At 39.3% G+C, this 1,153,433-nt stretch overlaps 6 protein-coding genes and 4 long non-coding RNA genes across 23 annotated transcripts; 8 read left to right on the top strand and 2 right to left on the bottom strand.

Moving 5' to 3' along the window:
- The first annotated feature begins 71,037 nt into the window (after positions 1-71,037).
- Positions 71,038-75,473, top strand: LOC136287705 (uncharacterized). Of its 2 annotated transcripts, none has more exons than XR_010720272.1 (3): positions 71,038-71,109; positions 74,156-74,262; positions 75,390-75,473. It is a non-coding gene; the product is annotated as an uncharacterized lncRNA (long non-coding RNA). The 2 variants fall into 2 exon arrangements; XR_010720273.1 differs by lacking the exon at positions 75,390-75,473 and adding an exon at positions 74,353-74,731.
- Positions 75,474-103,917: 28,444 nt separating this feature from the next.
- Positions 103,918-210,323, top strand: STXBP5 (syntaxin binding protein 5). Of its 7 annotated transcripts, none has more exons than XM_066178887.1 (28): positions 103,918-104,723; positions 106,530-106,627; positions 132,278-132,359; positions 133,147-133,247; positions 144,826-144,960; positions 146,090-146,153; positions 148,544-148,627; positions 157,524-157,647; positions 158,710-158,788; positions 164,816-164,970; positions 165,984-166,056; positions 168,104-168,251; positions 168,483-168,550; positions 169,589-169,629; positions 170,520-170,740; positions 171,287-171,465; positions 173,163-173,288; positions 173,764-173,915; positions 181,190-181,252; positions 184,591-184,650; positions 184,747-184,794; positions 191,716-191,766; positions 195,883-196,122; positions 197,522-197,891; positions 200,354-200,519; positions 201,292-201,403; positions 203,655-203,875; positions 204,554-210,323. In XM_066178887.1, exons 1-28 carry the CDS (start codon positions 104,571-104,573, stop codon positions 204,593-204,595), a joined length of 3,456 nt encoding a protein of 1,151 aa, XP_066034984.1. In that variant the 5' UTR covers positions 103,918-104,570; the 3' UTR covers positions 204,596-210,323. The 7 variants fall into 7 exon arrangements, with proteins under 7 accessions (XP_066034984.1, XP_066034982.1, XP_066034985.1 ...); XM_066178885.1 differs by having other exon boundaries at positions 181,187-181,252; XM_066178888.1 differs by lacking the exon at positions 191,716-191,766 and having other exon boundaries at positions 181,187-181,252.
- A 30,356-nt stretch (positions 210,324-240,679) lies between these two features.
- Positions 240,680-772,966, top strand: LOC136286846 (SAM and SH3 domain-containing protein 1-like). Of its 5 annotated transcripts, none has more exons than XM_066178880.1 (20): positions 240,680-242,308; positions 674,856-674,984; positions 711,131-711,181; positions 711,299-711,348; positions 722,593-722,633; positions 723,991-724,068; positions 725,345-725,457; positions 727,049-727,150; positions 741,239-741,371; positions 745,403-745,749; positions 749,829-749,900; positions 752,280-752,423; positions 754,574-754,709; positions 755,521-755,690; positions 756,793-757,002; positions 757,710-757,860; positions 760,349-760,462; positions 766,050-767,188; positions 767,758-767,889; positions 768,712-772,966. In XM_066178880.1, the coding sequence occupies exons 1-20, from the start codon at positions 241,853-241,855 to the stop codon at positions 768,970-768,972; spliced, it is 4,029 nt and encodes a 1,342-aa protein (XP_066034977.1). In that variant the 5' UTR covers positions 240,680-241,852; the 3' UTR covers positions 768,973-772,966. The 5 variants fall into 5 exon arrangements, with proteins under 5 accessions (XP_066034977.1, XP_066034976.1, XP_066034980.1 ...); XM_066178879.1 differs by having other exon boundaries at positions 723,982-724,068; XM_066178883.1 differs by lacking the exon at positions 240,680-242,308 and adding an exon at positions 582,811-582,861 and having other exon boundaries at positions 723,982-724,068.
- LOC136286845 (uncharacterized) lies at positions 252,187-310,097 on the top strand. Its single transcript, XR_010720006.1, has 4 exons — positions 252,187-252,224; positions 307,330-307,392; positions 307,851-308,028; positions 308,141-310,097. It is a non-coding gene; the product is annotated as an uncharacterized lncRNA (long non-coding RNA).
- Positions 431,524-503,701, top strand: LOC136286847 (uncharacterized). The gene is made up of 3 exons (XR_010720007.1): positions 431,524-431,664; positions 500,425-500,561; positions 503,410-503,701. It is a non-coding gene; the product is annotated as an uncharacterized lncRNA (long non-coding RNA).
- Positions 772,967-812,253: 39,287 nt separating the features above from the next.
- Positions 812,254-963,475, top strand: UST (uronyl 2-sulfotransferase). Its single transcript, XM_066178877.1, has 8 exons — positions 812,254-812,855; positions 866,553-866,596; positions 883,103-883,258; positions 890,268-890,347; positions 906,314-906,467; positions 930,342-930,439; positions 932,593-932,750; positions 959,871-963,475. Exons 1-8 carry the CDS (start codon positions 812,606-812,608, stop codon positions 960,152-960,154), a joined length of 1,224 nt encoding a protein of 407 aa, XP_066034974.1. The 5' UTR covers positions 812,254-812,605; the 3' UTR covers positions 960,155-963,475.
- A 27,866-nt stretch (positions 963,476-991,341) lies between these two features.
- LOC136286844 (uncharacterized) lies at positions 991,342-1,006,632 on the top strand. Its single transcript, XR_010720005.1, has 3 exons — positions 991,342-991,533; positions 991,710-991,774; positions 1,005,192-1,006,632. It is a non-coding gene; the product is annotated as an uncharacterized lncRNA (long non-coding RNA).
- A 23,437-nt stretch (positions 1,006,633-1,030,069) lies between these two features.
- On the top strand, positions 1,030,070-1,091,266 carry TAB2 (TGF-beta activated kinase 1 (MAP3K7) binding protein 2). 3 transcript variants are annotated; one of them, XM_066178874.1, is made up of 7 exons: positions 1,030,070-1,030,456; positions 1,072,550-1,072,739; positions 1,077,999-1,079,511; positions 1,086,198-1,086,358; positions 1,086,974-1,087,067; positions 1,088,390-1,088,470; positions 1,090,641-1,091,266. In XM_066178874.1, exons 2-7 carry the CDS (start codon positions 1,072,638-1,072,640, stop codon positions 1,090,784-1,090,786), a joined length of 2,097 nt encoding a protein of 698 aa, XP_066034971.1. In that variant the 5' UTR covers positions 1,030,070-1,030,456; positions 1,072,550-1,072,637; the 3' UTR covers positions 1,090,787-1,091,266. The 3 variants fall into 3 exon arrangements, with proteins under 3 accessions (XP_066034971.1, XP_066034972.1, XP_066034973.1); XM_066178875.1 differs by lacking the exon at positions 1,030,070-1,030,456 and adding an exon at positions 1,036,290-1,036,326; XM_066178876.1 differs by lacking the exon at positions 1,030,070-1,030,456 and adding an exon at positions 1,075,854-1,076,143 and having other exon boundaries at positions 1,072,653-1,072,739.
- Positions 1,091,267-1,105,814: 14,548 nt separating this feature from the next.
- On the bottom strand, positions 1,105,815-1,121,055 carry ZC3H12D (zinc finger CCCH-type containing 12D). Its single transcript, XM_066178873.1, has 6 exons — positions 1,120,882-1,121,055; positions 1,116,610-1,117,049; positions 1,112,113-1,112,252; positions 1,110,908-1,111,142; positions 1,110,149-1,110,255; positions 1,105,815-1,109,444 (listed from the first exon to the last, which is right to left on the bottom strand). The coding sequence occupies exons 2-6, from the start codon at positions 1,116,990-1,116,992 to the stop codon at positions 1,108,435-1,108,437; spliced, it is 1,875 nt and encodes a 624-aa protein (XP_066034970.1). The 5' UTR covers positions 1,116,993-1,117,049; positions 1,120,882-1,121,055; the 3' UTR covers positions 1,105,815-1,108,434.
- Positions 1,121,056-1,127,654: 6,599 nt separating this feature from the next.
- Positions 1,127,655-1,145,599, bottom strand: PPIL4 (peptidylprolyl isomerase like 4). The gene is made up of 13 exons (XM_066178872.1): positions 1,145,517-1,145,599; positions 1,144,957-1,145,024; positions 1,144,807-1,144,871; positions 1,142,937-1,143,054; positions 1,141,671-1,141,813; positions 1,141,248-1,141,344; positions 1,139,676-1,139,792; positions 1,138,644-1,138,768; positions 1,136,299-1,136,365; positions 1,135,363-1,135,474; positions 1,133,842-1,133,938; positions 1,133,067-1,133,205; positions 1,127,655-1,127,932 (listed from the first exon to the last, which is right to left on the bottom strand). Exons 1-13 carry the CDS (start codon positions 1,145,584-1,145,586, stop codon positions 1,127,711-1,127,713), a joined length of 1,440 nt encoding a protein of 479 aa, XP_066034969.1. The 5' UTR covers positions 1,145,587-1,145,599; the 3' UTR covers positions 1,127,655-1,127,710.
- Between the last annotated feature and the right edge of the window lie 7,834 nt (positions 1,145,600-1,153,433).

Below are 1,153,433 nucleotides of genomic sequence, written 5' to 3'. Positions count from 1 at the left end.
GTTTTTTTCCTGTTTATGTTTAAATTGTTTTGTTTACTGAAGGGGCTGATTTTTCCAAAACTATGGTTTCCCTGACCTGTCTTAATGTTCAGCATGGTTCTGTGGTTTTATAGTCTCTTCACATTAACTTTACAGTAAAGGTAATATGATAGAATGACATTGTGCCAGAATCTCTCAACATTATTTTATTCAAAAAATATGTTCAAAAGCGCAAAACAAACTATATTGCTCTCAAAAGAATGGGGACATTCAATCATTTCAAGACTCATTCAATTGATATGGAGGTAAGTTATTTTGTTTTAGAAGTATATTTTGAAAAGATCTAGTTCCCACTTAAAGCAATTTTTATATCCTTTCTCAGTCCTCAGTTTCACCACTGACAATGCTTTTTCCTGGCATCAAATCTTTTGCTAAGAGAGATTTACAGTTCCTTCCCAGAACAGAGTAGATATTTGGCCCTCTTATCTAAGTCTTTATTTACATACTGACTACTTCTGATTTGGGAGTCTTTAGGCTCTTCGAGAGGAAATCTTATTATTTTTTTCCATTTATATCTCAGTTTTATTTTTGTCTCAGGTTTTATTCATCTTTATCCAGGGTTGTTTTGCCAGGAAGAAAATGTTGACTTTAAATTTCCGTTTGTTGCAGGAATGCACTTTAAAAATCCCCTTAACAACAAATGTCAGTTGCTTGGAAATTATAAGTCCCAACTGCTGTTTAATTTGCAAAATAAGTGAAACCTCCAAAGGTACATTAAAAGGTTCTTATTTTTCAGCAAAGCTAACAGATTTTGAAATATGATGAAATGCGGTCAATTCTATTTGAATCTGTTCCATTTCAGCATTTCTACTTAACGTAACCAAACTGACAGAAAAATTATTTATTTGACACTTGTGATGATGGATATAATGTTTTTCCCCACTGAAAAACTGCATCTACAAAAAGGTCTCCTTTCTATTTGAGAATAGAAGATGCAGAATAGGGTGTAAAGACTGCCCTGATATTGGTCAGACTGTCTCTGGAATGGGAAGACATTGCCTGAAGTGTATTCTTCAGGTCTGAAAGTAGGGAGAGAAAACAAATAAACAGAATAATCCAAGGTGCATACTCAGGTATGTGTAAAGCAGTACCTCTGGCAGAAAATTAATGGATTCCCTGCACACAAGGTTAGGAAGAGGCTTTGTGGGGCTGTCTTGCTATCGTGATGGGAGTTTTAGATATGGACCCACAGCCTTTGACAGCTCTTGGTGCTCTTCTGTGCTGCAGGGAAGAGGGAGGGAATGGATTTGCTCAGAGCAGATTGCTCATGGTATTGGAACAAGCAGCTGGAGTGAGGTCTTGCCTACAGGTGGAATTATATTATTTGTATATATTGACATATGTTGGAAGTGGATAAACCACTTTTACTTGGGCTAGTGTCACTTGTTCAAGTGCCTATAGTGCTATCATTTAGGAGTAAGCCAGTAATTCGTACTATTTCTGAGCTACCTCAAAAAGTGTGGGTTTTCTGTGACTTAGCTAGAATATTTGTATTCAAGTGCTGTGTAAAAGGGCCTTTCATCATAAACGAATAAATGCCAGACTAAATCAGGTAAGAATTACAGAAACCTCAGTGCTCATAGTAGCCTCATATGCTCGTAAACTGAGTTATGTTAATTGGATGGAGTTTCCTAAGAGGAGAGAACACGAGAACTGGAAAGAATCTCAGCTGAGCTTGTATTGAGTCAGTGCCCAAGTGGCTTGAATAGGCACCAAGATAACAGTGTCAGAAACAAGGGAAAGAATTCTAGCATCCACTAAGGAGATAAGAAAGAATTGTAGCATCTTCACACAGAATCTAAACTGGTTATTTGTTTTATTGGGATGGCTTTTGTCTCAGTTTGTATCTGGAGACCAGATGTACTTTTTTCCTTCAGCTGTTTAGTGTTGAGTTGGCAGTGTGTGGTGTTATTCCTGAAGTTACTTGATTAGCTTGGACTGAACCCATTTTGCTGCCCTTTCTTCTATTTATGGAAGTACCTATGTTATTGTTTCATTGCAAAGTAGCCAACAGAAATATTAATACCATAAAGACTTCTGTCTTCATCACAGTCGGGATTTCAGTTGGGTCAAATCTGTCACCAAAACCAAAACACACCTTCACTCACCCCCAGGTTCTCACTGGCCTTGAAGGAGTCACGCATTCCATGAATGGGATTTCTAAGGGGTTGTGGAGGGTGCCAGGAATACTAGACAGCTCCTTTGAATCATTAGATCCTGTAATGCTCAACTCTAATGAGAGGAAATGCACTTCAGAGTGCTGAGACTGGTGATCTCTTGTCTTTTTACTATATACCAGTGACTTACTGTTCACAGCTGTCTCCTGAAGGGGGTGGGAGATGTGCATTCAGCCCTTCCCAGGCCACACAAGCTTTGGACACACAGCACGCGTGTTACGTAGCACTGTCTCAGTTTAAACTTTTTCCCCTTTATAAGTTACAGACAAGGGCAAGACAGAAATACACTCATTTGGATAGAGGAGTAGGCTCCATCCATCTATATAGGTTACTCTTGAGTTCTATACATGCTACCTCAAGTGCAAGGGGCAGTAGGAAATTGAAAACATTGTTAAATGAATAGATATTCATCCTAGGAACATGGTTACCTAGTACTTCATGTCTATAAATACTGGAATATTCCTGAAATTTGCCAGCTTTTCTAGCATTTACACAGATAACACCAATGAGAAAAAAAATTGGTCTTTTTTCATGTACCCATAGCTGTATCTCCCCTGGGGAGATTGGCTCCCCTGCGGAGGCTGCAGATTATGAAGTAACGTGGAAAAGAGGAGGATTTCAAGAGGAGCATTACATGTGGGAAAGGGCTTCTGCCCTTAAACCAGTTGAAGAGAAAGACCAAAGTGTTTAAGCAACAGGGCTTGCCAGGATACTGAGGCAGGAAGCTAAGAGAAAAATCTGTGGGATGGAAATCTGAGTACAGATTTGTGGCATGAAGGAGTATTAACTTTCTCCTTTCCACATCCATTTCCCTTCTCTTCCCTCCACTCACACTTTTCTTTGGTGGAGAACTCCTGTCTTCTCCTTTGATCTCAGACTAGCCTGTCTGTGTGCAAACTGGCCTGGCAAGGATCCCTGGAACATCTTAGAATTTAGAGTTGTGCTTGAATTTAGAATGAGTTTAGAATTGTGCTCTGTGAGGTTTTGTATGGTGCTATTTGGTAGGACAGTGGTAACAACAATATAGACCATCACTTCCCCATTCCTAGGAACAGTCTCAATGATTATGTAATTAACAAGGACAAGAGAGCACTGATATTTGCTTTCTAAAATCCTTTGCTGGGTGTTCCTGGGGAGCTGCAGTGAAATGACAGAAGCTCTACTGATATTTAGCAACCGAAAATCTGATTGTCAATTGCCAAGAGGAAACTGAAGTGAAATAATTACAAGAGTTTCCTCTCCTTTTAAAATCTCTTCATCTGTTACATGCCTGGTTTTGTAGAGATGGTATTCAAGTTCATGATGCCTTATCCTTGACAAGCTGTTGGTTGTGGTAAACTGTATTTATTCTGAAATCCAGATAAGCTGCTCTTCTAGATCTGTAGTTCAGATGTATCTGAATTAATCTGCAAGTGAGGTGCCATGCATCTTAATACAACAGTAGAAAAAAGACTACAGGTCAGACTCAGGGATTGGTTTACTATCCTAGCTACTATAGTGGCCACAAATGGAGGCATGTGGGAGAGTGAAAACAGTAGGAACACGGGTAACCCTGAATATTCTTCCTGGTACAACTATTATTGTCTTTAGGAATGTTGTAAAATAAACTTTTATCCTTTTGTTTGCTTGCAACCTGGCTCAAATGGCTTTCTTTAATGCTTCATTTATTTTATTGACAAAGAAGGCAAACTAGTGATGTCTTTTTAACCCATTCATGAACATCATGATATTGTACACCTCTACCTTAACCTGCTTTTTTCATCTCTTTGTGGCTGAGCTGTCCAATCCTCATGTTCATGATCTTTGCTGCTTTCCACCTCTGAATCTGTTCCAGACTCCCACAAGAGATGCAGAGATTTCATTCATGATCTCGTAAAACTCATGAACCAAATGAGCCATGGCATCATGTAGGTAATTTCTTTTTCTCTGTTTATCACCCAATAGTGCCTACACTTTAAGTTTTTAAGCCCTTCAAATAATTGAGCTGGTGTGTTCATGGAGCTTCCTATTACATTTATATAGATAGACCCTATGTTCCTATTTCTGTCATAGTCTCAAGTTACCACTTGTGTGTGGTAATGGTCAGCAAAATGGTAAGGACCACCATTTATATGTGAAGCTGGAATTGTGCTTTGTTTTCCATGCATCCTTTATTATCACCAACACTGAATTTCCTTGACTCCTTTAATGTCCACTCAGCTCTTTGGACCTGCAGTTTTTCTGTTGGCCCTCATTCTTAATAACTTAACATTAACAAAGTAAGAAAACTTTCTCATTCCATTTCTCACCCTCTCTCAGGTACTTCACCAGGGTGGGAATTAGCACAAATTCAGGTAGAATGATTAGTCAGCAAGAAATGACCATTAACTTCCAGCTTCTATTTCTACTTTCAATTGATTATCTGCCTGTTAGCACATCCCTCCTTTATGCTTTACTTGCTTGTTTTTACCACGTCAGTCAGATATCATTTTGGAAATCAAAGTAGTTATTTTCAGCTTTATGAGGCTTATCTACAGTTTCTTGCCCCCTTCCAAATATAGTTTTGCAAGGCATAATTTTTCTTCAAAGCCCTATTGACTCCTGAAGTTGATCTTTCAGATGCCTATTATTTCTGTGTTGGTTTGTTTTTTTGGTTTTGTGGGGGGGGGGGGGTTTGGTTGGTTTTTTTTGTTGTTGTTTTTTTGTTTTTTGGGGGTTTTTTTGTTTTGTTTTCTTTAAGTTTGCTATTTGTTTGCCCACTACAGGTCAAGAAGCCTGAAGTTCCCTTGAAACTGTTTGTTAAAAAATAACATCACATTTTTTGTGGTCCTCTGATACTGGTGCAATGAGAGGCTGCACACTATCCTTGGTAATTCAGTTATTTCATCCTTGAGTTCCTTTAAAGCTCCTGGGTGAATACCATCTGGACTTGGCAATTTGTTAAGTTCATTTTGTGAATTTGTTTCATAACTTATTCTACAGTTCCATTTCAGACAGCTCCTCTGAGTCACTCATTAAAAAAAAAAAAAAAAAAAAAAAAAAAACCGAACTCCCTCAAAAGACCCCCACTTTTTTTTTTTTTTTTTTTGTTCTAGGAACATGGGAATCTTCCCAGCTTCTCCTAGAGTAAAAAGCGGTGCAAGAAATGACATCTTCTGTTCATACATTTCTGCTCTTACATTATTATCAATTGACTTTGCAATCAATCTATGTCTCTATGGATGTATTATTTTATCAATTGTGCTTTGAAACATTTATGTGTGCCTCACTGTGTGTTTAGGTTCTAGTCTATAGGAGTTTATGATCTTTTTTATTCTTTTCATTTGGATACACATCTCTGCTTTCTAAGGGCTGCCTCTGTTGAAGTATTAGGTAGCAATATTGAACTCTTTTTGCTCCCTTTCCCGAGGATTTTTAAGTAGATTATATTTATTGCCCCCATGTTTTCAATATTGTGGCTTTACACAGCTTTGAGTGTGTGGATGTAATTCTTGTCTTTACCAAGGTTTTCTTTAATTTTGCGAAGAGTTCTGGCTTTCTGCAAAATCATTTTTCTGCTGTGAGGAAGAAAAGTTTTTTCATTTATTCAGCTCCGAGTGATTGGGTCAGGGATTCATTGTTCACTTACCTGGAAGGTTATTCTAGATATAAGCTACAGCTATGCCCCCACTTAGACCCTTCATGTGGTCATGGAACAATGTAAAAAAAACCCCAACATATATACATACCCATATATGCATGCACATGTACTCTATGTATATATGAAATATACATACACAATAATGAAAGGGAAATTGTGTTGTGTTCTGAATCCCTAGCAGCATATGGGATGAACTGGCTAATTCTGGATCATTTTTATGACTTCACATAGTAGAGTTCCCAATGTGCTTGTTCCATAGCCTTTTACATTTTTTTTCTGTAAATCTCTCTCACTGGGTTGCAATGACTGTAGTGAACAGTTCAGATAGCTCATAGTTGCTAAGCACCAAGCAGGCCTTTAGTAGAAGGGAAAAGATAAGTATGAAAATTTAAAAATATACAAGAAATTGTATTGATCCCTAACTGCATTATTTACTTTGAAATTATTTGATTTTCTTATTCTAAAACAGGCAATAAGGAAGAGTAGAGGTCTAACCTGTGTTTTATTTCTTTTGGTTGCATATGGCATATCTTGGAGCATATCTTTACAGGGATCTTAACATAAAGCTAAGGTGACTCAGAAAGGCTTTCTTCTTATAAATTAACAATTTTTATCAGTTACTAAGAAACATAAGCAGTATTATCTGCTGCTAGCAGCTCTCTGCATGTGGGCATCCTGAAATATGGACATAATTTGAACCATGAGGGTTCTGTGCAATTACATTTTTAAGGCTGATTAAAACACTAGCAGAGTTGCACATTAGTTTTAAATGTTATTAATAAAAGCAATTTAAACTCTCTCACTGTATGTCTGCCTTCCTGATGCTATGAGTCCAATTGATTTGTGGACACATCCTTGTGTACTATACATTTATCCTTGTCTTCCTGGGAAAGATGAGTAAAATGCCTAGTAATGAGATGGATAAAGGAACACATGCTGCTGCCTTCCTGGTGATGACAGGTTTTACATCTAATGCTTTGATCCTACTGGCCCACTGCAGTGAACTTTAGGCCTGTCTGTGCACCAGAAGTGGTCAGAATGCATCACAAAACAAATCGAAGAAGGTTCACTTAACAAAACCCACTTTTTTTCCTTTTTTTTGTAAATTCAGATTCTGTTGAAAGGCTTAATCTGAGGAAGGTCAAAAGACAATCTGGTTGTGATAAGGTTGAGGCATTTTAGCTCAATTTTATCCAGCAATCTTGTCTCTTACACTCAGTGTTGAAAGTTCTCTTTTAGCGTTTGATCCAGCTTTTAAGGCCGTGTTGTGCCGTGACCAGAATAGTAGGCAGGGTGTCATGCAGAGGACACCCGCTGCGGGCACCCCTCTGAAAGCAGTGCCAAACCAAAGCAAATATGCCTGAGCCCCTCCAGCTACTGCTGTCATCCAAGAAGAAGGAATATGATTGTTCCCTGTAAATACGTCTTGACACAATATGACCAGCATTTCCATGTGCATACACAGTATTATATAATACAGTCTGTAGACATTCCTAGGAAACTTTGGAATCATTGTCATATTTTCTTTTCCTTGATCAGATTTTGATTTACAAGGACTTTCTGATCTCTTTCAGTAGTGGTAGAATCATAACTTAACGTTTCTTTTGGGTTCTAATTTTAACACCAGCATAAGTGCTATTGCTAGTAATAGTTTAGTTTTCAGTGAAGGTTGTTTAATTTTGTGTTGCATGCCTTAATGGCTTGCAGCTGTTGATAGACCAGTGAGAAACTGCAATACCATTTTCAGCTTCTCGAGTAAGACTTTTAGTGAGGTTAAAATTGCCTGCTCATTTATATGCATTACATATGGTGAAATAGGATTTATTTTGCCTGAACCTTTTTCTCTGAAACAAGTCTAGGCAAGTTGGTTCGGACATATGTAGCTGATGCAGAGAGGAAAGTTTTTTCAACTCGTGAGCCCTCCCATGCATGGAGGCTGCCTCCTTTGCATGTGACAGATTGTCCTGTGGGGCAGGCTTTGTTTTTTCATTGGCCAAATATCTAGCTCATAAATGGCTTTATGATGAGTGCATAAAATGAGAAGTGTAGTTGAAGGATTAGGACTTCAGCAATCCTCTGATAGGATTAATCTATGCAGGTAGGGCAAAAGACCTCTACTTCTTTCATTTGCTGTCCAAGTGATACTATTTGCTCAGGTGTGGGGCAATGCTATACCATTTTTTTAACTTTGATTTGTGCAAAACCAGTGTAACCCACTGCTCTCAATGTATAATCCACAACAGATTTCCTTATAAGCTGCATTTTGTTGTCAGCCTTATCAACTGGCAAACAATTGTAATTTGCTGAATGTAAGATATCTACCAATGTTGACATGCCTGGTTTCTTTAAACACATCTGAGCTTTCCTGATGCATGACGGTACCATTTTTCTCTTTCTAAAATGCTAAACTGCTTCTGAAACAAGATTCCTCTCTCTAAATGAATGGTATTTCTGAGGCAATAACTTACAGTTCGAGTGTTTTACTTGGATTACTAAGAAAAACTTTTCACCCTTACAAAGCAAAGGACTGAAAGTGTTCAGAGACAAATGGAAAATAAGGGAACTCTCCTAACCTTGTATAAGCTGAAGCAATCTCTCAAAATGTGGGAGCTGCTTTTTGGGAAAAGAGTTCAAAGACACCCTTTTGGAGGCACTCTGGAGATAAAAACTAAAGGCACTTTAGGGAGTCACAGTCCCACCTTGTTTGCCATATAAACTTCCCATACAAACACATTCTGGTATTGAATGACATTGCAATGTTAGCACTTGATAGTTTGCTTTAACAATGATGTTTTTGTCTCCTCTCCCTATAATTCTGAAGTTATTTAATGGTTAAATCATTGGTTTATGACTGTTGTTGAATTGCAGGAAATAAGCTTTGAGCTTGAAAGGGAAGGAGACAGAATATATTTAACTTTTTTTGTCACTTACACCTGTTTATGCAGAAATGTGAAAATATTTTCAGCCTCTTCCCAGCAGGGATTTCAGTACTCAAAGTGAATCCTGCTTCCCTCTTGATTTGGCACTAATATGTCCTTTAGGAAGGCTGTGAACATCTGAAAGATGAAGGAAGTATTCTCCAGTGCCTGCCAGCTTTGGAGTTTATTGCTAGCTGGGGCTTGAAGAGGTAACAGAAGAAAGGAATCATTAGCAGAAAATGCTTGCTACTTTGGGTTTGTTGTTTGTTTCCCCCTCCTTCATTTTAATCATCCCAGCTATGGAACAAATGATCATTTCCAAGTAGTTCTGTTGAGTTAGGGCTGATATGTCTGAGTGTGCTGGTTAGAAACACCACCACCAAAACCCAGGACACACTGTCCATAGTCTGCTTTTGTACACAGCCATCTCAGAAATCAGGGAAATTAAATGGCGAGAAACCTCAAAAGCAGAAATCTCAGTGTAAAATGGTGTGAGTTAAATTACTGTGCAGCAGATGATATAATTTTGTACACTGTCTGCAAGGCATGTCTAGCTAGCAGGATGATTTTTTTTTTTAACCAAATCACTTTTAATTACAAAGAAAATATTGCTGACAAATTATTACTATTGAGTTTCTGCAAGAGGCATTTTCAGTTGCAAGTGGTAATTATAAAACATAATTATAAGTTATGTTAATGTAAGTTACATGTAAATTAAATTGTATTTCAGCTGCAACTCAAGTCGCTCTTTCAAGATTATTACTTAGTTTGAAGAATGAGGCAAACCTGAAAAGAGAATAGACTTTATGAACCCATAAAAAATTTTTGAATTATATTTCAAAATTTCAATTTTAACGAAATAATTAATGTCACAGGTGCAACAACACAGTTGAGAAGACAGAAGAGGTTTTTTAGTAAAGATAATTTAATTTTCCATAAACTGCTTAATTTATTAGATAGGAACAAAATCTGGCCCATTTAGTAACTTTTCACAAGTTACTTGAAGGGTCTTGCTTGAAAAGGGTGAGGAAGGTTTACTGATCTGAGTCCAGATACAGTATACAGCTAATTAACTTCACAGAACACCCAGTCATAAAAATAACTTTTGCATCAGCATCTAAACCCCCATTATATTTAATATACACACTGGAAATATGCAATCTGAGAGAAATTAAGAGTCAGGAAAGCAATACACTTTGAGTTTTGGGCTCCTTGATCACTCTAATGAAACAAGAAACAGCCAGTTTTCTGGAGTAAGTCTAACGGGAACATTTCCAGTTTAAGGGTAGAACAAACATATCCCCATCAGCCAGGTACTTTTTTTATTTTTCCCCCAGATGTCTTTTAAAGTAGTAACTGAAACAGGTTCCTTCCTCCTTCTGCCTGCCGTTACCTACTGAAGCAGCCTGGCACACAAGAGTGTTTCCCATGTTTGCCTCCATGAGCGGATTGCTTGACACAGACTTAATATATTATACTGCTGCACTGAAACCAGGACTGATCACTCCAGTGATGCATTGTTGCCACTGTGATGTATGGCAGTGCAGCAGTACCTCTAGTACTTCCTGGCCTGTAAAAGCACCTCCAAAGCCATTTGTTCCAAGGAAATGTAGTGAAGTTGTACAAAGAAACTGATTGCTACAGGGTTCTTCGCTTACTAGGAAAATTTTTTCCATGGAAAACCTAAAATCATAAACCCATTAAGGTTGGAAAAGACCTCTAAGATCACCTGGTCTAGTTCTAAACTCCGCATTGCCAAGTCCATCACTAAACCATGTCCACATCCTCACACCATTTGAACACTCCCAGGGATGGTGAATCTGCTGCTTCCCTGGGCAGCCCACTGCTTGTCTGCTGCTTCTGTGAAGAAGTTTTTTATAATGTTCAATCTAGACCTTGTCTGGTGCAACTTGAGGCCCCTTCTTCTTGTCCTATTGCTTGTTACCTGGCAGAAGAGACCAAACTCCGTCACACTACAACCTCCTTTCAGGGAATTGTACATTCCAACTCATAACTCATAGCACTTGTCTTCATCCTTTAGCCAGCATAGAGTCCCTATTAAATAACAGCTGTCTGTGGTCCTGGAAGACCCTGGCACAGCTGCTCTCTTGACAAAGGCAAGAGGACCTGAAAGCCATAAAATAACTCTGTACAGAGAGAGAGACATAGGTGTTCTGTCTGTTACCGGCTAGAGTTGTGACCTGGTGGAATGCCTACTATTGATTTCAAACAACAGGTTCTATGCTGCCTACTGTGAGAGCCTTCTCTTTGATTTTTCTTTTTTGTGACCAAAAACTTTCAGAAGTGGTCACAGCCAAGTTCTGGTACCCAGTTTAGAGGGTGTGAGGAGCCCAAGCCAAAAGAACTGGTTTTAAGAAATTCACAGGGAAAAAAAAGATGATGAAGTAAGTTTTTTCAGTAATGTTTTGAAGTTGGCTCATTTACGCTAATCATAATTACACAATGCATACTACCTTTCTCACTTTTAGGGAAGAGGACAACATTTTTTTTGTCATATTGGACTCTGATTTTTCCTAGTTTAACTTCCTTTATTGGTGCAATATAGATATAGCATATATAACTATGGTACTGTGTCAGGGTACTGGATGTCCTTGAGTTTCTCTTCTGTAGTGAGAAGTAGTGCAAGCACCCTGTTATGTTACTGGGTGTACTTATTAAATTATGTGACGTTTAATGTATTTTTTTAATCTTTTCAGGTACTTATTCCAATTTTTTTCAATTTTCTTAAAAATTGAAATAGATAACCATGTGTTCTCCATATGAAAAAAAAAAAGTGAAATGTGGAGATGAATTAGAACATTTTAATGTGGAATGCTACAAAGCTGTATTTGTAGTTTAAGTTTTTTCCTGGGTGGCTCAGTACATGCAGAACCAGACTTCATTCAGCTGGCAAAGCCTTGCTTTTGATCAATTAAAGAGAGGCAATGCTTAGCTTTTCTCAAATTTGAGCCTTCTAGATCCTGTGTTCTCACACTAAAATAATTTTTCCTAATTGGAAGCAATCTGGGAGTTTGCTGGGATTAGCACTAGAACTGTGAGTCCCCAGGCTGAGTTTTGGAGCTAAGGCTCAGCACAGCTTCAGTATTTGTGTTAGCCAGTGCAGGGAAGACTGGAGAGTCTGTGCAAGTTGTCTGTCGGGGTTGGATTTCTGTTCCCCCTTCACTTACTCATTATTTTTTTGTAACTCTTACTCTATGCAAAATGCCATACATAAATTTATTTGTCCAAAGGCTAGCTGAAGTTGAGAGTTGACTTTGTCTTGCCTACTTAGTCAAGAGGTAGACAGCTGGTGAAATCCTGACCCAGATGAAGATAATAGTTGTTCTGCTGTTGACATCCAGAGACAACATTTTCTTTCACCAGGCTTTAGCACAGGAAGGGACATCTGTGTAAGGGACAGAGTACAGATGAATGTGTTGAGATGTCCTATCTACTGGTAATAAGCAATATAATCAGCCCAAGAGCCAATACTACCAACTGTCCTTTCTATCTAGAGAGAAAGGGGGTTTAGGGGAATTGGGGTTTCTTTTTTTTAGGAGTTTTTTAGGTTTATATAACAAATTTAATTCTTCACTACTTTTGCTTCAGTTGGTACATACAGGCTCATCGATCCTCATTTTTCAGTGTCTCCACTTTATTTTTCTCATTAAGCCAATTACAGACAAAATTAATGAATGTATGGCTTTGGTAGTCTTACATGCTGTATTAAAGGGAAGCAGTGATGAATGATCCACAGCTTGTTTGCAGGGACATATAAACATACAGTGTTCCTGTTTCTCTTTATTTGCCAGAAATTTTCAGGGTTGGTCCTTCAGTCTCAAAAACAAAAGCAACTGGAAGAGCTTCAAGTTCTGTCTAGTCCACTGTGCAATTGAAACAGATGTTCAATTGCCCTCCACAGAAAGGTTTTTGTGAGATAGACTGATCTTTAATGCCCCCATCTCTCAGAGGGAATGCACTGACATCAGGCTGATGGAGAGGGTGTCTGCAGCAGTGCGTTGCTGCACAAGCACGTCTGGCTTCCTTCTTCGGAAGTTCAAAAACAAAGGCAGGCCTCTTGAACTGAGGACTCTAGAGCAATATTTCGTTCTTTCTGTACTGCGTGATGCATCTACTTGGTTTCCTTTTGTCCAGTCAAATAACAGTTGAGGAAAATAGGAAGTTCCTAAAAGCTAATGTTACAACTGAAAAGAATTAAATCCGTTGGGGTTTTTTTTTTTTTGAGAGAGAGAGACTTGTTTAAAGAAAAACAAATCCTTTTTCAGTCAGGAAGTATGTGAAGTGCATCCTCTGTTCCTCTTCATGTTACGGAGAACATATTGAGGTATAAAATCTTTCGTAAGCATTTTCAGAAAATCTCTATTTCTCTTCCTCTGAAGTATCCATTCTCCTCCCACTTTTCTTTATAGACAGAAGAAAAATATTCTTAAAGAAGATGGTTAAACATAATAATGCAATATCTGTGTTGTTTTGGAAATATGTGCTATGTAACTGATAGAGGTGAAACTAAATGAACAGCAGTATGTTGCTATCACAGTTGTCACTCCTACAAGCTAAATTTCTCTGCTCTTCATGAAGTTCTTACCTGTGTGCAGAAACAATTTTCTTTCTAAGAAAGAAAGAATGCACCAAGACCACTTAAGAAATCTGTCATACACTCAAATAATTCTTAGTATGTAATAAAGTTACAGCTCTATGTAGATGTATTGCAAGTATTCTAAGGACTACATAAATGCCCGTACACAAGTTTGACTTCCTTCAGCGGAGAGAAACTTTTGCAGTACTCCTAGATGCTCCTAAGAGACATCCCAGGCTGCTACACTTCCTGGTGGGGTGAGATTCTCAGCAGAATTTCAACTGTGCTTGGCTAAATCCTTTTGCCATCTCTCCTGCCATTTACTACTACTAAGGTATGCTGGTTGTAAACTCTCCACGTAAGAGCTGGATAGCTCTGTCAGTAATGGAAGCCTAAATGGCTGGTGTAGCATCAGAGCAGCAGTATATCCAGGGTATAGAGATTTTCATGATATTTTCTGATTCTGCATAGTGCACTGCCTTGAGAGAGCTGGGTGCTAACATGCTGTAGGCCTACACTTTTTTTATAAAATCTTTTTTTAGGTTTTATGGGGATATTTTTGTTACAGTTCTCACTGTAGTGATACACCCAGAAAAGAACACTCTACAAATATGCAAGGCCTTTCTACCCTTCTACACTGATTTTCGTCTTGTATCTTATGGTTTCTGTTTAAATTTGGAAAAGAAAAAAAAAAGTAAAGGCAGGACAGAAGAATTGCAATTCAACAATTGAAAGAGTTACTATTCATTTTTCATGTAATATATTCAGGTCCTATCAAAGGACTTATCGATGAATTGGCAACCAAAATTTGAATATAGGACTCTGCATCTATTCAAGAAGAGTAAAAGAAGGGGGTGGAATCCTTTTTTTAAAAATAACTGGTTTATGTTTGAACTAACCCAAAAATAGGTTGGATATTACTACTGTGATACAACAGCAATATCAATGCTGAGGACTCCTGCAAGAAAAGTCCTTTTAGTAGCTGTGCATTGTATATAGCCTTCCTTGTGCCTTAGAACTTCCATAAAGCATAGATTACTTCCAGTTAAACTGAGGAGTTGTCTAGCCCTCCCACCCCCTCCAAGAGTGTGGAGGAGAAAAAATTACTGTTTTCACACTCCATTTAGAAAAGAAGTTTGAACTAATGTATGTTAATGCTAAAGAACCTGGCTACTATGCATTGCAAATTTGATTCCTATGGACAACTACACAAAGGAATATTCTAAAATGAGACCAATATACAATTCTTAACAAATACTGAGGTGGATAAGATGAGGCAGGCAACTGAGAGCACTGCAAGTTGCTAATGATACCCTTCAAATAAGTTATTTACATGCCAACCCTGTAGTTACAATCTCACTCATACAGTATAGGTCTCTGAGGGGAAAGAACAGAAGTAAATTGTGTTTTGCATCACTTGGCATCTCAGTATAATCAAAGCCCCAGATCCAGGTGAGTATGCTATTGAATTGTAAAGTATTCTTATCCTTTCCTAAAAACATCCATTCACATGTATCAACGTTGCAGTCCTTGTTCTGCTGCTTGAGCTCTGCTGCTAAGCTACAGGGAAAATCAAAAGCTCAGTTCAAACCAGACGTGATCATAAATGGCAGTGATACCATGATTTTTGTGAAACTTTCAACAATGGGATTAGAAGAAAAGTCTGAATTTGATAAGTGCTGCTGAGAGGAAAACTACTTGAGCTCCAAATGAGAGGCAGAGATCAGAATTCTCAGTCATGATGCATGTAGACTGGAAAGTAGATGTCGATCTGTGATTTTCAGATGTTTCTGAGAAGCCTGGCTTCCTAAAATTAGTGCTTACTCATGTTGACTGTGGTGTTTTGTTCTGCATGTGTGGTGATGATAATTTATATGTCTGTATATGAAATCAGTACAACTTTTTTAAATTCTAGGTGTAGAGGAGCTCTTTCAGTATCTGTGAGAGACTGGAGAAAATTATTATTATCTCAAAACAACTGAAGTGCATGTGAGGGAGAGTGGGCCAGAGCAAGTTCTGTGAAGGTGCACTGCTCCCTCCCCACCCCACTGGAGCCTCTAGTCCAGCCCAGAATGGCTGTCAGTCACTGGCACAGGGACAGCAGTGTCCCACAGCCCACTCTGGGACCTCAGTCTAGCTTCAGAGTGGCCAGATGACTGGGAGCCCCACCTGGGGGGGGGGGGGGGGGGGGGGGTTTGGCCACAGGTGGCCAGAGCAGATAAAATCCATTGCCCTGAGACATGTGGTCAGACGTGCCTTTCGTCTTTGGATTTTGTGGCAGCTGACAGGAAGCTGGATCTAAGGCAATAGCTGTATCTTTCTTCACTCTCTCTCTTTTTTTCTCTCTTTGTGTCTTTTTCTTCTCCTAATTTTCTCCCCTTGAAATCTGGGTAATTTAAATTTGGGTGGGTTAGAGTTCGCCAAGTCAATGCTTTGTTAAATGCTATATTTTGATTGAATGTTTGCTTTAAATTTTGCCAAGTTCCTGATCTTCTATTTTGCCAGCAAAGTTTGGGGTTTGACCTCTGGGGAACTTTTGTCAATTTTCCTTTGCATCACCTCAGGGAAAAGTAGTACCTTAGGACTCTTTTAAATAAATTCACCAAGTGAGGACTAGGGCTTTACAGTATGATTGTTTTTTGCTGGTTTTTTTCAGTGTGCTCCCTGAGATTCAAGCACTGATTTAACTTGCCTTTAATTATGGTTTTTAGCATCTTTCTGGTTAGAAGTCTCTGAGCTGGCCCATTTCAGTTTTTATTCTGCATTATCCTTTACAACTGGTAATCTGTACAACCTCTACAGCCTTGCACAACCATGTGCCAGGCCATGAAGCTGAAACTGTTGGTTCCAGGACCCAACCTTGACATTAGTTGCTCAGTTTAATGACAACTTAGTAAAGTGTGCATGACAAATGTATCTATTCAGCAAGTTTACCTTGAAGAAGGCTAGAGGCAGAAATTCTATTTTATCCCTTATTTTTGTTGGTGCTCAAGTCTTATGTTTTACCCTTAAAGCATTTTTTTCACTGAATTTTTCTCCTGATGACTACGTGTAATGACCAGCAACTCTCTCATAGTTGCAGGACTATTGATAACTTGCAATATTTTTTTCACTATTTTTATAAACCTCAAGTCTTCCAGATGTCATTTTTCCCCAAGCTTGCAAGTTATGATATGTACCATGTAAGTGAATAACCAAGAAGCAGAAGGAGTACCACAACTTGGGCATGTGACCTTAGAGATGGACTGTCTTTTCTTTCTTTATTTAAATTGCCCCATTGCATTCAAAACAGTAATACAGTCGTGCTCAAATCAGCAATGGTTCAGAGCCTAGATATACATAATCTATCACAGGACCACTGCTAAATAACTTAATTCCTGTAAGACTTCAACTTTTTACAATTTTTTACTATTCCCCATGCTGGTTCTCTCTCCCTGGGAAGCCTCAGCAGCTGTAACTGGGCTCCAGAAGAGTCTCTGCTTCTGGCACTAGGCACTGCCACCTAGCTCAAAGAGGAGAAACTTCCTCACTGGAAGCTGAAGTCTTGTCAATTGCCCCAACTTTTCCAGTCCTTCAAAGAATGCTTTATGTTCTTGGTATTTTACTGTAAGTCAGGTTCTCATCCTATTTTTAATAGCTAGAAATACTGGAGTTTTTTCCACCCTACAGGGCACCTAGGGAAACTTGCCCTTCCTGCCCTGTAGCCCAACAGAGAGTAGCCATGGTTGAAGCTCTGAAATGTTTTCTGACCCACAGTGCATTCCCAGGAATACCTGGGATAATTACACCTGACCAGGACATATCCTGCAGCCTTTGATTTAGACTCAATCTCTCTCTGTTGCTGAGTATGTTCAAAAGTCATGTCCTTCCCTTTGAAATACAAAAGGTCATTACCAACACTAGTTCTCAATACCAAACCCTGTAGGCTCTCCAGAGTTCAGTATTAGTTTGGACTTTTAGATAGAGCAGGTAAACTTGAACTTTGCTTTCACAAGTATATGAAACAGGGATTACTCTGCTGCTGCTCTAGGATGAGAATGGGGAGGCAGGGACTTAAAGAGGAGCGGGGCTGGGATGGAAGGTGGCTGTGAGATGTCCTGGGAAATCGAGTCCTACTTCTTCATCCAAGGCTGAATGAGGAAAGGATGTGGGAAGGGGAGTTTACTGTTGCTACAGAGTGCAGCAACAGCCTGTTGCAAAAGCCCTGTACCTGTCCTTGGCAATGGAGGGTATGTCAACCCTTCTAACCATTGCAATGACAATGCAGGCAGTGAATGGTAGGCTGCTTTGCCACTCCAGCAGTCTTTTGTCTGGAGAGCTGTCCTGATCTGATACCCAGAGATGTGATGTCCCACTGTGGACAGAGCTACTGTGCACCAGATGAAGCAGAGCTCAGCTCCAGTCATGCCTGAACAGCCTGGGATCTGCTTAGATCTGCTAAAGTTGCAAACTTTGAATATGCATCTCAGAAAAGTGTGTCTAGCAGATAAACAGATTTGTAATTAAACAACTGTGGTACCTCCAGCTGTCTCTTTCATTTTATTTTTAAGAGTGCTTCTTACAAACCAGATTGATCTTTTTGTTGATTGATCAGTTCACCAGATTCTGTCCCTTAGCAGATGTGTTTTGAAACATAAAGTAATTCATGGGATATTTGTCATAGTGTGTCCCTGGGGTAGACAGAATGGAAGAACTTTTGCTCCTCCTCTGTGGTGGAAATCTTTCCAATGAACGGTGTATTTGCCTGTTTGCCAAAGCTTCTCTCTTCTTGTCTTCTCCCAGACTTGGAGTAGAGCCATGCTCAGGGCCAGATGTCTGAGTCTGCAGGTCTACTTTCAATTTCAACATCAGTCAGTACTCGCCTTCATTAATAATTTAGGTTTTTTCTTCAGTTAGGAAAACAAGAGCTTTTCCTCACTAATCTTTAAAAGATATTTTAGTCAATTTTATCCATTTTTTCATCTTTTTCTAGTGGCAATACTGTCTCTGGTTGGATTCTGAAGGTTTTTTACTCTATACCTTTCACTTTGAGGACCCTTTTAATTATGTATTATGCAATGTGATCATCCCTCTTGAGCATCTGCTTTTTTTCCCCCACATCCTCTCTTGAGACAAAAATGTGTTTAGGAAGCTTCTTATTTCTGAAGGATGGATCCTCTTCTGCTCTGAAATAAAGGAAAATGTTCTCTTACATTTCAGGGGTGTATTTTAGATTTACTTGGATTATTACTTGAATTACTATGTGATTGTGCTCTAGAAGACCAAGGCTGAGATGTACCTTCTATATGCCTTGGAAACAAGTTTGGTTTTTTGTGGGTTTTGTGTTGTGGGGTTTTTTGGTTGATTTTTGTTGTTGTTGTTGGTTGGTTGGTTGGTTTTTTGTTTTTTTGTAAGTTCATTTCAGAATAAATGTGTTGCCCAGTTTCAGACTGGCCCTTCATAAAGTTTAATGTGACAGCTTTATAAGGCACAATGACAGAATTTCTGCTGTGACATCCCCAATCCTTAATAATTTATGAAGACTTGTCCTGCAGTTTGACTTTCTTTGACATTCTGTGATTTTATTTAAGCTAAATTTAAGCTGGACAAATGAAAAAAACCTCAGGAGCCCAAGAAGAATTAGTTCCAAGGTAAGCATACTGTCCAGATGCATAAAATGTTTGGATATAATTTCATTGAAGGCTCACATTGAGCTGACCAAACACAGAATGACATACTGGCACTTCTTTCTCACTGACATCTTGTTCCCGAGAATCTGATTCCTTTCATTTTAAATGATCTCTGACATGGTCACTGTGAACTCTAAAAGCTGAATGTCACTGGTATAGTAGTGGCACTGGGGTATTATGTCCACTGGCATTTTTGGGAACCTGAGAGGATGGCTTTGCAAAGGATGAGTGCTCCATTCACCACAGCGCCCTGTCACAGTGTTATAAATGCCAGCCTCCTAATGTTCTTCTTCTCTGAGTGTGTGGAAAAGGCCTGATAGGGAAAATTCTGCCCTTCTGAAAAGATGGCTGACTGTGGCAGCATTACAGAAATGCTTTTCCTGATCATCACAGTGAGAAGCGACTATTCCACACTTGGAAATAATCAGATCTTTCTCCTCTCCCATCATTTCTAGTTGATATCTGTGCCTTATAGCAGAAGATTTAGCTGTTCATCCTGAAACAAACAAGCTTTCTCTGTGGAATGACATTCACTTGTGTAATTTCTATTACTCCAGACTGCAAGGTCATCCATTTCTGCCAATACAAGTGTCTAACCCTATCACATCTCTGAAATGCTTCCCAACTCCATAGTTTTGCTAACTTCACCAGCATGCTCCAAGCACTAACAAGAACATTATGTAAGATGAGACCAAAAGACCAACTGCTAACAAGCTGCACACCCTTTTTTCTCCCAGCTTCATACCCTTTTCCAAGCCACACTCTTTAGCTCATTTCCTGCAGTTTATGATTCTCACAGGTATTCCCTATCTTCTCCAGTTTAATAGTTACCTATGTGGTAGTAATTGAAATATTTTCTGATGTTAGATCAACCATATCATTCCCTGTGTGAATACTAATTATCTCAGCAGAGAAGAAAATCAGTCTAATCTGATCTAACACTGGAAAATTCACGTTGTGTCCTGTCCTGTTTGCTATTGCCTAATTTCTTCCATATTTGTAACAATTCTTTCCTTTAAAATTCACTTCAGTTTCCGTGAAAGCACAATAAAATTGCTGCCAACAGATTTTATGGTACCTATACTAGATTAAAGGAACTGTGTTCTCTGTTCTCCAGTCAGATAACACTGCTGACTCTCTCATTTACTTTCCCATGTAAATGTGGCGTACTGCCCATTGCTTTCTCCAAAACTCTGGGATGTGAATTGTCCTGTGCCTTCATCTCAAGCACATCACTTTTTCAAGTATTTTACTTGTACCTGGCTGGAGGGTATTTCATGTGTGTACACAAAGTGTCCCATTCTTGCTTTTTTTTAAGGCAAATTTGAAGTAGTTCTCAGTATTTTGGGACCATAGTTGAAATGCCTTCACCCTGAATGTCCTTCTGTGGCAGGGTGGATGGGCTCTGTAAGGGCTCAGGAAAGCAACTCCCCCCTCTAGGCACTGGGTCAGCTGAAGGGAGGACTCCCAGTTGGTGGTTTTCAGTAGCATGTCCTGGGGAAGAATCCCAGAGGAAAGTGAATTCAGTGAAAGCCCTTACAGGTGGAGGAGGTTCTCTTTTTCAGCTCCAAGGTGAGTGAAGGCACTGAACCCGAAATCTGGCATCAACTGCTGCTCTAACCAATTTTAAAGGCATATCTGTGGCAAACATTGGTAGGCTGCAAAAGCCAATGTGCTGACCTATCCCAGCCTTAAAAATAGAAAGGTGATAAAAAAGAAAAAAGTCAATTTGTTTTAAAGAAGAAAACATTTGATGATTGTTCTGAGTTGTAGTATAGGACGTGCACAAAGTATTCTATCACCATCTTCATGGACTGTTGAATCCAGGTGGGGCAGTGTTTTCCCAGACCCCCTCCCTCTGGGCCATTATCTTCTGTTAATGGCCCATCAAATGCCTTGCCCATGGCTCATAGATAACTCCCTCCAGGAGCTGTCTCTGTTTAATGGGCCATCAAGGACCCCCTGCATGACCCATCATCCCATTGTGAGATGCTCCGCCCAGGGGAGGAACCAAGCATTCTCACCTGGATATAATCTAGGGTTTGGGGCAGTAAAGGGGGCCCTGACCCACTGGATTCCCAGAGGACCTGAGCTACCAGACCTTTCTACAGGATCACTGCTTCAGGAAGACCACCTCATCTGGACTGCTTCCATCACCCTGCTCAGGTTGTATTCTGACTCTGTCAGTGGTCTTTTGTATTATTGCATCTATTTTATTTTACTTTCATTCCTTTCTTCCTATTAAATTGTATCTCTGACTTGGAGCCTCTCATTTGTTTTGCTTTCAAACTCCTACAACGATGGATAGTGTCTGTTTGGGGATGTGCCACTCCATCTTTGTGCCAGTCTAAATGACAGAGAGTAGGTGCATCTGGGCCTGTAGAAATAAGTCTGCAGTTCATTTTCTTTTCACAATTGCAAAAACAAAAGCTGAAATCTGTTCCAGACTATAACCAGCAGGGACTGCATCTTTTCCGGTGCTCTGAAGTCCCACTAGTACAGGTCTGCAGTGTTTCTGAGTGAAAAAGCCTTATATGAATATGGCAGGGTACCTTGAGAAGCTGTAAAACCTTCAGATTGAATAATCTGATACATAAATTGGGCTTTAAGGCTACCTGTGATCTATTTTAAATTATCAATGTAAATTTCTTGCTACAAATAGAAGTCAGGGAATTTTTTTACCAGTGTCTTGGGGTAGAAGGATGTGGGGAGAAAACAATCTCTCTGGCATCCTCCTGAGTGGGCAAGACTGGGTTCCTTTCTAACCAAAAAAAGCATCAGCAGTGTGAATTCTTTTTTGTGATCTTGCAAGCACAACCAGGCGACCTCTAGGCTCCTCCTGCAAACCTCTCCTTTGCAGAAGCAAAAAGCTTCGGTGTCATAGTAGCATGATATACAAGACAATAAGCACAGATTGCTCTGTTCTGCTGTGTCCCTTGCCTGAGGGGATCATGTTGCAATTGTTTAAGAGCCTAATTGCTGTACTAAAATGTAATTCAGAGTGGGCAGTGAAGACTGACTTTATTACAAAAAGTGAATTAAAAACAGAATGGAAAAAATACCCAAACAGTAGCACACAGTCCAGAAGTGGGCCAAAGTGGTGAAGGGGGTAGCACCTTACTTCTCAAATACTGTGAGACTGGTTTGTAAGACTACAGTTCTGAATAAAATCTGGTTCCCCATGGAGAGCTTGGATTTTACTTAATAAGAGTTTCCCCTTCCATTTAATTTTTATTTTAACCTGGATCTAGAACATGAGAGGAAAAGGAAAGCATGTACGTTCTTCCATGGGCAGACATCTGAATAGCAACAGTTCAATGTTTTCAGTGCATACAAAGATTCTCAGTCATCATCTTCAAAATAACTTATTCCAATTCCTCCCAAAGCAGTATGGCTACCTTTGGGCCTGCAGAACACAAAATGACTTATTTTAGTGTTGAGTTAAAAAAACAAGATTTAGAATAGATGCCAAATAAAAAATTGCTGGCAAAGTGACCTTTTTGTCAGCAGTTATGAGAGCTTATGCTGCTTGACTGAGCAGACTGGACAGTTATAACGCTCTCACTGGAGAACACTGGAATGAAAAATTTAATGGAAGAGGCAGAAGATTGCATTCCTACATGGAATATGTGCACAAGAACAAATATGAAAAGGAGTGATCAGTGGTATAATATTTCTAAGGGCTTTCTGAATTTGGGGGAAAAATATTCAGTAGACTTGAAATTTCTAGGCCAAACTGAACTCTGATGTGATAGAGAAACATTCTTTTGCTTCTCTTCTGCAAGTGTTTAATACATTACTGCTTAACAAGCTAAGAAACCTCATCTAAACATTGACTCATGAGATCTTGTCTTTGTGACTGTGAAAGTAAAATAATCCACAGGAAGTAATACTTTAGGTGTAAATACAAGATTTGTGTCGCAACAATTATGCACAGATAAGTACACAGCAGGAGGGGGGAACAGGATGCATACTGACAGTCCAGCTTGTCCAGAGGGAAGTTTTCCTTGATCAGACAGAGCTACTTCACTGTTAGTTTCAAATCATAATATTGCAGTATTCAAAATCTCAAACATCTTGACTTTCCTCTGTTTGATATATTTAGTTAATATTACTTCTCCTAATGTTCTTGTGGCTCATACTTTTTGAGGCCTTTTTTTAACTTGTCATCAGTGTTTGTGCTGAATAGCAGTCAAGTAAGGCAGAAACATTTTGTTGGAGATACATGGGAAATGTGGGTTTTTTCCATTATGTGGTGAAAGGGGCACTTGGCTCATTCTGGTCCGTAGCACCTCAAAAGGCAACCTGCCAATATTAGGTCTCTTTCATGTGCTACAACAAACAGCAGCTCAGTAGAAATATTGTTATCTCAGCTTTCAAGAAGCCCTGAGGTTTTAGTCTAAACTGTGTTTTTAGAGTCCAGTATGAAAACTCAAAAACTTGCATCAAAACTCAGCTATTATCAGCAATCCTTCTCAGTCATAAACTGCAGTTCTTCCCAGAAACATATTGCAGCAGACTTGGTGAAGCTTCACTGAAATTTAGTCCAGTCTTTTCATCAAGCTGTGGCTCCTGGTGAATCATAGCTGAACTGTGGAGCTATGCTGGGACTGCGAGGCACAGACAAGACAGCTTTGGAGATGCAGTGTTTTATCTGTTACTGAACATGTGCTGCAATTGACTCAAAAATTAACTGGGAAATGTTATTTCCAAACACACTAAAGGAAGATATGTCCGCAGTTACTGTGAATAAGATCAGGAGAGATTTCTGATAGGATTTGTCCCAAGCAGCCCCCATTTGGAGGCAGATGTGAAGGGGAATTTTCAAGCCCTGAGCAAGTACAGATGGCAAAGCAGTGTCACTCATGGCAAACTGCTGCTTTGTTGGCTGAGCCCCTGTTTGAGGATTAGTTGGGAAAGGATGTACATGCAGGTGCTTCTTATATCTGCCTTATAAAGGCAGATTTTCACAGCTGTGGACACATATCTGGCTTGACATTCACTGGGAAATTATGGCTGGATTTGTTTTCTTGACTTACAGTAACCCAGCTCACGTGTGCAAGGTGGGTGAGTGTACACAGGGGCAATGTAACACTGCCTGTATAAATATAGGGGATTTGTTTTCTGAGTATACAAATACAGGATGCTGATGAGTGCTTGTAGGGGAAGGTACTATTTGTTATTCACTTTTGAACATACTAGTTATTAGACTTTATATTTAGAAAAAGGTAAGTCATCTTTCTCTACAGTCTGTGAGTTGTTTGGTGTCATTAGGATGTCTATAGCCCTGGCATTAAAATGACATCTCTTTTATCTCCAGCTGTTTGATTCTGCAAAAAAATGCATTTGCCCTAATGTGGTGCTGTTTCTAAAAGCTGGGACTGCATTATAAAACATATTCATAAATATTAAGTTTCATAAAAGAAAGTATTCCCCTTGAAACTATCAGGATTTCAAGAGTTTAGCAACTCTCTTTTTCATTCAGAGCAAAACAGAAGTGTAGCTTTGTTGTTAAAGCCAGATAATAATTGACCTATATTTCACACACCTTCATTTCCAAAAGTTGACAAAGGTAATGTCCTCTTGAAGATGATAGCAGCTTGTACTGGAATTAGGCTTAAACTTTTTGGGGTGGTCCTCTTTCCAGAGGTTTTGAAGATCAACTAACACTGATAAAAATGCACTTTGAAAGAGTTAATGTGATGAGCTGCAGTTTTAAACAGGAGGAACAAATTCTGTTATTTATTACTGACAGATTGTGAGATGCTGTCCTAATTAATGTCCACAAGTAAACAAACAAACAAAAACCTTTACTTTTCCTTTGCCAAGATATGATCTACCTAAAATAACAGGAAAGCTGTAAGATTTCTGAATCTTTGTTGTTAGTAAGAGCAGAGAGAGAAAATCAGAAGTGCACACTGAACCAAATATGGTGAAATCTTAAAAAAAAAACAGTTTAGCAGTAGTCCAGAAATTAATCTACCTTACTTCTATGGCCAGTAGGGCTCATATTTTAACCTGACCTATAGATCTTGGGTACCTATCCTAATACTTGCAATCTTATCTCAAATATAAATAGGCTTGAGCTCAAGTTTTAATTTTTACCTTGTTCTTTTGTCTCTCTGATTCAATCTAACTTAGATTTTTCAGAATAGTAATAGTCTCCATCCTTTACGAATATCCTATTTTCTTGAAAATGCCATTGGTTTCAGATGGTATGATTCTGAGGCTGGTGATCTGCATATATAGTTAAAACATAATAGAGTAAGGAAAATCATCTGCATCCAAAAAAAAAAAAAAAAAAAAAAAAAAAAAAAAAAAAAAAGTCCATGCTCTCCTGATGGTGTGTCTAGCTGCAGAATTGAACTCAGCATATGTGAGGATGGGCTCTCCTAAGGCCAGTGTTCCCTGACAGCCTGGAGAAGAAAAACCAACTGCAGGATCATGTCCAGTGAACAACAACCTGTGTTGTTAATTGCTGTTTCAGCTAGTTGGGTGTAAAAGTCTTGTTTACAGAATGAGTCAGACCTCCAGTGATTTGCTGGTGGGTTCCCTCTCTCAAGGTGGCAGAGTCTGTCCATGGGGTCTGGCCTGATTATATGTGTAAATAAGGTATGGCAGTGAAATCTCTAATCACATAAATTGAACCAGAAATTCTACATCCTTAAAAGCAGTTACAGGTGGGAACTAGAGAAATCCCAAAAATAAGGAATCATAGAAACAACGTGCTTGATCAAATCACATTCTACATTTTGGGTTTTTCTATCTGATGTCACTGCACTGTCATGAATTAGAGCTTGTGCTGTGAGAGGAGAAATACCTTAGGGTCTGTTGTTAGAGAAAATTTTGCATTTCCATTTAATATATCTGTCTTCTAATGAAGGCTTTATGAAATGTAAGTCTTGATTTGAAAACTTTTCCCCTCCAATTTCATTAAAACTCTGCCATTCATTAAAATCAAATTTGTTTGCATTGAGGTTTTTGAGCCAGTTTTAGTTACTAAGTAAAAATTAGACATGTTGAAGTAGCAAACTTTTTTTTTTTATTATTTCAGCCTTTTAATTAGTCTAGGTTTGTTTTCTAAAGCTTTCTTCCCCTTCCTCACCACTACCCACATGGACTGCTGTATTCATATATTACTGCTAGTCACCTAAGGGAGAATAACATTGCATAGAACAAGTAATGAAAGGAAATCCATCTTGATGATGGGAAGGGAACGCATGAACATGAAGGGAACAACCAGTTTTCCATGAAGAAAAGGTAATGCTGAAATGAGCAATCTGCAGGTTGTCAGACACCTCTGGCCTCTTCCAGGTGTGTGGAGTCCTAAATTCCTCACACTCAAGAGAAATCTCTTCTAAATGGACATGTCATTTTCTGTAGCCTTTTTTTTAACAAAATCTACTTTCTGTTTTGAGGTTGGTTTGGGACATTTTTGTTTGTTTCTTTGCTCATTTGTTTCTGGTTTTTTTATAAAATTTAATTGAAATGCTCCCAATCTGGAAGAGAACATAAGATGCATGAAAGTGCAGGAGAAGGCTGCAGACAGATGTTCTTAAGGTGCCATACTTTATTACAAGATTTGTTGTTTTGATGTGTTAAATTAAAAACAAAATTCTCCTCCCCCTACTACCTATTCCAGTCTAAGAATAAAACAAAGATCCACTAATTAAGGCACCAAATAAGGAAGAACAAGAATAAAAAGGATAGTCAAGGAGAGAAATTTGATTAAATTGTCAGTCATGGCTGAATGTTAAAATAAAACGTGGGTAAAACCTGCTGGCAAGTTGAGTCTCAGATGCAAATACGCTGGGAGTTTGCTTTGCCAGCCTGTTTTCTCTCATTTGGCACTTCCTGCTTAAAAATGGAGCAATTCCTATTCATCAAAGAGAATAGCAATATTCTTGCTTAGGAGTACACATTCATTTTGATACCATGATAAGTTGTGAATGCTCCCAATCATAATTTATTCTTTTTCTTTAAAAATGCATGTTACAACACTTGGTTTGTTACAGGGAAAAGGCTTTCAGGTTATTTTTCATTTCAAACAAAAGAGAAAATATTTTATATTCAGAATTGACTGTAACTGTCTGTTCTCTAGCAAACTTTCTGAGGATATCTGCAGACATTCAGTGTGTTGACATAATAGAAAAAAAAAAGGGAAACTGGGAATTTAAATTAGATCCAATTCAGAGATGCATATGTGTATATTGAACAGTTGACAAATACTCTTATTTTGGTGTGAACAGGTGAATGGCCAGTTACTGGTTACTGAAAGCATGATTGAGATGGATCCAGAATTACTTAAAAGATCATTAAGCTGTGGCCCAGAGGACCCTTTAGGCGCAGATGTAGATCTGTGCTGCATTCAGAGCTCAAAGGGTGACAGATATCTGAGCACTGGGAGCACTGTGTCCTCTGCTCCCTAGTAAGGGCTTCTCCTGCCTCACCTCAGCACTTCATCATTTAGACGAGGTGAAGGAAAGTGACTGTTCCTCCAAATCCAGTGCCATATTCCAGGTGTTATCAAGACAAATCCATGAAAGCATTGCAACTGATAGCAGATCACAATGTCTGCTGAAAAGACTGGACTTCCTGACAAGGATTTTCTTACCCTTGGAAAAAGCATATTCCATAGGAAAAACATAAGCACTTTTTCAGAAAAATCTCTAGTGTTTTTCATTTCTCTTTCTCAGTCCAGCAAGAGCCCAGCTCTGACTCACATTCAGTTCTTTTTAAATGCTTGAAAGAATCTTGATGCCTGAAAGTCTTGAATTCCTGAATCTTGAATGCTTGAAACTCTTTGATCTCTTAGAAGGACACACTTCCCAGATAGCAACAACATTAGAAAAAAACCTGGGGAAACAGGTTTTCATCAAGCCATTATGGGTAACTGTATTTTCACCAGGTCATTCATAACAGGAGATTGTTTCTGAAGCAGCCCATCTGCCACATCTCTGAGCTTCTACCTCTGCACTCTGCATCTGACACAAATATAAACGAGAGAATGTTTCTTAAGAGTACTTTGGCTGAAATAATCCTCTCCAATCTGATACTGAGTCGTGCTTTTCATAAGATTAACTCATAGGAAATGAGCTTTACTTCTTCCCCTAGCTGAGTGGGAAAATTCCACTCAGTTTTGAGTTGGCTTAAGTCTACAAGTACTCATAGCAAAAAAAAAAAAAAAAAAAAAAAAAAAAAAAAAAAGGCACAGCTTACTCTGTTGCTGATGCCTAGAAATTTGTGTCTGTCTCAGCAAGTGCAGGGGGCCTCCTATTCCTTCAGTGTCCTGGTGGTTTGGTGGTAACTGCAATGCTGCTCTGTGCAAGATGGGAGTAAAAGACACTAGTTTCTCTGACACTGAATTGTAAGGCACAGCAGGAAAAAGTTTGTAGAGGTAATAGTAAATATTTCTCTTCTGGTCCCTAAACTCTTATGAGGCCCTTTATAGCACATCCAAGATCAGAGGCCAGCAGCAACATGGTCCCTACCGAACCTCTTGAGTCAGCAGGACGTGATGCTCCTCTGGCAAATTATGTCAATAGCATTTGACTGTCCAGAGAAGGATGCCATGCCATGCCATGGCAGCCCTGTAAGTGGCCCTGCTGAGCCAGAGGATGAGCAGATCCCTTTCCTGCAGTGTAGTCAGGGCCGCCCTGTTTGGGCTGTGCCCATGGGGCGGTGCAGCCAAGCATATACCGTGGCTAGGGGTCAGATGCAACAACACCTCCTCAAGAGCTGCTTTCTAAAGTTAATTTGTGTGTCTGAAGGGAAGAGTTGCTGTGCTGTTAGCTACTCTGGCACCTGCCAGACAGGAGTGGTGTCATGAGCTCTGGCTTATATAATATCCTGCCAGTGTGGGTCTCCTGCTGCTCCCTGACTGGAACTTGCAGAAGGATTGGCCTATGACAAATATCCAGCAAAGGCTTACCAATATTTGTCTCACAATATTAGCAAGGGGAATGGCTTTCTGCTGTCTCACGCTCATAGGTCATGCCCTATCTCCAGAAAACTGCCAAAAGGAGAAATTGTGAAGATGTTGAGGAAAGAGGAGAGAATTAATGAGATGTGAATCAGTGATAAATCTCTGGAGAGGTACAAGCTTCCTCTAAGTCATCTTCTCTAGGTACTCGTCTGTTCTGTCTTATTTTTGGCATGATCCAGCTTCAAAAGTTTCCAATGGCTTTTAAAATTCTTTTGCAGCAATTGTTTGTAATATTTCTGGACTACTGGCTCCCTGCCCTCTGTGCTGCTGAGTTGACGGCAGAAAAAATTGCTTCTCCAGGCAGTGACCGACAGCCCCCTGCCCTGGGAGCGGTGGTGCCTCAGAGCTGGTTTATGTCACTTGGCAGGGAATGTCATGCCTTCCAGGTCCTGCTGCTCCTCCACATGTACAGGCAGCATAGCTGAAGAGGAAACCTTCTTCATGTCTCAGAGCACAGGCAGCACAGGATGCCATATTAACAAGCCTTGGTGTCAGCATTGTCAAAATGCCTATGAAAAAAATAAAGTTTAAATAGGCTGCTGATGCCACTGTTACCAATGGATGTGGAGGTTTGGGTATGTCCATCCTTTTGTCCAGGCCTCTGGCAGCAGACAGTAGCTTTATTGAGGTGGCCAGAACCCCAAAGCCCACTCTTGTTTGCAAGTTCTTTAATTATGGCTGATTTGGTCTGTTATAGAATGAATTCTTATTTCATAGACAGAAAACTAACAGATATAAAACTTAAACTAATACTATGCAGGAATAAGGATAAAAACAGAAACTACTACTACAGTGCGGGATTAAAGGTACCTACTAATGTTACAGCTAGCAAAGAGATGATGTTACTTAGGATTCAATGTATATTTTCTTCCAATTGTTGGTGAGGCACACATCCAGATCCTTTCCCTCAATCCCCAGGGAAGTAACCAGGGATTTGCCTCCAAGCTCCAGGGGGAAGTCTCAAACACTTTAAGGGGGTGTGTGTGTGTGTGTGTGTGTCTGCCTCTGTGATAAGTCATGTGTCTTTTGTAGTTATAAAACAGTGTCTCTTAGTCAAGAATATTTCTTTTATCGCTTCCCACAACTGCTCTCAAGACTAAGCTGTTGATTCTTGGTTGAGGCCTGAGCCCTTTTAGCACCAGACATGACCCCTTGCTGGGCCTTTCAGCCTGGGTTATCTCTTTATGCACCAACTATCTGTGGTAGAGAGGAGGGGGGACAGTCCTGCCACACCCACAAAGAAAATGTCAAAAATCTATTTGTATAACCCTGTTAAAAAAGAACATGACGTGTCTTCTCCCCTTTGATTTGACACCTCTTACAGCACAAGCTTTGTCTCTGTAGCTGGGGTGGTGTCTCTGTGTTTGGGGGACTGTAGAGCTGTAATATTCCAGATACTCGGGGCCAGTGTCTCTGGTGAAACTGCAGCACATTCACAGGGACAGCAAGAGAGAAAGGAATGGCAGCGTGGAAAAGCCAGCTGGCTGCTTGCTTATGTTGTTGTCAGCCACCTGCAATCACACAAAAGCTTTACTAGGGTTTAACGTAAGAAATTATAATACACAGCCATAAATCTGTGTAGGGCAGGGTCAGAAAATCAATCTGGAGAAAGAGTAATTCACCTTCTTGAAGTTTTTCATTTCTCCAGCTGGTAGCTCTCCTGCTAAAATCATAGTACACCTGCAATGTCAGAGCTGTGTCCTCAGCACTGAACCTTGCAGCAGGGTGCTGTTATTGGGAGTGGTCCAGTGAAGATTGGATATGGGCACAACCAAGATCTGTACTTCTGTTCCTGCATGCTGTGTGCAGCCACAGCATTCAGACTGTGCTGTGGACAGCATGGCAGTATGGACAGACAGGTCTTGTGCTGAAGAGCTTAAAATTGTTATAGATGCGGGAAGTGGAAAGAGGAGAGGAAAAAAATGGGCTTTGTATCAGAAGTTTGCTAAAATGAAAGAGTGGTCTGATACAGAACTGTAGGAGTGAGATCTTAATGCAAACAAGTTTCAAATATTCAAAATGTATTTAGAGGTTTTCTGGATGCCTGACTTCTTGAGTAGGGGTGAGTGTTTGCAGTGGGGAAAACCAAGATTCCTTAATGTGACAAGTCATGAATGCAGAAATGTTGGCATGCCAGATAATTGGTTTATTTCACAAATTTTCACTTATGTAGAAAGATGTGGATTAAAATACACCATATTCTTCAAAACATATAAGCAATTTTAAAATGGTTCTCACTGGTTTTAGCAAGGGATTGTGGGCTTTTAACTAGAGATAACAAGAAATCAGTTTATGAATATCAGGGAGGAAAATATTTTAGACTTGACAAACAACAACGACAAAACGCCTTAAACTTAAACCCACAGGACCTGAACTTTAAATTCAGATCAGACCCGAAGCAGCAAATCCAGCATGTGACGTATGATATAAGCCGAGCCAGCAGCCTGCTGAGCTGATGCCTGCCTGGAGGGGAGGCCAGTGGTGTTCATGTCACGTACAATACAGGCCAAGTAGACCACAGGCTTCAAAATGGATAGAATCCACTAACCTGGAGCAAATCAGACCACAGTGCTTTGCACCAGTTTGAACTGTCAAAGTCTTACTAGAATCTTCCCATAGAGTCAGAAGCAGGTTAGCTCCCAACCACAAAATCAGAGCCTGCTCTGCATGTGGCTTGCATGGTAAAAAGGCTGGTGACTGCTCAGCTGAGGGAGAAGCACTAGAGCAGGAAGATACTTCAATAAAATAGTTTTAAAAGAAAAATCTTCAAGTGCTAAAGTTTAAAAAATATATGAAAGCAAAAGAAGTTTGTACACAAGTGCAACCCATTTAAAGCTCAATATAGCTCCATGACTGTTTTTAGAACAGAGCTTTCTCTTCTGCACCTGCAGAGGAACTAGTTTGCTGCCACTGCATCAGAGATGCAGCTGGGAAGAAGAAATCACCCTTACTGGTGAGGGTGGGTGCCAGCTTGCATAGAAGCAAAGCCTATGTCTTACAGCCCATTTACATGCCATCTTCTGGATTTGGTTGTTTTCCAGAAGAGGAGTTCAGCCTTATGCTGGTAGCCACAGCTACAGGGCAGCCTCTATAACCTGCATACCTACGGATCCCCTGCAGCAAGCATGGTCTGCAGGGCTCAGTGTGTGTGTGTGCAGGGGAACAGAGACTTTTCCCCAAGTAAAGCACAAGGTTAGTTAGATCAAACTGTGACACAGTTATACATGTATAATGTGAACTGCTCCAGAGGGTTTAGCACCCCAAGCTGCCCTGAATGCTGTGTCACAGCTAATGTTTACTTTACTTGTGCCTCCTACAGGGATCTTCTTTTTCAGAATTTCTGTGCCCAGTGCAAATAGTTTTTGAAAGTTTGGATCTTTGTAACAGATGCAACTGAGCCCAGAGTAGCTCCCTACAACAACCTGAAAGGAGCTTCTAGTGAGGTGGGAGTCAGTCTCCTGCCAGGTGACAAGGGAGAGGACCAGATGAAATGGCCTCAAGTTGCCCCATGGGAGGTTTAGATTTGATATTAAAAAAGATTTCTTCACTTAAAGAATGGTCAGGGAGGTGGTGCAATCACTGTCCCTGGAAGCGTTCAAAAGGTCTGTGCATGTAGCACTTGTGGATGTGGCTCAGTCGTGCACTTGGCAGTGCTGGGTAACCAGTTGGACTTGATCTTAGGAGTCTTATCCCAGCTTAATAATTCTGTCATTCTATATAATGGCATAGCATATGCTCAGCCTCAAATAAAAACACTAGAAACAGGTTCCTGGGAAAAATCCTGTCTTAAGCCTACCCTTAGTCTTGTATCCATTTTTCTCTAAAATCTGTAACTCTAGTACGGCTTCATTGTTAAAGCCAAAAATAATGAATTCACCTTTAGATTAAAGAGAAAACAGAATTCACTGAACGCAGAAAAACAAAAGTAGTTTACAGAAGACCGAGCTAAGCTTTAAAAGTCAGTATTTACCACTTCAGGTAATTACAGAAATTTGCAGTTCAATTTAGATGGAGACATTAGGGCACAACTGCAGTGTCTCTTGAGGGAATGTTTTTAAGGTAACAGCTTCTTTTTTTCCCCTTCTTCACTAAGAGAAACCATACACAAGACAGGAAGAAATTTTTTTGGTATTTTTTTACTAGGTGTTTGATGCTTTAAAAGGCCATGGTAGGGTATTGCTTATTAGATGTACCAATAGCAGCAAATTTTTTAAATTAGCTTACATTCTCTTCATGCTTTTATAATATCTGCTCAAGTGCTTTTGATGTTTTGCAGTATTTCAGGGAGTGCAAAACCTGAGAAGGTTAAAATTGACATACTTACTGGCTTGTGCTTTCTTTCTGCTGCAGAAGGGATGATTTAAGACTCAAAAGATGGTGAAAGGCTTTCATTTGGAAAATATTTGTATAGAAAATAAGTCACAGAAGAGACACTGAACAGACAGGATTAAAGGACATGCAGGATTGCTCAAAAAATGCTATTTAAAAGATAGTGATAACAGACTAATTAAAAGAGCAGCAAAGCCTTAAAGGATTATGTAATCTAAAACTAAAAAATAATTATTGATTATAAAAAGAGGAGAAAGAAAAACACATTACTTTTTGTATAGGAAGAGGACAGTCTTTCAAGTAGTAACCAAATAAAATTGACATTTTGATTTCTCTATTTGCCATATGGTAATGCTTGATGGCTTCCTAATACATGCCACCCACCAAAAAAAAAAACGAACCCAAAAAGCATTCCCAGCTTCCTGGTCTGGGTAACCATTGCTTCTGGTTACTCTTCCTCAAAACAGTAAGGACCACATCTAGTCCAGGCCATCAATTGTCTTCCATATCCAATTTTCACTCCTTTCCCACCTGCTATATCTCATGGTGTGTGCACAAATGCCATCTCTAATTCTCACTTAAATGCATTTACTTTAAGTACTGAGAAAATAATATTCGACCAAAACAGAGAGGAAGATGAACCTTCAGTATTTGTTTTTAATTTGTTGTGGAGTCGGAGCAGTACTGTGCTGGCTGATACGTGAGTTCATGAGATTTTTAATGAATTGATAATGGTGATCTTTCGCAAAAGGAGAGCTAGTGCTCTCCTTAAGGTTAAACCAAATCAACGTTGTCTTCTTAACTGTTATCTATTCAAAAGAGAAAATTACAGATTATGGGGCATTTCACTCTCTTTCCCAGGTTTTCTACCCTCATGTCCCTGAATGACCTTAGTTCTTGCAGTGCCTTCCCATTCAAAGCGGAATTATTTCCTTGCTTCTGGCCTGTGTTTTCCAAGATCCCTGCTATTTCTTCAGTTCAATTTCTATTGGGTATCCAGCTTTAAAATCAATCTGTGTTAGAAATACAGAATCCTTACTTGATATTTGCTTTCCTTGAGATATTCACCTATGAAAAATTCTAGCGATAACTTTAGATTTTTAATATTTCTACTCTTTTTGTCTGGGTGAAAACATTGCAGAGAAAAATTGCCACTTGAGATGTAAATTCATGAACATTTATCTTGTAAGTTGGAAGAGCTCAAAGAAATTGAGAAAACATGTCTTTTTTCAAAAAGAAAGAAAAATAGCTTTTTTACTAAAAAAAATCCTCTGTGAAAAATATAAAATTTATTTTTTTTTTAACAGAAACCAGATAAATTTAAATCCTTCTCTAAATTCCAATTTAAAAGCAGACTTAATCATATAATTTCTCGCAAAGTTGATTCTTTGCATGGCTGAATAGCTGGCAGTGTAACTGAGCTTGTTCCTCCGATGCTTCACACCTCAGGGAGTTATTTACAAAAAAGCAGACTCTTGTTTTCTCCTTGCACTAAGTAGCTATAAATGACAGCTTTTCAACAGCAGCAAAAATGCTAGTCTTCCTCACTAGTTTGATTTCAGACAACCTGGATGCTTGGAAGAAGTCAGTGGCTATATGTGCATTTATGTGAAGTGAGAGTACATTCCCCATCTCTGTAGCCAAACAACATCTGAACTTATGACACAAGACTCACATTGTCTCCACTCCCAACCAGCTACTTTCTTCATAACACCTTTGGGCTGGCATGTGGCCGCTAGCAGAAGATGAGTACAACACTCTTGATGGCAACCATGTACTCTCAGAGTTTCTTTTAGGCCAAGTTCATGATTTCTTAGAAACCGAAGTCTTCACAGTACTGGTCTGGGGACTAAAAATAAAGAAAAATCTCTAATAGCCAAAAAATCTCAATAAATGTGGACACAGGTTTATTGGAAGGGTGGTGAAAAGCCTGCTAGCTAACATTCCATGGTTCACGTTATCATGCTGCAAAGGCAAGGGAAAGTAGAAGATTCCCATCTTAATCTGAAGTTATGGTGTTGTATCACAGTGGTGCTGCCGACAGCTGATCTCAGAGCTGTCTCACTGGCTTGTGCAGTGGGGGCAGAAAACTTGGCGCACCAGAGGGAAGATATTGTGACTCCCCTGCATGAGGGCTGTTTGCGTTCCTTTCTGATTCATAGAGCAAGTTACCTAGATGTAATTAAGAGATAAAGTTACTTTATAATGGCCAGGAAAACCAGGCCCCTAACCTAGAGCTATTCCCTGGATGTAGTTACATAAACAACATAAGGCTTGGTTTTCAGCCATTCAGGCCAGGCCAAGACTTTCCAACATGTGCTCCTGTTGGTCTGCCACTGCTGAGCTCAGCACCAGGCTTCAGCTTTGCAGAATTCAAGAGGAAGTTTAGGTCTGACATTTTGGTTTGGATGCACTGTGAAAAGGAAGTCTGATTTTGAATGTTAAGAGTGGTCCAGCCAGCTATGGAAGCACTGACTGTTCAGCTCATAATACTTGTCATTTCCATATGCTCTGAGTTTTAGCCAACTACTGGAAAAAAAAAAAATAGGCTCTTGCTATGTGCCATACAAATACAGGTTTGCCTGCAGATTGGATGCTGATTAAATCTAAACCATTTACCTGGGTTCTTACACCTATAGTCTTGTGGCAGAAATTAGAGAATGAAGGAAAAAATCCCACCATGTTTCTCCAGGCTTGACTCCTTTCCCTTTATTTTCCATTCAGCAGGGCTTCATGATAGAACTAATGAGGTGAGATCACTCTGCTAGATAAATTAATTTAGATTCTCACCAGAAAGCTGGCAGTCAGAACCAAGGAAGAGAAAGGACTGCAGGAGGAGTGAGAAGGCCACCATCTGCACAGAGAGGTGCAGATTGCCAACTGGAACCAGGGCTAAAGGGTGGAGAAGAGGAGAGGATGACCAGTGTTCCGTGTGCTTGGCTTTTGTTGTTTTCCTAGGTACAGAGGAGGCATGCCCAGCAATTGGAAATTGCTGAAGCTGCTAGGAGAGAAGAAAGATGGAGAACCTCAGGCTGCAATCGGGAATCTGGAGTACAATTGTCTGGAGTACAGTTTTTGGTGTCTAAACACGCATGATGCAATGAATTACATCAGTCCTATCTTTCTCTCTGTGTTTCTTTTAGAGAGTTGGAGGGTTTAATGTTGAGAAAATATTGAAGAAAGAGTTACTTCCTCATGCTTAACCTTCATCAATTTGTTATCTGTAACTTTCATTAATTTGTTATCTGTCACTTTTATCAAAGCAATATTTTCCTAGTCTGAAGAATTCAAGATGGTGATGATTGTAAGAAACATCAGAATCTTTTGTCTGTATAACCCCATTCAGTCACTAGGAATCTGATATCAGCTGGAGACTGCTACTGTCGCATCTTCAGTTTAGACACAGGCTGTTGCAGACAAGATGCAGACTGTGTTCTCCCACAGAGTATTTACTTTCAGCTTCTTTTGTTGTTCCTTTTTATGCAAAAAAAAAAGTATTTTTGAATGTAAATACAAGATTAGGGCTTGTATATGGAAAATGTGATTAGTGAGTGTGCGCCTACTAGCATGTATATTATTTTCATTAATCAGTGGTGACAGTCATTTTGTTTTCATGGTTTTTGGCAATCCATTTGCTCTGTTCTGAGAGACTTGGTATCTAAGGAGTTTGCTGGAAAACCGAATTCTGTGAGAAGACGCTGGAAAAACACATTCTTTCAACCAGCTAAATGCTGTCACCGACAGTTACTCTCACATTATAAGCAAGCCATGTGTGAAAGCTCAACACAAGCCCACCCTACCCTCTTGCTTTGTCTGGTACAGAGGTAAATTGCACGTACTTATTCCTTAGCTCCCTAAGCATTTTTATGTCCTTTAATAGCTTTTAAAAAAAATAAAATAAAATTTTAAAAAAGCAGTGAGACCAGGTGCTATTATCTAACCTATTGCCATTTCCAAGCTAAGCCTCATTTCTTGCTAGGGAGACATCCCTGACTGGATGGCTGTGTCATTTGGCTCTTGGCCTAAATAAGCATACATATGACTGATGTGTCCGTGGCTGTTTTCTTCTTGATGTAAACCAGGTGTTTGACAGTATTGCTTTAGTGTCTCCTCTTGATAATGTTAAACACCAAAAAATGGGATATGTCCCTTCCAGATATAGCCACCCAGAAGTTATTCCAGGTCGTTCACCTAGGCTCTTACCATAAGACATTCAGGCACTGCTTAAGAGTAATTTGGTCAGCCTTCTTCTCTTCCCATCAGCTAAGGAGATATACGTATGGCAAGATCAGATATATAACTTTAATGTGGCTAACCATAAATTAGGTGATTCTTCTTTAGAATGAACAGCTTAGTTCATTATTAAAGTAGTAGTTTCTGTAGCTGGCATGTAGTCTTTCATTCAGTTTCCTGCTCAGCTGGGACAATTGAAAAGTCATTTTCTTGATTAAAATCTGCAAAGGGACTTACCTTTGGTTTTCCATTACCATTTGAACACAAAGTCTTGAATTTGGTGCTTAAACTGCAAAAACCTTACATCACATCTCTTCCAAGGGGAAGCTGGCACTCTGGTGGGGTCTTTTCTATAGCTTCAACATTGAGCTGTAAATAGGAAACGTGTCAAGACAAAAGTTTGGATCTTAAATCTTTGCCATGTTCTGAATCACATAGAGCTTCATTCGATATAGCCCCCCAGGAGCTACTGGGATCACTTAGCCAGGGGATCTGGAGTACCAAATCACTTCCCAGAGCTGGAAGCCTTAAAGACTCAGGAGGCATAATCCTTTTTCATTTAAAACATCCGTCCCTGAGAGAGTCCTATCAGTATGAACTAATCTCTGCCAGGCAGGTATTATTCATTCATTATTTAATGCCAAATAATGGAATATATTAACAGGTTTTAGGGGGCTGAATTCAAGTTATTGCTTTAAGATTTTGAAATTTTAAATGTCTTTTTGCTGCCCAGTGAATTCACATCTGTATGCTGCAGGGCCAAGTTTGAAAGTCAGGATTGAGAATATTATGTTAGCTGAGGTCCAGTGGTTGGGAGGTTTTGTGTATCCCAAGGCTAGACACAGCAACTCCAGTCTGAATATCTGAATTAACTCGTAATTAGGCCACTCCTTGCTACTGGATGGAGTAAATATGTATGTGTTCATATGATGAGAAAGGGATACTCAGTCTCATTCTCCCCTTTCTTCCCTTTCTTTTTCTGTAACTTTGAAAGACTGCAGTTTCCAAAACCTTTTTTGTTGTTGTTGTTGTTTGGTTTTGGGTGGTTTTGTTTGTTTGTTTTGTTTGTTTGTTTGTTTTTGTTGGGGTCAAATCCACTTATGTATATGTTTTCTGCAGAATGTGCTGAGGATGGCTGCTAGGTCTGGTTCACAATGGCCAAGAAGCATTTAAATTGAGGACTTTGCAATTTGGGGATTTAAATAAATTTGCTGAGCCTGTAAGATAAAGAACCTTCTTCTGGAGTTAAAAAGCAGCAGAACTCCAGGGAATTTATCTGTGAAAATTAAACTTTTTTTTTTTAAATTTCTCAAAGATCTAAGAAAGAAATTCAAGGACCACCATCAGGACTCTAGGAGTCTAGAAGTGACTAGTCACTTCTCATGGACTTGCTCCTTTAGCTCTCTAACACCATCTAAGTATTAGGAGAATAAATTCTTAAAGTGGTGAGGTTTAGGTTCTGCAGCAGTGAGAGCCCCATAAGCACTCAAGAAATTAAAAAAAAAAAAAATCTCAAGCCCTCACTTTACCCACTCTCAGAACTGTTTTATCATATTAGGTATATAAATTATTACCTCTATATTCAGTTTTGAATCACTGTTCTGCTATAAGGGTAGGATTTTGTCTCTAAATCCAAAGTGGTTTTTGGCATCACACACATATTGGGGTATTCTTGCACTTTGGAAGAGGAACAATAAAAGTGGCATGAAACAGTGTAAAAAAAGAATAAGTAACCAATTTCTTATTATTTGTCCCTTAAACTTACATTTTGTTCAGATTCATTCTTCATTCTACTTGTAATATACTTACAAAGATAAAGACAGAGGAATGCTACTATATTGCGTTTCATAGCATCCTGAGAGGACTGGGCAATCTATTCTCTTTTCTTGCTGTATATATATTTACCTCGTACTATTCCACCATGTAACAGGAACTGTTATTTCATTAAGTTCATTTGTTTCAGTCTCTCTCCCTTTTTGTTTTTTTGACTTTGTACCAGATGTCAGCGGTTTCTGCCAGAGCCAAACTCAGTTTTCTCAACAGTCTTGCTTTAAATCTTCCTTGTCCACAAATGTATATATTCTCATAGTTCAGAGACTGAATCTGTGACATTTCAGGTATTCTTCAACCTTTTAAAATCACACAAGTGTCTTTTAAACAGCTTTATCTGGAAAGTATACAGTATAGTCATATACATAAAAGTGTACAAAACTCACTGCATCAGCAGAGTGGTCCACAGTCCCAGTCTTAATACCTGGTTGACTTATTGAGGGTCAAAACTCCACCCAGTAAAACATTCCTTTTGCATCTGCAGTTTTCTCTGTGGTATCTGCTAGGCTCAGATAGGCTGGCTGGTTGTTCTCCTTATACAAGGAGTCATTATTACCTGAGTGCTTACACCCCCCTCCAGTCCAACACGGCCCCGGTGCCCAGAGTCTGCTCAGCCTTCCACAACTGCCTTGGTCTTGTTGAATATGGCCAGCCTTGCCTAATTTCTCTGTTCTTGCCAAAGCTACCACTACAAAAACAACCTTCTCAAGCTTCTTGTCTTCCAGAGACAGCCCAGTTATTAAGTGGTATTTTTCTACAACAGAACCTATGTTTATCTAACTTTTAATTTAAAAAGCCCTGTTGCTGTGAAGTAATTCGAATGAGCATTTCTCATGAGCTATAAAACAGTAGGGTTTCTTAATGAGTTCATGGCAAGTGCCCTGGGCACATTGATAATAACTGCATCTCACTGAATAGCTGCCCTTAGCCTCTGCCTTGTTCATTCCTTCTGTCCTAAATGATTTTCCCTCATGTTCCCAGCCAAGATACAAAGAGAAGAATTCCTAACCCACTAGTATGTTCAGATGCAAGTACCACAGTACCTACTGTGATTCTGTCCTTCCTCCTTGTAGGCAGGACCAAATTCACCTTTGGTGTAATTTTATCATGGTCAATGGAGTTCCATAAGAAATGATTTTCAGGTAATTCCCAGTGGACAGCTCAGCAGGAGTTGCATCACACTGATGCTGATTCCCAAAGCTGTCCCTGTAACTTTTTAGGAGAAAAGCTGGAAAGACTTTTGATTTTTCAGTATGATGTTCCCAGAAAGTATTTCCCCTCTGAGTAGAAAATAAAATAACTTTAAAATGTACAAAAAGTGACATAAACTGTATGCAATCTCTTTTTATTGGGCTGCCAGTACTGTTGAGAAGCTGTAAAAGACTTGGGGATGTGATTGAGTTGATAATGTTATTGAGCTTCTCTGACAAGGGTATACCCATCAATAACTTCTGTTATTATATTTTTATGTCCTCCAAAAATAGCTGCTTGTTTGCCTTATGTCTTTTTTTTTTTTTTTTCCCCTCAGAAACAGTTTGTGGAACAGCTCCCTGTAAGGAATAATTAATTTTAGTTTATACATTAGAGAACTCCTTGAAGTTTCCCTGAATAGGTTTAGAAGGCACCATAAGTTGTTCTCTCTCCATTTCCTTTTCTCATAGTCTATTGCATTGTGTATGGAAAAGGAGAAAACTCCCATGCTGGTGTGGAACTGAGACCCATTAAAGAAATCTGGGGTTGACCCATGAGCCAGGAATTAGCACAACTAGGCACTGCTGTGCAGGAACAGCCGACTCCCACTTGGTGATTTCAGGGCTTTTACCAGAGCCAGTGGAGGAGATTTAGAACCCCTTTGGCTCATTCTGGCAAAGAGAAAGAGATCATCATTAAACTCATAAATTATATAAGAACAAACAGGTAGGCATACAGAAAACAAAATACAGCTTTGTCTCATTTCAAACAGCAACACCAGCTCCCATCAGGAATGTTCTCTGGAGATTAATATCTGCTAGCATTTAATGAGCCAAAGCACAGTGTGGGCCATTAACCCCTCCCAGCTGCTTATCAGTTTCCTGGGAAATGTCCTCCACCTCACTCATAATTGTTCACTTATACCCACATTGCTGGGTTCTGCAACCTTGCTGTGACATCACATTTCTAACAGCTGTGTCTGGCAACCACTAACTAAAAGGCTGCATCCCAGTTTGAAGCCAGTGGAGAGTTAAGGACATGGGGGCTGGTTGATGAGCAGCTGTGGTCAGTCCTGCGTGCCCTGGCCTTCCATCAGAGTGGAGCGTACTGACAGATTCAAGTGGAGGGGAAAGAAAGTAACGATCATGTTGGCCTCTTGGATTAGCTGGGGACAGTGGTCAAATCCATGGAAATCAGGAGCCTCATCCAAGCATCTGCCCCGCAGAACATGACAGCTTGGGTCAGTGGTTCCCATGCAGAGGTGCTCAGGAACCTGACTAGCTGCATTGCATAGGCAAATCTGATTTCTCATTTTGTTTTTTAATGCCTCATCTCTCAAACTTCCTATGAATAGGATGTAGAAACTACAGAGTGAATCTGCTAGCAAAAGAGTTGCATTGTGAAACCTTTTGCATAAGGTTAAATCACTAGGTCACTGTAATGTCAGAATACTATGTATCTATGTAATGACTATATAGCAGCTCATTTAAATATTTAAATGCACAGTAAATCAAAGTGATAAAAATTGAGATGAACTGTTTTCATGGCAGAGGATTGAAACGAAAAGCCTCATTTTTCAAATGGGAGAAGTCCAAATGAATCAACTCTGTCATTTTTTCCTTGAAATGTGTCAATTTTAATAGAACTGTCTCTTTAGTGGAAACATTATTCTGTCAGAAATTTTCCAACCAGTCATATAGCCAGCAGCAACTGGTAAAAATGGCAGCACTGGCTTTGAAGGCTGTCTCAGTAGCCCAGGGCAGTCTGGCCAGTGAGCCAGCCAGGAACCTCCTTCGCCTGTTAGGAGCTGCTGCTGCTGATTCCATGTGAGGGTGTGGGCAGGTCCTCCTGCCAGCCATAGTGGTGGGTCCTGCTCCCGCTGCGTGGCTGCTTGCAGAGTCCTCAATTTCCCTCCTTTGCCACCTTGCAGCTAAGAAATTCATCATTTCTTGCAGTGTCTCATACCAAAATGCAAATACTCCTCTTTCAGTCAGAATGGCAAACCATGACATCTCAAGGATTCACATCCCACGCAACTGCTCAAATCTAAAAGGACAGCTAGATAGGCACATTCCCATCTCTTGGAATTTTTTTTTTCATTTTATGTGAAGGTGACTTTGCAATGTTCTCTTAATTCAGTATGTTAAGTGAAATGAGTCAACATTAAACAAATTAATATTTAAATGCCTAGGGGAAAATTGCTAAAGTTTTGAGGAGTCACAAGCACATGGGACACTAAAAATTAAGAGTTTGCAAAGCAGATGGCTCTTTGTTGGCTTTTAAGAGACACTCTTAAAAACAAAAATCCTAATAATGCTATGACATTTAAACGAAATTTCATCCACTGAGAGCTACATATGCAAGCACCACAAATAATATCAAATTAAAATCTCAAAGTGTCACTTGTTTTCATGGATAACTTTTGATGTCCATGGGGACTCCTAAAATATCTGGAACTATCTAGTTCAGGGAACCAGTCTGGAAAGTTTTATCCTGGTTACTGATGGTGAATCAAGGCAGAGTACTGTATCTTTTAAACCAATTAAATTCTCATTAAGTAAGCATTTGTGTTAGCTAGGTTTAGTCAGAACAACTGTTCTGCAAGATGTCTGTTGTACAGGATCTACTTTTTAAAATTATAAACCAGATAAAGTTTCTTTTCCTCAATGTAGATTTGAGGTTGTATGTTCAGCTGGAGTTGTGACTTGCAAGCTCTAGAAACAACATAGTATGTGTGTGAAATTAAAAATAAATTGATTTATTTAAAAGCATCATGTTTAGAGCAACATCTGTAGAGTGAATTCCAGACAGTCTCAAAATAGATTTTGATCTTCTGTTCTCATCCATTGCAAAGTGAGAGGCTGTTGCTACAGCAGAATGCAAATCAAAAGGCAGACTATTCTCTGTACCAACTCTTATAAACTTCAAAGTCCATGTGTACTCCTAATCCTGTGCTCAGCTCATAAAAAACGACCCTTAAGAATTCAGGAAGTTAGTTAAAAGTTATGAAGAGCAGGGGTGCTGAGTGCCCTGCACTGTTAGCAGGCACATAGTTATCACCCTCCTGGAGCAGTGTCAGGGCTGTGCTGAGGGCTCTCCCTTCCAGGTCTTTGTGATGATGACAAAGCAGTCAGTGCCTGAACAGATCCTGCCAGGAGAGGGGCAACTGGGTTGCGTTCAGGCAGCTTTTTTTTACGCATATCCTAGGCCAAAGAGCTCTGCCTTCCCATTAGAAAATGCTGTTTCTGGTAGATTTTTCTACTTCTTCTGTCCAGGTTTTGCCCTGGACTGACCTTGGAGTTTTCTCTGCCTGCTTTTGTCGCTGAGGCCAAGCTGAACTTACTGCCTAGATGGATGGAGTGGAGCTCAGAGCAAGCCTCACCGCTGAGGCCTTACCCGGTAGATCTCCATGTTCTGCATTTTGCTCATTATTACTGTTAGCGTTTATTTATTGTAGTTACCTCAAAGAGGGTTTATATGAACTGCAGATGCACCTTCAACAGAAGTAGCTAGGAAATGTCCATTGCCCTTTGAATGTCAGGTGCTTTGTAATCTGCTCTCCAGAAAAAAAAATAAAGTCAGAGCTACAATGGCTCCATCAGCAGTGATTCCAGGAAAGCTTTCTTCCTCATACCTGTCCTTCAAAATTTATTCCTGTGAAAGATGACAAGAAGCTTCTGCCATCCTTGGACTTGTAATGCATAAATTGTGCACTCCTGCTATACTTTGCAAACTCCAGCAGCAAGGTTCCCAGACCACAATCCAAAACAATTCCCCGTAAATGCTCATGAGGGTCACGTAGATAAGTCTTTACTTTCTGTGCATTAAATTTACCCTGAAGGGCAATTTCCAAGACTTTAAAATATCAATGAAATGGGGAAGGAGGAATATTAAGACTCCCATCTAATGTTAGTGCCTTCTGGCCAGTTTCGCTACTTCCATTTTATTCCTTGCCACTGATCTTTAAATAGAATTTATAGTTGTCGGTTTTACACTCACCTTTTCAGAGGGTCACAGATGTATCCATGCAGAATGAGTACTCTCATGCAGCCAGAGGAGATAAATGCTCTGGGAAAAAGAGCTCCAGGTTAAAAAAAAAAAGGAGCATAAAATCTCCTGGAAAAAATCAAGCTTCTCTTATCTGCTGTAGAAAACACCCCAAAGGGATTAAGTTTTCAACTTTGCATACATTATGGGGGCAGCTTTGTGGTCAGTACTGCCACATCCAATGTCATCCTTAGTAAGAACACAACCTCACAGAAAGAATCCAAAGTTCGTGGAGGAGAAGTTACACTTGCAACTGAGCTGGCAGAATACAATCTGCCATTTACTTACAAAGATCACATCTTTTCATGCCATGAGAAATAACATGCAGTCCCAGGAGTGCCATACATAAAGTGAGGCAACAGAACACATGCACTGTCCCGGTATGATATTGACAAAACTGAAGAAACAGTAATTATTCTTCACCCTGTTATTGTGACTCCTTTAAGTGCCGCTTCACTGGTCGTGTCATATCAAAGAAGCATGTTGTCCCATTGGATTGGATTTATATGTCAGATGGAGTGAGGTACCATTGTTGATGCAGCACTTCAGTGAACTCTCCTTTCTCAGGTCAGAGGTCTGTTTTCTATTGTGAGGTGCCCTGAGTGCAATACTGGTCCAGTAGGGTCATGTCTGAAATTCAGCTGTGTTGGGCTGACCCTGGCTGCATACCAGGTGCTGCCAAAGCCATTATATTGCTCTCCCTCCTCGGCTGAATAGAGGAAAGAAAAAATAGAACAAAACGTTTGTGAGTCTAGGTAAGGACAAGAGAGATTGCTCACCAGTTACCATCGCAGGCAAACAGACTTGACTTGGGGAAAAAAATAATTTATTACCAATTAAATTAGAGTAGGATAATGAGAAATAAAATCAAATCTTAAAAACATCCTTCTGCCACCCCTTCCTTCTTCCCAAACTCAAATTCACTCCCAATTCTCTCTACCTCCTCCCTCCAGTGCAACACAAGGGAATGAGGAATGGGGTTTATGGTCACTTCATCACGCATTGTTTCTGCCACTCTTTTCTCCTCATGGAAAGAACTCCTTACTCTCCTCTCCACTCCAGTATGAAGTCAGTCCCATGGGATACAGAGATATTTTCATGAGCTTTTCCAACATGGTCTTTACCATAGGCAGTTCTTTGTGAACTTCTCCAGAGTGCGTCCTCTGCAGGGTCCTGTCAGAAAACCTGCTCCAGTGTGGGCTCCTCTCTCCATGGTGCCACAGGTCCTGCCAGGACCCTGCTCCAATACAGGCTTCCCAAGGAGCCACAGCCTCCTTTGGGAATCCACCTGCTCTGACATGGGGTCCTCCAAGGACTTCAGGTGCATATCTGTTTCACTGTAGACCTCCATGGGCTGCAGGGTGACAGTCTGCATGACCATGGTCTGGACCACAGGCTGTAGGGGAATCTCAGCTTCAGTGTCTCGAGCACCTTCTGCACCCCTCCTTCTGCACTGACTTGGGTGCCTGCAGAGCTGCTCCTCTCACAGACCCTCACTCCTCTTTTCTCCAGCTGTACTTGCTCTTCGCAGTAACTTCTTTCTCCTTAAATACATTATCCCAGCAGTGCTGCTACCATGGGCTCAGCCTTGGCCAGTGGCAGGTCTGTCCTGGAACCAGCTGGCATTGATTTCTCTGGACACAGAGGAAGCTTCTGGCAGCTCCTCTCAGAAGTCACTCCTTTAAGCCCCCCATTACCAAAACATTTCCACACAAACCAAATAAACCAGCCTGTCACCATCTCACCTGATGAGCCAGGGAAACTTTGCTGACAGGAAGCAGTGCCCTGAATGCGCTTTCTGTGAAGAGATTATGTACTGCCTACAATGCCTTCTGCACAGAAAAACTTACACAGGCTGAGGGATTTCAAAATTTTCAGAAGTTCAGCCTTCAAAATGAAAGACAACACAGTAAATACCCAAGGAAACTAGCACTAAAAAATTATCTTAACAGAACAGTAGCTCTTATGTGGTCTCGGTTTTGTCATTGCTGTCTTTCTGAGAAATAGAGTTTAGTGTGACAATAGCCATGTTACTTACTTATTACCACAACATATTTTAGTGTCAATGGCCAGAAAGTTTAAAAATTTACCATCTCCTTTTGAAGAGTTATGTAAAAGTATCTAGGTAAACTGGTATTGATTTTAAGAAGTAAAATCTAGGTTTTAGTCTTTCCTCCCGTAGCTCCTGCATATTCTTTGGTCAGTCTTGGGACTAGAATTAGAAATGTCAGTACAATCATTAAAAGGTGTTAGGCAGTCGGGTCCTGTTTCAACCAGAGCTGAGCACTGAAGTATGGGGAGACCCTTTGAAAATCACAATTTTACTGCAAGTGAGCCTAAAACATTCTAGGGGATGAAGAAAATAGGGGATACACTTTAAAAGATGCCCACTGCACTTTAGCTAGGATTACTGAAGTGAAGAACACAGTCCCCTCAAAGGAAAAGTACATGAAACCATGCAAACATTTGTCCTTATGAAATTTCAGCTCTTTCCCTTTGTTTTTTTTTAATAGCTCAGGAACTTGTAGATTCAAACCAGCCACATGTTGTAGTACGTTAAGTGGGGGAATTGGAACTTCTCGGAATTTTTTCACTTTTCACAGTCAGCAGAGTGTTGCAAAGTGAAAGGTTGACGTATGGGTCACTTCTGCTGACACACTTACTAGATGCCAAGCAGTTCCCAAATTTTTTCAAGGACATAGAAACTGTTGACTTACAGTAAGAGAGCTGCACACAACTTAGCTCCTCTGCAGAAATGTTTACCTGTTTGAAAGGGGTCTTTTTCACTAACTAGAGAATATACTGAAGAAAAAATGCTTTGTATGTCTTTTAGAATAATTTATTAGCTAATTGTAAGACATTTTTATAATTCTTTTTCATAACATGATGGTTGGATGAAAACTGAAGTGCATAGAAAATTCACAAACATAATTCCAAATGAATAAACTTCCTATAAAACCAATAAGATGCTTCTCAGACTTCTGAAATTTCTCCTGAAAAATATTATACTTCTTTCAGTACCTGTTCAGATGGCAGTGTTAGTGTGGCATTTGAAGACTTTTATGGCAGCGGTCTCCATGTAAGGTTTGCTGTTTCTCTTTGCTTTGTGTTTGCACTGATCGCGTGTATAGCAGAGAGTTTGTTTATGGTCCTAAAAGCAATTGCTACTATTTATATGTAATTCTTCCTGAATGAGTCTTCTCCACTGTCTTATTTTTTTCTGCATAAAAAGCTCTATTTTAGAATTCTCATTTGTAAAACCAATGCAATAATGGGAAAGCTATCTGAGATATACCGTGATTCACAGATAAGAGTTACACTTCTACTGATGGTTGTTATTACTGCAGAGGACACAAATAACTTTCAGCTTGAGCTTAGGCTTTTTGGACTGGCAGAACACAGTTAAGCAGAAGTCTCTGAGAGGAGAAGATAAAACCTTCACCAATATCTGTAAAAAATTAACTTTCCTGAAAATAAAAAACTTAAGGTATGCAAAGAATTCTGAGTGGAATTCTTGTCTCTGAGAAACTAAATTATCAGTGATGGGCTAATCTTTTTCTGCTGCTTATTCCTTACATGCACCTCAGTCTGTAACACCACAGTCATTTGCTGTGGTGGTGATGGTGCCATGGAGAGCAATGACGGCAGTTGATAAATTAGGCATGGAAGAGGCTAACTGAAGCACTATTCTTGTTTACATCACTTTGACTCTCTTGCAGCCCTGAAACTGGGCAAATAACTAGTTAGTGTAATATTCTCTGCTTACCTTGGCTACCTTAAATTACTCCATATTTCATCATGTCTTAACGTTGTCTTGAATCTCCAAATCTCCTTGTGGATGTCTTGTCACCACAGGAACAAAACAGGTCTCCAAATCTTTGCATGACAAGAGTATTTTTTCTTTTGCAGAAACCACTCCATCTTCTTTGCCAGTTTCCTCTTTACAAGAGTACTCTCCTTGATCCTAAACCTACACCAGAGATGAGCTTTTCCCCTAATTTCTTCTATAACCTTTCAAAAATTTGCTACCCTGCTCTCTACCTTCACAGATAAATTTCTTATTCCTGTGCTATGACCAGAAGGCGACTGCAACAATCCTTTTCCTGGCTTGTCAGTACTGTCTTGAGGAAGGCAAAGAGCTTGCATTCGCCAGCAGAATGAACTATCCGTCTAAAAAGAAATTTTTGCAGCACTCCTTGTCACTTCAGCTATAATCCACTAAAAACCCTTTCTAAAAGAGAAATTTTTGTTGTGGAACACCTGCCTAGACTATCCTATTGTTTTCTGTTGTTGACCACTTCCTCACCTTTGCCAGTAATATCAGAATTATTGTGCTCTCCTCTCATGTAGAGGGAACCTCCAAAAATTCTTCTCCTTCAAAACAATCTCTTATCTTAAGATAAAAAACACCTACTTGTTAAAATTTAGGTAGCAGACAAGCTGGGGTGGCTTCATTTCAGGCTTAGTAGTATTGAGTCATCCTTATCTCCCCGTTCCCCTTCCTCATTCAGCACATTTTCAATTATCAATACAACACTTAGGTTTTAAATTTCTCTATGAGGTAGGTAGCTAGGTACTCTGCCTTGTAGGATCAGGCCCACAGCTGCCTCAATGCAATAACAGAAATCACATGTTACTACCTAAGTTGTGGGAACAGAGACTTGCACTTACTTATAGGCTTGTCAGTCTAATTAGCACTTTCAACAGCCACCATAATTTACTTTAAAATAGCTGATCCAGAACAAATTTCTGTTTTACATTAAAACATCTAGCAAACACAGACACGAGGGCTCAGCCCTATTTGAGACAGTCATAGGAAAGCTATTGATAAAGCAATGTTTCATGGTGTTCAGCATTACATAGTGTGAGGAATCTAGGGGTTTGGGAGATGCATAGATATTCTTGAGATGGCAGCTCTGCAGTAAGGAGTTTTACTAGTTAGAAAGGTAAAGAGAGAAGCAAATTCACAAACTTTGAATGAGAGATGGTTGCTGCTCAAAAAAACCTCCTTCCTAAATGAAAAGGCAGTCTTTTCCCCATAGCCTAATGCAGCCTGTAAGAGCAGATGGAAAATCATCAGTCCCTCCCCAACAGGGTGCCCTGAGCTGGCCCAGTTCTTTCTGGGGTTGACTAACTGGCCATGAAGTTTCATGTCAGCAGCATTGCTTGCCCCTGAGTACACAGACAAACCAAGGCTAAGGTCCCTCATTCTCATTTCCCGGTTGTTTAAGAAGCAACAGGTCCATATGAGAAGTTGCATTTAGTGTCTGAGATGCTGCACTTGGTGATGTGGGCACTGATTGTCCTGGCTGCCACTGCTGAGGAATGCTGGTGCATGTCTTTGAACAGAGGCAGATTGGTCCAAGACACTCAATGAACTGACTGCTTTTCACATCCCCATAAAGTATTGGTAGCTTTAGAAATATATTTTAAAAATAAGCTTTTTATGACAATGTGTGAACACAGAACCAGGTGAAAGCTTGCATTCCAAAAGACATTTTGAAGGGAGAAAGTATATGCATAGCTATATAAGAAATGTTTTCCATTAAAAGAGCCCCATAGAGTAAAGAGGTGATACCATGAGAAACGAGGTCCATAATGTGAGCTTATAAACTCAATATACTACCAGCATTTGTACATTATTGTACGTATTGGGTTTTTGAATAGTGTGAAAAAACACCTCATTTATGTTCTTCTGATCCAGTCTTATAATCTCACACACACCTCTTGCAAGTCATAGAGAACACAACCAATTCTCTCTCCACAGGCTAATGTGTGTTGTCCTCATCTTGTCACCTGATATCTAATGTACTCCCTGAAAATTTTCTGATCCAGCTTGACCCTCATCTCACACTTTTTCAACCAACTTTACAGCCACTTTGCCAGCAATCTTTAGTTCAGACACAGTCTGGGTTCTTGCTCCCCTGCCACACATTCATCTTTGCATGCATCACTTCAGATTTTCCATTCCTCCGCTTCAGTGGAATTCAGTTATGTTTAATTGAGTTACCCCTGACATCCTGCAGTGACAGAGAAGAGACCTGGCCAACCACCTTTGTTTTGTCAGCTCTAATTCTCAGTTACAGCTTTGTAACAACTATTATGTCCAATTCACTGCCTATTTCAGGCCAGGGCTGGACAAAGCTCAGTTTGAATGGCAACTAGTACGCAAATGGCTTATTAGACCAGTCCCTGGAGTCTCTGGCAGAGCACCAGCCCCCATCAAGCTGGAAGTTGTTCAAGCACCCAAAAGACTCTGCACTGAAGGATATCCAGTTAAAATAGACAAGAGGGATGGCTTCAGGGAAAGTGGTAGCATAATGAGGATATGGAACTGAGGAAATGCTGATCTACCAGACTAATATAGAAGAAAAAGGAACATCTACCATAAAGTTTTGACTCTGTGCCTCTTCTCATAACAGTACTCCTCTTTCCATCTACAAGGTCATTTTAAAAAGTTAAGTCTTCTGCATTCTTTTTTTATTTTTTTCCCAGTTTGACAGGGTTAGAGATGGCCAGTTCATTACCCAGTGCAAGGCTCACGGCCCCTGCTGAAGTCAGCAAGGGCACGCTGGTACACACACACCTCCATCATGTTGAGCCTGATGGCTTATATTTCCAGGAAATGCAGGGCTGTACAAAGAGGAAGGATTTCTGAAGATTTTATAGACATTTAAGATAGCATTTGATGAGTTCCTGTTTTCTGAGAACATTGTTAGTGCTGTCAGAAAAATAGCTTGGGACGAACAAAAGCAATCTTTTGCATCTTAAAGATTTCAGGACAAATTTATGAAACTGACATAGGAAACATGGATTTGTATACACGTTTACTGTGAGAAATTAAAATGGCTGATAAAATTTTTTGAAGACTATTCATTCTTTAACACATAACTCAGTACATCAGAAAACTTTCAGCATATGTGGATTTTTAAAGATTAGGTAAAGTTCTTGCTTTAGCTAGCTTTTAATACAAGCAAGTATAAAGGTAGTTGGTATTTTATTGCATTGCCATTATTCACTATATGTTATTGCTTTGCTATCTTTGTTTTATTGGTACTTTTTAGTAAAACCTTTGAGTATGTTATGCTTTTTGAAAGGGAAGAATTAGCTGCCTACTATTCTACAATAAACAGATGTAAAACATAGGCAGCAATAAAAACACATTGGTCTTTTAGTAAGCAGCTGGATGTGATACCAGGAGCAGAGGTTCAAGCTAAATAAATCTGAGTTTTTAAATGAGAGATGAAAACTAATCCTTCAAAAAGTAAGACCTAAATTTGATAAAATAAATGTCTAAGCATATGTCTTTGCAATCGTACCAAGCATTGTAAAGCAAAGGGACTGTATCAAAATTTCTTAAGCCTTTATTTCCCTGGCATGCTCTGAAAGCATAGCAAGAAACAAAGCTGATGGAAAACATTGCTGAAAATGTCAAATTCCAATTTTCTTACATTCGTGGTATTTTGTTCTAGGGAATGCTGTGATCTCTTTCACTCCTCTGCTACCGCTGTTTATGAATATATTTAATGTTATTCCTCTGAACAGTCTCATCAAATTCTCTGAAACTGATCAGAAATTTTTGAGTTAAGGATTTGCAGTGTACTTTACTCTTCCAGTTCTAAATTACAGCTAAACATTTTCTACACTTTATCTTAAGTAGTTTTCTTCCAATCCCTTGCGATATTTTGAAATTTGCATGTATAGAAAAAATGAATAATTTACCGATTTAAGGTTATATTTTCTAAAGCATTTTGGAGCCTTTATTTTATTTAGAATAAAGAATGAAATTAATTTAGAATAAATATTTTATCTAGAATAATCAAAACTGAAAATTATCTTTCTCATCTAAATTTACCTCTGTGGACTTCTAGACCTCAATATTCCTTGACAACTTTTAGTTAAAAGACAACATTTTCTGCTGCTTCACTTATGAAATATTCTCAAAAACAAAACCTGATTGGTGAAAAATGAGATTGAGGTGCTGATATACTTAGTAAATCATTGCTTCTGAAAACATATGCTATTTACTGTGTTTTACACCTTTCTGTATACAAAAATTGTGTCATGCTGGTAAATACTGCCCAAGAAGTCTCCCTGTCCAGACCCCTGATTGTTTTGGTTTGGTGGTTTGGTTTTAAATTAGGGGAAGGTGGGGGGGGGGGAGGGGGGGGGAGGTTATGTCTTCCATTAATGCTTAAGAGGAAACACTACATATTTAATGCAAAAAATGATTTTATGCAGAACACTGTATATTAAGTATTTTGATTTGTTATTTGACCTTTGAACAGAGGGACCTTCCAAGATTTACAAACCCCCTCTATTCAAAATTGATCATGAAACTGAGCCTCGCTTTGTTTTTCTTCCTTAAAAAAAATAAGTAAAACAGGGAGAATCACAAAATCTATCATCTCATTAGAGTTCTCTAATTTCACCAGAATGAAAATGGCACCATTTCCAAGTGACATCTGCTTTTTTTTTAATCAAAATCTTTCCTGATCTTTTTCCTGCATCTGCACAGTCACCAGAATTTGTGATCCATTGACCCATACATTTGCACAAACTGAAAAATTCAAGGTACGCTTTTGTGTACCAGAGTCAAAATGAATATAACTTGATAACTTTAATAACCCAGTGCATGAACTGCAATATATATGATAGTATAGATGTGCTCTAGATAGTTTTAATCCCTAATAATTGTGTGATTATGTACTTTAGCTTTGATACTATTAATAATATTAAAAATATGTAATACACATATTTATATTTCCATATGTAATAATAACACTACCAGAATGCAGTTAAGGTAGATGCTGATATGACATATTCCTAGTTTGGGCAGAGGTACACATCAATGCTTATTCATAGGAGGGCAGCTATTTAACATAAAACTCTAACAATGAAAAAATACTTGATGGGAAAGTAATTAATGAGGCAGCCCTGGTGTGAAGATCTGTCTAATGTCAGCTATAAGGCATCAAAGCAGTTAAATCTGTGCATAGCTAATAATCCCTGAAACACTACTTCCTAGGAATCATCCTTGAAGAATAGATTATCCATTCTTTGCCTTCAGCTTGCATTACACTGACATAACTTGCATTATAGAAAATAAAACAAGCCCTAGCAAGAAACAGAGACCCATTTTAATCTAATAGATCATGATATAAAATTGCCACTTCTTATTAAACTTTTTAGTATGACTAAAACCCTGTTCCCATGTTCTAGACCTTTGAAGAATGTGTCATCTTCATCTGCCTCGTCTCAAAATTTTCACACATATTCGAACTAAAAAAAAAATTAAAACTGCATTGAATTTCTAAGTAAATGCATTTCTCATCCTCTTTAAAGTGGGGCCTCTATTTCAAATGTCAGCTCCTGCAACTTCCTTCTCTATTTCTTTGTGAAATGCAGTCCCAGCCTTGCTTCCATCCAGCCTGCACTGACCACTGAGGTCGTGGTGACCCTGTGCTTGCCATCCCTGGGCTTCCATTCCCCATCTAATCGAGCCACACTGGTTGATTTCCTTGTGTAAGACTGTTTATACCCATCCTGGTCATATGCACTTATTCTCATTTCTTACGAAAATACCAGTCTGCATTTCTCTTGTTAACCTTCAAACACAGAGGCTTTGTTTTTCTGGAACACCTCATACTCTAAAAGAAAAGTCCATGATTAGTCACAAGGCTATCTCATTATTTTTTTCCCCTCTCTTCCCTATAATTTTCCTTTGCTCTGATGCCTATAGACATTGGACAAGTATGCTTAGAGCATATTTTGATCAATAAATATTATTTCTTGAGTCTTTATTAGCCTTCTCACACAGCCTAAGCTTTTACAGAGGGAAAAAACTCTCTACTGTGGTCTCTACTGTGCCAAGCACAATGGGTCTTTGTCCATGAATTATGCATCTAAATGATATAATATTCTGAATGGCAACTTCTATTCCCTATTAGGAGGTCACTACCCATGAAACAGATATATAAACAGGATTCTAGAAGCTTGAATTAGGAAGAAATGTGTTCTAGGTAATTTTCATATTAAAACCTCAAGGAAGCAGCATAAGTGACTTTTGTACTGGGATTTCCTAGTGTATGTCTCTATTTTATATGCCCAAGGAAACCATTCACATCTGACTTCAGTTTGTCTTGTTCTGTAAAAACTGCTGGCCGCTTCAGGCTAAGATTAGAAAAACTATGTAGAATAAAATTATGTAAAAAATAATATAGAAAATTTGTTTAATCCTATCAGTTGACCACTGTCTTACATGCTGAAGCATGAATGTTCAAAAATACTAATTTTCTCACACAAAAAAATTATTCTGTGCATGACTATAATTCTGGAGATTTTAGAGGCAGGGATAAGTAAAACAAAACAAAAAAAACCCAGAAACATCTTTTTTATACATTTCTTATTTTCTCACATTTCCTCTCACTAGGAAAAAGAAAAGAACAGAAATAGTCAATTAGTCAATGACTTTGGAACAGAGATTAGGAAATAAGAAGGACATTAATTGCCATCAAAGAAGCAGGTGCAATGGCAAGAAACAGTAGTATTAACCTGGAAAAGCCCAGTAAGTTAAAATGTATTTATTACATGAATAGTTGTTGCTAGTTTCTGCAGCAAAGGAGAAAAGTACCCGAGGCAATGATGCCTTAGTTACTCTTGAAAAATGAAGATTTTACCTTTTTTTTTCTGTAAGTGAATGGAGTGCTAGAGGGAGGAGCATGATGGAAAAGCCTTAGAGTGCATAGCAATAAAAAGAAATGGCTCTACAAATGAACTCTGTGGCACTAGGAGGCAAATACAGTGATTACCAAGTCTAAGGGATGACAAATACAAAATGTCAGCATATGTGCAGACATTCTTGAAAGAAAAGGTCATGAAAAATGACAAAGAAAGGACACGTGTTTGCTGTGAAAAGATATATTCTAAGCCAAAGCTAAAAACCTTTATTTAAAGACACTTCCACAAGAGTATGTTATCCATAATATCTAGAGTATATGTCCTAATCCACTCACTCTGGTATCAGTTAATATAAGCTATGGAGATATAAATTATTAAGTGTAAACTTACATCCTTTTAAAAAACACTCAAGCATGAAGAAACACCTTTGTATAGAATAAAGGTTTTCTTTGAATGAAAATAAATAATTTAAAAGAAAGAAATCTGTAAGTCCACTTTCCTTAATACCTTCAGAAGTGCTGAGAGCTCTTGAACTTTTTCATGCCAATAACCTTCCTCTCTTTGATTTTTTTTTTGGTTTTCCAAACATTAAGTTTCTTCTCTTATTTAGGTAACACATGTGTAACCCAGCCACATATGATGTCATTGGAAGCGTTACACCGCTAAGACCAGCTAAGGGACTTCCTGAGCTAAAGATCTTATCTTTGACTATCATAAAATCTGACAACTCTCTGTGAAGAAGTGGTAATGAAATTCCTTCATACTGCAATAAATTCATATTGCCAGTGTTATTTGTTTTTCAGGTACTTGTAATAGCAGCAAATTTTGCTTTTGATGTTCCTGGCACTGCAAGGTGGCATTCAGATACCCATCATCTGAAGGCTCTGGGTTACCTCTCTTACTTACCACACCAAGCTTTGGTACTGAACTCACTTCAGCAAAATGCCGTGTCCTTGCTCAGGGAAACATGAGACCCCAGATGTGCTGTTTCTTCCATTTTCTGTAACAGCAACAATCAAAAAAAAAAAGTCTTAGAGCTCTCATTTAAAGAAACACTACCCAAACAGAGATTGTCCAAACTCCAAGATCATTGTTGATAGCAAGAAGATAAATTACCTTATCTTGAAGGTATACACTTTTCTTATTATTATGTTGTATCAGGGTCATTCCTGAACCCTGCTAGGAATAGGTCCCTGGATCTTCTGAGGGTACCTTGCAAATACAGAGGGAAAGAATGCACCAGCGATGACTGGGACCACCAGAATGCCAGAAACTTGTTCTAACTCATGCACATGGATGTACATCTAGACATTCTCATTACTTGGTGGCAAAAATTTCACCCTTTGAATCACTGAGCGACTGTCATCACCTTCCACCAGCACTAGGAGGTGTTGAACACCTGACTAAAGGACACCATGTGAGCAAGGAAGAAATTATTGTGTAATCAAGGGGTTCCTTAAAAATAAAGTGTCCTAGTCAAATAGTTCCTGACTAAATATTTAAAGAGACTAAATATTTAAAGACAAAGAGAAAAATGAATACAATTTGTTGTTCTACTTTGCTGTCTTAGGAGAGAACTTAATAATCAAATATACAAATGCTGTTCCATGAAGAAAAAAATGCATGATTATACTGGACAAATTTGATTTGATAATTTAATGTTAATGTTGTAGCTTATTGACAGTTTAGTTAATGCCTCTTGCATCTTCTCTGCAAGTGTTTGACAACATTGCCTTATGACTTCCCTGAGCTGTCAAACACGCTGAATCTAGATCTTCACATGAGTACGCATGAATGGTTCAGTAGCTTCTGTGCACAGGGAAGCCAGAATGATGAAACACAGAAACAGAGTTAGAGGCATAGATAACAAAACTCAATTACTCCGCATAGTTTTCACTCTGTTGACTCTGGTAATTTTAATTGTTTTCAATCACAAACAAGACAAAGGTCAACATGAACGTGAATCATACTGTGTCATGTGGTTCTTGCAGACTTACAAACAGGTTTGTCAGCATTTCTGGCAAACAGCAGCTGCAGGATGATGCCAAATGTTTTATGTCTAAAGCTCATTAGTTTTTTCTTTGCTTTACAAAAATAGAAATCTGTGCCTGCTTGGAAACAGGAAGCTCGAAACTTAAACTGTACATCACACTCAGCTATCCTCTCTTGAAGTGTCTCCTCAGCTAAGGCCACTAGCATACTTATACTGATCCATTTAAATTACAAAATGAGGAAGTAGCTTAGTTACAAAGAAAATGGATCTTTTCCTCATAGCAAGAATCAGTCCGCCTGGTTGTTTAGTTGAAAATAAAATGTAGCAATAACGAAGGAGGGAAGACACACAGATGTATATAGCTTAGGAACCAAGATTTCTTGTGCTTTCTATACCATTGCCCTCACTTTCATAGCACTCTGCCACTTCTAACTATAATGAAGATTTTATTTTCATAAATCCAATTTTCAAGAAATAATCAAAAGAGTGAATGAAATAGATTGAAAAAAGAGAGATCATACACACTGTCTAAAATTCAATTCCTGTTAGTAACTGCTTAGAGGGATAATCTACCTGTTTCTTTAATTTTCTTTGTTTGCTGATTATGGAAATAATTGTTTTAGTTCTTGACACATACACGGGCTTGTCACACCTTACAATTTATAACCGCTTGACGTTTTTCCCTTTGGCATTGTTTGTACACAGTGTAGTCAGGATGACTAAAAGCTAATGTATGCTCTTCTAAAAGTTTTATTTGTGTTGCAAATATGTCTTAGACCTGATTTGCTCAAAATCTATATGCACAAATAGATCAATGACATAGGATCCTAAATGATGAAATACCAGAAACTCTGCCAAGAGGCCAAGGGAGTGTTCACTTTCTGGCTTGCTCAGGATTGAAGCAGGATGGTCTGGAAGCAGGGCAATGCAATAATTCAATGGGCATTGCCTAGCAGGAATGGACACAGGCAAGCTGGCCATTGTACGTCCTTCTAAGCCCATGAAAAAAATTGCAAACAAAAAGTTTGGACAACTCTAAGCCAGTGATGACCCACTTCTGACTAGCAGACAGGAAAGAGAATTCTTTCTTGTAGCCACACAGACTTTCAAAGGAAAGGAAGGGGGAAAGATTGGAAAAAGGGGGGAAGATTGCCCCTTTCCTCCTGCCACTGCCGAAACATCAAGAATAATGACAATGTACATCAGGGCTTAGGTTTTGCCAAGATATCTTCTCTTCAGTACTGTAATGAAAATCACAGCAAATCACAGAACGCAGAAAATAACATGCAAAATTTAAAGAATAACAATTACTGTGCCAATCTTCGTGGATACCAGGAGGAAATATCAGGAGGTATTAATTGGTCTCTGCAGACTTTAGCAATGTTTCATTTGACACCATCTCAGTGCTGTGTCTCTGAGAAGTCCCCTCAGGGTGTGGGTAGGAAGTGAATGCAACATATACTGTTATATTTTCAGTGTGTGATATGCGAGCAGTGTTCACCTCTGCCTCAGACCCTCATAAGCTTTTATGCAATTACTCTCTAGTGGTGCTGTGAGGACATGTAATGCTGCTGCTCTTATTTATTAGTGCAGAAAGTGATGTATTGGAAGGCTAAGATCTACATAATAAGATACTTAATTCCAATTAGCTCTATTTAAAACAAACCAAATCAGCAGGATACAGGTATCTTCTTAGAATCAAAGATGTGATCAAAACAGTTTATCTACGGGTACAAAAAGGACTAATGGGATCAGGAGAACTGAACCCTATTGCATGCCCTATTTACAGATCTAGTCTGGTTGGTTATTTCCTGTATCTCAGTATTTAATCTCCTTGTAGGGAAATCTGTGTTTGGTGTCACAAGTGGAGATGAAGTTACTTACTGACTGTAAAATCAGTACACCACCTAGCCTGAGAGAATTTATACAAAGCTATTATTAACCTAGGTATGTAACTACATCTTCTTTATTCTTTTCTGGCATGTGTGTCCTAGCATGTTCTTGTGTTACTTTACCTCTATACATCTCAAAACCTATGAACTGGAATGAAACTAACTTTATGTTTGAATGAATCTTTAGTGCAGAAGTATAGTTCAGTAACACAGAGAAACTTTTTTTTTCTCTTTGGCATATGTAAAGCCTGCTGTTAATCTGCTTGTCCTTGTGATACAAGGAACTCCATGAAGGTTTATTTGTCATTGACTGCTGTGAAAAAATGTTCATACAGATGAATGGGAACATTTCACAGAAAATTGTAGTAGATTATGGCTACTACAGTTTTGTTTCACCCTCTGAGTTACCTTTAATGTAGTTGATATTCTTACTTTTGCTTTCAGTGTTGCTCATGAGACTGTTCAGAGATAATTACTTTATTAGTGCTATAATTGCTTTTCATTTGGACTGCTCATGACTTTATCCAAATTCCTCAAAATCCACCAGTAGCATGCAATGAACCTTTACCGGCTAGAATTTGGAATGACAATTTCCCTTTTGTTCATGGTGTGTTGTCCTGGGCATAGCTGAATTGCTTTCTTCTGCCTTGGCTGACATCTTAATGCATACTTTATTGTAAGAGCAATTGGCTACCAGGACAACATCAGCCTTCAGTGTAATGAGAGGCTATTTTTGTATTGGAGAGCAACACCGTTTTCTTTCCTCAACCATAAATTCTCAGATTAATTCAGTCTGCATCATGCAGCTCCAGATTACTCTGTAGTTCAGCCCCAAGGCTTTTGCCAGATCATTGAAAAGATAGAAGCCATCTGTAAAATCTGTATCTCTGTGCAAATTTCCTTAAGACTGGAGCCATTCAGATCTGATGCTTTGATTTGCATGACACACTTCTGAGTATTGACATTTGGCTGTGTCAAAAAACACAAGTTAAACCAGCCCAGATCTTTCCTCTCCACCTGTTTGTGCAAAGCTGCCAAGCAGAAAAATTAAATGCCTATATTGTTAAATAAGAAAGCCTGTAAAAACTCCTGGGCTGTTGAATTCTGCAGTTAGTTTTTATTTAATTGGTTCTATAAAAAAGGTTACTAGAATCTCTTATCAAAGCTGGGTCTCTGTTCAAGGATATTGAGCAAACACCACCAAATCTGACTTCTCTTTTGCAATACAGACTCACAGAACAGCAGAGGCTGGAAAACACAGCTGGAGCTCATCTAGTCCTGTCACTGCAGCTCTGTGGTGGGGTCATGTCTAATGCACATAAGGGTCTCCTGTACAGCCCTAACCGTGGTATCACTGGGACCAAAAGCTTGGAGACAGGGATTGGGTACCATCACTGCACAGTCCTTGCAGACTGTGAACCAAGAAGAAGACAGAAGTTCACAGATGAGCTGTGTACTATCGCTGCACAGTTCAGAGCCCACTGTGTTCTGCTATGTCTGAAACTCTGGGGCAGGCTGTGACTCTACTGCTTGTCCAATTTGAGGCCATTACATCTATTTTACAGCACAAAAGAGCAGCACACAGGAGCATAATGGGATAGCAGCTGGAAATATAATGAAGGAGAAGGAGGGTAGGAGGATAGCAACCCTGGCTTTCAATAGAGGAAACCAATTACAGTCAGCAGATGAGGGAACATCTCTGTAGATCTCTGGCAGCCTGGGGTGACACTGACCTCCCCCTCCCCTGTCCGATCACATCAGGGAAAACAAATCTAACTGTTGATGGTTAAGTAGGCAAAAGAAGTGATCAAACATCTCCCAGTATGTGCCAAACAGTAGGCACAGCTGTATGTGTATTGCTAGACTGCTTCCTCTGCAGAGAAAATCAAATGGCGCTCGTTCCCTTCTGACTGGGCTGATGTTTTGCACCTCGCTTTCAACTTTTTGATCTTCAATCTGTTGACTGTATTTCCCTCCAAAATAATGAGACAACCTGCTGAGGAGCCACAAAACACATGGGAGCTGGGGGAGAGAACAACACAGCCTCAGGCTCGCTGTAATGGCAGTTTAATGGGACCTCGAGGGACATGTACTTAAAGTGGTAGGGGGACCCCTTAGAGTGTAAATTCTTATTTCCCTTGGAGAAACTGCACTATATAACATTAAGAGAATTACAGGGACTTACTGCTATGCTTCCTCAGTCATTATTTCACAGATGTTCGTGCACCAAGCATCAAATCATGCTGCAAATCATGGGCTTAGAGACAAAGAAGCAGAATCTGGCAGTTTGTCATTTGAAAAACCCTTTTCTGAAATGCAGAAATCAAATCCTTGCTACTGTTTTCTAAGAGGGGGTCCTTTTTTTTTTCAGTTGGCCTGGGTCTTTTTTTTTTTTTTTAATACTGCTTCTGTTAAATCATCCCCAGTCAAACACCTTTTCTCTCCCCTTAGAGGTTAAGCTACATAGAGCCTATAACACATTACAGTTTGTCTCAGAAATGTTGAACTCAGTGTCTCAGTTCTCAAGATTAGGTGGCACAAGGCCAGTGTAAATTCATTCCTGCAGTGAATTCCTCTTTGGCTTAAAAAGTAACAAATCCTGCTGAAAAAATACCACAAGTAGCGGTGTAACATTTGGAAGCAGGAGAGCCTGTGAAGAGGCAGCACTGCCCTCTGTATGACATTCATATACCACAGTGGAAATATGTTATGAGCTGAAACTAATTTTCTTTGAGGGATTAGAGAGAAAAAGAAATGGGCGGAGAAGCTGGAAGGAATTAGATTATGTTTTTGTGATAAGAAGAGAATCTTGAAAATAATGGTTCTCTCAGCGACTGAAAGGGGAATACACAGGGACAAAGGTGCAGAGAAAGCTCTTGGAAGGGAACACATCTCAGGAATCACTGGGAGCATTTTTCATGACAGCCTAAGGGGGATGAAAACATTTCCTAGACCTGAAATAAAAAACTTAGCCCAGAAAAGAAACCAGCTGTTTCTGGTGTTCCCCCATCCTACTCCTCACTGGCATTGGTAGCCTGAAAAGCTGTCTAGTCCTGCCCTTTTCTATCAGACATGCAAATGCTGGGGCAAAGCAGAATTTGGGTCTTACTTTCCCACTACAAGAACTTGACAGATATTTTGTTCTCTTTCTATCCACTTTCTAGATATAATTTCAGAGCTATTTATCTATTCGGGATTAGCTCTCTGTCTTCTGTCTATAAATCAACATTGATCTCCACCTTCTTATTCTTTTAATAAAAGAACTGCAACTATGAAAGTAAAACTGCTTGTTTACTGAGCAGTATATTCAGAGTTTTACCAAAGACTGCAGCTGCATGGCAAATGAAGCTGGGAGGCCGTGGAAGGAAGAGTTGGAAGCAAACTGGGGGACACTGCCTTCTTTATTCCTTTATTACATTTTATATGTCTCATTTTCTATAAAAGACAGCATTGAAGATAATCTTAGAGAAAAGGAGAGAAAGAGTCAGAAAAAGACTAATACCATCCCTCACTACCTGAATGGTCAGAGTAAACACTGAGGAATACATTTATTTGCCCAGGCCAGCTTAGCTACAGGCTGCTTCCAGCAGTCCTTTTCCTTCTGGATGCACAGCTTTGAGGCTGTCTACAAGGAGCGCCTGGAGAAAAAGTTGCTTATGTCAGGTTAGAAGAGGAGGGAAGTAAGAGAAGAGGAGGGAGGGAAGCAAACCTAGGCTCATCTGCACCCTGCAGCTGCCTCAGTCTCTGCTTTTAACTCACTGGTTCCAGATTTTCTGCCCCTTAAAAGACTTTTGTTCATTTTGGTTGTCACCCATCCAGCAGTTGCCTTTATAGTCCTAGCTACCATCCTGCATCCCATGTGACCCAACTGCCACCATATCTTGCAAACCAGCAAACTCCTCCCGGCTGGCTCCTACCTTCCTACTGTAACCCTAAATCCCAAACACCACAGGTGTACCCTAGCCCCCACCCCAGAGACTACTGACAGCCCCAGCTAATGCCCCATCCTTGGCCTGGTGACAAGTGAGTGCTGAATATGGGTGAAAAATCCAAGTTGCATTACACAGTCTAAATGGATGTTGGAATACCAGAGAAAGGCTAAGTCTCAGCTTAATGAATTCCATTTTAAGGAGACCTGTGCTTGTGAAACATGAACTCTGAGTGGATCTCACCAGCCAAACATCTTTCGCTGGGCTGTACACCAGACAGCCTGGCCAGCCAGCTTCAAAATCTCACTTTGAGGCAAAAAGTGGATTTCCTGCCGGGAATCAGTAATAAATGGTGATCTATTAAGTTAGTTTGGCCCAGGCTGAGATGTGGAGGGGCAGTGCATGGAGAAATAGGTTTTTTCTTCTGGCAGAGGAGGAGGGAAACTCTGAGGGCAGAAAAGGGACTTTAGGCTTAGTCCCAGTGTCTTGGGGCATCCCAGGAGAGTCCTGAGGGGTTGTTTGCTAATTTGCAAAATAAGACTCAAGGCAATTTACAGAAACTGAGTTCATGTCACAATCTGAGGTGTAGTAAAGCACAGTGGGCATAGGTCAGCAGGACATAGCACTCCTGGGTATGGATAATAGCCTGCGTTTTAGTACTGTCTCACAAAACTTATACAACCAGAAATGAAAAATAAAAGCCACAATTAAGGAAGGATGCAGTGACTCTGAAGAGGACTCAGGGCACTGATGAATTGGACATGTGGGGTCAGCATTCTGATGTGGTCACCATAGTTCTGGGAGGAGTTAAAGGGCAATATTAAGCAGCACAGCTGACATTATGCTTCCACTGTATTCCTCATTTGCACAGGCACAGCTAGAATGCTTAGTCCAAATTTGGTCTCACAGATCAAACACTACACAGATAAATTGGAGAGACCAGAGCAATGAGCAACGTGCAGAAGCAGCTCCTGGAGACAAAGAGTGAAAGAACTCAATGTATTTAGCTTACAGAGATAAACAGTGACATGTTTATCAACAGTCTGTAAGTACAAGAATAAAGAACAGAAATGTGGTAATAACGTCTCTGAAGTCTAGCAGACAAATGAATAACAATGTCCTGAGTGGGTGATGAACCCGGATAAGTTCACAAACCTTCAGAAACAAAGTTGAAATTTTAGTACAAAAGATAATTAACCGTTAAACAAAGTTTTGTATTTTGCAATGGATCCTCTATCATTGGAAAAAGTTTAGTCATTGTCAGACAGTTTTCTAATAATGGCTTCAGCGCAAGCAGGAATTAATTCAGCCCCAGCTTCTGCTACAGATGAGGTCATGAAGGGACGTTGATCAATTTTAACACCAGGATTAATGAACATATATTCGTCCCATAGTCTCTGAGGTATGCAGTTTTAACATCTGGGCTTAAAAGACCAAGATTCTCACCAATTCTACCCTAAAACTCCCCGACAATTCAGGGAGATGTTCTCTAGAGGAGCTTGAGCCATATTATCAGGTGATTTTAGGAAGGATAAAACATTACTCAGAAAACCAAATTTTCCTCAAAACCTCCGGAGGAGAAAAGATGGTGAGAGCTATTTAAGGCTCTTCTGCTGCCACATGTCACACGTTGTGACGCACTCTGTCAGTGTGGTTACACAACACTGCCACCTCCTCAGACACAGCCGCCTTTCCATGGAGGGCCTGTGCCCCCCCTGCCACTCCCTGGCCCCCACCATGCCAAAAGCAAAGGAATAAAACTCTGCAGATATCTGTCAAACCCATCAATTGTGAAGCAATGATGCATTCCTCTCTTCCTACAGACTTCTTGCTTCTCTTTGGCACATAAAACCCTTGCTGTGATCAAAACACAATTGCTATTTTATTTATATTAATTATTTACTGACATTCAATTTGGAGTTCTATAGAAGTACTAGAGGATGCTGGCATTGCATATGAGAGAATCCATCCAGCAGTTGTTCCACCTCTTGGCACCAGAGCATGAAGCTATAGAGGGAAGGCAGATAAGCTGCACCTCCAGTTTTGCATATAGCCTTTCTGCAGCCTCACACTCGTGAGCAGCCCAGGTGAATCACTGAATCTGTTCATGCAGTAGCAGAGCTAGAGAGCCCTGAAATGCTGTTTTGCAGCAGTATTTTGGTCAACATGAAAAACCATAAAAAATTAAATAATGACTGTGATAGCTAGCAGAAACAAGATAGAAAAACACATAAGTAGTTTAACAGGAGTATTTTGGCTGGTTTTGGACTGAATGAAGAGCACTAAGCTTAAAACATATCCTGTTATGGTTATGACTTCTTTTTAAAAAGGTTTCCAGGCTTTAGAGATAAGCATGTGTTTACATAATAAGCTATTTTCATGAATATGAATAGATAGATAGATAGATATGCAACAAATAAGGCTACATAAGGCTACCAAGAATGTCAAGTGATGGTTGCTCAATGCTTTCCAGAATAGGACTGTGCCTTGAAGCATTTGCTGTGTCACTTTTTTTTTCCTTTAAGCTATAATATTATAATGTGGGTGTCTGATTTTGAATGAATTTCTAGTGGGAGGGAAAAACAAAGATCAACTATTTATGACCTTGAGACTAAAGGAAAATGTTGTGTTCTACCATTTTTAAAGTACATGTTCAAACCTTTACTTAAGCAACTCAGACAACCCTGTGGTTCTCTGATGAGGGAGCCAACTCAGGAGGAAAGGAGCTGTCCCTTGGGTAAACTTTGCCTAAAGAGAAATTAAAAGTCTTTCAAAATGTGCGTGTTCAACGCACAATGAGGATTCCAGCTAAACACCCCCACCATTCTGTCACACTGAGAATAAACCGTTTGGGGACTCACAGGCAAAGGGATGGGCCTGTATTTGCTCCTTGTCTGTCATGCACGGCTCTGGCCTGAGCCATGGGAATACAGGACTCATGGGAATATGAGGAACTGAAAGCAGCTGTCTCTGCTTTCATGTCCAGCCACTATGAACAATATGACCTGACCCATGTGCATACAAAGAGAGATCAAATGATCATTAAGTCTAAGTTTATAGGTGACTGGATCAAAGGCGTCTCAAATTTAGGATGACTTTAACTTTGAGGACTAAGTCAAAATTTCGTAAGTGACATTAGTGGTAATGCTGAGTTTGCAAATTTACCATTTTCTGGAGGAAGAAAAAAAAACTGAATTTGGACAGTATCTTTGTAACAAAAGAGTCAGACTCTTTAAAATACTTTTTTTTTTTACTTAAATTTTTAATCTTCTCTCTGCACAAATCAAAGGGAGAGGAATACACAACAATTATTTTGATAATTCAAGCCCATGAATGTCTTCCAAGGCAAGCTGTGTTTTCTTTCTAAAACAACTTCACATAAAAACATCTCTTCCTTCTCCTTTACAAAATACAAGTACAGCAAGCTTTTCCAGAAACAAAGATCAAATGTGGTACTCAGATCTGTGCCCTCTGGGATTAGTCATGTTTTCAGAAGCTGCTAAGAGCTTTCCATCCTTCTAAGCTGGCAGAATCCCAAAGTACACAGGAACCTGCAGCAAGTTTCCAGTTTAAAACTGCCCAAGGCTGCTTCTGTTAGGATGTCTGAGAGGAGTACACTGATACTTTGCTTCAAACACAATTCTGTTATCTCTTAACTTTGCAGAATGACAGAATGGTTGAGACTGAAATGGATTTCCAGAGGTCATTTGGTCCAACCCTCCCCCTGCTCAAGCAGTGTCCCCTAGAGCCAACTGCCCAGGATCATGTCCAGATGGCTTTTTGGTGTCTTTGGCAATGGTGACTTCACAACCTCATAACTGACTGTGGCAACACTCAGGCACCTTTACAGTGAAAATGTGTTTCCTGAGGGAACCTCTTGTATTTCAGTTCATCTCCTCTGTTCCTAGTACCGTCACTGCTGAAAAGCACCTGACTCGTCTTTGCATCCATCCTTCAGGTATTTATGTCCTCTGGAAAGAAATTTTCAATCCATCTCTTCTTTGAGCTAAACAGTCCCAGATCTCTCAGCTTTTTCTCATATGTGAGATGGTTGAGTCTCTTCACCATCTACATGGCTGTACATTAGACTTTCTCCAGTGTGTCCATGTCTGTCTTGTACTGAAGAGCCCCGAACTGGAAAGAGTGCTCCAGATGTGGCCCCACCAGTGCTGAGTAGATGGGACATTTATCACTCCCAGTTGCTGGCCATTATTTCCCTAATTGAGGATACTCTTAGACTTCTGTCCTACAAGAGTGCATTGCTTGCTCAGGGTCAACCTGGTGCTCACCAGAACTCCTAGATCATTTTCTTCTAAGTTGCTTTCCAGCTGGTTGTCATCCAGCATGGGGTGGTTCCTCCCCAGGTGCAGGACTTTGCATTTTTCCCTGTTGAATTTAATGAGGTTTCTGTTGTCTCACTTCTCCAGCCTGTCAAGGTTCCTCTGGATAGTGGGACTACCTGCTGGCATATCAGCCACTATGCCCAGTTTTTTGTCACTGACAAACTTTCTGAGGGCAAGCTGTCCCATCATCTAGGTCACTGATGAAGATGCTAAACATGACTGAACTTACTATTGACCCCTAGGATACATCAATAGGTACTGCCCCCAGCTAGAATTTGCACTCCCCTCTAAGCCTGGTCATTCAGTCAGTTTTCAGGTCACTGCTGTTCATCCAGCCCACACATCAGCAGCTTGTCTACAATGATCTCATAGGAAATAGGGTTAAATGCCTTATTGACATCCAGGTATACAATATCCACTACTTTTTCCTCATCCACCAGGCCAGCCACTTCTTCATAGAAGTGTATCAATTTGGTCAAGCACTTACCCTTGGTGAAGCCATGCTGAGTTACTGCTGCTGATTTTTCTGTCCTTAATATGCCCAGAAATGCTTTCCAAAATTAGCTGCTCCATTCTTTGCCAAGGGACTGAGGTGAGGCTGACTGGCCTGTAGTTCCTTGGTTTCTCCTTCTCTCCCTTTTTGAAGACAGGGATGACATTTTCTTTCTTCCAGTCTTCAGAAACTTCTCCTGGTCACCATAACTGGTTATTGATTATTGCCTTGCAATAAACTCCGGCAGCTGCCTCAATGTTCATGAGTGCATCCTATCAAGGCCCATGGATTTATGCATATACAGCTTGCTAACACATTCACAGAACTGATCCATTTCCACCAAGGGTACCACTTTCTTCCACCAGCCTTTCTCCCTGCTCTGTGGGACCTGGGATGCCTGAAGGCCAGTCTTGCTAGTAATAACTAAAGCAAAGAAAGCATTCAGTATTTCATCCTTGTCCTACACCCTGCATAATCAGGTCCCCCGTCTCATTGAGTAATGGGCTCACATTTTCTCTAGTCTTCCTTTTGTCACCTGCTCATAGAAACCCTTCTTATTGCCCTTCATATCCCTGGCCAGTTTTAATTCCATTTAACTTGCCTAACTTCATCATAAATAACCTTACAGAATGGTGGAAACACTGGCTTTTTGACATTCTGGTATGATTCTCAGTAGCACCATGGCCTGACAACAGACTTTGTGAAAGTAGTTCTAAATATGAGTGTCCCATTCTCAGGCAGCATGAAATGTGAGTTTTTAATAGAAAAGGTCATGTTCATCAATATTTCACAGCATTATTTGAAAACATTCTACATGGAAATGAAATCTCTAGCATTTCAAAGAATTTCAGACAATGGGTACCTCTCACTTTTAGCAACACATCCTATTTAATTTTGGAAAAAACAATCTGTCCAATAATCTTTACATGGTGAAGTGGAGGTGATGAATGGCCATACAAGCCAACTCAGCAAGTGGGGCTTTTGCCATTGTTTGTTTTGGTTTGGGGTGTTTTCTTGGGTTTTTTGGGTTTTTTTCAAGAGAAGGCAAAATCAAGCTACAAGGATATGCTGCAAGCATTGTGCTTACCATTTTGGCCATGGTTAACACACAGAGGGTAAGGAGGTCCAGGCGAATCGTGTTTGCTGACTCACAAATTAATTACATTGAGGTTTGTTTTGGTATTGATGATATTTGCAAAACCAGTCCAATAGTTTCATATTTATGGCTGGCTAAAAACACCCTTTACATAAAGTAAGTTTGGTTTTGGAGAACCAAGTCATTTGCCACTTAAAAATTCTACAGCTTTGTCTACTAGAGGCTTTACATCAGCCTGCAGACTAAAGTATTCATAGACACATGTGTTTGACATAGGAGATATGTTCTGGCATACTTTGAAAATTATTCAGTTCAGTAAACAGGTTCATCTCAGCTGAAAAAGAGTCAAATCAAACAAGATTTCCAAAATCTTTTCCTCTGTGCTTCTGTCCAGCTCTAGTACTGCTTGCATTCCCAGAACAATTTCTTTCTTTGCTCTTCTCTAAAATAGTGATTTTATTGATTTAGGGATTTGTTCAGCCAACCCTGTACATGTTATTAGAGGGAGGAAGCAGGCTGGGATCTCTGGGACTCTGGAACCAATAAAAAGAAAGGTTTGGTTGATAAAGGGAAAGAAATTAAGTGGGAGATTCTTGGAGAGCACGTATCAGTGACATACCCCTAGTAACACAGCTTTTACAGTCCATTTGCTTAAGCTTTAAGTCCTCAAGTCACTTGAAGGAATTCGACTAGGAAAGGAAAGAGGTGGGGTGTGCCTATCTGTGATTATATTAGCCTTAAAGTGTATACCTCCCTGATTTGGTCCTCTTTTCAAGGTTTTTGCTTGATGCTAGTCTATGGAAGTTCACTTCCTGCAGTAAAGCCAGCTGCACTCAGGACAGAAAAATTACTGTGGGGGTAAATTAGAACCCAAGAAGAAGATACTGTAGATTGCCCTTAAGAATGTAACAGCTGGGAATGCTGAAGGTCCTGATAGCCATACTATGGCATAAGCTAAAATAAATGAAGTGTCCCACCAGTTAAGAAGCAATTAAGAAGAAATGCTTAAATTGCCTGTGGTTAGAAGCACAAGCCAGCAAGGGGAACTCCTCTATTTTTAAAAAGTTCCTAAATGTTTGGTGCAGTCCTTCTGCCAATTAAAGCAGATAGAAGCATGCACTTCAATCCTGGAAGAGTAAGGTGTGAGTTGTCCCTTTAGTTTAGCACCACTGGGGTCTAGGCGGGGTCATAGCCACCCTTTCATGTCACGGCCAGAAATGAAGGGAAAGGACTCGTAACTGTGTTTTCACTGAGGGTCAGGGAAGACTGGCATCTTGCACCATATCTTCACAATGACAAAGTAAGAGAAGAGAGAAAGCAAAAGAGGGCAAGCAGAAGGGTCAAGAGGTATGCTAAATGCAGCAACACATCCTGGCTGAACATCTCAACAGGGGAAAAGGCAGCCTTCAAACCCTCTCTTAGACTTGGAAAGGCAGAAAATTACTGCAAATAGCCAAAGTGTAACTTGTCCAAAAATCACAGTCCCTTTTTGGGAATATGACATATCCACAGTGTCAGGCACTGCAAACCGTAAGAATGCTTTGTGGATCTCTGCAGATATTACACAAATGTACAAAACCCCATATTAATCAACCTGGCAGTACAGGCACACACACAAAAAATAAGGAAACTTCATCAAGAAAAACTCACCAGATTTAAAAATAAAAGTGGACACACAAACTCAGTGGGAAGGTCTCATTATGTTCACATGAGATTTGCACTACATAAAACTTCCTAAGACTATATAACTTCAGAAAAAGACAAGAGGTAAATTCCCTTTTGCCAAGTGTTGACCTTTATTTATTACTTTCTTTAATAGTTTAAATTTGCCTTGAGTTTTCAACTGCATTGAGAGTACAGTTAAACTGCTTGAGTGTAGCCATTTTTATTAGCTGGTGATCTCATACACCTGAGTAAGCAAGAGGGCAGAAAGCCCTGTTCTAGAAGGCATCCCACGTGGTCACAGCCTCTGCTGCAAATTGCCCCATGAAGGAGCTTCTCTCTCTATTAACTCTAAGGAAGGCTGAGAAAGACAGGCTGGCTGTTCAGGTGAGTGGTTTCTAATATTGTGGATACAGAGAAGAATGCAAATGCTAAGAGGATATGGGAGAAGAATAGAGTTTTCCTCTGAAGGAAGATTGAATGAGGGAGTTTCTTTTGTTTTTTCTTTCCCACAAACTGAAAAGCAAAATAGGAAATCTTGCTAAGAGTGGTGATACAACAAAGTATAATCTTGACTTTAACTAAAGGACTGTCTACTTTAAAGGAGTGCTTGAATAATTTAGAACATATTTCAGGGTTTTCTGAGTCATGGCCTGTGTTAATCATGAACTATGAAACCATCAGAGGGTTATATTTGGAAGTGAGATCTTGATAGAGTTTAGCTCTTCCTGACCTTATTTCTTCTACAGCACTGCTTAATGCATCTGTTTAATAGTGTGAGATGTATTACACCTGCATAAGTACCTACAGTGGAATATGATTATCAAACTCTCCAGATTCAAGTTTTCCCTCTCAGCATGCAAATCACTCCTGCTTTTCAACAAACATATCTAAAGTTACAACTATTAAGATTTCGCTCTTAAGTAATAAGGAAAAGGGCTTTATCAGGATACTCAGAAATTGTATTTGTTCTGTGGTGTTAATTCTCCAACTTGTTTGGGCGCTGGGTTTTTCCCCAGAAAAAATTATTTACCTAAAACCTGAAGCACAGCTGGGTAGGGTTCTTCCTTCAAGATACAGTGATTGACCCTCAGAGAATTTATGTAAATCTTTGGAATTAAATTTTAAAATCCTACTCTGGAGAATCCATGTTCTCATAGAACACACAATCACACTAAAAAAAAACAAATTTAAACCTCACGAAATCACTTCTAAAATAACATAAATCAATCCACAATAAATGGGACAAGTTTATTTCTTTCTAAAGGCCAAATCTTATGGCTTTTGAAAATGGCTAAAACTTACAAGTTTTCAGAGTATATCAGTTTACCCTAGCCAGCCAACTGTTTTCAAAATCTGAATGTCCTGAGCCATACACTTAATTTTAATGTATTTTGAGAAAGTAATTAATTACCATGGTTCAAGCCCCAGCCTAGAAAATTGCTGGAAAACCCGCAAAAATGAGTTGCCGATTGTTGGGCTAGGTTGGTTAACATTAAATTAATGTAATATTTCATGGCACATTAAGTAAAGCATGCATAAAACCAATGGAGCAGGTTTTGTTTTATATAGGAGCAAGGGAAATCTGTCCTTGAATTAATGCCATTCAGGAAGTACAGATATCATCACCGTTCATCTGCAGTCAATTAATCACTTTCAAAAGTCATAAGCCTTCTATATGGTTTGAGTCTTCTCCTCAGCTTCATTCTTCTCATTAGTTTTGTTCTTCTCTTTATTATCCCTAGATTTTTTATTTCTAGAACAATCCTCTTGTGGTTCCTTTCACCTTTCATTGATCTATAAATTTATATTCCTAGAGAACTATATTTTCTTCTTCCTTTTCGTGGTGTTATTACATTGTGTATGTACAAATGGAGGTGAGATTTTTATTCTGCCAAAGAATAACTACTATTCCTAGACACAACTAATTAATCAATTGATCTATTGGTTATGATTATTGGTATCATATTTAATCAAATACAAGCTGGTTACTTGCAAGTCCCAGTTTTACTCCTTTCATTATTAGCTTGCCAGTCCAATCTAATACTTTATGGGGAAAACTGATTTATTTCTGATTGGCCACATTTCTGCTGTGACAACCTGGAACATGTGAACAGAGCAAGTGTGCTCCTAGAGGAAGGAAACTCTATAAAGTTCTCTGTAGTCTGCTTTAAGAAACCAAGTATTTATTTAATCAGCATCTTTATCACTCTTCCCAGAGGAAAATTATCCGAATTGCCTTTTGAGAACCTTTTTGACAGGTATCAAAGGTCATCTCTACTGAAGCCATAACTTCACCTGGGGCTTGCAAGATTGTAAAATCATTAGGGACCCTTCCTCAGTGTAATACTCCTTCTGTGTTCTGTGGCTTCTGACTTCGTGAAGAAATTAGTCAATTAAAAGATGTTATGGTTGATAAGTTGTGTTCACTAAAATCTCCGTCATTAGGTCCCATCATTTTAGGGGAATTTTTTTTGTCTGACTTTACTCTGCTCAAAAGTGAATGTTATATAAAATTTGATAAAATTCCACTTGGTCTTTCTAGAGTGAGCTCAGAGTATGAAAAATTATTTTCATTCATTAAATTTTTTACATGCTTCTTTCCCAGGCAATCAAAAAAAACAACCTCAAAGAAACACAAAATCCCCCCATCAAAAACAAGTTTGTCCTTACAAATGACTGTTTTAACTTGTTTAGAAAATGCCAAACTTTAAAATAAGGTATGTCTCTTCTATTAAAAAAAAAAAAAAAGAAATAGTTGAGAGACAGTAAATATGTAATAGCATAATGAAAATGCATACCAATGATGAGGATCCATGCCAAGAGATCTTGAACTCTGATCAATGACACAGCTGTTCTTCTGTGTGTGGTGTGTGTTACATACATCCAAGAGTGAATCCTTGCCACATTTGAATGGAAAGCATAATTAATCATAATTTGTTAGCTCATTGTGAAGCCTCTCTTCAGCAGTGTCAGATCCATTTTACAAGAACAAGCCAGCCACAGTAATGTAGTAAGCAAAATTACTTGGATTTAGGTGTTCTCTCATCAGAAAGGTTTTTATGTGAAGCTGATGATGCCTTGGAAAAATCTTGGAGAGTGTAAGTAGTGTCCTGTTATATATAGCTTCTAAATAATATTCCAGACCTTGTGGTTAGATATCACCAGATCACACAAGTAGGAGTAACCATGTCCAAATTATCTGACCTCAGATTTTGATGGGACTTGAAGGTTTAGGTTAAACCTTGTTTTAATTGTAGTTTCAACTGGCTGTATGTGGAGACAGATGAATGAGAAGGATGGAGAAATGGCTGGCTCATCATGCCTGATCTCAGTTCCAGACATTGTATATTCAAAACAGGGAATGCCATTTGTGCCAGCTGGTACATGAATTCAGAATAATAATGAATTTTTTTTTATGTTTGTTTTCAAGGGGAAGATCAATATCTGTTGTTTCTACTTAAAACCAGACAATCCTCATAAAGCCTAGAGAGGCTTGTGGAACTCCCTGATCTCCTTTGTTTTTGGGCTCTGCATTTGGTAAGTGATAAACCCCTCCCTCCTGATCTTGCCCAGTAACTTGCAGGTCACTTTGGCATGCAGGTCCCTCGGTTACCTCCATGCTTGTAGCTATCCAGCAGTAATGCACCCAGCCTTCACTCACAGTGAGAATCCCACAGAGATGTAGACATAAAGCATCAGGAGCACACAGAAGGACATACTTTTAATGAAGGACTGAGACCTACTAGTGTGTCAATATCTATGAGGGCTTGGAGTTTGGGTTTTGTTGTTGTTTGTTTTAGTTGTGTGAGGAAGTTTGTGGTTTCCTTTCCTTTACGTCACTGCGGTAAACATGGAATGCATTATGTTGTAATGGTACAGGTTTCCCTGGAGCATCTCCCATTTCCAGGATGAACCAATTAAAGATAAGCTGAATATATTGCAGTAATCTGTTCCTGTTTGTATACTATTTTGGCTAATGTCAGAGAGTAATAAAGCCTGAAATAAAAAGGAGCAAATTAAAAATTCATAAAGCAGCTGTGTATTTCTAAAGTAGAGGGTGGGATTTTGGAATTTCAATGAATGCTTGCATCCAGTTGTGATTTGGGACCTGATTTCATTTCATAACTGTAAATCTAATAATGTTAGTGGCCCTCCAGCCATAGTTCTTTAAATGATGTTCACATTCTGTATGTGATTGGGAATATTAATCTTCAAGGCATTTATATAAAATGTGAGGAAGTTAAATGAACAATACTCACAATTTTCTGATATAAGGGCTTTTTATGATTATACAGAACTGCCATCTGAAACACCAAGCTCAAAAAAACACAGCTGTTTATTGTATCTGTGTGCTGTGAAATTGGTGAATCTATAGCCTTTTGATTTTCTTAAGAATGCATGGTGAGGAATGGCATGTACATCTCAAAGCTAAAATGGTTACAATAGATGTGAAAGAGTAATTTTCAAAGCTGGTGAAATTATGAACATTAGGAAACTGGAATAAGTAGCTCAAAATATTGAAATGAGAATGTAGTACTTTACAGATCGGCCTGAGATGACCTAACACACAAGTGGAGCCATTCTGTTTTATCCTCTCACATGTAACATTTAGATTATGACCAAAAATTATGACCTTGATTTTTTTTCTGTGTTTCCTCTTGCAGTTGTAGATGAGAGTTGGAAGGTGTTCTTGTGCGAGAGCTACAGTTCTGAACTCTAAGTAGCTGTATCTAAAAATATTGTTGAAGAAGTAAAGGTCTTTCAGACAAATTATTAATAGTCTATTTTGGTTAAAATGAAGAGAGAAATCTCACATCTGTCACATAAAAATTCCTTTACTGAGGTAAGAGGTACCATGATTCCGAGAAGCAAAATAACTCCATTATTATTAGACAGTCATATTTAGAAGTAAATAAGATATAAATAGCAGTGACAGAACATAACATGCTTGTGTCTGCAAAGAACACAATTATGTTGCAACAAGTGAATATATTATTATGGAAAGAAATATCAGGAAAGTAATATAAGAAAAGAGTGTATCTGTAAAAAAACAGAATTTTTCCAAAGTTCAATCATAAGACTTCTTTCGCTCCAGTATATTTCCAATAAAACATTATTAATCAATGGAAATCTTCACAAATTTAAACCAAAACAAATGGTAAAACATACTCAAAATTAAGTGAAAAACTATATAAAATATATGCTAACAACATCCTGTAATTAGACCCATTCCAGCTGCAGGACCCTTTTTTGTTGTTTTTTCCCCACAAAATGCAGGAAAAGGAGTTACTTTCCATAGTTTTACAGAGGGAAGAAGCTAGCGGGGGAAAAAGTAATGTAATGTGTAGTGAATGTAATGAACCAAAATTTTAAAGTTTTTCAGGGTGAGGCCTCTGAGCAGCCTGATCTAGCTGATTATGTCCCTGATCAATGGACTAGAAGTCCTGTAAAGGTTCCTTCCAACCCAGACTATTCCATGACTGAACACTGTTACACTGACATTCATGGGAATCCTATTTTTTCCTGTTAATCAGTCTCTGAATATTTCTCAAATAGTTGCAAGTTTTAAAGTTAACTTCAGAGAGCTATTGCTGAGTTTAATGTTCTTTTATTGCAAATAACAACACTTATCTTCTGCCAAACTCTCCATAGCAATCTGTTGGCATTTTGTTATATTCTTCTCCATGCAAAACCTTGTTCATTTATTTTATCTGAGTGCAGCCTAACTTCAATACACATCATGCTGCAGAAAGTTAACTCCTCCAAAAATTATTTCTCTTAAATATTCTTTTTCTGTGTTCTTCCATCTGCTTCCCATATTTATGTCCTATATGCATCTAAGCCATTTTGCTTTCTGCTAGCAATGTCTAAACCCTGGTTATACAAACTTGTGACTTCAAATTACAGCAACTGAAGTCAGCACTGCTCAAAACATTGTTTTCACATCGTTAACACACCTTTACTTTGGAGGTGACTCATTAAAATTTCAGGTAGCCAAAAAATTCTGTTACCCATTTCATGTAGCTTGATCCAAATATTCATAGCTTTTTCTCTATTTTCTTGATCAACTCTACCTTCTTTTAAATAAAATTTATTTACTTACGTTGAGCTACGTGTTATATCAGGTTTTTCCCTGTGTACTTTGTTGCAAGGTGAACATCAAAAAATATCATAGAAATAAGTATGATACAATCTACACCTGATTTTAAAAACACATCCTTGGTCATAATTTGTAGTTACCTGAGTCTGGAGTAATTTTACCAGCCTACTCTGGTGGCTTTTATGCCTTGGTTGCAAGAGGGAGCTATGTGCGCAACACACCTTGGATCTGCTCCCCTATCACCATGTTCCTAAACAGTATCCAGCGTTACTGAGCAATTCGACTCTGTACACCTTTGGCAAACAGTAAGAATTGATTGTAGGTAACAATATTACTTCCTCTACTCCAGTAAAAAAAACTAAAACCAAAATCAAATCACCTTATTTTTCTCTTTCTTTCTTTCTTTCTTTCTTTCTTTCTTTCTTTCTTTCTTTCTTTCGTTCAGAATTATTGCACTTGGATTTGCTTTATTTCAATGAACATTTTCAGCAAAGGGCAAATAATTTTTGTTGAGAGTTAATTTTCATTTTGCACAGGGTTTTTTGGTCAGCTCTATCTAAAAAGGCACAGGAATTCTCCACCAGCCCCTGGCTCTTAGGCATATTAACCATGAAGCATCACAGCATGCCATGTTAGTGAAGAAAAAATTGCTTTGACCAAGTGCAGGGTTCTCTAACAGTCTGTAACTCAAGCAAATTGAAGCTGTTTTTCACTCAATTTCAGCTTCTAACATCTCTCCATTACTGTTGTACAGACGTTCAAAACAACAACACTTTTTAGTTGGTGTTTTTTTTTTTTTTTTAAATGAGAAATGTCTATTTTCTCATGCTCACACTCTAAAGTAAATTTCTGATCAAACATGTTAAAAATTCTATTTGGGTAGAATCCAAGCAAGTAATACTATAAGCAAAAGTTGATTTTTTGTTTTCCTGAGTTTGAGAATAATTGAATAAAAAGGAAAATCATTTTGTTCCCTCAATCAAAGATTTAGCTGGCAGTATGATCAAATAACAGGCTAACTTGATAAAGTGAGATTAGCTGAGGTATGTGCTCACTAAAAAAAAAAAAAGGTAGAATTAAATGTAAGGTATTCTAAAAATATAATTGTAACCCAGTGTTAAAAGCTGCTAAATCTCTTTTCAGGGAGTGTTTCCCATCCTGCAGATATCTGCACAGACCATTCCAATAGTTGCAGTACTTATCTGCAAACACTGTGAAATTCATAAAAGCACAAAAATTCTCCTTTAGTTCTTGTGAAAAGTTTAACAGGCCAAAATCGATTTAATGAGTACTGAGAAGTATTTTATTTTCAAACACATATTTGTGTTTGAAATTCACTTTTGGGGGTTAAAGAGGAGGTGAAAGTTGAGAGGTGATAGCTGAAGAACATACTGACAATAGTGGCGCTAATTAAGAACTTTTGTGCTGGTCTTTCCCTTGGCAAATTTGTAGATCACTTGAAACAAGTCTACATCAAAGACAACGATTTTAAAAAGGATTCAAATTAAAAGAATTCAACATGAACTTCCATCCAGAGCGCATACATGCACTTCTCAACATGTGGGTTGTACATACATACACGGATGCCCTTAGCAGACCCACACTTATACTAAAGTGTTATGAACTTCATGACAAAGTAAAATCGGTGTTCAAGATTTTAAGGAAACATACTCCAATATTAAAAACAAAAAGAAAACCACACTAAATATCCCAGGCCCAAGCCCCCCCCCCCCCCTCCCCTGTCTTAGTAGATAAGGCTTTCCTGCTTTCAGATGATAATAAAGGATTCTGAACATTTCTAGTCCCACTTGTACTACACTGCCAGGTAGCAGATACTGTGTTGTGTCTGAGTAGTGACTAATGGCATATTTCTGCTCCGAATTCAGACTAGGTTAGGGTTGGTATATTTGTGAGCTTGCTGAATTTAGCTTTTTGTGGCATCAGAATGTGTGACTGGCTTTACCAGCCTTACTTTGAGTACTTCCCCACTGACTGTGCAGATTCATGTGTAGAAGAAGTTTGTTTGAATCAGCTAAGGCTGAGTAAGTATGGCATGCATGCAGAGAAAACTCTTGAAAGCAAGAAAATGTCAGGTTACGGAACTCCTCTTAAAGGCACCTCAGTGCCCACACAACACATTTCTACTGACATGAGTAGACTTCACACCTCCCCACAGAACTTCCTTCTGCCTCCCAAATATAAGGGATCCCATCCAGCTCATTAATTTCACACTATAGAACCCCCACACTGTAAGCCTGGCTCAACACTAAGTATTTCATAAAGGTAGTAAGGTCAAATGATGTGAATGTGTGAGATTTTGAAATAAAGAGGAGATGGGGGTGTTCAAATTTTATTTATGCTTCAAATTCGTAGTTCAGAGCTGTCCAACTGACAACAATTTTTAATTTTTTTTAATAGAATAACATGCAGGATCTATTTCTAATTCTATATTTCAGACTATCAGCTTGGAGTAAATGTTCTGCATTCATGCACCAGGTGATATAGCAGAACTGTTGGTCCAAAGTTTAAATGAGCATAAGTAGTAACTGAGGAATTATTAATCTAAGAATATGAATTGAAACAGGATGGATAAACACAATGGGCGATTTTTAAAAAGGGTAAAGATACTACTTGGTTTCTGCTGAGTTACTTTTGATATTATCCGCTACCTAATGAGAAAAAAATTAATGTCATTTGATAAGGGAGCTAATTTCTGTCTTTCATACACTATTCTGTACTATTACTACTATTTCTTATTGATTCTACCTGATATCTGAATATGAAGCAATACGTTATAAAACCACCTGGTTACATATATTCTGCCTAGAGTAGGTAGCTCACATTAATTTTGAATGAAAATGAGAAATAAAGTAAGCAGTAATGAAACTTTAATCAGAGTCACCTGAATATTTCTGTTGTTTTGTAGGCAGACTGGTTCCTTAGACTCATATTAGCACAGCTATTTAGGATCTTCTGCATACAGAGAGCCACCAAGGATAACTACAGATTTACAAATTCACTCAGAAAGACACTTTTGCAAACCACCCTCACTTCAGTAGCTTTGAAATTCTAGTTACTTCTTTTTTTCTGAATTGTGGAAACATTCTTAGTTTATAAAGGCAGAAGTGTCAAAGCTGAAGTCCTAGTTAGGACTGTCTTTTAAAGGATTTTTTTTTAATTATATTTCTAGTTGCTGGCTTGCTTTACCACTAACAGTTTGGGGAGTAGTTTCTATATTATGTATCTAATTTCAACATCAACTGCTATTTGTTAAAGTTCAGGTATTCTGGGCCAATCCCTACCAAGCCAGGTGTATCTGGTAACACAGAACAGCTGTGAAAGCATCATCCAGAAGGTGTCTATAGCAGTTCCATGTGACTTCAGTAATCCTTAGTAGTAGGAAAGTTTTGAATTCCTGATAAAATGAGAGTTTTTATTTTTCCTTCAGTGATTGGAAATCACGGTAGCATGCAAATGCTACTCAAAATCGAGTTTTCTTACCAGACTTAGCATAAGTTTTATAAGTCTATGGAAGCAATAACTAAGAAAATAAATGTTGATGTCTGGTATTCCAAGGAAGTCCTATGCAACATCCATGCTGCTATTGACATAGTTTTTTAAGGTTTGACAAATAGGTTGAGTCAAGCCTGTTTGTTCACCACAGGTACAACTGGCACAATTATAAGGAGTGCCTGTTTAAACAAGTACACCGCACCCTCCATATCAAGGGTAAAGCCCAGCTCCATTGGGGTTAATCCTACTAATGTTTCAATGATAATGCTCTTTGTTCCAAAGTGCTTAGACCATCTGTTTTGCTCTAAACAATGTATTGGTGTCACGGTAGCTGACATATGTACTCGACTATGCCATCATCATATAGGCACCCATTGACATCACCCATTAACATCAATTCAAACTTTTCTTTGTGTCATATTTCATTGTCAGTTGTCTCACCTCTGGAATTCCCACCTAGACAAAAGCTGCTCCTGTAGCTGCTAAGACTTCTGTTAAAATAAGTGTACCAAAAATGGACAGACAATCATTCTAAACATAAAATTAATTTTTAGAAAGCCACAGCTGATTTTTGGTATTACCAATACAGTCTTAGAGTGCTTAAATCTTAATACTCTACTGTTGGTGTTTACTGATGGTTCTTGCACACTGTCTGTGATCTTTTTAGTCTCAAATGCTAAAGGAGGTGAAAATAGCTATTTGGAGAATGCCAGACAGATACAAAGCTATCAGGGAAGTTGTACCTTTTAGCATTTGTGTATCTGGTGTATTGTGCTTACCCTGTTTGCACACAAATATGAGCATCCATACAAATGCTTTGTTCCCTTATCTGCAATCTAGCAGCGACTTTCTTTCCCCCATTCTGGAAATCTATAGTTTTACCATGATTCTCATAGTGTCTGGTCTTTCTCTGAAATTTAGTCACCTCGTATTACCAAATAATATGTGCAACTCTTCTCATGTTAACAAAGATACACCTCATCCTTGCGTTTGAAAAAAAGCCAAACCAACCTAACCAACCAACCACTTCTCTAAGAATGTCAAAAGCATACTTCAAGGTTAAAACATGGACTGTGAATACAAGGAACCAAATTTATTCTCATCCATTTACAAGGATGTAGGGAAAGCTGATGTGTAAGAGCTCTGTTTATCAGAATACTAAAGCACGTGCTTAGCATTAGGCACAAGCGACACATATGCTTGAGTGCTTCAATTTAGGCCCATGATTTTTGATTTGATCAATCAACATTGGTGTATTCATTTTGTGAATGGAGGCTTACTCTAAAACACAAAGAAAAGTAGTGAACCAAATAATTCCTACAGCATCCCACTTTGCTACTCACTTGAAAGGGAGCTAGTTTGGGGGGTTAGTATCTGTGTTTGAAAAAAAATCTGGAGTAACTAACACACTGAACAGCTGTTCTGACAACAGAGAAGCCACTTAAGCAATTTATATTTGCAGTGTTGTTTACGTGTGGGAATAATACTCCAGAGCACAGAATGTGAGCTAAGGAAAGCAAACATACACCCAATTTGTAAACTTTTAATATGCTTGTTTTACCATAAAAATAGACTTGTAATTAGTTCCCAGGAGTTCTGTTACAATAAGATGAAGTCTAATTTCATACAAGATGAACAGAAGATTGTTGCTTCAGCTGAGACTTAGGCAAGCATGCCAAGACCAATAAAATGAATGGGAGTCTTCCTACGTGTTTGAATGGCTTTACATCAGAATAAATAGCATGAAATTGAGAGTGACTGACAAGCCTGACACAGATATAGAGCTGTATCACCAGACCAGAGGATTTTTTTGTCCTGTCCTCAGTATGTGAGGTTGCTGTGTTCATATAAGCCTACATTTTTTACCAGCTAAACAAGACAGGATGATTAAATGTTCTGAGAGAGAGAGAAGCAAAGAAAGAAGTCCTAACATCTAAGAAAGTTCTAGATCAAGAAAAGCATTATGGTGTAAAATGTCCTTTGATTTCAGTCTTACTGGATCTAGACTAAAGATCCAGTTTTGTAAGAATTTATTCATGACAATGAATTACAGTCATCCCCACATGACTGCTAATATAAACAAAATACCAAAAAAAAGCAGGCTTGCAAAATTAGTTCCAGATCACAACACAATGTGGTGAGGCTCTGCACACATAAATTACATTTAAATGTTTTAAACAATTTTAGCAACTCAAAATTGAGTGAAAACCAGAAACTTCAGTCTTCATGAGCATATTTGATAAAAGAAAATAAAATGTCTATGTGGAAGAACTTGCAGCTTTTTCTGCCATAGGCATTAAAGACAGTTTTGGGGTTTTTTTCTTTTTTAATTTAGATGATCAGCACAGATGTTTCAGAGCTAAATTGTCCCTTTTTTGTTAGCAGTATAGGCATGGTCTCATTACATCCTTTTCCCCCTCATCAACAGCTTTAGAGATTCAGATGCAATTTTGAGTAATTTGAAGAAAAGCATGAAGTTTTTTTTATTTTGCAGTATTCATAATGAGCTCCTAGAAGGTGCCGCATGCCCAAGGCGTCTTCAGCAAATTCCCTTGGGATAATGTTCCAATGTGTCCCTGTATTTATAGATAACATATTCAAAATATATGAGATATATATTTCAAAATATACCTGATTCTTATTTCTGCAATGTCTGATACAAAATCTGATGACTTTTTCTACTCCCAAAAAATATCGCATAGATTTTCACTGTAAATTAGTTACTTTCAGTTTCTCTGTGCAAAGTAATTAAATTATCAGTTCTGTAATGAGTCCCTCTCTTCCTACTGCTTTCCTTAAAATGAATTATTTTGGTGTATATTACTATTAATCTGTCTTTTGAATTTATGGCATGGATGTAAGCTCTCGAACTAACAAGTCCTGTTTGTTAACTTTACCTGCTCTCCTACAGAGGGGACCTAGAGAGACAAGAATTTCCCAAACATGACCAGAACATTTTATAGCAAGGTCTCTATGTAGTTGGTGGTGTTTAATTTCAGAATGGATGGGTTCTTTCTTCCTTGTTATTTGGTTGGTGAGAAGAGAATATCTTGTACTAGTTTAATCAAGAAAGATTATTATATAACATCTGTCAGATTGACTTGTACCATATGGGCCCTGGGCCATCTTCTGTAAGAGAACTTACAGAGACATCTCAAAATGTCTGTGAAAATAGAACATATTTTTAGAATTGTAGAATACCTCCTACACTGCCAAATGAACCTGTCAAAAGCGCATCTTGATTTCTTCAGCTCCTACAACTCATGCTTGTTTGCAGTAATGATATTTATTGACCAAAAGTGGGTGGTAGGGGTTTTTTGGATCTGCTTTTGCAGATGTGAAATTAACAGTATGAAAGGATTTTTAGGAATTTTTGTTGGGGTTTTTTTTGAGAGGTGGGGAGGAGGCTTTCTAAAAGTTCTGAAGTGATCTCTATTTTAATTTTTACATGTGAGGAGGAAAGCTAAAAGAGGCCAAATAATGAGAAGAAAAGAGGAAAACAAAAAGTAACAAAATTAATGAAAAGCATTTACATCATCCAGTGTTGTTGTCAGGATCCAAATACAAAGATTATACATACTTGACCCTATTCCTGGTCCAAAGCTAGATTTTCGGAAACAGTAAGAAGTAAAATTTTAAAATAGTAATGCTCAGATCAGGGGTGGCAAAATGCCATCTTGGCATGGAACTACTAGAGCTGGTTTGAGAAGAGTGAGGGAAATAGGCAGTAGGAGTGCAATTCACTGAGCATCTAATGGCTCAGTATGTGGATTTTGGACTCTATGTTTTGTTTACCTGGATACTGGTCTTTGAAGGATAGTGCACTCCTAGCCTACTTACTATGGTAGGCTTAGAATCTCCTATTGCTGAACAGGCAGGTGTTCTATCTATTTCTTAAGAAGAAAGTAATCAAGCAGTTGGCTCTAAAATAATGGCTGCTAGGATATGGAAAATAATGAAGAAGCCCAAGCATAACTAAGAACAAACATAAATGAGGTTATAAAGAAAAGGAAAGTGAAGGTCCAGAAACTATTCTGGAAGTGGGCGTTGTTGTAGGACTAACAGTGATGTGGGTCTTTCATTAAGTGATGTGTTGATGGAAAATCATTTTGTCTGTATGTATGCACTCATACCTTTCTGTTGAGAGCATCAGTGTGACCTGGGAAGCATCATTCACATCTTGTAAAGGAATCACCCAGTCAGTGATCAAAAAAAAATGTGTCTTGTACTACTCCTGTAGTCTATCTGGCTATTACCAGATATCTATCAATTTTGGAAACCTACATTCATCCAGGAGTAGATTTTTGAAGGCAATAAAGGCAGGATCATGGATGCTTACCAGCACCATGCATGTACTGGTGTAAGAACCCACTGCTCAGCCATTAGTTACCCTCCCAGATACCTGGAGTGGAGCTGCAGTGCACAAGGAAAGGCGTGCACGAGCGTCTGAGCTCTGCCAAATGAGCTGGTATGACAATATGGTGTAGCACATGTGCCAGCACGCTGGTTTAGCCTCAGGAAGCAGCCTGCCAGTGAAAGGAAAACAATCTGCATGAACTAATAAGCTTTAAATCTCAGCAAGTCAAATAAGTTTGGGAGGACGCTTTGCTGATATGACTACAGTGTGGACCATGCTCCTTTTTGCACTATGGCATATTTTTCTCCATCCATTGGCATCTACTTCCACTTAACATCCCAGCTGCTCAGAGCTTGATTTCACAAGGCACAGCTCTGAAGGTGCTAAAGGATTTTAAATTAGTAGAGAGAGAGTTTTCAGGCCATACCTGGTACCTGTGGTAAGTCACATACCCTTGTATTTTGGCCCAAAATCTCATTCTGAGGCCTTATACTGGGCACAAACACAACAGCTCTCCAGTGCCATGTAGAGTAGGAGTACGGAAAAGGCCATTAACAAGCAAATGTACCAACACTTGCTCCAAGAATGCATGTCTTGAGAGATGGATGCTGATGGGTGGGGGGAGGGAGGGAACCTTTATAAGTGCAACTGGGAGTTGTTCAGGATTATGATGTTTGCTGCCTCTTTGCTTACTGTTCCTCCCCTTGTAGCTGCCCAGGTAATCCAACTTGTATAAGCAAAGTCAGCTTCAGGGACTAGAAATACTTGCATTGTGTTTCATCAGTTCTTACCCAAGAACCGGTAAGTGACAGTTGAGCAACTTTTTGAATTGTCCTAATGCGACAGACCATCTTTGTTTGAGAGCTATGCCCTCAAACACTGGCCTTAAATTACTGGCACTTAGCACAGAAATGCAGAGAGGGAGAAACATTCTCAATTCAGGCAGCACTTTCCCTTGAGAGGCTGCAATAAAAAGCTGAAGGGTGGTCCCTGCAACTTCCAGGAAAGGTCCTTCCCCACCTGTGGGAGTGCTTACTGCCATCCTCGACAGCAAACATTGAGGAGCCATGTGATTAAGTGCTTGCCATCTGGAAGCAAATTCAGACAAGAATTTATGCAGCTGAGGCTACCAGAACACTCTGGGCAGAAGCAGCAGCAGCAGGCCATTGACTCAGAGAAAAGAATGGAGAGTTCGTTTAGGATGCTACTGCATCAAAGCTGTAATTGCCTGAAAGCAAAGGTTCATTTAGCCTGTGCTAAATACATGTTTGGCTGCAAACAACACTGGCATGACCTCTAAATTACTGAGTGAGCCGATAATATTTTAAGATGCTTTTAGAAGTGGTCCTGGTGCAGCTGCCAGAGGGTAGGAGGGCAGCATGGCTCCCATCAAAACATGGCTGAGAGGCATAGTTACGACAGCACATCTCTGTGAGATACCACATGTAAGGCAAGAAGGATTCAACTGCTGGTCACAGGCTACTAAGGGCTCAGAGATACCACCCAAACTTACCCCAGCACAACAATTTACACTGCTATTACTGTTCCCACATTTGATCTTCATGCATGTACTGTTTGATTAAAATTCTCTTCAACATTTTTCTTTGGTGCTAAGGGACTTTACCTTTGTCACTGCTCTGTCTTTGATTAATAACCTACTTTCTGGGAGAAAATGAGATTTATGAGTTCTGCATGTGTCCTGGCTTTCAGGAAATTTACATAATGTAGATTTTTAGATTTGAGATCAATAGGGAAGCGCAGATCGATTAATATGTAATACATGTAATGCAGCCATGGCTCCTGACTTGGCAAATTGGGCAAGTAATCCATCCTGTGCACAGCATGGAGCATGCTGCTTGCTAAAATCTATCAAAAATCAGGCACCTTAGGTGGACAGGTGTTGTGCCACCCAAAAAAGTAGTCCTTCATAAAATCACCTAAAAATCTGATCCCTGCTTCCTGTCACATAAAGAACATGTCTGGTAGTGCAGGCAGTCATTTCTAAGGTGTGTTTTTTAAAAGCACTTTAGATATCCAGAGCTGGCATAACTGGTTGCATGTTGGCAAGAGCTTTACATGCCCAAGCTTCCACTGTAGATGGTCTTGGCCATTACCCAGTGCAACAGGAGATTACAGATCCTGCTGATGGGAAATGTGCTGTCAGTATGGAGCATTTCAGAGGGCCTAATGTCAATTGTGCCTTGATCTCCAGGGAAACAAAAGAGATTGGTAGGACACCTACAGTGCTCAGATGTGGATAAGAAGCAGTATCACAATGCTAACATGCGACATGTGCTCAGCATAACATATGCTGCTGCTTAGCAGAGATTTGTAGCTTGGATACAATGCCATGCTAATATGGCCATGTGATTGCCAGAGAACTTGGAGTACAGGCAAAAGTCATTTGAGTACATCTATACCGACCACATAGTCACATAGGGAAGAATGCATCTAAAGCTACTTTGTAAATTTTCGTTGCAGATTTTTGGAATTTTGGTGCATCTTCATTATTTCATTAAAGACAAAGACAAATCTGCTTTGAACATAGCAGGAAGAAAGTATTGCTGGCTACATCAACTCTGAAAACCTGATAGCAGCTTTTGAAGGCTGTTGTTGCCTTTGAGGTAGCATTCCAAAAGGCAGGTTATTGATTGATAGGCAATTACAAGGTTTTGATTTATTTTCACAAGGAAGATTTGAATACAAATATAAATATTGCTAAAGCAGATTGCATAAATGGCAGACTGCTTATGTAACTCTGGATATGTGTCATAGGCAAGCATTTATAGAAATTCAGCAAGTTTCCTTCATTAAGTACAGATTAATTCTCGCTGATCTGTACCTTCAGCTGCTTTAGATCCAACTGAAAATGAGTCTGCAAAAATGCATATTTTCTCATGTCAGTTTGAAAGCTTCTGAACCATTGATCAAACAAATTTGGAAGATCTTAAAACACGCAGCAAAGGGAAAACAATCACGTGTATTTCTTGAGCATAAATTGGCAGGAGGGAAAGGTCATTCTATTGACAGGCTGCAAAGAAAGGGCACTTCTTTTTCTGGCAGCTGCAAACAAAAGTCATCGTTCCATCAGAAGTGTAATATTTGTGAGCTCAAAAATGCATTACAACAGTGGGAAAAAGTCAAGAAATGGCTCAGCCTGTCCAGGACACGGAAGATATACTCAGTCCCTATTGTCCCCAGTTTTCCTATTTCAACATCTCCCATGAGAATGGTGAGGCAACTGCTAAGTAAAATTAGGAGAGGAAAAACACCAAACTGAGCAGCCAAATACCTTTAATCTGTTAGCTACCAGTGCATAACTTCCTTGGTAACCAGCCACTTAGGATAAGAATAGGAGGCTAGTAACAAAATGTGGGTATTCTGAAATAATGGTATTTACAAACAAGATAAAGCTTTGAGAAATGGAGCTCCTAGCACATATTGTTTTAGACTAAAGCCCTGATGAACACCAACACTCCATTCATTAGTATTGTGACTCTCTTCCTTACAGAATTCTGTGCAAAAAAAAAAAAATGACCTCTTAAAATTTGCTCAAGACAAACAACTTATTAGTTTTATAGTGATAATGGGTTTGGTGCTTAAAATGTGTCTATCAAAGGCACACAATGCTGAATGATGTCTTAGGGAATTTTATTAGGCTTGGCAGTGTCCTGTGGTAAGATTATGTCTATATTTACTGAGATCATCTTGGCTTTTATGTTGCATAAGTTAAAAAATATTTGCTATGCAGTAGCATTAAAAATAGTTATTGTGAAAGATTGGCTTTTGCTATTTCAGAGGTAAGTATAAGGATATTTCCATTCTTTCTCCTAACTGAAACAGACATTGAAATTTATTGTTTTTCAACAGCCTAATATTAACACTTACTTGCTAGGTTCAGATTTTGGTATCTCTATTCTATTGTGTATCGTGGGGCAGCACTTCAGCTGTGTTCTCTGCTCTTAGTCAGCTACATCACATCAACTTTTGTACAATATACATTATACTTCTTTGCTTTGTCACAGCTCCAATGAGACAATGAGAAAATGAGCCAGGTTTTACATTGTCAATAATCAAAACACTTATTCCATTTTCCTTATGTACTGTGTGATTTAAACAGTGTAATTAGAGGCAAACCAACTATTTTTGTGATGCTTATGGTGCCAAGGGGGTGGTCCATTATCATGATATGTGAGTCAGTAAAACACCAGTCTTGGTTTTCACATCTCCAAAGTACTATTGGCTTTTGTGTCAATTAGAAAATCTTTTCTATCTATAAATCTGGCAAATTTTAGTTTTAAAAAAAAAAGCACAGATGGTCAATAGACATGGAATTTTAATTTTCAGAACAGAATCAACAAAGTTGAACACAAGCCTTGCAAATGCAATATTAAAAAAAAAAAAAGGCATGTATTACATGAATATCGAGAGGCACCAGTTTTGTAAAGTTCACACTATCTTTTTAAAAAGTGCATATTGCTGATATTTTATGTAAGGAAAGGAAGTTTTCTTTGGCAAGAAAAAAAAAAGAGGTTCTTTTTTGTATTATTCTCAGCTGCAGATAAGTGAAGTACAATTTCCAGTGCAGAGATTGCAACAACTACCACACCAGTCTCTTGTATATTTAGGAAAGTAAAACACAAATTTGGGAGGCTGTTCACCCCTCAAAATTTACTCATTTCCTTATCAGCTGCAAGATCAAACTGAGGAAACTCTAAAGACTAATGAGAAAGTTGTCCGTAAATTTGGTACTACCCAAAGGACTTCTAAGATTCTTTCACTGGGCAGGATATTAAAGACTCAGTCCAAGTTAAAGTTAATACATCATTTGTCACACACAGTTTCTATTAAAAATTTCAGACCTACATCATTATGCATCATCTCACCATCATTAAGTATGTTCTTCATGGCTGACTAAAGTCAGTAAAGACACACTAATAATCAGAGAGATATTACTGCTGAGAATTGTTAATGCCTCCTTTCATACTGACCATGCTCAAGCGTGCAATAGTTATATCTTCCTCTCAGCTCTCTTTGGGTAACAACAGGTTCACAAATCATTGTCCTGCCTAGTACCTGTTCCCTTCAAAGGGGTGTCTCAAATGGTGCTAGAAGGCTAAGTATAGACATCTATTAAGGCTTCATTTTATTTTATCTTAATCAGAGTGTACAGACTAACAGAATATTAGGCTTGATGGAAGGTCTTCTCACAGTAAGCATTAGAAGTAATAGTCCTGATTTTTTGGGTCTTCACACCATTGACTTTAATGCATGTCTGGCTTATACAGGTGTATTTCAGGGATATCGCTTTGATAGGGGATTCCAGATGGTTAGAGAATTGATTTGTTCTTTGAACTCTCCCCAGAAGAACTGCCTATGCCCTTTTTGATCCATCTCATTTGACGTTACACAAAAAAACTCAAGGGAATTCATGCTTTCATAGTGAGTTTAAGCTCTTTGGTGCTTTTTCTTTAAACACAAATTCTCACTTTTTTATTCCTTTGCCAGATGTGAGAGCAAGGGACAGTTCAGTACAAAAGAGAAGTTTGTGGTAGAAAGGAATTTGGGGGAGTAAATTTTTTTTTTGGCCCTGTCCTTTGACAGCACATTAGCTTTTACCTAAACACTGAGTTTTACTTGCAGGGTAAGGGAGGAGATGTTTTTAAGATGTTCATTCTGAGTGTGACTCAAGCCCTGGGCAACCCAGAAAAACTCCAAGGCAATTGATCAGTGACAGCTGCAGACTTCAGTCAACACATCTATCAAAAATCAAGTTTTCTCTCTCTGATTAGGGATTTTATAGTTTGTGCCACTCTAGTATCTGAAAAATGGTGGAGTAACTCCTGCTTTACATCTGTGTTGAATCTCTCTTATGTGAGTTATCCTACCATTGGGAAGTGCAGCCCTTCAAGGCCTGAATCTCATACCTCCAGGGCACTTTTCCTTCTTATTTTGATTACTAATCCCCACAATAAAAACATTCACCCAAAACAAATGTATATAAAAAACATTATATATATATATATAATACAAAGTATTTTCTCCCTTTGACACAAGTAGTTCAAGGGTAAATTTCTTTGCAACGTTTTGGTGTGAAAAAAGCATTGTGACAATATGAAAACTTGTAAGTGAAATAACCACTACAGTGCTCACTCTCAAACCTCAACACAGCAGAAAAACTCACATATGCTGTTAAAATTATGGATCTGAGTGGTCGTGCTAAGCCTATAATACAGTAACGGATATTTAAAGAACTATATGTACGTTCAGTTAAAAGTGCACATCCTTTATAACTCCCTTCAGTACTGCAACATTGCAAATATTTCACAGAAGCAGACATTTCTTTGTACACACTGAAAATTTCCTTAAGATATCCAGGCATAAGTGCTGCTTGAATTTCAAGTGCCTTCTAGGATTCTTGCCCAAATATTCGTAAATTTTTAAAGGTCAGATACAGTGTTTGCGCAATACATATAATTTTAACATGGTTTCTCAAACACATATAAACAATACAGGGAATTTTTCTAATTTATATTACTTACAAAGGGACAAATTGTCCATTCATATTGTTTAGAGGATGGGAAATGCTTGTTCCAGAACATGAAGGGAAAGATCATAAATCAGGGAATTGCTAACAATAAAGAAATCTAGATACTTACAAATACTGTAAACAGAAAGAAACTCAGCCAAAAGTAAAAACAGCTATGACAAAATAAATAAATGTTGCCTTACTTGGGAGTAGAACAGCAGTTTACCAATGGAATTTAATCAGTGGTCCATGTAATCTTGTCTCTGGCAGTGGGCAACGTTGAGGACAGGCAGTTAGGAAAAAACTCCAAAATGAAGAAATGCAACTCATGCCTCAGTAGAAGCAATTCCTTCCCTACTCCAGCAAAATTCTGATTAATTTGGTCATGAGTGTCAATATGCAATATTTTTCAAAGTTGTCGGCTAATTATCAGTGGATGTGCTTATTAATCATCCAAATATCTTCCAAAATCTTTCACAGCTCTTCGCTGATCAATTTTTTCTTTCCATTAAATTTCACCACTTCATTTGGTATAGTATTAGAGATATAGCCTGTTGTCAATTCTTAATTTGTTAGCTCTTTATTCAGTATTTTCCTTTTTTTTGTTGTTTCATTTTTACACCAAGTACAGACACATCCCCTTCTCATAACCCCTCGTAACTTTCTATTTTTCACTATTATTCATATATAACTAATGCCTCCCTGATTTGTCATTCCTCAGTGATGTAGACCTACTCTCCAATATCTTACAATTCTCATAAACAAGTCAGACTCTCCCTACCCATTTTCATTTCACAATAGTGTTTAGAATGACAAAGTTCACTCTTCCAACATGCATTAGTATTTTCTATAAATTTAGAAATATAGTCCACTGATCTGCAGTTACCAAACCTAGCTTCTCCCTAAGCTTTCTACAGGCACGATGATGGTAATATAAAACATGAAAATAAATATTTATATTTTTATTTGAAAGGTTCCTACTGTATATATTAATTTAAAAGCATTTGATTTTGCTATTCATATGGCTCTTTTCAGTGCTGTGAAGTCTTCTGACTAGATCTCTTCCCTTGATACCATAAACTCTCTTTTCAAGATCGTTAATAACTATATATAAATGCACATATTAATCATATGTTGAAATATTTTGTTAACATTATTATTGAGTTGCCACTTATATCTGAGGGGTTTTTCTACTTCCATTTTTTGTCTTTTGCACAAGTCTACTCAATTACTTTTTTTTTACATGATAGCTGATCGGATGGACATCCTTAGAGACTAAATAAAACAAACCAAGTTTTCCTTTATCTTTGACAATCTGCATTTCACTAAATTATTCCAGACAGTAAATCTAGGGAGGGTTATTCACTTTATTTGTAGAGGGGTTTTTCTCTGTAAAAGATGAATTCTTCTTTATATCTAAAGATAGCCTCTTTTTGAGGCTGCTCTCAGCATAATGTCAAGAAAGCAAATATTCTTAGAGTAACCTCAGACATGTAAAACAGTTCTTATGTGTACCAAGACACTTCAGAAAGAAAGAGTGCTCATCTTTTCTTTCAAAACAATCTCCTGTGATGCTTAAGTTTTCTGTGTATAAGGCATATCAATTCAGATCCATTATTTTAATTTCTGTAAGGTTTTTGTGGGTTTTTTGGTTTTGAGGTGGGGTTTTTTGTTGGGTTTTTTTGGTGGTGTTTTTTGTTAGTTTTGGGGATTTATTTCATTTTTTTTTTTTTGCTACAGTGTAGGCTCTGTGGTGGGAAGGAAAAGAAATTCATACACTGTGAGAAAAGTGATAATTATACGTAATACAAGACACAACTCTCACCATTTTTCCCTCCTTTTAATGCCTAGCTTAGGTCACATGAAAGGAATAAGACATCTAAACTAGAGCAATAAAACAAAGAGTTGAGGGGTATAAGTGTTGAATAAAAGAAGACTAAGTGGAAAATGCGTTAAAATACAGGGCAGAGGAGGGTTTCAGAGTTCTTTGCATAGTTCTCACCCATGGAATACTGTGCTGCTGAGGTCAGCTGAAGTACTCACAATTCCACATTCAAACAGGAAGGAGCTGAAAGAAGAGACCTCCACCAAATGATCTTCAGTTTTGGGATGTGTTTCTCAGTTAATCCACTGGAGCTGGAAGTCACTGACATCCAGATCACACTGGTTTTTACACACTTGTATACTTTGTATTATCCAAGAGAAATATCCATCTTGTTCTGACTGAAAAGAGTAGGGTATCTAAATCCTGTTTAAAGTTGTATGTTTATTACACAGACACTACACAATGCTCATAGCTACTTTAGAAACTAAATATTAGGTAGTGGTAGACTAGGATCATTTCAAAACATATGAAAAGTAAAGCAGAATCTTGCTTTCACCTATTTTTGCTCTTATTTTAATTTGCTTAATTTTGATATTTTTCAGCACAAAAATACATGAGCATAATTGGTTTCTATTAATTTTTAGAATGTTTTACTTCTACTGGACATAAATTTCACTACTTGAACTGTCCTATGGGTTTTGGGTAGCAAGAGTTCTATGGGGAAAATCTGTTTAAACAACATTGCTATTTATGTATTTACTTACTCTATGTACATTCAAAGAAGAAAAATTTCTCTCTGCTTTCACCTTAATGAAAGCTTTTCCTTTATTGTTTACACAAAGTCCTGTTTCTTCACTAAATGAAATTTAGTTTTCATGAAATATGTATTGTCACAAATATTATCATTTTCTGCTGAAGTGTAAGGCATATTCCTTTGATCATACCTTCTCTTGTACAAAAATACAGCAGCAGATATGTGTAACTGACTCACCACCTCAAACAAAACTATTGATGCCTTAGGAAGGCTGACCTGAAACAGAGACTGGACAGAACTAGAGAATAAAGTAGGCATTTATTGAAAGGCCCCTAAGATATACCTTGGGTAGCACAAGAGCCTGACCAGGGCTACACCCAAGATGGACTTAGAATGGTCACAAAATGGTTGGCTGGTCATGAGGTCTTACATTTTTATAAGTTTTGGTCCATTTGCATATTGGGGTTCAGTTGTCCAATTACAGCTTCAGGTTGTGACGTCTCATCTTGCTTGTTCCTCCCTCCAGTACACAGTTCTTTATGCTTTTGGGCCTGAAAGTTGTCCTTGGTCTTCAGCAGGAAAAGGATTTGTTTTGTCTTCCTGCTCTGTGAAGGGAGCTCACTAGCACTTAATATGAGCCTCAGACCTACACCCCTAGGCAGCACCAAATCTGAAAAACATGAAAGCTAAAACTTAAGGCATCACTACTAAAGGGAAGAATTATATTGCTCACATAATTCTCTGTAGAGACTGAGAGAAAGCAAGCTGCATGTGACATATGAGAATTACAGTGCTGAATGCAGAACTCGATAGCAGTAATAAGAACCTGCGCAGAGCATAATAGGGAAATGAACTTCTTATTTCACTTGATCGTTTACTTAGCTCAAAGATACTGTGCTTTCAAAAGTGTGATGAACAAAGCATTATTCCTCAGCATTATGTGAACAGTTTCATATACAGGGAAGTTTAAGGCAATGTTTTTTAATGCTTGTATGTTCCATTTCAGCAGAGCTGAAATTACTTCATGATAAAACCCTAATATGCTTTTTTTTCTTTTTTCTGGGACGACACCTTTTCAATACATCTGTCAACACCTGAAAGCTCCAAAGTCACAGGCATTAAGAATCCATCTGTTAGATATATACTTCACCAAAGTTATGCTTAAACAGGAATAATTTTTTGAAAATACTATTCAGTTGCCTAAGTTCTTGATTCTAAAAAACTGCATTTACTGTGGGATCAGCAAGACAGACAAAAGTATTACAAAGCCCTTACTGAAAGATAGAGCAGCCTCATGAATCTTCCAATCATGTGGTGGCTTCTGGTATGTGGTGGCTCTAGGGGATTCCTGAAATTCAGTGTGTCTGGGAGTGTCTCCAAACCTGAATGGCATATCCAAGAGGAAGGCACAAGACATGAATATATCAGCTGATATATGGAGAATATATCAGCAAAATATGGATATAGAGCAAGAAAATAACTCGCTGACATTTGATATAATGGTTATTTATGGGATACATCTTTATCTTCAAAAAAATTTGCTTTTGCTGGACTTCTAGACAAGAATATTCATGACATAGAAAAGCATTTCCATGGGACATATGACTGCTCTTCAGATATGAATTGCTACTCCAGATGTTGACATAAAAATGCCAGAGCCCTGGGGGCACTCCCAGGCCTGACTGTCCCTGCCAGCCCCCAGGGCTCCTCATGACACAGCACCTGGTGCTGACACCCCATGTCAGCACCTGGAGTCATCAAATCCTGCCTAGTATAAAGTAGCACTGTAATAAGCAGCACTGGTATTATACTTGACTGAAAACTATAAAATATGTATTATAAATCCACATGAAACAATATTCATTTTTCAGAAATGCTGCAGCAAGGCCATTCTGCAGCTCGCCATGACCCTGCCCAGCTATGGGCCCATGTCCCAGCCCAGCCTTACACATCCCCATGGAGGTTCCCCATGCTGCCCAGGTCTGGGGCTGCCCCGGGGCCTGATGGCTGCCTGCTCCTGGCTGGTGGGTGTCCCACACCCTGGTTTCCAGGCTGTGCCAATGGGCCCCCATAAGCAGTCACCGATGACCCACAGAGCCACCAGCCCTCACACAGTACCCTGACTATGTATTAAACCATCTTTACAAAGAAACCTTCATGGCCCAGATTTAGTGCAGTTCAGTATTTATTATCACAGAAAAACATTGCAAGGGAATTCAAAGACCATGTAGTTCCAACCACCCATGTGTCATGGATGGACACCTTCCCCTAGACCAGGTTGCTGAAAGCCCTGACCATCTTGGCCTTGAATACTTACAGGGGTGGGGAATGGAGAGATATTAGTTAGGCTGGACTGTTTTTCAAAAGCTTAGCTGCCATTTCTGCCTTAAAACCTTCAGAATATAAGTAAGGGCCACTCAGGCTCCAAAAGGAGCTGTGTGCTGAGGAGAAGGACTGAGGGAGTGGGGCTGGCCGTGGAGAGGGAAAACAGATCTCCACTCCCTAGCTGGGAGGCAGAGCTGTGGGTAACCTCAGGCTGCGCCAGCAGCCTCTGTGATTCCTCCAGACACACCTCAACATTGTTCCAGGGAAGTTACTTGCTCTCCATGTAAGGGGAGAGATGCAAATCTAATGCAAATTAAATGGCTCCTACTGCAGATTGTAATTTAGGCACAGCTGCACGCAGCAGTACAGGTTGTACCACAGACTTGCACAACTAAACCAGCACCGCTCACCTTGTGTGTGTATCTCAATTTCCAGTTGCTAAAATTAAGGCAATCTCTTCTTTCCCATTAACCTGTCTGTCTTGCCTAAGGTGGGGAGGCCTGTGCCAAGTTTTTCTAGCACTGTTACTCAGGAAAGATCTTCTCAAACTGAGCTTTTGCATGGTAATGGACTATAAAATACAAGTCTAATTTATCAATGTTGGCTATTCCTCATGGACACTGGAACCAGTCTAACTGGAGTGCTACAGCAGAAGGGATGCTGACACAGGGAGATTTGAAGGAGCAAATATTAATGACTTCTTACACACCTTGCCTGAAATAAAGCTGAAAACCATGGTAATACATCAAGTTGCTGAACCCAATCTCAGCAATAGGTCTGAATTTTGGTCACAACAATGCCATGCACTATAGCACTTTCTGAGCTGATCTAGTTAAAGCTTACAATTTCTTTCAATTCAATCACCTACTTCATGTCAAAGTCCAATTGCCTCAATTAGGTCTTCAAAAAGTCTTAGACTAAGTCACCAGCTGGATCTATAACCAACTTAAGAAGCTCACTAACTTGTAGTGTCTTGGGACAGACCCCCAAAAAATTTTAAGAATGGGAGAAATGAGAATTGTCAGGATCACTCACTTTAATAAATTGGAATCCATCCTGCATACTCTAGGCTTTTCCTACCCATTTGACTTGTTACCTGTTAACTTTCTCTGAAACAATTATTTACCTTGTTAATTTCAGATGATTATGTTGTTCTTAAATTGGAGCACACCAGCATTTCCTTTGAAATGTCTTAGGTGTCCTTGCATTTCACCTCCTGTCTCACCAGTTGGGACGGGGGAAGATTCAGAAAGAGGCATGTGAAGTTTTAAGAGTATGCTAGAAAGCATGTTAGAATGTTCATACTTTTATGGTAAATGTTTTAACTGTCTTGATATAAGAATTCTTTTCACAGGATGGAGCTAATAATACAATTTAAATATATATCTGGTCTTATTATACTGAAGAAGGGTCTACATTCACAGAAAAATGGTAACATGGATAAAAATAACTGTCTTAAAAAACCGAAAGCGCAAAATTAAATGAAGCATTGATGCATTTTGGATCTTCTAGCTTCAACATCTTTAAAGGGATTGTCCACTTGCTTGGTGCTTAGCCTTGCGGTTTCTGTAATTCACCACTTTTAATTTAAAGCAAGAAGAAAAAATACCAGTGAAATAGCAGCCACTTTAACACAGGCCTAATGTTTCTGTCGTCTGAGTACTTGTCTAAATTGTTAAACTATGGTACAACAGACCTGCCAACTAATGCATTATAATTAGAATGACAGTAAAAAAAGAGTAATTTTTTTTTTGTGGTGGACAATAACTTTAAATGATTTGCTAATGAAAGATCCTTTCTGAAATGCTATACCTCACACAAATACTGCATATAAAGAGATCACTATATTTGAAAGACATTGCATCACTATAATTCTGTTTTCAGAACGGATAAATTAGTTTTGTCCATCATATTTTAGCTTTAATTTATTTAGTACAAAATGAATCTTCCTCACTTGGCAGACACTCATACTTCATCTTAATTTGCCTATTTTATAAAGCTTTTGTTGATTTCACGTCTAATACTTTGCTGTCTTTTAATGGAGATAGATTATATTTCATATTTACTTCACATAGGACATAAAGTAGCACTGTAATAAGTATTATACTTGACTGAAAACTATAAATGTGTATGATAAATCCATTTGAAACAATATTCATTATTCAGTAAAGCATTGGCTCGTATTTTTCCAGATGGATAATAGCCTTCAGTTATTAAAAACCTGTTCTGACTAGCATGGTATGTCTGAGGTTTTAATACTGACTTAGGCCTGCTATTAATGTAAAACTGAGAAAATAGAAACGAAGCACATGAATTGTGAAATTTTAATTTAATTTTGTAATAAAGCAAAAAACCCGAGGTTAAAGAATCTCCATCTTGGGAGGCATGCAAAAATTAGACATGACTGTAAGCAACATGCTCTGACTTTGAAGTTGGATCCAATTTATGACTTGAGTAGACCAGTGGACCAGATGATCACCAAAGATCCCTTCTCACCTCAGTTGTTCTGTGCTAACATGACTCTGCATTAATATGTCTCAAATATCCAACAGAATAGATGCAATAGGATGAAAGGCAAGTAATGATGCAAGTTGTGTACTGGTAATGAGCACGTCATTCTGTTAGTGGAGTAAATTTGTGAGTGGAGTAAACCGTGTCTTCTCATGATGCAGCTTAATATTATACGTACTGTTAAGAAGGTTCCCAGATCAAATTGAAGGAAACATCAGGTTAATTACATGTTGAAGCGATTGCATAAATCATATTAAATTAGGAATTCCTCAGTATCAACATTTGTAGTTTTGCATAGATCATGTTAAAATTGAAATTCCTTGCCATCATTATTTGTAATTTTGCTTTGGCATCTAAAGAACTACAACACATTAAGCAAACTTAAATGTTGAGTATATGTATTACCTGCTCCTCCTGTAAATCTTGACCATCCATAACCAGTACCTGAGTAATGATTTTCCTAAAAACATAGAGACTGAAACCCCTTCAGTTTGAGATTAGTATTATGAAATCAACTCATACACAAAAAAGTATCCATAAAAACTATAATTAGTAAGGAATGGAATAAATTGACAAAGGATCAGATCCAAAGTATGACAGATGTGAATTATACAAGCCTAAGTACAACACTGCACTTCAATAAGTAATACACATATTTTCATTAGATGCAATGATTTTTCATGCAGTTTAATAGCTGACACTGCCTTTGTCTGGTCCAGCATGACAGTGGTGAGACAAAGGTGTGAAGAAGCACGTGAGATACTGAGCAGAACGCTGCACAACCTCTTTCTCATGTTTCCATCCTGCAGTGTTGCTGTCATTCTTCTCTTTTGCCTTGTGTACTCTCCCTTGTTCGTGCATTGCAGCTGTTCACCTCTTGTCACTGGTAGTGGCCAGCAGTCAGAGACCCACAGTGCTCAACTGGCAACAACTCCTTGAACCCTTCCAAGACATCCATGCCTTTCTTCTGCCATGCCATAGCTCTGCACAACAGCTACATGAGTACTTGTATATTATTTGCTATGCAGGTTGTTAGATCAGTGCTCCAGAGCCCTGCCACTCCATATTTCAACAACCAATGTATGCTCCTGTCATTCTATTTGCTGACCCCAGATGAATGTGCAGGAATGTTGGTGCAGACTCTGCAGCAGCAGGATGTGCCCCCTTTGTCATGTATGTCCATAGAACTTGATGGCATCCATATATGAGTGCTAGTCATGCTATTCCGTTGGTCTTTTATTACAGGTGCCCCACAGTCTGTGCCTGCCAATGACCACACAGGCAGAAACTCATCATATCAGTGTAGGCATGGTCAATCAGGATGTTTCTGAAATGGGTGAATTTACAAACAGTAGACAGTTCACCTCCAGCCCTGGTTATGGACAGCACTAGCATAGCTTTTTTTTCCTGAAGGTGACCAGCTAGTTGACACATGCTCTCAGTTCCTGTCTTGTTTATGGCTTATTCAAACCAAGCTGCAGAAAAATCAAAAAACTCACCTGCAGCTGGAAGTCCTCCTTAGGACAATCCTTAGTGCAGATTATTGTGGGAAAAAAAATCACAGATGTTTGTTTGGCAACAGCTCTAAGTCTAGAAAGCTTGAGCACTTTCCCAGCAGGCAGGAAAGATTCCAAAACTCACTTGGAGCTGTGGTTACACTGCCCTGTCCAATACATTTGAGTAAAACAACCTGAATAAGATTAGTCCAGAAATGTTTCCAAGTTTCTTTCTATTTATGGTGAGGAAATGTTTGGCTAGGGCTCCGTTGATCTTGACTGCAGTGACTAAGCACCATTAAGAAGTTCTCAGGAAAGCTAAGTATGCTTCTTAGACTTCAAAGTCTGGATTGACTGACTTTCAAAAACTTAAGTGCTGTTAAGAGGTCAAGCAGGGATCTTGAGGTCACTTCTGATGATCCATTTCTCATATATGCAGAGTATTGCAATAATTACCATGGTGTGCAAATCCCCCGGAGCCTTCTCTGGACACAACCAGTTACACTTTTGGGACTCATGAACAAACTAATGACAAACACCATGTGTGGACCTTTCACTTCATTACCTACCCACTGCTTTTGATTATTCCAACAAATCTTAAAATACACTATGACTGGGTGGGCTTTTACTCATTCTGGCTTGTGTGAGACTACAGTAATTCCTTTCTTCTTCAAAGTAACCCTGGTTATACATCACCCCACCAAAAAAAACAAACCAAAAACAATGCCCCACCCCCTACCCCAAACCAACCAAGGAGGCTCATAAGCACAGTGATAACTGCATCCTACAGTCATCTGTGAAGTTATTGGGAATAGGTTGAGGCAAAAGACCCAACAAGTCTGACCTACACTAACCAATGGTCTGTGAGATTGCACTGATATGTAGAACACTCCATGCCCCATTATCTCAGATACCTATTAGGAACAGTGGCTGTTTATGTGCTATCTGTAGAATATCAATCAATAAATGAGCAAGTGATCCCCTCTCTCATTTTCCAGCACCCTTAGAGAACAAGATCAGTAAGAAATGACAGGCAAAGAAAACCTAAGCCACGTGGATTCATTTGATGGTGGGGATTTCCACAGCACTGCTGGGGCCTAAGAAACTTGTGAATATTTAACACTGGCTCTGTCCCCACTGGACTCTGTCATAGTTGAGTACAACACTGTTGCACACCAGTTGGGTCTGACTGCTTCTTGTCCAGCTGTGCAAGACACTGGACCTTGGAGTGGGGTATAAAACTGTCAAGAGATTTCTGACATTGGAGGCCGGAAGGTCTGAGTGGGAAACATGAAGGAGGTTAAGCAGAATGGTCTTGTTTGTAAAACAGGATGTGGTTATTGTGAAACTGCTGGAGGGCCCAAAGAAGCTCTCAAATACAACAGCTAAATCTTTATCTTCTGAGAGATAAAGAGGATATTCATTGAATATTAAAAGGCCTATTATTGTTCCACCTGATGTTCCAGTGAACCCCATGAATTTTTTCACTAATTTGCTGGGGAAAAAAATATTTAAAACATTTTTACAGGAAAAACTGAAGACCCAGAGAACACTGATTCCTTGAATGGCATCAACCTGAAAGAGTCAGGGAGAAGAACTAGTGTTGGTCCAACCTAGTGTATATTGCATCACTGGCCTAAACGTTTGCAGGTATTGATACCATGTTACAATAATCAGTGGGGGCCTCCTCTTAGGTGTTAATGTAAGCTGAAAATCAAATCCAATCTTTTCTCTAAAAATGCACAGTCCAAATAAAGAATGCATTCATAGGCCCAAGTACATAGAAAGTAAGAAAGAGACTCCAGTATGCAAAAAGTGAGCTTTTAATGTCCTTTAATTTGTCACGCAGTTTTGAGGGGGCCTGTTGCTGTGATTAATATTCCTACTAAAAAAATCAGGTTAGTTGTGCTATCAAAGTTGTATCTAGGAGTGTTTGCATAGCCTGGCCTAAAACATACTTAACAGGAGGACTCAAAGAGACTGTAACTTACTTTCTTAAAGTTACATATGTACTTGTCTTTACTATAATAGTTTATATTTACCATTCCAGCATGGCCAAGTTCTACAAGTTTTCTTCCCAGTTGAGTGTGTTATAATAAGCATGTGTGAGTAGATGGGAAAATAGACATTACTTCTGTAACTTATACACAGCTAAAATATGTTACAGATAATTAAAGATGTGCTGAAACGACACATATTTCTCTCTTAAAATTAAGTTGCTTTTTACATCAGATATTTACCGAACCTTATTTCTGTCTACTTCTTTCTTTTTCCTACTACTTTTGTCATCTTTGGAAGCATTCTTTCACATTTTAACAAGACAATTTCAGGAAATGTTCAACACTCCTAGTAACACAAAGGAACAGCTCTGTAAGTTCACTTTGCAAGAATATGTGAACTATCTCAGTTTCTTTCAAATGCTTATACATCATATACCCGATGGCAATACAGTGGAAATTAACAAGAACTTACAAGCCTAAGAAGACTTTGAGGGATTTTTTACTTCTGAGGTCATGAAGATGGCTGCATCGTAGCTATTCCGCTGCATTCCGATTATACGCATCCCTCAGTACACTATGATACTGGACACTGTGCTAACACAGCATGCCTGGCTAGCAGGCTGGAAACACCACCTGGAAGGACCACTTTCCAGTGTGCAGAGCCTTCTACTGCAAAAGCAATCACGCTGAGGCTAGGAAATGTGAGCCAACGTCTTGATTCACATCTCTACAAGTTTTCCCTCCAAAAGGGATGATTGACTGGTTAATTTTAGAAAAGAAGTTCAATAATGAGTCACAAATAATTATGACCTTCATGAATAAAGAAACATAACTGAGACGAATAATTATCCACTGCCTGACCACTGACTAGATAATCCCAAACTGCAAGCTAGCAGTAAAAGAAATTAAAAGCAAGTACATAATACTGTACAACAGGGGCTATCAGAAACGTCTAACTCTGTGCCGCCTGTTTAAATTGGTTTTGCAGCCATAAGAAGGAATGGAAGCACCTTCATAACCCCGGCGCTCGCCTTGCGACGCCGGGGCAGGCCGTGATTCCGCCGGGCGGGTTGGACAGCTCGGCCTCTGTCCAGACGCACGGCGAGCACTCCCGGGCCGGGGCCGCAGCGCCGGCACGGCGCTCGGGGTGAGTGATACTGGGGGATCGCACCCCTCCGCACCGCTCCTCCGGGCTCGCCCGCAGCCCTGCCGCCGCCCAGCACGGCCCCGCCGCGGGACCCGCCGGCGCTGCTCCGGCCGCGGCCCGCACCGGCCCCGCCGCCCGGGACGAGTCGCAGCCGCGGGGGATCTCCCGCGGAAAACCACGCGCGGAGCCCGGCTCCGCCGCGGCCGTCGAGCGCCTCCAGCGCCGCGCCGGCGGCAGGGACGGCGCTGCCCGCGGCGGCCTCAGGCCGCCGCCACCACCTGTTACCTGCCGCCGCCTCCGCCCTGCCGGAGCGCAGCACTCGAGCCCGACCGCCCCGCCGCACCCCGCCCGCGCCCCGCACGCCGCCCCGGCCCCCGCACGGCGCGGCGGGGCGGGGGGGAGCGGCTCCGCCACATCCGGGTGCCGCCGCTCTCAGCGCGCATGAGCGGCCGCCCCGCCGCTGCTGGGCCGGGCGCCGCCGTATCGCCGCCGCCGCTCCTCCTCCCCGGGGCGCTGCGCTCCGCGCTGTCAGGCAAGGGGGAGCGACCGAGAGGCGGGGGAGGCTCCCTCCGCGGCAGGAGGAGGAGGAGGAGGAGGAGGAGGAGGGTTGTGGGGGCGGGCGGCGGCAGGCGCTGGCAGCAGCCGGGAGAAGCCCCGCTGGTGACTGGCTGTCGGCACACGCAGCTCTGAGGAGGAGGCGCAGGGTGCTGAGCCGAGCCGCGGGGCGGGCGGCTGCCGCTGCCGCGGGGGGAGAGGCTGCGGCGGCGGGAGGGGACCGGCACACGCACACACACGCGCGCACGCACGCGGACGGGTGACAGCGGCGGCTGCCACGATGTGAGGGGGCTGTGCGGGGGCGCGGAGGCTCCGCGGGGAGGAGAGGCGAGGCAGCCCGCACAGCCCCGGCGGCGGGAGGGGCGGCCGGGGCGGGGCCGGCTGGGCTCGGGGCGAGCCGCGTTCCCCGGCGGGCAGGGCGCGGGGCGGCCGCGGGCGGCGAGCGTGGGACCGGCGGTGGCTGCGCTCGGTGGGCTGACCGGCTCCTGTTTGCTTGGCTCCAGTCTCCGTCTCCGAGCCCGCGGGCCCCGATGAGAAGCGCCCCTGCGCTGCCGGACTGACGCCTCGCCGCCCTCCCCGCGGACGAGGAGGAGCGCGGCGCCCCCGACCGCGGGCCGCCCCTGCACCGCCCTCCCCGGCGGGGGCTCGTCTGCCGCCTGCGGGGCAGGCGGCGCGGCGGTGACAGCGCGGCGGCGGCGAGGCCGGGGGAGCGGGAGCGCCGCCGCCGAGGACCATGAGGAAATTTAACATCAGGAAGGTGCTGGACGGCCTGACGGCGGTCTCTGCCGTCGCCTCGGCGTCGTCCGCCGCGCAGCAGCAGCAGGCGGGGAACCGCGAGACCGAAATCCAGGAGACGCTCCAGTCCGAGCACTTCCAGCTCTGCAAGGTGAATGAATGCTGCAGCCCCCAGCCGGCGGGCGGCCGGGGAAGGGGGCGCGCCGCCGCGATGGGCGCTGCGGGCTTTGCTCCTCCGTACCGACCTCGCCGAGCCTGCCCGCCGCTCCTGTGTACTTATTTGGATTGATTATTTCAGGGGAGAAGACGGGAAGAAAGCGGTGGGTGTAGCTGTACGGTCTTGCTGAATGTCTTTAGTCATCGTTCTTTGAGAGTTTCGGGGTTTGTCGTCGTCTAGGCTCTTTCATGCGACTAATACTGGCAGTGTTCACTAAGGCTTCGTAGAAAGAGTTGGGTGGATGGGGGAAGGAGTGATACTTAGCCGTAGTGCCGATCTGATTATCGCGGCGTTTGAGTAGAAGCCTCTGCTAATGGGCCCGGAGGACAGGGAATCTGTCCCGCTGCATTATTTGGAAATCATCTGTCCTGTTCCTTTATGCCTGAAAAAGGCTTTCGATGTTTGTGGTGGTTTCACTGCAGTGTGTTGCTAAGTTGGCGATGCTGCTATTGCACATCCTATCTGGAGACGAAGTTCCCGTTTATTTATTTGCTTGTGTGTGATAGGATAACTGCAGTTTGTGTCTGCATGCTTCAGAAAATGATGCAGCGAATTAACCACCAGCTGTATCCAGAGGAATAAAAGCTGACTGGAATATCAATACTCTTTTTATCTTTGCAGTGCACCCATGGCCTAGCTTGACATGGATGAGCTTGTTTGTGGACTCTCCTTGTTTTTTTCTGGCATTGCAGGCATTTCTGCTGTTTTCAGGAGTTGGTCACGAAGGATGTGAGAAGAGCAGAGCTGTTGTCAGTTAGATTTTATTCAGTTGTGAAATGCAGAGAGTTGTGGGGTATGCCTGCAACTTCAGTGAAGTACAAGGAGTATATCAGAAGTTTTCTGTGCGTTTATGAGGTCCTGAAATACCTCTGCTTTAAACTAAAGGCATAGAAATAGAAAAGCTGGCATTTGTATGGCTTAGGATGCTTGCGTTTAGAGTGGAAGTAAGAATAAGTGACACTTGTATTATGTTCTCAGTTCTGATTAATTGCAGCCCTAGAAGTTTAATGGAGTCATTGCTTGGTCAATTACCAAATTAGTCTTGGATAACCAAAAAAGCTAAATGTGCCAATAGCGCCATATTAAGAAAGAATCCCATGGTTGAGGGGGTTTGCATTTGTTCAGTGAGGTATTTTCTGGTTTTGTAAATTGTGGGGCTGCCTGTTCTCTTTGAGGGAAATAGAGGGTGAGAGATTGGTTCTGTCAAGCTCAAGTTGCTATTTTTTTTTTCTTTGCTGAGCTGAGGGAGGTTGCACTGTCATGTTGGGTCTGTTGGATTGAAATTGAAGTGATTCTCAGAAAAGCAAGTCTAGTAGTTTGTAATAGTTCTGGTGACATGTCTGGCTTTGTTGCCAAACTTGCTAGAAACATTTCAGATTTTAATAGTTTAGTGTCTTTGTTAGAGCTGAAAATAAGATTACTCAGGGAATGAGGTAGATGAAAAAATGAAGTGCTGAGTTTATACAGTCTTTATACAGAAGAAATGTAAGATTCAAATTAAGTTTCAGAAAGTCTGACTGTCACTTGAGGCTCGAAGATGAATGAGTAATTATGACTAAAAAAATCTTTTGTAACTGGTTCGTGTAAGGCAGGTGATTTTCTCAGTCTGTGATTAAACTTTGCAGTTCCTTTTTAAATTGTGAGTAACATTGAATCCTGTTCTCTAACATACAGTCTTGATTCTGTTTATTTTTGGTATCCTGCTTGACCCATTGTTACTGCGCTGCTCGGACTTGTTAGACTGTACGCCATGGTTTCCCCTATCAACCCTCCGCCTTGGCATTTGATCCGGTTCAGAAAATACTGGCCATTGGGACTCAGACTGGAGCACTAAGGCTGTATCCTTTTGTTTTCTGAAGTGGATTTAGTGCACCTCACACAAGTGATGTCTTGATTCAGCTGCTGCCACCATTCAGAAGTCTGGTGGGAACCAGGTATGCAGGAGGGGAGAAAAACAGCAAGCTGTCTTTGCTGTTGGTGGGTGGCTTGGCTGTTCTGGTTGTTCTTTGTGTCAGTTCAGGTGGTGTCAGTGATGTGAGGCATGGCTGTTCAGTCTCCATTATCACAAGTAAATAGATAAATTTTGTAGAGGGTTACTAGTATGCTGACAATTTACAGCAGCTGACTGCAAATCTAAAGAGAGACAGGGCCTGTGCTCTGTCTTGTTGTTCTGCTCTATCCTTAGGCTTGAAACATTCTGTGGTGCTTGGTGAGGTGATGTGTGTTTGTTTGGTTTTTTGTAGAGTTTTTGGTTGGGCTTTTTTTTGGGTGGGGGGCTTGTTTTTGTTGGGCTTGTTCTTAAGATAAACTTTGTAATGCTCTAGTGACCTACTACTACTTCTATGTTGCCATATGAGGCTTTCAAGTAGGGACTGTATAAAGGTACAGGAATTGTCTTTTGCTAAAAGCTTGCAAGTGACTGAGAGAAGCGGAATGAATTTGTGAAGTAAAGCACTAGTAACCCTGCTTCTTTTTGTTCACTAAAGAGTGAACTACCCATATGTTTATAACCATATGGTACCACAGCCATATGCTACTATCCAAGCCATGTAACAACATATGTGTTTAAACTCTTATTTTTAAAATAAGGTGTCCTGTAGATTCTTTAATCCACACTGCTGTTGCCAGAACCTGTACTTGTCAGCATAAGAGAATGAGTTGAATTCTTTGTTGTCCTGACATTGACTGAATTCTAAACATTATGGGGAAGGCTTAGGCCATCTTGCTGGAGAAATTGACTTAATCCTCTTTAAAATGTAGGTAAATCTGACAATTTCCTTTGGTGTTTATATTAGTCTCCAAGTAGACCTTTTTTGTTTCTTTCTGGTATATCACTGCCTTGTCTATAAGGTTAATTGCCGTAAGAGGGTTGACTTTTAAAAGTTGAAAAACTAGATGTCTATTATGAACTCTCCAGATTTCTTAACTCAGAGCACGAGGAACAACGGTGGTAATGCAATGTTCTTAATGTTTGAAACTACACTTAATTCCATAAATTTTCTTTTTGAAGAGGTTACAGAGTTGACTTTAATGAAGAGTGAGCTGTGTGTGGGTGGTGTTAATTACTCTCATGTTGGTAGCATAGATGAGAAAGCAAAAAGAGACACAGAAGTAAGAACTGAGTTTGGAGGAAAAGAAGACATCAAAATTACCTGTTTAGAGCTTACTACCTGTAATTTCGGGCAATGGAATGTTGCAGTTTGGATAGAGATGACTCAACAAAAGCTGTTTCTGAGCACTCATCCATGGCAACACACACCTGTGAATTCGTGGACTGTGCATTGCTTTCTAAATAATTGCGAGAGGGATTGCAAGATTGTTTGGAAAGAAAGCATTACTGTGAGAAGATGTCAGGAAATGTGTTTTCTAAAGGAAGGGAAGAAGTTTGATGCAGAGGCTGAAATGTTAGTGCTCCTCTAACTTGATGAAGATGAGTATGCTTCTCAGTACTTCGATACGGCTGTTGGTTCTTGGAAGAGCTGGTTAAAAGTTCTCAGCTGGTAGGGTAGCCCTGTAACCAGACAACACTGCAGAATTTGCCTCTCCTGTGATTGCCTCCTCTTTGTGATGGAGGAATGCAGGCAAATGGAATGGACTCAAACATATTCCCAATGTAAAAGCACCCTTTTGGTTTCTGCTGGTTTGAGAAGACTGGGTAAGAGTGAGGCTTGCAAGAAGTGCTTATTTCATTCTATTGCTCAAAGACAGAGCCAACCCTCAGGATGCTTTGCCCGCTGAGGTTTTTATGAATAATAAATTATGTGCAGGGATTCATTAAAGTGGGAGCCACTTGCTCTTTAAAGCTGGAAAAAGTGTTTTTAATTGAAGTGAGGTATGGACTAGAAAGACTAAGTGTCAGTAAAGTGTTATTCATTGAAAAATCATAAAAGTGCAATGGAAGTCCATCCTCTTTTTTTACTGTGTTCATGTTGTGAGAGTATAGAAGTAAAGGAATGATAACGTTTCTTTCATTGCCTACCAGCAAATGGGAGCTGGGTATTAGTGTTTTCCTTGTGTCTTCAAGTATAGGTACATCTTTTTATGCCTTCCACTACAAGTAAATAATCTGAGGAATGGGGAAACAAGTTTGGGGTATTTTTGGAAAGGGTATTAAAGTTGCAGTATTCTTAAATCAAGGAGTGAGAACCTGTTTGAGATTTTATTAATTTGTGAGGAAAATAATGTTACAGTCCTGATTTGGCTTTGGACTGTTGATCAGCTAACCTCTTTAGAGAGGTTCTCTGTATTTGGTCAATCTTCAAATTGGATATTTTAAATTCTGAACTAGTATTGATCAGAACAGGTTAATGTGAGGAGTTTTCTAAATCACACTCTTATCTTGCTCTTCTTTATGAGGACTCTGGAACCGCTACTGGAAGCACAGAGAGACTTCTTACACTAAACATTTGCAGTATGGTTAAAATTATTTGTAAAAATAGAACCGAAGCTTTTTCTGAAGAACCAAGGCCTTTGGTTACAAATATACTGCCAGTTCAATGACTTTGTCTTTCTTTATCATAATGGATAAATATACTAAACATCAACACTATATTGAATTCTCTAAATCCACAAAGTAAATGTAAAAATGGAAGTACCTAAATTGTAGGTGTCATGTTGCACTAATGGGATTAGAAGTAGAATTACTAGTCCATTAATATTTTTTGCTTCTAGGCTTGATTGGTGTAGGTGGTAACATAGTGTGCTAGAGGGGAAACTTAGCCATTCTGTGCCCACAAGCAGCAGTTGGTTCTAGATCCTGCAGGTTTAAGAGGGGAGAGAAGTCCGTAAAAATACTAGGAAGAGACGCTTTTAGTGTAAAACTTTAACCTTATGACTCACAAAAGTTAGTTTGGGATTATTAACTGGTTTAACTTGAGCAGTATACCCCTTGTATTCATTTTAAATAGCTTGATCAGTTACTAAGAAACATTTCTAACTCTTATTTAGCTAGGAGTTTTAAAACCAAGCTTTTTGGAGGCAGACAGATTCTTAATAAGAGAAGTATTTCCCCACCCCCAAAAGAACATTTTTTGCAATTAATAACAAAAGTTCTGTTCTCAGCTTGGTTACTTACAGTGTATAAGGGAAAATTACAAAGTAGGTAGCTTAGTGGAGTAGAAACCTTGAGCAGCCTGTGGCCCTCTTCCTGACACTAGGATCTGTTAAAACAGTCAAGCTGTTGGATTCTGTTTTCTCTGTTGCAAGGCAAATTGAGGGGTGAGGTAGACACAAGGGCAGAAGCTCTGTGCTGACTGACATGAAATCTCAAATGATTTCTCTCAAGTAGTGGCACTCACCTGGACGTGCTGGTCCAGCTGTTCCTCTGAGTTTGTGGTGCTGGTTGGAGGATACTTGTTCCAGCTGTTTGAGATGTGTGAGTCTTGGCTGGTGGCCTGCTTCTTGCCTGTAATTCTGCCTCAGGCTCCCTCTCCTCTGTGCTGGATTTTTGCAGATGTGGTTCCCACAGGGAGCAATTGTGCTCACTTTTGATTTCAAACTGCTATTGTCAGTGTAAGCTGCTGGTGGCCTCTTTTGTCACTGCAGGTCAGTATCTTTGGTGTTCTCCATACTTGAAGGGATTTAGCTGCTGTTACCAGGGTGGCTTTCACCTCTTGATCTACTGTTGCAATATGTGAGGTATCAAGTAGTTAAAAATTCATCTTTGCTTTGCTTCTTTTCAGTGCATACCTGAACCATTACAGCAGGATATATAGTCCTCGGTCTTAAGAAGGTTTTGTGCATAATTGGCTGTGCTTTGTTTTCCCAGCAGATATCAAAACCGTCTAATGAGTTAGAGTTCAGTTGATCTACTCAAGGTTTTACTTGGTGTAATCGGTTAGACTTTACCCCGTGACGTCCTGACAGTATCATAAGTAATAGCCCTGCTTCTGTGGTCTTCATTGCTTTTGCTTTTCCACTGAGAAAGCCCTCTGGAAGCCTACATGATCTGGACAGGCAGGTGTATAAATTCTGAAGAGGCTAGAGAAAGATTTAATGAACTTTTCCAGGATATTTTTTTGCCTTTAGGTTGATTTTTCCTCAGAAGTTTTAAATCAAGGGCCCTGTACAATTAATAATAATAGTCAGCTGAGCTTTTTTGTTTACTTTTATAAGGTAGAATAAACTTTGAAGCTAAAGCAGAAATATTGAAGGAATTGTCCTGGTCCCTGCTGTTTAACTGCGCCATCTTAAACAAGTTTCTTCATTTTTCTGCACTTTAATTTCTCTACAGCAAAACTAGGACAATATATCAAATTAGATGTTTTGTGATAGTCTCCCAACATGAATACAGTATCTGCTTGTGCTTCATGCCTTAAAAATACACATTTGCAACATGAAGTTCAGCCTCTTTCTTGGTAGAGAGAGTTCTAGAAAGGAAAACCATTGTCACTAGATAGAATTGAGAATGGAGGGAATACCAGTAGAATAAGTGTTGTATCTTCCCCACAAACCACATTGTGCCTCTGACTCTTCATTCCCAAGCAGAATAGGTTATTTAATTAAAGTTGGCTTTTTTTTTTTTCCTCTTGCAAACCAAGTTCACAGGAAGGAGAAAAATTGGATTGTTCATCATTCCATCATTAAAAATCTGAAGATTCCAGTCGTACTGAATGTCAGTATCTGTTGATTTCCCTACAGTCTTTTCAGCACAAAAGATGACTTATGCAAGCAAATGGCTGAAATTTTTATGTGTTTGGGGTCTATAAAGCTTGTTTTCTGTGATTTCCATTTTCCAGCCTTTTTGAGAAGTCATTTTTTTAAAAATCAAAATAGCTCAAAAGCCTGGGTATATGGTTTCATGCAGTCAGTTTCTGATGAAGTGCTTGTTGCAGCATCTGTATAGCTTTGCTGTAGATGTATACTACAGAATTCAAGCAATTTGGTAAATTCTCTGAAGTTCTAACAAAATATCATTTCCAAGTGGTGATGTGATTATATCCATTAAAATTACTTCTCCTTTGGATCATTCAGACTTTGCAAGGCAGTCTGACTGCTTTTGTTCCTTACGGAAATATCAGCTTGACGTATTTGTGCGTTGAGGTTTTTTTGCTTTTTGGGTATAGTTTTATTGAAGTAGTTCTGTGCTTGCCTTTTCTTCTCTGTAGTACCTCTACACTGGCAGTAGGATAGTGGCTGGAGTTGTTTAGAGTATTGAAAGACTTTAGTTTTTTAAACAGAGCATCCAACTGAAGTTGACACGTCTCCAAGTGGGATGCTGGACCAGATGAATCTGGGTGATCCTTTCTGACCTAAATTACTCTGTAATTCTGTTGATTGTGTGAATACACCGAATTTGAACTGAACTACTCTTTTGTGGATCGTCAGGGTCTTTTGGTATTTGTACACTGAAGAAAATGGTCTCAACCCTTGTCAGTAGTGTTCTGGACTTCGAACAAATATGCCTGTTTTGGGAAGAGTACTTTGGTAAAGCTATTAAAAATATTGCAGTAGTGTCATGTCAGAGAGATACTGTGATTACTTATTATTAAGAAAATATTTATTGTCTACCTTGCCACTCAGTTCACACAGAGTAGTTTAAACAAGAGAACTACTTTGCTTAAAGCATATGTTTATCTTGTCACATTTCCGTTTCTTTTAACACTACTGTGTTTCTTGTCATATCATCCAGCACTTTATTCACGTGGCTGTTGTTATCTTAGTGAAAAATTCCCATCCTCTAAATGAAGAAAATCAGCTACTTTTGGATATTCTGAAATGAAATAGGGCCAAAAGGGCATGCTGAGGCATGCATCTCCTAAAAGTGCATGGAATCAAAACAACTGAGTCCTACACAGAGAAAGCTTTGACTGAATTTTTTTATAATAAATAGGATGGTGTTCTTTTTAAATCTGTGGTTTTACTTGCTGGGGAACTTAGTGTGCTGGAGTAAAGTTAGTTTTCTTCACAGTAGCCGGTTTGATGCTGTGTTTTGGATTTCTGCTGGAAACAGTCGTGATAATGCAGGGATGTTTTCCTTATTGCTGAGCAGGGTTTATACAGAGCCAAGGCCTTTTCTGCCTCTCACTCCACCCTACCAGTGAGCAGCCTGGGTGTGCACAAGTAGTGGGAGGGAACACAGCCCAGGACAGCTGACCCAAGGGATATTCTATACCATATAGTGTCATACTCAGCATATAAAGCTGGAAGAAAAAGGAGGAAAAGGAGGATGTTTGAAGTGGTGGTGTTAGTTTTCCCAAGACACTGTTACACATGATGGAGCCCAGCTTTCCTGGAGGGGGCTCCTACCCACCTACGGGAAACAGTGAATGAATTCCTTGTTTTGCCTTGCTTTTGTTTTTCTCTCTTCTCCAATTCTCTCTCTTTTCCAATTTTTCTTCTCCGTCTCACCAGAGGGAGTGAGCAAGTGTTTGTGTGGAGCCTAGTTGCCAGCTGGGGTTAAACAGCAACAATCCTTTATGACACCCAATGTGCAGCGCCAAGGATTTGAGATAATGAGAGGTTTGACTGGAATGTGCTAGATTGAATTTATAGCTGTAATTGCTGATTAGCTATTAATTGGCAGGTGCTTGTCAGGAGCCTTGCTTGCCTGACTGTACATTAGAGTCCAGCGCTCATTAGTGGCTGGTTTTTGCTCTGGCTGCTGCTGTGCTGCTTTATCACCTCCCTGTGCTGTGCCTGGGAACATTGTGATAACAGCAGCGGCGATGTGCTGGGGCTGGCAGGTGGCCAGGGACTCGCTGGGTGTCTGTGCTGCTGGCCTGGGCTGGCTGGCACTGCAGTGTGAGCTTCAGTCAAAGGCACCTGACCCGTGGATGGATCCATGTGGGAGCAGCTGTGGCTCTGGCTATGTCGGGGCAGCAGCAGGAATACCTCTGAAGGGATGGAGGCCCAGGGTGAGTCTGTGCTGCGGCAGGCAGATACTGACACATCACTGGCTGTGGATAAGTCCGTGCTGGAGCACCTGAAAGTGTGTGGCTACAGATAATCCTACAAGAGAGCAGGTATTCCCCTGGAAGGACTGCAGCCCTGAGTAAAGCCGCATTAGAGCAGGTTGATCTCTGAAGGGTCTGTGGGTAAGGCCATGATATAGCAACTGTGGCTGTGGGGAAGCAGCAGGTCTTTCATGGGGAGTGTTATTGCATATACTTTAACCCTACTAATGCAACTTCTAGTAGTAATTGCTTTTGTTCAAAAAAACTGAAGGATAACTGTATCGAAACTCATGCTATAATCTAAAAAAATGGATGAATGAAAACTACCCTCTAGGTATTTTACTGACAGAGCAGAAACTTAATGGATATAGCCTTGCAGCTTCAGATTTGCTGGGTCATAGTGAACCTGGGGAAGGAAATATTTGGAAAGCATGCAAAGTTTTTAAGCCTGCAGGTTACTGTAGCGCTAGCATCGTTTGTTTCCTTGTACCACTTTGCTATTTGTGAAATGTTGGAAAAACCCTTTTTCTGACCCAGACGGGGCTCCTGAGAGGTGTTTAAAAGACTTTTATTCCATTTTCAGTCTCATGAGAAGGGTGAGATGGTATAGGTGTTACAATTCCTGCCATCACAATTAGAAGCCCAACTATTTCTTTGTTACAATACCTTATAAATGTTTTTCAGCCTATTAGCTTTTGCCACACAATGCTGCTAATACTTTTAACACTAATCAACTATTTTTTTACTCCAAGTGGTCTTGCTACAATGCATCTTTCACAGTTCTAATTCTCCAAAATATCTAGTCTGTTTGCAAGGCCATTGTTTGAAACTTGTTTCCAGTTCAGTTTCTCTCTCAACAATGTCTTCCCTAATCCATGGCCTTTCTAAGTCAGCACAGTTTATCTCAGAGTTCGCAAACAGATGTTCAGGACTGTGTGAGCTTTCAGCTGGGCTTTGAGAATCCTTTATAAATCCATTTCTCACATTGAAACACTGGGGTGGTATATGGATTGTGTGACTTGATGAGTTTAGGCTAAACTGTAATAGCAAATTGGATGGCTGGAGCCCAACTTAGGCTTTCAGACTTGTGGTACACTGCTCAATTCACTAAGATCTTAATTTGACATTTTACTAGATTTGTTCTTCCTTGATCACTGTGGAATGGCTTTTAGAACTGAAGTAGCATTATTGCTGTAGGAGATGACATGAGCAGTTTTAGTAAATTCACATCTGGAAGAGTAGAAGCAGTTTTAAGATTTGAGATGTGATAAAGAAATCATGAAGACACAAATCAAGGTTGCAAACCCTTCCTAACAAAACTTTGTTGGACAGAAATTTTGTAACTGCATTAGACTTCTAAGTGTCAGGTCCCTTTGTTGTACAAAGGTTTCAAAAGGCAAAGGTAAGTGTTCTTGCACAATAACTTGAGGGCGACTAGAAGTTGGCTTATCTATGTAGAAACCTCAGTGGAAAACAGAATAAAACTTTCAAATTAATGCATTCAGTATCAAGATAGACAGAACAGCAGGACGTGGATTTTGGGAAAGTTCACTTTGCCCTTGCTCTCAGCTATCTGGTAATAGTTTTACATTTTGAAAATATTAGAGCTCCTAATAGTTCTGAGAGAGTTAATTCTATGGTAGGTCTTTAATCTCTTGGGTCTTCCCTCTTCCTCTTGCTGCTCTTAATGTGCCTATTTTAAAGTGTACCATCAAACTGATCATAGTTTTTATGAAAAATTGTTGTTCTTGATCTTGCAAAGTTCATCTCATTCAGTAGGCAAGACTCTGCTTTCACAGAGATCTAATTGTTAGACATGTAGTAATTTGTTTGCCAGCCTGAGGAATAGGTTTGTGTTACTTTTGAGGCAAAACCTCATTGCTTACCCACTGCCTCTATGCTGTCTGCCAGCAGCTTTTGGAGGTGCCTTATTTTGCTGACCCATAAGTTTCTGTTGTGGTATTGTAAGTGGTACTTGAATGCCAGTCAAGTGTAGCCTGGTAGTATTCATGATAGTGACCCCATTCATGTCAACACTTCTGTCACAGGCACTTGGTAATTCTGCAGCTTATGTGTTTATCAAAGGAAGTGCTAAGTTACTACCATTGTTGACTCTCAGTGCAAATGCAGGTGAAGGTCTAATGGCATAATTTAAATCTCTGTCAGTGATATTTGTATCACTGAATTTAGACACATGAAAATAATGAAGGTCTTGGAAACAGCTGAAACAGAAATATTTCTGAAGAGAGGACTGGTAGATTAGTATAATGCCGTATTTAGTAAATTTCCAAAATATGTAGCAGTTCAGTGAGCCTCTGGGGACTCATACTGAATCCTGATGCCTTGTGACTTTTACAATGCTTTAATGAAATTACTTTTTCTGTGGCTGTTGTTTAGTTCTGGCACATTAATGTTCAGTTTAAGATTGATGCAGGTGAGAACCATTTTGTAGTCCACTTAAAAATCTCTCCTTTTAAGAAATTCTAAAACTGGCTTTGTGTTGAGATCTGCGCAACTGGATGACGTCCTTGGTCTGTGTACTACTTACTTCAACTTAATCACTTTTGGCAATGATTCAGTGTATTTTGAATCCCTAAGCTTTGCTTAAACGAGAAATCTAGTTATTGATAGTGCTTGTATTGAGGCAACTATATCAATTCCTGATATAAGATGGATTTTAATACTGTATTAGTAAAAATAGTTTTTGAATATCAGGAGTAGGTCCTGCATAGTCTTCCATCCATAGTCTTAGTATTCTTAATACTAAGATTAAGTAGTTCTAATCTTACTGATTTTTACTTGAAAGATTTGAGATTTTTTTAAATCTTTCTATTACTTAGAGGTTTCTCTTTGCTTTGAATTTTATTTCGAGTGCCAAGAATAGTGAAAGTAGGTGAAACTAAAAGTGTGTGTCTGCAAGTATAGCAAACAAAGTGCTTTTAAGGAATACTAGGTTCACGGAATGGGTAAAGTTGGATGTGACCACTCAAGGTCATCTAGTGCATCCCCCGTGCTCAAACAGACCCTGCTAGAGAACATGACTCAGGATTGTGTCCAGATGGTTTTGTCAAAACATAAAACCAGAAGTTTTTGTAATAATAATGGTGCAGATCTTGTAATACTTGAAGAAGGGCAGCCCGAAGTGTTGCAGTTTGCCAAACAGTTGTTTTATTGCTGTCGTACAGAGAGAGGTTTACAGCTTGATAGAAATAATTCAAGGCTACTTGATTTGCCAATTTTGCTAAATGTCTGGGATTTTGTTTCATAAACACCTTTAAAAAGGTAGTAACAAAACCTGATTTATGTTTAGGAAAACTGCAGCTTAATTTTTTTCTAGAATTGACGTAATATAATAGCATTGGCCACTGCTTCCATGTTCACAGTAAGTCTTTATCCCATCCCACTCAAACCACACAGTGCTCTTACAGGCAGTGCTGGTGGAGAGTGGTGGTTAGGTTCTCCACCAAGAAGGCTGTAGATCAAACTCACCCTTTTCTGAGGTATTTCTCATGGATTCTCCAAGAATTAATTGTCATTTCCTGCTTTATTTTCTCACGTGAGCTCCACAGGAGTTTAACTTTGGAACTTTGTAAGCCAGGGAACTAAAGAGAAGGAGCGGATCCAAAGGAGCTAACGTGTTTGTACTTCTGCTTAATGAGCTATTTTTTTTTTTTTAATATATTTTGTGTGATTCATATTATTTAAGCAGGGGTTTGTATTCTATTCTATAGCCTCTTGAAGCTGCTGTTTGGCTTGTACTCTGTATGTGTACAAGTAACCATATTAGATTTTTGGTTCACCTAATAAAGATAAATGTAACACTTCAAAAGTAGCCAATTAAAAAGGTAATCCAGTTTGTGTCCGATGTTTTTGATAACAGTTTCTACTATAGGCCCTCCCTCTTTCCTAACTAGTAACAATGATTCCTAGTCAGTAGCAGGAGATGGACAAAATGTATTTGCATTTTCCAACTTGCTAGTTAGCGGGAAAGATGGAATACTAGGGGGTTTTGTGATCACTTAATTGTGATCACTCAATTGATAGTATTAGCATGCCTTAGCATATGGTCTATCCAGTCATACTACCTTGTTAAACAGAGCAGATGTTCGTCTTCACAGTTGAAAAACATTCTTAACTGGACTTTGTAATGTTGATGTTAGAGGTGCAGTTACTAGGCTTTAGTGATGCTTATTAATATGGAGAATGGGCTGCAAAACAATAACTTGCCTGGGGTTCCCTTTTATATGTGTTTCAAATCTGTGTAAACTGATGCAGTAAGGTTACCTCCACAGCCACCCCTAAATGTCAGATGAAAAGCAAAGTCACGCACACAAATAACCAACCAACCAAAACAAAACAAAACCTCACAAAAACAAAACAAAAAGAAAACCTGGCATGCTGAATATCCCCTCATTCTTTAAAATAATACGGTGGGAAATTTAGCCTTTTAGAAAGAAATCCTGATGAGTTACTAATGGGGAAGGGGAGAGATCAGGTAGCCGATGTGTCGAAAGCAATGTTAGTAATTGCTTGTTAGTAATGTCCCCGTGCTTCCATAAGGGCTGTGGTCAAAGGAAATAGAGTTCAAGTAGCAGCCGCTGACAAAGAATACTACCATTTCCTTAAAGTTTTGTACTTCTCTATCTTTAGTTTAAAAAACCTCAACAAAGGTATAGGTCCAAGTTTTTTTCCCATTACCCCCAGTATATGTGACTGCTTAGGATGTGACTGTTATACCTGTTTTCTTACAGACCTGGTCCATGGAAGTATTGTGAATATAGTCCTAATTATGTTAATAGGCAAAGGATTAGTAAAAAAAAGGACATAATTTAATTTATACATATTTTAGAGGAGAGGCAGCAGGAGTTAACTTCTACAATGCTGTTTCTTTCCTGAGTAGCAAAGGACAAAAACTCCTTTTGAACTCTGGCAGTTTAAAGTATTTTTTTCCATATGAATACTCTGTCAATAATTTCCAGATCAAATAAATGGTGTTCTGGATTATTCTTCCTGTTGGCATTTCCCAGTGAGAGCAGTAGCACATCGGATAATGCTGATAGTGAAGTTTGGTTTCAAAATTTTTAGAAACTGCAGTTTGGTATCATAGCATATATCTAGAAGCATGTCTTCATTTCAGCTCAGTACTACATATTGTTATTTTTTGGACATAACTTATAATTTTCTTAACTTTTCTGGTTTGTTAGTAAGGAAACGTCTTTGCTACTAAAGCTAAAAATTGAGATGCCTGAACAGTTGATGAAAATGTATTGATGATGTGGTAAAAAGTAATATGCCAAGACTGTTGAAGTGGTATGGTGGTGAGTTTATCAAGGACGCTGTTGTGCTGACGGGGGTGTGATGATCAGGCTGTGATCTGAGAATGTTCTCTGCCTTCAGTTTTTAGTCTGCAGAGGAAGTTACTGTTGCAATGAGAACACAGTGCTGGGCAAGTGCAGAAAACAATGCCCTTGAGTAAGTTTTAAAGGAGAAATACTATGTGTCATTCCTCAGCCCTCACAGTCTGCTACCAGAGTAATTGTAACCAATTTGACAAAGAAGATACTGCTAATGCTTGCTGTTGTCACATGCAGAGTAACAGACTGGCATTTCTAGGAATATAATCTCACTTGCTGTAGAAAAACCATACAAAGAGACTGTTCTTGCAAAATATTTCTGAAATTATATTTCTTGTCACGCCTAAATTATCCAGACTTTGATTGCAATGCAGGTAAAATATTTAAAAGCACAGTTTGAAATATGTCAGCATGTTTCACTTGTCTGACACATATCAGCTGAGTTTGAAAGCTTTTCCCACATAGTTCGTTCTACAAAAATACCCCCCTAAAAGTTTCAGAATAATAGAGGATTCTCTACCTGTCTTTATTTGCTATAGTATGGACAATAACTGGAAATTATAAAACTGTAGTTAATTTGGGGGAAGTTCACTTATGATGACATTAAACTCAGTTGTGCATACTTGTTTTTAGTGTTGTTTTAGTGTTTTAATGGAATATATGAAGATGATCAGTGTAAGTGCATTCTGTATGAATGATGCTGAACTACTATAAATGTATCATTTTCAGCTCCTAACAAGAACTTTTAAGCATATTTAGTAGTCTAAAGTATCTTAGTAGTTCATTACTGCTCACAGCTATTATTTGGTATATTAGATCTCTGGTTGCCTTTCTTCTTCTTCTTCTCCTTTTCTTTTTCTTTTTCTTTTTTTTTCTTTTTTTTTAACGGCTAGTAATAAATGCCATTCAATGTACTAATTTTCTTTATGCTTGACTGGAACACACGTATCAGTCTATCACAGTGGTTTTTTAGTAAAATAGGTTTCATCCTGGATTTTTGCAACAGGCCGCTAATTAACGTTCTTTCTTCATTTCTATTCAAGGAGATTATATTGTTTCTTTTGTAGTTGCTGTTTTGTCTTATTAGAAATTGTTGGGTAATGGAAATTTCTACTTTTTCTTTGTAATCTTATCTTTAAACTTTTCAGCGTCTCTATGTGACTGGTTTCTTTTTCTCAGAAAATAATTCTTAAAAAATACTTATCTTAGTTTTTCAGGTGTGCTTTATAGTATAGTGCTTTTTTTTAGTAGAATTAATTGTAGCCCTTGTTCATGAATAGTTTCCAGGAATGTAACTATCATATGCCTCTAATGATCTGGGGTGAATGATTTAACTCTTTCCTCTTTCCTCTCTTCAAGAGGATAAAGTTTGTGCATGGATGTGTTTTGCGAAGAGGGGTAAGGCTTGATTGTGTTGAAATATTTTTGTCCTGACTCGGGGGTCTTGTACCTAACAATGAATTTGAAGATTACTAGTTCTCTGCAGACTCACCAAGTTTAGAAAGCTGAGCAGACTGAGTGTGTGAGGGAAAAATGAGTAGTAATCAGACTTCAGGTTGCAGTGCTTAATGTGTCAATTGGGAATTTTTATAGTCCTTTGTTGCGAAAGAAGTAGGGATGCTTTGCAAGCGAAACACTTTCAGATTTGTAATGCTTCAAAGAACTAAAGTGAATATCCATGCAGTTAGCCAGAAAAGGTTCCTTAGCTTTTTCTCTTAATACATACTTGACTTGAATTTTGTTCTAGTGGAGTTCTTTACCATCAGGAAGTCTAATGCTCTTCTTGATTTTTTTAATTTTTTTTTTTAATTTACACAGAGTTATTGGCCACTGTAAATATACAATGGGATTAATTGTTACTGTTTCATTGTTATTCTGCTATGCTGACATTTGAAAGAAGAAATAAACTTTAAACAGTACCTTGTAAAGGTAGTATTTATTGTCTTCAAACTTTTCTAGTGAAATCTTGGAAACAGTAGTGTTCCCCCATGGTTTTTTTTTTCCCCTGGTAAATGTTTGATGAGCACCACAGGTGACTTCTCTTGTCACATATCAGCTCAGATGTTTACTGTTCCAGCTTATATTTGACCCTCATGTGCTTTTTATTCCTCACCACGCAGAGCATACACAAAACTTCCACAGTTTACAGCTTCTAGGGAGTTGTACTTGGCTGTCAATTATGTCTGTTTTCCTCTTGGATTTTTGATGGAAGGTGTAATAGAAGTGAACTTCCAAAATGAATTGATTTCATTTTCTCTGTTGCTGAGTAGAAAAAGCTATCTGACCCTCAAAACATTAAACCAAGTATTTAACCAAAAAACATTAAACACTGAACTACACTGCATAAAAGCAGGTTCTGACTCAAAGCAGTTCTGAATTGATGGGGTACAATGCCACATTTATTTTAATGATCTGGATTTGGTGCTTAGAAACTATCTTGAGGTGGGATGAAGAGTCTAGTTCCAGAAAATGCTTTTCTTTTGTCTGAGCCCTTGGATATTTTCATGTTATGGCATTTCTGGAGTGCCCTTTTTCACAGCTGGAAACTTCTATAGAGAAGGTAGAAAACGCTGTCTATTTGACATCTGTAACTTCAGGGTTTAGCATTAAAACCTTAGTAAAGCTCTGGACTGTGGTGATAGTCTGCCTCAAACAGCAAGTGACTTTTTTTTTCTTTTTCTGTCTCTCTCTGTTTTTTCCTTTATGGAGTAGTACTGTGACTAGTGGTGATGATTGAGGTTACTTTTTTGGAATATGCATAATTGGTAGGTTTTCTCATTTAACTAAACAGCAACCATTTCACTTTCTTGTAAGTGGTGCTTGTGCAAATGTGTTGCTGAAGATTCCAGTGGGAACCAAATTGCTTAAAAAAGAGTTCAAACTTCCTTAGTTTTGTACTTCACCTACAGTCATGTTGTAGGTAATAATTCTGAGGAATCTGGCTGTGTTTTTCTTCAAGCATATCTTCGTGCAGACTTCTTCTTTACATTGCCTTCTCTTTACCATGGTAAAAAAAGTGAGAGGAACAGTGGAAATGTGAATGCATTCTCTTGGCATTTGGGGAGCAGGGTGGTAGTGAAGGTGATGGAAGTGCCATGTGGAGAGGAAAACCTCTAGTTTTTCTGCAGCTTTTCCTTTAGTATGTGGGAAGTATACATAAATGCTCAAGTTTCTTTACAACCCCAAACCCCTGAACGTTTCATTGCTCCAATTAAATCAGAGATCTAACAATAAACCTTCAGTGCTTGTATTTTTTTCTTGACTGTCTTATTGATGCTAAAATACTGGTAGATATTTCTGTTAAGTTGCAGGATTGTGGAAGAATCTTGGAAGTTCTGAGCAGCATAAATAGCCCCTCTGTGTCTTTGAGGTGCTTGAAACAACAATTTGCTATATATGGCACTTCCTCAAGTTCCCTTGGAACTGAAATGGTTTCAGTTATGTGAAGTGAGTTGTAATATATATATATATATATGTTATTTTGGATACTTTTATCTAGAGGAAAGGCAGACATTTTCACTGTGAAACTTGCTGCCATATGACTCAGTCTTGTAGTGCTATTACATGTGCGTTGTAACTCTTGAAATGCTTCCTGTGACTACACAGAGCCTGTATTTTAGGACTTTGAGGTTTTGCTTTGGATGGGATATGGGCCTAATCTGTGTTTTTCCCCCTCTTTCCAGCTTCCTTTCTCCCCTCTTTTCAGCTTCATATTTTCATTAGATTTATGGCAAAGCGTTGTCTGAAGACTTCTTCCCCTTCTATCAAAGTTGATTGAAATAGCTCTTCAGACCCAGATTATTTGTTTGCTCTGCTAGTAAACCAAACATTCTTGTAATAGCAGGGTAGATAAGCACTGCCAGAAGTATCAGACATCACTTGGAATCTGACAGGCACTGGAAGTAAAGCGAATAAGAGATGGGGAGATTCTCTAAAGTATCAGAAAAAAAAAACTCACTGGGGCTACAGTTGCAAGGTAATACCTTCCCTCCATCTCATAGTTAAAGTGCCTACTAGGAAAAACTGCAGGAAACAAGTATAGGAGAAGTACCTTGGACTGTGCTTTTTCTGTTGATCTGTTTTCCATCTTGTGTGGTCTTAAAGTGGACCTTGGATATTTGGAAATCTCACAGCACTGTTGGAATTATCCCCTTCCAAGTGGTAAGAAAAACCCTTGGGTTTCTGAAACTCACAGCTTGTGCAAAACAGTAGCTTCTTTTTATACTCCTGTGGGGACTCCTGAGGACTGTCCAGTGGTGTGTTTCTTGACGCTAAGGAGGGAACCCATCTGAAGTCCTCAAGTACACTGAGAAAGAGGCAAACTACAGGATCTAATTCGGCATCTGCAACAAATTTTGAGAGTTAAGATGGAATGGGTAGAGGTTTTTTTTTAAGGCTATGCTTTACAACTTAATAATATTGAAGACACATGTTTTAATGCCAATTTTTAATCTGGCAATTTAGGTTTTTGTTAGTGACCGCTTATCTTTTTGACACTTAAAAAAAATTAGGCTGACTAACGCAAAACATTTGCAATTGATGTTGAGCTAGTGCATTAACTTAAAAGTAAATTACCATCATGCATTTGAAGAGATGTGAATTAAGGTTGCATAACAACTTCTAGGGACAATGTCAACCTTTTAATAGTGTGTGTCAAGTTGCATTTCTGGTAAATACAAACCATGAAAATATTACTTTATGCAACACTGGTATGCAGCTATTTTTGTGGTGTAAAGTGAAACTCTGTGTAATAGCAGAAATACCTCAACAAAATAGCTAAGTATATTTCCACAAAGCAGTAATTTCTTTTAATGTTTTGGCATGTATTTTTCCATGTTCCATGAAGAGTATGAAAAAATGCTAGACACTCTACTGGGCGAGTATTGGTTTTGCATATGTAAAATAAGAGTTCTAGCTCCATGGTACCCCTTGTTTATGCAAGGACATAGTTTCCTCTCTTGATTTTTGTGGAATAGTGCCATCTACTGAATTGTTGGATTTGTACCTTGTTTTTCATTTGTGGTGGTAATTTTGAGCAAACCTATAAAATGGTCACTACTGTTTTGATAGTAGTGGAATAGTAAGTTTCTGAAACCTTTGGTGATATGTAAAACTAAAAATTATGCTGATGTGGAACCTGAGGAGGTGGCTTAAGGTAAGATAAAGTGGAAAACACTGCCTTAGTGTTACAAAATACTTAAAATAGCACTTAAAGGATATCTGTGATTGCTCACACTAGAGGCTAATTTTAACAATTTTTTAGTATCGTTTGAATGAGAATATTTAAGAAGCCTCTACTTCTGTTTTGAGCAGACAAGGGGAACTTTGTCCCAAGACCTATTTGTTCCATTTTGCTTGAATTACTCGGGTTTAGAGACTGCTAGCTGAAATACTTAAAAAGCAGTAGCAGCTTTTTGTGATGCTGTGCCTGTGAACATCTTGTGGGGTTTTTGGATGATCTTTCAGCTTGTGACTGCTATGATTCTGGGGACAGATTGTCATATCAATGTGGTATAGACAGAAGAGGTAAACTTGTACCTGCCACCTGGATTTGGGATCTAAGTTTATCCATTTTGCCTATGCCATGTAAGTGCTGGTACTTCTAATGCTTGACCACTTAGTCCTTCTACAAATGACTTTGCTGGTAACTGCTTCAAAAAGCTGTGTAAGCAGAAACGTGATATACGTGCATCACTACATTGGTAAAACTTACAGTGATTAAACTTCAGAAGGGTGTTTGAAGAGGAGGTTATTTCCGTCATTAGTATGATGCAAAATGGTGTGGGAAGTAGAAGGATAGATTAAACCTTATCCACAAGTTGCATGTTAAATGGCTGTGTCCAAAGGAAGGAGCTGATACCAGTACTGATAGAAAAACTACAGCAAAGTCTGGGGAAGAAATTCTTAGACATGACCAACTTTTATTTTAATTTGAGATCTTCTTTAAGACTTCTTCCTATGCCTAGGTCACCTGCTTTTTCTGCTGCCTTTTATCAAAGGAAGTGAGTAAAAGTGGCTGCATGAAGAGTGGTAACAGTACCTGTGAGGTTATCCTAAACAGTGGTCTAAATAGGTCTTATTCTAAATAACCCCGTAATGGTGTAAAGGGTTAGTGAGGTACAAGTAAAATTGGCTCAGGCGACTACACTCACTGCTAAGAAGTTTGTGGGGAGGAGATTGGAGAACAGGCTTGTTGTGAGCAAAGTTGAGATGGAATGACTGGTGATTACAGTTGGTCTTTTGTCACTTCTATCTGGTGGTTGGTGACTTGGAAATAACTGAAGAGAATTTTCTTGTCAAAGAGTTAAGGAAACTATTTCAGATTATGCTCTGTGAATGAAGACAGATTTCTAGACATAGCAGAATGCTTTACAGTCAGAAATAGGTGTTGGCAGACAATAATTGGTTGGGCAAGGATTAGCTATGTTCTTGGAAAATGTTAAATTGTCATTTTATTAGATAATATCCCAGGTTATTTATGCTTTTGTAAGCTAAATTAAATAAGTATATGAATTCACTTAGCATCTAGTTCTAGAACATTACACTTGTTAATGCTGCTCTTGGCAATGTTTGTACAAAATCTCTGGACTCTGGAAAGAGACATCATTCTTATTCGAAGTATACATCAGTTCTAGGAGCATAGAATGCCTCTGCCTTTATTCTTGGCCAAGAAGCTATGCATGTAAAGAGGAAATGCCTGATTAATTATTTTGATATAGTATGTAATAGCATGTTGAAATTTGACTTGGAAACTAAAGTGGATTTAATGGGTAACAGGTGAGCAGGACTTAGAAGCATGCAACAGAATGCAAAGGTTTTACTTCTGAGTTTTGATGAAGTTCTTCAAAAATATGTAATTATTTCCTGGATTTACTCTTATGTATGTAGTCTTTGGAAAAACTTTACTGAATAAGCAGTTACCACCCATTTTGGTGCATCTTGTGTAGTTGTAAAAACCAGTATTTGTAAGAGTTTCCTATCCTTGTGTTCTACTGTTCTCCTTCTCTTCCATCCCACCCAGAAAAAGTACTGGATTAGTCACCTTCTTTGTATTGTCAGTGCTGAAATAGAGGTCTTTGCTTTCTGAACAGGTTGTACTCCTTTAGTCTAAGTGAGTAAAATCAAGGAAAGCCTGTAGCCTTTTTAGTTTTTTTCTTGTTTGGTCTAAATTGATGTTTTTACCTCTTCATTTAATAGCATGCTTTGCCATCTGTGAATTGTGCATATAGAAACTTATCATTAAAACCAATCTTGTGTCTTGTCTAATTTTAAATCATGGTTTTTTGGATTTTTTTTTTATCCTGTTTGCATTTGTACTGCTCGATTACATCTTGTTCCGATGAACGATTGCCTCTCATTGGCAGCTCTGAGAAAATTCTACCAAATACAGCCTTTACAGAAAATTTGCTGGCACTTTTTATAGCTGATTGGGAAATGCTGTATTTGTGTATATTTATGTAAGCAACTTTGAAGTTTAAGAAGTGCTTTGACCTCTGTCTGTTGTTAAAAAGTGGATTGTACTTAAGTTACTGCTCCCTAGCTGTTCCCTATCAATTTACATGCAAACTAGTTCAGGCACTGTTTAATTTTAAAATACAAAACTCATGCAGGTTGAGGCAAAAAAAGGCTGGGTTTGTGCTTTAAAACTGCTACACCTACCTTTATACAAAAAACAGTTAACAAACTTTTGCTGAGATCTATAGATTTTGGTATTTTTCAAAACAGAACTCTATTCTACTCTTATCAGTCTGAGATTTTCTTTACAAGTTAACATGGAATCGTTTGGCTTCTAGTGTTTAAAGGAGCTGAGCATTGTTCTATAAACAAAGTGAATACTTAAGGAAGCTGATCTCTACTTATGTAGGAATGAACATTTTTGGTAGCCGATTTGGGAGCCGAGAAACTCAGCTTCCAGTAAGTTGTTTAGTCACTGCTTCACTGGAAGTTGTCAAGCTGCAATAGCAAACAGCAGTAACAGTTCACTATACCCTGCTAAACTACTATGACATTTGTAATAGGATCTAACATTGATTTTTGTATACCTCAGGGTAACCAGCCCCCCGATCTGAAAAGCAGGGCCAGGAAGCAGAATAGACCTCCTGTAATCCAGGAGGAAATAGTTAGTGACCTGCTGAGCTGTTTCATCACTCATAAGGCTATGGGTCTGGATGGGATTCATCCAAGTGTACTGAGAGAGCTGGTGGAAGAGCTCACAAAGCTGCTCTCCATCATTTGTCATCAGTCCTGGCTACCCAGGAAGGGTGACTGGAGGTTGGCCAATATGGTATCCATCCACAAGGTGGACTGGAAGAAGGATCTGGAGAACTACAGGCCTGTTAACCTGACCTTGCTGTCCAGGAAGGCTATGGAACAGGTTATCTTGAGCATGATCACGTGGCTCTTACAGGAGAGCCAAGGGGTCAGGCCCAGCTAGCATGGGTTTAGGAGACTGGGTGACTTACCTCATGCGTGAGGGGCAAGGCTATGGATGGTTTCTGCCTGGACTTTATTTGACACTCTTTCCCATAGCATTCTTCTGGAGAAACAGGCTGCCTGTGGGTTGGACAGGTGTACTCTTTGTTGGGTTAAAAACTGCCTGGATGGCCAGACTAGAGGCTGGTGGTGAATGGTGTGGTATCGAGTTGGTGTTCAGCCACAAGTGCTCAGGGCTCAGTGCTGTGGCCAGTTCTGTTTAATATCTTTATTCATGATCAGGGTGGGGGGGATTGAGTGCAGCCTCACTCAGTAAGTTTGCAGATGACACTAAGTTGGATGGGAATGTTGATCTGGCGGAGGGTGGGAAGGCTCTGCAGAGGGACCAGGACAGGCTGAATTGGTGTACTGAGGCCAGTGCTATAAGGTTCAACAAGGCTAAGTGCCAGGGCCTACTCTTTAATCACAACAGCCCCATGTGATGCTGAAGGCTTGGGGAAAAGTGTCTGGAAAAGGACCTGAAGGTGCTTTTTGACAGCCGACTGAACATCAGCCAGCTGTGGCCAGGAAGGCCAGTGGCATCCTGGCCTGTATCAGGAACAGTGTGGCCAGCAGGACCAGGGAAAGAATTGTCGCCCTGTACCCAGCACTGATGAGGGCACACCTTGACTGCTGTGTCCAGTTCTGGGCCCCTCACGACAAGGGCACTGAGGTGCTGCTGGAGCATGTCCAGAGAATGGCAGTGGAGCTGGTGAAGGGTCTGGAGTACAAGTCCTACAGGGGGCAGCTGAGGTAGCTGGGAGTGTTTAGACTGGAGAAAAGGAGGCTCAGGGGAGACCCTACCACTCTACCACTGCCTGGAAGGAGGCTGTAGCCAGATGGGGGTTGGCCTCTTCTCCCAAACAACTGATGACAGGACAAGAGAACATAACCTCAGGCTGTGCCAGGGGAGGTTTAGTTTGGATATCAGGAAGAATTCTGTCATGGAGAAGGTTGTTAAACATTGGATTGGACTGCCCAGGGAGGTGGTGGAGTCACCATCCCTGGAAGTGTTCAGGAAAAGACTGGACATGGCACTTAGTGCCGTACTCTAGTTGATAAGGTGGTGATTGGTCAAAGGTTGGACTTGATTAACTTAGAGGTGTTTTTAAATCTAAATGATTCTATGATTTTTTGATGACTGCCTTATGCTTAGAGTTGAATTGATAGCTACAGATTTTGGACTGTCTTGTATGTCAGATGGGTCAACCACAGGTGAAGAATGCTCCAGTAGTCCCTAGGTGTACTTAGAGTAACTAAAGAATTAAAAAAAAAAAAGACTGGTCTTCACTGACTTTCATAAACATTCTGGAATTAATTTTCTCTTTCAAATGTGATTTCTAAGGGCAGATGTGCACTGAGTTACTACTATGTAGCTAAGCTATAAATATAAAAGTATTTTGAGGAGACAGCTTGCATATTGCTAAATGACATGCTTGAAGTGTAAGCTTAGGTCTGAAGCTTGTTTGAAAAAATATCTTTTGGAAATGTTGCTTTTTCTCATAAATTAAAGTGAATTTAGTTCTGTGTGATATTAAATTAAGGTCATACTGTGATTTCCCTGTGTATTACCTGCACTTCTAGCAGTTTTGAAAATGAGCACTAATGCCAGGACATGAACATGTTATCTTTTTCTTCTCTCAGGCACAGCTGTTGTATCTTGTTTTCTCAAAAATATTCAATGAAGACAATGAAATACTAGTGTTTTCCTGGGTTAATTTCCAAATGGCAGTGGGGAACATGGAAGCAATATCCAAAGGTACAGCTTAGAAGCTATTAATTTATCCAGTTTGTTAATATTTGGAATCGTGGATGAAGCAGGAATAGTAGAATGAAGTAGTAGAACTGCTTGGAATTGGAGGAGGAGGGATGGGTCTTTGATTAGAAAACTGCTCCGAGCAGAGTATTTCCTCTAGAGCTACCCTAGGTCTTTGGCAGAGAGTTTTTCCTGTCTACAAAATTAAAATGCTTTGCTCATCTTGTCATTATTCATTATAATTTTTGCCTGTTTTGGGAACGACAATGTAGTAGATGATCACTGCTTAGTACAGTGAGCTCTCTTGCCTAAAGCACACATACAGAAGTGCAGTGGATTTGGGCGTACTGCATTCCCTGGACTGCTGCCTGTTTTGTGTGGTTGAGAAAATCTTCACATGTACTAAACAGGCATGTATTATCCTTCTACAGTCAGCCTTTGTGACGTGCTTTTTCAATTCAGCTTACCCCACAAAACTGGGAAGCTTTACATTGCTTTAGAAAAGAAGATTAATGCTGGTTAGGAGGATGATATTAATTTGAGTTGAGAAGAATAATTTTAGCTACTAGGTGAAAAAGTGAAGATGACATAGTCCTTGAGTAAAGGAACTAAGTAAGACTAGCTGCAAGGACTTTTTTTTTTTTTTTAATGACAACAAGCAGTATAGAAGAGGCCAAACTATTTTCACATCTAGGTGTGATGTTTCCACTAATTTGTCGAAGAGAGATTTGCTCTGAATATTTAAAACTTGTGTAATCCAACTCCCAGTGCTGCATATTTACTGATTTCTGGAAAAAATGGTTCAGGTGTCCTGGAAAATATGGAAAAATTTTTTGTTTAAGGAAGCATTGAAATATTCTTAATAATGAAATTTTTACTGACTAGTTATAAGAGTGCTTCCAGAAATATTAACATCAGAAGTGCTTGCAGAAAGCATCTGAGGAATAGAATTTGAAGAAGTAACTTAAGCAGTCTATGGACTTAGGTTTTTCTGGGTCATATTCCTCTTATTTTGAAGCAAGGTATCTGTAGAGTCTCAGTTCCAAATAAACTCTGGGTTTACAAACAAGTTTTGCATTTAATTATGTTAGAAAATGTTCTGGGGAGGGGCTGGAAAATCTTTTATTAGAAAACTACCTGTGTCAGTGCAGATAAACAAGCTTTAAAATTCAATTTCTATAAGCATTTGAATTTCACATTCGAAAATTGTTTTTGTCTACTTCTACAAATAATTATTAATTCAAGCGAATGCAGATGCATGAGCAAGGCCAAAGGCAATCAGCTCTGAAACTAATGTTATTCCTTGTGGGCTTTTTCAATCTGGCCATTTGTGTAGTCAATCCATAGTTAATGTAAAAGCAACAACTTTACATTAAAAATATTCTGAGTTTGTGTAGGAAGGTATCGTTTATGGGGACAACAGCCCCTCTGCTCTTTTTTTTTTTTTTTTTTTTTAAGCTATAAACTGTGAGTGGAATACAGATGACTTCTTTGTAAAAAAAACTTACCGATAAGAATGGAAAACAAAACCAAAAAAACAGGTGAGGCCTGCTGACTCTTTAAGTCCTTCCATAGCAGAACAAAATTAAATTACTGATTTGGTTTGGGGTAGAAAGCTGGTATTAAGTTTGGTGGATTATTCAGCATCTGTCTAGTGTATATCTCACCACTTAGCTGGATGTTACGCAGATTCATTAGTCTAGAAGAATGTGATTCAAGTTTCAAAGCTAAAATATAGAAGTGTGTTGAAGCAGACTTTTCCCTGCTGTTGTTCTACTTACATTTTATTTTACCAGCTTAGGGGCTGAGCAGGAGATGTGTTTGAGTTTTGATTTGCATGCAGCCTAATAGTCTTTTCAGCCTTTCAACTGTCTGTACTGTGAATGCACATGTTTTTTAAGACTGCACGTATTATCTGCTTTGGTTTTGTTCAGCAATTTCTCAGTAAATGGAAAGCTTGCAGAATGGGTGAGAATTGTACTGTTTTATTAATTTTTAGCATATACTGTGGGAAAAAAATTGTACATATAGTCTCTCTTTTGCAAACAGCTTTGGAATAATTTCTTCCGAAAGCTAAAGTGCTTCTTTAAAACAAGAAGTGTTCAACCCTGACAGATTATAGTCCAGAAACCGTGGGCATGCAATGATGATGAAATACTGACCAGTTTGCTTAATTCCTCTCTTATTTCTGCTCAATCTCCTAGATGTTGGAGAACTTAATTTTGTATCAGAAGCAGGTGCATAACCCCATTTAAAATACAGAATGTTTGCAACTAAAAAATGATTAAAGTATGGAGAAGTGAAAAAATCTGTTTTGCTGCTGCTTCTATCAATATTCATTATAGAAGGATAAGGACTGATTTATGTGTGAGAGTGAAAATGGGCAAGCTTTTGCTATCTCATAGCTGGTGTGAATCCAGGAAGTCTTGATACAGAGATCCTGCAAATTTACACTATACATAATTTCCCATAGACTCCTCCATATTTTGACTGCTGATCTTCTCATCTCTCTTACAGCAGATTTTTTTTTTAAGATGCCTTGCATTATTCAGCTCTTTTCATCTTTAAGTAATGTTTAAATGGAGAGAAAGATTCTTTGGTATTTGAAAAATGTAAAAATTTGTTTATGATTCTTATTTAGATTAGCTTCAATTCTAATGCTAATATTTAACATTGTTAAAATAACTGCTTCATTATTCTTCGAGTTCTCAGTGCTGAAGAATCCCTTAAATTTCTGTAAGTTAAGCAGCTATACATAATTTTTATTTTTTCTTTTTTATTTTTATATTTTATATTTATAGGCCTTTTAATTATTTGTGTTACTTTGTGGCATTTATAAATTACTGTTTTGGTAACTACTCAGCTCTGTGTGGTTAGATATGGTGAGTGCACTAGCTAGAAGCAGGATGTTAGCCTGTGTGAATGTGCTATTAATGAAAGTGAAAATGTTGGTTATGCTGTGTGTTTTGTTTGTTACATGCAACAATTATTCCTTAATAGTACCAATTCCAGCTTTGGTCGGCCAGGAGTTGAATGCTACTGTCAACATGACAGTGGAGCTGCAGTAATCCAACTTCAGTTCCTGATTAATGAGGTTAGTAAAATGATTTATGTGTAATTCAGCGAAGATATGGAGCACATTTTCTTTAATTTTTCATTAAGCAAGCATTAAAATTAGCTGATATAAATGATGTAGCACAAATAGCAAACTGTAATAACAATTATAAATAAATTAACTATTTTAGTTTTGGAAAATGCTTGACTATCTCCTGAAAATATCTTTGTCTCTAGAGCACTCTTTTGCTATAAGCAAGAACTAGGAATGCCTTTTCATGTCCTTGAACATTGCAAGTTCTCTCTGGAAGTGGTGAAGTACTTTTTCAATAGTACTACCAGTTTCAGTAGGTAGTTAATTTTGTTTTGATTGAGTTACTGTCTTATACATGAACTGAATAATGTTGCCTCAGTTTCAGATGTGTTTCTAGGGATGTAGCAGCTGAGATCTGACAGCAGCGCTGTTCTTGAGCTAGGGACAGGTTTTTAGAGGGACCTCCCTAGCTTTGTCAGCACACAGATAGCAATTCATTGCTTGATTTCTCTGCAGAGATGGGCATGAGGAAACTGATGAGCACACACTGGAAAAAGCTCTTTCCCTATCACCTCTCAGTACAGCACTGAACCAAATATGAGTGAACTGAACAACATGTGATCACATCAGTTAACTCATTCCTAGTACTTAGAGCTTATCTGTGCTATGGTGCTGAGGGACATGCTTGTATTTTTTTTTATCCTGGTAATAAATATGTAATATATCCACTGTGGTGCTACAATGTTCCTAGGGTTATGAAAACAGGTTGACTAAAACATTCTTGTTCTCCTAGGGAGCTCTTGTGAGTGCCTTGGCTGATGACACCTTACACCTGTGGAACTTGCGCCAGAAGAGACCGGCTATCCTTCATTCACTCAAATTTAACCGGGAACGGTAGGGATTGGTTATTATTGCAGTGCCCCTTAGCATCACACTGTGTGCCATTTTAAGATCAGGTCTTACTGATGCAGTCCAAGTCATGACTTGGTGCTTAAGTGAAATTGGGCTTACGCTGGGTTTGACTTTCAATCTGTTAGGCCACAAAGTAGTTATGAGTAAGACACGCTAGTGGCCCAAACTGAGATGCCTTTTCTATCACTTTGTGTTGCAATGCTGAACATCAGTTTTCTTATCTTTAAAATGTGGGAGAATTTGAACGTATGTCTTCAGTGGAATTTTGGAACAAGAGAAAGCATGTGCACCAACAAGACAACCAGTAAAACTGGTTCAATTTTTTACCTGGAATTTTTTCTCCCGTGATGGCAAAGCAGAATTCTGCAGTGTTGGAGCTCTTGTTTGTGTAAGAGTAGCTGGAAACCACTTATATTTTGAGTAAAAAAATTTATATTCAAGTAATTGAATTGTAAGCAAGCTAGGGAGACTGTTAAGATTTGAATTTCTAAAAGTCAGTTGAATAAATTTCTGGAAAATGTGTCCTTTGTTTTAAAAGCAAGTATTCTTTCCCTTTTAGGAGGTATTCTTTTTCCAGTATATGTAAGGTCTCAGTTGGAATGCTGTGTTTGCTTTTGTCCAGTATGCATTAGAGATGGACTGCTTGGGAAGCTCAGAGGATACTAGAAAAAACACAGAAAAATCTGTGACTTGTATTTCTTTTGAATAGGGCAGGAGGTAATAAATTTTAAGTAACAGGTAGCAATAGAAAAAGTTAAATATTTATGTAGTACCTTCTAACATAGTGTCATGTCACATATGTTTTAAGTGCTAAACAAACTGTTGGGTGGGTGAAATGGTAACCTTGTAGTTTTAAAAAGCAGCTTATGAACAAAATCATCAGGAACAACATAAATGCAGATTACTGGGGCTTCTTTGTATAGAGAACTAAGTGATTCTAAGTCACTTATTTCTGTGATCACTGTGCATAAAATCTGACCAGGGCCCGTAGAAATAGGACAAGGGCTAATGACTTTAAAGCGAAGGAGGATAGATTCAGATTGAATATTGAAAGAAATTCTTCACTGGAGGGTGGTGAGACACTGTAACTGCTTGCCCAGAGAAGTAGTGGGTGCCTCATTCCTGTCCCAAACTGTTCTAGAACAGGTTGGATGGGGCTTTGATCAACTATCTGCTGAAAGATATCCTTGCCCACAGCAGTTGAGTTGGACTAGGTGATCTTTAATGACCCTTTCAGGCCCAGACAATTATGTGATTCTGAACTGTTATACAGAAAACAGAAAGTTTTGTTAATTGAGGCAAATTCTCTGCCCCAAAGGAGTGGCAGTGTTCCTTTTTGCAGCATGAAAGTCAAATGGAGAGAAATGCAGTTTTATAACCACTAGTTTAATGAGGATTGTCTAAATGTAAGAGATAAAATAGTGTGTCCAAACTGAATTTTCTACTCCTCCCTTCCTTTTTTTAGTGCCTGTTCTCTTACTTGTAGTGTCTTCTTAAGTGTCAGTGTAAAATTAGGGTTTGTATCCTGAAGCCACACTTAATATATGGGCTTCTAACTAATGCTTTAAAACAGGTATCTGAGGAGGTGATTCTGATTGTGTGAAAACCTGCTGTAGGCTGGCTTAGAGTTTTAGATGTGTGGGTATCTTTGGTTAAGCCAAGTGAAAGTTTTAACTATCCTTTTTCTGTAAATGTAATTATGTCAGTAGCAAAACCTATCACAGGGAGTTGAGTGAGAGTAGGAAGTCTCGGTCACTGATATTGCTTTAGTGGCTAATTTAGTTACTAATCCTGTCTTGCTAAGGTCGGTAATGAGAGCACCATAATTACCATAAGTGGTGTAAATATTGCTTTACACAAAGGCTTATTCTTCTAGCAATTTTAATTTTAAAATATCTGTTACAATAACGTATAAAAGTAGCCAGAACACTTAAGATTCCCAGATCTGTACTGCTTAGGTTGTGCTGGATGACTGTTACCTGTTTTCAAATATTCTGTTTTCTTCTGACTAGCTTATAAAATACAACTTTATAAAATAACATGTAATTTCATTATCAGGTAAATATTTTGATTTGAACTGCAAAAAATTCACTGGTGAATGATTCTAAATAGAGGCCTTTATAACACTCAGTTCTTTGTAATTCATTATACCTCAGTTTCAATATGCTGTAGGAATCTGTAGTAAATGGGCTTTTCTTAGGTCAGTTTTATTCTGTATATTAACAACTAAGTTTTTCGAGGAGAATGTTCATTATGTAAATTAGTTATACACAGTCTGTTCTTTCAGGCCTTTCTGGAAATGTGTCAGAGGGCTTTGGAGGTCTTTGCTAGTTTTAATCCCACCCTATAGTCCATGTCCACTTCCTGCCACTCATTTCTGCACTTGCATTGTGCTGTGTTCTGTTCTTTCTAAAGGAAATGTGCTTGTCTGTCTCCACTTGACCCCCCTTCTCCAGCCAAAACTTGGTCTTTCTCATGGTGTGTTAATACCAATAGTCCTTGGATTTACCAGCAGTTCCTGTCTCTTAATAATAACAGTCCTTGGCTGGCTCCACGGCCATCCAGTTATCTGTGTTTGAGACATATACATTAGGCCCTTATCTTCTGGGAATCAAGAGCTCAAAGGGATCTCACTGTGGACTGCTGTTTATAGGGTTGTTAGGCAGTGGGCTTTAATACACATTAGCCCCTTATAATCACAAGCTCAAAGGGTCTCACTTTGAACCACTGTTTATGGGGTAACAAGAGGCTTTAGTTGTAGTAATTTTCCATCCTGGCCAATCTGAGTTGGTAACTTTAATCTTTTACTGCTCAAAACCAAAAATATTATTCCACTTGGGTTGCTACTCAGACAAGAAAAATAAATTTCCAAGGCTGTTTGTTAAAAGCAGATGTTCATTAAACACCTGTTAGTTCCTGGGAACAGACAGTGTTTCTGATAAGCTCTAGGGGAGTTTAATCCAGGTGCAGTTCATCAAGGCTGAGGTGTAATGAACATTTCTCAGATCAGAGAAATCAATGTCCTGCGTGACAGAGGCCTGCAGCACCACAACCCATACCACAGCTAAAGTCAGCTCCTCTCTGCCGCTACGTTCTCCAGGCATAAGCATGAAGTTGTTATAAACGTAATTAATAAAAATTTTAACGTACTTCATTTTGTGGGATTAAAATCTGTTCATAAGGGTAACTAACTTTTCAAACAGGACTAATTTAAAGTATTTTTTTGTATTGCAACACAGCCTTTTAACTGTCTTCTGTAATGTTACTTTGTCAGTTTGTGAAGGGAGATTAAATATCTTGGAAGTCTTTATATGACTGAAGCAATGATTGTAGTGGCATCAGTATTTGTTCTAGGACTCTGTTGAGGTGAAGATTTATAATTATTTAACTGATTTGGCTTACTTGGAAGTGTGTTGAAATTGCAGAAAAGCAATCTTTGTCTCCTATTCAAGAGGAATTGAAGTTCAGCCTGTCACAGGCAAATTTTTATTCAGATTTTGTTTCTAGATAACGATTTCATATGTAAGGTTTAGATTTGAACTAAATAGTTGTCTTTAGTGTAGAAAGCTAACTGTAGCTGTTTGCTATCCAGATGAAAGGGTTTGCTTAGTCTTGAAAACTTTTCTTTAACTGTGTTTAAAAAGAACCCAAAAACTAAAAAAAGCAAGTGATAAGACTATGACTTCATAATTAATTCTGTAGTCTTCTGGCACAGCCTTTTAACAGCTCTGCCTAGTTCCCTACTTGTAGTTGTGTGGAAGAACTGCTGCCCAATGTCTAACAACACAATTTCTCGATTTCATATATGTTTGTCCTGTTAGTAATTTAATTTGTCTGCCTCACTTTCAGGTGTTTTAAACATCATAAGATGTTAAAAACTAGCTAGCTAGTTAAAAAGAGCTAGCTTGTTTATAAATGCTTGTGTTGTGTGTTTTAAATATTTTGTAAAATCACCTGAAAATTTGAGTTTTGAATCTGTAAATTATTTCAGAATGCAGTCTCTGGTATATGACAGGAAAGTGATGTGAATTCTTGCTTTTCTACTCATGACTTTTAAGAACAGGGACTGGTGAGAAATAGTTGATTCTTTTCAATACAATTCTATGCCATTACAGGCTTTGCTCTGATATATGGAAAATGTATTTGGGTAACTTACATCATCTTAGATTTGAGCAAAACATTTCTTTAAAAGCAGTGCCCAAGAGTCCTGAGAGATGCCGCTTTCTGTTGAATCAAAATTAAATTAGTTAAGAATCTATAAATAAAAAATTGACCATTAATGGATTCATAGCTCCTGACCTCATTTTGCAACAGTGATAGTTAGTAATTTGAAGCAAGTCTTCTGAAGCAGGGATTGGTGAGGTTTTAGATGTATAATAAATCAGTTAGCTGAAATTACTGACAGATGTCAAAAGATCAGTGCAAAACAAGCTAGTCCAAGTTTTCTAGCCTTTTGTTTGCTGCATTTGCGGGGGTTTTGCAGCTGCTCTATGTTCTAGTTACCAAACAAGAGTTAGGAGATAGTATTTAGACACTTTTAACTTGCATGACAAGTCACACAAGCAACTGTCCCTCATCACTATGCACTTTTGTCCTAGCCCCTACACACCGCTTCCCACAGTCAAGGAACAGTAGCCAAGCATGACAATGGTTTACTATCTCTTTTCAGAATGCATAATTCAGTGTGTGAACTTAGGATTTCAGGTTTAGTACTTCTCTACGATGTCTTCCGTGGCTCATTATCTAGTTTTTGTCATCTACATATCAATGTATAAGTATCTTAAACACAAGATTGTTGTGTGTTAACAAGTAATGCAAGATTCATGTCCAATTTGCTTTAACTCAGTTATAAATGTTACACTAGACTAGCTCTGAAATAAGTGTAGTTAAACCATCTTAGAGTAAACGCTGAAGCATGTTGTGAGACAGACGCATGCATACATGTGTACATACCTAATCCAGCTTTAGTTTCCTGCCATGCAGAAGCTGTTAAACTTGATGCTGATCTAAGGTGTGAAAAGTCAAAGATGCCCCCCTAACCAGCCAGGGATTTTCACAGATCCTGTTTGAGAGGGCGGAGTGACAGACTAACTTGATTAAAAAAAAGAAGTAGCATGGGATGACAAATTTGAGGCTCCTTTGCCAGCCAAAGCAAACCAGCTTTTTGTACAAATATGAAAAATTTGTTTCATTATCCAAGACTTACATCCTTCCTGAGCTGACATTCCCTGTTCTAATGCCAAAAGAAAGTTTGTCTTTATGGTAAGTCACAAAGCAAGAATGGTATAAAAATAGAACTGAGTGTTTTGTGCGAGTGCTCTGCATATCGATCCCTGAATGCCTTGATAGCAGTTTAATTTTTAATATGTCAACTTCTGTGCTGTGGGATTTAAATAGTTTTCCTCAACATGAAACTGCATAATTCAGAGTTACAAAATTATGCTTAAAATATCTTTGGCTTTCTATCCTGCTGTAAACAGCAGCTTTAGCATTGTGTTTGGAACACTGTCTACAGAGAGCGGAAAATCCCACTTGTATTTGCTTAGTAACAATAAGATTTTAAACTTCTATTGGCACATATGTTACCTTGTTAGATACTGTAACTGTGTACTCAGCCTGCACCTTAGCAGACTTGAGAGTTTTCTTCCACCTTGAATTTATAAACTGACCAATTCTGCCACTTTGTGGATAGCAGAAGGACATACAGGTTGTCTTGCTTGTGAGAGCAGGTGATGATAGACATTGTTTATAGGGTTTTGGTTCATGCATAACTAAGTTTTTGGTTTGAGGTTTGTTTTCTTTTTTTTTCCACACTTTTTAAAGTGACTTTCTTCAGAGTGAGAGGAAATGATCACTGGGTCTGCTTGCCTTGATGGTGTCATGTAAAGCCTTTTACCTAGTGAGCTTAAAATTTTAACTCGGTGATAATTGACTAGGGCATGTAATTAGGAGTTTGATCTTGTTTCAAGAAACTAGCAGAAGAAAATGTTTTGACTGCCTGGATTTGTCATATATATGAATGTTTCTTCCGCAAGGATCTAATTGTTTCGAAAAATGCTTCCTTGAGGCCATGCATGCATGCAGAGTTCCACATGTCAGTGTATTTGATGGAACTGCAGTTGCATCACCTGCCTTCTGCTGCCTTTAGCACTGAGGCAGAACCAAAATGCCGAGTCCTGCCACTCAGAAATTTCAAATTTCGGAGAAACGATTTTTAAATTGCCTCAGTTGCCCTGTTAGCCATACTTTTCACACTGAATTTCACAGGGAGATGGGGCATATAATGGCCAACTGCCACGTTCTTGGGCAGAATTTGACCTCTAGTCTTTTAGTTCTGCTTAAATGACAGGCTTCTCCATCAGTGATAGGAATAATTTTCCTGTCTTGTGTGGTAGGGCTACATCTTTGACGTGGCCATTTTTTTTCTGTAATTTGAGTTTGTGACTCCCCACATGCCTTTTGATGCAACTGGTTTGAAAACTTCGAGAATTTTTCAGTATTGAAAGAATTCACACAAAACACTCAAAAAAATCTGAAACTTTCTTACCACTGATGAAATACCCTGCACTATATATTTGTCAACTCCTCTTGGTGTATCTGTCATGCCAATGTGTTTTTGTGTTCCCCCAAGAGACTTGAGTATCTTGCTCTAACACATGCTTACTCCATCTTGACACCACTGGTGTCTACCACAACTCAGACACTGAACACAGGTGCTTCTCAGCTGCCTGAAGGGGCAGCTGTTCAAGTCAGTGTATTTGGGAAGGCACCATTTGGAGTGCTCTTGAGGGATATAAATGGAACTGAAGTACCTGGTTAGGTCCTATGGTATACCGCATTTACCCACAAGTTCTTTTGATGGGACGTTTTTGGAATGCACTGAAGAGGATTTCTTCCTCTGCATGTGCGCTCTGGTCTTCGAGGCCTTTTTTGTACAGGTAGGTGTTCTAAGCTTATTGAAGTTACCAGATGTGGAAAAAGATCCCTTTGCAGCAGTCAGGCAGTATCAGAGCTACTTCTTGCTTCTATCAGTATGTAATTTTGACGCTGGCTTTTGACTGTTTAACCCCATGGAGGACTTAGACAAGAATCCATGGATGTGGAGTCTACACTAACATTGCAATTGAACTCCTCAGCTTCTGAATTTTAAGTGGTGCTGTCTCGTATGTGAAATGCTGAGGATACAGGTGTGCAGAGTACAGCTTTGGTAGCTTAATCTTTTGCTTTTATTTTGCCTATACAATAATGATTTGAGCAGCTGTGTGCTTACAGTTACTGCAGACCTATAATGATAGCCTGAGGCACTAGAAGTATTTTAGTGATTTAACAAAACCTGTTATCAGTGTTTGTCATATTTCAAAGTATTTGTCAGTGTGCTTTGTTAAAGCAGTGAAAAATTCTGAAGAATGTATAATGCTTCATAATGCAGTAGACGAGGAAAAGGTAAAGATTAATTGAGAAGGATTTCTGCTGTCATAATAATACAGTCAAGTTAACAGCCTGCCATTTTTCCTTAATATTTCCGCTTAAAAAAACCTAGTTATTTGAATAATGTGTTAATTTAATAAGTTGTGTTCTTTAATATTTCTGTAATTAAATTCCTATAGGGAGTATTATCACTTGCTGTGTTAATTGTTTTGATATATGTTGTGAAACATATTTTTTTTTTTAGTAGCTTGGACAGATTATCAGAAAATATACATATTCTGCAGTTAAAAAAGGGAATCCTTTCAGCAGGTTTACAAGAAACTTACTGGAGAATCTGTCATTTCTAAGACTCTCCCATAAGCAATATCCTAAATTATTTTAATTAGTGTAAGAACAGTAAATATTTTATCATTGTTTTTCCTTGTGGGTGTGTCACTTGCTTTTCTGTATATAATTTTGTTTACTCAAACTATTGGTTCAACTCTTACAAATTCATTTTGCAAGAAAGAAAAATCTTGGATTAGTATTTTTTTTTTGAGGGATGGGAGGGACTTTGCAAATGTGTGTGTGTGGTGAAGAGGAAGATTTTGTACTTACAGTAAATTACAGCTACAGGAGAATTTAAAACTATCCTGCCTGCTTTGGGGTTGTATAACAGTGGTGTATTTTAGTGGTGATGTTAGTTTATATGAAAATCTTGCTGTAGATTTCACATTGAAGAAATAAATCTCCTTAAAGCATTTTTTTTTTCTATAAAGGGATCTCTCTCTTTGTGAAGATATGGGAAAGTGAAATATTTGAAATGACATGCTGTGCCCAGTACTGGTTTATGCTAAAACTTTGGTCTGTTTCACGAAATGTACTACGCTTACTGAGGGAGCTGAAATTGCCTTGGAGACAACATGAGGAATCTGTTGTGCCATGAAAGAAATGCCTGCAAAAGCCTGCTTTCTGTGGCTGCTGGCTCAGACAATTCCAGGCTGTCTCTTTAGATGTAGAAAACTGGATGTTTTTAAATCGTAGATGCTTCTGTTTTAGTATTTTTAGGCAGAATGGCTTGCTACAGGAGAGAAGTATGGTAGTCTGCTTTTGACTGCTACAGTGTTTTCGGGCAGTTGGGGTTTGTGTGCAAGAAAGACTAGTACAAAATTTTTTTCATCTGTAATCTTTTTGGTGTCTTCTCAACAATTGATTATATTTTCCGCTTTTATGTATATATCCATTTGTGGATAGGGAGAGAGGGAGAAGATTGCTCAAGTTGTAGAAATGGCTAGAGGATTATATGTCCAATTCTGCTTCTGTTGATCTTAAAATGTAGTATGGATGAAATTTATTTTACCTTGTGGCAAAAAGATAGGTTTCTAAAAAAAAAAATTTTTTTTCAGAAAAGTAAAGATGCTGTCTCTGGCCAAGCATCAAATAAGCAAGTATTGCTTCATTACCAAGAAGATTTTAACCTTTCGTTTTCATCTTCCAAAAAGAATTTGGATCCCTTCAATCATCAGTCCAGTTCTCAGCAGAACAATCAAGGCTGCTGGCCATTCAGGTGGTCCTAGCTTCACTGATTTTTTAGTTTTTAAGAGGGCCGTGGCATTTCCAAAGCTGTTAAAAATATACGTAGTTTAAGGTGAAGCCTTAAACAGTGAGAAGTGCAGTGCATGAACTTTGGTGTTGAAAATACTATTGTGTAAATTTTTAAAATAAATGCAATTATCTGAAATGAGTCATTCAATCAAAATGTAGTTGAGTTTCTAAAAGTTGGGAGACATAGTTTTTCTATTAAGAAAATCAAATAGTAAGTATATTTTTTATTTGCAAATGAAGTAACATTTACTACATTCAGGGAGAAATTTTGGTTCTTATAGCAGGATCAGCATGGCTTTCTTTTTTTTTTAGTCTTTCTGTGAAATAAAAGATCTAGAAATATTTTTAGTATATAGAAAAATCACAAAAGTCTGATTGTAGAAGAATGATAAAATACTTTGAGGACTAAGGTTAAGAACTCTGTTATGTGCCTATTCCTTACAATTTTGAAGTCTTTTCAATCTCCTGCCTTTGAGAGTTTGTAAATATTTTGTGACGCTTATTTGTTCTTTTGATTTACTATTGGCATGGAATCACTTCATTGTTTGCTAACTCTTGACAAAATTAATCTCAGTTGCACAAAGGAGACAGTAAATTGAATATGTCTGCATATTCAAAAAGAGTATCAAGAATATTGAGGAGCTTCTTTAAATGTTACCCTTGGGCTATAACAGTCAAAGCTGAAGGCCCAACTTTTATTTTTGCTCACTTTAAATGATGTGAAATAGACTGGCTTTCATAACGAAAGTGTTGGACAATTGTAATTAACAGTATTAACTTGCTAATCAAGACAAGCCTACAACCCTGCTACTGATTGTTTTTTCTGGCTGCCAGGCAGTGATTTTGGATCCAACTGATATGGTTGCCAGCTGCTTCTGGCATGTGGAGTGCTGGCACAAAAAGGCACTGTGGTATTGCAGAGTGCTGAAGGTTTATGTTTATGCTCTATCTTTATATACAGTAACTGCCTGCCTAAGAAAAATGGGTACCAATGTATGTGCTTTAGCTTCCATTAAAATGCTTTTTTTTTTTAAAGGATTTTGGGGAAACACAAGGTTTCCACCTGTGGTGGTTGCAGATTAGTGTGCTTCCTCAAATGTATTACAACCTCTGCACGTTGAATGGGAAAGGCATTTTAAGTCATGTATGTAGTATTTTTTTTCCTGTCAAACATCAATGAAAACGTTAGTGCAGCCTTTTGGCATAAATATTCAAGGACAAGAAATTGAGTTGGAAAGCAGATAGATTAGGTATTTGCTGGAGCAAAGTCCATTTCCTAATTAGGAAGAAATAACTGAAAAAAACCCAAAATGGTACACTTCTGAGTCCAGGTAGTATCACTGCAGAAGTTTTAACTTTTGAAACCTGCAGTTCAAATTAACGTCTCTTCAGCCATAGCAAATGCTCTCTTTGCTGCTGTTAGCCTTTCCTTTTGGCTCAAGTTGGTGTGCATATGCAGCATCTAATGCAAGGGATCTAAAGCTGTTCTTTGCATAAATACTTAACAGGCTTGTGAAGTGGTGCATGGATTTGGCAATAAGCAACCCAGTTGGGAGAAAACAAGAAGAAAAAAAATTGTAAAGCGAAGGATTAAAGCCGACAGAACAAATTCTTGTTGAATAATTGTTTTACCTTATCACGAAAGTATTTCTGAAAGCCCAAGTTTGATAGCTAAGTAATCTGGCAATTTCTTTCAATGTCAGACCCTGTCAGGTTAAAGTGGTTTAGAGTTTCCAGAAAGTTTCTAGACTCCAGCATTCTGTCAGTTTGTACAGACATTATTCCCTTATCTTGAAGAAGTAGTCAACAATAATCAGGACCCAAGGGGGCCGAAATAATCAGGTTTTCAAATGCTAGCATTTGTGCTGGAGCTACAGTCAAAGAGGAGTCCTCTGCTGGTACATACAGTTGTTAGCTCTTGAGTCTTGTGCAGGTACTCCCTTCTAGCAGAAGAAAAAAACTAAAAGGCAGAAAATGAAAACATGATTGAAGTAAAGTTACAGCCTGAAATTTAAACTACTTTTAAAGTTACTTTTATAATTATTTAGGATTATTCTAAGGTTTGCTCTTTAGGCGTTAATTTGGATTACATGTAAACTTACTTTGCTTGAGTAACTACTTTTGTCTGTCTCCTTACTTGAAATCAGCCTTATCTGCATATGACAACTTCTAAAATCCTTTGTTCTTTAAAACTTGAAAGTAGATAGATTTCAAAGGGAGATTTATAGACTATAGGAGTATTGTATTTGAAGTTTGACGTGACAGCAATCAAATACATTCAATATGGTAATTTTTAATGGTGACTGTAATTTTTTTTAATGATTTATGAGCTTTAGAATACCTTGCTTCCTATTTTTCTGTTCAGCCTAAGGTTCTACTTTGTTCATCTCTTACTTTGGTCAAGTACTGGCATTTCTTCTTTACCCCTAATTTGTCTTATATATTCCTGTTTGCCTCTTGCCTTATTTCTACCTTTTGGTAGCATAGATCTTGCAGTGTAGGATAGCAAGAAGAAGTTTAAATCCTTTTTGATGGCTTTCTCTTTCAGGATAACATTTTGTCACCTGCCTTTCCAAAGCAAATGGCTCTATGTGGGCACTGAAAGAGGAAACATTCACATTGTCAATGTGGAGTCATTTACTCTCTCAGGCTATGTCATCATGTGGAATAAAGCCATTGAACTGTGAGTTTAACCAAGTTTTGTCTGTGGAGGGGAGGGAACAGCAGTGTCCCAGATGTTGTTGGAATCCCATCTGTTGTTGTCCCATCAGCTCTAGGAATATCATTGTTATCTAGATAGGCCTCCATATTCATCTTATTGCATTACAAACACAATCAAAGTACATAGTCATGTGAATATTTTTATTTTCAGGAATGTGAAGTGCTATTGTAAATATATGCTTCTGCCTTTTAGATGTATTTTATCATATTCCTGGGATAGACATGGAAATAGACAAAATAGTATAGAAATAGATGTAAAAGTCACTATGTGTGGGGATAAAATAGAAGAAAAAATAATATACATTAAAATATGGTGTGACTGGTACTTGGGCAGACATGTCACTTCTACAGTTGGGGATTAAAGACCAATGTGTAAATATAATGCATTTTTTAAGAGGGCTGATGTATTCTGAGTTGGCAGTGACTTTCTGAAATGCAAATTTAGATAAGTCTATTCCAAGAGCAAAATACATTTTATAGCTATTGTCACTGCTTCTCCTTTTTTAATGTTAAAATTGTATGTACAAATATAGTAGTTTGTGGGGGAACAATGTAATTGTGTGCTGCTCTTCCTGTGCTGGTGTTTTGTTCCCAGTATGTCTTCTTTCAAAAAGAAAGATACGAAGTCCATCACTTGCAAAAGGGTGTTGAAGCAAACACAGCTCTTTATTGGTCCATCTTCTTCAATAGCAGGAAGTCCACATAAAGTGTTAATTCTGTGTTATTGTAACAGTGGCCATCTTGGGCAGTTTGTGGATAATGGCAAATCTTGTATTCCAGTGTAAATGTAAACACTTTATCCTACAGTGTCAATTCTGTAACAACAGATGTTAAGATGTTTAAAGCTAATGTTAATTTTTTTTGTTGTTGATAGGCAGTAAATTAGTCTTTCCTTAAGACAGAAATTAAGTGTCTGCAAACAGACACAGTTTTTATGGGCTTGAAGATAAAAGTAAAAGTAACTCCATTTTGAAATGTCACAACTTGCTTACATGGAGTCTGTGTCTGCAGAATCTCTATTACTTCCAATTATTTTGAGATACCATTTAGGGCAGGGGACAATGTTTTAAATTTAAATATTTCTTTTTTAGGTCATCCAAATCTCACCCAGGACCTGTTGTCCACATTAGTGACAATCCAATGGATGAAGGAAAGGTAGGATATTTTAAAGACTCTTCAATAGGTTATTTTCAAAGCAAGACTTTTTAAAGTATAGATACCACTGCTATTTAAGGAAGGATTAAGTATATGAAGACAACAAAGGTTTTAGGCCCTAAAAGTAATACAAAGCAAGGCACAGACACGACTGTAGGACACATTACTGGAATAAATCATCTTGTAATCAGAAACATTTGAAAACGTAGATGAAAATGATTAGCTGCAAAATTTTTGGAAATAAATGCAAATAATGTTACTTGTGGTGATAAAAATTAAGATCTTGTTACAAAAAAACCCACCAGTCATAACTAGAGTGCTGAAAGGGTGATGGAAATTAATTCCACTTTATCATGCTCTTGGGTATTATTTCACAACTTCAAAATGCTTATTTATATCGCATACCTATTCTATTTATATAGAATACCATCTACTTTGTCTTCAGATTAAGTAATCTGAGACAGGGTTTTGTGGAATTTGACATCTAACTCCTACTCCCATATTAGGCCATTTATTGTAATCACTAATGAAACTGGCCTACAGAACAAGGTATTTCAGAAAAATAAACAAAAATATATGAGAAAGATCTATGTATTAGACTTGTATTTTCATTCTTATGAGATAGTATTAACATAATCATCTGTTCATCTTGTCAAGAAATTTTACAGTACATATTCTTGAAACCCTTGCAAGACAGAAGTCCTTGTCCTGTGACATACCATTTTGCTTACTAGTGTTCTACATATGCAGGAGAAATATTTTTTTGTCTACTTTGTGTTTTTTATGTCAGTAGTAGATTAAATTGGAGAGAGGGAATGATCCTATTGTCTTAGCAGTGGTTTGAGAGTTTTAGCTAGTTATCAGCCTGTGTCCTGAACATCTGAGGTTTCAGTCCAGCAGAGAATTTAATGAGTAGAAGCTTTTTCATTAATATGAGCACTCACTGCAGTAAGTGCAGAACTAATGGGTTTCTCTGTAGAATTAGGTTTGAATCACATTCCAGGCTTATGGACACTGCCATATGAATGCAATGAAGCTGTTGTAATTTCAAGAAATACAAGTGTTCAATTTATTTTGATGTATTCCACCCCACATCTAATTATTGTCAATTAAAGTTTAAAAATTACTGGTTTTATTCATCAGGCTACCAATCAGTGTTTTGAAATCTGACCTTACGCTTTTCTTATTTCTCGTAAGAAAAACATTACTGAAAAACCCTGTGTAGTTGGAAAAATCCCCCATGTGCACACTTTTAAAATTTGTTCATGCTTTTAGCTTTCTAATCACAGTGGTTTTTCTAATGATTCAAGCTAAAATAGAAAAATTATAATATATGGCATATGATAGACCAGATAATTAAAGATAATAGTGTACATAATGTTAATGGGAAAAATTGAATATTCACTTTTCCTGGATCAAACGTGTCTAATATTTATGGTATCTAGTGCTGTAGAGCACCGAAAGAGATGAAATACTTTATTTGTAAGCTTGCAGGAGATCTCTTATTTTTGTACTGGAGACAACAGCACACCTTGAAAATCTTAGCATGCTGAAAAGACTGTTCAGGCAAAACCTCTAGGTATGGCACTAGATTGTTACTACTGCCTTATGTTGGCCATGGTTTGGTTTTTTTTTTTTTTCCATTAAGAGAAGTAGCACTTAAGACAGGAGAGCAAAACACTTAGATACTCAACAATGTGTTAGAGGAGCTATTAAGAGCAATTGTAGTCTTCACTCCCTGCAGTAAAGGTTTAAACTTGCTCCTTGCAAAAAGATTATTTGGGAAATTATTTAGTTTAGTTTCTATTTGGGAAATTATTTAGTTTAGTTTCTGTAGCTTTCCTCCTGTGAACAAATAATGTTTCTGGTGTTCTTTCAGCCAGTTATCTCAGTTGTGATTAACATCAGGAGAAAGCTCATAGTACGTAGTTTCTTTACAGACAATGAACTCTTACTGAGAACTTCAGAGGAAATATTGTATTCTTCCAGCAAATTTAAGCAGAACAAATTCCAGTGAAGAAAATGCACAATAAAGTCCTCATTTTCAAAACCCCTTATTTTCACTCAGGGTGGAGTACACATAACAAGGTTTTAATATAGATCTTTCTGCAACTCAAAGTGATTTCCAAGGAATCTTCAGAAGGATGCTTTCATTTTTTTCTAGTTTTGCATGGATGTCCATTGTATTTTCTGAAACTTGAGGACAATAAGTACAAAGTAGACCTTTCTAACATTGAGGCATTCACCTCTTTAGTTTTTGTTTTTATAACTGCTTGCAGTTACTATATGTAGTATTATGCTGCATATCTTTTGGGACAAGAACTTCAGGCATTGCAAATAATATAATTTTGCTTTTTCTTATAAAGAATTAATGTATCTTCTTAATGCAGCTTCTGATTGGCTTTGAATCTGGGACAGTGGTATTATGGGACCTGAAGTCAAAGAAGGCAGATTACAGATATACACATGATGAGGTAACATTTTTCATCTGCGTTACTTACTCTGAGGATATAATTCACTACTTGAATAGTGACTTTCATTATTTGTTAATCTCCTGCTTCTCTCACTAGTGGATCAATAAGTAGGTCTCTGAAATTGCAAGTACTGGAAATTTTCTCTAGAACAGCAGTAGGGCTTGGATAATAAAGTTCATACCAAATAACTTCACTGAGTTTAAATTTGTATAGTAATGAATGGTGGCATAGATTTCTTCACTAAGCTTTTAGATCTTTTTTCTGTTAATCATGTGACTTTCACCTGTGTTAAGGGCTTAAGTTGAAACAAGATGGTTTGGCAATTTCTGTGATTTGGAATCTCTCACATATTCTGGGAACTGTGAGAGGAAAGAGCAGAGGAAGAAACCACTAAATAGTCTCACTACAACATTTCTCTGACCATTTTTTCTCTGTAGAATGAGATCAGTTCTCTTTGAAATAAGAGTGGGGGAGGTTTAAAAAAATGACCTTAGGTAGCATTCATTTCTTTAAAATTTGATTCTTGAGAGAATAGACTTTTTGAAAGACTGAGATTAAGAAAAATGAGTCAGCATAATAGGAAAGGTGATGCATTTTGTTTAAAATAATATAGAATTGGTCTTGATTACATTTTGTTGATTGTAAAATGGCTTTGTCATCGTTCAGTACCAGCTCTAGGGTTTTGGAGGGGGAGAGGGGAGTGAGGTTATTGGGTTTTCTTGGCGATAGTCCTGGCTCAGTACTTGTACTTCCATGTATTTTTCTAATCAAGAGTTTTCTTGGAGAGGGGAGCTCTGAAGTAGTCTAAGCCTTGGATGATCAGAAATGTCCATATAAGCCCCAGAGTGTGTTATGCAAAGAACAAATTTTCTCCCTGCCATTTTCATTGCATGAACCTAATTAATTCCCTTTATCTTTTTTTTTTTCACGAATTTGTTCCTGTCTTCATCATCTTTTTCTTCCTAGATCTCTTCCTTGTTATGTTCTTCTCTAAATTTTAACCATTCTATTTTGTCTTTGTTTTATAAAACAGAAATATAGCAACATATATGAAGATGTGGGCACACTGGATTTATCATGTGGAATAATTGTCTTTGGACTTGTTTTCTTTTTATCTTGATATTGGATTAGCCTTTTGATGCTGCAAGCAAAAAGCAGATGCTTCCTTGAAACAACCCATTGTAAAAGCCAAGACTCATTCTTCAGGTGTTACTTGTCAGATCAATGTCCTGACATTTAGGCATCATTTTTCATTGACATAGTTGGACAGTAAAAGTTAAAATCTTTCTGCAGTTTTTTCCTGAAATCCTGATTTCTGCTTTGAATGTAGTTTGGTACTGTCAGCAGACTTTGCCGTCTTAGTATTGTTGTTCTAATTTTCCATGTTGATTATGAATAAACTGAGCAGTATAGATGCCTGAGGGTCTCTACCATTTAGCTTCATCCGTGAACTAATCAATTAGAGCCAGCCCGTTTTTTTAGTTTTAGCTTCCTTTGAGATTGTTGTTGAAGGACTTTGAAAATTTTGTTGGCAGCTTAAGTGGTGTTTCCTTGGACCTCATGCCTGTTACCATTCTTGGATGTTTGTTTGACTATAATTACCTCTCACAAAAAGCATGTTGACTACTTGTATCAGGTGTATTATACTCATTATTATCTCATAATTTATACTCATATTGTTATCTCAGTATATACCCACATATTATCCATGCGTCAGTTAACTCTGCTCTTGATTAAAATTTTGTTGCAGTTTCTAGAAATTTACCTAAGGTAGACACCATGCTGCTCATTCTGATTTTTTTATTTTTTTGATTTTGTATTCCATTTGTTTAAAAATTGACTAAATACCAGTCTCAATACTTTCTGAACCAATTCTTACTTGAGAGGCCACAGAGATCAGTGGATAGTTCAGATGTTACATCTTTGATTTTCTTTAGGATTTAGAAGTGAGTGCATCCAGGTGTTCAGTCTGGGTTCTTTGGTTGCAAAAGGGGTAATGAAATACCTCAGGTCAGACCCTTGGTATAGAAATGTGCTTATCATAACTTGGGAATAGTTAGGAAAGGAAAAGAAAAAAGATGACGGTTTGGTAATGTAGTGGTGTCCTTGCTCAAGAGAGTGTGCACACAAAAGACTCAGGGTGGAACAGTGGAGCAGTGCCTTGTCTCAGGAGATCTCCTCTGTTTCTGGTTAGTGTGACGCAGAGCAAAGAAAGTTCTTTGTCATTTTGTTTCCTGCTAACAAACTGTGTGAATTTGGACATTTCTATGCAGAGAATCTTTCTAGCTAGTTTCTTGTTGATTTCCTGGTTTTGTGCCATTGTTACAGAACTTCTTTCACGCACTGACTGTAAGGGCTGTATTCTATCATGAGCATGTGTGCCAACCTACCCTTAAGGGACAGGGAGCATCTAATGTCACAACATGCTTCACCTCTTCTCTCACAGAGGATAATGCATGTGACATTCTGCCCTGTAGCAGGAGCAGGAATTTAAGCCTCAGGATTTATACCCTTGGTTCTCTGCTTGTTCTTGACGAGAACTCTTCTGCGTGTGGAGTTGACAACCAGTAGGAAGAGAGCTACTTAGTCCAATCTTGTCACACTTGCCATCTTAGTGGGTGGCTAGGCTTCCTCAGGCATCATGAGCAGGGTGGCCAGGACATGGATACCATAAAGAACATTTGCTAGAAACTTTGCCATTGGAATGGTTTCCTCCTCTCTCATCACTTTGTAGTTGATGCTATTTTTAAAGCATGTAACTTGAAGTACTGTGCAGTCTTTCACCATCATTTGATGCAACTTCCTTAACTCAAAACTTTGGATGTGTGCAGAGATCCAAATGTCATTTTTTCTTCCTTAGCAGAGGAAAATCATAATGAGGGTCAAAATCCCTGTGTGTCCAGAGGATTGTGGAGATATCTGTTATTTCCTGAGGGAAGACGTTGAATCCAATTATATGGGTTTGCAGCTTCCTGCTTGGCTTCGTTTCAAATGGCCTGACCTTTGGAGGCTTTCTTGAAGCAAATTCCCATGTTGTGGTAGGGCAGTCTCATTTGCTGCCTGAAAGCCAGGTTAATGGAACACTGTGCAGTGCACACTTTCTTCCTGTCTGAACACGTGTGCCTTCCCAGCACCCTGGGCTTATAGCTGCAGCACAAGGACACTAGGACAGTCACCCCAAGGACAGGAGCAGGTGGTTAACATTAACCATGGTTGGGGGATGCAGCTCTAGATAATGATTTGGGTTAGTGCTGATTGCAGGCATATTCTCCCCTCCAGAACATTCTACGTACAGGAGACATAGTTCTGGAATAGGCTGTAAAATGCTGCAGAATTGCAAAACAATTTAGCTATAATTTGTACTTGATCTTTCTGTATTATGAATAAAATCCTGAACTTAAAGTAGTGTGTATTTTTTATAATAACAGTAATATTTTGAATATTTAGAAATATTTACAATAACGCACAAATATAACATTCTTTTTCAGAGAATTTGGAGAAAATTATTTGTGCATAGTGGAACTGCAGCTGTGAATTAACTTGTATTTAGAAAATTTCTTTGAAACCCTTTACTCAAATCATCCCTTTTGTCTTGGGCAGACTCAATGAAAAAGTAAGACTAAATTCCTTTTGCAGCATCCTGAAGCCTTTTATATGCAGACATTGGGGATTTAAGGAAAGTAAGCTGTGCATTTGTTATGTAAAATACAGTTTATATTGCAGTCATTTCCCAACCTGTATGTTCATGAAAGAAATAAAACAAATTTCTCAACTATTGGCTTTTTCCTAAAAAAACCTCCCCAATCCCTCAACTGTAACTTCTGAAAACTAAAGCTTGTTTTATAATCAATTCCTTTCTGAAAGTAATATTTTGTTTGTTCTGATGTCAAGTAAGCTTTGACAGCATTAACTATAATGCATTATAGATTACTATTTTTAGACTCAGTGTTCTGGTACGTGGCTGAGTGTAAGAGATTATTTTAGAGCATTAAAAACATGTCAAAGTAGCTTGTGGAATTAAGAGGACAGGGGAAAGAGAAACAACCCTGGTATGTGACTTGCCAGAAACCAAAGTGTGTCAATGTATTTCATGTCATTGAAGCAATCTTCATGATGTATTGTGATTTAAGTCTCAGTAGCTACATTTTTTTGTTTTCTTCCTTTTGCAGGATTTTTTTCATTCCTTAGATTGTTGACAAGTGAGTTAGCATAGGTACTCCCAAGTTTTAAAATAATTTCTTTGTATATTATGGTGAACCTGTAGAAAAGGAGTCAGTATCATCATCCATTCATGTTTAAGCAAAAATGCTGCTCATATCCATGGAAATTAAAGAACTGTCATAATAAGGCTGTGAAATCTGGATAAGATGTGGTAAATAACCAGTCTGGTTTACAAAATAATTAATCATGGACTTTGCCAAGTCCTACACAGTGTATTTCAAGTTAAATTAATGTCAAAAAAGAGTAAAGGATCATTGAGAAATCCAAAGAATTATGAAAGGACTTATCAATGTCTCTGGTGCATTCCATATTTCCAGTATTTTAAATTTGGTGTTAGAAAACTGGATTCAAAAAATTCTCTTGAAAACAGGGTAAACTGCTTAAATTAATAACTTTTGTGTTTACGTCATTGAAATCCTCCATGCACTGTTCTGATTTTTGCTGGGATAGGTTTAATTTTCTTTCTAGTAACTGTGTGTTTTGATTCACTGTGAATAACTTTGATAATACACTGATGTTTTAGTTGTGCTGAGTAGTTTTTCTTGCAATTATTGAACTGTTCTTACCTCAACCCATGGGTTATACCATTTTTTCCTGGTTCTCCCCTGGATTCTGGTGGTGAGTGAGCAGCCTTGTGGTGCCTGGCTGCTGGTTAAACCATGACAGATTAGAAGAGTGGTCACAAACTGTTCCAAAATCATCTGCATGTAATCAGCTGTAGGGCTAAAATAAGCCTGTAGGAATTTAAAAAATGGGATTATTTATATCACTGTTTAATGAATTTAAACACCTAACTTCCCTGGTGGAAAAATAACATAAAAACTTGAGTCTTTATTGATGAACTTAAATTGCAAGGTTGCATTTAAATTATTCAATGTTGTACCTCTTAAAAGTACCAAGATCTAATAGCTGTTTCTAGGGATATTTACAAGCTATTGCTGAAGTAAAAATAAATTTCATAAAATGTTTTAAAATATGCAGTAGTCTCTTGAAAAGCTAGTGATCTACATAAGATATTTCTGTTGGAGTCTTGCATATAAATGCTTTTAATTTTGTTCCTCAGACTTTTTTGGTTTATTTGTGATTGCATTTTACAGTCCTATGTAAGTCTCCCTCAGTTAACTGCTGCAGGTGCTGCAGAAGTTTCCTTCTTAAAATCAAGTGTACTCACCTTCTTTGCAGGCAGCATAGCAGTAATTCTTCCACATGGGATAATCTTTCTGGAACAGATGGTGAATTGATTTTGTGTTTGTGTACAGCCTGTCTCCACATAAAATTCAGGGATAGTTTCTACAATTTTTAATAAACTTTAGTCATATGTAGGACAGCAAGGTCAATTGTGTTGTTATTCAAGAAAGTAAGATTTAATTCCTCACTCCCCCAGAAAATACTGTCTCAGAAGTTTTGAAATAAACTTGCCTAGACTCCAGAACAGGGACCTTAAATTTGAATTGAAGTGAAGGGGATAGTAGGAATACTTCTAATTAGATACCTTCAGTGGTAATTAATTAAGTATAAAGACTTATCTAGACAAAGATGGTCACTTTTTTTATTAGAGTTCTTCCTGTGCAAGTTCCTGAAAAGATTTCCTGTATTTGGTTCATGTCTGTAAATGGAAGAACTCAAAATGGTAGTGAGATCAGGACCCAGTTTAGCTGTGCAGACAACTTCACTTATGGATACAAATGCCTTGTGCCTTAAATATAACAACAATCCTCTGTGATGCTTGGGTATGATCTTGTTATAAGGGGTTACTTTCTGGTCCCATATGACCAAAAAAGATTTGAGACATAGTTAAATCTGTGCTAGCTGATGTAAGCATACTGCTGCATTATGGTACCAAAAAGAAAATAGGAAGTTTTAATCATGATGAGAATTAAGATTAAAACTGAGAGTTTTATTCTGCATCAGTAAGCGTTGTGTAAAATATTAGAATAAAAATCTATTACTCCTAGTGGCTTTTTAGTGTCTTAGAAGATTTGTGTAGTTTTGCAGACTCAGTGGATTCTGCTTCATTTTTCTATTTTATGTATTCCTTCACCTTCCAGCACTAATATTAACCCTGGAAAAAAAGTAAAAACTTTTTTGCTCTTGTGTATTGAGATGATTTTTTCAGGTATCAATTTTGTTTTGCTGATTGAGACTGTTGCTAGTCAAGTAGTGCTATCAGCTGCCTCGTACTACTTAAGGTCATTGTAGGTTTTTCATTATAACTATCTTGTCACTAGGCCAGCTTGTTGTGTACCTCGAGATAGTGCTGCAGCTACTTACAGAGTGGGGTTTATTTTTTCGGCTTAAAAGAATTTGTGAAGTGTGTGATAGCAAAGGATATTGCTCTATACAAGTTTATCATACCCAGCCCACAGAGTTGGATTATTTTAAAAAACATAAAGCATAGATTTCAGTTACATTTTAAAAAATATTTAGCTGCATTACTAAATTTAACTAGTGACTCTAAAGAGACTAAAACTAGGCAGTTAACAGCCATAAAGGCAAAAGGCTCATTGTACTCTTTCAGAGGTTTTTCTTTTCATCCCTCCATGTTCCTTGCAGAAAGTGAGAGCAGCCATCCTTCTCCCTTGTGCTCAGATCTTTTTATCTTATTAAGCATTAATGCTGTTTGAGCAGTAACAGGTGGAAGCAGGTTGAAGGCCTTTCCCTTCTGACATTCTTTTTCAAGAAAAGGAAGAAGTGATCATTTCTCAGATTTATTCATCCTTCCTTTTATGAAACTTGCTTTCTTACTGGTTCTTAAGACCTATTTCTGCATAAATGTGGATCAAACTGTTCCATTTACACTGTGGGCTGCCTACTGTTGTCAGGGTTAGACTTCATGTGGGAGATTATGTAAAATGTACTGATTATATTGTATTGCTAAGCATGCTGTAGACATTTATTTTCTCAGTGACAAGACCTTTTTTAAAAGCGACCTTCTCTTTACTGGGTCTTTTGATCCCATGGTTTGTTTGATATAATGTTGGTAAATAAAAATAAATTTTCAATATTTATGCAAGATTTCTTTTATAATACTAGTTCTTGCTAAATAAAAAAATTATTTGACAGGCAGAATGATCGAGACTATTTCACTTTGACACTGGGAGACATCATGTGAGGCATGTAGGTTTCTGAGCTACATGTGTAGATGTGATATTGGTACACAGAATCTGTCTAACAAAATCTATAGTGATTCCACAAAACATAGGGAACAATATTAAATTTCACTAAGAAATGCTAACCTTAATCTGTAGTTTACGTATATCCAGATGTTATATTAATTTATATTGGGGAAATTTTTATTGGAGGCTCTAGACTCATGTAGCATAGCCATTTTCCCCTGTCATTTAAGCTCTGGATTCTCCCATTCAGTTTGCTGGAAACTGTCTTGTCTCTCTGTATAACTTCATGAAATATGAAGACCTGATCTGTGTATAATCAGTTTGAGCAAAGCTCGCTTGGATCTGTCTTGAGATGGGCTCTTCAGCCAGTAATTACTGCTTAAGCTGTCATTGCTGGTTACAATTCTCTGCTGCACACACCCAAGTTTCCTCACAGAGGAAATCCCAAGGTCCCTGTGGAGCTGGAGTGAGTGAAAACCCTTCTTACAGACAGAATCACTACTGAGGGTATTGTAAACCCCATTAATTTTCACTTATTCAGCACCTGCTTTTCTAGTTTACCTAGAGTAATGTCTTAGTCATAAAATCTACCTTTTCAGTAATACCAAAGTTCCATATTTCTGGGGTTTATGGTTCCTTTTGCACCTTCTGGGTAGTAGAGAAATACTTTAAGGTTTCATTGATTACTGATATTTTCATGCTAATTAAAATTCCCTTGAACATCACCTAATGGTTTCATAATGTCTCCATGTATTAACAAAGATGCTGGAAGCAGAAATGGCACCAGTCTTTTCTTGCTAGTTAATATTTTCGCCTTATTTATATTCTCTGCATCATTGTTTACTTTCCTCTTGCCTGAAGGCAGCAACTAGATTTTATTTATTTAGCTGTTTTCTGTAGATTTTATGTGGCATGGTGTAATCATTCCATTCCTAATTTTAGGAATCTAGAGATGACTTTGTATTTATGGAAAGATTTATGAGTAGATTCCTGTGCTTTCCTCCAACTCAAAGCTGCCATTCCAATATTTGAACATCCAGGCTAATACTTTGCTTTCATCATCATAATTTCAAAAAAGTCTTGTTACTTCCATTCTTGTCTTATGGGAGTTTTGTGCCAATGCTTGCCTCTTGTGTACATCCACATAAACATCTCAAAATGATATGTAGTACTTGAACTTAATAATCTCATCCCATGTTTTTCCAACACTGAAGATTTTTGGTTAGCAAAGCTTAAATAAGTGCTTGTAGTTATTCTCTTTATGCTACCCTTCATGGAAGGCTATTTCATTACTACACTGAGGAGGGTAAGTTCCCCCGTTACCCCCCTAAACAGGTTACTACAAGGAAGACAGTATTTTTGGTCGGTAAAGTGTGTCTGAAAGTAGTAGTTATGTACGGAAAACTTGCCATGGGTAAAGTAGGACATAATAGGATAGGGATTATTTAATTAGTAATTTCTCTAATTGGCTTTTTCTGTTTAATGTCACTGAGGAAGTTGTAAGAATAAAATGATAAACAAGATACACTACTTATGTTGCTCTGCTTTTACTTGCGTAGGCTATCCACTCTGTGGCTTGGCATCATGAAGGAAAACAATTCATTTGTAGTCACTCAGACGGTACCTTGACCATATGGAATGTAAAATCTCCTACTAAACCATTCCAGACAATCACTCCACACGGTAAGATGAAAATGGATACCTGCTGCACTTGACAGCTCTTAAAATATAGAGAACTTGTTTTCAGTTGAAGCATGTTTTGCAAAAAACAAGGATTAAAAGTGCACTTTTAATGCAGTAAAAATCTTTCTCAGTTTCTCATATCAGTTTCTCATAGATTTCACTTGAAAAAGAAAAATCTTTATGAAATAAGAATCCAAATCAGTGCAGCTTTCTCTAAATCTCTGAACTTTAGGCTTGTCTTTCACGCAGTGGCACTGATCTCCAGAGGTAACTAATGCATATTTTGCAGGGCTTTCTTTTTGCTTGACATTGCGATCCCATATATTGTTAAAAATACATATAAGCAAGTACCTGTTTGATGTGTAAATGTATAGATTACCACATACATTTATGGAAAGGTTTGTAACAGACTAAGAATAGCATCTGGTAAGATGTTCCGACTTCTGAGAGGTCTTGCATTAATGTTAATCTAGGAAATTAAAACTACATGTTGTTGTTGTTCTGTGAAGTATACTGCTGCTCTTCAAGCAAGTTCTGCACAAGTGCCAGGCTTACGTGGTGTGCATGTCTCCGTATCATGTCTTAGCAACTTACTTTAGATGTTTAAGTGTGGATGTATCAGTGAGGATAACTGCACAGTTGAGAGAGAGTGGGCTTTTCATGCTGAGTTGAAGTCTTAGCCCTGAAGGATAATACTCAGGATAAACCTCACTTTACTTTTAAGCTGACCAATTTTAATTGCAAAAGGGTAGACACAATGTAAATTTTAGATCTCCTAGTGCTACTTAAAACAGTGCTTTAGGGAAGGATTATACATTTGAAAACAAATATTCTACAGCAGTCAGGTTTAGAGGGTTTTTTTCCCTAAACATTCTAAGTTGGTGTGTTGAGAGCTTTAACAAGTTTTTCATTATATTACTCCAAGGCATACACTATAACTGTCAAAGTTGTTGAATATATGTTTGTGTGATTTTTATACTTCTCAAGCTGCGCTGTGAATTTCATTACTTGCCATAATGTTGTGGAACTGTAAGATTAACACAGGAAAATCATTTACTTTAGGAAAGCAGCTGAAGGATGGAAAGAAGCCAGAACCCTGCAAACCTATCCTTAAGGTGGAATATAAAACAACTAGAGCTGGGTAAGACTTGTTTTGTATGCAAAATGAATATATCCAACAGTGCAACACTCTGGGAATGGACTGTTCCCAGTTGTTGGGGGGCATATTCTGATGATATAGCTTTGTTTTAGCTTTGATAAATCAGATGAATAAACTACAAAAACTTGCATGAAGGAATTACTGTGTACAAACCAACGATGCTGCTAATGCATAATCTACACTCTCCTTTCATGCTACTAAAATTTGTATGCGTTTTTGCTCAATTTTTTTGAGAGTTCTAGAGGAAAAAAAGGCTGATAAAGCACAGTAGACACCAAAACACAGACATGATAAATTGAACTTTGACAAACAGTATCCCGAATTGAATATTCTAAATTTTGAATACATGTTCCTCCCCCCTTAAATGTTATTAACAGAAGATTTTCAAATAGAGTGCAGTAATTTATGCAGTGAAATGTGCCTAATTATGCACATTGAGAATGTAACAAAGCAGTAATTGCAAAAAGAGGCTCAGATGGAATTACAGTATCTAGAGTAGTGTGGTTTTTTTACCAGGACTGCAGTTAGGACGGATGGATTTCATGAACTGTGTGGAATTTCTTTTATTTGTGGTTCTAAAATGTTTGAGTAAAAAGTGCAATATAAAGATAAAGTATTCATGGGAATCTATTCGGCTATTTCTAAAAGCCTATTTTTTGTTTGTTTGATTGCTTTCTTTTATATTGGGGGGGTGTGTGTACCATTTTTATTTGCTTATCAGGCATTCAAATCTGTAGAAGATGGTTACTTAAATGGTAAAATACAATATGTGTTGATGTACTCATAATCTCTCTGGCTTTAGGTGTTTTTAATTTTTGCTGAAAATTAGGTAAATAGAAACTTAAATCTGTGGCTAGCTCACAGTTTTTTAAAAATATGTCATCATCTGGAAAGCCATATTTTACTTGCAAAAGTCTACATCTGTCTGCGTAATCCTTTCTCAACTGAAATGTCAAAAGCTGATCTAAAGAGAGATAATCAAAAAATCTCAGCTTCAGCAAGTTACAATTTCTGCAATCAAAAGCCTTCTTTTATGAATAGTCATTCTGAAGGAGAAGATTAGTTTAGAGCTTGTTCTGTGACATTATAGTACTACAATGTGAAAACTACTTGACTTTTCACATCGTTTAAAGAGGAGTTTATTCTAGTATAATTTCGAAGAATCCTTGGGGGTTTGGGGAGGCTACTTTTTCCTAGTGTTTGGCTTTTGTTTTTTTCTGTTGCACCTCTCACTTTCTGGTGTTTATTCAAATTGAATGTTTTGATACATTTCAATTTACTTTTCTCTCTGTTTTCTGTCTTCAGTGTACTGTTAAATCTACAATTACTGATAACTCTTCCTGAAATTTAATTAAGAGAGGGGGGAAAAAAAACCTGCAACAAGCAAAACCCCACCAGTCTCCACTGTGGTAGAGAAACAGTGCACTGGAAATCTCCATTCAGTTACTGCTATGAGTACTTAAGTTTGCACTTCAATTTTCAGTTTCACTTGAAATATTACAAGAATTTTAAGGGAAGACAGGACTACCTTTCTGTCTACAGAAATACCTAAATTTTTGCTAGATTTTCTATTTACCATTTGGAATAGTTTAAGTGTGAGCAAGATAAGATTTTAACTTTTATCTAAAGTGCTGTCATTTCTTATTCATGGTTTAATTTCTGTAGCAGATGGGAGAATCATTTCTGGACAACAGGACAGAATTTTTCAGGCTACTGAAAAAATGTAAGAGACATACCAAGTGAACTATTTTCTAAAGCAGTTCACTGTAACTGGGCTTCAAAAACAAATTAAAAAAAAACACAGAAGAAAACAAAACAGCGCAAAAAAAAAGCTTACATTTATGAGATACTATTTAATACTTACTTATTTTTCGAATCTTTATTATGAAAAAATGTTCACTCTTTCCATGCTCTATTTTGAACATCTTTCTACCACCCCTTTTTTCTTTCTCCCTTATCTATCCAGAGTGCTCAAAGATCTAGGCTTGTTTCAGTATCTCCTCCAGTGGAAAACATTTCATTGATATGATCTTAACTGGTTTTTACTGCTTCTAATTCTAATAAGCTTTTTTTGGAGAAAAGGGGTTCAGAGCCATGCAAAAGGAAGGACCATAACTGATGGCAACCTATATTAAGTGCTACAGACTCTATTCTTTTTACTGTTGCAGCTCTTATTAATTCCTTTTCATTTAATTTTTTTCTGCGTTTTGTTTTCCATATTGTCCTGGGTTGAAGTTTCAAACCACTACACATATTGTAAAACTGGAGTCAGGACAAAAGGAGGATATGAGGTTTTTTCCTGGGTTTTATGGGCCACCTATTTATTTGCTAACTTCGTGGGGGTTTCTGTTGCTTTTTGTTTGGTTTGGTTTGGTTTTTAAGTCTACTGCAAATAGTGCAAAAAGTGTAGTGTTGAAGTGAAGAGCCAAAGTAATTTACCCTACAACAAGAGTATGTCTGTAGCTTTATTTCTGGGAGAAAGGTTACTATTGATGAATAAGGGATGAAAAAGGTACATTTTTTGTATATTCCTTGTGCATAGTGGCATAATTTTGCAATCTCAGAGCATAATGTCACTGTACTGCAGCCACTCTTCGTCTAAAATACTCCACCCTTTTGTGAAGCACTTGAATTTCAAAGGTAGCTTACCTTTTGAGCTTTCCAAAATGGTTCTCATATTGCTTTTTCTGTGTAGTTTTTCTGTCTAAAGTGAATATAGAGACACACTCAAGCTTCCCAGTGCCACTCCCTCCCCTTCCAGATTCAGTCCTTCCCAATGTGACTTTCCACCTGTGCAGGTTCAGTACCCTACCGAATCTGCTCTGGTTGATATTAGCATTATGGTAGAATTGCCTGTGTCCAGTTGAAATTAGAGCTCAAAAGTCTCCATGTAAAACATAATTCAGAAGGGTTTTGTTTTGGTAGCTGATGCAGCTGCCACTGACTGACTGAGCAGTGCCTCTTAGCAAGATGGTTGTGTGTAATTGGGACCTAGAGGTTACATTAGTGATGATATCTCCCACTAAGTAAAAGTTGTTAATCTGTTCATTTAGTTTGATTAGTGCTATTTTCTTGTGTGAGCTTATTGGTTTAAAACCACACTTCCCAAAAGCGTGGTTCACTAGTGTATCTTCACTACTACTTCAGGACTTCAAGTATTAGGGCAAACTAACTCTTGAAAGTTTTTCTCCATCTTCATACTGCGATTAACTTTTCCACAGATTTTCTCATGGTTTGAAAAGTAAGCCAGATGGTACCAATGACCTGATTTCTCTATATACCATTCTCTCAAACATCTGGATTGTCAGAAGCTGGCTCACGTTTCGCAGTTTACTTCTAAAATTGAACAGAAACATCCTCCTGGGTTGTGAGCCACTCAATTCTCAATTGTATTATGTTTTCATATGTTGCAAGACCTAATCCTGTGTTTTCTGACATTTTTTTTCTATGACCTGTTGCCCCCTTTTATAGTGAATTTCTATAGTATTCTCCAAGTGCTTTTACATATTCCACTGATGAGGAAATTCATGTAAGGGGAATACTTGCAAACCTGCTGAAGCTGAACTGTTTCAAAGAATCTCTGTATGAGTAGCTGCTAAAAGTGCTAAAAAGCAATTTTCTAAGATCTGAACTCTGTTGTTTTTTTTTTTTTTAATGTCTTCTATTGTTTCAGGTAGGTAAAATTTAAATCCCAAAGTTGAATCAGTCTCGTCTATTATATAAAGTACAAATCTTCTAAATTTTTATTTTAAATTATGTATTTCTAATTGATGTGCACTAACCTTTTAATAAGTATCCACAGCTGAAGGGCAATACTATATTTAGAAAATGTACTGTCTATGTTCATGGTAAATCTATGGTTTCATGAAAATATGAAAAATTCATACACAAAATTGTAGTGGTCTTCCTTGCAGACTCAAGTCAGATTTAATCTTCGATTCATTTGTGGAAAATCTGTGTGACAGATCACTGTGCTCTATTCTTAGCTCTTCCATTCCTTCCTTCTAAAGGATAGAGTCTCTGACAAGCCTGCCCAAAGCAGCTTTGATTACCTTGAGAAATAAAATCGGGAGAAGCCGACATACAATTGTCGCTGTGATGTACGAAAATTAAAAATTGAAATTTGTTACTTTGTTACTGTCAGTTGATCTCAGTGAATCTACAAATCAGATAATTACTACAAACTGTCCTGACAGCATTATTGTTTAAAGAAACTTGATGGTTTCTATGGACAAAAACATACTGCAGTAAATCATTGCAAGACAATGAGACCTCACCAGTATTTTTCTCTTCACTGATGTCCTGAAAAATACCAGACTAAATTCAAGTGTGTAACTTTCTTGAAATTTCTTTATGGATGTAACTGTAAAAGATTGTGTGAAGTTTCAATACAAAGAACTGAGATTAAATGAAGACTCAGAGAAAACTTAATCCTTTTCTAGAAGTACACTCTGGGCTACTGTTGGAGGCAGGATATTGAACTTGATGGACTCATTGTCTGATTTATGGCTGCTCCTTTGAGGTCTCTTCCTCAGCTGGTGGTACTCTTTGATCCTATCAAATCTTCGGTCATAGGTCTTTCTGGAAGATCAAGCAGATTATGAAATAACTGTAGAAGCTGGAAATTTATCTCAGTCTGATTTGCCTTCAGTGCTACAAACGCAAAGTACATTTCAGCCAAGTCTTAAACTCAAGAACTCATTACGCATGTGCACAAACCAAACCCTTAATACACAATTTTCAAGAATTCAGATATATCTAGTCTCACCTTGTGTTTCAAATGCCAACTAGGGAAAGCCATTGAGACAGTATGGGAAAGATGGTATTATAGGAAAGAATTTTAAAAAAAAAGGTTTCTTCAGCCACTCTTTTTACTATATATCAGGATAGGGGTTTTTTCCTGTAGAAATTTTCTCCAGATACTGATATACTAGCTATTTGCAAGGAAGATGCAGATGAAGGGTAGGATTTCTACTGAAAGTGAGCAAAAGTAGATCAGAGGCAACTGATAGATATGCAAAGTGCCTATTTTTCCTTCAGATATATAATGTGAAATTTCAGGCAATAGTCAATAATGAGTAACTTATTTTTTTTGAGCTGCATACTTACAAACAGTCATTCTACTCTTTAAAAAGGATTATGTCCTATTTCAAACATGACCAGTTTGTTACTATTGTTTGTTACTGTTCAAACATGAGCAATGAGTTACTATTGACAATGAGGAAATAAGAAAATACCTGGTAAAATGGACATATTTATTTCATCTTGTTTTTCCAAAAAATGAAATAGTAAACGGTACGTTATTGTGCATGTTGGAAATAGATGGATGTATTTAAAAGTATGTTTCTGCAAAGGCTTTTTAAAAAAGTTTCAGGGGAAGCTTCTAATCTCTTCTCAAGACTAGAAATATCTCTGCTTTGCTCTATTCAGCTATTTGATTTTGCAGTGGGAATAGTGTATGACAAAGTAGTTTCTTGAATTTTTTGCATGGAGGTAGGGGGAAAAATGGGTAAAGCATCTAGAGTACATCATCTGTGATGTTACTTAAAAGGTGTTACGTCTTTAAAGCTTATCAAGTAATTGGTTGCATCTCCAAGACAGTCATATTCCTGTGCAGCAAATGGGACTGTTTCTTCCTGGTTCTGCTGAGGTGTTTTATGTTATGGAAAAACGGGACTGTTGGCAAATCTGAATTTGCAGTCCAGTAGAAAGGAAAAAACTACAAAGTAGTACAAAGCTTTTTAAAAAGATCTCATCTTGCCAAGAAGTTAAAAAGATTGGTTAAATCAACAAAATGCTTGGACGAGATGTCTGACTTAAACAAGAGTTAGAATAAGATTTTAAATACATACTCAAGCTGTAAATTTCATGAGAGCTGATTTGCATTGTTTTTACTCTATCTTTGCTTAATGATATTTCATTGAACTTTATCATAAGGTTGCAAAACCTGCCCAGTTGCTTTTATCATATTATCCTGACTAGATCCTAAATGCTTTTGCTTTATTCCAGGGAGCCTTTCATCATTCTCTCAGGAGGCTTGTCATATGACACTGTAGGAAGAAGACCCTGTTTGACAGTCATGCATGGGAAAAGTACTGCTGTGCTAGAAATGGATTATTCTATTGTTGACTTCCTAACCCTGTGTGAAACACCATATCCTAATGGTAGGCTCTTCAAAGATTTTTCTCTGTACCTTGACTTATCACTGGGGTTTTATCCCATCAGAATATTCTTTACTATTGTCTTCCTGGTTTATCTCTGGGGATCAGACTGCAGCAGCAACATCTGTTATCCCTATTGTCTGAAGTTTGGTTTACTTGCCAAAACATCATAATAGAATAGTTTATTATGAAGCCAATTTTGTGTATAGAAAAAAGCCAATTACTCATAGCATGTTTTTTTCTCTTTAATCCCAAAAGCATGTGGAGACAAAAAGCATTACAACTTTAAGCTGTAGTTACTGGAGCAAATGTGTTCATCTCTGGATATTTGGGCCCATAAGGCCTTTCCAGTCAGTGCTAAACCATGCAGAGCATTTTTGTATTATTTTAAAATTTTAGTGGCTTTATTCATTCCAATACTTACACGGATTTCATTACTAACCTGTACTCTCTCTTCTGCAGCAGGGGATTTCTTATCATAGCTTAGGTAGTTATCTCAGATGAATAGTATTTTATTGCGGGTGATTCCAATGGTTTTAGCTGTCAGCTTCCATCAGGGTATATAAAACTGCTTAGTTTGGAATTTGAGATCTGGCTGAAAGAGGGCAATTAAAACTTCGGAAACCTTTTCAAGTTTCTTATTTTGCTGTAAAGTCAGCTGTCTTTTGAGCCATTTTGTAAGCAGTTAAAACTTAAACCCCACTGAATATGAGGAAAAGCAGTTTAGGAGAGGGACGATATTTCTCAGAATTTTGCTCATACAACCTGTTTATACAAGTTACTCTGCAGGTTCCTTTTTCTGTTATTTGAGCTGTTGAGAATATTGAATAAAAGAACATGATTTTTCCAAACTAACTTGGAGTATTCAGGAGTCTGTGTATATAAAATATCTTCAAAAACTATAGTAATCTAAGTAGCTTTCTAATCTCAGCAGCCAGAATTCCTGATTCCATTCTTGAGGCTATACATGCATGGGCTCCATTTACCAATAGGTAACATTTTGTTGTTGTTTTCAGACTTTCAGGAACCATATGCTGTAGTTGTTCTCCTAGAAAAGGACTTAGTACTGATTGACCTTGCACAAAATGGGTAAGAACCTTCTGTAGTCTTTTTAATCATTGGCTGCAGTGATCAGCCTACTGTTCTACTTCATAGCTTTTTAGTCTAACCTAATACTTCAGTACATAAAATTTTGGATATTAAATATAAAATTTCTTCAAATGAACTGAACTTGATATATCAACTTCTTTCAAGTTAATGTATAGTAGATGAGTAGAGTATCATTTCCAGGCTTGTTTGACTGACCAAAATTATTCATAGATCACTTCTGCTTTTTAAGTATCACAGTTTATTTTGAAGTTTTGGGGCACTTGCAGTTTTGAGGAAGGCAGCAGGGAGAAGAACTGATCAGATAACCCAAGTAAATTTGGTTGTTGTCATCACTTAAATATTTGCTGATCTTACTGCCAAGTAAATTGCTACCCATATTGCTTAAAGTAACTCCATACTGGTGCAATAATATCATATATATAAACTTTGAATGATAACAGCCACTCTCCAGTTTACATCCCTGGTAAGAAATTGCTAAAAAGGAGTATTCTATTGCAGTATTCACAAATAATACCTGCCTAAAACATTAGGAGTCTCTTGTTGCTTTGTCCATGGAATAGTCCATACACTGTTATTAGTGGTGATTAAAATTCTAGACATTACAAATTTTTTTAATGAAGAGTATTAAAATTTGTATAGGCAGTAACAACTAACTGTTAAGGGATCAGGAGCAGAAGAACTAGGTAAGACCTTGGTACTGTTCCTGATTAAAAATCTTCAATGATCAATGAATAAAAATCCTTGTGAAAACATGCTTCTAGGACAAAACAAAAACCTGTAAAGATTTGTCCTCAAAGTCAGTGGTGACACCTTAGATAGTGAAGACTCTATGGAATTTGAAAGAAGATCAAGTTTTGTCCTAATATCTCTGCAGCTATTGAGCAATTTCATTTAGGTTTTCCAAATGTTGCATGGCCATTTGCTGTATCCAGAACTTGTTTCTGATATTCCAATCGCATTAAGTGTCAATATTCATATTTAGTATGAAGTGCCTGAAATTTGAAGTTATGTTAAAGCTTATTCTATTTCATACAAAAAATCTTCAGCAGTTTGTGTTTTTACAATGGCCTTTGTTATGACTGACTTGTGAATTATTAGTTGTTTGACACCTGAAAACGAAATAAAATTAATACCAGAACAATCTACAAGCTTCCTTTTACCTTCTGTTCTCACAGGGATTTGTCATACTTTGTTAAAGTTAAGACTTTTCTGCATGTATTTTTTAAAATATTTTTGTAGCTTTCCATATAGCCCTGTATAAAGTTCCTGATGTGCAGAATATTTTCATCTATTGTTGCTGATTTTTCCTTTAGATGGGTTGAGAAGCAGTGTCTCTTCACCTCTCAAAAAAAAGGAGATAAAAAGGGGACACCAACATGTAGCATGCATTTCTCTGGAGATAAATTATGTTCTTTGAACACATATACATTTACCTCTGATAGCATTATTGACCTTTTTCCTCATTATGCCTCTGTCACTTTTCAGACAGAGGTAGTGGTAGGGAGCATGTGTGTGTATGTTCTTCTAATTTGTAACTTGAGTGTTGCTATCTGTAATTTTCAGTAAGTGATCTTGGAGTTGCAAGTAGATTAAGCAAAATTTTGTCCATTTTGCATGGACAACTTTCTGTTTTATTGCAGTGTGCTAATACAAAGTGACTGTCTTTATCCCTGGAAGAATAGACTGAAGAGTTAGAAATAGATTCATAGCTCCACGTTAACTACAACTTGGCAGCTTTATTTTTTCCACAAGCCATTAAATTAGTAACCTTTTGAAAATATAAAACAACAGGGAATAGTAGTCTTCTAGAACAACTCTAGAAACTGTACAAACTCTAGATTCCATCGAAAGTACTAGATGAGCAGTAAAGTTGCGTGGTGTATTTGTTCATAGTCTAGTTTGATATGCATTTATTTTTCTCTGTACAAAAAGAATGCCAGTTTAGTCCTTACTATTTTACTTGTGTTCTGCACTTTGAAAAAAAGTTTGCCCTAGATTAACAGTTATCCTCTTTCTTCCTTTAAAGGTATCCTATATTTGAGAATCCCTATCCTTTGACTATACACGAGTCTCCGGTTACCTGTTGTGAATATTTTGCGGACTGTCCTGTGGATCTCATACCTGCACTCTATTCAGTTGGTGCTCGACAGAAACGTCAGGGTTACAGTAAGAAGGTACAGCATCTATTACACATGTTTGTATTTTAAAATACTGAGAATCAGAAGCTCTAAATAACAGGAGTGGCCATTCTTGGACCAAAGCTTCACGTGACTCAACCTGCCTTTGACAGTGGCTAATAGCAGGGGAGGATATATGTGCTAATATCTGGGGAGGATCTGCAGTAATTTGCCTTAACTTTGCACTGTATAATATTTTCTTCCTCAGTGTATTTGTTAATCTTCCAGGAATGGCCTATCAGTGGAGGCAACTGGGGTTTGATCACTCAGAGCTATCCAGAGATAATTATTACAGGGTAAGTGATCACCATAGTCTACTAATAACTCTTTAAGTAGAAGTGAGAATTTTTTGGGTTTTTTTTAGAATGTTGTTTTCTATGAGTGGTTTGAGTGAATCATGGAATTGTGATCACCAGACATGTCCTTGGCATAATCTCCTTGGTGTGTTACTGAGAAGGTAAAGCAGAATGTGGAAGGGAGAAGGAAAGTAGAAACAAAATGATAGCAGGTGTTTCACAGGCTTTATTATTATTATTATTATGTGGTATTGTGATTACATGTGCTTATTATCTAAGTATCTTTGATCAAAATTACCTTTTATTCTTTGATTTTTGCAAAATAGTTGAATGTTGTTTTAAAGCATGGTAGGTCCATTAGGAAGTTATAGAATTCAATTCTCAAAGGGAAGCCAATTTTTTATCTCAAAAGAGACAAGCAAATACTTAAATCTGATCATTTTGAGACTGATCTTTCTAATACTACTGTAAGGAACATAAGTAAAATTTTATTTATTGCTGTGTAGTGTATCACTGAAAGTGAGAGCACGACTAAAGTGTTTTTAGAACAGCCCATTAGCCCTAATCAGGATTACTGTCACCTTGTACTACACATTGCAGACACTTCGAGACAGTCCTGGAAAAATGTAGTCATCTGATTCTCAAACTCAAGGCTAAATAAACAAGTTAAGTGACTCATTAACAGTGGGATACTGTATATTTAGGCATCTTCTTTACAAGTGTTGCTCCTAATATTGGGCATCTTTTAAGGAACAGTGCATGGTAAGGTGTGCCTCAGCATTTGAAATGGTAAATTAATACAGTGTAGTGGGAACATCAAGGAGTTACCCTCTAAATATTTTTCTAGTCTCTTCTGTCCGAAGTAATTGGAGCACATGTTGGTAGAATATCGGCTTTTAATAAATTGTGAAAATAAAGTGTCACTGAGAAGACTAATTAAAGTAGAATGTTAACTGTATATTTTCCCATCAGTAACATAGGTCTAGCACTTCAACTGATCATTTCATCATCTCATTATTTTTTTTTTTTATTTCATAGGCATGCTGATGGATCAATCAAGTTTTGGGATGCATCAGCAAGTAAGTGTTTTCAGTAGAGATCTTTCCTGCGCAGTTCTAGATTTTTTATCTTCAGTTAATGGGTCAGTTACATCTGATATTCTACACAGCTCACAGTGAAAAATGCAGCAAGAATTCAGAGTAGAAATGATGGCACAAAGTTAGATGTTTGAATTGGTCTAGTTGGAACTAACCTTACTCTTGATACTTAAAAGCTGTTTAAAGCAATCTTGGAATCGCCACCAGTTGTCTTTGAAAACTTGTGGAAAACTGGTGAGATTCCAAAAGGCTAAGGCGTGTGTAGTTGTGGGAGGGAACAGATGCAATGTATATGTTTAAAAACTGGGAGGAGGACTATTTGGAATGTTATAGATCTTTAATTTCAGTTTGGAGTGGGAGTGGAACCTGGGAGAGAGGAGGAGGGAAGACAAACCTGATTGATTGTGTGCTTAAAAATTCTATTCAGCATAGATCTGTTGAGAGGAGATTCTGTTAAAGATACTTAGTTTCTTTCTAAAACAGATAAATAAATCTATTAAGGGAGAAATTGCAAGTGTCCTCTGTATTAATTTAAAAAATTTTGAGTCTTTCTAATAGGAAAGACTTAAAGTTCATCAGTCTTACAAATGAAAATGTGATTCAAGTAAAACCATTGAAATATGGAAGAGGAGAAAGGATGCTTTAATTCAGGTTTTCCTAATGTTGTGGTTAGTATTTATAGCAGTGATTCCGGCCTTTGACTAGGAAATATGCATGTGAAGTTTGAAATCAGCATAAAGACAGTTGAAAGAAAACGTAACAGAGAATTAAAATTACAGCTGAGAAGGGTACAATTCAAGAATTAGCTATATCAGTATATTAGCTATATGTTTAGATCAAATCTATTTTTTTCTCTTTTGCTTTGTTCCTAGTAACGCTGCAAGTACTCTATAAACTGAAAACAGCCAAAGTATTTGAAAAATCACGGAATAAAGATGACAGGCCAAACACAGATATAGTAGATGAAGATCCATATGCCATTCAGATCATCTCATGGTGTCCAGAAAGTAGAATGCTGTGCATAGCTGGAGTTTCTGCACATGTCATTATTTACAGATTCAGCAAGCAGGAAGTGACAACAGAAGTCATTCCGGTAAAGAGTTATGACCATTTTTTAATTTCGTTTTAGCTATAATAAGTCTGTCCTAGCAATTTACTATTTTTTGTCTTGAATTATATTGGTGAAATGGACAAAGAATAATTGACTCAAAACAAGATAGGCGAGTTTTTTGAGAGAAAGTAATTAATTATGAAATTCAACGAAGGTAAATATTGCCCACCGAGATACTGGTTTTCAGTGACTTCCTGAGAATGTATGTCAGCAGAATTATAATTAAGTGGGTCCAGTATTTATTTCTGTCAATATTAAGAAGCAAACTTTTAAAACTGGAAAGTATGTCAGCCATTCAAATTCTAGCAATCTCCAGGTATTCAGTTTTTAATGGTATGATTCTGTATTTCTGAAAACCACGTGTCTTTAAATTACACTGTTAATCAAACTGTTCCCTTTTAAAAGAGGGAAAAGTCCTGGATGTCACTTATATCGCAACTATCTTCAGCTGAACTTCATTAATTCATATTCAGTGTTTTGAAAGGAACACTGAACTGATTTTTTTTTTTTTTTTGCTTTAATTAACAGATGCTGGAAGTACGTCTCCTGTATGAAATAAATGATCTTGAAACTCCAGATGGTGAGCAGGTGCCACCTGTACCAACTCCAGGCGCAGGTTCCAATCCTCAATCCATTGCTCCCCAGTCTCATCCATCTACTAGTAGCAGTTCATCCGATGGACTTCGTGATAATGTGCCATGTTTAAAGTAAGTACATTCTGTTATACTTTCAGTGAGTATGAAATGTTACAAGAATACATGATTAGAGTATATGTACTTCGATATCGTTATTGATGCATCATTGCTGGTGAAAATGTTTTATTTTGTAGAGCAAAGTTTTCCACATATCTGAAAGTTGAGCTCTGCTTTAAGAAAATAATATTGCGATCTTTATTTTTTAAACTTCTTAAGCTGATTTAAAAAGAAATCCTTGCCTTTTGATTTACCTGATTTTAGGAAAATTTGGCATAAAAGTTAGTATAGCTATAGATGATAGTGCTTTAGAGTGAACAGTTTTTAATAGGCCAAGTATGTCTGAATATGTTTCATCTGTTAGTTTTGCTGAACCTGAAGTTTTAGAAGCAAATCAAAAATGAAAATTCTTACAGATAGCTTGCTGTGTGCTGACTCTTTAGGCTTATAAATATACTTATTTTTGAAAATCCTCTGAAAGGAACAACTTTGCATTTTGGAAACAGAATTAATTAAATCTTCCCTTTGTCATGGATCTTCACTTTGCATGATGCCTAATAGTACTCTCATTGTAGGTCTTTGACAAGTTTTTTGATCTGTTTAAGTTAGCAGTTTTTTCTTCAAGCTTCTTCATGTGAGCTTTTACCCATTTAGAGAAATTTGAGTTTAAAAAGTCTGTCTTTTTTTACTCTCCTTCAAGAGTGCATTATGTGACTTCTGAGCCATCACTTTTTCTAACAGAATGTAAGAAATATGTAATATGTATCTAGAGATACAAAGTTAAGTATATACTTTGTTTTCTGGAGTTTAAGATCCCGACTTGGATTATAATTTTTTGAGTGTGTCCGTCCAGAAAGCAATTAATTCTGATAGGGTTGCTTTGTTTGGGTAATAGTTTTCAAATGGTATTGATTGTACTGAGTTGGAGAGGTGTACTTCTGAAGGAAACTCATCTGAATAGAAATATTGGAAAATTCTAAACTTATGTAAAATATTGTCAAACTAAAATATCCATTAGTGAGAATAAATGGGTAAAATGAGTGGAATTCAGGAAACAGGAACTTGTTCTACATAACTTTCTTCGTGTTAAAAATGCAAGACCTAGTCCTTTCTGTGTAAATTTATTTGTCAGCATACAAATAAAATCTTTACAGGAGTTTCAATTCCCCCAGTCCCAGATTCATTGCATACAATTGGTCTACCATTACAATAATTTACTTGTTTTCATTTTGGTTTTACCTTATCATCAGCTTTTAATTGCATTTATATTAATACATTGTGCTTCTGTTTCCCTTTTCATTGTGTTTATTCCACATACACCTCTCATCCCCTTACATTCTCTAAATCAGAGTTCTTTTGGAAACTGAAAAAAATAAGTAGCACCTACTTTTTTAGACACTGACTGAACACCTGTATTTATTCAAGGAAATACAGCACAATAGCACTGTTATTCCTTGTTCTGAGGTTGGAAAAAATGAAACAATGATTTATGATCATTGTTCAATTAATTTTCAATTAGGTAGTGAATCAAAAGAAGTAAATTCCCAGTTTCAATGTAGCTTTATCTTCTGGTTGCTTTTATTTGCATTTGATCATAGTTTTTACAATTTTCCAACATTTTAAAGTCCGGCACGGTGTAGAATTTAATGAACTCTGATCCCACAAGGAAAAACTAAAGGCAATGGAGATGCCATGTTTTGTTTACTTCGCAGAGTTAAAAATTCTCCTCTCAAGCAGTCTCCAGGCTACCAAATTGAGCTCGTTATCCAGCTGGTGTGGGTGAGTGGAGAGCCTCCTCAGCAGATAACCAGCTTAGCCGTCAACTCAGCGTATGGCCTGTAAGTGTGTGCTACACAGTTCTTTCATTATTCTATCAAAGTGGTTTAAAACTATCCATTAAAATTGAATCTCTGTGTGTTGTTCGCATGAGCTGCACAGCAACATAGAGGTAATCAGTTTCTTGTGCCTCTGAGAGAATTCCTTTGGGTCATGGCAGATACTGATGATGCTGACTGCAGAAGCAAATCAGCATCATTCTTCCTCACCTGGCACTGTACAGACAAGAGTGTCACTTAAGGCTCTGTGTCAGAGAGGTTGGCAAGTACATCGACAGTGGTCTGTTCTGCTCTGCACCATGTTTTTACAAGAGAACAATTAATCGATACTGCACTCTAATTTAGTAATTTATAAATGTAATTTAGGATAATACCTAAAAATTAGGAAGTATTAAATGCCAAACTGCAAAAAATTTTTGTATGAAATGTTACTAGCATTTAATTAGCCTTGTCTTTCCTTTCACTTCTCTTTTTCCAGAGTAGTTTTTGGAAACTGTAATGGTATTGCCATGGTTGATTACCTCCAGAAGACAGTGCTCTTGAATCTAGGCACTATTGAACTGTATGGCTCCAATGATCCCTATCGCAGGGAGCCACGATCTCCCCGAAAAACTCGGCAACCATCCGGAGGTGAGTAACTCAAAACCTATTTTAAGCTCAGAAGAAAGGCACAGTTGGTCCTCTAGTCTTAGTGTATATTTTTTGAATACAAACACTCAGCACTGTGGTTTTCTTTCTTCTTGATCTGTTGCTAATGTCACTATTGCAGTTTTGTTAATTCATCTTTCCCAAAGAATTGTTGCTTAGTGGAATCTACAGATTCTTCATACCGTTACTTATTTTTCAGTGTAATGTATATTTTAAGAAAAAAGATACATTTCCAATGGATTTATGCAGTTGACAAAAATTTACATGGCATGCAGTAGTATTCGGATACTGCTAATAAAGCTAGTACCCATATTACGTGTTTGTATAAATCCATTAATGTTTGCAGATAGCCTGAGTGTTTGCTGGGATCTTTTGGCTTCCTGTTTTAAAATTTGGCTAGAAAGGTCCCTGATGAGTTAAATCATGTTATGTTGTTAATATTGTTATGTTATGCTTGAGAGGAAACCTTTGATTTAAATGAACAAAATTAACTTCTACATACAAACTGGTAAAATAAATCTCTTCGAAAAAGAAAAAAAGGACTTTGATTTAAAAATATGCTGGAGAGTGTTCTTTTTCAGCTAAAAAAGAGTGACTTTTACAATCAAAAGGCAAAGCTTTTTGTAACCAAAAGGAAAATTTAGTGTTTTAAAATTTTCTTCTCTCTGATGTGTCACGGATACTCCTAAGTTATTTCAGAAAACAGCACAAGACATAATAATAAACTGTTCAAAAAACCCTTCCTCATGACTGGGTGTTAATTTCTTTAAGAGATCTAGAGTAAAGTCCTTGTAAGTTCTTCAGGTAGTATTTTATTCAATGGATGTTCTAGGAGGTATTTTAGTAAATGGATGGTTTGAAAAAGATCCAGTTAACACCAGTCAGCTTATTTCAACTGAGGAAACGGATCTAAAAATCATGCATATAGAGCAGAGCATACACAGTTGGTGTCCTGTTAGATAAAATATTTTCTTGTATGAAATAAACTGTGAGAGAAAGAAATAGCTTTACTGTTTGACTGTGTTAATTTGTCCTGGGAGTAAAGGACTTAAATTCTGCCTTATGCTTATAGATTATAAACTGCCTTTTGGAGCTTTGAACATCACTTGCCTTTGTTTTCTTAACTGTTGTTATTTTAATCCAATGAATTCAATTCACATAACTCTGTGTTTCAACTGTGTCTCTAAGATGTTCATGATGAAAGTCCTTTTTGCTCATGAATATAGCTTTTATATGAAGTCATACTTTTTTTCATCTTAACTTCTGATACTACCAATCTGCATGGCAATAGCATTTTAATAACCTGGTTGTACAAGTTACTTGGCTGGCTTTTCTGTCTCAAATGTACTGTTAGTGTCTCCGTCTTTCCTTTTCTCATTGCTTCACGAAGGTATGCTGACTGTGGCTTCTTGCATGTGCGGCCTTTCTAACTTATATTCAGAGTCTGTGAAAAAGCTTCGCACCTCTTATATAAGTAAGTCATCTCATGGCATTCAAATATTTTTTTGAACATCTGAACTTGATTTTTTTTTGTTTCGTTCACTCTCTATAATTATTTTTCTTAGTCATTCTTAAGTAATTGTTTTACTTATAAGAAACTGATTTCAATCCATCCTGCATCCATTGTATTTCTCATCTGTGGTGTCTTTAAATGAAATTTAAAGGAAAAAAGCAACCATAATAGTCTCTGTATTTTGTGTTTTTAAATAAATAAATCTCCAAGTCAAAAGGAAATCTGATCTCAGAATTTGCTGGTGTTTATAGAGCTAAGATCTTACTCACAAATTTAGTGTTATTTTACTAGAAACTTTCCTTGCTTGCTTCCCTTTCTGGCAGAAAAAGCTTCAGAACTCCAGAATTAGAGTATTAGTAGCAATGATAAAAATAAACATTGTGATTACAGAGAGATTCCTCTTCTGAAAGTGAAAAGTTACTTCTACAAAAATGTTATTTATAGGAATTAAGAGTGGAGGTGTTTGTGTACTGCACAGCCCTGTTCAGTTTCCAAGCAGTTTTGTAGTTCAGGTATCTGTGTGAGGAAGGTAACCCATCAGAACCATGAATTACCTGAGAGAGTGTGACTTATGACATCATTCACTGCATCCAAGAATCTGGAGAATGTAAAGCTTATTTTTTAAAAGCATAACATTGTTCCTTTTCTTAGGATGGCACTTTTCTCTAGCCCTCAGGCAGAGGTAGGCAATCTCAGCCCTTTTTTTAATGAAGTAGAGTAGATTAAGCTACTGTAAAAATGGAGTTAAAAAAATACCAAACAAAACTGCAAAACAAACTTGGAATTGTAGTCCAAGTCTTAGTTCTGCCATTTCTTTTCCCCAAACAAAAAAAAAGAAATACATCTCAGAGAATAGTCTCAATTGCCTAATAGTGCTTTCTCTATAGTCCTTCCTCTTCTGCCATGGCAGAAAGGGAGCTAGTCATAGAAGAAATGCCTCCACCTTAAGATGATACAGAACAGAAAACCAGGATCTGGCACCGATTGATTATTGTTTGGAAAAAAAGAAAAAGATGGGTAGAAATCCCATCACTAGTAAATATTGTAAAGCTGAATTCACTCAAACTGTTTTATTTAGGAATAAGTTTAAACAAGTTTTGTGCTCAAGAGTTAATTTCTTAACCATGTAATTCTCTTTCTGTTTACCATCCTGACAGTATCTTGGTTAACTGGAGCTACGTTCATTTTAAAAACTGAAAATAATTTTTTTAGTTATCATTTAACATTTCTCGTTATTTGTAGTTCTTTCAGTGTATGTTTGCCCAGACTTCAATAACTGCTTCGATAATTTTCCACAAATAATGAGTCTTTTACTTTTAAGCACTACCATTTGATTTATTTATAGGATTGGAACTATATGAGATAGTCAGAACACTTTTGGATTTTGCATTCTCCCTTTCTTGGACACTTACTGTCTGCATGTAGTGTTTTCAAAAATGCAAGGAGCTTGTGCTTCCTTGGTTTTGCTTTGAAAGATGTGCCTTCATTGAATCTACTTGGAAAACATTTCTATTCTAATACTTCGAAATTATTTTTTTCTACAAATAAGATATTTTCAATGGCTATATAACTAATAAACTTCAGGGAGTACTAGTACTTATTATCTAAATCTTCCTAGAAAAAGTGCTTTTCTGTCTAATGTAGTTGGTTTAGAAAATTCCTATTCTTTGAGACAACAACAGTGTATTTAAGGAAAAAAAAATCATACTAGCTTACACATGCATTCAGGCAGCATGCAACTGAGGAGCGTATTGCTATTGTACATTCCATCACTTCCAAAACAGGCAGGAAGGATTGGTCCTTCCTCATTGAAAACCCTGATATTCTGTATGTTTCAGCATAAAATGTCAATTCAATAGATAGATCTTTAGTATCTGCCAGCATGCTTAGGATTTAGCAAATGGTACATCCTTAGTGTAACAACTGAAAATTTACAAAGGCATCTCTTAAAAAATTTCATAGAGTAAGTTACGTATCTTCTAAAATATGAATGGAAATGCGAGATTTTTTTCCCTTCTCTTGTGTTGCAAGAATATGATGTATTTCTCTGTCATCTTATTTTTTCTACTCAGAAAAGAAATTCAGATTCCCGTCTTAAAGCAGCATCTATTTAGAGACAAGGCTCTCTACACTAGCTAGACTGTAAACTGTCATTTCAGGCTAGCTCTACAGATACAAGCTCCCAGTTGGGATCGTGTTTTGGAATTTATCAGTGATTCGTACCAGGTATACTACTCACATGTTTTGGGTGGCAATTTATAGTTTGTGAAGCATGCAGTATATGTGTTTTGTTAAGGCCTGCCAGACAGTGTCATCAAGTGCTTGTCAAGGTTAAAAACAAAATCAACTTTTGCCTTCAGAGTCTAATAGTGAGGGGGGAGGGTGTAGAAAATCAACTTTGGCCATGTGCCCAAGGACAAGTCATGTGTAAGTAAAAGCTTTAGAGTGTGATGAAAGCTATACATGATGGAGGCTTACACTGTTAGGCGACCTTTGCTTGATATACTCTTTGCTAAATAAGACAGGAGTCATTAAATCAGTACTGATAAAAAAATCAGACTGGTCATAATTTCATGATGAAACACCAAAATTTTATAGGTGTTATTTTTTCCTGCTTAGTTCCATAAGTTCACAGAGAGCATGAATCATAACTCTTTTTTTACAAATTACTGTTGGTGAGGGTTACAAGATTTTATGTGACTTTTTGATTAGTGCAGTATAGTGCAACTCTTTAAAAGTTAGTATTTCTTAGTTCTACCAGAGGCAGTTTAGGTTTCTGACAAAACTGAAGCAGTTCTTACATGCGTGTGACTTTTTAAAATTTTTGTCTTGCATCAAAAAGCTTTTTGACAGTTATTCATGAATGATTCAAAAAGTAAGATGGAAGAAAATAGATGCCCAGAACTCTTCCGGAGTTGCTTGGTCATGTTCTTTTCCCCATCCCCCTTCAGGAACTATTTAAATTTTTAACTTATATGTCATGAGACCAACATCAGCTGTGACTGACATCATCCAAGGCTGAAACTGTATCAGAAAGTTTGATTGTTGGGCTTGGGTTGTTTTTTTTTTTGGACCCTGTTTTTCAGGTTGTTTTTAACTCTAACTTTTACATCATATCAAGTTAGTTTTAACTGTAATTTTTAATTGCACTGTTTTCCAGCCAAGTTGTAGGTTCTTTTGAGATATATCTGCTTAAACCTTGTGCAAAAAACTGACAAAAGTCTCATGAAATTTTACACATCAGTTAATTTCAGCTGTAATTCTAAGGAGTTTTTAATGCAGCATGGTAGTGATGTCTTTAATGACATAATCTGATTTTTGGTAATTTGGAGAGTTTTTAAATTTCCTGCTTCTGAAGTTTGCAGAGATAAAATAGAAGCTTATTAGAAGGTCACTTGCACATATATTGGTGTTATAGAAGGTTATAGTTTTTGAAGTTCTGAAACAAACTCTTGGATCAATTTCCTTTTGTAATTCATAGCAATTTGCGTGGATGCTATAAACCTGAAACCAGAGAATTTTTCCAGGAAAGCTGTCTTGCTGCCAGCGCTTCTGTCAGGTTACCTGAGGTTTTAAGATGAATAGCAACAGAGATTATCTTGCAAGTTTCTTCAGCTTGGTCATGGGCAGACCCTCCTAGTTCACAGACTTAGCTTATTCTTGTTATACTCTGCTTCGTTTAATTACTAATGCAATCGTAGCTAAAATTACTTTTCATCTATTCTTGTTCCTTTTCTCTCCTAAGTGATAGCAATAATGGCTATGAACAGATATCCAAGGTTTACATGCCATAATGATTACCATAATGCACACTTCCTATTAATTGTGTATTAATCATATCATAGCCTTGAGAGTTCCTACAAAAAATTCAAGTGTGCAGGTGTCTTCATTCTTGGCTAAAGACTATTGCTGTCAATTAATGAATTTTCATAGGAGAACTAGTACAAGAAGTTAAACTCTTCCTTTGAAGGTAAAGAATTAATCTTTATGGAAAAGAGGAAATTGCATTCCTGAACTGCATGTATGAATTTGTTTGGTTTGGTCCTGAAGGGGCAACTAATTCTAAGAGCATAGTGTGGGTTTATCCTCCCAGCACAGCTATCATTTAAAACTTGTATTGCTTGTTGTGAAAGCGACTTCAGGATTTTTCAAAAATCCTTTTACACAATCCTGTCTAGTTCAGAACATTTAGTCTCCCATGCTCTCCCAAGCCTGTTTATAATTCTGGTGTAAAGTTATGATTATCCCGTAGTGTAGATTTATTTACTGACAGCTGACTAAATAAATTGGCCTTTTCCTTCTGCTGTGTAGTGGAAAGATATAGCTTCCACCTGGAATTTCATTTGACATTTTAGAATTTAAATTTGTTCCAGGACTGTTAAAGGTAGGGTTTACAAAGCCTTAGGGTCATTTGACAATTCTAGTCTTTGAGTTTTGGGGTTTAAGCTATACATGCTCTTAGTAATCTTAAAAAAGACTATTTTGGATAGATGGAACATGTAGCATACTTTCAAAGTGTTCCATATTGATATGGTATTTCAGGAGAACTTTTTCCTTTTAATCAATTAACTTCTGGTTTAGTGTTTGGAAATTTTAAAGCTTTGATGGAGTAGAGGTGTGGTATTTTTGTTTGTTAACAGATATGTACAGATGCACTTATCAATGTGTAGTGTATAGTTGCATAGACAGACTTTCTATGTGATACCTTTCTTGCCTTTGCCATTACCACTGCAACTCAAACTTTTTGAATATTGGAAATATTTGTGTGCATGCAAAAGCCTTTAATTTTAACAAATATTTCTTAGCTATTACTGTTCAGTATTACATGCTTGTTTGCCTTAGTATCACATAATGAAATTTCTGTAGGAAAGCTTCATGATACAAACCTGAAGATGCATTCCTAACCTTGAAATATCAACAAAATGCACTTCTCTTAATTATGGGCAGTCTTAACAGCGATTTCTTGTCAAAAAGGAAAATAAAAAAAATTCTTGTATGCTTTCAATTTGTGCAATGGAATAGTATTTATGGCCGTTTTGAGAGAGCTTCCATCTTTTACATCTGATTGTGTATGACTAGGTTCATTCACTGGAATGAAAAGAGTTGGCTTTCAGATGGTAACATACTGCAGTTATTCAAATTGATGAGATCTGATGATTTAAGAAATGTAGTGAAATTCCTTCATTCAAGAGAGAGCACCTATCTGAACACCCTAAGACCGGAATTCTCTAAGTGACGCCAAAAGGAGTTTTCCTGGAAAATTAACTTGGCAATACAAATTGGCAAATATGAGGCATATCACTGTAACAGTGGAAAAGTAGTTTGAAAAAAGGCACTGTAGTTTTACACATGTGTTTGTAATCTTCAAGACCCTCTTTTACGTGATTTTCTTTTGCAATTACATTTTTAATATAACTCTGATTTTTTTCAAAACAAATTATGTTTATGCTTAATATATATGTGTAGCATGTGAATGATTAACTGTTCTGATAAGTCTGCCTATCTGAAAATATAGTGGTTTTCACTGACATTTATTAAGAGAGTGTATTTTGCAAAGAAAACTTTAGTAGGAAGAAGTGACTCTACAGTTACTGTGGGTAGTGTCAAAAAAAGTAATATGTAACAGACATTCTATCGTGACTGGCTTGTTTGTCTCTAATAAGAAATGAAGTTCCTGACTGCAGTGGAAGTAAAAATAAAATGGGAACTGTATTTGTAATACACTGGTTTTGTGTTTCAGCAGGTCTTTGTGATATAAATGAAGGTACAGTGGTGCCAGAAGACCGCTGCAAGTCACCCACGTCAGGTAATCATAACTTTCCCTGATCTTCAGCTTCTTATTTTCCCAGAAGATGGCATGCATTATGTTAACACCTTCTAGTTAAGTAATCATATAAAACTTATTGTCCTCTCACACACTGTTGGAGCTGTCATAAATTTTGCCATGTTGCACAACTGCGTTTTTAAAACAAGACTGACTTAAGAGATGCAAGAGGAATATGTTATAAAGATGAATTGAAGAGAGATATAAGCGGAAATATTTATGCCTCAAGGAACATACTGCACAATGGAAATTTGAGGCATTGACCAGAGATGCACAAATTCCTGTAATCATTCATGTGATTGTTTTGTACTCCTCAAAAGTGGTAGACATTATTTCTGAGCAAGCTTACTTCTGCTTCCTTGTAAGTGGCAAATTGCTACTTTTCAGTGGAATCAGAGGTCTTCAGCAACCAGCATCCTAAAAAAGTAGCAGTTCCATACTTAATACTCCTCCTACTGCACCCTCTTTTTTTTTTATTTTTTCAGTTGCCACTGCTGTACGTGAATATTTTAAATGAAACCTTCAAGATTTATTATTTTAGTATTGGCTGGTTGAGGCTATAACCTTGTAAATACTTAATAATGCATGTCAATGTATAGTATTAGAGTGAATGGTTTTGTAGTAGCTAAGAATTGTCACTTATCTTTACTTACTGCTCTGAGAACTTTTAAAGATGTCATTTTGTTTCATTCAGAACTACTCAAGGTTAAAGGACAGATTTAAATTAAGCACGTAAAGTAGTATGTTGTGTAAAATGCTGATCAAAATGGGAGTCTAAAGATAGATTCCTTTGCCATTGTAGCCTGTGTCTTTTAAAGCCAAATTGAAAGCGTAAGAAACCAAAACATTGTGGCTCTAGTAGAAATTTTAACGTAAATTTTAATTTCTGATTTGACAGTTGTCTTTTGATGTTCATTTTAAACTGTGCAGAACACTTCCCTAGATCAATCAGTGTCATTTTCATTTTTGCTAGCTCTCTTAGAGTAAATTTGATTTATTTTTAATTAAAGCAAAACCTGGCTGTGAATTTTAATTAAAGGCTTACCTGAAGATGTGATTTCATGACAAATCTGTGTTGCTAAGTATTGGCATGCTGAAGTCATCAACTTCAGTATGGTTTATAACAAAAGCATTTTTATTGTGTTGAGAATAAAGTGCATGTTTCCTATTTCATTTTTTACAAATTGAGACCAGTGCCTGTAAACAATTTGCCATGCATTGCTGCAATTGCAGTAAATCCTTTCTCTGTGAAGGTTGAGCATAGTTATCAATTCACTATGGTATTTGAATTTGACCCACTTAAAAAGTCTGGGCTAAATCTAGGTTCTGGTGCACTGCTATAAGATGTCTGCAATGAACCGCTGAGGAATCATAACCTTCAGTGTGTATCCTTTTTTCCCCCCGCTCCAGAATCCCCTAAATGTCAGCCCAAACCACTCCTAACTTGTACCACTTAAAACACTGTGAAGTTTAAATAATAAGAGGGTTTCTTTCATAATTAGGTGTTGAAGCAGAGTAAAACTCAATTCATCACTTCCACAACAGTGCAGTGAAGGCAACTCCAAAGATGAAAATAAAGTTTTCCCTCAACTCCTAAATTTAATAGTTAGGCTTGCCTTACCTTCCTCCTGCTTGTGTGAGTTTTGTGTGAACTAAAGTTGAGTGTGAGCTGAAGAAGGTTAAAAAATAATGTCTGAAGTACCAAAAGTAGTGAATGGACAAAAGATAGGGGGTGAATGTAACTGTTCCATTCTCCTGCAAAATAGAAACTTCTAGTAGTGAGGCTGGACTGTGCCCTGCTTCCCTCAATTCTGTCCTCTGCTCTCAGTGAATGAGATGAAGCTTATGGTAGACTTTTCAACTTTTCCTTTGAAAAAAATCTTGTATGCACCACCGTGGTATGGAAATAATTTGTTGATATTTGTGAAGAGAGAAGAACTGCAATTCCTTGGGTTTGGTTTGAGTTTTATATCTTTTTTGGGCAAAAGCACAAGGCTGAAAACAAGCTTCAAAGGGACATTTAGCTTGCGGAGGTAAGAAAGGACCTCTTTGAGAAATTCGCTGCAGAGTATTGCAAGCTTGAGAAGAAGGATGGCGGGTAAATTTAAGGAAACTTTTCGCAGTCTAGAGGCTTTCTAGTTAAGAGGAAAATACACAAACACAAAATGTTTGCGTGTTCCTAGCTCTAAGGTTAGAGGATAGGATTGGCAATTGAATGCCTTATTGGCTTTCGTTGTTACAATGTGATCAGTAGAAGAGACCAGTCACTGCTTGGACTGAAGTCTGCAATTGCTAAAGTCCACCTTTCTGTGTCCAAATAAGAGAAGAGGAAGGTAACCTCCATTAGACTTCCTCCAGTGTGTGGTTATATAGATGAGAGGACTGTGAAAGGGACTACCTGCCTATGCAAGTTGGGAGACTATCCTACAGTTTCAGTAACAGAGAACTATAGAAATACTGTGAAAATGCAGGGGGAATAATCTTATCTCCTGCTATTTCTATAGATGTCAAGTAGTAATAGGCTTAGACTCTGGGAGTGCTTATCTAGCCTAAAACATTGTACAGCATTTAAACTGTCAAGTTTTTGCCTTCAGAAGTGCCAAACTGCTTGTGTTCTATTCTGATTTTACCCTTCCACAATATAAAATCCAATTAGTTTTAGTTTCCTGGCAATGTTTTAATTTCATGAAAGTGGTAAGCCTGAAGTTGTAGTCTGTTGCCATGATCAGTTTTTCAGGGTTGGGATACAGAAAAATCCAGGTGGCAGTATTGGATAAGAGTTGTCTGCATAGTATGTGAAGAACTGTGGTCCAACAGTGATTTACTGCATTGGGGGGAAAAAAAAACAAACAGATTTATAGAACTTGTGTTTATTGTTACAACTGTGTTTTGTGAATCATAACTTAGGCTAATCTCTGTCTGAAGCAATGATTAGTAGAGCCATTTAGTTATTCAGTGTAAACATTTGTTCAGTGAGGGAATTATTTCTAGCAATAAACTCACTGCAATGTGCAGCATTGTACCTTGCATTATAATTTCTGTGGCTAATTCCAGTATGGCAGAATTCTGTCATACCAAAGTAGTTTGTACTTTATAATATCTAGTACAGCTACAGAGAATACCAATAGCAGTATTTGATATTTTCTCTGTATCTTTGTTAAACTCAGAGCTTGTATATAATTTTGTACAATATATGTATACATATATTGTGTATATATGTATATTTTATATGTATTAATATATATTGATTTTTGTGTTAAAGATATATCCCCTTCATTCATGTCAAATGTATATCCATTTCATTCTGTCTCCACTTGTAGGTTCTGGTTCACCAAACAATTCTGATGATGAACAAAAAATGAATAATTTTATAGAAAAGGGTACAGTATTTTTGTTTTCTTTAGTTTTATTTTTTTCTTTAGTTCACCTTTTGATACACTTAGATTGATTTTTTTTTATTAAATTATTATTTACAGTGAAGACCAAAAGCAGAAAGTTTTCCAAGATGGTAACCAATGACATAGGTAGGAACTAGAAAAATTCTACTCTTTCTAATTCAGTGCCTTACTCTATGCCGCACTAACCCAGCAGCAAATAAAAGGCAAAATAACAGTCAAATTTCAATGCATTATGTAATTAATTTTTTCATTCTTTATGCTAATTGGTAATTCTATGGGCTGCTTCTGTACTAAATACGCTGGGCACAATAATTTAAAAAAATCAAGGATGTTGGTGTTTTAAATTCTCTGATTTTACAATTGCACTTCTTGGTTTTTCTGATGGGTGAAATTTCTACTGCATAGTAAGAGTTCAGTCTATGCAAGTCACAACATGATTCCACTACTTTTGTGAAGGTGGGCTGCTTTTGGGAACATATGGCTGATACCATTTCTTTTTTAGATATTGTGTTCTAAGCCATATGGTCAGATTTTTATATGGCTGTGGTCAGCAAAGAGGTACTGTCATGGTTTCATTTATTCATTTGGAAGAAGACTGGCTTGTATATATAAGTATACTCCACTGCTGTTCCAGAACTCTCTCCTTTGCTGCATCCAACAGTGACATAATACCCTACCAGCTCCAGACTTCTGTGTTAATTTGGCAACAGAATTGCCTTGGGATATGTTGTATGCAGGTAGATGGAACCCTTTAATGGCTGGAATGGAAATAACTCTGCTTCTGACAACTGGCTCATTAAATAAATGAAAGCGAGGGGCTGTATGATTTAGCTTTGGGAAAGGGACTCGTCTTCCTTCGCTGGGATATGGTTACTTTCATTGCAGAAACACTTTGCTAATGTTCATTTTGTTTTCAATTAGCAAATTAGTATATCATTGTAGGATAATTTCAGTTTTAGCTCTTCAGTCAGTTTAGGTTGATATTATACAGTAAAACTAGTTGCTAAGCTACTTTTTCACAGGTCCTTTCACAGCCTAGGAAGGAAGAAATTTCTTTTCCTGAGGTTTCCCTTTGGTTTTTCTATTTGGCCATTTAAGTTTTATCTTAAAATATGAATCCTTTTCATCATAATTCAGTATTTGAGATGAAGAATCATTCAAAATTCAGGGAGACAAACAGGAGTATGACAAAGTAGTCCTTGAACTTTAAGGTACAGAATGAGAAAGTACCGTACAAAGGGCACGTTTTTGTTCCGTATTAAGACCTTCTTGCAATGACATCAGAAATGGCAGAGTAAATGAGTTTTGGGGCAGCAAAAGTCTGAATATAAGTCAAGAAAGCAAAAAGAAAGCAAAAAAAAAGTCAAGAAAGCACATAATTACATTGTGTGAATTCATCTGTACTTAAAAAGAAATTGTTGTCTTTTACATGAGCATTAATATGTTCCCCTAAAGGAAATTCAGGGTAACTAGAAAGTAATGTTCAGGTTGAGAAAAACAACACCTAATCTTGTGCATTTTATATCAATGTCTATTGAGGTAATGTTTCCCTTTTGTCTCTTTTGAACATAAGACACACTGTCTTTTGCAAAACACATGGAAAATTTGACTGACTGTGACCTCCTTTTTTTTTTTTCCACGTCTTTTCAAAGAGTTATGTTAGAGCATTAATTAAGTATGCTAATGAACATTCTATAGAGCCATTCACATCTGTTTCAGCTGGAAGCCTTTCAACTGAAAGTGTTAGGAATGTTTTTCACAGCTAAAAAAAGCAAAACATTTATTTATAAGCAATGCATTCTTCAGGGTGTAAGTTATACTGTGATTTGTGTAATTTGCACAGTTTATTGGAAGCTTAAAGATAATTATTTATTTTGCATTTTCCTAGTTTTGAGTGGTTTGCTGTGCACTGAATGTGGTTGTTTTGCTACCATGTTTTCTATAGCTTATCTGGCATGCTTATTCTAGCTCTTTACATTCTAAGCTCTTTCACGTAAATAAAACACCTTTTCTGTGTTAACAATTGCATGGTTTTGCTTTTCATTGTTTTAAACTGAATTGGCAACCAAATGTGCATGGACAATGAGTTTTGTAAAATATCACTGTCATTACCATCACCTTGTTGTATGAAACAAATTGCCATCAACTGTGTTCTCAGGGATGAATTTGATGTATTTGATGTATATGGCATGGTCATAGCTCTCTGCACTGGCACACAGATCAATCAGTTCAACTTCTTTCCTTTCTTTGTCAATGTGTGAAATAGAACCTGCTAAATGTGCAAAACAGAATTAAAATCATTTACATTGGTAACTTCAGTTGCTGTTATTGTCACTCCTGTGTTTGTCACATGGGAACAGGGAGCAAGGGAATACTGCTAGCAAAATGTGAAGTAATTTCTTTTCAGTGGTAGGGCTGCAAGGTGGTTGCATCACACACGCAGTTATGAACATGAAGCCATTGTCAATTTATACCCTTATTTCAACTGATGTAGAGCATCATTATTTCTACAGATTTCTGTATTTAGTGACAGTAACAAACAAGATTTCTGTGATTGGTGAGAGGATCAAAAAACCTTGTAAAACTGAAACAACAGCCCAAGTAAAACAATCTGCAAATGCTTCATGCACCAACATTTCTATCAGTTGGTCTGGTTTGTTGTTTTCTTCTAAATACTCAACTGTGAGTGCTAAGGAATGGATAGTAGATCAGTTAAAGACCTCTTGTGAATGTGTTGCTTTTGGGTCATGTTTCCCTTTTATTTGCATCAAAGATGAACCTTGAAAAAAATTATAGTTAATTGTTGAAGATATTGAGATACTTGATGTAATTAAGCGCTTCTAGAAATTTTAGAAAGTACTGTAGCCTGTATTGAGTCTGGCCCATTCTCTTACAAATGTCACCTATTTGAAGGTATAAACAATATGCTGTGAAGTAATATGCAGAAGTATGCTACAGAAAGAAGAATTGGTAGGAAGCACTTATTTTCTAAGGCTGTGTCATTTTTATAGAAAGACATTGGGATCCAGCTTCAATGTAAGCAAAATCTTCTGTTGCTTTACTCATAATTAGTTAAGTATTTGGTGTGAAGAGATACAAGTGATTAAATATTATGGATACAAATTGTGTTGGAAGTTAAGATGTAACAACCATTTCTGGAAAAACCTTTAGTATCGGTGCCTGCAAAATATGGTAAATTTTAAAACCTTTATAACTGTTCTAGTAGGCTACATGTCAAACACTTCTCAGGAAGATTGGTCATATTTGTTTCCTGTACTTTATAAATTTAAAAATAATTGCTAACAGTATTAGTAGACAGATTTAAGATGAGTAGATTTAGTTCCAAACTTTTATAATCCCTGCTGTCAGTACTGACAAAGGTTTCTCACATTTCTTACATTCTAAGTGTACACCTAAATTTTTGAAACATTGCTATACTAATTGATCGTTAATATTTTCATCGAATTAAATTTTAAGATGTTCATAATAAGTACTTATTTGCCCTAATGTCAAAGATCGTTTCTTTCAATGTGTTTTTAATACTTTGATCTTATTTTGGATGTATCCAAGTACATGTTTTCCTACAGTTTCTTCTAAAATGGTTTTATTATTCTCATATGAATTTTAAAGATTTCAACATTTGTTGATTGGTAATGTAAATATTTCACTTTGTCAAATATAGAATAATTTGGGAACTTTGGTATCTCTAACAAATTCTAAACTGCTTAGTAATTTGTCATGTGATGTTATATGAAGTAGGCTTTATAAGTTGTTCTCATGGATATAAAAGCTCCAAGACACATGTCTACTTTATCATCTTTAGAATTTTATTTTAAAACAAAAGGAATGGAGGAGAAATCACTGCGTAGCTCTCAAACTTATGTGGTATACATTTTAAATTATCAGCTCAGCATAACCCACTGCAAATAAAATGTAACTGTTACTTCAAAGCCACAGCTTCCTATTGAGAAGCCTCCTCAGGCGTCAGGTTTTTTGTCATTGAATTGAAGGTTGTTCCTGCTATATTGGCACCTAACATGTTGTGGAAAGGCAGTCTTTCATATTTTAACACCTACCTTCCCAAACCTGACCTGTGAGAAGTCTCCAAGAATCCTTGGGTTTGGATAATTCTCTAATGTGATACCTAATTATATATATGTTGACACAACATGTGTGTGCACCTGTGTATTACTCTAGGTTCTCTAATTCAGAGAAATATTAAATGTGGGTCTAAACCCGGGCACAGCAGTCACTGTTGTCTTGAGCAGCAGTGTGCCAGGAGCAGCACAACAGCTCCCTGATCTGTGTCCTTGTCTCACACCAGTCTGGGCTGTAAATGCTGCAGCAACCACCACCCCCAAGAGAGATATTGAACTCTGATATGATAGCTACTATTTGAAATCAGCCACGTGCAGCAGGAGCAGTCGGCATCACCTCTGCCCTGTAGTACAGCTGGAGTGAAAAGTCTAACACTGAAAACTCTCTCTGTAGATCTCCATCCTGTATCTTCCATTGTTCTGATTTATATCTTTTCCTTTGTACAAGGTATCTAGCATGTTGCTGGTTTTCATCTGAGGCATAAAACCCCTGAATTTATCAAATATTGTAAAACATAAGCCAGTGTGAATACAAGCAGGGTTTGTTTTGGGTTTTTTTTTATTATTGAGTAATGTTAGGTAAAAAGGGCTTAGCTGTGAAATATTTCTATTTTCTTGCTGCATGTTAAGACAGTTTTTTCTTTAAACACAAGATGGCACTATTGCTGTTGGAATAGGTTCTTATTTCTCATTTACATTTGAATTATTGAGGTTTCTGACACATTAACATATGTTTTGAAATGTTGGGGGTTTTTTTGCATAGCACAGTAATTCACAATTTCCAGTAATGATATCCTTTTTAACAATTCATGTATCCTCTTGTCCTATTAATGAGGTATAGTTCAGTGTGTGTTGAAAATTGTCTGACAAATTTGTTTTATCTTACCAGCCTAGTTCACACAGCTGGCCTTTTACTAAGGAACAAAAAACTAAAACTGGATCAGCTCTCAGAATCCAACACATTTGCCTATACTTACTATTATCTAAAACCTTGTATCTTCTTTTTTTTTTTTTTGTGATTTTTTGTTGTTGTTGTTTATTTGGTTTGGGTTTTTTGTTGTTGTTGTTTGTTTGTGGGGGTTTTTTGTTTGTTTTTGTCAGTTTTCTCCCAGTTGTTAAGATTGCGCTAAATGTTTCTATTTGAAAAGCCAAGAGTGACTGGTAATGGTCTTCAGTTAGTTAAATAGGTTAAGGTATTTACACATGGTGACAGCTGTTGTAAGGCAAAAATAGCTTCAGTTGTTTTCTGTGTACATACTTGAGGTTTTGTTCAGTATCTCAGCTCTTAACTATTTAAATGTCTAACAGAGAAAATAAGTGTTATGAGGAATGCCCATTTTGTAATTCACTATTCCAGATAGATTTCATGATCTCTCTGGAAGCTGATTTGAGTTCAAGCTGACAGCAAAAAGATGGGCTCCTTGTCACTAGTGTTGTTGTGTATCCTGATTTTCTGTTTGTATCTCTGAGCTCTGATCTGAAATAGGAGTTGATCTTGTTTGGAGGCAACCCTTGGCAGAAACCTCATTTAGATGATTTTTGGCCTCACTGTTGAGTCAGGTATTTGCCAATGCTAATGCAAGGATTAGGGTAGAAAACAAGTAGTCAGGCTGCCCTTTTCTGTTTCAGCCTGCACTAAAATAGGTGATTAGCATTTCTCCCTGAGAGTAAGTAATTTCAATTTCATTCAAACATACTTTTAACATTGACACATAAAGGAAATTAGAAGATTATTTCTGGAGTCTTGTTCTCAAATTTTTATGATGTATGACAGGGATAAAACCGTTCAACTATTCAGATAACTAGCATTTGCAATATTGATGAGCATAATTGATGATACAGTGAAGTATTTAACTTTTGGAAGGAATGGAAGTAACTTTAAGTCACATACTGTTCTTCAGGGTATGTAGAAATTGGAATGATTTCTGTTAAAGTGATAATTAGGATGAGATAACTCCAACTTCAGCAGAGAAAAGCAACAGGATTCAGGCTGCTTTGAGTGGTATCCATTTCAAGGTTCTCCTAGAATTATGAGGCTATGCTCAGTATCTACTTTAGGAAAAGAAGTATTTCCCATGCATGATCATAAAGAATTTATGATACATCAAAACTGAAGCATGCGGCTGGGAAATAAATTTAAAGTGTAGTCCTGGTCTAGCAGATAAACTATATCAAAATAATTCCTTCTCCAGTAATTATTGAAAGAAAGATGGAAGGGGTATGTATGCCTACTACTTTACTTGTGGTGGTTTTTTTAGCATCATTTGTTTGTGTTGCATTGCAGTTTAAATGGACTGCAATATTTCCATTCCTATATAAAGAATTTATAAGTCAGGGATGAGTTGAAGTGCTGTTTTTCACTTGAGCAGTATTATCAGAATCTTTCTGGTTTTTTGAATGTGTTGCAAGTATTTCTACACTGCTGATTATGATCCTTCCCTGTAATGTCTCCATTCTTCTCAGGTTTTGGATATTATCTCAGGTGATTAGCTTTATACACGTGTCCATTAATTTTAGCGTTCAAGTTTGGGGTTTTTTTTCTATTTTAAATGTCTCAGGTTTAAACAGAAAGTAGAGTATAAGAATGGGGGAGGAAATCTTAACTTTTGGTAAGAATCAGTGCACATCCTTGCAATTCTGACCTCTCACCTGGGGAGTTAAAACTTTAGGTTGGGCCAAAGACAAGTTCATCCGCATTAAGTCCTGCCTGAAGCCTGAAGAGAAATCAAGCTCAGCAAAAGTCATAAGATGCTTTATTTAGGGATTTTGCCTTTGATGATTTAGTTTGCACCCCTCACTTGATGAAGTGACGCTCTGCTTTAGTGGAAATCCTTTGAAGTACCTCAATGAATGTAATAAACAATTATATTAAATATTATGAAAGAAGCAAATTAGGACCAGCAAAATTATGTTTATTCTTTTTAAAAAAAGGATATACTTCACTTTTCAGCAAAGATGTCCAGGAAGCTAAGTTTGCCAACTGAGTTAAAGCCTGATTTAGGTAAGTTTATATAGTTGATTTTATTTTTACTAAATCTGAATGTGAGTATGTTAAAGAGGCCTAAATTATGTAAGCTATCATGACTTTATTTGCATTTATCTGAAGTGTAGAAATAAAATTTTAATTCCACTCTTTTTGGGGACTCTCAGGCACAAAATGTCATTGCTGTCATCGTAAGGTAAGCCTGCAATTCCTGTATATGGCTTATCACACTTTCATCATAATTTTTAGGCATCTGTCACTCACTTTATCAGTAGTGCTGTGATAGCAAAAGCATCAATAAGCAGACAGCATTAGGAAAACTGCTGCTTGTTTAGGACCATCTGATATACTTTAAATTGAAAAATGAAATATCTTAACAGGATATGTTGAGGTGCTCTCAACAAGTAGTTGGGCATAGTTTTATAAATGTTAATTGTCTTGTGACCACTCTCTCTAAAGTAAAGTATTATACAGCTGTTTGGATGGATGACCAGTCTGAGAATTTATTTTTCTTGAAAATGCACAGTAACTTTTTAAATAAGGATCAGTTCAGTGGTGAGGCCTATAGTACTAAAGGTCATTGTGTTGCCTAACCAAAACAGCATACAAAAGAGTAGGTTGGGGATTTTTAAATACTTCGACTGCCAGCTGTTAGATCAGATCCAACTCCTCTGACTTGTTCTCTAAAGATGATGATGGAGGACAACTGTAGACTTACAGTAATAAATGCAGCTGCCTTCTGCCTGCTACAGCTTGCTCCTCTTTCTGCAGCAGAATTGCCATCACCAGCCCAGCAGAAGACAGCCAGAATCAGACTGGCAGCTGTAGCACTGTGTGTTTGCCAGGTGCTGCTGCTGCTGTCAACAAGGGGAAAAGTCCGGGGCACTGGGATATTCTGAAACTTGAGCTGGACCACCCTGATTTACAATTACAGCTTGCCCCTCTTAGAGAAATGTGAAGTTGGAAGTAATCCGCTGAGAATCTTTATCCAAGAATTGGCAAGGATCCTTTAGCAGAGATACAGATGTTTTGACAATTTAACCTCTGATGTATTCATGAGCCTCCAATAAATATGTTTTTAGAAATATACCAGACAAAGTTTCAATGTTGTATAGTCTAATTGAACAGATTTCCTGTTATTTAACCAAGCTTCCTTGCTTCCATATTAACTTATTCTTGTCCTTTCCATGATAAAGAGGGATAACAAGTACTCTCTATCTTCGTTAGTCATTTTTTTTCTGTTGAAATCTGTTATCGTATCTCTAATTTCATTTTTACAGGTGTTTTTTCTTTACAGAATTCAGTTCCTTCTTTAGGTTATGGTACCTAAACCTAGGGTGGCTTCTGTTAGTCTCCTCTGGAAATGGAATTTTTCCTCATCTTTTAAACTCAGTGTCCTGAAGTAGACCGATTTGACTATGGCCATGTTGGCCCAGAAGAGCAGAAGAATGTAACAACTTTTTTCAATACGTTTCTGTCGTTCCACACTATGTTTACTAATGGTTTAGGGATAATTCTGGTATAGGGTGAATTTCATACTTGGCAAGCTGGAGGACATTTACTCTTAAAAATTAACCAATTGTAATTCTGCTCTTTTCCTCCCAGTTCTTTGATGGCGATAAGTACTTGGAAGTGTTACTTTTTCCTAATGAAAACAGGTGAAAAGTGAATGCTGAATTTTTTTCAGCACTTTCCAATATTGAAAGAGTTAGTGTTTTCTACGTCACTTAATATTTGCTGTTCCTTCTACTGAAATAATGGAAGGGGGTTTTTGTTGCATCATTTCTGATAAACTCATAAAATAGTTTGTACCTTCTGAATTGTGAATTCAAGCCTTTGACTGGTTTTGACTTTGCATGTATGTGAATATCTGTGCTTAGAGACCTCATTTTGTTCTGTGTAAAATTCTAGGTTTTCAGGTCTGTAAATCACTTTCTTAAGCAAATCCATTTAATTTTGCTTCTGTCTTTTCTCATAGTGATATAGCTTTTGCATAGTGTTCTTCAGTGTTGGCTTGCTTGTAATTTTGTCACTTATGTGGCCATATCTACTGGCTGTAGGAGACAACTGAAATGCCTTTCTCCTAAATTCATTAGCCTTATCATTTTCTCTCATTTCTTTCCATGGCTTCTTGAAACCTACTCTTCCATGATCTTGTTCTTTCACATTAGTTTTCTATCTTTAGATCTTTAACTGGCTCCTTTTCCTTTCTGAACAGATAAAATCTAAGCTCTGTGTTTCTGTATTTATCCTCCGCTTTCTAAAACAGAAGTTATCTTGATCATACCCTTGTCTGCATCATACCATTGCTTTTCAATGTTCTAATTCAGTGATTAAGATGCTACTGCAACTAAGTGCTATTCCTTGCATTACTTCCTCGAAAGAGCCTCATCTCTCCATCCTTCTGATGGTGTGTACTGATTCATCATTCTGCTGTTCCTTCCTCTTCATCTGAATCTAATCCATTTACAAACTTCTTCCTTGACTTTAGGATAAATAGGATGCACTAAAGGAGTTAAGTTTTAACCCTCTGTTCTCTCTTCTGAATGGATTGTCCACTCTCCAAAATGCCCATATTGTCTGACAAGTTAGTTTTTATTGGTTTTCTCCTGTCCATTCTAATGCTTCTGGAATTTGTACATACACTCTTCAAATCAACTAGCTAGAACTCAAAAATGCACATGTGAAGCTATGCTTATTGCAGTTACAGTATGATTGCGTATATTCAGACTGATTAATCCATGTTAAAGTTGGAAAAAAACATTAAATTATTAAATACTCAAGCCTGAACAAAACAAGCATCATAAGAGGTGGTGGTCATTAGAAGACTTATAAAAACAAATTATTATTTTCATTGTTTTACACTGGATTTATTGTTTTTAATATGAAAACAGTATGTCAACATCTGAGTGATTAAGTTAGTTTCTATAATCCATGTTTTATATTTGACAGCTAAAATTCAACAAGACAATGTTTTTTTCTATCCTTGTTGGAATGAGGCAATTATCTCCTGAGAAGATTCACTGTTTATGTTAAGTAGATGTGTGTATTTAGTCAGTTGAAATCTAGTATGTATGCTTTCCAAATGCATGTTAGATATTCTTTGTAGAAATTTTTTCAATAATTCAATGAAACTAACATAGTAATAGTTCCAAATAGTATATGGTTGAATGTTGTTCTTTAGCTCTTAATCCTGCATTAAAATGTCGATTGCGTCTATACCCTACTCAAAAGATTTTTGAGTTACTTTTTAAAAAGTAAAATATAAATTGCATCAAACTTTCGCTGGTGAGGGCTGTCTTGTGCTAAAAATTTGCAATTATGAAATTAGAAAGTATAGCATTAATTTGTGAATACACGGATAAATTCAGTGTCTGCTGATGTATTAGGTATTGCCACACCTACAGACAGCCTACAGCAGAAGTGGAGCAGCACACTGACTTTTGCTAACATTAGAATTCACTTGTTGCCAAACAGTGAGCCAGACATCCAGAAAAGCCTTAGTGCTATTACTGACACTGTGCTACAGCATTCCAAATGGAAATCTTCAGCTTTGCATAGCAGTACCAGGTGGCATTTGATCGCATTTGTTTTTCTCTTACTAAAAGTTTGGGGGTGTATAGATAACCTGTTACATCTCCTGCACACAGTTTCCTAAAGTGGAACAATATTGTAGTCATTACAGGTTCCATGCTATCATGCTGTGCAGATGTTACTGCTTTTCCTAACATAAAATATTTGTATATTCCTAAGATTAGTTAACTGTGTTCCATGGGAACCAATATTTTTTCATCTGATCAATTAACTAATTGGCAGAGAGGTTTGTAATTGAACTTCTTTAAAAGAGTACCACTTGATGACTATTATTCTCTGGCTCTAGAAGACAGAAATATGCCTTAAAATTGTTCATGTTAATTACCTAATGGCAACCTCTGCAACAAAGACTGGGTGCTTTGCTCAAGAAACAGCTGGAAACTGGGGAATAAGAAAATATGATTAAGGAAGGATGGGGGTACAAAAATCAGTAGCGTTATAGTTAGAATAGAGTTGATGTTAAAGAAAAAAAAAAACAATTAAATTCTCTTGATCCCTGCAATTTGTCATTCTTTTTAATTAATGCTGATTTATTTTCAGATGTCAAAGACAACTCTTTCAGTCGCTCCCGGAGTTCTAGTGTAACTAGCATTGATAAAGAGTCACGCGAGGCAATTTCAGCTCTTCATTTTTGTGAGACTTTCACAAGAAAGGCTGATACATCACCTTCCCCATGCCTGTGGGTTGGGACCACACTGGGTACAGTGCTTGTCATTGTACTGAACTTACCCCCAGGAGGAGAGCAAAGACTTCTTCAGCCAGTAATTGTTTCTCCTAGTGGTATGTACAAAGCAGACAGGCTAAAGTATGCTTTGATAAAGTACTGTTGTCGTTCTTCATGTTTTTTTAAGAAACTGTTTGGGGTTTTCTTTTCAATAATTGATTAATTAAAATATATATTCCATTGATTTAGCTCCTAAATAGCAATCTAGACTGGTTACTTTGTTACCAGAGTTTCTCAAATTGGAAAAGTGAAAAGTACAATTTCACAAAATATAAAAACATAACTTTAGTGTTTAGTTGCTGAGAAAACGTTTGCAGTTGTTAAACAGAGATAGCAGAAGAGATGAATAGGATCAAATGCTCAGTTTATTTTTTTTTTTAGTCATGCGGTAAGAATTAATCAGTTTTCCTCCAGCAAGAAAAGGGGGTGCAAACTAAGGCTGTAAATTGAACAACTAGCTTGAAATATTAGTGATAAATATATTCCTTTGGATTGCTGTGAAAGGTCTTGTATCTAATTTTTCTGATGCACAGCAACGGATTTTGTTGTAATTATGTATTAATGGTTTATTGGATATGCTGTTAGTCATAGATTTAGCTTTCCTGCTACCACTGTCTCATGCAGAATGTGCTGCTGTAATCCATTTTGCTACATTGAAAGTATCAAACATACAAATTGCAATGCTGTTTGGTTATAGGAACGATTAAGAGTGGACATCTAGACCATATATGGGATTTGTGCCCATTGAGTGAGTTATTGGCAGCAGTGGTCAGATTTGGTAACATTTGGTCATGAAGGCAATGCTGCAGGCTAGGCAGTGTGTCTCCTCTTTGGATCTGCGGCATAATCCTTAAAAGATATTGCTTTATATTTTGTACTTAGCAAATGTTCATGCTGTTTACTTATGTGTGAATAAATTAAAGTAAAATAAAATTTATTCGCTTAAGATCTCGCCTACAGAGACAGTGATTTGAACAGTAAGGAGGAAAAACTTTTTCATTTCAATCCAGAGAAGTGGATTCAAGTGTGAACTACAAGGGAGAAATAAGAAAACCGCACATGCTTTCTGAACCAATTGAAGGAAAAGGTGGTACTCACCTTTGACTAATAATATTTATTGTTAACATTAAACATACTGTGTCCTCAGTAGGAGAGAATGAAATGAGTTGGATTTGTGATACTGAACTTAAATACAAATAAATTTCCCTTGAAATTAATGAGAGGGTATGTGCCCACTTTATCCTTGAAAACTTGTTTAACATTTTCCTGATTGCATTTGTGCTTCATTGGTTTTTGGATAAATGCCCAAGGTTTGTGTACATCTGTTTTTCTAGGGAGGCATACTGAAGTTCTTGCTTTCTTTTTGTTCTCCTAGCTTCTTAAAGGAATATTTTGTAGCTTGAAAAGCAATTTAGGAGAACTGTTTTAGAAATGTGCTCAACTATTCTTTCCTAGGAACCATCCTGAGGCTAAAAGGGGCGATCTTGAGAATGGCTTTTTTGGACACAACAGGATCTTTGGTCCCACCAGCACATGAACCCTGGAAAGAACACAATGTTTCTGAAGATAAAGATGAAAAAGAAAAAGCGAAAAAGCGACGACCTGTCTCAGTGTCCCCTTCTTCCTCTCAGGAAATCAGTGAAAACCAATATGCAGTGATATGTTCAGAAAAGCAAGCAAAAGTTATCTCATTACCATCCCAGAACTGTATTTATAAGCAAAATATAACAGAGACTTCTTTTGTTCTTCGTGGAGACATAGTGTCATTGAGTAACAGTATCTGCCTTGCATGTTTCTGTGCCAATGGACATATTATGACTTTTAGGTAAGACCTGTTTGATAATAACTTTAATATAAAAATAGTCCTCTACTACACAGACAGGTTCCTTTTCCACAGGATGATGAATTTTTAAAAAATTCCATTCACTCAAGGTTGATGATTCTCTAACACTTGAGCCTGAATAATTTTGATTGCACATATTCCTATTAGTTTTGTCCTTAACACATGAAAAGTTTACCGCTTTAGCTCAAGCTACACTGACTCAACACATAGTTTCAAACAGGTGATACAGGTCCATGACTTAAAGTTTGTCTAAAAGTTGAATTTACTCCCTGATGGAGAAAACTGCCTTGACCTTTAGCTTGCATCTGACTAGAACTCTGCCTATTTTTGTGCAGCTATTTGCGTTACACTCATGTCTCAGTATTTTATTGTGTAGTTTGCTTGTGTCATAAAGGCCTTAGGCTATGAAAGCAAGGTTAACTGCTAGCAGCTGTACAGTAATAAGTCATCTAAAGTAAGGAGTTTAGGTTATGAGTTTAAACATGTGTAGTAGTAGTGTTTAAATATACTTACAGGTCACCTATGTAATTTTCTTGTCCTATTCTTAAATGTTTCTAAGTGCTATTTTATTCGAAACCAGAAGTGTATATATACTTACACCCTTGCACCTGCAGTTTAGTTGTGGCCTCATGACAAGATGAGGATGGAACATGACCCTATAACATTATGCCAGTAAAGTTCCTAAAAGACTATTTTTAAGGTTGCCAAAAGAAGCTTTCAGCTTGGAAAATTCTGTAAAGAATATTTCTTTAGGAAGTTGTTAGGAGTAAACTAAAACTGATGGAATCAAAACTTGCTTTTCAATTGTAGTATGTAAATCTCTAACTCCATTGGTGTATATCCCATGTTTTATGTATTCTAAACATCTCTACAAAATGCTGCTCACCTTGCAGGGCAAAGAGTATTGTTTTTCCTAATTAAAACTAAACTTAGTAATGCTCAGATACCATATATTGAAACAAATCCTGTCTTCTTCAGGATTCACATTGTTTTCTAACAAACTCTGCATATATGCTAAATTATAAATGCTGAATTGTTACCTTGTGTGGGGAAGTTGGACTCCAATGCTGAGCTCCATTTTGTAAGCATGAATTCCTGCTGGGGACTGGACCTTAGAAAGCAGTTTGTGTAAAGTTGTCAGATACCATGCCCAAGATGCCCCATGCTTAACTACTGGTATAAATTCAGATAGGACTTAGTACAAACAAATCTGTAACAGAAACAATGAAAATGCTCTCATGGATGTCATGCTTGTCCTATCTGTTCTAATGTTTTTTGTGTTTTGAAGCTGTAAGAATGTTTTATGCCCCCATTGATCTGAAACAAAACACTTCCCTGTTACTGACTCTCTTAGGAATATTCTTACTTTAGATACATGTGTGGCAGAGGTGTCATATCTAGGTGATATGCTTGCAAGAGAATATTGCTTTTTATTTCTTACTTTTAAAACTTGCCTCTGAAGGCAATCTCAGCATCATGCAAAAAGAAAAAAAAAAAAAGCAACTGTTGATAGATGCTGTTGTGGTTACTACATCTTTCTTTGGTTTTAACTTCAGTTAAAAACCTTTGCTGCTTTTTTAGTGTCTAGAATTAATAACCTTATGTGGATGGTGTCTGCAGCAGAAGCTGTTTATTGTATATTGGGATATTGGCAGCTAACAACTTTTGTAAATTTTTTAGAATACCTTCACAGGGGATGTTTGAGACAGTGGTTTATTTTGGGTTCTGCTTGTCAAGAAATTAGGTGTTTTGTCCCTTCTTACTTGTATTATCACATTGAGGGAGAGGATTGTTTGGTAGGGGAATATTGTTCTAGCCCAAGTGTGCTGTCTGTTCTTCAATAGATTGATACAGTAAGTTCTGCAGTTAGATGTACAGAATCAGAAAATACAAGGTAAGCAAACTTTGCTCTAGGAGGACTTTCTCTTCAATATCTAGTCAGAGAAAAAAGGGGGACTTGATTCATAAGATTGTTTGAGGCTACTGTATTCTGCATTCCTTTGACAGCACACTCATATTTCTAAATTTTCTCGAGGAGAGATCTTTTAGACTTATATTTGTAGTTGAGGAGAAATTATTAACCTGAAAGAAGAAACAGGATGTTTAATTGTAAACTCTTGGTAGATACTTATCAAAATACCTTGTTAATTAAGTAATATCTAATTCATTAAATAATGAATTTGTGATTTACATGCTCAGACTGTCATTTAAAAAATGCTTTTAAATGCATCTGTGATGCAGATGTTTAAATTTCACTTTTGAGGTGCTACCTTGAAAAAGCTGATGCTTTGAGATTCTGTAAGTTGTTAAATGATACCTGTTTATGTGATACTCATGCAGACAGGGAAGAGAAAAAATTATGTATTGCAGTTTTAAAAATGAGCCATTTGATCAATAAGACATTTCTGCTATATTTAATGGGCTTTTCAATTCTCTTCCTTAAGTTTGCCAAGTTTAAGGCCATTGTTGGATGTATATTACCTGCCACTCACCAATATGCGAATAGCCAGAACTTTCTGCTTTACCAATAATGGACAAGCACTCTATCTTGTCTCACCAACTGAAATACAGAGGCTCACCTACAGCCAAGAAACATGTGAAAATCTTCAGGTAATGAACTCTTTTTAAAAAATCGCTTTTTTCTTAGATAGATTCTGAGCTGAATTTAGAATTTAGGCTTTTATGCTTTGATTTTTTTTTTCCCCCCTTTTGTTTTTCTTCACTGTAGAGTCAGATTCTGGATGAATCACATCTACCCTAAGTTTTTGTTTCATCCATGCTATTGTAGTTGAATCAGTTTCTTGCTTAGTTTCATTTTAATCAACAGGAAATTTCCTTCTTTAAAATTTTAACAGTTAAAATTCCCTTGATCAATTGACGCTGGGGAGGTGTGTGCTGGCACAAGTGGGGAATGCTAACTCAGGATATTTGAAGGAAGCTGTTATGTTTCAGGGGTATTAACAGCTTGAAAAATTCTCAGTCATGCTTCAGCTTGGTAGTTGTATAGAATAATGAAATAGCAGAGTTGCTGGCTTTACTTTCATACTGCTACGTGGATATAAGTATTTGTAGATACAGTTTCCATAGGACAAAGTCAGGAGTCTTGCCCAAGTTTTTGAGGGACAAATAAGCTTCACTTGAATGCATTTCTTTGCTTCTGAATTCCATGAGCTCTAAGCTTGCAGCCATCAGAAGCAGATGGTTTGGACAAAATTTCTTTATGTTCTTATTTTTCTATTTCCTACATCACCTTGCAAAGACTGATGCCCAGTAAAGCACATTTATTTTGAAATTCAAATCCATTAAATAAATCCTGAAAGTGAAAGAATATTCCATTCTTTTTAATAATTTATGCCTTGTTGTCTCTTTTTCATTTGCAAAGGAAATGCTGGGTGAGCTCTTCACTCCTGTAGAAACACCAGAAGCACCAAACAGGGGGTTCTTTAAAGGCCTGTTCGGCGGTGGGGCACAGTCACTTGACAGAGAAGAACTCTGTAAGTTATCATTAATTGTTATTTTTCTGGTATTTTTCTTCCCAAGGAGGCCAGTGATCCTTGATAAGTATATTACCTGTGTTGATAGAACATTACCTTTTTGAAGAGGAAAGTAAAATAGGGAGAGACAAATACTTTTTTCACAGATTTTGTGTTGTAAGCCTTACCAATAAGGTCAGAAAAGCTTAGTATTATTTTTTTCCACAGGTTTTTTAGTTCATTTATTCAGCAGAAGATGAGTTGTCCCATTTCTTCTTTTATAATCCTTTTTTATTCATCTTTATGAAGCCTGTAGTACTGACCATGATTCTATTTATGCTGTTAAACTGAAAGGGACTGCTTTTGCAGAATTCTGTTCTAGACAGTGAGAAAATAAAAACTCTACTTCAGTTATTTGGCAGATATTCTTTGTTTTACTTGTGCACAGATGCCCTAGGAATGACAGCAAGGACAGAACTGTATGATATTTCAATTCAGTCCTCTGTTTATAAGACAGTAAAATTCAGATTTGGCAAAAATTTCATCGCTTTATAATTTTCTTGGTGTTTTGGTTTTTTGTTTGGTTGGTTGGTTTTTTTGTTGGGTTTTTTTTTTTTTTTTTGATGACACCTTTTTTGTTACTGTGGTGGCATTTAGAACTTTATTTAAGGAAAATAACATCTATATATTTATTTAGATATTTGCTAAATGCAACACCATATTATGCAAGAGAATATTATGTTAAAGAACCTTTTTCTTATTAATATGAAATGTATCTATCAAAGTGGGCTAGGTGTCCTGCTAGTCCTTTAATTTATGGTGGTTCTTTTGATTTCTACGGAATAAAAATTAGACTTCATTACTTGTGCCTGTACATTTTGAGCAAACATCAGATACTTGGAGGTCACTTTCTGTGTTAAAGGTTTCTTTTGGGGGTGTTTTTATGTATATATATGTATATATAATACTATGGAAGGTTGGTCAAGTATTCCAGTAGAGAAATTTAGGTTCACAAATTATACTTTAGTATGACTGAGACAGAGGAAAAATACCTTGTAACTTTAGAAGCTATCTCTTTATATCATATCAGGTTTCCGCCATTAAGTTTTGGCTTGGATCTTTAGAAGGAAAATAGTAGTGAATGGAAGAAAAAAATACTAATGAATTGTAGCCTGACAGAGAGTTCAGTGACAATTCAAAAGACATTAGAGAATATGTAGCCATATTAAAGTAATCATATTAAACTAGCCATATTTACCATGAGGGTCACGGCAGAATCTGTAATAAGTGAAATGATTTCTCTTTCTTATTTTGGGAATTCAAAGAAAGGTGTTTATGGTACTAATTTAAATGTGAATCATTCTTAATAGAAGCATAAAATCAAATCAGGGAGTCTTGAAATGCTCCATCAAAACGTATTTAACTAGTTTGTATTACTTTTCCTAGAGGTAAGAAAAAAGAAAATATTCAAACCACATTTCATTGTTTAAAACAAATACTCAGATTTCCATAGTCTGTACAATTCTGCCTGAGATTGGCACGTCAAGTGTCTAGATTCAACTGGGTGGATGTCCCATTGTGAGCAAAGTCAATGTAGTCAGTGTCACCACTGGAGTCTGGAGCTGTTTAGCTGACCATTTGTGCTGATTTGTTCTTGCAGCCATACTGTCTTTTTGTATTACTTTTTTTTTTTTTGGGGGGGGGGGGTTGGGTTTTTTTGGTTTGTTTTTTTTTTCAGCAAGGTTTTTACAACATTGACAGCATAGACACCTAATCTTTAGGTGTCTGCATGTAAAATTGAACTTCCATCAAAAGAAACTTCTGCTGGTGGAATCATGCTGGCTGGCTTACACACCAGCAAAACACTTCCAGAACTAACCACAACTTTTATTTTCAAGACTCTGCTTTGTCTGTTGAACTCAAAGCACATTCCACATGAAATAAGCTGTATTGTGCTGGTGAAATGTTTTTTTTTTTTTACAATTCTGTTGATGAACATCAGAATTTTAATTTCACACTTGAGCTGTGAAGAGCTTACACTTTCATAACCTGCCTGGAAACTTGAAAATATGTTTGAATGTCTCAGTTCTTAATGTAGTAACATCTAGTAACATAGAGTAGTGAGTGTTGCTCATAGTCATACCTACAATTAGCTGTTTGGTCTCCATGCAAAGAAATTACACCTCTATATAAACTAGTTTCAGTGATATCCGTGTCATAAGGATAGAAAAACTTACTATTCTGTGTTTTCTGCTTTTGTAAATGCCTCCAGTTGGAGAATCGGCATCTGGGAAGGCATCAAGGAGTCTTGCCCAGCATATTCCAGGACCTGGGGGTATCGAAGGTGTCAAAGGAGCAGCATCTGGTGTAGTTGGTGAACTGGCACGAGCCCGGTTGGCATTGGATGAAAGAGGACAGAAACTGGGAGAACTGGAAGAAAAAACTGCAGCAATGCTTTACAGTGCTGATTCTTTCTCAAAACATGCTCATGAGGTGAGTGTGTTAAATTGAACACTAAACTGATTGTCAAATGAATGCAGATTGTGCAAGTGACTGAGTTCTGCAAAGGCATGTTAGAGATATCTAAAGGGCATGCAGTATCATTGATAAAGGATACTTCCCTTTCATCCATCACTTGTTACTCCTAACAATTAAGTACTAATTGTAAACAGCTTCGTCTCATGGCACGTTGCTCTAGAGCATGCAGCTGCCAGTGGCATGAAAGCTTCTAAATGTGCAACTCAATCCCTATTGCTGAATTACTTACTGTCACTGAACTAGTAAGAAGAGTAATGCTTTATGTCAGATTCGTGCTGTCCTTAAGAAAGATCCTGCTGTACGCAAACCCTCTGAAGTGCGAGTTTGGTTTTTTTTCCTCAGTAACTACCATAGACTGGCTGTTCTCCGACTTCTTTACACACCCTATACTCCTGTGCAACCTCCCCATTCTCCCAAAAATGTCTTTTTCTGAGGCCAGATCACCAGCAATGATGCTACCATTAGAAAATTCATCATGCTAAGCAGTCAGTGTTCAGCGATGCATTTGCAACTTTGAGAAGCCTTGCTAAAATCCTTCTTTCTCATGCTGCTTTGTAAGCATATTATTTGTTTGTGTCATTGCACATTTTGGTACTTTATAGAAATAGTAATTAGAATTTTTTTTTTTTCTAGATGATGTTGAAGTACAAAGACAAGAAGTGGTACCAATTCTGATGACTCCCATCAATCACATCTGTTTCATTTTGTCCTGATGAAAAAAATCTTGTTTTTTCATTAATTTTGGGAGGACCACTGAAATTTAAAGGAGTATTCACCATCGGATACTGTTGTTTCCTAGCACAAATGACACACTGTTTTACCTCAGTCCTGGCTTTAACTGAGGAGCTATGTATCTAAGAAACACACACACACACAAAAAAGAAACTTGAGTGTTTCTTAGCTGTTAGTTAGCATAAAGTTGGAACAGAGAAGGTAACTGGAACGTGTGGAATAGAGAGTAAAGGGAAACCGTGGTGAGATGGGCAGGGGCAATGCAGGGTCAATCCTGTGTTAATATTTCATATGCCAAAAGTTTTTGTGCTATTGTAATTGCTGCCAGTGTTATACCCTCCTGTAAGGAGAGGCAATAAATCAGGGGTCCAAGAGCTGGAATCAAGTTGTTTGTCTTGCTGGACAGTAGCTGGCTTACAATTACCCTCTCTAGGACTCCCTGTATTTACCATTATTGTTGAAGAAGAGTTGAAGTTTGCTGTCACTTCTTTCATTTGAAAAGCTGGAAGCTTGGAAGATTTCTTATTGAAAATTGTATACATAGTTGACCTGTGCATAGTCTTTTCTTGGACCCCTGATCTAGTATTCTTGTATTCACATCATATTCTGTGACGTGCAAAAAAAAAAAAAAAAAAGAATACGTAATTTTTGCATTAAAAAGTCAAGTGAATAATATGATTGGAATGTGTCATGCTGGGAGTTTTCATTTGTGTTATGGCTGTGCAATGTGAAATGTGGTAACATCTTCCTTGTGGTAAGAATTCTTCAACTTCTGTTCAGTTAAATATTATTTTTGCCAAAAATAGTTATTGGTTCAGGTTGTGTAACATTTAGAATTGGCTGTGGGTTCCATTCATGCTGTGAGTTTTTATAGATGTTTAACAGAATGTATCTTTACAGCCATTAATTCAAATAGCTGAGATAGTTTTGCTCAAGACTTAAGTTCTAGATGCCCCTTTAGTCCTCTACTATGAAATCAGATAACCTTGGACTCAGGTTTTTCAAGTTTTACACACCATGGAGGTGCTGATGCATGAATAATGGCAAGCAAGCATCTAATACTTAATAATTGTCAGTATGTTGTTTAGCAAATCTTTAGGTTCTGCCAGTAGTGCTATTTTACAAGTACCTGTCTCAGCCCCACCCAGCGCTAAAGGCAGTTGTCCTAAAGTTTGGACTTAGTCTCTAAAGCAGTGTTTTCATTGTAAGCAGTGGTAAAGTGTGCACAAAAACTTTAGGAATTGCTGAAATAATGTTCAGTTTGGGTGAGGTAAATAATACAGCTGAGCTAACTTGTTAATGGCTACTGCACTAAAGCTATATCAGTGTGAATGACCAGGGCTCTTTTTAAAAGAGAGGATTCCTTAAAATAAATGCTTGCATTTCAGAAATTCCTTTAGATCTTTTTCCTCTAAGTAGGAATAGTTACTGACTGCTTTTGTTTTATAAAAGGGAGTACTTAGAAGCCGATAGGTCTACATTATCTGGAATTAATCACTTGGGTTTTTCTTCTCCAAGCATTGCATTTTGTGTTCTTTTTTCACAAACATTCTGAATGTTCCCTAAGCAAAACCTTGGTTATATTTGTATTGTGAAGTGATGTTGCAGGTACACAGAAAAGGCAACCTTACAAAACACCTCAAGGATGCAAAATATTGAAGTTACTTATGGTTCTTAAATCACTTTTCAAATGAGAGGCAAATATATTTGGGCTTTGAAGCACAAACTGATAAATTTTCTCACTTGGTGTATAGCAGCATTTAATTTCAAAAGACAATTGAATTGTGTTGCCTTTACAAGGGCATGCCCTACTATGCCCACTGCTCAAAGAACTTAAAAAATGAGAATGTGACAATTCAAATAAGCAGTATTATGATTTCTTGATGTCTCTGTCCCATAACTACTGAGGCAATGTTTACTTGAGTTACTTAACTCAGTCTGCCATGCAATATTTGCCTCTGCATGTTAATTTATTTTTAGTGTCTAATTAATGCATATTCAACACCATTTTGTGAGACATCCAGGTAGAAGAACATGAGATAAACTACTACCCATAACACATCCAAAAAACCCACCCTAGCTGACACTTGTCCCCTTGTCTCACATTTCTAATTTGAGATGATTCATTATTTATTTGACCTGGTGAAGATAAAGTGCATTTCAGAGCAACAGAATCCTGGGAAATTAATCTGGTCAGGCTCTGGGGGAGAGGATTGCAAAAGTATTCTTCAACAAATTATGGTATCATTCAATTGAAGATGACCTTGGCTTGAGAGGAAAGCATACTTAACTTTCTCATCAAGACACATTTGACAACCACCAGCAAGCAAAATAATAAGAGGCAATGAGAGACCATCTGCCAGTGCCAGAAGAGTGGTGGCTTATTTGGTGTTACAGAATCTATCGTAGTTGAATCTCTTCTGTTGCTTATGTACAGGGCACGCTTCTAGTTAGGAAGACTAATGACGTGATTGCTCACGAGATAAAAACACAAATTGGTCAATAAAAAGGGGCTATGTACAATTTCAGTCTAAAGTGTTACTTTTTCCTTCCCAGTGGAAGGAAGGCGATCACACACATCATTGCATCTTATTGTGCTATTGGTGGTGCACCTTTTGTACAGCAAAGTGTATTGAAATCCTTGCAGGGAAGCACCTCTGGATTTTTCACTAGCATTTCAGTTGTGTGAAATTTTTTAGAGTGTCTGGAAAACTATAAAATACAATTGAGCTATTACTTTTTTTTTAATGAAAGTAAGAAACTACCTGCTGCTACCTATCTGTTTATATGTAGTGTGTCTCATTAGGAACTGTAAACTGAAGAAGCTTTTCTTCACCTTAGTCCTGCCAAATCGTAACTTTTGAATCCTGATACGTGTAAATATGTGTGTATTTCAAATCACTCTGAAAGTGTTACACCACAGGCATCTCCAGTGACTTGTTCTTCAGCAAACAGTCAGTTATAAAGTATAGTAATATATAGCTGTGTTCCTTGTCTGTCTTTATGCAAAGTTTTTGTGCCTGAGGTGGTACTTGCATGGCAGGTGATATTGGAAAGCTACATCCAAAGGAGGATTTTTGGAAGCAAGTTCATTTTCTTTTTTTTTTTTTTCCTTTTAGTTTTCCTTTAATTTTCCTTTCTATGTTTTGTTTTTGGGATTTTTTTTGTTTGGTTTTTTTTTTGATGGTATTTTGGTTTGGGGTTTTTGGGAGGGGTGGGAATTTTTGTTTGGTTTTTTTTGTTACCTTGTTTTTTTTTTTCCTTAATTAATGGCACTGATCTTACCTGAACTTTTAAACTTGAATTTTTCCTGCACTTTAATTCAATCATGGTATTTTATTCCTTAATTTTGTTTCTGCATTTGTGCAGTTCAGGTTCATTATTTGTATATAAACACACATGTTCAATAAAGACTTTAGAACAGATTACTTTCAGGCACCTTTGCTAATTATGTGATTTATTTAGAATGTGTGTTTTCTTAGCAAAATATGTATATACAATAGAGAATCTGATGAAAGGCACGTATTCTGTGTCAGCATTCAGTTTATAAATTACTGCAACACTTTCACACTTGTTACTAGATAATACAAAAGAAATCTGTTATATTTATACATACTGCTTAAGAATATACTTTTAGTTTTAAATAATTTTTATATGTACACTTCTACGTTTAATTTTAAAAAGACTTATGTTCAAGTTTTAAGTCAAAGTACTTAAAGTATGTATATTATCCATAGAAGTTGTTTTAAGCTTATGAATACATTCATATCTCATATCGAGATGATACAATTACTAAGCAATGAAAACAAATAGCCCATTTTGCTTTGCAGAAAATAATCAGTTATTTTTACCTCCCATTATGAAAATTCTTGAACAATTCTCCAAGTATGGAGCAAGAAGGTAGGGAACTAGCCTTATATTAAAGTTTTCTCAATAGCTGCAGTCCATGGCTGATTGGTTTTCTATGGTTTGGGGTTTTTTTTCTGGTGCACACGAGAGACTTTTTTCAGCTCAATTTCTTGGACTTTTAAAATTCTCCAAAACTGAAGTGAGATTTGTCCAATAAACATTTTCTCTGAGTAATCTGTGTATTTTGATTATACATCAGCTCTTTACATGTAAATCAAGGTTGGTTTTTATGTGGGTTTGTTTTGTTGGGGGTTTTTTGTATCTGAAACGTGTTGGAAAACTTAAGTCTGTGGCTGAAGTGCCCTCTACTTTCTGCTTGTGGTTTAACATGTCTGGGTGGGCACTGACTGCAGACAGTGTCTGGTGTGGGAGGGAAGGACCGCAGTGCCTTGCCTCCCTCTCCAGGTAGAAGGACAACTTGTCACTTGAACCTTCCCTCGTGCCAGCCAATTTCCTGGATTTGAGTCTTTTCGGGTGGATGTTGATAACTCTGCTACTACCACAAAATCTTCAAATACTCTGTAGACAGAAATTAAAGATGCTTGAGGGGTGGAAGTGAACAGAATCGGGAAAAAGGGGTGTAGTGTAGGTGAATCACTTAAAACAATTTTACTTCCGTTTTCATCGTAAAGCTAACCTGGGCCAATTTCTTCTTCTTAAACCCATTGTAAAGATGAGCTATATACCTACCTTATTACTGTTTCAAGTCCGATGAGTGTACTGTTTCTGGGTTCTTTTACACCTTATAAAGTTTAGACTTAAAGATGTAGGCATTAATATTTAAAAAGCGGGGGAAAAAATAGGAAAAAGAGAAATGAGGCAGAAACACCAAACAATCAAATGAAAGATGTCAATCAGTATTTCTTTTCGTAGTTCCATGTGCTCCTAGAAACGTTTAAGCTAACCTACAGCTGTAGGTTACTTTGACACTTGTATTTCTTTCTGTTAGTACCTAAGTTCCGTATTACCAGGCAAATAACTAGAAGTTAAACTGTTTCGATTGAAAACATGTAAGGAGTTGTATGTGGATTACCACTACCATTCAGTCATAGGTGATGGAAAGGGAGAGGGGTGGGAACATGTTTTAAATATTCCCTTTTAAAACAGAATTGTAAATAAGCAGTACTGTGTTATTTTAGACCTGAGCTCTGCTATCTGTAGTGGTTAGAACTAGGAAAACATGCTGCTTTCTAGTTATGCTGCTGTTTCATTGTACCAGCACCATGGGGGAAAAAAAATACATCCGTAAATTTTTCTAACATTGCCCACTCCTGGGTAAGCATGCTTGATGTGTAGCAGTTCTCGTTTCTGTATATGTTAATGTGTACATGTGTGTTTTCTTTTTCCCTTATGTTCATTGCAACTTATTCTTCAGTTAAGTCTTGCTGAGCCCCACTAGCTCTTCTGAGGATGATTACTGGAATATGCATTTTTAGGTAGGGTTGCAAATCCATCTGTCTACAAATATAGTTTCATATGAACTGCAAACTGTACTGTTACAAACTCAACTATGTTAGATTGCATAGAGTTATTTTACTTACATGTACTTGGACTGAACTATGTCATCATAATGAAGTTAAAAAATTAAGTATGGAATATTTTTGTAAATAAAAATACCTGTGCAGCTGGTATTTTAAATTTAAAATGTATTATACATTAATGTTTCAGAAAAAAATGTTCATATATGTGTATATGAATGTGTCATTATGCTGAAGGGCTCTTGATTGGGCAAAATAAACTATTCAAATCTCTCCTGAAATGAGTGTAGCTTACTCCTTTTCTTCCTGACCAGTTATTTTTCTGCTAGCTAGAGCAGCAGGAAGGTGTGAGTTGTGCTTTATAACAAGCAGAGCAGCCAGGCTGACTGGGAGTAGCCCTGAAGGACCCCGAGAGGTGTGAAATGGTTCATCTGCAGTGATATCCCCAAACATGCCTAAAAACATTCTGAAATGTAAATACTAATGGTGACAATGTGAAGTCCTGTTATCTTTTTAAGCTACCAGAAAAGTTAAGGTCGTTCATTTAACAGACTCAGTAAAGCACAGCCTTTTCTGTAGCTGCATTTTGTCAGTGTCTATTAAATGAAGAATCCAGTGTGTAAGGGGAGAGGAGATGAAACTGCTGGTTTTTTTCTTTGCCATGTTTACAATACAGCAGATGTATGATTTTCGTGAATTGAAGCTCAGCTTTGCCACAGACCAGTTTCTAGCTTGCAGTCTTATTAAATTTACTGTCTTTTGCTGTTGGGGAGAGAGGGGAATACAAACAACCTGGCTTTGTAAACATCCTCTCAGTGGTGGGGAAATAATGGATCCAAAGAGAGACTTGGGCAGTAAATCTGAGAAGTGAAATTGCTGTACCTTGGAGAAATTTTTGAAATCTCTTGATGTCAAATAGCAAAATATTTCACTGTTGGTTGTTTTAGTATGTGAGAATACAGTTTCATCTCTGGGAAAAGTCTGCTAGTTCCAGGCTTGTTTTGTTTTTTCTTTAATATCTGATTGTTACACATAATGAACTGGAAGCTCTGCAGTGCATGGAGTTATAAAAAGGATAATGCATTGGAATCAAAAAATTGTTTTATCTTCAGTTTAATTGGATTCAAGATATTTGGAGCAGTCACACTGCCTCCAGCTATTCACTAGGTCTGCTAGTCTCCAATAAAAGTAAAAAAGCAACGTAGTAGCAGTAGCTTCCTCCCTTTGGGTACTGTAGGACTGCACAGATCAATGGACTGACAAGAGGGGAGTGCCAAAGTGAGGTTGCAAAGTGAAGCATTTTCATTTAGTGAAACTCAGGATTTGATGAGACCTATATTAAAAATGTGGTTCCTTTGCACATCACGTGTTTCAACAGTTTTGGTGCCCATGTACTGTAAATTAAACGCATTTAAGACCTACAGACATATGATTATACGCTCATCAGCACTTTTCTTACCCAGATTTTTTATTGGGAATTTTCATCCAGGCAGGGTCACTGAACCAGCCCCTCCTTGTTGCCCACTGGCCTGTTGGTGTTCAGTGGTATCCCCCTTCTTGCCTGCTCCTTCCTCCTGCCTTGTGCAGCTAGACTGCTCCCTTGGCCTCGGGTCAGCCAAGCAAGAGGCAATGTCTGCTTCCTCCCTGAGGAGAAAAGGAGGCATCCCAGCCGGGCCTGAGGAAATGGGATGTTTTCCCCCCCAGTCCTGCACTGAGGTAAACCCACAAGAGCAGGATGGCAGCAAGCAGCAGTTTTTCACCTCCTAGTTTGCTGACTGATTCTTCACAATGTGTAATTAACGCTTCCTCAGTGAGGGCTTGGGGGCTTGCAAATGCAACTCATTATTGTAGCAGAGCTCTGCTCACTTGCTGTAGCAGTTTTCTGTATTTTCCAGCCACAAGAGACAATCCGGGCTAAGGGTTGTGCCCAGGCTGCTCAGAGGGAGGAAGCTCTACCCATCTCCACTGCCCCCACTGAGAGCTGGGGTACACTCCTTTAGCCTCAAACACTCCTTTAGAGCTGTTTGATTCCAATACTACTCAGAAGGGCTGATGGAGGACTGTAGCAAAGCCACAGTCAAGATCAAAACGGAAATGTTGATGTGTTTTGGAGCAGGTAACTGCTTTTTTGTATCTTGCTGCAGTCTCAGTGTGAGCAGGACTTGATAGAGAGTTGAGTGTTTGAAGGGGTTTGTAATCAAAATGTCAGACTGTGCTTATGTTTTGATAAGTTTACGAACTCCTCTGCCTAATTAAGCAGACATAATGAGAAATTTTATATAATTCTGATTTCTGTGGTGCAAGACGCTCCTGGAAAGAATAATGTGGAATGCAGTCTCCCATGACAGAGTGAACAGAAAACAATTTCAAGCCGTTATCCCCCAATTCTCTTGTGCACCTGCAACTCTCTCAGCACCACTTGAGTTAAGTACTTTTTACCTGAGTGTTAGTGTCACCTACTGACTGTGGTGATTTTCTTCCAGGATCTTCAAGGACGCAGCACAGTGGTCCAAGGTCTCATGAGACTTCTTAGAGTTTCTGTCTTCAGACTGAGTATTCACATATCTGTCATTCAAGATGTATGGCAGAACTTCATATTAATTTGTAGAAGGAAGAACTGCTGTGTTTTTTAAATATAAGAGTTAGAAAAAGGACTGATCAAGGTCATTGCATCATGTTTTCTTTTTAATATGCTTGAATCCAAAGTGAATTCTAGCTATGAACTTAGAGGCCCTTTGCCTCCCATTTTGTCTTTAGCAGAGCAGTTACTGGTTGGGTTTTAGAGTTCCCAACCACTTCACAGGTTTTTTTCAAGACATTCTGGAAATTAATTCCTTATTCTACTCTTTCAGTTAAACCCCTTTGGAAAACTTTTTTTGCACATTTCTAAATATTATTTGTAGTCAGAACACTATCCATGGAAGTTGTGTTGACTTCTAGAGCTTTCTCTCATTTTTAAAAGGATAGTAGTTGGTTTGGCTCTGTCTGACTGTTTGCAATTGCTTCTTGCTCTTTTTTGGGATTCTTCTGTAAGCAGCTTCTTTCTCTCCAGTAGTCTAGTCATGCTGCATGAACTAGTTTTGGCAAGGAGCCTGTGGGTTGTAGTCACCAATGCAAGCTTCCTTCAGGTAAAGAAAACTGAAGAATACCTAAATATGGCTGGGGCTATGAGGCTGACACCAGTATCACAACTACTGGAAAGTATTTAGCAGATCATGCCCTAAGGGACAATAGAAAATCTCTTTGTGTGCTTTCTGCAGGGAACAGGGCAACTCTTGGGATTTGCATCATGTTGGACCTGGGGAGCATTGCATCTGAGGCCTTTCATTACTTCAGCATATTTCAGTAGTGGGAGTGGGGATGGCTGAAGTGGATGCAGAGTTTAGCAGGGTTTTATGTCAGATCATCAAGATGTCTTTCAAAGTATGAAGTGACAGGGATTGGCCATGTACCACATCCTGGAGAGCAAATTTCAAGCCTGAAAACCCCACTCCTTTTGATTTAACCTGGGGAAAAGGCAAAGGCTATGTGAATAATGGTAACTTGCTGTATTCCCCCACTGGACTGATGGGAAGCAATTTCCTAATTTTTTCCTGCAGGTGTTAAAGGAATTTCTTTATATTTGCACTATATACAATAAGGTTGTCATTTGCTCTCAGTCAGTGTGAGTTGCATGTCTTGCTTTATCATTGAGCTGCTATTGTTGGTCTATTACCTGATCGTTACTGGCAATGTAAAACATGGGAAAAATGGAGATCTGAGCCTGTGGTCCCGTAGGCTACAGCCTGGTAAAAGAATTTGCAGCATAGCTCAGAGAGGCAAGGAGGCAGAAACAAGAAAGTCTTGAGCTGGTTAGCACAGCACCGATGCTCTTCTTGACATGTTTTTGCAGCTATTGTTCTGAAGTCTTTTAAGAATGCATTTTAAATGAGAAAATGTGACGGTTTGTGCATTTACAGGGAGCTGCTTCCTAATATAAACAGCATGGAAAAAGAGAAGTTGGACTGTTTGAAAAATCCAACCAGTAGTGGTAGCGTTTGGCATAATTCACTGATCATGAGACACCTGGCATCCCACTGAAGGAGCAATGATGGCTCTGAGGGGACAGGGTTCTGAGAAGGCAATGGACATGGAGACAAGCCTGCTTGCATTTGCTGCTCTCAAGAAGAGGGAAGGCAGCAGAGGGAGAAGCCTGACAGCTGGCTCTGAAATGACCTCTGTGGCTGTGTTGTGTAGGATGGTGTTTGTCAGAACTGGAGGAAAGTTTCTCAGTGAGTGCTGGCATGAAGCTTTGTCCTGGGGATGTGTACAAAAGGATTTGCTTTAGAAGAGTGGCACAAAAAAGGGCCTACGGGCAGCAGGCAGCCCCTTTGTGAGCAGCTGGAAACAATGCCTGAGGAGACACCTGCTTGACCAGAGGACCCGTGTTACCCAGGTATCACTTCACATATGGACACTGTCAGACATGGGCCATGTGTTTCCAGTCACACCTGGAGCCAACCAGTGGCTTGTGACAGCCCAGGAGTGACTGGCCTCAAATCTGTCTGGCAGCCAGGGTGAGGACAGCACTGACTCCAAGGCTCTTCTGTTGGTGGAAAGAAACTTAGAGCCAGAGGCTGGCGCTGCAGCCTTGGCCCCTGACTACAGACCAGAATCTCTGTCCCCCTCAAAGTGGTGCCAGTGGGGTTCTTGTCCTTTGCAGATGGTGGGAGGTGACTCAGGTACCTCTTCTGTGGTCCTACTGGCTTCTCTGACTCTAACACTGGGGTTCTGACCCCCGAGATTTTCCAAGGGGACTGTGAACTGAATGTGAAGGGACAGCCTTTGAGTTTTACAGTTCTTTTACTTTAAGAAAAGACCCCTACCCTCCACTGCTCGAGGGCAAATTAACTGACAATGTTTCTTAATGTAAGAAGAACAGCAGCTTACTTCAGTGAACTGAGATGTGGCCACATCTGTCCAAAGAGCACTGCAGATGCAAACACACTCTGGTGCAAAGAAATTGGTGTGCAGAGCGCCTGTTCTTTTGGCCTCACAGTTGCTGTTCTGCAGGTCTGCTGTGCCTTGGGACACTTGCTCCCTGCAGGCAATGCACGTGACACAGGAGCAGATTTTTTCCTTAATTCATTCTCAGAGTTTCCAGTGAAGTGTCACATTTTGGCTGAAGACTCATGGGACAGGGCTTACGTGGGTATGCCAGGTCTCTGTGAGTGGGATCTGCAACACCCTCACAGGCTCGGCAGTGGCTGTGCCCTGTAATAATACACCCCGTTGTTCTCAGATGGCTGTTCATGGGAGGAGTACTGGTAATACTGCAAGTTAATAAGCAAAGAGCCATCCCCTTCTCATCATTACCACCCATCCTGCTCTGGAGTGAAATAAAAGCCCTTCCTGCTCCATAGTTTTAATTAAAAGCTGTGCTGGTGCATTTTAGGGCATCAAGAATGACTGAAATTGCAAACTCCTGTTTTCCTACGTGGGATGATTTACTGCATAGGAAATGGGAAGTTGTATGTCTTCCCGACAGCATTATCCTTTGCTCCTCTGCACACGGGAGTAATGCAGTAACTAGTATATGCTGTAGTAAAACTTCCCATTAAAAGTTCCTGTATAACTATATTATGGGTCTCTAGAAACTTCTGCTTTGATCAAGTCACCTAAAAGATTCACACACTCAGCAGCTTTTTATATTAATTCCTCCTACCACTGTGTAAGGTACAGGAAAACCTTGCTCAAAAAATGTGCTCCACTTTTTTTTTTTTTTTTTTTTTTTTTTTTTTTTTTTTTTTTAAATTTCATGTTCCTCAGCACAGCAGTTCACAGGAGAGGGTTTTCCTTGCTTTCTGTGCCAGGGAAACAAATTCTGCTGGGCCATAGGAGTGGAGGTACCTTGTGGAAGAGGAAGGTTTCTCCAAGCCTTTGTCTTAGCAGCCACCCTTTTACCATCAAGTGGATGAAGAAGATGCTGTTATACCACGAGGAGGAGAAATGAGAGGCAGCAGGATGGGATGTGTAGAATTTGGGGTTTTGCAGGGCTGTTAGCCCTGCTTTGTGCCCCTTCCCAGGTAAGGTGACCCCTGGGGCTGGGCAGGATGCACATATGGGAACAAGGGACTGGGATAAAAAAGAAGGGAGGATTTGGAGGGACCTGGGCTCAGGAACAGCATTTCCAGTGCAGGAGGGGCTGGGCATGGTCCCAGCCAGACCTGCTGGAGGCCAGGCAGGGCACAGCTGCATTTTGGACAAGTGAGGGATAGGAAGAAGAAAAGCCTTTGGATTGCCACCACAGGAGTGTTGTGGGCAGCTGGTGAGTTCAGAGGTGGAGGGCATGAGCCAAGGATGGCAGGAAGAAAAAGGTCTGTGTAGAGAGTCGATGCTCCAACTGCTTGCTGGGTCTAGTGTCATGTTTAGCAAATAGTGGGCATCTCTGGATACCTGTGAGATGTCATCTGGCTTCTCTGACTCTTCCACCTCATGCTATTACCCTTCAATTTAAATTTGTTCTCTAACAAGCAGAGTACAACAGAGGGGCCTGCTATGCACACAGCCTTTCACCTCTCTTAAGCCCTGAGAAAATCTCCCAGGGACAGAAAGAGCAGCACCAGTCTGTGGGTCACCCAAAATCTGACCAAATCAAACACTTGGGTATGCTGCACCCTGTATAATCCTACTCCTAATTTGTGTTTGCCAGGAAAATCTTGTTTCTTGGAGGATGCTTTATGCACACTTGTGATTACTGTCTGCCTGGAGGGGGGCAAGAGGCAGAGCAAGAGGAAAAATTTACTCCAAAATACATAATGAAAGCAACAGTGTGGATTTTTTACATAGGTCTGATGGCAATGAAGTGAACCTTGAGTCATTTAACAATCATTATGGGGGATCAATAATAAGTACTTCAAAAATTTTGGGACTCAGTTCCTGTGCAAGACAAAGCTGTATCAGAAAGCAACCTTAGCCATATTACAAGAACACTGATACAGCCATCCCAGTCTTTTCTGGAACTGAACAAATCAGCTTTTGTCAAAAGCACAATGGGGTACTAGGCTGCTGGTCTGGATTCAGAGACATCAGCCCTGTGGTTTCTCAGGAGTTTTTTTTTAATAAAAACAAAATGCCTTTACTTAGCTTAGGCTGCTATTATAAAATGTCATTGTGTGTAGATTACAGATTTTGCTTTAGTCTAACAGTCAATCTTTTCCATATGAGTGCACGCTTTTGGCTGGGAAAACTATTATCTGAATATAATGGCTTTCTTTTCAAGCCAAAAACTAAGTATGGAAGGCACAGCCAACTGAAATGAGAAACACTGCATTATTTCAGTTTTTGTAAAACTGCTCTTATTTCTGACAGTGGTTTTGCTGAAGACAGTGGTTTTGCAGAAGAGATGCAATCTTTTTAAAATAGACCACAAATAATGGCTAAAAGCTGAATTGGAAGCAGAATAAATAGAGACAATTAATTCAACTGAAAAAGGCTAATTTTCATTCTGATTACCCTTGCTAGCACACAATCATTGCTTAATGCCATTACATGACTCTAGGATAAGGAACAAATCATAGAATTCAATTGATAAAATAAATGGTACAATGCATGTGGTAATCACTTCAATCTGTCAGTAATTATTCTCCACTGTTCTACACAAAAATATTCCCTTCCAGTTTGAACACAGTTTCAAAAGTCTCATTAAGAACTTTAAAACATATATGTGGGTGATGTTCCATCCTCTGTGTGTGTGTGTGTGTCTTTCTGCCTTCACCTTGTAAACGCATATTTGGAAACTCTTCTTGGTTTGCAAGTATGTTCATGTGTCTCCTCTCTATTCTGAAATATTTTGCTGAGGCTATTCCTCAAACTTCAAACAAATCTTGCTGCTTCCCCTCATCCAGCTAATTTCCCAAGCTAAACCACAGTTAATTAATTTTTTGTCATCCTACTGTTCTGGACACGTTTCATTCCTACCACCAGCTGCCAAATGAAGTTCCCTGTAAGTGGCAGCTGTCACGCAGAATTGAGTCTGGAGGAAAGTCCATGCTGTGCTCTGCTGGGTGGACCCAGGGGTACATGCAGCATGAAACCAACATGCTGCGTCGGTTTCACACTGCAATGCTGATGTGCCCTGGACATTGCAAGAATGTCCTTTAAACAAAAGTCCTCAATTGTATTAGTAAGGTCTTCATTTTCTCTTTTAAGGCATCACTGTCTAAAGGCTTTATTTCACTGCTCTTCCCCACACTGACTCATTTCTGCCAGACCAAACACTCTCCAGGCTTCAGCATTTCTGCCATGGGGTGTGGGTGTGATGGTACAAGTGGGACTGCTCTTCCCATTTTAACAGAAATGATGACCAGAGAGAGAATCAGAACTTGGAGGGGATTGCTTCTAGTGTGATGTGAAATTTAAGAGAAATTGTAAATTGAAGTTGGAGTTCAAAAATAATTTGCTCAGCATAGGCAGCTAGACAGTATATGCACATAACATTTTTTTTTCTGAGAAACTGGCATAAAGACTCATTTTGAAACCATCAGTACACTGGGATCAAACAGAATTGAGAAACCAATTCAAGATATCATATAAACAACTGTACCTTTAAAAAGTAAAAGTAAGTAGTAATTTCTAACTGGTGCAGCAGTGTGCTCCTAAAAATATTCTGTTAGATGGCTGAAAACTTCTTCAAGCCTGCCTTTCGGCTTATCTCTCATCTTTATAGACTCTGGAAAGGCATGTTAGTCTCTAGGCGATGAATATGATTTGTTTACTCAAAGAGCTCTCTGAAATCAGAAAGCAGCATTACTGTATGTTATTAAAAGATAAAAAATGTATTACTGTCAGGTGAAGGGTCAGTGTCAAATCCTTGTTATATCAGGCAAATTCAGATTTAAAGCCGAAGCAGTCTTGAGGATGCTCAATTGAAAGTGTCATATTCAGCAAAAATATCTCATGATACCACATTGTTTCCTATGTCTGGGTCCATCTAGTGTTGTCAGGAGAGAAATATCACCCTAACATGCAGCTGCCTGTCAATTTACCTCCCTGGATACTTGCAATAAATTACAAACTGTACAACAACAACAAAAACTGTTAGAGAAAGGCCATCCTTACAGTGCATGAGGCCAGGCAGGGGGAGAAGAGAGCTGAAAGGCCTTGCTGGAGTCTTTGTCTCTTTCTGGCTGCAAGAGGTGGTTCTGTACTGAAAGGAGACTTTAAAAATGGCATTGGTATGTGCTATATCTCAAGGGTAAGAGGCAATAAAAGTAATTTCTGTCAAACAACTAATGGACTGGATATTGTAAGAAGCAATTCAGTTGGAAATCAGAAGTCATTTTTACATAACTGCATTCCAGAAGAAATATCCTCTAAGTTTTTACTGCAGGACTTGATTGAGTCCTGTGTATGTGTCTTTTCATTCTATTTTACATGGAACCTTCTTCAAAAGGGTTGCTATAATGCATTTTGTGGAAACCATGATTATAATCTGCATAATTATTCTTGCCCTGGGAAATTTTAGAAAATAGATACGAAGTCTGCTTGAAGTAGTGATAGTCACAGGGATGTAATGAAGGTGAAGTAGCACAACTGTAACTCTTTATTCAGAGACTAAACCATAATGGTCTTTTGAACTGGGGAGGGGGCAGCTGGCAGAGCAGTGTTAAAATCATAAGGCAACTTGTCCTTTCAGCTAAGTTGTTGGAATCTATCACTTTGCAATGAGGTTCTCTGAGGCAATTTAGGTAACTTTGTTTGATATACATCTCAAAAGAGTAATGGTAACAATAAACTGCAGAGAAAACAATGAAACTCTGAGAAAACAATGAGAAACCCTGTTTCTGATAATTATTCTTTCAATACTGCAGCGACCCCATTAACCAGCCACAAGCATTAGCAAAATCCAGTACTTCAGCTAAGAATAAGGGTAAGAATAACAATGTTTAAATGGGTTCGTTCTAAATCTAATAGCCAGTTGAAAATCCTATAAATTTTTTTATCAAGAGTATAGATTCACCTAAATAGACAAGGTTCTTACTTATTTTTCCACTACAGAAAAAGATGAGATCCTTAAATCCAATGCCCTTTCCACAAAGGACTTGAATTCTATTACAAATCTTAGCTACTGGAAACTGCCTTTGTATTGACATTTTTCTGCCAGCAGAGGATCAACTATTTAAAGTGCCTAATTTATTATTGCTCACATGCAAACAATTTCTCTCATGCAGAATGAAGAAGTGCAAATAATTACTTATGCATTCCTGAAGAAAGACACCCAGGAATTTTTCCCCCCACGTAGCGAGGTCATTGACCCATCATGTATTTCTCTGGCAGTTGTTCCAAATAAAAAAATTGATGTCTTTCACCACCTTGGATATGATATTGTGTAATATCAGCAGCTTATGACAAACCCTGTTCTCAAAAGATTTTGCTGAAACAGGAGTTCTGCTGCCTTTCCATACGGGCAGCACTCATTGACATATTTCTGCCATGAGCAGCTACTGTGGGTGTTAACAAATCACATTTTTTCCCCTGGGACAAAAATGGAGTTTGTATCATGTTTCATTCTTGCTTCAGTCTACTCAGATATTTTATTTGGGTTGCAGATCCCATTTACTAACACAGTAACAGATCATGTTCTCACAAAGCTGCTTGTGCTTTTATTTCAGTGTCCCTATGCAACCCCAGCCTCTTTTCCATGTTTTGTGCATTATGGTGGAGCTCCTTGGTCAGCAGAAGACATACAGGGTGTAGATTCATTAAGGTCAGCTATGAAGTAGCAACTTGTTAGTTTCAGTTCATTTAGAACATTAAAAAAAGTTTTAGATGTTTCCCTTCAAGTGCAGATGTGACAGAGTGTGATTATATCAAATGCTTCAATTTCTAGAGCAACAACTTGTAAGGACAATGAGAGCAGTGTGCCAGTCGATCCAAGTGTGGTCTTTGTAACATTTGGGCATATGGAAATCATTCTGGAGTTTGCCTGCTAGCACTCCTCTGTATACCAGTAAAAGAACTAGTCAATGCTAAAGAAAACCCAGAGCAGCGCAAACTTAGTATCTGGCTCCATCTTATGCTGGAATCTGGAGTTATAAAGCAGTTAGAAGCAGATCCTCAAAGATATTTAGCTCCTTGAAATAAGTGGAAATCAGGCCATGCTTACCTGTAAAGCTTTGCTTCTTAGGGAATTTACAGAAGCACTTAAGCACCAAATTTTTCCTGAGAAAGCTGTGAACTTGAAGGGGGGGGGGGTGTTGAGCATTGTTTTCGGGTACCTATCCATGTGCTTGGTTATCTACATATCACCAAGATTCCTGCCTGTGGAGGTGTGACCTCATTGAATCACAACAGGTAAATGGTATCACAGCTGATAACTACTTGAACAATTTCTCTGATGCACCAACAAGCAGCAGCAGCCCTCTTGTGCTAGACATGTCCTGTTTTGATTGCTTGGGATCATTCATAATCCCATGGCATTTTTCATGAAAGACCTCAGCCTGCAATTTAATTGCAAGCCTAAGTTGCAGCACCAACACAGCTGCTATTTGAAATGGTAGATGAAGACGGTTTGGTGAGGCTGAAGGGAGAAGGGTAGGCATGGAGGAGGGGAGCAGGGCAGGAGGGCTGGACACCACTCAGGTGCTGATGGCAGGACCACAGCCAGCTCAGCCACACTCCTCCCCAGCCAGTCAAGGACAACACAGCCCATGTCACACCTGTCTGGATTTCCTCCCCGTTGTGGTAAATTACTGTCATTATAAGCAAAGAAAAAAAAATTTAAACTGCAATGAATTAAGCAAAAGCAAACCCAGAACTTTTCTTCAGAAACAAATCCCAACACTGATGCTTTGTAACCTCCAATTGTTTCGTTTCTCTGGATTTGAGTCATTACATTAAGTCTTCATGTCAAGCAAAGCATTTGTTTGTGACCCTGGGAAAATCACTGTACAGGCACTTTATGTTTTAATTAATTCTTTCCCTGCATTTCAGAGCAAGATCTCTGTGGTGTGGTGCTATAAATGCTGTACTCTGCTGGAGCTTACACCCGTGGTAGGACCAACCCTGAAAAATACAGTTTCCCCCAGGGTAAGTAAAATTTGTCAACCCATAGTGATACATGGGATGTCATACAGCTGCTTCGCACTTCATATTCATAAGCCAAGAGCTGAATGTGTTGGTTGTATGAGGAGAGGTTTACAGAAAGCTGTATTTTAGGTGTTAAATTATGCTAGTCCTTTATCTGTTATACTTATAAGATTTGCACATTTTATGCTAACCTGAAGCATGGCAAACAGGTCAGAATAGATTGGATTCCTAGCCTGAAAAGTGAAAATGTAAGCCACTTAGAACAAAATAGCTTTGCTTTATGTGAGCTTTATAGGAGCAATTCTGGTTGCAAGGCAGACCTTTTCTCCTTGCCCCTGTTCCCACACACCAGATTTTCAGCCAGTGTGCATTCCCATCACTGCTGGCCAGCCCACCCCAATGTCATGGGTTGTCCTCTGAGGACTGCTGGGGACTGCAGACCCCAGCCAGGGCAGTCTGTCCCCATCACACCTGTCCTACTGCTCCTTTTGCCCTACAGCACCTCACACCTCTCAGCCATGCACTCATCTCTTCACACTAGGAGAAGCCTAGAAGGTCCAGATAGGATCCCATCAACTCTGCTTTGCTGAATATCCCCAGTTTGCCAGCATCTGTATCCTTGCCAGGCTTTGCCCTCTCCTCTTGGGCAATCTGCTCCCTCTCTACTCTCCTACCCTGTCACTCTGTTATAGTTTCTGCCAATCTGTCTTTCTTCAGATCCTGATAAATTCAAGTTTTGTCTCCAGTTCCATAGTCTGGCATTGACTTCCCAGCCCCAGCTAATCCTCCTGAATCAATAACTTTCCGCCTGAAAATAAACAGTCCTTGATAAGTATTTGCTGAATCGAATAGACAGGGTTTAGAAATTATTTGATTTTTACTGATTCCCTCAGTGTTCCCTAACTTTAAAGACCATGAAGAGGGGTTAAGGCTCACTCTGAAGATCAGGAACCCTCCTTTTACCAGAACCTGCTGTCAGGTATAAAGTGCTCTGTCCTTTCCTCCGCCCCACAGCTTTGCGACAGTGATGGGTGCAGACTGACCCCCATGGGAAAATCTGCTTTTTGTCTGCTTTAATAATTGCTCCATACAGCTATGTCACTTCAGTCACCAAGCTGTAAAATTGCTTTTGTTATTCATGTTGTAAAAGCACTTTGAGTGCAGCCTCAGCAGGGCTTTCTGTGCTAGACGGCTGTTTGTTTTTTCCTCCCTTTTTGCCTTTGTCTTGCAATTTACTGATTGAGGTCCTTACACAGGTGACTAAAATCCCAGCCCCTCCCAGAACGACACAGAGCGTGGAAAAGTTCCATTTATCTCTTTCTCCAGACAAGAGGCGAAAAAATTGGCCTGTGCATTTATTTCTGAATATGGCAAATGTTTTTGTCATTTCAGTGTCATTTTGTAGTGAGCTACAAACCTCCAACTCCTGGACCAGCTGAGAGGAAATGAAACATGCATGCTCCCTCAGTGCCACTGCACAGAGCTGAGCACCCACTCTTCTGATCCAGCTACAGATCCCAATTCCAGAATCCACTGGACTCTACAGACACAAATTACAACTTGTTCACAAAATAAGGTGAATCAAACCTTTCCTTTGATTCGTAGTAACATACGGAATTGCTAAAGACAGAAGAGCTGGGGTCATACTGCCTTGATAACTTGTGCTGCCTAGCACATGTCCTTTGGTCAGCAATGCTTTTCGTGTTGCAAACAAGTTACATTCATATATCAAGGTTTCAATTTGAAACGGCGTTTATCATACAGCAGTCTGAATTCAACAGGAAAATTGCAGCTGCCTTTCCATCTGTCAGTTGGATCACATAAGCGTCATCCTCCTTTCTACCAAACGCTCCCATGAGACTCTTTCAAAGCCTGAAGAGTATCTTAGGAATTTTGATGGACAAGTAAAGCACTAATGTCAGTTCTTTCCTTATTACATATTTACCAAATATCACAGAGTCATATCTTATTAGGATTAAGCATTTTAGTGTTTTTATCACAAATTATGAGGTTTTTCAGAAAAAAAGCAGAAATTATTTAACTTTATACTATTGAATTTCATTTTCCTGAGCGCAGGATAGCCGTAGAAATTACTTTTTTTTTTCATTCATTGTTTAAAAGTCCTTTGGCAGTTCAGGCTTCTCCATTGTCTTCCACCAGGGATGAAACATACCTGAAGGCTAGGCTTAGAGGCTAGGATTTTTTTAAAAACACAGTGATGTGGGGTTTTTTTGGTGTTTAGAATATCAAAATGTGTGACTGCAGGGGTCACACTGGTTTGTACTGCATGGGTAGCATCTATTACTAGTTTTGGGGTTTGTTGTTTTTTCATACAACACATAGAGCCTGTCAGATTTCTCTAAGTCTATATACTTAACCTTCCAATAGGGATTCAGATTTTTCTTTGGTCTGTGTCATGCATGAAATGGTCTTAGGAATGTAAAACAGGCTCTGGCTGTCCTCTGAGTATTGTCTTTTCTTTTAGACTTTAGGGCTGTGGTCAGTAAATTACCTGATTATTACCTGCTCTTTCAAAAGTCCAGCTAAGCTTAGTGCAGGGAATTTTAGTCCTTGGATCAAAGGAAAGACCTGAGCTAGAAGAAAATCAGTGTGGGGCTGTCAGGGTGAATAGGAAAACTACTGCTGGAGACAATAGCACAAAGTCAGGCCATAGCTGCCTTTAACGTAGATGATTTGATATGTAAAATCTTCACTTGGCTGAGAAAGGCAAGTAGAGAGGGAAAAAATGCACTGGAAACTATAGTCAATTATGGGTATAATGACAATTTGTTTTGATATTTTTTCTGCATTTTTGTTTCACCACTAAACTCTCCTGAAGTCATGTCACCCATGCCTTACAATTTTTCAGGACTCGAAGGTGGCTTGTTCTTGTGAATGTCCTTGGTGCAAAAGTTTCTCTCACAAATCTCAGTGCTTTCTCTCTTGTAAGCATTTAATGGGCTTTTTTATGCTTTTTGAAGTTGGGTGACCTTGTGCGACTCACAGTCTTCAAAGAAATGTGACCTGATGAACAGTGGCCCTGAAAAGGCCACACTTTAGGACTGTGACTTCATTTTGGAGATCTGGTATTGCTGCAAGGGGTTAAGCAGAAACAGCAATGCTGAAGTCTCCCTCCCCTTGCCTTCCTCCTCATAAAGAAACAGCTGGGACTTCAGAAACACCCAACATCAGATATTAATTCACATTTGAGGAGTTTCATTTCAAATAATTCCATGAGCAGTGTTCCTGGAACACTTTCTACCTTTCTGAGCTCCATCCATTTAATTTCTTCATTCTCAGCACTAATCCGTGTGAATAGCAGACGACATGCAGACCTTGCACTAGTCTTGTTGCTCCAGTTGTTTCTACTTAATCAGTCACAAAAACTAGCCTTGGGATAAAGTTTTCCACATTTCTCACCTTCTAAGCTTTTTGTCATTTTACTCTTACTAGCTCTCTGTCCTTTTATCTTCAGCATTAACAAAGTTTCTACAGAGAAAGAAATTGAAACCAAAACAAAGCAGAAAAACAAAGGACTGCACTAACCTACCTCGGGAAACAAAGAACAGTTGATGGACAAGGACAAGCCACCATTGGTATGATACAGTGGTACGATTTTCCTCTGCTCCAAAAGAAATACTTGGGATGTTGATCTCCAGAGACTTTGTTTGCCCTGGCTCTGGAGGAAAAGAAAACCTCTAAATTCTATGAAAATACACCTGGAAAATCAATAATTATTCCTTACTCTATTTTTTTTTTTTCTGTGCAATTACTTCTGGTTGCCAACATACATTGCAGTAGAAATCTTCTGACAGGTTGTAGCTGCTGGGGTGGGATTTCACAACAGGCAATGGCTCTGTTAAGTTGTAGTCAGTGTTATGAAAGCCACTTTTCCATGGCTTTTGGTACTCTGGCCCTGCTTCCTCTTGTTGCCTTTCAAAATACAGACCTGCATGTAAATCTGTGTTGAGTTTGATTATTTTTGTTGGTTTTGGTGGGGTTTTTTGTTGTTGTTGTTGTTGTTGTTGTTTGTTTTGGGTTTTTTGTTGGGTTTTTGTTGATTCCTTTGGGTTTGTTTTGTTTTGTTTGTTTTTTTGGTCGTTGTTGTTGATGGGGTTTTTTGTTGTTTTGGTTTTGGTTTTTTTGTAATCAACTGCACAGATTGGAGATTATGTCACCACTGCTGATATTCTAACCCTCTGAACTGGAATCTTTGAAGGAGCTTGGGTGCACAAACTCTTAAGGCTGAACTTCCACCTTACCTTTGGAACCTTAATGTTTCAATCCACTGCTAGGGCTCACTTAAACAGAGCCCCTACCTGCAAGTTCCACTCCCTTGTTGGCAGTAGGCTCCTGTCATCAAGTCACAGTACTTAAAGTACTTAAAGACTTTACAGAGAACAGCAGGTTTTGTTAGTAGATATAACAAATATTCCTTTAAAAAAAGAAAATAAGATCTATCTCAGCTTTGTCACTATCTATGGAATAAGAGCTCTCAGTTCCCTCTTCCTTGTCACCATGCAAGCTTCCCAGTCATGGGGAATAAATGCCTTATAAAGACTGCAGTAAATTCGAGTAAAATATATTGTATATAACCAGGGGTAGATCCCTCAAAATAATTGAAATTACAGGAATTTGTACTTTTGAAGAAGCGATTGTTTCTTGTTCTATTATTTAGCTATGGATAAGCAGCACCAATATGCTCTGTGACATTCTCAAAACTGCAGAGTGAAGGTATCTTTCTTTTAGTTCAGTATTTTCTTCCTCTTAGCCACTCACACAAGAGCCTGCTCCTCATTGCACTCAATATGAACTTCCAAGCCTGCTTCCCAAATCTTCTCTGACCAAGCTAACTCTGGTTTAGCATGTTGTGGGGAGTGGGGGGTGGCTGACTGCTATCACAGCTTTTTAAATGCAAATACGCAATTGACCTTCAGTTTGTCCTCCTTCAGATGCCTCCAAGCATTGCATGAATTTCCCCCAATATTTAGACTGCTAATACCACCACTTTCTCCAAATCTCTAATTAGTATTTGCTTCTGTGTTGGTGCCTGCTGGAATTAATTGATATTTGTTAGATGCTGAAGGGCAGGAACATATGGTGCCACCTTGTGTGCTGTGCTGATCTATATGAAATCCTGCTGCTGTGACTGCTGAGTCAGTTCTTTCCTTTTCTCAGCAATAGCAGTAGCTTCAGGACTGACAAGTAGAGAAGGTGAAAGCATTTAACCCATCGTCTGAGCAACGTGGCTGCAGCTGCATTGGAAAATAGTAATAGAAACATACTGGTAGTGAGAAACACTCAGTGTAAAGTATCTGGTTTTCAGGCTATACCCAAGTCAGGAAGGCTGCTTTGAACTAGGTTGATTCTGGTCCCCTGGGATGAGCTCCAATATGCTGATGAAGTACATTTTTTTTTTTTTTTTAAGTTTATTTAGTTTATTTAATATTGTTTATTTCTGACCAGAAGGAAAACAGCTCCTGTACTCCAAGGTTGTGCTGTGATGCCCACCAATTTTTTTTTGTTTGCTAATCTCTACCAAGTTTATCAAAGTTTATCCAGGCTATGAGTTACCAGGGCTAACTGGGAGAGCCCAGGAAGCATGTCCCAGCGCTGCACAGGAGCCCAGCTCGGGAATACATTATCCTGGTTTCTATGTTTTGAAGATATGGAAGAGGGTGCAGTGGCTTTATGTAGAAGGTAAGCATTGTCTGCCACTGTATATGGGCAGTGAGGTGTGAGGAGAAAAGCAACAGAGCTCAGAGCCAGGAGGGACTTCCAGAACCACTGAGCCATTTTTACTCCTGCCCCATGACAGCTAAACAAAGTCTGAGCTGCTCAAGCTTCTGTTCTTCATGTCTGACAGGGGCCAGGTGCCACTTCTGCATTGCACTGACCCATGGCACAGCAGTCTGCCACAGAGCACAGGGCACACATCCCTCCTCAGGAAGCTTTGCCCTTGCAGGGATGTATGCCCTACTGCATCCCCCAGGCAGGGATGCTGTACATCATTAAGCAAGTGTTGTTTCTCAGAAAGCAAGGGCTGGATTATAAATCTACTGACATGCTGCTGCAGGATTAAGGGATCTGGTTTTGTATTGCAATTGCTGTGGGTGTTTGTTTTCTTTCCATTTGTTTGCTTTTGTTTTGGTGGGGTTTTTTTTAGTTTGGTTTTTTTTCTATATAATCCTATTCAGGAACGAGTGTTAGTAGTATATGTACAGTGTATTACTGGCTTCCAGATTCCTTTGTTCTCTTGCTTTCCTTCAGAATACATAAACTGAATATACACTGAAAAGCCCTAAAAGAAAACCGGAGAAAACCAAGTGTTCCACCAAACCTAAAACTAAAACTAACTCCCCTTTGCAAAACAAGGTGGTTTCTGGGAATGAGAGGTGCTGAAGAACCAAGTGGGCCATAGTTTTTGGCATTGATTTGGTACAGCTTGCTCCCAGCTCTTCAGCACGGTACCAGGGAATTAGTGCAGAGCTGGGGAGGGGCAATCTAGCTTTGTTATTCCTAAACCATTCAGCTTAATCCCCTCTTAGAGAGAACACATGCATTGAATAAAAGTTTACTGGTTTAAAGCTGACCAATCTATTGAAGGCTTTTAAAATTTTTTTTATTTATGGACTTAACTACATACTAATCTAAAGTTGCATCCACATTTTTCTCAGCTGAGGAAAACCACAAATTAGCTACATTTACAGACAGAAGAAGGTGCTGTTAAGGCAAACTTTCAATTTCCTGCTGCGAGGCTGTGAATCATAGCTCACAAAGAAATACACACAGCGTTTTTATTCTATTGTAAAAATACTGGGGTGAATTTGTTGCCTGGAAAAAATGAAATGCAGTGAGATAGTGCAAAATGCCTTAATTTGTTGCTTGCTGACATAATGTGTTTTGGATAGCTTTCCATTATATTACCCTAAACAGCTGGACTTTGGAGTTGATTGGATTTTTTCAAATTTTCATAATTAATATGGAGGTTTTTTCCGAGGGAATGGTATTTCTAGCACAGCAAAGGGTGATTTTGTTTTCCATATTTCACTCTCATTTATGTTGACATCTCTCTCACTGACTTTTTATTTCAGCACCTTTTGCTTTTCATGGGTCTTTAGTTCCATTAAACATCCAGCGCTAATTAGACTCTGTTGTCTAGACTGTACCAAACACTTCACTCAAAATCAAAGAGCATTTAATTAGTTAGTCTACAGGTTACACCCTATCTTGCAACATTAACACAAATGAACAGTTGAAATGCTTGTTACAACCTAGGGAAAAAAAAAAAAAAAGGAAAAAAAAAGAAGAAAAAAAAAAGAAGCTTTTTTAATGACAATCAAGATTTTAATTTCGTTATTGATGAAGGCAGGCATGACATGTCCCTGCTACTCAGATGACTGCCGGGCTGTTTGTGGTGGAGGGAAGGCAGTAATGCTTATTTCTATCTTTTTCCAGGAACAGCTACACAGACAGAGTCCCTTGTGTGTGCTGAGCACCCACGGGGTTGACCCAAAAGTGGGGTGAAGCCACACGGCAGCCTTGCCTTAGCACAGCCTGCCATGGCCATGGGCAGGATCCATCTGAGTTTCACTCTTTCACAGTTACTTGGGATCTCTGGGTATTTATTCTGGCATTCACATGGGGAGCAATGAAGTCAGAAGCAATGGCTAATATAGTCACATCTTACTGTTTGCAATGACTACAATAGTAGAACGCTAACCATATCCTGGGCTGCTTCAAGAGGTTGAGGGAGGTGGTTTTGTCTCTCTGCTGTGCTTTGCTGAGATGCCATCTGCCCTGCTGGCAGTGCAAAGTTTAATAAAATTTACTAAAACTCCAAATCACCAAAGCAAGTGATTTTGTAAAAAGCTTATCTTTCTGTCTTTAAAGAAAAAAGGAAAGAAAAGGAACTCCTCCACACTCTAAGCTGCCCCTGCAAAAAACCAGCTGTCATGAAAAATCATATGAATTACACCAAATATCAGACACAGTTCATGATTTCTGAATATTCTGGTTTGAAAACACAATGGTTTCTACAGAGGCAAAGAATAGCAAGCACTTCAGTGAAGGAGTTAAATCTCAAGTAATTACTCTTCAACAACTCAAAACTATGCATGATTGTTTGTGGTCTCTGCAGTGGTCTGAGTGTTACATTGAAAAAATGGAGACGGCTAAACAGAGCCAAAAGCTTTATCAGAAAGTGATTTAAATCTGCATGATCTCTGGAATACTTGGAGAAAAATATCTGCTGAAGTGAGTGAACAATTCTTCTCAAAGAAGTACAGGCTAGGAACCAGCAATGTTTTCCAGTGATGCTTTACCCTTCCTTCCATCTCTCCTCAATAACAATCATCTAGCAGCATTCAAAAAGGAAAATACTTCAGGTTCAGGGTCTGTCTCTATTTTGCAAGACATTGAAGTGTCTGTTGAAGTCAAACTCACCAAATGAGCTTCTTCTTGCAGATGGATCTACGTAAGTCATCTTTTCAAAGAAAACTTGTGCTGAAATGTGCAGAACTGCTCAAGATGTACTTGAGATAATATGCTGACGGCATTGGTTAGGCAGTGCAATCTACAAGAGCTAGTTCTGCAACTAAAAAGTAAAATAAAATTAAGCAAACTGCCGGGTTACCCCTTTAAAAATTTGAAATATTTTTGATAGAGAAAATAACAGAAGCAAAACAGAAATGGATTTATAATGCTTAACTCACTTTAGTGATCTTCAGAATGCTACACTTCAGTCACTTGCTTTGGTTCACTAGCATTGCTATTAACAGAGGCAGATACATTTGTGGTGTTCCTGTTGTAAAGTATAAAAATTATATTGGCATTACAAGTTTCTAAATATTATTATAATTTTTACAGTGCACTGCTGTCAAGACCTCTCTCTTTCTTGTTTATTCTAGCAGCAAAAATCTGATGAAATAAGGAAGCTTTAACATTCTTTCTCATGAAATTACAATCTTCGAAATTAAGTTGAACTGTAGACTTACAAAAAAATAGTACATATTCCCGCTCAATGTTTCTTTTGTTTGTTTGCTTGTTTTTGCTGTAATAAGATCTTGCTACAGCAGATTTTTAATACAATTACATTAAATGCAAATATGGAGGGACCACATATACTGCTGCTATCTCTGCATGACATTTTCCAGTGGATGTGCAATGCCATGAGTATGAGGTGTCTGCCACTCCTTGAGGGGAAGGTAAGTAAATAAAGCAAAATGTCCATCTGTATATTTATTTTAGTATATAAACCAGCACATGTGAGAAGCAGTTATGATACGTTAATGGAGTAATATGTCTTTAAACTGCTATAAGAATTAGCACTTTAGAGGCCACGTCTTTGACTGACGACTGCAGCAACGTTTTAGGGGTGTTACATCTCAGGAGAATTGGGGAGACTGCTGGAACACAGGTCCGATTAGAAAATACTAAAGAGGAGCATCAAATGTTTGAATGTTTGCAGTGTAAGAAGGCACATTTTTCTATTTGTATTCAGGCAGGGGCAAAATGAAGATAATATGGTGTTCTGTCCTTACTTTTTGGAGCTCTGAAAGCCTCCAACATCATTGGCCATAAATACTGTTCCTTGCTGTACACCTCACTTAGGAGTAAGCCAGTATTCAGATTTAGTTTATTCTGGAAGTTCCATGAAGTCCTCCAGCATAGCAAAGGTTTATCTACATGTTTTGTACAAAGTGCCCTCAAAATTTTACTTAAGTTTTTAAATAAATTAATCATGTATTAAAATTTATATTCATAAGTGTTAAGGTTGAATTACTAGGCAGAACTCAGAGACACATATATACCACTTCTACAGTTTTCTTTGATCTCATGGATAGGATCTTCCAGTTTCTATTCCTTATCTAATTCACAAAAGTCTTTAGCATATCTCGCTCTTACTTCAAAAATGTTCCACTTCTGATGATCCCTCCTACAATTACAGTAGACAGGTGACGAGTAGCTCAGCATAGCAGTGACTAAGGGAGAAAATATCCATGAAATAGGGACTTTAGAGTTTAAAAGCTCTGATTGAAAACATCCAAAGAGGACCATCTTTTTCTAAATGTAAAAGAGCTCATTTGTGTGAAATGGGATTTTGTTAAAAGCTTGTAACACAAAACCCATGAACCCTTTACTGAAGATAGGGTATTTGGCCTGGGCTGGAGCTGATGAAGCTTCCTTTGGTTTGACTTTTGCAGCTGTAAGAGAGGTGAGATTTTATTGTAAAAAGACAGGGAATATCCACAGCCATATCTTACATGCCTGCTAATGGAAAGACTACAGATTGCCTCATAAACCAATTGACTGGCATCACTAGAAAGAGTTGACTTTTTATATTTTCTGGAAAAAGGACACATTATTCATTACAGCTCATCTCCTCAGGATACTTCTGACTCTTCAGCTGACCAGCCTGAACCAATGATAGTTTTTTAAGGCTAAGACTGCTCAGAGACAAAGATGCATTAATCTTCAGCCTGATCTTCAGCTGGGTTTGAATGAAAGAGGAATTGCCCTAATATTTGATTAAACCAAAATAAGCTAATTCATCATTATGCTAGCTTTAGATAAAACCTTGACTCTTAATTCCAAATCAGAGTCTGGAACTTTGAGGACATGATTTGACCTGTCTCAAATCATTAGAAGGATTGCAGAGGTTTGTTAGATGGAAAGGTGGGTGTGCTTTATGACATACTTTGGACTCCTGTTCTCTCAAACATCTGAATGGAGGTTTTGGTTAACATCAGCAGTGGCTGTCTTCCAGGCTGTGTGACTACTGTTCTTACCACAAGAGTTACGGCAAAGATAACTAACTGGATCCCCAAAATTCTACTCTGGTGATAGGTTGTGACACAGCTGGAGAATTTACCTGCACAGAATCTGGGAGCACAGAAATGTCCCTGGTCCACCAAGCTGAGATCCAGCCTTCTTGGATACCTAAAACCAGAGCTATAGACTTAAAACTGTGTCTTCTGAATGTCACAACCTGAAATGTCACAACAAGGGTCAGGATGCTGACAATTGCCAAGGTGTTGTCAATGAGGCTATTTCTGGGCTAGGTTTGAGCCCTGTCTAGATCAGAGCTGGTGTCACAGCTTGGATCATCTCACGTGTGCAGCCCCTTTCCACTTCTACAACACTCCTACAGTGTATACTCAGCTGAAGTGGGTGAGATGTGAAAGTCTACAGATGCCTGGAAGGAAAGAAAACATTCTCCATCCGCCTACCAACACTTCCAGGGTTAAAAAGCATCAGTGATTTGCACATATGGTATTTTTTAAATTTGAAAGTTATTTGCTTTATAAGTCTATATTCTCTGGTCGTGTCCCATCAGAAGTGCAGAGGTTAACTCTCAGATCTGTCTCTCTGCAGCCAGGTTTCTACTACTCAGCAGTCTTCCCAGATGCACTTCAAATATAAACTGATAATTAAAACTAGATGATAGTTCACTCTAATGAATGTGTTTGCACATTAATGGAAAGATCATGCATGCTATTGAGAAATGAAGACTCAGTAATACAAAGACAAAAAAAAAACTTCTATTGAGCTACTGGCTGTAGAAAAAAGAATTAAAATCTAAGATGTCAAAAATATAAAATGGATGTTTTCTCTGGAGATAAAACCCATCATCTCAATTTTGTATCTACAGAAAAACTCCAGGTTCTTTTAGCTGTCATGACTCAGAGGAACAGAAAACCCAAGTTACTTCTTCCTTTTTCTTACTCACATTTCTAATTACACTGCTATATTAACTTTAGCAGAAATATGTGTGATGTAAATGAACTCATATGCCTGTGAGGACCCTTGTTTAGTAATTCCCTGACCTTATTATATTCTTCTAGCCCTGTATTTATCCATCTAAGCAGTTAAAACCCCACAGATGCACCAGCTGTGTCTGCTTGCGTCAGGAAGATCCTGGGTATCAGCTGCAGGAAGACAGGAATCAACACTGACTTAATGAAGAGCTGGTGCTGTGTGGTGCTGTGGCAGTCAGTGGAGGCAAGGAGGGTGTGATGATGGGTTGGGCTCCTGTGATGTGTGATTGACTCCTGACATATCAAGGAATGTTGGAATTAGTCCCAGATAGAAAAAAAAAAGACTATACAAAAGGAGCTGAGATGCAGCGCTGTCTTTTGGGACACCTAGTTGAATGACTGACAAAAATCTATTATGGAGAGAGGGGTGAGCGTGACTAAAAGGTCTCACAGCATTTATTTTGACAGGATGATTAATTTCTCATTACTCATCCACAATGGGGATGTCTGGGGGGAATTAGGGAAATATTTGGTTCTTTCAAACATTGATTATTTGGAGAAAAGGTTTTTCATAAATCCAAACACTTTATGCTGTCTTTGTTTGAAATAGCACAGTGGAAGCTTTCTAATTTTTTGGTGGAAGTTCTTCACAGTCTCAGCAGTACCAGGGCTCTTTATTTCAAAGTCAGAAGACAAATCCTCAGCCCTTTCAGATGGTCTAACATACATGGCCCATGTCCTCATGCCAGCTCTTCCTCCAGGTCCTGCTGATGTGATGGATTCAGTTCCGTGAGAGGACAAATCCTGGCTGCTAACCTGCAGTACTGCTTCACTCCAGTAATTTTTACCTGATAGCCATCTGGGTAATAATCTTACCTTCTTCCTGTGAGGAAGCACTTTATGTTCAATGACCCTCAAGAAATAGAACAAGTATTTGCTTCTTTGCTCTTGTTGATTTCTACCTTGCACATCTCCTGCTTTAAGACCTTGTGTTTGAAGTGCCACTCAGGAAGTTCTGTGTTTTTATAACATCTACAGTAGCTGAGCTCAAGACAGAAAGGCAAAGCTAGGATGATGCTTTCACCCTTCACAAAAACCACACCTAGGAATGGCCATGCTGAATTAGATGTGAAGCCCCTCTAGCTCAATATTTTGTCTAGGTAGCAGGTGCCTGAGTAAAAAATGAGTACATGAACGGGGAAAATATTACAAGGAAATATTCCCACTTAACTATTTTTATTGGAGGTGTAGGGGGAAAGAATTAAATCTGGACACAGCAAGAAAAGGAGAAAATAACTGAAAGTGAGAAGTGTGAACAAAAAGGCTATTCAGAAGGGATGTTGTAAAGGAAATGGGGTGGAATTGTGGAAATAGGAGATGGTGAAATGACACAGTCCGTGAGGCAGAGAGAACTGCAGAAAATTTCTTGGGATATAGACATGGAGGAAGGATGGAAGAATGGAGCAGTCGAAGAAAGAGCCCATGGAATAAGGGAACCTGAACACATGTCAGCAGGCAACAGCAACAGCCAGTCACTAGTATCAGCTATGTACAGAACAGAAAGAAGTTTAAGAACATAGTTGTAATGCATATTTACTTGAGAGAGTCTGGATTTTGAGTAATTTTGAAAATCTCATTATTTTCTATCTATATTCCCCTAAATAAGTTATAAATCTGGGCCTTTGCATATATATTGCTGAAGAGAGCCAGAGTGAAAACAAACATGGGAGAAACCAGGACCTGTTTGCCATAGGGCAGCTTTGTTGAAGCTCTGTAGGATGAAGGGGTGACACCGCCCTGGAAGCACACAGAAGGCTCAGCTGGTCTGAACTGAATGGCAGGGGGTTTTTCCTGGTATTCACCAGGGCCAGGATACTACTTTGAGGTCTTAGGACACCAGAGAACCGTTTTAGAAGGGAGAGGATAATTTCTGGAGGGTCGAAGGGCTTTCCCCTTCCCTGGCATATGCTTTCTCTTCCACAGGAATTACAGCTGGTAACCACAGATAGTGGCACAAGTATTAGGGCAAGTTGCACAGGCTAGTTGGAAATGATGGATTAATTTATGCCCATTTTATTAAGTCCTTTTCTTCCCTTTGGTTTCCTGGAAACCTGGTGCTTGATGTTTGTGGATTTTCACAACATATTTGTTTAAGGCACATGACTATACTGACTGTTAGTTCAATTTTGTTAGGCATTAGCTAATGCTTTAAATTAAATTTCTCACTGGAAAAAGAAAATCCAACTTGAAAGCCTCATCAAAAGTGTTGTTTCTTTTTCTTGATGAAGAAGAGTAAGTGGAACTTCATAGAAAAAAGGAAACAGAAATAAGTCACCAAGAGAGCAAAGATTTAAGCTTTTTCTTCATTATGATTTCCAGACAGTATCACATAGCACTAGATTTCAAATTGTAAAGGTGTAAATATTTATTCATTTTTCATCCACCGTGCTGATATTCAGCTGGTATTTGTAGGGATTTCCACAACTTATGGAGTAGTAAGAATGCAACTATTAGTAATAATTTAGGGTTTCTTCTTATATTTATCTACAGTAAACAGCTCACTTAAAGAGCATCCAGTGTGAAGCAAAACTTTTTGAGTTTGGGTAAAATTCAACCATGCACACACCATTTCAGTGCTACCTTCTGGCTCAAAGCTAGTAGCAATGAGAGTTGGTCTGTGGTTATGTTTGTAAAGACAAACCCACTCAGAATAGGGAACTGTTGCTTTAGGAAAATCAGTGTCTGTCAGCAGCTATAAAATAGTCACAAAATTTTTGCTTTGGTTTAGGATAACCTTGTTTTCTTTCAGGATAGTCTTTGCTTCAAAAGGCCAAGAAGGTAAAACTTGTGCGAGCCCATTTACCTTCTCAGTGACTGTGACATCAAAAATAAAGTGTTCAAAGTTGACTCATTAATGGAGAATTTGCTAGGCTATTGAAGAAGTTGAGCTCTTATCCTTTTTCTTTCTGTTACTAAGGAAAAAAAGGATAATTTTTAGACTGAATTCTTGTTACAGAACTTGTTCTGCGGAAAACAGTAGCTTTGATTTGGATATTTATTCCCATTTCTATTCAGTTTCTTTATCTATCTCATTAAAAGGAGAACTGAAATTTATGCCTCTAAATTTTTATGGGAAAGGAGAATCACAGTAAATAAAGTAGCTGTTTTGTTTCAAAATGCACTCTCAAATCCAAATTAATTTTGCGTTTGCAACAAAGAAAAATGGATACTTCATCAGCTAGATCCTTTCACATTCCCTGTTGTATAGTCTCAGTGAGCATTAAGTTATTACAAACATAGTGAGTAAATTTAGACTGGGGTCATGCTTTAGTGTATTTTAAAGTTCTTTTATAATTAAAACATCACTTTGTTTATATAAAATTCTAGGTGATAAATCTGTTTTGTAAACAGTTCTATTTTTACATTTAAATTTCATACAAATTCCTGATTGCAATGTTTTCATTAGTCTCCTTTTTTTGTTGTTTTTTTTTTTTTTCTGTGATAAGACTTTTACTTACATACCTCACAAACATCAGGATTTCAAGTTTTTGTCTGCTGACAAAATATGAGAAGAGGCTAGGAGAACTTGGTTTGTTTATCTTACAGATGAAAAGGCAAAGGGAACCACACCACAATCTTTCATTGCCTGTGGGGAAAGCCATGAAGAAGACAGAGCCAAACCATTCTTAGAAGTGCTCAGCAAAAGGACAGGAGACAAAGGTCATAATTGCTTTGACCAGACAAGAGGAAAAAATTCTTCATGGTGAGAGTAGGTCAGTGCTGGAAGAGACCACCCAGAAAGACTGGGGAACCTCCATCCCTTTGGATTTTCAGAAGTCAATGGGGAAAACCTGTCTGCAACCTGATCGGCGTTTGCAATTAGGTCTTCACTGAGTGGGGTATGGGACTGGGTGACTCCCAGGGGTCCTCTCCAATCTAAATTTTCCTAATCTTCTATGAAAGAGTACTTTAAATAATGGTCATCTGATTTTTTTAATGAGGAAAAGTCAGTCTCCAGAACACTTAACAGATAGTACTTCCCATTACAGTTAATACAGCTTTGGGAATTAATATGATGCATACTAGTTTTCAAAGTTCTAAGTTTATTTCTCTGCAGAGCTTACATGGAAAAATCTTTCTTTAGATGCTGAGTTATGTTGCGATATGTTTTTTAGGATTAACAGTTGGGACAACACATTAGATATAATCAAACCTTCCCTCAGTCATTGTTCTTTCCCTCTGGACTCTTTGCCAATGTATACCACATACAGTCAAATAATCAACATTTTACACACAAGTATAAATAGCTCTATTTACCTGAACTAATAGCCTGGTTCTGCAAATATTTGCCATTGTGTATGAGCAATTCTAGTGAATTACTCACCATGTGCCCTCGTGGAAACCCCAGAAAAAATATTTGAGAGTCTGGTTGTGTTCCTTTTAAAAAAGCACAGAAATATTAGCTTCCACTCATTCATTGCACGTTATTCTTTGCAACATAACCATGGGCTACTCATTCTATGTGTAAATCTGAGTGCTCTGTTCTACCTGAACACCTTCACAAATATCTTGATGGAATTGTATTCATTTCAGAGTCTTCCTCACATTCATCCACTATGTGAGTATTCCGTTCTGATTGTTTGTGTTTTAGTCTAGTTTTTTTACAACCATCAAAAATGTGAAAGCATGATTCAAAACACTGAACAGTACTCAGGTATCCAGAGCAAATGCCCATGCTCCTTCCTTAATGTGCCAAAAATCAGATAAGTCTTGAAGGTAGAAAAAAATAAACAAATCTAAATGTTCCTGAATAATATCACTGCACTTAATAAAAAGCACATAAATGAGTTTTTCAAACTGAGTTTGTTGTTACCAATCAAAACTTGCCTCCGTTTTCTGCTCTGACACTTTTTGACTTTCTTCCTTCTTTACTCTTGAATTACCTTCCCAACATATTGACTACCCTCCCCCCTGTTCAGTGTTGTCTGGGAACCCCCTGAGTATGTATTCCACCTTGGCACTGGGAGCATCAGTGAAGTTGATGAACAGTGCTGGCACTAGTATCAACCCTGAGGAACATTCCTTCTAACTACCCACCCAAATCTCATATAAGTCTTCACAAAGACTTGCCCAGATTTCTCTGAGGGCTTGAGGTGAGGCAGACCAGTCTTTTGTTGCCTGGACTTCTGATTGTCTTTTTATTTTTATTGTTGTTTATTCTTGTATTTCAAAGTCACCTAAAACTTTACTGTATTTTCTGACAGGTGACTTAATTTTGTGAAACCAAAATCAGTGCCAAACAACCAGAGAGTTTCACAATGTTGTAACCTTGCCAGCCTCCACAGTCCCATGGGAGCGCACCATTTCTCCTCCTGCTGTCCCATCAGAAGGGTCTTACCCTTTCACCAAGCACATCCAAATCATAAAATTTCCAGTATCTTAAAAGCTTTTCAAGACCCTTCCAAGATGCACACATAGAAATTATATAATTCATTAGGTATTGTCAATAAGACCGATGAATAGGGTCTGCATCAGTCAGTTTTTCCTGCCTCTCATAACATCAGTTCCAGCTCCAGATCACAGAACCTCCTTGCTAATTTTGCCGGTGCTGTCAGTCTTTCACCAGGTCTGTGAAGAGAAGATAATTGCTGCTTCAATCTGTCTCTGGGCTGAGAAGAGGGTTTGACATATTATGTGGTCTGGAAGGAAAATAAGATTCAGGGGGGGAAAAAATGGAAGGAGACTTTAAAAGGAGTAAAATGCTCTTCCTCCTTTTCTCCCTCTCCCTCTTTAGCAGACGAACCTGCGATCCGTAGGCTTTCTACCCAGAGGCTGCATTTTAACCGCTGGTAAGTAGCTAACCTTTCCAAAACACCTTGCAGCGCAATGCTTTCTGTGAGAACGCCGCTGCGCTGCGCAATCCTGTGGCGAACTATATGAAGCCTGAGGACAAATGCGCGCCTAACTCTGCTCAAAAAACTCCTCCAGGAAACCGCTTAAGGATAAATCCGTCCCCGCCAAATTACAAACGGGAGCGTGTCCCTCCTCCGGAACCCCTGTGCTGCGGGCGGCTGGTGGGTGCCCCACACCGCTTTGTCCCCAGCTCCCCCAGCCCGCATCAGGAGGGATGTTCGCAGGAAAACATGTTTCAAGCAGTTTAAAATTATAATGGCGGGGGGTCCCCCTCAGCCCGTGGGGGTCGGCCAGGGGAGCCGGGGCCGGGCCGGGCCGGCGGCGCTTCCCGCGGCGGCCCGGCGGGGGCGCTGCGAGCCCGGCGTTCGTGGGCAGCGCCCGCGCCTCAGCAGCCCCGGGCGGCCCCGGCGGCTCGGGGGGAGCGGGACCGCCGCCTCCCGCCGACCCGCGCCGCTTCCCGGGGCACCGCCGCTTCCCGGGGCAGCGCTGGTCCGCGCCCCTCCGACCCCCAAAAAGTCCCCCTTCCACCGCGAAGGGCTCGCTACCCCCGCGGGGCAGCCGGCGCCGCCGTCGGTCCGGCTGTCCTAAGGGCGCCGGGGGGCAGCTCCCCGGGCCGTGCCCCCTCGGCGTTCCCTTGCCGCAGGGAAAACGGGGCCGGGCAAGCCCGGCGGAGAGCCCGCGGAGCGGTGGCAGCCCCGAGCCGCTGCCCGGCCAGGCTGCCTTGCCCCCCGGGCCGCCTGCACGCCGCCTCCCCGCGCCCCCGGCGGGCCGGGCTGGGCAGGCGAGCGGCCGGCGGCAGAGACCGTGGGCTGCGGGCAGGGAAAGTTGGAAAGGCCTGGGGGAGAGCCGAGGCAGGGGCCTGGGAGCAGGGTGGCGGGCGCGGAGGAGGAGCGGGGAGAAGCCGCACCGGGAGGAGCCGGAGGAGATCTGCGGGCGGCGCATCAGGCACCTCCGGGGTAGAGGAGAGGGAGGACCCGGGCGGGGAGCACCGCTCCGGGTACCGGTGGCTGGGAAGCGAGAGCTGCGGCGGCATCCGGGAAAGGCGGGGGCAGCGCCGGTGACCTGCCGCAGATCGGCTCCTCTACCGCCGCCGGAGGATGCACGAAGCGCCGGCAGCCCGCACGGCCCCGCCGCCGCCGCCTCCTCCCCAGGGCGGCTGCGGACAGCGGCGGGAGCGCCGGCGGAGATAGGGGAACGCGGGGAAAGTTGTGCGGGCCGGGCGTAGGGCTGCGTGCCCCGCTGGGGCAGGAGGGCACCGCCGGCTTCAGCGCCGAGAAAGTGGGGTTAGGAAACAGTTTCTGGTCTCACTCCCAGCGAAGCGCATTTAACCAGCATTGCGGTGATAAAGGGAAACTGGGAAAGTAACTCGGAAAAGTGAGTGGGATTTTTTTTTTTTTTTTTTCTTTTCTTCCCTCTGTTTTGCTCCTAATCCGAAAAGAGCCGTTTAAAAGGAAAGCAAAATCCGCCGTTTGCGCCCGCTGCTGGGAGAGGCACGGGAGAGGAGGGCACTGCACACCGGCACCCCTGCCCACGCTGAGCGAGGGATCCTGCGCTCGGCTCTCCCCCGACACCATCGGGTACCAAAGCAGCTACTTATAGTAAAGAGATTCATCATACGACAGAGCGCAGGAAGGTGAGAGAGAAGCAGAAACAGAAACTAACGCTGAAAGGAAGAAAGAAAAAAAAAAAAAAAAAAAAAAAGGACAGCGACTGCGAATTACTTCCAGAGAAAGTGGGTGGATGTTATGCAGCAGCGACCTGGGATTGTAGGGGATGCACCCTTATATTTTGCTTCTCTCTAGTCCGAGCCTCCCTTCCCCGGTGGCAGAAAGCGTCTGTACTTGGTACAAGAGGAGGAATAAGCAGGAGGGGTTCGCTCAGCAGTGCTTGCGGTGCCCTACTGATCTGCTTTAAGGAATTTTTTTTTTTCCCTGGTGGATGTTTTCTTGACCTTGATTTTGAGACGTCTTACTTGCATTGCAGTTTTTGTGGCTTTATTCCCTTTGGCGAAAAGTGGAAAGGGGGAGGCTGGCTTGGGTGCTGAAAGTTGCAGTCATTATTTTGGAGCCAGCATGTGCACCAACATAGTCTACGAGTGGCTGAAGACCCTGCAGCTTCCCCAGTACGCGGAGTCCTTCGTCGACAATGGCTACGACGACCTGGAGGTCTGCAAGCAGATCGGCGACCCGGACCTGGATGCCATCGGCGTGGCCGTGCCCCACCACCGGCGCCGAATCCACGAAGCCGTGCGGCGGCTGAAGGAGGCGGACGAGAGGGCGGCGGGGCTCTACTTCACCCTGGAGCCGCCGCCGCCGCCCCCCGCCCCCGCCGGGCGCTGTCCCCGCCGGGCGGGGGGGCTGGAGGAGCCCCGGCGGGGGGCGGCCCCCAGGGCCCGGCCCGGCGGGCGGCGGGGGGCGGCCGGGGGCGGGGGGATGGTCGCGTACCCCAGGCTGAAGCTGAAGATCATGATCCGGGACAAGCTCATCCGCGACGGCATCAACCTGAGTAAACCGCCCTACTCCAACAAGGTAAGAGGGGCCCCGCCGGCCGCCACCCTAGGAGGAGCCTTGGCTGTCGGGTGTGGAGGAGCAGAGGGGTGCCTGGGCTGGAGTTGCGGGGTCCAGCAGGGCCTGGTCCCGCCTCCGCCAGGTACTGGTGATGAATTTCTCCAGTTGTGCCACTGGCATTTTGGAGGGTGATATGGTAGGGACTGAGCGCCAGCAAGGTGTGAAGAGTGGTGGGACCAACAAAGGTGAGATCCACCAGCACTTTTTGGCATTGATGGTATAGCATGGGGCTGTGTTTTGATTTTTCCTCCCTTTTTTTCCATTAACCAGTTCTTTTAGTCCCGTTTAGTTTGAGGTGGGGAAGTGGAAATTGACAGGATGGTCTTAATGGTTTGGGCGGTTTTTTTGCTTGTCTTTTCTGTGAAACTTTTCCATTGTGTTGAAGAGGGATGTCTTCTCACATCTTTTGATAATGGTCCTGTTTTAGTGTCAGTTTCTGTTGGTGAAAGGACTCCTGAAGCAAGTGGTCATCTGGCTGGAGAAAGAACTCCAGCAGCTGAATCCAACTGTTGGCTGGATTTATTTGCTGGAAGATGGTAGTGACTGGTGAATGTCAAAACTATTCATCAGCTGCTTCAGCACAGTCAGTCAATCTCCAGGATGCACAGTCTGCTGAGAGACCAGAAAAGGCTACATCTCAGAGGAGTCTGTTCCAGTCTGATGAAACCTCAATGTTTATCTAATTCTCATCTTTTGAAAAGGTTACAATGTAAGATTCATCAGCTTTGGAAGTTTGAAATTGTTTTGTCAGGAAGTTTTGGTAGGTTTCCTGCTGAAAATGTAATATACAGAGTAAGTAAAACCATAGAATAAAATGAATAATAGAGTGGAGAAGAAAATGGTTTGTGAAAGAAATTAAGGTATTATAATGCATGGGGATTTCAGAGTTCAGAGTGAAGTGCTTCAGAGTAGTTTGATGACCCAAGTTGCCTATATTTTCTTCAATGATTTGAAGTCTCATTTTTCAGAAAGACTGAGCAGTTGATGTTGACCTTCAAGTTGTGGGTACTTTTTCTCTCTGAAATGCGTATGAATGTATGGAAGCAAGGTGATGGGGAGGGCTGCAAGTCTGGGTTTACAGAAATGTGAGGAATTAAAATTGAGAATGTATCATCTGCTGTCAGGGACATGGTGTGAGGATAATGGGTAAAATTCGACTTGGATAACACTGGACAGATGCAGATAATAAAACTGCAAATTTCAGTATTCCAGTCTTTTTAATGTCTCAGTGACAGAGGCCCATAGTCACTTCTCAAGTACAGCACAGTTGTCTGGTTTGGGATATTTATTTGTTCCCTTTTCCTGAACTTCTGGCTGATGACATGGTCAGAGACATTATGTCAAATTTAGCATTCAGGAACATATAGTCTAAGTATAGCATCTTCCAAAAGTTACTGTATCATTTTGGGGAGGTGTTTCCCCCCCACCATTTGGAGTAACACTACATTAGACTGAAATTACCATTACATGTCTGATATAAAAGAAATTCCATGGAATTCTGGCTTGTCAGTGTAGCTTCACGACATTATCACCTCCACAGCTGTTTCATTTCTTCCTTTTGACTTCGTGTGTGTTCTTAGTAACCAATTCAGCCTTTCTGAGTGGATCATCTGCCTTCTCTTTGTGGTATTTTAAAGTTGTGCAGAAGTGGTACTTTGGGACATGGTTTAGTGGTGGACTTGGCAGTGCTGGATAATGGATGGACTCAGTGGTCTTAAAGGTCTTTTCCAACTTGAATGATTCTATGATACTCTTCCATGGGAATGGTAAAATTTATAGGATGCCAGCATATGACATCAAGGCAATTCAATTCCTTGGCATTGATTTATTCTTTAGCTCACTTTATTTTAATTTGATGGGTCTGATAATAATGTGGATTGACTGTCAGGACAAGCTTGCCTTACACAGAAAGCATCACTCAGCTTTAATTGTTTTAAATCTAAATATAATACTTTGAAATACAAAGAGAAACAAAGTTTACTTTCCTAGTTTTATTTCAGACTCTGGTGTCAATGTATTTATTTTGGATAATAAATGCATATAACATCATTTTTTACAATAACAGAAAAAACTTTCTCTCTTCTCAGCATGAATCACTTCACATTGTAGCATGTTGTAAGAAACCATAATGCTGGCAAGATTTGAGTACGTGTTGCTCAACATGGATTATTCTGAATGCCACCCACCATAGCAATCTGAAATGGCTTAAACTGAATAGCAAAAGATCACGTCACTGTACATTATTCATTGGATGTTGTTTAGAGCAAGAAAGATGAAATACTGTATTTTTGCATCTGGGAAAGAGCCATATTATAGAAGTGTCTCTGAAAAAAAAAAGCAAACAAACCAACAAAACCTAAAAAAACTAACAAAGCCAAACTTTAGAAAATTGTGGGTATAATTTAAGCATTAGTTTTAATATAGAATATGTAGCATACAGGTTTCTGCATGTCAAAAGAAACTGAATATATTTTCTGCAGCGCACAGGATTAAAGAATCAACTTAAAGTTTATGTCATTTTTTTGTATACATTTACCACTCATCCTTGTCATGTGGACATTCTGGAATGTGGAACTAGACCACTAACCTACTGGATATCTCTTTGTATTTCTGGTTATGCTGAGCTGCATACTCGTCTTCCACTTCCATGGCTTACTTGGAGAATTCCATCTTTTCTTCTTAATATCTATGCATAGAAATTAGTATCTGTGAAAGGAGGAGCCTGCTGGTGTGTGTATGTGTCTACCTGTATATATGTATATGCATTTCACTTGTTTCCTGAAGAGTACTGCTTGGATTCAATTATGAAGTTCTCAAGCAAGATTTGGTGTTTTATTTTAAAACATCCCTGAGAACTGGAAGGGTATCTCCTCTGGCTTCTTCAGAGTCTTTTGCTAGCTGAGGTGTAAACATGTCAAAAGATCAAAAATTAATATTGGATGTAGCTGTGGAGATGTTAAAAGCATTCTTTTGCTGTCTTTCCTTTTTGCTGTAGTTTCAGATGAAAGGTGGAACAACAGAGTGGGCAGAATAGAAATTTATTGCTATGGTAAATTTTAGTTTAACTTAGTTTGATTACAGTCAGCAGAAATGGGTAACAGCTACTTAGCAGAGCTTAATATAAATCCTTTAAAAGACATGCAGACTTGGAATTGAAGCCATGCATGTGGACGACTTCAGACACATAGAATTATCATAAGCCATCTGATTATTTCCATGGAGAATCTGAATGAGCCTCACCTCCTTATATTGCATCCTATGTGTATTTCAGGTAAACCAAGGAAGGTAACTATAACTGAGGAGAACTCTACAGGAGTCAGAATTTGTTCCATGTTGGAAATGCTCCACACTACTCAAAGACTTGACAAAGTTTTAGTTTGTTTACCAAGCTTGCTATTGCTGACTGGTGGCCTTAGGAGTCTCACATGTGGGTGAAACTTCTTGTGGAGGTAATGGGATTTAATGCCCTTCAAACTAGAGGTCAAGTAAAACATCTTGAAACAGTTAGCTGCTCAAAAAAATTATTTTTGATGGTTATAATTCTGTCGTTAGGAAGTGAATTATGCCCAGTGTAGAAAGACTTATAACAGTCTTTTGCCCTGTATAAGTTTTGGGGAATTAATTGATGGCAGAAGGAAACCAAAATGAGCAGACCCCCTGCATTACAGTGAAGATGAATGAAGGAAAACACAGCACTGACCTGAACCAACTGGATCTGGGAAGTATAGCCATTAGCTCCACACAAAACCACTTCTTTCTTTGGTGGGCTTATTCCTAAATGGATAATGTCTGTGCTGAATTGGAGCAGGAGTAGAGTCACTAAATGTCACTGTGGAAGACAGAGCAGAGGAGCATTCAATTTTGCCAATATAAAGAAAAGTAGGATACCTTGTTGTGGAACACGCCAAGAGAAATTTAGTACTCTATTTATCTTGAATATAGATTAAGTGACATTTAATAGCTTACTGGAATTTCATTATTATTTCTAATTGAAATAAATGGCCTAACCTGTTTCTTGAAGAACTTTATTCAATTTTTCATCTGCAGAGAATTGCAAGTACATTAAAAACGTACATACATTAAATCTTCCACAGCAATTAAGGAGATTTGCTTAGCCTCAGTGAAGTTATAGTCATGAAGATTTCAATATTTATTAGAGAGAATAAAACTGTAGTGTGACACATGTACATGTACGTGACCTCACTGTCACTCACTGTCCTCTTCCTGATTATCAGCATGCTTGGAAAACAAACAGTAAAAATTCAAATGCATGAGATCATAATCTCAAGAGTTCAAGCAGATGTAGAAAAGTAAAATGTTAGATCCAAGTGAGTATCTGCTTAAACACCCAAACACATTCTTTTTAAGTTATGTGCTGATAATATAGCACAGATTTGTGGTTCTGATTCAGTCTTTGTTTAATCCTTGCCACTACAAAATGAGGAATATTTCACATAAGTGTTAGGAGGTAAAGATGCCAGCAATATTGCCTTGAAATACACCAGTTCAAGCTGAGGCTGGATAATGTAATCAGCACTTTAGATATCTACAGAAGAGAATTCAGCAAATTAAAAATACTGTGCTTTGAAGAAATGGCAGCACTCACCTATACTGGAATTAAACATGAACCTTTTTCTAAAGACCTGGCTGCTTTAGAATAACTGCATCAACTCTGATTAGCAGAGCGTTCTCAAATATGCCTTGGGGAAAGCTGCCTATTGACAGAAGTACTAGTGCATTAAGTAGTAACAATATTTTCATGGCAATAAATTAGCAAAGCTACAGGCAATGTTCAGGAAGTAAAAAGGTATTTTATATAAGATACCACTGAATTTGCCTTTGACTTCACAACTCTGTTTTCTTTTAAAGAAAACATAGCACCTCATATATTTGGCAGCTGTTTCAAAGTCCCAGTTTATTAAACTCACAAGAAACAAACTGAAAAAGTTCTTCTTCCAATCAGCCCATTAAAAAAAATGTTGCAGAATATGAACAATACAGTACTATATTGTATTTGCATTTGAATTGTTCCTGAATATTTTAAAGTGTATTCAATCTCCTCTGGAAATGTTGATTGCAAATCTTCATGGGTTTCATTATTTTTCAATTTAGAGGGAAGGGAAGATTTCATTAGGGTACATTACAGGTGGAGTCCTGAGAGAGGATAGTATCAGCTCCATGGCTTTCTTTCCCCCTTTCCATGGTTGTGTTAAGGGTAATTTCTGATCTCTGATTGTGGTGTGGGCTGGCAGAGAAGCTGTGAGGGACTGAGCAGCTGCCCTGCAAGGGGAATCCTTCCTGCATCCTCCACAAGGCTCTGAGTTTTAAGGAAAAGCTAAACTTAAAGATTCCTGGCAAAAGAGAAATGCCTAGTCTCTGGTAGTTCCTTGAGGGCTTTTTGCTTCCCCCAAAGGACTTGATTTAGTCAGAGCTCTGTAGTGCAAAGCTGAACTGATTTTTCCTACCTAATGTGGGGTTTTGTTTTAATACTGCTCCTCAACAGGGACACCACCAGCAGTGTGACAAAAGCCTGTCTACCAGTTTCACTCCTCCACGTTGATAACCTGTCTTGTTTTAAGTGAGTTTCGTGATCATAAGGCTTTCTGAAAAGTAAATGCATTTTAAGGAAAATATTTGTGTTGATAACCCCACCCCCAGAGCTTCTGTCTCTTCCATATGTAGGATGATGAAGCCCATACAAACAAATATGCATGTGGAATACAAAAAAACAAGACAATTTCTCACCAAATAAGTAATCTTGTGAGCCATGCTTCTGGTTTTGCTTATGACCAATATGAATATCTCACATATTCTGTAATATATAGGGCAGCTGTGTCCCTGATTTCTGACATGAAATTGAAGATTTTTTTAAAATTCATGACAGATTTTAGACAGATGAGGCACTGGGACCCACTGCTGCAGTGTCTTTGTCTATTGCCTTAGGATTAAGAGTAAACTTCCTCGCGTGTAAGTAAGAGAAACGTGATTGAGGAATAACTAATGGCCTGGCTGCATGACAATTACTTATACTTGTTAATTCTCCATGTTAGTTACACCCTGTGTGCATATGTAATTCTGGAGTGTCCCTATCCACTAACGTGTATAGATCCATACATAACCTGAAACACAACAGCCATTACAGACTTTTTAAAAAGTGCAGGAGAGAGGTTTGAATTGACAGGAATACTATTATTGTAGATTAGGAATAAATTTATTTTTTCACTTACGGGAACTCGCTTAGTGATTTGAGACTCTTCTACAGCAGAAGAGGATGGAATGTGTTAATACTACAATGCGGGTTCAACGTTTGAATTTCTTGCTTTGTCAGTTTGAATGAGCCCCTCTGCTTGGTGTTTGACAAAGCTATCTGTTCAATCTCTTTGTCTAGGTTAATATGACATCTCATATTGATGTCCTTATCTTGACAAATGTGGTTGCTTGTGCACCCTGCAGGAATCGTCTTTTATTAAAAGAGCACGGCATGGCTATGTTTAGCACTGCCACGTTATTTTGGGAATGGCTGTGCAGCAGGAAGGGGAGAATCGGGTGAACCTTTCATGACACTGTCAGTCTGCGAGCCAAGCCGGCCCAAAGCTGTCTCCAGTGACTCATCCAGCCTCTTCAGTTTGTTACTTGCAGATAGTAAAAAAACTTTTCTTATGATTTTGCAAAACAAAAAAGAAGTGGTGTGTCACGTGAAACACAAGTGGAAGGGCCTTCAAATAGTATCTCATCTTCATTCTCACAAACTCAGCAGGATGGGAATGACGGTGATTCATGCCTCTCGCGGGAGCCCTGTTCTTCCAGTTGGTCTCATTCCCAGTGAAGTCAGTGGGGATTTTGCCAGGGATTTCATTTGATGCTGCTTTTTGAGTGAGGTGGTCCAATTTAAATCAGCTAAAAAGCATTCCCTTGCAGGCTGTAATTGTGGTGGTGGACGAGAACAGGATTACATGAGTTTAGAATGGTAGCATGAACAACACTAACATGAAAAAAAAAAAGAAATCAGAACTTTTCAGAGCTTTAAGTATCACCATTAACAGGTCAAACAGTAGTGAGGCAAATTTTTGAACAAAAATCTTACAGGTCTGTGCTAGAATAAATGTTTGGTAAATATTCTCTGAAATCTTCACTAACGTGTATTGGTTGGATATATCATAGTTTTTTACAGTGTTCTCTCAGTAACTTAAAATCATGGAGAAACAGCAATAATAAATGGCAAATAAACCCTATAGGCAGGTACAAATGTATGTCTACGACACATTTAGGGTTTTTCCCAGAATAATTGCATTGGTTTTGAGAAAACACACCTTGATGCAGGCATGTGGTGTTATCCCTGCATATGATGTCAATATTTTGGGGAAATTAAGTCTGGTTCTGATGTCTGTGCCTCAGAAAATGCACAGTAAACTAGGCCTGGTTAAGAAAAGAGCTAAAAGGCTAGGAAAAAACCCTTGCCTCTTAGGGGCTAAGGAAAGCTTGTAGTGTTTTTTTGTTTGGTTTTTTGTTTGGGTTTTTTTGGGGTTGGTTTTTTTTGTTTGTTTTTGTTTTTGTTTTGTTTTGTTTTGTTTTTTGGGGTTTTTTTCCCCCAGAGTTAGTTAAGTGGCCACTTGGCCATGCTTTCACATGCACAGAAGGAAATATTTTTATTAGGAGAAAAAGGCATTGAGAACTTCACTGGCTGAGATCTGGAACTAAGCTATTCATGCTGTGAAGAAGGCCAACAGCCAGTATAAACCAAAAACTTAGTAAGTTAATATTCCATAGAGGAAAAACCAAAACAACGTCCAGACAAAACTAGGAGTGTGTGCCATTTTGGCATCCATGCCCTTAGTTTGTGGATAGAGAAATTTGTTGGTAGTGGTACCTCTGCACTAGCAAGCTCCTGTCCTTTTGGCCTCCACATATTCCAGCCCTGCTCTCCCAGAGCCTTCTGTGTACCCCAGAGCTACCCAATCCCTGACTTCTCCTAAATCATCTCCCCAAAGTCTGCCTCAAGACACACTGTCTTCTTCCCTAAAAGCAATCTCTTTCCCACCCATGAATAGACATCTTTTGCCTTTGATCTCCATAACATTTTTTTTCTTCTAATCTACATTCTGTATGAGTTTCATTCCATCTCCCTCTCCTGCTGTCCAGTGTCTTAGGCTGCTATTTGGATCCCTCTCCTCCCTTATGTTCTAGTGAGAAGAGAAATTTTCTCTCCTGCTCAGGAGGGTGGGGCAATCACTTCCCTGTGCCCATTGAACTCAGTGTCCCCAGCTGCCTTCCCACTGACTTACACAGGTGGCTGAACCCAGATTGTTCTCATAAAACGAAAGCCCTATACTTTGATGTTAAAAATTTCAATCTCAAAACTGCTACAAGTAGCATTCATCCAAAGTCCCTCCAGCCCCAGTTTTGTGGGAGAAAGAAGGGATTCATCTAGGAAAAGGAGGATGTATAATCGCCTTTGAACTGCTGCATGGGACTGATTTGAACTGATTTTTGAAGCAGGACTCAATGTATTCCTTAAAAAATAAGTTGTAACCTCAATGCAAAATGTCTACAATGCAAAAATTCTGAAAGGCTTTTCTTCTTGCCTAATTTTCTAGTTCTAATAATATGATCATAATAATTGCTTCTAATTGCAATCTCTGAATTCTTCTCCAGTTGATTTTTGTTTGGCAAAATGTTTTTCTTGAGATTTTATTTAAACCTTTTCTATTTATAACTGCTTGTATTGTACTGCATTAAGAATTTTTATATAAATGTATCTCTGACCTCTTGTTTGCCTCATAGTTAAGGTTTCCCCCTAAATATCTAGCTATTAGTTTAACAGAGGTTTTTCTGCAGTTAGGGAATGAAGAGTACCAGAATAAAGAATCATCAAGACTATCATAGGTCTTCTTGTGCTACTTCCTAAGCTAAAAATTTCAACTTAAATATAAGGGCAAGCGGCCATTTCAGTCTCTTGGGTCTATATCCTTTCTCACATCATACCAAATGTCAGAAGGGGATCTCATTTTAAAACATTAACCTGTAGAAACTAATAGTAGAAATTGAATTTTCTAACCTAGAAGATTGGTTCCTTTTAAAGTATTAACACTTAAAAGAGGAGAAAACAGAAAATAAAGAACTAAAACAAGAGTAATTTTGATTTAACCTGCTGTTTTCATGTGAAGAAAACTTACTGGACTTTCCTGTGATAACTTCTGAGTAAGATTTTGTCAAGAGGGCATTTTAGAGAGAGCATTTTCACATGCACTTAGTATTTGCACAGTGTTAAAAATAATGCTCTGCAGTTTGTGGAGTAGGATGGAGCAAGAGGAAGTTTGACAAGAATACCACTAGCTGGTTTCTGTCCAGCTCTAAAAATTGCAGAGTAGGGACATACTTCATAGAGCAAATGATTAGAACTAATAAAATGTGTATGTGTCATTGCCAGTAATGTCAAAACCAAACAAACCCCCCAGTCACTCATTTTATATCTCTTCAAGAAGTAACGTTTGTATCCTACCAAAAGTTGAGGTAAAATTCTTCAATATTTTTCAGGCTTGTGGTCTAAAAGCTCCTCGTTTGAGGCAATGTTGAAAAATTCTCTTTTTCAACTGAAAATATTCAGTAGTGTTTTGGGTCCTGATGCAGTAGTTCCCCAGGAAATTTTTTTTTTTTTCCTCTCTGATAGAAGGTCGTGCATGTGCTGCCAAGTGAAAGGAAGGGAGGTTATTTGCTATCAGGCAGCAATTGAAATCAGCTGAGCCAGGCTTGCTCCTGAGTGCTGCCAGGCTGGTAGCATCAGTGCTCATTTACCTCTATAAATATGAGTAGCACTGTATAACTTTGAGCCATGTGGGGGTATTTTTCTGAGCTTTGCCTGCAATGACTCTTGTTGTAGGTAAGTTTTATGTATGTCATTGCAAAGTAAGGTTACCATAGAAAGGGTGGTCTGAATCTCTTGTGGGTTGGCTTATATTGATGCTACAGCAAGTATGTGCTAGTTTGGGTGTTGTGCTTCTTATGAAACATTGCATCACTTATGAAACTGGGTGGCTTTCCTATGAGCCTTCAGTAATGGATATTAATTCACCACTATAAGAAGTTGTCAATGATTGAGGTATTTCCCTAAAGAATTATTTCATCATAGAGCTGGAAACACACTTAAAAGAGAATTTATAGTCTTAACTCATGTATATTAAGAAGAACTGCTTATGCAACCACTGGATTTGTTCGGTCAATTCCTATGGTGTCTATCAGGAAATAAGATATTGCAGTATATCCTTCCTCAATATGTGTGTGATGGGTTTGGAAGAAGCATGGTTTTGTCTAGGTTTTTATAGAACTTGTTTTATAGACCTCTCAGAGGCTGAAATTGATGTAATAGTTAATATTATTGATCTCATTTTGGAAAATAAGGCAGAAATTCCTTTGTGCTGAGCATATTTCTTCCTACAGGGACAAGGAAATGAGTATCATCTTCTCAATAATAAATAGCAGCTTTGTACTTACAATGAATATGAATTAAATTCAAGGTGAAGGTAGTGAAGGAATTTCAAGAGCTTATTTTTATTTTCTTCTCCTTGTATCTCTTGTCATGTTTACCAAGGAAAAATGTCTTTCTCTAATTTGAGTTTGCCATACAACTAGACAAAAACAACATGATACTTTTACTTAGCACATTCGAACTTTAAAGTCTTCCTTTTTTGTTGCTTTTCCTGATAGTTTGTATATTATGACTATATGCTTCATGTACTTGATAGTTTTCAGTTTGCAGCTCTCTAATGGAAAATTTTCAAGAAACGTTATTGCCAGCTAAATGCTAGCATTGGTTTGCCTTCAAATCAATCATGGTACCTAAATTCTGCTCTAGACTTCTAGAGTTTGGCATCCTAAAAATGACTTGAAGAATGACTTGGATGCTATCATTAGCACCTTGCTACTTTATACAGCCCCTCCTAGAACTTATTTTCTCTTTAGTAGTTGTGGGTTTTTTTCTGATGCCTTTTTTAAAAAATTATTTCCTTCTTCTCCTTTTGATCTGTCTTACTTTATTTTAGTATGTGTTTGTCTTGCTAAGTGTTCCATTTACCAAAAAAAAAAATCTCTAGACTCTTTCAGATAATTATCTGATTAGTAATTATCTATTAGTGGTTATGTTTATCTCGTGGAAAATAATAAGCTAACGGAGAAACATTTATGGCTTTAATATTACATGGGTTTAGGGGCATGTTTGAATACTTAAAAGCATTACAAAACCCCCTAAAACTAAAACCTCAACAGGCTAAAGATTTGAATTTTTGACCTGCTATACTTTCTTGTGGTCTGCTCATTAGCTGCTTATAGGTGAGACCTGCAGAGTATGTAATTGTATGTTGCTGGGTAAATAGCTCTTAGATAGAAGAGGAAATTTTGGCAATTTAAGTGTTATTAGTTATTTTTTCTATGGTAGGGTTTTTAAACAAAAAGCATATTTACAGTAGATTCTGTGAGGTTTGCAGGCTGTGACCATTGCTCCAAACATGTGGGTTGGTGGAAATTTTGTTGTTGATTTTGTTGGGAATGGACTGAGGGTTTTGCCAAGGAACTACAACTGTGTTTTCAAAGTACTAAATAAAAAATGTAACCATTATGGTTTCTGGTTGAAATCTTGCCTAGATTTAAATGGTTTTAAAAACATATTTTTATTAGCTGCTACTTTCATGAGCTGGTAAAGTCCTTTTTCCCTGGAATGAGCTGCTGAGATTGTGGGTGCCCCTCCCCCCCCCTTAATGGCTTAATGGTGTCAGCCAAATGCTGTTAAATAAATCTGCACCTCTATTCTCTCGCTCTCTTCTTTTTTTCCCCCTAGTTTGCTTCCTTCTCTTCATTTTTCCCTCTCACTGAACATCCTGCCCCACCCCCCCCATGCCCACCCACACCTTTTCTTTTTCCACTTTGGAGGCTTCTAAGTCATAGCCTGTCAAACAGTATGGTGAAGTTCTGGATGGTTTTCCATTTTTCAGTTAGAAGTTAGGGAAGAGAAAATTTAGAAATGTAGTCAGTAAAAATGAGGGGTTTTTGGGGTTTGTTTTTGGGGGTTTTTTTTGGTACATGGAAAATATTGAGAAGTCGAGAAGTGGAATAAATTGATAATTGTGTTTTAATTATCTTCTGGTGCTGTATATCTCTTTCAAAAGATTTTTAACCGATTTAAGAAGAGTAATACCATATTTTAATTATTGGTGCCTTAATAGACGTAAGCTGCCTGGGAGGAGCAAAACTTGGAAAGGAGGTATGAGTAAAGAAATGGCAAGAAAGCCAGACTGAGGGGAAAAATGGTTTTTGCACTGTGCATTCGTGTCATGCTGTTTTGGAGCTGTATGGCCCAAGCAGCAGATTGCTCTGACTTTGGTGAAGGGGTGGGATTTGTTTGGACATGGGTAATGGGGTTGCTTTTGTGTCTGGTCAATCTTAAAAGTGGAAATTTTGCAGACATTGTAGCTACTTTCCTGTTCTTTTTTAATTTAAAGTCATGTGTTCAGAGGAGTTGTTGGCTGTCTGCCCATGTGCTCCCTTTCTTTTTCTCCAGAATCTATGGTTTCTGCTCCCTTTTCTGATAAATGCACACATTTTTTAGCCCTGTTAGCCCATTGCTTGTGCTCATGTAGACCATCAGCTTGAGGGGGAAAAAAAGGCCTGAAAGAGTATGTGAATAACACCCTAAGGATGTTTTTTTTCTATATCTCCAAAACTATGTATAAAGAATACTTAAACACTGACTTTCCAAATACTGTCAGTGTCTTTTAAATACAAGGAAAAATTGGAAAAGAAAAGCATTTTTTTTTCAGAGGTTCATGTTTAAATCACATCTCTGGATGTTGTTTAGACAGCTTGCAGCTGAAGAATGTTTCTTGCAGTTTTATATAAGCTTCTCTTCCCCCCTGTACAAATAAGTGGTAGTGCTGCACAGAAATGTGTATTTTCTAAATACCAGAAAAAAAGAGTGAAAATGGTTCAGCCATTTTCCATGTGTTCCCTTTCAATGTGTCTAAGATTTGACCAAGTGGATGTTGCCTGAGTTGTGAAAATAATTCTGTTTACATGACATCAGTTCCTCATAGAGAGTTAAATGTCCTTCTGCTGTTCAGCTAATTGGTAGCACTAACCCTTGATAGTTTTTGTGACTGAAATACTTGTCCAATACCTTTGAGTAGAGGTGACATAGTGGTAAGTATTTTTTTTCTTCAGTTGTAAGCTGGATTTTGAAACTGGTGATTGACAAGGAGTTGTATAACTTTACAAAGGTCACATTACTTAATCTTGGTGATCAATTATTTGATCTTAATCTTGGTTATCAATTATTTGACAACACTAAACTGTCTTTGATCTTAAGAGTTTTTTTTTCCTAAATCTTCCATGCGACAGTTTTAGCTTGTTGCTTCTTGCCACGATCACGGAGAATCAAGGTTTTTTTGTCCTCTGGTGATAAGCTTTAGCTGCCCAAGGATGTTACTAGGTTCTACCTAAAGGTGTCTGCTTAATTAATAAAGATGGTTCATTAATCCTCCTTTGAGGTTATACTTGCTAGGCCAATTCTCATTCTTTGAAGCTGGTCTCCTCTCTTGTTGGACTGAAGGACTCTGGCCATTGAATCCTACTGGGGCCTTGCTGGTGTTGGGCATAACTCTTTACAGTTGGTAATTTGGTTTGTTTGCCTCCATATGGCTGTTATCCTTTTGTAATGTTGTGATACATGCAGACTCATACCTTGGATCCATAAGTGGCCTTGAGACCACGAGTAGCAGAGCCAGCCATTTATTTTACATTATTGGTGTATGCAATGCTTTGTGGTTAGTTGTGCTTTCTTGCTGTTGTCTCTGATGAATAACATTGCTGTATTTACCAGGCTCTCCCTCCAGTGTAAGACCATTTGGAAGTCTAAGTCTGTTGTTCTGTACACTAATGCTCCCTCCAGTTGAATGTGGCCTACTGATGTAAAAAAATCATTCTGATTCTCTACCCAAATCACTACTAAAACCAGTGATTATTGCTGTAATGAGGACAGTCCCTTGCAAAACTTGTCTTGATCCCTCTTTCAGCTTTTGTTTGTAAAAACACTTTTTTCCTCATATTTTGTACTCATTTCTAATTTTGATTTATACTGTGCTTCTCTAGTTTACTAATCCAAAAGTCACGTGAAACGACATCAAAAGATGTAATGAAGTCAAGATTTTTTGGCATCCATTTTATTTCCTTTTTTTTTTGTACCAACTTGTTATCTAGTATTCAAAGAAATTAGTTTGATTTGACATGATCAATTCTAGACAAGTCTAGGTTGACTGTTAAATATCTTGTCACTTTTTGATTAATGAAACAGAAACATTTTTATGTGGGAGGATCAATAAATATTCCCTGTACAGCATAAAAATCTTGTTCCAACGATACACATTTGTTTCAACCTTGTGTTATTTCCTTTACCCAAAAAGTCACTGCTCTTGGTCACTTACAACACCAGTTTTAGATGAGGGTAGCATGTATTCTTGCTGAGCAGCAGCCCATCTCTTTGCATGCAGTCTTGATTTCCCCCCCATGCTGTGATCACAAAGTCAGCCTTGCAGGTGAGCACTTCTACACTGCTGTGGACTCCTACATGGATGACTGTGTCTGTCAGACAGAGACACCTGTGTCCTCTGCTTTCCAGCTCCTGCTGGTTTTCTGGTGGACCTGAAGCCAACTTTGTTCTCCACTCTAAACGCTTTGTGCCTGAGCAGGATTCACATGTAGGTGCTACAGGAATGTGTGTGTGTAAAAGCAGAGTCTGCAAAGGATGTATTCACAGTGTCATGAAATATTGCACAGTAATTTAACCAGGGGAAGGGATGTGCTGCTGAAAGGAATCATGTTCATGGAAAAGCTCTGGACAGTTCAAATGCACAGGCAGGAGAAAAGAAAGCCAAAAATGTCACTCTTGGGTTTCCTCAAGCCTTAGCAATGGAAGGGATAAATGAGAAAAAGCCCCATGTTTGCGTCTCTGTAGTGCTGTGTATCTTACTCCCTACTCGTATAATCAGCAGATCTTCTAGTTAATGCAGTGGGAGTCCATGCAGTGTGTTTGAATGTTGCCTGCATTATCATCCTAATGGACTGAATATGTTTTGATTCACAAATGCTGATCTTAATGAGAAGGGGGCAAGCTGAAGCATACTGGAGATTTTTTAATGCTTAATTGCTGAACCACACATTCAGTCACTTCACAAACTTATGTGAAGTTTGGTGTTTTCGACAGTTTATTTTTAAATAGCAAAAAACATTCTTAAATAATACTGATGTTACCCACTTTCACCACACAATTCCTGAAAACAAACAGTTCAATATACCACTTTTAGCGGAAACATTTTGCAGTTGCTCCTAGCCTGGAGCTTTGGGGAAATTGGGAAATCACTTAGAGGAAGTTATAAATCTGTGTAAAGGGGCTTTTAGATTAAAGAATACTTTTTCAACCATGACTGTGGCTCAGAATAGAATGCATAATCTGATCATGTGGAAATTACTATGTTGAAGTTGGGAAATGTAGGGTTGGGCAGGAGGGAAGGGAAAGAAAGGGTGAGGAGAGGAAAGGATAAGAAAGGGCAAAGTGTAGTTTTTACCTTGTTCTCTTCAAATGCTATCCCTGGAGGTTCTTCAGGAAGGATCTGCAAATTGTCTCTTACTTATTTTTTTTGCAGAGTCATTAATTTAGGAAAACCCTCACCAGAATAAAAAACAAGTTTTATTGCACACTAAAATAAAATTCAGTGACCAGTTGAAGCAAATGATGACATCAATAAGGAGGTGTGGAGGAATCTTTCTGACTTAGCAACTGGTTTATTCCTATCAGTCTTCCTAAGAGAAACACTGCAAGATCCCCAGAAGAGTTTTTCAGTTTTTTCTTTTAAATAGAAGCTAACTTTCCATCTACATTTATCGTGGATTTGGATTTCATATTTTAAAAAATATTAATAACGGTGACCTTTTAAAGTTTCAGTAGGTTATTGTGTAAAAGGAGCAACCCCAACACAGTGCAGAGTCTCCAACATGGGTGTATCTCCTTGCATGAAGAGATTAATTGCAGCAACAGTCCCTTTTTGAGGGATAGCCCAGGCTCACAGCATAAGAGCAGGTGTGTCTCTTCGATGCCTTTGTTCTGATATCTGAAACAAGGAAAGCTCTTCCTGTCTCTCCTTGTTCAAATAGCCCACATCCACAAATATTCTGATATCACTTTCCTGCTGAACCCATCTAAGTTTGAATGTGGGTTTGTTTCAGAATTTTTATAGATTGGAATTTTATGAAAAGTCTAGCTAGCATACACTTTCATAATGCTAGAAACATTAAAGTCTTTTCCTATTATGGGATATTTAATTTTCCTGATTTCCTTTCCACTGCTTCTAAAAGAAGCATACATTTCTAGAAGCCAGTTTTCTTTTTATTGCTGAGGAATTGCAGTAGATTCCTCAAGTAATGTGTAGGCATTTTCTTTTTTGTTTCCTGGGTTTGGTTTGGTTTTGATTTCTCTTTTTAAAATGATATACAATGTTTTACTATTTTGTGGAATATTCTTGGACAGTGCTGTAGGTGGTAAGTTATCCCAGGTGTAACAAGTTGTGTCTTGAAGTTTTTAGTTACTGGTCCAAACAGCGTATACCACTGCTGACCTTTTCAGTTTTTGCTTATTGTGCTTAGAACTGTTTTTGGGGGTTTTTTAATTGGCAAGTTTGGTAGCCCCATGTATTACATAAACAAGCAGGAGTGCCAAATTTCATCCTTGACATTTTAAATTTTTTGTTTGCATATCTCAAAGCAACTACTACTATCCCTGCCCCTACTGCTTTCTTAGATAAAGTAAATGTTTGTAAAGTCAATTTTGCTGGGCTGCAATTCTTGGCAACAAAATAATTTTGAACACTGGTAAGGAAATTTATGGATTTCAATTACAGTTTGTAGTATATCATAATTCTAGTTTTATACCCTGTGCAGTTCAGTGTTTTGGATTTTTAATGGGTATAGAGCAGTAATCATAAAAGTGATTCAAAATGCACCCAGTAATTACAGAGATTTGCTGTTGCTTTTGCATTAAAATGATGGTGATTTACAATCAACAAAATTGCAGTCTGTGGTTTCACTTCAGATACTCATGCTATTACACTGCTTATTAGTTATGGTCAGTGATTTAGAGCTTAAGAGGTACACATTAGAAAGCTGTAAAATTAGTTATTCTTTAATAGATGATAACAGTAAATTTTAAAAATACTTCATATTAGTTATAATCTTGTATATTAAAGAATACACATGTAGCCCTTTGTATCTCCTTTTGTTGCTGGAAATTAACTACTGCTAAAATGACTTAGATGGACTGCAATAGCCAGAGTTGCATACGTATACACATGGGTTTTTCCCTCTGTTTCTTTTATGGTCTAAGAATTAAAGGTTAGCTGCCAGCCTCCTTTCTGTTTGGCATTTAATATAAGTCCTTTCCTTCACCTCTTCCCACCATACCCCAAATGCATATCTAGGTATTTATGAGTTGTTGGAAAGGTAGGTAATATACTGTAGTTCTGAGCACTTAAAATCATACAGAAAGAAGGAAGATCTATTTTACTTGAAAATCATTTTAGAATGTCTTTTGAATAGAGTAATTATATAGAGGAGCTTTGCTCACATTTCCTCTTTCTGTCCATTTTCTCAAATTTCTGTATATATATATATTTTATTGTTTTGTTTTGTTTTGTTCCTTCATGAATCAAAACTTCAGGAGAACAGACAACTACCTTTAAGCAGTATTATTTTAATGGACCCTACAAGAAAATGGAGAGAGACTATTTACAAGAGCATGTAGTGACAAGATGATGGGGAATGGCTTTGAACTGAAAGGGGGGTAGGTTAGGATGAGATATTAGGAATAAATTCTTTGCTGTGAGGGTGGTGAGGCACTGCAACACATTGCCCAGAGAGGTGGATCTCTAATCCTGGAAGTGTTCCAGGCATGTTAGATGGGAATCTCTGAGAAACCTGGTTTAGGAGAAACCTGGTTTAGAAAGGCGTCCTTGTCAGCAGGATTGGAATGAGCTGATCTTCAAGATCTTTTCCAACCTAGATCATTCAATGATCCTATGATTCTGAGTTGGGCTTTGAGAACTCTGAGTTTAAGCTGTTTTAATAATAACATGTTTCTTGAGAACATTCTTGATCATTAGCATAGAGAGCACTTTTTCCATTCTTATTAAACTTGGTTTTTAACTAAGATAAGATAGTGATTGGGTAAATTAGCAGTCAAGTCATGATGTAAAGTGTACTCCTATAGTTACTGATTATATACCTGTTAGTTAGGACTAATGAATGAAAAACTCAAAACTAGAGAGATTTCTGAACATTTGAGTGATGATGGTTTGTTTCTACATGACCTCATGCAGGGCCTTTATTTTTGACCAATAGTGTTACAAGAATAAATGTAGTATTATATTTTAGCTCGTGTTTTATGTGGAATTCCTACCTAAGGTTTCAGTCACTGTGTTGCATTAACAGTTGTATTCATACCACTGATGTAAAATATTCTTAAGAATGGTCTTTAAAAATTTTCTGTATTAAGATTCTTCATCATAAAATGAGTGTTGAAATACAAAAGAGATCACCTTAGTACTGGCTGCTTTGGAGTTTGCACACTCTGGCAGATTCTCTCCTGCCTGGCACCTTGTATAGTCGTTATGATAGTGCAAGACAGGGTGCACTGGAAATTGAAAATAGCAAGATTTTATCTTTATTCCTTCCATAAGGACTTAAATACTTGTAAAATCTAGGAGGAGAAACACCAACCAAAATTGCACCTGAAAAGAATTTTTTTGCCATTGTCTGTTTCTGTCTAGAGATTGTTGGATTTTTTTGGATTAAAATAAGGCATCTGAGGTGTTCCATTTATATTCTGCCATTTTGAGTGAACTTTTGATTTCTAATGAGACTTGGCCGAGGCTCCCTGCAGAATCTCTCTGATCTGTAAAGCCTCATCTGTTCATTTCTCCTTCTCAGCTCCTTCACTGGAGGATCTGAGAATCCCTATCTGGTATCTTTCCTCAGTTTCTGCAGCTGATCTCTGATATATTTGTGAAGCCCAGATGGGTGTCTAGGGTGTAGCCAAAACTCCAGTGTTTGAAGCCCAGAAATTGTCAGGGTGAGGAGGAGTTTGCCTAGGAGCCATTTATCCTATAACCTCATACTCATAGCTGCTCAGTGAGATTGCATTCTTGCATGACTAGAGATGCCTTTTGCCGAATTAGATTTTAACTACTGTACTTTCACTGCATTAGCTGAAGTAGTCTGTATTAGAATAAAGCCCTCATTTTATAAGCAGTTTAAACTGGTTATATTTAAACAAACAAACAAAACCCCAAACCCAACCTTTTTATTAGGCAGTTAATTTTAAGTTTCTGTTACCTTCATCTTTTCTAAGCACAGATGCACACGCATACACAATTCTTCTTTGTATCCTTTAAGAAGGGTTAGCTTTGATTTGGATAAATCCTGTGACATGAGCAAGTCCATGGTCATGTGAAGATGGGTGGCACATGGAGATGGAGTAGAGACAGAGATGAGGACATAATTGATGGGGGAATTCACAAATGGATTTACAATCTTTACAGTCAGCATTTGACTCTGCCTCATTATCCTGTGTGACCCTCTGTCCTCTGCATTGTAGATTCATGTTTTGTGAGCAGGATTATTTTAGCCAAGTATTAACTGGGAGGGGTAGTGAGTGATGGATGAGTAACCAACGACCCTGACAGAGTCCTTTGCTCAAACAAGCTTTTCTGCTATTTGTCAAGGGAGTTCAAGCTTGCCTGTTTCATAATAGCTCGGTATTTGTGGAAATAAAACTGTTGGGCGGTTTATTTTATGTTGATTTGTAAAGTCGATTGTGTTGGATGGGTTAATACTTGCTGCTAGTAATTAGCAGTTCCTCTGTTTAGATTCTCTTTTCCATGTAATACAGGAAGGACAGGAAAACTAAGACCTTAAGTTTCCAATAAGTCTGTAAAGCACGAACATCTGCTGGAGTCATGAACTGTGTATTGACTGTGTTTGGTAACAGGGCAAAGGCAGCTGATCCTGGTCATCCTTCTCCTAATTATTTTGTCAAATGTCACTACAGTTCCATGTAGGGAAAAGAGGCATTTCCTTAATGAAAAAGAAATAAGATAAACAGCAAGCAAAGATAGGATAGACTGCTAGTATGTACACTGCAGCTCTTAGTTTTATTTAATCATTCTTGTCAATTGTCACATTAAATTCTTTCTTGCAAAAAATATCAGTACTTTTTAATTTTTTTTTCCAAAATATAGGGTCTCTTGTTCTAATTTTAAAGGCTGTTGGCCTTTTACTCTGCTAGTTACCCAAAGTGAATGTCGGTCAGGGTTTCAATTCAGCTGTTTCTTTTGACACGTACATTCTCTAGCCTTATGCTTATCCACCAGGTATTGATATTATTTTTTAATAGGGTCTTAGTGTTTTTATGCAACAAGGTGAGAAGGAGGTATACTTTGCAAGTGTATAGTGTCTATTTTACATTTTGGTAAGGCAGATTTCAGATGAATCTATCACTTGAAGCTCAGCCTAGCAATAGAAATTACATTTGAGGCCTTTGGACCTTCATGGGGCAGTAATAATCTGTAGCTAATCTTTGTGTTAGCAAAATCAAAGACATGTTAATCCATATTTAACCCTGAAATACTTTAATATATTCAGTCCCTTTTTGGAGTAGAATATTATATTTAAAGTGTATTATATCCTGCTAATTCTATTTTGATGGTTTAGCTTGTAAAGCTTGAATAAGGTATTTGTGGTCTAAAAAGGCAAAAAATAGACCCATGACTTTTTTTACAGACCTGACCTCTGCCTGCACAAAGGCAAAGTGAGATTGTTTCAGGTTAAAGCTAACTAGATGATAGCCTGAACTGTGCTAATGCTGCTTTGGTGTTGACTGTGAAATTCTGCTGGGAATTTTCTGGACAGCAAGGCACATATGTTAGGTAGATGTACAAGTTACACTTCCACTGTCCTGGAGCTGAGCTTAGTCTTTTTGATTTGTTAAGTAATGTTGAGTCCCCTGAGCATTTCTCTCTGTGGGAGTATGACAGCAATAGTTTCCTGTGCAAAATAACCTGCTACAGCTGTTTGCTAACACTTACTATAAACGTGTCTGTTTGCCTTAAGTCATGCTGAATTATGTTAGCCTTTTAAAATGAAATATTCTGAAACCAGCTGTATTTGCATACATTAGCTGAAGCTATCTAATTAGCTTAATTAATTAACATAATTAGCTAAGTCTTCATTGTTCTGTAGAGTTAGACTGCTGGGTAAGCCTTTGAGCTCAAAAATAGTATTCAGAGTACCTGGACTAAACTGGGGTAGACAGGGATGACCTGACTTCTTCCAAGATTAACCTTGGAAGTAGTAAAAGATTATATGGAAGTTACTGAAGGTACAGGTGGGTTCAATCTGTATGTATAAAGGAGATCTTTGAGTTTGCTAGGATATAGAGCTGTCTCGGATGAATACTTAAATGAACTTTACATGAACAGTTCTCCTTGTGGAAAATACAAAACACGAGTTTGAGCCGTGTTGCAGTGACTGCATGTGAGATTGCAGTGTAAATTGTTAGGATAGTTTACTACAACTTATCAACAAAAGGTCCAGTCACTTCTGTCTTCTTTTTATATTATTAATTCCATATAGATTACATGGGAAACTTTTAGGTGCCTGCAAATGGCGCTCAGGACACTGAAGTTTGGCAGCAGTGAAAGCTGCCACATTCATCGCTGTTTTGGATGTCTGGGCAGTGATATTTGGCTGATGGAAGAGCAGCATCTCCTCTCTGATGTCTGAGAGCAGCATACCTGTGGTGTTGGAGTGCTTGCACCTGCAGCCTGAGGCTGTCCCAGGCTTCCCGGCCCTTTCACAGCACATCCCTGTGCAATGCAGTTAGACCGTGTGCTGCTGTCACCACATGCAAGTGTGTGCTGATCTTCTCAGGCTGTCCAAGGGACTGGTGCTTTCTTCTAGACCAGATTGCTTCTGTGGAGGTGTAGATGTATTCTGTCTGTGTGCCTGTATGCCAACAGTGTATAGGGCTGGGATTTTTGCTTGACTGCCCACAAAATTTGAGGGGCAGGCTTTGCCGCCAATGTCACAGAGAACTTTAGCGGGGTCGGTGCAGAGTTGAATTTTGTATGTTTTGTCTTGTGTGGTTTTTTTTGTACTAACGGTAGTAGCAGATGAACAATAGAGAGTAAAACAAATGTAGGTTTATATTGTAGGTACTGTAAATTTTAAGGCATGGTGAGTGGTAAATCATAGTGTCACAAAGTAGATGTATGGAGTCTGGGAAAACTGAGCAATTTCATTATTTGCTTTTGGAATAATTATCTTGTATGTAATAACAGAACTGCACTACACCAATACCTTCTTCTGTTTCTTACTGAATCAGAATTTTCTTTTCTTTGTCCTCAAATGACTTGTAATAGACTTTTATATTGATTCTTTGTAATGATGTGATGAAATGAGAGAGATGATAGCTCCTACCATTTTTTATCTTCTTACTAGTTTCCTTCTCTATGCATTGCAGATTATCTGTTTGAACATTTTTGAGGCTTTCTTGTATGTTTCACAACATGCAGTACCAAAGCATGCAATGCCCTACACCAGCAACCAAAATAGTGAGGCTTATATGGTGAAGATGTGAAAGGGAGATAATGCATGGTTGTATGCTTTTGATTACTTGGAAGTTCTAAAATGCTATTAAATTAGGGAAATTGAGCAATAAAGAGAACGCATGAAATGGCAGCAGCTGGCATGGACTTACATAATTCCAAGTGTGATCTTGAGATCATAGTAATTGTCTCCATTATTAATACCTTGTGTATTGATTCCTACAGCAATAGTGCTATCACTTGTCTTGTGAAGCAGCATGTAGCAGACACTTTGTTTCAGTGATTGGCCTAAATATAACTGCAAAAGGTGCACATTTGGGACTCAGTTGGATCCAAACACTTGTGACTGATCAGACCTAGGACTAAGCTAGGTTCAGTACTGAATGTATTCATTTTAAATTGTGCCTATTTTAAATAAATGGGAATATTGTTTTACTGTGTGAGCATTTCCTTCACCAGCACCACGTGTTTCAGCAAACATTGCAGATAAATGATGAGTGTATAGTAGGTGCCATATGGATGGAGAAGTAGTCTTGAAAGCCAGATTAATTTATTACAGTCAGCTTGTGTCTGGAACAGGTGAGGTAAATCATTAGTTGCCAAGGACATCTCATGAGTGTGAATAGAAGCAATACATTAACTGAGAAAAGGCAGGCCAGAACTTTATTATTCTCTTGTTCCAAGTATAAATGAGAAGAGTGGTACAAACAGAATACTCCACCTTACAAGGCCTAGAGAAGTTGGTTTTTGGTTTTATGTTGGGGCAAATGTCTATTGCTGCGAGTGGCTACATTTTTTTTTTTTGCTAGTTGTTGCTGAAAGGTAAATGAGCTCTTTTGAGTTTTCACCTTCTGTTCTTTTCACAGGTTTTCGCTTCTGACTATAATTCCAGAACTTCAGAATCCTCTGGTTTCCCTTTCCAAATTTTAAAACAGTTGTTTACTTGGATAGTAAAACTGGTTCCATTTTTAATGACAATCTTTTAGGAAAGAAGTATTTTTATTAAGTATGTGAGATTTGATTTCTTATTAATGTTTTGGTTTTTCACAAAAAACAGCAACAATTTTTAAACAAGAGTTTAAATGGTCAATCTAGAATAGAGTACTTTTATTTGAAGTACAGACTTGTTTAAATAAAAATGTGTTGCATTTTAGGGTTTGTTTTTTCTTTACCCTCTAGGGAAATGATGATACTCTTTTTTTGAAAATTTAAGTAATAGTTTGACTTTGGGGGGAAAAAAAAAACAAAAGTAAGCTTTGATGTAAGACTTGCAAGATGGGGAATGTGGGAGATGGAAGTAAGGGATATGATGGGGGGGAGGCCATGCAGGAGAATCATTGTAAGTTTATTCTTTGTCTTTGGGAAATTAGGAAGGAAATGGAGCAAAGTAGAGACAGCATGTAGAAGGCTGTGATGGAAGTATAGTCAGTATAGCCATCCTATGCCCAAGTACAAAACCTTGTGTGTGTGAGTATACCGGCTTTTTGAGAGACTTGGTTTCATATTATGGGGAATAAATAAAGCAGTGGCCTGTCATATAAACTGATAGTTATTGTTGTTGAATGTTTGAATAGTAGCTAAATGCTGTTGGATGCGAAAGTGACTTGCTTTAGATAACTGAGGTCTTCTAAAGCCCATCTACATTTTCCATGTTTGTTTATACCCTTAAGGTTTGCATATCAGTATTCCAAAATAAATTTGGGTCTTGGCATTGCATGACAGGTTGTCTGTCTGCTGGCAACCTATGCATGTGGGGCTGTCCCTCTGCTGAAAACCTAACCCCCCTTATGATCAGGATTTGTTGCAACTGGTTGCTTCCAGAGCTTTTTTTTTTTTTATTCTGTGATGAATAACAGAAGCTTTTTTCCCCGTTGTCTTTCCTCCTTCCTGAACTCAAAACTAGGAATCTACTGCAGCAGGGTGCACAATGCATCACACAAAGTTTGCATAGAACTGTTCTTGTTACATTCTTACAACTTGTCAAGCAAACCTTTGACTGCTGCATAGGAACTGAAATGTTGAGATCACATATTGTACTTATAGAAGCATTGGAGGTTATAGTGCTAACTGTGCTTTTCTCTGTACTCTGTCTGACTCCTGTACATGATGCGTCGAAAATCCCTATTTCCTGTACAATCACGTATAGGAGTCAGGGTACAAAAGCAAAGTATGTTGCTCTTGCTTATCTTGATCATTTCAGGAATGAGAATCTTCCATTTCATAATACCAGTTTTGATACCTCATTGCAGATGATTTTTGTTGTTGACATGCTCGGAAGGATTGCGGCCCAGCCTAGGAATGGTGCCTTGCTCAAGGTTTCCGTTTGTCCAGACTAGATGGCAATCTTTTCTTCTTCAGGAGGCTGTTTGACTGGAGGTCTCAGGCCCTCATATTTCCAGCCCTTGTCCTTTCTGTGTAGGTTGGTGTGCTTGGGAGGGGAGCTGTGTTCTGGGCCCCTTTGACCTTCAAAGAAAGCTGTGTGGAGATATGACAGCAGAGGGGTTGCATCAATTGTCTAAGAGCCCTGATATTGGAATAACTGTGTTTATCAAATTAGTTGTTGTCATAGAAGAGGGAGATTTTTTCCTAACATAATTTTTGTCATTTTCTGTCTCTTTTGCCTCTTCTCTAGTAGTTTAATAAGGCACCCAGATGACTGAGTTATTTATTAACTTGCATCTTTCTCCTGCTTTGCATACTAATCCAGTTCTCTGCCACCACTGTGTCCAGTAGGCAGTTGTGATTGGCTCTGAGGGTTTTTTCTAAAATTCTTAGATCTCCTCTGAACTGCTCAGCTGGTGCTTTCCTGCTGCAATGGAAGGCAGGAAATGTAATCCCTGATTGGTGTCAAGGAGCTGCAGTGTCCTGCTGAGGGCTCTGTCATTAGTCTCCCTCTGCTTCTTGAAATCCAAGGATTCCTTTCCTGGAGGTAAAATACCAGTGATTGGAATGTATGTACAGCAGTGTAAAGGGGTAACATATGAAACGAGTCATCCTCTGATGACAAATTCAAGAAATATGATCTGTCACAGATGGCAGAAAGGCTGTAACAGAGATAAATAGATGCAGTTTAATTCTATACTAAAAACACCAAAAACCTCACAATAGCAGACTTGGTTGAACTCCTCATTGCCATGTAAGTGAAAAAGCAAAGCATTTGAAAGTAAAAATTCTTTCATGAGTGTTAAAAACTGATATTAGGAAGGTTTACTGAAGTGGACATGGATTTGTTTGTTTGTTTTTTGAAATTATCATTCACCTTTAAGTTAAAAGACGCTGAGGTGTTCCATCTTTTAACAATGGTTGGACAGTGGTTGAAGTCCTGGAGCTGGAGTCAGGAAAACAGACCCACAGTTGCCACTGAACAGAATGCTTCATACATATTTGTTAGTGTAATGTGAGTTTATATGCATTTTTAATCAGCTTTTCACCACTTCATTTCCACGACTTCTCAGAGTTAATCACTGCACAGAATTTATGCTATAATCTGCACAACACTATTCTGTACATCAGGTGTTGGTTTGCAAATAGAAGCAATGGGTCTTGAAGGATAAGAAATGTTGGGGGATGGTAGAAGGAACAAGTGGATGTTAAAGTGGACCAAGTTGTTAATGAAATAATTGCAGGGGGTGAAATGCTTGATGTTTTGACCTTGAAGTAAGTGATCAATATAAAGAATCAAGTGTTATTTAAAAATACCCAACAAAAAAAAATCCCAAAACTCCAGGATTAGTCAATGTATGATTATTGTAGGGAAATGTTTTATTGCAGTCGATATTAGATAGTTATCCTTTATAATTTGGATATTCCAGGTTCAGCCAACAGTGAGCGATTTGGGAGACTGCTGGTAAAAAACTGATCTACAAGCTAATGGAAATCATCTCAATTTATTGTTTAATACCTCTGTATCATCTAGGCTGCCACGTAGCCTACAGGATCCATGACCTGACATGCCAAGCTAAATAGTTTCTAGTTTGGTACTGAGTGTTGTGATACTTGCTAGTGAGAGTTATCTTTATGCTGGATTATCTTGTGGTGCTTTGTTGAGGAGCTCTTGGACTTGCCGTCTGAGTGGATGAGATGAAGTATGAAACAGAAAAATATGTGAAAGGTAGAGCTGAACTGGGACTGGGTTTTCCAGTTTGGCTGCCTGTCTTCAAAGCTCTGCTGAGAAAGGGAAACAGGAACCTTTGTCCTAGCCACTCCTGTCCTTGGTGCAGCAGCGTTGTAGGCTTGTTGGGGGAATCTTCTTTTTTGGCAGATTGCAAATGTGTAAAGCTTGATGACTTCATACATTGGGGGTTATAGTCTGCACTTGGTCGTCTGGTGCTGCCATTGTAGCAAGTGACGTGATTTTGTATTTTGCTTGGAGTATCTTGCTGAAGCAAGAGATGAATTTTTCTGTTTTCCTCTTTTGGGTAGGAAGGAGTAGAGGTGACAGCTGGATGAGCTGGCAGCCTCCCAGTTCCTGTCAACTCTCAGTGACAAAGGAAATGTAAAGTTTGGAGTGTTATATAAATTATTTTCAGTGATAGAGTAACCTGAGCATAAATAAAAGGGTATAATTGACAAAAATGCTTTTGTTATATTAGGAAAGGCTTGCTAATATATATATATTATATATATATATGTATAATATGGTAGTTCTGCAACTCATAAAACAGACTACTTTCCTCTGTGCTACTGTTGGCTTTTGTTTCTGTTTGTTATTTTAAGTAATATTATTGCTCAGGGTCAATTATTCAAGTTAGTGTTTAGTATTCCAGCAATTTGGTTTTAAGAGGAGCTGAGAAAGGGCCGGTTCATAGTTAATAAGTATTTTTGTTTTTCTAGCCGGTGCAATTGTATTTCTGTAGAGGAACAATATGTACAAATCTAACTTAATATGTACTTAAACTGAAGTATGAGAGATTTTTTAAAGAAAGCTATAGATGATTTTTGGAATAAATTAATCACTATCCATCAAAATGCTTTTCTTACTAATAGGGAACAATTATTTTAGTAGGGTTTTGGATTTTTTACTCTGTATTATCTCAGCAGTGATACTCTCAAGGCTGTGGGAATACTTTTTAATATTGCATGTGATAATGTTTTTTGTTCCTTAAATCTTAGATTCTGTACTCTCTTGACCCAGATGCCTGCTTAGTGAACTAAAAAATAAAAGTACTTGATTATGTAGAGATCTTCATCAGTACATTTCAAGTGTTTTACAATGGAAATAAGTACCATTTTACAGGTGATGAAACTTATGGATAATAGCAAATTAAGTCACCTGAATGTGCTCATTAGATTAGATGAAGATCTGGAAATAAACCTCAATGTTCCTGTGCTGCTCTTCTGTTTCCTTTTCAGTAAAAAAAATACTTACTTGTCCAGACAGGGTGTTGGGTTTTTTTTGTTTGTTTGCTTTTTTCTGATTTTTTTTCCCCAGAAAGAATAGATGGCAGTTACTGATACTAGCTATAGGTATCATACATGTGTACAGATAGTGCTATATATAGAGCATGCCTATACATGGCTCCTTGCAAACACCAATTATTGTAACTGTCTGCAAGGTTATATTTTATTATACAATGTAAGTATCGTTAATATTCCTAATTACCTACAATGCTAATATCATTTTTAAATTCAATCAGGCAAAGCTGTCTTTATTCCAATGACAGCATCAATCTCTATGGTTTAAAAGAATGAGGGGAAAAAAGGGAGACTTAGTTTATTGCATGAAATGAGTTTTCTTTCTTCCATGAAGTTTTGTTGGTTTGGGGTTTTTTTATGATTGGTTATTTTTTGTTTCCAACATAAATCAAAGGAAGAAATTCCAAAGTGGGATTAAAACATTTTCTATCTTTATCATAAATGCCCCATACACATATATTGGGTTTATTATGGCTGTAACAGAATATTTCCATGCTTTATACTTTGCTGATCCCTAACTGTATTACATCTGCTTTTTCTGTGGATGGGATTGTCCTTCTGAAACTCATGGTTTATTGCAGTTTGATGTAAATACAGGTCTCTAGTGGTTTGATATAAACACACCTTTTATTCTCAAGTCTTGCTCTTATCTGTTTTCCATACAGTAATCCTTGAGTTAATTCTTCTGTGTGAGACTGACCCTCCTGTGTGTTCACAACCTTGCTTTTTTCTTATTAAATCCCTAATGAAATTGTTGATGTTGAGCTGTCTTTTTCTTTTTTTCCCTAATTTTTGGGAGGGGGTGGAGGGGAGCTTATTGGTGGGGTCTTTTTGTTTATTTGGTTTTCTTGAGTGCTCAAATTCTGTGGTGATGCTGGGGAGAAGCTTCTCAATGCCAAGTGGGCTAAAGGCATCAGCTATCCATCGTTCTGCATTAAAGCTAAGTAATACATTGAATGGAATAATCCAAACCAGGCCTACCTGTTTCTGACCTTGGAAGTGCCAGATGCAACTTAGAAACCTTACAACTTGACAGAGTGGATTTGCTATTCACCAAATCTTGTGATGTGAAAACTACGATGCACTCAAAACTTGTAGGTTGGGACTGTAAAATGGATAAAGAAACTGTTCCTGACACAGCAAGTTGAGAACTTCTAAAACTGGAGAAATTCTGTTCACGTGCCTGCTCTAAAATCCCTTTCCCACTGCTGCTGCTACGGAAAGGATAGGTAACTGAGTGATCTAAACCACTGAAACATTTTTCCTCTGTAACAAATGATCTGTTTGCTTTGTGCAAAAATCCTCTCACTGTCCTGATGACTTTTATTCCTGCTCACACTTATGGAGTACTGTTCATCTAGTTCTCCAAATCCAAGCATAAGCCTCTGCCTTGTTGAGTTTAAGAACTCAGGCCTCTCTTGTTCATATTTTCTGCCTTTATGTTTTCTATCCTCTGCTATTGAAAACTGAGTCAGCTGAGTTTTGTTCCATAGTTCCCAAAATTTTTTTTTTAGTAACTGCTGAAAATAATCTACTTTATAACATTATCTTCAAGAGTGAACATCAGCAAACAATATGTTTTTGATATTACACTTGTTTTAAAAAAGTCAAAAAATATAGTATGTGCTGCATACAACCAGTATTTGTTGAAAGGTTTTACTTGTCATTTGAAATTTGTCTCTCAATATCAATTTCATATAATATACTGGTGTTTTGCATGTACTTTAAAGTTTATTCTCTGTCAAAGAATTCCTCTTCCAAAGGTTGTGCAGTGTGGTTTTGGTTTTTTTTTTTGTTTTTTTTTTTTTTTTTTTTTTTTTTTGTATGGAACAACACAATGTCTTTTAAAAATTTGTATTTAAAACACTGATATATTCTTTCCACTGTATTTCTTATTTTTCTTAGTTCAGTATTTTAATCTGGTTTTCTTTTCTAAAAATTCTTTAAGCAGTAGTTTGAGAAGATGCATGAGTGAAATTCTGTCTAGCATTTTGTGGTTGCACTAAACAATTTGGTTGGACACAAAATCAATTAATAACAGACTCATGGTTAACATGCTGGCACCATCAGGCAATTATTTGAAGTGTGACTACTTTTTTTAGCATAATGAAAATAATATCGGATAAAAATATGCTTTTAATGTATCAGAGTAGGCTTTGAAGTAAAATGATGTGGTCTATAGGCAAAACTTATGTTCCTTATGAAAAGGGGAAAGTTAAAAGTCTAGAATAGGAGTACTTCAGAATATGTTGATTGCTTCTAATAGTAAAATCGGAGAAGGTGTTCCTGGGTTTTGGAACATAAAAAGAGATTGTCTAAACATCTTCATGCCACCTAATTTCATCTGTAATTCTGTACTCTTTGTGGAAGCCTAGAATGCTTTGGCTTGAAAGGAACCTTAGAGATCCTCCAGTTCCAACCCCTCTCACATGGGCAGGGCCACCTTCCACTAGACCAGGTTCCTCAGTGCTGTGTATAATCTGGCATTGAGCATTTCAGGGATGGGGCATCCACAACTTCTCTGGACAACCTGTTCCAGAGCCTCACCAGCCTCACAGAAAAGAATTTATTCCTAACATCTGTTCTAAACCTACTCTGTTTGAAACCATTGCCCCTTGTCTCATCACTACATACCCTTGGAAAAGGTCCCTCTTCAGCTCTTTTGTAGGCCCCCTTTAGGAACTGAAGGGCTGCAGAAAGGTCTCCCTGGAACTTTCTTTTCTCTGGCTGAACAACCCCAACTTCGTTTTTCCTCACAGGAGATGTGCTTAAGCCCTTTATTTCATCTTTGAGGTCCTCCTCTAGGCCTGTTTTTCTTTATCAAATTAGAAACTCATGCTGACTCCTTTGGCATAGCAGGTTGAAGCATAGAGTTACATGCTGTGTAAACTTCTTAGTAAGATTTTTGTTGGTCAAAATTGAAATTGAAGCTTACAGGGACTACTGAGGGCCCTCTCCCCAGCCCCCTCCTCCTGGTTCTGGCCCTGACTCCACCTTCTCACCTCCCCCAGAAAGGTGGGGGGAGATGTGCCTGCTGTGACATGTGCTTCTGAAGGGCTGCCTCCCAGCCTTGGCAGATGGGCAGTGAATCGTAAATTCTGTGTGTGTTCGGTTTTGCAGGGCCTGTCGTTCCAGTGAAGGCAGTTAGAACTGTCAACACCTAACAGTGCTTGAGGATAATGAATGTAATGTAAACCTGAGAAACCCATGAACAGCGCTGACTTCCCACACACAGATGAAATCCACTTGGTTTCTTGTATTTCAAGGAAGCCTCTTAATCCTATTCAGGGATTCAAAATAACGCAGTGCTTTGGAAAAATAATTCTGCTTGTTCAAAGACTCATGTTAACAAAAGAAGTTAAAAATATTTAAGCATCCTATGTTCAACTCGTTTGGGAAATCACACTAGGATGTTGACAGCTGATTATTAATTACAGTGCCATGGACAAATAGGCCATGATTATGCAGCACATAATATTATATACCTTACATAAATATTTTGCAGTGCTTACTCAGTATTTTTCTGATGCATTTCAGTAAAATATGGTATGGCAGAGGGCTTTTTTGGTATTCTTCACCAACTTAGTTGCTTTTAGTTGAGTGCAACATAGAAGCAAATATCATTGTCAATAAGTGATATTTGTGATACTTGTTCATTCTTCTAGAAGAAAAGGCCTTGTATTTGAGTAATTTTTCTTCTTTGGGGGAGGAAGGTGGAAGAAATGATCCCTTGGAAAGGCTCTTCCAGAAGGACTAAATGCAGGAAACCAAATTGTGGAAGAGGCCTGGCTTTCAAAATCCTTTGAAATGAAAAAGGATATGGAGTATTGTTACATAAAGTCATCACTAAGGAAAGTAATCATCAAGGAAGTGATCATGAAATGTGTGAAGTAATTGCTGAGATTCATGTGTATTGAAGAGGTTTTTTCTTTTGGTTTGTGTGGCTTTAACTAGAAAAGAATGTTGTTTGAAGACACAAATGCCATTATCTATTAACCATTGTTTTTATTTGACTATTTCAATTTAAGTGGCTCAAACTTTTTGGTTATGTTACCCTATGTGATTGGAGAGACTTAAAGTGAGAATGTGTTGCTCTTATTGCACAAATCACATGGATGCTCTAGAAGTGTTCAGTAACTATTTATTACAAAAACCGGGCCATAAACTTATCCACACGCATACATTACATTTATAAACCTACAAGATTCTGACAAGAATCAATTTTACTGTAATAAATGGCTTATCTGTGTTATCTTCAAAAATCTTCCTTTGCTTCAGTGTGGTGTTTGTGTTGTCCATCCTCAAGCAGTAGAGTACTATATATTATTAGTTAAGACAATAGAACCAGTTTGACAGTGGAATGCAAAGTGAAGTTCAGCAGCAGCATGTGTGAGTGTACTTGCTGAGCTTGCAATGCTCTTGGTAAGTCATGTTGTGGGAACATCTGAAAAAGAACAAATTAAGCTATGGAGAATTTACACTGGCTATGAGGGCAATAACCCATTTTATGTACTTCCTTGAAGCTGTGATTCAGAAAGGACTTTTGACTTCCTGAAATAGAAGGATTGTCCAAATTAAATCTACATGGGGAAAAAATAACTTAACTTCCTTCTCCCAGATTATTTTGAGGCAGAGAAGGTGATAGTTGCTTTGCCCTGGGGAGTTACACACTGTGGTAGTTCATCACTGCTTCTATTTTCTCTTGAATACTGTTTCTACAGAAAGAAAAGACACCTTGTACAAACTCCAAGCATTTAACTCAAATTCAACAAGTGACAACTTTGTATGATGAAATTGTACATAGGAGTTCTTGCTTATTTTTTAATTAATACCAAAATATATGCTTACATTTGGAGATTGTGTTGAATGATCCCAAGAAAAGCTGCAGAACCTCCATGTAAAATTAAAAAAGCTTGCCTTCATTTCAGCTATCATTGTCTATAAAATGCTTTTTTTTTTTGCAATTTATTAAATTTACTCTTTTGTAATGTAGAAGGAACAGTTGGTTAGGACAAGACAAATTTGTAAGCAACTAACAGTGAAATACAGCACTGTGGGAATGACTACAGCTAGTGGAGGATATAGATAAAGCTGCAGTGCACTAATAAAACAGATACACTGAGCAATTAACTGGCTTTGTAGAATGAGGGTCTATAAACTCTAATGATGTGAACTTACTTTTAGTCAAGTGAGCTGTTCCACTAGAAGAAGGAGTATCATTTACTCACGTCTAAAGTTCAAATGCTTCAAATGTTAGTCCCATGGAAGGTGTTTTTTGGAATGGGACTTAATATAAAATGGCTATTACTGTAGTTTTTGCATATTCCACAACACAGACAATGCTTACTTGGAGAAAAAGGAAGTTTTTCTGAGATTTTGGGGATTTCTTTCTTTTCTTTTTGTGCATTGAGTTGGGTTTTTTTTGTCTGTTTCTGGTTTTCTTTTCCTTTTTTATACTGGTGAGTATTTCTTGGTTTAATGTGTTGCATGTGTTTTACTGATATTTCTTTTTTTTAATTCAAGACTTCAGCATCTTCCCTTTTGTTGTGGAGTGTAATTAGTTAATTTTTTTCCCCTGTGGTCTTGGGCCAAAAAGTGCAAGCCTTCATGATCAGCTTGTTATGGAATAGAGACTGTTTTACATGGATGTTTAATAAATGTATGTGTTTAATTCTAATCCTTGTTTCTGTAATACTCAAGATGAAACACTACAGGGCTGCAGTGAATAGCTCACTGCAGAGTCAGTCTGGAAGGAATTTCTCCCAGTGGAAAGGGTTGTTGGGAGTCATGAAGAAATAAGTTAAACAGTTGAAGAAAAAGGGGAAGTTGGACTTTTTAGTTAGTTTCTCAAGTAATCTCCCTATAATTTCTCAGGAGGAAAAGTATCAAAAGGCAAATAAGATGAAGTGAGTAAAAAGTTTATTTTTGTAACTTAAAGCTTGGAGAAGATTTCAAGATTTCACAAATATTATTACTTTAGATCAGAAATAAATGGGTTAAGCTCTGCATTTAAATCTGCTTTCTACTTTCCAGCTAGTTCTGCCAAAAAGTCATTCCACTGGAACATTAGGAAGGAAATAAACTTTTAAACATAATTTAAGACCGGAAAAATCTTTTATGGTTGTATTTTGTATCATGACTTTTATAAAAATGACAACATTTATTATTTCAAAAGTGAAACAGTGTTTCAAATATGTACAGGATAAAATAAGGAACAGTGTCTGGGACTGGATGTCACACAGGTCACTGATTTCTGTATTCATTTTAATGGCTCAAAGTGTTTAACATTCTCTAGGAACTACTGCTAATGGCTTAATTTAGTGAAATCCTCTAAGCATAAGGAAATCTGCCCAGTCCCTGAAAAATCATTCTGGGGCTTGCTTAGCAATGCAAGTGCTTATATAAGAGTGTGTGAGGTCCTCGATTTTTATTTAAATAATGTCCTAAAAATATTTTCCTGTTCATTTGGGTTTTTTGAGGGACATTTATCTCTGAAGGATTTTGTTTATTGTTTCCAGACAGCTTAAACATTACTTTCCCCTTTTTCGTTTTACTTAAAGCTGTTGTGATAGTAGGACAATACTTGGTGCCATTATCTACATTGAATAACACGTTATCTGTGAGGTATTTTGAAATTCTTATTGGAGCGCTACTGAAAGTAAAATGTGCTTGTGACAAAGCATGAGCAAAGCAGGTGTAGGCTGGTGGCAGTGGTCTGCAGCCATGTGCCATCAAGGATGTGGGAAGCCTTGTATTTATTAGTAAAAAGGTACAGTTTATCAGATGTTAAAGTTACTGCTTAAAAGATTGACTGGAAAAGGTAAGCCAGAGGTATATAGTTGAGGCCTGTTGTTCTAGAAATCAGAAACAGATAATTGTGACCTTCAAGTCCATTGTGAACTGAAAGAATACTTTAACATCTGCTCTTTTTTGACTGATTGCATGTTCAGTGAGGGGATCATCTGGGACATATGAAGAGGGTAAAAAACCAATCCCCAGTCTTCCAACTGAACCAATTTCCCATGAATTCTACTGAGCCTTATCATAAAGAAACTATTCTTCTAATTGACAGTAAACCAAAGTATTTTCAACCAAAATGGTAACTTTCAAGAAAGGGCGAATAAAACTGTCCCATTTGGGCTATAGCTGCAGTCAGTCTCAATAACGCTTGAATGTTGCGGACATCCTTAATTCTTGTAATTAGGAACGAGATTAGACAGATATCTTGCTTTGTAAGCACCTGCCTTGATAGTGGTTTATGCATTCTAATTTATTCAACATGGTGCAGTTTTACCTCCTTTGACAGGATCCTATATAGTTCCAATTTTTTTTAAAAAGCCATTGTGAAATGATACATTTCCAGGCTTTTATTTCCGTAACTCAACACTATATTCTAGCAAAACATATAGGGATCTGTGGTTCCTTCACTCTGTGTTTCCTGAAGATTCAGTAGGTCAAAAACTAGAAAATACCAAAATCTAAGACAAAAAACCTCAGAGTTAAACAAAATAAAGTTGAAATATCTTAAGTAATCAGAAGAATCTGTGCTTCTGGGAAAATGGATGGTAAATCTACTTTTTCAGCCTTCCAAATGAAAGGGGTAGAGATTGAGGGAAGAGCTTGCAGAGTTGCATCTGAAAGTTCCAGAAACAAGAATTATGGAAGGCAATAAGCAAAATAACCAAGTATTCTCCATGGGGAATGTGTTAAATAAGGGAAGAAAATAGCTCTACATTCAATAAACTTTAATGTGCTGAAGAACATATGAACTTATTTTCCTATCTGGTCAAAATGCTTGCTGTTGAAGTAGGTAATTTAAGTAACTTAGGAATAATTTATCTCATTCAAATACCTGTTTCACATGCCACATTCTTTCCCGTTACTACAAAGTTTACAAAACAGATGAGATGAAAAAATCCAGCTGTAGAAACAAGTTGCAGTTTTCCCTGACAAATTGTAGAGAGCGTGTGTTACTTACTGAAATGAGACTTTAATCAAAAAGATCTCAAGCTTAGCACAGGAAGTTTTGCCTGTGTTTATCTAGTTAGTGTTCTTGAAATGCATGTGGTAAGGATATGATGGGTTTTTAAGTTTGAAACCTTAAGTATACATCTTCACACCCTTCTGCTCCCCTCCTGGAAATCCTTTTACTATATTAGATGCTCTTTTTTTAAATAACCTCAATTAATCTTGCTTGGTTTGTATTAATGATATAGTATGTCCTCTACTGCCTAGATGAAATTCAGTTTTTTCAGTTAAATTTATGAATTCAATTTCTAAAACTAATAACATCTATAAATGTCACTTTCTAATCACTTGATCGTATTAGTTGAACAGAATTTGTTTTATGAATTGTAAGCCTAGAATAAAAACAGATTTTAAAATGTTTAAGTCTCCTGGAACTAGTAGTTATCGTAATTGTTAAGTGATTTATGAGTCATGTTACTACATAGAATTTTTTAATATTTTAAAGAAGAATATTGTTTTTCATAATGCATTGGTTTGCACAATCTTATGTCGCTGGAGTAATTCAAGATCTAGCCTCATACAACTCAAAAAGCAGTTAAATACCACGCTGTTATATGTCTAATATGTATTCTGCTGGCTCTAAGATGGTTAATTATGAACAAGAGGCCTTGAAAAAAATTGTAAATATGAATATCAATCATTTTTCAGGCATGCTTGGGGGCAATGTGCATTTCTGTAATTAAAGGTGCATGTTTAGCCAGCACAAACATTAAGGAAATAAGTATTAATGTCCTAATACGCACTTTGTGAAGTTGAGCTCATTTTGTTTCTGACCTGGACTACACACATGAAGTTGTTATATTAAAATCAAATAACTGCATTATTTTCAGTGGTTTTAATGAAAAAAAAAAAGTGGGTTTAATGAAAAAAAAACCTATCTAAACCAAACAAACTTCCATGATGGTGAAAACATTTTGGTATTGCAGTGTAATGTTTTCTGCAAATGTTAGGTAAAAGATGACAGTCATTAAACAATCTCAGGAGTGTTGAGGATCTGGGTCTTGGTTTACTGGAAAAGAAAATGCTACTTTTGTTCAGATGTTAATTTGCTAAAACACAAGTTCAAACACTGAATACTGGCTGTTCTTGAAAGTCTTTCAGTCCCTGTTCCTTACTGCACCCCCACCCCTCCAATTCTTGCATCTTTTTACCCAAGTTTTTGTATGAAATAGAATGGTATTGGTCGGTCTTCATTTGCTAAGGTCTGTTTTTGATTTACCCAGGGCAGATTATCCAGTTTTGAGATTAACTCAGCCGCAGAGCAGACAGACTTGTGGGCAGTAGGCTGGGGGGCTCTGCCACCCCAGGCTGCCCTGGGGACAGCTCTGCACGGGAATTGCAGATACTGCTTTGCTTTGCCATTTTTACCATCCTCTGTTTTGTAATCTCCCTTATGAAGTAGCTTGATAGAAAAACTGAGTAATCTACAAGTGTAGAAAAAAATAAAATGGAAAAAGAAGTTCATGATGCTGAACTTAAAAAGCAAGTTGTAAGCAAAAAAAGTTCTGTAATGTTTTTCCTTCCTGAAGATATTTGTGCTTTCACTTTGAAAGGAAATTTCTGTGTGTTGGAGGTTTAGCCATCCTAACATCCAATGTTTATTATGAAAGACAGCAGCTTGGTTCAACCAATTGTGTAGTAGAATTGACATAATTAGATCTTTTCTCAGGCTCCTGGTGTATATTAAGGACAGTTAAATTGTATTATCTTGTGTTACAGTAGACTGTACCTGTGTCTCATTGATCAGTTTATATGATACTGTATGCTTTTCTCTTCCATCATTTTACCTTACCTTTTAACTCCTCTACTTATTATTATGTCATTATTTGTATCTTTTCTCTCATTTTATTCAGAAGTCATTTCTAATTGCTATGTGATTTTATTGAGGTTCATGAGGTTCATACCAAGTTGTCTGCTTGAGTGGGTACAACCATTTTCCTCAGTGTTTCTGCTGAGCTATAATATTCCAAATATGTTGAAAATCACTCTTGTGGGTGTCTCAACACTGTAACCCCCTGAATAAACTCATTGCAGTTCTTTGTTTTCTTGAAGTTTAAAAATAAGAGCAAATTTAATAGGAAATCATGTACACAATTGTGTGGTTGAATTTAATTCCATCTCAAAAAGCAGAATATGAACATGACAACTGTGGTTGCCTACAATGTCATTCTGAATGATATTAAATGCAGTGGCTGAATGTTCTGTACTTAAACTGATAAAAATAAGAGTCTTTTCTACTTCAAACTTCTCCCTTGTGTGCACATACGAAATATGTCAAGTGAAGAAAATCTAGTTGTACAATGACTTGGACTCTGCAAACCCTGTATTTCACTGCTTTTTGAACTGCACACTTCGCTAAAAATCAAGGCAACAACTTTGATAAAAAGGGCCTTTTATACAATAAAAGGGAAAGGAAATGCAATGTCACATCAGTCTGCAGCACTAAACAAATGTAACACACGTAGGTGCATTTACATCAAAATGATATGTTTAAAACAGAAGTTTAATTTAAAATTCTTTTGGGTTGCATACAAATAGTCCAGAACCGAGAGACCCTTGAGATCTGTGCAGGAACATTAAGTAAATGATTGCAAAAAAAAAATCAAATGCATCAAACTAATAGAACTATTAAATAGATGTTATTTTAAGAGAGAAACTGTGCATTTGACAGCCCTTTACTGTAAAAAGCATTCTGAAATACAGCTATTTACACAACAGTCTGTGTTCTCTTATTTCTCACAGTATTTCAAAATGCTCATCTTCAATCTACCACTTGTCAAAATGAATTAGTTGGCATCTGCCTTTGTTAAAGACTTCAGAAATCTTGCTAAGTTGATTTAAGGATTTATTTACAGTAATTACTAGAGAGGCTTGCAGTATAATTAAGATTTTGTGTATTATCATGGAATATCCTGAGTTGGATGGGGCCCACAAGGCTCATCAAGTCTAACTCCTGGCCCTCCATGCCACCATCCCCAAACAACACCCTGTGCCTGAGAGCCTTGTACAAATGCTTCTTGAACTCTGTCAGGCTGATGCTGTGACCACTTCCCTGAGGAGCCTGTTCCAGTGCCCAACCATCCTTGGGGTGAAAACCCTATTTGTAATATGTGATATTATGATGCTTTGCACAACTATTGTGTAATAGTTCTGAATTTTTCTTTAAGAAGAAAAAAATCCCCAGATTGTTTGAGTAAAGTTAGTAGAGTGTTGATTGAGGAAATGAAAGGCTGTTTTAAATGATTTTGTGTGATAATCGCATGATATTCTTAGGATTAACATATGTATTTATTTAATAAGGGTAGATACAGTAGAAGCAAGGGTATGGCTCATCAGATTTTATTCTTAAAAATTTTTCTAGAAGAACTTGAAAAATACCAAAATTTATTCTCCCTTTTTCTCTTCTCAGTTACATGCTATAGTAGGAAATACTCTTTTATATGAGAAAGCTAGCACTTGCGAGTGAATCTGATTGGGAATTTGGGGGGGGGGGGGGGGGGGGGGAGGGAAGCATGTATATACACTTTCAAGGACACAATAGTGTATAGTTATATGCTTATGACTAATTTTCTTACGCTGACTGTAACTTGCTCTTCCTGAGGCTGTCTCAAAATATCCAGTTTTCAAAATCAGGAGAAAGGGTGCCAGGAGAAGAGTGTCTTAAATTTTAAAATTATAGAAGCACTTTGGGCTGTTTTTGAACGGCTGAGTTTTTCCAGCGGACAATCTTTCTTTTCTTGCTAGTTACATTTTTTTATATAAACACAATGCTGATCAGCACTGAGTCTACCTTGCACCACTTGCTTTGAATTGTATGTTTCTCACAATAATGTTATGGCAGAATTTGAAATGCTGTCTAGAGAAGTAGCATAAGCTAAAAGAGGTAGTACAAAGATACAGACTTTCTGGATCTGTGTGTACTCACATCCAAGGAGCAGCAAGTATGGGTTGGGCTGCAGGCTGTGCTCTGGGAAGCCTGGCAGGACATCTATACCAGAGTTGTTCTGTTCAGTGCCTAGAAATCCTTATTGCTTTGAATGGCAACTCCTCAGATAGCTAGAGTATTTGGAATGTGTCTCCTGGTGTGATGGTCCTAAAAGAAGCTGTGTTCAGGTGATTCAAGTGCAGTGTATGTGGAGTTTAAACGGATTGTTCTTACTTAGGTAGTTGTTTGTCAGATCTAGAAAGGTAAGAGTGTAATTTGGAGAAGGAGAGCATGTGTAGCTGCAGGTGACACTATTTTCTTCAGTGCTAAACTTCATTTGAACAATTTTTTTTTAAGAGTAGTTTCTAATATTTCCATGTTTAAAACAATTTTTTGTTTTACTGAGAAGCTGTTTCTTCATTTAACCTCCTTATGCTGTGTTACAGTGTTTGCCTTTTCCTTTACATGCACAGGTAAAGCAAGGGATTTTCAGCAATATGACAAAGTCTTTCAAACTTTGGGTTACAAATTCAATTTTTTCCTCTGTAGAATTTGTAGATAGGGTAATAGTTATTTTAGGACTGCAAACACAATATCTTTGCTAAGTACTAAATTATTCTTACAAAAGATCTTTTAAAAGATCTAGAACAATGGGCCTTCAGTTGTGAAAATTTGCTTATCACTCTTAGATTAAAATAATAGATATGATTTCTCAACAGTGAGTTACTTCTAAAATATTGTGAAGAGAAATCACTTCTGAAGTGATTTGTGAGTGTGTAATAAGCATACTTATTGGTTTGACTTTGTTTTTAGGGATGAAGCAGAGCACAGAAGGCTAAGGACCTTGGCTGAAAAAGCCTTGAGTTCTTGTCCTCATATGCCAAAGGAATAAGGACATGTGAGGGAAGAAAGCTGCATTATGATGAAAGAAGTAGTGTTCAGTTACCCTCGATTATGTTTATTTTGGCCATGTTGCAAATGTGGATTCATGATGAGATATGGTTTTTTCCACTTTCTGTTGTGTAGTGTATATGTACACGTTTTCTTTGGAACTCGTAGAGAAAAGTAAATGTCATAGGATACACTGGGAATACTAGTGTTTAAGTGTACTCTCCTCTCCCTATAAAGCTTGTTACTATGTTACTCAAGATGAGAACAAGTTGTTAAGAGTTTTACAAATGATGTGTGCTTTTATTAGGTTTTCAATGTAAAAAATGCAAGTACTTTTTTTGTGGGTTGTGGTTTTTTTGAATGTTTTCTTATGGATATTATACAGAATAGAAAATTAAGCAGATGTTTCAACAGATGTCACAGGGGGCCTCTGGAGGGAGTGGATGTTTCATCCACCAGAGGAAGGAAAACTACTGAAAGAGGGGAAATCTAGAATTATGTGGCCTGAGGTCCATTGAGCTCAGTCACTCATAGATTTTTGAGGTTGCAGCTGTTAAGAGCGGAAGGTTTTTATTTATTATTCTAGTGTCAGGGCACAGATTCAGAAACCTTCATCAGAAACAGAATTTCTTCTTATTTAGCCGCTACGAAATGATCTGTAAGGATTTCAGAGGCCCATTGTAAGCTCCTGTGTAAAGTGCTCCATTTTCAAGTGGAGTGTCAGAAAGATTCCTCTGCCCTGAGAGGAGAAACCTTACTTGGGCCGCTGCAGAGATGTGCTTCTTGGAGAAGCTGCCAGCAGGAAAGCAGGAAGACTAATCTGGAAATGTTTTCTGGACTGGAGAAAACTGATGAAGTGGAGGAAGGATAAATACAAAAAATTGAAACCAACTTTACATGAAGTAGAATGGGATACGAACTGAAGGCTCCTGCTGCACACTTAAGTGGTACCAGTTGCTATGGTTAGGCAGCTCTGCGTTGAGACTAATTTAATTTCACAGCAAGGAGGAATCGAAGCAACCTCCACATCCTGTCTAGCAGTGCTAGATGCTTGAGCCAGCTCAGTTTAGAGAGGGCACATGCTTTGGTTGTTTATACAGAAATCTTAACACTGGTGGAGGAACACTTTCACAGCCATTGTTGGCAGTGCTTAACACAGTGGCACATGGCTTTGATTTCAGTCATCCTTCCTGGTTTGGAACTACTTTGCCACGTCATCGTAAATTGGCTCAGATGGATAAAGAGTATCCTCAGCTTACCAGTATTTGAGAATTGAAATTTGCATCTTGTGTTCTACCTGGGATTGAATGTTTATCTACTCCTTTAATCTGTGAGTTACTGCTCCTAAGGATAAATTATATAATGGGAAACCATAGTACTGAAATAGAATGGTTTCCTGTAAATCCATTCTTTTCCCTGCTGCATGCTCTAATATGAAGTACAATCATCCTACTTTAGGGCAAAATAACTGCCAGGGCAAGAGGAGGAAAGAGATTAAAATTGTTAGAGGATTTAAGAATTCCTGATAAAATAGTTTTTGCCTCATGCTTTTCAAAAACGCGAGAAGCACAAAATACAGGGGAGAGAAAAAAATGGAGAGGAAAAAAACCACCCAGAAACATGGAGCTATAAGAATGTATGAGGTGTTTGGCTTCTTTTGGTTTAGGTGTGTTTGCATGTGGAATTTGAGAAGCAACCTTGGGTAGTAGAGAGCTGCATGAACAGCACTGCATGCAAGAGTGTAGGAAACACTAAAGACCATTAATGAGAGAAGTGGAGCAGAACCTGGGACCAACCTGGGCTACCATTCCCAAAACAGTGTGATATCCAACAGAGAGATGGCATCAAATGGAAAACAACAGTTTGCTGAGAAAACACTCGAAGGTGGCAACACACACTAATCTGTTATGGTATGAATAATCTGTGTCACAGCATTGGAGTAATAACAAATTTTGGTGCAAGTATTGTGAAAGATCTACAAGTATGATCTGGTACCTGAATGAAATGTTCTGCCAAATTCATAGTTGTGAAAGTGTTGATGTCTGGAATTATACTCAGATATCTTCTATTACTTTTTTGGTCATTTAGTAGCACCTAAAAAAAAGCTTTTCTGATTCAAGGGGTTTGGAGATGTTTGTTGCTATTTTCCACATGTACCATAAATTCTATTACTTGTACTTTCTGCAGCAAGCAAGTTGATTTGCAGATATAGAGACTGAAACCTACAGAAGAAGTACACGGCTCCAGTGGCTTTAATAGTGTCTACAGCTGAATAGAAATAAATAGAGTAATTAAGTTTAAAGGCAATAGTTTCATCAGAAGTTCTTTAATTGCAATACCTTTTCTCTTCAAATAGGTTTCCTTTTTTCACTTCCACTTATTTATCAAGAGTCATGTAACTTGAGACGATTAAAAACAGAATCAAGAATTAAATGTTGTATATTTGAGACTCTCACTTGAATATCTGCTTAATTCCTGAAAGTCAGCCTCTTGTGGTAGCAGATTTTTTTTTGGTGCTTTTGGAGTTTTTAGGTTGCTTGGGGTTTTTTAAAATAGTTCACAGTGAAAATATACAAAGGTAGTCTCTTACATGGTGGAGAGTTATCCAAAACAAATTGTATCTATATTACGCTAATGTATATATTTTTTTGTGATTTGATTTATAAGGTTCAGTATAAGGTACTCCATTCTACACTGTAGAGCCATGAAAAAAGCTGCTCTTAGGCATAAGTGCCAATACTCCTTGAAAATGAGAAATTAAAGCATTAAAGAATAATAATTTTTCCTTTTTTATCATAGTTTTTAACATTTTCATGCATTTGTGATATGAATGTAAAGCAGGTTGTGAAAGTGTAGTTATACTTGATGTGCACATTAAATAATCCCTGTGTGCTGTGGAAGTGTAAATATACTTGTTATGGTGCAGTTTTACTTATTTTCCATTGAAGTACTTTGACAGAAAATCGCATGGAAAGAAGTGGGACTTTTGAGATAAGAGTCTGTTGCAGAGCCGTGGCATTCTTTCCAAAACTGTATTTAGCAAAAAATCGTGAGGTAGATGTTAAATATCTAGGATGCAGTGTGCATAAAGAAGTGAAAAGAGGTAAATGTGTATTACTTTTTAGCAGGGCCAGACTTGTTGCCCAGACCACAGTCAGGGAATTCATGCCATGAAGAGGATGAGGTGAATGAGGGAGAAAGGATGCTGTCCTTATGACTTTTTGATGATGTTTCAGTTCCATTCTCTCTGCTCTCTTTGGGGGCCAGGGACTGTTTCATTCCCGTGAGTACAAACATGTTCCTTTAATAAAAAGAAGAAAAGAAAAGTAAAGTATCACATTGCAGGTGTGTCTGATAGATGGCTCTTAATGGTTGTGAAAAACGATATTGTGAAATCCTTACAAGTTAATTTCAGAAAATTTCAGTTGCATTTTCAGGAATAGTGCTGGTCCAGCGGTGGGGATAATTCAACCCAGTTCTTGGCAGTGGAGGGCATTTGCTGCCGAGGCCTGTGTGAAACTCTGCATTCATCACCTTCATTCTGCAGTAAATCTCTCTTGTGTTGGATGTGGTGAGGAGCTGCTGTGATTTTTTGATTGCATGAGGAACACAGATTTGAGACTTTGATGCTTAGTTCACATTGTCCTCTTGATGGTGATTCTTCATTACTCCAGCTCTTTCCTAATTAGTTTTAGGGCACTGCCATCCACAGATCTTACTGAGTGTGGTAGTCCATTATTAGCTCTTCCAGGCCACCACAGCTGTGTTGTGTATCATTAGTTAACTTTTGACTGTTGTTTTTTCTTTTGTGCTTTTTAAGCTTTTCACCCAGCTACAAATAACATGTTATTAAAAAATGGAAGCTCATTGGGTTGTTACAGAACCATATGCCTTGAGGAAAAAAAAAAACTGTTAATACTTTTGACAGTGTTGTGGAAGTTGGCAACATACTCATATTCCCTGTGTTCTTGACAGAAAGGCAGGCTGACTTTGACATTTATATTTTGATACTCTAAATTATTTGGCTGATGTGCATACTAAAAACAAAACAAGAAAAAACCCACACAACAACCAACCTCCCCCCAAAACTCTATTGTTTCCACTGCTAGTATCTAAACAAAGAATTGAGAATCATGTTTAAATATACTGGTGTCGTGAGACTTCTGTTATGGTCAAGCACAGGTGTAAAATCCCATTGTCCCAGATTTCTCTCTCCCCATTTTAGTCTTCAGTTTTGTGTTTCCACCTTGAGTTTGTGTCTTAATTTTTAAATTTTATATGACCATTGTTTTCTCCTGTGGCAATTCCCTTTCCTTTCTTTGTATCATCTACCAAAAAAATTAGTCTCTTGAAACAAATACATGGTTGTTGGATTGGTGAATTGGTTTTTATTGCACTTTGCTGCTCTCAGTACAGCATAAAGATGCAAACAATTTAAGGAGAGGTTGTTTTAATAATAATTAGTTCAGCTGCAAGAGGTATTCCAATAGCTGAAACTGTAGCAGTAACAATGTTTTCTGTACATGTTTATGGTCATTACAAAATCTTTTGAAATAGTAGCAAGGGCCTCTGGCATTACCTTTAATCTACTGACTGACAGATCACCTGGCATCTGCTGGTGGTGACCAGTTACTAAAGGCTGAATGCAGTTATGTTTCAAGTTAGAGCTATAAGTTGTCTTCTCTCCTGATAACTCAGTTGAAGGGGGTGAAAAAAGACTCTTATTTGCCTTAATCTATACAACCCTAAATAATTACATTGTTAGAGTAATTGAAATTTTAAAATGTCAAATGCCAAAAAAAAAGACAAAGGGAAAGCTAAAGGACCTTAGAGGTGCTACTTAAGACATCAAGAACAGTCCTGTGCTCTTTACTTAATTTTGGTAGTTTGGTTCAATACATTTTTCTTTAAGCTATTTTTCTGTTCAATAAATCTCTTACATGCTCAGAAAGCAGTCTACTTTTCGTTGATGTTTGCATTTTATTTGTATGATTTGGTAACTCTTCTGTTAGGGAACTTTTTGTGTTTCTCAGGTAAACAGAATCATTGACTATATGTGATACATTCTTAAATAAGCATCGGGAGGAAAGGGTGTCCAGTGCAGAAGAAAAAGTAATATGAAAAAGTCACTTTATAAGTTATGGACAAAGGTTATTTCTAGAAATGTAATGCCAATGATTTATTTTTTAACTAGTTGATCCCACTTGGTTCATCTTCCTTCAGACACTTCAGTTATTAATGTAATGCAAATAATAAATCATTCAGGTTCTCTTTACACTTGTCAGACACATTTCTATGCTGTCTGTTTTGGCAGCAGCAGTGATGAAATACACTTATTGACTGCAGTCACCACAATCTAAATAGATATCTGTCTTTCCCTGACACCACATAATAGGAATTTGTGGATCTTATCCCTGAAATAAATCTGCTTGAAAAATTTTTCTACTATAGACTTTAATGCTCTTTTTTTTTTCTTTTTCTAGAATGGTTTTCACTTTTGGTATACTTAGAGAATGCAGGAAGGTGGTTTCCCACACACAACATTACTCTGAACATATTTTGCTATATTTTCTACTTGTTTGTTGAAATTCACATTTGTTCTTTTTCTGTCAGTTAAAAAAAATCATTTGCTCTTTTTATGAATGTGGTATAAAAGGAGCCTGAAGTAATATGTTTTTTCCCTTCATCCCAGTGCATGATCTGTCTCTTTTTTTTTTTTTTTTTGATTATTTATCTTCTTTCCAGGTTATTCAGAGGACTTTTTCATTTAGTTGTAGTTGTATTTTGAACCGTGAAAGTTTCTAAATGAAGTAGACAATTTTAATAGAGAAGTTCTCAGTATTGTGGGTCTCTATTCTGCTACCTGTCTCTTTATTATGAAATAATAATTGCATAAAACAAATAATTCTGTTAGGAAAATGTATTGATTGGTAGAACAGTGGATGGATGTCTGTTTTAGACTGTGGAGTTATTTACTTTTTTTCCCTCCCCCTTCTCTATTTTTAACCCTGATTGTGTCGTTGTAGAGACAAACTTTGCAGATACAGTTCAACAAAGGACAAAAAATGGTCTAATGTGTTCTTGCATGTAATTAGTATGTGCTCTGGGGAGATGTGGTGGTGGAGAGCAGGGGGTTGCCTGAAGGAGGCTGTGACTCTGGCAAGTCTGCACTAGAGCAGGCTCCTGGCAGGACCTACCAACGTGTGGAGAGAGGAGCCCAGACTTGAGCCAGTTTGCTGTCAGGATCTGTGACTCTGTGGGGTCCCACACTGGAGTTTTCTGTTCCTGAAGGACTGCACCCCATGGAAAGCACCCACACAGGAGTGGTCTGTGAAGAGCTGCAGCCTGTGGGAAGGACTCACATGGGAGAAGTTCATGCAGGACTGTTTTCTATGGGAATGACTTCACACTGAAGCAGGGAAAGTGTGAGGAATTCTCCATGTAAGGAGGAAGGAGTGAGAGAGTGTGATGAATGGACCACAACTGCAATTCACTGTCTCACTTCACTGCTCATGGGAAGGAGGTGGAGGAATCAAGAATAAAGTTAACCCTGGAAAGAAGAGAGAGGTGGGAGGGAAGGATTTTAAGATTGGGTTTTATTTCTCATTGTCCTTCTCTGATTTGATTGGTAATAAACTAAAGTAATTTCCCCAAGTCAAGTCTGTTTTGCCCATGGCAGTAACTGATGAGTGACCTCTCCCTGTCCTTACCTTGAGCCATGAGCAGCTTTGGGTTCCTGGTGTCCAGACATGGTCAACCATGTCTTTCTACCATTTCTTTACCCAAGCAGTCTCTGAAGGTTTCTTTAAGTCCTTTTCCCATGCTCTACTCAGTTCTTACTCTGCAGGTTGCATTTTGGATGAGTTGTAGTGTATTTTGGAAGCACTGGCTTAAGGCATACACAAGTGTGTGGGTACTTGGTAGGATGGAAGTTAATGGCTAAACTTACTTGATCAATATTCTGTTTAAAAAATTGATTTCACATACAACTGCAGAATTTGTAGGTGTTTGTGAGAAGAAATAATGATTTTGATTTTAATTTTAATATCCAAGCATTACACTGCAGGTGAAATAAGCACTGGCCATAGCTAACAATGATGAGATTTCTATATTTTTAAGTTGCAGTTTCTCTTGAGCTATAGGTTTCTTTCCTGATGTCAGGTAGTTTATTATAATAATCTGACAGACATTCATGAAAAGATTTATTTTACTCAGAGGAAGCTGTGCATGAAGTGAAGCTGTAGAATTTTAAAACCACCCTTGGTATCTTTTCCCCATTAAGATTCTACAAGGGACTCTGTGAATTTTTGTTTAGCTAAGTAGCTTTTATAATTTGATGTGGTGTGGTTACTTTCAGTCTTTGACTTAACCAAGACGCTTTATTTTCCAAAATCAACAGCATGCAAGGACCTAAAAAGCTAAAGAATTCATGAATGCAGGAAGAGAATTTTTATGTCTGCAGAAGCAAGTACATGGAACGGGAAAAACAAGTCAAGTTGTGGCTTCCTTTGCAATTTTAACTGCTCTTCCCTATCTCCTCTCCTTTCATGTGTAACTTTTTCATAGTTAATGATTTTCCAACTGGTTGTAAACTTCTTTATCATTTGGGATGTTTTATGTGCAAAATGTTTTTTTCCTCTCTATATCCTTGCTATATTTTTTATGCTAATTAAATAAAATTCCATGCAAAATGACCCATTTATCTGTGGGGTTTTGAGGTGAATGACAGTGAAGCACCTTTGTGCTTCACGAAATTAATTAATTTATTTTAACCATACTCCTTGATGTACTATCTGCATTATACATTTGGCAACTGAGACACAAAGGAGGAAAACCAGCATGAGAATTTTTAGCATATTTAACATCAAGCAGACATACTGTCAAATTCAACTCTGTTGACAGGAACATTCTGCAGAGAGGTCTTTAGCTCATTATTAAACAGAACTCTAAGCTGGCTGTCATACATTGTAGATGATTATGGCTCATATGAAATACTTCATATAATTTCAGCATTTCTTTTCTAGAAAGGGTTATGTCTATCTTGATGAGATAAGACAAATAAGATTATTCACAAACCCTGCAGCCCTGTCATGGTTTTGCATAGGCTCCTCTTTGCTGTTGTGTGTCACTTGCATACCTTGATAATTTTAAATTAAGTAATATTCATAGGCTGCCTCAGTTTTTACATAGCCCCACACAGGCTTAATGTTTATAATTGGTTTTCTCAGATTCCCATGTCAGGACCATACTTCAGAATCAAGAGATAGGTAAATTATTGTTAGCAGCATTTATCTTCAGTGGTGTATATATATGCTATATACCAGAAAAATCACGGCTTCTAGATTTGCTCTGGATGTTCCTATGGCACACACAATCTTGTTAGTCTGTCAGTACTTAGTTAACGTGTTCTGGAAATGTGAAGTTAATCATGCAGATGGGCATTTAGGAACTCATCTCTATTGGGTAGATTATGATTTTCTTTAGGACTAATTAGTAGGGTTATTAATCCAAACAATTAAATTCTCTTCTAACACTACAGCTGTCTAATTATCAGATCTATTAATTAATCAGTAGGCTCTCCAGATGTCTACTGAGATACTGTCCCTTGAGCAGCAATATTAACTGTTGATATTTTGCAAACCAAGAACTAGAATCTTTAATTTTTTGGTTGTATATGAAGCCAAGAGCCTTATTTATTAAAGTTGCATCTTTTCCTCTGAGTAAAAAGCAATTTTTATTGTTTATTTTTCACCTGACATAATGTGACTAGATAACGTGTCATTAAAATCTAAGGGAATGGTATTCAAACGCTTCCTTTCCAACGACCCAGAAAAAACTCCTGCAGAAATGAACATTACCATACAAACATGCATGTACCCCAATCGCTTTCAGTTTCAAAAACTTACCTCATGCCAGTAAGTCATGATCTTACCACAGTGTTCTTATCTGTGGCATGCTGCCTTGCACTGCAGCTTGAAACTGTGCTGTCAATTGGGTTAAGTCTGGCGAAGTCATCCTGTCTGATTCAATCTGACGGATACCATTTCTCAGACAGGAGTGAGAAGTGTTTTTAACAACACACACTATGGGCACAGGTTTGAGTGACTTAAAAAAAAAGTTTCCCTATATACTGCAATATGTAGGATGTACTGTGTGTGCTGTGCTGGTCTGCTTGGTTTGTAACCTTTGGAAATATGGGTTTTCAAAGATAAGTGTTAAAAATTATTTGGCATCTTTCATGACTGAAGCAATTATCAGTTTATTCAGTAATGAAATCGTAGTCATCTAAAAGTACTGAAACTGATGTTTATGCTTCCCTCTCTGTTCCATAGAAGCCAAGGTGTAAGTGACCTCGTCAGTTCTAATTATCATACAACGGGCTGGGATGTAATTGCTGAGTTGCCATGGCTGCATTTTTGCTAGCACATTGTCTTCCTCAACGACAAGGATCTATTTTATTTCTCTTCTCCATCCTTCCTCTTAGAATTTCCTCCCTTTTAATTTATCAGGTACAAAAGAAAGTAAGGAGGAAGAATTTAAGCCTCAAGGAAATTGTGTTCATTTTAATTAAATCCTCGATTTCAAACCAACCCCCCCACTATTCCTGTGTTGCTGTGCACAACACTCCAAAAACTTGCCAGCCCACAGCTGCCAGTGTTGCTGTATTACTGGAACATATGCAGAGTTGGCTGCTTTTCCCAGTGCCATGCATCCAGGCTGAGGAAGTTGCTATACTGTGAAAGGACAGTGTCAGAGGAGCCGAGGGCATATGTTCTCAGTTGGCGTTTGTCCGTTCTGACATTTTGCTGGGGGCTTGGGCTATTTGGGAAGGTAGTTTTACTGAGGTGACAGGCTGGGTTTTGCCAGTTGGCATCAAACTTACACAAACTACTGGCAACAAGAAACAAGTGCTTTGAATTAAACATTATAGGAGTTCAGACCTGAGCAAAACTGATTTTATGTAGGCAAAACCTTGTTCAGGATCCTTCAGCTTCTGCCCATTTTATTTAGTGTTAACACAGATATTTTAGGGAGCTTTGAGATTACATTGGCTTTGTTTCCAACTGAGTTCTGGGGACTGAAGACTGAGCCAGGGTGCAATTCTGTTTCTAGCTATAGACTGAGCTAAAGATAACTGTTAAGTGTTCATTGTCTGCACTGTGTTGTGCAGAAACCTACAGTTGCACTATATCAATAGCTGTCTGCATGTGACTAACCAAGCAAACAAGACTATCTGGCAAATAGAAAGAATGCTGAACAACCAAGGAAATAAATCCTGAATCTATTAAAGGAACAAAATAGAAAACCTAACTCTATAAAACTCTTTTGAATTAGGAAGACCCTCAGCCTTCTCCAAGGGTGAAAGCTTTATGTAGTTCATCTTGAAGAGTTCTCAGTGTCCTGTTTCTGTATATTTTGTGGCGGGATTTAAAAGATAAATCCGACCAAGTGTTAATTGAAAAGCTTTTAGTGGCAGCTGAACAAGTAGTATTTTGGTGTTCAGTAGTTTTTTTTTCTTCTAACTTACATAATATTTTGCTATTCCTATAACTGGAAAGAAGTATTTTAAAAACATCAATGAATAACTTCTTCCCCTTCCCCCCCCTTCCTAGAAAAAAAAAAACCAAACAAACCTTAACTATGTAAGCATTTACTAGAAAAGAGTAGCCAACAACATTATCATTTGATTTAGGAGTGGAGAGCTTTGTGCAGTTGCATCTTAAATATTTTTCTTTGAATAAGGAATCTTTGGAATCTGGCTAATCAGAAATGGGAAAACCATTTTTTTTTTCTCACACATCCCCACTCCCTACCTTCATTTCCGTTTCTCCCTCTTAATTGTCTGCCTTACCTTCCAATCTCAATTAATTATCTAGTTTTAAATAGTATTATATTAGCCCTTGTATATACTGTAGATTTAAGGTAACAGTGCTAAGATTTGTTTGAGTAGTAAAGTGAAATGAGCGAAACTTGCTGTTCACCTACTTTTTTTTTCCTTGACTTTCCACTATGTCATAAAGTTTTTCACTCTGTGTTTCACAAGCTATTGATAATCTGGCAAGTGTTTGATCCTTAGAGAGCTAGCTAATAATATGTGTCCTCTTCATTTTCAGTTTTAAAACTGCATTAAAAGGAAGACAAAACCATGTTGCTAATACCCATCTTGTAAGCAACTTATATAATAATTGAAAAGATGTTATAAGACTTGTGAAAAGTTATCAGTTGCTATGAAAAGAAAAATGCATGTAAGACCATGTTAAGACATAGTCTGTTGCATAAAAGCATTTGAGAAACCCTCCTATTCAATCTAGACCTCAGTGTGTCTGTGGATTCAAATCCATGGACCAGTGCAGGGTAAAACTTGCATCTTGAAGTTTTCAGAGACAGAATTAAGATCTGCTGATCTACAAGATTGTTTGTATGATGTGATTGCATTTTGGGCTTTTGAAATTGTTTTCTGGCAGTGGAAGCAAAGGTCTATTTTTTAGTCTTGTCTCTACTAATATCTCAATTTTAACCATTTTTGTGTTCTAACTAAAGCTACATTTATCATATTTACTTCCATCTCTTTTATCTTGTTTTAAAAAAAGAACAACATAACTATCACTGCTCTGTTATTCTGCACCTTACACTGCTCTAATAAGACTACTTCAATGAGATTTGGAACTTTTTCCCTATCATTTTTAACTGTTTTGTATATTGTAGATTTCCACATTAAGTACTGAAGAAATACTGTTTTGTTACCACAACTTAATGAGAAACTTCCTTTTAGGATGGATGGAGTAGATAAGTCATTGCATTGAGCTCCTTTTTTCACTAGGGTTGAGAGCTCCCTGAAAGACATAGGTTAAAACCCTCTTTTAAAGGAGATTATTTCAAGAAATACTAGTCTTTATCTCCTTAAGAAAATCTTGTATGTGCTTGAATTTTTCACTTCCTTTCTTTGTTTCATTCCTTTGACATTTGTTGTTTGTAGTGTTTGGATACGCTTTTACTCCATCAGGATGTCTCCAGTATAGTAGATTCTAGCTGTATAAATAACAGGCTGGGCAACAGGGATATGCCAGCCAAATTTCCAAGCAGGCATAAATAAATAAATTCCAAAATGAGTCTCACAGAAGTGGATGTGTCTCTTTGGTCCCATTTCTTCAAAGAGTAGGACAGCATGGAGGCTACGCTATGTTTGGCAAAGACAGGTTTTAAAAGACAATTCAGTTTGAACCTTCTGGTTTTTGATGTATGTGCTAAGGATCTTTGAAATATGAATCAGTTTTTGTTCTTCCAGCTTACCAAAACACAGCTGCTAGAATGTCAGGTCTGTGCTGAATGAAAGTGGAAGGGACCCCTTATTCTCCTATTCAAGCAGACTCTCTTGGTATACAGTGCATGATACTTCAGCACTTTAAATAAACATGCTGTGTCAGGCATACTTGATCAAAGGTAGCCTTCTTCTTCTGATTAGGGCAGGTAAGCTTAGTGTCTGCTTTTTCAGAAGTGCTGAGCATCTACAAAGCTCTGAGTCCCTTGGATTTGCAAAGACTCAGCATCTTTGGAAGTCACACCACTAGCAATGACAAAATTGAAGTATCCAATTAGGTGATCTCATTGTAAGTCCAGTTAAATTATAGATGTTAGTGTACTTACAGACTCAGGTAATCACGTGAATGCATATTTCCATTGAAATCAATAAATGTTAAATTACTCAGTGCTTTTAAAAATCCAATTAGGCACTGAGACAGCTGAATAACTGCAGAAATCTGATGGATGGGGACATGAATTTATATGTATGGCATCCATTATGCTAGGAGACTGTGAAGGAAAGCTGAGAAATTAAATGCCCAGTCAACGGGGCATTCAGTGACTAACTTTCATAGGCTGCTTTAAAGCCTAGGATCACTGCCTCTGCTTTCAGAAGTTTATGGTCGATATGTGGGAAGAGCATAACTTGGCATACAGCAACCCTGAAGCCCAGCAGTATGTTTATATATTCAATACTCTATTGCCCTTGGCAGAGAAATCTAAGCATTGACCCACTGCCATATTTTGTAACAATTTTTTGCTAAATTCTCTTCTCAGGTATGTTCATGCAATGCTATTAAGTTTGGTAGATGGAACCTACTAAACATAAAAAGGAGAAATATTTGGGAAATCAGGAACTCTTTAGAGGGTTGGGGTTTGTTTTTTTTTTTTTCATTATCAGCATATTTAACTCAATTTTCTTTTTCTCCTGATCTTTGTAAAGCATCAAAACATAACATATTCTATTTCTTGTTCATAAGAGTTATAGTCTCTTTGGAGGGAAGGGGTAATTATGGATGGTAATCAGAAAGCCTGATTGGGGGATGTCCAGTTTCAGTGAGGAGATGCTTAGCCAACATGAGTCTGATGAGACAATGCAAAGATATGCACTTTCATTTGTCTGGCAGATTTTCAAAAGCTTGTTTCAAGGTCATGCCTAGAAGCCTTCAGTGAATATGGATGTATTAACATAGTTACTCTTTTAATTGTTTAAAAAAAACCCCTCAAAACATTAAGGCTACCACATGACTATCAGCTCCCCACAAACTTTTCCAAAACCCAGACACAGATAAGAGCAAGAAGTTTTTCATCACATGATTTTAGAAAAGTGTTGTCTTAGTTTCTCTTTATTGAAGTGCGTGGCATGTAGAAAGGGATCCAGGAATCTATTTGAGATTTCCTTCAGTTGTGTAGTAGTTGTCTTTCTTTGCCATGACTACTCAGGGAAACTTTTTAAAAGTGTATTTTTAAGATCTTAAAATGTTAAGAGATTTTTATTATTAAAATTTTGTAATGTGGTTATTTAATACACTTAGAAAAACAGTAAAAGGTGTGAGATGCATTGGTTAAATGTTTGAATACAGAAACTGCTAAAATGAAGAATTGAGATACAATTTTGTGTGGTCTGAATATATTTATTGTCTCCTTTTGCACTAATAGCAAAGATATAAATTTATACCTGAAAATCATCTGAAAAACTGGTAAATTAGCAAATCTGCAGCTAAATTAGTGTTTGTTGTTGCAAGGCTATTTCTTTTACTTGGGGCAAGGAGAAAAGTGAGGAGGGATAGATCTGAGGGCATTGTAGTGTCTTGATGGGAAGGGGTGTGAGGTTTTTGGGAAATTTTGGGAATTGGCATTTAGCAGAGCTTTCAGCCTTCATGTTGTTTTATTTTTGAAGATAAGGGTCTGGGCAAAGAAAAATTGTATGTGCTTAGTGATGATAACATTTAATAATGCTGCACAGCGATCCCGGAGAATGGATTGTTCTTTATGATTCTTCCCTGTTGTGTGTTTTTTTTCTCCATATGGCAGGTATTTAGAGGTATGGAGGTTTTCCATTGCTTGACTTGAGACAATTTTGTACCTCACTGGAATGACTTATGGCACTCAAGGTATAATATTTTTGATGAGGCTGATCACTGCATTTATACGTGTGTGTTTTTTAAACTTTGTTATAATTGAATTTTTATTTTTTATATCTTTAAATTTTTGGACTAAACTATTGCACAATTTCAGGAAATAAGATGAAGAAAAAGAGGTTTTTTTCATTCCAGCAGATAGTAATAATAATAAGCTTTGTCTATTAACATCAATAATTAGAGTACTGCCTTGAAATATGGGATCAGGTAGCCTTTTTCCCAGGGAAATCTCTTCTGGAATTCATTTGCCAAATTACAGGCTTTTAAAGTCTGCATGGGCTGAATAGAGACAAAAGCGAGATTTTGGAAAAAGTTAATCTTCTCTGTAGTTAATGGGAGACAAGTTTTTCCTGGACTCATTCAAAGGATCAAAGTTAGGTTCTGCTGAGTTGCCCTCTTCCTTCATTATTTCTGGGGGAAGTCAAGGGAAAGAAAACTAACTTGACAGAAGTTAGTACTGGTGAATTCTGATCTCAGGGTTTCCTGAATTCTCTGAATTTGTGTGTGAGCATTTTTCTGCATGTTTTAGTTCTGCTAGTGCTGACCAGTCTGTGCACATCTCACCCCCTGCACCGAGATGCTTAACATGCTTTAGCCTGGAGCTAAGTCATTAAAGCTGGATTCATTTTGCTGCAATTGCTGCTCCTGGCTGAAGAACTAGCAGTGAAACTGAAATCATAGCCCCTGTTTTGCTGTGCTCTTGGTGAACCCTGTGCTGGCCCTGAGGCAATGCTGTGTAAGAACCTGTCACACAGGAGTGTGCAAAGAGGGAAAAGCAGGGTTGAAGTATTTTGGTGGCAGCAGAACAGCGGTGGGAGGAAAAAGAAATAATAATCCTAAGAGTTCATATATTTTTGTGATACTGGGGAGGACAGGGATTGGATGAAAAAAATCAAAGCCCAGCAAACTTAAAAAGAACCCACTAACCCAAAGCAAAAAAACCCCTACTTGGTATTTCAACATATCACTGAAAGCCCTGCTATTATGTGTTCTCTTTTACTTTTTCCTATGTTGTTGCCCACTGCGTTTTATTTTCAGATTTCCATAATAAACCCATTTATACTGAAATGTATTGAGAGAATGGTGCTTTTGTGTGTTGAATGTGCTTTGACATAATTTATCTAGAACTTGACAGGGATTCCATCCTTGATGATTAAAAAGGCATTAATGAGATGGGTACTTGTCAAGACTGGATTACGGCCATCTTCGTATTAGTGAAGGGCAATGGAAAGAATATCAAAAAAAAAAAAAGGGAAGCATACATTTTTTCAATGAATTATTGATTGTTCTTGATAGAGGAAATAGGAAATTGAAGTGTCCAGGAAGCAAAATATAAACACTCCTTGATATTTCAATCAGGCATATTATGACTTTGTTAATATAAGATAAAAAGCTGGATATGATACAAAGTCATTTCTTTTTAATGAAGCATAATTCAGTCTAGAAGGAAAAAAAGTATGTATGTGGGTTTTATATTTATTAATCCATAATGCCCTATGGCTTATGTAACATGCAAATAGATTTCTTCAACATGTACATGAGAATTCTTAATTGCCATCAGATAAACTGATGATAATTCAGCTAGATACCAAATACTTGGTTGACAGTACACCCATAAAAATTCTCAGAGCTTAAATATTTAAGCATACACTAATGCTGATTTAATTTCTTAGCTATTTTTATTTGACAAATTGAAATAGGTGGCATCCTGGGGAACCAGTCTAAAATCTGATCTGTAAAGGCTTATTATCTTTACATAATCCTTCATAGACACTGCTTTGCTGTGACAGTCTCTTCACAGATTTTTTATCTTGTAATGTCAAAACAATTAATGGAAAAATAATAATTTAAGGGTGCTTCATCTTACTTGTCTTCAGTTTGCTAATGAGCTCCTGTCTCTATCTCTGGAAGTTTTTAATATGTACATGTGAGGAAAGATGGACTGCAGTGTTGCTGCTGCTTTAGTAAGTGTCTTGGTTTGGGAAGAGAGGTATCTGCCAGGTAAAATTACAATCAGAGGCTCTTTGGCAAAGATTTGGGAAATAGGAATAGCAGTTCTTTACTAGTATGTAATACAAAGCAAACAAACACCCCACCCCCCCACCCCCCCCCCCCCCCCCCCCAAACAACTACAGCATTAATGACAAACGAAAACAGTACCAAGAACCTTGAGGGCTTTGTTTCACAAAACCCAGGGCAGTTTGGTTTCGGTGTCCCTGCAGGATTCTCAGAGCACCAAGCTGAAACAGTGGAAAGTCCCGGGCTGGTAGCTGGGATGGCGGGGTGTCCCGGCAGCGCAGGGGGTGCAGGGTCACGCTGTAGCAAGAGGAGCAGCGCCGAAGAAGCCGAAGGCGAGGCAGGGCCTGGACCAGGTCCCGCGGGCGACAGAGAAAACTCAGGATTCAGGCCGAACCGGTGATAGTAGATTTCCCAGGACTGGATCCCTTTGGCCACAGTGAAACTCCTCCAGCCAGCAACAGCCATTCTCTCCTCAAGCTCTGTCTTTTACCTGCGTTATCTCCCCCTTCCACCTTTGTCCACCTCTTTGTTTCGGTTAAGTACTCTTAAGTATCCAACACTTGGTCTCCTTGGTAACTTGTGGGGAAAAAATTCTTTAGAGAAAGAAGGAACAAACCTAACCCCCAACAGTAATGGTTCAAGAAAATTGTAATGATGAACAGTTATTTCTACACAGACACACAAACATATCTAATCTCAGAAGTATGCAACGTGAGATGCAGTAACATTTTCTGCTCACCATAATTGCTAGGTCTTCAAGCAGGAGATAAACAACAATGTATTAGGGTTTGGCATTTACAGAATTTTGCCTAAATATGTATGTGGAGATACTTTTAGGGAATGTTGATCTCTAAAATTGGAGAAAAAAATTTCTTTTTTTTCTTTTGCTGTCCATATCATACAGTTGGAGAAAAATGCAGCCAATCTGTTTTAATCCCATTTAATTCTGTAATACATATTTTACTTTTTCTTGTTCGCATAAAATCAGCAGTCTCTATCTATTTTCTTGTTCATTACTGTATCCAGTGTGTTTTCCTGTTTGAAGCCTCATAAAAAAAGTATGATAACTTTAATTCTGAGACATGATGAATGAATGTTTTTTGGGTTTTAACACTTGATGTGAGAATTTTAAAAAGCCTTTATTTTTACATTTCTTTTTCATTATTATGATAAACTACAGCAAAGTAAGTAGTTAGGAAGATCCAGCTCTGACATTAATATTGTCTGGTCTTGTGGAATGACAAGCAGTCCTCCATTCTGAGTTAGCCACATACTTTAGTTGGCAGATTGTTTTTTGGGTTGCAGCGCGGGGATTACAGAATTACATTGTCCACTAGGTTAGTAAACCATTCTTGTCTGGCTGCAAGACAAGTATGTTGCAAGGGGAACCTACACTTTAGCTCTTCTTTTTAATCTTTTTGTTTCTTCAAGGCAATAACTTGAAAAGCTGCCTCCCATCTCCTCTGTTTTTTCTAGCTTAGTAGTTTTTTGCATAGCAGGTAATTTCTCCTAGAAATGTCTAAGCATAGATGTCTTCTAAGATATTTATGGGTGTTATGTGCCAAAATACCCTAATTAGGTTACTAGAAAGTGTGATTGTCATGTGTGCAAACATTATCAAGCACATGATCGCATCTTGAGACTTCAGTTTCACCCATTTGGCAATAATATGGGATAATCTGCTTCCATTTAAGTAGTGCAAAGGGAAGTAACTTGTTTCCTTTTCGCTGGCCAAGCAGTAACATTTGGAGTGAGTGTGTGGGGTGGTGGGGGGAGGGGTGAGTAAAGACCACTTCACCAGGAGGCGAATTTGGTCCGCTGGCTTTTTCAGCTAAATTAATGCTCAAACTAAAGGGAAGCAACCTGCTCAAACTACAAAGTAACTGTTGGCAGAACAGCAAACAGTTTCCTTTCTGGCTCGATGGTGCCTTGTGCCAGGATGTGAACAGCTACCTTTTAGACATAATGTGTAAAGTAAAATCCATTCAATTTGCCATGCCCATTAGCTTTTCCACTGCGAAATGGTAATTTACGCAGACTTCCTTTTTTTTCTTTTTTTCAGGTTGTTTCTGTTAGTATAAGGCTTCTGAGTTTAGAGAGAAAACTCAGAAACTCTTAGGTTTTTTTAGAGTTTAGAGAACCCCTTTTTCTGGTTTTGGATGATTGTGTGCTTTATCTTTACATGAAGGATTTTTAAAATAATGGGGGTATTTGGGGATTAAAATTCTTCTCTTACTGAAATCAGTCAGCAAAAATCAAGAGCTTGGCTGGGAAGAGTATCAGGCCAATAATGGAAAGGAAAAAGCTGGTTCCACTTGTGCACAAGCCCACAGCATTTTCTCATACAGCAATTGCTGAGAGGTTGTGTGTGGTCAGCACCACACTGGTAGCCTTAGGCTGACTGGAACTGCTTCAAACAGACCTAAATATCACCAGATACAGAGGAATCTGATGCGTGTTCCCATTGTTCCTGCTCGTAAGAAGCAATCCATATATAGTCAGGCATGAAAAGTTTAGGTTGTAATGATAGTTTTAGTAGGTCTGCCACAAACTTAAAATTCAAAATAATGGTATGTTATACTCAATTGCACCTCTGAGCGATTTAGTCCTAGCTGAGAGTTAAGCTAATATAACAAGTTTTAAGGCCTCATGTCAGCTTTTTGAAGCTTAATAATCACAAAACATTAGACTCACAAGAACTGTTCTTAATACAAGTCCAAGCATACGGTGAAAATTGTTTCCTATAAAAAATCTCTTGAAATATATTAACTGTGATAATTCCACTATTATAAGCAGTTAGATACTACTTGGTTGAAGAATATTGTGGGCAAATAAGTAACTATTGAGTGATGAGAATCGTGAGAGAAAATAGGTTTTTTTTCCCATCTGGTAGGTTTAAAAGAAAAATTATGCTAAATGAGAGGTTTATGTCAACATTTATTGATGATATTTTTATGCCTCCATAACACCTTAAATTTGAAAATATCGGTGCCTCAGGAAGCTAACTCATTTCTCTGTAGGTGCTGAAATTTCCATAAATGTGTAGTATGAAATCTGATAGATTTGTTTCTACTGAATTGAGATGTAACTGGGACTGTATTAACTTGTTTTAATCCCTCTGCTAAATTGAGTTCTGCATGTTTTCTCACTATTACATTTCACTATGCGTTGTACATATTTTAAATATGTAACTCTGCAATTGACTGGGAATAGTTGTGAAGAGGTTGTTATGTTCTCTCTTGCATAAGTAATACATCTCTAGAAAAAAGAATTAGGTCGTTGTCACACACATTTAAGTGATTTACCTTCAAGAGACAAACTGGAACTGAGGAAAGAGCAGTTTTCTGTGTCATGAGGTTCTCCTAACTTTTCATCTTCAGGCTATGTGTTATGGGTACTGTCCTTCCTCTGGAGGACAATAGATCTTTTTGGTCAGTGTTCTGCTTTTTCTCCTGGTAAATGAAGCACCAGTCAGCTCTGGGGTGTTGCTGTGGCTGTACACTAAATCAGTAATACAAGAGGTAAGAAGTTCAGAAGTCCAGACTGTTATATGTTACTACTGAACTACTTCCTCTGCTACACCTAACTAAAAAAATCTGAAAGTCAACTGTACATCCAAAACTGGATGAGAACAAGTTTCTATGAGAAATAATAAAAGTTTCTATGAGAACAATCCTTACATTTTTGAAGGATCTCAGTGGTGCGAAATTATTTAATAAAATGTGTTACTGATGCAGGATGTTGACTGGTTGGAGTGGCACTTGTCCATGAGTCCCTCTGTTAAGGTATGATTTGCTTGTTCTGTGTGTGTGGTTGTCCCCCCTCTCTGCAGGAAGCACTGCATCAGCACAGCTGTGGAAAGCCACATGAACAGATCTTGATGTTCCTCGTCCTCATGCTCTGCTCTGGCTTGAGTGTGAAATGCCAGTATAGAGTATTATCTATAAGTCTTCTTTTCTTTTGGCTGCAAGAGACCCTGTTAATGCTGGTTCTTTGTTACTCAAGACCAGCTTTATGATGCTTCCAAGTTTTAAAGAAGACTTCACATGGCCTCAAGTTACATTCCCACTGATGAGACTGTGCCTCACTAGTGAGCTGGAAATATGCTCTCTGTAAGCTGCAATGCAAAACATGAGTGGGTAAACTTTGCCAGACCTGTTCTAGTTTTTTGCATGGTCAGTTTTTTATTTCAGTCCCTAAATCTTGGTGAAGGAATTTTGTAGCCATGAGTTTCCCAAGTGCTGTGGCTGTGAAAAGGTTGGGAGCATTGCCCCACAGTATAAAACAATGTATAGGAGAATTTGTTTCTAACAGCTAAAATCACTTCATGGTTATGCTGGTTAAGACAGAACAACGTCATTAAATTCAGTATCTATATTCTAGACTGGCAGATAGAGCTCTTTGAATATTTTGTTCCATGTTTCATATAATGTCCCTGACAAAAGAGAAATGCCTATGTATGAAGAAAACGCCAGTGACCCAGACTGTAGTAGTGGATTGCATAAGAATCTCAGCATGCTTTAAAAATAAATATATGAAGTAATGCTATATGTAGCAACTGTTATATGGTTTAATCATAGCTTAATACGACTGAGTTCAGTCTGAGTCCAAGAGATAGTTATCCTATTAAAATCCAGTGTGATTACAGAGCTGTTTTCAGGAAAGACAAGAAAAAAGGCTTGTCAGCTTTTGGCAGTGCTGAGGTGTTGGACTTTGATCAGAAACTCTGATTCCTGTGGCTTCTATTACACAGGAAAGGAACTTGTCTTGGCACATCTTCTAACGGATTGTGAAAGATCTGTTGCTCTTGCCCATTGGAAGAACTTTCTTGAGTATCAGACATCTTGGTTTGATTAAATCATTCCAGAGAAGTCATGAATTAGAACCTGCGCATTCACAAGAATGGCTTTAATAATGAGTTTCCAGGCACCATATTTATGAAACATGGGAGAATAGCACTTCTCTGCCTAGCAGACATCTGGAAGGAAAAGATTATTGAAGGCTATAAGATGTCCATAACTGGAGATTAAAACAGGGGAAAGGAATGGAAGGTTGAAAGTAAATACTGGTATGAGAACTAGAAGCTACTGTGTATGATTTATTTTAATAAGTATTTATTATTTTTATTCATTTTTATTTATTTATTTATTATTTTTATTTATTATTTATTTATTCAATACAAATGGTTCAGATTTTACGCATTTTCTTAGACTTTACTTTTTCTATTTCCACTTGATAGTTGTTCCTCTCTTAAAATTAGTTTAGTGCTGAAAATGGTCAGGTTTTTCTGGGTTTACCCTTCAAGAGCCACTGGAAGACTTGAAATAGAAATATATAAAACCCCAACCAGTGTCAGTAAAAAGAAAGTAAATAGCGAGAAGATACTGACTGAATACACCTTACTTCTATTTTTTCTAATAAAGCTGAGCAACTACAGACACTTCCCAGGGCTCCATAGATAAAGACTGGACCTTAATGGAAATGTAGGTGTCAATTTTTAGAAGCCTATAGGCAGGCATGGGTTTTCTAGAAATGTTGCTGCTCCCACAGCACTGCCTCAACTTCACCTATCTTACCCATGTGGGATGGGAAAGGCTGCATGTGATCCCCACTTACAGAACGAGCAGCCAGCTCATTTCTGTGGCTGGAGGTAAACCTGGTCACCTACTGCAGTTTTCAGAAATGTGGGGCTCCTATGGCTGATCTCACCTGAGGCCTCAATATGTCTGAAAGTTGATTCTTGATGGCCTTCCCAATGTTTCCTATTAGGGCAGAGTGTTAATTTAGGGTGTAATAGTTGTATCTGTTAAGCTCCACATCCTGACTCTGTCATCCAAAGTGATGGAGACCAGGAAACAGATTTTCAGGTGCTGTAAGTTCATGCTTGTAACCTTAATGTTCAGCTTATCTCTTTCTTTAAATATAGCTATTGTGCTGGCTGACGGACAGTGTGGACTGACCTTGTATCTGTAACTATGTTCCCAAGGCCTGAGATGCCCTAAGGTTTTCCCAGCCAAGTGTGGCAAACTAGACTTCCTAATGGGGAAGCCTTTCTAAAGCTAGCCTTTCTCACAGGTTGCAGGAGGGGCACTGGAGGACTCTATGTTTTTATTTGTATTCTTGCTGCAAAATGGGCAAGTGCTAACTGAGTTTAAATTAGACCCTGGGCTCAAAGCCGTGCTGCCATCTGTGCTAGCTAGTTAGGATTCAGGATACTCAGACTCAAGTTAACCTTCTGTCTCTGTGGAGGTAGGGATGTTTCAGCCAAGATTCAATAAAAATTTTAAACTATTGATAGTGCAAAAAAGACAAGGCTTTTATTTTTAATTTTTCATTAATTTTCTGTACTGAAATTTTTTCTTTGATCTGTAATTGTAGATAAAACTCAAAGAGATTGCAGTGTTTTAAAAAAGCTTGAGGTAACTATTAGTTTCCATACAAAATAGTAATAAAAATAAAATAACCTCAGGACCTGTCAAGAATCAGTAACTTTTGGGAGTTTTTTTTACCCTTCCAAAGGGATATTTTTTTCAGTTCAACTCTGGGCTTGGTTTTTCACTTTGGATGATACAGCTCTTGTTTTAACTCAATAGCTAAACCTGTCCTAATGCTGTAATAGTTATTTAGGACAAAAATGTTATATGCAATTTTTTAAAATGCTCTCTGATTTGGGGTAAAAAGAAAAAAAAGGAGGGTAAATTTAAAACATAAGAATTTGGTGTTTTGTGGGTTCTTTTTTTGTTTTTGGGTTTTTTTTGGTTTTGTGGGTTTTTTTGTTTGTTTGTTTGTTTTCCCCAAAATGAGTCCTTTTTATGTTTTGTATACTGTAATTTCATGTTTAAACTTAAACCAAAATCTGGCATACTTAATGAAGTACAGCATACAGATCAGCAGTTTCCAAATTTCTATTGTGTGTGAATCCAGTTCAAGCAGCACAATATTTTTTCCAGTTTTTCTTTTGGTCTGTGAACCCTGATTTTTTTAAGAGTCACTGCCTTTGCAGAATGATGGCTACGGGAAACCTCAGTGATGAGGAATGAGCCCTTTGTGGGAATACCAGTTCCCGGTGCTGCCTTGGCTGGTGTCCTGGCTCTGACAGTGTATTTGACAGCATCAGATAACTGAAGTTGTAAAAATGGCACAGTAGGCATATAATTTCTTCTTCCAACTGTTTTCACTCTGATTACAGATATTTAAAGACAGGTTTAAACCCATAAAACATGAGATTTTAATAACCTTTCAAGATGTTATGTTGGTTTCACAAAATCTGAGTATCTTTGACAGCTGTGCAAGTTATGGCTGTCAAAACTTTAGGTATATCCCTCTTCTTACTTTGATTTTTTTTAATTAATTCAGTTTTCCTCCCTGCGTTCATCTGCCTTCGGTTTCATTGTACAACTCCTTATGTTGCACGATAAGTCACTCTCATTCTAACTTCTCTATGTAATTGCTAATCTTAATGTTCTAGCTGTTATTTTTTTTTTCTTTTGTTTGTAAAAAGCAAAAAGAATCAAAATTGTAGTCTCTTCAATTTATTACTTCCAACTTTTTCCTATTTTCCTTATTCAGAATGTACAGATCAGGTTGCCTGATGGACTACAACGCACCATGGCACATTTCCCTGGATATAAGGTCTCTCCCTTTTTCCATTCACAATACTCCCAGTGGCACATTTCTCTCCTTGCCTCTGCATTGTCCCCACAAATTCCATGACGTCCTCTTAATGTATCTCAAACATTTGACCTTCTCTGGGTGGATGAAAATGCGCTCAGGCTGGATGAGTAAAGGAGGTGGCTGGGACCTGCTGGACCAGCTGGCTTTTGCCTACTGCCTGTCAAGTGTTTGTGGCAATGCACTCTTCCATGGTGTCCTTGTTTCCATAGCACAGATGTGATACAGGGGTGATGGGTTTAAACTGAGCCTGGGCTGGGCAGCTCAGTATGTCAGTGTATTGTTGATGTATTTCCTGTCTGAATATGCAGCCTCATTTTAGAAGGGAGCTGTTGGAGGAAAAATGAGTAGTAATGGAAAGGACTATCAGATGGTAAACAACTTGTGGACATTTCACATGGCAATGCCTTTTTTTCCAGTGGCTCTGGGAATGCCGTGTGTCTCAAGCTGGCTTTGCAGTCACAAGCAGCTGGGGCCGTGCTGCACAGTGGGGTCTGAGATGTGATGGGCTCTGCCATAGGGCCTGCAAAGGCTGCAGGTCTCCTGGTCTGACTGGACCTCTCCTGCCAAGCTGAACAATCCTCCTCCTCTCTGAAGGTGAGAGGCAGAGACAGACAAGGGAGCTGGGGCAGACTGGTGACCCGGGAGGGAGCGTCTGGCTCTTTTTCCCCAGAGAGGAGTCACTGCTGTGCCTCTTACTCTTCTTCAGCATCACCATCAGCCATCTCACTCCTCAGAGAGCTGGAATGGGGAACCAGGTAGCAGGGACACAGGACTGTTTTCCTGCCTCCAGGAATTTGCTGCTGTAGTCACTCATCAGCTTCAGCTGCACGCTTTTAAAGGATCCTGGATTGGGAAGAGTCTGAACTGAGACTGGCTCACACTGTGGCAGCAGGTGAGCTGCCAAAGGCCAGCATATTGGAAAATTTGATTTGAAGAGGTATGAAATTTTGTTGTATCTTGATTCAGGATGTCAGTACTGGGTTTTTTACACTTTTAGATCCATATAGATGTATAGGTGTAGGTATACACACACACACATGTATATGCACATATACACACATATATACATACCTATGCATATGTAAAATATTAACAAATCCAAGGGGAAAAGTTGCTGGGACTATCAGTTCACAGAAAAAGCAAACTGAGGGACTCTACCCTGGATTGGGATAGATGTCATTTTCCAGAGTTGTTAATTGTGTCATTCTGGGTGTGGCCTTTCTTTAGTAAACAGAAGAAAACCAAGAGAGATACTTTTTGAGCTTGCTAGCAACTAGGGTCTTTAACATATGTCCGCTGAGGGGATGTAAAGTTATTTTACATGGTATTTAAAAATCCTTTCTGTTCAGCATTGGTGTGTGCACTTTGTCCCATAATTTTTGATGAAAGCTGTGTTATACTCTATCTACGTTTGCAATGGACCCCAGGAATCATTGGATGGATTTTTTTGGCTGGATTGCAATGTATATTTCAGTAAGTGTTTTTTATAGTAAGATTGTGATAAAAGATCTGCTCTCATAGAATGTGCATGGCTTTTAAAAAACTTAGCTCAGATTAATTTTTTTATTCCCAGCAATTCCAATAGCAACTTATTACTGGGGTTTTTTCATTAAGTTGTTGGAAACAACTGTACTGCCGCAAATGATAAATACACTATATTATTCTGAAGATTCTGCACTGTAAAGCATGAACATAATTTTCTTACTTATAAGATACTTTCCATGCTGTGCACAGATCTCTTATTATGTGTCTTCTGTTGTGGTTGTCCTTATTTTCATTTAAATTTATTGCAGTGCTTTGTCTGAAGAAAATATTTTGATTGGTTAGTAAACATGCCACAGGGGGTAGGTAATTTACATGAATTCTGTTGAAATTGCTGTTCAGCAATTTTAACTACCTGTTTTGCCCTAGCTGTAGTTAAAGGAGGGGAAAGATCTCACCAAAACATGACCTAGGAGGAAAAAAACAACAAATAAAATGGCTCAGCATAAAAAAACAACTGCCAGTTCCAGAAATATCAAGCAGGTGGCTTGTTTCTAATAAGGGAATAACTTCTTGGGAAAATAGTAGGAGCATGACTTGTTCGTCTCTGTGAACACCCCAGCAATTTGTTTTTATTGCAGTGAATTCCTGTAGCCTTCAATGCTGCTCCTGTTCTCCTATAAAACTAGATGGGACTGAAGTTCTTTATTAGTAGCTTGAGACAACTAAAGTTAATTTCTCAACTACTCCAATTAGCACTAAAGTATGCTTGTAAAATAACAACTTCATTGACAGAATGAAGGAAATGAAAACCAGTGTCAGAGATTAATCAAGTATGAGAATTGCTGTTTTCTCCAGGACATGAGTTTTCTTTAAAAGCTGTTGTTTGTACTTGATCAAATTATAGTAAATCTGTAAGTTAATTAATTAATAACTGAGACTTTGTGAATTCTGTAAAAGCATCTAATATATTAGTCATCTAAGAAAGATTTAAGCTGTGAATAGCCTCTCAATTGTGCTACAGTACTTTTGGAAGTTGTGCATTTCTGGACCTCCTTTTCCCAGTCTTCGAGGATTGTGTCAGGCTACAAGTGAAAGCACTTCTGTTTGGGGAAGCACTGAAGCATACATAACTATGAACGCTTTAAATATGTAAAAGATTCTGTTCTGGGACATGGTGTGACAGAAGATGCCCTTTGTCCTTGGACATCGCAGAGCATCCTTCACTCTATAGACACTTGCAGAGTGTATAGTGACAAGCTGCTTTCTGGTGCCTCAATCCTTCTGTTTCCATTTTCATTTTTCGGTGATATACTGAGACCCAAGCCCTAGTGGGCCCAAAACTAGGTAGAAAAAGAAATTTAGAAGCCTAAACATGTTCTCGAGGTCTGTCTAACAACACATATCAAGTCAATTAGTACTCAGATTTTCACGAATAATATTTTCTGAGAGCAGAGAGATCTGATTCTAGGCATTAAAGTGTCTGCCGTATCCACATGATTATTTCTATCAACTTGCTGCACTGAGGAATTACAGTGGGAATGAGAGATGGGGGGGAAAACCACCCCTAAACATGAGGAAGGAGAAGCCTTCCCATCTCTGTCTTAAGGGCCTCAGCAAGGATGTGAAAGATTGAAGATGATTTCTCTCTTGCATCTGGAGATATGTTAACCCAGACTCAGGAAAGGGTCCTGCCTTGCAGGTGACACTCAGCTGAAACTGCTTTTGTGCATACAAAAAACCATGAGACTTACCTAAAAACATTAAGCAGCAGTTTAGATTTATAAAGTTTTTGAATCTAACTTTGATTACATGCAAGGCAGCTTTAATTGGGGGTATTGTTTCTTCTGCTCCCCTGACAGGGAAAGGTGGGTTGACGATGCACCAGTAGGCTCTCCTGTTGGCATTTTTGGTTCCTGTTGGCTATCTTTGACGTTGGGCATCTTGCCGGTCTCTGAAGCTGAGGCACCTCGTTTTCCTGTGGTTTTGGAGTACAATGTACAGGTACACATGTCTGTAAGGACACTGCCTCAAAATTTGGCAGTGATATCTAGGCAGCAGGTAGTTCAGCTGTGCAAGGGACTGATAAATACCAGGTAATATATATATTGAGTTGTATTCTATGTTGAAGGGAAAATAATCCATAAAATTTCTTTGTAAATAAGTATTTTCAGCCTATCTAAGCACTCGAACTTCATGGTTAATATTATCTTAGGCCTTTCCTCATCTGAAAACTGCAGAAAGTTTGTACCAGAAAGTTGTACTTGCTTAACACGTCCACATATAACATGGTAGTTGAAAAGGCAAAGGTTTTGCTTTTTCCAGATAGTCTTCTCTAAAACATAAAAACACTCTTAAGTCCCATACATCTAAAGAATTATTAGTAAATCTTGAAAACAGCTGTAACACATCTGAAGATTAAATGTGCTTGATCCAGGGACAAAATTATTAATTCAGTGCCGAGACACAGATCTACAGCATCCCCTTTTGTATTTCTTGATTCCTGTGGATGATTTAGAGTGTGAGATTGACTCACTACCCAAAACATACAACAGAAGCTCATTAGCTTTTCACTCATTTTTCAAATACTTTTTGTTCCAATAAAAGCAATGAATTAAAAATCAAAGCATAAGTTGCTGTAATGTTACTTCTCATAGTTATATGCAGACAATTTCTGCTTTTTCTTTTATTCTGTATTTAAGGTCTTCTGATTCAGTGACAATTCATTTATGTAAATATAGTTTAAAAAATGTACTCACAGTTCATTCCAACTTCTAAAATGGTTGACTTTGGAATGCTATCTCTTCACTGCAGTTCTGTATAGAAATACTTCATGTCATACACACAAAGAACAGCCCAAGCAGCAAGCTACACCAGAATTTTCCTGGCTTCAACCTTAATAGGAAGTGGTTGGGAATTTCCTGGTTTGAAATGGTTTTGATGGAGTTTTGAAATTATTGTGACATTCTAATTTAACACTATTTAAATGAAATCATTCTCTTTAGTGTTTATTTCAACAGTTATAATAATTAACAGAAAAAAAAAAAAAGTAGCCATCTAAATAAAACATTTTGGTTGATTTTGGGTTACTTTTGGCTTTAGGCCGTGTTTGGATTTTTGACATTTTATTCATAATTAGAAAAAAAAATGAAAATTCTTGTGGCAAAAACCCTCTCTTTTTGTCTCAGTCTGGTGTTAATATTGTGTTAAGTAAGCTTTTCATATTGAGAGTTCTGTAGGGAGGAAAAAATACAGTAAGACTATATTTATTAGACATCAGCATTAATTATTATGAATGACATGAAAACCTTCTAACTGTCAGTTGACAAAGTCAGTGTCATAAATATGTGGATATATTTGTATATGCTCAAGCCTTAAATATTTTTAATGCAACAGCTACTATTCCACTTGGGCATTTTCTCATAATTTAAAAATCTCCCTGTTTTCCCTTTTGTTCCTTTTGTGTCTCCTTATTCATGGAAATGGATTTTGGTATTTGAGACTTTGTAGCTATACTTCTGTTCCTGAAGTTAGTAAAAGCTCAGTTGCTGATGAATATACAGCATAATAACAATCATGATAATTTATTACTGTGTCCAAAGCCTAATCCGATGCAGTTGTCAATGTCAGATGCCTGTGAGGCTGCTCTTCTTCCCTTCTTACCAAGTTAGGAGAAAATGGAGGGTTGGCAAAATACGGCAGGAACATTTGCATTTAAAATTATTTTCAATGTTTGTAAATGTTTATATAATTCAGTCTTTTACTGTTGGGTGATTTCTGTGAAGATATATCAGTGTTAAAGCAAAGAATTCTCTGTCCCAGAAACTCCACTATTTTGAAATTTTGCATAGATTTTATTACTATAGGTCAGTGTAGGTATCAGAGTGGTAGAAAGCCTATCAACCACCTTTTTAGCTATTTACTAATATATTTGGAAGCATCTATTTTTTGCAAACATCCTATTCCAATGAGTAACTAATTTGCTGACTTCTGGGTAGTCAAACTATAATTATGGAAGCACTTTTTTAAAATTATTTTTTGGCTGCACATGGGGTGTTTCAAAGTCCAGGTTAGATGCAGGCAACACCAAACCTCATAAAAATGGCAGCTTAGGAAAAGTGTGATGTAGTTATCACAAAGAACTAATGCCACTGACTATTTTACGGGCACAAAACTAGTTATAGGCTACGGCTGTGGATACGGATGGAGAGAGAAGAATGCTAAGACTGTAAAAAAGAAATTAATTTTTGTCAAGCAAGCTTAAGATGTTTAAGGCAGCCTCCCAGGTCACTGGTGCATGGGCTATTTGCCTACCTGAGAAGCACAAATTCACCTAGCAGGGAAGTGCTGAAAATACTACTGTGTTGTTAACTGTAGTAATTTAAAATATCTTACACAAAGTGGTCATTTGAAAGGCACGGTATTTCAAGGTGGTTTACAATCAGAGTAATTTTAGCTGGGGGGACCTCTGGAGAACTAAGTCCAGCCCTCCACTGCAGCTAGGAGGAAGTACAGCAGGTTGCCCAGAGCCTCATCCAACCCAGTTTTAAGTCTCTTCAAAGATAAGCATTCAAAAACTGGACCAGCCCTTTGTTTCAGTGCTTGACTATTTCATTTTGCAAAGTTATTTCCTAATACCTCATTGGAATTTCCTGCATTACAGCCTGTGTTTTTGTCACTCATCCTGTCCCTCTGTGCTTCTGAGAAAACTCCGCACGTTGACACCCCCACCCCCCATTTAGCTACCTTATTTTGCTGTATTGTCATATTTATGCTGTGCGTACTGGAAACGAAGAACCAGCAACCTTGTTTCCAAGATGAGCTGCACATTCCAACTCTTATAATTTTTTAGGAAACCAAAAGGAAAATTAAGAATAAAAATCCAACATCTAAATTTAAGAGTTTTGCTGAAGTGTCATTAAATACCAGGAGCAACAGAGGAATAATAGTCTATCTGTTTTTTCATGTTTTAAAAAATGCATATCTTAAAGTATTTAAAATATAGCCCACACCCAGGCAGGGTCAAAATGTTATTACTGACAGTAAATTAGTGAATGCTTTTCCTCTTTTTTCATGATTTCCAGTCTGTGTTGATACTAGTGAATTAAATTTAATAATGATGTGTCTTTGTTCAAACATAGCTTTTAGATGCTCCTTGATACATGTCATGGCAGAAAGAACTGCTCTGTCTTGATCATGGTCTTAGGAGGTTCTTTGCTTGCCCCACTTCACTGCTGAGTAGCTGCTGATGTATAGGAGACCTTCTGTGCCAGTTACATACAGTGTGGGGTGGCAAGTTCATGGCTGGACAAGAATATGTACAGCTGATCACAGTAAAAATTGATTATTCTCAATCCAATGAAATACAGATGAAACACTGGTGCTGGTGCTGTGCTTCGGTAAGCCAAGGACAAAATGCCTGACGTGCTTATGTGTATATAATTTTTATTCTGTTGCCTAGGGTGTGTTTCAGGTCACCTAAATCTAGCTGTCTGGGCAGACATCAGTGTTGAGCAACTCCCCACTGTGATTTTTTTCCTGTCTTCAGAGAAGCTCATACCTTGTCCCTTTTTATTTTAATTTTATTCAAGTTTGCTAAAGCCAACTAGACAAACCATGCCCCCAAGCATTGTCTATCCCTTATGTGATATCCCAACTTCATTTTCATAATAGCATAGATCCTTTCATACTTTCTGCTTCTCTTTTGTAGATTTCAAAGTACAAGTGAAGACCAGTAGCAATATACCAGTATCTGCATGGGGAACTGAAGCGTCATAATCTGAGAATGGAAGCAGATAACAAGAAAGGCATAATTAGAATTTGTGTTTTATCTTGCCCAATGTACAGCCCCAACCTCCTGGGCAAACTGGAACTTGAGTACTCTTTGGATTCTCTTTTTTTCTTGCAGAAATGGTAGAACTTGAAATTCAGTTATTATGTGATAATTTCTAGTTTCATTTAAAATTTTAATTGCACTCCCAGCTTAAAGATATATATTCAAAACTCCAAATGTGTGAAGAAACTAAAGGCTTTGCAAATATTCTCTAAAAAAAGTGCCTGTTTTTTAAGCAATCTTGTGAGCTTTGAAGAGGTCTTTAGTCATGGATCTCCCCTCCTCAAATGCCTAAGATTTCATTGTTTTGCCCCCAACCTCTACTTTCTCTTATGTGTGTGTATTCAGCCAGTACAGTATGCTCTGTTTGTGCAGGGATGGTAAATAGTGCAGCAAAGCAGGTCTTTGCATAGAGGGCTGTGGTAGTGTTCCAGTCTGTCTCATGCAGAGATGATTCCGTTTTGAAAAGCTGGGTGGTCTTGGAGGGAAAAGAAACAATAGCCTGATATAAGTAGCTATATTTTAAGAGACCACCTCCTTGCCTTTATAGGAGTTGGGGGGCAGGGAGAAGAAGGAAAAGTGGCATAATTTGATCCATGATCAAAAGCCAAGCAAGTCTGTAAAGGGCCCCTTTTCAAAATCTGTCACTCCCCCCCCCCTCCCCCCCATTTGAAAACAAAATGAGAATCCTGTTGGAATTCTTCATTGGATTTTGGGGGTTTTCATGGGTTTTTTTTGCATAACAATGTTACGGAAATACACTGGAGGGAGTATCTCCTGGATCAGTGGCAACTTACAGTAATGCTCTGCATCTGTTGATGTGGAGTATTTGACAATACAGAGCAGCGCTGATGCTTATGCTTGAACTGAAGTCAATGAGACCTTTTGTGGGTTTAGAGCTAATTGCAATAATTCTACATAGCAGGGCATTATACTGTAGAAAATATCTCTTAATTCTATGGTTTGGTCCAATTAGAAAGAATTTAGCAGTAAGGCTGATTAGGATTAAAGATTCACGTGGATCAAAATTTTCTCTGGATGATTGTTTTAGACTAAAATTAATATAACTTTGCCAAGGATTTTCAGTTACCCACGAGGAGGTAGATGCTGTCTTTTTGCCTAATGTATTACATGGTAATGTTTTGTGTAACGTTAAGTAATGCTGGCTTCCTAAACTTAACAAATATAAGTACAATATATATGAAAAATGCATCATTCTGGCAGTCTGGAATGTTGTTAAAGTGTATAGAAGTGACTTCAGAGAGGTACTGAACTCACACACACTCTGTGTGTGTTCTTCTGGAAAAAAAAAAATCTAGTGAAGAATACATAACTGCTTCAATGTGTGTGGGACAATAAAATATATGTACTCTTGTTACCACCTAAGCAGATGTATATGCTTCATTGCAGGAAAGTGAACTTATTGCTCATAATGCAGCAAAAATCACCATTAAATGATATTTAAGAGAGGTTTAAAGATTCAATTTAAGCCTCTAAACAATTAATAAGTGCTGTTTCTCAGTGGTTTCAAAATAAAAGGGAACTTGTTTTGTTTTCTGTTGAAGAACAAATCATTTCATACATAACAAGCTGCTTCAGGACTTCTCCTTTCTAAATCTTTAAAGGCTGATTTGGTCTTTACAGAAGAAAATTCAGTTGTGACTCCCACTTGTGCTGCACTGCTGCCAACATACCTAGGGTATGATTAAGATGGTACTGCATGTTGCTGAGCAGTTTGAAGCAAACAGAGGATTTTCAGTACTATTCATTATTTTGCATATGCATGTATGCAAATATTATATGGGTAAAAAGTCAAGATTTCTATCTGAAGCTGTTAGTAAGCATTTCTTTATTAGCTGTTCATTTTTTTTCCCTAAAAATTATGGCTCTATTGCCATGTATATTTGGAGTCATCTTAGGTACTGTTATTTATTTCCCTTCAGTAAAGGTTGGCTGCCTGCCTTCATTTCTTTATGTCTTTGCCAGTGATAAATTTCTGGACATGTAGAGCTATACTGTTGTAGCTCAAACACTGTTTTATCAGAGACTTGAAGGGAGTACATCTACTGGTATTTTCACTGAGCTGTTGCCTTTTTAAATCGTCAATGTAGTGTATACTTTGCCACATTACATTTATGAAATCAATTTAAAAATACATTTTTCCCTACCTTTTTTTTTTAAATTTGGTAGTCCCTAGCAAATATTGGAAACCATAACTATTACTGTTTATTCCTCACTTTTGTATTTATTTCTTGCATTTTTCTTACACAAGATTTGCTTGCTCTTTTTGTGTAAGATCTTTAGATTCGTTGCTTTGCTTGGAATACAATAACCAAATTTTATGGTATCATCTTAAGCAAAGAGATGCACTACAGCCCTTGTTATACACAGTGCATGGCTCAGATTTGTTTTCTAAGACAGTGCAAGCAACCTTGAGAGAAGGAGAATGGTTTCACGGGGATAGAGAAGTCCTTTTACAGCTGACTGTCACTTACATGAGTTGCTGGCAGGAAAACAAGAATAGAAACTGGATCTTCCTCCACCTAAGGAATTGGATAATGGAGCACATATTTCAGATGAGTTTGTGCTCTGCTTCACTCAATGCATTAGGGGATGTATATTTCAACAACACAAACACAGTAGGCTTTATACTTTCCTGGAGCACAAGGAACAGAATTCAAGCTGTGTCAGTGTCCCTCAGCCTGTTTCTGAGGCTTTGAAACTGCATCCTATTTGCTTGTGTCCTGAATTGGCTGCAAACTTAGAAAAAAATGCCATTTTAGCCACTTAACTAGGTCCAGAGCAGTTTATTTGCGGGGCTGCACTACACAAGGCTGTATTTTAATCCTAAGTGGTAAAGCTTGTGTGATTGAAAACACGTGACAGAGCATTGTTTGCTACACCACCAGGCTCCTAGCGTTTACAGTGCTTGTCCTGAGTAAGCATGTCAGTAAGGTTATTGCCACTGGCCTTCCTTTTGAAGACTTTTGAAGGCGCAGTTTAGGTCAGCAAGGCATTGTCAGGACAGTCTCTGGAACATCAGCTCAGCACACAGTGCAACACATCATCAACTTCTGTTTGGCCAATCTGTTGCCAAGGATAGCACGATTGATTCCTGTGCTCTTTGGATACGTAGGAGCCCTGTGTGAATGGTCTGTTTGCTCCTATTATGTTATGAAAGATATTTTTCTCTTTAAAGCTGTTAAATATTCATCCATGTTTTAGAATCAGTAATTGTTTTGAACTTAATCTTTTGCTTTTATACTGTACCTAATCCATCTGTTTTTTTCCTTATTTGTTAGTTTAAAACTTTTTTTTTGTCAGTCTTGCAAAGATTGGTAGACTTCCATAATAGTCTTTATGCCTAAACATTCTTAATCTAAAATCAATTTTCAACAGTAAGGATATAAAAGCCTAATTTTAAAAGATAGAGTAGATGTTTCTATGGATGGTGTGAGTTTAAACTGTGGGTAGCAGTGGCTGGCACAGGTGCTGCATCTCAGCCAGGAGAAAAGTGTTTGTCATATATAGCACTGCTGAGGGAGGGCAATCCATGGATGTAGTACTACACACCCTGCTACAGACTTATGAACACATATTAAGTAATGGTAGCGCTTGAAAAAGACTTTCAGAGAAATTTCAAATGGGCATTTAGTTTTATACAATATTTTGGTCAGGTGGCATGCAATTTTACTGAAACCAAATTGAAACAGGGAGTATGATCCACATGTGAATGGATTTTATTTCCATATGCTGCACAAGAGAATGTGTTAGCAGTGGAGGGGGCACTGGGAGATCATGTGCTCTTCACTGAGGTAAGAAGAAACAAACAAGCCCACAACGAGTCTGATTGCTGCTCATAATAAGAACACCCTTCAAAAAATCTTTAAGTAATTCCAAAATAAGTAAAAAGAAATCATCTCTTATCTGTCAGCACAACTTGTGATTCAGGCCTACATAGTTATCTTTTGTTTTTGCAACTGTTTTTGTACCTTCTCTATGCATTCCCATGAACTTTGGGGAATCATTGACTTTTGAGGCAACATGTGTTTAGTGAGACTGTGCAGGAAAAAAAAAAACAACCCTGCAGAGCCATTAATGTGGACTTTTGTTATGTGGCTCATCTTTTAATGAGGATAAAGTAGGTGGTAAGTTTCAGATTTAAAATAATTTTACTTTTGAGGTACTTAATTGGGGAGAAAAAAAGCAGCTTTATAATCCTTTAATCCTTATATTGGTGACAGAGTATTTTTATGCTTAGGTGTTTGCTATGGGGTTGTTTTTGTTTTGCTTGAGGGATTTTTGGTTTTTTTTGTTGTTGTTTTGAGGGTTTTGTTTGGGTGGGTTTTTTTATATGCAATTTTACAAGAATGACAGATTACCCTTAGAAATCGTGGGAACAAATCAAGCACGGAAATTTTGTCCCAAAGGATGACCTTCCTAAGAAAATACCTGACACGGAGATTTATGATAAAAAATTACTTATTCACAGCTATGACACTGTCCCTCCTATCCTAAAGTGTGTGTTCTCAGTGAAGCAAAGAAGATGGGATTTTGCTTGGTTGTGGCAATACATTGCTGCTGTTTCTACTAATCCTTCATAAAGCTTGTTAGAGCACTTATTCTGTGACTCTCCTGAAGCATTAACTTTGTTTTAAGTTTATGGTGTGCCTCCTGCCTACCTGCACAATTCCAGTTGGAATGGATACAGCAATCTGTGCTTTTAACCGAAAGGCTATCTTCATATTGTCAAGTAATTGGAAAACCTTTCCATGCTGGGGTAGACTTTGGCTTTGGTAAAAATTAAATTGACACTGTGCCAACTTCATTCATGCTGTAACATCGTTGACTCCAATGGCATTACAGCAGGCTGGAGTTTACTCTATTGTTATTATGTTGCTTGGTTTTTCCAGGCACAGATACAGGAAGGAACAGGGTGGACATAGAATAGCTGATATCGTCTTTGTCTTTCCCACGATTCATTTTCCTTGTAAATTAGTTTCACTGAAGGAAATGATATAACTTAGTAGATACTTGGCCCAGTTCTTCATACAAGCAAAACACATTATGGAAAAAAAAATTCTTTGTCCATTATAGTTTGACAGCATTGTGTTCATGAGACATGTCTGACATCTGAGAACATAATGGGGTTATTCCATCTGAAGCAAGAAACAAACAAAACATTTCAAATGGGATGGCAGTGACTAAGTAACTTTTCACAATATGGGGGTTTGTGTGTGTGTTCTTTTGGATGTTTTATAACATTGTGGCAATCTTTATAGAGTCCATTGAAAATGAAGAGCTTACACAATAGTTTTATTTGGAGAATTGTCAATGAAAGTAGGACACAAAGTAGAAAAACAGGCAAATTTAGTCTATGCAATGAATTTGTCTAACCTGATGATTGTTACCATCATGTCTAATGGAAAGAAATTAAAGAAAAATAAAAGCAGCATGGTCTTGAATTCTACCCTGTAGGCAAACAGACAAGTGTGAATTTTGAGTCTGAAAATTACATTCTGGGGAGTCTCTCTTCATATTTTGCTCATTTTTCCTAATTGTTGCTGCAGCAGCAGCTCTTGGAGGTGGCAGAAAAAAAATGACGGCAAACTTAGTTCCATCCTGACTCTTGTGTAGGCATTGATCCTTCTTTTTCCTCTGCAGAGGAAGCTTCCTTGCCTTACCTTCTTTTGAGTTTCTGCATAGTATGTACTCTTCATCACCTATTGGACTGTGCTGCTCTTTGAGTCTGTGCATTTGCTCCTTCTTTACTACACAGATACTTGTCTTTGCTTGTTATTTGTGATCCTTTACCATTTGTTAGCATCCTGCTTTTGCTCTCGGTAGCTCTAGTGTGAATCTGCTCTTGGGGACAACATCCTTTCCTTGCATCAGACTGGACCAGTGATAGTCTGGCATGCAGCTTTTCATACTTGACTAGAGTTCAGCATGAAGTTCTACAGAACTACTTCACTGCTCCGCATCATGTCCCTTCTTTAAACTGTCCATCATGAGGCCAATGTACAACAAACTTTATAGAAGGCAGTTGGGCTGACCTGCATTGCTCTCGCTTTTTATTTTACTGGTTTTACAAAGCCATCGCCCCTTCTTCCCTATGGATAATATTTTGCTAAAAGGAAGAAGAATCCTTTTGTTCCTCATTCTGTTTTCTACAACAGTTTGATCTTGTTCCATGGCTAAGGCAGAAAGTGAGTAATCTTACTCAGATTTTTAGTTGGTTGTATTATGTAAGGACTCAATGAAAGGATAAGGGGAGAAACACTTTAAAATCATGCTAAATTAAAAAAGTAGCTGAGGTATAAGAAGCAATCCTTTTAAAAACCATGCCACGTGGCACTGTTCCTATCAATAGGATTGATTTTGGGACTGTTTTCCTTAATTCTTCTTTCAGTTTCAGTGTCAATGCTCTGTATTATTCATCTCTAGTCATTGTGAGAGAAAATTCTTCTGTGGTTTAGAGTTGGCATGCAAATCATAAATTAAAATAGACTGGTAGCTAAGCAGCTCTTTGAAAGCAGCATTACTTTGAAATAAAATCTGTTCTTCCTGCAAACCATTTAAAATGCAAAGACAGGTTTGTGTGCAGGAGAGTCCAGTCATGATGTATATATATATAAGTACAGATAAGCATTAGCGAGGTTTTCTTTGGGGTGGGAGAGGTCAGGTAAAAGCAGCAGTGGGAGAAATTTTGATTATAGATTTGATTTATGTCCACTCTCCCACTTTGCTGAGCTGTTTGACAGGAAACTGGTGGAACTCCCTTTAAGACTGTATTTTGGGGAGGGACATGCTGTCTGCTTCTGAGCTTGCACAAACCCCTTCTCTAAAACTCTTTGCTATTTCTCCACTCATGTCTCCATAAGAAATGTGCATTCTTGCTGAGTGCTGTTGTACTCTGAAGTAAGTGCATGTATTATTTTTTGTGAGATGTATAACTCTGGGATTTTTAAATTTTTTTTTCCCTCAGTGTTGTCTCTATATGAGTATACATAATTACAGTGGTATATTCTTCTGTTAGAGAGTTTCAATACCTGCTCTGTTTGAACCTAACATTGCAATTGTGTAAGATTTTATAGGTTCAGTAATTAATTTTTCTCTAAGTTCACTGGCAAATTTCACAACCCAGTGAAATGGCACAAGTGTTTAGGAACTATTTTAACAATACTGACAAATACCAAAAGCCAAATCCTGTTGTGTTTTATACCAGTGTAACACAGAAGTTAAAGATTTTTCTGGTCTAGCATGGATTTACACTAATGTTGTACATGGATTTGGTTCTTTGAATTTTATAAAATTATGCTGCTATTAAATTAAGCAGTATAATAAAATAGACCACAAACCAAAAAAATATCTTGGTACCGTATTTTTAATTTTTTTTCTTGTAAGTGCAAATAACAATGGGGCTATTTTATGAAAAAGTAAAAATAATTTGAAAAGAAATAGTGTATTTTCTCTTTTTTTTAATTCAAAATGTCTTTTCATAAAGCTTCATTGTGCTGACAGTGCTTTAAATGCGAAGGAAAAAAGGCCTAACAAAATACAGAACTCATCCTCTAGATCATTCATGAATTACTGCCTATGAAAATTAGGAATTGTAGCATTTATTTGGGGTGGTGATAGAACTTAATAGTCCATATGGCATTGGGCTATACTGGAGCTTAATTGTTAGAGGGATGGTCCTTTGCTCTTTTGTGTTGAGAAACAGGGCATTTGTTTAGGAGCAGAGGAGAACCCAGTGTAGCCTCAGCTATGCCTTCCTCTACAAGTGGGCAGCTGAGAGGGCTGCTGAGTTTGCTCTTAGACTGTGACAGGTGAAAAACGCTATTTAATGAGTTTCCTTCCCAGACAATTAGCAGAGGGAGGGAGCTCTCCCATCTGTGCCCGACACAAGCAGGGATTGCTGGTTGCCACATTTCCTTTGTGAGAATGATGGGTAATTCATTGAATGGGGTAATGACAACGACATTGCTGGCTTATAGTCAGACTCCCAAACTGTTCTGATCTGTTTAATCTTGGGGGTTTTTATTAAATACTTCCCACCAGTGTAATAGGGCAATGTGAAAGCGGGGTTCCCACTAGGGCAGTGCTGTATGAGGACAGTGGAGGTCTTGCAGTAAAATGAACATAAATACCACCAACAGCTCCCAGGCTGTACTTAACATTCTCATCTGCACATGGAACATATCAATAAAATGTTCGTGTTTTGATTTCTTACTCTCTGCATGAACTACTAAATGTTGCCTTATTTTTGACTAGTACTGGCGCTCTTGAAGCACATTAGATCAGTAGAATATGCATAAATTCTTCTGAAGTCTTTATTAATTTCTTCCAACCCTTTTCAGGGTATCCTGATAATGAAAATTTCAGTCTGACACGAGAAAACAAAAAAAAATCTGAAGATTGCCATTCATATGAATGTAATGTGCCCTTCTCTCTGCAAATTCTCTTCTTAATTTAAACAGTTTTCTAATTGTGTGTTTTATTCATCCTAGACTCTATTAATCTGTCTAACGCACAGACTTTAATTTCTTCACACATCAGTTCTGCTGAAGTAATCAAAATTAGAACACATAAACATATCACATCCTACTGCTGATACTTTGTTCTTCCTTGCAGTGATACATAAAATTTTCACAGAGGAAAGGACAAGAGGGCTAGTTATGCTTTTCTGTACAGGAAATCAAAATTTTTTTGCAGGCTTTCCTAGAAAGTAAGCTACAAGTATATAGTATTTGGCTAAGAATTTTATATTGAATGGCATTCAATTACCTGGTAGCAGTGCCGTTCTTGTTATGTATTCTCTTAGCATTTATTTTTCACTTGCCAAAAAAAAAATTGTCTTGAAGTCTACTTGAGCAATTTTATTTCATATGTTTTATTGCCCATTTATAAAACAGAATAAATACAGTTTTTAGTAGAGGGAGCTGCTTTGGTTTTCTTTTCCTTTTCTTTTATTTTAGACCTTCAATTCTGTGAAATATAGCTGCCTTGGGGATTCCTTTGAAAAACCTGATAATGAATGTAAGATGTGAGTGACTGGTGTGTGATTGTGTTGATGTTTTTCCTTCTCTTGAGCCCAGTTTGAAATTCAGCTCTGCACAGCAGGGATTGTCCTCAGCCACATATGACTATTTTGAGGATTGTGTGCTTGAGTAGCTGTGCAGGCTTTGGGCAACTGGCAGCAGTTTGTCAAGGCTGTCTTTAGGCTGGTAAACCTTGGGGATTTTAATCCCTGTCCTCTCTGTCAATCAAGTCTGCTTTACTTTTTAATGTGCCATTATATATTTTTCAACAAATGGTGTTCATTCTGCGGTAGGTGCAAGAAAATTAAAAGGCCAGGTGTATACTGTAAGGGATTTACCTATTTTCCCCTGGCTGTGTCACTGAAATTTATTTGCTTTATGATAGAATTGTTCATATTTAAATTATCAAGCTTTCTTGCCTGTTTTCTCATTGTTTTATTTTGATTGAGTACTTTGATGCTGTGAATTCTGTCTCCATTTAATTCATTATAATCATGTGAAATGAAACCCTGAATGGCATCCAAATGAATATTATTTAATTTTCTTTGGCATTCACACAAACAGTGGCTTTGCCAGCTGAGCGGTAAGTAGAGACAAGCTTTTCACTTCTGTGTGACCCAGTCAGATTTTAGACCTGCTCTCTTTTGCATTTCCAAAGTTTTGAATATGATATTCTGAATATTATTATTAGAAAATTTCCTTTCTTTTATTCTCAAAAGTTAAAAATAAATAATAAATTGTGTGAACTGTGGTGGGGTTTTTTGTTTGTTTGGTTGGTTTTTGTTGTTTGTTTTTTTTTTTTTTCTGGTTCTGTGCAAGTTGAAAAGTGAGTTTCCACACTTAATAGCTAGATATTCTGCAAAGATTATGAGGAATACTGATTTCCAGAAAGAATGATTTTAGGTTTATTTGTGACATATTAAAAATATTGTAACACATGGAAAAAAAGGAAAAATGTATTTGTATGGCTTTATGTACGTAGCCATGCTACTGAACTGCAAAACCTCACACTGTAATGCCAACAGGACCCCAAGTGAATTAGTTATGATTTTAGGCTTCTCTTTGTTCCTTGTTTCGTCTTGGACAAGTCAGTCAATGCGGTTCACAGTCTTTATAGGTATCTCATACTAAAACACTGGAATTTTTATTTCAAAAGTAAGTCATAGAAAAACAACTTAGGAATAAATTGCACTCAAAATATAAGTGATTTCAGGAGGAGACTGAGATATTGCGTTTTATTGCCTCATGTAGTAGGGGAATCAGTGCGGCTTTCAAAGGCTCTTTTGATTGTTGAAATCATGCGATTCTTTTCGTGCTTGAGAGGAGCAGGCAGCCAAGGACTCAGAGGTTGCTCACACTGAGCCAATGGAGCTGCACTGCTAACTGTGGTGTGCTTGAAGCAAACCAACAAAACTCAACCTCTTGGGCTTCTCCCTGCAGAAATAGGCACAGAGTCTAAAACTTTTAGGGATTGTTACACTTATTGTACAAAGATGAGTTTGGGGATCATTTTAGGTTTTGGCTTGTTTTGGGGGGTTTTTGGTTGGGTTTTTTTTGGTTGTTTTTGTTGTTGTTGTTGTTGGTTTTTTGTGGGTTATTTTGGTTTTTGTTTTTTTTTGGGGGGGTTGGTCGGTTGGCTTGGGGTTTGGGGGGGGGGTTTGTGTTTTGTTTGGAGTTTGGTTTTGTTTCGGGTTTTTTTGTGATCCAGTTTTTGCTGGGTGTTTGTTTTGGGAGTGGGTATTTGTGTAGCTTTGGGGTTTTTTAATGAAATGTAGGATCATCAATCTTACAGCAAATTATATGACGAGCAGCAACTTTCATGGTATGATGATAGGGCTAATGCTAGGTTGCCTGACTTCTGCCTTCTTGTTGAATCCAAGAATGGGCAAGTCCCTAAAGCAATTGCTTAAAAGACAGATAAGGTAAAATCCCTTCATAACAGACTCCACATGGGACAAAATCCAGAGACTTTGTTCAGAACATGGAGGTCATCCTTTAACGATGATTACCGGGGGTTTTTTGGTCACCACAGTACATGTGCTTCTGTAAGAGAATGTCTTGCCTCCCACTCTGATTTTCTAATTAGGGTTTGAATATGTAAGAGCTGCAGGCTATATTACGTCTGTTTGAGTGGCAATGACATCAGGCCAGAGGAGGAATCAAATGGGAGTCCAAAGAATTAACAAAAGAAGTGGCAGTCAGTTCTGATAGATGATCAGGAAAAATCTCATGAGATGTTGTAGACAAGTCTGGCATCCCATTTCACTATGATACTAAGAAGGTATGTTAAATAAAGCATACAGTGCTTGCCCTTCTTGTGTTCTGTGAGTCTGCTCTGATACTTAAATTTTAGAACCCTTGGTTCTGTTTCCTGGCTGAGGGACATGTTTACACATGTCTGTATTTCCTGTAAGGCTTTTCCTTAAGCCTTTTTTTCTTTGTAATTATCATGCTGTTTTTACCATGTTACCTACTCAGTCACCAAAACGCTATGTGTTCTGCAAAACTTTGACCCAGTATTCATCAGGCTGTCAGACTCCCACGGCACAATTACAGGATGCATGAGGGAGGCTTAAAAATTATTTGGTCCCCTAGTTTTTAACAGTTTTACATATGATTAACTACTAACTGTCTCAAAATGCTGCTGTAAGCACCATCTTTATATTCTACCAGAGACATGCTCTCAGGAGAACAATGAGACATTTATGGGGTTTGGATGGGAGGGAGATTAGAAAGTGTAAAATTATTTCTTACTCATAAACTCCCAGTAAATTATCTTTTCATTTTGTAATAAGATACTTAGTTTCAATAAAGATCTACATCAGTGGATTGCCAGAAAGTAGCACTGTATTTCCAGTCCTTACTGAAAAACAGCAGTGAAACAATCAGGTGTTTTTGTAAATTGTCTCTCAAATCCTTGGATCTTTATTTGTGGGAATTCTACTGCTGAGCCCTTTCATCTATATTCCCCTCTCATTATCCCATGTTCATTAATTTAGAACCTCAGGTTACTGAATTTCAAAGTCTGCTGTTGTTTTCATTTAAATTGCAGAATATTAAACAGTAGTGTTATGTTATATTCAGATGGCAGTGCTGTTTTTCTCCTGAGAATTGAAGATGTACAACCCAAAACCTTCCTCTGCCATGAGAGGTGGTTCCATAGAAAGACAGGGTTCTAACCCTGACTGCCTGCTGTAAAGCATCACTCCAGTGAGGCTTTACATAGAAGACACAGTCACAGTCGGTGACCATGTCACTTTCTGTAATGTTCTTGGAGGTGACCCTTCTCTACACCCAGCCTACATGGTGTTTTTCATGCTTTTCTAAAGAGCTCCCTAGTATGGAGTAATTTTGTGTGGAAAAAATGATGAAAGAATGATAGATGTTATGAAGTATCAGAGACCTCTCTCACTGTTCTTTTGTAAAGCTACATGGATGGAATATGGCATAAGAATGTTAGAACAACTCAAGTTTTTCCTGCAAATTAAGTTATTTCCTTTTAAACAGTTTTTTTTTCTGGAGCAGGCTAGCTCACTTTGAGCTGGATTCTCCAAGTTGCAGCACCACATTTGCTCAAAAATTGCCTTGTGAGTTGGAGATTCTTCAGACTTAACCCTGGGAATGGAGGTATAATGACCTTTACAAATGACATCCAAGACACAAGGTAAAGAGTCTGAAGGATATGTCCTTGGGCATGAAGGTGATACAAATCCCCATGTTTATGCCTTGCTTATATTATGATTCTTAGTCTTTCTTACGCTCACCTTTGGCAAAGCAGCCTGCAACACATGGTAATAATTGCTTAGATTTCTTCAATGTCTATAAGGCACCATTTTGCGTGGAAAAATATACGGTTGGATAATGTCTAATTGATGAACTGAGGTACAGGTGGTATTTCCAGTAATGAGCATCCATCTTTCATTATAATTTTGTTTATTCCTCTATTAAAAAAAATAAAAGTCATTTACGGATATTATCACTGATCAATTTTGGGTTTTGTTGAACAATCTGTTCTTCTGCCTTCTAATTCTGCACTCAAGCAAAGTGTTAGTAAATTTTTTCTAGATGATGAGTCTTGGGCTTCAGGTATTTTCTTCCTCTCTGTTGTTTCAGGTTGCTGGTGTTTTCACTCAACATCCAGGATTCCATAGCCTAAACTAATGGACCTGTGTGTGATTCTTCCAACAGCTCACATCAGCTCAGTGCTGAACAGCTGGGGATTCTTTCACCAGTGACTCTGTTCAGCACTTGAGGAGCATGAAGTTTCTGGCTGATCTGTAGATGTCTGCTTAAATTGGGGATGTTTTAGATGGGAAGAATAAATTTGAAAATCCTCATATTTTTTTAAGGGAAGTTCAACCAACTAATTTTTTTTCTTGTATTTATGAATTTCAAAGTATACAGCCAGGCTTCAAATAGCTGATTAGCTTGCTTGATAAGAAGAACTTGCATAAAATTACAGTCATGTGTCTACACTTTTAGTCTAATAGAAAATGTGAGATGCAATATGTGGGTGGCATGCTCAAAGCAACAGCTTCAGCAATAGCTGAGCCCTGTTGCATTTGCCAGCCTTAGAAAGAAAAATAATACAATAATCAAGGTGCAAGGTGCTGTGGACTTGCATGAGCACTGTTGCTGTGTGGGTGAAAACAAAACTGCCCTATCTACTGTCCTTCTTCTGACAACCCAAGCAGCTCATTCTGCACTCTTTTTGCCTCAGTTTAAACTAAAAAGAACTTGAAAAAAAAACCCCAAAACAAACCAAAATGCAAACCAAAATAAATAAATAGATAAAAGCCCAACCTGACAAAACAAGCCTGAAACCTACAAGTGCTATGTTTAAGTACAAAGAACTAGAAACTATTTTGCTATGCTATCTTTCCATTCTTACATGCACAGTAATCCCCTGTGGAATTGAGTGGGGATTTTTTTTCATTTTTAAATAAAGGACCATACCAATTATAAGGTCTTCTACTCAGTTGTTTTCATCTGTAACACAATACATATTTATAAAGTAGTAATACATATTTATAGCTTGCTTATGATACAGAAAGTGTTCAACAGTATGTAAAGAAAATAGTTAGGGGGCTCTAGTATGTATTTTCAGAGCTTACAAAAATGTAGCTATCTGTAACCTTCTTCTGAAGAGATACAGCCTTAGCAGATTTCACTGTTAAATTAAAAAACAAATTAAAAAAAAAAAAAAAAAAACAAAAACAAAAACAAAAAGCAAAGCCACACAAACCCAGCAATTAGAGCTTTCCTGTATAGATGAAGCTTCGTTTTTGAAACATGGAAGGAATTCAATATCTCCAAAAGTAGGGTTTTCCCCCCCCTTATTCCACAAAGCACAAGAAATGGAGGAGGAATTAAGTGACGTATGTAATCTGTAGCCTTCCCTCTCACAAAATTATGTACTATGCATTTAACTTGGGAGGAAACCTGCAGACCAAGCAAACACTGCTGTGGTGCTTTTGAGGGATGAAACTGGGGGAAGGAGCTGATGTGAGTTATGAAGCATCCTTTAAACACTTTAATACATCTTGGAGACACAAACATGACTTTTGCTTCTTCATTGTCCGAGACTGAGTGTGGTCTGCTGTATTTTTTGGTTCACCCAGCAGAGCATATAGCTGTTAATGTTTGTGGTCCCAGTTAAGCCAAATCACTTTTCATACATGTTTTTTAGCTGCTTTTTAAAAATTCGGATATTTTAGAGAACAAAATATTCAAGTCTTTAGGAAGTTATTACTGGAGGAGTTGTGCTTGCTTTTTAAAACCAGATAGCAATGGGAAGGAGTAATTTCCTAGACTTGAAATGTTCTGCCTCCCTAGTACGGTATTACTGATCACAGTAACTTTTGTTTCACAAGGGGGGAAAAAAAAATGGGGTTATCTGATTCCAGTTGCTTCATCCTTGTACTGTTATCACCTCTGCCTTAAGGCTCACAGGGGCCAACAGGGTGTCTCCCACATACCCAGGAATCAAAGATTTTAATGTCTGTAGCTCTTAGTTGCTCAAAATACACAACTTCTGGCAAGTGAATCTGAGTTCACATAATGTTTTGAGAACAGATTTTTCTCTTGCACAGGAAGGAATATACTGTCTACCTAACATGAGGGGACTGAGCATTTTGTTTGTGCAGAAGCTTACACTGAGTGAATGGAGGAAGTGAAAAAGGTGAAAGCTTATTTCTTCACCTCTGCTCATCTTTAAATTATTAGTCTGGGACATTTCCCAGCTTCGTGTTGGAACAAGTCTAGGTCATACAGTAATTCCTTCTAATTGTGTTGTCCCTTTTTTATTTATTTTTCCCTGCACCCATACATGCTCAGGTCAGTTACCCTGCAGTTCAGGCACAGTCTTTGTGACTTACAAACCTCAATGCTGATGGGAATTTCCAGCTGCATTATTCCTGCAGTACAAAATAGATATATTTCTATTCTGAAACTCTGTATATTGGCCGAATCTTCAATATTTTACCTTTTATGTTTTATTTTGTGATTTTTCTATCTTCTTTTTACTATTGCTTTAAAGATAAATGCTTATATTAGTTTCCTGGAGGCTTCGCTACAGTACTGCAAAAACGTTTGAAGTGCAAAGAGAAATGTTTTCAAAGAGATCTGAAATTTACAGGAGCTCAGATCCTTTTGGTACAATAATTTATATTCAGCTTTATTAGAGTCAAAACTAGTGGATTTGTGAACCCAGCTTTGAACAATCTTAGCAGACTTTGGAGGCTGTTAAGTCTCTTACATTCTTTCAGTAAAAGTCCTATTTGGAGATCACTTTGCTTTGTAAATTTGGAAGAATAACTGAAGAAACTGTGGCAATTTTGCTTTTGTGATGCATTGTCCTTCACAATGAGCAAGGACCTTTGTGCCAAGGGGGAGAAGAAAGGAGCTTTCTAAAAAAATTCTGAAGAACCACAGCCACTGTACTTTGTTCAGAGGACATAAGGGGAGTTAATATTTCTTCCCAAAATTTAAATCCAGTCTTACATGGCTGATCATTGTAGACAACAGTAAGAAACTGCACAACAAGCTAAAATTATATCATTTCATAACCTTGACTGTAGAAGTACCAATTTGATTCATTTGAAAATAGAATTTCCTGCTTCAGGGCTTGGCACAAAGTCTGGGAACATAATGCCTGGTATTAAAACCATGGCTACTGAACTGCCATGGTAAACTAAGCTGTGATTCTTAGCACTGTTTCAGTTAGCAGCATCCAGACAGGCAGAGAGCTGAGGGCTGTCTTGAAGTGAGTAGGTAAACCTGCCAGTAAGCAAGGAAATTCATGCAAGGCTGAGGCATTAAGGAGAACCATAGGTGGCAGATACATTTTTTCCCTTCACTCTAAGGGGATGACAATGTAGTAGTGTTTCAAATGGTTCTGTATGCAAATTTGGTAGGTGTTTAAGTTGTCTCTTTGTGTACAGGCTGTATTAAGGTACTTTTGTTCTTTTTATCTTTGCTTTCCTAACTGAATCTGTTACATGTACCAAGAATAAAGAGTTTTACAGTACTAGAAAATGTACAATAAGTTCACGGAGCCTGTACGCTCCAGGTAACCAGGTGATGCACGTACAATCCCCCCCAGTTTACAGTCACTGATATTGCTGCGCATATTTTTTCTTAGTGTGTTCTATCGATTTTTTGGGTGCGGAGCTTGTGAGCTAATTATCAGCGCTGTACACATCCACGTGTGAATTCAGCTACTTTTGCTGTTCATGGAAGTGATGCTTGGGGAGTATGATTCACACTCTAATCCTCTGACAGTTGCCTAGAGTTGGTCAGGTGAATCACAGCCCAGAAATGCCCTTCTCTCATGGTGAGTCTAGGCAGCTAGCCAAGATGTGTATGTCTGCAGAGGTCTGAAGCTGGGTCCTTAAAGTAAAATGTCATTGCTTTCATTTCCTGAACAGTGCAAGCCATGGTATTCTAATGCTGTTAGGCTATTTAGAAAATTCTGCAGAAAACGTTTACTTTTAGAGTCTGAAATTTAGGAAAATAATTTAAAATTAATGTTGAATAGACAAGAAGGCATATTTATTTAAAGTGATGGTTTTATAATATTGGTTTTTCTTTTGCTTGTTTGTTTTTCATGGGAAAGGTAGGACCTGTACCTTACACACAACATGCAAAATTATTTTTGTGTGTAATACAGAATATGTTGTAGGGACATGGAAACATTTGTTCAGTGACTGTAAAGGCAGATGCTCCCTCTAGTGCCTAAGACTATTTTCTTGTAATGGCAATAGCTTTGTTGGGCTTTCTGCCATGTTTTATTATGCAGTTGCTTAAGTCCCTCAGGTATCAATCTTAAAATGGGTAATCTGAAATGAGGATAAACCCTTTAGTATTGCATGCCTCCTGCATCTTTCCCCTTGTGTGTAGCAGAAGCAGTCAGATAATACAAGTGGATAAAGAAAGTTAATCTAAACATATTCTTTTAATTAACGATTTTTATAGCCTATCAAGTAAGTAAACTGTTACTTAAAATTAATATCACCTGGGAAAACTTTGGTGCTTGTAAGCATTTCTGAACCAAGTGAGGGTTGATTGGACCACGAGGGATTCAAAAAGTACCTGGACACTAATCACAAATTCAGGTCATTATTCTCAATATTTTTGTTTGGTGGTGTTTTTAATGCGGCTGTTGGAGATATCAGACTGAAGTTTAAAGTGTTGTAAACCAGTCTATGACATCGCTGTGTAAAAGGAAGAAATGCCTTAAGTGTTGAGACATCCAAACGCGTTGTTTAGTAGGAGAGTACAACTATGAGCATGTATGATGGCATCTGGGATGAGGAGAGGGAAGAATGGAGTATATTTGTGTGCCACGTGGTGTACCCAAGGATGCATACACTCCTTGCTTCTTAGGCTGTGGCTGCCTTCATCCTGACATCCTTCAGTCCTTTCTGAGGGCAGCCTTTCAACACTCTGCGGGTTCTAAAGTTTTTAAATGTTATCTTTAAAAAGATGCATTCTACAGTTGTGTGTCTATCTGTAAATAGTTCTTAAAAATCAGTTCTGTTGGAAACATATGCGTAGAGTAATATGTAGGATACAGTATGTGTGGGGAAAATGTTTATGAATGAAAGTATATTCCTAACAACATTTGATACCGAACTGTAAAATCCAAGGTTATGAGTAGTTCTGCAGTAATGCATTGCCTACACTATTATCAAGATCTTGTAGGTATGACATCAGAGGATTTGAAGAGAATAGGTAGGGGTTTTTTGAAAAATATTTTACAAGTGTGATGATGAATTAATGTAGTGCTTTGTATTTATCCTAACTAAAAGCTGCCTGAAATGGTGAGCTTTTAGTTTGAAGGCTTTTCTATTATTTTTGTAGGTAGTCTGTGTACCCCTTCTCTCTTCCTTTCCTTCTTTCAGTCTTTCTCTCCATAAGGAAAGAAAATGGAAAATTTATTGTAAAGGCACTGTGGACATCAGCATTCAAACCCAAGAAAAGTGTATACGAGTAAATTGTGTTCTACTTTAGTGCACTGGGAATATCAGTAATATTTTTCATACTGTATCTTGCATTTATACAGCTGAATGGAAGAGTGACACAGTACAATTTGAAACAGTAGCCAGCAGCAACCTCTTTTCATTCTTGGATCCTTGAGTATTTTTTGTCTTTCCAGGGAGAGGGAGTGAGAATGTGTTTTAGCAATTTTTTTTTTTGGTTATGCCACCTATACACAGTGTAAGAACAAGTAACTGACAGTAATTAACAATGCTTGATTACTTTTTTAAGTAGTCTGCTACTAGAGCTGAGTTTAAATAAATTATATAATTCAGCAATTTGTTTCAATTGTCACGGCCGACTATTAAAAGTCATTTTCTCAGTGTTGCCACTGGCAAAGCTTTTTGTCCACTGTAAAGATTTTTTTTCCCCTTATTGGTGGCATTTTATCAGCAGTAGTGGGCATGGCAGTTAAACGGCAAAATCATGTTGTTTAAGACTTAGACTTCACTCTGAATAACCCCTCCATTAAAAGGATCCATTTTAAATTATTTAAGTTGCTACAAGGTTATGTTTACATCCCGTTTGATGCCTCTGTATGCCATTAACCACTTGGCAGTCTAAATGCTGTGTACTTACTCTTTTGTTTCCAGCTGTGCATTGAATATTTTGTGTGGTAAAATGTTCCACCTACCTGCTTCTAAATTACTAGGTAGGCTAAACCCTCAGCCAATTGTCCTTAGTTTATTGTGATCTTTTGGGTGGTCCATGACCTTCTCAAAAGGAGCACATCTTTCTTAGGAGGGGAAGTCAGACCCTAACTTTTTATTGTGTGCTATTTCATTATTTTTGCTGAGGCTCTCTCAAGAGAAATGCAGTTTCTTGGCAATTGCAGTATAATGTTAGCAGAGACAAATACGGTTCAACAGTCATATTTAGGAATTTTAAAGATCAGGTAACATGTCAACATCCTGAAATAGAGTGGAAATACATGGAAATGATCATTCATGAGGACGCCATTTGCCTGCAAATATCACATTCCTTTTCTTAGAGGAAACTGGGAGGAATTTATCCATCCATTTGCCTTCCTGCTTTTTTCGAGCTGTGCTGAGTCAGCTGGATGTGACCTATTCTTACTGTTCCCTCCTAGCTCCTTCTGCCCAATAAGACTCTATCAATTAGCTGATAACCTGTTGGAATAGCAAATCATTACTCCCTCTCCTGCTGGCTCTGCTTAAGGAGGAAAAAAGGAGGAAAAGATTTTGGTTATGAAATGCTGAATTACCTGCTTTTCTAATCTCATGATCAGCCTTTGTGTATTCAAACCAAAGATGTGGGTACTATTAAAGAAATATTTAATGAAGTAGACATTGTAATATATCCTTAATGATGTTTTATAAGGATTGCTGTTGTAGAATCAAAATGCTCAGCCTTGTGATCTTAGTTTCTGCTCTGCTGAATGTGATTAGCTTTTTGGTTGTTAGTTAAATTGTGATGATTGTTTGGAAATGACTAAGAGCAGAAGTGCACAGCATGACGCTGCACTAATGTAGTTATTCTTGATATTTCTGTCTAAACACCAACTTCTATGTGATTCAAACTTTAACAAGATTTTTACGTTTATGGTATTGGTTTTATTAGCAAAATGTAAAGTTTGTCCTAAAACTCTGGAATAATGCACTGGTCTGGGGTTTTATACTATATAGTAGTTTATTAGGTGAGGATAGAATAATTTAATGTAGCTAAATACATATTTTAAAAAATACTCTTTCAGTAATTTTTCCTTGGAGCTATTATATTTTCACTTCCCCAGTAACAGGGATGTCTGAGCAGTGGGGCACTGACCTGACCTGTACTTGTCATGAATTCAGGTCCCATCATAGCTATTCTGATTTATATCCCTGCCGAAGTTCAATCAAGACCTTGACCATTTCTATGTCATATAGTGATTTTTTTTCATGCAGTTTTTCTTTTAAGTCTTTGTTCAAAAATGGTGGCCGTTGTCTTTCTTTAGATTGTAGAATTCTAAATGTTTTCTGCCAGTCCTGTTATTCAAAATTAGACTTCCCCTGAGTACATGAAAGCTGATTTTTCTATGATGGAACATGAGGGCACTATTTAGGTTGATTTTATTTCATTCTATTTATCACCTATTTGACATAGTTTGCCTTCTTATGGGTATAAATTCATACCTTGAATATTATATCATTATATTTTGCCTGGATTTTCCCAGCAGAAAATACTGTGTTTGACATGAGCTTTAAGATTCTAAAGCTACAGGCTGTATCAGACCTGTATTTTCTGCAAAACAAGACAGACATAATAATGAAACAAAACCTCATAACCCCTTTAGTGTTATCCTACATTCCTAACTTAAAATTATAACATAAAGCCATTGCTATTTCTCTCAGTTTTCTTTTGAAACAGTTTATCATATCAATAATCTCATTTACACCATTCATCTGACATGTGCTACCAGGGGTTATCTTCTAAGTGTAAATCAAGGTTTTGGAAATAGTCCAGAATATATCCTAGTGTGGTTTATGTCATTGTATAGACATGTTGGCCAAGCTTGCGTCAGTATAAATACAGTGAATTGAAAGTTTGAGCCACTGTTGTGTTCATCTATTTCCAGTAGCTATTTTTCCTTTCCACGCTTTTTATGATAGTTGACCTGCTTATCTTGTGTTCTTTTCTCTGATTTGTATGCTCTTTCTCATTTTCCATCAAACTGTTACAGTGCTGTATGCATTTCCTGACAGCCAATTAATTGGCTGTCTCCTCACTCAGCCAAGAATAGAGGTAGCAGTTCTACATGAACCCCTCATGTCCATTGATGTGCACAGCAGACATCCTAAGAATGGGGACACATTTCCCTGGTCTTGTGGCTGCATGCTGTTCACATCAATTTCCCATTAAAAGGTAATTTAAAGGTATAGCCCCAGGCAGACTCGGGAGAGAGCTATAAAAAGAGTTTAATTAACAGTTCAGAATAATATAATCTAAGGTTGAATAGTCTGTAACCAGTTCATTTTTTTGTTCACACTTGTCATTTCCTTTACCTGCAGATTAGAAGAGATTTCCTTGTTTGGTAAAGAATGCAATGAAATAAGTCTTCGAAGAAGCTTTATTGTACGTGTCTTGGAGCTAGATCACTGCATTATCATAAGCTTTAAACCTGCCACTGCATATCTTCCCTCTGCATTAGCTCACCTCTTCTGGTCAACACATATTAAGGAAAGAGATGCAAGTCACCTCACAGTTGAGCCCCCATGCTTTTTGAAAGGTTTACCTCCATTTATGAACACATTTACCCCAACTTATTCTAAAATAATCTAAAGAAGTAGTTATTTTATGTGGTAAAATGGTAGAAAGTTTGCTACAGTAGATATAGGAGGCTTTGTATTCAAAAACAAGTACCATTGTCTCTTTCCTTCCCTTGTTGCTTGTGTTTTTGGTAAAACTTTCTTTGCAGGGACTTTGTTTCTTGCCTTTTTTTTTTTTTAATTGTTTGCTTTGTTTTGGTGTTTGGGGTTTTCTTTTGGGTTTTTTGTTTTTGTTTTTTGTTTTCTTTTTTTTTTTTTTTAATTTCCCCTCCACCACACATCCTCCTGTGTTTTTGCTTTGTGCAGGTTTCTGCACAAATCCAGCCTGACTGAATATAGCAGGATATGTTACTTGCATGACTCCTAAAAGCCTTCAAATCAGAATGATTTTCTGTCACTCTGGCCTGACCTTTTCCTGGAAAAGTTTATTACCTGAAAGAAGGAGGTAAAAAAAAAGACATATTAAGGAGATCTGAAGTACTCTCTTCCTTGAGGGCTAAAGATATACAGTACTTGTTGTCATTTAACCATCCACCCTCCTAATTCATTCTAAAATGCCAGCTACAAGTGCAACAATTTGTGGACATGACATATCTTGCATGCTTGGTACATAAGAACTAGAAGCCTGGCAATTTTATTCTCCTGGAGAAAGCTGTCTAGCTTTCTTAGATCTGTTTCCTTTTCTCTACAAGTGGAAAATATGTAGATTTTTAAAAAACTTTTGGTTTTTCACCTGGATCACCTCTGCAGAAGAGAGTGGAAGCAGTGACTGAACTTTTTCCTTGTCCTAGTATGCTAAATCATTCATTAATGAAATATGGCTATGCTGGGACACATTCTGCACAAGTCATGTAGGCCTGATGTTTCAAGTATCGAATTTGTTTTGATTGCAGAGAAAATGAGAGGAGGCATAGCTTGATCTTCGTTCTTTTGTGTGCCAAGTTTTTAAGTATGTTGTGACAGTTTGGAGGAAAAAAAAGAAGCAAAACAGGAATCTTTTTGTATGATTGACAGAAAGACCCCCTTTAAGAAGTGCTTGAAGTGACTACCTCAGTGAAAATTGTTGTGGAGCTAAATCAGCTTTTTCAGTCTCTAATTAACACTGCCACAACATCCACATAGTTAATTACTGTTCTGCTTCTCCCTCCAGTTGCTGTGTCAGGCACAAAAGTTAATGTGCACCTTCATGGTATACATCAAATCTGTTAATTTTCCTCACATTCTAACAATAGGAAGATGTAGAGGTGATCAAAATAAATTTTAACCATAGCCATTCTGAAAGCTTAGTAAGGTTATATGTGTCTGTTTCAAACATTTAGTGGGTTTATAATTCTAACTGTGTAATGGTGGAGGAGGCTTCTGTCTTGTAGAGCTGAAACTAAAAACAACTTTTTCATACAAGACTGAAAAATTCCCATGTGCTGACAACAGGGATTTTCCAAAGTGAGCAAAGCCCTAGCAGGCTTGATCTTCAGTGCCAGGAAACTCTGACTTCAGGGGTCTCCAGCTCATGACTTACAGGGAGTGGGTGAAGGAAATTAAAGTAATTTAAAATAGAGCTCTGTTTCTCTGCTGTGGCAAGGCATGCTGTCTCATGCAAGTAGTCACTGTGGAATTTGGTTTTTGGGGTCTTTTTCTCTTTTGTTTTTCAGTCTACCCCCACTCCCTCCAGTCTCAGTGCAAATTTGCTGATCTGTGTCAATCCTATACAACAGACCCTATGTATTCAAAGACACAGTGTTTCCATACGGAGATGGGAGCACTGCAGTAAGAATGGAATTTAGTGTCCCCACATGCATAGTCCTTTACTGCAGGACCGAGCACTGCTGTGGAAGAGGTCTAGGCTCAACTTGTACCTGTGCTGAAGCACACTGGAGGTGATGTGAGCAGGACTGGGCACATCAACAGCTGCAGGTTTTGTGTAGCTTTTAGATTGCTCACAGGTAGTTGCTGACTACACATAGCATGTAAGCTGCTCACAAAGCAGGTCTGGCTAGCCTATGCAGTCATCTGGAAACAAATAGCTGCTTATCTGTAGTAAATATCTGCTCTGAGAGGAAAGAGGACAAAGCAGGCCAAGTTCCTCCTGTGTTGCAGACTTCATAGGTGTAGATGAAAAGGAAAAGATGGGAAGCCTCTTGCTGGGTTGTGCAGCAGAAATCACTGTGTAGCTATAACTCATACAGGCCTGAAACTACCAATTTTCAAGGATGACAGTAAGATACATCTCTGTCAAATTGTCACTGTCTTACTATAGGGTTTCCATCTTGTATTACTGCAGAAACAAATCTAACCTTGCCCAGGACTGTACTGGAGATGTATTACCTGCTGAGAGGAACATTTGACAACTTGTCCCCGAGAGCCATTACAAGGTGATCCTGAATTTGGGCTGTCTTGAAGTTGGCCCAGTTGGCAGGGACGGTGAATTTTCTGAGAAAGCATCACTGAATAACTAATATCTTCTGACACTTCTCAGCCTTTCTACGTGGCAGAGAGAGACAGTGCATTTAAGAGCTTTTTAACCATCCCCATGCAAAGATGACTGGAGAACAAGAAAACAAGACATTCTGCCTGCCCTAGAATACTGGGAATTTTCAGATTCTGGAAACTGAGATTAGACAAAAGTAGGCAATCCAAGTACCTTTATTATTATGGTTTGAATTAGAAATTCCAAACCCTGTAGAGTACAGAGGGGACTGAATTCCCTTTTTTAGCCAGAATTTGTGAAACTAGGAACAAGGGGGACCTGCAGTAAGAGAGTAAGGACTGAGGAAAAGTGAGTTCAAAGCAGCACCAAGATATCCAGAGAAGGTGGCCCCAGTCCTACGGAGAATTGAATCTGTTAAGAGCTAGTGAGAGAGTCTCCAGGTACACAAACTGTTCGGTGGTGGAATGGGCCAAACCACTTTACTGAACATCTTTTGATGGATATACTTCACTGCCACAACTGCAATCAGGAGAAAATCAGCACATTGCAGGCTTCAAAATCTATTTTAATGTGTTTTCATTTGGCCAGCTGTTCTGTCCTTACTTCATAGTAGCTTCAAAAGTTTTAATTATTCTGGCCCATAGTTAAAATTATGTTTGTGTGGCTAAATGGAAGCGTGTTGTATCTAATGTCAGAGATAATTGCTGGCTGCCTCAAGAGACTTGATAGATTCATTACCTCTACATATGGTAGGAAGAAAACTGTCAGATTTTATTTAAGCTTTGAAGAACCTTTAAAAAGGGTTACAAATTGTCACAGAAAGAGCATCAGTTTTCTAAACAAGGTCCCACGCGTTGCTACATTAGTGTAGGGTATTTAAATTGATGCATCTCTTCTATCTGTCTTAGAAAAAATAGTCTGGAAGCAAAGAATAAAGGATTTATAGCTCTCTTCCTGGTGCTCATAGATCTTCCAAAATGAAAGCACTTTATGCTGGACTCTGTCATTTTGAATATCTGTATGAGATCTGTTAAATATACTGAGGTATTTTCTAAGCCAAATCTATAATGCATCTGATGCTATCACTTACTAGGAATGTGGCTAGTTCAGCAAACATCATAAAGTGACATGTTCAATTTGACGTCTTATTTTATCTGTTTTATTATTTTTCCAGTGTGATTGCACTTAATGGCCTTATTGAGTTTCCAGTTTTATCACATGAATGCAGATGAGACAAGTTCCTGTCTCAGAAAAATAACTGAAGCTGTTGCAAGCACATAACAGGAATTGGAGTTGGTCTCAGTGTTTTCTCCATAGTCACAATTTGCCCCTTCCTTTGCTGCACATTTCCCACTCATGTTTGACATTCTTGTTTTCACTAAACCTGCATTTCACTGCGCCAAGTCAGTGAAACACAGGTCCAAGTAATCAGTAGCTGTTCTGCTTAGCCTGCTCTGGAGCCACAGCCTTGAAGTGCAGTTATGTGTTACAGCTGAGTTTGGTGAGGGGTGTAGAAACGAGTCCTGCCTTGTTCGTCCTGTCTGCTCCTAAACGATGCAGTTCTACCCATCTCCTTTGCCACAGCTTTGGCTCCTACTAACTTTTCATTTAGAGGTTTAGGTTGCTAATTTAGCAGGAAGTTCTTTAGCTCCTCTGCTCAGGCTTTGTTTCTGAGGAATACGTCTACCCAGTGCAAAATTAGACAAGTACTTGTTGTAGTGCAAAGGAAGATGAGGGGAAGATGAAGTGACTGGGTTCAAAGCAGGGGACTGGAAGCAGAGTTGGCAACACTGGGAGCTCCACCTGCAGTAGCAGAATACTTTGGATCTTTGCTCATAATGTCCCAGAATCATAACCAGAGGAGCTAATAAACTCAAGATCAGGCAAATAAGGTGCACAGAAGACAGTAGTAGTAGGAGTGGTCTGGGAATCAGATGCATCATCAGATTTTTCTGTCATCATGTGTTTTTTATGGTTTTTGTGAACTTGTGGCAGGATTCTAGAAATATGGCTGCTGCAGAAAAAAACCCAATAATTTTTATTGCATGTTTTCCTGTTTGAATCCGCCTACCATGCCCAAAATATTTGCATGAACTTAACAGATGCTGAGTAATTTCAGTGTGTGAGTGAAATGGTTAAGGAATAAAAGGAGAGGAGGAAGTAGTGGTAAGAGCAACAGGTACTTTTACTATCATAAAGGATATGTGAAGGCTGTAGGACAGTGTGGTTGCCTAAGGAGGTTTCCCAGTGGCACTTCCTGGAATTCTTAAAAGCTTGAGTCATCCTTTTTTGCTGAGCTGTCATGGGTGTTTAAATCTGCCATGAGCAAGCAGGGAATAGATAAAAATATAGCACGCATTTGATGTAAAGGCAGCTACAGAAAAGGGGATTAAATCTGCTACAGATGTTGACATATTGAAGTTAGCTCAAGTGGAAATCTATCTTGTCTTAATTAAAACACAGAAAACTGGAATACACATAAAGTGCTTATGGGAAGTGCTTCAGTATTATGGGGAAATGCTTCAGAGCAGATATGGGACTAGTTAGCCCTTGTCTCAAATTCAGAATAACATGCCCTTGGAGAAGAGTTGGATGATGATGCACAATTGTCTCTTATTTTTTCAACATGTAATGTTAAAGAACCTTGTTGTCCCCAGAAAGCCCATGTATAAAACGGGTTTTTCACCTAGTATCTATAGCAAGGTGTTAGGAAACTGGAAACAAAAAATGGGGAAGATACAGCAACAAGGTTCACAGCTTTTCCAGTTTTGAAGTCTTTCCTTGCACTCAGTCAAGCACCACACAAGTACACTACTTAAATATGAGCTTTATATTAAAGTAGATGAAAAAGCACATAGGGGTAGCCATGTTACTATGCAGAATAATCTTATGAAGCAGTGAAAGCAGTTGTGAAATTTTCTTTCAAGTTTGAGACACCTGAGAAAGAGGGCTACTCTGAAGAGTGACATGGGAAAGCAATTTGTTTATGGTGTGATATATTGCACATAGAGTCGTAAAAATCTTCATAAGATTTTATTTAAAAGCAAAAGAGCATTGTTTGTTGTTGTGTAAGCCTCCCTTGGAGTGAATTTATGTTGGTTCTTTAGTCCTCAATTTTGCTATTTAAAATATTTCTGTGCATTCTGCACATTGCTCAGTTTCTCTACGCTGCAATTTTATCAAGTACTCTGGGAAGAGACGTTTTGAGATCAATAATTTAGAAATTTTTCAGATGTCAGCTGGAAAGTGAAATTTATCTCACTAGTGTCTGAGCTGTAGGAATTAGCTTGCAAGGTTAACAGTGAAATAAAAAATGAGGTTTGGTGGGGTCTTTTATTGTTTGTGATTTATTTGTGGTAATAACCTCTGTCATACAAATAATAATTTTACAAGTGTTCAAGGAGGACGTTCTTTGCTCTAGGGAACTCAGAGCATAAGGAAAACTGGTCAAGGGAACAGGGGGACAGTGAAAGACAATTTAAAGCTTTGAATGTGATGACAAGAAGCTTAAATTTGATGTGATAGAAATGGAAGGCTTCAAAGAGGGAGTGACTTGATTTGATCAAAATGACAGGTGAGAAAGGTGGCTATTGCAGCTGTGTTTTGTATGAATGAGGGGACTCTCGATAAAGAACAGGACTTATCTGTTCTTAAGGGTTAATATGGGTCTGAGTAATAGACTCATCTGCAGGAAGCACAGGCAGAGTCTTGGAGATGCTAAGAATGAGTTAGCAGTAGGATTGGAGCATCTCAGCTGTGTGATAAAAAGTGAAGTGATAATTAACACTGAGGTTGTAAGTATCAGTGATGGTGAGAATCAGTTGATTTGTTATCTTGGACAAAGAAGTGGAAAAGCAGAAACAAGGTGTTACAGGAAAAGGTGTGGCTACTGTTGTTGCAGCATTGTCTAATATCCATGCACTTTGTTAGTGAACATTGAAAACTCTAACTGGGAGTTCAACATCTTTCCCTTCAGTTTTCCATGCAATAGGACAAAGGCACAATGCAAATCTTCCACTGTGTGAAGTGTGTCAACAGTGCAGAGCAGAACTGTGTAGACTGTGAAAAATACAGGAGTAGTTTAGAGAAAGAAGATTCAATTCACCATGAACTGGGTTAGAAACTGCTCGAAGCAAAGTCTCAGTAATTTTAATGACAGGAAAAAGTTCGTTTCAGGTCTCAGAAGTCAGTGAGATACAGAGAAGCTGAGTTCATCTGAAACATAGCCTCTCTGGCTGAAAGTCTGATTTGAAGTCAAGCAAAATAATTTTAGTAGCTCATGTCAAGTTTAAAATATTTCAGTTGTCTTCCACATGCAGCCAGAACCACCCTTGTCTGAGGAGCAGAGGGCTAACCAAGTACAGAGAACTGATACAAATCACAGCAGCATAGTAATTTGAAAAGTTAGTTATTCTTGTTGCCAGTAGATGAACTTTTTAGGGGATTTTGGTTTTTGTTTGAGTGTGGGAAATCAAGGCTTAAGGAGAATTTCCTGGAGGCATCCTAATAGACTACTATGGATTCAAAGCCACAACTTGTTCTTATCAGAAGAGTTTTCTAACCAAATGACTTCAGCAGGGTTGTCTTTGTGCAGTGTCTAATTATGAGGCAGTACCTATGGAAAATAAGTCCCTTTCACCAGTATGTATCTCACTTCTTAGCTTCTCTGAAGTTTGAGGAACTGTTTCTTCTTGGTGATTTTAGAGGAGTATTTGAAAATGATGAGGTGTTTGTTTTCTCTAGGTTTCTCAAAATAAATTTTTGCTTGCTCACACTATATGAAGTCTGTGACAAAAAATATTCTGTTGCACACTAATTGTGCAGGTTATTTTTTAAGAAGTATGAAAAAATCCTTCAAAAATCAATTAGCAGTCAGATAGCACTTACAGATACTAATATATTGTTGCCAGTATAGGAATGCATGGAAAGCCAAGCCCAAATGATTTTTAACCAGAGTCACTGCATAAGAAATAATTATGATCTGCCACTCTGTATTTTTTGTGATTCTTCTCCTAGCCATGAGCTTTATTAAGCATGTTTATTTTAACTTAATTTTATGTTACCGTCTGAATAACATGGTAGCTAAATGTTAGACTAGAATAAAATACTCCCTCTTACTGTGGGCCTTCACACAGGCTTTTAATTCCTCCTTTTATTGCAGAGTGCTGCAGTTCTCTCTGGCTGTCTTGGATATTTATGGATTGCTGTTCTAAGAAGTAGAAAAGTTTGCATTATTCCACAAACATGAGCCTTAAGGTAGTGTAATGTAAGAGGCAAGATAACCCCATTAATGCTGTAATGGCACAAGCACTGTTGATTTCCCCTTGCACTTGCTCATGGTGACCAGAATGTGCTATTTTTTTTACAAGAGTAGGCAGACAATGGAACAGGACTAACAGAAAACATCCTTTAAGACAGGGAGGAAAGAGAGATCATGTTTCATCACTATGATGGAAATCACAGCCTTCCTGGGAGTTATTGGGGGTTACTGCAAAAATCACTGGGGGGCAGGAGCTGTGCTGAATTTTGAACATGAACGTGTTTGGTTGTATTTTTATTTTGGTGTGGTTGCGGATACTTTGCCAGCATCCATCAAATATGTTTTAAGGGGAAATGGAGCTTAAAGCATTTGTGCACATACATGGTGTGTTTTCATTGAAAAAATAATGTAGTTTTGTAGGTGCTCCCTTGTGTTGGCCATTTCTTTACTACAAAACTTGCAGAGTGAAATTTCCAAGTATTAACTCCCTTGTTCTTTTCTTATCTCCATGTGGCTGCCTGATTGCATTATCCAGCTTTCAGTTTACAAGGTCTTGTTACTCAGTGGCAATGCCTTTGTGGGATCCTTGTCCATGCATGTATCTTGAAAAAGACAGCATGGGAAGGTAAATCTCGTAAGGAAATTCCTGAATGTTCATAATAAAATAAGTATCTATCTGTCACAGTAAGTCATATTCTGTGTATTTATGTATTTTGCACTTTTTTTCCAAAGTGAATGTAATTTGCAGGAGTTTAAATCTTGAAAAAGAAAACATTCAAAACACAGGCAGACTGTAACAGAGATATGTTACATAAAGGCTCTTTTACCATAGGAAAGATGATATTATCATGCAAGAGGAAAGCCCTTTGTATTTTAACTTCTCTGTCTCCAAGAGTTAGTGTTGTTAAGTGCATGCATGACCAGCTGCAGTCATTCACCACCTATGAGTAAGGAAATCCTTTCTTTACACATTATGTAGCTCTTTCAGTGGTTATACATATATATATGTATACATACATATATATATATATATATATATATATGAACTCATAAAAGGTTACTGGGTATTAAAATTGCTAAAATCTGTATCTCTGTAGGGATTGTAAAAGATAAAAAAAAGGAACACCAAGGATGGAAAACAGGAGGTGATATATTAAAACTTTGGATATGTTTAAAACAAATACCCAATTATACAGTGAGAAGTTATTCCATACAAAGTCTGTTTCCCAAGTATCACATCTTTATTTTTCATATCAAATTCTAAAATCTACAATTATTTGTATGTTTTGATAAACACTTGACATCCTTCTCTGTGTCCAAACGCATGTCATTTGGGTGTATTTAAGAAAAAGGCTAGAGAATCTTTACTAAGCTTAGTAAAGAGACTTTGCAAAAGAAGAATTTACTTTTGATTATTCAGTTCCATATTGTTATTTAGTAGTTTTTGACAAATCTAAGTAAAAAAAAAAAAATGCATAACAGGTGCATGGCTGGGGAAAAGTGTGCTTGAATGTAATAAACTACTAATATAGTAGTTATTGGTAACTTTGGGTACACTGCTTTAACATTTTTAGCAAAAGCAGTATCTATAACGACAGACATTCAATCAAATTTATACTTTTTTATTTTTCTGATGTACATGCTTTTTCAAAATGTTTGTATGTTCTTGGAAGAGGAATTTAGCCATATGAGTTGAGGAGATAATGTTTAGAAGGCTCTGTCCCAAATTCTCTAAGACATGTCACGGGCTACACTCTAAGTAATAGAAGTGACTTCTGAGGACTCAGAACAGTAGCAAAAAGATTATCCATTTGTGGACTTCCAGAGATGAAAATAAAACTGGTTAGTTTTTTTTTTTTTTAATTTCATTTCACATCAGATAAATGTTAATAGAATCTTAGTTAGTTAGAAAAAAAAAATTAGCCCAATTTTTTATTTGGAGGAACAAAAAAAAGGCATATGGATATGTTGGTTAAGCATATGGAGACCCTTATGTAAAGAGAAAACAAAAGAAAAATAAAGGAACTTGGCCCCCTGAGGTGCAGCACATAAGCACATTTGGTGGAATGTTGCCAATTCTCTTTACTTCTGAAGAACAAAACTCCCTTTATATCCTAAACAAGTAAAAACAACACAGACAGTATACATCTGGTAGCAGCACACTTTTTGAATCTGTTTTTATACCGGTTATTTTTGCTCAGTGCTCAGAAAGGGGTGACCTTGAGTTGGTATCAATTACAGTGTTACAGTAGTTGGTTTATTCCACACAAATGCAATACACTTTTTTTTCTTAGGTTGGGCATCAACAATCTAAAAAAGATCACTGCTGTAGGAACCTTCTTGCTTTTAACAAAGATCTTTACCCTGAACTGATGTTTTCCCACTGTGTTAACTGCATTTGGAAAAACTTCACCAGCTGAGTCCAGAAACAGTGTAATGCACTTACTGGAAATTTTAAGCATATTTTTGGTAAATTTTGCTTCTTTAATATGGTTCATATCTCTTGTCTTCATTTATGGCAGCTATTGAGACACAGCAGCTGTGCAAAGTTAAACATGTACTTCCAAAAATTAAAACCTCTTTTGCTGAACATAGTGTCTATTAATAGCTTGTTCTGAATGTATTTGGATCAACCCCTGGGATCTGCTATAACTGACACACACTGTCATTACTAAATTAAACATGCCAGAACTGTTATGACATATCCATATACTCATAATACATTTTCACACACTTTTCATGTTCTCATAAGCAGGGCCAGCACGACTGTAGGCAGACTGCCTGTTAGAAACCATCTCCAGTGAATACTAACTCCTGACCTGTGGTAGGAAATTGTTAGGGAGCACAATGGTCATCACAGCCCAAAAGCATATTCTAGTGATTTAGTAGTGGAGACCACTAAGGCTTAGTACTGAGGAACATTCTCTGGCACAGTAAAATTTACTGCTGTAGGTGTAACCAAGGAGTACTTGTACTAATTTTTTTCCAGGCGACTGCTGTCTCTCTATTCTGAGTTATTTTTAGAGAATATTGCTTAGATAATAGATAATATTGCTTGGATAAAGAGACCTCCTCACTGAGTGTTGCCTCTTGTCAGGGCACACACAGAGAAAAGAACTCATCTAGCACTGTGCGCGTTGTTAACCTCTATGGAGATTTTGAGCTATGACAGCTTTCCAACATTGTTTTTTATCATATGGCTAATGAATTGTGTTGAAATTTTTTGAAGGACACAGATTACTCAGCAACAAATCAATAAAGATGCCTTGAAAATTTCAGGTTCTTTTGAAAATAAGTCTTCATTTTTCTGCTCTTTATTATGTCCTTAAAATTATTAACTCAAAAAACCCCGTAACAGTTACTGTTGCATAATAATAGTTTATTTCTTGCAAAAGGGAGCAAAAGCTCCTGATGAGTAGCTGAAGTTAAGTTCTGATATGTGAAAAATATGTTTATGAAAGCTGAAGAGTTGTCATATTCTTCTTAAAACAGATATTATATCTTAGAGTACATCTTTAAGTTACAGACCACGGTGAAGTAGGGGCATGCATGGATGGGACAAGGAGGGGAGAGAAAAGGGTTTTAAACCCGCAAGGTGGACTGGATGCCAGAAACAATATCACTCAGAGCCATAGCTAAGACAAAACAGTGTCTGCAAGGGCACTGTGACAGAACCTCCAGAGGACCATTTCTACGTCACCTGTAAACTGGTTTAAATGCACACCTTCACCTCAGTCCTGCACAGCCTAGTGCATGAGACAGGCTTCTGTGTCCAGCTTCTCCCAAGCTAGGATGACATCCTGCAGGCTGGAAGGATGGCACTGTGACCCTTCGCACTAGAGAGAGAAGCTCATTCATCTGCCTCTGACCCTGGAGATTGCTGCACTCTACTGCAGCTGTGTCTGCTTCCTTGTGTAGCCCTGTGTTGAAGCCAGTCCTGCTAGAGGGCTCCTTGTCTTACCCCCCCATGTTTGGAGAGGACTTGCACAGCCCATCTCCTTTTACCTGGCCAGAAATAGTTGCACACTTCTATGTTGTGAGCCCTTGAAGAAGAGGAGGTTAGTCTCAGCCTATAGTGTCTCAAGTTTTTGTGATGTCTCGGTTTTGGAGAAGATCTGTAGATTATATTGTTAAGCATAATTCATTAAGGCCATTTACCGTGCATAAGACTGTCCAGCTGTTAGTGTGAAACAAACAAGCAATGCTTGGCCCCAAGCCATGCCTGAAAATCAGTTGGGCAACCCATGCTACATGTCATAATTTTTTTCGCTACTTTTTGGCTGTAATTCCTCTAAAACAGAGATTTTGTCTTCTATTCCCACCTCAGCTTTTTAAAATGGTAATAGAATTTAAATTGAGAATGCTTTCTGGACAGACTTAGCATTCCCTATCTTCTAAAGGCATTCCTGCTGTTTACCATAAATGGGGTAGAAAAATATCTTAAAAAGCCATGTCCCATTTTATGTCAGTCATTTTAGCAATCTGCTGTGATTAGATTCAAGATTCATGTTATCTTTACTTTTATTACCTATCAGATGCACCAAATGGAATTGCATACTTTTTGCCCTGTGAATGTTCTTGAAAGTCAGACTGATGGAAACAAATGCAGAATATATTTTCTTAGAAGTTTGTATTAAAAAAACTTTAAAATGAAACGTTGATAACATGATTGTGGCCTTGAGAGTAAAGTTCTATTGCAGATCGATCAATTTTTTTTTTCCTCCACCCCTTGATTTGATTGTGTTGATAAAGGTTTATGTTATAATCCTGTATTAGAAGATTACAGGTTAGTAGGTTTGGGGAGTTTATACAGAATGTCCCTACAGACACAGACCATCTTTTCACGTGGCTTTGCAATCCCATCGGGCAAGGTTTGGGGTGGAGGCCACAATGAACAGAAGGAGATCAAGAAAACTTGATGCATAGGTCTGCTCCTACACAAATCCCAGAGAGTCTAGGCATGGGAAAAACCAAGGGGCTGCTGCTCTGCAACACAGTTAATGAAGGAAGGTAGCTTTCCTCCTGGCCCTATTACTATCAAATGTTTCTGCTAATAAATGTTTCGGTGCCATGACAGTATAAATATGCTGCATTATTAAAAGGCACATAAGAGAAGATTCTCTAATCTGGAAATTACAAGACTGTCTGTGCATGAAGGCAATTTTCCAGAAGACTTGCATTGCTAATTCATTCAAATCTTTCTAATATGATGCTGAATTTTATTTTTTAAGCTTTTGCCAATTCAAATTATTACAATGATATGATGAAATAATGAAGACTTTTTCAGTGTCACATGTTGTCCCAAGCAGTAGGTAGCAGCAGTGTTTCCTCTATAGCTATATAAATTGTTTTGTTTAAGGTTCTATCCACCAACAGTTTTACCAAGGCGTTTGTGAACAAAATCTTCCCATTTCTGTAGCAGAAGATGGCTGCATCAGTTTCAAGGCACATGCTGTCACAGTACAGAGCTCCTTCTACTGAACACTTAGAAGCTCTCTCCATGTCCTGACCCGTTGACCCAAATCCTTGTTTTGAACTTTCCCTTATGGTCCTATAATACAGGTAGTTTACTGTGCTATTTCTTTCTTTGGGCTAAGTGGCACATGGTGGTGAAGGCTCTTCACTTGTCAGTCCTCTGTGACAGTAGGTATTTTAGCAGTCTGGCTGTGTTAGAACCCCAAGATATTGCTGGTTCCTCAAAGACATTCTGGCTGTGCAAGCACCATCTGCAGAATTTAGCACTTCTTTTATGCTTCTTATGGGAGTAAAATTTTACTATTTAGACCATAGCTGATCCATTCTAGGTAGAGTGAGACTTTCTAACAGTTTGATAAATCAACCAAAATTATGAATTCACTTGTGTATATAAAGTTTATTAGAATATTTGATTCTACAAACACTCCTCAGACTATTTCCCAATCTCCTGAATATGAACTATGAGTATCAGTTGGGGGATTTATGTAGTGGAGTTTTAATATTGAAATAAATCATAAGAGTAGATGAAAGGAAATTGGAAGCTGGCAAAGGGTAGCCGTTTGTTGAAGTACAGTATCAGGTGGAACAGCTGACATGTGCACCCAACAGCATCATGGTCTGTGCCAGCATTGCATGTTCTACAGAAGGATTTTGAAAGGCTTGAAATAATTCTATAAAAACAGGGTATTCACTATCAGTTTTAATGAAGCAGAACAATTTGGTTACAATTTCTTCCCCCACTTTAATTAACCTCTGTTAGTTTTGGGCTTTTTATTGTTTGGGATTTTTTTTAATATTGACAGACAAGAATAATTACTCTTAATCTAAAGTAAGAAAATGTATCTAATGGGGAAATAATATTTTAGATACTTTTAAAATTTAATCGTATGAGGGGTTTTTTTCCTTCTTTAAATCAAAGAGACAATAATTTCTGTTGGTAAACTGCTTCTGTTGTATTAAATAAATTAAAGTAATAAAATTAATAGTATTTTAAGAATAATTTTGGGTCTTGGAAATACCATTAGTAATTTGAATAATAGTAATAGTAATGGAAAGGCAGGCTTGGGATAATGTGCTTGCCTTCAAAAATCAGAAGCTCAATTGTAATCAGAATTAAAGTAAGAAAACTTTCTGAAAGTGAGCTGTGATAGATCTTTAATTGGTGTACATGTGGAAAGTCTGCTGGTATCAGTGGTTCACAGATTGTGAACGGTCCCGTGGGTCCTGGTAATTTGAAGTCTTCATCTCCCAGAGTAGTGTTTTTAATTTCAATTGTTGGGTGTATGAGTATGTGCAGAGGTGCAAAGGAATAAATAATCAGCCAGTAATTTCCTCTTCCTTTCAAGGAAATTGATCTTTTTATCACCAAGTGATTTCTGAATTTCTCATTTTGTTTATCAAGATATAGTACATTATTTTTTTTTGCCTTTCAGAAAATCCCAGACATAAACCCTAATTTTACAGTGTTGCTTTTCAGAATGGAAGTTGCATTTAGCACTTCTGGTTTTCTACACAGCACATTAGGAAGAGATTTGTATGTGTTTACCAAAATACACATCAGCGTTCAAGACTATTAATCCCAGGCTATCAAAATTATTTTTTAAAGTCAGAATTGCAGATGTTTTAACATTCAGAGTGTTAATAGATGCTAAAGAAAAAAAAAATCTTAAGATGAGCCAGAACTTAGTCACACTAAATTCCCTTAAAAAGCTGAAGACAAGTGTTTTCTGCCTTCCTACAAGCTTCACAGAGATGTTGTCCAGGTATTATGCAGCATATCCTCATGACTGAAAAATTGTCACATCCTCCAGCTGTGTATTGCTCCTACTCACAAAGCTTCAGCGAGGTGAAGATGATTTGCTAACTTTAACTTAAAAGGAGCTTGGGAGGAAGATTAGTAATAAAATTAATTAAGATATTTATAGTTCCTTCTTACCACCGACATGATCATGTGTGCATTCTACGCCTCTGACCTTGCAGCTTCACAAGAGGATATTTGCTTCAGGAATATATAATTATATATAAGCCGTGCATTTGTAAAATTTTGTAATTATTAGCCGTTGTGAAAAAAATCTAAAATGAAAGCAATTTACACTATGTAGAAAAATGTCATTATCAGAGAAATGAGAATTATAATTGGTTGTTAGTTTGCTGTAGGTTTTAAAAGAAATTATAATAATCTAAGCCATATGGAAATTCATAACCTTCTGCTATAAAACAGCTGCAGTTTTCATAACTAGTAAAAATTATGCATATTTTGTATTTGTCAGATTAACTGCTGGGTTTGGTTTTTGTCAGAGCTGCTCCTACAAGATAACACACAAATATCGAGTTTAGCTTTTTAGAACTCACTTTCTTATTGCTGCTGCTGTTTGTTTTTCCACCCTTCTCCACTTCCTTATCTCACTGTCATAATTCCCGCCCCATCTCCAAAGATCTTTTTTCAAAAAAGCCTAAGTCTGTTGTTGACATTGGTGTGAGTGCGCTGTTAAGAAGGTGATAAAGTGATTCTTCTAGGCCTTTGCAGTGGAGAAAAGTTATGAAGGATTAAATGTTTGATATTGAAGAATCGTTTAGTTCCTATTTTTTAAAACATTTTTCTGAATCCTTTCCTTTCAGTGCTTATTCCATCTAAACTGTTTGTTTGTTTGTTTGTTTGTTTTTTTGTTTGTTTGTTTGTTTTGTGTTCTGTGTAATTGACTCTGGGAGGGAGACTGCTTTTCTGAGTACTTATTGTTCAGGAAGGACTGGTGTTTTCCAAACAGGAGAACAGCGCTATCATGTTTCACGACAGGCCAGTGATTTCAGAGCAAGGGTTTTGTACAGCTCTTCGAGGAACCGATGTTTGTCCTTTAGTTATGTGCAGCATGGAATAAAAGGCTTCTGCGCTGACTCCCCATAACCTCAGCCTCCCATGTCCTCTATAAACACAAATGCGCTCTGTCTGCACAGGGTATTACCTCTAGATCGTGTTCAGAAGCTTTGTGTGTTATATCATCCTGTGCAAAGTAAGCAGCTGATGCTGAGTAATAAACACCTCATTCCCACTTTGCAACGGAGAGAGGTGGGACTTCTCTGCTTACTTCTCTTCTCTCTCTGCAGCTGCTCCCCTTCTCTTCCATTTCAGACCGGGAAGATGCATCTTCTCAAGTGCTGATATTAGAATACTTGACCAGAGGTTTCAGGTTTCTTCCGTTTATGTCTATTAATGTAGATTAAATTAATTTTGAATTAAGATTTATTACACAGCCTTTTCAGCCTGCTTGTCCTTAGAAAGAATCCTTAACTCTCTGTAATTATTGTTTTCCACTCGCTTATTATACACTGGTTTAAAATAGTAAATCCATTACTCAGGGAAGAAGAAATCTCACTATCTCACTTTTATTCTAGATGTTTTTGTACCATCTGGTTTCCTAATAATGATAGGTTGCGGGAAAAGGATGTTTATATTTACAGCTGTAAAGAACTGCATGATCACATGAAGAATTGGCAAGGGATTGCTGGGGATAATTCAAGAAGGAGGAAGTGATATGCAGAACATAAGTGCCAAACACTGTGTAGTTAGCAAATCTGCAGCACGTTCCTAAGAACTGTGACCACTCATCCGTCCTTCAGGTTTGTCCTTAAAAGGCCTGATCCAGTGAGATATTTATTGTCTGTGATATTTCCAGGGTATGGTTTTCATTGACGTTAGTAGGAACCGAGGGCATATGTCACCTTGCGTGAACATATGCTCAGAAGGGTAACATCAGTTACTTCCCGCCATGTGAGTGCCGGGTTTGATCCATCACAATTCAGTTTGCCAGATGTGTCCTGGATCAGATGTCTGTGCTTAGCCAGTATTGTTCATCTAGAGGGTGAGTGTCCCATATCACTTCTGTGCACCTTTCTATATATGGGAGGCTATTTAAACCAGCACAACGAATTCACTGCGGAGATATCCTGTGAGATTTTGTGGTTGAGTTTCTGTTTGTGAAAAGTAATGAGGTATTTACTTTTTAAAAAGAAGAAAATTTGTCAGAGGAAAGAAAATAAAAAGGTTAATTCTTTAGGAGGAACTTCAGGCTGATGGAATGTTTTATTCGACTCTTTTTAAAAGTGCTCAAAACGTACTTATGCCAAGTCATTGATTATCACAACAAAAAATACACAGGAGGACTATTGCTGGAGGCATAGACAGCACCAGAATGCCTGGCAATTATATTGCCACTTAAAAAAAATGATCTTAACTTCTGCTTTTAATCAACATCTTCAGCAAAGTTGTTTGTTGGGGTGTGCTCACATCTGTGTCTGTCTTCCTTCCCCTTCCCTTTCTATGTTGTAATGGAAATTCAGGTTGCCTGTATGCAATCTTTCACTTCTGACAGCACGTACTGCTTACTGCACACAGCTGTCATGGTAATGACAAGTCTGGTGCTCCAGGATAATTGGGTACTTGAAGAAGATTCATAAGGCAATGTACTGCACAGTACTGTTTGGTGCCCTGGGGCAAGGGGAAGAAGAAGGGAGGGTACCAGGCAGAGTAGGGAGTGTGTTTGTGAGAAATGATGATGTAGTAATGTGATTTTGTTTCCTTATGAAGTGGTTTCTTTCCCTCATGCCCACTCACCCCACAGAATTACATTAAGGATTTCAAAGTTGGTTTGTTCTACCAAGGAAATTGGGTTCCATTTTATACGTAATGGAATTGAAATTTCCCAGAGGAGTGAAGGAGATGAGTGTCGTCACAACACTCCAAGCTCTCTGTGAGTAGTTTGGTGTCAAACCTCGCTGTAATCCCACCGTCTGACAGCTCATTATTAAGAAACAACAAGAAGTGACTTTATTACTGTAGACTATAGCTGGCTTATCTGCAAATTAGCATCTTTTCTTCCCTTGTGGCAGATTCCGCCTGTTTTTCTGGCATCTGTCATGAGGTGTTAAAGGGGAGCATATTTTTAGAGTCTAATGTGATAACAATTAACCTTTGATCTCTTTCTGATACATCTCCTTTTTCATTATTGCTGAAGTTACTTGTCTTGGAGTGAAGATGAAATGTTTGGGTGACGTATTTATGCACACTGATACTGATAGTCTGTGTAATGCACAATTAGATGTTTAACAGATAACTCATTAAAATTTTTATGATTGTTTCTCTCCAGCAAAAGGAGGGGAAGTGTTGGTCATCAATAAACACAGGAACCCAGGATTCAAACCTTCTGTATGAATCGCTGATTTGTTTCTGCATCCTTGAATCATTTAATCTCTTGTTAGGATGAAAATAATAGCCATGGTACCTCACCAGCATGTTGAGAAACATAATTAATTACTGTTTATATAGCACTTGGGTACCAACAAATGACTCGCGGCAGAAAAATGAAGTACTATTAGTAATAATAGGTTGGAAAATTTAAAAATGCCAATATTGTTTTGTCTGGAGACTTTTTTGAGGTATCATGCAAACAGAATTTTCATCCAAAGGAAAAAGAAATCATTAAAAAATAAATCTATAAAATAAATCTATGCTGCAGATAATATAGATAATGATACCAGCCTAGCACAATACCAGCACTTGTAAACAAGAGCTGACTTGCAGTTAGATAGAGGGAGGTCATGTGCCAGAAAAGCTTTTCCAGCATCACCAATTTTGACTATTACAGAAAATGAAACATGTGTCAAGGCATCCTTATCTTATTAAGAATAATGGGGTTGACACAGGCCACAGAGGAATGCTGAAAAGAAGCATTCCTTAACTGCCTAAATGGTGAGTTAGACTGAGCTTTCTTTTCATGTATCTTTACAAAGAAATTTATAAAATAAGCATTTATTGTTTTGTAGCTTTTGACCTATGGAAGTCCAAGTTTTTGGAGACCCTTCAAGGAAACTAATTTGCAAAGTTTTTAATTTTGCAGTGCCGTATTTAAAAAAAAAAAAAAAAAAAAAAAAAAAAAAAAAAAAAAAAAAAGTAATATAGAAGCAAGCATGCTGTCTTTACAAATTCTCTATTTCTGGCTGACTGTGTGCATGGTCCTCCTCCGAACAGATGCTTGCCTTCATTCCATTTCATTTCTCTCATCAAAAAAGCATCTGAGCTTTTTCACTGTGTCCTTATCCCTGTGTGTTTTAACCGTCCAAGGACCACCGTGTTAGGACAGGCTGCATACTGTTTAAGTGAAACTTCCAGGAACCATCCTTCAAGGTGCAGAGCACTGCCACTTCCCAGTGTCCTCTGTGGGAGATGAGAGTTCTTCACACCCTCAGAAAGTTTGTGCTGCCTTACGGTATATTGTTGTTTTAGTAATTGTGTTAGAAATGTGTCATTTAAGAGGCAGAATGCAGGTGGGAAATCAGGAACCATTTAGCTGCTGAGTTGCCATGTTACCTTTGCATTTCGGTGACTTCTGATTAAGCCATTTTTATTCTTTAAGTATTGAAGGAGATAGCCTTTTACTAATCTGTGCTGTATGGATCTTACTAGCATTAGTAGCTCCCTCAGATAACTCATGTATGCAAACCCTGAATACATAAGGCTTTGATCAACAGTGGATTCTCTTGGCAAAAATTTTCTGAGAATGGAATAGAATTTGTTTTCACTCCTCTGAGAGGTCCAGAACTTAAATTATTTCTTTGAATGTTATTTTGATTGTAGTGATGTAGTTCAAAGGGTTATTTTTGTGGTAATAACTCTGAAATCTGTAATACCCAATTTATTATTGGTTAGCACTGAGATTATTCTGCCTTAACTGCCTGATGTGGTACACCTAGGTCTTCTGACTTTTGAAGGCACATAATGCAGGAAAATTTCACTGCCCAGCTCATAGTGCCATCTGGATATCTGGAAAGTACTGAAACTGGTTTTGATGGGGGGGTTTTGTCACTGTTTTTTAGGGGTTTTTTGTTTGTTTTTTTGAAATTCATTGTTCCTTTTTTAAATACAGCAAGATTCACCCTTAGGAACACTTAGAAACAGATTATTTTGTTTTTAAATAGGAAGATGAATGCTAGCATAAATTAAATATATCCTATGGAACTTTATTCATGGTGTGATACAAATAAAAGAGCAAGCAAGTAAGGAATTAAAATTGTAGCAAATCAGACACTATTCCCTTACACTATTTTGTATGCTTTGAACTAAGAAGCAAGCTTCAGAGAGTATCGTGCTTTGTCCTCTGAGGGCTTTTAAGGCTTTTCATTCCTACCCCATTGGCTTTAGTTCATGTTAAAGACTCATGTATATAACTGAAACCTCATTTTACTCTATTATTGTCCAGAATGTTGATCTGGTCCCTTAATTGATTTTGGGAATTTGCTACAGTTTGATGATGATAGCAGGCAGATAACCAAAATCATTGACAAAAACAGGTAAAGACAGTAGCCTAGATTTCTAACTGCTCAAAATTGCTTGATTGCAGCTCCTGATTCTGATGGAGTTTGTGCTGATGTGGGCCTAGTTGTCCATTTTGGGGTCTGTTCGGTGTCTGAATTGATTACAATATTTAGTGAAGCACACCCTTGGCCATAATATTTCCTTTAATATGCTAATTGTATTGGGTGATAGAAAAGTCAAGTTTAGGAGTGCCAGGCACGACAGTCTGTGTAATCTGTCCCTCTCGAAAAGGCAGGTTGGTGCATGTGAGGATTTGACACAGGTTATTTAAAGGAGTAAGACTGAGCCTTGTGAACCCCACAGACATGCTGTAGGTGCAGTAGCTTTTACATTTTAAATCTCATTTACAGAAAACCTGCAGATTCCCCAAATGAATTTAAATGTCTCTTTCCTTTGAAGAATGGGTATATTCATTGTCACTTATTTGTGCCATGTTAAGAAGTCTTTTGAACCTCAGGAAAAGAATATTCCAATTCAGTATTACCTAATGGATTAGATTTGCTTTGCCCTCCATAAATCTTTCTAATTATAAATGTGCACATGAAGAACTAAATTGTAGAACAAACAGACATTAATACTTACAAGTACTTTCACTTATTGCTGTTATTAACAGTCCTTACTCATTAAAAAATTATAAAATACTGTTATTTGGAGGATTATTTCTCATATATTTTGAGATGTATTAACCATATCAACTTTCAACCCTTAGTAGAGTAAAAACCACAGTAAAAAATCATGCTTACCCATCACAACCAATAAAACAGAAAATACCATTCAGTAACAGCTTGATGTTTAACATCTGAATTACAGTTTATACACATGGCAAATTATCTAGAAATAATAATCTGTAATCAATGTTTTAATTTTAATATCAAAGAGAATAATGAAATGTTGGGATGAGAGAACCTGGTTTTAATAAGTGAGCACACCTTTTAAGTCCTAATTGATTCATTATTTATTCATCTTTCACCATTTGTCTCATGTTTTTCCTTTCTTTTCCTTTGAAGACCATTGTTGCAGCACCTTTTTGTTCAGTGCCTTGAGCTTATATGCAAAACAGTCAGATATTCGTGTCGACCTGAATTTTAAAAATTGTAAGCGTCATGTGTATATGGAGGAAGTGCTTCAGTCTTTCTTTGGTTTTGTTATTTTATGTATTAAAAAATCATCATGATCTTTGTTTCCCCATGCCACAGAAAAGCAGGTGCCAAAGTAATTAAGCCTTTAAGGAAAGAAATTGCCCTTAAGTTGCAAACAGAGGCCCAAAAAATATCTGCAGAATATTTGCAGAGCCTGTGGAATCCCTTGTAGGGTCCACTTGTTGTCACTCAGGGCCCTTCTCACCTCCTTCAGTTCATCCCCCAAGCAAGGCTGTTAGCAGCATTGGTAGTGGGAGCTGTCATGTAGTCATTCCTGCTGCAGGTATTTCAAAGTGGAACCACTTGAGGGGCTCTTTGGCTTAATCTGTTTGAATATCCTTGAAAATCAGTTGGCATATTTATTATGGTAGCTGCTCCTTGGCTACTTCAGCTCTTGTCCTGTCAGACATGCCAGTGATTCACTGGGAATGTTAATATTGCAAAGTAATGATAAAAGGTGCCTGAGGGGAAGCTCAAAGCAGCGGCTCCATTATCTTTTGTCATCCTTACCCAACTCACACAGGTTTAGTTGATATCAGTTGTTTTGCTGAGGCCATTGGGACCGGTATCTGGAAAGTAAGAGAAATATAACTGAGGGAGAAAAGCAACTGTCCTGAGGCATTAGTTTAAAATTTGATTATGTTTTTAACACGTGTAATGTATGTTGTGGAGTAGTAGAGAGTTAGAACTTGACACAGGTGGAGGCCTAAAGCGACCGGACTGACAATACTGTAGGCACTATTTAAAAATGAAGCACAACAAAGCACCACATGGTCGAAAAACATTATTATCAGAAATAATGACAGTAAATGTGATTTGCTGGTGGTAAATTGAAATCACTGATTAAATTACATCTTTGGCTAATAAATTCACAGGGGTAACAGTGCACAGCAAGTGCCAACACAGCACAGCCCTAAGGCATAAATAAAAGTTATCTAATTGATGGTAAAGATAAATCAGAATAGAAGTAAGTGACTTGCTAATGTGCTTGCACTGAATTCATTATAGCTGGAAAAGAAGCCTCCCCTCTCTTCACACTTCACCGCACAAGGCAAATCTGGTGTCTCACTTCTACACATCTGTATTTGTTACCTAATAATTTCTCTTGCATCTGAGTTCTTTTGAGGGCATACAACAGGTATCTATGAAAAAACTCCATTCTTATTAGGCTATATTGTGATTAAAATTGACACTTATGCTACCTTTAATTGCTTGCATAATTTTTTCTCTGTTGCTCAAGAAGCCCTGAATATTTTGCCAGGAGGTGACTTGACTTTAGTTAATGGAGTGAGTCAGGGACCTAAGGTGATTTCAAACCTACCACCAAATGGAGTGAATGAATTCCTCAATCAGTTCCGATGGCGAGATGCAGTTTCTAGTTAGTGCAATTACCTGTGCAGAATGATGCGCTCTTCAAAGATGGGACACGATATCCAAGTCATCCGACTGAACAGCCATTAAAATGTGCCACTCAAAAAATGTGGCATGGAAATTACCCTTTCTTTTAAAATAATTTGTGATATCTACTTTGGGCTATATGAGCATGTGGCTAGCAAATAAAGGCTTTAAAACATCCATCCATTTATCATGTTTAAAAAGGGAAATCTGATTCTACAGGCTCTGCAGAGGTTCATCTCTAGGAGAAGTTAATGAGAATTTGAGTATCATATCTCTTCAAACATATTTTTTCAGTTCTGTAATAATAGCTCTTTTAGATGCCACCTCTCAGAAAAACAGGTAAGCATGACTGCATGTACTGTGCTTTCTCATCTGCTGCTATTTATGGTCATGTTCTGATCTCAGTGTCACTGAGTAAGGCTCTCAGGTAACTCTGCTGCATTTAAGGAATTTATTATTTCTTTACATATTGCTGATCAGAACTTGTCCTGCTACCTCAAGCTGCAATTAACAAAGACCTAGTCACTTCACAGAGGTTACATTGTGCTGCTTTTTTGAGATGGGACTTTAGTGATTAATATTCACAACATTTCTGCAGCCATAGAGCATAAACAAGAATATGAATTCTTAAATAATGACAGCAGACTTCAGCTTCAGTAGAAATCCCAGAAGTGTTTTCAGTTGTGTAGGTAAAAGCAAGCACATCCTCCATATAAGATGTAGTGTAAAAGAAAAAAATAATTTTTCAAATGCAAGTAACTGTTGGATTTGAGAAAAAACAAAACCCCGCAATTCAAATCTGACAGCGATAAACCCTGAAAGATTTTATGGTCCTTCTATGATAGCCCTTGCAGTCTAGTTTTCCTGTTTTCTTTGAAGGTTTGGAGCTGCAATTTAGTGAGAAAACCAAGTCATCATCACCCTTCAATGCTGAGGGATAATGGCTCAACTTTTTTCTATCTTAATAACTTAAGAGGCAAAAATTGCCTTACTTGAAACAATTGTGTAGTTCTCCGGAAACCGATTGCACACTCACAATAACCATACTGACTTATTTTACCTGCCTTGTTGAGTGCACACATCATTCAAATGAATACTAATCAGCATTGCACAATCCTTTGAAGCATATTGCAGATTTTTCATGTGCATCATGCAGTACACCTTCAGACACTGATGAATTTGTAAAGAGAGGCAGGGTGAGTATCAGGGAAGATTACTGTAGTGAATTGGAAACTGGAATAGGAGGAAACTGTTTAAAAAAAAACATAATGGAGCAGCCTACATCTTCTCCTCCAGAGGAAAAAAAAATTCTTTGCTGTTGCAGTATCTTTTACCCTAAAGTAGCTTTTACATAGATGTATCAACTGATTGTGGCCAAAAATAGTCAGTTTGTGTGCAAGAAACTAAAATTAGATTGAAACAGCTAGAAGAGGTTTGCCCTGATTCAAATTCTGGTGGTCTCTGCTGGAGCTGAACAACTCTGAAAAGAGTTTCTTTTGCATGGTAGGCTGATTGAAGGTTCTAATCTTTGAAGTGAAAATGGGCATGATTTTTAATTCATGCAACCATTCATTCAAAGTCTAATATTGCATATGCCTTGTGCAGGTTTAGCCTGAAAACTGTCCATGACTGGATATGGAAGGCTCTTTTTCCTGGTCAGTCCCATAGCTCTCATACTCAGTGGCAGAGTAGAGTGGCGAGTCCATGGCAGCTTCTGAATATGGCATAAGAGGAGGAAGTTCTGAAGGTAAACTAAGAGATAATTATGATTTACACCTTAGTCTAGATGCTGAAGGAAAAGAGGTGATGGAGTGTGACTGGGCCTTTCCAGAGAGCTACAGAACCAGCTCCCATTTTGCAAATGGGTTCTATACCCGAAAGACCTCCCTAATTCCTTGCCCAAAGCCAGTTGCTGCTCTTGCTCTTATGGATGGGGAGGAGTAGATTTCCCCTGTAATGAGTATGGCTGTCTCGTTAGTACTAAAATGCAATAGTTATTATAAATGGCAGCGATGGATAACCTCCTGAGATTATTGTCACGGGTGTGTGCTATCACATGCCTTGACATCCCCATTCAAGGGATTACAGGAACAATGAGAATGCTCAATGAGCTGATTAAATCAACTAAACAGATTTTTAATTCTCATTAAAAAACATTAAACAGCTACTGCTTTTACCAACAGAGAATGTGTGTGTGGTGTGTGTGTGAAATAATAAAATTCTGCTACAGTAATTCAGAAAATTTAAGGTAGTGTTTGTACTAGAAATATTGGGCAAATGTAAGTCTATCTTGCTGAATGTTGCAAACCTTTTTCATTATAAGCAGCAAAAATGCCAAGGTACATTTTGTATTAATCAGTCAAAATGCAGAAAGTAAAATCTAAAACCTTGTAGAGCAGCAGAAGATATTCCTCAGGGGCTGTTTCTGTGGAATTGCCTGACTCTTGCCACTGCAGAATCCAGATATCCAGCTATTGATTTAACTCTAATTATATGCTTTTTAGTAATGGTGTACATGCGTATCAGAACAGGTTTCAGGAATGGAGTAAAGAGGTTGAGAAACAGAGATAAAATGCAGGGGTGGCCAGGAACTGAGGAAGATAAATTCCAAATGTTTTGCAACTGTTGCGAAAAAAAAAAAAATTGCCTACATGATGGGAGAGTTGCATAACCAGAAAGCCCATTTTTTCAGGGATAAGCATGTTTTGTTTAGCATTTTTGCTATTATCAATGAACACTCATTTTGCTCACCGTTTTGAGTTTCTTAAAATTAATGTTTTCATTTAGTTTGCTTGTGAGATTGTACAATGTCTTGAAAAAGAGCAACTGATTTTCAGTCTGGAACAGACAGAGAGACAGAAGGGAAGAAATAGGAAAATAGAACTGTGAAGAATTAGATGAATACTATCTTGGATTGTCCGTCTCGTTCCTTCTTTCCTTCATCCGTCTTCTTTTCATCCTCCTTTTGGCCATCTGCCTTGGTAGCAGCTCCCACAGGTGCTGGGGACATGAGCACATGCAGCAACTAGTCTTCATTTACTAGAACTGGGAGGGAGAGTGTGAGTGTGTTTGCTCATTATAAAAGTACCAACTTATTTTGACCACCTTCTGAACAAAAATACTTCATTAAAAGTTTAATGGGAAATTAGCAAAAGAAAATCTCCCAGTACAAGCACGTGGTGCTCTCGGGATTTTCTATGGTCATTGCATTTGAAAAGTTCTTTATTAGATGAGAGTAAGAAATTGAAGAGGGGGGAAAAAGGGAAAGAAAACTCTTTCCAGACTGGGATATTACTGTGAAGGTCCTTAAGGTTGAATAATGCGTGTAGTGCCGGACATAACTAAACATACCTTGTTGTTCTCTGTTTTAAGTTCACTAAATTAGTGGTGAGGCTGTTGAGGGTCTGAGTCAACAATTGGTATTCCTTGAGGGACCCGTTCTAGCAAACACTTAAATGACAAACTATAAAACATCCAAAAAAAGAAATAGAATGAAGTAGTCAAGTAATAATTAAGGTACCTGGAATATACACAACAGCAAGAAGGAAGACACACTGCATTCTTCTCAAAACCCTTAGCTTGCTAATTTACACATATTTGGTAGGAAAAATTAGCAACTTATTGGGATAATTGTGGAAAATCAATACTTTAAGGTAAGATTTTATAAGGGGAATTAGAGAACTGCAAAAATAGTTGATACATCATTTCCTATCCTTTCATTACTCTAAGAATAAATAGAATATTTTCTCTATTTTGAAAAAATACCTAGTGATTTTTCCTTAGGGACTTGGTCCAGTTTTTTCATTTTCCCGTAATTCACAGCATGTTTCATCACAATAAATATTTATTGTAAAATAGTTGACTCAAGAAGTAGTCTGAAGCAGGAAAAGGTCATATTTTAAGGGGATATTCTTATCAAACTTAGTTATTATGAGAAGGTATTGAGATGCCTGAATGTATCAGAGAGCACGCGAAGATCTTGACAATTCTGATTTTGACTTATGTTGGAAAATAGTAGTTTAAAAATGGAGGCTAAATTACATAGTTTAAACTAGTATTTATTCAGTATTATGACTTTTTTATTTGGTTTTTGCTCAGTACTATGAAGTCTGCCAACAACTTCCCATGCTCACAGCTTCCTTATCTTCCCTGAGCTTCCTGCAAAACAGTAGCTGAACACCTGCTTTATTTAATAAAGTCTTTCAATTGTATGGACCTATACATACATACAGATATGTATCTGACCTTGTTCCTAGATAATTTGATTGTACTTTTTTCCCAAGTAATTATTCCCACTGGAGATAGTCACAAAATATTAGAGAATGAGTAATGGAATGATACCATAGATTTTCTTAAGTGACAAATGAGTCATGCAGAGTCCATTTACAACTTGAGTGATATCCTTATCAAATTCTTCTTTTCTGAATCATCTGGTTAACTAACTGTGTTTATTGTTCTCTATGGAAGAACTCTGCAAGGTACTGCCCAGAAAACCAAATGTGGACAGAGGTGATAGACTCCTGAGGAAATAGTAACAGAATATTTTTCTGTCCTAAAGTTTCTGTATTATTGTTTGGGGTTCCCCCCCCCCACCCCCACCCCATGTTGGTGTCACTCTCTTTTGTCAGTCCATGTGGAAAAAAGAAAGGAAAAAAAAAAAAAAGGATTAAATGTGTCTAAATTATTGCATGGAATGAATGTATAACTACAAAATAGGTTGGGGGTTTTTTTTCTGACTGTGCCTTTCCCTTTGCCTCCTGAATGATTAACTTCTGTTTATTACTAATTAGAAAAGCCACATCAGACTAAACCACAAAGCATGTCAAAGAGTATGCAAATAATAGAGTACTTAAAAACCTAGGGCACTTTGCCTTGAAATGCCCCGCATGGTTTATTAAACAGTAATTGCACTCTCTGAAATGTTATATTGCAATTATAGCCTAGGTTATTAATTAAAAGAAGGGAAACTATAAATGGTAAAATAATTTTGCCTGTGAAAAGCTTTAGTGAGATTTTAGAGAAGGGCATTCAGGCAAAAATAATTTGTGATGAAACACACTAAAAATATGAGATTTTGGTCTCCTACTGGGGAACTGAACCTGACTCCATCCTCAGTAACTTTGAAAGTGTAGCTAAGATACAGAGACCCACAGAAGAAGAATTATAGGTGGTCATGACCAGTTACTTATATGAATAATTCATTTACATGCAGCCTATATAAAAAGGCTCTCTGTCTTTTCTAGAATTTTCTCTAGTCATATCTTTTGGAAAAAATAATAATAAACCTGCAACAAAACCAGTTTGCTTTTTAAAAATACTTTGCTTGTTGGAGTTACCATAATAGGGGAGCTGTTAACATTCTTTAAAAATACATGCAGATGTTAAAACTTCTGAGATTTTCACCAGCATTACCAACAGTTCCAGTAAAAGTGGAGTGAATTTTCACTATTTAGGAAACAGTACTTAAAAAGAATAAGTGTTTATACACCTGATAGGAGTTTACCTCTCATATTCTATAGAATTATATGGGTTTTCTTTAATGGAATTTAATTTTATGATCTAGAGAAGACCTAAATAGCTGTTTTGTTGAAGTAGGAAAAGAATTTTTTTTTTCCCCCTGAATCTCTCTCTTGTACAGCTTCCTTTTAGGAGTTTGTTTATGGTTGAATCCATACTGAGAATGAGGGATTTCTGTCTGGCCAGAGCTTTCTGGTATAAAATGATTAGTTATTTTTCTGAGAGAATGTAGTGCTATTTCTCAGAAATCATAGTGCTATTGGACTGCATTGCTGAGATAGAGTATATTGAAGGATTCTCTGGTTCTCTTTTTCTATTAAAGCATTCCTCCAGTGCAAACTGCATGCTCACACATATTGCTTTGCATCTGATGTCAGAAACTAAATTTGGTGAGGTGCAGTGCATATTCCTGTGTATGTGAATATTTTGAGACAGACCATAAATAGACTCTGTTTTTTGCCTCTCTAAATGTAAATGTGGGAATATATTTTTTTCTACTTCTTCACAAGAATTCTGCAATTAGCTGTCTCTGGGAGAGAGGAAGGAACATCCATCTGATTACTTGGTAGGTTTGGCTCCAGAACCAATTCTTCTGTGCTTCTACACAGTAGTGGTAGATCAGGAGTCGTGCAGTGCTTCTGAAGAGTAGATGACTTGGGTTGTTTCTTCTAAGTGTCATTCTCTCAGTGCAAGTCATAAGGTTGCTAATATTGGAGGAGTCTTCAAGTTATGTGTTTTCAGCGTATGGCTTTCATTTAATTCCAGAGAGACATAGGAAGCTTGGTCAAGAGGTTCTGGCAAAGGAAAAGGACCAAAAACAACTTTAAAAAGTAAACTTTTTTTTTTTTTCAGTCATGCAGATGTAATTATTACAGTCAAAGGGGATGCTAGAATGAATGGAAGAGTGGATAAATAATGAATAAACTGCCTCTTAAACTGCACAGAGATAGAGCTTTGTTATCATAAATAGTCTCTAGCTCCTCTTATTTTCTTTCAGCTGTTGAGAGGACAGTGAGCTCAGAGGTTTCATTATTTGGTGGAATACTTTTTGTGATATGCTTTTTGTTATACTGTGTCTTTTAACAGAGCAAGAGGTAAAAAGGGAAAATATGTTCTTAAAGGTATTTTATAGTTTCAGTGAATGAAAAAAGTGCAAACCTTTTCCTTTTAGGAAAAAAGCCAAAACCATCCAAAGCACTACCGTGTAACTAGAGGAACAAAACTCTTTAAAGTCATGTTTGAATAGTTTCCAAATGTGTCTGGCACAAACAAGTTTAGGATAGGAAGAAAGTTTCACTGAATCTGGTGTCCCAGTTTGAGATTCACTGGAGGAAAGGAGTGCTTCTTGGAGATGTGCCGCAGTTAAAATTATTCCTTTCATAGGGAAAAGGGAGCAAATATGTTTGGTTTTTTCCACAAAGCAAATAATTAAAAAAATAATCTGCCTGAACTGCCAGAAAGTGGAGTACATGCTGGAATGAATCAGGAGCTCACCGCTTCATTTCAGCCAATGGTCCTTCAGCAAGCTTGAAAATGCAAAAGGGTAAAATCCCTTGTCAGTACATGACCTTCTCTGCTTTCTCCCCTGATAGAGGCTGTATTTCACCTTATATTTCTTCAATTTCTTGTCTTAGAGATATGTCAAATTCAGGAGCTCTTGGAATTGGCTAGGGAGACTAGCTGAGAAGTTAGTTCTGAAGTAGAATGTTTATTTTAGAAAAACTAATCTGTAATCATCCAAGTGATTGACTTCACAATACGAGTTGGATTCATCAGAAACTCATCACTAGGGTCAGAATTTGAAAAGCACAAAAAGTTTCATGTGTTTATTGCTGTCAGCCTACATTACTATTGTTATGAGGTTCTGAACTGAAGCAGAAGTTTAAATAACTAATTGAGGAGTATTAAGACAACACAAAAGAGACTGCCATGAAAGTGTAATAAAAGTTGTAGTACTGTAAAAGACTGATTTACACTTTACACTACTTTTAAATCCTTAGAAAACTTTACCATTAAGTTTTTCAAATGTGTGAATAAAGGAGTAATGAAAAACTGAATTTTCTACTCTATAAGGCAGCACTGATCAGAAGCACAAGGAGTTATGGATTGTATGAGGATGGGAATTACAGCATCTGATTTTCCAGAGCTTAGTGTGTTCAGTTCTGGAGAACTACAAAGGTTATATCCCCGATTTCAGAGAACACTTGCAAATAAGTTTTTCAGTTTGGAATTAATAATTTTGAGGGAATCTGTAATGACAGGAATAATATTGAAGTGAAACAAGTTATTTGTAGTGAGGAATGACAAAAACTACTTACTACACCAGGGAAGATAAAGCTTAGTATATGGAATGTTAGGAAATGTAAGAACTGGCTAACAGGATGTGATAGTGGATTGCACTGAAAAACAAAATATTGGTTTGAGGGTGAAAGAGAAGTGGGATTCCCTAAAGATTAAGAAGTAAATAGAGTAATTAGTATTTTTCATTAAATTCTAGTAAGTTTAAGTGCTCTGTTTTTTCAGTTTACACAGATTTAGGAGGGACTGCCAACAGAGGAAGAGGATTGAGATAGTAGGATGGGAAAAGTCAGATGAACTTGAAGATTATAATTACAGAAATTTAATGAAATTCAGTTTTAGAAAGTGCAGGATCGTTCCTTTGGATTACTTGTAGACTGCTAAATACTTGCATAGATTGTACTGCTTGATTTTTAGCTTGGTCTCTAATTTATAGCATGCTTCCTTATGAGCTTTGGTGCTCTCTTCAAGACAATGGTCAGGTGTGGCTTAGGGAACAGAGAGCTCCAAATACCATTCTTGGCTGCCAGTTTGGACAGTGCTGGTAGCAATTAACTCCCACAGGCCTTGCACTTTCAAACAGTCCATATGCTTTCATATGGCATCCTTGTGCTGCACATTGCAAATAAACTCCATTTTGTAGCATGAAAGTGCTACAGTGGTGGGCTACAACACGGGGTTGGTTTTTTTTTTTTTTTTTTTTGGATGGGTATGTTGAACTGAAAAAATCCCACACACTAGCAGTAATAATACTAATAGTAACAATGATGGTAATTGCTGTCACTGTTGTCATCAACATGTATCCTTGGACCAAGGAGATATAATATATGCCCAGCCTTACACTCTGATGCTGTGTGTTGTGTATGTGGCTTTAAAGATAGAGAAGTTCTGGGACTTGGAGGTTTTTTAGCCTTACAGTATACCAGTTTCTGCACTGAGCTGTTCTCTTCAATGACAAATTAACAAGAAAAAAACCAAACCCACTAGAACCCCATGTATCAGAGGTATCAGTATGCTGAGTCCATAAAAAAGGCTGTGGTGTTGGCCACTCAGAAACTGCATTTGGGTAGACATGGGTGAGCATTCGTCATTTGCAGCATGGTGGAAGGACCTCACCTGACAGTCTTGTTTAGCCATGATCACGGAAAAAGAATTTGAACTGTTTTCAGGTGGAGCTAGGGTGATTTAAAAATGGAAAGCCTACCATGTACAGGGTACAGAGAGTTTGGCTTGTTAAATGCGGTCCAATTAATGCTGAGGAGTGTGACTGCTTTGGGAGCAGGAACCAGAGAAGAAAGTGAAATAATTGTTTCAGATAAAGGGTGGTAGTAGCAGGAGGGCAAAATGAATGGTAACTGTTCCTGAATATATTTGGTTTGGGAAAATTAATTACAACTACAAAACAGTAATGGTTTTATAGGCTGTATGAGAGCTACAAGCTTGCAACAATTTTCTGGTTTATTTTACTAGGAGTTGATTAATATTTTACATATTTGCAATTAGAGTCTTCTTTTAAGAAAGCCTCTTTGCTATATAAGACTATTTAAAGCTCTATTTCCCCCTTCACTATTTTATTTAATTTTACAGTAGTTCTGATGATTGTGATTTCAGAAGTTCATCTTAGTATTAAAATAATAATATTAGGTTAGCCAAAGTTTACTAAATAAAACTTTTTCCCAACTTTTAGTAACAAGACAGTATTTAACTCAACAATTAATTTGGTAGTCTTATTTTGTGTGTTGCTACCTTTTGCAGGTGTTTGATGTATTATTTGGGGAAGAGCAGAATTTAGGAACACTTGTTTTTAGAAAACCTGTGACCAGTTATAGTTTCCTTTCCTGGACAGTGATATTATGTTAACTGGACAAATTCCAGAGGCAGAAGGTCACTAAGAGTGTACAAATGTGTTGTTCCTTAGGAAAGTAAAAAAACCCCAAATGCTGCTATAATTTTAAAAGAAAATTTGTTAATTTACTGAGAGAAATTTAAGATTTCAGGGTATCACCTGTGGTCTGGGGTTGCACATACTACGTACAATCTACAATCATTGGAAATATTAATTCATTAGGGACTATGTCTTGACATCTACCAACCTGAGCTGTTATTTGTAGGATATGCTTCTATAATCTCAGTTCACAACAGTTCAGTTGTGTGGAAATTTCTATCTTTGATATATTAAAAACACCATTCTAAGCAGTATTGGTGGGGTGGGGGGAAAGGCTAATTTAAATATAACATGCAATTGTCTTTAGATATCAGCATTCTCAGCCATTCTGTATGTCTAATAGCTTCCTCTGAATAAATAAATGAAATATATGCAAATGTATGAGGAGGCATCCATTGTTTGGCTGCTTTTGTGCCTGAGGACACTTTATGAAGTGTCAGTGATTACAGGTGCTTTTGTTTCAAACAGCATTTCCCCTAAAATAGCAACAATCACCAGTAAGGGGAAAAAACAAGCCTTGCCAATATCAGCTGCATAAATGAACTCAAGGGTGTTCAAGGGCCCTTCTAGTAAAGATAGCTGGTAGGGAGATGGTCTCCTCTTGGCGTATGAAATGTGTTTTATTGGGTTGTTTTTTGGTTTTTTGGGGGGGTTTTTTGGGTGTTTTTTTGTTTGTTGGGTTTTTTTTTGTTATTTTTTTTTTTTTTGTGAAAGAGTAGAATTATGCCTCTCACAAACCCAGTGGGAGTGACACTGCTGCATAATGGGGGCTATCTTTTATGCCTCCCCTTGAAGAACCTCATCACAGTAGTGAGAGATTCAGGGAGTGGAAGCTTCTAACTATTGCTTGTGTGCAGCCACCACTGTGCGAAGAAACTGGACAAAAGCTAAGATCAATATAACAAAATCTAAGAACTGTTAAATAAACTAAAGAGCTCCCTTAGGAAAAATGTTGCTGGTTTTTCAAAAAGACAGGAATTTAGTCATTCTCCCACTCTCCCTGCTCACTAAGGACTCTGACTAAAGCTGGTTGTTGATGTTGATCTTAAAGATGCTTTGAGCACTCCTGCCCTGCCTCCTGCTTTTGATTCCCCTACCTTGGTGTTGGATATGTTGATTTCCTATCTAACCATAGCTGCAGGGATTAAAGAATGAATAAAAAACTCTATCCTTAAACATGAATGTTTGTATAAATTTAGATGCTAATACTTAGACCATTGTAAATGAATTATGAACGTGTATTAATATTTGCAAAATACATGAAAATCAAGATCATACCATCCAATTTTTTGTTAACTAATTTTAATTATTTTTCTCTCCGCTACATCTTGTTACACATGATTAGGATGCTTGCATGACATCACAGCTTGGATTCACTCTCAATACAGACTCCTGCTCCTAGGCCTTTTTTGCTGAGTAGAGTCCTTGTTCGAAGATGCTGCATTTGTTACATACAGCTAGGGTAACTAGGATGCTGTTGCATTCTCTTCTCCCAGTGGCTTTTCCACAGAAGATGAAGAGAATAAGAAGTATGGCTGACTGCAGTGTCCAACTTCTAGAAATGCAAACCTGGATGTGGTATCAGGTTGTAATCTCAAATCCAGGCAGAGAGAAGAATGTGCAACTTGGTTTCAGCATTTTAGAAGTGCTCTGCATCAGGATTAGTTCGTTCTAAGGTAAATCCTTCCTTCTGATTCACAGGCAGTAGCTCTCAGGTCAGGTTGTTCGTGCTCCAAGAACTACATTTTCTGTGCAAATTAACACAGATTCTTAAAACATGGGTGCAGTTAAATAAGAAAAATCTACTTGTCTCATGACTAACTCTTAAATGAAACTAGTCTGAATGATGACCACTCTTAAGAGAAAAATGTATTGAGACTAAAAATGTTGTACGAACTTTTTTTTCTATTAGCTGTATTTTGATGGATCAGCAGTAATTTTGGATACTGCTGCACAAGTAAAATGGGAAAATAGGAATCAAATAAATATGCTCCTCTTAGATTTTTTTTTTTTAATTAAGATTGACTGGTAAGAAAAACAGTTGATGTGAAAGTATAGCTAAATATTATTAATAGGTTGCACAGATAGAAAATGATGCAGGCTTTCACACTGGGAGATGAATGACTATAATCCAAAATCTAAATAGCAGAGAGCAAAAGAGATAGATATACCCAGCAATGTTTCAGTGTGATAGGCTACTGTGAACTAAAATGTATGATAGCTCCAAAATCAATAAGAAAATCCATTTTGGGGAAATAAAGGATGAAAAAAAATTGTGGAAAATGTTGGTTTCTCAACAGACTCTTTAAAAGCCATTTTCAATTTCTGGTGATGCATCAAAGGAAAGATAATATCATCTTCTATAGTGGTGCTCTTCTAAGGCAAAGTACATGAGTTTATATAATGAAATAGATGAAACATCAGATGCAATTAACTTGTGTCTAACCCCTTATTTTTGCATAGCAGTAAATGCCATTAGCAATTCTGATCTTTCCTTTATGATAAAGTGTATCACCTCTTTTGTCTTATATTGGTGTCTATATGGAGACCAATTAATTCCAGATGAGTTTTTACCAAGGTTCTCACTAAGAAAGTTTTTTATTGTAATGTATATGACTTGCCAGAGGAAAATAATGTCTCATGGTTTTCAATAGACTACAGTAAGTAATCCAGTTGTCAGAGACTGAGCCAAAAAAATAAAGTCCAGATATGGATACAATCTCCTTACAACGGTGTTAAAGACAGGGAGATGAAGAGTAGAAATAGAGAGATCTTGCAGTATAAGGTACCTGTGATACATGAAATAAATTAATTTGGAGCTATGTATTTTTGTTCCAATAAGTAAATAGCTATCAGGAGTTTGAATTGTTTCAGATTTCTAGAAAGTCTTTTGGCATACTCTTTCTTTAAATGCAAATTTTACACATGCTCTACAAGTACTTTTATACTGTAAACCATTTTAAAATAGAATAAGAAAAATCCTGGAAAGCAATAAATATTAAATAAAGACAAATAATTCCAAACAGGAAACTCCTTGTATGAGCTATGGTCAGAAACAGTGTTTAAGAAGGCTTTTCAGCATTGGGTTAGGGAAAGAGTTGTGGAACACACAGAGCCCATTTTCTTTGTAGGTGAAATTTCCTGGGCATCTGAGCAGGCATATGACCCTAAAGAAGAGAATTAGTGATTGCAATTATATATAGCTAATCAAGCCTTCTGCACTGAACCATATTTGAAAATCCTCCACGTACACAGACTGTTTCAATCGACTTTTAATTTTTTCTCACACATTTTCACAGCAGTCAAATGTTGAATATTTGCTAATATTCCCTAATCTCGTTAAACAGAGCATGGAAGATAGTTGGTTGGGCAGAAGAATAATGTCAGACTTCTGTAAACTGAAGCTGGGCTTCTGTGGCTGCTTTATTAGAACTCATGTTTGTTGCTCTGATGTGAGAATTGAGAATGCTCTGCAGTGCAAAACCAGCATCACTTCTGAGTGAGGAACGATGCCTGATCCCCTAGAGAAAGTCACAGGCTCTCTTTTTACCTCAATTGATTTTTCATTTAATGAAAATCATGACAATTTGTTAGATGCATCCAAATAATAATCTCATGGATAAAAATGTTCATTTTTACAGGCAACATTCTTGAGGAGGCTTATTTTTGAGACATCTTAGCTCCAGTGTAAAAAATCACAGTTTCATCTGTACCTACACTTTCACTTGTGTTCATGTAGCAAATGAGTATTTTCTGCAGGTTCTGTCATAAAGAAGCTATCTTATATGATTTTAGACAAGGAAAAAAAGAAATTACCAAAGAAAAAAGGCCTAGCCCTGAATTATTCAAACTATGGCAGAGATCTTTCTTCTGACTGATTCCAAACAGTCTTTTGATGGAGTATTTCCCATACACATGTAATGTATGCCAGCTCTCTTTCCTTTTTAAGTTGTCTCTCAGTAGGAAGAAGGTTTTGGTTTTTTCCTGTCTTTGCTGGCTGAGCAACAGCTAAAGACAGCAGCACAGGGCAAGACTGCTGTATTTGCAGTAAAACACTGGCTTCAAGGCAAATTTTCAATGCCTAGTTCCATAAGTTAGCAGAAAACTTAGCTTGGGATTTGAAGTCTTGAATTCCTGCACGGCAACAGCAGTTTTCTCGATGGAGTCTCATTGTCCACCTATGTGCAGAGATGGTGGAAGGTCTAATATTAGGTCAGATGGTCACATTGTCCTTTTTTGGCCTTAAAAAAATCTATGGATAAAACACTCCAACGTCTTTGTTCCCCAGCTTTCCCATTTTTAAACTTAAATAATTCTTGTACACATGGGTCATACTAGGACTGTTCAGTTTTTGTGAGTGCAACAAAAAGAGAAAGGCATTTATTTTAAAATAGAAACATTCTAATACTGTTAGAGACTTGGTTTAAACACTTACTGAAGTATCATCTGGCTGTCAGAATTAATCTAACATGATTAACAATTTTATTATTGTGATTGTAGTGCAGGCATTTCAATACATGTTCGCAAGGGATTCCTCCTGCTTAATTTGTATGGTAATCCACAGTCATTTATTCTACTTTGTGCCTGTTTGTATGGGGTGGTTATAGTCTATGTTAAGGTGTTTGTGAGCTGGATAGGCAGCTGGATTCATCCTCATTAAGCCTCAAAGCCTCTCAGTTTCTCCCCTGCTAGCAGCATTCAACGTGCTGTGGTTTTGTGATTTGGAAGCACAGCACTGAGGGAACTGATCTGAAACCACCAGTCTAATTTCACTTTGGTCTTTTTTCACTTGACTGATCAGAATGATTTTCAGTCACTCCAGTCAGGGCTGGAATCCCAGAGGTGAAAAGTCAGCAAGTAATCCATTTAGCCACCAGGTCCTCCAGGTGGAGCTTAGCAAACTATAACAATTATTGTATTCTCTTCTCTCTTATCATGGCATGGCCATTGCTAATGTTGTTTTGGAGCTTCCATTTTAAACCATGCTTTGCAGGAGGTGTGGAATTTGCTGTAAAAATTCCCTACATGATGAATCCGGACACAAAAGGTTGCAATGCAAGAACCATTTTTGGCACCAATTTAAAGATAAGCTTCAGTGACTTTTAATGAAAAATTGACTTTTCCATCCAGAATATTCTCCCTCAAAATCCAAGCACAGAAGGTGCCTTCTGGGAGAGGAAAAAGGGGTATTTGGTGGATATATATTACCATTTCTCTCCAGCTGCTGCATAAGTTGCAGAGGGCAACTTCCATATTTTAAGAAATGTAGAATAGTCAAGGAATACCTATGGACTTCCCTGTTATTTAAACAAGGTAAAATAAATATCTTTATTTATTTGACCAGCAACACCTCCTTTTGTTATGCCTAAATTGCCTTTTAGCCACAGCAATTGCTTCTCGTGTTTAATGGTTTTTTTAAGCTCTTGCACTTCTTTCAGGGTTGGAGAATGTAGATCTGAAAAGTCACTTGTGTGAACAGGCAGCTGTTGTTTTCCTGTTTCTTGAACATCTGGGAAGCAAACCTCCCAAAATTGTTTTGTTAAGTATAAGATCATGGAATCAGGATGACTTTGAGGTTTTTTATTAAATGCATTATTTTGAATCCTTGTAGAAAAAAATCTCTTTTTACAAATTTAAATTATACTTAATTAATATCCATTCTTAAAAAAATTACCTTGGAAACTTACAAGTGTGCTTATATATATGATGTATATTTTCTCACATGTGATTTTTTATCTCATAAAGTAGCCTCTCTCGTAAACATGAAATGGTGGAAACCAGGTGGAACTTGGAAAGATTATGTTTTACTTTTAAATCAACTGTTTTATAATCAATTTTCTTGTTTTTTGAGGCATACATGTGAAATTGAGGGAACTAAAGGACTAAAATCACTCAAAAGGGGTATTTCTGAACAATATTCAATTTAATTTCACTTGTCCTCTTAGGACTTGGATTTTGGTCTCATTTCATTATACTCCTGTCACTCCCAATAAGAAAACATTTTAGGGTCAGTGGCATTTTTCTCCCAGGGAAAGAGCAGGATTATACCTTAACTTGTCACTACTGTTAACCAGGCAGATACCTTCCCAGAGATTCTTTTTCCATTTTATCTCAAGTACTGCTGTTCCTCAGGATTTGATTGTCTCCAAAAAAATATAACTGGTGTGGGGCAGGTGGGGAGGGGAATCCAGCAGAAAATACATTCTTCTATTTCATGTTACTGGGCTTTCACAGGGTTGCTGTACAATCCTTAAAATTCTACTGCAATTTCCAGTAGATTATGTAACATTTAGCAGTATTAATTCCAGGGTTTTATTTTCTTAAATCTTTTGCACTTTGATCTACTTTTGTATGTGGGAACAAGAAGATACGCATTAATTTTATGCACCCAGGATATCCCAGGTGTTTTCACTTTGGGAACCGAAAAATAGGGAAAATTATCAAATAGGAGGAAATATTTTGAACGTGTCCTTCAGTGTACAGAACACAATAGGAAAGCTGACAAAGCATTCCTCAACTGAAGATCCTTTCTTTATTACAAATCTTTAACTCTCTTGGCTGTTAGTGGCAAAATGGCTTCAATTATTTTGAAAGTGACAAACTCTAATCAATATTCAATTGTTGGTGTGTTAATTAGGAGATGACAACTTGTCTCTATTATTAGTACAGGCAATTTGCTGCTGAAGTTCTTCTCTGTTTTGACTGCTGAGTCTCCAGTTAAGAGATTGAATCACTACAGAAGCACCAGCACTTTTCTTCTTGGAGCTTTAGGTTAGCATTTGACTAGCCAACACACTCAAGAAACATGAAATTTCTCAGAAGAAATATTTCTGTTGGATTATGTCACATGAAACGCTTTAAAGAGCCTTTGGTCATTCGTTAGGCAAAGACAAAGCTGCAAGAGTTGTTACCATGCTTGTTTCTGAAGGGCAGGTGCATTGCTTTGGAGTCCTTGACTTCAGTGTAAATTTGCTTGGATTATTTGCGTGCAATGTAGATGGGATGGTTTTTCTCTGAAGATGGCTCCCTATTAAATTCATGTCTGGACTTTTTTTGAAACTATTAGGCATTGTACACGCTTCCATATTTACTGAAGGCACATTTTAATTGAGGAATCAGAGTGGAGAAAAACAAGAATTGGAATTAGATCTCACAGTCATAAAAGTCTAGGAGATTTATATCCTAGAAAATTACTGAATTGTTGTTTACACAAGTAATTTTTTAAAATGCTGCCAAATTTAGGGGACTGTTAATGTGTTTCTGCTTCTGGGAGTTAATTTCTTTATTTAGGGTAATAGAAATAAACCATATATCTAGGAGCATCATCTAGAAACTTCTAGTTATACGGATTAGTTCTAAGTAGTTTGGCAAGGAGCAGGGATTTCTCTTGATGATTCTTGTGGCTACCTTCCAATATGAGATATTTTAGGATTCTATGAAATGGTCTCAGTCAAGGATTATTCATAATGAGGCAAAGTCAAATGCAGGTTCATTGTAACCTGTGGGATGTCCGCAAGTACTGGAGCTCTGCAGCAACACCCATTTTGGGAATCCACCTGTTCCTACAGATGTTGGACTCTTGGTACATTAAAAAAATTTGTATGCTTTCCAAAAGCATTAGGGTACTTCACTTTTTATGTTAGGGGGAAGCTACATAGTTCTAGAAGATAGGAATTATTCTATTATTAATTCATTATTAATAAGTAATATTCTATATAATACATTAAATGTAAAACAGATGTTATATGCGATATAATTACATAATAATATTTGTATTTAAAATAATTTAATTAATTATAATATATTATTAATTATTATTTATTGTTAATAAAGGCATATTAATTGTGATACCTAGGGAAAACAGTGAATGATTTAGCTTGTAGCGTCATGGCAAAAAAAATCAACCATTTGTTTTAAAAATCCATAACTTCTGCAGAAGATATTTGAGTACCATAACTTTCCAACTCCAATATAAGCCTGGTACCTTTTTTCCATGGTAGTTTCATCTGTGTTTATGTCTTCTTTTTTATTTCTCCAAGACTTTCTTCCTGGGGTACTAAATGTGGATTGCACAAGAGCTTAGAAATTTTTTTTTAAATAATTAAATATTAATTAGGTTGCATGCAGCTCATCCTTACTAATTTTTCCTTGTTTTATGATACCGCTTTTGTCCTCTGAGAGCAAGGGGGAAAAAATGAATGTTGCATGTGAAAGGGAGGAATGAGAATGGGTGCTTTTGCTCATCAGGAAGTGATGATGTATTGCTCACTATATTTTCAGATACAGCCTTTTACCTGGCCACTCAATTGCCACCTCTATGCAGAGGTTGAAATCTTCAGTATTTTTCCCACCTCCCTAAGCTTTTCTCTGTGTCATTTAGCTGGGCAACACTTAATTAAACTCCATTTCCTCTCTTTACGCTTCAGGTATTATTATCCAGCTCCCTTCAAGAGGTAATTTGTAGGCTGTTTATCAAAGCTGTGAATTTAATAATATCAAAGACATGCTACTGCACTGTCACTGTAATAAGATGTATTGACATTTCTTATGAACAGAATTTTCTCTCCATAAGTATGTTGTTCATCTGCTGAATATTGTGGGCTTTCAAAATACATAAAAAGCCCTATCATATATACATTATTTAGTCATATAATTCCCTTACCACCTTCATAGTTAGATGCTGTTGTCTGAAAAGCAGAACTTCCACACTGTAGTACTTTCTTTGCAACAGGAACACCACGTTTCATTTAACAGCGATACCTGCAGCATCCAGCTAATGTTTCTGGTTTGAGGCATGAGGGAAATGACAGCGGTGCCGTCAAGCAGCTGGATACATAAGTAGCCTCTGTTTTGGTTCCAGAGCAGCACCGATTATATAGTTGTGGATCTGGTCAAATCCAGATTTCCTGTGGAAAGTGGGTATGACTTGTTAAAAAGTTGGGAAATTTTTGAAGAGTGAGTTCTCAATAAAAATAATCATTGTATAGAGAGTAGATGCTTTCTTCAATATAATGGAAAATTACTCAGTGTTTTCTCTATGTAGGTTCACACTAACATGTAGCATGATCACAATGTTTGCTCTTTCCTTAAATATTGTCTATAGCTCTGCTTTTTTGTCCCATTTGCTCTCCTTTATTTAATTCTTTCTGCTGCATTCAGGAGGTCTGCTATGATTACATATCTAAAATACCCAAAAGGTGAATACTGAAAAAAGATTGTGGAAGGAAGCATAGAAAAAAACCCACCACTTCCCAAGTCTAACTTCTCCTTCCATTTCTTCAGTTTTTCTCTCCTTTAATTTTCAGAAGAGTAGTAGAATGACAAAACGAGCACCTTGCAGACACTATACAATCTGCAATGACTTAGGTAGTGTAAATTTAAAGCTCATAATATACAGTTAGGTATGTGCATTAATGCTAATGTCCATGGAAGCATTGTCGAAGACCTGTGGTATTTTTTGAACAAAAATTTCTATATTAGTCAATCCAAATATTTTAATAGCATTTTATTTTTTACTTTTTTTAAAGATTTTAATTGTTCAACTTTCACATTTTGGGGCTGGTTTACCTTTTTTTTTTCCCTTTTATTTTCTTTTTGAGAAAGTATGAATTAATTATTAAAGCATTAAGAACCAATGACTGATGTTTATGGTAGTCCACATGGACAGCCCAATTCTTGTATTGTTTTCTCCTTGAATAAATGTCTACAAAGATTCTGTATTTGTTTTATGTGTGACTGATGTACATGAGACAAGATTTATTATGGGTTCTGCTGTACAGGCTATGGCCATGGATGCTAATATTTGTAAATTCCTGACATAAGACTGCCCTTGCTTATGTAAAAATTTTCTGTCTGTTGACAGAGTACTTTTTCTGAGCCAATGCAGTTGTGCACTGGCTGCAGAATCTCTGATAAAGTAGTTCTAGTTAGGCACTGTGACAGAAGATGCAGTGTCTTGGAAACAGACTCAAAAAACTAGTCTGTCCTCATCTGCACTATCCTGTAACCTCATCTGCTGCCTAAGTGACTGTAGGTGCTGGTATAATCACAATGTCCAACCCAGAGGACTTTCTCACTTGCAGTCCTCCGAGACACTCTTCAGTACTGCATGTGAGCTATGCTTTCATTTGCGTTGGGCTGGGTACACACAGAAGGCACTCTATGATACCAGTTGGCTAAGCAAGAAAAGAGGAGCTGAGGTGTTTGACCAGCTCAGCAGAGGAAATTATGCAAGGACAGCGTAACTAAAAGCAGACCTGCAGGGTAGGCTACAAAATATTTTTAGGTCATCCTAAAATGCTCCTTTCAATTCACCCTGTTAAATCAGTGTCAGGATATAGTAACCAGAGGCTTAGAGCTGAGAAAACAAATCAATTATAAGATTACTGTAATGTTTGTAGGTGATGTGTTCAGGAGAGAGAGAAACTTCAAAGAGAATTAGTCACTATCTTTCAGTTATGCTAACTAGTTTAGTAGACTTGTAAATGTGTTTGTTCCTCAAATGTCTGTCTGTTGTCACATGAATGTTCACATAGATTGTAAGTGTACATCACAGTGAAGAAACTGCTGTTGACCACAACAAAAGACCAAGTCAAGCTTAGTGAGAGACCAAATGCTGGCCATGTGCTCTGTCTCTTCTATGTCAGAGCTTACTTATGTGAAGGACAGTTGCGTCCCCTGGCTTTTAGGGCTGTCTGCCTAGTTCTCTGGCTTGTAACATTCTTGTAGCTTCCTCAGCTCTGGACACAGTTGAATAATTAATTTATTACTGCTAGAGGAGCTTAGTGTTTCTGAGAAGCCATGAAAAACTTGAAGTTTGCTATTGTCAAGGGCTGTTCTTGATCCTAGGCTCATTATTCCAAGGCCTGTTCCTGTAAGCCTGAATATTTTATTTTCACAATGGATTATGATGGTGTTTTCTCCTCTGCAGCATCTCAGAGATACATGAGATTTCCACAGGCTTCTTGTTAGCACTCGTCGTCTCTTGCCCAGCCACAAAGCTTAGCACTGAGCATCATGGAATGTCTTGAGTTGTAAGGGCCCCATGAGGATCACAGCATTCACCTGACCCTGCACAGGACAACATCAAAAATCACATATCATGGCTGAAACTGCTCACAGTATTGGCCAGGATTATGAGTTAGTTCTGTGTTGAATTTTGCACTAGTAAACTTCATGAAAGATGTGAAATTGAGAGAGATGGCAGCTCCAGTTCCACTTGAAACAGCATGAGGTAAAATTGGCACTCTGCAGATACAGGCCCTTAGCTGATGATTTTGTTCCTCTTTCACCTGTTTCTTTGAAAAGAAACCGGAGTGCTGTCTCCAGGCACTTTGCTGTCACAGATCTCATAGAAACAGGCAATACACTGAGCCATTTGCAGAAGATAATAAAGGAGACATTTTCCTCATATTATCAGTTCATCTACTCACGGTGTCCATTGTTCTTCAGGAGCCCTAGAGGCCTTGGATGTCTAAGGCTCACTGCATCGTGAATTTCTTTTGAAGAAAGTTCTCATAAATGAACCTACTGTTCCAAGGCCTTTGACAGAGGAACTGGAGTACGTGATGCTTGCCTTTTGGACCTCTATTTCTCCAGTGGCAATCACTAGAAACCAAGTACTTCAGAAAATCACTAGAAAGGGACAAGTACTTCAGAAATTTAATAATACTACTACTTCTTTTAATAACAGTGCCTCTCCTAATTTATGTGTCACTCCTCATCAGGTGCTTTCCATGCTTAGTCTGCCTTTGGGAATACAGTTTAAGTGCTTATGAAAGAATAAATTGCAAAGATATGTAGACATGGATAACTGGGGAGCGGTATTACAACTTTTTTGATAGCATACAACAGTATTGGAAAAACTCATCTCTTGACAGAGTGGTGTAAGCACAATGAAATCATGGGGCATAATCTCACCCTCCCCAGAAAAAGGAGTTGAAAGGGACTCCAAGGTCACAGCCAAGGGAGATGAGAGATCTTGGATGGTAAAATTTAAGGAGTGACCCATACCCTGGGGATCCATAAAGGATGTGAAGCTGATCCTGCAGCAGGAGACTACTTAAAGAAACAGTCTATGTGCTTTCCTTCCCAAAATCATATTCCCACTTCTCTACTTTGCATTTGATTGAGCGATTTTATTACTAGGTGTGTCAATATATCTTGTTTAACCATCAGAAAACTTCCCTTCTGCTTCTTCTGTGCTGGCAGTGTTAGTTTTTCTAAGGATGAGCCAATTCAACTAACTCACCATGTAGTTGGATGTAGGAGAGGGGAATACAGGTGACCTTATCTCTGATAAGTAACAGCTGTCTTAAATACCAAATACAGCCTCACCCCTGATGAGTTACAGCCATCGCCAATTAAGGTAAGTGTGATAAAAGTGAGTGGGTTAGCTGATGAGGAAGGATCATCATAGAGGAGGAACCTTGAAGAGGAGGGAGAGTGTCATGAAGAATAAGGATCTTGGGGAGAGAGAATCACTGCTGTGAGGTCAACCTGGGTCTGCAGTCAGAGCCTGTTGTTGGAACCTGCACCCATAGTCTAGCTGGGTAAAAGCCTGCATCCAGAGTCTGCAAACCAATACCTGCAGTCATAGTTCAGCAGGAAATAACCAGCAGTCAGAGGCTGCAAGGGAAACCTGCAGGAGGAGCTTGCTGCAGCCAGAGTCAGTGCGTAGCTGGGGTCAGAATGGCTGAGCTGTAAAGAGGAATAAACCAGGACCCTTTTCATGCTGTGATAAACAAGAAGTCTGTGTCTTGGCTCATTTCTATCCTCTAACGAGAGGGCTGCTGCAACAGTTGTATAATTCCCTTAATCTGACACAAGGCCGAGAGACAAGAATCCTTGAAATGAAAATGCAGAAAAATTTGAATTCTTTTGGCTGTAAAATCTATTCAAAATCTAATATATAAAAGTGAGGTAGCTATTGCTCAAGGTCTGTGTTTAAATCTTTCTCCTGTGGCCCCTGGAAAAAAAAAGCTGATTTTATATGTATTTTAAAAAGTTAATGTCTTATGCAAATAATGTGATGCTTGAATGAAAAACCTCACAAAACTATTAAGTTGCCATTTTTATACAATAAACATTTTACACATTTTTCAATGAAATACATGTTATTGCTGATGCCCTGTAGGATACATCTGTTCTGGATACCCATTTTTTTAAAATTTATTTTTTCATGCTTGTTTTCTCCTAGTCACATCCCAAAGACTGTATTATGGATCACTTCTGTTTTGAGCCAGACTCTTAAACATTTTATTTTATGTGTGTTCATTAATATTTATCTGAACTAAGTTCTAAAAGGAAATAATTCTGATGCAACTGTGTTTTCTATAGTCTCTTGTGGTGGTACTACTTACTCAAAAATGAAAATATAAATTTATTACAAGGAAGGACCTGTTATATTTTTAGACCTCACATTAGAAGCTGAAGGCTTCTCTTTGAATATGCTGCAGCTGTTCTATGATCTTGTGAATCAAATTCTAGGTTGCTGAAAATGAAATGAAGTAATTTGTTCTTTCTAACCAACAAGAAACAAAATTAAGTCAGATGTCTCAGCTTGTAAATATTACTATGCTTGTCCTTTGAATAAAACAAGCACAGTCTAATCCCAGAATTCCTTCTGCTTAGCTTGTCACGTCTTCTAAGGCTACAGTGTCTTCTAGCCATGTAGTGTAGTATAGCATTTGAAGGGTGGTTTTTTTTATGTGTGCTTAAAAGATTTAGCAGCAGAATCATGTTTTATTCTTCAGTTATATATAAGAAGAGAGATGAAAGATAAGCATGTGTCACAGATAAGTTTGCATTTCTAGAAATGTTGGAAACAATTCTTGACATGAAAAGCCTGTAGAAACATAAATTTATCCTTTATTTTGATGTTTTTACTTTCCGTTGTAAGAATTGAAATATGGGAGCTATTAAATGACAGTTGTAAACTCCTTACAGTAAACATAGAAAGTTTCAACTCCCTGCCAGGGCACAAGGTGAACTCTGGGAATGTTGTGTTTTCTCTGAGCTGATCCCTAGGAACTCTGTATATGCTCTGCATCAAGAGCAAAAATTGTGTGCCCAGCAGCATCTTACTCAAATAATTCTGAAAATATCTTCAGTTGTGTCTCTAGGAAAATATTCTTATCAGCTGCATGAGAACAGCAGTTAAAATACATCAGGACACTGCTCTCATAAATTGTCCTTTTCCAGATTATGTCAGTGATGGTCGGTGCACTGAAAGCAGAAACAGAAGCAAAAGCTCTTTTTCTTCCTTTAGTTTGGAAATCTGACAAGGACAGGCTGTGCTCTTGTCCATTAGTGTAGTTTTATGTTTCACAACTAGAAGGACATTCAAATAACTTTTTTCTTTGTGTACACCAGAAGGTGTCCCCTTTTTGTTTTCTTTCTGTAGCCCAAAATACTTTATCTGTGGCTCACTCAGCCTGCTGAATAATATTCATACCACTTTTTGTTCTTCTGTTTTTGTCCTACTGAACTGTTTATTGCTTTAATTATCCGTGTTCCCCATGAGATATCACAGAATGTGCTCAGCCTAGCATGGTGAGAGAAGGGCTCATTCTCTTCCTTTCTTGTACTTCTCCTGATGGTTTGCTGAGGTACATTTTTTCTTTGGTTGTGTAGCCACCATGAGAGTCATATCAGGAAAAGAGGTAAGGGCAGGTCTAAGTACCAGCATGATATTCAGGAATTATTTTGAAGTTGACTAGAGATGGCTGGTTTAGATTTTGGAAAACCAAAATGTAGGAGCGAAACATAATGATGTGAAAGTGGGCTCCTATTTTCAGTGTTAGGAAGAAATACCAATGGAAGAAAGGAAGGACTTGGCCCATGCTGGATAACAACAGGGGGCAGGAAGGATGATCTGGAGAAACACAGAGGGAGATAGGAATAGGTCTAGTCATAGGCCCAGGAATTGCAACATAAGAAAATAATAGTAGTTGGGAGCAATAAAGGTTTTCATAACAAAGGGAAATAAGAGGAAAACGAATTAATACAGTTGGAATGGAGGAAAATTTCAAATAAGATAGACATAAAAAAAAAAAAAAAGAATGTGTAGAAAATGAAACCTATTTTTTTCCACATTTTACGTTAAAATAATGGCTCAACTGTAATGATTCTGAAGTAAAAAGAGAAGAGACTTGGGCAAGTTGAACTGGTACATGTAATTATGCAAAAAGAGCAGCGGCAGTATTTGTGGGAGATGTGGAGCAGCTGTTTTGCAATGTCCAATTTTATTTCTAAATTCTTTATTTCTGTATTCTGAAATTCTGTCTACCTGGCGATCAAGTTTCTTCTTGTCGAAGTTGTGTTTAAGGTCAAAAAAAATGTGGAAAAAGTGCAGTGGTCTTATCCAAAGCATTTTTGCAAACACTTTGGTGGAAGGTCCATTCAGGGCTTGCCCTTTTTACCAAAAAATGTCAAGTCAGAGAAAGGGCATAACATGCAAAAGGAACAGGTTAATAGTGGATGTAATTTATTACTGTATGCATGCACCGTGTCATGCTGTGATGTCCTTTTTGGGAGAAAACAAGTGAGGGTTTGTTGTTTACTCCATGCTTGGTTCTTTCCATGTTGCCATAGATTTTGTGGACAACTATGTGTCTAGTTGTACTGAGAACTTAACTTTTGGCCAGGTTTTAATTAAATCAAGAATAATAATTAATATAGCTACATCATAAATGCATAAAGTGATAATATATTAACATCAAATTGCTGGTTATGAAATGTTCCGCAAGAAAGCACAGGAAGGCATTAAAACCAGCTTCTACTGCCACATAGAATGTCAGTGCACTCTAGCAGCCTAACACAGCATTTTATATTGCTCCTCTGGTGGCTCCTCCATGTGTGCTGCCATCAGTCATACAAATCAAAATATTCTACAAACTCATCTTGCTCTACCAGGATTAAGCAGACTCAGCTGTGTTGTCTGCTTGAAGGTTGTCCCATGCTGTAGGTACGTAGTGATGGCACGGATGCTGAACAGCAAGCTCACTGATCTAGCAGCCTAGTGCACTGTCATGGAAAATTTCATGTCTTCTGTTTTTTCTCAGTTTTGCAATTTTATCGTCAGAAGTAGGCAAGGGGTCAGGATGTTTTTAGTCACAACACAGGGTGCTTATGGACAAGTTAATTTATTAATAAATAAATAAAATCTAGTGTTGTGGCAAAACATCCTGTTCATGCTGCTGCCAGGTAATGCTGCTAAAAAGAGAGGGAAAACTGTTAGGCTGTGAGGTACCTTTGATCTTAATACTTTAGAGGAATATTTATAAATTTAATTAAATAATATTTTTAGTACTACTAAAGTTAATGGCAATATTAATAATTTTCAGTGTAATATTTCTCAAATCCACCTTTTATAGTTTTGCTTATGTGTTTTTAAATTGTTTTCAATACATGCAGTACTTCTGTAAGTAAAAAATACATATTTAATTTCTCTCCCCTTTAAATCTCAAATCTATTTCCAGTTATTCACAGTGACTCTTTTCTCTATTTTTTGGCTGCTTGACAGCAAAGAGCTCTGGCAATTGTTTCCTTGGGAGATCTGCCTCAGGCTGTAGCATTCTGAGGCTGTGGTTCTTGTCTATTCAATTCTCACTTAAAACCAGAAAACTTAGGGTTTAACTGTGGAGAAGCCCTTTTCTAAACTGCTTTTCTAATTCAAAGTTAAAATTAATTAATACAATTTTAAAGGGAAACACATATTATATTGAAATTTAGATTAAGTTATAGATGTAAATTATAGGATGCTTAGGTATCTTTGTTATGCTTTCCAAGAAAACAAAGGATTCAGAATTTGCTAATTTCTAATAATTGTATGAAGCTTTTTGTTTTTTTATAGTATTTCCTTACATTTGGTATTTTATGTAGCTGCTTAATTCCTTAGCTGTAGATACCTATCAGGCCTGAAGTTTCATTCCAGTTAACTCCTTGGATTGGGAATAGGCACATATCTTCCATTGTTTTTCAGTACTGGATTAAAGAAGAAAACGAGGTGGTGTGGAGGTGGAACATCCTTTCTCAAATAAATTTCTATAGGCAAAACTAAAATATGGTATATACATAAAGGTTTAAAGATTGGCCTGTCAGAAAGTTTTCGGTTATTTGGATCCTTTGTAGGACATGATATACCAAATTTTGTCCACTGTCAAGCCAAAGATTTTGCCCTTGGGAAACAGTTCGAAGATGTCTTTTACCAGCATAAGTAACCTTGCTGCTCCCCTTAAATCACTCCTTACCCTGTGGGGTTTTATCTTGTTTTTTTGTTTGTTTGGGGGTTTTTTGTTGGGTTTTTTTTGGTTTTTTGGGGGTTTTTTTGTTACTTCTAGTAAGATTCTGATATAAAATACTATTTATGTCTTTTTTCAAAGCTTTTAGCTCGTTTCTTTTGTAAAATCTTAAAGTGCTTTCAGGAACTGTTAGCTCATTTATGACTTTGCAATTGTTCAAGGTGTTGGGTCTTTCTGAATCTGCATTGGACAAAACATCTCCATGGAATGTTATATGAATGTTAAGATAATTATAGTACTTAAAAATTATAGTCTGTGCATTTTTAGGGAAAACATGCAGAATTATGGTCCAGAGTTGATTATTTTATAATAACCTCTAATTATATTATTGTTTGCAAAAGCAAGGTGGTGTTTATACTTACAGGAATTTGAAAACTGTAATTTTCCTACATAATAGCTTGGCTGGAGTAAGATAAAATTGACCCCAGTAAAGCGTCTAGCCTATGATAACTCCAGCATGGCACCTTTGAGAAAGAGTGAAAAGGAAGGAGGGTGTGTTCAGCTGCAGGCTGAGGCATGTTGAGGTTTGTTTGGAATTCAGACCTCTCTTTTCAGTGATACTCAATGTGTATTTAAGGTAGGAGAACATTCATCCTGGTCAATTTGAGAATTACTGTAATTTTCTTTTACTACACTGCTCCATGCCTGGTAAATTGCTTTATGATACAAAAATAATGTAACACATTGCCTTTGTCGTATCTGAGAAGACTTTCAGTCCCTGAAGGATGTGACTGACTGGCACTTAGTAAATCCTGTGATAATTTCTAAAAGGACAGAATGCTAAAATATAACAACGTCATTCTCCGCACAGCATCAGCTGAATTCACTTTCTTGTTAAATTTGACTAACACAGTCATGACTGTAATTTGACTAAAAAAAGTATGTCTGAGAACTACTTAGGCCATTGGCAGATAATATTTTTATGTACTGGTCTATAGACAAGGAGTGTTCAACCCTTCCTCTTCCAGGGCTCTTAAAATTCAGTTGCATATTCCCACTCTAAGTCTCTGCTGTCCTGTGTATTGTCCAAGAGGAGCTGTTTGGCAGGAACATCTTAGTGGGCATTTTTTTTTGTGGTGTTTTTTTTTTTCTGTACACAGATAAAATGTCAGGTTGTAAGCATGCACAGAAGTGAAAGTTAGGTGGATAGAAAGTCTGGAGAGGTTTTTCCAGTAAGGTGTGTTGAAGGGACTGTGTCTGTGTCCTTGTATCCTCTTTAGCTCCTGTTGTTTCTGTGTAACTATAAAGGATAGCTGAGCTACAACCAAAGATATTCGTACTGCACTAAACGATGAGCCTGCCTGCACACTATAGATACCATACTTGTGATTACATGCATTACTGAAATACTGTCTTCTTTGAATCCCAGTAAAATACACAATAAGGAACAGCTGCTCAGTATCTTAATGTTTTTTTACTCCCCTCTGTAGTCTGGCTAAGTGCCCAGAGAAATCGTTCTTAGGAGAGAATATTTCAGAGGAGTGGGTTTCTGTTCAACATGACTTTCAGCCTTACGTTTGCATGGGAAGTCATCTTAACTTTTATTAACCCAAATACTTGGACTGTACTTTCCTGTAAGGTGCAATAAAATTGAACATAAATACATGGATGTCCTGGGTTGAAGTATATTCTATCACCACCTTCATGAACTGTTGAAACCAGGTGAGGCAGTGCTCCCTGCCTCCTCCACTCTGGCTTATCTTCTGTTAATGGGCCCATCAGCACCTTTGCCACAGAGCTCACAGATAACCCCCTCCTGGACTACCTCCTGTTAATGGGCCCATCAGGCCTTATCACATGACTCACCATCCCATTGTGAGATGCTCCGCCCTGAGGGAGGAACCAAGCATTCCAGCCTGGATATAAGCTGAGACTCTGAACACCAGAGGGGCACTTACCCACTGGATTCCCAGAGGACCCGAACTACCAGACCTTCCTACAGGATCACTGCTTCAGGAAGACCACCTCATCTGGACTGCTTCCAACACTCCGCTCAGGTTGTAGTCTGACTCTGTCAGTGGTCTTTTTTTTATTATTGCATCTATTTTATTTTACTTTCTTTCCTTTTTTTTTTTCTTTCTATTAAATTGTATCTCTGACTTGGAGCCTCTCATTTGTTTTGCTTTCAAACCGCTACAATGGATATTAAGGCCTGATGAAATACCAGCATATTTTGGCTGCTGACAAATAATTTCTGGTGGCTTTAGTGGTTTGCAGATGAATGGAATGGTGAAACCAAACACTTAGCTACTTTGATAAAAAGCCTGATTATCTGTCTGTACTATGACTTGGATTCATCACTGCCTGAAAAAACTTCCTATAGCTTCTTCAAAAACAGTAGGACATACCAGGACCAAATTATTTTCTAAACATTAAAGTGTTTTTAAGCAGACATAATATATGATACTACGCAAGAAAATTTCCTGATCTTCTAATGTCGGCCTCAGCTCTCAGAGAGTATTATGTGGAAGCAAGGATAATTTCATGAGCTTGCTTTAAAAACAGAGTGTTAGTTTACCATTTATTTTTGCGATTGCTTCCAACTTTGTCTATGCTTGATTATAGTTTTACGTAAGGAAGGACCAACAACTGAGAAATTCTAAGACATTAGGAAAAAATCTATTAAGTTTCCTGTCCTTCTGTGTGCCACTGTACCATTATTCTCCAAAGGCAATTTTCCAGTGGTTTGTCTAATTTGCTTTTAAAAACCCAAGCCAAATTGTGCTTTTGCTATTTCCTATGGGAAGATGATATTCAACAGTCCCAACAACCTTATATATAATTTATGTCTATTATACATGATTTTATCAGAACTTTATCATCCAGATAAAATTATAGCAGAAAAAGTGCTTTTATATTTATTTTTTCAGAGAAGTTCTGGTATTGTGGTGATGTATTATTCTTCACAGTATAAATTTTATACCTCAGTGCGCAGCAGCTGCCTATACTGCCATGTCCTATAGGGCAATTCAGAGGAGGTAAATTTATATAATAATTTACAGGTATTATATGAAGGTGTTTTATCAATTACACAAGCAAAAATTGCCTGCGGAATTTATGCCTTTTAGTTATTAAAAAGCAGTGAGTTTCCTAAATTAGTTATTGGAAATAAAGAATTCAGCAACAGAAATTAATCACTGTCACGTTCTTGTGCATGTTGGATGCTAGGCAGTGTGGAACATTTATTTGGAAAATGGAAAAATAGTATTATGATACCCTTAATAGAAACAGACAATCAAACAAATCTTAACGTGAAAAGGTTTTTGCCGTCATAAATCATAATGAAAATGTGCTGTAATGGAGGAAAAACATCTTCATAACTGTATGGCCATGGTGCGGAGGGCCACGTTCTGGGAGGGATATGGTCTCATCAGACATTTTTCCATTTCAAAGACAGATGACATGTTTACGAAAATAGAGAGTAAAAGATGTGCAATGTAGCTCCTGGTAAGATCACATTGTATTTATGCTTACATTTTCTGTCACCTATATATGTTTTTTTTCATTTGTTGAGATTATCTTTCTTTAAAAGGAAATATTTAAAGTGGAATTTAGACTGTGCCAACCTCAGTTGGGGATGTAACACACCTTAGCAGCCATTCAGCCAACCTGCCCATATCATTGAGAGAGGATTTATTTTTACATACGTATGCATATGAAAGCCATTTAATCTCTAATAATCATTTCATAATTTCATCCCTATTGAAGGGGAGAAGATAGTACAATATTGAGCAAATTAAAAGCTGAATGGTGAAGATATTTATCTTCAGCCAAAGAAAAGATTAGTATAAATTTAAACTTATCAGGAACCGGGTAGCAAATTAAGATAGATGAATAGTAGTTATTTACATACTTTATTCTTTTTTTACAAAAGCTACTGTAATTTCACCTAATGCAGCATCAGTGAGAGGTAACTACCACCTGTCTGGGAAACCTGTTCCAATGTTTCACCAAATTTATTGTAAAAATTTCTTCCTTATATCTAATCCAAATCTACCATCTTTTAGTTTAGGGACATTATGTTCTATTGCAACAGACCTTACTTAAATGTGTCATTCCTGAAGCAATGAAGGGCATAGTAAAAGATCAGTGATATCATTCCCTGGTGAAGGTTTTCCATCTATCAGCATGTGAACTTGTATGGTGCATGTCTACCCGACCCTCTTTCTTTGTGTAGTGTTATGCCCTTCCTGCAGGTTTTCTCAAACAAGGATTTTTGGAGTAACATTTTGGAGTAATTTTTAAGTGTGACAGGTTTTTTTGCTGTGAAAGGAAAAGGCCCCATAATAAACAGCTCAGCAGTATAACATAATTTTTTCAGGTCACCTTTAAAGACATGGTGTTCCTACTGTGCTACATGCCCCCAACAAACTGCTTCCTTAGCAGGAGCTCTGTTGTTTTATTGATAGCACAACTAACTACAGATAAATCCTCTGATTTTGTAAGTCCCTGGTTACCTCCCTGATACAAAGCATCTCCTACTGTGTTTCCTGACTATCAGATGATCAAAAACCTGAACTCTGAAAACAACAGTAACTGTGAGTCTTCCTTTCAGAATGCAGTTTTTGAAATAAAAGTCTTGTAATAAATCAGTAGATGAATAAAATATATCTCATTAATATACATTATAACAGTGAGAGAGAGAAGATTTTGAGCTAATTAAGGAAATAGTGCAAGAGGGAGAGTTCAGCTTTTCTCTGTTCCTAATGAGCTATATGATGTGGACAGTTGGTCATTTAAATTACAGTGTGGTATGTGATTGAGAAGATAACTACAATTGTATTTTCAGTGTAGACGAATAATGATTTTATATTAGGTGCTAAATAGTAGAAGAATACTGATTGTATTTTAAGTGGTGCAGTGCCCAGCTTTTCTGTACATAGGATCACGCTGTGATCTTGGTAGTTTTCAGAGAACAAGGCACTCACAGGGTTTTAGCACCCACTCTGAAAGGAGACTGGAAACGTTACTGACTTGATTGTGTGTATCAACTGTTCATCAAAGCTTCATAACTGCTTTAGCAAATCTCCCTTGTGGGATGTAGTCCAGTCACACACTTTCTCATGAAATCTCACTGCCAAAAGTATGCTGACTGTGTCTGGTGTCTGACACGCCTCGTGTGGCCCTGTCAGAGGGATTTTAAGAATGCAGCCATAAATGAGTTACTTTGCAGAGTGTACTTCTAGGAACTCTTCAGCTGTACTGCAGTATTTACTCAATAGAGGTAGGAACTGGCAAATCAGAAATGCCTTAAAGACATTAAGGGGGCTTTGACCCAGTCTTGGTAATAGTCATGTTATATTTTTAAAAGGCTATTAAAGTCTCTAGAATAGCTGCTTCATTATAAGAAAAGTGGGTAGTGGGTTGGACCGTAAATTTGTATAAAATAGATCTTGTTTTTCTTCATAGTTTTTGAATGGAAGTGTAAGCTAATAAAAGTGGCACTTGCTAGAATGCAAATGTTACTTCTGGAAGAATCTCAAGCAATTTTAATGTTTGCAGAAATCTAGGGGAACATTCAGTCACTACATATACTGACTTCACAAACCAGTCCAGCACAACTGAAAAGAAAGCTCTGCTTTTCATCAGTCTGACCACAAGAGCTGCATCTTGTCTGTGATCTGAACATCATAGGAGAAGAAAATGCTGATGGGAAAAATCTAGCCAAGTTTTTCAAAGCTCAAATAAATGTTGAGCTTGATGTGATTTAGGTTTTGGATAAAGAGACAGTGAAAAGAAAACATTTCTCTGTTGTCAAGACCGGGTTGGTTGCACATCTGATTTCCTGTTATTTCTGGACCTTGTGTGTTATGAAGGTCTAATGATCCTTGCATTAAAATTGCAAGAAACATATATAGACCTATAAACACCCCGTGTTTCTTTAGGAACCCAAATCTGCAATTTATGTATGACATAAAATATTTTTTAAAAAATTATTTAAAGGAGTAAGTTAATATTCCCTGGTTGTGACTATAATTAGAATGCAAACATTCTGTTTCAGAAACAGACATATATTGAAATACAGCACAGAAAGGCTCAGCAGTGGATGTAAGTGCTTTTTAGTGTTTTCTATGCACTGAGAGTAAAGATGGAGAGATATTAACAAGAAGGAGGTAGAGAAGAAGGTAATGAAAACCAAGAGGCTACTAAACTTCTTAAAATGCAGTAACAGTGTAAAGAGCACCCATGCTGTATTCCCTGAATAATTCATCCCTGGACTTAGGAAAAGCACAGGAGAACTTGTTGCAGATTTTTCTCCCATTGGAGAAAACCTTTTCTCATTTTTATTGATGAGGTGCGCTGGTGAAGCACAGGAAGCTGAAATTGTCACTTTGATTACTTTATGACTTTAATGGCCTCAACATAAAAGAGTTTAAAAATGTTAGGGATTTTTTTATGTCTCTTTTCATAAATTGTCATTAAAAATAGGGCAGTGTCTTTTGAAGATAGAGAACCCTAGTGTCAACAGTTGGACACAGTCATTGTAATCACATTATCTTTTCAGTAAGGACAATTACATTGATGATTTAAGATCCAAACCCATAAACTATCAAAACAAAAATATATTTTTTGTTCTCAGAAAACTTATAAAAGCCAACTTTGTGGTGTTCAAAACTGAAATATTCCTGTGCCCTATAGGAAGAGAGCATAGAAGGCAGCTTTCGTTATGCACTGATCTAAAAGCCTTATTCCACCAAATTTAATTTAAGATGAAACAAGTTTATTATGCTTTTGATTGTAGATAAGAAGAATAAGGATAGCAGATGACAGTTGAAACCTACATCTGGACTATTTTCTGCTAAGCAGAAAATTATCAAATGTTTATCCTGTTCAGGCAGTGTCTGAGGTTATCACATGCTGGAGTTCAAAACACACAGCGAACAGACAACAGACATCCAGTGAAGACATTCCTGCTCTCTCTTGCTCAAACACATACATTCCAAATTCCAAGACTTTGGGCTCTAACTATAAAGATGTCTTTGTTTCACAGTAATATGCAAATGTTAGAGAAACAATGTATAGGTGAAAGTGACTTGTCATTTTTCACATTCAGTGGATATTGTTAATTGCACAAGATGCTGTTTACAATAATAATTTCTGAGCCAGGTAATGATCTTTTACACTTCATGTAATGGTTTTGATGTTATACCATGCTCCAATGCATTTGGACTTATTACCAAGTCATTACAACAGGAGTAAAGCTTTCATAATTTACAGAAGTGATTATGCTGTGGAGTGTAGGATGTCATCAAGTAAATAATTAAAAATGGTGTTTTTTCCCCCCTCAGGTCCCCTGCCACAAGCACATTTCTCCACTCTGACTATTACAAAACTGTGTCTTGAGCTACTGTTCAGGCAGTTCAGAACATGGTTACATGCATCTTCGTTTCCATCAGTCTATATGTGATATGTGCTGAATTCAATCATGCAAACTTTTTATACTGGTTTTGCTCTACTGATAACTTCTGATATAAAAAATGGAGTTTTATTTTTTGTTTTTCAGATGCTTGATGATTTAATTCCATCACTTTGTTTTACAGTTATGTATGTTGTACAGATTGTCACAGCTTTAGTTCTGCAACCCATATCTCTTTAGGGCTTTTGCCTCAGGGCAAACCATTACTGTCACATTTCCTTGTTTAAGTTAGTTTGTTTAGAGCATATTGCAGGAAGAGACAGAATAATGATATATGGCTGTATATAAAATAAGCTTTTTTTCTCATTGGAAGATTTGAACTTGTGTACTAATTTTGGGCTAGTTGTTGGAAAGTCTGAAGCACCAGTGCTAAACTTTTGAGTAATCCTGGTTGCACACCAGACCAAAACTGCTCCAGAGAGCAGTCTGGCTTCTGAATAAGCATATTGGGGTCCAAATTTTAATTTTGTATTTAATTTTCAGCTTTTTACAATTAAAATCTTAAGTGCAAGTCACATGGCAATCAGCTACAAAAGTTTAAAAACAACCTCCTGGACATAACCTGTGTCAACAGGTTATGAAAGTGTTCATCCACCAGTAAAAAGTTTAGTGATTTCATTTTACATTGTCATGAAAATGCGGGTTGGGTTAAGGTGCTGGATTTCATGTGAAATGGCTGGAGAATGCAGGTCTATGCAGTAACCTCCACCGCCAAGGCAGTCATATATTGCTGTGGAACAGCAGCATCTTCAATTACTGCAGGTGCTTGCTAGGCAAGATGTACCTGTAATGCTTAAAATCTGTATTCATTTACTGAAGACAGAAACTCATGACAACCTTTGCCTCAATTACAGTACATAGTTTACTAATTAGATCTTTGAACTGCAATTTTCATTTACTTTTTAAAATGAAGGTGTAATTTTTGAAGTTTCATCCTCTTTTTCTCTGTTCATGCTAATAGGTTAATGTGTATGCCTACTTGCAGAGATCTAGCTGCTCTGCAATGAAGATTTTAAGACCCTGACAGTGTTTTCCATGACAGCTGATATATAGCTTTTCATATGCAAGAGTGAAGTGATGTGTTCATTATAAGGGTTTATTTAGGTGTATAATAGAAGATAAGGAAGATGGAGTAGAAATGGAGAGGAATTTTTAAAATGAAAACCAGTCCCTGAGAACTCTTTCTGACCACTCCAATGTACAGTTGCTGGCTTCTGTTGTACTCATAAAACTGGAATGGGGTTGTTCATGGTTACTGCTTTATCTACAGAATATCTTAATATTTTCTATTAAGAAAAAAGTATAGCCAAAGAGGATCATGTGTGCCATACACCTTCAAGGTCCTCAATAAACCAATTACTACTATGTGCATGAGCAGGGAGTAGTATCAAGAAAGGTTAATGAAGAAAGCAAAATAAATTTGTTTGCATCTTAGGTTAAGAAAAACATACTGAACAAAACCCTTTAGGATTATGAAAAAGTAATAAAATGTGTCAGGTGGGTAAACTGGCACTTTATTTCAAGGGCTTAGCTCTACATTGCAATCTTCCTTCTGCAGTGTTATCTTCACTGGCTGTTGGGGTGGCTTACAGCAACAATTGTCATATACACTTGGCAGCCACTGCAGTGGCAGGCTCCAAGTGGTCACTGTGCAGTAAAAGGCTTTCAACTAAGAGAAGTTTCCCTATTACAAATAGTTCGTAATTACAAAACTAATTTCTCATTTATTGATCACTCGCTACAGAGAATAGATGAGGATGTGTATGGTTGACGGAGGCGGCGGGGGGGGGGGGTGGTTGTATGGGGAAGACAAAGCTCTGAAATTGTCCAATGAGAAGTAATCACAGTTAGAGCATTCAGAAGTTAAGGAAGTCAATTGCTGACACACAATTATTGCATTCTTGCCATGTTTTGCCAGAAGTTTAGCACATTTGCGGAGAAGTAGATTATGCAGGGACAGTATCTATGGGCAAAGGCCCACTCCTTGGCCTTAAGTTAAAGTAGCACAACTGAGTTTGTGTCCATATAGCGTACTTTTTCCCTCAAAAAAAAAATCACGTCCTCAGCTACACAGGCTATTAAGAGCAGCCCTTGCATTCTGCTACAAGACTATTACTCAATCACACCATTGTTACCTGGTGTGAGCAAAAGCACCGGACAAGATATTAATTACTGCTTTGACGCTAAATGATCACGCAGCGGTGCTGGAGCCTATCCCCAGCCCTATTATCCATACATGTTGGGGAAATATATCTAAATATCTCAAGTGACAAAGCAGGAGATACTCTGTCTGGACTCACAGAGATGACTGAAACCTCTTTTTTCTGGGATACCAGAAATGATAAGCGCAGTTCGCAGCACTTGAACTGTGGGACTTTGTAAGTCCTAGATAGGCTCAGTGGCAGACTCAGTAGATGGCGTGGAGAGGAATGTCTATCCGAGAGACGACTGATGGGGTAATTTCCATGTTTTTACAGTAGCTTGGTTAAAAACCTATGGAAGCACAAGTGTGATAGAGGATAATCTTCACAAGGTAAAGGAAATATGCTGTAGCTGCCGTAGTGTCAGTTTTAATTTATGCTTGCATCATGAAAGGACCATGTTTACTCCTGCTTATGTAACGCTTTAAAAAGTTCTAAAATTGCACTGACTGATGGTTCTTTCAGTCAGTCTAATCTTCAATTGCAAATTGCTGTAATGTAAAATGGAAGAAACCTACAAGGTCATACCATTGCTATAAGTGTATGTTTGAAAGTTTTTAAAGGTTTCAGAGTTAATACACAAAATCCATCCTCTCAGTAGTCTTTAATATGTAAAAAAATGCACATCTCTATGTGCATATAGGCTATCTTTGAATTTCTAATGAGTACTTGATTATAGGAATTCTAATCTGATAGCAATTTTTATCTTTCTTATTTCTGGCACGGTACACTCTATCATAAAAATGCACTGCTTTCTTTTCAAGTATATTCACAATAACTATAGGGAAATGCATTTCATGGTTTTACAGCAGCACCTCAGACTTCCCAAAGCAACTGTACTGGGTTTTATGCGTCCTTTCAGCATCTAAGTAACTTTATTCAGTAGTAATCATGAGTAAAAGGCATAGCAGTCTCTTGAGATGTGAAGACAGTGATTGTTAATCATAGTTTTGTAGTCGTTCATTACAGGAAATAGGGATATCAAAATATATGTATTATTTAAGTGCTCAACTTAAATTATATTTATTTACATGACTGACTGAGTGGGTGGAGGGTAGAAACACTAAACAGAGAGCACAGACATAAGAAGAGCTGCCTTTTCCATGTTCAGCGTGGATTTAGATCAGTATATGAAAGTCTCATGACCACAAGTGACATAGGCCAGTTTGCTGTTTTTCAGGTATGGACTGTCTTGGGAAGCTTCCTGCATATCCTTACTCTGGTTCTGCTCCTTGCCTCCGAAACCATGTGGGAATTTTTCTCAAACCAGCCAGCAAATATGCTCTCTTTAACTGATATTCTTCCTCTAGTTTTTTTAGTTTCTCAAGTTAGATCAGGATTACTGTTACTTCCAATTTTTTTTTCAAGATTTTTTAGAACCTTTGCAAAAATTATAAGCTGATTCAAATGAAGGAGGGAAAAGAGGAATGCAGATATGTGGACAGGAGTGCTTATCTGGGTTAGAGCAGGTTAAACCTAGCAAAAGTCATGAATCTACACTGAGTATTTGCATACCTGTCTCCCCTTCCTCTTGTCAGAGTTGAGGGCAAGAATTGGTAGACATGTGGATTAAGAGGGTAGAGTAGGGCTCATGCCTCTGCAATATTTTTGTATTGCAATCACTACAGAGCAAACCACCCTATTCTGTGGACTAGATTCTACTGTTAGAGCAATGCCTCAATATTAATGTGACAGCGAGACGTTTATGGTCCATGTCTACAATGGTAATTTTTTTTCTTGTTTTGAGTATTAGCTGATTTGGCCTTCAAACTTTCTGCACTTCAGAACTTGAACTTTGCAGCACATAATAATTTTTTTCACACACTTCAAGGGAGTCCTAAATAAAATATATATTTAAAACTATGAAAATTCAAAAATGTGAAAATTGCTCCCATATTGTTTTGCAGAAAGGATAAGAGATGGTGGTTGAATGGGGTGTTTGGAAGATAAAAGGCACTGAGAAAATGTCAAATAGGGAGAGTATATAGAAAGGAGAAGGACCATTCAGGAAGTCTGGGAGGCTCTGTCTGTAGGAGACTGTAACGTTCTGAATTTCCTTATACAAATATTTCACAGAATTTAAAAGTAATGATGACTTCTTTGATTCAAGAGATAATAGCAGATGTAAAGCCAGATCATAGCCTGGTCCTTCTGTGAATATACCAAAGCTTTTGCCCCAGTAGGAGCAGGCCAGCTGACCCACTTTAACAAAGCATATTTCCTCCCTGATGCTTAAAAGAGTAGGTTCTGTTGGCAGAACTTTAGCCATTGTAATTGAGACTAAAAGTGCCAAATTTCAGAGCTTGAACCCTTCAGAAAGACCAGCATGTCGGGAACAACTTTCAAAGGTTTTAGGAAAGGGTTCCAGGAAACAAAACTGTAGCTCTTCTCAAAAACAATTATGTTATAAAGCAGAAAGAGATTCTTTCTGCATTTCTTATGAGAATAAAAACTTCTCTAAATTACTTCTTAGGGGTACTGCTGTCATCTGGAAAGGTTAACACCTCACAGTGGTCCTTGTTTACCTCATCGGTCATTAATTTCTAGGCATGGCCTGGAGCCACCAGTAAGATAATAAATAAATAATGTAAACCTCATAAAACTTGAACCTAAAACCTAGCAAACTGTTATTGAAAACTGTAGTTATGTGCAATAAATAGTCTCAGCAGTATTAGTCAGCTATCTGGGAACACAAATACCATCACTCCAAACATCCTCCTTTCCTCCTTCTTCCCCCCACTTTATATGATGAGCATGATGTCGTATGGTGTGGAATAACCCTTTGGTCAGCTTTGGTTACCTGTCCCAGCTGTGTCTCCTCCCAGCCTCCCAAGTATCCCCAGCTTCCTCAGCAGTGTGGCTGTACAAAAAGCAGAAAAGGCCGCAGCTCTGTGCAAGCCCTGCTCAGCAGTAACAAAACAACTCTGTATTATCAACCTTGTGTTCAGCACAAATCCAAAACTGTTGCCAATTAATAAATACATTTCTGGATTACTTTCGCCTGTATTAATGTTGCCACTTGGGCTGCTGGATCACTTCTGCTGTTGAAATTGTAGCTACTTTTAAGTGAATAGCACCAGTTTTTAGTGGGTTTAGGTTTTGTGTGTATTCTACAGATAAATGTCCTTCAAGATACGGAATTAGATAAACTAATATTAATTAAGATCTTCTGTTTGGACATTGAATAATCATACTGGCATTGTCTTACTGGGACACTGAAATAAGACATCGAAGTCCACACTTACACATCAGAACTAAACATTTGATTGCCAAAGGATCCAGATTTCAGAAACTCAATTATATTTCTTTCAGCCAGCCTGCTTTCATTTAGAAGTTGGCCATCCAAGTTTGAAAACACTGATCAGTTTTTTTCACAATGCCAACAACGGTTTGATGCTTTTTAGGAAAAAATGTAAACAAAAAAAACACCTTTTAATGGGGTTTTGGTTTTTTTTTTTTCTTTAGTAAGAATGTGCCTGTGCTTTCCATCAGTACACGAATACAGATAATAAAGAGGCCTGGACCATGATCTTGGCTAAAGGCCTCCACACTGCTTCTGCAAAGAGTCCCAAACAAAGGCATTGTTTTGGCCTCTCCAGTTTGTTCTGCCTCAGACACCCCTGAGTGGAAGGTTCCTGAGCAATGGGAACATAAATAGAGCAGTTTCTGTCCATTCACCCTTATGCAGGAAACCTTGTATTTGCTATTCATCTGGTCCCTGTTCTTAGTGAGGATCCAGAAAGGAGGCTGGCCTCTGCCTGAGTTCTCAGACCAGCATGAACCACTGAGGACCTCAGAAGATCCCAAAGGCCAGTGGAGCTCTTAACCAAGTATGGCTGAAGGTAGCACGTGCTACTGACAAAAGCTGGACTGGTCATCTGAGACAGCTGGGTCTGTCTCATCTGCTGCCATCTTACTGATTGCTTTTGCCTTAGGAACCCATCTAGAAGCTTCCAGGGTCTGCTTGACTCCCTTCTCAGTATTCAGGCAAAGCTGTTCATCAGGAACTTCACGACTGATTCTCATTTTCCCAAGCTGTTACTGGTCGAGCGTCAGATAAGAGAATCTTGCCTGCTTCTGCCCTGTCAGGAGTGCCTTTTCCCTCAGCCTGAGGAACAGTGTTGGGTGTGAGCCTGCCCAGATGGGGGGTAAGTATCTCCCTTTTGCAAAACTAGGGGCTTGGTGGGAGTAATCCAAACCAGTGCAGGAAAGTCTCTGCCTTCTCACTATCTCGTCTTCCTACTGCAAGTTTATTTCTGTCACTTGTAACCTGTGGTTAATGCCCAATCAACTTCTTTTTCTAAACTTTGAATGGACTTGCGGTCCTTGGAGATGGAAATCTCTGCCCTGGGAAAAGAGAAAGGGAACAATAATGGTAATTTTTACAGTTTTTGGTTACTGCTGGCCTTTTTTCTGATTGCTACTGTTAAATAGTTGGCTCTCTGAGTTTTGAACTTATGTTGAAAAGGCTTGATATTTGCAAGATTGAGGGAGACTCAAAAGGGGCCCCAGCTGCTTGTGCCATTGCTAGCACTTTTGACCTGAGCATCAAATTGTTTCTTTTTTTCTGCTTGTAGCCACTATTAATTCCTATGGACTGTGATGGTGGTTAGACTTCTTTTTTTTTCCAATTAGTTCTAATTTCAGTGTATTTTAAGGGGTTTTCTCCTTTATGTTCTCAAGAAGGATTAGTTATGTTAAAAGAAAATAAAAAGTTATTCTAATCCATATATGTAGAGGGAGGATGGTGACCCTTCCTTGTCTCCACTGCAATTCTCCATATTCAACTGTTTCAAAAGAGACCTGCCCTGAGTTTTATTTTGCACCTAGTTTTAGCAACTACTTTGCTGCAGGATTGATCTTTCATAATTTTGAAGGGGTATCTCATATCCCATCAAGCAGTTTTGAGTTTATTTAACTGTACAGGACACAAATTACAACATATGTAAGTGTAAAGCATACAAATACTTTTCTTTATTTTGAAGTGCTGTTTCAGATGAAGCATGATTGTAGGCAGTAGGAGCAAGGTGGGCTATGAAAACCTCCATTATGTTCATATTTGTTACATATGTGAATGCATTCTTCTGTTCTTGTAATACACAGAAAAGGGTCTGTGCTTAGACTTGCAGTTCAGAGCAAAGACTACTATAATAGAAATTGTATGCTGTGATTTAACTGCTCCATGGATTGTGGAAATCAGTCTCTCTCGTGATGGTTCTAATTTTTTATTCAGTCGTGGCATTCTGTACCATGCTGTTTATCTTGTACTTTCATTCACTCATGGATCTGATGGTGGTGAAATTGCAGATGGTTTGTGGTGCTTTTCTAGGAGTGGTTGCATTAATCCCAGTGATTAAAAGGCTTGCTGATTTGCCCACCCAAAAGGATTAATGGCAGGCAATGAAGGCTTTGTTTGAAAAATCCATGCCACGTAATTCAGCAAAAGGTCAAAAAAGTAGACTGGAAGTAATCCAGTATTAGAGCTGCATTATGGAGAAGCTTTTTAAAAATCTTACTGACTCAGCAATTGGATGTTTCTTGATGAGGTCTGAACTATCAAGGAAAATGCAGCTTCACAGTTTTCTCAGTCATTCCATGAGGATAAAGTTCAAGTTTTTAAGCAGGTCAGTGCCAGAATTGAATAGCATGTAAAACTTTGGAGAGCTGCCCTGCATATTTTGTTTCTGTAAAAAATCAGAAATGTAAAGTACAGAAGTATGACCTTGACCCATCCTCTCCCACCTTTGTGATTTAAGCATTCATAAACTGCTGATTTTTTTGTTGACATAGTCAAATGCTTAGGCAGACCAGACTGAGCACTTTGGCCTGCTCCTTAGACTTTCATAAGTTAAACGTGCTCAAATAATCTAAGACCCTACCTGAAAAAGAAATAAAAAATAATTAGGATTCTAAATTTAATTGAAAATATTTCTACATTCTTTTGCATTATTGGCTCTTCTAGTTTTAAATCCAGGGATTTTAAATATGTGTGTTTTCCATATTATCTCACTATACCCTGGAGATGTTCTATGTAAGCTGGTTTTAATTAGATTTGTAGTTAAAAGAAACTGCTTTGGTCCTAGTTGAGCAACTAGATGTGTTGAATACTTTTAATGCCACTCTCTATTCTGTGTGTGTGATAATTTACTATTTTTTTCCAAGCTATAGAAAGAAAACCAAAATTAGCTTCAATTAATAGAGGTGATACTGGTTTGATTCTGATTTCAAATGTAGTAGATGGGAATCAGCTAATGATTAAACACCTGAAAAGTGAATAAACTTAAGATGCAAATTTACCTAAAATTTAGGATAGCTTCCACAACCAAATAGTTTTCCTTTTGGTTCAGCCCTTCACATGTGGGCAGTTCAGTACACAGATATGTTTTTCCGTTTGCACAGTACCCCTTTCCCAGAGGAAAGTTTGGCAGTATCTTGCTGGGTTGTCAGTGTTTTGGCCTGTCCTGGCTTTGGACCATGATCTGGTATCTCGTTTTGGATCTGTGTAATGTAATGATGAAAGAGAGGAATTCTTAGCCTTGGCCTAATGCACTCTGCTTGTTTAATGAAGTGATAGAGTAATGTGATGTCCATATTGAAGCTAGTTGGTGATGACTTCATTTGAGATGGAACCAGCCTTAGGCAACAAAAGAAGGCCGGCCAGATATTTTGGGAATTTTTAATAGAACACAAGATTTTTGAAGGTATCTTCAGCATCCAGCTGAAGTGAAGGACTTTTATTCCTAACTTCTTTTCTATGTCTGACTATATGACATTAAAAAGCAAAAACACCACACCGCTCCACTCCACACACACACACCACTCCTCCTTGCCCCAGGTTAATTCTCCAATATTCTCTGGATAGTTAGAAATTGGGAATCTGTACTAAATTTGGAAACAAGATATTTTGAGTGTATAAAGAGATAGTTTTTCAATAACTGCTGAAAATCAAAAGCTAGAATATCCTACTACTTACTAGTTAGACCCTGGGGATGTATTTTTTGAGAGAACTTTGAAACAGGGACTGGAAGTTAGTACAAAAAAAAAAAGAATCACAGAATCTTTTTCCTTTTTTTTTTTTTTCCTTTCCCAAAGTAAATCCTGATTACTCCTTTGATTAACTCTTTTTTTTTTTTTGGAAAAGCTAGCTGTTAATTTTTGCCACTGTAGGGAGTAGTAGGCTGGTATGAAACAAGAGATTTGTATTACAAATGAAGACCACAGTACTGATGCAGTATTATGACAGGTGCATCAACTTCAGCTGAAGACTGTGAATCTTTGTGTCTGTTGCCATGCTTATGAAAAGGATGTATTTTTGTTACTTTTCCAGAATTTTAGTGTCTCTCTCCCCTTTGCAAGTAGTGGTATCTTGTCTGCAATAACAAGATGAAAATAGACCTATGATTCTTCTTTTCTGCTGGTTATTGTGTGACATTTGCAAGCTCAGCAAGCAATGTGTTTTCAAGAGAATAGTCTCGTATGGTATTTTAAAAGCAGCGATGGCTTCAGTCTGATTTGGAGTGGGTGACCATGAGACTGAAAGGAGAATTTAATTTTTTTTTCTGTAAAAAACTACCATACCACAGATGATTTTCAGTCAATCAAACAAACCTATTAAACAAAGTTGCTGACACAGGTGCTAACTGGTTTCTGCCAAACATCCCAGAGAAAGTGACTTCTGTCATCACAACATGATACAAAATAGGCTGCCTTGTGCGTTTCCTTTGTAAAGGAGTCAGGTGAATATCTTTGTAATGCTGTTGAAGAAGAGATTGCATCTCCTCACCTGTATTGGTAGCTGTCATAAGGTTTTCCAAAAACTGTAACATAAATCTTAGTTTTTGATGATTTCTGAGATTGAATTCAGTTGAGTTGACGCCTTTATTGCATTGAATCACAATGAGAGTCAAGGACCAATGGACATGAATAAGAATTAAAGAGATGCAAGAAAATAGCCCCAATAAAAAAGTGCAGCATTTGGATGCCACAGTTAGATTGAGTCCTGAATTGCCTTTGATGGGTTTCTCAATCTTGTCAGTAATGATGGTCTCCCATGGTGCCAGCAAACCACGAGCAATTTTCTGCAGTAGCTGCTGTGACCAGATTGTATTAAGATGAAATGTTGTCAAGAGACATATACAAAATCTTCTCCTTGCTTGTGTCTGATGCAAGGAAGAAAACCATCTTTCTCTGCTTGGTGAAGCATAGAGAACCTGCCTCAAATCAAGGCTGGAAGAAAATATGTTTGTCTTTCCCTCACAGGCTGTTTATTGTATCTTTATTAGAGACAACTTTTGTAACTGGAATAAAATGAAATTGTACAGACTGTTTTCAATCTATTAAATAGCATTTGGCCTTGTATGTGGATATATTATCAACAGTCATGTTTTAGAGTAACATTACCTAGTAGAAACATTTGTAGATAGCATTTCATTGTGCATAATGCATGCTTTCTGTACATAGTTTAAGTTTTTTATTTCTTAGAAGTAAGCCAGAGTAGTAGTGGATGTACATCACAGACTATTTCAGTTGGAGGGGACCTAAATAATCATCTAGTCCAGCTGCCTGACCTATTCAGTAGCTGATGAGATGGGAGAACAATATTGTTTAGATGTTTATCAAGCAGCACTGACAGAGATGACAGGTATCTACGTCACAGATGCTCAGTTCTGTTAAATCTGTTGCAGTCTTCCATTTGAGACCTTAGGTGATGGAAGTTCACTACTAAACAGTTCCCTAATGGAAATTTAGGTATTTTAAATTGAAAATAAATATGAATCTAATTATGCCAAAATCTGGAAACAACAGGAAGTCATATCCAATTAATTTTAAGTAGGAATTCTTGGGCAGGTTTTTGGTTAAGGTTTGTGTCCTTGTAATTACTTTTGCCAGTAGTGAAAGAGGCATTACCAGAAAGTACTACATACAAAACAGTTTCTGCTCGTAACCAGTAAATCAGAAAATTTCTATCTTTCCGTAATTGTGAAGGACAGTACTTTCAGTTTTAAGTGGATAAAGTGCATAAGCAGTCAGGTGTAGCTGAAAGTAGAGCAACAGTTCTAAATCCTTCAGACATCATTAGCTGATAGAATTAATGGACGCATGGATAATTATAATGAACACTTATGATGGTTGTTTAAATAGGATGCTTGACTCTTCAAGCCACTTGAATTCTTCAAAGTTGTTAGCAAGTCCATGGGTAAAGGATATTGCCAGAATTTCCAGGTGGCTTTTGAAAAGGTGACTTCCCAAAGGTTTTAAGGAAATTAAGTGACTAAACAGTCTGCTGCCTATGCAGTTCCTTTAGTGGTCCGGTAGTGGATAAAAGGAAAAAACCAAAGAAATAGAAATAATGAGCCTGAGTATAGATATGACCAAATCTGTTCATGATATTAAGGTTAACTCAGCGTAGTAACCACGAAGTTCATCAGCAACCAACTACAAGATGAACTTACAGAATCAGTGACAGGCAGTGAAATGGCAGATGAAATGCAACGTAAACAGACACAGAGTGATACAAGTAGAAAAAAGTCAGAACTTCACACAGAAAATTAAGACCTTGTGCTCACGATTAGTACTCAGGAGGACCAAGAGTGGCCTGGCTAAGCTGAGCACATCTTCCTCTATGAGAGGGGGCTGAACTGAAGCCAGCAGAAAGAAGGTTTGGAACATTAAAAGGAGGCAGGCTTTAAACAGTGATGGTACCTTTTGAGGCAGAATAAAAGTTCTTATGTGTTAAAGCTAAGGAGCTAAAATTACCCTAAAAATGATTTTAAGGTTAGTTCTCTCTCTTATGGTCTCAAAACATGGCCTATATGAGTACTAGCACATGAAAACATAACCACCTTCTGTGGCTGGCACAGAGGGCTTCTGAATTGCACTGCCGTCAGCACCTTTCACAAGCAGCCATACAATAATACTGACAATCTGTGATGTGTTGCTTCACTGATCCTGTTTTCAGTCTTGTGAAGATAAAAAGAGCAAATCTCACAGGTACTGTGCTGTCCTGCATGAGGAAGAGGCCTAAACTCTGAAGTTGAATCCCTCATGGGTGATGAGGTCAGCTGAACCAACAGGATACTTCTAAAGTGGTGAAAGGAAGAAATTGCATTTCTGAACCCCTGGACCTAAAAGCTGAGACAGGATAAAGTGAAATGAAGTAGATGAAAATATGAGAAATGTACCAGCCAAGATGATTGCAGTTGATGGATACATGTGAGCAAAGTGCAATAATAGCACCCTGTTAGAGAATCCCAGAAGCTGCACGACTTGTCAGGAGTATGACAATCTCAGTTTCTGATTCATAGACTTGAGCAAGATGTGAGTAACTTTTCAGATCTTTTCCAAAATGAGTACTTCCAAACACAGTTTATGTGTATTTGAGTAAGTATGTTGGAAAGAAATTCTTCCAGAGAGTTGGTGAGGTTTTTTCCTTCTGACCATGACAAGATGTGACAGCTTTAACAGTGCAAACCCAGAGGAGGAAAAAAACCTCTATGTTTTTTTCCTTCTTTTATTGTGTTGAGTAATTTCCTGTTAACTGAATGGAAGTAATAACTCTTCATATCAATATCCCAGTGCATGTCTACTCTCTGGAAGGTCTTAAAACAATAGTGAGTGCTTGTTGGGTAACGTCGCTTATTATCATCTCCTAAAAATGTTTTGTGTCCTTCAGTAATTTAAGTTGCAGCTTAGACAGGCAGTAAATATAGACTTCAGTAACCAATTTGAGGTACCTATTTGGAGAGAGATGTATACATGTAAGGGATGTGTTAGTATATCCTTTATCCTGCAGGGGTACAGCACATGAAAAAAATAGAATGTAGCAGGTGGGAATGCTAAAGACCTCTGGAAATTGATGAAACTTGTGGCTGTTCATCCTGAGAAAATATGTGGCTAACTACTGTTAAATATGATTTCTTTATATGTTACCTTGATTGATTCATTGCTCAATTAGGAAGGTTAGATTGGTTAATGTTGATTTTGCCATTTGTCATGGATGCAGGCAGTATTTGTATCTCTGACTGACAATATTAATTTAGTTCTCTCCACTCTCTGCGTCCCTGGTTTAGCTTCTGCTGTTTCTTTAGGCCCATTCAAACGTTTAATCCCAATCTTGTGAACTTTGGCCATCTCTCTTGAGTAGATAGTCTGCCTATTGAAGTGGAAAAATCCCATCCAATACCAATTCCTTGAACTGTCGATGTTAATCCAGCCATATTTTCTATACAATTTTTCTGTCAATTGTCCTTTATTAACCATTTCATTCTGGAGCTTTTTAAAAAAAAAATTAAAAAAAAAAATAATAAAAAACCCCCACCCTCCTACAAAGCATTTCTTTAATTCCCCTTCAATCCAATATTCTATTATCCTTTTGCCTGAAGCTTCTTGGTATTTTTCCTGTAAATCATTCTTCATACCATCCCTAGATAGTTTCCACTTCCAAATATGCCTTTCCATCTGCCTTCCAAGAGGTGTACCCTTTTTTTATTTTCTCCTTGCAATCTCTGACATCTTTCTTCTTTACATATCTTATGGTTGGCCCAATATATTTATACACTTTTGCCTCTCATATGTACATTGCTGTGTTTTTACTGCTCAAGCTCTCTTCTGTTGTAAAAATGACCTGTTTGCTTTGCTTCCATGTATTGCCTTTGTAACCCTCTGACTCATCTCAGTGGGTTTTCTTTTCTAATCCTTGTATTCTTCTCCACATCTGAGAGGGCACTTATATTTTCTCATCCTGTGAAAGACCTTCTATCCTTTAAGAATCCCTTTGCTAGCTGGGTTTTTTTTTTTTCATCTCACTCTCTTTCTGTGTTTCCTTCTCAGTCACACAGGATGTAAGCTATGGAAAATGAGGGGTTTTAACAGCAGTCCTAAAAAAGTGAGACCTATTTTTCTCATTCTCTTTGTGACTTTCATATTGTGTATTTCTGGCATTAAAGGATGTTCCTGTTCTCTCATGAAAGCATAGCTGCCTTTTTAGGGCCTTGGTATGAGTAGAATTACACTTCTGAAAATCTGAGGCTGTATGTGCTGGTTTGTGGACCAGAAGATTAATTTGAACCATTTCTTACTGTGAAACGAGTTCTTTGGATACTGGCTAACCTCATTTATAACTTGAAGCGAAACAATCTGTGTGAGCATTAACAAATAAAGTCTTTGAAACAAAGAATTGCCACAGAAGCATTCTGATATTACTTCCAACAGTGCACAACCTGAATGCTGAATCTGTAGGACAGGTACGCGTAAAAATGATTGGTCAAGAGATTAAATTTCTCTGTCAGGTGCTCAAAAGATATTAACTGCCTAACATCTGAAATATCAGCTGTCAAAGTCCTTAAAATCCTGCTTCTTGAGCAGCATGATCCAGAGCTAGGGTGAAAGGAAAAGTTATCACCAACCCATCTGAATTTTGGGGTTTTTTTGCATAAAAACACAGTGTTTTGCAACTTTTAATAGGACTGTAAATAACAGAACACTGTCTATTCATTTAATACCTTTTAAATATTTGCATCTTTTTTTTTTTCTGAAAACATATCTAAATACATAATTAGAAAGGCTTATTTCTCCCAATGTTAATGCATCTGACTGAAAGCAAGTCTTCTAATGTGTAAGTCTTTACAAGTCTTTAAACTTCTGTGGCATTTGTAATTGAGTGAATCTAAAGGTGCTTATTAATTGGGAGACAAGTGTAGAGGGGAAAAAGTTCCAATCACAGCTCAAATATCGCAAGTGTCTCCTATATTAAATTTTCTATATATGACTTAGGAATAGGTATGTCAGTGTTCTGTTTCTGAGGGGGAATTTCCTTGGCTTTCGTGGCCATAATCATTCATAGTTCACACAATCTGCAGTCACATGGGAGATGTTCTTGACTTCACTTGTCATGTAAGTGATGGAAAGTTACTGTTATATTTCCTGTGAATCTGTAAGGAAAATGCTGAATGTCTTAGAGTAAAACCTAAATATGTTTTTTCCTTAATCTTTTAAAAACTGTCATAACAAGCAATCATAGAAATCAAATTTGAAAAGATATCCTGTAAAACATGGTTAATTTTCAAATAGATTTTTCCCTTGTTAAGATTTTTACCTGAACAGGCTCAGAAAAATATCAGTGTTTGTGCAGAGCAGTTAAATACGGAATCGACTCATCATGAAAAGCAGATGTGGATATGTCCACAGCATGACTTTCTCCCAAGCTCTCCTCCCTACTGCTTCCAGAACTGAGATCCCATCCAGTGGGCACAGACAGGGAGACTGAAGTGCCAAGCACCCAAGCTCAGTGGTTTTGCCACCTGTCCATTCCCACAGTGAAAATATCATGCCAGTGTCCCATCAGAACTGTCTGGCTCCAGCTATTTCTTTTTTTCAGGGGTTTGCACTGGCCATTGCAACCTGAACCAGTGTTGTTTCCAGCTGAGGAATCTAGACTGTGTTCTGCCTTTTCATACAGGGGGTCAGAAAATACGTGGGCTGGGGAGGGCCTACCCCACCATTTTTGGGATGATTCCTACCTGGAGAACTGCTGTGGGAGGCAGTAACACCTTCAGGCATGGGATGGGATAGAGGCACTGGGGCAGGATAAGGAAGAATCACAGAGCAGCTAATCTGATCATCCTGAAATAAGTTTTTTGATGTGTGGTATATATGGAATGGTTCTGGATATTTTATGCAGCGATATCAAAACCGAATTATTTTTTTAAATTCTCCATGGATTTCTTCAGTTTCTGAAAATAATTTTCTGCTTATGCATGCCAAGTACATGTGAAATGCTCTTATGTCAATTTAGCACTGTGATGAAGTCATTATTCGTACTTAATATTTCTTGCTCCTGCCCAAGAATTTCGTTAGTACTTTCTATCATAACATCAACCTGCAAGTCTATGTTCTCTCTGAACCTTTTCCAGTCTTATCATTTTCCAGAGTTCAAACTTCTGTTTTGTTAGTGTGGACTATATTTGTGCTTTCTAGATGTGCTACCTGCCCAGTAACTGGTTTCTATGCATTACTTCCTTCTGCAGATCTGAATTTACAAGCATTCTTTGTATAATATGGAAAATCAGCAATCCTGTTTGTTGGGTATTTTTTTTTTATTTACTCCTTCATGCTCTTTAAAAAATTTTAGCAGGGTTGTCCCTAGTACTGAACACTACAAAACTACGGTTTCAGCATTTTGAGAATCATTAGATATTTTCAGATGATTTTAGGTCGTTTGGTATGCCTCATGCATTCTTTGCTGGTATTGTCTGGTGTTGCATTATTTTCTAGTTTGTAGTTAATGTGATTCTAGCTGAATCAATCCAAAATTCTAAGAAAATCCCAGGTTTTTAGTTACCAATTTATAACCTCATAAAATAGTAGAATTAGGTATGGCTGCCAAGACTTTCATTATAGAACCACAAATGTGGTATTTAACTGTATTCCCATCCTCTAGAAATCAAATCTTTGGCAATCTTTTCTTTCACTATCCACAGTATTCTTCATACTTCTTTGTTTACCTTTGTTGAATAATGAAATGCTAGACTGCCTCCAGATTTCTTAAGTATCCTGAATATTAAGGGGTTTTTATAAAAACTGGTAGTAGTGGTTGAAATATCTCTCCATTCATCTCCATAGAGTTTTGGGAGGTCGTTATAAAAAAGAAGCACTTTAAGTAATTCTTTTCCCTAGTCTATACTAAGGAAAAAAATTATTTATACCCTTAATTTACTCACACAGTGAAAAAAATCTTCTTACATTCTCATGTGATGAGTAACCACACTGTGGTCTTTCTAAGTTCAAGTATTACTTGAATATTTGAGTCTCATTGGCATGTCATGAAATTTTATCATTTCCATTTATAATTGAAGTTTTTACTATTGCTAAATATTCTCTTGTTACAATACTTAAAAGCTTTTTTCATAATGGCTGTATACCTGCCATCTGTGATTTTATTCTGGTTGATCTTAGATCACAATCCCATGTTTCTGATAACATCCATCCTATTAAATAATTTCCCCTTACTTTATCATTCTCCAATTTGGCATACAGCCCTTGGGGAGGTGGTGATAAAAAAGAAGAAATGTAATCTCGTTGAAACCTATTACTTGTTCCAGTTCAGTCACTGTGTAGTTGTGCTGGAATAAAGAACATGGCTTATTTTTAAGTTTACCAGAGCAGTGACATATTTAATATTTTGTTGTTTGCACAGAATATTAAATGATTTCCTAAAAACCATGAGAGGAGCAGCTCCAAAAAAATCACAAATACAAGGATTTTTTTTTTCAGAATGAGCAAAACATGTAAAATAAAATAAATTTTAGCAAAGCAACTATATTTATTAGTTTAGTCAAAGAAGTTACATAGTCCTCTTGAATATAGTTAAGGTCTCACATAAAAATTGTTTGTATCTTTTGAAACAAGCTTTTATTACCTTAAACTTCAGTGTAGTTAAATTGCTTCCATTATCAAAGCCTTTTCTAAATATGCCTGTATTTGTAGGTCAGGCATCAAATTGTGAATCAAAAATCATGTTGCTTTTTGTTCCCTCTGGAAATCAGGTGTTGATATTTTCTGAGGACCTGTTTTCTGTGTAGCTGCTGTGCTGGAGCCAGGTTGAAGACATATTACTGTGGAGTCTGTGGTTTTTTGAATGTAAATGGAACACCCCTCCAGCCTGCTGTGACGAATTTCCTGCACAGTCATGTCCTTGAATCACGAGCAATCACTGAAGCATGTTGCAGGAGAAGATTCTGGGAAAGAAACCGGGGGGATAACTACCTTTTAGAGGAAAAAAAATGTAAGCAATAAAACTATAGCTCAGATACCACACTCTGCTCCAGGTTAATTCTGGAAATTATGTGTATCAAACGTGCCACAGGATCTTGGGCTTAAAAAGGCACATACCTGTAGCAATGTTAACCGTAAATAATACAAGAATTGCCCTATTAAAGAAGTGATGTTTTCATTCTTTAATAGACATTAATAAAAACCTACCTTCAGTTTATCAGGTGATGAATGCCTTGCAAGAGAGCTGTTAGTTACTCATGCCAAAAAGCCAAACGTCTTGGATATCAAAGTATAGATTTAGTCTAATTTTAGACACTCCTGTAAAGAAATTAGGAAATTTCTGAGTGCTGACCAGGGTAAAAATCTCTGTATCCCTTCTTTCTGTTGGATAAATGGAACTAACAAAAATTGATGCAACAGTAGAGTTGGTCTCCTACACACAAAAATGCAATTGCATACATTTTTATTGCATTTCTCAATGGGAATTGGGTTTTTATGCATACAAGAGCACATTGGGTATCTTCTTATTCTTGTTTGGTTTTTGTTGTTTTTTTTTTTTTTTTTAATTGCAGCTAAATTCAAGGAAGAGATTTATCTCAACACCCATTCCCAACAAGTTTCCATTTTGATATGGACTCTCATTGGGAAAAGAAGGATTGAGAGTCAGTTTTTTATATACTGAAATAAAGTAACTGATAAGGAAAAAAGAATAAAGATAGGCCCAACAGAAAAAATAAAGTGAACTATTGAAATACAAGGCTGCCATATCGTTTTTAGAAGAGATGATTTGGGATATAAGATTATTGTGGAAAGTAGCTTTAAAATCTAACCTGAAATACTGATAAAATCTTTTCATAACCCACATAGAAGTCTCTCAAATGCTCCTTTATTTTTATGTGCTCTTTCAAAAAATACTTGCCCAGTAGACCATAAAAATCTTAAGTGACATTTTAGTTTGTTAGTGTCTTAAATATTATTAATTATTAAAGTAGCTGTGTTGTCGTCTTTAAAGTAGTTATCCATCTGAATAATTGATAACATAATTGGTTGTGTTCATTCCTATTACCTAGGGGCTTGTCTATTTGCTGTTTTAACATGGCTGTCTAGAAGGAGGCTACTGATACGTGAAACAGTTTTTAGTACTTATTTAAGAGGATAAAAGTGTATTATACTGATTTTTGGTGAAGGATTGCTGCACATTTCTACAAAAACTATGCTATACTTGTGTTTCAGGGAGGAAATGTCACTGTGATTCACCTTGGGATATTATGATATGCAGCAGGGGGTTAGAACATTTTTGCATTTCTTTCATTTTTTTTTTTCAACCAAGCAGTTGTTGACCTCTCTCCCTTATGCAGTGGCTTTGTCTAACAGCACACATAATCACACAGCACTCTGTTTCCCACTTCTCAGATCAGATGGCAGCATATAAAGCAGCTTAAAACCAGCAGAATGGCTGTCAAGGGATCAGTGGCAAACTGGTAAGGCTAGGAAGAGGGGAGTGAGGATGAAGAGGAACTTGGACTGGTCTCATGATACATGTAAACATGGCAGCCATTCTTGGGTCCTTCAGACTTGGCAGATTTTTGGCTAATACTGTGAGAGCATTATAAATTGTGAATAGGATTTGCATGGGCATTGTATAAAATTTTCGCTGGTTGTGTGGGAGGATTGGCTGTTGAGCACCCAGGCAGTGAGCTGGGTCACCCAGCTGATTGCTGGGCCCCCAGTCCATACTACAAAGTGCAGATTGCTGTTTGGACCATCCCACTAGTGCATTAGACACCTGCAGGAGGTGAGACGTGGTTTTTAAACTTGCTACTATAAGCAGCAAAAAGAGTAGCCTGGGTAGTTAAGTTCAACTCCACTAACAGTCACAGTCCATAGGAAACACGGTGAGTGGTTCACAATTCATTGGCTTCCTGAGTCTTTGGGAGCATGTTGTATGGAAAGGGAAGCAGCTCTTTGCCTTCTCATAAAAACTGAAAGTTGTTTCACCATGGCTGTAAGAAATTATTAAGAAAAATGTGAAGGAAGACAAAATCTCTATGGAGAGTGGTTTAATTGTGATGCTTCAGAAGGGGAATAGTTGTACTAACAGCTTGAGATCTTTCTCAGCTTCTATATTAGATTGCACAAAATGGATATAATACAGTTTCACAATACAGTTTTGTGAATATATAAAGACTATGAGGTCTGGAGAAATTCTAGGTTTCTATTGCTTTGTAAAGCAGTGGAGAACCCATTGCAAAAACTTTTTGGTAGAGATGCTTGCTTATTATTACATGCTAACAAAAAGCTACCACTTCTTATTGCCACTGTAGGAATTGACAAGTTTGCTCTTAAGACTACAATTTAAGCCACTGTCATGCTGAATACATAACAAGGTCTGGGCTAGTTGCCTCCAAAACGACTTTGACAGCAAAACAAGTACCCCTCCCATCCTATGCCCTAGCAGTGGAAAATAAACACCGGTCTGTTTCTTCAGCAAATGTAAAATGCAACAACTGAGAGAGTGTTTATATACAAGAGAGTCCTTTTGTCAGAGAAATAATGCTTTATCTAAGAAAAGAAAAGACAAAAAAACTTCAAAATCACAGTGTACAGCATTAACATCTGGTTTAAAGTGTGTTAAGAGCCAACAACTCAATGTCAATTTGGTCTGACTCTACGGTATTACTTGCTTGATTATGGCTCTCACTGGGGGAGCCGAGCATTTCGATATCATCCAAAGCCCCTGAGAACGATTCAAACCAGCTGGTATTCTCTATATTACATAATTACAAAGCATGCGCCGCCGTTTGGCAGGCTGAAGAGGCACTGGGGGCCCACTTCTCAAAATATTTACAGCCTTTTATTCTTCTCTAAACAATCATTTGCATAGTAAAAGTGATATACAGCACACAAACGTGGGTTTACTTTATTTCCACTTTCTCAAACTTACCTGGAAATGGCTGTGTTTAGCAGTGAGTAGGGAGAAGTGAGATGGAGCCAGCAGAGGTAAAGGTTGTAATATTTTCAGGGAAAACTGTGTGTTGACTCAGTCAGTGAAAGATGATGAGTGTTTCAAAGAAAACTTGAAAGATGTAAAAATATTTTGCCTATGTGAAAGCATATTGTGAAATGTCTGCCCTGGAAGTGGAGAAGTTAAACTAGGAGAAGCTCTGTCTGAGCAAGCTGGCCATGACAGGGTTGCTAATGTGCAGATGAGATGCAGTGGCTGCATCTTGTTAAGAGAGGTGTGTGCATGTGCATCTTTAAATAACATATTTTTGATTGTGAGATAGGTTTCTTTCTATGGCAAATTTGGTAAAATTCTGTTTTATCTAACGTGAAAAAAAAAAAGCCATGGATATTATCAATAGCTGAGATGCTGGGGGAATAATAAAGCAAGCAAAAGAAAAAAACTGTTGGAATTTCTATCCTTATGTATCAGTCTGAAAGATTTAAAGTTGCAAAGGGGTAGGAGAATGATTAATGGTTAACTGTCTATTTTCTCCCTACCACACCAAGAAAACGCATACACTTCTTGTACGCACACAATTTTTGACTTACAAACCTCTGTCTGATCTTAGCACCCACAGCTTCCCATCATGCTATGTATGGGAGGCATCGCACTATGGTAGCTAAATTCCTTTAAAGCTTCAAATGCTTTTCAAGTTTTCTCATATTAAATTCTCATTGGTACAAGGGAATCACATATAACAATGTTAAAGGATTAATGAATGTTTAGAGGTTTCTATGCTGCTTTAATACAGGGGTTTTTTTCACTTTTGTAATGGTTTTAATGAAGAGATCAGTAAAAGTTATATTCTATTCAGTGCTAAACCCAAGATCCTTTGTCTTTTAATCCACAAAACTTAAAATCTGATTTGAACCAAACTTTGACATCTTATAAAATGGTTTTGAGGTGGAAAAGCTAAAAGTGAGCATAGGCAAATTATTAGAGACACTATCAGGAGCCTGGTATTTACATACTGTCCAGAATCTGAATGGTAAATCATTGATATGAACAGATATGATTAGTTGTGAATCTCTACATCCCTGTGGGGGTTGTTATCATTCAATTTCCACACAGCAAAGGTTACTGAAACTAATTTTTGGTGCCTGTTTGTTTCCCTCTTTCAAGATGTGTTATTGCATTGCCTAATTTGGACTACAAATGAAGGGATTATAAGTGCAGAATCAAAATGAGAAATGTAGTGGCAATCTGAATGGGCTCCTGTAAGTGTCTTGCTGAGCACAGTGATGCAGCATGGCAGGTGTCACTGTGTAAACCTGTACACTGCAAACTTCACAGAATTTTGAACTATAATTTGCTGTCTGGTCCACTGCAGAATTTGACTGAGTTCCAGTGAGCTTCACAGTCAACTTCCTAATACAGGGCAAAGAAAGGATGCTGCTGTCACATGGAACAATGAGACAAACACCTTCATCATGCAATGCCATGTTAAATTACCAAAATAAGCAGATCACCCATTGCACTGTTCTTGAATTTAGGCATACTACCAGAGTATCTGACACAGGGGATGCTAGAAAATTTATTTTAAGCCTGCTGAGCAGGTGGAGATGAACTTGTGTAAGAAAATACCTGACTGCATTTTAATGTATGCTGGTTTTTCAAGTGCTGCATGAATGCTCAAATAGGAAACCATATCACCAACAGTCGCTTTATAATTCCCCTTGTCCTTTGGCTCTCATTCTTTATGATTCTGCTGGTTTGGTCTTGCAATCTTTCCTGTGCAGAGACAACATCACAGAGGAAAAATGTAAATTGTAAGGAAAAAAAGATTCACTTATGATAAAAGTCATAAATTAGCCAACAAAAATACCACTCTGCAGAGCCACACACTTACAAACAAGGAAGAATTGCTTGAGAATTTGAAGCCTGGGGTGGGCAGGCTTTTCTGCAGTGATCATGAAATAGAGAAGTTCAGGATGTTGCAAGGCTTTAACAAGGCAAAAAAGCAAAATCATAACACTGTGCTTCATGAGAACAGGCTGCTCTTACATGTAGATGGATCTTCTTGGAATAACACCATGGAATATGGCCCTGGATAGAAGAGGTGTCCAGGACAGCTGGTTGATTTTCCAGAATTTCCACTTACAAGCTTGGTAATGGTCCTGTCTATTATGCAGGAAGTGAGACAATGTTAGCAAGAAACCTGTGTGGATGAACCGGGAAGTTGTGACAGAAGCCAAATACAATAAAAGAAGGTAACAGTCAAGAAGTGGAAACAGGGGTAGCTGACTCAGCAGGGAGTTAGATGCATCATCAGGTGCACAAATCCATCTGACTCAGGAAAGCCAAAACCGTAAGAAATAGAGACCGATATAGATTAAAGGCTTAGCTCTGGAGTCTCACAGTCTAATTTCTGTTCAGAAGTGGATCTGTTATCTTAAAAGTAGCCACAATGCATAGAAGGAAATACAGAGTTATTTATTTATTTAATTATTCATTCATTCGTTTATTCCCCCTAAATAAATGAAGTAATAAGTACACAATTGACCTCTTTATGAGAAAAATTTAATGTGTTTGTGAAGAACTGCAAGGGCAAGGACTCCTCTTTCTGAGAAGTAGGCAACAGCATTAATAATAATATGTGGTGAGTTGATTGTAACCCTCAGCAGGGTAACTTGCCAGCAGTGGCAGTACAAAAAATAAAAAAGGGGAAAAGGGCCTTAGCTCTGTGCAAGCCCTCCTCAGAAATAACAAAACACCTCCATATTATCATCACTATGTTCTGCACAAATCCAGAACACAGTTTCATACTAGCCACTGTGAAGAAAATTAACTCTACCCCAGCCAAAACCAGCACACCCCCATTCCCCCCTCTCCCTGCATTGCTGTGGGGGAGGAGGTAGAGAATCAGGAATCAGGTTGAGAACCTGGCACCCAGCCATTATCAAACCACCACACAGTGTGAGAACACTTCATAATGGAAGTCTGATTTCTACTAAGACTACTTCCGTTGAAGAAGGCTGCACATAGATCTCTCACCAGGCATGGTCCTTCCTTGTTGCTGGCAGGTTGTTGTGTATTGAAAACTCACCTTCCTGAATGGGCTCTGATCTGAACAGCAAAGTAATGGCTTTGCCTTTCATCCTGACACTTCAGATACATATGTACATAGTATAATAAAGGATGTTACACAAGACTCAGATTTAAAACAGGTTTCTGCCCGCTTGCTTGTAGGTTTTGCTCAACAGTCAGTGCAGCTTTCAAATAGCCATACTTTTCTCCTTGTCACATTTCTAAAATAGTATTCCTTTGCATTCTGACTTCTTTTAACACTTCTGCTCCCTCTCCAGCCACATTAATAAAGGTGTGACACCTGGTTCCCTCCTGTACGATGATGATGTTTTTTATGGAAACTGGAAAAAACAGTGGTAGCTGGAAGCTTGTTTGTCTTGATGCAGATAAACTTTACTACTAGTTACTCAAGGCTGTCTGAAAGTTACATTAATTACATACAAGTATTTTTTGTCTCCACAAATCTAAGATATTTTATAGTCTATTCTATGTTCTAATTGCTTCTGAAACAGAAACTTCAATGAAAAGTACCCTAATCTTTTTTAGTCATACAGAGTGGATAATGAGTTGCATGTAGTACAAACATACCTCTCCAGACTTATGTAAAACAGTATTGCTGCTTTGTTCTTTGCTAAATTTAAATTGATTTTTTAGCTAGCAGATCCAATAATCTATGTGGTGCAACTACGTAATTTCATTATTGCATTCGATACTATTATTAATAAAGTTCAACAAAAAAGAACAGTATTGTGAAAGAGCAATAATATTCCCTGTGACAGCTCAAATAAGTAAGTGATCCTTATTCTATTGAAATATGCATCGTATCCTGATATGATTAACATTTATTCTGTTTGAAAAAACTTTTCACCTGTTATAAGTGAATAGGCCTTTCACAAATGGTTCAGTTTCTTCTACTGGCTTTATTATATTTCTCAGAGCAAATTTTTCTCCTTTGTAAAAACCCGCATCTTAATTTTTATGTATGTATATTAAGTTGAATTGCCTAATTTCTTAGTTCTGCAAAGCTGCACTTGAAAGTCCATAAATCTTGCAACGGGAAAAGAATATCTTTTGTGCACAGCTAGTGTCAAGATACTCAAGGTGGATAATGCAGCTTGTGTTCTTCTGAATAGTATTTGTGCAACCTTTAAAATTTTCAGTGTGCCATTGGTTTAAATCATGATTGAAACCTTATTTGCTGAAAGTTTCTTTGAAACGCTACTTCTTTAAAATTTGTCTTAAGCCATTGAAAGTGATATCTCTTTAAAATGCATGTCAGCTAGCATTTTACTACTTGAAAAAAGAAGTAAGACCTACAGCTTAATGAAGCAAATGCATCAATTAGATAATTAGCTTAAAAAGCAAAAGGGAATTTCATGTCACTTTTAGTTACTGAACCTTAGGATGTCTTACTAATTTACACATTAGATTTTTCTCATAAAGAGGTCAATCATGCACTTTTTATTTCACTTATGAAGATGGTAAAAATAGCAGACATGAAAAAGGAAATTTTTAAAACTTGAAGAACTTGTGCCTACTGTGGACAAATAGTTTGCTCTAAAATTGGTCTCATATATGAAATTTAAATGCTGATTAGTAAAATCATGCTTAATTCAGTTCCAGGAAGAACTTAAGTAAGAATAGTGCAGAGAGAATATTATGTCTTGAGTGCTATGTTGCAGGACTGATAATAGTTTCGCTGTCTTAGAAGCTGATTAGGGAGGCAGTTTCCCACCTTTCTTTCTCTGTCTCTATTTTATGGGATTCAAACATGATGTGCCTGTTATGATTTTGCTTACTTGAACAGTTACAGGTTCTCACTGCTGGGTGAGGCAAGTGCAAAGGGTTCCTGCAACTGTGCTTCCTGCTGGTCTGGTGTGACATCCTTTAAAACAGTCAATAATCCATATCCTTCACTAAAAAGCACCTATTGCCTCCCCCTTCCTGTGAAATAAATATGCTAATTTTTTTTATGGGTGAGGGTTGTTCTTTATATACACACAATATTTTTTCCAACTTCAGAGTTCTAAGAAACTTGTGCAAGACTGCACTGGAAATGACGGAAAAACTTTCTTTCGGTTTCATCTATTTTTAGTACTGTCATGTAGCTCAGGAAGAGCCAAAGAAAGGGGCATCAGTATAGAAATGTGGTGTTTTTAAAACAATGGAATTACTGAGAAATATTGCCTATCTTTCTAATCTCTTCTTGCAGGTCTTTGAATATAATCCTTAACTAGTGTATCCTTAACTTTCATGAGGATTTTATAATCAAGTACCCTGTCTATGCTGATAGAGTTCTTGATACTCCCATTAGAAACTTCTTTTGGATCACACTTGGAAAACCTGTAGGCTTTTGTTACTGCTTTGTCACATTGATTAATATCCAAGGAAAATATCTAATGAAAGAGATTTTGCCTAGTCTAAATCCTGACCTTGAATTCTGATATCTTGACTTTGCATGCAACATGTACTCTTGGAAACTGGTTGATAACTGACTTTTCTTTAAAGCCCTAAGTCTTACCTGTTTTTCTAAAAAAGGGATTTTCAGAGGCTTTTTAATTCTTCTAGGTTCTGTTAAAATCCCAGATTAATTCTTGATTCATTTGACTATTGACTGCACAGTTCTTTCTCCATTTTACTGTTACGCTTTAAGTTCAAATAAATTAAATTGTGTTTAACTGGATTTTATAGCTATCTTTCTTAGAGGCACTTGTAAGGGCTTTTGAAACTCAATTTATAACAGTTCTTAAAGCTTAACTGTACCTCAAAATTGTAAATTCCTCAGACTGACCAAAATCTGAGTCAGAGGGAAGGCTTCCCATCAGCCTGTTCTATAAGTCAGTTTTCTGTATGTAAGCTGCCAACCTGGCTGTGTTTGGGATGTATCTGTACTCTAAGCCAGCTCAGGGCTTCTGTGCCACAGCAGAGAAGTAACAGAAATGCAAAAATTTGCTTTACTGTATCTAATTACTGTGTGAACACTCATAGGCCTATTTGAAACCAAACCACAATTTTTGACACTAAATCCTTGTCAAATAGAGCGATATGCCTCAAAAGTCAGTTTGTAGTTCCATATATCATGAGGCAGTGTGCTCGAACCAAGGTCACTCAGATGTGATCAATCTATTTCAGTTCCCCATTTTACCTTTGCTTTCACCTCTTTTCCTTCCTTCATTTTCTACATCACGGTTCAACTACAGACCAGAAACCTCAAGCAGGCTCTGTGAGCCTGCACAGCTGCTGCTTGGCCTTCCCTCTGCCAAGGGACCTCTCCACACCTGCTTCTACTGCACTGCCAATCTGCATAGGCCAACAGGCACAGAAGTGACTGGAGTAGGCTTGAAGAAGTTCAGTTAGCTTTTTTAAAATTTCTTTCCTTCTTCCCAGTTTCCCTTTATTTGTGCCAGGTTGGCTTCACCTGCAGTCTCACTAAGCCTAGCAATGGCTGCTCCCTAAGCAGCGTCACTGAGCGCGTCTAATTTCTCGCCCCATTGGCCTGCCAGCTCCAGTGGACTGGCTAAATAGTTGTGGACCTTCAGGACCAAAGGACAAGAGGGCAATATTTTGTTGCACAGCTATAAAACCACTTCACCAAAGCTTTGAGAGTTGCAGAATTTTATTGTACTCGCATGCACAATATCGTCTGAAGATTTCATAATATTGGTACTATAAAGTAAGAATCTTGATACTGCAAATTCTGTGATGCTCTGAAAATATTTAGATTACATTTTAAGAGTCGGGGGGGGGTGTGTCTTTTTCCTGTCTAACACTGTTGTCTTTTAGACAATCTTGGTTTAATGTGGGCATAAGGACATTCCTCTGGGAGACTTTTGTTACCAGCTCTTTTTCTGCAGCTTGTGAGTCCTCTCTCTCATGAGTGACCCCCCAGCTTCTCTCCAGGTGCATCTAGGAGCCCCTGACCCCACACCTGGAATTTTGCTGGTACCAGTCCCTTTTGCTGGTGTGCACAAGCCATGCTTCCGGTACACTCATGCTAGGCCCAGCTTTGGCATAACAAAATGTAATGGCTTAGCAAAGGGCTAGGCCACATCTGGGACTACAGAATGAGACACAGGTCAGGTACCACCAGTACCACAGTAACATTAATATGTCATTTCCTTCATAACGGTAACAGGTTTCAGTTTATTGTTCTTCCAGAAGAGGCTTCAAGCAACCGAGTTCATTCCTGACCTATTGTCTGTTACATGTATCCTCCTTATCTTCCCAGAATGATGAGTTATCTTGAAAGTAAAAGTATTTCAGGGAAAAAGGATATTAGAGGAGTTCATCAAGTGAACAATCTTATTTAATATTCTCCTTAATGACCTTGACTCATGAATGAAATTTGCTGATATAACAGAGATGGGGTCAATCTCAATGCAGAGTAGGAGCTGAATAACAAGTAGAATGAACAGGGTAATATGAAGATCTGAAATGAATAAAAAGAGACGAATTTTAATAGTACAAGAGACAAAGCCGTGTATCAGAAGCAAATAATAATGTCTGCTATACTCTGAGCCCTCATCATTTAGAATAAAATAGACTTAAGTGCATTAAGCATTCATAGGATGTTTATGAAAAACTGATGAGATTTTGTTGTGCAAAACACGCAATAGCAAAAGACATATGATAAGGTATTTCTAGTTCTTGTACTCAGTAGTATCAACTATTTAAAATGTTGATGGAGTTCCTTCTGAAATGCCATGAACGTGTGTGTCTTCAAGAAGGATAAAAATCATATTGAAATTACTGTAAATAAGGGCTAAGATTGCAAGTGATCAAGGAAATTGTTTGTTAAGAACAAACAGGTGTCAGCCAGTTGAATATTGTGTTTAAGTTTCTTTGTAACAGAGGGAGAATTTGCATGGATGGCATTGCCTCTTCCCAGCTTATGAGAAGAACCCTTTTTTCAGAGAATCTGAGTCTGCCTGGTTTGAAAAATAACAATATTTATGTCCTGGAGTTTCATGATGTCCTAAAAGGAAGCTTGCCCTTCTGTGTTAGTTTCTCTGAGCTGAATTTTGCCACAATACCGACTGATTCAAGGCAATACCTTTCTGTCCACTTGGGTTTGGTTTTTTTCCCCTAGCGGCAACATGTGTTTGAAGTATGACAGAAAATGCATAAGCATGTTGATAATGATAACATCTGTGTACAGTGACAGAATCATTCAGCTGAAGACACCTTTCAAATTTTTCATAGTTTTAAATTCTCGGTCCATTTTGGCTATTCTGAAAGAAATATTCCTAGTTTTACTTCAGAAAAAGAAAAAATTCCCACTGTTCTTTTTCTGAGAATTTCCAAGTATTTGATCTCAAGGAACTCTAATTACTTTGACAGTTACCAGATATAATGCTGGTAATTTTCTAAGTTCTCATTAAAGACCATTTCAAAGGCCTCAGAAAACAGGCACGTAATTATTACAAGTGCCTCCATCTGAACAAAAAGGTTACTGGTTTTACTAGTTCCAATAGAATTCATGAGAATGCGAGTCCCTAGACAGTTCACAGAGAGTTAGTAATTCAGTTACTGTCAGAGTTTTAATAGATACCAATTCAGTATCAACAAGCACTTTTCTATCACTCTCTTAGATATTCATACCTAGGCTTCAGAAAAAGAAACTGAGGGATTTACTTTAGAGACAGCAAGCATTATTAGATTCCTCAGTCAGCATTAGAAAATATACGCAATTTTTTACTGACCCTTATTGTTCTTCAGAAAGGACAAGATGTCCAAACACAGCTGAGGTATACCTTTGTATACAGGTGCTGTCTAATACTCTGCTTTGAATAAAAATTTGCTGTTTGTTAGGATTTCCACGGGCTGCTCTATATTAACTGATAGGAACGTTGCTGAAGTATGAGAAATGGAGCCCTTCTTAAGCGTACTTGCACTCTTGACCTTTGTTAAAGAGTGTCTTCTCCTGGTTAAGTGCTGTTCCCAGCAAGTGGTGGTGACTGAACATGTGGCTGAAAATAAAGGAATTTCTTGGCTTAGGTGGCATGCAATCCAATGGGCAAAAGAGAATGTTTTTGTGTTTTTTTGTTTTTTTTTTAACTATAGTTCTCTTTGTGTTAAGTATATCAGGAGTCCCTCTCCTGACTTTAAAAACCATAAAGCCCATATAGGTGTTACTCACTGAGAAAGTATCAGATTATTCACTGCCATTTTAATTAATGCTACTTTTATCCTTTATTTTTTCATAGCTTTAGTAGCCCACTCACATACAGTTTTTAACTCAAAATACTCTCTTGTAGCTATTCCACCTTCAGGTAGATGAGATTACCTTGAATGATTACCAGCTATGACTACCCGTTCCAGAGAAGAAAATATTGGGTGGATTTTTTTTTCTTTCTTTCTCTTGCATGCTGCTCCAAAAGACACTGACACCTGCTACTTTAGACTTTAGACACAGTAGTTGCCATGGGAATCTGAAAGTTTACCCCCAGGCCCTTTACAAAAGTGCACCTTCCTTGTGGCAAAGGTGTTTCTATGGTAACATTTTACTGGAGGCCATAGAACTTACATGGGATGTGCTATAAGGCTTCTTTTGTACATTATCTCTCTTAAATATGTCAAACCTATATTGATAGGTTTAGCTATGTTAAGGCAGGAAACAGAAGAAATGTTTCCCTTGCTGACTGGACTCTCTAGGAGTTATTGAACACAATTCATCAGAATTTTACCTTATTCCATGTTTTTTATGCTGTGCTCTTTCACCTTTTTCCAATGGAGTGCCCTGTTATTCAGTGCTAGTCATTGTCTGAATAATATGGGCTGATTGTATTATCTTCAAAAAACATACTGTATCAGTGGGATTTCTACTTCTTTAATAAACCCAGTAAGACTTTTGATTTCCAAGAAGATGTTGTTGATGTGTTTCAACTTTCTAAGATACTTTGGTGTTTGTGAGAAAATTTCTCTCTGTAGTAAATGTTCAAGACTGAAGGGTTAAGTATGGGGGTTTATTGTTTCTTTTCATTCACTATAGATCATTGTCACCTCTGATAATGGCTTTCACCTTAAAAAATGAGATGACACTTCCCAAATTAAAATTGGTCCATGTTTTCTCACTGAGAGTCATCCATTGATGTCAGCTTCCATTTACAGCAGAGCCTGAGCAAGCAGCAGCATTCTTACCTTGTAATAAATAATTTTGGGTTATCATCATTGTTTTATTACTGTGCTATCAGCCTTTATATTTACTCCTATCCATCAGTGAAAGGGTTCTTATTGCTGCCAGGTATGTGGGCCCTGGCATTTTATTTCCCTGCCTGTTTTAAAACACTGGTTCTGGCTTTGCATCCAGCCATTGCTCTGCTTTAACTATTGGGACTACATTCGGGGTTATTATTAATGTCAATCATTCTCTGCTGGCAAAGGTACAAACAAAGGTTTCAGCCAACACCGTGCTACTTTAACAGGGGTCTTAATTAGATCTTCTTCCTCGGCCAGCGAACAGTGGAGAAGAGAAAATGAGATGAGCTAACAAAATTAGGACAAATAAAAGCATTTTGTGGATGCATTTCTGACAAATTAGCTCAGACTGCAAATAGAGATTGATTTGTTTGGGTGAAATGAATTACTTTTCAGGAATGTAAGGATCAGACTCTTCAAGTTTAAGGTGAAGGAAGGTATATTTAGAACCAATGATAGCTTTTCTTCTGGCATTAACCCTAAACTGAAAATTCTGTCTGAGGTTAGCACTGTAGAAACTTCTTGCATAAAAAGTCTTCTCAGTTAAGAAGCAGCTGTTCTCACACATAAGTTGGATACAAATTCTGAAAGTGAGAAACAAAGTCACACCCTATAGAATTAATACCTTAAATGCCTGCCACCTTTAACATTCTGCCATGACAGAGGAGGGTGCCAGCAACCATCTTGCTCACTTGCCCAGAAGACTACAGAGTCTTATTCCTCCTGGTGCATTTGGATTTACATCCACTGCAGATGAGTTGGCTCAAACTAAATATGCTGAGCTGTTTGCCATTGTATGATTAATGCTAATTTTTATCTTTGTCTTGTAGAAGCAAAAAGAGGGGAAAGGAAATTATTTCCATCCAACTGGTTGGCATTTGGAGTATTTAATTCAGACAGCATTACTTTATTCTGCTTTGTAACATAACAGGCATCACACAATTAAAAATCTTAGATGTTAAAAATTCATGCACACATGACTTTATCAGGCATTAAATCTTCTACTTGGAATAATTAACAATTCAATAAAATAGGAAGCCATATTTTCAGTAGGGACTCAAAGAGTCTTTTAAAATTATTCAGATACTTCTTAACATGCATTCACTGCCACACACAGGTTAGGTGACTGTGCACAATTTGATTGGTATTTACCATTTGGTGCTCAGTTTCAGACTGACTCCAAATTGGAACGTTTGTTTACTTAGCTGGGTTTCTTAGAAATGTGTTTTGCCAAGAGTTTAAGCAAGTCAAATGTTTACAGCTGCTATTTGCTCAAGATTCTTCCTAGGGGAAGATCTGCAAGAACCCAAAAGTTAAAGCATTAAGCCAGTTTATAGGAGAGGGGATGAGAAATGCTCTCTGATGCTACCTGTCCCTCTCCTCTTTGGTTAATTTCCATCCATGTATCTTTACTTCTCTGAAATAAATAATTTCTGTCTTCAAAATTATCAGTTGATCTCTTTTGTAATTGGATTGTGCCAAGCCAAACGAAGTCACTTAATTCTAGTATCTTGGCCAAATCAAATTAATTAATGCTGGCCTACACCCCTTCCTCAGGTCTTCTCTACTGTTACACAAAACTGCACCCTGGATGCATAGCAGGCCTTCAGGGCACCATTTATTTCTCTTTACTTTAGCCTGCTGCCCCCTCTTTTCAGCAGTTCAGAAACTATTCAATACTGCATTTTTGTGCTCAGGAAGAAGGATGAGGCACAAAGGTTAGTATAAACCTTGTTCTCATCTTGTAGACTGTGAGAATATAGCTGCTACCTCATTTCTTTCTTCTCTTCCTTTAATTTCTATCTCTAGCAGCGTCTGTATTGCTGGTTTGAGGGGGGTTTTTGTTTGGTATTTCTTCTTCTTTTTTATTGATTCTGTCCTCCTACCCACATTGTTGCTCTTGGAGTGCAGCCCACTGATGGAAGACAGATCATGTGAAAGGGTAGCAAGACTTTTTTTTCTTTTTTTCATGACTTTCAGGAAAAAGATCTTTTGATGTTTTGTTTAGTGGTTCTTTTTGTGGTGTTAGAAGTCAATGATAAAGTTAAATAAGGAAGTGAAACAAAATCTGCAATTTGGCGTGCAGGGAATTCTCCCCTGAGTTTTAATAGCTCCATCTGTGCCCTATGAGCTGAGAAGTTTTACAGAAATGGAGGGAGAGAGACCTGATGATAAGCCAAATTCCTGTCCTTTTTTTCCCTTGGCCAGCACAGGTTTCCTTATCCCTTGAAGTACCAGATGAGAGCTGTCATTTTTGTCCTGTCATAGGTGGGCAACTGGCACAGGCAGGCAATCCTGTACCCAAGGAAAAGGGAGGATGTAGAGAGGGTACCACAAGTGCTCTGGCCTGCAACCTCCACTAGGGATGTTTACCTTTCCTGCAGAATCTAATTTGGAGTAAGGCTCCGATTTAAAGCAGAAAATTAGTTTCCTGTCTTTGCTTATTGTCTTCTCGAATTTCCTTGAAAATTTTTGTAATATTTTCATTTAATCCACGTGGAGTTTTGGTGAGAAAGTTCAAACGTTATCGCCTTGGATATCACTGAGAGCCATGGTAACCTAAGTAACATTCCAATAATGAACCTTCTCTTGTGGTATCAATATTTGCTCTGTAATTAAAGTAGAAGTTTCCATTATAAGTTTGATTTTGTATCCTTCAGTGAAATCTAACAATTCCCATCGGTTTCAAAATGGCTTAGATTTCCTACAGGACTGAGAATTTGTCTCTTCATTTCTTCCTCCCAAAACAGGACAGGAATGATCTAATATTGACCTGAAGCTGATATTCATTAAAAAGAGGAAGATGTGTATTCTTTTGTATCTAAAAAAAAAAAAAAAAAAAAAAAAAAAAAAAAAAAAAAAAAAAAGAAAAAAAAAAAGTGGGATTTCAGATAGCATGATATGGGAGAATAAGGGTTTTTCTTGAATACTTGTTAAGTATTTCAGTTTCATAATATAAATTTGTAAAAACATGTTGTAATAAAGATTTTAATGCAGTAATTCATTAGAGTTATACTACAATTTGATGGAAGATTTTTCCATCAATGAGCTTTTATGGTGACTATCCTGCTTTTTGTTTCTAGTTCTCATTTATGTAAAATAAGGGAGTGATGACGTGTGTGTGTGTTTTCAACAATTAATTGCTAGTTGGGATGAATAAGGATATACTTATATATACACCTAGTAGCTTGGCAAACCTAATCATAAGCCTTTCAGTACTCTCGCGGTAGCATTCCTTTGACAATTTAGGTAGAAAGAAGCCCCTAAACCTGCTGTTAATGCAATTACCTTGAAATCACTCTAGATGGAGAGAGAATTAAATCCAGGACTCTTAACTTCTTGGGCAAATTATCTAGCCACTAGGCTGAGACTTCATTCCTTCCTACTCCTTCCAGGACCTTAAACCAGATAATTAAACGCTGCTCAAAATTTGGAGCTTTCCATATTTCTTGTACTGATATCTGAGACAGGGTTTGGCTAGGGGGTGTCAGGCACCACTCCTGGCCAACAATTACAGTGTCTCTTGCAATAACATGTGTAGACTCCAGTAATACAGCACTCAATTATGGTGTGGGTGTCATGTGCAGCTCTGTGACATGAAGCTCTAGCAGTATATCCTGTGAACTCAGTTATGACTGACACAAGATTTTGAAAGAATTGTTGTGACTGTTTTTGCAATCTCTTAACTAGAAGCCAAGGTAGGAAATACCGTTTTTTGCTCCATAGGAGCAGAATCATTTAAAAACATATGAATGAACAGAATTTATTATTCTTCATTGTACCAGATTCTTCTCTAATGAATTTTGGCAGTAGGCTCTAATTAAAGTAAATAGTAGTAAAATATGACAGTAATATATGGAAGCATGTCAAGTAAATAGGTATCTTGAGAGACTTTATTGTTTATGGATGTGTTTCATAGCCTGTTCAAGCTGAAGTATTGTGTAGTGCTGTATTTTGTATGTTGTGTAGTGACTTGTTATTTTAAGAGGTTTTTTGGGTTTGGGATTTTTTTGTTTTTTTTGGTGAAGGTTAGCTATTTTTTATAGTCACATTAAGTCTAAACCAAAGCTCTACTTGTCATGTATTTTGTTTCCCAGTAAAACAACAATATGGCCTGCCTATTATTGAAATATAGCTGGCTAGGGTATCTTAGCTGTCATTTTCTTTTAGAAAATATAGATTTCATGTTCTAATCCTTGATGCCATGATACTGATCTCTTTACATAGAGACATATGGTGTGGGTGCACTGTAGTCTACTAAAATAGAAGGAATTCTTTTAGAATTGCAGTGCTTGGAAACATTTTCTTGGTTTTCTAAGTTTATCTGAAGTGCAGACTGACTACATTATAAGGAATCATATTGCTAAACTTAAGATCTTCGACTTGCAGTTCAGTGTCTTCTGTCTGTATGTGTTGGGGTTACTTCAGATTAGCACACATGTAGGCAGATGTCTTGTGAAACCATGGTTATTCAAAGGAGGATTGAAGACTTCAGTCTGGTTCTTTTAGGAGGAGCTGTCATGTCATCCAATGCTCCAGTACAATCCAGCCCTTATTAAAGGCTAGTAAGCACAGAAAGGCAATTACCCTTTTATCTGGATATTTAAAATCAACAAATTTCAATAATGTAAAAAAAAAAAGTAAAAGTTTGTTGTCTTTTAGTCTTTTACAAGGTGATTTTAACAAAATCCCATCATAGTTTCTTTCCATGATTTTGGCTTTCAGTTGTATAATACTATGCTTCCACCAAAAAAAGTTCAGGAGATTAGGATGGGAAAGGACTGTTAGGGTTGTGTTTGTTACCGCAAACACAGTGAGTACACTGCGTAGGAGGCAACATCAAGTAGCAAGGATTCAGGGTTTTGTCTTTTGTTTTCAACACTATTAACTTTGATTCTGCATAAATTCCTTGTGCCTCAGGGGCCTGCTATCTTGGACAGAGGTTAGCCATTAACTGCTAACCTTGTCTGCATTACTATTGATTCTGCACTGTTAAAAAGACAACTTTCTAAATAAAAATTGTGTCACAGTCCATTGCAAAGTGTTTACCAAAGCAAGAGTAAAAAATTCCTAAAATGTTCCCTGGTGTCTCCTCCTTAAACAGTGGGATTTATTTTAAGTAAATGCAGATGTTTTCCTTGTGCCTTATGATAAATACTGTTATTGGATATGGTGTTCTTTGATGAGTAGAAAGGGGTTTTGGTTGTCTCTTCCTACTTGATATTGGTTAAATAGCAAATCTTAAATCATTAAGGAAAGATGGGAGAGAAGAATGATGGATGTCCTTTAGACCTGGTCACCATTCCTTTAGCTTAGCCTTCTGGAGAAGATGCAGGAGAAGGTTTCACTTTTCCAAGGACAACCAAGCTTTCACTTCTGTCACTCATTGAAGAGCAAAGCTGGTCAGCCAGTAAGAACGTTCAGCTGTGTCTCAGCCAGGGTGACCTGGATAAAGGTGGAAGCTGATGGGCATTTGGAAGCCCAGACCCAGAGCTAATGAAGAGAGGCTTTCCCTCTTACATGATGGCAAGGACTTTAATCCATTATACCAAGACTTACTGAAGGCAAGGCAATAGTTTGTCTTCCGGCCATTTTGTTTCATTTTTGTCATTCTGCAGTTTTGAATTTCTTTAGTTGCAGTCTTCTTTTCCTAATAATTCCTCTGATTAAAAAGAAAAAAAAAATCAAAACCATCAAATCTTCAGTTACAGACTGCAAACACTTGGTGTCTTTATAGATGCTGGAAAAAAAGAGAGACATTTTTATCCTAGGGCTCCAGCTGACTTGAAATTGTGTCAGGCTTTCTTCAGGCACTCTCTGTTTTACACAATTAACTTGAAATTCCAACCTTCCTGACTGAAAAGGATAGCAAGGGCAGGCAGGGAGATAGTAATCTGTTGTGTCCCTATTCCAGCCACTTTAAAGTTGCTCTTTACATCACATGTGCTGTACTATGTTGTGTCATTTTGTCCTGTCTACTTCTGGGAATCCCAAATGAAAATTTCCTTTCTGTGATCTTCTTAATTTCATCATACTTTCATTTTTGTCTCTTCTTTACAAGTACCTTTTGTATACTCTTGATATACTCTTCAAGTATACTTGAAGGAGAAGGGAATACAGGTGACCTTGCCCCGATAGGCAACAGCTGTGTTAATTACAATACAGCCTCGGCCCTGATGAGTCACAGCTCTGTATCCAATAAAGATTAGTGTGATAAAAGGGAGTGGGTTAGCTGGTGAAGAGGAACCTTGAGGAAGAGGGAACTAGAGGATCATGAAGAAGCAGGATCCTGGGGAGAGAGAATCACTGCTATGAGGTCAGTCTGGGTCTGCAGTCAGAACCTGTTGTTGGAACCTGTAGTTGCAGTCTAGCTAGGTAAAAGCCTGCATTCAGAGTCTGCAAAGCAATACCTGCAGTCATAGTTCAGCAGGAAATAACCAGCAGTCAGAGGCTGCAAGGGAAACCTGCAGGAGGAGCTTGCTGCAGCCAGAGTCAGTGAATAGTTGGAGTCAGGGTGGCTGAGTTGTAAAGAGGAATAAACCAGGACCCTTTTCCTGGTGTGATAAACCAGAAGTCTGTGTCTCGGCTCATTTCTATCCTCTGACAAGAGGGTTGCTGCAACATACTCTGGCCAGTCTACAGGTTGCTTTCAAAATAATTTTAAAATATTGTTTTGCTGAAAGACCCAGGTGTGCTTGTTTACATTTAAATAGTTAAAGTTTTATCCTGATCTGCAGATGTTTATTGGTGATACTGAAAGTGCATAGAACCACTGAAACAATTTAGCAAGGTAGAATTTGGATAGCTGTAACCATTTTTTCCTGTGGCGTTCCCTACGAGTCAAAGACTGGTGAATGAAATCCTCTGGTCCAATGTCTATCAGCACATAATCACCTGTCCTGCTTTTCATTTACGTGGATGAGTCTACTGTGACAAGTCTTTTTCACCCATTACTGGATAGAGGAGCATGAGGAATGAGGTTTTTATCTGAGTGAGTCCCAAGATCACTGACAGCAAACTTTGCCTCATGAACAAACTAGTTCCAACACTTAAAATAAATATCATGAATGCTTACGTATTTTCTGTAATGGAAAATGGTAAAGTTAAGAGTCTTTTCATAAGTTGCTTCGTAGTAATTTATTTGCACATCACAGTTCCTGCTATGTATTTTTCTCAGTTGTGTAGTAAGAGCAATGTATACGGAGCGGCTTTGGGCAACAACGTTAGGGGAGAAATGGGATGGAGAAAGCTCAAGGGAATCAGTATATCATCCTTCTACAGGAAAATGATGTTGTAGTTGTAGTGATATTGTTTTTACTGAAAGCTATTCTAAATAAATGGAATATTGCACTAGAGGAAATGGAAAGCAGATTTGTTTTGGCTTTACTGCATATTAATAAATATTGCATTTTCAGTGGTGTGAAAGGAAACCTTTGCTATAGCCAAAGGAGCAATATATTTCTATTGTAAGAAATAGCCTTAAAATCAGAAATAAACCCCATGCAATACCTTTCTTTTCCTTTAAACAAACAAAATTTCTTTAATGAGGAAATAGAGGGAAAAAAGTCATTATTTTCACTCGACAACTAATCATTATGCCCTTGCCTTGGTAAACATATATTTTTCTCAGTTTAGCTATGTTACATAGTAAAACATTCTGGTTTCAGAAAATGTGTTTTCTGCTGAGTGCAGTGAAATGTAATAGAGAAGTAATGTCTTATTGATGCTTAGTTTTTGTGACCTTTTCCGTCTTGTATTAGTGACTTATTGGTCCTCTGTCTCCAGCACTATGGGATTCTAATGGATAGTATAGAACAGGTCAGATAATGAAAGTCCCTGGTACATTAACTTTCAATTTCATGAATGTCTGAATACTGCCTGCAAGATGAATAACAGGCATTTCTTTCCTTTTGCATTTTAGCATTTATGACCTGGTTATGATTTTTTTTTTTTTTTTACTGTGTTACCTCACAACAGGTCCCATATTATCACATTAAACTGTGTACTTCTGCTTTTTGGCAAAGATCAAATGTAATTTGCAGAGAGCGCAGATAATGTCCAAATTCTGCTAAATGAGACAGTCTAATGCCCATGTTTTCATTAGCGAAGACAATTTTTTCCCCAAAAAATTTCTGTTCCTTGTATAATAAGGTCTCAGATGGTTTAAAAAAGCAGTTAGACTTTGATAGTGGTTGGTCCATTCCTGAAAAAAAAAAAAAACTAAAACAATTACTGTTGCAAGCAGCATTTGAGCCTTGTAAGGCTGTAATAGTAGGCATGATATATAGAAGAGGACCAAGGATAGGGATTGACCAGAATTTGTAGGGTATATGCATGTTTACATAGGATACAATTTTACACATAATTTACATATTACATTGTATATATGATAGAGTGGGAAGCTGAAAGTAGGTTCATATTGCCAGTGTTTAAATAAATGAGCAAACAAATAACTTTTAGTGGTAGCCCTGAGGGTACAGCAGGTGGAAACTCAGTCTTCCACCTCTTCACACTTTATTAATACAGCAGTTTGCCTTTATGCAAGGTGTTTAAGAACTGACCTGAATCTTTCTAGGTTGGATTTTTAGATAATCTTTTAGAAGGTAATCCCTGTACGTCAGAGCAGCATCTTTGCTGCTCTCAAGAAGCCTCTGCAATGTCAAGTTCTGTAGAAATGAACACCGGATGTTAAACAACATCAGCATAGAGTACTCAGAATCTTTCTATCAGAAGCACTGTACAGTACTTTCGGGGATGAAAGCAAGATAAAGCTCACAGTTCATAGGAGAGTTTGGCTGCATTTACTCTACTTCTGTTCAGCCACATTTGGAAACTGGAAGCAAAGTTAGTGTCAGTACTTGTTTCATCTGTTGAGATTGATGCAAATAGATGAATAGGCTGTTTAACAAGGTCAGTGTATAGTCCATGAATTATGCCTAAGCAGGAATTGGGCTAGATTTCCTCATTAAGGCAAAGTCTCTGGGTTCTGTTCCAGACAAAATGAAATGAGATGGGGACTGGTGAGAAAAAGATGTTTCTCCCATGTCAAGAAGGAAGAAAATCCACAAATGTCTTAGATTTAGGTGAGATTTTGTAGAGGGAGGTAATGAAATGTGATTCTGTAAGTGGGGTAGGTTACATCAGAGTGCTTTATTGTTTTGTGTCTGCAACAACCGAGTCAGTTCACAGCACATCTAGGAGACAAATAGTATGTCAACAATTTCGCAGTTCCCAACATCAACTATATTTATGATTGCAAGAATTCAAAACATTCTGGAGCCTGATTGAATCTGCTGCCTAGGAACCCACTCTTTCTCTGAAATCGTTTTATGTTGGAGTAATTCAGAAGTGAGAAGCTGTGTGAATGTAGGAAAGATTCTGTGGAACCAATCATAACACTCCTGTAGTTGTGTAGGTGCTTTATAACTATCTAACAGTTTGATAGATATTCTTGTTTTACACCTAAAATTGTAAGGAAAAAGAAAAAACAATATTCACCTTTTTTTTTTTTTTTAAACAACCCATATTGATATTTTTACTTTTTCCAAAGACATAATTTAAAGGCCAACTAGAATTTTAAAATGCAGTATAAATACCAAACAATTTACATCTTTAGCAGAAAAAGGAAAAAGAAAATTCTGTTTGGCAGGCTGTATGTGGGAATACCAAATTTTATCTGCAAAATAACTTCTGTGCTGTGCCTTTTCATTTGAGATGTTTCAAAGGTGCCTGTTTAAAATAAGTATTTTGGGAGGAGGGATTCCTCAGTAGGGTTCTGGCTCCCTGTCATTAGCAGTCCCATCTGCTGCAAGAGCAAAAACTTGGGACTTTGGGAACACCTGCTGATTATGCAGATGCTGCCTGTTTTTCAGGGTTTCTGTCATGAAGCAAAACATGAGTGTGTGTGATGGGGCATCTTTTAACTTGGTTTGGAGGATTGCTGCAGCTTTGGTAAAAAAACAAACAAACAAAAAAGTTGCAAAGACTGTGTCCAGAGCACTGTGTAAGTTTTTGTGGAGAGATACTACCTGACAGGTCATAAATCCTGTTCACATATCTGGCACATGTAACAGACTGCCTCACAGAGTAACCTGTTATAAATAGCTGCCTATCTGCTTTTCTGGTTAATTCTGCTCAGCAACCACCAGGAAAGATGGTGTTTGGAGGGTCAGTGCATGTGTACAAAACAATTCATGTCTCAAGTTGTCCTCATTCCATCCAGGTCTAGTTGGCTTGGAAGGACCACAGCTGGGCTTGTGAGGTTCCTGCCATCCCTATCAGGACAAACCTGACTGTCACTGCAGTTGATGGCATTGCCTAAAGCAGGTGTAAGGATGTTTGGCCCGAGGTAAATTCTACACAGTACAGATGCCATCTGTTTAAATCATCTAGTTAAAAAGGATGACCCACCATGTTCAGTGTGAAGTAGAGGAAATCTGTGATACGAGGGAGAGACAGGCTACCAGCTCAAATGAACTTGATTAACATGCATTTTAGAATTAACTGGGTTGTATCAGTTGGTCTTGGTCTATTCTTAAACTGTAATTTATTTCAATGCACAAACAAAAAGGTATTTAAAGTCATTGTTTAAAACTGCAGGCATAAAACATCATGCAGCATGTTTTTCCCAGAAATAAGAAAGAATCGATAGACTCAAAAAAAGAGATAATCTGCAGTTTTGCTTTGTTACTTCTAATGCGGATATAATAGAGCCAAAGAAGAGATACATTTTGGGGCAGAGATGAATATCCAGATCTTTAAAATGAACAAAATAAATCTAAAATAAATCTAATCGGCAGCCTGAAAATTTGTTTTCAACTAAGGCATGCCACCACTCTGTATGCATTCCATGACATTCATGATATCAATTCAGACAAATATTATAAGGTCCCATTTTCAGTTTAAATTGGCAGTTTAATTTTTGTTGTGCCACAAACAGATCTCAGTGACTTTTTATGGCTGGGAAGTGACTTTTACTGTTCATCATCTTACCATGGCTGTGATCATCATAGATTTTTTTGAAGGTTAAAGAGAGTGACTTCTCTCTTTTTGGGGTCAACACTGTTTAATAGCCTTGTAAAAATCAGGGACGAAGCACACTGGGGTATTTCTGCCCCAGCACATTTACACAGATCCTAAACAGAAGACCTCTCTATTTGAGGAGAAGGGAGTATGTAAACTTTTTGTAAATAAATATGTTCTACTGAGAATGTTGATGTAAAGTCCCAGGGCAGGGCTTCATTAGGGTCTCTTCATGTGAGAAGTGGCTCTGGAAAGCCCCTGACTCTGGGCCTATGAAGCAAAGCATCTACCAAAAAAAAAAAAAAAAAAAAATATATATATATATAAGCTATCAGCAATTCAACTTTTTATTCGATCTTAGTGAAAAGTACATCTTGGTAATGTGGTCCTGCTGCAACCTTGCTAAGAAATGCTTCTCTGAGAAGGTATGAGAGCTGTTCTGCAAAAATATGTGTGCCTGACCTAGGGCAGGGGCTGGAACAGTGGCAGTGCAAACAGTGCAGCTGGTGTCTCTTAGAAGGATTAGGAAATTCATTAAAACAGTAGATTCATATTAGAAAAAGAGGCTTCTAGAGCAAAATTTTACTATTTTCATGGTGGAGCTCCCGGAGACCAATGTGCTTGGGGAGAGCAAGCTCAGGGGATGTGCTTTAGCAGGGAAGAACTGATTTCAGTTTCCAGTGATTACAGCTACAGCCTGATGGGTTATTGGTAATAAATTCATCAAGTTCCATTTGAAAACTATTTAGAATGGTTGCCTCCCTTGCTTATGCAGACTAGTAATTTCATTTTAATTCTTAAATTTATTTATATACTAAGTTTTTTTCATGCCAACATGACCAGTTAGCTTTGATGTCTTTTGCTCTTCTCTAGTGTCTGTGTATCTCTCTGGTTCCTTATATTATTGTCTTTCTAGCTTAGTTTCTATCTTTTTCATCTGGGAAAATTTTCCTTTACATAAACATATGTGCACATACCCTCATTCACCAAAAAAAAAAAAAACCAAAAAAAAAAAAAAAAAAAACCAAACAAAAAAACAACAACAACAACAAAAAAAAAAAAAAAAAAAAAAAAAAAAAAACAAAACAAAAAAAAAACCAAAATGTTACATTAACTACTGTATTGCTATCCCTTAAAATTAAATCTTTTCTCCCATTTAACCCCACTTAACCTTTCTGCAAATATACTGCCCACTGCTAGGAACTGAGACTGAAAACCTCTCCTCTCATAAAGCAATATAAAATGCTAATCTTTGATCATATTCCTCCTGTCTAGTTCAATCAAAGCCAAACACATTAAATGTGGAGATGACATTTAACTTTCATTCACCAGAACAGGGAAAAACACAAGTAGGAAACCCTATGACAGATATCATATTTCTCTCATTTTCTTGGAAAGTTCCCTTTAACACATATTAACATCTTACACTAATTGAGAAGGAGGTAAAAAATTACTCCATGGAACATTCAAAGTCTGATGATGCAGTGGCATAAAAAGATTTTCTCTTATGAGTCATTAACTGATTATTTAATCTTTGCCAGAGCCTGAAATTCTGTATTTATTTCTAGGCTGTTTTAAAAGACTTAAATGAAAGATGTAATGGTCATATCCTGGAGATATGGTGGCAGAGAATTAATGGTGAATGTGTAATCAATATTTCCAACGTCTATTGATTTATGTCAGTAATTACTTCTGAACCTGTAATGCTGACTGTTGCCAAAATACCCTTCTCTCTATGGTGTAAAACGCTATTCGTGCCAAGGGATTCCTTATTTATCTCAATAAATTAAGTATAATAGTGATAACTCTAAACAAGTGTTTATATTATATGGCACCTTTGACACTGACCGGAGAGTAATTCATTCAGAAGATTTCTTGGCATGAATTAGTAAAGAAAGTAGTAATTCCAGTCAGAGTCAGACAGCAAAACCCATGGGCTGAGTCAGCCTGGGCAATGCTGATGTAGAATATATAGTTAAATGATAACAAGTCAGCTCTTCTGAAAATTTGCACAGATAAGCGAAGAAGCAACAGTCTAAGCTGTATTGCTGGGTAACTTGTTTTGCAATAACTTACAGCTTATGGAAATTTAAGTGCAGTTCTGAGTTTCTCCAGGTTAGTAGTTCAGGACTGAAAAAAAAAAAAAAAGGCCTGTAAATTTACTAGTTTATTGTGACTCTCCCTCTGTAAAGAGCACTTCTAAAAACTGGAGGGTTTACTTGCCCACTACACTATGCTTTTCCAAGGCGCAAGGTGTTCCAAATTTTGTCAAAATTCATAGGACCGGAGTCATGGATTTTTAGTAGCTTCTATGTATACTCAGCTCCTTTCGAAAACAAACCCACAGAAACCATGGCTGTGTTTTCTGTAATTGAGGAGCAGTATTGAAGAACAGTAGTTGGCACAATTACTATTCAGTTTGGTCCATGTTATAATATTTACAGAGTGGCCACAGCTTTCTTCCTCGCTTGGCTGTAATCATGTTAATTATCACAGCGGTAATTCATGTCTTGAACCACTTGATTATTTGAGCATTCACCTGTTGCTTAAATATGTTCTTTTGTTTGTGATAGACACCCTCCTTTCCTGGCTCTTTATTTTTTCCGATAAAATCACCAAGATTTTAAAGGAACAAGAATCATAAAACTTCATATTTTTTTAACTGAAAAGAACACAAAGAACACAGCCTCTGATTAGACATGGTGGCAAAGGCTGTGTGTTGGTGCTCTCAGTGCTAAAAACCACTAGAGCTTAAAATGCTAAATAAAGTTGTTAAACTTTATTTTTCTATCAGTATTTAATATTGGCAGAACATTTTGATGTTTTAAGATTTATTGTTAAAATTAGCAGTGTAGTTTGCACATTTAAAAGTGAGCATAAAGTGTAAGCAATGTCCTTTGTTGCAGAAGTTACCAAAGGTGTAGAAAAGATTTTGACAGCAGAAATCCTCCGTTTAGAAATGCTTGTCCCTTATGTGTTTCCCCCATATTTCTGAGTTAATGAAATACGAAGCAATATCCTTTGATAAGTCATGTCTACTGAAATTAACAAGAGTAAATGCATATGGATGTAGTGAGCTGTCACTCAGCATTTATTTCTGATTGGTAATGCCATAGTCAGCCCTTCTGCAGTAGAGAACTGAATTAAAAACCTTCATATTAATTTACATTATTAATACCGCCAAAAGTTAACTGGGAACAAAATGCTGACAAAAGGTGGGTTTTTTTTGAGTTGCCTTATAAAAGCACTGAATCTTTCCTTTTTGTCAGAAAATGGAAGTCAGTATTTTAATTACCACAAACTGGCTTTACCTGAGAGAAGCAGAGCCACGGCTCTATGGTGCTAGCAAATATGTAGGAGAGATAACACTGCAGCCTAATTTTAAGATTCTTTTCAATTCTACTTTTTTACTGATATAACTTATTCATTACAGGACAAAAACCCAACAAAACTACCAAAAAAAAAAAAAAAAAAAAAAAAAAACCAGCACAACAAGAACCTCTCAAACCAAAACACCTTTAATAGCTCCAGAAGGGTTTGAGTTGTAGAAAAACACCCCACTTTCTATGATGCTTCCCTTTGTGACAGCCACAGCTTTTAACAACCTTTCCCTCACTGTCAGAGGCATTTCTGTGAAGGCTGCAGGTAGATGAGTATTGCAGCTACAGCTGAGATCAGCAGGTTCTCCTGCCATGGCTGTTATGTAAGACTTTTCCTCAAAGAGGAAAGTATCTTTTTTGATTAAGAACCTAATACCCTCAGCTCTCAGCATGACACATAAAGTCCCAGCAACCTAATGGAAAGATTGAGACAGTAGCTCTCAAGAAGGATTTGAATTTGCATCTGGTCCAGAAAAAGAAGTAGTCAAGAAATTTCATACTCACCTGTCTGCCTGTACACCAAGGTTTCCACTCAGGCTGGAGACAAGGGGTTGCTATAAGGATATGTTTATATTTTGACAGGGTGTGGCATCCTTTACAGGCAGATCCTTCCCTGCCTGGTGACCATCTAATATATCTGTGTGCTTCTGAAGACAATGGGCTACACAACAGTAATGTTTTTCTTGACTTGGAGAAAAAGCCCCAGTGACAGCTGTTTGTATGTTTTTCTGTCATAATTTCCAAAGTCAACATTAGCAACTACCTTTAAGTGTTCCTTCCAGTGTAATTAATTTCTGAGAATTTAATATATCTGAAATACAGCTCTACCTTCAAGGTTTGACACATTTGTTTTATCACCATGCAGATGGCAAGCCCAGGGACAATCTCTTTAATAAGTATAGAAGAGTTTTTTGTGCTTGTGAGATCTGGGGGAAGAGAACCAAAGCCAGAAAATACAAAATAGGAGGGCTTTGTTGATAGGTCATTCTGGGCTAAGGAATGGTTAAAAAGTTGATATGAAGACAAAGTGCTAACAGGTATAATTGTTTGATGAGTGCAGAGTGCTAGCAGAACACTCATAAAAATAAGTTGTTCCTGAGAGTGAAGAATGGGCCAAATCTTACCTTTGCCAGTGGCATAAAGATGTCTAGCTACTGCCTTATACTCCATCAGGGGAATCCCAGTGAATGAGTGCAATGCAGCATGCACATACAATTTTTCTGAAGTGAAACTGCAAAGCTGTAACTAGCATTGCTGTTGAATTCATCAAAGGTGTTAGCTAACTTGGCAGTCTGACCTGTTGAGAAACACTTGGAATATGCCTAAGTTAGCTTGACTTGACTTCTTGTGCTCTGTTTGGTGCTATTGCTGCTGCCTTTTGACTTTTGTGAGGGAAATTGCCCTTTTCTTGTGTTCTCAGGTCTAGTTGTAAAGCAGACTGCCATGAACAAACTTCTGCCTTGGAAACCAAATACATAAGATTTGCTTGACAGCAGTTTGCTAGCTGCTATTCAGCACAAAAAATGGTGTCTTAAGGTGTGATCAAGTTTTTACCTTAGCTTTATAAATATTCATTATCTTACATTTTCGCTAATTGCTCTAGAGCAAGAGAAAATGTTAATTTTTAATCAATAATACAGCATCCTTGAGAACATTTTACAAATTAGGACTTCATTACAGTCCCAGCATATGTTGTTAATGTTGGTTGTTACATGCTAATTAGTTGGGATTTTTTAAAATCAGGAGTAACACTGGAAGTACAAACTGTGAAACTGTCATTTTGCAGAAATTCTCCAGGCAAAGGTCATGTAAGAGTTCAAGTAATATAGAAGAAATGGGATGTAGTTACTTGCTGTCTGAATTTACTCTGTGAAATTAGTTGGTAAGGAAATTAACTCATTTTACTAATATAGGTTAACCAGCTGTATGTGCAATGCACAGGAATTTCTTCTGATTTCACCATTTTAAGGCACCATGATTATAAATTGATGGGTTTTTTGAAGGCTAAGCATTTTAAAGCACATAGATTTATTCATGCAGACTATCAATTACTTTGATATCCTTTGAATTAGCATTCAAGTTGAGGGTCTTTGAACTGAAAGGATTTCATTAATTGAAGGCAAAAGATAGGGAGTCCATAATTCCTTTGGATGTAACTGCCATGAATCTTGAAACGTGGCAGGAAGAGTCATTAGCAGAGTGCCATTCACACTGGCTCATCAGAAAGGGAGTTTGATGTGATTGCCTCAAGCAGAGTACAGAAGGTCAGCACGGGCCAATACCCTCAGCTAACAGAAATGTAGGAAGTTCACAGAGCTGCATGACAGTTAGCTCCAGTAATCCTGACTCCTCTGTCTACATGAGTTGTTTCTCCGGGAGAAACCTATCGTCAACTGCTCAGGGCTCTTGCCATTTAAATTCTTAAAGGGATTTTATTTTTTATTAGCTGACATTTCTATAATATTCTACATGACTTAACATTATTTTTAGGGGTGGTCATAGTAAGGTTCAGTTAGAGATTACAGATCAAGACAATGACCTGCTCCCTTTATTCTGCATGTTTCACTTCCAGTTTTTCTCAGTGTTTAATGTATTCCAACTATAGCTCTTCTGTAATTTCACATACTATTAAATGCAAACAGAAAATCTTGAATCTTTGCACACTGAGAAGATATGTGACCTGTCAGGAGAGGCCATTTCTCCACTTCATTTAGCAGAGAGAACTTAGGCACAAAAAGGATGGATGTTGAGAGAAGACAGCACCAATCACCAGTTCTCAATTCTTCTGTGCTTCAGTGTTTATTCTGCTGGTACAGGACTGAGCAGGAAGGCACACTTGAATGACTGTAGGAATTTACCTTTCTTCCCCTGCACCACCGACTTAGATGAGCACAATTCTGAGAGCAAATGAGGAATTATGGGCTGGCAGAGCTACCCAAGGCAATGAAACATGAGGGGAGCACCAAGGGTCTTTGTCCAATATAAGAAATTTGAAATAATGCTACTGGGAAGGAGAATATTCCTCTAAACTTTTGCTTTTTGTCTTATCCAGCATCAAAAATATGAGATCTGGAGCTGTTTCAGCTCCTTTACTAGATTTCAGTTACAAAAGTTTAAATCTTAACCAGTTCTGTAGTGGACAGGAAACACTTTACTCTTTATATGGCAATTGAAATTATATATACAATTTCATGCCTGCTGGTTGACATCTTGAGGACTGTCTGCCTCACTATTCCCTGCTTATTAATCCTCCACTATCCCATTTTGCCACATTAATGTTAAAGTGAATATTCCCCAAAATGAGAATTTGAGACACCAAATTGATCCGAGTGGTCTGGTTTTCTGTCTGAGAAATTGCATGTTATTTCGTGCCTCCAGGGAAGTAAAGGGAAGAGATTAGGTTTTCTAAACATCAGTTATTTCTGTTACTTCTGTAGGACACCTCCCGTTTCTTCAAATGACAGTTCCTGATCTCAGACTCAATAAGAAGGTTATTTGAGACTAGAATTAATTGAACACATTGACTTGATTCATGAACCTTTCAAATTACTAAACTCATAAATCTAGAAGAAAGCATGGAAAAGGCTGGAGCTGACTGGTAGCAAAACCTGCTCTCATGTAAAGACTACAGTGCAGGCAAGGCTGTTTGGTTTTGTTCGGAGGGCTGGGTTTCTTTGGTTTTTGTGGGGCTTTTTTTGTTTGGTTGGTTGTTATTTTTTTTTCTTATGGAGGATGTGATTTTCTGTGGTGGTTTTAACTATGGTTATTACTTTCATAAATGCTGCCTTTTAAGAACCGCGTGAGATGCGCTCGGTTGTGGTCACGTGAAAGTTCACACTTAGCCTCTGGGGCTGTGAAAAGGTCTGGTTGATAGTTAAAATAAAAGGTAGACCATTCACTGCTAGTCATATCTTAAATCTGGTGATGCTTTTGGGGAACTACTTTCCATGCCATTACAAGCCAAGGGTCTTTTTCCCCTTTTAATTGGCATTTCAGGCTGTAGCTAAATTTTCTCTCAAGTCAAATCTTGAGTTTTTATGTCTCCTGTCACAGTTAAAAAATGTTAATGATTTCATTCAAGCAATCAGACAAATTAAAATCTCACACCATTTATATTATTTATCCATCTTGTCCTACTATCTCTCAATAGTACTTTTGCTCACTAATGCCCAGTGACTCTTAGACCTTGACCAAATTTTATGTCCCTGGGTTATTTGGGTGTTTTCTTCTTTATTATTTAATTAAGTGTACTAGGTCTGTGGCCTATCAGAGTACCTGCTTTTTTCATTCAGTTTTGGAAGTTTTGATGCTGTGACCCTCAGATTCAAGCCTCCCATGCAAGTTTCAGACCTAGAAGTCACCTCTGAATCAACAGGAATCAGAAATGTTAGGGACTGGAAAAATAAGGAAGTCACAAATATTTCATTTGTAAAGTAATATTTCACAGCTCTTCTGTGTGTCTCCTGTTTTATTCTCGCCTGGTATTATTTTGAGTCAGCTATGGGTGTATGCAGCTTTCCAGGTAGTAAATGCTGTGGTTTAAAAAAGTGGAAATTGATGACACTACTGCCAAAGAGTGGAGCTCCGGTATTTCTCAGTCGTTTGAATCCAAACTCAAAGCACGTGCAGTGTTTGGAAATACTGCTATGTACGACTTATTTGCCTCTTATGAGATGGTTTTTCAGGCAAGATGTATTCCTCAAAAAAACCAAAAAAAACTTCGGAAATGGTGACCTGGCAAATGGTGACCTAGCTTTTTCATATTTTTTTACTGCTGTCCAGTAGGGAAGATTCAATAAGTTCATTCTGTGGGACCCAGAGATGTCAGTATCATCATTAGAGAAGAGAGCAGAGTGAATGAGGACTTGGAGTGTGTCTGCATGTGTATATATAATGTGTAACAGTAGATCTGATAAGAACGAGTGATTTAATTTGATCTGATTTTCTAGTTATCCCAGCAATCCATTGAATGACCTTTTTTTCAGATGTAAATTAAATCTAATTACAAAGCCAAAACAAATTGCATACCTATTTATTCCACACAAGGGAAGATAATTCCATAAATAAACTTAGAATCATAATAGATTTTTTTTAATGTTCATTTTATTGCACATCCCCCTTGACAGTTATTTAATTTTAAATGTTTTGGGGTTTGAGTCATAGATTTTGAGCACACATCTCTTTGAAGAGATTATCAGTGCTGCTGCATTCTAAAATTAACTGTGGTATAAGTAAAGCAAAATAAAAATCCTTCAGTAATAAAATTTAAATGTACTTTATGTTGTAGTTCAAAAATCCCAGATAATTTAAAACACCATTCCTTTATTTTCTAGCTGTTTTCTTCATTTTTCATATAAAAATGTAATAAAGTAGACTTTAAATTATAAATGTAAATATATATACAGTGTATTTAATAAAAATACATTAAAATATTGCATACATTCTACAAATTTTCATGTTCTGTTAGATGATTCAAAAAAACTGCAAGTCAAATTTAAATATTCCAGCATTGAGACCAGTTCACTTACCAACATGAGACTTGTTTTGATCCATATCTGTATAACTTGATCTGAAATAGGGATAAGTGGAAACAGATACGGTGGTAGTTTAAGTTCATTTGAACAGACATCCAACTGAGATGATGCTATACATGGAAATATTTCAATTCAGCAACTATAATAGGATACCTAAGTAATGTTTTCTCATTGTTTTTTTGTGTGTGTTTTCTTTGTTTTCTGGGATTTTTTTCATTTATTCATTTGCAGAACAAAAATCAGGACTTCAAAATACTGCAGCACAAAAAAAATGGAGAGATGCACAGACACAGAGTAACATACTGCGAGGTTATAAACAGTTTCCTAGGACAAACTCCTCATCGTGGTAATATGTTAATTTGTCCTAGATTGCCCTCCACCTTTGCCTTGTACTTCCTCAGGTACCTCTCATCAGGATTTAGAGAATTCTTAGCATTCCCAGGATGAGCTTTACTGATAAAGAAAAAATTAGCATGGAAGCACTCAAAACAGTAAGAAATGTCACTGCCTGGCATTAATTTTAAAGTGAAGATCCCAGCAATATTGATTATTTTCAGCTATTTCAATATTTTCAAAGCCACAAAATGATCTCTCTCAGGCTATCAAAGGCTATTTTAAGATTACTAGAACCCTTTGTAAGAAAAGTCCTTGAGGATTCACTGCCATTTTTGATCCAAATGTGTAGCTTTCATATTGATTGAATTGAAATTTTCATGAGAAGAAATCTTGTAGCATCTTTCTCTTTTCTACCTCTGGGTAAAACTCTGCTCCCCACATCTCCATTAAATCAGCATTGACCTTGCAGCTCCCGGTGGAGCTCACATTTTTTCCCTGCTGTTTTCAAGAAGTTGTTGTGCTCTCCAGAACTGTAGGATCAAACCCCCCAAAAATATATCCAAAGCACACCAGGGACATATTACAAATACAATCTCTATATTAAAAGTAACCCAGTTGCGAAGCTCAACACTCTTCTTCTGGAAACAGTTAAAAACAGAAGTTCATCAAAATGAATTTTGCAGTCACCATTTGCACTACTGGCTAACCTCAAGCCTCCCTAAATTGCTGTTGAGGAAGGTGGTGTGTCAAGTGCAAGGCTGGACTTGGTAGTGGGGATTACTGGGATAGAGCAGAAGCATCATAGATAGAGCGGGTGTTACCATGACTGGGTGTCACTGCCAGTCAGTAATTGGGTCTTGTAACAACAACTTGTGGCATAGAGGACAAACTGCACAGGAGATATGTGAAGACTTGGACTGAGAAAAATAGATCCTGTAAAATTGTTTGGGTTTGTTGGTTTTTTTTCCCTTCCTTTCTGCAGAGGGCCTTGTGCACATATGTATTTCATACAAAACATGGAGACCTACAGTGAAGGTGATGCTTCCTGAATCCTGGTGATGGAGGGATATTTTTATAGAACATTCCTGAGTAGGGAATGAATAAATCAAAGACAGGTATAATTGATTTGAAGGCACTAAGTTTTCTGTGTTATTCTCTACATTTTAGAGGGCATTTATTGGGTCCATTTATTTATTGGGCATTTCAAAAAGAAATTGCAGCATATTTTGCATTTTGATTATTCTGACTTTTAAAAATAGACTTCTCAAGTAGTTTCAAGAGTCCTTTATGTTTTGTCGTATATCTAAGATATGGTACAGGTGTTTTATTTTTCACCTCTTCCATTTTTTTTGTACTGTAATTTTAAAAAATCCTTCAGTAGGTACTGGAACTTACACCATACTATATTCTTAGAGTACAATGGACCAAAACCCTCAAGCTCATTCAGTTGGGTTTGCTAACGTTTATGCTTTTAACTATTGAATGATTTTCAGAGGCTTCTGTTGTATTACCTTGAAGGGCTTTTTTCTTCCTAAGAAGCGGTTTTGTAAGGTTGGATATTTTAGATGCTTATTAAAGCCCTGGTCAGGGAGGATTGTTTGTTGGGTTTGAATCTTTTTTTCTATTTTCCTGTTGTGTTTGGATGAGTATTAAAATCATGTATGTTGCAGATTGGATTCTTCACTAAAACTTGTTTCTTCAGGCATTCTCCCCTAGACTACAGAAGTCATATCCGAATTCATTAGTCTCTTTCTATTTGCAAGCCAAGTAAGATGCTCTGACTGGCTATTTTTCATCTTTCTTGGGGGCATTTGGTGTATATGAGTGCAGATGTTTTTGCTCAGCTTTGTCTTTGATTATATGTGCATTACAGTAGAGTTAACAGGATCAAAGCCAGAAAGACTTAATAAATTCTTTGTCTAAGCAGTTTTTTGTCTCAAATCAGACTGGAATATGTATGTTGATTGTAATTTCTTCTGCAGATAGTAAAGGGGGATAAGAAGAGTTGATATTTGGTTTTCATTTTACTAAAACTGTGGCCTGGTAAAACCAGGACATAAAGAAAGCAGAAATAAGGTCTGAAAATCTGGGACTCAGAAGTTGTCCAGTCACAGCCTGATCTGCCGTGCTTAACAGAAATAGGTCATGTATTCAGCAGAAGAGATATTAAAGCAGCAGGCATATTTGCCAGTTTGGATGGCTTTGTTCACTTGTCATTAGCTGCTACAAAAATATGTCGTACACAAGATGTGTGTATACATTGAAAGAGTAGAAAGTGATGATTGCCTAGGTAGCCCCAGAAGACAGGTAGGATTTAATGAGCTCTCAGGCTAAGCCGCGGTCCGTAAGCATCAGCATTAGCTTTGGCTCTTAGGCCGAGCACGCAGGGCCAGCCCGGGCCCGGCGGGAAGGGTCAGCCCTGCCGAGCTGCCGTCTGCCACCAGCTCTGCTGTCACTGCTGTCACTGCCAGCTCAGGGCTGGGACCTGATCATTCCCAGCTCCCTTGACTGGCATCCATGGCTTTTCCCTTCAGGATTTCAGACCTCGCTGTGTTGGTGCAACTTTCCCTCTTGAAAGTTAGCTTACTTTTCTTTCCCTCTCGAATTCTTGCACTGGTAACAAGCCACAGTTCAGCAACTGTCTCCATTTGTAATTTTTATTTTCTCATCTTTCTGTTCTTTCAGACAGCTCTTTCTCCTAATTTAGTCATTTTCTGGAAAGCCAGAAGCATAGTAACACAGTTGGGTTGGATCATGGCTGGGCTTCAAGTTCTGGAAACACAGCCAGGCAGGGCCCTGGGAGCCAGAGGGGAAGCTTACAAAGTGTTGCTCTTGATTTCTGCAATAGCTTTTTTTTGTTACTGTTAATATTTAGTTTTATCAATTTTTTGACTGCTAAGCAATAACAATTCTGAACATTTTGTTTGTGGAAGCATAGCATTGCATCATGCTTTCCTCCTTATTCCAATGTAGGCAGTTGCTCTACATCAACCAATATTTCGTCTTTCCACATTGACCTATATATTGACCTATTTCATCTTTCCCTGCATTTTTCAACCATTTACATTGTTTTCTCTTCACAACCAATTTCAGGTGCATAGCATATCCTGTAGGCTTATGATGCAAATTCTAACACCAGGAAATGTGTGTATTGCATGCATTACAGAGGAAAGTAAGTTGTATTTCCATGAGGAAAATGGAAAATCTGTGTTTTCATTCCACAGCATAACTACATTATGTTGCCGTGTTCACAGAAGCAGTCCTTATAAATTAATATGCATGTAAGTGCTGAAAATACCCAGATATTCAGTGAACTCTTTTTCCTAGTATAGATTTACTTTTGGTAGAGATTCCTTTTTTGAATGCAATTTCTCCGTTTCAGTGGATTTTGTATACTTATGCAAATTACTACTCAGGTTACATAAATTTAGTTTGAGGTCATTATATGGGTAATTTGTTACGTAGTAAAGTAGTTCGCCAGGTTATGAGACATTAATCCTCCAATAGGACTTTAATTAGGAGAGATGAACTAAATAATTCATACCAAGACTTGGCCTGAAAACATTTATACTAGACGATTATACCATTTTACATGCAGTGACAAATTGTTTTGGTGTAGTCTAGAAATAGCAGAACTTAATTAATTGCTTCCAAGGTTTTAGACATCTGTGATAGGTTCTTTAAATGCATTAGGTTGGAAATTCATACAAAGGCTAAAAATAGAGTTCAAGTCCTTGGGGTTAAAAAGCTGAGATGAGACAGGAGCTTGCAGAAAAGAGCAGGAAGAAGCTGAAAGAGCAGAGCAATGGCAACTAACTAGCATGTCCAACTTCCCAAATATTATTTTTGCAAAACTGAGCTGGAATTCATTCAATACGGGAAATGTCATGGTTTTAGATTTGAGTAAAAAGAATGTGCCCTTTGCATATCTAGTCAATTAGATGGAAGAGGTGGCTGTGAAAGGAGCCCTAAACAGTTTAAAGAACATACAACCAAGATAACAAAAAAAGGATGTTTTTCTATTCTGAAATGACATGGCAGATGAAATCAACTAAAGTAAAATAATTTATTAGACTGGAAGGAGATACTACTTTAAAAAAAAAAGCCAAACTCAAGCAAAATCAGCTGGATTTCGTAGCAACCCAAGGATGAGTATATGTCATTAAGTGGTGTTTTCAGATGATGAATTGGTGAATCATGCTGCTATTGCACCTACATCTCGTGGGAAGACCAAATAGCAAAGAATTATACTCATATCATCATCTATAGCTGAGAAAAAAAAAAACCTCTTGGTAAGAATATTTACTAATTTATGCTGTGGAGGAGGGTATTTTTCCTACAAACAAGATACCACACTGAACACTTGAATTATGAACTCTGAAAGATGGAAATTCATTACCCCAAGCCTGGAATGAATCTCTGAGAATGGTCCTTTTGAGTATGGACAAATAACTAATTTTTTTCTTTGCCGTCAAGTTGCTGACCTTTACATGTAGCCTCGTAGCTGGAGCATTCATCCAGTGCTCTCAAGTCTGCCTTTAGTTTCCTCTATGGCCTGAGAAGACTCAAATGCACATTGCTACCTCTCAGGAGGACATCTGGGTTTAGTAAAAGGAGCTGCACCGTTGTGCTGAATGCATCTGTGGGAGACCAGAAAATGAGCAATCAAAAGGGGAAAAGAATGGAAAAGATAAGTCATTTGCAGACTAGGTGATGGGAAAGGGCAGTTTGAACACGACGCAGACTGAAAAGTGTGTTTTATCTATGACTGCTTTCTGGTTTTTGCTGGAGATAACTGCTGTACAGCTACCAGCAGACCTTGAGGTTATACCTGTTTCATTTCCTTGTATGGATATAGCTTGTGGGGACACCTTGAAGTTTGTGAAGCCTCCTGTTTGAGTCCAGGCCACTACCTTCCACTTAAACTGCATGTTAGGTGCCTTAGCACTTCTGCTGATTTAGACCTTCATCACTTGGGTTTCAGGTTCTCTGTCAGTTCGTAAAAGTGTAGAGCTGAAAACCTCCTCTGCCCAAAGCCCTGGCATTAGGAACAGGCACCACTGAGGACAGCAACAGGTGTGACAACAACAGGAGGTGTCTGAATGGAAATAAGAAGGGAAATCTTAGTAGCCACCCAGGAGCTCCCATTGCTAGAGTGTACATAGCTAGGCTCATTCATTAATGATTTCACTGGTAACTCTTTGATGTGATCCTAGGAATTCTCAGATCATCTTCCGCTTCTAGGACTATTTTAGACACCTATAGAAAATTTCAAACATATATAATAAAGAAAGGATCTGACATTCCCCCTCAGAAGCAAAACCTCTCTATGTATTACAAAAAGGTATTTATTGTAGAGATTGAAGAGGTAGAAGATAAGGAACCTGTAGGATCTCGGTGAAACAATATAGTTATATCAAAAGGGATAAACAGTTAAAGAGTAGACTTACTGATTATGTTTGTCCAGTGCCCATGTATGAGTTAGGTTGAGGCTGAATTTTATGGGTTACATGTGAGTAAAGAAATTTCATTTCACAACTTCAAAGCCATTGCTTTACTTCATAATCATCCAAAATCAGATTAAGTTTTCTTGTTCCATTTTTCAGTCAGAAACACATTTTTACAGAAGCTACTTTTTTAGCAAGACAGGGCACTTAGAGGGAACTGCAGCAAACTCTTTCAATTCACTTATCAAAGCAGGCCCCATTATAAAACAACAATAGGTGTTAACAAAAGGAAGTTAATCTGTATTCTATAAATAAAAGGCTAGAGAACATCAAAGCTACTTGCAAAATCTTATGTTTCTTTAAAGTTTTGTTTGGTTCCCCTTCTTTGCATCCCTGTGATGGAAGTTTATTTAAGGAGCCCAGCTAAAATATTCAGCATTAGAGAAAAACAAAAGAACAGCCTCCAAAGAGGAGAAAAGTGCAACTGAGTGAGGAAGATGTCACAAACAGCTTACCTGTCACTAGCTGTGATATACTGCTGAGGCAAAGCCCTGCAAACAGTCTTTAGTTGGCTGCTGCCTTCCTCGCCATGAGAGGTCAGTGCCCTGAGCAGCTCCAGCAGCACTGCTGGTAGGAATCACAGGAGCACACTCTGTCCCTCCAGCATCCACAGTCCCAGTGCCTGCCTGAAACTGGGCCTGGATTTCAAACTGATTAGCTGATGCCACCAGTGTTGTCCCTCTCAGTTCGCCTGAAAAAAACCCCATGAGCTGTTGGTCTTGCAGGGCCTGCTCCTGCTTTCTGTGTCAAGGTTTGGACCCTGCTGAAGGTCTAGTCAGCTGTTTTGAGTTTGTTCTGAAGAAATTAATTGATAGGAGTGATGGCTGCTCCTGTGCTTCTGGCAATAGGAGCAACACCAGTGTCTGTGGCATTGAAGAACACATGCCAAGATAGCACCAAAAGAATGTGTGCCTGATCTCTTAAAACCAAAATAAAGAAGAAAAAATTAAGTAAAGTTGTACTCTCAAGGCAAATTGACAGTGGAGGGGTCTAGTAGAAAAGCATCCTCTGCCAAGATGAGCCATTACAAGTGAAGGATGCAGGGCAGAGACAGCCATGCCAGTAGAGTTCAGCATGGTTTGTCTCACTGTAGCCTGGCTGCTGAGAGACAACTTCAGGCAGTGGCAGGTACAGTCCAAGTTTCTTCCCTACAAGTCCAGAAAACCTGAGATAGGCGTCCTTCCAGGGCTAGATTGCCTCTGTCATTCTCCGAAAGGTTTTTTATTGTAAAACTTGTTGTGTGTTCTCTGCAATGGGTGCCACTCAGATTGCTGAGTAGGTTTTTTGAGGGCAGAACAGGTGCTTGGTTTGCCTGGTCAGAGAAACTACCAAGACAACTAAGGGAAGTCCTGCACTGATGCCACTCAGAGGCTAATTGCTAGTTATGTCATAGGTGAAATCAGCCTGTGAAATTGTTTGAACGTAAGTGAAGTGATTTGCAGGATTTATGGTTCTTCAGAAAGATTCTTACAACTGGATAATATAGATACCATTCAGTTCCTTTTACTTTGGAAAAAAAGCCCCAAGCATGCAAATCAAAAACCCAAGAGCCATCTTCAAAATATTAGACCGTGTTGTTATGTATTAGTCATCCTCACTAAGGAGGTTACAAAAATTAAGAATACTGACTATTTCTCAAGCTTCTTAAGCATATTTTGCGTTTTTCTTATTTTTCAAACCATTACTTAGATGCATGCAACTGTCCTCGATGTACCACTGCAGTTGTGAGATGGGTCTTAAAACAAGGAGATCTTGAATAACTCAAGTGGGGTCTGCATATTTTACTGTTTGCAGAAACGCTTATTCAATATTGGGAATTTCAAGAAATACAAAATCTTACAATGAAACAGGAAAAAAAAACCAAAAAAATAAAAGGCTGAGTCTTGCAGGAGCAGCCACACACACAGCCTTTTGGGGGTCTTGTGCTGCTTGTGAGGCACAGGTGTGTGTTGGGGAATATAAAAGTCAAATTGACCATAATGCATCAGATAGACAGATCCAGGTGATATAGCTATACATGATATAGATTAGATACAGATTAGATATAGCTATAAATAAATATAGATTAAACATTTAAAGAGCCCTTGTCTTCCACACAAAACTCTTCTGTGTCCATGAATCAGGAAAGGCTGAAAAACACTGAACTAGCAAATAGACAGCTGTTGGTATTATCTGAATTGGGGTGTTTTCACTTCATCCTGGTTGCAGTGTGGAGAGAAGTTTGAAAGGATGTCTCTTATGCTTCCTTGCTATAACACTGCATTAACTTTTGGATAGAAAAAAATCAAGTGCTAATGCTGCTTTTGTGGAAATACAGTATCCATGATTACTGGTAGTTAGGGAAATAATTCACTCTGTTCAGAAACTCTTGACTCTGCCTTCATTTACTGCTGGTTGTCAAGAACGAGAGATACTGTATAAAATACCTGCATAATAAAGTAATCTGTAAAACTAGTGGTTAAATTCAGAAGGCACATTCAGACTGCTCTATGTTCAGAACATTAGGTAGCATATTGTAGCTCCATGGCTCTGGGTTTGTGCTAAATTTACTCACCAATATTCAGTGATTTAAAAGGCTTAATTAGGCTGGAAAACAGAGCTAATTTTTATACTGCCTTCTGGTACCCTTGCAGAAATGTTTCAAAAGTGAAATAAAGCTTTTGAAGCCTGCTTGTATTGAGCCGCTCAAGGTGGTATTTCTTGATAACTCCTGCCAGACTTTTGCACAGCCAGATCATCTGGTGGATTAAAGTTGGTCTGTAATTAGGCACAGTTAAATGCCTGGTCTCTGCTACATGATGGCAGCCATCCAATAGTGACTTTAACCTTTACAAAGATTCCTGAAATTTACTTTTTTCAAATCCACATGTGAAAAAGAAATGCTCTTCCCCCCGTTAACCAAGAGCCACTATCTTAGGGCTCTTTCTGTGTACTGGCAGTTCTTCCGTGCCTTTCAGTGTGTTAAAGCTGTATCTCTCTGAAATGGTGCCATTCACACAGACCTTCATGAGAACTCCCATGAGAAAAGAGTATTGACAAAATGTGTAACTAAGTCTTAATGGGATGTCTTCTGAGCAATCCTCTGCCCACAGGAAAACCATCTCACTCTCCTTTGATATGACCTGACCCTAGCTATTATGGCACTATATTCTTCAGCCGTTAATGTTTTTCTCTGCAGTATTTGTTTATTACTTTGCATGGGGATCTTTTGGCCCTCTTTGGCTTGTTACTGGAGTGGGAAGTACTGGTGGAGGAAGCTTCCTGAAAATATCAGCTGCAAAAGAAGGAAGTGGGAGGTGAAGTTTGCTTCAGTGTACAGAGCAATCTCCTTTGACTGGCCTGTAAAACTAACTTCTATTAAAATGCAATTTAAAAAAAATACTTTGAAATGTCTATCAACAAGAGTATATTAAACATTCAGCAGTCCCTGGTTTGAAATACATTATGCAGTGGTCTTTAGGCCTGCATTGTTTGGGCTTCTTACCTGTAAGTGGGGTGTGCCTGGACCTAGTTTTGGTGCAGAGAGCTCTCCCTGTCCCTTGGTATAACCTTAACTATGTGAAGTGTAGATTGACTTTGTCCCATAACAACAACATAATAATTAGAGAAATAGATTGTTTTATAGCTTTTAATACTTCTTTAATGGTATATTCTATCATAATGGCAACTAATCAGTCTCTCTAAACCAACTTGGATTCATAGAATTGTTGAGGTTGGAGGGGACTTTTAAGATCACCAAGTCCAACCATTAAAATTAACATGGCCAAATTCACCACTTATCTAAGTCCCTAAATCCACATCTAATGGTCTTTTAAATGCCTCCAAGGACAGGGACCCAGACAGTTTTCTGGGGAGCCTGTTCCAATGCCTGACCAATGCCTGTTGGTGAATAATTTTTTTCTAATACCCTGGCTATTCCTTCCCTGGCACAACTTGAGGCCTTTTCATCTTGTTTTGTTGCTTGTTACTTGGAAAAGAGACTGATCTGCTACCTGGCTACAACCTCCTTTCAGGCTCTTGTACAGAGTGAGAAGATCTCTGGTTATCATTTAGGCTACAAGACTACGTGTGTAGGTCTCTCTTATACTGATGTCTTTATTTTTTATATCTTTGTGATATTAATTCAGTGCTATTGGAGATATGTCAGGTGTTTGTGTGGCCAGACCTAAATGGCAAATGTCCAGTATGGCCTGGGATCCCTCACATGTGAGTAGGACAGAGACTTCTGCTAAGAAGCCTACAAGAGCCTTGAAATCCATTGAGGAGTAAAAAAGCATAAGCAAGGAGCTGGGTTTACAAAAGAGAGTCTTTAGCAGGTGAAAAACTTGAAAAACTGCCAGTGATACCTGCTGGAACCAGCTCTCAAAAACTAATATGCTGATTTGGTGTAGCAGCTTTTCTCTTTCAGTTGTTCCTTTTATGAATTGCAGACTTTTCTGTGTGAATGGGGACAATTGTATTATATACTGCACTGTGCTATTTTAACTGTGGGTGAAAGGTGATAAATGTTCAAGAAAGGGAATAGAAGTGGTGAGATGCATAACATAATAAATCATTTTCACATCTTGCAGATAGTAAATGCAGGTAAAATGAAAATGTTTTCTTAGGTTTCACTACTTGTCAGTTAAAGTTCTGCCATATTCTCCAGAACAGGACACAGAAAAAACCATGGTGGATCATTTCCTTGTATATAACTTGGGAAAAAATATTTTAAATGGAAACCTCCATTCCACAAATTATCCTTTGCTTATTACATCTCGATAATCAAAAAAGAACATGTTCACAAGTTGATTAGGTAATTCTTTTTATTGAAATGCTGTTTTCAATCAAAAACGACCTTTTCTCACATTTATTGGGAAACCAGCTTTAAGACACATTAAACTAAAGCTTTTGGGCTGATGCTTTAAAGCTGCCTTTCACAAAGATGATCTTCAGTTTGTTTGCTCTCTACAGCCCTTATTACAGGCAGCTGGCTGCTTGATAAGCTTTTGGGAGATGAGGGGGTCTCTCATATTTTGGCTCCATATTCCTGGTCTTTCAGTCTCTGATGCATGTTATTAAGTCAGCTTTACAAAGCTTTTGCTCTGTTAAAATTCTGTGCATAAAGAAGGCTGAATAAGAAAGGGATTTTAGGTAAAAGATTGTCCACTGAAGATTATGCAGCAGTCTTATTACATGGAGCATTGCAGCAATGTTATCTTTAGATGTTGAATAAAATGATTTTGTTTTAATGAAGTTATTTTAGAGAATGTAAACTTGCTATTTTTAAATTTGATTCTTATCTCCATTATAGCTCTATTACTAGTTTTCTAGTAATGGCATTTTATATTAAATAAACTTCTGGCTCCTTTCTGAACCTTTCTCATCCTTCTAAACAATATGGGAAGTTCAAAAAAGTTCTAACCATGTTGACATTTGAAAGAAGGAAAAAGAAATTAGAGGCATACAGTGCTATTTGAGAAATGCTTTCACCTACTGTCTCTTATGTTTCTTCTTTTCTGCTAAGAGATTTTATTTCAGAGCAGAATTTTTATGTTTGTTCAAAATTGCTTTATGTGGTTTTTATTGTTAATGATCATGGTAGGGAGTTAGAATATTGGGGTTTGCTACAAAACTTTCAATATTTCATATTTTCCTGCAGCATTTGAAAGTACCTAAGCATCTGGTTTTCTGTAGATCACTTTCTCCTTTTTGGGTGAAAGTGAAAATAGAAATCTTACTGAAGATTTTAGCTGTGTATTTTTTCTAGCTGTAATTTTTCAATAATCAGTCATTGTATACCACAGCTATGGCATGTGAATTGTGCTCCTCTATGTGTGGCTAAGCAAAGCTTTCACTATCTTTTATCCCTGTGCTATTCTGTACTATGTAATTTACAGCAGTGCTATAGAGGATAGATTGTTTTACACTGAGAGTAGGGTCTTAAAGCATTATTTAAAGCATTCCCAACACAGGCATCCACATCTGAACCAGATGAGTAGATCCCCGCTTTGTAGTCAGAAAGAGCCTTTCTAGGATGTGGTCAAGATCATCCTAAGGTTAGTGCCGAATATACAACAGAAGTGTTTGTTTCTTTCCACTGACAGTAAAAGTCATCTAGAAGTTGTCATTCTCTAGACATTTAAAGTTAAATTGACATTTCTATCAACCATTCTCTCAGCTGTGGAAAGTGCAGGGATACAGAGTTGAGAGCATTGCTTACTGATGGCCCATAATGCCTCCGTGTGTTCAAGTTAATTGCTGTGTGGTTTTTAAGCTCTTTTGAAAGAAAACATTTTGGGTTTGGGGACAAGAGGGATTGGCTTTTAGATGGGTGATAATTTTTAAACAGTAGCTATGCCTTATGGCTTGATACCTAGAGATGTCAGAAATAGCACACTAAAAAAGAGACAGGGATTTGTGGGCAAAGGGCAGCTGAAGATAGTCAGAAGTACCACGTAAAAGCTATTTATCAAGTGGTTTTACTGCACAAAGAATTCAATTTATTCTGTATGTTGTTACCACATAACATTTTTTTGCTGTGATTCATCATAGCTTTGGCTCTATCACTGCAAGGGGGACAGGGTAGACAGTGACTTTCATTCTGTCCCTGTGCAGGAGAATGGCAGAAACTCCTATTTTCCCCACAGCTTCTCATGAGGCTTTGTAGAGGATCTTAATGGTGTCATGCTTTACCTAAGATTTTGCAGGATATCTCTGTCTGCAATTTCAAGAAATTACAGTAGATTTGGAGAAAACTTGTCTTTTATGCCCTGATTGCTTGATGACCTGACAGAAGAATGCAACCTCTCTGCTACTGATATACAAGCTCATTGGGATTATAAAACACAAGCCTCTTAAAGTATCAAATGAAATAAATTGCGATTTGGGTTGGGGTTGTTTTGGATTCGTTTGGGGGTTTTTGGCACTTTTTATTGTAAAAGAAAGACTGTTGTGTGCGGATAAAAATCTCCCAGAAGACAGAAAAAACCCTTTTTAATAAAGAAAGTATTCTGTTATGTATACTTTGGACAAAGAGACAAGATACATCCACAGTTAAGTGTTCTAAAATCATTCAGGGGGAAAATGGAGCACAAACCATGAGTTATCCATACTTTTCTACCACATAAAGTTATCCATTCACATATAATATGAAGGTAGACTGGAATTCAGGCTGTATGTCTCAATGTGTTGACATAAGAAAATAGTTCTCAGTACAGTATAATTAGCCACAGTATCCCAAAATTAGAGAACTTTTTGTCTGAGAGGATGAAGTGTTCTGTGTTTGACTTTTTTTTTAACAGGAAACTTTAGTATTAGTTCTCACATAGACATTGAATTTATGTGATGCTATTATTTCAGATGCTACCATGCCAAAGACTAAATTTAGGCGGGTTTTGACAGAAACATGACTAAAGTTCAAAGCCTTTCTTTCTTTCAGGCACATTTTAATTCTAAAAACAATTAATGTTGTATGTTGTCTACAGTAAAGACTATTGCGCCTTTTAGTTATGTCTTAAAGAAAAACAGCAAAGAAAGTTTTCGTCGAAGTAATTCTGGTGTACAAACAGGAGCTATTAATGTTTGGATGCAGCGTTAGGTCATAAACTACATGAGAGCTACAGGGACCAGTACTTATTAATGGTATATGTCACCTCCTAGAGAATCATCTGTAAATTCTGGACTGGCTTTCATCTTCAACATCACAATACAGACATAGAAGCTGTATATAGTGCCAGTGAATTGTGTGAATGAAGAGCAGTCTGATACTAATATATTTTAAGTCTGAGGAAAAAAATACAGCACTCAGAAGATAATTGTTTTCTTCCTTAAAAATTAAAGACCAGAGGAGAAATAAGAGAACCTCAATTTGCTCTTAATTTATTCAGATGTATGATTCTGTGTCTGGGTAGGATAATTTGGTTATTTAGGTGAATTTCTGACTTTATGCAAATAAAAATTCAATGAGGCAGAAAATGAGAATTCCACAGTAAATAGAAGCTGTTCTTTTTACTCACAGTTAACTGATTGGAACAAGTGGAAATTAAAAGCAAGCCTGGAATTTAGTGACCCACTGATAAGATGCCTCAATTCAAGTAGCACAAGGGTAGAAGAAAAATTCATCAGGTTCAGGAAATAATATGCAAGGGTGCTAGTACCAGACAAAGAAAGGTTGGTTTTCAAATTGTGTGACCTTCATGAGGAGTTTCTCCCAGACTCACAATTCTATTATACCTACATACATATATGTACACACACATACACAGAGACATATATACATTTATAGTATGTATATTGTAGTGTCCATTTTACGCATAACTTTATTTTTTAAAAGCTCATTCATTTTCTGATGGCATAATAATCTATAGACTTTATTTTAATCCCTCAGTGGTTATTAAAAAGAAAAGATTCTTAATATTACGCTTCTGGCTCCTCTAAGATTTACAAGGAAAAGTTTTTTTCTCCACAGCTGATTTCTGTGTGCATGACAAATCATGTGAGGAAGCACATCTTTCTTGGATGGTTATTGCAGCAGAAGTACTGAAGTCATAGTTAAATACTCCACTATCTCTAGTGTGCAAATGCTTTTTAAAACTCAGTTTTGATCTACTGACACTATTTTTTTAATTTGCACATTTTATGGTTATGCAAGTGCATCTCCAGAGAGAGGCTTTAAAATTAATATTATTTGGGCTTTTCAGTCACGTTTTTCATAGACTTTCTCAGTTGTCTTTTTGATATAATTTCCCTTAAGTAATTATATAACTAGGCAGACTAGTCTTCATCTAGTCTCTGCTGATCTTTTGCAAGCTAGAAACAGATTCATAGAGAGAGAGTGAAATTTCTGTCTGGTGGCAAAAGTCTCAGCAGAAGTCCTAACAAAGGATTTTGAAATCTGCACTAAAACCTAGATATTCAAAACCCTTGTTTGGGTCTTATTTCTTAGTAGGGAAGCAGAAAAATGCTGGTGAGGGAATAGATTTTTCAAGGGGGCAATCATGACATTTCCACACTTCCCCTCACCTGTTTAAATTAACTTTCTACACTGTAGAGGTAGAAATAAAGCTGAAGGCTACAGAATTCAAAGGGGTGGGGTTTTGTTTGTTAGTTTGTTTCAAGTCTTATTTGTAGCTTATGCTGAAATAAAGCTTCTATATTTAAAAAGTTGACAGATGAGATTATGTGAGTACAGAATTCAGCTGAAAAAATTTATTAAGAGATTTTTGTTACAACTTCTGGTATACAGTTGGAACTGGTGTAAACAAAGAAAGGAGTGGATTTGTTCTTACTTTAGTAGTGCCTTGATTTGTACCGTTGGTTACAGACACTTGCTTTCCTGACAAAAACAGAGTATCAGCCTACTGGTTTGGGGGTTTTTTGCGTGCTGGGTTTTGGTTTTTTTCTTTAATAATGTGATTTGCCAATTGTACATTACCAGCAGGAACAGGCAGTAACATCACCTATCATTGAGTTCTATGAACTTTTACCTCTCACTTATATATTTAAAAAGTAATAATTAAAATTTATCTTTTTCACCCCCTTTCACTTCATTTGGAAGGGAAGTTTAACACACAGGGGTCACTTATGTGTAAAAGAGTGTAATGTGTGTAATCCATCAAATGATGGGTAAAGGCTGGGAAGGTGGGTTTTTTTGGTTTTTTTTTTTTGGTTTTATTCATATACATTTCTAATACTATCTTAGAAACCATACTTCGGGCCACTGCCAAATCTGCTGTAGCTTTTCTAAGATGGTAAGTGGAGAGGAGATGTGCTGCCATCTAAAAAAGTATTGCGGAATCTACTTGACAAAAATCAGCATGATACTTTCCCTTTCTTCACACACATCACCTGAGAGGTCTCATCCTTCCACATTCACTCTTTGAGCTTTTTCTCTGATACGTAGGCATGAGGCCTTGGCAAAAGTTTGGTGATTGCACTTTGCTTTCTGTTGTATTCAGTAGAACTTTTCAATGAAATGGAATATAATCCCTGTGAGTTTTCAGGGAAATCGCGTTTTGATGTTGAAGGGTAGAAATCTTCTCTGACCTAAATTTTCGGAAGTGACTAATACTGTGGGGAACTGCATTTTCTAATGCTTGAGCTGAGGTTATGTAAGGAGACCTTTTATGTCAGATGACTACTAACAACTGGGGAATTGACAAATCTTAAATTATCTAAATTAGTTGTCTGAATATTCATGCCATAAAAAATGGATGAAATACAGTTTATTCTCTTGAATTGTGTAAAATAAATACTTTTTTTCAGTATTTGCAAAATCCACTCATATTAAGTGGTGCACAAAAATGCGATAACATGAATCAGGGCAGGATTATTTTTTTCTATTCAGATTGAATTGCTCTTCATATCTTTCCCTCTCTCTTCCTGACTTATTTTACAAAAGCTGCATTAATTTTTATGGAAAACGTTAGCATATGAACAAAAATGTAAATCCGCAGAAGTCAGAAAAATAAAAAGTAGGGTGATTTGATTTCTGTCCCTTTTCCTATCCTGTGGAGATATGCAGAATTTTGTTACTGAGATTCGCAGTGCTAAACATGGGGCAGAAAGGAGCTGCTGCTGGAAGAAATATTTTTGTCCTTTGGTTTTTGTGCAATTTTTATGTCTTTTCAACAGGAGTACCTCAAATTTAGCTTCTTTATTTCTCTGGTTAATGTAAATTATTTTCATTAAACTCCATTGTAATTCCATCTCATCACCTTGCAAAGAAAATGTGAGTAAAGAGATACTTCATTTGAAGGAGGGATAGAGAGGTCGATGTAAGGTTTCTTTAGTCTCTGATGGAATAAAATTTGTAGACACTTGTACCCTGACTGAGTGCCTTTGGTTGATGGTCCAGCAGATGTAAAGCGGCTTTGCTAATTGTGCTTCTTGTAGCCAGTTTTTCACACAGGTATTTAGAATTTCAAAGAAATTCTAACATGCCAAGAAAAACTCTATTCTTTTACGCAGATTAAGCAGTTGGGAATTACACTTCTTTCAAGGTGGTCCAAAGTCTTCATGACATATCTGCATTAATTTGCCTATGCTGCATGAAGTATAGAAATCTGTTCTTAGAAATACATTTATCAATTTTGAAATGCAAATATTTATTTGTCCTCTAATTTACACAATTTCTGGGTACCTTTAAAGCAGGTGATAACCTGCATCAATATAATGTAAAAACAATGGATATTACTTAGAGAAAAGAGTTTCAGCCAGAGAAGCAAGGTATTCTTAACTTATTTACGTATTTTTACATGTTGTTCAGGAAGGTGGCGTTGAGTGAAAAAAATGGAAACATAATCAACAGAGCTAAGGCTAGCTACAAATGTGTTTCCAAACCCTTTACATTTCCATGGGTTTCATATTTGGTAGATTTAGAAGTACTGCTATGCTATAACTGAAGTTAATTTGTTGTATATGAGAACTGAAACTTTTTTAAGTGATTTGCAGAATAAACTGCTGAATTTTAGACAACTTCTAAAAACTGGATGTTGATTACATTGGATGAAATTTAAATCAACGTGATTGAAACTTACATCCAGAAAGACTGTGTATATTAAAGGTCATCCTTTGATACTGAGCATATCCATGCCCCTTTAAAAAGCTAGCATTAGCAATTGGGAAAAAATTTCCAATGTGTGGGATGCCTAAAGATGCAGTGAATGCCTGGCAGAATTTTGGAGTCACATGCACTCCTGAAGCTCAACACGGAGGGAAGAGTCTACATAAAGATGCAGCTACCTAAGAGTTTGACCATACTGTGACTGTAGGCACTCTGAAAGTGATGGGAAATTGAAACTTTTCAGCTCACTCTGTAACTCTGAAAATTTTCTTGTTGTCTCATACATTGAATATTGTTTTATACCTTTATGTAAGATTTAATGGCAGATGATGGCAGAGAGGAAAATCTGGATAGAGAGATGCAGATACCCTATGAACAGAACTCTCACCCCACCCCCCAGCCCACCCCCCCCCCCCCCAAGAAAAGAGAAGGGATGCCAGAGTAAATGGTGTTTTTGTAAATTTAGTTTACTTTAAGAAGCTCTTAAATCCGGGTACAGAATTCAGATGCAAAATAAGTAGCCCCAGAAGCAGCTGTTAGGATTTACTCATTAAAGTGATTTCTTGCTGTCAAACAAACATATTCAATGCAATATCTGGATATATTCTTGCGGCACACTGTTTTCTTTTCACTTTTTTCCTAAGTAAAGTTTTGTGAAGAGCTAAAGAAAGATTTTACTCTTCTTGAATTTTCTGTTCCTTTTAGTGGCCTTCTCATACCTAAGGGGGCCTACAAGAAAACTGGAGAGCAACTTTTCATGTAGTGAGTGGTAGGACAAGGGGGAATGATTTTAAAGTGAAATTCACTATTCAGAAGAAATGCTTTACTGTGAGTGTGTGGAGGCACGTGGAACAGGTCACCCAGAGAAATGATGGATGCCCCATCCTGGGAAGTGTTCAAGGACAGTTTGGATGGGGCTCTAAACAACCTGGCCTAGTGGAAGGTATTCCTGGACTTGGCAGGGAGTTTGGAATTAGATGAGCTTTAAGATGGCTTCCACCCCAAATCACTCTACGATTATATTATTATTCCCTGTGCAAAATTCCATCGCAATGCTTTGGAAGACAAGATTCCTCTCTAAACATACTTAGGGAGAGGGGAAAGGAAGTTAATGTTATTAATTTATTCGGCACATCAGCCCCCTTAATCTCATAGGATATAGTAGTCTTCTGCATTATTAGTTCAGTTTTACGACCACCAAAGTAATTATTTCTTGTTCCTTAAGCTGGCATAAGAAAGTTTCTTGTTACTTTTGTGGATACTCTTGAGTATATAGTCAGCTGGTTTGGGGAATTAAAGTCAGCAGCATCAGTGTAAGTTGTATAAACTCTTTTTAGTTCTTCCATGCTATTTTGTGAAAACAACTTTTCTTACTTTGAAAGCCTCAGTTTTGGCTGCTGAATACTGAATATATGCAGGTTAAAACTGGAGAAGGCATAGATGGAAACTAGCACATATAGTAGTTTCTGATGGTCTGACTCAGTCTTTGATCAGGGCTATCAAGGGATGCATCCTACAGGATTTAATTCAGTTCACTGGATTCAAAGAAACTCTATGCAGATGTGTACAAAAATGTCCTGAAGTAATGTTCATTAAATCACCATCCAAAGTAAGATACTGGTAATTTGCTGCAAGTGTCACACTAAAGCACTTATAAAAGCCCTGGTTAGAAACACCTTTCCAGTGATGTTCCTGTTTTGAAGTGATGTGGAAATGCTCCTAACTTCTTTGAAACCCCTTTATGTCCAGAAAGAAACCCCTTTAGAACCAGCAGAAAAGAATAAAATGTGAGGAAAGATAAAGGGTTACATTAAAAATCCATTTGGGAAAGAAAATACCAAAATACATTTGAACTGATAATAAAATTATTCTTTCCTTTCATCATGGAATTATTTAGATCCTTAGCTTGTGACATCTTTGAGAAGTATTATTACCATTGCATCATTCCTAGTCCTGAGTTTGTAGTTTCCTCCTGTACAGCATGAGCTATGGAAGCACATTCTAAGCTGCAGCAGTCTCCTTTATTATATGACGACTACTGATCTTGTGAAAGGGCTGTGTCATGCTGCGTTGTGTATGTGCATTTTTTCTCAAAGAGAATCACCATTCAGAATAATTAATCATAATTAGCAGCAAAGAGGCAACAAGGTCAGAAAAATAACTGGGGTTTTTTTTTCCATATGCATCAATCTCACATATTTATTGTTCAGTCAGGAAAAAAAATTTGTTCTTTAGAATGTGTGCTTTTGTAGCTTGGATCCAGCAGTAAGATATTAAAATGCAATTGTTACAGCTGATTTTATGCCATTTTTCTCACCTGAAGGAAAAAGTACCAATTTAAGCATTCAAGTTAGGAAGTTCTTTTTTGTCATCCCTTAGGAATTCGAACTAGGATATAGTCCTATTCAGGCCTGTAGGTTGTTGGAGTCTTTTTTAGTTCCTTATCAGTCTATCCCCAACAGTGCTTATGAGATATATCAGCACCACGGAGTTAACCACAGAAACTAAAACAGAATTTGAGACCAGCACATTTGCTGAAAGCACTGAAAGAGACATCCTTAACAATAAGAAAGAGAATAAGAGGGAAGACCATAACAGGATCTTTTGTGTATCCTCCAAGCATGCACTGAGGCTTTAAAACTGCACAAATGGAAATAATATCCCTAGGCTTGACTCCAATGACTGATAAAAAATAGGAGGAAGAACGAATCTGATCTGATGATCTGAGGACTGAGGAACTGGTGAAAAGGTTATCACTGCTTTGACCCTGAATACATTAGGAAATCAAGCTGAATGCAAGGCCATTAAAAGATGATTCTCTGTTCTGGTTAGCCATGTAGATAGGAACCAACTGACTGAAGGCACATTTCAAGGAACTAGATAATTTCTATTTAATGGGTCAGAGCATTCTGAAAATATTAAATAAACTTAGTACTTGTTTAGTTGCCATTCTTCTACTTCAAGGACAAGAGGTTTGACAAAAGTAAATAAACCAATAAAATTCTGTCTGCTTTTGTAAAGTTAATGAAAATTAATTTTAATCTTTACCCCTTTCCTCTTTATATTTGCGTGTTTGTTTGTTTGTTTGTTTGTTTTAGCAAAGAGAGATCACCCCTGACATAAAAGATTTACTCCTGACCTTATAAACAATGTTTTACTCATCGCTTACATGCTGTACACCAGATGTCATAACTACAGCCTTCAATAACTTGGAAGCATGGGGTTTTGAATGCAAATATATCAATGTACTGGCTACTGAAACTCAAGAGGGAGTATTGCTGCATTATCACATATCCCAAATGATTGAACAAAACCAGGGAACACGATGAATTGCTCCTTAAGTAACTGCAAATCATATAAGGAAAGCGAAATATTGTTCAAATGCCTCAATTTGCACCAGGCTTGTTAGAAACTGCATGCAAACAACATTTTCTACAATTGATAGAAATGTTAACCTCTATAATTTTTTAACCTAGTCAAGTTCTTTAAAATACCCTCTAAAAGCGACAATGTTTCAGAAAGGAGGCAAAAATATGTAAATAGGGAAATGATAGAAAAAAATTCATGTAAGGCCTTGAGTGAAATATACTTAGGGGTAGCATTTCAATGTCAATGAAACAAAACAATTTAAGCTCTGAACTAGAGATTCTGAAAGCTAGCTAAGAATAGTGGACCAAAACAATGTATTTCAGTGGACTTGAGCGCCACATTACAGATTTGGCCAAGAGACTTTTCATGATAAATATCAGTCTTTAAAGCTGATACAGGTGTCAAGTGGCTCCCTATTTTCCCCTCTCCATTCTAGTATCTCTTTCAACTGAATTATTTTAATGATTTTTTTTCCCCTCATGAAAGGTCTGACATGAGATTTCTGAAATACATCCCATTTCTATTCTCATTATCTAAATATCACAGTGAAACAATACAACAGTACAGCAATATTTTTGTGTATTTTATATACATTATGAGTATATATAATGAAATATTTAACAGAACAAAAATAAAGGAGGAATTTACCCAGTTGCCTTTCTCTGAAAGAATACAGATAGATAAAAATTTAACTGTGCTCAGATCAAACTGAGTGGGCTGGAGAAAGTCATATCCTATTCACCTTTGCATATTTTCTCTCCTTGTATATTCATTTGACTTAGTTACTGGAGAACTTCAAAAACACTAAGGACATGATTTGAGACAGGAAAATATAGACATGAGCATAGCAATAACTAATTATGAGTGGTGTTGACTGGAAAATAGATGTGAACTTAAATGCTGTTGTTTGAAATGTTTGTGCCCTCTTTATAAATTACTTCAGAGATTTTTGTTTTGCTTTGTTACTATAGAATTGTTTATTACTGCCGTCCTCTGTTCCAAAATGCTGCATCATTCTAGAGTGCTCTGGGAATACTTCCCCGGTGCCTAAACGTTGTGTTTTAATGAGCAGATATATAAAGCATGCTATTATTTTTTTTGATGATAATCCCTTGCATGTTAATGTTGCTGGGATGGTTTCTGGAAGATTATTAAAACAAATTGCTCAAAAACAACAAATCTGAGCCACCAGGGCAAGGCAGATTAAGAGAATTTAGATGAAAAGCATGAAGTCAACTTTACAGTTGCTTTATTTTGCTTCAGCAGCCAATATGGCCTTGACTAGATAGGGTCTAACCATCTAGTACAAATTCTTATACTTGCTGCTTCAGTGGGTTTTGTTGAAGATACTGACTTTTTCTTTATGAGTCAGCAGTGTTTATCAATTTTTCTATCATGCCTCAGGAATATTGCCACTTACACTTTAATATGACTTGTCATTTCAAATCTTGGAGGCTTTTTTTGCAATTTCAGCTCTCATGTTGTTATAATTTATAGGGCTCCATGATAATTAAACTATGACTGTCAGTTCTCAGACAAACAGTTTAGGAGGATGTGGCTTTTTGTTCTGGCAATGAGCTGATTTATTTGGCAGGTTTTACTTAAAGGTGTAACATTGAGAAAACTCTAAATGGAAGTTGAAAAGTTCATATTTGAATCACAGTGGGCATCCTAATTGGAAAATGCTCCTGCAGATGCCATCCTCTAAAGATTTAATTCTTGTTGCCGATGTGCCCTACAAAATTCCTTTTATATTCATGTATTCAAATAACAGCTTTTATAAGCCTATTTATGTGGGAAATTATACCTTTTGATACAAACTGATATTTTAATCTTTATCACCCATCAAAACACCCACCAAAAGAGTGGGTGTTTTGATGGGTCTCCCAATATGTGCACAGCCTTGAAATCATAACTCCTTGATATAGCCTTTGGAGTAGAATTTTGCAAAGTCATGCTGAATGAACACTAAATCCCCAATGACTCCTAATCATTGAGTATGCTTCTGAATAGTAGCTTTCAACATATTTGAGCCTGAGTTATGGGGAGAGGTTGAGGATGTAATAAGGGTTTAGATTTTTTTTGTTGTTCTCTTATCCAGTATTTTACCAGCCCCGGTTTTTTTGTTTCCCTGTTTTCTTGTCTGTAGCCCTTGCTATTTGTATATATGCAAATAGTGAGATTGCTTGGTACACATTTTTCTATCCCTCCTGCCACCAAGTTACTTGGTACCATTTCCAAGGTGGTTCTTCAGGTGCACGGATATTGGCTGGTGGGTTATAACCTTTGTCAGCTGTAAAATAGTAGTTTAAGCAGGAGGTTTACTGTGAAGTATTTACTGCCATAGGGTAAACTCAAAACATCTGCTTTAGGAAAATAGTGTTTGCAAAATACATTGCTGCTATACTGACAGAGAATTTGTACACCTCTATTGTTGGGTATTGCAGTCTACAGGCATAAGCTGACAGAATAAGGAAAAGCAGAAGAAGTTCCAAAGATTTAATTTATAGTTTGTGATAGAGTTATAAAATTGTAATCTTGTTTTTATGTGTTTAGTTTTCTCTAAATTGAAGTTTATGGAGTAAAGAATATAATGAATCCCTATGTATCCCTTTCCTTTATTTGAAATTTATGACTTCAAAAATCTTCAGTGAAAAGCTGTTTGTCTCAGTTCTGTGCATTTTGACATACAGGACTCATGTGGCTTCATTTATTTAATCTAGAATACTTGTTAAAGAAACACCTATTGCAACTGTGGATATTCAGACACATAGTGCAGTGATATAAGAGCGGGACATCTTCTATACTTTATGGTCTCAATTTTTCAATACTCTCTTTTCTGAATAAAGTAATCATGTAGGTAAATTTGCTAGAAATTTAGGATAAATCTTTTTTAAAAAATCAAAATGAGGAAATGAAACAATGTTTTATATCTGTGTATATGCGAGTGTGTGCACACACACATTTATTAAATAGCAAGTTTTAGTATCTATGATGCTTTTCAAATTTACAGATGATTATTTCAGTGGAGCTACCTGACAATAAAACTTTAGAGTTGTGCAGGTTTTCTTCTGTGGACATCTGCCCTTTGCCATTCCACAAACTAAGAGTGTCTAGAACATATTAATACTACAAATAAATTAGACAAAAGATAGGAGCTGCAATACCTGTAAGGGTTGGTGAAATTTATTATTTCTTTTGAATGCTTTACATTTATTGTTCTGAGAGTAGAGCTGAGGGAATTAATGAGCTCGTCTGTTGTTTTATATTGGGAAGGTAGCAGAGGTGACAGGCTTGAGCTGTAGGAAAAAGAAATTTGTGATAGCTTCTTAGAGTTTGTGTAGAGTTTGAGGGTCTTTGAGGTTTTTTTTCACAATGCTCAGCACTTGATAATCCTAAGTTTTCTTGGTGTCAAAATCAGCTTTTCTTCCTTTTTCGTGATCTTCATTACAGGCCCATCTCAAGAAATAAGTTTGTGATATATACAGTGAAAGTCAACATACTGCCCTTTCTAAGATAAATATTAAGCACTGATTCCATGAACTGGTCTGTTTCCTCTGGGCAGTGCTCTTATGTCTGGGTTCACATAGAGCAGAGCTGAGCACGCTGTGTGGTCATTGCTGCCATACCTATCAGCCATTTCACAGATCACATCACAACCTGACGTGATGCTTCTAAATACCTCCTTGCTCTGAAAACCATATTCTACTGACCCAACCTTCCAGCTCTTTCCTGATCCTAAATACTGTGGTTTTTCCCCTAGAAGTTTAATGTTCTTGATTTTGTAACTGCTTACATTCTTGACTTTTCCATGCTCATGTATATGCAGGGAATACTAAGTATATGGAAGAATCATTTGTGTTCCTTCCTTCCTAAAGCTCTGTGATTTGTTCCTCTCTCCAAACCCATGATATCCTGGAAATACCTTGTATTTCTGAGATGCAGTCCTGTCATCCACCTCCTTGTCTGTTTGCGCAAAACCCTATATCGTTCCTGGATGACCACAGGGTAGGTCTGTTTTCTCTTGGAAGACTACCCTGACTGAGTTTTTAATTAGGATGGTGGTGTGGTTTAACACCAGCTGGCATCTCAGCCGCTTCCTTACTCCCCACAGCAGGACGGTGGAGAGAATCAAAAGAAAACTCATGGGTTGAGATGAGGACTCATGCTTTAACTGTTAAAGCAAAAGCTGTGCATATATCAAAGCAAAACACAGAATTCATTCACCACTTCCCATGGGCAGGTAGGTGTTCAGCCCTCCCCAGGTAAGCAGGGCTTCATCACATGCAACGGTGACTTGGGAAGACAAACAACATCACTCCACACATCCTCCCCTTGCTTCTTCTTCCCCCAGCTTTATACCCTGAGCATATGCTATGAGATATGCCTTGGGTCAGATGGGGTCTGCTCTTCTGGCTGTGTTCCCTCACAGACTTTTGTACACCCCGAGCCTCGTCACTGGTGGGGTGGGCTGAGAGGCAGAGAAGGCCTTGATGCTTAACGACAGCAGAAACATTTCTGTGTTACCATCACTGTCCCAGCACAAATCCAAAACACAGCCCCGTAGGAGCCATTATGAAGTAAATTGACTTTACCCCAGTAAAATCCAGTGCAGATATTTAAATAAACTCTATGACTTGTACTACATGAACAGTGAGAGGATGTGTCCTTTAATAGCAATGGATGAAATCACTTAGGATGGCCAAAATTTTAAGTAGTCGTCAGGAGAAACTGCAACAGCGGAGAACATCTCTCTGGACTCCCTTGCCAAGCAAACGTCTGCCTTGGCTCTTGGGTAGATTGCAGCTGTTAGTCACTTCCAGCTGCCCTATAGAGATCAAACACCTTGGCTCAGTGTCTGTGTCTGTCCTGCTCTAGTGAGCCTGGAGTGACTGGTGAGCTGGTGAGTGACTCTGTCTTCAGTGTGATGGCCTTGACATATGCTAATGTTCTACCACACAGTAAACCCAGTGTTTTGTGATATTGCTTGTCTGCTGTGTTTCATTGTGACTTACCTAGAGAGGTTCACACTGCCCATTTTAATGGTCCAAGTATGTCTAAGTGGCTCTCGACCTTCTCTACATGACTTTCTGTACATCTATCACGATGAGGCGTAAATGAGCTGTGACTGTCAGCAGCAACATTTTTTCAGTAGCAATGTATAGCCCAGCTGATCACTAATCAGCCCCACAGCCTGTTTTATTCCTGTAGATGAGTGCAGAACCACAGCAGTCAGATGTAGCTATGAATTTTGATCAGAGTAAACACCGAGGCTCATTTATTATGGAGATAGGTGGGAGCATGGCAACAGGAGATGATGGAGGAAAGCAGGCCTATGTGCTGTTAAAAAGTGAGACTGTCAAATAATGTTACACTTCACAAATTTTCAGACACAAAATATAGTATGAGGGTTTACAAGGCTGCTATATTGCACATTATCCGGTAGCACTTGGAATGCTAATTCTGGATAACTGTGTCTGTGCCCACACTGTTCAGATAAATCTTTTAGGCAATGCCTCTAATAAAAATTAGAGAAAATTGAAAATGCTTTCAATGAAAGACATTTACAAACTGCTGATAGGTGCACTTAGTCTGCAGCTGTTAGTAAATGTCAGAAGAACATCAGTGTTAAAATTGGCTCTTTCATCAAATGGAAATTTTATCTGATGTCCAGTTAGATGTTGATTTTGCTTGTCTGTGACATATTCTATGACTTGTCTTCCCACTCTTGGTGACATCAGCTTGAGATTGTACAAATTCCAATCTTGCACTTTGACATGGTCTATCAAAAGCAAGAGATCTCTTTTTTCCACCATTCTGTCATGTTCATTTTATTAGTTTACTTATAAGCTTTTAGTAAAGATATGTGCGAAGGAGGCACGTGGGGACAGGTGGGACTGTATTTGAAACTGAAGTGATAGTCATGACCCAGGGGGATATTTTCTCTCTCTCTTATTTTCTCATCTTCAAGCAGCTCTCAGTTTTACACAAAAGGCTTCTTGTGACAATTAACTTTAAGGAATATTTAGATAATTGGAAAAGATACTGGTTTGTTCACTATTTGCACTGTGCATTATTTCTAAGGCCCCAAGGAGCTATTACATTACTATATCGTAACAAAAAGTTACCCTGCCTCTTAAGGGTTACATAGTCTGTTTAAAAGAACATTGGAAAGTCAAAGGCTCAGCCATTACACAGCAGTGGCCCAGGCTGCTTTTCTCATTTTCTGTGAGAATTATGGCATGCATTCCTTATGTTTGCTACTCCCCAAAAGCCACTGCCTCATCTAGTACTCAGGATCTTGCTGAGTGCTGTATGGAGAACTAATGCCATTGCCTGTAGATCATCTGCCTTGTTTGGTCATTTTTGACTGCATCTAAATAACTTCAGTGCCTCCAATTGCACAACTACCTTGGGTATGTGTGTGTATATCCTCTTAGATGGGTTCAGAGTTCATCAAAGTTTCTCCACTACTCAGATTCTTCTCTGATTGAGCAGTGCATAATTTACCACTACCAATTTAACTATTCTGCCAGGATTTTGCTGGAGTGCTACAAATATAATTCGAGCCAACGCAGAATTTCAGAAAGATAAACCTTGAGTGTCCACTGAGCAGCTGCTGCACAGAGCTCAATCTTTTGGTACAAATATTCCACAATCCATAGTTCTACTGTCATGGGATATATCTACGTAAGCAAGTTCTATCTGCTTGGTATTTATTTTTGGGTTTATATTTGTATGAATGAATGAATGGGTCATTTATGTACCAGGGTGCCATATGTAGTACTGAAGGCCTATTAGTGAAAAGGAAAAATTTGATTATGAGGAAGATACACATAGAAACAAAGGATTCCTCAAAGAAGGACATGGTTTGGCAGGGATTTTATGATTAGCACTGACTGGTACTGCATTTCTGTAGCATGGCTCTATGCTACAGAATCAGGAATTATGTTTTATCTAGTGACGTCCTTTATACTGAAAGGGATTCACCCAACATTGGCATTAATTCTATTTACACAGTCACTGAGCAAAATGCTGAGCAAAGAAGAAAAATGAGATATTTGTTTTTTATTGAAAGCATTTTTTTTTCATATTTGTACGAAAGAATTGAAAAAATATGCCAGAACTAATGTCCACAACCCTGTTTTATCCTACAGCTTATACTTTATTAAAATACTATAGACATGTCCTGCCCCCAACTTTACAAAGTTTTTGGGGGTTTTTTTTTGGGTTTTTTTAGTTTCTTTTTCAAATAATAACTGACAAGCATTGGTCTTGAAAACTTCTCATGGTTTATACAGTGTATATTTGAAAAGAAGTTCATTCTCAATCACTGGGCCTCTATCAATTTTTTCAATGCCACAGACAGTATAGCTCTCAAAATGTGATGAAATTGTATTTTTATACATTTCTTTGCAGATTTTCTTTTTTGACTTTCACTTGATTCAGGGTTGTTTGTTTTGTTTTGTTTTTTTTTTTGAGAAGATAGTGCCCTTACCAGTGAGATGATATGTGCAATAACTACATTATTTTGAATTTCTCTGACTTAACAAGACCTCAGAGGCTGAGCTGACATTATCTGGCTGATTACATTTCCTGCTGGCGGATTACTGTCAGGAATCAGTGATGAAATTCTTGGTAGGACAGATAGAATCTACCTGTCAGTTCTGCTGTAATTAATGTAGAATTTACAGTAAAAATCCAGACTCTCGGTGATGTGTTCAGTAACTCACGCCAAGGCCTTGGTATCAATAATTCTTATCTTTGGAAGAAGCACAGTTAATTTCTTCAGTAGTCCATAAATTACTGCAGAACTTACAAATCTCCTATAAAATCAATGCAAATAATTGTAAATTAATAGATTCCTAAGTGCGAAGGAGCATGTAATAGTGTAGATGAGTCCTTGAATGAGCATGCCAGTTCTGGTGTCAGGGGTGGGAACTTCCCACTGTTTTATGTGACATCTTCAAGTGTAAACACATTTCTTTTCCTTCCCCCAACTGATTTAGCTCGCTACCATGGCAAGTAACATTTCCATTAGCCTCCCACCGTTAAATCGTGGAGTAACTATAATCACAAAAACATCCACCATGCAAGCAAACTAACAGAGCAGCAACTGTGGTCATAGCTTATCTCCATCTTACAGGCATTTTTTGTGAGTTCACCACAGTTGGTGCAGAAACAAATCCCTTTAAACCAAGTCTAATGAGGGAGAATAAAAATGGTTGGTTGCAATACAGATTAAGGGTTTATAGATATTCTTGAGTGAGCTTGCTCGAATGAAAAATATTGCGTTGTTTCCCTTATGTGCAGTACTTAGCAGCAAGGCAGTCTCCTGTGTGTCAGTGCCTAGACTGCTCAGGCTTGATGGGGCAGAAGAGGAATAGTCTGACTTCAGGATACTCCAGATATTACTTAAAATATATGTAGATGTTGACAAGTTTACCTTTATTACCAGCAGCAGGACAGAAACAATCTTAAGACCAGAAAAACTTTCCTGTTTGTTGCTTGCACTGTTTCGGTTCTGGACTGAAACAGACTGCATTTTCGTGTGTGAATATCCACCATTTTCTGTGATTCAGCTTTACTTTTAGCTAGAATTAAAAAAAAAAAAAATAGCCTTAACTGCATAGCATAATCAGGTTTTGTTTTTCTGCAATCCCAGTTTTGCAAAGCATGTAGATTTGAAGCTGAAGTGACTCTGAGGCAAGGTTAACTTTTGCATGCAAGTCTTTCTGATCTGGGATTTCAAGGTGTCTTTATCTTCCTCTGAGGCTGAAGCCTGGAAACTTGGCAGAAAGCCATTCATGCCAAGGGCTTATCTTGCAGCACAGCTTCTCTCTTCTGGATGCAGCTATAACTGTTCATATTAGTGTATATTACATCAGCACCTTTACTATCTGTGCACTGTGGGTTTGGCTTGTGGGTTTTGGGTTTTTTTAAATAACAAAATGGTGAATAGGATGGTGACACAAGGTATCATAAAGAGCAGTCTGTATGTTAAATATGTAGCAATAGAACATTTACGATGCAATATTTTGGAGGGAGGACAGAGTCTTAATAAGCTTTGCAATTAACTACTAGAACAAAAGTGTGTAGACGGTAGATGGCTTTTCTTTTTTGCTTTTGTTGATTTTAAAAGCAAAATATGGGATTTTTTCTGTCAGCACGTTAGGTGATGTAGCAACAGGGTGACATGGAGGGAGGAGGCACAGCTCGCTGTACAGACCTGCCCAGGAGGAACAACATTGTGAGGAACAACAGGAGCAGTAGCATTGTGAGATAATTCCTAACAAGATCAGATGCCACTCAATCATTCTGACAGCCACCCAACTTAAACATTTTGATAACTCTTTCCAGGATTTCTGCTTACAGTTTACAATATAAGAGTTATTACAATTTAATAACTCTTAATGCATATATATGTTTCTTACAAGCTGACGGTCGTTCTGGGTTTCCAGCTATCCTGTAACAGTAGGATAGTGGTAGAAATAAGAGGTACCTTAGAAACAGTATCACACCTGTGCTCTATGTTCCCAATCCTAGTTTGTCAAATACATCATGAATGTGACTGGTTTTGTCCAATTTGAGCATTTGTTTAGGGTCTTAGCATTTGAGTCCTTTCCTGCATAATGTCTCTTTGGATGAAAGGAAGCAGAAAAGCAAGTTCCTAGCTATGAGTAATATGAAAACATTAAGCAAAAGGCTGAAGGGAAATGTATTTCTTACAATGTGTTAGCCTACTTAACAATGATACAAATTTTAGAAAAAGAAATGAGAGTTAATGAAGAGCTTTACAGGGATTGACAAAGGGGGAATTTTGGTGTTGTGTCACCCCCACTGTGTTTTTTCTGGCCCCTGACCCATCTGCCCCTCTCTTCCTTGGGAGAGAAGAACTGGATAACAGGTGAAAAGGGCTCTACAGCTACAGCCTTGTGCTAATTAGATGCTATCTCTGTCTCCAAAATAAGAGGAACATTTTTGCTACGTTAAGGAAAAAAAAATCCCTAAAGGACGCACATTAAATATATATTGGAAGGGTACAACTGCATGCAAACTATTTTAAATCTTCTGACAATTAGAGGTTTACTATATAGTCAGCTATATTCTGTGAAAAAAATCCTTTGTTTCTCCTTAACAGGCTTTCAAAGTTTCTTATTTAAATGTACAACATCATGTTTTAATTTATTCAAACACTTCCTATGATGGCAAATTTAGAAAAGAAGTAGTGTAGTTCAAAGGTGGTATCAATTGTAAATGAGGGGCTTCGTTTTTTTTCTTTTTCTCTCTTTTAAGTGTCCTTACACATTAAGTATTTCATGTTAAAAGGTTAAAGAATGCTGTACCCCCTACCTACCCCTTCTTTGATAAAAGATGCTAGTATTTAGAAAGGATTTGAATGTCTGTATACACATTTACAGTGGAGACAATATGTTCTATTTTTAAAAATCTCATATCCCAGGAACTTTCAGATACTACTTCATTTCATATTTCACTAAATTAATCTTTATTATCACAGTTTTTGCTTACAAAGTTAATGAATTATGGAGGACTTCTGATCTAACACTGCTCCAATTATTAAGAACTATTTAAGCAGAAGGGATTAAATACTGTGCCAATTTTAGAGTTCTTGGGTTTATAACCATGCATGAATTTAGTTTTATCTTGCTTTTGAGTGAGGTCACTGAAATCAATACACCCATTCAGGAGAGGTGAAGCTTCCTCAGGTGTGCAGTGACTGAGTGACCCTTTGGCTGTTGCCTCAGGCAGAAGGGTTTGTCCTGACACACCCCCCGAGGCAGTGAGGGAGTGAGCTGGTCTGGCCCCCCTAGCCAGGGAATTGCCCAGAGCATCCCTGCTGAACAGGATTTGTTTTGTATATTGACAAAGATGTGCGTTGGTTAAATATATATGCTGGTTGTACTACATGCAGACTACTATAATTTCTTATGCCCTCAAAAAATTATTATTTTATATATATATATATATATATATATGCATGTATGTATGTATGTATGTGTATATATATATATGTATGTATGTATATATAATTATTGGGGGGGGGGGGGGACGGAGAGGAAGAAGGAAAAGTTAAAATTAAATGTAGTAAAAGTAATTTTTCTCTCATAATTACCAGATCTGTAACACTGAGTTTCTGATAAATTATCTTAATCTTACTTATTTTCTTTTTTTTTTCTTTTTTTTTTTCATTTTAGGTAAGTGGAAGCTTTCTCTTCATGACTTGGGGCCACATTTAATTGCTGTGGTAAGTGTTCATCATAAGAACATAGGGATCAGCTGTGTGTAAATTAACAGCTTAAGTTGATTTCACATGTGACTGTGGATGCTAGGATGCTACATGTATATATCCACATGCTGCTTCTCCTGCACAAGTTTTTGATGATTTTGAATGCAGAAGATGATGTTTCCTCTGTGGACCGGCTCAGTTGTACAGCTTGCAGGTATCCTGGTTCATTTTTCCTCATGTAACTATGGTTTAGCGTTAGCTTGTTGTGTTTGGTCTTACAATACGAAAGCTCATTAGCTGAAGTGGTTTACTTGTGTTTCTGTTTTGGCAACTTAACCTCCAAATTTCTTGTGTTTAGCTATAGAAATAAAGTTGTTTGGTTTTTTTTCTCACCTCCTTTAACATTATTTCATACTGCTTTGTAGCAGCAGTTTGAATTGTTACTGGCTTGGGTTTATTGTGGTATGTTGTTTTTAAATTGTACATTGCTTTATAAATTAAGTGTGTGTGAAAAAGAATTTGAACACCTAGCCATGACTTGTTTCAGAGAAAAAATAATGTTTGAATTTACTTTTGTACACTTACTACTCCTGCTGTATCATAGCTGGGTGAAAGGAAAAGGTGGACAATTTTTTGGGAACTTGGGCTTTAGATGATAAAGGGGAAATTTTCTATTGAGGCCATTCAAATTCCACAGGGGTTTTATTTTTTGCCTAAGCATGTGTATGATGAAAGAGGCAGTGGACTGCAGGAGTGACAAACTTCCGTTTGCATTTCTGGCATTGTCCTGGGAATAGCATTCCATGTGTCCTCTTCTTGTTGAAAGGACTGTGAACGCGTGTTGTAGCATCATCTATTCAGTTGCTGCTTTGAAATTAAACTTTATGATTCTGCTTGATTTTTGGTTTCTTTTGGAGGGGTTTGGAGTTTTTGTGATTTTAAATCTTCGTCCTGTCTGGGTTTTGTTTATATGTTGGATTAAATCATGCATTGCTTACAGCATTAGTATTTTAAGCATATCCATCATGTTTAGCGTATGCCAACAGCATTACTTATATTGATAGTATTTTTGGATGCAGATAAAGAAGGTTGTGCTAATGCAGAATAGTTCCTCAATAAAATGGCTTTTTTATTTTCAGTATATCATCATTTCAACCAAATGAAGTCACTTTATTTGCGTTGTTGCTTTATCAAAAATATAACAATGGTGATACTTCCATTATTTTTTTTAAAAAAAGTGTTTATTAAGTGATGAAAGTGATGGAGCTGCAATATGTCCTGATTCAGAATGATCCTACAAAGACTTGACACAGTCCATCTGCCCTGGCATGGCTATTTTATGTGGAAAAAGTTCATTGTATAGTTAAGTCTGTACTTGTAAAATTCATGTTTTATGGAAAGCATTTGTGAATTAGCTGGAGGATACCCAGGTGCACTTTTTATTTTTATTCTGGGTTGTTTGGGGTTTGTTTTTTTTTCCTTTTTCTTTTTCTTTTTTTCTTGCTTATGGGAAACATTTATTCAATACCATACATAGATCAAAATTTGATAGGTTTTTTAAAGGCTATAGGTTATTTAGGTTATTGCAGAATGAAATCTGGGGTGAAAGAGAAGCTAGCACAACAGACAAAATCACAACCAATGTGTGATTATGTACATACATAAATACATGAACTGTTTATTTTAAGATGTTGTCCAATTAATCAAAATTCTTTCAGTGCTTAAAGTAACTTAAACCCCACAGAGACCCTTTCAGTAGTATAAAGGTTAATAATAAGTTAATAGCATATGTTGTATTCAAATAATTTTATAGGATTCAGTGACCTGATAAAGAATGTTGTTTACTTGTTTAAAAAATTGAATTTATAATGGAACAATACTTCCTTGCTTCCAATGTCCTTTCCCCTGCTCCTTTTTCACTCAATATTTTCTAAAATATTTGATGAGGCTTTAAAAAAAAAATTGCAATCAACCCTTCCCAATACAACTAATAATTTATTGCTTGGTGATATAGAGTAGAAAAATGTTAACTCTAAGAAGTAGAAAATGTCCAAACGGAAGAACATTTAGTGTCAAAGTTGATTAAAAACCTCATGGGAATTTTCATGCCTTGTTGCATTGGTTGAGCAGGGGGAAGGAAGCCATATGTGTGTGTAACATTATATACAAACTATCTGCTGAAGAGTTGCCAGCGGCCTATGCATAAAGGAAGCTGTGCTTGAAAATGCAGTGATATCAGTGTCAACACTAGCTACATATTCTTTTTCAGCTTTTAAATTATATCTTCTTCTTGTGTAGGAAACTTAAAAATCAATTCCTGGCAGACAGATAATTTTTTCTTGAAACATAATAGAGACAGCAGATTTTCCTTTAAATGCCACGTTGAAGTCTGTGCCCCATGCTGTTCACCAACCCTGTTATGGTTTTATTTTCTATTGAAGAAAAAGGACAAAAAAGATCAGAAAATAGAAAAATGTAAAGGTGAAGGTCAGTTTTTCTGGTTGCGTAGGCTTTTTATGCTTGTGCTTTGAACCCTTGTGAGAAGGACAGAGGCACGCAAATCCAGATGTTGTTTGAAGAGCTACCTCAAAGGAGGTTGGCCAGAGGAAATGACACAGTGTCAGGGCAAACCTGTGATTGTGGTTTTTCGTGACCTTATACAGTTTGATATCCAACAGCTTGACAACTGCATCCCATTTGAAGTGTTAATGGTGTACTTGTATGTCTGTCTTCTGCATTTGTTTTGAGGGTGCTGGTCCTTGACACCTGAATTTGTTGGCAGAATTAGCTGCAGTTAACAATTTGTCATAGATTTGTGTCTGGTTTTTTTAATTCTGCTTACCCACAATGATCCTCATTTATATTAGGCATCATTGTACATGGAGCTTTCTTTATTTTAGCAGTGATATTCTTAATTTTCATTGTTTTTCAACAATCAAAATATTTGAAAGTGAATTTGGGATTAATACAAATACTCAAACCTTTTCAATTATTTTTTTTTAGCTCAGGTTGCTTTCAAATTTCTGTGGAGAAACTTTAGTAAAATAAAGTAGTGTTGTAGCAGCTGGGATGTCAGTCTTGAATCCCTTACACACAGCAAAAATTCAAGTTAGTCTGGATTTGCAGGCTTCCTTGGTAAGGATTATTTTAAGCTGTAAATGCTTCTAGTCTTACATTTCCTTATTCAACCACCTGTTACATTCTTGCTCAAGTTTACTTTTGTTTTCAGAAAGGAAGTAAATTTTAAAAACCATTAGCTTACAACTTCTATTACCATGTTGTTTGCTTTCCTGCAATTAGTAGCTACCTCAAGGGCTGCAGTCAGGACATTAAAACACAGAAAGACACTGCTCTACCTTTTGCAGCTGCTCAAAGGAGAGGACAAATGAAAAGTTACACTATCAAAAACTTGTAAATATCATGTTCCATAATAGCTATTAAAAATAACTGTGCAAGTAAAAGATGTTGGATTTGGTACTTACAGCAATTGCTTTACACTTGTGGAGCCTGCTATGTGTATGGCAAGGGAAAGCATTTCCAACCTGGTCCAGAGGTAAATGCGACTTTGAGGCATGCCTGAAGAGCATGTACTCCTTAGGAGGATGAAGACTGTCATGAAGTTTCTCCACCTGGAAAATGGGATAACTTTCATTTCAGATTTAATCCTGAACTTCTAGGGGTCGAGAATGTTAGGGAGTTTTTTGTGGTGATCTGCTGTTTTGGTTTCCTCAGTTACTACATTTTTTAAACTACTTTGTTAAAAAAAAAAAAAAAAAATCCTAGACTGTGTTTGTATACTTATTAGCAAAATTTATTTTCAAAATTGGTTGGTTCCAGGAAGTGCTCCATAAGCCTTTATCTTACAGAATAAATCAAAGTTTTTCAAGATGTTTCATGAACAAGAATGTAGCAAATAAGATCTTAATTTTCTGACTGTACAAGGTGCAAAATCAAACCAGTTCATCTTGTATTTTGGAACAGATGTAGAATTTGCAGTAACAGATTGCTTCTAATAAATTTACTTCCACTGCATTAATCTGTTTAGTAACATTTAACTTTGCTTTTCATTATTATACTATCAAGATTTTTCTAACCACCTTACTTGTACAGCAGGTTGGTTAAGATTTTATCTCAAAGAAACTTCTGCTAAGAAACATCCAGTGTCTTTGACGGAACTGAACCATGAAAACAATAATCTAAACATTTTGAATTATTTTTGAGTTTGTGTGCATATATATGTAAACATGTATGTAACAGAGCGGGTTTATAATTCCAATCTGGCTAGGTAATTTGTTTCACTTTGTTGTTTTGACAGTCATAACTGCGTTACTTTTCTGATTATGTACACAGACATTTTCTACTGCATTCATATCTCTTGTAGTCCATGACTTCACCTTTACCATACTCATTTTTGATGGGATTAGTTAGGATTGCATTCCATAAAGCAAAAAGCACATTATTTGCATTAATTCAGAAGTCCAGTACAAAGGGATTGTACTCATAAGCTTATCATTGTACCTTTTAGTCTATTAAATTTCATTCAAAAAGCCTAACAATAACCAGGTTGGGAGTTTTGTTTTTTTAATCCTGGGTTTCTTAATTTTGAAAGTGAGGGGTGAACCTGTATGGAGATAATCAGTATAATGTATGCACTGTATGCACTGATCATCAGTGCATCAGAAGATGCACACGATCATCCATTGAGGTTTTGTTTCTTTACGCTGGAGTGAGCAGAACCACCATGGCAGCAATAATAGTGAGCTCCTTTGTGGCAGCGTTTCATGTTGCTACTTTTACTTGGCTTGTGCAGTGTCCCTTGTACAAACCCACTGTGTGGTGAGTTAGAGGTGACAAACTGTCTTGTTAAATTGGCCCCCTCAGATTTGACTGAGACCCTGTAGAGAGCACTTAGGTGTATGTGTACCTGCCCTTATTTATGCCAGTGAAAGCAGGATATTGAAACTAAGCATCTGCTGGTTTACATGCTAATGGAACACTTGGCTGGCCTTACACATCTCATGAAGCCTTGATCTTTTTGTGGGTTTGTTTTTGGGGTTTTTTTCTATCAGCTAGTGAGGACAAACTGAAAGGCAAATTATCTGGTGTTGTGCATGAGTGTTGGATGTTTAAAAAGAACTATAGTGTTACTGAGGGAGCAGAGTAACTCCAGAATGCTTAATTGCTGTGAACATGAAAAAACTAAAAATCAGTGTGGTCTGCCACATAAGTATTGATCTCTGTATTTTACTACCATGATTTTTTTTTAAACAAAGTAAAATTTGTGAACTGCAACTGAAATCCAACTCTTAATTATTTATGAAATACTGAACTAAAATATTTTATTTTGCTATTTTTATTTGAATGAGTGCTTTCCTAATTATATGAAATGTCGGTTTTCCTCCAGATTAACCTGAGAGGAAACAGTAAAATGCTATTTTATGGGGTTTTTTTAGAAATACTGGAGGGGATATTGTTTGTTTTTGTTTTGATTGTATTTTTATTTTGTCATCTTTGAGGATTTCTCTCTGTCTTCTATATTCAAAACTTAACTTTTCTTTTGTGGGAAAGAAATGGGAAGATAAGCTTCCCATTGTTGTTATATATCTGTAACAACACCAGAGTGAAGTGACAGCAGAGGTGTTGACAACAAATTGTTTTAACCTTTATTTAAAAATGTAATTAAGAAATGAGAAGATTACCTTAAAATAAAATCATGGGGGAGAGTCTTATGCATGGCAAAATCTGCTTTTTCATTACTGCACACTTTCAGCACTCATTTACATTGTTATTTCCCTAAGTCCCTGCAACTGTTAAATTATGCAAATCAAGTTACCATAATATTCAGTGCCAAAGTGTTTTATTTAATAGCAGTCATTAATTTATTTCTCTAATCGAATCCACTAGGAAATCATTTTAAATGTATTATTTTGCTTATATAGGTCCCAGTTCAGCAGAAAGAAAACCTTTTGGGTCTTACAATTGAGGGATTTTTTTAACACATGCATGACAATTCAGCAGTGATGCCTCTCATTTTCCCTCCCATTTATCCAGTAATTTTGCATAATGGGAAAATCAAACAACATGATAAATGTGACATGACCAGTTGTTTTATAATGCAAAGAATAACTATATTGTTAATTCTCTTGCTCAAAGTGAAGCATTGTAAGAAGGAAAAGAGTTGAATCTGACCTGAGAGAACTAGGGTAGCCCCTCTGAGAGATGGTGAAGGCAATGCTAATGAGATTGAAAAAGGAAAAAAGGAGAAATTCTTGTATAGCTCCAGGTGTCTCATTCACGTGATATTTAGAATAGAATACAAGAATATCTTGAATGCGAATGCTGCAGTGAGGGAAGTTTAAGTGGTTTCTGGATCTCCCCAGGAAAGTGATTTTTTTCAAAGTCTTAGCTAAAGGGAGGCAGAAGAATTTTCTGTTGATTCATCCTTCTGTGAAGTGTATTTCAAGTGTGCTCTTTAGAGGAGGGAGATTTTAAGGGACATGATTTAGTTCACTGCAACCACAAGAAAAAATATTACAGAGTTAGAGCTGCCCTAGGTTTTGAGAGGGCTAAGCATAATTTAAATTTCCTGTGATATGGTCTGAAAATACTATATGAGTAACATACACAGAATTTCTTTTGGTCAGAGGAAGCTATAGCATTTTAAATCCTGAACCTTAGGCATAGAATACAAGGATTTATATGCACATATTTACAAGCAAAACTTGGATATGGACAGATATTCTTTAACTTAACTTTAAACCTTTGCACCCCCACCTTCATCCCAATACCCTCATGGATCTGTGACAGGAAATTAAATTCAGTGCAGGACTTGAGATTGCAATCATCTCTTCTCCTGTATCTGACATATTTTTTGCCTTGTTCTGTTGCAGGGAGGTTCTGGCAACTTGTTTGAAAATGCAAGTGAAATATTTTAGCAGGGACAACTAAGATTACCTTTGCACCATTTAAAAGCCACAGGAAGCAGAATATCCTGTTGTCTTTGAGAACATGCAAATGAGATTTTTGTCTAATTGAAAAATAGGACGGTTCTGGGTTAATTGCTGGAAAAGACCAATTATCCAAATTCCTTCAGTAAAAGAAACAGCACAACCCCTCTGCTATCTTTCTTCAAAGAAATTATCATCTTTAATCTGTAACACATTCACCAGAAGACTACATTACTCTTATTATTCACCTTTGTGAATAACTGGTGAGATTGTTTCCTGCCTGCCTTATTTGCCATTTGAAATTAATTGGAGTAGTTCTGTCGTCAGTGCCTTGCCTGTGAGTGTCCCTCCTAGTGACCAGCTGCAGATCCTTAAGCACACGAAGTGATGGGAAATAGTAGTAGGTAGAGGGCCATCACTGCATGTTTTCCCATCTTCCATATATGCAATTTAATCCGGCCCTAAACAGGTTGATTCCATCCACATCCATTCTTCCTTCTCTGCTTTACCTCTAAAAGTGTTGCTATAGGAAGCAGAGGAATTAAAGGAATAGATAACCTGATCCCCCTTCTTGTGTGCTAAAGGGCAAAACAGGGCTGCCCTGGGCTTCTCATGCTTCTCTCCCACTTCCCAGCAGCTGGGCTTCAGATAGATCTGGCACAGAGGAGGAACATTCCTGGCTTTAATCATAAAAGCAATCTAGAAGTGTTCATAGGCTTCTTTGTATAATATGTTTTTCATGCAACCTCAACATAAACAACATGTTGGGGTGTCTGCATCTTTTTGCCTAGTAAATGGTGTTCACCTCAGGTAAATTTGTCTCTTTATATATAAAGTACCAGGACTTAACATACATTAGAAGAGTAAGTAGGTCTTTGGGACAAATCTGCTTATATTTTTGTTGATTTGAAAACTAAGGATTTCATCACTCTGAATGCTTATTTTCATGCTCAGGACAGGTTTTTTAAATAATTATTTTCGAAGTCAAAACCAAAATCTAAACAAGAATGGCACATAGAAAAAAATATTAATTAATATTAGCCAAAGTAATGCAAATTAATTTTTACTTATCTCGCCATGTATATAGAGATGTTGTGTTGGGGGGAATTAAATATTCCATATATTTTAAAATAAAACAATAAATTAAAAAACCAAGGAAAATTGGTAGCTATCTCCTCACTTTCACTATCTCTTGACTTTGTTCTCAACTGATTTCCTGTCTGCGATTGTGTATGTATTTCTTTATTCCCAAGACATAAAGTTCTCTGCTGAATCTCAGTGACAGAAAAGAATCTCAGCAGGTTTATTCTGTAGTGGTCTGACCTTTTCTTCTGTCAACTAGTTTACTTAGAAACAGTTCTGCATCTTTGATTCAACTTGCAGTTTACTGAAAAGCAAGAATCAAAACTTTTGGTTTGCCTTTCTACTTCTGTGCTCTTTAATTCCTGTTGCAGAATAATAGTTTGGAAGAATAAAGGGAGTTTTTTTTCTTGGTTTGTCTGTTTTGGTGGGTTTTTTTCCCTGGAGCATGGGGTCTCGGGCTTGAAATTTTGTTGGCACTTTTTTTCTGTCTTGAAGTGATGTTTGCCTTGATCCAATATTAATTGGATCAAATGGAGGCAACCAGCTACTAATGCCTCAGTTTCTGTCATTCTACATGGAGATAAAATGCAGTAGGTAGAGTCCTAGCTCATCAGTCCCAGGCTTTTTCCATTTCACTGGCTAAATTTCTTGGTGGTGATTTAGAAATATTTTTACAAACTCACAAGTTGAGACAAGCCAGTTGTGAGGGAAGTGTGTCTGTGGGCATGAGGAATGAGGAGAGCCTCTGTCAAGGCTCACTCTCAGGAATAATAATTTTCATCTAGATCCCCATTCCTCCTCACCACATTTTTCATTTGTCCACAGTGACCAAATTTGCCTTAAAGTGCAGCTACCTAATCTGCCTGCCTCTAGCACTTCATATGGGCATACATGATTTCCTGTTGTTTTTGCTGGTCATGGACAACCAATTTTTAGAGTTTTGTAATCATAGTAACAGGGTAAGGACTAAAGTCATGTATACAAGTGGATTTTTTAAAATCTAACTTACCTTCCTTAGCTGAAGACTGTCCAAGGCTCTGAAAGCACCGCATCTATTACAATGTTTATTCTTCTCATGTATCACAGCATGTCCTATAAAACAATCCAGGATTATCTCTCCCTCCTTCTGCTGGTTTAACTGATGAGATTTAATTTTTTTTTAAATAATATGACATGGACTTAGGATGTTTTTAAAGAGAGAAGTGTTTGCTTAAACTAATTACCACTTTGGTAATCACTTGTAGCTGTTCCTAGGCTTCTCATCCCCCAGATTTCCCTCTAAAAGAACCTCTCTGCTCAAGGCTTGGAGGATGTTTGAGGACCTTTCCATTGCCTGCAAGTGCTGAGCTCTCTGAGGGTACCTGGGGTGACTAGGTGGGCTTCTCTACCAGCACACAGTGAAAATAGCTGGAGATAAGGAATTTTTTTCAGAAGTTCAGATATTGCCTGCCCTATTGCTGCCCCTCTTAACAATTAGCATTATCTACAAGTAATGTGTCAAATACTCATTAAAGCCCTGATGCTTGAATTTGTATTGACCACCTCTTTACATTTCAGGAAAACTCTCAAAACTCTTGTAGAAAATGTAAGTGACTTCTCAACCATCTACACCCAGTTTGCACTCAGCTTCATTTCTCTGATAGCCATCTGCTATGCTGCTGCACACTCTTGCATATGAAAAGTGCATAGGGGAATTTAAAGTGTATTTGCAGATTAGTTGCTTCTTTGTTGGTTCCATCAAGAAGGCAGTGCCTAAGAGATTTCTTTTTTTTTGTTTTGCTTTTTTCTTCCCAAGCACGTGCTGTGAATCACCTGATGCCGTGCAAATGAAAGACACTTGTATTTTTCTCCTTACAACTTTTACTGTTCTGTATTGTTTCATTTTTCTTCATCATCAGAGAGGTTTGTGTACTTACTTCTGAGTCTGTTTTTACTGATATGATTAGTTTGTATGGAAGAAGTAGTAAATTATTTAAGTATCCCTGCTTATCTGCAAAGACTATTGTACAAAGTGTACAAAGGATAAACGTTAGTAATGTTTAGTACTCTTTAATTACGCTAGTTTCAAGTGCCATTTAAAGCCATTAGTACCAGGTAATAGTCATTGGAACAAGCCACATGAAATTTTGAAGTGGTTTAGAATTTCTACATTTCATCAGATATGTAATTAAATTGGTATTATTCAAAGAAATCTGTGTAAATTAAAGATACTCTATACTTCTTTCTCTTGAAAAAACTAAACTACAAAGTTTATAAGACTTTCTTGTAAGAATGGGTGGAAATTTTGTGGAACTCGGCAAGACAATCATTTGAAAAGAATGCTGACCAAAAAAGTCCTAAGATATCTAACCTAATTCTGACAGAGTTACAGGTAGTGTTGGTACAGCTTATTTGCACTGTCAGGCAGAAGTTTCATCTGTTAGATATCTCTTTTTCTTGGTCATATGACTTAGAAGAAGTCTTGCTTGAAACTATACTGTCCCTTTTGATTTCAGTGAAGACTTAGTCATGAAAATGCTTTCTGTGAATGTATTTGCTGGATGAGGCTGAAGCCTGACTTCTGAACTAATTTTTGCCTGCCACAGAACTGTACTCAAAAAGAGGTGGGAAAAATTGTGTATTTGTAGAATTCAAGTTTCAGCTTTTCTTACTGAAAAATTATACTTGTTTGTTTTCAAGTTTTAATTCTTAATCAATGGTAGGTCTGCATTTTTAACAGAGTGAAACTGTGTAGAGTTAGGGAAGTTGTTAATGTGTCTTTGAATGTTAAGGAACAATATGTTCTTAAAGTAACCTGAAGACCATTGAGATAGTGTGTAAGTGAAATGTATGTCCTCTGTAATTATGTAGCAAATTTGATTGAAGAAGGGATGAAAGTCCTAATTCTATTTTAGCAGCTTGCATAAAATTGCCGAGCATGGAAGATAGCAGAGCCCTTTTGACACTAAATGTGAAGAAATGAATTGTATTGGTAAACAGTAATAAATAAACTGACAAGGCTAGAAAGCATATGATGATAATGCTTTGAATATTACTTCATTTGGCTTCATACGAGTTCTAGAAACTGCTTGGCAGGTTTATAAACTTTATAAATTGAGGAAAATGCTCTGACCAACATAAATGCAGTAAGAGCTAGAATTTACATTTTTAATTGTTTAGAAGCTGTATAAAATCCTTTCAGCTAGTCTTGTACCTAACAAGTCAAGGAAGAAAGGTGCCTGTTTGCTTTGATCTTTCCTATTGTCTGTTATAGCATGGTAAACCCCTCAGACTTTTATTATTCTTTTCTACTAAGCTTTTTCAAGAGAAGGCCAAACACTGAAAACAGCACAGCATTCGGTAATTAAGCACATATTACATAATGGAGTCAAAACTATGGTTTCTTTTCTGATTGAAAGATGTTGGTCTTCAGTTGACTGCACGATTGCTGATAATACACATCATTTGAAAACTGGTAACAATATTCACCTTTGTTAAATGTATTTGCTCCGCAGATGTGCATCTCTGAAAATGAAGTAAAATTCATACTTCACTCCGAAATCTAAGAAAGTTATCTTTGGTGTACTGCAGTCCTGAAAATTGAAGTGATAGCTGAATTAAACTGCTCTGTCAGGCATTTTTTTTTTTTATTTCTCATATGGAAATGCATTGCACATCTAGAAAGCCACTGGACTGTGCTGCTAATTGTTGTTTTAAAAAAGATTCATCTGTCATCCACATAGATGGCATTTCATTTAAGTGTGAGGAATGCATATTTCTGTTAGAAGTGGGACATCCTGTTTCTGTGGCATTCATCTTAACAATTACTGTAACGCTCTCTTCTAAGAACCAGATAAATATTTTTGCAGATAAATGCTTTTGCCAAAGTGTAATGCTTAAGAAAGTCACAGGTACTTGATGGTCTAGTGAACCTCAAGAGAACCTAAGAGTATGTTCCATGGTGCAGAAATGTCCCTAGAAGAAGCAGTCGATCCTAACAACCACGTGGATGATTTCTTAGGTTAGATTAGTGGCCACAGCAGCAGGATCTCAATTCTCATACACTTTGGTGTATGAGAATTGGTGTGCCTCCAGCTCTTTGTTGGATTCTGTACATTTATGAAGTGGAATGCCTTTGGATTTTTTTTGCCTCCAGTGTGGCCGTGGTGGCAGCTCCAGTATTAAATGTCTGGTGATATCTTTGCCTTTTGGAGACATTTTTTTAACTGTGTAACATGAGTTTTCCCATCAGCTATTCATCATCCTTGAAAGGAAAGGAGTAGGTCACATAACAGCAGGCCAGGTTGTTCTCACACTTCCTCCCTTTAGAGCAAGGAAGGTTGAGAGGTGTAGATCTTGAAACAGCAGAATTTGTGATACCAAAGAAAAATTGAATGGAAATATTAGATTGTTTTCTACTTTAAACTCTGTTTGCAGCTTGGTTTATTGGTTATTTCTCAATTAGCTTCCTCAAAAATTAAAAAAAAAAAAGTGGGCAGATTATTTCTCGAGCTTTAATTTGTTTTCTAATTTCTTGGGTTGAGATCTTATTTTTGTATGTATTTACTTGTAGAATATGACTGGTATGGTAAAGTACATTTGATGTGTTGCTTTGCTTGTTAAAGCAATGATGCACTGACTATCCCTAAAGTGCAAGCCTCCACTTTTGAAGCACTCTATCCGATTAACCTACCTGCCTTCATAATTAGAATAATCACATAATGTAATTTTTAATAAAGTGAAGCTACAAGGAATGACATAAGATCTATGACAGAATAATCTGATTTGGTGCTGATAATGTGTCAAATTATGACATGATTTGGAAATACAGAAAATTGTTGTAAATGCGTAGAAATAATTTGTTGTTTGAAAGCAAGGACATGTTTTCAGTGCATGCAGATGCATTGTTTGATCATGGGAAAAGAACAGAATATTTTTGGAAGATCAGGTGAACTAATGTACAGGGTAGATTTTTATAGCTCACCTAATGTCTAAGCCTTTTCTTCTAAAATTCCTCTGACACCTGTAACTTCAAATCGGGGGGTTTTCAGTTTATCAGAATTTTGTTCTATGTAACAGTCCGCGAAGTGACTGCACAGTCAGTTGTCATGTCATCAATGGGAGAATCTGTCTGTGACACCAGAACAGCCACCACACTGGAATACTTTGAAGAATGGTCAAATCTGTACTTTTGAAAACATACAGCGGAGATCTTTCAGTAATAGTCAAGTTATCACATACATTAGAACCTGATCTTAAGGGTTATTTCACGTTTCACTTCAATGTTGTCTGGAATGTTAAACTTCAACAGTGTCACAGGCAATCTTCCCTATGGCCAGATAGCTGGCTACTCTGCATAGAGCAGATCAGTGGCCCACAGTCAAGGAGAATTTCTTAAAGTGTTTCTGCATGTATATAAAGGCTTGGTAGCTTAACAAGTACCAGGTAAAATTTAACAAACAAACCAACAATAATCCCTACCAAACAAAAAAAATAAAATTAAAAAAAAAAAAACAACAACAACAGAGAAATAGAATCACATCCCATTTGGTTTGTATCAGTTGCTGTACATGCTGAGTGGTTTAGAAATTCCCTCACTTAATCATCAGCGAATAATATGATAATCTTTCAGCATTCTAATATGTTGTCTCCTGGGGGAAGAAAAAAGTATTTTTGACTTTTAAGCAAATAGTAATGCAGTCAAGGATGTATTTCAGATGTACTGTTCCAGTTGGCATTTTAAACAGAAGACTCCTGATTTGTGGCATTTGACTCAGGTAAGGAAGGGGGATTCCTTTCAGAAGGGCAGGGGAGATATTCCCACACATACTCCAAAAGCACCAGCAGGGCTGCCCTTCAGTGACCCTGCCGTTTGTCCTGGCCTTTGCAGATGCCTTCCTCAAAGCACAGGCATCATGACAGGGCCTCAGCTCCTCCTGTTCTCTGGCCTCTCTTAAACCCTGCAAACTCTTGTACACTTACCTGAATACAGAGAGGAGCTTTGTGCCAAGTACTCAACATGAACGGTGTGTGTGGCTTCTTCAGTTAATGCTTCCCAGCTTTTCTCTGAACTGTTATTAAGGCTGGTATGGTGGCTGGAAAATAAGAATACAGGAATTTGCTGCCTCTACTGTGTTCTCCAGCTATCAGCCCATGTGGCCTGTTGATAAAATGAGTTTCCAGTTCAGCCACATCACCACCATATTTGTTTATACTCTTCTGTTTGAAGTCTGGTTATTTCATCTTTCAATATAATTAATACTGTTATCATTACATGTGGCAATCTCTTTCCTTATCAATGGAAATAAAAAGCAAAAGCAACTCTGCCTTTTTTAAAGTGGCTTGCAGCTGAGCCAGGTGCAAGACTAAACCTTCCAAGCTGAACCCTTAACATGTGCATTTCAAACCATTCTTACTTTCTATTTCACTCTGCACAGGCCTGCTCCTTCAAAATTGTTGTTATCCTGTGTTTCAAACACATGATCAGATCACCCCAAAATCATGGCGGACTCTCCTACGGACATAGTCTGTCTACTTCCTAGAGAGCAGGAAACATTCAATGTTCTTTCAAAGCTTTTTTTCTGGGAGAGGATGATGAAGGACTGGTAAAAAGTGGAACAGAACTGGATTCATAAGTCTGAGGAAATATGATATTCTAGGACTCATTTTATAATAATTAAGTTTTGTTAAGTTGCATGCTGCAGGAAGCTTGATTCCTTTCTGCACATCTCATGTTGGGTTTTGTCATTGCATGTAGCTGTTTTTTTCTTTTTAAACTTGTGTGGCATGTCTTAAACTGTATGCAAAATATGATATGGAGATTATACCAATGGCATTTCTGAACATACCATTTCTGGTTTCCTTTCCCTACTTTGATGTCAGGGTTTTGACAATTGCCCTTTACTTGTGTACCTACATGCTGCACTTGGAAGTCCAGCTCATATGCCATATTCTATCTTTAAAGCCATATTATTTTTCCTTTGACATTTTTTATCCTTTTTTTTAACTCTTAAATGATTTTGTGTATTGGTGCTGATTTGCTGTTACTCTGATTTATGTACTAATAGAAACAAATCCACTCAGATTCAGTACACAGGTGAGGAGTTTTTTTGTTTCTGTAGTTTCCCAGCTTTCCTGTTGTTCACGAGGTGTTCACAGACATGCAGCACTTTATAGATAGTATGCTGTGGTCTAGCATTACACTCTGTAATAATTTGTAATCAAAATGGCCTCAGATGATTTAACAAGCAACACTGAGTGCAATTGCTAAGTATAGCTAGTATGCAGGCAGAGCTGATTTAGAGCCTGCTCTTAGGTCTTAAGGCATAAATCTACTGGTGCTAAGATGGTAATGTGGAGACAACTGTTTGTTATCTGAGCCTGGTGTTACAGAAGCCTAAATTAGGTTAGTGCTGTGGTCTTCACATGTAACAAAAACTGCTACCCATAAGGAGAGCACAGAGAGACATAAAATCAACTCTGCCTGTCAAAAGTGAATTCACAGATGCATCTCAAGAGGATGGGCAGCATATTTGTAAAGTTCTGTTCCTGATGGTTTCTTTGTTTGGAAACCATGGGATTGTTGGCTTTTGCTTGGAAAGGCTAAGATGGGGGAAATAGAGTTTCTCTTTGGAAGAAGAAAACAATTCCTGTTAAAATTTCCAAGGCTGTGAAAGCTAATGGAGATAGAGTGATTGGGTTTTGTGGTGCAGAATGATGAAGAAATATTCTTGCAGTCTGTGGTTGAAGAGGTTACATATGATTTTTACTTCTGAAAGTGTCTATAATAAGCCTCATTCATTGTATTTCTCCACCACTGTCTCTGGATTTAACTTTAAGAATTCAAAATTTAGCAATGATTTTAGTGCTGATTTGTTGCAACAATTGACTTGCAACAATTTCAGACATCTTAAATGTATATCTAAAACAGGCTAACTTGTTGTTCTATTGATGTGTTAATGAAGCTCTTAATTACATAATGGTGCGCTATGACAATATTGTATGATGTGACATCTTCCCCAAACTGTTGATGCAAAGTTATGTGTTTGAAAAAAAGACTAGGGGGAGTTGCTGGTGGGAAGTTCATTACCACTAAAATGGTAATAATGCAGTTTTTAAAATCAAATGGGGTTTGGTTTCATGTGAAGAGATTATTTTCAACTCCAGATTATTTTCATTTTGTCATCTAATTATAAAATGACGGTTTTTGTTTGTTTATATTTGTTTATTTATTAGGGCTTTATTTATTAATTTATTAGGGCTTTTTCATTCCCTTGCAGTAAGCTTGTTTGCAATTTAATAGGTTGTTTTTTTGGTTTTTTGGGTTTTTTAAGAGTTTTTAGAAAGTGGAGGTTAGCAGTGCTTCCTACAGAAATGTCCAGGCAATAAATTTAGTACCCTCCTGGTGGACAGCAGGGAAGAGAAAAGACTTCCTTGGGAGCATTTAATTTGCCTAAGAAGACTGTCTTTTCAATTGAAGGGAATTTATTATTATCAAAAATCAAAAGGCATTCAACCTTTTTGGTGACAAATTGGCTTGTTGCAGTCAGACAACACTTTTTCCAAAGACAAGGGCATGGATAAGCTATTTAAATTGGAAGTGTAACAGACAAAAGAAATGTGAGTTGCTAATTGTGCAGCTGCCAAGCCAGTTGTGGGGTGTTTTTTTAACTTGATTAATATGAAGGTGGATGATTCAGAGAAGGGAAATGAAGCTGGTGAAGGGCCTGGAGTGCATATTCTGTGAGGAGAAGCTGAGGGAGCTGCAGGTGTTTAGTTTTAAAAAGAGGAAGCTCTGGAGTGACCTTACCAATCTCTGCAAGTCCCTGAAAGGAGGGTCAGTCTCTTCTCTGTGGAAACAAATGACAGGACAAGAGGACACAGTCCTAAACTGCACCAGCAGATGTTTGGGTTGGATATTAGGAAGATTTTATTCATAGAAAGCATTATTAGGCATTGGAGAGGGCTGCCCAGGGAGATGATAGAGCCACAGTCCTGGGAGGTGTTAAAGGGAAGGCTGGATGTGGTTCTGAGTGCCATGGTCTGGTCAACATGGTTGTTTTAGGTCATAGATTGGACTCAATGATTTCAAAGGTCTTTTTCAAAGTACTAAACTCTGGGATTCTGTGATCTTAGGGAATACATTAGTGAGTTAAGCCAGAGTCAGAAGCTACTGATGCAGTTGTTTCACGTGTGGTGGCAAAGATAGAAGTTCCAGTGTCAGGAGTGAATCACTGCTGAGCGATGTAACTCTGCCTGGGCAATAGTATGATGCTTACTGGTGAATAAAGTTAGACGGGATGATGTGGTAGGAGAGGATTGTGATGTAAGTGCTCTATTATGCTGGTCCTTAACTATACTTTTTCTTAAATTTTTAAAAAATCTTTCCAAAGTTATTTTAATCTGCACAATGTAATAATGGTGGGAGCATTGGTGTGGAAAGACACAGCTGCCCTTTGAAGCTGCTTACAAATACTGCAGTCTCAGTAGCTGCTCTGTACACTTATAAAACAGATACATCCTAACAGGTGGTACAAACATTGGCTGTCCCAGGAGGCAAAAAAGAAATTTTCTGTTAAATAAGATAATAGTATATCTGTATAGTGTCTTTGATTCCGTAATTACGTACTAAGGCTGTGGACTATGGCTATTTAACCCACCTCCAGTTTACAATTTGACAACACTGCTATGTAAGCCTAGAGTTATAAGAGAGGATAATTTCAGGCTACAAAGCTCCCAGCATAGATGTGTCCAAAAGTCCGTTCTGCACTCTGAACTCTCTGTGGTTTTCAATTACTACACACAAAGGTCATGATTTTCAACCCTATTGTTCTGCTCTCCACTAGCTTTTCTAGCCTCTGATTTATTATAGCTGAGAGTGAGATAAGAGCCAGTAAGTTACAAAAGTGTGTGTGTTTTGGTGGGGTACGTGAGCAAAGGCTACAAATGCTTTTAGTAAAACATAATGCTCTCCTGGTAGCTGCTTTTCTGAGGTTTATTAGTTCACCTGCCTTCAAATGAGTCCTGCAGGTGCTTTGACAAATGGATTGAGAGATTGCCTAGTAAATTCCTCGGCTTCTTGTAAATACTTCTGTGCCTCATGTAGATGATGTGTAACTTCCTATGCCAAGGTGTCTTTCTAAATCACACCAGAGACCCCTGTGCCTTCTAAAAGCCACAGTGTGATTTGGAAGAGAAAATGAATAAAAGCTGAAGAAAAATACTGACAAAAAAAAAAAAAAAGTGTTAATAGAAAATTAAGGTGTTGAAATTTTAAAAATGTATTGAGGAAAGAGATGTCTTTTACCCTTGCTAGTTTCTCCCACTCATGCCAATATGTGCTGTTTGCTCATGGAGCAAGCAAGACCAGTTATCTCTTCTGCCAGGTGCCAAGGTCCTAATTCAAATCTCCTCCTCTTAAGTCTTGTTTCTGTTACGAATTCTCCCTGAACTACTACTGATCACTGAAGTGATATATCAGACACTTGAGTTTGGCTCATCCCAATGCCACCTCTGCCTTGAAAAATAAGTTTAAACTTGACATAGGGACTTAAATAATTCACAACTCCTCTCGACATGATAATGTATTTGATCTCTCCCAATAGCTGGAGAAGAGATGACAGCTGTAGGCGTTTCTGATGCATGAACAAAGTGGGGAAGATCGTGCTTAGGAAAACTAAATAAACCATTACTTACACAATGATCAGTTTCATTTCACCCTGGATATACTTTGAAATCATGTAAGTTATCTGGTATGCAGCTCTGAGATAGGCAAGTAATGTTTTTACAGGGGGAAGAAGTGGGGAACATAGCATAATATTAAGTGCTCAATTTGAGCAGCTGGAAATTCCAAGGCTCAATTTCAGGAGCTGAAAATTCTGGAGTCCCTCATTTCAATCCCTTCCTTGTTTAAAATCATGATTTGGGTTTTCTGCGAGATCCTGCAGGTCAAAAGTCAGGGCAGGAGATATTTAAAAGATGTGTAGATGTGGCACTTAGGGACATCATTTAGTGGTGGACTTGGCAGTGCTGGTCTAATGGTTGGACTCAATGCTTTTAGAAGTCTTTTCCAATCTAAAGAATTCTTTGATTTAATCAATTCTGGAAATGTTTCCTTCTCTGTGTAAACTGCATATGTACATGTGTACATGTATCTGTGTCTTACAGGTGGGAATAGCACTGCTATCACTTACCATGTGAATTTCTTTGTAGATATCCTTACAATTTCTTCTGAATTGATTACTGTCAAAGCTGAGTTCCTCATTTTAAGATTGATCTAATTATTTATATTCAAAATTAATACCACTAGGAAAGCTGAAGATACTGGTTTTTTTGTTTGTTTGTTCCCAGCAGGAAAAAAATGTTTACAGTGAAGAATTTTCAAATTTTAGACATTTTTTTGCAAATTGTTTAGGTACTTGGCATCCTGATTTCATAAAACGTATTCTGAAATGTTTCTGAAGTCAAAATGAGAAGATAGATTATTTCTAAAGGAGCACAGAAGCAGGTTTACTAAAATCTTTGCTTATTTTATAATTGAGGACATTTTTATTTGGGTTGTTTTCCTATTTACATTAATGGGTGGAGTGGCAGGGTTACTTTCTGACTCCTTCCTAGAGCTCCTAGCCTGGACTCTGTCTGGACATTAGCAGTTTCCTTTTTACATCTGTAATATTTTAGCACCTACTAATTTCAGAAAAATTCAAGGGGTTGAACAAAACTTTACCTGCACTTACTCTTCCCTGTTAGTACAAGTGGACAATTTTTTAATCAGCTGTGTTTTCCTCTGTGTTATCCAACTTGGGAATGAGTTTTCTATTTGGTCTACCATTTCTCATGTTTCTTTTGGACCTTAAAATTTAGTCTGTGGCTAAAAAGTGCTAATATGCAGAAGTTCATTCCTTGCAAAAATGTTGGTGTCAGCTCTTAAAATTCCCAATGGAAAGAAATTGAGAAACCTTGTTAAATTTTTAGAAATGTTATTTTACCTGCTGGGAAAGTTGCAGTGCTTCAGATGATATAAGTGATAAATGCAGTCCTGGGAGACGTACAGGTTGTCAATAACCTTTGACTGACTATGGCACCACATATAGTCTTAATAACTGACTCCTTACAGAGACAACTTGTAGTCCACTGTAGTTGTAGTAAGTGAGGGCTGTTATAGTCTCATGGATATTTGGAGGCTTGTGCAAAATGAGGTGGCTCTTTCAGGCTGCACTAGAGTTGGCTATAATAGAATATACCCATGACTCTGTATCTTTTACTGGCAAATTCACAACTTGACCAAGGTTGATGTAAACTCTCTTTGTGTTAAGATCATAAATAAGGACATACTTCATTCATTGGTCAAACAAAATATTAAAAAAATGATTTTTTGGTTTTATTTTGTTTCAAATCAGAAGTGTAAAATAACTGATACTCAGATATGAATGACAGGAAAATATTTTAATAAATAGATATAGACATCTGACCAAGATAGGCCTTTCATATTGAAATTTCTAATAATTGACAAGACCATGTATTTAATTTTCTGAGTGTCAGGAAAATCCCTAATATAATTTAATTTAAAAGGGAAATTTCAAAGGTCACTGCAGACCAAATGTAGAACTAGTGCTAATAAAAGAGCTCTCCTCCTTTCATTATATGCATGTGCATATATACCAATATGCTTTCTATTTTGTCTTATGCAGTGTTTGCTAAGGAGTGGGTGCTTTCTAATGATGCTTACCACACAGTGAGATACCTGGCCTTGGAGGCTGCCTTAGATTACTTTTTATTTCCCTTCTCTTGCATGAAGTTGGACTAAGAAGATTGTCTTTCTTTGCACAAGAGAAAAAAAAATGCTCACTATTATGGTTTATCAATGTTGTCATGTCTACAAGCTTGAGAGATGATAAAATTTAAGAAGGCTAGTGTCTTTTTATGAAGCATTTGTTCAGGGTATGAAGACAAGAAAAGTATGGAGTCATCATTTGGAAAAGATATATGGTGGAGCACTGCTTACCTTTCTTGATGATCCTTCTTCAGCACTCTTAACAGTGAAAATCTGAAAGCAGTCATCTCACTGTGTAATTCAACATATAATTTTAGGGAGAAATTTCTAAGTTCTCTGAAAAATCTAAGCTTCTTTGACAAATACTAACTAAAACTATTTCCCATTTAGATAAATTGTTTTCTGGTGAGTACTTATATGTATTTTACTTAATTTTTTATTATCCTTTTGTTTTTTAACTCTTTGATGTGGGAGTTTTTTTTTCCTGTGCAGAGGGAAGAACCTTTTCTGTTAAGTCATTCAGGTTACTGGAAGTGTTTAGAAATAAGAGTTTGAGCCAAGGACAGGATTGATCTTTCACAGTGGCCGAGAGGGAGAGGAGCCTGGAGCTGTGTGGGCATGGCCAAGATATTTCACTATTTGACACCATATTATGTCACAGCCAGAGTGAGGGATGGGGATTCTCATTTCCCAGAATGACTGGGGTGTTTTTTTTTCTGGGGGAGAAAGTGGTGAAGGGAATGGTGGTAATGCTGGTTCTGAATGGAATATTTGTCCACCAGTGGTTTTATTTGCCTCAGGCCTGGGGGAAAAACAGAGGGTCTGGGGCCATTTTGTTCTGTCTCCGGGGCTGCATAGTGCTGAGTCAGTTGGTCAGTGATCATTTTTGTGCATAAATTACCTTCTTTTTTGTATATTTTTTTTATTAATATTGTTGCTGTTACTGTTTGGGGTTTTTTGTCTTGTTACTGTTTCCAAAAATTGTTTTTATATCAACTCAGGATCTCTGCCTTTTGTCTCTCTCTGACCAAAAGGGGCGGGAAGTGGAGTGGAGAGGCTCATGGTCTTTCATTTTTCTGGGAACACTAATACCATTCCTAAGCCACAACAGAGAGTAAAATCTATTTGAGTTCATTTAAAATGAATATATCAAAGAAGCCAAAGCAAACTTACTCATGTTGGCATTTGTCTTGACAAATCTGTATGCATTAAGTGGAGTAACTTCAAAATATGTTTTACTAATGAGTTAAACAAATTTTCATTTCCCCTCTACCTTTCTAGTGCCTAGTTTTCTATTGTGGGTACAAGGCAGATTTATAGTAAAGTGGAGATTGATAAGGTGGTGAATTTGGGGTTTGAGACAGTTCAGTGCTAGATCAAAAATATCTCAGCCATGGTGAACAATCTATCCCTGTTCCAGTTTGTTTAAAAGCTTTGAAAGAATAACTTTCTCCTGACAAGATTCCAATTGGATTGTGTCCTTTCTGCTTTCTTATGCTTCTTGGTATTCAGGAAAACATTAAATTGGAATGATGCCTGTGTCTTGTTACAGCACAAACACCTGCATGGACTTGGGTTAGATGGAAGGATGCACAAGTTTCTTCATGCTTGACCCACTTTAAACTGGTACTGCATGGTCTGGCATTAGTGAACACAGCAGCGTGGGGTGAGCAGTCAGTTTGAAGAAACTGAACACCAACTCAGAAAACCTTTGTTGTAAACCTTAATATAAAACAAAGCAAAGCCACTGTGGTCAGTAGAAGTAAAAACAGCAGTATAGATGATGGCACCACAGTATGAGATGTCTGTTGAAGAGAACTGAAAGCCGTGTTTGTAGTGGATGCTTTCTGGATTCTGTCTCAACCTGTACAAATAGATCACAGCTGGAATATTTGCAGAGCCTCAGATCTTTGGGGCATGCTCAACAATGATGTTTAGTATAGACCCATTTTTCTTTTTCCTGGCTCTAAAGTTATTGAAGCACAGGTCAAAAAGAACATCTGACTGAAAATATCCATGTTGAGATAGCAGGACAATTAAAACAGGAAGAGAAGGTGGAGGATAATAGGAGGACTCAGCAGTCACCAAAGCATGGTAACCTTCGTTGCTGATCCTGACCTCTTTGCCTCTTTTCCTTTCAACTCCTGGATGTCGTCCTTCTATTTTGGGAACATGTTAACCAAAAAAAAAAAAAATATATATATAAAAAAAGAAGGAAGAGAAAGCAGACACTAATCTAAGGATACTAAAATAGCTCTGCAAAATGGAATATTGGTATTGCAATTTAAATGCTATTTAAACATTTTTAAATGTTAATTTTCTATTTTTAATCTTTTTTTCCTAACTGAGCACAGATATACCAATGAAAAATGATACTTGGCATGCAGTGATTTGAAGATCACTATCTGTCTCTTGATGTCTTCATTTGACATGTATATGTCACCAAGTTGCCATGACAACTAAGTACAGTTGTAATTGCAACCCTGGAAAGGTAATTCTTTTACTCAAAATGTAGCATACATTTAGCCTGTCTGAAGTTTCAACAAACCATCTTTTAATGACAAGTATTTTGAAAGGCCTGAATGAGGTGCTTTCTTTGATGTCAATTTTTTTATTATCTCGTGTAGCTTACCCAGAAAGATATGTTTGCCTTTATTCAGTGGAACCTGTATTTTTAACCTTTTTATGTTTATTTAAGTTTCAAATATATGGTATTGACTGTGAATCTGAAATTAACATATGAAAGCAAAATACCACACAAAGTGTTCATTATTTTTATTGCCAGTTCTGAAAGCAGATCTTGATACTTTCCTCATGCTTATTATCCTTTGGGTTAAGTCAAGTGAGTTTTGGATGACTGACTGTATTTTTTTTAATTGAAAAAAACAAACAAAACCAAAAAGGAAAAAGCAAACAAAACCAAAAAGGAAAAAACAAACAAAACCAAAAGAGAAACTCGACCATATACCAAAAAAAGCACATCCATAAAACCTGAAAAAAGAACTGCAAGAGTTTCTACTCAGCAGGCAGCATAGCCTTTATAGTACACAAAGGCAACTTTAAGAATCAGAAAAAATGCAGTAATTTCAAGAACTTTCCACCTGATTTGTATGCCTGTGGGAAGAGAAAAGGACTCAGGGAATTATGTGTGCAAGCTGAGCCTTGTTACTTGTCTACAATCGAGGATGCTGAGAATGAGCACCATGTGGCTGCATTTCGCCCTTTTGCAGCCTGACCCATCTTTTGCATCTATGATGACGCGCAGTCTCTCACCATCCATTTCCGTGACACAGGGAAAGTAGTGTGAGAGTCACTATTTTGGAGTAGTGGGAAAAGTCACTTTCCATGGATGTTTTGCTACTTTTTTGGTGCTAGAATATTGGTCTTGATACTGTCTGTGGGATATCAACTAGCTCTAGAAAATGAAAGCAAATGTGGTACTAAGCTTTCCACATTAATTTCCTCAAGTTGTGTTACCACTCCATGAAGACATGGTAGGAGCATTTTCTAGGTTTCTAAGTTCTTGCTTACTAAAGGCTAGTGCTGTTACTTGGAATTTCTGGGATAAATCAGGCAAGTTTAGCCATCAAATTCTTTAGAGTTTCAGTGAAAGCTGAATGTAAATAGTGTGGGCTTAATTTCATATGGGATAAATGCCTGCATTAATCTGTTAGTTTGTCTCAGCAGTTTCCAGCACTAAAATCACCCCCCCATAAGACACACACAGAGATGTTTGGGATTCATTTTTTTTCCTTCCCTCATAAACAAGAGCAGGGTGGGGCTTTGAATGTGTTTTGAAAGTCAAGTTGATTTTACTACAACAGCTTTGACTTTTCAGCATACACTTCAACTGTCAGTTGAAAAAGAGTTTAAATGCATCGAGGCCATTCACACTCCCATTTTGTTGTTCAATCCCAGCTGGCAAATAAGCTCCAAAAAGACACTCACTCCTCCCCAAGTGGGTTGGGAGAAGAGATTTAGAAGAGTAAAAATGAGAACTTGTGTGTTGAGGTAAAGACAGTTTAACAGGTAAAGCAAATAACACTCACACACAAGCAGAGCAAAACAAGGAATTCATTCACTAATTCCCATCAGCAAGCAGTTGTTCACTCATGAATAACAAGGAAGGAAGTTCTCCTTGGGAAGAAAAATGTTATAACTTCAGATGCTCCCCCCCTTCCTTGCCCTGCAACCTTCCTCTTCAGCCCTAAAGAAAGATTTCATGCCATTCCAGCTTGCTTGCTGGTGAGGTTGGCTGACAAGCAGAAAAGGCCTTGACTCTACATAAGCACAGTTCAGCAATAATGAAAACGTCCCTAGATTTTTAACACTTTTCCCAGCACAAATACAAGACACAGTCCCATACAAGCTGCTATGAAGAAAATTGACTCCCTCCCAGCTTAAACCAGCACATCCAAATATGGAGGGGTTTTAAATAGGTCTCCTTGCAAGTCTAAACATCTATGATAATTGCAGAAGGACAGATCCTCTGCAACAACTGTGGAATGATGCCAACTGACTTGCTCTATCTCTTCTTTTGCATTTGAAATTATTCAAAGTATTTTTATTTGGCTTTTTTTTTTAATTGCCTCCTAGTGAAACAGAGGTCAAAACCATGGTATCATTCAGGAAAACAGAACTTGTATATTTTGAAAAAAGTCACAGTGGCATCACTTGAGATGTCCTAAAGCTCAGTATAACCAAAGTACTGAGCTAGGCTTTCAAAATTCTAACATACAACACAACATTATAAATTGCAGCGAAAGAATCACGATTGTTTAATTTGAAATAATCCTTTTATCTCCGAACCTGTGCTTTGCTGTATCATTTGAGCATTTCATGTGGTCTGGTAAACAGTGTTCTAATTGTTTTTGCGGATCACTAGTTTAAAAAGCCAGGCACACCTACACAGGGTAGAAAACAACCATTCTGTGATTTAAAAACATTGAGCATCAAATACATAATACTAACTGGTAAGGCCAAGAGGATTAGGGATGGGACAGCAATCCCCGTATCTCTCAATGCATCTTACTCTGAATATTCATAGAGGAGGACATTCTCATGCCTCTGAATAAACAAACTAGGATGTGCTGGTGTAATTCAGCTCAGAATTTGCTGCTTAGTATATATGAAATATATGAGGTGTTTTATGTTGAAAGTTACTTTTTTTGTCCTGAATATATCTAGTAAATACCTCATTTACTTCTTTGTATAAACTCCAAATATTGACTTTTTGGGAGATCAACAAAGATCTTATAGTCTCATTTCTGATTTTTGCTGTATTGTTTGTTGTTTATGTTTAAGCTAGTTATGACTGTGTCTTTAATTTTTTATTCCAGTTTCCAGTGTCTCCTGGCAGAGGCAGTGTCTCCTGTTACACCTTTGAAGTTTAGAAGTTCTCTCAGTCCTGTAGTAACTCCACAACATTTGTGTCTTCACCTTAATTGTTGTACTCTGAATTTTTCTGATTTTGGTATTTGAAGGGACCAAATCCCTTCCTTCCCTCTTTTTTGTATTTGTTTGGTTTGTAGTTGCATATTTGCTGAGTACATGGTCTTGCCTTCCCTTAATGAGAATTGTGCTTTCTGACCAACCTGGAAATCACTTACATGCTATTGTGCTTTGCCCCCTGAATGCTCTGTACCTACACTTCTTCTCTTTACAGTTGTGTGACAGAGTATGGCTTATAGATATGTTTATGTTGCATAGGATTAGAATGTAACTTTTTCATAACTTGCACAAGGAATGCAAAAGTAGGGATCCCTTTAGTGTGTTTTCTCAATGGCCTCAAGGTCCTTCAGAACCCCTCTGTTTTAAACTGACTTGCTTTCCCCCTTTGTCTGACCCTCTGCTTAGGACTCCACTTGCCAGGAAAGCAGACTCTTCACTTCTTTGTGTTGTGCCAATGCTCCTTGGGGGCTCAGTTGATTTATTGTTATGGTGACTTCATTGACTGCTCCCGCACTCCTTTGCACAAAGCCTTAGACAAATTGTGCCCACCAAGGCAGCCTGCTTAGCCTCCCACCCTGGACTCAGCGCAGCAATGTTATGAGATAATCACTTCACCTGAGCCTGCTTCCCACAGAGACATGTTGGAGTCCCCTTTCCCACGGACACATGCTCCTCCTTAAAACAAATACATGTCAGAATCATAATGGTGCCAAGAATTCATAAATTATATATAGACTGCCTGCATCATCATATTTCTTCTTTGTCAAGGCAACCTCATTAGGACAGAGGTGAGCTAGTCCCCTGGGTGCCTCTTTGATGTTCTGGCATCTCAGTCACAACACACCTTATAATCCTTATTAATTAAGACTTCAGCATTCACTCAGCCACTGGCCCCCTATCATGAAGTTATTTCAGGCCTGTTTTCATCTACTCCGTGTAAGTCTCCTTTCTTTTTACATGTGGGAAGCTGTACAGAAAGAAGCATTCATAGCTTCCACTTCTTATGTTCACTCATCTATGAAATCTGTGGTTCATGTGTTTCACACATGAATATTGAAGGAGAGGATTCACATGAGGTAGGTGTGAATTAACCTGTAATGCTTTACAAATCTCTACACCTGTGTGATCATTCAGGCAAATGAGTGGTTTTGGTGTCTGTATGGAGGAGAAGCTACTTATGTGCAGTTTTGTTATTACTGTAAAGCCTTCTTAGAGAAGTTTGGAGTCCAGAATGTGTTTGTCTGCCAGTCAAGGTGGGACTTGTAGTTAAAAGAGAGTAATGACTACACATTTTCTGTTGCCCATTCAGCATGTAAGAAGAAGTTGTTTCTCAGGTAGAAGTGTGACATAGATATAGTGCCTTGCATACTCTGTTACAGTTCTGGTCTTTAATATGCATATTGTGGTCAATACAGTCCTTGCACCCTTTGGTTATAAATGTGGAAACGGGCTCATCTGTAAGAATCAAACTTTTGAAAGGTACAATTCATGCCTATAAATCTAAGAACCCATTTTGGCAATGACAAACATGTTTGAAGGGAAAACAGTATTTAAATCAGAGGGTCACACAACATTTTCTTGAAATTATAATTCAATAAAGAAATTGATGCTAATTAGTGTTTAAATCTCTCATCTTGTCAGCTCTGTGTGGTGCCTGGTTTGAAGTGAAATGTTTTTCGACACAGCCTTCCTAATGCAAAATTTGTTTTCCATAGTTCTTTGATGTTGTTGTTAAAGGGAAAGACATTAAAAAGCCCTTTTTTTTAAGCAATAGTAGTAAAGGAGGGGAATTGAATTGATTTGATATTCATATTACTTCGCATGCAAAGCCCCAGAGGATTTATCAACAGCTCTGACCTATCTTCATCAAGAATGGAGGAAAAATGATTTATATTTTGTATTAGAGTTACACCTAGAGGCCCCTTTCAAAATAAGTTTTATCAAATTTGATGTTACACATGTCAGTAAGCATCTGTCTTCCAAAAATTCACAAATAGGCCAGGAAATGACTATAAGTAAAACTGGTGTTAAGTGCCCCTGTCTGTATCGCTTTGTGGAACTGACTGCAGCAATAGCAGTATCAGCTCAAGGTGAGTTGAAGGAGGAGAAAACGGTGACAATAAAGGCTTCCTCTGATAGCACTGGTACTGTACCAATTTGCACTGCTTCTTCTGCACGACATACTGCTAATGCACTGTAGTATAAACACGTATGTGCTTGCTTTAAATGCTGTGATAGTGCCATGCATTGTAATCTGCTGCTTGTCTTGCACCTGGCAGATGCATAAAACAAAATATTCCAGGTGCAAGTGAAACAAATTACAAAATATATATTATGAAATAATAGTTTGAGGGTGTGTTGTTGGGGAATGTATGTGTGCATATAGACATTGTGTAAGTCATAAGTAAACCAAAATTATATATCATCATGCAAAAAAAGTGTTAAAGTAGCTTAGTTAAAGTCAGTATATTTAGCTTTTAGGAATTTGGAAATGTTATGAAGGTTTTCTTCTTTTCTTCTGATCTCTGTTAAATCTTTTCTTCCCCTCTGCTGTTCTTTCTTTGTGCACAGCCCCTATACCTGCTTTATTGCACCTTACTCAGTTCAAACAGACCAATTTATATCCCTTTGAGTCTTCTAAGATGTTTTATCATTACACATATAATATTAAAAAATGGCATCATCATCCAATTTATAGATTATTTATAGATTATTTTTTCTGGAGTTTTATCACAAAAAGGATTTAAAAAACATTTGAGCAGTAGGAAGTCTAGAACTGAGGCAAATAGATTAAGTTCAATATAGCAGTTTATTTGCCTGATCTGTCAGGGGTCATACTTCACTGGGCACCATTTTGTTCAAAATACAGTTCCTGCTTGGATCCAAAACTAAAATGTTTGGATCTATATCCATTCTACAAATAGGAACCAGACTCTTCAGCTAAGAACCTCTACAATGTAAAATGCAAACATTTAACCATCTATGAAAGTTAACATTCTGATTTTGTCCAGTATTGTGTCTTCTCACTCAGTGAATATGTAAATCGAGAATTAAATTCACCATGGCAACATCCTTAAGACATGACTTTTTTTTCTGCAACGTCTCTCCAGCTTTCATAGGGACATCCAAGCATGAAAATGTCACAACAATTTTGTGGGTGTTAGTAATCTTTATGGATCCCCAAGGGGAGGTACATGATATCCAACCACATTTCACATACAGTGTCAAGTAAAACAGTATCTGGTCAATTTTGAAGATATATTATGCAGCTAGCAGTCAGTGTGACACATGATTTTATTATCTGCCTTATGTCATTGTCAGGAATGAAAACTCTAGGGCTACCCACAAATGATGACTGAGTTAACAGAGCACTCAACAGTAATGGGAAGTTATTTTTTTTTGTGAGTCAAACAGAAAATATTGAAGGACTGGTAGGGATGGGTGAGTCTTTGGTTTGGTTTGGAGGGTGGTTTGTATTCTTTTGTTTTGGGGAGAATTTTGTGATACTTCGAGTTTAGTTGGTTGGAGTATTTTTCTTCTTGAGACACAGTACAGAAGACAGTTGCTTACAACTAGAATAGCCTGTACTTGAGCATATTGTCTTCCATTTTAAAAAGAAATCAAGTTTTGGTAGTGCATACTAAAAGATTTGAAGCTGCTTCTCTGAAATTAAATATAACAAAAGCAGTAAAAAAAAAAAGTTATATTAAGTCTGGGTGTATTTTTTTTTTTTTAAATATCATAGGAGGTTTTTTTAAGATACCCTGATCACTCTTGAGTAGTATAAGAAATGATAAATTGGGATAAACTTGCTTACCAGATTTGAAAAAATAGAAATCTACACAAGAATAGATTTTTTTTCTCTCTACATAGCATAGAATTAGCTAGAATTCATGATACATCTCGAGACTATTTCAAACACCGTGTTTGTATTAAAAGGATGTTTCATTTCTAGTGTTCTTAAATAATAATCAATTGCATGAAGCTTAAATTTCTAGATGGATTGATTAATTCTGTCTGTATTATTAAGGATGAATTGCAGTTGCAATGCTTGTTTATATTAATTATGCATCTTCAATCAATAAACAGCTTCCAGCAAATATTGAAAATGCTATCAAATTTGTTGGCATTTTCCATAGATTAATTTGTATTGTATGATGCAGATTTTCTGCTCAGAATTTTTCTCTCAAAATAGCAATTATTATAATGTGAACTTTGTGTGGAATAATTTTATTAAGAAACCTAATAATTATTGCTTTCCTTATGATATGATATAGTTTTCCTTATGAGCCCTGTCATTTGTTAACTTGACAATTTGGAAATTTTCAGTCCTCCCTGACATCCTAAGGCGGGTATAAATGTAGTATGGTAGCGCTGGAGAGCAGTGAGTGGAGAGAAACCATCTCACAGAGCTGTCTGAAAATCAATGACAGTCATTAAAAATAAATTCTAATTTACATTACTACTCCCAGATATTTTCTCTCCTTGGATTAGGTTATGTTGCATTGGAATCTTTCTTTCTTTCCTTCTTTCCTTCTTTCCTTCTTTCCTTCTTTCCTTCTTTCCTTCTTTCCTTCTTTCCTTCTTTCCTTCTTTCCTTCTTTCCTTCTTTCCTTCTTTCCTTCTTTCCTTCTTTCCTTCTTTCCTTCTTTCCTTCTTTCCTTCTTTCCTTCTTTCCTTCTTTCCTTCTTTCCTTCTTTCCTTCTTTCCTTCTTTCCTTCTTTCCTTCTTTCCTTCTTTCCTTCTTTCCTTCTTTCCTTCTTTCCTTCTTTCCTTCTTTCCTTCTTTCCTTCTTTCCTTCTTTCCTTCTTTCCTTCTTTCCTTCTTTCCTTCTTTCCTTCTTTCCTTCTTTCCTTCTTTCCTTCTTTCCTTCTTTCCTTCTTTCTTTCCTTCTTTCTTTCTTTCCTGTAAAAAATGTTAAAGCATTCAGGCTATTTTAATCTTTTTAAGTACCGTTAATACTGTCGGTTAGCTGATCCACAGTGGATCATTATTAGTCAAATGAGTCATTTCCCATGCTCTAGCCATAAGTGTCATAGAGATATTAATATCACCTTCAGTTTGGGTAGATGTGATACTCTTATTTCAGTGGCTTGGAGAGGTCTCAACTCTTTCTTCCTTAGGAAGAAATTATTTATATGATCTCCAGGCAAACCCTGCCTGGAAAAGTGTGCTTTGGCAGCGGGTGTGGGGGCAGCACAGAGTGCACTCCCCGTGGGTTGTTTTCTTCTCTCGTGTCACACATTTGTGTGTTTCGGTCTGTAACTGCCACTCAGGTCAAGGGCAAGCTTTGACAAGGCTGTGCCTTTCTGTGGCTGGAGCTCCAGGCTGTCTGTTCAGGCCTGAAGGAACTAATTGTAGTGTTAGTGGGGTATGTCAAAACATTTGTACAGTCAATATTCATGGATTCTTTAATGTAGCACTTGCTTTTAGATTTTCTTCAAAGTAAATCAGCACAGAACATCACTGATTGTATTTGTAATTACTACCAGCCCTGCTTGCCTATGGAGCCATGTGAATACGCACTGTTTGGAGGAAGTTCTAGGGTTGTTCCGCCCTTGCTTTGCCCAATTCAAAAATGTCATTGCTGTCAGACAATGCATCACCACTAGTGTGACTGCTTAAATGGCAGGGAAATTTACTCTTGTCTTAGGGTAATATGTTAAATAAAACATGCTAGTAATGTCAACCTAAATAAAATAAAAGGTTTTCTGTGTGGATTGTTTGGGTTTTTTTCTTATATTACATATTAAAAGATCTTTCCCTTTAAGTTCAGGTACTCTTTAGTAGAATTTTGATATAGAGACTTTTTGATTACTGTGAGATCAGTTTAGCTTAGTAGCACCACAAATATGAGGGACTATGCATTTCAGACCTTTCCCTGCATCTGTCACATTGCCACCACCTACTGCCTGCTTCTGAATTAGTGAGAAAATAATAGATCTGCCAGAGCAGCTTAAATATTTAGGAAATGTAGCCTGGCAGGAGGGATATTCTAACAGTGCTGGGGCTGCAAGCAGGGAACTGCTTTTCCTCAGGTTTATCTTTTACAATGTACAGTTTTATGGAAGGTCTGGGTGTATTGGCTTGCTGAACTTCCCTGGCACCTATATGTAAATTTGTTTTGTATATGTAGTTAATATTTCATTTGCCTACAAGTGTAAAAACTTCAGAAACTTGTTACTTTTCTCTTTGAGGATGTTGGATGTATAGGTTTAGGGTTTTAGTCTCTAATCAGGAGAGTAAGAAATTTTGCAGGAATGCCATCTAAATTTAGTTAATTGCATGTCAAGAATAAATCTGTATTCCAAACACAGCCCTCAAAGGCCCCAAGTTTAAAGGTATCCATGCTGTGCCTACGTAATTCAGACCAGTATCCTGTGTGGAATGTGCATGTTACCCTGAAAAAAACTAAAAACTCTTGTATGCTTGAAGCTAATATTGACTTGAAGCTAATATTGCCTATAGCTGTGCAGGTAAATGACAATTTACACTCAGTATGATTTGTATTACATCAGTTTGTTTTCTCTTAAAGAAATAAAATGGCAAGAATTTTTCTATTTGTGAGCAAAACTAGTAAATTCTATGACTTTTGAAAATAATTTTATGTGTATTTACATTCGATAAAAAGTTTTGGGAGGCTCTTTTCTCATATTCTCCATATAATTCTAGTACTGACAACATGACCTCTGGTTCATCTCTTTATTGCAAATGTGGCTAACAAAATATATTAGTAAGTAGATAGATCTAGACATTACAAATATATATTATCACATATTCCATTCATTTAAAGGCAGAGGTAATTTTTTAAAATACTATGAATGTGACTGACTACATCTGTAGAAATTATATCACGCTTGAGTACCTCTGAACTTTAGGGGAAACTAGGAGAAATGTGCATGCTGGAAATCAGAAGACTTGCTCATACAATTTAATACTTTTGCTACTGAATTATTTAAAGGAAAAAATAAAACTGCTTCTGAAGCAATTACTCAGAATTAAGAAATAATCACAAGGTAATTCTGTAATGCTTTCTCAATGTTTATTTTCTTCTTGAGATAGATTTTTATGTTTTGGGTTCTTTTTAGCCAGTTTGTACGGCAATTATTTGGAGTTCAGCCTGCCAGATAAACCAGCAGAGAAGTTTAAAGGAAACTTGCATTTTGGTATGTCCAGAGACATCAGGATAATTCTTCTCTTTGACCCTCTCAGGCTAAAGGAGCTAAAAACATCCAGGGAGTGGATGTGCTGCTATCCCAGAGAATTAGAAAGGCTGCCCCTCTTTCTTTTGTTACAGGAAGACACTTTTGTGGGTTGGAGGAAAGGAAGCTCAAGTGGAGAGAGTTGCTTTGGCAGAAGGCAGGCATTTGTAGGCTTCTGCAGTTTTATCCTCTAGGCCCGATGATATAAGGCTTTGATTTGGAAGAGATCATTTGAAGGTGCCTTTACTATGCATTGGCTAGATTGAATGAGGAAGATCCAAAGGCCCTTAAACTTCAACTAAAATTCCTGGAAGACAGAACACAGTCTGGATCTCTTGTCTCTGAAAGCAGTTAGGGTAGCTTGTGAATAATTTTGAATTTTTGACAAACCATAGTCCTCAGGCCCACGGATTTTAAATCTCGAATTGATTCAGGCCTCATGGGTTGGTCTTTAAATAAATTTATGTATTCAGTGCAAGAAGTTAAAAGAAATTGCTGTCTTTTGAAAAACGAGAGTCAGCCTTTGCTACAGAATCCCTTTAATTATATTTCTAGTCTACATTTTTTTCTTTTAAATTCTTTCAGCAGAATCTTCATTGCTGTCTGCAAAATAAAATTTATTTTAGTTAATTGGCTACTAAAAGTGAACAGGCTCTTACGTAGCTGCTTCATGGCACTTTCAGTGATAAGATGGGGAGTGGGCTGTATCCTCTTTGCAGAGCTCTCAGGACATGCATGTTGCTGCTGGCAAGAGCTGCTGCACTTTGGTTTAATGCTTGCTTTCCTTCTGTCTATATTCCAGACCAGTTGTGAGTATTTGTATATGATTTCAAGCACGGCTCTGTCAGCATATCTTGTCACTGTGCACCCCCCTTTATTTCTTTGCAATATCCAAGCATCTGAAGGCCAACTGTTTTTTGCAGTGAGGGTTAGATAGCAGCGATTTGTTTGAAGGCATCAAGTAAGTCTTCAGCTTTGGCCAGAAATGTATTTTTAAGCTAGATCATGGTGATAGAATGGCAGAGTAAGTAGTGCAGAAGAGTCATAGGTGATATTAAAGTAATAACTTGGTAATTCTATTCTTGTTATTGAACTGCATGTCAAGTTGCAATAAAAATTATGTCTAAAAATAGTTTAAAAAAAACCCTTTCATTTAGGAGAATTAAAAGGCTGAGAAGGTCTGTCCAAATTTAGTTGCATGATTTTAAATACTTTAGAATAATTTCACAATATATTATTTTAAAAAAGATAGGTCCTTTGTGAAAAATGCTATTAGTGGAGTCCTTGAAGCAAGTACTAGAAAATGGCTTTTCCATTACTTTGGAGGCAGCATTAAAGTACCATGAAATTCAGAGCTTCTGATTTTATTACGGACATTTTTATATTGGTATTTAAGCATTTCTCCTATAGCCCTTATATCTAACATCCAGCATTTTAGGAGAACCTATATACCTGGAGATGGATCACCAAGTGATAATTTAACAGCAAGTTATAAATCTATGAGATTTTCTAAGTGGCGTAAATACTTGTATATCTCTAACTTATCTTTAAAACATATTAGATGTTAATTAAAATTCTACTATACGTAGAACTTGCTTATATAAAAGGAAATTTTAGATTTAGTGCCCCTGAAGCAAGTTGTTTTGTTGGGTTTTTTCCTTTTTTTTCATTTATGTGGATCTTTTGCATGTTAAATTATTAGTTTATGTTGCATAAATGAATAAACATCCAGAGATCGTTCCAATTATAGTCATGATTTTCATGAAGTTTTCTTTCCTGTTGCAGTGTCATCTGCAGTCTATAGAAAAAAAAAGATTTGCACTTTATTCCTCCCTGGAGACAGTTTACAAGGAGAAGAATTAGTGGGTAAAACAGAGCAAGTCTGAAATACAGCCCTTGTGCTGACTGTCCACCCTCCCATCAGTTTTCTCTTTTCAGCAAATTCACTGAAGCAATTTTTTTTTTTTTTTTTTGGCCTACAGATTACTTAAGGTAGCTGTGGCTGATGACTCCAAGAGCATAGCTACTAACACCTGGATTATAAATAGGGGTAACTGCAGGGGAAGAGCAGATACATACCTGTCTCCAAGCCAAAATATCCTGTTCAAGGAGCACTTCCAGAAAAAGAACAAACTAGGACAATGGGAACAGTTTTGAAGATATATTCACTATGGCAGGGCAGGGCAAGAGGGGTTACAAAGTAAGAGCAAATGCTTTTCTTAGTATTCAGAACTACAGCTTACAGGAATCCAAAAGGAGGGAGGAGCTGGGCAACTCAAGAAGTTAGATGTGCATTGCCAAACATTTGCTATGACACTTTTTTTTTTGTTTAAATACTGATAGTAGAACATGTTATTTACAGGTCACTTCCTTTCGGGAGATATTTGTGTGCCTGCCTAGCACATGAGGCAGATGTATCGTTCTATTCCTCGGTTAGTGGTCAGATCACTGCTCTCTGAATATTCTGGTTAGTGTTAATATCACAGAAAAAATGTATTATCTTATAGCCATAGTGTTTTGTTGTCTTCTTTCACCACGATAAAGGAAGGCTGGTCACTCCTTTGTTGGTAGATCTATCAGGAGCTTGAGACGATTCATGGAACTGGCTGGTGAAGGCTAAGGGGGGTAAATGATTGCATTAATAGAGCATTGCATAAGGTTTTTTCCTCTTGGGAAATTTATAAATCTTGGGTTTGACTTCTTGGAGTTTTGACATTCTATTTCACTTTCATAAGGTTCTTTCAGAAGTAACAACTACTGGTGTTCTGACCAAATTTGATGTTAGGTAATTGTGTCTGTGTTGCAGTACTTCTAAAGTAGTATAATCACAGTCTCTCACAAAATATGGTCTGCTGTTGTTGAATATTTTATAAAATAATTATTCCTTCTTCCCTAAAGCATATGTCTTGAAGGAGAATAGGCAAATTGTTTCTGACGGAATAATTTTAGGCAAGCTAGCAGGGAAATAAGGTTGGATAATGCTTTCCATCATTAAAGTCTGCTTCCTGTAGCTTATAGTTTTACCAGACTTAAATTTCTGGTTTAGGGTTTTCCGTGCTTGATCTCTATTTTAGGGCAGGTATAAACCTTTTGCATGGAACAAGGTTTACAGGTGTTACACAGACAGATAATTATATGACCAGATCATTGCACATAAATTTGGGTTTGATTGGTGGACTTACTGTTAAAATTTTTTGGACTCCTGCATGGTTTAAATAAAGTTAAATATTTCAGTAAAATTAATGTGGCAGTCTCATGTTTGGATAATGTAAAAAGTAAATTAAAGCTGAGAAGGCAAAAGTTACCAAATACTATATTATGTATAATGTTCTTTCCAGAAATTTGAGGTCAATCCTTACTATGATGAATTCATAAGTTTGAAATTAATTCATTTGTTCAGTCACCAACAAGCTAGGGGAGCCACCCAGAGGAAAAGCAATGCCCTCTATTTCGTGGATAGAGGATCACATTACTGTGGTTAAGAAGAAAAATTACGTAGATCTAAAAGTTTTTCATTTATTATGAGATCATATGAAGTATCACTTGAAAATATAATTCCAATTTACTTAAATACCCTTTGATGGATAAAAAGCTGAAAGGCAGGAATCAAAAACTACTGAGTGATCAATGACAGGGCACCGATTATAGGACGCAGGATTTATTGGGGGCAGCCCCAGTTGTTGGAACCACTGCCTATGCTGAGCAAATGGTTTCAGTAGTTATTTCTTGTGAAAAAATTGCTATGTTTATAAAACATGTCAATCACACTAAACTGGAAGAGGAAATAAATAATGGACTTTAAAGCAACTACTAATACAGAGAGGCAATAACAGATTTGTTATAGGACATCGGTAAGAAAAACAATTACAGATTTACTTTCTTATCCTGGTGGGGGTATCTCTTCTTATAGTAAGAATACAGTTTAGTGCCGTCAGGTTCTAGTGCAACAACATGAAAGCTGCACAGCATGGTGTTAGAAAGTTACATGCTGAAATAGAAAATCACAAGTTGAACCTACAATAATGAATCCTTGGTTAGAGATTGATCACCAACTTGTAGAATAAAGAGGTCCAGAGTGCCTCAAGTTCACAGCATTTACATTGTTTGTGTTCCTGCCAGGTACACACTGCTCTGCCCTGGACTATACAGGGCACCTCTGCCAACCCAGACACTCTTACATGAGCATTGGGTGTGGAGAGAAGGGGAGATGTTCATAAGTTTAAATAGAGAGAAGACTAAGTCACATCCCACCAGAGTGGTGGTTTACGGCATAATGGTGAGGTCATGACAGAGAGCAGTAGTCAGCTTCTCTAATAGAGGAGCTGGTCCTGGCAGAAGGTGATGTCAAGCATGCTGCCTCATTCATATTGCCCCTCAGAAGGAAAAGCTGAAGTCCACACATCACCTCAATAGTGTCTGAGTGAATACGTTCTTCAAAGAAAGAGGCACAGATAGTGGGAAGTCACCCATTAGAAATCTCTGCTTTTCAGTGGTGTATGTGCATGATCACAGTTGTTTGTGTGGGCTAGAATGACTTTGAGTCTGATCACTCTCTGTAATGATATATAAGTAATAGGCTTCAAAGAATCATTATTAAGTATGCTAAATTAAGATAGGAAACCATGAAAGCTTCTGTTGGACTACTTCCAAATGATTTATAACCTAATGGATCATTGGTCTTTATATATATGTATATATCTCCAATGTCTTCCACACCATTGAGATCAACAGTGTATGCTACCTGCCTTTAAAAAGCCAGAGTGACTATGTTGGTAAGAAATTCCATCACTCTAATGATTATTGTTCTTCCCAAACTAATGTAGTTCATGGTTGTTAACCTGAGAATTATTAGGTATGGGATCAATGATGGGTGTCATCTGTAACAATGAAATTGTAACTTAAAATGGCAGAAAGTGTCCAACGTTGGGTCTTAATAAAAAAAAAAAACTTCCATTAGAAATACTGTAACTGACAGAATCAAAGATCTAATGAGATTTCACATCTAGTTCTATTAATTTCAAACACCTAGGTTTTGTTTTGGGATCTAAAACGGACATCAAAATCTAGATAGAAATCCCTAAGGAGTATCAGTGTCTGTTGCCAAAATTAAGCAAGGTTAAACTTACAAATTTTTTTACAAAACCAAGAAATATCTTCAATTCAGAGAGAAGGATGTTGTGAGGGGTTCATGTCAAAAGCCTTACATCCAGAGAAATGACGTCTACCCTTTCCCTTGTCCACCAGTGTAGTTGTTCCATCAAAATAGACTTCTAGGTTGGTCAGATAGGACTTGCCTGTGAGGCACTTAAAAAAATACAAAATAGGCTGGTCATTAAGGTGTAGCATATTGTTTATGAAAAATAAGCAACTTGATGGCAATATGTATGATGTTGTTACTGGATATTGAGGCAGATTTTTCACAATGAGAGTTACTATTGCAAGGCATTTTCTGCGACATTTTGCCTTAACATGCTACGTGCGTGTTGCCAGTGAGTCCCTTGTGTAAAAAATAGATTATAAAAGTTGCTTGTGAATATGTTCACATCAGCCACTTTGTATTAAAACAGAAATTCCATCTGAGCAATGAGCTACAGAGAGAGGGCTAAAGAATGAGCAGTAGGATCTGTGCCAGTAGGATGTCTTATATCTTGAGGAGAATGACTTTCTAAAATTAATTTGTTTTAAGCAAGAGGAATCACCTTGTTTTATGACCATGCAGTAATCTCAAGATCTGTGTGTTACATTTTGTCATTATGAAAGGTTTCTGAAGTCACGTAAAAGACATGACCTGTTAGAACAATCCAGTGTGCAAAGCCTATTTGCAAAAATTGTTTTATAAATCATGATTTGATTGTGATCAGTATGTGGTAGAAAAACATAATCTTTTTCAGTGATGTATTCTTTTATGGCCTTCTTTTTTACAGTTAAATTGGTTTACTACTTTGTTCTTTATCTGAGTTTAAATACTTCTTACATCTTTGCTTGCATATTTTCACAGGATTTATTTTATAGCACTGAAATCTTTAAAAGAAAAAAGGAGGTTTTTTTTCTTTTGTGTTTTATAGAGCCTTTCGTTTGCATTCATGTATTAATGTTTCAAACACAAGATTAAGCATGTTTTAGTGAAATATCATCCTGCTCATTTTTGACCCAAATTGTGGATGTTGCCTATTGTCAGGAGATTCCCTAAATCATCTGCACCACTGTCCTGGTCTTTAAGTTGTAACCCAGAGGGCAGCAAGCCAGTGCTGCTAAACATGAATGAGAGCTGAGGTAGAAATCCTTCCTCACTGCTCCATTTCTGCTACGGTGTGCCTGAGCTGTCACAGAGGTGGGAATGATTTGGAACGCCGTAAAACTGTCACCATGCCCCTTTCCTTTGAGTTACTGCCTGATACAACTGCAACTCTTGAGTTTCTCCCTTGGATTTTGTATCAAAGGTAGAATTTAGTCTCTTTTTGTAAGCTAAGCATATAGGTGTTTTCAGTCTTTGTGAAAACTTCATTTTCACTGACTCTCAAATGATTTAAAAGTATAGTTCTGGTCTAAAACGTGATGACAACACAGATTTGTTACTTTCCTTTACATGACATGAGATCAATTTACACCCCAATTTTTTTCATTCTTCTGTGCTTGAAGTACTTGAAAATATTTTTCCTTGCCAGCAAGTGCAGATAACTTACAGACCCTCTGTATTTAAATACCCTGTGTATTTAAGAGTGTTGCCAGTTACCAAACTTCAACAGTGTAAGGAACAACAGATGGAGAGCATAATAACTTTACTACCTCGGTAGGAAGCCAAAAAGCATCAAACTGTTTGACACACGCGCTCAGGAGCACATAGAATGATACAGTTTTTTTTCACTGGAGAAATTCGAATCTAAGATCTCATTTCAAAATGTGAAAGGTACACTTAGACATACACAGTTTTCAATTAAAAAATGCATTTGCTCCAAGCTTTTTATGTTCACATCAATACATTCAAGGATCTGTACCCGTACTAATTAAAGAATAACTAGTTATAACACTTCACTCCGAAGATCTCTGATGTGGAGTACTCTATTACTGAACTGAGTAAGACTTACAGATCTTTCACTTGTGTACAGAATCTTGAACTCTTCTACTGCAGACTATCTAGCTAAATGTTCATTCTTCTGCATACTGAGATTAAATGCAGGGCTTTGAAACTCTGAGCTAAGCTTTTCCGAACATATCAGTGAATGATTTTTCTTTCTTTTTATTCCAGTGACATGACCTCTGAATCAAATCATGCAAGGCTTGCCTTAGAATTAGTCTCTGATGCTTTGAGAGCAAGCCAGCGAGGGATGTGTAAATTATGCAGAGAGCAAATCCCGACTGTGTGTCGTTTACTTGCACAACAAGCTCAACTTTAATTAAGCCAGGGCCTAAGATCTTTTGCCAAGATGCTTTCAATACTGATTTTACAGTTCACAGAGCAACATCCTCACCTATATGATGCGTGTTTAACCCTTCCAAACCCTGCCTGTGGTAGAATGTGTGTGGTAAAGGGCAGACAATTCAGAAGCTGACAGAAACACTCTTTGATAAATATTATTATTATTGTTGTTGTTGTTGTTGATTGCAGACCTGAATTAAAAGATGTGGATTTTTAGACTTCTTTGGTGTAACAGGTATAATGATTGACATGATCTACCACTGTAGTATTGGTATTATATCAATGAGATTATCACCTGCTAACATCAAATGGGAAGGATTAGAAAGAGGTGACCTAAAGGGCACACCCAGGATTTGGAAGTGAGGTAAATTTTCAAAATTCAAGGATACTGAACCTCCCATGTGAACTGAGAAGATATTTCTCATTGAGCACGATCCATTCTAGGGTTCCACATTACTGTGTGAATTCTTTCCTCCTTGAGCAAATAAAATATTAATCCATTTTGCTTATATTCTACAGAGCTATATTTTTCAGTTCTATTACAGCTGCCAGCCAGCAACTGTCACTGTTTCATTTTAGAGGGATTGTGGTTGCAGTAATTTATAATCTAATCTGTTAAACATTATTTCTAAAACTGATAGGGTTTGAGTTCCAGTTGTAAAATTCAGTGGTGTACCTAATGGCAAGATCCATCTAAAATCTTCATTTTAACAAAGAAGAAATTGAAAAAATTCATCACATTATAAAATTTAGTGATAAATAGCTGTAAATGGTCAAACTTGGCACATGCTGTTAGTGTTTTGAATTTAATTCAAGAAAATTAAGGAGAAGGAAGTTTTTAAGAAGGAACATGAGTAAAAAGATTGAAAGGATTTTCCTTTTATATATTGTATTTTTTAAAACCACTGTACTAGCTCTGATAAAGGATTTAGTGCAGAAGCAGTGTGTATAAAAACTAGTCAATAGTTGGGGGTGGGGCAGAGAGGATGGTGTTTTGCTTTATGCTTTTTGGTGTTGGGGGTGTTGTAGTTTGTTTTGTTTTCTTTTTCAATATTGGATACCTCATGAATATTCAGGAGCTCTCTCATTGTCTCTGATGAGCTTCAATAGGTTCTCTTTGCTTAGTCATTTAATGTCAAGTTTCTGTTAGATCTCAGATGAGGATGGGGATTTGACTAGATAGGAAAGGAAAATTTTGGCTGTTGGCAGTCTGTTTTAAAGATGCTACTGTGTGTCAAATACAGCCAAATTTGTTTCTTTCATTGGATTTCAAATCCTTTCATTTATTTATTAGCAATTTCAAAAATTGTTTAAACTTCATTATGCCTCAAACCTTTTGAGCTTGGTGGTGATGGTTAAAATTACAAACTGCTGTGCATCCTGGTCATTGAACTGAAAGCCATTATGAGGTAGTGCTGTTTCTAGCACATTGCTCATATTTAGTTCTTACGCATGCCATGGTATATTTTTGTGAGAGATTTCCCTTTAGTGCAATCTCTGGAAATGTAATAATAATTTAATAGTAAATGTGTGTAAATATTCATGTCTGGTTCAGATGATATCTTTGACATTAGCTTATGTGCCAGCATTGCCATACTCTAATTTCTGTAAGACACTCAGTGAATTGATTAGGCTATATGCTTGTGTTGGTATTTTAAAAACTCTATATGGTGCTGAATAAGTAGAGAAATATTCCACTTACTTTCAATTTTCAGCTCCTGGTCATGCAGATGCTCAACAGTTGTTAGTTCCCCACTAGTCACCCTCTGTTTTACTCAACTTTTCTCTAAGTTTTTTTGGTTCATGAATTTGCTATTGATAGTCATGTAAATATTACATATATGGTGAAAATTCAATATTTAGTTACCAGGTATACAGGTACAGTCTCCTCAGAGACTTCATGCCTTTTTGTTTCCTTTTGAAGGACTGCACACATCTCCATATCATTTTTCCAGTTCTTTGTTTTCCTTTCAGTAGCTTCTTTCAACATCTTTTTTTTCTAGTCATTATCTGATCTTGTCATGAAAACTGCAGTCTTATCATTGTGTTTTAATTCATTAGTCAAAACAAATTGTCATGGTTTCCTTTTCCAGCTTCATAAAACTCTTGTTCTCCTCACCCAAATTTCATGCAATATTCTTCTCTTCACTCAATATAACTTAGGCACCAACTCATCTTAAGAAGATGGAGCCTAAAGAGGAGAAAGATAATCAGGGGTATAATTGCAATTTTCTATTAAACATGGGGAGGAGCATTTAAGAAAAAGAAATTGGATTCCTCTTGGAGGTGTGCACAGAGAAAGAACAAGTGGCAGCTGACATTTGGTTGGACATACTGGGGTAAAAAGGTATCCTAGTACCCCCAGGACTGTTCATTGAAGTGCAAGTTTTTGGATGAGCTGGGATAGACGTGGGAGAGACAAAATGCTGGCATAGTTCTTGGTTCTTTTGCTAGGCTTCTATGGTGGGAAATGTATAGTTATCCAATACTTGGGTAATGTTAGCCATTTCTTACCTCAGGCTCATATGAGGAATGGTTTTGAATATGGCCTAAAGAGACCATCACATATCTTTAATATATTGGATTAAACCCAACTTAAATCTCACAGGCATCACTAGTAACGGGAGGGGGAGGAGGAAGGAAAAATAAAAAAGACACCTTCATAGGATTATGCCGATATCAGCAAAAGTTATGCTGAAGAAAGAATGTCACTCTCATGTTACAGGAAAAAAAATAATTAATTACAGCGACATTATGTAGCAGGAACTTCTATTTGTATTGTTTTTATTTGCTTTAATTTTTCATTCATGCATCACCCTTAACCTTTAGGGTAAAAGGTATTTCACATTAGCATAAATATTAAGCAGATGCCATTTCTGCTACCTAAAGAACTTTCAGCTAATCATTTTTCCATGCATTTAAATAGGAATATTAGAATGAGGGTAATTACTTCAGTTTTCCATGAGTGATCCATCAAGAGGTTGAATTTCACTGTATTTTGTTGCACAGATAATAAGTGTAGAATTAAATTACAAACCAGTGTTAGAATATTTGAAGTGTTTTGAAGTTTGATTTTTTTTTTTCCCTAATGAAGTTAGGGTTGTATTTTGAAAATGTATAATATATATATGTATAATATTACGACCTCTTATGAAAAAGTTATTTTGTTAGGAAAAGTTACATCAGATTGGATGATAGGAGAAAATTTTTGATTTAAGATATGGTCAGTTATATGAAGGAATAACCTAGGAGTGAATTAGAGTATGCAGAAAAAATAAGCTAGAGAAGTTGCTTTAGATATAAAGATTTTCAGATTATTATTGTCATTATTTGATTTCACATCAAAGATAGCACTTTTCGCATTGGGGAAAGACAGCACTACATTGTTGAAGCAAATGTTATTGTGACAAAATCATACAACTTAAACATAAATATCTCTGGGAGTTTCAGATTTGGCTACCATCAAGTCAAAAGAGCTTTTATTTGCTTTTCTAGTTTTTTGGCCATTATGCCCAGAGAAATTTTATTTTCCAAGTCTTTACAAGAGGATTTCACATTAAAACATCACACTGAAATAAGTGCAAGAATGTACTGTTCATCCCTTTTCCATGCGGAGAAGCAAAGCTTTTTTTGTGCCCTTCTCTGCCTGACTGTGCTTGAAAGCCAATCATCATCTAAGCAAGTGATGGGACTTGGAAAGAAATTTGCTTTTTGAGTAAAACAGACTACATTGCCAGAATAATGTATCAGAGGAACTGCTTATTGCATGAGAGCAGATCTGATATCAACAGGATGCTTTGTTGGTTGGAAAAATCCTAAGTAGGCATTGACTTCTCTTGCCAATATCAAGATTTATTGGCATGAGACATATTGACTTCAGCAAATCCATGACATTATTATATCTCGAAGACTAATAAATCTTGTTACCAGCCAAAAACATAAGTCAATATAATTATGCTTGATGATGCATGTTTTCCCTAAAGATCTCAGTGTCATGTTATACTTCCAAGAAATATCAAAAGATCAAGAAAAAAAAGAACTCAGTATAAATAGCCACATTCAAATGAACACATGTCTTGTAGTCTCTGGGTATTCACAAAAGGTAATTGCCTGTTTCTATGTCGTTTCATATGCTTTTTGAAACAGGTTCTTTTCTCTTCAGAAGCTGGACTCCTTTTCAGCAATAGGATTTAATTTTTGTTACTGAAAAATAACCAGATGACACATACATGTGTCCGCAGGAATTTCTAAATTCACAGATAGTCTTGCTTCCAAATTATATTGGAGGCTTATTGGGCTACACAGGACTGTGGTCTGTTGAAGAGATCGTGTTTTATAATTCACAAAGGAAAACAGTGCTTCAGTGTGCAATTTAGATGGAAAATCAAAAACGTGCTCCTCAGTAACTTGATTTATTTTGAGTCAATTTATTGTTTTATGAAAACCAAAGTTGCTTTTATTGTTAAAAAGCTCTGCCGTTGATTATACCAAAGGTTTATTTTCATTGGGCTTTTGTCTTGGATTGTGTTCTTTACAGCAGAAGGAAGGCAGGGGAGGCCCAGGAGGGCTGCTCAGCTGTCCTGTGGTGGGTGGGAGCCCCCCTCACCACCCCTCCTGGGGGTGGCATGGTACCCAGCTGGGATCTGAAACAGGGATGCTCTTTGTTGGGAGGTGTGGACAACATTGCTGCTCAAGATTCAAAATTTTTGCAGCTAATATTACACCAAGGGAACAGCATCACTCTGGGACTGTGTTCATGGTTGTACATTCATTTCTGGTTCTCTGGGAACTGTTATGAAAATTTCTTTGTGTGGACTAGTTTTGACTTCTTTCTTGACTTAGAACTGATTTTTAAAAGTCTGAAGAAACTTCTGTCTGAAAATACATAAATGCTTTTTCTCTATTTCTCAAACTATTGCATATTTCAGTTATATCTTTTTAATTATCTTCTTGCTCAGGTCGTCTGAATTTTCTTTTTTGAAGCATGGTATTTTCTTGACCTCTTGATATAATCAGCAATAGCAGCTTTTCTTTCTGATTTACAAAGTGAGAATCATCTTATTGAGAAAGTTTTGGTTTAATCTGTTGACTTGTAAAAATATATGACATCAAATGTGGGAGCTATATTGCAGCAAACGTGTAAATTTCTGAAGAAAAATAGAACGGTTCAGAAAATGTATCAATACATTAAATTACATGTTTGTATTTTTTAAAAGAGGATATTAAAAGAAACCCTGATGTAATGACCTACAATCACTCAGCAGTGATGCTAACAGCTCTTCACAGGAGTGGAATTCAGTTTTGCAAAAAGAAAACCAATTATTGAAAATGCATTTGAACGAAATTGACGATACTGATAGAGTTGAGGAAGAAGATAAGTTTAGGACATTTATTTAAGAAGAAGGACAGTGTTAAAAATATTTGCTCTGTCAGATCTGATATAGTTAAGGTCACAAAACAGTTTCCATATATTGTGAGGGGTTGTAAAGTATTAATGGCTCCATGGTTCAGTTCAAACTTAATTTGGCAACTTTTGTAAAGGATAATAGAAAGTATTTTTACAAATGTATTAACAGCGAGAGGAAGGGTAAGACCAACCTTTATTTCCTCCTGGATGCTGGAGGGAACCTAGTAACTGCGGATGAAGAGAAGGCAGAGGTGTTTAATGCCTTCTTTGCCTCAGTTTTTAGTGGGAAGACAACCTGCCTTCAAGACAACTGTCCTTCTGGGTTGGTTGATGGTGTCAGGGAGCAGAATGGTCCCCCCTGTTATCCAGGAGGAGACAGTCAGAGAGTTGCTTGGATGTTCATATATCTGTGGGCCCAGATGGGATCCATCCCAGGGTGATGAGGGAGTCCTGGCTCACTGGTGGGGTTCCAGATGACTGGAAGCTGGCCAATGTGACACCCATTCACAAAAAGGGTAGGAAGAAGGATCTTGGTAATTATAGGCCAGTTAGCCTGACTTCACTACCAGGTAAGGTAATGGAACAGTTTATAATGAGTGTCATCACACAGTACTTAGAGGATGGCCAGGGTCTCAGCCCCAGCCAGCACGGGTTTAGGAGGGGTAGGTTGTGTTTGACCAGCCTGGTCTCCTTTTATGACCAGGTGACCTGCCTGGTGGATGCAGGAAGGGCTGTGGATGTTGTCTATTTGGACTTCAGCAAGGCCTTTGACACAAACTCCCGCGGCATACTCCTGGAAAAGCTGGCAGCCCACGGCTTGGGCAGGAGCTCTCTTTGCTGGGTTAGGAACTGGCTGCATGGCTGGGCCCTGAGAGTGGTGGTGAATGGTGCTGCACTCAGCTGGGGACAGTCACCAGTGGTGTCCCTCAGGGCTCTGTGCTGTGCTGGGGCCAGTTCTGTTCAATATCCATCAGTATGGATGAGGGTATTGGGTCTTTCATTAGTAAATTTGCAGACAACACTAAGCTGGGAGCATGCGTCGATCTGTTGGAAGGTAGGAGGGCTCTGCAGAGACACCTGGAATGGTTGGATGGATGGGCAGAGTCCAATAGGATGAAGTTTAATAAGTCCGAGTGCCGAGTCCTGTACTTTGGCCACAATAACCCCCTGCAGCTTACGACTGGGGACAGTGTGGCTGGACAGTGCCCAGGAGGAAAGGGGCCTGGGGGCTCTGGTGACGGCAGCTGAACATGAGCCAGCAGTGTGCCCTGGTGGCCAAGAAGACCAATGGAATCCTGGCCTGTATCAGGAATAGTTGGCCATCAGGAGCAGGGAGGTCATTGTTCCCCTGTACTGGGCACTGGTGAGGCCACACCTTGAGTGCTGTGTCCAGTTCTGGGCCCTCAGTTTAGGAAGGACGTTGAGACGCTTGAGCGTGTCCAGAGGAGACAACGAGGCTGGTGAGGGGCTTGGAACACAAACCCTGTGGGGAGCAACTGGGGGAGCTGGGGTTGTTTAGCCTGGAGAAAATGAGACTCAGAGGTGACCTTATCGCTCGCTCCCTGAAAGGTGGCTGTAGCCAGGTGGGGGTTGGTCTCTTTCTCCAGGCAGCAGCTGACAGAACGAGAGGACACAGTCTCAAGCTGTGCCAAGGGAAATATAGGTTGGATGTTAGGAAAAAGTTTTTTATAGAGAGATAAAGTACTGGAATGCTCTGCCTGGGGAGGTGGTGGAGTCACCATTCCTAGATGTGTTTAAAAAAAGACTGGATGTGGCACTTGGTGCCATGGTTGAGTTGAGGTGTTAGGGCTGGGTTGCACTCAATGATCTTTAAGGTATCTTCCAACCTAGTGATGCTGTAAAATAAGGCAGCAAAATCCCTTCCCCTAATCTTCCTGTTTCTCCCAGTAATTAGCTGGAGGATTGCTTTACTTCAGAGCAAGTCAGAACTGTCAAGTACTACAGATTAGATCAGGGAGATTTAGCATGTTACAGGATTATATCAGTCAGTATTTTAATATTTAACCACATGATGTGCTTATATGTTATTCAAAAGTTGAGACAGTTGGTCTTACATAATTCGAAGCAATTTACAGAGATTGAGTCTTCAGTACAAGAACATGAAGATAAATTTAAAAATCTGCATCCAAAAGCTCACGGAATTACAACTCCTTTTTTTAACCCTGTTTGTCCTGTGCTACTCAGGGAGTTTCAAAGTGGCACCCCCTCCTAGAACTGGGGTTTTTGTGCTAATAGAGACAGTATTAGCACTGCAGGAAGAAAACTGTTGCCACTTCATCTGTAGACTCAAACAGATTGAGTTTTTTCATATAGTACATGTTCTCCAAACTAAATTTTATTGGGTTACTCTTTTTTACATACCTCAAATATTGTACTTCATATTTTAAAGACAGTTTGAGAATATAGTTTCCCCCTTGATATGTTGCATTTGTCAGAGCATAGCACAGGTGATTGTATCAAATAGAAGAGGTAATTGAGTGTATAGTAAAACGTAACTTGGTCGTTTTCTGTTGTGATAATCCTTCTACCTTTCCCATCTGACTTGTTGAACACTCATCTTTTTTTAGTTAGTGATTCTCTCTGGCCTCTACAGTCCTTTTATAGAGATCACACCTACAAGTCTGCATGCTAATTTGGGAGGGTTTGTGGTGGTATTGCACTAGCCTGTTGTGGTTTACTGGACCATCACATTCCAAAAAATGTGAATGTGCAGTTAGATTAACTGTTGTCTTCTCAGAAGGTCCTAGGAGTGCAAAGAAATGCGTAGGAGATGGGGATGAAGCAAAATTTATGGAAAATTTGTACCAGAAAAAGGGAAAAGCATTATACTGTACACAGATACAGTCAAATAGTTAACCCCTTTCTGTGAAGGTACAGGGGCTTAAAAAAATAACCCCAAAAACTGTACAACAAGAGTCTTCCATGAAAACTAAGGACAAATCTTAATCCAGTTGGGGGATATGCTCTGGAATCTGTGTATACCTCTGATGTAACCGAGGCAGAACCGTGATCTGCTGCGGTACAGGTGACACATAAAAATTTCCTTCCTTTACAAAACATGCGGGTCAACTCTGTAGTAGGTCCTAGTGCAGCTCTAATGCAAAGCCTCTAAACTGCTGAAATCTGTAATTCAGCTGCATGTCTATAACAAATTCTTTTTCTCATATTTCTAGTAGTTCTTCATAGCAAACTTCACCTAGTCTTTTTAATTTTCATTTTGTTGGTTATAATAAAGATAGCATTGGTTGGCTGAGACACTATTACAGTATTATGCTATCCTAACTTAACTGACATTTATTGTCTTTTTCAAGGTGAAACACAAGATTTCTAAGTAGCTTATGAAAATGTGAAAGCAAAGATGGCACCTGCTGTTCTTTAAAGACTTTGGAGTAGCCTGGCTAGAGTCAGTTTACACTGCAATATCAAACCACTGCAATGAATTTCCTGATGAATTAATTATTTGTCTTTTTGCTTATGCTGTACGGATAGACTAAAAATACAGATTCTGTACAGTGTCCCTGATCTACTGGTCAAATCATTTTGCTTATGAGCAATATAAGATAATGGTATGTTGTGCTGTGCACATAACTAGACTATAAACCTTTGCTGTCTGCTCTGGTAGGAACTCAATTTGTAATCTTTGATTTCAAGCTATTGCTCATTCCTTTTATATTCTTAGCTCTCGGTTGGCTGAGTCCCAACACAGTTTGTTCCTTAAGCAAGCACTGGGAGCAATTGCCATTAACCTTTTTAAAGTGGCTTTTTAGCATGTCATGAGTTTATATGTCTTGCTTCTTTTTGCCATTAACCATTCTGATGGGACAGTGCGCTGTGTTTTGCTTACTTCAGCATGTCATGCTCATTTTCACCCCTTGCCCATTTGCAGGCACAGTATTTCATTACAAGAAAGATGGGGAAATGTGGTGGGGAAAGGACAAAGGCAGTGCATGCCAGGCCCTTTCCTTCTACACACAAGCAGATAGTATGACCCTAGATATGAAAAACAGCCCATTAAAGATATAGCCTTGTTTAGATGCAGAAGCAGTTCCTCTGGCACTGTCCCTGGCATTTGCTACAAGGCCATAATTGTCAATCATGATAGGCATTGCAACCAGAGCCCTCAAAACAAATGCTGTTCATCTGAGGCCAACATCAGTGAAAGGTTCAGTTATTCTTGCTTTACTGAGCATGAAATGGAATTGAAAGGCAATATTAAATGGGTTATTAAACTTAAGACATGGTTTCTTTTGATCTTCTCTTGCAATTGCCCTTACCACATGCATATATAATGTATTCTCAATGGGGTTAGTCATTTGTATGGCCTTTGAGTTTCAAGAAATGTTAGCATTGCAATTATTCAGTTGTCATTTTGTGATAAACTAAAAATATGGTTCCTTTGGAAATGAAATGTTTGTCTTCTGGTTATTTTCATCCTCTGTCTACACAGGCAAGTATCTACCACAGATGATTAAGAAATAGAAAGAATATACATATTTCTAGCACAGTTTCCCTGCCTCTCAAAAATCCTTAAAGTGTGTGTACTTTTGTTTCTCTTCAATCTTAACACTTGTGTCTTAAGGTTCAAATCCAAAAACATACATACTACTACTACTACTACTACTACTACTACTACTACTACTACTACTACTACTACTACTATATGTAGTAGTTTGTTTTACATATATATGACTTCCCATATGTTCTGCTGAAATGGTTCTAGGACAATTGATGTGTTTCCTGAAAAAACAAAACAACATGAACTTAAACAAGAATGCTATTGTTTAATACCATCTTTATCAGAAACTCTTCTCCAGTGAACATTGAACACTGGTTTCAACCAACTGTAGCTGGCCTGCGGGCAGGCCCAAGGGAATTGCATGAAAGTACATTTCTAGTGCTGGATTCAGCATTTTTTCGGCTTACCTAGAAACCAGAAAGGGCTCTAACATCAAACAACAGGAATTATTTAAAGAACACTGGCCAGTTAAACCCAGCAGCTGGTAAAGGTGCCTGATAACAGCATTTCCACTGTTTGCTCAAAAACTACAACCAAACTGTATAAGAAAACTGCCTTGTAAAAATTTGTCATTTACCTGGAAACAAAAGTATTTTCTAGATTTTTTTTTTGTATTCTAGAAAATACAAAAGTATTTTCAAAAGTATTTTTCTATATTAAAAAAAGTATTTTCCATTTTCTTATTTTCTTCTAAGTCTTTCAAATATTTATCTCCCTAAATATTTGAAAGACTTAAGCAGACTGTTATCATCAGACAGGACAGCAGCACGAAGCAGAAGATGGAGGAACTGACACCGCACCTTACTGGCAATTAAGCAGAAGACAGAGCATGAGTTAATTTTGCTAAATGAAGCTTAGCTGATATCCATTTTGTGTTTAACCATCTACCTGGGAGTGCTTGCTAAAGATTTGCAGAATTTAGAAGCAGGGAAAACATATTTTCCTTGTGGAATGAAAGAAATATTATAAGATAAATCCCAAAAGATATTGCTAGAAATGTAATCACTTCTACTAGGATTTGTCTGCCTTATTTTGACAGTTCATATTGAAAATGTCATCTCGACTTAGAAGTGGCTGAGAAATATGATATAAATGGGTATACTTGTATTAGAACTTCTGGTATGAATAGCTACAATGTATGAACGTATTTCTAAAACAATAGTAGAGTAATTCCACTTTTTCTTTAATGAGTCTAAAATAATTTTATTATCTCTTTAGTACTTCACCTAGCTCTGGAAGATCTGTCAAACAATAAAATAAAAAAGAAGTGTCAATACAGTCAAAGGATTCACAGATAGCCTTAGAGCATAAAAATATTGAATGGAATCAAAGATGCCACTGGGGTGGATTTGGGTTTAATCTAATGAGTTGGTTTGGTTTATGTCTACTGACAGACAGGTCAACTGCCACAGCTTCATTTTAACACTTTTCAAAATCATCTTCCAAATTACTAGAAGCACAAAAAGCATGGAAAGACAACTTTCACTTGAAAATTTTCTGTATCAGAAGAAAAGTAAGGTTAGAATTAAATGCTTTATCAGATCAGGTGTGAGTTGTTCGGCCCAGTGTGTAATGTAATGTTACTCTAAAAATGCTCTGAAATTAGGATTCTATCTTATGGAGAATTGAAACTACTCAGTTTCAGAATATTTAAGGTCCTATCAATTGTTGGTGTGTTCTATGCCTAAGATTTTGGCTTATCCTAGTGGTCTTTCACAGGAAACACAGAACGTGACTTCTGGTTGTGGGGGCACTTCAACCTGTATCTAAATCCTGGATGTACTATTCATAAATCATTTTTCAGTCATAGTATTTTACAGTTATACATGGGGGGATAAAAGTATATGTGCCAATGATTTTTGTGTATATTCTTATTTTGATTTGCAGTAGTGAAATCCCAAGTTGCATTTTTTTCACACCAGGCATTTTCTTTCCCACCATTAAGTCTTTTGTTGTTCTTCAGCACAAGTGCCAGAATCTTGGGAAATGCACAGAAATGCTTTTTATTTCAAATACTGACACTAGTGATCTAACTTTCTCTGTTGAGGAAATGGGTAAATCCACCCTTTCTTCATGGCTCAATCGATTTCCTTTTGAAAGGGAAAACCTATGCTTCTTTTACCTTCAGAAAATACGTCAGTATATCTACTGTGTTACACAGACAATAGATTTAGAGGGATTTTTTTTTCTGCCCATAAACCAGCTAGACCCAAACTGCCTATTTGCTCTGAAGTTCATGTTTGAAGTATGCTACAATTAATCCTTCAAGGACTGGTTTTAGCATTGCACTTTGTGCTTCTGACTGCACAAGGTTGGTTGTTCTCGCTACTGTTCTCTTTTCTCATGCTGATTCCTCAATATAGATTTGCACCGGTGGTGCAGGGCTCTGTGCAGTCAGGGATGCTGGGTGTGTTGTGTTCCAGTGACTCTGTGCACACAGTGAAGAGCAAGTTTTATGCGCTCTACACCTGCCAGTAGTCTCTGTGTCTGAGCTAGGTGTCATTCACACTGAGATCCAAGAAAGAGCAATAGTACAGTGTGCAGAGATGTTGGGAGTGCTTTGTGATTTTGTACAATAATCTTTTCCATTCTAATTAAGGCATGAGATCTTTTGGTTTGCCCTAAAACTGACAGAAGGACAAAGTTTCCACTTTGTGGGAAACTTCAGTTTGGGCCCAAAATTTGGATTAGGTCAAATTGGGCCTGGATGCTTCAAATCCACCCTTTAGCTTCACTGTAAAGCTTTAATTTACTATAGCAGGTGCAGAAAGGTCAAGTATCTTTCTCTCCCCACCCAGCCCAGGGAATCCTGTTAGGAAGCCAGGCTTGTTTTCTTTAAGCAGCTTTGTGTTCAAGAAACAAAAAAAACATTTAAAAAACCCAACAAACTAAACCCAAATTCCACCCAAAAAAACTTTATTAAGACTTACAGTTTCATTTTTAAAAGATCAATTGTGCTTCCCTGAAAAATCTTTAGGCCAGCTCTGGCTGATGTGAATTGCAGTTCTCTGACACTGGCAAGGGCAGGGTCACAAACAGGTGAATGTACTGTCTTCATAAGATGTAGAAACTATATGGTGACATCCAAGAACTGAACACATTTATTTTGATTTTGCCTCCTGTATCTTTTATTTATCATGTTTTCCTTTTATAATTTGCAAAATGTATTTATTAATCAAAAAAATAAAATATTAATAATATTTAAATGCACATGTTTTTAAGAGTACCTCAGTTTGTTGTCTAAAACCCTTCACTGAGGACAGAAGTAAAAGTTTGTTGGTTTTCATGTCTGGGATGGTATTCCAAATATGGGAGAGTATAATGGAGAATATAAAACAGGATATGGTTGTCAATCCATCATACCCCTCACTGTGTTCCCTTGGTAGAACAGTTACTTCTGTAACCTGTCAACAAATTTAGAGGTAGTTTAAGCTCAGCAGCTTTAAAAAGATTTGAAAAGGCTTTCTTTTTATTTTTTCCAATTTTAGGGTGTATCTAAATCTCACTGGTGTCTGCTGTCATATGCAACAGGGATTCTTTTTCACTCTGAGGCAAGGCCTGAGGCTCTAATCCATGTCTGCAGGTGACCTGCAGTAAAGGCTTGTCAGAATAATTACATCTTGCTGTGGATAGGTGTAAGCATTCCTTCTCTTTTTTAAACTCTTCTCTGTAAACTACCTGGCCTGAGTTGACTACGCTTCACAATGGGGGCAAGGAACTTAAAGTAAAATTTGCTACGCACGTCCTGCTGTCAGCCTGAGATCTCCATCATTGACTTCTGTCAACCTTCTTGACAGGAAAACAATCTATTCTTCCCATGCTTTGCTTTATGAAAACAATGCTTGTCCATGAAAGTAAAGAAGAAGAAACAAAACAAAACAAAACCCTCTGTTAGTTTCCATCAAATTGTCCCAGAAACTAAACCCCACATGTTTATTAAGATGTGTCTCCCTGTTGCTGTTCTTTGAATTGCAAAGAACAGAAAAGAAGTGATTGAGTGTGGATTTTTCCCCTTTATGTATTATACTTTAGTTTAGTCTCAGTCTGGCTCCTAAATAGAATAATCAATGCCATTATCTCTTCCTCCCTTATCTAAATCACATCAGGAGATCAATAGCTACAACAAAGACGGCCAGTGCTTTCTTTCCACTGGGACTCATTACTTTGTTGCCCAAGATGGGGTACAGATATTCTCGGGAAGGTTATCTGGTGTTCCCTGGTAGTTAACAACAACTGTCAGTTATTAATGGTGCTCTGCAGCCTCACCTTTACAGTGCTGTGACTGATAGCAGGACATGTTTATAACAAAATGAATCTCTGCTGCCTTTTTTCCTCATCCTCCTGAATCTTGTTCGTTCTTTAGTTTCCATTCTCCCCTCCTGTCTGCTGTTGCAATCCTAGGCAGTATGTTTGAGAATATCAAATGTTGGGAGCCTTCTCGTTGAGATTCCTCACAAGTGCAGGTTTGCTTTTTTACAGGCTAACATCTGCTGCAGTATTACAAAGACTAATTAAAATAAATTCAAATCCTAAATTAGTCTTTTCAGTAACATTTTTTATGCAAGACACTGGATGATAAAGTGTATTATGTGGTTAAGCTGAATCAAAAGTCATATTTTTATTGGATTTGCTGGCCAGTCAGGAGCAATCTCTGCAAAGAAGCTTATATTTGCAGTATGGCATTTTCTACTAGACTAATAAGGAAGTCTACCACAACGTTCTCATGTTTATTTGTACATATCCACTGAATGGAAAAAATTATGCCTAAGAAAAGAAAAAAAATACACTTCTCCTGTTAGTTCGGGCTACACTCCCCATTTTTCTTATCATAACCAGAGAGTCAGTTTGCAAATCCTAGGTATGACATGACAGACAATTCACACATCAAGTCATCAAATCCTCAAAGGGGTAGTTATCCACTAATTTAATGGCTTCGCTCTCTGCAGTGGAACAGCCTCAGTTTAAGTGCAGATCCCACCCTACACCATCATTCTGCTGTGGGGTAGCCTGGATCTTGGGCAACCCCAAATTTCTGCTGTAGTGATGAGTAAAGAGAAGCAAAGCAATGGTACCTGAAGTAGTTTGTACACATCAAGTGCTTACAGGAGTTAGAAATACATGGATAACCAGGACTGTATTTATTCCTTATTAGGTGTGCCAGAGAAGCAGAACAGGGTGCTAAAACAACAACACTATTGCTTTTCAGACCTGCAAGGCTGTAAATGAATGAAAATGAGGGGAGAGCAGTTGTGAAATTGTGCCTTCCAGACATGCTAACCTAAGGAGCCAAAACATAAAGCAGTCATGCTGCATCTTTTTTCTAATACAACATCAGAATTTGCTTGTTGAATCTTATAGACCTGACCTTATGCCAAGTGAAAATAATGAAACTTTAGTGGTTGGATTTGATGGAAACAGAAGTCACCTTTCTCTGCAGGAAAATGAGGGGGTTTCTGACAGATGGATGAGAAAAGAATGTGGATGTTTCAGGCCTTCAGACCATCAGTGAACAATACCATGGTTTGAAATATGTAGCCATAAAAAAGCTTATCTTAATAAAAAATTAAGTTACTTGTATTTCCAGTTGTACTGCATATTATGAGAGGTTATTATGATGGAGTTTCTCTGACTCTGTGTTAATAATTCCTTTTAAATTTTTGTTGACTACTTTTGTCTGCAGTCACCCTTAATTTTTGATGAAATAGACTAAGAAAGAGCAGAAAACATTTTTACTTTTACTTTGGACTGTTGGGGGTAATTTTTTTCTTTTGCCTGTGCAGCATTTCTAGTGCAAGACATCTTGGCCTGGACTGTTCCCATTCTAGTTGCTTTTTTGGTCATCTTTTTTCTTTAGAAATTTTGACTTTTGTAATTAAAAAAAAATTCCTTTGACAATTAATAACTTGGCATCTGTACTGTACACAAAGACTTTGTGTGTCTTCCAGTGCGTGGGAAATAAGTTAGCTGGCAAATTGCATTTTTTTCTGTATGAAAGAGAGAAAAGCCTTGCATATACTGTTTGCTTTGATAGCTTTTATTCAGGCCCTAAAATAAAGGACATAATTTCCAGTAGCTCTCCATTGGTTACTTTGTTTTCCATACATGAAAGAGCAAAGCAGTGCAGGAGTTAATAAAAATACAGGTCTGTAAAAATGGCATAATATGTTGCAGACAACTCAGCAACGATATTTATGTTTTCCTTTATTCTGACAGTCCCCAGATTATAATATACAGATTGAGTATTTCCAAGGACACCAGAGGGAAACGTGCAGAGAAATCAAAATGGAATTTGGTAGGAGATAAACAGAAACTGTCCAAAAAATAGCCTTGTAAATAACCAAGCTTCAGAATAAGAAAATCTCGGCAAAATACTCAAAAGGAACATAATGAATGAAAGAAAATGACAGCAGAAGTGACTGAAGCTATCTTCAATTAGAAAAACACGAGTGAAATGGAATTTTTTTGTGTCAGAATTTCTTGAGAAATCTGTGTAAGGTTTCTCTTTTCTCTGATAGGTTTTTTTTTTTTTTTGGGTTGGGTTTTTTGGGTTTTTTTTGTTTGGTTGTTTGGTTGGGGGTTTTTGTTTGTTTTGGTTTTGTTTCGGGTTTTTTGTGGTGTAAATAAAATAACTTGTATCTAGTTTGTTGCCTAAAATCGGTCTAGAAGAAAACAGGAACTGGTAATTAAATTTGGATTGTCCATCTTTGTTACATGGATGTAACATTGTGTCTTCATCTCACATTAAAGGCTTATTTATACCTGCTAGAGCACATCATTCTTCACTGACAAAGTTTGAGCTTTTCTGGAGACTTTCTGTGCCATCCACTGTCTTTGCATTAGCATTGCTGTCAGTACTGTTCAAGAACAAGGTAAGATGTAAGCAAATGTCTTAAAATGAAAGTATGACTCTTAACTAACACAAACGCATGTCTTTGCAGTATAAAACTGGGAAGCTATATTAATACACACCTGCACTTTTGCCAAAGTGCAAAGTGAGTGGTTCTGGATTTTGGATCCAGTCTCACAAGAATAATACTGAGAGTTTGCCGCGTAGTTCCCCGTGCAGTACTTGACTGCAGTTCATCAGGAAGCTGAGAAGGGAGGAGCGAGGCAGAGAGACAAGCACACCACGCGGGACTGCTGGTGCTGATGAAACGTTTCACTAAGATGATTAATGCCCATTTACAAAATTGGGCTATTAAAAAAATTGAGCATGCAGCTTAAAGACTGCCTGGGTTAAAAGTGTCCCTGCCTGCTGACACCACTTTCATGCCACACTGTTCCCTCAGTCCCACTGCTCTGTAATTATGGCTGAGCCTCTGTCCCAAGTGGCATTAGTCCAGGTCCTGCTCACTGCAACTGCTCCTGTCTCTCCTGGTGTGTTGTGCCAGGCTGTGGCAGTGAGGGGACAAGGGAGCTCTTAATGGAAGGTGAGAGGTTTCCATTTATGGCTGTTATTTCACTGTGATTCTGGGGTAAGAGCCATTATGAGAGTGTTTCAGAGCACAACAGGAAAAAAACTGCCATAACTGGGAGTAATGGGGTAAGGCTGAGCAAAGGCAAATGGAGGCCGTTTCCTGACAGTGAGATCTATTAGACTGTGGAATAGATAAGTCTCCCAAGGGAGGTGATAGAAGTCCAAGCACTTGAGTCATTTAAAACCATAGGAGACAAAGAGCTCAGGAGCATATAATAGGGAATAATCTACCAGCGACCACAGAATGAAAGACTGATGTAGTATGTCCTTCCATCTCTAGTTTTTGGAATACATACAGTCTTTGAAAATGGGACTTTGAAAAGTCCCATTTTCAAAGAAAGAAAAATATTTGCACGTGTCTCTTAAAGGAACTACTGCTTTTTTTGTAATGTTGTTCCACAACTCTTACTGTAGATGTTTCCTCTTCAGGTGACAAGCTTCAGGCTTTTGCAGTTGAATGAACTCCAGCTCAGGGGACAGCTTCCTTTTCAGACTTGCTGTTTTTCCTCCTTGTACACTTGTGGTTCATCACACCCTGTACCCAAATATGTTTAGCACTGTTAATATTAGTTTTAGGCTCTTCTTGTACCTTGTTTAACCGTTTCTATAATTAACCTAAAATGCAGAAATAAGGTTTCATCTCTGTGCTAACCACCACCTTCACCTTACAACTGTCCGTTGGCATGATGGAGTGGGCTTTGCAGGAAAAGGAGTTCATGGTCCTACAGTGGCAGTCAGGGGAGGGAAAGCGCTTCGTGCATGAGGAACAGTAAAAGAGGGAAGCACAAAGAAAGTACCTGTGAGGAGCACAGCCAATTCCAGGAATATTAAAAGAGCGAGAGATGGGGGATGATGTGGTGCCAAAGGAGAGCCTCCAGGGCAGGAGCAATGGAGTTTGTGAGTGTGCTTGAGCATGAACATGTGATGCAGAGGGATAGTGATGTGTGCAATGCAGTGCCCTAGAGCAGTAGACCCAAGATGCCAAGTTTTTTATATCTTGGAGGTAGAATGAAATGTGCTGAACAGGAGTCACTGAGGAGGGCAGAGAAACTTGTGAAATACTTCTGATTTTGGAAATTCCATTGCCTCCATTGGGCAATATTGATCTTATGAAACACTGAATTAAAAACTGCATTTAACTGGTAGCCTTGTCCTTCTTTCACTGTTGCATTCATGGCATAAGCTTATGTTAAACCACAGACTGCAGAATTCACAAGCAGGCTGTGCAATGTATTTACGACTTGCTCCTTCTCTCAGGCTTCTACCCTTTAGTAGGTATTGACAGAAAATACTACTAGCGTAAGAAATAGCTTGATCTAATCTGCAGTGTTGTTTGTGCTAGAAAATTGAGAAGAAAATTGAAATGGATTATGTTCAATAAGCCCTAAGGGTGGGCTAATATACTCAGAAATCTTTAGCACCCTGTAATGATTTGCTGTCTTCAAAAGGTTGGTTTCTTTTTAACTGTGACTTGTATTTTTTTAATGTTGCAAAATTAATTTTTGACTAACCAGATTTGAATATTACCTTGTTCACTCCACATTTTTAACCTTTTTTCTGCGGTTTGTTTTTTAACAATGATATGTTTCATATTTGCCATTCATATTTAAGCACACATGCATTGCCATCTCAAGATTCTCTAGCTAAAACCTTGTCTTACAACTGAAATAAACACATTAACCATCTCTGAACTATGTACATATCTCATTAAATCTTTTTTACCTTTTGCTGTGTTTTATTTATCTCTAAATTAAAGGTTTTATTTATATATGGGGGTTTATTTATATATTTAAATTTATTATCTATGATGGTTGATTTTAAAATTTCAACCTCTAAGATGTTCATTTGATCAGCAACTGCATTGCACTGATGTAAGTGGTCAAGAATTTGAAGACAGTGCACCTGCAATGCAACTTGGAGTGTCAGAAGAAAAGCCAAAAATTTTATTAGTCATTTGCAAATTCAAAACTTCTATTTTGCTTGATGTGTGATATTAAATTATCAATGGCATTTTAAGACAATTTTGTCTTCTCTGCTGTCTATATTAAGCAGACGCATTTGTTTCTCACTAGTTTGGTTTTTTTGTAGAGCAATCCATAAACACAGCATTGATTTTTATATAATAATAATAAAGCTTAAATATCAATATCATACCTGAACAGCGCTCACTTTATATATATCTTATATTTGTAATGCTCTTTAATTTTTAAAATTATAAAGAACTGTTTAAGGAGGAGCAAAATTGCAGTGACTATGCTGCTATTTATCTGCTAACTGAACACCTTTATTGTATCATTTATATGAAAGATAGGTATATTAACAGGCTTATGTTATGGTAGAGTACAGAATGTGTATGCATACTGTACACAGTCCAGTAGAAAGCTGTGCTGAAGTATGTAAATGCATCAACACAGTATTCATAACCATGGTCTATCAATATATATATTTCCATGTAATTTCTTGTAAAGTGTTCTCCTGGTTGGAAAAATAAAAGCATGAGAATGGAATACTGATTCCACTGGTGGTGATGGCATCTGATCTAGAGAGATGGCTACTAGACTCAAATTGCTATCACCTACTGCCTTCTAGGCAGCTGTTTTTCAGTGCAGGATTTACCATAAAGATCAGGAAAACAGCTGGCAACTATCAACTTGTTATAAAAAAGACTTTAAATGTTTTCTTCTATTTAGCTGTGATGTAGTGTGACTTACTTTAAAAGGTAGCTATTGAATGCACAAACTTATTGAAGACCCAGAACTCCATTTAGCTGGTAAAATCCTGCTGTGGCTTTAATTGTTTTAAGGTTTCTGTGGGGACATGAGTCTATGAAGAGCTGAAAGGGGGTGGGAGGAGGGGATAGACTGTGTTCTGGAAATTCTGTTTCTGAACTGTGAAAACAATGTTTCACCGGACACATTTGGACTGTCATTAGCAAGCAGGGAGCCACATGGTAAACATTACAGAAGGATAAAATGCAGCAAGCTGCAGAAAAATATATCTGAAAAAGAAAATAAAATTGGGGGTTGAAGGAGGTGTTGGACATTTAAAGCAGGGGAATAAATGAAATCATGATTTTTTTTCTGTCACTCAGTTGGAGCAGCAGTGCAGATGTACAGTCCCTGTCGTGCTCACTCTCCACTGTGTGTGGGAATGGTGTATCTGCACCACAGTCAATACCGAGAGAATTGCATTGGGGTGATTTTGAAGATGGATTTTCAAGGCACGTTCTGTCCAAAGCAGAGAGCAATGAGAAAATGTAGTGGCTATAAGCTGGATTTTTATTTCTATTTCTTTTGTAAGGTGCAAATTTGTTCTTCAGTTTTCCATACTCACCCCTTTTATCTTCTTTATTTTTGTTTCCCTCCACAATTCCTGAAGCTCTGTCTGTATTGCCAAGTATCTAATTCAGTTTCCATATCTGTTTTAGCCATCTCTTTGTCATAGCTACATTTCAACAAGCCATCCCACTAGAATATCCTATCTGAAAACTCAGCCCAACAGCTGAGAGGAGTGAGCTTGGATGGATGGCTGGATAGATAAAGAGTTACCCAGAATAGCTCTCAGAGCTGTCTGTGTTAGCAAACTATTTAAGCTGTCAGGCTCTGTGTATTTATAGCCTGCTTATCACACTGGTATCTGAACACCTATCAATTTAGCATTAGAAATCCAGTCCAAGTCTCAGCCCAGTTGTGGAGACTCACTCACTGTTGCTTACTGGCTTTAGATGAGTAGAATAAAAGATGTGATATCCAGCCATGTTTTGCTTTTTCCTTCCTAGTCTATTATCTGAAAGCTTGATCTAGGACTTCCTAAACTACCAGGAAAGACTCTTTGATGATTCCTTAGTTGTTCATAGCTCTGTTTTGAAAAAGGTTTACCTCTTTCTGAAAAGGATTTTTCATTAAGAAGTCTTGCAAAATTTCCAAACGAAATGTCAATTTCCATTTTTCCCAAATCTTTTCTCCTTTCTTAATTTTTTTACCCCTTCCTATTTCTTTTATCAGTAGAGGGTGGGGGTTTTTTTGTTTGGTTGTTTTTATTTTTCACATTAATATTTGGACAATATGTCAAAGAGAAATGGAAGAGATTTTTTTTAAGTACTGAAAATGGATAACACTTTTCACCTGACAGTCAGAAATGCTAAGCTTTGAAAGTGAAGCTGTTCTACAGAATACTGAGCTGAGCGTCATCTAGAGAGGGAAAAAAGGAAATCTTAAACAAAATTGAAAGTGTTGCTTCTGATATTTTGAGACTTGTTTTTTGTATTTTGTTTTGGGTTTTTTTGGTTGTTAGAATTTTTTGTTCATGTAACAGACAGTCTTTATCTTGACCACCAAGAATGAGAGCAAGTTTTTCTTGCTTTTGTTGTTCTGATTCTCTGCCTTGTCCTGCTGTGGGGTAGTGATGAAATAGACTGGGTGGGAGCTCAGCTGCCAAGCAGCCCCAGCCCACCAAAGTTCCTAAGTACGCAACTTTGAAAACAGTGTAAAAGGTGGAGTCTCTCCTTTTGGAGATAAGAACTTGGAGTCAGCTCTTCCCTGCTATGCAGCTATATTTACTACTAACATATTTGCTGTTTTCGTAGGCTGCTTGCAAGAAAAATATAAAGGGGAGGAAAGGACATGCATATAAATATAAATCTGTGGAGGTGTTAATGACAAGTTGCCCTCAGAGGAAACAGCTGATCAATGTATAGGAATGATGAAGGGGTGTGATCATGATCAAACAAGGTTAACAGTATCAATCAGGTCTCCTAAAGTAGATGGAAGAGTTGCAGTTTCACATCTTCAGCTACAACCTGGCCTTGTTTTCTGCTTCAAATATAAAATAGCAATAAAGCATCCATCTACCTGACATCCTTTTATGTTCTCTTTCAATCATGGGCTGCAAAATGTTTCTTTTCAGGTTTACCCTGGTTTGACATCCCTGTTATTGCCTATCACTTTAAGGAGTTGAAAGGCTGGGGATTGATTTCATTTTCTTTCAGCTCTCAAGGTTTTTTTTTATGTGGAATCTGTTTCTCACTTGGTTTGCATTTCATCTAAGATAATGCTGGCTATCAGTGCTTGAATAATAATTGAACTGAAGCAAGCTGTTCAGCCTAAGGTCTCAAGCTGGGAAAGCTGTGTTTGTCATGTGTGGGTATTTCAAAAGAATTTAACATTCCAGAATTAAGTTGCAAGCAAACACAGAAGGAGGGGAAAATCTGTGCAGCTCTGGCTGTACAGCTGCACCACTGCCTTCAGTAGTTCCTCACTGAACATGAGCTAGCCCTTCGTGTTGTTAAAAAATTTTCATCAGTGGTATGTAGTAAAGCATTACAGCACTAAGAGGTGGAAAATTACATGCTGGTAATTTTGAAACATGGATGAGCCCTGTGGAATTGTTTCTCCCACCCTCTCAGATGCTGTTGAATGGCCATTTAATAGTTACCCTACTTGAAAATGAACTTTTATTTTGATACCATTTGTGCTGCTAAAATATAGATGCTGTTTGTAGCTTTTACAATTATGTTGCTACACCTTTAGTTGACAATAACACTCTACTATTGGAGTTCCACCATCTGTAATCTCTGGTAATAAGTATTTGAAATTGTGGCTCAGCTGGCAGAAAAAGCAAATTTATTTTACAGTATCAGCCTGAAAGTGGATGGGTGACCATGCAATTTGAATATTGCTTATACTGAATTCCACTGTTTGACACATCCTACAAGAATTTGGCAGATCTTGGGAGTTGGAGATGCACAGTTTTGGGCTGCAGTTTGGGTTCACCTGCAGATTTTTGATAAGCACCAAGTTCTTAGAAAGCAACACGACTCAGCTGTGACTTGGGGGTAGAGTAGCAGAAAATTTTTCGCTTTGTGAAACTTTACAGAAGTGTACAAAACTACTGGATTTTTTTTTTCATTATATTGCTCTTTGAGACATTCTAATAGTCTTTATACTCTCCTATGCAAACCATTTTTTCTTCAGCTTGGGAAAAATGTATTAATGGTCCAAATAGTAATCCCATCTCATAAGTCACAATCTGATGGCTTGAAAACATGGGTTAATTTTAAAAATTGCAGACTGTTTTTGAAAAGCTTTAACTTTCTTCTGGCATATTTCATCCAGACATGACAGTGAAAATTCACCAATATATTAGCACTTTTACATATTTTACTAGTTATTCACATGCACAGTTACTGTGCTGCCAGATAGAGGATGTGATTTCTGTGTGCTCTGGAGACCATTGACAATGAAAGATGTGTTAAATATTAAGGAAAGGTCTTTCTATGAGAAATTCTGCTATTTGCATAAAAGATGCCACAAGACACAAGAATGGGAGTTAATCACAGAGGTTAAACTATAAAAGAAAAAGTCATGCTTAGAGAGAGAGAGACATTCCTGTTGTAGCTATCTGTGAATTTATGATACTGCTGATGGATATCTTTTAAACTTCAGAATTAATGAGCACCCTGAGGACAATGAATGACAGTTGGTTAAAAAGGAATACAGGAGTGAATTGGCAATATTGAATATAGAGGTTTTTGCTTTGCAGAGGTAGGCATGCTAAAATCCTTTCGCTGATAAATATGAAATAAATTCTGTTTTGAAAAACATTATGCTTCAGCCAAATTAAAAATTGCACCAACAAGTACAGTATAGCCCCTACAGCTTAGGTCCCTTACACTGTAAAAGAAAAGAGGTAAATAGCATAACTTAAAACAAAACCCCTAGCTTTTTCTTCACCTTTGAAACTTCAAGGAGAAATGCCAAGCTTTTAAGCATTGGATTTTACCCCAACTGTTAGTGACTTCTTTTTTTTGGAAAGAGGAGAGTGGAACTGGGCTGCACTGGGACTATGCTTTGCTGTGTACATCAAGTTAGGATTGTACACTCTTGAAACATCCCTTCTTGGGCAAGTGACTGCAGAATCCTGTAACAGGTACATTTGCAGGTACATTTACTTCCTGAACTGTTAAAACGTTGCTATTCAGTGTGAAGTACTTGCTTAGTATTTCCTTTCTTAGGTTTAAAGTGCTTCTGTCAGTTTTAAGCACTCCAAATCAGCAATTTGGTTTACTGCTTTCAGCACTGCTCATGTTGATCTACACGATCTTGATGGGTTGATGGAGATTCTGGCCAGCCTCAGACTGGCATTTACTTTAGAGTCTGAGTACAAAGTAATGTTATTATACCTACAGCAATCCTCCAGCTTTTCAAAATTCAGAATTCAGCTTTTTGAAAGGTTGCAGACGTGTCCATGGGCATCTCCTGGTGCTGGATGGTCCCTGTCATGGTGCAGGATTTTGGATTCAGCTTCCCTCTCTTGTGAGCACACACTTCATTGTCACCCTCACGCAGATTTGTGGGTTACACCTGGTCTCTTGCCTGGCTGTACCAAACCAGTGGCCATAACTGTGTCAGCAGCCCATCAGTAAGTGACTTTTTTAGGTTGTAAGTCTGCTACCTGTCTTATGTGAGAAGAGACCATTATGGAGTTGTCTTGGTCACATAACAATGGTTTCATTGCCTTCATCTTTGCTCCATTAGTAGAATATTCTGACAATTGCTTGCAATTTCTCAACTTACACAGCATTTAATTGTGAAAGCAATTTAATTTGCTGAAGTTTGTCGTTGCCACTAGAAAAACTTTTCTTTTAGCCTTTAAAACATTAGTTCAGCAATTTGTTGAAAAGCTCTGTGTGACTGACAAACTCATTTTAATCTCACTTATCTGTTCATCCCTCTGCCTTGTCAGCCCTTGTCATGAGAACCCCTCTTTTGTATGGGTATTTTTTCCTTATCAGTGCTGAGCAAGTGCCTTGCTGTATAATATAAAGTGCTGAGATTTCCCTGTTACATGGGGTTAGACAACTAATTTCAACGAGCCTCATACTTTTTGAGTCTCAGGCTGGCCAGTTTTTTTCTTTGCCAAGACAAACTTGTGACAGCTGAACAAGCGGATGAATATGTAACTGCACTAAGTAGGACAAAATCTTACCTCCCCTTGCAGGAGGGAGTTCAAATGGTGGGGAGAAGGAATGTATGCAATGTTACTCTGGTTGGGTTATGTTATCAGGGCAAACAGCAATGCTGCATCTCTCAATCACAGCAGCTATCAGCCGAACATAATCTCCCAAGGCACCAGAGAGGCTAATAAGTGGATAATTGCCACCTTTAGATATTGAATTCTGGTATGACCACTTCTGGAGAACTGTGTCTAGTCCTGAAGTCCCTGGCACAAGAAGGAATGCAGCAATTTGAGAAGGTGAGAGCATTGCTGTGATTTTCTACATGATCTTAATTGGTTCAGTTGATCAAGGAAATGGTTAAGAAAGTACCAGGTTATTTTAGTTTAGTATTGCACAGAGAGCAGAAATGTTATGTTAGAAGGCTTTGCAGTCCTGCTGACAAATGTATCTAACAAGTGGAAGTTAGAAAAAATTGAGAGAAATACAGTGATTAACACTGGCAAAATGTGCCACAGTCAAGGACAAATTTTCTAAATGACGTAAGAGGTAGAACTTGACTCAGAATTTTGAAATTCAAACATACACTAGTTCCAGGAGTATCAGAGGTTCCTTCTAACCTCTCATATGAAAGTCTTTAAAGAGTCATCCATAATATGTCTTCCACCTTGCACTTTAATTCTTCTGTTCTTTTTACAATGGGATAACGCTGTATTTCCAGACTCCCCAGCAGCTTCTCTTTCTGCTGGGCACAGAGTCTGTGTTGGATATCTGGGGCAGTCAGATCCTGACTGGGTTTGATCTGAGTGCAGAAATGGCAATATAAAAATCTTTTTTCTGGGCTTTGAGGCTGCTGTCGTAGAGGACAAAGGAGAATAGAGGCACATGAGGGCATTTTTCATTCTTTTTTTAGACCTGTCACAGATCCTACTTGACAAACAAGTCTGTGCTAGTGTTTGGTTTGAAGTGTCATCATTAGACTGCCCTACTAGTAACGTAGAGGTACATAAAGCCTTCTGTCCAGCTTCCTACCTTAATTAAACACGGAGTTTTTAAATAATCACTCCTGAAGCCCATTTCTTCACTCTACAGTTCACTTACACTCATTGCATGGACCTCTTGAAAACAATCCTTTCTTCTGCAGTCTCCTGAGCCTTCTCCAGGCCTACGAATGGCAGCTATGCTGTGTGATTTTTTTTTTTTTTTAATAAAGGTGGTTGAGTGCCTGCAGTACTTCATGCTCAGAATTCAGAAAAAGGCAATGTGCTCCCAGCAAGCATCAGAATATTTAATCCCCATGGCTAGGAAGTGTGCTGTCTATATCTATATTTATTTCTCAGGAGACTATAATGTCTTGGGTTCCTTTGACAAAACAGGGATGTTTGCACTAGGTATTTTTTTTTGTGATGAGGAGAATACAAACAACACAATAATAACTTCCATTTTCATTAGCTACATCTCTGCCTGTCCTGACATATTCTGATGAATACCCCATAGAATTTCAGCAGCAGCAACAGCAGAAAAAACTACCAACTTGAGGTTTCTTAGCAGGTTGAGAAACAGGGAAGGAGACAAAAAAGGAATATTCTAAAAGTATATTTACCGTGGCAGAATTTGGGTCTGCTTCTGATAAATGTAACCAAAAACACAGTTGAAAAATGAGTAGGAAATTATTTATGTTCTCAGACACACTTTATATATCCTCTCTTCCAGTTTTTAAAAATATGAAACTCCTGAGTATGAGAGCCACTGTAATTTTAAAACTTCATCTACTCAGTGTGTAAATGGAATAAACCAGCTACAAGTGGTGCCATTTGTTTCAAACACCCTCATTTTATGGAGAGTTGGCTGACAAGTGGCTTTAACTAATGGCAATGGCCAGGAGGGCAGTTACGCCTACAACTTTCTCAGCAGTGCTGAGTTGCTATTTGGTCTGAGCCCTCAAAATAAGTATGAGCAATTCCTGCAAAAAGTTTAGTGGCTGGATGGACAAGTGCTTGCCTTTTCTTTTCTTTCTTTTTTTTTTTTTTTTAAGTATTTCCAAATTTGATCCATACCATTATATGTCTGTCCCAGTGTTTCTGTCTCCAGCAGTGGAGAGTATTAGATCTTGGAGAAAAGTGCTAAAACTCCCACAGTGGACAATTATGGAATAAGCTGCTCTAAGGAAAAGTTCTTTCCTAACCACAGGATGCCTTGAAGTATTTCTGTTCTGTTTAATGTAATTGGAGATCTTCATATTAGTCCTATAAATGCCAAATCCCTTTATTAATCCTTCTGCAAGATTAGTTCTTTTAAAAGTCAGTTCTGCACAGTGGCTGTTCATAAAAGTAAAAATTCAACTTTAAAAAAAATCTTTCTCTTTTCAAAGCACGACAAGATCTAACTGATAATTTTAAAATGTATTTTTCTTCATGACTAGCCTGATATATTCCAGTTGAAAGAGAAGCATGATAATTCATGCTGGCTGTAGGAAACTGAATGAATTTTGTTGCTGCTAGAGAGAATGTTCTTGAGACTTCTTTTTAATGTCGCTATTTTTTATTTATCTCTTCCAGGTATTCATGTAATTCTTTGTATAAGACTCATTCCCTAATCCTTTAAAATATATCTCAGATGTTCTCTTCAGAGCCTTATGCACCTTTTTTCTTTTTTGCAGGTTCATGATCTAAGTTTTAAACATCTAATTCACTACTAATCTTTATAAGGAGTAGGGTCATAAATTCAGGCATTAAAGATAAATATTAGGTAAATTATGAGGCTAATGTGTTTCCAACTAAGTAATTCTCTGATAAGCATTGACATTTTCGGAAGACATTTAATTATTGATGTGCAATAGATCAAGAATGATTACTCAAAAGGGTATTGTAAGTTCAAATGGATATAAATTATAAGTTTTATAATGCTGACATTATTTCATCTACTAGGACTTTAGGTTAGTAGTCATCTTGGATTAGGCAATGTAGGGGCACACCGTGGGAATATTAATTTTTTTTCTGACTTCCCACAGATTCTGAACTGGCAGGAACTGGCCACAGTTCCCAAGTCTAAATCCTATGTCAAATTTCAATATAAATGCATGCCTGAAAGACCATTTTACATGTATAATGGTGTCAAACACAAGCAATCTTTTAAAAGAAAATTACATTGGCTTCAGTTTTTCAGGACTGGTGGGGAGGTGGTGTTTAACCTTCTAATGATCTTATGAGCAAGAACTGTGTTGTACCATAAGGTGGTGAAAAATATCATCATCTATTTTTATCTAAGATGGCATATTTTAAGGTTACACTGAATAGTTTAGATGCTGTAGATTTGATTTTTCAACACAAATTTTTCTCTAGTGTAGCGCTGATACTGCTTTCTCATGAATATGTAACAGCATAAGGAAAGAGCTGGACAGTATGTGTTCTATATTAAGAAATCTATTTTCTCATCATTATAAAACACAAATATGTTCCTAACAGAACTATCCATACTGTTAAGTATGTTTAAATCAGCTGTTACACACTGGTTTTATGCAAAAATACAATTCTTGTCTATTCGGGTTCCGAACATGCTGTTTATTGTGCACACTACGTGCTATCTGACAGCTCCATTACTATTAGGGTTGGGTCTGTGGTGATGATTTCTCAGCCCTTGTGAAGGTTGTATAAAAATGTGGCCTTTCAACTCTGAAACAAGTTTGGGTTTCAAAGTCAAACTCATCTCTAAAATGCCTTTTCCAGCTCAATAATCAGCTTACTAAAAATCTTTTAGGTTAGCACAGTACCAAAGTAATCGTGAACCTAAAGCTTAAAAAAACCCAAAAAAATAACCAAACAAACAACACTACAAAATATCCAATCGCCAAAAAAATAGAAAACATTTTAGTGCCTTTCAAGCAATTTTTTTTTTTTAATGTGAAAATTTAGATACAGTTTTAACTAGAGAATCTGTATGGGGAAATGTCAGCAGATAAGAACGGTTGGGCACTTTAGTATTTTCCTTCAATCTGACTTGCTCAATTATTCAAAGCAGATAGGAAGCCCACTATAAGGACCTTTGGATATCAGTTCTCTTTAGTGTATTGGGGTAATATTGCTCTTCCCACAGCTTCCATGGCAACTGAGGAATATTTAGAGGTTCAGTTCAGCGGCACATGTCAGTGATAGCAAGTAGACAATGGGCTGTCTGAGAGTAACATCTCTGTTCTCAGTTACCCTAGAGAATAAGCTGATGGAAGAAGAGATGCCCCATTTCTGCTACATGTCAGAGTGGTCCTGGGTTTGCTGGCATCTCATGCATGGAAATATCTGTGACTTCTTGGGCATTTTTGCTTTTCTAATGTACCATCCAGCCATCACTGGAAGTCATGCAAACACGTATCAATGCATTGCTTTTTTGCCTTTTTTTTTCTTGGAAGTGGTGAGAAGGACAACTGTACAGACAATATTTTGTTAAAAAAGGTCATGTCCTTAATATAGCAGACTTCTACCTCTATGAAAATGAAAATTCAGGTAATTTTTTTTATTACTATAATATCTGCACAAAGACTGTGATAGCATCTTCAGTTTGGAAGAATTAAAGATCAAAGCATCTTAGAATTTGCTAAAAGGTCTCCAAAAGTTTTTGCCTACAAGTTTATAATTTTCAGTAAAATTTTTGTTGTGGTGGCTGAGCACTGCAGTATGACAATTGTTCTTTTTCTTTTTTCTCATATATCTCCATTTAAAGAAGGAATATATTTCAGGGGTGGAGATCAGTGAAATTTTTAAAATTGCATCAAATTACATTTTTATAAGAGACAGATTTCTGTATCAAAAATCACCCAACAGCCTTAGTATTGAACCTGGCTAGAAGTTATTTAACCAGCTGTAAGACCATGACTATGTAACACAAAGCTTTCTGTTCTGTAGCTATTGGCATGGGATTTTTTTAAAAAATTGTTTGACTTCCACTGTGCTTTCTTCAGGCTCTTTGTGCCTTTGAAAACACCGTGGTACAATAACATAATTTTGAACTGGCAAGTTCTGTACCAGTGCATGTATTTTAAAGATGTGCGAGGAAGATCTCCCTTGTAATCTTAATTAAGATATGCGTGCAGGTGCCTTTGCAGGGGTTCCTAATTGTCTGCTCTGATTCTTTCATGATCAGCAGGTCCACTTCTGATGTCTGAAGTTACTACTTTTATAGTAGCCTTTTCCTGCAAGCCTTATTCAATTTTTCAGGGGAGTGTGCTCTTTTCTCAACTGTGTGCTTGAGCTACTTGGGTGCTGGCCAGCATGGCTGGGATTTTGCTCAGGGTCTTAGCTTGAATTTGGATAAACAGTGATCTTGTTAATTGCAAAACAATCACGCAATACAATGAAGTTTTAAGTTAAGTAACAGAGAATAGAGAAATATAATTCCCTCATCATGTGCATCATGTGGTTCACCTGGTGATGAAAGGACCAAACACTAAGGAGTCACTGAAGATGAAGGGTAAGATGGTGTGTGATGAGGACATGTTATGCTTAGTGTCACCCCAAACCCAGTTCTAATCTCTAGAGTTAAATAATTCAACTGCCATGATTAACCCATGTCAAGGAAAGACTGGAAACAGCAATCAATACTCCGTGGAATAAATCTTGAGTGTTGCATGTAAGTTTGTGTACAGTAATTTTTAAATTGCATATTTTAATGCACAAAATGCTAAGATTGGTTTGTAACTTCAGAAAACACTGTAGAAATTATGATAGTTACTGTATTTTACCAAGTACCTGTTTTTTTTCTTTTCTGCTTGTTTAAGAACTTTGAAGCTTAAAAAAACCCCACATACTTTCACACTGTTCTGTGGGGAGTGAACTTTGTATCCTAGAAGCAAAACCCACAAGCTACACATTGCATTTGGTCAGATTTAACTTCAGATTTTTGTTTAAGCTTCTCTCTGCAGGGATCAGATGGCCACAGTATTCTAAAGTGGGCTGCATTTATCTAAAGAGGTTTTTGCTATTTTCTTGTAAAAAGGCCCCACAAGCACCGAGCTCATGAATTTGGAATGGGGGAAAAATACAGAAAAGAGTAAGCATTTTGCACTTGAGAAATATTGATGTATTCAAGGATGGCCTTATTTACCAGTAGAGATTTTTCTACTTCTTTTCCTCTTACACACCATGAAATGTGGCTTAATACTGCTGATCTATTGCATGGTGTTTATGGTGCCTGGCTGCATGGGGAGGTGCAGGGGGCAGTGTGCCTTGCTGAAGGCAATCTAATCAGGACTCATTCCAGTGCTGCTGAGTTAAAATGAATCTGTTTAAGAAGAGAATTTGTCTTACCACTGTTCTTTAAACAGATGAGAAAAGGCCACTTCTGTGAAGGGTTAGAGGCTTTTCAGTAGTTGGAGTTGTCAGCCAAGTGAGTGCTCTGTTTGCTTTCCCTCTGCAGGAGCCTGTGTGCAAAGTGGAAATTCAAGGTTGAAATGGGATCTCTGCAGTCATTTATGTGATAGTTGTATGATGATGCCCCTAGATGAAAGAATACATAAAAATTCATAAGATACATGAAGAGCAAATTTCATTAATATTTATCAGCCTTCTTCTTTGTGGAATATACAGATGTTAGCTCATTGTTGCATTTAAATGCAGTATACTCAAGACAGGAAAGAAGTAATGGGCAGTAAATTCCAGCAACCTAATGCTTCTGAGTACATGGCCATGGAGCCAGAATGATAGTATCCCTGCTTTTAAAACAGTATTTTCATCTACCCTTTTTTGCATGGGAGTTTGTGAAAATTTATCTACTTTATTATCATCCCAAGTTAAGTATGGCATTAAAGCCCTCTGTTTTTTAAAGGCTGCCCCTCAGACTTTACCGATTGCTTGCCATTGCAATGCCAGCAAAGACTGGAAAATTAAACTGTGGTGGTGAGACATGATTTCTGTTAACATACCCAGGTTTTAATCTACTGCACTCTTTCTGAGAGAGAACAAAGGTCCAGCCTGTAGCTCATCATTCAGTGCTGCTTCAGAAGTGTAGCTGAAGGGGGAGAGGGTTATTTGGAGTTACAAATCTGTTAAAGCCTATCAAGTTCTGCTGTGGCTACTCGTGCTCTCATGCTAGTGGGTAATTACTTGGAACCAAGGTTCTTGGCAGATGTACTTCGTGCCATACCCGAAAAACAGGCAAAGCATTGCAGTGTAATAAGCAGTTTTGTATAACGTATTGTTCCAATTAGTTCATGCCAGGACCTATTAACAGCACTTTCTCCCATTTTTATCTCGCAGCCAAACACAACAGTAATGCCCCTAGAAAACACAGGAGAACAATTAAAATCAATCCATCAGTTCTTACCAAATGACAGCACATAATCAGTTACTGAGGAGTCCTGCATTTTTTGTGGTGACTGACGGGGCTACCCTGAAGTAAAACCAGAGTGTGAGCAGTCTTACTGTGGCAATTCTGCTTGTGTCTCAAATTTAGCACTTTCATTTGGCAGAGTTCTCACCTGAGACTTCCCTGAACAAAATGGCATTCTGCTCTCCCAGGATGTGGGAAAGATACCACCTCCTAATTCCTATCTTGGTTGAGAAATTCATGCAATGCCACCAACTTCTTGTGATGTCCTGCTATCTGTAGTCATCATTCCCTGTTATAGGCATTTGTTTTCATGACAGCCTGCAGGAGCCGTGTGGTTTTGCTTTTTTCTTCTCACTCCATAGCTGCTGCAAGTCCTGGCTGTGTCTGATGTTGGCTTCCAACAGTGCATGTCTTCTCTTTGGAGTTTTTGGTTGAGCAAAGTGCGATAGCTATTGAGAAAATTTCTCCTCAGTTCATATTTTAGATCAGATATTTGTGCAGATCCAGGATATACTGAAGTGCTGGAAACATCTGTATGAGTTCCTAATAAGTGGACCCTCCACTTTTACATTGGATTACTGTGAGAGTCAACTGTCAGCTCTAAGATAGCAGCGAGACTCATACACATTCTCCAGGCTATCCAACAGACTTCAGAGAATTACAGCATTAATCTCAGTGTCAAAGGTGGAAAAAAATTAAATAAAACAATCAGAATTGATGCAGTTCTCCCCACAGTGGAGGCTGGCTCTAATGGCCTGTCAGAGGCACAGAGCTGTGTGTGTCAGACCTGGGCAATGCTCACTGCACAACAGGCTATTGCAAAAATAGTACCAGAGGAGCAGTTTCAAAAAGCCCTATGGGGAAAAAAAATAATCAATGAAATAGAAAAATATAGTTGAGGAAATGATGATAGGACTGTAAGAGTCCTGAAGGAATTGAGGACTCTGACCCTCAGAGGATTTTAACTAAATAGCTGCTTAGTTGATTGGATTTACTTGGGGACAGAGGGGCAGAGGAGCAGGGAGGAAAAAAGCTTAAATGAAGCTAGATGGAGAAAAGATTCTCTAATAGATCAGACAGAACAATAGTAAGAGCTTTATTACAGTCTTGTTAAAATTCCCCCAGCTGAACAGTTATTCAGTTATCATGTTAAGATCCCACTATAGCATGTTCCTAAGGGGATTTTTTCAGTCTCAGAGGTTATATTCATGCCATAGTAGAAACAAATCAGTATTTCTCCAGTTTATGTGCCAAGGGAAGATTGAACTTGTTCCTTGTGAGACATCTGCAGATCTCATCAGCCCAAAAAGAGCCAGGTATAAACCATTTAGTTCAGACTTCTGCAACTATCTTTTCATCCATGCCATAGAGTGTGTTTTTAATTTCTTGCCCTTTCCTGCGTACACTGCTTGCTTCTGTTTTCTGCTGTGAAAATGTCACTCTGGTTTTCCTTCCTTGAAAGGCATGTGTATGTGAGTCATCCCAGCAACTCTTAGGTCTCATTTTTAAAATCCGCTTCTAAGAATTACTGCTTTGTTTACCCCAAATATATTCCACTGCTCCAAACATCACTCTTTCTCCTCCCTTTTCTTCTTCTAAACACTTCACTTTGCCTGTAGCTTAGGAGCATTCTGATCTTACAGTAGGGCACTTCACCTCAAGAGAGGGCTCTCCAGCTTCAATGATCTTTTGCTTTCTCCAGCCAGGAAAATGGGTGGTAGAAGCCCAAATGTGTGTGATTGCCTGCCTGTGCACCAAGGTGTTGCTGAAGGAGCACTTACTGCCTTTACTTCATACATTACGTTCAGGCAAATTTGTGAAGCTATCACACTGGGTCTAGGAGGAGGGTGGTTAGGTGTTCGTATGCAAACACAAAGATAAAACATGGTGCAAAGGATGGTGACAAATGAAAATGTGTCAGCAGATGGCAAGTTGCTGCTGCGACTGGTTTATTTGTTTCCATAGCAAAAAGTTTGTAGGAAAAAATGCCTCTGGTCAACTAATGAAGCACAGGGTGCCATGTGAATTCTTTAGGGCAATGTTTTACCTCTTTATGAGGGTCATAATTGCTGAGTTTGTCATGTGATATCAGCAGGGAGGTTAGACAAGATGACTTCCAGTAATTCCAGTAGTGAATTACCAGTGATGTTTATACAAATTATTTCCTTCCATAATCTTAGTGGCAGCACTCTGAAATTGTTCTTTTTAAAATATAGCACATTCATAAACTATTTATTCTTAAAATTACTAGAGAAATTTTTCTGTGTTCGCTTTAGTGCTTTGTAGAATGCAGATGGACCATTATGCTGACAATTGCTTCACAAGACTTGTAAATATGGGGGTGAAGTCTGTGAATTTAAATGCTGATATAGGAATTAAGCTTTTCTTCAACAAAGACAATTCATGATAGTTCTTTGGAAATGCTGCAATCTGTTAAAGCTGAAATGACATTAAAGTACACATATTAAATATGTATTAGATAAATATTAAGACTGAAATATGCAAATTTTGGAGCTTGTAATTGCATTTTTTGTTTTCCTGATGTGTCTATTGATTTTTTTGATGACACCAAATTTTGCTCTTCTGATCTTTTAACACTTAAAAAAAAAAGTAGCAGTACCAGACTTAGTTGCATTATCTTCAAATCCTCAGTGGGTTGTTCTGTTGAACTAGTGACTCACCTCACCTTCAGTATTTACAAAGAATAGTTGGTATATCTTAGATATTAAGGGAAGTAAATAGGTATATAAAACCAATTTCCAGTCAAATGTCATTTGAGACTTTGGAGTAAATATTGCATTATTTTATTCACTTTCGTTTATTATTTGCACTGAATAAAAATAAGACTTTGACCTTCAGTGATTCAGTTGCTTTCTAGGACACAATGAAGGCTTTAGTAAATGTAATTTAATGGTCTAGGATGTGGGTAAAAAGATGTGCAGATACAGACTGTAAGGAAAATGCTAATTATCTTAAATTTAATTACAGAAAAAGATCATGATGAGAATACATAAAAACACTTGAAATGCAGCCAAAACATTTTCCAAAGAACATTAAAAATGATTGCTGTTTATGAATCACAGATGATGTAGACACAAAGCTGCAGCAAGAAACACGTTTAAATTTCACCTATGTGGGTAGCAGTAGAAAATCTGGGCCAGATGTAGAGAAAACTGGGACCTCAGTGTTATAGAAGAGTAATTTGTTTGAGGCTGAAGCGCAGACTTCCCTATTACCTCTGAACCGTGCCAGCTGAACACGTCAACAGCCTCCATACATGACAAATGTCTCCACACAGACTTCCTCATCCGTGAGCACCGATGCGCACAAAATCGCAGGATCGTTGTGAGGAGTCCTGCAGCTTTTGGTGGTCTCCTTTTGTGTTTAATGTAAAGTCTGAAGAGTACAGGTAGGGGCGAAATGATGCACATGACAGCAGCATTACCTACCCAGTAACTGTGGGTGTTCAAGGATTACTCTCTTATGTGTTGCTGGGAGCTTTCTTCATCATGGCAAAGATGGAAAGCTTCACAATCCTGCATTTGCAGACAAGAAATACATGGCAGCCAGGAGTGAACCGGAAAAGTCTTTTTATTGAAAGAATTGTTTGTGACAATTGATTTTCCAGTTCTCTTGAAAGTACTGCTAATTTCGGAAAAGTCTCATTCTTATGTTGTTCTGAACAGGCTCAATGTTGGCTGTTCAGACAAACTGAATCCCAGAATGCTAATTTTTGTCCGTATTGAATTTAATATTTGATATATTTGATGAATCACTAAATTCAAACTAGGATTAGACTATTCAAAATTAGAGTTTCTTTTCCTAACTTTTGCTCAAACCACTTCTTTGCCCCTGTTCCACTAAGGAAAAAAAGTTGTAGGTATTTGGGCTGGCTGTTTGTCTGGTTGGCTTCCAGTTGTCCTTCTTGGTTTGAGATGAATAGGAAGAAAAGACAGCAAATAAAAATATTCACACAGACACACTAATAAGAATGGTTTGGTCTTCCCACTCCTGTTTAATATCCAGATGGTTTGTTTCAACCTTTCTTTTCTCTAGAATGCCATTATTTCTCAGACTGCTAGGTAATCTGAAGTTAACTTCCCAAATCTGAAAGTGAGGTAAGAACAAAAGATACAGTAAGACAAAGGAGAAATCTTCAGGTAGTTCGAGGACAATCCTGAGACACGTGATCAGGATCATCTTCCTGATAGTCTGTAGTATAGTACTTCAAAGTATCACCTCCCTCATCCCACCCATTTCCTTTTTTATCATGCTGATAGATTAATTGATTACTCAAGTGCCATTTCACGTGGGAAAAGGATAGAGGCCTGAGGTGCTGCAGGTGAGAAGGGCAGTACTGGAGAGGAAGGAAGTCACCAGAGGGGCAGAGCATGGGCTGAATGTGAATGCAGAGCAGTGCAGGTGGGCCTTGGCCCTGCATCCCACACGTGCTTTCTGCTAACAGTGAGAGCTGGCCTGCCACTAACCTACCCCTGACAGCTGTTGAAAAACCCAATTGGAGAGTAATGACCCATGGACCACAGTAAGAAACCTCATGCAGCCTTGGTTGTGGATTTGGCATGTGCTTGCGAGGCATTTTAGGGAGCTTTTGTTCTGACCTCTTAAGCAATGAGTGCTGTCAGCTGCTGTGGGGGTGGCCCCCATGCCCAAGTGGGAACAAAGGGAACTAGGGGAGCAAAGCAAGTACTTGTCAGAGCCCCTGGAAGGCCGCTTGGCCTGGCGTGTTTGGGGAGAAAGGATTCATTATAATTTAGGCAAACCGGAAAACACTGTGGTTCATAGACCTTTCAGGCTGTGCAACAGATGGTGTTGTTTTGGCTGGCGCAGGAGGCAGGTGTTAAAACAACTTCCAGAGATAATGGAGCTGCAACAAGCAGAGTTGAAAAAGAGTACAGGGATTTAGAAGGCATAACACATTTACATGGAGAAAAGGAGAAGAGGAGCTTTGAAACGGAACTAGGACTTTAAAGGCAGCCATCTGACTTGTTTGCTGCTTCTAGGTAGAGTCACTGGTGACTGGAAAAAGGGAAGCATTGCATGCATTTTTTAAAAAGGTAGAAAGTAAGACCCTAGGGTCTACCAACCTGTCAGACTCACATCTGTGCCTGGGAAGATCATGGAACAAATCCTCCCAGAGTATATGCTGTGGCAAATGGAGAACAGGGACATGATTCAAGACAGCCAGCACAGCTTCACCAAAGGCAAGTCCTGCTTAAACAACTCGGTGGCCTTGTATGATGGAATGCCTATTTCAGTGGACAAGGAAAAAGCCATGGATATCAACTGTCTGGAATCTTTAAGACCTTTGACAGAGACCCCCACAACATCCATCTCTATGTGTTGGAGAGATTGAGATTTGAGAAGTGGACTGTTTGGTGGATGAGAAATTGGTTGGAAGATCACATCCAGAGAGTAATGGTCAACAGCTCAGAGTCGAGATGGACATCACTGACAAGTGGTATCCCTCAAGGATCCATATTTGGACCACTGCTGTTTAAGGTCTTCATCAATGATATAAACAGTGGGATCAACTGCACTATCAGCAAGTTAACAAGTGACACTAAGCTGCATGGTGCAGTTGGCACACCTGAAGGGTGGGATGCCATCCAGGGGGACCTGGACAAGCTTGAGAAGTGGGCCCATGGGAATCTCATGCAGTTTAACAAGTATAAGGTGCTGCACCTGAGTCAGGGTAGCCATATCAACACAGGCTGGGGGATGAACAGATCAAGAGCAGCCCTGCCAAGGACTTGGGGGGCTGGTGAGAAGTGGCACATGGGCTGGCAATGTGCAATTGTTGCCCAGAAAGCCAGCTGGATCTTGGGCTGCATGAAAAGCAGTGTGGCCAGCAGAGTGAGGAAGGTGGTTCTGTTCTTCTCCACTCTCATTAGACTGCACTTGGAGCACTGTGTCCAGCTCTGGGGTCTTCAGCAGAGGAAAGACATGGACTTGTTGGAGCAGGACCAGAGGAGGGCCATGAAGATGATCAGAGGGCTGGAGCATCTCTCTTTTGAAGATAGACTGAGAGAGTTGTGGTTTATTGTGGCCTTTCAGTACTCAAAGAGGGCTTATAAAAAAGAAAGGGACAAACATTTTAAGAGGGCTTGTTGTGATAGAATAAATGGCCATTGTTTTAAACTAAAAGTGGGTAGATTTAGACTAGTTAAAAGAATTAAAATTCTCACAGCAAGGGGGGCAAAACACTGCAACAGGTTGCCCATGGAGGTGGTAGATGCCCCATTCTGGAAACACAGTCAGGTTGGACAGGACTCCAAATAACCTGATCTAGCAGAAGATGTCACATGACCTTTAAAGGTCCATTCTAACCCAAACTGTTCTGTGATTGTAGAAGGAAAGAAGATATGATGGCATGATCTGCTTTGGGCTCCCTCAAGAATGGTGTAAATTGCTGAAAATACATAACCTTGTCAGGACTGCGACACTGTAGTTATCATCTTTTATTGCTGATGTTTCCTATCCACTGAAAGAAGAGATTTGCTGTCTTGGAGAAGTAAAAGTTGTGAAAAATGGGTGTGGAAGATCCTTGTGCATGCTGACATTAATCCACCAGAGCAGAGAAAATACATTCAGCCAGGGAATGGGTCTTCAGCAATTAATCCCATCCTGTCAATTTCTGGAGTTTGTTTCTGTAGTTGAATTTTGGGTTACAAGCCCTTGCTGGGCACACCTCTTCCAAGCCATAACTCCTGCTCTGATGGTGGGCCTGGCCTGACCTCTCTGGTGCCTGCACTGCAGCTTCACCCCTCCACTGCAGTGTCGAGTGGATCACAGACCTGCTGGGCTGCAAGCCCTGGGGGCAGGTGCCCACACAGGGCCAGGCGCTGCCTGAGAAGCCTGGCCTGGGACACATCCTGCTTACATTATGATCAGCATTTGCTGCTGTGACCAAATAGTGCTGGCTAGCTAACAGTACTTGTTTCCTGATTAAATAATGCTCTCTTGATTGCAGCTATGAGGACAAACCTGATATTAAAGTGAAATTCCCAAAGCTTGTGGTACAGGCTTAACTGAAGGGCAGTATTGAATCTTATTAACTCTCTACCCACAGTAACTTGCCCCTTGGCAAATACCTGCTGTCAGTCTGTCCAATTTATTTTGTGATTCAGGCATAATTTCCCACAAAGGGACACTTAAAATTAAAAAAAAAAGGGGGGGGGGGGGTCTGCTATCACACTCTGCGGGAGCAAAGAAGTGCTGGATGCACCTGCACAGTTTTCTTCCAGGTCAAATACAGATATTGTTGCAACCCCATCAGGTCAAACAAGCCTTAAGAATGCAGAGAGCAGCACGTGTGATTGCACATACAGTCATTGGTGTGCGCCCAGCTTCAAAGCCCCTGACTGAGAGAAAGACTTCTTAGGTATTGCTTTCAAGCTGTAATTTCAAGGGTTATTTCCTCTTCTTCTTCTCTGTCTTATTTTAGTTAGATTTATTTTCATTTCATTGTGATGTATTTCATCATTGTTGCAGCAAAAGTAAATAGTAGCATGGTTGCTATAATAGTTGCTATGTACAGATGATTAAAGTAGAAAATATTATTCTACTCATTTCCTTTCACTAAGTTAATGAAGAGTCATTGAAAGTCTCAAATGACACTTACTGTTTAAGATGCACTTCATGATTGTGTCAGCTGCTCACTTGGCAGATAGTATAAAGAAATATGAGCTACATGTCCCAGTTAGGGAACTGTAATAATACCTGGGTTATTGCATCATGGGGATTCTTCAAGGATTAGTGTGAATAGATTTTGCAAAATATTTTAGAACTAGAACTCTTTTCACAAATTTGGCAATCACTTGATCTGCTTTTGAATATATGCATGGATTGTAACTGTTGTTTATGGCTGAGCAGAAAAAATATTCTAGGAAATATAATGTCTCTTTTCTAATTTAGACTGCTGCAGTTAGTGCTGAATGTTGGTTATCATCTGCCAGGAACATTGGTGCTCAGATTGCCTAAAAAGGCAACCAGAAGTTTCCCTTTACGAAGAGAGCTACAAAACTGCTCATTTTCCAGTGAATAAATGATACAAATACTTATTATTATTGAAGTATGGTTCTATATTTTAAGTAATTTGGGGACTTATCTTGCAATAGGATGTTGTGTCTAAGTTATTATGTCTACATATGGCAATGTTGTGATGTAATGAGTGTTAAAACAGGTGCTGTACCAATTGCCTCTTAGACTTGTCTGTGGGAGGGTGAGCGATCCACTGTTTGAACTGTCTCTGGTCTATGCATCAGTTTTGGCTGTATGCTGCCTGGTATACCCAAGCCCAAAACTTTCAGCATTTGAGATCGATGTACCAAATGACAAAATAAACTCAACACCCACCCCAGGGGGGGGGGGGGGGGGGGGGGGGGAAAAATATCTTGCATTGAACCACGATGCAAAGAATATTTAAATTCGAGGGGTTTGGTAGGTCAAAAAGCTTACAATTTGTTTTAAATTGTCTGCATAAAAGCATAGGTATTTATACTTCATTTTATGTTGTCTACTCAAGCAGATTTTCCCCTCTTTCAATTTGCATTTACTATAATAGGAGCTTTGAGGAACCCTTTATAATTTAATTTGACATGTAGTTTGTATATGCTGCACAAATTTAGAACACGTGGCACTTAAATGCACTGAAGGTCTCAGTCTTACTGAGTTTTGCTAGGCAAAGAAGGATGAACAAAATACAAAAAAAAAAAAAAAAATCTCATCATGAGTCTTTGGAAAAGTCAAAATATATTCTTCCTTCCAAGTAGTGCATTTGTCTTGCCTCTGGCCTAAGTTCTCAATAAAATGTGAGATATTGCATGACAGTTGGTGCGAAGTTAGCAAGGTGCTTTATTTCTTGGCAAGTATTATCGACAAGAGATTTGAATACTATCATTAGTTTAGAAAATTTGATTTGGCTTAATATTCAAGAATAGATGGGTCTTGTTTTCCTTCTTTGAAGTGTGAACTATCACAGCATAATTCAAGTTTTAAGAAAGTTCAGGAAGCACCTACTCCAATCTCTTGTTTAAAGTAGGGTGAACTATGAGTTCAGATGAAGTTGCTCAAGATTTTTTTCCAGTTGGTCTTGAAATCTTCCAAGGATGGAGAATATTCAGCTTCTCTTGGCAGTCTCTTCCACTGCTTCATTGTCCAAGCAGTGAAAAAACTTTTGTGTGATAAACAATCTGAACTTCTCATTTCAGTTTATGCCTGTTGTCTCCCATTCCCCTGCTCTACACCACTGTGAAGAACTGGCTTCATCTTCTCAATAAATAACTCCTTGCAGCTACCAGGAACTGCTGTCAGGTCTCACCAAAGCTGTCTCTTCTCCAGATGGAACAAGTCTAGCTCCCTCAGTTCGTCCTCATGAGGCAAGTGTTCCAGGCCTGACCATGTTGGTACTTGTCTTCTGAAATTGGTTGTTTATCAGCGTCTCTTGTGTATCAGAGGAAGTGCTGGCTAGAGAGGGGCTGTGGTTATAGGGTACCTGCAACCCTGGGTGCTGCTGGCTGTCTTTGCTGCCAGGACACTGCTGGTTTCTGGTCAGCTCATCCCTGCACACGCCCAAGGCCAGTGCCCTGAGAGCTGCTCCCCAGCCATTACTGTTGCAGGAGTTATTCCTCCCCAGGTAGAAGGGGTTTTCATTTCTCCTTGTTGAGTTTCATAAGGCTTCTATCAACTCTCTCCTTCAGCCTGCCTCAGTTTCCTGGAATGGCAGCTCTTCTCCCAAGCACATTGGTGGCTCCCACTGTTCTGGAGTGAGCTACATGCCAACTCACGGCAGTGAGTTCTGCTACCTCCTCTGGGTCACTGAATAACTGGGTCACTGTTAACCACAACAGGTCCCAGGACGGACACCTGCATCTAACCAGCCTCCTGGCAGAGACCAACCCATTGACCCAACCCTCTGAGCCCAACCAGCCAAGTAGATTTTGTACCTAAATAGGCTGTAACATCCTAACATGGATTCAGGAGTATTGTGGGAGATGTGTTGCAAGCCTTACTGAAGTCAAAAGGGCCCACTTCTTTCCTTGCTTGGCCTTTTACTTCAGAAGTAGCTGTATTGTTTCCATGTTTTAGGTGCTGTTTGCTGACACTCTGTGTCCCTGGTCTTTGGAAATTTTTGAAGCAGCTCTTTTGACTGACTGAATCAGAATGTCTTCTTCTAATGAGTGACTTTTCACTTTAATTTTATTGATTGAAAATCAGAATGAAAGATAGTTATCATTTATTAAAAGAAGTAAACAGGGATTGTTCTAAAAAGGAGTACAAAAAATTCATAGTTTGTTCAATAAATAATGACTTGTGCTGTCAAGCTATCTTTTTAGGCTTTTAAGAAAGGCCTATCTTAATGGAAGTTATTTTTAATAATTATAAAGACAAATTATAACACAAACTAATGGAAGGATTTATTTTCATAGCAGTATCTTTTAAAAAGGCATTCTTCAGGCAGACTCTATTTAGGCTGATTTTCACATCTGTTCTTACAGATATCCTGTCCAGCTAAGTCCTATTAGAATACAAAATTTCTAAGTAATTGCAGTCCCTGAATTACATAGTTTAGGGATATGAATGTAATCTTTGGAGGTAAGAAAAGATTGTCTGTATGCACATGCACAGAAAGTTGCATCTTTGAGACCAAAATATTGAAGAACCTGAATTTCATTTCCCAATATGGCAGACACTGCATTTCAAACTCCTAAAGCTGCCTGGATACCAAAGGATTTATGCAAGCACTGAGATTGTTAAAAGCATCTGTTTTTCTATGTCAATCATATTTCACTTCTCTCAACTTCAGTCATCTTAAGCATGCAGTCAAATAGAGTATCCTAGATTTCCCCAGAAATGCAGAGAGAGAGAATTCACAAAGTGAATTCTTCAATGCAATCCACATACTTCCTAGATGGCTTGTGCTCTATACAGTTTTAGATTATATAGTGCTGCTATAATTAAATATCAAATTGTATTTTTGCCCAAATAAAATGATTGAATCTACTTAGTAATTTGATATTTAAGGCCTGAAAAATCCAATGCTTGTACGCATTTATAAAATCATATTTAAGAACTTCTTCAGCCCTGATTTTAATTGTCCATATCTATTTCAAAAGCCTGACTGAAAATTCTGAAAAACCTAGCTGACTCCTTTTGCATGTCAAAACAAAATGGAAAAAATAAAAAAGAATTCATTAATTATGTTAAAACACACTTCTCTGTATATTGGAGGAGATCTTCCTTTTGTAGCGTTTGTGTGGCAATTTTCTTGAGGGTAGCTATCTAGTTGTCTTCTGCTATGTGTGCAAGAAAACAGGAGTTTGGACATTTTACACTTCAGAGCTGGGATTGAAAACAGAACATATGCACCAACTGCAGAACAGCTGCCTTGGCCAAAACCCATTCTGTTTTATCAGTTCAATTGCATTTTTCTTCATGCATTCAGATAATAAGAAAACAATGTATTCTAATTTCTTCATCCTATTCAAAAAGAAGTATGTATGCATCAAAGACTAAGATTTTATTAATATTAAAGGAAAAAAGTGTGCTTAGACAGGTCAGAGGTACTAAATGCAAAATCTCCAGAGAAATATTTCACATTATAAGGAAATCTTTATGCATGCAGTAAAGGACTGCATAAACAGACTTCTTTTTATTCTGTGTGGTAAATGGTAATGAATTTCTTATAGAAAGGTGCCTACCAGAAGCTATGGGACAGGATAAATTGCAGAAAGATTCTTGTTTGGGATTTGAGCTCATCAAAATAACCAGACTGTGGGCTCCAGGTCCACAGCCGTTTTTCAGGGAACAGCACCTAAGGGTGGAAGGTAAATAGGTCCCAGCTGTGTCAGCAGGCACTGCAGAGAGGCAATGAGGACCCAGGTACTGCTGCTCTGAGCACAGCTTGAAGCAGCAGCCCTGGCCGGGGGGGTAGAAGAGGAGGGGAGTAAGGTGGGGAAGCACTAATGGGTACCTGGAGGCACACTGCAATCAGGATGAGCAGCCAGTTCTCAGGCTCCTCAGCTCTGTCACCCTTCAACTTGAAAAGCTCTGGGAAAGAGATAAGTCAGTCGGTTAAACACAATAATTATATTCCTTCAAAAGCCAGTGAAAGTGGCACATGTTCAACACGGATCTCCTCCCCCCTTCTTGATTGTAACAGAAGATTTGGGCGGATTTCCTATTCGGAGGCAATCAGTGAATGTGGAGAGCGAGGGATGAAGGATGCCCTGGCTGACCTTCAGAAGAATTATTGTTTCTTTCACTCAGTTTCTCCCCACATCCCCACCCCCATCTCCCTTGTACAAGCCTTGGGAGCTACAGAAGCTTTTTATTTAAAAACAGGTGCATAAGTGGAGCTCTCTGCTGTGGGGATGTAATTGATTCAGGACAACAGTGCCCCTAATCAGACAGCTGCTTTTGTTGTCTTGCCCTTTTGTATGAGGGAATAGGAAAATAGCTATCACTATGTGTCTTAGTCAGGAAATATTCAGCAAATATTTGTCAAGTAAAGTGTGTTTAGAATATTGCTTAAAATTACGCATATATTTAACACTTTCCCCTCCATTTCTTCTCCAAACTGCCAAGCTTTAAAGGATACAATTTAATTAGCAATGACATTTTAATACAGTTACTTGCACTGGCTGTGCTCTATGCAAATAATTTATGTCATGGAAATTGTATTGGGACTGAAAACGCTTTTTCTTTCCCAAGAAGTATTATAATTCCTAATTGGCGAAAGACTCACCGATTTAGAAATGTGTTCAAAGAAACCAAGGCACAAGTCAAGGGTATACGGGGATTAAAGTTACTGTCACTCTTATGCAAATGTCTGTCACCCCACACAAGGCTCACAAATTAAAATTGAAGTGCTGGTTTGCTGCTGCAGTCATGCTTTTGGAATAATCAGTAATGAATTCAGCTACATACCACAACTGTTTCCTAAAACTGGAGCATTATTCTAGTGTAAAATGCCACATTTATATTGTTAGAGAAAATTTATACCCATTTCATCCTACATTCAGATCTTTAAAGTTGCTAGATATGAACCAAGTGCCTTTGCCTACCCTGAAGATGAGTTTTCCATGTGCAGCAGCATGCTTGTCATTACAGATTAGTGCACCATTTAGAGGGAAAGGGAATAGATAGAATAGATAAAATATTTTGCATATGCATAATCAACACAATTGCAAATAAAGGCAAAAGTCTTGGGAGGCAAAACACAGCTGTAATGCTAATGCTGAGTGAATAATTTTCTTGATGAATTTAGCCTCTGTGTCTCCTCACCAAATAGCCTCAAACATATTGTAATTTCTGAAAATTTGGTTATTCTTTAGAATTGCTGCACTGTTTTGTGTGGAGTTTTTTGTTTGTTTTATTTATAACTCTTTGGATTGCATTCAATTTGTGATTATAAAATATTTTCTATCCAGCCTGCAGGCTTTATTAGGTAGTACTGTCTATCATATAAGGATACCTACTGCTTGTAGCAGCATAATTCCTTTAGGAATACCCTCTGCAGTAATATTTCACTTTCTTATTCTAACTATTGGAAAGCTCTGTGGTGAATCCTATAAGGCAGTTCACTATTGACACTGGCACCCAATGATTTGGGAATAATTTCTGTGATTGTGTTCCAATGGATAACAAACAAAGTATAAAGCTAAGAACCCTTAGAACCATTTTCATACAGAAATAAAACCCTATGTTTTCAAAAACAGTAAATCAAAATGATGTGTCCTTGCAACCTGAAAAAAACACCAAGACAGGAGATGGACTTCTAGTAGTTCATGCAGTTTAAAACTTTGGATGTACAAGCACCAAACAACAAGCTGCTGCTTCTGCCAGTAGTGTCTGTATTCTTGCATTTGCTTTTCCATAAATCCATTAGTCAGGCACTCTGTACTGGATTTTATAAACTATTACAGTCAGTTATTCAAAAATCAGCATTTTATGTATACCAGATAAAACCCAAACACTGTGTTTATCAGGGGCTCTGTACCAGTGGTAGGGTTGGAATCAAGCTCCCATAAATACAATATTGTTAATGGTTCCCATTGTGTAATAGTTACCCTCATAACACAAGAGAAAAAATGATTGCCCAAAGCAAAACAGTGTGTGCAAAGAGCTTATTGTATGGCATTTTCTTTCATGATGCATTTGATGACCAAGTCCAAAACCTTTCTAACTCCATAGCTGTTATTCAGGAGCATGATTTGTTTTGATGTGAGGAAGGAAGGTCAGACTCATTTAACAACACTGCACATTCCCCGCCTGTGTCTTTGATATGTCTAGTTCATAGATTCTGATTTACAAATTGTGTTTCTTAAGACCTTATTTGAGAAAATAATCTGGATGCAGCTTTATATGTCTTTGATGTGCACTGTGTTTCCAGGAACTATTAGAAGTAGATCAACCAGATTCCTATAGCACCTGCAATTTTTGTTATCCTTTTTATGTCTTGCTGTCACCCTAACCACAAGCATTTATTTCCAGTGAGGTAGGCAGTACTGCTCTTTGTCCAGCAGCTCTCAGGTCTGAGGGGTGTGCTTGGAATTAAAGCTGTTCCCTTATGGGAACAGCTTTAACTAACTAACTAACTAACTTTGTGATTTTTTAATTAACAGTACACCTAAGTAAAGCATATTGGCTATTGTTACTCTTCTACATCACAAAGCAAAATCTACAAACTGGAACTACCTTTCTTTTTCCCTCTGAAAGTAATTATTAGCAACAAAGCTGTAATAAATCAGAGCACTTAAGGATGCCTCAAGGGAGCTTTCATGTTTGTAAAACCTTGTCAGTCAGGGTTTGGTTTTGCAAAACTCCAAATGAACCAGCGTTTTTTATTTTGATTTTATTTGAACATTCAGAGCAATGAAGCTGAGAAGGTTTCGCTTAAACTTTCTTGTCAGAGTTTTCTTTATTTTTTTTAATACTGTTATCAGTGATAGCTCAGATATCAGATATAATAAATCAGCTCTCTTTAATTCCCAGACTGGCAAACATTTAAAATGAAATCAAGAAAAGATACATGTTTTATATCTTTCTTAAAGCTAATTAAGTGTACCCAGACTATTAGATGCTTATGTTACTGTGTATTTGAGGATTGTCTGCCTGGAGCAGAGAGATAACTTGCAGAAGGAGATGCATTGTGCTGTCAGCAGAGTGGCAGAGCTCATGCCAGGCTCAGACAGCACTGGAGCTGTAGGTATTTCATGTGCTCACAGAGGTTACTGCAAACATGGACACCTTGGGTCATTGAATTACACCAGCAACTTTATTTTACATGCTACAGATCTACAGATGTATTTCACATACGTGAAAGTGCCTGGAAGTACTTCTGCTAGAGGACACAAAATACACTGTAAGGGTGAGTAGGAAGAAGTCTCTTGAAAGGAAAATTGTCACAGAACATTGGCAAAGACTGTGCAGTTACAGTGATTGGGGCAAAGAAATGTGGCATCTTCATTCCTGCGTCTTTAGTTATATCTCAGTAGGATGGATTTTTTTTTTTTCAGTGAATTGGGTCAGAGTTTCCAAAGTTTATGTGCTCATTCTTTTAACAACAGAACAGGATTTAACCTAATGGCAGTTTTTGGTAGGACAAGCAAGGTTAAAAGCATTGATGGGGAGATGGAGAGAGTGGAATTATAGCCTATCTGGAGAATATCTACTGGAATATTTGGGGTTGTGTTACAGCATGGGCGCTCTAACATGGTCCTAGAGAGTGACCTGTGTCCCTGAGTCCGGAGCACACTGCTGTAAAGTCGTTGATGGCAAAGCGAAGGGACAGGTTCGCGTTTCGATATCCGAACAATGTTTGTTCAGGAGCACAAACAGGGAACAGCAAAGGGGTCCAGGGATGAAAGTAGCTTCAAATAGGTCCAGGGACGAGAACAGGATTGAGCTGGGGGCACAGGGTTGTATGTGAGACAAAAGGGACAGATCTGAGGGTCAAGGGCCAATAGGGATAAAGGCAAGTGGTGCAGGAGGGTAACTAGGAACCGGCAGGAACTCATAGGATAACAGGGGTGGAGTACTGCGGCAAAATTAGGCCAGTGGGAGTTAAGGGAAGGAAGAACATTCTGGAAATGGCACATAAATGGTAGATGGGGGCTGAACAGGGGTGACATCAACTAATAAACCAATAATGTAACAGAACTTAAAAGATATTATCATGTGGCTTCAAAGGCCTGTGGGAGGGAGGCTTTCCTCACCGTAATCTAGAGGGGTGTTTTCTCCCCATTTGCATCAGTCCCTCCAGGGTTGACGTATAACTACCCTGGTGGCAGGCCCCTGGGCCTTCACAGGGTTGTTTTGGCAAGGAAACTGTAGTTACAAGCTATAAGTTGCTGCTTTCCATCTTTCTGTAAGAGATTCTTTCCTCCTGTTGAAGAAGCATCTGGACAATGCTCTTGGGCACATGGTATGATTCCTGGGGCTGTCCTGTGCAGGGCCAGGAGCTGCACTGTGATGAGCCTTGTGGGTCTCTTCCAGCTCAGGATATTCCATTACTATAGCCAGTGAATGTGCTAACCAGTTAGTACCTGTGGTGGTATTTATTATAATAAATGTAATATTTATTATATTTAAATAAATAAATGGGGTGTGGAGGGGGAGGCGTATGACATGTGCTAATGCACTCATTAAGGTATATGATGACTATCAGACGTATAAAAATTAATTGGTATATCTGCAGGAGGAAGAGTACAGCCCTAAAGTATGGTTCAGGTGGGAACAGCCTGGAGCTGTTAATTTCTCATGTTTTAAGTCTTTCCTGTCCATTTCCTCTCTGCTCCACTGCAGCAAGAAAATGTTATTTTTCAGTGAGTGGTATATATTGTAAGCAATGTTTTGTTGATTGCCTAACCCAGAACTGAAGCTGTTACTGTAATTCTTACTGTATTAGTATAGTAGCTGCAGAATGGATTAAAAATTAAAAAAAGAGGAGTGGGACTTAAATTGGTAGGACTGTTAAACTGCTGGAGGAGTGGTTAAATGTGTTTGGAAAAAGAAATCATTACTTTAGAACAGTCTAGACCTAGTGACAGCGATACTCAGGACCAGCTATTTAAAAACACCAGACACCCATTAAAATAGACACCTTTTTACTGTTATTGAAGAGTCATTGGAGTATGAGATAGAATGTCAGATGAACAATGAGAAAGGAAAATCAAAGAACTGCAAAGAGTTCTTCCCTTTCAAATGCTTTGTAATTAAATGCCTGGATAATTTCTAGTACTCATTAACTGAAATCAGCTAATGAAGAGTCCACAAGACAGTTGGGCTGTAACTCTGCAGTACAATTGGTCTTGTGAATAAAATTGCTACTCAACAGTAACAAAGACTCACAGAACCTGACTGATAGTAAAACTCTAGCTGACCTTGATGGGAAAAGATAACAGCTAGGATGTTGTTCCCCATGTTTACCTAATGGAGAGATTTCTAACATTATTGAAAAGGGCAAGATATTCTGCTTCAACTTTTCAAGGGAACACCTTAAAAAAATAGGATTATGCACGTGTAAGGTGTTCTGATCTCAAATAATTTCATCAGACTAACAAGTGCATGCTCAAACAACTTTAGTCAGTTTAAAGAGGGTGAATGGTAACTCTGAAATAAAGGCAAGGTACGTAAATTCAAATAATTCATTTTCTAATTTCTCTACATGTATATTGGGAGAACTAGTGAAAAAAAATGGTTCTCAACTGCCAGTGTATTACTCATAAAAGTATCACAAATTACTAAAACTGACCCACATAGACTTTAATGGCACATTCCCAAATGACAGGAATCTTCCCCACTTCTAGCATGTTAAAATAAACACACAAAGTCAGGCTTTGGGTGAAAAGGAGCAAACACAAAAATGACCAGATGGAAAGGTGAAACACTGAAGAACTAAACCAGTATTTTCCTTTGGTCCTTCAGTCGCTATTCAGCTGAGTAGTGAGAAGCACAAGCTCCTTTTTGATTCTCCACAAAACTTCAATGCCTCAGTTTGGGTTTTTTTTCTCTTCAAGCTCTCTTGGAGATGTCGCTCCTTCCTCCCTAATAAATATTTGTGAGTCATGTGCACATGCTAACTCCAGGCTCAGCAATCCTAATTTATAGGCTTTGTAGCTGCATGTGAAAATGCGGTGCAGCTCCCAGCTGGCAAGCTGTCCAGCTGCCTTCTGGGACAGCCCCTTGGACTGCACTCAGGCTGGACTCCTTCCAGCAGCTTTAGTCAGCCCTTGCTAAACCTGCTAACAAGGATCTGGTGCCCATTTTTGTGTGAAGTGAGAGCAGCAACAGCTTCTTAGTTTTGTTTACTGCTTTTTGGCAACCCCCTCCCCAATTCAAAAGGGCATCTGAGAGGTCACAGTTGCAGCCCTTCTGCTTCCCTTCTCCACTGCAGGCATGTGCATTGTCTGTTTACCTTGCTTTAACAAGCTGAATCTTTTAATCTTCCAGTTCAAAGCCGAAACAAGAGGAAGGGTGTTCAAAACCAATAATTACTTTGCATTTTTCTATAATGTCATAATCTTAAAAGTTGTATTAACCAATGAGCTTCTGTGATAAAGTCAAGAACATCTGGTCATGGAAAGGCAAGTATTAGGTGAAGATATAGTTTGACCATTGTCCACCATAAAAAACTACTTTCTGTCAAAAGAAGATATTTACTTGGCATTGCCTTACATTCATAAATCTCAGCTCCTTTTACTCTTGCCAAAATAGTTTTTATTTTGAAAAGAAAATGTCAGATAGTTGAGAACTTGAAGACTATTGTCTGAATTTGTTGCCATTATATGGAAGATGCATGAGTGTCGTAATGATGGGGAGAAATGTAAAAACCATAAAAGAAACTTATTTTGGAACTGGAATGATCCAATGAAATTAGTTGAATTACTGTAGTATGAATCACGATTTGGCCTGAAGTCTGAGTATTTCTGCAGGTTTTGGTAATTGCATGTAAGGCCCTTGTAATTTTGACAGTGTACAGTGCGTGCAGTGAGTGTTGCCATTTCCTTCAGGCTAGTGCTAGTCGTGCATGTTTCTGTTATTTTCTGAATGTGCTTTTAGGGCTGAATGGTGGCAGGCTTTTTCTTCACCTGTAAAGAAACACAAAAACAGGGAAAAGGGTCCCATAATGCTTCCTTAAAGTGAATTGTTGACAAAACCTGCACAGTTTCCAGAGAAAGCAAATATTCTCTTATGTTTTCCTAGCACAGAAGCTATCATCTCAAACTAGGAATAGTGCCAGCAAACTCTGGCAGTATAGAATAAGCAGTTTACTTGCTCAAACTCCCAGGCCATATGGGAATCGGCACCCTTCTCCCCCACAAATACCTCTGTTACTTGAAAGAAGTAGTCCCTGTGTTGCACATATTGGTGATCAAGGGTTCATACTTTGAATTCCAGTTGAAAGGGTTATTTTATGTGAAGCCTGATACCTTTCCTTCACTCAGTCTCTACTAGGTATTCCAAGTTCGTAAATAACTAGGTGCAATGATACAAGTATGGGATTTTTTTCCCCCATGTTTTTGCAGGCTTAGATTGGATGTAGTCTGATGAAATTAAATAAAATTTTCTCTTTGATACAGTTGGTGTGCCTGATTTTAGAGTTCAAGATTTTGGGTAGGCCCAGCACTGCTTGAAAGCTGCTGACTGGGGGAGGTGTCAAATCCTCTGTCATAACTTAAATGCCAGTGTCAGTGCACCATCCAGCATAAAGTTTCTTCAAATCTACCTTGGTCTGCTTCTAAGATCATGACAGAAGATACTGAACAGGCTCAGGCACAAGATCTGGGGGTATGTGTTTCGTTGCTTGCCTTTAAAGCAGCAGGAACAAGTGGAAGTGTCAGGGGCATCACCTGAGACCTGCTAGGAGCTTGTGACACAGCTTGGCACATGCCAAGCTGTTGCAGATGAGTCTGCTTTGGACCACTGCCAGGCTGGAAGAGAAGTCGGGGGTGCTGTTAGGAAGCTGCATACGTCCTCGTCAGTGGTACCGTGTGGTTGTTTTTTGGGGGACTGGGGATTTTTTTTATCAGTTTCCTTAGTTTCTCTGTTGGCTTCCCATAACTCTGAAGAAAATGGAAATGCTTTAATAGGTAATAAATTAGCCTTTTACAACAACAATAGTGAAAAAAATGCATTTATTTCTCCAACTATGTGGTGTTGGGGGGGATATGTAGTACTTAGGAGAGGATATTTTTAAATATTTTTTTTTGTATTTATATTTTTCAATACTTATTGAATAAGTGGGAGCATGAGAAACTCAGGTGTGATCCAAAGTGATAGAGACTGTAAAGTCCAGAGTTGCAGGTTATTCCTGCTATGGGTGAAGGCACTGTAAACACTCACAGACTCCACAAAGGTGCAGAGACATCCAAAGTGATTTTCTCTTGGAAGAGGGTCAGAATTAGCTGTCTTGTGTTTATCTGCAGGGAAAATTTGCCAGTGTAATTAAACTGCTCTAGTTACACAGGTATAACTTCTTGCTCAGTCACTCTTGTCTCAGAAGTGCCCAGGCAGGGAGTTCACACCAGAGTAACCACAGCAGCATGCTGCCCTACGAGTACAGTGAGGCCATTTGCCAGCTGCTGTGTGCCAGGTGGTTGCCATCTGAGATGCTCGGGACAGCACTGCTTATGGTGAAAAAAGTTGCTGAGTGGTGCCAGGGCCTTAGGCAGGCCACACATTCCCATCACTGCCCTGAAAATAAACATTTTAAATCACAAGTCAAATTACTTTCCTAAGTGTAGAAGCTCCAGCTGCCATTGCAAACCTCCAATCACAGCTTTCTTTTGCAGTTCAATGTGAGAAAAAGATGAATGTAACTCTAAATATTCAACAAGGCTTCTGAAGTTTGATCCTTAACTCAGTTTCCCTCCACCTCTCTTTGCTACCACTCTTCTTTTTCTCCACCTTGTCTTTGGCCACAGAATGATTCCTGACTGAAGAAAAGGTTAGGAAAGACGTGAGGTGACTAGTTGGAAGTATGGACTACCTGGCTCCAAGTCTTTACTCTGCTGCAGAATTTCTGTTTGGTCTTGGGTGAGACAGTCTCTCCAGTTTGATTTCTGTCCTGCAAGGGTGAGGAGCACCATGTCCACAACTCTGTGGATTTCTGTTGCAGTTTGTGGTAACCACGACAGAGAAGGTGAGTTAATACAGGTTGTGCAAGATGAGAGATTGGGTCAGTATCTCTCAGCTGTGTTGAATTTCACAGGAGATAGGGACTGAAAAGTCGCTCATTCCCCAGGCAGGCTGCTTTTCTGGAGCAAATTCAGAGCTAGTTTCCCCCTCCTCTTCTTGGAGCAGTCATCCAAAGCTTTAACTGTTTAAAGCATGTTTCTGTTTGCCCTAATGCACTCAAAAGTATCTTTCTTAACCAGGATAATGCCCCTTGGAACCCCTTGTAACCTCTAATTATTACAGCCTGGAGAAATAATTGATTTTTAAGAAGGAGGTTCATGAAACTTCTCAGGTCATTTGTCTTGCAGTGAGATTTGGCTGGAGAAAGACTCATTTAGAGAGACAGAATGAAAAAGAGAAAAGGAAAAGGGAAGGGAAAAAATGGGGGTTGGGAGGGACACACTGGGTTGATCTTCATTTCTCCCTCATCCATGTGTAGCATCCCTTCTTCTTGTCTGGACCATAATTACTTTTTTGGTTAGTGGGGTTTTGCAGGGTATTCCTGAACTGCTGAATGAAGTGTTTATCATCTTGCATAATTTCCTCTTACTTATCTTACAGCAATGTCTGTCTGAGGAGAAAAAAAAAGCATATCGTATGTGGGAACTTTATTATACAGCTGATAAAGGCAGCTGTTTGAATCCTACTATCCAGTCTCTCCTTCATTTCAAATGGGACAATTCAGATTGTGAGTTTAGCTCAAGGATATATACAATGAGGGTAATCAAACGTCTTTATATGGCCTCAAATTTGTGTCATAAAGAACTGCAAAAAAGGCATCCAAACACAACACTGGAAGTTTGATGGCATTTTATGTCTATAGTGTAATCTGGCAGTCATTTCCCTGGCCTACAAATAGCTTGGAAGGGCTCTGCAGTGGTTTGTACACCCTAGAAAGAAAGAGATCCGCATGAACATACACACATGTTGATGTCAAATGCACCTTCTGTGTTTCAGAATTTCTGTTCACTTGCATCACTGTAGGCACACAGTATCCCTGACACAAAAAGAAAGGGATAGGCTAATGCTTTATCTATAATCATCTCTGTTCCCTCTGGCAGCTGTGCCTCTTTCAGCGTTGGATGTCTGGTGATGGAACAGACAAGCCATAGCTTCTACACAGTACATAGAGTGTGCTGGCTCTCCAGTCTGATCCTTGGGCAGAGTAATTGATGGGGTGATAGAGAATACTTAGCATACTTAGAGGGGAACTGCTGGGTCCAGTCCTTTTCCTTATCCAGACTTCGGTCAGGTTTCTCTCCCTTCACAGATTAGTGAGCAATCCAGTGGAGGTGGGGGCACCCACCTCTTTTTCTTTTAAAAGCTGCCTCTAGTTAAGTGTCCCTTTTATTTTTCTTTTATTCTTACTCTGCTGAGAATTTTTTTTTTCTCCAGAAATAGTTAGTTTCTCTTATTTCTTTCAAGACGCAAAGCAAAGGAGCACTCTGTGCTTTCAGGCCAGGGACAGATCTTTGTTGCTTTTTGTGAGGAGGCAGCCCAGGTGGGCACAGTTAGACCTCAATCCAATAGGCATTACTGTCCAGAGAAGGGGAATGAAGCTCGTGGAGGGTCTGGAGCACAAGTCCTATGAGGAGAGGCTGAGGGGAGCTGGGGGCATTTGGTCTGGAGAAGAGGAGGCTCAGGGGTGATTTTATCACACGTCTACTCCCTGAAAGGTGGGTGTAGCCGGGTAGGGGTCGGTCTCCTCTCCCAGGCAACCAGTGACAGGATGAGATGACATGGCCTCAAGCTGTGCCAGGGGGCATTTAGGTTGGACACTGGGAAGAATTTCGCCGTAGAAAGGGTGATGAGAAACTGGAATGGGCTGCCCAGGGACGTGGTGGAGTCACCGTCCCTGGAGGTGCTCAAGAAAAGGCTGGACATGGCACTTAGTGCTGTGGTGCAGCTGACAAGGTGGTGCTCGGTCATACATTGGACTTGACGATCTCAGAGGTCTTTTCCAACCTAATTGATTCTGTAATTGACACGTGCGTAAAGCTAGAGCTGCTTTTGCAGTCGTTGTTTAAGGGAAAGCCCACAGTATAGTCGGAGTTTGGTAGGATTCCGTGAGTGCGCCTGTTTGGTCTCTATGTGTTGCCTTGAACAGCGATGGTGAGGACGTTGTGTTCAAAACTTGCTTTGCTGGGGCGAAAAAAAAAAAAAAAAAAAGAGAGAGATAAAGAGAGAGAGAAAAGCAAAACAAACACACACGGTATTTTTGTAGGCGTGTAAACAATTGTCTCCGGACCGCTGCTAAGTTTTGTAGCAGGTTTCCTGCGGACGCGCCCGGCTGTTCCTTCCATGCGCCGCCCGCACCTTCGGGCAGGGCCCGAGCCAGCGGCGGCTCCGCGAGCGCGCGCTGCCACCTAGCGGCCGCCGCCGGGAACGGCGCCGCGGCCTTGGCACCGCCTCGGGCACGGGGGCGCAGGAGCAGCAACAGGCGAGTTTGGAAAGGCGGCGAAGCCCGGTGTGACTGCTCACCCCCCGCCCAGGCTTCCCCCGGGCACTGGGCGTATTTCCTTGGCTGGTGGGGGGTGCTCTCTGGGCTGCCCACACTGTGGTGGGATCTTTGGGGTGATCCCGCACTGTCAGGTGAGGGATCGGCTTTGCCATTTGCTTTGTATTTGTGAATGAAGGAGACGTTTGCCGAAGGAATACTCTAAACTCACCGGGAAAAGTTCGTGCCAAATAGTTTCTCCCCCGCCAAACTCCAACAGAGTGAAAGAAAAAGGAAGAAAATCACAGAACAATTTAAACAGGCAGGAGAAGAAAGGAAACTATGATTTGCTTATGTGCAATATACAAGATCACAACGCGAACACAACATAAAGAGCTGATATTTTGTCCTGATTTAATAATCATAATTCTACTTGCAATTTGTTTTCTCAAAAAATGAAATACCTCCAATCAGGATGGGTGATGTGGCTTAAACAATTTAGCCATTCAAAGTGTCCTTTCAAATTATCTGGCATCTAACAATTGAAATGAAGTTATGCCATTGGCTTCTTTTAAAGCCTAGATTTGAAACTACAGATTTGTTAGCCATTTACAGTTGCTTCATAAAAGACCATCCCTACTGTAAGGTTGCCCGCATTTGCACTGTATTTTAGTAAAGAACATGCAAAATCGCTGGGCTGTTTGTTGCACAGGAAAGTTGTTCCCTTGTGTGCATCCTGCTGTGCCACAGTACCTTTCCGAAATCAATGGAACGCAGCACTCTGGAAGACAGAGGACATCTTGAGCTGTTATGATATTCTGCACAGATCTGGACAAAATGTAGATGAGGTAACCATTGTGGTTCATGATAGAGAACTTGGATATAAGCAAAATGCCAAGGGGCTCTATTGGTGCTAAGAGATATTTTGATTTCCCCATTGCTAATACCAAATATGAAAAAAACAACCCCGATTTTATTTACCTTATTACATTTTATACCTTTTAGGTATTTGAGTTTATGTCTCTTCCCTGAGATCCTGAGTACATAAAACAAGCTGATTTTCTTTGTGAAAACTAGACTTGTCATAAATACTGTGATTCCAGGAGGTGAAACTTAAAAACTAAAACTCTGCTTATATGCGTATGAGAAAGTACAAAGTTATGAAAGTTATATTAATTAAATGATAGTATTATTGTTTGTAGTAAGTTTCTCTTATTATTGTTTGTGGGGCTTGTGTGTCATTTTTAGTTATCAAAGCATCTATGGATATAATATATAGATCAACAGTAATGAGACTTACCAAAAATACTGCTAAATCTTGTTCTTTTAAAGCCAGATGCTGGGGGAGCGGTGGGGGCACATCCATTGTTTTTGCCAAGAGCCAGGTTGGAACTATATTGACATCTAGCCTTGGACCCTTTTTCCCCCATCAACTATCATAACTGAGTTAGCTCTGAAATAGTACTGTCAAGGAGTTTGATAAATATATTGCTGATTATTTATATACTTTGTATAATTCTGGCTTATTTTTGACAAGTAATCAGTCTTTGCTGCAGCCTAGCTTAGACTATAAATGTTCTTCATGTGCTGGCTAATGTTAAGGTGAACACAAGGACTGTCTGGCAGCCCTTGTGGTGGAGAGAAAGTGATGCTGCATGAGAAAATGGTGTTTAAAAATCTGTGTTTGCAAGTGTGAGCAAGAGAGAGGAAGAACATTGTTTGCTGTTGTTTACTGGGAACTTTACAGAAGAACAAAACAATTTCTTTTTTGTTTCCAGTCATTTTTTTGTTTCCAGTCAAGATCTGTTGACTCTGAAATCTACTTTACCTTCTAGGATTTAGGGCTGTAAACCCAGTAATTGCCAACAGTGTCCTAATAATGGGTAAAAAAGTGTGTAGGAAGGAACATGGATAACATAATTTACAGAGCCATTGGAAAGTTCAGAATAAAATTACTTTTTCCTCTTTCTTTCTGTCTTATTTGTTAAATTAACTGATAGCTTTTTTAAAAAATTAGTATCAACCTTTACTACATTTTTTCCAAAAAACACAAAATGTCCATGTGTGGGTAGGCCTGACTGGGCAGAGTGTCAGTAGTTTTCTGTTCTGTCTTCTAGCATGGGCAAATTATAGAGCAATGTGCTGTATAAGAAATCCGTGTAAGCACAAACCCACTTTTCCCAGAGATTGCTGGCATTGCTCCTGCAGAAGTAACAGAGCTGTATAATGATTTTCTCATCCCTGCCTGAAATGGCAGCGCTCTGTGTACGTTGTCTGCAACACACGTCACACTGTATGTTGTCAGCCACCTAAGTACACAAAACTTAGGTCAGATACAAATAAAGCAGCTAGCAGACATCAGGTATTTTCAAAAGAAGTTTTTTGATTCTGATTTGGTTTGTTTTGGTCTTTACCTAAGCTTAAAATTGCTGTTGTCAGTCTGTCCAAGACAGTGAACTCTGCTAAGGAAGAAATACTGAGCCGCTTCCCTGGAAAACAGCTAAAAACACATTTTTAAAAAACAGTTAGTATTTCATGTGTGCTCCTTTGTTCTAGACAAACCCTTTCTTTGCTTGTATTGATGCCCAAGTGTCATGGTCTGTGCATGGGACATATGTGCACAGATACATTTCTTGCATTAGTCTGGCTGCAGATGGAGAGCAATGTCATCTGCTACCTTTAACTCACAGCCCAAAAGACCATAGATCTGATCCAAGAAAATTACTTTGTGCTCCTCTGCTTGCAGTATTTCTACGTGTTTCTTACATCTCACACAGGAGTTGACCTTGAGGTCCCAGCTTCGTTTCAGCAGGGAAAGGTTACCTGCTACTCCAAGTTCTGATTCATACCAGAGTTTTCTGCTACAGAATCTACAAAGAAGAAAAGAGCAATGGGAGCTCTTCCTGTCAGCATCCTGACAGGATGATTTCAAAAAATATCATTGTTCCTGCAAGGGAAGAGAGGGGGAAAAAACCCATAAATAGGCTAGAAAACTAAAGACAGCACTTCCCTGCTCTTCCATTTTGGCAGAAGTATCTGGGAACTTGACAAAGTTTTAGTAGGTGTCGATGCTGAAGACCTGTGTAGGGCTCCTGCAGGGTGAACATGCTGACCTCTGCTTTGAATTCCCAAACCTACCATGAACTTTACCATCGTCATCAGTGTCCCAACCCCTCTGAAGGCTCCATGTTCTTACAGTGCTGTAAATTAATGAAAACAAGAACTGAGGGAAATTGAGTAAAGGGGTTATAAAGTTCTTCTTAAGCAAATTTTCTTCTGATCCTTACAAGTCTCTGTAGCATAACAAGCAAGAACAAATGTTAAAATTTAGGGTTCCCTTAGCACAGCTGTGTCCAGATTTACTATTTAGTTTGAATTTGGAGTCACCATCAGAGATGCTGAAACCTTTTTATCTCATTTTGTCTTTATTAATAATCAGAGTCCTTTCTGGTGTATTCTCATATACCCTTCTGTAATAAATATGAAAAACAATTCCTCTTGCCCCTCAGACTTTTTAGTTAGAACTGTTGCCATTTCATGTAGTAATTCTCAACTGTAAAGTTGAATGCAGTATTAGAGAGTTTACTTAGAGTTTAGAACTGTGCAGTATTATGATCAAAACTCGATATTTTGTGACCAGGTTGTATTTTAGGATGTCAAAGGAGGTCATGTGCACAGATAACAGTGAGGACCTATATAGCAGGGTCATGTTTAACCATTTATGTTTGTCACAAAGATTCAAAAATAATTATTTTCAAGGATCTTCTACAGTGGTACATAGTGAGAGCACAATTTTTGATATCCAAGGTTAGAACCACTGTTGCTTCTTATGCCCATACAATACATTTAGCTCCTCTCTTATATTTTAGTTTGCTGAGTCTGATTCAAATTCCATTGGCATTAATGAAGAACACTCATTGACTTCAATAATCTTTGAATTGTGTCTAGTATCAACTACATTACCCTAATCAAGTGAGAAGCAATTGTTATAGATGCATTATTTAGCACTGATTGGGGAGTTACTGTCAGCTCCCTTGTCACACAGTGTTAGATGTTACTTTATAAAGACTTGATTATTAAATTAATATCGTGGGTCATAAATCTTGCAGTTGTGCTTTCACTTCTTACTGTGGAATAGTCTGTATTTGTGTTATAGCTCCCCTAAAGTGTACATTTGAAGAGTTCAGCCTATTTATATAATTTCCAAATCTCTAATCTCTTCTTCTGTGAAGTGGCATTTTTCTTACAAACCATAGTGAAGTGAGGGCCACAATGTGCCTCACATTTTTCTCCACGTCCCATAGCAAGATGCACCCTGCATTGCTGCTGACTTCGATCTGACAGCACTGATTTGGGCATAAAGCGTTAAGACAAAGAATACCAGAGTACTGATGGCACATCCTGAAATAACTTCTTTAAGCCTTGTTCAGGGGATGTGATCAGCAGTCACAAAACAGGCAGTTGCAATTAGGAAGCAGGACACTGGCAGGTCACACGCACATGGCAGTGCTCTGGCCCAGCTCTTTATCATGACAGTGTTAGATGTTGCCCTGTCACGAGAGGATCTGTCTGTCCCCAGGATGGGTGCGTTTAATTTTTTTTTGAATCAGCATTCAGTATTCAAGTTATAATTATAGTGCATTTTGAGTGAGCAAGTTCAGAGCCACAGTGGTGTAAAAATAGGGGACAGGATACTTTCTACAGTGATAATCTCAGTTTTGTTATTATCTATGGGGCAGTTAAAAGTAGTTTTGTTGGTGATCAGACTTTTCCTTCAAAAGAGCTGCAGGGGACAGAGAACTCTTCTGTGAGTTAGCTGCAAGTCAGCTGTTTGCCTTAAAGGAGCATGTAATTTGGTGTTAGTGAAGTCCAAAATGATTAACTGTCATAACCAATGCATAGACTTGTTTCAGCAGCTAGAATTTCACTTTAGATTCTAACTTTCGGACTGATGGGCTTCTGTGCCGGTGCAATGCTTCTTCAGTCAATAAAAGCCCAGACCTCCTAAAGTAAATCAGATGTGAAATCTTCCTCTGCTTGTTAGATCGAAGTGATGGTTCTGGAGAATAATGTGATTTAAATTTTGGGATAGAGAAACATGTGCCTGTTGTATTCAGAACAGTAGTATTACAGTGGACTGTCTTAATCACCCACAAGATAAGAGAATTCTGAAGTGTGACAGCAGTGGGTAAAGAAGGCCTCTCTCTGGGGTGAACTGCTCCACTTCCACAGCTCAGAAAGGAGTATATGACTGCCGGAACAAGCTCTGCTTCAGAAATAGGGCATGAAAAAACAGAATATACTTGTGCTTACTACTGGAACCAAACCTCAGAGCTATATGATGAACATGTGAAAATGTTCAAACCACATTTTCTGGGGGGGATCAATATAAAAGAACTTCAGGAAGGGTACATAAAGGTGATTTACTTTGCACCTTTCTCTGGCTTACTGCAGAAAAATGTAATTGAACTTCAACTGGCCTCTGAATTATTTGGCCTTCTGTTAAGGGAGCAGAGAAAGATCTCTGATAGATGTTTGTTATGATCCTGATGAAAGCTTTTATGCTGTGTAGCATGAGAATCAAAAGATTTAAAAAAAAAAACACAGAAAAAAAAGAAAAGAAATAGATTTTTAAAAGATGGTTTCAACCACGCACCATTTCACCTCTGTGGTTTTCCTTGCTATATCTATCCCAAATACCACCTTACAGGATCCTGCAGTGCACAAGCTGCCATCACTCGCCCTTTGCTCTCCTTTTCCACGCTCCCCTCCAGACATTACTTCAAAACTAAGAATTCAGTCACTTAGCATTTACACCACAGCTTCTCACCACAACATTTCTAACTCTGGAAATTGTTTCCTAGTTTTTTAAATAACTAATCTAAGATGAAGTAATTTTCAATGTAAATTAAATTTCATAATACGATCTCAAATGCTTCTCAAAATAAAACTACTAAGTAAGATAAAGTACCATTATCATGGTAATGTAATGGATCTACAAAAAATTCCTTAGTGCTTACAGTGGAGACAAATTTCCAGCCCACTGGGTTCAATGAACATGGTTCCAAGCAACAGGTAAGATATTGGAGGTATTCTGTTCATAACTGAAAAGCCCAGAGGGTTCAGGATCCTTTGCAAAAGGACAAAGATGTCTGTGTTCCACAAAATGCCAGAGTTATATTAATGTGCTGAATTGCAGGATTCAGAGAATAAAGCAAGAAAAATGCACATACCGATAACAAACATTTTGCTAATTTTTGCAAATCAAAGAGCTTGAAAAGAACTTATAATAGATTTATTGCTGAATGACATCCTTTGAAGTTATTTATTTCTTGACAATACAGGATGATCAGTATCCTGTTTTATTTAATTTTGTTTGCATAAGTAGAACACGGAAACTATTAACCGGGGAAAAAATTGCTGATTAAAGCTGCATCTAAATTTATTCCACATTGTTTGGGGATGGCACAGATCAGGATATCTGAAATCAGGTAGCTGGATTATAAATTTCATCAGTGTGTTAAACAGTCCAAGTTTATCCCAGGCCAGAGTGTGCAGTCAGAGTCCAGTATGGATGTTTCATTAGCCTGGGAAACTTTATTGGGTAAAGTATTTCTATTCTCCTTTTCATTTTGGCCCACTGATTGAATTAAATGCTGCCTGAGAGTGTGTAACTAGTTCAGGTTATAGTAGCATAGATGTTATGATGTTTTTTTATATATATTATTAGGTGTTATGTAAAATTTCCTAAGCTGTGAGAAAGCAGAGGGTTTTTCTTATATTTTTAATTTAACAGGCCAGTAGCATTACTGCTCTCTCACCCAATGAAAACCATCGGGTAGGAGTTTCATGGCCCAGCTGTTGAGGGGTCACCCCAGCCATGAGGATGAAGTGCCACAGGCTGGCCCAGCTACCTCCCACCGCTCCAGCCCCAGCAGAGGGTGCTCCCCTAAGAGCCACTCCCTGCTTTAATCCATGTCCTTACCTAGTTTTGCCTCCTGCTTTTGGAGTTGCGAAAACAACCTGCAAGCACAGCAAGGGCATCAAAGGCAGATGTTAAAGATAAAAATTTTGAAGAAAACACGAGCTTTTAAATGTTAAAACTTGTAGCTGTAGAGAACATTCATCCTGATGCAGTTTCCAAGGCAGTAAGGGCTGTAGCACTTGCAGCGCTCCCTGCTCATTAGGAAACGTCAAATGGTGTAGAGGGAATACTCAGACCTCAGTGTGTCAGGAAAAGTAAAAGCTGGCAAAGGAAAAAAGGTTATTCGATGAATCCGGTGACGGGTTGATGGTCATGTAAAGGTCTGCATCAGCATTTATTTGCTGATGTCTGGAACTGGAAAGAGTTTGAGCCTTCACAAGGTTTACCTGTCAAAGCAGCTGACATAAGCTTTAAAGATTGATGAAATAAATGACACATCTTGCATTGGAGGCTCCCGCCTATCAGGCAGTCATTAGGTTGTTATGGATTTCTCTCCTCTTCGTCTTAAGGCAGAGGTTTGTTTCTAAACTCTGCCTCTCAGGGCTCAGACAGGTCTGCAACTCTATGGAAAGGAAGACATAGCTTTTAGATTTTCCCCAGATCTTGTAATCCCCATTTCTTAGAAAATTACCCTGCAAATTCTTCTGTGCTTTTCTTGGCACTTGAGGGAGGAGGGTGTTAATTGTTAAAAGTTGCAATTATAAACCTATTTAAATACTTAAATATTTAAGTATTTAAATATAAATATTTTAATTTTTGTAACTTCTTCCTATCACAATAGTTTTGTGAGTTAATCTGGTAATGCATTGTGGCAGACTCTGTGTTTTTAATGTGTGGAATATGATGAACTTTATCATATTTATATATGCAGCAAGCTGGAATCCACAGTTACATTCCATACACGGAATGTAACTTCATACACCTTAGGGACTTAAACTTCAGAGACTTTTAAATACAAGCCTCTGGCTTGAAACTGTCTTTCTCTTGGCTGCACATAGCACCCAGTAGAAGTTTGTATCTGACTTGTCGTTTTTGAGGTGTGGCAGACTTAGAGATGGTAATAGGAGTAGAAGTTTTACAAATGATTGTGTTAGAGACATGTATGAATCCCTGAGTTTCTTTATTATATGTTGTGGGAGCATTCAGTTAGCTGAGGCATACTTCACTTTTGAATCATAAGGAAAATGCCACTACCCAGCTTGCTTGCAAACTTGCTGGTTTGCTTAGAAGCCTCATTGCATCAGCCAAAACAACAGTGCGTGTTTAGAGTGCTCTGTGGAGCACAATGTTTCCTTTTCTGCGTTCAGTAATTTAAATGATTGGAGTGGTACTTTTGACAAGGAAGAAATCATTTTGTTGTTATGGATCATTTTTCAAGTGAGACTGAGTTTTGGAATAAAGTGATGGTGAGTAAACCCTGTGAATGGGGAAAGGGATTTTTATTGTTCTCAGTTTTATTCAGCAGTTTCTGAAAAGTAAGATGGAAGTGATTTTGCTATTCTCTCTGCAGAGTTATATGTCTTTTATTAAGCAGAAAACATAATGTAGCCGTTAGAGACAGTAACAGGCACGTTTACTGTTGTGTTCCGTTGGGAAGTGGAATGTGATTTCTCTTTTAATATCAAGATACAAATCTGATTCACAGTTAGTTCATATGGCTTTCAGGAGAATCTGAAAGGGAAACATGTCAGCTCATTAAACAGATGTATTTTGTCTAAACAGCTGCTTTTAAGAAAAGTGTAACAAAAATTTTCAAGATCATTTGTGGTATTGCTTTCTTGATATTTAAAGAGGTGAGTTTTCTTACTTTAAAAAAAATGGAAAATAAAATCATAACCTAATTTTATTTTTGATGGAGGAAAATTTTTTAAAGGTTACTAATTAGGACTGTTCTCTTTATGAGAACAGTATTCTGCATGCTCTGTAACTAGCCATTTTCTTTTTTCCTTTATTCTTTTTTTTTTGCCATCAAAATGCAATTGATATTTTAGTCATTGAATTATTGATTTCATCCAAAGAGCGACTGTGGGTTTTTTAAGTCCAAGTTTTGCCTATAAGAGCATAAAGGCCAGACAGAATAATGCTGGTTAAATAAAGGGAGGTACTTATATGCATAGCTGCAGGTTAGGACAGGTAAACTTTATTGTACCTTCTCTCCTTGCTGATGGTAATCAGGGCATTTTTATTAGCCTGACAAAAAGGAAAAATCAACTGGAGGCTTTCTAAAGTAACTTAAAGAACACTTTCTTTTCTGAGGGAGAAAGGGAGTCTGATCTATCTGGTAAAGGTTATAATCAGTATGTCTGGCTTATTGTCTCAGGCATTGCCACAGGCAGCCTTAGATCAGTTTGAGGAAGTCACAGTACAACCTATTTTGCTACCCTTGCTTACAAAGTGAATTGTACTTTGTTCCTGTGGTACACTATTCCCACAAAATATTTCAATTTCCATATTCTTAAAATGTCAGTATTTTTTTCCTTACTCTACTGGTGTATTTAGTCTGATGACACTGTTTCAGCTGTCCCTAGGTCTTTCTTCCATGGGAAGCACTGCAGCTGGGAGAGCGTGATTAACATAAAACTTGTTCACATTTGTGAGGGCTTATTTGTAGTTCCTTGTTTTAAAAAAGGCGACTAAAGTAACCATTTGGCTGTCCCACTGCTGAAAATACAGGAGTATTCTCAAACAACCTGCAGATTAGGGATGTATGAGTTAAGATCTTTTTCCATCTAATTTAGCTAAAGTCTGCAAGCTATGAAGTTCTTCATTTTTTTTTTTATCATGTATATGTGATTTGTGCTAATGTCATTAGCTCACGACAGCAGGTTTGCAAGGAAATGATTGTTCTCTTGAACCTTTAGGCCACAATCACATAATCTGGTTGTAAACCAAAAGTTTTATGGGTAAAGAAAACCTCCGTGGTTGTCTGAACATATATTTTGAATAGGTTCCCATTCATGGAAGTAACCTTTGCAACTTAGTTACATCAAGTTCAAGTCCAGTGACCACTTTGGAAATGTCTCCTGCATGATTTACTTGCTAAGTGGCTTAAATATCTTTTAAACTAGGAGAAAATCTCTGTTCTTTTTTCAGTGACTGGGGTTTTTACAACCTTTCTCCTGAAACAGTTGTGCTTCCATCACCATCTAACTGTATTCTCTTCTCAGACGAGCTCTCTCTGCCAAGAGCAGAGCCCTGCCCTCAAGACTGAGCTTCAGAAACGTTACATGAAAAAGATTAGATGAAACGTTCTGTCTGTGGGATTTCCCTTTTCTTGAAATCAAAAATGGGGTTCTGTTGGTGTGAACATTGTGATTTTAAAGAAGTATTTTAAAAGAAAGGTGCCCAGAAATGTTGGTTGCAATTTCAAGACAGAATAGCAAATGCTTTGTGCTGCTGTGGAGGAAGCCAGCAGATTGTCATGAAGAAGATATGCTGATGTTCACACTGGTAGAGAGGTTTGCAGTAACTCAGCTGTGCTGAGCCAAGATCTGGAGGGGATTCTCAGGTTGCTTTGCAGAGTATCTCAGCACTGGAACCTGGTGAACTGGTTCTCCATGTGTCTTGACTAGGGGCTTAACCTGCCAGCTTGGTGTGAGTGAGTCAGGATATCTGGTCCTTACTGGATCATTGGTCTGAGCCACATCCCCTGTCAAAGAATAAAAAAAACCAGAACTTTGAGGCATGATGAACGTTTCAAAGGCAGTAGTGGACCCGTTCTCCTGATCCACAGGCATTTGGCTTACACTTTTGAGTTTTAGTAACAAAAGACATAGTAACAGAATGTGGCTTATGATGTCAGGATAGAAAGGGTAACAGTGGTAGAAAAGTGTTTAACCATAAAGTTGTTTTCATTGAAAACTGGGAATGGTAGGGACATTGTTAGAGCAACATGGTTGTTTGAGGCAGGGACACCAAATCCTATGGAAAGATTGGGGATGTTTTTTTGTTGTTTCATATTAGATGCTGATTTGCTGCCTCTATTTAAATCCATGGGTCAGGTCTGGACTGTGATTCTCATCAAGGGATGATCAATGTGGAAGGTCTCTTGACTTCCTTCATGGCTGCTGGTGTCCTGAGGTCAGGAGTCACTCTTGTGGGCTCAGAAGTGCCCTGCCATCCTTACCATTGGCTCATTTCATTTGGGGTGCAGCTAGTCACAAATAAAATCTCTTGTTGGTGGGAATTTTCTTCATGTAAATTCAGAACCTCTCTGTTGTGCCAGTTGATGTCAATTTAGCATTTGATACAGGTTGAGATGGGTACAGAGCAGAAGGAGTGTTAATTGCCAGGTTATGGGGTCTGTCTAACCATAGGAAGATGATGAGCCGGTGTTTGCTATTGGCAAGTGCAGTGTCACTCTGCTAAGACTTTTGGGGTGTAGCTCAGAAACTTGGCTCTGCGGAACTGTAAATTAACACTGTGTGTTGCCAGCTTCACCACACAATGGGAAGAGTGATCACACTTTCCTTTAATTACAGTGCTTGAAATAAAAAGATAAGCTAAACAGTTCTTTAGCAAAAACAGAAAAAAAAAAAAAAAAGCACTAGTAGGTTTTAAACATGAACGCTGAAAAAAATCATTGTTTAAAATGAAAGCAACCCTTAGCTCAGGCACAGCCAGGGAGTAGACTGCATCTTCTCCTTGTTCCAAGTTCTGGACACATTAACTGTATCAGCTTCCCTTACGAAGCAGAGGTACCATAGTTTTTGAGAGGCCTGCTCTTGTCTGGATATAATCTGCCAACATCTGAAATGTTTTATGCACCACTGACCAGGTGGAAAGTTCAAATTCACATGCATGAAGAAACTGCTGATCCATTTGCATGATAAGCCACAATCATGCTGGTTTTGTGTAGCTAGTTAATAGATGACAATATATTCTTCCATAGTAATTGCATATAGACTTTTTTTCCCTCCTAATTACCTCTCTCATTTCATTACCTCAGTTTATATTTTGTGTCTCTTTCACCCCCTCTATTAATCTGAAGGTGCTGTATCTATTGCACACCTATGTTTATTTTCTGTTGAGACATCCAAATTCTAAAAATCTAAACCAAATGTTAACAGGTAATCTGCTCATCTGGAAGCCAATAGTTATTCTAGCATCAGGCTGAAGACTATATTCTTCCCCAGAGAAAAGACATATATATTGATGTGTTTATGCTTTGCAATAGTAATATTTGTCCATGTGAGAAAGTGTGAAGTTTTTTTCTCCTGCCACACCATATGGCTTATGACTGTTTACAATCCAAACAGTAACAGCTGCTGCTGTGTAAGAGAACCCATTCCTCTGAGCTGGAGATGCGCTGAGTAGGGAATGACAAAGTGTGTGTCCACAGATGTATTCCAAATATCATCATCTACCACTCAACATCCTGTCTATCTTTCTCCTCTTGGAAACCATTGGAGCTTTTTTCCTATATTCATAGCCGCTGGAAAGAGCTTGGCAGCTTTGTTTATCAGTTTGGGAACAGATAGGGAAGCTGTATTTGATAATGACTGTCCAAATGGGAGAAGGGAAGGACATTCTGGTTGGGTGCTCAGCAAAATGAAAAGATTAATCATGCTCTTAACACCTTTCGAAGAAAAACTGATTGACTCTAAATTGTTAGCTCTCCTAATCAATAAATTAGAAGTTTCTAGTTGGAAGAATAAACCAGGGTGGTCTCTAGAACTTTAAAATACATGTCACTTCATGCCCTTCATTGATGGCATTCTTAATGCTTGGAACTTCATGCTTCAAAGATGTATTTTGCATTCCTCATATAGTTATCAGTCATTTTGAATTCCTATCAATTATCTGTTTGAACCTATCTTTCTTTCCTGCGTTTTTCTGCTGGCCATTTTGGTAATTGCTTAATTTTTGTATCAGATGTTGTAAGAAAAGACTTTCCATTGTCAGTCCTTCCTGTCAGCAGCAGGAGGACACTTTCCAGATATTACACAAGTGATCTACATTCCTGGACTTTACCTATAGTGCTCTCATTGCAAATGGCATTTAAACCACATCCACGCCTGTCAGCAGGTTCTCCCATCTCTGCACCATTGTTCATGTACCTGGTCTTTCCCAATAGGTTAGACAATAGGCGCGTTACATTTATTAAGACTTATCTCACAAAAGCATATTCCAGGGAGGATGAAATGTTCAGCAGGGTATTCCCTGGACATATTCTTCCTGTCACACAATAATCTAGCAATGCTCATTAGCAAGGAAGAATTGCAGGTTTTTTGCAATGGTTGCTTTATCTGCCATGAAGGTTTGCTGGTAAATAAAACCCAGTGGATTTTGTCCGACTTCAGTGTGCGTTGAAGGGGGCTATGAATAGAAGTGAGCACACCTTCTAGCAACATTTCTGTCACTTTGAACCCTTCTGACTGAAAAGCCTTAAAATTAAACCAGATTAACTTCCTTGCAGCATATAATGATATCTAACATTTGCATTTCGGGTTTGTTAATTTATCTGCAGTAGTCCTCTGCCACTGGGATTTTTTCATGTCAAGGCTACAGCTACCATAGAAACAAAAGAGCTGAAAGGAGCTTTCTGAGCTTTACTGGTAGTTAGGCTGGCAGCCCCAAACCTCACTGCTTCAGCAGTCCTTTAATTTAGATGCCCTTGTGGTCATCTTACAGAGATATTTTTTAACTTCAGTAGTTTTCTTCCCTGTGCTTGGTATGAGCAAGTCTCCAGCTCAGACTCCACTTACCAAGGTCGACAGCCTCTGCTCCTCTCCTCATGTGCAATAGATGCTCTGCTACCATGATTACACTGCCTGCTTACAATTTCTCTGTCATGGCTGTGAAGTGACTAGAAGGGTTTTGAAGCAGAGACCCCACAGGAATGAATACACCCTGTGACCACTGATAATGACCTGTAGGGCACATCCCATGTGCCATTTCAGCATTTAAGTGGAAGTCCAGGTAGATACAAATCAAATCCCTTTATTGCCCAAGAAATGCTGCTTACAGTTAAGGCAAAATCTTTACAAATCCAAGCACTGTAATATGGCACCATGTAGTTGTGACTCCATAATTCATGTGCTGAGTCAGCTTATTCCCATGTGAAGAAAGAAGTTACTTGAGAACATGCTCCGTGGTGTGAATTTCACCTTGCTTGTCACAGACAAAATGAAATTACCAGAAATATTTCTATCAAAAGTCTTAAGTGCAAGCTTAATCTACATCACTGTTACAGCAAAGAAATTCTAGCATATTCCTACCAGAAAAAATATGTGATAAGGTGCCATTTTCTCCCCCATTTCTGCTACGCTAGAAGAGAAAAATTACTTCAGCTTCTTTGGCTCAATGCAGCTGTGCCCGGATTAAACTTGGAACTGCATGGAGAGAAATCAATACACAACTGACAACAAAAATGGCAGATGGGAAGAATTTTTCTGCATAGACTACAGCTATGTTTTGTCATGGCCTTTGCTTGCCAAAGCTGTTCTGTGAGCAGTAACAATGGGTTGCATAAACAACTTTAAGGGATTGACGGAATTTGATTTCATGCTTTGTTCTGGCTAGCTGTCTGCTGTGTTAAGTAGAGAATCCATTTCAATACTCACTATGCAGAATTCTGGAAACAGCTGTGAGTATTTACTTCTAGGGTGCTGCCTAGGGATAGCCGAGTTACTTGGCAACTTTGTTCAGACAGAGCAGTCTGTCTAGAAATCACCTGGAGAATAAAATTAATTTGCTGACCTCTGTCAGGATTTGATGCCTTCAGTACCAGATATTAAAGCCTCTGCTCTTCCTCCAGTCCTGCTCTTAGTTAATACAACACTGAAATGAAAATTTCCCATTGAAAGCTGTCTCTGCTTCCTAGCAGGGAACCCATGAGTGGAAACTGAATTTACACTCATTCCTTTCTGCTGCCCCTTGGCTTTGGAAACACTGAAGCAATAAATTGCAGAGGGTCTGTGCTTCCCTACCAGCTTTATAAGCCGGTAAAATTTGCCTCTCCTGCACAGTCAGCCTTCCATACTAAAATTGCTTAGCTTTGGGACTTCATAGGTGTTGTCTGCACTTTGGCTTCTGACCAGCAAGCTAGAATCTCAGAGAGTAATCTCTCAAATCCCATACACTTGCTTAGGATAGCAAGTTAGAGCAAGAAGCTGTACTTGGATGGCATCCCAGTGAGACACCATGGAAATTATGGAACCAGTTAATGTCAGAAACCTGTGCCTTGATTTGAATCCTAGTGCTGCTGAAGCACACCTCTCAGAAACCTCCTCCTGGAAGTTAGACTCACTGATTTGCCCACAGACCTCTGCCAGGACCCGAATGAGAGATCTGAATACACTTAACGCAATAACCTTGTGAAAACACACCCAGTAGCATCAGGCAAGCATCTCCAACGGTGATTGTTTGTATGGTTTTTCCTGCCATGCCAGAAAACCTTGAGCAAGGGATGAGGTAAAAGGGCATTTGGGGAGGTCTTCTCTCTGCATCCTATTTTAAAGCAAAGAAAGTCCTGCTCCTTCCCTCTCATGTGTGTAAGGGATCTTCTTTCCTGTGCTTTCCCAGGCTGATGATGTGAGGTCTCATTTTGCTGGGAAATGCAAGGTAGGGATAGTAGGACAGTGTGACAGCAGAATCTTACAAGAGAAGAATTAAAGTGCAAATGCTGCATCTTCCTCCTTTTCCCTGCAGAAGTGTCCCGTCTTAGCTCTGCCAAAGAGCAGGGATGCCAGCAGCAGGGAAAACTCAGCAGGGCTGAGACTCTGTGATCCTCAGGGAGCCTCAGGTCCTGCTGTATCATAGGAGAAGCATTTTGGGCCTTTTCCTCCAGCGTGGTGGCTGTGACCCTGTGTCTCAGTAGCACAAAACAGTCTATCAGTGGCCCAAGTGAGGGTCTGACAGGCTGAGAGCTGTGCGCGGGCAGATGGGTTGGGAAGACTTGAAGCATCTGCATGATCTGCTTTAATGCAAGCCGTTTCAGATTTAAAATGCACTTGAACAATCATCCTAGATTAATTTCTGCAGTGTGAATTGCACTTTATAGTGCCATTGATCTCATTATTTCTTCAATTTCATTCCTTTTACTGTGAATTTTATCTGGGAAAAAAAGATTACTGTTCCCCACTTTGTGCTGTCACTGGATAAACTTACTTTCCCCAATACCTATACTAAACCAGTGGTGCAGATCCTCTGTTGCAAACCTGCAGCTGTTACAAGAATTTCAAATGTACATCTTCAAAATCCATCTTTTGCCTCTTGATTTAATAGTCTTCTAAGCCATTACTTCAAAAAGGGATGTTGCCTATTTTTTATTTCTCAGGTTCAGTAGCTAGTGATAAATGAATCTCAAGAGAGAAAAAAGCTGAAGATGATGAATAGAAGAAAAATGTTCATTATTAGCTCAGGCAGAAAATGAATCCCTTTTCAGAAATTCAGGAAGTTGATAATAGTGGGTTTTTTTTAATATAGATGATTACCCTCATGACAAATCTATCACTTTGCCTTCTCAAACAAGTATGATATGTTTTGTCTTTTTTTTCTTCTTGACAAGGGAATTCATGACATAATGTCACCCTGTTGGAAAATGTGTGTGTTTCTGGTAATTACTGGAAATGATGATGCTCTTAATTTACATATTATGCAGGGTGGTAGTGATTAAAAAGTTAGACATTGACATGCAAGAAAGTGCCAGGATAAGTCAGTTAATTTCTCCTAGCTGTAGCAGACATTTCTCTATGAGAAGACACACTACCAGTCATGTGTGCTTTTTTTAACTGTTTAATAGCAACCCCTGTACAAAACAGAGCTGTGATCCCTCAGAGATGCTGAAATTTTTTGCCATCTTCAGTGGGTGTACCCCATCCCTCATGTAAATTTTTTCAGGAACTCTGGGATACTTTTTTACTATTGCCACATAAAGGGGAAAAAAAAAAAACAAAAACAAAAACAAAACAAAACAAAAAAAAAAAACAAACAAACAAAAAAAAAAAAAAAAAAAAAAAAAAAAAAAACAAAAAAAAAAAAAAAAAACCCTGTCTTCTTACCCATTTCCAGGTCTTTATGTATTATTAAGCACCTACCCCCCCATGATGTGGTGCAGTGGAAACTCAGGCAGAGACTGGGGTGCTAAGCTGTCCTTATCCGTAAATCAAAACAGGATCCCTGCCTTCTTAAACATACCCTGCCTTTGGGCTTCATTTAGTATTTCTCTCCAATTTGCTCTGTTAAAAAGTCAAAGCCAAGGCTGACAGAACCACTCTGTCACCATGTGTACTGGTCACTCCTTGCATTTAAAGAGTGAAGTCACAGCTTGTGCTAAATCTTGCCCAGCCCTTTATAGCTCCTCAGCCACATTTAACATGTCACATCTGGCCACCCTTAGGCGTGGTCGGCATCTTTATTCAAAAAGTGTGATGGAATGCTTACCTAAAATGTTTGCCAAACTAAAAAAACAAAGCAAAGCCAAGACTTAAGGTTCCCTTGGGAAATGGAAAGAAAGGCTGGCAGCAGGGCTGCTTTTGAAAACTGTGGGGAGAGGAGTATTCAGTAAAGGAGGAGGAATCAGAAGAAGGGAATGTTCTCTCACCAGTATGTCAGAACAAGGCAAAGTTTGTGTTAATGGGTTGCTGCAGCACAGACAAATCCTGAGAGCTTTCTGAACTTAGAAAAGGGTTTTTTTCTATTTTTTTTTTCATTAAAGGATTACCCCTCTATTCACAGTAGAGAGGTAATCCTTTAATGCAGTGACAATTTGTAGTATTGCAACACATTTTTCATTCTCCAAGTAGGAGGAAGAGCCTAACTCCTGAAAAGCATTACAAATTCGCAAACTAAAAGTAATTAAATAAAAAATTATTCACATTATCTCTTTGTGTTTTCTGCCCCTTTCTCTTCCATTTTGTACCTTGTTTAGCCGGTTTTTTCATTTAAAATTGCTAATCCTTAAAAAGTTATTGCCATGGAAAATACAAATTTCTGCAACGCGTGGTGTTCTTGGCAAATCGAAATATTTTATAAACATAGGATATGTTTATTGAAAAAAATTGCAGTTGACTCAACTTTACTCTTGAAAATAGTCCCTTTAAATTCATGAAGAATACAGGTAAAGGCCTCTTGGTAGTCTCTTCCTCTGGACCATGGTTAAGGAGCCTGGGTCCTGTGGGCTCAGAACACAAGATGAAAATGGTTGTATGGACTAGACCACAGTATAATCCAGCTTGAGCAATGGCACTGATTTTTCTAGCATGCGGCCCAAAATGTTCCAAAATTTCCTGTCCAGGAGGAAGGGATGAGCAAAGGAACCTTGTGTTAAGTGCATAGATTAAATTCCAGTAAGCCACTCTGTTATAATTGAATGATTGATAAAGGAGTAACGCACTATAAAATTATGTGAAAAAGATGAATACTGTTCAAAAAGATTACTATGCTAATAAAAGGCAGGGTTTGCTCTGAAGTAATTATAAAATCCACCTCCTGCAAATGACTGAATAGGCTCAAGTTGCTTCTCCCTAGAATTTCTTTGCCATTGGTAATCTTTTAGCAGGGAAGTTCATTATGTGCAGTGCAGTTGTATAATGAAAAGCAAGAAAAGGAATTGTCATCAGTTCAAGAGGATTTCGGTGGTTTTAATCTTGACAGCTTTCTGGCAGTTTCATTTACCTTTCGAACATGCAGAAAATGTGTTTTGATCTTGGATGCAATGTACAGAAATTTCAAGCAGATGTTTTTAGCCTGAGCAAGCACCAGTCAAGAGAAGTGAGGCCCTGCACATATGCTCTGGAAGCTGATGTGTGGTGATCCCTGCCTCTCCTCTAGGGTACATACTGGATCACTTTGGCTTATTGAAAAGGCTTTTTCAGGTACAACAGGCAAAAAAGCCATTCTGATATGATTCCTATGAAATTGTGAAGCAGAAGGAGCTGTCAGGGTGGAGTTGGTGGAAACACAGGACAGCTGGGCCAGAGAAAGTCAAAGACCCTTCATCCAGTCAGTCCTTTTGCTAGGAAGGTAGCAGGATGCAGTTGGTACTGCATAAGCAGGACAGATGTGTGGCAACTCTCTCAAAAGGTTTCTTTTTCTTCTGCAAGACCCTCATTTGCAAAGTCACCTTGCTTTCACACAGCTTTTGTCTGATCTTACCTCTCTCATCTAGCATCAGAGGCCTTTTGGTCCTACCAAAAGCTGCCTAAAACTTGTGCTGCCTGAAAGAAGCCCTTCTTTATCTTTCTAAAGCATCTGTTCACCATTTAATTACAAAGCATAGCTGTAAAACGTTTTTGTTTGCTTTTTTTCCCCCCATGCCAGTGCTTTTAAATTTCTTAATCACTTTGTTGTTGTTGTTTAATTTGTAAATTTTTAGATGTGGTCCCTTTTTTTCTTTTGAGAGCAAAAAGACTGCCTCGGGTGCTGCCTCATGCATGGCAACATATATCAGAAACTTATTAGTTAATAATTCTTTTAAAAAAACCCACACAACATTCTCATTCTATTTAAATCAGTATAATGATTTGGACCTGTTTTGTTTCACCTAACAAAAAAGCCCAAGAAATAAACCAGTGCTTTGACAAGATGAAATAGTTAACCCTGATGGATTTTCACACACATCAATTGCGATCAATTTTTTAAAGAATTTTTTCCCCTAATGCTACAACTCCTCTGTCTGACAGTGGGATGCTTGTCATGACTCTGCAATTCAGGGCATACAGAGAATGTATCCGCTCCCTAGTGCATGGAAGAATAACTTTGGGTTTCATTTCCCATTCTTTACCTCCCTCTCCACCTCACTTTTTTCTTCATCCATATTTATACTAACAGTGAGAAAATAAGGAGAGTTACCTCATACCATTTACTTCAAGGCTTAAGAAATTTGGGTAATTAACCAGTTGGGTTACACTTTGCAGTTTATGGGGATTTTTTTATTCTCTCAATTTATAGACTGCAGTCAGGAAATATCTTCCTCTTACAACCAAGGCTCGTAGAGAAAAAAGAGGAAGAGCAACGAAGCTGGTGAAGGGGCTGGAGCTCAAATCTTAGGAGGAGCAGCTGAGGGAGGAGGGTTGTTTAGCCTGGAGAAATGGAGGTTCGGGGAGGATTTTATCACTCTCTAGAGCTACCTGAAGGGAAGGTGTAGCCAGGTGGGTTCTTCTTCCAGGTGACAAGGGACAAGACAAGAGGGGATGGCCTCAAGTTGCACTAGGGGAGGTTAGATTGGGTATTAGGAAGAAAATACTCATGGAAAGGTTTGTAAAGCATTGGAACAGACTACCCAGGGAAGTGGTTGAGCCACCATCCCTGGAAGTGTTCAAAGAATGTGTGGACATGGTTTAATGATGGACATGGTTCTAGGCTGATGGTTGGACTCAATGGTCTTGAAGTTCTTTGCATCTTTAAAGATTGTATGATTCTATAACTCTCAGAATGTTTTCTTTCCTTTCCTTCTTCCCCTGCCTCTTTCTCTTGAAATCACTGGTCCAGACATTCTTATCTCAGTCAAACACATCTTTTAAATGGCATGCATACATACCTGATCTTTTCAAATTCATTTTTCAAGTAAAAGGATTTCCAAGTAAAATTTACAGTTCTTATTGTGGGTGGGAAAAGCCTTTAGAAGAGATATCCAAACATACCATGCTGAGTTTATGTCAGACGCTCCTTCCCCTGAGCACCTTCTGAGCTGCGTTACTTGAGCCTGCTTTCACCAGTGCAGCTTTCCTAAACATTTTGCCATCTGGTTAGCCTGCAAGTTGCACCACTAAGTATGTTTGAAATCTGACACTTAGACAAGACAAACTATATTTTCACCAGAAAATTGGAAGTTTTGTCTTACTCCTCCTTAAATAGTATTTTTTGTTCCATATATTTTTTGTCTCCTACTGAGTATTTGGGGATAAAATTTCCTTTTAAAAATGATAACAATTATGAAAATAGCATTTAGATCTTCATAGTTCTACTAAATGTTTGAACTGTGGAAAATTCATCCTCCGAGAACAAGTACAAATGATGTGAGTGTAGCACCAAAAGTAATTGAAGTTGTAAAGGTATGAAGATGAAGAAACTAGAAGTATTTGTGCGATGTGGTAATTGCTGTTCTTCCCTCTGTAACAGATGTAACAGTAGCTAAACATCAGGGTTTGGATATATACACTCAGTTACTGTAAAACTCATCCTACTGAATCCAACAATCCTGAGAACTCAGTTGAAAGGTTTGGAAAAAATAGGTGCATGTTGAGTTACATTTGTAGCAAATTCTGCATCCATTGTCAATGCAGTAGTTTAAAGGGGAGGAAATGTCATCTAAAAGCAGGTACAACAAGTATGATTTGCCTGAGTTTCTCCTTTGAACTTATAGAAAAATGGTCTCCACCTAGGTGAGCAAGAGCCAGCTGCCTTCTTGCATACACATGCATGTCTGGTCCTGTAGAGTGGGCAGAAACTGAGCTGATGCACTGAGCAAGTGTAATTTAAATAACAGGTTTAATTACACTCCTTAAACTGGAGTGTCAAGTTTGTGACAAATGTGTAGGAATTTCCAGTGCACCATATAGAGTCAGCAAATGTTGATCAACAGGTACAGCTTATTCTGTTTTTTTTTAAGTTTTAATTTAAAATAACTGAGATCAAACCAGTTCAAGAACAAGATATGCCTGCACTGGATTCTTAAAGTTTATTCATTTTACCAATTCATTGTTTTTCATGATACATATTCTTATTAGCAACAGAAGTCGCAAAGCAACTGCTATGAAAAGATAATATGGTTTTAAAAAGCAATATTTTTGAGTGCTGGAAATAAAATGAGAAGTTAGTGGCTTTTGTACGAACTTAAAATTTGTGTGTGGAGACAGTTGATTTCCTGTATATCGGTGGTTGTCAACAACCGCATCCTATTCAGCGGATGTATCATCAAACAATTCTAAAGGCTAAAAGCTATACATTTTCATTAATCAGTCAGAGCTGTATTCCCACAGCATTTGACAAATCTGCCCTTAAATCTTTCTTTTTGTTTATATTATGAAGGAAGTCTCTTATATTAAAATTCTTTTGCCTCTGGTTAACAGAGAATAATGTTGTTAATGCAAAAAAAAAAAAAAAAAAGAAAAAAGAAAACAATGCACAAGCAGGTTATTTTTAGAAGCCATTTTCTAAACATTTCATTTGTTTTATGTCCATTACCCACACTAAAAATGAATGGCGAATTGGGAATTATATTTTAGAAATAAACCTTTCTTCCTCATTTAAATATACTTCATGCATTTTTAGGCTCTCTGGAGAATTAAAGCAAATAGCTGATTCTCAGGAGGACTTTAATTTGCTTAAAAGTGAAGATTTTTCTTTCTTTTTTTTTTTTTTACAGAACATGGTAGGTTAAAAGAAGTTATTCAAGCAAAATGGGTTGTTGAATTCCTTTTCCTTTGTTTTTCCCAGTATCTTTTGCTTTTCCAAAAGACTTTCCAAAAAAACCACTTCTATGTATTTAAATATTTATTTGGTACTGTTAAATCAGTGTTAGAAATAAACAAATTCCTCCAGAACATATTTCAAAATTCAAAACCTGTCAATTTTAGTTTGTCCTTTCTAATTCAGGCACATTTTTCCTGTTCCCTTGATTTTTCTTCCCTCTTCCCCTCCCCATAATCTCTGGAGCATTTCAAAGAAATACACTGATGACTGCAGGATTTTTGCCTTGTTTCTATACTCCAGTATTTGAATCCAAGAAATAGGTTGTATCTGATCTGTTCAGTTTTGATGCTTCTAAGGTCAAAACCCACAGGACATAACAGTGAATGCCACCTTGGTCTCTTCGAGATGAGAAGCCAGTTTTGTGTTGTTGTCTATCTGCCCCTATGTTTTCCATAATGCTCAATTAATAGAAAAGGGATCATCCCCTGTGCTTTTAAATTAATCAGTTTTCAAAAAAAAAAAAAATCACTGAAAAAAATTTACTTTGTGTAAATTCTCTGCTCTTTTTCTTTGGCAAATTTTAGACAACCTTGCCAATTTCAAACACACTGGAAAAATAATACTTGAAAAAACACTTGAAAAATACTTGAAAATTTCTGGTTTTAGCTTTCCAGCTATGTTTGTGAAAACCTATGAAAAAACTGAATAGAAAGCATATGTTCCATTTACACATGAGCAGATTTTTGCTTTTCTACTTGCAGCATGAGGATAAACAATTCCATTAATCAGATATTGAATACAGGACCTGGTGGCAAAACAGACAGTGAGAGCTTGATGAGCCCTACTGATTGTGAGCCATTGGAGTTAATCACTGTGAAAGGGCTGTGGCTCTGCACAGTCTGCAGGCCCCCAGCCTGGTTCCCTTATTTTTATACCTTTCCGTCTAAAAATTCCTATCTTCAGATAGTGTCTTAGCATCCATAACTGACAAGATTGTGCACTATCTTCCAGTGTGTTGGTTCCAACCACCCCCTACTCCACCCCCAGAAGGGGCCCTCCCAAGAAGATTTATGCCATTTCTGCCCCAGAGTATCCTGTGTGAATGTGAAGCTTGAGCTTTTCCCCACACATAAAATGTCATGAACTTGTCCCAAGACTTGACTTGACAATTGCTACTCCGTAGTATGATATGATATTGTGACTCCATGCTCCCCTTGGGATTACTTCAGAAAGAGAAGTTGCTGTACATGCCACTGCACCACAGGGAGAGTGGAATTATGTATGATCCCCCCCAGGCTTTCTGCTTCTCTTAAAGCATTAATCAAAAAGCAGCCTCAGAACCAGAAGACTTAGGGGATGATGCTTTGGAGGTGCTCATGACTTTCTGTTGCAAAGTGGAAGAAAGATCTTCAAGAGTCACAGTAGGACTGGTTTTGCACTCTGATACTACTGTCTCCTCAAGGGATGATAACAGCAATAACTCTGTTATATACCAGTGGCCTTTTTCTGTCACTGATATAAATCTTCTAGGTGCTATTGTTCATTCAGAAGCAATCCGAAGAAAGGCTGGCTGATTAAGAAAGACCCAGTTGTCTGGTGTTATAAATACTGGCTTATGGCTTTGCCCTTTGTGACCTGAGAAGAACCATAGGTTGAATTTTTATTATCAGTACTTCCCCAATAAAGCTATTTTTCCTCAAACCTCACATATTAAATTGATTATGCGCCATGTCATTTTAAAAGTATGCAGTTGCTGTTGATTTATATGGTCAGACTGGCTGCCAACTCAGCAATTTCCATCCTAAAATAACAGATCCAAAAAAACCCCAAGTCCCACAGTCGGCTGCTTTATGTTGTAATGAGTCAGCTGCAGATCTGTCCAACCACTAATTTCAGCGCATTTGTCCAAAGGGACAAGCAAAAACATGCAATTTTCTAGCAATTATAATCAGTGAAGAACTCTACATGGAAATGGTCAGCAGAAATATCTAGAAAAGAATTTAGACAAGGAAACATTTTCTGCTGTTTTCTACATGCGCTCTCTCTATATCCATATATATATTTCCAGTAAACAATTTGATGACAATCACAGACCTAGTTTGCCAGTTTTAGGAAAAGAAAAAGTACATAAAAAGCTGAAACAACAAAACCTAAAAGAAAACCCAAACCTGATGAAGTCAATGAAGCTGCTGAAGGTTTGCAACTAAATGTGTAGTTAAGTGAACTGATGCTAGCAAGGCAGGGCAAGTTTTAGTAGTGTCTCTTAACACAGTAACAAAATGAATGAAAAATTTTCTACACGTGGTTGTTTCAGTTGTGAACCATTAAGGCTTTTGTGTCATGTGATTCTTGGCCACTGAACACCACACAGACTAACAGAGAGCAGTAGTAAGTGTGGCAAATGTAAAGTATTTCTAAAATCAAAGAAAGATAGAGAGGCAGCTCACAAAGCTAAATGAGGCTGCTACACTCTTCATGTGTATAATATGCATCTTGGTGTTAATTAGGAAGAAGTAAGAGAATAAATTATTCTATGCTTACTTCTAGTAGTTTGATACAGGGCTTGCTGATCTCTTCTGTATGTTATTGCAGACCTACCACGTGTTGACCACTTAAAACCCACTCCACTGTCGTGCTACAGGCCTTTCTTTGTGACTGGAACACGAAAATCTGTAAATTCAGATAAAGAAAAGGCATCCTCAGGGTTTTCTAGTGGCAGCAAGAAACAAAAAAGAAATTCCAAGCAATAGTGTGGTACATCTATACTAATGGGATAAGAGAACCCATTTCCATTTTTTTCCCTTTTGGCACAATGAAGGGCACCAGGCACTGAGGTATCCTTTTTGGTTGTGAAAGACCCAATGACCTTCTGAAAATTGCTTCAGATACCAGCTTCTATCATTCCTTCTATCATTCCTATTACTTATGACCATGATCATGTGTGACTGTGTCATTTTAAGGTGATCTATAGAGTTTTATACTTAACTTGTGTATTGTTTCTGTTAATGATGCATAGTTAAGCCTAGAGCAGTAACATAATGAGATGAATCAAATAGAGTTCATTTGTAGGGCCTGTGAAAAAAACATCTTTAACAGACCTTGCATTTAATGAGAGTATGGTATTGATTAAATTAGATCCACAACGGCATAAACAATAATACTGAGTTTTCAAAGTGTGCTGATTGAGCTACTACTTCAGATTTAGGCTCTGGGGTTAGAAATGGGGTGAATGCATATCCATAAATAGTCTTTTCTTGGCATCAGTACTAATTAGTGTAATTATATGCCAATGTCATTTGCTTAATTTATGAGTTGGCAGCATGGCTAAAAGTAGAGGTTTTTTCTTGCCTTTTCTGTTTAGAATTTGGTTATTAGGATGAGGTCGTTAGTTTACAATTAAGTCACTTTATTTCCTCTAGCTTTAATATTAATGGAACACTTCATCACTGGAGCCCATATCTTGCCTTTCTGGTAAATAGAGGGAGGAACTCCTATGGGGTTTAGCTTCCCACTCCATCATTAAAGCTGCAGGAGGAATTTCTTATATGTGTTATATGAGACAATGAGGCAATTTCTTATTAAGTCATTTTTGTACACACATTCCCATCTTCATGCTTCCTGTGGGCTCTTTGGATCTTACCCCTAACCCTCTGCTGGCACCATCCATCAGTTCAGATGTGGAAGAAGGTTCTGCTTTGCAGAGAGAACAAGAATGAAACTGGCTGTAGTGACAGAGTTTTGCCAAACCAGGCCTAAACATTTAGTTCTAGGATATGTGTCTGGCAGCACTTGACATCAGTCCCTCTGATGCAAGCTTTTTCTCCTTGATGTGGAAAGGGGATAAGGGAGGAGACCTTTTCTTTGAATCACTCTAGACTATGAGTGTGCCACAAAAATGACCCCTGTTGTTATCACCGTGTGATGCTTAAAAATAAGCACAAAAACCTAGGAGAGATTCCTTTTCTTTCTCTCCCTCCATGCCATTCCCTCTAGTGGTGGATCAGAGGAGGAGCTGCTGCCTTCCCGCAGAAGCTGCTGCAGAGCACAGCAAGCTCCTTGCCATGGAACCGGCAGCAAAGGTTTGAGGTGCCTTTCAGGACACAAGTTTAGGAGCAATTGTTCCTGTCATTTTAAATACTGTATTTTTCAGACAAGTATTCATATCTTTCCATAGGTTTTCTTTTTCTCCCCCCCAAACTGAATAACAGACAGGTCCATACTACTGTCATAAAGCACACACTTCCCTTTTGCAGTTCTCTTTGCCAGCAGTATCCAGTCAGAATGAGGCATGCTACTATAATAGAAAACTCTATTTTAAACCCAGTTCACTAGTTGTGTCTTGAATTTTCTAAGTCATACTATGTTTTAAAAAAATCCCAAATCTAATGCCCTCAAGAGTGTGTGCAATGCCTTTTTACCAGCATAGCTGTGTTTTGTGCACAGTTGATATGTCCCTGCATATAAACTCTGTGCCTGAACCTTCTGAACTAGCTATCTTGAGTTCATTAAAAAAGCTCCTCTGTGTGGTTTCTGATAGAAACCCTGGGTAACCGCAGTGGTGACCATGTGAGGATGTGTCAGAGAGGGACCCTTGCCAAGGCTGGCCTCCTTCCACCCTCTCTGTTTGCCCCTCGGCCTCTGGAGGAAAGTGCACACTGAAGAGCTCTTCCCCTTGACAGCAGGATTAGCTGTTTTTGCAATTTGCTGGGGTGGGTGGGAGTGCAGAAAGGCTGAAGCTGAGCAGCTGGCAGGGCTCTGAAAGCAGTTAAAGGGAGAGCTGGGGATATTGCCTGAGAGTGGAAGTTCTGTGCTGGCATTCCTTCATCCATCCTACATTCCAGCCTTCTACATTCATCTCAGATGTCTTCCAGAAACCTTCCCAGGAGAAACAGCTGCCTCATGCTTAAAAGAGGAAATATTCAAAAGCTCCTGAGGTATTAAATCTTAGAGGATTGATGCAATATCTCCTTTTTGACAACACAATGTTTAACTCATCTCTTGCTACAGTCAGGGGCTGAAAAACTACCATAAAATTTTATGTTTATTTGAATAAAAGATGGTACCTTCTACAGGTTCTCAGTGGTCTTAAAAGTGGACAGGTCTTTGATATTAAATCATATAGCTTAACAAGAGTTGAAAAGCCATATCGAGAAAACGATTGCAGTGACGTGATATTGACCTGTGTGTTCAAATTTTCAAGGTATCTATGTAGTTTTAGCTTGTTCATCTAAAAGTGGCATTTTGGTGGGTTTTTTGAAGAATCCACTAATGATTAAGAAATAGATAATTTAGCAAATATACAATTTTTTGACCCTTTGAGACCCTAAATATCTTAAAAATAGGAAATAGGAAAAAAAAATTGCGTATCTTTCTGCCCTACAATGGCTGAAGTTTTACTCCAATGCCATTGGAAGATAGAGACAAATATTGGTCTAATATAGGACTGACTCTTAGTGATTGCTCACAGACAGAAGTAGCAGCCAAACAAGAGTCTGGAAGAGAGGCTGAAGGCTGAACATCTAAGCACATGGATACGTTCGTACTTGCAAACAGGCAACTTCTGAGTTGGACTTGCAGCAGATTAATGTTAATTGTAAGTAAAGTGCTGGGTAGATACTCTGAGTCATAGACATATGGGCCTGTTCTCATAAGAGTGCGGGTCAGCTTGTGTTAATACTTGTGCAGCGGTAAACCCAGAGTAGCTTCCTAGAGGCAGTGGCTTTAGCATAAAACTTGCCAGGGTGTAAAGGGGAACAGGTACCTGAAGAAGGATGGTTAAGATAAGGAAGGGAAGTCAATTGCTGTGGTATATTCTGTAATTTTGCTAGAGGAGGTAGTGATGACATTGATATTCTGTAGAAAAACAAACAGCATTTGGTCTTAAAGATAAAAGACTTAAAGATAGAAAACTTCCATAAATAAATGCATCTGAGGTATTTTTCCTTCTATATGTTTCTTCCAACTTGCTCGCTTCACACATTTGACAGCATTTTGAAGATGGCTGTGTTTGCTGCAACCCCTAGCATATTATTTAATCAGTTTTCAGTGTTGTGCCCGGGTCGCTGCTGTTAAGTGTTTGCTCGAATACCAGCTGTATGCCTGGCATTGCCTGAGAACATGAAGATGACAGCTTGAAAAACTACAAAGGCAGCTTAAAAATCAGCATGTTTTTAAAGCAGCTTGTCAGAAATGGATCTGCCATGTTCAGGTAAAGCAGAGCTTTTAGGGAAATTTGGACAGATGAGATGATATGAGGCAAAAGACAAGGAAACTCCAAAAACCTGGTAGGCAGGAGGTCTGGGAGTAAAGGGAGGGGAAAAAAAGTTAAGATAAATTGAAGATAAGTTTATATATATATATAAACAAGATAAATTAAAAGGACCCAGAATTATACTGAGCTTGAAGGATGCTGGTGTGTTTCGATTCTGAAGGAAAGCTAAAGGTGAAGCAAAAAATGGAGGGGTGGGAGAAGGAAAGAAAAGAGGCAATTAAATTTTCAGGCAAAACACACATGTTTAGTTGGCAGCACTTTGATTTGTATGGTTTTGTGCACACAGGAAGTTAGAAAGGAAGAATGGAGGCTGGAGTAACAAAAATGGGAATATATGTTAGAGATTAAGGATTGCATTCTGAAGATGGAGATGAAAAGGTGAATTTTGAAGATGCTGAAGAGATTAGTGACAGGATATGGAGATGGTTTGGATGTAGCAAAAGGAGAAGAAATTAAACACAACCCCCAAATGTGGGCTGGAATAATCAAAAGAGAAGTGGTATTGTCAATGGAACTAGGAAAGTTTTGTGAGGAGTGGTAAATTTGTTTTGGCCACAACCCATCAAAAATGACAAAGAATTATAAACTTTCTTGGATAACTTATTCATACTGAAACAATGATTTTTTCATGGAATTAATAGCATAAGCTCCCAGAAACTGAAACAGTTGCCAATTTATTTAGAACAACCTTATATAGATTTGTAAAAGGCCTCACATTTTATAGTGCTGTTGAAATGGTTGGTAGTTTGGGGATTTTATAGGTTTTTCAGGGACAAGTAGGGTAGGAGGAAAGGAAAAATGTAATTGAAAGATTGGAAGTTGCTAAGAAAATTTAAGGCAAAATGTTAGTACCTTAACTAGGTAGGCTGTCTGTGCAAAGTGCTCAAGCAAGGACATTAGACCAGATGGCCTCACTGTTGTCTCTTCCAACCTTACCTATTCTCTGGTTCTGTGGTTAGTTACAAGTCGGTACTGCATTTTTTTGTGCATTCCAGATGGGGTTTGGCCTTTCTTATTTCATTTCTACTTACAATGACAACCTTTCTATATTCATTCCAAGTGGTCTGACCCTACTTCCATATCCTGTGCATTTTCTGCTTATGCTTAAGTAATTACAGGAGTTCTTTATTCATCCAAACATCATGGCTAGTGTTTCTCTTGATGCCTTCTTGGACCACAGTTCAGAAAAAACCTGAACCATTTCTTGGCCACTATTAATACAGCTACACAGAGTTGTTTTTTCAAAAGATTTTTACAGTAACACAAAAATTACCAGTTTTCGTCTATATAGCTGAAAGTCACGGTTCTTTCTTTCAGGATTGACAGGAAGGTTTGTTTTCTGGCAGCTGTCAGGTCTAGGGTATCCATGAGAAATCACCTCCTAATGAACCATTGTGTACTACCCAAGTGGAAGAGTCTGACTGTTGTTTGACAGACATGCATTAATAAAGTGGCACCATCCTGACTCAGCTAATAGACAGTGTTGAAACAATGAGTTGCTAATATCATTATGGAATCCACACTACTAAAAAATTAGTGAATTATGCATTTCTTTCCCTCTTCCTTTGCTGTTGTCTACTCCCAAAGTGGGATGGTGCTGCTGACGCCAACCTTGGCTATTCCTTCTGGAGAGGTAAGAGCAGTCCCCGCTCCTGAGGAAGGCATGAGAGCAGCCACACTTGGCTTCCATTCCTTCTGTCAGGCCCCTTGCAGAGTAAAGTTTTGCAGAGACACACCTGGGATGCCAGCAAAGGCATGTAATTTTAGAAGCAGAGAAGTTAGGATGGCGAAGAGATTCCTGTGCCAGTGGGACACTCACAGTCACTGGTCTACTGTGTGACAGTACAGATCGAAATTCTTGAGGAGTGTGATCCCTCTTATCAACATACAGATGGATGTACTACCTCATTTTCTTGGTGCAAAAGTGAGTCTGCAGTGTGGTTGAGTTTAAAATGTTAAAATGTATTTATAAACATAATGTTTCCTCCAGCTGGGAGCTAGAGCAATTCTTTTTACTCAAGGACAGTAGTGGCTGGTCTGCGATAAGAGAAAATTATTCATGCAAAATGTCTGGAATACAGATTGCATCCTTTATTTCTAAACTATTAGAGGAAGGACATGCACATGAGAGGTGGAAGGAAACAAAAAAAAGTAAAAGTTTTAGGAAAGTCAGGCCACCTCCTGCCCCTCCCCTAAGCAAGTATTTCCTTGCACAGCATCAAGGCCACTTCAGTCATTTATCAGCACTCCTGGCTAACCAGGGAGGTCCTGGTAAACCAGAGGTCAGCAAATGAGATGCTGAAAGAAGAAAGAAGAATCTGGACAACTACACGCCTGTCAGATTGACGTGGGTCCAAGGAAGGTCATGGAGCAGATCATCCTGAGTGCCATCATGTGGCACGTACGGGACAACCAGGGGATCAGGCTCAGCCAGCTTGCATGTGTGAAAGGCAGGTCCTGCTTGGCCAACTCTGTCTCCTTCCGTGATAAGGTGACCCACTTCACGGTTGAAGGAAGGGCTGTGACTGTTGTCTACCTGGATAAATCTATGATTTTGTGATCAGGAGTTTTGCTTTCCTTGGCATTACTGTGCGCTTTCATCAACTTACATTATTCATTATTATTATTATTGAAGAAAACTGAGCTGGAAACTCTCCATTTTTAAACAAAGCATTGCTTGCTAATCAGGGTATTATATTTCATTTATGGAAATCACAGTGCAATTTCCTGTTAAGCAATCTATTATACTGGGGTGGGAGGAAGCTTTAACTGCTGCTGCTACTGCTGTTTTGAAGTGCTGGTCTGCATTTTCTATACATAAAGTTTGGGTTTGCCTGTTTCATATGTATGTAATGATTAGGGAGAAGGTGCTTCAGAATGTTCTGAATTTCCTCATAAACCAGACTGTGCTATTCCACCCCTTCTGGGACACTGTACAGGATTTGTGGCAGTCAGAAGTGCGGAGAGCAAATAAAAGTGGCAGCTGTGGGGAAGCACCAGCAACAAAGGTCTGCCCTTACCCCCTTCAGCTGCAGGTTGAAAGTTATTCAGACCATGACAGCTGAACATTTATTTCCTTTGTAGCAATTACTCTCAACATAAGTTTCCTCTAGGACATAATTGGGTCACTTGCAGTGGGTTTTGCTACCTGTCTGCCATGAAGTCTTGCATGAAATGTAGAAATGGATCAAGAACATTAAAATCTTACAGGGAACTGTTTTCAGACTTAGACCAGGGTTTGTGTGTGCGTGTTCACCGTGACCAGGCATAAGGATGTAGTCCTGCATACATAGACTGTGTGCTGGCAGATGGAAGGTCTGTGCATACTGAGAAGATTGACTTCTTTCCACTCAGATAGTGACAAGAATAAAGGAACTGGCTAGGATAGCGAGAAAAAATTGAAACTAGGTTATCCTATACTTGCAGCTAAGAAATGCAAAGAGAATCTCCATTCATATAACATTTTTCCACTCAGGCATTCAACTGAGGCACGAGGCAGCGCAGCTTTACTCTTGTTAGAAATAAAAGCCCTCATAACAGCCCTCGTCTCCTGACTCAGAAAACAGTGCTCTGTGTCTTCTGCTTGGCTGAAGCAGTAGCTCCTCTCTGGTATTCTTCCAGTTTTAGTATTGCTTACCTTTATATAGCTTTGCTTATCACAGTCATCCAATCCTTTATCAAAAAAAGGGCTGATATTTTCTAAGGAAAATAATCACCTAAAGACATTCTATTTCAAAGCTCAAACCATCAAACTCATCGATTTTTTGCCTTGCTGCATTTTCAGGTTGACTTGTCAGATCACTTCCAAACATTGCCTTGGTGGAATATCAGAGCTTAATACGTACTTGCAGTGTCCAGGACCAGAGCAGAATGATCCAGTTGTGTCTTAACCACTACCTCTAAATGTATGGTACTGATCTCTACCTTTTGCTGTCACACTGCAGCCTGTGCTCTGCTTTGGTTGAGCTATTCATTGCTTCATGTTGTTCTCTGGTTGGAGTGACTCAGCTTCCAGCATTCCACGTTCTAGTGCAGAGATGTTAATGCCAGAGAATCACTGGTATCACCTGCACAGTACTGTGCCAGGGATTTTGGCATGGAGCCCATTCAGTCTATGATTTATATTGGATCAGTGCTAGGGGTCCCAGATGTAGTCTGGTGGAAAGGATTTGTCTTTGTCTGTCCTTGAGTTACAGAGAGACAGCTGTGAAACCACAAATGACTCGACTTCAGCACTGTGATTGCATTTGTTGGTAAAGACTGAAGTGGACATAGATGAAGAGGAAGGCTGTGGGGGAGGCAGGACATTTGTCATTCTTCAGGCACAAACTTATCAGGAATTACATTTAGAATGGCTGAGCAATAGTGGTTTCTTTGTCCAGCTCTGTCTCTTTCCTGCATGCATGCACACACGTACACGTATGTATTTGCACACATATACACAAACACACACAGTCTCAGTCTTTCATATAAATAGAATTTGTGATGCTTGCTTGGCTTCCTTTACCTGCATGTGATTCCAGGTATAACATATGGTTCTGGAAGCACAGTAACATCACTGTGCCAGTGGAGATCTGTGGGCAGTCCTAAGTCTCTGCTAAACAGACCTGCTCCTTGTCCTGACGAGATTCCATTTCTCATTTACCTCATCCCTCTTGCAGTACTGCATTCTTCAGGCTGGGGTGCTAGGAGGGCAAAGGAAGAAGGATGGCTTCAGGCGAGCTGTTGGCTCATCTCAAGTTGGCTTCTGAATGTCCAGGTGTTATTCTCAGTAGAAATGTAACCCATCATAGTATCCATGTCTGCCACTATAGATTGCATTACTCGGGAGGTGCCTTAAAATTTTGTGTGTATTTACTATAAAACCAGGAGATGCTTTAAAAAATAGACACATGGCTTCCTTGCATGATCTCTATCGTGAAGTAAGTGAGCATGAGCAAATTGTAAAGCATGGTTTAGAAAATGTGTGAATCAAAAAATAGTACATCAGATTTCAGGTGAGAAAAAGAAAAGGGAACAAAGATATGAGAATTTTCCCTCAAGCCAATATTGTTACTGTGCTTGGTGAAAAGGAGGAACTGTTCTGAAATACTGAAGCCATCCAGACCCAAATGCATAACTCCATGTTCAAAGACTATAATATTATTTGGTTTTAATTTTTGTGACCCACCTGCACATCAGGGGTAGATCATTCTTGCATTCATAAAAGTTGCTCTTTCTCTCCCTAGCAGTGCCACAGAGAAGCAGAAGGCTGTGCTTGGGTTCACTGATCTGGAACAGCATATTGATATAAACAGAACTGGGACCTGCCGAAAGAGACGCTGCTTGGCACTAACACCACCTTGAGTTCACACAGGATGTGCATCTGTGGCTCATTGATAATGTAATAACCTTCATTACATTTTTGGCTGAGAGCACCTGTGCACAGCCCGAGATGTCAGCCCAGGGCAACCATTTTGATCGAGGTGATATTAACAGTTCTCATTAAAACCGATGACTATAGCAGTGCCCAATAGCACTGCTGCACTGAAGCATCTGTCAGCATTTCTATTACAGAGCTCTGTTTTCAGGAGTTAATAATTTAGCCATAAAAGTTTTCCTACCTCTGAGCTGGAACTTGAATATAAAATATCAGACTAGGGTTTCTTAAAAAAAACCACAACAGTTACTAGTCTGACTTTCAGGGGTTTGTGCTGTTGTTTTTGTTTTTTTTTTTTCTTTTCTGAGTCCGCTTGTGCTTTGTTAATAGTGCAATTGCATTTATCTGCAAGTGTAAAATGCCAGAAAAAGTCATCGATCTTCCTAGGTTGAAATGGGAGAGCTGGAAATGCCTGAAAAGTCATGGAAGTCCTTTGGAGGAGGCATCCTCCATTGGCCCTAGGAAGAACTGAAGCAGTCTGTTACCTAACCTTTAACATGAGACATTGTGCTGAAGTATAGCAATGTGATGAACTTACTTATACTTGAACTTCGGCTTCTTTTTTTTTTTTTAAACTGGATTTGAATGTATACACTCTAGAGTAGTATTACATGTCTGGATAATAATCATCGCAGCAATAATGAAGGAATAATTATTTCAGATAAATATTCCTGGTTAAACATCTGTAGCTAGACATGCTTATTCAAAATAAGAGTATCATCTTAATACCAAGTTTTCATACTTTTGAGAGTGAATTTAAGTAATTTCCAAAACTTAGGCATTCTGATTTTGGAATGTAAATTTTTCTACTAAGCTACCCCTGAATGATGCTCATTTTAAATATACTTGCCTCTAGGGACAGGCCCAAAAAGACACTTATATTTATTTAAACGTATAAAGCTAATGCATAAATACAGACCCTGAAAATGTCGTCTTTCCCATACTTAACTTTACTGGTGAATAACATTAATGTGTTTCAAGGGATTAAATCACAACATTTAATTATACAATTCCTTACAGACACAGAACGACCCGCTAAATCAGTGGGGACCGCAAGACAGCAAATACATGTCAGCAAAAAAGAATGTGGATAAACAGCAATTATAAAACAGATCTGACAAGTCAAAAATCCAGCTGAGCTCTAGAAGTTTTTATTTTGGCACCTGGCTCTTTGCCAGCACCAGTGTTTCATACTTGACACCTTACATGCACAGTGTGTGCTTCTGAGAATATTCTTACACAATTCTGTGCATCTTGGCTAGCCAATGTCCCCCTTAGGGAAAGGAGGGGGTGGGAGAAAGAGAGGAGAGAACAAATAATGGGAACATTAATGATGCCTCTTATTAGTCATATATGATATAATCACATAATAATTTAAGTTGAAAGAGGTTTATTGAAACCATTGAAGCGGGGCTAATTTCAAAGATGGATCAAGTCCTGTCCACTTTTGACTGTCTTCAGGGGTGCCAATTCTGCTCATTCTCTGGGCTCCCCTTTCAGTGCTGAGCCACTCTTGCTGTGAAGAATTTTGTCTTTCTGTCTAATCAGAGTTTATCTTGCTGCCGGTTCTTGCCCCGTTGTCATTCATCTGTGAGTAAAGTCTGGCTCTGTCCTCTCAGCATTCCTGCTTTAGGTAGGTGAAGACTGGTTAGGTTGCCCTTCTGCCTTCTTTCATCCAGGGTAAGCAGACAGGGCAGCATTTGGCTTGGGCCCAGCCTCTGGTGCATTTCTTACTACTTTCTGAGTATTTCTCTTGTGATATGTGGCCAAACTAGCCATGGTGGTTTGGATGTGATTTCAGGTTCTACAGAAAAGAGAAAACTTCTCCCCAGACCTGCTGATTATTACCTTGTTCATGCAAACTGGTAAAAAGCTAATCTCCACCACTGCAAGAGTGCACTGCTGGCCCACATTCCACTTGTTCAACAGGAGCCTACAGTGCTTTTCTGAAAAGCTGCTGTTTGGGCAGGTCAGGCTGTATCAGTGCCACCTTTGGTCTCTCAGTGTAGTGATGGGTGATATTGTAAGGGACGTTGGGGGTGGGTTGGGTGGTTGGTTGTTTACACACAACAAAACCACTCTGAGATTTCCATGTAATTCTTTTTAAAAAGCATTGGAAATGAGAGGACAGAGGGAAATTAGTTCCATTAGTCTATGGAATTAAGGTTATCAATGGAAGAAGGTCATTTCACCAGTAAGTCATATTCATTCTAGAACTGTTCAACACACGCTTATACAGTTTCATCATCCAGAAAATTTGGTTTGTATACAGGGTGGGTAAAACAGGCTAGGCATCCTTTTCATGTATGTTACCTAAAGCACAGCACAAGTGCATGCTAATTTAGCATTCCTCCAAATGCTTCAGCAAGGTTGGGGATAAACATTAAGATTACTGTAGGGATAGGAAAATTGAGACACAGTGGCTCCATTTTTACCAGAGGCCCATGCAGTAAGTCACTAAGGAAAACCATCCTCCTAAGTGAAATAGCAATCTGTCACCTAAGCTTTAGATTACGTGTATTTTAAATCTAGTATCTTTAAGCTTTTAGTAACAATAATTTGAGAATGGTTTGACGAATGTGTGAGTGTTCTGCATATTTAAGTTATGAGTTAACCAAGTGGTTCCTATTTTTGCCTTGAAAAAGCAAACACTTAGCAGAGGACAAACAAATTACAAAATAACATAAAACTAAAAAAAAATCCATTTTCACAAATGAAAGGACTTATGTTCTATTCTAATGTTAGAATGACTACAATTTACAGGGAAAAAATCTCCAAAATGTATTTAAAAATAATCAAACAACAGTAAAATGGGCAGTAAATTTAAGAGCAAAAAAGTGAAGTAAAGTTAAAAGTAAAGTTAAAAGACAGACCAAAAAGCTGTGATTTGAGGAATGAGGTTCTCAGAATGCAAAGACAGATCCTTAAATCTTCACTTTCTGAAGAAATCAATCCAAATAATGCTTTTCTGATCAGTCCTTCCCCGAGCAAATAGACAGTGCTCAGTGTATTCGGTGGTTTAGACTAATTGACATGGAGTCTCCCAGCCAAACCAGAGAGATGGGAAAGCAGATCAGCTGCTTGGCGCTCCTCTGTAGCCGAACACAGCCAACAAGCTGTTCATGATGGCAGCAGATATTCCTGCCTTTGCCTTACTCCAAAGTTTGTTGTATGGACTTAGTTCACGGTCCAGTCCACCCAGCTGCAAATTCCAGTGCAGGCGAAAGCCTGCCAGAGTAGAAAAATTGGATGCTGAGGCATCCATACCTGGAAGTAGTTGGTGTTTTCAGGATGATAGGATAACAGTAATCTGCAGTGTAGAAATGAGGTTATCAGAACTGCTTTTCCTTACAGACTTTGTCCGGGCACAGCTCTCTTTTGTTTCAGTCCATAAACACTGAGGGTTTTGTGGCTGAACCCCATTAAAATTTGCACTTCACAAAGTCCATGTTTCTTTTGATGTAGACCATGAGTGTACAGGGACAAGGTTCCTCAAGGCCACGATCCAGCCCTGTGGAAAAAATGCTTGCATGGGTTTGTACAAGCAAATAATAATAAAGTAAGATTTTTTTTTTTTTATGTACACTTCTTTTATCCAGAGAAATCCTGGTTTTGCTAATGAAGGGCTTCAAGAAAAGCAAATTAGGGCCAGCTCTGTTGCAGAGCAGATTATCTCAAGAGGGAGATAAACAAACTTCATCACATGCATCAGGGAGTAGGATACAAGAGCAACCTCCTCTCTGGAAGCTCTGCATCCCTTCTGAGCCTCTGAAAGGCGAGCACGTGTGGAAGCCACACGGAGAGCATGTGTGGAGCCTGCTCTGGCCTGCCCTGGGGAGCAAGCAAGGCTGTGCTGGCCATAGCAGGGCTCCACCCAGGAGACTGGACCCAGGCTGCGGGATCAGAGCCTGTGCTCCAGGGGAATGGCGTTCAAACATCGCAGTCTTCAGTAAAGAGATCATCATTCCTTTTGACCTTGGGGAATTTGCCAAGCTTGGAGTGGGTTTACAGCTTTTTTGTTTTTAAGAAAAAGAACTGGATGGCACATTGCTTGTAATCTTAAAGGAAATAGGTAATTTTTTCAGTTGATCATTTAGCCTTACTGTGGTAAATATATTCAGTGTTTAATTTTTAAGTATGGAAAGTCAAATGGCTGGTTTTAAAATGCAGGGGGTTTACATATTTGAGACATGGACCCATCTTCAATTTTTAATTTCTTTTTGTGTAACCTTTTTCAGTGTATACAAGTTCTTAATGATTTATCTATTTTACTTTAAAAAAATCAGAAAATATCATGCAAAATTTCAGAAACTTGGATTATTTTCCACAAACCTTTTTTTCTTGCACATATTCTACCATGAAGCTGACTCGTCCTATAGAGGAGGAAGGCAGAAAACCCACAAGGGTGTTCCTTTGGAAATATGACAGTATTTCTATGTCCATTACTGCAAAGGCAGTTTTTAATATATCATCTTTCAGAAATGGAAATTTTGGAGTCCCATTTGGGAGTTTTGGCTTTTATTCAGGCCAGAAACCTAACTGAACAGTATTCCAGAGCCTTTGGAGTTCCATTCCTGATTTTCAAAACTGAAAGTATTTAGATCCATTTTGAAAATGGGACTTGGGTTGCAAGATCAATGTTGCCTCTGGAATGTCTTGCCTTTCAACTACACTACACCAGAACCACATGATCTGGTTAGAATATGTTTAAAATGTACAATGTGTCTGGCACCTAATGGCAGTGTGTAACATTTGTTTATTTTTTTAAGAGGCTGCATTGCAAACTTCATCTTTTTTCTTTTATATGGGTTAGTTATATAAGCTTTAATTTTTCCACATGCTTACTGACAATTTGACAGAATTTTAAGCAAGCCTTGCATGGGAATCAATCCCTGTGTTTTATGCACTGTGCTAAGAGTAATTTAATTGTCCCTATGGCTGAAAAAAATCTGCATCTGTCCTGAATCGAAAACAGATCTGCATTAAAAAGCATTACCTCAGTATCACTGATACGCTAGAAATGAGTCAGCTGGGAAGTACATTTTCAAATAAAACATGAAGAAATTACAAGCAATTAACTTCTTCCTTTGAGTAACAGAGAAATACAAAATACAGGTTTTGTTCTTTAAAAACACCTCCTGCTGTTAGTTAGAGAGTAAGATAGGAATAGTGTGCTTAAAGAGTGGAGTACGCAGGTAACAAGGAAATGTGTGCTGCAGAGTGTCAGGGACTGCTTCAGCCTCACCCATGAAAGTGGTGGATGTTCAGCCTGTGAAAATGTCATCACTGCTTCCTCCTCCAGCTGAAAATACGGCCTTACAGATCTAGTCATGCTGGTGCCTTGCTAACATCATATCAGAGTCTAAAATGTATTTTAGATTTGCTCTCACTGTGCACGAGGCTACAACTCTGTAGGGCCAACATATTTTTAATTCATATAATACAGTTCTTAGGATTGAGCTTATTTGGGTACAATGTCATGATCATTTTTAGCTCTCTTGAGGAACAAGGAGAACGCAGTAGTTAGGACTTCTTGATAACCACCAAAATGTATTTAAAAATCCTTTAGAAAGACAGGTTTTCCATAGCCCTTCCTCATTTTAAACATTATGTGTGATTGACCTAACTTTATTTCATTAAAGAAAGCATCATTTTAGCAAATTAAAATGCAATATTTCAGTATATCGAAAATTAAAATCTATATAAGGAATACTATAACCATTATCCAATTAGGATGTATTTAAGGACCAGCTTATGCCAGAGGTGACAGAGCAAAGCACAGAGAATTCTGCTGTAGCAAGTTATTCACTTTGAATCTGCCCTTGACTGTTTCACCTCCCTTAAAAATGTCAAAGAGTAAAGTTAGACCGCTTTGCTATTTTAGTCCATTGTTTTGGCATTTTCATGTGAAATGAAGTCTCTTCTTGGCATCTGGGACAACAGTGACAGAAATCATAATTGAATTATCTAGATATATGGAGTTCAAAAAGTGGTTAACACAGATGGGGCAACCACTTTGTTGATTGCTTTTGGATGGCCTGCTTGGGACAGGACAAGACCCTGGGAGGTAATAAGCCTAATTTTTAAGGAAATGAGGTTGTGAATCAAAGATTGACTCTCTGCAGGAGGTATGACTTACATCCAGTGACTAAAATCATGTGAAGGATAGGGAGCCAAATAGCTGACAAAAGTGGAAAAAAGGATTTGTGTTGATTCATTATAAGAGAAATAATGAAAGCTAAAAGGATTTTACAAAGCTGGAAAAATAGCCACTGGGAGATTTTCTTCCTTTCTTTTAGAGCTGTTGGAAAAGTGGAGAAATTTCTGATCTATTCAGCTACCACTTTCTTTTTCCAAAGTCCATTGATCATATATATTGTGATGGTGTAAAGAAAATTTATGTTACATGAGATTCTCATTACTGAAGTAATGATCCACTGACCAGGAGGTGATGTGTTCTTTAGACTGTCCAAAATTTTGTTTTGTTTTGAGACCCTGCCAGCATCTCTTAAATGATGTCAGATTTTTGTGTATGCCAGATATTACTGCAGAGTACCATGGGACTGTCTTTGCCTTAGAATCAGCCAGATTTATATTTGGGTTTCTTTGGTGGCTTATTTGGCTTCACCTAACACTGAAATATCAAAACTGTTGATTGATAGAACTAATAGATTACCAGTATCTCAAATCATTTGAGCAATGGGCAATCAGGGGTCAGTTAAGGAAGTAGATTGATAGAAAGCTCTTTCATCTCTGGAAATCCTGATCTTGTCCTTCAATTCATTTTTCATCAGAGTTAAAGACACATTCCTTGCTTTTGACTCACTGGCCATGCTGCTGCCAGTCTTGTGGTGGCAGAGGAGTACAAAGGCCAGAGAGACAGCGCTGTCCTGGGCATGAGATTGGGATGTGCTCTTTGTGCTGGGATACATATTTCTGCATTATTTCTGTAAAAGGAAGAAAACTCTTGCTTAAATGTTTTACCAGTGCACAAGCTGGGTTTTTAAAGAGGATATACTGCACTGTAATCATTAATGTAGGCTTATGTGTATGCTGTTACAGAAGAAATATGACCACATTTGTGAGAAAAAAAAAAATAACCTCTCCGCATTTGCTTTGTTTTCTCTGTACATTTAACTTGTGTGTGTTTGTAAGATTACCTGGTATTCACAGAATTTGAGTTTAAAATGTTAGCAAAATCCCAAAAATTTCACAAGTTACTCCTGACCTTGCATGCTTTGCAGATTATTATCAGGCATTAGTCACCTCTATTCCATAATCAGAGAGCAGGAGAAATAATCAGCAGAAAAATAACTAGAAGTGGCACTATTGTTTTACTAAATTTTTACGTACAAGTTATTAACATAAAATATGTTTTCCTTAATAGGCCAAAGGAAGGTGCCATATAGATTAGAGGAGAAACCCAGAACAATGCAGGGATGTGCCATCACACCAACTAGTTTAATTTGGTATCTGTTAGATCAGGGAAGATCCTTACCTTCTCCCTGAGAAATCTGCATTGGTCATCTGTTAGATTAGATAATGAAGCTTTTTCTGTGGAAAAATACATCAACTTCACATAAATTTAGTGGTAGTGATTTGGCTGCACCAGCCCTGCCCAGGGTGCAGTGATGAGTGGCCTGTTGCAAGTTCTGATAAATCTGCCATGATAAATCCACCAGCTAATTGGCTCAGAAGGTTACACCATATACTCAAGTGACTCCTATTTCCTCATCTAACAAAACTAGAGTCCTATCTTGCAGGATATGGCATTTAAGAATGCATTTAATTGTAATAAAATAAATAGTTGAATTGAGGTGATCCGCATTTTTATTCTTAAATACATGAATAATTGTCCTGTTGGACTGACACCGTAGCACTTTCCAGCATCTTGTCAGAGCAAGATATTGGCTTTTTATTCAGCAAAACAAAATAACATAAGCCATGTATGGGTATCTACACTACACTTGGAACCATTTCAGGGCATCCAGCTATAAGACCACAGTTTTGTCCACCATTATGAGCCTTTTATTTCTTATTTAGTTGGTTGGCTGGTTGAAGGAATTTTTGTTTCATGTGTGTTGAACCACTATTAGAGTGGCTGAAGAATGACATTTAATTCTATTTGTAACCATCCCCAAAGACGAGGATCTTGCCACATTGCCATTGCTAACAACATGCATTCTTTCAACTTTTCAAAAAGCTGATACTCCAACAAAGAGTAGCTTTCTAATTTTGACTGGCAAACGTAGCAGAAAAGAACAAGACTAATAAACACAATCATGACTCTTTGTTGACCATATGACCAAAACTTTCTATATGTTGTGTATCAATGCATATCCATACGTAGTATTGTGCTTTCATTATCAAAGCTTTTTTCAGTAGAAAAAACCAAAATCCTCATTTTCAATGGGAAAAAATTTATTTTATTCCCCGATGTAGTCTGTGTGCATATTTTTTTATGCTTTAACATCAGGAATAGGCATTTACTTTATTTATAAATTCTGAAGGGTTCCTGTCATCTGAGCATTTTAAAGGGAAAGAGGTGATTTGTATTGATTAATACTCTCTGTGTTTTTATTAGTGAGCAGCAATGCCAAATGATTTGAAAGCAGGTTAGTACCTTGGAGGCAGCTATCAGAAAGGCTTTCTTCATTTATTCAGTTATAGACCACATGACATAAAGGACAAATAAGTGTCAAGAACTCAGGTGAGAATTATACTCTGTTGCATTCTGCAATGTTTCAAGAGTCTTGTAATTTCAATCTCTGTTTGCTTGGCAATATACCAAGTTTTTAAAATTCAGTATATATATACATTTGGGCATACATATAGAAGCTGTTACATTTATTCTCCCTATTACCATTATTGTGAGCATCATTGCAATTACTGCTTCAAGAAACCCAAAATTTCTCAGGTCTGCAAGGAATATAATCTTTTTCAGGCTGTCAGACCCAAAGAGAATTTAAATTTGAGATCTTTCAAAGGAATTACTGGTGACATTTTAAATTTTATGACAGAAAGACAGATAATAAAGTTCTGTCTGAAGCAAACGCACAAAAATGAAGCACTGTGTTTGCATTTTCACAGGGTATTCAATGTCAGCCTCCTCTCAGGAGGATCCGCTGCAGTGTTAATAACATCAAGATTGCTTCAGGTAATACTCTGGCTTCCTTAGGGTAAATTTCAACCTGAACTAGACTGTTTGAAAAAGTGCAATTTACCTAAGTAGTCTGTAACCTCTTCTTTTTCCTAATCTGACCTGAATTCTCACCCCTTTGTCACTCACCTTAATCGTATTAGTCACCTGATAACAGTTAACATCGCTGGCGAATGAGAAACAACAAAATCTTTACGTGCATTAGCGGTCTCTGCAGTGCACGTTTGCTTTAGGTTCCTCTTGAAGTGTGGATCAAAGCATTTCCTGGTCCCTACAGTTCATCTACTGTGCTTTCTTGTTAGGCCTCCAAAGGAAGTTTACAGCTCAGTCTGCCCTTTGATTCAAGTATAAGATATGTAAGTACAGCAAAGGTATTTGCCCACTCTCAAGCTAGTAATTATTCCACAGAGTAATTTACATTTTGACTGGTGTGTCTCTGAGTCTTGCTTAAAAAAATACAGCTTTTGCCTTTTGCCTGGTATGCATCGTTGTTTATTATTCTTCGCATCTTAAAGTTCATCTGGTAAGATAATTTTATAAAGATATTCTGCAAGGAAAACAGGGGGAAAAAAACATGTTTTCTTTTTGAAATGGCTGATACCTCTGTTTATTCTTTGGGGATTGGAAATTACATCCCTAAGGGGGAAAAACCCTCCCCTTTGGAACAATTGTTCCTTTCTGTTGTGCAAAAATACAGTGGACTAACCTGGCTACTGCAGTAGTTGCCTAAGCCAGCAGTTCTTCTGTCAGTCACAAAAGGTTTTGCAAGCACTCAGAGCAAACCTCACTGGAGAAGCAGTGCCCCACACTGTCAGGAGAATATTGCTGAATTCCATTGTTTGAAAAGTTAAGTGTCCTTCACGCATGGAGACCTCTTTGCAAATGTTTTCCATTATCTAAACTGTTGGCCCAGATCCACTGGCAAGAGTGGGGGTGTAGAACAAGTGGTGAATATAGTTGTCTCTTTTTGGTTTATTACATTTCTCATGATATTTGGTATTTTTACTGATCCCTAGTTGCTGAATACAGTGATTATATGGGAAAGAACTTTCATTTAAATAAAATAAATGAGAAATTGCATCAGTGGTAAAATTCAGCCATTGCTTGTGCAAAGAAACATTTGAAAACATATACTCTGGAGGTGGAAAACTCCAAACAGAAAAAGAACCCTGAAATCTGCCATTTATACAGTAATTTAAGCTACTGTAGGACACTGGGGAGTGCAAGGTACAATATTTGAGAGTGGGATCTCCACAATTTAGGGCAAATGCATTGCAGACTACCCGTTCCTTGCTAGCTTCAGAAAGTAGCACATAAATCAGTAACTACCAATTCACATCTATGTAAAACCTCTTTCGCCAAGTGAGACGGGAACAGATGAAATCGCTGGGGGACTGGGCGCTTGCAGATAAGACCACATGCATGTTAAAAGTGATATGCAGCATTCTCCTGGTCTTTTAAAATAGCTTTGAAAATTAGAAGAAGGTGGTGGTGTTTACAAAAATGAACAAATTCAAACTTTAAGTACTAAGCCAGTAAGATTTAATTGAGGAGATGACATAGTTCAGGTCATATCTGTTTGCTAGGACCAAAACAAGACCAAAAAATAAACCTTAAAATGCAGGTTCAGTGCAGTGAGTGGTGTGGGTGAGCAAGGCAATTCCTGAAATCCAGCTGAATACTTCAAGAAACGGTGCAGGAATTACTGGCCGGCAGCAGGGAGCCGGAATCCCCGGAGCAGCGCTATTCGGCTGTCCCAGTTCTGAACCCGTGCTCCAGGGGGCCCTGCGGAGCCAAAAGTGATGCTCCCTTCACTCACCATCTGCAAGCCAGGGGCTGTGCTGCTGCGAAGGCTGTGAAACGCCCCTTTGCAGTCCCACACTAAATAAAGTATCTCAGGGGCAGCCTCCTCTGCCCAGGTCCTGCACACTTCCAAGAGTCACTGCTTGCTTTTTACGGGCCACAGACTGTTGTAGGAGTTTATTTAGAGAGAAGTATTTTACTTCTAAATAAGAAGACAGCCAACATGAAGAGCAATGAATTCTCTGTGTGTTGTGCTTGCATGTTTGTGATTGTTTCCAGATTTAAAAAAAAAAAAAAAAAAAAAAAAAAAAAAAAAAAAAAAAGGTCCAGCAGGGGCTTGTAGTGCTTGTTATTTGTTTTCTGTTTGTGAACTGAGGTAGAAAGAAAACAGGTTTTTAGTTATTGGTTTTATATGGTCTTGCTGCTTCACAGGTTTAAAGCACCTGTAAGTGCACCTCTTGGAGGACTCCTGATCTTTGTCACATTGGGGTCTGTATGTCTGCTGCCCTCCTCTTCCCATAGTATTTCAGGTCCTCCCTGCAAAACTGATACACATTGCAAAGGGTGAGAGCAGCTGATTCAGTTAGCTGTAAAATGTTTGAACCGTCCAACACCTTTTGCTTCCTTTAAATAAAGGTGTGTTTCCACATCCTTGAACAGAAATTCAGACTTCCACCTTTTCTTTTTGCTGCCTGGGTTTCAGCTGTCATGTGGCCTCTGACACTGAACAGGAAAAGCAACCTGTCCCTTTAACAGTTCCTGTCATTGAGATGGGAACCCTCCTTCAGGAAGATCCTGGGAAGTTTTAACCAGCAGTATTCCCTGTGGCAGAAGAGACATGAAATGACAAGTCTCTGGAATTTCTCAGAGCTTAGCTAACCTCAGGAGTCACAGGCTTATTCCTGATAAGCTTTAGTTATTTCAAAAAGCCGTGATTTTTAAGTTGAAGTTTTGGAGTTGAAAGGAAGATTTTTTCTTTTGTAGGCAGCCTCTAGTTCTTCTGTACACAAGTAGACCCAAGACAGTTTTCTGAAATAAGGGGAGGGAATACAATGAATCAGGGTTGTGTGTTAGATGTAGTTGGTTTTGTGCACTCAGATCAATAGAAACTGTGACAGGTCACAGAGTAAGACTTAACTTCTTCGGCAACCTGCAGATTTCTATACAATGCTTACTTACCTAGTTTTGTCTCATTGATGGCTGCAGTCCAGAAGATATAAAACTGCTTAGTCTTAACAACAGTGATCATTCTCGCTTCAAAGACCTTCAAAAATATCTGTGTGCCAGACCTGGGACGCCACTTAAAGATGCAGTTAGAGGCTGCCATGGTCATAATCATGGCCTATTTCCACAAGGCACCATTACCAAGCTTGTAAAAAAATCATGCCCAGCTTTATTTAGCTTTACAAGGCTTTATCTTCATTCTAGCAGAACCGCATGAGCCTGTTTCCCCCATGCTGCCATGAGAAGGAGAGAAAGTTTAAAAAGGGTGGCCAAGCTATTACTAATGAATACCTGAACTGTGCCCATAAATGCTACTTCTCAGGGGCATAGGAGAGGGCTTTGGCTGTGGCTCCACATCAAGGAGCAGCACTGTTTGAATAACACCTCCCAAAGAACAGCCTTCTTTCTTTGCTCTTGTCCACCTCAGGCTATGCCAACAGAAGTGTTCATGTGGCTTCCTGATGTACCTGATCACAGAAGAGATCAGGATGGAAAAAAATTCTTTTCGGGTTCCTTTTTTCCCCACCCAGATCAGCTCCTTGAAACATTTTACCACACAGCTGCGTAAATAGTTGGCTTTGGCGGAGCACAGGGAGGGAAGTAGGGTGGGTACCAACATTCAAAGAAGGAGAGCCAGGGCTGTATAAACTATCCTTGCCGTCAGAGAAATGCTCCAAGAATCACAGTCCCAGCTGCATGAAGTCCAAAAGCACAGGTCTAGATTGCCAGCTGCTTTCAGTGTGTGTGAAGAACCTGTGCAGAACTGGGGGGGCACCACATACAAATATGAGACCAGCTCTGATCTGTTTCTTTGGTGGGGGCTATTCCCGGTGCTATGGACCATGCTGGTTGTTCAACATTATGTTCTTGGATACCATCCAGAAGTAGCTTTGTGCCCCTAAAAAAGCAGCTTCCATAGGTAAATTAAAGTGGCCTTTGGAATGAGTGGTGCAAGCACTGAGGTCCCACACACATCCATCCTACATGCCATTAAGATCAAGTCTGTACAGCACCAGATCCAGATGAACTGGCAACACAGATGTATCCTGTATCAGACTTGGGTGCATGGTTACTCCATTAGCCTGCAAAATAACCTGCAAACTAGCATTTATTTCAGACTTCTGTTTATACTGGATTCGGAGGACAGACTGTTCCTAGTCAGGAGTAATGCCTGCCAGAACAAAAAAAATCTATCCTTCAGAAATACTTCAAAACAAAATATAACCAGAAATGTAAGTTTGCACAGATTTGGTGGTTTATGCCAAATAGCTAAATTTTATTTAGTACTATGTGCCCTAGAACCAGAGTTAGTACATTGTGTGACAACAACCTGATACTCTGCACAAAAGTTACAATAGGAATGGAAAAAAAAATCAGCTAAAAAAAACTTCAGCTAAATTCAGTTTGTTGAAATCCAGCTAACAAACTCTACAACACCAGTATCTCATGAAGTCTAGTATGTTTTCTCTATTTTTAATGCCTCAGACTTGCAAAATGCTCCGAGACAGCTGAATGAAAAGTACTAAGAGCTTCTTGTTTTGTTTTCATAGCGATCTTCTACGAAGGGGGAGACAATGTTGGTAGCTACAGCAATGGAGAGCAGCATCCCTAAATATTACTGAGTCGGTGGGTGTGTATTTTTTAGGTACCCAGGAAAAAGCTTTTTACACAATGAATTAAGTTCTTTGTGATCTGAGGGTTTTGAAGATGTCTCTGGAGGTGGTTCTACCACAGTCTGTGTGGACACATTACTGAATACCTGCCAGGTGTCTGCATCCGACTGAGCAGGATATTTTGCAGAATCCTTCTGGAAGGAAAACTGGTCACAGAGGTCTGTTTGAACACTTGGGATGATAGCAGAAAGGAACAACCAAATTTTTATGGAGTCATATCCTACAGGTCACAGAAAGCAATTTGCAAACATTGAAGAAATGTCAAGGAAAAGAGAGGTAACACAGTCTATCCAGCTCCAAAAGCATCTGTGAAAAATTACATAGCCCAGATGGCTGAAATTATTTTCACATTCATTGCACATGTAGTCTGGTTTTAGCTATCTCCAGTGCAGTCATTCTGCTGATCTATGGAAGTTATTCCCCCCTCAGTGCATGAGCATGTTTCCCATTCACATAAATAAGAGTTATGTCTTTTTATCCAGGGAGAGGGGATTTTATTTGTCTAGTGCCCGAAGCAGCTTCTCACAGGACTGTTTTCCTCCCGCATTCTCAGTTGTGTTCAGCTCTCCTGACCTGTGTTTTCTTTGTTTTGATCTGTTTGAACTTCTATATTTTAGGTAATAAATGTTAGTATACTATGGAAAAGGTGACAGGCTAAAAATGGGATCTTTACTAGGTTAAAACACCTCAACCTAAAATATGAGAGGTGGCTAAAAGAGAGAAAAAAATTGGAAAGTGTTTCAGCATAGAAGTAATTTGATTTTATGTGATGATATCACCACATTTTCCTCTCCTTTCCCCTGGTACCTATCAACGAGAACCTTGTTTTGCTGTGTGTGGGAAAGTTTGCTCTTATTTCCAGGGCTGCTGTCAATTGCTTTTAAAGTATCTGTCATAAGGTACTGTTCATGCAGTGCCAGGGATGACTATGTCTATCACTACTAAAAAGTTCTCAGCCATGGAGCATGTGTTTCTTTAGTATGAGTTTAGGTGGCTTAATTAATGGAGGGCAATACTGATGACCAGGATACCTCAGCCCAAACAGGCACTGGTGCTGCACTAGCAACCACAGGGTGTCATTTCGACACTTTTCATTTATTTTCCAAGACTATTGCTGGGAGCATGGAGCTAAGGTTTACTCAACATTAAGTTTGATGTACAGGGGTTTTCTGAAGCAAAAGTCTGTCAAGTTGGAACAGTCAATTTTTGCCATTTGTTTTTCCTCTGTTTAGTTCACTTGGTTATAGGCATGCTGTGATGAAGCTAGGTGTGCTCTTATCCCTGTGAGTTTCTAGGAGTGTTGCTGAGACGTCTGCTTCTTGTCCAATCATTTTTTTGTGAGGGGAGAGAGGAGAGATGGGAGAAGAGGAAGAAAGCAGCAACAAAATTTTAATTCTTTTAAATTTTTAATTTTAAAATTTCTTTTTATTCATCTGTTACTATTACAGATTAGGCCTTTCAGCCACTCCAACCTGTCTCCTTCTGTGTGACAGAAGCTGTCATGTAATGACAGCATTTCTGATGATGGTATTTCTCTTTACCTTTTCTGTCTCTTTTCTTTGGAGGCAAGTTTTCCTAACGTGCTCACTGCCTGGATAATCAAACAAATTGACGTGCAAGCCACCTTGGGAAACAATTGTATAAACAATTATATAAACAATTGGAGAGAGCAGGGAGAAGGCAGGGGAGGTTTCAGCAGTATACAGTCAGTAGCAATGTGGGATGAATGAGCTCCTGGATAGCACTGCAGGCCTGTTAGCATCTCCTCAGCTGGCTCCTGTATAAATCAGCTAAAAACCACTGGGGATGGGGGGGTTGTACTTGTACTGTCAAACAATGTAGTCCTCTATAGGACCCTTGGTCACTGTAGCTCTGGAAAAACTTGGCATCGGCGTACGGATAGATCCTGCTCTTTTGCAGGATCCTCTGCATCCTCTGTACTGATGAAAAGCAGTTTTCCCTCAACTCCTTGTGGCGCTGGACAAGCGTCCTGTTTGCCCGGCCGCTCCCCGGGTTATCAGGGGCTGCAGAAGAAGCAGATTAAGGCCATTCACACCAGCAGTTTCCTTAGTGCCTTTGCGAGACTGATAACCCCTGGCGGAGCGGCAGTGACGCCAGCAGGCAGCAATCTCGTCCCCAGGGAGAGCTGCATGTGTGTTTATCCCCGCAGGTGTGGCTCCTGGAAAGCCTGTCTCTCCCTCTGCTTTTTGGCGCCTGCAGTAGTCTCCCAGACCGGTCATCACGGCTTGTCCGGCTCTAGCCGTTCTCCCTGGGGAGCCTCTTCTGGGCAGGATCTCGGGGAAATGTTGCTCAACAGCAGCCTCATCCTTCACAGGTGCCTTTATGGCGCTGCCAGGAGGGGTATGTGCTGAGCCAGCCCGGCGGTGGCACAGCACGGCACGCACCCCTATTTCCTCCCTGCTGCCTGGCAGCCTGTGCGGAGAGGTGTTGGCTAGGTGAGCAAACAAGAAGAGGCATGAGAACAGCTAGGTTTAACTCGTGAGCGCTTCAGTGCTGCCAGTCAGGAGGCAGGGCACAGCCCGAGGAGCCCGGGAAGGGTGGCAGGGAAGCGTGCCCACCTCCCTGCCCGCCCGGGCCGCAAGCACGTGCGGCTGCACAGCCGCGGCAGGAATGCGCCTCCCTGGCCCAGGGGCTGCGCCTCGCTTCCCACAAAGCTCCTTCCCACAAAGGCAGCGCTGAGTGCCTGCATGCCCTTCATCTACTGTCCTCACCTTCGGGAAGTTGTGAAAGCAAAGTCTGAGGATTTTTGCACGTGGCTGTGAATGTATATTAGCTGGCTTGGCCCCGGATATAGTGAGCCACTGAGGAGGAGTGTTTACTGAAGTGTACCCTGGCATCCTTATCCTTCCTTTGCAGCTGCTATTTACCAGACAGCATTTGTGGTGAATGTAGCTGGCAGGAAACATCGTCTGGAATGAACTGGATGAGTTAAAGAATTTTTCACACTAACATTGTTGCAGGCATTTGAAAATACTTCACATGAGGGCATATTTTTGTAACACTGAATTAAATTAACATTGCATGAAGCTGGCTCAACTAAATCGAATTTACCATCAAAATATTTGGTGTTTTTGTTTTGGGTCCTCCCTGCCTTGTTTACAGCTCCTCTGTGTTAGGCTCTGTGTTGCAGAGAATCATCTCCATCCACTCTATTGGCACGTCATATCACAAATGTGGCAGCAGCACAGCTGATTCATCCGCGCTGGGTGGGGCATGTGCTTTGGGGGGTGGAGGGTGAGATTTAGACTTTCTCTTGGCAAGTTAAGAAACTGATTATGAAAATGCACATATTCCTGTTTTAGTCAAATGGCCACGCTATTTCTTTGAGAAACTTAGGTGCTTAACTAGAATGGGAACGTCTTCTTTAAAATTTGCCTGAATAAAGTAGCAGGACTATTTATTCTGTGGGCTGTTCTGAGATTCAGAAATTGCTTTCTCGATTCCAGGCTTTAACTTGACAGTCAGATATAATTATTTTTCTTGTAGTTTGGTAACCCATGACTGGAACCTTTTCTTTATTTAACTATCATTCCAGAAACTGAGAAAACTGTTTAAAAATAGGTATTGAAAGAGACCAGATCCCACAAAAACAGACAGCCATTAATATGCATGTCACCCCACCATGCTGAGTCTTTCTTTGTAGGCTCTGCAATCTACTCCTTCCTTTACCCATTGCCTTTGTTTTTTTTACTTTGTTCCTTGTTTAGATTTCATGTAGTACTGTTATTATCTATTTTTTCCTTGAGAAAGCTTCTAGCAGATTGTGGCTGGTATAGGAATAATATAGTCTGTATGGGAACAGACTATTTTGGTCGAGTTATTTATTTGAATTGGGACTCTCTAAAACCCCCTCCTTGACATCAGTCTAATAGCGATGTTCCAACAGTGTATTAGTCATTACTGGGATGACACGAAGCAGAGTGGAGTTCTGGAGATGCCCTTCCAGTGAGAGACACTGAGCTTTAAACCCTCTTCACAGATGTGCAGAGCTGTGCTAGCCATGCCTAACTCCCTTGCATGCTTAATAGGCCTTTTGCCTATAAATCCCAATGTGCCATTGAGATACTCGATCTTTAGTAGTACGGCTGAATTTAATGGGAAGCCTGGATGTCTCCAATTTATCTCCCAGCTCCAGCCCTCAGTGTTGCTTATGGGGGTGGGTGGGGTGCACTGCTGCTGCCACCCTGGTAAGGGCAGCAGAGGGAAAAGATCTCCCTGCCCAGCACCCAGAAACAGGCTCAGAGCTGGGGCTTTGTCTCCAGAGCTCTGACAGCAGCATGACCATGCAACAGATGAAGTAAACAAACCAACAATACAGGCATTTTTGAACAGAATAGGTCTATTATTCTTCCTGACAGCATGACTCGGAATTTGAGTTGTCATTATTTGTATTGTTCCTTATTTAAAAAGAAAGAGAAAGCAGAACAAGGAATAATACAAATGAGACAGCCTGGGGCTTCTGCTTGCCTGTAGGATATTCTTAAGGTTCTGTTGGCACTACAAATTGGAACCATTTTGTAACCAGGTCCCTGAACCCAGCTGTATTCTTAAAGCAGCTGGGCTTAAAAGTCTGGCATGCTGGTGTGATTGATTCATCCAGGACTGTTATGCAGACCAATATCCAGGAATCAATAACCAATCACTTACCGAGACCAATTAATTGATCACTCAATGCACAGGGTTTTCCTTAGCTTCCTCACAGTCATACAGAGTAGCATCTGTGTATTAATGCCCTCTCCTTTTCAGCCCTAGGTGAGGTTTGGGCAGGAGGATGTTGGGTGGGCTGTGGCAGGGATGCACACTGCTGCTCCTGGGCAGTCTGAGCAGGGAGCCCTGTCTGTGGCAGGGTGCCAGGCTGAATTCTGCCCTGACTGTCCCTGCCAGGCAGTGGCTTCTGGCAGGAGTCCATGGCCAGAAGGCTGCTGGAAAGGTGCATGAAGCTGTCAGGGATTTCAGACAGCAGTTTGTTGCAACCCTAATTCAGTAAAGCTTAAAAAAAATTGCGTTAGATGAATTTTGAGCCCTTTTTGGTCATTTGGACTGGAAATCCATACTGTCTGCTGGACACCGAAAAGCCAAGATGGATTCTGGGTGGGAACTTTTTTTTCCTTACTCCAGCTGAGGCTGGCTATACCTGAAAAGCAGTCCTTGGGCTTGCTGAAGTATCAAGGGTGGGGATGTTTCACAAAGATGCATCAAAAGACTATGGAGTTACACACACTTGAAAGCACACAAACTCCCTGCAAAGGGGTAAAAATTTTGTCTTGTCTGTATGGTAACCTCCTGACCTGGCTAAGGAAGTCTTCTGGAGCATTCCCTTGTCTGGGGCAGGTATGGCTGCAGGGAAGCCCTGCCTGTGGGAGAGTTGAGGGAGGGTCTGTTGAAACCCTCACATTCTCCTCACACTGCTTTTTTCAGCTCTGGGCAGCCATAGCAAGGGAAAAGCAATAAAACCATCATCACTGAAATGAGATGCATTGTTACCATAATCAAATTAGCAATCCTGATCCTGCTTCAGGAAAGAATACATCAGGAAGACTAGGTAGAAAATTGCTCTGTGTTTAAAAAATTGTTAGTTAGTGATTGTTTGTATGAAAAGCATAATTTCTTGAGTTGTTCCATACCATTTCTGTTTTTATCTCTGCACTTCTGATTTTCTAGGGGGACACATGGCATAAATCCTTATTCCACTTTTCAAGACTGTGTGTAAACCTCAATATAACTGGGCAGCCTGGAAGGTCTTTCATTCCACTAGACACCACTTCTGTTTACACATCTGTAGCATTTAAACATTGCAGGATTGTTTAAATGCACTTAACATTTAATGCATTTATGTTTATGTTTAAATGCATAAACAATGCATAGATTTTGTTTAAAGGCATAAACATTGCATGACAAACTCAGCTCATCTTCTTAAATAACTGGGGGACTTGGCCTGAAGCAAACAAACTGACAGGGGAGGAATTAAGGGAAACCACAGAATATCTCTCCATTATTGACCGATAATAGATAACAGAATAACTTTATTGGCAGGTAAATTAATACATGACTGAGGGTCATATCCATTAATGGCAACCAGCAAACATCATCTCCATTTAGTCTCTTGATACAGTTTGTGAAGTCAGTGCCTGGATGCCCAGGAATGCCTCTTGCCTCCCTCTCGCAGCAGGAGGTGGGAAAACAGAGTGGACAAGCAGCAAGGAGAAGAAGCTGCCTGAGAGAAGGAGGAAGAGGCATGAGGCATTCTGGTAGGCAAGTCATATGCAATTAGTCTTTGACTGAGAGACATGGAAAAATGAGGAAGCAAGCTCACAAAGGCATCCAGCAAGAGAGACAAATGGGAGCAGACACAGATTCTGCTACAGGAGGGCATTAAAATGTCCTAGTCAGGAAATGTGGAGGGAGAACATAAGGGAGCATACAAATATTTTATCTAGAGCAGACTGTGGCAACCATTTAGGTTCAAGGGATGGAGGCACAAGAGGAGGAAAAGGGTCACGCATGAGTTAATACCTTATGCTCACAGACCCAGGTACCTAGAGGCATTATAGAAGTCCACACTGGGAGGACACAGGTACACACACAGGATTGTTGGTGTGGGGACACCATGGTCAGCTCCAGGAACTTCTTGTGTGGCCCTGGAAGAAGTTCAGTCCCTCTCTCCCCATGTCTTTATTGTCTGATGCATAGTAGAGGCAGCATATGCAGTGAGACTGTTCTCAGCAGTGCACTACACAAGACTGATGGCAATACAAATTCTTCAGGAAATAAATTATGCATTTGTTATTTTCAATGAATATAAGGTGGGAGAACCAGCTAAAGGTAATTCACTGTCTTACTTCCTACCCATATTTAAAATTTGGAAGCTTAAGCCTTTTCTTTCTGATGTTGTGGCTGTTCAGCAGCAGTTGTAAAGCTTTGCTTTCAGTGGGGAAATCGATCAACTAGAAAACTGAAAATTGTCTCTGTCTGACACTGCCATACAAATAAGACAGAGTGCAGTGCATACTGTTCTTTTTGTCCCTTTTATGCTATAGATTTCCTAGTGTGGAGTAGTTGTACCAGGTTTGTCAATGCACAGTCGTTTCTAATTGGATATTTGTTATTAAACATTTATAAAATTCACAAACATACAAGCATATGGAAGTCTTGTTAAGAAGGATTTAGTCCCTTCATGGCTATATACAAACATGTGAATACTTGAATCAGACTGAATCATGAGGTTAAAAATAGATTGGTAAAGTCTTCAGATTTACTTTCTAAATTTTAAACCCTGTGGAGGCATATGGAAGAATTTAAAGTTAGCTCGTTTTGATCTTTTTCTCTGATACCAGAAGGAGTAAACAAGGGGATTTTCTTTCCTTTTCTTTTAATGAAAACAGGAGATTCTCAAGACTTGAAATGAAGCCTTGAGAAGAGGCAACAGCTTGTTTCCTGCTTCCTTCCATTTTTCTGCCAGGGACTCTCAGCTATTGGGCTCAGCCCCCAACCCTCCTGCACCCTCATCCCACATGTTGTCCTTTCCCTGGTGCTTCTGCCTCTTGCCTCCCATGAACGGTTGGCATTGTGCTTGGATGGGCTAAGGCTGCTCCTGCTCACTTTGACCACAAGGCCATTGCCACTGAATGTAAATGTTGGTGTAAATCCCTGTCCTGGACAGTGTGTATGGTGGCTGTTTGTGATTTACATCTCACCTAATCTCAGCCCTCATTCCTCTTCCCACAGCAGCAGGAATGTTTGGTGGGGTCAGGATGCTGTGCAGTTCTAGCCTGTGCTGTTTGCCCCTGTAATACTGAGGTCAGGCCCTCTTTGTCCTCATGGGAGTGTAGCAGAACCAGACCCTCCAGGAATTGCCCAGTTTAATAGCTGCAGATGAAAAGGCCACCTGTAGCAGCAGGAAAGAGCTGCTGCTAGAGTACAGCTTTGCTTTGCAAACACAGGAATTGCTGAGTTGCAAAGGTGAGCTTATGCAAGTAATGGAGTGTGGGGCACTTATTTAAAATCATAAATAAGATCAGTCACCATCATCTGTAGAAAGTGGTTTTCGGCCACTTCTGGTACTTCAAAACAACAATGTCATTTTTGGTCTTCTAAGGAAGACGCCAAGACATTTTTAACCTGAAAGGGTGAAGTCTGGGAGCATCACTGACTTACAGTAGTGTGGTGGGACTTTACAAATGACACTCCATCTCAGAATCATTTTTCCCCTTTTGAACTTGTAGTGGTATGTCTTTGATAGAGTATTTTGGTATTTTAATTTGCTTTCAAATAGAGCTAAAAAGGTATTTTAGAAAATTATATGCAGGGATCTTGCTAAGGGCCTAACATTTTAAATCTTTCATGAGTGTGTGTGGGCATATGCCTAAGAGAGATTTTTCTGTGTATGTGTACGTAGGAACATGTCACAGTTTTCAACACGTTTGCTTGCTTTCTGCATTCCAAGCTCACTTTCATTTGTGCAGCTACAAAGCTTCTGCTGTTTTTAGTCCTAGATAAGATTCAGAGGGCCACAACAAATTGGCAGTACAATCCTTATCAGCCGTTTTCATACCCAGCAGAACTCGGGTTGGTCCAGTCTGGAGGGGAAGCTGGAAGGGACCAGCCTGGGCTGGGCCAAACCTGCAATCTCTGGGTGAAGGGTACCCTCAGGGTGATGCTGGAGTGCTGCTGGGGAGCAGGGCTGGCTGCTCCCTTCCCAAGCTGGAGAACCCCTATTCCAGAGCCCCTGTTCTCCTGGGGTGGAGACCTGCCACCCCAGGGCTCTGGCAGTCAGTGTTAGCAGCAGCCAGCACGTGGTGGTGGAAGTGACACGTCTAGCAGGAAAGGAAGAAGGTGTTTTCAAAGAGGGGGGGCTGCAGCCAGACAACTGCAGCTGGGTGGCCCTGCCTTTGTTTGAAATTTAGTGCTGAGGAGTCAGCAAGGCCTTTGGCTTAGCTCCTCTGAGCCTTTGTATGTGCCCATCAATACTCTTTTTCGTGTTTTAAGGAGTGGTTACCCAGCATTTTTAGGACACGTGGCTCTTTCTCAGGAATGGGACTATTTGGCTTGCTGATGGCTTTCATCTGGAGTATGAAGTACTGCTTTGATGGCTGATAGGGTTTTTGCCCTTTCTGGGCCTGGAAGTTGATGGAGAAGTGAGTGGCACAGATGCTTTGGAGAATAGTGTAGGCTGTAAAGAAGAATAAACTTAATAATCCCTGTCACGGCAGTTGCTGTTCATCAGTGTCAGATGGTAAGTCTCTGAGATCACTCCATCTTTATTTATTTCTATATTGTATCTTTCAACTATAGGCTACATTGAAGCTTTTTAGAAATCTGTCATATAGTTGATTATCGCTGAATTTAGCAGTTTCTGGCATTGAATATTTGATTGAAAATCGTTAATTTCAAACTGGATTCACCTAAGAAATAGATGCATTACAGTTCTGCTGCTGCCTGTCTTATCACAAAAGGTAAGAAATTAAATTAGACAGTTAATTATCATGACAGGTAAGATTTAGGTGTTGGCTTATACTTTTAATTTGTACCTTAGAATAAAACTTGTGGATAAATATGAATGTGAGGAATGTTTAAATTGAAAGGAAAGAGAGTGATAAATACAAATTTTGAGCAGTAGGATGTGGATAAAAAGTTAGTTGTGCAGGATACTGTTTTCTCTTTCTCCTTTAAGTACTACTGAAAACTTCCTTCTTGAATTTAGCTTGAATTCAGGCTGTTTCCAATTTGCTACATCTTCTAATTAGTCACCCATTGACATCTTTTTAAAGGCAAGAGAAACTCAACGTTGTTCCTATGTGTTCTCTTGGTTTAGATCTAATTTTCTGTTCAGGGCACCCATATGGGAGAACATAAAAAAACTTCAGTGGTTCATTGGGTGGCTGAAGCTGTTAGTACTCCCCAGGGATGGTACAAGAAATGAAATCTCAATTAAGAGTGACTTTCCCTTACAAAGTAAAGCCTTTGAATCAGAGCATACCTCTGAGCCTTTTGTCTGCCAAATGGGTGGGGGTAATTCAGTTGAGAAAATGCAGTCAAGATGTGAAAAAAAGTGCCTGGGGGCATCCAGGGCCTGTTTCCAATGATGCACGGATGTTAGCAGCATGCTGAGCTTTAAGATCCCAGAGCACAATACGACAGAATATTCCCTTCTCAGTCTCTGGGAATTAAATTAGGTGTCAAACCAAAGGCCTTTAGGGAACTAAAATCAGAAGACGTTTGGTTTTCAGTTGGAACCTTTACATCACTTACAAACTTTGTGTGTGTGAAAGCTTATGATAATATGGTTCTTTGCTGGCACTGAAATGAGGACTTGTCACTAATTTAATGGCAGTGTCTTTTGTATAAGCCAGTTGTAACTTTTAACTCAGAAACTTCAAAAAAATTCTGACTTCAGCAAAATTAATTCTAAAAATTTTGAAAATATAAAGTGTACTTTATAGTACTTTGCAGTACAGTTTAAAATAAATGGTATTAAATTGATCTTAAGATTCTTAATTCCTCAAATTATGTGTAGAACTGAACTAAACTATTATTAAATTATTTTAAATTATTTAAATAATTTGAATTATAAAATTATATTTTATTAAAATATATTATATAAATAAAAAATATTTTTGATTATTAATTTTTTGAAATTATTTTTAAATTATTTAAATTATTTTAAAGTTCCAGCAAAGACCCCTGTTCCCACTAAGTAAGTGGATTCCCACAAGTTGATCATCTCACATATTCTGTAACATAAGAATTTTAAATTAAAAAAAAAAGAAAGACTGAAGCTAAATGTGTATTTTTCTGAAAGAAGAAAGTAGACAAAGTCAATAAAAGTGAAGTTTATTATAGTGGTGCTATTTAAAGGTTTGGTTTAAATGAATTTGAAGTATACCACTTGAAATATCTTGTATGAAGGTATCACAATGGAGGGAGGATCTCTTAAGTGTAGATTGTCTGTTTTAAGACAAAATAATAAAAAATTAAAGACACTGGATCTTATTCTATGGCTCTTCGTAAAATATGAAGAACATCTTTAATGCTTTCAATTTTCTTCCTCTTATAGACTGTTGTAAATAGGCAGTGTTCTTGATCTCAGCTGCTCAACTTTAGGTTAGGCTTCCTGAATAATGAGAATTCTCCTGCAAGCAATTCTCCCCCAATACATCTTTTGTTTCTTTTTATGCTCAGTGGATTTTTTCCAGTGTTTGAAATATGCTGAAATTGTATTTTCATGCACTGTAAAATCAAGAGGACTAAAAATCCCTTCTTTCCTCTCCATTTCCATTAAAAAACAAAGAAGCCTATATAATTTCATGTGTTTATAGAGGGGCAAGAAAATGTCAACTATCATAAATTCTTAGATTGAAGATCTTCCAACTGAGCTGGGGGTAACTCCCAGGCAGTTGGTTTTTTAGAAGGACATGTTTTGTAGACCTAATAACTAGGCCTCTAGGTTATTTAAGGTCTTCTCCTCTGGACTCTTCATAACTGGTTGAGATTTTTTTGAAGTGCAGTGTCAGGAAAGAGTCTCATAGCCCAGATGATGGAGGTCTTGCAATGCTGAGGAGAACAAAAGATTTAGTTTACGTGCCATCTGTTAGTAAATCTTTATGTAATGGTTGCTTTTCTATGACAGCAAGAAAGAAGTTGACTCATGTTCAGCCTGAAGCCTGCAGATCCTTTTGTGAGAACTGCCTCAGGGCCAGCTGTCTCCCATCCCCTGCTTATCCTCCTAACTTATTTCTTCCCAAGTGAAGTATTTTGCAACAATATGTCCTTTTTGCATACTGCTTCCCCTTTGTCTTGGCCCATTTCTCCAATTTCCATATCCATCTGTGTATATAATCTGCTCTCTTTTATTCCTGCAGCTCTTTCTAGCTTTCTGCAGTCTGAAAACTCAGAAATCACATTGTATCATCCTCATCAACAGACATGGTCCTCTCTTACTCAGGGTTTTTAGTTTTTTCTGCTGTCCTCTGCAAGCTCAGGCACTTCTTGCAGATTTTTGCTGAGCACCATGATCTGGAGAGGATGGTCACTGAGGCCCCAGAAGAGCCTCAAAATGGATGTCTTGGTCACAAGACTCAAAATGTGAACAGTTCCTAAACAAGTGTGCTGTAAATATATTGAATAGTTGCAAAATGTCTTGATGCATCTTTCCAGTTTGATGAGGAACTACTGACAAGCACTTTTTGATATGGTTTCCCTGTCCTACACAGTTTCATGTCAATAATTCTCTTCATGAATATATCATGCGAAGCAGCATTGGGAGCCATATTTTATTTGTTTCCTTCTTATTTGTGAGGTGTATTATTGGACAAAAAGTAACTTTGTTTGACAATAATTTACCAAATTTCCCACAAAGGCAACTGACCTCAACATCTTTACATGCTTACAAAATAGTATGTGTGATTCTTTTCACACCTTTTCCTTCAAATTTAGGTCAGACTGAAAGGTCGGCGGGACCCCTGTGAAACCTACTTTTGGCTCATAGTGATGAACATTTGCTTGCCTTTTCTCTGTCTTCTCCTCTGTTGTGCCTGGATATGTGCTGTTGACCTCCCCAGACTTGTGTGGAGGAGGATTTTGCTGTCCGTGGCTCTGACAGCCCGAGGGCAGAGGCAGCGTGGCTGCAGGGGGCTGGAGAGCTTGCATCAACCCAGACGGTGCCAGTGACTGTGTCTCATGCCCAAACCGCATCTGCCATGACCACTTCCTCTCACATATCAAAGATATGCTTTGTGGCCTGTGGTGTTTGTGTTTCAGCAGCATTTGGGTAGTTAGGTCTTTGTGCTTACCAGCAGGTTCTGCTGAGTGTGATACTATTCAGGAAAAATCTTTATTTCATCTTTATTATACCTGATGTAGTCATCTGTAGTAGGTGTTGAACAGTATCAGAACCTTTGTTATTTTCCTCCCTTATTAATATCCCCCAAACTAACTGGGCTTTCTGCTCTGTCTTTCTGAGTTTGGGATGAGTTTAAGTTACCTCTGCAATACAACTGCAGGCCTCTCCCCTGTCTATCATTCCCAAACAAGCTGAACATTTTCTACATTAGTACTTCAGTTGTGTGAATTCCAAGAAAGTTTCTGTTGTGCCAGTTAAATCTCCTACTTTTTTTAACAATAAGATATCTGGTTCCTCCTGGTTTATTCTTGATGGCTATTTTATTAGCACACAGGCTTTTAATATGATGGCCAGAGTTTGCTGTTTGTTCTTGTCCCTTTTGTGGCCTTACAGTGAACTCCAGTATCTCTTTTCCCCTCTTCCCCTCTTCATAGTTTGTGCCCTTTTTTTTCCTTTTTCCATCACTTCCCTGGGTTTTGACTGTTAGTCTGCATTTCTTTAGTTGAGAGGGGAGAATTTAGTTCGCTTTGTTGCTTTCTGTCTTTCTTCACTAGATGGATAACAGCAGAATAGTGGGGAATCTGTCGTGAAGCCATTATTCTGTGATCAAAGAAGTCAAAGCATTCGTGGCAGTGTCCTCTGCAGAGCCTGTGCGTGCAGCCCCATCACATCCATGTGCATGTGTCCCCACATGTCCATGTGTGCCCCTCTCTGCCTGGTGTTTTACTCGAGTTGGTAGAGTCTAAGGCAAAGCTGAGGCCGCCCCTGCACCTTCTTGCTTAGCCCAATTGTTGTCCAAATTTGTCCCACTTTTTCTAGGAAACCACAAGGGGGGGGGGGGGCATTTCCTGTTCCATTTTTTGAAGTAAGAGAAGCTTTCCATCCTTCCTGAAAGAGACCAGAACTCTGGATGGCAGGAGGTCACTGAGGTGCCTGAGCACCTCGAGAGGAGCAGGATCACTTCCCACACAGGTAGGGCATGCCTGGCCTCCTGATAAATTGAAGTGCAAACAACAGCAAGGGAAGAAAATCATGATCCTCACCAAGGGAAACAAACTTCTAAATAATTAAAAAAAAAAAAAAAAAAAAAAAAAAACTTGGGAGAAAAATCTTGTGATGTCTTAAAAGGTTTGTCATTTCCTTGAAAATACTGTAGCCACTTCCACCACTTAATTGCTCCTTCCTCCTTATTTTAAAGGTGGTGCAGTTTAGTGCAGTGTACGTGCATTTAAGAGCCTCTGTGCTACTTAGTCACCTGACTCCTTGGACTTTGCCATGAGAACTGATTACTAAACTGACCCAGAATAAGCAATTATCCCACATACTTTTTGCTTGCAACAATTTCTACAGATTAGCTGTGGCTACCATTAGTACTTATTGTTAAATGGCATTCCCTGCACGTTTAACCATTGATCTGACACCTAACTTTTCTAGTTAGTTTCAGACTCTCAACAGCAAAAGTCGATTTGCAGCTTTTCTGTACTCCTGAAGATGTTTAGGCACAGATGCAAATCAGTCTGGTGAATTTAAGACTATTAAAAACTTAAGAAATTTTCTTAATGACTTTATAAGGACTTCATTAAGACGCTTAGTAAGGTCTCAGAAGTCCATGAACCACAAGCAGAAAACCACAGCTTCAGATACAATCTGTTACAAATTAGTGGTGAATTCACGGGGTTTGTTACCTGCATTGCTGCTAGTAAACAAGAGGAAGCAAGATTAGCAGCAGAGGTTTCAAAAGCAGTCAGTTTACTCCATTGATGTTGATCCAGAAAGGCCTTCAGGATCTAGATTATTCTAAACATCTCATTTCTCATTCCCTCCTTTCACCAAATTGCCATATAGTTTTCATTGGGGGGAACATGAAATTAGAAAGATGTGAGAGCCTGAAATGAAGAGATATCACTGTAAATCATATAAACCTAGGTTAGTGCAGTTGTAGTTAAATACGCTGTAATTGTTCATCTTTAGTACAGTGTTAGTAAATGACGACCATGGGTCCTTATGATGTAGTATCCACTGCTTCTCTAATTATCATTAGTATAATTTTACATGGAAAATACAGTTGAAATATAACTGTCTGTCCCTATGCTACCCTCCGCAGTGATCATGGTGCTGATAAAATTCTCCCAACTGTAATACTTTTAGTTCTAATGTATCAAGTTTCCTTGCAAAAATACTTTAAAAATATTTGATGTTTCAGTTTCTTCTGAAACTCTGCATTTTGCATGCACTTTATAGTACAGAGTTATTACTTTTTAGCAAGTGCTTCCATGTCTTTACATGATTTGGGACTTTCTTACAGAGCATTTCCCCTTCGCATTTACAAGAGAGTCTCCTTTCTCCTTTCTTATTTTCTCCTGTTGCTGTAATTTTTTTAGCAGGTTTGTTTCTCTCATAATTCATTGTATAAAAGTTGTACAGGAAAATGGATAATTTCCTAAAATATCTTTGCTTTCCTAGAGTCATGGAGCATGTGATGTGCAGCTGTACTGGTGCATGATTATTTACAGCACATGGAGTACAGACAGCCTGGTCCAGTTGGCAGTGCCCTGGACCACAACTTTGGAAGACTCTGATTTCCTTTTTGGCTCAATTACTTATTTTGTATTGCTCATTGCATTTAACTTCGTGCATCTTTACTCTCTATTTCTGACTCAGATGTAGAGTAAAAATGCTTTTAATTTATAAGCAATGTTTAGTACAATATGACAGATTTGTTCAGGTAACGCTTCTGTAATAAACACTAATAAACACATGTGAGTAGAGGTACACATGTTAGAAGAGGTACCAAAACATCTTAGAAAGTGAAACAACATAGGAAATCTATTTGGGCAAACATTTGTCACAAAAAAATTTCATCATAGTCCCACTACTTCTAATTTCCTACTTCTGTATTTATTCCTGAACTATTTATTTCTAGATTTTCCAGAACTTTATGTGTAGACAAAATCTCCCATTTTACTTCATATGTTCCTCTCACTTCAGTAATTCTAATTTTGGTAACATTGTCACTCATTATTACTGCAAGAATTATATCTTGACTTCTGGGTGGCTGGCATCGTAGCAATTTGGGGAAGTTGCTTTGAAAAAAGGGAACTCCTTTTTACAGCTGCCAAATTAATTTTCAGCTATGATAAAGTCCAACCACTGATGGTTTTATATTGAGTTCGGTTTTTAACTGAGAAGATAGTCATACGAAGGGGAAGAAAAGCTCTTTTCAGAAGCCTTGGTCATAATTTTGTATCCCTGTCAACATTAATTTTCTGGTTTGTGCAAATTTCATTAGTTTTCAGACATTTTAAAGCAAGCATAAACAGCTAATGTTGAGAGGCTGCAGGAAGGGAGTGCTGGGATTTGTGTCTGTTCAGTGCAACAGGGAGAACCCTGCCTGGATAGTAAAGGAGAAAGAAAACTTCTTGCTGCTCCTTTGCACTGCTCCTGTTTCCTGGGAAATGAGTGGTGAATTACGATTGGCATTTTACCTTTTGCAATATGCAAATTTAAAATTTACTACAAATGTGTTTAGACCCTTCTGGCAGGAAAATGAGATACATAAAATGTAAGTTGTCAACTTAATTCTTCTTTCAAAATTTGTATTTGAGGGGAGGGAGTGTTTTCTCATCAGTGGAGTCTTTAGCTATAGTTTTTGCACCTTTAAAATTATAACAAAACTGACTCTGACTTTTGTGGTATGGTAAAAGTGTGGAAAGGGTTTCTCTTTTTTCACCTTCTGATATAAAATACTACTAAAAAAAAAAAATCCCAAACTTTTCCAAGGTATTTTTGCTGCAGAAAGCTCTAGCACAAAGAGGCCTTTGTTTCAGAGGAGTATTTAAATCTGTGGTAAACTCTTGCTCTTTTCTGTTTGGGGTTTTTTATCTTCCCCAGACAGGTGCCAAGAAACTCTTTGACATTTGTAGAGCAGATGGGATGCCATTTTACTGTTGTATGTAATTGACAGAATGTTACATACACTCTCCATACATCCTGCCTTGGAGAGTGTAGGGCAAGGAGTTATAGCACTCTTTTCCTCAGCAGCAGCTTGTTTAACTCACTGCCGGATCAAGAGTGAGAGCGGTAACTCACTGACTGGCCTGTGAAACCTCTTGGCAATTCATACCCCTTCTTGGTGCTGAATTTGCCATTTCGGCAGGTTGGTCACTTGCTGTTGACTTGGCTGCCATACATTGTATTAGGTAGAGCCACAGATGTTATTGTGTGCATGCATTTTAATATAAATAGCAGCACTGTCTGTGAAATCCCATAATGACAGACGTAATTGCGTATGTGTAAAAAACACAAAGATGTCTGTGAAATTCCATCTCTGGAGATGGGTGAATGCTCACATCCCTCCATGCCGTCTTCCCATTTCACACTCCCAAGGAAGGGATTTTGCAAATGTCCAGTTTTGGGGTTCCAGAATGGTCTTATTTCCAAAAGGCTGGTGGGTGAGATGATCTCAGAGAAGAAAAAAAGTCACAATTATTTCTGCTAATCTTGGCATGCCACCGTCATGCTCAGTTCTTACACATACATATGTCTCATACTAAAAACAAATAATTGTTTCAAGTGTAAATTCTCCTGAAGGTTGTACACTCCCTGGTAGGTCTGGTTTACACTAGAAAGGACATTTGCAGTGCACTTCCAGCATTTAAATCCTGAAAGATACATATGTTTCCCCAGCAATTGCCTCTTTGGAGAAAGCAGATGATGATTTCACTTTCAGAAAGGTAGCTGTAATTAATAGTTATTGTCACTGGATATGACCAAGAGGGGTAGGAATATCCAAACAAGTATTTAGTGCATTTCAGTTGGAGTATAAATGAACAAACAAACCCCTTGCCCATGAGCAGCTGTAATTTTTAGAATTATTCTTATGAAGCATGTTGAGTTTGAGATTCTTGGCTTCCTTGTGCAGCAGCCTGTGCCTCTGGCAACTGCCATCCTCAGTCATATCAGTTACATGCTGCCACAGCCACTCAAACATCTTGTTCAAGTGTTAATATTAAAAGCAGGCCAGGTGGTTGCAAGCTCTGGGATAGATCTTCAATAGCAAAATCATAGGATTTACAAATAGCCTGTATAAAAATTCTCCAGTTCTCCAGGTGACAATGGCTGTTTCTGTGGCACTGGCACGCAAAGCATTTCAATACTCTTTGTGGTTTCCTTAATACCTGTAAACTCTAATTCTAACTTGCAGCGTTGTATTTGGCATGAGTGCCGTTCAGACATCCTTTGGAGTAAGTGCTGGCTGCTGTGCAAAGGGCTTTCACAGTCTGGTTTTAAAAAATTAAAATACAAAAGGTATTTATTAAAAAAAAATAGACCGGTGAAATCTTAAGAGGTAATGTAGCCAACTCCAAGCCCCAGAGCGGAATCCGTTGTACCAAAATAATGGGATGTTGTGAGGCTCTCAAGAACAGGTTAGACAGTGATGAAGGCACCACACTGACCCCAGGCAATCAATTCCATTACTTTTATGAACCTTGCAGTTTGAAAGCTTTTTCTAGTGTTTAACTGAATTAAACATTGCCCCAGCTGCAGTTAAACCTGTTCATTCTTGCCCTATCCCCAACAGATAGAGAAGTTTGTTTTTCTTAGTGAAGCAAAGGTTTTACATATTTGAAAATTATTATCCTATTCTCTGGCAATCTTCTTTTGTCTTGCCTCATTCTTTCAATCTCTGCTTGTAAACATCTCATTTATTTAGTTGTCTTCTACATTTTCTCTCATTAGTCCATGACAGTCTTTACATCTAGAGCATGCTGGATCAATCAAAACACAACCCAGAACTCCAGCTGATGGCTTGGGCTTGGTGAGCAGTGTACAGATCACGTCTTGCACATGGTTCTGTATCCTACTGGGTATGTCCTCCTATGAAACTTGCTCTTCTGCAGCAAGATGACTTCTTTTGATGCATGTTCAGGAGCTATTTTCAAGCACTCTGAGCTGTCTGTCGTCTCTAAATTTAATGAGCATATTCTCTATTTTACTGGATAGTCTGTTAATTAAAATATTGAAAAACAGATCCCTGCAAAACCTCACTCAATATATTTTTTCCCTTTGGTGCCAACCACTGAAAACTAATCTCTGAAAGTGTTTCTTTCAACCACTTGTGTACCACCTTATAATGGTATCAGCTGTGTTGAGTAAGGTAGAAACCTTATTAAATTCAATATGTATTCCAGCTGCTGCTACTTCTTATCCACTACCAATTATCCTCCAAAGTAGGAAATTAGATTGATTTGACAAAATTAATTATTGTCGAATCTATTTGGCTGTTTAAAACCCTGACAGGATAATAGGGTAGAAAAAGAAACATTATATAACTCATTTGTGTGCCTTTCTAGCCCCGTGCTTGCCCTCCCTTAGCCCTCTTGAACTCTCTTCTTCATCAGCCCTCATTTGTAATTACTGTGGCACAGGAGTGAGAAGGAGAGATGGAGACAGCAGTCATTATTACCGCCAAAATCCTTGTATCTTGAAGCCAAGCCTGGGCATTCTTGGATGAAAATGAGCAGGTTAAGCTCATTTGAAACCACCAGGCTCAATAAGTACTGTTATACTATTTAGCCCTTTGAAACTGCCCTGAATTTTGTGTCATACCTGAAGCCTTTTACAGTCCTTTCTCATGCATCTGTATAAAATAATCCAGCTGTTCAACCTCTGTTACCTGTGTACATACACACTTCTTTGAGAAATGGGTGCTAAAATATTTAAAACCTGTTTCTCCCTTGCTGAAATCTATTTACAGATCAGGATAATATTGTGCATGTTTGGGGATAGTTTGAATTGCTTTCTGTTTGGAGATAAACATAAACACTAGCTAGACAAGTACAGGCAATAGAAAGCATATGTTTAAATCATGTTTTGTACACTGAAAACGGATTTAAGTAACTATCCAAGAGGAGAATTATATTTCCTTTCTATTCATAAGACGTCCATATCTATTAGTATGTGTTTGGAAAATGTAGGAGTTAAAAAGGTATCACAACACTTGGAGAAAGCTTTTAGGAAATAAGGAATTTGTCCTTTTGACAAGTCAAAAGGCAATCTTTTCTTAGATCTGTCTGCACATGAAATTTGCATATACACACATAATAAATAAATAATATAAAAGAATATAATATTTTTTATCTCTAGGAGTTTTAGATCTCTATATAAGCCCCTGAAATTTGGTAAGTAATGAAAATTGTCTACGTGAGACCTAATACCTTGCTGACATCTTACTGTGTGCTTATGTATTCCCTGAATGCCTCATGTGTTACCATGGGAAATCTCAGGGCCACACAGGCTTTTCAGACTCCCAAGCAATTGCTCAGATAGCATACCCCTTACAATCATCTATTAAAACCACCCAAAATAATTCATGGAGCTGCAAGTCATGTGAAATTAAGTCATGGAATGTATCTAGCCCAAAGCCTTGCAGGCTCACCGCCAATCCCTGCGTAGGGACAGCAAATATACAGTGAATCCATAAGGTCACATGGCTTGTCCCTAAGACATAGGGTTACTGCTGCTCTCTCTTATATTCCCCACACTAATATAGCAAATTTTTTTTCATTCCTTTTAATTCCCTTTCACATATTCTGTCCTCAGTGACACACAGCAATGATCAAAATGACCAGTTTGTATACACAAATAATGTCATAGTTTTATGAGCCAGTATTTCAGGGCTTAAAAACACATACATTTATCTCATTGCCCTGAGTTACACCCTCTTGAGCTTTCGTCTGCAATCTGGCTTTCCCCATGGTGTTTACACACCCTTCATGCTTTCAGATAATAGCTGCATCCTTTCCAGTCCCTTTAACCTTCATCTACCCAAGCAACAGTTGCTTGTTGAAATTTATTCCCACAAATCACATCTTCCCACAGAAGTCAAAAGGAACGTGTGATGCACTGCTGGGATCAAGTGTATTAGTAATTTTCAAAAACCCAAGTCTCAAATACTTTTTGTTAGTCATATGTTGCTACAGGATACACATGGTATTGAAGCAGCATATTTGGCCTTGTAAAACAGAATTGCCTAATTATTAAATCCTCACAAATGAAAATTCTTTTTTTTTTTCTGAGAACTAGAGCTACCAGCCTACTTTACATATACTTAAACAAAAAATTTTCCCTGTAAAACTTCATCAACATGGAGCCAATGCAGTAAGCTCACTGCCCTCAAGGGCTGTTTTATCATCATTGATGCAGTTGGTTGAGTTGTGGAGGGTTAATTCCTCCCACTCACACCACCACAGTCACAATAACCCTTCTGTTCATGAACTTCCCAAAATATTTATTGAGAGAATAGCTTGGAGATATGTTTTCAGTAATCCTGAAGCCTGTTTTCACTTGTCTTTTTTTTTTTTTTTTTTAATTACATTTTAGGAGGGGGTTGGCCAGTGCTTAAAAGCTGGAGTCTCAGATAGATGGCTTCTTCTCATTTTAATTACTTTGACAGGCACCTCTCCTTTCCAGCTGAGCTACCCTAACTGGAAGCAGCTGCTCCTTGGAATTACTCCCCCTCCTCGCTGTGTTGCAGAAGTAATAAGTGTCTCGTGCCCCTTCAATGAATTTATGGACATGAAGTGCAGTGTGGGCCTGCTCATAGAGAGATGTTTCTCTCTTTTCTCTAGTATTCAATGGAGTTTTATGAAGTGAAACATGCCATTAACAATATAGGAAAAATGAAATGTACAGATTGGATATGATTCTCCACTTCTTTCATAACTCTTGTTAGTGAGTGCAAAGCAGGTTTTATTATACTTTTCCATGGCAATTTGAAACTCTGATTTGAGAGAGAGTCCAGAGTGATTGATGGTACAGCTTGCTGGGCAGTGAAGAATAAGGCTTCTCTAGAGGAGCACAGACTCTGTGAATCAAGCTCATAGCTGTGTTTACAGCCACAGCTGAAATGAATACTTATCATCTTGACTACATTGTCAGAGTTTTGTGAATGCTCCAGATTTCATCACCGACTTGATGATTTATTTAACATCCTAGCACCTGCAGCCAGTGATGTAAAAACTTCAGTTTGCTGCTGTTTTTTAAATAATGGAAATGTAAATTCCTGGTTTTATTTTTCAATAAAAGGATGAAGATGTGACCTAAGTGCACCCTAATGACTTAGACAATTGAAACTGAAGCACTCCAAAAGTCTTACTTTTATAATTTCATTATATTTAAATGCAAGTGTAATATTCAGGTGCCTGACATCTGGGATTTTTGAACACTAATCATTACAACAGAAATTGCAACACAACTGCTTTCCTGTTTGCTGCTCAACTGCCATTTGTTTTTCTATAAACTCTCTCTTTATGTACATATCTGGGCTTGCTGCATGGCACAGAGTCAGCCAGGGGCTCAGCTCTGACATGGGGAGGACACCCATGTTTTAGTCAGAGGTGGTGCTTTGGAGAATGGGCAGAAAGCATTTAAAAGGAAAGATGCGGCAGCTGTTTGGAAAGTGAGGGAAGAGAGCTGATGAGAGCTGTTTCTAGAGATGGAAGCAACAGGAGAAGCTCTGGTGATGGAGCAGGAATTACTCCAAGAGAAACTGATCTGAAAGAAGAGGTTGAAGACAGTACATTATTCTCCAGTGGCTGCAGGAGGGAGAATTGACATCAGGCTGACATGATACACAAGCAAACATCGAATTATCACATCTCATCACCTGTGCCTAGCTGAGAGCATCAGGCAGGTTTCTTTGGTCAGCTTCTAAATTAACTAGACCTACCTACTCCTTCGCTGCCAATATATTTATGTCACTTCCAACATAAGCTTAAAGAGTGCAAAGGCTAAGCTCAGTTTTGAATCCTTATGGGACTGAAAGTCAGGCTTTGGTAGGGTCTGTTCTCTGTTGGTTCAGATGAGGGTGAGGGACAGGGAATGTATTAACTTTCACAGAAACACAGGAGGAAAAATCTTTGTTCTCCTATGTTTTGGGGCAGCATTTAATTGGTAAATTGGGGAATGGGTATTAGGTGAATTGTGAAGGAGGTGACTTTTGGATGGAAGCAATCAGTTCTGAATGAGAAGCTAAGCAATTCTTCCTCTTTTTTTTCCAGCTGTCTACAGTTGACATGTTTGGGTCACATGTACTTTGTTGTAATAATATTTGTTAAGGGCACATCTGTAAAGTTTTATCTCTGTAACCAGCAGAAAACTTTTTTTTTTTTTCTTAAAGATATACATTTGCATTTCTGGCTTGGTTGCTTTTGCAAAGGTACAATTAATGAAACTGAAATTAATGAAAGCTCTTGGGTTTCTTTTTCCAAGAAGTATCACTTTAAAAAATGTTTGTTTCCATTTCAAAGGGAAATGCAATAAGCATCATCTCTGAGGTGCATACATTTTTATCTTAAAAATTTGTGCTGGTCACAAAGTGAGTAGTAATATTGTTGTCACATTGTGAGGTTGATCGTCTCTGTTGATGCTCATCTTACCACAGCTAACTTGGGAGTGATGTTTACATCAGCACTGAGCATCTCTGAAACACACAGTAACAACACACTACTGAGTTGTACCTTATGCCACTTTTATGATGTGGTTTAGGATGAGATCATCAGACTCGTTTTCATTAGTAATTTACCAAGAGTTTCTACAAAGGAATCAAAGGACACCGCATTTGGAAAAAGGACAGGCTGAAGTTCTATTCCCAGTTTTGAGGCTAGCTTTCCACTTTCTTTATTTCCACAGTTCTAAATTTATTTGGGAGAAGAGCAGCCAAAGGACCCTGAGCTAAATACTGGTGTCTCTATGGCCTTTGTAAGTCTCTTGCAAAAAAGATTTGTGTGCATCCCTTCCAGCAGCTGCTTACGAAAGCAATTCAATCTGTTGAGCAACCTCCTGTGAGTGAAGTGCAGAGACTACCCCTAGGTATCTCAAAGGATGCTGAACTCCTTTCTGAAAATTAATTAAGGTTTAGAAAATATTTTGTAAGAACTGCTGCAGAAAGCTAAGAAAAAAAGTGAATGCTAACTATTTCAACGTTGACTAGAAAGAAACAACACATCAAAACTGGCTTTGCTGTGCTGGTAGAGAAGAGGGGATGCTGAGTTTAGGTGGAGAAGGCAGAAGTAACACAAAGAACAAGTCTTAGTAATTTCTGGAAAATCTCCAGACAGTGCCTGACGTTGTGAGAAGCAGTTGGAGTCCTGATCTGCGGGCACTTCTGGAGCGGTTTGATGTACACCTAAGCAGGATCATGGCTGTGGTTTCCCTCGGGATATGTGTTCCTCACCAGTTAGGCTCCAGCTCCCAGAGCACCTCCACTGGCTGAGCTAGTGCTACTGCCTCCCAGTCAAGAAATGTGATGCTGTGCTCCGTGACAGACTGGGGACCTGGGCAGGATATGAGAGGCCTCTGTGGAGCATATCTGTGGGCAGGAAGGGAAGGATGTGAACCTTTCCTCTCTCCTTATGAGTCAAAAGATATCCTTCCAGGAGGGCTGTGATGCTTGCTGTGTTTAGATTTCTTTTCCTTATATGATTTGTCATATAAAGTCACAGCTACTGTATTTTAAATGAACTCTGACAAGCTTCACAGTACTTCTGTGTCTACTTAGTGTGGTGCTAGCCCAAAATATTAAGACTACAGGAATAATTTCCCTGGGTGTATGTCTCTCCCACCTTCTAATTTTTTAATCTAGTAAAGTACTGATATCTGGGGGAATGATAGATCGGGTGTAATGTGCAGTTCAGACTTTTATCAGAATAAAGCAATTAGTAGTTCCTAACTGCTTTCTACTGATAGAATTAAACAGACTTAACTCCATCTGGTTAGTGCTGGGTATATTAGTGTGCTGCTCTCACTGGGATGTGCTACTCTAGTCATGAGGCTACGGTAAGACTGGGAGCTGACAGCTAAACCTCTAAAGAATATTCTAAAAGAATAAATAATGATTTCTGACCATACAGCATACAGTATATGATCTAAATACTGTCCATTTTAAAGTCATTGCATAAGTACTGTCTGTATTGCTTCTAAAATCAGGAACATTTTATTTTCTGTAGTTGTCTAACTGTCAGGGGGTGCTGAAATTTGATCCTTTTGGAGTATATAGAAGTCTGATGTGAAAATGGATAGATCATGGATGGATCTTGTACTCTCTCAAAGTTTGTGCATGTACATTCTAGGAGATCTGGGACAGTGATAGCCTGTTTGTCAGATCGACTGATGAGTCAGATGTGTGGGTCCCCATTCTATCCCACAGCAGAGAGCAGTTTCTGAAGCAGCTACTGCCGTGTCTGCTTTCTGTTGGAGAGCAGCTGCTGGCCCCTTTGGCTGATCCCTACTCCAAAGGACCATGCTACCAGAAATAATAATACTGCTTAAACAGTTCTTAAGGAAAATAATTCAAAAATGAAATTCGGGGCGGGGGGGGGGGGGGTCAAAGAAATTATATTTCAGAAGGACTTTGAAAAAAAATGTAGCAAGGAGAATGAAATAAAATTGTTTCAAGATGGATCTTGATAAGTGGATGGGATGGAGCCTTCAACCACTAAGAGCTGCATTTCCAGTCAAAGACTGTGAGGTAACTTTGTGTGCTTCAATTTGATGACCTCCACCAAGCAGGAAGAGGGAAAGAGCTGAAAGGAGATGTAATCACTGGTAATAGTGTGTTCCATTGTAATGTGCTTCTGTTGAGAGTTTTAGGGCTTTGGCAGGTCACCTGCAGGAGATAGCTGGAATTTTTATTTCTCTCTTTCCCTGCAGCCTCTCTGCATACAATGGCTTGCTTATTTATTTCTCTGAGGCTTTGATGTTCCGATTTGGACTTGATCTACTGGGCAGACTGTTGTTAGTGATGTTGAGAAACCTCGTGTTTTGTTCATGCACGCAGAGTTAATTGCCAGGTCTCTAAGCAGGAAGCCATTTCCCTCAGGTCATCTATCAGGAACCCATGAGGTTTGATGTCCATTTACTCTGGGGAGCATAATCCCCTTTCCAAGGCAACCTGATACCACCCTCTTGCACCCTACTTTCAAACTGATATCAAAGTGCTCGAGGTTGTAGATTTCCTGGATTAAATGCCTTTGATGTGGGTGACAACAGTTATGATAGTCTGGTTATGATAGTGCATGTTGGCTTTTCCAGTTTATTTTGACGCGTATTTCAATTTTTCCCTGTTAAATATTTTGTTGAAACACGTGACATTGTGGTAAGATGGCACACACTGCTTTGGAACAGAAAGTTTGACATCTACTGCCTTAATGACTCGGAGGTTTGTGTTTGACGTTTCTGGTTTTCACAGAGAAAGAATTTGTCCTAGTGAAGGCCATCTCCCTAAACCGTCAGTAAAGAAAGGAGAAGGATGAGCTTCTCTGTGGGCACCTTAACCTGGAGGTAGGATCCTGCTCTGAGTGTTCCTCTAGAAGAAAGTCCACACTCTCCTGAACACAGACCAGTGCTCTCCAAATTGGTTAATCCTGTGGGTGGGGAACTTATATTAACTTTACATCCACGTGTAGCTGATGGAGTGATAGGAAGACAGGCTCATATGCACAGTGCATCTGCCATAACTCGGCAAGTCTTGATTGACCACATGTGTCAATTGGTACCATCTCCTCTTCAGAGATTTGCAGAACAACCACAAGGAGCTTCATAGCCACACTGCATGTGCAACACACTGGGGATTCATAGTAGGATTGTTGCCCTGCTGCCTAGTGCTGCCCTGAAGGTGCACAATGACCATTTTTCAAGAGTTCCCAATGTTACACATCTGGTCCGAGCTCTTGTGAAATGTCACAAAAATCTCAGAAAATTGACCAGATTTATTTCTTCCAATAGCTGTAGAGAGGTTCAGCACAAGAGGCTTTTACAGACCAGTCTTTTGGAGATGCTCAAATTATCGTCTAGGCAGCTACAGATAAAACTGCAAACAAAAACTATTCTAACATGCCAAATTTCAAATAACTTGTTATTTTGTAGTAGCAGTTGTAACACAAAATACTGCATTCATAGCTGGGCTTCAAAACCCTTGTAAGGTCTGAGTTCCTGCTTGTTCTAAAACTCCCATACTCTAGTTGCAGCTGATTTTAGTAAAATATTCCTGGGATTTAGCTCTGCAGGACATTGGCTTCATTAAAATAGAGGAACCCTGTCCTATCTAGAAGGAGGGAGTGATTCTACTTGAGGGAAGAGCAGGGAATTATTTTAGCATGTCATATTCATTGAATGCCCTGTGAAAATGGCATGTTATGAATGTCTGAAAATGAGTAAATATTATAGTTTCAAGACCACAGAAGATGGTAGCTATTGTAAACTGCCATGGGTTTGTTTTGATTCTCTCATGTCCATTTGGTTTTAAAGCAACTGCTCCTGGAGTCATGTGATTTTGCAAGATCTTTCTTTCCTTATCTCACTTTCTTGAAATCAAAGGCTCTGTGTCTCAAATTAAAGGCTGAGGAGAAGACTGCCACGGCTATGCATAATTCTCCTCTGATGAAAGCTGCTGCCTCCACAAAAGGGATGACATAATGGCTCAGGAAGCAACTCTGGGACCACCACAGTTTATAATCTAGTTTCTGTTACCTGTACTGCAAGGCTGAAAAGTGTGGCTATTCAGAACTTACTTCTGTAAGTGATGTAGTCATCATTGACTATGAGCAATGAGCTCGGTCGTCAGGGAGGGGCCAGACAAGTGGGAGTACTGCCCCTTGCTCCTATTTGATCTTAATCTGTTGCCGCCCAAGACAACAATGAGGGGGTTTAGGCTCTGTGTTGCAGAGTTGGGTTTTTTTTTTTTCCCTTAATATGCCTCCATCTATAAAAAAGACTAAGTACAGAAGATAGTGTGTATGATGAGTCCAGAATACTTAAATCCTGAGATCAAGAGTGCCTTGTTTAGATATTTTAAAGTAGATTGACATTACTACTGTAAGTGGTTCAACATGAATTTCTGAGGGTCAGTCAGTAAATTACCCCAGACTAATTAAACCAGTTTTGAGTTATGCAAGCCATCTCAGAGTACTGAAAGACTTCACTGACACGCCTTTAGTATTGTACTTCATAGGCTTATAGTTGTGTACAATTTAAAGGTCAATTAGAAGAGATTTTATACTTGGTTTGGGCTTTTCATTATTTCTCATTACTAGTCAATAAGATGCATTACACAGGGTGTATCCTACATGTGCATCCTAAAGGAGGGTCAGTAAAATCGTGCATATTTCTATGTCATCAGTGGTTTCTTTACCACTTTCTCTCAGCATAATTCTCCTTTAGTTTTTCTGCCTCTGCGCCCCACTTCCTTTTCTCGGTTCAGTTTGTGCTGTTCACCACTCTAGCAAAAGCTGCAGTAACAAAGTGCTTAGAAAAGTCTTGTCCCTTTCTTTGTGTGGCAGCCGGTGAGAAAGGCCACCTTTTTGGCCAGCTTTTCTCACTGGTGCTAGCCTACAAACTAAAATACACGATCTTAGCTTTGAGGACAGAAAAAGAGCATTGCTGAGAATATTGAGAGAAGATGAGTGCAATAACCCGACTTTGCCTTTATTCATTCTCCAGATACTATTCTTAGCCCTGACAGCAAATGTTATCATTTGTTGCTCCAGCCCTCCCAGGTCACCTGCGCTGTGCCCTCAGTGGGAGCCTTGTCAGCTGTAGGGCTGGCGAGTGGGCTGAGGGGACCCTGGTGCCAGGAGACCCTGGGGCTGAACAGAGAGCCTGGAGGGGAGCACATGTTCTAGGGCAGGCTCTGAGTTGTGTTTGGGTGGTGCAGGGCATGTAACATACAGCCTGGCAGTAAGCAGGGATGTTGGAGGATCTACTGACTGCTCAGCTTTTTGAGCTCTCAAAATGCTTGGCCAGTGCGCGACAGCTGCATACCCAGTAAATGCACCACTTTCCCCGCCACCCCTTGTAGACAGGTGCTTCCAATAAATGGCAGCTCGAAACAGTAGCTTTTCAAGAAGCATCTAAACATTTCAAAGCTTAGGAATGAGCACGAAGAGAAAAGGATTTCCTAGCTGCTGGTCACAGCAGAAGCTGGGAGTGAGGTGTGAAGTGGTGGAGAGGTCTTCAGGTCATTCTTCTGCCGATCTCTGCCACTCTTTCCATCCACAAGCAGCGGGGTTTGGCCACTGTTGTTTAATATGCCTTCCCCAAGAAGTGTGTGCGGTTGAGCACTTAGCACTTTCCCAAGTAGAATTCAGGTGCATCGCTGCTGCTCTCTGTAGTTAGTAATTATTTAATTCGACTCTAATGGGGATTGGGGGTGGTACAGGGAGCATGAGGCACAGACGGAAGGGAGGCAGCGTTCTCCCAGTCCCTCCCCAGGGGCGATAGGCGATAGACCACCGCTCCTCAGGAGAATGATGCGGTTCCGGCACCCAAACTCCAAACCTGAACTAACAGGGTGCCCCTTGCCCTGCCGCCGTGTAATGCGTGCGACTGACACCTCTTCCCAGAGTCTTTCCCCGGTGTTAAGAAAGCGCTGTTGACTTGGCCGCTCCCGACCGTCAGGCAAGGCACCGGCACGGGGGTAACGAGGATGGCAACAACAAGAGCTACGCCAGCGATCCCGCGCGTCCCGACACCGGCTCTTGACTTCTGGGGTGCGTGCAGCCGCCGGGGCGGCGCTGGGGCCCTTTGTTGCCGCCCTGGGGCGGCCACATGTGCCGGGCGAGCCCACGGGCGGGCGGGGAAGGAGGGGTTTGGGGCCGCAGCGGCACCGCCGGCCGCTCTGTCGCTGGGTCGAAAGTTTGAGGGGCGGCGGCCGTCCCGCGGTGTCCCGGGGCGGGCCGGGCCGGAGCGGGGCGGGGGAGGATGGCGGGGCGGGGCGGGCCGGCCGCGGCGGCGGCGGGGAGCCGGCGTTGATCCGACGGCCGGGCCGGGGCATGGAGGGGGAGCGGGCGGACGGCCCCGCCGCCCCGGCGGAGAGCGGCACCTCGGAGGTGTTCGCCCAGCTGTGGGAGGACGTGATGGGCATTCTGGTGAGTGCGGTGGGGACGGGGTCTGGGACCGGGGCGGCCGCGGGGACAACCAGCCGCGGGACGGGGGGTTGGGGTTGGGGTGGGGGGTGGAGATGCTGCGGAGCGCTCTCCGGTCTTCCCGGCACCTGCTGCGGAGTTTGCCCGAGTTGGAGCGTGCCCGCCCTGTGCGGGAGCGTTCGTCCCAGAAAAACTAACTTCACGGGGAAAGCTACGGATTGCGTCGGTGACCGCCTTCGTCGCGGTTCTGGAGTAGAGCTCTGGGCTGTCGTGCTGGAAAGGGCGAAAGGGCCGCGTCGAGCACCGCCGAGGAGCGGGTCCGCGCAGGGGCTGCCCGCTGGCGGGGACGCACCCGGGGGCGCCGGCTCAGCCGGATCAATGGGCTCATTGTCCCCCGCTGCCCCGGCGTGCCGCCGATTCAGGGCAGTTTGGGCTGAAGGCGGTGTCGCTGCAGCCTTTGCATCCGCCGCACGCGTTTCGGGGCGAAGTCCCGCTCCTGGGGGACGCTGCCCCGGGGCCCCCGGGCACGGCCGCCCGGCCCGCAGCGCTCCCGGTGCCCCGCGGCACTCCCCGGCGCCGGCTCCGGAGCGCTTAGTCCCGGTAGTTTTTCGGAGACGAGTTGCTCGGTTACGGCCCGTGGAGTTTCTGCGCCGGTGATCTTCAGAGGAGGGACTAATCCTCGTAATTCACTGGCTACAGACAAAAGAGATGGCCCCTGTAACGAGGGCTCAAGGAATTACGTTTAATGGGCACGTCGCGTACCGACAGGACGAACTGGATGGCAAACAGTAAAAATACAGGAAGAGTCAATCCTTTATTTCTACTTGCAGCGAGAGAATAATATTTACTTTAGGTGCAAGATGATAATTACCGCAGAGGACTGCCACTCAGCAAAAAACAAATACTAACGTTATATACGTACTGGAGCTGGCAGCCTTCCAGTGATACAGGAATGTGGTAATCAACAGTGGAGTGCCTGTTTATTCCTTTTAAAAGCAAATGAATAGGCTTGATGCATGTTAGTTTTTGTTGTTAACATTTAACCAGGAGACATTCAAGAATATTATGAGAAATACTGTTTGGAAAACTGCCATGGAACGTAATGAATGGTAAACCCATAGTATCTAATGCAGAAGAAATGTTATAGAATTGAACAGAGAATTTAATTAGCATTTTATGCTGTTTTTTTTTTTACCACATGGAGAATATTGTTAATATTCAAAGTCAAGTTAAAAAACCTGTCTCATTCCTTTTCTTCATAGAAATTCTCCATTGACTTGATGTTCAGTTTAGTAGCACCCAACCGTGTACACTTTTTCACTGTTAATGATTTTAATCTAAGAATGCAAGCAGAGTCAGTTCTGCCAGTTTGTATGGAGCACAGAGTTGGTACTTTATGAACAGTCTCTTTCTCTCTTTTCCTGGCAGGTTTCAGTACTGCATTTAGTAAGAGCAAAGTGCTATTGGATGCCTGGGAAGGAGTGTTTGAGGAGGCCAGACCAACAGCCTAGCATGCTGAAGCTCGGTGCAGAAAAAGATCTGATTGTCACACGACTAATAATTTGAATAGGTTTCTTTTGGCCATACAAGCTAGTTTCCTTCCTGGAAAAACAGAGCTATTTAATTATTATTTGTCTTCTAAGAAAATCATGCTAAAATCATTTGTCTTAGAGTTGGTCAGCTTTACAGAAAGGAATCATCTTGTGATTATGAAGTTGCGCGTTTATACCAGTTGCAAATATCACCCAGTGTTATCAGCGTGTCTTGCTTCAGTGTTTTGTGTTGCAACACAGTTACAAATATGAAAAGATACCTTGTGTTGGGTTTCCTGTAAGAGGGAAGACAGAAGCTTTTCTTGCTGCATGCTGTCAGTTTTCTTCAGATGTAGATTTTTAAAGAGTTTCTAGTCTTTTGGGCAGCAAAATAAGATCCTAATATGAACTGAGTATAAACTTCCTTAGTGCTCTGTCCTCGTTCTGCTCAACTTTGTGGTGCATGGAGCTTTGTCTCTTTCAAACCTGTGCTGCAAAAGGCAAGCAGTGAACTGGAGTTGTGGCTTCCAAATGGGAGGCCATAGCTGCTTAGTTGTCGTCCATGATGCCACATTAGTGGCCTGTGTAGCCAGCTTACTTCTTTTGCATTGTCAATTATGTGAAAGCATGGGTCTTCATTTGCTGGGATGTGTAGCAGTTCATGACTCAAACTGTCTGAGTAGCACAGATGTAGATACCAGAGTGATTCACTGGGGATGGCTCTATAAATGAAAAAGTTGGTGGAGTGATACTCTGGGCAGGTTGGCCCTGCAACAGCCTGGAAGTTACCAAAGAAATGCATTAGCAGAGGGAGAAAGGAGAAAAGAGCTGAGATCGCTCTTGTGAAACTCCTACCTGCAGTCCTCTATCCAACTCTGGGGTCCCCAATATAGGAAAGGACATAAACCTGTTAGAGCAAGTCCAGAGCAAGGCTGCCAAGGTGGTCAGAGGGATGGAACATCTCTCCTGTGAAGAAGAGGCTAAGAGATTGGAATTGTTCTGCCTGGAGAAGGGGATGGTTCAGGGCGACCTAGTTGCAGTCTTCTAGTACCTGCAGGGAGCCTTCAACAAGTGTGAAGACTTTTTACAAGGATGTGCAGTGATAGGACATGGGGGGGTAGATTTAAACTAGTAGAGGGTAGTTTTAGGTAAGATATTAGGAAGAAATTCTTTACTGTGAGGGTACTTAGGCACTGGCACAAATTACCCAAAGTTGTGGGTGCCCCATTCCTGTATGTGTTTAAGGCCAGCTTGGATGGGGAGCTCTGAGCAAATTGGTCTAGTGAAAGCTGTCCCTGCCTATGGCAGGAGCATTGGAACTAGATGATCTTTAAGGTCACTTCCAACAGACAGCGTTCTATGATTCTGGGATCTTGGAAGGAGAAAACTAGAATGAAATTAAGCAAGAAGGTGATCATCAAAAGTTTGTTGATGGAATGAAATAAAAAAATGCATTCTTAAGCCATGATTCTAGGATGATGCAGGGTGGAAAGAACCTCAGGCAGCATCTAGCCTTACCTCAAGCTGAAACAGGGAGAGCTCTGAGGTCAGGTGAGGTTGCCTGGGGTTTTCCTTAGTTGTTTCTTGAAAACCTCCAGGGACAGAAACTGCACGATCTCTCTGTTCAGCCTGTTGCAGCAATTTGCTCTCACTACGGTAAACAAGATGTTTTTCATAGAGTGATAAAATGCCTGATTTTTCCCTCCTCATACTGAGAAGTTAGAGCAGTGGGGAACAGGAGGGGAAAGTTCCTTCCTCCCACTGGCCCTGCTGGAAACGTTGAGGAGTGTGATGGTGTCTGCTGTAGATGCTGAGAGGCCATAGCTTCCTTCATACCCAGCTGGTATTCAGTACTGAAGTTACTTGAAGTAAAAATTGAGCCCCTCTCCGTATTTATATGGATAAGTATGTATTTCATTGTTTGTGTATTTCTAGTTACATTCCTTAAAATAGGACCTCATTAGGAGGAACCTGTGATGACAGATCCCAGGTCTGGAGGGGGAAGCAAATAGTTGTCAAGTGCTGCTTGTAAGGAGCATATTTTATGGACTTTGAAGTCACATAATAGGCCTACACTTGATAAATACTGAGTTTATGCTTGCAGCTGTAGCTGTACTAGGTCTTGCTGAAGTAAATGTGGCTTTTCCCTTTTACGCTTTTCTAATGAAATATTCCATAGGCGCAGCTGTGGTACAAGCACCTCAAGCTATTTGTGCTCTTAACAGAGCTTGCTAGATAACAAAATTATACCCAAAAGCTTTTGCTTAATCTGTAGCAAGCACATGCTGGAATGTATTGGATAATTATAATTTTCAGTGTTTCAAAGCAATGGTGGATGTTGGAAGTGTATTTTGGCTTTAGAGAGAAGTACTACTACTGTGAGTAGTAATAAAGAAATTCTCTGCATTGCCAAAACTCAGTGCTATAAAGAGGGATATTTTTGGCATAGAATCATGTATTGATGTGATCATAGCAAACTCTTTGTTGCTAAAGGTCTAAAAGTTTGTACGTTATGAGATCTGAGAACAAATTTTAATATGGATTAAAAATCATGAACTTCATTCTTTCAAAGATGTGCTGTCAAAACGTGGACTATTGACCTTAGTACAGGGACATCATTCCAGTGCCCCTCTTATTTATGCAAAGTTCTTCCTTTGTGTGTATGTATATATATATATATTTTATATATATATATATATATTTTATATATATATATATATATATAGAGAGAGAGAGAGAGAGAGAGAGATATCTGGGTCAAATCCTGACATTAGTGAAGTCACTGGCAAAACTCTGATCAATTTTAATAGAACAGGAGTTTCACAGAAGAAAATGTCTTATTTGTGTGAGATTTTGTCTTCAATGGCCAAGATACAAATGATACAACAGAACTTGACAGAGATGCCACAGAATTAGAAGTTTTTCCAGCTTTTTATTTCAAAGCAGTAGCTAGTTTCTTGTTTCAAACTACTGAATCAATTATAACAGCTGAAGCAAAAAAAAAAATTCTTTTTCAATAGTATTTTGCAGTTATGCGGAGAGAAAACCAATCCTTTCCCACCATCTAATGTTAGTTGAAGAGAACAGAGTATTTTGAGGATAATAAAGCTCACTTGGCTACCAAGAGCCCTACTATTTACATATATAATCTATCTTGGTCTCTATGTTTAAGTGACTATTTGAATTTCTTATCAAAGTAATAAAGAAAATAACCAAAAGAAAGATGCCAGCTGATAATGCTACTGTGATAACATGTAATTGGATACTGGCTAACATACTTTGGGAGGAGGAATTTGATATTGAGCCAGGGAGTCTGGATATCTGGAAAGATCAGGGAAGTAGATCGCCTGCTGATAAAAGCAGTTGTAGAACTGCCAGGAGGAGTTGTGGCAGCTAACACCAGCCAAAGACTTCTTGCAGGATTGCTCTTCCTTAACCCTCATTAAATCACTTTAACCTGCTATGGAAATCTCTGCTCTGTTGCGCTCTCAGTTTCTTATTGGGTGACTCTTTTTCTGGTGTCAGATTGGCACCAAAAGACTACTCCAGCTGAGATCATGGACGCTCAGCACAGCTCTGTGGAAATGTGCAGGCAACTGAATAGCTGCTTCAGGTAGAATGTGCTTTTGAAAATGCAGTATACTCGTTTTTTTGATTTTTATTGATGACATGTCAGCAAAGTGCCTGTGGCACTGTGTAATTAACTCAATTTCAAGTGCATTGGGACATTCTGATTCAAAACATTTTTGTTCCTACTTCTGTTTGGAGTACATTTTCTAAAGCATATTCCATTTGCAACAATCAGGACAAACCCAGAAGGCCTGGCCTCTGCTTTCCAACTAGCAGAAATTATTTTTTCTATTTTACAAAACCATGGAGGGTATTTTGATTTCAAATAAAGAAGTCAAAAGAGAGAGTGCGACTGACTGTCAGTTTAGGTGTTGGATTCAATTTAATAATCTAAACTTAACCTGTTGTATCTCCTTTGCCTTTCCATGAAATGTTATGCCTGGCAATGCTAATCCCTTTATGAGGAAAGAGCTCACAGAGATAACCTTTGGTCTAGGCTTTTTCTTGCATGTCAGGGCACATAAAACAGATGTCTCCATCAGAGAGTTTAGTCCCCGTAAGACCATACACCATGAGGAGTGATAAGAGCTTTGGGGTCTGGTGCCACCTTCATTCTTTCTTGAAAGCATATTCTTTCTCTTGCTGATTTGCTGTGAATACCAGCTTGGAAATACTCTTTTTCTTCATATTTTTTTCATCTTTTGAAGGTCAGTCAACCAAGCTCTCTCTGGTTTTTAAGAGCAGTGAAATAGAATACAAGGTTGCTAGAATCTGCCTGTAATGATGCCTTCTTCCTTATGTGGATATGGAAAGAGTGACAGTCTTTAAGCAGAAAGAAAATGTGAAAATTGATGTGGAAAAAAGAAAGGTGTTGCACATGAGCACTTAAAGGACTTTTATTAAATGGAATGCAATACACTGTGCTACACATGTTGGCTGCCATTTTCTACAGCCAGGTGAAAACCCCTTATTTTTAGTGTATCTTAGAGCAAATGACATTTTACAGAAGTAGGTAATGATAAATTTAACTTAGTCTGATGCTGTGTAGAAGTCTGTGTAAATCAGTGCTGATTGTATAAAGTGCTCTGCAAACAGAAGCAGGTTGGAGGAACCAGGGCACAGAAATGGAGCATGGGGTCACTGCTGGATGTGGCACAGGGCCAGGGGACAGAGGGAATGGATAGTGGCCAGGGCAAAGGAGTCTGAGTCAGAATCTCTCCTTCCAGACCCAGGTTGAACTGTTCCAGTTTTGACCCTGGCTATGTTCCTTCAGGATTTTTTTTCCCTTCAGAGGTGGCACCGTGGAGGAGAGGGTGCTCAGTGCTGGTGCACCCAGCCCTGCTTCCTGCACTTTTCTGGGTCACCCTTTTGTCATTTGGAATCTCTGGTTGTAGCTTTTCCTTCATGCAGCAGCCCGGGCTGCCTTCTTTTCTGCTTACCCTGTTGTGACAGTATTAATGGCCACGGAGTACACACAGTGTTCGGCCTTCAGGAGGTTCAGAAACACAAGCAGGAATAGGAATTACTTGGTAATGACCCAGCAAAGTGATTTGTCACAATACCTGTTTAAACATTGAATGCTGCTAACAATTTTCCTCTTGGTGGCTGCTTGACGCAGCTGATGACTAATGAACCTGCTGCTTTGTCTGGTGGCATTATTAGTGGTGGGAGGAGGAGGAAGGTGGTTGTGACTGCAGGGAAGCTGAGGTGGCTTTGCAAGGATCTGGATTCCACGTTTTTCATGAGAAAATGGACAAAAGGAAAAAACTGGGTTTCATATGTGCAAGTCTAAAAATCAGGTTTCTACTATAAAAAGATGTTCTCCATAAAAAAATATGTAGACAAGTTGTGTGATAAGGTAAAGAAATATGAACTCTTTCTGCCTGACATCAAGAGACAACACATTGGCGGGGAAAAATTACAACACATTTTGGGCACAAGGGTTCACAACATAGATTTCCATTATTGAAAACAACAGCATTAAAAATAAAAGCAGCTACCTGTGCCTTCTCCCCCCACTGTGCAGTTGCTGTGGGTCAGGTGTGGGCATGCTGGCTCTGCTTTTATCTTGAGGCAAGAGGAACATTTTTCCTGGCTTATGGTAATAGCAGAACTTTCTTGTCTACTGCCTGTTTTGTCTGTTTTGAAACAGAGACTTATAATGTACCAGGTTTATTTGAACTAAGGTTAGTATAATAAAATACTTAAACCATGAAGTTCTAATGATACCTGTATAAGAATTTTTAAGCTACATACTAGTTTTAGAGGCATGTTTCCTATGAAGATCTGGAAATTGAGAGTGGGGATTGTATAACCTATCTGGGAAACAGTTTTAAGCAGGGTAGCTGGAAAATGGCATGGACAAGCTTAAGAGTATAATACAATAATGATTGATAAATCACACTTTTAAATGGAAAGTCATACAATAAATTGGAGAACTGGTTTCTGATATCCGTGTCACAATCTGAGTGCGATCTGGTTAAAGTGCTGTTGCAGATCTGCTCCTACAGGCTTGCTAGACTTTGGTGATTTGACTTCCCTGTGGCCCTACATGGACACGGGGATATGCTCTTGAGATCAGTTTGCATCATCAGGCCTCCAGATGGAGAAGATATGTCTGTTTTCATGTATGTGGGTAAACATACACCATGAGGGTTACAAGCAGGGTAATACAATTATCTAGAATATGAATACATTCTTTCATGCTTCATTATTGTCATTGTATTTATGATGATATACAGTGCTTTTTGCTCTTTGTAGGTAACAGCCTGCTAATATTTAACCTCACAGTGTTCTCCACCTGGAGTATATTCTTCGTGCGTGGGAGTGTGTGTAAAGGAGATTAGGTAACTATTTAATATAATAATAAAAGCAATGCTTTGAAAGCTTTGCAGCAAACACGATGAGAGCTGATAGATGATAGTGGAAACAGTACCATGCTTGTTACAATATTAAGTTGAGAGTACATGAGCAATCTCTTGATTGCCAGATGCTCCTGACCCTCCCACCTGCAACTGAAGATGCTTTGTGCAGTGCTGATATGTATGACAAAAACAAAAGTTAAACAAAAGATAAAGGGTCTACTCTCTGCACTGTTTACATAAAAACTTCAGGAGCCTAAGGCACGAGTTTATTTATAGCAGAGCAGTGTGTGGCCTGTAGGCTTTTAGGAAAAAAGGAAAATGCATCTTTTGTTGTTCTTTCACAAGTTCAGATGAGTTGAGCCTCCTGCCCCTTTCAATGCCAGCACCAGGCTGACCCTGCTCTGCAGAGCTTGCTCTTTGCTTCACTGCAACCCCAGCATAACTCGATGGAGGAAACATGAGAGCTCATTGCACCGTGGTGGCACTGTTAAAAGTTCTGTCAGCGAGTGCACATCCACAGCTGGAGCTTGGATGAAAACACATGCAAGAGCTGATTGCATAGCATTACATTGCACTTCAGAAAAAAAAGGCATTTCAGGCTTTTAAGGAATTTCGCTTGCCAGAGTACTATCTTGTGTGTCACAATATATACCTTTAGAAATGATATGTCACTGCTGAAGAATCTGTGGGGTTTACACATTTTACATTTGCAGGGAGGTTTGGATGTTTGTGTTCTGCCTGTTAATTATCTCTGTTTATCCGTATCTGTTACAGTTTTGAAACATTCTCCTTCTCTTTTGAATCTGTGCTTGCTGTTTTCCAGCAGACACATGCTGCATATTACCTCTCAGCCAAAAGGGATTTTTACACCAGAAATTTCTAGTGCAATCCTAGGGATGGAGTGCAAATTGAAAATACTTATTTTCTATTGCTAAATTAAGAGTCATCTCCTTTCACCATCTGTGTCAGACATGCTTCATATTGTTATCAATATCACTGCATAGACTTAACACAGCCTTCAGTTATACAGAATAGTATTTAATACTTCTGAATTTTCGAGCTTTAGTGGTTGGCCACTTTAGTGCAGTAGCTCTGAAAGCTGATGATAAATCCTTTCATTTAAACTGCAGTTTATAATCTCTGAGGATGAATATAAGAAAAAACCCATTTTATGAGTAAGTGTGTTTGCATTCATACATAATATCTACCAGCACTTAGAGGTTGTGATTTCCACTCCATTATTAGGTTTCTTTCCCACCTTAGAATTTATAAATAACCATTGTAAAACAGGAAAAGGTGTGGGCAGACTACATGTTGTATGTCAATTGTAGTTCCTGTCTTCAATTTCCATCTTCAAGATGATTGTATGTTTACACTTTAAAAACACAATGCTTCAGAGTGTGTTTGGGGATATATCATGTTTTATACAAAAGTTAGAGAGAAAGATGTCTCTGTGCAACATTTTAGCAGAGAACTGGTAATGAGACTGTACTTCAAAACCAAAAACCTGGTAAGGAGAGGAAATTTCTAGAGGAAATCTTTCTTTGAGGTTTAGGGGAAGGGTCTGTTTTGTTTCTCGTTTAATCAGTGGAGACTGCTCTGTTGTAGGTAGTGCAAAAGGACTGCCCATCCTTAAAAATTCTCTTTTCCTCTCTAATTACACCTACCTTTATCCTGAGTGGTTTTCAATGAGACAAGAAATAGTCTAATCCTTGAAGTCCTGCTCCACTGTGGTGCCATGTTCTGATGTGTAGTGAATTGAAGGGACATCAGGATGTTTCAGTTCAGTGAGGTGTATTGTTTCCTGCTCAGCCCAAACCCAGCAATGCATTGTTTAGATTTTGTGTCAGGGAGTGAGTATATATGTGCAGATGGATAAACTTTGCAAGACCTAAACTTTGTAAAACCTAAGCTTTGCATGATAGCTATCTAAACTCAGGAAGTTAACAGGGAACATAAGGTCAAGGACCTCATCAAAATACTGGCCATGATGGTGATGAAAAAGAATAGCTTCATACCACATATGGCATGTGGTCACACATAAACGAGAAGGGAAAAGGATCCTTCTGCGTATCCTTGTTATCCTAGTCGTGATGAGTCTCACCGGGTTTGGTTAGTGTGGAGTTTGAGTTCCTGATTACCAAAAGTAGGAGGGGAAAAAAAAGAGTTGGATGTTCTCAATGCTGCCTTTTCTCTCTGATGGAATGGTACTTTCTTCAAGTAATCTTTGCCAAGTTACTTGTGGGTTTTAATCCTTGTCTCAAGTGTACATAGAATACAAAAGATTGTACAAATCTTCATTTTTCATCTGCCAAACCTAATAACTACTGCAGAATGCCTACACATCACTAATTATTTTATGAACTGCTATAAAAGAGAGAGGAAAGGTGGATAAAAAAAAAGGTAAGTTAACTCCTGCTGACCCTTCTGCCTTTCTTAGGCAGACCTGTTGGTGGGGGGCTTGAGCAGTTTACAAAACCAAAAAGATTAAAAAAGAGCAAAACAGGGTTTTTTCTCCAGACTCGTGCCTCTCTTAGGAAAATGCCTCTCATCTGAAGCGGAAACAGAGGATGACAGGGGATGGTGGGGCAGTGAGTCAGTATCCAGAGTTTTATTTCTGTGGCCTGAAAAGCAAAGAGTTCCAGCTGAGAAGGGTAACTTGCAACTAGGAAGAGGGATTTAGAAGGATCACGTGAAAGGAAGAATTGCCGCCTTCATGGCAGGAAATGGCTGGAGCAGGCACCAGGACCTTGGCAGGGGAAGGTCAGTGTGCAGGCTGGCTTCCAGGAGGCCCTGAGGAGGCGGCTGAATGGTGTGGACATCAGGGAGCACGTGGGAAATAAATAATGGGGATTTCAGCTTGGGTCAGAAATGAAAAGGCTTATTTCAGGCACTGAGCAGGGATATCAGAGTGCAGAGTAAGTCTTCACGTCTAGTTGGTCACACCTTGTTTTGTTTTTGCTTAGAGACAAATGCAGGCTATAGGTGGATAAACCATTGATGTGTCTATGAGTCATGTAAAACTAAACCATCAAGGTATTGCCAGCAGATGCTTTGAATGGGTAATTGGTAGCAGAGGGCTGGTTAGCTGAAGCAAGCTGGGGATGAGAGTGCAATTTACTATTTTCCTAGAGACAGTCTGATGCCCTGTTTTCCTGTTCACATGTAACTCCTTCTGAACCAGCCCTTGCACCTCTCAAGTTTTGAAGAGATTGCCATATTTGAAAATACATGATTTTCCTTTTCCTTTGCAAGAGTCATACAGCAAAATCTTTCTTTTCTTTCAAATCCTAATTCTCTGTGAATGAAGGAGCTTATTTACTCTACATCCTTTGTTTTGAAACTGATAATGGTGCAGACTGTGAAAAGTGGTGTAACATCTTCCTGCTCAGAGAGCTCCCTGCTGGTTTTGTGTTGCTTCAGATGCATCCTGCTACAGAGGTTGTCCTACCACTCTTGCTGGGTTTATGGGGTGGTGTTCCCTGAGACTGCAGTCACTTTTTTCATCTGAGAAGTAGTCTGTGAGGAAACTCCTTCCATCTGAGACTTTCGTTTCATGTTACTGTCGCTTTTACAACTAGGTGAGATGTTTTTCTTTGGCATGACAACTGTCCTGACAAATGGTTAGTTAGCAGGATGTTCTCCTTTTGATGTTCATATCACTATGCATAAAGAAGTTGCTCAAGAGGGCTTAGCTTGCCATCCAAGTCCAAGTGTCTTTATCTACAGTTGTTTTTTCAGCCTGTAGTTCAGGGCCTTGGGTCAGTGAGAGTCAGCTACTGGGTTTTGTAGAGATGCAGTTTTTTTGTGAGCTTCATTAACACTGGGGTTCTGCCAGCTTCTGCTTTTTATGACCTCTTTAGCCATATGGGGATTTTCAAATTGTTTTGTGCCTCAGTTTGAGGTGCATCTCTGTGATGTGCAACACTTGAGCAACTAATTCAGTCTCCAGTAAAAGCAACATAGAATTACAGAGTGTCAGAGTTGGAAGGGACCTAAAAGGATCATTTAGTCCAACTTCCTGCTCCTCACAGGGTACCTAAAACTGAAGGATATGACTAAAAGCGTTGTCAGATGCTCCTTGAACACTGATGGACTTTGTGCTGTGACCAATTCCATGGAGAGCCTGTTTCAGTGATGGACCACAATCTCAGTGAAGAACTTTTCCTAATGTCCTATCTGAGCTTCCTCTGATGCAGCTTTATTGCATGTCCTCATGTCTCTCATCAGTGGGCAGAGCCACTGGACTGACAGCAGCCACAGGATTAAGCACTTCCTTGAAACAAGCACACGATATCCTTCATGTCCCCCCTTCAGAAAAATACAGGCTTGAAATACCTGGGAGATATGGCAATTATTCAAGCCCAGACTCTGTAGGATGTGCTCTGTTGATAGGCAGAAATACTCCTCTTTTTTTTGTGTTAGAGGCCTATTTAGCCTAATTAGGAAATGCTTTGGCAATGATGAAGCAGTGAGAGCACACAGGAACGCAAAAAGCCCTTCTTCGTTGTACACAGATAAAGGGAAATGAGTAAATAAAATACGGAATCCCAGAGTGGAAAGGATTATAAGCTGGCAAGTGATAGAGTTCTTATAGCTAGGTTGATATCCCTAATTGATATAAACATGAAGCCCTGTGCAATCTGTGGTACTTAAAAGATACGCATCTAAATAATATTTAAATAGATTCTTCATTTTTAAGACCCACTGGAGTGTAATTGTATTCAACTTAATTAAATGAACTGAAACCCCTTGATAACTGTGCTTTACTGTTCCTAAATAAAACACTCTCCAAAGAGACTTGAGGAAGCTTAGTTAAGGCAATAAAAAACCCGAGCGCAGCACCATGAAGTTTTACACGAGCAGTATTATATTTTCATCTGTATGCTACCTACAGTGGTTGAGACTGTGTTAACAGTGCCATACCTCTGTTAAGAAACAGTGCCATACCTCTGTTAAGACTCAAAAGGTGAGGCTTCACTGAAGTGCTTCAGGGCAGAGTCAGCCTTTCTGGTTTCAGATTTGTATGAATGTGGGGTGTCTATTTAAGCTAGTTTATTAATTCTACCCCTCTGTGCCAGCGCAGAGCATGTGGTCCCTGCAGGAGTGAGGGTTTGCAGGGATGGCACAGGCAGGCGGGATGGGTGGCATTGGTGAAGGGGAGCCTGGGCACAGCTTATGGGAGCTACAGGAAACCATTTCTTCTGCTGCTAAGATTACAGGGGGAAGGAAACATGGTTTGCTGCCATGCTCAATTACAGTTGTTTCCTTTCCTGGTAAAAGACGTCCTGTCAGGAAGCGGTAGGAGTGAAGGCGAGGTTAGTCCCTGCTTATGTAGAAGTGTTGGGTGTATCCTCTAGGCTGCAAGCTGCTGAATTTCTAGCAGGAAAAACCAAAAAAATATTAGCGTTTGAGAAAGCAGTTTAAGCATCAGCATTCTGGCTTTCCACGGCTGGCAGCTGAGCTGCCCTCTGCTCTTGCGACAGTAAATCAAGGGCTGCGTTTCTGGGTCACACAGTGCCCTGTGCTGCTTGGTGCCTCAACCAGGATTGCTGATTTCCATACCTACTCCCAAAAAAGAGGAGTGATCCTGTCGTGCCTTGGGGTGTGCAGTGCAGTGTTTTATCACGCTTCATAAAAACAGCCTGAAGTGAAGGCAGATATTCAAGATTTCCTTTGCCCTTTCTGAAATCTTAACATGGATAGCAGGAGAGCACCTTCCTCTTGGAAGTCAGCATCCAAAATGGCACAAGTGGGAGTAAATAATGGTGCTTGCTGTCACACCTAGCTTCTTAAGAGCAGAATTTCTAAATGCTCGGATGCTCACTGCCAAGCTGGGTGATGCAAGGTGCAGTGCTGCCCCGTAGCTCTTGCCATATAAGTGCAGATGAGGTACTAGGCTCATCCAGCCATGGGAAATGTCGGGTGACTACATTCCTGCTTGGCTTTCCCAGTGCTGTGGAGTGGGAGAGGACTGTGCTCTCTCTTCTACCCTTCAGTAGTTGTAGCTGAGGGGAAGGTCCCATGCAGGATTTAGCTGCTGGGTGGTAAGAAATGAGGGAAGGCATGGTGTGTTCTCCTTTGGTGCGTGTCCAAAGCCAGTACTGCTGGGTTTCGGTGGGCTGGGGGAAACTGCTGTCCATAGGGACCTGCCCAGGATCCTGGGCCTGGCTCTCTAAGTAAAGCAACAAGGTGCGCACAATAGTACACTGAAGAACCAAGGGGGAACAGAGAAAGGAAGGTGAGAGGTTTCTTTTTGAGTGAACTCTCCTTTTTCTGGACAAGGTATGTCCTTCTTCTGCCAAACTGTCCATAGGAAAAGTATAGCACAGTTCAATTTAAGGGCAGTCATTCTCTCCTGCCTTGACACTTGGAAAAGTAGTTTTGTTAGTAAACTAGCACATAACCATTACCAAAGTTTGCTTTCTCTGAGCAACTTTAACACCATGGGGAAATACTGTAAACAAGACTTGCTGAGCTTCCACACTTGTCCTGAGATACTGATGACTACTCTGTTTGTTTTGCCTTTGAATATCCAAATATTTTTAACTTTACATGTTTTCTGTTTAGATTTTCCAGACTACTTTTTTAATGATTACTCACACTTCAGTTATGTAGTCCCATATATCACAGAAGATTTAATTTTGTCATACTGTGCTACTACTAAATATAAGGAAAAGAGCTTTAATGAGACCTCCTTCACTACTGCAGCTGATATGGCGAGCTTCCTGAAATGCTTATATTATCATCTACTTGAGATGTTTGCAAATCTATTTCATTAGACCCTAACGTATCTCAGATATGAAGCCACCCCCGTAATATATGCTAAATTTCCCAAATCTGAAACAAGAAATTCACCTCCATCTCCTTAATGGTGTTTTTATCAGATATATGTACATTTCTTAACCCTCGCCATTCTTTTGTTTACCATTTGTTTCTGCTCCAGGTCTCAGGCCAGAACCCACTGCAGGTGGTGCACATGAAGTGACAAATTTTCACTCAATTTGAGAAAAAGTCTCAGCAGAGTGTGCAAAAGGAGGAGGCAGTGAGAGCAAAGGATACAAAACTAATGAGAGGTGGTGTCAGGTGCTGCTATTACATGGCTTAAGGAGTTGACTTGTTCTGCTTTACAAGCTGACAGTTGCAACTTGTAGCTGACTGCTGACCAGTGTGGTGGATGGTGGTGGCCTTTTAGGTATCAGAGCAGACAAGGGTTCTGAGCTTAGTGCAGAGCACCTCAGGGAAAGGAGGATAGAAGATAATATACTGTTATTAGGGAAGCTGGACATTAAGAGTGCTTTGAATGAACTTTCATGAATGAAATTTGCATATATTCTTGTCTGTCAAGACCTGATTCTACTTGTGATAAATACCAACTTTTTAAGTGTGTTGGAATGTACATTTGCATAGATGCAACTTTTTTGTTAGCATGCATATATTTTTATTTTTTCTGTAGAGGACTTCCTTGGTTGCAAGCCACAGAGAGGGATCCCAGTACTGTGCTTTAAATTTATTTTAATTTATAGAGGGACAAGCAGAAATCATATTCAGAATCTTTTTTCCAGAGATGCTTTGATTTACCTTCTTGAGAAAGACTTTAGGGCTTTACAGTAAAAGAGGGGAGAAAAAGACTATGGTGCTACTGATGAAAGAAACACTTTAACACTTTATTTGCAGAATTTTGGAAAGAGTAAGAGATTTTTTTGATGTAAAGATAGGTATGTATATATATATATGTGTGTGTGTGCGTATATATATATAAAAAACTTACATAACTCTGTTTAATATGAAATTTTTGGGTCTAGAGTGACTGTCCTCTAAAGTCAGTGGGTTGTATCAGTTATTTCAGGTGACTGCTGCAAAATCTTTGATATCAAGTATACCATTGTGCTTTCTGCTTATTTTACAGAATCTATAACCACTTTAACCATTCTGCGGAGAGCTTGACACAGTAGTATCACATCTATTTTTGTAACTCGGTCTGTAAAGCCACATAGTTTAATGACTCAACCCTCAGATGCCATAAAAATTAATGGAAAGTCTATTGAATCAGTCTGGTCTGTATGTTCATTTTGTTCTCACAGTGTCTGACTATAGAGAGGTCAAGGGAACCATGACAACTTTTCAGTATCCTCAAAAATAGCTGTTCTCAATATAGAAATGTCATGAATTGTACACTGGGTATTTTATGCCTTCTTCTGAATATCAAGGCAAGCACTGGCTGCCTGGCCTTGCACTTCTGTGTCATTCACATTTCTGACCCTGCTGACTGTCAAGACAGGCTTTGAACCTGTCATTGCATGGATAGTGGAATTGTCAACTCTGCTGAATGGAAGATTGTCTTTGCTGAGCCCTAGGAATAGAAGGGAATATTTCTCTAGCAGCTTGTTGGGGTCATTTTTACTGCAAGCATTTCAAAGCTGTGCCAGAAGGCAAAAGATCAGCCCTATTCCTAGCAGAAATACATTGGTAGTAAGGGACAGGTAAGAGGGTAAGAAATGTGTAACAGATAGAATTATAATGGAGCTCTGCAGGTTTTCCTACAGATGCCTGTTCTCACTGTGTATTACTGTAGTAAATTGAGACACAAGCTCTAGCCAGAGAGGTGGATGCAGGTTTAACTCTTCTGTTTGGAAAACGTTTGGATCTGATTTCAATCTGCCTCCTTAGAACTGTGAAGGAACCTGGAATACAGTGTCTCAGATAATCAACTGTAGCCTGAATTCAGGTATTAGTGTATTTTGGAATGGATGGAGTTCTGCCACGAGTCCAAGGTCTCTTAGGGAAGGATGCAAAGTTTCTCAAGCTTTTATGATTAGTAAAAATATCTAAAAAGGGGTGGCATCTTAGTCAAAGTTGTCCTATGAAAATCTCATCATTCCTTGTTTTCTAGCTAAGCTAGTTCTGCTTAACTTTAAACATCTTGTAGGATGTGTGCCATGTAGATGAAGTCCTGTCAAAAACAGGGTGTTTATTAGGCACAAGTATGTTTTCCTGCAGTAGATGATCTCATTTCTCTGCTTTTTGTCCCTCCTCCCTCCTACCCGTCTCCCCTCCCTAAACAAACCTGTTTGCACTGGCCCATGTTCTGGCTTTCATTTATGTACTTCTTAGAGCTGTCCAAACCAAAGGTATTATTGAAATGCAAGGTCATGTTCCACAAATTTTTAGTAGGCGTCCCTGTTAAAATCTAACTGCCAGAAATAAGCTGCTAATGTTTAAAGTGACTCTCCACACAGTAGTCCTGTGTTTCAGGCATGGAAATGGATTTTTCTCATCTTAGCCTGTAAAGGTCAAAAAATGTACCTTTGCCAGGGTGTGGTTGGTGCATGTTGTGAAAGACCACCTTCTCTTTGCCAGCGCCATTTCCATGTTCATTCATACTTTAATAGGAAAAAAAAAAAAAGTCAGACTGTCTTCCCCCCAGTTTCTGGCCTATTCCTAAGACCCAGATTATGTGTGTGCTGTGGCCATAGCTGCAGTGGCTTTTAAGTTTTGAACTCATAGAGTTGCATTGTGTGCTGTAACCTGCATTGCTATGTGCAGATGGAGACCCATCTGTCTCACTGAACAAACAGGCTTGTAGCATCCACATCTTTTTACATTTCTGCGGTTCATGCAGTTATGTGAGCACATATATCCAGTAATCAAGACCTCTTCCCTGACATTCCTAATATCTGCCAGAATAGAAGGAGGATAGACTGGAATATGCAGCTTTTTCAGATTCTGGGACAGAAAAGTACAAAGTAAAATAGTTGTATTTTTTGGAAGATTTTTCTAAAAATCTTATTCTGCATAGAAATTTATGCAGAAAGTATGCATGCTCTGCTGTTTCCTAATATTTAGGTACACGTGCAAGTTCATCAAATATATTTTTTACTTAGCTATTAGTGGTTTTATTTTATTATATTATTAAAATATGAATGTATTTTTACTTAATTATACCGACAGCAGGGCTCTCTAGCAAAACATTTTTCTCTCTTACACTTTCAGATGTCAAATACAACGGATTCTGCCAAGGCGTTAAACTAACTGATGTGCAGTGACCGATAAAGTCTAACTTCATAATAAGCACCAAATCATTCCAAATTTTCTTTGTAGTCATTCCATATACAGGAATCCAAATGGATTCCTCTGGTATTCACATCCATATCAAAATTAATTCTCTGGGAATTTTAGGGCAATTCATTATTTTTCTCTATGATGCCAAAAAATGTTGCATGCATACATTATAAAATGAAAATTTAGGAACGCACTTCACAACTGAAAATAGAGATAACTTCTGTTTTCATTAGACAAATAAATCTTCATTTTATATTTAACCCTTTAGAAATAATGGGTTGTGTACTTTCCTGGCTACTTTGTGGAAGGGTTTGTGCAGCAGTGAAGTTTAAGGAGAAACACGTTGTAACTTTTTACCAATAATGTGTTTGGGGAATGGTTTTCCTGCTCAATATTTATATTGCACACAAACTTTTTTCCACCAGAGAAGATCTGTGGGATTACATAGTGGGAACATTGCAGTTTGCATGTTAATAAACACAATTGGTGTAAAACACTCTTCATGTTAGTGCTTTTTTTAACTGTTAAATTTGTAACAGAATGAGAGAGTTTATTATGAGGTTTTGGTTTTTAAAATGTTACTGACAGTTCAGAGCATTTCAGAGGCTTCTGAATTACAGATATATCAGTAAGAACAAATTTGAAAGGTGTATATTTTTTCATTGCTCACATAAGCTGTCTCAAATATCCAACCCATCTATATCAAAATGGGACATAGTGGTGGTACATGATTGAAGGCTTATTATAAATTACATTTGCCTATTATTTTTTGTATCAAATAACTGTATGCTTTTTCCTACCTGTGAAACTAAAATGGCACTCCACATTTGTCTAAACCTATGAAAATTAGCATTAGATCTTATTCTTTGTGCATCAGAGTGAAATATTTTAAAAATATAGTGTTAGTGTTCTATTTGATTAATAATTCTAGTGATTTTAAAAAACTTTTCAGACTATCCTTTTGACTCTGTTTGTAAGGCAATGCATGACTTATCAAGCTGGAGCTAATGTTTTTCATATGAATATTTTTAAAATATTCAAAACCAAAACAGAATTGCAAAGCACACTGTGGGAGACAGTTTAGTATTATTTGGAGACTTTGGAGGGTCAATTTAAAGAATAGACAAAATGTCATGATTCTTCAGATGAGTTATACTTGTGGTTCGTAAAGTAGGTCTTGGCCATTATTTGTGCAGTAGAAAAATGAAGCATCTTCTCTTTTCTAAGTTTTGCCATGTTTTTTAGTAGTGCTTGAAGAATAAAGGAGAATGATGGAGATAACTCTATGTAGGGATCAAATCTGAGGTCATATAAATCAAATATACAATCTTTTGTTAAGTTATGACATTTACTAACATGAAACATGAGTGGATGCTGCAGGTTGTGAGATGCTTGCTGTCTTTGGCATGGTTTGATTTATGTATCTGTATTTTTTTTGACAAAACCAATGCTCTCTACATTGCCTGCATGCATAAACTCATAAAAGCAACTCGCAGCTCTTGGCCACAGACACCAAGCCTTCAATCCTCATTTTCCACTGCTCCTTTCTGGCAAGTTGAGGTGCAAAGGCAAATGTTTGTGGTGTGGCTTTGTTATAATTTTGAAGCTGTGGGGCTTCAAATCCCAAAGCTGTCTACATCTGGTGGGGAGGAGGGTGCACACGGCCTTTGTGGAATGGCAACTGCGTAAAGCTGTAGCTGCCCTCGGTCTGGTAAACCAGCAAAAGCATGTGGCAGGGCTGTAATGAGTATGTGTGTCAGCTGTCTGTCCTCATCTCTAAGATCTTGTGGGATTTTTTTCAGTTCCTTCATCTTTTTCTGGACATAAAGCTTGTTTTCATTTGCAGCATAGCCCCCTCACGCAAGCCCCGAGCACTGCCAGCAATCCCTGCTGATGCCTGCAGCTCTGCTCCTCTGGACACGGTGGTGGACTGGGTCACTTGTGAATGGGCCTTTCTTTGCAGCCACGTGCTTGCTGGCAGTGGGGCCACCCACATTCTGTGGGCTTTAATTGGGGTGCTGCAATCAAGCTAATTTTGTTTTGGGATGGTCAGAAGCTTTCAGCCTTGTGGAGGCTACCTTTAAAAATAGCCCAGTGAACTGCACAAGCGAAAAATGAGCTCTTGTTCAGCTGTGTTTGAGCCACTGGCAGTGCCATTGCTATCCTGCGAATGGTCCGTGACCATGTGTCTAAGGAGGTGTGGGGAGGAGCACTGGAGCTTGCTGAGATCCTCAGCTCTGTCTGGCTCTCAGCTAAGCTAAAGATCACGTGATATGTTTGGAGTATTTCAGGCAATTTCAAAGTCATGAATTACCTTCGAAAATTATGCGTATTTCGGAGCAGGTTAACTTTATGGAATGTATGGTTTCCAGAATTGTGAGAGGAGATGGATAGGCAGTTTTCATATTATTCTAGTGAAATGATGTTTCCCTGTGTTGCTCTTCTATCATGACTATTTCCACCTTCAATATTCTTAACAGGCAAAGGTTATCAAGGAATAAACCGACTCTGGCGGGGTAAGATTCTCCAAAGTGGGAATTTTTGATAACCCTTAGGGAGGGATGTTAGTATGATTGAGTGGATGGGATTCAGATGTCACATCATCTCTCATACAGGTTCTCTTACTGCCCACAAAAGTGAGCAAATGAAGGTTAAGTTTTGGGGTTGCTTTTTCAGTTTGGTGTTTATTTTTTTTTTTCCCCCAAGAGTGCAGCCCTGATTATTTACTGAGTGTTTAAACACTGAAAGCAGTATGTAGTCCATGTGGGATCAGAAAGCACACCCTCAGCCACCAGAGGAGTGTCCAGTGACACAGGGAAATTTGTAGAACTGGTACAGGCAATGAGTCCAAGTTTCTTCCCCAGCTTGTTGGGAAGTGATGGATGTCAAGGAGGTAGTTGGAGGAAGACATAGGCTTCTGCTGTGAGCAGGTAGCACTGTGGCTCCTGTGGAAAGGCAGGGTAACACTGTAGTGTTCTCAAAGGTGCTGGCATTTTCCCCATGTAAACTATACATTTGCTTAGCAGCGCAGGAAGTTGTTTGTCCAAAGCTCTGGAAAGTCTGAAGTTCCCAGAAGCATATTTGTATAAGGACTCCAGTCTTTTAATGCTTGAAACGTCTCCTGTGTGAGATCTTTGGCAGGTTGAGAGATAGGAACTACAGTAAAAAAAACGTAAGTATGGGGGCAGGGCAGAAAGTGTAGGCACATACTTAGTGTAGTAATTTTGCTTCTGCTGCTCCAACAAGTGACATGCAAATTGTTTTCCACCTGTACTGAACACGGTAGTGTTGAGAAAATGCAAGCTGTTCTAAATTTTGGGAATGTGAGCTCTGCAAAAGTTTCTGGGGAGTCTGCAAAAGTTTCAGGAGATAACTGTTCTGCCTGTGGAATTACACTTTAAAAGAGTAGAAAGTAGTTTTCACAGACTCTGAGATTTAATAGGCTTTCACTTCAGTTTAAACTGGAATGTTTTTTCCTGTTCTCTGGAAGTGATACTTCATTAGAGCAAAGCTATCTCTTCAGCATAGTCCAGAACCCTGAGAGCGGGATCACGTGCTTATTTCCAAGTAACAACAGCTTCAGTAAGGTGTGGTTACTAATTAAGAGTTCCTCCTAGCTTATATGCTATAACTCAACCTTGCAATTTATGTATATTATTAGCATAATTATTTTTACAATATTTCTCTATTGCTTAGCTTTTTCTTAATAGTCAAGACGATTTTATATGTGTGCATCTATTAACAGCAGCAATGAAATAATAGTCTGCAGTGTATTCTTGTCCTTCTCTCAGGATAGGCACAGAGGGCAGATTGTTACCTTCTAAAGAATGCACACAGTAACATGCTCTTATGCTCTTTCATAAGTTAGACAAATAGGGACACAAGATTACTCCATCTCATCTTTTGGACCTGTCTTAAGTGCGTGCATATTGTACCTGCCCACCACCTCACTTCACAGGTGCACCATACGTATCTGATGTTTAGAAAGGTTTCTCATGACACTTAAAATTCAGCCTTTTTATTGTTTTGGTCTTATTTTCTTCATTCATCATTTTTAAAGTGTGAATTTGGACTGTAATTAACAGATAATTAAAATTAGATTTCTGGCTATAGCCATTTTATTAGCAGTATAGCAATCCTGCCCTGCAAAGCAGACATTTGGTACTCAGCAAACTGTGTTTCCACCTCCAGTACATCTTAAAAGATCAACTTGCAGAGTGTCTTTGTGGGTGTCATGGTTTGCAGTCTGGCTGATTTGATGTATTGGCAAGAAATGCAATGGTTTTAGTTGCAGTTAGTCATTGTCACACAGCAGGGCTGCTCTCGGTTAGGTCAGTGAGATGTGTGTAAGAGCTCGCTCTTGAAGAGTGAGCTGCTGCTTGTGAGAACCAGGTGCTGGTGGGAGGGAATTGAGGCAGATAGTGCCTGAGGATGAGTTGTTCTGCTGCCCTGCATTGATGTCCCTGCCTTCTTTCTCTCTGTAGGAATTAACAAAGTCCCACCTGATTGTGAGGAGCTGTTCTAGTACTGCAGTTCCCAAATGTTCTTGCTGTTAGTAAGCTCTCGGGTAGGGATAGAGAGGAAGACCTGAGCTGCAGGGAGGGGTTTTCCTTCATAGTTGTGGTGCTACCTTTAAATTAGAGTTTTAAAATTGATTAACCTGTTTTCTTTGTCTTCCCTGTAGGACGGGTCACTGGGAAATATTGATGATCTGGCACAGCAGTATGCAGACTACTATAACACCTGCTTCACAGATGTGTGTGAGAGGATGGAAGAGCTGCGCAAGCGAAGGGTTTCCCAAGACCTTGATTTGGTATGTAAAATAGTTACAACTTTATTAACAAATAATTGCAATTCATGCTCCGGATGTAGAATCAATATTACAGCTTGAAGAATTCCACCCTGGGAAACTACTGTACGTGGTTGTGTTCACGCGTGCAAACGTTTCAGCCAAGTCAATTAAACACTTGGAATTAGCCGGATTAGGTTTTTTCTAGGTATTTTTTATGATTCATTAAGCCTTGGAGTCTGTATTTCTTATTTCTTCTTTAATTAGAGTACTTCTCATTTGGTTGCAATCCTCAACTCTCAGAGGCAAGGTGCTGTCTGATGAAAGCATCTTTTCCTTGCTCCAAGATGCTCCCAGTGTGAGCACAATGAAACTGTGCAGGTTTTCAGTTGCACTGTACAAACTGGAAAGAGGCGCTTCTCGAAAGTCCAGGGTGCAAATACTGTTCCAGGCTCCCAAATGTAAGAAGTTTTGCAAATCCCTTACCATTATTTTATGCATTATGAAACCTGTAGCAGATGATGCGGGGTCACAGAGCCTTTCAGGGTGGAAGGAACCTCAGGCGGTCCCTAATCCAGCATTCAGCTCAAAGCAGTGTCAACACTGAATTCAAACCAGGTTGTTCAGGGCTTTATCTGATTGAGTTTGAAGACCTTCAGGGATGCAGACGTTGCACCGTCTCTGAGAAACCTGTTAATACTGCTTTGCTATCTTTGTAGTGAACTTCTGTTTTTAAATTATATTCTGTGAGATCCTCCCCACAGCAATTTATACCTGTTGTCTGTTGTTCTCATGCCACACACCTTTTTGATAACCTCTCCACGGATACCAGTAGATCTTGAAACTGTCTTTTCTGACAGCTGAATGTCCCAACTCTTCTTGCGGGGCAGAGGCACAAGTCCTTGAGAGCGCCTTGGTAACAGCTGTACCTGGTGTGGATTATTTAAGGCCACTTTCTTTCTTTTGGGGACTCCAGGATAGCAACTAGGAGGCTTCCAGAGTTTGTAGATACTACAAACTTTAGTTACACAATTAATAGCTGCAGAATCAAGGCAAGGAGTCATCCTCTGCCCCACTGAAGTTTGTTAGTTCCTTCTTTGTTTTTAAATAGAAAACAAACGTTTTTGCAGATCTGTAGCTGCCAAGAAGTTCCAAGGGTTAAACAAAAGGCTAATACAGGAAATTCTTTTGTAGACAGATCCTTGAGGCTTCTGTGCGGAGAAGCTGATGGCACAGAACTGTGGTTCTCATGAAAACCTCCATGCCTGGCAGGCCTGGTATTCTTGGTAGCTGTTGGCAGCAATGAAACTGCCTTTCCTCCTGCTCTTGGAAGGCAGCTCCTGTGCTGGGTAATGGAGTGTGCCTTATGGCGAGAGAGGACCCCTTCCATTTAGACAGATGGGTCTAATTTGGCTCCCTTCGCTTCCGAAGCTGCAGAAGCCAGGCTGGAGAAAGCCATGTGAGCTTAATTAACTCACATCAAAGGTGCAGATCTTCATGCTGGTTTAAATAGATGTGAGCTAACCAAAGACAGACCATTGAGTGATTCATTCTACTCCAGAGAAGCTATAGTCAGAGAAAGTGGCTGTGTGAAAAACAGCCTGGAGATTCTTCTTCAGTGTGTCTGATACTGAGTTTGCTTACTCTAGTGGTCCAGTGATGACTTCTTGAACTGCCAGGTCAGAGAGAAGACAGTGCAATTGAAAATTAAGTTAGTGCTCTATTTTTGCTACATCTGTCACTCCTATAATCATTTCTAGACATAAGATAGCCATTCTGCTGATAACATATGAGACTATAGATATTAGCTCACTTGCCCAACAACCACATCTGAACAGTGCTGACTGCAGCTGAAACTTGAAACAGGCAGGTTTGACTTAGCTACACAGGCAGGGGGAAGTGACCATGTAGACCGGAATGTGATTTTAGTGTGATGAACAGAAGAGTGAGTTACTTATTTTGGTGTTCTTTCCTCTCTATGCACTTTGAGGAAAGGTAGTGTATTGGCAGACGTTTGAGCATAGTGAATGGGAAGTAATGCTGGGAGACATGCCCAATGCACAGCCCAGATGTGCCATGATAGCAAAAACAAAAAAGAAGTACCAGTTAGCAAATACATGCAGCTCCAAAATTATTATGCACCAGTATTGTTGGTCTGTTAGTCTAGCCTGACCTTGCTCTGCCATACATTGCTCTTCTATCTTGGATGAAGAGGGCAGTGCTGTCTCTACACCCTCTCTTTCCTAGCACTGCGGTTGTGCCTGAGCTGGAGGTGGGCAGTGTATCAGTTCTTCCTCCCCTCCCCAATGGTCTTCTCCCTCTCTAATGAAGTGAACGGAGCAGAGCTGACATGCATGGAGGATTAGTGCAGATTTTCAGGGGTTTGCTAGAGTCACAGTTACTGAATCCATATGAAAATGCAGTATTGAGTGCATAATAATACTTACCAGAAACATAAAAGGCCAAGGTTAGGTTGCTGCTTTTACTGAATGCTCTGAACAAAGAGAAAGAGCAGGTCACCCCAGGAGTCAAAGTGCCCTCTAAACCCTGCACAGAGAGGCCCTGTCAGGAGGAGCCATGTAATAACAAAGACGTGCCTGAGCTGGCAGAGCTTTGGTAGGAACATTTATTTAGCACTGCCTCACCCACATTGCCCTTTGTAGCACATCCACTGGAAGGACAGAAATATGAACTGTTAATTGCTGCTTCTGTACCCTTTGAAACAATTTTAAGATGTTTGGGTGCAAGTGTTGATATCTTAATTGTATACTCTACTTTCTAATCAGCTCTCCAGCCTTTCCTATCAGACCATGGCCATTTCAGTCTAGATATCCTGCTCTGAAGTTGAATTTTTTAAAAAAATCACTTGGTAAAATTGTTTGGGAAAGCAGCATATCTTGTAACAAAACAGTGGGTGCAGATGGAGCTGAACACAGAGTATTTTTCCAAATGGTAATGCTGTTAAGGATTGTTAGTTGTCCCTAAACACGATAACAGCTTTCTGTGTTTGGAATTTTGCCTATGTTTTTGTAATGGAGAATGTGCTTGGGTTTGGACACTAATGTTTGTGAACAGCATGGGAGTTGCCCACATTTCCTAGCATTTGGCCTATTCCTGTACACCATGCAATCCATAGGCTTGAGAGATGGACTTGTGAAGCTTCATGAAATTCAAAAAGGTCAGGTGCAAGGTCCAGCACATGGGTTGGGGCACAGGTCCAGGCTGAGAGGATAATGAATAAATGAAGAGCAGCCCTTGGGGATAAGGTCTTAGGGGTGTTGGTGGATGAAGAACTTGACATGACTTGCAGTATGTGCTCCCAGCCCAGAAAACTGACCAGGTCCTGGGCTGCATCAAAAGGAGTGTGACCAACAGGTCAAGAGAGGTGATTTTTCCCTTCTACTCTGCTCTGCGGTCCCCAGCGCAGGAAAGGTGTGAGAGAACTGGGTTTGTTCAGCCTTGAGAAGAAAAGGTTCCAGGGGGACCTCACTGCAGCCTTCCATTAGTTGAAGCAGGGTACAAGAGAGCTGGAGAGGTACTTTTTAGTGATGGCGTGAGACACTGGAATAGAGAAGTTGTGAGTGCCCCATCCCTGGAAGTGTTCAAAGCCAGGTCAGCTGGGGCTTTGAGCAAACCGGTTGCAGTGAGGTTGGAACTCGATGATCTTCAAGATGCATTTCAACACAAACCATTCCATGACCTGCATCCTTTGCGTCACTGGGGTTGTATCTGCCTGCCTCACTGGCAAAAGCAGCTTTGCCTTGCCTGTCAACGGGGCAGGACAGCATTGACTTAGCCGTGCAAGAGCAAACTGCATTCTGTTGTCTCATCCATCACTGACAGGGGCCAGCTAACTGCTGCTGCCCAGATCTGTATTGTAGCTGATGGTCTAGAAGTCAAAGGACAGCTTGAGGTTTTTTGATGGACTCTGACAGCTGCAGCTGGGGCACTGAGAAGTTGCATCCATCTTTTGTCTTGCAAATTATATAAAATTAATGCCACTGAAAAGCTAAATGGCATAGTAGTATATTTTTTCCCACATTCATGCAATGTCATTTCATTGTGTAGAAGAGGAAGTGTTCAGAGTCTCTCTCTGTACACTGTGGTAAAGTACGATGCATGTATTTGGAAAAATTAACTTGCCTTATCCCATGTATTTTTACAGTACCTGCACATGTACAGAGGCAAAGCCAGAAAATAGAAATGAACCTAAAACCGTCATACGTTTCTTTCCTACTTCCAGCATCCATTTAGTCTTCCTAAGTCTTGTCTGTGCATGGTTTTAAAAGATGTTCAATGACCAGTTGTTTGATTACAGATGGAGTTGACCATGTAGGTCATGTCATCACATATAAATGTGATGTCTTTTCCAGCAAGAAAAAGGGGAAGAAAAGCAGAAAAAGTAATTAGTAATTCGAGTGATAATAATGTGATTCAAGAGTAATAATGATTTTTCCTCTTTAGAGGTGCATTTGTCTGGTATAGTACTACCGGTTGGCAATATCATCAGGCTGTTTGAGAAACTAGCCAGCCTTTGCTGAAGCACACTGAAACACCCAGAACAGCTGCAGTCAGTGATTGATGTATATTTTAAAAAATCTTCAAGTGAGTTGGCCACCAAAGCTGGAGTTGGGATGCTGAACGTGTTTGTGGAGTGTGCTTGTGTCCACTCTATTATATCTGACACTAGTCATGTCCACCATTCTTCACATCTTACTTCATATATTTCAGGATCCTAGAACAGACTGCTTATTCCTGCCATGAAATGATCACCTCTGCTTTGCAAATTCAGTACTGCCTGCTGTTACCATTTGTCCTGACAGGACACCTCTGTATCTCACTGGAATATAATCCCACTGTTTTGTTTTGTCTTGCTGGCTGCAAGAGGCCCTCCAAAGTATAAACAACATCTGAGTTTAATTTAAAAAGTATCTACAGCACACACACACAAAAAAAAAGGGAGCTGGAGAACACAGAGATAAGATTTCCTAATTTTTTTGAAGTCTCCAGGCCTTATGGGGCAGACACAGAGAAGAAAAAGTGGCAGTAGAAGGTGTGGACTTTCAAGCATCATGTGGGTTTTTTTTCCTCAATATAGATTGAACTAGGGTGGATTTAGCCTGAGTATGAGGTACATAAAGTATATTCACATAGAAAATATTTAATGGAGATTTACTGTGTGTACAGTCTCTCAGTATTTTAGGCTTATCTTCATAAGTTAAATTCATAGTGATATTTTCATCATTAATGGAGCTTTTCAAAGGTAGACACAATGGAAATTCTGGAACAGACAGGCTATTTTTAGTGTCTCATATCACAGACCAAGGCTGCAAAGGCATTTAAATATAGAGCTAGCATTAAACATGAAAACAAAGCAAGGCTTGTTCTGTATGCAGCAAAGTGAATACCATTCTTAAACAGTTCTTAGTTCACTTAATACTAGCAGACTAAGTAAAAATCTCTCCACTTTCTGCAAGCTAATGATCTCCTGCAGTCTCACCACTGTTTTTGTTGGAAGGCCATTTATGAATAATCCCTTAGGCAAAATCTGTTCATAGGCTGGAGACTCAGCAGACTTTGCAGCTGTGATGGTTTGGGCAACCTTATCTTCCTTTCATTCTTTTGGAGGATCCTTGCTTTTTGGCGTAGGATCTTCTGTTTAACGCTTCTGGCCTTCTGAGGTATTTTTGATAATGTCAGTGTTACAGGAAAAATTGGTTGTCAAAAATTTTTTGTTTGTTTGTTTGTTTTCTGAGCTGGTAATACTGTTATAAACAAAATAATGTTTATGTTATAAATGGAAAAGATAACGTACTTCTGGCAGTCTGACTGGTAATTGTGGAGGGGAGAAATTCTCTTTAGCTTCATAAGTGTTTTTTTAGGTATTTGTAATCTTCTAACCTCATTTGTAATCATTTTCTTGCCCCTTTATATACAGCAGGAATTTTACTTTGAACCTTAGATCTGCTGAATATGTTCTTACTGTGCTCTTCTTTTATCCCAGAAACAGCACAGATCTGGTGGAACTGACAAACTAGATTTGTATTAACTCTGTGATTTAATCTCAGTGTAGCCTGAGGACTAGAGGGAAAGGGTAATTGATTGACTAACTTTAGCTCCCTTGATGTACTTTTTTTTTTTTTCCTTTCTCCACTTACAATCTAAAAGTGACAGCAAAACTGGAAATGTACAGCATCATGCTGGTAAATTTCATTGCAATGTATACAGTTCTTTAAAAACAGAGCAAATTAAATTGTCAGTTAAGAAGGTGCATCTCTGAGGGGAAAAAAAAAAAAAAAAAGCCCAACGAAACAACCAGAAAAGCCAAAACCAACAAACAGAATCTACTCAAACCCACCCAAACTTTGTGGTGAACAGTTTCTGTGATGTGCAGCCCAACTTGCCATTCACATATTATTAGATTTCCAAGATACCCAGCTGGGTATCTTGGAGTGGCATTACTCTGGGAAGGACAGCAATGTGTATTGGCTGTGTTAGAAGAGTGTCAGACTTTCGTAATGTGATAGCAGCTAAACCAACAGAGGAATGAACACAAAAGATGTAATGTCTTCTATAAAGGTTACTCCTCTTCGTCCTTGCATAGCATCAGCTTGACTCCCCAGGCAGCTCACTGCGCTCTCCTGTGGTTCCCAGTCACTGCTCACGAGTCCATCTATGTGTGTTGAAGACAGCTGGCAGCAACTTCAAATATCAACTAATTGTAGCACTTGCTTGTGCTTCTTCTAAGTCCCTGAGTAGGGAAACACCACTGCGTGTCCTCGAGGAATAGTAAGGATATTGCTCAAGATAGATGTCTTGAGGTTAGTTGAAAAATCTCACTTGTAAGAACCATAACAGCCTTGCAGGTCATTAGGGAAAACAAACAGGTCCTAATCAATAATAAATCAAGACCATGTTGTGAGGAGAATGAGAAACACATCATGAGTATTGGTGCACATCTGGATGTGCTTTGGAATGTCTGTTTCTCTGCAGCAGAAGGACACTTCCAACAAAGATGCCCAGAAAGGCAGGACTCCATCTGTGAATTCAAAGGGACTGATTCTTTTCTTTTTCTCTTCAGCTGGCTTGGCCCCTGCTCTTCACAATGTAGGTTCTGATGCTCCACAGCTACTCTCTTTTGATGTTTCCATGCTTTATCTTCTCTCAGTGTTGTGTAGGTTTCCTGTTTCAGCTGTGTCGCCTGAAGCACACAGAGAAATGCTCCATTTCAAACAAGACACTCTGTGAATTTTGTGTTTGAAGGAGAGCTCAAGCAGTTTGAAGAGACACGATTTCTTTGGTGAATGATCAATCTGTTTTCCACAAAATAAGGAAAAGGAATGGTTATCAGCTGGAAATCCCGCTTCCTGACTCTCATATGTCATATTCCTCTTGATTTATATTTTTAGGTTTTCCCCAATGGTTAGATTGCAGTTTTATTTTACATAAAGGAACAAAGTAATCTGGGATTATGACATGCAGATTTTCCCTGAATTCTAAGGCTTCTTTGGTTGTTCAAGCAAATAGAGTTGGGAAAGGCAATAATCCTGTAAAAACTTACGTATGAAAATGAATGTGTAATATGTTCAAAAGAATTCCATTTCAGTTCCTTATCAGAGGGATTAATTTCTTGCAGTGCTTGTGGGCATGATGAATAAAATCAGTCATAAATTAGAAACTAATTAAAGAAGAAAGACTTGAAATTTTCAGCAAAATTTGGAATTCATAAGCTCATTATGAAACACATACTGGTAATTTTTTGTTTATGTCAGTGTCTTTTGCCTGTTGCTGTTCAGGTGCCTGATAAGACCACAGTTACAGTTGTTTGGTTTACAGTTCTTGTGAAACTAGTGGCAGTAGAATTGTGTACCCGGGGTGCACGTAAAGATGATAGAAATAGCATCATAATGAATCAATGGTTATAAATGTGGAAAAATAGACAAGCTTTTGATCATACAAGGCTTTATTCAGAAGACATAGAAGATAAATTAGAAGATAAAAAAGATAAAAATAGTGACAAAAGAAAAATCACAATTTATAAGCTTTCTTTGAGACAAAATAGGCTGATAAACAGTATTTGAAGGAAGTCCATCTCCCCTTCCCTTCCAGGAGCACACAATTCAGGCTTCTGACAGCTTTCTGCCTTGGTGTGTCCACAGATCACAGAATAAGTGTCTTCTGAGTTGGAAGAGATCCACAAGGATCATCAAGTCCAGCTCTTAAGTGAACAGTCCATACAGGGATTGATCTCACAACCTTGCTGGATTTTTTTTTTTTTTTTTTTTTGGCACCAGGCTTTAACCAATCTCAGGGTCATGGTAGCCAAGCAGAGATTAAGCTGTAGTTGAAGTACATTTTGACAAAAGAGAGAGATTTTAAGGTTTTGAAGTATGTGCCAGGTGCTAAAAGTCAAATCAATGAGAAGTAAGAAGGAAGTCATCAGAATAGCTTTATTTTGTTCTTGTGGTTAACTGGTGAAAGCTACGTAATTGGAGCCTTCAGTTGCTAGCCTATACAGAAGCTCACCAAATAGTTTTACTTCTCCTTTATGTAGCACTTTCCACCCCCAAAATCCTTTGAAAACATTAATTAGCCTTTGTTGCATCCTTTGAAGCTGGTAATTTTAGTATCATTATCCCTATTTAGGCCTCGCCTCCCCGAGATTCAGCCGCTGATGAAGATTTACCTATGTAACTCCCTAATTCCTCCTCTGTCGCTAAATTCACAACAGAGTAACCTGAAATTTATAGTAAGTCCAGAACAACTTAATAATACACTGGGGTGTAGCTGTAAACAAATCCTGGCAGGTGAAGCAGTGGGTGGCAGACGCTATGGGTGACCTGCAGCTCGAGCCTCAAATCCAGTCCATTAGACCACACTTCAAAAAGACAAAATTCAGATGTTCTTCAAAATTGTGCCAGACTCTGCCAGTGTTCCTGGTCTAGCAACTTCCCTTTGTGGCTGGAATGAGGAGGTCTGATGGAGAGTCTAGCTCTCCTGGTCAGTAGCTGACTGCCAGCCATCTCTCTTTCCTGCCTCTGCTTGAAATAATTGTCTGATGTGTGGCAGGGATAATAGAAATGTAGAGGGGCTGTGCAAGAGACTCCTGATTTCTTCAAAGTATTAATTTCACTGGCATAATGTCAATTGATGATGACTGAAAAAAATGCTCTTGTTAAACCCTGAATGAGATATTTCATTTTGAACACCTGTGGGAAAGCATGAGCAATGAAGGGCATGGTTTGCAAAGTAGGAGGAGGTGGTGGTGGTTTGATCCACTGCTGTAGAAAACCAAAGTTTGGTTCTTCCCTCTGCCTGAGGAAACTTGAACTCTTATCTCTTATCTTGAAGTACAGTGCTCTGCAATTTTATATTCTGTCTTAACCTTATCTGTTGATCAACCCTGTTCACATATGTAAACAGTTCCTGGTGCAGCAATGGGAATGGCAACGTCTCATCTTCCAGGTAGGCATCTTCACAGAGTTAGTGAATAGTTTCTTTTTCACTTGCAGGTTTAAAAATTCGAATATTTTAAACATGGTCCAACACCAATGGAATAGGAATGTGAATCTTAACCCAGTGTTTTTTGACACCTTTAAATTTTTATATTATACGTTTTTATATAAAATAAATAATAATATAATTCTATATATTTTTTAAAAATTATTTTATGTATTTTGGTTACTTCACGTCAGAATGATACTCTAAAAAGGAACTAAGCTTCTGACCCTCTAGCAAAATGCAAATTTATTTTTCTTGACTGCTGTTTTTTTACTCCATAATTAGTTTGGATGGTGGTTTTTTTGTAGGATAGACAATAGCAGAAAAATTACCTCCCTTGATCTCTTTTTCTTTGAGTAGCCTCTTAACAACAGGACTAGCTTAATGCTAGGGTGGATGAGCATTTTGAGGGGCTTGGTAGCTTTGTTTGGTTTTCTTCCTTTGAACTGAGTTATGTTTTGCCTTAGTGGATTAGTTTTCTTGTGGCTATTGGATTGCAGGTGGTACCTGTAAACTCACACCTTTGCTCTTGATATATATACAGATGTTTTGTAGCAGTCATCTTAATTTACTAAGGAATGTTAACATTCTTCAAATTTTCTTTAAACAGTGGAAATGGAATAAGACCAAGAATTGCATCAACTCTACAGTTGTATTTGGTAACATGGAAATATGAAGTATCTCATGAAGCTTTCCCTGACTGAATGACAGAGTGTATTTAGACATGGAACACATGTTGTTAAAAACATGTAGATAAACAAATTAAATATATTCTTTTCAGTGTTTTACATTTTGGCTAAGGTAAACAGTTTTTACAGAAGCTAGGAAGCCGTCAAGTTTCCTACCTGAAATTTTGGTCTGAAGGTAGAAAAGGATATTAGGAGGAAAGAAAGGTGACTGTAAATTTTGGTGGTTGGACTTGCCTTCTTCAGAACTTCCTGCTCAGTTTTTCCATTCTCGTAGGTTTTGTTTGGATTTTGGGTTTTTTGAGGCACGGGAGGTGATATGTGCTCAAGGAAGAAACCTCAACTTCAAGGCAAAAAGTGTGGGGTAAGGAGTCCAAGAACATCAGGAGTAGGTGCCCCAGGAGCTGGGACCTCTCGCTGCATTTGTCAGGTGGAAGAAGATGAAAGGAGGAGGTTTGGTCATGGCTTGCTTACAAGGGTGTAAGGAGTGAAATGTTAGAAGGCTGGGTGAGCAGGTCACTAGAAAACTAAGCTGGAGTAAAGGAAAACAGGTGATGCACTTTTGTGTCTGCAAAGAGTGAAAAATGCCTCAAGGCAGCAAGATATTTGTTCTTATGTGAGCCCTGGACTGTCTGCATTGACCAGAATATTGTAATAGTGCAACATAAGTTATGATAATAAGTAATAACTTTAAAAAACCCCACAGTAACATAGCACAACTGGTCATTTTAAGGTGCAAAAACCTGTTATAATCTGTTAAGAGTTAGAATGGTTGCCACTTATTGCCAGAAACATCTTCACTCACCAGTGCACTCTTTTTCCGTGAATCTGTCAAGGTCACTGGCCATAATACAGGTTTGATTTCCTGAGGCACAAAGTCAAAGGAGGAGATTTTGAATAGCAGTTTTGATCTTTTCATTATAGGTACTGCAGGAGAAGTGGGGAGCCACAGTCAAGGTTCTGACTGCCACTACAGTAGGTTGTTCTGGAACTTTGCAAGCTCCAGGATGAAACTAATGAGAAAAGAGAAATGAAAGAACTGAAAAAGAGAGTCATGGAAAGGTTGAACAGTTTTTTTCTTAGTGTTTTATACACCTGAAAACACCTAGGAGCAAAAGAATAAAATTGAAGTTAGCCCTGTCTTAGTCCAGCTTCACAAAATGACAGAAGGAATTAAAACTATTAATGTTTAAGAATAATCTGCAGAAGTTCAGTGAAAAACCTAAGAATACAGAAGGTACCTGCTGTATTATAGCTTCATTTGGAGCATTGGAAGGGCATGAGTATCCCTTGGGTTTGCATCCTAAATGCATTTCTTCTGCTCTTCAAAATTACAAAAATAGAAATACCTTCCTGATCATAATTCAGTCAGCAAATGGAGAAGAAAGCAGGAAGACCTTTTATCTGAGTGAGTGATACCAAACATCTGAAGTCTGCAATGAAGTTGAAGGAGATGGGCATTTTGCCAGAAGTTGCTTTAACAGGAAGCATAGCAAAGTATGGAGGGAAACACTCTGTGTTTTCCTCTATATCCATGCTACATGCAACAGGAAATATTATTGTTTTCCCTAAATAGTGCGAACATAATTGATTTTCTCCTCTTAGTGATCCATTGAGATTCTTCTGATTGAAACTATTTAGGTTTGTAAAACAAGCACTATTCTGTAGTGGCCTTCATTGACAATAAAAGGAGTATAGTTAGGGCAAGACATCACCATTGAGCTTACAGCAGATTATCTGTTGTTTCCTTTCATCCTTTCACATAAATGGCTTTTTGAATTGTTCTCTGTTGAATTTTGAGGTCCTCTCATCACTGAAGAATATTTTATAATTCATTATCATTGACACACTGTGAGATGATTCCTTTGAAAGGATAATTCTGGTTGCACAGTAGCAGCTCTTCAAGTATGAAAGCTTTCTTTAGAGATTATCACAACACATTTCAAATCTCTACCTCTAAATTTAGGGTCTCTCTTTAAAGGCATCTTTTTCATGGTCTCTGGGACATGTTTTTGTATTTTTTGCTATACCTATTTCCCTTTATCATTTTATGACCACAGTCCTTTTCACCCTCTATCTGTCTTGAAAACAGGAATATTTTCTCTATGAGATCACAAGTTTGCCATGAGCTGAGGCCGAACAATTTCTGTCTTTAAAAAAAATCTGAATTTAATCTTATACATTAGACAGTGCCATTCTAGTTCTTACTGCTAATGCAATTCCTTGTAATTGATCTCTTACCATAGGAACACCTTGAAAGTTAGCGACTTCATTTATTTGCAGGGAGGGATATTTTGTCAATGAGTACATCCTAAAAATTTGGTGACAGTGTTTATCTATTTCCTTTTCCATATAAATGCATATCCTATCATGGTAATGTATCACATAATGTAACATCTATAACACAGAAATGCTGACCCTGTAGCACATAGATTATTCATAGCCCAAACCCACCCAAAATGGAATGATATAAAATGAGCTGTGTTTAGTCTCACCTTTTTAACTGGAGGGAAATGGCACATTTTTTTCATTTCACACCTAATAGAAACACCAGAGGAGATTTGGAAATCTAAAAGAGTGTCTTACATAAATTGCTCTTTAAGTTGTCTGAACAGTGGAATGAAAACAAAATGAAGACTTCTTGGGAACAAGTACAAGTATTTAATGTGTTTTTAATTGCTTATTTTATTAAGAGTGCCCTATTAGAAGTTTTAGAAGTTTTTAAGGAACCTACTGATTGTCCATGTCTCTGGCCATGGTAGAGTTCAGTATCTGTAGTAAGAGTGTGCAAAAAGTCATGCCTCAAACTAAGAAAATTAAATTTACTGTGCGAATGAATTTACACTGTGAATGAATCACACTGCTTATCCTGGTCTTACCTGCTGTTGCTCATCTCAGGACTGGACAGGTGAGAAAGACTTACAGAAGTTGGATCTGTTTCTTATCCTGGTTCATTACCTTCAGAACATGGTAAATTCTTTTGAGCAAGAGTTTATAAGCCTGCAGAAAGGAGTTACACAAAAGAAGGACGTTTCTTGAAACACAAGGATAGTAATCTTTGTGCCCTTTCTCTTACCAGAGGCTTCACTTCAACACAGATGGAGTTATGTTGAGTTGCAAGATATTTTCCAAATGGGGCATGTTATGGATCATTTATCTCCATGAGCTCCATTGAGCATTAGACTTTTATTTCCACCACTGGAAAGAGCAGCTAAGTGGCAGATGAAAGGCTTTGATCACCAAATCCACCAGTGCTGGATTTGTCAGCCTCTTTCCCAGAGCAGATAGAGGATAAAATACCTGAGGAAACTGTGTTGTTCTAGATTCTTCACATCTAGGCCTCAGTGAGAGCTCAGATATTGCCTCTGTACTGCCTTGTTACAGGAGACGTGAAGTTACAGAAAATACCGTATGTATTTTCTCTACTGACTCTCCTTCCATGACACCATGTTTGTTCTCTCGGCTCTTCTTCTTGTCACTGTCATATTCCCCTTTCATCCTATTCCTTAGTTGCTCAGCCTATGCACTCCTGCCTTCCTCGTTTTACTCTACCCATGCATCTTTTCAAAGCTTAACAAAATTTTTTCTCTTCAGTACTTGGAGTGAAAGTCCTTACAGCACCCTTTCTCCATTCACTTTTTCCCACATGCTTAATGTTATTTTCCTTGAGCACCTCCTACAACCTACTTTTTTTTCCATCTTTCTATAGTCCTTATTCTCTCTTATATTTGTCTCCCTGGTTTGGATGTTGTTACCTCTTGGAGAGCATTGATTTTGTGCAACCAGCTATGCTACTTCTGCAGAATAGCAATAGGAAGAATAGAGAAGATCAGAAATCTATGCAAATGCAATCCCTTAAAGACTAGTGAGTTGAGGGTAGTGCACATGTAAAATGTCCCTTGAAACACAGAATAAATGAAAAGTGAAGCTGTTTATTTAACTTCCCTGCTTACAGCTTCGTATTAGACATCACCATAAGCAGTCTGCATCTCAGCTACACCAGATTAAGCTTGCAGCACCTGCTCTGGGATAAAATTTCCAATTATTGCTAAAGGAGAAGTGGAAATTCTCTTTGTAGTTATGTGTGAAATGCATGAAACAGAAGTGAAACACAAATATAACAATATCTGAATTTTTTTGTTGTGGTTGAAGGTGTGTTACCAAACCTATCTTGTTGTAAGTACTGTTGTATTTCATGGAATTTACCGTGGCTTTGTTTTATAATTTTGAGAAATCACCTGGTGCCTTCTTTGCCCCAAGATAAATTCAGCTGTCCTTATCATGCTTAACAGATGTTGATCAGACCTGTCTTTAAACTGTCCCAGCATGTTAATTCCACTGTCTCCCTAGGCAAACTATTTTAGCATTCATAATATCTGTAATACAATGGCGGTTCTTTACACAACAGAGTGACACTAAGCCTTGTATTTACCTTATGATTCACCATAATCCTTGCATCCTATTTAGCCAACCTGTTAGCTCCCCAGATGTTCCCCACCCTGAGTGTCTTTGTCTGTGTAATTCGGTTTAAATGCAGTACCTTTCAGTTTTCCATATTACACAGCATCTGATTCCAAGACATTAGGCCAGAATAACCTGCTTTTTCAGTTATTTCCCTAGAAGTGGTGGTGGATTGACATGTTTGTTTCTTTAGAATGGAGCCTTAAATGAAAACAACCTTTGTTTCTCTAATGGGAAATGACAGTACCTTCCAGCCCTGTGCTCCTTGGTAACAGAAGCAGGCAACAGATCTTTCGCCAGAGATCAAGCATGTATTTATTGATCTAACATGTGTATGTGAACCAATATGTGTATACTCATATAGGTTTCACTAGCTTTGGCAAGAATTAGTTTTTAATTGCCTGGTCACATTACATCTTCACTGATGGAGGTGGTTTTTTTCAGCTCCTTCTGAAAAGCATATGCCACTGTGGATGTTTGCAGGAAAGGATCAGTCTGTAAGAGTGACAGTGGAGGGTCCAGAAAATACCCTGTATTTATGTGTGACCTTGCACAAAAAGGGAAGATAACTTAACCTGTCTCAACACAGAGGTCATGTGCAAAATGCCAAACAGTTTGTTCAATGCAAATTATATTACATGGATTGATTTGGCATGTACTTTCTATGTAGAAAATTTTGCCATTCTCTCAAGTGGAGTTGCCAGTATTATGAAGGTTTTTATTCATAATGCCTTCTTTAGTCACTATTTATTGATTTTTGTAGTAGACCCTTCCATAAATTTTGTAATTGATTACTTGATCTTGAACCCTCAAGGACTTATTTATTGCTTAAAAATTAAGAAATCAACTCAGGCTGTAAGACAACTATAATCCAACCTTCCTTTCAAAAGAATTGGCCTGTAAAATTAAGTGATTTTGTTCCCCCTCAATTTTATGTAATATTAATACCTCCTGTTTTGTATACGCTTTGAAATTTTCCTGAGCTGTCTGCAAACTAAACACAGTTGCATTCTTCCTGTGCCTGATGACTTTGAAATCAAATGACAAACTATATTGCACAGATTTACATTATGTAATAGCTTTGTGATACAAAATAATTTGTGTAACTTGTTTTCCCTTGTCAGACATTCTGTTGTTCTATGGAACTGCATTTTAGAATCCTGTCTCGTTTTTTATTGTTTCAGAAGCAATATCCTGAACATATCTTATTATGGGGAGAACTGTATTTTTTAATACAGTTTTTATGTAATTATTTATAGACATAAATACATATAAGTTTCTGCTATATGTGGTTTTATATATTTAATATAATTTTTAATACATTGTCTGCCAATTTCTTAGTTCACTGACTATTTTGTGATCTAGTTTTCATAAATATGAAAGAATACTCTATTCACAAACTCCTGCTGAAATTACTGTCATATTTCCCCAGCAACATCCCCCCTCCTTTCCTCTGGAAAATACAGTTCCCTATCAAAAGTTTAAAACCATGCAGGAAGGCAGATTTCTGCTGTGCTCATGTGATTTGTCTGTGAAAATCATTTTAGAAGTGTACAGACATGTCATGTAACATACCTTCTGTCCTTTGTCATCACGACATCTTTTTCTGAAAACACATTTTAAGCTGGTGGTTTATGACTGCTCTGAAGAGGGCAGACTTTATAGGAGTTTTGTCCTGGTACTGTGGTGTTGTTGTGCAGGCAGACAGATTATTGTTACATATGATTTGCACCTGTGCATTGAACGCTAAAATATCCATTTTACAGATAGTTTAACAGAGGTACTCAGATGTTAAGTAATTTGTTGGAAGTATTTGGCTTTGATGTAGCATCTACTGACAAAGATCATTTTCTTGATTGGGTGTGGAACAAGCCTGGGTGTGGAACAAGCCTGTGATGAAACAGTGGAATTGACTGGATTTGAGTAATGACAAATGATGTCTCTTCAGTGACACTGAGAAATAACACAGCAAGTGGGTGCTCCTGGTGTTTGGCATACAGGCTTTTGGTTTCCCCATTTTCTTGAGTTTGGTGTGCCACTCCTGGATTTTCGTTTGCCAAGACAAATTTTCTCTAAATTGCAAGAAAAAAAATTAGGCTTGCAAGTGTTGAATTGTAGCAATGTTCATTCTCTGAACTTGATGAAAATTTCAGGACATTAATTCATATGTGCTTTCTGCACTCTCAAGTGCAGAAAGTAGCACTTAACCAAAGGAACCTAAATTAGCATTTGAAGGAGTTGCAGCAAAAATTAAGGATATGCTGTTTAAGAGATGCTAAGTCAGAAGAAGGAAAGGAAACATATATTCATGATGCTGTCCCTTTAATTAATGTACAAAAGGTAACGTTTTTATGCAGCCAGCAGAGATTTTTCTGGAGGAGCAGAAAACTCTCTGTGAATGGTTCCCATTTCTCATTAATGCATGACAGAGCCTAAGTCTTCTTTGCATTGCTGGATGAGGGCCTTATCTTAAGCAGTCAGCAAGGCAGTACTGATAATTTGAAAACATTTGTGTATACCAGGAAATTGACTTATAGAAGCATTGCATTATAGCTTCAGAGGGAATTTATGGAGACCATAAATATATTGGTTTAATTAGGGGCACAGTGCTAACTGCTGACACATTCTCCTCAAAGTCTGCTTTCAGAGCACAATTACTAAATGTTTTCTTTCAAAACACAGGAAGCTTGAGGATGAAAATTAAGTTAGATAATTCAGTTGAGGTTTTTGTGGGTTTGAAGTATCGTCACAGTCCATGAAGTCTACTGGGCTGCTCATGTGTGTGTATCCAGAATCACAGCCAGAGCTGAGAAAGAGCAAATCATGAATTGCTGCATAGATTAAAAATTATGACAGTAAGAGATGTTATCTCAGTTTGGCAAGAAGTCTTTTAATAAAGCAGGGCAAATTGAGAAAAATGAGTTTTCAGGGACTTAGAATGTTACTTAAAAAAACACTTGTAGTCTTTTGTTTTTCCCCCTTTATTTTTTCAAAATGGTTATTTACTGTAAAAATCAAGGGCCTGAGAGTAGCCATGCAATACATAAGGCAGGGTGAACTATTTCATCTACTCAACACGACTTTATCTGTTTGCTGGGGCTTTTGCCAACTTTGCTATCATAAAGACTAGTTGCAAAATAGCTCCTTTCTGTCTGTGTTGTTTCTTTTCTGCTTTCTCAGACCACTAGAGATACTTACCCCTGCCTTTAGTGATGAGGTCTAATTAAAATCTAGTCTGTCTAATGAAAATAACGCAGGCAGAAACACCGGGTGCACATCCCTCTAAGAATATGGAGAGAGATTTGTGTGGTACTGAGTGGGAGACAATCACAGAGTGTTTTGTGGTTATTTTCTCGGGGATCATCTCACTAGTGGCTTTGAAGGCTGGTTTTGGCAAGGAGGTGGTTGCTGTAGCAGAGTCCTCTCCTCTCCTGCAAATGCAGGACACCAAGGAAAGGAGATGTACACTGTGATTCCAGTTACTTACACCTCCATATGTCTTTCCTGAGGTGTGTTGACGCACACCTCAGGTGTGTGACAAAGCTGTGAAATACAGTAGGTAAGAATTCTTGTTTTCAGGCAAATATATTGAGACACAAAGGATTTAAGTAACTTCCTGAGATAATACAGAAAGCCAGTAGCACAACTAGAAGAGGGACTGAATATTTTTATTATCTAGATGTCCTTCTTGCTGTTTTGGGAGTGCCATTCACAGAAAGTGGGAGGTAAAACACTGCAGTTTCTGTGCTGTGTATATGGTGGATTTGGGTTTCTCACTTGGGTTCATACCCCAAGAGGACTCCTTTTTATCTTTTAACAGATACTTCTCATTCTTTTCTTTGGGCACTGTAGGAGGCAGGTTACAAAAGTTTTTGGCAATTCAAGGCAGAACAGGCACAAGTAATAGCTGCATTTTACTTTCTGTGATGTCGTAGTCTGGGTCATTCAGGCTCCAAAATCCTGGAGGGCCTTGTCCAGACTGTTTGCAGCCAGAACACATGAAAATAGCAGAGAGGACTCTTTTTCTTTATGGGTTTTCTGGGTGAACTCTGAGTCACTCAGCACTGTGCTGAGCTAGTTTATTGCAAGAAGTAGGAAAAGCCTTGCTGTCCATTGGAAGACCACAGCAGCCTGAGTAGTGTCAAGTTTAATTTGGACGCATCAGCCGTGTACTGCTGCTGCTTTTCTCTCCAGCTGTTTCCTCTCAAGGAACGCCATCTTCTGAAGCAATCTCCTGTGTGTTTGGGCTTTGTGCCTTGTTCCCTTCTGGCCATCACACCATACTTCTCCCAGTTTTTACTGCTCAGGTGCTGCTCTGCTCCTCAGCAGTACCAATGAGAGAGTTCAAAACAATATGACAGATGTGAACCCAGTGGCTGTCCTGGTGGGAGGTGTAGTCTTAAGACTGAGTAGGTTTGGGATTAGTTTTTCTCTTCCTGGGAATAGCAGTGCATTGTGTGTTTCATGGTTACCACATAAATCCTGTCTTTTATATAAGTGGCTGTGGGAAAAACCCCTTGGGAGCAGGTCCTACAGAGACAAGGCCAGTGTAAAGTGAAACAGCTCTAAAAGGCAAATAGTTCACTTGAGGCAATGCAAAGTGCAAAATATGCAGAAGAAAACTCCGGAGGAAATTTTTTTCCTCTCTGAAAACTTTTAATTTCCTTTTCATAGTGTGGAGGGCATCAAAATTTATCGCTTTATACCTGGAAAATATATTGTATACCTGGAATTGGAGAGATGAGAGAAACAGTTGGAAAGAGAAATGGGCTCCAATTAGCCTTGCATGCCAGCCCCTAAAACTGGAGTGGTCTTTCTGTAACTCATCTTATTTCACATGAAGTGCTAGACAAAAATTTAATTATTTTAAATTTTTTTGAAAATAGTGATTACAATCATATTTAGAGCTACCAAGAAACTGATTTTCAAGATAGTAAAGCAAATAGATCATTCATTTTTTTATTCTGATCCTCTAAGACATTTCTTTTTTGCAGTAAGCTTGAGAACGTCTTTTTGTCCTCTAAGACTGAGACTTGAAGTGATAGAAAGGAATGGTGTAAAAGACAAGTGTTTGCCAGTGCTAGAGAAGCCAAGGACGTGCAAAGAAAACAGATTAATTTCATGGCAAACAGGCAGAGACCATGAAGAACACTTTTTACAGCCGATATCTTGCACAGCCAGCGAAGGGACTGGAGTGAGTGTGATCTACTGAGATGACCTCACATTTTAGTACTTAAACAGCAGCAGCAGCATTTTGAATCCTTGTAGGCATTTCAAGGCCTTGTCAAGGAGGGGGCAGATGCAGAAGAGCTGTGAGAATCCATTCAGTGGGAAGCGTTGTGCTGTAAAGAGTTGGTGCTTAATTAGATCTGAAGGATACCAAAGGAGTGAGAAAACAAAACTATTAATATGAAAGGCTAATAATTGACTTTATGTAATTAATAGTGTCTGATTCAAGCTGAGAGCTGGGAGGCAAATTAGTTACTGTTTAAAAAGTTTAAAGATAAAGATCATGGTAAATCAATTCTATCATTTATGCTTGGATTTTGGCATTTTAAAAGTCGTGGTAAGCTATATATGATATGACAACAGGCTCTTATAGAGCTCCTTTTACCATGGATTATGTTCAAGAAGCTAGAATTGAGTACTTTCATGGACAGGGAAATACAAGAAAGAAGCATTGCTTCAAATCAGAAATTAATCAGATTTTGGCATTACAATTTCATTCAGATTTGGAGTTTGTTTTCAAAAGTGCAGAGTACCAGTAGATTTTTGACATCTAAGGAATTCTGTTAAATCCACTTTTGCAGTCCTAGGAGACCTCGTGGAATTTCAATGCATAAGGGGTATATGTGGGTGTTAGGATTTCCATGAATTTATAAGGAATGTTGAATTATGAAACAGGCTCCAGGTAATCTCCCTATCATTGCTGCAGCCCCCCCTCTTAACCAGTTTCCACGTTCTTGTCTTCTTTCCTTTTGTGCTGTGATGCCCTGATCAAGAGTGGCCTCTGGACTTGCTGGGACAGCAAGTGATTTACTCTTTTTCCAAATTTAAAAAGGTATATCTGTCCTGTAAAGGCCTGGGCACTTGTATAGAAACTGGAGCTTATGCACTGTGAAATAAAAGCTGCAGTTTCTACAGGAACTGCAATCCTGTGCAATGAAAAATTAAGGTATCCTGTATTATTTACTAACTTGTCTCACTGCTAGTACTGTCCTGTGTGATCAGGACTTAATGCAATAAAGCATGCAAAAACATGCCAAGGTTTAAACACACTAATACTGTTGCCAGGCATGTGCTTAAATACTTTGCTGTCCTAACCCCTCAATTTCTCTGAAATTTTATATATATATATATATATATAAGAATTATCATAGAGTAAGTGTAATAAAGAGCAGATGAGACAAGGAATAAAAATTGATGTTGATGGACTTGTATGTCTCTTTCTGGTTTGAAAGTCAGTGGAAGTGCTTAAACCCATGGTTCCTTTATCGAAGTGAGTAGCATGCTGAGCACGTTGCAATACACTTAATCTAATTCCTGTTAGATCAGAGGGACTTGTGTGTATGTGAAAGTCTAATGTAGCATATGGGATAATGTTCTGTAGTTTCAGCCACATTTACTAATGTACTATTTTTATTTCACTTGTTTTTAAACAAAATCATGTGTAATTGACAATTCATTCCGTGTCCATTGGCATGCACTTACTCACAGACTGCAAATAACCTTGAATAAGAGACAGTATTGTTGAGAAGTTTGTGTTAGAACTGGATCTGAAACAATAAAAACATCAAAAGAAATGGTTTATGCACTAACAGAGCCTCAAGATGTTGTAACTAAACCCTGTTAGGGCTATAACCTAGACAAAATCCCTAAGGTACAAAGAGGAGTGTGAGCAGGAAAAAAAAAGGCGACTCTTGGTCAAGGCATTTTGTTGCTGTCCCGATTAGAGCAGATATGTTTCCAAGAAGTCTGGACTGCTTTCCCTGTGAAGACAGTTGAGCAGAGGAATTTGTACCACGGACACTCCCATAACAGTGGCAGCACCTGCCCAAACAAGCAGGTCTTGGCTGCAAAACCCCAGGCATTTAGAAACTCTTGCAGGTATTTGTACAGCTTAAGTTTTACTTCGCTCAGGTTTTCCATACCCTAGTAAATTAATTTAGTTGGAGTGCCTACCAGCAAGCTGAGTCATACGGTTTACACAAAGACATTTGCAAAGACGGGTGTTTCGTGATTTGTTCGTGGAGCTTTGCATTTGTAATTTACATTTGCTGGAGAGAAGAGGAGACAAGACTGAACACGTTCCCTTCCTACAGCAAACCCCTTGGCTTGTTGCAGGCAGGCCGGCGGCTCGCAGTGTGCTTGTTCCCTGGGATGGCAGCAACGACAAAGCAGAACTGAAAGTGCTTAGCAGCAAATTATTAACTGAAGTGGTTTGACTTCAGTAGCTGTTCCCCAGTCTAAAGCTTTGACTGCCATGTGGTTTAGATTGAAATCGAGAATTGTTGTTGCTCACAGCAGTACTGTGATGTTGAGAGGCAACAAGGTTTCTGGACTTGCAGGTCTCATTTACTAGTTGTTTGTGAGTTTTATGTTTCTTTTGTACCTCTGCTACTGCCTTTCTCTTTGTAGGTTTTGTGCAGCTGGTTGGGGTTTGTTATAGTTTTGCTGATTGTATTTTATTCCAGGTATTTTGTCCATCTCCAGGATGAAGTCTGGCTCAACACTTCTTACCTTGAGGATTACAGTGTACAGGCTGCTTTGGTCTTTCTCTTACTACAAATTTCCTAGCTGTCAACATTTCCTTTATCACTTCTAGTCTTGTGCTTTGTTATGTCATTGCCCATAATATTTCATTTTGCGTTCTGGTTTTTGGTGGGTTGGTTTTTGTCTGTTCCTGTTCAATGTACACGCTTATTTAGAAGTTTATTGGGAAGACTTAGTTACATGAAGTAGGTGTCATGATGAAGCCCCAGGTTTCTGCAGCACGACAGTAACAGATGGCCTTTATATTGACCTTAAATTAACTGGGCTTAGTGTGGCGCTTGCTTCCTCTAGCTGCCCTTCAATGTGTTGTGGCTTAACCTCAGCACAGCCATTCACTCATTCCCCTGTCCTGGTGAAATGGGGGAGCCAATCAGAGGAGTAAAAGTGGAAAGATTCATGGGTTGAGGTAAAGACTGTTTAGTAAGTAAAGCATAAGCTGTGCACACAAGCAAAGCTAAACAAGGAATTCTTTCACTCCTTCCCATGGGCAGGCAGGTGTTCAGCCAGGAAAGCAGGGCTCCATCGTGTGTAACAGTGACTTGGGAAGACAAATACCATCACTCCTAGTGTCCCCACCCTCTTCCTCCTTCTTCTCCCAGCTATGTGTGTTGAGCATGATGCCATATGGTATGGTACATCCCTTGCATCGGTTGAGGTTAGTTGTCCCAGCTGTGTCCCCTTCCAATTTCTTGTGCACTCCCAGTCCCTTTGCTGGTGGGATGCACAAAAGGCCTTGACTCGGTGTAAGCACAGCTCAGCAATACCAAAAATGTCCCTGAATTATCAACATTGTCTCCAGCACAAATCCAGAACGGAGGCCTATACTAGCCACTGTGAGGAAAATCAACTCTATCCCAGCCAAAACCAGCACATTCTCCACTCTTCATTTACGTCATTCTCAGGTACCACCTCATTGTTTGCCACCGCCATTCTCATGCCTTGGTACAATTCACAGATAGTATTTTCCCTGGCCTGTGGATTATGCCTGTAAAATGTTCATAAATGTCCACTGAGTTTATTCAGGACAGGAGAGGTGGAGTGGTGTGTGGAATTATTGGGCACCAAAGCCGGTCAAATCCGTTTGCTGCTGCCCTTGGAACTGCTGTTTGTTTTTCAGTGCTTTATGTGGTTCCTGCTGTAGCCATTCCTCTGACATGCAACCCAAGTCATGGGTTACAATGATTTAAACCTGTATCCATTACAATCTCTGACCTTTGTCCCTTTGAGCCAGACCATAACACTGGACATTCCTTCTCTTGATCCTAGCCTGGCTAGGATTTATCCACAGACTGTAGTCCCGTATGGCTATGCCTGCTCCGAGCGGAGCTTTTATCTTGGAGCCACGGTAACTTTGGGGTTATAGGTGCTTTGGCATAGGCCTGTCCGCTGTCACAGTTGCTTTGAGGTGCCGCTGCTCCAGTGCGGCCTTACCCACAGCCACAGCCCCTTCAGGAATAAACCTGCTCCATCATAGCCTTACTTACAGCTGCAGTCCTTCCAGGGGAATACCTGCTCTCTTGTAGGATTATCTGTGGCCACACACTTTGAGGAGCTCCAGCATGGACTTATCCACAGCCAGTGATGTGTCAGTATCTGCCTGCCGCAGCACAGACTCACCCTGGGCCTCCATCCCTTCAGAGGTATTCCTGCTGCTGCCCCGACATAGCCAGAGCCACAGCTGCTCCCACATGGATCCATCCACGGGTCAGGTGCCTTTGACTGAAGCTCACACTGCAGTGCCAGCCAGCCCAGGCCAGCAGCACAGACACCCAGCGAGTCCCTGGCCGCCTGCCAGCCCCAGCACATCGCCGCTGCTGTTATCACAATGTTCCCAGGCACAGCACAGGGAGGTGATAAAGCAGCACAGCAGCAGCCAGAGCAAAAACCAGCCACTAATGAGCGCTAGACTCTAATGTACGGTCAGGCAAGCAAGGCTCCTGACAAGCACCTGCCAATTAATAGCTAATCAGCAATTACAGCTATAAATTCAATCTAGCACATTCCGGTCAAACCTGTTGTTGTCTTGAATCCTGCAATACCCATGTTGGGCACCCAGGATTGTTGTGGCTTAACCCGAGCTGGCTACTAAGTCCCACAGAGCCACTTATTCACTCCCCTACAGTGGGATGGTAAAGAGAATCTGAAGCAGTACAGGTGAGCCATTACTCCCTTAATGTCCTAGCTTTGCCTACTTCATCAGGATATTGCTGTAACTTCTGGCCAACTCTTGTGCTGCTAGATTGCCTGCATAAGTTTACTGTTTAGTGCTAATAGCAAAGGGGCAGGGTTTTGAATGGACCTCTGAACAAAAGCAGTTATTCGTTGCTGAGGCCTCTGCTTTGCTTCATATGTGTTTGAAAGACAAGTTACAAAAATTCAAACCACGCTGGTCTTTTTAATACCACAATTAGATTACCTGTGACTGCAGTACTCCTTTAATAGTAAAACATGGCCATTAGTGGATTGGGTGGGGGGGAAAGAAGGTGCATGAGGGAGTGCAAAGCTGTACAGGCTTTGCTGGAATGAAGTGCATGTGCTACTTGTACACACTACGTCACTGAAAAACTATGGGTGGCTCTTGGAGTGCAAGACGGCCCTGCACTTGTGCTTCGTTTGTTTCTGCAAGGCTAGTTCTGTGCATCCCTCTTAAAGTCAAGTGTGACCCAAAGTGTGGTGGAGAAAAAGGCAGAAGTTTCAAGTGGAACTTGGGAAGAAGTCTGTTGTATTTGCTGCTTCAGGAGCTACTTCAAGAATAAGCAAGGAGAAAATGTTACGCGGGAGAATAATTTGTAAGGCTTTGCTGCAGCGCTCTTAATTCTCCAGTGAATGGTTGTAGACAATGATTGCAGATGATTTGCTTGGAACAGTGGTGGCAGCTTTCTTTGCAGATTCCTCTGGCTTAAGTTATCTGTAGTGACTGAAGGACGGATGTTTGCTGAGGTGCGAATGCTTTGTCTGTAAGCAGCAGTGTCATTTTTTTCTCTGCAGACATTCTTGGTACTAAGTTTGTTCATCGTTCGGCAGTTGGCCTTTTGTTTGGAAAGGACCCTCAGTCTGTGATGGGATAACCACATGTTGCAAAACAACCCAACAAGGCAAAGCCGAGTTGTGCATGGCCACCCTGTGCTAGCCTGAAAGTGGGGGGATGCCCCTGGGCTGCAGGGAGCAGCAATCAGGCCCAGGGACTGCGCAAGCCGATCTTAGCAGGAGGCTGCTGTGGTCCCGCGGCGCCTCCACTGTCCTCTCCTGGGGAAAATCTCTGTCCTTCCTGCTTTGAACAAAGAAAGGAGCATTTTACAGCTGCTTGATGGATCCTCAGAATTCAGATTTGTTGCCCTTTAGATTTAAGAATCACTGAAAATCGCGTTAAGGACTTTTCTTCTGTTTGGCCTGTGTGCCAAAGCAAGCCCCACCTTCTACCCCAATTGTTGATGGTGTGGCAGGAGCCCACTTGTGCGTTTTCAGCAGAACAGCTGAGCTTTGCAAAAACTGGCTGGAGCTCTGCAGCTGGGCTGGAGCCTGGCCCAGCAGCGGGAGCTGTTAATGGCATGATTGAAGCCTTTAATTTAACCCCTTTCCAGCAGTTGTGCTGACTAGTGTTGGAGCTGTCAGATGTCACTGTCGCACCATTACCCTTCAAAGCAAAGCATGCAGCAGTAATCCCACAGAGCAAGGCTCCTATTTGCTGCATCTCCAGTTGGGGCTGTTCCTGTTAACTGTTACATCTATGGCATATGAATTTCTGTCCCAATCTTACTTTAAATGTAAATAGAAAATGGAGAATATTTCTATCAATAGTTGTGTAGATAAAGATTTTTATCATGAATGTGTAGAAGGCAATAATTCTTAATATTCTCAAATAGGGATATTGCAAATCTTCTGTGTAAATAACCAAATTGTCCCCAGATAGCCTAATGACTTTCAGTAATAGTTTTTCCCTCTGATGGGAACACTCTTCCATGATGACTTAGAGCAGCAGAGTTGATCTGAAAATTAGTTTTGTAATAATGATCATGTGATGACCAGTGATTAAGATTTAGGTAAGGTTCTGGCCCAAAGCATCCATCAAATACAGGCTTCAATTTCAAAGGTAAAGAGAGAACAGCTAATTTAAGAGCTCTTTTATCAAAGGTAGTTTTTATAACAGGAAGAATGAGTAAGTACAGACTAGCAATTTGTGGTTTAGTCCTTTTTTTGCATTAATATGATTAATTTGTTTTCAGTTGTTTTGTTCAAGAAATTAATTTCTCCTCTCACTTTGTAGGAGACTTTGAAGTTAACATCCAGCTATCAACATTTGTCTCTCTCTCCTCACCCACTCACATTCCTGGGGTGCGTTTATACAGGTTGAGAGCAAGAAGTGCAGTGCCCAGCTCTAGGGAATGGATTCATATTATGAGTCTTAACTTTCAGGTGTTCAGTTTCACATATCAACCTACTAACCAGAACCAGTTTGATTTCAAGTTAAACATTTATTCTGCTTTTTTAAATGGTTGTAAAAACCCATATTTTAAAAATGTATATCTATTATAAAACTTTTCCCAGTATGACCAGTTTCTTTCCTGCTTCAAGTGCCTTCTTAAAAAGGATCTTGAAATCAACTTTCTTCAAAATGAGTTTATTGTAATAAAGAAATGTCATCAGAGTTAGTTCCCAATATGCTGACAGGAGTTTGTCTGATAGAAATTTTTTTTCAAAACTTTCTCATTTGTATTCCTGCTATTTCCATTGTCCGAGTGGCTGAAATGGGGGTCAGACCCCACCAGCCGTACATGTTTATAAGTCCTGAAATATGCAGCACATGTCATGTTGTTACAGCTTTTCAACTCTGGTCCTCTCATGAAATAACATAGAAATCACTAAGGGAGAGCTGAAGTGAATCTAAAAACTTAAAGTGATAGTGCAAATCAGCAGAAAGGGCTTACCCAGTCCCAACCACAAAGACTGGATGGCTTGAGAGCTTGGGCTGCAAGGCTTACTGCCAACAAAGACCTGAGTTCAGGATGTCTGCTTTTTTGAGCTAGCAGCTGTTGATGTTTTTAACCTCTGAAAGAGGAAAATAGAGGTACAGTGTTACTGTCAGCTGGAAAGCAAGTATCTATTTTGCCCAAATGTTTATAATTTTGATGTTATTATTTTTGCACAAAAAGATGCAACAGTAGGCTGTTTGAATTTCTTCCTGGAAAAATGAAAAAACCAGTAAATGTGCATGTGGGCAGAGCCTCATGATAAGACTACTTGCCAGGGATAGTGTGACTCGCTCTGACTCAGCACAACTCTCTATTACATGGTTCTGTTGCTTCTTTTTCTTGGTGGGGTTGGTTTGGGTTTTTTTGTTTGGGTTTTTTTTTTCTGTGTTTTTAGGGAGAGTTTGTATTTTTTTGTGGTTTGGGGTTTATTTTGTTTTGTTTTACTGGATTCTTTCACTTCTCTAAAAAGTTCAAAGTTAAATCCATTTCCTGAACAATAATACTAAAACTTTCAGAAATTCTGTGCTGGGTGTGAGAAAGTCTTAAATCTGTTTTCTTGAATTAAATAAGGCCTTTAGTCATGCTCTGAAAAGTTCAATTTCATGTCTAAAAAAAACTCACAGAGCAGGTATATGCACATCTATACATACAGACTTTTCAAAACTGGAAATGTGGATGTAGGTGCAGGTTTTTCTTGAGTATTATGAAGGAAGAAGTCAGGAGCTCTGAACAGCATGACCTGATAGCAGCCACAGGCAGCCCAAAGATCAGCAGTTGTAGAAAAAAATGGTTGTGCCAGATTTCTTCCACTGCCCACAGTGCTGTTGAGTTCTGAATTTTCGGTTTGCCTTCTACAGCTAGAGAATCTAACAGAAAGAGTTGGATCTTTTTCATATGCACTTGGGTTTGGGTTTGAGTCTCTGCAATGTGAGGTGTCTCAAGTGAAAAAAACCAGAGAGAGCTGTCTAATTCTACTGTGCATTGCAGTGACCGTATGATGAAGGTTCCTGACACAAAATGCCTTTCTGCTTATCAGTTTGTCATAAATTAGAATAGAAAAAAAGGGGAAAAAAAAGTGGGGAGGTTTAAAACTAAAATACCCTTTGGTTTCCACTACATAACCTGTATTTTTTTTTTTTTAAATCTGTCTCCTTTTTAACAAAGTATAGCAAATCACTGCTTTCCCAGAATGAAATTAATGCAAAATGTTGGCATTTTTTCCCCGTGGAATGTGGGAGTTCCTGATACTCCATACATCTGTGGTGAAAAACCATTTGTAGGTCTCTTAATGAGCAGTGGTTTCTCTTGATTTACCTCCTTCTCAGTTTTACCAGGGTTTTTAAGTAACTCAAAATCGACTTTGTTTCTGATCTTCTTTTTAAATTATTGTTTGGTACAACATAAAGTCTTAGCTGTCACAGTGATGATGTGAATGGGGGCACTTGCAAAAGGTCATCAATATTCCGGTAACAATCCATTTTATAAGAATCCCTGAGCCTTGAGCAAACTGATTAATCCAGCACAAAAACTTCCATTCATTTTCAGTATAGATCATCTGAAATTCCATGTGCTCGAGATGCGGATGTTGGCATGTAGGTTCACAAGTACAGTATCAATGTAAATATGACAGTGGACCTCTGTTTCCATGGTGTGTCTGAAAGGACTTATAGCATGGATGTAGAAGTTTTCCTGGAGGCATTGCTCTAAGTCTGAGCTTCCCCTGCTCTTTCCTTGCCACTTCGCAAAAAGAAAATACATTTTTTGTTGTTCTTGGAAACACTGAAGAGAAATTGAGAAAATGGCAAATAATAGAAATATAGTACAGCTTTGTGTACATGAAAATGAAGAATTGGTAGGATCTGAGAAGTGTTATATAGAGGGAAATGGAGAACATCATTGACCCTTAGGAATAGGTGACCTGAACATGAAGAGCGCATAAAAACAAATTGGGACCATTGGTATTAAGAGAGAGGCTTGCCATATTCAGGCATGGCTTTTATGGCAAGGAGCTCCTCATGGTTGTTTTCTCATCTTATCAGTGAGTGCTTCATTTCGTAACCACTCGAAATTCCTAGCCCCACAGTTAGAGAAAGCAGGCTGCAGGGTGGTGGTTATGGGGACATGTGGCTCATGGAGGTGCTGCTTTCCTCATTTACTGTGGGTATTTGTTCAGGAAGTGGCTGAGGCCAAGGCAGAGCACACTGCCATTAGCCATCCTCGCCAGAGGGCCAGCACCTGGGCAAGGAATCTGCACTTGGCTGACCAGACTGTTCCTACCCCAAAGTACCCTGTAGCAAACTGTTATTTGCTTGTTTGTTTATTCATTTATTTTCTCTCTTCCTTTTGTTGTGCTTTTCCCACAGGACAAAATGGTCTCACTGGGGGAAGTGGTGGCTCTTCCCCAGGCCCATTGTCAGCTCTTGAGCAAGAAGGGCCCCATTTGGGCAGTATCCAGTTGGGCTTTACCTCATACCTCCCTTGTCTGTGTCACATCCTGAGTCCTCTGGCTTCACATTTAAACCATTCTTGATGTGGTTTGTTTAGGTTTTTTTTTCATTGCACTGAAATATTACAGCTCTTTCTGATGCCAAAACCACTCTCTCTATCTTAAAGTCCTCCCTGGAAACCCATGTCTTTCACTGTTTTCCAACAATATTTCACAAAGGTTCTTTTTGGCCTTACCTGTACAATAGAAGTCAGTAAATGTAAGGATTTTTAGGCAAAGCTGGCAGGTCTTACTCATCCTTTTTATACCAGCAAGAGCTCTACTACAGAGGCAGTTCCTGCCAGCAGCAAGAATACTTTAGTATTGTACCATTTGAGTAACAAGTGTAAAATGCATCAATCAATGACCTGCTGTGTCTCAATCACGTATTGGCCTTTATATTAATATGGTTTTAGCACAAAGATAGCTGCCATAGTTCTGGGCTTGCTTCATCTAGTTTGGAAAATTGATCAGAAGGTATTTGATTTCCCATCAGCAGAATGCTGTGTTCCCATATCGACTTTCCTTTCTCTGAAGCCCATTTCTGTTGAGGGTTTTTTTTGTGTTTGTGCCATAATTTTTCTGGACTCTGCTTCTGTTTGTTACAAGGGAATTTATGTCTTAGCACTGCCTCACTTTTTATTGTTACAGGGCTTTTCAAAAGCTGCAGTTTCTCTATAATTGTGAATGAATTATGTTTTTCGTAATCATTGTGAAATGTTTTTCAGCCCTGTGGGTCCCAGCCTTAGTGTTGAGATGGGTGAAAAAAAGCCCCTTCTGCTTTCATTGTTGGCAGAGTGGAGAGAGGGGGCCCAGTGTTTGCCCTGAGATGTTTTAGGTTTTATAGATTCTGGTGTTTGCATCAAGCTGAGAGGCAGGATATTCCTTCCCTCTCCAGTACTAAAAGCAGACATGCGAGTGCTGTAACACTGAGTTCTTTCTGAAGCTGCATTTCATCTGTAGTTAAGCTAAGTGTTTACCAATGTCTGCACTTTTGTATGAGGCATTGAGACACTTGGACTTGTGTTTCATGCTTAGAAGTATTTATTGTTTGATTTTTTTTTTTTTTTTACCATCTCTCCTGCTTAACTCATTTCCTTGATCCAGAGTTTTGCTGCTGCAGGATGCTCTCATTTAGCATGCGTCAGCTCAGGCTCTGATGTGCAAGAGCAGTGGTGCAGAAAAACCTTCTTTCTTCACTGTAACAGCTAAGGGGATGATCCGGAGGTTGTGGTTTGAAACTCAAAGTGGGACTTTAACTAATCTGCACCACTGGAAACTCACTGAATTTTTAGTTCCCTCCAACACTTGCCGAGGTGTTCAACACAGGAATAGGTCTTTTTTGTTTCTTCATTCCAACCTGTGGCTCATATCTAGTGACTCGTAGGCAATTTCCATTACATACCTGCATACCTGTGCTGTCTCTTTACGGGGGCTTCCCTGCTTCTTTCCCAGCACCTCTGCAGAGGCTGAGATATAGAGTGTGGTAGAGGGCTCCAGGCAGAATTATTGCTCTCAAAGTAAATCACACCCTTACAAGCCTTCAGTGCTCTGCTGTCTTTCAGATACGTCTTTGTTTAATCATTTTAGAAGCTAGACTGGAACATGCAATGCGTTTTCAGAGCAGAGAGAAAACGTTTGGGGAAAGATGGGCAGAATTCTCTCACAGAAGTTTTCTGCTGTATATGCTTTATTTACACCTGCTGAAATGGTTTCATAAAATTACTTATACATCTATGAGATTTTTAGTCATCTCCTTTTTACTGGTTATGTCGCTGTTTTATCCAAGCACTCATCCGGGTCTCACTTTGCACACTTTCTGTCTGCACAGTGAGATTAATCCTGTCTTGGGATCTGCAGAGGAGTGCTTAAATTTATGATTCAAATGGATACAGCTCCTGTGGCAGAAATTGTGAAAAGGTTCATGAATTTTTAATTAGAAGGGATTAATTCAATGAATATAATTTCCTAAACTAAGTTGAGGTGTGGAGCATAGATGTGGCTTAATGTTTAAGTAATTAAAATATGCACATTCCCCCTAGAATGTGCGAACCATACCCTGGATAACCAAGTTTCCTTTCAGATGCTCTTGTCTGCTCTGCTTGTGTATTTCAGGAGCAGACCAGCAATGCCTTCAGATAGGCTGTGATACACCTCTTATCTGTTACATTACATACAGAACAAGTGAACTGAAGTTGTCATGGAAGGAAAAGTCCCTCATGAATTCAAAACCTGCCATTCCAGTCAGGAAATGGTTTTTCAGCTTCTTTCCCATGTATTTTGTGCTTTGTACTTTCTTCCCAGTTGCGTTTTTCAGACTTAGCTCATAAATGGTAAAAAGATTTTTACGAGGAAAGTAGTATATAAAACCAAAATCACAATATTTAGAAGCCTGCAGTAATTTGAAAAGAAAATGTATGCAAATGATCACATAAATTCAATGTATAAAGTAGGCAGGAAAAGCTACCTATGAAGGAAGCTTCTTTCTTGATCCCTAAAGGCAAACAACTTAAGGTTTGAAGCACAAGCTACAAATCCTGCTTGTTAAGCTTACTACACATGTTTTCTTCCAAAACAAGAGATTTATAAAAAGCATTTCCCAACTGGCACTTCTACACCAGGGCTCCCAAGGTTACCAGTGCAGCTCTGCAGTCGATCTCTGTGGCATTCACAGTGCAGAAGGGTTGGTGATCCTGGGCTGTGTGATACCTGACATCCATCCCTTCCTGCAGCTGCTGGATCAGAGCTTCTGCCAGGACCTCAGGGCCTTGTCCTGCATCCATCCTCTTGATAGTATTGGCTTTGGATGAAGGAGGAAAAAGGAAGGAAATAGGACTGCTAAGAAATGGCTTTAAAGGTGGGAGAATAAAATTCCTCTGCAAGCTGAGATTGTTTTAGATCAGGTGTAGGTGACTTGGTGAAGGAATCCCTACTTTAAATTCAGTGGGCTTACTCTACAGGATATTAGCATCACTAATTTTTAAAACTTCCCCCTGGGTTTATTATCAGTGTTTGAGGTTCTGTGCTGTGCTGACCTTGGACCTCAGGGGGAGCTGGACAAGCTGGTGTTAAGCTGGTGTTTGCCTCCCATCTAATGTGTTCCCTCGGGATTGGGTACAATTTATGGACATCCAGTTCCTCCAGAATCTTCAGATCTTAGTTGCTGGTTTTAATAGTGTATTGGACAAGTTCAGTATGGACCAACAGTTTCCGGGTACAGGACAGGTGCCCTGCCTAGGGCCCCTTAAATCCAGAAGCCATGTATGTAAATCAGTCACCTTTGGGAAGCACTGGATTTAATAGTGTAGCTTAAGGAGTCTGCACTTGTTCAGGTACTTTCTCAGATTATGGGGTTTCTTCAGAGCACTGTGTTGCATGTAGGTAATTCAGATTTTCTGGTGCATCTCAGACAAGCTTTACGGGCACATGTGGAGGGCAGTTTTCTGGGGCAGCAAGGCTGCGCACACAGAAGATACCTATTGCTCTGATGCCTGCTTTGTCTAGACAAGAGCTCTGGAAATGCAGGCGAGGGATGTCTCTTACTGCAGCCACTGTTTCTATAAGCCCAGGCTGTTCTTGGTTTCATTTTTAAGTTTTGACTCAGAAGGATGAAAGATGTACTTTAATGAAAATAACCTTTAAAAATATTTTCTGAAAAGATCGTATAGCGCGCTAGAGAACATGCCAACAGTACAACATTTGCTCAACCTTCTAGAATTAGCCTTCGGTAAAAAGGGCCCTGATCCCAATGGATTAAAGTCAACACAACCTGTGGATTTTAAAGTGGGGTTTAATGTGAGATTTAATGGATTTTAACCAAAATAAATAGAATTGCTGGAGGCTGATGAAAGTTCTGTGATCTCTGATACAGATCTAAGCCAGAAGTTTAGTTGAGAGTACTATTTCCCCAAGTATTTTCTTTTGGTTTCTTGTATTAATAGCAATAGAAAAAAATACCATTCTTCTGGAAAGGCAGGTAGGAATATTAATCACAACAATGCAGGATTATCAGGTGTTTGGCATTCCAGCATTGTGAAGTAGTGCTCTAGAGGAGGGAGAGGAACCTTGTCTTTGCTTCTGCCCTCCACAGTCGTCTTGGTCCTATAAAACAGCTTCTGTTCTAACAGAGTGAGCTTGACAGCAAATGAGGAAAAAAAGTAAATACAGACAGATTTTTTAGGATTTAATTACATGGGCTGCAACTCACTGTTCAGCTGAGTAGTTTTAAGCTGAAAGTAGGAACTTTTCATCTAATTGTAGTCTCAGGCTTCAACTTCACACGCAACTGCTCAACCACAAGACTTGTCATGGGAGGCCAGGCAGCATCTTATAAATGGTAATTTACAAAAAACTCATATATTTAAAAAATAAAAAAACTAGAACACTTGCAGCAAAGCAGCTTTTTAAGACAACCGAAAAATCATCAGGAACTTGGGATCTAATGGCCTGTTGGGGACATGGTGGGTTCTCCTGACTGGCATACTGAAACGGTAACATAAAACTGATAAAATGTTCCTTTACTCATCAGTGCAGCAGAGTATGGACAAATTAGGTGCTCATGAATGGCAAGTGCTGGGACGGTTGAGCTTGTCTTTCTCTCCCTCCTTGCAAAGAGCTAGGCAGGGATTGGACAGTGTCTGAGGAAGATTGGCAGCAATGTGCCTGCAGCCTCTTCCAGGTGCAATATTCAGATTCCATTTTGACAGAACTAATGCAGAAAGAGAGGAATACCTGGTGCCAAATAGCTAGTTTCATTTCTCTGATCTGTGAACGGCTCTGGAATTTCCCTGGGCTTGGTCCAGCTTCTGCTTGACTAGAGGACTCATGTTGGATTTGTCTTTTCATGATTGTCTTTTCATGTCCACTTTTACTCAAGGACTTCATTTCCCTTTTTGTGCTACAAAATCAACAAAAGCAGATACGCAGACAATGCACGGTCTGGCAAAATCCCCCGGCAGGGCAGTGACCCGGTGTCAGCCTTGCACAGGAACAAGGACATGGCCATGAGCCATCCTGTGCCCTTCCTGGCTGCTGTGGCCAGCAGTGCGAGCTGACTCAGTTGTGTGATGGCAGAGCAGGCGTCTTTCTACTCCACATCTTGCAGACTTCCTGAGTAGGTTAATCCAACACCACCTCATGGCAGTCAGTAGTAATTTCCTGTTTAGTATTAAAAGGCAGCATTTCCATAAAATTGTGTCTGGTTTTCTTTTCTTTTTTTTTTTTTTTTTTTCCTTTTTTTCTTTTTTTTTAAAATTAAATCCCAAGAATATTTCGTCACTCTTTGTGTAAACAAAGGGCATAGGAAGTACAATTTCACAGAGATAAGAGTTTTACGTGTAGGCTGAGGAATGCATGAACAAGAAGTCCTTCAGTACTGAGAAACAAATTCATGTCCTTTTTTTTTATTTTCTTGAAGGGTGTAAACCACTGCTTACCCAGCTGTGATGAGTAAGTTATGGAATTCACTTTGCAATAACTTCACGAGGGCTAGGGCTGGCTGAGAATAAAGTAGGAATAAGTAGCTTACCCCATGATTTCACGTGAACATCAACCAACAAAGTGTAGTTCTCAGTCCTGATGACTGTATTATCTTCCTCCATTCTAACTGGAGTTTTCCCACTGATTTCAGCTAGACATGTTAATAGTATGTGCCTTTTAAGCAGTTGGCTTGCAGTCTTCAATTAGATATCACCAGTGGGACTCCCTCATCTAACTTGAGGTAGCTGAAACCCGTCAGGCAAGTTGTTCTGTAAAAGTTTCTGTGTCTCCCCATCAGCTGCAAAGGGAGCCTGGATGACTGAGTTCTGGAGTAGATGGTTATATCCTAGATCTTTATAGAAAAGTGGTTTGAGCTCCATACTGTTGGCAAGTTTCTGCGTGAGAAACTGGTCTTGATGAAAGGTATCTGCATTCCTCTCAGTATTTTTTCCTCCAAGAATGTTCTTTTAATGCCAATTTTTTCCTGAAGGTAGTTTCTTGGAAATTGCACTTGAACTTATCTAACAAATTGTATGGTGATGTAGTGAAAATAAAACACCCCTCTATTTTGTTTTGAATGACTTCTGTCTGGAAGTTTTATTTTCCAGTGATAAGTATGAAATTAGCTGTTTTACTAGATTATTTCAGAATTTATCCTGAAAGCAGTTCTTTCTAGATTAGTTAATGTTTCCTGTATGAACTGTTTTGAAATAGTTCTTAGTTCTATTACTCTCTTTCTTTTCCCTTTTCTCCCCTTCAAATTTCTTCTTTCTGGTGTTTGAATATTTCATTAACTTGATATTTCTTGTATTTTAGGAGAAACCTGATGCCAGCCCCACATCTCTACAGCTGCGATCCCAGATTGAGGTAAGCACTTAGTTTTTGATCATCCACTTCTGTTTGTTCTTTAATTTGATATTCTGCATAAATTGGGTAAAGACTTCTCCAGCGTCTGTTCTCAGTGCTGCATGTCTTCTCTTGCAGGAATCACTTGGTCTCAGCAGCACTGCATCAACACCTGACACTGAAAGAAAGTAAGTGAAGGCACAGGAAGTGAGAAAGGAGGGAGGGGGAATTTGGTATGTTTTCCTTTTTCCTTGGAGTAAATTAATTTTAGATTGTACTGATGTACCTAGATGTCAAATCCAGACACTATGAATGATACCTGTTTTGGAACCTGCTCCTTCTCTTCCTCTCTTTTGGCCTTTTATTATTTTGGGTTTTTATATCAAGGGAGGGTTATTGTTTGTCTTCTGTGAGCCCTTGGGGTGTGCATGCACCAAAATGACTGGTAGTTATTTCTGAGGAACATCAGTGATGTCACATTCTCTGCAAATTACACCTGCTTTAAAAAATACTTTCTTTGACTAGACCTAAATGCAGTCAAAAAAATAAGTGTGGGGAAGGGAGAGTTACAGGCTTCCATCGTGTTCCTTTTCTCTGCACTCCTGAATTTGTAACTGTGCTTTTGAAGAAAGTGCCGAGGGCATGAAGTATTTAAAACCAAGCTAAAAGGAGCTTTGCTTTTAGCGTCCTTAATGAAAACCTCCCTGTGAGGACTGAGAGGATTTCTGTTTACTATCAACTCCTGCTGCAATGTGTGTGCTTGTTTTCTGTGCCTCCTTCCTTTGATCCCAAGATCTTGGATGCCTGCTGCTGAGGGTAACGTGGAGTGGTGCATGAAGACAACTGACACTGTATGTCCAATTGCCTGCACTTCCATGGGGTAATGCCAGCTGGATGAGTTCAGAGGGAGTACATGGAATCCATTTGTGATGGGATGTGCTTTTGTAAGGTTTCATAGTCCCACATTTGAATATCCTCGAGTGATTCATCACTGGGCAGGAATTAGGAAATAGGAAGATTTCTTGCTTTTGCTAGTTCAGTAGAAGGACTGTCAGTTCCAGAGCAATCTTTGGTGGATGCAGTGTGTGGGACTTGTCTGGGCACTGACCGTATAGAAGTCAGTTGTATGGTAATGAACAACTGCTCATGGGCTTCCTTTGGGGTTGTCTGGAAGCTGATTCATGCTAAAGGTCTCAGAACATGATAAATTGCCTTTTAGAGGAGCCTTGTCTTGCTTCATCACTCATAGAGAAAAGCAGAGATGGTTTGCTTGAGGTAGATGCTCATTTTCAAAACAGCCAAAGACTGATAAGGTGAATTTTACCTTGGGTACCATCACTGCCCTATATTATATGCTGGTAAAAGAGAAGGCCTAGAAGTCTTAGGGTTTCATACTTTGTGCTTCCGATACTCACATATGGAAAAGAATCTTCGAAGGCTACCTGGCTGTCCAACATTATAATGAAACCAGAAGTGCAAAGTAGATGGGAACTGTAATCTGGGAAGTAAACCTGCAAGGTTATCCTATAATCATATGACTTTCTCAGCCTCAAAGCACTTTACCCATGGGTAAAAATCATAATCCCACCTCAGGTAATAATGAGATGAAGATCTCACAGGAGGACAGCACACAACTCATAAAGAACTCCACCTACCTGTTCTAGCCAGCTTCCTAAGTTGTGCCTCTGTGTAGGTGTTCTACCACAAATGACTGAGTGAGAAGACAGTATCAGCAAAAAAATCTCCTGAGTGACTCCTCTGAGATAGCCCATTTACCTCACTGAAAGGAAATTATATTATCTTATTTCAGATGAAAGGGATGTGATTTTTATGGACCTTTCAAGAATGAGTGTGCCATTTGAGGATTTGTAGAAGGGTGTATATGATTAACCTGATCATATATATGAAACTGGTGCAGGACAGGTTGTGTCAGATACTTGCACAAAATGAAGCAAGGCCATGTGACACATGATAATTGGACAAGGTGTTGAAAATAATTATATCTACTCAATACTGTACAAATTATTCAAAGCTGAAATGAAACAGGTGTGTACCTATTTGTGACAGCCTGCCACATCAGTGTGGGCTTCACCCCTCTAGCCTGGAAGGTTGAATTGTCACAGAAATTGCCTCTTCCAGGGAGGCAGAGTTCATAAAATTGATCTGCAGGAAAGTGACCAGTTCAAGCCCATCCAATACACCTGTACTTGCTACTAACATGCTGAATTTGATATTTTTCAGGGAAGGATGTTGTGTTGGCCCCAGGGATTTTTTTGGGGTTTAGTATGTGGCTTTCATCTGAAATTTCTTTGTGGGCATGCTACTAGACATGGAAGCTTGTCTCTTTGGGGACATTGTTTTTATTCTCATGCTGCATGAAAGACGTGTGGTAAACCTTCTACAAAACTTCTTTTTGTTATTAGAAGGCTAGTTTGCCAAATACGAAACTTGGTGAAGAGGTACATTGGTTTCTCAGATTCATAGAAGATTTGGGGCACAAAAGGAAAGATTTGTTCAAATCTCGGTGTACAGACTTTCAGCAGCTGGAAAATACGGAGTTTTTTTGATTACTCATCCACAAGTAAGAGCTTATCCAAGAATAGTTATAATTCTACATACTGAAAATTCAAATGTTTCTCTAGGCTGAAAGGAGTTGTTTCTGGTCTGGTGTTCTGAGCAGGTTGCTTTAGAAAATAAGGGCAGTCCCAAGAAAAAACTGAAAATTTTACTGAAATAAGGAGGAGAGGGCAAGTGTCTGGCTGGAATACGGTCACTCTCAGTAGCTCACTCACCCAGCACTGCTGCCTGCACACCCTACAGCTTAACGCTGCTGAAGTCTAAAGGTTTAAAATAACACATCTGGATGGTTGTTTAATTTGCCAGAGTTTAGACATTCCAGACAGAAAGAAGCTTTGAGGGAACCTGGGAAGAGCAATGTTTGCTTTAACCTGGTTTGGTTTTCCTTTTCTGTGCTGCTCAACTGGAAGAGAGAGCCCAACAGGCTCCACTGTACACCACACTGAAAACAGATTAACCTTGGTGGTCTGTGGTAGGAAAAAATCCTGTTTGTGTGGACAAGCATTATATGTTCAGTCTTGCCTTGAGTCTTACTAACCCTGCTGCCCAGTCTGGTGTAAAGTCAGTGCAGAATTAGTGCCCTCAGTCCAGAAAGTTGCTCAACAAGTATCAGTCTAGTGCGTGATGTGCTCTAACACAGATGAGCAGCAGCAGGGGTTGTAGGCAGGCAAATGGGATTAAATGAGCCCGGAGGCAGAACTGTTTGTTACTGTGAGTCATTGTGTCATCCCTGTCACCCGTCCTCCCCAAAGGTATTTGGGGCAATACTACCTTCCTCTGTGGCTAGCAACACTATTCCTGTTAATTAGATGAAGCTACAAAAAAAGACTGGATATATGAACCTGCTCAGTGCCTTATGTGTGCCCTACCAAATATGCCTTTTGTTTGATTCGTTCTGACAAAGAAAGAAAAACCTTCACTCAGAGGCAAAAGCCTCTGAGATTTATGTGAATAACAGCGAGGATACTGATGTGGCCTGAAAAGCTGTCCATAAACAACAGAAAACAAAGTCAAGTTTGTTCAAGTTTTGCTTCACGACTGCTCTGTTTTTTTGGCCCTACTGGAGTTCCTTTTGTAAATTGAAACAGTTTGCCAGGTTTCTAAATTATGTCATATTCAGCAACTAATGCAGGGCATGGAATGAGGTGTTTGTAGCTTTCTTCGCTGAATAATAAATTTCACTTCCCTCTGCCCTTTCCAAGATTTCCATCTTTTAAACTGCAGTCTTGCTGACAGTTGTGGTGCTAGTGTAACTTTGCTGTTTCTCAGTGTGCCTTCAGTAAAGTGGCAACAGCATCTTTAACCATGATATTATTATTTTTAAACAAAAATCTCCCCAGAACCACAGGTGCTTCTATACAGACACATTGACTTTTGCTTTTGCTAGAAGAATTATTAATGTAAAAAGCATGCAGTAAATAGGTTCTTTAGAAATTGCTATTACTTCTCTGACCCCATACCATGTTCATCTGGGGATGTATTGTATATACAATTCCTATTATTTCGAAGAGATGGCAACGCCCCAAGGATGTTTACTCAGATAGGGGACTGAGCAGGGTTTTCTCATAATTGTAAACAGAGCACTTAAACAATGTAACCCAACTTTTAGCCTGTTCCCATTTTTGAGCATTCAAGTCTACATGACAGACTGATGAGCTCTGCATGTTTGCCAGGAAATCCAGGTTAAACCCAGTCCCCTGAACTCAAGCTTCTGCATCCTGACTCTCATCCTGTTTTTAGAAGAACTGGGGGGATGTTGCAGAAAGGAAGTTGTGTGTTTTCCCTCTTTGGAAATAGATCTGTTTGCTGTCACTGTTTGCTCCATCAGCTTTTGGGCTGTGTTTCATATTTGGTGTATCTGAGATCTTCTGGGAAAGAAGAGGAAGTAGGTGAGAGACTCAGGAGCACTGCATACAAATAGGATGAGGTAGACATTCCTATATACTAATATTTTTCTCAACAGTTGCTAGAGAAAGAAAGGATGAAAACAACGCAGGAGGTAACAGCTGTCTCGTGTGTCTGATGTTTCAGTCATCCCCACCGCCTTTTTGTGGCAGTGGGTGTTATGAATTGTCACCTTCTGTGTGAATCACCTGCACTTTCTTGAACTGTGCCACTCAAGTGCACTCCTGACCAGTAAATGCTCACACTTCATATCAAGTGCCACAATTCATCCTGCTGTAGTCCTCAGGCTGTGGCTCAGTGCAGTTTAACCGATCTTGACCCTGTGATACTCAGGACCTAAATCTGAGACTCTGCCAGAGCAGGGAACTGGCCAGAAACATATGTGTCAGGCAGAAGGAGAAAAGCAGGCGTGTGTGGGGTGCAGGTGACACAGAGCAACATTGCTCAGGGGCTTTGCATTTCCCTGGCGTGGGGGAGCTGCTGTGCCTCTGGCAGCTGCATCCTCAACTCCCCACTTCAGCTGCTGCTGAGGACCAATGTCTGTCACTCCGTGTGTGTGCAGGACACACACTCGCGCCTTCCATTCATACAGTTTGGCCAGATCTCTGCTGGCTTGTTGGGAATGTCACAGCAGGAGCTGGAGGCTCCTCGGGCATTATGGCTTTTCCCGAGGTTGTTAGCAGGCAGGCAGTGAGGCCACAGCACAAGTGGCTGCTATCTGCATTGTATCTGCTGTCACTGCAGGAGAGACGATTGACTGAATCTGTTTTTAAGATTTTTTTGCAATGATTGTGCCATAGTACAGCCATTCCAGTGTCCCATGGTATAAACTGCAACTCGGTATCAACCTAAGGCTGGGAGAGAGCCTGCCTTTCAGTGTTCCCATTTTCCGCAATGATTTTCAGTGAAAGCTGCAGAAAGGTTCATCCAAGCCTCAATTCTGCCCCCTTCGGTACACTAATCTATTGGCGTTTGCCAGTAGTTGTTAACACTTGATTCCCTGGTCGTCTTTCCCTGCAGAACCCAAACTGCAGGTCAAGATTTGAATGCAGGAGGTTATTAAATCATCCCTCCAGGTCATGGATGAGGGGGGGTTTAAATTCTATCAGCTTAGATTCAGAGTTCCCAAATTAATTCTAGCAGGTAAGCTCATCTGGGAAGAAAGAGGAGTGCCGGTCTGAAAGAGGATGTAAGGCAGAGAGAGGGCAGAAACTGAGAAGAACAAAGCAAAAAACAAACAAATCCCCCAAACTGAGGTAACTAAAGGCTGCACTTAATTGCTAAGAGAAGAAATTCTTCCTTTTGCATAGTTTAAAAATGGAAAAGAATATTGGAAGAAAAAGAAATAAGAGCTTTTTTTACTTGAGATGTTTGAACTTAAGATATATTTTTTTTAATACCCTGTCCTTGTAGGGATTGAAAAAAAAAAAACCAGTGAATGTGTATGGCCCTGTTTTCACTTGTTTGAGGCCTGATTTAGTCAAAGGCAAATTATTCATGCTGCCTTTAAACAGCCTCCTCAAGAGAAGTAGGGCAGGAAACTCCCACAATAACCCACACAATGGGAGTGTGAGGCCAGCCAAACGCTGCCTGGGACACGTGAGGAGAGAAACCAGTGTGCCTTTGAGCAGCTGGAAGAAGATTTCAAGCCTGGTAATTTTGCACAAGGAAGTATGAAGGGCACATTTCACGAGAAAGTCTGACTTGTCACAGCGAGTTGAGATGGCACGTAGTGAGCAATACGCAGAGAGCAGGGAAGCACTGCCTGCAGCCTTGGGCCCTGCTCTTTGCTCTCAATGAGATTTTAGCTGGCAATTATCTGCCCCCTGGCTGGGACCAAGCATTCTGTTATTAAATACATGACGTACCCCCATCTGCCTGCTGCCAGTCCGCGGACTGAGCCCGTGGGATCACTGTGGTGCCTTCCATGCTGGTGATGCTACGGAGGACACATACATACACACGCACGGCCCACAAGCAGCTCAGTGTTTGTTTCCACTGAGAAAGTTTTGACCTGCTTAAAGAGCCATTGCTATGGAAACCTAATGAGAAGATAATTGAATGAAACCTCTTTGCTTTCCATCCCTTTCTCACACTGGTGCCAGCAAGGTCAGAACCTTGCGGGCCTCCTTTCTCTTCAGGTTCATGCAAATTTGATAAAAATACCAAAGGCCCATTTTCTTCCCTGTGCCAGCTCCAGTTAGATAAATTACCTTGTATTCAGTCAGAAGCAGTTAAAAGTCTGTCAGTTTTTCATACTAATTATGTAAGTGGGCCATTTCTAATGCACGCGGATAACCAAATGGCTTTGCAGCAGAGCCAGCATGGCCTTCTGCATTGGTTTATTCATCGCTCTGAAAATGCGTAATATTCGTATACTAAAAATGCCATCTAAACCATTTTCTGCAGTGTACTATAAATAGTCATTGGTGAGGAATGAGAGGGGCACTCTCAGTTTATTGAAGATGATAACAGTAGTGGTTTCATCATCATATGGTGCTATGCACCTGTGGATTTTATGGTCCGTAAATGAGACGCAGCCATTTGTTAAAGTACATCTGCATTTAAAATACAAATGCCCATCATTCTCAGTTCCCAGATTTGTTCTGTTGTGGGAACGATGAGATTTCAAAAATCAACAGGCACATTCATGAAAACAGTGCATGGTGTCATTTGTTTCTTTTCCCAGTTCTGTGGAGTACCAGCACGTTCCTGGGGCACGTATGACTATGTCTCTTGTAATATCAACCACTCTCTATGCAGGATTAGCCCCAGTGTTTTTCTGTCTGAGATCAGAATCAGTCCAGAGTTAACAGGAAAGCTGTACCCTAGTTAAAACCAGTCTTAATAATCAGACAGGCTTAGTTGGCTTGTGACCCAAATGTGTGCACTGGGTCTTCCTTACACACCAAGTTTTGGAGATCACCTCCAGGTTTCAAAGGTATTGCTTTGGTGTAACAGTGTTGTTCCCACTGCAACACTTTTGTGGAAAGATAGGTTCAGAGACCATTTTAGGTGTCAGGCTTTGACATTGCTCTTACAACGCCCCCAGGCTGCAAAACAAGAACCAAAAGTGCCCTCCAGAGGCAATCCTTAAGACAGTGTCTGGTCTGGTCTCTTATCTTTCAAACAGACTCCTGTAAAAACAGTTAATTAAGTTTTTAAAGTTGTTATCCCTTTCTCTACCTACTGTTGGAAGTTTGTCCAAATAGTTAGGAAATGTTATCTTCTCTTTTCTAATTTTTTCCAGCATGTGTCTTGTTTGTTCCTGTGCCTGATTTATTAATAGGCAATAAGTTAATCTTCTTGCAGCTTTCCAATTTGACAGGCAAAACTTTTCTAGTTTTCTTTTGTAAGATCAGCTGTTCAGTTCCCTTCTACTAGCTTTCTCTATGCCACACATAGTTTGAATTTATCTTTCTTGAACATGAATAATGATGGTTGTACAGGCATTCCCATATATATTTGTTCTTCGTATTCTTTATACTGCCATTGGAATTTTCCATCCTTATGTCTTCTAGGATTAATATGCAGATTTTTCCTCAGTCATCCTTTTCCACCTGGTATCCCCAGGTACTCTGTCATTTGCAGACCTCTGGCATTTTGAAAGACTGACTTTTGTGTCTGTCTTGTTTTTGTACTTGAACACTTTAATGTTGAATGTAAACTCGTTTCTGTTAAGCCAGTCTTCCTAATCAACGAGTTCCTGGGCCAGGTTCTCTGCTCCAGCAGTTTCCACTAAATTTTGTGTCGCTGATTGCTGACTGGCCTGGGGTAGTTTACTAAATTCTGCTCAAACCCATCAACTCTCTAAGGGAGTAATATTTGGGTACTCTAAAAAGAAGGTCTCTTTTTAGATTATATATTGGTGTTTTCTGTTGGGGGTTTTTTGAGTTTTTTTCTCATCTGTTTATTTCAGCACTTTGGCTCAAAGAGGCACAAAGTACTGGCCTAGAGATGGTTTTGGATTTGTGAGAGTAATGAATGAAAGTTTTGACCCCATCTCCTGTCCACTTCCAGAGATTATGGCTTGATAAGAAAATACTCCTTCCCTCTGGCTGTAAATCTTGTTTTGTTCCTCATTGTGTGAACATATACCCATACATTTCTTCTGCTTTATGTGGTGACAGAGTACATTTCATGTGAAAGCTTGCTAATGAAGTTGTACATCAGACCACAACAAAAATTAAGGCCTCCATGGTGGAGTAATGGCATTTGGCTCCCTTTCAGACACACAGTGCTGAAACTTCTGCCAAGTGTCACTGCATCATTAACTTTCAGTACAAGTTACCAGTCTATGAATGGAAGAACACAAATCACTTTCAGTGCACGTTCACAGAAGCGCTGCAGATTTAACAGAGTAAGGAAGTGTAATTTGCAAATCAAACATACAGCGACACCAAGGTAGTCTGGAATTTTTCACCAGACATCTAGGAAGTAAAATGCTTGATTGATTTCTCTGAGGATTTTTAAGCATCAGAATTGTCGGGTGGAACTAAAACACAAGTGCCTTATCAGGCACTATGTGGTAAGTTTTGTTGGCATTTCCATCCCTTCAGAGCAGCTGTTAGCATTTTCAAGGTCAGCCCAGGCATGGAAGATTTCCTCTTTAAAGAATGCGTGAAATGATAATTGGAATTCGCATCCGCTGATGAAACTCAGCATAGTTCTTAAATCAGTTATAAATTAGAAGGTGGTCTGCTTGCTGTGGATCCTGCTTTTCTCCTCACCCCCTCTGGTTCAGGTGTGTTGGATGTTTGCTCCTACTGCCCTTCCCCTTCTTTGGAGGCCAGTTTATGATGAGTTGGTGGCCTCAAGCTAACTCATACTGAACAGATGTCCACATCACAAACATTGCCACTACACCTGCTGCTTACTTGCCTTGTTTTTGGCAACTGTGCAAGAGAAGAAAAGGATTAAAATGGATTTGGAGGCCACAGAGCACAAGAGACTGCTGCCTCTCCACTTTAAGGGTGATTTCACTAGCGAGGCAGAGTTCTGATCATTAACAGATTTCCTTTTCTAAGGATGGTGGTTTGGTGCATTTCATGGATACTAAATTCATTTAAAATGAATATAATAATTGCTTGATTAGTGGAGTCCATGCTCATCTGCAAAACATGTAGCGGATTGATTCTGTCAGTTTTGACAGAGCTTGGATTTCATAACAAGAAAAATTTCCATATACAACTCCACCTACTTTTTTATTTGATTTACCTTTATTTAGAAAAATACTTGCTGACAACTTTGCTTTGAACTGTCAGTGTTAATTCCTGCCCCTGTTGTTGGGCTTTTTCTGGAATTTTTTACCCAGAAAGTATGGGGTCTGTATTTTTCACCTTCTGCCAGGCTTCTAAAAAATTAAGCATCTGGTGGCATATTATTGACTTTCCCCCTTCAAGAGTAAACACCAGCAAGGAAAACACTGAATGTCTCTCTCCTCCTGGTGCACTAAAAATTTCGTTTGCCTCAATTAGTTTGCAGGTATTATGCTGGATTAAATTTCTGATTGGTTTGAGTTTTAAAGAGGTTGTATTTCAGAGCTTCACTATGCCAGACCCTCCTTGTCTAGATGAATTACTGGATCACACTGAAACTTCCTACTGTCTCATTTCCCCTTTAATGATATCTTCGCAAATTGATGAACATATGTTTCCTGCTTATAAGATGTTGGCCAGTAGTGGCTTGTGTCTTCTAAACGCCGACCTGGCTTGAACTGTAATTTCCCTTCGAGTGGTTTGGTGAGTTGATCAGAAACTCTTTATTGCCCTCTGCTGGGGGTCTGAGAGAGCTAAAGGAGCCCGTGCAGACAATGTGCGTGAACAGCAACAAGTGCGTGTCGTGTGTGTGTTATCATACGGCCTCATTCAGAGAACGATTTGGATTGAGGTCTTCTTGGTAGGCTGTGGTGTGTGTGTTTCCATCCTGCGTGGCTGCAGAACAGCCACCACACAATGGAACATCGGTACCTCGTGGGTCTGAGCCCACAGCAAAGACTTCTGTGATGCTTTGCACATGGAGCCTCCAGCAAAGCCCTCGATGCCAGCAGAAGTCATTTCACCGCCTTGCTGTAGTGTGGTTCAACGGCAATTCCCACAGGCTTCAAAGAATAACACGAGGTTTGGTAATTTCTGCTAGCTCCATTCATGCAGACTGAGAAAAAAGGCAGTGAAGTAGGGTGATGTTGTCTCATCAGAGATCCCACAATGAACTGTCAGCACTGGGTTGGAATCCATTGTGGAAAACTGGTCCAGTGAACATAAAGACCAAGAACAAAAGATATATTTGCTATTTTAGTGGGTTGTTCGTAAAGCCTATATTCTGCACTTGACTAAATCTCTCCAGCTAGCTTTTGAGGAAGGGAGCATACACTGGTGAGAAAGCAGGGACTTGGGAGAAGGAAGCTGTAGTCTCCGGTCAGTTTTGGTTGCACTCCATAGGGTTTGGACAAACTTTCTCCACCTTGTCTTTAAATCTCTGCCACTGTCTTCCACATGGTGGCTTCTGGAGGTGTAATGAACACATACTTACAAAGATTGTCAGATGAAAACCAAATAGGCTGAAAATTGAGGGACAGCTAAACAAGTGCAGCATCCCAGTTCTACAGTTTCTAAGGCAGCAAAATTACTGTTTTGCAAATGCAAGTGGGGAAACTATGTGAATAATTGTTTTCTGAGGAATCCATGGACTCCTTTGCCTTAACCATTGATTTCTGTCAGTATATATTTTTCTATGCTGGTCACAAAAGGCACATTTCAGAAGGAAACTCAGTTATTGTGGTCAGACTAGTAGGTTCAGTTTTTGTTTCCAACTTGCTGCGTTGGGGAGAAAAGGGAAGAGACAAAAGCTCATGATATATTGTGTGGAAACTATAATTTACTGTAGCCAGACAGCTCCCCTGAAATGTGAGAAGCCTGCATCAATAAGTCCATTTCTCTTTTTTGTCCTAGGCTCTCCATTCATAAATCAAGTTCAGAAGAAGGCTCTGTAGGTCAGTATATTTCATTTTATTTGATACTTCTGTGGAATTCTTAAACAGCTTTTGAGTTTTGCTTGTGCTGGGATGTGAAGAGCTGGCAGAAGTCAGTGGCATTTGTGTGTGTGTGGAGGGCTAGTCTCAGCAGCTTTCAGTTTGATGCTGAGTGTCTCAGTGGTCACTAAAACTGCCCGGCCAGCATTGTCATGTGATAAATATGCATCTTTTGACTTGTTATATTGAATTGAAAATGTTTGCATGTTAGATAACTGCTAACCTGTCCTTTTGCATTCCAAAAATTACCATCACCAGTAAATAACAGGGGTTCTTTGTTAATTTTGTTCATGTCATGCCAGAGTCTCTTTCTTTGTTTCTGAAATTTTTGTTGCTTATTGGAAAAGAAAAATAAAACTGTGTGGGTTTTTTTGTTTGTTTCCTTTTAATGGTATTCTAGGGACATGTCCACACAGTCTAAACTTAAGCAGTATTTCAGAGAGTCAGGAAGCTCAGCTCTAGGTCATCCAGGGCAAGATTTAAATACTAATAGCTCTTTGTCAGTAGCATTTCTGCCAGATCAGGCACAGTATGTTCATTTGTAGGTGGCATAAACTTTATAGTGTGTGTCCTGGCTAATTCAACAGAACACAGATATATATGCCCTTCCTTGAGCTAGATCCCATTTTTCTTTCTAGAGCAAATTATTTACTTTGAGGTCATCAATCCATATGGAGATCTGGTGCTGGTGGGCATGGAGACCCAGCCTTGTACAGTCCAGGCATATAGAGAGCAAGAGTCATGTGTGGCTGATGATCTCATCCCAAATACTAGAGTGTGTGTGTGTGTGCATGTTTGCGTTATGTTAATTTTCATCATTATTATTATTATTATTATTATTATTAATTATTTCATTTCTTGATAGATATGCACAGCTATACTAGAAAATCACTCATCTGAGTTGTGGCTTAGGCTGCATAATTGTGATTCAGTTAAAGAGAATAAACCAACAAAATACTTCAAAAACCCTTCCAGATTTGACATTAACAACTCAACAGACATCAAATTTGATGTAAAATATTTTCTGTTTATAATTCAAAATACGTACGTTACTGGCTTATCTCAGTCCTCTGTAGCACTGGCAATTATAAAAGAGTGTGTATTACCCTGAAATAGCTACATCAATATAGTACTAGTACGGAATAAATCAAGAAAACCAGAAAATTTGAGGGGTTTTATTCTTGTTTCTGATTTTAAAATACAATGTAATGCTTGAAAGCGTCTCTAGAATTCACTAACTAATGTTGCTTTCTAAAATTCTTTTTCCCTTTCCCCTCATCCTCCCGCTCCCACTCCACTTTCCTTTTAGGGAAAGCAGACTGGAAAAAGAAAAATAAGTTTTTCTGGCAGAATTTCCGAAAGAACCAGAAAGGACTAATGAGGCAGACTTCAAAAGGTAAAGCTTTTTCAAGGATGCACATCCTATCCATATAAAATGTAAGGAGCCAGCATCACAAAGGAATAAATTGCATTTGTAATAGTGTGGCAGCTGGGGTCTGTAGCTCTGGAAGTGTCACAGGTTTGGTTCATCATGACAGTGCTCAGAATGACAAGTCAAATTCTTGAGACTGCAGACATGGGGCTGGATGCCTGTGATCCTGACTGTCAGTGATGGCACACATGCAAAGTGATGCAGTTAATATATGAGTAATATATGTAACTTAACAAGATTTTTTTTTTCCCAAGTCCTGACTTGGAAGAGAAATACTGTTCTGTTTAAATTAGAAGGATATTTCTCCTTTCTTTGGTATTTTGTTACTTTGACCTGTTTGCTTTAGGCTTGAATCCAGCCTCTCATTTTAGAAGACACTACAAGAAGGAGCAGTAAAAGTGTCTCTGGTGACCAGTGCAAATGTAGGATTGATTCCACTTAAACTGTCAGGTGTCTTTCTCTAGTTCTGCAAAAAGATGCAGCTGTGAATTGCATTAAGAATTTCTCTTCACACAGAGAATTCTGTTTCCACGTGTGTATCTATTAGCTCTTATGTTGCAAACAGATGCTTCTCTGTGTCTGTCTGTGTTGAGGTAGATTGTGAAAGATGACAAAGCCCATTTAGTGGGTCTAAAAGGGACACATTTTCATTTAAGTGTGGGTCCTTGCTGGTTCTTGAGGCAAGTTCTAATTGTCTGTGCTGACATGCCAAGCACATACCAGCAGGAGAGGTAGTTGAGTGCAATACATCTGGCACTAGTGGGTGGTAAGTTAGTCTGGATAGATCACAAGCAGTGGCCAGGCCACAACAGAGAGCTGCAAGGCCCCAGCACACCATTCCTGAACAGGCAGGTTCTGGCAGCTGATTCCAGTATTCCTCAGGGCTGAGTGCTGGACTTTTCCAGCATTAGCACTTCCTCTTTTAATTCTTGTCTTTCAGGGTCAATAACCGTGGTCAGTTCTTATTTCTCCTTTTCGTGCTTGCTTGCTTGCTTGCAGTGTCAAAGGAGACTTAGTTTTTCAGTTTTAGATTGCTTCCTTTTATTGCTCAGTTACTTCAAAATCATTCAGTTCTCTCAAATCATCCCATGAGCCTGCCCTGGGGAGGGTCTGTTTCTGGCCAGCCAGATCCACATGGCAACCAGATTTCAGAGCATTGGGTAAAATCCAGTTTCAATGTACCCTGCCCTGTGCATGAATTCTTACACGTGCTTAAAATATTTGTGCTTTTTTTGTGCAGGAGAGGATGTCGGTTATGTGGCCAGTGAGATCACAATGAGTGATGAGGAACGGATCCAGCTGATGATGATGGTGAAAGAGAAGATGATCACCATTGAGGAAGCACTTGCTAGGGTATGATATGTGCATACTTCAGTCTCCTTGACAAACATGTTTTAGAATGTAGGATGTATCAATCTGGAGTTTTACTTCATTCACAGAACATAGGAGAAGGTGGAGAAAGCCTGCCTGTTTGCCCCATTGCAATAGGTAACATAAATTAGATAGCAATTCCTTTCTTTATTGCGAAAAGCGAGATTTAGCTCCACCAGAAATAGATATCCAGTACGTGGTAAATTAATAGTGTCCTAAAAGCATTCCTTCTCTCCATTAACAATAAAAGATACTAATCAGAGAAAAGATTAAGTGTAGACTTTTTCATTGCAACTGTCTAAAATGGGGAAGAAGGATCTCCCTGACTTGTACTAGCTCTTATTTATTGTGTTCATAGGTTTAAGTACTAATAGAAATGCTTCAGATTTTGCTGAGCTTGCCTTACTCGATTCAGAACACATATATTTCTTACTATTTTCCTTTAAGCTAAATTTTTTCCTGCTTATTTCTTAGCCAAAGAGGTGATGTTTTACTTTAATGATGTTCAAGAAAACATATTCAGGCATTTTTTCACATATGACATTATGTCAGATGTCTAACAGATTTTTTTTTTATAACTGAGGTGGCTGTCACAAGTGTTTCTTTACAAACTTTGAATGTTAATAAGCCACACTATAAGATGTTGCATTTGTGCAGCAATAGGGCCAAGATTTTAATTGCTCAGGAGCCAAAAGAGGGTTAAAATTTCAGTACAACCTTTGTGTAAAATACTATGATGGAACACAGGGTGTTCTGTACGGGCTTCATTAGAGAAAACATTTCAATAGGTTGGCAGTCAGATAAATATCTTTACTGACACAGTACATTGTAAAGTAGATTATAGTAGAATATAAATTTACGTTATTGTCTGAAGAAAATGTTGCTTTGCTGGAAATCATATAATGAAAAAAAATGCAAGATTTTAAAATTATTATGTTGGAATATTGGGAATTCATTTTCTTCTCTGCTGTTAAAGTTTTGAGGGACGAAAGGTTTGTACCTAATCTGATGGTTCATATATGGACTGGTAGAATTTCCCTCTGGTGGTCTGAGCTACTAGCAACAGCTTTTTTTTAAAAAAGGCCAGTTCTTGATCCTTACAACACTTTGATTCCCGTAGTATTGGTGTTGTCTGAAGCCTTTTATTGGAAAATGGGAGAGAGATTTTTTTTTTTTTTTTAATTACAAAGGATGATCCCTAGCCTTTACTGCAGATCATTTTCCCAATGAAGGAAATTGGCAGGTCATTGTGATTTAGTCTGCCCGCTGTAAACTCTGCCTCTGAAATGGGGATGTGTAATTTATGTTTTACCAACAGCAGGTCATCAAATTTCAGTATTTACAGATAATTTCCTTCTAAGAAAAAAAAAACCAAAACCTCATTTTTAAACTTCTGATTGTTGGACAGTTTATTTTGATTAAGTGAGGCATGCTGTGGAAAAGTTCAGATTTTCCCTGTTCCACAATGACACAGGAAAAAAAAAAAAGAAATTACATTAACTCTTGCTATTTTAATGAAGATTGATCTCTTCTTGTCACTGGAGAATGTTCTCTCTGTCTTTTCAAATTTTAGCTGAAAGAGTATGAAGCCCAGCACAGGCAGTCGAGCACTGTAGATGCTACAGAATGGCCTGATGGCTCTTACTCGACACTTGATGGGTCTTCCAATTGTAATGTAAGTACCTGTCATTGTGATATAGCCCCCCGGTGTCATTTAATATTTAAATTCTTCAGTACTGAAGTACTGAAATATCCTGATTTACCTGGCAATTTCCTTAATAGCAAATGTGTCACTGACTTGGAGATGCTCTGTTCTGTCTGCAGGGAATCTTTAACTTGCATTTTAAATCTTTAAAATCTGTTGTCATAAACTTCAACAGTCGTATTGTATAATTTCTCTTTTTCTTTTTTCTTTTCTTTTTTAAACTCACCCCTTTGTACTGAGGTTTTGAAAAACAAGTTGTCCCAGGCAGAAATCTCCTTGTTTCAAAATGCACAGGGAAGAGCTTTTAGGTCATTTAGAGGGAAGTTGTTGATTCACCAGTAGAGTTTCTCAGGCTTTTCTAGCCGTTGTTGAAATATTCTAGATGAGGATCTGGCTAAGTCCTAGCTGCCTGCTGCCCTCAAACACTTCTGCCTCTGCATTTACAAACTCACAGCCCAGAGTTTGTGGCTTTTGTCAGATCCATAAGCAGTAAGGCAGCTTTGCTCCCTCTTTTTTTTTTTTTTTTTTTTTTTTTTGCTTCTGAGCTGTTTAACTTCTGTTGTTTTTATGGGCACCAGGCAGTCTTTGTGCTACGCCATACTGAATTAATTAATTTTTCCTTCCAGATATCTTCCTTTTCACTGAGTAGTTTATTCCACTTCAATTCTCTAATTGGAAGTTCACGGATACATCTTTGAGAGGAACACATTTGACTGTCAAATTCAAGCTCTTTGTAACCCATATAATTGAATCATAGGCTTTTGAGACCATTGGTTGATTTATTTATTTTATTGTCAATGGAATTTCCTGCTAACTGCAGCAGCCGGTTAGCTCCTCCTTTCCTAAATGAAAAAAGGAATGCAATGTCATTTTATGAGATGTTTAACATATTTGGTGGTAGAGAAAGAGTTTGTTGTGTTCAAAAAAATATGCCCATCTTTAGTTACACTGGAGCAGAGGAGAACTGATGTTGCCTTATCCTCTGGTCTGGTATATCAAAAATGTGCAAAGAATAGGGAAGGAAGGATCCAGACTCTACCGAACTGATTATTTAGCCAGCTGAAAGATGTCTTGATCTTTTCCTCGTTAGTATTTATAGCTTGAACTTTCCCTTCTTTAAAGGCTTTTGTCCAGGATACCTATAGCATAAGCCCCTCAAAACTCTCATTTTCCGTGGTCAAATCTCAGAAGGATACTGAACTTCTCTCTTACATCTTCTGCTAGTGGTTTACGCTTGTGTTGAATTACTGAAAGCTGTGTGTATCTCTGAGGACTGAACATGATTCAGTATTTCTGCCCTAATGGAATGACTTGGCACCTTTTCTCTAAAATTGTTTTCCTAAGCCATCTTTGGACTTTGAACCGAGAGCTTGGTTGCCTCTCTCTGCTGTTCTCGTAGGATTTGAACCAACTTTCTACTAACTTCAGTGGGGCATCTCTATTCAGTCACTGTAGATAATTCTCAAGATTTTTGCCCTCACTCCTGATTTTTGTCCTGGTTGCCTTTAACAGAAGCTGTGAAACTGCTTGCCTTCAAGGGAAAAGAGAATCATCTGCAGAAATGAAACTTCATGTTAGAGCAAAACTCAGCTTGACTGTTTTTTTTTGTGGACAAGAATGAAACTGGGGTTAACTGGGGTGAAAGACTTTGGGCTGTAATTGACAAAAGGGAAAAACAAACAATGAAAAGTATCGGATATGTCTAGAGAGAGGATATGTGCTCACTCAGACTTTTTTGCCAAAGGACCTCTCTACCAATCTGAAATGACCAGCTTCGGAGACATGCAAAGACAAATCTGTTTTCAAGCCCTTTCTTTCCCAAATGGTTTGCGTTTCAGTGCCATTTATGAGACTTGTACTCTGCTTATTTGGAACCTCAATTTAAAATTACCCCACTCATTTTATATAGGCCATGATGTAAAGATAGTTTTCCATATATTAAAAACATACTTTCAGGTAGCCCACTGCCTTATACTCAGAAAGCAACTGGAAATAGAAGTCCCTGAAATAAACATTTCTGGTTTGAATTTGAAGTCCTTGGGCAATGGTTTTTCTGGTTCTGTTTGCTTTTTTAATTTATTTATTTTTTTTTCAGTCTCACAGCCAAGTTGTTACTAGGCAGTTTTTAATGAAACAATGTGATCATTTTGTAAACAAAATGAAAACAAGTTAGAATCTAGGCAAGGAGGGAATCTAAGAATGAAGGCAGAATGTCTGGAGTGTTCTAAGGTTTAAAGTAATCTTTTCCTTTCAAGTTAGCTCTGCCCACAGCATACAAATGATATCTAAAGTGCATATATTGTTAGTTATTGTTTTCCTTTCTAGGAAAAGACCACTTTTAAAAAAAAGCTTTTATAGCTATCATGTGTTTATGACTAACATAACTGGTGTTGATTTAAAAGATTCACATTTTAAAGATTGATTTGAGGATTCTGTTTTTCCAGGTTCTCTTCTTTTAAATTACTGTAACAGGAAATGGAAACTTGTGTTTCATACCCTTAACAAAGCTAAACCCTAAAGATGAACCACAAAGGAGTGAGGAGTAGAAAAGTCAGCATCCCAAGGGAGGCAGCCCCATGTCATTGCTGTGCTGTTAATTGTATGTCCTGTTTGTTTGTTGTTAAGAAACAAATAAACAAACAAAAGCCTTGCCAAGTCAGTAGGTGACTTGGTTCTTTGCCACTTTAGAGCAGTTTTTAGCTTTCAGTCTCACTACTGTGGTCCCCTTGTTTCAGCAATATATGTGTGTTCTTTATTTGCTAATGTGGGTATGCAGTTGAAACTGTTTTTATTCCGACGTATCAAAGCTCTAAAACGCCTCATCATTTTCTTACAAGTTTATTTCTGAATATTTATGTTTCATCTCTGCTGCAATGAAGGCAGTTCACAGTAACACTAGACAAGCTTTCATTGCCTTGTGCCAAGCATTGGGATGTAAAGCAGGTGCAGATTACAAATGGATCCCTTTCTGGATTGTAGATAAGGCCCTATTTGTCCTCAGGAGTCAGAAAGTCCAGGGAAAGAGAGGACTTCAAAATTGTCTCACATTCCTTCTTTACACTGAGGTGCCTTTTATGCTTCTTAAAGATAGAAGAGCGTTTGATAACTTTTGGGGGCTGACATGCTCAGTTCATCTAAAATGGGGCTGCTTCATCCCCAGAGCCCTTGCTGGTATGGCTCCAGCCCAGCTTGGAGAACCAGCATGAGAAGTCAGTATGTTCAGTGTGTCAGTCAGTTTTTTCCTTTGTCCTCTGCTAAAGACTACTAATTGTACCAGTTGCCGTGTTTCATGCCAGACTGGAGAGAGGGAGAGAAGCACAAGGGAGCTTGTGATAGAAGTGTGTATCATACATGTGCTGACACTGACGCAAACAACTAATTAACTTCACTGACAGTTCCTGTGGATGCAGGTTAAATGAAGTTGTAATTATCTCTGGACTAAACTGGTTTGTTGGTCTCATCTTCTGTATTTTGGTTTTGATCAGCAGATAATGCTCAGCCACCCAGCAAACTTCCAGGTAGTATAGCTGACCTTCATTTGAAAGGTGCTACAGTGAGCTGTGCCATGCTTGTCTGACATCACCCACCCCCCCACCCCTCCCACCAGATGTGCCTTAGCAGCCTCAGGAGAAAGGAGAATATTTCTGAAGGGGAAGAACAAAAGCAGCATCTCCCTCCAACAACATGGCCCACGCATGGGCAGTGGGGGGGCCTGCAGTGCTGTTTTACATCCCTGCCCTCCCAACACTTGTTTTCCCAGGATCATTAGCAGTAGGAAACTGGCACCCCATTTGTTTTCTCTGAGGAAAGTGGCAGCAGTGGTGCAGACCTGTAAGTGTGCTGTGCACGTCTGCATCTGCCGTAAGGCTGATGTTGGGAATAATTCCCACCTGTGTCGCCTCTCTTTTCTGTCTTCTGTAGATGCATTTCTTAACAGATGGCAGTCCATTGAGTCCACACAGCAATAGCTCTAGCTGAACTGAGATAATAATTTGTTATTCCTGGCGTTACTATAATGGTTGGGGGTTTTTTTAACAAGTGGTTAAATAGGGCTAAAAGCTGAAAAGGCTTTGCAGAATTGGGTTTGTGTCTGCTACAGGCATCAAAGGTGGAGTAACAGATGAGAATGGACTTTGTGTTGTATTCATTTCAGTCCCAGAAATGCTGAAGCTGTTGAATTAGGATTGTGTTACCCATGGCACAAACCTGACTCTGACAAAAGATTAAGTCTGACATAATTATCTCTGACTCATGACAGTCATTACTGTGTTGTTTGGTAAGTGTGAAGCATAGGAAGAAAAGAAATAATGAAAGTGCAACTTCTGTAGCACCAATTACCTCAAGAATAAATCTAAGCATAATTACAACAAATCCGCATTATTCAGCATTGTGCTGTATCTCAGTATGTGGATGCTTTCTAAATTCAGCTATTTTTAAATTGATTTTTATTCATAGAAGTGTTGGTTTCTTAAAATTTTTAACCATTGGTTGACATTATTATTGCTCATAATACAGGACTGTTAGTGTAAACAGGAAAAAGTCCTTATTTTGGTATAGTCAGTTTAATTTGTCAGAAATAAGCTCAGTCAACATATCTTGGGAATCAGCATTGAGTATCTATGGAGACTAGAATATGATAAGGTTTGTTTTCTTTTCAACAGTAGTATTTAATTTGAAGCAATGTGGATATTTTGAAGTTAGCCCTGGTTTGCTGTTATCCCAGGACTCACCGTTTTTGGTAAGGTTTCTTTTCCATGAGAGGCTGAAGGGTAGAAGAGGATGTTTCTGTGTTTCAGTTCTTCTTGGGGAACTTGTTGCTGCCTCCAGGCCCTGCATGCTCTTTCAAGTTATAGAGGGAAACTGCTGCTGAGCATGGCTGGGAATGAATGCAGAGCTTTCATCTTTGCTCCAAAGAATCTAGCGACCCAATTTCTGTTAAGGTTTCCTGAAAGGCACCAATGTGCCTCGTTGTACTGGATGCTGTATTTATTATTACTACCCAAATTCCTGTGATACTGTCAGTGCTTAGTAACAGTTATGATGAAAAAGAACCTATAATAAGACATGCTTCAAAATGGTTGTGATGAGTTCCCACGCTGTGTGCCTGTCACAGGGACCTGTACTGGAAAGCATTGGCTGCCCTCCTTTTCCACTGATCACAGGGATGGTATCCAGCACCTCTAGGTGAAAGCTGGTAGCTGAAGAATTACAGCATATTTTGTTACAATCTTTCCCCTCTCTCTATCTATGCATAAGAGCAGGAATTCCCATGGATACAGTAACACAAAAACCTTCATGAGAGAAGTGCAAATCATTACAGTTCCCATGACACAACCCAAAGTAAGGTCAGTGCTGGGGAGTGATGATAGCAAAGCAAGAGACCAGTGATGTGTTTGTATTTGGTTTTGTAGAACACTCCAAGGAGTTTTTTACCTATTTTTTTCTGAAATTTTCCAGAACACTTCAGAATTTGCAAGAGAAACTGCTGAAAATTATTCAGAATAAAACATTGTCACCATAGGATTGTACTGAGCAGCTGGCAGTAATGTAGCTCAAGTAAACCTCCTGCTCACTGCCAGCAGGAGTTTTCCCGTAGTTAGTCTGTTGTAAAGTCTCTGAGAAAAATCTTCCTTCTGTCATGACTCAGAGCTTACAGTAACACCCAAGCAGTGGTTGCAGTTAGGCGTGTTCATAACCACTTCTGTTTGCCTGCATTCAGACAAGCCCTATTGACTTTATTGCAAAATATTTGGCCATGTGTTTGAGGAGGATGGGAGGTGGAAAAGCGGATTAATACTCATTCTAACATACTAGTTCACTTTTTATACCATTTTTCCCTTTTGTCAGCTGCCTAATTTTTCTGCCTTATTACCTAGAGGGTGAGGGGGTGGTACCAGCTTTTTCCTGTTCTCCAAGCATCAGCCAGCAGGAGATGCTATAATCCATAACGTGGTTTCCCTGCCTTCATCTTTTCTGAGAACAAGCCAATCAAATTAAAACAAAGCTGTGCTCAGATCAAAAATTAGGAATCTCAAAAGCCATGTGTTTCACTGCCCTGTTAGGCAGACACAGGCTGAATAATCTTTACTTGTGATACAACAGAAAATTTTAATTGCCCTCTCATTGGTTACCACTTGTGCCCCTTCCCCGATGCTGGTGTTTCCTTCCTCATACTTTGGATGGTAACATTAACAGCCTGATTATTTGAAAGTACTATAAGAATGTAATTTAAGTTACTACAGCCTTCACTAAATGGCTCTCATTCTTTTCCTTTGTTTCTCTGATATGAATTTTGCTGTGTTTCATGTATTGCTCTTTCACCTTTGGTTTTCCAAGCAGCTGAGAGGTGGATTTCCAACACCAGTGGAATATTCCATTCTTTAATAGTACAGCCTATGCCAAAGAATAGGAATTCTCTCTGGATCTTCTCAGCCTTGCCAAAACATAAGATTCAGTTGAGAGAGTCCTGTTAAAGACTTTTGTTTCCATGTATAGAGAAGTCTGCGGGAGAATTGCAAAAGAATGTTGCATTGTAACAGGTACAAAATAATGTAATACTGACCTTCATTCTGCTACATATACCTGTGACAAGTGGTACATGAGTACAGTTGTAATGTCATTAAAATTAATTATGCTAATCAGTGAGAGAAGCACTTCACCATGAGGAAATGTGTCAGCAATGTGATTCTCAAAATTAAACTAAAACCTGGAAACAGTTAACAGCTAGGAATTTGCCTAAGCAGCTATTCTTGTATCAAGACAGACCTCCTGGGAGAATTAAACTTTTATGCTCTTGTTACTTATGACAAATATTTCCCACTAATTTCAGCAAGCCGTGTCGTCACCAGCTAATGTGTAATATATCTCTCACCAAAGTAGCCATTGGATACTCCTTTGATTTTCTTATAAGTAATCACAGACCAAACCCAGACGTGGTTACTTATGGGGGCTGACACTGCACATTTTAGACATGCACAGCCCTTGGAATTTGTGCTCTTGGCAAAAAAAAAAAAAAAAAAAAAAAAAAAAAAAAAAAAAAAAAAAATTATGACCTCTGTTAATTTTCTTTAAAATTTTGGGGGCCATTATTGGTAACTTCAGGATATGATGCAGATTAGCACATCTTAGTTTCATGCAGTTTTCTATAAACAGCCTCTGCAAGGATTAGAGGTCTGTGAAGCTTTCTTAATGAAACCCAAAACCTTCAAAACTCAAGTTGCAAAGCCCCAGACTTAGATCAGTTTCACTCATGGCCATGAACTTTTAAGGGAATCTGGGATACATTTCAAGGAAGTTGCTGTCATGTTTCACTTGATGTGGACTTGTATGTTATTGAAACTGGAGAACACTAGCTGGTTTTATCTGAAGCTTAGAATTTTCCGCAGGGCTTTACATCAGAGTTTTGAGGCTGAAGTAATTCAGGGGTAAGAACCCAGTTACAGCACACTAGTAAATCTAGTTTACATGGCCACTAGGGAGTAGAAAAGCTGTGTACAGTCACTAGTCCAAAGGTGGAGAAATTGGAAAAGGCTATTTGACTGGGGGGCTCATTAAAATCAGCCAGTCATCAAAGGATGTTTAGTCCAACTATGATTTCATGATGTGATTGATTTGCAGTGAATCCAGATTAACAGGCCACTGATAGTGTGGTCCTGATAAAGAGGAATCTTCCCTGGCTCAAAGAGGTTGCTGTTGTTGCCTTTGCTACTGCTTTCCACCCCTGGATAGCAGTGTTCGCAATAAGCAGCAATTTTGGTCCTTGTTGTCATGTGCTCTGAGAAGAAATATCCTAGTTCTGGATTTTTTGTGAGGTTTCATATAAAATGTGGTTGCCTGTAAAAGGAATGCCAACTTACTTGTGCATCTCAGAGCCTGTTTCTTAGGAAGGGAGATCAGAGCCCAGCCTAGGCAGAGAAGTTGAAAGTCACACTAAAATCCTGCATAAAGCCACCACTTCTGGACCAGCATTTCTCTTTCCAGTTCTTATTCATGTTGTTTTCTAGCACTGAAACTGAGGGGAAAGATCAAAAAAATATCTAAGTTCACTAAGCTAAAAAACATGTAAGCAAGGTTTATTTTTCTTTCAAATTAGCCCTTTATAAGGGGAAATTCTCCAGGGATTTCTGTCAAATGAATTAAAAATGAGAAAATAAAAAAAGCTTGGTAAAGGATTTAAGTTATATTTCCTATAGGGACAGCCTCCACTCTAGTGGTGTTGTTTGAGGGTCACTCTTGGTCCTGGCTTTGCAGAGATTCTCTGTATTTTTTCTTTCACTGAAATTCCATAGACAGTAATTAAGGAACTGGAGGCCAGCAAGAGGTCAGCAAGCCTTCATCAGTGAAAACAGGGATTGTTTGCCATGTACAACACTCCCTTTTTTCCTTGTGGTGAATAGAAGATTTGCTTAGAGCTGATGACTTATGCCTTTCTTGCAAGTTATGCAGCTAGCGAGTAACTAGGGGAATCAATCAGTGAGCAGAAAACAGCTAATTGAGTCCAGCATCACGCTTTTTTCTTTACATATTCAGCACTGGAATCGGAGCCAGTTTGGTGTCTGATAATGTAACTTGAGAGAAGAGGCATTTTGTGTGCAGGATTCCGAGCAAATTCAATACTTAAGAAGAAGTGTCTGCTCCTAAACTTTAGGGTTACAAAGCTGACAGCGGTTGAGGACTCGGGGGAAAATACTCGAAACTGAGCTTTAGGCCTATAAATGCCGAAGCTGGTAAGTCACTGAGCATGTAGCATGATGTGGAGAGGATGTGCCTCCTGTTACAGAGAGGGAGAAAGAGAAAAGGCTTTTGTGGTTATTCTTAGGCGCAGCACAGCATGCATAGCTTTTCTCAGTTTTCCTTTTCCTTTCCTTGGGCTTTTAAGTTCTTTTCTGTCCTATTTTCCTGTCTCTGACTTTATCCAGATATCTTTAATAAAAAACTTTTTAAAGTTAGAATGGTTGGGATTTTTGGCAGATGGAAAGCCTGTTAGAAAGAAGAAAGGACACGTGTAGCCACATCTCCTAAAGGGAACAGCAAAGTCTCTTTGCATTTACTATAGAGCATGTCGTTCTGAGGTGAGCTAGCCAGGGCTTGGGGATGTGATGTGATGTGTCTGTGAATCTAAATGTGATTTTTTGCCCCACTTTGCTGAACAAGAATTGTCTGATAGTGAAAAAGAATTGCAGATTAAGTTTAATCAGGTATTAAAAGATTTCCTTTTTTCTTAGATGGAAGGTTTCCTAGAGATTTCACTTTGGGGCTGAACTATTACTGGGCATAAAGCGAAATGTAAAATTTTAACATCTCTCTTAATGGCTTCACAGGGCTCATGTAAAAGTCACATGTGCTTGGCATTTTCTCTGGAGCTGAAGCAAATTAATCAGTTATGATAGCTTGAACTGGATGTTGTCCTAGTGTTTCTTACACGTTTTTATTGGGACATGGCTACCAAGCTTTGCCTGTGTTTTAAGGGCTGCTGCTATAACCCTGAAGTGTTTCCAAACATAGTCCTGTCAAAAGCCAGCTACTTACTTCTGGTTTACATTTTGCCAATTAATTCCAAGAACGCTAATAAATGTTAGTCCTCTCTCTCTGTGAAGCACTAATTCAAAGAGAGAGGTTAAGATTGTTATTTCTGTGGCGTGTGAAATGGGCTGGATGTTAGAGAGCAGCAGAGCAAGGCGTGTGCCCTGCCTCCCGAACAAGCAGCCGCAAAGAGCCTGCGTGAGAAAAGCAGGAGAAAAAGTGAAAAGAGTGCCTGGAGCAGAACTGTAGAGAGGTCCTAGAGCGTCAGAGAACATGTGCTAATTTCCTATTTGTTCCTGAATGTAAAGTTCTTTACTTTGATCTTACAAATGAGGTGATGCAAAGCGTGGCCTTTGGAGGTGCACAAAGTAGGGAGTTTTCCAAGGTGAAGGGATGCGAGAGGTGGCAGAGAGGATTTATTTCTTCTGGATTTGAGAGCGTCTTCATTGTTTGTGACCGCATTTGTTTGCAGCGAAAAGCTGGTCAGTGGGTATGGCCTCTCTGTAGTTTTCCAGCCGTGTGGTACGTGGTGGTTGCAGTCCTCTGCATGCAGTTCTCGGTATTTCCAGATGCTGTTAATATATTCCCCGTTTCCCTGCAGCCCTTCGCGCGTTTGTGCAGCCAAGCTCTCGGAGCTGGCGGGTTTCCGCGCCGTGAGAGCATCGCAGATGCGGGATGCACTTGCTCCAAGGCGCGGGGAAGGGCGGCCCCGCCCGGCCGACCCCGCCGAGGGGCCCCGCGGGCTGCGCCGGCTCCCGGCAGCCCGGCCGAGCCCTGCGCTCGCTTCCTACCAGCGCGGGGTTTGTGCATCAGCTTTGGCCGATTTGCTATGGTTCAGGGCTGTGGAGCCAGCTGTCTGCAATCTGATGTAATGTTGCCCTGGAAACCAGAAATGAAACACTTAAGCATTCACCACAGAGTTACTACATACAGCATTAGCCAAAGTAATTAAAAGTTGAGCCATATGGGCTTTCGGATGGAAAAATTTGGAGCGGAGGAGATGGAAGTTAAGTTGTTCCTATTTGCAGTACTGCAAATCTGTTTGTTGTCCCCTTGAGGGCACAGGGAGAGGCCTGCCTTGGCTGTGCACAGGGGCACTGGGAGCTGGAGGGGCTCTGCCTGTTTCATCAGCTCGTTGAGGACGCCGAGGCTTGGCCTGGTGGAAGAGCCGTGTGCCACGGGCCAGGAGCCATTGGTGGACAGGGTGCAGCATGGACTCCTCCGGTGCTGGAGAGCCTCTGGCTGAGCATCTTGCAAACACATCCTCTCTGTAACAGACCTTGTCTACCCTTCTGCAGTGCTGCAGCACTCTGGAGTGCCTGTGGAGGGGGAAGAGAGCAGGAGGGGGCTGTCAGCTGACTACATCCAAGCCCTGTGCCAAGGCCTTGCTGCTAGAGCTGTCCAGAAAGCCATTTGCCCAGCCTGCCATGCTGTGGGGACATTGGGGTAATTTTGCCATCTGAAGTCAGGGACAGCTACCAAAAAAAGCAATTTGGTCACCATGAAAGAGGGGTGAGTAGTGTGGATTGAGGAAGTCAAAGCATGGGAGTTCAATGATTTCCAAATATGTCAGTTATGGCCTGAATGCTTTACATTTCTGTTTTCTGTTTAATATTAGCTGTAAAAGCTCATTGCTTGAGCTGGAACATTAAGCTCTGTTTCCCATGTGCCAAAGTGGAAACTTTTGATAATTCCAAGGCCTTTCTTAAAAAGTTGATTCAAAAACAGGAAGCAAGTGAAGAGTAACCCTTTTTGAAAATGCATTCATTTTCAAGGAATTGGCATTATTTGACAATGAAGTTTCCTGAGCAGCACCACTGGTGTAGTCACAATTTTTAGGCCTTTTTGCATAAACTTACTGTCCATCCTTTTTTGCTGCAGAAGATTTCTCTGGCACATCCTACCTGGTATGATAGAAGTAGGCTTCTGGAGGGAGACTGTGTTTGTCTGTCATTTACCCATAAAGCACAGCCTGTTCTCGCCTACCTGCAAAGCACTGGTGATAAAAAGGATCTGTTGCTGCTTGTGGAGGACCCCAGCTCAAAAGGCTTCTAGGAGTCCTGAAGCATTGGGGAAAAGCAGCTGGCACTTAATTGTGATTGGATGTTATTTATTTTGAAGTATGGTGAGCACCCTCCATGCCACCCACTTGGGTTTGATTTCAGTACCTTGTGCTGAGGCTATTTTGACACTTGCTTTTGCTGTGGTACTTGTGAATGCAAATGTCAGACATTGTATAAGCTCTTTATTCGTTGTTGTCATTGTTGTTGTTGTTGTTGTTGAGTCTTCATTTACCCTGAGGGGGCCCAGTTCCTTATCAGATATCAGTGGTGCAAGGTAGGACTAGCTGTTTATTCTTCAATGAAATCCTGAGTGGGAGGACCAGGTGCGAGCTGTTCTCTGAGTCTTACAGAGCTCAGAGTTTCAAAAACAGTAGTCTTGCAAACTGAGGGTGTACGAAAAGTAATGATGAAAAGCAATCCCCTAGAGTAATTGCATTTAAAATAAACAACTCTTGAGTGCAGAATATGCATGATGGTTGCTTGCCAGGATGCACTTAATGGCCCAAGAAGTCTTGACTGAACTTCTTGATTAGAGTCAATAATCCATTCATCATCTTATCTAAATGTGTCTGTCTGGCTTGACATATCACTAAGTTTTCCTAGGCATAATCTCTGAATTAATGCTCATGTTGTTGCCTAATTTACTTGATGTAAACAACCCTGATACTCTTTACAGTCCTATTTTTCCCGAAGGAAGTTTGTTAATTACCTAGTCAGTCTGGAACCACAATAAACACATTTGTGCAATTCTTGGATGATAGAATGACAATTCCTACTGCCGTATGTGGTCAGTTTGGTATTCTTCCTTATTTTGGAGTAATGCCAAGTTTGTGGAAAACTGGTAATGGACAGTGCCCTTGCAGAAATTTGTTGAAGTTTGCTCTGGTGTGGTTCTGGGGCCCTTGTGAGGTGTATGCCTGGGAGGTAGGCTTTTAGAGCTGCCCTGGCTCTGTCAGGCACTCTGTATGCCTTTGGAAGCATTCCAGTGCAGCTGCTAATTGGTGTCAATTGGTGTCCCATGGCATCTGCCTGTAGTACCTCATCCTGGTATTTAAGTGCACTACAAAAGTAGAAAGCATTTTTTATGTTTGGCCTTTTTTATGCATCCTCCAGATAAGCAGACAGCATTTTTGCCGGGAAGAGAAGGGGATGGCTTTTTTTTTGTTTGTTTGTTTTTACTTGGCTTGCATCTCTTGGGGATCTTTATTTTTAAAAGTTTAATTGAGGAGAAGGAGAAAAAAGGATGAGCGCACTGTGGAAACGCAGATAGCTGCACTGACAGGAAGTTGCATGAGGGTTTTTAGAGCTGACCATTAGGAATGCTGTGAATTGGCTGGGACTACGAGTGCAAACAAAGTAAGGTATACGATCCATACCGCACTCCAGCTGGAGCCTGTGCTGTGTGCAGGAATGTGCAGCAGCGCAGGATGCCAGGGCTGTCCTGGCCAAGCCAGAGAGCCCTGCCGGCCTCCTCTCCTCTCCCATTCCCTGCCCTTCCCCCCGCCGCCTTCCACATTCTGAACTGATTAAAACAGAGGAAGTAGCACGTTGAACATTGGATCTGGCTCGAAAATCGAAGTTGTCTTCTGGTTCACAAGGAATGGATTGTTTCAGCTTGTTGTGTCACTGCTGCTGGAGAGAAGGGAATTTTTTTTTGTCTCTGTAATGTTTGATACTTGAGGGAAAACAGCTGGAACTGAGCATACTGGATCAGATGCAAAACGAAACGGGATGCTGGGGAATATGGACTGCACTGTATATCTGAAAAGGTCAGAGTTTTCCCTTGGTCAGTGCTGGAGGAATGCTCTGTCCATCTTAACTCCAGCCTCGAGAGCCTTCAGGAGGAGTGTAAGGAGCAGGGAGGAGGAAGGGAATATTTTGTAGCTGTGGCAGTCCGTGAGTGAGGCAGATGAGGTCTCCTCCTTCCTTTCCTTCCCATCCCTTTCTTGTGCTGCTGTTTTTGATTTTCTGGGAAGACTGGGAGGAAAAAAAGAGAAGTCGTCAGTGACAGAGCTTCAGTTTGGAAAAGCTGTTTATAACCAGGTTTAAACAGCAAGTTCTGAGATGCCACACAGACCAGGGACTGACTAAACCACGGGAGTATAACTGGTATGGTAAGAAGAACCCTGGAAAAGAGCCCTGCCTGAAACATACTGGAAGAGGACGTGGAAGTAGTTATTACACAATGCATGTGAAGAAAGACAAGGGCAGGAATGCATTTCAGTGCCTAGGATCTTACGTTGCACAGATTTAGAAATCAAAATGGTATGTCATGCTTTTACAAAAAGAAAAAAAAAAGAAAACAAGAAAACCCTCAGTAATTTAAATGTGTCTCTCTGACTCGAGCTGAAAATATAACATCAGTTACAGAGCTGCATTGACAGAACGCAGCAGATGAGCTGGGTTAACTTAACTTGAAGGAGCAAGCCGTGGAACTACTGCTTTATTAATATTCCCTTTGTTTCTTTGCCAGTCAAGAGAACAATCCGATGATGAAACAGAGGAGTCGGTGAAGTTTAAGAGGTTGCACAAGCTGGTGAATTCTACTCGCAGAGTCAGGAAGAAACTCATAAGAGTTGAAGAAATGAAAAAACCCAGCACAGAAGGTAAAAAGCAACATGGTTAAAACCGTTTGCGTGAGTCCATGTTTCTGTTGAGAGGGGACAAAAAGTGGAGGGCTGGGGGAAGGAGGGGTGGAGTATTCCTAAGAGATGATAGGAACAACTGCCTTGTCTATTGTGCATGCCTTAGGTTATTGAATTTTCATGCTTTAGAAGGGGGAAAGTGACAGCCTAGAACGTGGTTACTGCTGATCTGGTATTCTCAGAGCAGCGCTGGAGAGCCCCTCATTAAGAGATTAGAAATTGGCTTATGTTTTATGCCCCATGCTGGGAGGGAAGGAGCATTGCTGGGAGCAATCCCAGCCAGCTGCCCCACAAGCTCAGCAAGGAGGTAAGTGGAGCCATTACCACACTGCTCCCTCCTCCCAGGCCCTGGGTGGTACACAGGTGAGACTCCTGCTCATTTTGGGAGGGTAGCAGCTGGCTGGTGGTGCAGTTGAACCACATGGCATCACCCTGTGGCAAAAATACAGAACCTCTATCAGACATTCATGTGGGATAGAGACTGCCTCGTGACTTTTACTTGGGGGGGATCCTGTCTGGATTTGGCTTCTGAATGAGCTCTGCTCCCTACAGAGAGGGGGAGAGAAGGGAGGAGGAGAAGGAGGAGGGTGGCGAAAGGGAAGCAGAGTTCAGGCCCTGGTAACACCATGCTGCAGCGTTAACTCCAGATGACCTGTATGCATGTGAGAGCACTCAGATTAATGGAGCCTGATCCTCAGGAGCCTCTCTGCACAGCTATGCTTGAGTCCTTACTGGAATTGTGGGCACCTCTCTATCTTGGTGGCCTTCTCAGCATTGTATGCCAATTCCCCTCAGCTCTGCAGTGAGCTGAGCAGTATTGTGATTCTTTCCTAGTGCATTTAAGGGGAACACGTGCATCTTGCGTATGTGGCAGGAAGCTGCTGGCAGATCTGTGATCTAGCCTGCCTCTCCTACATTATGGATGGTGTTACTGGCTGGTGTGAAAGGCACAGGCAGTCTAGAGCTCTGGAACGGGCAGCTGTCTCTGTCTGGAAGGGTTTTATCACCTCATATGGTGAGCATAAAGCTGGGATACCTTGGAAACAAAACTGTGGATTTTGAGATGGGACAAACAAAATAGGACTATTTTTCCACTGTTCTGGGAAAAGATGGTCCTCAGAGAAGCCAGTCCTACCTCCTCCTCCTCCTCTCCCCAGGAGTCTGAGAAAAGCTGCAGGGAGCAATCAGGAGGAGGCTCCAGGGATGGGAGCAGATGCAGCAGCAGGCAGCTCAGGGGCTGCTGGGCATGCAGACGCCTTCCTGCATTTGGACCAGACTTTCTCTTCAGTGTATTAAGTGTCTGTCTTGCTCTCTGTATCCTCTCTTGCAGTGTTTTACCTCCTCATTTCCTTTTTTTCCTCAGTCTTTCACTTAAGCATGCCACTCCTTCCAGGGTTTCTGTTTCCATTGAGTTTTTCCACCCCTGCCCCCTGCAGAAAAAGCACTGAACTAGCAATTGTATATCTATAAAAAAAGTTTGTTCTCCTTCCTTCTTTTTCCATAAGCTGTCTGTCTTCTCTAGGCTTCTCTGATTACTTTATCACTGTGGAGTTTCTTTGTAGAGTCACTCTTGGAAAACTTGATGGCAGAACCAGTTATTGCTAAATAACAACATGAATTAACTCTGCATAACTTCTGTATAACTGGAAGGCCCCCTAAGTAGCCAAGTCTACCTTAGCAGTAGATGTCTATGACTTTTCTTTCAGGAAATTCGATACCCAAATTTTCATATGGCAAATTAAAAGTGCTTCATAAATGTTTTCCATCCCAGTCTCTCATAATACAGGTCTGTATTCCCAATTGGATATGTCAGAGGGCTGTGCAAGATCACAAAAATAGGGTGATCAGATTTCAGAATGGTGTCTGGCTTTCCAAGTTACCTGCAGTTGACTGTATCGATTTTTGAGCTGTTTGCTGTGGTTCTTTGAATCTGTGTTGTGAATGTGAAGTAATGTGAAATCGTAGTGATTATGTTTTAGGGAGTTGGCTATAATAATTGATTGAGTAACATCAGTACAATTTAAATAAATTCATTAATGTTCAACAGCCTTTAGTATAGTGTAAGGGTAGACTCATTTTGAAAACTGACATGCAGTTTCCTGGAAGAAAGATTCTGCATAATCCTACTCAAAAATTTCTTCACAAAGAGCAGCTTTGCCAGATTTCCCTTCTGTGTTCCTGTAGATTTTAAAGAAAAGCACACTAGTCTCAGATTCTTCTCCCACATTTCTATTACTGACTCTGTTATCACAATGAATATACATTTGGCTGAGCTGATACTCACTAGAATTTGCCAATATCTGAATCCATGTGTATTTTGTCTTAATCTGCTTCTAAGTGAGCCAAATAACTGAAACTTCCTAATTCCTGGGCACCATTCTTATGTAGCACTTAAAAATGCATCACATCTACATCTGTGTCATTATGGCTTTGTGTCATGGACTCACTCCAAATAACATCTGTTACAGTGTTCACACACAATGCATATTTTACAAGCTGTTTAAAAACATATTTACATAGTGGACTAAAATTGTTTATCAGTACGTACTCAGTCCCAGGAGAATGTCTATTTTCTGTTCAAATTAAGATGTGGAGGGGAAGAAGAGCAAGCTGGACAGTCCAGGGAAAGTGATGCTAAAACAAGACTCCAGTCTACAGACCTACCCCCAAAAATTTCTCAAGAGTGAAAGTTGCATGTCAGATGTGATCCACTATCCCTTCAATGTCATGATGAGCTTTATCATAGTAAAATAGGATCTTAGGTTTCAACAAATGTATGTCAAATATATTTTGCCAACAGAGTGGACTGAAGGTAAGGCAGGAATCCTGTACAGGGCTGCTAATCTGTCATCGTGAAAGGTGAAGGTGTCCCTTGTTCTTGAATGAGCCAGTTTAGTAAATTGTAGATATTTTGGTAATAGTTCAAATTTAGCTCTGCTGTAAGACTGGAAACAATCAAAGATGAAGGCAAAGTTAGGTCATTAAGAAATTTATTTTGGCAAGAAATAAATACAATCATATTTGTCTGTGTGTGTGATACGTAGCTATGAATGATGTGAAATTTGTCAGGGAGACAGAGGAGGATATGTACTTTTTTTGACTCTTACCTTGTTGCTACATCTAAAACCTGTGCCTATACTTTGCTCAAAAGAAAACACCAGAGAAAAGTTTCTTATATGATAAATGTTAAAAGGAATTGCAGTTTCAAATTCTTTATTCTCTTCTCTCCTCTCCTCTCCAAAAAGGAAACCTGGCCCATGTCCAGTATTTATGCTGCAAAATATTCCAGTGAAATATTTTCTGTAAAAATTTGGTGAAAACTAAGTGTTTCTTTCATTACCACGACACTGTTGAAGTTGGCACATCTGCAGTTTGACCTACTTCTTTGTTTTTGCATCTGCTAAATAAATTCTGTGTGATTAAAACTGGTGTCTCTTCCCCCATGAAAACTCCAGAACTTCAAATTTCATCCTGGAGTTCAGCTCCATAAGTTTCTGCAAAAAATACTCCTTTCTGCAGCCACAGGAGCACTAGGTATTGGAAAAATGGACCTGAGAGGTACTTGTTTGGGTTTTAATACTCAGGTGTGCATCTGACCTATTATAAGCTCACTAGAGCTGAGCATCATATGCAAGTATCAGAAGAAAAACATGAGACAGATCCCAGCTCCAGCTTTTAAGGGGTTGTTAGTGGAAAACATCTGTGGTCTTAGCTGCAGATGAAAGAGAGAAACTTGAAATAATGATGAGTTTACTTACAGGATGTTGTATTCTGTTTGGGGTTAACTAATCCCAGCATTCTCACTTCACAAATGGAAGGAACTGCTTCAGGTTTATTGACTCAAAAATAACTTCTGAGCAATTTACATCTAAAATAGTTTTATTCCAATTTAAGTGGGTGACATCTCGAATAAATACAGTGAGACTCTACAGGGAAACATCTTAGAGAATTATGAACAATGACAAGCATTGTGCTGCTTTTGTCCCCTGCAGGTGTGGAAGAGCACTCACTTGACAACTCTCCTATATTGGATGACAAATCAGCACTTTACTCTGGAGTTCACAAGAAGCAATTCTACTTTGACAGCTCCTGTGAAAAGCAGCCAGAGGACGACTCGGACTCACTCACTACTTCTCCCTCATCCAGCAGTCTTGATACTTGGGGAGCCAACCGGAAGCTGGTGAAGACCTTCAGCAAAACTGATAGCCGTGGCCTTATCAAGCCTCCCAAGAAACTCGGGACATTTTTCTCTTACCCAGAAGAGGAGAAGTCCCAGAAAGTTTGCCGCTCCTTGACAGATGGGGAAATGAAGAAGAGCCTCGGCTCGCTGAGCCACGGGGTAAGTACAGAAAGCATTTGCTTTTATGACAGCAACAGGCACAAGCACCATCTTCTGGTGTCCCTGGAGGAGATTCAGAGTGTAAGGAAGCAGATCCGATTGAAGAAAATGGATACTAACTATTCCTGTTCCAGAGCTTTTCTTTGCCAGCGCCCTGCTAGGAAAGGAGCATCCCCCGCAACTTGCGACCTACAATTACTGCGGCACAAAACGAAAGGGGGTGGAGGTTGTGGCTTCCCAAACAGAAGGCTCCGAGGGCGCACCTCTGTCAGCGAGTTCAATATCACCTATGTGGTGGAGAGAAGCCTGTACAGTCACCTCAACCTCTCACAGCTGGTGCGTCCCGTTACTGACAGGACCCTGAGCAAGGCCGACAAGCAGGACCTGAGGAGATGCCTGCTGGAGGAGGATGAGGAGGCCAAGAGGAAGTGGGCTGCCACAGTGGATCGCTGTACTAAAAGGGTTCTCTTGAGAATCCACCAAAAGTCTGTGAGTCAAAGAGTCGCCATGAAGATGGTCTTCCAGTTTCTGTGAGGTTGCAGTGAACACTTTCTGCTTTGTACTTTTAACTAAAATCCAGTGCTCCTGCTTTCTTTGCCATTAGAAACTCTTAAGCACTTCTATGCAGGTATAAGGGAAGAGCTTGATAATCTTGTCAGAGATGAGTTTTTTTGAGTCTGCCATTTCTGTGTGTACAGAATAATTCAGTGAGAGAGAGAAAATATGACAAAATTCTGCCTTTTTAATTCACCTAGTGCAGAAATGGAGATCACCAGTGAACAGAGAAGGTTTGAGATGCTATAAATACATTCTTTATGATGCTTTGGAAGTCAGTATTCTCCTCAAGGGGTACCAAGAGATGAACAAGATTTTCAGAGTAACGGAGTGTTGTTACTCAACTGTGTTCTATTTCTCCTCAGCTGTCATTGCCTTAAATTGGCCCTTCCCTTCTCTGATTGCATCTCATCAGTTCACTTACCCAATCAGTATTCTCCCTTACACGCACAGCTGCAGAAAGACAGAGAGTTTTTGCATTAGTCACTGTCCTCCTGCTTGCTGCTCACCACCATCAGAATTGTCACTACTGCTCCTTCTTTCTAGCATGGAATGAAGGTGGCATCTTCCCTCAGAGCATTACAGAAAGGGAACAAGGGGTGGCCAAAAGAGGAAACTGTGCTTACACTAAGAAATTAAGTGATTTGAACACTCCAGAGGAATCCAAAGCTGCTTCCTGGTTATGTGACCCAGTTTTGACAGTTCCATTAACCATGATTCTGAGTTTCCTAGGAACTTGCCTTTGGTGCCGGATCTCCAAAGCTGAGCCAGCTAGTCTTGTCTAGTTGACAGTGTTCCCTCCCTACTTTAGTGGATGGAAACAGCAGTGCACCCGTAACATTAAGCAAGATATTCCAGAGAACAATACAGGAGAAACAGCTTTTCCTCTTAAATAACGGGGTTTTTTTGAGAGGTCTCTGCATAATTTCTTCTGATATAAGGTATAAGAGTGGTATAAGAGCTGTGGTCTCCTTAAATAGCTTGTGGGAGGTGGCCAGGCCTTCATGGTTCACTTTTTGCTCTTTGGCCACGAAATACAGATTTTTTTTTTTTTCTACCCAGTACCATGAACATTCTCTCTTGGCAGTTTTACTGTTTCTTCTGCATTGACTGCTTACCTGCCCTTCACAGAATACTGTCTATTGCTACAGACATTATACTCAGAAGATGTTGTTTCCTTTAAAGATATTACAATGGCAGGAGAAACCTTGTTTATCCTTCTGTGGGTTGAATAATAAGGTTATATTGAAGCAAAAAGCATACTCGCATGTTCGAGAGATGCCCCATAGTTAAAAATACTCTCTAAAACTGTCTTGGTGATACAGATGACAGAAACAAACTCTTCAGGTCTTCAAATAAGTAAGTCTTGTCTCACCATAGTAACTTCATTATGAAAACTATCTGCACCGACCTTTGCTTAATCACAGAGATACAGTTAAAGAAATGGACAGTGTTTTTTTGTAGTTAAGGAAATTCTTAGTCAGCTGCTTCTCCAGCCTTGTTCGAATGGGATAAATGTTGGAGACCTGCTGCCCTTACTAACTTTTTCAATTCACTTCTTCCTGAAACCGCAAATAACTGACAAGCTTCAACTAATGCTGCTCCTTCCTAGAAACGCTTAACGTTTGTTTGCTGCAACCTCAGGGAAATTGCAATACCTCTGTATTCAGTGGAATTGGTCACTCTGTCTTGCCTTGCCATTCATTTTTGTCATTTATATTTGTTTCAGTGGCCTGGACATGCATGAAATTTTCAAATAGCATCAGTTTTTCTTTTCTCCCAGAAGAATAATACTTTTGATTGCATGGCCATTCCATTGAATATCCCTCTCCTCATCCACAGAACTTTTGTTTGCTGCAGTATTGCCAGGGTCCCTACTGGAAGCTGAAGGTGGAAGTTAAATTTTAAATGTATGGGGAGGTTCATAGTGAAACAACAAGCATCCTTAATAAGGTGCATTTAGTCAGAAGCTTTTAACCAACAGTTGTTTTGCTCTCCAAGACTACTTTAGGAGGAGCTCTGACTGGTTTGACAGACAGGTTTGCTCAGGGCAGTTCCAGATGTCTTCCCTTCATTGCTGGGATTACCAAACGCTGTAGGATTAGTTATAATGGTTCTTCGCAGAAGGACCAAATTACTCCTTGCTAAACATGCTGTGCTTTAGAAACCAATCTTATTACTTGTGGTTGGTCTCAAATGTTTTCTAAAAACAATTTTTAAAACGTGTGCCATAGTCAGACTGCCCTCTGGAAAAAAAAAAAAAAACATTAAAAATAATTCTATATCACAGCATTGTCTCTAATGTGTTTGGGGCCTAGACAAACGTGGCTTGGAGTTCTGCTAGAGTTGTAGTAGGTACAAAAACTGTCATCCAAGTTTGTTTGGTGTAAGCAGCAAGAAGCTAGAAATAAAACCTTTTAAAAGCTATTAATATGTTTGCTTCTAAGTGGTGAACAGGCAGAGTATTTACTTTAAAAGAATGAATTCTTGTAATTGTTTATTAAGTGTCAGAGTTTGTATATACAGCTTGCTTCTTCCTAGTAGACGAAGCGGGCTGGTAGTTCTCAGGTGGTGGGTTTTCACTGACTCACAATCCTTTGTAACTCTGAGCCAATACCTAATCAACACCTAATTGATTCTTAATGTGTCTTAGAAGTTACTCTGTTGGGTAGTTCAGGCCCTGAGAACTTTTAGTTCACAAACCCTTCTGCCTCCTGTTTGTCTCAACTGACTCTGAAAAGAATACTTATAGTCAACATCTGCCTGTCTTCAAAACCGCCCTCAGAGCACAGAAGTTGTGGAAGTTAATTGTAATGGCCGTATCTTCATTTCCCTGCATTGCCCCATGAGACTTCTGCCAAGGCCAGTTACTTGAGTACTGTGCAGCTGGTTGTTCATTGGTCATGTTTTATTACCTCTTGGATTGCAAGGAAAAAGCTGGAAGTGACTAATCTGGAATCAGGATTTGCTGAGTCTCTGGGGACACAATGCATATGGATAGCTGGACTGGGTTTTTCCCTCCTCTTACCAAGGGCTTCCCTAACTAGGCTTCCAGTGATTCCCTGTATTTCAGTGGAAATGCAGCCAATGCAGCTGTTCAGAAGGTAGGTTATTCAATGCTTTAGAAGATTTAGAAGATCCGTGGTTCTCTGTTTCAGTGCTGCTGTGGACTTACTTATGAAGGCAGATGGGAGTGAAGAGATGGAGTTGCCAACACCTTGGAAAACTTGATGCATAAGATCAGCAGTTTCCTCAGACCAAGAAGTCTTTTTTCTTTTTAAAAAGAGGAGTAGGCAGTGGATGACTCAACAGCAGCAGACTTTAGGCCAAGGAGTTGCCTCTGGAAAAGAGACACTCATATTGCCTTACAACAGATTTCCTGATTTATAATCTCTCATCCCTTTGTTTGTTTGTTTCTTTCCATGTTTGCAGACATTTGTATTTTAATTGGTGTCCTCCAAATCACAGATGTTCTAAGTGAGCTAATCACGGTGATAAAACTATCTATCCTTGTTTTTTTGCAGAGAACCTGTAGCTTTGGAGGCTTCGATTTGACAAATCGTTCCCTTCATATTGGAAACAGTTCTGACCAAATGGTGAGTTTGAGAAGGTGCAGACTTGAAATAGCATAAAATGCAATGCACAGCAGAGTTATAACAGACTGAAGTGTAATTTTGGTCTGTAATAATAGTTTGGGGATCCAAAAAAAAAACCAGAGCATCTTTGTTAACCTCAAACTTCCTTAGCTTTGAGAATAACATACCCACCCATATTCATGTGTGTATAAGTATTTATATACAGTATGTGTAAAGAAGTAGGAAAAAGTCATCAAAGCACAGATCTGGGGGCACATCTGTGGACTATTCTTATATCTGACTTCCTCAGAGCATCACCCAAGGCAAAACATGTACTTGCTATACTTCCTTGGTAAAAATATCTACTATTTAGAATGATGACGCTAACTTCACTGAAGATCTGCAAATTATTTTCATGGAAGTCATTATGTAGAGAAGTTCATTATTGGTTTTCCCTGTTGTATCTCAGAGCTCTGGAGTAGACCAGGATCCCATTGTGCTGGGTGCTGTGCAACTGATCTCAGAGCATTCTTGTGTTTAAAAAAACAAACAAACAAAACACATCTCCCCTGAGAATTCCATTTCATGTTACTCATGTTGATCCCACTGTTACTGTTGGTTGGTCTGTGGCCAAAAATAACAGAACAGAAATGAGCCAGAACATTATATCAAATGAAATTGCAAACATATTTTTTCCTTTTGCCCATATATGTTTTTCTTTTCTGTTTCAGCATTGTATCTGATAACTTTTCTGTCCACTTAAATCAAGTCTAAATTGTCAACCATTTTGTAAGCTAGCATTTTATTTTTTTAATGTCATCTGAGGTTTTTGGACATGTTTTTTGTTGCCTTATTTTTTTAACATCATAAATTGCCTCTGAATTTGCTAAATCTGTGGGTGGTTATTTTACTCATCAATTTTCAGCATCAGTAAACAAATTAACTTCTGAACTTACAGTGTTTATCTTTAAACACAGATACTTATTTTGATCAGATGTGTTTTAATATAAGAAAGTGTGAAGTCTAGATGTTATATTTATCCCTGGAAGCATGAGTGGTGGGAGCGATGCAGTGCACTAGAACAATATATGTGGATCAAAACAGGGTTTTTTCTTGAAAACATGTAAGTCCATTAAGTAGAAGTATTTTTTTCAAAAAAGATTAGGCAAAAAGCTGTCCTTAATTTCTGGTAAAAGACCAAAATTACCAAGGAAGTTGTAATTATGAACAACTTTTAAGGGGAAAAATAACGTATTGACAGAAATGAAGTATCAATTGAGTTTCAGAGAAATCTCCTGTAAGAACAGTGATGAAGTAGAAAACATACATAAATGTAGAAAAAAAGATAAATCTTTAATGTACAATACAGTGTACATTTATTTTACGGTTTGCTATCTTCTTGTAGATAAATTTAACCAAGTCAGAGACCAAACTCAGTAGTCAATCTCTTTGGCCAGATGGATTTTAGTCCTTTTTTGTGCTGTGATTTTTGATGCACCCTTGTCAATGGAGGATGCCGGAGTACATCTAATAGAGCTGCATTGCTCAGTGGTTCCTGAAACAGAGTAGAATGTAAGACTGTGTTTAATGTCCTGCCTGGACAGTCTGAATAAGGACTGAACCATACGATTTTGGTAAAACGTCAGCTGATCCATGTTAATTGAGTACTTGTGACATAAGTAAAGTGCTTGGTACATTAAGCTGGTTTAGAAAAGGTTAAATGAATTCAAATCCACTATATAGGGACCAGCTAATTTAGTTCTTCAGTACCCTGTTGTGTGCCTTAAAAAAAGCAGTGCAAGTTTAACCTACCATGGTTGATGGATTTAGCACATTTTTTTTGTGATGTTTGCTTTTGGTTGTGTTTTTTTTTTTTACAGTCTGTAGTAAAACCACAGAGGTTAGCAGAATGTCTGTCTGAAAATAAAAAGTAAATTTGGGTAGCCAAATGTAGATATCCACATATATATATATACACAGAGAGATCTATATTTGGCTAGTATCAAAGAGGTACCTTTATTCCTGTTAAACTCTTTGTAGTATTGACCAACATGAGCCACAACTACGGTTGTGTGTCCTGTTAGAAAGGCTTAGCCTGAAATGTGGGGTTTTCTATCAGATCAAATATTACTGAAATTCAAAGGGATAAAGGCATCCTAAGAGTCCCCAGCACATCTACACACAATACTTTCACAAAAAGTTTACACATCAGGACTGAAGAGTAAGCTACAGTGGACTGCTGCAGTGGTTTGCACAAGGCCTGAACAGTGAATTTGGAGCAGGCGACAGGACACTGTGCTGCTGTCCTGTGTCTACCTGGATACCTCTGCAGTAACTGCTGGCTGAGGGAAAAAAATGGTTTTTCTATTTGAAAGGCTCAAGCCCTCTTTTATTTTGCAGGGCAAAGAAGGAGACTTTGTTTATAAAGAAGTGATCAAATCACCCTCTGCCTCCCGTATATCTCTGGGCAAAAAGGTGAAATCTGTAAAAGAAACCATGAAGAAAAGGATGTCAAAAAAATACAGCAGCTCTTTGTCTGAGCAGGTATGTAAGGTCCGCAGTGGAATCCACTTAATAATGTAGAAGTGATAATCAATATTGATTCTCATGCATCAAGGCATCTCTGAAGAAATTTCTAACAAGATTATATGGTGTGACTTATTCCTATGTTCTTATAAAATCCCTCACTGTGAAATGGCTTCCTATAGATGGCAGTACCATGGAAAATCCATTTTCAGATTTTCATTTAAGTAGCTCATCAGAAGTCTGTCATTGATGGCACTACACACCTCGCTCTCTATTTCCATTTCTTTTCTATCATAATTTATTAAGGGAACCAGTCTGTGACACAGGGTCACAGTGATATATTTAATCTGCAATCTACACCCTAGTTTAAATTCCCAGCATAACTTCGCATCCACAGCTCTTCTCTGCTATTACAGGTCTTTTCTTCATCACAGCTTGCCCTGTGCAGCAGCCCATTAAAATAGAGGCACAGTCTAGTCAGAAAGGGACGTCTGACAGAAGATTTTCCTATTCTTTCATTACAGATTTTTATAGTATATTCTTAAAGGCAAACCTGAAGTACATTAGTTCTAAATTAGGCTTTGAATTTCAGTGGCCTAGAAACAATTGCTGTCTTTTTCCGTTTTCCTTCAGTGGAGCGTCAAAAATCTTCGGCATTTGTTTGAAACTGGGCCTGCCACTCGGATTGTCTGTAAGGAATGGGTTGGAAAGCCGCTGGGAAAGCAGAGCTCTTCCTGGTTAACACCGCCCCCAAGTGGGCTCGGACCGCTCGCGGGGGATGCTCGCAGTCCTGGGAAACGGGGGATAGAAGTTTTGTTCTTAATGCAAAGCCTCGGTGCCTGTAAAAGGAGCAGTTTGTGGCATTCATAATAACAACTCCGAACTGAAGAATCCAGAGGGACCAAGTGAGGCAGAAATGTGGCCAGTGTTATGCTGTGCTTTGTGACTAAAGAATCCCTTTCCTGCAGTGCTGTTTATCAGCCATACTTATTCATTACCAGGGCAGTGCTACACTTACGGTTATTTAATTTAAACATGCAGTTAAAATATTTTAAGGTGTAAGATGATTTAATATTGATAAGATGGTGGTGTCTGACTGGCTTTACAGTGCACTTCTGCAAAGTCTGCCAAAAAAAAAAAAAAAAGGGATCCTTTGAGAAACTGCTTTACAGTGATTTAGAAATACTTCTGCTCTCTGTCTCTCTCTCTCTGAGGTTGACTTTACCTCTGAAATCATATGCTGGGATGAGATTTTCCTAATGATTGTGCAGCATGCAAATAATAGTGTTCATCTAAAAGTTTTATGGCCATATGTCTCCCCAAAACACTCTTGTATGCAAGCTACAGTTCTTTTGTTTTCGAACTGTATGGCACAGTTGTTTTAGAATATTTATAACTTTCAGGCATCATGATTCAAAGTATGTTCCAATAGCTCTTTCTGCATGCATTAAAACAAGCAATAGTTATGCTGGCCACAAGTATCTGCTGCTTTAACTGTGCTTCACAAAGGCTGACAGAATTTCAGTTTAGGAAAGAGCCTTTTGATTTTCTGTAATGTTCAAGTGAAAAGAGAAATTGTCTCAACTATTGCACACTGTAGCAACCAGGATATACACATAGCAAAATCTTTCTATATTTATGCATTTATTAATGTTTGTACTATGCACAGTCTACATTTTCTAGCTAATGCTTTTTTTGTTGTTGTTCTTAAAGGTAAATTAGCAATGATATAAAAAATTCACTAAAATGAAAAAAACCCCATTGCTTCATGTCTCACTTGCATTGCCTGATTTGTTTGTATTCATCTTTGTACAAAATCCTGATTCAGAAACCTGAATTTGGCACTAGTTTTTTTGCAAGTACTGCTGGCAAAAATACCTTGTATCATGAAAACCCTTGAACTGAGAGTTTTGTGTAAGGTGGGGTTTTTTTTCTATTTACAATGCTAGCTTTTTCAGACTGGTCTGTTTGCTCCCATCACCATGCTTATCATGCCTAATAAAGTTGAGTTTCTACCACAGCTGGGTGCTGCTAAATAAGTAGATTGAAGTTTGCAGCCTGTCTGGTAAAGAGCAGGAAAACAGAATCTTTTTCCTTGGGAGTGGACGAGCAGCTCTTGTCAGTGCCTATGTTCATTTATTAAACTTGAATGGTCCAATCCCTTTCAGGAGTCCAGCCCTGGGATCGTGCCAGGTTCTCCGCAGTCGCCACCACCAGACACCGACTCCCTGGACAAACCCAAGCTGAAAGCTGGTGGCTCAGTGGAGAGCCTGAGGAGTTCCTTAAGCGGTCAGAGCTCAATGAGTAAGTTCAGTTGTAATTGTGTTGCTCCATTTCTGTGGCTGCAGGGAGCAGAGATCTCCACCGTAAGCAGAATCAGATAAAGTCAAAGCAGAAACAGTGGTTAAAGCGTGGAAAGGCTCATGGGTTAGTCATTAAGGGTTTGCAAAGAACTATAAGCTCTTTGGTGCAAAGACAGGGTTTTTTGCTTTATGTTTATACAGAACTCTGAAAAAGTGAAATCCTGCTTTCTGTCTGCTGGGTCCTGCTATTACAATATAAATATTCTAATATAAATAACGTAATAATGATCCTGTTTACTACAGGCTCATCTTTACACTGGATTTCTCCTGAGCACTCCAGATGGGACTTCTACCCTCTATCAAGAGAAACCTTGAGTTTCTCTCATTAACTAGTTAAAGGAAGAGAAGCAACTTAAATGGAATGCACGTGATGTGAACTTGCTACACTATTGACCGAATTTCTGGACTTGAGAGGGATTCTGGAACCCCCTTACAGGTTTAAGAGCTTGTTCTCCTCACAAAAGTCTTGTGAGCAAAACTTCCCAGAAAGATGTCATCAATCTCTTGACGTACCATAGATGAGACGCTTGTTAAACAGCTTCTCAGTTAAATATTGAGGGGGTGAATTCAGGAGAACAGGGGTGCTAACTCTCCCATCCACATGTGTGTATAAGAAATAGAAGCATTTAAGGACTTTTAACTTTGATTACCATGCTTTGTGGAAAGAAGACCCGTTTTCTCTCTTGCCTCTGTTTCCGAAGCTTCTTCACAAAGGAACTTTTTTGTGAACTGATACTTTGTCTTTCACACAGGTGGTCAGACAGTGAGCACAACAGATTCCTCAACCAGCAACCGGGAGAGTGTGAAATCAGAAGATGGTGATGATGAGGAGCCTCCTTACAGAGGACCTTTTTGTGGAAGAGCCAGGGTTCACACTGATTTTACTCCGAGTCCTTATGATACAGATTCTCTGAAGCTCAAGGTACCAGCTATATCTGTTTTTAAGGAGTCAAACATTTATTTTGCTAAAATCCTAAATTAAGATCTTTTTACAATAACTATAGCATTCTTAATCTTTTAACGAATTTATATGTGATTTTGAAGCCCTTTAACATGTCTTCTGCATTTAAGATTTCATTATATAGCAATTACAGAATTATAGCAAAATGTTACAGAGCATAAGTAAGTACTAGTGTCTCTCTGTATCCATGGAAAGACACTTGAGTCTTTAGTTTCTGGAAAATTATAGATGTGCCATGAATTCATTTCCATTTTGCAAGGGTTTTGCATGAAAGATTGGAAAGATACTTCGTCTGCCACAATGAAATAATCCTCAATGGAAAAATTTTCAGAACTCTTGGAAGAAATGTGCATGCACCTGCACACAATGTCTCTTAAAGGCATTTCAGTTAATATAACTTGGTTGGAGTTAATATTGAAATACTTTGCTAACTGTGTGGTCACCCCCCTTTAATTTTACTTTAATTAAAATTTATTTTAATTTTTCAAACTATCTGACTCTTTACATTCCTTACTTAAAATTCCACAGGCAGCTAATTCCTGTTAAACCTGATATATGAAAGGTAATCTCTTGAGGCATGCCAAGGCAGTTGTGTGTCCATTTCTTTGTTATAGTGAGGAGCACATTAGGGAAAGCAACTTTATTGGTTCCTTCTGCATTGGCTTCCTTTGCTCAGGAGATCTGATTTGAAATTCTGCTCATATATACTGAGCATGTTCTTATTTGCACTAATTTCAGGTAGTTGCAAGCACAGAGGCTTTTGTACCACACAGTACTGATTCTCTACAGAGATGTCAGCAGGTTTGTGAATCTGGACAGTGGGGGTCCCTCCCAGGATCTTTTGTTGACTTGCTCTGTGGTCTGAGGCATGTCACCTAATTCCTTTTTTTTCCATTTGTAAAACAAGTGTAATCAGACTTAATTTTTGCAAAAGCTGTGGTTAACCTTTTGAAAACTGAGGTGTGCTGTCCATCCCATGTACATGGAAATCCAAGTGGGTGTGTTTGCTTAAATATCTATTTGTCAGAAATCTAAATGGCTTTCTTGCTTCTTTGGTCTGCAGAAAGGTGATATCATCGATATAATCAGCAAACCCCCCATGGGCACTTGGATGGGTCTGTTGAACAACAAAGTTGGCACCTTCAAATTTATCTATGTGGATGTGTTAAATGAAGAGGAGGAGAAGCCAAAGCGGCCCACCAGGAGACGTCGAAAAAGCAGACCACCCCAGCCCAAGTCAGTTGAGGATCTCTTGGATCGCATCAATTTGAAGGTCCAAATTCCCTCTCTCTCTGCTTACTCTTTCAGTTTTGGTTGCAGGAAAGGGACCGCACCTTTGAAGTTGTTAGTTTTGGAAGCTGCACACCAGTTTCATAATCCTAAGGACTATGAGACCACTTAGCAGAATCAGGTCTCAGCTGCAGAGTGAAAATAGCTGAAGCCAGGCAGAACTGCCTGTCAGACTTGATGAAGTGCCACAGGCTGTGAGTCATGTGCACTCGGACACCATAAATCGTTGCACAGTATGACCACAGGCCAGCACGCTCCAGAAGCAAGCAAAAAGTGTAAAGTAACGATAGTTACCCTTTTTTTAAAGTGGACATTTTTTCCCATGTTTCTATTCAGGAGTGCTTGGGATAAATTGGTGTGACTGTCATTCACCCTTCATACTTCTCCCCTCATACCCAGCCATGCCATGTTGTGCCTTCAGGTAGCACGATACCCAGGCCATGTGTAATACACTGCATTCCAAACACAAGAGTAGATGCAGCGTTCTAGTTCTGGCACAGCTACCTCCCTGAACTCAGAGCAGTGTTCATGCAAACTATAATACTATAATTTTGCTGTTTTGCACCGGTTTGCACTTAACTTACTCCTTTTCTTGCTGGTTGCAAAAATCTCTTTTAGTATCTTTATTGACAAAAAAAGTTGAATAAGTATGTTGTCTTAACACTCTTCTTATTTTTTCCCTTTGTGCAGGAGCACATGCCCACTTTTCTGTTCAATGGTTATGAAGATCTGGATACTTTTAAGCTTTTAGAAGAAGAAGATTTGGATGAACTGAACATCCGAGATCCTGAGCACAGAGCTGTTCTCCTCACAGCAGTGGAACTTCTTCAGGAATATGATAGTACGTGGGATGTTTGAGGTTTTCTGTTTCACTAGAGCTCTGCCAAGAACCTTGTGAACCCTTAAAGCAGAAAACTTGTTCCAGGATTTTGATATCTTTTTTTTTCTTAATATAGTTATTTCCAGGGTAATCCTGTGTAATGTTAGATTTTTGAGGGGTGACTTAAGACTTATTTTGTTCTGCTGGAATTACTCGGTTCATGTAAGCCTTGCCACCCAACTTATTTAATTAATATCAAGTGTACAACACATAACACTTCAGAATACTGACGTTCAAGAATAAATCCTGAGATAACCTACTCCAAGTAGGAGGCTGAGACATAGAGAATAGGAAAGAAGACATTTTCAGATTAGAGGGAGGAGATTAAGATTATCAAGAGTAAAATAAAAACAAAGCCCAGAGGGCTGTGGAGAAGTGTAATGTGAATTAATTTCATCTGCACACGCTTTTGCTTCTTGGACTGTTAATTGCAGGATTGTAAAGGTAGCTTCAGATAATGCATATGACAACACAGCAATTTAAAAAGGGAGCAAATCTATCAGTCAAGTGCAAAGAGTGAAAACCAGCAACCCACCTATCTATGTACAATAGTCCATCATGAAGACATGGTCTTGGGCAAGTAGTTGCAAAGACAAGGAAAAGTGGAATAAGCCATGGCAGTCAAATTCAAGGGTGTCTTTGCTGCACAGGAGTAAGCAGAGCCTAGCTGCAGCAACCTAAGACAGTACTGAATTTGCCCTTCAACCCAAAGTGTCACAGAAGGTTGGTATTCAACGAGTAGAGTCAGTAGAATGGATTGTGTGAGGGCTTTCTCAGCTGCTTCTGTGGAAATTCCTATGTTTCAGCTTAAACTGCCATAGCAGCAATTTAAACAGCTGTTACTAAGTGGGAAATGCTTAATTCAATTACAGCAATATGTGTGGTGAATATCTTTAGACCGTGCTGTGTGGCCTGTGAAGCTTTCTTGTTCATTTCCCAAAGAGGCATCCGCTCTTTCCTTGCCCTTCTCTAGCTCCCAATAAAGTTGCAGCTGCAGAATTAGTTTCTTTTCACTTATGTCCGAGTAGCTTTTTGTCACCTAAGATGAGCTTCTCTTCATTATTTGCAGACCTGTTTAGAATGCTAAACTTCTCTGAAGTACTAATTTTTTTCAGGACCCTTCAATTTTGGTTTGTAAACTTGAAGATTTGGTGGTTGGAAAGTACAAATTCCAGCTGTAAGTCAGGATGATGAGGAGAAACAGAAGTGGGGACCAGTCAGATGGAATCTGGGAAGGGCAACAGCACATAGTTCCACCCCATAATTACCTGTCATGTGCTGAGAGTAGGAATTGGAGTAGCCATTTCTGGCATTTTATTGCAGGGAAAAAAAATACCACAGCATAAACTGTATTCTTGTATCATGACACTGGTTTTCTGTATCTTCAGCTCCAGATTTAGCTACTTTGCAAAATACAATTTCTGACAAAAAATCTGGGTAAATTCCTGGAATCCAGTGTATGCCAGCTGGATGGACCAAACTTGAGTGTTGGCTTTTTACATAGACCAAGGAAGGAAGGAATTGGGATCATTAGTCTCTTTCATGTCCCTTCATCCCTTGTTAGAGAACAGTATCTAATGTGCCAGACTCAGTCCCAGTCCTTCCTCTGGGTCTTCTGGAAGGTAATTCAGAGTTAGGATTTTATTCTTTTTCACTTGACTTGGTTCTTTTCAGCTCTTCTTCTGGTTTGGGTGTTGGAGGTTTTTTAAGTCTTAGAAAGAACTCTGACACAATCATTTTAAATAAATTTCTGTGGTGGTAAGTTGCAGAACTTGGCCCCAAGGCAGCTGAGAAGCACAGGAATTCCATTCTGCTTTCATTGCGTATTATGCTGCTTCTTCACACTCTTCCTGAGGATGCCGTTAATCAATTACCAAACGGGATGAATCTTTCCAACATTTGTGCTGGCTTTTCCTAATGCTCAGTCTTTTCTGATGTAACTAATGCAATAGGAAAGATCACAGAATCATTTAGGTTGGTAATGACCTTTAGATACAGCAAGTCCAACCGAGTCCACCACAAAACTTGGCCCTTAGGGCCACATCTACACATCTTTGAAATACCTCCAGTGATGGTCACTGAACCACTGCCCTGGGCAACCTGTTCCAGTGAAGACATTTTTAATTCACAAACTAAACCTCCCCTGGCACAACTTGAGGCCATTTCCTTTAGTCCTATTGTTTTTTGCTTGGCAGAAGAGGCCGACCCCCACCTGGCTACAACAGTGCAATTCTAGAGGGCATTCAGGTCTCCCCTGAGCCTCCTTTTCTCCAGGCTCAATACCTCCAGCTCCCTCAACCGCTCCTCATAAGGCTTGTGCTCCAGACCCTTCATCAGCTGTGTTGCCCTTCTCTGGATACACAAGATAATGGTGTTTGAAATGGAAGGTTGAGAAGTTCAGCTGCATTTTCTGTTTGCCTGTTTTTCACTGTATTCTCACATCCTCTAGGTAACAGCGACCAGTCAGGATCTCAGGAGAAACTTCTCATTGAAGGCCAAGGCCTAACCGGATGCTCTCCTCGGGATTCTGGCTGCTACGAAAGCAGTGAAAACCTGGAGAATGGTAATGGTGACAGCAATGAGCCTTATAATCCCTGCAGTCTTTTTTTTTTTACACTAGATAATTTCAAATACTTCTGCTCCTGTTCCTAGCTAACACAAGCTATTTCCCCCTTGACTTTGTTCTTTGCTCTGCCTCTTTCCCTCTTGGCTTGAGCCATTGGTTTTCACTGCTACTGTTGCTAATTTATTTATTTGCATTAGTAGGAAACAGATCCCATTTCACAAAGAGTTTTTGTTTCATGTCCGTAAAACAAGTCTTTCTCACTGCCATTCCCCTGCCTTCTCCACTCCCAATTGTATTCTCATGCCACTGTGCCTCATGAGGCTTGCCCTGGTTGCACACTGATGGCTCAAGCCTAAGAGATCACCAATGGAGAAGTCTCTGAACTTCACTGAGATTGGGAGGATTTCTTTTGAACCCATACAAAAGCTGTTAGGAAAAAATATTCTCTATTTTAGGTCATATTTTTCTGTTTGCTTTGGGTTGCATGTTGCATTGTCCTCTGATCAGAACCCAACTGCAGGGATTTAGGACTTTTTAGGGTACTAGAGAGTTAAATTATTGAGAAGTTGGCAAGGAAATAAACTTTGAAAAAAATGGTAATGATATCAGTTCCCATTGCCTTACCCTGCATCAGTAAAAGGTGATGCACTTAAAAATTACCAAGACAGATGATGTTAATGGATATTGCTGTCTCTGATCTGGAAAAACAGGTTATAGTGTTAATTGAGTATATTTTACTTCAGGGATGGTCTAAACTTGTAATTAGGGATGAAATATTAAAAGAGTTGAAATGGGTTTGAATTGAGCATTTTTAGTCCAAGCATTTGAACCATGTCTTGGCCTCAGACTGTCTGGATTCATCGATAACATTCACCATAAACAGGAAACCAAGAACAGTATAAACAGATTCTCTACACCCCTTATAGTGGCCATGTTTCCAGTTTAAAATAAGAGCTAAGAATCCTTCTCGTAGTATATGCATTTTCTGTTAGTATGCCACTAAAAATAACCATTTATTGAAGAAAATTGCAATTTGCTTTGAAGCTGAATGCCTGAAATTGACAGTATACTAAATTTCTGAAAGTGAGGAAGCTTTTTTCTTGAATAGGAATCCACATCCACTAGACATGCCGGAATAGAATCATAGCTAAATATATGGCATATGTGACAATTTTCTTTTCTTTTTATCTCTAAGTACAATCATAATGATAGCTGTAACACTGAAGTTAAAGTGCTGCCTGTACATTTTCCTTATTTTAACAATATAATAAAACCTTTAGAAAGCAATTGGCATTGCCTGTTTGGTTGGATACTTACATTTAAACTAACATTTCTGCCTTGAGTTTTCCAGAATATGAAATGCTGATGATTTTTATTTTGTTTTTATGTATGACTTGCTGCATTTCTGCATCATTTTTGCTCATAAATGCATTGAGTGCTTGTTTTGAAAACCATTATGAAAAGAACATTTTATTCATTCAGAGATTTTATCAAGGCTATTTAATCTGAAAAGTACTTCATCTTCTTTGCAAAGTTCATGGTCCATAGTTGTTTGTATGCGTATTTTTTTCAAAATACATTCTGTTCTTATTTAGGATAGTCATTTGTCTGGTATAAATATCATAATGTGCAGATCTGCACTTCATAAAGGGCAAGTGCATTCTGAGAAGAAACCAGTCTTCAGATTTTCTGGGGAATGGTTATACATAATAATTTTATGACTAGTAGAGTGTCCAGTTTGGGGCTGATATTGGATCTTTGGGCATCATTTCAAGATTTCAGAGCTGCTCGTACATTTTTCGCTAGAAAATGGTTTGCTATGTACTATAGGAGAGTATCTTTTGTAAGTACTTTTCTAGGTCCCACTGCAGAAATACTTGGATATTCTCTTAGGTATCTACAGTGTACTTATAGCAACATAGTGGTTTTATTTCAATTCACAGAGAGCAAGGAGCATGTAGTCTGTGCCCTATCCAGTGTTAGACAGAAAAAACTTCAGAGCAGGAAGTAACCATCCATTATCTGACAATTAGTCCATATAGAAACAGGAGCAAGCTGTCCCTTAGACTTGTGACAATGGTGCAGTTTTTGGGCTTGTTTTGTGTGCAGGTGTTGACAGTCTGAGGTGCCTTTGGAAACTGTATCAGAAATCTGGTTCTCACAGGGCTGACCAGAAGCAGATAGTTACAGAATGGTATAGGAACAGAGCATGCATATTTGATACTTCCCTGGACAGTCTTGGGGAATGATTTATTTAAGGACTTCAAAATTTGGGTGCTGTTTCCTCCTGGCATCCACCAGTTTTCCTGAAACATTTAATGAACATTCCTGGTCTTCCTTAGAACCTCCATACCTAACAGCATCTGTATTTAGACCTCTGTCATACTCCTTCCCAAGTCATCTCTTTGCTAGTCTGAGAAGGCCTGTTAATTATTCCCTATAGATCATTCCCATCCTTGTTTATGCCTGGCTTCTTTGAACCTTTACTTGTTATGTTGTGTAGCTTTTTCAAGGGCATGTGAAGAGATGAGAATTGCATATGTAATGTGCAGACAAACCAGGCCTTTATCAGGTTGAGATAAGGGTGTTCTCTGATTTGTTCAGAAACTGATGCCCAGATTCCCATAGTACCACACAGGCAACCTAAGCACTTCAGCAGTCAGTTCTGATTAGTCAGAAAAGGAAGCAAAAGAACAGGTGGCCACATTGCCTAATGTAAAGCAATAAGGCCAGTATTGGCTAAGGCACCATCATCTTTGTTGTGTCAATAGAGCAGTTTGAAATGCACCCAAAATACAGCCGCAGAAAGCAATGCCAAAATGAAGTTAATGAAATCTGGGATTTGGACACTGCACTGTGTTTCGTTTTGAATACTTAAATTTCTCAGGACCATCTTCCATAAGGAAAAAAAATACTGCAAGAAATGCTGAAATTTTTTTGCTGTAGCTATGGTACCTCCAGAAAGATTCCCCAAGATAGTCCCCTCTTTTCTGAGGCAGATGATGACAAGGAATGGAAAAGTTCCTTCCCGGTATGGTAATAGCAAGAAGTATCGTGAGAGGTGGACAGTGCTTTGTTTAGCAAGAATTGCACCATAGCATCCAACAGAAGAGTTGAAGTATTGCCTGTAGCTTGAACTGAATATGGAAATAATACAAGCTTTGCCTTCTTTTTGTGCAAGAATCACCTTTGTAGTCTTATTTTTTACCCAGACATCTGTGTCCTTTACACAGTTCACACAATTTGAATCAGAGATGCCTCTATGGTTTACAGCCCTATGAAAGGCATTAGACTGCATAACTGTACCAGGGGTTCACAAGACTGAGTTATCAAAATTCCTAACAATAAAAATGTGGTTTAAACTTTACTAGCTATACACTTTAACCCTTTCAGATTGTTTTCCTTTTTTTCTTAAGGTAGGGAATGTTGCATCTGTGGACATTATTTATAAAACTCTCCACCTTGTGAAAACAACTTTAAAATATATTTAAAAATCTGTTTTCAGAAAATATTACCTTCCTGTTTCAGTGTCGCAGACGCATAATGGAATTATACCTGACAGCCAGGAGGAGGGAAGGAATAGATGAAAAAAGAAAAATAAATCATTGCTCCCCTTCTGATATTGCACTTCACTTAAATCACATAAAATAAATTACATTCTCAGCTACTGTGCTTTGTACAAAGGGATAGCATTGAACCCAGCAGTATCTTAAACCATTTTGAAGCAGAGAGCTTAAAGACTGCATGTTTGGTTATGTATGTTATAGACAAAATATTTTGAACTTCCTCCCATTCTCACCTCATTTGTATATGTATGCCTAACAGGGTTGGAATGAACTAAAGATTTGATTTTACTTTCACAAAATTTCTCTTTCCTTGTTGGTTTATTTTGGGGGTTTTTTCCATCATTTTCCTGTTCCTCATTTCTTCTTTTTTTCATTCTCGGGCTTTACACAGACATACTCCATTTCTAAAGAAACTAAAAGCTGCTTACTAAATACCCTCATGGCTTCAGTAAGAACTCGCACTGCACAGCAGTAGGGTTTTGCACAACATGTCTTTTAGTGCTGAGGTTTCTGAGTGGGCTTTCCTAAAAACAGTGTAACCCCATATCAGTATATCAGGTTGAAAAGAAGGCACATGGATTTTGTAGCATGAGCTGTGACAGCAAGTCCCAAACAATAGGGTGAATTACTGCACAAATTGGGCATGTGCAGGCAAATATGAATTATGGAAAGAGAACACTCCTTTCCGTGCTCATCAAATATTGCCATTAGCACCTGGAGGCACTAAAAAATGAATGTAACATTTCTTACACATCTTTCTAATGTCATTGCAAGTTATTTTCAGAAGGCGGTAGCCTAGCTCCATGGAAGGCTGCAGACAGGTTCTTTCTCCTACTTCTCTGAGTTACCTGAACTCAAGGTAGCACCAATGGAGACAACTTCAGTGTGGGATGTGTCTCTCTCAGCATTTTGGGGAAATGGTGATATTTAGCTTGAGTTGAACTATGAACAGTACAGCTTCTGAGAAAGGAGTTGCTGTGTGCTCGCATTTGTCCTAATGGGCTCATAAGGACAAATGCGATTTGTCCTTGATTTTACCTTTTTTTGATGGGAGTGTTTCCCTTACATCTCCTTGAATGTAACCTCCATTTTCTTTGCTAGTTTTCTGGATACTTTGGTTTTCAAACTGCTTAAGCAGAGTAAGAGGCAAGAGAAAGCAAGGTATTTATTTTTATAGGTTAACCAAGTTCTTTCATTCATATGCAAGGTGAACAGTATATATTATTTAAAAGCCAAGCACTGAACTTTTAGCAAGATAAAACTCCAAAGGCAAACAGTACAAGAAGAGAGCATCTATTGCTTAGAAGTACACACTCTGACTTCAGAATAACACTAACACTAGTCACACTTGAAACTCCTTTTGAAACACTTCTCCATCTCATAATATCTTTTTCTGTAAATCTCTGCTGTCCCTGCAAGTACCTTTCTAAAGGGGCTGATGCAACACCAGTCTTCATGTGCTTTCTCGCTCTCTGTTTTGCCATTGCAAATAGTTTGCTGCTCATTTAAAAGAAGAAATAACACTATAGGCATATAATTAAAAAATTCATAAACAAAGTGTTTTTAAAAAAATCCTGTGTGAACTAGTAAACATTATTAAAAGATGAGCATTATTATTTATATACTAAAATTAGAGACTAAGGAGAAAAGTACCTCTTTTGAGTTATTTCAGGGGGGCCTGTCAAACCACTTCCTACAATGAGTATAGGGTATCAGTTCTAAGTGCTGGATATAGTATTTCTATACTGAAGTAGGTTTATATGAGCTAAACCTCAAATCTCTGCAAATTGGAGAGTAGGAAAGATATTAAGAATTTTGGATGTATTTTACTTAACAGATAACATTTACTAGTAAACCTGAAGTTCAAATCAAATCTTTATGCTTGAAATGCCAGTGAGTTCTTCTACATTTACAATTAACAAAAAGGGAATAAATCATTTTGTTTCAAAAGCATTTGGAAGGGATGTGTTATTTATGCTGCAGATTTTATTTTTAATGGTGGATTTGTTTGTTTCCAGGTAAAACTCGAAGGACATGTCTTCCGCCCTCGAAATCAGCAAGTGAGCATAGCTTTAGGGATTTCAGCAGAAACCAGCTATCAAATTATCCCACGCTTCCACTGACCAAGTCAATAGAGACTCTGCAGCCAGGGGAAAAGGAAAGCCGGCTGGGCTGTGCACACCGCGCTCTGAAGAGCTCTGTCAAGCCTCCGGCCATCACGGGGCTGAAGAAGAACCGCAGAAGTTTGCCAGTTGCTGTGTGTCGAAGCTATGAAACTCTGGATGGCCCCCAGGGGGTAGATCCATGGCCAAGATCTCACTCACTGGATGATCTCCAGGGAGAAGCCAATACGAACTTACAGGACGTTAACGAGAAAGTAGGTTCTTTTCCTCAGGATTCACTGGATATAGCTAAAAAGGCAAGTGGCTCTGCCTTGCCGCCTCCATCTCATGGAGGCATCTGTAAGGTAGATGATGTCATGGCTAAGCAGGGCAAAGGAGCTGCTAATTCTCAGAAGGGAAGAGCTAAGGAATTGAACTGCTCTGTAATGGAGACTGCAGGTGGAAAGCCTGCTCTGTTCCCTCTGAAAAACTGTGAAGCTCAGCCTGCCTTAGTGATGCATCATTCAACAAGGACACCTCTGGAAATCCAGAGTAAAGGTTTTCATGACCTTGCACGGGCTGATTATGCACCAGTCCTCAAGGGAGGTCTAGAAGCTGAGCAAAAAAGCACAAACGAGGCAAGAATGCAACCAAAAAATCCTTCTCAGCCACCACCTGTCCCTGCCAAAAAATGCCGAGAACGCCTTTCTAATGGATTATATCATCCTCCCACGACCACAGGTGGAAGCCACTCAAGTTTAGAAGCACCATGTTTGCCAGTAAAAAAGACCAGCTCATCTACTCCCATTGATTGTCATGGAGTACCTGTCCATAGGACATCTTCTGAACAGGAGCCCAGTAGCCCTCCTAGCCCGCTGCCACCCTGGCTGTCGGAGCTCCCAGAGACTGCTAGTGTTCAGCAGCATGTGGTAAAGCTCGGTCCTGCATCAGCAAGGAAAGTCTCTTGCAGCAGAGGAATGGATCTGGAAATGGTGATAGAAAACAAGCTGCAGTCTGAAGACATTGATCTTACTGAAGAACCCTACTCAGACAAGGTAAGTTGTCATTACTTCAGTGGCTTTATTCTGCTAGCATTCCAAGGAATAGTCTGTCATTCACTGTATCTGTCATTTTTTTTGTGGGTAAGATAAACCAACAATCATTGGGACATTAGACACTCTAACTCTTGTTTGTCTTTGCTATCAGACTTTAAGCCTAAACTAATTCTTGTGCTGTGGGGGACTCAGAAATCCCAGACTTATTCTGAACCTTCATCTTTTCAGACCACTGATGCCTTGGTGGCACTGGGCATGGGAATGTGTCTTTCTCTGCTAACGTGGGGGAGTAGAGCTGGAAAAGGAAGTAATGATTAGATTTCATGTTTCCAAGAAACTCCGAATTGATAGCATCAACTAGTATATCTTTTTGTGGGGTGAAGGAAGGAGCCTTTTAGGGACTGCTTTTTCAGTTTTCAAGGAACCTCAAGGAAAGGTTCCTTGAAAACCGAAGGTTCCTCCTTCTTGCTCCCATCCTGCACTTCTCTTTCTGTTGTATTTGATGGTTTGGTCTGTATACACTTCTTTGATCTGTCCTCTCTCCTTTGTGTCTGGCTGGGAACATTCAGCACGGTCGCTGTGGCATTCCTGAGGCTTTGGTACAGAGGTACTCTGAAGACTTAGAGCAGCCTGAAAAAGATGTGGCTACAAACATGGACCAAATCCGGGTAAAGCAGCTGAGGAAGCAGCATCGCATGGCAGTGAGTATTTCCATAAAGCAGATTTTCTTATCTGTGAGCAGACTTTTAAAATGACTGATTGGTAGTAAAGGGAGATACTTGAGAAGTCCTGGTACAGAAGTGGTCCTTTATGTTCATCCAGCCAGTGCAACATAGGTAGAGGCACTGCAGGAGCATGAGGTACCTCCCCCAGTCCCAAAGAAGGACAGTCAGTAGTTGAAAGGAGAGTGGATTGCCCTCTCTTGTCCAAATAATAATCTTAAAAGTCTAAGCAGACTGCAAGCAGTGGTAACAGAGACTTGCTCACTAAGGGCGGCATGTATTAAATGCTTCTGTATTAAAATTTGAATGGCTTTACACTCCTTTTTCATTTCTTTAATTATAATAGTGTCCACTTCTCCTTAGCAAAAGCAGAAAGGAGAAACCACCAAAACTTTATTGGCATTTTCTGAGAGAACTTAAATCTGTCTGAGGAGGTAGTAGGCAAAATTCTCTTGCCTTAGTGAGAAATGAAATGGATCACTCTGAAAAGTCTTATTATTGGGTATTCTTTACTGATCTCAGACTAACTCAGAATGGTACATGGAACTCAGCCAAGCAGCTGGATACTGCCCACTCTGTTTATATTGCCAAAATTGTTGTGAGTGCTTCTGGCCAAGGGATCTGAGCCTTTCAGCCCACACCACTCTCATACTGACAAACATGACATGAGAGAAGTTAGAACATCTGCTATGAAATTCTACCAGTTTGGAAGAGAAAATAAACAAAAAAAGAGACTTGTTGTAAAACAAGCAGATGTGCTTAACATTAAGGGTTCCCTGTTCTTTTTTTTTTACTTCCCAGATTCCAAGTGGAGGACTCACAGAAATTTGCCGTAAACCTGTATCCCCAGGACTCATCACCTCTGTATCTGACTGGCTGATTTCCATTGGCCTGCCTATGTATTCCAGCCTGCTCACAGAAGCAGGATTCAACACACTGAGCAAAGTGCCTTCTCTGTCACAAACTTGCCTTCAAAAAGCTGGCATCACAGAGGAAAGGCACATAAGCAAGCTCCTGGCAGCAGCAAGACTCTTCAAACCTCTTGATCCAGAGGCAATTTAACGTGCTCCATAGTGTGTCATTGCCTGGTCAAGAATCCACTGCTTCTTCCTGCACCAGTATCACTCTAATTACTTCACATAGCTAAAGAGATCAAGGAAGTGGCTCCCCAGGACAGGCAGATATCTTCTTCAAAGGATATGAAAGTCTTTGGCGACTGAAGGAGAAGAGAGGCAACCACCAGGTATCATAGAAGTGGTACTTCCCTCTCCCCTCACTCCTATCTAAAGTATTCCTGTTTTATAAACTGCACAGGGTTGGCCTGAGAATCAGACAGCTTCACAGAATTAAGGGACCCTTGAACATTTTCCTCGAGTTTGTGATAGTGATACTAGTAACAGGTCTTTTGTACATCTAGGTTCCAGGTACCTGAAATCAGTCCTAAAGACCGGGTACAAATCAAGGTGCAAATTCTAGTAGATGTTTGGCAAATGCCTTTTGTTTATTTTAGCAGTCTAGAGCTAAATACAAAACCCTCCCCAGTCATCTTTGCTGTTGCTTGGTCTAGGTCCCAGTTGCCACAAAGGCTTTAGCTAGGCTAAAGTTGATGGACTGAAATTAGTTTTCAGTGTGGTCCATCTCTGTCACTTCAATGCAACTAACCCTTGGAGATTCAGAAGGCTTCTTTTTATTTGTACAGAGCTGAGGTCATTTTTATAACTGCTTTCTAGCAATCACCTTTTTATTTGCCTTAAAATAAGCTTTTAAGCAGTTACCTAGTGTTCACTTTACCTGTATTCACGTTTCCCAAGCCTTGTTTCAACCTGTCACATTTAAGTTGCATTTAGGGTGATTTCCAGCTGAAGTAGCTTCTATAAAATGCCTCATCATAACATCTCCTGTGCTGCAGAGGTGCTTTTACAAATGCAGGGTTATGCTGGGTTTCGGTTGTCAGGTTAACTCCTTGTTCACTACAGTCTGCATTTACTGTTGCTACTAAACTGTTCCAAGATATACTGCCTTGTATATATGTAACTGCTTTTCATTTTAATCATATTCTGTGTACTGTGTTATATTGTCAATCATTATGCTGCAGCTTTGACTTGGTATCCTGACCATATTGATTCCAAACAGTGGGTTTCTGCAAAGGAAAATTCACTTGCATCGAAAAAGCAAATTGTGTCCCATAGAAATCATTAGACCCAGTAATTCCATTGCATGGACAAGAAAATTCCCAGATAGTCTTATGAATAACACTGTGATTTTTAGAACAGTTGATATTCCTCACCACTGCATTAATATTACCTCTCACTGGAAAAGAGCATTGTTCTGGCAAATGTGATGAACCATTTTTCATGATGCAATGATATTTTTCTGCCTAACTCCATGTGCAACGTTCCAGTCACATATGTGACTAATGACAGATTTTATTTTTCTATATTGGGTACACGTTTTATATACCAAATACAAATTACCATGAATAGCACATAACCAGCTTTTTCTTTGGGGTCTATATATGGTGTGTCCTTAAGCCTCTTGTAATGCAAATGCTCCATGGAATACAGAGCAAGCTTAGTCTGGCAGGTAAAGGGAGCTAGAATAGAAACCTGGGCACAGGCTGATACTGGCTGTTTCCAGTATCAGTACTGACATCAATTTACTTTGTAAAACCAGACAAGGCACTTCCTTGGTCAGTGCCCCAGTTATCCCAGTCTCATACTGAGCTAATGACTTCTGATAAAGTGCTCTCAGATTGACAGCATGAATGAAAAGTTGTGGTTACTCCATGATTCCTTACTATATCTGGCCCTTTCATGGTCATGTTTAAGTGGATGAGTATGCATTTTCCTAGAGATGATAACTAATTTGCCTCCTGGTAGAATTTCTAGCTGCTAAGTTTGCTTCCCACATTTCATATTTCACCAGTGTCTACTGCACACTGTCATATGAAGGCAACTAAGCCACTGACGCAACTTGAAATTGTTCTCAAGCAAAGCTCTGTAATATTCTCCTTGGTGTCTGATAAGCAGCATGTTCTGATATGACAGAATCAGAAGACATATAGCAGACATGTTTTGTACAGGTGGTGAAAGTCTGTGCAGCCTCACCTCGAGTCCTGTGCGCATTTTTGGGCACCAGAATATAAAAATGACATTAAGCTATTAGGGAGCATCCAAAAGAGGGCTACAAGGATGGCGAAGGGTCTGGAGGGGACGCTTTGTGAGGAACAGCTGAGTCTGTTCAGTCTGGAAGAGACTGAGTGGGGACCTCATTGCAGTTACAACATCCTCATGAGAGGAAGCAGAGGGGCAGGTACTGATCTCTTCACTCCAGGGACAGGACCCAAAGGCATGGCCTGAAGCTGAGTCAGGGGAGGTTTAGGTTGGAGATATCAGGAAAAGGTTCTTCACCTACCAGAGGGTGTTTGGGCACTAGAACAGGCTCCCCAGGGAAGTAGTCACTGCTCCAAGGCTGGCTGAGTTCAAGAGATGTTCAGACAACGCTCTCAGGTACATGGTATGACTCTTGGGGATGGTGCTGTGCAGGGCCAGGAATTGGACTCGATGGGTCCCTTTTTGTAGCTCAGTATATCCTATGATTCTAAAAAAAAAAAAAAAAAGAAAGAAATTTTAAAAAATTGGGTTTTTAATAATTGTTATTTTTATCTTGTTTGTCTCTGAGGCTTACATGATGACTATCAGTAAGCAGGAGATGGAAAGAGTATTGAGACTTCCTGGGATTACAGGCAGGGACCAGAACAGAGTAGAAGTAAGTGGACAGCAGTTATATTGGAGCAAGGGAAAAGTCCAAGCTGACTATAGCAATAAAAAAGGAAACAAATTTCCTTGTGTTGCAGGGAAAACAAGTCATATAATAAAGCTCTCCCATATTAATCACTTTCCCCTCTCTTAATAACAGAAGGAGAATTATGGGAATAAGCTGAACCTGTTTGCCAAACTCTCTTTGTAAATCCATTCTTTTTAAATGACTACGTGACCCAGGGAAACCAAATCACACCCATCAGGACTGGAGTGAGCAGTTTGAGATTTATGAGTTTTAGTATTTGTTTTGTTTTCTTTTAAAGAATGTGCTTTGTGGTCTTACTTGAATCACAGTTTCACTTTATATTCTAATCTAAAAAAAGCCTTAAGCTTCTCAGTGTTTGAGCTTCCCTGCTGTGGTTTCAGTGACCTGTGGCATTCCCCAAGCAGGTGAGGTGGTGCGTTACGAGAGCCATAACCTTTTGCATCTTCTTGCAACCTTCAGTGCTCTAAGCAAAAGTTCACTCATTAACTCTTGGAAAGCACAGAAGAAACCTGCTGCTGGAATCCTCATCTGCTCTGCTCAGGCTCACCATGTTAAGTATCTATCCATGTATCTTAGTAACTCAAACAGCTATTTAACAATAGAAGCAGCAAGCCCAAAATACTACCAAGTGCCATCATAACCATATGCTTTGATCAATAACCTGCTGTTACCACCCAGGTGGCAATTTCCTGTGCTCTTATATGAGCCTGGCTGTGGATGCAGACTGGGAGCATGATCAGAAGCATCAAACATTGCATTATTCAAACAGGCCATCATGTCTAAGAGCAGCAATAGTGGTCGATTCACTAAGTCACAGCTGTGCAGTTGTACTGTATTATTTTTAGAATAAATAATACTTTCAGTCCAAGATACTTTTAGCATTAATTGACACCCTTTGGGGAATCAAAACTGTCAAGCAAGTTATGTAACAACTAACAAAGTTGCACTTTCTGTATATGAAATCAATATTTAAATAACTTATTTTTCTCCATTTGCTGTTCTTAAATGATGTAAGTAGCTGTAATATACCAGTACTCAATATGTCCCGCAGTTTGCTTCAACCCAAGAAAGCTGTGTATTGTAAAGAAAAAAAAAACAAAAAAACAAAATATGAATGTGTAAAGATTATTGTGCTGTTTCATTTAGCAAAAAAATGGTTGACAAAAGGGTTTTCCTGTGTATCAAAACTTGTCTATAATTATATGTCATACTGTTCATAGATAAAAAGTAAATAAATTTCCATGGTCTCTCTCTTTTTTCTTTTTTTTTTTCTTTCTTGTTGTTGTTGTTGTTTTTGATTTTGCCAACAGATCCTCTATTTAGTGCTTGGGTAGCAGTGTCCAGTGATGTAACTTTTTTACTTAAATCTTTGGTCCTCGCCCTGTAGTTTACCAAGCCTCTGGTTCTTCTCCTTGTAAGCACTCTCAAGACATCTACAGCAGGAGAAAAGGGTTTAAAATATTTTAAAATATTAAAAGCCCTGATAATTCAGGACTAGAGGCAGCTGTTATATTATGTAAATCAGCACTGTCCAAACGTTGCCTGTTATATCCTGTGAATGTCCAGCTGCTAGGCTTAGTGAGGTATCTGTGAGAGGTCTCCCAGGTCTCCCCTTGGGAGCTTCACCACTTTGCAGTGGAAAAAATAATGATTGGTGAACCCGGAGGAGAAGAGCCCATGAGTACAATGCTGCGGAGCTGTAGTTACAGCCCTTGCCTGCAAGAAGGGTTTCAAACCTGGTTTGCAAATGCAGCTCTGCTTCGTTTGGCTGGTAAGGTGCTGTAACTCCTGAGCAATCAGGTAATGTCTCCAGTCTGGAATAAGATGCCAATGTCCATCCAGGGTTTGGGGCAAAGGAGCCTTGGGACATGATTCTTGGCACTTCCTTCCAGCTCACTTGAGTAACTTGTTGCTTCCTGCTTTGCATTTGTTGGTCTGGTTAAATTTGCTGTGTAATTAATGGGTATGCTTAGCTGCCTAGCAGCGTGCCGCCAGCTCCTCATGGCAACAGCATGAAGTTAATCCTTTGTGGATTTAGCCCCAAGGAACGACGGGCGGCTGTGTCTGCACGAGTTGTCGTTAACCGGAAGCTGAACTCAGGCGACGACATAAAGTGGAAAACAAAAGAATCTTTCTGGCTGGATCCAGACAGCTGAATGTCCGTGTCCCGCCGGGCAGCGCTCCCCTCTGTGGAGCTGTGGGACGTGGTGGGCATGGGGCGGCAATGAGGGCGGCGAGGGCTCCGTGCGGCCGGGAGGGCGGCAGAGGGCGCCGCCGGCAGCGCCAGCGCCGGGCCCCGCTGTTTCCAAGGGTCTCTCGAGTAACAAAACAGAAATAAAAACAAAACAAACACTGCGCAACATGAAAAGCCGGGGCGCTTGCCATTCCTGCAGCTGGAAGGAGTAGTGCTTCCCTTCCAAGATTGCTGTGGTGCAGGATTGCGTTGGGAGCAGCTGAAACACAAAGCCCCCATCTACTGCTCTCAGCATTTTGCTGCTGTTTGATCCAAACGTGTGCTAACCGCAGTAGCTGCTGCCAAAACCAAACACCGCCACCCCCCAAGCCATACATACCTATCCTTATTCTAAAAGTTCTCTTTCCACATGTGTTTGCACCAGAAAACGAGATGTGGTGTGGGAGAAATGGGCTCAAAATTCTTGCTGCTAATACTTAGAAACTTTACGCCTGAGCAGAGGGTTCATGTGTAAGCCGACAGAGACTTAAAAGCTATGAATGTAATGTTACATGTACCACCGGAGCTACCTCAGGAGCCCACTAAAGGATGATCCTTTAACATTCAAGAAGCAGTACAAAACAAGTGGTGTGACTCTTGGGGATGGTGCAGTGCAGGGACGGGAGTTTGACTCGATAATCCTTGTGGGTCCCTTCCAAATCAGCGGTTTGGAATTTGCGATTCTGTGATTCTTATTAGTTCTTAGCCTTGCTGTTTTGCAGGCACTTCAGTCTTTCATGGCATGAATGAACATCATTATTTTTTTCCTTCAATTCTGCAACACAAGTAGTCTACGCTGAGCTTGTGCCTGCATGAGTGTGCTTGCAGGTACACTGACACTGTTCAAGTCCTGACCCCAAAGCTCTGAGATTCTGTCATTTCCAGTGGGTTTGGGCCTGTCTCCAAGCAGAAGTTTTGCACATGTAAATGGACTGACTCATATTCTACACCAAAAAGATCCCAAGCCCTCTTTCAAAACTTTTCAGGACTTTTATAGAATTAGTATTCTTCCAAACAGAGTCAGACTAGAACAAAGCCATAAGTCTTATTTCAAAGGAATATTTTTTCTTGGCATGCTGCAGTTGAAGTTCATAGAAAATATAGGTGCCTATGGCCAAACAGAAAGATGCCTGATGGGGTTAGCTGCTTCCAAGACTAGACAGGTTTGAGTAGGAGAGAAAGGTAAATTGGGATTACAATTCTGTACTCCGAACAGCCTTGTTGTTTCTTGAATCTGCTGAAGTTCACCTTCCCTGAGATGAGTCCTGCATAGCCTCAGAGGTTCTGGATTTGGCTCTCCCAAGGTGGATCCCATCCCAGGTAGGCAGAGCCCTTTGCATTCCTGACAAGTTCTACATTCCTTATGCTACCATGCATATGCTATTCTGAAATTCCCATAAGTTGCATTTTTTCATTTAGCCACAAATTGCATATACAGATGTGCAAGTTTGTGAAAACAAGATTGGAGTTTATGTCCACAAATCCTGTCTTAAGGGGACACCCTTGTAAATTAGACTATCAATCTACTGGGGGTTTTTTGTTGTTGTTTGTTTTTGGGTTTGGGGTTTTTTTGTTTCGTTTTGTTTTTTTTCTCTTTGCCTCCACTGACTCCTATGGTAATGAATATATACACACCAGGTGCTAAAAATGGAAGTTACAATTTTTTTTTAATGTTTTACTGAAGCATGACTGAGCTGTTGCCTAATACTAGCACTCACTTTTAAAGTTCTGATTTAAGTGGGTCCATTTGCACTTAGCCAAACATAAAAACCACCACCATTTCTCTGCCTTGAAGACTGGAACTAGATTGTCTCTCTGGCAAGTTCAATGTTGATGAAAAAACCCATGTAATGCCACCTCAACCCTGTGGTGAGCTGTTCCTGTACAGCACTAGAAGTGTGACAGTAGCCTGTCTTCCAGTCTGATGTCCAGAATCCCCACTGGAAACAAGCTTGGTAGTGAGAGCTACGGTTAGTTCAACTTGCAGGTGTGCTCAGGTCCTAGAAATCCTACAAAGCCAAAAAAAGAAATGAATTTGCAATCATGCCTACCACTTACTATACCCTGAGGTGAGAGCAATTTTATAGCTGGCACTGGCTATCTGAAAGCAAGATTAGTGATGCTCCTGAGCACACTGAGACTACAGGCAAGCACTACATACCTTTTTGTTTTCTTTTAGCAGCACCGAATTGCCATCCAGAGGAGCTGCTGCATGAGTAAGGCCACGTTTGCTGATAGTGAGAAGCAGGATTGCCCCTCTCCCACCTCCCACTGCACAGGCTGCACTTCCTTATGGACATCAAAGCATGAGCATCATAGAAGCATAGAAGGTGTTTTGGATTTGGAGCAGTGCAATTTGTGGGGAGCAGAAGAATAACTTAGATCAATTCAATTACACAAAAAAGCACTTATGTGCGTAATGAAGTCATCTAACGAAATGAGAGATGAGAGGCTCTCTCAAGTCATTAAACCACTTCCTTTTGAAAGAGATTTTTTTTTTGGATTTAGAACATGCCTTGGGACCGACTGCTGCCTTCTCAGTTTTCCTCTCTTCAGCCTGATGACAAAGTAAGGAAAGGTTTCAGGCTGCTTTCTAACACACGAGAGCGCGAGTCAAAAATTTGCTTTTTGGCCCATAGGAAACCCCTGGAAGGCATTCAAAAACTTGTTTGTTTTCTTTTTTCTTTTGTGTCTATTTTAGCAATTTCGTCAGTTGTGTTTTGCTTCAGAAATATGGGAGGCTTCTACCTGAGTCTGTGAGGATTCATGCAAACTCACATCACAAGCAATGGCCCAAGCTTCCACACAATGCCTGTCTGTGTGTAGGTGTGTCTCCCCTGGAGCTGACAAGTGTCTGCAACACAGTGTTTAACCTTGCAGGCAAAGCTTGGGAGTAGTTTCATGCCCAGGAACACTTAAACAAATTTGTCTATGCTTGTCTGCATACACAGTAAACCAAGACTCGGCCTCACTCCTTGCATCCTAGTGAGCTGCATCCTGCTGCCTTCTCCTGTCATGTTATATGTTTAGCCTGTGAGAAGACCAAAGCCAAGGTTTTCTGGTCATTGTGTGGTGCTCACTTAGGACTGTGCACAAACAAAAGTGGCTTGTGATGACTTGTGCAAGCACCTCAAGAGGTATGAAGTGGCCTGGGGAAAACACAGTTAACATGAGACAGATCTGGTGAATACCTCCTCAGGGCCTCACATAGATCCCAGGTTCAACACAGAAAGGAAGGCAGGAAAACAAACCAGTAAACTTCCATGCTGGTGACTATTTCTGCTCCTTTTTCCAGGTGTATCTACTTGGCTGAGAACTTTCATGAAGTTCTGTGAATTCAAGATGCTATTTGGAGAAGAGACACTCAATTCAATCAGATAATTGAGAGAGCATCAATACCAAATGCACTCTATAATTCTGAGAAATACTGCTTTTACTGGGAGCATTGAGTCCTGAAGCACAAGCATTGAAAGGCCCAGGAAAGCAGGAAGTTTTGGTGGCTAACAGAGAAATCCTACAGATCTTGTGTTCTTAATGTAAGTGAAGTAAATCTAGATAGCTCCTTCTTAGAGAAAACTACAAAGATCTGTCAGGCATGCAAGGTTTTCAGTGCCAGAGTAGGAAACATTTGATTTCTTTTATTTGCTTTCAGTTATTTCCAATATCAGCCCCAAAGGGTTCCTTTCCTCTGTTTAGTCCTGCATGTGCTGTGGGAATAACATTTACAGGCTGTGCCTCTCTTCTTCCTTCATGTCCTCCCAAGGTGTGCCTGAACCACCCAAGCATGGCAGTCCCTCCAAGCAGGCAAAGTGAAAATCCATCTGTAGTATTCCTGGCATATGTTTGCTCTGGCTGCATTAAGGGCACAGGAGGAAGGAAAAGGGATCAGCCAGCTCATGGAACAGCTGAGGTGGTAGTAAGGCTTACTGGGAGAGACAGGAGGGAAAGACAGGCAGGAGAGCTGGATGAGGAAAGTAGGGGAAAGCTGATGAATGTCTTAAAAACAAGAGCAGCATTTCTCACCTTCTGGGAACACAGAGGTCTGACATTCTCAGGCATATATTTGGTGTGAATTAGGCGAGGCTGTGCCTTGCTTTATTATGCATTTAATAAGTTAGTTTAAGCAAATACTTTTAAAGGATAAATTCCTTAAAAATATATGAAGAATTTAAGGACAAGAAGAAAGCTCTCCTTTATTTCTAGCTGTGGGAGTTACATGCTGTTCTTCCCCAGAAGAGGCATCTCTTGGCTCAGGACAATTGCCACTGGACAAGGTGAGGCGTCAGGCTCTCACTGTGGGCCGCTGTTCTATGTTTCTGTTCTGTTCTGAGCAGGCTCTGGCTAACTCTGAATCACAACATCCAATTCATCCTCCCTCACACATAGCAGTGGGAACATAAAACAGATTGTTAGTTTTCCCAGACATATCGTTTCTGCTCGTTGGCTTAACCTATAAAGGAAGCAGCTGCTACAAGGTTTGCCACCACCTTTGCATCAATTATATCTAAAACCCAAGGCCTTGTTTAAAAACCAACCGAGCAAAACCCAAATGATGACAGCAGACCAAATGAGCAGCCCCACGCTTGTTGCTAGCGAGCCAATTTGAAAGAAAACAGTGTAAACTTCTCTGAGACACCTTTTTACAGGAGCTCTGCCACTTGCTTCTGTTATCTCCATCCCATGGAAACGTGTGATTCCCTTCAAGCTCCAGCTTGATTCAAGATGGAGTGCAAATAGTAATTGATGACTGGTACAAGGTTCTGAAAATGTAAACTGCTCTGCAGGGCTGCTGCTTTCATCTCTGTTACACAAGGGTCAAATATTTGACAAAGGGCCATTTTTGCCCCTATCCATCCATACTTTTAGAAATCACAAAGCTTCAAAACAAATGCATAAATGAAGTGATGAAGGAAGCCTACAAGGACTCAGAGGTATTAGCAAAATAATGAATCTCTGTTGATTCCCTGCCTTCCCTTTACTTTGTTGCTTACTGGCTTGTCAGTCTTTTCCACAGAAGGGTGTGTCCTTCCTCTCTCCAGGTAACCTCACTGAAATATGGGTCTCCCTGCCTGCACAGCCCTGAGCTGGGTCACAGCCATTGGATGATGAGCACTTCAGCCATCCCTGTCATGCAATGCAATGCTGGTGCCAACACCCCTGATCTCCCTTCTGGTGCCCCTAAATCCATACCTCCCCTAGCTCCCTGCTCTGAAGGGAAATACCATCACTTGTACCACCCCAACCCCTACAGAAGGCTCTGGTGACCTGGGCATGTGGGACAGGTGAGTAGCCAGGCTGGCAGCTGAGTCAGGGTCTGTGCCACATCTGACATATTTTGTGGATTTGATTTTCCAGTGACAACCCCAGAAATGTCCCCGGAGCAATGTGAATGAGCAGGCAAGGCACAAACACTCTGTGACGCGCAGCTACCTTCTGGAGAGAGGCTCAGTCAGAAGGGAGAGAATTCAGGGAGTTCTGTGCAATCTTTTCTTAAGTACAGGAAATACAACACTCCAAGAGCAAGTAAACTTCCAAATGGGAAGATACCAAAATTTACAATTTTACCTCCCAAGTCTTCTAAAAATCCATGTAAAGAAGCTTAACTAAAACAATAAGCAGTCATTAAAGACATTAAAATCTTGCCCTGCTCTGAAAGGCCATTTCCACATTCACTTCTCAACTCTTCTTTGTTCTGGTGTTGTCTCATGCTGACCAGCAATATAATAAAACACTGCTTGAATGATTTGCTTGGATAAAGTTTTCAGTCCAAAGTTGGACTTAAAATATACAACTAAAGCCCCCACAGACTCGTATACTGAGAAGGGTCTCCACATGACTGTTTTATTGGCCAAGTGCTGGATTGCCATCTACTGGAGAGTAAAGAAATAAAGTCCAATAAACAGCTATTTCATAGTGAGGGAACTATGTTGTCTGCATTTTTGGCTTCAACTTCCCCTGCTTCTGTACAATTAATACAAGTCTGTGATGGCCTATAAAGTTGTTTCTCTGTTATGGTAAGCAGCTTCTGGTCTTCACTATCTTCAAAGTTAGACTGCATCAATATTACTTTTGGAATGAGACACTTCTGATATTTTTGAAAACATTTCATCAAAATGAGCATATATGGTCCATTTAAAAGCTGGAATTACTGGATAAGCAGCAAGTAAAAATGCTTCTAAAAATTAAAATTTTCTTAGTTCTGATCTACTGTATTTGTGTGACCTTTGTGTTCTTACAGTTATAATGGTTATTGGATATCTAAATAGTATTACTACTGGGAGATAAAACTACTGCTGGCAGAATTAATGCCAAAGACAAATTAAAGTGAAACATTTAAAGCTTTCTCCCTCTATCTCCTTTTGTCTTTGAAATGAATCTGTGTATTTAAGCCTATTAATATACAGTAATCTCTTGCTGCTTCCATTTACTTTTTTAAAGACCATAAAACTCAATGCTCTTAGAAGGTAGAGAAAAGAACAATTACAATTTCTTGCACAGCCTCAACTCACCCTACCTAGTGCACTACAACTGCCTTGACGAGCTAGCTGAATGTTCTTCCTATAGGATGTTCTCTTTTTTTGCTGCAGGACTTGATCCTGTCCAGGTGGCAGATTTAAAAGAAGGGGGAGAAAATAAATCTACAGGAGTGTGGACTACATTACTGAGGAAGCTTGGGGCAGATATCAAATGAGGCAGGTAAGTACAGTAGGAGAAAGAATGGTTTTATGGCTGTGTCAGTTGAGGCTGGTTTGAGTCATACTTGTAAAAGAAAATAGGGAAAAAAAATCCAGATGCTTTGTTTAAAAAGACAGATGAAGATTATTGAAAAGTTGGCTGTATTTCAGGAGGGACGAGCTCCAGCCACCCCAGCTCGTCTGAGTCCTTCTGCACACCCACATGCCTGCCTCCTGCCCACCTTTCCTTATGCCTGTCCTTTGCTGATCCTGTGTTTTCACTCCCCCTTTTCTCCTCATTGCCTCTCCTTGCTTACCTTGTCATCAGATGATCTGTTGAGGTGCTTGTTTCAGTCTGTGCCTCTCTGTTGAACACCACAGCCGTGAGTGTTTCACTCAAGACAGCTCACTCATTGCTGCTGAGGCTCAGCTGGTGCAGCGGGAGAAACGCTTTGTGGGGAACATCCCATCCAGATCCTGCAGTGTTATGGCAAATCTCTTGAACAGATTCATATGGTGGACAGTGGCTGCAGCCAGCATTAAGACTCCATTTGAGCTGGACCATTTTCAGTGCAAAATAAATTAAATCTTCTCATCATTTCACTGTTACATTTTAGCAAGTAAACAAGGACGCGAGTACGAAAGTCAGTAAGAAAGGATGAGACCCTGGATTGGCCAATAGCTGTGATCCTAAAGCAATGAGGTTGCAAGTGCTCAAAAGCAGAAGAGGAATAAGCACAGTTGAGGGATTATTGTCATTGTTGCTGTTATATAATTTTCCCTACATTTTCCCTTGAAATGGTTGAATGAATTTTCTTTCAAGAGGAAACAGATCAGTCTGCAGCTGAACCAAGGAAGTCCAGCCTCCCAGGGCTGGACTCTTAATATTTCTTATGGTATTCTAATACCATATACTTCTAATACTTCTAATGGTTCTTATCCCCTTATTTTGGAGATTTGTCTTTCAGAAATAAGTACATATCTCTTAATCTCTTTTCCTTGAAAGCAAAGCATGTTTTATTCTCTGCATCTCATACTGGTGTGCTGTGCCTCTCTGAAGAAAATCTGCAACACCGTCTGACTTTTGCAGCAACCCTTAAGACCGGGGTAAATCTCAGTGTTGAGCAATGTATGACTGAAAGGAATAAAAACCCAAATCAGTTTGCTATTAGTGCAGCTATCCTCCAAGCTCCAAGTCAGGTGACCAGTCTATTGGCTCAATTTTCTGTGCAGCAGTTTGGATATTTTGCCATTTTGATGAGACTGTATTTCTTGAAAACAGAGACAAAAAGCCAAACAGGGTGGGGAGCTGGGGAGGTTTCCAAACAGCTCTGAGAGACAGCGTGGAAGAGACAGAAATGTCATAAATAATAGTATATTTCTTTTTTCCAAAAGAATTTCTGAGTGGCATCAAAAAAACAAAACAAAACAAGATCTGCAACCCACTGTCCTGTCACTCGATAACATGTCAGGTGGCTCTGTGCCAAGCCCTTTTATTTACTTCTTGTGGCTCCTACAAGAACCAGGAACACATTAGGCAGCCATGTATGCCCACTGTGCCACCTCAGTGTCTCCCTCCAGCCCAGCTGTGCAGGCCAGGGCTGGCACAGCTGGTTGCTCAGTCAGAGCCCCATTAGCCACCAGGTTTGATGGGAAGGTGCAAAACTGAGGAAAGTCCTATGTCTGCTGGAGGACTTCCCTGTCCTTAGATCTAGAATCTGGGCTTAACAGCAAATTATAACTGTCTTGACTTTGTGTCTTGCTGCAGGGATGTTGGGGCTTAGGTGCAAGAGATTAAGGGAGTGAACTGCTTTTTGCAAAAACTTTTAATTGCCTTATTCAGAGACTGCAGCCAAGCCTACATGTCATTCCTTTAAGTTTTGTTACTTTGTCTTTACAGGAACAAAACATACTGATATTCTTCTATATACTTCCATGGGTTACCCTGAACTATGGCACTTAGTTCTCCCATCCTGATCCATAAAAATGATAGACCAACCTATTGTTTGCAATGGTGTCATAACAAAGCCTAGCATGAATCTTGATATAATTACCCAAGCATGGGTTTGTGGATTTGTTTGTTTCTTTGTTTATTCCATGCATCCTTTGCCTTCTTGAGGATGCGAAGACAGACTTCTCCCACCTAAAATATGCATATTCAGCCTTCTTTATGCACAAATAATGCTTCCCTGCAGCTATCCTCCTCTAAATCTTCCAGGGACTCCAATGACCCTACCCATTTTATTTGTGGCTACTATGGCTGCCATCATTACCCCTGCACTCAGTACTTTCCCTCCGAAGTAGTAACCATATTTTAGCCCCAACTGTCTTAAAAATTAACCCCATAAAATTCCTACCCCTGATATCTGCCCCGTATCTTCCCCACTCATAGCACTACCATGCAGGCTGCCCCTGCCTTCCTTTTGCCTTTGGAGGGCTGCCTTTCTCGGGGGAAAATGTGCTTTGGGCAAACCTTGCTCTGTGCTGGGGCAAATCTAGGAGTTGGCACAACTGGAAGAGCCCAAGAGGATATTTCTAGGCTTGCTGTGAGGTAAATGTGGGTCTAGCAAAGCAGTGAGGAAATTTTCCTTTCAGTTGTCTGAGTTAATAATACTTGAGTAACTTCCTTCGTAACTTAGAAGCTGTGGAGTTTGCATGTTTATCTGTATCTTCCCTACTGAATGTCACGATGGTCACTGATATCCCAGAAAACATTGTGTCAGAATTGGACACAGCACAGGATGAGGGCAGGGACGGTCAGTGCAGCACAGCTTTCCTATGAAGAGAGACTAAATAGCCCTGAGGTCTGACTGGAGAGACTGATGCAGAATGGGGTGAAGAGCAGTGAAGTGATGATGGCCAGGGAAAATGTGAATGGAGAACAGTTTGCTCAGGGTCTTCACAAGGCAATGAACAACTAATGCCAAATCAGCGAAAGGAAATAATGGTTCATGACTGTGTAGTTATATTGTGGTGGTGTTTACAGCAGACTGCTTCAGAGGCCACAAGAATTAATAAATTGAGGAGATTGTGGAATTAAGCTTTGTTTATGGCTGCTAAAAAGATTATGGTGTGAGTGCAGGCTTTACATCAGGACATACTTAAACCACAGAGAGCTGGAAGAGTGTACAGAGGAAAGGTTTCATACTCTTTCCACAAACATAGTTAAGATGCATCTGAAGGAAAGATACTTGTATGAATAAACCCTTAGCCTGACCTAAGACAACTGTTCTGATATTAATGAATTTGGGAGACTTACTGGAAGACTAGAAGGTGCAGCTTGTGCTTCCTTCATTGTATCTCATTTTTTCCATGGTTAGGACCAGCCGTAACAACATGAATTTAGCCACAGTGGTCAAATATGAGGTCACTTTTCTTTTGCCTAGGAGCAATCTGTAGTACCTCAAACCCTAGTTTAACTGTCCAGAACCCTGTAAAAATTGGAATTGAATAGGAAAGGGCCTTTCCATGAAAAACTGAGCAGCTCACTACTGTGTTACCCTACAGGACGTCTCAAACTTCAACAGTTGCCAACAGCAGCAGCTGAAGAATGATCTCTCCTGGCTGACACTCCATTTTCATACACAATTTATGGCACTTAGTGTTAATATATGGCCACAAACAGATGCTGCTTTTCTCCTTGCATGTGATAATGAAGCTTGTGACAAAGCCAGGAGTACCTGATGAGAAGGAAAGGAAGCAGAAGTGTTTTCATTTTAAGGGTCACCTTCCCACAGGGAGACTTGGGTGTATTAAGCAACTGCACAATGGGTGACAGAAATGGGGCTCAGATGCTGTCTTTGACCTCCCACCTTTTCCTTCCCACAAAGAGGGAAGCAGAGAAACTATCCATGCCATTTAGTCCAGACAAATTCCAGACACCTACTTTCTCACTCTTATTACAATTACTAATCTTTCAGGGTAGAAACAATTGAGAAACAACCACAGCAGACACGGCCAGACATCCAACACCTCTCTGGGAGAGGCTGGAGGCTGCCACAGCTTGGAGGGGGAAGCCTGATGGAGCATCCTCAGCACTGGCAGCCAGCCCATGGTGCTCGCTGACCTCTTCTCCAACAAGTCCTCCTGGTACATGTTCCTCCAGGCTCTGCTCTGCCACCATTCCCAACAAATAAATGCAACTCTTTGCAGCCTCAAAAGCCCACGCTCAGCACCCACAGAGTCCTGCACACTGGAGTCTGCTCCCTGCTGTTCTTTCCTACAGGGAAGTGGCTAAAAATCCCTCCACCAGTGCCACGTTTTTCCACGAAAAGCGCCTGTTGTGATGAAGTATGTGCGCACGAGGGAGGTTTCCAAGCTTGAGCAATCCATCTGGCAGCAGCACGCACCGCTGTGAGATTGTTCCCGCAGCACAGGACCCAGAGCTGATTTAATTGCATTAGTCACCACCAGCAGCACCGCTGATCTTGGACCCAGAGTGCTGGCTGGCCAGCGATCCTCATGGTTATTTTAACTTTGTTTGCTTGACCTTTCCAGTGGTCCAGACCCCTCGAGGAGCTGAAGAATGCTTCATCCCCCACTGTTGCCTCTGAAAAACAGAGCAGCCAGGGCCAAGTGTTAGCCTAAGTATCAGGATGCACAGGCTGAGTAATGGTTCATCTTCACGAGGGGAAAATTTGCCTCTTGCTGACTGACTTTAAAGAAACCAGTTTTAGAATAGTGATTGAATTTGATGGGAAAGAAGGAAATGGAGCTGGCTAATGTTTATTGTTCTGAGGATCATTAAACTTTTCTTTATTTTGTTTATTAGCTGTGAGATTTCTTTATAGGCAAATAAATTCACAGATTTGCAGAACAGAACCAAAACCTGACATTTAGAGCCAGATTCAAGTTTTCCCAAAGTTTGTGAGTGTTCAACTCATGTTATCCACTGATTAAAGCAGGATATAAGGAAAGAAGCTGGAAAAAATTGTGTCCTGGGAGAAACTTTTGAAAGTCCATCAGGTAACAGTCTCTTTTAGGTAGATAATTCAAAGATACATGTTGTGTATCTGTTACTTGCTATGATTCCTAACACTGTAGGCAAACCATTGCACAAGTTTAAGTAAGTCTCCAAGTAATACTTCTAAAAAGCTGTTTACTGCCAGACCATTATTTTTTTAACCTCTTTAGCCAAACTCTCTCCTTCTGCACAGCATCTGGGGAGGAAATTATTGCTCAAACTGCCAATGTCAAGACAGATGCCAGACAAACTTAGCTACGTAGCAGTGATATCTCATTCACTGCTGTCTGAACAGCAAGTTCGTCCTGGAATCCTGTGCTCCCCAGCCTCCAGGAGAGCACTTGTCAGAGCTGAGCTGACACAAGAATTTGTGCACAAGGAGCCATAATACAACTTGTTTTAATTTGGGAAGATTTACCATTACTCCTCACATCAACTGGATTACTGCCACATGGCAGGTTCAAAATTCAGACAAAACTAGAAGAAATTTACACCAAATCATCTGTAAAACTGTGATACCAACACCCAAGTAATAGAGAAATAAGGATAAGATAGATTAAAATTATTAAATTATATGTGATATTATGCAACTCCATACCCTGTGGAGTTTGAAAGACCACCAGAAAACGCATAAATCTGACAGTCCAAAACAGGCTACTACAAGAATCAGATCTGCGTTTAAATAATCCTTTTCTCACAACACCTTGGTAAATTTTGACAATTTATTATTTTTAAAAGATCCCACACCACTGAGTTTTGAGGATGATGATGATGATAGTCTAAATGTGCTAGCGGGATATTTGTTCTTACTTCAACAACGAGCACGTAGGCTGATGCTTCCAAAGTAGGAATAGTTACCCCTTGGGTTAAGGCTGCTGGAAATACTTTACTGTTTGGAACTTCCTGATTAACACTTCTTGGGATTCTGTAAATAGCTGGGGAGGAAAACATCTGTTCTCAGATAAAAGACATTTGTGGATTTGCTGTCGGAGATGTGCAGTTCCCAGAGCAGCATCACTAAGTGATCCCCATGAACCAAAGGAGATGGCTGTGAAAATGATGCCTGCAGTCACACAGGGAGCAAGAGGATCGAACAGACTGCCACATGCAGTTCTGACCAGTTCCTCCTGGTTCTGGAGGTCAGTTAGTACTCTGGCAGACTATCCAGTGAAATATTTAATATGAAGAAAGATAACATTTTATCTCCTCAAGATTTGTTTTTTGCTCAGTTTTACTCTAACCAGGGAGTCAGGGCAAACAGCTGTGTTTTCAAAATTCACATTTTTATAGTGTGAAATTGCTTCAGTCTCAGGGGAGGGGAAAGAGCTGAGGTTAGGTTTTAGCAGAAAGGTAACTTTTCAGACTTAACTTCTTTTAGCTAGCTAAAACATGATAACCCTTCTTCCTGTACTGCCACATAAAAATATATGGTATGGCTCAGTCCCAGCTTCTGAGGTTAAGAGCTCCAACTCCAGCTCCACTCCGAAATGTTACTCTGTAAAAAAAAAAAAAAAAAAAAAAAAATCCATATTTATTGGTTCTATGTCACTCTAACCTCAGATCTGCTCACTTAAAATTAAAAAAAATATATGTTTTTTCTAGCTGCTGGTGCTTATACTGCACCTGGCTCACAAATCATCTCTCACAGGCTTCAGCTGTACCTTCACCGCCCCTGTGAGGCATCTCAGTGGGACAGGATTATGGATGAGGCAGCCAGTGCCGGGAGGAACACAGCCTGTCTTTCACAGTCCTGAGAGGGTCTGCAGGACTGGCAGTCTAATAAAACAGCTTTTTTTAGTCATGAGCTGAATGCATTCAATCTGCTGGTCAGCTGAAACCTTCTGGAATTCACGCGAGGTTGTGCCAAATGCCCCAAGAGCAGAGGTGAGTGGTGGTACATGTTCATCCAGTAGTTAACGGAAAAGGTCACTGTGCTCCCTTTTAACGAGCTGGGGCACCTCCCTCACAACACCTCTGACTTTCTCTGCAACACACCTCTCAGCAGAGACAGTGCAGTTATGTTACATGAACCACAAAGTCCTGCTGGAGGGAAGAAATATCTCTATGGGGAGGTAATTTAAGTGACGCTGTTTACTTTTTTTTTTAAATATGGTTTCGTGAACTTATAAACCCAAGTCATCTCAGAAGACAGATCTCTCACAGCTTTCTAGTGCACCAGGGAAAGGTGAGGACCCCACAGGACACTGTGACTCCCAAGGAAAGAGCTGAACCTGAGGCCACAGCCGTGAGAGGACGTGCTATCGAGGGAGCCGCCAACCACCAGGCCTATCTGCAGGAAATGCTTGGGCCCTGCTGCTGGAGAGGCTGGAGAGACACTAAAATCCACACGGAGAAAGCCAAGCCCATGCTGGGTGCAGAGGAGAGCATGGAGCAGCAAGGACAAAGGCTGGAGCACGTTCCAGGAGTCAAGCTGAGACCACAAGTGCAGCAGCACCTGTAACTAGGCTGGACTCAACAAAGGGAAAAAAAAAAAAAAAAAAAAAAAGAAAAAAAAAAAAAAAAAGGGGCAGGTATGGCTTATGTGATAATTGCTAATTAACTCTTGTTTGCAGGGAGTTTGAGGGCTGGGCCAGAAGCAGGCAGGGAATTCTGAACTGGTTTTGCCAAGGTAAGCTCTGTACTAATGTTTAAGCCCAGGGCAGGTACTACGCAGTGGGGTCTCTGCTCTGGGGAGGGTGAGCTGGTTTTAAGGTCTTTTAGCTTTAGTTAAAAGCTTTCATTGCAGTTTAACTCTTTCTGGATGCCCAAGCATTGTGGAGGTCTCCTAGCCTATTTTCCTTTTCAATGTGTTGTATTTCCCCTTTGTTATTCTTTGAATGATATATTTTTCTTATCTATTCTCTCTCCTACAAGATTTTACCTTCCAGATCTGCTTTGCCCCTTCAGGAACGTGGCAATTTTTTTTCTCTCTCATCTATGTATGTGTGACTGCCTGTAATAGAGTTCAGTACTTTGCCACACAAGGTCATTTTCCTTGTATTACAAATGTTCATAAAAGTCCTATTCTGAACTGTTTTGATCTGTGCTCTCACTTCGCAGGCTGATAAGAAACTATTTTGCTGAATAACTGCCCATATATTTTCAAGCAGTCCATTTTAGAGAGGAAAAAAACTGACAGCTGCCTAATTTATTCATCAATGTCAGTGCAATTATGCTTTTAAATAGGTGAAGCCTTTCATTGAAGGGAGCCATATCTGCCTAGTATAGGCCATCAAAGTCATCACAAATCGTTTTTAAGTGTCAAAACCATGGTAAAGAATCACTGTGTGACTACTAAATGCAATGTCATCTTTAAGCTATTTGAACTAAACCACCCCCTATTCCTTTAGGAAGGAAGGTTTCACTTATCTACCACTACATCTTCAGCATGTAAGAGTTTAAACTGGTCTCTGGAGCTGTAAGCACACGTTTTGCACAATGTTGTACCAGGAAGGAGTTATTTCAGTTTTATTTTGAGTTAAGAGGCACCTGAACCTTTATCATGGGTCCTAGGAATACACATATATGTATATTGTTTCTAATTCACTTAAATCTCAATAAACAGGGTTATGCTTACAACAAGAATAATTTTGGAAGCTGCAGTAGAAGGCAAGAGAGACTAGGTAGGATAGTTCATGGCACCAAAGAAAAGATAATGCCTTCTAATTAGGATAAAGTATGTGGCTGTGAGGTGCATGGGGCCAGCCTTCCATTTAACCTCACCAATGGCACAAAGGAGAAGAGGTTGAGTTCCCACCAGCATTATGTGCTGTGGAAATTAGAGCGAGGGTTTTTCAAAAGAGGGAGGAAATGAATGTCACAAAATGGATGAAGACAACACTCCTTGTTGGTTTTGTTTTATTATTGTCATAGCTCCAGGGAGCACAAGACCATTGACCTCAGCCTGACCCGAGTTCTTGGTGGCTGTAATTTCTACCATCCGTTATTTTAGGAAGATTTATCAGAGCATCATTTCTCTAAGTCACTGCACAGGAGTGACAGCACTTGTAAACAGATGATGATGGATTGCCTGTGGGAATTACTTCTCCTATATGTAGCGCTGTTGGAGGGTAATATCTGCCAGGTAGCTGGCAGCTGCAGAAATCCAGTGAGAACAGAGGGACTAAAGAAACTAACCTTCATTCCACTCTTCATGCCCTGCAACAGCTTGACTTTTGGTGGACAGCTGTGGGACTAGCATAGGAAACATGCTGTTTGCATTGCCCGTACAGTGATATGCTTAAACACCACATTTGCTGAAACAAGAGGCTGGGATGTCGGAAGGAGAAGAAAAGGGAGACAACTGTAGCTTTCTCCCACACAGAGGTATCAGCGCTGCACGCTCACTCTGTTCCCTTCTGCAGCACTGATTGTATAGCCAAAGCTCTCCAGAGAATCCACTCCTCCAATGCCATCTACATTTACCATTTCACAAAAACATCTGTCAAGGTCTGATTAAAACCAGAACATGCTGCTCTTCAAGACCCAGTCTGGGATATCAAAGGATCAGGCTGGGAGAGCCAGAAAGCTCTCTGGAGATGGGTACAGGTTTTTGGGGATGGAGCTGCATCCAGTTTCAACTTCTGCCAGCACTCACAGATGCTCTCACCACCAACAGGCAATCCTTGCTTGTGCTGCCAACCACCTGGCTAGACAACACCTCAGCTGCTCCACTGACACCCCCTCATATAGCACCACACACCCCCATCCTGCCTGCCAGCCGTCTTTGGGATATGCTCAACAGCTTGAGTGTTGAGAACATACTCACCATGTTTTAAGAAGAGAGCTCTTTAAAAATAGAAAGAAAACAGGTGTCTTAACTTCCCCCCCCCCCCCCAACCTCTCTCTTAAATAAGCATGTTGAGTAAAGAACTGTGGAAATGATGCTCTTATCTCCCCTTACTTTCAACTCTAACAGACATCTTTAGCATTCAGTCTGGTCAGAAAAAGCTAAAGTAGCAAAGGTTTATTTCCCACCTCACAAAAGTGCAGTCCTCTGCTGGCAACCAACAAGATCATGTATCTGTTGCTTATCATCATGCTTCATGGACTTAAGGACATTTCAAGCACCTCTTTTTATGAAATGCAGAACAGACATAGTGGATTTTCTGTATCACTCACTTAAGATTTCAGACACTCCTACAGTAAGCCAACAAACAGCAGCTTTTGTTTAGTTATTTCTATGGAAGAGTATTTTATTAATCTTCTGTGTTGTGGAAAAAAACTGCTTTCATTGGAATATAGAAGGCATGCAACATTCTTCTAGTATTAAGATATGAAACATGTGTATCTTGGCTTGGAGTTTGTTGAATCTTACCACAGGACTCATGCTTGGCAGTGTTTTGAGGTTGGGGTTGAGGTGTTTGTGTTGTCCTTTTTTTAAAACTGGACACATTAGTAAAAAAGGGCCTAACATCAAAGAGGACAGACTGTGGTAATGTCTAGGAGCTGGTGGGTATCTGTGTGAGTAACTAGGCCTTTTCTAGTGCAATTCATGGCCCTCCCCTTCTACCAGAGCCTGACAGAAGAATTAAGAGGTCATGTTCATGCACCATCATGCTATGTGTTCTCTGTCCGTGATTTCTGAACACAGCTACTTCTCCCCTGCCCCAAGAAAGACTGGTGTGATGAAAAACACAGATAATAGTGGGAGCATTTTGCGCAGGCAGGAGCGCAGGAGTCTCGTTTGGGATATGGCAGGCACTGAAGTGTGAGAGAGGACCATACAAGTGGGCACACTGGTGCTTAGCCTGGCTCCATGGCTGAGGTGCAGAGCTGCTCAGGTTGCTCTACACTTCACAGCTGTGGCATCCTTGGAGAGCTCTCCTGCTGCAGCACTCAGCATCCTACATTGAGACAGGTTCCAGAGAGTCACACCACGCTCTGTACCACAGCAGGAGCCTCTGCAGAGCTGGATAGCTGAGCAAAGCGCAGCAAAGTAGTCCAGTGACAGAGCTCTGGGCATAAGAGCTCCTGACTGGGCTCTGACATGAACTGCTGGGTTGTCTCTGTGTCATGCTCCCTAGTCTCAGCTGTGCTGGTAACTTTTTAGCCCAGGACTCCTGCCCAGAGCCTCCCCAAAGCTGAGCAGTGTTGTGTTAGTGGGGCAGTTGAAGGGAATGACCCCACTAATAATATAAATATGCAAAACCCCAGGAATTCGGTCATAGGGGTGTTGACTGCTACACTTCTTAGACGTACTGAACTGTCTGTTATGATCATACTGACTTTTCTTCTTGATGCCAGAATAAAGCCCTCTGGGAATTTATGAATTTTTGAATATATAGATCAACATACATATAGACTAAATGGTGTTGTCGTGACCCAGTTTCTGTAATGCTTCTAGTTGTGTGCTGGACATAAGAGTTTGAGAAACCTTATTCACAAGTTAATGACGAATGCAAGATGCCTCACAGTACAGCAAACTGAACAAGAGATTTCACCCATGACCTGTATCATGTGGTGGTCTTGAGCTCCTGAGTCTACATGCAGAGACTGAAATGCCAACCATGATATTTTGAGATAGACGTTTGCAAGTGTCCATCTTTACCTTTCTTGACTACCTGTTCTACATTGTAAATGCTGCAAGAATTCCCTAAGGGTTCCCACACCCTTAGAGAGAGCATTAGCTGATGGCCACTCCTCTCTTCCCCTTAGGTAAGTGTGAAAGAAGAGGTGCAGAGACAGACTCCAAAAACATATTAGGATCCCCTGAGAGAAGGCCCTGCATGAACCTACTCAGATATGTTGCTTATTAAATGTGCTCTGGAAAAATCTGCAAAGTATGTTTAATTTGTATCAAATCATGCTGAATACCACAGAGGTTGCAGAGTTTTGTACATGGCACAGGAGTAATGCCAGATTCAAAGCCAGGCTCAGGAGGCATTCAGCAAAAACAACACAAAGCTTGATTGTTGGATTTATTTTTCTCTCAGTGGAAAAGCAGATAAGGGTTCAGGATATCTAGCAGCATGCTAACTTTAAGGAAGATAATGCAGAAAAATCTGTGAGGGGTGATGACAAACAGAGTTCCTGCGAGCACTACCTCTTGGCCTTGTTTATGTTTAGATCTCTGTCTCAAAATAATCTGTTTTATTGTGGCTGAGTGTTTCTCCTATCCCCATTTGAAACCTGAGACAGACCCTAAAAAAAAAAAAATTAAAAAACCCAGTCAATAGCCAATAACATGCGAATAAAAAGGTGATATAGGACTCTAGCACATTTTCGTAACTAGCAATTTTTTTCATTAGAAAGGAGATAGCATAGTGCAATACAGAATATCTATCTACTATATGCATACTTAACACATATAATCCTACATGTAGTTTGGCATTTAAGTTTGGATGATTTTCAATGAATGACCTAATCATCTTGTCTAAGTTCCACCTCCCACGTATGCCTCACTACTTCTTGGTATGTCTTTACATTTTCTTCATCACTGAGCTCACAGCACACACTAAAACATCCATTGCCAAGAGAAATAATGTTCCTTGTGGTGTTTTTAGTGATAAAATTGGGGTTTTAAGGCTCAAGTGCTAGTGCTAAACTCATTTACGGTTACTTTTGGCATTGTGAAATGTAGGGCAGTGCATTCTCTTGAGAAAGCACCTGACAACTTAGGTATTGAAAAAACACTTTTCCACTCATTTTTATCAAACCTTCTATAGAGGAAGGAGGCAGCCTGCAGAGAAACTGTTGGAAACTTATTTCAAAGGCAGGTTATAGATGATTGAGGAGAAACACACTAAAATCTGGGATGAGTGATCTGTCCCAAAGCCAAACGATTTTGAAGGAAAAAGCTTAACCAGTTGGAAGAAAACAGCAGATGATTTTGTCAGCTTGAAGCAAGCAGCAGAGTAAAACCCAGTTTCCTGGGAATTCATGAAAAAAGGTATTTAAAAAAAAACAAACCAAAAAAGAGAGAGAGTAAATAAGGATGCTACATCCAGATGGTCAAAATCACACAGTGAAAAACTGTCTTCAGCAGGTGGAGATTGCCAGCCTTTTTAGAAGTGGTAATGTCAACCCTCATCAGCCAAGGAACTGCAGAACTGGGTAGGAGGCATCAGAAAAACATGGAAGCACCACATTTTCCCCAGTCACTCAGTAGATGTCATTTCCCACTGTCTCAGTGCTGAAAGGTGCTATTTTCAGAGTGAAACAGTAAAACTGAGCCTGACCTCCACATCCATACAGGAGAAATTACTGACAGTTTTGCATAACTAAAAGTAGTGATTTCCACTCAGCCTTTTTCTTTTTTTTTTTTTTTTTCTGTTAACTCTTACGTTTCCAGGAGGACAGAACATCTTAGAAAATTCAAAAACAACAATACAGATGTAAATGTTGGTACAGAGATCTCTGAGTTGAGAAGAAAAATAGAGCTAGTTCAGAAGTTCTGGCTCCAACTCCTTCAGACTCTGGATGCCCTCTGGTGAAAACCATATGTGGTTTTGTCACTGCTATGGGATGAAGTATTAGGAGCCTCTGGCAGTCAAGGAGGGATTGCTGGTCTCAAAAGTTCCAGATGTTTAAAGCTTTCCTACCTTGTAAGGTAAAGGTCTAGGTAGAGCTCTTAATGACTGCCTTAACAGGTCTTTAGGTTCTGGTTTTGTCAGCTCCAGCTCTGGGTGCTGGTTTAAAATTCCAGGTGGAAACTTTTCCCTTCTGCACTGTCTCCTAAATCTCCCATCTGGTCCTCTCTTCTACCAATGTTTTTTGCATATAAACCCTAAACATCTACCTAGCATTCCACATTTGTAATTCTGAGTCAATGACAACAAGATACTATGCTTGCACTCATCTGCCTAGACTACTGATGTGAGGACTGGAGCACTCTGGGTGTGGGGTTTGGTTTGGTGGGGTCTTGCTGCTGTTTTCAAGGGCAAAGTTCACTTCTTGTCCTCTGTTCACACCACAATAATTTGGTAAGTGGATGCCCAGCCCAGCTGAAAGAGACCAGTGGGTCATGAGCTATTTTGACAGCTACTAACTCTATTTAAATTCATAGGCCAGCTGATTCTCATAAGAGCACTGACTAAATAATAATAAACCTTCAAAAAGAAATCACCTATCCTTTGTGGATAAGTGAACCAATTTCCATCTCCCAACTCTAGAATATTTTTCGAGATGGCATTGAAAAATTGTCGAGCTTATCACAAACATACAGAAGAGGATAACTTATGAACATATTTTTGGTAATTTTTTTCTATTCAGAAATACCAAGTAAAATCTTTTTGATTGTACAATGAGGCTGCTTCAGTGCTCTAAGTGGGACATATGTGTATTTTTGTCTTTAGATATGTTTTCTTTATTAGCTAACTTGACTAAAATGATCAGCAGTTGAACAGTTAATAATGTTCACGTTCTGTCTGTCATCTTCAGATTTCAGAGTCAGTACTGTGAAGGAATGAACAGGTCATATCGATTGAAAAATATTCTTTTGATTATCTTTGGTCTCTTGAACATAAGACTACATCATTCCTGTTTGATTCACGTCTTCAATGATTTCTTCACAGCCATGACCCTGAGGAACATAATTTTATTTTAAATGGGATGTGAGAATTCAGAGCACTGGCTTGACACCAAATTTAGTAATGACATAAAATACTGTGTGAATGCAGCACAAGAAATTTAGGAATTCAACTGAACATGCCCTTCTTCCTTAAACCTTTTTTTCTCCCTGTCATACTTAAATTCAAGTTGGCATTTGTTTAAGCAGTAAGCTAGCTCCAGCTATCATCTCTCAACTCCTCCTGCCTGTTTATTTCCATCTCTGTGAAATATTGATTGCTGTTTCTTACACTCTCTTATCCTGAGGCATATGGCTTTTGTTTGCATCGTAACAGAATTAAGTAGTAGGATGTGTTTGCACAAGCCTTACAGCCATGCTCCTTCTTGGGCTTCTCAGGTGTTAATTACAGCTGCTGGTGTTTTGTAAGCAAAGGTCTGTGTGTCTGGTTCAACAGAAAGTTTTACAATACATAGCTAGAGAGAATGTGCCATTTTGGGACTATTAACTCAGAGGAGCAGTTTATTTCCCTGCAGTAATAAATGCATTTTGCATCTTTCTACTCTTGATGTGATCCACAGTTCTGTACCTTTGTCTATAACAAGGCGTAGATACAAATTAGTCACTTGGCAGAAGCTTTGCCAGATTAAAATCTGTTTGCCTGTCCTTAAAGCTGCTGTCTAACAATTTGTCACTTGTTGTTAAAATTGCAGAAATATATAGTGGTCTTAACACTGCAATACTTGATTTACAGGTGGGCATTTCCCCTCTGTGCAAGGTGAAGGAGATGAGTTTTGAGCCTTCCTTTGCCTCAAACAATTTAAACTCGGATTTACCACTTTTCTGCGAAGGTCCCTCATCCAGAGCCTGCTGGTCCCTGACCCTGGGCCCAGGGATCTTCTAGTCTTTATGCAAAGTGGAGCACCTGTAAAGAGGGTCAGTGTGAGAATGTCACCGTGGGCGAGAGGGATCTGAGCCTTCATGTTCAGTTTTCTTTGTGCTCTGAACAGTGTGACAGGAATCACAAAACCTCCCTGAATGTCTGTCTGGCACTTGAGAGCTCTGAGGAAGATATTGTCAGTCTGCTTTTGTGGCAAGAAATTGGGGATTTATTACAATCGAAGCTACACCCACAAACTTTGCATATTGATTTAACCTCTCCCAAAAAGTACTGAGAGGATTATGTGTGTGGAATTGTATTTACAATTAAATAACTCTTCTGAGCTGCTTCTGGGCAAGCCTCACTGGTTATGTCTGTACTGCTTAATAACTGTGGCAGGAAGTAATGCAAGATCCATCCTGTCCTGGTCATCCTGGTGCCCAGATCCCCTCTGAGCAGAATGTTCGGTATGGGGTTCTGCCCTGCACCTGCTCGGGCTCTGCTGCACTCAGGTCTCAGGAGGCAACAGGTAGCTTTTGGGGAGAAATCTCAGTATTTCTATTGCTGCAGAGGAAGACTGCAATGAGGGAAAACAGACTGCAGAAGGATTATTTTTTCCCACCTTACATTAGTGGCTGCTCATTTGAGTCATAGGGTGCAAATGGCTTGGGGAAAGAAAAACAGACATAACTTGCGATTTTCAAGAAATATGTACCTTTACTATGGCTTTAATGGTCAAGAGGAGTAAAATACATGTGTTGAATAGCTGTCTCTAAAAATAATTAATGAACAGAAATGAAAATTAAGACTGGAGGAAGACATACAAAGAAGGATTAAGAGGTAAACATACATCAAAATATGTAAATCTGTATTTAAAGTATTGTAAACATACAATTAAAATAATGTAAATTCACATTAAAAAGAAACATTTTATTTCAGTTTTCATATTGTCATTTAGGCCCGACCCATATCTTCAAAAGCATATTTTAAAAACCTAATCTAATAACCTTTCATAGAAAATTAGGCTCCCAAATCACTCAAATTTTGCAGAAGGTAATATCTCTTCCCATTTTCTAATTAACTATCTAACCGTCTTAGAAAAGAACAGCATAGGTGAATAACAGCTGAAGTTAAAATTTTGAAGTTTGTGATTTGTGGTAGGGAATAAGAAGGTTCCCTAGGAACTGAGAACTATGATTCATACATGTGTATCTGCAAGAGAAAACAATTTAGACTTCTTTTGTTGCATTTCAAGGAAAATGCTGGTTGGACGATCGGTTGGTAATCAACTATTAAAGATGATTCTCTTAATGAGGACTCTCACGTCCTCACTTTTCTAAACCCATTATCTGTGAAAATGAGAAGTTTGAGCCCCAGAGGGCAGACCTGAGTGGTGAAAGGTAAAGCTGCCTGCCTCGGTAAGAGATCATTAAACCATATAAACAGGGTTCACATAAAAAGGATCTTAAACAACTGAAGAGTCACAGGCAGCAACAGCAGGGAGCAGAGCTGGGGGAAATATGTGACCACTGGCAAAAATCACCGGAATTGGGTTTGTTTAGCATAGAGAAAAGGTGACTTAGAATTATAGTAATAACAGACCACCAGAAAAACAAAACTAAACAACAACAACAACAAAGATTAATCCCCTTTTCTGTCACCTCTGTGAATAGGAAAAAAAGTAATGATCTCAAACTGCATCAAGTGAAATGTAGATGAGGCAACTCCAGTCAGAATAGCAAAGGACTGGAATTGTGTGTCTGGTGGATAATGTAGGGATTCTCAGGCTTCTGATCATTGTTGTCTGGATGCATAATTCCTGTGCCTCTCCATCCTCTATAGAGTAACAGAAAATTGTTTTACATTTAAGGAGAGAGAAAAAAAATGCTTGAATGCTCCACCCTCACCACAGTAACTTGGAAGGAGAGGTGTTTTACATGGTCAAAAACATGTCCTTCTTTTTGGAAAGTGTGGTTTTTTTTTTATGTATATGGTCTTGGCTGCAGGAGACAAGAGTTAGTGATATATAGCTGTACCCATTGAATATATTTTTTCACTGAAGGTAATGGCACAAACCACAACTATAGCAGAGCCTTTTTCTGTTATGCCCTCCAGATTCCATAATTGGCTGGGCTTGTTCCTGGAGTCTGTCCATACACATCCAAGTTTATTCAAAGCAGTGAAAACTTTTCCTAACTCTGTAATTAAAGCCCCTTGGTCTTTCATGTTAAAGTCTATAGGAGATAGGTTTTTCAGGTAATGAGATGGTTATCTGTTCAGAAAAATGTGTACACATGTCTTTTGGAATCCATTTAGTTCTTGATACTTGGACATGCTGAGGTGGGAGCCTTGCTGGATCACGACTGCAATGCTGTTGGGCTTTGCTGGTTCCTAGTTTTGGTGCTGGGAAGCATAGTGCTCCCTGGCAAAACCTGAATACTTCCTAAGTGTAGAAAATACTGTGAAAATGCTAGGTATAGACAGCAGGAGCTTTATTTTCTTCCAATCTACTTATATGCCTCCAGTCAGCACTCTTTTTTCTGGTCCTGCTCTGCTCCTGGCCTACTGCAGGCTGTCTGGTCCAGCTGACTCAGTCATTCATGTTAGGAAGATCTCCTTTTAACCACTGTTGACTTCCAGTTCACCATTCAGCACATCATTGCCTCCGCCGTACTGTCCCCTTCCTAATTTCAGGGTCCTTGATGGTTATCTTTGATTCTGTGATTCCTTTTCATTTCAGATCCCCTTAGGTAAAGATCAAAGTTTTTCAATGTCCTCTCTATCTCAATCTACATCACATCAACATCTTGCTTCTGTCCCTTGAAACGTCTGTTCCCTAATACGTGCACAGATAGACACACCCTTTCTACTTTTCTTCTCAATGCTGATTTTCATTTACACCTCTTGCTGTTCAAGGTATTAACATAGATTCAGTCACTTCCTCATACTGTCATGCTCTCTGGGGTTTTAAATTTGAGGATTCATTAGGATCAGAAACTCCACAACAGGGGCAGGAAGACACTTACCAACTCTTGGCCGCTGCAAGACATATATCTCCCAAATGCTATGCCTGTAAGGCGTGACCAGGAAAGATCAACAGCTTTATGTACAAGAGCGCTGACCGGGGTTAAAGACAGTAATCAGGCCATGAGGTGAGGAAACTCTACTCTACCTGAGCATTTAATTAGGACTACTGCGTGCTCATGGGACCTGGGTCTTCATATGGAGCCCCAGCCCATGCCAATCCACTAAGGGCAGAGTCCAGCTTGCCCTATGACTAAAAGTTCAAAAATCAGTATTTTGGTTCACCAGAATAAATTTCTGGTCTTCTTTCCCACAGTTCTTTTCCTTTTCTTCTGTTAGCTTGTATTTTCAAAGGAACCAAAATGGATTTAACTCCACAGTTAATGCCTCTGCCCAAGTTCTGCTTAAGCTGTGATCAGAGAAGGACAGAGAAATAAAAATTGCCAAAACTGAGACAGGAAATAAGTGCCGGGAGTTGTTTAAGCTGAATGAATAGCTAGGCAGAGCAGCTTACAGAATTGGGAATGTTTAGGAACAGCCTGTGTTGTAGAATGTGAAAGAGGTGCAACTCAGAGGTAACACCAGATACTAGGTCTGAGAGACTGACAGGGTGGCTAAATGCATGAAGAAGAAAATAAGAAAAGAACATGTAGAGGATGATTGAGTAATTTTTCTACTGTACTAACAGCTGAAGATCTATGAAGTGCAATGGAGGTGGGCTGCAGCATTAGCTTGGACAGGAGACTGATGTGAAGTGAATCTGCAAGACCACAAACCCACAGTAACTGCATTTGTGATCATAGCTCACACTGCCCAGAAATGAGGAGTGGAGGCAGGAAACAGTGTCCACAGAAGGCTGGGGAGGACGGAGGAAGGAACCAAAGCCTGTTGTGAAAGCTGGACAGTTCCTGGCTTCAGGGAGAGTCAGCAACTGCACAGCATCTGATTGGTCACTGAGAAGTCCTGCACCCAGCATCGGAGTAAGGAAATGGGCATTTAGAACTTGACAGCAGCAGCCTGCCTCTTCTGTAAGCAGGGACGTAGGCTCTTTAAACTCTTGAAGGAACATTGAGTGTTTCTAAATCACTTCTAACCCCCACAGGAAAGGCCCAGTGTCAAAGCTGAGTATTACAGTTTGATCTGCATCACTAAGGTACAAGATGAGTTTTGTTTATCACCTATTAATTTATTCATTCTTTCTATGTTTGGAAACCACTTCCATGATAGGTTTATCTGTAATACCAAAACACCAAAGGAATTGTAGTCCTTTTGAACTGTTACTTCTTTATTGAACTAGATTATTTTCAACTAAATATGCATTATCTTAAAGAGAGAATTGATATACAAAAAGGTGATAAACAAGCTATCTTTTTTGTAGTGGAAAGGGAATTAAAATGCAATGCATAATATTTATATTTCCACAATATGTAAAACTGTTTTGCTTCCAAAACACTCACCCTGCAACTTGAGTTAGAAAAATTCATCCAGTCATTCAGCTACTCTAATATGACACAGAGATGACATAAAACATTACTTTCTTTTCTCTTTTGCTTCTGTTAATAATAACGGTGAGAAGTAAGAAAAACCTATAGGACAAACTAAAAACCAAGCTGTATCAAACCATGAGAGCAAGGTAAGCTATTCAGTAAGCCAGTCATAATTCACACAGAAAGACAATGTTGATTTTTATAAAAAGGCTGAAATGAGAAGATATAATGCAGTCCTTTGTCAGATAGGCTTTGGGGGTTAACTACTTCAACCACATTCAGAAACAAAAACTGAACTCCAAAAAGAAAAAATATATTAATAACTAAACAGAATGACCATGACACATTTACCTCAATAATAAAACTTCTTTCATGGAAATGACAAAAAAGGAGAACATTTATGGTGGGCAGAATGATCCATTTGAAGAAGAAAACAGATGCAAATTTTGGTCTAACTTCTGGTTTTTTCCATGGCAAAATCAATGAACTATGGTGTATAGTAGATTAGTTAATTATGTAAGATGTCAAACCCCATAAAGGATGTAAGATTTGATTTTACAAATCAGTTCTGCCTGTGAGAAGTTTCGCTACAGTAAGTACTAGTGATTAAAATGTCAGCATGAGGGACTGCTGCAGATTCTACCAGTCTAATAACAGAATGTAATAATTACATGCTTGGAAAGTCCACATAATAACAAATACATTTTTCAAATTATTTAAAAGGGTGATTTAAATTGAAAATTTAAAAAAGAAGCACTAAGTTACAGGAAGGTGGTCTCCGCATGGGGCCCTTCTTTAATCAGTACATACTCTGCAGCTACCTTTGCAGCACGTTTACCACTCTTCCAGCCAGAGAGCCTGTGTTTGAGGACTGTGTCAGATTTTCTGTGTCTGGCTTTTGCAAAAATTGCACATGTTCTGAACACGATGCATTTGCAATTTCTTAAAATACTCTTCAGTCCTCAGTTATTTGCATTCTTCAATTGCCAGCCAGCCAAATCCCTACAGGACTTGACAGTGTCAAGGACAGCAGTTTCTTCTCACTTTCTATGGCATAACAAACCACTGCAGATCTCCTGTAGGCTTTACTTTACCTCTTAATGTACCACTTGCTTTTAATATAAGATCCAGTCCTTTCTTCCCGACAAGTATTGTATTACTGTTCTCAAGTGTGCAAGGAATGTGTTGCTTCACCCAGTGGTGACAGCTCAGAAGTGAACTTTGCAGTGGCAGTTCAGCTTTAGTTGATAGTCAGTGTCTTCTTTAAAAGATAAAGTGACATTATGTGTATTTCATTTTACCAAAATGAAGACTGTTGGAAAATAGTGGCACTGGAAAGTTTTGGGAGCTCTGGATTTGGAATTTTCCTATTTTAACTTCTTTTTGCATTCTTCTCCTATTTAACATCTCCTTCCTTTTGGTTTCGTTCAACTAGGACTATATCTGCTTGCAAGAATACAGCTCATCCCCTTTTGTTGTTATTATGGCTGTGTTCTGCACACTTCAAGACTTCTGATATTTTCTCAAACACTTTTCTTTGAAGCACTGCAGCCCCTGAAGCAACTTCTTTAAAAATTCCTTCTACCTGGATGCACTGCCAAAGCAGGTACAGGATTACTCCTTTCAGCATGGAGACTGCTACAAAGCATGCTCAGAGTGCAAACATCTGTCAGCCTCTCTGAAGCAAAGAACGGAGCTGTGGAGAGTAAGTTCAGCATCTCATCTCAACTTCTCACCACAGACATCCCCACAGCATTAACATGTTTGCATATTCACTCCGTAAAGGACACTTAGTGTTTAACTTTGGAGACGCTGGACAAACTTTGAGAATTCTCACCCTGCTATCATCAGCTAATCTTTCCTCTCTCTAAGTTAGCGTGCAGTGTGCAGTGCTGCAGGAGGGATTAGATTTCTACTTACTGTAGAAATCACACTATGAGTAATTTCCCTTGAAAAACATAAGACAGTGATGTAAATGTTATAAAATGTTTCACAGTCACCCTGCCAAACTTCTTTGGGATCTTCCAGCCCTGCTTTAATATACAAAGATTTTGAGCTGTGCAGAAAAACAGCACGTGGGGTACTCATGTGCCTTCACCATTCCCCATTTAATAACTCCCACCATTAAGCAATGTTATCCCAAGTCTTCTGAAACTATATTAATTTTTTGGCTTCTCAGAATTTTCTCAGCTGTGAAACTTCTATAAAATTACTGTCATCACCCTCTACTAGCTTTGGTTTCTTATTTACATTCCATCTATTCAATGGAAGAGACTTTTAAAACAGAGCCAGGGGGTGAGAAGTAGAGGCATCCCAGTGGAAGGAACGTCGGTCCAGTTGAGATACAGTAAATATGTGGGACTGTCTTCAGGTGAGCTGGGGCTCTTACCCAACAGCAAATCATGTGTAAATGGGTTTAGACTTCTGTGTCCACAAGCTTAGAGAAGTTGAAATGTCTCAGCTATAGTATAGGATGAGGTGCAGTTACATAAACTTCAGATGCTTACTAGTATTAGAAAATTTGCTTAGTAATTAATAGGTAATAAGAGTCTTCATCATACACTCTCTTAAGAATTCAGAGAACACATCTGAAAAGCCTTTGAAAAAAATAGAAAGTACAGTGAGTTGCAAAAGGGAAGTGGAAGAGAATGTATCCTCTGTAACAAGAGATGGATGTTTGTCATTAGTTTAATGAAGGGGCCACAGAAACCTCCTGCAGCCCCCCATTAGTCTAACAGTTAGTCCATTGTATGCATATACAATACACAGTCACTTGTCCTTGTGAGGGACCATGTCTGGGGTATGTCCAAAGGCTAAAAATGAAGCCATTTCTACAGTTCTGAAGCTTAGACTTGAAGCATCAGGAATTTAAAAAACAAACCAAACCCAACCCAACTTTTGACTGCCCTATTTTTCTAAAACTGCATCTCATCCCTACAACAAACATTCTTCTTTGGTTTTTTCTGAGAGCTTGGTCTAATCATGATTTATTTCCACCTCATATTTATGTTTCTGGTTAAAAGGAGAAGAATTTTCAAGACATCAGTGTTCACCTTTGCACCTACTTCCCCTGGCTTGAACTACCATACCACATTTATGTGTTAGAGAAGGCAGACATTTTGGTCATTTGTGCGAGCAGTACATGCAGTTATGCAGAGTGGGAAAATTTTAGCTTTCCATCATCTTGAGAACAGTTAGAGGTACAAGGCTGTCATTTGGAAGGGGAGCTCGAATGAAGATAAAAGGTGCAGTTTATCCTCTAACTGCTATAGGATCCAAAAAATATGCTTATGATAGATCACTTAAGCCAATAACAATTAAACTATTAAAATGTAATTTTGAGGAAGAATTTTACTCTTAAAGAGAGAAACAAGCCAATCAAATCTTTGAATTCAATGGGAGAATCACACTTTTGATCCTGTATCATAATTTCTTCCACAGCACTTGCATTTCATACACGTGCAGTTCAGTGTTGTAGTTTTTTCCTGACCTCGGATCAGACACAGATGATTGCAGCAAGAATAATTCTTCATCACGTTGTGCTTGGCACAAGGAACACAGGCTGAAATCCAGAAAAGCAGAGATGCAGCTGGTGCAATGTGCAGATTTTGGAGCAATAGCCTTGTCCTGCCACCCTTTTCTGGTTATCTGTTCTGAAGGAAAGGGGGATTTACATGCTACATAATCTCCATATGTATTTGGGGGTTTCCATTATGCAATTCAGGGTGAGATTTCCTACCCAGATGCACATCTGTCATCTCCCATTCTTGAACCAACATAAGACTACAAATGTAAGAGGTCTGTAACTCATCTGAGGGTGTAAGCAGGGACTGTCACACACAGTCCTTCAAACAGCCTGCTTTCCATGGATAAATATAATGAAATAAAAAAGCAGGGCTGAGGAGAAGGCAAAATTATCTTTCTTTTACAGTGAATTAACATTTTTCATAAAATTACAAACATATATAGTCTTCTTGATTTATGCTGTGAGTATGAAAAAGTGGCATTTAAGCAGATCTTCAAAAGACGCACTGTACTGTTCTTAAAAATGCAAACAACATATGGTTGAGCCTGCTTGTGTTAATTGGAGATAAAAAGAAAGAAAGAAAAAAAAAAAGGTGACATCTTTTGAAAGAGCCTCCCATTAGGGCAATAGGAGCTGCCTTTACAAGGTGTGATGTTGAAGTCTGGCTTAGCTCAATCAGCAGCATATGTGCAGTCCCACTGAAACTGCTAAGGTTGCTGCAGCAAGAGACAGGGAAGTAAAGCATAGTGCCAACAAAACACCAGCAGCAACAGAGTAATTTTTTTTTTTTTATTTCATCAAGCAACAGAAATCAGACCAGTTGATCGTAATTGTTACTCTGTTTTTTCAAACTCGAGTCTCTAAATCAGGAGATTACTCAGCTGAAGGCCCAGTATAATGAGAATACATGCTTTCTTTTTTCCACAAGAATTGGAAGTGGTATGATCTAAGAATGACAACTCCAGCATCTGGGAGTGCTTAAAGCAATTCATAGTTTTGCTCCAGTCATGTGGCTCTGGACAAAGACTGAACAAAAATCAAATTGGTTCAGAGGAAGTCCCAGTGTTGAATAGGACTCAATAAATTGAGCAAGGAGACTTTGATTTATTTGCCTTTATTCATTATAAAAGAATTACATTCTTTCTCCTCTTGCAAATGCTTGGCTGCTATTTTTGTGTAAACATTCATGACTATGTTAATTGCATTGTATCTTTTTATATTCATTTTATAGATTTTATTGCTCTACTTTAGAGGTCCTAAATATTTGATTTATATAGTATACTTTTTCAACAGGCATTTTCATAAGCATTATCTTCCATATGTACTTCATATAGTTTCAAAAGAAATACATACCACATTCCAGAAGTACTATTGCCAAAGATTCTAATTTAAACGTGGAAATACTTTATGATATGCAGATCTAGTTTCTGCTTTGCATATTTCACATTTTAACGACAACATGAAAGTACAAGAGTAGCAAGAATTAATTACTCAAGAGCTATTCTTACTGAATTAAAAAACTTAATAAATTCCATATTTCCCACAGTTATTCTGCAAGCTGATACTGAATAAAACTCCTAATCTGACTGTATAGAATCAAAACGGAACTTTACATGCAACTTCAAAACTTTCAAGTTTGTGTGTGTGTGTGTGTGTCAAGGAAGGGATGGGAACCCATAACTCTATATGTAACCATGTGGGAAATGAGTCAAAAAACTAAGTCAGAAAAAGAAATCTCTGAGCTGTTGCAATAAGCTGCCTGAACCAGTCTAGGTCAGCATTTTGCAACTCTAGGTACCTCATATATGTGTGTGCATACTTGTGTACAGGTGAAGTGTTTTCACCTTCGATGCTCCACTGTTTACCAGTCCCTCATGTGAGGGGGAAATTACCAGATATTGGTATGCAATTGCTGTGTTAATCTGTTGGCTTACTGTTTTTAAATTTTGACCTTCCAGTTCAGTTCTCAGCCACGCCTCACCACTCTGCAGTCAAAACCTTGCTGATAGAACTGAGTGCCTGGGAGACCAAGTTCCCTATGCAGCAAATGACTCAGTTCTGAGGAACTAGCCCTCCAGTGTGGCTCAGGAGGGAAGCTTGTATCCACTGAAATATGATGTGCTTCTGGTTTGGGGTTGGGCACAGCAAGATATGGGCAGCCAAAGGAGGAGCTCAGGCAGTTTCACGCAACTCATGCACTGACTGGCCACCACTCTCGTAGGAAGTTAGAAGATGGATTAGCCTGATTCACAGGCTTTACAATAAACCCCATCTTCTGTGTAAGTCCTTTCTCGTACACTGTTTTATCCAAAATTTGACGTGACATATGTAATGACATCCCTGTGGCAGATTATACAAAAGCAGCCAACACATAACTATTTTTGGTTAATGTGACTTTCCCAAGCAAGGGATCCATGCTACAGAGCTTGACATTAGATGACTTTCTGATATGTGAACAAACAGTTTTTCTGAAATACTTTGATTGCATCCAATCTGTCCATGAATAATTCAGTAAAATAACTTTCAACTTGTACTTTTTTCATATATAAGGTCTGAGATGAGCTGAAAAAAAACCAGGGCCAAATTTACTGAGAGATTTACCCCGTGTTTTTCAGACCACAGCCTTTAAAAATCCTATCTGGAGTCTGAGACTGCTAAGAACTTAAGGCATATCAGCTACTCTTTTCCCACCCCACTAGGAAAGAATTTCTTTTTTCTTCTCTGTAAGAACAAATCACCCCTCCACCTTGCACACCACACTAAGTGTAGGATCTTTGTCTTCACCTTTGGTGGACCACTCTTTTCCACTCCCTCATATGAACTTGCTTCCCACTTCTTTTTTTAACTTCACTTTGGCTTTTCACTTTCCTTCTCCTTACACTCCCTGCCCCTAACCCCAAAACCCTAAAACCAAACAAGCTGGAGAGTCATCTCACACTGTGACAAAGAGAGACCTTGTTTTCAGGTCTGCCTTATTTTATGAGACCACACTGGTGACACTTAATACTAAGAGTGCTTAGTATAATATAATATAGTATAATATCAGGAGTTAGAATATTAATTTTAGGAGTAATTTTAGACATCTGGATTGGGGTTCTATACAGACTAGACTAGGTAGCTGCTTCATCTTCCTACAGTGTTCCCAGCTCCAACACCAACACACCTCTCGGCGTATTAGCTAACTTCTCCCTGAAGCTTTTTCCTATGCTACAGAATGTGGTGCTCTACGGGAAGCTGTAAAAGGTCTCACAAATTGGCTGAGGTAAATCAGGGTGGCTCCCTGCCCACTCTGGCTAGTCCTGCTGAGAGCCCTGTGCTAACCTGTCGCTGCTGCTCTCTGGTGTCGCAGTGCTGTAACACTGCATGGGGCTGCATGCATGCACCAACTATTTTGGAGGTAGCTGTGTGTTTTTAACATATTTTGCATTTCCTGGAATTAGACATTCCTGCCTAACTATGTACTTTAATTGGTGCCTAATTAGCACCACTACTGTGTTTTCCCCATGTGACTGTCTCCATCTCTATATGTCTAAATCTGTCCAGTCCATCATATGGTGTTTCTCTGTTAACTGTCTAAACAAATGTAGCTTTTAATGGGTCTGGTGTATGAAAAGTCATGATTACACTTTGAAACTTCTGCTTTTCTATTAGTAGTTTCTGCAGACAAATGCAAGAATTAGACTGCTATTCGAAAATCAATATAAAGAAGACACAAAGCGAACACAGTTGGGTTGTTCTGAGTGGGTATTTCTGAGAGGAAAGGATTGATCATCAAGACTATATATTATACAACTTCCTCTTTTATTTCTAGCTTTGACTGCCCCTTCTGAATGATACGCATGCGGATTAAAAAGGAAAGCAATCTGGCTGAATTTTCTTGTTACCCATTTTCTGAGAAAATTAACCAAACTAATAAAAACAATGGTATCAGGACTTAAGATGGCCCTGTAAGTAGCACTTTGTGGAGATAGCCAGCCATGCCAAGCGATTAATACATTAATTATTAAAATTAATAAATTCTTTGTGACAAGTCTATCATACTCCAAGTGATGTAGATACAACAGGCTAAGGTAATTCCAAGTACCGTTTCAATTACAAATTTTAAATGTCTCTTCTGCAGGGAAGTGTCACTAAATTGTATCCGTCTGGCACACAAACTCATTTCCCTGTCTTCAAATATTTACTATCACATTTTTCACAGGCATATATATTTCTGAACTTTTCACAAAGGACAGAAGTGAATACCACCAGCAGAGAGCTGCAATTCCAGTTCAGCCAAGGCAGATGAAACTTGAAAGAATTCTATATGCATGAAATGAAAGAGTATGGTGCATTTTTATTTCATCTTCATCAAATGATCAGCTGTTGCTGAATAAAGCAAAATAAAGCTTGCATAGTTGCCATCAATTACTCTGTTATACTCGGAACCCTTTCTGAATTGCAGAGTGCTGGAGGAATTGAAATCTGTAATCTTTTGTGGGTGCTTCCCAGATGACATTACGTCATTCTGTTATACCAGTGAATCTTTACTCAGCGAAGCCTTATATCTAGATTTCTTCTATCCTTACTGTCTTGTGAAAACTAGGGCCCAGTCCGTATCTTATTCCTTTCTAGTTATTTATACCTTATTCACAGCATAAATCAAACTGTCAGCTCTGAAATATAACAGCTAAGAAATTTTGCTAAATGAGAATTTATTTCAAGAGTTTACTTAGAAAATAATAATTTAAAAAAGGTGCTCAGATGCTCCTAGAAATAAGAAAAATATGTTTTGCCTAGCAGATCTGACCAGCCAGTAGGTAACTCATCCTGATCTGGCCAAATGGGGAGTCTCTCTGCAAAGAATTGCCAGACACACAACCTCCTCACACTCTTTATCTCGCTCGTTGAACTTGTTTCTGAATCTATGCATCTGGAATTATGATTCAGTGCAGGAATATCTAGCACAGTACGAATGTGGACTCGCTTGGAAATTTTAGCTAGCTATGCTCTCTGTTTCTCTGTACAGAGGAACATCCTCTTCCAGCCCTGGGGAAAGTACTGCTGTGCTCACAATGTCTTCCTTGCTGGAACTATTGCAGCCAGGAGGGGGATCCAGTCTGAGCAAAAGCTGGACCTAGTCTGGATGAGGTCATGGAAGAAAACAGATTTGGACAAAGATTTTGGAGCTGAGACTAGATCTAGAAGGGGAGGAAAAATAGCGACACAAGGTGAGGGCAACCAGAGGATGACTGCTGCAGTGAATACCACTCTGAAAATGATTGATTTTGTGTCTGTTAGCACCAGAGCACTGATACATGATGTCAGGCGCATTACTTGAACTACAGGTGGCCACCGAGTGCTCTTTTTACACTTGGTGTCAGGTTTGAGAGCCTGGGCTCTGATTTGTAGGAGTAGTTAGCATTCACAGCTGCGTCTGAAGTCAAAGGGAGCTATGCTTCAAACGTACAAAGCACTGCATCATGCTCACTATCTCACCAAGGCAAACCCCGGTCATCTCAAGGCTGGCAACCAAAATTAATAGGCATACTCAACCTTAATCTCTCTGTCTCATTTTCCAATAAGTAAAATGTTGATGTTCCCTACATCTCATGAACATAATTCATAAGCATTCATTATATGCTCAAGGTGCTGTAACAACAAATGCTGTAGAAAAACCTGCTACAATGTCAATAATTCCACACTACAAGCAGGATTAAACAGCTTTAAACAAGGCCTGGGGACATATGGTGAACAAAGAGATTAAACGTAAACCAAAAGTGTCTGTCCCATGCACTCTACAAGGCAGTGATCCTCTGAGCAAAACAGTATCATCACACAACTGAAGGCTAAATTGTAATTCATACCCTCTACAAGTCAAAACAAGCTTGTCTGAAAACTCTTACCTTCGGCCTATCCTAAAGTGTCAATACTTGGCTTTTAAATGACAATATTTCTTTCATGTGGGCCTTCTGTTTTGAATTCTTTGGGGGGTTTTGTGTGAATAGAACATAATAATTTAAGTATATATATATATATATATATATAAAAATATATTTTCACTGCTTTACACTGTGTGCATGCAAAATCATACTGGTTTTGTTAAAGCAGATGGGTAATAGGGGAAAAATAAAAATAGGAAAACAGTTACATCGTATCGAGCTGTAGCACCAAGTAAATTGTATTTATTTTCCTGTACATTGCTATAGCTAGGAATTGTAATAATAGGTGTGATAGTTCACATATATCAAAGTAAATAACTTTACAGCTAATTTACATGTTTAAGCACATGTTTCAACAACAAAGATTTATATTTCTTCTTCCTCCCAAGGGATGGGGTTTTTAAAATCTGTTGATACTTAGAAATATGGCAAGAACACTCCACAATACAGCCTTCCCACTTAAATTTTGCTCCATTGATTGGTCTCTTTTTCCATCCCCCCCTTTTTTTTTTTTAATCTCTGCCTAGAGATCAAAGACATTCTTTACAACCAGAAAAATAAAGATTTATTGATTCACCTTACAGGTGTTGTCTGTCTTCTCATCAAAGCATCCATTTTTCTCAAACATGCAGTGTAAGAGCTTATCTGTTTCTCATTTGCAACAGCAACTAGCGCTATTAACCAGATCTGCAATGTTGTCATCCAAGCAAGACAGTAGTTACTGAAGTATTCAAAAGAATATAAAGCATTAAAATATTCATGGAAGCAGAGCATGGTAAGTAAGTCCCCAGTACTTCCTAAGTGTTTCAAAGAAATACTCGTGAGATTTAAGAAGTGGTAGTTTAACCATGCAATTAGAGTTACGACCGTATCTGGTGAAAGGCGTTGGCTATTTCTCTTTTAAGTTAACTGTAGTCCTAAAGGTTTAGCCCAAAGTGGGCTTATCTTTTGTATCCTGTTATTTTCTCTTTTTCAGATATTTCATACCTCACTTTGCCTTTGCTGCAGGTTTTGTATAAGATTGTGGAGCATCTGTGCACTGATGTCGTAGAACTGTGTAACTAAAACCAGGAGATTCCTCTCCAAACTATGAAGGTCTGTTTTTCAGGCAATATGTGAGTATTTTTTTATAAAGGAATGCAATGGGAATGGTTCGTTATTGTTAGACTCTGTCTTTATGCTCTTATCCACACCAGCAAGATTAATTTTCATATGCTACCCTTTGCTGCTGGTTGCCAACAAAAAAATCAAAGTCAGTAGCATAGGCAGCATTTACCCAAGCCTTTCAGGGCAAGTGGCAAAAACATCTGAATGCAGTCTCCTGAGCAAAATTTCCAGCTGCAAGTGTGAAAAGATTACGAGTCTGGTCCCCTAAACCAGAATACTTTCTTTTTAAGCCTTAAAAGGAAAATTGTGATTGCTTTTAAATTTCTTACATGGTGAGTTACACTTGGCTTCTGATTTCCAGTTTTTCTTAAAAATGACAGCGAATAGAATTTTTCTGTTTCCTAAAAATGACGAGTCTCGTATGTCACCATGAGCAGGATCTTCAGAAATCCCCGAATTCCAGCCAGGTCCATAAAACAAAATGGTGAACCAGCATTACCACCCCAAGCTCTCCTCCCTCCACTGCTGTGCTGGCAATGCAGCCGCATGGGGGAATAAAATATATTTCTACATCAGACAATGCCTAAGAACAAGAATAGCTCCAAATAAGCCATCAGGACACATTGGGGACATATGTTGTACAAAGAGGACAAAGCTGTTATACAGCTCAGCGCTGAGCAAATGCCATTCAGCAGCCAGTCACATGGTTGGAAGTGGCTGTCTAGGAAAAATAGCATGATCCAGCAATTAGAGACTGTATCATCAGCCATAAGTACAACGGGGCCAAATAAAGGTTGTGTGTGCAATTTTAATTTTTGTTATTCTGTACTTGTCTAAAGCCTTGTCCCCAGTAGACGGCAGCTCCGCTTTAATCACCCCAGCAAAACTGCAAGGACAAGAGTGGTCCCTTTCGATCCCCACAAACGACGTTACATGACTCTACAGGCAGGGACCTTAACGCCGCGTTAGACCTCGCTCCGCACGCCGCGGCGTCCGAGCCCGGCGGGCCGGGGCAGGTGCGCGGGGCCGGCGGGGCCGGGCGGCGGCGGCGCCTGCAGGGGTCGCTGGCGCGGAGGCGGCGGGCGCACGGCGGGACCGGGGGTCGGGGCGGGCCGGGGCCGGCCGGGGTGGGCGGGCTCCGGGGCCGGGCCGGGCTGGGGGCGGCGGGGCCGGGCGGCGCGCATAAGTCGGCCGCGAGTTGTAGGCGGCCGGCGGTGGAGCTCTGGCTGTAACTTGACACCGGGGCGAGAGGCCGAGCGGAGAGAGGGAACGAGAGCGGCGGCGGCGGCGGAGGAGGAGGAGGCGGAGAAGAGCCCCAGGGAGCGGGATGGTGACCACCTCCTTCCCCTCCCCTTAGCGGCGCTCCGTAGCAGCAGCAGCCGCCGCTGCAGGAGCTCTGGGGACTCTCGCCTGCCGCGGAGCCGGGGGCGGCCGGCGATGGGGACGGGACGGATCCCCTGAGCTCCCGGGAACTTTCCCGGCCGCGGGCAGCCGGAGCCGGGCAGGCGGATGGAGGATGCGCTTCCCCCGGCGGGCTGCGTGAGCCGGCGGCGGCGAAGGGGAGGATGAAGAAGCAGCAGCCCGGCGGCGGGGAATGCCCGGCGCCCCGGCCCCCCGCGGCGGCAGCGGCGGGAGGGGGCCCGGCCCAGGGCGGGGGCTTGATGAAGCGGCGGCCCCTCTCGCTGCTGCCCTTCCTCTCGCTGCGCGACTACGTCTTCTGCATGGCCACCCTGCTGCTCTTCTGTACGGGCTCCCTCTTCTACCAGCTCAACGGGGGCCCCCCGCACTTTCTGCTGGCTCTGCGGCACTGTCTGGGTAAGGGCGGCCGGCGGCGGCGGAGACTTGTTGCGGCTCTCCCTCAACCCCTGTGGCGGCTGGGCTGGGGCCTCCCTCCGCACCGGGGACACGGCCGCGGGGCTGGGGCGGCCGGAGGCCGGGGCTGCCGGGCGGGGTGGGCAGGCGGGACGCGGTGCCGTGAGCGCTGACACCGGAGCGGGACCGGCCGGCGGCGCCCCGAGAGCCGAGCGTGGGGGCGCGCCGCGCCACAAGTTGATGCTGCCGAAAGCGGAGTCCCCTCGCGACCGCTCTGCGCCCGAGGGCGGCTCTTTGTGTGCCCGGTGACCGTGGCAGAGCGCGGTGTGCCGGCTTCTCTGGCCGCCAGGTCGCTCCGAGGCGGAGCTCTCGCTTCCCGCGGGTTGCGCACCGGGGGAGCTCGGGCGCAGCCGCCCTGAGCTGTCAGCGCCTCCCCGCCGGGTGCTGTGCCCCGGAGACGAGGAGCGGGGTACGGCTGAAACAGATGCTGTTGTTTAAAAGTAAAAACAACAAAACAAGCCAAAACACAAATGACCAAACCGAAAACCCCGGGTGCGCTTCGTGAACCAAGCATCCATCCTTGTGCAGGAGGTTGGAGTCTGGGGAGAAGGGTCAGCGCAGCAGTGCTCAAACACGCGAGCTCCCTCAGGTGCTTTGCCAGCCTGGTTGCCTGCGTAACCCCGAAGGAGGTACCCCGGTGGAGCGGGTGTAAGCCCCACGCTGGGGCTTGTAGTTCTCATCCTCATGCTGACCACAAGTTTTCACGTGATTTTTCTTTGTAGCCAGCGTCCACATCGCTAAATGTTGCTTCCCTGCTCAGCAGAGAAGTTGTGTGAAAAAGAGTTCCTCGTGAGGTCGAGATTACCTTAGATTCGCAGAACTAATTCAGGTGGTGGTAGGACAAGGGGGAATGACTTTAAATTGAAAGAGGGTAGATTTCGTTTAGCTGTTAGGAAGAAGTTCTTCACTATGGGAGTGGTGAGGCACCAGAAGAGATTGCCCAGCGCAGCTGTGGATGTCGCATCCTTGGTAATGTTCAAGCCAGGCTGGGTTGGGCTTTGATCGACCTGGTCTAGTGGAACGTGTTCCCTGTCTGTAGTGGGGAGGTTGGTTTAGTTTGGAAGGGACCTTAAAGACCATTTGGTTCCATTCTGTGATACTAAATACAGATCAGAACCTGAATCTTTCTCAATATAGGAAGATTACTACAGAATAATTTGTGGTGTGAGTTTTTTACCGCATTAGCTGCTCTGCTTTACATGCTTGTGAAAGTAAGGCTTTGGCGGTACGTGCTGCAGAAGTGCAAGCCACAAGAGACAACGTTAGATTACAAACAAAAATACAGTTTGTGTATTTCAGAAAACTAAGCTGCAGATCCTTTTCTATGTGTCCGTATTTTATGAACATTTTGAGACTACATCCTGGTGTGTGTTGCTTTTCCTTATGGGAAAACTGTGCTACGTCTTCAGTTAAGTAGTGAGAGAGCACAGAGAGGCAGTAGGGCAAGAGACAACAAACACAAGTTGCAACAAGGGAAATTCCAATGAGATATCAGGGAGAAATTTTCAGTGTGAGAGGAGTCAGATGTTGGGACAGGCTACCCAGGAAGGTTGGGGTGTCCTTGTAGATCTTCAGAACTCAGCTGGACAAGCCTCTGAGCAGCCCAAGTCAATTTGTCCCTGTGTTGTTGGGGAAATAGACCAGGAGAAGTCCCTTCCAGATAATTTTATCCTGTGATTTTGCTGTAAAAAGTCAGTGAAAATTCAAGTGAAAACAGGGGAAGAAGAAATGCTTTGGATATTACTTCATGACCACAACAGCAATTTTGGCTTGAGTTTTAATGACTTTTTTTTTTCCCTTTAATATTACAATTAGGAAGAAATTCCTCTGCTGAAGAGGGAATTGGCAAATTTTCCACCACAGAATCGCTAGGGTTGGAAGGCATCTCTGGAGATCATCTAGTCTACCTCCCATCCCAAGGCAGGGTTACCTAGAGTAGGTCAACACAGGAACGTATCCAGGTGGGTTTTGAATGTCTCCAGACAGGGAGGCTCTACAGTCTTCATGGGCAGCCTGTTCCAGTGCTCTGCCACTTCTTGTGTTTTAGTTTATGGCCATTGCTCCTTGTCCTGTCCCTGGGCACCATGGAAAAGAGCCTGGCACCATCCTCTTGACACCCACCCTTGAGATATTTATATGCATTAATAAGATTCCCTCTCAGTCTTCGCTTTTCTAAACTAAAGAGGCACAGCTCACGCTGGTAGAAGATTTTGTTTGCAATTGATTGGTATTTTAGTGGGATTAAACACAATCTCTGGTTTTTAGAAGAACGTTTTTGTCAATGTTTAAAATTTTCGTCTTCTTCGGGGGTAGATGTTGCTTATCTTGGGTGAAAATGGACTGCAAGAAATACAGGGTTACTCAGCTTCTCCCTCTGTGGCCTTTTGACTGCTTTTGAGGGTTGGGGGAGATAAAACTAGGATCTACTACCCTAACCACTCTAGCCAGTAGTTGCATGTCTGCTGGAAAATCTTCTGAGACCTGCAGATGAAAGGCTTGGAAACCACTGCCTCTTGGAGAATGGGTCATGGTAATTTTTGTGAGGTGCTCAACAAGTGCAGAAAAGCCTTTGTTGTGTGTGCCTGAACGTGATGAGCCTCTGGGGATGAAGTGCAGTCTTACTGAAAATGTTTTGGGGTTCTTTTGAAGTGTAGGACTCTCACAGGAGAAAGTAGACAGCTCTATTAATCTCTGCTAATGAACTTCTGCACTTGTTATATGAATTAGTGTAGGAATTTCCTTTCTGTGCCTGAGTGATCTGGGATGTTAAGGAGACACAGACTTGGCTAACATCCTGCACCAGGCTAGAGGCTGAGAGGGAAGCAGAGTCCTCATGGCTGGCTGGAGTCCGAAGAACCCACTAAGCAAGTGGTGCTGCTGCCTCTGCATCCAAGTGGGATATACTTTGGGTACTAAGGTGTCTGTTTGCATGCAACTTTATGAAGTTACTTTGTACTTCCTTGGGCTGCAGTTTCATTTGGATTGTCAAAGTTGATCCATGTGGGTGACATTGCTGAACGTTTTATTTTTTAGTAAACTGGTGCGTACTCCTTTAGGTATCCAGCTGGGAAGGCTTTCAAATTAGGAACATTTTTTTTTTTGTAACCAGAAGACTTACTGTCTTCCAGGGAGCTACCGGAACTGCTTGGTGGAATAGGAATTGGTCATCACACCCTGCTAACTACCAAAGCCATACACGTAAATATGTTCTATGCAGCAGCTGGAAGTTTTGTGGCGTAAAATAAACCAAACCCAAACAACTTTTTCCCCCTCTGAAGCCTCCGATCCAGTGTACATTGCAACTCTTTCCTTGTAGTGCTTCCAACCCACAATTTATGGTGTTAAAATTTACATCTCCAAACAAAAATGAGCAGTTAGTTTCTAGACCGTGTTTGCAATGTGTGAATTTTGCAGCTGACCTCATTGTATTTAAATCTACAGAAACCAAGGAGTAGCCTAAAGGGAATATTGATTTCTCTGTTTTGTGCCCTCCATAGTGTGGGAGGGGTCATCTTGTCTGTCTTGACAATTTGTTTGTGCTTGCGAGTTAGTGTGCATTGCTCATGTTTAGTTATGTTATTGTGACGGAATGCTTAGATTTTTTTTTTTTTTTATCTCAGAACTTGAAAGGAAGTTCCTGAGCAACAACACAGAACTTAAGTAGTGGTCTGGATAGAAATCACACTTGCATCAGGCAGGTGTGTGCATAAAACAAAATCAAGACCGTCTGAAAACGCTTGGTTTGAAAAACTTTCATTTTTTTATTAGGTCTGCATCATATGCTGTGGAGGAGGTATGCATTTATTTTTCAAAGGAATGAAGTGTGAACATTTGCTGGTTCTATTAACTTTCTTTTGGAGGTGGGGAAGATGAATGTTTTTGAATTCTGAATTTTCAGAATATTCAGATTATTAGTAATTTTTCTCTCCCAGACCAGCTTCTCTGGTGTCTTGTCCATATGCGCCTCTTTTTGTTTGGTTGCCATACTGATTGGAGAGAATCTTGTGATTGGAGAAAAACATTGTGGAAGTTTGTAGGGTAGACAGTAGCTGTATTCAGTATTTCCCCTTCACATCACCATCTCTTCTCTTTTATACTGAGTCATCCTGACCAAACGAGGGTAGAGTAGTAGATATGAGGCTGTTATTTATCCTGTTCTGACTTCAAGCTCACAGTAATTTCAGGGTAGAGGCAGTCTGTGGAAAGCTGATGGTTTCTGCTGGCTGTACTGGATGTGGCTCACAGTGACATGGCTCAAGTTTCACACTGTAGTCATCCCACCAGGAGGGATCCAGAGCCCTATTTTTCAGCGTGAAGTTATTGGGGAGGGCATAGACGTATGTGGGTTATTTCTAAAGAATCTGTGGAGGATACTTAAAAGTGCATCTGTTGCCAGTAGGCTTAAATTTGCTGTACAGGTGTGCATACCAGTCCTGGACCGTCCATGAGCCCCAGAAAACAGGAAGGTTTAAAAACTGCTGGCCTGCCAGTAATGAGTCGCAGTACTGGGATTTGCACAAATGAGGTCTTGCTTGTTGATTGTGCCAAGGTAATCCTGGCTCACTAATTGAAAACCAACTCCAGCAGTGGAAGGAAGTGAGAAGAGTCTTCCCTTAGATGAGTAAGACAGAGATCGTAAATCTTGGACAGCCCAGTGGCTTTTGGGGAATGCACTAGGGACTCCATTCCCCTGCAACTGCAGTGGTTTTGCATTGCTTTATTCTTCCCTGCTTCGACTTGTGGTATATACATGCTTCAAATTACGGAAATGAGAATTTCCAAAGGCTGGTAGCAGCCCTCTAATGGCCCATAAAAACAGAAAACCTTTGGATCTTCAGTATTTGCTGTGCAAACTTGTTGTTCATGTAAATTAAAACATTTCCCCTGTTGAACTTGCCAGGAGCCTGTACAAGTATACTGATTTGATTGCATGTGAAAGTTGCCTGTCCTGTGGTTTCCTATGCAAAATAAAAAGTGTCCACTTGCACATCCTCGAACAATTGCTATGTTGCTCTCCCTCTTCGTGACACTGGTAGTTCTCAGGTATTTTGGCCAAGATGGACTTGATAGCTTTAAAGTTGTCAGAGCAACAGTTGTGTTTATTTTGGGCACATTGGGGAATATAACCATAAAAGAAGCAGAAAGAAATCTGAGTATCTGGGGAGGCTGTTAGAAAAATCTTCAAAATATTTAAGCAGCAAGTGACACTCTTTATGTAAATCAAGGTAGTATGAATTTGCTTGATTTTGGTAGGGTGTTGTGCTTGGATTTTTTTGGTTGGTTGGTTTTGTTTTCTTTTTTTCCTGACCTGACTTTTTTCTGTTAACCTATTAAGAGAGGGAAAAAAAAAAAAAAACACAAACCCACGACTATCCAAAGTAAACAGTTAATGTCAGTGTTTTGTATGCAAATTTTTTATAAGCTGTAGAAGGGAGGGACAGCAGGAGGGTTTTTAGGTTTTTTTGAGAGGGATTGGTTGGGGGTTTTTATTCTGGTAGTACTGCATTTATATATAGAACGATGTAAAGCACGGAATTCTTTAGGGCAAGCTTTTCTAAAAAAACAAAAATAGAAGCACCTATCATGCTTTATTTTTGCAGGTAGACATCATGCTGCCTTTACATAGGTTGTCTCATTCAGTTTTGTTTTGAGCATGCATGGATCAGGAATCCTTTACAGTTTTGAGGGCCCTTCAAGTGTTTGAGTAGGAGAAACACACTCAGGGTAAGACAGTCAGGTCTGTAGGTGACACTGACTGTGGTGATGCAATACCCATTTCTGAGATGCCTAAGCCTTTAAAAATGCCTGGGTTGTGTTTGTATTAACAAATATTTTTTCTTATTGTTCTCAAAAGAGTTGAACTCTTCTGTCCTCTGAAGGATTTTGATTTTGGTCTGATTTCTCAGGGGATTATTTAGTTGAAATACACGTGGAATTAATTACATTTCTAGATTCACTAACATTGTAGGGAACTGAAAGGTGAGTTTAGAAGCTGCTTCCTAAAAGCCTTGAAAAGTGATGGTCTGAACCTAAATCTGTCTGTAGCTGTATCTTTCTTAATTAGCTTTTCTGTCTTCTTTGAACATCTTCATTTTGCTGTTGTAAAAGCTATACATATTGTCTTTTAGATAAAATGTGTTTGGACTTCCATTTAGGTTAGGTTTCTAAACTCTGAAGTTATAAGTGAGCTTCTTTGGGAGACAAAAGAAGAGCCTAATCTCCAAGCAGCTTTTAATAAATGATTGCTCATCACTCACAGCTTGTCTGATGGTAAGATTAACAAAGCTTTGCCTAACACAAGGTGATGTCAGGAAATACTCTGTGGAGAACCAGAATGCACCTTATTTTATTACCAAGGTCATAAAACTCAAGCCTCTTCCTTTCAAAAAGATTAAGTGGTCTCTGGACGAAATTGTGCTGGCTGGCTAAAACACTCTGTACAGTGAAGTCATAGCAAAAAATGCTTGTGTGAATGTGTTGTGATAATATTCTAAATATATTTGGAAAATTGAATGGCATTTATTCAGGAATGTATTTTCTACTTTCAAAATCAGACTCCAGTCTGGGAATCAAGAATTGCATATAGGCATCTGTGCACATTCATTTCTTTTTCATATTGTCCACTTTGTCATTTGACAAGGGATTTAAAAGATTAATTCAGTCCCTGATGAGAAGGAATATTACTACAGCTTTTTCAAAAATTTATTTATTTGATTTACTTTCAGGTTATATGGCAGGGTGGTATATACACCTATGAGAGAACAAGTCTGCTGGTTAAATGGGATGTTTCACTTGGGTCTGAGGAGATGAGAGAGGCTTCACTTCCCTGCCCTGGCAGACTTAATGGACATTGAACAAGTCGTGTATTAATTCCTTTAACCCCCTGTTGTCCAAATGACATTTTGAAGATTAATGTGTGACAGAATAGGATAGTCTGAGATACTGTGGTAGTCATAGCCACAGAAATACTTGAGTGGAAAAAGATGCTTTTGATAAACCCGTTTGTTGTGGACAGGTTTTGGCTGTGTCAAAGAGATAAGGCAGATAGTGTTAGGAGGGAGCTCCTGTGTAGACTGAGGCAAAGTCAGTGGTCCAGCTGCTTTTCTTTCAAGGGTGTCACCACTGTTGGCTATCACAGTCTCCGTTCAGTTTTACTTCAGGAGTTATTATCTTTGGTTTCCAGAGACTCATCAAAGGGCTTCAGTTTTTAGATGTGTCCTCATCTAGAAGACTTCATGTCCACAGAAGTTACCAAATCATTTATTTCTTGTTTCCTATGGTGCTGCCTAGACTTGATTCGTGAAAATGCAGTTTCTTGAAGCCTTGTTCATCCTGAGTGAATGGCAAGCACTTCATGCTCTATTGGAGAGTAGTCAGCCAAAAGGAATTGACTGTTACAATGAAGAGAGTCGTTGTTGCAGTGATTCTCATATTTTCATATGAAATTAGGGAGAAGGAAGGTTCATTTGCTTGGGGTTTTGCAAAGACTGATAAACGTTTATTCAAGGGTGCTAGAATGAGAGACTCTGTAGCAAAAGTAACTCCTACAGAAGCTGTACCACTTTATGTGGGGAAAATTAAGGCTATCTAATTTCTCCCTTTACCTCCAATAAAAGGTTTGAGATTAATTAATATTTGTCCTAGCTCTTCTGCACTGATTCCTGATAAAAACTGTTTTGAAATCAGCAGCACATGTCAAAATCACCAGTGACAGTAAGTGCAAGTTCTTAGTTTGTTATTTAAGCACAGGCCTCTTTTAGCAAAATTTGTAGAACGCATGATGAAGGTATAACAGAGGGAATTGGATTTTACTCGATTTTTGGGAGGAACGTTCTCTAAAATGGTTGAGCAGGTATCCGTTTTTCACCAAGTTTTCAGATGGTAATTGGTCCTTTCTCTCCCATCATTTAAATTCATGTTAATAGAAAGTGTGTCTGCTGTCTCTTGTGTCTAGCAAAAATCTGGGATTACTGAAATTGCTTGAGTGTATTTTGTATGATAATCACTACATTTTTTTGGACATAAATTTTGAGCACTTAAGCACTTTTGAGCCCTTCTTTCTGGGTTGTTTTCTTAGTTTTATGTGCAAGTACTTGCACACCATTAGCTTCTGGCTCCTGTAACCTGTTCAAGAAGAGCTGGATATTTTGTTTTCATAGTTGTCCTTCTCTGCAAAGACAATTTTTCAGGTAAGATGTAAGAATTGTTTTCATCTTGGACTGGACAAGCAAGTCTGTCGTAGGGGTTTTTTTGAAGTTGTGAGTTTGCACCTGCTGCTGACCCCCTGTGAGCTCTGTTTTAAGTTTCAGTGGTGTGAAAGAAAGCCCTGTGTTTCCTCTGTTACAGGTACAGCCAAGGGGGTCAATAGCCACTCTGTGTGCTCATGTGAGTGTACGTGAAACACACTTACAAAAATCAGCTGCTGCATTGTTACATGGGGCAGATAACTTTGGAGAATGTTTGTATTTGGATTATGTCTCCTGGAGAACTGGGGGATGGGGATTCTCCTGTCCCCCTTCTGTGCTGGTTTTTGGACCAGTTAGTTTTGGAGCGAGGGCTTGCAAGGTCTAGGTGCTGCTCATTCATACCATAGGGGCAGGGAAGACGAGAATCCTTTTTGAAATTGGCAAGAATTAAGTTCCTCTTCCAATCTTGCTATAAGATTCATGGTCCTCTCAGCTACTGTCTGCCTTTCCTGTCTCATCAGTGAGGGGAGAGAGCCATTTCCAGGCCATTACAGTTCATTATAGTCATGATACAAGCAGCATCAGCCCTTTTTGGAGATGTCAGTTGTCTGTAGCCTGTTGACATTAACTTAGAAGGAAATGCCAAGCTGGGGTAGGCTGCCACTGCCTTTCCCTGGGCAGCAGAGGTGCTTGCCTGCAAGACCTAGTTTGACTGGTACAGCAGTGGCTCCTCAAGCTGTTCGCTTATGATTTTTTCTTTTTTTAAATTTTCAAGTGAAAGCTGTGGAAAGTGATGACATGGTTTGTTGTTTTTTTTTTTTCTTTCCACCAAGAAATGTTTTCTCATCGTTATTGGTGAGCAGGCAAGTAGATTTTCAAACATAACTTGTGTTTATATAATGAGGCATTTGTTTTTCTTTGTTTTAGAATCTGGGTTAGAGGATGTTTGGAGACTGGAGGGGTGGATAGGAAGTAGAGAGCAATTATTTGACTGAAATTTATTTTACTCTCTTGCTTTTTAGAGCTGCACTGAGGGAAGCAGACCCTGTTGTCTTGAAAATGGATGTTTGGCTTTGTTTGTAAGCATGGAAGCACAGTGATTAGGTTTGTGTTACGGTTTCTGAGTACTAATGCTTTAGAAATAGACATTTGGATGCTTGCCAAGGCTTGCTACTTATCATACTTAATGATTCAGAGTAGAAGTCATCAGAGACTGGGATGGAGATCATAGTGCCTGTGCCTATTTGAGTGAAGAAGCAGTACATCTCTTCCATAAGTAAATAGTATGTTTCAGCACCCCTGAGAGTGTTTATTTTAAAAACCTCTGCTGATCAAGTGGCTGGTTGGTTCAGTTTAATGTAGCTGCCCAACAGAGAGGATGCCAGCATAACACTGTATTCTTACAAGCTTACTAACTGCTAGCAAGTGACGATCTGGGAGATGAGCTGCTAGTGGATTAACAGTCGCTAGTCAAGGAGATTGGATTTATTATTTTCACTTTTTTCTTTTTTTCTGATGTGGAATGTCTTGGGTATTTTTGGGAGAGAACTTGCTCCTTACAACTCTTCTTGTAGTTCAGTAATAGGTGCTTCTGAAATACATACAACAAAGTTGTTAGAATAAGTGAATTTTTCTTAGTTTTTGTTTAATTACTGCTGGAGACTATTGTGAGGCTTCGTTGTTGCTTGGCCTCTGAATGTAATGACATATTTCTTCGGAGGAAGCTTTGATTTTCTCAGATATCTTTATGTGGTGTTTTAGCCTAGATTTCAAAGCTTGCTTTTGAAATCCAAATTCCAGTTATGTGTCTTTTTACCTTGTAAAATACCCTAAGATTTCGTAATTCTTATGCGGATTAGAGCTTGCATTGTTTCTCTGAATGTTCCGGGGTTTTTTAATTCTATCCAGATTATGAAGTTTTATGCTTTTCCTTCATGGCAGTGTCTGATGTTGAAATGGGCATGAGTCCTGAAGGGGTTGAGGCATGGGAAGCCTTATGACGTTGTTTCAGAAAGGGTTTGAGAATTATCTCCCAATATACAAGTTTTGGGTTGGATCTCAGAAGACACAGTGATTTTGTGAATGCTTACAGTAATCGATTAATGTTTATGCCTCTGTTTATCTCGTGGCAGTTAGGAGGAGATGACATCAATATTGACCATACTTAATGCTGTCTTTTTGTTCAGTCTTAGTTTTTGTTCTCTTATTGCCTTCTAAGAACCTCTTTTTCCTTCTGCTCTCCTTGTATTTACAGGTAGTTTCCCAGTCCTTTTGTTACTCTGTTCCTCTATAACACCAAACCATGTTTAGCAGATAGTGATTTCCCAATCACGAGTTGCTGGTGGTCCTATTTCTTTAGTGGCTTGCATCATAGAGGACATACTCTTTTGCTGGCCTACATCTAGAGAAGAGCCACCTGAATCTTTGCATTGAAAGTCAGAAAAAAATAGGATCTGAGAAGTGTCCCATAAGCAGCCCATGCTTTTGCATTCTTAAAAGGTAAGGACAAATGCTACTGAGATACTGTGAAATACACAGAAAGATCTTGGACAGGTCATGTTGGTGGACCTCCTCTGTACAAGTTTGATGAGATTACAGGTAGAAATTGCATTCAGATTGGGCAATACAGTGCCAAGAAGAGGTGGTTAAATAGGTGAGAACTATGGGGGGAGCAGGGGACAGAGAGTTGTCTTAATTAGGAAAAGTTACACAAGATTTAGACTGTGCATGACTTGTCTGTAAGACCTTTACTCCTTGTTTCAGAGGGTCCTTCTGAAGTCAACAGGGAGAGACAGTGACATCTCCAAAGACTAATTCAGGCTTCTGATGTGTCTGTGGTGGCAGAACCCCTGACTTAAGCACAGAGAAATGCTTCAAGTTTGGTGAGAAGGATTTGAGTTGTCATGGTACTTACTCTCAGAAATACTTGTTGATGACTAGTGGTAGGCTTCCAGAGAGAAGGGGGAGAAGGATGGAGAGGGGAAAGAGAAGCTGGGGAGTTACACTATAGCAAGATTTTTAACTAGAGAGGTCATCACTCCATGTCAGCGGGTCATTGAAAGCTGAGTGCTTAGGATGCATAAAATAATGACTACATAAGGCACTGGAAAAATAGCACTGTGGGGGTATCTATCCCTGCTTGTTGTTTCTCTCTAACTTGCAGTTCCATGGAAATGGTGCACAACAACAGCTTTGGTATGATCTGAAATGTTGCAGCCGATGTTGTTAAGGCAAAGGCTGTGAAATTGCTGACTTCTTAGTTCCTTTCATGTCTGCAGCTGATTGTTCTTTTCCTAGCAGAACTCCCCATACAAATGTGCAAATTTCTTTTGTGTTGCCTGTTGGGAGATAGCACAATAAGTAAATTAGGATGAATAACAAAACAGCAGAGCCTAAACCCTACCACCTGTTTATATGAAGTTTTGTGGAGGTTTTTTGTGAGGGGGGGTTGGTTTGAGGCTTTTTTTTTTTTTTTTTGAGGGGGATGGTTGTTTTTGTGGAGTAGAGATTTTCAGAAGTGTGATTAAATGAAAGCTGAAATAGAAAATGCTTCATTCTGTAACTGTGAGCTCTCTACCTTGCCTCACTATTAATGAGCAAAACCTCACTTAATACCATCCATTCAATAATATTTTTCTGGGGAGTCAGTCCAATTCAGTGTGAGTTATTTAATCTTTTGATGAACAGCCTTACTTCATTAGGCCTGTTGCATTTTCCCGTCTAGTTTTGAATCTGATACTTGTCTCATCTGATCAATGAAGCAAATTTTGGCAAAGCTCTGTGATTCTTTATAGCTCAGCAGTTGTCTGTTTTTTGCGCTATGCTACATGGAAACAGCTGACAGCTTCAGTTCTTTTTCCTCTGCAACTCTTTGGTTATGACTTTTAGAAGCTGACAGACTTTTAAATAGCATATAGTATCGTTCACCTTCTGACCCCAGCTCAAATACAGCTGAGGCTGGCTGTTACTATTACTGTGCTGAGGTGTTAACTTAGCTGTGTGCTGTAAAATAAGTTCATTTAGGTGGTTGTGATACTGCCACCCCCATCCTCGCTCCTCTGGCTCAATGTTACTGCATGTCCTGCCTGTGTGAGAGTGTGCAGCACCAGTGGAGGATCCAATGGCTGTTACATGGTAGGGATCTCAATGGGCTGATGCACTTTTCTCCCCTCTTTCTAAATGTGATGGTGTGTGTGCTGTTGACACTTAGTGCAAGAGGGACTTGAGATTCAGAAAGATGTTAATGAGGGTTACAAATTTTGGGGGTGGGAGGGGCGGCATGGACCCAACTGTCCTCAAGATAAGAACTGTGCCTGTGCGATGAATTTCTTTGTACTACATTGCTGCGTATTTAGGCCTGTTTGGAGCTATTGTATCGATGATAAATTTATTATTTGCAATAAAAAAGGCAAGCCTGAAATTTTCTGCTCAAGTGTCCTAAACAAAGAAATGTTTCCATCATCTGTAAAAGAAGCTGCCATGTGTCATTCTTGCTTCCTCTTCACTCAATCACTACTGACTGGAGAGTACAACTCTCTGCCTCAGTTTTCATCTAGCATGTTGGAGAGGAAGATAATTATTAACACTTCATTGTTTCATTTAAAGGGCACAGAGAGGTGATGTGGCTCTGATGTCATTTGCCTGATGAATAGCAGTATCAGGAACAGGGTTGTGATTCTGTGCACTCTTAGAAGGACAAGGATTTTCCCAGAAACCTGTACACCATGGCCAACAAAACACTGACGCTCAGCAACATGGCATGTCTTCTCCTTGCCCTTACTTCAGCACTTGCCTGTCTCTCCTGGGTGGGTTGGGCTGAGTTTGTTCAGTGTGTGAGCTTTATATTTGTATTTATAGTCAGTGTTCCTGAAAAGTAATGAAGTTGTTTTTCTGAGGCGACTTCTGAGGCACAAGGTAGTTCAGGAAAATGTGAAAACAGGTCTACCCGACTGTGTGTAGCTTTTGCCCAGCCGAGCCTCCATCCAGCCCAGGGACAGAAACTTGTATTTTCCTGTCTTTGAGGGGGCAGCTTTTTAGAGTCTTTCCTCCTCCTGTTTCCCTCAGTAGGGAAGCCTGCTACTGCAGAACTGTATGTTGGGCTTGATACTGTCAGAATGACAGGGAAGCCATGTGGGAAGGAGTGATAGCTGGGAAAAGAAAAAGTGGGGTGATAGAAGCAGAGGTTGCTGGGCAAAACTTTCCTGATTTAAGCTAGAAAAGCATACTTTTTAATGTATTCTGCTTAAAATGAGCTTGTGAGAGACAGGAATAGTACTGGGGGAGCAGACAAGTGATAAGCAGCATGTTAAGGAACCTATTCCTATTGAAAAGTATTTCTGCTCCTTTCTGCAGCTGTCTTCAACACCTCTGTGAAATTTGCTCACCAAAGCCTGTACTGTGAGTGGAAAAAGTTGTATTTGTGGCACGAGTTGATGTTAAAACAGCTGCTTTATATAGCCAACACAGCTTAAAAGCTGTATAGTCAGCTTCAGAAATGTTTCTTTAACTTATTTAGTCTCAAGGCAAAAATATTTTTAATACAAAGGAGTTCATAATGCAAGGGAGCTGATTTGCTCAGGTAAATTTTATCCGTCTGTTAAGCTCTCTGGTTATTTTTAACTGAAATTCACATTTTTACTTCATTCGGAGGTAACCATTTCACTGTATGAGAAGAATGACCAGAGAACTTGTTCTTGCACTCTAACAGAATCATTACCATGCCATGAGCACAAAATAATTATGAAACTGAAGGCAGATCAGTTGAATGGCTGGTGCTCTTGCAACATGATTGTTTTGGCTTGCAAAGCCTGGAAACAGAAAATCTTTGTACAGACTACTCTGGATTCACATCCAAGCTTGAAATCTAATTGTTGTGAGAAATAAATGTGGTGGTCTTAGGCAATTCTTTTGTGAATATGGTCAACATCAAAGAAAATGAGAAACCCACACTGATTAAATATATAGTTAAGTCTGAGATAAAAATGACAGGATTAGCAATTCAGCTAAATATAATATGTAATGTGGCCCTGGTTAAAAATATTTCCTTACTCATATTCTATAAATAACATCATAAGTATGGTTTATACTTTGTCCAAACACTCATTCTTCACTTCTGTACTGTCCTGGCAGCACTGGGTCTGGCGAGGCATCTCTCCTGTTTTCAATGAATCATTTATCTGCTTTAGTGGCTGAAGAATGGTTCATGGATTGCAGAAGGAACCTTTAATTCCTGATGCCACATGAGCAGTGGAATTTCTTAGTGCAAACTTGTATGTTGCATTTGGTCAAGGTGCACAGAGCCTTGTAATACTGTGCTGGTCGTAGCTATGGTTTGGCAAATGCTCCTGCTCAGCTGGGAAAGGAGGGGCGAGGCAAGAACAAGGAAGAGGAGAATAGTAAGCATTCTTTCACTTTCTTTCTGTCACTGTGTTTGTGGACACTTAGAACAAAGTGATGGCAGCACTAATGTGTTCAAACTCCTGAAGCTGCACTGATTAGCCAACCACAAAAAAATTTAAAGAAAGTATAAACTCATGGAATGTTCTTTTGTGTTCTCTTGCATGCATTGCAATTTCCTTGAGAAAGAAAAAGAATTGATTTACTGTCTTAAAAATCCTGGAAAGAGAAATAGTTTAGAATTGGGAAAGTTTATAGTTGGCCACAAAAATCAGAGTTTGCGTTGATGGTTCTTATGTTAGTCTTACCAACTTGAATCTGTCTGTGACACAAAAGTTAGGATCCTGCTAAAAATTATGGTTCAGCAGAGCCTGATATTTATTTTCTTTTACTAGAAATAATAGTGTGTGACCAAAGTAGGGTTATTATACTGGCGTATCTTGAAATTTCTTAGAATTTGCATTTCATTATTTAGTATTATTTTATTTATGTAACTCTGTCTTCTGTTTGTTTTATTTGGAGATCAGGCTGTAGTGCCGTATTTTCTTTCTTGTGAGGAAGGCATGCTAGATTTGGTTCATGAATAGTAATATTTTTCCTGCATGGATTTTAGGGTAGAGGTAGTGCAGAGCTTAAATGCTCTGTTATTATAGGACTTTTACTGTAAGAGAAATAAGACATAGTCTCCTTCTGGAGAAAACAAGATCAGTAACACATTTGCGAATATAGAAATAATATTCCAGGTTGCGCATAGTTTTATCAACATAAGGATGCCACTTTTCATGCATGACATGAACCTGAGGCATGTGTAATATATTGTTTAAACCTTTTCAGCTTTCTTGCTTACCTTGCTTGTGAGAATTTGTCCTCCCAGTAAAGTAAAAATGAATAAGGAATGGATATAAAGAACTAAAACACCACTGGATCTCCTCTATCCGTGAGGTTCAGATGAGACAGTTCTGATGTTTCTCCTGCGTCTGATGTAATAGATAGCTATCATTAGGCAAGGATTAGTTAATAAGTTCTGTGGATAAGACGAGTTAAATAACCCGGTAGATTGATCCAAAATACTTTCTCTGTGTTTCATACAAGTTCTTCTCAAGGTGGAAAAGCGCCAGGTTGCCTATGAACATAGATCCCAATGTACCTATGAAGAAATTGGTATGAGGTGCTGTTGGAAATAACTTTGATTTCTCTGGGAAATGAATGAATGTGCTTTGTGCTTCCAACTGCTTAAATATTTTCGTAAGTTATTGCATGTGAACTCACTAATGACTGTCTGATAAGCTCTGTATTGAATTCACCCTGGGAGGAGTACAGAGACATTGTTCGAGTGTGCAAGGATGGGGTTAGGACAGCCAAAGCCCACCTGCAGTTCAGTCTAGCAAAGGATGCAAAGGGAAACGAGAAGGGCTCCTACAACCGTATCAGCAGCAAAAGCAAGAACCAGGAGAATGAGGGCCTGCTGCTGAACAGGGCCTCAGAAAAAGGCTGAGGTATTTAAAGCCACCTTCACCTCAGCCTATACTGGTGGGATTTGCCTTCAGAAATCCCAGGCAGGGAAGACCCATTTCCAGGGCCAGATTGTTCCCATTAATACCCAGTGACAGGACAGCAGACAGTAGTGACAGATTGAAATACAGGCAATTCCACTGAAACATCAGAAAAGCCTTTTCACACAGGGATGATTGAACACTGGCACAGGTTTCCCCACAATATGCAAAACAATTCCTGATCACCCTGGTCCAGCTGGCTCCACTCTGAGCGGGGGATTGGAGTGGACAAGAGGCTCTGCTGAGGTGCCTTTCTGCCCCACTGTGCAGTGGGGCTGTGTGCCTGGGATCTCATGGTGTGTGCTGTCCTTTTAGAACCTTTAGGAGTAGCAGTGGAAAGTCAACTGTCGTGTGAAGTGTGGAAAAAATGTGAGGGTCATGATAGACATGTTGCTGATTAGTGGCAGTTCTAGGAACAGAGGTTGGGTCCAAGTATCAGTCTCAGTGTAAAGGAGATTGATATGACTAAATGGCATGTCACATTTATGAATTGCTTGTAAGACTTGACTTTTTTCCATGACTCCGGAAAATTAATTTCTAGGAAGTAATCAGTTAACATGCAAGAACATAATTTTTGTGTTGCAAAAGGAAAGGTAAACTACCTGGCTGCTAACTGTATAACTTCAGACACTATGAATCTTACTTGCTTAAGTAGTAAGCTAGAAGGTGGAATATGCTGCTGCAAACTTTGCTTGATCATGGTGTCCTTTGTATAGGTTTCTTTTAGTAGCTGTGTGAAGTCTACCTGTTGTCTTTCTTGCATTGTGTCATTCTCAAGAAAGGATATAGTGAATGGCTAAAGAGAAAAATAAGTAGTGACATTGGTAAAAAAAAGTGAGTTTGCTTTATGCACAGTTAAATATCCTGTTGTACTTGAGCCTAGGAATCAGGATAATGCATGCTTCTAGCATACTGTAGCTGAAAACATTTAGAAATTAGTGTTTATTAGGTTCTGTATGTATTCTACAGAAATAAGTTTTTCCAAAAAGGGTCTTGGATGGTCCGAGTGAGAGGGAGAAAAAGAATGGATAGCTAATCCAAGAGAGAATGTGTATGGTTGTGTTGGGAAGGGAATGCTCCTTAGCAATGCTGGTTATCATTTACCACTTTTAGCACAACTGCTTTTTTCCTCTTTGTGGTATGTTTTCCCTCTTGGGTCAGTAGGAGAGCAGTTTCTTAGAACAGGGATATAGTACACTAAATCCATTGTGCCTCTAGGATGTATTCAAAAGATGTGATGCCTCAGTCTCCTAGTGAGAGATAGACAGAATCTAGCCTGCTTGTTTGTTGGATTTTTTTCCCTCTTACTGCAATGTGATTTTATCTTGCAAAGGCATAGTCTAATTCTTTCAAGTGAAAAATGTTGAAGCAGATTGGTTTCAATGAAATTGATACCTCTGGCAAGTTGGATCTAATTCAGCTGGCTGTGCCAAGGATGAAAGTCCTGAAGCTTAAGGAGACAAAAGAAAACAAAGAATTTTTTCAATTAGAGCTTAACTTTTAAAAAAATAGAGCAAACTGAGCTTAAAATTACATGTGAATTGAGAGCTTGTTGTGTTAATTTATTTACTAAGATGAACAGCAGTATTCTGAGATTTTCCTACAAAATGACATTCCTATTTGGCACTGGTAAGCATTCCTATCTAAAGGAAATTTTCTTGGTTTTTGCAGCTTCTTCTGTTTGCTGGAGTGAAGGAAGAGCAACTTGAATACTTATGCATTCCTTTTCCTACAGTCCTCCTGTAACTGTGTGTTAACTAGATCTTGTCAACTGGCAAAGATATTCTGAGGAAGTTTTAAAGGAAACCTTTAAAGGGTCGAGACTGAAGGTATCAGGGCAGGCTCTGATATCTTTGCAGAACTTTAATGGATGCAGTGATGTAGCAAGTTGACAAAGAATTCATTTGAATAATTTAAGACGTGGAATTGAGGCATATAATTGCATTTAATTGATTTTTCTTAATTTTACCCACTCTCCTTTCCTGAAGTATCTGAATAGCTCATAGAAGTCTTACTTGTGATACTCTCCATGTAAACAGATACCAAATACTTTCAAAAGGTGAAGACCTATCTTCCTCTGCTCTGCACCTCTCCCCACTGGGTTGCCTACTGATTGCCTAAACCTCTGAAAAAACTGGCTAGCAGGAAAAGGACAAACCAGCTAATAGTCACTTCTGACCCTTTAACATGGAGTCTGCTGCTGAATCACCACTGGATGAGAGGTGAAGGAATTGTGAAAAAAAATCAACAGTCCAAAACTAGGAAACAAAGGGAAAAAAAAAAGGATAGAATACTTAAAAGCTGTTTTGTGACCTTAGCGGAATGGTACCTATCTGGTAAAATTTTAATCAAGTAGATTAAACAAGAGGGCAGCAATTCTCAGATAAGGGGCCCATGTAACTTTCCTTTAAAACATGTTACCACATCTGGGAGTGGGGACACCCTCCCTTTTAGCTGCAGGCCACGCAAAATGTACATTTCCTTCAGTGGGGTCCGTTGTCCTACTTAAGAATGAAATTAGAAATTTTTCTGCTTTTTTCACTCCATTTGATGCAAACCTCAATTACATTAGTGGGAAATAGCAACCAGTCTGCAAGAACAAGCCAGGCCAAGAGGGTCTTCTTGAGAAGGAGGGGGAACTGTGGTACTGTACCTCTGCCCAACAGCTGTTTAAAGCTGATGATTCTCTGCTCTAAAAATGAACAGTGGCGATAAAGAGTTGGGAATAAAGATAAATATTGATACTGTAAAGTGAATATTAAATCCTGCTTTATATTGTAGACTTGTATGCTATTTTTACAAGGATCTGCTTTGTTGCCCTGTGGAGTTATACGGACTTTTACAAGTGATAGGAAATTTTCCTCGAGTAACCTTTGGGTAAGAGTAGTTTCTCAGCATGTTGAGATGGCAACTTCCTGATACTCTTGCAGTGAACATTCCCTTGCCCACTGTGTTTGCTTTTCTATTCTCCCCTTTCTTGGGAAGGCGGGAGTGTAAGCAATAGGACGAAGAATTTCTTCTGAAGTTGCTCTGCAAATTAAAAATTGGTCTACTTTATACACATACAGTGCCTTACGCTGTGACTTAGTTCGACTATTTCAAAAAATGCTGATGGGACTTGTTGTTACATGTAGGAGATTTTTTTATTTAGTTGTGCCATAGTTGGATTGTAATTTCCTTTCAAACTGAAGGGAGAAGTTTCAAGTTGAAAATCTGGATAATGAGATCAATGTTGCAGAAGCAGTGCTTATCAGAGGTAATGCTAAAAACCTAGCAGCAATATCCTAAAAAGAATGTTTGAGACCAGAAAGAGGAAAGGGTCTTGAGATAATGTTCACAATTATTAAATACAAAGTAAACTTAATTAAGTGTAAACTTTGGTTTTAGATAGACAAGAATTTACAAATTAGGTGCCTTTTATAGGTGTCGGGAAGAATGAGAAATTACTGGAGTTTTAAGTGTATTTCTGTCAATGTGCTATTCCCTGCACCACATGAACAAGTATGTAGAGAAACAACTATGAATCAAAATGTATTCCAAGAAGTTTAGTGGTGTGTAAAGCTCCAAGGAGGAATGTTTGAAATTGTAGGAATTTTTGAATATCTCTTTTGCTGTTCTGTTAAAGAAATAATTTGAATCTTGGTTCTTCATTTGAATCTTGCTTTCTGAAAGTAAATATCACTATGGTCTGTGAATTTTGAAATACATTGAAATTGTCATCACGTAGTTGACAGTGACTACTAACAGTTAAGAAAACCCCATGATCTAAAGAGAACAAATAACTACTGCTTACTGTTGGACTCTCATCAAAATCCTTCTCTCTCTCTCTCAAAAATGCAGCTGGCTGTAGCTGCCAGCTAATGTACAAACAGAACCGAGAGAGGGAACAGCTGCGCTCTGCAAAACAGCATAGCTCAAAGGCAGCAGCACCCGCCTCAACTCCTCTGGTATTTGGTTTCAGGCTAGAATTGTATATTTTAGGGTACTTTCATATATATATCTATATGTAAGCTTTTCTAGGGGATCTGTAGGATTATGGATTTCTCAAAAAGGAAAAAAAATATAGCAGCATGTTGATTTTAAGAGTAGCTTCATCCCATTTTTTTCTTACCTTTGTACTTTTAACATTTCTTACAAGTTTCTGTAGCAGTCAGTGTTTGTTCAATCGGGTTTGTAGGTTCAGTATTATGCAGACGGCATCTCTGAACCTACTTGGTGAGTGCATGTTGGCTAAAAATGTGCTATGCCTGGTTCACCTGGATTTTGAGGAATACCATCTAGAAATAGGTGGCAGGTACCTAATAAAAATATTTCTGCTTGGTGGGCTTCTGTGTTATGGGAAGTGGGACCCCCTCATTAGCAAATAGTGTCTGTTGTATTTCAGGTGGGACTGGAACTGAATCGGCATGTGGCAGGTATAAAACAAGATAGCAACTGGTGGCTAAAATAGGTCAATTACGCTAACGGAAAAAAATTAAAGTGGTGAGTATGGAGAGTGGTGCATTCACACCTTTTTGTGTGCATTGTTGTGTGCCAAGTATCATTCTGTATCTCATCGAAATGCACATAGAGCTTGTTATAGGGAAGGAAATTTGTTAGACACTAGAAACTTTTGACAAACTATGTTCTAATGAATGTAAGTTCAGTATTACCATAAAATCTAACTCCAGTGACTCTTTTAAGTGGCTCTAGGTTTTTTGTGTAGTGAAATGTCCTTCAGTTACTACTGAGAACAGAAGCATTTTGTCTCTGTTGCTATTGTGTTTTGCTCCAGATGACACAGGACAGAGTATCTTATTTTTGTACTCCACAAAAATAAACCTTAATGCTTTATTTGCTGCAAGCAGAAAGAGTCTTTATTTCCTGTTTGTTATGGTTTAGCAAATGGGCTGTATTTTAGAAAGGGTGTAACACTTGTATTTTCTAGGTAGTATGAATATAATTTTTCACTCAGGTAAAAAAAAGTGTATTGTTTTGATTTCCTAAGAGGTAACTTGTTTCTGGGTTCATGTTACATAGTTCCGGTTTACTGGGAGTGTAGGCTTTACTCTTCCTAGGGAGCATATGGTGTGTTGTTTTCTGCATAAAACTGGTAATTTTCAAGGGCAAGACAATAGCAACTTGTTTGCTGTTTTTAGAAACTTGGGTGTTGCTGTTGCCAAGCATACAAAGTAATGTTGTACATTGGTTTTTCACAGGGATGCTAACATGGAGCCAGAATCTGTCTGCACCTTCACTGACTGACATCTTGCTCCTGGGAAGTCTTTCCTTGCTGGGAAGTTGGCAGGCAAAGTCTGTCCCCAGCCTTGCTGCACTGGGTCCTTCACCTCACCTGGCTGTGGGGCACCCTGTGGTCAGAACGTGGACCTCATCACAGAGTGTAGCTTTAAGTACAGTTTGTCTGACCCAAGACATTTAAGTTCCCCCATAGATGGGCAAGTAGTGTTAACTTGGTCATTGGTAATAAGTCCTTCAAGGGATATGTAAAAAATGGGCATCCTGGCTAAGTAGTGACTTCTGTGAACATTATGATGCATTAGTAAAGTTAATTGAAAGTGTATTTCAATTGATAGTGTCCTAAATGAGTCTTCTGAGATAACAATTAATGGTAGCTTGGGGCAACATGAATACTTAAGGTAAACTTGCCTTTAATTAGCACCATCATTTGTGCTTGCAATAATGCTGGATTTGCAATATTTGGCAGTTTAGGAAGAGAGGAAAAAAACCAATAACAAAAGACTCAAAAGTAGTAATTTGTTTCTAGTATTATGCCTCATAGGAAATTTATGTTTATTATATGCATACAGAAGGTGCTTCTCTGAAGAAAGAAAAATAGTGTTTTTCTTTGAATTCTAGTCGGGGGGGGGGGGGGGGGAAGAACCTGGTTACTGTCCACTTCTAGTTTTCTGTGAAAAGTGTTTAAAGATGTTATAGTGGCAGCTGTAGTGGTAGAAGTTACAGTGAAGCAAAGTTGAAGAAAAGGAAAAGAGAAGGTTCGCAGTAGCAGGATAAAGCTTTGAAGATTTTTCAGAAATTACAGCATTTTCACTTTATTCATATTTTAGTTCAGATTCTTTGTTTCCTGTTACTTCAGTGTTCTGGAGCTGTAGTGACTTGGCAATTTTGTCTGTTCTTAGGTTTTAGCATGCACTCAGTTGTTTTCTTCTGACATCCTGGAAGTTGGATAGCTCCCGGGCTAGGTACATCTTTGACAAATTAGAAAGCTCTTTAGTTTTGTGAAATGATATCAATAATGTAATACAGATTTTTGTGGTAAAGCTTCTAGTAATGCTAAACAGCTGGAAAAAATTATGAATGTTTTAAAACCAGAATAAACAGAGCAGAATATTGTTTTCGACAATACATTTTGAACATGCTGTCCCATGTCTTCTGGTAATTGTGGGCCATGTCCTGGTCATGGTGGCTAGTGAACATCTCCTGTAGAGCTGGAAGAAGAGTGATGGGTGTGAAGGAAAGCCAGCTTCTCTTGGAGTATACCTGTGGTGTGTGTTGGGCTGAGGTTGCCTGTCAGAGCCATGATTTTTCTGGCGGTGCCAATGAATAGTGCTTAGGAATAGTGTAATCAGTATTATTTGTTAAAATACTGAGTTACGTTAGCTGAGTAATACTAGTTGGATGGGTGCTGAATAATTTTTGCTGACCATTGCAGAATGACAGGAGACGCCATTGTAGGCTGTGCGCAGTTCTTCCGCTGTTGAATGCTACCATGAACATTGAAAATGTCTTGAAGACTGTGGGAGGAAATACACAAGGGCTTTGTGGGTTATTGACCAGAAGGTGTTTGTTCAGTGTTGCCAACAGTAGACCTAAGCTACATGCAGAATCCTGGCCTCTCTCCAAAAAACATCTTGTGCCTCTTCTGTGAGGTTTCTAGTCTGTTCTGGGCTCTGACTGAGAGTCTGAACAGCCAGCCAGTGCTTCTCACAGTGGACCAGTACCCCATAGCTCTACATCATTTTTTGGGGTGTGTGATAATAAGTTATTGTATATTGCAGTGAGTTTAGAAGGTGCTTGGGGTGTGGGCTCTGAAGAGGATGCTGTGTCATACTTCCTCCTTTCCTCTGATGGTGCTGGGAAGACCTCTTGCACTCATTACAGGGTGAATTGCTTTCTGGAAAAATAGACAGTAATGTTACATGGTACTTTATATACAATCTCATCTCATCATCAGTGGTGACGCCTGCACCAGTCCTGAAATGCACCAGACATGTGGTCTTTCTTCCTATACTAAGTCATGGGTTACCAGTGGCAAATTAACAAGCAGCTGAACAGACTCGCTGGGTAACTTTGTGAGATGTGGAATAAACCGTGTGCTGGCTAAATATAGAATATGTAAACTGTATTTACTTACATTTAACTTTGGATTTAGATGCAGATGTTGGGAGCTTGCACTGGTGAATTTTCTAAACAAATAATCTCCTACTTGTCAAAAGGCAAGAGATTGGCTTTGATTATGATACCAGATCCCATGTGTCCTAACTGATTTCATCATGTTGCTTCAAATTGTATTAACACCTGAAGGCAAAAATAAATGTTTGCTAGATTTTTTTTTTTGGTGGTAATAATAAAACTGGGAGTTTAAAATTCAAGAAATTTGTTGCATTGAATGACTGAGCCCATTTTGAAAAACTTGAAAATGGCATTTACAAAAACTGGAGATGATAAACTGAATTTGAATTTTGGAGATGCTTTTTAGGTTGGTGAAACCTGATTACAGCAAACTTCCTGGTTTGAGTACTTCAGAGTTCCCTTGGAGGCCTGGCTTTGTCTTTTGAACTTTGCCGATGTCAGATATTTTAAGTGCATTAGTGCTAAATTTAATTTAATTAGTGCTAAATTGAAGCTATTTTTAATGCTGTAGTGCATTATATGGAAGCGTTGAAAATATGTGCATCAAATAGTAGTTTCATGGAAGCATTTGTAGCATAAACTAAGAGTGAAAGCAGTGTTCTGTCATGTGCATCTGCCCAGGCACCAAAAACCTTTGCAATATTGTGGTTAAGATGTTTTGTTTCAATTTTTTCCCCTATGTTAGGGCCGTTGACATTTTAGGAATTCTTGTGGCAACAGTTCAGTGGAGGAAAACATGATTAGAAGCTTGGGATGGGGGAGACAACCCACGTTTTATATTTACCTCTACGACTGCATATATTTGGTGTGCTGTTTAAAATAACTTACCTTTATTTTCCCTTTTGATAAGCATATGGGCTAAGCTGTTTGGTTTTGAATAGTAAGCCACACTGTGGTGGTTCTAGGTCTGTAATTACTGGGAAGGCTCCGAACAATCAAACCTCCTCTTTTGGCATTGCCTGAATTGGACTGAAATGAGTAGCTTTTAATAGCACATATCAGCAAACCTGCCTTGTTCAGAAGTTGTTGACTTTGTCTTCTTGCACTTGAATTTTGAAATTCAGCTGAAGCTTCAAGATGGTGTGGCATAATTTGATGGAAACATGAGGGTTGTTTTTCTTCTGTTTGTTAGTTCTGTTGTTGTCAAGAGTAGAAAGTTAGAAATAAGTAAAAGAAAAATCTAATGCTGAACCAATGCCAAATTTGATTGGTATTTTCAATGGCATAAACAATGTGCTGTGTTAGAAGAGACTTTCTACCCCTCTTGTGGGGATGGTGGCCATCAGAAAGTATGGAAGCCACTGTTCATCAGAAGTCTGCAGGTTTGTTTTCTTGATACAAGTGACTTTTTTCAGTTAGTTATTTTTTTTTTAACTGCTGGTCACCTGTAGTATTTACAGATTGAAAATAATGTAAAGAGAACAAGTTAAAGAGAAACTTGGTGATAAATATTTTGTAAGTGTCTGAAGTAGGTTTAAAGAGCATCCAGAGGAAGGCAATGCACATAGCCAAGGGACTTGATGGGAAGTCACATGATAGGAGTGGCTGAGGTCACTTGATCTCTTCAGCCTGGAGGAGACTTGAGGGGAGACCTCATTGAAGTCCCCTCATCTTCCTTTTGAGGGGACAAGGAGGGAGAGACACTGATCTTTCTTCTGTGGTGCTCCAAGGGAATGGCCTGAGGCTGAGTCAGGGAGGCCTAAATTTGAGGTATCAGGAAAAGGCTCTTCACCCAAAGGGTGTTGGGGCACTGGAGGAGGCTCCCCAGGGAAGAGGTCACACCACCAGCCTGACAGGGTTCAAGAAGCATTCCGACAATCCTCTCAGGCACAGGGTGTGACTCTTGGGGATGGAGCATGTGCAGGCCATGATCCTGAACGGTCCTTCCAACTCAGCACATTCTGTGAAATAAAGCTTATAGGCTTGTTCCTAAATGCTCCGTTTGAGGATGCTTTTATGGAGACCAGCTTACTGGAGAAAAAAAATAGCTAATAATATCAGGTAGATTGTCCAGCTGCCAAAATGCAAGGACAAAATTGTAGAAGGCTATTTTAATCTTTATCTTGAATAGAGATAGAGATATGAGGGATGTAATACAGAAATCAAAGCTAGGAATACAGGAGGGTAAGACCCTACAATCCAGTTCCCTACGACTTAAAGTAGTTATCTCCTATAATCGATTTAATAACTATTTTAAAACTAGATAGATTTGTTTCCTTCACTATTCTTGCTGAAAACTTGTTACCACACAACACTGCTCTGTTGTTTAGAAAATGCCTCTCATACCCAAATGAAACTTTTTGCTCTGGTGTTTTTATTTATCTCTGGTTTTGTGCCACAGTATTTTTGTAGTTTAAATAACTCTTGTTTCTATGAGCTTGTGAAAGCTAATGTAGCCCTTTGTCATAAACCCCCCCCCCCCCAAACAGCACTTCTAGTTTCAGGCAGGACTTTTTCCTTTCCTCTGGTGCTGCTGGTAACACCTCTTGCACCCATTACAGGATGAATTACTTTCTGGAAAAAAAGGCAGTAATGTTACATAGTACTTCATCTCATGCAAAGCCTAAGTGGTATTACTGCTTCCTTTTTCCAATGGACTTAACTTTCCTGAAGCACACTGTGTTCCTGTTTGCTTTTTTTAACATTCATGATCATCTAGTTATGGACTTGTTGATCACTCCATTGTTCCCAGGTGGAAAGCTCATGTCCTGCTAGGGAGGGTTTCTTCAGTGTTAAGTTTTGTAGTTAGTTGCGTCTCAGGTATTCTAATCCTCAGCATTACCACAGCTCTCCATAGATCAAGTTGTAATCCACCTCTGATGACAGTTCCTTCCAGCTTTGTGTCACCAGGGAGCATCATTATGGCTGTCCTAACCTTTGTTCCAAAGTAATTACTAAAATTATGTCATTTTGATTATAGGCTGCAACGTGTCCAAACTAAGGTGGTGCAACTTTTGGTTCTTACACAATTTCAAACTTCTTCTCTCTTTCTTGGGTAGAAATGATTAAGTTCAGAGCAGAGGGCCAAATTTTATTGTGTTTTGGTTTGGTATTGATTTACAATAAATATGTGAAACTGTAACAATTTTGTATTCCTTTGACTGTCAGACTAAGATAAACAAGTTATTCCTTTTGAATTTGCTGTTTCAGTTTTTTATAACTGCAAATGTATTTATAATATATGAACACACAAATGGAAATGGTGTAAGGCTGAGCTGGATGACAGCAGAGAACACTCTTGAGGTTACTGATTTGAGCTTGGGAAATTCTGCCATTGCTTTTCCTCTCTGTTTCATGCGTGTTTTCTGCCCTGCACCTGAAGATGCTCTGTGACAGCTTTTGTGTCCACTGCAACCCTGGCAGAGCTCACAGGACACCAAATTGGAGTTCAGAGGATGACATTAATGCATGGGTGATTGCTTTGAGTGGATCTTGAAAGATTTGTCAAGCTTATTTCTTAAGCAGAAACATGAAACACTATTATTTTTTAAATTAAATCTAGTACATCACTGAACTACAAGTATTTTGATTTTTTTTCTAATTTATTTTTAAATATTGAAGTGGTATTTTTGATAAACCTCATTAAAGAAAGATTAGTTTTGTAATCCACAATCTTAGAAGATCGTGATAAAAAGTAGGATACCTGAACTAAATGTTAGCAATACTTATCTGGTGTGGTGGTTTTTTTGTATGTTGTTTGGATTTAGAGAAATATTTCAAACATATGGAGTAATTTATGTGAGATATCAAAGTATCTTTCTTTTAATCTTTAAAAAATGTGACATACCTCTAACCACTGACCTTTGTCTCCTCCTATTTCTGTATGTCTGCTGAATCAAATGAACTGTGCGTGATGAGGATCAATGTTTCTACCTCATAAAACCCATGAGATCTGATACATTATGGAAAAGAAGGACTGCACATCTGCAAGAGAAAGTTCATGTAGAACTTTAACCCGTGGGTGGTCCGTTTTCCCTCTTGGAGTTTTCCAAGGTTGCCAAAGTACCTGAGTGTTTTATTGCAAAGGAAGGCTTTCTGATATTTTCTTGTGCTGAAAATAGGAAGTGTTTGTCCCTGAAATTAGAGGTAGAGGGAGAACTAGGATGAGTTTCATTCTGGGGCAAGAAAACCCTGTTAAAGTAACTTGCAAGTAGGTTTTGTGCAAGATTGGCCCTGATCACCCTAATTAGGCTGTGGCCCGGGAATGACTGTATCAGCTCTTGTTCTGCCTCTTGAATTAAGCAATGATATCCTGGCAATTTGCTGCTTGGAAAATAGCATCTGCTGTTAGAAAACTTTCTAAAATGCCTTAAGTGTATTTGGTTTGCTTTCTTACAGCAGTTGTTTTAATCTGTTAAATGACAAAAATGTTGTCTAGACGGTGGGAAGTGCATTAATTGTTTTGAAAGATGTAAGCAGTCTTCTCAGTACTACTGAGACTGAGCTGCAGGTTTGTCCCATCAGGTGCTCTTGCGTTCATTCTAAACAGGGAATTAGACCAGCTGGCAGTGTCTTATCTGATGCAGAGAATTTTGTACTCCACTAGGTAGAGAGAGCAGTAGAGATTTAGTCTTTGTTGTAGCAATCCTTAAAGTGTTTGAGCATATGCGGCTTTGGCTTTTGCATACTTACGTGCTTCTCTTGCTTACTTGCATGTGGTGAGAAAGATTTAAACAGCAGTGAATCTGGATCAGAGGTGATGCTTCTGTCAAACAGTAAGGCCTCAGCTCTTGAAACAAGATTTTTACTCTTTGCAACGTACTATTTCTTTGTTACTAGTTTTTCTAGATTCGTGTGGCAGAAAATGGGAGAAATTTTGAGTGCAGTTACCTTTACTGGTGATTCTCTAGAAAATGACTACTGTGTGAAGCCAGCAGAAAGCTCTTCTGCTCTTAGTGTGCTGGTTGCAGTTGCTTATGAGGTAGGTCAAAGGGCCCTGAAGATAGACAAAAATATGAGACACACATGTTGGACTTTTCATAGTTAGGGGATTAGGTAAGAGAGTTACAATAGCAAAAGAGAGGCAATAAACTGTGCCACTTGCTGGAGTCCATAGGCTGTGGGGTTTCATGCATGTGCCTAAAAGTCTTACTTAAATTCAAATAATTTGCCTACAACATAGCGACTGTATAATAGTGAAAGATACTACTTCAGTTAATGTTTCCCAGCAAGAATAGAAGTTTGAATCCTTTCTTTCAGGAATACCTATTTCAATGGAAATGATGTCACACTCTTGTACTCCAGAGGTGGGGGAAGAGTGATTGAACTGGCAGGAGAGAGCTCACACAGATGGAAGAGGAGATGCTAGGAGACCAAGCTGCAGAGAATGTGACACTTGCCATTGTGGCAGGTCCTCTCAGGAACTGTGGTGCCTTCTTTCCCTTCCCACATCCTGCGTGCAGCCTTTGTTTACACCGGTGGTTTTGCTCACACTGGCAGACTTACCCTGAGGACTGCAATGGTGGTTGTCTCACGGCTACTGTTTGTGTGTCCCGGTTTGAGCTGGGATAGAGTTAATATTTTCCTAGTAGTTGGTATAGTGATGTGGTTTTTGATTTAGTATGAGAATAGTGTTGATAACACACTGATGTTTTATTTGTGCTAAGTAGTGCTTAGAATAAGTCAAGGACTTTTCAGTTTCTTTTTAATGGGGATGATGGCTGAAATGTAAATATGGGAAGGAAGGAAGAGGGGAGGAAATAAATCTGCAGAATGGTAAAATAATTAAATACAACAAATAAAGTTATGTGGTGTTTAAGACAATGTATCCTTTTTGGCTCTATCAGGCCAAATATTTCCTCCATAAGAAAGGAAGGCTTTCCATAAATCATGAAGATAAGTTCTGTGGAAGTACATATATCTGTGTTTAAGGAAGTAATATGCAGTTTTTTCTGTAGAACAGGTTTTTTTCATGCAAAATCTAATGCCTGTATGATGACCAAAGATGATAATATTTCATTAAAACTCATGTTTTGACTTCTGCTACTATGGGCTTCATTTTCTGGGATGTGGATGTGCTCTTTTACTTCAAAAACACTTAATGACACTGCCTGATGTTAATATGGCTATTGACAAAATGGCAGTTTTAAATTATAACTATTATTAACTTGCTGCAGAGAGGCGTATTTCCCTAAATATTCACTATGTATTGCACTAAAGTATTTGATATTAAATGTTTTGTCTGTAACCAAATGGAAATTAGTCCCCATCCATAAATCAAAGGCAGGATATTTAAAGACTAATCCTGAAAATTAGCTGGACAAGTAATACTTGTAGACTCTAATAAACAGCATAGTCTTGTTAAGCGTTTCTTGGCTACTGCCTGGATACTGTTGCTGGTATCAAGTTTAGTCATTTAAGGAGTACAATTGATTTGGTTGTTTTAATCTGAAGATCATCTCAGTCTTGCGGATATAGATTGGTATTTTATGTATTTAAATACCTGGTTAAGATTTTTGGCCTAAGCAGCAGTCACTGTTTCACTAGTATGTTTGTGCCATTCAGATTTAGAATTCTTGCAAATACTTCAATACGTAAAATTACGCAGTTGGGTGGGTCGATATTCAAGTTCAAGCTTGCGTTGTGTAGCTGTCTTTTTCGTGTACATCACCATGCCCCTCAGACTGAGGCTGTGATAATAGGGAAATTTTTTTCTCCTAATACATGTGAGATACCTCTCAACAGTGAAATGACACTTATCTCTGTGCATAGTGCAGTTTTGAAAGTTGCATTTTTAGGAGGGTAAAACAAATTGAAAGGAGTAGTGGGAGGAGGGGAAAAAAGTATAAAAATTATTTGAAGCCTGGAAAAAATACCTTGCCACGTGACACTTAGTATTGATTTGGCATAAAGAAGGCTGGGACATAACTGACTCACAATGTTCAAGTACTTTTGCAGAGAGAAAATTCCAAGGAAATTGCAGTATGTGAGAAAGTAATAACAGGAAGCAATAGCTGGAAGCTGCAGTCAGATAAATTTGAATTGGAAATAGCAATGATAATGAGATTATGTGGAGAACTGGGGACAGTCATAAGATATGTGACAAGAAAAATCTGTTGTGGGGAATTTGTCTATAACGAGGTCATTATGAGTAGCATGTTCTTTGTAAAAAGTTATAAGAAACATTTTGGCTTTCATATCCTGTTTGTGTAGAAGCTATGGAAAAAAACCCCCACATTTCTTAATTAAGGGAGGAGAAAATGTTCTGGGAGGTTATCAAAAATGCAGGACAAAAACATTTCTTGTGGCAAGGACTCAAAGATACATCTTTTCTGAAAAATAAAATGCTAATGTTTTGGCAAATGCTGGAGTTATAATGCTCAGCCCTCCAAAATCAGTCATATTAATGCAACCTCATTGTGGCTCTTTAGTTTTGAAAGAAATCTGACTGTAATAACCTTTGTCAAAATAGTCTTAAGATGTTTGAGAAGGATCAATGGCTTTGCTGTTGCCTTCAAAAATGGCAGCTCTCCTGAAAGAAGGAGTACTCTAAAATGTTTTGAAAGACTCTGCAGGTGGGAGAGCAGGGCAGTAATTTGGAGTTAAAATTTCCTTACACATTGTACATGACTGTGATGATGTGGGAATAACTCTTTCTGGCCTTTGGGAGGGGAGAGAAATCTGATTTCAGGAAAGAATCTCAACCTGATGCAGTATTTTTGGCCTTGTTTGTTCATTCTATGTATTTTGCCCAAGGATTATTTATACTTTGTGTGCTCTAGCTGGATACTCATCCCTTTACAAAAATAAGGGTTCTGTGGGATTTGGTATTATGAACATTTGTGGATGATAGCTTTCATAAAATAAAACAGCCTTAAAGAAGTAGCTTGTGTGGGAGTTAGAGCAGAGCTCCTGGGCTGTGGCAGACATTGTTACCATGAGATGTACAGAGATGTCATGGAAGAGTTCCTCAAGAGAGCTCTGAAAAAGCTGTTCAGGTATTCATTGAGTGAGGTTTTTTTTAATGAGAATGGTTTCCTATCTGTTTTTTTTTTTTTATTTTTGTTGGGTTTTTTTTTTTGGCAAGATTTATCCGTTTTGACTGCAAGGGAGGAAGAAATATTGCAAGTGCAACATGTCTGGGGAGAAATGTGGGCAAGGGATGGTGATTCACTGAGCCTGAAGCTGATGGAGCTGAGTTGCTCTTTGCAGATAAGAGCAGAGAGAGGAAGAGGGCTGGGGAGGAGGCAGCAAGAGCCAGGGAGGCTGGCAGAGGTGCTGCAGAGCACAGCCAGCGAGAGTTGCCTTTGGTTGCACCACTCAGCCAGGTCTTGCAGCTGACAGCAGCAGTGGAGTGGGACTGTCCCAGCAGTGGGGCAAAGCCAACAGTGAAGCAATCACAGCTGCTCCTGGGAAATTCTCGTATATGCCAGGGCCAGGCTTTGCTTCTGCTTTCCTTGGCTCTCTGTCTTGAGCTTCTCGTAGAAAACATCAAGAGAGTTCGCGTTGCACTGAATTGGGAGTTAGAGCTCCTGAAAAAAGGGAGTTGATAATCCAAAAGCAAAGCATGTGAATTCTTGTGGTTTAAGAGCTGATGTCCAGTTTAATATCATATACCTCCCCAAAGCACTACATATTTCCATCCAAATCTAAAGCAGTGCCAAATACCAATGTCACAGCTAGTGTCCTGTTTCTGAATTGGCCTTACCTATACTTGAGCTCTCTTCAGATGGATGGCAGTCAGTCTTTCCTCATAATGGTGGCTGAGTCTTCTATACTTCTGTTCTTAGTGTTTTGAACAACAGGACTAAAATCACTGAATGATGATTCTTTCCCTCTATATTCTTTAGTTTAAGGTATTGGGAGAAGTAGGAAACTAGCCTTCTTTCACAACTGAACAATCCCAGTTTCTCTTCCTCGGTATTGCAGGGTTTCATGCTTCAGGAGTAACGTGCATGCCTGGCGGTACCGGTGTTAGCTGGTAACCTGCCTGGAGATAGGCTGTGTTGCTTTAGCTTGGGGTCACCAAACACACCGATTTTCTATATGTAGAGTGGTTTTAGACAAACAAGGAAAACACATAGTTGTTTGTGTGAAAGTAAAGTCAGATGTGAGAGGTAACAGTTTGGAAAGGAATGTTTTACCATTTGAAACTCTGTATGACAAGGCAGAGAAATTATTTCCCCAAACTTAGCGATGATAGTTCTTTCTCACAAAAACACCCCAAAAGAAATGGTAGTGTTTCTTCCCAGCTTTATATGGAAGTTAATGATGTTCTGTAGTGCTTGATCGTCTTATTTGAGTCTGTATGCTCTGGTTACAGTGAGCATGAACTAGTTTCTCAGATTTTGAATCAAGTTATTGTGAAACTGATATTTGCGACTTTAGAGAAAAATCCCTTAAAATTAGGGTTGGGTTTACCATGACTGTTAGATATTGCGATATTGTTGTGTCTTGAGTATTTTGTTGTGCACTTTGTGAGCTCTTTACAGAGCAGTCACAGATCAAAAAATGCAAATTCTCGCTCTCGTAACCCAGCCTTCTATTTCCATAAAGCTGGACATCCAACAGGATGACGGCTTTATTAGCCCAAGAAAATTTGCAAGAAAAAGCTGGAGGAATGAGAGGCAAAAATGCCTGCATTTAAATAATGGGATACCAAAAATGAGGCTGGATTCAGTTACTCCTATTGGAAAGTGTAGAGACGACAAAATGAACTAATGGGCTCAGGCTGTGCAAAGGAAAGTATTTACGTAGATAGTGCTGGAAGGCTTCTTGCATTCACCCTCTTCTTGATGAGATCTGTACCTTTGTCTTAGCTCTTGTTTGTGAACAAATGCTTCTGGGAAAGCATGTGTCCCTGGTGTGAAAAAATCTTCTGGTATATTTTTGTCAGACATTAGAAGGGAGAATGGTAGGGTTTTTTTTTCCTAAGAAAAAATAAGCTCCTATGCTCCTGTGCAAGGCGCAGCAGCCTGAGACATCTGTGAGTACAGCCTCTGGAAAAGGAAGGATGTAATGAGGTAGAATGTTACGTGGCAAGTGTCATCCAGGGTAGCACCCCTAAAAAATCTGTTGTGATCTGTTAAAAAAATAATCATTGTAGAAAATGTCTGAAATTGATATTTTACCACAGTTGGACTAGCTGATCATGGAGGTCTTTTCTGTATTGAATGACTTGAGTGCACCAGCAGCTAAAATCCACACCCCTTAAAGGAAGCCTCCTGTAAGTCACCTCCAGCCTGCAAGTTGCCTCTGAGACATGCTTCAAATAAAAATTGAAAAGTTAACACAAGAGCTGTGTTTACAGAGAAACCCAAATTGTCATAAGTGACATCAGAAAGAAACTTCAGACTATTTGTGTTGTTGCACCAGAACTTTCTGTGTATCAATATCCTCATGTCAGGTACAAAATAAAAATCTGGAAATATTAGGCAAAAAAAGAGCTCTTAATTACAAGTGGTTTTCAAGCTTTATAGATTTATGTGAGTGGCCTTTGTATTACCAAGGACAAAAAGAACCTTAATCTATCTTCTGCAGTAAAGTCATTAAACTGGGAACAAATTAGCACATCATCTGTATGTTCAAGACTTTGAGGATAAACAACTACCTAAATTCAGAATATAATAAATAGTAACAGCATGACTCTTATATCTCACTGCACCGTATTGGTGTAATCACATTCCACTTTCATTTTATTCACGACTTTTCGTAAGGACTTACTCAAAACTTGGATTATGCTTTTAACATCCCATGATTCTGACATGCAACAATGATGAATTCACATAGTTAAATTTTCAGTACTTAAAATAACAGAACAAAGCCACTAAAATGAAAAAAAGAGGATGCAACCCCCAACCCAAAACTTCTGTTAATTGCATTCAGATGTCTTGTTTGGAGAACATTCAATTAAGCACAAAAAAGGATAATTTTAGTTCAGTGAAAAAGTGAGTTTTTAAGTTTTGATTTACTTATTTTTTCTTGTATAATTGTGTTTCTTATGTGTCCGGAAAACTGTCTGGGTAGCACAGTATCAAGCTTTTGTTGGTATTGTCTTGCTTTCCCATTTTTCTGCTTAGTCGAAAAGCAGGTTCAGTTTCCTGCTCTAATTTCCATGTCTAGCTTCAGAGTCGGTTTCAAAATAGGTGTTTTGTTTTCATAAGTCTTAATAATTTTGTGATTTTAGAAGGAAAATGTTCAGTTGTGTCTTTAGATTGCAGAAAATAATGTCATATAAAAATTCATTTTGACCTTATTTTTAACATTACTTGATGCCAGAAATGGTATTGGCAATATGAAAATAATGGTTTAGCTGGAGGTGAGTAAAAGTGAGTGTTTATTTGTGATAGTGCCATGTGTAGCTGCAGATGCACAGTAGTTGTAATATTGGTGATGTTTCCCTCGCTGTTGTCATGAAAAGCAGTCACTCTTCATAATTAGTAGTTCTGTTGACAAGCTGGGAACATCACTGAGAGCAGGACATCTCCTGTGACCATCCAGGCAGTCACGGGGCAGTCTGATATGCCATCAGGACTACTGCCAAGGACCAAGGAAGTAAAATCAGTAGAGAAACTGGAGAACATGTGCAAGACTCTGTTACATCAGTGATGCAGGGAGCCAGGCTGCCCTCAGTTTCTCAGGCACCAGTGTGAGACCAGTCCCAAAAGGGGCAGGGAGCAGGAGGGTGAGAGAGGAAAGCCTCCTGCTGGAAGCCCCAGAGCCCCACTGGAGGCTGGCATTTGTTCTTGCCTCTGCAGTGAGTGAGCTGGTGGGCAGCTTGGTTTTGTCAGCCTTTTTGTAGGTGATTGCAAACTGAGTGTTCCATGTCTTCTGGACCTGGAAAGGAAGATGTTTCTGTCAGTTTTCTGGAAGCTTTAGGTGCACAAATTGACACCAAGCTGTAGTTCAGGCAGGATGTTTGTCTGCCTTGTGTCGTCAGAAGATTGTTTTATTGACTGTTCCGTAACCCCAGCATCCGTTGTGTGCATGGATTGCATGCTTCCTGATGTAGCTGTACCTTGGCTTGTCCTGAAGGATCTTCCTCAGAATAATTGCTACTGTGGCTGCTAGAAACACAGGGTGGCAACAGGTCTGAGAGTTACTGTAGGACCACAGTGCCTCTGTGTGAGACAGAGATTCCTGCAGGGTGTCTGTGAGAGCATGGGGAACATTGTTTTCCACGGTGGCCTTGCACAAGGGTCCCTTGTGGCCAGGCTTGCAAAACGGTGCTGTGGGACTGCCAGCCAGGGCTCTGTGGGGTTTGGCTCTTGCAGGCCCTTTGGAGGAGAGCGTGACAGCTCAGCTGGTGACTCCCCTTCTCGTGGGAAATAGGGAGGTAGGTCAAGTGTTCGTGGGACTGTAAGGATGAATTGTTGCCCACTTGCCATGATGTGCAGCAAGAGGCTGTTTGAAGGTTTAGGTTTGGTTGGTTTTGCAGCAGAAGGCTGTCAGTCTTAGGTATTGCATGGTTGGAATTGTGGTTTGGGGCTTTTCTTTATTGTTATTTCATTAAAACAGCGTTCCGAGCAGTTGAAGGTGCAAAATGGTCATGGTTAAAGTATTCGCTGGAAATGTAACTGGAGGATGGAGTATACTGAGAGATCAAGTTAGCAGGCCTTCTGTTTGATTTGGCAAAATCTCAAATGCCATTGAGTAGTGGTGGGTTATTCAACTTCGGCTTTGGCTTCGAATGTTCTCTCTCTGTACTGGTTTTCCCTGTTGTTGCTGATCAGATGAATGAATCAAGAGCTCTTTTGGAAGAAGCGCAGCAGTAGCACAGCTCTCCCACTAAAAGGCACAGGACACTCTTCTCAGTCAAGAAGTATTATTTTTTAGAGTATTTTGCAGAGTAGGGATTTCTGCTAAAGTGATGGCAGGAGTTTAAATGAAAGTGTGAATTTGAATTTTTCTAAAAGCAGCAGTAGAAAGAGAGAGCAAACAGGTTTCAGTTTGTGTGGAAGCAAAGAGGAAAACAAAGAAAATCTCATAGCAGCTTGTAATCCCCCTGTCGCCTTCACACTTCAAGAGAAACACAAGTCTCTGAAGTAAGCAGCTTATCGGGATTCCTACTTTCAAAATGCGTTGTTTCAATTCAGGGCTGCTAGAAATGAAAATCCCGTCAGAAGCTGTATCTCAGTGAATGATTTTATATATGGCACATCATAGTTTCGGACTATCCAAAGGTGCATTTGCTGATTTGGTCATCAATCGATGATGATCGATCATCATTTGGTCATCGTTCGATGACCGCTTGGGATGCTGAGGGCGATGATAGTTTGAAATAGGGTCTGGTTGCTGGGTGTGGTTGTGTTTCAGGGTGTGCTGGAATGCAATATTGTCATTATGATCAGAAACCTGGTACTGTTCTATAGAAGTAAGTTTTCTTTACTGTGTATAACCCTCAGTCTCCATTAGGAGTTATTCTTTATTGATGAGAATGCTAGTAATGAGCATAATATTTTTCATATACTATGGTGCTACAGCTGTTATGACATATGTACATGTTAAGGAAGATGTCTGTTAAGGATCAGTACCATGGTTTTGAGCAGTATCTGTTTTACTGCTTAGAATGGGGAGATGCAACATTTTGGTTATCTTTGTAGATGATTCTGAAATAAAGATAGTGTAAGGATACCAGGAAGGGAAGAGAAACATTTCAGAATAATGTAGTAATAATACATTTACAGTAAATAATGTTAGTTGTGGGGAAAAAAAAAAATGGAACTCTCATACTTGGAGAAAGATAATTAAAGTGCCAAAATTGCATAATGTTCTGGGTCCTAAATGGCATACTAAGCATGGAAGTCAAGTAAAAAGGAGACTCTATGCCAGATTTGCAAGGAAGTAAAAAAGACTAATTTTAACTGTGTGAAAGCAGTGTTATGTTAGATGTTAAATGGAAGATACTCTTCTATTTGTGACAACAAAAAAACTTCTAGTTACTGAAGACATCATAATTTGGTTTCTGGTATTTTTGCACTGCCTTTATGAGTTTCCTGAAAAGTGTGAACTGCCTTCACTTCTGTACTGAAAATAATTTTTGAGACTGTAAAATGCCTGTTTCTCTGTGATCGTTTTAACAGAAACCATGGTTCATCCAGGATATTGCTCAGCAGCTGGGAGGAGTAAAACTGCTCTCCCCTTTGTGATCTTGGAGTGACTAAATTGTTCCTAAATTTTAGTTGTACTATGAAATCATATTTCCCAGCCTTCCCTAACTACTACTAACGTATATTGCTGTCCTATTCTGTCTGGGTGAAGTCACTGCTGACTAGCAATGTAGTATAAAGTAAATACATGTAAAAGTTCTTGAAACTTCAGAATTGTCTTTTATTTGTGTTGTGCACTTACAGATGTATGCATGCTTTGGAAAGGGTGCCTTGATTGCCTGGTATTTTTGTGTTAATATTGTCAGAATATTGCAGGAAAAGTAGCATCAGAAAAGTCCACCTTGTAACAGCTCATGTTTCTGCAGGAAATCCCTCTTTCCTTCAGAGCAGAAACCATTCTGTCTTACCAAAACTTAAGTAGCTGGAAGTTTCCCGTGATTTCAGCACTGTCTTCCAGCAAAAATCATTCTGAAGCTTCATTTGGGTTCTGATGGTTTGAGTATCCATTCTGCAGAAGAGCTGAGAAATTAGCCTCAGGAATAAGTACCTAGGTAAATGGGGATTTTCATTAGTTTTCTCTTTCTGGGTTGTGGGTGTTGTTTTTGGGTGGTTTCATTTCTGGGTTTTTGTGTGTGTGTGTGATTTGTGACTAGAGCGCCATTATCTAATGTGATGAACTGATTTGCTTCTGGTGCATCATCTGCCTGAGCCCCAGCAATGGTACCAGTGTTGGCCAATGAATAGGCTCAGCTCTGTTAAATCTTGGAGAAACAACTATGGAAGTCCAAAAACTTTTTAGCCACTGTTCTTCTTAATATTTGTTTTGCAGCTCATTTGTGCTAAAAGAGGAAAGGGATCTACCTGATGCTGTAATGTTTTACTCCACGTTTCTTGGCAATGATGTGTGCTGCCTTTTTTTTCCTGTTGGCTCCCTCAATAACTTTGGCATTGTTTAGCTTGGTGACTCTATCATTCTTCCACCTGAAAGAAGGTTGTAGCAAGCTGGGGGTACATTTCTTCTAAGTAACAAGCAATAGGACAAGAGGAAGTGGCCTTAAATTGTGCCAGGGGAGGTTTAGGTTGGATATTAGAAAAAAAGTTTCTCCACTGAAACGGTAGTATTGGAACAGGCTGCCCAGGGGAGTGGTTGAGTCACCATCCCTGGCAATATTTAGAAGATGTGTAGATGATGTATATCTATAGGGACATGGTTTAGTGGTGTACTTGGCAGTACTGTGTTAATGGCTAGGCTTAAATGATCTGAGAGGTCTTTTCCAACCAAAATGATCCTGTGATTCTGCAGTCTAAACCAAAACTTGGGACTCCTGGGAGCTGTGGACATTGGCAGATGTGAACACTGTCTCAGACTCTGTAGATGTTTAACTTAAAGGATAATTTGCTCCTGCTGTTGCTGGTAGCACTCCCAGATTCAGAAGTGATGGTGGAGGAGGTTGAGGACATGGCTTGATCCGTTGAACAAGGCTGGCATTTTGCATGGGGTCTGGGCTTTTTCTGGGGTCTGTGTACCTGCAGTAGCCCAGAAGGATGCAGCATGGGACTGAGACTTTGCAATGTCAGTGATGAGGTGCTGATATCCATGTTTCTGCTTGTTTGTTTTTTTCTTCTCTTGGCAAATTCATAAGGGATGACCTCTGTTAGCTAATCGCTTTCAGGCATGATACTTAAAATTTGACTAAGCATTCAGCAAGTGCCATGAGAATACATGGTGAAAATGGATCCTGTCATTCCAGCTGCCTTATAAAAAGGGAGAATATCATCAAAGCCATGCTTTGTGAGTGCAGAAAGAAGCATAAAGCCGTGAAATTTTTTCCTTAACTGAAGGTGGCAGGAGTATGCTTAGCCTGCTGGCATCCTTCCCAGGCCAAGCAGAAATGTAGTAGCTTAATATGACATGATGAATCAAGTGCAGAGTTGCTTTTCTTCCAGTCAGGTTTGTAAGTAGAATATGATTCCGTAAGACACACTTCTAAAATTGCAGGTGTAACAGGAGAGAAACAATGAACAAACCAAACCCAGAAAGGATATAGGAGCACAAAACTGGTCTTCCTAGTTCCTCTGTTAAGCTTTAGACTTTTTGGTTTTATTGAAGGGGATGGGGTGATGGTATGTGTGCACTGGTTTCATGCTGTGATTCATGTACCAGGCCATTTGTTTTAAAGAGAAAACAAAAGTGACGCAACCACCCTGGTTTCTACTCAGGGTGATGTGTAGGATTCTCTGTCTTGCTGTAAAATTCTAAAGTTTTATATACGCCTCACATAACTGCCTGTGCGAAATCCTGTTTGTGCTCACTCAGTGCATGTTCCAGCTGATGGCACTCTATTTATGCCTCTTTCTTTAAGTTTCCATGATCTAAAATGGTAATATACTACAGGGTTTCTTTGGAGCTAAATGCATTGCTTGTTTACATGCCAATGAAAGAGTTGAAAGTGTTAGAGTTTATAAAGTCCTGGGCTTAAATAAATGAATAGTAAACTTTTGGCGGTGTTGGAAGCTTTATGTGTTTTCGTTAATAGTGAAGTTAGTGAGTGCTGGGCCCTGCATGAGTGTTTCAGAAGGCTGTATCCTCTGTCCAAAGAGGAGCTAATCTTAAGGCTCAGTCCTGCAAGCATTGCTGGTGTGGACCTTATTTTAAATATCAGTTCCTATCGGTAGGCTGTCCAGGAACTACTGTAATAAAGTAACCCCTCACTTTATAATGTTTCACTTTTATTACTCTTACAAAATACATCAACAGTGACACTGAAGACAAAATTGCCATTAGAGATGTTTGAGGTGATGACACTGTTTTGTCTTATTTAAGGGAAGAGTGCAAAGAAGGGAGGAAAGCTGCCTGGCATGGGAGTAATAACTCTGGGCCCGGTCAAGTCATTTAAAGCACGTTATTGCTTGTGCCTTGGCTGTGAACTCACATCTCAGTCTGAGTAAATACACTGCTGTCTTCTGAAATACAAATATTGTAATCCCAGTGCCATGGCATTTTGTCAAATCTTCTGCCTCAGATTTTACCTTTTTAAGATCTCATTTTCAGCTTTCTAATTTTCAGTAGTTTAGGCTGGCGTATTTTTCCACATCAGGAATACGTCTAGGGCTGGGTTTTCTTTTTTCTTACCTGTTTGTTCCTATTTTCTTAAAAAAGTAACGTAGTGTTTTTGAAGAGGCAGCTAGGGGAATTACATTGTTCCTTAGAGTTTGACAAAAATAAGTTCTGGTGGACTCTTGATTGTTAAGTAATGTAATACAGTGGAAACTGCTGTGGGAAACGAGAAGAAAACAGTGGAGACCTCTTAAACAGCTTGTGTGAAGCTGCAGCGGCAGCAGAGAGGAGGTATTTTCACAGCTGTATTTTGTTTGGAGTTAGGGGAGCTGAGGAGCTGACACTGGCTGACCATAGCATGAGAGCTGCCGATAGAGGATCCATAAGGATGTCAAGACTTGGAACAAAATGACTTGTAGGAAGTCTGAGATGAATTTTTGAGGTCGAAAGAGGAAAGTAATGCCACAAAAGTCCTGACACGTGTCCTAAAGCCTAGAGCGTTGTCAGGCCAAAAGACACGGAAGCCCAGAGCAAACTGCTGCAACCTTGGTGAAAGGTTATTCCGAGTTCCTGTCAGGGTAGCAAATTGCTGTGGCAGTGCAGTCCACTCAGTGTGTTCTTTTCAAGTGTGTAGGTTGTGATCATATTGAAACTAATTTGGTGTTGGTATTATACCGATTTTTGAGTGGGTTTTTTTTGGAGAAGAACCTCATTCCCACAGGAGTCCATTCAAAAGGTAGAGTTCCATATTCTTCAGAAAGTACCTCCATCTTTGAATCAGAGGTCAGGATAATTTATGGAAGTGTTAAATTCTCCATTAATAACTAATGTCAGTACTGCAGGCACCATCCCCGTAGCTGTTTGTGTGTCCTGATGGTTTTTACACTGCAGACCGTTTTTTCTATGTCTGGAGATGCCAGGTTCCCTAATTTTTAAGTACCTGGCTTTAAAACACAAGCATTAAAAAACCCAAGACCAACAAAGAACCCATTAAAAAAAACCAAACAAAACAAAAAAACCCCAAACAACAACCAAAAAAACCCCCCACCCAACAAAACCTGTGAGCAGTGTACACTTGAATACATGGAATGAGATTTGATTTTGTTTCTGCAGTACTTGTGTGAACACATTTCCTGAGTGAAGACTGCATCCTAGATGAGACCTGCTTAGGAGAAGTCAGTTTTGCAATCTGTTGTTGCCTGGGGAACTCAGTAATTTAACTTCAGAATTACTTGTTGTTACTAGTTACAGAAATACTTAGAGAACCTCATCTGTAAAGGGACAGAAATCCTATGTGAAAAAAAGACAAAGCCATAAGAAAATTTAGTGAGATCTGGATGTTCTTGCCTTGTAAGAGTGTTTTTACTTAAGGAAATACATAATTTGCAAGTGTAAACTGATCTGTGATTGTGTGTAGGTTCGTATTTAAGCTTCTAATGCACAGAAAATCACAACTCTAATTTTGTAATGGGGAGAGGATACTTCTTGTGTTATGTTTGCATAAGATTTTTTTTGTATTCTTTCATCCTTGGGGAGAAAAAGGAAGAGAAGAACACATTTAATGGTTAGTATTTTAAATATATACTATATAAGCAGTAGTTAATACTAACCTTTTCCTAGTACCATAGTTGCTGTTGACAGTTAGAGAGTATTGAACAGTAGCCTGGAGGCTAGTAGCTCCAGAGGGTCTTCAAGCTTTTTTTCTTATGTTAAGCAATATAAACAACTCTCTTTATTAGATTTCTCTAGGTAGATTTCCCTATCTTTTTTCATGTCAGCTTTCTGAGAAATGTAGAATCCAATGCAGAATAAAGGACAGAGGATTGCATTTTTTCATGTATCTGAATGTTGATTTCAGTATCCTGCAATTTATTCTTCATCTCAGCCAACCTCAATGGAAATTTGTAGAAATGAAATAGTCTTGCTGAAATGACCCTGTGAAATGTAGAATACCACCACTCTGACTGCTATATAATTAGAACAAGAAGCCTATTCTCACATTTCAGCAAAAGTTACAAAGCGCTGTCATAAACCTCTGGCATTAGAAGATAATTTTACTCTTAAACAGAAGGTTGACAAGCGTGTGCTAAAAATGTTACACTGTAATACATAATATAGTACAATAGTACATCCAGTTTATACTGGTCTATAGGATGTGACAATGTGAATACCCTTGTTATAACTTCTGTAACAACTAATTTAATGTTGTATAGAAATCTCCCAACCACTGAAGCAAAACAGAGGTTGTTTCTTATACATATATACATATATATATATATATATATATATAGTTAGTTAGTTAGTTAGTTAGTTAGTTATCTGTAGATGTAGTAAAAAAATTACCTTAATCCATATGTACATTGAGAAGTTGAATTTAGATAGTGGCTACTATATTGTCATAGTCTACATGGCACAGATGTTTTTCATATATTTTAAGATGTGTCTTGTAAGAAACATTGTCTGCAGGAGGCCTGGTGAGTGGCAGTTAGAGATCTATTAAACGACCACATCTTAGTGGTGACATCCTGATGTGGTTCTCCAAGCTAAATAAAACACAGGGAAATGATATAAAAAGAAAGAGCACGCCTAGGTAATTGTTACCAGTAGCGAATGTTTGCAACTCAGAGTTCATGAGTGCGGTCAAAGCATCCAAGAGCAGTCCTAAGTAAACAGTTATCCCAGTGAGTCAAAATACATTTAAGACCCTCTCAGTTGCCTAAGTGAGCTCCTCACCAGTTCAGTTAGGAGTAGATATATGTAAAGTGCGAGTCTTTCTGGGTCAGGTAGAGAGCACGAGGTAAATAATGCTGATTTGAAGACTTCTACTGAGGCTGATGACACTTTGCTTTTGTGGTTGCATGGCACTGCTGCAAGTGTAGTTACCTTTTCCACGTGAAGATGTTAATGCAGAGCCTGCCATTGCTGACACTTTTAGGATGCTGTTTTAGTCATTGGAGAGCTTAAGGCAGCAAGAATTAATGAGTACATCTGAAAACTTGTCTTCTAAAGATTTGCACTCAAAGTTTTGAAAATTGAAAGCATGCAAAATGCTTATCAAAAAAATCGATAGCCAAAGTTTTGCTGTTTCAGTTGGTACGTGTTTGTATTTACTGCTGGATATGCTTGAGTTGATGAAACTCCTGAGGGCTGTGTAGTGTCTTCACACAGGCAAGCCTGGTTTATGTGTTGTGGGTCCTCAGCTTCAGTAATGAGAACAGCATTAGATTTTGAGGAGCAAAATGACGCATTCCTTTTTTTTTTCATGTTTACAAATCAATCTGAAAAATCATGCACTCATACAAAAATGGGTAGAAATCTTATTTAACATCATGAGAAATGAGGCTAAAAACAGGAAAAGTAATATTTCTAGAAATCATAAGGTTTGTGCTGGACACTTGCAGTGCTTTGTAGAGGAAGAAAATACTTCTAGAAGTACTAACTTTTAAGCTACCTATTCCATGTACCCAAATTACTCTTCTCAGTAAAGGCTGAAATCTAAAGTAGAAGTTAGGTATTGTGAGGGTTTAGAATGACAGTAGTGGGGTTAATCTTGTACTCTTACAGTTGCAAGAGATGAAAAGGTGCTGAAATAGAAAGGCAAGTTTAAGTCTAGTGCAATGCTCTATGTTTGCAAAATCTCACCCCTTGTCTTTGAATATGCAGTTTCTATGCAGAAGTTCTTAAAATACAAAACTCCTGCACTGAGAAGTCTTTGTGTCACTCAAATGCATCTGTTTGAGACTGGGGTAGAGAGGAGTAAAATGTCTTCATGAATAGAAGCTGGATAGTGTGAAGAATGAGCAGTTTGGCCAAAGCATTTATAGTAATGGAAAATATTTCTATTAAATCACGTTGAAGTCTTGAAAGCCATCCGAAGTGGTAGTATTTTTTTTTTTGTAGAGATTAATAAAATTTTATGCTAATGTGTCATAAAGAAGAAATAGCTCATTTAAGTACACTATGTTCCTTATCTGACCTACTTATATGCTCCATTTTGCAGTTATAAGCATCTAACAGACTTGGCAAGAAATGCTACTTCTAATTTTGTGTCTGTTAAGACCTTGGAGGATGGGAAGCTAATAATGGCTAAGCAATTTGTAGTTCTTAATTCTGTATTCAGAAAAGAAAGCAATACCAGGATGGCTGCTTCTTACATAGAGTGCTCTTGCTTTTTAGGAGGCATGTAAGTATAGGGAAGAGATTTACAGTGGTTCTCCTATGGCATAAAGAACTGGTTAGGAAGAAAAAGAGACAGACTTGTAAAAAGGCTCTTTTTAAAAATCTTCATTTATACTTTTTAAAATCAGATACTGAAAGAATCTGAACTATGGAGAAAGTGAAAAACAGACACGACACACAGCTCGATCTTGGCAGACTACCTCGTATGGGGGGTCCATTATCCTAAATGCAGCTGCCTCTGTAAAGAAGTGTGACAAAATCTTAGCAACCATATGACTCAGATGTTGTGAAAAGCACACGCAAGGAAAACTCATTTGGCTTCAGCACAATAAAAATATGAATAATTCTTTAGATATGTATGTGACCAATTTTCTGTGAAGTGTGTTCATTTTTTCTCTGCTAGGAAGGTGCCGCTGGGGTCAGACCACAGACCTAGGCAGCTTCTCGGAAATGTGCCTCCAGGGACAGGATCTTCAAACGCCCAACAAACAACTCCTTCTGGATAGCATTTGCAGTGTAGTGCTTAATAATACTAATAATAGTAATAAAAGTCTTCCTTGAATAACTGGTTACTTGCCAGCTGGGTGTTTTCCAAAATTAATTGACTTGCTGTTTGCCAAGATTGCCTGTGCAGGGGGAAAAGAGAGAAATATATCTGCATAAATGCAGCAGACAGGAATAAAGCTTGCAAGTTGAGTTAAGTTTAAGAAGTAAACCCCTTGTCTCTGGAAAAACATCATGTGAAAGAGCAGAACTGATGTCTGGCACTGATGTAGGAGGAAACTCTTGAGACTGGTAACATCTGAGAAGGTCTGGTCAGATACAGATTCTCTGGAGTTTATAGCCTGAATGGCAGAGTGAAGTGAGACTGAGAGGCCTTGCACTTGACAAGGTCTTCATTGAAGTTTCATCGTTGCTTACTTTGTCCATCCCTCAACCTCAGTGTCATCATTTTGGTAAGGGGAGCCTTGTAAAGACAAGGTTCAGCTGGGGAGTTGCAGTCCTGTACCTCAGCAGTGCAGAGAGGGGTCTCCTGTGTTGGCTGTGCTGCTCCCTGTGTGGTCGAGTGTGTGCACTGAAAGGGAAAGTATTGTGGCCCTGTCACCATCACTCCCATTGAGTTCCTTCCTCTGCATCATGCATTCTGCATGGTAGAGGGGAAAAAAGTTTTCTCTGAAGAAGTCAAATGGCTTGCAAATATTCTTGCAGTTATCTCTCACATAGGAGGAAAAGGGGATAATGGAGTAATCCTAAGTCTTGAAAAGTTTCTTCATATGACAATCAATTAAAACAAAGTTCTTATCAAGCTAGTGAAACACTTGTACATTCAGCTGGGAACGATCTTCCTGGAAAGCTTTCATAGAGTACCCAAAGAGATCCAAAGGAAGGGAACTGATTTTCACTTTCCATGATGGCTCTTTTCTGCAGTTTCCACTTTGTTTCCATTCTGCTTTTATGAAGATGTTGCCTTTATCCAATTGAAATTTGTATGCTTGTTTTTGCTGGATTGTATCTTGTATCTTCAGACCATTTCTTTAACTGATCAATATGTTTCTGTTCTCCTCAGTGTTTCAGCAGATTTTAAGTCCCTTCATTTGGTATTGTTATTGAATTTGATAGTAGTGCTCTTTAATGCATCATTCGAGTAATGAATGAGAATATTGAGTAATAGGATCCAGAACAGCACCCAAGGGAAGTTTACCTGATTAAAAGCAAAACAAACAACAAAAAAAAAGGAGATAATCAATAAAAAGAAATATTGCTGGAATAGAATCTGGTTTAATGTGCCTGTTGGTTCTAAAGCAGCATGATAACACCTGGGTCATTCCTTGCAGATACTTGACTAATTTCCTCTTGGATATCTCCAGTGCTGTCCAGTCCTCATCCCCTGATTGTTGCAACACTTTTCTGTTTCCAGTTTGACTGTTGGGTTTTGATAGCTACTTTCAGAGAATTTTCTTTCAGCCATATTTTGGTTCATTCATTCCCTGTTAATTCTCAGATGCAGTTGTTACTGCAGCCTTCTGCAGGCAGATTCCCAAGAACGCTACCTGGATGTCATGGACTCAAGGTCATTTACAACTGTCAAATGTTTCTCTCTAACTTGCTGGTTTCTGTGCTACTCTGATCATTTTTATATTCAGCCATAATAATTTGATGCAGTGTCCATTATTATTCTCACGTTATCCAGTTAAGAAATGAAGTCAGAGACCACTGTTTGTCTGTGTTATTTCAGTGGGTGGCAGTTCAGCTGTTGAACTGTGAGCTTATTCCAACTTGCCCCTTTAAATTTTGAACAGGTTTGGTGTTAGCTGTGCATAGCTGGAGGTATTACTTGACCACACATCTTGAAAGATTTTTTTTTCCTCAGGAACACCTGTGTGTATTTATAGAACTGACTCTGCATTTTGTTAAGGCAAGTCTTGCTGTAAGAAAAGAATAGAAGTCATTGCAAAATATTTGGCACACTTTTTGACAGAAGGTAAAATAAAAATCTTGGAGGAGAAAAAAAAGGACACATATTTAATCTGTGCCCGCTTGCTGTGTGATACCAGAATGCTGAATTTAAGAACCATCTGAAAGGTAGACTGAAGTTAATGGGTCTTTGAATTGCATTTAGTAAAGAGCTGCCAGGCCACAAAGATAGATCACAGTCTTTGTTTACCTAGCAAAATGAATTAAAACAAAACTGCAATAGTTTTGCTTAATGGCACTTTTTATTTTTGGTCATTAGGTTTTCTCTGCAGCATCTCAATAGAGTTGTATATGTGTTTTTCCTTTGCCTGCAGAAAAGTACCTGGTGGGGCTGGTTTTATTTCCTGATTAAATGTTAATTTTTCCCCCCATCCCGTTCCCCAGTATTATTAAAGCAGTTTATTGACAAAACAATTAAATGAAGCACCTGTCTGTACATTTTTAAATGCTCACAATTCAGAGAGACTCTGTGATTTTGGAGTACCTTTGCCTTCTGCAGTCTCTTCACAAGAGGAGGGCCATCTGATGTATATTATATCCTACACTGGTTTAGAACCGCCTGTTATTTAAACCCTTCATACCTGTATTCCAGTGGTAATTCCATATATAATACATATACAGAATTGCTAGTAAGTTTTCTAAAACTCTTCTTAAATGTGATGGTTTCTCCCCTAATTGTGTTCAAGTATGAAACTTTTAGGTACTAAAATCTGAATTCTATCATGATGAAGTTTCTACAGTTCAGATCACTGGGTAATAAAGCAAAATAGGTATTTTTGTCATGTTCCAGCTTTTTTCCTTCATTGTGTTCAGTGATGTAGAATGAATTGCATGTGGGTATGGCTGGTTTGGTTTTGTTTTTTGGCTCTAGGGGGGTTTTTTTTTGTTGTGGTTTGTTTTATTGCATTTATGATTTTAAAAATTAAAAAAAACCAAAATGATTTTAAAGGCAAGAAAAGGAGGGGAAAATCCATTGTGGAATGTTTTAAAAAATAATGTTTACTTTAATTTTTTTTGTGGTTAAGAATGAAAATGTTGGTAGGATGTTAGTCTTGCACAGGGGAAGATGAAGATACACAGCTTTTTACATACAATAGAAGAAATGGCAATAAGTAACTTTGTATTCCAGTGCAGACTGGTCATTGGGGTTTTGCTGTTTTGCTGTGTTAATGTTCTCTGTACACCTCTGGAAAAACTTTCCTTTGTGAAAGCTGGTGTGGGTCTGCTGACCTCAGCAATAGCAGTGTTTTTCCTTTTAGGTTTGATCTGAGCTGTGGGCAACATCATTCTGCTAATCTGCTAGTTTTCAAGTTGTAGTTCCTAACCCCCTTCCTGCCTTTGCACCACAAAGGGCTCGAAGACTTGATGACTAAGAAAATCATATTATTTCAGATGTGTAAGTACCTGTGAAATTTGTTAAGGGTGTCTGCTGCCTAATTGGGAGGGGAAAAAAAATGAGGCCGAGCAGAATTTATCCTCTTCCAATAACTTACTGGCATTTCAGTTTATTTTGAAGGTGCAGCTCTTAATGATTCGAGTTGCTTGGTGGGGCAATTGTTCTTCATAGTCTGATTTCCAGACCAGAAGACTCATCAGACAACTGTTAAACTGTTCCTTTCCTTTAAACATCAGAGTGTCTAAGGAATGGTTTGCCAGTAGAGGTTGTATTGGTACCTGGAAATTTGAGATGGTGACCAATTGAAAAGAAGGATTTTCAGAAGGCAAATGAAATTTGGCTTTAGCTGAATCCCAGCTCTCTTAGACTACTGCTTGTGATTGCCTACAAGGGAAAACCCTGCTCCAGAAAAATAGTTCAAACTCCACATTTTCAGAGCTGCCTTTCTCTCCCTATCTTTACGCAATTCTTTCCGTGGGTATCTGATCAAGTAGAGTCACGCTGTTTCACTTGCTATCAAAGGGTCTTCAGTTCGTGCATAAGTCCATTTACTTCCTATTCCTGTACTCCACAGTCATTTTTGGAAAGGTTTTTTTTTTCCAGAATTGCAGTTGCTTTCATTATCTGTGGCTCTGAACTATACACAGAAATATTTGTCCTTAATCCTGGTTGACTGACCATCTTTCTCTGTTTAAACTTGGCTTACTTCAAGCAAAACCCCCACACTTCTGTGATTCCAAGAAAAAAGGAACATAACCACAAGGTTTCCCCAAAGATTTTGCATACAGCTGATTCACTTAACCTCAAAGATAATAAATTATGGAAAAATTTGGACTGCCTCCATGTATTCACCGTTTTCTATAATAAAGCTGACTTTTTTTTTTTAATCATCTCTGGCAGAGTGTGGAGGAGACGTGTTCGGCCAGCCCAAGTGTGCTGTTAAGCATGTTTGTGGAATGCATAATACCACTTGTTTTGAGACTTGATTATTTTGTCTGACTTATTGCTAATGCCTTGGACTTTCATGCTATTACAGGAAGACAGAAAGCTTCCTTTTTTGAAGAGTAAATACTCTTCTCCAGGAAAAAAAAAAATCTAGAATAATCTTGCTATTAGCAGACAAGATCAATGATGTCTTTATTAAAGCTTTATTAAGGGAGTTTAGAGAAGTCGTCCTAATAATTTAGTGCTGTAGGTTGCTTTGGGGCAATGGACAAGATTTGTGGTGAGGAAAGATGACTCGCTCTTCTATCACTTTATCATTTCCACCACAGAAAGCCTCTTCTCTTCTTGTGGCACGCAGTGACATGTTGTCTGTGCCATAGCATATAAAAGCTGCAAGATAATGTTCTCTGTCTTAGATAGGCTTGGTATTGTGGTTGCAATAGACACTTCAGGTTATGTACAGTGCCTTTGGTGTTTTTAGTATCCATTCCTAAGTCTCTGATTTTTACTGTGCAACTCTCCTACTATGTCAGCTGTTAGCATCTGGTAGTTCATAGAATGGCTTTAGCTTGTACTTCTCCATGGTTGCAATTTTTATAATGCTGGATTTTTCTTTTGTTTTTAAGCTAACCGAATCTGATATATATTGTCTGAAAAGTGGCCCTGTGTGTGAAAGCAGCACCCTGTTTTAAGTATCTACAACTTTGCAAATACTCACCTTAGGCATCATGCTTAAGATTTTCATGGCCTATTGTGTTAGAAAGTCATCATCTTTACTTCAGGCTTTCTGCATAGGTGCACATTTTTCATTATATTTCTGCATGCATTAAGGCTCCTGGAGTGTGGCCCCTGCTTTGCAGGCAGAGGGGGAAGCAAGCTGAGAACTACAGTGTGACAATCAGTGAGGGCACGTGCTGGGCTTCTTGGGGTTAAGGAGCTGGCTGGTGTACCTCACAGGCTGCTGTGCTCTCCACTGCAGCTGGATTTGTAGTGTTATTTTAGTATATTTTACTTAAGTGTATGGTATGAATCATGCAGCAAAGGGTTTTGCTTTTATTACTGAAAACAAATTCTCAATTAAAACTTGAACCCAAAAGAATTCAGACTGTTAAACGGATGTGGCAAGCCATGAATGCTGAGATTGACTCTGGCTCATGTGCCTGAGGAGCAGAAGGAGGAGCTGTGGCATGAGACAGTAGCTAGCTCTGAACATGGAGTTTGGGGCAGTTGTGAGGGTGTGTGGCTGTCGGCAGCTTTCCATCTTCTGCTCATTGTGAGTTACTCTCACCAGGTTTCAAATCTATATTTTCTGTTTCTTTCTTTACTTGTGTTTGCCTGGTAGTTAGTTTCTATCAGTTCATAATTTGAGCAAGGAACTGCCATGAAACAAACTTTATAAAGTGGCCCGTAATTGTACTCGTCTTTTAAGTGGATACTAACTAGACTGTGCTGTGAAAAAGACCACCATTTTGATTATAGAAATCAAATCTGCAAGGCGTATGTTCAAAGCTAGAGATATTTCCATGTGGTTTTGATAATATAAAAATTTCCAAGGAAGGAAAATGCAGACTCCATACTAAGAACATATATTACTGATACAGACAGGTGAGATTAGTTATAAGCTCCTTAATTTAAAGGAATATCTCAAAAATGTTTCTGTATTGTAACTCTGATACCCTTGATCCTGGGCTGTAAGATGCTGTGTAAACTCTTGACTAGTAATTCAAGTCAATCTCTACTGTGAAATTGGTTGTGATAGGTGATTGGTAAAGATAGTTAATACATGTGTAATTAATATTCCTTTTATTTAGGTAAGCATAAATTGAATTTGTTTTGGGGAGACACAGAGAAAAACACTGTTACTCCTGTAACCACCTTAGTACCAATTATGAAACTTGAAGTTTTGCTAATTTTAAAAAAATTAGTAGTTTTCATCTAATGTTTGACTTCTCTAGTGTGTCAGCTTGTTTAGACAACAAACATCACTTTTTTGTTAGGTGTTAAAATGAAACCATTTTCCTGACACAATGAGAAAACTATAAGAAATGTTTTTATCAGTACAAAATCAATCTTTCTGCTTGCCTAATTGCAAAGAGGAAAAAGCTGCTATGAACTAGTAACAGCCTAGTTCTACAGGAAAGGTAAATGCTGAATGAGAAGGTTTGCTTGCTCTTGTCCCAGATTAAGTGGGAGGAGAAATGTCACTGTGTGTAGTGTAGCTACTCGAACAGTAAACCAGACTGCAACACTTCTAGCAGTCTGGCAGCTGAATTTCTTCCCTGGCAATTAGGATCGTATCAGAGGGATGAATAAAGAAATTATCCTGAATGTAGGGCATCAGCCATATTATTTACAGCATTAAATTAAGCCACTGGATTGTTCAAAGGGTGAGTATTTCAGTCAAATGTATAGAGAGGTGAGTTTCTGGTATGCTTCAGATGATTTGTGATTTCAGATGACCATATGAAAGTTACTGTTCCGGCTTTTGTAGCTGCACAAACTCTTCCAAGATCGAAGTACATACATCTGTAAAAGAACATGTTTGGGGTATTGGGACTTCCCTTTAGATGAGTTGGAAGCCTTTTGACTGAAATTTTCATGGCTTTGTAACATGTGCTGGAAAACGAGAGGAAAAGCAGACAGAAAAATACTTCTGAGAAGTAATCCCTACTTCTTGTTGTACATAGAAGTTAGTCATGCTGTGGCAGCAGTGGTGGTCTGCAGGCTCTCCCCCCAGGATGGTGTGGTCCAGGTGGTAGCTGCCTCTCCCAAAAGTCCAGCAATGGAGTGGTGGCCCTTCTACTTCCAACCCTCTGCTTTTCCTGCTGAAACCAACCCCCAGCACTGGTGTGGGTGCTACTGAATATTCCACACTAAAGCTTCACCTTCTTGTTTTGTAACCCTAACACTCACACACAAACATCTCTTTCCTGCCTCCTGGACCCAGAAACCTCTCGGAGGGGAGGGTTTGGCACTTGGAAAAATGAGGGGTTTGGCCAGACCGTAAAGGGAAAAGCCCTTTGGTTCTGAATTATGCTTTGTCCCACTAGCCTGGGTTTCTGTTGCCTATTCAACACCCCAGAAGCTCATGAGCAGGACAAGCTTTTTGAAGTCCTCTTCCATGTGACTTTAGGATGTCTAGTAGGAACCTGTAAAAATAATTCTCAAACCTCATACTGATGTAAGGTTAGAGCAGAGGTTTTTTTTCTGTCTTGGTAGGAGGATGAGGAGAGGCACGCGGGGCCAAGGGGAAATTTTAGGCTTGGTGCAAGTTTTTGTCATCTGCTGAAAGATGTTGGGAAAGCACATGATTAATACTTTTGGAGAAGGGTTTGGGAACCACAGTTACGGAATACAGCCTATAAATGGGGAAGTGTGTATTTTATGTCTAAGTGTGTGTTTGTAAGGAAGGGGTAAAAAGTCTGAAATTACTGCCTCTTTTATTGTAGCTAAGAAGGGCACACTTGGTTAGAGGCCTTTTTTTTTTTTTTTTTAACCAAAGCTTTTTGTCTGAATTTAGCGAACATCTTGAAAAGGCAAGTGCAATTACATCAGAATACAACTCCCATTCCACCAGTACTGTTTAGGAACAAAAAGTAGCTTGGAGGTTGGGCAAAATACAGTTAGAAGAGAGAGAAGTGAATGCTTGTCCGTTCCATCAGACCAAAATTTGATAAAGGCTTTTGATACTTGATTATTTAAGAAAACTTTTTGAGGTCAACCATGCTCATTTGCTTAAACTGTACAAGGATGCAGCTGGTAATTTTTGTCATACAAATAATTGAATGATGATTAAGTAAAGATGCCTTGGGCTATTTTGGCAAAATGATAATGTGCATCTAATCTTGTATTACAAATGTAGTCAAAATAAATTATTTATTAATCAAAAATTAAAGCAGAGGGAATTCATTTTCCTTGAGTTATTTGACACCACAGAACTAGTGGGATAGAGATGCACTGCTTCCATGAATTGCAAAGTTTGGAAATTGCATTGGATGGCTTTTGTTTATCTCCATCCTTCTTATTTTTGTAGGAAATTCCACTTATCGGGATGACCATGGGCCACCACCTCTAAAGGTAAGCTGCTGTTATTTTGTGTTTGCTTTATCCTTACATTTTTGGCTTTTGTTTTTAACTCATTGTATGTTTATTCGTGCGCCAAGCAACTCTGCTGAGTTTACATCAACAGCACATGGTCTTTCTGACTTTTTCCCCCCAAGTGTTTTCAGATGTTTGTAAGTAACTTGGGTTAAAACTCATTGTGATTAAGCTAATTGAATTTTTCTCATTGAGTCAAGGAGAGGCAGGGATTCAGTGCTTTTGTCTGTCAGCACTTTCATGCAAAAAACCGAGACATTGCAGTTGGAACTAGTCTGGCAGGTGAAGATGGCCTTTGGTTGGCAGCGTTTTCTGGAACATGGGTTCTGCCGCAAACACAATACTTGAAGCAGGTCAGTAGGATGAATTTAATGAATGTGAGTAATGAGCCCTTTTTTTAGGAATAAAGTTCACTGCTCCTCTTATATGGGACTATGCTGCATAAGCTTTTCCCTCACATAATCATGGCACCTCGTGACATTTCAGGTTAGGAAGGGCATCGTGATAGTTTCTTCAAGAGGAAAAAAGTAGAAGGTCTCCTGTTTTGTTTTTGTTTGTTTTACCCTGTGTTGCTTGGTCTCTAAACACAATTTGGTGCTATATTGTGCCTGTCTGTCCAGCCTGTTAGAGCTCCTTTTGCATACTACAGACATGTACTAAAAGGACAGATTATTTCACTGATGTGACCCACCATGGATGCTAGTGCAGCGGGTGACAATGAGTAGTTAGAAAGCGGGTGGGTGTGAACAGCCACTACCTCTGGTGGTAACCCTCCCTCGTCTCTGTTCAGCTGACCATGAAGTTTCATCCATGACCGTGAAGAGCCACAGGCCTTGAGTGGAAATGATCAACCACGTGTGCACCTGTGTGGTGAAACAGTTGGCTTCTGGTCAGCAGAATGATGAAAATGTGGAAAGCAACTCCACTTAGTTTAGTTATTAGTGAAAACAGAGAGGTATCTGGGTTTTTTCACTTTTTTGCTGTGCAACAAAATCTGCAATTTTCAGCTGATATGTGAGTATTTGTACATTGTTAAAGTTCAGATGGCTCACTTGGAGGAATGATGTACATTTGATTTTCTTCATGTCAACACAAATTACTCAATTACAAAAGCAAATGGATGTAGACAGAAGCAAGAAAATCAACCTATTGTGTTTATCATTGCAAACTGAAATAGGACACGGGTATTCTAAGGTTAAATGAGTGTTTCACACTAAAATCTGTTTAGTACTCTGGTTCTTTTAAAATGCTTTTTACTTTTTTCTTTTTTTTTCCTTTTTTAATTTGGTATTACTTGCTTCTCTTGTCCAGGAGTACAGCAGTCTGCACAAAGTAAAGAATTATGTTTGTCGTGTCTCCACAGTGAGCACTCTGCTTCAAGGAATAAAGCAATGCTTACTCCAAACCTGTATTTCTCATGCTTGCATTAGCATTCAGAAATGCCAAGCTGTTCTAGTAAGGAAAAGACTTTCATCTAGATAAGAGTTTTTAACCTTGAAAACTTTTTCATATTTCGGTAGTTTTTCTTCAGGAATTTTTCTTTACCAATTAATGGTGCTGTGGATGGGACCCATACTCCAGTGGGCAGTAGCAATTGGACAGGTTTATCCAATGCAGATACTTTCCTGTTTACATTGTCAAAATATCTTTTGCCTGTCTAAACATGTGATTTTGGGCTGTGTTCACACAGCCTTACCCAGATGCAGCTCAGTTGTCTGTAGAAAGGCCAGCTGAATAGATACCTAGGTGATTGATTGGTTGGGTAATTAACTCTTTGATTACCTACCTACAGTCAGTAAAGTTTGTGGGCTTCCTCTGTAATCATCCTCACTCCTGAAAGCTTGGTGAAAAGCTCAACAGAGTAACAGGCTATATAGCCTTGTGTAAGTTTAAAGTATTTTGCTTTTTGAAGTATTTGCCTGTGTTTCAAAAACATTGATAAAATATGGATCATTTTGATCATCCCTTTGACAAACCTGCTTATTTCTTAGTGGTTTGGGGTTTTTTGTTTTGTTTTTTATTCCTCTAATCAAAGCATGGGTGGGGATTGATAGATCCCCAGATAATTCCTGGTATTTTGCCTGGGGTCATGTTTTGAACTAAGATGCTCTTGCTTTGTAAATCTCATGCATTGTATTTTTGGCTACGTGCAGTTATTTACCCTCTTAAGCTTCATATCTGAGCTGTGAACTTTGTGGGTGTGAGTGAAATTCACTGTAATTGTCATTATCTTTCAAGTAGCCTCCATTCATATGCCTTGGTAGCTGCCTTCATTTAAACTAACAGATGGTTAAGGTCTATGCATGCTTTAATTCAACATATAAAAATGCGTCAGAAGAAATCAATCCTGACTCCTACGTTTAAAATACTTCATTATAAAGTGCTTAAAAGCTAGAAGTGGAGATAATGAACGGCAGTGCATTGCCTGAGGTTGAAATGACTGGTAGCTAATATGGTCAGTGTGTAGTTAGCTGTAGGGGAAGGCCACCAGCAGTTGATACGCACTGGACCGTAGCTGTTTTGTAGAGTACATTCCAGTGTTTGTAGGAAATCATATTAGCTTTGGCTCTTTGTCATGGCTAGGTGCCAGAGCTTTGGATTTTTTTTAATACCCGTGTGTGTGGGGGGGGGTTTGTTTGTTTTTTTGGTTTTTTTTTTTTCCCAGTAGAAGAACTGAAAATAGCACTTGTTCTCTGAATAAGGAATTAGCATCATCACATTTCAGGAGTTCAGGGTACTGGTCTGTTTTTTTTCAAATAAAGGTGGCAGCAGCAATTTTCTCAGTGTAAGCAAGGAATGAAAGCCTGGGTCACTTCTTGCTGGTGTGGTTCTGATTCTTCCTTGAAGACCAGGTGAGCCAGCTCTTAAGGTGTTCCCGCAGAAAAGGTTTACTTGACTGTTGAAGATTAGCAGTGGTTACCCTTGCCAGTGATATGAAGGTAATGCGTCTAGGTGTGGTGGTTTGACCCTGGCTGGAGGCCAGGCACCTATCAAAGCCTCTCTATCTCTCCCATCCTCAACTAGACAGAAGAGAGAAAATACAGCAGAAGGCTCATGAGCCAAGGACAAGCAGAGATCGCTCTCCAGTCACAGTCACCAGCAAAGCAGATTAAACTTGGAAAAATTCATTGAATTTAGTGCCAATCAAAATCAGTTTCAGATAATGAGAATTAAAACAAATCTTAAAACACCCTTCCCCCACTTCTCCTTCATTCCAAGCTTTACTTTATTCCCAGTTCTCTACCTCCTTCCCACCAGCAGCACAGGGAAACAAGGAATGGGGATTAGTCATGACATGTTATTTCTGCCTCTGCTTCCTCCTCAGAGAGAGGAGGCCTTCCCCCTCTCCAGTGCAGGATCCCTCCCCTGGGAGACAATTCTCCATGAACTTCTCCAGTGTGAGTCCTTGCCACATGCTTCAGTTCTTCATGAACTGCTCAAATGTGGATTCCTTCCGCAGGGTGCAGTTCTTTAGGAACAGACTGATCCAGACACCATGGGTCCCCCATGGAGTCACTAAGTCCTGCTGAGAAACCTGCTCTAGTGTGGACTCTTCTCTCCATGAGTCAACAAGTCTTTCCAGGGGCCTGCTCCTCCATGGGCTACAGGTGGATGTGTGCTCTTCTGTGGACCTCCATGGGCTGCAGGGGCCTAGCTGCTTCCCTGTGGTCTTCACCTTCATCTTTCCCTGCAGTGGACTGCAGGGAAATCTCATCTTGGGCACCTGGAGCACCTTCTCCCCTTCTTTCTTCATTCACCTGAGTGTCTGCAGGGCTGTTCCTCTCACATGTTCTCATGCCTCTTTTCTCTGGCCACAAATTACTATTGTGCAATAATGTTTTTTCCTTCTTAAAAATATGTCATCTCAGAGGCAGTACTACCATTGCTGATTGGCTTTGGCCTTGGCCAGCTGTCTAGGAGCCAGCTGGTGTTGATTTCATTGGATATGGGGGAAACTTCTGACTCCTTCTCTGAGAAGCCACTCTTGTAGTCCCCTCTGCAGTAGTAGAACTTTGCCATGTAAACCCAATGCACAAACATAGGCCACTCTTCTTTGGTCCTTAGGCACTGAAAACTTCACAAGATTGACCAATCCTAGATTTTTCATGAGTTCTGAGACAGATGTGTGTACTTCTCTGCAGGTGCAACCTCCAGTAACCCTAGCACTCCTCTGGTGTTTCTGGTGTTAGTATGTGGCAGGTAAAAAAGGAACACAATTGGACAAAACAACCACTGCTGGTGGTTCTACACTGCCAGTGAAAGTTGACACTTTAGTATTTCAAATCCCTATCTCACTATCTCCTGGCTTTTTTTTTTTTTTATAAGCGTCTGAAAATGTAAATTTTAAAAGATTTGCCAAGTGATCATTTGTTTATCCTTTTTCTCTAGATTGGTGTTTAAGTGATGCCTCGCTAGATGTTGCTAGCTTGATTTTTAGAAACACCTTTGTAAAGGATGTTCATTAATGACTGATGGTATTCATTTGATGTATTTCATGTCTGAGCATTTTTGTGAGTAAAGTGGGTGTATTTTGTTCCAGTATTTGGACCAGCTATTTCCTTATCAAATCTTCCCAATATTTTTTTGTTCTATACCAAGATGGTGCAACTGGCCCTGGAGGACAAATGATACGGACTTTATCAGACCTACTGCTGTTCTTGATTGAAAGTTTTTCCCTGAGAACTTGGAAGGAATATCAGGATGTATCCCTCCTCCAGCAGAGATGACATATCTATTTGTGGGGGAGATGTGCACATAGCTTACACATAAATTACATTGAAGTAGTCTGTTCTCCTTTTCTTGATGGTTTTCCATTGGGATGCATGTCATGGACCCAGTGTCTTTTGGCAGCTGTTTAAGTGTAAGCAAGACACCTAAGCGTGTGACAGTGCTTTTAAATGAATGGGGGAAATGAATGGGGGGTCAGAATCAGGTCAAAATTAATCAAAATAAGAGGCATACACAAAGTAAGTTTGATCTGATTTTATTGGTTTAAAGCTGGAAAGTGGATAAGTACTCATTTCACCATTCTATCGGTTCTTAGCTAGTACGAATGTGCTAATTGTTTCTGTTTTTCTTATGGTGCAGGGCTACCATAGCATAATAGATTCATTTGGAAAAGACCTCTAAGATCATCAAGTCCAGTCCTTTACTAACCCAACACCATGTTCACCACTATGGGAAAAGGTAGCAGAATCCTTGTGTGGCCTTTGGTGTGTACATAGTGTACCCTGTCCTAGTCACTCTCCAATTGTCAACTAGATTATTTATTCTTTTTTATCTGACTTTAAATCTTTCTAAAAGATGATTTCAACATTCCCTTCTTACCATTGAGTTTTTATGTTCATCAGGTTTATGTCAGTTTTATTTTTTCCTAGTATTTTGATAGCGGTGTTAAGATAATGGCCAAGAGCTGTGTATTTTTTTTTTTTAGTTTTGATTATTTATTTTTTAGTGGATACTTCATGTTTCATTTGAACTAGTGTTTTAGTTCTAGCCATCCCTTATGAGAATATGGTTTTAACCCTTCAGTCCTCTGAAGTGATTGATTTGTTAGGGATAAAATGCTTGATTTAAAGCCAAACAAAAGAATCAACACTTAGAAGCAAGCAAGATTTGTTTTCTTTTAGGTATATGCTTACTAGGGATTTCAAGAGCATGAATAGTAGTGTTGTTTTTGATAGACTTGAAAATGTGTGTTTAGCTTGAATTGAAAAATGAGCAGATAATCTTTAAAGTAATCATTCCAGGGCAGGCTGGGATAGATTTCAGTGATTTAAAAAATATTCTATCCTGCTTATAAAATGAAGAGTTGAGATTATTGTGCAGTGTACAAATTTTCAGCTAGGAAAAATTGTCAGAATTTAGCAACCCTAAAACAGAGTAAGTAATTTCCTATGATTACCAGACTTAGTACCTGGCTGATAAAATACTACTAGAGAATTCACTAAGTGCCTTAACCACAAAGATCCCTTTCATAGTTTGAAGCACTGTTTTACAGTAAAACTGAGCTTTTAGGCCTAGTACAGTCAATAAAATACTATGATTTAGAAAAACCATAAAGCATTTCTCCACTTCCCTCAGTTCGCTAGAAGCAGTGTGTTGTGGTTTAACCCAGCCAGCAACCAAGCCCCACACAGCCACTCAACTCCCACCAGTGGGATTGGGGAGAAAATGGGAAGGGTAGAAGGTAGAAAACTTGTGAGCTGAGATAAAGACAGTTTAATAGGGAAATCAAAAGCCACACACAGAAGCGAAGCAAAAAAGGAATTAATTCACTGCTTCCCATGGGCAGGCAGGTGTTCAGCCATCCCCAGGAGAGCAGGGCCCCATCACACGTAACAGCAACTTAGGAAGAGAAACCCCATCACTCCAAACAACCCCCCTTCCTCCTTCTTCTCCCCACTTTATATATGTAGGGCATGATGTCAAATGGTCTGGAACATCCCTTTGGATATCCCAGTTGGGGTCAACTATCCAGCTGTGTCTCCTTCTAATTCTCCAGGCACCTCCAGTCTTCTTGCCAAAGGCAAAGCACAGAAGACCTTGGCTCTGTGTAAGGCCTGCTCAGCAATAACAAAAATCTCTATAACAGAATATCTCTATATTTGTTCTTATGGATCTTACGGATTTCTGCAAATCCATAGGAGCCACATAATAGCCACTGTAAAGAAAACTAACTCTACCCTAGCTAAAACCAGCACACAGTGTAAAATATTTGTACAATAATTGGTTTATGTTCTTTTAAAACTGTATTTTCATTCCGTCTAAATGACAGTATCTCAAGGGAAGAAAAGTCTGGTTTTTACAGAGGATTTTCCCATTGTCTGTTGTTCATAATTCTTTGCAATCCTGCTGAAGCAGGTGGTAAATGATACAGTGCAATAGTAGTATGGAGGTATATCCAAAAGCTAGAATTGAATCTCTGCTACTAAGTGTGAATTGGACCATAAAAATATATGAATTATGCTGGAGCACTAATTTGTTTGTTTTGTTCATTTTAATTTATTGCTCAAGAGTCTTAGGGATAAAACAATCACTTAATTCCGTGATTTGTCAAAATAGAGATGATTGCTTACTTTTTCATAGTCCTTCGTTTATAATATATCAGAAGGTTGTTGATATGGGGAGGCTGACTGATCGTAAATGGAAGTACAGAGAGACTTGTGAAATTAAAGCCAGATTGCCTGTCACAAGAAGATAAATCTGTGAGGAATACTATGCATGCTGATATCGTGCAAAAATTTAAACAGTAGGGAGCTGGATTTTTACTAAGCCTGAAATTTGCAGCCTTTGAATTTTGAAAGACGTAGAGAGATAGCAGATATGCAGGTTTTGTGACTCCTACAGTGGTCTGTAGTTTTCATCTAATTTCAAAGAAGCTTGAAAAAAATGTTGCCTTTTGGTTGGTACTTTGTCATGCTGTGTGCATGGTGAAAGGTGAATCTTGCTTGCCTCTGGCATTGACACAGCAGCCTACCCACAGTTACCCAAAATAGAAAAATTCTAATATCACCAAATTTGCAACCTATAGGTTTTGTTCTATGTTACACACTATAGCTAAAAAAGTACACAAGGCATAATCACCATTTCTGAAGCTAGTAAAGCTCTCTGCTTTCACTGAAATTTAGGAGATAATCCATTCTGAGATGATCTTTGTTCACCTGCAAATAATCTATGCAGATTATTACACAGCACGTGAATATCTCTAAGTGATTACAGTTCTAGATTTCCAGCTAGTACGTTCTTCTCTTTTCCTTCTTTCCATAATAGTAGGTTAATCATAAACTAGTATAGCATACAAGAAAGTTGTGGCAACTCAGTCATTACCATCTTCATTATCTTTTTACTAAGAAGTGCTGGATTATAATACCAAAAATCCAATTACATCTGGGTCTGGATGACCTAAACCTTCAATGGAAAAACAAAAAAACTGCCATTCTGCCTAGGGGTAACATGGAGTATCTTTAGAAAGTGACAAATTGATTTGGTTAATCTTGCTGAGCCTTGAGACTCCCCTGAGCATCACTGAGGTTTCCACCACCAGTCTTCTATTTTTTAATGGTATTCTTAAATCCTGAACTGTAAGGATTTTCTTAGCTCTGATGTTTGAAGGAAAAAAAAAAAAAAACTGAAACTTGGGATGTTGGGCAGTCTTACAGAATTGAAAAAAACAACCACAAAATAAGAATTCTAGTATCATTTTGAAAGCCTCATGATTTTGAAGATGAGCTGGTAGGTCCTGTCAGTCTTCTACTCAGTCTTTAGGAAAGGATAAAGTTTGTTTAGGAAACCATAAATAGCAGTGAAGTACTCTGATAAAGGGCATGAACTTTAATCAGATTTGAGGTTGTGAACATGGCTTCATGTGGTCAAAAGTAGCATCAAAACATCAGGTAAAGAGGACAGGGCTTCATGACTGGGCAGAAGAAGTTGTGTGAGAGCTGTGGTATCATGGTGGCGCAAGTGTGCTTATGTAAAGGTACCTCTCAGGACAGCACCTACAGCATCCTGATGTCCTGGGGGAGTGTAGAGGCCTTTATGGCTGGTACTACTGGGAATTCTCAGTCGATGCAAGGAGAAGCTCCCTCCATTGAAATGGAAAGGAGTCATGCCCTCTTCAGCAGGAATGAGATTTGGTTTGCCTTTGAGCAAGTCAGATTAATAATTTCAAAGTGCAGAAGAGTGAAATGGGAGCACTTGATGCTGGGCCTCCTCTGTTACTGACTCTGTGTCATCTTCACCACAAGATCCATTTGCGACATGGACTCTGGTCTGTAAGGTAAAATATTTTGGGCCTTGAGTCATTTCAGTGATTTCTGCTGAGCTCTGGTTCTACTGGAAGAGTTGGCTAGCAGCATGCTGTCCTCCCAGTAGGTACTTCTTGGTGTTATTCCTTCCAGGTAAAGAGACCATGCTATGAACTAGGTTTGAATCTGTTTCGTGAAGGAGCTCCCTTTGAGTTCCTGCAAGCATGCAGAGCAAGAGCACCTCAGGGACAGCTCATTGGAAATGAGCGTGTGGGTTATAGTCCAGCAGAACTGGCCTGTTCGACAAAATTAAAATCCAGTTATGGCTATAAACAACCTTTATTTCATACTGTGACTGATTTATGAAGTATCTGTGCGAAGTACAGTGGAACAGACAAGCACAGTAGAGGCTACAAAATAGAATGTGGAGTTACTGAAAGGGAGCCTAAAGTAAAGGGCGAATTGAAGTGCAGCGTGACGGGTCCTTGGCAGTGGTGAAACCAGGTTGCTGCACTAGCTGCAGCCCAATCAATAGTCAACCACAATAGCTACCAAAGACTTAAACCTTAATGTGAAGAAAGACAAGGGCATACAGAGGAATAAATTATTCAGTCTGCCACTCATCACATTCAAATCAAATATTTTTGGCTCCCAGGGTGAATTTGTGAATATTGCACTGAAGGGATAGAAACAACTGTAAGGTAGTGAGGTTACTTAAGGGAATGCCAGTGCTGTGAATTATTATAAAAAGTTTTCAAACCAGGCTTAGTTACTTAATATCTCTCATTTTACAAGTATCCAAAATAAACATGTGGATTGGATGTGATAGGATTTACTACTTAAACAGAGAGTAACTGTGCCAGTGTGTTCTGAGCACATCACAGAATGTACAAAACCCTGGGCTCTGAAGAAAAAACAGCAGTTTTAAACTTTACAGTTCCAAGATACATACAACGTGATGCTGCCCTGGAGTTAAAATCAGTCTTGCACAAATTCTGCAGCTTAAGGGGTTTTTGATACTACATGCTAAACTTTCTACTGGAAAATGGGTAATTAAAGTGACACTAAAATTCTTAACCTACCTGAACTCATGCTAGTTCTCTCAACAAATACCAGCATCAGTGAACCATGCTCTTAGATAATTCACCTCTTTTATCTTCTAATGAGGTGTGTGCATACGGGAAAGATAACTTCCACAATGTAATTAAATTAAAAAGTGAGAGATAAATATACTGCTTTTCATAAGAAAGCTAATGAGTGTCTTCAGTTCTTTTTCTATTGTAGTCTGCATGCACTCATGTAGGGTAAAGAAGAAAAAGAGCAATAGCTTTGTTCTGCACCCCTCTCTCTAGTAGTGACAGTCAGTACCATATGCTATGATTCTTCTAAATTCTGTCCTGAGATATATTAAAAAAAGATGTCTGCAAGACATGAACAATAGCTGTTCAGTTGTCCTTGGCACCAGAGGGACAAGATACAGCACTATATCTGATTTGGGTCCCAAAAGAGGTGAACAAGTTGCAAACTGCAGAGGAAAGCAAGAATGAAGAAGAGGTTGAAATGTATGCTATGTTAAGAAAGGCCAAAAGGAAAAGATTTGCTTAGTCTAGAGGCGGTGGTTGCACCCCATCCTCAAACAATTATTCATTTGGTAGGGTGATTCCCTTTCACCTGCTTGATCCCTGAAAGGAACTGGAGCTGAGCTGCCGTCACTTAAGTACAAGCAAGTGTTGCTGAGTGATGAAAGCCCGGAGTTCTGCTCCCACCTCCAGAGGCTACCTAGTATCAGTGAGTACCTGAAAGAGCTGAGTGAACAGAGCATCTACCCTCTATCAACCTGTTTGACTTTGTATACATGTGCCAAGTTTGAATGTTGCTATGTTGCTGTAACTTCACATGCCTGAAATAAAGCTGGTTCTGCACTCTCTGTGGTGTGGGGAGCCTTCTCTAGCAGATTGGAGGCACAGAGGTTTTGTTCTGCTGCAGCCTGCTGTTGTAGATGAGTAAATCAGGACTAAGGTGTAAGATTAGTGAACCCAAATGTCTTGACAGGATGCATCCAAAACGTTGAACATTTAAAAACTGGATCTTTGACTTTTCTTTGTCGTTTTCCCAGATTATTATTGATGTTATTATTATTTCCATAGCCACAGTATCTTGTAATAGGACCTGATCTGAGACTTAATGGGGATACTTTGCTATGCTTTGAACTCAGATATTTTTAGATTTGTAAGTATGCAGTGCTTCTTTACAGAAAAATTACTACAAGTTTTGATTTTAGCCTGATGTGTCTCGTAGGACACATCAGGGACCATCGGCTTCGGCAGACACTTCACAGTAATGCTTTTCTTTAGCCTTAAGAAATTCGAGGACTGTCTACAACCAAGCTTCCTTTTGCTGCCTGTACTCCATGCTTATGTTTTTAATTCAGCTTAGTACTTAGGGATGTTGAACCATTAGAGAAGACATTTTAACTTAGTCTTCCAAATATGTCATCTGTCTAACAGATGAAATGCATTGTTTGTGGTGGTAAGGGAGGAAGTCACCCTTTTTCAATTAAATTAGTTTCTTAATGAAAATGCAACAGCAGAATATTCTGTTTCTTCTTCTGCCTTATTTTCAATGCTCTGCCGCAGCTATATGGCATTTAAACTTTGAAAACAAATTTCATCCTTACCTTTTCTTGTGGTTTCTGGTGTGTTTTCAGTGACCCACAGAGATGACCATGCTGTCTGGTCTGCTTTAGATTTGATTAATTCAAAAAGCTTGTCTCTGTCTAGCATCACTACATTCTACAGGAGAGTGTTTACATAACTGGAACTGTGTGGTTTAGATGGGGAAGGAGGATTCTAGCTAGTAATTTGTTTTTTTTTTTCCTCCCTTATTCATTCTTCAGTCATGTTTTCTGCTGACATAACTTTGTGTTAGCTATTTTTCATTGTGATTTCTTTAAACGTGAGCAAGTTGATGCTTGTATGGAATAAGATATTTGAGCAGCAGTTCCTGAACTTAATTTTGGAAGGCTATCTCTTAGTAGCTTTTGAGTTTGTCTTTGAAGACCATGGCAGGCTTGTGAAAAACTTCAGTTAAAAAGAGCATCCAATGTATCTAAGAAGATCTCAAAGCTGATGAGTGAATTATCTGATCTGTCTTCATGAAATCCACAATGTGAGAACAGATATTTTCTGGTAATGGTAGAAGATGAACTAAAAATTAAATGCATGGTGGGTAGCAAAATTCTGGAGCAAGTTGTAAGTAAGAAATTCTTCAGGCCTTCTAACATGCCATATATAATTTTGGGGGACTCTGGAGAAAGAAGAGAGAGACTGGAGAGAATTGGACTGCTGACAGCTCTCAGATTTGTAGTTACCTTATGAGTATCATCTACCTCTCATGAGTCAAATGGACCATTCCTTTGACCAATTAAGCCATTTTTTAAATTTTTATAAATCTTTCTCAGTTGGACAGGAAAAGGAAATTAAGAGGTTGGACTGGGAAGGTATCATGCTATATAAAGATATGGCAGTAAATGTTAAATGGTTTCCACAATCTTATCAGTGCTTTCTGTGTTGATTGGCCTTGTTCACCTGATAAACATGGAACACTGCCTGACCACAGGTTAGTGTCTGCTCAGAAAGGAGAAGCCAGTTCTGGCATCTGCTTCTGGCCCTACTTGTGTGTAAGGACATGGGTTACTTACTTGCAGAAGGTGTGAATATAGTGGATTGCTTTCTGAAAACACACCTCCAACATGAATCAGGGACTGACACCTGACTGACACCAGCTTGTACCTGGATTGGGAGATTTTTGGCAAATGGGCAAAATTGTACTGAATTTGTCTCAGTAAAAGTGGTGTGATTTAGGCCTGTGAGCGAATTCCTACATCGTTGACGCTGCAAGAAATTATCCAGCCTATTTAAAAAAAAAAAAAAAGGTGCAAAGATTTTTCTGTAGACGAAGCCCCCACTGAAGATGAAAGCCTGGGCTTTTATCAAGTAATCTGTTAAATGGCTCCCTTTCTGAGACTGGCACACCTCTCTACAGAGGTACTTGACCATCATTTTCTGTAATGCAAGTTCATTTTGGGTTAAACTTGCTCTTTCTTCTCGATTTCATTTCACAATGGTTTTTGACATCTTCTTTAACTATGGAACAAAAGAAAAAAAGAAAAAAAAACTTGTTTGAACTGACAAGTAAATTGTCATATAACTTCCCAAACCCTTGGAGAGAGGTGTTGTAATTATACTGTGGGTTTTACTTTTTTATGGCTGTAAGTGCTAATTCATGTAACTCCAAAGTGAATTATATGTTTGAATTGTTTATATTACCTCTGGGCTTTGATGCAGTGCTCAGTAAAGTCACTCTGCAATTATTTTGCAGTTGTGTATATTGTTATGTGAATATCAAGTTGTCAGAGCATCATCTCAGCAGTTAGTCAGTCTACATGATACCTACTCTTAGGTAGTAAGTAATAATAAAACATAATGCAGCTAGCATTATGAAACGTCCAACTGCTGGTTTTCACCTTGTTTCTGCTAATAGAATAGGAGCCTTCTTTTCAAATTACTTCTCTGTCACCATCTCTTGTGTTGTCTGAGTGTCCTGTGAGTATCATGAGGGGGAAAAAGAAAGTTCCTCTCTGGCGAAGTTTTCCATTTGTTGCATTTTTAATTTTGCCTGATACAAACTCATGTTTCTGGAAGGGGTATTCTCCTCAGAAAAAAACTTCAACATTTTCTAAATGCAGAAAGCAGATTTGCACCCTAAGGGAACTGGTCACATTAAACAAATCCTTGCTTGTACACCAAGAGCCTGTGTACTGCATGGCTTTGTGCACTGGACACACCCTTTGGGGCATTTGGGTGTGATAAGTGCAGTGGTGACGTAAAGGGACGAAACATGAGCACAGCTTCAGGAGTGCTCCCCAAAGCCAACCACACTCAGCAGAGCTGCAAGGGAAGTTTTGCTTACCACTCGTGATTGTTCTTCTGAAGTGAGCTTTGAGCTGTAGTGTTTATCTTGAATCTTGTCCGATTAGACCTGAGTGCAGTCACTGTGTACTGAGACAAGGCATTGATACATTGGTCTCCTTTAAGCTAAACAAGTGTCTGAAAATAATAGCCTTTTATTTCAGGTTCCTTTATCTGCAGTGAGTATTTGCTGTGGTTTCTTTTTCGGGGCTACCATGGTTATTGTTTGTGTGCAGAACAGAATTGTGCTACCTAGGAAGGTGAGTTTCAGAAACAAATGGGAGAACTGGCCAGACTTGGTAACTACTGTCATTTTTTCAAGCTGATAAAGTTGCTTGCACTTAGAATAGAGAACTTACAAAGGCCTTCTTTAATTTTATCTAGTTTTTAAAGAATTGTATTTTTCTAAGATTCACCCGAAGTTACTGGATAATCCAGTTAAGTATTTAATTAGAACTTGAGTGTAATCTGTATGCAGTAAAATTCTCCTTGAGTGAAGTACTAATGAAAAAAAAGTTTTGCTCACTATCTTGCCTAGTCCAAACTGCTAGGAAAATCAAAGCAGTTAATAATTATGAAGCATTTTAGAATATTTCTGTAACTCTACAAACTCTCATAATTCATCTCATTTCTGGGATGCTAGGCAGACATATAGTGTATGTGCACTTGCTCCTTCACTGACACTTGTCAGCATCTATTAATCATTTCTTTTGAAGGCTTTTTTTTTTACATAGCAAAGTATTCCAAGAGCATAAGTCTGAGCAGAGGGGTAATTCCCAATCCACAAGTGGCAGTGATATGACAGGTAGTCATGTTAATGTTTGTTATGCAAAGAAATGAACCCAAAAGGGGACAATCCCAAATAGGGCTTGTGTTTATTTTCATTCTGGTGTGATAATCAGCATAATAAAATGTGTTCGAATGTTAACCTTTCAGACACCATTAACAGTAGTTTTGGGAAAGGTTAGCTACAGCCTTAGCACAGAGATGTTAAATTCATCACCTTTGGAGTTCTCTAATAATTGAGGTTGAGATTTTGCATTTCATAGGAAGCTAGGCTTCTGAAGGAAAGATTGATAAAGAAATGCGGGGACTATGTTTCTCACAGAAAACCCTATAAAAATGTTACAAAATAGTAAGACCTTAGTGCATTGTGTGAGGTTTGTATGGACCTTGAGAGGCCCTTCTTTGCTTGCTGAATCAGCCGATGTGATGTCCTGCAACTTGGGAAGTTTAACTGAGGTCATGATCACCCAAGACCTACTTCTTCCCAAGGTAATTTGGGGAAAAATGACCTCCACATTTATGTAGCAGTGTAGCATATCCTAAACTTGCAACCAGTAACAGCAGTAATGTTCATTTGGTCATGAAATATAAGACTGAGAGCAAAGTGCCAGTAGGTTCCCATAGAACATAAGGGAATACAGATTTTTTTTCCTTTTTTTTTCTAGTTGGCGGTTCTCTTTGAAAGTAGTCTAAAAGGTTTTCCGAATCATTTTGCTTCCCTGAAGTTCTGTTAGGAGTTCAAATGCAGTGAAGAAGTACTCTGCACTGAAAAGTGCCATATGCCTCATCTGGCTGCTTTTATGTTAGAAACCCTTCTGCTGGGAGAACATGATTGCTGGAGTAACTGTATGTGAGGCACACCAGCACTTTGGCCATTCCTTGTGCTGAACGGAGGTTGCCTGGAACCCAGGTTCGGGCCCTATGGCAGGAAACATGTTGTGCCATTGTCTTACTAGAAAAATGATCTTTCCTTAAGTGCTGTGTATGCACCACTCTGAGTGAAACTGTGAGCTCTTGGCTCTTGTTAACCAATTTTGGGGCTTGGAAACAGATTCCTCTGGGCCTATATTACCACATGCTGCTATGTGCTATACTGCAAATACTTGTCTAGTGCAATAGTGTGACTTCAGAATGCCTTTTGCTGAAACAATAGCCCATGGACATCATCCAGAAACAAAATAAGGCTGCATCTGTCATACTCTGAGATGCTGAATTACTTATCAGTTGTTCTGGTTTCCTGGGGAGGAGAGTGGGACGCAAGAGTTAGTGTGGGCTGGACACCATTCCTAGGGACCAGGTTGGATGTCGCTGTTCTATTTTGAGCATTACCTGCACAGTGGTGGTCAGACTGTGGCAGTTGGCCTCAGACCGCCTTTGGCCCTGTGTTGATGATTTTGCACATAGATCCTTGGCCAGTGGCCTGATTTGTTCTCTGAGTATGTTTGAAAGATTCATGTTTATATTTGGAAATAAAAGATTTGATTAATTTTGCTCTGTGCTCTCTGGTTGTTGTTTGGTTTCTTTTGTTTCTTTTTAAGCTGAAGTTTTGCAATTCAAGCATTCGTTCCTCCTGCATTATGTCATCTTGACTTTAAGTTGCCAAACTGTAGTGCAAATTCACTTTTAGTTCTTTTTATGGGAGATAGTCAACTAAAGATGACTATTTGCATTGAGATTATAAGCAGTAAGCTCAAGGTCATTACCAACAGTTACATAGTGTTTCTGGAGTAGTTGCCAATCTGTTACATTTAACTGCATTTCACGGGGGAAATCTCACCTTCTCACCTCCCTGAGCCAGGCTGTTTCTCTTCTGAAGAGTTTCTATCTACCCTGCTAGAGGAAGTGAACGCTTCTGACCTGGCAGGGCCCTAGAAATTCTCCTCTGTGTCTGTTGGCTTAAGGTAAAAATGTGTGATTCAGAGGTACACAGAAACAAAAATATCAATATACTGACTCCATTTCTTTCAATCTTTGTTTAGGTACTTCCTTTCCCCAGTCAGGTGGTCTACAACAGAGTTGGAAAGTGTGGGAGTCGAACTGTGGTTTTGCTTTTGAGAATATTATCAGAGAAACATGGATTCAACCTGGTTACGTCTGACATACATAACAAAACAAGACTGACCAAAAATGAACAGGTAAGTTACTCCTGCTCATCTTAGATCCTGTTTTCTTATTACGTGTACAAAACTGAGAAACAAAGGCATATGCTAGCAGATAATCCTGCTGAAAAGATCTATTGCTAGTTTGTCCTGAGTAATCATGCGGAATTCATCATTCTCTAAGTGACTTTATTAATAAGAAAAATGGGTGGCAGAGCCAAGAACATTACATGGCAGCTAATCAGCAAAACTAACTTCCAGTGAGATAGCTCTTGAATTTAGTCAGCATAGCAGTTAGACTACCAGTGAGGCAAGAAAGGTTAGTACGGTGAGTTAAGTGCCAGCAGCATCTGGGACATGTATTAATGATCTGCAGGGCACAGCCATTTATCGTATAACCAGAAGAGCTTATTCAGACATAGCCTGGGTCTTAAACAGAGCTGGAGTAAATAATAGTCAAAAGGGTCTTTTTTGCTGACTTTATTAATTCACTTCTGGTAACCAGTTGCTTCAAAAAGTTGTTTCCGAGGGCCATGCTAACCCATGTTACTATAATATGACATGTCCTTGATCCTATCTCAGCTTCTCGCTTATCTGTCTTTTTCATGTTTGTTGCACAACCCTCACTGAGGGAAGTGAAAATACCACATGAAACCTCTTTACACAGACACCATTTTTCATGTTCCCTTAAAGTTGTAGAAGGATTATTTTTGCAGCTTTGTTTCTATGAAAGATCCAGTTATTTAAATTTTCTTCTCTTCTGGGTATGCATGTGCCCACTTCTGTTGGTAGATTGATACAGATAGTGCAGGAAAACCTCAGACTCAAAGTGCATGTCTGTAGACAGATGCTGCACACATCGCCCACTGCTGCTATTTTGAGCTACTGATCAGGTAAAGGCTGCAATTGCTGCCTGTGTCACTTCTGGAAATAGTAGCCTGCAAACCACAAAAGGATGTGTGCAATGATCAAAATATGGATGTGGGCCTGCCAGTGACACTGTGCTGTGATTGGGGGTCATTTAGTTGCAGCATGTAGATGAGCACAAGTTTGTTATTTTAGATGCTGCAGTTCATTCCAAATGAGAATTTAGGAGCTGATATTGCTCCTGCAGGTCCTACCTTCCTCCCCTTTAAGGTGTCCATTGGGGTCCCGCCACAGCTGGCTGACCTAACACTCCATAAGTCAAGTTCAGCCAGAGGTGGGGTCCAGCTAGGCAGGGCTGCCATGCCAGCCCAAATATTCTGCTGGATTTGGGATTTCTGTGGGTGGGACTGCTTTTGTGTTTTGGACTGTTTGGGTTTTGTTTGTCTCTTTCATCAGTTTTCATTGCTGATTGGGGGACATACCATAAATCCCCAAAACCTCTTAGGTGTTAGCAATTGCCAGCTTTCACCATGATCAGCTTCTTCCTTTCAGTTCTGTTCTTTCTTTGGTAGGTGGATTTTCCTTTGTTAAAACATGATATAAAATCACTTCTTCACAGTCTTCTGTGCTTTAGTCCAGCATGTGGAGATTCCAGAGAGGCCCGGACTTACTTTTGATGCAGGCGATACACTGGCAGATAATTATCTGCATTACCTTTTGCCTTCCCTAAGCGGTTGAGTTACTAGATGACAAATGTGCTGGAAGTATTGCTACAGACCTGATAATTTACTCTATAGATTGCCCTGCTATAATTTGAGTATCTTTATTTTCATTTATGGTTTATTTCTGTAGTTACAATAGGCTCATAACTTCATGAGTACTTTTGCTGAAAAGTGCCTTTGATCACCAGAAAACATACTTGGAGATGGTAGCTATTCTGTTGTTCAGGACATTTTTAGTTGTCTTCTCAATTTTCAAGAGCAGAATATGAAAAAATAAATTATGTTTTCCACCTTCAATGTGGTGTACACCAGAGGAAGTTAAGGCAATGAATGATCTTAGGCTCCAGGCACTGGAACGAGAAAAAAGAGAGCTGGGCTGTAGGATTCCAGCATGAGCATGGGCTTCTCACTTCAGTTGATATGTCTCTCTTCCTTCTGTCATTTCTCTCTCCTGTGTTTGGTTAAAGCCCTGATCCAGCCAAGACTTTTCTGTAAATGTTTAGTTTATGCAGTCTGCTGTTGTTAAATAAAGTTTAGCATGTAGGTGTTTTTAATGACTCTGGGGATTGCACATAATTGGAATCCATATTCTCACTGCCTTTTCCAGTCTCCTTCCTACTAAGAAATTTTCCCAAATTATGTGTGTCTGCCAGCAATTAGAAGTGCAGCCTTTGAACATCTGTGGGCATAAGGGAGTGAGTTCTGGAAACAGATGTATTAATATATGCCTTGCCATTTGCTATAATATTTTCAAGTAAATTAAATACAGGAAATAACACATAATGTTAAATCTAATTGATGTGGCTTTAAAATGCCACTCAAACAGTTGCAAAATGAAGTCTTCCCCTGCCCTGACCTTGTCTTCCACTCCCATTTTGTTGCATTCAGGGAAGTAAGAATGAGTATGCTTACAGGTATAGAAATGCCAGTCACATACAAGAGTAATTGGTAGTTTATCCTCAAATTATTTCCTTCTACCACCCATCATTACGGCTGTGCAGCCAACTTCATATGCAATTCCAATTCAACACACTAAAAATCCATCACTAATTTTTCTTAAATGCTTTTAAAAACAGAAAATTGGTCATACCAGCTTGGGGAGGTGAAGAAATTCTTGAAACCATTCCAAGCTTTGGAGAGCTGAAAATGAAGGTCTAGTCTCATTCCTGGGAGTTGTGAATTGTTTATGGAAATGAGTACTGAGATGAAAGTGATATACTAAAATTCTTGTAGGTACTTGTGCCTCCTGAGCCCTACTTGCCTTCAGTAGAGACTGAAAGTAGTGGAAGAATGTAAGGAGCTCATAAGATAGATAGAGAGATGGGTTTTTTTCTCCTTTTCATGTCAATATTAGTGGAGACCATAGCGTGATCCAGCAAGACTGCACTTGGCAAATCCCAGTTGCCTCACCATTTTTATACTTTTTGACCTTGGATTCACACACTGAAATACAACATCTTAAAAAAAACAGTAACATTTTGGCTGTTGTTTGGGTGGGATTGTTATCTGATTATTTCCTTTTGTTCCCAGTAGAATTTACTTATTACAAACCTCAAACAGAGCGGTGTTGCTCTGAGTGGTTAGCACAGGGACTGGACTAGCCATCTCCAGAAGAGAGAAAGGTGACCTGTCTCAAAGGCCAGAGCTGAGTTTTTGTGCAGGAGCAATGCTGCCCCCACGTTTCTCCCCTCTCAGGGAGGGCTCCATCCAGCCCTCCTGGAGTCACTTCACGGTGCCATCTGCTGGAGCGTTATTTGCAATGCAGTTCCAGCCCATTGCAAGTTAATTTCCAGAGCAAATCAGTTTATTTTTCAGCAATTTTCACTGAAGCTGCCTAATTCCTGTAGGAGAGCTCTGGGCAGCAGTGAATAAGAGGAATAGCTGTTTATGGGCCCTAATCCTAGCAGGTAGCTGCTCCTTTTGTATTTCTCCAAGTATCTCTGCAGCTTCTCCCTCCAACCATGGATGTGTTCTGACTCACCTCTTCCCTAACAGAGTTTGCCAAGGCTGTTTATCTTCTGCTGCTTGTACCTTTCTATTTTTTTTCAAACTTAGGATGATATGATCATCTCTACTTTTATGTATGTCATTCTCCTTCATTCGTTCCATCCAAAAGTACTTGTTTTATTCAGCCGTCATGTTCTGCTCACTGTTGTTCCCTGTGGGCCCTCTACGTCTTATTTTCTTTCTTGTTTCATCTTATAGAAACAAACATACAAACAGACAAAATATAACAACCGAAACCAACCAACCCTGAGAGACACTGGACAATTTTTCTTTTTGTTGTTTTTTGGTGGTTTTTATTTTTTCCCTTAACATAATCTTAGAAGGAGGGAGGGATCACTATGTCTTTCTGAGCAATACGTTTGGGCTGTTAGACTGAAATCAGTTCAGGACAGCATGATGAGAGAGGGAGAGGCCCATGGGAAATATGGCCACAATTTGCATGTGGCCATGAGCCATTACAGTTATTTATTTTTCCCTCCTGACATCTGTGTGTCATTTCAGTTGAGCCTTACTTACCCTTTTGGCAGGGTTTTCAGAAGAATGGGTTTCGTTTGTTAGTCCTTATGCACGTTGTAGCTTTATCCACATCTGCTTACAAGTCCAGTTGATCATTAAGTGTCTAAATATGAAGGTATTCCAAGTCAAAACAAAATTCTGTTTCTGCTTCGGAGTAAGCTGTTGTCTTAGCTCAAGAGATTGAGTTTGTAGCAAGAGATGAAAAAAAAGCCAGGAGCCAGATGCTGTCCTGCACTGTGTGCATCTTTCCAGCCTCCCTTTGCTCCTGAGGCCAAAGTGTCTGTGCTTGTCCAGCAGCAGGTTCATGTGACACTGACATCAGGTGAAATGGAGTGAGAAACGTGGCAGTGCTGTGATGTGAATCTGCTTCCTGATAGCGAATTGGTGCCAGCCCTGGGGACAGCTGGGAGCCAAGGGAAGCTCAATGTGGTGCTTTGTAACACTCACATATACCCCCAGCTAAGTTTATCTAGCAGTGGTCTACTGGAGCTGCCTGTGTTTTTAGATTTAGTGGGATTATTTTGTATGGGTGTAGTGTAGTATCTTTGTCTCCATATTTATACTCTAGTAAGGTTTTTTTCATTTATTCCAAGAAGGAATTGCAGAGTTGACCATGGGGGCGTGAACAGAGTTTTTATACCAGATCAGTAACTTCCTTCTGCCATCTTCCTTCCTTTCTTCATGCAGATAGAGGAATACAAGTAAAATCCAAAATCTAACATAACACTTCATAGAGTTCTGAGAATTTCACTTCTCCTGTAACTTTTCTCAGTAAAACAAAAAAGGAATCTCTAGTGGGCTGGCTACCACAGAATCTAACTGAGGCATCTGATCCAGAGGCTCCAGGGCCTTCTATTGTTTGATTCTGCAAGGTGAATGAAGAACACAATCTTTTGGCTGAGTTACCAGTTCTGAAGAGGTGTCAACGTGTTGGTTTGCTAGAAAAGTCTTTGTCTCTTCAGAGCATGAAAAAATACTCACTTCCTTTGTGCTAAGTATTGCAAAGCTTCCTGGGCTTTCTAATTCTGAGCTGGATGAGGTTTGCTCTTCAGGTTTATGAATTTCTTGCCCAATGCATTCATATTGTACTGAAGAAGCTATGCAAAGACCTGTTTGTGCTTCAATCAAGCACAGACTCCATATATGATTAAGGAAGGGGTGCTATTCCCTTCCTGACTTTTTTTTAATTTCTTTTTAATTTTTTTTTTTTTAATTGCACATCTTCTCTCCATATTCTCTTGTTTCTCTTTTTTCTTTATATTGTCTCTCTTTTGGTGATCTTGTCTTACATTCCATTTCTTTGGAAGCCTTTTTAACAGATAGATATGTAACATATCTTGCTATACTTCCTCAAACTTAATATGCTGGGATGTATAAGGTCACTACCTAATATACCTTGATGTACTCAAACTAGTTGGGCAGGGAAAAGTCCATCCTGAGTAGATGGACAAGCTGAACTGTTTGCTTCAGTGGTCATCATACATGTATGTGTATAGAATTGTTGAAGACAGAGGGAAAGTAAAGAAGGTCTGTAAGTATGTGCACTTCTTTATCCATTCCTGACAGTTAAATGGCTGTGGCTTGTGTTGGCTGAAAGAAGAAGGCAGGGTATGTGTGCTGGGAAGAAGTGTAGGATGCAAGATGGATAAGGAGCAGTAAGATGTGACACACATTATAAAAACCAGTCTTTTGAATCTGGACATTACAAGGGGAAAAAAATTTGCAACTCCTGTCTCTTAAATGTAGTTTGGTATTTGCTATGGCATGGACAGAATTTTTCACCATGCTCTTTTTGCTGTTCCACACATGCCAGTCATTTTCTGACCACACAACAGGCTGGACTCTGTGTTTTTGCTTATTTTATCTATGTCAACTATAGCATTCAAGTTCCAAGAAATACATTTTTTAATTAATGTCTCCTTAAAGGTGATTAAATTTAGTACATAAATTAATATGATTTAAATCAGAACATGAGGTTCACGATCTTACTTTTTTTTCCCCCAATGTATGAATTGCTTTCTACTACCCAGTTTGTAACATCAGTAAACCTGTCATTTCAAGGGCATTTGTGTTCAGTGTCCGTAACATACCCTGTGTTTGACACAGAACAGAAAATTGGAAAATAAATCTTATTAAATTAATAAGAAGGAAGCAAAATTAACTGAAGCATTGACTCTATAGGATGATGCTTCACTAGACACTTCCAGTTTCCTGTAATTCATAGCTAGAGCTCAGCTTACACAAAATAGGTTACCATATCCATGGTGTTGTTTACATTATTCTATTTTAATGGGCTGAAAAATTGAATTATTATTTATTTTTTTAAAAAATAATATTATTTGAATAGGCCTGAACTAGAATTTAGCATCATCTTTCTAAAAGTGCCCATTTAGTTTGTACTCCTAATTTGTTGTAATAGGAAAAGGAATTGCAAGTCCTGATTTCTGTATTTAAACAAGCAAATCAGTTGGTGTCTTGGCTGTGCTGGCAGCGTTTATTGTTACTCAGAAATGGCCATTGGCTCAGCTCCTGCTTTCTGTTACCGTTTCAGACATTTTACATTTTTGGCATTGGGGTGAATAGAGCTAGTGTCTTCAGAGGGCAGCTGCCATTTGGAAAGCTCTTGCAGATTTAGAAAGAGTTTAGATTTTTCCTTTAGTTTATGCCTCTCTTTATACTGATACCCACTTCTGGAAGTATTTTGGAAGTACATAAGCTCCATGGTAGCAGAATGGTGTCTGCAGCTCAACCTTTCTTGCTTAGACATAAAAGCATGCTGTCTTGATGACAGTGTTTGGGAGGGATAGTGGGGAAGGAGGTCCTGAGTAATTTAGACTTGAAAATTATATCATCATATGTTGTTTGCAAGTTATGTTTGTCTCAAATTGTGCGTTGATGTAACGTGAAAAATTTGATTTGTTAATTCTTTTTAGATGGAGTTGATTAAAAACATAAGCACTGCTGAGCAGCCCTATTTATTCACTAGACATGTTCATTTCCTCAACTTTTCAAGGTAAGGCATTTTTTTGGTCAAAAATCTTATTCATTGATTTCTATTAGTTGTAGTACGTAAAACATTTTCCCTCTTTTACTTCTAAACAAAACAATGCAGTTTTTTTCCTTCCTTCTGGCACTAGAATTCACATTCTGAAGTTGTTGGGTTTTTTCCCCCCAAACTCACTTTTCTCTAGCGTAATTATGTACGGTATGTTTGTGAAAAGCCAGAGTGCTTTTATATGCTTTTGTTTCTTGAGATGATTGTGATGTACGATGTTTCCAGTCAACATGCAAGAGATGGTAACTTAGGTCTTTAAACTGTGCACTTGTGTTTTAAAAGAGGCAGAACGCTTCTGTTAACATTTCATCTCTGTATAGCCAGACACTAAAAGGAGATTGAAAACTGTACTGAGTTCATTAATTTTGTGCCTGGAATGACTCTTCACCAATATAACCAATTTAATTTTGTTCTGACTAAATGGTCCCCATTCCACAGGCTCTGGAAGTATTTTTAAACCATGCAAACAGATTACACTCTGTATCATGGGAGTGCAGTTTCTTCTGGCAGATATTTAAAAGTATGCAGCAAGACTCTAGGGACTTTTATAGCATGGAATGTGAAGAAAATTGAATTTGGATGAAACTTCTAAGGAATTTTTGGAAGGACTTGAATGAGTGATGCCAGTTAGCATTTAGCCAGGATACAGAGGTTAAAGCTGACTGCAGATGGTTATTGCCCAGGCTGTGAATTCAATCTGGAAATGATATTCAGGAACCATGCTAGCTGTGCCACCAGATTGGATTCCTTGTATTTAGATCTTAAAAAATTTCTGTAGAATTATGAATGTACTGCAGATCTTTGCAAGAGCTTGCCTAAATACGCAGCATTTTGTTTGCATGGTAATGTGAGTGCATGGCTTTAGGCTTCTGCAGACAGTGTAGTAAGAAATTATAAAATTGGGCGGTCGTGTTTAGTTTTTTTTTTCTTAGAAAATAAAATATTTTGAGCAACTGGAAATTCACTTGATATAGAACTTAACTATGGGCATAATTTGTTTTCACATGGAAACAAGAAGAGTTCAACAAAATTTTGGTCTTCTGTGTTCTGTCTTTCTGATTCCTTGAGAGTTCTATTTCTAATGTATTACCTTTAAAAAATAAAAATCACTCGGACTTCACACTCTTGGTAAATGATCTCTTTCCTCTTCCAAACTGCAAGATCAAAAGAGTAGCCACATGTGAGTGTCAAAGAGATGTTTCCTGATTAGACTGATTTTTTTCAGATGGTACTCAACATTAGGTATGAGAGAAAAAGATCAACAGTCTTAACCTCTTGCTCCTCCCTGTGGATCCCATTTTCTGTACCTATGGTACATCCTTGCCACAAAGGTAGCATGTTTCTTCTGTAGCGTGTACATGGTGTATCTACAATGTATTTACCTTTTTCTTGCAATAAGAATCTGCGAAAATTGAAAACAGTTACATAAGATGCATAAAATGATTTGTCGTTCTCTTTTGGCTCTTCCTTTCAGGCAAACCTGAAAACATAACTTTTGTTTTATTGAGAGTATCTTTGGTTTAACTAGTAGGTGTAAAGTAGCGAAAAGGCTGATGAATCTTCTAAATCAGACAGCACTGAATTGCAGCAACATTGCTTACTAGTGTTCAGCATTTCTTAGTGTTTCTGAGAAATTAAATATCTTTGGAAGTTTTAGTCCCTAGTTCCAAAATTTATTAGCAGTGTTATACTTAACAGTGAAGTAGCATGCTTTGTATTTTCTCGGTTATTTAATTCTAGGGTGATTTTTTAAACTGATTTCATTAGGAAAGGGATTGTCAAGTATTGCATTTACAAAAATTTCAGGATGTGATTTAAATACACATTATAAATATTACAGTGTTTTTGAAAGTGTTCTAGTTTTGCTTGATTTCTTCAAACTATTCGTTTATACAATCCTTCCTATCTGTAGTGGTTAGCTGGACTCAGATTGTCTATGGAATACTGTTTTTCCAATTTGCCTCAGCTTTTCTGCCAGTTCAACATGAAAGTCATGCAAAACTCCTCAGACTAAAAGAATGGGGCTCAGAATATTGATGTGGTGTTTTCTGGCTGACAGCTGGAGACCTCAAACAATAGCTTGGCATGAGCAGCCAGCACAGTGGGGAGCAGAACAGATGGACAGGGATGGGTAGGGGACAACAGTTGATTCCTGACTGCAGGTTTAGGGCAGCTCTAGATCCATGAAAAGCTTAAAGATCAGCTTGAAGATTAAAGAACCCTATTTTGATGAAACTTCATGCTCCCTTCCAGGAAAAGGCATGAGGCTTTCTACATGCCATTGCAGCAGAGCCATTACTGGAATCCAAATTTTTGCAGGCGTAGCAATTTTGGACATCAATCCAGTGACTCACTTCTCTTGCTTGGCATTTTATACCTTTGAAGCCACGTTTTTGTTCACAGGAAGGGTTAAGAAACAATTTATTCTCCTTCCTCCTGCATATATTGAGCTGGCAGACGGGTAGGAGTTAGAAGGCATGTTACTTTGCTGCTTTTTTGGTAGGTCACATTTAGAACAAAAGAAGTCTCTTCTGCTTGCCTTGCACCTCTCTGCTTGAGTGTTTTCAAGATGTGTAGGGATTGCGTTAAGCCATTTAGAACATGTCACCAAGGTACTAGAGAAGCAGAGAAAATGTAAGTAGAGTCATGAAAAATGTGAACCTCATTTGCTTTGGCTTAAAATGGAGATGTAGAATCATTTAGGGTGGAAAAGATCCTTAAGATCATCAGGTCCAATTGTTAACACAATACTGTCAAATCTGCCACTCCATGTCCCGGTGTGCCACATCTACATGTCTTTTAAACACCTCCAGGGATGTGGACTCAGTCTCTCCCCCAGATAGCCTGTCCCAATGCCTGACAACCTTTTCCATGAAAAAAATTTTTCTGGACATCTAATCTAAATCTCCCCAGCGCAACTTGAGGCTGTTTTCTTTTGCCTGGTCACTTGTTTCTTGGCAGAAGAGACCAACCTCTACCTGGCTACAGATCTCCTTTCAGATAGTTGTAGAGCAGTAAGGTTTTCCATGAACCTCCTTTTCTTCAGGTTAAACAACCCCAGCTCCCTCAGCCACTTCTCGTATCACTTATTGTCTAGACCCTTCACCAGCTCTGTTGCCCTTCTCTGGACACACTCCAGCATCTCAATGTCCTTCTTCTAGTGAGGGGCCCAAAACTGTTCTGAGGTGTGGCCTCCTCTGTACTGAATAGAGGGGAAGATCACAGCCCTTGTCCAGCTGGCCACACCTTGCTGATACAGGCCAAGATCCCACTGGCTTTGGCCATCTGGGCACACACTGGCTCATGTTTGGCAGCTGTTGACCAGCACCCTCAGGTTCTTTAATACCAAGCAGCTTTCGAGCCACTCTGGCCCCAGGCTGTAGTGCTGCTTGGGGTTGTTGTGACACAAGTGCAGGACCCAGCACCAGGCCTTGTTGAGCCTTATACGATTGCCCATTGATCCAACCTGCCCAAACCCTTCTACAGAGCCTTCCTACCCTTCAGAAGATCAACTCTCCTGTCCAACTTGGTGTTGTCTGAGGGTGCGCTTGATCCCTCGTCCAGATCATTATTAAAGCTGTTAAACAGAACTGGCCCCATACTGAGCCCTGGGTAAACACCACTTGTGAGTAGCTGCCAGCTGGATGTAACTCCATTCACCACCATTCCTGGGCTCAGCCATTCAGTTTTTCACCCAGCAAACAGTGCGCCCAACCAAGCCATGAGCAGCCAGTTTTTCTGGGAGAATCCTGAAGGAAAATGTCACAGGCTTTACTGAAGTGCAGGCAGACAGCATCCACAGCCTTGCCCTCATCCACTGAGCAGGTCATCTTGTCATAGGAGTAGATCAGGTTGGCTAAGCAGGACCTGCCTTTCACAAACCCAAGGTGGCTGGGCCTGGTGCCCTGGTTTTGCATGTGCCATGTGATGGTACTCAGGATCATCTGTTCTACAACCTTCCCTGGCTCTGACATCAAGCATGCTGACAGGCCTGTGCTTCCCTGAAGTCTCCTTCCAGCCCTTCTTGTAGGAGGGCCTCACATTTGCTAACTTCCAGTAACAGGGACCTCCCTGCTTATCCAGTGCTGTTGGTAAGTGATGGAAAGGGGCTCAGTGAGCACTTCTGCCATCTCCCTCTGTACCCTTGGGTGGATTCCATCTGGCCCAGTAGACCTGCGTGTAGCTAACTGGTGGAGCTGCTCACTGACCATTTCCCCTTGAATTAAGGGGACTTCTTTCCTTGTCTCTGTCTTCCAACTTGGGGTAGAGTACCCCAAAAATAACTAGTCTTTCAATTAAAACCTGAGGCAAAGAAAGCATTAAATACCTCAGCCTTTTCCTCATCCTTGTTAGTGCTTCTCAACACTAGTAGTAGTAAAGCAATAAACTTGTTGGGTTGTTGTTTTTTTTAACATTTCTGATGTGAATAGCAGTGATGACAAATCAGTTGAATTTTCTGCCTTTGTGCCCTGTACCCACTTATAAACCTGTCAGCACTTAAAAGCTCTCTGATTATTCAGAGAGCCATCACAGCATTTACCTATGATTGTTTCCAAGTGTAAACAAAAAAAAGGCTATATCTTCTTTCCAGAATAAATCTCCAGTGGAAGTGAGCTAAGCCTTCAGTGGTGAGTTTGAGTACATGCATGTTTCTGAAGTGCCATTAGTTTTGCTGAACAAAGTTCTAAAACCTTGAAAATCTCATCCTGACTTGAATGCTTGCCAAGGCCATTTTCCCCTCGTTCTTGAACAGTTTTTAGGAGTGCCTGTTGGTTCAGCTGAGTAAATGAATCCCCCTTTACTCTCCTGCATCTTCATCTTTTGATTCACTACTATCTTTTCTCAATCCAAAGTAGTGCAAAGAGGCAGACAAAAAGATAAATCTTAAAAGGAGACATGAAAGCAAATTTTATGTGAATTTTTAGACATAACTGTAATTAATTCCAGCTTCAAACGGAAGATATAAAACTTTTTTGTTCTTCTTTCATGTTAGTGAATTCCTACATAGCCCTTGTCACAGAGAAAGCTTTTATACAAAGTGTTTTGCAGCTTCTGATCCCAGTTATGGCTAGCTTTAGGAGATGACCCCATGCTTCTGGAGGGTGGCTACTCCATCCAGTCCATTTCAAGACTGTTTCTTTTGTAGAAAGTGGTGCTGGTTTTTTGTGGGTTTTGGGTTTTTTATTGTCTTTTTTCTGATTTGAAGTTTATAAACTCATGTTGCTGGGAAAAACATCCAAAGTGTTAATCAGGAGCAAATATTATATAATGTCTCTAAGCAGGTAAAGATTTATATGTGGATATATTTGCCGAGATTCCAGGTGTTGCTGGTAGCTCCAGGCAGTACAGTGTTGGAGTGCAGAAGCTGAATAACCTGCAGAGAGATAAAAAGCTATTTCAGAATAGCTGTGATTTGTTCACTGTGCTTTATCATAAGTGCCTATTTAGTCTGAGAAAAAAAATGAATGAGGAAGAAGCTTCAAGTTTGTGGAAAAGCCCCCCTTGGTTATTCAGTAATCTGCTGAATTAACTGTCACAGTCACTAGGCAGTGACTCTAGACACTTGGTGAGTGCTCTAAGTGTCAGAGATTTCAGAGAAGCGGGAAGAACATTTGCAGAAGTGCAGAGGCGGGTGGCAAGGCCATGGTTTTGGGTAAGGATTAGTCAGGGATATGGAGGATTGCACAACTTTTGTTTTGGTCACGGGAAGGCAGCATGTCTCTGTCCAACATCAAACTGTTATCTTCTGGGCATGCACTTATGGACCCCAGTTCAGGCAGAGCAGGGAGCTTGCATGTTCCTTCCTGTCTTGGGCTAAGTGAATGTTGCAGGTGAGTGTGTAATAACCAAATGACGTGCCTCTGTCAGTGACTGGTGAGTTTTCCTTGTTTCAAGGCTGGCTGCTCAGGGCAGGCTGACGTCAGAGACGGGAGAAGCATTAAAACAACAACCCGGCAAGTGAAACAGGCTTTTTCATGTCTCACTGGAGCTGTGAATTCTTTACTTTCTGCAGTAGCTATAGGCCACTGAGGAATTAGCTCCTTTAAAATTTCCTATGATGTGCTGAGGAGATGCAGAGACAATGCACTGATTCTATTTAATTTTACAGTTTAATTAGCCCTAATAATTCAGTTCAGTATATCTTGTTTATTTAGAGCTTGGATGAATTATCACCCAGCACTACTGTGTCAGGAGTCATCCTTTCTGTGCTGCCAGGCTACTGCACTCTTCCTCCTTTCAGCTGTAGTTTTTAATATCTTAGGTGTGCATTTAGCATATGTGTGCATGTCCTTGAGGGGAGGGGACAACCCTTCACTTTTGGCATAAGTTTCTGAGGAAATAAGAGCCCTGCAGCAGTTCCAGGTGTTCTGCATGTCTTTCCATCCTTTCCCCTCCCAAATTCCTAAATAATTTCTGAACACGTTGGCCACTTTGAAACCACATTGAGAAGGTCACTCCAGTGACTGAGACAACCACACTGCAGGTACATTTGCTGAAGGGAAAGCTGTGCAAAACAGAGCTGGTGGACTTTCTGCTGGGCCACAGCCAGCAGTCACCTCCGTGTGCCCTGCTTGGATGCCAGCCCTGGCTCTGCTGTGCCCTTGCTCAGTGTGAGAGGTGTGGGGAGACAGGTTTGGGATAGGAGAGAAAGATCTGTTGGGTCTTCTGCCTGGGAAGGAGCTTGCCTTTAGTCCCTAGAATCAACATAAGAAATATTTCCAGTTTTCTGTTTTTCATTAGCAGAGTTCATGTGCAAAGTTCTTGTTTTTCTTGAAACAAGCCTTTTTTGGTAGACAGTCTGTATCAGCACTGCTGAATTTTTTTTTATTACTTTTTTGCACAAAAACAATAGCCAACACTAACTAAAAAAGCGACTAAATCGGGCTGCTGTAGAGGCAGACAGTGTCACATGCAGCAGTGCTGGTCATGTCGGTGATTTTCCTTCAACTCTGACCTGGGTAGCAATAAATCACATGCTATATGAAGGCAGGGTTGGACAGAGAAATTCAATCCGGATAAGCCCAAAACAAAACTTGATTTCGACACGTTGCTGAGATTTTTTTGTTAGTCATTGGTTCTGTGTTTTTTTTCTCATGCAGGAGCAGCTCTAAAAACTGTGTTTTAACACAGCACTTTGATGTTACACCATTCCCTTGTTCTTGCAAAATGTGTCTGTAGCTAACAAACAAAAAGGAGGTAAATCTTGATGAATTAACTGTCGTGTCAATAAGCTTCATGTTTGAGAGCTGAAGCACACTCTGTTCTAGCAGCTTGTATTTGGAAGCCGTGCATGTTAGCTTGTTGATAATTTGGAAGGGTTGGATGATACATTTACAATCTTTTCTTTTTTGCAAATATATGTCTTGCTTTTCAATGACTTAAACTAGGTATGTATATCTTTGGTCCATTGATTTGGAAATAGAACTTTTTTTATAGGCTGACTGGAGGTCAGTAAAACCAGAGTGATTCTGTGATGCAGTTTTCATTGTCTTAGAGTGATGCGCTTTTTGTCACAACACCCAGGTTTTTTTAGTAATTTGAGGATTATTGTTTCCTCTTTTCTTTGGAACAAGTAATGCCACACAGCATGTTTTATAGAACATGCCCATTATGTGTCTTAACCATACTCCACTAGCATTTGAAATGAGTGTGTTGGGCAGATGCGTGGAACTGACATAACAAGATGCTGAATGTCTGTGACCCTTTGGTTGCAAACTCAGGTATGCTTTGTACAAAGAGCAGTAGCTGGGTCAGCACTGACTCTACAGCTCAGCTCAGCTGTGGGAGGGGTTGGGCTCTTTGAATGCTTCCTTGAATCATCATCTTGAAGCAATGATTGCAGCCTAAAATTATCTTTTAAAGTAATTTTATGGTGTGGGATTTTTTCTCCCTTAAAAAAAAAAATGCACTTAGGGAAATGTCATTAAAAATATGATAGCAAAAAAAAAAAATTACCCTCTGGGTAAGTTGTTAAAAGTAGGGAAATGTCAGCTAAACTCATGTGCATGGCCTTAACACTGTGTCTTTATGTGTGTTCATTATAATCTGTACTTTTTGGTAACACATCATGAAACACTCTCTACCATCATGTGAGGTCTGTCTTGTAAAGTACACATTTCATGAATGGCCACATGGTGCTGTAATCCCTCCTACATTTTTTTTCCTTTTTTATACTACATTTTTTTAATTATGTGAGTGTGTAATGATGGTTTTTAACTGTGACTTGATGGAAGACTAAGCACAAATCTAATGTGCAGTTTGACCTTTATATGATCTAAGCAGGGGGTTTTTGGGATTTATTTTTTTTTAAGCATTGCTTTGGTGAGGTTTTCCACAGATTTTAAGATAATTTAATTTAGAATTTATTCCCCTAGTTTTCCTGTGTTCTTTGCACAATGGACTTTTTTTATCTTTCTTTTAGCTCATAACATGATATTCTTAGAATAGAGATTGTTGCTTGAAATCTAGTTACTGAAGGTGGGGTTAGGCGTAACTTCTCAATTACCATTTTTACTGTTGTTCAGCTTCCATGCTCACAATCACACTGCAGATTACCAGTTTGAGAGTAACTTGATTTAAGAAGGATGATGTTTAGTCCAGAGGGGTCCAAAAGAGTATAAGAAGAATGATCAGTGATTTTAAAAAATGGCCTAAAATCACAGGAAAAGAAAAACAAAGAGAGAAGATGGGGGGGGAAAGGGACTGTCATAACACTTCTGATTTTTTTTTTTTTTTAATTTAAAAGGTTTTGCAGAGATAAAGAGGCTATGCAGTTCTTAATGAGTAATGATAACACAAGTGGTGGACTTGAATTGTATCAAGTTCTAGGTCTGACATTTAGGAAAAGGTTAGAACAACAAGGACCGCAAAACTACAGAATAGGTTATACTTCAGGACTTTTGAAGCTGGTAGTGGCAGTTGCATGGCTGATCCTGCCTTCAGTCAAGAAGATGGATGGTGACCGTTCTAAGTAATTTTGAAGCTTTTTTTACCCTTGATATATGAATTTAAACCTACAACTTCTATCTTTCAGGAAGGAAATAAAAGTCTTGATTCTGAATCACCAGTAATGGAGAATCTGCTGCACTTGATTAATTCTTTCAATAGTGAATTGTTCTCTCAGATAGTAAATTATGAGTTATTTTTCCTCCTAATTTTTCTGAGAAGTCAAATTGGCTCCTTTTCCTTGAATCTCAGAGTGCATTTGTCCACTACGTAAAGACTCATCAAATTTTTTCACTTGTGTAATTTCATGTGTAATTTCTTACACACTGTCATGCAGTGAACTCTCAGCCTTCTCTGTACTTTTTCCTTCTCATTCCCTTTGCAAGCTGGAGGCTTTTAATTTTTTTTTCATCATTTTTGTGGTGCTGCACTGAACTTTGTTCATGTTTTTCTGGAAATGGACTCTGTGAATGGTCACATGAGTGCTGTGTCAGGTCTTTGCTCCTTTCTCCTCCTGCTTCTCAGGAAAAGGGAAACTAGGATTATTCTGGCCTGTAAGGTCTCTCACACTGCTGATAATATGTGGAAATTTGCATATCCTGATGAGAACTACTCCTTCCCCATGTATATACTCTGCTTCAGGTTCTGGATGCTTTGGTTTTCGTTTTCCATGCTACAGTGCAAAGTGTTTTCTTATGTCTTTCTTGCCTGGTGGCTCAAGTGGCGCTTTACCAGCAAACCACTCCCTTCATTAGTCTCTCCTTTTGCAGGTTTCTTTTCTGAAAATATTATCACTTTGCACATAGCTTCTGAATCCCAGATTATCACATTAAACTGTGTAGGTTCAAAGCCTCAAGCAGAGTGATGTCCGCAGTCCCTCTCTGATGGTAGATTTGCACATCTGTGACAGGGCAGCAAGTTAAAAGTTTCACTCACATTGATTTTTATATTCCATAGATTCCATACATGATACGTACTGCTGAGTTACAATGATTTTTTTTTTTTTGGTTATACAGTTTACTGTATTTCAGTTTCCATATGGACACTCCTAAGATTGAGTTGCTCTCTGCAACAGCCATTTCCACAGGACAGCTGTAAGTCACCATACTGCCCTTGATAAATGTATTCATACAGGAAACTGCATATGCAGTGCTGAGTACATTGCTGCATCCTTTGCATAATAACCTTCCTAAGAAGTTGAGCCCCAAGATTTTATGTGAATGTAACTACCTCAGCCAAATCTGTGGTCTCATTCAATTTTGAAAATACATCTTTTCTTCCTATCATGTTCGTCGATTTAATACTTTCCAAAGAGCTGTATCAGCTATTTTACTATTTGCAGGAAACTTATTGTAATACTTTGTAATTAGTTTTTCTATTCTTCTATGTAATGCACGTCATTTGCAACTCTGAATTTCAATGAAACATTAATCAAAGGTCCAGAGAGATCCTGAGCCAGACCTTTGGAAGAAAGTCTTAAATACAGGGTATCTGGAATTTGGTGATTTTAATTAATGCAGAGTTTAGCTGCTGTTAAGTCTTTTGTTGAGAGTTAGTGTTTATTCTCCTATTGTTTCCAGCTGTAACTTTGCATTATGTAAATGAAAACATAATTAGTATTTCTTTTGCTTGGGACCCATGCAGGATACTTATCCATGTTGGTGCTGTTCACTGTGAATTTATATATTAAACTACTTCGATATCCTTAGGAGAATGAAAAGTATAGGGTAAAAAAACAAACAAACAAAAAAAACCCCTTCATTGTTTAGTATGCATGACTGACAAAATACAGCCTAAAATTTTCTGGTTAGATTTACAGGATGGTGAAACAGAGAAATACAAAGCTTTATGGTGTTATCTTCTGGCCATTTGCTGGTCTGAGGCAGCTTACTGAACAATTCCTAGAGGACTGAGTTGTAATTTTACAGTGACGTGACCCAGACACATCACTTCAGAGACTGAAATTTCTACTATTGAAATCTCAGGTCCAGAAAGGGTGATTGATGAGAGGTGTGCACTGTTTTACTGTTAACCTTGAACCACTGGGCATTTTGTATCATTGTACACACCTCCCATTGAAGGGCAGGCCAGTCAAAGGTGCAGTTTTGAAATGAAAATACTTATTTCATAGAATCATGGATCTGTTAAGGTTGGCAAAGGCTGCTAAGGTCGTCGAGTCCAAGTGTTAACCTACACTGCCAAGTCCACCACTAAACCACATCCCTAAGTGCTGCATCTACATGTTTTTTGAATGCTTCCAGGGGTGATAATTCCATCACCTCTCTGCATTGCTTGTTTTGTGTCTGGGATAAACTAGAGAGCAATAACAAAAAAGCAGACTGGCATAACTTTGAGTTCAGCTTGCTGGGGAGAGGCAGCCTAGTTAGTACTCTGTAAGAAAGGAAAAAGGCCTTAAGAAGCCAAAGTTTTTAACTGAAGTCTGCTCTACGTAGTCCTTGCACCAGTTCAGCTATGCCTGTACTATTATGACTGAAATAACCGTATAGGTGACATAGGTGCTCTGTATCAACTCTCCCAGTTCTAAAGAAAAGATTGAAAACACGACCCCAGCATGAGGGTAAAGACTGCAAGAGTGGCACCACAGACAAGAGAGAAGGAAGATAAACAAATTCTTGATTATGGAGGGTGGCAGTACCATGTACTCCCAGGCAGGCATTACCTCAGCCCATTCCTCTTTGCAGCTCATCCTTGAGGAGGATTAGTGGAGCATCCCAGAAGTGCCTGGTGCTGTGTGTGCAGGGGATTGCCTTGCTACAAGTTCATGCTGGTGTAGGATGTTAGGAAAACTTATATATCAAAATACCTTTTTAAGAAGATAAATGTTGAAGTAACTGCACCTTATTTAAGTCCTAAAAAGGTGAAGGTTCTATGCTAGTGCTTTTACATGACCTCCCCATGAAGCTGTGCTGCAGGGCAGGTAATGGAGCTCTACCATAATTGATGAGTAAAGGTGGCTGGGCAATTGTACTCTCACAGTGTGTTTCTCAGTTGTAGGCTCTGTAGAAGGAAATTGTGCTTTCTTTGTAAGAAGGACACAATATGCCTGTTCCTAATAATATTATGTGGCTGCTGGTTCTTGTTTGCTTCCATTATATTGAATTTCTAGTAACCACCCAGTTTGTTTAAGGGGAAGCAGTGTATGTTAGGAGGCAGACAAAGTTATTACAGAGAATAGATTGGGAGTCATCTTTTCCTTGAGGGGTTGTGCTTTTCCTGCAAGGATGAAGAAACCATCTTCTGCTTGTGTGAAGAGTTTTGTATTAAATGCAAAGGCAGCAGCCTCCTGAAGTGAAATGAAAAATAATAGGAGTTAAGAAAGCTTCCATTTTAAAGCCAAGCAAATCACTTCTGTTGATTTTTCCCCCTAACTTGCAAGGGGTTTATAAATGGTTTTAAATTAAGATTTTGGTCATGTAAATAATAAAATTGGAATTCATCAGTAATGTGAAGGGGCAAGCTCACATAATTCTCAGGCTTTATTTTTTAATTTTGGTTTTATTTAAAAAGACATAGGGGAATGTATTATTAATGAAGCTAAATATCATTGATTGAAGCTTGCAAATAGTGTTGTTTTGGTTTGGTTTTTTTTTATGAGGACTCCAAAAATATATCTACAACAACAGATCAGTTAAAACTAATGGAATTTACTAGTATAAATAAAATAAATCAGGAGATATTAAGTTCAGGAAAAGTGTTGTGGGTCTACCCTGACCCCCTCTTCCCAGTTGCACCGATGTGCTGCTGGAGAAGAGAATAACCTGTAACTTCATCATGAAGGATCCAATCATGATCCCACTCAGAGAAGGTAAGTTTGCTACTCAGACCTAGAAAATATGATCATGTCCCATTTTGAATCCTTCACCATAGGTGTTTGAGTGCAAATAAGGTGATGTGATATATAATGAGAGCACATATCTATTTTTTTTGCAAGAGCACTTTCATGTGGGTGTTGTTATTCTGAAAAGTTTCACTCAGGAGAGCATTTAATATGTTGCGATTGATAGGTATCTAAAAATATGCAGAACATACTTGAAGAAATAGAGCATTGATTTGCCCTTTTTCTTCTCTAAATAACTTAAGGTAATTGATTTTTTTTTTAACTATTAGGATTTTTTATGCTATATGAGTGCTGCTTAGCTTCCATAAAAGACTCTTAGAACAGTCCATAGAGACAAATGGTTGGAATTCAAAGTATTATAAACTATGTTTTTAAAACATGCACATTTGAATAAGGACCAGAACAGACTTGATTTTTCTAATAATTCCTTTCTTGTTGCCTGGTGGAGCAACCCACAGCTGGGTGTATAGCAGCCGGTTATATTGTGCAGAAAATCAGAAATTTGAGCTGTCCTGTGTTTGGGGAGGTGGGGAGCACACACAATCTCCACTTCAGAAATGGAAGTTCTTCTATAGCATTTGTGAAAGTGTGACCTCCTGTCTCAGCTGTCCTCTTGGGATGAATGAGCTCGTGTGAGCCTCTTTTCTCAGGGCTTGTGGTCCTGAATTTACTGTTCTCATGTTCAGAAACGTGACCTTACCAGCAAAAGGATGGGCTCTGGGAATATGGTGGGTTGGTTATGCAATCTCACCCCTCCTTTTACTTCAGAAAAGACAATATGTACTGAAAATTTCTATCAAGACAGCTATTAGCTGGTTTTCATTTTTCACTTTTCTGATGAGCATTTAGGTTTAACATCCTCTACAAAACCTGGGGCAGGACATTCTTTCTCTCTTCTGTGTATCTTGTGATCTCTTTTTTATCTTAAGACAGCTCGCTTTACTGTCTCTTCTGCTTCCCCTTTTCTTTGCCCTCCTCCACTCACCTCTGCCTTTTGATTATTGCTATCTGCATGAAGCGGCAGGAAGATAATGTGTCCAATAATTTAGATGCAATCTATTTTTTCCAGCAATTTCACTTGAAAAGTTTAGTTTTCAAAACTACCAAGCCAAGACATCCACTCAAAGCTTTCTATCTGAGTAAATAATTGTTGAAGTTCTTTGCCCACATTGTCCTGTGATATTTGCAGGAATGTCTTCTTTTTTAAATGTAGGTTTTATTTCTGTATATAGATAAAAAGCAGCAAAGATAAGCTTAGAGAATTATTCAGGGTACTAAATTCTCATATTTCACTTGCACATCCATGTCCAAACTGGGTTGTGCACTAATCAGGAAGCAAGGAGCATATGGCTTTTTAATTGGATTGTTTTAAAATTTTATGCCGTCTGTGCAATTTCAAATTATGGCAGTGATCCTGCAACACTGAGGTCAATGAGATTACTGATAGGCATAGTTACTCATGAGACAAGCCTTTGCAGACTTTATTTAGGAGTCTGGGGAATCATGCAGAATAAAAGTCACGTTTAAACTCCATGAGATTTTTCTTTTTTCCTTACTAGAATTCATAATTTTAAACAATTTTGCTGCATCTTTAATACTTATGAGAACCCCATATCTTTTATTATACAAATTCAATTATTCATTGCCTCAAAAGATGAGGGTTTGTTTTTTTTTAATTTAAAGGGTGTCTTCAGTTTTCTCTCTTTTAATCTAGTATTTTGCATTTTATAAGAAATTATATAAATTGTGACTCAGAAAATCGTCAGAATAGCATTTAAATACTTAAATATGGCTATGTCCTCAAGCTCCCAAAAATAAAGCATAAACTAGTGCTTAAGTGAAAATTGTTCACCTAAATTGGGGAAACAGAAGGGAGAAGCGTAATCCATGTTCTGAAACAAGGAAAATTCCAAGTTGAATTTATCCTATGAACTTCTCAGTCCAGGAAGGTTTATTTTATTCTTTGTCTCACAGAATTTGTAGGCCATAAGTCTGTTCTATGAATGTCCATTTTTTAAATTTTGACCGTGGAACAGTGTAAGCAGCTTCCCCTTTCCCTTTTTTCTTCCAATTAGGCCTGCTCTTCTGATGCTGTGTGTTGATCTAAAATATGCAGTCAGTATTTTAACATTCTGAAAATAGAGTGTAGTCACAGACCTTCCCAAGCTTCTTTTTTCTCCTTTCCTCTTTTGGTGTCCCAGCTATTGAACTGAAGCTGTTGGTCACTTAGCACCAGTAGGAGATGTACAAGAGGGTAAAGTCAATGTGGTGAAGTTGCTCTGGTTTATCTTCTCACCTCTAAGTTGTAGATATCTATGCTACATTTTGCTTGTGTGCAAGCCTGGTCACAGCTGGTGTTACCCTTTCCTTTTCCTTGGACTTTCATGTACTTGAGATTGATACCTAATTTCTCTTTTGAAGCAAGAAATTTCATATTGACTTTAAAAAAAAAAAATGTTCACGAAGTGCAGTACAGGGATAAGGTGTTGGATAACAATGAAATAACCTCAAATCCAGCTGGTGGCGCAGGCTGGGGGTGAGGGGAAGAGGTTCTGCACAAGTTCCAGCAAATAAAAAGTTGGAAATTCCATGCATATCTGTCAGTTCATCCAGAGGAAGTTTTTGGAAAAAAGCTGTCAAAGTAAGCTGAAAATCCTTTGCACATTACTACACTTACTGTACAGGCAAAGGTGGTCCTGGGCTGTCTTACAGTAGTTACTGTTGGGTAGTGCATGACTGCCCAGATAGGAAGTGTGTTGACAAGAAGAAATGCTCATTCTCTGGTTCATCTGCAGAAGGTACTTCATCTGAAATCAGCAAGGAGACAACTCAAAAGCAGAACTGTTGATGCAGTGTAAAAAATGTTTTTCAACTGAAATGTTTGTAGTATGCATACATACAGCTTAATGTGATTCTGTATTTACTGTTTGCCCTAAAGAGATCATACATGCATTTCCAAAGGTTTAGGAACTACTTGTAAGATTCTCAGTTTCACTCCTCACCTTGTAAAAGCTCTGAATTTCTGTTGGAAGTGATTTGAAAGCATTCAGATGAGAGATAATAGATGCATGTCTGTGTGGAACCCTGTGATGAGATTCACCCATTTCTCTTCCCACCAGGTTTGGAGGAGACCAGCCCGTGTACATCAACATTATTAGAGATCCTGTCAACCGATTCTTATCCAATTATTTTTTTCGACGTTTCGGAGACTGGAGAGGAGAACAGAATCACATGATCCGTACTCCCAACATGAGGCAGGAGGAAAGATACCTGGTATGTTTAAATAAAAGGTTTTGATTACCAATTTCCCATCATTGCTATGTAGTGCTATTACTCAAACTGTATGCATGAAAAGTGGGAGACTGAGGCATCTTCCATGTTGTGTTTTTCCTCTGTCTTTTCTCACCTGGTCCTTAGTTTGCTCAGCTTTACTGTGCAGAGTGTTGGCAATGAATTTAATTTGATCTTGAATAAGCCAACAGCAAGTTCCAGATTTCCACCGTTGAATTATGCTTCTTTCACTGAGGTGGATTTGCACTGCATAGTAATACAATAATTCTCCCTTTATTTATCACTGTGAATATTCAGACAGATTTTTAGGTTCAGACTTCACCTGTAACTGCAGCCTTGGAAGAATTCGAAGAAACAGAGCTAGTCAGGGAGCTCAAGTCTCTAATGTTCTTGATGCTAAGTTGTTTGTAATGATCTTTACACCAGGGCTCTAGTCTCAGTTCTTGCCTCGGTTTTGTTGCCTTTTGTCTTTTTTGGGTTAAGATGATGGCAATAATGCTGAATGAGCTATTCATAATAAGTTTTAAATTTGTTCAACTGCTGAACTATCGTAACACCTGCCAGCTTTTGTTACATACCAAGGTCCCATGGCAGTAGGTGTTGAATGAATGCTTAAGAAGAAAGAAGCTAGGGATGTGGCTAGTTTGGTTTATATTGATCTCTTTTCATGTACACAGACACTTCTTAAAAAAGGCAAAATGGTGGAATTTTCTTGCCCTCTCTCATGGAGTTCCAGTTTGATTGGACCCAGCTCTCAGGCATACTTGCACCTGCAGAGAGTTCAGTGTAACAGCAGTGACAGGACAGCTTGATGGTCTGCTGTGAGATGTTGCAGGCCAGACATAATGTCAAAACAAGATATGTCTGTGGCTTTTGGAGGAGGAGAGGATGTTTTTGTGAGGTTTTGAAGAGGCAGTAGTAGAGTACAAGATGTGTGATGAGCCATAGAGAGCACAGCTCTGAACAACTGCCACACAACGCCTTTCAGCCCTAGCTGAGGTTACATGAATCCAAGGAAGGCTGGAGTTTTTTTCCATGCTACAGAACTGTTTTGATTTCTTTTGTCTACTGTTCTTTGTCATGCAAAGCCCTGTGAACAGACAAGCTTGTACATTATGAGTAATTGAAGGGGGAGGTATCAGTGTAACTGTCTAATAGCCTTAAATTTAATGACATCTCCTATAAAGGTATAAACTGTGAAAAGTCTCTTATTTGCTATGTGCCTAGAGATCCCAAAGAGGTCCCTATGTCAACTGAGTGGGTCTTGACCTCCTGATGTTCAGAGCTGGAAGATTTTGCATGTTGTGTGTGCATGGACTTCTGCTTCATCATCTCTAAATGGGACAAGAGGGTTGAGGAAATTATTGAGGGTGAGGGTTTTTACTACAACTATTACATTTTCTTTTTTGGAAATGTTAAGTGAGTGGTAGAGTCTGTTCTTTACTTTGAGTGCCTTCTCATTTGAAGTGCAGTGATTGGCATCTCTGAGGACTGACTCTGTAAAACCTGATATTATTTCACTGTCTGTGCACCTTAAGACATGATACATATAGCCAGTGAAATTTTACTTCAAGGAGAACCCAAATAAATAGATCAAATTCATGTTGTCTTGGTTTAAAAACTAATAGAAATTACCTTGCATTTTCATTGGCATTGGTATGTTCTTTAGGAAGTTAATTATTTAAATGCATATGCAGATATCTATGTATACACACATCAGTACAAAAGCTATAATGAAAAAGAAATAAAAGTGTCTGACTAAGGTCAGTAATCGTTTTGTTCAAAAGGCAGTTTGTTGATCTGAGGCACCATTAGCATCCTTAATAAAAACTATTTTTGCATTTTCATTTTGATTTTCCTTGTTGTTAAGTCAGTGTTAGAATCCTGGAAACATTTTGGAACCTGTTTTCCATCCCTCCTTGGCAGACTTTGGCAGTCATTTGCCCTGCTCAAAGAGAGTGACAGTAACATATAGGCCACTTCCCAGTGAAATTAATTTTCATGAAAGCCACTCATTCTGAATGTTCAGCATTTTTAATGATTGAGCAATCCAACGACATCATATATTGGATGCCTGCATTTTAAGCTTTTCCTCAGTGATGCAAGAAAATCAGCTGGCATATTTCTTGAAATTCAGGTATTGGGAATTTTGGAATCATAGCTTCAGAAATCTGCAAAATCAGTTGCCAAATCTAGCTGTGAAGAAAGTAAGCAGCTGGTTTTACCTCTTGAGCATGAGCCAATATGCCACTTTAGCACAGGACTGATGGGTGGCCTCATTGCAGGTCTCATAACTTTTGCAATTCTTCCCTAATACTCTTTTAAATGCAAAACTCACCATGAAACATTACTCTATCTTTACTGGGCACTATTTAAGGATAAACTTAGATTTAGCATATTAAATAGTTTCAACACTGATCACAAGATTAAACGTAAGTTGTTTGGGATGTGGTGTGCATGACCATGAGCAGATACATGAAAGCAGCAGGAGGATATGAGCTTTTACTTTTCTTCTTCCATCATGCCTCAGATCAACAGCTGGGAAAACCCATAACTGCTGATTGATCCATGACACTGAGCTCATTGCTGGAGTACTTGAGAAGCCTTGTGTTGATAGCAGTTATACACTTCCAAAATGGACTGGAGAAGCTGTAAATATTACTTTTCTGTTTTACCAGAAGAGACGGGTTTGCAGGCAAAAGATGTGTACCTTGGGTCTTAGACGCTAATTGTGCTTATACCAACCATGACATTCTTGGCTTCCTATCCCTTGGAAGGTGGTGTGGGCAACTGGAAACTGTCCAGGCCATCCTGGCATCTTCATCAACAGCTGCCAACACTGGCCATCTCCCTTGAAAAGCTGAGGGCGGCATCCTCAAACTGCAGTGTGAAGGTGTGGGAGCTCAGCTGCTCTAGAAAGCAGGCTCTTAGGGGAGGAAAAGCATTTTAAGATCAGGTTCTGGGTCTGATGAACTCCAGGTTATGATGCCCTTGATGGACGCATTCTCTACCCTCTATTCTGATCCTTAAGAAAAAAAGGGAGTTGAAAAAAACCCAGACTGTTTTGAAGTCTTGTAGTATCTTGCATGCTGGTTTTTAAACATTGAAAATCTGAACTGCTGACATTGCAAAGGTCAGAAACAGAGACAGAAATTTCCATTGTTCACTGATCATTTGAAATTTTCTCTGAATAGAGCTCTAGGCTTTGACTTTGTTCCAGGAAACACAGCCATTCATTCAGAAGTCAGATAAATTGTTCTAAACATTTTGGTAAATTCTTGTGTTTACCAAAATTTAATTGGAAGTCAGGATAGAAAACAAGCCTTTTATTCACGAGACAGATTCAGCAGAGGCAGCTGCTGCAATGTGAGACTTTTTACCCAGATCCACTAACTCCTTGCTTTGACCTGGCACTTTCAGTGCTGGAGTGAGTTATTGTTTTCAGCTGAAGAAATTACATCCAAGCTTCCCCAAAATAAATAGTGGCAGGCATGGTAGTGTGGAGTATGGCAGAGAGGTAATTAATGGTGAGCACCTTGAGTCAAGTCTCAAGCACACTGATTTGACTGTCAACCCTACATTATGGTCCTGTAAGATGAGATAAATTCACAAAAGGTAATTTAAATTCATTGTAGTGAATGTGTTTCAGGTTGAACTGGAGGTCTTAGAGTAAATATGCTTCAATAAAGCTAGCAAACCCTTACCAGTGCAGCTGTGAGTGCTGCAAGTACCAAGCAAAAGAAAAATATGTATGAGATGCAGTTTAGTTCAGGGCTTAAAGTGCAGAAGGTAGGAAGTACCCCTGATGAAGAGGGACTACTAATAATATTTTAATGCTTTATATTAAAATTGTTCCTTCCAGAAGTCTTGTTTGTTATTGTCTAGTATTTATCACAGCTTCAGTTTGAGACATCAAATATAAAAAAGGCATGTATAGGCTTTTCATCTTTTCTTAAGAGTTGGTAGAACTTTGATCTAAGACTACTAGGGCTCAATGAGTGTGTGAAGCAGCATGGCCTGTGTATTGCTGCCAGAATTGCAGGAAATCTGGTTACATAGGATTCTGATGTCTGTTAGGCTCATAAATACCATAGCTCCTAGCTCACTCAAGTAAAAGATTTCTGAGCTAATGTATCAGAAGTGAAAATTTTTGTATTTAAAAAAAAAAAAAATCACTCAGTAAGATAAGAACTTGTCACCTTCCTATAACATGTTCCTAATTCTCATTATAATTAGCAGTTACGATTGCATGGCATCTCTGGGTGGCTCCGCAGAGTTTTTCAACTTCATCTCTGAAAATAGATATGCTTTTCTCAGCAAAAATTAAAAATATTCTAATAATATTCAGTCTCATTTATGTTAAACTTCACTCGCACAAGTGATCCCATAGAGGAGCACCTGTCCTTTTGTCTTTTAAATGAAATGTAAAATAATTGTTAGAAGTGTATTAGGATTACTGCAAAGGAGGGAAGTAAAATTCAAGTGGTCTCAGGGAAGTTTCACATTAAATTTCTTATAATAGGAAAAAAACCCATTCCTTTTGCAATTTTAGCTTTTATGGCTGAATACTTAAACTAATGTTGTTTAGGTTATTTCATAAATTTCAAACAAAGTAAAGTAGAAAAAGGGGAATGGGTAAACTCCATAGAACATTTTTTTTAGTCCTGAATCTTGAGAATTTCTTTTTATGTTTTCCATGGTTTTCATTAATATAAGAATATTCACTAAATATATTTAACTGGTTTTATTATTTATATCCTCAAATTTCTATCTACCATGAAAAATATTCTTTTACCAATTACACTGATTTTTGGACTGCAGCTGGCTGTCTTATTTCCCGTGTTTATGTGCATAATACCGTGGGTAATTACATTAGGAATTGTCATCAGTAGTTGTCATCATTGGGCTTTCTCCTTCATGTCTTCAGATAAGTTTCTTCAAGCTTTTCGGTTGTCAGAGACGTGGCCTCCAGGAGAGACCATGGTATGGAGCCCATGCCTTCATCTTCTGATGCTCACTCTCATGAGTGTATTTCTCTATTAAAAAAAGGCCAAGAGAGAGTTGACTGCCCACAGGTGTGGTGCAGTAAGCGAGTAGAGGTTCATGACTCTGATTTTCCTGTTGAGGACCTCACAAGTGGGGCTACAAGTGTCTGTTGATTGAACCTGGGAAATTTCGGGGAGGCTCTGGTAACTTGGTTAACCTTGTTTAGACTGGAAATCTGAGACATGCAGAGGTTAAAATTATTCGCCTTTGTCAGTGCAGTGCATACCAGATATTGGGGAGTTAAATACATAAATTAAAAAGAACATTTTTCACTTACTGTGTTCCAAGCTGTAGTTAAAGAGGCCAGACATTTTGTGCGCTCTCTGTGTTTTCTCTGACACACCCTCGTACTCACAGTAGTCATTTTACTGCCTGTGTTGTGCTCTGGTGCTGAGGTGGTTTGAATTGGTCACTGAATTGGTGGTGCTGCAGCGCAACTTTGCAGTGGTAGGTCTGCTTTGGGGATCACACAGTAGCACCAATCCCTGCGGCTGGGACGGGGCTGCCGGGAGAGCACTGCCGAAGCACAGCCACCTGTCAGCTGACCCAATTAGAACAGTTTGCTGCTTCTTCCCTCTAATGAGTGTTTTTAATAGTCTCCAGCTGTTCCCTTTTGCTGCATTACCTCTAGACAGCAAAATTTCTGGCCCGTTTTTGCAGCTCTCCATCTATTGTGTGTGCTCTAAAGCACCGTTTCCCCCCTTAGATTCTCCCATTTTGTATTAATAATTTATTGAACCACAAAGTTAATGATAATTCAGACCTCAGCTGGAGGAGGGACTGAATAAACAACTTATAAAACATAATATTAAAGGAGATTTTTTCATGTCTGACATATACTTTTCAGTGACTAATTTACAGGCCAATATTTTTTTTTAATGTTCCCCTGTGGAGTTTGTATTCCAAACATTGCAGCATTATGCATTTATACAAAAGCAAGAAAATGTGCCTTCCTAATCTGTTTTCATTCAGTAGTCTGAGTCAATTGCACATAGTAAATATGCAATGTAGCATTGGTTAAGATTGCAACACTAAAAACTTCTATGTGATTCACAATACATACTTATATTCATAGAAAATGCAAGATTAATACCATGCTTTTTTTTTAATGATGTCATTCTGTATTGCCATTCTCCTTTTTGTGGAGATAGGAACAGGATAACAACAATATGCTTCAGAATATATTGCTTCAGAAGGTAAAAAGGTGAGGGTTTTTTCTCACAGTGTTGTAGTGGTCTGAAATTTTCTGGCAGTTGCAGATTTTAAGGAACTGCACAGGAAAGCAGAAACCAAGTAGCAGTAGAGGTCCAAGCACTAAGTACCCAGAATCTTATTTAAATGTAACATTATTAGAGGGACTTACCATATACTGTGTTTCGGTTGTGCTTTTTAAGTCATTTATATACATAAGAACTTAGGATCTTTTATTAAAGGACCTTGCCGTATTAAGTTTAAAATGATGAATCTTTATTTTTATGGTGATTTTGCCAAGTTTTTTATTTATGCCTTCCTGACCGTGAATACGAGACAGCTCTTGATGTTCTCTCCTGTGTTTTTTGGTTTTCATGTGTTGTGGTAGCTTGGGGAAATAGTAGTCTGAGTCAATTGCACATTATCTATAGGAAGATCCTGTCTGTAGAGTGGAAAATCCCAGCCACAGAACAAAGATTCTAATATATTGATGCCAGCTTTTAAGGCCATGTAAACTGTATAAGAGAAGAGGTTATGTCTGTGTTACATTTTCAGGAGATATATTTTTGGATCATTGAACAAGAACAGAAAGCATTCTTGTGCAGCGCAGGGACAAAAGCCAGCCTTGCCTTCAGTGAAGGTGGGAAAGCAGCTTGCGGGGGATAATCCTTATTTCACTTCGAAACTGGTGGACTCTGACAAGCCTTTTGCAGGGTTAGGAGTGGAATGTCCTGTGTGTGTTGGGTAGTTCCACCATAGCATCTGCTTGGTTCTCAGTAGCAGTCAAAAAAGGCAAACTAAAAGCAATAGAGAGCAATACAGAGAACTTCATTGTATATACATCTCCAGTGTGTCTGTGCTTGACTACTTTCGTCTGACATTTGTGACCTCCTGTCCTAGGGTATTTCCTCCCAAATTTTCCCTAAACCTGGACACCTCCCATTCCCAAAACAGGATTGAAAGAACCAGAAAACACTCACAAATGGGTAGGAGCAATGATGAAATAATTTCCATATGAGGAATGACAAAGATTAGGACTCTTCAAATGAGGAAGAAATAAGGGAAAGGATATGGGAAGACAGATTCTTGGGAGACATATAAAAGTGGCCACAAGGATGTCTGTTTTGAGTTGTTTCAGTGTAAGACTAATAGAAGTTTACAATTGGAATGGGTAGCTGCTGGATCCAGTAAAAAAATAGAAAGATGCGATGGTTTGGACAACATGTAATTAAGCTGTGGAAGTCCTTGCTCTGGTCATTGTTGCGAGTAAGTTTAGATGGATTCAAAAAGGAAATATTTTAGGAAACGTTTCTTTACAGAGGGAGTGGTCAAGCACTGGAACAGGCTTCTTAGAGAGGTGGTCAATGCCCAAGGCATGTCAACGTTTAAGAGCAGTCCATACAACACCCTTAACAGCACCCTATAACTTCCAGTCAGCCCTGAATAGATCAGGCAGTTGGACTGGAGGATCCTTGTAGGTCCCTTCCAACTGAAATGCTCTATTCTATATTTAGAAGTGCAACTATATAGCCCTCAAGGGTTGTTAATTACCAAAGCAACACCTCTTAATCAGAAAATACCCGATCAGTACAAATCTAAAACCTCAGAGGTACCCAGAAAAAGGTCCTGTGTGTTTGGTAAATGTTCCTCATAGCCAGTAGTGATTTTCTGAAATTGGTTTCTGCTGTGGGTGTTTCAAAAGCAAGCTTTATAATTACATGCTTACAAGTGAATTCTACTACTAGGTGATTTATATAAGCTAGTTACAGTTATCGACATCTCCAATTGAATGTGTTGTTTCTTGACTTTAAAATAGTTGAGTGATCTTGGGTATATGCCATAGTGGCTAAGACTTTGTTGTCTTACATCTCTACCAATCAAATTAATTTTTTTAAGTTCCGAACTGGTGCTGAAGCTATTGACTGTTAACACTGTCATGACTATTCTCAAATTTATCGTTAAAAGCTAAGATACAAATGCATTTAAACTATGAGCTGCATCCAGTTTTACATTGTGCACTGTAATAGTAAGGATGCCAGAAGAGAAGATGTAAAAATCCTTAAAACAGTCGGATAAAACATTTCTTTCAGTGCATGCTTTTCAGAAATGTGAAGTCTCTTCGTTTTGATGTTTCAGTATGGGTGAATTTCAGGTGTTTGATAATCTTTGTAAGCCACGAGTTCAGTACTTGCATTTTCAGATCTCATGTACATTGTTAATGTGAAAGTAACAGGAAGACATATCTAAAGAGATAATACTTACATGATTCCCAATAAGGGGTGACTTAATGATAATTAGCTGACAAATAGCTATTTCAGGTGAATGAAAACAAGAAGGTCTCTGTGTGATGTGAATGTTATCTTCAGTGCAGAGTCTAGCATTTTGGGCACTAGGAACCTGAAAGAGTGTTTAATAGTCATCAAGTAAGACTAATTATTGATTAATATTTTGTTTGTTTTAGGTTGGAATACAATAGTTTTTAAAATGGGAATGTTTATCATCCAGAAAAAAAGAATGCTTTCAATTTCTGTTAGTGAAAATTTTAAAATCATTATTTTTAAAGTTACAGCTTGTACATGGCGTAAATAAGAGAGATGGGGCATTGACCAGCAAATAGTCTGTCTTCAAAGTAAGATGTAATAATATACGTGAGTGTGTGTGTGTTTAGGAGTAGGAGTCAGACTTTTTGAAATTATGTTTAATTAACAATTTTTTTGAAGACTTGTCTAATGAAATCATGGTAGCTGTCCCTAGAAAACCATACTATAAAACCTCCTAAGTACACTTCTTGCTAGGAGTAGGCCTGTTTTCTTTTCCTTATTGCGTCATGCTTTAACCACCTTAAATGAAAACTCTTTTTTTGGCAGTAGGATGGGGAAGGAAGCTGCAGAACCTTTTACTCCTCCTGACAGAGGAAGGGCATAGAGAGACAGCCTTCCTCTTACTGCCAGCATATTGAATGTGTTCAGGCTGTGGCATGATAATGTAATTTCAAGCAGTCAGATACTCACTTCACTCCGTAGGTGTCAAAACCTGCAGGAACTGACAATCCATGAAAATAAAACTGAATTTATGAGCCCGTTTTATTCCTTGTCTGTCATTCTCCTTCCTCTTTCATTTTCATGATTCATGCCTAGGTTTTCTGGCTGTCAGAACTGCCAGCAAAGTGAAATAAGCAGAGATCCCGATCTCCAGAACTTCCTAGCTAAAGCAAAGCTGAAGCCTTGAGGTGGTGGATGGCAAGGAGAGTGCAGGGCAGTAGAATTAGGAGAACTGCCCGCCCATGATGCGTGGCTGACGTGGTGAGGGATAGGCATGTCTTTATACAAGCATCCAAAGCTGTCCTGAGCCTTAGGTGTTTGTTGACAACAAAATATTTTCCTATCGTGTAATTTTTTGGTGGTAGTGTGGACTCTTCTGTTGACTGCAGGATTGCTGGGTCACACTTGTGAATTCTGTATTTTTAAGACTGACGTAGTTTATGCTGAAACCATATGGGAAGCAGCGATGGCATTTTGTGGAAAAATGGGACATAGTGCCCAGACACACTCAAGACTTAGTTTATTCTACTTTTTCTGAAGTTTTTAAGGTGTATTAAACCCTACAGTGTAAAATCTTGTGTCTTATCCTGGTCCCAGCTCACAGGGACCCCACGGCTTGCTGAAGCACCGTGTGCTTGTTCCTTTCTGGTTGGCCCCAAGGCTCATGTCTGTGGAGTCAGGGCACACGTGGTGTGCCTGAATATCCTGTGGGACACAACTGGGCTGCTTGTCCCACTGGGGAGAGGTGGCAGGTTCTTCCCAGCCAGCTCATCCAGCAGGGAAAGAACCCCTTATTACAGCAGTGAAGAGGAAGTACAGAGGTGCAAATTTAGGTTTTGTTTCTGTCTCATTACAGAATGAATAGATCTGAACTGGGGAACAATCTACCTAAAAATCAGGTGCTGTCTGTCTATTCTTGCTTTGTTTGCTTCAGTAAGCCCCTGTGATGGAGACATGGGTGTTTGTGTTTCTCCAAAAACAGCCAAATGCCATAGGTTTGTGTTGGCAGATGGATTGTAATGTTCTCTCTCGTTGCTTGGCCCTGCCTGGCAAGTGGCTGCTGTGTTTTCCCTCAGGAGAGTTCTTCAGGTGTCAGGTATTCCAGAAATCAAATTTTCCTTCTTGGCATAAAAATATAAACTGTATTGCTACAGTTGTCTCTCTCCTTTTCTCTCTCTTCTCTTCTCTCTCTCATCTCGCCTGGTTTCCTTTTTCCTAAATACTTTCTTTGCAGAAGTGGATTGTGTTGAGAGGTTCTCGGCATGCTAGTAGCTTCTGTTGGAAGTAACAGTTTGAGTACAGAGGCTCCAGACTCATTTTAGGTGTCCTCCCTTCTCTTCTTTAACTGAAGAGAGATGAAAGGATGAGGGACTTCAGACAATGAGGTGACAGATTGGCTTCTTTGCCAGACAGACAAGCAACTGCAATCAAAAGAGTGGGCAAGTTTTGCTGCTTAGTGCAATGGAGGATCTAACGGCTTGTGTTCCCTGAAACAAGGATGGATTCAAAGCACATGCTCTAAGGCATTTTGGCACCTTAATGAACTGGAAACCCAGTAGAAACAACCCCAGACATCTGAGGGATATTGATGGTCAGAGGAAGTCCTTCAGAAAGCTGATTCCTTCAGCCCTTTTGTGGTGGATTTTAATCAAATTCAAAAGGAAAAATAAAAGAAGTTTTTCATAACTTGGTGAGAGAATATTGCCAGGAGAAAATGTGAGAGAACAGAGTGTGATGAACTGTAAAACTGTATTTGTTGTCACTGAGTTGAGGTTCAGGGCATTTGGCCATTTTTTCATTGATGATCAGTCAAGTAAAGAAGGGTACTGCTGCCAGGAAATAATTTTTTATTGTCTTCCTTGTAATTCAACATTATTTAAAGAAAGAAATGTGAAAAAAAAAATAAGAGAAAGCCCAGAGAAACAGGCATCAGCTGTTTCAAATATGTTCTTGGTTTTTGCCTTAAGATGACTACTTGAAGTACCTTTTTCAAAAATACATGTCCCTCACCGGTTTGCTGATGGTATTACATGGTTGTGAGTTATTACGGGGATGGTGTGTGCATGTCTTGAATGAAATGGTAACTCCATCTTTCGGGATAAGCAGTAGACCTGCTGTGTCAACTGAGAAAATACATTCCCTGTGTAACAAGGCAGTGAAATTCTCCTTTGAAGTAAAAGCAGTGTTCTCTTTTTTTGGCTATTACTCCCAGCACTGCTTTCTTTTTTTTCTTGTTTGCTAGAATTTTCAAAGCTCCTCTATCCCTTGTAAATACAGTTGCTTTACATAAAATCAAACTGTCCAAAAACCCCAACAAAGAGTGTTAAGCTGATGGTTTGTTCTTCTAGACTCTGGAAAATGGACTGCCATTGTTTCAGCAAGGCTGGCTACTGCTTAAATAACTAGTGAGTTACTGAAACACAGTCTAGTCAGGTTACCTTGAACACAGCTTTTTCCTATGAACTCTGATCCAAGCAAAGCCAGCCACTATTCATAACTGAGCTTGTCAAGAGTAATTTCCTTTTTCTTGGGGAAAAATCCACTAACTGGTGGCAAATATGAAACTTTCCATGGTGAAGATGGATTGTTAAATGAGATTATTGTTTTCTTCAAAATTAATTTTCTGTTCTCTTTGAAAGGAAAAAAGGAAACTAAAGTGTTCATCAGTGGCTGAAGGAAAATAAATTAATTTTTTTTCAGAGTATAATCCAAAGGGATTATGTCTTTGTTGAAAAGAAAGGGGGTGAAGCACATTTTACACTTTTTTTTCTCTTCCTAACAGTTTTATTAACCTTCATGGTTTTATACTTCATCTTGTTTCTTGCTGAACTTTTTGAAGCCATATCACCTGAAATGAAGGCATTGAGAGATTCTGGGTTTCTGTGTAGGGAGGGAAATATGGTTTTGTTTTTCATATCATAGAAAAGAACTTCAGCAGATGACTGAAGATTAAAAAAGTTTTAAAAAAAATGCATATAGGAACATTATTTATGTCTCTGAATCTTGTAATTTTAGGAGGTTTTTAATACTTGGTGTTGTCAGTACGGCAATAGTCTTGTCAAACTGAAAAGTGGTATCAATATGTTCCATTTTGTGTCTCCTATTCAGAATGGCAGTGCTATGAATAATGCAAAGTTTTAGTAATTTTCCAGAGAAGCATTAGAACTGTTCAGCAAGGGTAAGATTTTAACCAGGGAAATTAGATAGGGGCAGCAGAGCAGAAACCATCTCCAGTTGTAGCAGCAGGGAAGCCACATGCAGAAGCAGTATCATTTTCCTCTCTGCTCTGCAGCTCCTTTCGCATTTCAGCCCTGAAAGATGAAGGCAGAGATCCCAAGTCAGTCAACACTAGGCAGAAGACTGATAAGGGGGTAAAATTAGCCCACAGCTCAAACTTCTAGCTGTCTTCTCACCATTGAATAGGTTTGTGTTAAAATGCCACCACAAATGTGGTAGGTCAAGGGGACACAAAAGACATTTAGACTTTGGTACTATTAGGAACTTATTTCTTAAAAGTCAGTATGGTGGGTTTTTGAGATTTACCATCTAACTTAAAAAATGCTCAAACCCAAAGAAATTTTAAAATGTGTACCATATGATGAATCATATATTTTATCTTTTTTAGTTCAGAGGTCAGCAGCAGGTTTCTTTTCCTGTTTTGCTAGACATTGTACTTGATATGACTGAATTATTTCAGGGGCATATCAGGAGCTGTTGGATACAGCTTCTCTCCTTTAACTTGAGCAAAAGGAAATTGTATCACTGGAATTCATGACAGCAGGTAGTGTAAGCTCTAACTGAGAAGTATGTTGAAATAAAACAAGCATTAGCTAGCAAGTGCTTATTTTCTTAAGTGAAAATTTTGCTACATCTGCAGATTAAAAGTTTAATAATTTTTAAAAATTATTTCTTTCCTGATGCCTGCAATATTTTTTTTTTATTTGTGGGGCATATCTTTCCTTCTCCATCTCTTCACTCTTTTGTTTTGAAGATTTATATTGCAGAAAGTAAGCATTTTTCTCCCCAGTTCTTGTCAGATGAAGTCCTATTAAAAAAAAAATCGAAATAATTCTTTTGTTTGTTTTGCCTCTGTCCTGTTGGGATATATGAAAGCAATAATATCTAATGCTCATTGATTGTGAAATTAGTTTCCTTTTGGCTCATGGATTTCTTTTCTCTTTCCTAAATTATATATTTAGTATACAGAACTCTGACATTTGTTCTAATAAGCCTCTTTTAAACTTCCATCTTGTTAAAACTATTTTTGTGCACCTCTGCTAAAAACAATGTGTTATGCTGGCTTCAAGCTGTTGAGGCATTCATAGAACTTAAATGTGTTTCTGTTAATATAGACATTTTTGAGGTTTGGGCTAAAATTTGCTGAATATAATTTCTGTGTATCCAGTCAGGCTTTAAAGGAATGGGAACATATGACCTGGGAAAGCAAATGGGAGAAAAATGTGAACTACAGAAATGTCTCATTATTAAAACAGGCTTTTCTCTATTGTAGGAAATGTGATCTTTTGAAACATTTAAATTTTTTGGTAGCTGTGCAAATGATATTGTCATATGTGGAGGTGCCAACTTTCTGCATTAGGCCCTTCAGCTTACCAAAGGACATTGCTGACATATCTGTGTTTAATACTCCTTGATAGACCTCCCTTCTGTAAATACATCATTTCTATTTTGTTGTTGTTATTCTTTTGGTGATTTGGGTTTTTCTTGTTAAATATAGTTACATCCTTGTCATCCAGAGTATCCTGTTGTGAGGATCTATGGTTTTTAATGCTGAATGTCCTTCAGCATTATAGAGTCGTTCTGTATCCCCTTGAGGTCAGATTTTTTATCTGCTCCCATTAATATTCCCTAAAAAATTTGCTATTTTGCTGTTAACCCTTCTTTGTTATTCTCAAGAATTGTCTCAGCACAGATGCTGTGCAACTTTACTCAGTGTCTCATTTCACTAAGAAAGCCGGCTATTTTATTCCTGTCTTTAGCTTCCCATCCTTAATCATGCTATCCTCTCTTTTCTTCTCTCTCTCTCTCTCTTTTTTTTTTTTTTTTTTTTTTTTTTTTTTTTTTTTTTTTTTTTGTGCTGGGAACAAAGGATGTTTGTTGCATTTTTAGTGACTGGATTAAAAAAAAGACGTGTTGCAAGATAGAGAGGCTTTTCTGCTGTCGCTGGTTCTTCCCCTTGCTGATTGTGTTCTTCCTAAGTGTTGTCTAATACTAGCTAGGTTTTGGCAATATTCTGTTTATTTTATCCATTTTTTCTAAGGTGTCTTTGACTGTCACCTCAGTTCAAGACTCTTTTTCCTAACTTATGCTCTTTCTAGAGAGCCCTTTTCTGTATGTGAACAACACATGGTGTAGTGGAAGGTGTCCCTGCCCATGGCAGGGTGGTTGGAATGAGATGCTCTTTAGCTTCCCTTCCAATCCAAACGATTCTATGATTCTGTGATGTCCTGTGGTTTTTCCCATTACATGATTTTTCATTCTGAGTAATCTGGTCATGCATATTACTGCTCAGTTGTGTGCAGGACTTGCTGTTAATACAGGTCACAGAGTCTTAGTATTACAATTAACTTGGCTGAACATTGATGCTTTTAACATTTTAAAAATTAGAGAGGTGACAATCCACACTGTTACATGATGATTTCCTGTGTATCTCCTCCAATTTGTTTTTTTTAAAAAATGTTTTAGCACAAGTGGTTTCTGGGATACAGCATTTCAAGGTAAACAAAAGATGCTGGGTTCCAGGAGCCAGAGATGTGAAATGATTCCTTAATTCCCTTCATGACTACCTTGTTCAGTGAGAATTTACTAAGGCATTGGCAGGGTCTTTTCTGGTTTTACTGAAAAAGCCCAAGTTAAAAATTGTTTTAACACTTCTGAAAAAATTGAAGAGTCCAGACGATGGTCTTAAAAATAAATTTCTGTAGGGAAATGTAAATCCTCAGGTGAACAAAAATGTGCTATGAAGCAGATGTCGTACTATTCCTTGAGTTCATTGAGATCAAGACAAGGCAGTTTTCTGACTGACATTAGGGTGGTTTTGTGTCAGATACTAGTAGAGTATGACTAGAGACAGTAGGAGCAGTAAAGCATTGCTATGAATTAGAGTGGATATGAATTTTTTGTAACAGATTGAACAAATGGGAGCCTGGTAAACTTGCTTCTCCTTTAGGAAAGGTTGGGCTAAAATACTTCTCAACAACCTGAATCTTCTGTAGCAGCCTTTCTTGCTGGGAAAGGAGCAGCCAAGGCTGCCCTGCATTGCCAGGTGTGGTGAGACCACCCCCTACCGGGAACATCCTCATCCACCAGTGGCATCTCTGTCCACTCCCAGCCCACTGACTTCAACCTCACAGTCAGCTCCAGGCTGAGGCTGATCCCTGTCAGAAGTTAACTTTGACTGTGCTCTAGAACTAATCTTCTGTGAGCACAAATTGCTGGATGTATCTGTTGATTTGTGCAAAGCATTTGACGTGTCCTGCACAACATTCTTGTCTCTAAACTGGAGAGATGTGGATTCCTTACTAACTAATGGATGGATCAGTTAGTAAGGAATCAGCTGGTTGGTCATGCTCCAAGAGTTGCAGTAGAGGCTCAGTGTCCAAGTGGAGACCAGTGGCAAGTGGTATTCCTTGGGGTCAGTAGTGGGACTGGCGCCATTTGACATCTTTGTTGGTGTCTCTGGCAGTGGGATCGAGCGTACCCTCAGCAAGTGCACTGATGACACCGAGCTGCGTGGTGTGGTTGACCCACCGGAAGGAGGGGATGTTGTTCAGAGGCACCTGGACAAGCTCAAGAAGTGGGCCCTTGTGAACTTCATAGAGTTCGACAAGGCCAAGTACAAGGGCCTGCACCTGAGTCAAGATGGAGAGCAGCCCTGAGGAGGAGGGTTTGGGGGTGCTGGTAGTTCAGAGGCTAGACATGAGCCAAATGTGCACCTACAGCCCTGAAAGACAATTGTATCCTGCGCTGCAACAAAAGCAGCCTGGCCAGCAGGTCAAGGGAAGTGAGACTCCACCTTCTATGACTTTTTCTTTTATGACTCCACCTGGAGTGCTGAGTCCAGCTCTGGAGCCCTCAACATAACAAGGACATGGATCTGTTGAAGCAAGTCCAGAGGATGTCCATGAAGATGATTAGCGGGCTGGAGCACTTCTCCTATGAAAACAGGCTGAGAGCATTGGGGCTGTTCAGCCTGGGGAAGGGAAGCAGAGACGTTAGAGCAGCCTTGCAGAACCTGAAGGGGGCCTACAAGAAAGCTGAAGAAGGACTTTTTAAAAACAGAGTGTAGTGGCAGGACAAGGGGCAATGGCTTTAAACTGAAAGATGGCAAGTTTAGAGTTTAGGAAGAAATTCCTTACTGTGATGGTTGTTGGAGCAGGTTGCCACAGAAGTTGTGGGTGCCCCATCCCCCGGAGGTGTTGGGGAGACCAGGCTGGGTAGGGCCTAGTGGAAGGTATCCCTGCCTTGCCAGGGGATTTGGAACTAGGTGATCTTAAGGTCTCATGCAGCCCAAACCATTCCATGACTTGTTGTTTTTCTCACAGGCAATTTGCTAGAGTCGAGTCCATGTGCCCTCCTTTTAGGGAAGGCTAAAAAGCCCTTGAGGTGGTGGGTATTTCCTGCTTGGCATTTGCCAAATTGAATGTATACCATCCCTAACTGGTTTTATTAAAGCTCGTAACCCAAGCAGACAAATTTTCCAGGTTATTTTTTGAAGAAGTGTTAGTAAACAGAATTAGCAGATGTACTTTCTCCCTGCTGTTAGTTGCCAGTGGGATTCATTCTTGATTACAGTATAATGATCTTCATTTTTTGTCTTTCCTGGATCTGTGCCCTCTGTAATAGGATGGTTATTTAATGCTTACACACTGCTTCCAGCTGGCAGCCACTCGCCCTTTTTTGGCAATTTCTTTCTATTTTTTTTTTTTTTTGTATTTCCCGTACTAAGATGGTTTGAGGTGAAAAATACAAAAGCAATGGAAAAGAAACACATGATAAGGTGTCTGCTTACAACTATGAAGCGATTCCATTCTTACCACTAAAATTTATCTTTGACAAATTACTAACATGATTTCAGATGACAGAAAAGAGAAAAATATGTCCACCTATGTATTTTCTTGATGTTGTACATCATTTTAAGTTAGAAAATAGTGATGTACAAATGTATTTCATGTTTGTCGCATCTAAATAGTAGCATTGTGGGCATAGTTCATCACTTTTGCTATGTCAATGCCAGCAAAAATTTGTATATGAGTGAAGTATGTCTGCACTTAATGAAAATGTAGATGGTTAGCAGAAGATGCTGTTTTGTTTGCTGCCACTTCACTTGTTAAGAGGCCAGAAAAAAAAGCTTAATACATTGTTGGCTGAAAAGTCAGGCGATTTAGCCCAGGCAAAAGAGTCCAGGCGAGTTAGCCCAGGCAAAATAAAGCAGGAATTAAACTTGGCAGCCTATTTACAAATGTGGTGGGGGGAGGCAGGAAAGCAAAAACATGCATTTTGCCAGAAGAAATTAGAAAGCCAATTCAAAGAAACCCCAGAATTATCCTCTACAAAAATGTACTGAGTTTGCACAGCAAGCTCTTGGTAGTCGTGATGGGGGACTGGAGGGCAGAGAGGCTACAGGGGTGGCTTCTGTGAGAAGCTGCCAGAAGCTTCGCCCATGTCCAGTGGAGTCAATGCCAGTCAGCTCCATGATGGGTCCACTGCTGGCCAAGGGTGAGTTCTTCAGTGATGGTGGTAGCGCTTCTAGGATAATCTATTTAAGAAGGGAAAGAAGCTACTGCACAGGAGCAATTGCAGCTGGAAAAGAGAGGAGTGACACTATACAATAGGAACAGCTCTGCAGACACCAAGGTCGATGCAGAAGGAGTGGGGAGAAGGTGTTACAGCAGAGCTGAGATTCCCCTGACCATAGTGAGACAGATTTCACCCTGCAGCCCATGGAGGTCCACAGTGAAGCAAAGATCCACCTGCAGTCCATGGAGGACCCCAGACATAAGAGGGTGGATGCCCAAGGGAGGCTGTAAAAGAAGTTAATGCAGTGATTGAAGTTATCCACTGTAGCCTGTGTTGCCTGTGCAGCTGGAGTGCTGCGGTATCATTAATGTGAGCGAGCCCCATGTTGTTCACTCTTCTGGTAGAGGACCAGGATGCACTGGAGGCGGAACGTAAAAGGGTTTCTGTTGCTTTTGGAGCTGGCCGAGCCTCACAGAAGTGCAGGGGCTATTACAGCTGGTGCAGGGGGGCATCTGGGGACAGAAACCTGCCTTGTAGGGTTAGCTGGGTCTGCTCTGCCATCTTGTGGAGCTTCTCCCCAAGATGCCCACTGGTCACTCTGCACCCTGCCACTGGTGTCCCAGTAAACTTGTCCAGCTTGCTGTCATCTCCAGAGGAAAATCATCCCACACAGTTTGGCACAGTCCACCCCGCCTGGCAGCCCACCTTGGAAGGCCTCAGTGCCACAACAGCACAGGATGGGAAACATTTGGCTTTGACTATGTAGGCAATGTTGATTTGGGAACCAACGCCCAGCACCTGCCCAACCCCAGAGCAATCTGCTGCCAGTGCTGTTGGCATAGATGCACAAACAGATAACAGGTGTATTTAAAAGAAAGAAGTCATCTTGCTGCTGTGTGCTCAAGTTATCCAAATACTTGATTGGGATCGAATAAAAACATTAAATACCACCTGGTGAAGTAAAAGTCTCTCTAACTAGGGTTAAAAATGTGTTGCATTGCATCTTATGTTTCATTAAAATGTGTAAATAATTTGTGCTCCTGAATAAGGTTTAGTAAGTTGTGTTACATTTATACTTGGAAGCCTTCTATGCCTTGACTTTTCAGTCTTTCTACGGCCTTCCAAAGTAGGAAGTTCTGCTTTTCCTTCTTTCATGTCGTATTTGTATTCACAAACCCTTTTCTGAGACATCACGTTTGCATTTTCTTTCCAAGCCCTCTAAGGCCACCCAGAGCTCCCAAGCTGGGGCCAGAGTAGGTGGGGAATTATGTTACGGATTTTTTAGCATGGCTGTGTTTAGTTCATACGATGCAACGTTGTCCTCAGGATGTAATGCTCAGTTTGACCTCTTTACAAACACCAACTATGTGAGAAAACACTTTACAAGCTGCGAGAGGATTCTCGGTGGCTCTCAGGAGAGTGGAAGAATTTTCCTTGGCTGGCAACAGTGAGAACTAGGCTGCACTACTGACTGTGGTGGTGTATGAAGAACAGCCATGTAAGCAGGAGAGATCACCGTAGACTGGGCTCAGTCACTGGTTTTCCACATCATTTTATTTAATTTCCTTTAGTGAAAACTTGAAATTTAGGTTGTTGCTGACACACCTCCACATCTTCACCCTTCAGACTGAAGGAGCATGCACTGTTCCTGGGCTATGTGCAAGGTCTCCTGGTTTCTTGGAAGTTGTGGTATCTCACAGGGGCAGGGCATAGAAAGAGGATGTGTATCTTTGTTTTGATTGTGAGAGAAAGGATATTTTTGTGGTTTTCCCATAGATGAACAACAGATAGAAATGGAATGGAAATTATTTGCAAGGCATGTATGTATTTGAGTTATGATTCCTTATTTTAAATTGTCAGGGCTACTAATAATTGTAATGCATCCACGGCAAAATGTGGTGTTTCTGTAATTTTTGGTTGAAACACCGATAATGGAAAAATAGGGCATGCCTTGAAACACAAGATTTTCCTTTCTTTTTTTTTCTTTCTTCTTTTTTCTTTGGGTGTTCCTTCTACTGGATAAAAAACAAATTACTCTTTTTGTCAGTACTCTCAGGAATTTGTATTAGGAGGAAAGGAAAGTTCTCAAATCTTGTGTCACATCTTAAGTTTGTCATAAGACATTAACTTCAGTAAATTGCTTATTGCTCTACAAAAGAACACCTTAAAATTTGCTCTTTTTGTGATGGCATTAAAATTCCCAAGGGATTTTTGTAGCCCTTCACTCTCTACAGCTACCTGAAAGGAGCTTTAATGAGTTGGAAATGAAAGGATGATTGGACATGTCCTTCAGTTACATCAGGGAAGTTCAGATGAGATATTAGAAAAACAAAACTTCACCAAAAGAGGTATTAGACATTGTAATAAGTTGCCCAGGGAAATGATGGAGTCACCATCTCTGGAAGTGTTCAAGAGGCATCTGGTGTGCCAGCTGGAGATACGATTAAGGAGTGATTATGGTGGTGCTGGGTTAACAGTTGAACTAGATGATCTTGAAGGTCTCTTCCAAACCTGATGATTCAATGATTCCATGAAATATTTTTAATCAGGTGCTGATTTCTTCTTATAGCATGTATGAGCTCACTATGGCAAATTAAATTGTTTGTCACTAATCTAAAAAAAAAAAAATAAATTAATAATGCACCTTTGATATATTTCTCATAGATCAGTAGTCTGACTCATTGACAGATTAAAGGATTAAGGCATGTTGTGATTTCTATTTTAAAGACAGTTTTACAGAAGAAGGAAGCAGAAATTACCAGTTTAACTTCTCAGACAAAATAGTTACATGAGCAGAAAAATACAGTACTATTTAATAGAAAGCCAGTTTCTGTTGTTACTTGGAGCCGCAGGGCTGATTCCCAGGCCTCCCACTGCCCCATTGAAGACACAAGCCCAGTGGGATGTGAGTGATATGAATTGTAGCCAGGAGCTGAGGAATAAAGTAAAATACTGCTTTCTTTACGGTGAAAGGTTACGATGAAAGTAGCTCTTTGTGTTTCCTTCTGTATCTTTCCAAACTGTGTTAAAATAATTTTTTTACAAGGCCCCTCCAGTGATTTAAATGAGCAAGGCTGTCTTCTGTCATCTTGCAAGTTTTTGTCTCACATAGAAACATTTCTGCCCTGAAAGATCTGTGTTCTGCTGAGAAAGCATGTTCTCACTGGGAGATGTGGCTTAATTAATGCTGCTTAGGATAGCAGTGTAACACTGCCTAGAATAACGGCGTTTCACCTTGGCTTTCCATGCTCAGAAAAAAAAAAAACCACAGGAATTCCTGAGTGCCGCTAGCACCAAAAAGCATCTTCCTGTAGGTGTGTTTAAGTTTTGTAATGACTAGCACACCTCAGGCTGACCTTTTTCACCCACTTTTTTGGTTGAAAACTGATTTCACATCTCATGGAGTGAGCGGGTGCTGCAAATGCACGAGGACACGCCAGCAGCTGGAATACAGATGACAGCAGTGGTGGTAAACAAAGCCTGGGAGGGGCAGTGCTTCTACTGTGGGGAAGGCCTGATGCTTCTGATGTCAGGAAGGTGAAGTGCATGTCCTTGTGTGGCAAAAGTTTATAGGTTTCTATGAAAGCTCACCTGGCCTTTATCTTAAACCTTGAGTTATCAACAAGGAGTGGGTTAGATTAGAGCCAGCCTGGTTGTTTCAGTAATCCTACATCAGTTTGCCCTAAAGAGGACATTAAAAATCTTTTTTTGAGTTAGTATCAGCTGTTTACTTTTAAAGCTGCAGGATTTTCCGCGTGAATTTACATTGCTTTGATTGCACAGATGTTTCTCTGGCCATGTGAATCAAATACCGTTTTCACAATTACAAGAAGGTCCTGGTTACACTTTTGTGTTGGGTATTGATACTCATCTCAGGGAATATTTTCAGACTCACCATATTCATTATTCTTGCAAAGAAATGGTAAGTTTTTGTTGGGAGCTGATGTCCATTTGCCTTTGTATGCGAGTGAGAAGAGAGATAATGTTCTTAGCTGGGTGTTGCTACAGACATGTTAAGTCTTATGTAGGTGTTCTACCCATCCTCCATCTAATCTGTCTATCAAGTGCAAGCCAGCTAGGACATAATTTAAAGTATTGTCAGGGCAGTATTTCAGATTTTTTTAAATATAAGCAATCTATTTGATTCATTGCAGGTCTTTAGGTTCTTATGAAAGCGAAAAATACATATCACTGAAAACATCGCTGGTGTGGGTGTCTATAGTAACAGCACAATGAGCCTTTAAATAAGTGCAATTTGTAATTCATGTTAAAAAACCCTACTGGGATGATAGGAGAGGCACATTGCCTGTGCAATCTGTACATCCACAGTAAGATTTCTTAGTAACCATAGCATGGAGAATGGGGGGCTGGTTAGCTTCAGCTCAGAGCCTTTAATGTCAAGATTCAGGTCTTCTGGAATGTGTTTAAGGCAAGCCTTGAATATACTGTGGGGAGCAGGGGAAAGGGACTGTTTGTATCCCAGCTGGCAATTTTTATGTTGTTTTCTTTATGGTTCCTCACCATGTGATTTATTTCCTAGCCCAGAGTCTTCTGGTGTGCTTATGAAGTTGGATTCACATAACTATGAGACAGAGTAGGAATCAGAAATGTACCTTAAAAAGCTTACAGACGCAAGAGGGACTCTAATAATGTTGGGTGAGAGGACTGAAGTTCTGGGAAGAGCTTTTCTCTGATGAGGCCTCAGATGCAGATACTGTGGCTGAAGGCCTGTACCCTGACCTCCCCTGGGAGAGCAGAAAATGCTGTCTATGTCTTCCGTGCTTCCAAGTGCATCTCTCTTTTGGACCATTCTCTATCACATTTTATTTACTTGATAAAATATAGATTTTTAGTTGTTAGTTTGATGTTGATGCGTGTAGCACCTATAGCATTGTGAGAGCACATATCTAAATAACAACAAAGATTGATTCTTCAAAGGTAAGATCCTTCCGTCCTTGCTTTTGTTGTCTTATCCATTTTTTTGCCCTGTATATCTCTGGAGTGAGTATGTCTGCTTGCAGAGTAAGGCTCAATCAGATTAGATAAGGATAATGGAATTCAATCCCACGTGTTTATTATTGTGCTGAAGTAAAGCTATAAATGGAATACAGTTTCTCAGGCTTCAGTAGCTATGCCTAGTCTTTGAAAAATGATAAATAGCTTCTAATTAGATGAATGATATTTCATTAAAATGATGAATGCTTTCTAATAACCCCTTTTCTCAGTAGGCTTTGCACCATTCAGTTCTGAAAATCTGAGGAGTTTACAGAATTGTAACCAAAAGTGATGTATGTTCTAATATTGAGTGCGATGTACAAATTACAGCTTACATTTCTTCATTCCAGTCATTGAATGCCGCAGAATTTAAAAAAAAAAAAAAAGAGGGGGGGGGGGGGGGGAGGATAGTTAATAATTGTTGTCTCAATTTTATTTATTCTGGCTACTTCAGGTTTCCTCCAGGGTGTATTTAGAAGAAAGAAGAGCCTGAAAATAATCTTCTGAATATTTTAAATGTTACTCAGTATGAAAGTTGATTAATGTGTCCCACTTTGACTCATACAGTAATCTTAGTATAATAATTGTGGGGTTTGCAGGAAGGAGGAAAAATTGCTTTGTGCATTCTAGGACAAAGTAACTTTTTGTTTCCCCTGTTGATACTAAGAAGTAGATAAATGGACCAATAGCTGACATTTAAGATATTTGTCACAGCCTCAGTACGATGCTTTGACCCTGAGATGACTGTAAAAAGTATAAGATAAAGAAAACAGTTGCTAATGGAGAAAGGAAAATACAGTAATTTTTTTTCTTTCCTCCCCCACAGGACATTAATGTATGTATCCTTGAAAACTACCCTGAATGTTCTAATCCCAAGTTATTTTACATCATACCGTATTTCTGTGGACAGCATCCAAGATGCAGGTAAATATATGCAAGGTATTTCAATTTGTTCAGCAGTAGCTATTGCCAACATTTTGTCAGAAATTGGTAATAAAGAGGTGACATTATTTGAAGTACAAGAAAAAATGAAAGTACAAGGAATGTAGCACCATATGGGGTAACTGCACGCATATATTTTGATGTAAGGAGGGCACTGCAAAAGTAGCAGTATTCTTTCTTCTTGATTTATAGCATGAATAATTAATCAAATATGAATGTATTTATGTAGGTTTTTTTTTCTGGGTTACTCCTTTTATATGCACTGTAATTTTGTAATACATATTTTTCATTTGCTCAGATGCTTGTATCAGGTTTATATGAGGAATACAAGTTTGTGTGTCCATGTAAGAAACTGTATTCATGCTTAAAACTTTGTAAAAAGCAGCCTTCTACTGCTTTAATTTATCTACCCCATTTTTAACATCTATGTATGCCATTCTAATATTGCTGTATTACTGATACCATAGTAAATTCTTAATGCAATAATATAGGAATAACTTTAAATACTTTCTTGATTTTTCAATACTTTCGTTGGTAACAAATGTTCTTCATTAGATGTGTTCAGCTTCAAGGTATTATGTTTCTGTATTATTCAGGCTTCTCCATAATGAAATAACTGCACACTTCCCGGAATTTCTTTCAAAAGCCATACTTCTTTTAATAGCAAGTGAAAATGTGTTACTTCTTCTGTTCTAATTTCTATGTCGTAAAATCCTGCCTTTATTTTTTTTTGCTTAAATGAAGTTACATGTAAGAAGCAAAACAGATTAATGACTTCATTTTCATTACAAAACAGGTTAATTGCTTCATTTTCATTACTCCTTTTTTTTTTTTTTTTACATATTTTGGCCTTACTTGCAAGTGCTTATGATTGCACATTTAATCTGCGTGCATGAGTAATCCCATTAACAACAATCACATGCCTGAATACTTTCACAAAATATCTCTGTGAGGTTCCCAAGCAGCATATTGAAGTACTGGTTTGTACCTTGTTGTAGATTTAGCTCCTGTCATGCCCTTGCACTTCCTTCAGCTACTTCTTAGTCTGATAAGGAGCTACAAACAGGAGGCTCAAAGTGTTTGTTGGGACACTTTGCTCTTCCAGAAAACGGATCAGTGCGCAGAATGTGGTAGAGCATGAAAAACCTGTTACAAGTCTGCTCTAGTAAGAGTGGAAAGTAGTACGCTTTTCCACATGACACGGGAAGAGCTTCAGACAAATGTTAAATTCACTATTGCATAGGGTCCACAATAACCAAATGAAGTCAGGGAAGAGGTGTGATTTACAGCCACTCCCAGCCAGTGTGCACAACTGATTGCCTTCAGCTTGGGACATGGCATTATATCTCATGTCAGTATGAATGGTGGCTGCTGCTCCCAGAGGGTAACTAATACGAATTATTTTAAGGGATTTAGGATTCATATGGTTGTCTAACTACATTGTGCTTTTGGGAAACAGGGAAGCATAAAGATGTTGTGAAGTCCTGCCAGCTTTTCCCACTGGAAGAAAAGATAGAAGAACCCTAAACTGTTCTTCAAAACCGGTATCAGTCACAGCAAAAAAATGCAAATCCTTTAGCAGAGATGCAGGGCAACCAAGGGTAATGACAGGGAAAGGGAAGCTCCTGGAGACTTTGACAAAAGTTAAAATGAAGGACAAGGTGGAAAATGGTAGTGTCCTGCATAGGATTCACCAAGTAACAGCAGGCAGTGGTTGGTCCCAACAATTCCCCTGATGTAGTTCACGGACACCACCACCCCTCAGCACCTTCCAGTGACCACGGGCAGTCATTCCTTCCATCAGATGGGTTGTGCTTCCAAGCTGAAATACCAAAGTTCACAAGTTTGAGCTTATAAACAACTTGGCAAAAGATACTTTCAGAATGGAGTACTTTCACACAGTGATTAGCCTCCTTTTAATGTGATCCTGTTTTTACATGCCAATCCAATTTTAGATGTTGCATGGAAAAGCTCAGTAAGCTACTTGGGTTTGGTGGGGGTCTTTTTTTGTTCTAAAGATGGCACTGAGTATTTTTTTTTAATTCACTTGTGTTCTTGGCTTGAATTTGAGAAGTGAATGCATATTTAAACTTTTCTTTTTCCCTCCTCCGTCTTTCCCCTACAATTTCATACAGGGAGCCTGGTGAATGGGCCCTTGAAAGAGCAAAGCTGAACGTTAATGAAAATTTTCTGCTTGTGGGCATTCTGGAGGAGTTGGAGGATGTGCTGCTTTTATTAGAAAGATTCTTACCTCATTATTTCAAGGATGTGCTTAGGATCTACAAAAACCCAGGTAACTTTTTCCATTAAAAAGCTATTCTTATGGAAGCTTCAGCTAAATCTTCATGGCTGCTGAAGGGTACGTGTTTCTTTCTTGTTCAGTCAATGGAGAAGTTTATCTCCCTTTTAAGGAGCAGATTTGATGATCAGGGAAGGTCCCATATTCTGCTTTTATCTTTAATGTTACTCTGTGGTTTTCTTTCCTTGCAAGAAAGTATTTAAAGAACTTATTGCTCAGTGATCTTTTCATATGCCAGAAAGCTTCCCGTTTTCCATTGGAGTGGCTTCTTCTTCTTTTAATTGTGTCATACTCGGTTCTCACATAATACTGTCAGTTATTGTCAAAATGGTATGAGCAACATGTACTTTAATAAACCTTCAAGAAATAGTTTGGGGAGTTGGACACTTTGGAGATTCTCCAGGACCCCGTTATTTATTTTCCTTCAGCCTTGACTATGAGTTGAAATGAAATGAACCTTCCTTTGAGCTGAGTTTAGGTAAAATACAAATAAGAATGTACATTTACAGCACTTCCAATACAAAGCATGCTAAGGAAAAAGACTTAGGAGTCTGTGGTAGAGAAATGAAAATGGAGAGCACTCAGTCTACTCCTTAGTTTGCACCCCATGGTCAGTCTGAAAGGGTTCTCTGCGTCAATCCGTTCCTCCAACACTTACTTATTGCTGACTTCTTTAAAAGGCAGTATTGTGTCCTATGCCTAAAAATAAATACAATGCTTCTGGAGGGCTGTGCGTGTCATTCCAGCAGAACTGATTTCTTGCTTACATCTGACAGGCCCATCAGTACTGTGTGCACCAAGCAGGGGTAAAATTTCCCTTTTCCCCCTGTGACTCAATTGCAATTGTGTCAGTGTGAAATGCCTACAGCCATTAATATGTGTGTTTTGTACCAAGCTGTATATTCAAAGCACATGGAACAAAGATTGAATTCAGTTTGTAATGGATGCAGCTGATGACTGGCTTTTGGCTGAGAACAGTTGTTACAGTAGTCAGTCACTTTGGAGAAATTATGGGTTTCTGTCCATAATCATAATGGGATTTATGCGTGACTGCCCACCAAGCCCTTCTTCTAGGATGCGTCTTTGGAAATTCTGTGTTTAGCTGTGATACAGGTACTAGGGAATTCCTTCTCTGAGCATGCTTGCAGTGGGTCATTGTCTGCTTGCAATCAGGCAGTTAAGGCAGCTCTTTGGAAGGGTGAGAGTGTAACTTTGTGGTACCACATCCAGCCGTAGAGAGATTTTGCTTAATAACAGACATAAGGAGAGTATTGTACTGGCATGAGAGCAGCCCTGTTTGGGATGAGGTATTTCCCTTATCTTTATAAATTAAAAAATAAAAATACCTGTGTTTGTAGTATGTGGAAGTCATTCTAAAGGTTTGCTCAATTTGGTGTCAAAGGTTTCCTCATACGGATGTTAGACAAAAGAAAGGCAGGGGGATCAATAGAAAGATGGGCTCTCTGTGCCATGAGAGTTTTCTTTGAGTTTATTTGACTTCTTCAGCTGTTCTGTGCACCATATATTTTCACTTCATTTACAGTGAGGGAAGCTAATAAGCAGCACGCAGGGTTTTGATTTTCATCAGGATGCCCCAGAAATTGTCAGGTGGGAAATAAGCAATCTGCCAGAATCATTAAGTGCTGGTTAATCTTTCTTCTCTCTCTGTATTTTCCAGTATCTGGAGGAAATTTGATCACCTGTTACAGGACAGCGATTTCCTTTGGGATTTCTTGTGAAAGATGGGTCTCGTGTCATGTCTAAAGATTGACCACTTTCTGTCAGTATTCCCTAGGTGGATTAAACCTTTTTCTTTCCCATTCACTTATTGACTGGGTATATAAGTAAGAGAACAGTTTCCTTGTGTTAACTCTCTCCTCCTCTTTTCATACATTTATATGTTTGAGGGTTGTTTTTTTTTTTCTATCATCGTTATCATCTGGTTATTTCTGAGTTGATGCTGATGCTTGCAAAAAAAAAATTAACAGAATCAGCCAGAAAAATAAAAAATATTCAGGCAGTGTGTAAGAAATCCTACGTTGTTCTCCTCAGGACATCTTAAGCCTGATCTGCAACACCCTCTGCTGTTGCATCATGAAGCCTTTGGGAGAAGATGTGTTGTTCTGCCAGCTGTGTGGTGGTCCCACAAAGCAGCAGATGACGTGGGCCAAAACTGACCTTTTGTTGCAACTAACACTTGCAGATTAAATCTATACAGTTTACAGTTTTGTCTGCTGACCTGCCACTCCACTTGAAATTCTCTTATGGCAGCCTTTCCTCTTTCCACATAAGGAAGGAAAGTTTCTCTAGAACTTGTCTTTTGTCAGCTGAATATAAAAAGATGAGGAAAACACAGTGAAGGACGTGTACAGAAAGATGATTCACTTCCATGTCTACAAATATCTGCACCAGAGCCCGCTGCAACAAGCAGTTCTGGATTAGAGGCAATTCAGAAACTGGATTTGTAGAGCTGCCTTGAAGCAAAAAGTAGATGAAGAAAGACAATTTCAATCCAGCATTGCTTCAATGGATTACATAGATTAGAAATCACAGTAGGAAACAGGCAATTGCTGCCCCACCATCATCAGATGAGTGCTAAACCATATTAAAAGCACCTTCCTGCTAGAGTAAGAAGAATGCCTGATGTTAACAAACCCATAAAATCACATGTGCATTTAAGATACGTCTGCAGGAATTGTGGGTTAAACCCCTTCTGCCTGAAGTTGGCACTCTCCTTGCTCATTACAGGTGCTTGGAGTTGTCACCAGAACACCGTAGCTCCCATCTAAGCAAACTTCTTAGTATTGGAAACCTTCATTATGAGTTGATAATACAGAAATCAGGAAATCTAGAAACTTTTTCTCATCTCTGTTCCTTTGAACTGTGCAGGCCATATTCAAAGTTCTTTGGGTTTTTTGTGTTGTAGTAAAATTTCTCATCTGAAGCACTATAGTAATATTTATCAAGAAACTTTTGTTCACTGTTCTCTTAGGAGAAAACAAAGCCTGTAGTTGTTTGACCTTCAAAAATATTTTTCTACTGTTGTTCTGAAGCAGGTCATTAAATCTGTGGCTCTGTGATCAGATAAGATAGTGTGACATTTTCATCAGAGAGCTATTGTCTGTATTCCTGATGACACAGGTAGCTTCTTAAAGCTGTATGAATTGAGTGCTTTTCTTGTTGATGCTAATGATTTGTCTGATAGAAGCTGGCAGAAGGAAACTGTGAAGAAAGGTAAAATGTTAAAAAAACTTGGCAGTTCAGCATGACAGAAAATTTTAATGTCAGAGGATAGTGGGAGAAATAACTTCCTTCATTGCATTAACAAATATCATTCAGCTATTCCATATGCCAGCTATTTTGACTCGTGTGTTTTATAACCATGTGTAACAAAATGTGTAAGCTCTTTGTGGTGCTAAAGTTTTCATTGGAACCAATCTGGTTTTATCTTGTACAATACTTTGAAGCTACGAGCTTCCTGTTTTTCTGTGTCTCCACTCTCTCCTTGAAATTAAGCATTAAGATAATGTTAATGCCAAGTCAAGAATTGCAAAAGGACTCTCTTCTTTGATTCCTATCTTGTCCGAAGTTACAAATTTGTTTTGTCTTGACAGCCAAACTGGCTTTCACAAGAGGTTAAAAGGATAGGAATGGGGGCAGCAGACAGATTGTGAAATTGATAGATGGATTAATAGATGGGTAGAATAAATTTTAAAGAAATATATTTGTGTTTAATAGCTTTCTTTGCTAACACAGTAAAATTTGTTCAAAATTTTGTCTTTTTTTCACCAGCATTGAAGCAGATAGTATCCAATTGCAGAGCTTTAGATTATATTTATTGCAAAATTTAAAAGTGTTCTTTAAATCTTTGAAAGGCCTGAAATAGTTGTAACAAATCTTGATATGTAAAATCTCTCCTCACTCTCAGGAGCTAAAGGAAAGAAAGAATTGGTCAGTCCTGTTCACTTTTGCTGGCTACAGCTCACCTCTGAAACCTGGCTGGTAGCCAGAACACAGAAAATATTTACAGTTTCTTTTGAAATGGGCACATGTGGGTTTCATATCTTTGATGGTTTTAAAAGGCAAAAAATATGTACTGTGCTCAGCAAAACAGAGTTTTTCTTCTGTCTTGTCAACTTCTGTGGGATAGGGTAGAAGTTAACAGCATCCAGTGTAAAACAATAGGCAATAAAATGGGTTTTTTTATCACCTCAGAAATGAGCCGTATCCTCACACCTCTCTGCAGGAGTTCATAAATTTTCTTTGGCACCAGAAGCCCTATAAAAGCACTTCTTCCCAATACCAGGAAAAAACCCCTTTGTTTCCTGAAAGGTGCATTTAGCCTGGAGAATGTATAGGTCTTATTCTACAGCAAGGAGACTGACTTTAGGCGTTTCAAACAGTGAATTTTATTGAGTGCAATGAAATAATTCACACTGTCAGCTGAAAGAAAATATATTGTTTAGGTAAACTATGTAAAAAAAAAATTTAAACACAAGGGAAATTTGATTCTCATAAGAATTGCATTTACAGGGAATGTTTTAATCTGTAGTAGTAACATTATCCCAGGCAATACAAACCCTCTCATTTTCTAAATCCACTATGTTCGCATGATACAGTCTTGACATTTTCTGTTCATAGGTTTCCCCTTCTCTTTAAACCCAGTAAGGAGAGAGATGCTGCCACATGTCTTTATTGCAGAGCTGAGGTTCTGAGAAGCAGAGCATTTTTGATGGAGTTAGGAAAAGGGTGAAATCAAACTCAGCACTGTGCTGAAGATCAGTCCTGTGTCAGGCCAGTGCTGAAGGTGGGACTTGCCTTCACATGGTTCAGGTGCTATACATTTGGACAAGTTAAGGAACCAAGGGTTTTTTCCTTCTGAGAAATTGTAGTGAGTCTGTTTACAGGCACCACTTCCAAGAGCAAAAACTTTGAATAAGAAATTATCAGAGGACTCCGGTAGAGGGAGGCAGTGCTTTTTGTGTAGTGTCTTTAAATAGCCATCATCTTATCTTATATTCTGCCTTTGTTCAGCACAAAATGAAAGGAAAGAAGAAGTTAGGACAAATTATATGAGACTTCTTAGTCTGCTGGCTTCTTGTGAGCTGTACTTCTGGAGGGGGTTGTGACTGGGAAATGGAAAGGGAATAATACATTGGCTCATCTCCTGTGCTGAAGTGCCCAACTTTTCTCTCTCCTACAAGCACCTGCATTCTTGATGAGAGAATAAAATCAGCGTGCATTAGTTTTAATTTAAATACTGAGGAGGTTTTGTGGTGGGGGTTTTTTGTGGGTTTTTTGCATCACTTCTAAAATTTCAAACACATTCAAACGTTTAAAAGCTTTGGAGACTCCAAATATGCTGTCTTTTCTTTTGCCTTGCACTCTAGAAGAGCTTTGTGTTTTTCCTAAGTAATACTTCGAACAGGAATCACTGACTAGGAAAATTTTCTATGGAAGAGGAAAATTCTGAATTTCACGTGGAGGTAAAACATGAGGTTGGACTTGGGAAGTAACACTTGGGTGTAGCACGTTCCCATCTCTGATGAGAGGCGAGCTGTGCGTGTGAGCAGAGCAGCTTTGTCCAGCAGGTGGAGCGATCTTCCCGTGTGTGCAGCGCTCCCAGGGCCAACATCACACGTGGATTTACATTCTGCTTGGGTGGCGTTTTCTTATCGCCCAACATCCTGTTCTGAAAATAGAAAGGGTGAACAGACCATTCTTTTCTTCTCCCTTTGAAGTCTCAACTTTCAATATTGCATAAAGGAACGCTATAAAACAATGTGAATGCTAAAACGCTCAGTTTAAGATCTAGGAAAAGTGTTTAATTGTACTTTTGTTTCTTGTAAAACAAATTCCCTGTTCTCTATGTGCAAGAGGGGCTGGAGAAGAGGAAGAGACAGTGCATATCCCTGAGGACATTCCTTTTTTTATTAGGTCAATAGCATCTAGGACATTCTGCACAGCTATTCTGTTCTTTGGTTTGTTTTATAAAACCGAAGGTACTATCAAAGATTGTGGATACATTTTCTAGGTCTTCAGCCATGAAAATACAGGGTTTGGAGAGCAGGGACAAAACCAGACTGCCCGATCCAGGATGCCTTGAAGTTAGTTGGATACACCAGTGAGTGATAAGGATAGTCAGTGAAAGCATCCTTTTTTGCTAATCTCATTAAAGAAAATACGTTGTTTTGTCTTCCAGAGGTTTGAAATCTTATTGTGAATAAGCTATGCAGTTTTAAGAATAGGAGCTCTTGGAAGGATTTGAGCACTTCTGGGCTTTCTTATGACTATGTTTTTCAAAGGAACCACTAGGTCTTCGGAAGATTTGCCTCAGAAGCAAAGCTTCTCTGTGGGGAGTTCTGAAGCAAAGCTTGACAGTCTATAACAGCTGTGGTTCTTGTGGTTCTGCTGAGGAAGGTGAAGCCACTCCAGATATGCGTGTGGCATGAAAACCATAACTGTGGCACCAAAGATTTACCCAAGATAGTATCAGTCTCATTGCTAAAATGTGATCAGGAGAAAAGCTGTGGCAAGCAAGTTTGGTATGGCTTTCCAACCCACATGGAGCTTGTGTACATCCAGCCTCAAATCCTACCTATTTGCTCTTCCTTGCTAGTGTGTACTTGTTAGATTGAGTTAGGTCATACGTGCATAGTTACAAGCAGAGCAGTTTCCTATAAATATATCTTGTGGCCCCAAATGAATGGCATTTTGGGACAAAAAGTGAGGCAGCTGACAGTCTGACGTGTCATTGGTGCTCGGTCTGGTGAATCTGCTCCCTGAGCCTACGGTGCAGGGAAGCAGGATTTACATTTCCATTTGCCAAATACATTGCTACAGCTCTGCTTTCTCCCGGAGTCAAGAGCAGTGGTTGCCCTGGTAAGTACAGCAGCACCAGCAACAGTCATTTAGATCAGGTGAGGCATTTAGGTATTTCCTGTTGGCAGGCCAGGATCGTGGGCATGGTTCATGTACTGGAGAAATGAGGAATGAGGCTACTGTTGATCCACAGTTCCCCTTCCCAGCGCTTCTGGCATTCAAGGATGTTGGCTGCCTTCCAGATCTCACCACCGATTATGGCAAAGAAGGATATAGTTCCTCTTCTTCCTAATTACTGTACTGATTTTTAAATCCTTATTTTAGCTTGGATTTTCATGGAAGTTGAATTTGTAAAGGCTCTGCTCAGAGTCAGTTGTAGTGGAAGGTGAAGTCCATGTTCCCTTAAGTCATTGTTTGAAAAACCTAGATCTAATGTTCCTCTTCTAGTAAAGTTTCTGGACACATGAGCTCAAAGAATGGCTCTGACAAAGTGCAATGTATTGGAGAGATAAGCTGAGTATGTTTCGTAGAATCACTTAAGCTTCCCTTTCTGTTAGCTAAAATACATGCTTATACCAAGCTTGTGCTCTGCAGTCAGCTACCTTTTTCCTATTCCTCTCCTCCAACTTTTTCATATTTCTCTTTCCTGTCAAATGGCAGGGTCTTTACCTGAAGCCAAACAAATTTTACTTTATTGCATGCTCATCTGAACTTATCTTCAACAGAGTTTCCCCTCTCTAAAGTTTCTGTGTGTCTGTAGGATTGTGAAGACTGAGGTCACTTAGTGCATCATCTTCATCTTTTAGTGCAATTCCGAGACTTTGGCCTATGGGCTGCATTTCATCCCACCTATTCATGTCACTTGCATTCAGTTTCCTTTTACCACATCTATCAATGGGCTCTGGATTAAACTTGCAAAAATGTAATTTCATACTGTGCTGCAGTAAAAACAAAACCTACCAAGGGACCAGTCAAACAAGCCCTTACATCTCACACATCAAGAATCCATGTGTATTTTTTTTTGTGTATGTCAGGAGATCATTTTGAAGGCTTGGTGCTGATATCTTCCAAGCAATGCTCATGTTCATCTAATGAGCATATCAGTCACTAAAGATGTTATGGTTTATAAGTGTGTTCCTGCTGCTCATCTGAGGTTGATTCCCCGATGCATCTTTTGAATATTTCCTGTTCCTAGTATCACAAAATGGAAAACCCATGCATAACCAGCTTTGTTAAAGCTCCAACACAGAAGGAAATCTGCATTTGGATGCAGCAGTAGTGGTATCTCATAAATAATCCAGGGTTGCTGATGACAATATACCACAAACATTTTAATGAAAGGCAGTTAAAGCCTGCAATGACAGTTCATTCCTTCTTGAGTACCTTAGTAAATAAAATCATAATGCTGTTTTAATCAGTAGCATTTCAGCTATTCCTCAGTTACTGCTGGTGCTTTAAAAATAGCATTTAAACAAAAAATACAGCAGTAACAGATTATGTGGATTGTTTCTTTGACAACTTTGACCTCTGTCCAGGCAACAGAAGGCATACAGAAGGAGGTATTAAACCCCAGTTAATTGGCCTGCTTCTGTTCCAGGTGAACAGGTCTTCATCTCACATACATGAAAACAAGCAAGCTGCACAAGGTGGCTGAGGCTGGAATATAAAAAAACACCCCATTTATTAATACTTGGACCAGAACAACTGAGAATTCAGCTCAATTATCGTTGTATCCCACGGTATGTTTTCAGGGCCAGTGTTTGGGGAGAAACACCTCTTAATTGAAAACAAAGCATATTTGATGTTGAAGACACAGGAGCAATATGAAACAGATCACAGAGCTGACTATTCACTTAGGTTTTAGGAGCATAATCTTACTTTCAGTCTTCAAATAAAATTATTATACTTTTTATCTCAGACTAAGTCACTGTATCTGTGGTAGAATGGGCTGCAGGTTAAATCGGTTATTCTTACCCCAAGACATCTTGCAAGAACAATGCAAGTACCATAAGCCAGTATCTTTGATGGCTCAGAAACGTTTTGAAAAATGTTAAAGGTAAGGTAGCTCCAGAAAAGAAATTTAGTTGTTAAAATGCTTTTACCTGTAATTTTTGTACAGTAGAGACAAGCAGCCACCCCTTAGGAATTACTTAGATTTTCACATAAACATTGCAGTTTAATATCAAGTTTTTACAGTGATGCAAATTAGCTGCTATAGTAATTAAAATGTAATAATTAAAATTAGGAAAACATGAGAGAGCATAAATTCTGGCAAGTTAGTTGTCACCAAAACACCAAAAGGGTTTTTTTCAACCGTATCAGGGCTAGGTGCCAGAAAAGAGAGTCAGTGAGAGCGAGACAGTGGGCAGCTGGGAGAAGTGGCAGGGAGACAGTCTCAGGGAAGAGACATCCCCAGGGTACGTCTGTAAAGGGACCACTTGCACCCAGAGGACACGGTGTATTGTGCTCTGAAATCATCTTAAGGCCACTGTTGCTACCATAAGAAAAAAAGGGAAATAATTAGTAGCATGGATTTCAGCAAAGTGCAAGGGTCAGCTCTTGACAAAATTGTAAGAATTAAAATGGGGGTAACTATGTTAGCATTGTAGCTCTCAGCTGTTACACAACTGGTACTCTCAGCTGGTGTGTCTCCCTGCCATCACTCCTCACTTGAACTCAGCTTCACACCATGCCTGTGCTCCATCCTGTGAACTGAACCCCTTTGCTTTACCTGCCCTGAAGGCAGTTTATGGTGCTGGAGAGCTGACCCTTTGCTCTTCCAAGAGTCTTTCTTGGCGTTATGTTCCCAACTTACTTCCCCTGTTGGAATTTCCCAGCCTTTTTAATCTGTCCCTCTTGAACACTTGCTCTCCAAGAAGCTATAGCAGGAAAAGAGGGTTTTACTAAATATAGCTGTGAAGATTCCATTTTTCTTCTTTTTCTCTGTTCTTGGAGTAGAATAACAGATTTTCAAATGTAGCATGAAAGAGCATTCTCCCCTCCTTTTCTGTCTAGGCTCATCTTCCCAGTTTCCTCCCCTTCCACACTGCATTTCCATTGTGTTCTTTTATTACTATCTTCTCTCCAGTTTTCTGTCTTTGACTATCTCCAACATTTGCACAATTGTTACTGTACTTTATAGATCTTATCTTTTGAGTTGTACTATTTGCACTCTGTTTGAATATCTTCTCAGTTACTTGCAGATGACATCTGTAATACAGGTAAGTGTTAGGATGTGGCATTTTTTTACTCCACAGCTGTCTTTACTCCTTGGCAGTGTTAAGGGTGCTGCTGTGAGAGCTAATGTTCACCAAGGATTTCTTTGAAACTGAAATTGCCAACTCTGTGATGTGTCCCCTGATGCAATCAGCAGTTCTTTTGGAAGAATAGTTAAGATCACTCCCAAGCTTTTAGAGGGCTGTAATTTTCACCTGGACACCGACAGATGTAAGAATCAAATTGACATACCAGGAGGAAGTATAATAGAGGATGTGATTAATAGGCAATTGGGAAAGGTCAGTATAACGTTTGTAAAACCTCAAAAATCAACTGTTTCCTTTCAGGACTCAGCAAGATGGTACAGGTGTGATTTTCAACAAGATCTGTCCAAAAGCTCTTGAAGAAAACTAGTTGTCAAGATAGGAGAAATAAAGTTCTCCTGCAGGATAAAGCTGGTGAAAGAGGTTCATTGTTTGGTAGTGCCTCCTTACTTTATAAAAACAGGGAAGACTGTGTTCCAGCCTGGGGTAAATGTTCTCCTAGAAAGGTATGACTGAGGTAAGAGAGGTCAGTGCTGATATGATGTTACCAGGAAGCAACACAAACAACGCTGAAGCAGTTTAGTAATCATAACAAAGCAAAGCATTAAAATTCAGCTCATGTGCAGTTGAGAAGGTCTGTCCTCTGCGCTCAGAGCTGCAGTCCACAGGTGCTCTGGGTCCTGATCCGTGTGGAGCTTGGTAGGAAAGCACACAGATTATTAGCTGGGTCGGTATTTTTCTCTGTACAGGGAAGCAGTCTCCTACAGAAGAAATTTTTTCTGTGAAGCTAGATCAAGTCATGACTCAATTTTTCTAGATGGCAGAAAATGGTGATGCAGGACAGAAGGGTTAAAATCCCAGCTGAATTGCAAGAATAGCTGAAGGAAAGGCATTCACATTTGAGGTGCTGTCCTAACTGCAAAGCAGAGTTCACACAGCTGTAGTTCTGATTTGTGTTTAATGGTAGGTGATTCAGGAGCATCAGAACGTGCCTGCTCTTGTTCTGATTTATCCATTCTCTTTCAAATTTGCATTCTGGGTAAGCAAAAGGTGGCAAGGATGACAGTGAAGCCAAGGAAAGGTAATTTTCTGCAGACACACCAGGCCTCATTTTCCAGCTAGACTTAACAGAGAAAGAAAGAAACTGTTGAGTTGGCCTCTGGTTTTCTAGCAGTGAGCAGCAGCTGTTTTGGTAGCAGTAGCAGCAGCTCATATAACAAATGCTTCATGATGAATGCAAACAAAAGCCAGCCCTGAAATTCCAGCTCCACTATGTATGCATAAAATATAAAACCAGTTCAAAATAATGTAACTACTCAACTTAAGGGATTTTTTCTCCCCCTCTAAATAAATTCCATATGAGAATTAGTGTTTGGTCTGCTCAGTTCTCCAGGGCTCACCCAGAAAATTTTTATCATATAGGCCGAGGGCAAAAAGTGAACACGAAAACCAACCAAGAAAAAAATATTTTTAGAAGTGCACATGCAAGAGGTTGTGTGGTTTGGGCGAAGGTTTTGAGAATGCCAAACATGCTTACTGAATTGAAATTACTGCTGATGTTTGTGAGTTGGCTAAATTCACTTGCCTCCAAAATAGGTCTTGGAGGAATTCTTTATGCATCTCTGTGTAATTTGCTTTCTGGAGATGACTTGTAGTTCTAAAGGCATCTACATGTTAGAAGAGTGTTATGCCCTCTAGCATAAATTTCTTTCCAGATAGCTAGTGGGAGGATTTCTAGGGAATGCAAGTTGCTGGTCAGTGCATACTCAGGGGAAATGAGGATATTGAAGAGAGAGAAAAATATAATATTTGGAGACTCATGGAGACTCAGAAGAAATACAAAAGCTATCCAGGGGGCAGTGGTTTAAATTGTTATCTTCCTCCAATTGCTTAAAGTTAAAACAGCAAGTAAATACCAGCAGTTACCCATCTCTCCCTACTCTGCTGTTTGCTGAAAGTCTGGAGCAGCATCTGTTGTCTGCCCACGCAAGTACTCCTGCTCTGTTCTCAGGCCCTGAAATACTCTCTTCACAATCAGTTTGCTTTCCTCATGGCTAGTTTTTCTGAGCTGGCTTCCCTCTAATTATGGAATTATTCAGCTCTATGCATCCAGCATAGGAAAAAACCTAATTTCTTGTGTTCTGACAGATTAATGATAAAATAATATAGCTTATTGTTGTGCCTTTTGCAATATGATTCTGTCTAATACCTTCTGTGTAATGCAAAATTTGAATGAGGTTTGTCTTCTTCCATTTTGTTCCTTTCAACTGAACTTTGAACAGCCTGTGAAGTTGTGTTGCTGTGTTATGTATTGCTGTTCTTGGGGTACACGTGTAAGTGTAAGTCATTATGGGTATCACGTCTTCGGTGTAGCAGAGCATGCAAAGGTAGGGCTAAGAACAAAAACTATGTGCTTGTCTTGTCTCTGGTTCTCCTGCTTCTTGACTGTTTCAATTCATTTCCAAACCATCAGCTACATTATTTGACATCTTTGTATTTGTGGAGTGGAAGGGGGAAAAGGAGATTGATAAAGAGTGCTGTTGGATCTAGCAAAGAAAAGAGAACAGAAGGGAGAGGGCTCTTTCAGGTTTTGCTTCTTTCTCACTAGAAGGAAGTGCAGCACAAGTTACTGGGAGAGCCCAGTGGTGGTGCTAGGGCTGTGTGGAGGGAAGACGGGCAGGGAGCACACAGATGTTGCTGCAGCAGAGTTTGGTGCAGCAGGGAGCCACGGGTGTGCGCAGTCGGCCAGAGCCCGCAGTGCTTTGCAGAGCTGTGCTCCTGTGGCTTTTAGGATGTTACCAAGTTTGGAGGTTTACTGCTTGGGCTCAAACACATGCTTTTTCTGTTACATAAAATGAGAGTGTGGAATTATTGGGTGACTGATATATAATATACATCTTCCAAAAGCTAGTGGAAATTGGATGTGACAGAAGTGACAGCATAGCCCAAGAAAATTTATTTAAAACACTGAATGAAAATATTCACCAAAAACTCTGTTTTATCCTAAATGCCACTAAATATTTTCTGGGCATTGAAGTCTTATTTTTATCTTTCAAGTTTTCTTCCACTCCCTGCTGTTCCATGAGTGCTCTGCCAATTTCACAGTAGCCATGACTCATCCTTGAAGGGTCTTCAGACAGCTGACAAACCTGCCTTACTTCACTGGGTATGGACGTTATTTAATGTCGGTGTTTAAATTATGTACTGAGGAAATAGAGCTCTCTGCATGATCAGTGAAGAGAGGTAAATGGCTGTTTCTCTCTCTGGGGGCTATCTGGTGCCCTGAGTGGCTGTCTGGAGTTCATCAGCAGGAATACTCCTAACTCATGCTGTGCACTGATACACAGTACAGTAGAGAGTGATGCTGCCAGTTGCCTCCTCCATATTCTCTCCAAGATTTTTGGATTAGTACATGTGAGATGTGTTTCTGGCCTTTCAGTGTCCACAACTTACATTTCAGTGTTTGAGAAGTCCTCAGTCTGTTTTTCTGCACTGAATCCTGGTTCATAGCGAATAGTGTTTGTCCAGTTTCACCATAATAGTATCAGATGCATTTCAGGATTTGTGGGTATTTCAGGTGTGGGGTTTTTTTCCACTGTAGAGTCTTATCCTATTTATTCCCATTCCTTATTTAATTCAATAAATGGTAAACTCGGTGGTAAATTTGGGGTGTCGGTGATGGCAATTAAAAGCTATTAGAATCAGGACATCAGCTGGGAATCTTGGATACCAAATAGCATTTTGAACAGTTTGTATTCTTTCCTGAATTTGGGTACTTAATCTAGTTCATGACTTCGTGTGTCAAACCAATTAATTGATTTTCTGTAATGACCAGGGTGTGTATTCTTTTTAAGTGCAATGAAACAGATTTCTTGTGTTAGGATTGTTTTATTTGCAAATAGCAAATTGTTCTCTTCAATCAGCATATAAAAAGGGTGAGATGAGCGCTCTTAGTCTAAGCCCTTGAAAGAAACACATTATTATGATGGGCATACATACACAGACATCCTGATACACATATGTATTCGTCCAGATATACCAAGAACAGCTCCTGGAGGAAAGTAAGCCCTTATTGCAGTCAGCTGTTCTTAGCTCTTATTAGTTGAAAAAGCCAAGAACAAACTGCATCTTGTACAACTTTGCCTATTTGGTGCAGACATGCCAATGCAAGTGTTTGATAACAGGAAAATTTAGTCTGTTGTCTTACACTTTGGCAAACAGCTTACCAAAAATGTCAGCCCAGTTCATCTTGAACTTTTGCTAACAGAAGAGCAGTGAAACTGCAAGGTATATCTGTCTGTATATTAAATTTCAGAATTTACTTGGCACTGCCTTCTGCTGCTGGTGGAATATGGTATTGGGTCCCTGGCAGGCGCCAGTACTTTGTGCATTTGCAGAACACCTTATTTAGCCTATTTTAAGGGCAGACTTACCACTTAGCCAAAGGTTCTGCTTTGAATCATTGAAAATTATTTTCCTTGGTGCATGTTTTTGCAAGCTGCTTGTAGAAATCAGTGGTTTGAGTTCCTGCTTAATTCATCTGCTCAGTTCACAGACTCTTCAGTTACCCTTTCAGACCACATCTTGGTGTGCTTCCCAATCCTTCAAAAGGAAAAAAAGTTAAGCGCAAAGCCACTTTGTATCTCGTGCAAAAAGGGAAAAACTCCTAGTCCCACACATCTTTTCATACTGTATACACATGTGTGAGTAATTAAGTGAAGAAATGGCACATGGTATGTTAGTATATTTTATTAGCAATTGGCACTGCCAGACCTATATTTTGATTTTGGAATAGTGGCAGAACTTGCCCAGATTGCTGCTAAAATCAAAGTCCGAATCTAGCACTGCGTCCTCGTTTCTGAGTCTTAGTAGGAAAAGACAAAAAGCAAAAGATACAACAAAAGTATTTTGATAAACAGATGTCACCCACTTTCAAGTGTTGAATCTCAGTTTAATTTTTCCCATGCTACATAAATAGTCCCTTCACTTCCTTTAGCCTTGCAGTTTTTCATTTCCCACTGTAACTCAAACAAAATGAAAAGAAAAAAAAACCCAGTTATATTTATGAGGGCTCTGTTTGCTCAGTTTAAGGGTTTTTGTTTCTTCAGTAAATGTACTTAATAAAATTAAATGCTCTGGAAATGTGCCAGGAATGCTGTCAGCTATTATGGCAAGCAGATGGATGAAGTTTCAGCTGAACGTGGTGTGCCCAGGTTACTTTGTTTATTTAGAAGCTGATGACCACAGTCACTGGACATACTAGAGCAGCCTGTGAGGAATGTGTTTTTAAAGAGCTCAGAGTCACAATTCCATATTCTCAGCACCTCAGGGTTTACTGGCGAACTTGGCCCCATCCAGGCATTGAATTGGGTCCTGGGACCCACATACTCAGCACTAAGACTGGATGTGAAGGCAATCTAGCTGCAGCATCTGTCCCCCCATTGACTGCCACGGTTGATCCTGCTGTTTTCATTGGTTAGGCCAGGTGTCCCCTTCCTCCTTCAATAGCTCCATGTGTGTCCCTCCCAAGCTGCACACTTGGTTGCAGAGGACAACCTCCCCAATAGATTTTTTTGGCTGGAAAGTGGCCCAGGGGAGAAGCACCTGAGAGTGCTGTCGACAGCTGGCTTAACGTGAGCCAGAGTGTGCCAAGGTGGGCAAGAAGGCCAAAGGCATCCTGGCCTGTGTCAGATACAGTGTGGCCAGCAGGATCAGGGCAGTGACTGTCCCCCTGTACTTGGTACTGGTGAGGCCACACCTCGAGTGCTGGGCCCCTCATTGCAAGAAAGACATTGAGGTGCTGAAGGGTGTCCAGAGAAGAGCAACAGAGCTGGTGAAAGGTTTAGAGGGTAAGTCATATGAGGAGCTGGGCTTGTTTAAGCTGGAGAAAAGAAGGCTCAGGGAAGACCTTGCCACTCCCTACAACTACCTGGAAGGAGGCTGTAGCCAGGTTGATCTCTTCTGCCATGGAACCAACAACAGGACAAGAGAAATGGTCTTAAGTTGTGCCAGGGACCATTCAGATTGGACATCAGGAAAATTTCCTTCACCGAAAGGATGTTTGAGCATTGGAAGAAACTTCCCAGTAAAGTGGTAGGGTCACCATCCCTGGAAATGTTCAAGGAAAGACTGAATGTGGCGCTTAGTGCTATGATTTAGTTGACGTGGTGTGTTCAGTCAAAGGTTGAACTCAGTGAACTTGGACATCTTTTCCAACCTTAATGATTATATGATTCTAAGACAAAACCTGATTGTGTTCATTGGTCGCCCACTGAGCACCAAGGCTGGGTGAAAACATGTTCCTCAGAGCCCTGTTGTTACGTGTAAGTGCATACACACATCAACATGGTCAGTGTCCCTTCTGCACAAATGTACGCTGAGCCTCCCAGAGGTGAATTTTTTTTTATTTTTTTGGACAGGCCTTTCTCAAGTTGGCTTGATTGTTTATTTTTTCATTGTTTTTCTTACTATGGAAACCCTGAATGTACTGTTCTCTCAGATAACTTTTTCATCATGTTTTCCACAGAACTTCATTAAAATATTCTGTATTGAAAAAAATATTATTCTAGTAAGCTTAGCAAATTAAATAGGATTTTGTAGAGTCAGACTCAGATTTGTTGTCCAGAGGAGTAGGTGTTGAAATTGGGCACTGAAATGTTGACTTTTGGTTCTTAATGGTATTTTCTGTGTTGTGTTGTTATCAGATAAGTTAAACTTACTTATAGAGCTCACATAGCATCAGTGCCTTCTCTTCTTGTCCCTTTGCCCTTTGGTCAGTAGGCTGGGGATGGGCCAGAGCTTGGGAGAGGACACAGCCAGGACAGCTGACCCAGACTGATCAGAGATTGTTCATACCATATAACAACATGTTCAGTAATCAATAAAAGTAGAGCTGGAGGAAGGAATGGGATCTTTGGCTTCTAGGATGGCCATTGCTTATGCACTGTCTGGGGAAGGGATGTCATTTGCATCACTCCCTGCTTGTTCCCCTCCTCCAGATTAAACTGTTTTTATCTCTATCCACAAGTTTTCTTGCTTTTGTTCTTCCTGTTCTCTCCATCCTCCCACTGTGGGAGCAGCGGGAGAGAGCAAATGGCCACATGGGTGCTTGACTGCTGACTATGGCCACCCTGCCTCCGCAAGTTTCTGTCTTTATCTTGATGTAACTTTTAACATTGCACATCTCATGAGTAGTGTTGAATATCTTTATTCCAGCACTCCTGAAGATTGCATTGTAGAAAATTGCAATGTTCTTCAACAAAAACCTAAGTTGTTGTACAAATAGTATTCCTTTCAGTAACCTCATTCTCTCCCAAATTTTTTTTATCTTGTAGAGCTTTTCCTAATTGCTGTCACATTCTTCCTGGTTCCTGTCTCGTTTTATTCTTATTCAGAGGTGTTAACGTTTACAAGTACCCATAAATATTGAAATGGAAAAGGACAGCAGATCATTTTATCTCCTGTTTTGTTAATCACGAGGGAAAGGTTTGTGCAGTATAACTTTGAAGCACAGTAGTCATTTTGTCAGGTCTAGTGTTGTCATTAAACTAATGTGCAGACTATCCTGGAAACTTTGATACTAGCCAGTCTCCCTAACACTGGCATGAAGCTGCTGGTTGAAATACTGCAGACATAAGACAATTTACAGGATTAAGTGCAGGAGCAATGGCTTTTCATACCCCATGAGTCTCTCATTCCAATTCATGTGTGCTTTCAGAGTGTTCAGCTAAGTCCTTTAACAAGCAATAGAGTTGAGGCTACTGAGTATATACTTTCAGTAAACAAGGTGATTGATGGCAGAACAATGTGCCCATGTATCTCTTCCCTGTCTGTACATTAATGTTAAATGGGAGTTGAATTAAAAAAGATCATTGAGCAAGCCCTGTTTCCTCAATGGATTGTTCTTGGTGCTGAAACACAAGCAAGAATGGTAAAGGTGTGCTGGAGCTCATTGTGTCAGTCACTGAAGACAGGTGAGAGTTACTACAGAGGCAGCTGTCCTTGCTGCTGGCTGGTAGAGATGCATTGAGTGCATAGGGAAGCCTTTATCTTCAAAAATCTTAATCTTGTAAGTATGTCAGAAATGCAATTTTTGCAGTTCTTCTGGAAGAAAATATATTGCTTGGAGTATAGAGCAAGTACATGCGTGTGTTAATCTTGATGGTGTTTGAACAGCTTCTAAGCACCTAAAAATATTCTGTATTCATTTGTATTAACCCAAACAGATTAAAATCATATTTACCCTTGAATTTGGGCCTGCTTTCAAAAGCTCTCATGCATATAAAGAATAGCCTCCTGCCACAGGTCACTGAGACACTGCATCCTGTGATACAGCCTCTGAGGGAGCACTTCAGGGCTCAGGATCAAACAAGTCACACCAGACCTAGGAAATTTCTCCTGCCTTTTCCAAGCCCCCATCCCTCACCTGTGGCTGTGCTGCTAAAGAAGTGCTGAGGTTGGCATGAAGAGCCAGTGTATCTCTATAACTTCTGCAACAGCACGTGCCTCCATGATTTCCAGGAGAGACACAAACTCTCATATTGCAGCAAATCCCAAGTGTCCCAGGATTCCTCATTGCAGATGGCTGCAGGCTCTGTAACAGAGGCAGTGAGAAGCCCAGGCATGAATTCGCCTTGACTTGAGTTTAATGCATTTGTGGAAATCCAGCAGGAGCTTTGGTCACTGTGAAGGCCTGAGATAGCTAAATGTTTGGCTTATCTGTCCGTCAGACTCTTGAAAGTCTGCTAGGCGCATAGGAATTACTGTCTTTTTTTGTGAGTGAGGACACTTGCCCTTCATGTGAGCCTGTTAGTGCAGGCTTGAAGGGCAGAGTGGGTTGCCTGGAGCTTCCTGGAAGGAGGAAAGATGCATTCTTGTTTCTGGTTCATAGTGACCTCAGGGAATGTGAAGACCCTGGCAGCCTTAGGGCTTAGCCCTATTGGGACATTAAACTTTGCCTTCTAGCCTGAACAGTAGAAAATCAAGATGTTCCCTCTCCAGGAAAGGCACAGGGTGAGAATTGCATTAGCCACACTATGAGATTACTCCCCTCTCCCAGGGCTTCTAGATAATATAATTCCCCTTCTTTTTTATTTTTTTTCGCTTGCTGAAACAAGTCTGCCTGTGTTAAACAACAGACCCTTTTCCTTGGTTTTGGCCAGAGGAGGAAGCCTTTGTCCCGATCTCCTGGCAGCTGGCCAAGGCAGTCGGGCTATGGGCCAGGAGGGGGTGAACTTGAAAGGAACAGTGTGTTGTTTCTGCTCTGGTAGCATTCTTCCTTCTTCAGCAGTGCCTCAGCCCCTGGCTGCCTTCAGTCACTCATTATACACAAAAGAACCTAAGGGCAAAAGAGACAATTTTCTCTTGACTGCCTGTAACTTGAAATAATAGGAAATAAAAGCGTTTGGGGGCTTTCAGTTGTCTGTGTGCAGAGATGTTTGGGAGAAAATCTTCCTGGAACTAGCAACTTTCTCACAAGGGAGAAAAGAAGCAATAGCATCTCCCCCCCCATTTTAATAGCAGCTTTCATATAGTAGCATGCATCTTGCCAGTCCTTTTTCTCCTGTCAGTTGTGATTTTACCTTGGCAGTGCCTAAGTTTTATTACTGGACATTACTTCCATCATAATTAGTATTTTTGCATTAGTTTTTCATTTCTGTAGTTATATAAAGAAATAAGCAGTCATATGTATGCTGTTGGAAGACTTAGGATTAAGTCTAAGTGGCCAAGAGTCTAAGAGGCTGCATTTAGAATTAAAAAAATTTAAGGCCACAGTCTCAACTTTTTTTTTTTTTTTTAAAAATACAGGATTATTTCCCATTTCTGCAAGGCCTGATACTACAGGGTGATGACCACTAGGTTTGAAAAGTCAAGAAATGGAAAACGTAGCAAATTGGGTGTTCAGACATCTTCCAAAAAAGACATTCACACTGAGGTATCTGAAATGCAGTGACAAAAAGGCTTTTGCATGTAGTGTTTCTGACTTGGAAGTTGACACAAGCAAGGTGTTAAAACTGGGGTCTGTGAAAGACTTCAGTGGATCACTGGGTCACTGAGCTTGTTTCAGTCTCTCCTCTGCATATAGACCAATATCTGGAGTTCATTAAGTTATCCATCATTGATGCAAAATTATCAAGTGATAGCAATTCAACTGCGTTTGTTTTGTACTAGCAATTAATCACCTTCACCACTTCAAGAAAGCAGTGCCATACTTCCAGTCCACATTTGTCTGGTTCTTGCTTCCAACCCTTCAGTGGCCATAGTTTTCTCACCATGAAAATATGCAGATGCTCTAAACAAGTCACCTCTCAATCATCTTGTTTTGCTAAGCTGACCAGAACATCTTTCCTCAACCCCAGTGTTCATTCTGAGGCTGTTTTCATACTCTTTCTGATTTAGGATGTGGTTACAAAACGGGATGCTATATGCCAATGTTTCACTTACCAATACTATATATGGAAATAAAGATACCTCCACCTCTCTCCATCCCTCTTGGACATCTTAGCTTGCACAGCACGCCTCTTCATCATTTCCTTTTTGTGGACAAAAATCACAGATAGGAGCCTACCATGACTCGAAGCACAAAGGCAAGATGCCTGCTCTAGATTCTCAAGTCCTGGGCTGTATCTCTGCAGATTTTCTGCATTACATAGCTGTGGTGGAGCTTTTCCTGCTCAAAAGCACTGCTGAAATTTGTCTCAGTCACTGCAACTCTCTCTGACGTCTGCAAAAAAAGTGATAATGTTAGTATCTGCATAACCTACTATTCAGCCCTGTTCACAAGCCTTCTGTAAGAATCTATTTTTAAATTGTGGTTTTGTAAGATCCAGATGTGACTGGATTCATTCAATAACTCTTAAACAGCTATAAAAGATACATTAGGAATTGTAGCATATGAGCTGCAACCATAGCAGTTGTTTCGGCAACTCAAGCTAGACAATCCTGGCATTTCCTCTGCAGATGACTTTGGTTTTGGCACCTCCAACTCTGTCTAGTTCAACTTAAAAGTTGCTTAATGCCTATAAAAGTACCTGACCACATTCTCATAAGAATCTGCCTGTTCATTCTACCAGTGTGGGTTATTTTTCAGCTTTCCTTTTTCTTCTGTGTTAACCTACCTGAACTGAGAATGCAACATTAAAATGCACCAAATAAAGGAGTCTCTTAGAAGATCCTGCTGAGATTTGTTATCTGATCTTGTGTGAGATACAGCACATTTCCAGGCTGAGGACAGCATCAGAGGCAGTATGTGGTACAGCAGGGTTGGCTGAAGTGTCCCATGCAGCTGAAATCCATGTTGTTGGATCCACAGCTCTGAGCTGGTAGGAGCAAAGGCATAACACTGTCAAATTTCTAGGAGGAGAGTTTAGAGATTTCATTATAGTACTTACTGGTTGGAGAAGAGACTTCGGAGTGGTGGCTGGAGAAAGTTACATAGTTGCATTGCTGAGTTGTATGGCAAGTGTTTCATAATAGTGATATAATACCTTTAGCAACTCAAGGAGTGTGTAAGAGCCTTGTTGAATTCCTGTCGCTGTTGCACTGCCAGACCAGTGCAGTGCTGACCTCTGCAATATTTTCCAAATAAATGTTACTTGCATAGTGTAGGAAGGTGTTTGTTATTTATGGCCATATCAGCCCAAGGTACTCCTTACATTTATCACTTATCAATAGCTTTTATTTTCCTTTTTCTGCATCTTTCTTCCTTGGTGTTATTTTGTGTCATGCCTCCTTGGTGTTTACATCCTTGAACATTAGTAGGTGTTTGATTACGTAGGTCTTTCAGATTATCTCTTTGAACTCTTCTTACTAATCTCTGGTTTGGCATCCCTCCATTTTTTCTGTGCCACCTTATCATTATCATAGCTTCCTGCATTTTGTCTATGTTAAAATAATTAAAATATAAAAGGTTAACAGGGAGACTATTCTTTCCTCCATTTTCTTTATTCATTGTAGTGGTAATAAAGAAGAAAGAACACTGCTGTCTCACCTAGTTGCATCTCTGTCACTGACAGCCATCATTTTACAGTGTCCAGGCTAATTACAGTCTGGTGTATTTGCTGCCAAGATCCTTGTTTGATAAATAATAGGACATTCCATTTCCTAGGATTGCAGATCTCTGAAGTTCTGGGAGTTTCCATGTCCTCTGGAGAGCTGCTCTTTCAGAGAGATCCATACCTGACCTTTAGGAGATAGGGAACGGCTGTGTGCCGGTGTGTGAGAGTTCTCCCAATCCCCTGGGGTTAAGAGTTTTTCCGTATCCACAACAATTCAGGGTAGAAGTGCTAAAACGAAGCAAGCTTTGCTGTGAGCTTGGCATAACTGTCCCCAGTATGCACGTGAGGGTCTAATCTTTATCTACGTGTCATTAAAATTTACACCATATTTTGTTGGTGTGAATATCTGAGAGGTGAGTAAACTAGTGGTAAAGAGGTTCATGGTATTTCGGATAAATCTGGTAGATACTGTGGGAGAAACTACTACTTTACTTTTCAATCAGTTTTGATTTTTAATTTATTTCTGCTTGGTCAGTGTCTCTGTTAGATTTTCTCCACCATCCCTGCTTTCCATTAACAAACATGAGCCTAAGCACGATGCTCCATGGTGGAGTGTGGCTGCAGCACACCATCCCTCCTCTGGCTCGGATACAGGGACCTGCCCTGGGCTGACCCTCCTGAGCAGCAGTAGCTGTGTGGCCATTGGAAAGATGTATGAGCCCAGCACAGTGGTGTCTCATCCATTCTCCCCAAACTGTCCTTTTCCAGATATCCTTCAAGAGCCAGGCTGAAAATTTCAAGTTTGTAAAGCAAATCAGTTGTGCCAGAAATTTTTTTGCTAAGCTGCAGTTGAACATTCCAGGGAAGATAATTTCTAGCGTAGCAATCAGAGCCCTGGTTGGCACCACAGCAATGAGAGGTAGATAAAGCAGAGACCCTCTCCCCTTCGTACGTCACATATAACCACAGTGACACACCTTTATTTCCATTTGAAACTCTGGAGAAGTAGGTATGTGCTGTAACTCAGCTGCAGACAGTGGAGACACGGGGCCTCCCTGCACAGTTCAGGAAATGAGTTTGCTGTGTCTGTGACAGCCATCGTGTTCTCACGGCCATGGAAGCGGCGCAGCTCGGCATGGCATTCTTCCACCATGAGCCAGGCAAGCCCATGATCCTGCTGGCCTGCAGCCATCCTGTGCTGCCTCCAGCCTGGATCACCTCTCCTCAAGGGCCCCCCGGGGGCACTGGCTCCCTGTGGCGTCATCCAGGAACAGCTCTGAGGAGCAGCCTCTGCATGGCACCCTCCAAAATAGCAGGACCCTGGAGAGCCCATCGTTCTGAAGTTTTCTTCTGAGGTGGAGAATGCCGTTAGGATCATTTTGTCTAAATATGGCAATTCAGGGGTTTTGGAGCCACAAGTTATAATACTCGCTTTTCCCTCGGGTTTGGATTGCTGCAGTGAGTAATGTCAATTTCTTAGTTAAAAAAAAAAAAGAAAGTGAGAGTGTGGAAAGTAACAGTAAACACTCATCAACTAGTTACCCAAAAGAATTTAATTCTCTTCATTCCTATCTGCATATCAGTTTAGTCTTAATTCAAGGTATGAGCAGGCTGCACTGGGAGGTTGCATTACTGTGTAGTACGTTCTTTTAGTAATGTCAAATAATGCCAAAGTAAACAGATTTTTAAAAAATAACCCCAAGAAGTAAATAGTGTCATTTGTTGCCCTCCATCTCGTTAGATGTCTCAAAGGGCATAAAATGGGGGTCCTTTGGTGGGGTGTCTGGGTTTATGTAGCATATGCAGGTTGGTATTTTGGCTTTAAGCTAGATCTACCTAGTTTTCCATTTTGCTTCTATGATGAGAAGAGATGGTTGAGGTGACTTCAAGGGGCGGTGTTGTGATTTCATCCACATTTGTATTAGAGAGTCTTTTAAGAGTATTTAAGATTAAAACACAGTCTAAATAAAGTTCAAGTACAAAAAATAGCAGAGTTCACTTGTTTTATCAAAGGGCTGAGCCTGCAGCCAGGCACAGGCCCAAGTCACACCATCCAACACCGCACACCTCACAGCTCTTCATGCTCTGCGGTTCCAATGATTGTGCTGCAAGGCAAACAAACAGGAGCCAGAAAATTTACACAGCCCCTGCAGCCTTCCAGAGTGTGGGTGTTTCTGTCTCTTCAGACTGCTTCTGCAGTCATAGGTGTGTGCACAGAACAGAGAATTGCACACATCAGAAACCCCTGTGCCACTGCAAATTCAGAGGAGCGTATTGTGCTGTGAGGGTGGCACGGAGCACCAGACATTGCCTTTAGCCTCTCCTGCCCCCACGGACTGCCCCCCGAGGAGAACAGTCCCGTGCTTGTCACCTTGTCATCGTTGGCAGCGCTCCGGGGCTGAGCACAAGTGCCTCTCTCTGCTGGGAGAAGCAGCCACTGAAGGGAGCTGGAGCTGTGAAAGTGGCTTTCCCCACTTACAGTCCTGGAGGGACCGTATAAGTTAAGAGCTTTTTCCAGTGAGCTAAATGGAGTTTTCTGTACCAGAAATAACTTAGGTAAAATAAAAACAAAATTGGCAGGCAGTATAAAGGCTTAAGGTAATAAATGCAACATTTAGTAGTGTGTATTTGCTGCTGAATTTGTAAAGAAAACCAGACTGCAAAGCTGGCAGGAGCTATCAGCACAATAAAGAGGAATGTCTCAAAGTGCTCAATAGTCGTGAGAAAGTTTTCTCATCCAAGGACAGATTGAGCACACTGGCCTTCCTGGGGTGTAGTCATATCACACTCATCAGTGGCAATTTGAAGGGAACTCGAGCAACTTGACCGAGAATTTAACAAGATGGAGAAATTTTTTGTCTGTTCCAGTCTGTGGATAAAGGTGATGCAGAAGAGAGTAAGCTCCTGGGAACCCAGATATTTTCACCAAAAATACTTCACTCTATTCACTAACTACAGGTCCTACTTTCTGTGCCAATGTCTTTTTGAAATGTAAGCCGTTCCTGATCCTTCCTCTACACTTTCACTACTATCTAAATAAAACTGAGCAAATTGATAAACAGTCAGTAAATGTAGAGCATATTTCACTGTACATCACTGTAATTAAAGAACAGAGAACTCTGTGTACTCAGTTGTTTACTTATATATATGAGTAGAGACAGATTTCAGTGTGAAGAACTACTAAGTTTGGTGTAAAAGTTACATTTAATTACACCAGTGTATGTTTTAATAATTACCAACTAATAAAAACCATTCTTCCTTTAGAGAAGGAATTAAAAGTATAGATGCAAAATAGAATGAATGCTTTAAATAATTTTTTTTTGTGATTTAGAACAGCATTGCATTGCGTAAGCTAGTCAACGTATCTTCTCTTTATATCATTCTTCCTACATATCAAATAAGTCTGCTGTAGTTGATAAGCAAAACTGTTTCAGATGTAACTTTTTTCTTCTGCACCAGATGGGTGTGACACAATGAAGTTCAGTGAATAAGAGAATGTCCACTCCAGCAGCACTTATCTCATGTAGTATTATTAAAATGTTCTGAGTTGTTTTTCTTTAGTTCCTTTATTCTCAAGGAGGAAAATGTGTGTCTGCTGACGGAAAATCGAATTTTTTTACAAGTGTGAATACCTTAAGCTGTATGAATATTAATCTTTTAAAATTTAAAGAAAGCAGTTCATGTTCAATGCTGTGCTCTGCCCATCTGTTATACTTTCCAAGATTTAAAATATTGTATGAACTTTTTCTCTAAAAGATCATTGCTGTTGTGCTTGCTAGATGGACTTACTCATATTTTATTACCTCTTGGGATGAAAGGGTTTGTCTTTGTTTAAAGTTCCTCTCTTCCCTGAAAAGCTATTCTTGATTATTTCTCTTGGATAAACATATAGCTTGTGGGATCCCAAGAACAACTTACTTTTCCTGCTAGGAACCAGCGTTTGCATCCCTTAGCTTTATGTGTAAGCAATTGTGAAAACCTGTTTCTCTGTAGAGATGTTAAGCATATGTTAAGCTTTGCTGACAGGTGCTTCAGAAGACCTGTGTTCTGCTCACATGAACAAAACTCTACCCGTGGTAAAATCACATTTTGATTCAGGGACTCCCTCTGGAAGTGATGGTGGTTGCTGCCACTGGAACCTAGCTGGAAGCATAAAATGTTCTTTGTTGTCTGCTTCCTCCATCTAAGCCTTCTCTTTGCCGTCCTTCGTGTTCTGACCCTTCTAAATACTTCTGACTTGAAGAACTGCTGTTACCTAATAAAAATTAGGTTCCCACATTATATACTTCGGATGAAAATACTTGGGGAGAAAAATTATTGCCTTCAGAGCTTGCTTTACACGTCGTTCAAATACATTCATCTCCACTGATAGATTCATCTATCAAAGGCAAAGAGACAATTCAGTATCTTTGTTAGTAACCCTAATTCTTTATCAACAATAAAAGGTTTGTATTTCAGTTTACCAGAGCAAAAGTTGTCAGGTGAACAAAAAAGTAGTGAAATCTTCCAGGGCATAACAGGAAGATGAGTCTAGTTCCATTAACAGGTACAACCGATGAGAAAGTTAACAGGCACAGTTGATCCTAAGTTGTCATGTGGTGATGCCAGCAGTCTGTCGGTGCCACCCTGAGATGGATTCAGGTTGATAAGTATCTGTTTAGATTTGAACTATAATAAAGCACAACCGAGACAGGTCACCATATGCCACATAGAAAATAATTGATCATTTTAAGTTTGGTGATGTGCCTGACACCAAATTCCAAAGTTAGGCAAGATTGTGGGTTTTAACCATTGACAGTTAAGATCTTTGGTGACTGCAAACATGTATGAACTAGCCATATTTAAACATGCAGGTCTGACTTCAAACATCTGTATTTTTTCATAGCTTCTTAAAAGTAAATCCATTGTTAGAGACAGCTTGAACTCATTTGTATCAGTAATGTTGTAGGGTCATGCCTTAATGTTTAAATTAAAAAGTTTACATCTGGTCTCACTAATCGGCACCCACCATGTTGCTTGTTGTTCTTTCTTTACAGAACATAGGAAACTTGGCAATCTCACTGTGACAGTGAAAAAGACCGTCCCCTCTCCAGAAGCAATACAGATCCTCTACCAACGCATGAGATATGAATATGAGTTTTATTACTATGTCAAAGAACAATTCCACCTGCTAAAGCGCAAGTTTGGACTGAAGTCTCATAACAGGAAACCAAGTCCCAGACCTGAGTTCTTCATTCCTTCTCCCCTGGAAACAGAGGAACCAATAAATGACGAGGAAGAAGATGATGAAAAGTGGCTAGAGGATATCTATAAAAGGTGATGGATGGAAGAGCTATCCTTTCTCTTCTGGTGATCCCTCCAGCTTTCTTAAGATTTTTTTCAATAATTATTATAAGTAATTCCTTAAGGAACTGAGTTAATGCGCAGCGGATTTGAAATGGAACAGAAGAGACCATTCCCACATGCTGGAGCCATTGGGAGATACCTGATTTTGCAGGTTTGATTCATTATACAGTGTTGGCTCTAGAGCATCCTTGCTATAGCATAGTTCAAGAGAGAAGTAGCTACCATCTGTCACAAAATAACTTTTGGAATACACAGTAGGCCTTTGTGAACTGCAAAATACTAAAGAATAGATTAAGCATTCTTGAAAAGTAAATCTTACAGACTCTCATCTCTCTCTTTGACCAGAAACAAGTCTTCATGGTGTAACACTGTGGCGTGAACTACAGGCAGTGAGCCATTTGGGAAGGGTGCCTCTTTTTGTCCAAAGCACACTGGTATCCCAGTAGTGTGGTCAGAGCCATTGCTTTGTCTTCAAATCCAAGGATAACAGGCTCAGAAAGAGGCTAGGTGACAGCTCCTTGAATTACCTGTGCCAAAGGAGCGAGGCTGCTGTCTTGCCAAATCAGTACTAGTGAGTGTAAGGCCAGTTACAGGAGTCAGATAATTTTGGTAAAACCTTCTAGTTCATACAGTGGGAAAAGTTACCAAGTCAGTGAATGGCAACAACAAATTAAAAGTGCCAGGCAGAGCTTTATTTCAGCAGTAGAGTATGTTTCTATTAGACTCTAAAGGAAGAGGTGTAACATATGGGGTTTATGTTCAAGAATGGTATGTTTAGGTTTTTATTATTCTTGTGGGTCACAAATCCAAAGAGATACCATAAAAGCTACTCATTTAAAAGCTCAGGTGATCTGGAACTCCTGTATTTCTGTAACTGCAGAATTTAATTGTTCACGCCTGAATCTGAACACAGCTTCCCTACCAGACTCCTGCTTTTAGTGTGACTAGAAGGAAAATTAACAATATGAACATACACAGCTTCTCTAGTCGAAATATTTCAGAATCATCAAACAAGTACAAGAAGATGCGCTCCCTGAAACCAAAGCTGATTCAGTGATAGGTTATTAAGAGAGTCACTGTGAAAGTTGCCCTTGTGAATCACTTCAAATACCTGCCAGCACTAGGAAAGGGATCAGTGGAAGCTGGGAGGGGAAAGAGAAGTAGCACCAAGGTGTGAGGTGCTGTTGTTGTTCAGGTGGCTGTCCCTGGCGTGGGATTCCCTGTCATGTGGGGGTGTGCTGGCTGTTGGGCAGCCTGCCAGCCCTGGTGCTGCAGAAGTGACAGACCCACAGGCAGCCCTGCTCAGAGCGCTCTGGCCTTGTGCTACACGGCAGAATAGCAGGGAGTTTTGGGGTCTTGATGAGGCCTTGGCCTCTTATGCACCACTGTTGCCAGAGAAAGCTGGACTAATAGAGAATAAGAGCAATAAATTCCTGTCCCTAGAGCACAGCAAAGAGGCAGGTACAAGATGTTGCAGCTTCTTGCCAGGATGGGGACAATCCACATCTGTCTATCTCACATCCTTTCTCAAACATCTACCAGAAAATTTTTGGTTCCTATTCCACAGCTGCCATCTGCAAGGTCATACTTTGGTTTGCTATATCAAGCAAAAGTTATTTTGTGATGGATGAAGCATATAAACTCGGGATCAGCTCAAAGGGGCTTTCCAAGAGTTTTCTCTTCCATGAGCCTGCTGAGAGCCAATAAAAATTATGGTTGATCTTCTTCACCACTCACTCTTTACCTCTACACAGAGAATGAAAATAAAGGAGAGTTAAGACAAGATGCTAACTTACAGAAAATACTAGGAAAAAGATTCTGTTCTCATTATTAACATCCCAGGTTGGTGGTAGCAATGCACTACTGTGGGGGAGCACATGAAAGAAAGCTGAAAATGGCACAGATAGGAACTAACATATTAGCTAAAATATGAATCTGCTGCATTGTATATTTTAAGTGGTTTCTATGAAATTACATTGAAAGAGTAATGATTAGTTTACACACTGTGGAGTTGTTATGTTTTGGAAAGAACTAGTACTCTCATGTTTCTGAAATTTTGTTTGAATCCCTTTTCTGGCAACGTTTTAACAGAATATAGTCACTTAACACATTCACCCTTCCTGAGAGTTCACTGCCGTTTCCAGTAAAGTCTGTTTCTATCTGTTTGTTTATTTAATGGTATCTTCAGCCATCACTACTTATAATCTAAATACAGAAGCTGCTTAGTGATTTACTCGCTAGGTTTTAATATTGTTGTATTTTCGTAACAATCAACCTGGTGTCTCGTCCTCAAATGGTAATTCTTAAATTTATCTGGCACATAGCATCTAATATTCCTGGTTCTATGCCCTATTTCTCTGTCATTAAATATACTTTGCTTAAGTTTTAAAAGGTACGTTATGAATCTGGTAAATCTTTGACTTATTTATTGAAACTTTGCAACACATTCCAAATTCTAAGTTTCTCAGGAAGAAGTTGATTTAAATAATTATATTTGGGACTGATGAATATTTCTTACTCAAAAAAAAAATCACGGTTTGTAAGCCTTTAATCCACAACAGCTTTGTAGAAAGTGCCAGTGCATACACTTGGAGATCTTTGTGGGGGGAAAAAGGTGGCTGTTCAACATTTACAAAAATAAGAAAATATATGTCTACATTAGCTTAGCTATAAATGAAGCAACATATGTTTTGGAATGAAATCTTCTTTAACTTATTCACTACTATCTCCTGAAATATCAAAAAGCCATATGATTCTTTATTTTTCAATCCAATGATGTTTTAAAATAAAACTTGCACATTTCTTCCTGGTGCCATAGTCCTCTTGCTTACACTAGTTTTCCTGCCTGGATACAGTGGCTGTGGGTTGGACGTTGGAGCTGTACCCAACAGAACAGGGTTGGATATGGCACAGGGCATCCTCAGAAAGTCATACTTGAGCAGTGGGACTGGAGCAGGTTGCTCCTGGGTTATTCCATCTCCCAGACCATCCGGAGGTGTGAGCTGAAGTCCGAATTGTTTTACTCACCTGAGTTGTGCAATCAGTACGTTGAAGTGCATTGTCCAGTGTTCCGTGGCTGCTAAGTATAAGTTTTATCCAGGAGAAAAACAACTTCGTCTCCATACACTGCATTTTTACTAGATCTGGTGTTTGATGGCCAGGCATAATAGCTTCAGTAGTCACAGTGATGTTACAATGTAAGTGAAGTATCAGTGCTTTCACATTAAAGAGAGAATCAACTGTTGTTAAAATGCAGCATTCTGGAAAAGAAATAAATTTTACTCTTGAGTTTCAAGTGACAGTGACAAATTGTGCCATTTTTTGTTTCTCTTCAATTTACTTCTCTTTCACATGAATTTTGTTGGTGATGCGGGGTCAAGTCCAAGTATCTCAAATGTTCTCTACTTGTATGTAGAGAAGTAGCTTGACAGAACTGAAAATACAGGAACCTGATGGTATATTTAAAGCATTCCAGTTTCTTTGCAATTCTTTTACCATTGGATCTTTGATGAATTATTTGAGTGTAAGGATGTAGAATGGTACGTTGTATCATAAACAGACTAGCAAAGCCACGAATTCTAAATGTTGAAGGACACATCTGTGAATTCAAGCCATGGAATTTTTCCTCCTTTCAGTATTTGGTACAATAAAATTGAATTTACAGGTACGTTTTTTGACTAGCAAAGGAAACCACGCTGCACGCCAACTTTTATCCTCTTATCAAATGAAAAAAAATATTGCCTGCCAAAGAATAAAATTCTACATTCTTTTAAAAAATAAAGACCTGTAATTCCCAGCTAAGAGTAATGGTGCTCTGATCTTTCCCTCCATTTTAAGAAAGGGAACATCTGTGATGTTAGAACATTAGCCTAAAACAACACAGCAACATTTTTGAGAGCTAAAATACTATAATACATACCACAGCATTCCTTCTGTTTTATTTTTAAGGACTCAGCCTTTTTCGCAAGGAGTTCAACTAACAGATACAACACTGTTGATCAGTCTGCTTGCAGGAGCCGAGACCAGAGTAAAGAACTGAGTGTTGCTACGTACAGACCTCCACACACAGATTCCATGGGAAAAACGAGTATTACTGAGCTTTGGAAGTGCCTGTCTATTGGCAATGGAATCACTGGAACCACTTTTGCAGGGTCTGTCCCAAGGGAGGGTCTGCAAAGTGAGGTTCTGCTTAAGTATCCACAGTGTGGCAGGAAGGTGCTGGAAGGCAACTCCGTGAGAAAAGGCCAGTGGAGGGTAAAAAAACTTCACTGCTGAATATTTAAAGTGAATGGGAAGGGATCTTAGTTTGAAGGTTGAAAGTTAAATTGCAACCAGCATAAATCAATTCCTGATGTCTCACAGCTGAGAAACAGTAAGTTTTCTTTGCTTTGTCTGGAAATGGCGTTGTGTGCCAAGCTGCAACATGCAGTGAACTCAAATCTCAGTTGTAAGCTTCAGAAAATCTGTGTGTGTGTGTGTGTGTGTAGTGAGAGCACCAGCACACGGTAATAGTTGTGTCTCAGCACCCATGGCTGACCCTGTCATCTGGGAAGAGCCTGCAGTAAGGTGGCTGTGGGGGCAGTGGGATGGGGGAAAGGGAAAGTTTTCTGCAAATACCAATTTGGCCTTGCAGACACCATAAGATGGCAAGATTTGACCACTGGTTTATTTAAATGTGGATTTTGAATACAAACACGTGGATTTCCTTTTCTGGGTGTGTTAAGGAGGAATGTGAGTTGTTTTTGTATTTAACTGATTGTGGCTGGAAGGGTAGGTTAGTAATACTGCTGTCAGACAGGCACATTGGAGTGTACTTTATGCACACTTTTGTCATCTCTCTGTTCCCTTTGGATGCAATGGGCAAAAAAAAAAAGCTAAAGAAATATGTGCTGTGAAAAGTAGAGATTAGCAGGAATACATGGAGGAGATGCTGTTCAGAGTTAAGATGATTGGTCTAAACACAAGGATAATAAAGAGCAGCCAGCAGCAGTGGCACACAAGCTGCTCACTCTGTGGCTTTGTCTTATCTAGAAAATTTGAGACCAGGCTTCAAAATCAAATACTGCTTCAAATTTGTGATTTGTTCTGTTAACAGGGCAGTACTGGATTTTTTACTTTTTCCCTATGCTTTCAAATTGCCACTTCGCCTCACAAACTTGGCAGAGCATAAGCACACAGCCTATTCCTGTATCTGATGTGCAGGAGCTCACCAGAGACATGGATGTGATCCTTCGGCAAACCCCTCTCCAAGTGCAAGTGACGAGCAGAGTGAAACAAATCCTTGGCACAGTGTTGCTGCTAACAGGCGGAGTAATATTTAGTTACTGTGCCACAAGGGAAAGTATTCCTGCAGTTCTCCAGTTTACTACAGGCAACTTTGGATAACCTCAAGGGTCATGGGACCACTATCAGATAGCAAAAGCATGTCACAGTGTTGAACTCATGATCATCTCCAGGTTAGGTGTAGGAAAGAAACAGAGGTGCTTACAGTTTGTACCAGACACAAGAGTGACAGTCCAGGCGATGGTTTCCCACAGCACACAGGGATTTCTCTTCTTGAAGCTTCCTATCTAGTTTGTATGGTGGGAAGCTCAGGGAGAGGAAGTCAGCTGCAGTTGGTAGTCTCTGACTCCTCAAAGAAGACAAGATTCTGAAGATCATGCTGGATAAACGTGCTAGAAGAAGTAGTAGTGAGGCACTTGTCCTTCACAGATGAGCTGTGAGCCTTTTCCATTTTCACTTTCTCCATTTGTTTGTATTTGGCTGTATTTGCTGTATTTCCCAAGGTCAGTCTGTGTAGGGTATTTCTTCACTAACCGTATTGTCTAAGCATCTTGGAAAATTATTAATATGCTTATCCTTTTGATCCACAGTGGAGGTAAAGAAGTGCTGTTATCCCCATTTCATACATTGGGAATGGATACAGCAAGTGGGTAAGTGATGTTCCAAATGTCACGCCAAAAGGTTGTGAAAAAGAACTGATGATAATTTAGCCAAGTGTCTTAATCGTTGAACTTTTCTTCTTTTCAGCCCTAGATTTTAGAAGGCAAAACAACTACTATGGAAAATTTTAGTTACTTGGAGTATTTTCCTTAAAACTGGGAAAACCTTTCAGTTAACTGCCTAAATAGGAATGATGTTTTAGCCCTTCTCCAGACCATTAGTTTCCTTTTGGGACAAAGATTAATTCCAAGTTTTATCTGTTCAGTTGCATACTAAACACCTGCAGAAATGGTATGGTCGTAAGATGGCTTTGTGTTTGGGAACGGTGTTCCTGTAGCAGTTCAGAGGAGATAAGCAGGTAGATGGGTGGCTGAAGTCACATCTCGTAAATTCAGCCATTCGCAAGAATATGATCATATTTTCTCCTGCAATATGTGGTACTTGTAGCCTACCTGAAAAATCATCAGACCTGTGTTCATGTACGTGGTCTAAGCTGTGCTTTCATTTGGTTTTCCACAGTGCTTAAAAACCTTGAAAAGAAAGCAATGCCTCATCGCCAGGGAGTGACGAAGGTTCTCTCACAGCTCACCACGTAGTCAGCTTTGTTTGATGTACTCATAAACTCAAACTTCTGATACCTTCTACTTACCGGGCAGGGGCATATACCTCTTGCCTTAGAGATCTGGTGCTTTCCTCTCATCTCTTCCCCGTCCTTCCCTCACCTGGACAGCACGCATCATTAAAGCTTATGCCTATATCTTCTGGGGAGCATCTTAAGGAAGACTGTGCAAATGTGGACATAATCCTCTGTTCCAAGTGTCCGTGGAGATGCTTGAGCTGCTGAGCCTTGCTCTAAACTTTAATTGTGGGGGAAGGCTCTTGACTTTGGGCCCATCTTGCAGGTGTCAGCTTCATTCCTGCCCCAGATCTGGTTTCTGTTCTGAGCATTAGGGTGGGTGCTGGTCTGTCTCTGTTGAAATAACTGAGGCTTAGCAATACCAAATCCGTCCCCTCTGGCTTTGGGCTGGGAGGCTGAAATGCACTGGCAGGTAAGCCCATCAGGGTGCCGGGAAGCCTCCATGGTGTCAGTCCTCTTGATGTGAGCAGACACACTCAGTGTCAGCAGCAGCCCTGGGGGCTGTGTCTGCGTGGGGCGGGGGAAACGGAGGCTGGCTGGTGGGCACTTCTGCCAATCTCCCTTGGACAAGTTTCTGCTAGTCCTGTCAGCACTTGCTGTGGAAAAGAAACTTTTTTCCTGCGCTTCTTTGGACAGGAAGCTGGCAAAGAAAACCCAGCAGTGCTTCTCTTCTATGGAGGCTGCAGAGATCCAGGGGAGATGTCAGGGTGCAGGGGAGGGAAAGCAGCAGCCTCCTGCCTGTCCCATATGGGCTGAGTTCCAAGCTCTTTCTCATCAGACCTAGGCAGGATGGTGCTGGTAGAGGACAGTGCTGCTCCTTGAAGCATGAGAACCCAGCTCCTCACAATGGAATTTTGTGTCAGAAACTTAGCCATGGAAACTCCTTGGAGTCTCTCAGCACAGTTGTAGCTTTCCATTAGGTTTTGCCCCAAAGAACATGATTTGGCCCATCAGCACTGTCTGGAAACTGAGCTTTCTAGTGACTCCACAATCCAGCCCTTGTCAGTCACGCCACTTAGTCTGTGCATGGGGCTCTTTGTGATAAACCTCACTGGAATTTGGAAAACATTCAGCAAATTTGACCTCTACTTTGTCTTATAAATATCAGTGTCAAGCAGCATCATGCATGCTTTATCACTCCAAAGCAGGGAAAAGGAGATGGAATTAGTGCAGTCAGCTCTGGTTTTCCAAAACAGTATCTTCTGAGTTAAAAAAGCTTTTTGCTTCTCAAAAAGCAAATGTCCTCTCAAAATACAATGTCCTCTTTTTGCCCCAGGACCGGGGCTTCTTCTCAAACTTGCTCTAAATCCTTATGGACATGGACCGGTCAACCCAAAGGAGCTTAAAGCATTTTTGTCTCTTTCGGATAGAGCACTGTGGCAGCCAGCTCCCGCAAGGAAGGCAAGATGAGACCCAGGCCATTTCTCTGCACAGGAGAGACCAGCCCACGTCTTTCCCATTTCTCTCCCCATTTTTCACCACAGGAAACGGAACAGAGGCATCAGAAAAACCTTGGCCAAGAACAGCTCTGACCAAAGTTAAGAGCTTCTTAACTTCTATACAAAACAGAGAAGTGCAAAATAGATAGCAAAGCTTACTGGGGCAGTCCAGGGAAAACGCATCCAGCTGCCAGGTCAGCATCTTTTCCAAAAGCTGCTGCTCCTGCTAACAGAAGGAAGATCAGACCCTTTCGTCCCTTTACAGATGGATGTGGTCCCACAGTGTCCCCTCCCTGGCCCCCTCGCAGAGCTGCCCAGGCCACGGGCCCGTGCCGGTGCTGTGGCAGGCGGCAGATGAGGGCGCCTCGGGAGCCCTGCACAGCTGGCGGCCCCGCCTGCTGCCGAATCGCTGTGTGGCCCAGCCTAATTGCTTAAAGCTTTCCTCTTCCCCTCACCGCCAATGCTGGAGTGTAGTATTTATCTGCTCTGCAAAACTTTTATGAGAATTGGTACGGTTTTGTAGAATTCCTGAATAACAGGGATCACAATAGCTGCGGCGGAGCCAGACTGTGCAAACCCAAACGCTTGCACTGTTGGCCTTATTTACACACAGTCTCTGCAGGGAGGAGTTGTGCTCCCCTGCCTCCCACGAGCGTCTGCACAAAGCTCCCAGAGCCCTCACCATTCAGCGGAGGAGAGACTGCTCAGTGCCCGCAGCACTTCGCCATCCACCTTCCTCCTCCTTCAGTCCCAGGCTCCGCAAAGAGCATGGGCGCCATTGGAAGACGGCTGAATGTAGCTCTCTAAACCACTTTGGGACTTTGCACTAGTTTGTCTTCCTCCAGGAATATAAAGGAGGTCCTAAGAAACTTCCCTGGGGAAATTTTCCATGGGAAAATCTTCCTTGCTTTCCTACCAGATAGTAAGCTAGGAAAAGTAATTTGGAACGGGACAGGTAATCCCCACCTTCTTCAAAATAGCCCTTCAGGTTTTGGCCAGCCCTTACGTACTGTGAAGCTAGAAGTGACATGTCATAACCTTGAAGATTCTTCTTACTGGCAGTGTTTAAGATAAAATTGTGATAGTAATTACAAATAGTAATGATAATAAGGTTGTGTTCACCTCCCAGTGATGTTCAGTTGAAACAGTAGATTCTGAAAAAAAAGATGCTTTGCATGCAGAGGAAGCCTTATGCAGGAAGGGGATGAGTGCAGGTTAAACTGTGGGAGCCTCTTGCTGAGGAGGCCTAGACTGCAGTGCTCAACTCCTGGGAATAGCCAGCTTTCCCCTTCTTCCTTCCTCTCCCATGCATGCCGGTCATTTCAGTTTAGATGAAACAGAAAAAATACCAAGCCAAGCCAAACCAAACCTAAGTATCTATTGTTTTTTCCAGCCTGTCTGTCCAAAAGTAGTTTGCTTTAGTCCAGTGAGTCAAAAGGTATTATTCCCTTCCTCACCATTCCCATTTATACTGCTTAAGGGGAGATTTGGCAGAGAAATGGTGTGGACAAGCCCAGAACCTTGCACCAGTACTTGGTAGCTTGTTCTTGGGGAAGCACTGCATTAGCTGCTGGGACTGCAGGCGTGGAGACTGTCTAAATGGTGATTTTGTTCAGGGCCAGTGGAGCCTGCCTGAAAGTGCCACTATAAAGGGGATCATAATCTGAAACCACCAAGGGGAGCAAAACCAGGCTGGCACATGCAGCAATGGCAAGTTCCCACCATAGCACTGCAGTGTCACAGTCAACAAGTGTTTTCTATGTGCACTGTATAGGAACACAAGAAGTGTATGTCCATGGCTTCAAAAACAGTGACCCTCTATATCTCTGCCGGGGGCATTAGAAAAAAAGACAGAATTCTGAGTTTTGCTTCTAGAAGATTTGAGAGATGTTAGAGACCAGAGCAGAGAAACCAAAACAGAGGTGATGAACAGGGTGGGGTGTAAGGAGCAGAATCCTGTACAGGAGAGGTTGAGGTACGCTACTCCTGGTACAGGTATTGGGCATTCTCCATGCAGCTTGATATCCATAAAGGAGCTGGTAAAAAGGCCAGTCACAGCCTCTCTGGCTCCATGTTCCCTGCCCCTGATGGTGAGGGCACACTTTGTGAAATGCCCACGCCTGATAAAAGACAGGCATTCACAGCAATGGGTAAAAGATTCAACCTGTGCCCAGATAAAGGTGGATCCAGGTGAAACTGCTTAATAACCCTGGCAGTCACTGACTATCAGGTGCTGGAGCCAGTCCGAGGGGAAATGAGCAGAGATGGAATTTGTTCGTCCTTTTCCGTTCTGGTCATCAAAGATCAGTGCTGGTGTAAATTAACTAATGCTGCACATTTTTTAAAGGAAGCAAGGCTGCCTATAATGCTGTTTCAAGCTTTCTCCTAGTAAGCTACCAGTATCAGCTTTGTTTAAAGGTTTTCTTCACCTCTCAATCTCAACTTTGTGCCCTCTGCTTCTCAACAAAATGTACTAAAGTCAAGGGAGGCTCTGGGCTGACTCACTTTTGTCAGATTTTTCCTCCTGCTGCTGTGGTCCCTTGTTCCCATACCTCGTGGGTCTCTGCATTTCCAATGCAGAGCCAGTGCTCCGCAAAAATGCACCGCAAGCTTTCAAAGAATGCATCTGTTTATATTACCTCCCCTGGCCCAACATCCTGTTTTTGGGAAAAATAGCTTTTATAATGAGAAGCAGGGGAAAGCGAACCAATGATTCTCCATGCAAGAGGCGAAGCTCTTCCTTTTCCCCAGCGCTTTTGGGAGCGGACTCTGTTCTTTCCCCGGAACTCCTGCCTTGGAGGGAAGAGCCGATGTCGGCAGCCGGGCTCTCGGGGCAGAGGCGCGGTGCCCGCGGCCCCATGAGGCGAAGCTGCCCGGGGCCGATGGATGCCGCTCCCGGCGGGCTGGGCCCTGCCCGGAGCCGGGCGGGCACTAGAGGGAGCCGCGGCCGCGGCCATCCCGGCCCGGGCCCGGCACGGGCAGGTGGAGCAGCGCCGGGAGCGGCTCCGGCTCCCAGACAATGCCCGGGGCTCGCTCCGGGTGCCGGCTCCGCTGCCGCGCTCCCGCGGGAACCTGCGGGGCAGCGGGAGGAGCGGCCGGGCGGCAGGAGGGGAAGTGCCGAGAGAGCCGGGACGGAGCCGGGCAGCCCAGCGAGGGGTTCCGGCTGGCAGCGAGCCCTCGGGCATCGAGGAATCCAAGAGATTCCGGGCGGGAGGTGGTGTGAGATGTGGCCGGATACTAGAGGATGAAAACCAGGGCGTGGCCGCGTCTCGAGATCTGGGCAAAGGCCAGGGTTGGTGGAGGGAGGAAGCGCATTGCTGAGTACTGAAATGATAAGGTACAGCTTGCTTTCAAAAGCCAACCAAAGAAACCGAGGCTGTGAAAAGTCGTTTTCAAGCTGGGGCTGTAACAACCTTTTATGAACAAACATCAAACCTGCAAAACCATATTCCCGTTGACTTTTGGCAGTGGGAAGAACAAATTAAACAGATGGTACCTTTCTTCTGGTGACATCAAAGCCTAAAAAAGATGAATAGCCTAAACCTTATCGCTCTCTTGAGAGATCATTCACTACCGTAATCCCAACTTTGCTGGGCACATTTAGAAGCACATGCCATACTCAGTCTTCACTTCAGGAGTGGGACCCTGGATCTCTTCCTTCACTTGAGGCAGGAGCCTTTCCCCATATTTTGCCCCTTTCCCATTACCTCTCCTCCAGCAGCACCTCAAGGGGTCTGTGCAGTTTTCATTAGGTAAACTCGCCTGTGGTTCCTTGTTCACTATTTTCGTCTGGACAGAACATAGATTCTGGGACATGGGCACAGAGAGAGATTAGGTGGTTTAAATCTTATGCCTCGGGCCCCTCTCCAAGGAAAAGCTGTTGCTAACTTACAGCTGTCTCGTGCTCTCTGTGGAATGAGAGGGAAGTCCATTCAGTCCAGTGAAAATAAACCCACCATCATAGCTGGCATTCTCGTTGGTAGTCTCAGTGCAGAGGCCAAGGATTTGAGGGTTGTGACACATGAGGCAGCTCACTCCTAAAGAGCTTGATCTGGGCTGAAACGTGTCATCAGAAAAGTATGAGGAGCCTTGTGCTCCCGCTGTCAATACAGTACTTGCCCTCTTCACACGGATCGGCTTTCCTTTTCTGTCCTGCCAGTCTGGCACACGGCATGGGTACCCTTTACTGTACATTCACTTTAAAGGAGAAGGACACACAGTTTCCTCTCACTAGGCTCCTGCAGCTAGCTATTATTTTGCCGCCGCCATCTATCCTCCTCTCCTGACTCAAAGGTCGTGTCCTATCTTCCTGCTACCTGGCAGACACCCCATTGTCTCCTCTGCCTGTTAACTCTCCTCTCTTGTTCCCCAGCTCCTCCTGGGCATGAGGCTGAGTGCCTAGGGGCTACCTGGGTACAGTGGCACAGGTGGTGCCTGGGTTCAGGTGGGCAGGCTGTCAAGTAGCTGAGCAGTTGTCAGGAGCGGTTCTAGGAGCATGGCAGCAGGTACAGTGTAGCTGTGTACATGCTCTGCCATTGTCAGCCTTTCTTCCCAAGTGAGGATCAAGAGTGAGTCCAGGGCTGTGCAAGAGGCTATCATGGGCAGGAAGTGTTGACTATAACAAGGTTATTTATCATATGATATGAGAAAGCTGAAGCTTTCATCATAGAGACCTAGAGGTTTTCTCTTTGCTCTTTTATCAACATGTCTGAGAGTTTATACAGGCTTCTCACGGGGGCTGAAATCTCTGTTGAAGTGGGTTTCATAAGCTTCCTGATTTAATTCACCTAATATGCTAAACATAAGTGTAGCATGCAGCAGAGAGGCCAGAACAGCTCTGTGAGTTAAGAAGGTGCAGCGAGTGAGTAGGACAGATGCAGTGAAGGGATACACTACCAGAAGAAAGTGAAATGCAAAGCAACGCCATCTAGAAGACTTGCCATCCATCAAAACTGATTTGTCACCGTGTATTGCCACTGTAATGGTTTCACATTTCACACTCTTTCATCATGGAGCCTAATCCAATGGCCACTCCCCTTGTGGATCAGATTAAGGAGGTCGATCACCCTGGAGATGACCTGGGAGCTTTTCAAGTGAAAGAGCAATTTTTTTTTTTTTTTTTTTTTTTTTTTAAAGGGGTTAAAAAAAATTCAGTATTAAATCTTCATGCTTTCCTGGGCAATTTTGGATAGCTTGGTTTGGTCTCCTCCCCCTGCATTCACTGCCGTAGGTCTTTTCTTGGTACAGCTTCCACATACTCACCATGAGCCCTCCTCAGAGCTGACTGTGCTATGTGCTCATTTTCCAACTAAAAAAGAAGCCTGGAAAAATGTAAGCAAGGGTTGCTCCAGCCAGGCCATGTGGACAGATCTGCAGCCTCTACAGCACCCAGCTCCTGCACACCTTCCTCTGAAGGCTGTGGAAAGGTTTTTAAATTATATGGTGCAAAGAGAAGGGGAAGCCTGCAGCCGGTTTTCGTTCTGGGGTGAGAAAGTTGAAAGAATAAAAAAATTAGAGGCAGTTCTTTCACAAAGGTGATTAGGGCAGAAGAATGTCAGATTCGGTGAAGAAAGTTTCCTTATCGGGCTGCAGATTTATTAAATGCGTTCCAGACTTGCATTGCTTCATTCAAGTTTAACAGAGCAGTAATACTTAATATGCCCTTTAGCAACTTAATACTCTCTTGTACAAATCACTGGAAAATTTAAAATAGAAAAATATGTCCAGGCTTAACTGTAAGAAGAAGGGGAACGCTGTACAAAAACAGAGGAGAAGGAATGCACGGGTAAAGCTGAATATTACTGAATATCTTACCACATGTATTATTCTGCTGAGTTATTAGTACGTGCACTCTCAGCTGCAGGCTAAAGGAGGAACTTGCAGAAATAACTTCAGAACAACAATTTTCAGCACCAGGACTCAAGGCTGGCATCATGTCATTCCCAGAAGTTACTCCTCGGGAAACACATTTTATACAACACTTTTTTTGCCTTTGGGGAGCACAAATGCGGATTTCTTCTATAAGGAAATGAAAATCAGTTGTTGATGCTGCTTAGAACAGAGAGGAAATACTACTGTCAAACATCACACAGTTGCTTTCACAATAGAGGAGGATGTAAACATTGAATTGGCACATAACTGAGACATTAAAGGCAGTCTTTGTTGGAGACAGAGAGGACAAGACCATAAAATGCCTCACTGCTGCACAATTACGTGTGACTATAAACACATCCATATAAACATCTTTCTGCATAAGTGCTTTTGGTCTAATATCCTGTGTAAGAAAGTTCCTTCAAGGCTCCATGTGCCCAAGGTGAACAGGGATCTGTCCCAGTTTGGACAAGGGGATGTTATTTAATATTGGCTATGCATGTGGGAAAGAAGGGAAGGGCTTTATTTTGTGGCAGTCGATTAGACTGCTTGGCTTTTGTGTTTGTTTTGAAAAAGCAAAGGCTCCTAAAGTAGCTTTCCCAATTAACTGCAACATACAAGCATACTCCTGAGTATCCAACTGCCCTGCAGAGTGTTGGACAGAAGATGCAGTGTTGCCTTTTGCATCCTACAAGATGTTCCCAGGACAGAACCAGAATGGAGGAAAGAGAAAATTACATACATCACGAGTACATCCATCTTGACCTAGGAGAGCAACTGATACAGCTCTGGATACTGCCCGCTTCTAATGGCTCTGAGTCACTCTGTCAGTCTGTGTGCTGCTGCTGACCCAGACTGACTGCCATGAGTCAATATACACAGAGATCACAGGGCCTTGCAGGCGCTGGGAAGAGCCATTGCTCCCAGGGGACAAACTTCCTCAGATCATGAAGGACAGCAGTATTAAAGATCCACCAGAACAAATGATTTGAGTTAAGCAGCAGCTGGGATGAGAATCTTCCCCCTCCTGCCCTAGTCACACACTTCCAGACCCTGAGCCCTTTTTAACAATAACCATTGCTTTCCACTGGCAGGCTCAGACTAACTCTTTCCATTCTATTTAAGGGCTGTGGGACTGGAAGTGATCTCCTGAATCACTGATCCCAGTCCTTTCTAATTGGAGGCAACCACATCATGTGAGCCTAGTCAGAAATGTCTCAAAGAGAGCAAGGTGGTGGGATGTGTGGTGATTTCATCCTTCCAAATTCCATAGGCAACACCCAAACTGTGGCAGTGATTGTCTCTTGCTCAGACATTTTGGCAAATACAGTTGCCTGATAACAAAAGGAATTTGTGCTGAAAGGTCCTTTGGTTTGTTTGTAATTTTCCTGACATGACAATGGAAATTCTGTAGTGAGGTGGGATCTGGGTAAAATGGCCACTCCTCTCACCCACCATGCAGCAATGGTGCTGAAAGCAGCTCTCCAACGTCCAAGACCTCAGAGACTTCTATTGAAGTAGCAGTGGAGACAATACACTGAATTTACCGGAAGGATCAAGTGTGGAGGCCTACATTAATTTATATTAGTGGAGGAATGTGTTAGCAGTATCCCTCTTTGAGAGGCACATATTTCATGGCCCCTGGGATAAACAAACCAGGGAAAAGGGCTTTGGTTTTTCTCTTCCATTAGCCTCTATCTCCGGCTTCTCTACGTTGGAGCCTGTCTCCAGGCCTGCAGAGATGACAGAAGGGAGGACTTGTCTCTGCAGGGTGCAGGTCTTACAGGGATTAATTTTTCCTTTCTTGTCATCTAATCCATTTAGGAGGGGTGCCCCTGGGGATCAGCTCTCCTGTTTGCTGGGGAGTAGCACACCCTGCAATGCCCTTCTGCTGCCACCTTCCTCTGCCAGTCCTTTTGAGGCCATGAGCTGGGGAGCAGCATGGAAATAGTACCATATGCCTGAGGTAGAGGTAGGGGGCAAGAAAGAGGAAGACAAGCAGGATTGTTTGGATTTTGAAGGTGGGATAGAGAAACAACTGTTCCAAGAGGTCTAGGGCTGTCACACTGCCTCGCTATAGACCTTAGAGGGAGCTGGGGACCTGGGTCACCTGGATGCTGTTTTAAAAGTGATCTTGGACATTGGCAATATCAGACAGAGTCTGAGTATGGGCCAGAAGCACAGGGGGAAATGGAATGGAAAGAACTATGGAAAGAAGGCACAGATGCATGCAGCAGCTAGAAAGCCAAAGCTACCACCAAGTGTCAGATTCCACCTGGGCAGGGCAAGACCCAACAGCATCTTCCACCATGGCACAGCAGAAACAAGCAGCAGGAATTCAGGACTTCAAGACTCCCACAGAAACCATCCTTTTGTGCTGGTATCTTAAAAAGCTGCCAAAATACAATGGCAAGCAGATTTGAGTTAAAGGACAAAGGCTCCTTAAATATCACATAGCATTTTAACTTGCTCCAAAATGTAGGAATGAAATTGAGTTTCATGTCACCACTGAATTGTGACAAGCTACCAACACAACCTACTTTGGAGGAGCTGGCATAGTTTCTGTAGTTGCTATCCAACAGCTACAAAGTGAGGGTAACATGCAAAAGAGATTCTGTTATCAGGACCAGGAAAGGGGAATCACATAGCTCAGATGTACTGAGGCAGATGATCTGAATAGCTATGGAGGTGTTTTGAGTCTCATCTGCAACAAGCACCTAACACAAGAACTTGTTAAAACTGCTTTATCAGGAAGAAGGCAAATTACTTGCTTGCATTGCATGGATGTCATTCATGTAGCATTAATATGAGGTTAATATCACTGTAGCTCAAGTACAGGTTGTTTCATTTACATTTAAATTTAAAACACTCCTGTGAGTCCTGCTATTTACATCACTATAAATTAGTATAAGCTAGGAGTCAAGATTTGGAATTTGGTTTGAGAAAAAGTAGTGTTGACCCTTGCAGGAAAAAAGTGCTGTCCTGCACCTAATGGCTCAGGGGGTCAGTCATTCACAGCTGAAAATACAGTACAGAGAAATTTAACACATTCCCAAACAGGTAGAGCTGTCATTCACTGTGAGGAGCTGCAGTGGTCAGAGGCCTGGCTGTGCTTCATGCTTTGGAGGGTGCCCATGGGCAGCAAGCTTACTGAGAACTTCCCTCTCTCTTCATAAGATGCTGGCATCCCCTTGGATGTTAAGGTCAGAGAGAACTTTTCAAGCCACCAAAAAGTACAAGGAAAAGAGCATCCCTTTCTACTGGAGATTCATCTGGTTATTTCTACATGTGGTTGTGTGAAATTTCTTGGCAAAATTTAGCTTTCAGGAACGATATTGTAGAACAGAGATTGTGCTATTTAAGCATTGTGTAAAGGGATATTAAAAAGAGACATAAATAGGAATGACAGGTGTGGGTAGCATCAGCCTTTAAGTCAATTGCATGTGGTTTTCCCACTAAGTCCTTTCCTAATGAAAATTACTGCTAGGAAAATGTGAAGACTTCTGCACCAAGTCTGGAAACATGGAGCTCACTGAACAGGAATTGAACAAGAGATGTCCTCAGCTGAAAATGATGCAGCAGTATGGCAGCTCCCATTGTGCCTTCAGCCCACTGCTATCCCTGGTGTAGGAACAGCAGTGGAGCAGCCTTGTCTCTCACTTGACCACTTCTCCAGCTGCTGCTTCTTTCACAGGGTGCTTCCAGAAGCAGAAGGGTAAAATTCTGGCCTCACTGAAGTGATCCCATAATTCTCTCTTCAGAAAAGGCTCTTTCCTGCCTTGTTAGATAGAAGATACAAAGTCCTTCCTTGCACCAGGCTGCACACTCCGGGTAATCCAGGAGCTAGAATGTCATCTCCTGCTGATCTTCCTTATCTTGCCATGTTTTCTTCCAAAAGACAGCAAGAACAATTTGATGTGTGCCCAGCTGGGGTGTTGGTGCCTGGTAGTCAAACTTTCATCCCTGCTTGGGAAACTCTGATCAGATGGTGGCACTTGACCAGACCATGGAAAGCCCATTCAAGGTAGATGTGGATTAAGGGAGTCCAGTCTCCCGGATGGTGGAGAGAGATGACCATCCAAATATTTTTCAGAGAATTCTTCACTGCTATAACGGAAAATCTTGGCCCTATACCTTCAAGAAAGTACGGGCAGATCTTCGCTGTCACATGGGATCTATTACAGCTGCATAAAAAGAGAAAGGTTCCCATACTCAAATCAGAGACTGACTGAGCCTGCCCCCCTGAGAACACTGTCAGAGTTATCAGTGGACTGACTGCCCTTTTCCTGGTGAATAATTTCATTTATTACAGTATTTTCAATGTGAAATCTTGAGATAATGACTCAAGGATTGCTCAAGAGGACAGGATGCAACCTCTCTGAAAAGATTCTTTCTGCTCTTTGGCTGGTAAGACGGCTAATAAAGATCTTCTGGAACGGGGCTCTGGTGCACATTGCCAAAATTGAATTTGTGCATTTGTTCTTCTGAGGCAAAGAGGTTGAGTGATGAAAGCCAAATTGCCACTGTCAGTTAGGTAAAACCATTTAATAATCTGCATCCTGGAATAAAGTTCTCATACCTGCATTCCTCCTAGGTACATTCCACTGAGGCATTCCAAATATCCATTGAGTGAATATTGTGGGGTTCAGGGGTCAGTGGTGGATGAAACAGAAGTGCTCAGAGGCCAGTTTGCAGAACAAGATGTTTGACTGGAGAAAATGAGGTATAAACCAGCAACTTTTCCTCAGGCATAAAAGAGTGGGGATAACTCAAAATGGTTTGCCTTCCATTACAATACAGGCAATTCTGTTAGGCCTAGGGGTTTCAGTGGACAAGGCTCAGCAGTGTGCCCTGAGCTCCCATGCACAGAACATTACAATTTACAGCAGCAGAGAAGAGACCTTCATCTATTGATTGCACTATGCACCTCACAGTGGAAGCAGTGGTACCACTACACAACAGAGAAATAAATAGCCAATGACAAGGTAATTGATCTTGAACAGTAGGTCAGCCACATTAAGACTTTCGGGGACTTTTTTGAGCTTAGGAATAATGAAAGGGTTTTTCTTCAATTTAGTGTTTTGTATGAAAATTAATTTTGTTTTGTTAGCAGTGTATGGATGGATGCATGCATACCTGCATGCATGAATGTGTCTAGTGAACAAAAAGGCTTGATCTGGACAATCCATATTTTGAGGTTGTTTTGGGTAAGACTGTATATCCTATTTGGATATCAGATGCTACACCCACACCTTTCTCTCTAGAATCACAAAAGCTTTCCATTCAGGTGCTGCATGTCAGTACTTCTCTGTGAGAGCTCAGCCAAAAGTTCCAGCTCACACTGGCTGGAATTCATCAATTCATCAGTGGCTGTGGATGCCAAGGAGATGAAGGCTGTATTGGCATCTGCTTCCACTGATCTCCACCCTTGGTTTTTGCTGGTATGGCCCAGACCTTGTCCCTCACAGCAGAGTGCTTTCTTCTGCTAAAATAGTGAGAAAGATGATTTCTGCAACAGACAGACTAAGGGGAATCAACACAGGCCAGGTAGATCAGTGGGTCTTTCCACAGGAAGGAGGCTTTTCTATGAGTCCTCCTCAAAAACCACAGGAAAGATGTAGCAGCTGGATGAAAAGCGTGCCTTGGGCAGAGAATCAATGACAAACTTTAGCCTATGAGTTTAACAACCCAAGCTGGTGTGAAAGGTATTCATCAGCTTTATCTAGTTCAGAGCTAGCAGGCTGAAACCCTGTATGCCCATTTGTGTATTTCCCCTCCAGGTTCCCTTTCAGTGCACAGCAGCAAGAGAAGGGCCGTACTACTGATCAAATGAACAACAGAGCATTTGACCTGCAATAGAGATGCTGGTTCCTGGAAGCTCTCTCTCTTTTCTGTAAATTGGTTATGAACCAACAAGAGGTTTAGTAAGCGACCCAGAAGTGGCATGGAAAGTTGAAACATTCAAAAGCAGAAGGAAATTACAGACAGTAAGTACCTCTCCCTGCAAAGCTTGCCTGGCTTTTATCCTTAACTAGTCACTGCTAGAGCTACTCTGAGTGTCCTCTTCTAAACCCTGACCATACTTAGGGGAGGAGAAGGTGATTCAAACCATAAATAAAAATGCAAGTCTAAAGGCCAGGGAAGCCAATGTGATGTTTCAGGTCCCGGTTCCTACTGGGCCTACTGTCAGTTGGGATCTGTGTCCAGTACATATTTATAAAAATCTATCTCAGTAAGCCCATCTGACTCCTTTCTCACTTGCCAGTGAACAACACTAGAAGATGTTAACTTCTGTGTTTGTGGTGTGTTTTGCATCACACACACACAGAGAAATCAGACACACTTGAGTGAGTCAGATCAGTCTTTATACCCCTATTTTGTAGCTGGGCTTCAGAGTCAAGGTAGGATGCCAAGCTCACACCCAAGATCCACGAGAAGCATCCCAGGTAAGTGTTAATGCTCTGACCCATGGCACAGCATTCTCCAATTTATCAGAAGTTACTGGAACCATTGCAGAAAGCATCAATGAGGTTATGATGGGCAAACAAGCAATCACATAAAATATTTTTGTTTCTTAATTAGTGGTTAGCCCTCCACTGATCCTGGGAAACAGGAGGGGACACAGACTAATGCAGAAATTGAAGTACTTGAAATTTTGTGCTGAAGTAAGCTTGTAGCTTTGTGGTTTATTTTCAGGGGTAGGCATTACACCCATTGAATTGGGCAGAAAGTATCCCTAGGTTGGAATCTGTCCTGTGGGATTAGAGTCCTGGACTTGGAGCCAACCAGCCTGTTATTTGTGGAGGGTGAGGAGGTGACTGTGTCTGAACTGTCCACTCGATCTTGCCAATACTTCAGTGACCTTTCCCTGGATGTGGAGAGCTGGAGTCCAGTGGGAGCACCATCACTGCTTTAGAAATTAAAGAAGTGGCAGCAGCTTCTGATTTCAGCAGCATAAGCCTACCTGTTTCAGAGATACAGCAGACAGACTTCGTACCAATAACACTGGGCCTGGAATGTGGTTTTCCCTTCTCAGTGGAAACAGGTATAGGTTGTATCAATAAATACCTAAGGAGACACGTATGTATGTATGTATGTCTTTAATTGCCAGAGAGCTATGGCGTAGAATGCCAACGTGTCCAAGCACTTTGCTCCCTTAATCATTTAAAGTGCTGTGCATGCTGCTTGGATACCTCCTAACACTGTTTGCTAGATCAGATATCAAACAGGAATGTTAAACTTTGGAAGCGGGACAGTGGTATGCCTTCGTAATTGCCCTTCTCTATGAATAATGGAAGCCCGCTGGACAGGACAATGATTTATTAACGTTACCTCTCTTGCCTTCTCCCCTCTCCATGTGCCCTCTCAAGCAATGCAGTCAGGAATTTCTTATCGCTGTATTTTAATGTAGCATACTCATCCTAAAGGACTAACAAATTTGTGCCTCAAGAAGACTTTTATTCTTACAGTTGATGCTGGCATCGAAAATATTTTTCTACCATTGTTTTGGGAACAGTTTCCTCATTCTCACTCACAATGTCTTGCATTGCTACTCTGGCTCCTATTCCCTTTACTTCCATCAGTAACAAGAAACTGCTGGGAGTTAGAAGCAGTCCTAGGGCTGGGATCTGGCCTGTGAGCTCTTCACTGACATCTTGGGCATATCAGTAAACCCTGGTGTGACAGAGCAGGGATTGGACTGGAGCCCTCCAAATGCTACTGAGCTGCAGGAGCTGCTACAACAGAGGGCTGCTTCCTCCCCCACAGACACCACTGCTCACATTTCATTTCTAGCTAATCTCAGAAATTATCCATGTTTCATCTGCTTACTTGCTTGATGTTCGCTCAGTTGTTAAATTAGTATCCAGAAGAAATCTCACTGTGCATAATGGTTGAAAGCCAGCTTCTAAAGCCCAGTGAAGCTTTTCCCTGTATTGTTCCAGGGACCCCATTTGCCTGCCAGCACTGTGTTTAGCTCAGAAAGAGCTCTTTAATTAGCAGAGGAGACAGACTGATACCAGCCCATGGTCTTATGCAGCTGACCTCTCTGCTGAGCAGATGGAGGTGTGTGTCTCTCTCAGCATGGGTAGTATACCCTTTTTTCACTCATATTCCAGTGCCTGCACCTCCACACCTCTGGAACTGGCAGCTCACGTGGCCTGTTCCACCTGTCCAACCTACTCTGCTCCCACCACGTGTCCCTGACTGATGCTCCATACCAGCAGGCTCTTGCTGTCGCCTCAAAGCTGTTTTCTCAGAATCTGGAAATAACAATCCAGCGGGGCTTTTGGACATGCCTGCAAGACTGAGTGTCAAGTCGGCCTCTCAGAATCATTAAAATTTCTGCTCTTTGTTACAGGGCAAAATTAGTGACTTCAGTGCTGCCAGGGGGACTTAAAAGGCCTTATTCACCCAACTGCCACTCTTCTCAAGAGTGCAATAAAACCTCACAGACTAGAATGGAAGCAATTGACATTTGCCAAGTTTATGTGTAAATGATTGTTTTTTATAGCAAGCCAAATAAATTGCTGGAGCAAACTAGCCAAACAACATTTTCAGAAATAGCTGACTCCTGAGGAAGCAGGTCAAACCTAACTATCTCCTACTTGAAGTTATTGTGAAACTCAGGAAAGCACTCAACTCTTCTTTCGCTGCAAACAAGATAAGAAAGACACACAAAATACACTACCATATTCATTCTTAGTGTATGCCAATTAAGTATTCTCGCTCCTTGGACATCATGAGTGCACCAATCTTAAAAGAGATTTTTAGGGTTTTTTCCCATGTGATGACTGAGCTGTGAGAAGTAAACTGTGTCAGAACTAGCCTCTGTGGTGGATTGGTACATCTTTAGCAACTTACTGAAAATGTGATAGATATATCCCAAATAGATCCTATGAAAATTGTTAGCAAGAGAATCTCAGTTCAGGATTTGCAAAGTGGTGAGCCTTGCTTTGATGAAAATATAATCTTTCTACCCATACTTTGCTAATAAGAGTCAGTATTTTATCCCTAAAGGGCAGGCAAACATCTTTCTTACTGCTTTATAGTGCAAAGTCTTTCCTTCCCTGTGTGTGTGGATAGTAGCTTGCCAGTGGTTCCCATGGGAATGGCTGGATTTGGCCCATAAGAGAGCACTGGTAGGCTCTTGGAGATTCAGCTACAGCACATAGGGAAGGAAGCTGTAGCTTTCTGTGGTGCCTGTGAGGCAGTCACTCCACAAGGAGCACAGCGTAGGTCCCATCTACATGCCCAATGGGGGACTGCAAGTCTCTGCAAGTGCGGCTGAGACTCGACAGCTCACCCACAGGAGGTGGAAGTGAACAAGTCATGCTGCTGCCCTTTATAGGCAGCTCAGGTATATCCACATGTCCATCAGCAGGTTTCTTCTCTCCATGCTTATCTTGGCCAGCGATTGTTTATCTGAGGAACCAGCCATATTAAAACACCAAGCAAAAAGGTGCCTGTGTGCCTGCCTATCTTTCTACCCCACTGTTGAATGGGCCAAATTCTGCCCTCAGTGCAGCATGGGGAGATCTTCCTACTGGGGTCTTCCAAAGACCACCCTGTGCCTGAGGTCTAGCTCAGAGAGCAGCCTTGTGTGAAACAAGGAGAGAAATTGGCTGTTCCCACACTGGTGTCACATTGGGATACAATGAAGAGGCTTACATTGAGGAAAGCTTAAAACATGTGTCAGAAACATTTGTGGCATCAGTCTTTCCTAGTGTCACTTATGCTTGCTGTGCCTTCTCAAATATTTCTTTAAAGTAGCCTTTGTCTATGGAAAATGGCTCCCTTGTATCAGGAGGCCTGATCTTGATTGTTTTCATGGAGCTAGGCATTCAGTCCAGTCACTTTTCCAGAACAACTCAGCAGAAAATACGGTATCAAGTCAAGCAGTCATTTCCTGGTAACGTGGCATCTTCTTTGGCAAATGCTTCTTAAAACAAACAAAAAAGGCACAATAGATAAATTTCTAAATTCCAGGCTTGTTTTAGACCATATCTGCCAGACAGCAAACACTGTTGGTTCCACAGTGAATGACTTTCCCTTCCTTCCTTATTCCAGTGGCAGGGCCCTGCAGACACTCTATGCGTGTTTACGGATACAGTTCTGTGATTACTTTTGAAGTGCAAAATACTTGGCAGAAGAGATTGTGACAGGGTTTTATGGGCTCTGACCAGTCTCAGGACCTTCAGTTTTGGCTACCCAAATCTTTGCTTCAAAATACCGTTCAGTTTTTCAGCAAAAAACAATCATCTCAGATGGCACTCTGGTGTCACCTGCCCATCCTGCTGCCTTCAGGATCTAGGAAGGAGGCAGGGAGAAGAATGCAATCATACATCTGCAATTGGCAGTGGGATTCCTGGCTTTTATTCCTCCTCTGTGGAGTTCTGTCAACCAGACAGTTGTCCAGATGTGAGTGTTTGAGTGTTCTCTGGCACTGTCAGTGTGAATCGCTAGTCAGCAATTGTGTGGGATGCAGTCCCTTCCTTTGGAGATGACCTTGTGCTGAGATTTAAGGTTATTTGCTGCTTTGTTTTTACCACAAGTCCTTTACTCTTGGCTGCCTCGTACCTGAATTGTACCTTTTGTCCTGTCTCCCTTCTCCTTCCTCACACCTATCCACTTCTGGCTCCAGTTAAACCTGCATTGGACGACTCAAGCTTATGCTTGTTACTGAGCTCAGGACCGCTCAAGGCTTTTGCAAGAGCTCCGCATGACATGTGCACAGAATTGGTGTGAAGAATTGAATGAAGAGTTTTGTATTGGAGCATAATTACTGAGGGGCCTGGCACAGAACAAGAAATACAAGTCCTTTTCTTACACAAACATTTGCAGTTTGAGTTGGCTGAATACCTGGATGCCAATTCTCTATGGGTTGGGATCCCGTAGGTTTATTTATCCAGTTACGTTCCTGTTTTTGAATTTAACGACTCCCTAACTATCATCACCATGGTAGAAAAAATATTGATATGCAGGGTACAGGGAACAATTTTGTGTTCAACAGCAACTAAGAAAACTATTTAGCTGGAGGCATCACAGAACAGCTATGTCTATTTACACAAAATTTGGATGAACTACATTACATTTCCTATTTCTTCTGCTTTTCAGTATGGGGGCTTAAAACTCAGACGCAAGTAAACAACAACTGTGGGGTTTTTAGGTACTCCTCATTCGGATAAGAATACTTTGTTTCAGGAAACATAAAACCAAAACCCCTACACATAGGGCAATGAGGGGAGTTGTGATCAAAAGACTATTAATTGCAACAATATCAGAGATTTGTGCACTGAATGAGATAGTGTCAACACTGTAAATAGTCTAAGAAATACTGCTTTGAGTTTTTAATAACATGGAGTGTCAAGTACGCCGGGCTTGGGGTAAATACAAGTAGTAGATTAGGGTTGAGAAGAGTGTCTGTAAGGTAAGTTCACTGTCTGTCTCTCAGTCAGTCTTACTCCATCTGTCTGCCTCTACCCCTCCTCCTCCCATTTTGCTTTTGTTTCCAGCAAAGGCCACAGATGGAGACTTCGGAAGGGCTGAGAAGGAGCAGATATGATTAACTCCTTTATTTTTTAAAAAGTTCTGAAGAGGTAAGATTTCCTTACAAGATAATCTTTGTCTGAAAAGAATTTCTAACAAAAGGGTATTGTGTCCAAAGAGGTAAATCTTTTGGTTTCTTTGTACTAGAGAAAGATAATTAGTCACTGGATGAAACTTGATAGTAGCCTGCCTGTAACAGCATGATTCTCAGTAGGGGCAAATGGAAGACACTGCTGATGAGTTGTAGGCATATTATCATAAAAACATGTCCTCCTGAGAGGAAATGGGAGAAAAAGTAGTCAGAAGAATAATGATTTTTAACTTAAAGACAAATGTACACATGTTGATATAAAACTGAAGAGAGAAAGAAATCTCAATTTAAAAGAAAATAAACTAGGACCAAAAGCTGATCTACAGTGATCCACACAGTTGCAACATTTGCTCTTATTCAGATTTTCAAAATGTAGTGAAAAGCAGAGCACATCACAAAAGAGCCTGAATCCTCTACTGAAAAACGCGGATTCTTTTAGAGGTTGACCCAGATGCCAAAACTTCAGATGTATGAATGTTTTAGTATCTCAGAAAATTATGTCCAGTCATTGGGAGCAATACTCAAGTGAAATTAACTATGCATTAATAAGAGAAAGAGAAAGGTCTGGAGGTTTGGTAACATGGAAGATGTAAAAAGCAGCTGAAGGCAGACAAGAGTGGGGCAGACATATTTGTATCATACGCAACAACATGACTACTTTGTGAGGATGCAAGCTGTACAACAAGAAGTGGTCCTTTGATAGATAAAAATTATGAAATTATTAATGGTCATGTAGAAAAGATAGACTTAGTCCATTCTTATCCGTATTTGGAAGCCAGAAAGCTAATAAGCATGAATGCCTTCTTTCTACTCATAAAGCGGGACTATATGAAAACACACTGACTCAGAATTAATTTTTTTGAAAATCAACAGATCTAGAAAACTTGCAGTCAAGAGACCTACAGAGATGAAGGAGCAGATCCTGGCCTAGAAATGTTCATTTTTAGTGAATCCCGAAACACCAGAAGGACATTAGAACAATGCAGAGTGTTCAGCCAACATCTCAGTAGGTCACCAGCATACTTGACAGCACTACAGCTTGGCCTGCCTGACAAGGGATCCTAGGCAGCAGAAAAATGAATTGTTAATGAAATTTAATGGGAACACAGTCACTAGAAGTCTACACTGGTTTACAAGATAGCATTCTTGCAAGAAACTAATGATACACAATGTCTGTGTGGTTTGTTCCAAAGGGATTAAGATAGGACTTGAAGCCCCTCCAAAGAGCTCTCTTGCTGGTTCCCTTCAGGCAGCCATCTGTATGCAGCAGGTTATTCAGTACAACCAGATTGAACCAACAAGGAGTTAAATTGTGGTTTGACTACAGCAACTCAGTCATCACCTGTAGGTCAGAGCAAGACTGAAGCAGAACGGATCTTGTCACATTGGCTAGAACTCTTCAGGTGAGAGGCACGCAACTGATCTCTGCTGTAAAAAGAGACAAAAACTTCACAAATGTCCTTGATGATTTGACCTTGGAAACCAAGGCAGGTGATCAGTATGACTTGAAGCAGGTGAGCAAGAGACACCATCAAAGCGCCTAAGAGGGTGGAACCTCCTCAGTAAATAGAATCCAGGCCAGCTTCTGACAGTGACCAAAAAAATCACAGAAACAGAACACTTTACTACCCCAATCCAGTTTGAGCAGGGACGTGCTTTTATCTGTGCACAGTATTAGGGATACTGTTTCAACACCCACGGTTTTAGGAGGTTGTTGAAATATTGGCATGGCTGTGGAAAACAGCCAAAACACTGTGCAGGATCTAGAGAAAAAGGCCACAGAAAAAATTGGAGAACACAGTCTGTTGAGTTAATCAAGACTTATAAAAAATGAGAAATTATTTGATTACAGAGAATGTTTCCCGGCAGGAAATGTCATGGATGAAGGAGCTCTTAATCTAGCAGAGAAATGTGCAACAAGTGCCAATGGCTGGAAATGGAAGCCGGGCACATTCAAATGAGTAAATGATCAGAAATGTTTAACCATGGAAGTAAACATTAAAACAAATTGCCAAAGAAAGCGGTTGGTTCTTCATATCAAGCTATCATCACATCCAATCTCCAGGCATTTTTAAATTATGAGTTTCTGTTAAACAAGTCATTTGGCTCCTAATGTGAAAAACTGTCTGAACCTAATGGCCCATCCCAAGGACTGAAACTCAGCTGGCTTAGGAAATTCAGACCAGATTATTTACTGACTTCCCTAGCCATCATTTTGTGTGTCTCAGACACAGGTACCGGTTAGTTTAAGTTTTTAAATTCTTATCTACCAGCCATATTTGTCATCTCTCTTGTAAACAAAGACTCCCTCCAGTTTTTGCTTGTCTGGGCTCCACAGGTGGGCAAAGAACTGTCTCGGATCTCTGGAGATGGAAAGGCAATCTCTCCTTGTGCCTAAGTACCCTGCAATAGCTGGGGCTTTTCTTTTGTCAGCCTTCTCCATTTTTCCTGGAAAAAGAGCAATTTCTCTCTATCCATCTTTCTCTTTCTCTCTTTCTCCATCTTAAGCCACAATTGCCAAGTCTCCTGGAAAATATTTTCTAGCTTCTGGAACAGATTATTATCCTTGCTTGGTGCAGATCTTTCTCTGGGTGGTTTTCAGAGCCTCTGGGGGCCCACTACTTCCCATGGTCTGGCAAAATCCCTGACCACCACTTGGGACCTTGGTTTGTTTATTTTAACATTTATAGTGAATAAAATGAAACCAACCAATGCCAACCATTGGTACAGAACAAAAAAAATAAAATGGACCAAACACATTTCTATCTGCTAAAGAAAGATGTAGAATAAAGGCCTCACCCAGTGTCAAATTAAATAAAGGCCAGAGTTAAAAGCTTTGTCTTGTGACACATTCTACAACTGTTCAAACTCTGTGTTAAGAAGCAATAAATGCCAGAGCCAAGGGCTTGCAGGGAACAAGTCCTCCTAGCTGGTCCCAGAAGCTCAGGCCCAGAGACAGACACCAGGAGCATTCTGGTTCATTTCAACTACTGCAAAAATTGGACAGCCCCAGGACAGAGACAGGCGCCTGTTGGAGAGTGTGGGTCAGATAAGGTGCTCAGCTTCAGCGAAGCTGGTGCCTTAAATAAGTGTGTGCGACACAGGACAGAGAGGAGCTCTGGCCTCTCACCTCGGGCCCTGCCTTTCCAATTCTCTGGTTTTGTGCTCCTCTCCTGAGCTGTGTGGGAGGTGAGCTCTGGGACTAATGGTCTATACTTTGTCCTTTGCATTTCTCTTCAGAGTCTTCCTGATCTGGGTGATTTCTATGCTCCTTTTAAAAAGCAGAAGGCACAGAAATCAAATATCACTAAGGCAATTGGGAAATCTGTCTTATGCTTTGCCGTGGCATGCACACCCAGGCTGAAACTGGTGATCTGCCTTGACTGTCCTTCTGGTGAGTCTCTGGTGAGGCTGCTCACCCCAGTGGGGCTCCTGGGTTTCCAGTCCTTGGCTCAGGCAGTGCCAAAGCCATTGTTTTCTGTGCTGGAGCTATGTGGTTTCTGTGCTGGAATTATGAGTAAACCATGAAAAAACATTAACATTTTTGTGTAGACTTATGCAACTTTTTCCATGAAGACCCTCAAAAATGGCAAAAGTCTTGTCTTGTCATTAACCATATGAAAGCGTGTTGTACATGGGTACCTTCTGAAAGCAGCAAATGTTTGTCCAGAAAGAGCATGTTTGCAGACCAGAGAGGTTCTGAAGGACATGACTTAACGAAACTCCCAGCAAAAGACCTCTGTGGAGGCCTCACTAAGCAGATACATATAAACCTGCTTTACAGGCAAATTTTGCTCTACAAACACAGCTGCTACTGCTCTTGAGCAGTCATGAAGCATGGGCTACAATGTCAATTAGATTGGAACAAAGTCCCACCACGGTGCCACTTTTCTACCAGGAGTGGGTGCCTCTTTCATCCTGAAGCAAGAATGGTGGTCACCACCAAGGGCCCACTGGCTTCACCAGTGCCTCTCCAAGGGCCCCAGAAATGCTTCCTGTGCTCTCCTACCAGGGAACACTCTTGTATGTGAGATCCCAAACATTTAAGAAAGGGCTTTCAGCCTTAGCATGTGTATCAGCATTTTGTAAAACACATGGGGATGGAAACGCACATGCCAAATTCTTTGAACAGTGAGACTGATTAGTGATTCAAGGTTTGTCCTGAGGAAGTGCTTGCTTTTATAAAATAGTGGGCTGCTGTCACTTGTGTTTGAGCAGCCTTCATTGCTCAGGGGCTCAGATGTAACTTGTGAAATCCTGACATACCACAGTGTGATTTTGAGGTTGGTGGGTGGACATATGCCCGTTACAGAGCCCAGCTATACAGATGCTCTATGATTAAGCTGGACTCCTACACGCTTGTAAGGTACACAAGGCTCATGGAGTGCCTGCCAAGTTCCTCAAGTAGTAATAGTTCATGACACTCTTGAGATATCTGCCAGATGCCGACACAGTGTTCTGAAGTTCCTATTTCAGGATATAATTTTAAAAATACTTCTTGCTCAGGATTTAGATGCCAAAAAGCATTTGTGTATGAATTGTAATGTTAACCATAAACCCAACAGGAAACATCAGAGCCTTCTCCTTTTGTAGATACCTTGTGACTAAGGAGTTAGGAAAATGTTCTTTTATTGGCAAGAAAACAAATACATTTTACTGTCCCATATGTGCAAAATGAAACAACCAATTAATATATATCTGGCAAAGAAAGAATATTTTTACCTTCCAACATTGCCCACACATCCCAAATTTTATATTGGTTGCAACATTTATGAGTATTGCACAGGGGGCAGATGGTGAACATTCTGCTTAGCCCTGAATTTGTCTGACAGGGAGACATGGCAGTTTTAATAACAGAATCGGCAATTCAGCTTAAGCCTGAATTTTCTCAGATTTCTGCAGCTTACACAAGGAAAGCAAAAGCTTTGTAACGTAGTTGCTTTTCTATCAACTGGCTGGCATAATCACTTGCACAGTACTGATATAATTCTTATCCTTTCAGTAGACATCAAAATTAATTGCAGTAGAAAAGAAGTCTCAAGAAGATGCCCTCGTCTGCTTTGCCTCACATAGGAGCTACATTGGTAGATTCGAGTTCAATAACCCATTTGCACATGTGTGTGTTGTATGTGTGTGTTTTCAGCCCATTGGCTCTTTGAAGTGGGCTTCTTGGTCTTTAAATCTTTTCTCAAGTAAGATTCAGATAGATCGGAGGAAGTCTTAAAGCTAACAGAACCCTAGCCCTGCTTTTCCCAGTGTGTTTTCACATGGGAAATGGAAGGACAACAGCGTGAACAAAAGAATGCAACCCCCACCCCTGCAACAAGCCATCCTCAATGCACATTTTCAGCCTGGCCACACAAGCCTCTGGGCCAGAATAAAGTATGTTTTTGTTGTTTGCGGGGTATTGTCACTGGTTATTTGTCATTGCTGAATAGATTCAAGTGCCCCATGCCACCATTTTGAGCTGTGTCCCATCTTCTTCATCAAGTTTGCAAATGCTGGGCCCCTGAGTGCAGTAATGAGCCTTGATCAGCCTCAGTTGGAGCTTCCAACCACACCCACACGCACGGGGCCAAGAAGCCCCATTTCAACCCAGCCTAGGGTAGTGATGCCCTGGCTGAGCAGTGGAGGGGTGGCTGCTGCTGCTGCCCCTCCTCCTCTCATGGATGTCTGTGGCTGCACCTCATGACCTGGGCTCTTGGCTGGCTCCAGCTATTGTCTCTAGATTTGTCCTGCTTGCCTCATTTGGGCCCTGTTTGGGGAGGCTGAGTCCTGCTAGGTCTGGGTTCTGTTGTGCTGTGACTGAAGACATGGTGCAGGAGGTGGGACCTTTTTTGTTATTTCAGTTCCCCAGACTCTTCCCATGATTCCAGAATAATTCCTTCTCTGGTTCTCGTAAGCTTCTGCTTTATACTTTATTTTCAGTGATAATTTGACTTCATCTTGCTCCTTAATTCAAATATCTGCTTGCATTCTCACCATTTACCACTTTTACCAGATAGGTGAGCAAGAGGTTGTGTGTGCAAGGCCAAGGCTAGAGCTGCATGCCCACCAAAGCAACAGGTAATGGCTGACTTCTGCTTGCCTCTTCCTTGCTAAATGGAAGTGCTCTGGTTTGGGGTGCCTCTCTTTCCCTCTGCCCACGTGGATTGCTGTGAAATTTGTTTTAAGAGGCTGCTGCTCTGTCAAACATGATTGAAACTGACCACCAGATTCAAGGGTACCTGGGGGAAGGGCTGACAGACAGATGGGCTTTGCATAAGCCCTTGTTCCTCTGAACTCTTGAACTATTAAGTGAGATTCAAATGCTTAGGGAATGGAGTTAGTGTGCCTCCCTCATATTTCAAATTCAGACAACAACTGCAGTAGTGTATTAAGTGTATTTAAAATACATAATAAAACTTTCTACTTTCTTTTTTCAGAACTGCTGTGCAAAATCAGCATTTTACACTGGGTAATGATAAGAAAGAACTTTTAAATAGACATTATATTGCAACTTTTAAACAGACATTATATTGCACATGTGTGTGGGGAGCTGCTTGTCTTTAACTTAGAACAGAGGGAATTTTTCAAACTGGGAAGATAGACCAGTAAGTGTAGTTTTAATGTGCTTCTCTCCTTTTCTCTTTTCACTCTTTTTGCACTAGCTTGAATGTGTAACCAGATGGTTTTCTGAGACCTTTGTTAGCAACCAGAGTTTAATGTGCAGGCACCAATCTGTATATTATGAGAGTTTAGAGGCCTTTGAGTGTGGAATAAATTAGTTTTAAAAGCAACAGCAATTGCCCAAAGGATTGTGTTACAATAATAGGTTTGAAAGTTGTGAGCGATGCAGTGGATGAGAGCTGAAGATGTAGATGAAGCATTTTGTGGGCTGCTGGGAGCAAAACAGGTCATGATTATTGCATTGACAGAGGTGGTTCGTGGGGGCAGCTGATAACTCTTTAAAATTGGGGCTTTCAGTCCATCCATGGTTACCATGGGACTTGAGAAGGGCTCAGGAACGCAGCTCAGTCACACTGCTGGATGAGGCAAGGAGGAGAGCCTATGTCTGTATATCCAGTAGAGCTCTGCATTGGTTAACCCAAATGCTGCTGTGATAAGCATAACAGTAATTAACTCAAATAGTAAATGATGAAGATCAATAAAAAAAGAGAAGGAGAGCCTAAGTAAAAGGAACACTAAAGAGATCTATGTGACCCTGCCAAAAGAAACCATGGCCCAGACCACCAGAGCTGTTCAATTGAGAGTCAGGTGCCTGAATAACTTTTAAGATCTCAGATGCAGAGAGAGAAAAGGAGCAGGCAATCTATTAAGCTACTTCTTAACAGACTGCTTTTCTTCCCCTTTGAGAGGAAGCATCAAAGGCTGTCAGTATTATTGAGGATGCTATGGGGAACTTCTATTGCTTTTATTTACTATTTCATAATGTTTGCATTTTGGTTTATATGTGATATTTACTCTGGAAGTAACTTGAAATTCTAGATTTTTTTTTTGTCTGGCTGCCCAAATACAGAAACTTCTTGTTTGGCAAACTGAAGAAAAGATTAGAAATGTTTTGGCTGTAACTCCCTGCTATGATCAAATCAAGACCTTGATTTCCTCAAAATCCTTGTCAGGACCACACTTTAGTAGCAATGGTCTGTCTCTAAAATGGAATAGTTATTATTAGTGGAATAGTTATTAATAATACTAAAGCTGAAACATATTCAGTCAATCAGATTCTGGTTTGGAGATGTTATGGATGGCATGTAAAATTAAGTACTGATAACTGACCAAATAGCACAGCAATGAAATTCTATTCATAAACACACGCTCACTAGTTTACAAACTATTGTTAATGGCAAGATCTTTATGAATGTCAACAAGGAGTGGGAAGGCAGGAAAAAAAGAATCTCAAAATTAAACTTGAATGTGCATACATATAGAAGCATATACCCATGTATTTATTTTCACAAGTGAGATAATGCCATGTCTGTTCTAAGTGTAGCTTTTCTGCTGTTCCATTTGTACAAATGGCTCTTAAAGCAATTATGAAAAACTACAGGAGATGAAGGGAGGAGCAAGGGGGTATATGACCCCAGAGAAGTGAATAAATCATGTGGACACATCCTGTGTGGGGAGTTTGAGCTAGCTCACAGGCAGCACCAGATAAGTCAGTTGCACAGAGGATGCTACTCTGTGCTCTGTCCTCTGGCTTTAATGTTTCACAAACATCCTGCTGGCCCTCAAATGGCTCTAAGGATGGTTGTAAAGGTGCAAACCAAAGATAAGTAATACAAAGGTGTCCACAGGCAGGTAGAGCAAGATCTTCAAAGAGCTGAACTTTTGCCATTCATCTTAATGGCGTGGTATTACTTAAATCATGCAGCACTGTACATTTTAATGTTGTTAACTATGTCGTTGCTGGGTAAAACTGGACTAACAAGTAATATGAAGATATAGAATAATCACTCTCATTGGCATTGCATCGTGGTAATGTTTTTATGAGTCTGATATTAGCATTAAAAAGGATTATCTTGAAACTATAAAATAAACTGGTATTGTGACTGTTCTACTGTTTACCTGGCAATCTGCCTTTACATTACAATTTGACATTACTGTGACCATGAGATGATAAAATTTAAGCCCATGAGGAAAGAAAGGAAGGCAGGGTGATAATATTGTTTTTGGGAGAACAGATTTCATCTTCTTCAGGATACCATGGGAGGCTGTCATAGAGCACTGTGAAGGACCTTCACATTTATTTGATCTTCAAGAACCCGTTTGGAGAAGGAGTAGTCAGAAATTACTAGTACTGGCAGGGGACTGGCTTTGGAATGGGGAACTCTTGACTGAAATGAAATGCATCCTTTGAGGTTTTCCAAACTTAACTGGATGAAGCTTTAAGAACTTTAGAAGTTACTCCTGCTTTGTGCAGCAGTGGTGGGGTGGTCCAAAGGTCCCTTCCAACCTGAATGAATTTTATGTTTATGTTGTGCCATAATGGGTATATATTAAAAAGGCATATTCTTCTCAGTTAACCAATGAAAGACCCCAGCCTGTCTTTGAACTGGATGTGCTGCTGCCAAGCTAAAAAAGAAAAGTCTCTGATAGTCAAATATGATGGTGGTGAGCCCAGTACAAATGACTCCATGTTTGCAAATTGAGGAATTGTGTAGTGTACCAGGCGACAGGACTCATCATTTTGCCTTTCTGTGCAAAGATGGGATAAGACCTGGACCCATTGTCTTTAACTGGTTGAAGAAGCCATTTGATCCATCTGTCCATTCTTCCATCTGTCCATTCTTTTTTCGATGCTGCTTATTCTGATTCCCCACTGTAATACAAGATACAAACCTCATCAGTAAATAAGAGTCAGTAAGAGTCATGCAAGTAAATGCAAACAAAAAGGTTGATGTGTGCTTTGTACAGTGTTCTATCTTGGTTATTCTAGAAGTTTTGAGACAGAATCTATGTCCTATTTCACTAGAGGAAGCAAGTGTCTCTTCCCCAGGCAAAAACAGCACAGCTTTTTAAAGGCAGGTGTCTCTCACAAGTTGCAAGGCATTTTGACAAAGTGTGGCATTTAGAAATGCTTATTTCTTGTTACTTTCCACTGAAAATAGATGTGTTCTTCACAACTTAAGGTGATACGATGGGACTCTAAGCTGGCTAGGATGTTGAGGCAGATCTGAATAAAGCTTTTTCTTAAGCTGGTTGTTCTCAAAACTGTAAAAGAGTTTTAAATACAAACCCAAGTTTTATTTGAAGAGAAAATAGATCCCATAGCTTGAAAAACAGATAAAACAGAGGTGAAAGCATTTGGAAACCAAATTCCTTCTTGCCTTCTATATCCTGGCACAAAACTTCTCTTTTCAGGCTTTCTCTCAGTTTAGCAGCACAAGAACTTTCTGTATTGCAACTAACTCTCCTCTGAGAAGGCCTTTGGAACTATCACTTTGAAAATATCACTGCCTGTAAGCCCATCACTGAGGCTTGGTTGTGTATCTGGTTTTTTTAGTACTTTGCTGGTCTCTGAGTTCTCACACCCCCACCATAGGCTCTTACACATTTTACTCAGTGTTCAAGTATTGTATTTTGATTGATTTTAAATTAGATTCCCGTATTATATGATATCTAAAAAACTCACCTGAAGAATGAAAGAGGCCGATAAGAGGGGAACTGTTTGGCAGGGGATGGAGGGTATAAACCATCAAAGAAAATATATTTTAAGACCAGCTTGGCACTGAGCATATGTGGTGAAAGAGCACCATGTAAAGAGAAGTCCCTCTGTGTTTTTAGGGTTAATTTCCTTTTCATTTTGTTTTTCTTTAGCTTTAATTCTTTAAAAGTTGCAGAGGGCATGATTGGAAGAACTGACCCTTAGAGGAAGTTACTGTGGTTGTCAGAGAAGGACAGAATAATTAATTTCTTCAGAAAGGGTTGCTGGAGATGAGGTGAAGAAGCACGAAGCACTGGCAGAAAGACAAACTGAAATGGAGAGATGAATTTACTGTATGATATGAGGTTTTGGAGCAATATTGTAAATACTGTAAGATATTTCAATCTTTTATCATACATTGATTTCTAGAAAGGTAAATTGGATGTAGGAAATTAGGTGGTAAATATATGTTAATATAAGAAAGTAGCTTTGCTCACAGGCACTTTTTTAGTGAAAACCTTCAAGAGACACACAGATGCTTTTCAAATTCTTAGTTCACTCAGTTTAGTACCACGTACTGCCACTGGTTGTTGTAAGGCTGCTCTAGCTCCCAGTCTTGGCTTTTACATATTTTTAGGCTGAAAAGTACTAAGGAGTCTGTCAGTACCTATTTAAAGCAATGGTTCCTGATGGACAAGAGAGAGAAGTATACAAACACCTTTATTTTCCTTTTGGTTTGAAGAGACTGTGTGCATAGAAAATGGTGCAGAGATTTTGGTCATTCCACTCCAAACCACAGACAGCTGTGCAAAGGGGAACCCAGGCCACCCCTGTGTCTGTCAGCAATAACAGATCTGTGGCTGTATGGCTCAGAAGGATAGATGGTGTTCCACCAGTGGCTGTGGTGGCAAGGCAGAGACCAGGTCTGGCCAAGGCTATGGTGGGTTCCTGAGAGTTTATATGGGGGAGTGGAAGGTCTGGATGTGAGGGAAAAACAAGGTGCTCAGCTGCAAGTCACAGTGGCAGGTTAGGAGTCTCAGAAGGGGCAGAGTCATGCATGGCAAGTATTTGTGTGGGAAGCTTGGAGAGCTATTCCTTAATGAGTTTGCAGTGTGCCAGGCCTTAGATTGACGTGAGTCAACCATTTGGTTTTTAATCTCTTCCTCTGCATGCATAGTGGCTATTCATGAGAGGATTGCAGTGAAGTATCCTGAAGCTAAAAGGCATGTTTAGGATCTCGTGGCTACAGGAATAAAAGTCACAGGCAAGTTTGGATAGCACAAGCAGGCTGCAGCATTGTTCATGTTTTTGCTCAGTGTCACACTCCTACTCACATTTATCCTAACTCATACTGCAGCATCAGCTCTAAAAATTCAACTGCTCTTGCCAGTATGTAAGTTAAATACCTCACATGGGTGTCACCTCTTCAGGATCAGCTTGTTCTTACTGTTCTAGAAGTCAAATAATGGGAGCAGGTGATCACATCAGCTGAGAAAGTAGAAGAGCCAGTATCTTCTGCAGATCAAATGTTTTAAAACTTTCTAAACAAGCACATGCCTGCCTAGATTTACCCTGGAAGACAATATAATACCCATCTGTGTAACTGCAGAAATACTGCCTGCTGAAACGAGACTCCTGTGAAACTGAAGGTTTTTGTAGCTCCAGACACCTCAGACTCACCCTTGTCTCCAGAGCACATTTTACAATGCTTCGTATTTAATGCTGTGTACATATACTCAGCAAAACAAGACCCCTTCCTCGGGGGATAGGGGAATGGGGGCATGGCAGCTAACTACCAGCCTAAAGTAAGAGGGAAATGAGTCACAGTCATTAAGTAGGTCACTTCCACTTAGTGTGAAAGTGTTCTTCTGGTATTCAGGTTAATCTCTGAAACAAGGAACTATCGGCTCAAGTTTTCATCTGAGCTTGCTGCTTCTGCTCCAGAAAAGTGGGGAAAGTAAGGAAAAAATCCCTGTATAAAAATTGGTGTTTTCAGCTGATGAATATATGATTGTGGATTCTAGTGAAGCTATTTTAACTCACACTAATTAAATGTGTGGTTTAGTTTTTGTTTCATGCATCTATCTAGCTTCTTAATAAATCCCCAAAAAACACACCAACCCTCTGTAGCAGCTGTATTGGCTTCTGCTAATATTTGCTTCCCTTACTGTAAACACTAAGCAGTTCAGCAATAGATGTAAACTTTTTCTTTACTTTTATGTCAGGTCGTCTTTGAAATGGTGAGTTTCTGCTGGAAGACAGAACACAGGTTTATCTGTGGTGAGTGGGAGGTTGTAGTATTAGATCTTCTTTCGGGAAGCTTCTTTGACCCCAAACAGTGGGTCAAAACATTTTGGTCATCAAAGCTCTCAAAAAAGGGGGTTTGAAGATAAAGATATAACAAAGCTTTTTTTCCAATAATTTTCTCAAAGAAGTGGGAAGGATATTACTATTGTCATTGTTTTGTTGTGGCCTGAGACATTGTCCTTGCTGAAAAACTGACAACAGTTCAGTTTTGAAAAGTGGGTGTTTCCTCTGCTTTTATTCCCCACATTAAGCTTTCAAAAGGAAACAAACAGAAAAACCCACCATCATTTCTGATGTTCATGTTGCTTTCCTGAGAGACCTGTGTCACAACAACTTCCTGAGCGTGGAAGCAAGCTGCTGCTCCATTTTTCTTATCCTCCCCTTCTAGGAAACCATTGCTTTAGGAGTGATTCTAGTAACCTGATACCACTTAATGTATTTTTGCTGGAATATGGAGCCTACATAAATTGCACCATAAGCAAATTTCTTTATAATGGAAGGATCGAGAAGCTGCAGCTTGGCAGGCCATTTCATTGGTGTGGCTTTTTTAAGGTGGATTTTCCAGATGCTTTTTAACAGATGATATTGTAGACTTCTTCAAAGGGTATTAGGAATACACAATTGCCACTGTTTTTAGAGCATCCCACCTTGGCTCCACATGTGGAAAAGCCTGACAGATACCACTGTACAATCTGAAAGGAAAATTGCTGTTATTTGCACTTTCCAATGTGCCTAATTACGTGTCAGTGTTGCACGAGCCCACAGACTCCTGCTGAAATCGAATCCCATCTTTACAGACTTAAATACAGAAGAAAAGTTAGGTCTTTCCCCTTATAGAGATAAACTGACAAAAATCCAGAAGGAGTAGCAAAAACCAAGTACCACATTAATTAAACCAAAACATCATTCCTCTCTGGCTGGGACACAGTAGCTGATATGGGTGCTTTTTTAGATAGAGGATGGGCAGATGTTAAGTGACTCTGCATCATGGTGTGATCTAGGCAGAGGGTCTTCAATGCTGGTCCTGAAAAGGAGGCAGAACTGAACTTTTACTAGGGGACTTTCCTCCCTTCTGAGCAAAAGCTCTGGTAGACTATGATTACAGTGAGATCAACCAGCCAGCTGGATCCATTGTACACAGAGTACATCCCAGGACTCTGGACTGGTGAGAGCCTTCATGTCCCCCAGCTGATGTCCTGAGACACTCAGATCTCCTGCTCTGCGAGGGGCTGGCACTGTCTGCCTGAACACATTAACAGCAGCACAGCCTTTGCCTCAGACATTTCCAGGGTGCCAGTGCTTTTGCTAAGATTTCCTGACAGCTCTGAGAAAAACAATTCCTCATAAGGCCAAGACTTATTTCAGCTATCAGTAGGAGATGCCATCCCTTCCTGTGTTTAAAAAAGAAGAGTGGGAAACCCTGGCCAGTGACTTTGACATGGAAAGCGCTTTCTAGAGAGTTTAAAACTTGCATTGTTTGTCTGGCAAAGGCTGAGGCACTGGAGAATGCTCTGAACTATGAAGACCATGCAATCTCTGTCACCACATTATCCCAACTGGAGAGCTCTGTTACAACTCATTAATGCTCCCAGACCATTCAGACTTGATTTTGTTGTCATTACAGTATTATCTGTTCCTGAGATATTGCAGAGTAGTGCACCTTCCACCAGCTCTTCCTTTCACTGCAGCACAGGACTGCACGTTGCACATGGCTAAGTTGTTCGTCTGGCTGTGCCACATGGGAATTTCTCCTGATAAGGTAAACCTTCATGTTCTGCCCAGAAATGGAGCCTGGCCCTTAAGAATGAAGGAAAGGAGATTTGCACTTTGTTCCTTCCACTAGAAAGAATGCTACCCAGTGGTCAGATTGAAGTAAGCACAAGATAGGGGGTTGGAATGCAACTTTTGCCTTATCAGCTCCTGGCCCCTGCCTCAGGAACCCTCTGTCATCTCATAACATTTATTACAGGCTTACCAAGTAACAGAAAGGGTTCTGGGTTTTGGGCTTCTGCTGCTAAATAGCTTACATGATGATGAATGAGTCATTTAAACTTACAGCACCTTGCTTCATTATCTCTGAAACTCTTAACAGGAATTGCACTGGGCTCCCTGGAACCTCAGTGTTCACAAATTGCTTTAAGAGTCTTTTCTGAAGTATTTTCTTGTTATGTGCAAATAGTGTAATTACCTTAACTTGAGATTATTATTCCAGAGCCAAGTGGTAAATACCAGCTCAAATTCACACTGTGGGTTTGTCTGCCCCAGAATGGGGTGGCTGCATTGATGGTGTGCTGCTGCTTTTTGCCTTGGTTTCCTCTAGGACCCTTGTAGCATAATGATGGTATAAAAACTAGCTTTTCTTTTAGGGCAGCTTTTTGGATTTGAAGTCTTTGAAATAAGCAGATATCCTGTTAAATTACTCAACTTGCTTTTAAAAGGTCTTTTAAAAATAGTCCCAGAAGCTCCTTTTTGAAGAAATGGTTACGAGAAACTAAGCCATGTATTTTCACATAATAATTATGATAATTAGATCTTATCCCTTAGTCTTATGCTTTAACTATTCAAAAATGAGGGTATAGCCTTACAAACCCCCTTTTTAATATATGTTTAGAATGTGTGTCAACCTGGTTTCTCCAGGCAAAAGACCATTTTTGCTGCTTTCTGACTGCTAAGGAGGAGCTGGTCTCATACCCGCAGGAGAGATTTCCCTGGGGATCCCAGCCCTCAGACACTGACTCTGTTCTATGGGTTACCCAAACACCTCTAGCTTTGGGGGTTGCCTCAGCTCATCTCAGCTTGCAGGTAGCCATAAGCCACTATGTTTGGGATTAGGTTTTTTTCATATTTTCTTAGTAATTTCATGATCTGTAACCAAGAGGAGGTGGGTTTTGAAATTAATTTTTCAGATAATCGTTTGTCTCCCAGATTCTTAAGTAATGGCTGCTGTGATCCTATTTTCATCACAGCTGCCTTGCCCTCTACAAGGACAAAAAAACTAGATGTGAGCCGAGAGGTACAGCTGAGGGGTGAAATGTGTCATTTCACTGTAGCTGTGCATAAAACAGGTGCTGCAAACAGGTATTAGAAGAGGAACATATTTTAAAGTGATGTGTGGTGAATGAGCTAGGGAGGTAACAAATTTATGGCAGTAGAGGCCTTTCAGCCACAGGTATTCCCAGAGATCCCTCAAATAGGAAGATCTGCTGTGTTTGTGCTCTAATAAAAGAAGATAAACTAGGAAGCAGTTTGCTGGGCTGATTTCTACTCCTAATTTTGGTTAGGATTTTGGTTCTACTGTGACTTGGTCTATATTCTTATGTTGCAAATACAAAATACTTCACTTTTCTAACTACTTCTTTGGTGTCCAGAGTTCTGAGAAAGAGTTAAATTATCCCGTAGGGACATACTTAGGAAAGACAAGGAAAGAATAAAACTAGGAAGAGTGCTTTGGTAGAAAACATGGAATATCTCTGCCAGTGTGTGCCTGATAACAAATAACTGGTTATGTGGAACTTTTCTGGAGAAGCCTTTCCAAACAAGCCTCAGACATAAGATGAAGTAGTCACCTAAGGCAACATTGAGACAGATATCCTGAAGATAGCCCGTGGGGAAAGTTTTCAAATGGGGTGAAGTCTATGACCAATAAACTAGTTCTACTGGTCCATCCCCACTGAATAAATTATAATTGTTCTTCAGGAGAAAAGGCACCACTCTCACACAGCAGACCCTAGCTGGTGGGTGGCCCTTAAAGGGTTCTGCTGCAAGAAAAGCTGCAAACTGAGGCACTTTGCAGAATGGAGTGAAGAAACAGCAGCTCTTGTTTCAGTGTAGCAAAGCCTTTGTCATTTCCATTTCAAGAGAGATGAACTTTTGACAGCCAATAACCCGTTTGGGCTCTATATACCCCATGATAGCCAGAGTATGAGTGCTTGACAGATGCTGTCTTTCCAGAGATTTTGCTTCAGGACGAGTGCAGTGAATATTGGCATCTGAGAGGTTCATGACACTTTTTAAGGCTGTGAAACAGTTAAGTACATGTAGGTACTTGTATATATATTTTTCACATGCACACACGTTTATGTATTTGATATATTCAAAGAGGTTGCAAAATTTTAGCAGAAGTTGTGCAACTGGGTCGGTGTGACAGTAAATAAAATTATTAAGTTTTAAGGTTTCTTCATTTTTATAATTTTTATTAAACATTTTTAAAGGACCACCTTTAAAATCCTATTCAATGCTTGCATTTGCCTAAAAATGTTTTGTTTCAGTAAATGACCATACCTGTGAATCGACTAATTCTGAAAATGGTGGTGTAGGAACATTTGTGTTTCTGTTTGCTGAGTTTTCACTCTGGGAAAAGAAAAAAGAGGCATTTTCTCCTGGAAAAGATTCCTCATATACAAATTTTTTACGAACTTTAATAAAAAGTCAAAGAAAAGAAAACATTCAACTCTCTTGATTCTTGCCAGCTCCTGCTGCTGCTATTTGTTTAGAGTTTATTCCTTTATTTTTATTATTACTGACCATTTATTAGTACTGTAGTGGTGCCCAGATCTTCCCCATGACGATCGTAAGTACACGTACAAGTCTCGTAAACAAAGGAGCTGATACCATTTCTTCCATGAAGAATCCAGCACACAGTCAGCCGACCTGGAGCCAGGAAGTGCAATACAATAAAATCACATCCAGGCTTTGGAGTACGTTTATGAGTAAGCACAACCAAGGAGAGTTTGAAAAGCTGCTGGCAAAGACTCAGGTCTGCAGGCAGTGGGGACGCCATTCTATCCCTTCTTCTTGGAATAGAAAGGGGCATTTCTCAGAAAAAATAAAGGCTTGTAGTCATCCAGCAGAAGTGGCCAGTGACTGGGTTCTGGACAAGGTGTGTTCTGTACCTTCACAATGTGGGTCAGGGGAGTGTGAGCAGTGCCCCAGCAGCCCAGCTGGGCATGAAATTTGGAGCCTGGCATCAGCAGATGCTGAGTTTGATGGCCACCCCAGTGTGTCACCCTTCTGCAGGGACAGGAAAGACTCAGACTGGAAGGGAAAGGTCCAGCCACTGTTCTGGGAGGCTGGGTAAATTTGTTCCCTAGCGAGGGCTTCAGCAGGAGTCACCAACATGGGCCCTTGATAAGGGAAGGAGTTTGTGAAGCAAATAACTTATGCAGATTTGAAGCTTAAACAAGGAAAAAAAAAAAAAGTCAGATAACCTGTTATACCACTGGATAAAGTTTGGGAGGACTTTGAGAAGGAAAGATTTGCACTATTTTGAGAGTGTGGAGGGATTGAGAGAGAGAACTGATGAAATTTAATAGAAGATACTAGGTCCACTGAGACTGGGAAGAGATTTCCTCACCTCCTCACTTCTGTGTGAGACAGTCTAGTTACTCAGAGGGAAGATAATCTCAGTACAGCAGAAATGGAATCTGTGATTTTATTAAACACACAAAAGTTGGGAGGAAGGTTTTAAGAGGCTGCAGACATCCTCTATTAGAATACAGTAACTACAAAAGTTATGAAGTTGTTGAGTAGAAGGAATGCAGGTGTAAATGTCAGGACTGAGTAACACAGGGGTCAGTGATTTCTCAGTAAAAGTGCTGAGCAGGGGTGTGAGGGCTCAGCTGGTACAAGTGGAGAAAACCAGAAGTAAGCCTAAAGTTAGAGAAAATGATGGAGTAAAGAAACTAAGGCTGCTGGGGCTCACTGGGGCTCTGGAGTAAGACAAGGGTATTGGGATGCAGCAGAAGGGTCGGGATCACAAAGCCCAGACATCTCCTGATATAAATAAAAGTAATTCCCTGGAAGCTAATGGACTGGCTGTGATGTTCATTAGGTGAGGACAGAGAGGGAATGAAAGAATAGGATGATGATGATGCAAAAAAGATCTCTGGAACATAATTCATCTTTAAACCTGCTGGATAATGTCTGGCTTGGGCAGATCTGTGCAGTAAGGGATACCAACAGCAGGAGAATAACTCCATGCCTGCCATGGTGGTGAAGCTGAAGGGAATGAAGTGAGTTATTAACTGTAGCTTTATGTCAAAAATGGCATAACATTATTCCTGTAATGAGCTAAACTGATAACTGGTAAGAACTGTTTATGGTTCATTCAAGGTAAATTAAATCAACAATAAGTAAAATATAATCAGGTATATCATAAATGTTAATTAACACATTAGAAACATGGAGACAGTCATTGGCAAACAGAATTATAATTGTTTTAAAAATGCTGTGGCTGTAGAGTGACATGTAAATTAAGTCAAATGGACAGTCTCAGTGATAGAAAAGATATTTAACAGGTAATAAAAAGAGTAAGAAAACAGCATTCTGCAATGTGCTTTTGGAGGTTAGTACAGGCACTAGGAGAACAGGATTGCATTGTGATATATCAAATGTTTTGTTTATAAAAAAAGAAATGATTTCTGCTTCTTTATGAGAAAAAAAAATAGAACATCCATGTTCTTTCCATGAAAGAAACTGTATCTGCAAGATTCACCACAGCAAGTCTAAAAGAGCGTGGAAAGTTATCATGCTTTTTGATTCAATAACCTGCCTTGAGAAGGCACTAAATACATTCTTTGCAACGGCTATTAATACTATGTTAAGGATGAAATCCAAGTAAGCTCACAAACCTGTCACAAACAAGGGTAAATTGGCGTGTTAAACCTATAGTTTGTGTACAGTGGTTATATAGTGGCCTTGTAGCATGAAAAATGCAATTTGTTGGAATACATTTCTCTATGGTACGTTTCTTTTGTCTTTTGGGAATTGTCCTGTGACTCGGATCATGATCGAAAAAGAAAAGGGCTCCACCTGGATTATTGCTGTTGTCACATGGTATTTATGTTGCTGATAAACAGGAAAATGTTTGCTCCAGCACCTTGTTCTAAGGCCACTGTGAAGCAATACACAGTTTCTGAAACAGAACTAATTGGCTGTACCCTGTATTTTAAGGCTAAAATCTGAAAAATTATGTGTGAGATAGGAGTCTTTTTTGTTCTTTTAATATGTTTGTTCTCTTATCCCTTCCAGGAAGAACCAAGCTTCTGTGTGAGAGCTGTGATGCTGAAGTCTGGAGCTTCATTCTTAGCACAGTCTTCTAGTTGGGGAGAGTTGTGCCCTCTAACCATCCAACTAAGTCAGGTTTTTACGTGGCCACTGCAAATATATTATCTTGCTGCTGTTTCTCATATCTAAATATTTAATTCCTAGATTCTGAACTCGAGGAGCATCTGTCAGTGTTATCTTTAAAAACCCTATTGGGAAAGGAGAAAGGGTTCTCTTCTTTTATTACAGCATGGCAGATTTTTTCTTCTGAATAAGATCCTTCTGTGTATAATTTGGTTAAAAATAAGGAAAACCCTGAAGACAGAATGAGTGAAGTTTCCTGGTTTGAAAAATACATTTTATATTCTGTATTTTGGAAGATATTTTATTGCACCTTTTTTCTGTTTGTTTTGTTTCTGTTAGTGGAGAGGAATTCAAAGGAATGAAACTAAGCCTATGAACCAGGACCAGTAATCACATTAAACACAGAATAATTGAACTAGCAATTTCCCCCAGCTGTAGGCAGTTTGTGAACTGCCAGGCAATAAATCCACTGCCATCTACCACAGAAAGTACTGTTGCCTAGTTTCCCTTCCCTTTGCCTTGGGATTTACTTTGCATTCAGTGGATTGTTTCAAATCCTTGCCTGCTTTCAGTATGAAGGCTGCCATCCAAGTGCAGCAGAGGGTTTCCTCCTTTGCAATCACTGACCAGGGCCAGGCCTTTCAGTATTAAACATGCTTCAGGGGACAGGCACAAAGAAGCGATCAGATGCTGGGGAGTCTGCTTTGTTGCTGAGCTCAGAAAATGGGTCAGCTGTCCTTCAGCTGCCTTGAAAAAAATATAAAGGGGGTGAAGAATAAACTTGTTTTTCTTTCTTTTCTATCAACATTGTTCCAAACCCAGAGGGGGGGGAAATATCCATCTCCTACAAGCTGTACAAATACTGATGTTCAGATTATAGGTTGTTTGATCTTTCTTCTGCAGTGAGTTCTCCACTCCTTGAGCTGTTAAGGGGTGTGATTGCCTGAGCAGTGCTGGGGCAAACAGAAATGCTCTCGAAGCAGATCTGCTAATCCACTAGAGCACGATGGTGTCAGGCCACTGCAATGTTCTGCTGCTGTCACCTTTCTAGGCAAAATCACAACTCTATAGAAAGACCTTCTTTAACTACCCTGACTTTAATTTCCTCACCAATCCTACAAACAGGGAGTGGGGTGTGTTATGTTTCCTTTTTTTTCCCCCCTCTGTACAAAGAAAAACTTCTCTGTGAAAAAGAGGGCCTGTACTTGGCATGTAGCATAGTAACATGAGCATAATAAACAAGAGTGGCTGTCCCCATAAATAATAAAAGGAATGTTTCTCCTCACATGGCAGCTTTTCAGAGGAGAAAAGGCAGGGAATAGGTAGCCCTCCTCTAATGTTCAACCTTGCAAACTCTAATCCCCACTTCTGTTGTTATCATTGGCAAGCCACCCGCTGGTGGAGAAGGAGGTACCTCTCTGCTCTGCACTCCCTTCTGACTTTTATTCTTTATTATCTCTTATCCCTTGTGCCTGCTGGAAACTCAGAGGCTCCTTAAAAACACAGTTGTATTTCTTCCCTCTGCCTGTGCGGTGTTTTACATTCTCAGGACGATGGAGACACGCTCTGCTGGCGATGAACTTGGACTCATAATATCAGCATGGAGGTGAAAATAGACCATTCACAGCTTAACATCCTCCTGATTTACGTTCTTGCAGCAAAGGTGATGAGCTCTTGATACAAGTGAATAACTGTACCATTGGAAAATGTTTCTGATGTTGTTTCAGCTGCTTAAGTAAAAATGTTAAGCTTTCTCACCATTAGGAACATGATTTAGTGGCACGTCAAGATTTCCTTTTTCTGGCCACTCAATTCAAACTTTGAATATATTGTAGTTGGCTTCAGTTTTCAGAGCCATGTGTTAGCTACTGCAGTAGCTGAAAATGCATGCAAATTATCCCTTCATTCTGACTGAGATTACAACATTAAAACAACAACAACAGAGAAAAGCCTGTGCAGAGAGTATCATAAATAATTTAGCTTAAGTGAATGCTGAAATTAGTCAAGGCACCGCATTGCTTGGCTCCAAGCAGTCTATTTACAGCCAGATATGTAGAGTACCCTCCAGCCAAAGCCTAGGCTTACAAAAATGGAAAGCAGGAAAAACAATATGATCTTCTTTTAAAGAAGCATGTTGGAATGATCCATGGGGTTAAATATACCTAGACAGTGCTCTGTGCCATAGCTCCAGCAATCTTGGGAGAAAACAAACTGTTTATAGAGAGCCCTGGGCTGGGGACGGAGATAATGAAATACGCTGGTGTATTATTGGCATGTGCTCTGAATGGTACAGGCAAGCTAAGTGCATACAGTATTATCTTGCATAATTATTGGGTCACTGTACTGTAAACTAAGTGGCTTCTATACTTAGCCACACTACTGTCCTCGCTGCCTGATTAAGGACTAGATCCAGCTCTTTCCCTCACCAGGCTGTATTTACACTGAGCTCAAAGGATCGATTTGGGGACTACTAATTCTTCTTGAGGCCTTCATTTATGAATAGCTAAGATGAATGTGGGGACAAGATAGCAATGGGCATTTGTAGTCATAGCAATAGGGGAGTTCCCACTGCAGTCAGGCACAATAGAGCTTTCCAGGGAGTCCAGGGCTTGAAGACATAGTGAGGCAGCAAGAGGACAGATGACTTGGATTGTTTTAGAGAGACAACAAGAACTGATGTGAACTATGGACCGGATTATTTCCTAGCTAGTGCTTAGTTTGCATGGATCAGAAACACCAGAAAAATCTCAGATGGGGAGAAAGTATGTGTTTCTTATGCATTTCTTTGAATGCGATTATCATGTACAGGTACCACTTGAGGAGGGGCTTCTACCAGCACAGTACAGCAGATCGCGGAGCAGGCTACCTGCAGACTCACAGGTTGAAAGACAACTCTGACAAGCAAAAGCAGCAGTCTGTGGAAGGGGAAAAGTTGAAAAACTTTTTTTTGTTAGGGGCACTTTCAGAACCAGCCTCCTTAGCACATTTATGAGTCCCAAAGTGATGGTTCAATTGAAATAGTCATGGAGAATGGGGGAAACCCAAGATAGCCCATGGAAATTACTTAGGCAACCAAGTATGTGTGCATACATGTATCCTTGGACAGTTTAGAAGGCTAGCTGAAATGACACAGGACTGAGGTAAAGTCAAGAAGAGAGGCTGTGAAACAAGGGGTGAGAGAAGGAAAAGAAGTCAAGATTACAGACTCGGATGAGATGGAAACAAAGGCCAGGAACTGATACAGAGAAACGGGAAGTAGAAAATACAGTGGGAAGAAATGAAGTTGAGAATAGAAGACAAATGGAGAGGGAGTGGAAAATTAAAATAAAATCAGTATTTTTGTTGTTTAAAGGAAGAATAGCGGCTTGAGCCTTGGGAAATACACAAGGTCAGATAATAAATGAAACCAAAAACCAATGTAGAGAAAGTAGTGTGAGAAATCATTGAGCAACACTAACATGGCAAAGGAGATGAGAAATCTGTCCCAAGACACTAGTGGTAGTATTTACATTTACCAACAGGCACAAAAGGGGTTAAGGTCTCACATCATTAAGATACATCCTTATCCCTTAAGCAATGATACCACTTCATCTAAATGCCTGTGCTGCACTGTGATAGGCCTCTACCAGTCTTTATTCTGAAAATCCACAGTATAGTAGTGAATACAGAGGTAATTAAAAGAGTAAATTTTTTTATATACCTGTATCATCTGACATATTACTAATTCTTTCCAAGTCCCAGAGTAACACTGAATTTCAAGATCATAAGGCCAAGTTAAAAAGGTTCTTGCTAACTATGTCTTCTTTCGGTTCTGGTTTCACGGGAAAATGTAACAGCAAACCCAAAACACTAAGAATTTCCTGTGTATACAGCCACTCTCTCTAAGGCAGTCACTGGGTGTTTCACATTGTGTGACTGCTGCAATAGAGAATTTCCTCTGCCAGTTATTACCCTGTCAATGACGTCCCCCATCCAAACAAGCAGACATGAGGAGACAATGGTCTCATGGAGAAAGAGGAGACAGCAAATATGGATTAAGTAGCAGATGAAGAATCTTTGACACATCTTCATATCCAGTGAATCCCTAATGCCACTGTCATAGAGGGAAGAAAAGTCAATAAGAATCTGCTTTTATCAGTTCCACATGAAACCTTCAAATCTAGGTCAGATTCTTCTAACCATGTATGTTTTAAGCTCTTATAAAAATATCTTTTCCAAAGATTGAATTCTATTTGTGAACAATGTAAAAAAAAAAAAAAAAAAAAAAAAAAAAAGCCAAGATGTGACATTAAACCTTAAAAAACTTCATTAAGACCTTCAGCCTTCATATAACCTTGTCAAGAAGCAGTGAAAATAGAGGTTTAACCCATTCACCTCTCTTCCTGTGCAAGCTGGGACAGGGCTCTGGGCATGTACACAAGGAAGTGGCTTTTGCTGCATGACGATGCATAGCGTGCTTAGGATCACCACTTATCATTGGACTTGGACTGGCTGTGAACCTTATGCATGTATATGGTTCTGTGAAACACTGTGGTAACAATGTGTCTACTTTTCTCTTTTTGTAAGCTGAAGACTGCTTTTGTAGTCCTTAGCAGCCCAAAAGTATAACACTTTTATGGCACAAAGGTTCATCTTTCTACTACAGTGAATCAGCCCACTAAGGGTAAGTGGCAAGTCGTTTTAATTCCTTGGATGTGTTTACCTGCTTCAGAGATGGCAAGTTATGAAAAAGTGAGCTTGGTTTTTGAGACTGAGAGATGTGAATTTGAAACACTGTGAAGCATGATGTATGCTTGCAAAAAGCACATCCAAAGCAACATTTTTGTGAGAACTGTTTGGTTTTTTCACTTTCAAAGAGGCAAAGTCTGCCTTACCTATTTAAGATTAGAGAAAAACCTTACAATACCTTACTGCACAGGACTATTTGCCTTATTAAGCCAAATTTGCCTCAGGCATAAAACCAGAGCCCTGAACAAGATGCCACTAGGGCTAGGTACATTTATTAGAAACTTACTGCAAGTCAGAAAATCTCACAAGAAGATGAACTTGGTGTTTCCATGAGTAACCTTTCAATCTTTCATTGTGGAGGGGCCAAGATGCACAGGAGCACCTTGTGAATGTTAAGGTGAGGTATAAATGAAGGTTCCGACAAGGAGAAGTTATTTCTGGATCTTTTATATCTTCAGTAAGCTCACACATGAAAAAAGTTGCCATGACTCAATAAAAAATTTTTTTCTGAATCCTTGTGGGCCTTGTTTGGTTTATTTTGTGGGAATTAAATTACACTTGCAATTCAAACTTGCAGTGTGTGCATGCACGGTAGGGGGAGGCTGCTCGGAGGGAAAGTGTTATGCACTCAGTAACCTTTTTGTATTTATTTGTTCAGCATGCTAGCTCTTGTGCTATTTGCTGGGAAGGAATGCCTACACAAAAAGCTATGAGGTGGATCAAATAAAAAAGCCTAGAATGTTTTGAAAACCTCCCCCTTAACTTTGGACTGAAGGGATCTGTAGAATTTTTGGCACATTATAAATCTGTGTTTACTGAAAAGAGAAAAAACCCAACCCAGCAGCCCCCCTCTGACTCTGGGTTTATGTCCATTGAAGTCTATGCCAGACCTGGTTTATAGAATGTCAAGTGCTAATAATTCGCAATAGATCCAAGAGAAAAGAAAACTGGAACTGCATTTTGGGTCAAAATATGTAGTTTTAAAGTCTAAAAATACTAAGCAATTTGATCTTAATTAGAAGATCCAAGCTTACCTCACATTGTTCCAACTCTTCTCTTAGAAACTTGAATGTAAACTTTGTGTTTAAATATAAACCCACCTCTGGGGCTGGCCTATTCTCTTCATTTATTTTATTTGCCAAGCTGCTGAAAAGGTCGCGTGCACAAAAAGAATGCCCCGCTCCTAATCTTTTTAAGCTATTGACAGGGTAGCTCATGCAAAGCACTTGGTTTCATTGTGCCTCTAGAAATGAAAAGCAAACTATCTTTCTTATTCCACAGCCCTTTTCTTTCACATTGATACAATTCTGTTTTTCTCTCTTAAAAACTCATTCTGGCCTTTGCTTACAGACACACCATTCTGTATGGGACTAGATATATGCTACAATTTAGAAGTAACCTGGGCAGTTTAGAAATAACTCTTCTTCTGACAAGATAAAATCTTTCCTTATGAAGTCCTTACTAGTACTAACAGAATAAGTCGGCACTTTATTACACACCCCTTGTTTTAATTCTATCTGCCTGTTGTTTATATGCTTCCTGAGAACTGGGGTAGGAGAACTTTGGGAATATTAGATTGTGGGGTTACCTAAAGTATCACCAAACTTGTAACCTAAATTTGAGCCCTGACAATGAAATCTAGCACTCAGGCATGTGACTTCGTGTCATTTTCTCCATGATCCCTTCTCATTTTTCCTGGACTTCTGTATTCTGCATTTTCTTGGAAATTTTCTCACCCCAGTCAAAGTCCCAAGGATGGCCTTAAAGCCACCTGCAAGATATATGCTTCTTTTTTTGGCTATTCATTTAGCTGTGGATCAAAACTGAAGTATTCAGTTGCTCTTTGGAAGAACTAAGTTTAGGGTATCCACTGGGGACTGGACCCCTGCACTTGTGGCACCACCTGTGGCTAAAATCCCTGCTGAGGGCACACCAGTAAATTACCTGGGAGGTAGGAGAAGCCAGGCTGATGCTGCCACATTCTACCCCACCTCTCTTCTGTAGCTCCTAGACTGAGTAAAAAATGCTGCTCCTTTGATACAATGCCACATCGAAAAGGAAAAGTGTAAAACTTTACTCAAGTGGACTTTAATGTCCACAAAGCACACCTGAGGAGGCCTGGGCATTTCTAATTTTCTAGTTCTGCTAATTTTCTAGTCACCTGCTCAGGATGGCTGTCACTGGTGCAGATGAGCTTCTCCACTGCTGCTTCCTCATAACTCCAGCCTGAATTCACCAGGTAGGTATCCCTGGTCATCTGAGAGGCTTGGTTTCACATGGATACACTGAATTCAGCACAACAGTGCCAAATCCACTTTTCTCAAGGATTTTCTGGTCTGTGGATCGGCTGGTATGGACTTCCAGTGACCAACTTCTAGCAAGGTGAATGAACCTCTTTCCCTCTTCATTTATCTTTAGATACAAGTGGTTTTGGAGCAGATAAAGCCATCTGCACATGGCAAGGTGAGCTGTGTTGTATGTTTTGAGGGAACATCCAGAAAGCTGATTCTGCATAGAGTAGCAGGATCAGGACATGCATTAAGGGAGGGGCAGGGGAGATTAAATCATAGACTAAAGATTAAATAAAATAATGCAAGATTAAATAAGCATAAAAGTAGAAACCAAAAATGCCAAATTCAGAAGCTTTGAAGTCTCCCTGGTAACCAGGGCATTACAGTGGCTTAAACAGAAAGCCTGTGAGCTGCTCTATTCTGCTCTAGTGGAATACACAGACTCACTTTGTACTTGCTGGACTATTTTATACTTATTTTGTGTGGATAAGGCACAGAAAATGCTCAGATGCTGAGTAGGATTGAATCTTTAAAGCGTGCTACAATGTTTTGTTATTCCTGTACTTTGTCACTACAAACTCGATCATCTTTGTTGGTATTTAGAGATTCCACAGTTGCTCTACTCTCAGCACTGCCTGATAACAGGAGATTTGTGAAGACATCTCTGTGCTAAACAGAAGGGAGTGGACAGAAACAAACTTTTCAGTGACTCAGAAGTGTATCAGTGGTAAGTCTAGGGAGAAACAGATTTCAAAAACTCCTGTTGCCTTTGGAACAAATTGAGAGGGGGAGGAAGAAATGTTCATTTACATTGTAAAGTCTGAATTTTTAAATAGAGAAAGAGATATGTATTTAAGGAGGGAGAATCGTGTATTTTTCATAGTGATACTCTACTTTCTACCAGTAGTTCTAGAATTTCTATTAGGGAGAAAAACAAATAACAACAATGCCAACCACAGAGATGAAAGAAGAAGCCAATGGAGAGAAACAGATTTTTTCAAATACTACAGTGATGACAAAATACCAAGGCTCATTGACAGCATTATCAAAGCTTAAAATTATAGCTAATGATACAGTAGTGGTTCTCTGACATTTTAAAAAAACACAGCACATGGATTTCTCACTGCATTTGCATTTTCCCTCTTCTGTAGAGAGAACAAACTTAAACTGATTCTGCTGCTAGGTAATAACAGACAGTGTAAAATAATAATTATCTCAGACTGCAGCATAAATTGGATCAGGCGATCCTCTGTACACTTTGTTATCAGCCTGCTGGGAGCAAATATAGCCCAGTAGTATCAAAAGTCATTAGTTCAAGTCAGGACTTGGGTGACTGAGCAGGTGGAAGTTTTACATGTCAGACAGAGGAAGCTTAATGCAATATTGAGTAGCAGTTACATAAACTCTGCTAGGGTGTTACTGCTCCTTTACAGACAGGCAAGCTGCAGAGGTTAGGGAGTTTGAAGTGGTTAGAAAAGTCAGGTAGTTCACAGCCATAAAGCTTCTCTTAAAGTTGGACTGGTTTCAGGTTTTATCAGCAAATGCTAAAGAAGTAATTTGGCAAGCTTCTTTGCCTGCATCTTTATCTGAAGGCAGCCTAATTTGCACCACAGCTGTGTTCTCTCTCTCTCACCATCATCTGGCACTGAACTGTGAATGAGATTGAGATTTACCATTGATTCAGGGTTCTGTTGTGGATTTCATCTTGGAACATCCACTTCTGTGCATCTGATCCACAAAGAGCTGGTACAGCCAGCCAGTGCTGTGGTACTGCTCTGCCTCAGGGTGAAATGCACTACCAGCCTAAGGACTACAGCTCAGGCATCACCTCTGCCAAAACCCCTGACATTGGACTTTAAACACAAGCTCTATCTTCCTCCTTCCACTTTGGTTGCTAAGAAGAAGGGTTTTTTTATCTTAACTACGCAGTACCTCAGGTACCAGGTGGGATGCAGGAGGCCCTACATGAGAATTTCCTGTAGTGGCATGGGTGATCAGAGCATGCTTGTAGGAATGACTTGGACCCTCCCTGGTTGAGGAAGACTCCACGTTTTAGTTGGTGCTTTCTGATGAGTGCTGTAGGCTACTACACAAACTGGGGCTCATTTCCACTGGTTTAAATAAGTGCCAATAACCAACAATTTGAGGAGAGATAGCACATGGAAACAGGTAAAGGGAGCAAAAGTAGATGTAAAAAATTGTATTACCTCTAAGCTACTGAGAAATTCACAATTTAGGGAGAAGGGTGTTTAACACTGAGAAATGAAAATGAGAACACCTAAGATAGCAGCAAAGTTGAAAGACTTGAATATGCCCATTTGAAGGGTGGGGCAAAGATAATACAACAAAATAATAACTACATTTGAAGAACTAGCACATGAAATGGACTCTAGAAGTAAAGATTTTGAATAAGAGACTGTGACTTGGTCAGATAGTAAGGAAAGGTCATAAATAGCAAATACGTGCCCATGATTAGGATGAAGCAAGAGTACAATGTACATAAGGAGTTGGATCCATCAATCATATCACAACCCTCTCCAAGACTTGAGTGAAGTATAACCAAAGATATTGAGAAAAATTTAAAATAAGATCCAACATACACTTTAGTAATAGACTATATCACAGTGATGACTTGTATGTCTTTACCAATGGTAAAGTTTTTGCTGACAAGGAAAGCCTTAGACCAAAGTGCTTTGGATGTCAAAGAAACACATCAAGGAAAAGAAAAGTTAATGTATTAAAGATGAAAATTAGTAGGAAAAAAACAAAAGGTGACAAAGAGAGCAGCTAAAGAAGAGGCAAAAAAAATTAACCTAAAATCAAAGAGAGGTTAGGATTGCTATCTCCCTCTCTGGTGGACAGAAAGCTGATATTTAACATAAAAGTCAATAGTGGCACAAGAATGAAGTAGCACAAACTGCCCTAAACAGATATACTATGAAAACTTCAGGAATTTTGAAACATCAGGGGAGAGGAGAACAGCTGCCCAGTCAGTATAATGGAAGAAGCATTTTAAGGCAGAATTTGCCAAACATATTGAAGACTGATAAATTGTAGACTGCAAGGCTTACTCTGATAAGAGGGACACAGTCTTGATGACCCAGGAGATCCTTTCCCATCCTATTTTATAAACTGGAATACTTGTTGACCAATCTTCTTACTGGTAATGCCTCAGGTGATAATTTCTAATACCAAATACTATTAAAAAGTGAAGTGACTTGTTCCTTTATCACCTGTTACTTGGAAGGAAGATGTAGAAAAGAGAGGTATAACCTTTTGTGAACCGTAGGACTCTGTAAGAATGCAGATATTTTTCTGTTTTCTTTGGACAGCGTTTTTTGCATATATCTAACCTGGTAGTGTTTTACATAGATAAAGGAGATGATCACAAGGGTAAAAGTTATGCTAAACTAATGCAAATATTTGCATTTTAAGTACACATTTTTATTGTATAACCAGAATCACATGTAATAGAAATAGGCCTGGAGAGAGACTTAGAGGAGCAATTTATTTATTCCCTGAGGGATGAACTATACCCTACAGCATTCCTGACACTTTTGTACTTTAAGTTCTTTGTAGATATCTCCAAAGGTGGAATTGTGTGAACTACCCCAGCTACTGCACAGCCTTTTTTGCACCCACTGCTTAGAAAGATTTGCTTAAGCCAGTGCTGAGCAGGGCAAGATTACTTTCTGGATCTTGTTGACTTTTCTGTATCTTGCTGACTGTTTTTGGTAAAGCCTAATATGACATGGCTTACTCTCAAGTTCTTCCTGTTTTAGAAAAGGATCACTTCATGAAGATGAGAATATGGATCAATCAGGTACTTTCAAAATAAAGAACTGTAACAAACTAACGTGAGTGATGAGCAAGAACTGGTTCTTAGAAGAAATGTTTAAAAGAAACTGTTAATAAGAAGAAAAACTCCACACAATTAAAAGACAAAGATTTGGAGTTTTAAAGGGAAATACAGAAGCACAAACAACAAGGACAGTTGTTTGTCGACACATTTCAATCTCAGATTTCTGGAACTTAGTCAAGGGAGAATACCCTGGTAGAAATAAGCCAGTAAATGTGAGTAGAATATTTAATTTCTTTTGTTTCCCACATATTGGAAACTAAAGGAGTTCTAGTAATAGTTGTTACTCTTTTCTAGTAGAAGGGAGAAATGTTACATTGAGAGTATCATGGAAGAGAAAGTATGTTCATGTAATGAAACTGTTATATAACTTGAAATAATGCAGTATTGCATTTGACCTACTTCCCAGCTTTTGCTGATGTTGAGGTGAGGGGGTTCTGTGTTTTCAGGTTGTTTTGTGTTGTATGCATGCCAAAAAGCCAATGGCTCCATGCTCCCAGTGTGCTTATGTTCAAACCAGGTTTTCTTCATGCATTCCAAAGAACCCATTTTGCAGCAGGGGGAAGGACCCAGCCTTTGCCCAGGTTAATTCTGCTGCTGTTTGTGGTTTTGGAGAGGGTTTTTTTACATGTAGATCTGTCTGTAACAAATCAGTTTGTTGCTGTGCTGTCCTACATGCTTACCTTTTAATTAAGGTATTTCTAATGTCTCCAAGTTAGGTGTATGGCACTTATTTTTCTTACCACAGGAATAAGTAAATACTTTAAATATAGGCATCTTCCTACAGAGTTAAAATGTTAGGAATTACAATCCTCAATAAATTACTTTTTTAACAGTATTTCAGGCATTACACCTGACAGAAACTTCTTGCTTACTTCTTATTCTCTGTTTTTACCATAAAAATAAGAGAATGCCTCCTTTACCTTGCCAGGGAGAGAATTATAAACAGTACTTGCTTTAGATCCCATGGAAGTAACTGCTGTGCATTATGCAATATGATTAAAAGACACATGGTACTGCTTTCAGTATCTGTTGATTACTCTTCAGTGAGGTATCTTTAAGGCACCTGTTCCCATCATAGTCCAGGTACTGTGTGTTGAGTAGAGACATGAAAGTACTCTGCTCATAAAAATATCTTGATTAATGAGGGCTCTGTTTTGAGATGGGCTGCAGAGCCAGCTGTGGTTGTAACTGTGCACCACAAACTGCTGCTTGGTACTTCCTGCAGCTTCGGGTTCCTGCCTCAACTTCTGCATAGGTTGTTATAAGGCAGATAGAAGAGTTCCTGCTTGCACAGGGTGATCTGGCATAGCATTGCAGCCAGGATGATGCTCTGAACAATTTTGCCCAATAGCACCTGGAATGAAGCCATGAACACAAGACCTCACTACAATCTACAGTAGTCAGCTCCACAAGGGCAAGGACCAAGAGCCTTCAGATTTACATTTGAAATACTCTCCTACCTAGCACTAAACCAGGAATTAATGCTCACAGCACTGCTGACTTTTGTGGAGTTTGTAAAGTTTATTATTTGTTTACAACACGCAGCAATGAGGTCTCTTCATATGTGTAACTGATTTCTTGAACAGGGTGGTGTTTTTTAACTACTGATATTTCCCTTTAAGTACAAAGCTTAAAAGTTGTATGAACTTAATATTTAGTCAGGTAGTCAGAACAGAAGGCATCTCCTCTAGCTACATTACAGTGACACTGGAGGTCTGCTCAGGAAAATGTTTTAAGAGTACATTTGAGCACAGTGATTATCTGACCTGCATATTTAGAGGCAGGGCACTGGATTATTTGAAGAAGACATAAATTGGTATGGATACTGCAACTCTACTATATTTCAATAGCTCTTTTCAGCCTAATTTCAGTGCCTAAAAGTCGTGCCACCACAATACTGCTAAAAGTACTTTCCAATAGGATACAAACATTTTTTTTTCTTAAAAATTTTATGAAATTATTGCCATTTCAAAATTATCTACTCTTCAGTGTTTCTCTGGGAATTGTTACAAATCCATATGAATAAAAGGCACTGTTTCTCACTGTTCTTGATATGAGAGAGAGAGAACTGCAATACAAAACACCTTACAGGAAACGTAGGTGTACTATCTGCAAGCCAACTCCTTTATTGCAATGCATGGTATTTTAACGTTGCACACTATTATTTTATTGCATCATTGATGATTGCATGTTCTTTCATTTCAGAAAAAAATTACACACTATGCTACAAGTTTTTCTCCTCCCTTTCATATTTCTATTGGATTCAACTCTGAAGTTATACCAGATATTGTTTTTTTCATCACTACATTGCTTCAGGGTGACTACATATATATAATTTTCTTTGATAATTTATCATACCTCAGAGAAACAGAGAGCACTTGTAATTAAATTGCCCAGTTAGAAGGCCATGTGGTCAATGTAATCCTCTTTTTGAAGATGCATTATCTAAACTGCAAACTACAAATTTACTTACGCTGCAGTTATGAGAAAGACTGTAGATTAAATTGGGTGAAATCACAACTCAAAATTAATGACTTATACATTCTTAAACTAAAAGTTGGATGAATTAAATTAATGTTTTATCACAGGTGAATAATCAAAAGGAAGCCAATTATTTAGGACATCTTGACTTACATATTTTAAAACTCACCACTTGAGCAGCACACGTGTTACTTGTTCTTTATACAGGGACCTTACGAGTCTCAGTTGCAGCATTGTAGCACCATCTCTGAACTGTTTCCCACACCTGTTTTTATTTTGTTGTTATCTTCCTTCGGGGTTTTTTTCAGGGTTGGGATAATCATAATCAAAATAATAACTAAAACCTACTTTATTTTCTGAGTAATGTATTTTATTTTGGAGTTTCTTTTCTCCTAATATAAGGTGATGCATAAAAGCTAGTTTAGATATAAAACTACTCATTTTTAAGATCCCAAAGTTTCTATGAATACTAATAATACTTGAAACACACTAATTACTTGAATATTTATTGCCTCAAAAGTGTACAGGTTCTTTGGCAATTTAATACATGCATTGCCTTTGTAGACCTTCCTTATTCAGAACAAAAATTTGTGCAGAGTACTGTAGCAAGATTTCTGGATAGAAATACCATTCCTAAAAATTAAACTGACACTTTATAAGTTAGAAACAAAGTCTGCTTATGATATTGGGCATCAAGTATCTACAAACAAGCTGAAAAATGACTTATTAAAAAAGTTACTAACAGTAGTTTAAATCTTCTCTTTTTTTTTTTCCTGAGGATGATGGTCTCACAAAAAATTATTTAGTGATGATCATTTTAATCAGTAACAGTTCAATGCATGTACAAATTTCAGATTACTACTAGGTTTTGGATTTTGGTAGTTAGGAAACTGAACCAGATAAGACCTCTATGGTTCATTGTACGTGGTTCCATGATGCAGGAATAGCATGTTTATTACATTTTATTACATTTTTAAACTAATTTTCACTCACCATTGCTGTTGGAAGACTATTTCAGAACTTAATTTCTGTGATTAGAAACTTATTTTTGCTTTACTGAAGAGCACTAACTACTACTGGGACTGATTCTGGCAGAGATTAACTGAAATGAGTAGGAGTTTTGCTTGGAGAAGGGCTGATGATTAAACTTTAAAATATGTAATGCATTAGGAAGCTCCCAAACTTAGATCTCAACTGGTGAGACTTTTTATGGGTTCCATTACTACAGCTCTTTAAAACACACAACACTGAGTTAACTCTTGGTGAACCTGAACGGTCATTGTGGTCATGTTGTACCTTAGCCTGCTCCCTGCAGCGGGTTTCTTTTGCAGGTTGGCACACCTTAGCTTAGCTGCCCAGCTTGACCTAGCCCCAGCATTGCTGCTGTTGCCAATAAATGAAACTTTCTTTTCTCCCAGACTCTCAGTCAATGTGTAGCTGAGTGCCAAGGCTTCTTTGCAGTCCTATCTCAACACAAAACCTGCACAATTCCAATTTATGTTCTGGTCTGCTGCCCATCAGCAGATGATGACAGCCATACAGCAGAATTGAGACGTGACTCATATGTGCCATTATTCTCCATGATATTATGGATGGTACAGTGCTTATGTCCAGCTGAAGAGGTGGTACTGGGGTTTACTAGAAGAGTGCAAATTTAAAAATTATTAAAAACTTTAATCTGATTAATGGTATCTGTATACAACACTGCAGAAATCAACACAGGACCTCAGAAGAGCTGGTGAAAAGGTGAATTTTGAAGAAAAGGCAATCTCTGATGTGAGTGGTAGGAATAATGGGGTTTTAATTTATTTTTTTTTTAAACCCCACTAATTAGAGTCCCATAACTGTCTGTAAGGATTGCTGGTGAAAACATTCCTTTGGAGCCAGTTTTCTTACCATCTCTGATCTCATAAGTTTCATGCAGTCAATAAATTTACTGTTTAATGTCTGTTTGTTCTGTAGGGCATTGGGACCATGACCAGGTCTCCACTGAGCTGTGGGCCTTGCGAATAAGATATGAAAAGAGGATTGTGGATCCTGAGCTATAAAATCCAGTCAAATCAGGAATTTACAAACACTAGAGTAGTGAAACCTGCTTTTCATGTGTCTCAAGGCTTGTGTTTCTAGTGGATTCCCTCATGTGTCATAAGGGTGAGGTAGGCTATCTTCATTCTTCCCTTTTGTAAGGACACTACTGTCAGACCAGACACGTATTTTCTGAAAAAGTTCTGAACTAGAAACATGTCTATCTGAAACTGTTCCATGGGCTCTGGGGCTGTAGCTGGCTGCGCAAAATGAGCACAAACACCTGCAGGCTGTGCACTCGGTAACCTTGTGCCTTTGGAAGACTGGCTATAAGGACAATGCTACTAAAGATCAGTAAAAGTCCTAATTTGAAAACAAATTTCAATGTCTTCTAAATGAGGGTTTTTTCCTTTTGAAAAAAGGCAGAAAATACAATGCACATGCATTGCCTGGTGACTCAGGTGTGAAGCAATTCTAAAGGAGTAGATGACACTTATTGTGGAAGTCTAATGCATTTTCTGTGTGAGGATATTAGTGAGAGGGTTGCTGGTACAACTCCACTGCTGCTGGGAAGTGCCAAAGTGTTAATGCAGAGTCTTGGTGTGACCACTGGTGCCTCAATATACAGAATCACAAAATCACAGAGTGGGTCAGGTTGGAAGTGACCACAGGGGGTCATTTGGTCCAACCTACCGCCTCAAGCAGAGTCATCGTACAGCACGCGGCACAGGATTGTATCCAGACACTTCTTGAATACTACCAGCAGGGAGACTTCACAACCTCTCTGGGCAGCCTGTTCCAGTGGTGGGTCACCCGCATAGTATAGAAGTTCTTCCTCATGTACAGGTGAAACTTCCCAAGCACCAACTTCTCCAAATGAAACTGGTAAAGGATCTGGATCCGGGATAGGAAGGATGAGGAGCTGGGGTAGTTTAGTCTGGAGAAATAGAGGTTTGTCACTTTACAAACTACCTTGAATGAGGCTGTAGACAGGTGGGGGTTGATCTCTTCTCCCAGCTAACAACTGATAGGGTAAGAGGAAATGGCTTCAAGTTGCACCAGTGGAGGTTTGAATTGGATATTATGAAAGGTTTTGTCTTGGTTTAGATAGACAGGTATCTGCCAGGGAGGGTTGGAGTCTCCCTTGAAATTTAAGCCCCTCCCCCCCTTTTCCAAATTATCATAAATTTGCAATTAAAAGGCTGTCAGGCAAAGATTTTGTGAATAGGCATAGCAGTTCTTTACTAGGGATATAAAATACAGATATTGTAGTACAGAAGAATAAGCAAGCAAACAAACAAACAAGAAATCCTAGAAAAACCCTGACAGAGTCAGAAATACAACCTGACGCCCTGTTGGTCAGGGTGTTGGAAGCAGTCCACAGTAAGCCCTCCTGGAGTGGCAGATGTGGTTCTGTTGGAGTAGAGATGGTCCTGCTGAAAAAAGGGTCCAGTAAGGGTGAGATGGGTCCGGTCTTCCTCCAGGGATCCGGTAGAAAAACTGGATACCTAGTGGGACTGTGGCTCCTTTTTATCTAGGTTAAGATGGTTTGGCTCCTCCTCCCTGTGTGGAGCAGCTTACAATAGTGCACTGTAATGTGTAATGTCATTGATGAGTTCTTAATGGTCCATTAGCAGAAGACATTCCCATGGAAGTAGTGAAACAATGAAGAGAGATAAGTAGCACTCCGCCATCTGATAAGCGACACTGACCCATTTGGGCAAAGATAAGCAATTCTGCTCCACCCAGATGGAATAGAATAATATGCTCTTTACAAAACCCATGACAGGTTTCCTCAGTGTAAGGGTGGTCAAGGATTTGAACAGGCTGCCCATGGAAGTGATAGAATCACTGTCCGTTGAAGTTCAAAAAATGTGTAGATCTGGTGCTTATGGACAAGGTTTATTGCTGGACTTGCGAGTAATAGTTAACAGCTGGACTCAATGATCCATGAGGTCTTTTCCAACCTGTATGATTCTATGATCCTTGCTCTTAGGGATACACTATTCTTGAGCTTGGAGGAAGCAGTGCTTGAACATTGACTAGTTCTCTTGGAACCATCTTCCCTGCAGGGCCAGTTCCCATGGGATTCTTCCCAGAAGGCTGCTGAAAGTTAGCTCTCCTGAAGGGCACGGTTGTATTCTTACTTGCTGCCCTCCCTCCTCCATGCAAGATACTGAATCTCATGGCTGCTGTAGCCAAGGCCCCCAGCCCTCACATCTGCAACAAAGCCTTCCCTGTTCGTTAGTGCATGGTCAAACAGCTCACCATTACTCGTTTTTTCCTCCACCACCTGTGTCAGGAAGTTGTGGCCAACACTTTCCAGAAACCTCCTGGACTGTTTGTGCTTTGCCATGTTGCTCCTCTAGCAGATGTCAGGGTGGTTGAAGTTCCCCACAAGAACCAATGCCTGTGACTTTGTGGCTGCTTCCAGCTGTCTGTAAATGGCCTCATCTACTTCTTCCCCGTGATGAGATAGCCTGCAGCAAACACCCACACAGTGTCACCCTTACCAGTCTGCTCTTTAAACCCAGCCTATAAACTTGCTCATCATCCACCCAAGACAGAGCTCAATTCATTCCAAGTGTTGCCACGTCCCATAGAGGGCAACTCCAGCACTGCCCCTCCCTGGTCTGTGTTTCCTGAAGGGTGTGTGGCCTTTCACACAAGATAGAGCAGCTCTGAACGATGACAGATAACCCTGTGCTTTAAATGCCAAAGGAGCCGTAGCTACACGAGAGTTCATACTTTGCCCCACTGTTGTTAGCAACAGAAAGGTTTTGCTGGAAAAATTAAAATTAACACGGGCACAGTCTGGTAGAATTGTATTCCTTCTGGTTTGGGGAATGATGTAAGTTCTCTTTAAAGGATAGACCTACAACATCAAATATTCAGAGATGTTCTTAGCCTTAAAAATAAATACACATCAGTGCACAACGCATACAAGAGAATTAGTTAGCTGACGTTTATGTGAAATTGAATGAGCAAATTCAGGTGCATGTGTGTAATGAAACGGTGTTTAAAAATCTTGGCCTCCTGTCTGTACTCTTCTCCAGGGAATGCAATGGTATATCTGGAACAGCCAGGCTGTTACTAAACAGTGGCAAAAATGCTTTTGAAACTTGTGCTTGCAAAAAATGTTTTTCCTTGATATGCAAATCAATGTGCTTTTGGAGGTGCAAAGATGCAAAAAAAAAAATGTTTTTCTTCAAATGAAAATTAAAAAAAAAAGTGCTTCTGTAGCAGACAAATTAGTTTGCTATCTAAAATGTTTTGTTTCACGCCTGATTTCTTTTCTAAATATATAAATACCAGCTAGTGTTTTAAAGCTTCTGTAACTGTGAATGGCTCTGCTGTCCCTCACTGCAAGCTACGTTTTTATTACTTCTTCCCAAGAAATTTATTTTGCTGACATAGGCCCTAATCCAGTAAAGTGTTAAAACATATGCTTAATTTTAAGTGAGTTGCATAAAGCCAACAAAACTTTCCTATGCCTAAATCTAAGTACAAAATCGTGTTTGGCTTACCTGGGGTTATAGTTTCTGGATTATGATCTAGAGGGCATTGTGTGTTTTGCAGAATGAATGTCCTCCTGAAGGAAGAACAGAGTTTTGTGGAGTTTTAAGGGATTTTGTTATTCATCAGAAGATCTTGAGATGAAAAAAGTGCCTACAAGTGAACACTAAAATTTTTCGACATGAATGAATTCCTTTAAATATCTATGTCATGCATCTCCTAACAAAATTCCCACAATTTCCTCTTCTTCCTCTATTTGACAATGTAGTAGCTGAAAACAGCTGCAGTGGTAGCTGACTGTTTTCACAAATGATTCAAAAGTATTGGTTTTCCTAGTTGTATCAAGAATTTTACCTTGGAAAAGAGATGACCTTTCTTCATGCTAGTGAGCTGATGATTTGGAAGTTTAGTATTTCTTAATATTTTGTTCAGTGATACTGAAACATTTTTAACTGTACATGCCCACAAGTGATCTTTTCCCACAGAAAGAGTGAAACCACGGGAGATTATGACTGAAACACAGCTCAATCTGGAACTCGAAAGTCACACAAGTGGAACAGGAACTTGAGGATTCTGATGCAGTAGCTAAAGGACAACTGGTTAAATAGAGAAATGTATTCTCACAATTTTCACTTCTGCTGGCAATCTCAGACAGACCTAGGACACAGTGGACCTGGAATAAACTGCCTTCTCCTTACAAGGGCTTGCATGAGACCAAGAAGGAAACAAACCGGTACAGTGCGTATATAAACTCACATGATTGATTTGTTACACCAGGGAGTTTTCCACTCAAGAGGGAGATCCAGTACCCTCTTCTTCAAAATTGATTTTGTCTAATACCTATCAGCAGTAGAAAGCTCTGAGTTGCCTTTTTTTTTTTCTTTTTGATGTGGGATGACTTAAAGGCTTTTTGTGTTTCATTTGTACCATGCAAGCTGTCAAGTACTGCAGCTGAAGAGAAGAAAGAATGCAGAGAATTTGTACTAAGCTTTAATTTTCCTTCATAGCAGGCACAGGATTTGTTCAGAGAGTTTTATTATTGGGTGATAAGTCAAGGTAATTACAGCAGAGGGGCAGAAGGCCAGAAGAAATCTAATACCATGAAACATTTAGGTTTAGAGAGTACTTTGGGTTATTTTTTAAAATATACTAGCCACCTACAAACAGCCTCCTGCACATTTAGGTTAATTTAAACACAATATAATTATTGCATCTTGCTTATTAACATATATTATAAGATTAAGTATCTTGCAGTTTGCACTCTCACTTCTCACATTTACAAAATGTGTAAAGGGAAGGGATTTAGCTGAAGTCACTGAGACAGAAGAGGTTAAAATCAGTAGCTAGAGAAAGAAAGAATTGTAAGACATTCTGCAAGGGTTTTTACTGTGAAAACATTCATGCCTGATTTGTATCTGGAACAGGCAGGTCATTTGTTTGGCTTCAAGGTAGGTTTCCTGTCTCAACTCAGCAAGTTATACCTGTCCAGAAACACTTAAACCCATTCTTTGTCTCAGGTTTCAACACAGCATAAAGTTTAGGCAAGTGATTGAAAGGTATTTGAATGAAGATGGACTTCAGCAAGAGACTAAAGGTGTCTTGCAGATCAAGACACTATAGACTTGTAGGAACTATATACCAGAACTACATAAATCTTAAGAAAACTGCAAATAAATTTTTATCATTTTTATCTTTTCTTCCTACTCCATTTCCCACAAAGCATAGGAAACAGAGGATTTGGGAAGAAACATAATCTGTGTTTCTCCTGAAGTATTTTGAAGCCTCAAATGGCTTATATTTTGTCATTGAATTAATATAAAATAGTTTAATAAAAAAGGTTTATGGTAGCATTAAGTAATACTAAATTTGTCTCCCTGGTAGCTACTGACTCAACTGTATCTCATATGAACATATGAGCTTTTATTCACATATTTTTAATTCTCTTAATCAGAGCACTGAAAGATGTGTCAAAGATGCACTTTCCCCTACTTACTCAAAAGATTGATTTAATATGACTGTCTTCCCCAGTTTTAAAACAATTATTGAAAAAAAAAACCCTTCAGAATTGCTTTGGGTAGACAATGATATTTTCCTTCAAGTGTAAACATTCTCCTAAGATGCTCATGATCAATACAAACAAGTATGTTTTTTTTGATGCATTAAAAAGTAAGTCTTACCAAGTCTCAAAACATGCTACTTCTGTACATCATTTTAATACTTAGACTACAATAATGCTCCACTGTAACACAGGTCCCTGTGCTTTTACAACTGAAAAGACTGGGTAAGCTGGCTGTCCTCAAAATCTCAATGGATTTTCCTTCAGCAAAGGCCTTATCCAAATCTTGTGAAGCTGCTAGAACTCATGAACCTCTGAGGCACCTCTTAATCACACCCTTATCGCAAATGTCATGTTTGCGCTCCACTCCCAAATAGATGAGCTGTTAGGACGTGAAAAAGCTGGTGCTATCTTCAAGAAAAGACAGCAGCAACCTGGAAAAGAAGGGAACCTCAACAGTAGTAACAGGAGCTGTTCCTGTTCTGCAAATTGCAAAGAAAAACATCAGGGCACAACAGCTTTCTGTAACTGCACACAGCTGGTAACGGAGAAGTACAGTGCCTGAAATTTCTTATGAAATAAGGTGAATTTCTGAATTTCCTTGTCATGTTATTAATTCAAATTTTAATTGTTTTTGTGGGGGAAGCTGTGGTTGCAGCCTCAGGCTACAAACTTGCAAGGACCATTCTTGGCAAATGAATGCTACTTCTGTTTTTGTTACCCTTCCCACAGGAGGACTGACAGACCTCCGATCTAGAAGAACAAAAAATAAATTGCTAGTTGAATGTTCAACGGAAAGGTGTCTTTAAAGCTGCCAATGCTACCTTCTTCTTCTGTGGGAGACAGCTTTTAAACTCAGTTTCAGAAATAATTATGCCAGCTGTTGTGGATTTTAACTGGACTCCTCTTACCTTTTCTAAAGAGCTTTCTCAGGAAATTTCAGCATCAGAATTGTCAGCAGCAAGCTGATGAAATTGACTGTACTTTGTAGAAATACCTTTTCTGTACAATATGTTTAGAATAATTCCCCAAAATTTCATTTTCTACTAGGGAAAAATATGGCAAGTCTAATGAAGGTCTAAAAACATGAACTCATACCTTCTATTGCAAAAAAAAAGGGGGGGGGTAATCTCTAAAATCTTCAGGGGTAGAAGCAAGGCCTGTGCCTCACTGGTGACTGAGCTTTGATTTGCACCACGGTAAGAGTTACGCACAGAATGCACTGTTAGATAGATCTGCCTAGTTCTTGTTTCAGATACGCAGGAAAACAGTTCATTTCTGAATCTCACTACAAAAACCTAATTTCCTAAATTGTTGTTCTTTGCTTTTGGAAAGGTGCTAAAAACTGATTCAAAATTAGCTGCTATAGGAGGAGAGAAGAGCTACTTTAGCAATGGGCTCAAACACAGATGTGGTGTGGGGAACCTGGAAAAGCAGGGGGAGGGACAGTGCAGCTCACTCACATGATCCCAGTGCTTAAGCATTGCAGTAAAATTCTGCTGATAGCACAGTGAGAAGTGGTCTCACTTTCCTGCGGTAAATCCCTGTTTTAGCAACTGTAGGCAAAAGGGTCAGATATGTAACTTGGTAATAAATTTAGCAAAATAAACTGAGTTTCTTGTGCACAAAGCATATTCATGTAAGTATATTATCCTATTTGTCTGAAAGGTCAGGAATGGCTTAACAAAGCTTGACACAGTTGTGCTGGAAGAGTTGAAGAGCAGTGTGCTTGAGCAACGACCAGTCAAGCCATGAATTGTCTACAGCACAGGTCACAAAAGAGGAAGATTTGATTAACATACCTGGATGCTTAAAGTGGGGCAACCCCCAGTACAGCTGTGACCTGATGTTCTCACTGCACCTTCTTTCAAGGTGCCCCATCATCCATTTTTGTAAGGGACTGTAATAATTTCTGTTTCAGTTTGGGGAAATACCATTTTGTTTACAAAAAACAAACAAATTTCAGTGACTCTCAACCCTGTATAAGCTGGACACAGGATAGGCTGAGTAATAAGGTTTGGACACGTGCGTTTCATGCTCCATGCTGCTGATGTACAAGAGAACTGCAGACTTCTCTGTCGCAGCTTATGAAAACAACTGTTTCTTACTGGAATGTTTACACATACCCCCCCCCCCCCCCCCCAATATTTCCACTTTTTGTGAGGGGAAAAAAGCCATCTTCCTCTTCCCCTTTTTTTTCTATTTTTTCTCCACACAGGATAACAACTAACTATTAGACTCCTTGGTATTCTCTCTCTCCCTGCCTACTCCAAGCAGTCAGTCCTTGCAGTTGCCTCCCCTGGGATTCTGACAGCTTAAACTGAATGTAGTTGAGTGGGGTTTTTTCACTTGTTAACGCTTTCAATTGGAAGATGCATTTCCAACCATTTCTGCGCATATCCATTGTTTTAATGGCAAGGTTGACTTCATTTCTTGTAACAGAACACCTAGCCTAAATTGTTACGAGTAATTTAGTTCCTGCCTACAGCATGCTAGATTTTTTATTAGTTTATGTCATTCACTGTTGCAATTGTCAATTGCCCAGCCTAAGAGCTAAGGTCTTACAAAACAAGTGCAGCTCTCTCTTGGTCGCACCACTGAAATGGATAGTTTTAATGTTTGAGATGATTACGGCCTGGCCATTTTGTAGTACCTTTCACACGCTGCTGCCTCTGGGAGATAAAGTGGTGGAGAAAATTTGTGTCTATTGATTCCAGCCCAGTCTCACTTGCATGGGAAAAGCTGAAAGCTTCGGCACATCCTGTTCCTTGCCAGGCCCCATTCTAGATTTCAGGGTTTTAGGCAGTTTCCCTCTGCTATACATGATAAATATTACTTTAAAATTATTTCTGTGCCTGACTGTATTTTTCAAAGTAAGATGACACAAGAATGGGTGGACGGACTATTGGTAGACAACATGGGCAGCGCCTGCTCACTGCAGGGAGGAAGGAGGAGGATTCAAGAGATGCAGGAAGAAAGCAAATATAGGGAAGAATAAGGAGTAGATAATGTAAGGTATCACAACCCCGAAACTCCACTGATTTACTGGATGATTTTACAATATAATGAGAAAGTTGTCATTTCATTGAAGCTGAAACTTCCAAATTACAGAAATATAAAGACCTGCTTGGATACCCCACTAAAATAAAGGATGCCTGTTGTGGCCTGGGCCAGGGTGTTGGTGGAGCTGAGAAGGGAAGAGGCATTCACCAGCATACCGGGCCCTGTTCGCCTGGCGAGATGAACAGGGAGATGATTAGTCAGAGCTCTACCTTAGAGGGATGATGGAAATCGCGTACTCTGCGTAAAGTGGAGTAAGCGCTATTTCTGACAGAAAGCGTCTGGTAATTCCCTCGAAACATCCTCGTTTTGGATATAAAATGGGGAGGGCGGGCTTAATTAATATTAATTTTCTTAGAGCGGTGTTTTTGTCGCCTTGCAGATGCTGCCCTTCCTTCCCCAGCCCTTTCGGACCCTGCTCGCTTTCCAGGCGGGCAGCCCACCTACTCGCCACCGCCGCTTCCCCCTCTGACTCCGGGCCAGGCGGAGCAGTGGCGGCAAGGCAGGAAGGGGCCGCTGCGAGCTCCCGCTCATGCCGCTGTCCCGCCGCTATCCCGCCGGCGTCCCGGGAGCACCGAGGCGGCGGCCCCGCTCCCGCGCCGCCCTCAGGGCGGAGCCGGCGGAGGCACCGCCCGCGCGCCCCCCCCCGCCCGCTCCGGCGCCCATTGGCGCGCGGCGCATCCCCGTTAGCGCTCGCGGCGCGGTCTCGCGATGCTGGGGCCGCCGCCGCCATATTGTCGCTCTATTTTGATTCGGAGCGCAGCGAGCGCGGGGGGAGGGGGCCGGGAGCGGCGCGCGGCCCCAGCGGCGGCTCCGGCTGAGCGGGAGCGGCGCCGCCACAGCCACCGCACGCACAGCCTCACACAGCCCCAGCCCACCCCGCCCGCCGCCGCGGCAGCACGGACCCCCCTGCCCTCCTTCCTCATACTCCTCCTTCCTCCTCCGCCTCCTCCCCCCACGGAGCGGAACGGCGGCGGCGGGAGGCTGCGGAGCGGGTCGGGTCGGCGGGGTCCCCCCTGCCGGGCGGAGGCGGCGGCGGCGCTGGTGGCGGTAGCGGCGGCGGTAGTGGCGGCGGCTGCCGCCGTGGTGGTGGGGGAGGCGGCGGAGGAGGAGGAGGAGGAGGAGGAGAAGAAGAAGCGGCAGCAGGGTAAGGCTGACCCCGCCGAGGCGGGCCTGGTGGCGTCTCCCCGGGCCGGTTTCCTGGTCCCATCCCCGGGGAGAGGCGCGGGGGGCCGGCTGGGCCGGGGGACGCGGAGCTCCCGCGGCCGCTCAGCGCGCCCCGGGCTGTGCCCGGCTGAGGAGACAGGGAAGGCCTGTGCGCGGGGAGGGAGCAGCCCCGGCACCCCGCTCCTGCCGGCGTGCTGGGGCGGGGTGCGAGAGAAGGGACGGGAAGGGACGGGAAACCTTCGCGCAGCGGGGCGTTCGGCGAGAGATGGAAACTTCTTTTCCTTCGCGAGTCGCTGGAGCTCCCCCGGTGCGGGGAGGGATCGGGGGGCTGCGGCTGCCCGGGGAGGGGCGGGAGCTGCCAGCGGGCTCGCCTGGCTGCGGGAGGAGGGGGAGAGAGAGGGAGGGGCTGGCCCGGCGGCTGGCAGGTGACAGGTGTGAGGGCGCTGGGCGAGACTCCGCCATTTGAGGATGAGTACCCGAGTGTCTGAGGTGTGAGCTTTTGGTGCCCCGTGTCTTTGCGGGGGCTGTCTGGGCTCCATTCCATATATAGTATATTTGGGACGTTGGTTTCCATTATTCGAGTCAATTTAATTGTCGAGTAGAAATTCTTGAAATGGTTCTGATAAGAGGGGTTTTGCAGAGAGGAGGTGCGTACTGTTTCTTATTTTCTTCCCTTTTTCTGTTCTGTCCCTCTGAGGGACGTGGGATCGCTCTGCGGAGGTGTGTAGTACTCTGTCCCATTCATTGGAAAGCTCGTTTGAAAAGTGTGAATGCTCAGTCCTGTTAGATGTAGGCAAGGCCTTCAGGGCAGAAACCTGCTGTTCTTTGTGCTGTGACTGGTGGCTTGGCAAGGTTTTTTTTCAAGATATGTGGGTGTTTCTGTGTTAATGATGGTAAGCACGTACGTAAAAAAGGAATTCCAAAGGGATGCTTCTTAGCAAGGAGTGGGTTTCAGGTGTGGTTTTCTAGTCATAAGTTTAGGGTATCTGATACAGACTTGATAAAGCAGTTTCTGGAGTTCAGCTGTAGAACACCGATACTGGTGCTGTACTTTTCAATACTCTAACGTATGCCTTCTAAACATCAGCATAAGTCTTTCTCTTAGACTGTTCAAATTAGTTCATGTCATGATTTTACCCACCAAAACGGCACTCTTCATGCACTGCTTTGTAAGGAGGGCTAATGATGCTGTAGCAATAGCATTATATTCACAATTGGCCACAATTTGCTGAAATCAGGAATAATTTTCAGCTTAGCTATTGATTTACCAGATAATTAGGCTTTTGTGTTTCACATACATATTCCAATTATTTGTTCTTTACCCATACTGTTGTAATTGGGTTTTGTCAAACCCCAGAATTCTGATACCTGCTTTTGGCAAGAGGGAAGTTCCACTGACACATTAGGAGAGACATGTCATCAGCTTCAGTGAGTTCTGCTCTCCATTTTAAATGAAAATTTCAGTCAATTGTCACTGTGGTCCACACGTTAAACTTGGGTATTCTTAACTGTAGATTGTACCTTGGTTTGTGCTGCAGCAGAATAAACCCTCAGTTGAGTCTCAATTTCTTGTAAAAACTGAGAAGACCTGGTTGGTTTTTCTCATCTTGCTTCACAGGGGAGAGAGCCTGCAGAGGGGAAGAGGTAAGGAAGGTGACCGGGGAAGCCACTCAGTCTGGGTCATCCCAATTTTGTGTTTCAGAGATATTTGATAAAGCATCATCCCTGTCATTATGTGTGGGGGCAGTCCCATCTTGCCATGCTGTGCTATGCTGCCCTTGCTTATGCCAGCTTTTCAAGACTTTGTGAAATGCAGCAACCATTATCTTTCTCAATACAGGAGAAGTCAAATAGTTCTACTCTCTTCCTTTATATCTGCTGATAGAGTTCTTGAAAGTGGGCACCCTTCCTACGACAGTGTCATGGTAGAAACCTCTTTTCCAGCAGTGACAGAACGGAAGAAGACAGTGGTTTTCCTCACCATGGCATTGCTTTGAAGGCCAAGGTCTTGTGTTGCTTTGTAATGGTTTTTGGTGTTATAGGTAACTGGTATGTTTTTTTGAGTCTTTGTAGAATTAAACTTGTCATCTGTGGAAGAGATTATTCTCAACAAATTTTTTTTTTTTTTTTTTTTTTTTTTTTTTTTTTTTTTTTTTTGCTAGGCAGCTTAAAGAGCTATTGGCAAACTTTCTTTGTGAGAGTGCACTTTGAAACATAAAACTGTGTTACTGTTCATCCTGTTGCAAGTGCTGCCTCCTTATCATGATCTCCATGGTTGGAAACACTGGAAGAAATAAGTTGGTCAGACGTGACCTCAAGTTTCTGAAATGACTGTAAGTTTAGGACTGCGGGATCAGGCTGGTCTTTTGTGAACTGCTGCAAGCGGAATGCTGAACCCTGTTACTGTTGGTGCTTTTACAGAAAACAGAACAAAAATTCCAGTGATTCAGAACTGGATTTTTTTAAAAGCTGTATTCAAAACTCAAATATTTAAATGTTTGACATTAAAGGTAACTTTTTTACCGCAACTGTATACAGTGATTCAAGCTGGGTTTTTCTCACTTCATTGGTGTAGTGGGTTATCTCAATTGGGCAAGTGTGTGCTTTCTGTTTCAAGGAAGAGAAATGCTGCTGGATGCTCTAAGGCATCTTGAACCCTGCTTAGCAACCTGGTCTGGTTTGGATTCCACATATTTAAATATAACTGTGAAAGCAAGGAAGCTGTCAGATGTAGAATTGGATAATACTTTTTTTATAAACTATTCAATGCCATCAGGGTTTTTTCAGTATAATAGTTGTTTCAGTTTCAGCCTCTCTTGAGAATGCTTACCAAAAAATCACTGACCTAGTATTGGTGCTTTCCCTGACAGAAGTTTCTGTAGACCTTTATCCTAAATATAATAAAATTAGGGATTTATTTTTATTGAATTGATCAGCAAGTACAGCTCTCAGTCAAGAAATTACTGCAAACACTCTACAGACTTTTACTGAGTTTTCTGGTTTCTGTTATGCTCCTTTCGGCTGCTGTTCCTTAATTGGGAGTAATCGGATTATAGTGAAACCAAACGGAATAGCTTGACACAAGTGAAAAGATCTGTGGGATTTGTGTGTAGTATCCCATATTCTTGGAGCATAACTGTTGCTGAATGAATGGCACCACTTAAGATAGTCTTGTTGCCATAGGTGCAGTTAAGGTGTAGTTAAATTGTTATTATTTTTAGAATGTATTCGATTTTTTTTTTCTGGTTGCAAGAAGTCAAGCATAATTTGGCAATGTGCTAAATAAACTGGAAGTTAATACCTAGGCAGAGAATTTTACCAGAAAAATACTTTTTTGTTTGTTTGTTTGAAATATGCATTCTACTCTTAGAAAAATGCTCTGTGGAATCAATTTTTGTAGCAATACGCAAAATGTGTAGCTCTTTTCTATTCTGAGCACAGATGAAGATCAGATTTCGCTGTCTTTAGTGATGAGTGGTTTAAAACTCATTCAGATCCTGGTTGTACTATGAACAGAATTTAATTTTTCCATTATTTCAAAATCTGTGTTTCAGCATGGATTTAAGCCTGGTGCTCCCTTTAGTGTTTAAAAAGCATTAACTTAGGAATACTCCATGGCAGAAGAAAACTGTTGGTTGTATATATGAGCTTTTAAAAAAGATCACCCAAGCAACTAGGACTGTGCACCTATTAGTCATGATATTGGTAGGTTTGCTAGAATTTGCCAAAAATGGGACAAAGCCACTTTATATGCTCACTGCTTTGATGATTAACTTAAGGTAGATTTCCACTTAAATGCAAAGTGTCTTATGCTTGTTCCAAAATTAATCAAATCCAGGGCTATGTGGTGCTGGCTGCCTGGTCTCCTGGGGCTGCCAATGGAGAAGGCAGAATTCCACCTGCTTTTGCTCTCATTGAAAGCATGAATTCAAGGTACTTTTTTCTGCAAAACTGCCAATTTTCACAGAATTTGTAGAACCTTTCTTATCTGTGAGATTTCATGTCTTTTAAAATGTGCTTGAAAATGATCAGAGGGTGCAAATCGTTATTAAAAGGACAAACAAAACACATAAATGCAATTTCTTTAAGAAGCCTTAGTTAATTGGACATACTAGAAAATAAATTTTTGCAGTTTGGGAGTTCAAAGTCAGCTGTTCTCTTGTGGATAAAATGTTGAGATGCACCTATTTTCTGTGGGGTTTTTTTAAAGAAATAGTTGCTGGTTTTCTGTATTTGTGTAGTATATAAACTGTCTTTAATTTGCTTTTCTAAAGTCGCAAATATCAAAAGTATCATATTTCATTTAATCTTATGTTTCAGTAAATTTTGAGCTCATCAAAATTTCAGCAGAGAAATTAGCCAAGAGCCAATGTGTGAAAGATTTTAAATTGTAATAATGTTGAACAAATGTTAAGCTTGTTAAAGTTGATGGCTTCATTAAGATCATCTCTTAAGGGGAAAGTTTTGCATGAATTTAGCAGCTCCCTGTACTTAGCTGCCAGTTGTCTGGGGGGTAAGAAGGAGAAATGAAGTGTTTCACTCTCTTCTTCAGTCAGTAGTGAGAGGACAGGAGAGGTTAAGTATGCTGTGGCCGGTGTTTAGAGGAGAGTGGTAAGATAATCGGCATCTGGGATAGAGGTGGAATGTGACTAATTGGAACACAGGGGCATGGCTGAGGCTGAGAGAAAATCTGTGGGAAACTGTATTACTTTTGCTGTTTTTGGAACAGCACCCTGAGCAAAAATCACATTCAAATAGCTTCTTAAGAAGACGAAGACTGGAAAAAAAAAAACCCAGTAAAAACAACAACAACAAAAAAAAGATTTGGTGATATTGTTGCTTCCACTCATTTTCGAGCCTCTTGAGCTGTGCGTGCTCTTGTGTGTGTGTGGGGCTGATTCAGCAGGAGTGCCCAGACTGACACTGTGTGTGAGGCAGCACAGGGCAAGCATGTGCATGAGTGAGGGAGGAGTTACGTAAGTGCATAAGACATTCGTGTTTTTCTCAAAATACACCATCAAAACCATTGTTGTATTGTTACATCATGTATAGTTACAGTTTCTTTAGATAATGTGACTTATATGTTGGTTGCACGCTGGTCTATAATTCAGTCCTGTCTCTGTGGGCTGTTGCATGCAGTGTTCCATGTGATGTACTCCCAGGTCTAACTGATGGATTTGTGAAGGTGAGCCACAGTAGTATCAAATAGTTTCAGTAAGCCTGTAATTTTTATTTGCTTTTTAATATAGGTTTATTACAGACTAAAGATTTCATGGAGTTTTTTGAGTCATGAAATAAGTATTTGCCTGGTACACTTCTATTTTGTCTATAATGCCAGTAGAAATGGATAAGAAATCACTGGCAGATGGGAAATATTCTTTAACAGCAACCTTTTAATTTTATTTGCTGCAGCCTGTCTTTATTGTTGAAGAATATGCTTTCCTATTATCAGGTGTTTTCATAAGTGACTTGTAGAAAGATCAAGCATAAATATGTTTAGGGAGTAACTCTTAGAGGCTGCCAGAGCTGGGGCTTTAGAATGCATTTTTCAAAGGAACTTGCACTGTGTGTAAATATCTCTTGCCAGTCCATCTGTTTATCAGTGTGTTCTCAGAATGTCTTTTTTAACACAGTAAATGAGACAGGTTTAGTAAAGTAACTAAAAAAAAAATAGAATAAGTTTCAAAATGTAGCTATGCTATAGACCTTAGTTACTGATCTGATGCCTCAGAAGCTGTGAGTGACATGGACATTCAGATAAATCATCTCTTTTCTTGTAGCTGTTTGGGTTCTGGAAGTCGATTGCTGTTTTGTAAAGAAGGGTAGAAATGCAGAAGAGTCTTTCCATGTGTAAGTACTAAGCCTGATTTCCCCAGGTAGAAAAAAATTGTTTCACCTATATATGGGGGAAAAAAGGACACAAAGAAATATTTTAGTTGTACAGTGTGGTCTGTAATTGTATCTTTTGTCAATTCATGTTGTGTTTTAACTCTTGAGAACTTAAGTCTCCCCTCCCAGTGTCCGTGCTGTGCTACACATCTCTTTTTGCAGTACTCTCTGGTCTTTTTACAGCATTCGTAGTTTTTTTTCTGTTGGTTTTTTCTTTACTCCTTGAAAAATCTGTGCCATGCAGAATTTATCTCCTCCAATCACTTTACTGCCATCCTCTCATGTTTGTAGATGAGCTAGAAAAGAGGAAATCTGGTCATTCATATCCTCTCCATTTACCTTGCCTAGGGATACTGATCTATATTTATAGCTGAAGCATTAGTGCCCTCTTGTTTATACTTCACTTTGTCATTCTTTTTTGTTCTAATTTTTGTTGGATATTTTTCTTAAGAGACCCATTCAGCACTTGTCATTTCGTTCCCATTTTGTCTCTTCTTCAGATTATCATTGCAAAGTTTGCCCTTGCTTCATTTAGGCTTTCCTGAGAGAATGATAGAGAAAAATAAGGTCTTGAGTTCTGTACTTGGATTTCTTTCTGTTCATCCAGCTGGTTCAAACTGCAACTTTCCATTTGTTGAACAAGCATTTGTTTTTCACAGGAATGGTAGGTTATCTTCCTTAGAGCTTTCTTAAGTCTAACAGCCTTAACCCTAGAAACAGACAATCTCCAGGGGCTCAGCAGAAGTGTGCTTAAAAAGGCATTTTAGGTTGATAAGTACAAAGCAGTAAAAAATCTGGTGTCTTGTTCTCTTTTTTTTTTTTTAGGTACTACTCTTGTCTTTGGTAAATGGCGATAAGATTATTTTGTGTGCACAAAGTTGTGTATTTAAAACTGTCTTACTGTAATAACTGCCAATACGAGATTATTATATTGTGTTGACTAGAATTTAACCTGGAGTAGGCCCTTTGGTGCAAGGCAGTGTATAAATATTTATTAAATAAGTCAGTCCTAGAAGAGTTTGCCATCCCATGAATAATAAATTTGTTTACCTAGGTAAATACATTGGATTAGACTAAAACATTGAGCAAAGTATTTTTATCTTTCATTTATTAGGCCTGTTAGTTCTCTAGTAATTTTAAAATTGTTCCAGCCTTTAGAATTTAATTAAAACTGTCTTTGATAGCTGTAATTCATTTAGTGATGTTTTCACATGAGTTTTAATATCTGTCTGAGAAATTCCTGGAAGAGTTATGAAATTACTTGAGTTAGACCCTGACTAGCTTCTTGTATTCATTGGTAGCTGCTTGGGGTTGAGGTCGGCGTATCAATGCCGAGAGTTGAGGGTTGTCAGAGTGGGTCACATCTGTGACACACTAGGGGCTTCACTCAGAATGAGAACTTTTTATTTCTTTGGGAAATGAGTTGAATACAAGGAAAATTTAACCACAAGCAATTTCTTAAATAATGTATTTAAATTTGTTCTGTATCTGAGTTAAAATTTAGTATGACCATCTGTGTGAAAAGGTTGCTGAATGATCAGTTTTTGTGCCTCTCTGAGAAGCCCATTTTGATCTTTCTTTTCCCTGTGCAAAGTGCAACACTTTTTTTTGTTCCTCCTCCACATCAGCTGGGGAAGGAGAATAAAATTAATTGTGAGCAGCAGGTGAAAATGGTCATTTGGATTTTGGAAATTCCTGTTCTTTCCAGTCTTTTGGAAAGAGACTCTTTAGCAGGTGATGTGTTAAGCAGCAAGGTTCAGAGAAAATACCCATTATTTGTTTCTTCTTTTCCCCTACATGGGGCTGAAAACCCCTGTGGTTTCCAGACCAAAATGAAAATCCAGCGTCTGCCAGTAGTGCTTTCATACATATACTGTGGAGGGAAAGCATCAGTTTGCCAATGTGATATCTTCACTGTCCTGATGATATTGGTCTTGTCAAAGCTGGGGAAGGTACCAGCATGGCTGCATGATTTTGGGTGGATGGGAGTGTGTCATCCTTCCATAATGCAGAATGTGCACATGGAGATTGCTGGTGTAGTGCAGTTATGTGCACAGAATGGTGCTATTTTTCTGGAAGAGCTGCAATGTTGAGTGAGTAGTTTTGGTTTATTGATACAGAAATATGCCTTTGGTGCCATGAAAGGAATGCTTTTGCTATTTTGTCAGTATTCTGCAAGCATGAGTTACTCTTGAAGTAACATAACAAAATGGCTTTGAGATAGGAGCTTTAGAGCAAAAAATGGGAGAACACAGGTGTTCATGAGCATCAGGGGCCATTGATATTTTGCTGTGACTGAACAGGGAAGATTGCTTTCACTGACACGAGCAGCTGGTCCCTTGTTCTGGTCTCATCTGTCTGTGAGCCAGGGCAGTTTCTGTATGGGTGGTTAGAGAATGAACCAGATTGCTGTTTAACTTTGGTGATCTCATGGACTGAGACTAACCCTGGGTGCTGAGGAACTGCTGCATCAGGCTGGTAGCCTCCTGTAACTTCACCCTGAGGGGGTTGTTCTGTGCCACATCAGTGACAGGGCATGGGTTTCCATCCTTTCCTCTGAGTTCACTGAGGTGGTTTTAGTATCAGCCCATACATAGGTTTCTCTGCAAAACTGAGATATGTTAGAAAAACCAGAAGAATAGATCTATAGAAGAAATAAGAGTTAATTAAGCTGGTATTGTGGGTGATGAAAGCCACTTGTGAAACTGTAGGCTTGAGAGTGGTTCTGTGACAGAGAAGCAGGAAGACCAGTTCAAGGAGTCATCCCTAGGCACTGTGGCACTGCAGCTGTTCACAGAGTCACCAACTGAAATACTGAAATGGTGTAAATTAAAAGCCAGCCCTTCAAAAAGTAGAACTAACTTAATTAGTTGAACTTCACCACAGAACCCATGTATGTGGATTCTGCCACAGTGTAAAGTCTTCACTAGTGACCCACCTGGATGAAAGGCAATAACAGGAATTTTTCTCCTCTTATTTGGACATAATCAAGAAGTCTTAAATGCTTTCAACAGCTGTACTTTAATTAGCTGTAAGTGATGGTGCCTGCAAGAATCCTAGCAGTTTTCTCTTTGTCAATAAGGCAGAGTTTTTTCTAAGGTTTTCTGATGTTTAAATGCTGTAGTCCAGTTTTGCAGTCAGTAGGAAATTCAGGTCCCACTGAAACTTGTGGAAGTGTGGCTGATAGGTGAGTATAAGTGCAATGAGTTATGTAAACTATGGAGAGAGAGAAAGATTGAGAGATAAGGTGTAGCACTTGTTGACTCTCGAGGAAAAATGTGGTTAAAATAGGATAGCAAAACAGATGTTTTGTAATGATGTTTATGTTTCACCTGAGAACTACAAGGGAGCATTATTTGTGGCCTGGAGTTGGAGCCTTTTGTAACCTTTAATGGTTATAAGACAAAACTAACCTCTTAATATAATTTAATCTCTTAAATTATAATCTGCTATTCAAATATACGAATGAATACAAAGCTTCATGTAAAGATGAGTAAATGAAAACTAGTGTGTAGGTGTTCTCTTTCTTTCAGTTGCAGATTTTGAATGGACTTTGGAACTCAGCAGTAGTTACTAATCTGGCCTGCATGTTGAAAATCTAGGCTGGGAGATACCAACAACTTCTTCAAGCTGAAGCTTAGGCTATTATTTCTTCTTGTTTTCTTGGTTGTGTTTATTATATTGGTTTTGTTTGATCTCTTATGGGTTTTGGTTGCCAGTAGTTTTGCTGGGACAAGAGTGTATCTTAAAGTCAAAGACCCACCTAATGGAGTTAGCAGAGTTGATGGAGCCACAGGCTTCCTTCCTGTTGAAAGTGGCCAAAAGAACAGGCCAAAGTGAAGCTTATGTTTCTTCAGTGCAGAGCCAGGGGCAGCTCTCTGCGATGGTTTTTCCACTCCCCATCAGTGAGTGGGGAAATTCTTGCCAACGCAAATGAGATTGAGACCTGCAACTTGCCTCAACATAATATAGTTTATACTGAGAGGAAAACTTCATCTAGAAAAATATTCAGAGTTACACTAGCATGGGATCTTGTTAGTTTAAAAAAATTGTCTTCATATTTGAAGTTTTTAAGAGTCTTGGACAAAAGAGTATTTCAGCATTGTCTGTGTGACTTCAAGCTGCTGCCTGTTTGTGATAAGGGCAAGTCATCACCTTACACTGTCATATCAATGAATGCTGCAGAATGCCTGCAGTGACTGTGCAGACTGTCAGAATTCACTGGTCTCAAAAGCCCTTTCTCATTTTATGTCTTACTATTGCCACCTTCTCTGACTGTTGTATCTTTGTTTTCTGCTATATATGGATTGACTGGGATTTTAAATTGGTTTGGGAGACGCCTAGCAGTGCAGCTTTGTTTGCCTTGTGAACTTAAGAATTTATTGTCACTCCTTTATCATCCTTTCTGAACTTCTTGTGAGAATGAAACTATGTAATTGAAAGGAATAGTACTTAGTTTGCTGTTTATTTTGGGGGGGAAATGGTGGTGGTATCACAAAATTAAAGTATGAGGTATTTTTTTTATACCTTGGTTCTTGCCAGTTCCTTTGAAAAGTCCCCATCTGCATTTTTAAGTTACGCCTACCTGTAACCAATGGCTTATTATTTTTGCAGTACAAGCATTAGAAAATTTAGGATGAGTGAAAAATGGAATTCTTGTGAAATACAGAGCCAAATAGTTACGAATCCTTTGCTGCTTTATCTGTGTGACACTGTTCATTTTATCTTTCAAAAGTCGGTCTACTTCTATTAACAGGACTCTTATCTTAGTTGCAAATGCAAGAAATGTATTAGTATGTTAAAGCTGTGAAGGGCTATCCAGACTAACAGAGTTACTTTTTCACCATGCACTTGTTTATTATTAATTTTTATAAAATGGGTTCTCAGCTCTTTAGTTTCCTGAAAATACACAATATCTGACTGTATCTCTGGTTAGAAGACAGACATTGGGATTTAACAGTTCTTCTTAATTGTACGTACTTTTTCTTTTCTTAATCAAAGGCTTTCTAGCTGATATCAATATCCAGAAAATACATCCAGACAATATCCAGAAAATACCGTGGAAAGTCAAAATCCGTGTAGAAGTGGTTTTTTTCTGCACTTTTCTTCTGCTTCTCTGTCTACAGTTTACAGAGAAGGCCTGGAATAAGGATCACACAAGGACAAAATTTTAGTTCCAAGTCCTCTGGATTTTTTAATGTGAATTTTAGTCTTCTGTAAAACTTACTGCTGCTGTGGGACTCTCTTCTTCCCAAGAGATGTGACAAAGCGGAAGACCTTACAAGGCTAAAAGCTCTTTACTCGTCTGCTGCCACGAGGTGTCTTTTCTATTCTTTCTCATCCTTCCTGTTACTTTTCCTTGTCCTCCCTTTTCAGAGCAGGTTACTTAGTTAATTTTTTTCTTTGTGAGTAGCTAGTTTCTTGTTAGTATGTATCTGTTGTCAGGCCTCTTGTAAGGATTTTTGGTTTCAGAGTGGAAAAAAGTAGAGGTTATTTTGTAAAAGGGCTAGTGATCATCTTTTAAGGGTTCTAACAGCAGGAAACAATAGGTACTGAGAAGCTGTGGATGCTGGAGATACTGCAGTTCTTCCTGGCTTTCCTCTCCCATTGCCTTGTTAATCTCCTTCCCCCCCAGTCCTGTGTGGAATAAAAAGCAGAGAAAAGGATCAGTGCCATTAGTCCCTTACATACCAGCGAGTGCAGTGATTACATTTACCTTTCCTTAACAAAAGGATGGAGAACAACTAGCACTCTTGTCTTCCTGGAAGACAGTCCATAGGGAAACGTGGGAAACCTAGAAAAAAAAGAGAATTTTAAAAATAACATATTATCAGTTCCTTGATGCGAAATCTGTACCTTATTCTAGAAGAATGTAAGTATGGGAAGCTAACTGGGAGCTGGAGGAATAGCTGCTTAGATATCTGGTGCTTTTCTCTACTTGTGCATCAAGAAAAACAACAGTAAAACCAAGTTGTATGGGCACCACCATGAGTATGTCTATTTGACTCATGCCTATCAGTGTCTGTTACCTCATCTTGGTGTTGGTGGAAGGTTTTTTTCCCAGTTAATGGATGGATTTTTGTTTATTTTTGTCTACTACTACTGTGAATTTGGCAGAAAACAAGTGGAAACTAGAGGCTTCCTCCCAAATATTGCAGTGGTGATCTTGGGTTTGTCCTTATATGTGTTGGTTTGGGAACTAATAGAGAAAAAAGAGAAAACAACAACTAGTTTTCCATGAGCACACTTCACCCTTTCTTTCCCCCTTTTTCCTGGCAGCTGTCAGAAGTCCTCCACCATTACCCCAGGGATTTCTGCCAGGGCAGTTTCACAGGTGAAGATAACTGCAGATACAAAGTAAAGCTCTGTTAGCCTAAAACTATGGCAGCCCAGCTGCGAGTCTCTTCCTAATATGGACACCCTTTGTATCCAAGGGTCTCAATTGCCCTTTTAGAGGAGAGAATTGTCAGAAGAGGGGAGATCTGTGACCTTTTTTTTGCATATGGTACTGTGTTAAATAATGAAAGGTCTTTTCTTCCCTAACTCTTGGTGGGAGGTTCTCTCTTGGTGGTGTCCTACCAATCTTTCTGAAACTTCTCCACTGCCTTTCAGTTCAGGTGCTGTGTTTTGACAGAGTTGTTTCCAATTATAGCTGCTACCAATTGAAGGAAGTGGTTTGCTCTTATTTACCCTTTGTATTGCCTCTCTAGAACTTGTATGTTTCCTTCTTCCTCTTATCCTACATTGTTTCTTGTTTGTAACAGCTGCCAGAAGCAGCTTTGAGTGATCAGGCTAGTTTTTTAACTTTTTCAATGTTTATTCTAGTGCTAAGGTAATGTAAAAGCAGAAAAGTCTGATTTAGTGTTGAGTAGAGCCTTGATTGTCCTTAGGAAATGTTAAGGGTGTGATTTGTAAATCAGAGTGAGTTGGCTTTGCTTCTTTCCCTGTGTTCACCCTGGCATTCATCTGACTCAAGGCTAAACTAGCAGAAAATTGACACGACATTATTCCCTGTCCTGCTTTTGCTCCATGAACTGGCTTGCTGCAGAATCCAATGAGTGCCAGAAGTGGGCACTCACAGGAGGGGAGGGAGAGGGGGAATGCATGCCTGGGAACAGGGCAATTACAGTGGCAGTATTCAATTGTTTTGGAGCAGCATTTTAAGGAGTGGCTGAAATACTCGGCCTTACTGTCATTAAAATATTGTAAGTAAATGATATATTGGTAAACAAGTCAAGTCCTTGATTAAGATGAAAAAGGAATTTATTTTTTTTGCCAGTCTGGCTTCCAGTAAGTATTGGAAACGCTGGGTTTACCAGTGGCACCTCTCCCATCAATTAAAGAAATTGGTTTTTTTGTAAAGAATGGAAAAGAAAATACTGAGCCAGCCCAGAAGTAAAGGAAAGTATTCATTGAGCCCAGAAGTGTGTGTGAGACACAATCCTCCGTGCTCCTTGATCAGGAGAGAATACCATGGGAGTTGCTGGGAAATTAAATCTAATCTCAAGTTCATGAAGTAAACGGAGATGTTTCTCAAGGTGAGTCACACAGCATAAATGGGAAGGAAGAAGAAGTTGCCCTTTAGTTCATTATTTGGTTTATCATTAGGGAACAGGAGGGAAGTCAGAAGTTGAGACTTGGCTGCTTAGTTATTGAACTACTTATTCCCTGGCCCAGGTGCTTCAGAGCTTTCCTTCTGCTGGCATCTGTTTCTGTGGGAAGTGGGACCTCGGGGCTTTCTGAGCACTACCCGGGTGTCTGACAGTAGGAACACGTTTGACTCTTCCGTGACAGGTGATGTCATTATACTGTGAAAGGTGCAAATGTTTGCAAAATGATCGGTGTACTTCCAAAGTGTGGGTGGATATTCTTTGCCCGGTAGCCTCTTTCCACCTACCCAGCTCTATGGAGTGGAAGTTAACAAGAAGTGATTTCACCATTTTGGGGTGTGCAGGACAAGGTGTTAGTGGTCATGCCAGAGGAGAGTGAAAGAGTTGCATTTAATGCTTCCTTGAGGATTGTCCTACTGTCCCAGTTTCACATGTAATTGCAAAAGCTTTAAAGTGTGGCAAAATGAAATAAGGAGAGTTTATTTTGGATTAGAAGCCTAGCAAGAAAAATATTAAAGGAATTTTCTTTAATAATTGTAGTCATTTTCTCAGGAAAATGTGGGTGAAATGAAGTACAGCAATGTGCAAAACTGAAGATCTGTTCTATTCCATCAGCAAGTGTATCTTTTAATTGTATGTTGGGTTATTACTGTACCTTTGCGCTCAGTGTTCTCATCATCAAATGTATCTATTCATTGTACCTTTGAGCTCACTGTTTTCAAAAGATGACCCCTATGAATAAACTCCTGGGTGGAGATGTCCCCAAATCCTTAATATAACCAAAACTCTTCGCCTCTGCTAGAACAAATCTGCTTTATATTTCGTTCAAATAAGAGAAGCATATGACTGATTGTATTGGCCAATCATTTTCTCTGCAATCAAAATTTTTACCTTAGCAAAAAACATGATTTTCTTTCACTTCTGCCTTTCAGTTTGATAAAAATTTACACTGTGCCTTGTATACATTTTAGTGTACTGACTTTGTTTTCTGGATTGAAGTGTAGTTATGAGTATGTTGAAATGGTTATTATCTGTGATGAAACATTTGAATTGAAGTTGCTCTTGAGCAAAAAGCAGTATGGTCTGTGTGACTGGTGTAAAGACATACAATAGACCATTTGCTTTGAAAAGCTGAATAACCTAATTATCTGCCTGGATATTCTGAACAAACTGGTTTTTAATTAGGCTTAAATAATTCATTGAATCTCTTCATTGAATTTCTTCACTTTTTAAATGAGTGAAAGAATTGGTAGTTTCTTGACACCAGTATTTTAACTGTTTTTTTTTTTTTAAGGCACAGATGTTCATAAGGGAGAAGTTTTTTTATATCTTTCATTTTTCTTCAGCTGTTGGGATAGAGGTATTATAAGTATCTTTGCTCTGTTAAGGGAGTAGTATATAGCTTTCAGGTATATGGTTTTTACCTTTAATGTCATGCATAAAAAGGAGGCATTTGCTTTTATTTGAGCAGATAACGAGTGAGGAACAGGAGTCTGTGTGTGCATGAGGAAGTGTTATCTGATAATCTGTTCTGAATTTTTTATTCCTCTTTTCTTGGTTAGGATCATGTGTGCTTACTTTTTTCCTTGACAAAAAGAAGGGGTTTTCTAGTTTTTATTATCCCCTACGTGCAAAATGCATCACACAGCTTCATGTAGGTCGGAGTTTTCTCTTGGCAGCTTGGACTTGGAGAATGGAATTTCAGATGTTTGAAAGTTATTGGAATTAGACGGGAAGAGCCTGAGCTTTGAGTCTTATTATGTTAGTGTCTTATATTTTGAGGTAGGTAAAAGTTTTATCAGAGCAGCCAGTAAAACTTATCTTTCAAGAGCAGATGTAATTGCCAAGAACTGGATCAGTAAGTCATTGTAGGCAGGCATATGGACTTTTATATTGAGAATGTTGTCGTTTTATGCAATACTTGCTGGGATTTATATCAATATATTAAGTAAAGGAATTCAACAGAGTAGTCAAAGCGTGTTTCTAGTAGGCATTATTGGCTCATCTGTGCCTCTCCAAAGATCTGCAGTTTAAACTGGGTGTCTGCTATGTAAGATTTTTTTTTCTCATTTGTGTTTTTTTTTCTCAGGACCTTTCTCCTCCTTTCTTCATTTACCTGAGTTTTTTACAAGGGAATCTGCACTCTGCTCTTTCTATGCCTGTTTTAAACATTTTCTTCCAGCCTACAGTGCCAGACCTATTTCACACTACATCTTTACCTGGTTTGGTCTTGCTGACTGTGACAAGATTGCTCTTTAACAGATAAGAGATTAGATTAAAAGGGATATAAGGGTAATTAAAGTGTTGGTCTCTGAAAATATTTTTTTGTTCACTGCTAGGATGTGCATGAAGAAGCGACAGGAGTAAGTAGGAGAAGAAACACTCTGCCAACTCCAGTGGTTTTGCAATGAGCTGCATGGTGCTGCCCAGTACTGAAGTTCAGTCCAGTCAGCTTCATGCTGACTAAAGATAATTTAAAATTATATTTGTCATAAAGTTAAAAATGTAAAACTACCCAACTGAATGTTCGGTGTTCTGAAGGGTTCTCACAACTGAGTGAAGAAGTACCAGTTTAAGCTAATGCATCACCATGGCACCGTGGTGGAAGTTGTTCTCTTTATGAACTACCAGATACCTGTACAACTCAGTTACTTTGTTCATGCTTCATGCCCTTGTTCCCTTGTAACTTCAGGAGACTTAATTCAAATTTGAAGGGCTTTAGTGAACAGATGAATTGGTTTTCTGTTCTTTTACCAGACTGATATGTATTAGCACAATTGGTAACAATGGAGTAGTTTGTTTCAACTCCTTGGAGATTCATTGAAAGCTTGAAATTAAATATGTGTGATCTTTACTTTGTATTAATTCAGAACTTCAGACTATATTTTCATTGCAAAGGGATACAAGGCCAAGAATTCTAGAAGGTACCTCAAGTCAGCTAAGATTTTCAAAGGCCCAACTGGCATTAAATGTGTGTATGAAAATGGTGGACTTGAGGAACCAACTTTTTATGGTTTCTGTAAGCAATGTGATTAGTCTTGTTGATGATAACAGTAGGTGGGCTTTATTTATAACTATCAACATGCTAGTTGGCTTTGAGGGTTCAGCAGTCATTCTTCTTGTTCCTGTCACTGGAAATGATACAGTGCCAGACTAACAATTCCCTCCTGTTAACAGACAGAGTTTATCTTCCCCTACACGTGGGCTTGTGTTGGCATTTCTCAGGTACCTCTTAACCAGCTCCATTTACTACAGACAAATTCAGGCTGCCCCTTACCTGCCAGATAATCGCTTCCTGATCCCTTAGCAAATGGACTTCCCCTTTGCAAGTGTCCAGCGAGCAGAAGATCCAGAGAAGTTTTTTGTGGTAGAGAAAGGAGAGTCAAGCTCTTCCGGCAGGTGGCAGCAGCAACCTGTAGAGCCAGGCTGGCTTGGAGGTGTGAGGGTGCAGAAAAATGACTGGTAAATGATAAATAGATGAAGAAACTTCACTGAAGGTAACTTGCACAACAAGATGTGGTGCAGGACACTTGCCAGAAGAGCTCTGGAGTGGGGTATAGAAAGGAGCCCCATTGAGTGACAGCAGGCTGCTGTTGTTTGCTCAGCTACTTATTGTAGGATCTTCTGAAAAGGCGTGGATTAGTTTAGGCCCATCTGTGTTACCATAATGGTACAGTAAGATGTTTGTAAGACGTAAGTGCATTTTTAAATAAACAGTTTACTTTTTGTGCAAGATAAACAGGTAGTACTTGTGTTGGCTGATGTATTTGGTCATATCAAAATTCATGACACTATCGGAGTAATACAAGACCAGGTAAGGTTCTAGAGCAGTTACCTAAATGAAGTATGTTTGTGGGCTCCCACAGACTACAGTTTGACCATGATTTTATAGGAATTTATACTGTAGCAGTAGTGCAGTGCAACCTGACCCCTGAAGAGGTGTGTTCAGACCAGATGAGAAGCCAGACTACTCTCAAAACTTCAGTGTGGTGTTTCCTTCATGAAATGGGCTACTGTAGTTGTACCACAAGATGTTTGGAGTCATTTGGGCAAGGTCTGACCAATGCACTGCTTATCATTCTTTTGCGTCTCTTAATTGCTGAAGAAGTGCATGCTTCTGACTAGGTTTTATTTGAATAGGTTTGGAAGTGCACAACCTTAACTCCTGGGGGGGATAAGCAACAGAGCAAGTGGCAAAGGGCAGAAACTGATGTATAGGAAGTTCCACCTGAACATGAGGAAGAACTTTACTGTGAGGGTGACTGAACCCTGGAATGGATTGCCCAGAGAGGCTGTGGAGTCTCCTTCCTGGCGATACCAAGAACCATCTGGATGCAATCCTGTGCCCTGTGCTCTGGGATGATCCTGTCTGAGCCGGGAGGTTGGCCCAGGTGACCCCCTGTGGTCCCTTCCAACCTGACCCATTCTGTGCTAAGTTGTGTTCAGCTGAGAGGGGAATTCAGTCTTAAACTTAATTAAGCCTGTGTCGGTGTTTGACACTATAGTGGTTCTTGCTTGAGGTTTGTTTTTGGTTTTGTTAAAAAAAAAAATAAAATAAAAGTAGTCCAGAGTCAGCAGGCTTTCATATATTACTGTTACTGGTTTTCCATATTGTAGTATCTGTTGGGAGGTAAATAAAGAATCAAAATACTAAACAAGGCCTGTTCCTCATGACCTATCTCTGAAAAGTACCCTGCCCAGCCATGGCTGGAAAGAGTACAGTGTGTACTTGGCGTTTAAATTTCTTCCAAATCAGTATTATAAGGCTTATTCTTCAACTACAGTGTTTCCTATCAAAAATTCTGAACTGTACTTTGAATTGAATCTGATGATAAACATCTGAAGTTAACAGATGGAAAAAAGATGTATTCCTTATTCTCTAAGTTAATAGTGTTAAAAATGTCTCATGAATGCTTTGAAGCAAATGCATAGAAAGAAGTTACAAAAGCTGGATATAGCTGATATATTTTAAGTTTAAATATTTGGAATGATACATTTAATTTATTGACTTTTCTGATTCATATTCAGGACTTGCCTAAGTGTGAAGTATGTGTATGTGATTCAGATATAAAATAAAATAATAGAATGTTCCAGGAATTAGTGGTTTTTTCCTTTTAAGAAAAAGTAAAAGCATACTTTTTTCCAATATTAACTGCAATACTCTCAGAAATGGCGCTGTAACCAGCAGAAAGTAGCAGATTGTGTGCCAGGGATGCCTCTTTTGAATGTGGTCGAGACACGTGTGCCCCCCGTGTGTGTGGAGTGTGGCTCCATGCTGTGCTGACATGATGCAAAACAGCTTCTGTGAGGAAGCTTCATCCATGGAGGTGTAAACCTGAGTATTTGTATGCCAATAACTCCTACCCAAGAGAGAAAGTGCTTGTATCAACAGAGCCAACAAGGGTTTTCATCCTTCTTCATGGCTTTGTAGGCAACTTTTTGAATAAACTTGGAGTAAAGTAGATCACTAACAGAAAGTCTTATCCTATTGCTGCTGAAGCTTAAAATCTTACCAAGGAGCTCGCGTGTAGCCTTCACACACAGGATGGCCAATATTGTGAGATGAGTTGTGTGATTGTAGTCTTGTTACTGTATCAGAGCACAGAAATTTGCTTCCAAAGGTGCTGTAAACAGTTGTTACCATCATAGTCCATGGTTCATTTTGCCCTCCTTTTCCATTGCCTGGGATTTGTTAAGAGAACAAGTGCAGTTACATTTTGCCCCTTTGTAGGATAGAGATCCAGGATCAAGTTTTGTGTGTGAACTAGTGAAAGGAACAGCAAATGATAAGATACACTTCTTCCACAGACAGGAAGTTGTGGTGGCAGGGGGATGGGGGGTTCTGTTTTAAATGAGTTTCTAAGAGAATTTCTTGTAGTCCTTGCACAGAATTTCTTGCAAAGTAGGTGGAAACCTTTTTTTCCTCCTTTTTTAACATCCTTGTGAGGTAGTAGTTAGTATTCCCTTTTATTCTGCACTAGCTGGATAATGCACTTAATCAGGGAATGCCAAAACATTTAAGGACCAAGAGTAGTTTCATGAGCATTTCTTTCCATGTCAGCACTAGCATGGGCTGCCCTGACCTTAGCTTCTTATTCCTGCCTTGCCCCTCAGTTGTGCTAGTGTAACTAGTTAATGTGCCAGGTGGCTTTGCAGCAAAGCAGATTGTGGAATTTACCATCAGAAAAAATATTATTTTTAACCTGGATCGATTCCCTGCCTGGCCTCACTGCTCAGCTGCACAAACAGTTGTGCCAGCACAGCTGAGGAATGAGGACTGCTTAAGCTGGTACTGCAGTGGAAAAAGTGTTGTGAAACTATAGCTTAATCTGTGTATTCTAGGTACAGTTGTACTGTGCTGGCAAGATACTCTTCACATAGATACAGCTTTTATTAGCACAGTTTGGCTGTGGAAGGGAGAAAAGGATAATTATGGATTTTGCTCTGATATATTTATGTTGTCAAAATGTCTATAAAACCTGTCTTGACAGTTCTGTGTAAAATTTAGTATTCTTTACATAAACTGAACTACCATGGATCATTAGAAAATTGAAGAACAGTGAAATCAAGATATCCTCTGCTTTTTTATGCTGTCCACTTGGAATGTATGTAATGCTGAGATAGTTGCTTCCATCTTCAACCACATTGGTGTAGTTCATTCCTGCATTTCATTCAACCTTTATTTTAGAAGGTGAAAGCAACAAAAAGTCTTACAAGAAATGAAATTCACGGTTTTTTAGTAGATATTATAAGAAATTGGAAGATCTGAAGAGCATATTTAAGTTTTCAGAAGATAATATGCATTTTCTTTAGAATTCTTTCTTATGTAGCTGTGGGTCCCCTTGGGAAAGAAAGCATAAAAATGCTTTCATTCTTTGTCCTGAAACTTGGGCTCTCCTATTGCTTGTCAAATGTCCTGCACACTAAAATTCAATTCTTTAATTTATTTTTTGGTTGAATTTTTTTATAATTTTAGATGTCTGCTTCAGTTGTCAGTCTCACGTTAGAAATGCTTGTGAGGTAGTGGGAGGGGTGGGGAGAAGACAAGTATTTGCCTTTACTTGGACTAGTTAGTTAAAATTTTGTGATGCTTTGCTTTTAAATTTTGTAGTTCTGCATATTGGTACACTGTACATATTGGTACACTGTTGAATAATTGAGAGCTGATATGACGTTTCTTTGTATTCAGGTATCAATCTGCTAAGGTGGGCTTCCTTCAGTCATGTGTACCTAACAGTATATTTCTGGGATTTTTTAAAAAAATGCTGCAGTATTTCATGGCTTTTACTCTCTAAGTTGGCACATATCTAAGCTCTTGTGTGGTTGTAAAACAGTTTCATTTATTTCATTTGGTGTGGAGTCTTTGGAATGCATTCTGCCCAGTTCAGTTTCCAAATATCCATCTGGAATGGGCTTAAAGATGTGCACAATGAGAAGTCTTAGGTTTTGAAACAAACTAGTATTCTAGATGCTTTTGTTCAGCTTTGCTTATCATGTAATGGTAAAGTTGAACAATTCCAAATTAATTGAGAAATGAAAGGCAGTGTTACAGTAGAACTTTGTGCTTTGTGTATTCCTTTAAGAGTTCACCATCCCTATGGCAACAACTGCACAGAGCTTTTTCTAGTTACGCAAAGTTTAAGGTTTCATTAAAATGGTTGGGGGGAAAAAGCGGCTCCTAAACTTCTGCATTTTGTGGCTTGGAAAGGAAGCACAAATCTGTTCTTTGTCGACAGTTTTTTTGCTGACTGTTTGTAGCTTTCCTATGCGCTGAAGAGAAATTTTAATATAAGGGTGAGCTTACCGATCTGTGCAAGAGTGAAATGGTTACAGTCGCTGATATTTGAGAAAATTATGCAGTAGCTGGGAAGCCGTAAAGACAACTCATGCAGAATTTCCTCTGATGTTGGAAAAAGGAATATGAGCAATGCATTTCACTGTAATTAATAGTGGTTTCCTTTGCTGAATCTATAAGAAATATATTTCTAACATCCAGTGTTGTGTGTAATTGAATTTTCCTTATAGAATTTTAAGTTACAGGAAGAGCTGGTTTTTGTCTCTTATAAATTGAGATACTAGGAATACTTTTCTGAAAAGACAAGTCACATATATTGTGGAGTTCAAGTAATTAATTATTAGATTAGTGTTTGCTGTGAAACGTTATAGTGAGTAGAATATGTTTTATTCTTCCATTACACATACTACCTTCACTATTACTGCTGCATAGGAGCATTTAATAATTCCTCCTTCTAAATTCATCTGACTGAAATGAAGTGTTCACAGAAGATTTTATTGTTCTAGAATATGTTGGTTTGTTTCTGAAAGATACATGGCCTCTCAGGTTGGTGGTATTGGTGGCATTTAGAGCTCCTTTGACTGAGCTATCAATCCTGTTAGGATTCAGTGCTGATAAAAAGGGATTGATTTTACTGTAGCTGAAGCAATGAAGGAAGTGAAAATAGTTCAGGATGTATTTCAACATCGTGAAGTTAAATGGCTCTAGATTGATTAATTTATTTATTGTAACCTGTGTTGCTTTGTGACAAATGCAGTGCATTCTTTGGAAGACTGGAATCAGTATTGCATTCTAAATGTATCTTAACTCTCATTGATAAAACAGAGCACAGTATGGTGGTGTCTTGAAAATTTGTCCCAGTGTGATTTAGCTGGTTACTGTCACCCCTAAACTGCTGTGTCTGTCCTCTGTGCCTCCCAGTGAAAGGGTGGAGATGTCTTGCTCAGTGTCCTTAAAACTTAAAAAGTGTGGTAACACTGGGGGAGAGGCCTCCTCAGTGGTTCAGTCACTGAGGGAACTGCTTGTTTAAGATACACAAAGGAGTACCCTGCCAGTGTCAAAATGAGGATCCAACATTTCCAGTGGCAGATCACTGACATTTTTTACAGCTTGAACATAACTTTTAGGGTAAAATAGGGCAATTCAGGCTTTTGTTCTGAGGACTTCTTGTGTAATGACCAAAAGGGATTATATGTCAGTCTTGAGACTTATTAGTAGGCCCTCTGGAAGATCTGTAGGATAAGAGGAAGCCAGAGCATTTCAAATATTTTTAATCTTTTTATTTCCATATAAGGAATTAACTATACCACCTCATTTAAAATAACTGACCATTTATTTGCAACATGGTGGTAACTTGTGTTTTATGGGAAGTGTAGCAGTTTCCATTCCTTGTTGGTAAGAAGCAGCTTTTCAGGGCAGTGAGGGGAAAATGAAGTTCAGAAGTCCATCTGAAAACATTTGGTTTTGATTTCTATTTTTTCCTTAGTTCCATAATGACTGGTGCCAGTAGCAACTCATAGTAGCCCTTTTTGATACCTATATGCTTTTCCATCTGCAGGGCTTACTGTTCTTGTAGCCAATGGATGGCCATCCTGCATTTATCGAAAAAGGCAGAGCAAGAGCTGCCAGCTGTGATGACGTGGGAAGATGTGGAGCTTGATCATTTTTTCTGAACTTCAGTATATGATATTGAAAAAGCTTTTCCACTGTCTATCCTGGCATCAAAACTTTCCTGCTGTGCAAATAATGTGAGCAGTGGCTTTGAATTTTGGCAGTAAAAAATTTAGCATTTTAAAATTTCAGTTTCAAATATTTAAATGTGTTCTCTGTGATGTCTAGAGGGGACATGTGTTGGGGCTAGAAAGAAACAAGTCTTACTCAAATGGAACCAAATTCTACCAACGTATGTAAGCACCTAGTTAGGGGAGAGGGAAAAAGTGTTGGGACTCACAGAAGCCACTGATGAAGGATTTGCATAGAGCCCAACAGTAGCAGACAAATACTTGGCACAGAGGGATGAATGTAATTTGGACTCAGTGCCACAAATTGCACTGAGGTCTTTAATTTTTCCTATTGCTCTTCCTCTTACCTTATTCAGACCCATAATTTTCATTGCTCTCTGTGTGTTTTCCCCACTTCGGTTCTTAAATAGGCAGTTGTCAAACATGGATAGTTTTCTCTGTGTTCTGCAGAGAAAGGAGATGTGGGAGATTTGCGTATTACGTCTGTAAAAGTAGAGAAAAAGCATTTCTATACCACTTCCTGTATTTGCTTAGATACCTGGCTTTACTTGATTCATAATACAACTGCTGGTGCAAAAGCACTGTAAAAGCATCAAGTTAATTAGCTTTGTTTTTCAAAATCTTTCAAACAGCAGCTGTGAATGGGCTTCTCATTATGTACTTCTCAGTAAGTCACCTTGTCAAAGGATAAGCAAAAGGGCTTTTCAGAGTGAGCATTAGAAATGGCATAGGCAGCATGCTGGAGGATGTCATTATTCCTTCTCTTCAGCACTTGTGAGGGTGCCTTTGACAGCCTCGAGCCTGCCATTGCAAGAAATGCTGACAAATGGCAGTAATTTCAGCTGAGGGAAATGAGATGGTTAGCAATATAAGTGGAAAGGCAATATAAGTGGAAATCCCATTTGCATATAAAGAATAAGTTGCTCTTAGTGAGTGTGATTAATCAGTGGAGGAGATTTTCCAGAAACTTGGTGGAATCTCCATCCTTGTGATTTTTCAGAATCAAAGCCTCGTGCACCTGGTTTAAACCTGAAGTAAAGTCTTGCTTTGAATAGTGTTTGGATCTGTTGACCTCTGTCCGTACCTTCCAGGTGAAGTATCAGTTATTCTGTGAAGATGGAGTTGGTTTTTATTGCAGACTATTCAAGAGTTGTAGGCCCAAGTTTAGAAAACATTCTGGATCAATACTGTTTTATCTGGGATGCCATTGAAATGCTTTGAGACAGAGCAGCCTTACGTTATATAGTTACAGCTTTTTTGAGGCTCCATGAATTGAGATTACTGCTTCCTAAAATCTGCTTTTACATGTTTCTTAGAATGTTTTTGATTTGATTTGTTTTTTTTTTTTAGGCTGCTCCTCTGCACCTGCCCTAGGTGTAGAATTGGTTTAATATGAGTCCCATAGGAGTATAACAGGAGTGGGATATAAAAATGATCCAGGCATAGCACTGATCCAGTGCTGGCTGCTGAAATAACAACACATGGCCCATAACTCTCTGTTCCAATTCAGCTTTTCCTTTAGCCATACTTACAGGGTCTGTAATTCAGATACTTAATTACAGTTCTTGGAAAGAAGGTGTAATTTATGTCAGCCTAGTTCATTATTTCATTATTTCTTTCAGTTTGGCAGTAAAGTCTTTGATTTCAGAATAATGCGTTTTCAGGCTTTTTGCATTATGGGATCTTCCAGTCTGTGGGATGTGATAGAGTTGAATGTATCCAAGATGGTTTGAGCTTATGCAGCAGCTCATCGCTGCTGAAACACAAAGAGAAATCCAACAAAAAAGAAAGGTATTATCTTCTAATAGATTGATCTCTTGGATTTGCCACAGAGAAGAGGTGGACAAATAAGCCAGAGCAAGAAAGAGGACAGAACTGCAGGTCTAAGGGCAGAGTGGTGAGAAATGCAGCATATACTGAAGATTTTGGTCTGTTCAGCTTTCTCAAAATTTTACCCTAAATCTGCAAGCACCTAATCAGTAAAGGAGCACGCAAGGCTGACTGTTGCTGCCACACAGTTAACTTGCATCTCATAGTCTCTCATAGGGAAAGATTCATGTGATCACCTTGTCCTCACTGAGAGAGAATAGTGATTGTGGACTTGCGGTGTTCAGGGAAGCTGAAGGAGCCGGTTCTGTGCATTCCTGACTAAGGTGGCTTCTTCACCAGCCTTGTGCCACAAGAGGCAGCTGACAGATGAAATAATCTTAGTTCTGGAGCTGCACTGCTTGCATCTGGAACTGTGAGTGGCCTTTACTCCTGATTTGAAAAGGCTCATAGAGATTTCAGACATATATATTCAAAGGAATTTTTTTCTACTTCTTTCCCAAAAGAAAGTAGGCCAGAGTGTTAATTCTGGAATTTGAAGCGTTGAAAGACAGAAAACCTTTAGTTGGCTGAATAGCCAGCTTCCATTTTATTGAAGCCGGTAGATTTTTGTCTAAATATTTAGAAGTATCATTTGCTTAGGGCACTTAATGAAGGGCCTTAAATATTTTGTTTTGGTAAAACTTTAACTGTTTTGCTTTAGTATTTATTTGTTTTTTAATTAAGAAAGAACAAAGAAGAAAAGTGAGATGAGTGTTACCTGTGGAGTCCTTAATGTGAACAGTTCTCTCTTTAGCAACTTATTTTTTTCTTGCATATAGATTTTGCCATGAATTATGCTCTTAGTTTGGCAGTCTCAATTATAAGTAAGGTCCTGCTTTTGAGACATTCTAATCAGTATCATTACTATGCTGGATCAATTATTTGTATTACTTGAATATTTGCAGGTGATTGTAATTGTTGTGAGTGAAATTTTCTTCTTTAAATCTGAATATAAAAAATAAGGGACTTTTTGCATATAGATCACGGAAGTGAGAGTGCTTTCTGAAAGGAGTAGCTGGAAAGTAAAGGGAATACTTGGAGTTACTCTTCAACTTTGTGGATTTCTTGTGGCTTTTTGTGACACATGCATTCACTACTTTGTGAATACCAGAGAAAGTGTAATTTGATCATGGAGCCACGTTTGGTAAATACCAGTTTTGTGGAGACAGCCTGTTCTGTCCAGAGGGGAAAAGGTCCCTGCCAAAATCTAAAAGCTTTCTCTGTTATTTGGTTGTCTGTTATTTTGCTCTGGAGGACTAAAATACAGATGTGTGTTATTTGTGACAGGACAACATTTGTATTTGTGTTAGTTGCAGCAGTGCTTGGTTATTAAGGTTTCAGACTGCACTTTTGATGAAATATGGCTAAATAGTTGAAAACTTTTGATGATTTTGCAAAACTTTCTCTAACATATCAGTGAAACATTAAAATCTGATGTGATGCGCACAGCCTGCTGCTGCTGCTTAGCAACTGTTCAAATACTTACTTAACTCTGGTATGTATGAAATAGAATTATTTGTGTTCTGTTTGATGCTTTCTTTAACAGTCCAAAGCTACTTCCAGGTTTTCTGTAAATGGTGTATTTTACCACATGTCTTCTTAGGAGGAATTTGTGTGGTCTAGTGGCTGTACACTACGCTAGGAAGAAGGAAACCGATCAGCTTCTTTCTTCCACTTCTAGTGCAGTGCACACAGCTATGAGGTGCTGATGATCCATTAAATGCTTTGTGATGTGGCCTTCATGGAAATGGGATCACAAATTCCACCACCAAGCTTCCAACTCCATTTGAATGTGGTGTCAAAGGTACATTTTGGTACACAGGGAGCTGTTTGTACTGTCCAGGACAGAGCACTGAAGAGGGAAGGTGATGAAGTTGTTTTGCTCTTACATCATACCGTTTATGACTTGTAATAGCTTACAGACTTGCTCAAAATATTATTGCTCAAGCTGTCCTTGGTATCTTTGCTTTTCTCTAAGCAGATAATCTCCCTAAAGCCAGTTTACTGCTCAGGAATTTTTCACTTTTCCTTTGAGTGATGTTTTGTATAAACCAGGCATTCTCAAAGTAGTCAGTGAATCACAGTGAAATGCTGTGTGAATGTGGCTTCAGGAAGCTGAATGGGGCTTTTTTGTGCACATTGTATGCAAGTGCTGACAGAGCCCTTGCTATAAATTTTTGCAAAATGTTAATATTCTTCTTAAAGTGCCTGCTTAGCATATGGGGAATCAGAGACTTTGACCCTGTGACTTGGAAAAATTCCTGTTGTTTCAACAAGTTAGAATTGCTGCTATGTTTTAAAATGAGATCAGCAAGGAGACCACATTGAGAAGAGTGTTTGGAAGATGATACAGTTCAGAAATGTAGTGTTTTGCCTACTGCAATACAAGGGAAAGATGATGAATGAGCTGGAGTATGATAAGAGAAAAATTGTCTCTTTGGTTGTGTTCCAGTGTGTTAAATTCAGTGTGCAGCTCTCTTTCTGGCAGTACTGTGGAGTTCCTGCAGGATGTTAGGCAGGACTTGAGTGATGTGTGTGTGAAAGCACATTAGGCTTAAGTGATGTTACTAATATTTTTACTCCTAACCTCCTAGTGCTTTATAATTTTTTTTTTCTGCAAAAGTAGTGTTATTTTATGTGTATTTGAAGCCTTTTCTCAGTTGAGTCACCATTAATATAGGCTGCTCTGTAGTAGATACATCAACTGTTGAACAGTACACTCTGGTTTTAGATACAAATGGGAAGCAATCAATGGAAAACAAGATATATTTAAAGAAGGTACAACTACTAGAGTTTGCCTGTCATTATAGGACTGAACTGGCATTACAGTTACATGTTAATTACATTACACGTAACAACTGTTAATTTGCCTTGGGTACAGTCATGCTTTTCTGAGGCCTTTTATTGAGTTACTGCCTTGGTCTGGCTTTTCATTTGTAGAATATGATGAACAGTATGTTACGTGGCTACAAGGGCAAAGACCCAGCAGCAATATTCATAACAGTGTTATTGCTCATAGTAGCCTTATTGTAGCAGGAAATGAGAATTTAAAATAGTTTCTTTTATTCTTGTTGTTACTCTAATAAACCTTCTGTCAGGAGCTCCCTTTTAAAATTTGGTAATGAGAATTCTTCAAGCCAGAGGCCTCTCTTGCTGTGTGACATTGTATCTCATTGGCTGAGTTAGACACTTAGTAAAATATGTTTCCTTCCGTGGTCTGAGGAGGTTTCTGCTCCGTGCCACAACAACTGCATTCAAAACCATTGTCAGTAGTGATGTCCTTGCTGCAGTAGGAACAACCTTTAGAGCAGTGGAATAAATGAAGGATACAGAAATCTCTTGGCTGGTTGGCTCTGTTTGGGGAATTACTAAGAAAACAAGGTTAATTTAAGTCTTAATGCAGACTAGATGTAGGTGGTAGTGAAGACTTAGTGCAGATGGTAGTTTTCTCCAAATCAGTTTTTCAGGCCTGGATTATTTTTCTCCAGCTCCTGCTTATGGCAAGAGTTAGCCTTATATCCTTTATGTTCCCTTAGATCCTTATGGTTAACCTTTTACTTTTATCCTCAGTCAGATGATGGACTGAACTGTCAACATTTAGATAATTTCTGGCCACTTATTGGTGACTCAGGTGGGGCTATACTGACTCCCTCTGCTTGTGTAAACCACAGTTAAGTTACCTACTTAATTGTTTAGTCACATTCAAGACACGTAAAGGGAACAGGGGGAAAAATAATTAAAAGTCCATACTTGCCAAATGTAAACATCTTCCAAATAAGAGCATGTATGTTTTGATTTCAGCTTGGAACAACTGCAGAGAGTGTCAAAGGTGCATCTAGACCTGAACTTGAAATGTGTGCTTTGTTTCTTTTTATAGTCCCACAAACATTTGAGAACCAGGTTTTCTTGGAGTAGGACTTACAGATCTTTGCTCCCTGTATCTTTGCTTTCTGGCAGTGGATGCCGCTCTCGCTGGGCTGTGCTGCAGTGACCAGGTTGTGCCAAAATGAGTCACTGTATAGATGAGGCTTGCACAACTAAGAATATAGAAATTTACGTTAAAAAGTAAAGAATAGAGAATGTTTCCATGAAATCAGGGAAACAGAAAATCTTCCTTGTAAAATCAGGAAATAACCTATACGTTATGTGTGCTTAAGAAAGAAAGAGAGATGTAAATGTCTTAGGGGAATTTTTTCCATATATTAATGTTTTCAGTCAAAGCAAAAAGATAGATTCACTGTGATTTTGAAATTATTTGGGACAAGCTTTTTTGTTTCACAAACTCTCACTTTTTATACACTAGGTATATACAAGGCATGCTATCACAACATTTCAGGCCAATATTATACAAAGCCATTTCTTTTCTCTAGGGAAAAATGTAATGCCCATACTAGAAAATAGAACACATCATATAATGTGAATAAGACAACAACTGGCATGCCTTGTTACTGCTGGGGTTTCTGTATTTTTTCGTAATGTAATTGTATGCATTTAATTTGCTATACAGCCTGACTTCAGCAACATTGTGTAATTGTAGGAAAAAAATTCTGAAGGCATTACTTAAGTGCATCAAAATTCAGTTAATTATCCTTGGTTTGGACACCACTGATACAGAATGTTTTAGGTATGAAGGGGCTTATAGGACCAGGAACACCTTTCAGAGGTTCACGTTGCTCAAACTCCACCTAACCTGTTCACCAGCAATGAGGGGCACCCACAACTTCCCTGGACAACCTGTTCCAGTATCTCACCACCCTCAACACAAATAATTTCTTCCTTATATCTAATCTAAGTATATGCTCTTCCTTGTTTAAAATGATTGCCTCATCTTCAGAAGTCTTTGACTGTGGCTATGGGCAATTACTGAGCTACTTTGATTCTGGAATGTTTTCCCAAAAATGCTGTCATATGCCTTGATCTCTGATTAGGTTCATTTCTGGCTTGCAGTTGTCGGATAATAGAACTTTGCAGCATTTTTAGGCGTACTTGCTTTAGTGTCAATGTGAAACACAGAAATAAGTCTTTTAAATACCAGTCTAGTCATCAGTAAAACCACTGGAAGATTGGGTTACATAATGCAGGCTCTGAGACTTGAAATGCTGTTGTTGGCTTCTGTATTGAACTGCTGAAGTTCAGCTCTTTGCCTGGATACAGAGGCTTTTCAGAGCGTCCTGCTGTGAACTTTGTAACCCAAAACACATATCAGAAACTGAACTACTTGGCAAGCTGCTAAAACATGGCACAATGTGTTTATGTTCTCATATGAATTTTAACAAAATATGGCAATATTGTCATTGGGAACATAGTAAAAGGGGACAAAGTTCACTCTTAGACTTTCCACTGTTGTGGAAATGTGACAACAAGGATAATTTTACATTCAACAATTGTAGATCACTATGAAGGTCACTATAAATGAGAACAGCATCATTACATATCATGCATGTAACTTAGCATTTCTTTAGCCTTTTGGATTCTTTCATAATTGAATTGGCAATATAATAATGAAATTGAATTTTTTTTTCATGGATAAATCTGAGAGTTGTTGCAGTTTCAGACCAGCTGGGTTTGAAGTGTTTCTCTGATACAGTCTTCTGAGTCATGGGGAAGGGTGCAGTGTTAACAGCACTCTTACTTAGTTCTGAATTGAAGCAATGACATTTCTTGCTGTTCCCTTTAGAATGAAAGCTAAGGTACATGAAGTTTCAGTATGAAACTCACCAGTGCTTTTGTACTTCAGTATGCACTTGTGCATTTGAGTCACTTTTTGCTTGGTTAAATGCAATTTCAAGTTGTTTTGATCTAAATTTATTTCTCTTATTCATATTTCGGTTTTCAAAAAGAAATTGTTAATGTATAATTTTGAATAGAGCTTTACATTGAGAAATGCAGAGATATTCCTGGTGATATGATCTTCTAAGAACAGAAGGCATCATGTCCTTCCTATGGGCCCATTTCTATACATTGATGTCCCATGATGGCTCTTCAGCAGTAATTGTGCATCTCTTACTGAAAGGTTTGATATCTGGTGTGTGTGCTGTCTTATTTTGGTTTTAAATTGGGAAATTAGTATTAAAAACTACTGCTAAATATGTAGCTTGCTAGGAGGTGTGATTCTCATTTCATGAGATGGCTGTTTCATTTACGCAAAGATTTTTAAATGGAATACAAGCTTAGTAAGTGTAAGCTGAATCTTCCCTGGTTTCCCTGGGTGAAACTATCACGGGACTGATGATTCTGGAGTCCAGACTGACAGCTCTGAAGCAGCCAGTCATGCTGGACCGTGGTTTTCAGTGGTGGAGCCAGAAGTCTGCAGGCTCTGCAGATCAAGGTCTTGTTGGAATGTGGTTCCATACTCCTGAAGGGGTGTTTGGAGCCAAGACGTTTTGAGATGGGCTTCTGTGTACTTGGGCTGCAGGGAAGTCCCCTTTGGCCCAGAGTCAGCTATTGTAGAGGTTTCTGAAGCTACTCAAAGGACTTGTCATTCACATACATTTTATTGCTGCTGTTGGCGGTAGGTTACTGGCAAGTTCCTTGAACATCTACTGCTTTTTGGGGGCAGTTTGTTCAAGGAAGACTTTGATCAGATTTGGACTGGTTGGATATAAAACCTGAAACTTTACAAACTACTTTGGAGCCAGCTCAACCAGCTTTTAGAATTGTTCTGTATGTAGAGTAGTACAAGTCAGGAAAGCAGGGGGATAGCAATAAACAAAGTAACACTTTCGGGTGCTTGTTGTCCTACTTGTTGCTGTGGTCACAGCCAGCAGGTTCATCAGGCTTTGTATCACAAACTTCACACTTGTCTGACTCTGAGGTGTGCTGGACTTCCTTGGCTGTGGCTGATTGGTCTTCACATTGTAGCTTTTACCAAGCCGTCTTACTCCATGAACTAGGATGTAGCACAATATTGGAAAGTGTTTAAGACTTTCACAGCTAATGATGTTTATGGCACTAGATATGGAGAAGGAAAGGTATAGATGGGAAAGAGAGGAATAGGTTATTAAAGCTCTAGTATGGAGTCTTGTGGTGTGTAATAAGCCCAGTCTTGCACACAGGTGCTGCATTCATTCATTCATAACTCATTGCAACTGAGTAGTGTAGTCTTGGGTTTGTGAGGAGCTACGTGAGACTTCTGGTGCAGTGTTCAGGAGCAGGTGGAAAAGCCAGCAGAGCTATTGGGCATCATCAGGAAGAACCCGAGGACATGAGAAATGGTGTTCCAGAGTAAAGCCCTGGAAAGCCATTCCCTTGAGTACCGAGGGCTGCAGTCCCTGTGTTTCAGGGAGCATGTGTTGCTGTTAAAGAGGGTAGTGAGAAGATGTTATTTTATGTTTAATCAAGACAACAGCTCTTGCCTTCCATGGAGGCATTTAGATGACAGACTTTCCAGTTTGGAGAGATGAAGATTTTAGGAGGATTAATGAGTGAAGCTTGAAAATTAATGCAGGTGGCAAATGCAGAACTGTTATGAAATCCTGCAGCTTGGAACTGTGTACCACTCAGGAGCTGTAGGACAAGAAGTTTGAAAAAAGTCTAAAGAAAATTTTTTGGTTGATTTTGAATTATTATTTCAAAGTGCAAAGAGTAGTAAAATCTGGAATTCTTTGCCACAGTGTATTGGAGGAGCAGATAATTTCAGTAGGCTAAGAAAAGGAATTTGATGAATACGTCGTCAACAGGTTTGTAAAGAGAATAGGCAGGGCACTGCTCTCGAGTTTCCTCAGTCACACAGTTGTACATACAGAGAGAATGAGAGGAATGTGCTCAAAAAAGGCTTAGGCTTACATGTTCTTCCTGAACATTGCTTTTTGTTGCCACTCTTGCAAACAACACTAAGCTAAAATGACCCTTTTATGACTCAGTAGGATATTTATGTTCTTACATTAGTGCAAATTGTGATCAGAGAATCTGTGAGAGATTATGGCATCTAGTTAGATTTAAACTGGTTGTTTAAAATCATTGCTTCATTTCAGGAAGCCTTTGTGTCTTTTTGTCAGTCATCAGTCAAAAGCAGATTTTTAAAGGAAATATAGTCAAGTGAATTAAAGGGAAAAAAGTTTAATCATGTTTCTTTGTAGACTGTCATTTTCAGTTACTTTTTCATGTTTTTTTTTTTTTTTTGTGTGGACTGGTCATATAGGCGTGGTTTTCCTGCCTCTTTCTCTGATTGGCGTTTTTATTGTCTTAAGTCTTTTCTCTTCCTTAACTCTTAGAACAGTTGCACTGGAAATAGTGCATACTCTTCAAAATAGCCACACCTGCCTTTGACTTCAGAGGATTATATTAATGAAAGCTTTACACTGCAGCAACAGTAGAAATTAAGTATGCAGAAGGAAAAAAAATACTTGACAGCTTTCCCATATTGTTAATCTGTGAAAGAAACCTGATCCAATCACAGTTGGGGATGTGAAGATCAATACTTGCTACTTGACCTTCCTGTGAATTGATAATGGAGTTTTCATTCATTCGGAAGGTGACAAATGGAAGCAAATGTACACATTTGCATATTAAAAAGTCTATTTAAAGGTAGAGTGTTTTGATTATCTAGGTAAAACTGACAAGAAGAATGTTAGCACTGAAATACTAATGCAGGCAGAATTTAGAGTTACTGTGGAGTTCATTAATATAATTTTTAAAAATGCCCTGACTGGATTATGCAATGCAATTTTAGCTTTATGTATTTCATTTCCATATGATGTCCTATAATTGCCATGAAACAAGTTTTACAAGACCATACAAAACATATGGTTGCTTCTAAGTTGAAGAAAATGGTTCATAAGGATAGATTTATAACATTCTTGGACTTGTAATTCTGAGTTACATCAAGTACTGTATTTAAGGTACACAAGTAATTCAGAAATCTGATTTTTATCTTCACGTGTATTTCCAGTATAACTTGGTGGGTAGTGATGTAGAGCTTTTGGGAGTCTTGTGAGAACTGTGTGGACAGGAGAGCACATGAAACGGTTGACTGTGTCTTGGAGAAGAGGTGTAGGAAGAATTGAAAATGCCTTCTCAGCTCTCTTAGAGGTGTCTTGCTTTCCTCACCTTTAGTTCATCTCCAGTAAAAATGAATTAAACCCTTTTTAAAATTTTCCAAGCTTTCAGATGTGGATCTCTGTTGTTAACATACTGTGCAAAGAATGCAGGTCAAATCACAGACTGCCAGCTCCTAACAGTAGCTTAAGGCAAGCTCAATTGTTGTGATAGATTTTTCTCTAATGAAGCCATATTCCTGAGAAAATTTTTACAGTGACCTGAGAAACCTTATTTTTAATCTGCTTATGTATAAAGTCTGCCAACATATTGCTGAGTACTGAAAAGGTCAGCTATGCTTTGATAGAATTGACAGAATAGAATTTACCTGCAGTAAAGGAAGGTGGCTTTTTCATTAGTTCTCTTAAGGGAAAGGGGAAAAAAAATCCAACCCAAATTTAGGTAAAATCAATTAATAGAATCTCTTAATGTGTGCATTAGCATTACTGAACTAGCAAAAATAAAAAATTCGCAGTCAAACAAAGCAAAAACCCCCCTTTTTTTAAAAATTTGCTCGACATGAAAAAAGTAACAACCCCAGCTAATTTCTCTTGAAAAAGAAATTGTGTAACTGCTCATAGTTTCCAAGGAAATACCTGACAGATTAAACCTCTCTAAATGCTTCATGTGTGCACACTTTTGCTGGGGGACCCATTAAAGTACGTTGTTATTCTGGCCAGGAGTTTAAAAGACATTGTGAAATGTGTTAAATAATTTTTTTTTCTGGAAATTACTCTTTGTAATGAATTTGGAGGAAGAAAAAGTACCAAGTTGTGCTTCCAGGTAGGAATTGCTTCCAGGTATGGTCACTTAAAATAAATTTTCCATAGGAGTAGATTTTTTTCTTTGAACTGTTGCTGAGTTTGCCATTTTCCTCTGACCTCGCTCATCATTAATTATTTGATAGGAGTCTTTTGGTTTGATCCAATTCAGTAATGTGCTTGGGGAAAACTCTTAGTGATGCTTATTTGCAGTTCTTGATTTTTTTTCAATTTTAAGGTCATGCACTGAAATCAGATTTATATCTTTCATGTTCTTGTTTGGATTCAGAACAGAATCCAAGAGTAGAAATTTGCAGAGTAGAAATCTGGCAAACAGTTGCGAAGAAGTATCACTGCGTGTAGGTTGAGGATGAGATGGGAAACTAACTGTGATGGGCTAAATTTATTCATTCTTTATTTATTAAAGAGATGGGTGGTAACGAGTGAAGTATAACATCTGGATTTGGTAATACTGTTCTTTAAGCAGAGATACTGCTGAAGAACTGTTGAAATGGTTCAAATTAGCCATGGAAAAGCTGAGTAATATATTAGAACAATTAAATTCTACTAGGAATATTTAATCAACCTGCTCCATCATCCAGTTCTCACACTTCTTTTTTTAAATATGCATTTAAAGCAGTAGTGATGTTAGTGTAAGATTTAAGATTTTGTCCTGTCGCTTCTTAATCTCTTTTGCAGAAGGAATATGGGACTCTGGGGTAGAATGTTCTTGTTTCTATATATTTTCCCTTACAAAATTATCCTAAATTTTAATTTTAAGAAAACAAATGTGTGTTTAGGCTGCCTGATATTTGGCTCTGTGTAGGCTTTTAGAAAAAGTCTAGTAGGGCTAGATGGGGAGAAAAGAATTTCATTGTTTCTTGCTGTTTAATTTCTAATTTTTTTTTTAATTGTAGTTTCTCAGAGAACCATACAATTTTGGTTTTGTTTTTCTTGAGTTTTTCTTTTTTCCTGCCTGCAAGGTGTCAGTGACATAGTTAAAGGTGTGCTGTCCTGCATGTAGGTAGGAACCAATTTCTTTAAGGAAGGTTGGCCTTACATGCAGTGGTATCTCTTTAATTCCCCCCCCTCCTCCATTTGCTAGGCACCCATACAGTGAAAGTTTCTAGTCTCATGTTTAACAAGAATGTGCAGTTATAAGTGAGGAAGAATAGGTGTGGAAATTGGCATGTAAGGGGTTGGAGAGGTAGGTTGCAAGAGAACAATATGGCATTTTTTGTCTGATGTTCTTTTTTTTTTTTTTTTTCCCAAGCAATAGGGATACAAAAACATACTTCTGATTGTAAGGGGAGTGTTCAATAAGCTTGCAATGCTTGTTACTGTCAGAGGAATGGAGATCCTGCTTAGAAGGGGTCTTCTGTGGATAGAGATTCATACGCTTATAATGTGATTGCCAGTCTTGTAGACTGAAAAGGAAGTCGTATTTTTTAAAGAAAGCTGAAAGAAATGCTAGCAATATTAGTATCAGTTATACTTTGTCGTTCAAGCAATTCAGTGTAAAGAAACCCTCGATGAAAAGTGACCTAAGGTTAGTCTTTAGTGGAATTATTGGAATGAAACATCAGAATTGAGGCCTGGCTGAAAAAAAGGACCCATAGAAGTTTCTTAATATTTGTTGGCTTTGTGCCTGGAAAGGTGTTTGAATAAGAAAACAGGAAAAAACATAGCTGAATATATGAGGGAAGGTAGAAGGTATTACTCATGAAAGCATGGAGTGAGGAGGGGTGAGGATAATTTTACTTTTTTGGAATTACCCAATGCACAATTAAGTAGTCTGTGTATCTTAGTCCTGATGAAGCAGCCTGAGATAAGTATAGAGGGATTGGGTGGGGTTTTTTGGGGTTTTTTGTTGGGTTTATGTTTTTTTTCAGTCATCTTTATAATTGCTTGTTTATTTCTGCTGTTGGTTTATCAACCTCTACCAGGCGGACATTGCAACTTGCTGCATCTGATTTCCTGTCATTACAGCAGTCTTTTTATGCAAAGTGTCTGTAACCTCCACCATTAATACTACAAGAAAATGTTCTCTTGTTTCTGCATTCACTCTCTTAAGAAATATTTACAGCCAGATTTCTAAAATAAGCTTTTAGATAGATTACTTTCAGAGCATTTTCGCCAGGTGGGTAAAACACTAATCAGATGTGATCAGATTAAAACCACAGAATAGTGTGAGCAATTTACTTCTTAGATATAGCTGAACTAACAAGGGAGATATAAAGGCTGCATTGCTTTGAGTTTGGAGAAGGTGAAGGGCTTGCTGGTTACTGTGGCAGTGTTCTGCACATTTCCAAAAGCTGTCCTCTTGAGCACACAAAGGTTATTTCCCAAATGGTAGCTGACCATAAATGGGACTTCAGTCATAATGAGTGCATCGTAACTTCAGCTGGAATTATTAAATACAGCAGTTAGGTTAAAATCTGCACAATTACCTTTGATATTTATTGTGGCATGAAGTCTATGTGAAGTTGCAGTAGGAAAAAATTAGTAATGAACAAGAAGTGCAGATAACATTCTAGTCTGTCAAGCTTTGTTTAGATTTTGTCAGGTTAAATTATTTCATACAATCCATTTTGGCAGAATCTACTCTGAAGAACACTTGCTTTATAAGTGTTTTTAGAAAGTCAGTGTGATATTAAGTTAAGGTCTGTATTGAAGAATTGTTTGTGATATGTTAAACATGTACTCTGTCAGAAGAAAGGAGACTTGAAAAATTATGCGTTTAGCTAGCGCTGGTCCAGCACTATAACAGCCTAGTATTTGGCATCTGAATTATATTTCACATTAAGTTGTCTCTGAATATTTTCATAAACAAGAGAGGCAGTTTATTTTGTGCCTCATACTCATAGTTCTGAGTAGTCTTTGGGAGATGACACATTGTTTACTTTGGTTTCAATAGTTTTCACAGAATAAAGCTTCAACAGGAGCTCCATCATGATACAATTGCCAGGCCTTTTAAGTTGTCTGGGGATGGTGCCAATACTCTTTGAAAAAGAACACAGCTAATTAATTCTTCCGGTTACTTAGTATTTCTGGCATAAATGAGCACTGGGATCTCTGTCTCTCTTCAACATTATAAAGTCACAATGAAGGGGTTTTTTTCTTTGTTTTTTAATAGCTAGAAGCAGTATGTAAAACTATAAGTCAATGGACACTACTACAAACTTTATGTTGTACTGCGCTCCAGTATTTAGAAGTTTTCCTTTGTAATTAAACTCTGATATTAATGATTTTAGGAAGAATTTTTTCTCTGAGTCACCAGTGTTGAATTTTCTTTCTTCCAGTAACTAATTTCTTGAATAGGTTTTTCTGATTAATTCTGTAATGCTGTGTTGCCTTTATTTTTATGCCAGAGTCTTTGAATGAAGCCAAAATGTTGCTGCCAGCAGTTTCTTTTGCCTCCTGTTGGTACTCTTTTCTTCTACAGTCTAATTACTGACAGTCTTGGCTATTCACTCTTGCATTCATGTTTTGGGATTTTGGGTGTTTTTTTAAATATACATATATATATTTGCATACTTGCATGTGTAACTTTCTAATAATATTCTGGGAATATTTCTAATAATATTCTGGATGATCATGAGTTCCATGGCTGACAGCACTGTTGTGTGTCTGGTTCTTAGGCTTGCCGCTGTCAAAGTAAGTTTCAGTTCCTTTAAGTTTGCCTCTGGAGATGGATCCTGAGTCCTTTTGCAGTTTCTTGCAACATGAAGGACTGGGAAAAAACCTTTTCATCTGTCTTTACTAGAGAGGCCTCAGAAGACCTCTTCAGTCATGTCACTTCAGTCTTCCTTAAGGTTAATTTGAGTTTATTAATAATCTTTTGATATATTTGAGCTCTTTAGTGGGTTTTTCTTCTTGAAGTGATGGTTGGAATGAGACTTTCGTATTCATATGATACATTTTTTGTGTGTTAATTGTCAGTGAAGCCTTATTAGTTGCCTATTGTAATTGAAACTATAGAAAAAAAACCTTTTTTTGTGTGTGTTGGAGTATATTTCTCTGAATTAAGATAGTGAGGGCAGACCCTCTTTTTTTCACTTCCTCCCATATTACAGTGAATATTGTATTTTGCTATGTTGACACATTTGATGCACACGTGCAAAAATTTATCAGCAAATTTAGTAAAGGGATACTGCCCCCAGGCATCTGCTTGGTGCTAAGCCACCAAAACTTAAGAGTACAGTAGAAGAAATAATAATAAGCAATTTCCCAAGTTTTGCATGCTACTAACAAATAATTGAACTTTGCAAACATTGAATGATGACCGTAAGTCGTTTCACGCCTCATGAAGATGCAGATAAGTTTTTCTGTAGCACTTCTGAGTTTTAAGGTAATTGTTAGAATACTTCCCTTCTTTGGAGTAATAAATGGCAGTTGTGGTCATTGTGTGTTTTCAGACACAAGGCTTCAGACCCTGAAAAATGAGTTAGAATACAAAATACTTTATTGAAATGAAGCACTGGGGTGACAATGTGGAACATTTGTTTTAAACACTGGTTTTTTAATTTATTCTCTGTGGTTTTTTGAAAAGACATGCATTAATCTCTTTCCATGGAGTTTTTGCTGTAGCAGCTGTGAAGGTGTTTTTTTGCTGATACAATTTAAATGAAGAGTAAATATAAAATTTTAGTACTATACAAGGAACTTGAAATGGAGATCATAGAATTTGCTCTTCTGAAATAATAGCACATATTGCAAAGTGGTTTGCTTTAATGTAGGTTGGAGAAATTGGAAAAAAAAATTAAGCAGTCTTAGGAGGATTGAGGGGGGTCAGCTATTTAGGAGGAAGTTTTATGCACTGCTCAGTAGAAGAGGGGTGGAAAAATGGCATTTGATACTGAACTAGGGTAAACCAGTTTTCTGCATCACACAGCACTTAGAGGATGGCCAGGGTCTCAGCCCCAGCCAGCACGGGTTTAGGAGGGGTAGGTTGTGTTTGACCAGCCTGGTCTCCTTTTATGACCAGGTGACCTGCCTGGTGGATGCAGGAAGGGCTGTGGATGTTGTCTATTTGGACTTCAGCAAGGCCTTTGACACAAACTCCCGCAGCATACTCCTGGAAAAGCTGGCAGCCCACGGCTTGGGCAGGAGCTCTCTTTGCTGGGTTAGGAACTGGCTGCATGGCTGGGCCCTGAGAGTGGTGGTGAACGGTGCTGCACCCAGCTGGGAGCAGTCACCAGTGGTGTCCCTCAGGGGTCTGTGCTGTGCTGGGGCCAGTTCTGTTCAATATCCATCAGTATGGATGAGGGTATTGAGTCTTTCATTAGTAAATTTGCAGACAACACTAAGCTGGGAGCATGCGTCGATCTGTTGGAAGGTAGGACGGCTCTGCAGAGACACCTGGAATGGTTGGATGGATGGACAGAGTCCAATAGGATGAAGTTTAATAAGTCCGAGTGCCGAGTCCTGTACTTTGGCCACAATAACCCCCTGCAGCTTACGGCTGGGGACAGTGTGGCTGGACAGTGCCCAGGAGGAAAGGGGCCTGGGGGTTCTGGTGACGGCAGCTGAACATGAGCCAGCAATGTGCCCTGGTGGCCAAGAAGACCAATGGAATCCTGGCCTGTATCAGGAATAGTTGGCCATCAGGAGCAGGGAGGTCATTGTTCCCCTGTACTGGGCACTGGTGAGGCCACACCTTGAGTGCTATGTCCAGTTCTGGGCCCTCAGTTTAGGAAGGACGTTGAGACGTTTGAGCGTGTCCAGAGGAGACAATGAGGCTCGTGAGGGGCTTGGAACACAAACCCTGTGGGGAACGACTGAGGGAGCTGGGGTTGTTTAGCCTGGAGAAAAGGAGACTCAGAGGTGACCTTATTGCTCGCTCCCTGAAAGGTGGCTGTAGCCAGGTGGGGGTTGGTCTCTTTCTCCAGGCAGCAGCTGACAGAACGAGAGGACACAGTCTCAAGCTGTGCCAAGGGAAATATAGGTTGGATATTAGGAAAAAGTTTTTTACAGAAGGAGTGATAAAGTACGGGAATAGTCTGTCCGGGGAGGTGGTGGAGTCACCATTCCTGGGTGTGTTTAAAGACTGGATGTGGCACTCAGTGCCATGGTTGAGTTGAGGTGTTAGGGCTGGGTTGCACTCAATGATCTTGATGGTTTCTTCCAACTTAGTGATTCTGTGATTGATTCTTGTTAATAGAATCTTCTGTTCTTGTGGACTTGCTGTGATCTTGTTGGATTTGAAGTTTAATTGGAGGAGTATTGCAGTACAGTTTTTTGATTAACAATGTAATCGTTTAGTTGTTTAATTTGAACAGTGTTGTTTTCTTATAATTTCTTTAAAGAAGGTGCAAGATCAGTAATGTCTTATCACTTCTCAGATTAGTCTAGCACTGTAAACCATTGAAAAAATAACATGGGTGTACTTCTGGTGAGACATAGACTGAGTAACTTTTTAAATTGCTCTACTGTCGTCACAGAGAAAGTAAATATAATTCATGGAGATGCTTGAATACGGTTTGCTAATTTAAGTGGTAAACGTACATTGAAGTTAACTATGTCAGGGTTTTATGAACTGTATGGTCACACGTATTTATAATATTAGTTTATATGAAGAAGATTCCATTCCATTACTTAACACACAGGATGCATTCCTTTAAGATTTATTGATAGAAATTCTTCTTCGTAAAACCCTCTTGATATCAAATGGTCTGGACAGATAATTTGTATGAATGTGTTGATTGGGTTATTGTGAAATAGTCTTATTCATAGCTTTTCATAATTTCCTTCAAAGCAGAAACAGAATTAGTTGAAGAAGCCTAAGCTGTTGCAGTGTTATTTCCTTCTAGTAATAATTTCAGAGTATTCTGAAGTATGTTGGGTGAAAACAAGACAATTGCTAGTAAATTCTGAACTTAGAGACTTTGAACTTCTATTATCCACAATATCCTGACAGTAAACAAAAACAATGATGGTGAAGGTAAAAATGCAAGTACATTCAAAAGTTGAGTGAACACTATTTTCCAAAATTTGATGTGAACTGCTTTGTGTTCAGTTGTGTTTAAAATAAGTAAAAATGCTGTTCTTAAACCTAGTGATTTTAATACTTTGATAAATTAAGTCTTTCTTATTCTTAATGTATTTTATAATATCAGTATAAAACCAAAGATAGAAGAAAACTGATCCCCAGATGTGTCTATAAATGGGCAATTTTCAAGGTTATGAGTGTGTGAAGGACAACTACTTAGCCAGAGGTGTTGCACTGGAAAGCATCAGCATAAAGTACAGACTTGGGCTGCGTAATTGAAGAGGGATTTTGTATGTGTGTTGCAGTTTTTTGTGGGATGTTCTTTTGTAACATCAGAGGTGCCTGCTTTTGGTTTCTCAAGGCTTTCCTTTCTCTTCCAGAAAATGCTGGGACAGAAGAGATGAGTACTCCCTTTACTAAGGCCTAAAACTGCCTGTTGAAAAACAATCCTGACCAGGCAATATACGAATGGCCCAAGGAAGCCAGCAAATTGATATTCAGGTTTTACATGACCTGCGACAGAAGTTCCCTGAGGTACCTGAAGGTGTTGTATCCAGATGCATGTTACAGGTCAGTGCTCTGTTCATGGCTGTACAAGTCAGCAGCGTTGCTAATTTAAGCTTTATGTATGGATGTCCCCTTTGAAGGCAGATGTTTTTCTTCTTTGTTTTTTTCTATAAATGAGAAAAATATAGGCAGCCAATTTCTTTATATTGCACAGCAAGCAAAGTGTTTAGTTGGCCTCTCTTTTTCAATGCCTAATCAGGGGTGGTCCAAAGTAAATCAGCCTGTAAATCAATAATCAGTGTGTGCATGGCGACTACTGTCTCACCAGTCAGTATGCTCATGCCTTTTGGCCATCTCAGGAGCCAAAACTAACTGTGGCAAAAGGAGGGATGCAAAGTCAACTTGAGTCCAGCAAGGACAATTTAAGGCAATGCTACAAAATGCAGCATTTTAAAATTTTATTTTAATTTATATTTGAGTGTTGGAGCAGATCCAGAAGCAACTTTGCTACCTGGTCTCCATCAGAGTTAAAAGTGGGCCCTTGCCTGCCTGCTGGTTGGTCCCAATGCGTTCCATTCCCAGCTCCCTTGGCCTGCAGAGCCAGCCCTGGTGGCCTGAGGTACCCTCTGCAGCAGGGAGCCTGGAGTGTGATGTGGGCACAGCCAGGTGCTCAGGTCAGCTCTCTCAGGCAGGACAAGATGCTTGTAGCCTCACTTCCACTGTGCTAGACCTGACTGGGGGTGAGGCACTGGTGTGCCTCTGCCCAGGGCTTTGGCTGCCAGGTGGCCTTCATTTTTTGTTGCACCTTTGGAGTCTGTGTAGTTAATTAATGGACTTCTGTTGGGCTTGATAGTAACAAAGCATTTTTGACCAGTGCTGTAGTTAGTGCTAAAGCTCCATATTCTCAACTTCTACATGCAGCTGTCTGTTTTTAATGCTGCCACTATCAGAACACATACTGTGTTTTGTATCAGCTTCTTGCTCTGTAACATCATATTAGCTACTCCAGAAGATAAATTCATGTCCCTCCATAGCACATAAATAGCACATAGCAGCTAAATGCCTAGAATTAACAAATGCTGGTAGACTTGTTTAACTGTGTTGCTTAAATATGTTTGCTTTGCATTTTCCATCGATTCAAAGCAGCCATACTGTTGGATTTTCTTATTCATTCTAAGCTATTCAACTTTTGATTTACTCTGGTTAATAAGATCATTATCCAGATAATTATACTGATCATCAGTATACACTGATAAAAAAAATTATGGGTTATGGCTTCCCAGAAGCTATCTCTGGACTATGGCTAGGACATCTATGGTTATGATTCAACATTCTTTCTATCCTTATTGTTTGTCTTGCTATTTATATGTATTTTATAAATGAAATACATATTTTCTATACTTACATATATAAATGTTCTCACACACACATACATCCAGATGAAGTGTTCGTACTGTTGGTAAGTGTCTGTGATAATTTAACATTCTTATTACCAAGACTTTATCGTGACTCTCCAGTCTTTCTACAGTAAGAACATATGTAAAGTGCATTTCGTCAACATAATTGATTTTGATTTGCAAGAAGGAAAAATTCTGCTTGAGGCTCATGAGGTTTCAAGCTTTCTCCAGTCTCTTCTTATTATTTAGCTGAAAAGGAAACTGAATCAGAGTATAAATTGCCTGTACTTGTTCTCAAGATTGTACACTGCTATTTTTATGTTAGTACTCTGTAGGACTTTATACTACAGGTGCAGTTTAGTTCTTCGAACATGAGAACTGCTTGTTCAGCAAGGTCTGTGGACTTGATGGAGTGAATGCATCAGTAAACATCTTGTGAATGTAATTCTTGAAAAATTTAAAAACTAATGCTTGTCTTTAAGAGACTCAGAGGTCTTCATAACATTGAGTACAGTGGATTTCTTTTAATAAGAAGAGCCTTATAACTGTGAATAAAAGATCCTGTACATTCCATATTATGACAGATTTATGGGGAAGGGTTTAGATTTTGAGGTAGTGTTTTAAGTCTGCTCTCATAAGAGGATCTTATGCAGTATTGTTAAACTAATTTGTCACACTGGAAAGCTACCTTTTTTTGTGAACTGAGAGCTAAGACTCACCAAGAAAATCCTGTCAGTTGTTTGAAATTTCATGAGCTCTGATTTCTCTGGCAACTTCTAGCTTTGCTGCTCTCTTTGGCTTGTGGTTTTGTTTGTTTGTTTGTGTTTTGGTTTGTTTGGTGTGGTTGTTAAAAAAGCTGCCTAACATGATTTCTTCAAACCAACAAATTTTGTACTTGGACTGATGGGAAAGATTGAAAAGCAGGATTTGAGCGTACTTGTACACATCTGCAGTGCTGCTGGAACAGTGTCTGAATCTTGAGTTCTGCCACCTTGTAGTTGAACATGGTGGAAAGGATTTCCAATAAAGGCAGTAAGAGTAGTTTGGGTCAAAGACAAGTACTTGAGGACATTTGGTATAAAAAAGCCTTGATCCCACAGTACCTTATGTGCAGGCATCATATGTCAGGGTAAAGTTACTTTTAAGCTAGGAACTTAAGAAACCCCAGGTGAGAATCTGAAAGAATATAATCAATTATGTAGTTTATAGTATTATTGATAAAGCTTTTATAACAAGGAAAGTTTCTTTGGATTACTATGAATTGTGCAGAAAAAATGTACAGATACTTCAGTCATCCTCCATTAATTCTTTGTAGCCGAACACAGCTCTTTCTAAAGGAAGATTTATAGCATTATATACTTACAATTAAAAAAATAAGGATAAAGAGAATATGCAGATACCTCAAGGTAAATACCCCACTGTTGAAATACCTAAACAATATACAGCATACTATAAACAGAGGATCACCAAAGAGCTAATAGGAGGAAACTTAAACCTGCCTAATCTAGGGAGTAAGAAGTCTTGGGCAGACAGCACTGAATATTCCTAAGAAGTTTTGTATCCCTATGTTCTTCCCAACAAGCCTCCTGCATTCAGCTCTCCCATTCTCCTCATTTAAAGGCGTCACAGCAGTTCCCAGAGTCTGTGGACGTTGCTCCCTGTTGTCCTATTTTTTGTGTCCGGAGCATTCTATACCTGCTCCTCAAGTCTACGTCCTCTCCTTGCTTCCTCATTTCCCTCCAAGATTCTTATTCTTTCTTTTTTTTTCTTTCTCTTTCAGGGATCCAACATTTTAAACTCAATTGGGACATGGGCAGAGATAAGATGAGGGGTATTGTTTTGCTGGAATATGCTCAGTCTGCCATCAACCGGTTCTCTGATCTGTAAAGAGCTAGAAGCGGTTGAAACTCTGCCTCTGCCAGCCAGAAGATGCCAGGGCTTCCATGTGCCCCCGTTTCCCCTTTGAATTCTCCAATTTTCTCATTGACGTCACTGAAATTTGGGAATTGATTGGATGCGGTCTTAAAAAAGAAATAAAAAATTGTCCAAAGAAATGCATTCAAGCTGAATGTAAGGGCCTTGCAAGCTTGGCCTGTTCCTTTTTGGTTTGGTATTTTTGGCCTTTCTGTTAATAATTTTAATTCACTTCTTGCAAAATCTGCCTTTGAGATCTTTCTGGCTTGTTTTTCTGTGGCATCCTATCTTTTTCCCTTTTCTGGCTCCCTTTTCTCCTTTGCAACAAATACCAGGCTATTGTTCTTAGCTTCTCTTACCCACTGTTCTGTCCGCGTGTTTCCTTTCTTCACTACTAACTTCCTTTGATTACTTCGTCCTCTGGTCCTTATTCCAAACTAGAGCCAATATGCATATCATCAATTTGATCCATTTTCATATCTCTGAATACTTTTTTGCAGCAATCTTTATATAGAGCTGGCTTGTTAGATAGCCTTTAGGGAATCCTATCATTTTTTAAAGTTTTATGGTTGGGGTTTTTTGGGGATTTTTTTAAAATTTGCTTTAATTTGGAAGAATTCAAAACTGCATCTGGTCTGAATGAACACACAGTTTTGGTTTTGTGGGTGAAGTTTAGCCTTGTCATCCCTCTCCCACTTCTGTTTTTTTGTTTTTGTTTTTGGTTTTTTTGTAAATCTGTAAGGTAGAGACAGTCTTGCTATGTCTGCGCAACACTGTCACCTTCATCCTGGTTGAAGAATGAGAAATGTCTGCTAGTTTAACAAAAATGACATTATAGGAAGCATGTAGCATGGATCAGTTTATCTGGTTGTGTTACTCTTTAACTAACTGATAATGTTGCTACGTGGCACATGCAATTTTTTTCCTTGATCACATGCATTTTTTTCTAGTAACTGTTTCGATGTGCTGGATGGATTTGCCACCTATTTAGTGTTAATAACATGGGCCTGAACAGGTGCTCTTCTGGCCTAAAGTATTAACCTTTATTTTTTGGGGATGGGAGGTTCTGTGTGAAAAGTGGCAAAGATGGAACACAGTATGAGGAAATCAGGTCACTGATGCATGTTCACTCTTTCTAAAAACCCTTACGTAGGAAACTAAATTGGGAAGATTAGAGTACAATACTAGTAAACATGTGGAAAAGGAGAAGAGAGATTAGCAGTTTGCTTCTGAAATGTTCTTAAAAAAAAGAATTGGCTAGGTTGTGGTTTCTGTTCTAAGTCATCCTATTACCGGTTTTAAAAGGTACAAATAAAAGTATTTAAAAGCCTTGCAAGCAGTGGTTTAAAATGTAAATGCAAATGTCCTCTGGGTTTTCGATTAATAGTTTTATCTTACAAAAGAGTAATTCTGCTGTACTTGTATAAACTGGATTTTTACATTTCTTCTGAAGTCACGTACAGTTCCTTGGGTCAGGGTGTTTCTTCATAAGATTCACTTTCTGTTTTCAGCAGGAGGTAATGCATAACTGGTATTGAAGTGTTTGGGAAAATATTTAAAATAAACATGTGTTTTTATTTCTGTTTTTAAGTTATTAATCAGTACTATGCAAATGCTGTGACTCCGTTCCTGCTATCATTTTTCCTCCCTAAAGCGAGAGATTTGGTCTCTGCTGAAGATGGTTCTGAAACTGAGAAGGAATAGGGAAAGTATTCATCCGAGGTGTATCATATGGCATAAAACTAGCTTACCAAGGTGCAGGACCTCCTTGTCAATGCTTCAGAGGCAATGCAGACCTCTGCCCTTGGTGCCACTAGCTGAGCCACTGTTCCCAGAGCAGTGAGCTTCACATGCAGGTCCTTTGTGTGTGTAGAGCAGCTGTGCTAGCCAGCCACCTAAAGCTTTCTATCTGATGCTATATTGTTAATTTTTCAGTTATGATTGGATGTATTCGTACGTAACTGTGGCAGTATTTTATCAGTAATGTCAAACTTTAATCTGTCTTTTTTAGAATAACAATAATTTGGATGCCTGTTGTGCAGTTCTCTCTCAGGAGAGCACAAAGTATCTCTACGGTGAAGGAGACCTGAGTTTTTCTGATGATTCTGGGATTCCTGGACTACGAAATCACATGACATCTCTTAATTTGGATTTGCAGTCACAGAATGTCTATCACCATGGAAGAGAAGGAAGTAGAATGAATGGAAGTAGGACTCTCGCTCACAGTGTTAGTGATGGACACCTTCAAACTAGTCAGTCCAACAATGAACTGTTTCAGCAGGAACCACAGACAGCACCTGCGCAGGTTCCACAAGGATTTAATGTCTTTGGGATGGCTAATACAGTTAGTGCTTCTAATCCAGGGCAGCATCTTGGATTTCACCTAGGCAGCAAAGGAGTATCTAACTTGTCTCAACAAACACCCAGATTCAACCCCATTATGGTAACTTTAGCCCCAAACATTCAACCTGGTCGCAATACCCCAACGTCTTTGCACATACATGGTGTACCTCCTCCTGTACTGAACAGTCCCCAGGGAAATTCTATCTATATTAGGCCTTACATCACAGCTCCTAGTGGTACCGCTCGACAGACACAGCAGCAGCCAGGCTGGGCATCTCAGTTTAATCCCATGCACCCTCAGCAAGTCTACCAGCCTTCGCAGCCGAGTCCCTGGACTACTATTCCTACATCCAGTACTACGCCACATACCTCATCGCAACACTCAACACAGCCAAACCAGCAAGGCCACCAGACTTCTCATGTGTACATGCCTATCAGTTCTCCTACTACTCCACAAGCACCTATGATTCATTCATCTGGTAGCTCACAATCCTCTGTTCATAGCCAATACAACATTCAGAATATATCCACAGGACCTCGCAAAAATCAAATTGAAATCAAACTTGAACCGCCACAAAGAAACAGTTCTTCTAAGTTGCGTTCAACTGGCCCTCGCACCTCCACTGTTCCCTCTTCCCTCAACAGCCAGACATTAAGTAGAAGTCAACCCACTGTTTACATATCGGCCAGTCCTCCAAATACTGATGAAGTGATCACACGTGGTCAGCCCAAGGTCTACATTTCAGCAAATGCCACGACAGGAGATGATCAACTTGTGCGGAACCAGCCCACGCTTTTCATATCGACAAATCCTGGAGTATCTACTACTGCTAGGAATATGTCTGGTCAAGTAAGCATGGGTCCTGCATTTATTCATCACCATCCACCCAAGAGTCGAGCAGTGGGCAACAGCACCACTGCAACCTCTCCTCGAGTGGTTGTTACTCAGCCTAACACAAAATATACTTTTAAAATTACAGTTTCTCCAAATAAGCCCCCTGCAGTTTCCCCAGGGGTAGTGTCCCCAACTTTTGAACCTACAAACCTTCTAAACCTTCCTGATCACTATGTTGAACCAGAGGGTATCCAGCATCTCACTGACCCTGTTTTAGCACATGTGGATAGGATCAGTGATGCACGGAAATTGAGTATGGGATCTGATGATGCTGCCTACACGCAAGGTAATATTCTTGATATAAATTGTAGAGATTTTGATCAAGTTGTCAATTCAGTGTGTAGATTGCAGAACAGAAAACAGTTAGTAACCTTTGTGATGTTAATACAGTATCATTAATTTTAGCATTTGTGAGTGTTTTCTACATAAATAAAAGTGTTTTATAAGCAAATCATAGATTTCTTTTTATGGTAAAGACATGTAACTGAATACTTGAAGATATTCTTCTGTTTGTCTTTATCAATTGAGTCATACCATCTTCATTTTTATCTTGTTCTGAAAGAAATATCCACGTTTGCTTCATTTGTTCAACTTGTCCTAGTGATTTAAAGCTCCAATTCCATTGTCAGATTTTTGAATCAGTTGTGGTACTGTTTACATTGGATACATTGGATAATGTTCCCTTTCTTCTTCTTCTTCTTTTTTTTTTTTTTTTTTTTTTTTTTTTTTTTGTGTGTGTGTGTGTGAGTGTGTGAGTGTTATTTAAGAAGAAGGAAAAGCAGACTTCAAAAGCAATTAATGGGATGAAGTGTTGGCCTGGCCTCCATGTTTCCTACTGTGTGCCTGACAATAAAATGCTTAAATTCTTGATACTTACTACTGTTACATTTTAAAATGTGAGAAGCAACACCAAACCAAAGGAATCTCATTTAAGGGATCAGTGGTAATGGAGGGGTAAAATCTAGAGTATGTGATACAGTGTGATAACCTGTTAATCTTTTTCTTCTGTTTTCATGGGTTTGCATGCTTTTATTACCAACTTGATGGTTTATTAACCCTCCTGTAAACTTTTTACATAAAAATATTGAATAAGTCTTAGGATATTTAAACAGTATTCACGATAGGTTGTCAAAATAATTTGGTTTTGACTTCACTGGTCCTCTCTGGACTTAGCAAACAATTCAGAATTTTAAAAACTGGCTTGTTCTATGACCAATGTAAACATTCTTCAGATGAATTTAGCCATTTTATTTTGTGTAAGTAAGTACAGTGATCAGGACACTGGAAGCCAGGTCTGCATCTGGAGTACTGTGTTAATGAAGTAAATCAAAAAGTGATTCTAGTTTGTGCACTGCTTCTGGATATAATTAACTTTGGTGAGGAATAGTCAATCCTAACTCAAAAGTTTCTAAAGGTTATGTGTCAAAACCAAAAAGCTAATAATCCTTATGTTCTCTTATGTTCAGTGCATAAAGAACTTCAGAAAATTTGTCTGTAGGTAAACAGAAAACTCCCAGATCATATTTCCATTTCTTATTTCGAAGGGAGACTTAGCTGCCTTGGTCTTAGTCCTGGAAATCTTCATATACCAGAAATTAAGCAACTGAAATCTTCTCCTTAGGCTCTAAACACTCTTCTAGATTATGAACTTGCTTCCCAAGCAAGTTGCATATTTTTTCGGGGGTTACAAAACTGCACTTGAGGTACTTTTTAGGGAGTTGTCCCTTTCTTCTGTTTTTCCTTTCTGAGGGCACTGACTTCAACCAGGTCTGCCTCTTTATCTCTTGTACTCTTGGTAGTGATGGCACTGTAACCTCCTGCACATTCTCTACAAGCTGCAGGTATCAGCATTCAGTTTATTGAGATGAGGGAAGCCTGATACACAACCTGGAGTTCCAGAAGCATTGACCTAATACCTGCTGTGGAGCCCAGCTCTTCCTGAAGCCAAGCTGCAGCTTTTAGATGATGTGTAGATGTATGATGTGGCTGGTACACCTTTAGGGACCTCAGGAAATCACCATCCGCGTCCTTCACTAGAAAGTGCACTTGCACTTCTGAAGTTCTTTACATGTAGAGATGTTTTGCATTTCCAGCATGTGTGCTCCATTTCTGCTGCAAGAAGTGCAACATTTCTTACATTTTTGTTATTAATTATAATTTGGAAAGTTGAGAATTCTGTGATAGATTTACTTGTATGATATGGGAATCTGGAAGTCCTAACTGTTGCTTTTAAAAGTTCCTTACACTTAGCAGTGTTGTGTTTTTTTTTTCTTCTTACATACAAAAAGGGATTTGAGTGTTGTTGTTTTCTGTGTTCTAAACTGCTGATTATTTAGTCAGAATCCTTCCATGTGAGGTGCTTGTTTCATTTTAATTTTATCCAGAGAAGATGAGTAGTTTCTCTGGCCGTGATTAGAGAAAACTGTATTTTCATCAACTTTTCCATTTCTGTCAGAATGCTCCTTATCTTGGCAAGAAGAACTGAAACTAGCTTGGGAGAAAAGAAACCTTGGGGTGGAAGATGGAGTTGCTTTGATGTCAAATGGAGTTTCCTTTGCTCTTTTGATTTATTTTAGATTTATATGCGTGGTCCAACCCAGGGGAAGAGAAGATGTGTTGGACCTCTCTGTAGGTGCTGCTACTTGCCGTCAAAGAAGCTTTACTTAATTACAGTGTGTGTAGGCACCTCAGTCTCCTTCCACGATATTTCTGGTTTTGCTCCCATGAAAGGCTGCCCCACATTTCTGTCTTATTTGCTGCCAAACCTGGAGGTTATATAATGTGTAAAGGAGTGGGAACTGCTCAGATAAAATCAGTGTCATTTCCCTGGAATGCTTGGTTGGATCTCTGACACTGACTCTGTGAACCTAAGAAACTCACTGTCACCAGACTTTTCAGAACTGGTTGCTGAGGGATGTTTCTCATTTTCTAGGATTCTAGTTTGAGATACTGAGGACTCGCTTGTGGAAATGTTGAGTGTGTGTGTCCGCTGTTGAAGTCAGTAAGAATTCATGATGCTGTGGGAAGAGTGATACTAGGTGCATGGCCAGAAGGACAGCCAAAAGAGGATGCATTTTTATGCTCCTCTGTTCAGTATCACTTCTGTGAATGTGCAGGAGTATTCCCATTACTTAGCAGAGATTACAATTTATGATTAGTTTTATTAATATGAAGTAGTTAAATGAGATGTCAATATATAATTTAGTTTAGTATGAAGATGGATGAAAAATTGGAATCCTATTAGAAACTGAAGATTCTGTACTCAGATATATTTTTGTGATGTATGCTCTGTATGCATGTCATGTGATGAGTAGTGAGGCTGAACAGTTATATAATAGTTGCTCCTTCTGCATATAGCTCTCCATCTGTATAATGGGAAGGCATCCCATGAAGAAAATACATAATTGTGTAATAAAATCACCAGGTAGATGTTTTCTTGCTAGGGAACTTAAGTCCTTTGGTTAAATATTACGTGGCCTTGACTGTCTGATGTTTTCATATTATTTTCTTTAACTTGAAAGAGGATGGTGTGCAAAATTGAGTGAATCATTGGTACCAACTGTAGTTAAATACGTGGATGCACGTTTGCTTAGCAATTCTTGCCACTGTGTTTTTAATGTAAATAAATTAATTGATAAACTAGATTAGTAAATTAACATTTCACAGCTCTTGCTTTGGTTTCTTGTAGTTTTTTAAAAATTTAAAAATAAATAAAGCTGCGGGAAACAAATTTCTCTAATTTTTAGCCACTTCTTGTAGATGCTTAAGAAAAAAGACTTGAATGAGATACAGCTGTGGCCCATGCTCCAAGGGGCTCTGAACCCTTTGCATCAGGTGGCTAAGAAAAAAATACCACCTTCTATTTGGCTCTGTATATCAGGCCACACTCTTCAGTGATCCTCTTTTTAAAAAATTAGGTGAGTATTGAAAAGAGAGAACAAAAAAAATCAGTTTGAACTATTGAAGTTGCGCATCAGATGACTGAATTTTGTGCAGCTTCAGATACAGGTTTTGAGAACATGCAGAAGCATAAGTGTGTTTTGAGACTCTCATGAACTTCCTGCCACAGTGTAATTGCATTGCCAGAAATCCCCTCCATATCTGGCAAACTAAGAGGTTTAAGAAATAGGTAGGTCTATAGGGTAGGGTGAAATCATCATATTCCTAGATTAAAATTTATCTTAGAAACACTTAAAATAACAAAAGACAGTCTAACTTTAAAATTCACATTCACAGAGCCTTTGTGAAAACAATTATTTACAAACTTAAAGGTATATTTGGTACCCGACTGAAAAGGTCTCTGGTAGAGGAAGAGTGAACTTTTATGTTCCTCCCTGTAATTATAGCATATACTACCTTTATGTGAAAGATGTGCACTTCGGATGTCAGAGGAAACAGTGGCATCTGCCAGAGCTTTGAAGTGTGCTGCACTCTGCTGAATGAAAACGTGCAGAAGTGTAAAAAACTAAATGTGCCAAATATCCTGTTTGCACTTAGTTAAGAGGTTGAACTGCAGTGTTTTTCTGGACGTTTTCAGTTGCTCTGAGCAACACTAGAGGGAGCTGAATACTTAAATTGCTGTTTTCCATTCATAAATACCTCACTGAAATACGGGGAGGGTTTTGTCTTCCCCCCACCATTGTTTTCCTGCAGCTGCCAAATCGGTATTTAAGCAAAATTATCAAATTATATATGAAAGTCTCCATTTAAACGACACTCTTTCAAGTTCCTTATCAAAGTTACTTTTTATAGTGGTATCAAGTGATTCTTCTTTAATCACAATGGTAATTTTAATGTGTGTTTTTAAAACCTGTTGGGATTTGAAATTGTCAGATGGTAGTCACAAAGCTCTTAGGAGAGAGAATAAATTGCATAACTTTCCAGACATTACATGAAAATGAAAAGCATGTAATAGTGCTGTGTGCATCCATCAGTGCCTTCTCCTCCTTGTGCAGTTCCATAAAACAGCTGAATTTCTAAACCTCACAAGTGGGACAACATCGAAATGAGAAATTGTGGGGGTTTTTTCCTTTAGAAGAGTGGCTTAAAAAAGGAGATGAGGGATGCACAGGCAAAGTCTTGGTCATAGCTCAACTCTTGACACCATGCCATGCTGTGCAACCTGATGCTCTGGTAACAATGCTCCTCACCTACTGGCTACTCACCAGCAGCCTGCATCCACAGTTTGACAGGTCTGAAGAGTTCTGAGTCTGGGCAGTGGAGCATGGCTGTGTTGCCTCAGCAGTCTTACCATGATAATGAAAAAGAAGAGGCTATCTGAAAGTGGAAATTAAATGTAGAAAAAAAAAAGGGCTTGTACACTCCCTGGAGGAGTAAAGGCAAAGTAGTCTTTGATTTCCTTTCTTTAGACTTGCAGCTTCATTTGCTGTTTGTAAAAGGCTTTTCAAGGGGAGAGACTGTCTGTTGAGATGACTTACCTGATAACTCCGAGTCTTCAACAAAAATCTTGACATTTCTGTTACTATGTTTTTATTTTACATATGAGTGCAACTGCATTTTTTTACTATGGTGCAACTGCTGTGGCCCAAAGTAAAGGTATCAGTTTATGAAAACTTCTCAGATTTGAACAAAGCGTAGCAGAAGCGAAGTATCATTTCAGTGTCTTGTGAACATTTGTGGCTCAAAAGCCTAGGCTGGGTCTCAGTACAACCTTACAGTCTGTAACACTAGTGTTCAAAAATAGTTTGGCATGGTTCCTCCTTTTAAAGAACCTCTGGAAGACGAAATGCAGTGTGTGAGTGAGTGAATGAATGAATGAACAGGCAGGAGCTGCAGGAGAAGACAGTTCTGCTGGCCAAAGATGTGGAATGTTGCATCTTTTTGGTGTGTGTTTTTTCCTTTGCTACTATTTGGGAAACTTAGGCAATCAGATTTGAGTGCTTCTAAGTTTTTGGTACCTGAAGAAATGGTGAGGAAATGGTTAAGCATCATATTCCAGGCTAGAGTTTGGCTTAAAGACTTTGTGAGGCAAATTCAGTCTTTTTACAATGCCTTGTTATTGCTACTTCTTTATAATTTCCAAGATGGTATAAAAATATTCATAGTCTGTGAAACTGATCACAGTTTATATGAATTACTAGTTTAATGGATGCATTAATGGCTGTGCAGAAGTTAAAATTATCCTTTGGTTTATTTAACGAAATACATTTTTATAGGAGGTGATTATTACTTTGAGCAGTGATATCTGCTTTTGTGATGATATTTAATAGTAAACCTGCCTTCAATGAAATAAACTCATTAGACTGCATGAATTTGTCATTTGCCACTTCGGTTCTTTATACCTTTAAAAAACTGTGGTTTAAATGCTAACTTCATTGTTTCTAAAATAGGTCTCCTTGTGCCTTTTGCTTTGCAAATAGTAAGCAGTGTTAGAAATTGAAAGCTGAGCTAATGGTTCTGCACTGTAGTTTAGGGGTAAAATGACATACAGTTCAGCTTTTGACAAATATTGCAGTTTGCTAGTGGTGTACTTATTTCTGGTTGGGTTTCATTTGATGAGTCCTACTATGATGAACACTGGATCCAATCCTAATTGCAATAAGTGTATGTAGTGCTCCATATTGCAGTTGCTTGAAATCCTCTTCATGCTACCTGTTTTACTGTGGTTAAGCTGAATACATGAAGAAATATTTGTTCCTGGCTTTGGGGAGTCAGTCTTGTAGGTTTTTACAGATTACAGTTAAATTTTGCGTGGCCATTTATCACGTTCTATGGCTTTCTCACATTTGCTTGTCTGTAGTTAGTTTGTGCTGTTTTCAGAAATACAGCACTTTCTGTCTTACGGCAGTTCTTCTTGTGAGGAAATTGGAAAAGCAGTCCATAGCAGTGGTTTTTTTCTTTCTTTTTTTTTTTTTTTTTTTTTGTCCCAGAAGAGTACTAACTTGCATCTCAATCTGATGTTGACATGTGAAGGATAATAAAGTAGATAAAATGGGACTTTATGTATTGCAGCTTTACTGGTACACCAGAAGGCCAGGATGGAGCGACTGCAACGAGAACTTGAGGTTCAAAAGAAAAAGTTGGATAAACTAAAATCAGAGGTCAATGAAATGGAGAATAATCTAACACGAAGGCGCCTGAAAAGATCGAATTCTGTTTCCCAAATTCCATCAGTAAGTTGAAATGTCTGTAGGGTATAAACCTAAACCACAAGTGTGATCTGTCACAATAAATTGAAGGAAGAGCTGTTCATATACTGACAATATACTTGGGACAGGTAGTACAGTTAGAATTAAGCTGGTAAACAGTGGAGTTTAGAGCAAGGACTAATTTAACCACAACCTTGCAGTTCGCTAATTCGTTTGTGAAGTTATTGCTTTTAAAGGCAGTCACAAAAGGTTTGACTTGGTAGTCCTTACAAGTTAATACTCATGCTGCTATCACATCAAGTACTGTTTGGTCTTAGTGCTTATACTGAGCTCAAAGAAACTGATTAGTGCACCGCTTTTCAGTGCTAGATGATCATCCGTCTAGTGGACTGGACCATTGGCTGTGCCCTGACTGCAGTTTGGAGTTGTTCAGTCAGCTCTGAAGTCTGACGAGTGAGAACTATTCAGGGGGTCTGGAAGCTTTTTGTAAGACTACGTTTGGATTAAAAGAAAGGTGGTCATTAGGGAAGATTCTTTTTTTATCATTTCTGAAATAACTAAATGCTGTCTACCTGTGTGTGAATGATAACTGTTCATAAACTGGGAAAATTAGTCTAACAGGCAGATTTATTTTTTCAGCTGGAAGAAATGCAACAGTTAAGAAGTTGTAACAGACAGCTGCAGATAGACATAGATTGCCTAACCAAAGAGATTGACCTTTTTCAAGCAAGAGGTACAGTATGTCTTAGTACATCAGTAACTGTAAATGTTGATTTTTTTTCACTGTCCACATGTTTCAAAAAAGTCTGTGTCATAAATGGTAGATACACACCGTTTTTGCAAAATCATCACATTAGTTTGAGTGAAACTATGGGAGTAACTGTCTTTAAAGCCTGTTGTTTTTGTTGGCCACATGATTTTTCCTAATCCCACAGTCATTCCTATTTCATACTGGCTCAAAAGAGAGAATTTTGTGATGCCATTTATTTATTAAATGCCGGGGGGAAAAAATCTGGTTACCTGAGTAGCAAAGAAAGAGTAAGTTTTTTGAATGATACAGCTATACATACATGTCCAACTCTCTCTTTTGTCTTCCACTTCTGTCTGTATTTAGCCTCTCAGGTTAGCAAATATAAAGGGCAGTTGTAACTTCCAGTGTGCTCTCTGCTTTCGTTGTCTGCAGGGACACAGCCTTTGGTCATGGGGGTGAAATTATGAGACAGCTGAGCCAGTTCAAGAACTGCCAACAAGAAAGCCTGCACTCTTCCTGGTTCTCTCTCTTGCCACTTACTGAGCTCTGGCTCTGTATTAGTTTTTTAGACCCTTTGCAGAGCTGATTCTGTTCATGAGCCAAGCTGAAACTTGCGTTGCTGGAAAAGCTTGCCACAGCTGATCTGAGGGAGAGGCACAGGAAGGGAGAACTGAGATAGTGAGAGGGAAAGGAACTGATACTTCCCACTTTTAGCAGCAGTGAGCTGTTAGAACAGGTGAGAGATGAGCCACAAAAGTTCTGCTTCAGACAGTGTGCCTGCAGTTCAGGAGAAGGTAGGCAGGTGTGCTGAATGTAATGCTGCACTAAAAATTTGACCTTGGATAGAGTGAATGGTGGGTGGTTTTGGGTTTGGTGTTTGGTTTTTTTTTTCCTGCTTATTACAGTAAATTGTATTTAGAACTTCCTCTGAGTTTTAATTCTAAGCATGTATAATACACTGCATAGTAGGTAAGATATCTCTGAGTTCAGCTGCAATTTAGAAAAAGACAGCTAGGATTTACTTATGATCTTAAAGAGCAGCAGAAAAAGATACCTTTGAAGGAGTTTAGTTTGCTAGATTTTGTCTCTGACTTTATATTGCATATCTTGGGCAATACGTTTCTTAAAGTGTATTGTTGAAACCACTAATATCTCACTTAGGTCTGTGATGACACCTTGATGTAAAAGGTGATAAGTGAGTAATAGTATTGTTACAGAATTGCTGCCAGAAAAAAATTGATATACCTCCCTACTCAAGTTTATTTTTTTAAACTGCTGCACTTTTTTTTTTTTTTTTATTTTAGGACCACATTTTAATCCCAGCGCTATTCATAATTTTTACGATAATATTGGATTTCTTGGTCCCGTGCCACCAAAACCCAAAGGTATTGTATTGATAGAAGTTGGATTTGATACAAATACCTGGTTTGTATCTAATATCAAGTTCTAATTTATGAATCTTGTTTAAGTGTTGATTATGAAATAGATTACTTCAAAAGCATACAAACCTTGCATTTCTTCTGTACTGGTAGTAAGTATGCTTCTGTTTGCTCTTGTTTCCTCTATTCATACATTCAAGAAAGAGAAGTCTGTTAAGTAAGTTATGCTAAAGATGGGTATTATATTGTAAGGTAGTTTATATAATGGAAGCATCCATCTTTCTTTAAAAATGAGCATGAGGTACATTGCTTAAGGACAGTGAAACTCACTTAGATGAATTCACCATTATCTATAGCTAAGAGTAGATTTATTTACATGTAGTAACTCAGGTTGGTTACCCTCACTGAAAATTGTGGCTACTGTAGAATTTGTATTAACAAGTTACATGAAAGCCTCTTCTGACTATTGGTAAATATAGTTCTAGGTAGTAGTTGAAGAGGGAAGTAATGCAGTCCAGTAGGGCAGTCAGTATTGCTGAATATTAGCCACTCTTAAACATTCTCCTTACCATTAGTTTGCACATTACTTACTTTTTTCCCTCTCGGGATGTCAAACAAAGCAGAACAATTACCTTTTGTGTTTTACATAAAGCAGAGAATGAAATCAACTCGTTTGGAACAGCATCATACTACGACTTTAGGCAGACCACCTAATGAAACGTGGAGATAATCCACTGGTGTTTCTCTGCAGTTCTCCTGTCCAGCAAGTTCTCCACATAATATGGATGTGTGTGTTTAATTGTCCTTGCAGTGTGCAGTAACTGTTGTTACAGATTCTCATCTTAGAGATTTCAGACATTTCTGCATTGTAAAATGGTCTAGATAAATTGGTCTTCTTGTCCTGCAGGCCTTTTGCAATGCGTCCAGACCAATACTGTTTTTCATGCTTTATAAAGCACTTTCTATCCTTCGTTACCTGAGCTGGTAGTGAAAATTCCAAGTTAAATCCACACACATTTTACAATTGAACTATGAAGAACTTCTAAGTCCTATCCATTATGTAGTTCCTTCTACAATAAGTAAAAACTAACCTATCAAAGAAGAAAACTTTATTTTCTTTGGCTAGTTGTTGACACATCTATTGGCTTATCTTGTAGGGACTCACAAATTTAAGTGTTTCATTCAATCTATCTTGAAAATGCAAAATTAACCCTGCCTGGTTTATAAAGCTCCAAAGTCCCTCTATCAATTATCCTTATTTTCTTCTTTCTTTTTAAAAAAGTATCATTGCTGTATCTTAGTTCTTCATTAACTTTAATTTTCATTTTATATTAATCCTCAATTTAGTTATCATGTAGGCTTTGATTTGAACCAGAATTACTGCTGTTCACAAAAGAACAAAAATAATTCTTCTTGCAACTGTGATCAGTACCAGTGTAGTTCTAGAGCTCTTGCTGTCATTTTGCAGCAATTGCCTTTGATGAGTTGCTGATGAGATGTTCTCCATATAAAATAATGGGCTAAAAGGATTTTGAAGTTGCCTAAACTGGGGAGCCCTTAACTTGAGAAGTCACTCATCTCTCTTTTCATCCTTTTCATTCCTTTCCTCTCTTCTTCTTTTCTCTTCTAAAACAGTGTAAGATTGCTGTCTAACACATCATGTGTTGGCATGATTGGGAGGATTACTCTGTAGAATGACAGAGCTGGGCAATGGTTTTTCTTTAGTACATCTGCATGTTGAGCTGGCTTGAAGAACTACTATCCTCTTTCTGGGATCAAAAAGTTAAACATGTCAAAGGGATACGAAGGACATACTTCTTGTCGTAATGAATTTTAGACCACTCTGTAGACCTCAAACTTCTGAATCTTGTCCATGTTTCCTGTGCTGATTAATTTGCAAATTTTATCTCCTTTTTATGCTGTAGCTTTGAACTGAGGGAAGAAAGCAGAGTTAAGGGATGGGAAACCTGATTTTTTTAGTTTTACCTTGAGCCTTTTAGCTGACTTACAATCAAACTGTAATCAAGGAGGTCGTAAAAAGCTGCTTCTGTCACTTTTAATAACTGTGCTGTTCTCAGAGGAACAAGACAGTTACTGAAAAAAAAAAAAAATCTCAAAATTCTTTCCATGCTGTTTTCAGTTAGTAACTGCTTATCTTATCTCTTCCATGTCACAGATCAGAGGTCCATTGTGAAAACACCAAAGACTGTTCCAGACACAGATGAAGACGAGGGAGCTCAGTGGAGTTGTACCGCCTGTACTTTTTTAAATCATCCAGCCTTAAATCGCTGTGAACAGTGTGAAATGCCCAGGCATTTCTGAGCCAACAGGCCCATTACCTTCTGTAAAACTATAGCAAACGTACCAGGAATTGTCCAGGCATTGGGGGGCAAAAAAAGCATTTATGCATAGGATTTTGTAAAATGGAAGGTGTGACGAGTTGGTATTTTGCTAATGTTAAATGTCAGCCCACAGAGCAAGCAATACCTCAGAGTTGTGTCGCAGGCAGTTGACGCTGTTCGGCTGAAGGGCAATCTGCTGAGAGACTCACCAGCTGCCTAAACCATGTACAGTATTACCAGTAACACACACCGTGTTCAGGGCCTGGGTGTTGCCCATCCTCTTCTCTGCCCCCATGTCACTGCTGAATTTTGACAGGGGAAAGGAATAGAGTGCTAGTGTTTTTGTTTTCAGAGCTTTCAGTGAACACTACATGCACAGAGGAGATCTTAAAAGGAACAAGGTTTAAATATTTAAACTGTTTGCTGCCACATAGTGCCTTTGATAAAGGGAAGAACTTCACCAATCAGTGGTACTCTTTGCCTTGTCTTCCCTGACAACATCTCTGTGAAGCCAGAAATGAGTACAATCACATCTAAAGATGAAAAGGAAAAAGTGCATGCGTTGTCTGTACAATACACACAGTGAAATACCCCAAAGCTTTTCCTACTGTACATAGCTCTAGTGCCTGCTTTAAGTGATTTCTTTTCCTCACCTTTATTATTTTCTTGTACTTCTGTATGTATAGTGTAATAGTCTTTTTGTTAACTTTCTTTTTTTCCCTTTAAGTGATTAAGCACGATCATGTCCCTTTTTTTAAGCTTTTATCTGAGAGAAGCAATGCCTTAAAATAAGAGCATTAATAAGAAACTATGCACAAAATAGCTTTCCTCTGCTCATTCTGTACATTGCTCTTGTAAATGCTGATGATCTGTGAAGACCTGCAGATGCAGCGTGGTAAAAGTGCAGGAAAAGTTGGAAGAGTTATGCATATAGTTCACTCTGTACACTGAGTTTTACGGTGGGTGACACAAAAGGGAGCATTTTGTCTGGTGTGAGGAAACTTTATACTAGGAAACATTCAACCCACCAACAGATCAGCATCCGAGTTAAGCTTGCTTCATCTGCTGGGTGTCTTGCAGACTCCTGAAGAGAGATTCATTGGGGAAGTACATACAGTGCCAAAATCAACAGCAGCAGCATCGTACAGCTTTGTTCAAGGACTTTAAATGCTTTCCTGTTTTGGCAGCCAGTTTCTAAACCTGACTTTGTGGTGGAGTCTCATATTTATAGAAAACAAGGATAGCAATATTTAGGACAACTGAAATAAAGGCTGGAAAAGAGAAATCAAACAGACTTGAACACTGAAGCAACCTCAAGCATCTCTTTTATTTTGATGATCTATTTTTTTAAGAAAAATACTCACATGATCGGGGATGTATGTAACCGAGATCAAGCAAATGGAATTCCAGTACAATATGCATGAAAGACGGCACGCAAAGAATTATGTAGCAGCAGCACTTAGTGTGAGGCTGGAGGGAGTGCTAACAATGTAGCAAGAGACAAAGTAGACTGTCACCCACAGTAAACATCCGCCAGTGGACACTTTCATTAGGAGTTTTACAAGTGATCTATGTGAATGCACAGAGGCCTTTGTTTTGAAGGCTTTGCATTTTTTTTTTTTTATGTGGGAAGAAAATGTCAATCCCAGGTAATTAGGCAGTAGACCCAAAGCACTTGCATTCAATGCATTTTGTTTATAAAATGAGGCCTTGTTTTTCAGCTTCATCTGCAGTTCTATGTGAAGATTGACAAATCAGTTTTTACCTGTTTATTAATAAAACCTAATTTGGATATCTTGAGTTGATGGTTTTGTGATTTAGCTGGGTAAACTGCCTTTGTAACAGATAAGTTATTTATAAAAATTAAAAAAAATATATATTCTAATGTTTTTGGTTTGTGATTTGTTTGCTTTTTCCATATTGTGGAGCAACAGAATACTCAACGGAACAAGAATCATTAACAGTATTAAAAGTAGGCTGATTTCTTATGACCAGAGTTCTTATTTAAGCTTGTTTTGTTGAACCTTGTCTCTCCTGCCATGTGTTACTCTGTTTAATTCCAATTCAGTGAGCATAAGGAATGTATTTTATAAAGTTGCACTGATGGGATTGTTTTCTGACCAAAGACCCACTCACTTACTCATAAAGCGATAAGCTAGACAGGCCCTTTTTGCTTCATGCTTCTGGGGTTTATGATTTTTAAAATATTTTTCTAAATCAAAATGGGCAACCATTTTGTGGTAACAGATGACAAACTTATGTTGATATAAGCACAGTTTAAGGATGAATATGGTTAAACTGCATCTTCGTGCTATGGATATAAATGCTGTGAGATGTAGAGTGTTCCTTGACATGTCTTTCCCATGTGGACCCTGTCAAAGGAGATATTTGTTATGTGGAGTTAGGCTTTCCTGAGCCATACTGATGCTGGGTAAAAGGCCTTCAGGAGGCATCTGTAAACTGATTTAGCAAAAAAAAAAATTAGCTACAGATACAGCAAAAAAATTCCTTAATGCATGTTATTTAACTAGTGTGCCTTAATCTGCAATATGAGAAATAGTGGTTGGAGTGAGGGGGGCAGCTATATTTGTAAAAGAAACTATCAGCTCCAGTCAGCTGAGTCAGAAAGAGCATATTTGGAGAAATAGGTGAGCTGGAATCCTGCTCATTCTATGAAATGTATAATTGATCTTTTCCCTGAATTTGAGTGTTTATTTTCTGAGGGGAAAACAAATACTTACATCCTTGCTCCAGCTAGCTGTGCAGAGCCATCTGCTTGACATGAGTGTGTATTGGACAGCCTTTTCAGTAACTGATCCTGGAACAGTGGGATAAGAGAAAAGATGTCTCCGGTGTCTATTCCAGACTTCTTACCCTCCCCTTCAAGAGCTTTATGTTCTTTGTGTACTTCAGGTCATGTATCTCATCAGGTAGTGGCATATCAGTGTAGTGTGTCTTTAAGGGTTTCAGTTTGTAGGATGAACTAGAACTGGATTTCACTGCTGGATTTTTTTTTCCTCATAGAACATTAAAAAAAAAAAAAATCCAGCAAGGTTAAACCTTGTATTGTCAACATCAATAGTTTATCTTGGATGTTGATTTATGACTTTATACTTTTCTGTACTGTCTTTGTGAGGCATCTCTGTAAAAAAAAGTACATATGGGCAGGAAAGGAGTACTCACCTTGGCTTTCAGGAATGCTTCTGTTTATTTTTTGTGAACGCTTAAAATTATCACTTGGTCAAGTTTCAGAATTGGATAATTTTAGCAATGAAACAGAGCTGGTACTGGGCTGCTGTGTGACATCAGCTCTGTGGAACTGACTTCACTTCACCTTGCTGCTTTCTAGTTATATTAGAAAAATGTTTGTCTTGTGCAGTCTCCAGTTGGTAGAGCTATTCCCTTGTCCAGGAGTGTGGCCAGGTGTGGCACCCATGAAATTCAGTTTAATTGTGAGATTCAGTATCTTCAGTCTCAAGCTAATGATAGATTGGCTTTAAAACTGTGTGGTCAGTATTCATGCCTGTCTGTGTATTGGGTTTATTCATGTGAATTTAATTGGTTTTGTGATCTTGAAACATCTACCTTCAGTGTGTTTTGTAGATGACCAGGGGAAATGTGTCCTTATCACTACTATATCTCTTCAATCAAATTCTTCTAACTTGAATGTGCAGTGGAACCTGGACACAAATTAAAGGAAGACTTGATTAAAGATGTAGAAGAAATATTAGAAAAAAGCAAAAAAGCCATCTACTGAAATCTGTTTACTCTTTTCAATACTGCTTTGGTACTGTAAAATGGGAATATTGCTACAAATATTGTAGCAATACATATTGTATGTACTTTTCAGTACATTTAACAATATGTAGTGCTGCTTGTGCAGCAACTATTACTTATGTTTAATTCTAACTTTAGCAAGAAAATCTTTTGATATTTTATCTCATATTTGTTAAAAATGTCCTGATAAGTTGAACAGCAAATACAAATTAAACTTTAGATTACTTTCAGTGGCACAGAGTGGAATTACTACAGTGCATTCCTTTTTCAAGCCTGACTGCTTGAATAGCTCTTTTATTGCTAATTTTGAGGAATAGTCTTTGATTTTATGTGGTCCAAAATGCCTTGTGAGGTTCATATTTTGTGTAAACTACTTCAAAAGTACTGAGAAAGAGTTACTATGAAGTGTTTGGGGGCTTCAGGCTCTATAACAAGCTTGAGTGCTATAGGAACAATTGGGAGTGGTGGTGAACATTGAAAATTACATGATCAGACTCAATTTTTAAGTTTCTGATATGATTCTTTAGCTTTATTTTTTTTCTTTGAGCAGTTCTGTATGGGTGACATCTGCATTAGAACTCAAACAACTCCACCTTCAGAGGCAGCACTGAGTGAAACTCTCAGAAATTCTTACTTCAGTCAAGATTTTAGACATGTCAATTTCCAGCAGTGCATATAATTATGCTTTCATCACAAATGCAAATATTTTTAATATTTAATCAAAATAAAACAATCGTCAGCCAGTGCAGTGCTGCTGCAGGCATAGGGTTAGCTGATCATTTTCCCCAGTGTCCTGTTCTCTTCATTGATTTAATTTGCAGATACCCATGTGTACTTACAGAGGACTTTGAGCCAAAATGATTGATAATCTACAGGGGTTCAAACTGCCTATGATTTGTGAGTTCATTTAAAATAAAGCCCTGTCATATCGCATGTGAGTGCAGATTTTAAAGGCAAAAAGCAGCATCTCAATTCAGGTACCACTCGAGGATTTGAAGTCACTTTATAAACCACTCCCACTTTTTATTGAGGACTGTGTTACAGCTTTGAATTCTGAGACTGCTTTTTTTTCACACCGTTCACAGGAGCACAGTGCCAAAATAATTCTGATGTAGCTGATGTAACAGATGGAGATGTTGCATATTAAGCATTTTAATGTGCTTTTTGTCTTAGTAAATATCAGCAGACCTTATCAGCCTGTGACTGATAAACTTTACCTAAATTCAGGTTCCCCTTGCACATGATGGAAGGTCCAAAGCTAAGGAATGCCGTGTTGGAGACATCAAGGAAATGGACTAAGGAATGCACTGCCCTTTGTTCTCCATATACAGAAGCAGGTGGTGTTGCTTTCCTTGCACCCTGCTGTAGCATGTAAACTAAAATGTGGCAAAGCAGAAGGCCTCAGATCTGGACAGGGTGTGTTGGAGTCAGGAACTTGGGACATTATGTGAGAGAAATGCTGGTGTCACCACTGTGCATCTGCTGACAGGACCGCCATGTCTCCATTGTGTGCTAAGGTCTTGCGCTTGCCACGTTTCATTATGTGCCAAGGAAAAAAAAGTTCACAAGGTTTTCCTGAGGAAAGGACAGTGGGAAGTGAGTCCCTGGAGTTCCTCATCTGACTGGTGCACAGCTGCTTACCCACAGCAGAGTGGAGGCGCCTGCTCTGTGGTCTTGGAGGCCTCTGTGGTTTTGGAGGCTGGGCACTGATTCCTTAAAAGAAACACTTTGTACTCTCAAAAGAACAGAATGAGCTTTGTACGATCATACTGCAACAATAAACCCATAAAAGTGATGTTTCCTAATTAAGGCGGTAAATCTAGACATGAGTTCAAAAGAGGTGTGTGATAGCTCTTCTGAGGTGACAGGAAACATGGTTAAGATGAGAGGATGAATGTGTTTGTAAGGAAAACTTGATTACAAAAGTTATTGTTCCAGAAACTTTATTTAAAGAATTCGTATTGTAGCAGTTTAATGTTTTAAGATTACAAGCAAAGCAATGTTTGCATGTACATAATGTCTCTTATCAGCCAGTGTAAAAAAATATTTCATTTACAACCTACTTATTCATGATAGCAGCTCTGTTCTTCATAGTTAGCTGTAAATGGTAAGTTGGGGGCCCTTTGATTGTTATTTTGGCTTTGGAATTTATTTTTAATATTTGGTATTTCACAGGTATCCTGTGTAGAACAAAATTGGATGGACAGATGATGGACGGACAGACGGATGGATGGATGGATGGATGGATGGATGGATGGATGGATGGATTTATTTTTTTTACAGAATCTTTTTGCAGCTTTGCTCTTGTTTGTACTTGCTTTATGTCTTACTTTATTGTCATGGAGAGCTACTGTTGTTCCACCGGGAGAGCTGCTGTTTGGAAGAAGGACATGTTTGGATGCATTGTGTCCCATCCCACTACTCTGGGGCAGGTGCTGACTGTGAGCCTGTGGGCAGTAGTGAAAAAACCTGAAATACCACTTAGGCCTTAAGAGGTATTTGCCCAAAGCTATCTTGAATGGTTTGGGTTGGAAGGGACCTTAAAACTCATCTAGTTCCAACTCCCTCTGCCATGGGTGGGGACAACTTCCACTAGACCAGGATGCTCAAAGCCCCACCCAGCCTGGCCCTTGGTCTGTCCATCTCAGCAATATTGCTGTGTCACTGGCTCAGTTTCTAAATGATGCTCTGTTCTTGTGCCATGGCAGCGTGCAGAATGCGACCCCAGGATTTTGCTGTTCCTTGTGCCTTCATCTCTGCATCTATTCAGTTTTCCTTTTCTCCATCTCTATATAGAGACTTGAACAACCACTCAGGCCAAGTTTCCTATGTTCTGTTGCAACTATCCGGTAGCTACAGTGAAAATTTGGGTTAGAAGTAGGATTTATCTCTTGTTTTTTTGTCATTAACCTTTTTCTTCCCTCTGTGTTTTGGGGCCAGAAATAAAATTTAAACATAACCTGAGGAAAGACTATACTGTCTTCTGACAGAGATACCTGACACCATTATTGAAAGATTGTTGTGTGGCATCTTTTCTGCCAGCAAGAATCACTTTTTGGTAGCCAGTGTCTGTAGTTTGTATTTGCTGTCATAGAGAGGATGTTGGATGCAGTCACTGGACACCCAGCTTGAAGTTTCATGGCTTGCGGGTTTGATGCTCTGTCACAGACCTGTTCAGTGGTTTGGAGGAAGTTGTGCAGGTCCTCGTCTATCTGATCCACAACAGCAGTCTGGCTCTTGCAGTGTGTGTTGTGCAATTCCCCTGCAATTTGGAGGTGCATACATCTTTTCTACTATGCATATTCCTGAATATTAAGGTTTTGAAGAAGTGAGGCTGTTCAGTAGAAAATCCTACTGTGTTGCTCCAACTAAGCTGCTGCTGGGCTTGAGGAGGTGAGGGGGGAAAGGCAGCATGATGCTTGGCTTTGGAAAGTCTTCATAATCCTTGGCGCATCTGCCCTGAACGTGAGAAAGAAAATGTCTTGTTAGTGTTTTTTGAGCTGGAGGACATAACAAAAGCTTTTCCTCTTTAATATTGATTAGTGATGTGAGGTTTTTTCTCCTGCTGAGCATGATACATTTAAATTAAATGGCTTAGACTTTCTGAAGGCCTAAGGAAACCAAGTGCTGTCCTGCCTGGCCACCGTTCTGCCCCCATGAGCTTCACTTCTGGGACTCTGGGACTCTGGACTAAATGAAACAGAACAGCCAGCTAGCATGGCCAGGGGCTGAATTTCCTTTTGTTAATGGACCCTACAGCTGCCCTGATGGATCTCACCAGGGAGTGCTTTTCTGCCAGCCCCACAGCCATGGCTGCCAAGCCCCACACTGCAAATGTGGAGTTTGCTCTGTAGAAACAGACTTCACCATTTTTCAAGGCAACTGTCATGTGTCCAGTTCTCAGTGCTTCCTGAAAAAACAGTAGGGTTGAGTTATGGAGAGAGAGATTTCACTATTAACATGATTTACTGTTTGCCCCCAACTCAACTGTCAGGCGTAACTGTGCCGTGGGATGCCATGCTCGGAAACTTGCGTTCTGACTTTGAAAGCCCCGCTGTGTTCCAGGTGGACATAAGGTAAGTACCATGCAAAGGTGTGTCTTATGCAGATGCATAGAAAAGTGTCATCCATCTCCTGATCTATTGCTTCATGTTGGTTTTCATTCACTTGCATTTAATTTCTTGTCTTTTCATCCTGTCCTTTTCCTGGACCAATCCCTGTATTCTGGTAGCAGAGTTGAACCTATTGATACTTGATTGCACACAGTGCTTGAGTGCAAGACTTGAGTCAGCATCTAGATCTCACTTGATCATCAGTCGGCCACCCCATGGCAACCATGCTTTTCTCTTGGATTTTGAAACAGTTGTATTAGTCATAGTACTGGCCCAGAAGGTGGTGGGCTGCCATGTGGTGATTTCAGCTCAGTATCTTTTCATTTCACGTGTGAAATCCATCTCATAAGACTGAGACAAAATGCATTAGTAATGCTTCAGAGCAGGGATTGCATCACCCCCAGCTGGAGGTGTCCTTGTTACTGGTTTACAGGGCTACCCTCCAGGTTGCTCCCATTCTCTGTGGAGCTGTTAATGAGCTATGAATCCTGTGTTCTGGCACCGGAATGGCACACCCGTAGGGCTGACAGGGAATGGCTGATCTTGGCATTTGCCATCGTTTGGTCACAGCTGCTGTTTCCTGCCTAGTGTGGAAGTTTCACTTCTGCGGCCAAAAGGAAGATGTTGGCAAGCAGTGATTAATATTTTTTTATGAATTTTGGTTTTATGACTCCAGATGAGTCTCAGGAAGGTAACACAGCTCATTTCACATCACAATTGGCTTCTGCTGTTACTGCCATGACCTAATTGTTTTTATTTTCACTTTAAGAGTAAAAGCATTTAAACCCAACCTTATAAAGACCAATGAATAAAACACCAGTGAAAAAGCTGTGGCTGAGGTCTTGAGGTAGGTGGCATAAATTAGATTGCTTGTTTTGTCAGTCATTATTCATCTGTTAGCAACTCCTGTGTGATCCTCTGAAGCATGAGCTGTCACTGATGTTTGACAGGGCCTGCTTTCTGTGGGATTTCTACTGCCCCAAGCCCTCCTGTTGTGTTTAGCTACAAGAGCTCCTGCATACCTGCAGGTTCTGTTGGCTGCCTCTGGTTGGCTTTCCTGTGGTGGTTTGAGAGGGTGCCTGCCAGCTGTCAGGACACAGGCACAGTTAGCTAGCTCTCTCTGCATGTCCTTTAGCAGTAATGCGAGCCAGCACGCTTGCTGACCTTTTCCAGATGTTTTTTCACAAGCCTCCAGTATCTGGGTCAATGGAGTTTGCTCTCCCTGCCCTTTTAGCCCTTTTCAGTCAGGAGCAGATAAGCCTGCTGTGGGGGGTTATACCACGCTATGGCCACGGGTAGCTCCCAAACCAAGTTTCCTCATTCTTTCTTGACTTCCCTGCTAGTGTGTTAGATAGTGCAGGGCTTGGTGTTATGCGCACGAGCTGCTGAGTCACCCCTGAGCTGGCAAGGTTTTACTGTACTCTTAACCCAGTATAGAGTGTTTGGTCCTTAGGCAGGCAGGAGCAAAGCTGGTGCTTCTTGCTTGCTTCCAAATCATGTCAAGGCCAGCCTGGGGCTACCTTTGCTTTCAGGGCAGGTTACCCTGTGCTTCAGAGGCCATGCACTACAGAGCAGTGTTTCCAGGCCATGGGAGCACCCTGGGGATGCTCCAGCAAAAGCCTCAGTGTTTAGAATCATAAACATGCTGAGTTGGAGGGGATACATCAGAATCATTGAGTCCCAACTCCTGGCCCTGTGCACGTTGTGCCTGAGAGCATTGTCCAAGCACTTCTTGAATTCGGTCAGGCTTGGTGCTGTGACCACTTCTCTGAGGAGCCTGTTCCAGTGCCCAACCATCCTCTGGGTGAAAAAAAACTTTTCCTGGTATCCAATCTAAGCCTCCCCTGACACAGCTTCATGCCGTTTTCTCAGGTCCTGTCACTGGTCTCAAGAGTGAAGAGATCAGTGTCTGCCCCTCTGCTTTGCCCTGAGAGGATGTTGAAGATTACAGCAAAGTCTCCCCTCAGTCTCCTGCAGACTGAACAGAACAAGTGACCTCAGCTTCTCCTCATACAGCTTCTTCTCAGACCCTTCAGCATCCTCGTGGCCCTTCTTTGGATGCTTTCTAGTAGGAAGTCGTTTTTGTATTGTGGTGACCAAAACTGCACACAGTACTTGAGGTGAGGGTGCACCTTGTGGGTCCTTGTCCCTGTCAATACAGTGCAACATTATGTTTATACATAATATATATACATAGTAAAATTATTAAAAATATGTGAAATACATTTTTATAAATAAGACATGCATTTTATACATCATAAAGTTGTCTGTGTGCTCTGGAAGTTTGTTTTGGAAGTCGTTTAAGAAGGATGGAGATGTCTTCTGTTTTTTCACAGATTCTTTTACATATTGCCCAGTTTAGAAAGCATGTGTAACTTTTGTAATATCAGTGCTAATGGCTCTGATGTAAATCTGCCTTGAAATGGGATGATCGGCATTCAAAACTGTATTGAGCCCTGAAAACCAGGAGCTGGGCACCACAAATGCAGCATTTCAAGCAGGCCTGAATAAATGAAATCGAGTATAGCCCAGTACTGAGAATCATCTGCTGGCTTGTGGACAAATACAGGCTCCATCAGGAAATCCTGCCTTCAAGCCAGTTTTGCTGCTCAGCTGGTGATGTGATAGCTGGAACCCACAGGGTTATTTGTGCCTCTGGCAAGGAGCTTAGAAACAAGGCTGCAGGCCAGTTTCAGATAGCTGTGGGCTCAAGGCTGTAAGTGCTGAGTTGCACATCCAGCCTCCGCCTGGCGAGTGGAGAATTTTATTTTCAGTTCTGTTGAGCTGTGGGTGCACAACCTGACTACCTGGCTTTGGGCAACTCTACAGCTGTGGTGGTCCTGCTCCCCAGAGATGCAAGGAAAGAAGGTATAAAAGGAATGCAGCTTGGGCTGGTTTGTTTTGGGAGAAAGCTCCCCCCCTCCCCCCCCCCCAGCTTAATACTGCCTTACATTTGCATGCTGGGAATATCCGTTGTGTATCTGCCTTCCTGCTGATTGACACATACAAGACAATAAACTTAATTATTTTAAATCCCCTGTGTTCTGACTGACTGCCAATGTCCAAAGTCCATCTGGAAAGACAAGGGAGATAACGTTTGGAAGGCAAGGCTATCTGGGCTGCAGTGGTTTTTTTCAATTAATTTCTGCCTAAGGATTGGCTGTGATACTTATCCACTGGCTAACCTCGTTTCAGATTTCAGCTTTAAAATATAATTGGCAGCTCAGCAAATTCATAAAATTGATCCCCATTCACACTTATTTTTGGCTTGCGTTAAGAATGTGCCAACCTGGAACTCTAAACTTAACCCCGAGTGACTTTCCCAGGGCTGCTGCCCTGAAAGGAAAGCCTGGCAGCAGCACCTGGGCCCCGGCCAAGATAAATCCTGAGCCGCCGATGGCAGGGCAGCCACAGCTTGAACTGCAGGTGAGAGGGGAATAAATTAGATTAAATGAAGGGTAGATTTTGCAAAATGCCCCTTTCTGAGACCTGTTATTCTGCATTTGACCCACTCAGCTCCACAGCCTGACACTGCTGCAGCCTTCAAGTCCGTCTGTGTGCCCACACAGGGCTGCTTAAACATAAACCACGGGCTGAAGTCCAGACGCGTGTGAATGGTGAACGGCGCCACGTTTCAGGTCGCAGCAGGCAGCAGAATTGGTTCAGCCGGTGTGATCGAGCCTCGGCCGCAGGTTTGTGCTTCATTTCAGCCTGCGGGAGCCTCTCAGGCCAGGAGCCCCGGCAGAGGGGCGTCCGTGCTGAGCGGAGCCGAGCCTGTGCCGCAGGGTCCCGGCTCTTCTGCTGCTCCCGAGTGCAACCTCTGCTGCCAGGATTTGCCCGAGCGCACGGCACCGGCCTGGGAAAGTCGGCCATGGAGCGGCAAATGCTGCTTCTTGTGCTGCCACATTGACACCTTGTGGTGGACTTGGCCATCACGGTTTTTTAGAAATACGTTATTGGTGAATGTCTTCGGGATGTCAACTGAGGGACATTCCCTAGAGGCTTCCATTTGGCTGTGGGCAAATTCAAACATTAGAACATCGAAGAGCAAAGTGCAGAGGCTAACCTAAACCAGTGTCTTCCAAATACCATCCCCAGTTGCTTATCAATATCATAGAAGATGAACAGGAATAACCACTGGTGATTATTTTCTCTACTTACCTACTGATGTAGAAAATTGGATTCTCTGCCCTTTTCCCCCATAATGTTGTTTATTTGACTTCGGTTTAAACTGATACTCACTTTTCTTCACCTTCTGCAAGATCTAGGGAAGATGCTCCAAAGATTTAAAGATCTTCCGTCTGCTTCCTTAAGTGAACTAGGGCTCCAAATCCACCACATGTCATACATTACGTTATGAACAAAAGGATATGCAGATGCTAAAGTTCTCCGAGAATGTTTCCCTGCTGGAAATAACAATTTTACAAGCTTCTGTATTCACTTCAGCTTCTTCCTAACAGGACCTCCTGTGGGGAGAACTCAGTATTTCTCATTCTGATGATGGTTTTGAGTAACACTTATAATTGTCTGCCAATGGCTGTGTATATTTTGGCAATAACAAATCATAGTCTGCTTCCCTGCTAAATTTTCCTTAGCACCACTTTCGGAGCAGTGGGGGTATGGACTGCAACATTTGCCAGGGCATCATGGCACTTCTTAGGATTTCGATTTCCCTGTAGCTGGAGAATGTGGTTTTATTTATGAAGTGCATGTCGCCATTTACCATTTCAAGTAGTAAAAGCCATCACATTCCTCTGGGCTTCTCCTGCTGCCCCCCTTGGCAAGCCTTGGTTGTTCTGTAGTCCTCGTAGGCAGTTCTGGTCTCTGCACAGCTCTCCTCCTGACCATGCCAGAAGAACTTTAATTCCTGTAGTAAAATAAAGTCTAATCTGGAAATGAAATCACCAGATGGTGAAGTTATCTTTTTCTTGACTTTGTGTTCAGTGTTGTAGCTCATTTGGTTACTACAGCTGATGCTGCTTCTTATTTAGCACTTTTCTCAGTTGTTTGGAGTCTCTGCAGATATTAAATTACAGATTCTAAATTCAGCAAGCTGAGAGCCACAGGAGAGCTTGCCCTGCTTTGCTCGGTCTTGCAAGTGTGCAGGATGGGTGGCAGACACCTTTTTCAGTCTTACTTTGCACAGCAGTTCCTGTCCAAGGTTCATCCTACCACATGTGCCATTCAGTACTTGCTGCTTCAAGCTCTACTATTCATTAATTGTATTTAATTTCTTTTTGTTCTTTTCTTGAGAAAATCTACTTGTTTGTACAGTGTGGCTTTTTTTAATGCCATCCATATTTTGCTGCCTGCTCCTAGTTTATGTTTTTCTTCTGCCATCAAGTGTGCTGATGCCCATTTGTCTTCTGTATGGAACCAGTAGCATTAGTAATTCCCTTCAATGCCCAAACTAGGGAATTGTAGGTGCAATGGAAATCCTGAGCCCAGCAAGGATGGGAGAAGGAAGACAAGGAAATAGTTTGGCTCAGGGAAAGAGGAGGAGCTGGCAGTGTGGTTAGGGTGAACAATCCTGGTGTCACCATTCATGCACATCATCCAATTTCCTGACCACACTCACAGCCCTGCCAGCCCTGCCTGTGTTGTCCTGGCTTTCTGGCTCCCTGCCTTGTGTGCGCTGTCCCCACAAATCTGTGTTCACTCTCTGCTCTGCTCCACTTGCATGTCTGTTTGGGTTGTACTGGCCAAGTCAGCACATCAGCACATCTCACTACATAGCTCTTCTGAGCCTGCTGCAGGACTTCAAGGCAGTGAGCCCAGCTGGGGGTGGAGAAGGGATGTGGCTAAAATACTACCAAAAAAAAAAAATCCCTTTCCTATCAATTTCAAGTCATAGCACCTTCTTAATAATGCTAATGATTCTGTAATATTAAACCCTTCTCAAGAGTTCAAAGCATCCCAGTCCCACCGGTGCATGGGAGATAGATCCTACAGCAGTCTTGTGTATACATGAGTGAGTGCAGAGGTCTGTCATGCTTGGTGCAGTACAGGCCTTGTTCTTTTCTGGCAACTAGGTTGCCTTCCCTAGTTTTTTAAGGTGGAGAGAAGTCCTGTTCTATTTAGTTTTTGTGATTAGTTCAAATGTTTGCTTATGAATTGTGCCAGCTCTTCTGGGAACGGAGTTAAAATATTATCAAAACTTCTCAGAATAATTGGCAAATACAAGTGTTTGATACCCAGCAAGATTATCTACCTTACAGACTGTTTTATGGCATTAATTCTTATGGTACCTCAATTCACCACAATAGTAAGCTTGTCATCCATGTTCTCTGAAGGAGAGGTCTCTGTATTTTAGAGGAGGTGGAGGGAGGTGCTATGACATGCCCAGGACTGCAACGAGCACCCTTTTCCCCTCTTCTTATGCTGAGGAGCTGTTGCAGGGATGACCCAAGACTTTTTAGTGAAATATTTGTGTAGAGTTTCCCTAGCCCCTTGCAAGGGAGGGAATCTCTGGCTTTCTGCCTTTTTGAGAAAGGCTGAGTGCAGAGAAAGGAAGAGGGGTTTTTTTTGGGTTTTTTTCCTTTCTTTCTTTCTTAAAATGAACTTGGTAATTGTAAATCTCCCTTGGGAAAGCAGCCCATCTCCTGGAAGATTGCTCTCAGTGCTTCCAGCTTCTTCTGCAAGAGTCTTGACAACCAAAAAGCAAAGAACATCAAGGGCTTTCTGAGCCTGGTAAGATTTATGGGTTCAGTTGCAACTTGGCAGCGAGAGCTGGCCTCAAATGCATCTCAGCAGAGATACCAAATAGCAACAGCCTCTTACCCTCTGTCCAAGACCTGCCGCCTTCTTTCTGTTCACAGCCCTTTCCCTTGCTCCAGGGGCTGACAAAGGCGAATAGAAATCCCTGCTTTGAAAAGTGCAAAATGCCCTGCAGCAGGAGCTCCTGAGCCCCATGTGCTTGGGCTGTGGTGGAACAGGGAGGCAGTCCCTGCTTTCTGTGGGCTCCTGGCCAGCAGCAGAGCTCCTCTCAGGCAGTGACACAGCGCTGCTGCTGAGCTGCCCTTCCCACAAAATCCCCATGAGAAAAAACCCTCTGGTGAGCACAAGAGCCAAGAGAAATCAAGTTCTGTTTAGCACCAAAGTCTGATTTATTTTCTCAGACACTTTCTCAGCAGAGTGCACATTCTATGTATTATACAAAAAGATTCCTCAGTAAATATGACAGAAATGAAAAGAAAAAAAATTATTAAACATTGTCAGGGTTTTGAACAACCACCAAATTCCTGTGCATCCTCCAAGGAAAAGGAGAAAAGTTTATGTATGTCTCCAGCAAGCCATGGGCACCATATAAAGGCAGTGTGCCAATTTGCCTATGGATTTTTCAATGCTTTGTGTATTGAAATATGTAACATGCATGCCAGACATGATAATGAATGTTGACATGTACAGTTACATCCTGCTCCATTGCTGTGTGTGTGTTTTCTGAGTGCTGCCATTTGGGACTTGCTTTGTTTGAGTGGGTGGAAGGTTTTTTTCCACTCGGCATAACACTTTGTCTCCAGTACTTTTCAAGGCATATCACGAATAACTTTTTCCATAGTTTTGTCTTCAGACAACTTCTAACCTTTATGTAGTATGTCGTGGATAAATTTATAACCCATTCCAACAATCCATAGGACATATGGAAAAAACTGTTGTGTTCTCTGAACGTCAATCATACCTCCAATATCCAAATTGCTGTTTCTTGGAGCCAACCACAGGGGCATAAGAAATTGAAAAGATGCAGTATACTTATTTTCTGCAGACTCTTCAAACACCATCACCAAAAAAAAGAAAAAAAAGAAAAAAAGAAAAAAAGAAAAAAAGGAAAAAAAAAAAAAGAAAAAAAAAAAAAAAAGAAAGAGCTGGTGGTGGTTTCCAAAGGGAAAGAGGTCAAACTATCATTGCTTTCAAAAAATGCATTGTGTGATAACGTCACTAAGGGTAAATTACTGCTACCTTTGTGAAAGCAACAGAATTCCAACTTCTCATCAAGGACCATGTTTAATTCCTGCCTGTAACTAACAACACTGCACTTCAGAGAAATGAGATACTGCAGGGTCAGAGAGCTTGAAAATCCCACCTGAATGTTGAAGCATCAGTTCTAAAAGGACTGGCAGAACAAGCAAACAAAACCAAAAACTAAACAAAATAACAATAAAACTCCCCACCACTTAAGTAAAACCCAGAAAATAAAGAAGACGTTATTGAGAACAACATGTTATAGATTAACATTCTATAATATGTTAAAGCATTTTAAAAACATGTCATACTGACATACTTAAACTTTGGTATAATGCCAAAAACCTTCAGGATCAACCTTATTATTTGAATTATAACCTGAAGCATTCGGTGGAATAATGCAGAGATTAGCAGCTTTACAGCTTACTGAAAAATCAAACATGTCCTAACAGAACATAGTTTACTGTATAATTGCATTATGGGGGCCACATTTGGTAATTAAGGGTTAAGTCAATAATAGATTTCTTGATCAATAGAGGAGACACTTTCAAGTTTTGTGGTTTTGTTGTTGGGGTTTTGTTTGTTTGTTTGTTGTTGTTTGTTTTGGGTTTTTCTCTTTAGCATCATGGACTTCTGGATTTTTTTAATTACCAACCCCAAGCCCTCAGCCCACACCAGGACTTACATTGAAGATGACTTCCCTGATTCGATTTATGCTGTGTGTCCCTTTTCTGAGAAATGTACCTGTGTCTTCCTTCAGGTGCTCTGGTGCACCTCTACTCCCCTGCTGGCTGTTCTGTGTGTTCTCAGCATTCTTTAGAAGCCCGAGATGTAGCTTTGAAAGCTCACTGACAGCGGGCTGGGCTTGAATCAGGTAACGACAGGGACCCATAGCTGCCTTCTAGCAGAGAGCACAGCTAGGGGAACAGGCCAGATCATCCTCTGTGCTGGCTGAGCAAAGAGGTCATGAGAGAGCCCTTGGCTGGGAGCACGGCTCTTTTACAGAAGCTGAACAATAAGTTGGGACTGGAAACATCTAGTGTTTCAGGGCATTAATGAAAATCTGTGTCATCCTGAATCCAGTCACCAGTGAGGTTCAAATGCTGACAGCCCAGTAACCCTGAACCTTCCTGTTCTCTTTCAGGGGAGGTGGAAAGCAATCCCACTACCATGGATGTCAGCCTTTGCCTTGACTTGATGCTTTTACTTGTATTCCTGGAGCAGCTGTAATCCTTGCCATAACGCCCTCTAAAAACACTTTCTTAAGCCTCAGAATAGAATCTTCTTCTCCTAGGACTTGTGCTTATAGGAAATGGTTTGCTCTGGAGGTTTCACAAGTTTCAGTGTCTTTGAATCATTAAAGTCCATTGGGCAATATCATAGCATCACAGAATTGTTTGAGTTGGAAGGGATCTAAAAGATCGTCCAGTTCCAACACCCCTGCTGCCATGGGCAGGGACACCTTTCACTAGACCAAATTGCTCAGAGCCCCACCGAACCTGGCCTTAAACGCTTCCAGGGACAGGGCATCCACAACTTCTCTGAGAAACCTGTTCTAGTTCACCACCCACACAAGTAAGAATTTCATCCTAAAGTCCAATCTAAACCTACCCGCTCTCAGTTTGAAGCCATACTCCTCTGTCCTATCACTAGAATTCCTGATTAAGTGTCCCTCTCTGGCTTCCTTGTAGGCTCCCTTCAGATACTGGAAGGTTTCTATGAGGTCTCCATGCAACCTTCTCTTCTCCAGCTGAACAGCCCCAATGTCCCTAGCCTGTCTTCACAGGGGAGGTGCTCCAGTCCCCTTATCCTGGATACTGGGGTACAAAGTCATGGCCTGGCTCACGACACTGTGAGGATAAGGGGAGCACAGCTCCCTGTGCACGTTTATTTGCCGGGCAGGGGGTGGCCTTGCAGCTGGGATGGGCCAGTAGTCCCTGTAAGAGGCACTGGGGTAAGCATGGGCTTTCTGGAACAAGCCTGTTCCATCGCTGGAATCCAGCTGGAAGGGTTGCCCTGAGGGCTGGTTAGGGAAACAGTGGTGCTGCTGCAGCTGGTGCTCGCTGTACAGGGGAACCCTGCCAGGGGACAGAGCTGTGCACTGCAGCAAACCAGGGTGCTGGGTCTCCAGGGCCTGTTTGTGCTGAGCACCACGAGGGATGGAGTGGCTCCTGTGACCCGTTCCGTGCCCAGCATGGCGCTCCTGAGCCCAGCTGTGCTCTGGGCACATCCTGCCTTGCGCAGGTGGGAGCGCCCTTGGCTGGAAAGGGCACCTGGGTGAGCCGGCGTGGTCCAAGCTCTGAGGGTGATGAGGTGAGAACAGTTTGTGCCTGAGGCCAGCGCAGAGGTGAGGGCTGTCCATGCCCCTCCTGTCCTCAGAGGGGCACAAGGACCAGCTGCAGCCGTAGGCGTCGTCACCAATGGACACTGCTGACATCTTCTCCAGGAGCGGCTCCGCCTGTGGCAAGCGCTGGTCCAGCCCCAGGTCAGGACCAGGACTGCCGGCCCAGGCCCGGAATGTCTGCTCAGAACAGCTCCCCTGGGACCTGCCTGGGCAGCAGGAAGGCCCAGAGCAGCCTCTGGCTTTCCGCAGAGTTTCTGCGCAGGCACCGCGGGCTGCAGGCTCTCCTCTGGCTGCATACAGTGAGCACTGACACCTCTCCTCCTCTTTCCCCGGGGCTGACTGGACCTTTGTTTTGGCCCTGAGCTCATCAGCAACTGAAAGCTGAGCTTGATGTTGTCTCTCTGGATGGTAAAATTTGCATTTATTGCCATAGGTGCATTTTTTACCTGAAAGAATAGAAACAAATAGGTCCGGAAGTTGTCAGTAGCACCAACATCAATTAATGCACACATCACTTAATGCACACATCACTTAATGCACACATCACTTCTCCCCAGCACTGGGTGTGTGATGAACACAGAAAAAAAGGGGAAGGACTATTTTCAAACTCAGTGCTGTAGACTCCAGATTTCAATATTGCTGATATTAATAGCAAGGTGAAGCAGCAGTGAAAGGAAGTCTCTGCTATTTTGGAAGTGTCTGATATTCATGTTTCAGTTCCTGCACTCAGTGGGCTGGGAGGCCTGCCGCTACAAAAGGTTGCTTTAAAAAACAGCAAAGGGATTTACCTCTGAGAAGCCTGCACATTGCTAGGGGGCTGTCGGGAGGGGAGAGAGGGAAAGTGTTTGGATGGCCATTCCCAAGTGCTGCAGCAAAATCCCCTCCACAGAGTGAGAAGTGTGTGTGGGCAGGATGGTCAGCACAGCCACAGTGCCCGTGGGTGCTGTGTGCAGGCAGGGATGGAAACATCTACTGCCTTTGCTGAGGCTGGAGCCACTTGAGCAGGAGGGGAAAGAAACATCATGCCTTTGAGGAACCCCAAACCCCAGTCCCAATCACACAAGCAGGACAGCACGTGGCAGTGGCCCCCAGCTGAGGGAGAGCACCACTGGGAAGCAGGGGCCAGTTCACAGCATGGGGAAAAACTCACCATAAGGGCAAGGCTGCCATTTTCTTTCGGGAAGCACTGGCTTTTTGCTGAGGAAGTTACTTAAGGTGGGTCCATGCCGGCCTAATGGATCATCGGGAGGCATAAACCTGGAAAAGTAAAAAAAGTCATGGATGTAAGCTCATGTCTGTGCACAGTGCATGTCTCAGTGAAGTGCACTTCCCCTGGACACCTCAGCTATTAGGAAACTCAGGAGAGAGGAGAGGTTAGTGTGAACAGACTGAGGAGCACTCAGCTCAGCCTCACAAGCATGGTGCAAGCGCCTGAACGAAACCTTTCTCTCAACAGCGATGGTGAAGGGCCAGAGAGACCAGATTTTTGTCCCTTCTAGCAACCTATGATTGCAGAAACACAAGGAAAAGTCCTATTTTGTTGTGTGGGGGAATTAAAAATACTGCCAGGCAGCCTTCTCTCATGGATTTAATTCTGCTTCTTACAGGAAATAGAAACTAAAAGATACCAACCCTTGGTTTAACATTACAAATTGGATTGGAAAGAAGCAAAGCCGATCACTAATGCTGCCATTCAAGTAGAAAGGTTCATAGAAAAGTGACATGGGAGGTTTTAAGACCAAAGCTGATAAAGTAGGAAACTCATGAAACAAGATAAGGAAAGCTGCAGGAAATTCCTTTCATAAAACGGCTCATGTGTTCTGCAACTGGAGAGAGGTATTCTGATGCTGGAGCTGACTTGGCACACAATGTTTAAATTCTAGATTCTGTAACACCATCCATCCCTTACCTGTTACAGACAAAAGAGTACATGAGTAGTCGCTGCTCAATAAACCATTTCCACTCGGGGTTTTCATTTTGCAGATCCCGGTAGTGGTCGTTGGAAACAATGACTCCGTCTTTCTCATAAGCAACTTTCACTATGTAGCGATCATCGTAGCAAACCACCCTCTTGCCTTTCACCTTCCGAGAGGGTGTGTAGACCAGGACAGACTGCTTTTCCAGCTCCCCAAGAATGTGCTGATCTAGTGGGGAGATTGGTAGAAGTAGATGAGGGAAGCAAAAAATAAAAGAGAAACTAATTAATTAATAATGACCAGGTCTCAACCGTCTGCTAGAAACCTACAGGAATCTAAAGAGATTTCAGCACTTAAGGAAACTCATGGTGCAATTTTTAGATGCAGTGATATCTGGTGGTTATTTGGCAACTTGAAAATGAAGTCTCTTACAAAAACATCAACTTGTACACTTTGAGACACCCTTTTTAAACTTTTATTTCTTATCTGTAAAAGGATGCCTTGAATTCTACACCAGAGTCTTATATGCTGAATCCCTGCAGTGCCCTTTTTACCCTGCTAGATGCCAGAAGGCTCATAACCAGCCCTGATGTGAGCTTTACCTGGAGATAAAATGTGTGCGATAAAATACATAAACAAACTTTTTTGCTGCTGTTGAGGACACTCTGACCTCTTGCCATTCCCTCTCTGCAGCAAGGCAGATCTGCCTCATCTGCAGACACCAAGCTGCTGGCACAAACCTTGCTGATCTATTTCCAGACAAACCGAGTCTCACTCCCCTCCAAAGATTTCTGCTGATGCATTTGCTTCTCCTGGAAGGGCAACCCAGGAACCAACTCTGTGTTGGGTAGCAGGCTGACAGATAATAGTAATTCAGTAATGAACATCACTGTCTCCTGGCATGACTCAAAAGCTCTGCAGAGTCACTGCAAGCTGACAAACTCCTTCTTTAACTCAGTTTGGCAGCACCTTGTGCTTGTTAAGCAGAAGGTTTAAAGCAGTGTAACAAAGCCTTGTAAGCAGTTTTAGCTGCTGGCCAGGGGCACTGAATGAGGCAATGAATTAACAACTCATTTAAGTGAGGGAAGCCTGACACAACGGTGCTTGTCTTTACAGGGAAAAAAAACTGTAGCGGGTTCTTCACACCCCCTCTGTCTCCAGACTGCACCTAATGGTTGCCAAATGGATGGTGACCTACCTGCAATGGGGTTGTCTTGTCGAGGGGGTTCCTTTCTCCAGAGTGGGACAAAAACCTTGATGTAAGTGTGCCCCCTCTCTCGAAACCAATCCACTGCCAGCTGGATCCCCCAGCAGGAGAACACCTCCTTGTTTCCATGACTATAAAGAAAGAGAGAGGATGATGAGGCAAAGCTTTTATGAAGCTTAGAGTTCTCTAATAAACAGGCAAAATAAACAGCTTTTGTGTCATTCACCAGTTTCCAAGAAAACAGCCTGGCAGGGTGTCCTGGTGGGACAGATCCAAACACCCCCTCCAGCAGAGCCAAAGATTTATCTGAAACAGTTTGGATACTTAAAAACAGAGGTATCCTTATCCCCCATTTCTGTGACCCAAGCCTATTCCTTCCATCTGTATCTGAATGGACTTAAGTTCTAAAATACCAGCAAGATCTCAGGCCTTGTCAAACCCTTCACATGCCTTGTCTGAAAAAGGTTTGAGGAGTGAGAGTTTCTTCCTGCACAAGCAGAAACCCATGAGGCTCTCCTGTGAGAAACGAAATGTGGGAATTTTCTTCTGTGGTAACAGGGCCATCAGAGATTTTAATGGCTGAAGTGGCTGCAGGTGTAATCACAGGGCACTCCACTGGTGATCTTTTTTGGAAACACAAGACAAAATAGGGGGGAAGGAAAACTGTGAGAGGCAGGATAGGAAATAAAGAGAACTAAAAAAGGGACAAGACATCAGCGGAAATGGCCACAGGCACCTCAGACCCACTTTTATCTTGCTCTAGTTGATGGATATTTTCTTCATTGCACAGAAAGGTAGGAAAGCCCTAAGACAAGTGTTCTAGAAGTGCCAGCAAGGTGGCTTCTGAAGAATTCAATATACAGCATAAGACAGAAAATAACCTCAAGGAAAACAACTAGGGGTGACATCCTTCTAAATGTCCCACCTTCCCTGAAAGTTCCTCCTGCTTGGCATTCACTTATCTAAAATTTGGTTACAGTGCAGTATATGTGTAAAGGAAGGTAGTTTGTTAACTACCTCTGCACAAGGAAACTAAAATAAACTGTATAAACTGTACACGAAATTCTAAATGGATAAATGCTTCCAAAGCATCTACAGAATGCTCATCCTTGTACTTCGACCTTTCTGCATAACATTGCCAGTCTTGCTCAGGTTTTCACCTCTGCAAAAAGCCCTTGTGAGTGACTCTCTTGGCTGCTGCACCCACCGGCACTGACACACCAGGCAAGGGTGATGCCACAGCCTTAAATGAGTCTCCCACCACCACCCCCCAGGATCTTTCTACACCAGCCTCATAACCAAAGCTCCATTTTACACCCAATGAAAGTTTCTGGCCTGAAATGGTGACCACAGATGAAAAATAGCACAATTTGTAGGAAGAAACTTGGTTGCCTATTAAGAGCTATAAAGGCAATAGGAAGTCATTTAAAACCTTTAGCAATAAAAAAATGGTCTGAAGTGTTTGACATATCTAATCTCCATTTTAGAACAGCTGTTTTGTTTGGTTTTAAAGGACGGGATCTTCCTAGGACATTCATAACATCACCTGGACTTTTGAATTGAAAGTTTGGGTGACTTTTTCAGATAACTGCCTTTAAAAGGCAGTCCAGGTACATCTTTGATGGCACGACTCAAACAAAGTTCAGCAGCAGCTTTCTTAAATATTGACAACTTGTATATATAATCCTGTGAGCTTTAGGAAGGCAGTTTTAGGTGTACCCCAGTGCAGAAAGTAAAGTACTCAAGCACAAGTGGATCAGCTAAAAGGCTGAGTGGAACAAGGAAGCAGAGGCACCTGGAACTGCTCCTCAGCATTATCACCTAATCCAGCTGCTGCTACACTGCTACATCTGAACGAGTCTGTACTCGTGTGGGTGCTGCATGTCCACACCAAACACCAGGGACTGCTGTGCAATGGAGCAGAGCTTTCCATCCTCCCTGCCTGGGCACAGACTGGCTCCTGTCAGTCGCCTTTCCAATGCAACCACAGAGTCTGTGGAGCATAAACCATCTATGATCTGTCATAACTCAGTCTCTTCTCTCCCTCCTGCCAGCAACAGGGTACACTGCACTTGGGTCACAGACCAGCAGGGCCCATCTCTCAGAAAATGAAGCAGCAATGTGGCATCTTTGTAACTCCAGCAGTTAAACAATCATTAGCATGCAGCAAGTCCTTTTTAAATTGTGCCATTCCAACTCCTTTGAGAGGAATTTTAGGCAAACCAGCTTCTTGTGAAAACTGCAAATGTCCCCATCTCCACTCAGCATCAGTCAAAGCTTTGCCAGACAGGCCTGGGAATAGGCCTCTGTAGCTACCACAGCTTTAAAACTCGGTGTACGTGCAATCACTAGAGGAGATAGCAGCCTCTTCACTGCGCAGTGAATATGGTTATGACAATTCCATTTTCCTATTAACACAATTCCATGTATTTTTTCCACCAGCTTTGCTAAACTTCCCATGGATAGGCTGGCAGGTGGCGAATTTCTCATTACATCTGATGGAAACACAAAGTGTACTGAGATGTTTGACGAGTGAGACTGGCTGAAGGCAAGGTTATTTTCCATTCAGCTTTTCTGGGTATGCTGATTGATGGTTGGACACTGCTGAGTCAGTTGCTTCATTACCCTGGGGCACATATATCCTTTTCAAAAGCTTGCATTCTACAGTGGGCCCTCAATGCCAACTGTGAAATGCTCCAGAAACACCAATCCTAAAATATAAATTTACATGCTTGAGATATTTATCTCCACACAGACAGCTGCCACTTGAAGCTCTAACTTCTTGATTGTTTCATTCCTAAACTGCTGCTTCTGCTGCACTTTTATGGTTGTTGGTGTTGATGATGGTGGAGTTTTCCCCAGCAAGGGAACCTAACACTCCTTTCCCTTGACATCTGCAAACAGTCCTTCTCTGTCTGACAGCAGCAAACAAGAAAAATTAAAGCAAGGATATTGAAAGCACTGACCAGGCCTATCCCATTAGCCAAAGCAAATGCAATTCAGCACCACTTGGAAAGGCATCCAGGAGAGGAAAGCTGCTCCTTCCAGGCTGTGCCTTTTCAGTACCAGCTGAACTGACAAGCTCGACTGTCTCCTCCATCATCCACATAGTCATTATCAAGACAGAGGCTGGGATGTCAGGGAAGAGCTGTAAAACCTTTGCCTTTATGAAACTTTAAGCTGCTGTGCCAAGAGAGCTGAGAACAGAGCCCATGGCCCATCATGGATAATACTGACCCCGGCACAATGAAAGGGTGGGTGACCAGTTCAGCCACGCTGCCTGACTGGCTGCTCAGTTCTTGTGCAGAGAGGCAAGAAAGACACCCTGAGGAGGGGCTTGGGTGAAGAGGTAAAGCAGGGCAGGACATCCTAACACCTGGCTACCAAGCTCATGGCCCAGACAAGGCCAAACAAGTTTGCTCTGTTGTGTATTTCCTATTCTTTGTAAGCTGCCTTGAACAGGGAACCTCTTGGTTTTGGCTGGGATTCCTCCCTTCACTCACAAGATGGCATAATTTGCTTAGTCTCCAGTTGCTCTGGATATGCTTGGCCACTTTTCCCTCTAACCAGAGGGGATATGGTCTCATCTTATCTCACAGGACAGCTAACAGAAGGAGGAAGTCTTCCTTTGCCCTGTCCCAACCTGCAGGGATTGGCTTGGCCCTGCTGAGTGGACAAGGAAGTTAACAGAGAAAGCAGATGGATAGCCAGCGCACCCTGGACTCTTGGCTCTGTATTGCTTGGATAAACAGTGGCCAACACACTTCTGTCTTTGGACATCCCATCCACAGGGACATGCCAGGCTCCCCTGCCATGTAAGAGTGCTTTCACAATGCCAGGGCACTGCTCAGGAAATGTAATTGGCCAGCATGCATTGATGTAACATTTCCCAGAAACAGAAAGACTAAGGAGGAAAGGAATCTATTCAATACAAGTCAACTACCAATTCCTTGATATTTCCCTTAAACAGAAGCCAAACTGAAAACCAACAAAAATTATATAAGCTGGGAACATTTTTGGAGTTTACTTGCAAGTCAAAGCAGTACAATTGTGATATTTTTAGAAACCACAGACACCTGACTTTATTTCCCCTCTCCTTAGATTAGTTTGGTAGTCTATCTGTTCATCAGATTTTCCCTGGAAACACCTCAGGTTTAGAAATCCTAGGTGCCCATTTGAAAAGGGGAGGTAACTTAATGGTGAGCTCAAAGGGAGAGACACTGCCACAAACAGTGGACAGAGATTGCCTTACAAAAGGTCAGAATGTAGAGTGAGCCAATAATTGCATGTGACGTGCATATTCATGGGCATCAAGACAGCAGGACCTTAAAAGCTGTGCATCAGCCAAAGAACAGGAATAAGCAATTGTTCATACATCAAATGCATCAAAGCACCTCTCACCCAAAGGAAAAACACACCTCCAGCCATCAGTTTGAAGATTCAAAAGCTTCAGAGGAAGAGAGATGCCTTTCAGGAAGTGGAGCTTACCTCATTGCAACATTGCTGCCATCGATCACAATGGGTCTCAAGGAATCAGAGGAATCACTTCCATCTTCTCCAAGCCACTTCAGCCCCGGGGTGGTGCTACACGATCCACGGGCAACCAGCTTGAGTTGGGAAGGCTGAGCCTGGCTCTCCAGAGCCTGAGGTTTGCTCCCAATTCGAATCAGCTCTTTCAGCACATCATCCTCCAGGGCCTCTTGGCCCAGGTTCTCCAGCACTTTGCAGATGTCCTGCTTACCATAGCCCAGCTTGCAGAAAAAATCCATCTTGCTCTGGTGCACTTCCACCCCTGTGGCAGAAACTTTTCTGGAGTGTGGTGGTGCTGCTTTGCTAGAAATTGAACTGGCTAGTGCCATTTTAGCAGGCATTTATGTTCCTTTAAACCTGATGATCCTGTCTTCCCAGATGTGTCGCACAGGCATCAGCTTTAGGGAGGGAAAGATTAGCAACAACAGAACACAAGCATTAAGGAAGGACATAAAATCATCTCAGTTCCTTGCCTAGCGCACAGCAGAGACCAACAGATTAGCTGTCTTCTCTCTGAGGAGACTGTCCAGTCTTCTCTCAGCATTAAAGCATTTTTCTGGTCTGCTCTTAATTATAAAAGCACCAGAGTGTCCCCTGCAATGTTCGTCACTCTCCAAACATTATGTCAGACAGGTGTCACCTTTCTTGGTGAGCTATGCCAGGCTGCCCGCACGCAGAGAGGCTGCATGCGTGAGCTGGTTCTTCAGAATTATCTCACAGGAAATGACACAAAGGGGATTTTCAATCTGCTGTGTGGTTTGTCAGCCCGAGATAAATATCTGTCAAATTTTACTGGATGGGCTCAGATGCCATAGCAACTTAAAAAATATAGCAAATTTCATCCAGCGATTTAAGGAAATATGTTTGCAAAGTATCTGGCAACTGATTTTTTTAAATAGTTTTATCTTTCCTACCATGTTTCTGTCTGTGCGTATACAGACATAAATTCTGAAATTCTGTCACTCATCAGTTCTAATGATGCCTGACTACTCTTTTCCTGTTACTTGCTATTTCAGTGAGGGCTTCTATTTTCAGAGAAGCAACTTGTTTTTCTGAAAGCCGTCAGGACGGTGTTTTGAAGCAGGTGATTCAGAAAGCAGTTTCAATTTCACTTATGTTTATTGTCAAGGTAATTCAGAAATGAGTGTGCAGAAGTGGGAAAAAGCTACTTCATATTCTCCAGAACTGCACCACGTACATTTCTGGTCTACCCAATGAATGAAGGTGATGGGCAGCATAGTCAGGGATACCCAGAACTGCCTAAGCCCAACAAGCATGACACAGGAGAACACCCGCGGTGACACTCATCCATCAGGCCAAACACCCTCAGTCACTGTTGGCTTGCTTGCACTGTAGCATCTCTTGCCACATCACTGCAATTATTGGTGCTACCTGGTTAAAGGCTATGGCTGGTTCTTCTACCCACTTGAGGGATGTGAGGGTGGCCCTCTTCCCTTTGCTAATTGAGGTCAGATGCAGAATTCACTGACCAAACAACCACCTCTCCAAGCCGAGCCCAGAGCCAGAACCACATCCCACCCACCAGCTCCCCTTCCCAGCCTGCCAGCCACTCCCTGCCCAGCAGCAGCCACCCCAGGAGCCAGAAGCTGAAACCATGTGGAAGAAGGCATGGAAGTGCTGGAAACAAGCAGGTGGGAGAGGATTCACAGTGAAGCTCCTCCCCAAGGCATAAAAGCCCTCTTAGGCTGTGAGGAAGAAATCCACGCTGGGTTCAGTTAATTTAAAACTGATTAGATCAGCATGAAAACATGATAATTAGTTATGCCCTCACTTCGTGAAACTTTGACCTTTACTTTTCCGTGTAGCTTTATAAATTTCAGGCATTCTGTGGGGGAAATCTGGAACTCAGTTAAAAATGACAGACAGCATCAATAAAATAAAACATACCTTAAATATGTCAAAACTGTAAGGGGAAAACGGTTACCATGTGTATTTTTCCATCTAAACTAAAGCATTGCTTATTTTAGTCGGTGACTGTTTTTCTCATAGTGCACTCCATAATAATTTTTACATCTAATCCCTGATTTTAATTCATTGACTAAAGATGAAAATGTATTTGCCTGCTTTATCATCGTTGAAATGTTTTCAGCTACTGTCTGAGCTGAAATACACTGATGTAACTAAACAAGCAGAAGCAGTCACATCTGGCCTAGCATCACAGTAAAACCTGCTTCTAGGTATGTGAACAGTACCTCTAAACACTTTAAGTGTATTACTTGATTTTTTTTTTTAATGCCTAGATTTTTAAAAATAAACTATTGTTAATTATAAACTTCTCTTACTATCTGTCTTCAGGTTGAAAAGAAAGTATTTACCACATATTTTAATAGCCATTACTATTGTTTTCAAATCTGTACTTCTGTCTACTCTGATGCGCTTTTTTTGTTTTGTTTTGTTTTGTTTTTCTTTTCCCTTTTCTTTTACTATCAGAACAATTTCTCACATTAGCATCACATTGTGTTGCATGGACATTTATCCTGGATTTCATCTGAAATTAGGTTTGATTCAATCCTTCGGAATTTTACCAGAGATCTTGTCAGCTGCAGAGGGGGCAGAGGTCATGTCCACCTCGCAGCCTCCAGCACAGATGAGCAGCTGCTGGAGGAAAGTAGTTCACCAGAACTCTTTCCTGACTCCATCCCAGGCAGCACCAAGCCTGTGGTCCATGTCTGCACCCTTTGCTTCTTTATGCAAGGCTTGGTCCTTCTGTGCAAGCAGTGAATCCCTTTGGCTTGGTAAGCATGGGAAACACAGAGCTCTGGATGGCTGCCTGGGGTTATGTGCTGCAGTATCAGCCATGACCACCAATATGGTAATTCTGCAGAGTTAACCACTGGATTTCTGCTGCAGTGTGGCCACACATTAAAAATGGGTGATATAGTCACTGCAGGGTTTTCACCACAGAGAGAACAATTTGGAAAAACTGAGATGGAAACCTTGGTCACAGAAAACACTGAGGTCACCCTTCTCAAGGGGCAATTAAAGGGCAATAAAATTCCTGGCTTACACATTAGTAAACAGTCAGGAGTGTGCCCAAGTCCAGCAGGTCAGCTGGCTGCTTATAACCAGCACAAAAAACATGACAAAGGAGAAATTTGGTATCATGGAGTCCAGCTTTTGCTATCACAAACAGGTTGGGAAATTCCATTTATAAACTTTATGACTTTCATTTGCAAACTACTTAGATTTCCTCCTGCCGCTTTCCTTCCTTCATCTCAGCTGATTCCACTGGCAGCTGTTTTTGTTTTCACTCCACTGAAAGCCAAAGTCTTCTCATTTCATAGAATAATTTATCCACAGATAATGGTGTGCCCATCCTATGTTCTAGCTTAAAAAGCACTCTTTCTGTGGTGGTATGACTCCTCTTACAGATACACACACACAGAAGAAGTAACTTCAGTCAGGTTTCCAAAATCCTATTTCAATCTTAACATCTTAGAATGTTAATATTTCAATGAGTACTTTTGACCAAAAAATCAAAATACCTCATATGGTTTTCTGCCTTTGGTATATTTTGACAGATTTTTAAGATTAGAAAATTATAATTGAGAACACTTTCCCAAAGAGGTGGTAACTACTACATCTTGAATGACTTTAGTTTTTCCTTGTCCTTCTGACCAGTCAGAGCAGCACCTCCAGCAGCCTCAGGCCACAGAATCACAGTTTGACTCAAGAGGGAGTTAGGGCTCCTCAAAGCCCCCCCCAAAGGCCCATTCTGCCCAAGCACAGGCAGAGGGGACACAGCTCCAGACAGACCTGGCACTGGACAAGGCAGAGCAGGTTTAGGTCTTCTCTGAAGTTCATGTGTATGCCGAGCAGCACAAGGAGCACAGCTACTGCTCCCTGACACTGTAGTGCTGCCCCTCACACCTCAGGGCTGGACCCTTTCACCCCTCTTCCTTCTTCACCCCTGAAAATAACACTGCAAACCACCTAAGACTGACAGTCCATTGGAGCCCTGCCATGTGGTGTTACCCCAAAAGCAGATAGGCTGCTCTACCTTCAGAAAAATAAGAATTTTTATTTTCACAAATGAGAGATGCACATAAACTCTTCACAGCAACACCAGTCATTTTTTGTCTCGACGAGTAAGAGAAGACTTGCTTTTTTCTTCCCTACCTTCCCCTCTCTGTTTGCTAAAAAAAAATAAAGCCAAACTCCCCAGGGAGCAAGCCATGATCACAGGTCCCCTCTTGCTCTGCACCTTACCTGGCAGCTGTTCTTTCTGTGGCCCAACAGAGTCGTCCCACCATCCTCCAGCCAGAAGCTGGATTCGGAGCAGTACCAGGCTCACAAGGAAGTCACCAGCTCATATTTAGAGGCAAGGCCGATGTCAGCTGAGAGCAAATAAGTGCAGTGGGCAGAACTCTTTTTATAGCAAGGTGTTACTTCCTCATTTGGCTGGCCAAGCTCTCATATAACCATAACTTTTGATAAACTTTCACTTCATTTTTCAGAAGGAAAAAAGAAATAAAAAGAGGTTCCCAACACATCTCTGTTCTGAGTCACAGGCAAAGATTAGTCAAACTCACTCTGGCAGGGATGCAGAACGTTGGGCAGTGAGAACATAGCATATGAATTCTGGGTCAAGTGAAAAGTTTTCCACCAGGGTTGCTGTACCAAGTTAGCATAGTCTCATTCCCATGCATCTGGCAAATTCCTGACCTCCGGGGAAACGTGGAAAAAAACACTTTAAAAAATCAACATTTTGCTTCGCACCCCATATTGCAAAGCCTCATTCAAACACTTCCACGTCTGAAGGAACCTGGTCTGGGACACTACAATGAAACATCAAAACCCAAACAACCCCCTCTAGCCTGCTGGTGCCTCAGTTGAAAGGCTGCTCCAGAGATGCTCAGCCTTGTCCACAGCCACGTCTGACAGGCACTTCTTCATGGAAACCAGAGAAAAGCTGCTTTTTCCTTACCTTTTTGTGAAGAAATACACCCCAAATCCAATTTTAGGCAGCAAGGAGGGTTGGAGACTCTGGGAGGGGTCAACCTCTGGGACCTTTTGGATGCTTTAGACAGCTCTTGCATGTGCAGTGCCCTCCTTCCTGAGAGACAACTAAATCCAATTTTAGGCAGCAAGGAGGGTTGGAGACTCTGGGAGGGGTCAACCTCTGGGACCTTTTGGATGCTTTAGACAGCTCTTGCATGTGCAGTGCCCTCCTTCCTGAGAGACAACTAAATCCAATTTTAGGCAGCAAGGAGGGTTGGAGACTCTGGGAGGGGTCAACCTCTGGGACCTTTTGGATGCTTTAGACAGCTCTTGCATGTGCAGTGCCCTCTTCCCTGAGAGACAACTGGGGTGCCCCGTGTGGAAGGAGAGAACCTCTGCCACTGCCACAAGGCAACACACCAGAGCAGGGTTGACCTTTCCCAGTCAGAAATCCCACTACTTGCATACCTTGTGGGAGTAAGCAGGGTGACCAAACCCTTTGTTGTGGTATCCTGTTTAATCCAAAGAGTGTTAGCTGGTTGCTGCAAGCCTCACCATCACTTTTTCCAAGTGACAGTTACACTATTACAACACACCCAGACTCCTGGAAACTCTTTGGGAGCCAGGATGCCCGGCTGCTGGGTGAAACAGTGCCCAGGCAGTCACAGGATAAAGGGGCAGCACACAGCCTCCTGTGTCCTACCTCAGGCACAATGCTTCCTCTAATCCACAAAGCTCTGGCTGGGCAGGCTAAGGCTACAGAAACAGGGAAGTGTTCCCAGGGCCACAGCTAAAGAAACGTGTTAGTTCCCTGCTGCCCAGAACAGCTGTGAGAGCAGAACAGCCACAACCTTTGACTCCTCACTCCTTGGACTCAGACTCACAGAACCACAGAACAAACTAGGTTGGAAAAGACCTTTGAGATCATCAAGCTCAACCTAAACTCCAAACATCCCCAGCGAGGAGGGATCTTCTCTGCTCCATTTCAACTTTCACAATGCCACACACCTCATCACAAGACCACCACGTAGCAGTACTACTGCAAAGAGAAAGTTGCTGCATTATTTATAGCCCAGGCAGGCATGGAGTAGTGTTATTTTAACCCCTACTTCTCAGTAAAATGGGCCTTTTACTACCTAAACAGGAACAAACCAGAGCTTATAAAAAGAGAACTCAATTAGATAAAAGGAATTTCATTTCTATTGAAATTACTATGCCCATCTACTGTAAAAAGCCATGAGCAAAAAAGACTTCAACATTATTCAAATTGTAGGCAGCCAGGAGGATCCTTAGCCAATTCCTGAAACCAGTTTACCCCGGTGATCCCCAGCTACCAGAAAGACCATGAGAAATAAAAGGAGTGCATTTAACTTTCCAGATGGCCTCACACCCTTTTGCTCATCAGCATAGACACACCTTTGAGCACCAAAGGCTGTGGTTTCATAGACATTTCCTTTCTCTGCTGTGCTCCCTTGTGCTGACAAACATGCAGCGTTTTCCCAGTACAGATTTATTGTTGCTCAAGGCCATTGTTATGTTCAAGAGGGAAAGAGCTGCAGCAGGAGAAGCTTTCAGAGGGGAAGATCTCCCCATTAATGGATGTTTCAGTGCTGAGGACTGAGGATTGAGTGGTTTGTGAAACTAGACCTCCATCAGAAAGAACCACTACCAACCTCCTGGATGCTGTGGAGAAAGACCAAGCAAGACTTTGAAGAAGGCTCCCTGTGCAAAGCCACTTTCCTGATGGTGTTAAGACTCTTGCATACATAAAACACACTTGAAACTGGTTCTGTGGAACACCAGGTGTTTTGGTCTACACACCTCAGTGAGATATTTGCTTTGCTAAAGGAAACAGTCAGTATTGCATCAGCACAACAGAAAAGCATTATCACCCTCTTCCTCATCTGGAAAGTTCACCTGCTGTGTTACCAAGCACGTGTGGCCTTAGTAACACAGTGAAAATTCTTCAGTCCCTAACCAGCAGAACACAGAATAAAGCAAGTGCTAAATCAAATGTAGGTCCATTGCCAGGAATATTTTTCATAGTTGTGGAACTAATACATTCTCCATCCTGCCTCAAGTGAGAGTTCTTCCCTATTCCCTTCAGGAAGGCTCAGGTCAGACTGTCAAAACAAGCTCTCAACAGTACAAGCTACACTCCTGATTTTAATTACGATTTTTTTTACTCTTAGGCAAAATCTGGATGTTTTCTGCCAGTGAAATTCTTTCCCTGTTGGAGACACTGAAAATTTTGACTTAGAGACAGGTGTTCACCCCAAAAGCCTACATCACTAACTTAGCAGGTCCTAGTAAAGTACCAGCTCAGTTACTGACAGCCAATCCTGTATTCAGACTGGCAGAAAGCCACTATCTTTAGAAGAGATACCTCTACATGCCTACCAAAATGACCACCCTTCCTATTTCCCCAAAACTGTGCCACTGTAGCAAGCACTCCATCTGACCACAAAACAGAGAGAACAAAAACCAGGAAAACTAATTTCAATAACGTGACAATGGTTAACTTCTTGGAAAATTGCAACCCCATCCATAACGTCTGATGTAGCAGAATCCCTATTTGGTTTTGCCTAATATATCTATTTTTCCTCCTTTTAGATAACAAGATACTGCTATGACTCAAGTTGTTTTCCACTGGGCTTAAAATAAAAAAGTACCTTTTACAATCCAAAAGTCCCAAACAAGTTTCAAGTTGAAAAGTTTACTGCCGTTCAGGTTAAGATTTCAGAAGGCTCTTGGAACTGCCTTTCAGCTTCAATGATTTATTGTAGGCTCAGAAGACCTAAACCTACATAGTTTGCTGGTACCTTTTAACTCAGCTACCACATTTAACCAAGGTGACGCTGGCTTGCTCACTGTGAAAAAGGACATTCCATCAGTGGCCAGACCAAGCATTTTACACAAGAATACTGCCCTGTAGCAAGCATTTACATAAATCTGACTGTAATTTAACATTTTTCACATTGCTTGTGCTTCCTCTGTATGCAACAGGTGATTGATAGAAAAGGAGAGACATTACCCATGCTCCAGGAAGCTCACAAGCAAAACCTGTAATCCTGTTGCCAATAACACACAAGTTTTACATGAGAAGAATCAGGCTACAGGAGGGTGAGATGGACAAAGACAACAGCAGCAACACAATCAGAAACTGTTCTAAACTTCTTGAAATTTTTAAAATGCTTGTCCAAATAACTAACAGATGAGGAGGGTGGGGGAGAATTTGGTTTGTTTGTGCGGTTGTTAGGGTTGGGCGTTCTTTTGACAAGTGGCAGGAAGCAGGTAGAGCTTTACCTAGAGAGAGTACAAGGTTACCATGACTGGGTTTGGGTAACTCCCATCCTACAATGCCAACCACTTGGATACAACATTTATGCTACTTGAACTGACTTCTGTGATAACCCTGGGATTAGAGAGAGATCTCTGTTGCAACCTACTCTTCTCCCACTTGCCTTTAGCGCTCTACAACTCAAGCTCAAGAGATCTACAGAGAACTAAAGAAACTACAACACATGACAGCAATATAGGTCTCAAACTTACTCAAATACACAGAATAAAACAATTTAGAGTCTACACCACATTTTTAAGCTGTTGCAGGTAAAGGAATCCAACAGAAAACTCCGAGGGGCTGGGTTTTAAGCCTTTAACCACTGAACAAAGAGCTTAAAACATGAGGCATTTCCCTTCAAATAGGCACCAGCTAAGTCAAAGGGAAGAAGTTGATGCTACTGCTACATTTTCAATGCTATTTTCAATATTATAGAGGAAGGTGGGGTTTTTTGTTCTATTTTTTAACTACCACAAGCACCAAAGGTCAATCCTGAAACTGAGGTTGGAGACAGCATTGACGAAATAACAGGGAAGTGTGACTTCTCATTAGATTAAAACAACTTAATCAACTCTTCAACTCCCAGATAATAAAAAGTCCTGTCCACTCCAACACCTCTGGCTGGACAGGAGCAGCAGGAAATGCTTGTGTTTTCAGCTGGCCATACAGCTTGTTTGTGACATTTCCAGAAGAACCACACGTAGACAATAATTTCCGATGACCGGAGGACTAAATCCCATCTAACCCAGAGTGCTCGGCCATCAATGTGCCAGGTGAACTGTGATCCCTCCACTGTCAGCAGACTGGCCTAGAAATGCAGCCCTAAAATTAAGTATTTGCCTCCATAGTGGGAGCTTTTAAACTGCCATTTATTCACCTATTAATATCACCTTATTTTTGAACATCTACATTTGAAAGCTTCCTCTTAACAATATATAAACAGCTAATTTCACTAATCTGAAGACACTGTGGATTTTTATCAGCCCCAAGGCATATTGAAAATCAGAAACCTGAAACTTTTTGGATGTACTGATTTTTTAACCCTTTATTCTGAACACTCTTTGGCCAACAAGGACTATTTACTTCTGCACACTACTCATTTAAATTTCCAGTTCTTAAGCATTTACCTGTTGCAAAGAAAAGTAAAGCCATTTCTGCTGCAGAAAAGTGAGCACATTTACCTGAAATAGGGTGTTTATTTCTAAACATCGGTAAGTTTTGTATGTCCCATAGGTGGTTGAGGGCCAGCTGAAGCCTAGGAATGGCTGCTGAAACTCTTTGTAATGTTAAGTCACAACTCTCCAATGAGAGGACCTCTGATGTTCAGCAAGAATCCAGCATTCTCCCCAACTGTAAGCTTTTGTTTCAATGACTGCCATTTCCTAATGAAAGCAAGAATGCAATTGCTTCACTATCTCCACATCCTTGTCAAGTCTGGCCAGTGCTTTTTGCAAGTTAAAAATGCTGTGTGGAAAAGGACAGCAGGACTGAGAACAGTATGACAGCACAAACCTTGTTTCTTTAACAGAACAGGCCAAGAGCAGAAGAGCTCGAGCCAACCTACTGCCTCCAGAGCACTACTCCAAAGGCACCATACCCTGACCTAGCACAGTTCCTTGGAATCTTCTTATGCCCAGACTGAAGGCAGACATTTTCTTGACAGTCCTCAGACTCCCCAAGAGACTTCCAGGAACAGGCTTCCTGTTTACCTCTCCTCTGGGACCAAGGGCTCTCGCTCTGCAAGGATGGCACTGGCCCCTGTAAGGTCTCAGGCAGTTAGAAATGTTCCGCCAGGAGACAGTTATGGAAGTCCTGGATTTCTAGTTCTGTGCTTTGAAGGACACAAAAGTTAAGAGATTCATCAAAAGGCAGCTTCTTAGCCAAGTATACTTCCTGTACTCGGCCAAGTCTACTTTGTCTTGGACTCAAGCTCAAGCCTACAAAGAACTACAGGAACTGTAACGTAACTGTAATGTGTGACATCAAAATAGGTCTCAAACTTAGTCAAATCCACAGAATAAAACAATTTATAGAGTCTATATCACATTTTTAAGCTGTTGCAAGTAAAGGAATCCAAAAGAAAACTCTGAGGAGTTGGCTTCTAAGCCTTCAACTACCGAACAAAGAGCCTAAAGCATGAAGTATTCCCTTCAAACAGGCCTCAGCTATGTCAAAGTGAAGAAGTAAATGTTTCTGCTGTTATATTTTTGATGTTATTTTCAACATTACAGGAAGATGGGAGTTTTTTGTTCTGTTTCCTAACTACCACAAGCACCAAAGATGTTGGACTCCAGCTTTGTTTTTAACAAAGCAAAGACAGGGCAGACACTGCTGGAAAGCACATAACTGTATTAAATACCCTCAGTACTCCTGCTCAGCTTAGGTCTGGACATCATAGCCATCCCGCCTGGCCTGCTTAGGCAGAATTTTCTGCCACGGGGTAGTTTCAGCTGATTATGTTCCTTAAATATCAGCCTTCCTACAGAATCATCTTAATTAGAAGCTCTCTTTCTTCACAGTCAATTGAAATACTCTCTCCAGGCACAACTACCGACACTCCAGGGCAGAGCAATTTGCAGCGATTTATCCTGAATTTTAGAATTAGCAGATCATGTTCCAATGAGGTGCATCAAGCTATAAAATCTTACTGGATATTGCAGTCAGACACTACAGCAAGTATTACAAAAAAACCCCACTATCACAAAAGAAAAAAGTTAAATTTATTGTTTTAGTTCCCCTCTGTCTTTTCCTTGTGCTTCATCTGTACTTGGACCTCTCTTTGTCTTTGGATTTCTTAGGACTTCTGCTTCTGTCTGCTTTCTTATCCCAGTCTCTTACTCGGACATCTTCTCTGTATTTGTCTTTCTGTCTGCTGTAAGTGTAATCTCTCTCCTGAGAGCGGCTGCGGCTCCGATGTCTGTCCTTCTTCTCACTCTTGGTCCTCTCCCTGCAGCGCTCCTCATGCCTTCGCTCAGAGTCCTGTCAAAGGGATTGGACAGAAATGCAATTACAAACAAGAGGGGAAAACATACAGAGGCATGAAGAGAACTAGAGGAAAGTCCAGCATGGCTGGCTCCTTAGCTACAGCTGGTACCACCTTAAAAAGATTCACATCCATGATGATCTGAAAAAGGTAGCACAAAAATACCCCACTGACACCATCTGACAAAGGTAAGTTTACAAGTAGGTTTATGGAAAAAGGCATGGTTGTCAGGAATGCTTCTTGCACTGCCTAAGGAGCTTTAGCAAAAATTGGTTATCTCAGGGATTCCATTCAGATGGATATTATCAAACTCTTCACAACCATCAAACAAATCTGTAAGCTAGATTCAGATTTCGGATTTTTTTCTAAGCAATGCAAATATTTCCATATTCCATTTTGGTTCAAGCCCCACAGGCATTCCAGTGCTATGCAGATGCATAACATATTTTAAGACCTGCCTGTAATAATTTGTAATGGCCTAAATTCTTGGCTTCAGGAAAATGAACAACCTGACAGTTTGATATCACTGTATGTGCTAATAGAGATACAATTTTATGGGATTTTAATAACAACACTGTTATGCACAGATCAATATGAGTTAAGAAAAATGTCTGCATTAAATCACACAGTATTGCTTCCCTCATTTCAGATACTATTTTTCTAAGGATCACAACAGTATGGTTAAAAACCATAGTCTGTGTACAAACAAACAAACTTCATTTATTCACAAGAATGGTGAAAAAACTGCTTTAAACAGAGATTTTATGCAGAGAGCCAGTGATTGGGGTGGCTTCTAGAGCAAAGATCACCTCTAGAATGACAACAATAATGCTGAAATTACTAGGGTTACAATAAGCAACATAAACTCCCCGGATAAACAGACACACGAATAATCACAGGTTTGATCGATAACAAAAACATTCTGCTACTGCTGGGTACAGTAATCTCACTGGTGGCCAAATGCCTATTCCACATCTTTACTGTCAAACTTTATTTCAGTACAGATTTTAAAATCTGGATCCACCAAAAAGACTCAGTGGTATTTCCGGCTATTTGTAAGAGCTTTGTCCATCCATTCTCAAAATGATGCACAGCCATATTATTCTTGTACCCAAAAGCCTCACTCTCCATGTGTTTGAAAAAGCCAATAGATTTCAAGCCCCTCTGTGACAAAGGCATGAGCAAACATCAGATGATGGACTTGCTGGTGGAGGGGTAGACAGAACAAGACAAAAAATAATGGCCAGAAAATCAAATGGTGGGCTTGGTGAATGGCTGCCTTCTATCTGGTTTGTTGCTGGAGGTTCCTCCCAGCACATGGGAGAAACAGGAGAAAAGCAGGACAGCATTCAGTTGAAAAATCTACCAAGTAAACACTGGAGACAAGGCTACTGGCCAAGTGGGGGCAAGGAACAGGTTAGTGAACATTTCGAACTACAGACAAATAGCCCACATTGAATGTCGTGGAAAAGGACAACTTGCTGAAAGGATCAGAAGTCATACAAGCATTTGAGTTAAACAACCACAGTGACCTTCACAAAAGCATTTAAGATGCAGGTGTACAGGACAAGTCTGGAAGCGCCACAACAAAGTCACCACAGTAGCTAATATGATCACAATGTAAAGAAAAAAAAAGTGTCATTTGAATTAATAGAATGAATTGCATCTTTATTTCTTGCCAGCATAAGTTACATTTCCCCTTAAATAAGATTTTCCATTTTGAAGTCTTTGGCATAGAAAAAGGTCAATTTTTAAAAAACACTAAATTAGTAAAAATAATGGTATTTTGAAACCAAATTTTTATGCCTGAAAGCCAAAAATACACTGTTTTGGAAGAAGAAGAAATGGATTTGTACTCAAAACCAGCTCTCTCTTACTGCTGAAATTTTTATTTCTCAATCCAGGGTCACAGCCTCTCATCAGTCAATAAGTAAGTGACGACCACCCCAGTTTTTAATCCAGCACTATGTAGGAACACATATGAGGAAGGAAATAAGGAAAGAGGGAAAGACTCTTCTCTGGAAGTTCATGGCTGATTTTGCCAGAAGTAGTAACTTGCTAAACAGCAGTTGCAGGTGAAATAGCTAGAAATATGGCCACAGAAGTAGAATGCATGTAACACCTCTTACATACATTAAATATACTAGTTAAAGGTTAAAAGGAGAAAAGAAATAGAGAGAGCCTTTTCTGGGGGGAGATTTTGTTAAAACTTGACCCTGAATATAAAGGGAACAGTGTCCAATAAGCAGTAAGTAAAAGCAGGAAATTAAAACCAGAAAAATCAGTACCTCTGCCAAAACCAAGCACTACAGAAATCTGAAACTGGGAAGCCCCTGTGTCTCACAAAAATCTATTGGATAGGCTATACTACTTTGCAGATCCAGTTATCTTAAAAAATAAAATCCAAGAGAAAATGCACGGATAATACCGGAAGAGGAACAAAGTCATAATATAGATCTCAGGCGGAAGCATGTCCTGTATTGAAAAAAACTCCACTAAATCCTATTCACAAACCCACATGGCAGCCCACCCTCCTGCCCCAGAGCCACATCCTGTTACTTACAAAAGCAAGCCACAGCACCCTACCTCTTCTACCCACTGGAATGAAGTCAAAGAGCACAAGACTCAAAAATATATTCTTGAAACATCAACACAGAGGCCAGAGATTCAGGAAACGGGTGTCAGACTAAGAAAAGGATGAGTCAAAATATACTAAAGAAAAACAGTAACACCAGCAAGAGAACAGAAAAACAACTCAACATCACGGAAACTATTGAGAAAATAAAACCCCTTCAAGTCATAGCTAGAGTTGATAGCACAAACTGCAGTTCCAGTTGCCAGACCTTCCCATTGTAAGCCCCATATCTCTCTTAATTAAAATCTCTGCCACACTATGGACTCATGGTGGAAGTTTCTGTATGAAGCTCCTGTATGAAGTTTCTGTGTGGTCACTGTGGTCTTTGGCTGATGAGTTGTGGAAGGTCTGGTGCTGTTTTATTTCAAAGTTCTTACCTCAAATACATTCAGTGATTTACAAAACAGGGTTAAGGGAGAATGCTTTGTTTGCCTACACTAAAAATGCTATCATTCACTAAAAGGTTTCCACGCTGTTACACGTTGTGTTGGACTCAATATTGACACTGAATATATCCACCTCAGGAACATACCTGCTCGTTTTTAGTTTCACACATCATGCTCAAAGTATGAATAGTAAAAAATAAAACAAAATTAAGGTTTTGTATATGCTAAGCAGGATTTGTCACCTAAGCTGGCTGCAGATTTCACTAGAGAGGCCGTGCCCAAAATACTGAGTCTGTGAGACTCAGTATATACTGCTCAGTGTGTGCATACTGTATAGTACACACTAACAAGAATATTCAAATCCAGAGAGAAAAATTCTTCCCAGAAATTGATTTTCACAGCTCCAAGAAGGAACTACCATGCTTGCCACCAGAGAATAGAGATAAGCCTCCATCTGTGATTTCGGGTGTAGGAAAGCAAAACTATTTACAGCAAAATGGGTAAAGGTGACAAAGAGAGGAGAAAGCTGTGGGAAAGAAGATACCAGAACACAGCAGCAGCAGACTATGAGAACAAACCACATCAGGAGCAGGTGACTAAATCACAAAAAGATACATATAAACACAGAGGAGATCACATAGCCAGGCATTAGAATATGTTCTATTCCAGAACCTGAAAATAGCACCGGGAATCGCTCAGTCCTCATTCATGTTTTTGTGCTATGAAGTCTCACAATCCCTTTACAACAATCAGAACAGATGTTAACAACCTATTGCTGCCAGCACTTGTAGTGCCACCTGCAAGGGTGAAGACAGCTAAATGATTTTAAAATGTTCACTGCTGGTAATGCATGACCAGCCAGTTCCATGGGTGTAATTCTTGAACCATCAGGAACAAGTATTACCACCAAAACCACCTGTTTCAAGAAGGCTAAAGCAACAGTTTTAATCAGCCAAACAGACAGGAGAAAGTCTAAACCAACATTACTCCACAGCTCTTGTATGCACATGCTGCAGTCAAGACTTTACTTATGTCAGCAAGCCCCTCCCCTCCACGCAAAGGACCCTGACTGAATTAGTACAGTAACTAAAAGACTGTCCATGAATGAGCAATAGGGCTCACTGTTGGCACTGAAAGATTTTAATTGCTGACGTTCATGAGAAAAGTTATTTTCAAGCATCACAGCATGAAGTGATGTATAAGAACAGAATCATGTATGCTCTGTGTACACAGAACTTCCTGCAGTACTCAAAACTCAGGATAGGACAATAGCCTTATCTGCTGTGGCTGAAACTTTTTCACTTTCTGCAAAGTTGCTAGAAGACAGCTTTGTTCTCAGTCACAAAGCTTGCACTGTTAAAGTACTGGGGTTTGGTTTTTTCTTTTTCAGCTTAGCTCAATTCTTCCTAATACTCACTTCAGTGGTGGTTAACCCTCCATTTTCTCACTGCAGATTTTGTTTCCACAGAACTCCATATCTTGAGTATCCCAAGTTCACAGAAATGTGGGAATGCTGTCCTGACAGGCTGCAGTGGAACTAATGAATGACAATTTCTGTCTCCTGGTGCTGTCCTCCACGGCCCCAGCCTCACACCACCATAGGCTTGTACATTCCAGATGCAAGAAAATCCACATGCAGATTTCACCCGAACACTTCCAAAACAGTTAAGGACAAATACAAAAAGAAGATGCAAAAGGAATGTGTTCCCAACTCCACATAGGAAAAACCTATGTATGATGGTCTGGCAAGAAAATGAGACATGGTCTACAGTCATGAAACATATTTGACTACTACTTTATGACCAGGAATATGTGAACAACAGGTTCAAAGTGCTGAAGATCCCCAACTTTACGAGAAGCTACACTGCCTCTTCAGGATGTTTTGGCAAAAATCCATCTAGACATGCCAAGCTTCAAAAGTCCATGAGGATTTGGAAATCCTCTTTCATAATCAAATATTAACATCAGCCTTCTGTAGGTTTACAGCTGCTGTATTTTACACAGGACTTTGCACACCGTGTCCTCATTCAATATCAGACTTTTTTCCTGGCTTCTTTTGTGAGGAAAACAATGAACAGGTGTAAAGTTAATGGATGAAGAGTCAAGTACCTTAGATTTTTTGGTCCTCTTGTCATCATCTTCATCTTCAGAGTGGTGGTGCTTTTTCTTCTTCTGTTTTTTAGCCAAGTGCGACTGACTTGTGTGAGACTCTTCAACATCCTCATCCAGCACAAGGTCATACTTGGCACTGATGGTGCTGGTTAAGGACAGATCTGTTTCCCAATACCATAAGGAGCAGAACACAACAGCCTGAGAAGCAAACCAACCCCTGTTTGTCTGACAAGGGTTTGCCAAGACTTAATGCATATTTCAGTCAGAACACAGATGTACACATTGAAAAAAAAAAATCAGCCGTGCTAAAGTGACTGAAATCTGTCCTGTCAAACAGTAGAGCCAGACTGCATTCTCCTTTCTTTTCTACCTGTGGATATCTGAACAAGCTACGGTGTTTTTTCTCTCATGCTTACCACAAGCAAAGTATAATCTTAGAGAATTATTTAATTATTAGTATGGTCTCATTTCAGATGCAGAAGGTCCCCTCTGAACCTACTTAAAAACTGTTATGCCATATATCATTCCAGGGCTGTAGGCTTGGAACATTATTTACCTGCACACAACATGGATGTGAAACAGCATATTTTGATTTGACTAAATTCATCAAAGTGAAAATCACAAAATATTAAATTCCATCTCAAACCCAAAAGGTTATTTGAGGTAGCAGGGAAACATCTACTTGGCAGGCTTTAAAAACAAGAAGTTTTTTCCAGGCTGTTTTCATAAACTCTACTTAATTAAAAAAGTACTTTTGACCAGGAAAGGATACTCTTGCTTTGGTTTCACCTTTTCTTTCAGAGCAAATTTCGAAGGTTTGTCACGTTCCTTCTCATAGTCCTTGAAATCTTCTTTGGTATACCGCCCACCTGTCCACAGAAAAACATATTCACTTCACTCTAAGAACAAACACAACCAAGACTAACTACTATCCTTAAGTGTTGATGATGATTTAGGGGCTCTTTTTAACTATAGAGAGCTCCACAGCAGGATACAGTTCAAGAAACAACACTGACATCTGCATAACAGAGTAGAAAAGAGCAGGACAAGTTGTCACGTTCTGTCCTTCTCTTCCTTGCGGGTTCCATTAGACAGCATCCAGCTTTCTCCTCATTCATGTCCAGAGGAGGCAACACATGAAGAGGATCACAAAGCAGGATTCAGCAACGGGCTTAGTCCCATTTCTATTACAGGTCCTTTATCACACTACTTAAAATTCTGTTACCATGAAAGCTCACATACAACTCTCTTTATTAAATGACTTTTTGCTCTTGTCTGCACTGAAAGAAACCTCTGAGACAGCTACAGCTCAAGACTTCAAACGGAAAACTGCGAAAAGAAATGCTCACGCCTACATTTAAAGAGGGACACGACAGATTACGGTCTCCCACTGAAGCACCAGCACACAGATCAACAAACTGCGGCAACGTGCTGCCCTCTCCCGGCCACGCGTAGAACTGCAACACTCACTTCTGGCTAGGCCAGAAACCACCACCGAGGATGGAAGGTCATTTTTTGGGTAACATACAGGCACAAGATGACAATACAGTTAGCTTTCCAGTATTTTGGAAAATTCTGACCTCAGATAAAGAACCTGTATCTCAGTGTTCATGGCCACAACCGTACCTGGAGAAACTGCATGCCAACCACTGAGGGCTGACTGCATTTTTAGAAGACACATTAAAATGTCACCAATGCAATGCACAGACACATCTCCAAGTCCAGTGTTTCCCTCAGGCTCCCAGTAATCAAATAACCACTGCATCCACTTCTTCCACCACCCTTTTCCACGCAAAATATCCTCAAACACCTGAAACTGGGTTTTTGTAACACACAACCTGCCATGCAGTATGTTTGATCTACAGGGAGTGAAGAGCAGAAACCCCTTGCCTGAACAGTGACTTTTTCTTGTATACACCTGACTGTCATACAGTGACTAAAGAAACCAGAAAATAACAATGTATTGCCATATTATTTTCCTAATAAGTAATATATAAAAAAAATAATGTCCAAAGTTAGAGATGAAAAAAATGTTTTAGTGGCAAAAATACATTGGCTAAAAAGGTAAACAGTGGCAATGCAATGTTCATGTAGCAGTAGGAAACCCTTCTACTTTTTCTTATGCAATAAATGAAGGGAAGAGCTAACAACTGTGTTGCTCTATTTATTACAGTACCAGGAACATTTATATGCCTGAAGATTAAACTATTTAAACTCCTAACTCTTTATGTAATTAGTTGAGAAGTCATGGCTTCTTAAGTTATGAGGATCAAAGAATTGCAAATGCACCTACCTTTTCCCTTCCACTTAATCTTTGCAACAGACTGGCTAAAATCCACATGTATCCGTCTGTCATCTATCAGCACGTTGTCCATTTTGAAGTAGGCTTTCTCACAGTCTTCCTCCTGATATTAACCAGGAAAATCTTGAGTCACAATTATTTCACAGGGATATTCACTGAAGAGCTCAAACACAAATTCAACTCTTTAGTGGCATACAATTCTTTCTGAAATTGCCTAAACCACCACAGTTCTTAAATTTCAAAAGAAATAGTTAAGCTTTGTCTGAATATCAGCATTTAAATTCCCAATTCTTCAGTTAATTTCACTATTTTAAAAATTTGCCAATCCAGCTACATGTTTGGCACATGTAACACATTCAGAAAAAAAAATGGAAAATAGGACAACTGATGAAGGTTCCATTTTAACTACATAAGTAGGCTGAAAAAAGTATTTTCCTCACAGATGAGATACCAGCACATAGAAAGCTACACACCCCCAAGAGAACTATCACCATCAATCTCACAGCAAGAGCAGTGTGTTGATACAGTAAGCATAATTTACAAGCCCAGAAGAGAAAACTACTGTCCACACAGATCTATCTTATTCCATAGAGCCTCCTTTCTTTATGCTGCATGCTCCTAGCATTCCTTTCTTTAACTCTTGAATATCTTAATGCACTCTGGGGAAAAACAGAGCCTGATCCCCTCCCACTGGTTCCAAGACAGCTGAAGTACATTTTCGCACTGGCTGCTCAAACAGCAAAACACTTAAATGCTTGCCTCATTTAGGACCCACAACTTCTATAACTAAGTTATAGTTTCTCTCAGTAAGAGAAAATATTAGCTATTCCACACTTAAAGATGTCAGCGTTTTTCCTACATGGAAGTATACCAAAAAGGGGCTTTTACAAGCAGGATCCACACACAGCTTATACCTAAAACCCGTACCTTTTCAAACTCAATGAAAGCGTAACAAAGAGATTCACCAGTCTTCCAGTCTCGGATCACCTCACAACTGAAAAAAATGATAAGAAATTAAAATGTCAACACTGCTGGAGTGAAAAATGTAAGGTAGGAAAGCACTGCTTAAAAGGGAGAGTAAGAGTTCAAAAAATAACCCCCAAAACCCCAACCCACAAAACAGAAACACCTTGAAGGTATTGAAACACTTGATTCTGAGACCCCCTACTGCAAGAAAAAATGCACAAGACATTGCTTTGAGCAATTACACTAAACTCACACATGGCTACCACGAACACAGAACTAGAGATTAATTTCTAATCAGTGAAACAAAACAGATTTTCCAACATTACTGTTTGCTCTTAACTTTTTGCATTTCACTACCGCAAGACAAGAAATTTCACATTCTGTTTTCTCTGGCATTTTAAGTTCAGTTTAAACAAACATCCTGTGACAAGCTTTCTCTTCTCAGCAAGCACCTCTGCAGCAGCCCACCTTTTTATCATACAGGTCACTGGGCAAAAATAAGAAGCCTAAAAGTATTGAGTAAGTAGTGCAAAATGGGAAGAATATAGTATTGTATCAGTATTACACAACTCTTGTACTGGACATAAGAATTCTGACTACAGTATGCTGAAGGAGTGCACACAGGCAACAAGAGCAGGATATGTGGCATTAAGGTGAGAATAATGTGAGACCACCCCCACGTGTAGAGAGGAAGTGACAAATCAGGATCCACAATCAAAAAGATGATCAAGGCAGAAAGAAAAAAAAAAACTGGGGAGAAAAAGAAAAAAGTAGACCACAAGGCTACCCAGACAAGCCACAGGAATTCTTTGCAGCAGAAGGCAGAATGGTTTTGTGAAAGAACCCTCCTTCATGGATTATTCAGAGAACCTATCTGAAAGCGAAAGGACTGCAGAAGAGTGACAACTCTGACAGAGAAACAAAAAATTAGAAATCCTTAGGTCATAGAGAAATCATGCTGGAGTTGTAAGAGTGGCACACAATGCCAATTTCACCCACACACAGACACAGTGTAGTTTAGATCTGTGAGTCTGCAGGCTGTGTTTGTGTACTGCACAAACTGCTAGAAACTCCAAGCAGAAGAGAGTTAGCATCCATCTGAAAACACAGGGCCTACTCCAGACCACCTGAATACACTTAAGTGAAGTGCACTAACAGAGTCAATATGCTCATGTGTGGTGATGATGATGATCCATTCCATAAAGTCTTTTGAAATCCTTCTGCAAATTCTAATAAACTCCTACAACAAAGGTTTTTGGGGAAAGTAAACAGCAAGGGCATAAGGAACATCATTGCATTGACAAACATGCAAAAGACCAGGTAAGACTAAACTGATTCAAAGCTTGCTGATGGTACTGAATTGTGCTGATGATACTAAATTGTTAAAGGTAGCCAAAACAAAGGGTGAAGAAATCACAGAAAGTCCTTACAAGATCAGTAAGACAGCAAATGACCTTCGTGATGCAGATAAATGCAACAAGATAAGCATGGGTTGAACCTTAACTATATATTGTAAAAAAACCCCCAAAAAACCAAATGGAAAAAAAAACAGCTTTAGCTAGAAAAGATAGCTGTTTCTTTACACTAGGGAAGGAGTTGAGAGTACTACAGAGAACAAAACTGTTCCACTATAAATCTACAATTTCTTCAAAACTCTGTGCAGTACTGGTTCTCACATCTTGAGATGAAAACAAAAGAACAGGAAAAGGGAAACAAGGTAATTAAGTCCCTACTATGAAGAACCATGAATATGTAGATTTGTGCTCTTAGCAAGGAAAAAAAAACAACTTTGGGTGGTAGAATAGAGGAATGTAGGAAAGCAGATTTCATTGCCCATTCTGTCTTTTGATAGCAGTACTAGGGGCAATCAGCTGAAACTACTAGAAGCCAAGGTCAAAACTGAGGAGGGCAGCAGGAATGAGGAACACCTTACAAGGAATGTATCAGATACCACAGATGTTCGGTGCTTTATGTTAAACCACAGGAAAGAAAAACGCAGATATTCTATCCAGCACATTGAGCATCTGACATAAAAACTGGTGAAAGAAGTGAGAGGATGGGGGGAAGGGAGGAGTGTCATATGCTTTCTTGGTTCCTACACCTCCTCAGGCTTTCCTTAAAATCACTCCTGGGGACAGGATACTCATCTGGATAGATCTACCTTTGTATCCCCATTGTTGTGGTCTCTATCCAAACAGAGCATAAAACTCCGGAGACACCAGACACCTTTACAGCCAAACCTAAACAGACTGGGAGGAATCAAGCTCACTTTCAACAAAGGTGGTTTTCTCTTTTATCATAATTACCTTTTAATGGGACCAAATCGTGAAAATATTATCTCCAGGTCTTCACCTGTGGTCACAGGATTCAGTTTACAAACAAACAGCACATTTTCTGGTGGCTTGATGTCTGCATCTGGTAAGTCTCCCACCTGGAATACAGAAAGAAGACATTCATCACTTCCGCCTAAAGCTCTCTGCAGGCAGCACAGCACACTGGGAACACATCTTTTGCATGATCTCACACTCCTATCACAAAACCAAAACTTAATAAAATATTTTTCCTATCTTGGTGTCACAAAAAAAGTGTTTCGTACAGAACCTAAAATGTATTATTTATTTGCTATTCCACTGCTGGATTTCATGAAAGTTCACCAATATATTCTACTTTGCTTTTCCTGTTCTTAGCATAACAGACAGTTCTAAAAGGTGGAAGTGCACCCCTTTGTCCCTACAAATCTTCTGCAACACTGTGGCCAGATCTGACTTTATCTTGGAATTAGTCTCTGCTGCAAACTATTCACCATAAATTTGAATTTGGTCGTTGTAAGGAAGTGAGATGGAGACTCACTCATCTTTCAACGGTCTGTATTCTTTTTTTAATTTTCTTTTGTTCTTAAGAAAAAAATAAAAAAGACTTCAAAGCCCATTCACAATTTTTGTTACTATGGAGTTTACCAGTATGCACTGGGCGGAGTTTGTCACAAATTAGCTCAGCTCTCTCCCACACATGCTAAACCTTTTCCAGGACTGCAGGTATCCCAGCAGCATACTATGTATTTACATTTTTGAATTGGATGCATTTCTAGCAAGTTTTTAGAAACCCTCCACTGGCCCACTCTGACAATGAAGTATCACTGGTTTTATCAGAATACCACAACATGAGTGCTCATGCTCAATCCTTTCATTGTACAACAGGTATTTAATAGCAGATTCTGAAACATAACATCATCACCAGATAGGTAATTTCAAGATAAGTGGTACACATCCTCCTAGATTTAATAACATGCACACACACTGGAACAAGATCTAAAAAGGTAAACACAGAAAGATGTTCACCATTTCCAGAAGAATGGCACGAGTTTTTGCTTCTTTTTCTGCCTGAACTTCCTCTATTTCATCTGCAGTCCGTCCTTTCATGTCATCAATTTCTTCATCTGCTCCTATTCTGCCACTCTAAAAAATGAAGGAAAAGGTTATTACCAAGCCATGGCCAAAAATTCTTTCTCACTTTCCAACCATTACTTGGATGACCTCCCCCCTCACCCCTCAAGACATGAAAAATGCTTAAGTGCTGTATGTCTGCAGAACTGTGCTTTCATTCTGCTCTTCCCACTTAGATTAGAACAAAAGAAAAAAAGAGAAGATGTTATCCTCATATTTCAGGCACTGTGAACTATTTCTTTGAACTTTTGTGACCAGTCTGAAATACATTCAGTCAGGTATTCTAAATTCTTTTATACATACCCACCTAATACTCAACATCTCACCACACAAATGTCAACTCATTTCTAATCCAGGTAACTCCTGCCACCAAGGAAGGTAAGGAACACTGCAAATACCTGTTGGGTCTAGCAAGACATTAAATAGAACATAGCACAAAAATAATTTTGGTTTTATACATATATACCTAGGCAGGACTTGAGGTTTAATTTTTTTTCTCCTCACCATGATCTCTAGAATTCTGCCTTTCTTATAGATATTTCTGCACTAAAAGGGGTATCCTCAGACAGGCTATGAGAGGAAAAAAACCTCAGTTCAAGTCTTCACATCTCTATGCTGCTGGCAGTGAGCTACTAAATACCTTATTTTTAACATATCTGAAGGTACATCAGAGACTAACCACAGTGCACCCTGTGCAAAACTCTAATTTCAATCGTCTAATTGTATCTATTAAGCTTAAAAATAAACAATACTCTCTGTAGTTAATTAATGCATTACTGGAAACAACTGCTTCCATACAAGGCAATAACCTCACACACAAATTCTGTAACTGCATACTATGAGTAAATTATTAATACTTGCAATTATTTTTTAGAAAATTGCTTCTTTTTGAACAAATAGCCCACAGTAGTATGTGTGCCTACACATATAACTCTAAGAATGACCAAGATTACTTTCACTGAAACACAGCCTATTCACACATTTTAAACACATTTAAAACAGCAGCAACCATTTTAGTATTAATAAATGTTAAGTTATATTTTGTCTTCTACCAGAGTACACAGAAAACCAGTAATACCTGCACTGAATGTTCTGCTTATCTACACTGTAAACAGAAACCTAAAATACAGCTTTCAAACATAACTCCACCTGAGCCACAGGGGAGAGCACCCAAATCATGCTTTCATCCTTCTCTTGAAAAGTTAAGCAGTAACCTTATTTTAAAAGTATTTGATTAAACACAGCAGCAGCTCCAAATAACTGACAAGCATTTTGACATATCAGAACTCAAGCTGGCACAGTAGAAGAACACTTCCTGCATGAAAAGATCTGTAGTTCTTTTAGGACAGAGATTCGAGAGGCAAAATCTTAGAGACTGATTTATTTTGGTCAAATCTGTTCTGGACACTAACTGAGATAAACTTATTTAATTATTTCTTCCAACTTTTCCCTGTCACAAACACTCACATCAAGCTGCTCCTTCGTAGGTTCTGGTGAGCGATCAGGAACACACAGGCCAGGTGGATCATCAAAGGGATCATCTAAAATTACTGTGTGATTTATCCTTAGAGAAAACAAAATCAACATCAGCACCCAACTAACAGCAAACCAGCCCCACTAATTGTCAGTTGTAACCCAAACAGCCATATATCCTGTGTGCTTGTAACTTCCAGCACTGATGCTTTTGTAAGGGCAACATGGCTGAATATTTTTGTACATACTTGCTTATTTAGTACTTGTTTATTTTACCACTAATACTGGAGGAAAAAAGTATTTTAGATAGAACGTACAGGTCACCTGACATCATGATATTCACCTAGTTTCCAAAAAGGAATAAATTCATTCAATTATAAAGTATTCTTCAAAAAGTAAAGTTAAAAGCAGTCACACCTGATATCTTGATATGGGATAAAATCCTTGTCTACAAAGGTTTCATTGATTGTCTTCAATACATCCATGCCTTCTGTCACTTCCCCAAATACCGTATGTACACCATCAAGGTAATCCAGGTTTTCCCCTGTGGTAATGAGGAACTACAAAAGAAGACACAAAATTAGGAACTAGAAATAGAAAAGTTCAGGTTGTGGTTTTGGTTTTTTTTTCAACCTTAACACACTCTCACTGAATTCAATGGGGAAAAAAAAAACCCTCTGCCTATTTTTTGCAGAAGATTGCTGTGAGAACATGGTGAGCCAAGGTACAGCTCACAGACACTGCCTGAGGAAATCTCCCTCAGCAGGAGCCTGTGTGTGCAGCTCAGTGGACCAGGCACAAAACCAGAGGGGCTGAGGATGAGCAGAGAGAGCATTTATATATACAATGCAGGGAGGCAGCATAATTACCTGTATATATTACAAGCTCTAGCTCGAATAAAACCTTACCATTTTTAAACTGTTCTTTGATTATTAAAAATCTCTCTTTTTAAAAGTTAAAATACATGGATATTACAAGTGAGGCATTTTAATTCATAGAAGTTACAATGCACCTGAAATAATAATAATTTAGAAATAACAGCAATCTATGAGCTTTAAATATTAAAAAAACCCTTACAAAATAAGTAAAACTAATCATCTACAGCAAAAACTTAGTGTGCATGAACAGCAAATGGAACAAGACCACTTTCAAAAACAGTTTTATACCAGCACTGGGGTAAGACTGTAGACTTATATTACTGCACACTTTCAAGTAACCATACAGCAGACACTGTGATATGATTTCAGTTTCCAAACTAAGACAAAGCCATAAGCAGAAAATGTCACCATCATTTCAAAACTCAAGTTTCCTTAATTTTCCTTCCATTTAACTACAGGATTTTTTTTCCTGACCATTTTATACATTAGCAAAATCACATCCAAGTTTTAACACAGAGAAATAAATAAAGGAAAAAAATACAGGACTGAGTACTAGCAAATACAATTGATCTATGACAGGATTTGAATCTGAGCATTTTAATTCCTCTATCAGTAACCAAATACCCATTGGCACCTGGAATGCTATGGAAAATATTTAGCTATAGCGGGGTTTTTAACATGCCTTTTGATGGTTTAACCAGATGATGATGCTATTGACATGACTGTGTCTTTGTTCTGCAGCCTTTGCCAACTCATGGAACTTCTATTTTAGTTATTCAGACATGTACCAACACCATGTGCTGACCTGTGATCCATGCTGATCACTGCCATTGTTCACCATCGACACAGTTCCCTTCTTCTTGTGCTTGATTCTCGGCACCTTTTCTGCCTCAAAAAATCTGGCTTGATCACCATACAGTTGACTAAAAAAACATATATAACAAGTGCGTTACAACAAAAAGGAATTTTTAAAAGTAAGCTAATCAAACACTGTAAAACCATAAATGGCATCTCAAAAAAATTTTACATTTCACATTTACATTAAGCCTTCAAATAAACCTAGATTTTTACACTGCACCCATGAACATATTTATGGACCTGTACACTTTCACAGTTTGTATTACAAGGAGCAACAAATTTTTCTCTGGACATTTCACAGAGGCTTTTTGGGAGGTAGGAAGGGTATACCTATATATTTTTAAATACAGTATTTAACATTTTTCTGAGGCATGAAAGAACTACATATTTTAAGTAGGTTCTGCAAAAATAAGTTATTCAACACTGTAAAAATGCAGTTATATACATCAAAAATTTATCTTCCAAGAGAAACACAAAAGCAATACATCCATGTGCAAAATCAGTTCTTTATATAGACAGGATTACATACACTAATTTGGTATATACAGGATATGGCAAATTGTTGCATTCTTTTTAGCTTTTTATGTCTAACCCTGCTATCACTCATTTTGTCTCACTCCGTAAACTGACAGAGGCATGATCATAACTATATTTGCCCAAATTTAAGGACAGTGTTGTGTTTAAACTCATTTTGCTAAGCAGCTGTTAGCCTCTATGAAGAGAGGATTTAAATTAAACTCTGCCTGCAAGAGCAGAAACTCCAGTTTCATGCACCACAGCAGTAGCAAACAGGTATAAAAGATGTACTGACCTTCTCCATGCCAGTGCCAGATGGGATCTGACACTCTCTCATCACACTGTACTTTCCCATTTGTCATACGACTAAGTCTCAGAAGACTTGTAACACACCAAAATAAATCTAATTTACTTGTGTGCAGAGACAGCTCAAGTCTGGCAAGTCTACCTACCTAGACTTGCATTGGCTTAGCACAGTTACACTGCTTCCAGGATCACTGCAGTCATGATTCAGGGATCCAAGAGTTCCAGGTTTTGTATTTAAGAGGCTCTGACAGACTGACTTACAAAAGCCAATACTAGTCTAGCAACACTGTGTCTGTTCCAGCTGAACTCCTTTATCGCTGTATATTGTGCTCCCCAGCATTTCCCCAGTAATTAGCTCTGTAATTTTAATTCTGCTTTCACTAACTATTTCAAATGAATCATATAGAACACGTGCACTTTAACTCCATCCTAGCTGTCTGAAAGATTTCTTTAACTCTTGTCTCCATGGCCACTTATTTCTTGAACAAGAAAAGCCATTTCCTTATAAACATTCAACTAAAACAAACTCAAGTAAGAAGATCACTTTCTTATACACAGAGGAAATCAAGTTTAGCCTCTGTGCTCCACTCATGCTCAATTTAGTACATTTTGTTATAATAATAAATGTATTCACAATGCAAATTGATTGTTTTCTGCAGATCATTTAGTTATGATACTTTTCTTACCAAACATACAGTTGTTTGCCAGCTTTTAAACAGACAGAAATGCATGTACAAGTTGTTACCCGTAACTTCACTTCCAAGGTCAGAGACAGAACAATGTCCAGGAAAAAAACAGAGAATGGCCAAAGGCAGCGCAGAAACTAAAAAGGTATCTAAGTATGAAAACCAAAAAAGTTTATGCATCAACATTTTTATTTCCCACCAGTAATTCTGCCTCAAAAAAGCTGTAGACAATCTAACTGGAACTCCTACTCCCTTACACAAATCCTCTGTTGAGATATATAGATACCCTTTTTTTACATAAACACTCACCAAAATATGGATTCCCCTCCACGGCCAGTTCCCATGGGGTCACCGGTTTGTATAATAAAGTCTCTCTGTCACGAAGGAGAACACATAAGATATTGCTTTCATGTTTGTGATTTTAAACCAACGGAAAAACAAGAAGTTGAGAATACTCACCTGCACATTATAAATAAGACAATAGTTGTAGTACTTGACTTTGCAGAGCTTCAGGAAATTGAGACAAGCTGTAAGAAATCACACCAACATTTACAAAGGAAACTCCAGACACAATAAGAATAGATAAAACAGAGATCCAGTTTAGCGTGTAGAAAAGTGGTTTTGGAGCAGACTGTATCGAGACTTATCAGGGTACAACCAATAAACCCGGAGAGAAATGCTCCAAGGAAACGTAACATTTCCTCCCTTCCTACAAATCACCTCCAGTGATTCAAAGAACCCGAGGCACGGCTAGTTATACAGAAACACACTTCTCACACACACACACCCCCACACACACCCCGTTTCTTTTCAAACACTTAAGAAAGAAGCTCACGGCAGCCCTCGGATTTAGTAGATATTACATATGCGGCCGCAAGCGCTGACTGCATCCCCCCGGCCTGTCCCGCTGGAGGCCGCCACCTGCCCGCGCAAGGGGAGAGCCGGTGCCGGGGGGGTCAGGGGCGAGCCCGGTGCCGGCGGGGGCCAGGGAGCGCCGGTGCCGGGGGCTGGGCTCGTACCGCGGGGCCGCTCCTCCGTGTACAGGTCGATGACCAAGTCGCCCACCGTGGTCTCCAGCAGCACCGCCATGGCCGCGCGCACCACAGCCCGCCCCGCGCCCGCCCCGCGCCCGGCGCGCCCCCTGGCGGCGCGGAGGACCCCGCGGGCCGCCAGGGGCCGGACGGGCTGTGCCCGCAGTGCTGAGGGCGCGGGTGGCGGAACGCGTGCGACGTGCCAAAGTTAAGGCAGGATGTTCTTTCATATGTAAGATCCTGGTATACTTTCAGACAGAACACTTAGGTTGGAAAAGACCTCCCTCTGAGATCGAGTCCAAGCTGAGAGCTATCTGGCACACCCAGTCATTCCTTAAAATCCTCCCGGGATGGTGAATCCACCGTGTCTCTGGGCAGTCCTTAGCCCAGCCCATACTCTTGTAAGCTACTGAGTCACCCTGAACTGTTGTGCCCAAGCACAAGAAGCTGGACCTACAATTAGGAAAACCTGACAGACCCAAATTATATCTCTGCCACTGAGAGACATAATTCCCCCGTCTTCATCACGCAGCTGGTGACCCATCTAGTTAGTGACTGTAAAATCAATGAGGAGCAGGCATCAGCTAAGGACTGCAGTAAGCGGGGTCATTTAAAAAGGAAGATATTTGAATGTAATCCATCTGCTCAGTTATGGAAGGTGCACAGAAGCAACCTGATTAGGTCAATTCTGGTTCACTGGCTAGAGCTTCCCAAGCATCTGCTTTACTTAGTGCCTTTCCAGGTTGCTGTAAGGCCCCAAAAATCTTGTTCAAGGAGTGTAGGCAGTCCACTCAGTGTCTTGTGCCTCATGCTGGTAAGAGCCATACATTACAAGAACAGGGACACTGCCACCTTGTAGTTGAAATGAGCACCTCAGGTGCTCTGGTGCCCAGGGTGGTGGAAGAACGCTGACAGCAGAGGGATGAGAGGATGTGCTGACACACTGATGAGCTGTGCAGGGCACCTCACATCCACAGAGCTCACATCTGACACAGCTGAAGCGTTCCAGTGCCTGCGTTGTGCTCTACAGCATGTTGGCAGGGCATAGCTGCTCGCAGGAAACACTACAAAACCCATATTTTTCTGAGGCATGTGCAGACTTTGGCTGGTGCCTTGCAGGCCCACAAGCACATCTGTGTGGTGTTCTCTGTTCTAGTGCTGCATGTGGTCATCGCTTACTCTCTCAGGCTGTACAGAGGTGCTTGCCTTTCCCTGTTCTTCAAGTTTCCCCTTGGAGGCTGTGCATTGTTTCCAAACGGGATTTGTCACAAGCTGAAGGCAGCCATCTCTTTTCAAAATCCGTGCAGTATATATCGTATTTATATGTCAAGCTCAGCATTTGAAACAGATAAATAAACACAGTGTATTATGAGCAAGTGCTTCATCTGCTAGGACTTGGTCCAGAACCCACTGAAATTTCATTTTTTTTCCCCAGGGCATTTAAAGAAAACTGTTGTGCAGGCAAAAAAAAAAAAAAAAAAAAAACAAAACAAAAAAACAAACCGTCTAACATGTATTCATTGTCTGTGACATGCTGTGTCACATTCCCAAATCAGTGTGAAAAGGCCAGATAGAGGGTTTGTTGGATATCTATATTTCTGAATGACAGGATGGGACTGCCAGGAGATGTTCTTCAAGCTTTTATTGCGACATCAGTCTCAGTACAGGGTGAGACAAGGAAGATGGCAACAGCTCACGTCTTGCTAACAGCAGCTAGAATTCTCTGTGTCACAAGGCCTTTTAAAAGTTTTCTAACCGATAGCAGACTGTTAAGAGCTTACAGACATCTGCATAAACCAATCATTAAAACTACACGTATATCTTATATCTAACAATAGGTGCTTGTTTCATATTTTTTGCTATTCAGGAACTTTTTATACTCTTCTATAAACGAAGCACAAAGGCTCATTTATTAAACTTTTCTATTATCTTGCTTAACATATTTTTCTACTTGCTACGGCCTAATTCTACACAGCACAAAAACACAAAAACACAGTCTTTCTTATTGTTTTATGTCCTTATTCTTGTATCCTTTTAACTTTAGGCCTACATCTGCACTACTACGAAAGTACTATTATTTCCCGCGAGGGTTGATATTGAAACCTTCCCTCCCCTCTCCAAGCTGTGAGCAGTTAAGGAATGCCTTCTAGTTTGCAGCCTCCCTGCCAGCAGAGCACAGCAGACGGGCTGTCACCCAGGTTCCTGGAGGCTGCGCTGAGCTGAGCTGGGCCACAGCAGGGAATAATGGGATGGGCTGGGATGGGCAGGGCCAGAACAGGCATGCCAGGGGCAGAGGTTTCATTGCTTACCCTGGCCACAGAGCTTGTCTTTGCCCCCACTCCTGAGCACTGCCTGGCAATGCAAGGGAGACAGCACTCAGGAAAGGCCAGGAGGGTGGCTTGGGCCTGCTAATGCCGTCCCTTCCAGAGCCACCAAGGCGCTGGCTGGAGGACAAGGGCATCTGGAGGGAGAGCAAGGACCTGTGGCCAGGCTGTGCAATGGGGAGGGCTCAGGCAGAGCCTCCAGGGCTCCCCCTGGAAAGATGTGCCCCCATCTCACTTGGCGAGCCACAGGGAGAGTTGCCATCCTTGGCCCCTGGGGTCATGGACACTGCAGCCCTGCAGAGGCCAAAAGGACAGAAGGAGGGACACGAGGGTTGGCTCCATGGCACAGGTCACAGAATCATCCGTGTTGGAAGGGACTCAGAAGGATCATTGAGTCTGACTCTTGCAGTGAATGGTCCATAGAGGGATGGAAGCTGCATGCTGCTGAGGGCCCTGCCCTTCATGGGGGCTGGGCACTGGGGCACAGCCGGGGTGGCAGTGTGGCCGTGTGGGCACAGCCCGGGCTGCAGACAGTGACTGGTGCAGCTGAGGACAGCCGGTGTCACCCAGAGCAGCTGTTGACCCTGTTGGTGTCCAGCAGCCTTCAGAAGGTTCTGGAAGGCTCTCTGCCATTTTGGCAGTTGCCACAGCAGTTGCTGCAGCAGTTGAAAGCTGCGCGTCCAGCCCGGTGTCTGTGCTCTGGCTGTAATGGTAACTAAACCTCATCCCCTTGCTCCATCCCCCAGCCCACACTGGCTGTACTGCTGACACCCGGGCTTCAGCCCAAACCGGGAGCCTGAGGAGGTGTTCTGGCTGTACATGGCCCCAGGGGCACCACTGTGAGGTCAAAGCTGATGGGAAGACTGAGGGTGTTGCTCAGCAGGGCCTGGTGGCAGCAGGAAGCCCATGGTGATAAGAACTGGCAAGAAGAGCTTCTTTTCCTTTTTCTTAAAGCCTTTAATTGGTCAGTCTGGGTGGGGGCCCGAAGGGTTGTGCTCACCGCCACTGCTCCCTGTAGACAACGAGGAGGAGGGAAGGTGCAAGCAACTTTGCCCAAAGGCAGAGCTGGAGTCTCTGAACTCACAGAAGCTCTATAGGACACCTCCTCTAGTTTGGCTCATTGGAAGTCTAGGGGGTGACCTTGAGCAAGTCCTGTTGCCGTCATGGCAAGTTTCACCAAGTGGCTAGACAGATAGGTTAGTGTCTTGTCAGTCTCCCAGCGCAGTCTGGTAAGGTGTCTGGATGTCGGTTTGCTGGCTTTAGGGGTCTGCATGTGGTGGTCTCACTTCCTGTTGTCACTCAGAGTCATGGGAGTTGGCATGGTTAGCATATTGGATGGAACTGCTGGTTGCCATGTGGAAGTATCCACTGGTGGCCATGTGGAAGTATAGGGGAGCAGTGGAGGTGGGGCCCGACGGAGGAAGCAGCAAGGGACACTGGAACAAGGAACACAGGGTACAGCAACAAGAAACACAGGGTACAGCAACTAGGGATAGGGGTACAGCAGGGGTACAAGGTAAGTGGTTTTCATTTATTAACATCATTTAACAATCATTGACAAAACATACAGTAACTGCACAACAATAAACCTGGTCAACAATAACTTTCAACTTTTTCTCTCTAACAATGGAGAGATCCTTGCTGGCTCGGGAGGGCCCTGTGCCTCCCACTCTCAGAGCCTGGGGGGCATCCAGGAAATTGCCACCATGTGCATGGCCTCTGCTCAGATTATTGCTGGACCTTTGCTTTTGGCCACTATCAGAGGCAAGGACTGGGCTAGAAGCATACCTTGCATGTGCATGACACATTTTTATCAAAAATAAGGAAACTGGAAATATGAATTCCACTCATTTTTGTGAGTTCTCTTACGACTCTTTGCTGGCTTCATATCTGGTGAAGATAGGGCAATGGTGAGCCACAGTCATAAAAATGAGATTGTGAGACCACTTCCGATGGAAAAGATTTATATCCATGAAATCCAAGTAATAGGGAAATCTGTGCTGCTCAGCTCTTAAGCGTGAAAGTCTGCTTGGCAGTCTGTAAATGTTAAGATGGAAGAAGAAAAAGGATTTCTTTCAGATTTTATTTTTTGTATGTAAATAAGGACATATTAAGGCATGTAAATATAGTCATTCTTTTTTTTCAGTTTTATTGGGAACCTTGAGACCCATGACACAAGGGTTAATCTCTTAAACTCAAGGACTGACAAAATGACACAACCAAGGTCACTACTGTGCATTAAGATGTAGGCTGTAAGGTACAGTACATTAATCATCAAAGTTGGAGACTATACTAGATGAGCCCCAACACTTCTGAGAATCAGAGACTTTCTCTTCTGCAGTGATATTTACCTCTTTTGCAGCTGGCTTCACAACTAACCAGGATTTCTCTAGCTCAAAAATATAAACCTTCTTTCTTTTTTTCTTTTTCTTTAATTTTAGTTTAATTGCTGTGTCTCTAGGTTTCAAAGACTTTCCATTTTTTAAGATGCTAGGAGACTTTCTAGGTCAGAAGATTGGCCCTAGCTTTATCACACTACAGTGCTGGATGTAGTCCAGTTTTACTACATCCAGTGCTTTATCACACTGGATGTATTAAAAAACCCCTAACACCAGAAGTGAAAAAGCAGAACAAAAAAATCTCCCCTCATCAGATAAAGCAAAGGAAAAAAACTGATTTAGACTCTGCTTCTACAGAAGGCCTCACTCCTCCTATATGTACAATTAATTCAAATAACTTGGTGACAATTGATATCATTATTTATAATTATTCTTGATTAGAGTCCTTGAACTGGGTGATTACATCTTGATATATGTGTCATAAATGCAGGAGATACAGCCTAGATGAGGACAAAATGTTGTTTTATTTTTCAGTTTATTCATTTTTGCTAGATAAAAGGACTCAGAAAATTTAATTTTCATTATCCTAAACAGAGGCTCACTGACCTTGTCTTTATTACATTTCTTTTTGTAAGTTAAGAAGTAGAACCTCTTCAGTTATGGAGGTGAAACTCACTGTGTTTTTTAATGTTTAGGCTAAGGCTAAAAAACACCTTAGAGTTGTGTGATTGACATGCAAATAATGTGAGTGTGTATGTTTCCTTTCTACAAAATGAAGTCTGTAGTGCTAAGATGAGTAGGTTATTCCTAGGAGAATATAACTACTGGACAAGCAGCAGTAAATTCAAAGTGAATTTGTTAATTTCTGTCAGGATACAAATTTAAATTTCATATTTCCTTCTCCTGTACATTCAACTATGTTCTTATGATTGCTTAGCATTTTACAATTTCACTGGTGCTTAGAAAATTTTAAAATGAACCAGATAAACATCTTAACTTGTTTTTTTTGATTGTTTTACATGTTTATTAAAAGCCATGACAAAGCTACTGGGTCTGATTCTGCTATAGCATAGAGTAGTGTAGGCTGGAGTTGACTTTGCTGAAGTTGAAGCATTCTGAAAGCAAAGTACAAAACTGATTGTAAAGGTCTTTGGTTAAGACCATTTTTATAAAAAATGTGCATTGATTTCAATGGTGTTGTGTCTAAAAAGACTGTATCTTCTGACATGAGGGAGTGCTACAGCTAAACAAAATAGATCCTGTCCACCAGCAGCTTGCAGTATTGGATAAATTCCTACAGAAGCAAGCAGAAACTCACTGCCAACTTAAGTCAAGATTAGAAGTGTCTCACAGCAAATTACTATTGCAGAAAAATTCTGCTGGCTAGATGAGCTGAAGTTAATACTTAAATGACAAATATGTTTCTGTTTATTAATTTTCTTTGAGGTAACAAAGAAAAATCCTTGTGTGCATTTACAAACATGTAATTACATTTTAATTTCTGTCCACTTTTATTGTAAGCATATCAGGCTGCACAAGTGAAGCCCTTCAGGAAAGAGTGAAAATAGATGAGACCTGGTGGAACTCCTTTTGCATTCTCCTTCCTCCAGAAGCCATTCCAACGTGCACAGCTGCCCCTTCACAAGAGCTCATCTGTCTGGACGGAACCCAAACCACAACACTCTTTAGGAGGTGGATACCAGGGCTACTTCTGCTCTGGTGGGAGAGGATCGGCAAATGAGCAGTGAGGAAGACAATCTGCTCGAAGACAGTGCCATGACCTTCGCTGGCAGAGGAAAGTTCTCAACCGTTTTCAATGCTGAAAGTAATGAAAACTTAGCTGCAAAGCACTCTCTGCAAAGAGGTTTCTCACTAAGTTATGCTAACCAAGAAGACAAAGTACCTGCTTCTGAAACCTTTGATCCTCTTAACGTTACTGAAGAACCTCCGGTACAGGTTTTAAAACCTGATCTACAGATACCACAACAAGCCAAAGTCACATCAATACCACTATCTTTTTTCCCATCTAAACTACAGCAACTACTGTTACCTGCAGTGAGAAGGGTCTCTGAAGCAAGGCAAGCTACAGAAACACAATCTGTGATTTACATATGGCCAGTAATAAAGATGCAAGAGAGTTCCAGATCCTTCTGGCAAAATTTTTCAAAGTCTTTAATACCAAGTAGCCCAGACTTAACAGGACATTGTTCTAATCCTGATAAAACTGACAACAAGAAATGTTCCCAAATAACCCCAGTGAAAGAGTTAGCACAAAAAGACCCAGATGGAAAGACAGCAAGATCCTATCCTCTTATTGTAAAGTCATCCAACAGTGCTGTTTCAGAAATTTTAAAGTCGCTCACCAATCTCAAGAATAAGGATTATGTGAATACATTAACACTTTCATCTATTAGTTCTATTGGAGAGCAACCTGAAATTCCTCTCTTTAAGGGAAATGCTCTAATGATCTACAATGGTCAAGTCTACCTTCTATATGTAACGAGGCATGAAGATTTGGCAGCAGAAATGAAAATACCTGGCCACCATTTGTTGTTTATGAAGACCATCGTTTGGCTCATTACGTGTTGTTCTGTCCGTAAACTAACATTCCAAGTTTCACATCCACTGCTGTTGAGAGCGGATGCAGTGAAACAGAACATAAAATGTCTTACAACCTGCGCTACCCCCACATCCCAAAAGAAAACATCAAATGAAACACATTTCTCTTCACACAAGATGACTACAATCTCTCAGCCCGAGAACTGCTCCCCTCTTGCTGGGAAAAGGCAGAGGGTGGTGACCCATGATGATCAGGTGAGCATCATGATGAACGTCATGAATTAGTGATGAACAGGTATGAACAGTAAATTGCTCTCTCAGACATAGCTGAATGCAAAGCGCATTATTCAGAATATTGAGGACAGGCTGTGAAAGATGAGTAACCCGGGTTTTTTTTTCAGTTTTTTGTGGAGAAGCTAAATGAAATCCAGCAGATACAATCACTGTAGAGGAAAACAAATTAAGGCTTGCAGGCCTGTAAGACTTTACTGTTAAATATATATATATATATATATATTACACAATGCTGAGAAAAAATACACCTTGAGATATATACCAGGATTTTTCTAGTGTTTGAACAGGACAGAAACATTGCAGTCCACTGCTGTTTAGAGAACAGTAGGGCAAAATTTAATGCAATAGCAAGGAACTTCCCAAGGGAGAAGGCTGGGTTTCTGAAAACA

The sequence above is a fragment of the Chamaea fasciata genome, unplaced genomic scaffold, assembly GCF_029207755.1.
Source record: "Chamaea fasciata isolate MVZ Bird 193981 ecotype frontalis unplaced genomic scaffold, bChaFas1.0.hap1 SCAF_3, whole genome shotgun sequence".
In the NCBI taxonomy this organism is placed as follows: Eukaryota; Metazoa; Chordata; class Aves; order Passeriformes; family Sylviidae; genus Chamaea; species Chamaea fasciata.
Note: the sequence above shows the minus strand (reverse complement) of the source record. Positions and strands in the feature narration are given on the sequence as shown.

What these genes read in the sequence shown, in the direction of transcription:
- LOC136286846 (XM_066178879.1), top strand. Translation starts at nt 241,853, where the DNA reads ATGTGCACCAACATAGTCTACGAGTGGCTGAAGACCCTGCAGCTTCCC. An exon ending in AGCTGCGATCCCAGATTGAG is followed by an intron (nt 711,182 to 711,298) that starts GTAAGCACTTAG and finishes CTTCTCTTGCAG; the next exon opens with GAATCACTTGGTCTCAGCAG. An exon ending in TTCAGAAGAAGGCTCTGTAG is followed by an intron (nt 722,634 to 723,981) that starts GTCAGTATATTT and finishes CTTTCCTTTTAG; the next exon opens with GGAAAGCAGACTGGAAAAAG.
- STXBP5 (XM_066178885.1), top strand. Translation starts at nt 104,571, where the DNA reads ATGAGGAAATTTAACATCAGGAAGGTGCTGGACGGCCTGACGGCGGTC. An exon ending in AGCACTTCCAGCTCTGCAAG is followed by an intron (nt 104,724 to 106,529) that starts GTGAATGAATGC and finishes CGGACTTGTTAG; the next exon opens with ACTGTACGCCATGGTTTCCC. An exon ending in GTTTTGGGATGCATCAGCAA is followed by an intron (nt 169,630 to 170,519) that starts GTAAGTGTTTTC and finishes CTTTGTTCCTAG; the next exon opens with TAACGCTGCAAGTACTCTAT.
- UST (XM_066178877.1), top strand. Translation starts at nt 812,606, where the DNA reads ATGAAGAAGCAGCAGCCCGGCGGCGGGGAATGCCCGGCGCCCCGGCCC. An exon ending in GACTGACCAAAAATGAACAG is followed by an intron (nt 883,259 to 890,267) that starts GTAAGTTACTCC and finishes AATTCTTTTTAG; the next exon opens with ATGGAGTTGATTAAAAACAT. An exon ending in GGCAGGAGGAAAGATACCTG is followed by an intron (nt 906,468 to 930,341) that starts GTATGTTTAAAT and finishes CCTCCCCCACAG; the next exon opens with GACATTAATGTATGTATCCT.
- ZC3H12D (XM_066178873.1), bottom strand. Translation starts at nt 1,116,992, where the DNA reads ATGCCTGCTAAAATGGCACTAGCCAGTTCAATTTCTAGCAAAGCAGCA. An exon ending in ACAAGACAACCCCATTGCAG is followed by an intron (nt 1,111,143 to 1,112,112) that starts GTAGGTCACCAT and finishes TCTCCCCACTAG; the next exon opens with ATCAGCACATTCTTGGGGAG. An exon ending in TACTCTTTTGTCTGTAACAG is followed by an intron (nt 1,110,256 to 1,110,907) that starts GTAAGGGATGGA and finishes TTACTTTTCCAG; the next exon opens with GTTTATGCCTCCCGATGATC.
- PPIL4 (XM_066178872.1), bottom strand. Translation starts at nt 1,145,586, where the DNA reads ATGGCGGTGCTGCTGGAGACCACGGTGGGCGACTTGGTCATCGACCTG. An exon ending in GGAGGGGAATCCATATTTTG is followed by an intron (nt 1,143,055 to 1,144,806) that starts GTGAGTGTTTAT and finishes ATGTTTTTTTAG; the next exon opens with TCAACTGTATGGTGATCAAG. An exon ending in AGAGGACCAAAAAATCTAAG is followed by an intron (nt 1,127,933 to 1,133,066) that starts GTACTTGACTCT and finishes TCCCTTTGACAG; the next exon opens with GACTCTGAGCGAAGGCATGA.
- TAB2 (XM_066178874.1), top strand. Translation starts at nt 1,072,638, where the DNA reads ATGGCCCAAGGAAGCCAGCAAATTGATATTCAGGTTTTACATGACCTG. An exon ending in TGATGCTGCCTACACGCAAG is followed by an intron (nt 1,079,512 to 1,086,197) that starts GTAATATTCTTG and finishes TATGTATTGCAG; the next exon opens with CTTTACTGGTACACCAGAAG. An exon ending in CTGTTTCCCAAATTCCATCA is followed by an intron (nt 1,086,359 to 1,086,973) that starts GTAAGTTGAAAT and finishes TTATTTTTTCAG; the next exon opens with CTGGAAGAAATGCAACAGTT.